We start from the raw sequence: 1,134,524 nt of genomic DNA, 5'->3' as shown, positions 1-1,134,524 counted from the left end.
GCATGCAAAAATATGCTCATCATTAATTGTCATTAGGGAGTTTCAAAATTAAACCCCAACTATTTATCATGACACATATATTAGAATAGCTAAAAACCTAAACACTGACTATGCCAATAGAGGGTGAGAATGGGGTACAAAATACTTTCATTCTTTCACAGTGAAAATATAAAATGGTGCATCCAGAAGTCAGTTTGACAGTTTCTTGTAAAAGTAAGCATAGATTCACAACAACATACAGCAATTGTGCTTTTAGGTATGGGGCTGATTTGAAAACATAAGTCCCCACAAAAATATACTCATGGATGTTTATAGCATTTTTATTTATAATCTTCAAAATCTGAAAGCAACCAAGATGTCCTTCAATAGGTTAATGGATAAACACTCTTCTATATCTATACAAAGGAACTTTATTCAGGGACAAATGTAAATGGCCAACCTGGCTATAAAATTCATGGATGCATCTTAAATAGTTATTGGCAATTGAAAAAAAAGTCTAAACATGCTACATTAGTTTACTTTCAATTATATGAATTTCTAAAATTGGAAAATGATAGGGACAGTAGAATGATCACTGGTTGCCAAGGAATAAGGGAGAGGAGAGAAGCATTAAATAGGTAAAGCACATAGCATTTAAACTACTCTGTGTAACTCTGTAATAAGAGACACATTGCTCTATGTATTTGTTAAAACATATTGAGCTTTAAAACCCAAAGAATAAACCTTAATATAAGTAATAAAAGTTTCATTTACAAGATCAAGGAAATGCCAGGGTGGAATGCAAAATGTGACAAAACAATACAACTGTCTTACAAATGTATTGAACACTTACACCAAGAGAATGAGTGGAAAAGGTCCTAAAATAGTAATACTGGATATGAATGGGGTGTGGAAAATGAAGGCAACAGAAACTGTGTAAGTACTCAACTGTAGTGGATAAAGTTCATCCCACCAGGGTGTGGGTTATCAATTCTATTCCTTCTATATATGTGTCCTGGAATAAAGCAATTCAGTAGACGTATGGAAGATGAGGGGAACATGTTTCTCATTTTTGTGTTGGTGGTTACTCATAAGTAGGGGGAGAAGGCTAGATTACTCTATGTGGTGATGGTTTAAGGTTTGACACATCAGCATGAACTCATGAGAAGATTAGTATAGATACGGAGGGTTAAGTATAGAAATATTTATTGTTTTGTATAGTTACAGAGGTTAGTGCATGCATGTATGTCACCTTACTTTCTCTTTGCTGAGGGCCTAGAAGTACTAGTAGCAAGGAACACAGATACTGCCCAGACTTTATATTTTAACACCATTCTCAAATAGAAAGCTCCTGGGAGAAATGGCTGACTCTAGGCCTGGAAAATAAATATACAAAAAGAGCCTGTCTTGTTTTGTAGGACCAGTGAGTAAGTAGGCATGCAATAAAATAATAATTATGGAGGCAGATCAAGTAGACTCAGGGCAGACTTGAATGAGATCCCATCATCAAACTTGAAACAAACTGAACAACATAAAATGTAGCATATCAAACCCAAAGTAAAAAAATACATACAATGACTCCATATGTTATAAATAAATTGTTGAATATATTAATAAGAAGAGACAAATCTCCCACACAGGGGAATTCCAAAAATTTACATAAATATTAATCTCTCAAAAAGGTGGAGCATAATCCCCTCTGCTAACATATTCACATAGTAACTCCTTTCCAAAGGTGATATGTGGAAAAGCAGGAAAATGAGGAAAGTTGGAGGGGGGAAACCTGGCAAGAATCAATCAGGGTCAACATCAACAGAGAGAGGACATACTGATAAGATCTAACATGGATATATGATGAAATGTAAATAGCATCTTCTCTCTGGAGTCTTGCTCTATAACCCATAATCCCAGTATAATCAAGAGAAGAACAACATGCAAATTCTAACTGAGGGATATTTTATAAAATACTTGACCAGCACTCCTAAAAAGTATTCAGGTCATCAAAAAATAGGATTTCTGAGAAATTATAACAAAAAATTGTAATGTAGTCTTCTGGATGGAAAGTGTTCAGAATAAGGGAAAATAGAGGAGAGGTTTTAGAAACTCTTACTAGTACCCCTGAAATCCTGTAAATCTAACACCATTTTTAAAAATTAAGTTTATTACAAGGAATAATTACTAGGGAAATGCAAAATCCTAGGAAACAACCAACTCCAAGTTTCGTTCCACATGCAATTATGTGCCATGGTCAAGATATAACATTGCTCTAAGTCCCATATTATTCATCCATTAAATCAGAAAAGTGATACCAATTTCATAGAATATATGAAAGAATTCAATTAATTAATAAATGTAAAATCTCTGGCATATGCCTAGTATAAATATAGAATATTTTTAGACATTACAATTCAACCCCACACAGTTTCATTCCCCAAAACTCCATGCCCACTTCCACTGTACCATTTCCAGCCCTCATTTTACCTCCAGGTATTTGAAAACAGAAATTCATCCAGATTGAGCTTTCCTTAGGGCAATAATTTACATGAACATCGGCACCCTACATGGACATCAGCACCCTGCAAGAAAAAAGCCTGCACTGACTCTCCAATAACTTAAAATGTAAATACCAATTCCATGGACAAACACACAAGTCCCTCTGTTATCTGGCTGCTGCCAACCTGGCCAGGTTGAAACCTGTTCAATGTTTCACAGCCTGTCACTCATTGCTTATCAGATATTAAGAACTACTTTTAAAACCCAACCACACCTTATGGTCATATTGATACCACATCTGTGTCCATGTCATCTCATTTAGCTGTGCTTCTTCCCCTTTTTCCTACCAGAATTAGTCCAATTCTTCCTGCAAGACTCAAGAAAATTATCAACACTCTTGTGAAGCCACTACTGACAACCACAGGAGAAGTCTAGATATTTTGCTCCAATTCACCAGGATTTCAGTGCCACCTTAGAATATTACATGTGCTCATTTCTAAGATTCTTGCCCAATTTAGATGTAATCTTTTTGAAATAATGAAAAACGTCTTACTGATACTTTATTCCCAGAACAATATTCAGTGCCCACAATGAAGTATTAGATGAATAAACATCTGCTGAATGATTTAAAGAAATAAGTGGATGAATGTGGTTGAACAGATACTACCACGAGAGAAAGCTAATGCCAGGTGAGACAGATGAGAGAAAGAAGATATTTTAAGATATCCATTACTGCTCTCCACAATCAGCCTTTTTAACAAGGCAGGATGTTGTATGACAAAGCCTTCTTTATGTGTTTCCCGTTTGTGCCCCTAAATTTACAACCAATAAAAGAGATTGCTAGAGTCATAATACATTCTCACCACACATGTGGGGCTTCTGAGGTTCACCCAGAAATGATCAGAGGAGAGTCTGTGTTCACCAATGTAGTTTCTTCCTCAAATGAAGGATGAAGTCAGAAGATTTGCTCCCTCAAAGAGCAGGGAGATGGAATCACTCATGAGGTATAAAGAAGGCAAAATTGTTTCCTCCTCAACAGAGTTTAGTAAAATGGAATTGAGAGAGTGTAGGTGAAGTATTTAGAGTTTCTGTGCCTGAGTGAATTTCATTCCCATGAGTGTCATGAATGATTATTCTTTTGTATCTCTATTCCTGGAAATATTTAGCTCCTTGGAGATATAAAAGAAAAGAAAATTTCAAATGTGTGACAATTATGACTTTTGGGAGATAGCTTTGGAGCTTCATATTTGCCTCTTATCCCAATGGCCTCCTTGAACCTGGGAGGAGGTCACCTCTCCTTTAGTGTGAGCTCTAGTATTGCAAGGAATCCCACAATGGTATCCCTATCATTGATTGATTCTAGGCAGATCTTCTGGTACATTAAAATATTTTCTGTCTCACCTTCCTCCTCTGGTTTTGGCTGTCATTCATGGATCTGCTCTCTCTCAATATTATTTTCTCTTGTTTTACTGCTTCTCTTTATTTCCCATTGTTAGCAATATTTGTTCAACTCTCTCTAACATTTTCAGTTATTCAAAAAATATTTATTCAACAGTACTGTATGCTAAGCACTAAACTATCATCTGGGAATGAAGAAAAGAGTAAGATATATTGCCTTCTCTGAAACAGCATATGGTCTAAACAGGCCAAGGAACATGGAAATAAATCCTGGGCCTGGTGAAATTTAATTTATATGAATAAGGATCAGCTCTTCCATATCTGCTAAAAGGGCTCCAGGGATTTTTATAGCAATTATATTCAATGATAGAACACTTGGGTTATTATTGCAAGCTAATTTTCCTTCCCAATGTCAGAAGAATTCTTATCATTTACATGGGTCTTCTCTAATTTCCTATGGCAGTGTTTTGTAGTTTTCAGTGTACAGTCCTTCACCTCTCAATTTCAACTTATTCCCAGGTGTTTTATTCTTTAAGATTCTTTACTGAATGAATTTTTTAAACTTCTAGTTAGGTATGTTCCATCCTGATGTATAAAACACAAGTGATTTTCTTGTTAATCTTGTATCTTGTATTTGGTTGAATTCCTTTATGAGCTTCACAAGTTTAATTGTGGATACTTGGGTAGATTCTAGCAAAGTATCATGTCACCTTGAATACAGATAGTTTTACTTTTTCCTTTCCAAATGGGTGCTTTTTATTTTGTTCTATTGTTTAATTTCTTTGGGAGTGGTTTCCAGTAAAATATTGAATGGCTGTGGTTAAAGCAGGCATCCTAGTCTTGTTCCAGACCTCACATGAAACGACTTCACTCTTTCAGGATTAACAATAAGATTAACTATGTTTTTAAATATATACTATTTTCATGTAGAAGAGGCTACATTCTATTCTTATTTTTCTCAGTGTTTTTATTATGAAAGGCACCAGACTCTCTAAAATGCATTTTCCACTTCAAATGAGTTTGTCATTTGATTTTCCCCTTTATTCTGTGAATAGAGTGCAATATGCTGCTAGATTTTCTTATGTTGAAAACCCTTGCATTTGTAAGATAAATCCTATTTGGTTTTGGTCATGGTGGATAACTCTTACTCTTCTGTTGTATTCAATTTGCTAGTATTTATTGAGCATTTCTCATCTGTATTCATGAGGGAAATTGGTACTTTGTTTTACTTTCCTGTTATGACTTTTATGTAGCCTTGGATTTACAATAATGTTACCATCACAGAATGAATTAGAAAGACTTCCCTCTGTTTCAATTTGGAAGAATTAGGAAAGTATTGGAGTTAATTCTTTGAAAGTTTGAAGCAATTCACCATTGAATCAGTTTGGAACTGGACTAAATCTTTCTTGGGAGGTTTTCCATTACTGATTAAATCTTGTTACTTGGACATCCACTGATACCTTCTATTTGTTCTTTTTTTACTTTTCAAATAAATTTTATTTTCTAAAAGTTTTAGATTCACAGAAATATTGCAAAGATAATAGAGACTTCTCACATAACTGGCACCAATATGGAACATTTGTTACAACTAAGGATACATTAAGATTTGTTATTCTTGTTAACTGAAGTGCATATGCTATTCAGCTTTCCTTCATTTTGGTCCAATGTTCTTTGGCTGTTCTAGGATTCTTTCTCCAGGATCCTACAAGACATTCAGTCAAGTCTCTTTAGACCCCTCTTGATGACAGTTTCCCAGACTTTCCTTGTTTTGGATGACCTTGACAGTGTTGAGGAGGACAAGCCATGTGGCCTGTGGAATGTCCCCCACTTGGCATTTGTCTGATTTTTTTTTTCATGAATCACCTGGGTTTCTGGGTTTGGGGTAGGAAGACCACAAAACCTCTATTCATGGAGTGCTGAATTTCCTGGCTATGTGCTGAAGGCTTTACATGTATCATTTCACTTATTTGTTACAATCACCCACAAGGCTTTATTGTCCTGATTTTATAGATGAGACAACTGAGACTCATAGAGACTGCTCCAGCTTCCTAGGCTCACACCATTAATAAGTACCCAAGCCACAATATTCTTTTCCTCATTTTGTTTGTTTATTTTCTGATAGCATTTCTGCCTTTTGTTTTTTTCTTTATGTATTTATATTTAATATTTTGAGAAGGTAATAGCACCCTGAATATCCAAAAATTGAAAGATATGCAGTAATTAAGATGTCTCTTTGACATCCCATCCCTCATTTTATCAGTTCCTACATTCTCATCATAGGAGAGTTTTCATTTAATATTTTATTTAACAAAAAAATTATAAACAACTTTTCAAACATAACAAAGGAATAAGAAAAACAAATAACCTAAAATAACTACATTGTTTCTAACATGTTTCTATGATACCCCAAGAAAATTAACCATAACAAAAGGAATAAGAAAAACAAATAACTTAAAATAACTACATTGCTTCCATCAGGTTCCTAATATACACCCCAAAATCATCAAACCATAGTCACTCCTGAGGATTCCCATAATATTAAGATTACCCTCCATAACTTATGTGTTCCTATGAGATTAGCATTCCCCTTCACTAGTTGCTGTCTATTGCTATGTCCCTTATCTTCTATAATATAAAACATATATTTTACATTTTTCAAATGATTCACATTAGTGGTAACATACAATATCTCTCTTTTTGTGTCTTGCTTATTTTACTCAGCATTATGTCTTCAAGGTTCATCCATGTTGTCATGTTTCATGACCTCATTCCTTCTTATTGCCATGTACTGTCATGTGTATATACCACATGTTCCTTAGCCACTCATTTGTTGAAGGATATTTGTATAGTTTCCATCTCTCAGCAATTGTGAACAAGGCCACTATGAACATTGGTGTGAAAATATCTGTGTCACTGCTTTCAGAACTTCTGGGTATATACCAAGATGTGAAATTGCTGGATTGAAGGCTAACTCAATATCCGGTTTCCTAAGGAACTGCCAGACTGTCCTCCAGAGTGGCTGTACCATTATACAGTCCCACCAGCAATGAATAAGAGTTCCAATTGCTCCACATCCTCTCCAACATTTGTAGTTTCCTGTTTGTTTAATGGCAGCGATTCTAATTGGTGTGTGCTGATATCTCATTGTGGTCTTAATTTGCATCTCCCTAATAGCTAGTGAATATGAACATATTTTGTGCATTTTTTGCCATTTGTATTTCTTCTTCAGTGAAGTGCCTTTTCATATATTTTGCCCATTTTATAAATGGGCTGTCTGTACTATTGTTGTTGAGTTGTAGGTTATTTTTATATATGCAAGATATGTGTCTTTTGCCACATACATGGTTTCCAAGTATTTTTTCCCATTGAGTTGGCTGCCTCTTCACTTTTTTGACAAATTCCTTAGCAGTACAGAAACTTTCAATTCTTAGGAGTTCCCATTTATCTATTTTTTCTTCCATTGCTTGTACTTTGTATGTAAGGTCTAAGAAGTGACCTCCTAATACATGGTATTGAAGATGATTCCCTACATTATGTTCTAGGAGATTTATGATGTGGTCTCTTAAATTTAGGTCTTTGATCCATTTTGAGTTAATTTCTGTATACGGTGTTAGGTAGGGATACTCTTTTATTCTTTTGGATATGGATATCCAGTTCACCCAGCTCCATTTGTTGAAGAGACTTTTACATCCCAGATCAGCAGTTTTGTGGGCCTTATAAAACATCAGTCCACCATAGATCTGGGGGGTCTATCTCTGAATTCTCAATTCAGTTCCACTGATCAATATGTCTATCTTTGTACCAGTACCATGCTTTTTCACTCCTGTGGCTCTATAGTCATCTTCAAAGTCAGGAAATGTAAACCTCCCACTTTATTTTACTTTTTTGGAAGGTTTTTTCAATGTGAGGCACCTTTTCTTTCCAAATAAATTTGATAACTAGCTTTTCCAGTCTGCAAAGATTTTTGGAATTTTGAATGGAATTGCTTTGAATCTGTAGATGAGTTCATGTAGAATTGACATCTTAATGACATTTAGTCTTCCTCTCCATGAACACGTAATATGTTCCCATCTTTTAAGGTCCCCTTCCTATTGCCGACAGGGTGGTGCAGGAATGAAACACAGACACAAAGTTAAGATGTAAGGGAGCAGGGGGCCCACTGCATCTTGTGTTAGTGGACACCAATGCAGCCTTGCTCCAGCCATTTATTACAGAAGATTAGGTGTATCTGCTAAAGGTCCTCAGGTGGGGGAGAGCCCACCTGATACCTATGTTTACATCAGGTGTATTTACATCAGGTGTATATCAGAAACACCGTCATCATAGTCACAAGACACACATCTTTACAAGGCGGGCCTGCATGGCATCTATGCAGGCCTGTGGCTCAGCATTCTAAGCCACCACCCCAGATATGCCTCAGGCAACATGGAAGACTTAGTTTCCCACAAGTCCCCCTTTTTATTTTAGCCGCTGGTCAGATCTCTGTCTGCCACTTGGGCTCCGATCTGAGCCGGGCATGGGAAACAAAGTAGCCATGGGGGCAGGAGACCTCCCTTAAAAAGGGGTGAGGGTTCAGACCCTTGCAAAGCTGGGGGGGGGTGAGGTTCTGTGCCCCACCTCTGTTGGCCCCCAAGTTTTCTCCTGATGGCCCCTCTGCGACTGTGCCTGTCTTAGGTTGTTCCTTTCCTGAGGAATCTTACCCATCTCTGGCTAACCAGCCATCCTCTGGGGCCATACAGGGTGATGTAAGGGAGGGGCAATGCCCCCCAAGAGGGTTAGTTTTGTCCCCTTGACAGCCTATGCCCTGTGGCCTCCATGCCCAACAATGGTTTGGACCCAGGCAGCCAAAATAAGGAGGAGAGAAAACTGAATGATCTGTTGCCTTGTTGCAGCAATAGGGGGTTAGGAATATAAGCCCAATAGGTATAATTTCCAGAATGAGCACATGCTGGAGATATACTCACAGCAATAGCAATAAGAGTCCACATTGTTGCCATCAGGTTAGAACCCATCATAGGTGGCTTGTCTCATTGGACTTGTTTTTCAGCATCCTGACATAATTTCTTCATCTGCCCCCAAGTTGGATGTTGGGCTTCCCTAGTTTGGGGTGTTGGCCTGATCACTGTTGTCTTCAGTGTCAGAACCTGGAACTGCATCACTGGTGGCTCAATGTCCCATAGGAATTTTCTTTTCTTTACTGGGTTCATGGCACGGCTTCAGTCGTCAGGCTGGTATCCAAAGTGGTGCTCATCCATCACCTGGGGAAACACAAACATAACCTCTTCCCCATGTTAATAAAGTACCCATTGTCCATTCATTAGTTAGCATGTCCTTCCACCATATAGGAAGTGCTTTATGGAAATAATATTTCAGTGTTTTCTTTTAAGCTGGAAAATGTCGTTCTGTGGCAGTGCCACCCAGTTTGTTGTTGCAAAATAACTGAGAGTTCTTTAGCAGTTATAGGGAGCACAATTAAACAAAAGTCAAAACCATTGAGTTGTTTTGCCTTTTTTTCTGGCTTGAGCAACTAAAGTAGCTAACTAAGTAACTAAGTAACTAAGTAAGTAACTAAGTAACTAAGTAACTAAGGAAATGGATTTTATGGAAGAATTGGTTAAGAAGATCCATTCTACAAGCCTATCATTTTGCAAAAGCAAGCCTGTGGGGGATTTGGGAGTGGAAAAGATAAGTAGAGATAAAGGTTGTGTAGGATCAACACAGGATATCTGAGCTTGTTGAACTTTAGCTTCCACTAATTGTAATTCCTTCTCTGCAGCTGAAGTTAAAGATCTAGGGCTGTTTAATTTAGAATCCCCACAAAGGAGAGCAAATAGGTTGGAAATCTCATAGTTAGCTATATCTACTTTGGGGCAAAGCCAATTAATATCCCCTAGTAGTTTCTGTAAATCATTTAAGGTGGTAACAACATCTCTGCAGAGTTGTACTTTTTGAGGTTGAATTGTAAGTCTATTGATACTAGAACCCAAATACTGTACAGGTAAAGTACGTTGCACTTTGTCAGTAGCAATATGCAATCCTACATTCTGTAAAGCTTTTTGAACAGCATAGAACAAAGCTTCTACTTCAGTCTCCTGAGGTGCAGAGCACAAAATATCATCCATATAATGGATTATATAAGCTTTGGGAAAATTTAATTAGACAGGCTGTAAAGCATGGTCGACATAATATTAACATATTGTAGGACTATTTAGCATACCTTGTGGTAAAACCTTCCACTGATATCATTTAGAAGGAATTTTATTGTTAAGGGACAAAATAGTAAAAGCAAATTTTTCCTTATCTTGATCAGCTAGAGGGATGGAAAAGAAACAGTCTTTAATATCAATGACCACTAAGGCCCAGTTTTCAGGAATCAAGCTAGGATTGGGGAGCCCAGGTTGTAAAGGTCCCATAGGCTGAATAACAGCATTAACACCTCTTACGTCTGTTAACATTCTCCCTTTTCCTGATTTTTTCTTTATTGGGAACACAGGAGAGTTCCAAGGACTAAAAGACTCTTTGATATGCTGCAAGGACAACTGTTCTTGAACCAATTCATGTAAAGCCTCTAATTTTTCTTTTATAAGTGGCCACCACTCTACCCATATGGTTTTGTTGTAGTCCATACTAATGGGACAGGCTGGGGAGGCAAATAAACAGTGGCTGCCACTAAAAAGGTTTATATCCTAAACCAAATTGATCACATTTTGGTGAGACTTGGGTGGGTGAAGGGGTATCTTGCAAATGTATGCCAAGCCCATGGCTAGGGACATACCCCATATTTGCCATCATGTTGTGGCTTTGAATACTGTACACTCCACTAGGAGGAGGGATATGTACAGTAGCACCCCATTGTTCAAGTAGGTCTCTGCACCAAAGATGAAGAGGCAGAGCAGCCACATAAGGTTGTAAGGTGGCCTTCTGTCCCTCAGGGCCAAGGCAAGGCAAAATATGAACACTTTCCATAAGTCCCTGAGGGGAGCCTAGGCCCACAACAGTAATTTGTGCCTCTTGCAAAGGCCAATGTTGGGGCCAATGTTGTTGACTAATAATAGAGACATCCACACCCATATCTATAAGCCCAGTAAAGCTATGCCTATGAATTGTAAGAGTACACATAGGGCGTGGCTCCTGCAGAGCCTCTGTGAGAAAAATTCCTGCCTTTCCTGTGCTACCAAAACTTCCATTTTCCCAATTTTTAGAGGAGGAACCAACAGGTACATAAGGTAATAATAAGAGTTGAGCAATTTTTTAACCTTTATGGGCAGTCCATGAAATAGAAGAAGACATCAATTCCTTCCTACCCACTCCCAGTCATGCAATTCAAGGGAGCCAAGGGTAGGGAACCAAGAGCAGTATTTTTCAATAATCTGTAGCAATTCTAAGATTTGTGACTCCCCCACCTTGACACCGCTGGCCCGCAGCAGCTGCCGCAACAGGGAAATACAGGAAACATATTTATTGTGTCCTTCAATATTACCCATTACCCTGCTTATAATACTTGGGGTTGTTCTACAAGGAATGCATACAAAAGATGGCTGCACCTCCACCCGAGTTCCAGCGCCGCTGTACCTCAGTCGTTCAAGCGATTCTTCTGTCAGGAACCAGGTCTGGTTCTTAATGTCCCTGTTCGGGTGCCACTTATTGCTGACAGGGCGGCACAGATATGAGACACGGACACAAAGTTAAGACTTAAGGGAGCAGGGGGCCCACTGCATCTTGTGCTAAGTGGACACCAATGCAGCCTTGCTCCAGCTATTTATTACAGAAGATCAGGTGTATCTGCTAAAGGTCCTCAGGTGAGGGAGAGCCCACCTGATACCTATGTTTACATCAGGTGTATTTACATCAGGTGTATATCAGAAACACCGTCATCATAGTCACAAGACACACATCTTTACAGGGCGGGCCTGCATGGCATCTATGCAGGCCTGTGGCTCAGCGTTCTAAGCCACCATCCCAGATATGCCTCGGGCAACATGGAAGACTTAGTTTCCCACACCTTCCATTTCTTTTATTAAACTTATGTAATTTTCTATGTGTAGGTCTTTTACATCTTTGATTAAGTTTATTCCTAGGTACTGGATTAGTTGCTATTGGGAATGGAATCTTTTTATTGAGTGTCTCTTCAGTTAGGTCATTTCTAGTATATAGGAATATTACTGCCTTACGTGCATTAATTTTGTATCCAGCCACTTTGCTAAATTTGTTAATAAGCTCAAGCAGCCATGTCATCAGTTTCTCAGGGTTTTCCAAATACAAGATCATATCATCTGCAAATAATGACAGTTTTACTTCTTCCTTTCCAATTTGGATGCCTTTTCTTTCTTTGTTTTGCTGATTGTTCTGGCTAGTACTTCTAGCACAATGTTGAATAATACTGGTGACAGCAGGCACCCTTGTCTTCTTCCTGATCTTACAGGGAAGGCTTTCCCTCTCACAATTGAGTATTATGCTGACTGTGGACTTTTCACATATGCCCTTTATCATATTGAGGAAGTTCCTTCAATTCCTTCCATTTGAAATGCTTTTATCAAAAATGGATGTTGGATTTCATTGAATGCTTTTTTAGCATCTATTGAGATTATCATTTGAATTTTCCCTTTTGATTTGTTAATATATTTTATTACATTCATTAATTTTCTTATGTTGAACCATCCTTGCATGCCTAGGAATGAACACCACTTGGTCATGTTGTATGATTTTTTAAAATGTCTTTGGATTTGATTTGCAAGTATTTTGTTGAGAATTTTTGCATTGATATTCATTAGGGAGCTTGACCTGTAGTTCTCCTTTCCTGTAGCATCTTTACATAGTTTTAGTATTAGAGAGAAGAATTTCTAAAAAGAAATTGAGTATATTTTTGTTTTATAAAGAACAAACTTCTAAAATTTAATTTTCTGTATTTGATCACATGGCCCATGTTCCAGTTTGCTAATGCTGTCCTTCTACAAAACACCAAAAATGCATTGGCTTTTATAAAGAGGGTTTTTCTGGTTACAAATTTACAGTCTCAAGGCCATAAATTACCTTCACTGAAGGATGGTCAATAGTGTCTGGAAGACCTCTGCTAGCTGGGAAGTGGGAAGTCATGTGGCTGTTGTCTCCTCCAGTGTTCTGATTTCAAAATGACTTTCTCTCAAGATGTTCCTCTCTAGGCTGCAGCTCCTCAAAAATGTCACTCTTAGTTGCCCCTGGGGCATTTGTCCTCTCTTAGCTTCTCTGGAGCAAAAGTCTACTTTCAAAGACTGTCTACAAAATGTCTCTGTAAGCTGCAGCTCCTCTCTCAGCTCATCTGTGTTCCTCAAAGTGTCCCACTTGGCTGTAGCAATCATGCTCCTTCTGTCTGAGCTTATGTAGTGTTCTAGTAAACTAATCAAGGCCCACACTGGATGGGCAGGACAATACCTCCATGGAAATTATCCAATCGGTTTTATCACCCACAATTGGGTGAGTCCCATCTCCATGGAAACACTCAAATAATTAAAATTTCATCAACACTAATATGTTTTCCCCCACAAGATTGCATCAAAGATAAAGGCATTTTGGGGGGACATAATACATTCAAACTGGCACAGTCCATTAATGTTTTTGCTGTTCACTAAATATTTGTTAAAGCTATCAATTAGAATGACCCTTAAATACAATCTGCTAGTTCAGTTGTTCTCAAATACAAAACTGCATGAGAATAAATACAGAGATTGTTAAAACAAAAAATTGCTGGGCCCCTCTCTGAGAATTCTCTAGGTTTAAGTTGGGTTTGACAATTTGCATTTTTAAAAAGTACCTGGGTGGAAATCTCATGGCTCTCAGGGATGAAACTGCTCCTGGCATTTTGGGATTTATAATTCCTTCTTGAAAGAAAGGGTAAAAGAATTCAAATAATATAAAGTTTTAATGGCTAAGAGATTTCAAATAGAGTTGAGAGATCATTCTAGAGGTTAACTTTCAACCACATATTGCAAATTGCCTCAGTATGCCTAGCCACAGCCAATAGTATTCCTGAAAACCCTGAAGAATAGCCTGGGCTCTATCTAAGACTCTATGTACATTTTTCTTAGTTTGCTTATTTTCTCAGAAACTTACAGCCTCAAGATTGTTCCTATCCCAGGTAAGCCCTGAAACCCAGAGTTACCAGTCTCTCCAAGAACATCAACATGTTTCATTCTTCTATCCATTAGTGTAAACATACATTTGCATCATGAAGAAGTTAAAATGGTCATTGTTCAGATATCCCTGAAGACTTATGGTTTCTATTGAGAAATCTGTCTTCAATCTTATTGGGACTCCCTTTTACATAACTCATTTTTTTTTCTTGCAGCTTTCAGAAGCCTGTCCTTGTCCTTTGTATTTGATGTGATCAATAAATGACAGGGTGTATTTTTATTTGTGTTTCTCATGCTTGGTGTTCTCTGGGCTTCTTGGATGTGTATATTCACCTCTAATGCTCACCTTAGGTATTTCTCTATCATTTTTCTTCAAAGAATACTTACAGCCCTTCTCTCTTTATTTAACTTTTGGGACTCCTATAATACATATTTTGGTACACTTGAAGGTCTCAGAAATCTCATAGGTTATTTCACTCTCTGTAATTCTTTTCTTGTGTTTGCTCCTCCACCCTATTCAATTGCCTTATCTTTTGTGCCCACTGATTCTATCTTCTCCCAATGCCAACCTGCACTGAAACATTCTGAACATTTTTAAATTCAATTATGGTTGTCAACTCAGGTAGTTCTGCTTGGTTCCTTCTTAAATCACCAAATCTTTACCAAGCTTCTCATATTGTTCATTCTTTGTTTTCCTGATATCATCTCCTTGAGAATTTTAAGACCATTTAAAAAGGCTCTGTTTGGTATTCCACATTCTGGCTTTCTTCATTGCTGTCCTCTAGATTTTCATTCTTTTTCTTTTGATGGGCAATCATTTCCTGTTTCTTTGTCTTCTATGCTTGTTGCACATTGTTCGTTTTAATAAGTGAATTCTGGTGTTTGTTCCATGAGATAACTGATTCTTGATTTTGTAACTAGCTAATGATAAAAGAGATGTTCTTCAGCATCAGCCTTACTATCAGGAATGTCCGCATGAAATAAATGCAGTGTGCATGGTTTTTCTTGTTTTTCTGTGTCTGTGTCTTGCCCTGTTCTTTTACTTCTTAGATGTTTTGGAGTTCCCCAGTTTTCATGAATTTGTTTGCCCCTCTGTTTTCCAGGAGACATACATCCTGCTTCTGGGTTTTGAAGCCCACAAGCCATTGCTTCTGAATGTCTGCTTCTATAGTTCTTACTTCCCTTTCACTGTCTCAGGCCCCTAGTGCATGGAGGGTAAATTCTGTCTTAAGGGGCACATTGGGGAAGAATTTCCCTTTCATTTATGCTGCTGAAACAGGGCCTGCAACCCATGCAGACTGTTAAGACTGGCTAAAAATGCCCTGCATAGATGATCAGGAAGGATATCAAGAGCTTTCTTCACGGTTCTTCAAAGCTGAGCTCTTGGCCTGCCCAGAAAATGCAGCTAAATCATCTAACTACCTCATGCAGCCTTGAGGAAGTGATGTTTTCAATTCACTCCACCACCACTTGTGGTTGAAATAATGGCCGCTACTACTTCCTTTGTAAGGGTGGGTTGAAATCCTTGGGCTCAGCCTCAGCAACAAAAGACAGTAATCAAATCTGTGTTCTAGATAAGCTATCATGGGTAAATTTAATGTTCTGCCCAGGAATGACTATGATCTGTTAATTTCTGATGGATATAGTAGGAACAAGTTCACAGAAATGTTGCTATATTGTTACTTTCTTGGGGTAAAATAGGAACATGTTGGAAGTAAAGTAGTTATCTTAGGTTAGTTGTCTTTTTCTTACTCCCTTGTTATGGTCTCTTTGAAATGTTCTCTTATTCTGTGTTTTCTTAAATCTTTTTAATTTTTTTATTTTTTATATAGTTGATTTAAAAAAAGAGTTAATTAAAAAAATGCAAGGAAAAAAATATGCAGAGCCCCTGGAGAAGCTGGTGGAGAATGCAGGGGTATTGGGCTGCCCCACCTTGATGGTTGCTAATGTGCTCACAGATATAGGGGACTGTTTGTTTGATGGGTTGAGCCCCTGCCACAGGACTTGGCCCTTGGGAAGACTATTGCTGCAAAGGAGAGGCTAGGCCTCCCTATAACTGTGCCTAAGAGCCTCCTCCTGAATGCCTCTTTGTTGCTCCAATGTGGCCCTCTCTCTCTAGCTAAGCCAATTTGGTAGGCAAAATCACTGCCCTCCCCCCTACATGGGATCAGACACCCAGGGGAGTGAGTCTCCCTGACAACATGGAACATGACTCCTGGGAGGAATGTAGACCTGGCATCATGGGATGGAGAACATCTTCTTGACCAAAAGTGGGTAGTGAAAGGAAATGAAATAAGCTCCAGTGGCAGAGAGATTCCAAAAGAAGCCAAGAGGTCACTCTGGTGGGCACTCTTATGCACAATATAGGCAACCCTCTTTAAGTTCTACTGAATTGGGGTAGCTGGCCATAGATACCTGAAACTATCAAACTACAACCCAGAACCCATGAATCTTGAAGATGATTATATAAAAATGTAGCTTATGAGGGGTGAAAATGTGATTGGGAAAGCCTTATGGACCACACTCCCCTTTGTCTAGTTTATGGATTGATAAGTAGAAAAATGGGGGAAGGAAAAAAACAAAGGCACCCAGTGTTCTTTTTTACTTTAATTGTTATTTTTCACTTTAATTATTATTCTTATTATTTTTGCGTGTGTGATAATGAAGGTGTCAGGGATTGATTTTGGTGATGAATGCACAACTATGTAATGGTACTGTGAACAACTGAATGTACAATTTGCTTTGTATGACTGCATGGTATGTGAATATATCTCAATAAAATGAATTTTTAAAAAGCTATGTTCTATGCTTGGTTCTTGTGGAAAAAGGATTTTTATATCCTCTAGGATCACTGTCAAGCTAGACAGGTGTTGGACTCAATGGTGGCCTGCAGAAAGAATGGTATATGGATGACAGTAGTCACCTTAAAGGGGAACAATTTTCTATTTTTTTACCATAATTTGTCAGCCTTTTCTTCTGCTCTGCCCTGGATGCCATACAGTATTCTTCTGGCCTCTGAAAATTCAAATAGCTATCTTAGACAGTTCCTGCCAGTTTCATAGTTATGTTAGAAGAACTGAGACTTGGATTTCCCTATTCTGCCATCTTTTCACAATTTTCTGGCTACATGCATCTATTTTTATCCAGAAATTTATTTTACATGCTTGAGAAAAATGGATGTGTAGGACCACCAAATTCCAGTTTAGATATTTTAAAGGAAATTTACTTTTCATAATAGCTAAAACATGGTAACAAATAGCCAATTATTAGAATGAATATTTAAAATATGAATAATATATCTGGTGGAACACTCCCAGCAATATAAAAAAAGACACACATGCATTGAGTAGCCTGATTTACATATGGTGATCAAAAGAAGTCAGCTAGAAAATAATACAAAAAATATGACCCTTTTATGAACATTGAGTATACAGAATATTCTGTGTCTGTTGTCAAAATAATGGTTAATTCTTGAAGTATTAAAGAAAGAATAAAGCAATATATTTTCAGAAACTAAAGCAGAGGAAGTTCAACATCATCATCCAGTTTGGTACAAGAAATGTTAATTGATATTTTTCAGACAGAGGGTAAACCATCCCAGATGGATAACCCGGATGCAGCAAGGAATGAAAAAAAAAAACTGAATGGGTAAATATGTTGGTTCAGGAAGCCAAGAAAATATAACTAGACAAACTTCATAAACCTTTAAGTTGTAGATCCCGACTATTCGTCTCTAGAGGCAGTCAGGTTAACAAATACCAATTGCTTTTCTCTGTATGGGGTGTTGAGGTTGGGGAAGTCTTCTGTGGGTAAGTTTTAGAAGAAAGAAACAAAATTATTCTCAAGTACTCAGAACTGTGATGCTGACATAGCAATCATGAAATTTACTTCTTATAAGTCATCTAAATGTACATTTAAAAACAATCACTTTTAAAATAAATCCATGGTCATATGCAGTCATATCCAGATAGTTATTTGGATAATTGTTCATTGGAGTGATCTGTCAACTAATGCTTGAAACAAGATTGAATATAAGTTGAAAATAGACACTGAAATCTCTAAGGTAATATCTAAAGACACATGATAAGAATTTAGTACTGAAAATCTACTAGATGATAAAAATGGGAAAAGATACATCATCAATCAAATAGAAGAAAAATTGGACAGGGAAAGATTGGACATATAGAAATAATAAGGCATGAGAGTAGAGAGAAATTCAACATGTGCTACTAATGATATGAAATTTAAATAAAATAAAGGATCCAATTATAACACAGAATTTATCAAGTGGAATGAAAAGCATACAATACCCAACTAAAAGCACTTGATAAGTAATCATATTTAAAATAAACAGAAAAATGTACTTAAAAAATAAGATTTTAAACAAGATGAGAAAGTATATAATGCAACACAAGCTGAAAATTCTCATTGTAGATATATGACTGACTACTAGTAAAACAATGTATACCAGAGGCAGGAAGTATGGCCCAAAATGAAGGATTTTTCATCATGATAAAGAAGCTGATTTAATAGGAAGATAACTCCACATCTGTATGCATGTGTATGCACTTAATTTCAAAACCTACTGCTGAAAATGACATACCACAATATTTATAATTTCTAAATCATACTTAGATATATAAGTAAAATCTAATTATTATATGCAACACTAGAATAGCACAACAAACTTTTTCTAATTAGGACTTGCAGATTGTTGCTCCCAGGGTACAGAATTCTTTTCAAGTGCCTTTTCAGCACATATCAAAATTGTCCATATGCTGGACACAAAGTAACCATACTCCAGCTGTTAAATCTATAACAGCTGTGTTTGACCACAGTTGAATAAAACTAGAGATCAGTGACAGAATTGTAAGTAACATTTCTGAAAACCATGGAAGAACTTCTGATTGCCTAGAGCCATCTGGAGCCAATTATCTATTTGAAATTATACCTGGGCACTTTGTAGTTTTTATACCAAGAGCTATATAGCCAGGGGCTTCCTCTAGTGCCATTGCTTCCCTATATTTTAAAATAGAACTGAACATAGATGTCTTGTTATGAAACAGCAAGATTTCTGCAATGGTCTTAATCATCTCATGTGCCCATTCGTCCTTGCCTGTGCCTGAAACATGACTGGATCATTACCAGAATTCATGCCTTGCCTCTCCAATGTAAGAAAAGACAGTATTAACTTATGTGTTTGATGTTATTGTTGTCTTATTTTCCTCCTCTTCACCTCCTCCATGAATCACCCCAACTTCTCTCTTGCTCTGGCATTTTTAATAAAATTAGAATAGAAACTTCCAATAAGGATGGCACACACACAATAAGACCAATGTATTTTTTATTATGCATTGAACTGAAAAACTCAGGCCCAGGAGTTTTAAGCAGAATTGATAATTCTTAATGAAAGTGTACAGTTATTGGATAACAACATCTATTGGAACTGATGCTGGCAAAACAGGGAGGGACAGAAGGGCTCTTTTGGCTGCCAAAATTTCTATCTACAAAATACTAATTTAAATTATTCAAATAAATTTAATTATTGTGGGTTCTGTTTATCTTAAAAGTTGGATATTTTATTATGTTATTGCTCTTTATTAATTACAACAAATAGCTGCCTGTTATCTTCTCTTTGCTAACCTCTGTACTACATATTGCGGTGGTGCAAAGTGAGCAAGTGAATCCTTGACATAAAAATAAAATATATAGAGGATCCCTTATACTTCTGGCATAATTCCAGGGTTTTTTCATAGCATTTTATGAAAAATCACATAAGCACTTGCTCATAATACATACAGACAGCCTCCAGGATATTGTGTGAATTATTCACTTCTAAATATTTTGTAATATGGAATTAACTTAAAGTCCATTAAATTGTATATGGATGTGTGAGTGAAAAATATAAATTAAAGTTATTACTACTTATTCTTAAGATTGAAAATGTATTCTTAATGTTCATGCATTAAAGTCAATGATGTTTGCTTTTATATTTTGTGCTATGAGATCACCTGTGAAATATTCTATTTACCACTGGAAAGATTTGCTATGTATTTTGATTCTCCTGCCACCTGCCAATCTGAAAGTGAAGAACTGGTTTTAGTTTTACAATATCTATACAAATCATTTCAGAATATTTCATAATGTACTATTCCTCTTAACAGAAAATCCCATTAGCAAATGCAAGCCCTGTGTTTTTCCTCCTACATCTTTGTTTAAAAACAATAGTAATATGGTTTTAGGATGGAAGAAAAGTAAGTGGTGAAGGGATCCCATAATTAATGCTTTTGAAAGTGAGTTGTAATTCTTATTGTTTCATTTTTCTTCAACAAAGCCACCATTTTGAAAACTAGCTTTATTTGAAATATTTTCTATGTATTAAATTATTACATATTCTATTTATAAGGAAGTGGAGTTTCAGAGATGTTCAGAATCTTCTCAGAGCTACAAAGCAAGTAAATGACAGACTCAAGACATAAAATATGTTTCTATGAAGGTGTGAAGTTCTAACTGTTCTATACTGTCACATGTAAATTAAAACTAGACAATACTGATTCAAGAGTGCAACATAATACATGCTTTTTATTCTGTGTTCAAGCCATGAAATCCTTTTGCATTTGTATAATACAGCAGTGACAGTTTGATAATTCACTTGAAATGTTAGCTTACTTTGAAGAAAATGTTAACAAAACCTTCCAAAGATCTCAACGTTCACCCTGAAACAAGTTTTACTAGTTTAGAGCTACTTATCAATATTGAATTGGCTATTTTAACCAATTTAGTCATATAATTCTATTACTAAACTTTCAGAAAAAACATAGACATAAAACATACAAGAAAAACAAAATTTCTCAAAGAACTGTTTCAAATGATCCTGAACTAATGACCAACAGGGAGGAGAAAAATGAGAGAATCTATAGTCCTGCAAGAAGGCGTTCACTTGGGAAGTTATCAGAGGATCTCTGTGTATTAAAAAATCATATTGATCACAAGTAAAGGGGAAGAAGAAAACCAGAATATGAAGTATGGGGACATGATTGCATTCCTTTAGAGAAGTTGAGGGTGGAAGTCTAAGCTGGTCTGCAAATGTATACTCAAATTTTCACCTCACAAAGAAAATAGGCAGTTTAAGCAAGTCCATAAGGATATGCACAGTTCAACAGGGTATATTAAGAATTTAGCCTAGGGGCCTGTCAGCATAGGGGCTTCAAAAACAGGTTAAAAATCTCAAATTATAGTGACAGTTATGAAGAGGAGCATTAACAAGGAATTAGCTGTGAATCAACATGCATTAATTATTGACAGATTACCAACAATGCATATATTTGCACATATGCATAAGACAAACTTTTTATGTCTCAGCTTATTCACATTCTGAAGCATGTTCATCTTGTATGGGAAAACATAATATTTTACACAACACAAGACTCAACACATTTTATCTTATTCAAGTTCACAATATTAAACACTGATTCCCTCAAATAATATCTACTTTCATAAGTTGAAAGGAAACACCCTAGCATCCATTATTCCTATTTTCTAGATCTGTAGATGTTCATTTTTGTGTAATTAATGAGTACATAAATCAACCAATCAATATATCAATCCGTCACTTTTTCAGATAAGGTCACCACTCTTGGCTTCTTTTTTGTCTCCAAATATATAAATGCATATTGATAGTAGTGAAATTGTTATAGTAGAAATGATCAAATAGTACAAATGAAAGCATAATACAAAGTAGAAATATGACTTTCAAGTAATTCCCCATGAAGGATTGGATTTTAAGAATTTTTATAATATCCCCAGATACCTTAATTTTGAAATATTTAAATATTTAATTCATTGTATTATCAGACATATTCTACCAGTATGTTCTCTCAGGATTTCAATTTTGTCATATACTGCAGCTAAGTTGATATTAGTTCAATAACATATTGAGTGTACTTAAAGTATTTTATAGTAAAATGGTGGAGATATAAGATATACTCAATTAAATCAATTTTAAGAAGTATGGAATCTTTCATCAAAAATATTGTGATTCTGTTCCTCAGTCAGTGTACCCTAAACAGCAATGTGCAAAGTCCATTCATGTCTCTGCTCTCAAATCTTCCAAGTATATACCCCATAATGAGGTTGCAGGACATTATAGCCCCTACATACTTAACTTCTTGTGGAAACACCACAGTGACCTGCAGAAAGGCTAAATATTTCTGGTGTTCTTTTTTATTTTTTGTGTTCTTTTTTGATTTTTTATTCTTATTCTGATTCTTTCTGCTATAAGGAAAATGTTCAAAAACAGATTGCGGTGATGAATGCACAACTCTCTGGTGATACTGTGAACAGTTGATTGTACACCATGGATGATTGTATGGTATCTGAATGTATCTCAATAAAACTGAATTAAAAAAAATACGTTGTGATTGAAGTGTTAACAGAAGCCAGAAATGTAAGCTTTATATCTGAGATCATCAAGGGCAGTTTTACTTTTGAAATATGATGTGAGATTCATCTTACTTACTTGTCAGAATTATGACATAACTTTCACCCCCAAGGGAAATTTTCACTCCCTTTCCCTTGGCTGTGCTAACTCCCCAGCCTCCTCCAGGACAGAAAGCAATGGGCATGAACCCATAGACATGTGTCAGCTTAATGAGGAGCCATGAAAAATAACTGCACAATAACAAGGGATTCTATGACTGACAAAGCCATTCTGCCTGATATAGACAAATTCCTCCATTGCTTTTTGGTTGTCCTTCCTTCACACCTGCTGAGGATCTAAATGACAACACAAACAGGAATGCCAGTGATGATGGCAGGAAAGGCAATACCAGCTTGCCAGTTTGGATAAATTATGTCCCCTAAAATTCCATGTTCTTTGATGAGACCTTGTGGAGGCAGATATATTAGTATTGAATAGGTTGGAATCCTTTGAGGGTTTCCATGGAGATGTGAAGCAATCAACTGTGGGTGAAACATTTGATTGGATACTTTCCATGGAGGTGTTACCCAACCCATTCAGGGTGGGTTTTAATTGGATCACTGGATTACTGTAAAGGAGTTCACAGGTAACTGAGAGTGACATTTAGAAGAGGAGCTGCAGCTAAGAGAGGACAAAATGCCCCAAGAGCACCATTTTGGAGAATGCCATTTTGAAATCCAATGTGGAAGCAAACAGATACCAGCAATGTGCCTTCTGAGCTAACAGGTTTTCAGGATGCCAATGGCCATCCTTCAAGGAAGTTATCCTATTGTTGATGCCTTACCTAGGGCACTTTATAGATTCAACACTGTAACTTTGTAACCAAGTAAACTCCGTTTATAAAAGCCAATCCAGGAGGACCTGGAATGGTGGCTAGGTGAGACAGTGTGGAGGAACACCTCCGTGGAAAATACTAGATAGGCACTAGAAGGTGACCCAGAATACCAGTTTCAGGAATGCATCAGCTGGATGTGGTCTGCTGGAACAACAGGGGCCATGCAATTGGTGGAGCTGTGAGTCCACATTCTGAAATGAGTGAGTAGGCTGGCTGAAAGACCCACAGCTGGTCTGTGGTGTGGGGAAGCCAGGGGTTGGTATTTGGAGATGGACTGGTTCTTTAAAAAAAAAAAAATGGAAAAACCCAGGAGCAGCTGCAGTTGTGAAGGTGGGAACTGCACAGTGAAGCATGGCAGGAGCAGGCTGAGCCAACCTCTCAGTGTCTGGCATGGAGGATAGCCCACTGCAGATTCTCTCAGGGCCAGGGGAGTGGAGGAGAGAGTCAAAATGAGAAAGAAACCCCACTGCCTGCAGCTGGCTCCCTGGTGGGCTGGAGAAACTCCTGCCCAAGGCCATTGCTCACAGCCCAGAGCTGCACCAATTGTCCCAGAGCTGGGAAGGAGGAACTGTGCAAAAAGGGGGGATTGAGATGCCCCATTCAGTCATCTTTGCATCAGGCTGAGAGCATCCCTGCATGGCCCAACAGCTGGGGCTTCCCTTGAGGGATTGTATGCACTTGTGACATAGCATAGCCTTCCCTCAGCAGAGGTCCTGGAAGATCACAGCTGAGAAGGGGGTCCCACTTTGAAAACCCAGGAATGCTACATCAATGCTGGTGGTTTGTGGGTCAGTGACAGAGAAAATCTGGGGCAAAACTGAAATGAAGGCTTAGACTCTTGCAACAGCCTGGAGTCTCCAGGAACACCTGGGAGGTTTGAATATTAAAGCTGCCCTGCCTCCCTAACCACCCAGACACATGTCCCACATTCAGGGCACACAGCTCCAACAACACACCCAAACTGAGTTCACCAACTGAACCCCACAGGAATCATTTCCCCACACACCACAAAGACAAAGTTGAGGAGAACTGACTTGAGGGGTATAGGTGACTCACAGATGCCATCTATTGGTTAGTTAAAGTGTATGCCACCAACCTGTATTTCTGAAAAATTAGATTGGTATTTTTTTTACAACTTGAAAGAACACTGTCAAGCAAAGCAAATGCCAAGAGGCCAAAAGCAACAGAAAATCTTAATGCATATGATAAAACCAGACAATTGGAGAACCCAATCCCAAACACCCAAATCAAAATATCAAAAGAAACACAGTACTTGGTGCACTTAATCAAAGAACTACAATTGAGGAATAAAAACATGGCAAAGGATATAAAGGACATGAAGAAGACCATGGCACAGGATATAAGAGATATAAAGAAGACCCTAGAAGAGCATAAAGAAGAAATTGCAAGAGTAAATAAAAAAAATAGAAGATCTTATGGAAATAAAAGAAACTGTTGGTCAAATTAGAAAAACTCTGGATACTCATAATACAAGATTAGAGGAAGCTGAACAATGACTCAGTGTCCTAGAAGTGCACAGAACAGAAAATGAAAGAACAAAATAAAGAATGGAGAAAAAAATTGAAAAAATCAAAATGGAAATCAGGGATATGATGGATAAAATATAACATCCAAATTTAAGACTCATTGTGTCCCAGAAGGGGAAGAGAAGGGTAAAGATCTAGAAAGAGTATTCAAAGAAATTGTTGGGGAAAACTTCCCCAACCTTCCACATAATATAAATGCACAAAGCATAAATGCCCAGCAAACTCCAAATAGAATAAATATAAATAAACCCACTCCAAGACATATTCTGATCAGACTCTCAAATACTGAAGAGAAGGACCAAGTTCTGAAAGCAGGAAGAGAAAAGCAATTCACCACATGCAAGGGAAACAACATAAGTCAATGTTGTGACTACTCAGCGGCCACCATGGAAGCAAGGCAGTGTCATGACATATTTAAAATTCTGAGAGAGAAAAATTTCCAACCAAGAATACTTTATCCAGCAAAACTCTCCTTCGAATTTGAAGGAGAGCTTAAATTTTTCACAGACAAACAAATGCTGAGAGACTTTGCCAATAAAAGACCTGCCCCACTTCAGATACTAAAGGGAGGCCTACCAACAGGGAAACAAAGAAAGAAGAAAGAGATATAGAGAATTTTAACAGACATATATAGAACCTTACACTCCAAATCACCAGGACACTCATTTTTCTCTAGTGATCATGCATCTTTCTCCAGAATGGACCATATGTTGGGACATAAAACAAGACTCAATAAATTAAAAAAAAAAAAAAACTGAATATATTCAAAGCACATTCTCCAACCACAATGGAATACAAATAGAAGTCAATAATTTTTTAATTGTGACTCCACTATTTACTTCCTACATGATATAAGATACACAAACTCTAATGACAAATCAGTCATTACATATTTTACACTGGTTTTGAACTCAGTGTAAAATATGTAATTTTTGACAAGAACTATATAAAGGTGGGGGAATGGAGGAGTATAGGAACATAGTTTATGTGTCCTATTATAGTTAAGTTGGTATCAAAGAAAAACAAGATTGTTATGGATTGAAGAGGTTAATTTTAAGCCCCACAGTAAACACAAAGAAATTATCAGAGAATATGATGATAGAAATGAATAGTAGAGTATGGATTAAGACAAATGGGGGAAGGGACAACGGGGAGTTAAGAAATGAATGTAGGATTGCTGTTTGAGGTGAAGGGAAATTTCTAGTAATGGATGGTGGGAAGGAGATAGCATTACAACATTCTAAATGTGATAATCCCACTAATGGAAAGCTAGGGAGTGGGTGGAATGGGAAGATTTAGGCTGTGTATATGTTTCCACAATTGAGAAAAAAAAGACAGTCTGAATAGATGACAACTGAATGCCAAGGATGACCCTGGATGGGATCTGAGGATGGAGGGCAGAAGGCCCAAAGGGACACAGTTGAGAAATAAGGGGAAAAAAAAGAGAGAAAAAGAAAATATGGAATGTAAGCTTTGTATCAATGTTGAATCTCTTGTACTTCTTGGCTGCATTTAATGGGATTGCATAAAAGAATATTCTTGTTCATGGGAATTGTATATGTGAATTACAGTGTTTGTTCAAGATGTGTGCAGCTAGCTCTCATATGTTCAGAAGACAGAGCAATAGATGATGGATGATAGATAGGGAGGGAGGGATGGAAAGAAATAGTGGTGTGACAGCATGTTAAAGTTGGTGGATTGGGGTATCGGGAGGAGGTCAGTGTATGCTGAAGTTCTGTGTATGGGGTTTGTATTGTTTTTGCAACTATTCCTATAACTTTGAATTTATTTCAAAATAAAATAAAAAAAAAAAGCAGCCAATCCATTTGTGGTGTTTTGCAAAATGGCAGCATTATCAAACTGGAGCAGATTTTGGTACCAAGAATGGGGTGCTGTCATGTTTGCACATACCAAATATATTGGAATGTTTTTTTTAAATAGATGAGGTGAAGATTCTGGAAGAATGGTGAGTTGCTTAATAGAAAAGGCCTAAATTGCTTTGAAGAGACTGTGGAGATACGAGCTCTAAAGATAGTTCTGATGAGTTCTTGGACAGAAATGATGAATCTATTGTTGCAAACTGGAAGAAAGGTAATCCTTGTTTTAAAGTGCAGAGAATTTGGCAAAATTGTACCCCAGTGTCAGATGGAAGGCAGAATTTGAAAGCAATGAGCTGGGATACTTAGCTGAGGAGATGTGCAGAGTATGTGTCAAGGACATAGCCTGGTTTGTACTTGCAGCTTATAGTTAAAATGTGAGTGCAGAGGGATAAGCTGAGAAATGAACTCTGGTTCAAAGAAACCAGAAACTGATAGTTTGGAAAATTCTAGGATTCCAGAACATGGAACCCCAAAGGCCAGAGGCCCATGTGAGGGTTAACCAAACATGTAACCCAACTGCCATTTCAGAAGCCCAGATTGGAAATGGCATTATCCACAAGGTATCTGTGGAAAGTCATATTGTTGGATGGCTTTGACCACTCTAAGTACATGCCAAGCCTACAGAATTTTTGCAGTCTGTATAAATGAAACCATTGCTGTTCTGCACTGGATGACATGAAGAAGAGATAAATTGAAGGAAAAATTTCTTCAAGGACAGAATCAAGGAAGTTGATGTCTTGAGCCAAGAAATCTCAGGTGAATAGGGCAGAGCAATCCAGGCACATGCAAAGGGTGAGTTTTCACCAGAGGTTGAGGTTGGGCCTTCCACCTTGATGCTCAAGAATTATGCTGACACCCCATATCCCAGAGATGGTGAAGCACATTCCTGAGGGATTGGGGAGAGCCTGGCCAAAATCTCACTGTTCAGAGAGGGGAGAGCTTTGCCCTGGATAGGCAGAGTCTAGGTGGCACCCCACCATTTGGAGAGAAAACAGCTGCTGCAAAGGCCTTTGGGAAGCATGGGACAGCTGCTCCCTCAAGTCCCAAGGATAAAAAATCATTCTATACATGACTCTCAGACTGAAATCTAATTGAGTTTGCCCTGTAGGTTTTAGGAAATGTTTTGGTCCCATGAACCCTGATTAACATTCAGTTTCTTCTTATGGCAATGGGAATGTTTATCCTATGACTGTACCTCCTTTCTAGACTGGCAGCTGATAACTTTTTCTAAGGTTTACACATCCACAGTCAGAGGGAAATTTTGCTTTAGGACAAGATTACACACGTGACCGATTTGGAAAAGATCTTGTACTTACTAATTGTTACAGGAATGATTTAAGTTTTTGTGATATTGTGATTTGATGAATGCATTTTGTACATGAAAAAATCATGTCCTTTTGGGATACAGGGGGGTGGAATGTACCAGTTTGGATGTATTATTCTCCCCAAAATGACATGTTCTTTGATGCAATCCTGTGGGTGGGGATGTATTAGTGGTGTTTAGGTTGGACTCCTTTGAGTGTTCCCATGGAGATGTGACTTGATCAACAGTGAGTGAAACTTTGATTGGATAATTTCCATGGAGGTGCTACTGTGCCCATTCAGGGTGGGTGTTAATTGGATCACTGGAGTAGTATAAAGGAGTTCACAGACAGGAGGACCTTGAGCAACTGAGAGTGTCATGTTGAAGAGGAGTTTCAGTTGAGAGAGGAAAAAATGCATCAAGAACAATATTTTCAGAATGCCATTGTCAAATGCACCTGGGGGAAAATGGAACATGAACTAACACAGGTTTTCTGGATGCCAATAGCCACCCTTCAGTGATGGTACCCTATAGTGGATACCTTACTATGAACACTATATGACCTCAAGTCTGTAACTTTGTAACCAAATTAACACCATTTATAAAAGCTAATCCATTTCTGGTGTTTTGCAAAACAGCAGCTTTAGCACACTGGAACACCAGCCATGAGGGAAACTTCCACTGGAGCACCAATCAATGTGTCCAGTGGACAAAGAATCTTCTTCTTCTGGATCCCTGGCTTCTTGCCTTAAAAGGAACAGCCAGTGAGGCTGAAGTAATGCAATTCTGAGATCTCCTTCAGACAAAGACAACCAAATACAAAGCCACATTCTGCAGAAGTCATGTGAGTACAGCTACTGTCATTCATTTTGGTGATGTCAGCATTGCATCCTCGTCAGGCTTGATGTCATCTAGCACAGAATCTTTCCCCTATCTGAGACCATAAGGGTGTGTGGACCTTACCTGAAAAATCAGCACCCTGTGCTGATGGGTCATATCACAGTTCTATCTTGGATGCCTGGTCTCCTTCTGGTGGTGACAGAACTCAGTCTAGCAGATGCCTTTCTTGCAGGTCAGTCTTGGACAGCTAACACAGCCACAGGCAATGACAGTGAACCTGCTACCTGGACCAACCTGGTGGCATTGTGGTCAGAGCCCAGGTAGTGGAGCAGCAGGAACAAATTTTACTAGTTAATTGTGACCAGAATGTGAGCAGTGGGTACATGCAGCCAATTGCACCTCTCAGAGTGGCTGATGAGGACAAGCTCCTGCTGTTTTCCAGGTGCAGGTCGAGAAGGAGGTACTCCACACAGTGGCAGCAGCAGGCACCTGAGGAGGTTGTGGGCCCAGCTGAAGCATCAGTCTCCACAGCTACCCCCCTTGTTCCAAATCCTTGGACTGGCACTGCCCACCACAGCCTCCTTCTTAAACCCTAGTTTGCCACAGCCAAGTGTGGAGCTCTAGTGTGTGCTGCATTCCTGTGGAGTGATATGGAGCACAGATTCTTGGAGTCCTTGTTTGAGTCTGTGGCTGGGAGCAGCCATGGGAAAGAAGTGCCCAGAACTTCCTCAGGTCTTGCCATCTCAGCCACCTAAGCAAGGACTCCACTGCCACCACCACCAGAGCCATCCTCTTGGCGAGATATAGTAGTAAAAATTTTCTTTAAACTTTATCAGAAAATTTAAAAAACAGTAATAAGAAAAAATTTCAAACAAAACAAAAGGAATAAAAACAAATAATATAAAATAACTAGATTGCTTCCAACATGTTGCTACCATACCCCCCAAAATTAATTAACCATATTTCCTCCTGAGCATTCCCATAATATTAAGATTACCCTCCATAACTTATCTGTTCTTATTAGATTATCATTCTCACTTCAATAGCTGCTATCACTAGGTCCCCCACATTCTAGAATACAAAATATTTATTTTACATTTTTCACAGAGTTCTCAATAGTGGTAACATTCAATATCTCTCTTTCTGTGTTTGGTTTCTTTAACTCAACATTATATTTTCAATGTTCATCCATGTTGTCAAGTTTCATGCTTTAATCCTTGTTATTTCTTCTACTTGGTTTAGGATTAGTTTGCTGTTCATTTTCTAGCTTCTTCAGTTGTTCCATTAGTTCTTTGGTTTTAGCTCTTTCTTCCTTTTTAATGTATGCATTTAGAGATAAAAATTTCCCCCTCAATACTGCCTCTGTTCCATCAATTACATTTTGATATGTTATGCTCTCATTTCATTCATCTCTAGATACTTAGCAATTTTCCTTGCTATTTCTTCTTTAACCCATAGATTGTTTATGAATGTGTTGTTTAACCTCAAGATATTTGTGAATGTTCTAAATTATTGTTGGTTATTGACTTAAAGTTGTATTCCACTGTGGTCAGAGAATGTGCTTTGAGTAATTTCAATCTTCTTAAATTTATTGAGGCTTGTTTTATTCCCTAGCATATGATCACTTCTAGAGAAAGTTCTGTGAACACTAGAGAAGAATGTGTATCCTGGTAATTTGGAATGCAATGCTCTATATCTGTCTGTTAAGTCAAAGTCATTTATCACATTGTTTATGGTTTCAATTTCCTTATTAGTCCCCTTTCTGGTTGATCTGTCTATAGGAGAGAGTTGTGTATTGAGTTCTCCCAAAAGTATTGTGGAAACATCTATTGCTTCCTTCAGTTTTGCCAATATTTGTCTCATATACTTTGAGACATCTTGATTAGATGCATTGGCATTTATGATTATTTCTTCTTGTTGAATTGTCACTTTTATTAGTACATAATGACTTTCTTTGTCTCATGACATACTTGCATTTAAACTCTATTTTATCTGAGATTATTTTGCTACGGTGCTTTCTTTGGGCTTTAGCTTCCATGGAATATAGTTTTTCCATCCATTCACTTTCAAGTTCTTTGTGTTTTGGTCTAAGGGAAGGATTTGTAAGCAATATATTGATGGTTCATATTTTTAATCCATTCTGCCAATTTGAGGAATAAATTGGTCATTAATGATTGGCAAATTTATGTCATTTTGAAGGGTTAGGAACTTTTCCCCAACTATAATTTTGCATACTTTCTTAGATCTTTACCCTTCTCTCCCACTTCTGGAACACCTATGATTCTAATATTTGGGTGCTTCATGTTGTCCATCATATCCCTGAGATCCATTTCAAATTTATGAACTTTTCCCCATTTGGTCTTTTGTGATTTCATCCTCCAAAAGAGATTCTTCAGTTGCACTTATTCGTTTCTCTTCTTCAACTAATCTGATGCTATGTTTTCCAGAATCTCTTTAACTTGACCAACAATTTCTTGTATTTCCATAAGATCTGCTTTTTTAATTTACTCTTGCAAATTCTTCCTTATGCTTTTCTAGGGTTGTGCCAATTTGGATGCATTATGGCCCCCAAAATTCCATTAACTTTGATGCAATCATGTGGAGGCAGGATGATTAATCTTTTTGATTAGGGTGTGACCCTTTGATTGGATGTTTCCATGGGGATGTGACCCACCCAACTGTGGGTGTTGACTTTGGATAACTTCCATGGAGGTTTTACCCCACCCATTCAGGGTGGGTCTGAATTAAATCACTGGAGCCCTATAAATGTGTTGACAAACAAGGAATTCAATGAAGCTGTGACACTTTAAAGAGCAACTAAGAGTGACATTTTGAGGAGGAGCTGCAGCTAAGAGGATAAAATGTCCCAAGAACAACATTTTGAAGAATGCCATTTTGAAATGCCACCTGAGAGCAAGGGGATGCAAGTCACATGCCTTCTGAGCTAAGAGAGGTTTTCCAGATGCCAATGGCCTTTCTCCAGGGAAGGCACCCTATTGTTGATGGATATTTATGGCCTTAACACTGTAACTTTGTAACCAAATGAACCCCCTTTATAAAATCCAATCCATTTTTGAATATTTTCCACAATGGCAGCATTAGCAACCCAGAACAGATTTTGGTACCATAGAAGGGGTTCTGATGATGCTGAGCTTGCAAATACCAAATGTATAGAAATGACTTTTTAAATGGATATGAGAGAAATTCTGGAGGAATTTGAGGAGCTTTATAGAAAGGACCTAGACTGCTTTGAAGAGGCTGTTAGTAGAAATATGGACTCTAAAGATACTTCCAAGAACACCTAGAACAAAAATCACGAATGTGTCATCGCCAAGTGGAAGAAAGGCAATCCTTGTTTTAAAGTGGCAGAGAATTTTGTCAAAATTGATTCCTGGTGCTGGAAGGAAGGTGGAATTTGAAAATGACAACCTGGGATACTTAGCTGAAGGGATTTTGACACTAAATATCAAGAGTGTGGCCTGGGTTTTCCTTGCAGCTTATAGCAAAATGTAATCAGAGGGAGATAAGCTAAGAACTGAATTCCTTGATACAAAGAAACAAGAAATTGATTGTCTGGAAAACTTGGGGTTTCATAAACGGAGATCCCAGAAACTACAGCCACACCTGAGGATATAACCAACATGAAATCCAACTGCCATTTCAGTACAAGCCAGGATTGAAGATGGAGTTATCCAGAAAGGATTTGTGAAAACTACTGTTGTCTAACAGTGTTGGCCCTTGTATGCTTTATGCCAAGCCAACCAGATATTTACAAGATCTGTATAGATGGAGCTATGGCTGGTCTGGACTGGAGGAAATATGAAAAAACAAATTGAAGGAAAATTTTCTTCAAGGACAGATTTATGGAGATTGAGGTCTGGAGTTGAGGTCTCAGGCAGGGAGAATCGAGAGGCCCAGACATGTGAAAAGGGGTAGCTTTTCCTGGAGGCAGAGAGTTGGCCTTCTGCTTTGATGCACAGGAAGAGTGCTGCCACTCCAGGCCCCAGAAAGGGTGTTGAACATTCCCTGGGGAATTGGGAGAGCCTTGCTGCCATCCCACTTTTTGGAGAGGAGAGAGCCTTTGCCTGGACAGGCACAGTCTGGGTGGCACCCTGACATTTGCTGAGGATGGTGCCTAGAAAATGGTGGTCTCTTCAATGTGTGGATATGTTGAAGCACTCACCACAGCATTTGGAGAGAAAAGGGTGGCTGCATAAGCATTTGGAAAGCATGGGACTGCCACTCTCAAGTTCCAAGGATGCAATGTTATTCTGTGGATGACTTTCAGGCTTTGAAATCTAATGGAGTTTGCCCTGCAGGTTTTAGGAAGTGATTTGGTTCCTTAAACCCTGTTTCCCTTTCAGTTTCTCCTTATGGCAATGGGAATGTTTATCCTATGAATGTCCCTCCTTTGTATATTGGAATCTGATAATTTGATCTAAGTTTCACTGGTCAGCAACCAGAGGTGAATTTTGCTTTAGGACAAGACCATGCCTGTGACAGATTTTGATGAGATGCTGTATTTGCCTATTGTTACTGCAAGGATTTAAGTTTCTGTGATATTATGAAGGGATCATGCATATTGTATATGGAAAGATCATGTCATTTTGTGTTCAGGGGGTGGAATGTGCCAGTTTGGAAGTATTATGTACCCCCAAAACACCATTATATTTGTTGCAATCTTGTGAGAGCAGATTAATTATCTTTTTGATTAGAGTGTGACCTTCTGATTGGATGTTTCCATGGAGATATGATCCACCCAATCAACTGTGGGTGATGACTTTGGAGAATTTCCATGAAAGTTTTACCCACCCATTCAGGGTGGGCCTGAATTCAATCACTGGAGTCATATAAATGAACTGACAAACAGAACTCAGTGCAGCTTGGAGACATTTTGGAAAGCAATTGAGAGTGACACTTTTAAGAGCAGCTGCAGGTAAGGGTGGAAAAAATGCCCAAGAGCAACATTTCGGAGAATGCAGTTTTCAAACACCAACTGGGAGCAAGCAGGTAGCAGCCACGGGCCTTCTGAGCTAACAGAGGTTTTCTAGATGCCAATGCCCTTTCTCCATTGAAGGTACCATATTGTTGATGGGCACTTTATGGCCTTAAGACTGCAACTTTCTAATGAAATAAACCCTCTATAAAAGCCAAATCATTTCTGTTAGCAAACAGAACAACAGTATTTTTTATGTCATCTATATTCTGAACCACAATATTGGTGTTTGTGACTACTCCTTTTATTAATTGCTCCAAATTCTCTCTCCTTTTCTTTTTTAGTTCAGTAATTTGTGTTATTCTTATCTTCTGACTTCTTCATAAGCTTTAAAATTTCCTGTTGTTTTTGGCCTCTTGCCATGTGCTTATCTTAGTAAGGTTCTTTTAGCATATGCAGGCATATTTAAACAATTATCTATAATTTGATAGCTACAGCTTGGTGGGCTGCATTATCCCCAACTTACCAGTAGGTGTCACCACTGAGTCACATTTTACCCTCAAGGCAATTCTACCCAACTACATTTGTGCAGTGAATGGCCTTCAAATCTCATGGAGGTCCAACTGGTGCAACATTTTCCATGTGTAGTGGGAAAAGCCAGCCCTGTGTGTGAGGAGTATGACTCATGCAGTTTGCCAGGGAAGATGACTTTAAGACCCAGTACTCACAGCTAGACCCAGTACTCACAGCTATTCCTGAGGTTGTGGCTGGAATGCCCTGGAGCTGCAGAATGTCTAACACTTCAGTTCAGATTACACAGTACCTCTGTGCTCTGGGTCCACAGGTCCATGTGATTGACTGGTGTAGTGATCCCAGAAATTGTTTGGCTCCCGTCTCTAGCTTGTGCAATCTGTGGGATTCTGCAGAAGAGTGTGTGCTGTCACAGGCCAGCAAAATCCCTAAGGAATCTCTCAGCCATGGCACTGTGGAGGGGAGTCTCCACTGCAAAGATAACTGCAGAGGGTGTGCAAATTACCAACCTCTGTGATCCTGCCTGTTGCACAGCTCTTCCCTAGCTTGAGGGCTCTTACCTGCATCTGTACAAAGGCTATCACCTATTCCAGATACTGAAGTGGGGGCCCAGGGCTTGGAAGGCTCTCCCCAAGGTGCTCAACTGTGGCTCTCACTGCCAGCTGCCTGGTTGCTTCCCAGGTTTTACACTAACCTGCCTCCAAGCACTGTCTCTGTTTCTCCCCACCACAGCATGGCTCTGGCTTCTGTTTTGCCAGGGGCCTCAAACAATCACATGATTCCCAATGCAGTCTCTTGGTTTCTCTGAGAACACAGCCACTATGGATGTAGAACTCTTCCAAGCAGGTGGAACCCTGGAACTGCTATTCTGGAACACTTTCTTTTATTTAGTATTTTTCACAGAGGAGAATTTCACTCTCTCTCCTAATTAACCATCTTTGATCCACCACAATCCATTTACAATGGAAGGAATGACCTCAATGCCTGATCAAGATTAAGAGATTGTCCATCCACAGGCTACCCAATACTCCATGACTCACAACCTTATTATTACTTTAAGAGTTAATTTTAATTCCATTTAAGGTACAAGACCAATAGTGACAGTGTAAAGGAAAATGTCTGTATCACCAGAAATGAACCCAAGGTTATTTATTTATATTCTGTTCATTATTGCTGTATTCATACCTGTTCAGATCATATAATATTTATGACACATAATCTTGGTGTGTACATTTTTCTGTTAACATTCAAAGTTATCTGGTTTAACAGTCAGCATATTTATGTTTAGATTTCTGTGAAAAAATAGAAACCAACAGAATTTTTTTGAGCTCTTTACAGAGATGCTCCTAGGCAGGACTGGAGGAGACAAAAGAACAAATTGAAGGAAAAATTTCTTCAAAGACAGAGCCATGGAGGTTGGGGTCTGGAGTCAAGAGGTCTCAGGCTTGGAGAGCAGAGTGGCCCAAATGCATGGAAAGGGTGAGTTTTCCCCAGAGGTCAAGGGTGGGCCTTCCACTTCAATGTTCAGGAAAGGTCTTGCCACCTCAGGCCTCAGAGTGGGTGGACCACATTCCCAGGGGACTGGGGATAGCCTGGCCACCAGCCCACTCTTCTGAAGGGGTTGAGCATGTGCCCTAGGGATGGAAGAGAATCTGGGTGCTGTCACAATATTTGAGAAGGGTGGGGCCAAGAAGGTGGTCTCCCCAATGTGTAGATATGTTGGAGCACTCACCCCAGCATTTGGAGAGAAAAGGGCTGCCACAAAGGCTCTTAGGAAGTTTTAGACTGTCACTTTCATGAGCCCCACGGATACATAATTCTGTTAATGACTCTCAGACTTTGAAATCTAATGGAATTTGTCCTGTAGGTTTTAGGTACTGTTTTGATCCCTTAAACCCTGTTTTCCTTTCAATTTCTCCTTATGGCAATGGGAATGTTTATCCTCTGTTTCTCCTTTGTATATTGGAAGCAGATAACTTGTTCTACATTTCAAGGTACAGACCAAGAGGGGAATTATGCCTTAGGGCCAACTCCTGTAATTGATTTTGATGGGATCTTGCAATTAATTATTGTTTCTGAAATGATTTAAGTTTCTGTCATATTGTGATGGGATGAATGTATTTTGTATATGGAAAGATCATGTTTTTCTGGGGTGCAGGTGGTGGAATGTACTGGTTTGTATGTATTATGTCCCCCAGAAAAAACCATGTTCTTTGGTGCAATCTTGTAGGGGCAGACATATTAATGGGGATTAAGTTGGAACACTTGGATTAGGTTGTTTGCATGGAAATACACCCCACCCAACTGTGAGTGATTACTCTGATAGGACAATTTCCATGGAGGCATGGCCCTGCCCATTCAGCATGGGCCTTGATTAGTTTAATGGAGCACTGTATAAGCTCAGACAGGAGTGAGATTGCTAGAGTAAAGAGGGACACTTTGAAGAATGCACAGGAGCTGAGAGAAGAGCTGCAGATGAGAGACAGTTTGAAGATGGCTGTTGAAAGCAGATTTTGCTCTGGAGAAGCTAAGAGAAGAAAAATACCCCAAGAGCAACTGAGAGTCACATTTTAAGAAGGAGCTGCAGCTTAGAAAGGAACAGCCTGGGGGAAAGCCATTTTGAAACCAGAACTCTGGAGCAGATGCCAGCCACATGCCTTCCCAGATAACAGAGGTTTTGTGGATGCCATTGGCCATCCTCCAGTGAAGATACCTGATTGTTGATGCCTTACTTTGGACACTTACAGACTTAAGACCCTTACTTTGTAACCAAATAAACCTCCTTTATGAAAGCCAATCCATTTCTGGTGTTTTGCATCCCAGCAGCATTAGCAAACTAGAACAGTAGGTGTGTCTGAAAACTCTTCCATATGCACAACATATTTATTGAGTTCTATGATGTTCCTTGTGGCAGAAATATGTATAAAGGTTTTCCCACATAGATCACAGACATGTTTTCTCCCCAGTGTTAATTATCCAGTATTCTCTGAGGATCACTCTATCAGTGAAATCTTCCCTGCAAAAATAGTGGACATATAGCTTCTTCCCAGTGTATGTTCTGTCAAGTTGCTGAAGGGTACAACATTGACTGAAAGATTTCCTCATAAATGGCAGATACATGGTTTCTTCCCAGTGTAGTTTTCTCATGTTGCTTCAGGATACCAGATTGACTTAAGGTTTTCACACATAGATGGTGGATGTATTGTTTCTACACAGTGTGAGTTCTCATATGTCATAGGAATTTAGAACTATTAGTGAAGACTGTCCCACATAGATGGCATATGTATGGTTTCTCACCAGTGGAAGTTCTCTCACATTGCCTAAGTTTACCACTTTGAGTGAAGGATTTCCCACACAAATGGCAGACATATTGTTTCTGCCCAATGTGAGTTCTCTCATGTTCTCAAAGGCTACCACAGTGACTGAATGATTTCCCACAATGATTTTGCCCCAGTGTGTGTTCTCATGTACAGTGAGGGCAGACCAATGAGTGAAGTCTCCCACATAGATGGCATACATATGGTTTCTCCCAAGTGTGAGTTCTCTTGTGTTTCCTAAGGTTACCACTTTGAAGGATTCCCCACATAAATGTCAGATGTATCATTTCTCCCCAGAGTGAGTTCTTTCATGTTCCCTAAGACGACCACAGTGACTGAAGGATTTCCCACATAGATGGCAAATGTATGGTTTCTCCCCAGTGTGGGTTCTAACATGCTGTCTGAGGTTACACCTAGTAGTGAAGTGATTCCCACATATATCGCAGACATATGGTTTCTCCCCACTGTGAGCTCTCTCATGTTGCTTAAGGTTACTGCTTAGTCTGAAGGATTTCCCACATAAATTGCAAATGTATGGTGTCTCTCCAGTGTGAGAACTCTTGTGTTGCCTAAGGTTACCACTGTGACTGAAGGATTTCCCACATAAATCACAGACATATGGTTTCTCCCCAGTGTGAATTCTCTCATGTTGCCTAAGGTTACCAATTTTACTGAAGAACTTCCCACATAAATGGCAGATATATGGTGGCTCCCTAGTGTGGGTTCTCTCATGTTCACTAAAGCTACTACAGTGACTAAAGGATTTCCCACATAGATGGCAGATGTATGGTTTCTCTCCACTGTGAGTGCTCTCATGTTGCCTAAGTTTACCACTTTGAGCATAGGATTTTCCACACAAATGACAGACATGTGGTTTCTCCCCACTGTGAGTTCTCTCATGTTCCCTATGGCTACCACAGTGACTAAAGGATTTCCCACATAAATGGCAGATATATGGTGCCTCCCCAGTGTGAGTTCTCTCATGCTCCCTAAGGCTACCATGGTGACTGAAGGATTTTCCACACAGATGGCATATGTATGGTTTCTCCCCTGTGTGAGTTCTCTCATGTCGCCTAAGTTTACCACTTTTACTGAAGGATTTCCCACACAACTGGCAGACATATGGTTTCTCCCCAGTGTGAGTTCTCTCATGTTCCCTAAGGCTACCACAGTGACTGAAGGATTTCCCACATAGAAGGCAGATGTATGGTTTCTCCCCAGTGTGAGTTCTCACATGTTGTCTGAGATTACACCTAGTAGTGAAGTCTTTCCCACATAGATGGCAGACATATGGTTTCTCTCCAGTGTGAGTCCTCTCATGTTGCCTAAGGTTACCACTTTGACTGAAGGATTTCCCACATAAGTGGCAGAAGTATGGTTTCTCCCCAGTGTGAGTTCTTTCATGGTGCCTTAGGCTACCATGATGACTGAATGATTTCCCACACTGATGGCAGACATATGGTTTCTTCTGAGTGTGAGTTCTCACAAGTTTTCCAATGATAGAAATCTGCTGCTACAAATGAGAAGACAGACTGTTAAAGGTATGTCCACATATACTCATTAATTCAATTCTCTAGTCTAATTACTCAGTGAGACTCCAGTTAAAATTCATCATGCCATTGAAATGTACATGGTGTGCTACTTTCTTGTATGCAGAGATTTTCCCTTTTTAGTATCTCAACTGTAGAGTTTTCTAATTAATTTTGAATACTTCAATATATTTGAAAGACTAGGTATATAAATATGTTCATGCAATTGTACTTTTATAAGACTTCAGGTTAATGGTTTTCAGCTAAGGTTAATTATTCCCTTAATTAAAACTATCCAAAACATTGATGGGATTGTGTTTAATCTCATTTTTAATTACAGTCAGATGATTGTGATGAATTCCTAGACTACTCAATCCCAGCTATTTGTTTGGAAGACCACTGCTTAAACTTATGATGCTTACCTTTGACTGGATGGTATATTTGTCCTTATTGGAAATATGTTGCATGGTTGTCATTTCTTCTTTTCTGTGGTCTTTTTGTCTGCCTGAAATAATTTTGAAAACATTATAGAGTGTCATTAGAGGACTGAAGTATTAAAAACTTCAGGGTTCATGTGATTATGTTTCAAATACTGGGAAAACCTATAATTAAGGTGTACTCTAGAAAGCAAGAAAACTTTTTCTGTAAATATAGTACTAAAGTATTTTCAGTATTAAAGTTATGGAAAGTAATAAGGTGGCATGTTGGGTGGCAAAGAGAGGAAAAGTCCTCTGAGAGGATGACAAGAACAAAGGCCACCATGTGTCAGTTTGACTCCTATAATTATATAAATATCTCATCCCCTAAGCCAAAGACAATCATAGATGGATTCTTACCCAGAGATTGAAATATGTATGGAATAATTGCACATTTGTGGAGTATCCCCCAAAGTCATAGCCTACATTTCAGGGACTATCACTCAGTTAAGGAAATTTTCAGTTGATGTTTCTAAAGACCTCCTAATTCATTGACCAGTGCCCTCCTCATATTGAAGCAAGGCATCCAAGAACTCACTTGTACTCTGTCCTTGGAGAAATCCTAATCCTTCTCTCCAGAGTTCCTCTCCTTGTTTCAACTGGGAAACCACTTCTGATTTGCAGAGCTGATACCCTATTTTTGAGAAACAAGCATAGATTTTGAGTTCTATGCTGATTCAATTCATGATCATTAAGTCTAGGGCAGATGATTAGGAACAGTAAGGTAAACTGTGAAAAGCAGAACATGGAAGTGTAATTTAAGCACAGTAGGTTGATAATCCACTTCCAGTAAAGGATGATTCCTGACTTACAGTCACAGTCATTAAGTATATACTGATCCCCATGCCTGAATTCATAGACAAGAATCACCTCAATTTTTATATGGAAGGAAAAATTACATGGAAGGAAGAATTTTATATGGAAGGAAAAATAAAAGATCATTTTGTAAAATAATCCATTAAACAGTCTCCACCCAATCTATGTTCTATGTGGAAAAGAACTTGTCAATTATTTTTCAACTGTGTTCTGCAACTTTACCAGAATCCTATGAAGATATGTTGGAAGCAATAGAGTTATTTTAGGTTTTTTTTTTCTTATTCCTTTGTTTTCTTAGGGGTTGTTAATTTTCTTGGGGTATGGTAGGAACATGTTGGAAGCAATGTAGTTATTTTAGATTATTTGTTTTTCTTACTCCTCTGTTTGGACATGGTTTATTAATTTTCTTGGGGTATGGTAGGAACATATTGGAAGCAAAGTAGTTATTTTAGGTTATTTGTTTTCCTTAATCCATTGCTTTGTTTGAAATGTTGTGGGGTTTTTTTGGTTGTTGTTTGCCTGTTTGTTTTTAATTTTTTGATAAACAAAGTTAAAAAATTGAAAAAAAATCAGTAGAAAAATGGGAGTAAAAACTAAATGACAAATAGGGTGGGATGGGGGGATGGTTTGGGTATTCTCTTTTCACTTTTATTTTTTATTCTTACTCTGATTCTTTCTGATGTAAGGAAAATGTTCAGAAATAGATTGTGGTGATGAATGCATAACTATATGATCATACTGTGAACAGTTGATTGTATACCATGGATGACTGAATGGTTTGTGAATATATTTCAATAAAACTGAATTTAAAAAAAAAAAAAAAAAAGAATCCTATGAAGATAACAGCTATTTAGAGAATATTTATTTTATCCAAAGAAATAATATTCATTGAGTTCTCACATTTTTCTGAACTGTGGAGGTTGGGCAGCAAAAATATTATGAAATTTTAGTCAGGAATATCACAGGCCACTGGTTTGACAAATGAGATATAAGGAAAAATAGAAAAGACAGTTTCTTACAAGCAGTCATAACTTAATAAAAGAGTCAGAGCAGGAATCAGACTTGCAGATGGGGAAGTTGTCTAGATAATTGAATAAATTGAACAGGGATTAGACAGGTGGATGGACTGATAGATAGGTTTATATATGATAGAGAAAATTTTAAGAAACTCACCAACTGACACTAGATGATTGATACTCTCCAGCATAACATCTCTGAACAGGTTTCTCTGGGTTGTGTTCATCAAAGCCCATTCTTCTGTATCAAAGTCTATAGCTATATCATTGAAGGTCACTGATTCCTGAAACATCATAGGCAATTGATTTAAGACAATGCTATTTCTACTAATATCCATAGTAGAAAGGTAGAAATGATGGCACTGAGGAAGGGAATGTGTTGTGTGTAAAAAAAAGACCAAAGTGTGTTTGGAATTCCAGTCAGATCATTCTTACTGCTAACCTGACATCTATTTTTCAGATACATTCACAGAGACATACAAACTCAGTATACATAAACTTCAACATAAGACCATACTACATAACATATGATGTGATGTAACCTGAAAGTTTGCCTACAAACAGATGGTAATCATCAAATGTGCTCATGAGAATCCATAACTAAGTATCCAACAGTTTCATTTATGGAAGCACTATTCATGATCTTCCACTTTTTAACATAATGAATATTCAATTATTCCCATCCATCCTTTAAAACTATTTTTGTGTTCTATCTTACCATCCATCTTTGACCAAGCCACTCACCTCAACACTGATGTTTGGCTTAATTAACAATTGTCTATCTCTTCAGGCTAAACTATTCAGAATTCAAACCTACATCTTTGGTCACCACAGACATCACTGACATGCCTCGAACTCTCAGGTGGTCCCAAATGCTATGGCAACCAACTGTAGCATCCTGAGACCCTGTGTGTCCTTCCCCTTTCACAGGTATTTGTTTTGAACTAACCATTTTCTGACTCCTGTGGAAAATCTAATATACACACCTAAACCACATTGAAAGCATAGACCCATTGATCTTTTTGCTCTGCTTGTGTGGCTACCCACATGCAAACAGGGCTGTTCATGCTCCCCACTGATTCTACATGGCAACCCTGACTCCCTAAGTTCTTGGATTAATAAACTATATTATTCATGTAATATTCTCTCATTACACCATTTTGTGATAACTGACCTCCACCTGAACACAAATTTGAAACTGAACTTAACAAATTTGAGGCATGTGCAATGATCTCAGTTTCCTCATCTATGAAATGGTTTAACAAAATGTTACAAGTTTTGAAAAATCCAATGACTAATGATGTCTTTCTCACCAACAGTTGTTAGGTACAAGGGATAAATCTATTATTCAATAAAACGGTGGATTGACTTGAAGCAGTGTACATAATTCTGTAGAAGTCTACAAATTTTATACAGAACTTCAGGACAGTAGGTTCTTCCTCTTTCAACTCCACAAAACTCAGGCTTTTAATATGATATGAGGGTAGGATGTGCAGTAGCAGACACCAAGGCCCCGTTTGACTGCTATATTAAAGTACAGTCCTAGGCTGATTCTTCCTCAGGTAGGAGGCCACCCATACTCAATATTCTCCTACACCTACAAACAACAATTTTCATTATTGACTCTGTTCTAGGATAAATAGACATTTCATTTGTTCTGATCTCTCTTTCTCACTAGATCTTCAAGTATCTTCACTGTTCCTAAAATTTTACTCTCCCTACAGTGATCCTCTTGTGTGCACAGCTTAAAGTAAGGAAACAGTGTTCCTTATTCATTGTTTCAACTTATCAAAGTTGTTAATATGCAAGAAAATGTTTAACTGGGGACAAGACAGAATTGAGAATTTTAAAAATCTTTTCAAAATATGAAAATATATTAATAATAATAAGGTTACTATCTGATAATATAAATACATTATTTTCATTTCTTTTTCTGTTCTGTTTCTAATACTTTCCTGAACACAGAATAGCCCTGAACCAAGTACTCATAACACTGGACTGATTGACCTCATCTGGTGAACCATATAACTCCCTATTGGAGTGTTAAGTTGTGCAGCTTCTCATCTCTATCCCTTGTGTTCCCCACAATCCTAAGCACATTACTACCACTAACATAGTGAATGAGTGAATTACTTTCCCACTGAGGCCATGGGCTCCAAGAGGCATATAAATCCTCTCATATCTCTTCTCTGAATACACAGCCTTCTCAGACTGCAAGAAATCAGTGTAAATGATAGAGTGATTTCTTACTCACTTCTCGGACCACCATAATTATACCAGAGTGCTAGGTATACTTAAGGGGATCTCAAATATGTGAATATTTCATAAGTATACTTAGAATCTGCCAGGTCAGTAGGAGAAATAGACATATTGCTGAATAGAGTTTTATTTCAGTAGAAATAGTAATTCCCTTCTCACCAGTGTTTCCGTTGTCAATAGGTCTGCCATGAACCGTCTTTCTCTGGTTTTCCACTCTCAGGCAGTCTAAGCAATAAGCATCCAATGCTGAATATGGAGAAAGAAGACATGAGACTCAAAACTTGTCCACATTTTCCAGACCCACTTGTCACATAGACCAAAATCTCCATCTGCAATTAGCCACCCCCCAGTCTAACCAGCAGAAACCTACAGCATACTCCAAGAGAAATGGGATCCTTCTCATCTCCTAAAATAAATATAAGAAGGCTATGGCCCATGTTGCTAATAATGAAAATGTGAATACAGATATCTTATATTAAGAACATGGAAATCATTATGTTTCATGCATTAATTGTCCAATGGTGGTCAGAGTTTTTCAATCCCCTCCATGATTCAAGAATAGGTATCTCTAACTCATAACACATTAGATTTTGGTATTCACCTGCAGGTTAATGTTTTGGAAATTCTCAAAGTACTTTTTGTTTATGCAGTACCATTGCTTCTCCAACACCTATTCCTGCCCTCTGGACCCACTTCTTCCCTTCTGTATCCTGCCACTGCCCTTCTTCTGTATGCAATTGCCCTATATCATCTTGGTTCAATGCCTTTGGATTTCTGGAAAGATCACTCCCTTCAACACTGGCTTTCAGATCTTTCCCTCATGGATTTGGTTTTTTATCATGCAACTTCAAGATGATTTCATGATGAGGTTAGTCATTTCAAGAACTAATTTCATTTGGATGGATCAATATGTCCATCCTCCAAATCAAGAACTCAAAATCCCCTGGATAAGAATGTAACAGGAGTATATGTTCATAAGGTTTCTATCATGTTGCACAATCCTCAGAAAACATGGAGGACCAAAAGCTATTTACTGAAGGGATTTGTGAGGCTATCTAGTTGTTCTGTCTGTAATTTAATAAAGGGGTTGTTGTAGACCTGTCCCATATGAATCACTATTTGTAGGAATATGCATGCATTCATCTTTTTCTCTTAGTACATGTGCTGTGGGTATCAGTGTGTGTTTTTGTGTGCATCTGTGTGAAAGAATCAATCATCTATAACCAATAAATTACCCCTAAAACACTTAATTATTAAATATGTTTCACAGATAACTGATGATAATTTGTCATAAGCAACAGTAGGTTTAACTTGTCAAGTTGTATCTGAGGTCCAGATATAAAGAGACAATAAGGTGTATAATGTGTGACTCTGCTTGGTGATTCACTGTATTTGCTTACTTAATCTTCATAATAATCCTGCTGCTTATGGTTTTTTTTTTTTAACCAAATTAAGAAATGATGTTATCAGAATTCAGAAAATTTTAGTATTTTGACAAAATTACATGACCAGAAAATAAACACAGCTAGATTTAGAATGTTGCTGTCCCTCTCCACTAAGCTTAAATTCCTGGGGTGTTACACATCACTTAGATTGTTACCTGAAATATCTATTTCATACAAAACATCAGAAGTCCCATGCTATGGCCACAACCTCCTCCCCCAGGTGTGACACAAAAATACTCCCCATACCAAGTTCTTCTTCCCCATGGGGACCTACAATATACTGACCCTCTTGACAAACATCATCCCCCATCTCTCATTTTAACCCTAGCTTTTTATCACAGTTTGTAATTTCAACAGATACTTACCAAGATCAACATTATATCCCTGTGATTATATCCCTGTTATCCAGCAAACTAACCCTCAATACTCAGTGACTCCAAATACTTGCAATTTTCCATGACTACAACTGGCACAATACTTGCATAAGATATTGATCCTGTTCTAAACACAGAGTCACAAATCTTAGATGTTTTCAAATATAGAAAGTAACTGTACTATGTCTTGCTAATTCATTCCTGCATACTATATGAATATTCCAAATCTTCCCAATACCTTTTTTTAAATTTAATTTTATTGAGATTGTTCACATACCATACAATTACCCAAAGATCCAAAGTGAGAAATTGCCACAGTATCATAGAGATGTGCATTCATCACCTCAAGTAATGTTTTTTTTTTCAATTTTTAGAACATTTTCACTACTCCAGAAAAGACAAAGAAAAAAGAAGAAAACTCAAATCCTCCCATATCCCTATCCAACCACTTCCATTATTGACTAATAGTATTGGAATAGTACATTCATTACTGTTGATGAAAGAATGTTAAAATATGACTAACTGTAGTATTTAGTTTGCAATATGTAGATTTTCTTCCCTATTCCCTCTCTATTATTAACTTCTGGTTATAATTTCATACATTTGTTATAGTTCTTGAAAGAGATTTGTAATATTTGTACAGGCAATCACAGACACTGTCTGACAAAGGTTCACTGTTTTATACATTCCCATCTTTTAACCTCTGACTTTCCTTCTGGTGACATATGTGACTCTAATCTTCCCCTTTCTACCACATTCACAAACCATTCAGCACTGTTAGTTATCCTCAAAATAATTGCTACCATCTCCTCTGTCAATCTCCATACACTTAAGCTCAACCTAGTTGAAACTTCTGCTCTAAATAAGCAACCACTCCCCATTCTTTTGCATCATTATATCCTGGTAACTTATATTTCATGTCTATGAGTTTACATATTATAATTAGCTCATATCAGTGAGACCATGCAATATTTTCCTTATGTGTATGACTTATTTCACTCAATAGTGACCTCAACAATTCTTCAACCTATTGTTTATTTTCAAGATGGTTTTGTTCACCCACAATACATTCTATCATAAGTAAACAATCAATGGTTCCTTGTGGTCATGTGTTTATGTATTCACTATCATCACCACTATATACATAAGGACATCTCCATTTCTTCCACAAAGAAGTAGGAAGAGTCAAAATTATAGACCCAAAAGAAAAAGAAAAAAAAATGACAGATAAAAAGTAACAAAAGGAAAGAATTAGGCTATAGTAGAATAAAAGAGTGAGAAACCACCAAAGTCAGCAGCCCCATGCCTCTTGATTATGTACCTCTCTTACAGACATTAGCTTTGGTATGTTGCCTTTGTTATGTTAAAGGGAACATTACACAATGTCTCTGTTAACTAGTCTCTAATTTGCATTCATGGTATTTCCCCCAATACTACACTATTTTTAACACCTTGTAAGACTAACATTCATTTTTTCTCCTTCATGTAAGAACACATTTGTACATTTTATCACAATTGTTGGGCACTCCAGGTTTCACTGAGTTTTATAGGCCCAGTCTTTATCTTTTATCTTTCCTTCTGTTGTCCCCCATGCTCCTAACATTCCTCTTTCAACCATATTCACAGTCATCTTTGTTCAGTGTAATTATGTTGTTGTGTTACTCTCACCCAAAATTGTGTTCCAAACTTCTCAATTCTGTCTTTTCCTAACAGTCAGAATTCTCCATTTAGCATTTCCTGTAGCAGAGGTATCTTGTTCCCAAACTCTCTCATTGTCTGTTTGTCAGAGAATATTTTAAACTCTCTCTCATATTTGAAGGACATTTTTCCCAGACACAAAATTCTTTGTTGGCACTTTATCTCTTTCAGTATCTTAAATATGTCACACCATTTCCTCCTTGCCTCCATGATTTCTACTGAGAAATCCACACAGTTTTATCAAGCTTCCTTTGTATGTGATGGATCACTTTTCTCTTGCCGTTTTCAGGATTCTCTTTGTTTTTGACATTTTATAATATGATTACTAAATTTCTAGGCAAAGCTCTATTCAGATCTATTATGTTTGTGGTATGCTGCACTTCTTGGATCTATAATTTTATGTCTTTCATAAGAGATGGGAAGTTTTCATTGATTATTTCCTTTATTATTACTTCTGCCCCTTTTCCATTCTCTTTTCCTTCTGGACACACATGGCACATACATTCATGCTCGTCATGTTGTCTTTCAACCCCCTGAGATGATGCTCATATTTTTCCACTCTTTTCCCTACCTGTTCTTTTGTCTGTAGGATTTCAGATGTCTTGTTCTCCAGTTCCTGAGTGTTTTCCTCAGCCTCTTTAGATCTGCTGCTGTATGTCCCCATTGTGTTTTTCATCTCTTGTGTTGTGTCTTTCATTTCTATAGATTTTGCCAGTTGGTTTTTCAAACTTACAATTTCTACCTTATGTTTGCCCAGTATTTTCTTTATAGGCTTCATCTCTTGTGCTGTAACTTCCCTGAAATGATTGATTTGGTTTTTTATTTCATTTAGGATATTTCTTTGAAAGTCTTTAATAGATTATTTTATTAAAGTGAAACAATATCTCAACTGTATCTTGATTGAGGTGTATATTTGTTCTTTTGACTGGGCCATATCTTCCTTTTTCCAAATGAAGAGTGTACTTTCCAATATCTGGGCATCTAGTCTCCTTTGGTACCCCAATCAGATTTTCTCAGACCAGAATGGGTCCAGATCTCAGAGTGGGGTTATGTTCAGTTTCAAGTCTCCCTGCTGGTGTGTCTTAGAGATTGACAGTCTTTCCTGTGAGGTCTCTAGCCACTGTGCTTCTCCTAACCTCCCCAGCAAGTGGAACCTGTCAGCCTGTTGCTACCGAATGGTGTAAGAAGGTCTGGCCCATTTAATTTCTGTTTTGGCTGTTTTCCCCCAGGCTCTGAGGTCTGGTTCTGAATGGAAGAGGGGTGGTAGAGCTGGCTCCCAGCTCCTTCCTCTTAGGGAATATACATGCCTAGGGAGATATAATCTGCATTTAATAGACCCTTTATCTCTGACTCTGCTATAACCACCCCTGCAGGGTCACAGTCCTGCAAACTGAAAATGTCTGAGGCTTTCTCCACTGAGCTGCTCAGGTTGAGGGAGAGAAAAGGGGACAGAAATCCCCCTTTCAGAGTCAGTCCATGAGCCCCAAAATTTCACCCATCAGCCAAACATAACAGCTGGTCTTCTGGACTCACTCTCCCAGGACAAAGGAGTCTTCTGACTCTTTATGGTCAGTCATCACTAAAAGCCTCTGTTTGCTTGTTAGTGATCCTACAATTCAAAAACAGTAAGATAAACAAATTAGATACTGGGCAAAAACATGGATGGACACTTTTCTGAAGAGGAAATAAAAATGGCTCAAAAACATACAAAATGATGCTCATCATCACTGATTATTAAGGAAATGCAAACCAAAACAAGAATGAGATATCATCTCACATGTACTAGAATGGTCATTATCAAAAAATAATTAAAATAAGAAGGGCTGGAGAGGATGTGAATAAAGAGGCCTATTTATTCGCTCTTGGTATGAATTTAGAATGGCCCAGACCATCTGGAAGGCAGTGTTGAAACACCAGGGGAAACTAAGTTTAGAATTACCATATGATCCAGCAACTCCACTACTTAGTATATACTAAGAAGAAATGAAAGCTAAGAAATTAATGGACATTTGTAAACCAATGTTTATAGTGGCATTATTCACAAATGCCAAAAGATGGAAATATCCCAAATGTCCAACAATGGATGAGTGGATGAAGAATGATGATGAGTTGCATATACATACAGTGGAGTATTATGCAGCTGTAATACAAAATAAAGACACAGAGCATAAAACAACATGGATAAATCTTGAGGACAATATATTGATTGAAATTAGACTGAAACAAAAGGTCAAACACTGGTCTCACTAAAATGAACTAATATTAATGGAAACATTGAGCATTAGAAGCTCAGAGCACAGGTTATCACAAGACAGAAAGAGGGTAGCGATCAGTCCTTTGATGCTGAAGGAGTATGGAATGTTCAAAAGGATTGATTGTATAGATCCAGAAATGAATAGCAAAATACTACATGATGATAGTGCAATATTGCAAGTACACTGAAAAAACATGACTGTGAGTAAAGTTGATAGAGGAGAGCTAGGGATGCATATGACACCAAAATGAAAGACAGAAGATAATGACTGGTACTGTACAACTTAGCAAAATCTTGAGTGAACAATGATGATGAATAAATGTACAATATAAGAAAATTTCTTCAGTAGGAGAACAAATGAATGTGATTGTGAAAAACCAGTGTATGGATGGCTGAGTAGCAAAATGGGAACAAAATTAAATGAATAGTAGGGGGAATAGGGGATAGGATATTTAGGGTATTCTTTTCTATGTGTATTTTTATTTTTATTCTTTTGGAATAATGAAAATATTCCAAATTGATTGTGGTGATGCATGAACAGCTGTATGGTGGTACTGTGACCATTTGTGCACTGTGAAAGATTGTAGGGTATGTGAATATATCTCAGTGAAATGGAATTAGAAATATAATATATAAAAATGTAACACTTAAAGCAACATTTAAATGTATTTTAAAATACAGAGTAGGCACTTGGTGAGAACTTCTGGTCTGACAAATGAGCAAAATGTAAATGTAAAGCCTACATCAATATTATTTGAATAAGGTTTGATTAAGCTTTCACCTATGGTCCCCAGACCTCCCAGATATGAATAAAGCCATCATGTATATCTGTAAATTCCCAGAGGCACCTTTCCCAGGAAGTAAATAATAAATAATGAAATTTCTGAAGTTTTCCACAACTCTGGTTCCTGGTAACAAAAATATTAACTTTGTCTCTCACCTGCATAAAAGCCAATTGAAAAATCACTACTGTGAGGGCAGATTTGGGAAACCTTGCCCTGTCCTACTGCCAGCATACAGAAATACCCATTTCCCCTTCCTTCTAAAAAAAATAGATGGCAGATGGGACCCTCTGACTCCCTGCAATTATGCACTGTGAATGAGTGTGATATGGTAAGCCCAACAGAGAAGCCACCACCTCCATAGCCCATTCACTAAGGAGCTGGAGGAGGAGGGTAGCCACCTGGAGGTCACAAATTTGAATAAGTTGAAATCATCACAGAAGGATAAAGTTTGTCAGTATATGATATTCATGCAATCTAGTGAAAAAACAGCATTATGTTGTCTCTCTCAAATAAACTGAAATTTAGTTGTGGCAATAAAGAAATTTCTCCAAAATTCTGAACTTTATATATGAGAGAGTACAAGAGGATCAATGATGGAAAGAAGTTGGAACTACTTTTCAATAGATACAAAGATACACAAGATGAAAACAAAATTGGAAGAGATGGTATATGGCAGTTCTGTGGAGATGAGGACTATATCAAGCCAATATTAGTGTGATGATCAGTGGATTGGTGTTCAGAGGGAAAACACAGTGTGAGTCTCCAAACAGGTGTTCACATATGGTATGACAGAATTAGCATATGAAAGCACAGAGTAAAAAGGGGGCCAACATGCAAGATGGAACAAGAATTTAAAGAACCAGGATGACTTAAGGATTTTTTCAGTTTACATTAAATTTTACAAAGAATCCAGATGAAAAGGACAAAAAACTATGTTGTTCAGAAGGATTTAGGAGGAGTTTATATGTATTCTATTGTGGCAAATTTAGTATCAAACAACATATGATTGTTATATACTAAGATGTTAAATTTTTACCCCATTGTAAACACAAGGAAAATATATGAAAAATATATTAAGAAAGGAAAATTACTCAATATGCTACAGTAAAAAATCAAATAAATATGAAAGTAGTCATTAATTGAAGAATTAAGGGCCAAAAAATTGATTTAAGAGTTACAAGGACAAAATAGCAAAATGACAGAAGAAATTCCTGCAGTAGCAGTAGTTTCTTGTAAATCAATTGAACTCTCCAGTCAAAAGGCAAAGATGGGCTGAATGGATAAAATATGAATATTTTGTCTATAGGAGACTTACTGTAAATTCAAAGACATAAATAGTTTGAACATGCAATGATGGAAAAATATAACATGAAGGTGGTAACTGAAGAAGAGCTGGTTCTTTGAAAAGATCAATAAAATTGATAAACATTTATCAAGACAGAAGAGAAAAAAAGAGAGCTGGATTAGCTATACTAATAACAGATAAAATAGACTTTAAGTCAAAAACTACAAGTGAGAAAGTATGTAATTATATACTGAAAAGTGGGGTAAACTGAATGACATAACACTTGTAAACATATATGCACCTAACACCAGAGTCCCAAAGTATATGAAGCAAATATTGACAGCTTTAAAGGAAGAAAGAGAGGGTTATTCAGAAGTAGTAGAAGACATTAATGCACAACTTTCAATAATGGATAGAACATCTACAGAGATGATCAGTAAGGAAGTGGAAGACTCCAATACCATAAATCAACTAGATCTCAGAGACATGTAGAAAACTTTACCCAACAGCAGCAGAGTACTCATTCTTTTCTAGTGTATGTGGATCATTCTATAAGATAGATTATATGTTAGGTCATGAAACAAGTCTCAATAAATTAAAAACATTGAAATCATACCATTTATTTCCTTTTAGCACAATGGAATGAAGGTAGAATTCAATGACAGAGGGGGAAATGGAAAATTCAAAAATATGTGGAAACTAGACAAGATATTCTAAAACAACCAATGGGTCAATGAAGAAATCTCTAGAGAAATTAGGAAATCTCTGGAGGAGAGTGAAAATGAAAACACAACATTCCAAAATTTATTTGATTCAGCAAAGGCAGTGCTGAGAGGGAAATTATAGTTCAAAATGCTTAAAGCAATCAATCCTGCAAAACATTCCTGTAGTTCTTCAGCATCAAATGCCTGATCTCTACCCTCTTTCTGTCTCCTGGTATCCTATGCTATCAGCTTTTAACTCTCAAAGTTTGCTCATTAGTGTTATTTCATATTAGTGAGACCACACAGTGTTTGTCCTTTTGTTTCTGGATAACTTCACTAAACACAATGTCTTCAAGGTTCATCCACATTATGATATGTTCCATGTCTTTGTTCTGTCTTACAGCTGCATAATACTCTATCATGTGTATATACTACAGTTTGTTTATCCACTCATCCAGGGATGGACATTTGGGCTGCTTCCATCTCTTGGCAATTGTGAATAATGCTGGAATAAACATTAGTTTACAAATGTCCATTTGTGTCTTAGCTTTCAGTTCTTTTGAGTATATACCTAGCAATAGAAGAGCTGGGTCATATGCCAAATCCATAAATTGCTTCCTGAGGAACCTCCACACTGTCTTCCAGAGTGGTTTCATCATTCTACATGCCCAGCAGAAGTGAATAAGTGTGCCTCTTTCTCCACATCCTCTCCAGCACTTGTAATTTTGTGGCTTTTTGGATAATGGCTATTCTGGTAGGTGTGACATGATATCTCACTGTGGTTTTGATTTGCATTTCCCTAATAGCCAGTGAAGTTGAGCATTTTTCATATATTTTTGAGCCATTTGTATTTACTCTTCAGAACAGTATCAGTCCATGTCTTTTGCCCATTTTTAAATTGGATTGTTTGTTTTTGTTGTTGAGTTGTGGGATTGCTATATATATTTAGGATATTAAATCCTTATCTGATAAGTGGTTTCCACTGTTCCCACTATTTCTGCTATTCCACTATTTCCACTACTTCTGCAAATAAGTTGTTTGGATTTTAATTGGTATTGCATTGACTCTATAAATCAGTTTAGGTAGAGTTGACATCTTAATTATATTTAGTCCTCCAATCCATGAACATGGTATGTTCTTCCATTTTTTTAGGTCCTGTTCAATTTATTTTAGCAGTTCCTTGTGGTTTTTCTTTTGCATAGGACTTTTGCGGCCTTCATTAAGGTTATTCCTCAATACTTGATTCTTTTGGTTGCTACTGTAAATGGATTTTTTTAAATTTCTTCCTCTTCCTGCACATTGTTTGTGTATAAGAACACTACAGACTTTTTGTGTGTTGATCTTGTAGCCTGCCACTTTGCTGTATTCATTGAATAGCTCTAAGAGCTTTGCTGTAGACTTTTCTGGATTTTCTACATATAGAATCATGTCATCTGCAAACAGAGAAGGTTTTGCTTCTTCCTCACAAATTTGGATGTCTTTTATTTCTTTTTCTTGCCTGATCGCTATAGGTAGAACTTACAGTACAATGTTAAGTAACAATGGTGACAGTGGGCATCCCTGTCTTGTTACATATCTTAGTGGGAAAGCTTTCAGTCTCTCCTCACTGAGTACAATCTCTGTGTGGTCTCTGGAACATTGGGTATCTGTGTTACACCCAAAACTCAGAGCTAGAGCTCAGCAGATATGAATATTAGCATTAACACATGCAGCAACTGTTTTTTTAAAAAAAGCTGAAATACAGTTGTGCCGGTTTGAATGTATTGTGTCCCCCAAATGCCATTATCTTTGTGGTCTTGTGGGATAGATGTTTTTGGTGCTGGTTGGATTTGCTTGGAATGTGCCCCACCCAGCTGTGGGAGATGATTCTGATGAGATGTTCCCATGGAGGTGTGGCCCCGCCCATTCAGGGTGGGCCTTGATCAGTGGAGCTATATAAATGAGCTGACTCAAATTGAGGAAACTGAGTGCAGCTGGGAGTGATGTTTTGAAAAGGAGCAAGCTTGCTAGAGAGGAACATCCTGGGAGAAAGTCGTTTTGAGGCCGGAGCTTTGGAGCAGATGCCGGCTGCCTTCCCAGCTAACAGAGGTTTTCTGGACACCGTTGGCCATCCTCTGGTGAAGGTATCTGATTGCTGAGGTGTTACCTTGGATGCTTTGTGGCCTTAAGACTGTAACTGTGTAGCAAAATAAACCCCTATTTTATAAAAGCCTATCCATCTCTGGTGTTTTGCATTCTGCAGCATTAGCAAACTAGAACAGATTTTGGTACCAGAGAAGTGGGGTGCTTTTGCTGCTGAGTTTGCAAATACCAAACATGTTGGAACGGCTTTTTAAATGGATAATGGGGAGTTTCTGGAAGAGTTGTGAGGAGCTTGATAGAAAAGGCCAAAACTGCTTTGAAGAGACTGTTAGTGGAAATATGGACTCTAAAGATACTTCTGATGAGGACTTGAACAGAAATGATGAATATGTTGTTGTAAACTGGAAGACAGGTGATCCTTGTTTTAAAGTAGCAGAGAATTTGGCAAAATTGAGTCCTGGTGTCAGATGGAAGGAAGAATTTGAAAGCGACAACCTGGAATACTTAGCTGAGGAGATCTCCAGACTATGTGTGGAAGATGTCCCCTGGCTTCTCCTTGCAGCTTATAGTAAAATGCGAGCAGAGAGAGATAAACTTAGAACTGAACTCTTGGGTTCAAAGAAACCAGAAGCTGATGGCTTGGAAAATTCCAGGCTTCCAAGGGGTGGAATCCCAGAAGCTACAGCCCAACGTGAGGATGTTACCAAACATGGAACCCAGCTGCAATTTCAGTACAAGCCAAGATTGGAGATGGAATTATCCAGAAAGGATTTGTGGAAACTCTTATTGTCTGATGGCTTTGACCCCTGCATGCTTCATGCAAAGCCAACAGAATTTTTGTGAGATCTTTATAGACAGAGCCATTGCCAGTCTGGACTGGAGGAGATAGACAAGGAAAAAATTAAAGGAAAAATTTCTTCAAAGACACAGCCATGGAGGTTGAGCTCTGGAGTCAAGAGGTTTAGGGCTGGGAGAGCAGAGCAGCCCACATGCATGGAAAGGGTGAGTTTGCCCTGGAGGTTGAGGGCGGGTTTTCCGCCTCAATGCTCTGGAAGAGTTTTGCCACCCCAAGCCCCATAGAGGGTGGAGCACATTCCCAGGGAATTGGGGAGAGCCTGGCTGCCACACTGTTCTGAAGGGGTTGAGCGTGTGTCCCGGAGATGGAAGGGAATCTGGGAGCTGCCCCAATGTTTGAGGAGGGTGGGGCCAAGAAGGTGGTCTTCCCAATGTGTGGAAATGTTGGAGCACTCACCCAAGCATTTGGAGAGGAAACAGCTGCCAAAAAGGCCCTTAAGAAGGGTTAGGCTCCTGCTCTCTCAAGCCCCAAGGATGCAATGTTGTTCTGTTAATGATCTCAGACTTTGAAATCTAATGGAGTTTGTCCTGTGGGTTTTAGGAACTGTTTTGCTCCTGTTAACCCTGTTTTCCTTACTGTTTCTCCTTATGGCAATGGAAATGTTTATCCTGTGAATGTCTCTCCTTTGTATATTGGAAGCATATAACTTTTTCTAAGTTCACAGATCCACAGCTAGAGGGGAATTATGCCTTAGGACTGACCATGCCTAAATTGATTTTGATGGGATTTTGTACTTAACTATTGTTACTGAAATGATTTAAGTTTTTCTGATATTGTGATGGAATGAATGTATTTTGTATTTGGAAAGATAATGTCATTTTGAGGTCCATGGGGTGGAATGTGCCGGTTTGAATGTATTGTGCCCCCCAAATGCCATTATCTTTGTGGTCTTGTGGGACAGACGTTTTTGGTGCTGGTTGGATTTGCTTGGAATGTGCCCCACGCAGCTGTGGGAGATGATTCTGATGAGATGTTCCCATGGAGGTGTGGCCCCGCCCATTCAGGGTGGGCCTTGATCAGTGGAGCTATATAAATGAGCTGACTCAAATTGAGGAAACTGAGTGCAGCTGGGAGTGATGTTTTGAAAAGGAGCAAGCTTGCTAGAGAGGAACATCCTGGGAGAAAGCCGTTTTGAGGCCGGAGCTTTGGAGCAGACGCCGGCTGCCTTCCCAGCTAACAGAGGTTTTCCGGACGCCATTGGCCATCCTCTGGTGAAGGTATCTGATTGCTGAGGTGTTACCTTGGACGCTTTGTGGCCTTAAGACTGTAACTGTGTAGCGAAATAAACCCCCATTTTATAAAAGCCTATCCATCTCTGGTGTTTTGCATTCTGCAGCATTAGCAAACTAGAACAACAGTCCAGACTTCAATTAGAGATATGAATAAATCAGATCTTTTTAAGACAAAAACAAAAGTTTAAACAGTTGCAAAGAATGTAATTTTCATTATATTTTAAATATTGATATTTTAAAATATAACCCATATACCCATCTTTTAGATGTATCCAATGGAATAGTTATTTGATATGCTCTATCATCCACTAAAAAATTAATGAATCATTTTTCTTTAACAGTTGGAAATTTTACATTTTTCCTTTTGTTCTCTCTGATCTTGTATTTCCATTTTGGAATTTGCAGTCACAGAATTATATCCTAATACAATTTTTATACCTGAAAGCATTATCAATCAACTTGCTGTAATATTTCTTTGCAAAAAATATGAATACATTTAATTGCTTTTAAATTAACTGTGATCCTAATGGTTTAAGTAATAAAAATTTCTTTTGAAAAAAATGCTTAAATCAAAAAAGAAAGAAAAAGAAAGATGTCAATCAAGTATCTATGTCAATCAAGCAGAAAGAAGGAAATGTCAAATATTAGATCTTGGAAAAAATAAAATAGACTTAAAAAAAACAGAGAATCAACAAAACAAAAAGTTGTTTCTTTGAAAAGATCAATAAAATTAATAGACATTTATCTAGACTGAGGGGGAAAAAGAAAGAAGATAAAATAACTAAAATCAGAAATGAAAAATGTGATATTACTGACTGCACATAAATAAACAAAAATGGCTGTAACAGAAAAATATGAACAACTGTATGCCACAATAAACTTATGGGGATTGGACAAATTCCTACAAACACTCAAACTACCAACATTGATTCAAGGAAAAATAAAAGATCTCAACATATCAATAACAACTAAAATGACTGAATCAGTTATCTAAAACTTCCAAAAACAAAAAACACAGACTAGACCTCACAGGAGGAATTCACCAAACATTCTAAGAAGCAAATCATATTCAAAATCTTCAAAAAAAATGAAGAAAAAGGATCAATCCCTAATTAATTCTGAAGCCAACATCTCATATTTGATAACACAAGAAAACAAAATTAGAGACCAATAACTCTTATGAATATAGACAAAGAATCCTGAACAAAACACTAGCAAACCAAATACAACAGCAAATTAAAAGCATTAGACAGAGGCATAGCAAGATGGCAGCATAGAGAGGAGTGGAATTTAGCTAGTCCTCTAGAACAACTAGTGAAAAGTCAGGAACAACTAGTAAATAGTCTGGAACAGTTTTGTGGGCCATCTGTTACTGCTTACACATCATACACCAGCCAGGAATGGGAGGAACAGCTGCAATCACAGCATAAATTAAGTAAAATCTGCAGACTTTTACCCCCCCACCACCACCAGCATGGCAGGCCAAACTGCAAAACCTCCACTGTATAAGAAAGAAGCAATCCATGTCAGCGTATTGAGGGATGGCACAGACAAGATACAATTGTGTTTTTAATTTAACAAATTTGGACAATTGAATACAACATACAAACACAGACCCTGAGGCAAACAGGAATCTGTGGTTCCCCCCTGCCTAAAGGAGGAAGAGCTGAAGAAAGAAATACACACACACACACAGTGAAATAAACACAGAGGCTTTTGGACATGGCTGAGTTCAAAGAGCTGTGCCAAAAAAGGGGCACAGACAACTGGGTACAAACTCTGGTTGACCAATGAAATGGAGGGGCTGAAGTTAGGCTCTGAAAAGAGGCTTTTGCTCTTTTTACATTTTTTTCTCTCTCTCATTCTAAGCAGCTCATTAGAGAAAGCCTCAGGCATTTTCAATTGGCAGTGGCTAACCAAGGCAAGGGTGGAGTTAAAAGAGTCAGAGAAACAAAGGAAGAACTCAAGCATATAAACTCCCTAGTAAATAAAAGGGGGATGAGACAGATGGCCCTCCCTCAGGGAACTCAGAAAACAGGGCCTGGGGGGAAAAAAACAAAAACTGAGGAACAAATTAAGCTTGGCTTCTGACACCCTCCTCCTCTGAGCAGGGCAGGTACACTGTGAATTAAAGGGACTGCACCTTTGGGGAGCTGCAGGCTAACAAACAAGACCTGTGGGCAGGAGAGGAAAAGCACCAAGTCCAGAGGCCTCATTGGAAAGTCTGACAACCTGCTGCTCAGGGAAACTTGAAACTGATCACACCTTCCTCCTGATACCTGGGCCCATCTTATCCATGGTAATAAAGAAAAACAGATGTCTAGACAACAAAAGATTTTGAGTCACCTTAGGAAAAATGAAGATATGGCCCAGTCAAAGGAACAAATGTACACTTTAACTGAGATACAGGAATTGAAACAGCTAATTATTAATCAAAAAAAAAAAAAAAAAACTAAATCAATCCAAAAAACAAATCAATGAATTGAGGGAAGACATGGCAAAAGAGATGAAGGATATAAAAAAAGCCATTGGGTGAATATAAGGCAGAAATCAAAAGTGTGAATAAACAATTGGCAGAACTTATAGGAATGAAACACATAATACAAGAGATAAAAAACAGAATGGAGACATAAAACAGCAGATTTAAAGAGGTAGAAGAAAAGATTCATGAACTGGAGGCCAGGACATCTGAAAGCCTACAGACAAAAGAGCAGACACAGGGAAAAGAATCTAAAAATATGAGCAACACCCCAGGGAATTGAATGAAAACAAGAAGTACATGAATCTATATGTGTCCCAGAAGGAGAAGGGAAAATTGGCAGAAACAATAGTGGAGGAATACAGTGATATTTTGTGTATCTCCAATGACAACTCACATGATGGACTGTCAGTGTCATCGTGATTACTGGAAATGGAGTCACCAGTGCCTTTGAATCTAGTCAGAGTAGAAAACCAATTGTAAAAGCCCATTTTAAGATTCTGTTTCTCAAAAGCCACTGCTGATACCAGGTTGTATTAGTTGTGGTTCTCTATGGAAACAGAATCAACCAGAGAAATCTATAAATATAAGATTTATAAAAGTGTCTCATGCAATTATGTGTGTGCATGAGTCCAAGTTCAGAAAGGCAGGCAGCAGACTGGCAACTCCAATGAAGATATTTGATGAACTCAGGCAGCAAACTGGCAACTCTGATGAAAGCAATGAGCTCCTCAGAAAATGAACTGACAACTATGATGACAGCCTCAGGAAACTCTTCATTGGTCAGCTGAAGAAGTGAAGATCCTCTGTCTTGCCTAAAATTCAACTGATTGGATTAAATCCAACTATTGCATTCTCTCATTGTAGAAGACACATCCTTCATTGATGTAATCTGTCACAGCTGCAGCTAATTGAATGATGATTTCATGAACCAGCCTTTTGGACTACTAACAAGCCACAAAAGTCCTTGTAATAACAGGCCAGTGCTTGCTTGACCAGACACCTGGGTACAATTACCTAGGTAAGTTGACACATGAACCTAACCATCACAGTGTTAAATACATAAATATGTAACTATACAGGGAAACATAAACTGTTTACTTAGGATGGAAAGTATGGTGGGAGAATAAATGATCTTTAAGAAAACAAGTTGATGGAGAACATAAGATGGTGGCTAGGTGAAGCAGGGCAAAAAAACACCTCTGAGAAAATACTACATAAAAACCAGAAAGCAACACAGAACACCAGTCCCCATAATGCACCAGCTGGGCAAGGTCTGCTAAATCCACAGGGATGATGCATTTGGTGAAACTGGGAGTCTGCATTCTGAAATGAGCAAGCCAACTGAAAGCCCAGTGGTCATGCTGGGATGTGGGGAAACCATGGGTTGGCATTTGGAGATGGACTAATTCTTTAAAAAAAAAAAAACCCAGGAGCAGCTGTGGATATGGTGGCAAGAACCACACAGTGAAGTGCATCAGGAGTGTGCCTTGCAAATGCCTCAATATCTGGCATGGAAGATAGCCCTTCCTGCACCCACTGCTAACACTCAGAACCAGGAGGGCAGAGGGGAGCCAAAAGGAGAAAGAAAACACACCCTTTGCAGACATCTTCCCAGCAGGCTGGAGATGCTCCTGCCCGGGGCTGGAGCCACAGCCCAGAGCCACACCAAGGGTCCCAGTGTGATGGGGAGTGTTTCCTGTAACACCACACACATGACACAATATTGGCCATGGACAGTGGCCTTTAGTGCACCCATAGCTAATTGTCCCAGAGCTGGGAAGGTGGAACTGTGTGAAAAGGGGGAAATTAATATGCCCCATTCAGCCATCTTTACAGCAGACTGGGAACACCCCTGCACAGCTCAGTGGCCCAGGGCTTCCCTGGAGGGCCAGCATGTGCTTGTGACATGGCAAAGCCTTCCCTCATCAGAGGTCCTGGAAGAGCACAGCTGGGAAGGGGGACCTGTTTGGAAATCCCAGGGACACTACACCAATACCAAGGACTTGTGGTTCAGTGGCAGAGACTATCTGTGGTGAGACTGAAATGAAGGTTTAGACTCTTGCAACAAGCCTTAAATATCCAGGAACACCTGTGAGGTTTGATTATTAAAGCTGCCTTGCCTCCCTAACCACTCAGACATGTGCCCCACATTCAGGGCAGAGAGCACCAATAACACACCCAAACTTGATACACAAATTGAACCCAACAAGAATCAGACCCCCACACACCACAAATACAAATTTGGGGAAAACTGACTTGAGGGGAATAGATGACTCGTGGATGCCATCTGCTGGTTAGTTAGTGAAAGTGTATGCCACCAAGCTGTAGATCTGATAAATTAGAGATTGATGTTTTTCATATCCTGAAACAAGCTTATCAAATACAGCAAATGCCAAGAGGCCAAAATCAACAGAAAATTTTAAAGCATATGATAAAACCAAATGATATGGTGAACCCAAACCCAAACACCCAAATCAAAAGATCAGAGGAGACACAGACTTAAAGACAAACAATGGGAGCATGGTACAGAATATAAAGGACGTGAAGAAGAGCATGACACAGGATATAAAGGACACGAAGAAGACCCTAGAAGAGCACAAAGAAGAAGCTGCAAGAGTAAATAAAAAAACAGATGATCTTATGGAAAGAAAAGAAACTGTTGACAAAATTAAAAAGATTCTGGATACTCCTAGTACAAGACTAGAAGAAGCTGAACAACAACTCAGTGTCCTTGAGGACCACAGAATGGAAAATGAAAGAAAAAAAGAAAGAATGGGGAAAAATTGAAAAATCAAAATGGATCTCAGGGATATGACAGATAAAATGAAGCATCCAAATTTAAGACTCATTGGTGTCCCAAAAGGGGAAGAGAAGGGTAAAGTTCTAGAAAGAGTATTCAAAGAAATTTTGGGGGAAAACTTCCCCAACCTTCTACACAATATAAATACACAAAGCACAAATGCCCAGCAAACCCCAAATAGAATAAATCCAAATTAATCTTCTCCAAGACATATTCTGATCAGACTGTCAAATACTGAAGAGAAGGAGCAAGTTCTGAAAGCAGCAAGAGAAAAGCAATTTACCACATACAAAGGAAACAACATAAGACTAAGTAGTGACTACTCAGTGGCCACCATGGAGGTGAGAAGGCAGTGGCATGACATATTTAAAAGTCTGACAGAGAAAAATTTCCAACCAAGAATACTTTATCCAGCAAAACTCTCCTTCAAATTTGAGGGAGAGCTTAAATTTTTCACAGACAAATGCTGAGAGATTTTGCTAATAAAAGACCTGCCATACTTCAGATACTAAAGGAAACCCTACTGACAGAGAAACAAAGAAATGAGAGAGATATATAGAGAAATTTAATGGACATATATAGAACATTACATCCCAATCACCAGGATACACATTCTTCTTTAGTGAATATGGATCTTTCTCCAGAATAGACCATATGCTTGGACATAAAACAAGCCTCAATAAATTTAAAAAAATTGAATTTATTCAAAGCACATTCTCTGACAACTATGGAATACAAATAGAAGTAAATAACCATCAGAGACTTAGAAAATTCACAAACACCTGGAGGTTAGAAATGAGGAGGAGATGAAAACATTCTTGGATAATCAAAAGCTGATGGACTTCATCACCAGTAAATCAGTCCTATAAGCAATGCTAAAGGAACTGTGCAGGCTGAAAGGAAGGGACATTAAACAATTGATGGAAACCACATGAAGAAATAAAGGTTTCCAGTAAAGATCACATGGTAAATATAAATACCAATACTACTGTATTTTTTGTTTGTAACTCCACTATTTACTTCCTACAGGATCTAAAATACATAAACTGTAATGATAAATCAGTGTTTTTGGATGCAATGTAAATTATGTAATTTTTGATAAGAAATACATAACAGTGGGGGAATAGAGGAGTATAGGAACATAGTTTACATGTCCTATTGAAGTTAAGTTGGTATCAAAGAAAAACAAGATTGTTATAGATTTAAGATGTTAAATTTAAGCCCCAAAAGTATCAGAGAATGTGACCATAGAGATGAAAAGTAGAGTATGGGTTATGAGAAGTGGGGGAAGGGGCAATGGGGAGTTAAGAAATGAGTGTTGGGTTTCTGTTTGAGGTGAAGGGAAATTTCTAGTAATGGATGGTGGGAAGGTGATGGCATTGCAACATTCTGAATGTGATTAATCCCACTAATGGAATGCTAGGGAGGGTTTGGAATGGGAAGATTTAGGCTGTATATATGTTTCCACAATTGAAAAAAAAAAAAGACAGTCTAAATAGATAATGACAATTAAATGCCAAGGATGATCCTGGATGGGATCTGAGGATGGAGGAGAGGAGGCTCAAAGGGACACAGTTGGGACATAAGGGGAAAAAAAGGAAATATACAATGTAAGCTTTGTATCAATGATGAATTTCTTGAACTTCTTAGCTGTGCTTAATGGGATTGCATAAAAGAATGTTCTTGTTCATGGGAAATGTATATGTGAATTATATTGTTTATTCAAGGATGTGTGCAGCTTGCTCTCATAAGTTCAGAAGACAGAAATAGATGATGGATGATAGGGAGGGAGGGATGGAAGGAGGGAAAAAAAGAAATGGTGGTGTGACAGGATGTTAAAGTTGTTGGATTGGGGTATTGGGAGATGGGGGTTAGGGTATGCTGGAGTTCTGTGTATGGGGTTTGTATTGTTTTTGCAACTGTTCCTGAAAGTTTGAAATTATTTCAAAATAAAATTTTAAATAAATAAATACAATCACTTAGAAAAAACAATTTAATAATGAAACCTTGAGAGTACTACATTGTGGGAAATAAGTCAGACACATAAGGACAAATATTGCATGGTTTCACTGATATGAACTAACTATAACATACAAACACACAGCCATGAAACATGTTAACAGGATATAGATTTAGGCTAAAGAATGGGGAGCAGTTGCTTATCAAGAGCAGAATATTCAACTAGGTTGAATCTAAGTGTTCAGAAGTGGAAAGAGATGATAGTAGCATGTTATTGTGAGAATAACTAACAGTGCTGAATGGTGTGTGAATGTGGTGGAAAGAGGAAGCTTAGAGTCACATAGGTCACCAGAGGAAATCTGGAGGTTAAAAGATGGGAATAAACAAAACAGTGAATATTATTGTGTACAATGTCCATGATTAACTGTACAAATATTAGAAATCTCTTCACAAACTAGAACAAATGTATGACACTATCTAGAAGCTAATAATAGAGAGGTATATAGGGAAAATTTTACCTTTTGCAAACTAGGTACTACAGTTAGTGGTATTTTAACATTCTTCCATCAACAGTAACAAATGTACTATACCAATACTATCAGCAAATGATGGAGGGAGTTTCGGTTAGTAGTAGGGGAGGAATTGAGTTTTCCTTTTTGTCTTTACTTCTTTTCTGGAGTAATGAAAATATTCTAAATATTGGAAAAAAATATTAATTGTGGTGATCAATGCACAGCTGTATGATGGTACCGCAGCACATTGATTATGCACATTGGATCTTTGGATACCTGTATGGTATGTGAACAATCTCCATAAAATTAAATTTAAAAAAAAGAATTTATCTGAGAGTAAGTATTCAAGTGAAAGATAATAGACTAAATGGAAAAATTACCAGTGAAGAAATCTATATCTGGCAAAACTGTCTTTCGAAAATTAGGGAAAGATTAACATATTTTCAGACAGACTGACACAGAGAGTTTGTGAATAAGAAAACTGCACTTCAAGAAATACTAAAGGGACTGCTATAGGCTGATAGGAGAATACAGGGGAGAGAGATATTTGGAGAAGAGTATAGAAATTAAGACTATCAGAAAGGATAAGAGGAGAGAGAGAGAGGAAAAAAATATGACATAGAAAATCCAAAAAGCAAAATGGTAGAAGAAAGTATCACCTTTAAAATAATAACACTAAATCTTAATGGAATACATTCCCCAATTAAAAGATATAGACTGGAAGAATGGATTAAAAAACAGGACCCATTTTTATTCTTCTACAAGAAGCTCACCTTAGACACAAAGACAAAAATATGCTCAAAGTTAAAGGTTGGTAAAGGATATTTTATGAAAACAACACCCAGAAAGAAAATGGGAGTAGTAATATTAATAACAAAAGAATTAGGCTTCAAATGTAAAACAATTAACAGAGACAAAGAAGGATGCTATATATTAATACAAGGGACAATTCATAGAGAAAACATAACAATTACAAATATTTATGCACCAAGCTAGAGTGCCCCAAAACATATGCAGTAAATGCTGACAACACTGAAGGCAAAAGTATATACCTCTACAATAATAGTTGGAGAATTCAATACACTGCACTCATCAATGCATTGAACATATAGACAGGGGATTGATAAGGAAACATAGTAGCTGGATTGCATGAAAAATGAACTAGTCTTGACAGACATTTATAGAACACTACACCTGACAACAGAAAGGTTCATATTTTTCTCAAGTGTTCAGGGAACATTCCCTAGTATTGACCACATGTAAGTATACAAAGCAAGTCTCAACAAATAAAAAATTATTATATAAAACGCCATCTCAGATCATAATAGAATGAAGTTGGAAGAAAAATAATAGGCAAAAAGTCTTAAAATTTACATATTATAGTGGCTAAATACCACACTGACAACCAGTGGGAAAAGGAAGACATTACAAGAGAAATTAGTAAATACCTTGAGGCAAATGCAAATGAAAACACAATATATCAAAATTTATGGGATGCAGCAAGGTCAGTGCTGAGAGAAATTTATTTGCCCTAAATGCCTATATTGAGAGAAGAAAGGGAAAAAATTGAGGAATTAACTGTTCACCTGGAGGAATTATAGAAAAAACAGTAAACTAACTCTAAAGCAAATAGAAGGTATGAAATAACAAAGATTAGAGTGGAAATAATTGAAATTCAGAATAGGAAAACAATAGAGAGAATCAATTTCTTTGAGAAAATTAATAAAATCAATGGACCCTTATCTAGGATAACCAAAAAAAAAAAAAAAAAAAAAAAAAAGAGAGAGAGAGAGCAGATGCAAATAAAAACAAACAGAAATGGGAAAGGGGACATAATGACTGATCCTCCAGAAATAAGGAAGCTAATGAGAAGGTACTAGGAGCAACTACAGGCTAATAAATTTGACAACTTAAATAAAATGGACAACTTCCTTGAAAAGCATGAACAATCAACATTGACTCAAGAAGAAATAGATGGGAGTGATGTCATCAACATGGCCATGTAAACAGCCACTGAAAATTTCTCTCCAGTGATTCAATGAAATAATGGACAATTCTAATTCTTTGAAATTCTGGAGGAAGATATAGACTGGAGAAAGGCTGTGCAAATGTCAAACTGAAGAAAGAGAAGAAATATCAGGTAGTAATTTTCCATTCCAGACCATCCAGTACTCTCCCATTCTTCTCATTCTGTCCTTGTGTGGGAAATGAACAGAAATAGCAGGCAGATCCTCATGTACCAGGGAGATTTTAAAATTTCACAGCAGTGAAAAATACCCTCACTGTTTGAAGACCTGGTGGAAGGGGAGAACTTTTCAAGGTCCAGATCAGTAATGGACAATGAGATTGGGAAAATGGCCAGAGACTTGATTCCAGCCCTGGGTCTGAAAGTCCTTACCCCATCCATGAGGGAAGAAGCAGCTAGTGGTCACTTTCCACACCTTGGGCAGAGCTGGACTGCTCAGTCAGCTGGAGGAGTGATTTGCCATGGGTTGACTTCCACCTTGAGCCAGACTTTGGCTGGCAGAGTGAAGCCTTAACAGTCCTGCAGTTTTGGCCCACTGTGCTCCAAAACAGAGCAGCCTCTGCAGATGATAAAGTTACTGAAAAACACCATCTGCTGGACAATAAAGAAATTGCAAGGCCCTTTCTTAGGAACGTAAGAGCTAGAGTTTACATGGCCTATATGGTAACCCAATCCTGTTTTTGCTGAGAAATAGGGAAGACCCAACTGCTAAAGTAAGGCCCCCAAAGAAACCCAGGTCTTGCTATTCAGTGGAAAATACACCACCACTGGATGCCAACAGATTTGTATTACCACACTCAGAGAACCACTGGAGTACACAGTATGTACCTCCCATCCCTGTGGCAGGCCATGGTGGGCATTTTCTTTAGGGGAGAAGATGGGGCAGGGGGGAGTAAAGACAATCTGAAAACTGGCCAGGGAGAGAAAAAATAAAAGATGGAGATAAATGTCAATGAACAAGAAAGCCCGAGACAAAATAGAGAAAAAAACTTACAGAACAAACCAACCAAGACAGTCAGATGTCAAGATACCAAAAAACAATCATGAGCCACATCAGGAAATTGGAAGATATGGCCCAAAGGAAGAAACTAATGTTTCAACTGTGATTCAGGAGTTGAGAAAACTAAACATAGAACTTCAAACATACCTTTGAAATCAAATCAATGAAGTTAGAGGAAATGTGCCAAAATAGATTAAGGAGATAAAGAAGACACTGGGTGACAATAATAAAGAACTTGTAAGCTTCAGAAAACAAATGGCAGAACTTAGGGACTGAAAGGAATAATATAAGAGATGAAAAACACAATGGAGATGTACAATAGAAGACTTGGAGAGGCAGAAGGATCAGTGAGATGCAGGACAATACATCAGAAATCCTGCACACAAAGGATCACAAATGAAGAGACTGAATCAGTCATCAAAAGCTGCCATTAAACAAAAGTCCTGGACCAAATGGGTTCATGTGTGAATTCTACCAGGAATAAGTACCAATCCTGCTCAAATTCCTCAAAAACCTGCAGAGGAGGGAATACTACCTAACTCATTCTATGAAGCAAACATCACACTAACACTAAAATCAGAAAAAAAATACTACAAAAAAAAGAAAATTATACACCAATCTCTTTAATGAATAAGTTGGAGAGAACTGGCTTGAAGATAATAGGTGGCTCACAGGAGCTATCTGCTGGTAACTCAGAGAAAGTACACAACAAGAAGCTGTAGCTCTGACAAATTAGAGAAAATTGTTTAAATAAGACTGCATATCCTAAAAGAACCCTATTATGATAAGCAAATGCCAAGAAGCCAAAAATGACAGAAAACTTTAAAGCACATGGAGAAGCCAGAAGATATGGATAACCTAAACCCAAACACCCAAATCAAAAGACTTCAATCAATGTAAAACAACACTTTAAAAAAACAAAAGGGAAAAATCAAATGATATCACAATAGATGCTGAAAAAGCATTTGACAAAATCTAGCATGCCTTTTTGATAAAAACACTTCAAAAGGTAGAGATTGAAGGAAACTTCCTCAATATGATAAAGTGTGGGAAACTGAGTTTTCCATGTTGCCTGAGGCATATCTAGGGTGGTGGCTTAGAACACTGAGCCGCAGGCCTGCATAGAATGCCATGCAGGCCCGCCCTGTAAAGATGTAAGCCTTGCGACTATGATAACGATATACACCTGATGTATGTGTCTTGTGACTATGATATACACCTGATGTAACTTGTGACTATGACGTTCCTGATGTAAACAAGATGTATGCACCTGATGTAAATGCATCTGATGTAAACGTAGGTATCTGGTGGGCTCTCCCGAGCCTGAGGATCTTTAGCAGATGCATGTGATCTGCTCTAATAAATAGCTGGAGCAAAAATGCATTGGCGTCCATTCGCCCTAAGAGGCGAGTGGGCCCCCTGCTCCCTTAACTCTTAGCTTTGTGTCCATGTCTCATTCCTGCATAGCTCTGTCAGCAATAATAAAGGGCAAATATGAAAAACTGACAGCCAGCATAGTACTCAATGGCAAGAGACTGAAAGTATTCCCTCTAAGATTAGGAATGAGACAAGGATCCCCACTGTCACCACTATTTTTCAACATTGTGTTTGAAGTGCTAGCCAGAGCAATCTGACAAGACAAAGAAATGAATGGCATACTAATTGGAAAGGAAGAAGTAAAACTGTCATTATTTGCAAATGATATGATCTTATATCTGGAAAACCCTGAGAAATCAACAAAACAGCTACTTGAACTAATAAACAAATTTAGCAAAGTAGTGGGATACAAGATTAATGCACATAAGTCAGTAATGTTCCTACAAACTGGAAATGTCTGAATTGAAGAGGAACTTAAGAAAAAGATATCATTCTCAATAACTAAAAAAATCAAGAATCTAGGAATAAACTTAACCAAAGATGTAAAAGACCTATATGTGGAAACTACATAACTTTACTAAAAAAATATAAAGGTACCCAAAAAGATGGAAAAATATTCCTTGTTCATGGATAGGAAGGCTAAATGTTAATAAGATGACAATTGTACCCAAACTCATCAACTGATTCAATGCAATCCCTATCAAAATTCCAACAACCTACTTTGTAGACTTGGAAAAGCTAGTTATCAAATTTTCCTAGAAGGGGAAGATGGTTTAAATTGCTAAAAACATTCTGAAAAAGAAAAACAAATTGGGAGGACTTACACTTCCTGACTTTGAAGCTTATTATAAAGCCACAGTAGTCAAATAGCATGGTACTGGAAAAAAAGACAGACATATTGATCAATGCAAATTGATAATTCAGAGATAAACACCTAGAACTATGGTCAGCTGTTTTTTGATAAGACCCCCAAAACCACTGAACTGGGAAACAAAAGTCTTTTCAACAAATGGGACTGGGAGAGTTGGATATCCATATCCAAAAGAATGAAAGGGGACCCCTACATCACACCCTACACAAAAAACTCAAAATGGAGTAAAAACCTCCATATAAGAGGCAGTACCAAAAATCTCCTAAAAGATAACGTAGGGAAACATCTTCAGGACTTTGTAGTAGGAGGTCACTTCCTAGACATTACACCCAAGGCACAAGCAACAAAAGAAAAAGTAGATAAATGGGAACTCCTCAAACTTAAAAACTTCTGTACCTCAAAGGAATTCGTCAAAAAGATGAAGAGGCAGCCAACTCCATGGAAAAAAATTTTGGAAACCATGTATCTGACAAAAGACTGATATCTTACATGTATAAAGAAATTCTACAACTCAATGACAATTATAAAATGGGCAAAAGATATGAAAGGACAGTTCTATGAAGAGGAAATACAAATGGCCAAAAAACACATGGAAAAAAAACGTTCAGCTCTACTATTAGGGAGATGCAAATTAAGACCACAATGAGATATGTCACACTAATTAGATTGGCTGTCATTAAGCAAACAGGAAACTACAAATGCTGGAGAGTATGTGGAGAAACTGGAACTCTTATTCATTGCTGGTGGGACTTCATAATGGTACAGCCACTCTGGAAAACAGTCTGGCTGTTCCTTAGAAAACTAGATATACAGTTATCCTTTGATCCAGAAATTGCACTTCTCAGTATATACATGGAAGATCTGAAAGCTGTGACACAAACAGATATCTGCACACCAATGTTCATAGCAGCAATATTCAGAATTGCCAAGAGATGGAAACAACCCAAATGTCCTTCAACAGATGAGCAGAGAAACAAAATGTGCTATATACACATGACGGAAAACTATGAGGCAATAAGAAGGAATGAGGTCACGAAACATATGACAATATGGATGAACCTCGAAGACATAATGCTGAGTGAAATAAGCCAGGCACAGAAAGAGAAATATTGTATGTTACCACTAATGTGAAAACTGAAAAATATAAAATTAATGGTTTATAATATAGAATGTAGGGAATCTATTGACAGACAGCAAATAGTGAAGGGGGAACAATCTGATAAGAACAGGTATGTTATCATGGGTAAACTTAATGTTCTGGGAATGCATGGGAATGACCATGGTTTGTTAATTTCTGGGGGAATGGTGGGAAGAAGTTCACAGAAATGTTATTTTAGGTTATTTGTTTTACTTATTCCTTTGCTGGGTTATAGTCTAAATATTCTCTTGGGGCAGAGTAGGAACATGTTGGAAGTAATGTAGTTATTACATGTTATTAGTTTTTTTCTTATTTCTTTATTTTGCTTTTTTTTTGAAATGTTTTTTGATCTTTCTTTCTGAATTTTCTGAAAAAGTTAATTGAATGAAAAGTAGAATAAAAAATACATGGAGGTCCCCCTGAATTGCTGGGGGAAAATGCAAAGTTGCTGGGCTTCCTCACATGGATTGCTGTTGATGTTTTCACAAACATTGAGGACTGGCAGAATGATGGACTATCTATCACAAGACTTGGCCTTATGAAGCTGGTTACTGCAAAGGAGAGGCTAAACCTTGTTATAACTGTGCCTAAGAATCTCCCCCTGAATACCACTTTGTTCCTCAGATGTGGCCCTCTCTCTCTAGCTAAGCAAATTTGGTGGGTGAAATCACTGCCTTCCCCCCATGTGGGACCTGACACCCAGGAGTGTAAATCTTCCTGGCAACATGGGATGAATCTGGATATGATATCATGGGATATGATATCATGGGATACCATGGGATATCATGGGATATCATGGGATTAAGAGCATCTTGACCAAAAGGGGGATGTGAAATGAAATGAAATAAACTTTCAGTGGTTGAGAGATTCCAAATGGAGTCAAGAGATCAATCTGGTGGGCTCTCTTATGCACTAATAGATAACCATTTTTAGGTTTTAATATAACAGAATAACTAAAAGTAGATACATGAAACTAACAAACTGCAAACCAGTTGCCTTGACTCTTGAAGACATATGTATAACATTGTAGCTTATGAGGGGTGACAATGTGATTGGGAAAGCCTTGTGGATAATGCTCCCCTTTATCCAATATATGGATGGATGAGTAGAAAAATGGGGACAAGAACTAAAGGAAAATATGGCAGGGGGTTGGATGATGTGGGTGTTCTTTTTTTACTCTTATTTTTTCCTATTCTTATCTTCACTTTTTTGGGTAAAAGAAAATTGTTCAAAAAATAGATGTGAGTGATGAATGACAAACTATATGATGATAATGTGAACAACTGATTATACATTTTGGATGACTGTATGGTTTGTGAATATATCTCAATAAAATTGAATATAAAATTTATATGGAGATAGGGATTTATTATCAAATAATTCTACCTAACATATACTATTGTAACTGGCAAGTATTAGCACCTGCTATTTCTAATAGATGTTTCACTGTGTTTTCCACTGCAATTAAACTTATTTTACACACCCACCAGAAGAGTATGCGTTCCTGTTGCTCCATAACCTTGCCATCACTTCAAAATGTCATAACTTTTAAAATATTTGCCAATGATGTAAATGTAAAATGATATATATTGTGGTTCTAATATATTGAGAGTATCTTTTTTTTTTTTATCATCATTTTATTGAGATATATTCACATACCACGCAGTCATACAAAACAAATCGTACTTTCGATTGTTTACAGTACCATTACATAGTTGTACATTCATCACCTAAATCAATCCCTGACACCTTCATTAGCACACACACAAAAATAACAAGAATAATACTTAGAGTGAAAAAGAGCAATTGAAGTAAAAAAGAACACTGGGTACCTTTGTCTGTTTGTTTACTTCCCCTACTTTTCTACACATCCATCCATAAACTAGACAAAGTGGAGTTTGGTCCTTATGGCATTCCCAATCCCACTGTCACCCCTCATAAGCTACATTTTTATACAACTGTCTTCGAGATTCATGGGTTCTGGGTTGTAGTTTAATAGTTTCAGGTATCCACCACTGAGAGTATCTTTTTATAAGTTTATTGGACATTCAGATTTCCTGGTGTGTAAAATTCTTGTTAAAGCTTGTTAAATCCAGTCATCTGTATATGACTTCTATAATATAAAGATTTCATATATGTGGGTAGATTGTCAAGGATTTCTAATGTTCCATTGATTGGTTTGTCTGCCTGCAAGGGCTTTATTTGCACCTGTTGTTGCCTCTGCTTGGAAAGGTGGTGATCCTGCAGGTCTTGGCTTGTCTCACACTCACCTACATTTATGTCCTTGTGCAAAGAGGCTTTTCAGACAATTTTAATCTAAACTATTTCTCAACCTCCCATTGCATTTTATCCCTTAACTCCTTATTATTCTTGTATACTTAACCCCTACCTTATACTTACATGGACATTTTTGCTTATTGTCTGTGTCCTACACTAGAATGTGAAGCCATGAGAACTGAGATATTGTCTATGGTGTATCTTCAGCAAGTATGAAACAATACTTGAAACATAGAAGGCATTTAATGAAAATATGTTTAAGGAAGAGGTAGAGAAATTGATATAACATTTCTCCATCATTTATGAAATGAGGAAACTTGGACAAGTTAATAATTCTGAATTGTACCTTTAAATTCCCAATATTATTTCATTCTTTAAGGCCAAGGCTTTGAGATAATAGATATAATGCAACTGCCATAGCACCTGACACACAGAAATGCTGTTTGGATTATAGATAATCTATTTAATCTTCTGACAAGAAACAGTACATAACTTCCCATGAAAGAACTCAAAATGTCAATATGTGAATTATCTGAGAACTTTGGGATGTTCATCAACTATAAAAACAATGAAAGAAGAAAAAAGAAGATAGAATGCTCTGTATCTAGCTGAAAGAAATGAGGAAATCTTTTATGAGAGTAAAATGTTATCTCATGGAGACAAAGACTGGAAAAAGGGAACCCAGAATGCTTTTCTCTCTTTTCTCATCTTTGCTTTTTAGCTACTGTCAGTTTAATTCATCTTATTGCAATCAGTTGTCCCTGTTGTGGCAACAAATGGCAACCAACAGCTGCAGGATTTTTATGTCACATATTGAGCCTAACTTAAAGAGGTTGATGTTACTTTTTTGGACCTTATTCCACATTCTTTTGGAAATGATTGATTTGACTATTTTGGTTTATAAGCCCACCTTTCAGCAAATTAGTTTTGGCCAGAAATCTAGGATTGTATTGCACAAACATCGTGGCTTCCTCTGATCCATGCAGGTAGGGAGATGAATGGCCTATTCCCAAAAAGTTAAGAGGGATGGGGTGATAATAAATAGGTGTTTATTTCAACTATGGTTATTTTTGTAAAATATTGTCTCATTTTGGACTATCAGCCCAAAAGAACCACAAAAGGAAAGGTAGTATATTGAAAGCCTTCCCATACCTGGTTAACCAGCTGGGCAAATTCTGAGCAGTCATTCTGGACAGTAAGAGGGATAATTTAAATAATCTTATTTTTTTGCTGTTTTAAAGTCCTATGATTTTGTCCTTTCAATGATGGGTTAAATTTCAGGATGTGTTGATGGATATAAATAAAAATTATTTCCTAGCTTCTTGAAAACAATGTACATAATTTTCTTAGATCCCTTATCTAATGCTCTAATTACGTGATTTTACAATTAATGACTAGTTTCAACAGGAATCCCACAGTTCAAGTGAAACCAAAAATGTATTTCTTCTCTAACATTAAAGAAAGTTAGAAACTGTAAATGCTACATGATTCAAATCCATGGCACTGAGAAAGATGTATTTTTATTTTCTCATTTCAGCTAGCATTGTTTAGGAGGGTCAATCCCCATGGTGAGAACTACTAGCAAACTTTGACAGTAACATAACCAATTAAAGTAAGTGCCTCTTTGTTCTGATAGTAAGCACCCACTTTACTCTGTATGTGCAATTTGACTTCTTTCTGTCATAAATTGTCTCTCCTGAATGTCAGTTTGTGGAAACAGACACATTTGCTTCATTTGTTTCATTCCAAGGGAAATTTCAGCCCCCTGAAATTTCAGCCCTCAAATTAAAAAGGCTCTGACTGCAGACCAGTGAAGCTCCAAAGGAAGTAAGATTTTGAAAATGATATAGACAGCAAATCCATTAATGAAAAAAGAATAAAATAGTGTGTTCACAATTGTACTCCAGTAATGTAATGTAATGTAAGCCACATTCCCACACAAAAGGGAATGGGGATGGGTAGTCAGGATTCTCTTTCTGAGTAACAACTAGATAAGGTATTAGGCAAAGTTGCAAAGGTTATCTCAGTTAACTTTGTGACAAAATTTCTATTTTAATAATGAGGAAGAGGGAGGCTTGTGGGAAGATGGTGTAGTAAGGAGCTCCAGGAATGTTAAATCAATTATTTAACAGGCAGGAACTCTCTGAAACCATAATTTTGAAACTCTGGAAGCTAGAAGAACAATGTACAGCAACCAGGGAAAAACAGATAAAGTATGGTAAAAAAAAGAAAAACAGTTAATTACTGTCAGAATGGTGCTATAGTTGCCCATCCACCACCAGGGTCCTGTCCCTGGCTAGCTTGCTGGTGAATTAAGGGACATAAAATTTCTCTTCCCCAAGAACACAGGTGGGCATGACTAATCACTGAGCATGGCTTTGTATTACCAAATTCGAATCACTGAGAGCTTGGCTCTGAGGGCAGGTATTGTTTCAATCCACCCTGGACAAAGGCATTGGCAGCCATTTTTCCACCCTTCTGGAACAGGGACAGCAGTGTTACAGATATAAAGATGCTGCACTTCCTGAATGGCTGCATTTGCTGGGCAGGCCAGGAAGATTCAGCTTTGGGGAGCTGTCAGAGAATCTCTTTGCACCCTTTCTGATCCCCATCCCAAGGGCACTTTGGAGCTGGTCTTCATCATTTTTGTGAGCCCCTGGCCCTGTTTTTGCTGGGAGAGACTGACTTGAGAAAGTTCTCTCAGGTGTGCCTCCTTCCAAGAATTTTTCCACCAGGCACAAGTAGCTTGAGATGACAAAAGAATTGTAAAAATCTAGGGAGTCTGGGACTGTCTGGGACAAAGTCCTGCAGGCATCAAACACCTGGGAAAAGGAGGTCTGTCTCCTGGGAAACAGGGGACAACCTCAACAGGAGAACTCCAAAACAACTAATGACCAAAATCCCAGGATAAGACAGAGGCTCAGAAAGATGAGGAAAACCCTGCACACTTCATTCACTTTGGGTAGACCTTTCTGATAGGGGGGCTGAATCACAAGAAAAATGTGTCTTTTCACCAGCTGGTTACAATGCCAAGAAACAGATATCTCAGGGAATAAATCCCAGAGTTAACATTTTAAAATATGAAAATGTACACTGAGCACCAAGAGTACAATGAAAAAAAAAAAAAAGGAAATGATGGCTCATCCAAAGGAAAAGCATAAAAATCCAGAAAATACCAATGAATAAGATAAGAATGTGGATATGTGGAACAAAGCCTCAAAAAATGATCTAAAAAATACTCAAGGGGATGAAGGAAACCACAGAGAAAAAAAACTAAAGAATATGAGGAAAACACTGATACTCTTAGAAATTTTAAAAATGGGACCAATAAGAATGTGGTGGTTTGGAACTCTACACCTGAAAATTATGTTCTTAAGGTGAATCCATTCCTGTGGGTATAAACTTATTGTAGGGAGATTTTCATGAGGTTACTCCCATTAAGACATGACCCAGGGTGGGTCTTAACCCTCTTACTGGAGTCCTTTATAAAAGAATGTAATTCAGATAAAGAAAGAGAAAGCCACAGAAGCAATAAATTGAAAGCAAGAAAACCCAGAAGGGAAGAGAGACACCATCAGATGCTGAAATGTGCCTTGCCATGTTGCAGGAGTCCAGGATCCCCACCAACCAGCATTCAGGGAGAAAGCAGTGCCTTGATGACTTGATTTGGACATTTTCATGGCCTCAAAACTGTAAGCTTGTGAGCTAAAAAATTCCCATTTTTTGATATCTGCTTTCAGCAGCCTATCAAACTACCACAGCAAATAACAAAAATCTGGATACAGCTTTTGAATTGTATGATTAGAACTGGCAAGAAGAATTGTGAGGTTCTTGAGAAAAAAGGCCTAGATTGCTTTGAAGAGACTATTGGTGGAAATATGAACATTAAGGGTACTTCTGAAGAGGTCTTAAACATAAATGATGAATATGACATCACAAACTATTAGATGGTCCTTGCTTAAAAGTCTGCTTTCCAACCAGATGCCTGATGAGGGTGGAGGTAACAGCATGGCCATCACCTCAATGATTGAAGATATTGGATCCTTCACCCCAGTGTTTGGAGAGAGCATGTCTGCTGGGTAAGCACTTGGAAGGGTGGGGCTTCCACTCTATCTGCCTGGAGTCAAGAGGTCATTCTGGAGGTAATTCTCATGCATTATGTAGAGATCTCTCTTTACTTCTTAGTGTATCATAACACCTAGAAGGAAATACCTGCAACTGTTGAACTGCAAACCAGTAGCATTGAATCTTGAAGATGACTGTATAACTAGACAGCTCACATGGTATAACCATGTGATTGTGAAAACCCTGTGGCTCACACTTCCCTTATCCAGTGTATGGACAGGTGAGTAGAAAAATGGGGAAAAAATTAAATGAATAACAGGGAGGGTTGAGAGGATGGGATGATTTGGATGTTTATTTTTACTTTTACTTTTATTCTTATTTTTATTTTTGAGTAATGAAAATGTTCAAAATTGTGGTGATGAATGCACAACTCTATGATGGCACTGTGAACAACTGATCACACACTGCAGATGACTGTATGGTATGTAAATATGTCTTCATAAAACTGAATAAAAATGAGGGAGATTGAGACATTCTCAAACAAAGCTGAAGTAGCTCATCACCACAAATTTGCCCTACAAGCAATGATAAATGGAGCTCTTCAGACTGACAGGAAAGTACACTACATTGTCTTTCAAAGTGTTGTAAAGAAATAAAGACCTGTTGTCACAGGATAATATCTCCACTGAGGAATCTGATAATGAGGATGCTGAATCCTTCTTTCTATGCTGCTCTCATATGCAACCCGATGCTTTCTGTTCTGATGGTGAAGGATCTAGAAGCTTATTTAAGACACTCAAGTACAATTTCCAAGTGATAAAAAGTGGAAAGCACTTACTATAACTGGGACAAATGATTCATATTCCTCAAGTCCTATATTAGAAGATTGTACTGAAGGAGAATCTAAACAGTTAAAAAATCTGTGAATATTTTCAAGAAAGCAATAAGGCCTTCTCAACATTCATAGATATAGATAGAAAAGTTGTAAGTAATGTAGCAATGCTGAATAGAGTTCTAATAAAATGTCTATCAACATGATGCAATGGCTAAACTAATGATAGAATGAAATAAGAAAACTATATTAATAAGTTAGAGACAAGTAATAGTAATCATTTTTTAAATTTTTAGATTTTATATAAGTAAAAAGTAAGTTATATTGCTCTTACAGAAGTCATATCTTAAGCAGTAGAAATATGTACAATAGAGTTTTGCAGACATTCAAGGATAACTCTCTGATAAAGCTATGGATACTGTCTTTTGATCTTGAACCACTCTTGGATCAACACACTTGTGAATCACTCATGGATCAGGACACTTTTTGGGTCACTCATGTTTCACAACACATCATTTACAACACACCACACATGGTTTAAATGTCAAAATAGTATATGAATTAACTAAATATACTCTAAATCAAAAATGCTATAAATAATCTGTAACTCAGGTAAGGGGAAAGCTCTCTGATCTCATGTCCAGCTGCATCTGGAGGATCATGGGCTCCCAGGCTTGGTACTGTATCAAATAATTTTTACACTGTAAATGTATTCCCTTAACCTTAAGTGCCCCTTCAGTAAAAATGTTCTGAAGTTGAATTCTTGCCTCATGTGCTCTTTGCTTCTAAACTATTGCCTGTTCTTATGCTCTTAATTCACTGGGAGGCTTAGTTGATGAAGCCCAAAACAATTGAATCATGACCTGATAAGTCTCAGGCCTTTCCTAATGGAGAGCATAGGTTTGAGTTGTAAAGAGATCAACCCATGAAAACTGATGCCCAACCTGGGGCTCAAGAAAAGAATTTTAATTTTTTACCTTGGTTAATTTTCCCCAGGGACTTGAGGCACTAGCCAGTACTTGAAGATTCCAAGGAATTTTGGCTTAACTGTGAATCTAATTCCTAATTTTTTTCCACCATCTAGGTCTTTTATTATCCATGGATAGATGTCCTCTGCAGTGTACAGCTACTTTCTTGGGTTACATTACTATATTTAACAACTTAAAAATTAGATTTGTATATTTTATGTTTTTCTTGTCTGCAGTTTTTGACCATGTTTTTTAAACTGTTTTGTACACATGCAAATTAGTTAAAGCATATCTTAATTCTGTGTAGGTGGGTGACTGCTTTTTGTGCTGACATTTCCATTGGGAGAGGCTGTATTTGCTACTGAATATTTTGCTTTCTGTAAGATGACACTCAAGACTGTCCAGCACTGCTGCCTGATAGGGACTTAGTTTCTCCATTGTGTGCCACTGTTCCCCTATTGCTGCAATATGGTAAGGACACCTGGGGAGCTCAAAGTAAACTTTATGTTTCTCATAAGAGTTCACAAGTGGTTGCCACTGTCCTTGGCCCAGTGGGCCATTCTCAGGCTACAGTGTCAAAACTGCTTTGACAAATAAGGCACTGGTCTTATATTTTTCAACAAGGATTATACAAGTAACTTGTAGGTCATGCTCTGTTTTACATGGACAGACAGGTTAATTTTTTTCATGGGCTCAGGGAGCCCAAGTCTGGAGCTGATATTAATATGCCTTTAAACTTTGAAAGGCAATTGTACATTCTCAGATCCATTTTAAAGCTTTTTTTCATTTCCCTTTATGCCCAGATATAGAGGTTTGGCTATCAATCAAAAATCTAGTATTGACAGTTGACAACAGCCAGTTTTACCTAAGAATCCAGAGTTTCTTTCTGCTCTTTGGCATGGCCACTTGTCAAAGGATCTAGCCTGCAGAGTCTCTTGTGGAGCTTTACTCCTTGAACATTTCTGGACAAGACTTGAAATTCTGGAAACTTTGTGGTAACATACTTTAATTACACTGATGTTTTATTTCTATATCAAGTTCTTCTCATTTGAATACAAAGAGATTTTGAGAGTCTTTATTTATGAGGTGTAATAAAGGCCATTCTTTAAAGTTAAACTAAGTATATGCATCAGAAATATTGATGAGGAGAGTATATTGATTAGGTACTGTGGGACATATATTTTCTACCATTGGATTTATAAATCTTAAATTCTGGACAATTCCATAATTTTGAATTCCTGGTGTTATTAGTCTATATTCTAAAATCTTTTAATTGGTGGCAAAAATGCTCTCTCTTTATCTAAGCGGACATTTTTTAAACATGTTGGAATCATTTTCATCCACAATCTTAATGTGACTTCCTATATATTTCTGGCTCACCTGAAGGATATTTCACAGCTCTTCTTCCTTAGGCAGTAGTGGCATGCCTGGATCTTTCAACACTGTTTGTAGGCTGGCTCCTAGAGTTAGGACTTGTAAATTCATTCCAGAAACACAGAGGGGGAATGACAGGGAGGGAAGGAGGGAGGGAGAGAGAGGCTTGTAAAGAAATTTGTAAGTCAATTGACCTTTCTCCAATTTGGCATTGCTGATGCTGTGAGAAGTCATTACCAACTTCAGACATTCCCACAGCAAGTACTGATTACTTTAAAGGGCAATTAAGTCTCCTGTCTACCAGAAAATTTACTAGGTTCTTACCCACTTGGAATGAGGCCTAAGGTTCTTTGTGGGTGACCAGGATGGTTTCCCAAAGGATGGAAAGTGCCCCTGGGCACCATCACAAAAAGTCACTGTCCAAGTCTCCTGTGAGCTGTGGACACTGGATTGCTGGAGTCCCTTGTTTACCTTTGCATTAAGATGGGACATTCTCATTTCCAACATCCCCCCCACCAGTAATATGCATATGATTGGGGCCCAGCAATTTCCTTGGGGCTTCAGGGTTTTTATTTCTGGCAGACTCCTCTTACTGTGAAAAGTTTTACTCAGGACTGTTTTTAAGACATTAGCATTCCAGTTAGCTTTATAGGTGATGGCTTTCATTTGGACCTTTCCTTCAGCTGCATCATGATCATAGAACAATTTAAATGTAATTTTCACCAGTGCTGAGATTGGTAACTTAAATCCACCATAAGTTTATGTAATTTCTAACAAATGCTGGGGACATGCTGAAAATAAAAGACTGATTTATATTGCACTGATTTATTGTGTCCTCTGGTGTTATATTATTAAATTTTAGGTAAGCTTTGAATAATCATTCTAAAAACAATGATGGATTTTCACCCAGCTGCAGGACAACCTCCTGAATTTATTAAAGTTATTTTGTTTAAGAACTCCATTTCTTAGTCTCACAATTATGCCTGCTTTACAGTGATCTAATTTTGTTCTGCCAGCTTGTTTTCTTGGGTCCCAATAGGGGTCTACATGTGGAATAGCCAGATTTCCTGGGGCATGAACTGGATTTTCTGGATTATCATTGGTTAAAGAATTAGTATATTTATAGCACAATTAACAAAGTTTGTATAACAGCTCACTTAAAATTATGCATTACACAAATAAGTTAAACAGATTTTTCATTTTCCTGAGATCCTCTTGATAACTGGGGACCCAGTTCCTACAATTCTGTAGTTCTGAGGTAGGAAAAGGAATTTGCTCATACATTGTATCTACTTCATCTGACCCTTTTGGCAAAAGACACTGTCCCTGCCCTTGCCCTCCAGAGGTAGAGACACCCTGCCTGAAGTTCATATCACTCATGATATGAGATGGGAAGGCCATTTCAGGGAATTCATAGGCATGAGGGGCTTGTTCTCAGGTTCCTTACAAGATGCCAGAGGGAGAGGAAGAGGAGGGTGTGGCCAAACTGTAGGCTCCAGTGGGGAAGGAAAGGGAAGTGCAAAAACTGCAACTCTACCAGGAGGTGGGGGGGAGCATGGGACCCACAAGCATGGGCCTAGAAATCCCAGCCAGTAACATTTCTGCCTGGAGTTCAAAAGCCTCAACAACCTGGGCCTGAGAATCTTAACCAAAGTGTTTTATACTGGGGACTAGGGCTTTCACTTATTTCCTCTGGAGCTTTTAAGGAGAGGCTGGGGGTTGGCTGGTGGTTAAAACTCCATGCCAGAAACATATACCTGGGAACTTTTTATTCTGAAATACAGCCATGAAACACTGCATATGGACTTTTATTTGTTCATTCTCTTACAAAATACATTTAGTTGTAAAATAACATTATCTTTTATTGACCCCTGGTTTGGCCACTTGCAGCCATCCTCTAATTTATACTGAGGCTGGTTTATTTTGCATAAACATTTCATGATTCTTTTTTATAAAAAAATCATTTTATTTATTTTTTTATGTCATGGGCTCATACCCAAATTGTTTTTAATGCTTAAGAATGCTATTTAAATGTTCATCCTTCTTAATTTTCTTAGATTGTTCACTTCTGTTGTTTCCCATTTAAAAAAAAATACACTTTTTAGATAACTTGAGATAAAACACAAGTCATAACACAAAACAAAATCTTAACCAAACCACAAACAAAAATGAGACCAGGAATCAAAGCCAAATCCAAGGCAACCAAGTCTCAATGGCTTTATCTGCCACCAAGCACCCAAATAACAAAAATCTAAGCACGCAAATTCAGTGACCTCCCTTAATGCCAGGGGCTGCTTCCTGCCAAACCAAGTCTCAACGGCTAATCCCCCATGCCAGGGGCTGCACCCACCAAAAACAGCTTTGGTATAAATTTATGTGCCACTGAGCGCCCAAACCAAGTGTGGTCTCCCACTTACAGCTCCAGGAGTTTATGTGTCACTGAAGTATAAACAAACAGCCCACAAACAGAAGATAAGACCAAGAACAGAGAAACAAGACCAAGGATTGTAAAAGCACAAAGTCATCCACTCTCAGTCACCAAACCTGTTTTCCTCCACAGCAGCAGACATTGGGGTCCTGGAAGCGGGGCGGAGGGGCTAGAAACCCTCTCGTCCAGCTCTCGGAGTTGAGTCTCTCCATTGGCCACGGAGCTGAGACTCCCGAATGTCCCACCCTAGGGGTCCAGGAACACACAGAGCAGCACCTTGTTCAGACCTTGTGTCCCGTGTTCGGTGCCAAAACTGTGAAAAGGGCACTTCCCAGATCCGGCTTCATCACTCGGCGCAGCCAAATGACGTCACACTGCAACAGGCTGAAGATGAGAAGATGGTTAATTTACACTGGTGAAGGACCGGGGAAGATTTTCTCAGTCAGTCTCCTCCAAGTGATTCTTCAATTGGCTAAACCCGTTAGAGACAAAGAGAGCTAATCATCTTAGTTAACATGTAGCAGGAGAATTTCAGTAGTTTATCCTACTTTATTTAGAATTTACACTGGGAAAAGTGCCTCGCAGTCCAGGGAGACAGAGGAAAGGCTGATTTATATCTGGAAGGCTTCAGACAATAGATTAAAAGTTATTTAGGTTTTGGGGGAGACTGGTATTTACATACTGCTGTAGAGTGTTTATAAAATATGCGCCATGTAGCAAGAGGTACAGTTAATTTTTTTTTGCCGTATTTCACCATTCTGGTATGAACCAAATGCGTATGCATGTATGAGCAATGAAAAACGAATTATATAATTTTAGTGAGTCCTTATACATGCATTTATATATGCATATAAAACTAGCATTGCCCAATGTAAAGGATGGTAAAATCCATGCTAAAAAATTAACTTTTTTTTACTTTTCTTTATTTAGAATGAAAATATATAGCAAATAAAAAGTTGTGAGAGAGACTGCAGAGTAAATGAAATAGCTTTAGATTTTAATAATTTAATGACAATTTTCTCCTACATTTTTAAAAGGTGCCTCACATTTTTATTTTGCACTGCATTCTGCCAATTGTGTAGCCAGCTCTGCCTCCCTGCCATGGTGATTGATTAAAAATGGGCATATGGTTTATTCCAGGCCAATGAGACTGAGACCATGATTGGTTTTTTCTGGAGCAAGGAAGCATGTAAACTGAGGGTATATGTATCACAAGCTGCTGGTGATCATTTGCTGCCTGAATATAAAAACAACACAGAGGCCAGCTAACCCCATAGATGAAAAGTTTCCTGATAGCATCATCTGAGTACCTGAGACCAGCCAGGCCTAACGATAATAAGTTCCCATTTGCTTAAAACAACTGGGATCAGGTTTCTATTATTTGCACAAAACATTCCTGCTATTATAAACCCCTTGTCCAAAGGTTTTTGCTCCATCCCTGCTCCCTTGACCTATGTAATAAAGGTGATACTAAGGAATTAGGCATTCATGCCAGATCCATTTTGCCAGTATGCAAACTGCATAGTGAACATATTCTGGCCAACCCAGTCTTCTTTTGGCTATACCTTTTTATCTGGCCCTTACTTTCACAATCCCCTTCTCCACCTAGAGACCTTATGTCTATATTGACCTAGATGCAAATCCACATCCTGTGCTTCGGTGCCCACCTGGAATTTTCTTTCTCCAGAAAAATATCTCTGTTTCTTCTCTGAACCATGTTTTTCCTCTCCATTGTTTTGGGATTTTTTACCAATAAATATTTGGTGCTATAATAATTATCCATTTCATCTCACTAAATTAGATAGGCTTCAAATATATCTATTTTCAATTTTTTTATGGTGCCTAGCCCAGATACTGGTACATACCTGCTACTCAAAAACATTAGTTGAATTGAGTTCAAATTGAAGGCAAGGAACAACAGAGAGGAAATTGAAACTATTCAAGAAGGCAGGAAGAAGAAGAAGACTCAATGAGCTGTGTTGGACCTCAGAAGCAGGCTGTTTTATGTCACTCTCAATTTAATGGTTCTCTTGGCTGTGGCAGTACAAAATAAATGACATTAACATGTCTTGTTATACATTCCTGCTTATAAGCCAAGTGTGAAATGGATTTAAGCCATTCCACATCCTACCCACTTATTCCATCTTGCCTAACTTTTACTTACAGGTTCCCCCCAGTGAATGTTACAAGGAGACAAACTCTACAAACCTCTGCTCTTAGTCTTTCATGTCACAATTATACATATCTTAAGCAAAAATTAACACTTGGATATAGAAAGTTCCACATTGTACACTAAAGGTTTTCACATTTAACAGAACTGTAAATTCAATGACAGCAAAATCATACCATTTCATTATCTTCTATCTTTCCCTCTCCTTTACTTCTGGAACATAGAAGTCATCCAAAAACACTAGTCAAAATTTTGTCCTTGGACAAATAAATGTAGAAATCTGCAGGCTTATAAGAGATCTGTGTGTAGATATCCTGGGGTGGGGGGGGTTGAAGTATATGGCTGGGACACTGACATCTAGTAAGGGTCCTGAAATATGGACAAGGCATACTGCTTCCACACAAATATTTTTCTATTGTGCATCTGCTATGTGCTAGGATTTTACTAGATTCAAAGATACAATGTTGAAATTAACAGAAGAAATCTCTACTCTAATGGAGGTTTCAGGTTACTGGAAATACATATGTAAACTAAAAATTTGAACAAATATGTATATATATATGGCATGTTTTACAAAGTTCAGGGTGTAATACATCCATGTAATGATGATTTGAGATTTAAGGAAAGTTTCATGGCAGAAGTGAGGTTTGAGATGAAGCCTGAGATAAAAGTATATTGGTAGATGCTTGGAAGTTTATTAAAAAATAGAAATATCGCTTAAGGGCAGAGATAAAGGGAGAATGTTGCAGGAAGCAAGGCTAAAAAAGCAAGTTGGGGCCAGATTCAAGGTCTTGTGAGCTATATTTAAAAATGTAGTCTTTATCATAAGATGAATGAAAAGTCATGGAAAAGTTTTAATAAGGGATACTGTGACAAGAAAAACAAGTAATGTTTTGAAAAAGTACTCTGCCTAACTTGTAGGATTGGTGTGAAGAAGCACTTGAGTGGGTGGGGGCAGTTCCCTTTAGGGTCCATGAGTGGTGCAGTGGAGTAACATTGGTACCTGTTCCTAGACAGTCATAGCGTTAGGGAGTATATGAACTGAAATACAATTGATAGGACTTGGTGATGATTAGATATGGGAGAAAGAGTATCTCCTTCTGCTTCTACTTCTGAAGTTTGCTCATTGGAGCCCCATAATGTACCCGGACCATAAAACATGCCATCCCCCTGCCACCACCACCACCACCACCACACAACTGATTTAGGTAAGGGAAAAGTCTTTCAGTTTTGACATGCCATTGAGCCAGCCAAGTAGAGATGTTCAGTAAGCATTTGTGAGATTAGCAGCTCACAGGAGGGTCTGGCCAGTAGATGCAAATCTGACATATTCACATTTAATTGCCCAGGAAAGCCCTAGTCATACTTGAGATTTCCTTGGAAGAGAATAGTTCAAAATAGATCTCTGAAGAACTTGATTGCCCACAACTTAAATCCAACATATAGCTGCAAATCAATTTCTCCTATGAATGTTTATGTAAATATTTTTGAGTTATTTTATATGTAACTTGGAATGACACTGCTTTGGGGGCTCTGTCTTTGGTTTTCTTTTTCACATTGGTTTGATTTCTCAACCTCTTAGAGGTAATTTTGTTTTTATCTCTGACATGATTTCCACCCAAACACACACAACAAACAAGCAAGTCTCACACATTTTAAAAATCTATGAAATGACTGCAAAGGAGAGGCTAAACCTGCTTATAATTGTGCCTAAGTGTCTCCACCTGAGTACCTTTTTGTTGCGCAAATGTGTCCCTCTCTTTCCAGCTAATCCACCTTGGCAGGTGAACTCACTGCCCTCCCACCTCCATGGTGAAGTGGGGCCCTAAAGTGAGCTCCCTCCCCTAAATCTGTAACAAGAGAGTCCCCTTCCCCCACAACCGGTCATGACTGCAAAGTAAACATTAAGCCCTGAGAAGGAGGGAGTGAAACTGTGCCATTTTAGGGAGTGAGACTTGCAGATGTATGCATTAGCCAAGCGTAACCATTTCAATAATTAATCATTGCACCGGCCTTGAGAAAACTTCTCAAGCTTGCTAAAGATCTTAAGCACCCATTAATTAACCGCCAACTCTGCTTTTGTCAAAGTAGCTTGCTTGCATTTTCAAGATGTAGTTTCTGCCTACATAAGTCTCAAGCACTCTCCGGTGGGCACTGCTGCTTGCTAAACTCCCTGCGCGGAGCGACCGGCAGCAGTCACCAGCTGGTTAAATAGAGGCTCTTTAAATTCTGTTTGGCTGTCTCGTACTCTAACTCGCGGGCACCGTAACACATGGGACCTGACTCCCAGGGGAGTAAATCTCCCTGGCAGTGCGGAATATGAATCCCAGAGATGAATCTGAACCCAACATCATGGGATTGAGGACATCTTCTTGACCAAAAAGGGGATGTGAAATGAAACAAAATAAAGTTTTAGTGGCTGAGAGATTCCAAATGGAGTCAACAGGTTACTCAGGTGGGGACTCTTATGTACTATATAGATAACACTCTTTAGGTTTTGTAAGAAAGGGATAAGTTTAGTTTTTACATAGAGACAGCATGGAATAAGGGAAATGGAGGCAAAACCAGTTTAAACAAGCCCTGTGATAAAAAGAAGAAAGAATCTGCCAGCCCCTTATATGAAAAAGTAACCATGGTTACTGGAATGTAAAGAGAAATGAGGTAAAATCAGAGGCGGGAACTCACAGCACACACAAAAAAAAATTTTTTAACTAAATGAACTCTGGGTTAGGCTAATCAGTTCAAAATCTCAATAATGAGCTAGTTGGCTCTCTGGGATTGGCTGTACAAACTAAAATCTCAAAAGATGAATTAGTTAGTGTTCTCAGATAGGCTGTAACCTCTGTAGTACCCAGTCAATGGGGAAATGGGAGGGACTTGCGAATTAGGAGTAGGAGATTTAAAGATCGCCATTCTCTTCCTCTGGCATGCCAGCCTACCACGTGTTTGGCTGGATGCCTTATCTTGCAAGATTGTAAATAAATCCTTTTCTCCTCCAGAACCGAGTGAGCATTTATTCCCTTACAGGTACCGCTTTATTTCCGACAGGTTTTAATGTATTGGAATAGCTGGAAGTAATTACCTGAAACTATCAAACTGCAACCCAGTTGCCTTGACTCTTGAAGATGATTGTATAGCAATGTAGCTTACAAGGGGTGGCAGTGTGATTGTGAAAGCCTTGTGGATCACACTCCCTTTATCCAGTGTATGGATGGATGAGTAGAAAAATAGGGACAAAAACTAAATGTACAATAAGGTGGGAAGGTGGGATGATTTGGGTGTTTTTATCTACTTTCTTTTTTCATTCTTATTTTTACTTTTTCTGGTATAAGGAAAATGTTCAAAAAATAGATTGGGGTGATGAATGCACAACTATATGATGGTACTGTGAACAGCTGATTGTTCACCATGGATCATTGTATGATATGCAAATATATCTCAAAACTGAATTTAAAAATCTATGATAAAGTTTAAGATTAACACATCTTGAATTATTATATTTTTTTAAAATCCATTTGACAGTGATCTCAAGTAAGTACCCCCCTTCAGACCATAAAATTTTTAAATGCAAGTTACTTACCTTGTGAGCCATGATGGGAAATAACATTAAATGTAAGAAAGGCACAGAATTGTCAATAGAAAAGAATCCTGAAACAAAAGAACTTCTTACTTCAGGCAAATAAAGTGAAGGTGAAAAAAGAAAAACCTTTTTTTAAAGGTGTGCAAAAAAAAAATAAAACAGAAGGTACATATCAAATGTATCATCTGTATCTTACTCCCATATTGTATAGGGGAGAAAATAAATATAAACTATCTTAAGAGATTTCCCCCAAAGTCACAGAGTCAGTAATGAGCAGAACCAGGATTTCCATCAGGCTGGGTCTTGAAGAGACTGGATCTGTCTTCATGACCCTCCCCATCTTTATTTCTTTTTCTGGAAACCTCCCTGTGAGTTCCTCTATTAAAATGAGTCTCTACACTACCATGTAGATTTACTGAAGGGTCATTGTTCTAAACACAAAAGAGGTGTGAAATGGCAAGCTTATAGTTGTATGTTCCTGTTATCACCACCTGTTTATCAGTTAATTTAAAAAGCAATGACTTTTCTGAACCCTGAGGGCTGTTGGGAAGAAGGTCGGTGCTGTGTGGTTCCAGGCTGAGGGTGGGGGCTGCAGCTATTTTCAAACCTTCTTTGGGGGTTGGTTTCAGCACAGGAAGTTATTCAGTGGCATTTTTGTCACTTTAAAAACTCTAAGTTTTCTCATGTCTCCTGGAATAAATATTCATTGCATGCTAGGTTCACACAAAGGATTTTATTCAACATGAAACCTCGGGTAACTCAGAGCCCCATGTCTTGTCCACTGACATTATCATAAGCTAAGGTTTGTTAGTACAATCCCCACTTCTTTATCATCACATACCTGGTATTCTGAACAAACTATTGCTGTCAGTTAACATTTGCTGCAGAAAATATTCTGTCTCTACCACTTCTCACTTCATTTCCATTATTTTATTGTTATTATCATTTAAATGGTCTCCTAGCATAGAATAAACAAAGATACTTCTCATTAACTATTTTGTAAAGTCATTCTGAGAATGCTGTTTACCTCTGTTGCTTAGGTAATAGGCACACCTGGGTGATTTTTGCCTCCTACTGGCAGCGCATCCCAGTCTCCTTTCACCAAAAGCAAACCAAGTAGTTGGAACAGTTGTAGGTTAAAGTGTGGGCTCTTTAAGAAAAAGTGTATGTGGGAAAAAGGAGAGAGAAAAAATATATGCACATCAAGAATAATTGTGAATCTCCCAACTTAGAGTTTGTGGGAACCCCAGGCACAGGGCATTCACCAAGGGCTTTCAAGTTTGCACACAGCAGCTTGCATGACCTAGGTCAGTTGAGGTTTGACCTATTCTCCTTGTAATATCAGATGCTAACTGAATCTGTACCTGAAACTAGCTCCTCCCTGGGATTCCCTGAGATACTCTTATCTCTATAATCCTCCTCTTCCCTATTGATTACTATCAACCCTCCCTACATTGCACAACACTGCTTCCTGCCTTATGCTCTCATACCCATTGGAATGTCAAGCCCTTATAGCCAGCTTATTCAGCTCCCCAAAGGGTGGACTATTTCCACATTGTGCTCTTAATAGGTCACCATTTAGAGCAGCTCCTGAATCCATCCAGAGAAGCTCCTAAATTCGGGGCAACATAACTGACTTCCATTTTTTCCATTGTAAGTAAGCCCTGAATAAAAACTTCATGCCTCTGAACATGTCCAGCATCTTCTTTGGCCTATTGGCAGCAAAGGCCCACTTGGGCCATGACAATTGGTGAGCTGCCAACCCAGAGACTAAAGAAATCCCAGACATTGATGACATGAACTTGGGGAAGGAAAAGGGGGAAGTCCCCAGGTTAGATACTGGGGTGGCCTGAGATATGTATGTGGGGAGGGATAGCTACCCTCCTAGATGAATGGGGCCCACCAAGAGAGTACAGAGGCACATGCACCTCTCCAGCCAGAATAATAGCCTCCTGCAGCAAGATGCAGGATTATTGGGACTTCAGAAACAGAAGAAGTGTCATCAGTCTTCTGCTGCAATAGGCTGGCCGTTGTTAGAGGCACTGCATGCAGCCACAGAGGAGGCTTTAACACCTAAAGTGGCAGTGTGCCATTTGGAAGAAGAATTGAAGTTAGAGAGAGATATGAGGTTGACCCAAGTAGAATTAAAGGATGCTTTGAATGAAAGATTAAAGTGAGTAGATAGAGACCTAGAAACTTTGACCTGTTGCTATGCTAGAGTGAAAGGGTGGAAACTGCATAAAGCCCAAGTCAGGTGCATTTAACCTCCCCTGATTGGGATCCTAAAATATGGGATCCAGTGGATTTTTCCTCAGATGAGGATGGCCCACCATCAAAGTGGGACCAAGAGGAGGACTGCAAGCTTGTTCATCCTCTGGTCCGATGCAAAGTCAAATCAGAGCATGTCACAATTCCTAGTGAGGCAGTCAGAGAAAGGGAGGGTGCTGCTAAGGCAATTCCTGCTGCATCTACTGAGCAGAAGGTGCTCATTACAATGTGGGACTTTTCCACAGCTGAATTAAGAGATATTGGGAATCAATATAAACAAAACCTAGGGAACCCTTAGCAAACTGGCTGCTGCAGCTGCAGGATGATGTTGCTGGTAGTACCTTGCTCTTGACATGAGATGTGCAAACTATCCTTACTCACCACCCACCACTCTATACACCAGTGCCTGTGTGCACTAGCCCCTAGCATGGAAACATATTCACTACTTTATTGGCTTATATGCCAATCTAAAGAAGTCTGACTTAATGAAGGGAACCCACCCCACCTGCCCCCTCATTGGAACACTATAGATGAGCTCCAAGATGTACTATGGGGGCTGGGAATGAAGCACTAAATATATGTGCCAGGTGCCATAGGGCTAGAAAATGTACCCTACACCACAGAGCTCTGTCGGACAATTCTGCAAACTGCTCCTAACCAATGGTATGGAACATTGATGCCAACTCTCAAGCCCCTAATAGGAAGGCCTTTGTCTGAAGCAGCCCAGGTAATTGCCCAATTAGGTGAAATGGGCCACCTGAAGTGATACAAAGCTGGAGTTAGACCTACTGGTCATGTTCTCAGGGGGCAGGATGGCAGAACCGGGTGTCCCATAGACAAATGTGGGCAGACTTGGTGGCTGCCAGGATAAAAACAGAAGAAATTGATGGGCAGCCAAATGCAGTGTTAATTAAGCTATGGAGTAAGTTACCTAAGGAGTAACAGTTTACTAAGCCAGAGGTTAGAACTCTGGAAGAGGACAGTATTTCAAGCTACAAAAATAATGAACCTCAGCCCACACCTCATAAGGAGCCTTCTGCTCATCCAGACAGAGGTCTGGGAGGCTCCCTTTCCCCTATATTAGGGGTGGGACCAAGATCCCCAAGTGAGAACAATTCATAGGTACACTGGGGATTGGAGGCCACACATAGAAACAACTATTTTCTGGTCCCCAACCAATGAGCATAGAGTTAAGGCTCTAGCTGACACCAGAGTTGAATGTAACCTAATACATGGACGGGCCAAGGAATTAAAGCAACACAGAGGTGGGTAGTAATGCAAATTGGCCAACTGCACCCTCAAACTAATATGGTATATATATATCCCCTATTCCAGAGTATATGCTAGGAATTGACATTTTGCAAAATATTACCTTGTAAACTAGTATAGAGGAGTTTAGTATCCAGTGTCAAATAATCAAAGCTGTTCTCAGAGGCCATGCTAAATGGTCACCAGTAAAGGTGCCTCGTCCCAGGTGCAGGGTAGCAGTGTGCCAGTATAAGCTGTCTGGAGGCCATCAGGAGATAACTGCCACCATAAAGGAGCTAGAAAGGGTGGGCATCATTGTCCCCACTCATAGTCCTTTCAATTGCCCTGTTTGGCTAGTAAAAATAACCCAAAGGGGCCTGGAGGATGAATATTGATTATACAGAACTGAATAAGGTAACACCCCCTTTGTTTGCTGCAGTACCAACAATTGCTACCCTGCTGCAAGACATCAGTACACAATTAGGCCTGTATCATTTTGTGTTGGATCTGCCAATGTCTTTTTCAGCAATTCTTTAGATTCTTCCAGCCAGTCTGCATTTGCCTTCATGTGGGGAGGACAATAGTGGACTTTCACTGTGTTGCCACAAGGGTGTCTCCACAGTCCCACCATCGCCATGGACTGGTGGCACAAGATTTGAAGAAATGGACACCCCTAAGAATGTCACTATGTTTCACTATATTGATGATATCATGCTAACCAGTAATTCTCTTCCAGAACTAGAAATCACCACTAGCATAGTGGTGACCCATCTTGAAAGTCAGGGATGGGTGATAAATCAAAGCAAATTACAAGGTCCTGGACAGTCTGTCAAATTTTTGGGTGTTATCTGGTTGGGTAAGACTAAAACTATTCCTTTCACTGTTATTGATAAAGTGCAAAATTATCCTACCCCATGTACCCCCAAGCAATTAATGGCTTTCTTTGGTATGATAGGCTATTGGAGACCCTTTATACCCCACTTGGCACAAATTCTAAAACCTTTGAACTTATTAGTCCAAAAGGGGAAAACATGGGAATGAGATGCCCCCCAACAGGCTGCCTTTGAAAGGTCTAAGCACACAATAGTGCAAGCACAGGCTTTAGGGGGGTGGACCCCAATATACCCTGTGAATTGGATATGGCCAGTGCTGATGTTGGCTTTGGGTGGGGTTGTGGCAAAGGCAACAGTCTAAATGTGTACTTATTGGGTTTTGGTCCCACCTATGTAAGGATGCAGAACTCAGATATAGTCCTTTGGAAAAGCAATTGTGTGCAGATTATAATGCTCTGGTACAACTTGAAGGGCTAACTCAAAGGTACCCAGTGACCTTACAAATGGCCATTCCTATACAGGGGTGGATATGAGATACTGTAAACAAGCCTGATTCAGGAAGTGCTCAGCTGAGCATGCTGACAAAATGGAAAGCCTACCTCCTGCAGCTTAGCATTTTTTTCCTTCCTTCAAAATACTTTTTTACAAAAATAATATGTATTCACTGTAGGGCACTTAGAAAACACAGTCAACAACAAAAAAAATAAAGTTAAAACCACCCATTATTCCAACCACCATTGATAAATTGATGTAAACCCCTTTAATCCTTTTATGTGCTTAATTAGGCATAATTTGACATTTGGAAATGGAATCAAATTGCATAAAACACTGTTGTATGTCCTGAACATAAATCATGAGCATCATTCAATGTTATTAAACACTCTTTTGCAAAATCATTTTTAATATCACCAATATATTCCTTTATATTCTTCACATAACCAATCCTTTGCTGTTAAGGTTAGACAATTCCTATATGCTGTTTACCCTCAGAATCAAGCATTGTGATGAACACTTAATAGCAAAATCTTAAGTTACTCCTAATAAATCCTTGATTAATTTTAATAATCTTTTTACTTAGAAAGGAAATGTGAAAATGCACATACCCTTTAACCCCATAATCCTATTCCTAGTATTTATTCTGTAGCTGGACTCACTCATGTGCAAAATAAGGTATGCACAAAAATATCCTCTGATGATAGCAGCAGGTTGAAAGAGATCTGAATATCCATTCAAAAGTATGAGGTTGATCTCCAAGACATGTTATGAGGTGAGAAAATCAGAATGCTTTTTTTGTGAGAATGAAAAAGGGAACTGAGTTGCTGAGGTACTAGGGGGGATGTGCCTTGTTGTACTTTTGATGTTTGTACCATGAACTATGGTACCTATTCCAGAAAGCAAAAAAGAAGTTCAGTGCAGTGTGACTCTAGATAAATAGATGCCCTGTCCACTGGTGTAATGGGCTAATCCTTTTCTTATACTGCCCGGTCTATCAACTCCAGCATCATGTAATAAACAGCAGAGTTTCCAACTGCCAGAAATAAGTATCTCAAAGGATCTTTGCATAAAAATATAATTTGATTTTACTTTGAGAAAAAAAGCAGCAAAAAAGAACAATGAATTTTTACTGTATTTTAATCATTGCTCTCTCTTTCTTAGCCTCCTCAAAATCTGTGACAGATTAGGCAACTCAGGACATTCTGTTAGTTTGGGTGGATGAAATAGAGGTGAATTATGGCCCTTGACATGCAGAAGAACCACTTGCTAACCCCTGCATTTAGAGAGATGAGCAGTGTGTGCTCTCAGGTGCAGCTCAGGAGCCAGTAGATCTGGTTTTTATTACTGTCTATGCCACATCTGTAGTAGGCAGTATGCTTACAGGTGTCCATTTTTCCATTTACAAAATGCTGAATATTTAAAGATACTTTTCTAAGTCATATGACAGAAGCCTCAATGATTCTTTTATGAAATAATAACACCATTCTTTTGAAAACCTATTATGGGCCAGTGAAATATCTTTAAAGAGCAGAGCAATCATGCAAAATATTAAATCAGTTTTGTACCTCACATAGAAACAGATAATGAATTTGAGTGAAAACTTCCTTTCATTGATTTGTGGGGGAAGCTGGAATGTTTTTGTTTTTGTTTTTCTTAATCTAGATAGTTATGTGACTCAACTACTTCATTTAGACAGATGTGTTACAGAATTTTCTTTTATATTTCAATGCACAAGTTAATATTAATGTCTGACTCTTTGGGGTTTTGTGGATGTATACTATCCCAAAAATATCTTTCTTAGAGGAATTAGTAAGCTACAACTGAATATTTTCTAAATCTTCTGAATTGATAACAGTTCAAAATTAAAGAGCCAGAATCTTTGCCTTATAAAAAAACACAGATTTTTAGTTTTTTCAATCTGTTTTTTTTTTACTAGTAAGAGATTTATTATATGAATTGGCTCACATGACTGGGGATTGGACAAATTCCAAATTCTATAGGGAAGGCCATGAGTTGGGAACTTGATGGTGACTTTAAATTGCCCAGGAGAAGCTGCAAGTTGGGAACGCTGATGGTGATGATGAATTCCCCAGGAGACACCTTGGGCTGAAGAAAGATAGAAATTCTTCCTTCTGACTGATGAAATAATCAGTCCTCCTTTTAAGGTCTTCAGCTAATTAGATGCTATTTCTCTCATTGCTGAAGCAATCTCCTTTGATGATTGCAGATTTAATCAGCCATAGATTCAATCAACTGACTAATGATTTAAATCCATGAAATACCCTCACAGTAACATGTAGGTCAGCGCTTCCTTGACCATACAACTGCGCACCATAACTTAGCCAAGTTGACACATGATATTAACCATCACAACTCCCAAATGTATATCCCTGTCAATTCATCAAGATTATATAATTACAAACATATATGCACTAAACAACAGAACCCAAAAATATATGAAGCAAACATTGACAGAACTGAAGGGAGAAGTAGAGAGTTGTAACAATAGTTGGAGACATCAATACTTCAGTTTTAATCTTGGGTAGAACATCTAGATAGAAGATAAATAAGGAAATAGAGGACTTGAACAACATTATAAATCAACACTAGACCTAACAGACATATATGGAACATCCAACAACCCAGATTACATTTTCTTCTCAAGTGCACATGGAACACTCTCTGGGATAAATCATATGTCAAGCCACAAAACAAGTGTTCATACATTTTAAAAGATTGAAATCATACAAAATATCTTCTCCAACAATAATGGAATGAAGCTAGACATCAATATTGGAAGTAAAATTGGAAAATTCACAAATACATGGAAATTAAACAACATACTTTTAAATCACCAATGAGCCAAAGAAATTAGAAAATATTTTGGGCTAAATGAAAACAAAAACACAACATGCCAAATGTGTAGCCCTTGTCCCAATCTCTCTCTTTAATTCCACATTCTTATATCCTGTTAACTGCTTAATATCTTTAGTAAGATATATAATCCACAGCTCAAGGTTTTTTCTGTTTCTTCCCTTGAAATGTGCTTCTTTTCTTTTCTTCACTGTCTTGGCAAATGGCATCAACCAGTTGTTTAGGACAAAAACTTTGGATTCATCCTTTATTCTTCTGTTTCTCTCACACCCCTCATCCAGTACATCAGCTAATCTTATGGCCTTTTCTTTCAAAGTAGAACCCAAATTTGACTATTTCTCACTATCTCTGCTGCTGGCACCCTGATCCAAGCCACCGATATCTTTCATCTGGATTATTGCTATAGTCTTCCACCTTGCCCCTACAGTTAGTTTACTCACAGCAGCTAGAGTAATTCTTGTGTTGTCAATAAAAGAGAAATTGGATCATCTCATTCTCCAGCTTGAAACCCTACAGTTGTGTTCTATCACAGATGAAATAAAACTCATGGCCTAAAAGGCCCTGTAAAATATGGCTTTTATCCACTTTTTTTCTTTCTATTAATATCCATTTTATTGAGATATATTCACATACCATGCAGTCATACAAAACAAATACATTCAATTGTTCACAGCACCATTACACAGTTGTGAGCATAGTATTTTTAATAACAGCCCTTTGAGTGCAGAAATGCATGACACTTTAAGACTAGTTTCCTCTGTGGAAAAGCAGCATGCCATGCTTCCTGTCAATACTCCTGAGGTGGCTCCTCCCATGGCCACCATTGACAGACAAGGAAACATACCTGACTCTGCATGGTATAATGATGGATCAGCACATGGGCAACCTGCTACCTGGATGGCCATAGCTGTCCAGCCCAGTACTGACACCATCTGGTGGAAGACTGGAATGTCACAGAGCAATCAGTGGGCTGAGCTGCATGCTGTATGGATGGTCATTGTCCATGAACCAGGGGACACTTTGTACAGACAACTGGGCTGTGTACCAGGGCTTAACTGTATGGATGGCCACCTGGAAGCAAGAACAATGGACAGTTGTTGGCTATCCCCTGTGGGGAAAAGAAATGTGGGAAGACATCTGGACTGCCTGCCACAAACACAAGGTAACCATTTTTCATGTCTCTGCCTATAACACCAATACATTTCCAAGTAACATAGAAGTTGATGTCCTAGCAAAAATCCACAGCCTAGCACCAACAATGCATGAAGCTGCTTAGTGGCTGCATTGGAAAACAGGACACTGAGGATATCAGACCCTGTGGAGTCTGACACAGAGGTTTCAACTACCCATTGCCAGGCACCAATTAAAAGAAGCAGTGGATGCTTGTCTCTCCTTCTTACTATGATGGCCCAGAATGCTTCCTCATTGAGTTGGGCACATTGGCAGGGACCAGATCGCTGTCACTTGGTGGCAAGTAGATTATATTGGCCTCCTTCCTCTCTCTGAAGGGGCAAAATACACCTTCATTGCAGTAGATACAGCAACAGGAGTGTTGCTGGCCTCCCCAGGAGGCAAGGCCAAACAACAGGCTACAATATATAGCCTAGAAAAGTTGAGTGCAGTCTTTGGAGTCTCCACACATGTGGACAGTGATACAGGGACCCCATTTACTGGGCAGGTAACCCAAACCTAGTCACTGAGCATGATGTCCTCTGGACATTCCGCCTGCCCTACAACCCTACTGAGGCAGGGTTGATTGAGAGAATGAATGGCCTTTTAAAAGAACACTTGGATGATAAAAATTCCCTGCAGCAATGGACTCTATGACTGTACTCAACATTAATCAGTATCAAATCCAGGCCTAGGACAGCTTCCTCTGCTCCAGTCAAGATGGTAACTGCTGGGCCCATGAAAGATTTGCAAATTCAGGTAAAGGGACCAGAGACCTTAAAACCACAGGGAGGTAATAATAATAATTTACACTTGCTTATGCTACAAGCACTAGAAATTGGTAAAAATAAGGTCAATTGGCCCTAGTCCTGGCCAATGCAGCCTCCATGGCTGGGTGTCCTAAGCCCATGGGGGGTTGGGATCACCCAAAACCTAAGTATTAGACCACAACATATTCAAAAAATGCCAAAGGTTATATACATTGTTAATCCGGGGCCCCCTATACCTCAAGATACTATACATATGACATTATGGACTCTTATTATGTCCAGGTGCAACCCCTGGGGGTCCTTTGCAATCCCAAGGGGAAAAGATATGGTATTTAAGGCCCCCTCATAATGCCCCCTCACCCAGGACACTGTTATCTACTGATGGAAATGTAGCTTGTATATTGTTAGACCACCAAGATTTGTCTCTTATTGTACCCCATAAACATCTTTCTTTTTGCCCATAGCACTATGGGAAACACATTTCTACAGTGGCCATCTGCAGTAACCTCCACAAATAACAGGTCTCAGCTGGGTATGCACTGAATTGCTGTCATCTGGTACCACTGGCATCCTGTGGACCATCACTCCTCCCAACCAGATGACTTCGGATGCCATGCTGCTGTGGCAACACACTCACCAATGGCAAGTGTGGAAAGACTTCTTCCCTTTCTCTGCATCACCAAATATTTTTCCCTCCAAGATTGAATCTTATTTTTACATACATTCCCTAGTCTGGGAGCAAATTAATAAATCCTGGCCTATATTTGGGTATTTTTTACAAGATGGTTCAGGATGGCTCACTGCTGAGGCTGTAACCATAAATAAAGTGACTCTAGTTTGTATGGAGCATACTGAAGGGTATAAACAAATGGAATGTCTGCCTCTTGAACTCTGTGGCATGACCATCCACCTTCAAAAGGATAGCTATTTTCAGTGGCAAAATGTTAACATTAGCCATGGAGCTTTCTCATCCCCAAAGGGATGACTCCCAACCTGTAGGCAGAATGGCTGGCCCTACCTGCCCTATGACTGGATTGGAGGATGCACCTGGGGACAACCCTATGTGCCTGCTACCCCCTATGACACTCTACCACATACACCCAGCAATCGGGAAATGTTAAAAACTAGATATAGCATAAAACACTGCTTGGTGGTTTTATCCTTTGGCTGTTTTAACCCCAGGTGTTGCTGCCATAGAAACTGAAGAACATATAGCTGCTTTAGCTAACCACACCACACACGCACTCAATGAGTCAAAATTAGCTATCTCATTCCTTAATGATGAAACTGCACAACTTAGGAAAGTAATCTTACAAAACAGAATGGCTCTGGATATTTTAACTGCTGCCCAAGGCAGTACCTATGCTTTAATTAATATTCAATTATATTCATTATTGTACATATCTATCTGATAACTCACAAAATGTAACCCAAGTTACCAACCAAGAATCCCATATCTGGTGAAGTTGTCCTTCAGAAATAAAGGAGAGTTTAAAATATCTACAGATAAACAGACACTGAGAGAGTTCATGAACAGGAGAACTCTACAGGAAATACTAAAATGAATGCTACTGACAGCAAAAAACAGGAGAGAACAGTTTGCAGAAGAGAGTAGAAATGGAGATATCAGTAGATAGAAAGAGTATGGTGATTGGGCATATAATGTGCAATTATAGAATGGCCTGGAGGATTGACTTCATAGATCCAGAAATGAGATTTGGATAATGAGCAGATTCCCAATTAAAGTGGCCAGATACATCATCAGGAACAGCCCATAAAGTAGTGGCTGCACTTCTGCATCTTCTGAGAGTTTGAGGAGGATAAATTCTAACACATGTGTTTGGTTTTTTGGTTCCATGTAGTTGATTAAACTGCTGGAAATGAACCCAGAGCAATGCAAATTTAGCCACAAGCAGGTATCACCAAATTAACATAAATATTATGGTTCATATGGTAAACAGATTAAATTAATTTATTCTTAGTTGCTATATATATAGACATAGTATCATTTATCTGAAAATATCAAGGTAAATAAATGTTCCTGCTTCTCCATTATGCTGTTACTACTAGCCATCCTCATCCATAACTAAACTTTTTCCCAAGGCAATATTTCCCACTATAAACTGTCTTAGACTTTATTTTATTCAGCAAACTATTTCACCAGTTATTTTGTACCATATGATGAGAATGTTGGAGCAATGGACATTGGTGATGGTACCACAGTATTTTCAATCTTTCAATATTTTCAATTTTACCAAATTGCACTGTTGAAAATGATTAAAGATTAGAAATTTTAAGCTACATATACCTTACTACAATAAAAAGTTTCAAATAATTAACTAACTAATTAATTAGGGGTATTATGTCTTCATGGATTAGAACATGCAATATTGTAAGATGACATTCTTTCCCAATCTGATCTAAACATTAAATCAGTCCCATTCTAAATTCCAGCACTTATAGTTTTTGGATATTTACAAATTAATTCTGAAGTTTATATGGATAAGCAAAAGACTTATATTGCCAAAATAATACTGAAGAAAAAGTACAAAGTTGGAGGATCCATAACCAGATTTCAAGTCTAACTATAAAGACACAATAATCAACAGTTTTGTGCTATTGAAATAGAAACAAAGACCAAAGTTAGAGAACCCAGAAACAGACCCATTCAAATGCAGTCGAGTGATCTTTCACAAAGAAGCGAAAGCAATTCAATGGAGAAAGTATGGTTTTTAAAACAAACAGGGTTAGAACAATAGGATACACAAATTAATAATAAGAAAAAGGAGTTTAGTCTGAGATTGTATAAATTTCACAAAGATTAAATCCAAATGGATCATACATTTAAAAGTACAATGAAGTAGTATAAAAGCGCTCTAGAATAAAATATACAAGAAAATCTAGGGATCCATGGTTTGGTGATAGGTTTTTATATATAGCACTGAATGTATGACCCATGAGAAAAGAAAATTTATCAGATGGGCATTAATAAAATTTAAAACTTCTGTTCCATAAAAGACATTGATAAAGAAATGAAAAGAAAGTCCACAGACTTGATGAAAATGTTTGCAAACACTTACCTAATAAATAACATGTATTAAAATATATGAAGAAATCTTAACACCCAACTCTAAGAAAGCAAACATCTGACTTAAAAAAGGGTTAAGATTTGAACAGAAACCTACATCAAGAAGATATAGAGTTGGAGATAAGCATGTAAAAGATGCTCAACACCATTTGTAATTAGGAAATTTCAAAATTAGACTGCAGTGATATAAAACCACACACTTATTACAATAGCTGAAACCTAAACACTGACAATAGCAATGGCTGGGAAGGATGGGGAGCAATATGTGCCCTTATTTACTGCTGGTGAGATTACAAAATAGTGCTGTTGGAAGACAGTTTGGCAGTCTCTTATAAAACAAAGCATAGTCTTATATGTGGTGGTTTGGAGCTGTACATGTCTCAGAAAAACATGTTCTTAAACTTAATTACTGTTGATGTGAACTCATTGTAGGAAGGACCTTTTGAAGAGGTGATTTCAGATAAGATTTAGACCAACTCTATCAGGATGGGTATAAATCCTGTTAATGGAGTGCTTTATAAGCAGAATGAAATTCAGACTAATAAAGATAAGCCATGGGAAGCAAGAAGCTGAAGGTCAATAGAACCTGGAAAACAAGGGAGAGGCCAGGAAAGGCCACCATAAACATTGCCATGTGACAGAGGAGTCCAGGACTAGGATTACTGGAAGCCAGTCCAAGAATGTCACAGTCTTCAGGAAGCATAACCTTGGTGGCTGATTTGGACATTTTCCTTGCTTCAAACCCATGAGCTAGAAAATTTCCATTGTATAAGCAAACTCATTTCTTGGTATTTGCTTAAGCAGTCAAGGAAATTAAAACACCATAAATCCAGCAAATTTGCTCTTAGATATATATGCAGCTATTTGAAAACTTAAGTCTACACAGAAATTGACACATTAATGTTTATAGAAGCTTCATTTATAATTTCCAAAATCTGAAAGCAACCATGATGTCTTTCAATAGATGAATGAAAAACACACTGTGTTCTCTCTACACAATGTAATATCATTCTGTGATAAAAAGAAAAGTTCTAGCCAGCGGCAAAGGCAAGCATGAATCTTAAACAATTATTGCTAATTGAAAGAAACCAGTCTGAAACTGCTGCATATGTATGATCTCAATTTTATGACCTTCTGGATAAGGCAAAAGAATAGAGACAACAGAATTATTACTAGTTACCTGGTATTTGGGGGAAGAGGAGAAGGGTTGAAGGTGAAGCACAGTGGAATTTTTAGAGCAGTGAAACTACACTATATAATACTCTATTTATAGACATGATATTATGCATTTGTTAAAACCTTTTGAATTTTTCAACACAAAATATGAACCTTACTGTATTCAAATAAAAATTCACTTACATGATCAAGGAATCAAGAGGATGTAACCCAATATTTTGCAAAACAATCTAACTGTGTTACAAATGAATGGCATGTCCTCACTGAAGGGATTTAGGGAAAAGGTGTTGGGTCTACTAAGTTTGGATATGAACAGAGTCCATAAAATGAAATCAGTAGAAACTGTACATAAATATAGGACTATAATTGATAGAGTTATATCACACCACACTACAGATTAACAATTCTTTTACTTCCACACCTGAACACTGGCATCAAGCTATTAAATAAATTAATGGCAGATGAAGGGGATACATTTATCACTGTGGAATGGTAAGTTAAAAATAAGAAAGGGGAGGAAGTGAGACTTCTGTGTGGAATGACAGAGTGGTAAACAGCAACATAAACTCAAGTGTAGGTTTATAAGGATACCAAGGACTACATTTAGAAATATGTATGTATATGTGTCTATGCACATGTCAGTAGACACACATGTATGTAATTATTCTGTCATTGGAGAGGGCCCAGAGTTCCTGGAAGCAAAGAGCACAGATAGTGTCCAGACCTTGGTTTTTGTTTTTTTTTTTTTATCATCATTTTATTGAGATATATTCACATACCACGCAGTCATACAAAACAAATCGTACTTTCGATTGTTTACAGTACCATTACATAGTTGTACATTCATCACCTAAATCAATCCCTGACACCTTCATTAGCACACACACAAAAATAACAAGAATAATGATTAGAGTGAAAAAGAGCAATTGAAGTAAAAAAGAACACTGGGTACCTTTGTCTGTTTGTTTCCTTCCCCTATTTTTCTACTCATCCATCCATAAACTAGACAAAGTGGAGTGTGGTCCTTATGGCTTTCCCAATCCCATTGTCACCCCTCATAAGCTACATTTTTATACAACTATCTTCGAGATTCATGGGTTCTGGGTTGTAGTTTGATAGTTTCAGGTATCCACCACCAGCTACCCCAATTCTTTAGAACCTAAAAAGGGTTGTCTAAAGTGTGCGTAAGAGTGCCCACCAGAGTGACCTCTCGGCTCGTTTTCGAATCTCTCTGCCACTGAAGCTTATTTCATTTCCTTTCACATCCCTCTTTTGGTCAAGAAGATGTTCTCCGTCCCACGATGCCGGGTCTACATTCCTCCCCGGGAGTCATATTCCACGTTGCCAGGGAGATTCACTCCCCTGGGTGTCTGATCCCACGTAGGGGGCAGGGCAGTGATTTCACCTTTCAAGTTGGCTTAGCCAGAGAGAGAGGGCCACATCTGAGCAACAAAGAGGCATTCAGGAGGAGACTCTTAGGCACAAATACAGGGAGGCCTAGCCTCTCCTTTGCAGCAACTGTCTTCCCAAGGGTAAAACTTATGGTAGAGGGCTCAACCCATCAAACCACCAGTCCCCTATGTCTGTGGTCATGTCAGACCTTGGTTTTTAACACCATTCTCCAATAAAAGGCTGCTAGGAGAAATGGCTGATTCTAGGGGTAAGGCAAGAAATATACAAGAAAAATCTGGAGCATCGTTGAATAAGAGAAAGTAAGTTGTTGATAAAATAAAACCCTCAATGCTAGGGCAATATGAAAGAGACTCAGAGTGAGGCTGAAAAATCTCCCATGGCCAAACTGAAACAACAAAATAAAGTTGCATTCTATCATAACCCAAGGTTACAAGTAAATGTCAAGCATCCATATTAATATAAATAAATTATTGAATGAACACATAAGAAGAGAGAAACCCCATGAGAATTCCAATAATTTATGTAGATAAAGCTTTCTCAAGAACATGAAGCACAATCCCCGTTTGTAAGTAATGGATTCACATAGTGGCTTCTTTGCAAATGTAATATATGGAAAGGTGGGGAAATGAGAAATTTTATAGTGGGGAAAACTGCCAAATATAGTTGATCAAAGTCAACATGAGCAGTGATAAATCACCATGATAGGATACACCCTGGATATGTTGTGGTAAAAAAACTCTTTATCTCTGAAGTCTTCCTCCAAACACCCATAACCCACTCAAATCATGGCAAAAGATCAGAGAAATCTCAACAGGGGCATTTTGCAAAATACCTGAGGAGAATTCCTCAAAACTTTACAGGTCATCAGAAACAAGACTCCAAGAAACTTTTGCCATCACTATAACAAAGGGACTAAGAATTTATGACAAAAAATTTAATGTGGTATTCTGGATTGGAGATGGGGGGAGTGGGTAAGAAATTTTCAGAAACTCTAATATCCTCACAATATTTCTCTCAACCTAACACTTCTAAAAAATCATGTTTATTAAGAAATAAAATTATTAGTGAAATACAAAAGCTTTGAATGCAATGTAATTGTGCATCATTCCAAACATGGTTACATGCCTTGGACAAGAATATCACACTTCCATAAGCCTTATGTTATTCATCTATTAAATCAGAATAGTGATAACTATTGCATTGAGTAATTAAAGAATTAAATAACATAATGAATATAAAATGTTCAGCATTGTGTCTAGTTTTAATAGTGAATATTTTTATACATTATGATTAACCCCACACAGATTCATCCCAAAAACTTCCATCCTCACTTCCATTGTACTATTTCCAGACCTCATCATCTCTCCATGGGCTGGACAACAGAAATTGACCAGAATGAGCTTTCCACAGGGCAAGACTTTTCAAGAACTTCCCCTTCTATAAACCCTGTCTTCACTCTCCAGTAACTTCAAACATAAATATCAATCTCATTGACAACACACAAGGCTCTCTGTTATCTGACTAATGCCAACCTGGCCAGGCTCAATTTCCACTCTTCACTCCCAGGCACTCATTATTCATCAGATATTAAGAACAACGTTTAAATCTAACCACACATTACAGTTATATTGGTCCCACATGTGTGTCCATGTCATCTCTTCTTTACATGCTTCTACTGCTTTCTCCTCCTGGAATTAATCCAAGTCTTCTTTCAAGATTCATTAAAATTATCAGCAGCCTTTTGAAGCCATCACTCACCTCCACAGGATGAGTCCAAATGTTTGGATCCTCTTCAACAGGGTTTCAGTGCCACCTCAGTATATCACATGTACTCATTTCTATGTCTCTTGCCATGTTAGAAGTAATCTATCTGAAACAAGAAACAATGTCTTACCCATTTCTTTATCCCAGGACAATATTTAGTGTCTGCCATGGGTATTAGATGAGTAAATGGTTGTCAAAAAACTACAAGAAAAAAATGGATGACTGTGTCTAAAATGATATTTCCAACAATTGCAGAAAATAAGAAGCACTGAAACAAGGAATAATGCTAATCAGAGAAGAAAGCCCCATGAGTGAGAGTTAATGCCAGAGATGACAGAATGGAGAAAGAAGACATTTTAGTGTATCTATTATGTACCTACACAATCAAGTTTTGTAAACAGACAGGATTTTCCATGTTTAATCTCTCTTTATGTGTCTCCCTATTGATGCCTCCAAAGGTACTACCAATAAAAGGGGTTCTTGGACCACAGACATAGGGAACTGGTGGTTTGATGGGTTGAGCCCTCTACCGTAGGTTTTACCCTTGGGAAGATGGTTGCTGCAAAGGAGAGGCTAGGCCTCCCTATAATTGTGCCTAAGAGCCTCCTCCCGAATGCCTCTTTGTTGCTCAGATGTGGCCCTCCCTCTCTAGCTAAGCCAACTTGAAAGGTGAAATCACTGCCCTCCCCCCTACATGGGATCAGACACCCAGGGGAGTGAATCTCCCTGGCAATGTGGAATATGACTCCCAGGGAGGAATGTAGACCCAGCATCGTGGGACGGAGAACATCTTCTTGACCAAAAGGGGGATGTGAAAGGAAATGAAATAAGCTTCAGTAGCAGAGAGATTCCAAAAGGAGCCAAGAGGTCACTCTAGTGGGCACTCTTACACACAATTTAGACAACCCTTTTTAGGTTCTAAAGAATTGGGGTAGCTGGTGGATACCTGAAACTATCAAACTACAACCCAGAACCCATGAATCTCGAAGACAATTGTATAAAAATGTAGCTTATGAGGGGTGACAATGGGATTGGGAAAACCATAAGGACCACACTCCACTTTGTCTAGTTTATGGATGGATGAGTAGAAAAATAGGGGAAGGAAACAAACAAACAAACATACAAAGGTACCCAGTGTTCTTTTTTACTTCAATTGCTCTTTTTCACTTTAATTATTATTCTTATTATTTTTGTGTGTGTGCTAATGAAGGTGTCAGGGATTGATTTAGGTGATGAATGTGCAACTATGTAATGGTACTGTGAACAATCAAATGTACGATTTGTTTTGTATGACTGTGTGGTATGTGAATATATCTCAATAAAATGAAGATTAAAAAAAAAAGTAAAAAAAAAAAAAAGTGGTTCTTGGAGCTGAAATACATTGTCCCAGAATGTGTGGAGATTCTTTGACTCACCCACAAAACATCAAAGTAAGTTCAGATTTTTCCAATACAGATTCTTCCTCAAATGGTGGAAGATATTGGGAGATTTGTTCTAAGGAAAAGCAGTGCGATGGTTAAGTTCATGTGTCAATTTGGCCAGGTGATGGTCCCCAGCTGTCTGTTCAAGCAAGCACTGGCCTAACCATTGCTGTGAGGATGTTTGTGGCTGGTTAATAAACTAACAGACTGGTTTATTAAATCATCAGTCAATTAGCTGCATCAATAACATCATTAGCTGCATCAATAACATCATTAGCTGCATTGATAATATCAATTAGCTGCATTGATAACATCAATGAAGGGAATGTATTCCACAATGAGAGAATGCAGTTAGCTGGATTTAATCCAATCAGTTGAAGAATTTTAAGCAAGACAGATGAAAGACCTTCACTTCTTTGGCTGCCCAACAAAGGGTTTCCTGAGGAGTTAGTCAAAGTTGCCACTTCATTTCCTGAGAAGTTTATTGAACATCTTCACTGGAGTTGATAGTTTGCTGCCTGCCCTATGGAATTGGGACTCATGCATATCCACAGTTGTGTGAGACACTTTTATAAATCATATATTCATAGATATCTCTCATTGATTCTGTTTCCTTAGAGAACCCTAATTAATACAACTTGGTACCAGGAGTAGTTCTTGGGAAACAGAATCTTAAAATGGGCTTTTACAATTTGTTTTCTACTCTGATTAGATTCAAAGGCACTAATGACTCCATTTCCAGTAATCAAGAGAGAACTGATAGTCCATGGCATGAGTTGGCAAAGGAGATACACAAAGTAGCACAATTTGATTCTTCTAATCATACTCTTGTATGAAGCAAAGCTCTGGGTGAGAATGTTTTCAACACCTCCACAGAGTTTTGCAGAATTAAGAGTTATAATGATGTTGGCTGGCTGCTCTTAGATACGTTGCATAAAGTTATAAGAGAAAGGGATGAGCTAAAGGCTTCAAATTTAAAACTTAAATGTTGTATCACAGATGTAAAAGTTTCTATGTTTGCCCTGAAAGAAAATCTTATTTCCTGTGGCCACAGACCTGAGATTTCTGAAAACCAGATGCAGACTCTCACTGTGCAAGTAGCAGATTTACAATGTAAAATAAAGGCTCAACCTATCAGATTGTCTGCTGTTAAAGGCATTGATTGGAGAAGAAATGGGATCCCAAAACTTGGGATGGAGACATATGGATTGATACTAATGGCAGTGAGGATAGTGGAACCCTGGATTCTGCTGAGTTATTGTTAGATTTTCCTGTAGAGGGCTGTCCTGAGGAAACAGCCCCCCCCCACCTCCAGTCTGCCTTAAGGAGCCTGCCATCCAACTCCCACCTAAGGAGATTAACCCTTCAGTGCCTGCTAATCCTGTAATAACCTCCCGTGAGGAAGCAGCCCTCACTCTTCTGTATGGAGAGATTAATCCTGTTTTCAGAGATGAAAATGCAAGAGAATGCCCTGAGGAAAATGGTTTGAGGGATAATTCTAATTCTTTTCATGACCCACCCCCCACCACCAGTCTTTGATTCAACACCTATAACTAGACTAAATTCTCAACAGTCCCTGAAGGGTGAGGTGCAAAGTGTGACCCATGAGGAAGTATGCTATATTCCAAAAGACCTGTATGAGTTTTCCAACTTATACACACAGAAATCAGGGGAATATTTGTGGGAATAGATATTAAGGGTGTGGGATAATGGTGGAAGGAATATAAGGTTTGATCAGGCTGAATTTACTGCTATGGGCCAACTAAGCAGAGATTCTGCATTCAATGTTGTAGCTTGAGAGGTTAGAAAGGGCATTAACAGTTTGTTTGGGTGGTTGGCTGAAACATGGATCAAAAGGTGGCTGACACTTCAGGAGGTTGAAATCCCAGAACTTCCTTGGTATAATGTAAAGGAAGGGATTCAAAGGTTAGAAAAATTGAAATATTAGAGTGGATTTATCATGGAAGACCTGCTCACACACCCCTGGAATGTCCAGAGAACACACTTTTTACCAGGGCAATGAGAAATAAATTCATGAGACTAGCTCAATCATGCCTGAAGAGCTCTATAGTGACCCTTCTCTGTAGGTCAGATATTACTGTAGGAACTGCTGTCACAGAGCTGGAATCCTTAACACAAGGGGGATGATTGGATCCTGAGTTGGGAGAAGCCAAATGGTTACAGTTAATTGCCACAGAGAAGCTGAGCATGGCTTCCATAATGGAAATCAAGCTCAAAGCAGTGATCAAAATAATCTGACTCACAGAGACTTATGGCATCGGCTAGTAGACCATGGCGTACCAAGTCAGAAAATAGATGGGCAATCAACTAAATTCTTGTTTGAACTATACAAGCAGAAGAATTTTAGGTCAAGTGAACAAAAGTCTCCCTTGAATTACAAAAACAGAGAGTCATGGCCCCTTAATCAATTCCCAGATGAGACAGTTTACAGATCCAGAGCCTCTTGAATGAGGGGAAGTTTGGGTAACTTGGGGAAGGACCCAGTTACACTGCCAAAAATAAATACTATTAATCTTCCTCCCAGCCTTTCTCAGGGGGACCTATGGCCTTTTACCAGGGTAACTGTGCATTGGGGAAAAGGAAATGATCAGATATTTCATGGATTATTAGACACTGGTTCAGAAGTGACATTAATCCCAGGAGACACAAAACATCACTCTGGTCCACCAGTCAGAGTTGGGGCTTATGCAGGTCAGGTGATTGATGGAGTTTTAGCTCAGTTCTATCTCACAGTGGGTCCAGTGGGTTGCTGGGCCCATTCTGTGGTTATTTCCCCAGTGCTGGAATGCATAATTGGAATAGACATACTCAACATCTGCCAGAATCCTCACATTGTTTCCCTGACTCGTGGAGTGAGGGCTACTATGTTGGGAAAGGCTGAGTGGAAGCCACTAGAACTGACCCTGCCTAGCAAAATAGCCAGGAGCAATACCAGATTCCTGGAGTGATTGTAAAGATCAATGCCACTCTTAAAGGCTTGAAGGATGCAGGGGTGGTGATTCCCATCACATCCCCATTCAACTCTCCTATTTGGCTTGTGCAGAAAACAGATGGGTCTTGGAGGATGACAGTGGATTATCATAAGCTTAACCAGGTGGTGACTCCAATTATAGCTGCTGTTCCAGATGTGGTATCATTTCTTGAGCAAATCAGTACATCCCTTGGTACCTGGTATGCAGCTATTGATCTAGCAAATGCTTTTTTCTCCATAGCTGTTTGTAAGGTCCACCAGAAACAGTTTGCATTCAGCTGGCAAGGCCAGCAGTTTACATTCACTGTGCTACTTCAGGGTTATATCAACTCTCCAGCCATTTGTCATAATATTGTCCACAGGGATTTTGATCATTTCTCTCTCCCACAAGATATCACACTGGTCCATTATATTGACAATATCATGTTGATTGGACCTGATGAGCAAGAAATGGAAACTACTCTAGATTTGTTGGTAAGGTATTTGTGTGGCAGAGGATGGGAGATAAATCCAACAAAAATACAGGCACATCCCACCTCAGTAAAATTTCTAGAGGTCCAGTGGTGTGGGGCCTGTTGAGATATCCCTTCTAAGGTGAAGGATAAGCTGTTGCATCTGGTCCCTCCTATGACCATAAAAGAGGCACAACAGTTAGTTGGCCTCTGGATTTTGGAGGCAATGTATTCCTCATTTGGGTGTGCTATCTGGCCCATTTACTGAGTGACCAGAAAAGCTTCTGGTTTTGAGTAGGGACCAGAACAAGATGAGGACCTGTGACAGATCCCGGCTGCTGTGCAAGCTACCATGCCACTTGGACCATATGACCCAGCTGATCCAATTGTGCTGGAAGTGACAGTGGCAAATAGAGATGCTGTTTGGAGACTTTGGCAGGCTCCTATAGGAGAATCACAATGTAGACCCTTAGGATTTTGGAGTAAAGCTTTACCATCCTCTGCAGATAACTACTCCCCATTTGAGAAACAGCTCTTGGCCTGCTACTGGGCCTTAGTAGAGACAGAAAGCTTAAGCATGGGCCACCAAGTTACCATGAGACCTGAGTAACCTATCATGAGCTGGGTGATGTCTGACCCACCAAGCCATAAAATTGGGTGTGCATGGCAGCACTCCATCATAAAATTGAAACAGTATACATGAAATAGAGCTCAAGCAGGTCTTGAAGGCCCAAGTAAGTTACATGAGGAAGTGGCCCAAATGCCCATGGACCCCACTCCTTCCACTTTACCTTCTGTTTCCCTGCCAACAGCTATGGCATCTTGGGGAGTTCTTTACAATCAGTTGACTGAGGAAGAGAAAATTTGGCCCTGTTTTACAGATGGTTCTGCAAGATATGCAGGCACCACCCAAAAGTGGTCAGTTGCAACACTGAAACCCCATTCTGGGATGTCCCTGAAGGACAGTGGTGAAGGGAAAGCCCCTCAGTGGGCAGAACTTTAAGCAAAGCACCTGGTTGTTCACTTTGCTTGGAAAGAGAACTGGCCAGAGATGTGTTTGTATACTGTTTCATGGGTTGTTGCTAATGGTTTGGCTGAATGGTCAGGGACTTGGAAGGAAAATGATTGGAAGATTGTTGACAAAGTAGTCTGGGGAAGGGGTATGTGGATAGACCTTGCTGAGTAGGCAAAGGCTATGAAGATATTTGTGTCCCATGTGAATGCTCACCACATGGTGACTTCAGCAGAAGATTTTAATAACCAAGTGGATAAAATGAGCCTTTTTGTGGATACCAATCAGCCTCTTTCCCCAGCAACTCCTGTCATTGCCCAATGGGCTCATGAAGAAAGTGGTCATGGTGGTAGGGATAGAGGTTTTGCATCGGCTCAGCAACATGGACTTCCACTCATCAAGGCTGACCTGGCCACCACCACTGCTGAGTGCCCAATCTACCTGCAGCAGAAATCCACACTCAGTCCCCATATCAGCCTGCTATCTGGTGGCAGGTTGATTACATTGGACCACTTTCATCATGGAAGGGGCAGTAATTTGTTCTTACTGGAATAGATACATACTCTGGATATTGGGTTGCCTTCCCTGCATGTAATTCTTCTGCTAAAACTACCATCTGTGGACTTACAGAATGCCTTACCCACCATCATTGTATTCCACACAGCATTGCTTCTGACCAAGGAACCCACTTCTCAACAAATGACATGAGGGAATGGGCAAACACTTATGGAATTCTCTGATCTTACCATGTTCCCCATCATCCAGAGGCAGCTGAGTTGATAGAAAGGTGGAATGGCCTGTTGAAGACTCAATTATGGTGTCAACTAGGAGGCAATACCTTGCAGGGCTGGGAAAGTGTTCTCCAGGAGGCTGTGTATGCTCTGAACCAGCATCCACTCCATGGTGCTGTTTCTCCCATAACCAGGATTCATGGGGAGAAAACAGGAGTGACACCACTCACTATCATTCCTAGTGATCCATTAGGAAAATTTTTGCTTCCTGTCCCTGCAATTTTAAGCTCTGCTGGTCTACAAGTCTTTGTTCCAAAAGGAGGAGTGCTTCCCCCAGGAAACAAAACAATAATCCCATTGAACTGGGAGTTAAGATGGCCACCTGGCCACTTTGGGCTTCTTATGCCTCTGAATCAACAGCAAGGAAGGGGGCTACTGTACTGGTTGGGGTGATTGATCCTGACTATCAAGGGGAAATAGCACTGCAACTACACAGTGGAAATAAAGAAGAGTTTCCCTGGAATACAGGAGATCCCCAAGGGACTCTCTTAGTACTACCATGCTGTGTAGTTAAAGCCAATGGAAAACTGCAACAACCCAATCCAGGCAGGACTACCAGTGGCCAAGAAACTTCAGGAATGAAGGTTTGGGTCACCCCACCAGGCAAGGAACCATGGCCAGCTGAAATGCTTGCTGAGGGTAAAGGGAACATGGAATGGGTAGTGGAGGAAGGTAGTGATAAATATGAACTATGGCCACATGACAAGTTACAGAAATGAGGACTATGATGGCATGAATATTTCATCCTTGTTTTGTTATGATTATGTTTGTATTTGTCTGTAAAGCAAATATCTTTGCTTTCTTCTCTGTCTTATCCCCTTATCATATGGCATAAGCTGTACTGTTCATTTTGCTGTGTTTAAGCTACAGGAAACTACTTTTTAGAGTTAATATCACCCAAGGACTTGCACCCTATTCTGGAGAGATTTAGAGCATTTCCAGTTGTATGCTACACGGTGTGGAGTATTGTTAGGTGAAATATATGTCTGTTATTTTCTCTATTTAGAGATAAAGTATGATTTTAGGTGATGTGTGTAACTGCCAAGTTGACACGGGGTGGGCTGTGACAGGTTCATATGTCAACTTGGCCAGGTGATGGTACCCCAATATATGGTCAAGCAAGCACTGGCCTAACCATTGCTGTGAGGATATTTCTGGCTGGTTAATACACCAACAGGCTGGTTTATTAAACTATCAGTCAATTGGCTGCAGCTGTGACTGATGACATCAATGAAGGGGGTGCCTTCCACAATGAGAGAATGCAATCAGCTGGATTTAATCCAATAAATCAGTTTAAGACTTTTAAATGAGACAGAGGTCCTTCACTTCTTCTTTGGCTGCCCAGTGAAACATTTCCTGAGGAGTTCATTGAAGGTGCCAGTTCATTTCCTGAGGAGTTCATTGAACATCTTCATTGGAGTTGCTAATTTGCTGCATACCCTATGGAATTTGGACTCTTGCATACTCACAGTTGCACAAGACACTTTTATATATCTTATAAATATATATATTCAAATATATAGATATATATAAGCTCCCTTTCAGGAGCTTATAAACACAATCCCTGGCAATGTCACTCTTTGATAAGACAAATGATTTTGATGAAAATTGTGCGCCACAAGAGCAATTGTTTTCATGTATGAGGGACTGTAGCACACCTCCATTCCTTCAGTCCTTCCTATATTGTATTTACCACATTACCTGCATTAAATATATTGCTACTGAAAATTCAGGCAGCAGATTGCTTTCAACACTGAAGCCAGGAAGTACAATGAAAGAATTTAAATTATTTTTTTCATAAAAAAATAAACAGAATATAAGTGTTTTATGTTGTAGAATGTAAGGGCCCTAGAGATAGATGGCAACTAGTAAAGGGGAAATGATAATCTAACAACAACAGATGAGATATAGAGAGTAATCTTAATTATATGGGGATGCTCAGGAGTGATTTTGGTTTGTTAATTTACCTGGGGTATGGTAGGAACATGATGGAAGAAATGTAGTTATTTTAGGTTATTTGTTTTTCTCATTCCTTTGTTTTGTTTTTGTTTTTTGGTAATTCTTTGATAAATAAAGTATTAAAAACTTATTACAAAGCCACATAAAAAACAATTATGAATCTGAAAAAAATAAACAGAGTGATTTTGATATACAAAAACTAAAGAGATTAGAATCTAGAAATTAGGCAATAACAGATTATCTTTCTATGAACTGATAAAAGTGTCTAGAATTATATCTCCCATTGTTTGATATCTGTTAAACATTACCAAAATTCTGAATTTCAGGATAAAGATGCTTTTATGGAGTGAATGTTACTCAGCTGAAGAATATTTTTAAGGCATGCTTTATGTCTTTGTTTCAAAGACTATAGATAAAGGGGTTCAGCATGGGATTAACCACCATGGACATCACTGAACTACTGCTCTTGCCCTTGAGATTTGGGTAGCAGTAGAAATAAAATACACTCCAGGGGTGGGGCAAGATGGCAGACTGGTGAGCTGTATGTTTTAGTTACTCCTCCAGGAAAGTAGGTAGAAAGCCAGGAACTGCGTAGACTGGACACCACAGAGCAATCTGCGTTTGGGCATACTTCATACAACACTCATGAAAACGTGGAACTGCTGAGATCAGCAAAATCCATAAGTTTTTGTGGCCAGGGGACCCACGCCCCTCCCTGCCAGGCTCAGTCCCGTGGGAGGAGGGGATGTCAGCTCCAGGAAGGAGAAGGGAGAACTGCAGTGGCAGCCCTTATCGGAATCTCATTCTACTGATCCAAACTCCAACCATAGATAGACTGAGACCAGACACCAGAGAATCTGAGAGCAGCCAGCCCAGCAGAGAGGAGACAGGCACAGAGAAAAAAAAACAACACGGAAAACTCCAAAATAAAAGCAGAGGATTTTTGGAGTTCTGGTGAACATAGAAAGGGGAAGGGCCCTGAGGTGCATATGCAAATCCCAAAGAAAAGCTGATCTCTCCGCCCTGTGGACCTTTCCTTAAGGGCCCTGGTTGCTTTGTCTCTTAGCATTTCAATAACCCATTAGATCTCTGAGGAGGGCACTTTTTTTTTTTTTTAAATCCTTTTTTCACAATAGCACATGGTTTTTTTTTCTGGACTCCAAATTCTATTCCACTGAAGTATACGTCTATGCTAGTATCACACTGCTCTGGTTACTATAGCTCTGTAGTAAGTTTTGTGATTAGTATGTGTTTGTCCTCCAGTTGTTTTCTTTTTCCAGAGTGTTTTGTTATTCTAGGTCCCTTGCATTTCCATATGAATTTTAGAGTTAACTTTTCAATTATTGTAAAAAAAAAAGCCAGCTGAGTTTTTTATAGGGATCATTTTGGGGATATTATCAACATCAAGATCAAGATATTGTCATCTTAACAATGTTAAGTTTTGCAATCCATTCACAAATGATGTCTTTCCATTTATGCATGTCTTCTTTAATTTCTTTCAATAAAGCTTTATACTTTTCAGTGAAAAAAAAAATACACTCCAAAAATCTACCATAAAACAGGGACACTATGGAGAGGTGAGACCTACATGTGGAAAATGCTTTGCACTTTTGCCCAGCCAATTAAATTCTCAAAACAGAGGGTACAATCTTAGAGTAAGAGAAAAGGATCCCAGGGAGTGGAATACCACCTGCCTGTCCAGCTGCAAAATATATCACTAGTTCATTGAGGAATGTGTCAGAACAAGCAAGTTTGAGTACCTGATTGAGGTCATAGAAAAAAATAGTGGATTTCTGACTTGGTACAAAAAGACAATTACAAAATCATTAAACCATGTGAAAGGGAGACCAGAACACTCAATAACCAGGATGTCAGCAGCAGAAGACCACAAAGCCTGAGGTTCATAATGACCATGTAGTTCAGGGGTAGTAGATGGCTAGAAAGCAGCAATGGGTCATCACAGCCAGCAGGAAGTTGTCTAATACTCCTAAAAGAATGAAAAATTACATCTGGCTGAGGCACCTTTCATAGGTTATGATTTTGCTCTCTGTTTGGATATTCAACAGCATCTTTGGGACAGTGCTGGAGGTGAAACAGATATCTGTAAAAGGTTAGAGAGGAAGAAGTACATGGGTGTATGGAGGTGTGATGATGGCCAGGATGATGAGCAGGTTCCCAATGAAGGTGAACAGATACATCATCAGGAAACCCCAAAGAGGAAGGGCTGCAATTTGATGTCTTCTGAAAGTTCCAGGAGGATAAATTCTGAAACACGTTTGGTTTTCTGGTTCCATGTAGCTGCTGAAACTAGTGGAAATGAGCCCAGAGCAATGCAAATTTAACCATAAGCAATGATCAACAAACTAACATAAATATCTCATTTGTATGACAAACACATTAAATTAATTATTTCTTATTTTATATATGTAAATCTAGAGCACTTTTATTGAAAATATCAGGGAAACCAAATTCCCCTGCTTCCCTTGATGCTGTTGCTGACTAGCCACCCTTTCCATATTGTAAACATTTTCCCAAGCCAGAAGATTCCAGTACAAATTCTCTTAGATTTTATTTTACTCAACAATCATTTTGACCAGTCATTTTGTACCATGTGATGAAAAAATTGGAGCAACGCACATTGTGATGGTAGAACATTTTCAATTTAATTAATATTACCAAATTGCACAATAGAAAATGGTTTAAATGAGAAATTTTAGTTGTATATACATTACTACAATAAAAAGTTAAAAGTAAATATATATAGGAACAAGAGAGGTGGGGCAAGATGGAAGAGTGGTGAGGTCTACGTTGCAATTAATCCTCTGAGGCAGTTGGTAGAAAGCCAGGAACTGTGTGATCTGTAAATTGCAGAGGAATTTGGGATTCAATAAACCTCATATAACACTTGCAAATGTTTGGAACAGCTGAGATGAGTAAAATCTGTAAGTTCTCATGGCTAGGGGCCTGCACCCTTCCCTGCCAGGCACAGTCCTGTGGGAGGAGGGACCATCTCTGCTGGGAACCAGGAGGGAGAACAAAAGCTGCAACCATAGATAAACTGAGAGCAAACACCAGAAAATCTCATAGCAGTCAGCCCAGTGGAGAGGAGATAGCACTAGAAAAACAGCAAAAAAAAAAAAAAAAAGAAAAAAAAGAAAACAATAAAAACAGACATTTTGGAGGCAGGTGAACATAATACAGAGAAGTTCAGGGCTCAAACAGAATCAGGCACATATGCAAATCCAGGGAGGGAGGGCCCTTGTCTGAAAAGCCAGATTTCCTACTTCCTTGATTGCTCCTTAATCACACTCAACTCCTGGTCTTTTAGCATTTCAATTGCCCATTAGATCTGCAAAGACTGTAAATAGTCCATACTGGGCCATTCCTTTTTTTTTTTTTTTTTCCTTTTTTTCTTTTTTCTTTTTTTTAGTCTTTTTCTAAAACAATTACTCTAAGAAGCCCACTACAGAAAGCCTCAAAGACTGGCAATTTGGACCCAGGCAAGAGCAGAGCTAAGATAGCTCTGAGAGACAAAGCAATAAGACTAGTTGCAGGGAAAATTAGCTAAACACCATAACCTTCCAGCCCTTTTGGGAACTTAGATCCCAGGGTTTGGAATTCATTAACTAGCTTCAGTCAGCCACATCTTGGACTTGGTTATGGTCACCTGGAGAACTAAAGCTTCCCTGCCTCCTTACACTGGTGGAGGAACTGTGGGCTGGCAAGTGCCACCTGCTGGACAGCATAGGAGAAGCACAGAATCTAAAGGCCTCACAGGAGGGTCTCATTTTCAAATAAACTCCATACCCTCCTCCTGAAACCTGGGCCTCTATGGACTAGGAAAATCTGACTGGGGCTGACAAAATCTGAGGAGATCACCACACAAAAAGGCTACACAGAGGCAGGGGAAGAAACAGAAATACAAGAGGTGAAAAACTTTGATCAACTAAACAGGATCTAAGTTAACAGCCTAGAATAAGCTGAACTAAACACCAAAGGTTAGAGAACAAAGCCAATCAAAAAGAAAATCCTAGGTAAAAGAGTGAAAATAAGCTCCAGAATAAACTAATCAAGATGCCTAGACAGCTTAAGATAATGAGCCATACTAGGAAACACAAAAATATGGATCAGCCAGAGGAATAAACTAATAGTCCAACTAAGATACAGGAGTTGAAGCAAATATTGCTAAATCAATTCAGTGAGCTGAAGGAAGAACTAATTGGAGATGTACAAACAAAGCTCAGTCAATTCAAAAATCAAGTCAATGAACTGAGGGAAGACATAGCAAAAGAGATGAAGGATATAAGAAGGACACTGGATGACCATAAGGAAGCATTCATAAACTTGAAAACACAAATGACAGACATGTGAGAATGAAGGGCATAATGGAGGAGATGAAAAAGACAATGGAGGGATACAATGGTAGATTTGAACAGGTAGAAGAAAGGATCAGTGAATTGGAAGATCAGACATCTGAATTCACACACATGAAAGAATGGATGGTGAAAAGAATGGAAAAATATGAGCAGGTTCTTAGGGAGCTGAGTGACAATATGAAACACACAAACATACATGTTATGGGTATCCCAGAGGGAGAAGAGAGGGGGAAAGGGAAAGAATAATAGAAGAAATAATGACTGAAAATTTTCCAACTCTTATGAAAGAAAGAAAATTAGAGATTCAAGAAGTACAGCATACCCCAAACAGAATAGAACCCAATAGATGTACTCTAAAACATTTACTGATCAGATTGTCCAATGTCAAAGACAATGAGAGAACTCTGAAAGCAGCAAGACAAAAGCAATCCATCACATACAAGGGAAGCTCAGTAAGACTATGCACAGATTTTTCTGCAGGAAACATGGAGGCAAGAAGACAGTGGTATGATATATTTAACATACTGAAAGAGAACTGTCAACCAAGAATTCTATATCCACCAAAACTGTCCTTCAAAAATGAAGGAGAGATTAAAATATTTGGGGGCAAACAGACACTGAGAGAGTTCATGAGTATGAGACCAGTGCTACAGGAAATACTAAAGGGAGTGTTACAGGATGACAGGAAAAGACAGAAGAAAGAGGTTTGGAGAGGAGTGTAGAAATGAAGATTATCAGGAAGGGTAAAAAGAGAGAGAGGAAAAAATAAGACATGACACGTAAAATCCAAAAGACAAAATTAAAGAAGAAAATACAGCCCTTACAGTAATAACACTATGTTAATGGATTAAACTCCCCAATAAAAAGACACAGACTGGCAGAATGGATTAAAAAACAGGACCCATCTATACGCTGTCTACAAGAAACTCATCTTAGACACAAGGACAAAAATAGACTGAAAGTGAAAGGTTGGAAAAAGATATTACATGCAAACAGCAACCAGAAAAAAGTGGGAGTAGCTTTATCAATATCAAAGTAGACTTCAAAAGTAAAACAATTAAAAGAGACAAAGAAGGAGTATATATTGATAAAGGGGTCAATTCATCAAGCAAACTTAACAATCATAAACATTTATGCACCAAGCCAGAGTGCCCCAAAGTTCATGAGGCAGGTACTGAGAACACCAAAAGGAGAAGTAGATAACTCCACAGTAATATTTGGAAACTTCAATACACCACCCTCATCAATGGATAGAACATCTAGTAAGATGATCAACAAAGAAACAGAGATGTTGAATTACATGATATATGAACTAGACTTTACAGACATTTATAGAACACTACACCCCATGACAGCAGGATACATATTCTTCTCAGGTGCTCAGGGAACATTATCTAGGATAGACCACATTCTGGGTCACAAAGGAAGACTCAACAAATTAAAAAAATATTGATATTATAAAAAACACTATCTCAGATCATAACAGAATGAAGTTGGAAATAAATAACAGGCAGAAGATTGAAAATTTTGAAAATATATGGAGACTAAACAACACACTCTTAGAAAACCAGTGGGTAAAGGAAGAAGTTACAAGAGAAATTAGTAAATACCTCAAGGCAAAGGACAATGAAAACACAACATATCAAAACTTATGGGATGCAGCAAAAGCAGTGCTGAGAGGGAAATTTATTGCCTTAAATGTCTATGTTAAAAGAGAAGAGAGCAAAAAATTGAGGAATTAACTGTCCACCAGCAAGAACTAGAGAAAGAACAGCAAATAAACCCGAAAGCAAACAGAAGGGAAGAAAAAACAAAGATCAGAGTAGAAATAAATGAAACTGAGAATGGGAAAACAATAGAGAGAATCAACAAAACCGGAAGCTGGTTCTCCCAGAAAGTAAAAAAATTGATGGACCCCTAGCTAGGCTAACAAGAGAGAGAGAGACAGAGAGAGAGAGAGAGAGAGAGAGAGAGAGAGAGAGAGAGAGCAGATGCAAATAAATGCAATCAGAAACAGGAAAGGAAACATAACTACTGACTCTGCAGAAATAAAGGAGATAATGAGAAGATACTATGAGCAACTATATGCTAATAAACTGAACAACATACATGAAATGGACAACTAGAAAAGCATAAACAACCAGCATTGACCAGAGAAGAAATAGAGGACCTCAACAAACCAATCACAATTAAAGAGATTGAGTCAGTCATCAAAAAGCTCCCCAAAAAGAAAAGCCCAGAGCCAGTTGGTTTCACATGTGAATGCTACCAAGCACTCAAGAAAGAATTAATACCAATCCTGCTCAAACTTTTCAAAAAAATTGAAGAGGAGGAAAACTACCCAACTCATTCTATGAAACCAACATCACCCTAATACCAAAACCAGACAAAGACACTGCAAATAAAGAATATTATTGAACAGTCACTTTAATGAATATAGATGCAAAAATCCTCAACAAGATACTCACAAATCAAATCCAGCAGCACATTAAAATAATTATGCACCATGACCAAGTGGGGTTTATTCCAGGTATGCAAGGCTGGTTCAACATAAGAAAATCAATTAATGCAATACAACACATCAATAAATCAAAACAAAAAAACCACAGGATCATCTTGATCGATGCAGAAAAGACATTTTACAAAATTCAACATACTTTCTTGATAAGAACACTTCAAAGGATAGGAATAGAAGGGAATTTTCTCAATATGATAAAGGCAATATATGAAAAACCCACAGCTAACATCATGCTCAATGGAGAGAGACTGAAAGATTTCCCTCTAAGACATGGAAACAGAGAGTGATGCTCACTGTCACCATTGTTATTCAGCATTGTGCTGGAAGTTCTAGCTAGGGCAATCAGCCAAGAAAAAGAAATAAAAGACATCCAAATTGGAGAAGAAGAAGTAAAACTTTGACTGCTTGCAGATGACATGATTCTGTATGTAGAAAATCCAGAAAAATCCTCAGCAAAGCTATTAGAGCTATTCAATCAATACAGCAAAGTGGCAGGCTACAAGATCAGCATACAAAAATCTGTAGTGCTCTCATGCACAAGTAATGTGCAACAAGAGGAAGAAATTGAAAAAAATTCCATTTACAATAGCAACCAAAAGAATCAAGTATTTAGAAACAAACTTAATGAAGGCCACAAAAGACCTATACAAAGGAAATTACAAGAAACTGCTAAAAGAAATTGAAGAGGACCTAAAAAAATGGAAGAACATGCCATGTTCATGGATTGGAAGACTAAATATGATTAAGATATCTACTCTACCTGAACTGATTTATAGATGCAATGCAATACCAATTAAAATCCCAACAACTTACTTTGCAGAAATAGAAAAACCAATAACAAAATTTATTTGGAAGGGCAAGGTGCCCTGAATAGCCAAAAATACCTTTAGAAAGAGGAATGAAGTGGGAGGCTCACACTACTTGACTTTTAAGAATATTACAAAGCTACATTCCTCAAAACAGCATGGTACTGGCATAAGGACAGAGATACCAACAAATGGAATCAAATTGATTGTCCAGAAATAGACTGTCAGGTCTATGGACAATTTATCTTTGATAAGGCAGTGAAGCCAAATCAACTGAGACAGAGCAGCATCTTCAATAAATGGTGTTTGGAGAACTGGACATCCATTTCCAAAAGAATGAAAGAGGTCTCATACCTCACACCCTATACAAAAATTAACTCTAATTTGGTCAAAGACCTAAACATAAGTGCTAACACCATAAGACTCTTAGATGAAAATGTAGGGCACTATCTTAAAGATATTGTGGTAGGGGATGGTTTCCTAGACCTTAAACCCAAAGCATGAGCAACCAAATAACAAATAGACAAACAACATCTCCTCAAAATCAAAAACTTCTGCACATCAAAGGACTTTGTTAGAAAAGTAAAAAGGCAACCTACACAATGGGAAACAATGTTTGAAAACCACATATCAGATAAGGGTTTAATATTCCAAATATATAAAGCAATCCTACAACTCAAAAACAAAAAGACAAACAACCCAATTAAAAAATGGGCAAAAGACATGGACAGACACTTTTCTGAAGAGGAAGTACAAATGGCTCAAAAACATATGAAAAAAATGCTCATCTTCACTGGCTGTTAGGGAAATGCAAATCAAAACCACAGTGAAATACCATCTCACACATACCAGAATAGCCATTATCCAAAAACAGAAAATTACAGGTGCTGGAGAGGATATGGAGAAAGAGGCACACTTATTCATTGCTGGTGGGAATGTAGGATGGTGCAAACACTCTGGAAGACAGTGTGGAGGTTCCTCAGGAAGCTAAGTATAGATTTGCCATATGACCCAGCTATTCCATTGCTAGGAATATACTCAAAGGAATTGAAATTGAAGACGCAAACAGACATTTGTAAACTGATGTTTATTGCAGCATTATTCATGATTGCCAAGAGACGGAAGCAGCCCAAATGTCCATCAATGGATGAGTGGATAACAAGGTGTGGTATATACATGTGATGGGATTTTATGCAGCTGTAAGACAGAACAAAGACATGGAACATATAATAACATGGATGAACCTTGAGGAATTTATGTTTAGTGAAGTTAGACAGAAACAAAAGGACAAATACTCTATGGTCTCACTAATATGCAATAACACTAATAAGCAAAGTTTGAGAGTTAAAAGCTGATAACACAGGCTACCAGGAGAGAGAAAGAGGGTAGCGATCAGGCATTGATGCTGAAGGACTACAGAAATTTTCATCAGGAATGATTGTATGGATCCAGAAATGGATAGCATAATACTGTATGATGGTAGCACAATATTCTAAGTACATGGAACAAAGATATCTGTGAGTAAAGCTGTAAGAGGTGGGATAGGGGAATGTGTGACACCAGAGGTAAAGATAGATGATGAAGACTGGGACTGTATAACTTAGGAAAAACTGGAGTGGCCAATGAAGTTTGCTAAATGTACAAATAGAAAAATGTACTCACATGTGGGAGAACAAATGAATGTCAACCATCCAGAGTGTTGAAAAAAAGGGATGATATTTGGAAAAAACATAATCAAAGCAAACTGGAGTCTATGGTCGCCAGTAACATTCCAGTATGCTTCCATTAAATGTAACAAAGGTAATATACCAAAGTGAAATGTGTATGAAAGGGGGATATAAGGGAGGGATATAGGATTCTTGGAGTGGTATTGATTTTTGTCCTTACTATTATATTGTATTGTATGACATTCTGATTCTTCTTTTTCTTATCTTTTTTTATTATTCACCCCAAAAAACACTTTTTCATAATAATCAATATGTTTAAGTGCTGACTGTAGTGATAATGTACAACTATGTGATGATGCCATGAACAACTGATTGTACACTGTAGATGTTTGTATGTTATGTGAATATATCTGTATAAGATTGTAGGAAAAATATAAATACAGGTAAAAGTGCTGGAGGAAACATGGAGAGAGGGATGTACCTATTTACTGTTGATGAGGAGGCAGAATGGTGTAGCCTGTCTGGAGGTCACTGTTGTGGCTCCACATGAAGCTGTGTATGTGGGGCCATGGGGCCCTGAGACCTTATTGTGGGTGTGTATTTGGAGGATCCAGGAGTGGAGACATGGGTGGACATCTGCACACTGGTGTTTGTGGAGGCAGCATTCATGATTTTCAATGGGTTGAGGCAGTCTAAGGGTACACTGACTGAGGAACAGAATGGTGAACTGTGGTGCATGCATACAATGGAATACTGACAACTATGAGAAGGAGTGAATCTGTGAGACATGCAATGAGGTGAATGGATACTGTAGACAGCATTTTGAGTGAAGTACACCAGAAACCAAGGCAAACACTATAATGCCTCACCAATATGGACTAACTACAATGTGTAAACTCAGAATTGAATCTTAGAGCACAGCCTAACAGGGAAATGATTATTGTAATGGTCCCTAGATTATAAGCTCTTACAGCAGTCAAATTTATTCCTGAATTGTAATGGCTATCCCCAGACTCTGAGATGTTGATCCCTTAATGTATAACCTGATTGGTCTCTAGAACATTGGGTATCTATGTTACACCTGAAACTCAGAGTTAGAGCTCAGCAGATAGGAATATCAGTATTTATGCATACAGCAACTGTTAAAAAAAAAAGATGAAACAGAGCCCAGACTTCAGTTAGAGATATGGATAAAGCAGATCTGGTTAAGACTAGAGCAAATTGGGCCAAAGGGTAAGGGATGAAACTGACTGTGTTCAAACTTCAACTTCCATGTGAGACCAAGGGAAGAGATGTTTATTTGGTGTAGGATCTGTATTTTCTAAACAATGTAACTTCTACAGTCAGTTTGTTCAAACACTACAATTACATGGAACTTTGAATAGGAAGTCAGCTATGATAGGTCTGTATAGATTAGAATGAAATAGCAACACATCCTAAAGTAATTTGGGTGGAGAAAAAATATATATTCATGGCCCCCCTGAAGAGCTGGGGGAGGATGCAGGAGTGTTGGACTTCCTCATCTGGATTGTTGCTGATGTTCTCACAAACATTGGGGACTGATGGCTTGATGTGCTGAGCCCTCTGTCTTTGGTCTGACCCCTTTGAAGCTTGTTGCTGCAAGGAGAGACTAAACCTGCTTATAATTGTGCCTAACTGTCTCCACTTGAGTTCCTCTTTTTACTCAGATACGGCCCTCTCTCTCAAACTAAGCCAGCTTGGTGAGTGACAACACAGTCCTCCCTGCTACATGAGACCTGACTCCCAGGGGTGTAAATCTCCCTGGCAATGTAGGATATGACTCCCAGGGATGAATCTGGACCTGGCATTGTGGGATTGAGAACATCTTCTTGACCAAAAGGGGGATGTGAAATGAAACAAAATAAAGCTTCAGTGGCTGAGAGATTTCACATGGACTTGAGAGGTCACTCTGGTGGACATTCTTAAACACTATATAGATAACACTTTTTAGGTTTTAATATATTTGAATAGCTAGAAGTAAATACATAAAACTACCAAACTCCAACCCAGTAGCCTTGACTCTTGAAGATGACTGTATAACAATGTAGCTTACAATGAGTGACAGTCTGTGAAAACCCTGTGGGTTGCACTCTCTTTATCCAGTGTATGGATGGATGACAAGAAAAATGGGGACAAAACCTGAATGAAAAATAGGGTGGGATAGGGGTAACCTGGGTGTTATATTTATTTATTAGGTTTTTTTTTTTTTTGTTCTGATTCTGTTTCTTTCTGGTGTAAGGAAAATGTTCAAAGACTGGGATGATGAATGCACAGCTATAGGATGGTACTGTGAACAGTTGATTGTACACCATGGATGATTGTATGGTGTGTGATTATTTCTCAACAAAACTGAATTTAAAAAAGTGTATAAAAAAGTATATGTAAGAACTAGAAAAAAATAAATATATACAAATAAGTAAGTTATTCAATACTGTTAAGATACCATTTCTTTATAACGTAATCTGTATATTCTTCTCAATCCAATTCTTACTGATAGATATATTCTTTTGGAAATTGACAAACTAATTCTAAAGTTTTTATGGAAAGCCAAAAGACCTAGATAGACTAAACAATTCTAATAAAGAAAAACAAAGTTGCAGGACAATTCTTACCAGTTTTCAAGTCTAAATATAAAGACACAATAATCAACAGTGTTGTATTGGCAAAATAGACACGTAGATAATGTGAGAGAACCAAAAATTAGACCCACACAAATGAAGAAAACTGATCTTTGACAAAGAGAATGGGCAAATCAGTGGAAAATAAATGGTCTTCTCAACAAATGCTGCTGGAACAGTGTGATGCACACATTCAAAACAAAAATTAAAGGATTTAGGAACAGTTTGAACACATTTCACAAAAATTAAATCAAAATGAATCATATACTTACAAGTAAAATGCAGTAGTATAAAATTTATAGAGGATTTTGTGCAAATGCTATTGTCCTGTGTTAGATATGTTTTTAACCCATTAATACCAAAATGTGAAAATATTTCAGTAGTTTTGGGGGATAACTAAAGAAGGTATTTTAAATCAGAATTGTGATAGCCAACCTCCTAGATGGCCCCAATGATCCCTGTCTCCAGTGTTCATGCCCTTATGTAGTCTATTCCCACAACGTACGAGGGTTGGTCTATATGATCAATAGAATATGGAAGATGTGATGGTATGTCATTTCCAAGATAAAGTTATAAAAATCTGTGCTTCTAACAAAATTGGAGGACTTATACTCCCTGATTTCAAAACTTACAACAAAGCTAATCAAAATAGGGTGGTATGGTATAAGGATAGACATATAGACCAATGGAATAAAATTAAAAGAAAGTCCAGAAATAAATTCATACATCTATGGCCAATTGATTTTCAACCAAAGTGCCGAGTACATTAAATGTGGAGAGAATAGTCTCTTCACCAAATGGTGCTGGAAAATCCTGCACCGTATACAAAAATTAACTCAAAACCAATCAAGGACTTATATATGAGAGTTAAAACCATAAAACTCTAATAAGATAACATAAGGGCAAATCTTTAAGGCCTTGGATTTGGCAATGAATTCTTCAATATGGCACCAAAAGCATGAGCAACAAAAGAAACAATAGATAAATTCAACTTCATTAAAATTTAAAACTTATGTGCATTGTAGGACATTATCATGAAAGTGAAAAAAAAAACCCTAGAGAATGGGAGAAAATTGATGAGGAGTTAATATGCAGAATGTATAAAGAACTCTTACAACTCAACAACAAGAAGACAAATAACCCAATTTAAAAATAGACAAAGGACTTGAACAGACATTTTTCCCAAGAGAATATACAAATGGCCAATAAGCATACAAAAAGATGCTCAACATCATAAGCTATTAGGGAAATGCAAATCAAAACTACAATGAGATATCACTTCAGTCCACAAAATTGGTAAATAAGTGTTGGCAAGAGTGCAGAGAAATAGGAACTCTTACGGTAGTGTAAAATGGTGATACCACTGTGAGAAGAAGTTTGGCAGTTTCTCAAAAAGTTAAAAATAGAATTACCACATGACTTGGCAATCCCACTCCTGGTATATACCCAAAGAAAATGAAAACATGGAAAAAATAGGTACTTGTACACCGATGCTCATAACAGTATTATTCACAATAGCCAAGAGGTGGAAACAGCCCAAGTGTCGACTGACAGATGAATGGATAAACAAAGGTGGTACATTCAGATAATAGGATATTATTTAGCTGTAAGAAGGAATGAAGTTCTGAGATATGGTGCAACATGAAAGGACCCTAAAAACAGTATGCCAAGTGAAATAAGCAAGGCATACAAGGACAAATATTGTATAGCTTCACTTATAAGAAATATCTAGAAATAGCAAATTTTGTGGAGACAGAAAGTAGATTCAAAGTTCCCAGGTGTTCTAGTTTGCTAATGCTGCTGGAATGCAAAACACCAGAGATGGATTGGCTTTTATAAAAGGGGGTTTATTTGGTTACACAGTTACAGTCTTAAGGCCATAAAGTGTCTAAGGTAACACATCAGCAATCGGGTACCTTCACTAGAGGATGGCCAATGGTGTCTGGAAAACCTCTGTCAGCTGGGAAGGCACGTGGCTGGCATCTGCTCCAAAGTTGTGGTTTCAAAATGGCTTTCTCCCAGGACATTCCTCTCTAGGCTGCAGTTCCTCAAAAATGTCACTCTTAGTTGCACTTGGGATTTTGTCCTCTCTTAGTGTCTCTGGAGCAAGAATCTGCTTTCAATGGCCTTCTTCAAACTGTCTCTCATCTGCAGCTCCTGTGCTTTCCTCAAAGAGTCCCTCTTGGCTGTAGCTCCTCTTCAAAATGTCACTCACAGCTGCACTGAGTTCCTTCTGTTTGTCAGCTCATTTATATGGGTCCAGCGATTTAATTTAGACCCATGCTGAATGGGTAGGGTAACACCTCCATGGCAATTATCCAATCAGAATCATCACCCACAGTTGGGTGGGGCGCATCTCCACAGAAACACTCAAAGGATTCCAAAATCTAATGAACACTAATATGTCTGCCCACACAAGATTGCATCAAAGATAATGGCGTTTTGGGGGACATAATACATTGAACTGGCACACCAGGGGATGAGGGCAGGGAGAAAGGGAAGCTGATACTTGGTGGATAAGAGTGTTTTGAAATTTTTGGAAATTTTTAAATAAAATTAATAACAATAAAAAAAATTATAGAATAAAATGTACAAAAAATATAGATGCCTTTGGAGTGGTGATGAGATTTTAGATACAGTACCAAATGCATGATCCATGAAAGAGGAAAATTTATAAACTGGACATTATTAAAATTTAAAATTTCTGCTCAGTTGAAGACATTGCTAAGGGAATTGAAAGAAAATCCACAGACTTGGGGAAAATATTTGCAAAACACCTGATAAATAATTTGTATTCAAATATGCAAAGATTTCTTAACACCAACAATAAGAAAGTAGTCACCCAATAAAAATTTATGGTTGGCAAATTAGCATGCAAAAAGATGACAACATAATTTGTCTTTAGATAATTTCAAAATTAAATCACAATAATATATCATCTCACACTTATTAGAATATCAAAAATCCTCAATGCTGAAGATGTGGAGCAATATAGACTCCATTCATTGCTAGTGAAATTACAAAATGGTGCAGACAGAAGACAGTTTGGCAGTTCCTTATAAAATTAAGTATAGTCTTACCATATGTGGTGGTTTGGAGCTCTATGCACCACAGAATAATATGTTCTTAAAATTAATCTATTACTGGTGATGTGAACTCATCATAATTAGGACTTTTTGATGAAGTGACTTCAGTTAAGGTGAGGACCAACTCAGTCAGGATGGGTATAAATCCTGTTACTGGAGTCCTTTATAAGCAGAATGAAATTCAGACAAATAGAAGCTATGGAAAGCAAGAAGCTGAAGGTCACTGGAATCTGGAAGAGAAAGGAGAGGGCAGGAGAAGTCACCATGTGCATTGCCCTGTGACAGAGGAACCCAGGACCAAGGATCACTGGCAGCCAGCCCAAGGATGCCACAGTCTTCAGGAAGAAAGCATTGCCTTGATGATGGCTTGATTTGGAATTTTTCCTAGTCTCAAACAAATGAACTAGTAAATTCCCATTGAATAAGCCAATTTATTGCATGGTATTTGCTTGAGCAGCTTAGGACACTGAAACACTACAGTCAGCAATTGTGTTCTTAGATATATACGCAGCTGTTTTGAAAATTTAAGCCCACACAAAAACCCACATATGAATGTTTATAACAGCTTTATTTATAATCTCCAAAATCTGAAAGCAACCACAGTGTCTTTCAATAGGTGAATGAAAATTACACTGTGCTCTCTCTACACAATGTAATATCACCCAGGGATAAAAAGAAATGTTCCATCCAGCCACAAAAGACAAGGATGAGTCTTAAAAGATTGTTGCTAATTAAAAGGAACCAGACTAAAACTGTACATATATACAATTTCAATTATATGACTTTCTGGATAAGGCAAAATAATAGAGACAATAGAATGACACTGGTTACCAGGAGTTTGGGAGGTGGAGAAGAAGGGTTGAAGGTGAAGCACAGTGGAATTTTTAGAGCAGTGAATCTACTCTGCATAATACTGCATTTGTGGATGTGATATTATGTATTTGTAAAATCCATTGAAATTTATAATACAAAAAGTGAACCTTAATGTATGCAAATAAAAAATTCATTTACAAAGTCAAGTCAATGCCAGGATGGAATTCAAAATGTGAAAAAACCTAAGTGTATTACAAATGTATGACATGCCTTTATTTAAAGGGTTGGGGGAAAGGTGCTGAATCTTGTAATATTGGATATGAGCAGATTCTGCAAAAGGAAGTTAAGGGAAAGGTCATAAGTATGATACTCTAGTTGAAAAAACTGTTAACCACCAGGGTAAGGGTTAACAATCCTTTTACTTCTATACATGTACACTGGTATCAAGAAATCAAATAAGTGAATGGCAGATGTGGGGAATAAATTTCTCACTATGGATAAGCAAGGGGAGGAAGCTAGAATTGCCAGTTTCAATGATTTAGAATTAGACACATCAATATGAACTTATATGTAGGTTAGTATAGATACACAGGGTTACATGAAGAAATATTTATGGATATGAGTATCTGCACAGGTGAGTAGTCCCACTTTTATTTCCAACTTTGTCAGCAGAGAAGACCTAAATATCCCAATAGCAAGAAGCACAGATAATTCCCAGACTTTGTTTTTTAACACATTCTCCAATAAAAGTCTACTTGGAAAATGGTGACATGAGAACTGAGGAAGAAATATACAAGAAGAACCTGGATCATCTTGTAGTACCAGAAAATAATTGGTGCTAAAATAAAGCCCTTGTTGATGGGCATTTACAAAATGACACATGGTGATTCTGAAAAATAGCCTATGATCAAAACTGGAACAAGCTGAACAAAAATATGAAGTAGCATTGTATCTCAAACCAAAGTAAAAAATAAATGTCATGAGTACACATTGAAATAAGTTCTTGAATAAATAAAGAAGAGACAAATCTCCCATGCAAAAGAATTTATGGAGATATTGCTCTCTCACGAAAGTAGAGCACAACTCCCACTCTGAATATCTGGGCTTCTCATAGTGGCTTCTTTGCAAAGGAGATATCTGAAAAGGTGGGGAAATGAGTAACTTCATAGTGGGGAAACCTGGCAAATACTGTTGACCAAGGCCAAAGACAACAGTGATGAGAACCAGTGAAAGGATGTACACTGGATATGATGTGATGAAAATATGACTTTACATTTAGTGTCATCTTCCAAAAATATAACCCTGGACAAATCATGACAGAAACATCAGAGAAATCCTAACAGAGGGATGTTTTACAAAATACCTGACCAACACTCCTCAAAACTATCTAGGTTATCAAAAACAAAGAGAGGCTGAGAAACTGTCAACATCACAAAGGGATCAAGAATTTATGATAAATGAATATAATGTGGTATTCTGGATAGGAGATTGGGGAAAGAGGGTGAGAAGATTTTGAAAACTCTACTGTCCTCACAGTTTTTCTGCAAATGTAACACCATTCTAAAAATTAGGTTTAATAAGAAGTAAAATTATTAGTGAAATGCAAAATCCTAGGAAACAAGGAATTCTGAGCATCATTCCAGACATGATTACAAGCCTTGAATAAGCAATATCACTCTGCTGTAAGCCTCATATTCTTCATCCACTATCAGAATAGTGATTAAAATAGTGATATAAAATGTCCAGCATTGTGCCTAGTGTTAACAGAGAATATTTTTACACATTACAATTCAACCCCACACAGGTTCATTCCCACATCCCCATCCCCACTTCCATTGTGCTATTTCCAGCCATCTTTATCTCTTCAGGGATTTGACAAGAGAAATTCATTCAGAGTGAGGTTTCCACAGGGCAAGATTTTTCATGGGAATCACCTTATATAAACTCTGCCCTGACTCTCAAATAACTCAATCAAATATCAACCTCATGGACAAACACAGGGCTCTCTGTTAACTGGCTTCTGCCAACCTGGTCAGGACCATGTTCCATATTTCACTAGACAAACACATTATTCATCAGATATTAAGAACTACACTTAAACCTAACCATATCTCATGGTTATATTGATCACATATGTCCCTATCATCTCTTCTTGGAGTGCTCCTACCACCTCCTCCTCCTAGAATTACTCCAATTCCTCCTTCAAGGCTCAGTACAATTATCACCTCCCTTTTGAAGTCATCACTCACTTCCACAGGATGATTCCAAACTTTTGGATCCACTTCATCAGAATCTCAGTGCCACCTCAGGATATTGCATGTGCTCATTTCAATATCACTTGGCCTGATGAGATGTGATCTCTTTGAAGTAAGGAAAAATGTCTTACTAATTTCATTATTCACAGAATTATATTTAGTGTCTACCCTCAGGATTTGATGAATAAATGGTTGTTGAATAACTAAAGAAAAAATGGATGAATATGGTAAAACAGTTAATTGTGGAGGAAAAAGAATTATTGAACTCAGAAAAATGCTGTTGAGGGAGGGAAGCCCAATGAGTGAGATCTAATCCCAGAGGAGACAGAAAGGAGAAAGAAGGTATTTTAGTGTATCTGTTATCTCCCTCCACAATCAGGCTTTTTCACTAGCTAGAACTTTGTATTTTTAAGCTCTCTCCATGTGTTTTTTCTGTTGATGCCCCTAAATTTACTACCAATAAAATTGGGTCCCTGGAGTGACAATACATTTTCCCACACATGTGAAGATTCTGTGCCTCACCCAGAAATTATCTAAGAAGGGTTTGTGTTCACCAATAGAGATTCTTCCTTGAATGAAGGATGAAGTTGGAAGCTGTGCTCCCAGGAAGGACAGGGAGATGGAGGCACTCATGAGGTCACTAGAAGACAAAATTGTGTTTCTGCCTCAACAGGGATTCATAAAGTAGACTTTGGATGGCACAGGGGAAGCATTTAGAGATTCTGGGCCTATAGTGATTTCATTCCCATGAGCCTCAATAATGAGATATTCTTTGTCTCTCTACTTTCTGTGGTACTTAATCCTCTGAAGGTAAGAAAGAGAAATGCAATTCAAACTTGTCCTAGTTTTGACCCTTGGGAGGCAGCTTTGGAAATACATTGTTCATCTCTTATCCCAGTCGACTCCTTCTTCCCTGAAGGACATCACCTCTCCTTAGGTATGTGCTCTAGTATTACAAGGTTTCCTACAATAGTTTCCCTATCACTGATCCAAGACAGAGATTCTGGTACACTAAAATATCTTTTGTTTCCAATCTGTGTCATCTGGAGTTGGCTCTCATTTAGGGGGTGCCCTCTGTCAAAATTATTTCCTCTTGTTTTACTGCTTTTCCTTCCTCCCCATTGTTAGCAATATCTGTTCAACTAAATGAATAATTTGTTTTTAGTAATTCAAAAAATATTTATTCAGCAATACTGTATGCTAAGCACTAAACTATAGCCTGGGAATGAAAAAAACAGTAAAATACAGTGCCTCCTTTCAAACAGCTTGTAGTCTAAACAGGCCAAGATATAGGGAAATAAATAAATGAACATCCCAAGGTGGTACTGCAGGCCTGGTGAAGTGAGATTCCTTATAAATGAGGATCAGATTTTCCATTTCTGCTAAAAATGCCCCTGGGACTTTGATAGGAATTATGTTGAAACTAGAGACCATTTTGTGTAGTCCTGACAGCTTAATAATCTTAATTTTTCCTATCCAAGAATTCAAGATATTTTGACATTTACTTAAGTCTTCCCTAATTTCTTCAGCAGTTTTTGTACTTTTCAGCGTACAAGTCATTCAAATCTTTAATTAAATTTATTCATAGATATTTTATTCTTTTAGATGCTTTGGTTACTGAATTTTTTTGACTTCCAATTAGGAACTTTTTGCATGCTAATCTTGTAGCTTGCATTTGGCTGGATTTGTTTAGGAGCTCTCGATGTTTTGTTGTGGATATTTAGGTATTGTCTCTGTAAAGGATCATGTCATCTCTGAATACAGAGAATTTTTCTTCTTCCTTTCCAATTTGGATGACTTTTTTTTTTTTAATCTTCATTTTATTGAGATATATTCACATACCATGCAGTCATACAAAATAAATCGTACTTTCGATTGTTTACAGTACCATTACATAGTGGTACATTCATCACCCAAATCAATCCCTGACACCTTCATTAGCACACACACAAAAATAACAAGAATAATAATTAGAGTGAAAAAGAGCAATTGAAGTAAAAAAGAACACTGGGTACCTTTGTCTGTTTGTTTCCTTCCCCTATTTTTCTTTTTTTTTTGGAAGTTTCTATTATATTTGGCTTTAAATTAAATGACAATAATAAACAGAACAAAAAAAATCACAAATAAACAACAATGACAAAACCCCATTCGGGTCATTTCTCTGTCAGTAAAAACTCTTTTTCTCTTTGTCCTTGCTCATTTCTTCCCTTATGAAATCTACTTTCAAGTGTCATCCCCTCCCCATTGCCAATAGATCAAATATTCTCTAACAGGATAGATAGGGCAGTAAGGAATTAATGATAATAATAATAATAATAATGAGAAATGGCCTCAGAAATATATTTCATGTGTCTTCCTTTCTACTTGTCTTTCTTCAGTGGAATAGCTTCCCAGTCAGTGTGGCATTAATCATCAGAAGAGCAGCTCCGAGATAAAGGCTGGGTGAAATTTCATTGTGCATTATAGTGTGAGCCGTGGGTGAATGAGTATATGTCTCTCTTGGTATCTGGGAGGAGAATGGAGGGAGGGAGATCAGAGAAATCTGTCATTTTTTATATTTATACTGCTTGAGATGGTCGGGACTGGTTCCCCATTGTTACTGTGGATTAAAATCATTCATGTCCTCCTGCTTTCATTGGAGGTCACCTCTCAGAAAAGGGGATAAATATTATGACAAGTTAAATTCTACCTAATTTTCTTTCCCCATCTGCCTCAGGGGTATGCAGCAGAGTAAGGGGCAGGAGGAGGGGACAAATGGAACTCGCAGCAGAAGGACTGTCTGATGGGGTCAGTTCTTCTTTGCTACTGCTCAGCTGGATATCCACACTTTCCCCTTACATAATGCTTCCTATCTTGAAAAGCCCTGGACTAAGTTTGGAGAGACAGTTTGGAAGAGATAAACAGATGCTACAACTACTGAGCCAAGGATCTTTGGTACTGAAAATGAGGTCCGCAAAACAGCAGTATCATTATCTTGGAATTTGTTAGGAGTGTGTAATCTCAGGCTCCAGACCAGTCAGTATCTGTGCTTCAATAAGAGTGACCACTCAAGTGGTTTGTATGTATACTAAAGTTTAAGTAGCACTGTTCTGGATGATATATGCAAACACACACTCATTCTCTGTCTCTCTGTCTCTCTCTCTTTCTCTCTCTCACACACATACACACACACATACTCAGATGGATAAGAATTACGGGAGGCTGCATTATGTACACACGTTAATCAAATTTCCATCAAGTAATTCTCTCTGTGACTGCAAGCCACCACAGATATGGTGTGCATTCATTTCCATAGTCATCTCATCTCTGGATGATGAGAAAACCAAGGAGGAACCTTACATTCTCCATTTAGCTAGCAGATCTTGCTCTCTAGACAACTCAAGACATTAATTAGAAGGTTTCCAAAGGCAGAGCTGTCATAACAGCTTCAGTGTGTTTCTAATTTTTACAATCAGTCAAACGTGCACCAGAAAAGTAAGAAAGCACATCCCACCCCTTCTAACGCCTTGTCAAAGACCGAATGGAAATATCCATCTTGAAGCCTGGCTAGTGATGATTGCTGTTTGAAGTCATTTCCCTGTCATATATAAATAGAAAACAAAGGGATGTATTTTCAGAAAAAAAAAAAAATGGAATCAATTCTTGGACCTCAGTTTAAACTGGAATCATTGATTCTTTTGATGACTCAAGAGACATTAAGTAGTTTATCTTTTACATAGAGCTGGTCATTGTGAAGCCACTTCTGACAGCTTTCAGGAGAGATACAGAAAGAAAAAAATATTTATGTGAATATTTTGATTAGATCAAAGACACTATGCATCTATCTCAATCTAGCCATCCAATCCATGAAATAGTCAGATAGTTTTTACAGAAACAGAGTATCTCTGTTTGCTCTCTTCTCTCTTCTCCTACCTCTCTCTTCCCCTTCATTCCTCTCATTCATTTATCCATCTATTCAACTGTCACAGTATGTGCAAAACACAGAACCTGTTATCAAAAGGAAGAAGTTATTGCAGACAATTTGAATCTACCTTTATATTTTTTACTTGAAGAGAATTCTGAGGCCCAAAGAGGTTAATGTCACGTCAAAGGTGACATCGCTAATTAGCAACAGAATCAAAACTAAAATTCAGATGCAAAACAAAATGAGTTTAGCAACAGAGAATGAATTATAACCTCATTTAAAATAAGCTTTTATTGAGTCCCACCAAGTTAAGGCCTTGACTTATATTATCTTAACCTAGTCTTGAAATAGGTGTAATAATCTCCATATTCAAATGATGAAATTAAACTCCAAAGAGTAACTTGGCTGAAATCCCACAGACGGTAAGAGGCAGCTTTAATGAAGATCCACCTGGAGCCTGTTTTAACTACTTCTCTGTGCGTGAGCTAAGTCTCCCAATGCCTGCTTCAATGTACTCTCTCCTTCATACCAGGCTGCTTCCTCACAGCTGCTCTGGTCTACTCTGAACATGAGTAATAATTCTTCCCTCTTCTGCCCCTTCTCTCTGCTGTTAAGCCCATGCTTAAGTTATTTTCATTCATTCAATACATTTTTATTTCATTTTCCTTTGCTTCAACAAATGTTTATTGAGCCCCACTTTGTGGCATGCACTGTAACAGGCCTTGGGTGTTGAGTGATGAACTACATAGATATGGTTTCTTCTCTCACTCTAGTGACTTCTCATACTATCTTCTATCAATGTCCTTTCAGCAGATCATGAATAAAACAGGTAACTGTGGAGCCATAGGACCGGTGATGAACGGTGTTTATATACTATACTCACCCATTGGAGAAAGATGGAAGAGGTGACTGAAAGCATGTAGAACTCCCTTTCCCTGCTCCCTACTAACCAGGTAAATGAACCTGAAGTCCATTTTCCATCTGTACCAGTGGAAAAAAAAATCAGTGGGCCATTGAAAATTATTTTTATATACCTATATTTGAAAAGAGGATTAGTAGGATTAGGGATTAAGTAATTTTGGAAAGGAGTAAGGAGAAGAAATTAGAGAAAGTAGATGATAAATACATTTCCAAAAGTGCTTTAAAAACTGTAAGTAACAGAAATAGGCCTTGCTATTCTGAAGACAAATGAGCCCCAAGGATAGAAAACTCATGACCAGAAGCCAGCAAGAACAATCTTGTCCACCAGAGACAAGGATACATTTCTGGGCCTTCTTATTCACAACACAAGGATCAAAGAGAAGCACTGACCAGCAATGACCACCCCCTCTGTGAACCTCACTAGGAAGTGGCCTCTGGAGGAGGGTAGGAGAGCATGTGTACTCCCTGAGAAGGTGCCGGCAGATTGCTGTCCAGTCATACATTTCAACTAACACTGAGTGCTCACTCTGTGTCAAGTGCCGTTCTAGGAAACAGGACTGTAATACTGCCTAAAACTACGATCTTACCCTCCTAGAACTCACATTCCAGTAAACAGAGATGGTACACGAACACATGAGATGTCAGGTAATGATAACTACCACGAGAGACAACAAAGCGGGACAAGGTGATGGAGAGGGCTATTTCACAGACGATGGTCAAGGAGGGCCTCACTAGGAGATATCCTGTGAGCAGACACCTGGATGAGGGAGAAAGCGAACAGTGTAAATAGCTGGGGCAAGCTGTTTCGGTCAGAGGAAATGGCAAGTGGAAAGGCATGGACAAGTTTGGTGTGTTCAAGCAGGGCTGCAGTTAGGCTGAGGTGAGTGAGGCACTCACTAAGGCGTAAAATTTAAGATGTAAAATTGAAGCATAAATCAGGATAAATAATATTGTTGCAATATTTTAAAATCAACAATAATGCAAAAAATCTATGACAAAAAAAGTCGACATTTTAAACAAAGACAGTATCTTGCGCTTACTTGCATGGCCCTGCCTCACTCACCTCACCCCTGTCCTGCCCTGATGCTCAGGGAGAGCAAGCAGACTTGCATGGCTGGAGCACCATGACAGAAAACAAGATCACCGAGATAGTAAGAACTTGATCCATGAGCCACGCAGAAGGACTTTGGCTTTAGACTTCACAGAGTCATCTGTTGGGTAATTGGGGAAACCATTCTGAACTTTAAAAATGTCTGGGGATCTCCACCTGTGGACATCTCAGTGCTGACCCTACTTCCTCTAGTTGTTCAGATGCATCACAATAGGATCCAGTTCCTTATCAGCAGTTTTGGTAGAAATTCCACCCTAATAAATATTATAACCTAATTAAAAGTTACCTCATAACTTCTCCTGGAAACTGTCTGACTCCCAGCACGTGTGCAGTGAGAAACTTCTCGGAGGATCTTTAAATGACCAGACATAGCAGTGAGAAGAACTGGTCCCATAACCTTTTCTACTGATTTTTTTTTTCAATTTTTTAACTTTGTTTATCAAAAAATTAAAAACAAACAGGCCAACAACAACCAAAAAATCCCCACAACATTTCAAACAAAGCAATGGATTAAGGAAAACAAATAACCTAAAATAACTACTTTGCTTCCAATATGTTCCTACCATACCCCAAGAAAATTAATAAACCATGTCCAAACAGAGGAGTAAGAAAAACAAATAATCTAAAATAACTACATTGCTTCCAACATGTTCCTACCATACTCCAAGAAAATTAACAACCCCTAAGAAAACAAAGGAATAAGAGAAAAAAAAAACCTAAAATAACTCTATTGCTTCCAACATGATCTTACTATATCCAAGAAAGTTTACAAACCATAATCATAATCATAATTTGTTCTTATTAGATTATCATTCCCCCTCCACTAATTGGTATCTCTAGGTCCCCTACATTCTACAGTATAAAACATTGTACATTTTTCACAGAATTCACATTAGTGGTAACATACAATATCTCTCTTTTTCTGCCTGGCTTATTTTGCTCAGCATTATGTCTTTTTTTTTTTAATCTTCATTTTATTGAGATATATTCATATACCACGCAGTCATACAAAACAAATCGTACTTTCGATTGTTCACAGTACCATTACATAGTTGTACATTCATCACCCAAATCAATCCCTGACACCTTCATTAGCACACACACAAGAATAACAAGAATAATAATTAGAGTGAAAAAGAGCAATTGAAGTAAAAAAGAACACTGGGTACATTTGTCTGTTTGTTTCCTTCCCCTATTTTTCTACTCATCCATCCATAAACTAGACAAAGTGGAGTTTGGTCCTTATGGCTTTCCCAATCCCATTGTCACCCCTCATAAGCTACATTTTAATACAACTGTCTTCGAGATTCATGGGTTCTGGGTTGTAGTTTGATAGTTTCAGGTATCCACCACCAGCTACCCCAATTCTTTAGAACCTAAAAAGGGTTGTCTAAAGTGTGCATAAGAGTGCCCACCAGAGTGATCTCTCGGCTCCTTTTGGATTCTCTCTGCCACTGAAGCTTATTTCATTTCCTTTCACCTCCCCCTTTTGGTCAAGAAGATGTTCTCCGTCCCACGATGCCAGGTCTACATTCCTCCCCGGGAGTCATATTCCACGTTCCCAGGGAGATTCACTCCCCTGGGTGTCTGATCCCATGTAGGGGGGAGGGCAGTGATTTCACCTTTCAAGCTGGCTTAGCTAGAGAGACAGGGCCACATCTGAGCAACAAAGAGGCATTCGGGAGGAGGCTCTTAGGCACAACCATAGGGAGGCCTAGCCTCTCCTTTGCAGCAACCGTCTTCCCAAGGGTAAAACCTGTGGTAGAGGGCTCAACCCATCAAACCACCAGTCCCCTATGTCTGTGGTCATCTTAGCAACCATGGAGGTGGGGTAGACGAATACCCCTGCATTCTCCACAGGCTCCTCAAGGGGGCACTACATCTTTTTTTTTCCTCGTTTTTCTTTTTTTTTTTTTTTTAACTTTCCCTTCTTTTTTAAATCAACTGTATGAAAAAAAAAGTTAAAAAGAAAACAAACATACAATAAAAGAACATTTCAAAGAGACCATAACAAGGGAGTAAGAAAAAGACAACTAACCTAAGATAACTGCTTAACTTCCAACATGTTCCTACTTTACCCCAAGAAAGTTACCTAATATAGCAACATTTCTGTGAACTTGCTCCTACTATATCCATCAGAAATTAACAGACCATAGTCATTCTTGGGCATCCCCAGAACGTTAAATAGCTTATCTGTTCTTCTTGGATTATTGTTCCCCCTTCCTTAATTGCTCTCTATTGCTAGTTCCCCTACATTCTACATTATAAACCATTTGTTTTACATTTTTCAAAGTTCACATTAGTGGTAGCATATAATATTTCTCTTTTTGTGCCTGGCTTATTTCGCTCAGCATTATGTCTTCAAGGTTCATCCATGTTGTCATATGTTTCACGAGATCGTTCCTTCTTACTGCCGCGTAGTATTCCATCGTGTGTATATACCACATTTTATTTATCCACTCATCTGTTGAAGGACATTTGGGTTGTTTCCATCTCTTGGCAATTGTGAATAATGCTGCTATGAACATTGGCGTGCAGATATCTGTTCGTGTCACTGCTTTCCGATCTTCCGGGTATATACCGAGAAGTGCAATCGCTGGATCGAATGGTAACTCTATATCTAGTTTTCTAAGGAACTGCCAGACTGACTTCCAGAGTGGCTGAACCATTTTACAGTCCCATCAACAGTGAATAAGAGTTCCAATTTCTCCACATCCCCTCCAGCATTTGTAGTTTCCTGTTTGTTTCATGGCAGCCGTTCTAACCGGTGTTAGATGGTATCTCATTGTGGTCTTAATTTGCATCTCTCTAATAGCTAGTGAAGCTGAACATTTTTTCATGTGTTTCTTGGCCATTTGTATTTCCTCTTCAGAGAACTGTCTTTTCATATCTTTTGCCCATTTTATAATTGGGCCGACTGTACTATTGTCATTGAGTTGTAGGATTTCTTTGTATATGCAAGATATCAGTCTTTTGTCAGATACATGGTTTCCAAAAATTTTTTCCCATTGAGTTGGCTGCCTCTTTACCTTTTTGAGAAATTCCTTTGAGGTGCAGAAACTTCTAAGCTTGAGGAGTTCCCGTTTATCTATTTTCTCTTTTGTTGCTTGTGCTTTGGGTGTAAAGTCTAGGAAGTGGCCGCCTAATACAAGGTCTTGAAGATGTTTTTCTACATTATCTTCTAGGAGTTTTCTGGTACTTTCTTTTATATTGAGATCTTTGGTCCATTTTGAGTTAATTTTTGTGTAGGGGGTAAGGTAGGGGTCCTCTTTCATTCTTTTGGATATGGATATCCAACTCTCCCAGCCCCATTTGTTGAAAAGACCATTATGACTCAGTTCAGTGACTTTGGGGGCCTTATCAAAGATCAGTCGTCCATAGATCTGAGGGTCTATCTCCGAATTCTCAATTCGATTCCATTGATCTATATGTCTATCTTTGTGCCAGTACCATGCTGTTTTGGCAACTGTGGCTTTATAATAAGCTTCAAAGTCAGGGAGTGTAAGTCCTCCCACTTCGTTTTTCTTTTTTAGAGTGTCTTTAGCAATTCGAGGCATCTTCCCTTTCCAAATAAATTTGATAACTAGCTTTTCCAAGTCTACAAAGTAGGTCGTTGGAATTTTGATTGGGATTGCATTGAATCTGTAGATGAATTTGGGTAGAATTGACATTTTAATGACATTTAGTCTTCCTATCCATAAACATGGAATATTTTTCCATCTTTTAAGGTCCCCTTCTATTTCTTTTAGTAGAGTTATGTAGTTTTCTTTGTATAGGTCTTTTACATCTTTGGTTAAGTTTATTCCTAGGTACTTGATTTTTTTAGTTGCTATTGAAAATGGTATCTTTTTCTTGAGTGTCTCTTCAGTTTGTTCATTTCTAGCATATAGAAACATTACTGACTTATGTGCATTAACCTTGTATCCCGCTACTTTGCTAAATTTGTTTATTAGCTCTAGTAGGTGTATCGTTGATTTCTCAGGGTTTTCTAGATATAAGATCATATCATCTGCAAACAATGACAGTTTTACTTCTTCTTTTCCAATTTGGATGCCTTTTATTTCTTTGTCTTGCCGGATTGCCCTGGCAAGCACTTCCAGCACAATGTTGAATAACAGTGGTGACAGCGGGCATCCTTGTCTTGTTCCTGATCTTAGAGGGAAGGCTTTCAGTCTCTCACCATTGAGTACTATGCTGGCTGTGGGTTTCTCATATATGCCCTTTATCATGTTGAGGAAGTTTCCTTCAATTCCTACCTTTTGAAGTGTTTTTATCAAAAAGGGATGTTGGATTTTGTCAAATGCTTTTTCAGCATCTATTGAGATGATCAATTGATTTTTCCCTTTTGACTTGTTAATGTGTTGTAATACATTGATTGATTTTCTTATGTTGAACCATCCTTGCATGCCTGGAATGAACCCCACTTGGTCATGGTGTATGATTCTTTTAATGTGTCTTTGGATTCGATTTGCAAATATTTTGTTGAGGATTTTTGCATCTATATTGATTAGGGAGATTGGCTGGTAGTTTTCCTTTTTTGTAGCATCTTTGCCTGGTTTTGGTATTAGATTGATGTTAGCCTCATAAAATGAGTTAGGTAATGTTCCCTTTTCTTCAATGTTTTGAAAGAGTTTGAGTAAGATTGGTGTCAGTTCTTTCTGGAAAGTTTGGTAGAATTCCCCTGTGAAGCCATCTGGCCCTGGGCATTTATTTGTGGGAAGATTTTTGATGACTGATTGGATCTCTTTGCTTGTGATGGGTTGGTTGAGGTCTTCTATTTCTTCTCTGGTCAGTCTAGGTTGTTCATCTGTTTCCAGGAAATTGTCCATTTCCTCCACATTATCCAGTTTGTTGCCATACAGTTGTTCATAGTATCCTCTTATATTTTTTTTAATTTCTTCAGGATCTGCAGTTATGTCACCTTTTTCATTCATTATTTTGTTCCTATGGGTCTTCTCTCTTTTTGATTTTGTCAGTCTAGCTAGGGGCTTGTCAATCTTGTTGATCTTCTCAAAGAACCAACTTTTGGTGATATTTATCCTCTCTATTGTTTTTTTGTTCTCTATGTCATTTATTTCTCCTTTAATCCTTGTTATTTCTTTTCTTCTACTTGGTTTAGGATTGGTTTGTTGTTCATTTTCTAGCTTCTTCAGTTGATCCATTAGTTCTTTGATTTTGGCTCTTTCTTCCTTTTTAATATCTGTGTTTAGTGCTATAAATTTCCCCCTTAGCACTGCTTTTGCTGCATCCCATAGGTTTTGGTATGTTGTGTTCTCATTTTCATTCGTCTCTATATATTTAGCAATTTCTCTTGCTATTTCTTCTTTAACCCACTGATTGTTTAGGAGTGTGTTGTTTAACCTCCAGGTATTTGTGAATTTTCTAAGTCTCTGATGGTTATTGACTTCTAATTGTATTCCATTGTGGTCAGAGAATGTGCTTTGAATAATTTCAATCTTTTTAAATTTATTGAGGCTTGTTTTATGTCCCAGCATATGATCTATTCTGGAGAAAGTTCCATAAGCACTAGAAAAGTATGTGTATCCTGGTGATTTGGGATGTAATATCCTGTATATGTCTGTTAAATCTAATTCATTTATCAGATTGTTTAGGTTTTCAATTTCCTTATTGGTCTTCTGTCTGGTTGATCTATCTAGAGGAGAGAGTGATGTGTTGAAGTCTCCCACAATTATTGTGGAAACATCAATTGCTTCCTTTAGTTTTGCCAGTGTTTCTCTCATGTATTTTGTGGCACCTTGATTGGGTGCATAGACATTTAAGATTGTTATTTCTTCTTGCTGAATTGCCCCTTTTATTAGTATGTAGTGGCCTTCTTTGTCTCTCAAAACATCCCTGCATTTGAATTCTATTTTATCTGAGATTAATATTGCTACACCTGCTTTCTTTTGGCTGTAGCTTGCATGAAATATTTTTTTCCATCCTTTCACTTTCAGTTTCTTTGTGTCCCTGTGTCTAAGATGAGTCTCTTGTATGCAACATATTGATGGTTCATTTTTTTTGATCCATTCTGCGAATCTATATCTTTTAATTGGGGAGTTTAATCCATTTACATTCAACGTTATAACCGTGAAGGCATTTCTTGAATCAGCCATCTTATCCTTTGGTTTATGTTTGTCATATTTTTCCCCTCTCTATTAATATCCTTTATTGTACCCATACCGAATCTCTTTAGTACTGAACCTTTCTCCAAGTCTCTCTGTCCTGTCTTTGTTTCTCTGTCTGTAGGGGTCCCTTGAGTATCTCCAGTAGGGCAGGTCTCTTGTTAGCAAATTCTCTCAGCATTTGTTTGTCTGTGAAAAATTTAAGCTTTCCCTCAGATTTGAAGGACAGCTTTGCTGGATAAAGTATTCTTGGCTGGAAATTTTTCTCACTCAGAATTTTAAATATATCGTGCCACTGCCTTCTTGCCTCCATGGTGGCTGCTGAGTAGTCACTACTTAGTCTTATGCTGTTTCCTTTGTATGTGGTGAATTGCTTTTCTCTTGCTGCTTTCAGAACTTGCTCCTTCTCTTCTGTGTTTGACAGTGTGATCAGTATATGTCTTGGAGTGGGTTTATTTGGATTTATTCTATTTGGGGTTCGCTGAGCATTTATGATTTGTGTATTTATGTTGTTTAGAAGATTTGGGAAGTTTTCCCCAACAATTTCTTTGAATACTCTTCCTAGACCTTTACCCATTTCTTCCCCTTCTGGGACACCAATGAGTCTTATATTTGGACGTTTCATATTATCTATCATATCCCTGAGTTCCATTTCAATTTTTTCAATTTTTCTCCCCATTCTTTCTTTTATGCTTTCATTTTCCATTCTGTCATCTTCCAGGTCACTGATTCGTTGTTCAACTTCCTCTAGTCTTGTACTATGAGTGTCCAGAATCTTTTTAATTTGGTCAACAGTTTCTTTAATTTCCATAAGATCATCCATTTTTTTATTTAGTCTTGCAATGTCTTCTTTATGCTCTTCTAGGGTCTTCTTGATTTCCTTTGTCTCCCGTACTATGGTCCCATTGTTCATCTTTAGTTCTTTGAGTAGCTGCTCTAGGTGCTGTGTCTCTTCTGGTCTTTTGATTTGGGTGCTTGGGCTTGGGTTATCCATATCGTCTGTTTTTTTCATATGCTTTATAATTTTCTGTTGTTTTTGGCCTCTTGGCATTTGCTGAACTTGATAGGGTTCTTTTAGGATTTGTAGACCAATTGAAGTCCTTATCTCTAATTTATCAGATCTACAGCTTCGTGGAGTACACTTTCTCTAACTTACCAGCAGGTGGCGTCCACGAGCCACCTGTTCTCCACAAGCCAGTTCTCCCCTGCTTAGCCTTTTTGGTGAGTGGGGGAGTGAGTCTTGTGGGGTCCAATTGGTGTACCAAGCTTGCATGTGTAGTTGGTGTTGCCTGCCCTGTATATGGGGCGTGTTTCTGGGCAGTCAGGGAGGGGGGGTGGCTCTAACAATCAAATCTGCCTGGTGATCCTAGAGTTTTAAAGCTGCTGCAATAGTCTAATCCTTCAGTTCAGTCCTGCCACAGTTTGTCTCTGCCACTGACCCACAAGTCCTTGGTATTGGCGTATGGCTCCTGAGACTTGCAAGTGGGCCCCTTTTCCAGGCCGTGCACCCCGGGTCCTCTGTTGAGGGATGACTGTGCTATGTCACAGGTGAGTGCCGTCCCCCCAGGGCAGTTCTGGGCTGCTGGGCTGTGTAGGGAGGCTCCCAGTCTGCTGAAATGATGGCTGAATGAGGCTTTGTTAATTCACACTGCTCTACCTTCCCAACTCTGGGACAATCAGCTGAGGTTGCAGGGAAGGCTAATGTCCACGCCCAGTTTTGTGGTGTGTGCCTGTTATTTGAAGCACTTCCGTCACACTGGGTTGTCTGGGGCAGTTCTGGGCTATGGGGCTGGCGATGGGCAGGAGTGTTTCCTGTCCACCAGGATGATGGCTGTGAGCGGACACCCCCCTTTTCTTGGGAAGTTGTGGTGTTTAGTGAATTTTCTCAGCCACTGGATTATTGCGTTTTGTCTCAGAGCTCTCCTAGTTCTGCTCTTGACTTGACCTTTCCAAATTGCAAGTCTTTGAAGCTTTAGATTTCGCTGATCTCAGCCGTTCCACATTTTCATGAGTGTTGTATGAAGTATGCCCAAAGTCAGATTGCTCTGTGGTGTCCAGTCCACGCAGTTCCTGGCTTTCTACCTACTTTCCTGGAGGAATAACTAAAACATACAGCTCACCAGTCTGCCATCTTGCCCCGCCCCCTCCAATTTGGATGACTTTTATTTCATTTCTTGCCCAAATTCTTTGGCAAGGGCTTTAGTACAACACTGAATAGCAATAGTGAAAGCAGGTATCCTAGTTTTGTTCCAAACCTGAACAAAAAGGCTTTCACTCTTTCAGCAATGAGTATAACATTAGCTGTGCCTTTATATATATATGATCTTTACCATGTCAACCAGTTACTTTTATTCTTACTTTTCTGTTTTTATCCTGAAAGGGCATTGGATTCTGTCAAATGAATTTTCTGCATTAACTCAGATAATCATGAGATTTCCTCTTCATTCTATGGTATATTGCATTGATTGATTTTCTTGTATTGACACCCTTCAGTTTGTGAGATAAATGCCACTTGGTCATGGTGTTTAAGTCTTTTAATATTCTGTTGGATTCAATATGTGAAAATTTTGTTGAAGATTTTTGCATCTATATGTATAAGGGAAATTGGTCATTAGATTTTCTTTCTTGATATGTCTTTATGTAGCTTTGGTATCATAATAATATTAGTCCATAGAATGAGTTAAGAAGAGTTCCCTACACTTCAATTTGGAAAAGTTTTGGCAGTATCAGTGTTAATTCTTTGAATGATTGATGGAATTCAACATTAAAACAGTCTGGTCTTGTACTTACCTTTGTTGGGTAGTTTCTAATTCCTGAATGAATCTCTTTACATGTTATATGTCCATTGATATCTTGTATTTCTTCTTTTGTCAATTTAGTTAAGTTGTGTGTTTCTAGGAATTTGCTCATTTCTTCTGAATTATTTAGATTGCTAGCATACAATGTTTTCATAGTATTCACTTATAATAATTTTAATTTCTGCAATATCTAGAAATGTCCCCAATTTCATTTTGGATTTTAGTAATTTGCATCCTCTCTTTTTCTCTTTCAGTCTAGCTAAACATTTGCAATTTTATTGATCTTTCCAAGTACAAATTTTTAGTTTCATTTGTTCTCTGAATTGTTTTTCCAATTTTATTTCATTTATCTCCACCCTTCTAAATTTTTTTATTTTCTTCTTTCTACAGGCTTTAGGTTCACCTTGCCCTTCTTTTACTGGTTCCTCCAGACTTGATGCTGGTTTAGTGATTTGTGATCTTTCTTTTTTTTGTAGTTATTAATAGCTATAAATTTCTCTCTGAGTACTGCCTTCACTGCATATCATAAGTTTTGGTATGTTGTGTTTTCCTTTTCATTTGTCTCCAGCTATTTCCTGATTTCCACTTTGATTTGTTTTTTGAGCCTTTGATTATTTAAAAGGGCATTGTTTAACTGCCACATATTTGTGTATTTTCCAGTTTTAATTTCTGCTTATCGGTGACAGGTCCAAGAATAGAACCTAGGGGTTCTTGATCCTTATGCCATAATGCATATACACAACAATAGCCTTTAAGAACAAATGCAGAGGATAAAAATCAGGCCATTAATGCTTCTGGTGTGTTTTCTTTGGGCCTGGCACTATCTATACCAGGATGCGGTGTGTGAAAACTGGAGACCTTTCCTGGATTTGGCGTCTCTGTTCTGACGTGACAAATGGAATCTCAGCAGCGCCAGTCTGACGCCTCTAAAGCCTGCTCACCCGGGACGCAGGGATCACGAAGTCCCACTCGCCTACTCGGTGGGGCCAGGGCTGCCTCCCATTGCCTGTCCCGGGAGCTGTTCAGACGCCCTGCCCAGCACAGTTATAACTGCTTTGCAGCACAGGCTCTTCTGAAGCCCCCACTTGTGTGCAAGTTTCAGGAGTGGCTAGTGGGTGCGCTGCAGTAATTTTCCAGGCGGCGGAGCCTGGTCTTTCTCTCCAGGGCTGAGCTTTATGGGGCAGAGCAGAGCTGCCGCCATAGCAGAGTTTGCTTTGGAAGGGGGCCTAGAGGCTCTTTCTGGATTCTGCCGCTCACTGCCTAGCTCTCCTCTACCGAGTCCCACCAGTCTCGAAAACTGCCCTTTTGTTTTCCACAAGTATTTTTCCTCATACTTAGAAGGGATGAACTAGGTCTAAATTGAGCCAACCTCATTTGTGCTTTCAGACAAATCCTCCTTTGACCTTGTGGCCAACATAATTAAAAGATTTACACGTTAACCAATAAAAAAAATATAACTGGAAGAGGCGAGGATAGTTTGGATGGTGTACATAAAGAGCGTTGGGCTGAATATGTTGTATATGCTGAACAAAGCATGCCAGATAGATCTTTGAAGTTTTTACAGTCTCTTAGTTTCTAACAAGTGCTGCTTTCAATGTTAAAAGAATCCATTAGATAAGCAAACATGAATATTTTTTATTCCTGTGATTTTTTTAATATGTAATTTATTTTTTATTCTAGATATTTTAGTTTCTTAACTACAAAATTTTTGATATTGACCAACTTTTTTAGAAAATAGAATGTGTGAGTTATCCACCTGATCTTCCCTGTTTATTTTTAATTTATGTGTTTTTTAAATTTTTATTATGGTTGCATACATAGAACATAAATTCTCCCAATTTTAACCACTTCTGAGTATACAGCTCATTTGTGTTAATTGCATTCACAGTGTTGTGCCACCATCAGCATTATCTATCACGAAAAGCTCTCCATCATCCCACTGTTTGTTTTTTAGCTTTTCATTAAAGTATATTCTATGTACAGAAAAGTGCACATACACAGCATGATGAATTTCCAAAAACTGAACATACATGTGTTAATAAGTATCCAATAAAGAAACAACATTGCCAGCACCCCAAGAGCACCCCTTGGGCTCCCTTTTAGTCACTATTGTCAGCTTAGACTTTAAATTAGCCTGTTTTTCTACTTTATACAAATGGAACCAAACAGTATGTGATTTATTTTAAAAATATTTATGTCCTTATGATTATAAAAATAATGCATCAGAAGACAGCTGTGTACCTGGGCTGCATTAACCCCTGTAAAATTACATTTTCTGTGCTTTAGGCATCTCAATACAATTGATGTAAAAACTTAAGGCCAGGGAAGACCAAAGACCTAAATGCTGTAAGATGTAGCCCCATGAAATTCTCTGTTAGAGCTTCTTCAAGGATGAATTGAGAGCCATTGCTCATCCTGTGTATGAAAATGCTTCTGGGCTTCTCTTGGGCAATTGGTTTAATTTTAATCGGCCATGCAAATTGCATTACCACTCAGGTTTGTCCCTTTCTGTTGGTTACTAGAAAGCTTAGAATTCAATTTTTTATTCATCTGCAGAGAAGTATTAAGGATTTCTGTATCAATTTTATGTCTGCCCCTTTATTCCCACCCCACCCCCCTTTTTTCCTCACAGCTACTTCTAATTTATGTCATTTTCTATTCTATGATCCTTGTAAGATATGTCTTTTTTTTCTGAACCAAGCCAAGGCATAAAAGAAATCAATAACAGTGCCTATGGTGTACAGAATAGCATGAAGAAGAACTTCAGCCTCCTATTACCCCATCACCCTGACCTAGCCATCCTTAAAAAGAAAAAAATCAGGTATCATAAGCAGTAATAAGCAGATGCTGGATTCCGGAATTCTTTAGGTAAGAATTCTAGATTAAAAAAATAAAAAAGCTGAAAGTTTAAAAAAAAAAAAGGGCATTGTTTAACTGCTACATATTTGTGTATTTTCCAGTTTTCTTCTGTTATTAATTTCTAGCTTCATTTCATTGTGGACAGAGATGATGGTTTGCCTAATTCCAATCTTCTTAAATTTATTGAGACTTGTGTTGTTATCTAATATGTAGTCAATCCTGGAGACTGATCCATGTGTACTAAAGTAAAATATGTATTCTTTTTTTGTTGGTTAGAATGTTCTGTATATGTGTGTTGGGTCTAGATTGTTTATACTATTATGTGACTCTTCTGTTTCATTATCAATCTTTTTAGATGTATCCATTAATGAATGTAGTATACTTAAGTTATCAGCTATCTATTTCTCCCTTAACTTTTGCCAAAATTTGCTTCATATATTCTGGGGTTTTCTGATTAGATTCATATATATTTATATTTGTTAAATTTTCTTAGTACATTGGCACATTTATTAATATGTATTGTCCTTCACTGTCTCATGCAACTAATTTTGACTTTAAAGTCCATTTTACCCTTATCAGTATAGCAATCTAACTCTCTTTTGGTTACTAATAGCTTGGAATATTTTTTCCATCTTTTCATGTTCAAACTATCTGTGTCTTTGGGTCTAAGTTTTCCATTGTAAGAAACATATAGTTGCATCATGCTTTTTCATCCATTCTACCAATCTTTGTCATTTGAGTGCAGAGTTTGTCATTTACATAAAGAGTAATTAGTGTAAGACAAGACATACTTTAGTCATTTGTTTCTTGTATATCTTATATCTTGTTTCACCAATAGCAATTTGATGTTTTTTTCTAGTAGCTATTGATAGATTCTTCTAGAATAAAATTTAGCTTTGCATTAGAACAAATTTATCCTCTCAGTTCAGAATGAATGATTATTGTTACCACATATTTTAAGGGTCCTGTAGAAGAGTAAAATACTACTGACAATATTCAGGAATATTTTTCTACTGAGAGAAAAATAGAGGTATAGGAATGGTAAATAAAGATATAGATGTATATGGCAGAGTTCTAACAACATCCATCACTCACCCATAACATGCTCTAAAAAACATCCTTTCTAAGAACCTATGTACTAGCTATGTTTATCAGAAAGAAAACAGGGAAAAGTCTTAGGGAAATTTGAAAAAGTTACAATCACCCTCTCTCCTAAAGTACACTCAGAGTAAAGAAAGTTTGGCATCCGCCATTGAGTCTACCTGATATGGTGTGAAGTAGATAAGGTGGACTGGATCTTAGCAGCCATTTCTCCCTCCTTCTGGTTTGTGTTCCTGTATTCCAGAGGATGGTAAACTAGCAGATGAAGTATGGAGTACCTATTTAACCAATACTTATGGCAAGAGCTTCTTTCTTCTTATATTGCAGAAAATGCCATGTGTTTGTGGATCCAACTATTTCAGTGGCATCTTCTCAATGATACAATGTTCCTGATGACAACAGAATTATCAACTTTCTTCTCCTGACTGCTTTTCAGTGTTTTCTAAACTTCCAACTACTGCAAAGGCATATCTCTAGTTTCATTAACAATTTTGCTAGTACATACTTATTAAGTTTCTTCTCAACATTCTTAAAGAGACTTTTTTCAAGCAGAGATTTCTACTTAAAGAAAATAAGCTGTAGAGGTAAACTATTGGATACAAGAACTGAATTGCAAAAATATAGATCTTTCAGGATAGAAATATGGAAATTAATATGTCAACTTGTTGGGCTTAAGAACAACAATACCACTATTTCCATTGGTTAAATGTATACCACTGGTGTATGCATAGCATTCACAATATATAGTTTGCAGCAATCCCTAAAGAAATGACCAAGGAAGAGTTAGCAAACTGATTTATTTGATAAATGGTTTTTCTAGGAATCATAATTCAAGAAACATGTAATGAGGTAAGGCTGTTACTTGCACTGGTCAGATTTTTTTTAATGACAAACTGAGAATATTCAATTCTAACATTATGGCACAATCAGAAACCAGAAATTTTCCAGGACTGCATGAACTAAGTCTCTATCTTCTGAAAATTACAGAATGTGATTTCTGATGTGGTTATAACTCAAAAGCAGGGTCCAGTCTATGACTTGAGGAAATACAAAATAAGATGAATTCACAGCTTTGTCAAAGAATAGGAAAGGAGTAAAACAAAATTACCATATTTTTTCAAAATTGGACATTATCTCAGAGCAATTACTAAATCTCAAAATGCCACTTTGGTGTGCAATTCAAAATGATGTCTCTATGGCAAGGTGATAAATGAAGTATTTGCCTTATTCTACCTCACAAAGAGCACAGTAGGTCTACTTTCCTAATATTTAGGATTAATGGCTGAAAAGACATCGTTGGCAATGGGCAAAATACTCACATTGGTTTTTAGGATCTGTAAATGAGTACTAGTATTGTAGAGAGTGCCAAGGGAAATTTCCTGAAAATTGTCCCCACCTAACAAAATAATTTTTAAAGAGCAACATTACAAAGCTGGATAAAACACAGAGATTAGGGACACCATCAGTGTTTGAAGGAACCAGAGTTGTAATGTTGATTACATCCTAACCTAACTTACCTTGGGGTTTGTGCAGGAGAAAACCATATATCAGAGACGGAATATGGATTATTGTAAACTAAATCAAATGGTGACTCCAGCTTAGGATGTGACCTCTCTCTGGAGTGGATTAGCAGAAACCCTGGTAACAACTGCACAGTCTTTGATATGACAAGTGATTTTCAACCAAAAACATATGGCATAAGAGCACTTGCTTTCATCTGGCAGGGACTGCAGTACACCTTTATCCCACCAGCTATTCCTTTAATTTTATATGCACACAATTACATATTTAAATATTTTACTGCTGAAATCCAGGCAGTGTGTTCTGTTTCAATACTCAAACTGTGGACTACAATCAGAGAAGTCAAATCTTTTACTAAGACTACAGAAGAAACAAGTGTTTTGATGTATAAAAAATTAAAGAGTTAGAGTAGCTGTGGAACAATGTTAGGGATTTTCATAAAGCTTTTCAAAATCAAGAATTGTGTTGGTGTGGTTTGCACCCTTTTGGGGATTTCTAGAGTTTTTTTTCTTTTCTTTTTTTTTATTTGGCTTAAAAATGTTAAAGAGTTAGTATTCTGAAAATTGGGCAAATAATGGATTACCTTTCCATAAACTAAGAAAAAATCTAGATTTAGATCTCACAGTATTTGAACTCTATTAACCATGAACAAATTTCTAAACTTGATACAAAAGATGTTTTCATAAAAGACTGTCTCTCAACTGAAGAGTTTTTTTAAGGCATGCTTTAGGTCCTTGTTTCTAAGACTAGATAAAGGGGTTCAGCATGGGAGTGAACCACTGTGTACATCACTGAATCTATTGCACTTGCCCTTGAATTTTATGTAGCACTACAACTGAGGTATACTCCAAGACATGTACCATAAAATAGGGATACTACTGAGAGGTGAGTCCCAGAAGTGGAAAATGCTATATGCTTGCCCCCAGCTGATGAAATTCTCAAAATGTAGGATACAATCTTAGAGTAAGAGAAAAGGATACCAGTAAGAGGAATAATACCCACCAGTCCAGCTGCAAAATACATCACTGGTTCATTGAGGAAGCTGTCACAACAAGCAAGTTTGACCACCTGATTAAGTTCATGAAAATGTGAGGGATTTCCAAAATAGTACAAAAAGATAATCACAAAACCACTAAGCCATGTAAAAGAGTGTCCAGATCAATCAATAACCAGGATGACAGCTGCAGGGAACCACAGAGCTGGGGGTTCATGATGGCTATATAGTGCAGGGTGTAACAGATGGCCACAAAGCATTCATAGGCCATTATGGCTAGGAGGAAGTTGTCTAATCCTCCAAAAAGCATAAAAAGTACATCAGGGTGAGGTACTTTTTCTAAGTTATGATTTTGCTTTCTGTCTGGATGTTCACCAACATCTTTGAGACATTGCTGGAGGTGAAATCAAAATCCACAAATCAGCTTGGAGAGGAAGAAGTACATGGGCATGTGGAGGTGGGAGTCTGAGATGGACAGGATGATGAGCAGGTTCCCAATGAAAGTGACCAGGTACATCTTCAGAAAAAGTGCATAGAGGAGGGGCTGCAAAACAGTATCTTCTGAGAGTCCCAGTAGGAAAATTTCTGAAACACATGTTTGGTTTTCTATTTCCATGTAACTGAAGACTCTGCTGGAAAATAGAACATAGCAATGCAAATTTGGACACAAGGAGCTATCATGTAAATGTAAATGCATTAAATTAATTATTTCATGTTTATTATAAAAAATAGTGATCTTTTACTGAAAATACTGGGGACACCAAATACTCTTATTACTCCTTTATGCTTTGCTGACTAGAGACAGAAAAGTTCAAATAGACCTATGCCAATGCCCTTAATAATCAGGTTATCAAATGTCAAAGACAAAGAGCATCCTGAAAGCAGCAAGAGAAAAGTGATCCATGACATACAAAGGAAGTTTGATAAGACTATGTGCAAATTTCTCAGTAGAAAGTTCGGAGGCAGAAGGAAGTGGTGTGATACATTTAAGATACTGAAAGAGAAAAACCACCAACCCAGAATCCTATATCCAGCAAAACTGCCCTCCAAATATGAGGGAGAGTTTAAAGTATTCTCTGACAAACAGACAATGAGAGAATTTGTGAACAATACACCTGTGCTATAGGAAATACTAAAGGGAGCACTACAGACAGGAAAAGACAGGAGTGAGAGGTTTGGAACACAATTTTGGTTGATGGAAGCACAGCAATGTAAGTACACTGAACACAGGTGACTGTGAGTATGGTTGAAAGAGGAAGGTTAGGAGCATGTGGGACACTGGAAGGAAAGAGGAAAGATAAAGACTGGGACTATACAACTCAGTGAAGCTGAGAGTGCTCAAAAATTGTGATAAAGTGTACAAATATGTTTTTTACATGAGATAGAAGAAATGCATGTCAACTTTGCAAGGTATTAAAAATAGGGTAGTATTGGAGGAAAATACAATCAATGCAAACTAGAGACTATAGTTAATAGAATCTTTGTATTATGCTTCCTTTAATGTAACAAAAGAGACCAAAGCTAAATGCCTATAAAGGAGGTGTATAGGACTACTGGCATTGGTGATGTTGTCTGACTCTTTAATTCTACTTTAGTTTAACTGTATCTTTTCTTTCATTGATTTTTTGATGTCATGTTTTTCCCTTTCTTCTTCTTTTTTCTCTCTACTGAAAGGTACCCCCAATTGCCAGAGAGGAGAGACAGCTGAGGAGTTCAGGCAAAGGCATTTATTCTGAGAGTGGAAGGGAGCCCACCTGGGCAGCACACAATGGGATAAGTCCAGCATCCTCAAGTAAAGCAGAAGGATAGCAGCAGCCTCTGAGGCCTTGATGGAAAACAGCCCATGGCAATAAAAGATAACACCCCCATCCAGGACTGACATCAACTAAAAATCTTTTGGCTACAAACTTTTCTTCCTCCTCCTCCACCCTCCAGTTTCCCATGTGTGCAAACCTGCCTATATAATGCATTCTCCCTGCCAGGGCCAGTACAGAAGCCACTTTGTTGTTTTTGTTGTTTTTTTTTTTTTTTTTTGGTTCCAATCTTATTCTTGAAACACCATTTTCCACTTTGGTTCAGGGTAAACAGACTATGCAGAGATGGTATCAAAGATCTGGTTTGGATATTCAGAAAGTACCTGAAACGGTGGGAGTATCTAGGTCAGGTTTCCACTTCCAGAATCTAGTCCTCATCCAGTCGAAGTGTGCAATTAGAGGTGAGGGCCACTTGGAAATTGAATTGTGCTGACTGAACTCTGAAGACACTGCTGCATGTATTAGAATGCCTTAGGTCTCTTTGATGCAACTTTCTTTAATTCCTTCTCTTTTCATAAAGTGATAAATTTGCAATTTCTTCTTTCCTGTTATCTGCAATAGATCATAAGCAATTCTAGTGAATCACTGTAAATGAGACAGATATGGTCCTTGTTCTTATGGGGTTATTTTTATTATTTTTACTTTTATAGTTGTTTTGAGGGGAGGTTGAGGATTTAATGAAATAATGCAAGTGATCAGCAGTCATTAGCACTGAAGAAATGTTTATACATGTGTATATATTATGTACAAAAACTCTAAGTTGGGAGAGTCACAATTATTCTTTCTATGCATATATTTTTCCTCTCTCCTTTTCTCCCCCTACACTTTCTCTTAAAGAGCTCACACTTCAACCTTCAACTATTCCAACTACTCGGTTTGCTTTTGGCAAAAGGAGACTAGGATGCGCCTCCAGTAGGGGACAGAAATCATCCAGGCGTGCCTATTAACTAAGCAACGGAGGTAAACAGCATTCTCAGAATGACTTTACAAAAGGGTTATTGAGAAGTATATTTGTTTATTGTATGATAGGAAACCTTTTAAATAATAATAATAAAATAATGGAAATGAAGTGAGAAGTGGTAAAGACAGAAATTTTTCTGCAGGAAATGTTAACCGACAGCAATAGTTTGTTCAGAATACCGTGTGTGTGACGAGGATAAAGAAGTTGGGATTGTACTGACCATTCTTAGCTTATGATAATGTTACTGGACTGGCCGTGCATCTCTGAGTTACCCGAAGTTTCATATTGAATAAAGTGCTTTCAGTGAGACTAGCTAGCAATGAATGAGAAAACTTAGAGCTTTTAAAGTGACAAAAAGCCACTCGATAACTTCCCGGGCTGAAATCGACCCCGAAGAAGGTTTGAAAACAGCTTCTGCCCGGGCCCCCAGCCGGACTTTGAGAGCAGGCGTGGAGCGCATGCGCCTCGCGCGCCGGCTTCTCCTCGCGGCGCCGCAAAGCGCCGACCTTCTTCACGACAGCGCTCAGGGTTCAGAGAAGTCATTATTGCTTTTTAAATTAACTGATAAACAGGTGGTGAGAACAGGAAATTACAAATGTAAGACTCCCGTTTCACACCTCTTTCGTATTTAGAATAATGACCCTTCAGTTAATCTACATGATAGAGCAGAGACTCATTTTAACAGAGGAACTCACAGGGAATAAAGATGGGGGAGGGTCATGAAGACAGCCCTGGTCTCTGCAAGACCCACCTGATGCGAATGATGGCTCTGGTCATTACTGACTCTGTGAATTTGGGGAAAATCACTTAATATCATTTTTATCTATTTTCTCCCCTATACTATAAGGGGGCAAGAAAAAGACAAATCACTTGATATGTATATTCTGGTTTTTTTTTCACACCTTTTAATAACGGTTTTTCTTTCTTCACCTTTCACTTTATTTACGTAAAGTAAGCAGTTATTTTGTTTCTGGATTTTTAAATATTGACAACTCTGTGTCTTCTTTCCATTTAATGTTATTTCCCAATATGGCTCACGAGTTAATTAACTTGCATTTAAAAATTTTAGAGTCTGAAGTGAGATACTTATTTGAGATCACTATCAAATGCATTTTTAAAAAATTGAAATAATTCAGGAAGTGTTAATCTTTATCATAGATTTTTGAAATATGTGAGACTTGCTTGTGTGTTGTGTGTGTTTGGGTGGAAATTGTGTCAGAGATAAAAAAAAATTACCTCTAAGAGATTGAGAAAACAAACTCTTGTGAAAAAGAAAACCGAAGACAGAGCTTCCAAAGCACTGTCATTCCTAGTTCAATATAAAAATAACTAAAAAATATTTAAACAGACATTCATAGGAGAAATTGCTTTGCAGCTCTATGTTGTGTTTAAGTTGTGGGCAATCAAGTTTCTCAAAGATCTCTTCAGAACTATATTCTCTTCCCAGGCAATCCCAAGTATGGCTAGGGCTTTAGTGGTCAATTAAATGTGAATATGCTAGATTTGCATGTACTGGCCTGACTCTCCTGTTAGCTGCTAATCTCACAAATGCTTACTCAAGATCTCTACTTCGTTGGCTCAATGGCATGTCCAAAGTGAAATAATTTTCCCTTACCTATATCAATTGTGTGTGTGGTGGTGGTGGTGGTGGTGTTGGTGGTGCAGGGGGGATGGCATGTTTTATGGTCTGGGTACATTATGGAGCTCCGATGATCAAACTTCAGAAGTAGACGCAGAAGGAGATACTCCGTCTCCCATATCTAATCATCACCGAGTCCTATCAATTGTATTTCAGTTCATATACTTCCTAATGCTATGACTGTCTAGGATCAGGTACCAAAGTTACTCCACAGAACCACTCATGGACCCTAAAGGGAGCTGCCCCCACCCACTCAAGTGCTTCTTCAAGTTAATACTACAAGCTAGGCAGAGTAATTTTCAGAACATAATTGTTTTTCTTGCCACCATATCCCTTATTAAAGCCTTTCCATGACTTTCCATTGATCTTATGATAAAGACTACAATTTTAAACATAGCTCAGAAGACCCTGAATCTGGCCCCTGCTTGCTTTTCTAGCCTTACTGCCTGCTACTGTTCTCCTTTTATCTCTGTCCTTCAGCTATATTTCTATTTTTTAAAAAAACTTCCAAGCATCTACCTATATACTTTTATCTTTCAGGCTTCATCTCAAACCTCACTTCTGCTGTGAAACCTTCCTTAAATCTCAAATCATCATTATATAGATGTATTACACCCTGAACTTCATAAAACATGCCATATATATATATACGTATATGTTCAAATTTTTAGTTTACATTCATCTTTCCAGTAATCTGAAACCTCTATTTTAGTAAAGATATTTTTCTGTTAATTTTAACATTGTATCTTTGATATCTAGCAAAAATCCTAGCACAAAGCAGATAAATATTTGTATGGAAGAAGTATGTCATGTCCACATTTCAGGACCCTTAGGAGGTGTCAGTGTCCCAGCCATATCCCTCAACCCACCTCAGGATATTTACACACATCTCTTATAAGCCTGCAGATTTCTGCATTTGTTTGTCCAAGGACAAAACTTTCACTAGTGTGTTTTGGATGATTTCTATGTTCCAAAAGTAAAGGAGAGGGAAAGATAGAAGAAAATAAAATGGTATAATTTTGCTGTCTTTGAATTTATAGTTCTGTTAAATGTGAAAACCTTTAGAGTACAACATGAGACTTTCTATATCCAAGTGCTAGTTTTGCCTAAGAAATGGAAAAGTGTGATATGAAAAACTAAGAGCCGAGGTTTGTAGAGTTTGTCTCCTTGTAGCATTCACTGGGGGGAACCTGTGAGTAAAATTTAGGCAAGATGGAATAAATGGATAGGATGTGGAAAGGCTTCAATCCAGTTCACACTTGGCCTATAAGTGGGAATGGAAAGCAAGACACTTTAATGTCATTTATTTTGTACTGCCATAGGCTAGAGAACCATTAAATCAAGAATGACATAAAACAGCCTACTTCTGAGGTCCAACACAGCTCATCAAGCCTCCTTATTCTTCTTACTGCCTTCTTGAGTAGTTTCAATTTCTCTCTGTTGTGCCTTGCCTTCAATTTGTATTCAAATCAACTAATGTTTTTTTGAGTAGCAAGTATGTACTAGTACCTGTGCTAGGCACCATAAAAAATTTGAAAATAGATACATTTGAAGCATATCTAGTTTAGTGAGGGGAGATGGATAATTATTATAACACCAAGTGTATATTAGTAACAAATTGTAAAGCAAATGGAGAGGAAGAATATGGTTTAGAGAAGAAACAGGGAAGTCTTTCTGGAGAATGAAAATTCCAGGTGGGCAGTGAAGCACAGGATGTGGATTTGCATCTATATCAATGTGGATATAGGGTCTCTAGGTGGAGAAGAGGGTTGTGAAACTAAGGCCCAGACAAGAAGGTATAGCCAAAAGAAAACTGGGTTGACCAGAATATGTTCATTATGCAGTTTGCATACTGGCAAAATGGGTCTGACATGAATGCCAAACTCCTCAGTATCACCTTTATTACATAGGCAAAGGTGGCAGGGATGGAGCAAAGACCTTTGGGCAAGGGGATTACAATAGCAAGAATGTTTTGGGTGCAGATACCAGAAACTTGATCCCAATTGTTTTGAGCAAAAAGGGAACTTATTATGATTAGGCCTGGCCGGTCTCAGGTGCTCAGAAGATGCTATCAAGAAACTTTTCCATCTCTGGGCTTAACTGACCTCTAGGATGTTTTTATATTCAGGGCAAATGATCACCAGAAACTGCTGATATATATACTCTCAGTTTGCATGCTTCCTTGCTCCAGAAAACAGCAATCATGGTCTCAGTCTCATTGGCCTGGAATAAACCATATGCCCATTTTGAACCAGTCACCATGGCAGGGAGGCAGGGCTGGCTACACAATTGGCAGAATGCAGTGCAAAATAAAAATGTGAGGCACCTTGTAAAAATGTAGGAGAAAAGTACTATTAAAGATAGTAAAACACAAAGCTATTTCATTTATTGTGCAGTCTATCTCACAACTTTTTATTTGCTATTTTCTTTCTAAATAAAGAAAAGTAAAAAAAATTAATATGTGTATGATTTTACCATCCTTCTCTATATTGGTCAATGCTAGTTTTAAATGCATATATCAATGCATGTATATGGATGACTAAAATTACATAATTTTTTTTGCAGTATTTCACCATTCTGGTATGAAGCAAATGCATATGCATGTGTGAGCAATGAAAAATGAATTAAGTGTACCTCTTGCTACATGCTGCACATTCTATAAACACTGTACAATACGTAAATGTCAGCCTTCCCCAAAACGTAAATAAGCTTTAATCTATTGTCTGAAACCTCCCAGATAGAAATGAGCCTTTCCTCTCTCTCCCTAGACTGCAAGGCACCTTTCCCAGTGTAAATCCTAAATAAAATAGGATAAAATACTGAAATTCTCCTGTTATGTGTTAACTAAGGTGATTAGCTCTCTTTGTTTCTAATGGGTTTAGCCAATCGAAGAATCACTTTGAGGAGACTGAGAAAATCTTCTGTCCTCTGACCAATGTGAATTAAACATATTTTCCTCCTCAGCCTGGTGCGGTGTGACGTCATTTGGCTGCGCCGAGTGATGACCCGGATCCCGGAAGTGCCCCTTCCCCAGTCTTGGCGCTGAACGCGGGACACAAGGTCCGAACCACGTGCTGCTCTGTGGGTTCCTGGACCCCCGAGGTGGGACATTCGGGAGCCTCAGCTCCGTGGCCGACAGAGAGACTCATCTCCGAGAGCTGGACGAGAGGGTTTCTAGCCCCCCCGCACCCAGGACCCCAAGGGCTGCTGCTGCCGCGGAAAACAGGTTTGGTGAGTGAGTGTGGGTGACGGGTGTGCTTGTGCAAGCCTTGGTCTCGTTTCTCTGGTTCTTGGACTTATCTTCTGTTTCTGAGCTGTTTGTTTTTTCTTCAGTGACGCATAAACTCCTGGAGCTGTAAGTGGGAGAACACACTTGGTTTGGGTGCTCAAAGGCACATAAATTTATACCAAAGCTGTTTTTGGTGGGTGCAGCCCAGGCATGGTGGATTATCCATTGAGACTTGGTTTGGCAGGAAGCAGCCCCTGGCATTAAGGGAGGTCACTGAATCTGGGTCTCAGGTTTTGGTTATTTGGGTGCTCGGTGGCACATAAAGCCATTGAATATTGGTTGCCTAGGATTTGGCATTGATTCCTGGTCTTGTTTTTTTTTTTGTGTGTGTGTGGTTTGGTTAAGATTTTGTTTTGTGTTATGTCTCATTGTGTTTTATCTCAAGTCATCAGAAAAGTGTTTTTTTTTTTTTTTTTTAAATGGGAAACAACATAAGTGGGAAACAACATAAAACCAATTTTTTTTCCTGAATGTCCCTATTATATCATTTTTTAAAATTTTATTTTGAAATACATTCAAAGTTATAGGAACAGTTGCAAAAACAATACAAACCCCATACACAAAACTCCAGCATTTCCTGAACCCCCTCCCCCAATACCCTGATCCACCAACTTTAACGTGCTGTCACACCACCATTTCTCTTTCCCTAACTCCCTCCCTATCATCCATCATCTATTGCTCTGTCTTCTGAACATATGAGAGCAAGCTGCACACATCCTTGAACAAATACTTTAATTCACATGTACAATTCCCATGAACAAGAACATTCTTTTATGCAATCCCATTAAGTGCAGCTAAGAAGTTCATGAAATTCAACATTGATACAAAGCTTGCATTCTATATTTCCTTTTTTTTCCCTTATGTCTCAAGTGTATCCCTTTGTGCTTCCTGTCTTCCATCCTTAGATCCCATCCAGGATCATCCTTGGCATTCAATTGTCATCTATTTAGACTCTTTTTTTTTCAATTGTGAAAACATATATACAGCCTAAATCTTCCCATTGCACCCCCTCCCTAGCATTCCATTAGTGGGATTGATTAATCACATTTAGAATGTTTTAATGCTATCACCTTCCCACCATCCATTACTAGAAATTTCCCTTCACCTCAAACAGCAACCCTACACTCATTTCTTAACTCTCCATTGCCCCTTCCTCCACTTCTCATAACCCGTACTCTACTTTTCATCTCTATGGTCACATTCTCTGATAAATTTCTTTGTGTTTACTGTGGAGCTTAAAATTAATTAAATCCATAACAATCTTGTTTTTCTTTGATACCAACTTAACTTCAACAGGACACATAAACTATGTTCCTATACTCCTCCATTCCCCCAGCTTTGTATAGTTCTTGTCAAAAATTATGTATTTTACATTGAGTCCAAAACCACTGATTTGTCATTAGAGTTTGTGTATTTTATATCATGTAGGAAGTAAATAGTGGAGTTGCAAATCAAAAATTATTGACTTCTATTTGTATTCCATTGTGGTCAGAGAAAGTGCTTTGAATATATTCTATTGTTTTGTTTTTTGTTTTTTTTTAATTTATTGAGGCTTGTTTTATGTCCCAACATATGGTCTGTTCTGGAGAAAGATCCATGATCACTAGAGAAAAATGTGTGTCCTGGTGATTTGGGATGTAAGGTTCTATATATGTTGGTTAAAATTCTCTATATCTCTCTCTCCTTTCTTTGTTTCTCTGTGGGTAGGGTTCCCTTTAGTATCTGAAGTAGGGCAGGTCTTTTATTGGGAAAATCTCTCAGCATTTGTTTGTCTGTGAAAAATTTAAGCTCTCCCTCAAATTTGAAGGAGAGTTTTGCTGCATAAACTATTCTTGGCTGGAAATTTTCCTCTCTCAGAATTTTAAATATATCATGCCACTGCCTTCTCACCTCCATGGTGGCCACTGAGTAGTCACTACTTCGTCTTATGTTGTTTCCTTTGTATGTGGTGAATTGCTTTTCTCTTGCTGCTTTCAGAACTTGCTCCTTCTCTTCAGTATTTGACAGTCTGATCAGAATATGTCTTGGGTTGGGTTTATTTGGATTTATTCTATTTGGAGTTTGCTGGGCATTTATGCTTTGTGTGTTTATATTGTGTAGAAGGTTTGGGAAGTTTTCCCCAAGAATTTCTTTGAATACTCTTTCTAGACCTTTACCCTTCTCTTCCTCTTCTGGGACACCAATGAGTCTTAAATTTGGATGTTTTATTTTATCTATCATATCCCTGAAATCCATTTGAATTTTTTTGATTTTTTCCCCATTCTTCCTTTTGTTCTTTCCTTTTCTGTTCTGTGGTCCTCAGGGAGGCTGAGTTGTTGTTCAGCTTCCTCTAATCTTGTATTATGAGTATCCAGAGTCTTTTTAATTTGGCCAAGTTTCTTTTATTTCCATAAGATCTTCTATTTTTTATTTACTGTTGCAATGTCTTCTTTATGCTCTTCTAGGGTCTTCTTTATGTCCTTTACATCCTGTGCCATGTTCTTCTTCATGTTCTTTATATCCTGTGCCATGCTCTCATTCTTTGATTGTAGTCCTTTGATTAGTTGCACCAAGTACTGTGTCTCTTCTGATATTTTTGATTTGGGTGTTTGGGATTGGGTTCTCCATATCATCTGGTTTTATCATATGCTTTAAGATTTTCTGTTGTTTTTGGCCTCTTGGCATTTGCTTTGCTTGATAGGGTTCTTTCAAGTTGTAAAAAATACCAATCTAATTTTTCAGATCTACAACTTGGTGGTGTACACTTTAACTAACCAGCAGATGGCGTCTGCAAGTCACCTATTCCACTCAAGTCAGTTCTCCTCAACTTTGTCTTTGTGGTGTGTGGGGAAATGATTCTTGTGGGGTTCAATTGGTGAACTCACTTTGGCTGTGTTGTTGGTGCTGTCAGCCCTGAATGTGGGGCATGTGTCTGGGTGGTTAGGGAGGCAGGGCAGCTTTTATAATCAAACCTCCCAGGTGTTCCCAGAGATTCAAGGCTGTTGCAAGAGTCTAAGGCTTCATTTCACTTTTGACCCAGATTTTCTCTGCCGCTGACTCACAAGTCCCCAGCATTGATGTAGCATCCCTGGGTTTTCAGAGTGGGCCCCACCTCTCAGCTGTGATCTTCAAGGACCTCTGCTGAGGGAAGGCTGTGCTATGTCACAAGTGCATGCTGTGCCTCAAGGGAAGCCCCAGGCTGCCAGGCCATGCAGGGGTGCTTCCAGCCTGATGCAAAGATGGATGAATGTGGCATCTCAACCCCCCCCCCCTTTTCACACAGGTCCGCCTTCCCAGCTCTGGGACAACTAGCTGTGTATGCACCCAAGGCCACTGTCCACGGCTGGTATTGTGGCATGTGTGCAGTGCTGTGGGATACACTCCCTGTCACACTGGGTTTCCTGGTGTGGCTCTGGGCTGTGGGTAGGGCCCCAGGCAGGAGTGTCTTCAGTCTGCTGGGGAGCTGGCTGCAAGCAGCATGGTTTCTTTCTCCTTTTGGCTCTCCCCTCTGCCCCCCTTGCCCTGAGGGAATCAGCAGTGGTCTATCCTTCATGCCAGACACTGAGAGGTTGTCACAGCCCACTTCTGCCATGCTTCACTGCACACTTCTCACTGTCATAACTGCAGCTGCTCCTGGGTTTTTTTTTTTTTTTAAAGAGCTAGTCTGTCTCCAAACACCAACCCCCAGTTTCCCCACAATGCAGCATGGCCACGGTACTTTCAGCCAGCTCACTCACTCATTTCAGAATGCAGACTCCTGATTTCACCAAGTGCATGGTCCCTGTGGTTTTAGCAGACCTTGTCCAGCTGGTGCATCGCTGAAACTGGTGTTCTGGGTCACTTTCTGGTATTTATCTAGTATTTTTCACAGAGGTGTTTCTTTGCCCTGTCTCACCTGGCTGCCATCTTAGGTTCTCCTAGACCCAACATCTTTTCCCTCAGTCCCTTCAGTGAGGACATGCCATTCATTTGTAATACAGTTAGATTGTTTTGCAAGATACTGGGTTCCATCCTCTTGTTCCCTTGATATTGTAAATGAATTTTTATTTGAATACAGTAAGGTTCACTTTTTGTGTTGAAAAGTTCAAAAGGTTTTAACAAATGAATATTACATGTTTACAAATACAATATTATACAGAGTAGTCTCAGTATTCTAAAAATTCCACTGTGCTTCTCCTTCAACCCTTCTCCTCTCCCCCCAAATGCCTGGTAACTAGTAATCATTCTGTTGTCTCTATTTTTTTGCCTTGTTCAGGAGGTCATAAAATTGAAACCATACATATGCAGCATTTTTCGACTGGTTTCTTTCAATTAGCAACAATCATTTAAGATTCATCATTGTGTTTTGCAGCTGGTTAGAAAATTTCTTTTTATTTCAGAATGATATTATATTGTGTAGAGAGAACACAGTGTGTTCTTCATTCCTCTATTGAAAGACATCATGGATGCTTGCAGATTTTGTAAATTATAAATGAAGCTTCTATAAACATTCATTTGTGGGTTTCTGTGTAGACTTATGTTTTCAAATAGCTGTATGTATATCTAAGAGCACATTTGCTGGATTTATGGTGTTTTACTTTCCTTGACTGCTTAAGCAAATACCAAGCAATGGGTTTGCTTATACAATGAAAATTAATTAACTCATGGGTTTGAGGTTAGGAAAATGTCCAGATCAGCCACCAAGGTAGTGCTTTCTTCCTGAAGTCTGGGGCATTCTGGGGCTGGCTTCCAGTGATCCTATTTCTGGGCCCCTCTGTCACTTGGTGATGCTTATGGTGGCCTCTTCCTCATCTTCTAGATGCCATTGACCTTCAACTTCTTGCTTCCCATGGCTACTGTTTATTTGTCTGAATTTCTTTTTTGTTTGTAAAGGACTCCAGTAACAGGATTTATACCCATCGTGATTGAGTTGGTCTAAATCTTATCTGAAATCACCTCATCAAAAGGTCCTGCCAACAATGAGTTCACATCAACAGTAATAGATTAAGTTTAAGAACATGTTTTTCTGAGATGTGTACAGCTCCAAACCACCACATATGGTAAGACTATGCTTAGTTATATAAGAAACTGCCAGTCTTCTGACAGCACCATTTTGTAACCTCACTAGCAATAAATGAGAGCACATATTGCTCTCCATCCTTCCCAACCATTGCTATTGTCACTGTTTAGGTGTTAGCTATTCTAGTAAGTGTGTGGTTATATATTACTGCAGTTTAATTGTGAAGTTTCCTAATTATAAATGATGTTGAGCATCTTTTACATGCTTATTTCCAACTATGTATCTTCTTTATGTAGGTTTCTGTTCAGATCTTAACCCATTTTTAAATTGGATGTTTGCTTTCTTAGAGTTCGGTGTTAAGAATTCTTTGTATATTTTAATACAAGTTATTTGTTAGGCAAGTGTTTGCAAATATTTTTATCAAGTCTGTGGACTTTCTTTTCATTCCATTATCAATGTCTTTTATGGAACAGAAGTTTTAAATTTTATTAAAGTCTATTTTATTACTTTGCTTTTCTCATGGGTCATGCATTCAGTGCCATATATAAAAACCCATCACCAAACCATGGATCCCTAGATTTTCTTGTATATTTTATTCTAGAAGTTTTATACTTCTGCATTGTACTTTTTAAGTGTATGATCCATTTGGATTTAATTTTTGTGAAATTTATACAATATGTGACTAAATTCCTTTTTTTTTTTGTTTTGAATTTGTGCATCCAATTGTTCCAGCACTGATTGTTTTAAAAACCATACTTCCTCCATTGAATTGCTCTTGCTCCTTTGTGAAAGATCAGTTGACTACTTTTGAATAGGTCTGTTCCTGGTTTCTCTAACATTATCTATGTTTCTCTTTCAACAACACAACACTGTTGTTTATTGTGTCTTTATAGTAAGACTTGAAATCTGGTTATGGATCCTCCAACTTTGTACTTTTTCTTCAGTATTATTTTGGCAGTTGAGATCTTTTGCTTATCCATATAAACTTTAAAATTAGTTTGTCAATATCCAAAAACTATAAGTTCTGGAATTTAGACTGGGACAGATTTAATGTTTAGATCAGACTGGGAAAGAATGGCGTCTTACAGTATTCTGTGTTATAATCCATGAAGTCATAATACCTCTAATTGCTTAGTCAGTTAATTATTTGAACAATTTTATTGTAGTAATTTCCCATCTTTAAGCAATTTGGTAATATTGAAAATATTGAAACATTGAAAATATTGTGGTACCATCACAATATCCTTTATCCCAACATTTTCATCATCTGGGTCAAAATAAGTGGTGAAATACTTTGTTGAATAAAATAAAGTCTAAGACAGTTTATAGTGGGAAATATTGCCTTGGAAAGAAGTTTACAGTTGTAGACAAGGATGTGTGAGAAACAAGCATTATTCCTAAAAAGGAATAAATGCTCACCCAATTGTGGAGAAGAAAAGAATTTATTCATGATCTTGCAAGAATGGGCACCCAACCAAAATGTGGGGGTTGGTGTGCAGAATAGATCCAGCAGTATTTATTCCCTACACCTAACTGCAAGTCCCTCCCCTGTTTCTCCATTGGCTGGATACTTCAGAGGTTACATTCTATTCGACAAGCCTAACTAGCCCATGCAAATTCGAAACATGCAGCCCGCCCAAATTGAAAACATTTGAAAAAAAAGTCTCCTGTGCAAACTTGGAACATTTGAAACAAGTCTCCACCCCTCTTTCCTTTGTTCTTGAGCTGCAGAGCCAGTCTGAGCTAGTTTGGTAACAACTAATGAAGCTGTTTAAGGAATCTCTACCTGCCCCCCCCCCCCCAGTCTCCACCTTGCAAGGACAGTGGGCAGATAAACAGGAGGACCGGCCACTGATTATAGCTTGGCTTCTTGACCCTTTGCCATTCCCCTTAGCTGCCCCCACCCTGTGTGGAAGCTAAACTTAATCTAATTCTCACAGATGGCTAGTCAGCAACAGCATAATGGAGAAGGAGGAACATTTATTTACCTTGATATTTTCAGATAAATAGCACTTCTTAAAAAATTAGAATTAATTAATCTGTTTTACCATACACTCTGTTTACCATACAAACCATAATATTTATGTTAATTTGCTGATAACTGCTTGTGGCTAAATTTGCATTGCTCTGGGCTCATTTCCAGCAGTTTAATCAACTACGTGGAACCAAAAAACCAAACATGTGTTAGAATTTATACTCCTGGAACTCTCAGAAGGTACAGAAGTGCAGCCACTACTTCGTGGGCTATTCCTGATGATGTATCTGGCCACTTTCATTGGGACCCTGTGCATCATCCTGGCCACCGTCTCTGACTCCCACCTCCACACACCCATGTACTTCTCCCTCCCTAACTTGTTTTTTACAGATACTTGTTTCACCTCCACCACAGTCCCAAAGATGCTGGTGAACATCCAGATGGAGAGAAAAATCATAACTTATAAAAATTGCCACCACCAGGTGTATTTTCCATGTTTTTTGCAGTATTAGACAACTTACTTCTGGCTATGAGGGCCTATGACTGCTTTGTGGCCATCTGCCACCCCCTGCATTACATGGTCATCATGAATCCCTAGCTCTGTGGTCTCCTGCTGCTGGCAACCTGGTTATTGAGTGTTCTGCACTTTCTTTTACATGACTTAATGATTTTGCAACTGACTTTTTGTAGAGAATTGGAATTCTCCCAGTTTCTCTGTGAACTTTCTCAGGTACTCCAACTTGCTTGTTCTGACCCCTTTCTCAATGACCTAGTGATATATTTTGCAGCCAGACTTGCAGGTGTTATTCCACTCACTGGGATCTTTTCCTCTTACTCTAAGATTGTATCCTCTGTTTTGAGGATTTCAACAGCTGGAGGCAAGTGTAAAGCATTTTCCACTTGTGGGTCTCACTTCTCAATAGTGTGCCTGTTTTGTGGTACACTTCTTGGGGTATATATTAGTTCTGCTGCCACCCAAAAATCAAGCGCAAGAGCAATAGCCTCGGTGATGTGCATGGTGGTCACACCCATGCTGAACCACTTTATCTCTAATCTTCAAAACAAGGACATAAAGCATGCTTTAGAAAAAACCCTTTTGATGTGAAATGTTCTCAGCATAAAAGGATCCTTTGTCTGAGGTTTAGAAATGTGTCATGTTTAATAGAGAGCAAACATTTGGAGACCTGATTCTATACAGTTTTTCAGTTATATGCTCACCTTCAAGAACCAAGGTTACTGGATTACAGTTCAGCAGTTTCAGATATTTCTTTCTAATTATTCTGATAAACTAAAAACTGAAGAGGGAGATCTATATAAGGCATAAGAGTTACCTCCAGAAGGACCTCTCAACTCCACTTGAAATCTCTCAGCCAATGAAACTTTATTTTGTTTCATTTCTCTTCCCTCTTTGGATCCAGATGCCTTTCTCAATCACACATTTCAGGGTCCAGGATCATCCCTGAGAGTCACTACCCACATTGCCAGGGAGATTTACATCCCTTGGAGTCATGTCCCACATAGAGGGGAGGGCAGTGAGCTCACCTGCCAGGTTGGTTTAGAGAGCAAGAGGCCCTCTAGGAGTGACTCTCAGGCACGATTATGAGTAGGCTTAGCCTCTCCTTTGCACTAAAAATCTTCGTAAGGGCAAGTCCCAAAATTGAGGTCTTGGCCCACCAAGCTGGTAGTCACCAATGCTTGTGAGAAAATCAGGAATTCCCCACATGGGGAAGTTTAATATTTCCACATTTTCCCCAGTCCCTGAAGAGGTTTTGCAAATACTTTTTATTCTCTGCCCAAATTACTCTGGGTTATATCATGTCTTCATGCCAACCTGTACAAATCTATAAGATTTCACTTTCTAGTAAAACTTCCATCTAATTGCAATATTTGAGTAAACTGACCATGCAAGTTAAATTATATAGTGTGCTACAGAAAATGTAGATTTTGCACCAAACAAACATCTCTTCCTTTGGTCCCATACAGAAGCCAAATTTTAAAACACAGTTGATATTGTCTACCCTTTAGTGTGATCTACCTAAATCTCAACCAAGTCCATTTCATTCATATCTCCAGTAAAGGTCTGATCTCCTTTTCAGTCTCTTTAACAGTTGATTCTTGGGGACAATACCAACACTCACAGCTACCAAACTCTGTTTCTGAGTCCCAGGCATCACAGAGACACCCAAAACTCTAGGGACTGACCATGTCACACAGAAACAGTTCAGAATATCACACTTTAGAAATCACTCTTACAACTCATGATTAGATGTGACTGCTGCAAGAGCTCACAGTCTAGGAACACTTACAAAGCCCTCTCCTCATCACCCATGCTCCAAGCCTCAATTCTTCTTGGAGCTTGTACTTTATTATTAGTCTGTATTAGTGAGGCACAACAATGATTGTTTTTTCATCTCTGGCTTATTCACTCAACCTACCATCTTCATGGTCCACTTATCTAGTTGCATACCTCACAACTTCATTCCTTCTTGCTGCTCCCTCATGCAAAAACATTATTCTATTTGTACATTTAATCACACTCATTGACCACTCTAGGATTAAATAAGTTATGTAGTCCCAATCTTTATCTTCCATCGTTCCTTGTGGTGTCATACATACCCTTAACCCTTCTCCTTCAAATGTGGTCACAGTCATCTTTTTACAGTGTATTTACATTTGGTTACCATCACACAGTATAGGGCTATCCATTTCTGGAACTATGCCATCAATCCTCCATGCCATTCTATACTCTATCTATATCAAATGCCTGATCACTAAACTCTTTCTGTCTCCTGATATCTTCATTTCTACATTCTTCTCCAAAGTGCTCTCTCCTGTCTTTTCCTATCTGTCAGTAGCAGTCATTTTAGTATTTCCTGTAGAGAAGGCTCCTGTTCATGAACTCTCTCAGTGTCTGTTTATCTGTAAATATTTTAAACTCTCCTTCATTTTTGAAGGACAGTTTCACCAGATATAAGATTCTTGGTTGGCTGTTTTTCTCTTTCCGTATCTTGAATATATCTTATCACGGCCATCTTGCCTCCATGGTTTCTGCTGAGAGATCTGCACTTAGTCTTTTTGAGCTTCCCTTGTATGTGAAGGACTGTTTTTCTCTTTCTGCATTCAGAATTCTCTCTTTGTCTTTGACATTTGTAAATCTGATTATTAAATGTCTTGGAGTAGGTCATTTGAATCAACTCTGTTTGGGGTACGCTATGCTTCTTGGACCTGTAATTTTATGTCTTTCATAGGAGTTGGGAAATTTTCATTGATTATGTCCTCTGTTATTCTTTCTGCCACTTTTTCCTTCTCTTCTCCTTCTGGGGCACCTATAACATGTATATTCATGGAATTCATATCATTCATTTTCATGTGTCCCTGCTTATATTTTTCCATTCTTTTCCCTATCTGTTCCTTTGTGTGCAAGATTTGAGATGTCCTCTCCTCCAGCTCATTCAAACTGAAGAGTATGCTCAAAATCTAGAATTTATTGAGTCTGCTCCTTCAAGTTACATGTTTTTAGCCCTATAAGAACCAGTTACATGTTACTCACACCTGGGTTGAGTGATAGAACCCTGAAAAATGGCTCATATTGCCTAATGAACAGACTCACCCGTGGATATATCCTGTGAAATTATTTTCTCATTTTTTAAATAAATTTTATTTTGAGATAAATTCAAACTTACAGGAACAGTTGTAGAAACAGTATAAACCCCATACATAGAACTCCAGCATACCCCGACCCCCTCCCCCAATACCCCGATCCACCACCTTTAACATCCTGTCGCACCACCATTTCTTTCTTTCCCTCACTCCCTCCTTCCCTCCCTCTCTCCCTCCCTATCATCCATCATTTATTGCTCTGTCTTCTGAACATATGAGAGGAAGCTGCACACATCCCTGAAAAAACATTATAATTCACATATACATTTCCCATGAATAAGGATATTCTTTTATGCAATCCCATTAAATACATCTAAGAAGTTCAAGAAATTGAACCTTGATACAAAGCTTACATTCTATATTTCCTTTTCTTTTTGCACTTAAGTCCCATCTGTGTCCCTTTGAGCCTCTGCTCCTCCATCTTCAGATCCCATCCAGGATCATCCTTGGCATTTAATTGTCATCTATTTAGACTGTCTTTTTTTTTCCAATTGTGGAAACATATATACAGCCTAAATCTTCCCATTGCACACCCTCCCTAGCATTCCATTAGTGGGATTAATCACATTTATAATGTTGCAGGGCTATCACCTTCCCATCATCCCTTTCTAGAAGTTTCCCTTCACCCCAAACAGAAAACTTATACTCATTTCTTAACTCCCCATTGCCCCTTCGCCCACTTCTCAGAACCCCTACTCTACTTTTCATCTCTATGGTCATGTTCTCTGATAATTTCTTTGTGTTTACCATGGGGCTTAAATTTAACATCTTAAAGCTATAACAATCTTGTTTTTCTTTGATACCAACTTAACTTCAATATGACACATAAACTATGTTCCTATACTCCCTCATTCCCCCACTTTTACGTAGTCCTTGTCAAAAATTACATATTTTACATTGAGTCCAAAACCGCTGATTTATCATTACAGTTTATGTATTTTAGATCCTGTAGGAAGTAAATAGTGGAGTTGCAAATCAAAAATACAGTAGTATTGTTATTTATGTTTACCATGTGATCTTTAGTGTTATCCTTTATTTTTTCATGTAGTTTCAGTCAATTGTTTAGTGTCCCTTCCTTTTAGCCTGCTCAGCTACCTTTAACATTTCTTATAGGACTGATCTGCAGCTTTTTTCTCTGTTGGTACGGCTCCCTTTAGTATCTGAAGTAGGGCAGGTCTTTTATTAGCAAAATATCTCAGCATTTGTTTGCCTGTGAAAAATTTAAGCTCTGCCTCAAATTTGAAGGAGAGTTTTGCTGGATAAAGTAGTCTTGGTTGGAAATTTTTCTCTCTCAGACTTTTAAATATGTCATGCCACTGCCTTCTCACCTCCATGGTGGCCACTGAGTAGTCACTACTTAGTCTTATGTTTCCTTTGTATGTGGTGAATTGCTTTTCTCTTGCTGCTTTCAGAACTTGCTCGTTTTCTTCAGTATTTGAGAGTCTGATCAGAATATGTCTTGGAGTGGGTTAATTTGGATTTATTCTATTTGGAGTTTGCTGGGCATTTATGTTTTGTGTATTCATATTGTGTAGAAGGTTTGGGAAGTTTTCCCCAAGAATTTCTTTGAATACTCTTTCTAGACCTTTACCCTTCTCCTCCCCTTCTAAGACATCAATGAGTCTTAAATTTGGATGTTTTATTTTATCTATCATATCCCTGAGATCCATTTTAATTTTTTTGATTTTTTTCCCCATTCTTTCTTTTGTTCTTTCATTTTCTGTTCTGTGGTCCTCAAGGAGGCCGAGTTGTTGTTCAGCTTCCTCTAATCTTGTATTATGAGTATCCAGAGTCTTTTTAATTTGGCCAACAGTTTCTTTTATTTCCATAAGATCTTCTATTTTTTTATTTACTCTTGCAATGTCTTCTTTATGCTCTTCTAGGGTCTTCTTTATGTCCTTTATATCCTGAGTCATGCTCTTGTTGCCTGTCTGTAATTCTTTGATTAATTGTGCCAAGTACTGTGTGTCTTCTGATCTTTTGATATGGGTGTTTTGGTTTGGGTTCTCCATATTGTCTGGTTTTATCATATGCTTTAACATTTTCTGTTGTTTTTGGCCTCTTGGATTTGCTTTACTTGATCCCTAATTTGACAGTACTACAGCTTGCTGACGTACACTTTCTCTAACCAGCAGATGGCATCTGTGAGTCACCTGTTCCCCTCAAATCAGTTCTCCCCCACTTTGTCTTTGTGGTGTATGGGGGTCTGATTCTTGTGGGGTCCAATTTGTGCACCAAGTTTGGGTGTGTTGCTGGTGCTGTCCGCCCTGAATGTGGGGCTTGTGTCTGGGTGGTTAATCAGGCAGGGCAAATTTAAAAATCAAACCTCCCAGGTGTTCCCAGAGATTTAAGGCTGTTGCAGGAGCCTAAGCCTTCATTTCAGTCTTTCCACCTATTGTCTCTGCTGCTGACCCACAAGTCCTTGGTATTTGTATAGGGTCCCTGGGATTTCTGAGCGGTTCCCCTGTCCCAGCTGTGCTCTTCCAGGACCTCTGCTGAGGGAGGGCTGCACCACATCACTAGTGCATGCCAGCCCACCAGGGAAGCCCTGGTCACTGGGCCATGCAGGGGCACTCCCAGCCTGCTTCAAAGATGTTTGAATGGGACGCATTAACTTCCCCCTTTTTGCATAGCTCCGCCCTCCCAGCCCTGGGACAGTCAGCTGTGGGTGTGTTAGAGGCCACTGTCCAAAGCTGATATGGTAGCTTGTGTTTAGTGCTGTGGGAAAGATTCCCTGTCACACTGGGTTTCTTGGGGCGGCTCTGGGCTGTGGGTCTTGCCCTGGCAGGAGCGTCCCCTGCCTGCTGGGGAGATGGCTGCAAGGAATGCAGGTTCTTTTCCTCCTTTGGCTCCCCTCTGCTCATCTGGTCTCAAGACAATCAGCAGTGGTTGTGGAAGGGGTATCCTCCATGCCAGACACTGAGGCATTAGCCCAGCCTGTTTCCACCGTGCTTCACTGCGTGGCTCTCCCCATCATATCTGCAGCCACTCCTGGGCTTTTTTTTTTAAAGAACTAGTCTGTCTGCAAATGCCAGTCCACTATTTCTCCACACTGCAGCATGGCCATGGAACATTCAGCTGACCGTCTCACTCATTTCAGAATGCAGGCTCCTGGTTTCACCAAATGCATGTTCCCTGTGGATTTAGCAGACCTTGTCCAGCTGGTCCATCACTGGCAGTCTCATTTTTTTTTTTCTTATTGGAGATAATATAATACAAAGAATTCTTAACTAGATGTAAACTAACTAGGTGACTGAAAGGGTAAAAAGAACTTTAAAGCACCACAGAGGAAGCAACTGCAGGAAGCAGCCATCACCACTAAGGCTGAGAGAACAAAGGAAAGACTTTGGTGCAATTAAAATTTAGAAATGTAGAAAAGTGGCCCCACTTTGCTGAAACCTGAACTTGTGAAGAGAGGGCTTTGCTCTGTGAGCGGTATTGTCTCTGAATTTAGAGGACAAACCCCGTGGGCAATCTGGCATCTCAGGGGAAGAGTCTGGGATGATGAAGCTAGTTCTGCAAGGGTGGAGATAACTGCCAACTGAATTTAACTGCTGCTTCAGGAAGAAATTGCCACTGCTGGGGTGAGGAAGTGTTGCTGGGATGACATGCCCAGGAATCCTTTTCCTCCTCTAGCCTTGCAGTCTCCCTGTAGCACCACTTACTGCAGAGCCTTAGACAAAAAGAGCTCATTCTTCTGAATAACTGTTTCACTGTGGGGAAGCACCAGAGCTCAGTTGACCAGTCATGTCTTCAAAGACATCATGGTTGGTTCTAAACTTCTTCTTCTTGAAACACCATTTTCCACTTTGGTTCAGGGTAAACAGACTATGCAGAGATGGTATCAAAGATCTGGTTTGGATATTCAGAAAGTACCTGAAATGGTGGGAGTATCTAGGTCTGGTTTCCATTTCCAGAATCTAGTCCTCATCCAGTCCAAGTGTGCAATTAGAGGTGAGGGCCACTTGGAAATTGAATTGTGCTGACTGAACTCTGAAGACACTGCTGCATGTATTAGAATGCCTTAGGTCTCTTTGATGCATCTTTCCTTAGTTCTTTCTGTTTTCATAAGGTGATAAATTTGTAATCTCGTTTGCTGTTATCTGCAATAGATCATAAGCAATTCTAGTGAATCGCTGTAAATGAGACAGATATGGTCCTTGTTCTTATGGGGTTATTTTTATTATTTTTACTTTTATAGTTGTTTGGGGGGGTTGAGGATTTAATGAAATAATGCAAGTGATCAGCAAAGTCATTAGTCAGCACTGAAGAAATGTTTATACATGTGTATATATTATGAACAAAAACTCTAAGTTGGGAGATTCACAATTATTCTTTCTATGCATATATTTTTCTTCTCTCCTTTTCTCCCCCTACACTTTCTCTTAAAGAGCTCACACTTTAACCTTCAACTATTCCAACTACTTGGTTTGCTTTTGGCAAAAGGAGACTAGGATGTGCCTCCAGTAGGGGGCAGAAATCATCCAGGCGTGCCTATTAACTAAGCAACGGAGGTAAACAACATTCTCAGAATGACTTTACAAAAGGGTTATTGAGAAGTGTATTTGTTTATTGTATGATAGGAAACCTTTTAAATAATAATAATAAAATAATGGAAATGAAGTGAGAAGTGGTAAAGACAGAAATTTTTCTGCAGCAAATGTTAACCGACAGCAATAGTTTGTTCAGAATACCGTGTGTGTGACGAGGATAAAGAAGTTGGGATTGTACTGACCATTCTTAGTTTATGATAATGTTACTGGACTGGCCGTGCATCTCTGAGTTACCCGAAGTTTCATATTGAATAAAGTGCTTTCAGTGAGACTAGCTAGCAATGAATGAGAAAACTTAGAGCTTTTAAAGTGACAAAAAGCCACTCGATAACTTCCCGGGCTGAAATCGACCCCGAAGAAGGTTTGAAAACAGCTTCTGCCCGTGCCCCCAGCCGGACTTTGAGAGCAGGCGTGGAGCGCATGCGCCTCGCGCGCCGGCTTCTCCTCGCGGCGCCGCAAAGCGCCGACCTTCTTCACGACAGCGCTCAGGGTTCAGAGAAGTCATTATTGCTTTTTAAATTAACTGATAAACAGGTGGTGAGAACAGGAAATTACAAATGTAAGACTCCCGTTTCACACCTCTTTCGTATTTAGAATAATGACCCTTCAGTTAATCTACATGATAGAGCAGAGACTCATTTTAACAGAGGAACTCACAGGGAATAAAGATGGGGGAGGGTCATGAAGACAGCCCTGGTCTCTGCAAGACCCACCTGATGCGAATGATGGCTCTGGTCATTACTGATTTTGTGACTTTGGGGAAAATCACTTAATATCATTTTTATCTATTTTCTCCCCTATACTATAAGGGGGCAAGAAAAAGACAAATCACTTGATATGTATATTCTGGTTTTTTTTTTTTTCCACACCTTTTAATAACGGTTTTTCTTTCTTCACCTTTCACTTTATTTACATAAAGTGAGCAGTTATTTTGTTTCTGGATTTTTTTATATTGACAACTCTGTGTCTTCCTTCCATTTAATGTTATTTCCCAATATGGCTCACGAGTTAATTAACTTGCATTTAAAAATTTTAGAGTCTGAACGGAGATACTTACTTCAGATCACTGTCAAATGCGTTTTTAAAAAATTAAAATAATTCAAGAAGTGTTAATTTTAAACTTTATCATAAATTTTTAAAATGTGCGAGACTTGCTTGTGTGTTGTGTGTGTTTGGGTGGAAATTATGTCAGAGAAAAAAAAAATTACCTCTAAGAGGTTGAGAAATCAAACCAATGTGAAAAAGAAAACCAAAGACAGAGCCCTCAAAGCACTGTCATTCCTAGTTAAATATAAAAATAACTCAAAAATATTTACACAAACATTCATAGGAGAAGTTGCTTTGCAGCTCTATGTTGTGTTTAAGTTGTGGGCAATCAAGTTGTTCAAAGATCTCTTCAGAACTATATTCTGTTCCCAGGTAATCTCCAGTATGGCTGGGGCTTTAGTGGTCAATTAAATGTGAATATGCTAGATTTGCATGTACTGGCCTGACTCTCCTGTTAGCTGCTAATCTCACAAATGCTTACTCAAGATCTCTACTTCGTTGGCTCAATGGCATGTCCAAAGTGAAATAATTTTCCCTTACCTATATCAATTGTGTGTGTGTATGGTGGTGGTGGTGGTGGTGGTAGTGGCAGGGGGGATGGCATGTTTTATTGTCTGGGTACATTATGGGGCTCCAATGAGCAAACTTCAGAAGTAGAAGCTGAAGGAGATACTTTGTCTCCCATATCTAATCATCACCAAGTTCTATCAATTATATTTCAGTTCATATACTTCCTAATGCTATGACTGTCTAGGATCAGGTACCAATGTTACTCTGCTGAACCACTTATGGACCCTAAAAGGAGCTGCCCCCACCCACTCAAGTGCTTCTTCAGGTCAGTCCTACAAGCTAGGCAGAATAATTTTTCAGAACATAAATTGTTTTTCTTGCCGCCATATCCCTTATTAAAGCCTTTCCATGACTTTCCATTGATCTTATGATAAAGACTACAATTTTAAACATAGCTCAGAAGACCCTGAATCTGGCCCCTGCTTGCTTTTCTAGCCTTACTGCCTGCTACTGTTCTCCTTTTATCTTTGTCCTTCAGCTGTATTTCTATTTTTTAAAAAAACTTCCAAGCATCTACCAATATACTTTTATCTTTCAGGCTCCATCTCAAACCTCACTTCTGCTGTGAAACCTTCCTTAAATCTCAAAGCATCATTATATAGATGTATTACACCCTGAACATCATAAAACATGCCATATATATATTCAAATTTTTAGTTTACATATATGTTTCCAGTAATCTGAAATCTTCCATTTTAGTAAAGATATTTTTCTGTTAATTTTAACATTGTATCTTTGATATCTAGCAAAAATCCTAGCACAAAGCAGATAAATATTTGTATGGAAGAAGTATGTCGTGTCCACATTTCAGGACCCTTAGTAGATGTCAGTATCCCAGCCATATCCCTCAACCCACCCCAGTCTATCTACACACATCTTTTATAAGCCTGCAGATTTCTACATTTGTTTGTCCAAGGACAAAACTTTGACTAGTGTTTTTTGGATGATTTCTATGTTCCAGAAGTAAAGGAGAGGGAAAGATAGAAGAAATGAAATGGTACGATTTTGCTGTCTTTGAATTTATAGTTCTGTTAAATGTGAAAACCTTTAGAGTACAACATGAGACTTTCTATATCCAAGTGCTAGTTGTTGCCTAAGAAATGGAAAACTGTGATATGAAAAACTAAGAGCCGAGGTTTGTAGAGTTTGTCTCCTTGTAGCATTCACTGGGGGGAACCTGTGAGTAAAATTTAGGCAAGATGGAATAAATGGATAGGATGTGGAAAGGCTTCAATCCAGTTCACACTTGGCCTATAAGTGGGAATGGAAAGCAAGACACTTTAATGTCATTTATTTTGTACTGCCATAGGCTAGAGAACCATTAAATCAAGAATGACATAAAACAGCCTACTTCTGAGGTCCAACACAGCTCATCAAGCCTCCTTATTCTTCTTACTGCCTTCTTGAGTAGTTTCAATTTCTCTCTGTTGTGCCTTGCCTTCAATTTGTATTCAAATCAACTAATGTTTTTTTGAGTAGCAAGTATGTACTAGTACCTGTGCTAGGCACCATAAAAAATTTGAAAATAGATACATTTGAAGCATATCTAGTTTAGTGAGGGGAGATGGATAATTATTATAACACCAAGTGTATATTAGTAACAAATTGTAAAGCAAATGGAGAGGAAGAATATGGTTTAGAGAAGAAACAGGGAAGTCTTTCTGGAGAATGAAAATTCCAGGTGGGCAGTGAAGCACAGGATGTGGATTTGCATCTATATCAATGTGGATATAGGGTCTCTAGGTGGAGAAGAGGGTTGTGAAACTAAGGCCCAGACAAGAAGGTATAGCCAAAAGAAAACTGGGTTGACCAGAATATGTTCATTATGCAGTTTGCATACTGGCAAAATGGGTCTGACATGAATGCCAAACTCCTCAGTATCACCTTTATTACATAGGCAAAGGTGGCAGGGATGGAGCAAAGACCTTTGGGCAAGGGGATTACAATAGCAAGAATGTTTTGGGTGCAGATACCAGAAACTTGATCCCAATTGTTTTGAGCAAAAAGGGAACTTATTATGATTAGGCCTGGCCGGTCTCAGGTGCTCAGAAGATGCTATCAAGAAACTTTTCCATCTCTGGGCTTAACTGACCTCTAGGATGTTTTTATATTCAGGGCAAATGATCACCAGAAACTGCTGATATATATACTCTCAGTTTGCATGCTTCCTTGCTCCAGAAAACAGCAATCATGGTCTCAGTCTCATTGGCCTGGAATAAACCATATGCCCATTTTGAACCAGTCACCATGGCAGGGAGGCAGGGCTGGCTACACAATTGGCAGAATGCAGTGCAAAATAAAAATGTGAGGCACCTTGTAAAAATGTAGGAGAAAAGTACTATTAAAGATAGTAAAACACAAAGCTATTTCATTTATTGTGCAGTCTATCTCACAACTTTTTATTTGCTATTTTCTTTCTAAATAAAGAAAAGTAAAAAAAATTAATATGTGTATGATTTTACCATCCTTCTCTATATTGGTCAATGCTAGTTTTAAATGCATATATCAATGCATGTATATGGATGACTAAAATTACATAATTTTTTTTGCAGTATTTCACCATTCTGGTATGAAGCAAATGCATATGCATGTGTGAGCAATGAAAAATGAATTAAGTGTACCTCTTGCTACATGCTGCACATTCTATAAACACTGTACAATATGTAAATGTCAGCCTTCCCCAAAACGTAAATAAGCTTTAATCTATTGTCTGAAACCTCCCAGATAGAAATGAGCCTTTCCTCTCTCTCCCTAGACTGCAAGGCACCTTTCCCAGTGTAAATCCTAAATAAAATAGGATAAAATACTGAAATTCTCCTGTTATGTGTTAACTAAGGTGATTAGCTCTCTTTGTTTCTAATGGGTTTAGCCAATCGAAGAATCACTTTGAGGAGACTGAGAAAATCTTCTGTCCTCTGACCAATGTGAATTAAACATATTTTCCTCCTCAGCCTGGTGCGGTGTGACGTCATTTGGCTGCGCCGAGTGAGGACCCAGATCCCGGAAGTGCCCCTTCCACAGTCTTGGCGCTGAACGCGGGACACAAGGTCTGAACAACGTTCTGCTCTGTGGGTTCCTGGACCCCCGAGGTGGGACATTCGGGAGCCTCAGCTCCGTGGCCGACAGAGAGACTCACCTCCGAGAGCTGGACGAGAGGATTTCTAGCCATCCCCCCTCACCCAGGACCCCAAGGGCTGCTGCTGCCGCGGAAAACAGGTTTGGTGAGTGAGTGTGGGTGACTGGTGTGCTTGTGCAAGCCTTGGTCTCGTTTCTCTGGTTCTTGGTCTTATCTTCTGTTTGTAGGGTGTTTGTTTCTTCTTCAGTGACACATAAACTTCTGGAGCTGTAAGTGGGAGACCACACTTGGTTTGGGTGCTCAAAGGCACATAAATTCATACCAAAGCTGTTTTTGGCGGGTGCAGCCCCAGGCATGGTGGATTATCCATTGAGACTTGGTTTGGCAGGAAGCAGCCCCTGTCATTAAGGGAGGTCACTGAATTTGGGTCTTAGGTTTTGGTTATTTGGGTGCTGAGTGGCACATGAAGCCATTGAGAATTGGTTGCCTAGGATTTGGCACTGATTCCTGGTCTTTTTTTGTGTGGTTTGGTTTAGATTTTGTTTTGTGTTATGTCTCATCGTGTTTTATCTCAAGTCATCAGAAAAGTGTTTTTTTTAAAATGGGAAACAACATAAGTGAGAAATCTAAGAAAATTAAGAAGGATTAACCTTTAAATAGCATTCTGAAAGATTAAAAACAATTCGGGTAAGAGCCCATGACAATAAAATGCAGAAAAAGTTTATGCAAAATAAGCCAGCCTCAGTATGGCCACAGGTGGCCAAGCCAGGGATCAATAAAATATAATCTTATTTTACAACTAACTGTATTTTGTAAGAGAATGAATAAGATAAAAGTCCATATATGCAGTGTTTCATGGCTCTATTTCATAATAAAAAGTTCCTGGGATTATGTTTTGGGCATGGAGTTTTAACTGCCTGCCAAACCCTGAGCCTCTCCTTAAAACCTCTAGAGGAAACAAATGAAAGCTCTAGGCCCCAGTATAAAACAGTGCTGGTTAACATTCCCGGGCCCAGGTTGTTGAGGCTTTTGAACTCCAGGCAGAAATGGTAGTGGCTGGGATTTCTAGGCCCATGCTTGTGGGTCCCATGCTCCCCCTCCCCCTCCTGGTAGAGTTGCAGTTTTTGCACCTCCCTTTCCTTCCCCAATGGAGCCTACAACTTGGCCACACCCTCCTCTTCCTCTCCCTCTCACCTTGTCAAAAACTGAGAACAATCCCCTCAAGCCCCTCATGCCTATGAATTCCCTGAAATGGCCTTCCCACCTCATATCATGAGTGATATGAACTTCAGACAGAGTATCTCTACCTCTGGAGGGCAAAGGCAGGGACAGTGTCTTTTCCCACAAGGGCAGCTGAAGTAGATACAAGGTATGAGCAAATTCCTTTCTCTACCTCAGATCTACACAATTGGAAGAACTAGATCCCCAGTTATCAGGAGGATCTCAGGAATATGAAAAACTTCTTTAACTTAATTTTTGTATTGCATAGTCTTAAGTGGGCTGATATACCAACTTTGTTAAGTGTGCTATAACCTCAGAAGAAAGGAGAATTAGAATTAAAAAGGATGTTTAACTGATGATAAACCAGAAAATACAGTGCATGCCCCAGGAAATCTGGCTAATCTGCAAGTAAATCCCTATGGGGACCCAAGTAAACAAGCTGGCAGAACAAAATTAGATCACTGTAAATCATGCATAATTGTGAGACTAAGAAATGGAGTTCCTAAACAAAATAACTTGAATAAAATTCAGGAGGTTGCCTAACAGCTGGGTGCAAATCCATCAATATTTTTAAAATGATTATTTGAAGCTTAACTTAAATATATGAATATAAGCCCAGAGGACCCAGTAAATCAATGCAATGTACTTCAGTGTTTTATTTGTTGGAGTGACCCCAACATTTGTCAGAAATTACAAAAAGTTAAGGTAGTCTTAAATTAACCCTTATCAGCACTGGTGAAAATTACATTTAAAGTGCTGTGTAATCATGATGAAGCTCAAGGATAGGACAGAAAGAAAGCTACCACCTAAAAAGCTAGCTTGAATGCTAATGTCTTAAAAACAGTCCTGAGTAAAACTTTTCATCAGCTAAAGGAGTCTGCCAAAGGTTAAAAAGCACTGGAACCCAAAAGAAACTACTGGGTCTCCAGCATATGTATATTGCTGGGGGGAGTGATGTTGGAATCGGAATGGCCCAGCTTGATGCAAAGGTAAACAAGGGACTCCAGCAACCCAGTGTCCACATCTGACAGGGGGCTAGGGTAGTGAACTTTAGTGATGGGGTCTTGAAGCAATTTCCAAAGAACCATCCTGATCACCCACAAAGAACCTTGGTCTCATTCCAAGTGTGTAAGAACTTATTAAATTAGTAAATTTTCTGGTGAACAGGAGACTTAATTGCACTTAAAGGAATCAGTTCTTGTTATGGGCATGTCTGAAGTTGCTAATGACTTCTATAAGGCAGGGGTTAAGTTTAGCTTTCACATAAAGGTGAAGGTGAATAGGACAAATGGAAAATAAACAAAACTAGCTCAATCTGGCTCCACAGTTAGGGGGAAGGAGAGGGCTTCTGATTTAAGCCTAGAATTGGTGCCAGCCCTTTGTATGGGTAAAATTGTGGTGAATGGGACTCACATTAGTTAGTTAGACCTCTTGGAAAGGCTGTAATCTCTGGAATACCCAGCCAATGGGGAAATGGGAGGGATCTGCCTGCCACACTTAGAGATAAATTGTGCTGATTTCTATTTTTCTGTGCATAGCCACCACATTTGGTTGCATGCTGGTTCTTGCAAGATCATGAATAAATTCTTTTCTTCTCCATGATCAGATGAATGTTTATTCTCTTTCAGGCACAGCTTTCTTTCTAACACTTCTCACAGCATCAGCAATGTCAAATTGGAATAAGGTCAGTAGACTTAGAAATTTATTTGTAAGCCCCCCCTCTGAATTTAGAAGTTCCACCTCTAGGAGCATGCCTACAAACTGAATTGAAAGACCCAGGCAAGCCACAACTGCCTAAGGAAGAAGACCTGTGAAGTGTCCTCCAGGTGAGCCAGAATTGTATTAAGAAATCACTTTAAGATTGTGACCAAACATGATTCCAACATGTTTAAACAGTATCCACTTAGATGAAGAGAAGAGGGAACGTTTTTGCCACCAATTAAAACATTTTAGAATAAGGACTTATAACACCAGGAATTCAAATTTACAATTTTGTGTAGAATATAAGAGTTATAAATCCAATGTTAGAAAATATACATCCCACAGTACCTAATTTGTATACTCTCATCAGTATTTCTGATGCATATACTTAATTTAACTTTAAATAATACCATTTATTGCATCCCAATAAATACTCAAAAAAACTTTGTATTCAAATGAGAAGAACTTGACATAGAAATAAAACAGCAGTATAATTAAAATTATGTTACCACAAAGGTTCAAAAATGCAAGTCTTGTCCAGAAATGTTCAGGGAGTAAAGCTCCACAAGAGACTTTGTAGGCTCAGCCTTTTGGCAAGTGGCCATGACAAAGAACAAAAAGAAAATCAGAATTCTTAGGTATAACTGGCTATTGTCAACTGTCAATATCACATTTTTGATGGACTGCCAAACTTCTATATCTGGCCATAATGGAAAATGAAAAAATAACCTTTAAAATGGACATAATGTACACTTGCCTTTCAAGGGTTAAAGGCAAATTAATATCAGCTTCAGCCTTGGGCTCCCTGATCCCATGAAAAATGTAACCCGTCTGTCCATGAAAAGCAGAGCATGACTTACAAGGCACTTGTACAAGCCTTTTTGAAAAATATAGGACCAGTGACTTTTTTGTCAAACTGACACTGTAGACTGAGAATGGTCTGCTGGCCCAATGACAGTGGTAACCACTTGTTAACTCTTATGAGAAACAGTTTACTTTGAACTCCCCACATATACTTACTCTATTGCAGCAATAGGGGGACAGTGGCACACAATTGAGAAACTAAGTCCCTATCAGGCAGCAGTGCTGGACAATCTTGAGTGTCATCCTACAGAAAGCAAAATATTCAGTAGCAAATAGTGCCTCTCCCACTGCAAACATCAGCACAAAGGGCAGAGGCACCTGCCTGCACAGACTTGAGATGCTTTTACTAATTTGCATATGCACAAAACAATTTAAAAACATGGTCAAGTAACTGAAGCCAATAAAGACATAAAATATATAGATCTATTTTTAAGTTATTATATGGTAATGCATCCCAAGAAATTAGTTGCCCACTGCAAATGTCATGTATCGGTGGAGTATAAAAGACCTAGATGCTGACAAAAATTTAGGAAACAGATTCACAGTCAAGCCAAAAGTCCTTGGAATCTTTAAGTGTTTGCTAGTGCCTAAAGTCCCTAGGGAAAATTAACCAAGGTACAAAATTAAAATTGCTCTTGTCTTCAGCACCAGGTTGGGCCCCAATTTTCATGGGTTGGTCTCTTTACAACTCAAACCTATGCACTCCATTAGGAAAGGCCTAAGCCTTATCAGATCATGATTCAATTGATTTGGGCTTCATCAAGTAACCTCCCACTCAAATAAGAGCATAGAGATAGGCATTAGTTTATAAGTAAAGAGCTCACGAGGCAAGAATTCAACTTCAATGCATTTTTACTAAAGGAGCACTAGAGGTAAAGGGAACAAGTTTACAATGTAAAAGTTATTTGATACATTACCAAGCTTGAGAGCCCATGCTCCTGCAGATGCAGCTGGAGATGAAATCAGAGCTCCCCCTTGTCTGGGTTACAGATTATATATAGCATTTTTGATTTACAGAACATTTAATTAATATTATATTTTGACATTTAAACCATATGTGGTAAATGATGTGTTGTGAATCATGAGTGACCCACAAAGTGTCCTGATCCATGAGTGATTCACAAGTGTTTTGATACAAGAGTGGTACAAGATTAAAGGAGAGTGTCCACAGCATTATCAGAGACTTAGCCTTGAATGTTTGCAAAACACTATTATAAATATTTCTACTTGTTGAGATATGACTTCTGTAAGAGCAACATAACTTACTTTTTACTTATATACAATCTAAAAATTTGAAAAGTGATTACTATTACTTGTCTCTAACTTAATATATTTTCTTATTTAATTCTCTGGTTAGTTTAGCTATTACATCATGTTGATAGACATTTGATTAGAACTCTATTCAGCATTGCTACATTACTTAAAACTTTTCTATGATTAAAGTAACAGCTGCAGTCCCATCCTGTTTTCTTTTTACAGAGAGGATTAGATGGTTACCTGCTATCTATCTGTATCTAAGAAGTTTGAGTGGGCCTTTCTGCTTTCTTGAAAATATTCACAGCTTTTTAACTGTTTAGCTTCTCCTTCAGTATAAACTAATATAGAACTTGAGTGATATGAATCATCTGTCCCAGTTTTTATAGTGCTTTCTACTTTTTATCACTTGGATATCAAAATTGATTGTTTTAAATAAGCTTCTAGATCAGTAGGAATAACTGATTCTTCACCATCAGAACAGAAAGCATTGGGTGGTATATGAGAGCAGTATAGAGAGATGGAGTCAGTATCCTTATTATCAGATTTTTCAGAAGAGCTATTTTCCTGTGACAACAGGTCTTTGTTTCTTTATACCACTTTGGAAGACAATCTAGTGTTATCTCCTGTCTGTCTGAAGAACTCCATTTATCAGTGCTTGTAGGGCAGATATGTGATGATGAGGTACCTCAGGTTTGTTTGACAGTATCTTAATCTCTTCCTCATTTTGTTCAGTTTTATTAAGAAATACTTACATACCATACAATCATCCACAGTGTATAATGCATTGTTCACAGTACCGTGATAGAGTTGTGTATTCATCACCATAATTTTGAACATTTTCATTTCTCAAAAAAATAAAAATAAGAATAAAAATAAAAGTAAAAATGAACATCCAAATCATCCCATCCCCTCATCCCTCCATATTATTCATTTAATTTTTGTCCCCATTTTTCTACTCACCTGTCCATACACTGGGTAAAGGGAGTGTGAGCCACAAAGTTTTCACAGTCACATGGTAATTCCATGTAAGCTATCTAGGTGTACAATCATCTTCTAGATGCAGTGTTACTGGTTTGCAGTTCAACAGTTGCAGGTATTTCTTTCTAGCTATTCTGATATACTAAGAACTAAAAAGAGATATCTACATAATGCATAAGAATTACCTCCAGAATGACCTCTGGACTCCAGGCAGATGGGTGGGCAGCCCCAAACTTCCAAGTGCTTGCCCAGCAGCCATGGTCTCTTCAAACACTGGGGTGAAGGATCCAATATCTTCAATCACTGAGGTGATGGCCATGCTCTTACCTCCACCCTCATCAGGCATCAGGTTCAAAAGCTGACTTGTAAGCAAGGGTAACCTTTCTAATAGTTTGTGACATCATATTCATCAATTCTTCTTAAGACCTCATCAGAAGTTCCCTTAGTGTTTATATTTCCACTATTACTCTCTTCAAAGCAATCTAGGCCTTTTTTCTCAAGAACCTTACAATTCTTCTTGCCTCTTTTCATCACACAATTCAAAAGCTGTATCCAGATTTTTGTTATTTGTAGTGGAAGTTTGCTAAAAAGAGATATCAAAAAATTGGAATTTGTTAGCTTACAGACTTACAGTTTTGAGGTGAAAAGAATGTCCAGATCGAGTCATCAGGGCAGTGCTTGCTCCCTGAATGCTGGCTGGTGGGGATCCTGGACTCCTGCCACATGGCAAGGTACATTGCAGCATCTATTGGTATCTCTGTTCCCTTCTGGGTTTTCTTGCTTTCAGCTTCTTCCTTCTGTGGCTTTCTCTCTCTTTGTCTGAATTACATTCTTTTAAAAAGGACTCCAGTAAGAGGATTAAGACCCACCTTGGGCCAGGCCTTAACTGGAGTAACCTCATGAAAACCTCCTTAAAATAAGTTTATGCCCACAGGAATGGATTCACTTTCAGAACATTGTTTTCCTGTGTGCATACAGTTCCAAACCACCACATTCTGTTTCATTCCTTTTTAAAATTTCTATGACTTTCATTGTTTTCTTCATATCCTTTAGTCTTCTTCTCTGTAGTTTCCTTCATCTCCTTGAACATTTTTTAATATTCATTTTATTGAGATATATTCACATACCATGCAGTCATACAAAACAAATCGTACATTTGTTCACAGTACCATTACATAGCTGTACATTCATCACCAAAATCAATCCCTGACACCTTCATTACCACACACACACAAATAGCAAGAATAATAATTAAAGTGAAAAAGAGCAATTAAAGTAAAAAAGAACACTGGGTGCCTTTGTTTGGTTCCTTCCCCCATTTTTCTACTCATCCATCCATAAACTAGACAAAGGGGAGTGTGGTCCTTATGGCTTTCCCAATCCCATTGTCAACCTTCATAAGCTACATTTTTATACAATCATTCTTGAACATTTTTAAGATTATTTCTTGAGTCTTTTTTCCATATATCTACGTTCTCATCTTATTCATTTATCTTTTCTGGATTTTTATCCTTTTCCTTTGGAAGAGCTATCATTTCCTATTTCTTTCTTTGTATTGCACTCTTGTTGCTCAGTGTACATTTTAGTTTTTTAAAATGTTAACTCTGGGATTTATTCCCTGAGATATCTGTTTGTTTGTATTGTAACCAGCTGGTAATGAAACACATTTTCTTTGGATTCAGCCCTCCTATCAGAAAGATCTGCCCAACATGAATGAAGTGTGCAGGGTTTTTCCTCTTTCCCAGGCTCTGTCTTATCTTAGGCTTTTGCTTGTTAGTTGTTTTGGAGTTCTCCTGTTTAGGTTGTCCCCTCTGTTTCCCTGGAGACACACCTCCTTTTCTCAGGCATTTCATTCTGGCAGGATTTTGTCCAAAACATTCCCAGACTGTCCCTCTAGTTTGTTTTACAATTCTTTCATTGTCTCAAGCTACTTATGCCTGGTGGAAAAAATTCTTAGAGGGAGGCATACCTGAGAGAACTTTCTCAAGTCAGTTTCTCCCAGCTAAAACAGGGCCAGAGGCTCAAAACAAGGGTGCAGACCAGCCCCAAAGTGCCCTGGGGATGGAGATCAGAAAGGTTGCAAAGAGCTTCTCTGACAACTCCCCATAGCTGAGTCTTCCTGGACTACCCAGCAAATATTGCCATTCAACTAGTTCCCCTGGAGCCCTGAGGAAGTGCAACATCTTTAAATCTCTACCACTCCTGCCCCACCTCCATGGTTGCTAATGTGCTCACAAACATTGGGACTGTTGGTTTGATGCATTGAGCCCTCTTCCACAGGTCTTGCCTTTGGGAAGACTGTTGCTACAAATGAGAGGCTAGGCCTCCCTATAATTGTGCCTTAGAGCCTCCTCCTGAATGCCTCTTTGTTGCTCAGATGTGGCCCTCTCTGTCTAGCTAAGCCAGCTTGGTGAAGTTGCTGCCCTCCCCCCTACATGGGATCAGATACCCAGGGGAGTGAATCTCCCTGGCAACATGGAATATGACCCCCAGGGAGGAATGTAGACCTGGCATCATGGGATGGAGAACATCTTCTTGACCAAAAGGGGGAAATGAAAGAAATGAAATAAGCTTCAGTGGCAGAGAGATTCCAAAGGGAGCTGAGAGGTCACTCTGGTGGGCACTCTTAACACAGAATATAGGCAACCCTTTTTAGGTTCTAATGAATTGGAGTAGCTGGTGGTCGATACCTGAAACTATCAAACTACAACCCAGAACCCATGAATCTCGAAGATGATTGTATAAAAATGCAGCTTATGAGGGGTGACAATGGGATTGGGAAAGCCATAAGGACCATACTTCCCTTTGTCTAGTTTATGGATGGATGAGTAGAAAAATGGGGGAAGGAAACAAACAAACAAAGGCACCCAGTGTTCTTTTTTACTTTAATTGCCCTTTTTCACTTTAATTATTCTTGTTATTTTTGTGTTTGTGGTAATGAAGGTGTCAGGGATTGATTTTGGTGGTGAATGCACAACTATTTAATGGTACTGTGAACAATAGAATGTATGATTTGTTTTGTATGACTGCATGGCATGTGAATATATCTCAGTAAAAAGAATATTAAAAAAATCTCTACCCCTGTTTCCCATGTTCCAGAAGGGTGGATATAATGGCTGCCACCACCTTTGTCCAGAGTGGGTTGAAAGTATAGCTGCCCTCAGAGCCAAGCTGTCAGTGATCCAAATTCACCAGTCCATAGTCATGATCACTGATCAGTCATGCCCACCTCTGTTATTGGGGAAGAGAAATGTTTTATCCCTTACTGCAAGCTAGCTAGGGACAGGACCCTGGTGGGGGATAGGAACTATAGCCACCATTCTGACGGAGTTATTAAGAGTTCTTTACCATGATTTATCTGTTCTTCCTGGATTGCTGTACATTGTTCTTCTAGACTTGAGTTTCAAAATTATTGTTTCATAGAGTCCCTGCCTGTTCAATAGACTTGGTTGAAGGACATTCCTGGAGCTCCTTACTCCACCATCTTCCCATAATCCTCCCTCTTCTTCATTATTAAAAGAGAAATTTTGTCACAAGGTTAAATTAGATAACATTTGTAATTCAACTTTTCCTAATACCATATCTAGTTGTTACTCAGAAAGAGAAGCATGAGGTCCCTTCCCCATTCCCTTTTTTGTGGGAATGTGGCCTACATTACATTACATTACTGGAGTACAATTGTGAGCTCACTATTTTATTCTTTTTATATTAATGGATTTGCTATCTATATCATTTTCAAAATCTTACTTCCTTTGGTGCTTCACTGGTCTGCAACTACTGCCTTTTAATTTTGAGGGCTACAAATTGAAAAGTAGTTAGTACCATGTGGATGAGATTTCAGGGAGCTGAAATTTTCCATGAATGAGACAAATGAAGCAAATGTGTCTGTTTCCACAAACTGACATTCAGGAGAGATGATTTATGACAGAAGTCAAATTGCATATACAGAGTAAAATGGGTACTTACTATCAGAAAGAAGAGGCACTTACTTTAATTGGTTATGGCACTTTCAAAGTTTCCTAGTTGTCACCATGGGGATTGACCCTCCTGAAAAATGCTAGGTGAAGTGAGGAAATAAAAATATATCTTTCTCAGCACCTTGGCCTTTGGAGTCATGCAGAGTTACAGTTTCTGTCTTTCTTTAATGTTAGAGAAGAAATAAATTGCAGATTTCTCTCTAACCATGGGATTTGTGTTGGAAACTACTCATTAATTGTAGAATCATATAATTGGAGAATTAGATAAGGGATCTAGGAAAATTATGTGCATTGTTTTCAAGAAGCTAGGAAATAATTTTTATTTATATCTATCAACATATCCTGAAATTTAACCCATGATTGAAAGGACAGAATCACAGGACTGTAAAACAGCAAAAAATAAGATGATTTCATTTCTCCTGCTTAATGTCCAGAATGACTGCTCTGAATTTTCCCAGCTGGTTAACTAGGGATGGGAAGGCTTTCAATATACTACCCCTTCCTTCTATGGTTTTTTTCTTGGGCTGATACTTCAAGATGAGACACTATTTTACAAAAATAAATGTAGTTGAAATGAACACCTATTTATTATCACCCCATCCCTTTTAACATTTTGGGGAATAGACAATTCCTCTCCCTACCTGCATGGACCAGAGGGAGCCACAATGTACAGTACAATCCTTGATTTCTGGCCACAACTGATTTGCTGAAAGATGGGTATATAAACCAAAATAGTCAAATCAATCATTTCCATAAGAATGTGGAATAAGGTCCAGAAAAGTAACATCAACCTCTTTCTGTTAGTCTCGATATGTAACAAGAAACTCTGCAGCTGTTTGTTGCCAAATTTTTGTCACAACAGGGACAATTGCAAAAAGATGAATTAAACTGACTGCAGATAAAAAGCAAAGATGAGAAGAGAGAGAAAATCTTTCTGAGTTCCCTTTTTCCAGTTTTTTTCTCCATGAGATAACACTTTAGTCTCATAAAATATTTCCTCATTTGTTTCAGCTAGAACAGAGTGTACTGTCTTCTGTTTTTCTTCTTTCATTGTTTTTATCATTGATGAAGATTCCAAAATTCTCAAGATAATTCACATATTGACATTTTGAGTTCTCTCATGGCAAGTTGTGTCTTGTTTCTTCTTGTCAGAAGAGTAAATATATTGTCGTGTAGCTTTCAAAAACCATTTCCATGTGTCAGGTGCTATGGTGGGTGCATTACATCTATTACCTCTAAGCCTTGGCCTTAAAGAAGAAAATAATATTGACAATTTAAAGGTACAATTCAGAATTATTAAGTAACTTGTCCAAGATTCCTCATTTCATAAATGATAGAGAAATGTTATATCAATTTCTCTACCTCTTCCTTAAACACATTTTCATTAAATGCCTACTATGTTCCAAACATTGTTTCATTGTTTCTGAACATACACCAATGGAAAAGGTAGACAAGGTCTCAGTTCTCATGGCTTCACGTTCTAGTGTAGGATACAGACAATAAGCAAAAAATTAATATAAGTATCAGATAGGGGTTAAGGATAGAAGAATTAAAAAAGGAGATAAGGGATAAAAAGCAATATGAGGTTGAGAAATAGTTTTGATTAAAATTATCTAAAAGACCCCTTTGTGCAAAGACATACATGTAGGGAAATGTGAGCCAAGCCAAGACCTGCAGGACCAGCTTTCCAGGAAAAGGCAATAACATGCAAATAAAGCCCTTGCAGACAGGCAAACCAATCAATGGAACATTAGAAATCCTTGACAATATACCCATTTGCCAGTTTCAATATATTATGTCCCCCAAAATGCCATTATCTTTGATGTAATCTTGTGTGGGCAGATGTACCAGTGTGGATTGGATTGTAATTCTTTGAGAGTTTCCATGGAGATGCACCCACCCCCCCAACTGTGGGTGATGACTCTGGATAGTTTCTGTGGAGATGTGGCCCTGCTCATTCAGCATGCACCTTGATGAGTTTACTGGAGCACTATATGTGATCAGACAGGAGTGAACTTGCTACAGCCAAGAGGGACACTTTGAAGAAGGCACAGAAGCTGAGAGAGTAGCTGCAGATGAGAGACAGTTTGAAGACAGCTGTTGAAAGCAGATTCTTGCTTGGAGAAGCTAAGAGAAGACAAATGCCCCAAGAACAACTGAGAGTGATGTTTTGAAGAGGAACTGCAGCCTAGAGGGTAACATCGTGGGAGAAAGCCTTTTTGAAACCAGAACTCAGAGCAGATGCCAGCCACATCCTTCCCAGCAAACAGAGGTTTTCCAGTTGCCATTGGTCATATTCCAGTGAAGCTACCTGATTGTTGATGCATTACCTCGGACATTTTATGGCCTTAAGACTGTAACTGTCTTACAGTGTTTTTTTCTTCCTTATAGGAATCATATTGATCACACAGTAGTTGCAAGAATGTCAGATATAAATACAATCCAAACAAGACAGGCTGATGGAGAATTTACATAATATGACAAAAATATACATACTCATAGTTAGCAATGTGGACAAATGCATGTAGTGTGGGGAGGTGAGCTGGTGGGTCCCTTCAAGGCTTGGTAAGGGCACCCCAGGGGTATGCCTGCTCTCCCTGCATGAAGGCAGGCAGCTCCTGACAAGATATACAGGCATTCCACACACACCCAAAGACACAGAATAGACTGACCTGCTACACAGAACTCTAAATTAACATACCTGTGATTGTTCTGATACTCCCACAAAAATAGTAAATAGTAAACCCATGCAAGTAGTGGGAATCATCAAGTCACTTGTTCTAGGCAGGATTTGGAAGATGCTTAGTTCTTGACATTAACATTTGTAAAGAGCTATGTTCTCCATTTCTACATTTTATTCACAACTGACATGCAATTAAGAGTGAAGGGATTCTGACAGTTCCAACTAACAGTGATAAGTACTCTTAAAAAAATGTGAGAAATAGTTAATACCATATTTTAGGTGCACTCAACAGATAACATGAATCAACTATAGTTTTAAGCAAAAAGGTAGAAGGGCATACATCTGAAGTTTGGTGCTTGAGTTTTAGTTTCTATCACTGTCCTTATGAAAGTAATACAACTGCTTGTTTATTTAGCAAATCAGGCACTAGTTTGAGGTCTCAGAGAAAATTCAAAATAAGAAATTTCACTCCTTTTTTCTCTTGGTGTTTTTAGAAGAGAGACCAAAATTCTAAGTTAGTCAAGATTCCTACAAAGCCATGGTGTTTTTCTGCAAATAGTTGTCTAGAGAACAAACCAAAGCAGCAGCAGCTCACTGTTTTACCAAACTTCCTACAGCTGCAGGAGCCCTGACTTGGCCAACATCCTGTTAGGAGCCGGGAATATTGACCAGCAGCTCAGAGTTGGAGTTGTTTTCATACTCCCCATGCACCCAGCTTTGCACCAACTATGATGGCAAATGACTTTCTGGGGGGTTATGCATGACCACACATGCTTCAGGAGTCTCCTGTGGAGGTGTGTCCAGCCCAGGGGACCCCTTCCATACAAAGTCAACAGGTTCTGAACCTAAAGAGGGGGCAATGCCTCCCTGAACACCTTTCATTACTGCTTGAATTGCAAGTTCCTACTGGGGAGAAAAGTGCATTAACATAACTTGAAGGTCTCTTTTATTGGCAATTTAAAAGGTAAAGTATTTTATTTTAAAACTTCTAAAATTTGAAAACAAGAAAGCCTAGGTTAAATAATAGAGTTTTCCAAAGCTGAATGTGCTCATTTGGAACTGTTTTTCTACTGGAAATACAAATACAACTTCCTGCAACTAGGTGGGGACACTACTGTCTGGATGACCTGTGGTGAGATGATTGATCAAGCTCACTTGATAACATCCTTTATTTTTGCCTTGGTGTAAGGTTTTTAAAAATTCTAGGAGAGATGCTTCTGCCAGCCTTACACCAGTTTCACTCCAAACATCTCCTGAGAAGTGTAGACAATATACAGGAAGATGTCCTCATCCTTCACACACTCAAACTTCTGAGGTGGGTGTGGAGACACTCACCATGCTGTGGCCATTCACCAGCAGGAATAAGACCTGATTGGCATTCAGCTGCAGGCACTGTCTAATTATTTTGATTAGTTCATGTTGACATGATACGGTACAAGGAACTTGGTTTTATCCAGTGCAGGAAGCTGCTCCTCACCCTTGTATCTTTCTATTATCACCAGTATTTTGGTGGGGTGCTGCTTTCAGAGGCGTTGCACATCTACTTTTCAAAGGTGTGGTTCTGCTTGAAGGCAGGGTGGGGGGAGGGGTTGGTGCAGTGGCAGCTCTGAGGGGCCCAGGCTCTGAAGGCTGTGGTGGTGAAGGTTCTGGCTCTGGTGACAGCCACTTCCCTTGTCAAGAGGTGTGACATTTTCAAGTGCTGGCAAGGATGTGGCACAAGAGGAACTCTTATACTCTTCTGGTGGGTGTGTAAAATAAATTTAATTGCCATGGAAAACACATTGAATTATCTCATAGAAATAGTAGGTGCCTGAAACTACAGTTCTCACATGGAAATGCCCTAGAGAAATTCTAACCCATGACCAAATACAAGAGATAAATATATGAATGTTCATGAGTATATTTTTTTAAGTTTATATTTTGAAATTATTTCAAACTTATAAGAAAGTTGCAACAATGTTACAAAAACAATATGGATGTGTAGTTTCTAAATATTGTCTCCTATTTCATAGGCTGCTTTTTTCCTTTTCTGACAGTCTTTTGATGTACAGAAGTGTTTAATTTTGAGGATATCCCATTTGTATGTTCTGTGGTTGCTTGCACTTTGGGTGTAAGATCTAGGAAACCACCTGTTATCACAAGATCTTTAAGATATTGCCTTACATTTTCTTTTAACAGTCTTATGGTCTTAGAACTAAGGTTTAGGTCTTTGATCCATTTTCAGTTAATTTTTGTATAACATGTGAGATAGGAATCCTCTTTCATTGTTTTGGAAATGGGTATTCAATTCTCCAAACACCATCTCTTGAAGAGGCATCTCTGTCCCATTTGCTTTGGCTTCACCGCCTTATGAAAGATCAATTATCCAAAGATGTGAAGGTCTATTTCTGAACACTCAATTCAATTCCATTGCTCAGTATATCTATCCTTATGCCAGTTCCATGCTGTTTTGACCACTGTAGCTTTGTATTAGGTTTCAAAGTCAGGTAGTGTGAGATGCTACTCTTCATTCCTCTTTCTCAGGATGTTTTTGCTCTTCGGGGCACCTTGCCATTCCAAATAAATTTGGTTATTGTATTTTCATTTCTGCAAAGCAAGTTGGGATTTTAATTGGTATTGCATTGAATCTCTAAATCAATTTTGGTAGAATTGTCTTCATGACTATGTTTCATCTTCCAATCCATGAACTCAATGTGTTCTTCCATTTTTTTAGTTCCTGTTTGATTTCTTTTAGCAGTTTCTTGTGGTTTTCTCTATATATGTCTTTTTTGACCTTGGTTAAGTTTATTCCTAAATACTTGATTCTTTTGGTTGCTATTGTAGATGGAATTTTCTTTCTTGATTTTCTCCTCTTGTTGCACATTACCTGTTTATAGGAACACCAGATTTTTGCATGTTGATTTTGTAGCCTGCCACTTTGCTGTAATCATTGATTAGTTCTGGTAGCTTTGCTGTAGGTTTTTCTGGGTTTTCAACATATAGAATCAAATCACTTGCAAACAGTGAAAGTTTTACTCCAATTTGTGTGTTATAATTGATGAAAAAACATTTTAATTATTCTATTATCCACAGTTGATCGTTTACTTTAGGATTCACTGTGTTATAAAGTCCCATGTTTTAGTTTTTTTATGTTTATCCTTGTAACATGTAGAGAACCTAGAATTCCCCCCCCTTTTAATCACATTCAAATATATAATTCAGTGCTGTTAATTATGTTTACAGTGTTGTGCTGCTTTTATCACCATTCATTATCCAAACTTTTCCATCATATCAAATAGAAGTTCTGTATAATTTAACCATTAATTCCCTGTTACTGACCCCTCTCCATCCCCTGATATTCTAGATTCTGATTCAGAGCTTGCTTATTCTAATTGTTTCATATCAGAAAGTTTTACAATATTTGTCCTTTTGTGTCTGGTTTATTTCACATAACATGTCTTCAAGGTTCATTAATATTTTCATATGTATCAGGAGTCCATTTCTTTTTATGGCTGCATAATATTCATTGTGTATATATACCACATTGTTTATCCATTCATAAGTTGATGAATGATGCTTGGTGTGCTTCTCCCTCTGGGAAACTGTGAATATGCTATTTATGGATACTATATGCAAATATCTACTCGAGTCTCTCTTTTGAATTCTTTGGGGGTATATACCTAGTAGTGCATATACAGAGCTTTCTGAGGATTCATCAAACTGACTTCCCTAGAGGCTGTATGATTTTCCATTCCCACCAGCAAGGAATGAGTGTTCTTATTTCTCCACATCCTGTCCAACACTTGTAATTTTCTCTTCTTTTAAGAGTAGCAATTCAAAGTGGGTGAACTTGTACCTCATTGTGGTTTTGTTTGATTTTTCTAATAGCTAGTGATATAGAGCATCTTTCCTTGTACTCTTTAAGCCTGTGTCGTATTTGGAGACATATCTCTTCAAGTTTTTGCCCAGTTTTAAATTGAGTTGATTTTTATGGTTGAGTTGTAGGATTGCTTTATATATTCTGGATATTAAATCCATATCACCTATGTAGTTTCCAAATATATTCTCCCACTGAGTAGGTTGTCTTTTTACTTTTGTCATAAAGTCCTTTGATGCACAGAGTTTTCAATTTTGATGAGGTCCCATTTGTCTATTTTTTCTTTTGTTGCTTGTGCTTGGAATGTAAAATTTGATAACCATTGTCTAAGACAAGTTCCTAAAGAAGCTTCCCTACATTTTCTTCTAGGAGTTTTATAGTCCTGGCCCTTGTATTTAGGTATTTGATTCATTTTTTTTCCACCTTTAATACATTTTTTTACTAAAGGAGCACCTAAAGTAAAAGGAACAAATTTACAGTGTTAAATTAATTTATACACTACCAAGCCTGGGAGCCCCCACTTCTCCAGATGCAAGTGGACTTGAGATCAGAGAGCTCCCCTTTTTTTGAGTTACAAAAAATTTATAGCATCTTGATTTAGTGTACCTTTAATTAAGTCATATTCTATTTTTACATTAAAGTGTGCATAATGAACATGAGTGACTTACAAAGCAAACTGACTTGATCTAAGGGTGGTTAAAAATCAAAGAAGGGTATCCACATTATCAGAGACTTAGCCTTGAATGTCTTTAAAACTCTCCTGATAATATTTTTACTAATTAAGCTATGATTTCTGTGAGAGCAATATAACATATTTTACTTATATAAAGTCTAAAAATTAGAAAAGAGATTACTATAATTTGTCTCTAACTTCTTAATATATTTTTTCTCCTTTTATTCTATGGTTAGTTTAGCCATTACATCATGTTGATAAACATACATTTGATTAGGACTGTATTGAACCATGCTACATTGTGTGATTTATCTATGTTTAAAGTAACACCTGCAACCCATCCTGTTTTACAGAGGACCAGGTGATTACATGTTACTTATATCTAAGAAGATGGAGATTTCTGCATCCTGAAAGTAGTCACACTTTTTTTAACTGTTTTAGCTTCTCCTTCAGTATAGTCTTCTAATATAGGACTTGAAGGATATGAATCATCTGTCCCAGTTATTATCATAAGGCTTTCCTCTTTTGTCATTTGGAAATTGTACTTGAGTGTCTTCAGGTTAAATTTCTGTTAAATTTACTTCTATAACAAAAGGAATAACTGTTTCTTCACTATCAGAACAGAAAACATCAGATGGTATTTGAGATACACATAGAAGGAATCAGTGTTCTTATTATCAAATTCTTCAGTAGAGATATTATGCTGATATCCTCTCCTGCTCATTTCTGTCTCCTAATTCTATATAACTCATTCCATCATTAAATTGGTTAATATCTGACTCTCCTTGTTCTCCTATGTTCATTTCATAAGGGCTAATCAGAATTGATCTCTGAAATTCTTTCCTTTCAGAAATTTGCAATACTTGTTGGTAGGATGTATTTGATTAGGGTCGGTAGTCCACTTATTCAAAATAGAAACTGTTTGATTCATATGTTCTCATAGTAGAGTTCTTAAACTGAAATCTAAAAGACGTTTACAGTATTCTGTTACTGCTTTTTCTAATTCAGGGTAGTCAAAATTCAAATGCCATATAATTGCTTTGTTTCCCTCTGGGGAATTTCAAATAGCAGTAATTGCATTCTACAGCAAAACATTGTTTAGGATTACATTTAGATTTAAACTTTCCACCACAGAAAGTGGGATTTTTACAGCAAAGAAAAATCAAAGTTCCATGTGGGGTCAATGTCATTACTACATTCCCAAGCCATGGTGAGTTGAAGTCTATTGAGATTGTCATTCTGGAAGATCTCCTCCATGGTGATGGATACAGGATCTCCTTCTTGGCTTCATAGGTGTTCTGGCAGATCAGAATGGTCAGCAGATGTGGTAGCTTGTTCAGCAGAGGAAACAGAGTTGGTGCTGGGATATATAGGCTCAGTATCAGGTGCCATTCCTGCTTGTTTGCAAATCTTGGTGCCTGGTTGGGTGTTCTTGGATACCCTAGAGCTCTTAATGGAAGGAATAAGTGATGGCAAGGCAAAACATACATCATGACAATTTTTTAAGTGTATGTTTAACTCTTGAATAGTAACCTGGTGCTGTATCCCATTTTTATTGGAAGGAAGCACTCAGAATTGGGTTCAATATCATAGAACAAATATTTTCTATAACTCTATGAGGAACATACAGTGTTAATAGAGCAGATTGAAGTTTCCACTTGTATTCTTCACTACTAAGGCCTTGTAGTAAGTTTTTATGAAGATGCTGTAAATCCAGTATTTCCTTTATCCCTCTCCATGGTCACTTACTCTTCCTTCTTTTTCCAAGAATTTGGAAGCCACATCAGAATCTTAAAAATCAATACTATAAGTATACTAATAATTATTAGGATGACTATTGGCTTAGTGTATGTTAATGTGTCAATTATTCCACCAAAAATGCCTTTGGTAGTGGCTGAGGTAGCAGCAGGCCAGGCATCCTCTGATGCTGCCCCTAATTGCTTGATCCACTGTGGAGAATCCCCTTCATGTAAATCCGGTTTGAGAAGGTCAGACTTTGTATCTTCTATCTGCTCTTCAATGCTAGCCCATGTATCAGTGACCTTGACATTAATCTTTTTTAGCTTAACTGTGATTCCAACCAGGTGTGGTAACCTCAGTTGTATTTTGGGTATTTGAATATTACCCAAAACTACCTTTTGCTCTTTGGGCAAATGGTTCTTTAACATTTTTTCAAAGCATGGTACTGTATCACTGACAGTGATAAATGAGGATTGATATGGAGGTATATTATAGTGTATATTATCAGACATAATTGCATAACTGCCATTCTTTAAAGGAATGAATTCTAAGTAAGGAGATGAAACTGCTTTTCCAGTTACTGGACATTTACTCCCAGTTTTATTGCCACAAGGTCAATGTAGATTAATCTCTTCACTAATGAGATAATCTCTTTCTTCACATCCTCCTAGGTTCTGAATAATGTAATTCAGAACATTCTTGACTAATGTGGGTATAAGGTTGATGCATTCTATTAAAGTGAGTGGAGTTCCCATTTTTGCTTAATGTCCAGTGTTTAATACTTGACAATTAAAATAGCATACATTCTTAGGTAGAATTATTTGATAATAAATCTGTATCTCCATATAGTTTTATATTGAGATGTAAGTTTTCTTGATGTCATACATAATGCTCTGTGCTGTTTGCTTCTCTGCATACTATTTTGAAGAAAACTATGACCTTCATTAATCCATCTTCTATTTAATAGTTTCCAATCAAATCTCCCTTCTTTGGAGAGTATTGTAAAATTTTGTATAAAAGATAGTACCAACAGCACTGCAGTTAATGAATCTATATGCTGAGTGCCCTCTATGTCCTCTTCAGTGGCTTCCATAAGGTTCAACACATGATATTTTTTTCAAATCACCAAGTATTTTAGTGAACAATTTTTTTTTTTCATCTGATCAGCTCTTTATTTTTTTTTTTTTAATCATCATTTTATTGAGATATATTCACATACCACGCAGTCATACAAAACAAATTGTACTTTCGATTGTTTACAGTACCATTACATAGTTGTACATTCATCACCTAAATCAATCCCTGACACCTTCATTAGCACACACACAAAAATAACAAGAATAATAATTAGGGTGAAAAAGAGCAATTGAAGTAAAAAAGAACACTAGGTACCTTTGTCTGTTTGTTTGCTTCCCCTACTTTTCTACACATCGATCCATAAACTAGACAAAGTGGAGTTTGGTCCTTATGGCATTCCCAATCCCACTGTCACCCCTCATAAGCTACATTTTTATACAACTGTCTTCGAGATTCATGGGTTCTGGGTTGTAGTTTAATAGTTTCAGGTATCCACCACCAGCTACCCCAATTCTTTTTTTTTTTTTTTTTTTTTTTTTAATCATCATTTTATTGAGATATATTCACATACCACGCAGTCATACAAAACAAATTGTACTTTCGATTGTTTACAGTACCATTACATAGTTGTACATTCATCACCTAAATCAATCCCTGACACCTTCATTAGCACACACACAAAAATAACAAGAATAATAATTAGAGTGAAAAAGAGCAATTGAAGTAAAAAAGAACACTAGGTACCTTTGTCTGTTTGTTTGCTTCCCCTACTTTTCTACACATCCATCCATAAACTAGACAAAGTGGAGTTTGGTCCTTATGGCATTCCCAATCCCACTGTCACCCCTCATAAGCTACATTTTTATACAACTGTCTTCGAGATTCATGGGTTCTGGGTTGTAGTTTAATAGTTTCAGGTATCCACCACCAGCTACCCCAATTCTTTAGAACCTAAAAAAGGTTGTCTAAAGTGTGCGTAAGAGTGCCCACCAGAGTGATCTCTCGGCTCGTTTTGGAATCTCTCTGCCACTGAAGCTTATTTCATTTCCTTTCACATCCCCCTTTTGGTCAAGAAGATGTTCTCCATCCCACGATGCCGGGTCTACATTCCTCCCCGGGAGTCATATTCCACGTTGCCAGGGAGATTCACTTCCCTGGGTGTTAGTGAACAATTTTTGAAGTTGTATGAGAAAAAATGTATAGCCATTTAATTGCATTAAAATAGTAAGGATGTTTTTAAAATTATTTGTAATTATGAGAATCTGTACATGAAAAACAGTGTAGACTTGTATCTGAACTGTATAAAGAGTTATGTTTCTTTTTGTTTTCAAGAAAACATACAAATAAGTACTTGGTTTAGACATAATTTGTGGTAGCTTGTATTTCTACTCAAATACACTTGTGGAAAGGAATTATAATTTATCCAGAAAAGACATTTGGGTTTTCCAATAACATGCAATTATATAATGAAGGAAGACATTTCATAACAATTTTTTGGGTAGTGCTTTAATTACAGTGCCTCCCACCCCAATTTACCACACTATGAAAGAGAGACAAACTCCACAATATTGTTATAATTTCCATTTTATAACCTCTCTATATTAATACTAACCTTTTATTTTAACAAAACTAAAGGTTTAATGGTTTATGGCTTCTCCTACTCTAATGTTTACAAAGTAAAACCTCTAGTTGAAATATTATCTTTAAAATGTAAAAAAAACATGCAAGAACTATTAATTTTGAATCTTGTGAGTTTTAATCACTGGAATTAACATAGAGTTAAATAATAAAAATTTATTACACTGAGCTTGCAGCTTACGTTCTTTCAATAAATACAAATTAAGAGCGTATTTAACAATGTTGAGATGTGGAAACACCCAGATATTAACACAATCATGATTTAGCTGAAATAGTTTATTTTATGGACAATCCTATCCCTAATTTTCTTCTGAATTTTATTTACATGACTCACTCCCACAGGTTGGACAGCAGAATACTAAAACCTAGCAGAATGATGGACACTCACCTGTTCAATACAAAAGACTATATCTATACAAAATATCAAGGACAAAAAGCAAAACTACAAAGGAAATTAAACCTTGACTTCTTTAAGTTACATGATGAGAAAGATTCAGGAATGAACATTTCAGTTTTAAAATAACATGAACTACAATTAGTATTTTATCCTTTTACCACTTCCAATGAATATTACTTATAAAATGAAAAGTAATACTTTCTACAATAATAGTGAATGAACCAGTTATTCTCCCTATTCGGTAAATCTAAATGATCAAGTCAGTTGTTTTCAGGATTGGCTATGATGGTAGCAAAACACATTTGTTAAGAAAAACACTCAAATATAGACAGCCATTTTACTACTTTTGGAGAATTATATGAATAGGAATGAATTTTTTTAAATTCTTATAGTTTTTACTATTGGATATTTTTAAGACTTTAAAAGCATATTCCTTTTAAAGCCCTGGTTAAGAATAGTGATGTGAAGAAAAAGAAGAGAGAATTTTGCTATGCAGCCAAACAATTGTGTTTCAGGCTAGAATCACTTTTTAAATTTCCCATTTTCCCTCTAAAGAGAAACAAGAAGGAAGAGAATCCTATGAAACTAATAAACCATCCCAGGTGCTTTCAAGTTATTCCTTTTAATAGTAGCACTTCTATGTAATCACACTATTGTCATAATGAAGTCATGTCCAAGCCCATCCTAGGGAGTAATGTCCAACATAAGGGGGAGGGCAGTGACTTCACCTGCCAAGTGGGCTTAGAGAGAGACAGACAGCCATATCTCAGCAAGAAAGAGGTTCTCCAGGCACAGTCATAAATAGGCTTAAACCTCCCTTGCAGTAACAAACTTCATAAGATCAAGGTCTCATCCTAGTAAATTTAGTCCTCAAAATTTGTCAGAAGATCAGTAATAACCCAGGTGAGGAAGTCTAAAACCTGCATTTTTCATCAGTTCCTCAAAGGGGCCCACATTTATATTTTTATTCTTCACTGAAATTACTGTGGAATGCATTGGGATTACACACCAACCCATACAAACCCACCAGATCTCACCTCCCATTCAAAGTTCCATGTAGCTATGGTATTTGAATAAATTGACAATACAAGTCAAAATATTTACTGTGCTGCAGAAAATATAGTTTCTGCATGAAGTAAATATCTCTTCCCTTGGTCTCATGAGAAGTTGGAATTTTTAAAACACAGTCAGTGTCATCCTTTTACCTTTGGTCAGATTTGTCTTAATCCTAACCAGATGCACTTCATTCATATCTCTAATTGAAGTCTCAACTCTTCTTCAGCCTCAGAGTTGCTGTATGAGGTAATAAATTCATAGCTACTGAACTCTAGCTCTGAGTTCCAGGTGTCACACACAGATACCCAAAGTTCCAGAGACTGACCAGGTTATACACAAAGAGCTCAGCATCTCAGAATTTAGAGATAACCATGACAACTCCAGAATAGAGTGCATTGAATCTGTAAATCAGTTTAGGTAGAATTAACATCTTAATTCTATTTAGTCTTCCAGTCCATGAGCATGGTATGTTCTTCCATTTTTACGGATCCTGATTGATTTATTTTCTTTTTAATTTTATTTTGAAATAAATTCAAACTTACAGGAATAGTTGCAAAAAGTACAAACCTCATACACAGAACTCCAGCATAGCCTGTCCCCACTCCCACAATACCCTAATCCACCAAATTTAACATCCTGTCACACCACCATTTCATTCTTTCCCTCCCTCCCTCCCTATCTATCATCCATCATCTAATGCTCTGTCTTCTGAACATATGAGAGCAAGCTGCACACATCCTTGAACAAACAATATTATACACATACATTTCCCATGAACGAGAACATTCTTTTATGCAATGCCATTAAGCACAGCTAAGAAGTTCAACAAATTCAACATTGATACAAAGCTTAACTGTGTCCCTTTGAGCCACCACTCCTCCATCCTCAGGTCCCATCCAGGATCGTTCTTGGCATTTAATTGTCATTATCTATTTAGTCTGTCTTTTTTCTTTTTTTCAGTTTGAAAACATACATATAGCCTAAATCTTCCCATTCCAAACCCTCCCTAGCATTCCATTACTGGCATTAGTCACATTTAGAATGTTGCAATGCCATCACCTTCCCACCATCCATTACTAGAAATTTCCCTTCACCCTAAACAGAAATGCCAGACTCATTTCTTAACTCCCCATTGCCCCTTCGCCCACTTCCTGTAACCCATAATCTACTTTTCTTCTCTATGGTCATATTCACTGATACTTTCTTTGTGTTTACCATGGGGTTTAAATTTAACACCTTAAATCTATACCAATCTTGTTTTTCTTTAATACCAACTTAACTTCAATAGGACACATAAACTATGTTCCTATACTCCTCCATTCTCCCACCTTTATATAGTTTTTGTCATTGAATACATTCTACATTGAGTCCAAAACCACTGATTTATCATTACAGTTGATGTATTTTAGATCCTGTAGGGAGTAAATAGTGGAGTTACAAATCAAAAAAACAGTAGTATTGGTATTTATATTTACCATGTGATCTTTACTGGAAATCTTTATTTCTTCATGTGGTTTCAGTAAATTGCTTAGTGTCCCTTCCTTTCACCCTGCACAATTCCCTTTAGCATTTCTTATAGGACTGATATGCTGGTGATGAAGTCCCTCAGCTTTTCATTATCCAGGAATGTTTTCATCTCCCCTTCATTTTTTTTTTTTTATCTTCATTTTATTGAGATATATTCACATACCACGCAGTCATACAAAACGAATCGTACTTTCGATTGTTTACAGTACCATTACATAGTTGTACATTCATCACCTAAATCAATCCCTGACACCTTCATTAGCACACACACAAAAATAACAAGAAGAATAATTACAGTGAAAAAGAGCAATTGAAGTAAAAAAGATCACTGGATACCTTTGTCTGTTTGTTTCCTTCCCCTATTTTTCTACTCATCCATCCATAAACTAGACAAAGTGCAGTGTGGTCCTTATGGCTTTACCAATCCCATTGTCACCCCTCATAAGCTACATTTTTATACAACTGTCATCGAGATTCATGGGTTCTGGGTTGTAGTTTGATAGTTTCAGGTGTCCACCACCAGCTACCCCAATTCTTTGGAACCTAAAAAGGGTTGTCTAAAGTGTGCGTAAGAGTGCCCACCAGAGTGACCTCTCGGCTCCCTTTGGAATCTCTCTGCCACTGAAGCTTATTTCATTTCCTTTCACATCCCCCTTTTGGTCAAGAAGATGTTCTCCGTCCCACGATGCCGGGTCTTCATTCCTCCCCGGGAGTCATATTCCACATTGCCAGGGAGATTCACTCCCCTGGGTGTCTGATCCCACATAGGGGGGAGGGCAGTGATTTCACCTTTCAAGTTGGCTGAGCCAGAGAGAGAGGAGCAACAAAGAGGCATTCGGGAGGAGGCTCTTAGGCACAACCATAGGGAGGCCTAGCCTCTCCTTTGCAGCAACCGTCTTGCCAAGGGTAAAACGTATGGTAGAGGGCTCAACCGATCAAACCACCAGTCCCCTATGTCTGTGGTCATGTTAGCAACCATGGAGGTGGGGTAGGCCAATACCCTTGCATTCTCCACAGGCTCCTCAAGGGGGCACTACATCTTTTTTTTTCCTTGTTTTTCTTTTTTTTTTTTTTTAACTTTCCCTTCTTTTTTAAATCAACTGTATGAAAAAAAAGTGAAAAAGAAAACAAACATACAATAAAAGAACATTTCAAAGAGACCATAACAAGGGAGTAAGAAAAAGACAACTAACTTAACTGTTTAACTTCCAACATGTTCCTACTTTACCCCAAGAAAGTTACCTAATATAGCAACATTTCTGTGAACTTGTTCCTACTATAGCCATCAGAAATTAACAGACCATATTCATTCCTGGGCATCCCCAGAACGTTAAATAGCTTATCTGTTCTTCTTGGATTATTGTTCCCCCTTCCTTAATTGCTCTCTACTGCTAGTTCCCCTACATTCTACATTATAAACCATTTGTTTTCCATTTTTCAAAGTTCACATTAGTGGTAGCATATAATATTTCTCTTTTTGTGCCTGGCTTATTTCGCTCAGCATTATGTCTTCAAGGTTCATCCATGTTGTCATATGTTTCACGAGATCGTTCCTTCTTACTGCCGTGTAGTATTCCATCGTGTGTATATACCACATTTTATTTATCCACTCATCTGTTGGACATTTGGGTTGTTTCCATCTCTTGGCAATTGTGAATAATGCTGCTATGAACATTGTCGTGCAGATATCTGTTCGTGTCACTGCTTTCCGATCTTCCGGGTATATACCGAGAAGTGCAATCACCGGATCGAATGGTAGCTCTATATCTAGTTTTCTAAGGAATTGCCAGACTGACTTCCAGAGTGGCTGAACCATTATACAGTCCCACCAACAATGAATAAGAGTTCCAATTTCTCCACATCCCCTCCAGCATTTGTAGTTTCCTGTTTGTTTCATGGCAGCCATTCTAACCGGTGTTAGATGGTATCTCATTGTGGTCTTAATTTGCATCTCTCTAATAGCTAGTGAAGCTGAACATTTTTTCATGTGTTTCTTGGCCATTTGTATTTCCTCTTCAGAGAACTGTCTTTTCATATCTTTTGCCCATTTTATAATTGGGCCGACTGTACTATTGTCATTGAGTTGTAGGATTTCTTTGTATATGCAAGATATCAGTCTTTTGTCAGATACATGGTTTCCAAAAATTTTTTCCCATTGAGTTGGCTGCCTCTTTACCTTTTTGAGAAATTCCTTTGAGGTGCAGAAACTTCTAAGCTTGAGGAGTTCCCATTTATCTATTTTCTCTTTTGTTGCTTGTGCTTTGGGTGTAAAGTCTAGGAAGTGGCCACCTAATACAAGGTCTTGAAGATGTTTTCCTACATTATCTTCTAGGAGTTTTCTGGTACTTTCTTTTATATTGAGATCTTTGGTCCATTTTGAGTTAATTTTTGTGTAGGGGGTGAGGTAGGGGTCCTCTTTCATTCTTTTGGATATGGATATCCAACTCTCCCAGCCCCATTTGTTGAAAAGACCATTATGGCTCAGTTCAGTGACTTTGGGGGCCTTATCAAAGATCAGACGGCCATAGATCTGAGGGTCATTCTCTGAATTCTCAATTCGGTTCCATTGATCTATATGTCTATCTTTGTGCCAGTACCATGCTGTTTTGGCAACTGTGGCTTTATAATAAGCTTCAAAGTCAGGGAGTGAAAGTCCTCCCACTTTGTTTTTCTTTTTTAGAGTGTCTTTAGCAATTCGAGGCATCTTCCCTTTCCAAATAAATATGATAACTAGCTTTTCCAAGTCTGCAAAGTAGGTTGTTGGAATTTTGATTGGGATTGCATTGAATCTGTAGATGAGTTTGGGTAGAATTGACATCTTAATGACATTTAGCCTTCCTATCCATGAACATGGAATATTTTTCCATCTTTTAAGGTCCCCTTCTGTTTCTTTTAGTAGAGTTATGTAATTTTCTTTGTATACGTCTTTTACATCTTTGGTTAAGTTTATTCCTAGGTACTTGATTTTTTTAGTTGCTATTGAAAATGGTATCTTTTTCTTGAGTGTCTCTTCAGTTTGTTCATTTCTAGCATATAGAAACATTACTGACTTATGTGCATTAATCTTGTATCCCGCTACTTTGCTAAATTTGTTTATTAGCTCTAGTAGCTGTATCATCGATTTCTCAGGGTTTTCTAGATATAAGATCATATCATCTGCAAACAATGACAGTTTTACTTCTTCTTTTCCAATTTGGATGCATTTTATTTCTTTGTCTTGCCGGATTGCCCTGGCTAGCACTTCCAGCACAATGTTGAATAACAGTGGTGACAGCGGGCATCCTTGTCTTGTTCCTGATCTTAGAGGGAAGGCTTTCAGTCTCTCACCATTGAGTACTATGCTGGCTGTGGGTTTTTCGTATATGCTCTTTATCATGTTGAGGAAGTTTCCTTCAATTCCTACCTTTTGAAGTGTTTTTATCAAAAAGGGATGTTGGATTTTGTCAAATGCTTTTTCAGCATCTATTGAGATGATCAATTGATTTTTCCCTTTTGACTTGTTAATGTGTTGTAATACATTGATTGATTTTCTTATGTTGAACCATCCTTGCATGCCTGGAATGAACCCCACTTGGTCATGGTGTATGATTTTTTTAATGTGTCTTTGGATTCGATTTGCAAGTATTTTGTTGAGGATGTTTGCATCTATATTCATTAGGGAGATTGGCCGGTAGTTTTCCTTTTTTGTAGCATCTTTGCCTGGTTTTGGTATTAGATTGATGTTAGCTTCATAAAATGAGTTAGGTAGTGTTCCATTTTCTTCAATGTTTTGAAAGAGTTTGAGTAAGATTGGTGTCAGTTCTTTCTGGAAAGTTTGGTAGAATTCCCCTGTGAAGCCATCTGGCCCTGGGCATTTATTTGTGGGAAGATTTTTGATGACTGATTGGATCTCTTTGCTTGTGATGGGTTGGTTGAGGTCTTCTATTTCTTCTCTGGTCAGTCTAGGTTGTTCATCTGTTTCCAGGAAATTGTCCATTTCCTCTACATTATCCAGTTTGTTGCCATACAGTTGTTCATAGTATCCTCTTATAATTTTTTTAATTTCTTCAGGATCTGCAGTTATGTCACCTTTTTCATTCATTATTTTGTTTATGTGGGTGTTCTCTCTTTTTGATTTTGTCAGTCTAGCTAGGGGCTTGTCAATCTTGTTGATCTTCTCAAAGAACCAACTTTTGGTGATATTTATCCTCTCTATTGCTTTTTTGTTCTCTATGTCATTTATTTCTGCTTTAATCCTTGTTATTTCTTTTCTTCTACTTGGTTTAGGATTGGTTTGCTGTTCATTTTCTAGCTTCTTCAGTTGATCCATTAGTTCTTTGATTTTGGCTCTTTCTTCCTTTTTAATATATGCATTTAGTGCTGCAAATTTCCCCCTTAGCACTGCTTTTGCTGCATCCCATAGATTTTGGTATGTTGTATTCTCATTTTCATTTGTCTCTATATATTTAGCAATTTCTCTTGCTATTTCTTCTTTAACCCACTGATTGTTTAGGAGTGTGTTGTTTAACCTCCAGGTATTTGTGAATTTTCTAAGTCTCTGATGGTTATTGACTTCTAATTGTATTCCATTGTGGTCAGAGAATGTGCTTTGAATAATTTCAATCTTTTTAAATTTATTGAGGCTTGTTTTATGTCCCAGCATATGATCTATTCTGGAGAAAGTTCCGTGAGCACTAGAAAAGTATGTGTATTCTGGTGATTTGGGATGTAATGTCCTGTATATGTCTGTTAAATCTAATTCATTTATCAGATTGTTTAGGTTTTCAATTTCCTTATTGGTCTTCTGTCTGGTTGATCTATCTAGAGGAGAGAGTGATGTGTTGAAGTCTCCCACAATTATTGTGGAAACATCAATTGCTTCCTTTAGTTTTGCCAGTGTTTCTCTCATGTATTTTGTGGCACCTTGATTGGGTGCATAGACATTTACGATTGTTATTTCTTCTTGCTGAATTGCCCCTTTTATTAGTATGTAGTGGCCTTCTTTGTCTCTCAAAACATCCCTGCATTTGAAGTCTATTTTATCTGAGATTAATATTGCTACACCTGCTTTCTTTTGGCTGTAGCTTGCATGAAATATTTTTTTCCATCCTTTCACTTTCAGTTTCTTTGTGTCCCTGTGTCTAAGATGAGTCTCTTGTGTGCAACATATTGATGGTTCATTTTTTTTGATCCATTCTGTGAATCTATATCTTTTAATTGGGGAGTTTAATCCATTTACATTCAACGTTATAACCATGAAGGCATTTCTTGAATCAGCCATCTTATCCTTTGGTTTATGTTTGTCATATTTTTCCCCTCTCTCTATTAATATCCTTTATTGTACCCATACCGAGTCTCTTTAGTACTGAACCTTTCTCCAAGTCTCTGTGTCCTTTCTTTGTGTCTCTGTCTGTAGGGCTCCCTTTAGTATCTGCAGTAGGGCAGGTCTCTTGTTAGCAAATTCTCTCAGCATTTGTTTGTCTGTGAAAAATTTAAGCTCTCCCTCAAATTTGAAGGAGAGCTTTGCTGGATAAAGTATTCTTGGCTGGAAATTTTTCTCACTCAGAATTTTAAATGTATCGTGCCACTGCCTTCTCACCTCCATGGTGGCTGCTGAGTAGTCACTACTTATTCTTATGCTGTTTCCTTTGTATGTGGTGAATTGCTTTTCTCTTGCTGCTTTCAGAACTTGCTCCTTCTCTTCTGTGTTTGACAGTGTGATCAGTATATGTCTCGGAGTGGGTTTATTTGGATTTATTCTATTTGGGGTTCGCTGAGCATTTATGATTTGTGTATTTATGTTGTTTAGAAGATTTGGGAAGTTTTCCCCAACAATTTCTTTGAATACTCTTCCTAGACCTTTACCCTTTTCTTCCCCTTCTGGGGCACCAATGAGTCTTATATTTGGACGTTTCATATTATCTATCATATCCCTGAGGTCCATTTCGATTTTTTCAATTTTTTTCCCCATTCTTTCTTTTATGCTTTCATTTTCCATTCTGTCATCTTCCAGGTCACTGATTTGTTGTTCAACTTCCTCTAGTCTTGTACTATGAGTGTCCAGAATCTTTTTAATTTGGTCAACAGTTTCTTTAATTTCCATAAGATCATCCATTTTTTTATTTAGTCTTGCAGTGTCTTCTTTATGCTCTTCTAGGGTCTTCTTGATTTCCTTTGTATCCCGTACTACGGTCTCATTGTTCATCTTTAGTTCTTTGAGTAGCTGCTCTAGGTGCTGTGTCTCTTCTGGTCTTTTGATTTGGGTGCTTGGGCTTGGGTTATCCATATCGTCTGGTTTTTTCATATGCTTTATAATTTTCTGTTGTTTTTGGCCTCGTGGCATTTGCTGAACTTGATAGGGTTCTTTTAGGATTTGTAGACCAATTGAAGTCCTTATCTCTAATTTATCAGATCTACAGCTTCGTGGAGTACACTTTCTCTAACTAACCAGCAGGTGGCGTCCACGAGCCACCTGTTCTCCACAAGCCAGTTCTCCCCTGCTTAGCCTTTTTGGTGAGTGGGGGAGTGAGTCTTGTGGGGTCCAATTGATGTACCAAGCTTGCGTGTGTAGTTGGTGTTGCCTGCCCTGTATATGGGGCGGGTTTCTGGGCAGTCAGGGAGGGGGGGGTGGCCCTAACAATCAAATCTCCCTGGTGATCCTAGAGTTTTAAAGCTGCTGCAATAGTCTAATCTTTCAGTTCAGTCCTGCCACAGTTTGTCTCTGCCACTGACCCACAAGTCCTTGGTATTGGCGTATGGCTCCTGAGACTTGTAAGTGGGCCCCTCTTCCAGGCTGTGCACCCCGGGTCCTCTGTTGAGGGATGACTGTGCTATGTCACAGGTGAGTGCCGTCCCCCCAGGGCAGTTCTGGGCTGCTGGGCTGTGTAGGGAGGCTCCCAGTCTGAGATTTCGCTGATCTCAGCAGTTCCACGTTTTCATGAGTGTTGTATGAAGTATGCCCAAAGTCAGATTGCTCTGTGGTGTCCAGTCCACGCAGTTCCTGGCTTTCTACCTACTTTCCTGGAGGAGTAACTAAAACATACAGCTCACCAGTCCGCCATCTTGCCCCGCCTCCCCTTCATTTTTAACCTTCAGGTGTTTGTGAATTTTCTGAGTCTCTGATTGTTATTGATTTCTATTTGTACTCCATTGTGGTCAGATAATGTGCTTTGAATAAATTCAATTTTTTTATTTTTAATTTATTGAGGCTTGTTTTATGTCCCAGCATATGGTCTATTCTGGAGAAAGATCTGTGATCACTAGAGAAAAATGTGTGTCCTGGTGATTTGGGATGTAGTGTTCTATATTTGTCTGTTAATTTTCTCTATATATCTCTCCTTTCTTTGTTTCTCTGGCAATAGGGCTCCCTTTATTATCTGAAGTAGGGCAGGTGTTTTACTAGCAAAATCACTCTGCATTTGTTTATCTGTGAAGAATTTAAGCTGTCCCTCAAATATGAAGGAGAGTTTTGCTAGATAAAGTATTTTTGGTTGGAAATTTTTCTCTCTCAGAATTTTAAATATGTCATGCCACTCCCTTCTCACCTTCATGGTGGCTGCTGAGTAGTCACTCATTAGTCTTATGTTGTTTCCTTTGTATGTGGTGAATTGCTTTTCCCTTGCTGCTTTCAGAACTTGCTCCTTCTCTTCAGTGTTCCACAGTCTGATCAGAATATGTCTAGGAGTGGATTTATTTGGATTTATTCTGTTTGGAGTTTGCTGGGCATTTATGCTTTGTGTATTTATATTGTGAGAAGGTTTGGGAAGTTTTCCCCCAAAATTTTTTTGAATACTCTTTCTAGACCTTTACCCTTCTCTTCCCCTTCTGGGACACCAATGAGTCTTAAATTTGGATGTTTTATTTTATCTATCATATCCCTGAAATCCTTTTTTATTTTTTCAGTTTTTCCCCATTCTTTCTTTTGTTCTTTCATTTTCCATTCTGTGGTCCTCGAGGATGCTGAGTCATTGTTCAGCTTCTTCTAGTCTTGTACTGTGAGTATCCAGAATCTTTTTAATTTTGTCAACAGTTTCTTTTATTTCCATAAGATAATCTATTTTTTTTAATTAATCTTGCAAGTTCTTCTTTAGGCTCTTCTAGGGTCTTCATGTCCTTTATATCCTGTGGCATGGTATTCTTCATGTCCTTTATATCCTATGCCATGCTCTCATTGTCTTTAGTTCTTTGATTAATTGTTCCAAGTACTGTGTCTCCTCTGATCTTTTGATTTGGGTGTTTGGGTTTGGGTTGTCCATTTCATCTTGTTTTACCATATGGTTTAAAATTTTCTATTGTTTTTGGCCTTTTGGCATTTGCTTTACTTGATAGGGTTCTTTCGGAATATGAAAAACACCAATCTCTAATTTGTCAGATCTACAGCTTGGTGGTGTACACCAGCAGATGGTGTCCATGAGTCACCTATTCCCCTCAAGTCACTTCTCCCCAACTTTGTATTTGTAGTGTGTGTGGGTCTGATTCTTGTGGGATTCAATTCATGCACCAAGTTTGGGTGTGTTGTTGGTGCTGTCTGCCCTGAATGAGGGGTGTGTGTCTGAGCAGTTAGGGAGGCAGGGCAGCTTTAATAATCAAACCTCCCAGTTGTTCCTGGAGATTTAAGGCTGTTGCAAGAGTCTAAGACTTCATTTCAGTCCTGCCATGGATTGTCTCTGCTGCTGACCCACAAGTCCTTGGTATTGGTGTAGGGTCCCTGGGAATTCTGAGTGGGTTCCCCTTCTCAGCTGTGCTCTTCCAGCACCTCTGCTGAGGGAAGGCTGTGCCATATCACAAGTGTATGCTGGTCCTCTAGGGAATCCCTGGGCTGCCAGGCCATTCAGGGGCATTCCCAGCCTGCTGTAAAGATGGCTGAATGGTGCATGTTAATTTCCCCATTTTCATACATCTCCGCCTTCCCAGCTCTGGAACAATTAGCTGTGGGTGCACTAAAGGCCACTGTCCATGGCCAATATTGCGGTATGTGCATGGTGACACTCCCCATCACACTGGGACCCTTGGCATGGCTCTGGGCTGTGGCTCAGGCCCCAGGCACATGCATCCTAGCCCACTGGGAAGATGGCTGCAAGGGTCATGGTTTCTTTCTCCTTTAGGCTCCCCTCTGCCCTCCTGTCTCCAAGACAATTAGCAGTGGGTATGGGGAGGGCTATCTACTATGCCAGATATTGAGACATTGGCACAGCCCATTTCTGCCTTACTTCACTGCATGGTTCTCACCGCTGTATCCACAGCTGCTCCCAGGATTTTTTTTCTTTTTCAAAAAGAACAAGTCTGTCTCCAAATGCCAACCCATGGTTTCCCCACACTGCATCTTGGCTGCTGGACTTTCAGCCAGATCACTCACTCATTTTAGAATGCAGACTCTCATTTTCACCAAATGCATGTTCCGTGTGGATTTAGCAGACCTTGTCCAGCTGGTGCATTGCTGGAACTGGTCTTCTGGGTCACTTTCTGGCTTTTATCTAGTATTTTTCACAGAGGTGTTTTTTTGCCCTGTCTTACCTAGCTGCCATCTTAGGTCTCCTGATTGATTTCTGTAAGCTGTTTCTTATCGTTTTCTCCATGTAGGTGTTTTGTGATCTTGCTTAACTTTATTACTAATATTTGATTTTTTTGGTTGCTATTGTAAATGGATTTTTTCTTGATTTCCTCTTCCTGTTACTCATTACTTGTGAGAGAAAAACTACTGATTTTTGCATGGTGATCCTGTAGCCTGCCACTTTGCAGTATTGATTGATTAGCTGTAGTAGCTTTGCAGTAGACTTTTCTGGATTTTCTTCATATAGTATTATGTCATCTGCAAACAGTTAAAATTTTACTTCTGCTATGGTTTGCATGACTTTTATTTCTTTTTCTGCCTTATTGCTCCAGCTAGAACTTCCAGCACAATGTTGAGTAACAATCATGACACTGGGCATCACTGTCTTGTTCTTTTTTTGTGGCAATTTTTTTTTCATTTTTTTAAATTAAATACAGTTTTATCGAAATATATTCACATACCATACAGTCATCCATGGTGTACAATCAGCTGTTCACAGTACCATCATATAGTCATGGATTCATCACACCAATGTATTTTTGAACATTTTCCTTACATCAGAAAGAATCAGAATGAGAATAAAAAATAAAAGTAAAAAAGAACACCCACATCATCCCCCCATCCCACCCTATTTTTCATTCAGTTTTTTTAATTTTGTTTTGTTTTGCCCCCATTTTTCTACTCATCCATCCATACACTGGACAGAGGGGAGTGTGATCCACATGTCTTTCCCAGTCACATTGTCACCCCTCATAAGCTACGTTGTTATACAGTCATCTTCAAGATGCAAGGGTTCTGGGTTGTAGTTTGATAGTTTCATGTGTCTACTGCCAGCTACTTCAATTCATTAGAACCTAAAAAGGGTTATCTATACTGTGCATAAGAGTGCCCACCAGAGTGAACTCTCAGCTCCTTTTGGAATCTCTCAACCACTGAAACTTATTTCATTTCATTTCACATCCCCCTTTGGTTAAGAAGTTGTCCTCCATCCAATGATGCGGGGTCTATATTCCTCCCCAGGAGTCATATTCCACATTACCAGGGAGATTTACACCCCTGGATGTCAGATCCCACTTAGAGGGGAGGGCAGTGATTTCAACTGCCAAGTTGGATTAGTTAGAGAGGGCCACATCTGAACAACAAATGTATTCAGGAGGAGACAAAATTATAAGCAGGGGTAGCCTCTCCTTTTCAGTAACAGTCTTCCCAAGGGCAGGTGCCATGGTAGAGGGCCTGACCCATCAAATCCCCAGTCCCCAATGTCTGTGAGCACTTCAGCAACCATCAAGGTGTGGAAACCCAAGAACACTGCATTCTCCTGCAGCTCCTCAGGGGGGCTCTGTATATTTTTTTTCATTTTTAAAAAAAATTAACTATTAACTTTGAACTTTGAGAAATGTAAAACAAATGGTTTATAATGTAGAATGTAGGGGAACTAGCAATAGAGAGCAATTAAGGAAGGGGGAACAGTAATCCAAGAAGAACAGATATGCTATTTAACGTTCTGGGGATACCCAGGAATGACTATGGTCTGTTAATTTCTGATGGATATAGTAGGAGCAAGTTCACAGAAATGTTGCTATATTATGTAACTTTCTTGGGGTAAAGTAGGAACAGGTTGGAAGTAAAGCAGTTATCTTAAAAAAAAAAAGAAAAATAAAAGAAACTGACTGTGTGTTAAAACTTCAACTTCCATGTCATACCAAGGGAAGAGATGTTTATTTGGTGCAGGATCTATATTTTCTGAACAGTATAATTTCTACAGTTTGTTCAAATACAATTACATGGAACTTTGAATATAAGTGAAATATGGTAGGTTTGTATAGGTTAGTGAAATAGTGACACATCCCAAAGTAATTTGGGCAGAGAATAAAAACATACATGCAGGGCCCCCCTGAGGAGCTGGGGGAGGATGCGGAAGTGTTCGACTTCCTCATCTGGATTGTTGCTGTTCTCACAAACATTGAGGACTGGTGGTTTGAAGTGCCGAGTCCTCTATCATGGTACTTGCCCTTATGAAGCTCGTTACTGCAAAGGAGAGGCTAAACCTACTTATAATTGTGCCTAAGAGTCTCCCCCTGAGTACCCTTTTGTTGCTTAGATGTGGCCCTCTCCCTCTAGCTAAGCCACCTTGGCAGGTGAACTCACTGCCCTCCCCACTACGTGGGACCCAACTCCCAGGGATGTAAATCTCCCTGGCAATGCAGGATATGACTCCAGGGGATGAATCTGGACCTGGCATCATGGGATTGAGAATATCTTCTTGACCAAAAGGTGGATGCGAAATGAAATGAAACAAAGTTTCAGTGGCTGAGAGATTTCAAATGGAGTGTAGGGGTCACTCTAGTGGACATTCTTATGCACTATATAGATAACACCTTTCAGGTTTTAATGTATTGGCAGAGCTAGAAGTAAATACTTGAAACTATCAAACCAATGTAGCTTACAAGGGGTGACAGTGTGATAGTGAAAGCCTTGTGGATCACACACCCTTCATCTAGTGTATGGATGGATGAGTAGAAAAATGGGGACAAAAAATAAATGAAAAATAGGATGGGATGGGGGGAATGATTTGGGTGTTTTTTATTTTTATTTTTTATTCTGATTCTGATTCTTTCTGGTATAAGGAAAATGTTCAAAAATAGATTGGGGTGATGAATGCACAACTATATGATGGTACTGTGAACAGTTGATTGTACACAATGGATGAACTGTTAACAGTTGATTGTACACAATGGATGATTGTATGGTATGTGAATATATTTCAATAAAACAGAATTTTAAAAAAAATTAACTATTAACTGTATCAAAAAATTGAAAAAAAAAAAACAATAAAAAAAATTTCAAACAAACCAAAACAAGGGAGTAAGAAAAAGACAACTAACCTAAAAACAACTACTTTATTTCCAATTTGTTCCTACTCTATCCCAAGAAAATAACCTAATATAGCAACATTTCTGTGAACTAGTTCCTACCATACCCACCAGAAATTAAACCATAGCTATTCCTGGGCATTCCCAGAATGTTACATTTACCCATGATAGCATATCTGTTCTTATTATGTTATCATTTCCCCTTCTGTAATTGCTTTCTTTTTTTTATACCTATGGAGTCCATACTTTTTATTTAAAGGATAAATTACAAATTAAGGCATTCACATATTGAGTACATAGAATTCCTCACATGTAGTTTTTCTTGCTTGCTTTTCAGAGTGGTAGATGAGGACTTTCAGCTTCCATTAGATGTATATTGTGAGTTGTCTAATATGGCATATCATCACACCAACTAATTAGGGCTTTGCTACACAGATGATATTCCTATGAGTTCTTTCCTCCACTAGTTTCCCTATATTAACTAAAATAGGACTGATAATTAAAGGCACTACTGTATTGATTACATAGCATCTCTTCAGTGAATTATCTGATGTGTTTAAAGGTTAAAACTATGGCTGAAATGTCTTTCATATTCCAGATATGTAGTGTGAGTTGTCTCATTCCATCTAAGGTAAGAACATTGACTGAAGGCTTCCCTACACTGATGACATTCATAGGTTTCCCCTCAAGTTTGAATAATTTCATGTTGTCTAAGTTTAGAAAAACTAAGACATTTCCATACAGATGATTTCTTATGGCTTCTGTCCACTTTACATTCTCTAATGTTGCCTGAGGGCAGAAGTATGAGCAAAAGCTTTCATACATATATGATATTCATGGGTTTTCTCTCCAGTCTAAGTTCTGTCATGTTGCCTGAGGATAGAACAATGACTGAAGGCCTTCCCACAAGTATGGCATTCATAAGATTTCTCTTTAGCTGTGTGTTCTCTCACGTTATGTAAGATTAGAATATTGACCAAAGATTTTCCTACATAGATGGCATTCAGAGGGTTTCTCTCCAGTGTGCACTAATATTTAAGATGAGAATAATAACTGAGGGCTTTCTGCATGTGTGGCATTCATAGGATTTCTCTCCAGTGTCTGTTCTCTCATGTTGTTTAAGATAAGCATATCAAATTAAGGCTTTATCATATGTATAGCATTCACCAGGATTCTTGAGTGTGTTCTCTCATGTCATATGAGGGTAGAAAAATCAATGAAGTCTTTCCTGCATGTATGGCATTCATAAGGGTTTTTTGCAAGTGTGAGTTCTCTCATGTTGAGGGCTGAACAATCATTGGAGGCTTTCTCACATTTATGATATTCATAGGGTTTCTCTCCAATGTGAGTTCTCTCAGGTTAAGACTAGAAGGTTGAGTGAAGGCTTTCCCACACAGATTGCATTCATACGGTTTTTCTCCAGTGCAAGTTCTCTCATGTTGTCTGAGGGCATAGATATGCATGAAGGCTTTCCCACATGTATGGCATTCATAGGGTTTCTCTCCAATGTGTGTTCTCTCCTGTCATCTGAGGGCATAGATATCAATGAAGGCTTTCTCACAGGTATGACATTCACAGGGTTTCTCTCCACTATGAGTTCTCTCATGTTGTTTGAGGGCAGAATAATCATTGCAGGCTTTCTGACATATATGGCATTCATAGGGTTTTCCTCCAGTGTGTGTTCTGTCATGTTGGCTAAGATAAGAAAAATAAAGGTTTTTTCCACATAGATGACATTCAAGGCATTCCTCTCCAGTGTGTGTTCTTTCATGATGTCTAAGATAATCAGATTGGCTGAAGGGTTTCCCACAAATATGGCATTCATAAGGTTTCACTCCACTATATGTTCTCTCAGGTCTAAGATGAGAATATTGGCTGAAGGTTTTCCCACATATATGGTCTTCATATGGTTTTTTCTCCAGCGTGTGTTCTCTCATGTACTCTAAGGGTATTATAATGAATGAAGGCTTTCCCACATGTATTGCATTCATAGGGTTTATCTCCAGAGTGAGTTCTCTCATTTTGTTGAAGATTAGAGGATTGACTGAAAGCTTTTCCAGATAGGTTACATTAATCAGGTTGCTCTCCAGTGTGTGCTCTCTTGTGTCATCTAAAGTCAATAAATCCAATAAATGTTTTCCCACATAGAATGGATTTGTATGGTATAGCTCCACTTTGATTTCTTTCATATTGTTTGTGGCTAGTGCTTTTAATAAAGGCTTTAGCATTTTGATGGCACTCATAGGATTTACTTCTAGTATGAATCCGCTCATGTTATTAATAGATGACTGGTCACTGAGGACTTTTCCAAGTGGTTTGCCTAAAGATGGTTTCTTTCTCTTGGGAATTAATGCATGTTGAATCACTGTGGATCTGAAGGTGGAATCTTCTTGCAAATAATTACATTTAAAGGAATTCTTCTGAGTCTGAGAAATCTGTGTCACTGCCCCCTTGTGCACCGCATGCTGTTGCTCCCTTTGTGGTCTCACATGATCTGAGAACTGGCAGAAGTTCCCAGGAATACAGAACTGTCATGATAGTAGGACTTTCTTCCAGCAAAGTGAAAGGAAAAAGGAATGCACTTCTGCTATCAGCTGCTAACTCTAATTGGTGAGGTGAAGAGAAGAATAGCCAACCCATTCCTAGGCTGAAGGAGCCCACCCAGCTGCAGAAGCCCATCTCCCAGTGATGCATACTCAGAATTGTCATTCCTGTAGATAAGTTGCATTAATATCATGTTGTGCTTTTTACAGGCAATTTCGATGCCTGGGTTCTGGTTTTGGAGAAATTCCATTCCTTCTCTCCACACTACCTCTTTCTGTGCCAACAGGGAAAACACATCTGATTTGCAGACCTCACATCCCACTAAGACCAGATGATTGATATTGTCCAGCATCACTGCTTTGAACAGTTGTCTCTGGAATGTGTCTAGCAATGCCCACTCTTCCTGGGTGAAGTCTACAGCTACACCCTTGAAGGACATTAACTCCTGTGGTTGCATTGTCAATAGCTTAGCTGACAACTGTCTTCCATTGGATTTTCACTCACAACTGAACAGGCAGTAGGTGAGTAAAGCTGGTATCCTCAGGCAGGTGCCACCAGCACACTCCCCCCACCCCACTCAGGACTAACAACAGCAAGAGTTCACACAGGCCTAGGTGGTAGCCACCATGCCTATGGGAAGCCTCCAAGCCCCAGGCCAGACCAGAGACCAGCTCCCACCATCCGAGAGGTGGCCTGGAGGAATGATGGATTCATGAGAGCTCAATTACAAGAGCATGAACAATAGACTCACTTATGTCACCATTGTCATCTTACTTGCATCACTGCTGCATTACATTCCCTACCTCTAATTGCTTTCTATCACTGAGTCCCCTACATTCTATACTATAAACCATTCATATTACATTTTTCCATGTTCACATTACTGGTAGCATATATTTTTCTTTTTGTGCCTGGCTTATTTTACTCAGCATTATGTCTTCAAATTTCATCCATGCTGTCATGTTTCATGACATTTTTCCTTGTGTAGAGCAAAATCACTGATTTTTGCATGATTATCCTGTAGACTGCCATTTTGAAGTAGCTTTGTGGTAGACTTTTCTGGATTTCCTACATATAGTATCATGTCATCTGCAAACAGTTAAAATTTTACTTCTTCCTCTACAATTTGCATGCCTTTTATTTAATTTTTTCCTAATTGCTCTAGCTAGAACTTCCAGCACAATGTTGAGTGACAGTGGTGACAGTGGGCATCACTGTCTTGTTCTTGATGTTAGAGAGTTTTCCGTCTTTCACATTGTGTATATTTGCTGTGTGTTTTTCATATATTGCCTTTATAATACTGAGCATATTCTCTTCTATTCCTGTCCTTTAAAGTGTTTTCATCAAGAAAGCATGTTGAATTTTTTCAAATGCTTTTCTGCATCAATCTAGATGATCAGGCCATTCTTCTGCTTTGATTTATTGCAGTCATGTATTACATTAATTGACTTTCTTTTATTGAACCTGCCATGCATACCTGGAATAAATCCCAGTTGGTCATGGTGTATAATTGTTTTAATGTGCTGCTGGTCTTGATTTGTGAGTCTTTTGTTGAATATTTTGCATCTATATTCATTAAAGAGATTGGTGTATAATTTTCTTTTTTTGTAGTAACTTTTTCTGACTTTGGTGTTAGGGCAATGTTGGCTTCATAGAATGAGTTAGAAGTTTCCTCCTCTTCAATTTTTTTTTGAAGAATTTGAGCAGGATTGGTACTTATTCATCATTGAATGCTTGGTAGAGGTCACATGTGAAGCCATCTGGTCCTGGACTTTTGCTTTTTGGAAGCTTTTGAAGACTGATTCAATCTCTTTACCTGTGATCCTTTGCATGCAGGATATCAGATGTACTGTCCTCCATCTCACTGTTCCTTTTTTCTGCCTTTCCCAAGCCTGCTATAGTACATCTCCATTGTGTTTGTCATCTCTTGTATTGTGCCTTTCATTCCCTAATTTCTGCCATTTGTTTTTTGAAACTTACAAGTTCTTCATTATTGTCACCCAGTGTCTTCTTTTTCTCCATCTCTTTTGTGACATTCTCTCTCACTACATTGGTTTGATTTAAAAGGTTTGTTAGAATGTCTATGGTTAGTTTTCTCAACTCCTGAATCTCAGTTGAAATGTTAGTTTCTTCCTTTGGGTCACATCTTCCAATTTCATGATGTGGCCAATGATTTTGTGTTGATCTCTCAGTATCTGACTTTCTTGGTTGGTTTATTCTGGAAGTTGTTTTCTCTCTTTTGCCTAAGGTTTTCTTGTTCATTGACTTCTGGCCAGTTTTCACATGTTCTCTTCTCCTCCCCAGTCTTCTCCCCAAAAGAAGATGCCCACAGTGGCCTGCCACAGGGATGCAAGGTAGGCACTGGGCACTCCCGCAGCTTCACTGTGTGTGGTAATACAAATCTCCTGGCCTCCAATGGTGCTCTATATTCCAGTGGCTAGCAAGTCCTGGGTTTATTTTGGGGTCCTGCTTTAACAGTTGGGTCTTCCCTATTTCTCAGAATAAACATGCTTGGGCTACCATACAAGCTGTGAAAACTAGCTCTTGTGTTACTAAGGGTCCTTGCACTTTCCTTATTGTCCAGCTGATGGCACTGTTCAGTAAATTTATCCTCGGAGGCTGCTCTGCTTTGGAGTGCAGCTGGGCTAAAAGTGTGGACTCTTAGGCCCTCACTGCTGACCAAAATCTTGCTTGATATGGGGATCAACCCAAGGGAAAGCACTACCCCAGTTGACTGAGCACTCCAGTATCCTCTCATTATCTCCCTTATTTCTGCAGGATCAGTAGTTATGTCCCCTTTCCCATTTCTGATTTTTTTATTTACATCTGCTCTTTTTTGTTGTTGTTATTCTATCTAAGGGTTCATTGATTTTATTAACTTTCTCAAAGAAATTGATTCCCTCTCTTGTTTTCCTGTTCTCAATAATTTCATTTATTTCCACTCTTAACTTGTTATTTCATTTCTTTTCGCTTCAGGATTAGTTTGCTGTTTTTTCTATAATTCCTCCAGGTGAATAGTTAATTCCTCAATTTTTTCTCTTCTTTCTTAATATAGGCATTTAGGGCTATAAATTACCCTAAGCACTGACTTTGCTGCATCTCATAGGTTTTGATATGTTGTGTTTTCATTTGCATTTGCTTCAAGGTATTTACTTATTTCTCTTCTAATGCCTTCCTTTTCCCCTGCTTGTCAGTGTGCTATTTAGCCATGATACATTTGTAAATTTTAAGGCTTTAGCCTATTATTGACTTCCACCTTCATTTCATTATGATCTGAGATGGTGTTTTGTATAATATCATTTTTTTAATGTATTGAGACTTGCTGTGTGACTAAACATGTGGTCAATCTCCAACTTTCCTTCTCATGACACTCATGACTCTAATCTTCCCTTTTCCACCTCATTCACACACCATACAGCATTGTTAGTTATTCTCATAATAATGTGCTCCCATCACCTCTGTCCACATCCAAACACTTAGATACAACTTAGTTGAACATTCTCACAATAAGTAACTGCTGCCCATTCTTTAGCCTTGTTCTATATCTGTTAGCTTACATTTCGTGAAAGAGATTTCTAATATTTGTTCAGTTAATCATTTCTGCATTTACATATTATAATTAGTTCATATCAGTGAGGCCATGCAATATTTGTTGTTATGTGTCTGACTTATTTAATGTAGTGCCCTCAAGGTTTCTTCAACTCATTTTTTAAGATAGTTTTGTTCACGCACCATGGTTTCTATCCTAAGTAAACAATTGATGGTTCCCTGTATGATTACATATTTATGTATTCACCACTCTGATGGTTAGGTTCATGTGTCAACTTGGCTAGGTGATGGTACCCAGGTGTCCAGTCAAGCAAGCACTTGCCTAACCATTACTGCAAGGACATTTGTGGTTGGTGAATAAACCAGAAAGCTGGTTTATTAAATCATCAGTCAATTGGCTGCATCTGTAACTGATTACATCAATGAAGAGTGTGCATACCTATAGCTGCACAGGACACTTTTATAAATCTCATATTTATGGATATCTCTTGCTGATCCTGTTTCCCTAGAGAACCCCAACTAACACAAATTGATACTGGGAGTGGTTCTTGAGAAACAGAAACTTAAATTGAGCTTTTACTATTCCTTTTTCTACTCTGATTAGATTCAGAGGCACTGATGACTTCATTTCCAATAATCAAGATGGCATTGACAGCCCATGGTATGTGTTGGCAATGGAGATAAGCAAAATATCACCATTTGATTTTCCTAATCATACTCTTGTATGAAGCAAGGCTCTGGGTAACAGTGTTTTTGACAACTTAACAGAGTTTTGTAGAGTTCAGAATTGTAGTGATGTTCGCTGGTTGCTCTTAGACATGCAGGATAAAGTTATAAGAAAAAAAAAGGATGAGCTAAAGGTTTTAAATTTAAAACTTACGTGCCATAGGACAGATGTAAATGTTTCTATGTGTGCCTTCAAAGAAAATTTTATTTCCTTTGGCTGTAGACTTGAGATTTCTGAAAACCAGACCCAGAATCTCATAGTGCAAGTAGGAGATTTACAACATAAATTAAATCTCAACCTCACAGGGTGTCTGCTGTTAAAGTGAAGGCATTGATTGGAAAAGAATGGGATCCTGAAAATTGGGATGGGGACATATGGATTGATAATAATGGCAGCAAGGAACACTGGAAACTTGGATTCTGCTGAGTTTTTGATGGATATACCTGTAGTGGCCTGTCCTGAGGAAACAGCACCTGCCACCTCCACTCTGCCCTGAGGAGCCTGCCATCTAACCTCCACCTAAAGAGATTACCCCTCAGTGCCTGCTAAACCTGTAATCACCTCCCCTGAGGAAGCAGCCCTCACTCCTTTGTCTGGAGAGATTAATCCTGTCTCATGAGATGAAACTGCAACAGAAAGTCCTGAGGTAAATGGATTGAAGGATACTTCTAATACTTCTAATGACCTGACCCCTCCACCAATGTTTGCTTCAAGACTGATAACAAGACTAAAGTCCCAAAAGGCTCTGAAGGGTGAGTTACAAAGTGTAACCCATGAGGAAGTATGATATACTCCGAAAGAACTATGAGTTTTCCAACTTATACAGGCAAAAATCAGGGGAATAAGTGTGGGAATGGATATTAAGTGTGTGGGATAATGGTGGAAGAAATATAAAGTTGGATCAGGCTGAATTTACTGATATGGGTTCACTAAGCAGAGATTCTGTATTCATTCTTGGAACTTCTGGGCTTTGAAAGGGCAATAACTGTTTGGGTGGTTGGCTGAAACATGGATCAAAAGTTGGCCAGCATCACCTGAGGTCAAAATACCAGAGCTGCCCTGGTATAATGTAGAGGAGGGGATTCAAAGGCTTAGAGAAATTGGAATGTTAGTGTGGATTCATTATGGAAGACCTTCTTACACATCCCTGTAGTGCCTAGCAGACACACCTTTTACCAGGACTGTGAGGAATAAATTTGTGAGACCAGCTCTATCATCCCTGAAGTGCTCTGTAATTACCCTTCTCTTCAGGTCAGATATTACTGTGGGAACTGTCAGTGAGCTGGAAACCTTAAACACAATGGAGATAATTGGATCTCAAGTTGACAGAAGCCATGTGGCAGCAGTTAATCATCAAAGAAAAAGTGGGTGTGGCTACCATAATGGAAAGCAGGCTCAAGGCAGCAGTCAAAATAACCTGAGTCACAGACTTATGGCATTCGCTAGTATTTTATGGAGTACTTAGCAGTAAAACTGATAGTCTACTAAATTCTTGTTTGAGCTGCATAAGCAGAATTCTAGGTCAAGTGAACAAAGTCTCCCTGGAATTACAAAAACAGAGAGTCATGGCCCATTAATCAATTACCAGATTTGAGACAGTTTACAGATCCAGAGCCCCTTGAATGATGGGAAGGCCAGGTACCCTTAGGGAGAGACCCTGTCACACTGCCAAAAATTTGTACTGTTAATCTTCCTCCCAGCCTTCCCCAGGGGGGCATATGGCCTTTTACCAGGGTTACTGTGCATTTCATTTCCATAGATTCTGCCAGTTTTTTTCCAAACTTGATCTCTACGTTGTTTGCTCAGTGCTTTCTTTATTGCTTTCATCTCTTTTGTTATATCTTCCTTGAAATCATTTATTGTTTTTTTATTTCATTTAGCATATTTCTTTTAAAATCTTTAATAGATTGTTTCATTAAATGAAACAAATTGCAACTGTGTCTTGATTGAGGTGTAAGTTTGTTCCTTTGACTTGGCTGTATTTTTGTTTTTCCTAGTATGGATTGTAGTTTTCTTTTTTCTATGCATCTGGTTTCCTTTGTCACCCAGTCAGATTTTCCTGGACCAGAATGGCTTCAGGTTTCAGAATGGGTTATCTTCAGGGTGTATCTTAGAGGAATGACAGACTTTCCTGTGAAGTTTCACATCTCTGTGCTTTTTCTAACCTGCCCAGCAGGTGGCACCTCTTCAGCCTTTTACTCCCAACTGGTGTAAGGAGATGGGCCACTTCAGTTTCTGTTTTTGCTGTTTTCCCTCATGTTCCTTGGTCTTGTACTGAGGGAAAGCTGGGCTCCACATCCTTACTCTTAGAGAAGATTAACCCCCTGTTCTAGTTTGCTAATGCTGCCAGAATGCAAAACACCAGAAATGGGTCAGTTTTTATAAAAGAGTTTTATTTGGTTACACGGTTACAGTCTTAAGGCCATAAAGTGTCCATGATAATGCATAAACAATTGGGTACCATCACTGGAGGGTGGCCAATGGTGTCCAGAAAACCCCTGTTAGCTGGGAAGGCATGTGGCTGGTGTCTGCTCCAGAGTTCTGGTTTCAAAATCCATTTCTCCCAGAATGTTCCTCTCTAGGCTTCAGCTTCTTTCCAAAATGTCACTGTCAGTTGCTCTTGGGGTGTTTGTCCTCTGTTAGCTTCTCTGGAGCAAAAGCCTGCTTTCAAAGGCCACCTCCAAAATGTCTCTGAAAGTTTCAGCTCCTCTCTCAGCTTATGTGCATTCTTCAAAGTGTCCTACTTGCCTGTAGTAAGCTCGCTCCTTCTGTCTGAGCTTATATAGTGCTCGAGTAATTTAATTCAGATCCACCCTGAATGGGTGGGCCTACACCTCCATGGAAATTATCCCAGCAAATCATCACCACAGTTGGGTGTGGTGCATCTGCATGGAAACACTGAAAGAATTACAATCTAATCAACCCTGAAGTCTGCCCACACAACATCACATCAAAGATAATGGTGTTTTGGGGGGCATAATACATTCAAACCAGAACACTCCCTCAGGAGTTCTCATCTGCATTTGAATTGTTGTGTCTCTGAATTTGTTGTTGCCTCCCCTGTCTGGGTCAGAGGGCTGGGAACTGAAAATGGTTGCCCCCACTCTCTTCTGAGCTCCTCAGTTTGAGAGAGGCAAAAAGGGACAGAAATTCCCATTTTGGTGCCAGTACCCAGACTCCAGATTCACTCATCAGCCAGAGGTAACACCTGGTCTTCTGGGCACCCCCTTCCAGGTCAGATAAGTCTTCTGGTTTTTTAAGGTCAGTCATCACTGAAAGCCTCTGCATGCTTGTTGGAGGTTTGTAGCTTGTTTTTCCAGTTTGCTACTGCAACCAGAATGCAAAACACCAGAAATGGATTGGCTTTTTTAAAAGGGGGTTTATTTGGTTACACAGTTACAGTCTTAAGGCCATAAAGTGTCCAAGATAATACATCAAGAGTGGTGTACCTTCACTGGAGGATGGCCAATGGTGTCCAGAAAACTTCTGTAAGCTGAGAAGCCATGTGACTGGCTTCTGCTCCAGAGTTCTGGTCTCAAAATGTCTTTCTCTCAAGATGTTCCTCTCTAGGATTCAACTTCTCCCCAAAATGTCACTCTCAGATGCTCTTGGGGTGTTTGTTCTTCCTTAGCTTCTCTGGAGCAAAAGTCCTGCTTTCAAAGCCTGCCTCCAAAATGTCTCTGTAAACTGCAGTTCCTCTCTTAGCCCCTGTGCATTCTTCAAGGTGTCCCTCTTGGTGGTAGTAAGTTTGCTGCTGTCGGAGCTTTTATAGGGCTCCAGTGAACTAATCAAGGTCCACACTGGATGGGCAGGGCCACACTTCCATGGAAATTATCCAGAGTTATCACCCACAGTGGGTGAACCACATTTCCATGGAAACATTCAAAGAATTCCAATCTAATCAACACTAATAAATCTGCTCACACAAGATTACATCAAAGATAATGGCGTTTTGGGGGACATAATATATTCAAACCAGCACAGTGGATTTCAGCCATCGACATTTGTTAATTAAAACCCCAGTTGGAGCTCAGCTGAGCTATATTTGCTTACTCTGCTCAGAGAGTGCTGCTAGTTTCTAACACAGTGAGGTTTTGCAGCCCAGACTGCCATGGGGGTGGGGGAACTTGGTGCTCTTCTGCAGCTTTTACTTGCAGATTTTATGCTGTGGCCTCAGGCGTTCCTCACATCCAGGTTGGTGTATAATGCATGGAGAGTCACAGTTGTCTCTCAGCAGTTATTCCAAATTATTTACTAATTGTTCCTGGTTTTTTATTAGTTGATCCAGGGGACTAACTGGATTCCACTCCTCTCTATGCTTCCATCTTGCCCCTCTTCCCAACTTCAATTCTTAATTCTGCCCTTGTTTGGGGTCATGCTGAGGCAGTTCTGATAGTCTGCTGTGCCTCAAGGGGAGGAGCATCAGCTCTCTGCCTGGGGAAACTTACAGGTTTTTGCTGTACTCTCAGCCATTTGACCCCTTCCACATTGGTGTATGATATGTGACTAGTCACAGAAGTCCCTGAAAACATGACTGTTCCTGACAGTTCCATCTGCCCTACATAAGTAACTAGATTCCACACCTCATCACTCCACTCTCTTGCCCACCCCCTTTGATCCATTTTGAGTTAAATTTTTTATATGTTGTGATTTGTGGTGCTCCTAAATTGAGTGGACATGGCAGCATTGTCAAAAATCAGTTGTGCATAGATGTGAGGGTCTGTTTCTGAATTCTCAATTTGATTCCATTTGTTGCTATGTCTGTCCTTGCACCAGTAATGTTTTGGTTCCTGTGGCTTTTTAATATGTTTTAAGATCAGAAATTGTAAGTCTTCCAACTTCAATCTACTTTTTCAAGATTGCTTTGACTATTTAGTGACACCCTTCCATATAAATATCTTGATTCACTTTCCATTTCTTCAAAGAATGCTTTTGTGATTTTGATTGTGATTGTGTTGAATCTGCATATCACTTTGGGTAGAATTGGTATTTTAACAATATTTAGTCTTCCTGTCCATGAGCATAGAATGTTCTTCCATTTATTTATGTCTTTGATTTCTTTTAGCAATATATTGTAAGTTTCTGTGTACATGTCTTTTACATCCTTGATTAGATTTGTTCCTAGAAATTTGATTCTTTCAGTTGCTATTGAAAATGTGATTTTAACAATTTCTCTTCCAATTGTTCATTAGTAGGGTATAGAAAAACTACACATTTTTGGGTGTTGATCTTTTACCCTTTCAGTTTGATGAATTAATTTTTTAGCTCTGTTTGGATTTTGAAGGATTAAATTAATTTATTAGGTTTGATGTAGAATTCAAAGAATTTTTTGTGTATAGCATCATGGCATCTGCAAATAGGAAAAGTTTTATTTCTTTTTTTAAATTTGGATATCTTGTCTTTCTTTCTCTTGCCTAATTTCTCTAGTGAGAACTCTCAGAAAAAATGTTGAATAACTTAGGTGACAGTGGGCATCCTTGTCTTGTCCCTCATGTTACTTAGAGGTAAAGCTTTAGTCTGTCACAATCAGGTATGATGTTAACTGTAGGTTCTCATATATATCCTTTATCATGTTAAGGAAGTTTCCTTCCATTCATTGTTTTCCAAGTGTTTTTATCAATAATAGGTGCTTGATTTTGTCAAACACCTTTTCTGTGTCAACTGGATTGATCATGTGTATTTTTCCCTTCATTTCTTAATGGGGTGTCTTAAATTAATTTTATGTTGAACCACCCTGCATACATGGAATATATCTCACTTCAACATGTTGTCTAATACTTTTTTAAATTCAGTTTTATTGAGATATATTCACATACTGTACAGTCATCCTCAGTGTACAATCAGTTGTTCGCTGCACCATTATATAATTGTGCATTCATAAACACATTTAATTTTGAACAGTTTCATTACCATACACAAAAGAGTAAAAATAAAAGTTTAAGTGGAAAAGAACACCCAACACATCCCATTCCCCCTCCCTCCCTATTATTCATTTCCTTTTGTCCTCATTTTTGTATTCATCTGTCCATACACTGTAGAATGGGAGTGGGAGCCACAAAATTTTTATAATCACTGAGTCACATGGTGTAAGCTATATAGTTATACAAATATCTTCAAGAATCAAGGCTACCAGGTTGCAGTTCAGCAGTTTCAGATATTTCACTCTAGCTATTCCAATACACTAAAAACTAAAGAGGAATATCTATATAATGCATAAGAGTAACCTCCAGAGTGACCTCTCAACTCTTTTTTTCATATTCCTTCCAATTTTATTTTTAATTCAATTTTATTCAGATATATTCACATACCATCCAGTCATGCAAAGTGTACATTCAGTTATTCACAGTACCATTATATAGTTGTGTATTCAGGTAACTTCCAGAGTGACCTCTCAACCCTTTTTGAGATTTCTCAGCCACTGAAACTTTATTTTGCTTCATTTTACTTCCCCATTTTGGTCCAAGAAAATTTTCCCATAAGTCACATCCCACATTGCCATGGAGTTCCACACCCTTGGGAGTCACATCCCACATAAGGGAGTGGATAGTGAATTGACCTGCACAGTTGGCTTAGAGAGAGAGGCCACATCTGAACAAAAAAGAGGTTCTCTGGGAGTGACTCATAGGCACCATTTTAAGTAGGTTTATCCTCTCCCTCATAGTAATAAACTTCATAAGCACAAGCCCCAAGGTCTATGGCTCAGTCTTCTAATAACATAGCCCCCAATGCTTGTGAGACTATCATTGATTATGAATAAATTAATATTTCCACATTTTCCCACAGTCCCTCAAGAGGGCTTTGCAAGTACAGCTTTGTTCTCTGCCAGAATTGTTCTGGGATGTCTTGGGGATTCACAGTACGTTGCAGAAATGAACCAGACCTCACTCCCCAATCAACACTCCATATAAATATTTGTTTGAATAAACTGACCACTCAAGTCAAAATATATAATGTTACAAAAAATGTAACTCTTGCACCTAATAAACATCTCTTCCTTTGGTCCCACACAGAAGCTGAAACTTCAGAAACACTGTCAATTTTGTCCTTTACCATTCAGTCTGATTTAACTTAGTCCTAAACATGTCCATTTAGTTCATATCTCTAATTGAAGTCTGATCTCATTTTTCACACTCTTTAACATTTGCTATACAAGGTAATGTTGACATTCATAACTTCCAGATTCTGGCTCTGAGTCTTAGGTGTCACACAGATACCCAAAGTTCCAGAGATCAACCAGGTTATACACAAATAGCTTCTCAGAGTTTATAAGTAACCATTACAGCTCAGCAATAGATGTAACTGCTGTAAGAGCTTACAGTTTAGAAACCTTTACAGCCTTCCGCTGATAACCTATGTTGTCAGACTCAAATCTCAGAGTTTGCACATTATATTTATTTCATATTAATGAAGCATTCTAATTTTCTTCTTTTCATTTCTGGTTTATTTCATTCAACATACTGTCCTCAGTGTGCATTCACCTTACAACTTCACTCCTTCTTGTAGCAGTTCAGTATTCCATTCATACATACCCATTCCATTCATCAGTTGATGTACCCTTAGGTCACTTCCATCCACTGCACATGGTAATATCACCATCAGCCCCACTGTACAAATGTCCCTTCATGTCCCTCTTTTCAATTCTTTCAATATATACACAACAACCAAGTTGCAGGATGATATGGCAACCCTTTGTATCTTCCTATGGAACCACCACACTGCCCTCCAGATGAGCTGTATGATTCTACTTCTGCTCCAGTGGTGATTAGGTACATCTCTTTCTCCAAAATTTCTCCAGCATTTGTATCACTGTTTGTTTTTTAGACAGTTTTATTCACACACTATACATTCCATCCTAAGTAAACAATCAGTGGTTCCCTGTATAGTCACATAGCTGTGCATTCACCAACTATCAAGGAAGGGGTGAAAAAAGGAAAAAGAAAAGTGAAAAAAAAGAAATAAATGTTACAACTATAAAGCAACAAAAGAAAAAATAAAATAAAATACAATAAAAATGTCAGAAAACACCACCAACACCAAGAATCTCCATTTCCCTCCCTTAAATCCCCATATTATAGACATTTAGCTTTGGTATATTGCCTTGGTATAATTAGTGGAAGCATATTATGTTACCATTAATGATAAACTCCAGTGTGTGTTGATTGCATTTTTTCACCAGTACTACCCATTTTTAACATGTTGCAAATTTGACAATCATTGACCACTCTAGGTTTCACTAAGTTATACAGTCCCAGTCTTTATATTCTTTCCTTCCCCTGTCATCCTACCTACTCCACCCTTTTTTCCCTCAACCTTACTTAACAGCTGTCTTTGTTCAGTTTACTTAAATTATTGTTACTATCACTCAATATTGTGCTCCAAAACTCTCTCTCCTGTCTTTTCCTTTCTGTTGTAGTGCTCCCTTTAGTAATTCCCATAGAGCAGGTATTTTTTCACAAACTCCCTCAGTGTCTGTCTGCCTGAGAATATTTTAAAGTCCCCTTCACATGCAAAGGACAGCTTTGCCAGATATAGAATTTTTGGTTGGTAGTTCCTCTCCTTCAGTATTTTAAATATATCATACCACAACTGTGCTGGTTTGAATGTATTATGTCCCCCCAAATGCCATTATCTTTGATGAAGTCTTGTGTGTGCAGGAAATGTATTGGTGTTGATTGGGTTGAAGACTTTTGATTGGATGTTTTCGTGGACATGTGATCATTCAATTGTGGGTGAGATCATTCATTGGATAATTTCCACAGAGCTGTGACCCCACCCATTCTGCATGGGCCTTGGTTAGTTTACTGGAGCACTATATAAGCTGTGACAGAAGGAGTCAGCTTTCTACATCCAAGAGGAGAACTTTGAAGAATGCACAGAATCTGAGAGAGTAGCTCCAGGTGAGAGACAGTTTGGAGTCAGCTGTTGAAAGCAGACTCTTGCTCCAGAGAGGCTAAGAGAGGACAAACACCCCAAGAGCAGCTGAGAGTGGTATTCTGAAGAGGAGTCACAGCATAGAGAGGAACATCCTGGGAGAGAGCCATTTTGAAACCAGAACTTAGAGCAGACACCAGCCATGTGCCTTCCCAGCTAATGGAGGTTTTCTGGACACCATTGGCCATCTTCCTGTGAAGGTACCCTTCATTGATGGACACTTTATGACCTTAAGACCCTAACTGTGTAACCAAATAACCCCCCTTTTATAAAAGACAATCCATTTCTGTTGTTTTGCATTCCAGAACCATTAGCAAACTAGAACAGATTTTGGTACCAAGAGTGGTGTGCTGCTGGGTTTTTAAATACCAAACATGTTGGAACAGCTTTTTAAATGGATAAGGGGAAGATTCTGGAAGAATTGTGAGGAACTTGATAGTAAAGGCCTAAACTGCTTTGAAGACACTGTTGGTGGAAATATGGACTCTAAAGATAGTTCTGATCAGGTCTTGAACAGAAATGTTGAATGTGTTGTGAACTTGAAGAAAGGTGATCCTTGTTTTAAAATGGGAAGGAATTTGGCAAGATTGAATCCTGGTGTTGGATGGAAGACAGAATTTGAAAAAGACAAGCTGGGATACTTGGCTGATGAGATTTCAAAACTAGAAGTTGTAGATATACCATGGCTTCTCCTTGCTGCTTATAGTAAAATGCAAGCAGTCAGAGATAAACTTAGAACTGGATTCTTGGGTTCAAAGAAACCAGAAACTGATGGTTTGGAAAATTTAGGGCTTCAAGGTAGTGAAACCCCAGAAGCTACAGTCAAATGTGAGGATTTATCCAAACCTGGAATGCAGCTGCCATTTCAGTACAAGCCCAGATTGGAGATGGAGTTATCCAGAAAGGATATGTGGAAAGTCCTATTGTCTGACAGCTTTGACCCCTATGTGCTTCATGCAAAGTCAACAGAATTTTGGCAAGATCTTTATAGATGGAGCCACTGCTGGTCTGGACTGCAGGAGACATACAAGGAACAAATTGAAGGAAAAATTTCTTCAAATACAGCCATGGAGTTTGAGGTCTGGAGTCAAGAGGTCTCAGGCTGGGAGCACAGAGTGGCCCATATACATGGAAAGGGTGAGTTTGCCCCAGAGGTTGAGGGTGGGCCTTCTGCCTCAATGTTCAGGAAAAGGTCTGCCACTGCAAGCCCCAAAGAGGTTGGTGCACATTCCCAGGGAACTGGAGAGAGGCTGGCTGCCACCTCACTGTTCTGAAAGGGTTGAGTATGTTCACCAGAGATGGAAGAGAATCTAGGTGCTACCTGGATGTTTGAGGAGGGTGGGGCCAAGAAGGTGGTCTCCCCAATGTGTGGATATGTTGGAGCACTCACCCCAGCATTTGGAGAGAAAAGGGTTACGACAAAAGCTTTTGGAAAGGGTTAGTTTCCCACTCTCTTAAGCCCCAAGGATGCAACATCATTCTATAAATGACTCTCAGACTTTGAAATCTAATGGAGTTTGCCCTGCAGGTTTTTAGAATTGTTTTGTTCCTGTTAACTATGTTTTCCTTTCAGTTTCTCTTTATGGCAATGGGAATGTTTACCTTATGACTGTCCCTCCTTTGTATATTGGTAGTACAGAACTTGTTCTAAGTTTCACAGATCCACAGCTAAAGGAGAATTATACCTTAGGACTGAGCATGCCTGTAATTGATTTTAATGGGACCTTGTACTTAGCTATTGTTACTGAATGATTTAAGTTTTTGTGATGTTGTGATGGGATGAACATATTTTGTATATGGAAAGATCATGTCATTTTGGGGTCCAGGGGGTGGAATATGCTGGTTTGGATGTATTATGACCCACTGAATGCCATTATTTTTTATGTAGTCTTGTGTGGGCAGGAAACATATTGGTGTTGATTGGGTTGAAGAATGTTGATTGGATGTTTCTGTGGAGATGTGATCACACATTTGTGGGTGATATCATTCATTGGATAATTTCCATAGAGTTATGGCCCTGCCCATTCAGCATGGGCCTTGATTAGTTTACTACAGCACTATATAAGCTCAGACAGAAGCAGTGAGCTTGCTACAGCCAAGAGGGACACTTTGAAGAATGTACAGACTCTGAGAGAGGAGCTCCAGATGAAAGACAGTTTGAGGCCAGCCATTGAAAGCATACTCTTGCTCCAGAGAAGCTAAGAGAGGACAAACACCCCAAGAGCAACTGAGAGTGACATTCTGAAGCAGAGCTGTGGCCTAGACAGGAACATCCTGGGATGAAGCCACTTTGAAACCAGAACATGGAGCAGACACCAGCCACATGCTTTCCCAGATAATAGAGGTTTTCTGAACACCATTGGCTATCCTCCAGGGAAGGTACCCTTTGTTGATGGACACTTTATGGCCTTAAGACTGTAACTGTGTAAAGAAATTAACCCCCTTTTATGAAAGACAGTCCATGTCTGGTGTTTTGCATTCCAGCACCATTAGCAAACTAGAACACCTGCCTTCTCACCTCCATGGTTTCTGCTGGAAATCCACACATAGTCTTATCAAGCTTCCCTTGTATGCGATGGATTGCATTTCTCTTGCTACTTTCAGAATTCTGTCTTTGTCTTTGACATTCAGTAATCTAATTATTAACTGTTGGTGCAGATGTATTTGGATCTGTTCTGTTTGGGGTACATTGCATTTCTTGGATCTGTAATTTTATATCTATCATAAGACGGAAAGTTTTCAGTGATTATTTCCTTCATTATTGTTTCTTCCCCCCTTTTCCCTTCTCTTTTCCTTCTGGGACACCTATGACATGTACTTTAATGCACTTCATGTTGTCGTTCAATTCCCTGAGCTTCTGCTCATATTTTTCCATTCTTTTCTCTCTCTGCTCTTGTGTGTGTAGGATTTCAGAAGTTCTGGCCTCCAGTTCATGAATCTTTTCTGCTATCTCTTTAAATCTGCTGTTTTAAGTCTCCATTGTTTTTTTTATCTCTTTATTGTGCCTTTCATTCCCCTAAGTTCTGCCGTTGTTTTTTCACACTTTTGATTTCTTCCTTGTATTTTCCCAATGTCTTTTTTATAACCTTCATCTCTTTTGCCGTATTGTCCCTCAACTAACTGGTATTATTTTTGGATAAATTTAGGAGATTTATTTGATTAATAATCAGTTGTTTCAATTCCTGTAACTCAGTTGAAGTGTAAATTTGTGTCTTTGGGCCATATGTTCAGTTTTTCATAAGGTGACTCAAAATGTTACATTGTCTATGCATCTGTTTTCCTTGATTACCCCATACCAGATGGGCCCAGGTCTCAGGAAGAAAGTTTAATCAGTTTCAAGTCTCCCTGAGCAGCAGGTTGTCAGACTTTCCCATGAGGTCTCTGGACTTGGTGCTTTTTCTCTCCTACCCAGCAGGTGGTTTTTGTCAGCCTGCTGCTCCTCAAAGGTGCAGTCCCTTTAATTCACAGTGTGCCTGCCCTGCTCAGAGGGGGAGAGTGTCAGAAGCCAAACTTAAGTTGTTTCTGATTTTTTGTTTGTTTTCCCCCAGGCCCTGGCGTCTTAGTTCCCTGAGGGATGGCCAGCAATTGAGCTGTGCTCACACCCCTTTTCTTAGGAAAGATACATCCCCTAGTGAATTATCTTCCATACTTGAGTTCCTCCTTTGCCTCTCTGACTCTCTTAAATCCACACTTGCCTTGGCCAACCTCTGCCAATTGAAAATGCCTGAGGCTTTCTCTAATGAGCTGCTTAGAATAAGAGAGAAAGAAATGGAAAAAGAGCAAAAGCCCATTTTTAGAGCCTGACTACAGCCCCTCTGTTTCACTGGTTGACCAGAGTTTATACCCAGTACTCTGTACCCCTTTTTTGGTGCAGCTTTATCAGCTCAGCCATCTGCAAAAGCCTCTGTGTTTAGTTGTGTGAGTGTGTGTGTGTGTATAATTTTTTTTTTCCTTTATTCAGCCTGCCTCCTCTCTGCTGGGAGGAACCACCAATTCCTGTTTTCCTCAGGGCCTATGTGTGCTTGTATGTTATATATAATATTTCAAATTTGTTATATTAAAACCACAATTAGATCTTGGCTCAGCCACCCCTCCCTGCTGCAACATGGACTGATTCTTTCTCAGACAGCAGAAGTTTTGTAGCTCAGCCTGCCATGCTGGGGGCAGGGGCTATGGTCTGTAATTTTTACTTACTTTGTGCTGTGATCTCAGCTGTTCCACCCATTCCTGGCTGGTGTACAATGTGTGAGCAGTCATGGATGGCCCCCAACAATTGTTCCAGACTATTTACTAGTTGTTCCTAGCTATTTACTAGTTGCTCTTGAGGACTAACTAAATTTGGTTTCCCAAATTTACCTCATAGTAGTGACTTTTCAGTTGGCTTTTATGCAGATCAGAGACAGAGAAAGGTAATATTTTGGTTAACAGGAAACAGAGGTCTGGAAAACCTCAGAAATTTCATTGTTTTCTTTTTACTTTCTGCGAAAGATGCCTCCAGGAGTCTAGGGAGCTATGTGATGGCTTTGTTCATATCAGGGAGGTCTGGGGAATATGGATGAAAGCTTTCACAAATCTGCATGCAGTCTTTACATTTGCATATTGATGAATACTTCACATTTACATTTTACTCCTTTATGAGACCAAGGGTTCCCACCAACTGCCTACTCCCTATCTTAAAATACATCTAAATGCTTCTTTAAGTATTACATTTTTTATATATTGCATTTTTTATTCCATTTTATTGAGATATATTCATATACCCTACAGTCATCGACAGTGCACAAATGGTCACAGTACAACCATATAGCTGTTCATTTATCACCACTGTCAATTTGGAATATTTCCATTATGAAAGAATAAAAATAAAAATACAAGTAGAAAAGAACACCCAAAATATCCTATCCCCCAAACCCCCATTATTCATTTAATTTTGTCCCCATTTACTAATTTGTCCATACACTTGGAAAAGTAAGTGTGAGCCACAAGTTTTTCACAATCACACAGTCACAGAATGTAAGCTATATAGTTATACAGTCATCTTCCAGAATCAAGGCTACTTGGTTACAGTTCACCAGTTTCAGGTATTTCCCTCTAGTCATTCCTATACACTAAAAATTACAAAGGGATATCTATATAACATGTACAAATAACCTACAGAATTACCTCTCAACTCCATTTGAAATCCCCCAGCCATTGTAACTTTATTTTTTTCATTTTCTTCCCCTTTTTGGTCAAGAATGTTTTCTCAGTCCCAAGATGCCAGGTCTGGGCTCATCCCCATGAGCTATGACTCAGAATGTCAGGGAGGTTCACACTCCTGGGAGTCATTTCCCATGTAGTTGGGGAGGCAGTGTGTTTACCAGCTGTGTTGACCTAGAGAGAGACCACATCTGAGCAACAAAAGAGGCTCTCTGGGGGTGCCCCTTAAGCACATATATAAGGAGGCCCAGATCTCCTCTACAGCAACAAGGGTCACAATGTTAAGCCCCAAGAACAAGGGCTCAGCCCTCCAAATTTGCAGTCCCCAATTCTAGTGAAATTTAATATTTCCACATTTTCCTGCAATCCCACAGAGGGGCTTTCTGAATGCATTCCTACTCTCCACCCAAATTACTTTGAGATATATTGGGGTTTCACAGCAACCTGTGCAAACCAATCAGATCTCACTCTCCAAGTGTCATGTAATTATGGTGGTTTTGTAAACTCACGATATACATGAAACTATCTGTTGTGCTGTAGGAAATATAGATTTTGCACCAAATAAGTATATCTTCTTTTGGTCTCACACAACACTTGAAGTTCTAAAACACAGGCAGTATCAACCTTTACCCTTCAGGTTGACCTGCCTTAGTCCCTACCAGATTTGCTTCAGTTGTATTTCTTATTGAATTCTGAACCCCTCCTTGGCATTTTTAACAATTGCCATATGGGTTAATATTACAGCTTTTTTTTTTTTAATTAAATTCAGTTTTATTGAAATATGTTCACGCACCATACAATAATCACCCATGGTATACAATCCACTGTCCACAGTATAACATAGTTATGCGTTCATCACCACAATCTATCTCTGAACATTTTCCTTACATCAGAAAGAACCAGAACAAGAATAAAAAATAAAAGTGAAAAAAGAACACCCAAATCATCTCCCCATCCCACCCCATTTGTCCTTTAGATTTATCCCCATTTTTCTACTCATCCATACACTAGATAAAGGGGGTATGATCCACAAGGTCTTCACAATCACACTGTCACCCCTTGTAATCTACATTATTATATAATTGTCTTCAGGAGTCCAGACTGCTGGGTTGGAGTTTGGTAGATTCAGGTATTTACTTCTAGCTATTCCAATACATTAAAACCTAAGAGGTGTTATCTATATAGTGCATAAGAATGTCCACCAGAGTGACCTCTCGACTCCATTTGAAATCTCTCAGCCACTGAAACTATTTCGTCTCATTTTGCATCCCCCTTTTGGTCAAAAAGATACTCTCAGTCCCATGATGCTGGGTCCACATTCATCCCCGGGAGTCATATTCTGCATTGCCAGGGAGATTTACACCCCTGGGAATCGGGTCCCACGTAGGGGGGAGGACAGCAAGTTCACCTGTTGAGATGGCTCAGTTAGAGAGAAAGAGGGGGCCACATCTGAGCAGCAAAGAGGTACTCAGGGGGAGACTCTTAGGCACCATTACATGCAAGTTTAGACTCTCCTTTGTGGTAATGAGCTTCATAAGGGCAAGTCCCCATATGTGTTAATATTGACGTTCATAGCTGCCAAACTCTAGTTCTGAGTCCCATGTGTCACACAGATACTTGAAGTTCTATGGTCAGACCCAGTTATACACAAAATGCTCAGCTTCTCAGAATCTGAAGGAAACCATTAAAACCCAGGAACAGATGTGACTGCTGTATGAGCTTACAATAGAGGGATCATTACAATAATCCTTCCCCTGATAACCTGTGCTCTAATATTCAATTCTCAGGGTTTGCACAATATAGTTTGTCTATATTAGTGAAGTGTTATAATGTTATAATGTTTGTCATTTTGTTTCTGGCATATTTCCCTCAATATGTTGTCCTCAAGATCCATCCACCAAGTTCCATGCCACACAACTTCATTCCTTCTTGAAACCTCTCAGTATTCTACACCACAGTCCACATTCTGTTCATTTGTTGAAGTACCTTAAAGCAACTTCCATCCATTGCAAGTCAGGAATACTGCCAACATAAACAGCAGTATGCAAATGTCCATTCATATCCCTGCTCTCAGCTCTTTCAATTATATACTCAAGAGTGAGGTTTCAGGATCTTATGGCAACCCCATATACTTAGCTTCTTGCAGAACCACCACACTGCACTCCAGATGGGCTGTACCATTCTACTTCCCCACCAGCATTGAATAGGTGCATCCCTCTCTCTGTGTGTTCTCCAGCATTTGTATCCCTCTGCTTATTTTTCCACTGCAATTTTATACAGATATATTCACATACTATACAATCATCCATCCACAATTGTTCACAGTATAGTCATATGGTTGTCCATTTATCACCACAATCAGTGCTTGAACATATTCATTACTCCAAAAAATATTGCATAAGGATAACAAGAAGGGAAAAGTAAAAACAAAATAGAGATGTAATACAACTAAAAGGTCAGACAATACCATCACCACTAAGAATCCCATACCTCTCTCCGAAATCCATCATATCCCCCACTTACAGACTTTTCAGTTTGGTATAATGCCTTTGTTACAATTAATAGAGTCACATTACAATTTTACTGTTTATACTCTAGATTTTGTTGATTATATTTTTCCTCAATACTTTCTCATTCTCAGTACATTGCAAACTTGAGATTCATTTGTTCTCCTACTGAAGAAATTTTCTTATATTTGTACATTTAATCATCATTGTTCACTCAAGATTTTGCCAAGTTATACAGTACCAGTCTTTATCTCCTATCTTTCCTTTTGGTATCATAAATATCCCTAGCTTTCCTCTGTCAACTTTACTCACAGTCATCTTTGTTAACTTTACTTACAATATTGTACTACCGTCATGGAGTATTTTGCTATCCATTTCTGGATCTATACAATCAATATTGTTGAACATTTTTTTCTCCTTCAGCATAAAATTCCCAATCTCTACCCTCTTTCTATCTCATGATAACCTGTGTTCCTAGCTTTTAACTCTCAAAGTTTTTCCATTATTCTTAGTTCATTTTAGTGAGACCATACAGTATTTGACCTTTTGTTTTTGTCTAATTCCACTCAATATAATGTACCCAGGGTTCATCCATGATGTTTTATGCCCTGTGTCTTTTTTCTGTCTTACAGCTGCATAATACTCCAATTTAGTGTATATGCTATTCATCATCATTTGTTTATCCACTCATCCATTATGAACATTTGGGCTATTTCCATCTTTTGGCATTTGTGAATAATGCCACTATAAACATTGGTTTACAAATGTCCATTAATTTCTTAGCTTTCATTTCTTCTGAGTGTGTATAATACTGGAATTGCTAGATCATATGACACTTCTAATCTTAGTTTCCTGTGGTACTGCACACTGCCTTCCAGAGGGGTGCATCATTCTAAATTCACACCAACAGTGAATAAACAGGCCACTTTATCCACATCCTCTCCTGCCCTTGTTATTTTAATTATTTTTTGATAATGACCATTCTGGCATGTATGCATTGATATCTGATTGTAGTTTTGGTTTGCATTTCCTTAATAATAAGTGATGTTCAGTATCATTTTATATGTTTTTCAGCCATTTGCATTTCTTCTTCAGAAATGTGTCCATCCATGTCTTTTGCCCAGTTTCTAATTTGGTTATTTATCTTACTGTTTCTGAGTTGTAGGATCATTAACAAGCAGACAGAGTCTTTTAGTGGTGACTGACCTTAAAGATCCAGAAGACTCCTCTGTCCTGGGAGGGGGAGCCCAGAAGACCAGGTGTGATCTTTGGCCAATGGGTGAAACTTGGGGCCCATGGATTGGCTCTGAAAGGGGGATTTATGTCCCTTTTTCTGTCTCTCATCCTGAGCAGCTCAGTGAAGAAAGCCTCAGCCATTTTCAGTTTGCAGCACTCTGACTCTGACAGGGGTGTTGATAGCAGAGTCAGAGACAAGGGGGCTATTTTTAAATGAAGATGATAACTCTATAGGCATGTATCTTCCCTAAGAGGAAGGAGGTGGGGCCCAACTCTACTACCCATCTTCCATTCAAAACCAGACTCCAGAGCCTGGGGGGAAACAGCCAAAATAGAAACTAAAGGGGCCAGACCTACTTACACAAGGCAGGAGCAAAAGGCTGAGGGGCACCACCTGCTGGACAGGTTAGGAAAATCACATTGGTTACAGACCTCCCAGGAAAGACTGTCAATCCCTAAGACATGCCTTTAGGGAGACATGAAACTGAATATACCCCCACTCTGAGATCTGAAACTGCCAACCCGGAATTTTATATCTGGTCTGAGAAGATCTGATTGGGGTACCCAAAGAGACTAGATGCCTAGATAATGGAAAACTACAATCTGCATTAGGAAAAATGAAGATATGGCCCAGTCAAAGGAATAAATTTACACCTCAATCAAGATACAGTTGAGATACTATTCATGTTAATGAGTCAATCTGTTAAAGACTTTGAAAGAAGTATGCTAAATGAAATAAAAAACCAAATCAATGAGTTCAGGGAAGATACGGCAAAAGAAATGAAGCCTCTAAAGAAAACACTCTGCAAACATAATGTAAAATTGGAAGTTTGCAAAAACAGCTGGCAAAATTGTGGAAATGAAAGTCAGAACACAAGAGATGAAAAACACAATGAAGACATATAACAGCAGATCTCAAGAGGCCAAAGGAAACACTCAGAAACTGGAGAACAAGACACCTGAAATCCTACACAGGAAAGTACAGGTAGGGAAAAGAATGGAAAAATATGAGCAGCATCTAAGGGAATTGAATGGTTACATGAAGAGCATGAATGTGCATGCCATGGTTGTCCCAGAAGAAGAGAATGGAAAAGGGGCAGAAACATTAATTCAGGAATTAATTAATGAAAATATTCCATGTCTTATGAAAGACATAAAATTACAGATCCAAGAAGTTCAGCATACCCCAAAAAGAATAGATATGAATAGACCTGTGACTAGACAGTTAATCATATTATCAGATGTTAAAGACAAAGAGAGAATCCTAAAAGCAGCAGCAGAAATGTGATCCATCACATACAAGGGAAACTTGACATGACTATTTGGATTTCTCAGCTGAAACTATGGAGGCAAGAAGGAATTGGTGTGACATATTTATGATACTGAAAGAGAGAAATTGCCAACCAAGAATTTTATATCTGACAAAACTGTCATTCAAATGTGAGAAAGAGTCTAAATTTTCTCTGACGAACAAACAATGAGAAAGTTGTGAACAAGGTACCTGTGCTACAGGAAATGCTAAAAGGAGCACTACAGAGAGTTAGGAAAGACAGGAGTGAGGTTTGGAACACAATTTTGCATGATGTTAGCACAGCAATGTGGGTACACTGAACAAAGATGACTGTGAGTATGATTGAAAGCAGAATGTTAGGGACATGAGGGACAACAGAAGAAAAGAAAAAGGATAAAGACTGGGACTCTATAACTCACTGAAACCTAGACTGCTTATAGTTGTGATAAAATGTAAAAATGCATTTTTGCATGAGGGAGAACAAATGAAAGTCAGCTTTACAAGGTGTTAAAAATTGGGTGGTATTGGGGAAAAATACAGTCGGTGCAAATTAGAGACTATAGTTAACAGAAACATTGTATTATGCTTCCTTTACTGTAACAAAGGCAACATACCAAATCTAAATGTCTGTAAGAGGGGTACATAATCTAGGGGCATGGGATTCTTAATGTTGGTGATTGTCTCACTCTTTTATGCTACTTTAGTCTAATGCTATCTTTCTTGTTTTTACTTTTTATCTGTCATGTTTTTTCTTTCTTTTTCTTTTTCTTTTGGCTCCATACCTTCTTTGACTCTTCATCCTTTGTGGAAGAAATGGAGAAGTCCTTATATAGATAGTGGTGATTTTGGTGAATACATAAATACATGACTATACAGGGAACCATCAGTTGTTTTCTTATGACAGAATATGTGGTGGGTGAACAAAACCATCTTAAAAAAAAACAAAACAGTTTGATGAAGAAACATTTTGGTCACTATATTGAGTGAAATAAGTCAAACACATAAGGAAACTATTCCATGGTCACACTGATATGGACTAATTATAATATGTAAATTTATAGACATGAAATGTAACTTACCAGTATGTAGAATGATGCTAAAGAATGAGAAGTGTTTAAAGTTGGAGGTTAAAAAATGGGAATGTATAAGACAGTGAACATGTGTTGGACAATGTGATTGCCTGTACATTTATTACAAATCTCTTTCATGAAATAGAACAAATGTATGAAATTATAATCCCAAGTCAATAATAGATGGGTAAATAAGAAAGAAAATATACCTATTGCAATCTATGTATGATAGTAATATTTTAACATTATTTCATCAACAGAAATGAATGTACTATTCCAATACTATGAATCAGTAATGGAGGGGGTGCTTAGGGTTATGGGAGGATTTGAGTTTTCTTCTTTTTTCTTTGTGTCTTTTCTGGACTAATGAAAATGTTCTAAAAATTGAAAAAAAATTACTTGTGATGGATGCACAGCTCTGTGATGATCATGGGCAATTGATTGTTCACTTTGGACCTTTGAATAATTGTATGGTATGTGAACAGTCTCAACAAAATTTAATTAAAAAAAGGTAATGAGAAGATTTGGAGTATTCATATAGTATGCAGGAACAAATGAATGAGCAAGATATAGTATGGTTACTAGGTATATTTCAAAACTTCTAGGAGTTGTGACTCTGTGTTTAGACCAGGATCAATATCTTACTCAAGTAGTGTGCCAGATGTAGTCATGGAAAATTGCAGTTATTTGTAGTCACTGAATATTGAGGGTTTGTTTGCTGGATGTGGTAAATAATCACAGGGACATAATGTTGGTCTTGGTAAGTATCTTTTGAAATTATAAACTGAAAAATACCTGGGAGTAAACAGATAGGGGATGATGTTTGTCAAGAGGGTCAGTACATTGTATGTCCCCATGGACAAGAACTTGGGCATGAGAGAGAAGGTTGTGAACACGGTGGGACTTCTGATAATTGTTATGAAAGGGATATTCCAGGTAAAATCTGAGTGATATGTAACACTCCAGAAATTTAAGCTTGGCAGACAGGCACAGCCAAATTATAAATCTAGCTGTGTTATTTTCTGGTCATGTATTTTTGTCATAATACTAAAGTTTTCTGAATTCTGATACTGTCATTTGTTAACTTGTTTTAAAAAAAATACCCATAAGCAGCAGGATTATTGTGAGGATTGAATAAGCTATTCAGTTTATCACCAAGCAGAGTCACACATTATACACCTTATGTTCTCTTTATTTGTGGGCCTCAGATACAACTTGGCAAGTTAAACCTACTTTTGCTTATGACAAATTATCATCAATTATCTGTGAAGTATATTTAATAATTAACAGTGTTTTAGGGATAACTTACTGGTTATAGATGATTAATTCTTTCACATGAATGCACACACATACACACACTGATACCCACAGCGCATACATAGACAGAGAAAGATAAATGCATGCATATTCCTACAAAAGATGATTCTTAAGGGACAAGTCTACAACAACCCCTTTATTCAATTATATATGGAACAACTAGATAGCCTCACAAACCCCTTCAGTCTATAATTTTTGGCCCTCTGTACCTTCTGGAATTTGTGGAACACAATAGAAATCTTATGAACATATACTCCTGTTATTTTCTTTTCCAGGGGATTTTGAGTTCTTAATTTGGAGAATGGACATCATTGATCCCTACAAATGAAAATAGTGTTTTTAATGATTAACCCCATCATGAAATCATTTTGAAGTTGCATGATAAATATCCAAATCCATTAGGGAAATGTTTCAAAGTCAGTGTTGATGGGTTTGAGGAAGTTACCTTTCCAGAAATCCAAAGGAGTTGAACCAAGATTATTTAGGGCAATTGCCTACAGAAGAGGAGGGGCAGGATAGAGGAGGGGGGGTGAGAGTGTCCAGAGGGCAGATATAGACATTGGAGAAGCAATGGCGCTTCATAAAAAAAATACTGTGAGAATTTCTGGAATATTTACCTGCAGGGGAAGACCAAAATCTACAAGCATTATGAGTTAGAGATACCTATTCTTGAATCATGGAGCAGACTGACAAACTGACCACCATAGGACAATTAACACATGAAATATGATTTTTCATGTTCTTATCTATAAGGTATCTGTATTCACATTTCCATTATTAGCAACGTGAGCCATAGCTGCCTTATATTTGAGTTTAGGAGATGAGAACCTTCCCCTGTTTCTCTTAGAGAACACTACACATTTCTGCCAGTTGGACTAAGGGGTGGTTAATTCCAGATGATTTGGGTGTGTGTGACAAGTGGGTCTGGAAATGTGGACAAATTTTTTGTCTCTTGTCTTCTTTCTCCATCCTCAGCACTGAATGTTTATTGCTGACTGAGAGTGGAAACCAGAGGAAGACGGTTGGTGGCAGAACTATTGACAATGCAAACACTGGTGAGAAGGGAATTACTGTTTCTACTGAAATAAAACTCTATTCAAAAATATGCCTATTTCACCTGCTGACCTCACAGTTTCTAAGTATACTCATGAAATATTCACATTTTTGAGATCCACTTAAGTATACTCAGGACTCTGGTATAATTATTGTGGTCCAAGAAATGATTAAGAAATCTACAATTTACACTGATTTACTCCAGCTTCTATTAAGGCTGTTTATTCACAGAAGAGATGTGGGAGGATTTATGTGCTTCCCAGAACCTATGGCCTTAGTGGGAAAGTAATTCACTCATTCAGTATGTTAGTGGTAGTAATGAGCTTAGGATTGTGGTGAACACAAGGGGTAGAGATGAGAAGCTGCACAATGTAACGCTCAAATAGGGAGCCATATGGTTCTTTGTGTGAGTTCAATCAGTCCAGTGTTATGAGTGCTGGGTTCAGAGCAATGCTGTGTTCAGGAATGGATTAGAAAGAAACCAGAAAAGGTAATGAAAATTAATAAACCAGAAAAGGTATTTATAATATCCAACAGTAACCTTATTACAGTTTTGATAGAATATATTTTCATGTTTTGTAAAGATCTTTTAAATTCTCAAGTCTATCTATTCCCCAGTTAAAATTTTCTTGCCTGTTAACATTTGTACAACTTTGATCATTTGAAGCAATGAGTAAGGAGTATTGTTTCCTTACATTAAGCTGTGCACACAGGATGATCATTGTAGGGAGAGTAGAATTTTAGGACCACTTAAAATACTTGAAGATCTAGTGAGAAAGAGAGAGCAGAAAATATGCAGTGTCTACTTTTCCTTGAACAGAGTCAATAATGAAAACTCTTGTTTGTAGGTGTAGGAGAATATTACTTATGGGTGGCCTCCTACCAGAAGAAGAGTCAGCCTAGGGCTGTAATTAGTATAGCAGTCAAATGAAAACTGCACATGTAGGAGAATACTGAGTATGGGTGGCATCCTACCAGAGGAAAAGTCAGTCCAGGGCTGTACTTTAGTATAGCAGTCAAAGGGGGTCATGGTTTCTTCTACTGCATGTCCTACCCTCATGTCATAATAAACTGAGTTTTGTGGAGTTGAAAGAGGAAGAACATACTCTCCCCAAGTACTGTATAAAGTTTGTAGACTTCTACATAATTATGTGCATTGCTTCATGTTGATCCACCATTTTATTGAATAATAGATTTATCCCTTGTACTTAACAAGTGTTGGTTACATAGGAATCTTTAGTCATTGGATTTTTCAAAACTTGTAACAGTTTGTTAAACCGTTTCATAGACAAGGAAACTGAGATTGTGGCAGGTGCCTCAAATTGGTTAAGTTCAACTTGAAATTTGTGTCCAGGTGGAAGTCAGGTATCACAAAATGGAACCATGAGACATTACCTGAATTATGTAGTTTGTTATTCCGAGAACTTAGGGAGTCAGGGTTGCCATTTGGAGTCAGTCAGGAGTATGAAGAGACCTGTTTGTGGGTAGTCCACTAGCAGAACAAAAAGGATCAATGAGTTTATGCTTTCAATGTGGTGTAGGGGTGTAAGTTTGTAGATATTTCACAGGAGTCAGAGAATGGTTAGATTAAAGCAAATACCAGGGTCCTATTGTTGTAGGGATGGTTGCCATTGCATTTGGGACCACCTGAGGGTTCTAGGCAAGGTATGTCTATGATGTCAGTGGTGACCATAGATGTAGGTATGAATTCTGAGGAGTTTAGGCTGGAGGGTTAGACAATGGTTAATTAGGCCAGAGGTCAGTGTTGAGGCAAGTGGCTTGGTCAAAGATGGATGGTAAGGCAGAACACAAAAATATTTTTATAGGATGGATGGGAATAATTGAATAATCATTCTGTTAAAAAGTAGAAGGTCATGAATAATGCTTCCCTAATTATAAGACTGTGTATTTACTTCAGATTTTTGGAGATTTAGTTATGGATTCTCATGAGCAAATTTGATGACCACCATCTGGAAGTCATTATTACCAGTTTGTAGGCAAACTTTCAGGATACATCACACCATACATTATGCAGTATTGTCTTACATTGAACTTTTATGTATGCTGAGTTTGTATGTCTCTGTGAGTGTATCTGAAAAATAGATGTTAATTTATCAGTAAGAATGATCTTACTGGAATCCTAAACACAGTTTGGTCTTTTTATACATACAACCCCTTTCCTTCCTCAGTGCTATAATTTCTACCTATCTACTGTGGATATTGGTAGGTATAGTCTTGTCTGATCTCAATTGCCTATGATGTTTTAGGAATCAGTGACCTTCAATGATGTAGCTATAGACTTTGATGCAGAAGAGTGGGCCTTGATGGATAAAACCCAGAGAAACCTGTTCAGACATGTTATGCTAGAGGTTATCAGTCATCTGGTGTCAGTGGGTGAGTTTCTTAAAATTTACTCTATTATGTATACACCTATCCATCCATCCATCCATCCATCCAATCTCTCATCAATACTTTCAAGTATCTAGACAACTGTTATCTATGAATTTAGGCATGAGGATCAACATATACTTAATTACTGTGACTGAAGTTCAGGAGTCATCCTTTGCTGGAAGTGGATTATCAAAACACTGTTTAAATTACATTTCCACATTCTGCTCTTCACAGTTTACCTTATTGTTCCTAATCAATAGACTTGATCATTATGAACTTGAATCAGCATGGAACTCAAAATCTATTCTTCTGTTTCTCAAAAACAGGGTATCAGCTCTGCAAATCAGAAGTGGTTTCCCAGTTGGAACAAGGAGAGGAACTGTGGAGGGAAGGATTAGGATTTCTCCAAGGACAGAGTACAAGTGAGTTGTTGGATGCTGTGCTTCAATGTGAAAAGGGGCCTGGTCAATGAATGAAGAGGTGTTTAGAAACATCAACGGAAGATTTCCTTGAGTGATATTCCCTGAAATGTAGGCTATGGCCTGGGGGAAATCTCCACATATGTGCAACTATTCCATGCATGTTTCAATCTCAAGTTAAGAATCCATCTATGATTGTCTTTGGCTTAGAGGGTGAGATAATTTTAAAATTATTGGAGTCAAAGTTACACAAGGTGCCTTTTTCCTTGTCTTCCTCTTTGAGGAATTTCCCTCTGATTACCACCCAGCATGTCGTCTTATTATTTTCCATAACTTTAGTACTGAAAATATTTTAGTTCTCTATTTCCAGGAAATGTTTTGCTACTTTTTAGAGTCCACATTAATTTTAGGCTCTTTCCTATTAAAATGGCAATATTTGAAACATAATCATGTGAACCTTGGAAGTTTTTAATATTTCAGTCTGCTAATGTCACTCTATAATGTTTACAAAATTATTTCAGGCAGACAAAAAGGCCATAGAGAAAAAGAAATGATAACCATGCCACATATCTGCAATAAGGGGAAATGTACCATCCAGTCAAAGGTAAGCATCCTAAGTTTGAGCAGTGAGCTTCAAAATAGATTCCTGGGATTGAATAGTCTAACAGTGCATCACAATCATCTGACTGTAATTAAATATGAGATTAAACACCATCCCATCAATAAATTTTGGATAATTTTGGTTAAGGGAATAATTAACCTTAGCTGAAAACAATTAACCTGAAGTCTTAAAAAAGTATAATTGCATAAACATGTTTATATACCTATTCTTTGAAACCTATTGAAGTATTCAAATTTAATTAGAAAACTCTGCAGTTCAGATGCTAAAAAGAGAAATCTCTGCATACAAGAAACTAGCACACCATGTGCTTGTCAATAACCTGATAAATTTTAACTGGAGCCTCACTGAATTACTATACAAGAGAATTGAATTGATGAGTATACATGGATATACCTTTAACAGTTTTTCTTCTCATTTGTAGCAGCATATTTCTACTATTGGAGAAGATCCCTTTGAGAGTAATCATTTGGGAGAAGATTTAATTCACTCCACATTGACTGACATGGAAACAAAGCCCTATGTAAATGAACATTCTCAAAAAGCTATCAATTATCAGTCATTCTTTACTGGACATAAGCAAATTCAGTCTGGACATAATTCACATTATCATCCATGTGTAAAAGCCTTGAAAAATATTTCTGTCCTTAGACAGTATGAGAGAACTTGCACTGGAGAGAAATCACATGTCTGCCATCTATGTGGGAAATCCTTCAGTCAATGTTGTAACCTTAAGGAACATGAGAGAACTCACACTAGGGAGAAAGCATGTATCTGCCATCATTGTGGGAAAATCTTCCGTTATAGTTCAAAGCTCAGAGATCATGTGAGAACTCACACTGGGGAGAAACCATATGTCTGCAAAGTATGTGGGAAATCTTTCAGTCAACATGGTAACCTTAGGCAACATGAGAGAACTCACACTGGGGAGAAACCATACATCTGCCAGCTATGTGGGAAATCCTTCATTCTAAGTGAAAAGTTTAGGCAACATGAGAGAACTCACACTGGGGACAAACCATATGTCTGCAAAGTATGTGGGAAATCCTTCAGTCGGTGTGGTAACCTTAGGATACATGAGAGAACTCACACTGGGGAGAAATCATATGTCTGCCATTTATGTGGGAAAGCCTTCCAAGTAATTTCTCAACTTAGGCAACATGAGAGAACTCACACAAGTGAGAAACCATATGTCTGCAATTTGTGTGGGAAAGCCTTCTGTGTAAGTTCTAAACTTAGGCAGCATGAGAGAATTCACACAGGGGAGAAACCGTATGTCTGCCATCTATGTGGGAAATCCTTCAGTCAGTGTAGCAGCCTGAGGGGACATGAGAGAACTCACACTGGGGAGAAACCATATGTCTGCTATCAATGTGGGAAATCCTTCAGTTATTGTAGTAGCCTGAGGGGACATGAGAGAACTCACACTGGGGAGAAACCATACATCTGCCAGCTATGTGGGAAATCCTTCAATCAAAGTGGTAACCTTAGGCAACATGGGAGAACTCACAATGTGGAGAAACCATACATCTGCCAGCTATGTGGGAAATCCTTCACTCTAAGTGAAAAGTTTAGGCAACATGAGAGAACTCACACTGGGGACAAACCATATGTCTGTGAAGTATGTGGGAAATCCTTCAGTCGATGTGGTAGCCTTAGGATACATGAGAGAACTCACACTGGGGAGAAACCATATGTCTGCAATTTGTGTGGAAAAGCCTTCCATATAAGTTCTAAACTTAGGCAACATGAGAGAACTCACACAGGTGAGAAACCATATGTTTGCGGTTTGTGTGGGAAAGCCTTCCGTGTAAGTTCTAAACTTAGGCAACATAAGAGAACTCACACAGGGGAGAAACCATATGTCTGCCATCTATGTGGGAAATCCTTCACTCAGTGGAGTAGCCTGAGGGGACATGAGAGAACTCACACTGGGGAGAAACCATATGTCTGCGATCAATGTGGGAAATCCTTCCGTCATTGTAGTAGCCTGAGGGGACATGAGAGAACTCACACTGAAGAGGAACCATATGTCTGCCATTTGTGTGGGAAATCCTTCCATCAAAGTTGTAAACTTAGGCAACATGAGAGAACTCACACTGAATAGAAACTATGTATGCCATCTGTGTGGGAAAGATTTCCCTAATAATTCTAACTTCATACAACATATGAGAACTCACAATGGGTAGAAACCGTACATCTGCCATCTGTGTGTGAAATCCCTAAGTTAATATGGTATCTGTAAGCAACATGAGAGAACTTACACTGGGGGAAACCATATATTTGCAATTTATGAGGAAATCCTTCAAACATTGTGGTACCCTTAGGCAACTTAGGAGAACTCACACTAGAAAGAAACCATATGTCAGCTTTCTTGCAGGAAAGACTTCACTGATAGAGTGATCCTCAGACAACATGAGATAATTGACACTGGAGAGACATGTCTATGTACTCTATGGGAAAACCTTTATACATAATAATTCTGCCAGTAGGAATATCATGGAACTCAATAAATATGTTGTGAATATGGAGGAGTTCTCAGACATACCTACAAACTTTAAAAAGTAGAAACTCACACAGGAGTGTCATCAATGTCTAAATGCCTTTATTTACAATGTATCCTTAAATAACATGATTGCAGTATCCTGGGAGGAACAGTATAATAGATATCAGCTGAGCTCCAGCATTGATATATGCAGGCATAGCTCAGAGTTGGAATAACTCCAAAACCAGAAAAGTTGATAGGAAAGACATTATCAGTAGAAGGAAACTCTTAGAGAACTCGACATAATTATTGGTGGAATAATTACTCAATGAAGAAATGTGTGAAATCCTTTTCTTACAGAGCAATATGTCAAATATATGTGAAGTTTCCCATTTTATAAAATATTTTTTGTATATGTATAGAATGAAGTAAAGTCTTTGGTGGCTTTGAATTTATTCCTCAAAGTTTAATTTCCCATAATGAGGAAATCTCAACACTAAAATCAAATAAAAAAGGGTTCAGCTGGAGTTCACATCAGGAATATCAGACTAGGAAAGACGTCAAAAATAAATACTTTATAACGCAATTCAATTATGCATTCAGAGTTTTGCCTAGTAAACTATTAATGAGAAACAAATTAAGACATAGGATTGTGAAGTGACCTGGGAATGCTGAATGCAGAATTTTTTAGTGAGCTGTAGGCAAGGAAATCAATGTTTTTTCTCAAAGTTTTACAAATAAGTAAAAGCTGTAGCTGAAAATTCTGTAATTTTTAGCTTCCATTTTTTCACAAATCTAAACATAAATATGACTGTTAAACCAGAGAACTTTGAATGTTAACAGAAGAATATACAGACCAAGATTATGTCATAAATGTTATATAATATGAACAGGTATGAATACAACAATGGACAGAATATAAATAAATAGATAAATTTGGGTTCATTTCTGGTGATACAGACATTTTCCTTTACACTGTTGGTCTTTTACCTTAAAGTGGGATTAAAATGAACTCTTAAAGGTATAATAATAAGGTTGTTAGTCATGGAGTATCGGGTAGCCTGAGGATGGATAATCTCCCAATCTTGATCAGTCATTGGGGTCATTCTCTCCATTAGAAATGGGTTTGGGTGATCAAAGATGGCAGATTAGGAGAGAGAGAGCAAAATTCTCCCCTGTGGAAAACACTAGGTAAAAGTCAGCATGCTCCAGAATAGCAGTTCCAGGGTTTCACCTGCTTGTCAAAGACTTGTAGATACATAGTGGCTGTGGTCTTGGAGAAATCAAGAGACTGCATTTGGAATCATATGAGTGTTTGAGGCCCCTGGTGGAATGGAAGCCAGAGCCATGCCATGTTGGGGAGAAACTGAGAGACAGTGGAGGCAGGTTAGTGTAAAAGCTGGAAAGCAGTTGGGGAGCTGGCATTGAGAGCCACAGTTCAGTGTGGTGGAGAGTACCTTCCTTATACTGAGCCGTCTACTCTATCTGACATGGGTGATAGCCCTTTGCAGACCCACAGGTAAGAGTCCTCAAGCTAGGGAAGAGCTGTGCAGCAGGCAGAGAATCAGAAGTTGGGAATTTCCACAGCCGGTACAGATATCTTTGCAGTGGAGACTCCCCTACACAGTGCCATGGCTGAGAGATTTCTAAGGGATTTTTCTGACCTGTGACGACACACAGTCTTCTGCCCAAGCACACAGAGTTCAAAGCCTAAAGACGGGTGCCACATGGAATTGCCAGGAGCCCTACACCAATCACAGGGACTTGTGGGCCCACAACAGAGAGGTACTTTATGAAATCTGAGCTGAAGGGTTTGACATGGACTGCAGCCCCAGGGCATTCCAGCCCCAGCCCAAGGAATGGGGGGAGAACTTGCTCTTAAAGCCATCTTCCCTGGCAAACTGCACAGGGCAAACCCCTCACCCACAGGGCTGGTGGTCCCCACTACATATGGAAAATTAGTGCAACAATTGGACTGCCACAAGTTTTGAATGCCATTCATTTCATAAATGAATTTGGGGAGAATTGGCTTGAGGGTAAGAGGTGGCTCAGGATTGCTACTTTCTTGTAGGTTAGGGATAGTGCACTACCAAGCTGTAGCTCTATCAAATTATAGATAATTGTTTGAATAATCTGCATATCACAAAAGAACCCTACCAAGATAAGCAAATGCAAAGAGGCCAAATGCAACAGGAAATTTTAAAGCTTATGAAGAAACCAGAAGGTAAGAATAACACAAACACATGAACTAAAAAACCAGAGGAGACAGAGAACTTGGAGCAATTAACCAAAGAAGTAATCACAAACAATAACAGGGCTCAGGATATAGAGGACATCAAGAAGACCATTGCTCTGGTTTGCTAATGTTGCCATTATGCAAAATAACAGAAATGGATTGACCTTTATAAAGAGTTACAGTCTTAGGCCATAAAGTTATCAACAATAGGTTACCTTCAATGGAGAAAGGCCATTGGCATTGGAAAACCTTTGTTAGCTCAGAAAGCACAAGGCTGGCATCCCCTTTCTTCCAGGTGGTGTTTCAAAATGGAATTCTCCAAAATGTTGCTCTTGGGGCATTTTGTCCTCTCTTAGCCGCAGCTGTTCTTCAAAATGTCACTCTCACTTGCTTCCCAAAATGTCTTTCAGAGCTGTTCTGTGTTCTTTCTGTTCTGTCAGTTCATTTATATGGCTCCAGTGAGTTAATTCAGAACAACCGTGAACGGGTTGGGTAAAACTCCATGGAAATTATCCAATCAGTCATCACCCACAGTTGGTTGAGTCATATCTCCATGGAAACATCCAATGAAAACTCCACACCATAATGGGAAAGATAATCTGTTCCCACAAGATATCATCAGATAATGGCACTTTGGTGGCCATAATACATCCAAACTAGCACATTCCACCCCTTGACCCAAAATGACATGATCTTTCCATATGAAATATGTGTTCATCCCTCCACAATATCACGAAAACTTAAATCCTTGCAGTAACGATAAGTACATCTAATCAAAATCCATTACAGGCATGGTCTTGTGGTAAAGCAAAATTCCTCTCTGGCTGTAGACCTGTGAAACTTAGAACAAATTATCTGATTCCAATATACAAACGAGGTGTATTCATAGGATAAGCATTCCCATTGCCATAAGGAGAAACTGAAAGGGAAACAAACTTTAAGGGATGAAAACTGGTCCAAAAACCTGCAGGGCAAACTCCATTAGATTTCAAAGTCTGGCCTTAACTTTCACTCATGCACCTTCCCTCATGGAAGTATCTGTTTAATCACATTCTTCCTTTTATTTCTTTAAATCATTCAGCAAACAGTTATTCATCAAACACTTCCTAATAGGCACTGAAGATTGTTCTGGGAATAAAGTATCAGTAAGACATTTTTCCTTATTTCAAAAAGATTACATCTAAATGGGACAAGTCTTAGAATTGAGCACATGTAATAGTCTGAGGTGGCACTGGAATCCTTGTGAAATGGAGCAAAATGACTGGACTCCTCCTGTGGGTGTTAGTGATGGCTTCACAGGGGTGCTGATAATTGTACTGAGTCTTATGGGAAGAATCAGACTAATTCTGGGAGGAGAAGGGGAAAGAAGCACAGCTAAATGAGATGCCTGGGACACAGATGTGGGATCAATATGACCATAAGGTGTGGTTGGGTTTTAAAGGTAGTTCTTAATATCTGATAAACAATGAATATCAGGGGATGAAATGTTGAACATGAGCCTGGCCATGTTGGCAGCAGCCAGATAACAGAGGGACTTGCGTTCATCCATGGAATTGATATTTATGTTTGAAGTTATTTGAGAGTCAATGCAGGGTTTATTTGGGGGAGTGGGGTGATCTTCATGAAAAGTCTTGCCATGAGGAAAGCTCACTCTGGATGAATTTTTGTTGTCAAATCCCTGGAGATATATTGAGGGTGGAAAATAGCACTGTAGAAGTGTGGATGGAGTTTTGGGAAATGAGCCTGTGCAGGTTTGAATTGTAATGTGTAAAAATTCTAAAATACCAGGCATAATGCCAGAGATTTTACATTCATTATTTAATTCTTTCATATATTCTATGAAATTGGTGTGGCTTTTCTGATTTAATGGATGAAGAATATGAGATCTATAGCAGTGTTTTATCTTGACCATGGCACATAATTTCTTCTGGAATGAAGCTTGGTGTTGGTTATTTCCTAGGATTTTCATTTCCCTAATAATTAGTCTTTGTGATAAACTTAATTTTTAAAAATGGTGTTAGATTGACTGGATTTCAGGGATATTAGTGAGAGTTTTTAAAAACTCTTATCTATTTTCCCCCAATCTCAACATTTTCCATCCAGAAGACCACAGTTCCAGTTTGCTAATATTGCCAGAATGCAAAACACCAGAAATGCACTGGCTTTTATAAAAGGAGTTTATTTGGTTACACAGTTACAGTCTTAAGGCCATAAAGTGTTCATCAGCAAAGAGTACCTTCACTGGAGAAAGGCCATTGGCATCTGGAAAACTCTCTTAGCTGGGAAGGCATGTGGCTGGTGTCTGCTTGCTTCCAGGTTGTGTTTTAAAATGGCATTCTCCAAAATATCTACATCAGCTTCCAAAGGCTGTCTTCAAAATGTCTTTATCAGCTATAGCTAACTGTGAGCTCCTTCTGTCTGAGCTTTTATACAGTTGCAGTGAACTAATCAAGGCCCATGCTGAATGGGTGGGGCCATGCCTCCGTAGAAATTATCTAACCAGAGTTATCACCTATAGTTAGTTGTGTGGGTCACATCTCCATGGACACAACCTAATCCAAAGTTTCCAGCTTGGTCAACAATAATATGTCTGCCCCTACAAGACTGTGTTAAAGAATATGGCTTTTTCTGTTGAGGTGTTATATTTACAAATGGGCACAACCACATTACAATTTTTTGTTATAAATAAGTTTCTCAGAAACCTTATGTTTTTGATGACCTGCATATTTTTGAGGAATGCTGGAGAGGTATTTTGTAAAATAGCTCTCAGAATTTGCATGATTTTCTTCTCTTGATTATACTGGGATTATGAGTTATAGAGCAGACTCCAGAGAGAAAGTGCTATCTACATTTCATCATATTTCCATGTTATACTTTTTCAATGTGACCTATCTCTGTTGATGTTGACCTTGATCAATTCTTGCCAGGTTTCCCCACTTCAATGTTCCTCATTTTCCTGCTTTTCCATATATCATCTTTGGAAAGGAGTGAAAACTTTAGCAGTGGATATTATGGTCCACCTTCTTGAAAGAGCAATATCTGTGTAAATTATTGGAATTCTCCTGTATAGGAGATTTGTCTCCTTATTAATATATTAAACAATTTATTTATAACATATGGAGTCATGGCATGTATTTTTTACTTTGTGTTTGATATACTACTTAATTTTTGTTCAGTTTGTTTCAAGTTTGGTGACAGGATCTTTTTCATGTCTTCCCTGAGTCTCCGTGATATGCCCCATAATTATGGCTTCATTGCATGCCTGTTTACTTCCTGATCCTACAGAACAATACAGGCTCTTTTGTATATTTATTTTCCAGGCCTAGTGTCAGCCATTTCTCCCTGGAACTTTGTGTTTGGAATGCTTTAAAAATCAGGGTCTGGACAGTATTTGTGCTCCTTGCTACTGGTGCTTCTAGTCCCTCACCACAGAGAAGTAAGAAAATATATGTGCATGTGCTAACCTGTGCAACTATGGATAAATATAAATATTTCTATATGTAATCCTCTGTATCTATACTAAACTTCTCATGAGTTCATGCTGATGTGTCTAACACTAAACCATCACCACATAGAATAGTCTAGCTTCCTCCCCTTGCTTATGAGTAACCTCCAGTGCTAAAATGAGAAAAATATTCCCCTCATCTTCCATCTTTCTACTTAATTGCTTTATTCCAGGACACATATATAGAAGGAATAGAATTGATAACCCACACCCTGGTGGGATAAAAATTATCCACTTGTGTTCAGTACTTAGAGTTTCTGTTGCCTTCATTTTCCAAACCCCATTCATATCCAATATTACTATTTTAGGACCTCTTCCACTGATTCCCTCATATGAGTGTTTCACAGTTTTGTAAGACAGTTGTATTGTTTTGCAAAATTTGCATTCCATCCAGACATTTCCTTGATCTTATAAATGAAACTTTTATTACTTATATTAAGGTTCCTTTTTGTGTTTTAAAGCTCAATGTGTTTTAACAAATGCATAAATTTATGTGTCTGTAACTACAGAATTACACAGTAGTTTCACTGCTCTGTTTCACCTATTTAAAGCTCCTCTCCTATCCCCATCCCTTGGCAACCAGTGGTCATTCTACTGTCTCTATTGTTTTCCAATTTAAGAAATTCATTTAATTGAAAGTAAATTTTATGCAGCATATTTAGACTCCTTTTTATCAATTACCAACAACCATTTAAGATACATCCATGAATTTTGTAGCTGGATGGAGCATTTCTTTTTGTATCTGAATAATGTTCCTTTGTATAGATATGAGTGTGTTTATCCATTCACCTACTGAAGGACATTTTGTTGCTTTCAGATTTTGAAGATTATAATTAAAATGCTATAAACATTCATGTGCAGTTTTTTGTGGGGACATATATTTTCAAATCATCTCCATACCAAGAGCACAATTGCTGGATTTGATGGCAAATCTATGCTTATTTTATAAGACTGCCAAACTGACTTTTTACTGCACCATTTTGTATTCCTACTACCAAAGAATGAGAGTACTTATTGTACCCCATTTTCTCCCTCTATTAGCATAGTCAGTGTTTAGGTTTTTAGGTATTCTAATAAGTGTGCCATGATTAATAATTGTGGTTTAAATTTTGAAATTTTCTAATGACAATTAATGATGAGCATATTTTTGAATGCTTATTTGACAACACTATATCTTCTCTATATAGTTTCTGTTCATATTTTTTCCCATTTAAAATTTGGGTTTAAGAACTCTTTGTATATTTGGATGCAAATCATTTATCAGATACATGTTTTGCAAATATTTTCTCCAAAGCTCTGGGTTTCATTTTTTTTAATTTTATTTTTATTTATTTTGAAATAAATTCAAAGTTATAGGAACAGTTGCAAAAACAATACTAACCCCATACAAAGAATTCCATCATACCCTGACACCCCTCCCCCAGTAGCTCAATCAACCAACTTTAACATGCTGTCACATTGCTATTTCTTTCCCTCCCTATCATCCATCATCTATTGCTCTGTCTTCTGAATATATGAGAGCTAGCTGCATGCATCCTTGAACATACAGTATAATTCACATATACACTTCCCATGAACAAGAACATTCTTTTATGCAATCCCATTAAGCACAGCTATGAAGTACAAGAGATTCAACAATGATACAAAGCTTGCATTCTATATTTCCTTTACCTTATGTCTCAACTGTGTCCCTTTAAGCCATCTGTCCTCTATCCTCCAGTCCCATCCAAGTTCATCCTTGGCATTCAATCATCATCTATTTAGACTTTTTTTTTTTTCAGTTGTGGAAACATATATACTGCCTAAATCTTCCCATTTCTCCCCCTCCCTAGCCTTCCATTAGTGGGATTTATAACATTTAGAATGTTGTAATGCTCTTTCCAACCATCCATTACTAGAAATTTCCATCCACCTCAAACAGCAACTCCACACTCATTTCTTAACTCCCCATTGCCCCTTCCCCCATTTCTCTTAACCCAAACTCTACATTTCATCTCTATGGTTATATTCTCTGATAATTTCTTTGTGTTTGCTGTGGGGGTTAAAATTAACCTCTTAAATCCATAGGAATCTTGTTTTTTTTTTTTTGATACCACCATCACTTCAATAGGACACATAAACTATGTTCCTATACTCCTCCATTCCCCCACCTTTATATAGTTGTCTAAAATTACATATTTTACACTGAGTTCAAAACCACTGATTTGTCATTAGAGTTCGTGTAATTTATATCATGTAGGAAGTAAATAGTGGAGTTACAGTTCAAAAATTATTGACTTCTATTTGTATTCTATTGTGGTTGGAGAATGTTCTTTGAGTATATTCAAATTTTTTTTTTTTTTTTAATTTCTTGAGGCTTGTTTTATGCCCCAACTTATGGTCCTTTCTGGAGAAAGATCCATGATCACTAGAGAAAAATGAGCATCCTGGTGCTTTGGGATGTAAGGTACTATATATGTCTGTTAAAATTCTCTATATCTCTTTCTGCTTTCTTTGTTTCTCTGTTGGTAGGGCTCCCTTTAGAATCTGAAGTAGGGCAGGTCTTTTATTGGCAAAGTCTCTCAGCATTTGTTTGTCTGTGAAAAATTTAAGCTCTCTCTTGAATTTGAAGGAGAGTTTTGCTGGATAAAGTATTCTTGGTTGGAAGTTTTTCTCTCTCAGAATTTTAAATATGTCATGCCACTGCCTTCTCACCTCCATGGTGGTAGCTGAGTAGTCACTACTTAGTCTTATGTTGTTTCCTTTGTATGTGGTGAATTGCTTTTCCCTTGCTGCTTTCAGAACTTGCTCCCTCTCTTCAGTATTTGACAGTCTGATCAGAATATGTCTCGGAGTGGGTTTATTTGAATTTATTCTATTTGGAGTTCGCTGGGCATTTATACTTTCTGTATTTATATTGTTTAGAAGGTTGGGGAAGTTTTCCCCAACAATTTCTTTGAATACTCTTTCTAGACCTTTAACCTTCTCTTCCCCTTCTGGGACACCAATGAGTCTTAAGTTTGGACATTGTATTTTATCTATCGTAACCCTGAGATCCATTTTGATTTTTTCAATTTTTTTCTCCATTCTTTCTTTTGTTCTTTCATTTTCTGTTCTGTGGACTTCTAGGACACTGAGACGTTGTTCAACTTCCTCTAATCTTGTATTGTGAATACCCAGAGTCTTTTTAAATAGGCTAACAGTTTCTTTTATTTCCATGAGATCTTCTATTTTTTTATTTACTCTTCCAATGTCTTCTTTATGCTCTGCTAGGGTCTTCTTTATGTAGCTTATATCCTGGGCCATGGTCTTCTTGATGTCCTTTAAATCCTTTGCCATGTTTTCAGTCCTCGATTGTAGTTCTTTGTTTAATTTTGCTATATACTGTGTTTCTTCTGATATTTTGATTTGGGAGTTTGGAGTTGGATTCTCCATATTGTCTGGTTTTATTATATGCATTAAGGTTTTCTGTTGTTTTTGGCCTCTTGGCATTTGCTTTGCTTGATAGGTTTCTTTCAAGTTGTAAAAAAAAGATACCGATCTAATTTTTCAGAGACATAATTTGTTGGCATACACTTTCTCTAACTAACCAGCAGATGGTGTCTGCAAGTCACCTATATGCCTCCAGTCAGTTCTCCCCAACTCTGTCTGTGTGGTGTGTGGGGAAATGATTCTTGTGGGGTTCAGTTGGAGAGCTCAGTTTGGGTGTGTTGCTGGAGCCATCTGTCCTGAATGTGGAGTGTGTGTATGGTTGACCAGGGAGGAAGGGCAGTTTTAATATTCTAATCCCCCAGGGTCCCAGAGATTCAAGGCTGCTGCAAGAGTTTAAGCATTCATTTCAGTTTTGCCCCAGATTTTCTGTCACTGACCCACATACCACTGGCATTGACATAGCATCCCCGGGTTTTCCAAGTGGGCCTCCCTTCTCAGCTGTGATCTTCCAGGACCTCTGCTGAGGGAATGCTATGCACGTTTTCCCTCAAGCTAAGCCCTGGGCCGCCAGGCTGTGCAGGGATGCTGTCTGCCTGATGCAAAGATTAACCTATAATTCTTGACTGGTGTAAATTCTGAATGAAAGGCAGGCAGTAAAGCTGGGCCCCACCCCTTTCCTCTTTAGAGAAGATGGATGCCTTAGGGGGAGGTCATTAGCATTTCAATGGTCTGTCTCTGCCTGTGCCACACCCTTGTCTGGGTCACAGAACTGGGAATTCAAAATGACTGAGGCTTTCTCCACTGAGTTGAAAAAGGAACAGAGCTTGTCTGAGGAGACCCTCCGGCTTTCCAAGGTTAGTCTTCACCCAAAGCCTCTGTCTACTTGTTGGGGATTTGCACCTTGTAGTGAGCAGTTCACACTCACTAATTAAAACCCCAGTTGGAGCTCAGCTGAGCTATATTCACTCACTGGGAGAAAGCTTCTCTCTGGCCCCATGAGGCTTTGTAACTTGGGCTATGGGGGAGGGGTCTCCCAATTTGGATCCTCAGTTCTTACAGATTTTGTGCTGTGATCTCGGGCATTCCTCCCAATTCAGGTTGGTGTATGATGATTGGATGTTCACGTCGGACCTCCTGCAGTTATTCTGGATTATTTACTAGTTGTTTCTGTTTTTTTTTTTCTTTTTTCAGTTGTTCCAGGGGGACTACTTAGCTTCCACTCCTCTCTATGCTGCCATCTTAGATCAGGATTTTCTGGGTTTCATTTTTATTCCTTATTAACATCTTTCACAGAGGAGAAGTTTTATATTTCAATAAAGTCCAGCTTATAAATTTTCTTCACTCCTGTGTCACAATTTCCATGCTATAGCAAAAACAAATCAACAAACTGACCCACTAGATTTTCCTGTATATTTTCTTCTAGAAGTATTATACTTTGAATTTTGGTTTTAAGTGCAGGATTCCTAATGAGTTAATTTTTGTGCAATCAATATGATGTTTGTCTAAATAACTTTTTGTTTTGCCTGTGAACATCCCATTGTTTCAGCAGCAATTGCTGAAAATTCCATACATTTTCCATTGGATTGCTCTTGCTCCTTTGTCAAAGATTAGTTGACTGTAGTTGTGTGGTTCTATTTCTAAGTTCCCTAATGGTGTTTGTGTTTCTACTTTTCAGTTCTCACATGTTAGTTCATGTATCTATTTCAGCAATTCAACACAGTTTGTTAAATTTATTGTTATAGCTAGACTTGAGATCAGGTTGTATTGGGTCCTGCCATTTTGTGTTTCTTCATCTTCAATATTGTTTAGACAACCTAGCAGTTTTGACTTTCCACATAAACTTTAGAATTAATTTCTCAATATCCATCAATTAACTTGCTGCCACTTGGAATGGTATTGAACTGAATGTATAGATCATTTTAAGATGAAATGGGAGAGGCAGGGCAAGATGGCAGACTGGTGAGCTGTAAGTTTTAGTTACTCCTCCAGGAAAGTAGGTAGAAAGCCAGGAACTGCGTGGACTGGACACCACAGAGCAATCTGACTTTGGGCATACTTCATACAACACTCATGAAAATGTCGAACTGCTGAGATCAGCAAAATATGTAAGATTTGCGGCCAGGGGACCCGCGCCCCTCCCTGCCAGGCTGTCCTGTGGGAGGAGGGGCTGCCAGCTCCGGGAAGGAGAAGGGAGAACTGCAGTGGTAGCCCTTCTCGGAAACTCATTCTACTGATCCATACTCCAACCATAGATAGACTGAGACCAGACACCAGAGAATCTGAGACGAGCCAGCCCAGCAGAGAGGAGACAGGCATAGAAAAAAAAACAAAAAAACACGAAAAACTCCAAAATAAAAGCAGAGGATTTTTGGAGTTCTGGTGAACACAGAAAGGGGAAGGACGGAGCTCAGGCCTTGAGGCGCATATGCAAATCCTGAAGAAAAGCTGATCTCTCTGCCCTGTGGACCTTTCCTTAATGGCCCTGGTTGCTTTGTCTATTAGCATTTCAATAACCCATTAGATCTCTGAGGAGGGCCCTTTTTTTTTTTTTTTTAATCCCTTTTTCTTTTTCTAAAACAATTACTCTAAGAAGCCCAATACAGAAAGCTTCAAAGAATTGCAATTTGGGCACGTCAAGTCAAGAGCAGAACTAAGAGAGCTCTGAGACAAAAGGCAATAATCCAGTGGCTGAGAAAATTCACTAAACACCACAACTTCCCAAGAAAAGGGGGGTGTCCGCTCACAGCCACCATCCTGGTGGACAGGAAACACTCCTGCCCATTGCCAGCCCCATAGCCCAGAGCTGCCCCAGACAACCCAGTGTGACGGAAGTGCTTCAAATAACAGGCACACACCACAAAACTGGGCATGGACATTAGCCTTCCCTGCAACCTCAGCTGATTGTCCAAGAGCTGGGAAGGTGGAGCAGTGTGAATTAACAAAGCCTCATTCAGCCATCATTTCAGCAGACTGGGAGCCTCCCTACACAGCCCAGCAGCCCAGAACTGCCCTGGAGGGACGGCACTCACCTGTGACATAGCACAGTCATCCCTCAACAGAGGACCCGGGGTGCACAGCCTGGAAGAGGGGCCAACTTGCAAGTCTCAGGAGCCATACGCCAATACCAAAGACTTGTGGGTCAGTGGCAGAGACAAACTGTGGCAGGACTGAACTGAAGGATTAGACTATTGCAGCAGCTTTAAAACTCTAGGATCATCAGGGAGATTTGATTGTTAGGGCCACCCCCCCTCCCCGACTGCCCAGAAACACGCCCCACATACAGGGCAGGCAACACCAACTACACACGCAAGCTTGGTACACCAATTGGGCTCCACAAGACTCACTCCCCCACTCACCAAAAAGGCTAAGCAGGGGAGAACTGGCTCGTGGAGAACAGGTGGCTCGTGGACGCCACCTGCTGGTTAGTTAGAGAAAGTGTACTCCACGAAGTTGTAGATCTGATAAATTAGAGATAAGGACTTCAACAGGTCTACAAACCCTAAAAGAACCCTATCAAGTTCAGCAAATGCCACGAGGCCAAAAACAACAGAAAATTATAAAGCATATGAAAAAAACAGACGATATGGATAACCCAAGCCCAGGCACCCAAATCAAAAGACCAGAAGAGACACAGCACCTAGAGCAGCTACTCAAAGAACTAAAGATGAACAATGAGACCATAGTACGGGATATGAAGGAAATCAAGAAGACTCTAGAAGAGCATAAAGAAGACATTGCAAGACTAAATAAAAAATTGGATGATCTTATGGAAATTAAAGAAACTGTTGACCAAATTAAAAAGATTCTGGACACTCATAGTACAAGACTAGAGGAAGTTGAACAACGAATCAGTGACCTGGAAGATGACAGAATGGAAAATGAAACCATAAAAGAAAGAATGGGAAAAAAATTGAAAAAATCAAAATGGACCTCAGGGATATGATAGATAATATGAAACATCCAAATATAAGACTCATTGGTGTCCCAGAAGGGGAAGAAAAGGGTAAAGGTCTAGGAAGAGTATTCAAAGAAATTCTTGGGGAAAACTTCCCAAATCTTCTAAACAACATAAATACACAAATAATAAATGCTCAGCGAACCCCAAATAGAATAAATCCAAATAAACCCACTCCGAGACATATACTGATCACACTGTCAAACACAGAAGAGAAGGAGCAAGTTCTGAAAGCAGCAAGAGAAAAGCAATTCACCACATACAAAGGAAACAGCATCAGACTAAGTAGTGACTACTCAGCAGCCACCATGGAGGCGAGAAGGCAGTGGCATGATATATTTAAAATTCTGAGTGAGAAAAATTTCCAGCCAAGAATACTTTATCCAGCAAAGCTCTCCTTCAAATTTGAGGGAGAGCTTAAATTTTTCACAGACAAACAAATGCTGAGAGAATTTGCTAACAAGAGACCTGCCCTACTGGAGGTACTAAAGGGAGCCCTACAGACAGAGAAACAAAGACAGGACAGAGAGACTTGGAGAAAGGTTCAGTACTAAAGAGATTCGGTATGGGTACAATAAAGGATATTAATAGAGAGAGGGAAAAATATGGCAAACATAAACCAAAGGATAAGATGGCCGATTCAAGAAATGCCTTCACGGTTTTAACGTTTAATGTAAATGGATTAAACTCCCCAATTAAAAGATATAGATTCACAGAATGGATCAAAAAAAACGAACCATCAATATGTTGCATACAAGAGACTCATCTTAGACACAGGGACACAAAGAAACTGAAAGTGAAAGGACGGAAAAAATATTTCATGCAAGCTACAGCCAAAAGAAAGCAGGTGTAGCAATATTAATCTCAGATAAAATAGACTTCAAATGCAGGGATGTTATGAGAGACAAAGAAGGCCACTACATACTAATAAAAGGGGCAATTCAGCAAGAAGAAATAACAATCGTAAATGTCTATGCACCCAATCAAGGTGCCACAAAATACATGAGAGAAACACTGGCAAAACTAAAGGAAGCAATTGATGTTTCCACAATAATTGTGGGAGACTTCAACACATCACTCTCTCCTCTAGATAGATCAACCAGACAGAAGACCAATAAGGAAATTGAAAACCTAAACAATCTGATAAATGAATTAGATTTAACAGACATATACAGGACATTACATCCCAAATCACCAGGATACACATACTTTTCTAGTGCTCATGGAACTTTCTCCAGAATAGATCATATGCTGGGACATAAAACAAGCCTCACTAAATTTAAAAAGATTGAAATTATTCAAAGCACATTCTCTTACCACAATGGAATACAATTAGAAGTCAATAACCATCAGAGACTTAGAAAATTCACAAATACCTGGAGGTTAAACAACACACTCCTAAACAATCACTGGGTTAAAGAAGAAATAGCAAGAGAAATTGCTAAATATATAGAGACGAATGAAAATGACAACACAACATACCAAAACCTATGGGATGCAGCAAAAGCAGTGCTGAGGGGGAAATTTATAGCACTAAACGCATATATTAAAAAGGAAGAAAGAGCCAAAATCAAAGAACTAATGGATCAACTGAAGAAGCTAGAAAATGAACAGCAAACCAATCCTAAACCAAGTAGAAGAAAAGAAATAACAAGGATTAAAGCAGAAATAAATGACATAGAGAACAAAAAAACAATAGAGAGGATAAATAGCACCAAAAGTTGGTTCTTTGAGAAGATCAACAGGATTGACAAGCCCCTGGCTAGACTGACAAAATCAAAAAGAGAGAAGACCCATATAAACAAAATAATGAATGAAAAAGGTGACATAACTGCAGATCCTGAAGAAATTAAAAAATTATAAGAGGACATTATGAACAACTGTATGGCAACAAACTGGATAATGTAGAGGAAATGGACAATTTCCTGGAAACATATGAACAACCGAGACTGACCAGAGAAGAAATAGAAGACCTCAACCAACCCATCACAAGCAAAGAGATCCAATCAGTCATCAAAAATCTTCCCACAAATAAATGCCCAGGGCCAGATGGCTTCACAGGGGAATTCTACCAAACTTTCCAGAAAGAACTGACACCAATCTTACTCAAACTCTTTCAAAACATTGAAAAAAATGGAACATTACCTAACTCATTTTATGAAGCTAAAATCAATCTAATACCAAAACCAGGCAAAGATGCTACAAAAAAGGAAAACTACCAGCCAATCTTCCTAATGAATATAGATGCAAAAATCCTGAACAAAATACTTGCAAATCGAATCCAAAGACACATTAAAAAAATCATACACCATGACCAAGTGGGGTTCATTCCAGGCATGCAAGGATGGTTCAACATAAGAAAATCAATCAATGTATTACAACACGTTAAAAACTCAAAAGGGAAAAATCAATTGATCATCTCAATAGATGCTGAAAAAGCATTTGACAAAATCCAACATCCCTTTTTGATAAAAACACTTCAAAAGGTAGGAATTGAAGGAAACTTCCTCAACATGATACAGAGCATATATGAAAAACCCACAGCCAGCATAGTACTCAATGGTGAGAGACTGAAAGCCTTCCCTCTAAGATCAGGAACAACACAAGGATGCCCACTGTCACCACTGTTATTCAACATTGTGCTCAAGGTGCTAGCCAGGGCAATCCGGCAAGACAAAGAAATAAAAGGCATCCAAATTGGAGAAGAAGAAGTAAAACTGTTATTCTTTGCAGATGATATGGTCTTATATCTAGAAAACCCTGAGAAATCAACGATACACCTACTAGAGCTAATAAACAAATTTAGCAAAGTAGCGGGATACAAGATTAATGCACATAAGTCAGTAATGTTTCTATATGCTAGAAATGAACAAACTGAAGAGACACTCAAGAAAAAGATACCATTTTCAATAGCAACTAAAAAAATCAAGTACCTAGGAATAAACTTAACCAAAGATGTAAAAGACCTATACAAAGAAAACTACATAACTCTACTAAAAGAAATAGAAGGGACCTTAAAAGATGGAAAAATATTCCATGTTCATGGATAGGAAGGCTGAATGTCATTAAGATGTCAATTCTACCCAAACTCATCTATAGATTCAATGCAATCCCAATCAAAATTCCAACGACCTACTTTGCAGACTTGGAAAAGCTAGTTATCAAATTTATTTGGAAAGGGAAGATGCCTCGAATTGCTAAAGACACTCTAAAAAAGAAAAACGAAGTGGGAGGACTTTCACTCCCTGACTTTGAAGCTTATTATAAAGCCACAGTTGCCAAAACAGCATGGTACTGGCACAAAGATAGACATATAGATCAATGGAATCGAATTGAGAATTCAGAGATAGACCCTCAGATCTATGGCCGACTGATCTTTGATAAGGCCCCCAAAGTCACTGAACTGAGCCATAATTGTCTTTTCAACGAATGGGGCTGGGAGAGTTGGATATCCATATCCAAAAGAATGAAAGAGGACCCCTACCTCACCCCCTACACAAAAATTAACTCAAAATGGACCAAAGATCTCAATATAAAAGAAAGTACCAGAAAACTCCTAGTAGACAATGTAGGAAAACATCTTCAAGACCTTGTATTAAGCGGCCACTTCCTAGACTTTACACCCAAAGCACAAGCAACAAAAGAGAAAATAAATAAATGGGAACTCCTCAAGCTTAGAAGTTTCTGCACCTCAAAGGAATTTCTCAAAAAGGTAAAGAGGCAGCCAACTCAATGGGAAAAAATTTTTGGAAACCATGTATCTGACAAAAGACTGATATCTTGCATATACAAAGAAATCCTACAACTTAATGACAATAGTACAGACAGCCCAATTATAAAATGGGCAAAAGATATGAAAAGACAGTTCTCTGAAGAGGAAATACAAATGGCCAAGAAACACATGAAAAAATGTTCAGCTTCACTAGCTATTAGAGAGATGCAAATTAAGACCACAATGAGATACCATCTAACACCGGTTAGAATGGCTGCCATTAAACAAACAGGAAACTACAAATGCTGGAGGGGATGTGGAGAAATTGGAACTCTTATTCATTGTTGGTGGGACTGTATAATGGTTCAGCCACTCTGGAAGTCAGTCTGGCAGTTCCTTAGAAAACTAGATATAGAGCTACCATTCGATCCAGCGATTGCACTTCTCGGTATATACCCGGAAGATCGGAAAGCAGTGACACGAACAGATATCTGCACGACAATGTTCATAGCAGCATTATTCACAATTGCCAAGAGATGGAAACAACCCAAATGTCCTTCAACAGATGAGTGGATAAATAAAATGTGGTATATACACACGATGGAATACTACGCAGCAGTAAGAAGGAACGATCTGGTGAAACATATGACAACATGGATGAACCTTGAAGACATAATGCGAAGCGAAATTAGCCAGGCACAAAAAGAGAAATATTATATGCTACCACTAATGTGAACTTTGAAAAATGTAAAACAAATGGTTTATAATGTATAATGTAGGGGAACTAGCAGTAGAGAGCAATTAAGGAAGGGGGAACAATAATCCAAGAAGAACAGATAAGCTATTTAACGTTCTGGGGATGCCCAAGAATGACTATGGTCTGTTAATTTCTGATGGATATAGTAGGAACAAGTTCACAGAAATGTTGCTATATTAGGTAACTTTCTTGGGGTAAAGTAGGAACATGTTGGAAGTTAAGCAGTTATCTTAGGTTAGTTGTCTTTTTCTTACTCCCTTGTTATGGTCTCTTTGAAATGTTCTTTTATTGTATGTTTGTTTTCTTTTTAACTTTTTTTTTCATACAGTTGATTTAAAAAAGAAGGGAAAGTTAAAAAAAAAAAAAAAAAAAGAAAAACAAGGAAAAAAAAAAGATGTAGTGCCCCCTTGAGGAGCCTGTGGAGAATGCAGCGGTATTCGCCTACCCCACCTCCATGGTTGCTAACATGACCACAGACATAGGGGACTGGTGGTTTGATGGGTTGAGCCCTCTACCATAAGTTTTACCCTTGGGAAGACGGTTGCTGCAAAGGAGAGGCTAGGCCTCCCTATATTTGTGCCTAAGAGTCTCCTCCTGAATGCCTCTTTGTTGCTCAGATGTGGCCCTGTCTCTCTGGCTAAGCCAACTTGAAAGGTGAAATCACTGCCCTCCCCCCTATGTGGGATCAGACACCCAGGGGAGTGAATCTCCCTGGCAACGTGGAATATGACTCCCGGGGAGGAATGTAGACCCGGCATCGTGGGACGGAGAACATCTTCTTGACCAAAAGGGGGATGTGAAAGGAAATGAAATAAGCTTCAGTGGCAGAGAGATTCCAAAACGAGCCAAGAGATCACTCTGGTGGGCACTCTTACGTACACTTTAGACAACCCTTTTTAGGTTCTAAAGAATTGGGGTAGCTGGTGGTGGATACCTGAAACTTTCAAACTACAACCCAGAACCCATGAATCTCGAAGACAGTTGTATAAAAATGTAGCTTATGAGGGGTGACAATGGGATTGGGAAAGCCATAAGGACCACACTCCACTTTGTCTAGTTGATGGATGGATGAGTAGAAAAATAGGGGAAGGAAACAAACAGACAAAGGTACCCAGTGTTCTTTTTTACTTCAATTGCTCTTTTTCACTCTAATTATTATTCTTGTTATTTTTGTGTGTGTGCTAATGAAGGTGTCAGGGATTGATTTAGGTGATGAATGTACAACTATGTAATGGTACTGTAAACAATCGAAAGTACAATTTGTTTTGTATGACTGCGTGGTATGTGAATATATCTCAATAAAATGATGATTAAAAAAAAAAAAAAAAAGGCCATGTGGATCATGTCCATTCCTGTACTATTTAGAATTCTGTTAACCCTAGAATTCATTAGTGAGGTCTGTGGATGGATGTTAATAAGGACAGATATTGAAATTAAGTACAGAAATTGAGAGCAAGCAATAAAAACTTCAATAGCAAAAAATAAATAAATAAATAAATAAAAATAAAAAATAAAAAATAAAAACCTGTCTGAGGCGATTGTATAACTGTGTAGCTTATATGGTGTGACCGTGTTATTGTGAAAACCTTGTGGCTCACACTCCCTTTATCCAGTGTACAGAAAAATGAGTAGAAAAAGGGGGGACAAAAAGTGGGTGAATAATAGGGGGGGAAAGCAGTATGGGATGTTTTGGGTGTTCTATTTTTACTTTTATTTTTACTTTTATTCTTATTTTTTGGAGAAATGAAAATTTTCAAAAAATTGATTGTGGTGATGAATGCACAGCTATGTAATGATACTGTGCACAAATGATTGTACACTTTGGATGATTTATGGTATATGAATATATCTCAATAAAATTGCATTTAATAAAAAAAAAAGATGAAATGGCATCTTAACTATATTGAATCTTCCTATCAATGAAGACAGAATAAATTTATTTGTTTTTAAATTTTGATTCTAGTAACATATATCCAATTCAAGTTATCTCATTTTTACCCTTTGGAAGTGTGCATTTTTGGTAATATTAATTACATTTAAAATATTGTGCCACCATCACTGGTATCCGTAACCCCAAATTTTGATCACATGGACCAAAATGGATGGTCAAAATGTTGAATAAAATGAAGTCTAAGAGCATTTGTAGTGGAGAGATCTGCCCTGGGAGAATGTTTATAACTATGGACAGGATGACCAATCAGCAACAGAATAAAAGAGAAGAAGTAGCATAGGTTTTCCTGACATTTTCTGGTAAAGAGCTCTATATCTATACATAATCAATAATAACTAATTAATTTAATGTGTTTACAATACAAACCATAGAGTTTATGTTAATTCTGTGATCATTTCTTGTTTATAAATTTGCATAACTCTTCATTGTTTTCCAACACTTTCATCAGCTATATGGAACCAGAAAACCAAACACATGTTTCAGAATGTATCCTTCTTGGCCTCTCAGAAGAGCCAAAGTGCTTCCCCTCCTCTATGGGCTGTTCCTGATGATGCATCTCATCACCTTCTTCGACACCAATGATTATTATATTTTGGGGCCTCATGTTGTCCATCATTTCCCTGAGATGTGCTTTAATTTTTTGTTTATTTTTTCTTTTGTGCTTTCACTTTCCATCATGCTGTCTTCAAATTGACTGATACTTTCTGCTGCCTCCACAAACCAGATCTTATGTGTCTCAAGAACATTTTAAATTTGATCAGCAGAATCATTTATTTCCATATGATCTGCTATTTATTCATTTACTCTTGGAAATTCTTCTTTATGCTCCTCTAGGAGCTTCTTAATATCCTTTACATCCTGAGCCATGATGTTGGTGTTTGTGGTTACTTTTTTGATTAATTGCCCCAAGTTCTGTGTCTACTCTGTTTTTTTAATTTGTGCATTTGGGTTACCCATATCGTCTATTTTCTTCATATGCATTATAATTTTCTGTTGTTTTTGATGTCTTGGAACTTGTTTATCTTGATAGGGTTCTTTTCAGATATGCAGGCTTATTTGAAAACTTATCTATAATTTGACAGAGCTACAGCTTTGTGTATTGCACTTTCCCAAATGTATCAGTAGATGTCACTCTTGAGCCATCTCTTACTGTCAAGCTAATTCTTGCCAACTTTGTGTACTTAGTGGGGATTCAAACCATGTGGAGATCCAATCAATTCACCAATTTTCCTCATGCAGTTCAGACCACCAGCCCTGTGGGTGGGGTCATGTGCCATGCAGTTTGACAGGAAGACTGTTCCAGGACCCAGTTGTCTCAGACTTTCCTGGGGCTGCAGGTGGAGTACCCTGGGGCTGAAGACCTGCATGTCTGCTCCTCCTGTTCAAATGCTCTGCAGTCCCTCTCTGCTGGGCATCCATGGGTCTTTGGGATTAGGGGAGGTGTTCCTGGCACTTCCATATGACATCCCTGGCTCTTGACTGTGCACATCATGACCTTCTGTGGAGGAAGAGCAGATGCTGACTCAAGCCCACTAAATCCTAAATTCCCTTAATGGAGCACTTGGCATGACATTGTGAAGGACTGCTTCCCAGCCAGCTGCAAAGTTGGCTGCATGGGGCCTGGATAGCTACCCCTTTCCATGCTTATCCACCAGTTACAGTGGCCATTGCCTGGCATGGGGGCGATATGTCTGTGAAGGGTTAGCACCCATGCCATGTATTGAGGAGAGTGCCCAGGGCATGGGAATGTACCCCCACTGCACTAATCTGTAGCTCTGGTTGCCCTTTCCCTTGCAGCATTTGTGACTCTGGCAGCTCTTTCCCTGTTGGTGTTCCTGGCCAAACACAGACCTGAAAACAGCTCCTCAGTTTCTCTAAACACACAGTCACTAAGCTTGTAGAAGTCCCTGCCCAGCTAATGGAACCCTGGAACCTGAAGAAGGCCAGGACAGACTGCTCTTCTGTGTATAGTTGGGGGCAGTTCAGATGTTTGACATCATTGACCACCCACTGACCAGCCCAGTGCTCACCTCCCTGCCTCCTCAGGGCAGCCCACCAGCATGTCAGGCCTGGGGAGAGAAGCCAGGCTGGCTGGCTGGCTTGGCAGGGCCAGTTCTCCTCCCCATATGGTTTTATATGTTGTGTCCTCATTTTCATTCATGTTGAGATAGTTACTGATTTATCTTGCAATTTCTTTTTGATCCACAAATTGTTTAAAAGTGTGTTTAACCTCTATAAACTGCATTTTCCAGGACTTCACCTGTTGTTGATTTACAGCTTCATTCCATTATGATCAGAGAAAGCGCTTTGTGTAATTTCAATATTTTAAAATTTATTGAGACCTGTTTTGTGACCCATGTGCTCTATCTTAGAGAATGACCCATAGGCACTTGAGAAGAATGTATATCCTTATGTTTGGGTGTATATTATTCTGCATATACCTGATAGGTCTAGTTCATTTATCAAGTTATTTAAGTTCTCTATTTCCTTACTGATCCTCTATCTAGATGTTCTATCTATTGATATGAGTGATGTATTGTAGGTTCCTTCAGTTTGGCAGTGTATTTTGGGGCATCTTATTTTGTTGCATATACATTTATGATTGCCATTTCTTCTTGGTGGATTATCCATTTTATTAACATGTAATTTTCTTCTTTTCTCTTATAACAGGTTTGCATTTAAAATCTATTTTTTCTGATATAAATAAATGACCCCAGCTTTTTTGGGGGATACAGTTTGTATGGAGTATCTATTTCCAGCCTTTCACATTCAACTTGTTTGCATCCTTGGGTCTGAGGGAGTCTCTTGTAGACAGCATATAGATTGCTCACATTTTCCTATCCATTCTGCCAGTCTGTTTTTTTTTTTATTGGGGAGTTTAATCCAATGACATTCAATGTTATTGCTGTAATGACTGTACTTCCTCCAACAATTTTGTCCTTTGATTTTACCAATACTCTTCATTTCTCCACTCCCCTTCAAGCCTCTCTCTCCTGTCCTATCCTTTCAGCCTGCAGAGCAGATTTCTTGTTAATGAACTCACTCAGCTCCTTATCTGTGAATATCTTAAACTCGCCCTCATTTTGGAAGGAAAGTTTTGCTGGATACAGAATTCTTGGCTGTCATTTTTCTCTTTCAGTATCTTGAATATATTATACCACTGCTTTCTCACCTCTGTCATTTCTCATGAGAACTTGTTGCTTGGTGTTGTCAGGCTTCCCTTGTATGTAATGAATCAATTTTGTCTTGCTGCTTTCAGAGTCCTCTCTATCTTTGGCATTTGTCATTCTACTTAGTATGCATCTTGGAGTAGGTCTATTATGATGTATTCATTTTGGACTATTTTGTGCTTCTTGGACTTGGATATCAATGCCTTTCCTAAGAGTTGGGAAGTTCTTGGCCATTAGTTCCTCACGTATTCCTTCTTCCCCTTTTCGCTTCTTTTCTCCTTCTGTGACACCCATGATGCAAATGATTGTATGCTTTCTTTGTGTTGTCAGTCAATTCCCAGAGACCCTGCTCAATTTTTCCCATTATTTTCTCTATCTATTCTTTTGTCTGTTCAAATTTGGATGCTTTGTCTTCTAGTTTGGTGATCCTTTATTCTGCTCCTTCAAATCTAATGTGTGCTTGTAGTGTTTTTTTTTTAATTTCATCTATTGTGCTTTTCTTTCCCATTAGATTTGTTATTTTTCTTTTCATGCTTCCAAGTTCTTCTTTATGTTCACTCAGTATCTTCTTAATATCCTTTATCTCTTTAGCCATCTCTTTGAATTGGCTTAGGAGATTTGTTTGTTTGAATACTTTGATTCATTGTTCCCAATTCTGAATCTCGTCCAACTTTTTGATTTGCTCCTTTGGGCCATATTTCCTGTTCCTTAATATGTCTTGTTACTTTTTGCTGATATCTGGGAATCAGATTATCTGTGTGAGATTATTCTGAAGGTTGTATTCTCACTCTTTTCATAGATATTGTTGTTGATGGGCTGTGAAATGCTCTTCTTTGACACTTAGTTTGTAATTATTTTCCAACCAGTTGTGGGCCATTTCCATGGAGCCCTGGGCAGAAGGTCACATAAAGATATCAAAAAGCCTTTCTTTGGCTCCCCATGTATGAGTTTTCCTGGCCCTCTTTGCCCAAATGCCTATTAGATGTATTTTGGAGGTGCACTTTCCTCGCCTGCCAACAGATGGTGCTCTCTGCAAACTATTCACCTCAACCCTCAGAAAACAGGATCTTTAGCTGTTGGCGTCTGACATTGGCATAGCTGTGCCAGCTGGGTGCATTGAAAACACCAGTGGTTCCAATAATTCAAATTCATCATCTGAAATGGCACGGTGATAGACCATGTCCTGGACTTTTCTTAGGAGAGTGGACCTCCACTGCCCTTTCAAAGGACTTGTCCACCTGCCAGAGGACAGAGAACCAGGTAATTTCTGCCCTGAGAGTGGGAGATAGGTGTCATTAGCTGTGGCTGAGTGGGGATTACTCAGGATCTCTCAGGGGAGCTTCTCCATCTCTTTGTCACACTCTTTTCTGGGCATTGCAGAGTACTCCCCCAATCTCCAGAGCCCTAAATCCATTGTTGTGGGCAGTTTCTGCCTAACCCTTATTTGTTTTTCTCAGAGAGAGGTGAGCCAAGCCTCTTCATAATCAGCCACTGGCTGATCCAACACCCAACCATTTTATCTATTTGGTGGCATCAAATGCATTTATAATGTTCTGTAACTGTCCCAATATCTAGCTCCAGAACTTTTCATCACCCCAAATGGAAAATCCATTCCATTTAAGCAATCATTCCCTATTCCCCACTTTTGCCCAAACCATGGTTTATACTAATCTGTTTACTTTGTCTATGGATTTGTCCATTCTGGATATTTCATACAAAAGGAATACAATATGGGGCCTTTTATGTCAGTTTAAAAAGTCACTTAGCATAATGTTTTCAAGGTTCATCCATGTTGTAGCATGAATCAGAACTTTGCTCCTTTATACAGATAAAATATTTCATTGTATGGATTGGTCACATTTTGTTCATCCATTTATCTGTTGGTGGACATATAGATTATTTCCACATATGGCTATTATAAATAGTGCTGCTGTGAACATTCAGATACAAGTGTTCTCTTACAAGTGTTTTCAATTCTTTGTATATATACCAGGGAGTAGAATTGCTGGGTCATATGGTAATTCTATTTTTAACTTATTGAGAAACCATCAAACTGTTTTCCACAGTGAATGTGCTATTTTACATTTTAAACAGCACAATGTGTGAGAAATCCCATTTCTCCACATCCTAGCTAACCCTTTCAATTTTCTGACTAAAAATCAGGAGAATCCTATTGGGTGGGAAATGATATCTCAGCAGATATATGATTTGAAAATATTTTCTCCCATTGTGTACATTGTATTTTCACTTTCTTGATAGTGTCTACAATTATTTAGGATTTTTCTATGCATTGGATCAGGACTTCAGTGAAGTGATACTTTATTTCTTCCTTTCTGGTTTTGGTGTCTTTTATTTATTTTCTTGCCTTGTTGCTTTGACTGGAACTTTCAATACAAAGTAGAATAGAAGTGATGAAAGTGAGCACCTTTGTCTTGTTCCTTATCTTTAAGGGGTAAATTTCATTACTTCACCATTGAATATTATGTTAGCTGGGGCTTTTAAATAGATGCCCTTCATCAGGTGAGGAATTTCCCTTCTATTCCTCATTTTCTGAGTGTTTTTAAATCATGAAAGGATCTTGGATTTTTCAAAGGCCTTTTCAGCCCCAACTGAGGTGATCGCGTGTTTTCCCTTTCATTCTCTTAATGTTGAATTACATTGATTGAGATTCTTTTGCTGAACAAAACTTGCATTCTGTGATAACTCCCACTTGGTCATAGTGTTTTTTATTTTAATATCTGTATCTGTTACACCTGTTTTATTCTGCAATTCATTTATTAAAGACATGTTGTGTTTAAATATTTAGAAGGTACCATTTGGATTTCCTTCTCCTTTCCTTTTCTGTGTATTTTTAAGTTATTTTCTTTGTGGTTACCTTGGAGATGCAATTAATTTCTTAAACTTATAAAAACCTAGTTGGAGTTAATAGCAATCTAGCTTCTGTATTATACAAAACTCTGCTTCTACTCATCTCATTCCTGTGGTTTTAACAAATTGCATTTTATATTGTTTCATTAAAAGATTTATAATTATTGTTTTATGAATTTGTCTTTTATGTAAAGAATACAATAATACTGGCTTTTATATTTACCTACATGGTTACTTTTTTTGTGTGCCTTTCTACATTTCTATCTTCATTCATTTTTTTATTTTGTTTATTTATTTTTTTTATTTTGAAATATATTCAGTTACATGAATAGTTGCAAAAACAATACTAGCCCCATACACAGAATTCCATCATACCCTGACCCCCCTTCCCCAGTAGCTCAATCCACAAACTTTAACATGCTGTCACATTGCTATTTCTTTCCCTCCCTCCCTCCCTCCCTATCATCCATCATCTATTGCTCTGTCTTCTGAACACATGAGAGTTAGCTGCACACTTCCTTGAACATACACTATAATTCACGTATGTACTTCCCATGAACAAGAACATTCTTTTATGTAATTCCATTAAATGCAGCTAAGAAGTATAAGAGATTCAACAATGATACAATGCTTACATTCTTTATTTCCTTTTCCTTATGTCTCAACTGTGTCTTCGAGCCACCTGTCCTCCACCCTCCAATCCCATCCAAGTTCATCCTTAGCATTCAGTTGTCATCCAGTTAGACTGTCTTTCTTTTTCTTCTTTTTTCAGTTGTGGAAACATATATACAGCCTAAATCTTCCCATTCCACCCCCTCCCTAGACTTCCATTAGTGGGATTAATCACATTTAGAATAATGTTATGCTCTTTCCAACCATCCGTTACTAGAAATTTCCCTTCACCTCAAACAGCAACCCTACACTCCTTTCTTAACTCCCCATTGCCCCTTCCCCCATTTCTCTTAATCTGTCTCTGCTTTTCATCTCTATGGTTATATTCTCTGATAATTTCTTTGTGTTTACTGTGGGGCTTAAAATTAACCTCTTAAATCCCTATCAATCCTGTTTTTCTTTGATACCACCTTCCCTTCAATAGGGCACATAAACTATGTTCCTATATTCCTCCATTCCCCCACCTTTATATAGTTGTCTAAAATTACATATTTTACATTGAGTTCAAAACCACTGATTTGTCCTTAGAGTTTCTGTATTTTTTATCATGTAGGAAGTAAATAGTGGAGTTATAGTTCAAAAGTTATTGACTTCTATTTGTATTCCATTGTGGTTGGAGAATGTTCTTTGAGTATATTCAATTTTTTTTTTTTTTAATTTCTTGAGGCTTGTTTTATGTCTCAGCTTATGGTCCCTTTTCGAGAAAGATCTGTGATCACTAGAGAAAAATGAGTGTCCTGGTGATTTGGGATGTAAGGTACTATATATGTCTGTTAAAAATCTCTATATCTCTTTCTCCTTTTTTGTCTCTCTGTTGGTAGGTCTCCCTTTAGAATCTGAAGTAAGGCAGGTCTTTTATTGGCAAAGTCTCTCAGCATTTGTTTGTCTGTGAAAAATTTAAGCTCTCCCTCAAATATGAAGGAGAGTTTTGCTGGATAAAGTATTCTTGGCTGGAAATTTTTCTCTCTCAGAATTTTAAATATGTCATGCCACTGCCTGCTTGCCTCCATGGTGACCTCTGAATAGTCACTACTTAGTCTTATGTTGTTTCCTTTGTATGTGGTGAATTGCTTTTCTCTTGCTGCTTTCAGAACTTGCTCCTTCTCTTCAGTATTTGACAGTCTGATCAGAATATGTCTTGGGTTGGGTTTATTTGGAATTATTCTATTTGGAGTTTGCCGGGCATTTATGCTTTGTGTGTTTATATTGTGTAGAAGGTTGGGGAAGTTTTCCCCAACCATTTCTTTGAATACTCTTTCTAGACTTTTACCCTTCTCTTCGCATTCTGGGACACCAATGAGTCTTAAGTTTGGACATTTTATTTTATCTATCATATCCCTGAGATCCATTTTGATTTTTTCAGTTTTTTTCTCCATTCTTTCTTTTGTTCTTTCATTTTCTGTTCTGTGGACTTCTAGGACACTGAGATGTTGTTCAGCTTCCTCTAGACTTGCATTGTGAATATCCAATTTGGCCAACAGTTTCTTTTATTTCCATAAGATCTTCCTTTTTTAATTTACTCTTGCAATGTCTTCTTTTTTTTTTCTGTGTTTTTCCAAAAATATATTTTAACATTTTTTAAAATTGTAATAACGTATATGCAACATAACATTTCCCATTTTTGCTGCCTTCAAGCATATACTTCAGTGGCATTAATTACATTCATAATATTGTGCTACCATCACCACCATCCTTTACCAAACTTATCCATCACCCCAAACAGAAGCTCTGCTCCCCTATAGCATTGACTCCCCATCCTCCTTTCCCCACGTGGTAACCTGTACTCCACTTTCTCAATGAATTTGCTTATTCTACTTATTTCATATAAATGAAATCATATAATATCTGTCCTTTTGTGTCTGAAATTTCACTCAACATTTTTTCAAGGTTTATTCATGTTGCAGCATTTATTATAGCTTCATTCCTTTTTATAGCTGAATGATAGTCTATTGTATGTATATACCACATTTTCTTTATTCATTCCTCTGTTGATGGACTCTTGGGTTGCTTCTACCTTTTGTCTCTTGTAAATAATACTATTAACGTTATATACAAATATCTCTGAGGCTCTGCTTTCAGTTCTTTGCAGTATACATCTAGAAACGGGATTGCCTGGTCATATGGTAATTCTAAGTTTAACTTTTTGAGGAATTGCCAAACTGTTTTCTACAGCTGCACCACTTTACATTCCCATCAAAAATGTACAAGTTTTCCTATTTCTCCACATTGTCACCAACACTTATTAACTGCTTAAAAAAAAATGTTAACCATTCTATTGTATGTAAAATGATCCAAAAATATTTTTAAATGTTCAATAGATAATTTTCATTTTTACTCCTTCAATTAAATTATAGATCATTTTAATTATGTGTAAATAGGTTTTCAATAAATTCTTACTCTTTTTCCTAGCTCTCTTACTAAAAGACTTAAAGAAAACAATAAAACTAAATGCTATAATACTAAAATATCACCAGAAGTAACAAGTTTCTTTCAAAACATACTTAAAAAAAATTTTTTTTTAAGTTTTAAATTTTAGATTTTGATTAAATCTATTCATTATTGTCTATCTAGAGCTGCATGGTTGGATGCAGTAGCCGCTAGTCACATGTTTGAGTGACTGAAATATGACTAGTCCAAATTGAGCTCTAAGTGTAAACTGCATACCAGATTTCACAGACTTAGTTTGAAAAAAGGATATAAAATATCTCATTAATATTTTTATATTAATTACATTGTGAAAGATAATACTCAAGATTGATTGGGTTAAATAAAACCACATTAAAACTAATTTCACCTGTTTCTCTTTACTTTTATTAATTTGACTACTACAAAATTTAAAATTATATATTGATTGCATTTGTGGCTTCCATTGATTTCTTTTTTTTTTATCTTCATTTTATTGAGATATATTCACATACCACGCAGTTATACAAAACAAATCGTACTTTTGATTGTTTACAGAACCATTACATAGTTGTACATTCATCACCTAAATCAATCCCTGACACCTTCATTAGCACACACACAAAAATAACAAGAATAATAATTAGAGTGAAAAAGAGCAATTGAAGTAAAAAAGAACACTGGGTACCTTTGTCTGTTTGTTTCCTTCCCCTATTTTTCTACTCATCCATCCATAAACTAGACAAAGGGGAGTGTGGTCCTTATGGCTATCCCAATCCCATTGTCACCCCTCATAAGCTACATTTTTATACAACTGTCTTCGAGATTCATGGGTTCTGGGTTGCAGTTTGATAGTTTCAGGTATCCACCACCAGCTACCCCAATTCTTTGGAACCTAAAAAGGGTTGTCTAAAGTGTGCGTGAGAGTGCCCACCAGAGTGACCTCTCGGCTCCTTTTGGAATCTCTCTGCCACTGAAGCTTATTTCATTTCCTTTCACTTCCCCCTTTTGGTCAAGAAGATGTTCTCCGTCCCATGATGCTGGGTCTACATTCCTCCCTGGGAGTCATATTCCATGTTGCCAGGGAGATTCACTCCCCTGGGTGTCTGATCCCATGTAGGGGGGAGGGCAGTGATTTCAAATTTCAAGTTGGCTTAGCCAGAGAGAGAGGGCCACATCTGAGCAACAAAGAGGCATTCGGGAGGAGGCTCTTAGGCACAACCATAGGGAGGCCTAGCCTCTCCTTTGCAGCAACCGTCTTCTCCAGGGTAAAACTTATGGTAGAGGGCTCAACCCATCAAACCACCAGTCCCCTATGTCTGTGGTCATGTTAGCAACCATCGAGGTGGGGTAGGCCAATACCCCTGCATTCTCCACAGGCTCCTCAAGGGGGCACTACATCTTTTATTTTTCCTTGTTTTTCTATTTTTTTTTTAACATTCCCTTCTTTTTTAAATCAACTGTATGAAAAAAAAGTTAAAAAGAAAACAAACATACAATAAAAGAACATTTCAAAGAGACCATAACAAGGGAGTAAGAAAAAGACAACTAACCTAAGATAACTGCTTAACTTCCAACATATTCCTACTTTACCCCAAGAAAGTTACCTAATACAGCAACATTTCTGTCAACTTCTTCCTACTATATCCATCAGAAATTAACAGACCATAGTCATTCCTGGGCTTCCCCAGAACGTTAAATAGCTTATCTGTTCTTCTTGCATTATTGTTCCCCCTTCCTTAATTGCTCTCTATTGCTAGTTCCCCTACATTCTACATTATAAACCATTTGTTTTACATTTTTCAAAGTTCACATTAGTGGTAGCATATAATATTTCTCTTTTTGTGCCTGGCTTATTTCGCTCAGCATTATGTCTTCAAGGTTCATCCATGTTGTCATATGTTTCACGAGATCGTTCCTTCTTACTGCCGCATAGTATTCCATCGTGTGTATATACCACATTTTATTTATCCACTCATCTGTTGAAGGACATTTGGGTTGTTTCCATCTCTTGGCAATTGTGAATAATGCTGCTATGAACATTGGCGTGCAGATATCTGTTCGTGTCACTGCTTTCCGATCTTCTGGGTATATACCGAGAAGTGCAATCGCTGGATCGAATGGTAACTCTGTATCTAGTTTTCTAAGGAACTGCCAGACTGACTTCCAGAGTGGCTGAACCATTATACAGTCCCACCAACAATGAATAAGAGTTCCAATTTCTCCACATCCCCTCCAGCATTTGTAGTTTCCTGTTTGTTTCATGGCAGCCATTCTAACCGGTGTTAGATGGTATCTCATTGTGGTCTTAATTTGCATCTCTCTAATAGCTAGTGAAGCTGAACATTTTTTCATGTGTTTCTTGGCCATTTGTATTTCCTCTTCAGAGAACTGTCTTTTCATATCTTTTGCCCATTTTTTAATTGGGCTGTCTGTACTATTGTCATTGAGTTGTAGGATTTCTTTGTATATGCAAGATATCAGTCTTTTGTCAGATACATGGTTTCCAAAAATTTTTTCCCATTGAGTTGGCTGCCTCTTTACCTTTTTGAGAAATTCCTTTGAGGTACAGAAAATTCTAAGCTTGAGGAGTTCCCATTTATCTATTTTCTCTTTTATTGCTTGTGCTTTGGGTGTAAAGTCTAGGAAGTGGCCGCCTAATACAAGGTCTTGAAGATGTTTTCCTACATTATCTTCTAGGAGTTTTCTGGTACTTTCTTTTATATTGAGATCTTTGGTCCATTTTGAGTTAATTTTTGTGTAGGGGGTGAGGTAGGGGTCCTCTTTCATTCCTTTGGATATGGATATCCAACTCTCCCAGCCCCATTTGTTGAAAAGACCATTATGACTCAGTTCAGTGACTTTGGGGGCCTTATCAAAGATCAGTCAGCCATAGATCTGAGGGTCTATCTCTGAATTCTCAATTCGGTTCCATTGATCTATATGTCTATCTTTGTGCCAGTACCATGCTGTTTTGGCAACTGTGGCTTTATAATAAGCTTCAAAGACAGGGAGTGTAAGTCCTCCCACTTTGTTTTTCTTTTTTAGAGTGTCTTTAGCAATTCGAGGCATCTTCCCTTTCCAAATAAATTTGAAAACTAGCTTTTCCAAGTCTGCAAAGTAGGTTGTTGGAATTTTGATTGGGATTACTTTGAATCTGTAGATGAGTTTGGGTAGAATTGACATCTTAATGACATTTAGTCTTCCTATCCATGAACATGGAATATTTTTCCATCTTTTAAGGTCCCCTTCTATTTTTTTAGTAGAGTTATGTAGTTTTCTTTGTATAGGTCTTTTACATCTTTGGTTAAGTTGATTCCTAGGTACTTTATTTTTTTAGTTGCTATTGAAAATGGTATCTTTTTCTTGAGTGTCTCTTCAGTTTGTTCATTTCTAGCATATAGAAACATTACTGACTTATGTGCATTAATCTTGTATCCCGCTACTTTGCTAAATTTGTTTATTAGCTCTAGTAGCTGTATCGTCGATTTCTCAGGGTTTTCTAGATATAAGATCATATCATCTGCAAACAATGACAGTTTTACTTCTTCTTTTCCAATTTGGATGCCTTTTATTTCTTTGTCTTGCCAGATTGCCCTGGCTAGCACTTCCAGCACAATGTTGAATAACAGTGGTGACAGCGGGCATCCTTGTCTTGTTCCTGATCTTAGAGGGAAGGCTTTCAGTCTCTCACCATTGAGTACTATGCTGGCTGTGGGTTTTTCATATATGCTCTTTATCATGTTGAGGAAGTTTCCTTCAATTCCTACCTTTTGAAGTGTTTTTATCAAAAAGGGATGTTGGATTTTGTCAAATGCTTTTTCAGCATCTATTGAGATGATCAATTGATTTTTCCCTTTTGACTTCTTAATGCGTTGTAATACATTGATTGATTTTCTTATGTTGAACCATCCGTGCATGCCTGGAATGAACCCCACTTGGTCATGGTGTATGATTTTTTTAATGTGTCTTTGGATTCGATTTGCAAGTATTTTGTTGAGGATTTTTGCATCTATATTCATTAGGGAGATTGGCCGGTTGTTTTCCTTTTTTGTAACATCTTTGCCTGGTTTTGGTATTAGATTGATGTTAGCTTCATAAAATGAGTTAGGTAGTGTTCCATTTTCTTCAATGTTTTGAAAGAGTTTGAGTAAGATTGGTGTCAGTTCTTTCTGGAAAGTTTGGTAGAATTCCCCTGTGAAGCCATCTGGCCCTGGGCATTTATTTGTGGGAAGATTTTTGATAACTGATTGGATCTCTTTGCTTGTGATGGGTTGGTTGAGGTCTTCTATTTCTTCTCTGGTCAGTCTACGTTGTTCATCTGTTTCCAGGAAATTGTCCATTTCCTCTACATTATCTAGTTTGTTGCCATACAGTTGTTCATAGTATCCTCTTATAATTTTTTTAATTTCTTCAGGATCTGCAGTTATGTCACCTTTTTCATTCATTATTTTGTTTATGTGGGTGTTCTCTCTTTTTGATTTTGTCAGTCTAGCTAGGGGCTTGTCAATCTTGTTGATCTTCTCAAAGAACCAACTTTTGGTGATATTTATCCTCTCTATCGTTTTTTTGTTCTCTATGTCATTTATTTCTGCTTTAATCCTTGTTATTTCTTTTCTTCTACTTGGTTTAGGATTGGTTTGCTGTTCATTTTCTAGCTTCTTCAGTTGATCCATTAGTTCTTTGATTTTGGCTCTTTCTTCCTTTTTAATATATGCGTTTAGTGCTATAAATTTCCCCCTCAGCACTGCTTTTGCTGCATCCCATAGGTTTTGGTATGTTGTGTTGTCATTTTCATTCGTCTCTATACATTTAGCAATTTCTCTTGCTATTTCTTCTTTAACCCACTGATTGTTTAGGAGTGTGTTGTTTAACCTCCAGGTATTTGTGAATTTTCTAAGTCTCTGATGGTTATTGACTTCTAATTATATTCCATTGTTGTCAGAGAATGTGCTTTGAATAATTTCAATCTTTTTAAATTTATTGAGGCTTGTTTTATGTCCCAGCATATGATCTATTCTGGAGAAAGTTCCATGAGCACTAGAAAAGTATGTGTATCCTGGTGATTTGGGATGTAATGTCCTGTATATGTCTGTTAAATCTAATTCATTTATCAGATTGTTTAGGTTTTCAATTTCCTTATTGGTCTTCTGTCTGGTTGATCTATCTATAGGAGAGAGTGATGTGTTGAAGTCTCCCACAATTATTGTGGAAACATCAATTGCTTCCTTTAGTTTTGCCAGTGTTTCTCTCATGTATTTTGTGGCACCTTGGTTGGGTGCATAGACATTTATGATTGTTATTTCTTCTTGCTGAATTGCCCCTTTTATTAGTATGTAGTGGCCTTCTTTGTCTCTCAAAACATCCCTGCATTTGAATTCTATTTTATCTGAGATTAATATTGCTACACCTGCTTTCTTTTGGCTGTAGCTTGCATGAAATATTTTTTTCCATTCTTTTACTTTCAGTTTCTTTGTGTCCCTGTGTCTAAGATGAGTCTCTTGTATGCAACATATTGATGGTTCATTTTTTTTGATCCATTCTGCGAATCTATATCTTTTAATTGGGGAGTTTAATCCATTTACATTCAATGTTATAACTGTGAAGGCATTTCTTGAATCAGCCATCTTATCCTTTGGTTTATGTTTGTCATATTTTTCCCCTGTCTATTAATATCCTTTATTGTACTCATACCGAATCTCTTTAGTGCTGAACCTTTCTCCAAGTCTCTCTGTCCTTTCTTTGTTTCTCTGTCTGTAGGGCTCCCTTGAGTATCTCCAGTAGGGCAGGTCTCCTGTTAGCAAATTCTCTCAGCATTTGTTTGTCTGTGAAAAATTTAAGCTCTCCCTCAAATTTGAAGGAGAGCTTTGCTGGATAAAGTATTCTTGGGTGGAAATTTTTCTCACTCAGAATTTTAAATATATCGTGCCACTGCCTTCTTGCCTCCATGGTGGCCGCTGAGTAGTCACTACATAGTCTTATGCTGTTTCCTTTGTATGTGGTGAATTGCTTTTCTCTTGCTGCTTTCAGAACTTGCTCCTTCTCTTCTGTGTTTGATAGTGTGATCAGTATATGTCTCAGAGTGGGTTTATTTGGATTTATTCTATTTGGAGTTCGCTGAGCATTTATGATTTGTGTATTTAAGTTGTTTAGAAGATTTGGGAAGTTTTCCCCAACAATTTCTTTGAATACTCTTCCTAGACCTTTACCCTTTTCTTCCCCTTCTGGGACACCAATGAGTCTTATATTTGGACGTTTCATATTATCTATCATATCCCTGAGGTCCATTTCGATTTTTTCAATTTTTTTCCTCATTCTTTCTTTTATGGTTTCATTTTCCATTCTGTCATCTTCCAGGTCACTGATTCGTTGTTCAACTTCCTCTAGTCTTGTACTATGAGTGTCCAGAATCTTTTTAATCTGGTCAACAGTTTCTTTAATTTCCATCAGATCATCCATTTTTTTATTTAGTCTTGCAGTGTCTTCTTTATGCTCTTCTAGGGTCTTCTTGATTTCCTTTGTCTCCCGTAATATGGTCTCATTGTTCGTCTTTAGTTCTTTGAGTAGCTGCTCTAGGTGCTGTGTCTCTTCTGATCTTTTGATTTGGGTGCTTGGGCTTGGGTTATCCATATCGTCTGGTTTTTTCATATGCTTTATAATTTTCTGTTGTTTTTGGCCTCGTGGCATTTGCTGAACTTGATACGGTTCTTTTAGGATTTGTAGACCAATTGAAGTCCTTATCTCTAATTTATCAGATCTACAGCTTCGTGGAGTACACTTTCTCTAACTAACCAGCAGGTGACGTCCACGAGCCACCTGTTCTCCACAAGCCAGTTCTCCCCTGCTTAGCCTTTTTGGTGAGTGGGGGAGTGAGTCTTGTGGGGTCCAATTGGTGTACCAAGCTTGCGTGTGTAGTTGGTGTTGCCTGCCCTGTATATGGGGCGTGTTTCTGGGCAGTCAGGGGGGGGGGTGGCTCTAACAATCAAATCTCCCTGGTGATCCTAGAGTTTTAAAGCTGCTGCAATAGTCTAATCCTTCAGTTCAGTCCTGCCACAGTTTGTCTCTGCCACTGACCCACAAGTCCTTGGTATTGGTGTATGGCTCCTGAGACTTGCAAGTGGGCCCCTCTTCCAGGCCGTGCACCCTGGGTCCTCTGTTGAGGGATGACTGTGCTATGTCACAGGTGAGTGCTGTCCCCCCAGGGCAGTTCTGGGCTGCTGGGCTGTGTAGGGAGGCTCCCAGTCTGCTGAAATGATGGCTGAATGGGGCTTTGTTAATTCACACTGCTCTACCTTCCCAACTCTGGGACAATCAGCTGAGGTTGCAGGGAAGGCTAATGTCCACGCCCAGTTTTGTGGTGTGTGCCTGTTATTTGAAGCACTTCCATCACACTGGGTTGTCTGGGGCAGTTCTGGGCTATGGGGCTGGCCATGGGCAGGAGTGTTTCCTGTCCACCAGGATGATGGCTTTGAGCGGACACCCCCCTTTTCTTGGGAAGTTGTGGTGTTTAGTGAATTTTCTCAGCCACTGGATTATTGCGTTTTGTCTCAGAGCTCTCCTAGTTCTGCTCTTGACTTGACCTGCCCAAATAGCAAGTCTTTGAAGCTTTCTGTATTGGGCTTCTTAGAGTAATTGTTTTAGAAAAAGAAAAAAGGATTAAAAAAACAAAACATAACAAAACAAAACAAAACAAACAAAAAAAAAAAAACGGGCCCTCCTCAGAGATCTAATGGGTTATTGAAATGCTAAGAGACAAAGCAACCAGGGCCATTAAGGATAGGTCCACACGCAGAGAGATCAGCTTTTCTTCGGGATTTGCATATGCGCCTCAGGGCCCTTCCCCTTTCTATGTTCACCAGAACTCCAAAAATCCTCTGCTTTTATTTTGGAGTTTTTCGTGTTGTTTTTTTTCTATGCCTGTCTCCTCTCTGCTGGGCTGGCTGCTCTCAGATTCTCTGGTATCTGGTCTCAGTCTATCTATGGTTGGAGTTTGAATCAGTAGAATGAGTTTCCGATAGGGGCTGCCACTGCAGTTCTCCCTTCTCCTTCCCGGAGCTGACAGCCCCTCCTCCCCCGGGACTGAGCCTGGCAGGGAGGGGCGCGGGTCCCCTGGCCGCAAAAACTTACAGATTTCGCTGATCTCAGCAGTTCCACGTTTTCATGAGTGTTGTATGAAGTATGCCCAAACGCAGATTGCTCTGTGGTGTCCAGTCTACGCAGTTCCTGGTTTTCTACCTACTTTCCTGGAGGAGTAACTAAAACATACAGTTCACCAATCTGCCATCTTGCCCCGCCCTCCCACAAATATGTTCTTTTATGAGGGAGAACAAGCAAATGTCAACCTTGCAAGGTGTTAAAAATGGGAAGGCATTGGGGGAGGGATGCAATCAACAGAAACTAGAGACTGTAATTAATAGAATCATTGTATTATGCTTCCTTTAATGTAACAAAGGTGATATACCAAGGTGAATGCAGATAAGAGGGGGGGATAGGGGAGGCACGTTAGACACTTGACATTGGTGGTATTGTCTGACTCTCTACTCTACTTTGATTTAAGGTTATTTTTCCTTTTGCTGCTTCCTAGCTGTCATTTTTTTTCCTCTTTCTTTTGCCTCTCTGCCTTCTTTGATTCTCCCTCCTGCCTTGTAGAGGAAATGTAGATGCCCTTATATAGATAGTGGTGAAGGTTGTGAACACATAAATATATGACCATACAGAGAACCATTGATTATTTACTTAGGATGGAATGTATGGTGAGTGAAAAAAAAAACATATAAAAAAATGGGTTATGACAAAACCTTGAGGGCAATATACTGAGTGAAATAAACCAGACACATAAGGACAATTATTGCAGGGTCTCACTGATAGGAACTATTTATAATATGCAAAGTCATAGACATGAAATATAAGGTACCAAGATATAGAACGAGGCTTAAGAATGGGGAGCAGTTGCTTAGTATGAGCAGAATGTTCAACTAGGATGAACTTAAATGTTTGGAAGTGAACAGACGTGTCAGTAGCAAGATGTGAGAATAACTAACAGTGCCAAATGGTGTGTGAATTAGGTGGAAAGGGGAAGTTCAGAGTCATATATGTCACCAGAAGGAAAGTTGGAAGTCAAAAGATGAGAATGTATAAAACTGAATCCCGTGGTGGGCAATGTCCATGATCAACTGTACAAATACTAGAAATCGCTTCCATGAACCAGAACAAATGCATGACAATACAATTAGAAGTTAATAATAGAGGGGCATATAGGGAAGAAATATATACCTATTGCAAACTGTATACTATAGTTAGTATTTCAACATTTTTTCATAAACATTAACAAATGTACTATACCAACACTATGAGTCAACAATTGAGGGGGGTTGGTTAAGGATGGGGAGGATTCAAGTCTCCTTTTCTTCTTTTCTTTTTTTCATCTTTCACTTTATTTCTTGTCTGGAGTAATGAAAAGGTTCTAAAAATTGAACAAAAATTAAGTGTGGTGATGGATGCACAGCTGTATGAGGGTACCCAAGGGCAAGTGATTGTATACTTTGGATCTTTGGATAATTGTATGGTGTCTGAACAATCCCAATAAAAATTAAAAAGGAAAAAAATATAAAAATATTATTTGTCCAGAGTAGGGGAAGAACAAAGACCCTTAGGAACAGGGAATACTATATAAACTGACACAGTAGAAAGGAGTAACACAGTGATCACCACTTATAATGTGCCATAATCATGTAGCCAGTGTCAATTTGTGTATGTCAAACATGGGTGCACTTCTGCCAAGAGTTGAGTCTCCAAGACAAGCAAATGATGGAGTAACAGTATTGAATGAGAAGGTCCATTGAATCATCCCCACATGGTCTTCCCCAGTGTCAACATTTCTATTTCTGCTCACTTCCTTATCACCCTTCTCAGACAAATTTGAAGAACCTCACAGCTCCAAATGCATCATCCAAACTGTAATTACATAACTGTTTCAATTCATTGAGTTTCCAGAATGGAGATATTTTGTATTTGTCTATTTTCCAGGAAAAAAAACAGAGCCACTGGGATAAAGAAATCACTTGAGTGAGCCAGTGAAGTTCTGTTGTACTGTGAGAAAGAAACACTCTGAGAATGCTTGTACTGTAATTGCTGGGACATAGAAAGTGTGTCAGACATGGGGGAAATCCATGGATATTAATTGGTCTACTAATTTCTGTTTCTGGAGCAGCCATTTGTTTCTGTTGCAGCTAATGTTCTCTCATTTCCACTGCATGGAAATTTTTAATTTTCATCAATATATTTTTCTAATCTAGAGGTTCTATTTGTTTCATATTTGAAATACATTTTTGCCATTATACATTTACAAGATTCTATTTAATGTACTCAAACTTATTAAAAGGAGTTTTTTGTGATCTGTGTTTGAATACTTTCAATATTGGAAACTCTTAATGGCTTATTTCCAATGTCATATTTTCTTCTGTCTCTTAGTCATGTTACCTTACATTCTTAGTGTCTATGGTGATAGTTTTTATTGTGTGTTGTTTTATTTGTGAGCCTATTTTTGTGAGAATTCTTAGAACACATGGTGGAAGAGGGAGGGTGTTCTGGGATGCTAACACTGCCATTATGAAAAATACCAGAAATGTATTGGCTTTTATAAAGGATATTTATTAAGTTACAAATTTACAGTTCTAAGGCCATAAAAGTGTTCAGACTAAGGCTTCTACAAGATGATATCTTCACTGAAGGATAGTGGATGACATCCAGAAAACCTCTTTTAGCTGGGAAGGCATGTGCCTACCATTTGTTGATCCTAGGTTGTGTTCTAGCTCCTCTCTCAGCCACTCTGTGTTCTTGCTTCTTTGTCCCAGGACATTTCTCTCTAATCACCTGGGGGTCCTGTCTTAGAATATCCTGGGGCAAACTCTGGGTTTCATCTCTTAGCTAAATGTCCTTCTGTCTGCATCTCCAAGCATCTGTAAGCATCAGCATCAGCAAGCATCTGAGTCTGTGGTTCTTTTTAATGGACTCCAATATCTAATCAAGAACTACCCTGAAAGGCTGGGGCTACACCTCCATGGAAATATTCAATCAAGAAGTCACACCCTTATCAAAAAGATTAATTAATCTGTCCCCACAATATTACATTAAAGAATATAGCTTTTCCTGGGGGCATATTATATACAAACTGGCACAGAGGGATTATATTTCACCTTATTTGTCATAAGGAAGTCAGGACCATTTAAGTTAAGCTTTCTACCTAGAGTTGTTGAGACCACATATGAGCTGTGCCTTCAGACTGCATTCTGGCTTATCATTCAAAGGGTTTTTCCCACCATGTATCACCAGGTTAAGGTCAAGCTTGTATCTTGATAGCTATTATTGATTAGTATGTTTATACTTTGTGAATCTTTAGAATGCAGCTGTATCTCTAAGGATACAGTTTTTTTTTTAATCAGGAAGCTCTTACCAGAGTTTCCACTTAGGAAGAATTTTGAGCTGCATCTTCATGTGAAATCTACTTCACAAATATAGAAGCTCAATTTCTTCTGTACTGGCAGACTGCCAAAACTGCAGCTGCATTTGCACTTCTTTACCCAAGAAGGTACCTATTATATTTCACTTTATGGATAAATTAATTCCATACTGTCATACCAGATCAGAGTTGAACTTAAAATAAGATTTTAAATAAAAATGTTTTTCCAGCATTTTATGTAGTTAACTTGTCACTAGGTGGCTGACAGATCCCCCCAATGGTACATTGGGTGTTCAGTATCATTCTCTGATGTTGGGAGGTGTGGCAATCAGCAGTGACTAAAACCATATCTGTGTTGAGGAGGATAAGTCTGGGTTCCTCAGCCCATGCTAACCTTCATCTCTGTCACTGAGGCCACTCTGGGTTAGAGCCTATTGGACAAGGACAGAGGTAATTGGGTATAATGACTGGTTGCCACTCACAGAATGGTACAACTTCCCTCTGATTACGATGACCTGCTGAAGTTTCTCAGACAATGAGCATTGCAAGTAGACTAAATATACTAAACATCAGATTTGATGGGCAGAAGAAAAATCATCAAACTAAAAAGCAGGACTATTGAAGTCATTCAGTCTGAAGAGCTGATAGGAAAAAAAATGAAAAAATTGTGCAGAGTACAAGGGATGCGTAGGGGCAATAGGGAGAGTACAAAATATGCATTGTGGGAATGCCAGAAGGAGAAGGAAAGTTAAAGAGGGAGAAAGACCATTTGAAGAAATAATGGCTGAAACCATTTGAAATATGATGGAGGGCCTGAATATGCAAATCAAAGAAGGTCATGAAATTCCAAATCGGGTAAAAGCATTCCAAAGCATAATCAACCTGTGGAAGGCTACAGATAAAGAGGAAACCCTGAAAGTGATAAGGGAGAAGCAACTTGTCATGTACAAAGAGTGTCAAGAAGACTAAATGCCTATTTCTCATCAGAATGATGGAGGTGAGAGAGAGTGTGTGAAGAAATATTTAAATTAGAGTAAAAGAAAAATTGCCAGCCCAGAGTTCTATATCAGGCATAGTCCTTCAAGAATGTGGGAGAAGTGATCCCTGGGGAGATTGCAAATTAGAGAGCTCCATCACCCACTATTCCTGTAAAACAGCTAGTGGGCAGAGGTTGTCTGAAACAACTCTCTGGGGCTCTGGAGGCCAGGAGAGCACTGTACAGCATCCAAGGATGAGTGGAACTAAGAGTCTGAGAAACTGCAGTGAAGAATTTGAGTTATTCACTGTGAGGTGGCTCCAGTGCCTGTACCCAAATATCAAGGTAAGCCTTCTTGTGATATGGCCTCTGGCTCTAGCTGGAGAAAGATGTGGAAGTTCTCTTCCCCAAGAACCTGGGGGCAGTATGTTCGGGAATGGCCACATACTGACCACAGGTTTGGACTGACAGAATAAATTACTAGTTCCTGGCTCAAAACTGCTATTTTTGCTTACTCAGCCAGGGACCGCTGTGGCCATAGTTTCATCCCCATCCCTGATAGGAGTAAAGGTAGTGGAGACTTAAAGAAAGAGTGCCTCGATGACTGTGAAACTGGTTGCTGAAGAGCACCATCTGCTCAACTGGCAAGGAAACACTGCTTTGGGATGCCATCAAAAAGTATCTGGTATCTCTCCTGACCTTTTTCCCAGGGTTCCTTGAAACCAGTTTGCACCACCTTTGTGGTTCCCTTGCATTGTTGTTGCTGGGAAATACATACTTGGGAATGTCATTTCTGGGCAAACTTCCTGCTAGATTTTGACCTCCAGGTGAAAGAGCTAGAGACATGGAAAAAGAGTTAAAAAGAGTACTGGGATAACTGGATATCCATATCCAAAAAAATGAAAGAGGACCCCTAACTCACAACCTATATAAAAAGTAATTCAGAATTGATCCAAGGCCTCAATGTAAGGGCTGGCACTGAAACCTCCTAGAAGTATAGGGAAACATCTTCAAGATCTAGTGAAAAGAGGTAGTTTCCTAGACCTTAAACTCAAAGTACAAATAATGAAAGAAAAAATAGGTAAAGGAGATCTTCTCAAATTAGAATACTTCTATGCATCAAAGGATTTTGTCAAAAGTGTGAAAAGGCATCTGACTCAATTGGAGAAAATATTTGGAAATGACATATCTGATAAGGGATTGATATCCAGAATATAAAAAGAAATTCTACAGCTCAACAGTAAAAAGATGAGTGACCCAATTTAAAATGGTCAGAAGTCATGAATAGACCTTTTTCCAAAGAGGAAACAAAATGGCTAAAATGCATATGGAAAGATGCTCAGGTTCACTAGCTATTAGGGAATGCAAATCAAAACCATGATGACCTATCTTTACACAAATACTGGAATTGGTGGTATTAAACAAACAGGAAACTACAGGATGTGGAGAAATATGAAAACTTATTCCCTGCTGGTAGGAATGCAAAATGGTATAACCACTGTGGAAGATGGTTTTGTGATTCCTCAGGAAGCTAGGTATAGGTTTGACTTACAACCCCACAATCCTCTTTCTTGGTATATACCCTGAAGATATGAAAGCAGGGACACAGACATTTTCATACTGATGCTCATAGCAGCATCAGTCACAGTTGTTGAAAGATGGAAACAACCAAATTTTCCATCAACAAATGAATGTGGAAACAAAGTGTGGTGTATACATAAGATGTAATATTATTCAGTGGTAAGAAGGAATGAAGCATGTGAAAACATGGATGAAACTTGGGTACATTTTGTTAAGTGAAATAAGTCAGACATGAAAGGCAAGTATTGTCTGATCTCGCTGGCATGAGTTAATTATAACATGTAAACTCATAGGCATAAAATGTAGAATACATGTTACCAGGGGATAGACTGAGGCTAGAGAATGGTGAGATGTTGAAAGATTTTAACTAGGTTGATCTTAAATATTTGGAAAATGATAGAAGTGATAGTAGTACATTATGAGTATAATTATTAGGGTTGAATTTTGGGTGAACATGGTTGAAAAGGGTAGTTTAGAGTCATGTATTTTACCAGAAGGAAAGCTAGATATTACATCATGGGAATGTGTAACACAGTGAATATTGTGGTGGACAATGTGCTTAACCTTACAAATATTTAAAAAGTTGACATATGAACTAGAAAAAATGTACAACACTATTATAATGGTTAATAATGGGGGCATTAAGGAGAAAATAGAGCTATTGTAAACTATGGGCTAAAATTAAGAGTAATATCTAATCTTCTCTCATCAACACTGACAAGGTACAACATCAACACTACAGATCAATAATGGCAGGCAAGGGGATATGGGATATTTTGTTTTTTTTTTTTCTATTTTTATTTTGTGTTATTATTATCCTTGTATTAATGAAAATATTCTAAAATTGATTGTGGTGATGATTGCACAGCTATGTGATGATACTGTGAGACATAGGTGGTATACTTTGGATTGATTTTATGGTGTGTTAATATATCTCGATAAAATTGCATTTATAAAAAACTGAAGGAAGAAATAGATGTCACTACAATAATAGTTGTAGACTTCAATGCACCACTCTCATCAATACATAGAGCATATAGACAGTGTATCAATAAGGAAATTGAGATCTGTGTAATATGAGAAAGGAATTGGGTGTAATAGATATATGCAGAACATTACACACCAATGCAGAAAGCTATATATTCTTCTCAAGTGCCATTGGGACATTCTCCAGGATAGACTACATGTTGGGTCAGAAAACAAGTATCAATCAATTTAAAAATATTCAAATTATACAAAATACTTTCACTGACTGTAATGGAATGAGGCTGGAAAGCCATAATAGGTGGAGAACTGGGAAATTCACAAATATATGGACATTAAACAACATGCTCTTAAACAATATATGGGTCAAAGAAGACACTGCAAGAAAAATAAGGAAATAGTTGTCAAAGGAACATGAGAACACAGCATGTCAAAACTTATAGGATACAGTAAAGGCAGTACCGAGAAGGAAATTTATAGCCCTAATTTCTTACATTAAAACAGAACAAAGATCTAAAATCAAAGATCTAATTGCACCCCTGGGAGGGGGTGTCTAGAAAAAGCAGAGAAACCTAATTCCAATGCAAATAGTAGGAAAGAAATAACAATGAATAGAGCAGAAATAAATGAAAATGAGAATTAAATAAAGAAAATTAACAAAACAAAAATTTGGTTCTTTGAGAGGATCAATAAAATTGACAAAGCCTTAGCTAGGCTCACTAAGACAAAAAGAGAGAAGATACAAATAAGTGAAATAAGAAATGAGAGAGGAGACATTATGGCTAACCACACAGACAGAAAAAGAGTCATAAGAAGATTCTATGAACAAGTCTATGCCAACAAACTAGACAACATAGATGAAATGAAGAAATTGCTACAAACACATGAGCCACTGTTCTGGTTTGCAAATGCTGCTGTTATGCAATATACTGGAAATGGATTAGCTTATATAAAGGTGGATTATTTGCTTACAAAGTTATAGTTCCAAGGCCAAAAAGTGTCCAAACAAGGCTTAACAGAAGTTTACCTTCACTGAGGAACAATGATGGTATCTGGAAAACCTCCTTCAGCTGGGAAGGCACAGGCACATTACTAGCATCTGCTCTGGGGTTCTGGTTTCAATATGACTTTATCCCAGAACATTTCTCTCTAGGTGTCTGGAGGTGTTCTCTTAGTTTCTCCCAGGCTACCTCTGGAATAGCAAAAGTCTAATTTCAATTACCATTTCCAAAATTTCTCTCTCAGATGCAGCACAGATCTTCTCTCTGGGCTCTTATAGTGCTCCAGTAAAATAATCAAGACATTCACTAAATGGGCAGGGCCACATCTCCATGGAAATAATCTAATCATAGTATTACCCACAGTTGGGTGGGTCACATCTCCATGGAAACAACCTAATCTAAAGGTTCCAACCTAATCAACATGTATATGTCTGCCCCCACAAGATTGCATTAAACAACATGGTATTTGGAAGATCCAAACTGGCACAGCCAACTATACCGACTCTAGAAGAAACAGAAGTCCTCATCAGACTTATTAGAAATAAAAAGATTGAATCAGTCATCACAATCTTTCCAATAAAGAAAATCCCAAGGCCAGATGACTTCACAGATGAATTCTACCAATTGTTCCAAGAAGAATTAACAGCAATCCTGCTAAAGCTCTTCCAAAAAATTGAGAAGATGGCATGATCTAACTTCTTCTATGAATCCAACATTACCCTGATACCAAAGCCAAATAAAGATTCTTCAAGAAAAGAAAATTACAGACCAATTTTTGTAATAAATATAGATGCAAAAATCCTGAACAAAATTCTTGCAAATCAAATCCAACAGCACATTAAAAGAATTATGCACTGCTTTCAAATGGGTTTTATTCCAAGTATGCCATAGTGGTTCAACACAAGAAAATCAATTTACATAATACACCACATTAACAAAATGAAGGAACAAAACCTCATGATCATCTCTATTGATGCAAAAAAGGCATTTGACAAAATCCAGTAACTTTCTTGATAACATGTCTTAGAGAAATAGGAATAGAAGGAAATTATTTTAACATGAAAAAAGGCATATATGAAAAATTAGAGCTAATATCATACTCAGTGGTGAAAGACAAAGATTTCCATGTGAGATGTGGAACAACAAGAGGATGCTCACTGTCACCACTGGTATTCAACTTTATGCTGGACCTAATTATTGGTGCACGGAAACAATATTATTGGTTTTCTTTGTTTGTCAGTGGTAACTGAGTCCATGCAAACGGACATGTCTGTGTCCCTAAATCTAGTATTTACCTGTGTCAGAGCAGCATTGCAGAAAGTGGGATTGGAGACAAAGAGCAAAACCTGTGCTGAAAGCAAGATCAGATTGTTGAAACCAAGACTTGGAGTGGAGCTGAGTTTACCAGAGATTCTGGGACTGAACAACTGTAATAAGACAAAGAGCCCAGCTGAGGGCCCTGGGAAGAGAAACTGGGGAAAGAAACTCCTTTTGGAGGTGAAAGAGTTGCATATATTGGGTAAACTTGAAAGTTGTCATGTATCCCTTGGGAAAGAAACAGACATAGAATGAACCTGAGAAGAAGCTAACTATTCACCATGGGATGTTCTAAAATTTCAGTATAAATTGGGCTATGTGTTGAAGAAAAGACTCTACATATATCCAGTCTACAGTAAAACCTTAGATTAGAGGGAGAATCTGACTGCTAGAATTACACATCAAAATATTCAGATGTCCAGACTTCAAACAAAGATTTCAAGATGTACAAAAACAGGAAGAATGGCTCATTGAAAGGAAAAAATAAACCTCAAGTGAAGAACAGACATTGGAACAAATAATCAAGAACCTTAAGTCATATCTTCTAAATAAGTTCAATGAGCTAAGGGAAAACCTGGGCCTAGAACTGAAGAAAATCTAGAAGATGATGCACAGAGAAAAGGAAGAATTAGCAACTGTTATAGAAGCTGAAAAAGAGACCCGATCTCAATTACAGATATGAATGAAATGGACTTGGTTAGGACTAAGATATATCAGACTAAATGTTAAAGGAGGAAATTGGCTGTATTTTAAAACTTCAACTTCCATGTGAGACCAAAGGAAGAAATTTATATCTGGTGTAAAATCTATATTTTCTGTAACACAGTATATAATTTAACTTTTATGGTTAGTTAATTCAAACACCGTATCTACATGGAACCTTGAATAGACAGTGAGATCTGTTTTTTTAATGCAATTTTATTGAGATATAATCACATAACATTCAATCATTCAAAGTGTGCCATCAGTTGTTCACAGTATCATCATATAGCTATGCTTTCATCACAATGAAACTTAGATAGTTTTCATTACTCCATAGAATAAAATAAAAATTGAAATAAAAAAGAACATCCAAAACATCCCCTTCTCTTCCTCCTCAATGTTCATTTGCTTTTTTTATTGAGTTATTCACACACCATAAAGTCATCCAAAATACACAATCAATTGATCACATTACCATCATATAGTTGTTCATTGATCACCCTGATCTAATTTTTTTTAACATTTTCCTTGTACCAGAAAAAGTGATGATTAGAATAAAAAAAAGTGAATAAAGAACACCCAAATTGTCCCCCCACTCCTGCCCTATTTTTCCTTTATTTTTTTGCCCCCATTTTTCTACTCATCCATCCATACACTGGATTAAAGGAGTATGATCGACAGGGTTTTCAAAATCACCCTGTCATCCCTTGTAAGGTACATTGTCATACAATCATCTTCTAGAATCAAGGCCACTCATTTGTGGTTTGATAGTTTCAGGTATTTACTTCTAGGTATTCCAATACATTAAAACCTAAAATGTGTTATTTATATAGTGCATAAGAGTGTCCACCAGAGTGATCTCTTGACTCCATTTGAATTCTCTGAGCCATTGAAGCTTTATTTCATTTCATTTCATTTTGCATCCCCCTTTTGTTCAAGAAGATGTTCTCAATCCCACAATTCTGGGTTCAGATTCATCCACAGAAGTCATATCCTGCATTGCAAGTAGATTTACACCCCTGGGAGTTAAGTCCCACATAGGGGAGAGGGCAGTGAGATCACCTGACAGGGTGATTTAGAGAAAGAGGCCACATCTGAGCAACAAAGAGGGATTCAGGGGGAGACTCAGTCACAATTATAAGCAGTCCTAGCTTCTCCTTTGCAGCAACAGGCTTCTTAAAGGCAAGTCCCATGATAGAGCGTTTGGCACACCAACCCACTAGTCCTCAATGTTTGTGAGAACATCAGCAACCAGCCATGGGTGGAGGCCCAACACCACTGCATTTTCCACCAGTTCCTCAGGGGGGTCTGCATATTTTTTCATTTTTCTTATTTCAAACTTTATCAAAAATATAAAAAAAAACAGACAAGAAAAAACCGTTTCAAATAAAACAAAGGAATAAGAAAAAACAAATATCCTAGAATAACAAATACCCTAGACTAACAAAATCAAAACAAAGAAATAAGTAAAAAGCAGATATCCTAGAGTAACAAATATCTTAGAATTACTTCACACATGTTCCTATTCTACCCCAAGAAAATATACAGACTATAACCCAGGAAAAGAATAAGAAAAACAGATAAACAAAGATAACTATATATCTGTGAACTTTTTGTTACCATACCCACTGGAAATTAACAAACCATAGTCATTCCTGAGCATTCCCAGAATGTTAAATTTACCCACAATAACTTATCTGTTTTTATTAGATTATCATTTCCCTTTCACTATTTGCTATCTATCACTAGGTCCCCTACATTCTACATTATAAACCATTTATTTTACATTTTTCAGTGTTCACATTAGTGGTAACATACAGTATTTCTCTTTTTGTGCCTGGCTTATTTCACCCAACATTATGTCTTCAGGGTTCATCCATGTTATCTTATGTTTCACGACATCATTCCTTTTTACAGCTGAGCAGTACACCATTGTGTGAATATACCACATTTTATTTATCCACTCATCTGTTGAAGGACATTTGGGTTGTTTCCATCTCTTGGCAATGGTGAATATTGCTGTTCTGAACATTGGTGTGCAGATATCTGTTTTGTCACTACTTTCAGATCTTCCAGGTATATACCAAGAAATGCAATTGCTGTATTGAAGGGTAACTCCATATCTAGTTTTCTAAGGAACCACCAGACTGGCTGTACCATTATACAGTCCCACAAACAATGAATGAGTTCCAGTTTCTCCACATCCTCTCCAGCATTTGTAGTTACCTGTGTGTTTAATGGCAGCCATTCTAAATTGTGTGAGGCAGTATCTCATTGTGGTCTTAATTTGCATCTCCCTAATAGATAGTGAAGCTGAACATTTTTCATGTGTTTTTTGGCCATTTGTATTTCCTCTTCAGAGAACTTTCTTTTCATATCTTTTGCCCATTTTATAATTGGGTTGTCTGTACTATGGTCATGGAATTGTAGGATTTCTTCATATGTGTAAGATATTAGTCTTTTGTCAGATATGTGGTTTCCAAATGTTTTCCTATTGAGTTGGCTGCCTCTTCAACTCTTTGACAAATTCCTTTGAGATGCAGATGCTTTTAATTTTGATGAGTACACATTTATCTAGTTTTTCTTTTGTTGCTTGTGCTTTGGTATAAGGTCTAGAAAGTGACCTCTTAATACAAGGTCCTGAAGAAGTTTCCCTATATTATCTTCTAGGAGTTTTATGGTACTGTCTCTCATGTTGAGGTTTTTAATCAATTTTGAGTTAATTTTTGTTTAGGGTGTGATGTAGTGATCCTCTTTCATTGCTTTGGATATGGATATCCAGCTCTCCAAAACCATTTTTTGAAAAGACTGTTATGTCCCAGTTCAGTGGTTTTGGGGCACTTATCAAAGATCAGTCAACCATAGATCTTGGGGTTTATCTCTGAATTCTCAAATCAATTCCATTGATCAATATGTCTATTTTTCTGCCAGTGCCATGCTGTTTTGACTACTATAGCTTTATAATAAGCTTCAAAGTCAGGAAGTGGAAGTCCTCCCATTTAGTTTTTCTTTTTTAGAATGGTTTAAGAAATTTGAGGCATTTCCCCCCTTCAGATAAATTTGATAACTAGATTTACCAAGTCTGCAAATTAAGTTGTTGGAATTTTGATTGGGATTGTATTGAATCTGTAGATGAGTTTGGGTAGAATTGACATCTTAATGACATTTAGTCTTCCAATTCATGAACGTGGAATATTTTTCCAACTTATTAGGTCCCTTTCTATTTCTTTTAGTAGTGTTATGAGTTTTCTTTCTATGGGTCTTTTACAACTTTGGTTAGGTTTATTCCTATGTACTTGATTTTTTCAGTTGCTATTGAAAATGGTCTCTTTTTCTTGAGTGTCTGTTCAGTGTGGTCATTTCTAGTGTATAGGAACATTATTGACTGACATGCATTAATCTTGTATCCTGCTACTTTGCTAAATTTATTTATTACCTCTAGTAGCTGTGACTTTGACTACTCAGGGTTTTCCAGATATCAGATCATATCATTTGCAAATAATGACAGTTTTACTTCTTCCTTTCTAATTTGGATGCCTTTTATTTCTTTGTCTTGAGAGATTGCCCTGCCTAGTACTTCTAGCACAATATTGAATAACTGTGGTGACAGCAGGCATCCTTGTCTCATTCCTGATCTTAGAGGGAAGGCTCTGTGTCTCTTGCCATTGAATACTAGGCTGGCTGTAAGTTTTTTATATACAACCTTCATCATATTGAGGAAGTTTCATTCAGTTCCTACGTTTTGAAGTGTTTTTATTAAGAAGTGATGTTGGATTCTGTCAAATGCTTTTTTAGCATCTGTTGAGATGATCATTTGATTTTTTCCATTTGATTTGTTAATGTGTTGTAATACATTGATTGATTTTCTTATGATGAACCATCCTTGCATGCCTGGAATGAACCCCACTTGGTCATGGTGTATGATTTCTTTAATGTGTGTATGGATTTGACTTGCAACTATTTTTTTGAGAATTTTTGCATCTATATTCATTAGGGAGATTAGCCTGCACTTTTCCTTTCTTGTAGCATCTTTACCTGGTTTTAGCATTAGATTGATATACACTTTATAAAATTTGTTTGATAGTGTTCCATTTTCCTCAATGTTTTGAAAGACTTTAAGATTGGTGTCAGGGAAAACCTAAGATGGCAGCTAGGAAAGACAAGGGCAAAAAAACACCTCCATGCAAAATAGTAGATAGAGGCCAGAAAGTAACCCAGAACACCAGTTCCAGTGAAGCACAAGCTGAACACATCTGCTAATTCCACAGGGATCATGCACTTGGTAAAACCAGGACTCTGCATTCTGAAACAAGTGAGGGAGCCTGCTGAATGTCCAGCAGTCACACTGAGGTGTGGGGAAACTATGGGTTGGCATTTGGAGGCAGACCAGTCCTTTTTTTAAAAAAACACCCCAAAGGCACTGCAGATATGGCAGTGAGAACCACACAGTGAAGTGCAGCAGGAAAGGGCTGTGAAAATGCCTCAATGTCTGGTGTGGAAGGTAGCCTTTGTGCACCCTCTGCTAGCTGTCTCAGAGTGAGGAGGTCAGAGATGAGCCAAAAGGGGAAAAAAACCATGCCACTTGCAGCCATCTTTGCAGTGGGCTTGGAACACTCATGCCCAGCACTGGAGCCACAGCCTAGAGCCATGCCAAGGGACCCAGTGTGATGGGAAGGGTTTCTGGCAACACTGTGCAGACACCACAATATTGTACATGGACAATAGCCTTTCTTGCACCCCCAGCTAATTGTCTCAGAGCTGGGACGGTGAAGCTGTGTGAAAAGGAGGAAATTAACATGCTCCATTCAGCCATCTTTAGAGCAGGCCGGGAATGCCCCTGCATGGCCCAGTTGCCCAGGGCTTCCCTTGAGGGATGGCATGCACTTGTGATGTAGCACAGCCTTCCCTCAGCAAAGGCCCTAGAAGGGCATGCCTGGGAAGGGGAACCCACTGGGAAATCTGAGGAACCCTATGCCAATACCAAGGACTTGTGGGTCAGTGGCAGAGACAATCTGTGGTGAGACTGAAATGAAGGTTTAGACTCTTGCAACAGCCTTAAATCTCCAGGAACACCTGTGATGTTTGATTATTAAAGCTGCCTTTCCTCCCTAACTTCTCAGGCACATGCCCCATATTCAGGGTGGACAGCACTGACAACACACCCAAACTTGTTTCACGAATTGGACCCCACAAGAACCAGACCCACACACACAACAAAGACAAATTTGGGGAGAACTGACTTGAGGGGAATAGGTGACTTGTGGACACCATCTGCTGGTTAGAGAAAGTGTAAGCCACCAAGTTGTAGATCTGACTAATTAGAGATTGGTGTCTGAATAATCCTTCATAACCTAAAATAACCCTATCAAGTAAAGCAAATGCTAAGAGCCCCAAAACAACAGAAAATTTTAAAGCATGTGAAAAACCCAATGATATGGATAACCAAACCTAAACACCCAAATCAAAAGATCAAAGGAGACACAGTACTTGGAGCAATTAATCAAACAACTAAAGACAAACAATGAGAGCATGGCACAGGATATAAAGGGCATTAAGAAGAGCATGGCACAGGATATAAAGGACATGAAGAAGGCCCTAGAAGATCATAAAGAAGAAGTTTCAAGAGTAAATAAAAAATAGATGATCTTATAGAAATAAAAGAAATTTTTGACCAAATTAAAAAGATTCGGGATACTCACAGTACAAGACAAGAGGGAGCTGAAAAGTGACTCAGCAACCTTGAGAACCACAGAATGGAAAATGAAATAACAAAAGAAATAATGGAGAAAAAAATTGAAAAAATCAAAATGGATCTCAGAGGTATGATAGATAAAATAAAATGTCCAAATATAAGCCTTATTGGTGTCCTAGAAGCAGAAGGGAAGTGTAAAATTCTGCAAAGAGTTTTCAAAGAAATTGTTGGGGAAAACTTCCCAAACCTTCTACCCAGTATAAATACACAAAGCATAAATGTCCAGTGAACTCCAAACAGAATAAATCCAAATAAACCACATCCAAGACATATTCTGATCAGACTGTCAAACACTAAAGGAGAGTGAGTTCTGAAAGCAGCAAGAAAAAAGCAATTCACCACATACAAAGGAAACAACATAAGACTATATAGTTACTACTCAACACCATGGAGTTGAGAAGGCAGACACATTTAAAATTCTGAGAGAGAAAAATTTCCAACCAAGAATATTTTATCCAGCAAAACTGTCCTTCAAATTTGAGGGAGAGCTTAAATTTTTCACAAACAAATGTTAAGAGATTTTGCTGATAAAAGAACTGCCCCACTTCAGATACTAAAGAGAGCCCTACCAACAGAGAAACAAAGAAAGGAGAGAGAGATATAGAGAAATTAGCAGACACATATAGAACATTGAATGTTGCCAGGATGCATATACTTCTCTAGTGACCATGGAACTTTCTCCAGAGTGGACCATGGCCTGGGACATAGAGCAAGCCTCAAGAAATTTAAAAAGTTGAGATCATTCAGGGTGCATTCTCTGACCAGAATGGAATACAAATAGAAGTCAATAATCATCAGAGTCTCAAAAATTTCACAAACACTGGAGATTACAAATGAGGGGGAGATGAAAACATTCCCAGATAATCAAAGCTGAGGGACTTCATCACCAGTAGATCAGTCCTATAAGAAATGCTAAATGGAATTGTGAAGGCTGAAAGGAAGGGACACTAAGCAATTTACTGAAACCACATGAAGAAATAAAGATTTCCAGTAAAGACCACATGGTAAATATAAATACCAATACTTTTGTATTTTGATTTGTAACTCCACTATTTACTTCCTACAGGATCTAAAGTACATAAAGTGTAATGATAAATCAGTGGCTTTGGACTCAATGTAAAATATGTAATTTTTGACAAGAACTACATAAAGGTGAGGGAATGGAGGAGTATAGGAACATAGTTTATGTGTAATATTGAAGTTAAGTTGGTGTCAAAGAAAACAAGACTGTTATAGACTTAAGATGTTAAATTTAAGCCCCACAGTAGGATGGTGTGAAGGTGATGGCATTGCAACATTGTGAATGTGATTAATCCCACTAAATGGAATGCTTGGGAAGGGTTGGAATGGGAAGATTTATGCTGTAGATATGTTCCCACAACTGAAAAATAAAGACAGTCTAAATAAATAATGACAATTAAATGGCATAGATGATCCTGGAAGAGATCTAAAAATAGAGGAGAAAAGGCCAAAAAGGACACAATTGGGACAAAAGAAAAAAAATGAAATATAGAATATAAACTTTATATCAATGTTAAATTTCTTGAACTTCTTAACTACACTTAATGTGATTACATAAATGAATATTCTTGTTCATAGGAAATGTATATGTGAATTATATTATTTGTACAAGGATGTGTGCAACTTGTTCTCATATGTTCAGAAGACAGAGCAATGGATGACGGATGATAGGCAGGGAAAGAAAGAAATGGTAAAGTGACAAAATATTAAAGTTGGTAGATTGGGGTATCAGTGGAGGGGGATAGGGTATGCTGGAGATCTGTGTATGGGGTTTGTATAGTTTTTGCAACTGCTACTATAAGTTTGAATTTATTTCAAAATAAAAATTAAAAAAAAAGATTGGTGTCAGTTCTTTTTGGAAAGTTTGTTAGAATTCCCCTGTGAAGCCATCTGGCCCTGGGCTTTTATTTGTGGGAAGGTTTTGGATAACAGATTGGGTCTCTTTGCTTGTGATTTGTTGGTTGAGGTCTCCTATTTCTTTTCTGGTCAAACTGGTTGTTTATATATTTCCAAGAAATTGTCCATTTCCTCCACAGTACTTAGTTTGTTGACATATTTTGTTCATAGTATCCTCTTATAGTTTTTTTTTAAATTTCTTTGGGATCTGCAGTAACGTCCCCTCTCATCCATTATTTTATTTGGGTCTTCTCTCTTTTTGATTTTGTCAGTCTTGCTAGGGGTTTGTCAATCTTGTTGGTCTTCTCAAAGAACCAAATTTGGTGTCATTTATTCTCTCTATTTTTTTTTGTACTCTGTCTTTTATTTCTGCTTTAATCCTTGTTATTTCTTTTATTTTACTTGGTATAGGATTAGTTTGCTGTTCATTTTCTAGTTTCCTCAGTTTCTCCCTTAGTTCTTTGATTTTAGCTCTTTCTTCCTTTTTTGTGTATGCATTTAGAGCTATAAATTTCCCTAGTACCTCTTTTTTTTTATCATTTTATTGAGATATATTCACATACCACGCAGTCATACAAAACAAATCGTACTTTTGATTGTTTACAGTACCATTACATAGTTGTACATTCATCACCTAAATCAATCCCTGACACCTTCATTAGCACACACACAAAAATAACAAGAATAATAATTAGAGTGAAAAAGAGCAATTGACGTAAAAAAGAACACTGGGTCCTAGTACCTCTTTTGCTGAATCCCATAGGTTTTGATGTGTTGTGTTCTCATTTTCATAAATCCCTATATATTTAGCAATTTCCCCTGCTATTTCATCTTTAAACCTCTGATTGTTTAGGAGTGTGTTGTTTAACCTCCAGGTATTTGTGAATTTTCTAAGTCTCTGATGGTTATTGACTCCTAATTGTATTCCATTCTGATCAGAGAATTGCTTTAAATAATTTTCAATTATTTTAAAGTTGTTAAGACTTGTTTTGTGGCCCACCATATGATCTATTCTGGGGAAGTTCCATGGGCACTAGAGAAGAATGTGTATCCTGGTGATTTGGGTTGTAATGTTCTATATATGTCTGTTAATTCAAATTCATTTATCAGATTGTTTAGGTTTTCCATTTCTTTATTGGTCTTCTATCTGTTTGATCTATCTATCGGAGAGAGTGATGTGTTGAAGTCTCCCACAATTATTGTGGAAGCATCAATTGCTTGATTTAATTTTGCCAGTTTGTGTCATGTATTTTGTAGCACCTTGATTTGGTGCACATTTATGATTGCTATTTCTTCCTGTTGAACTTCCATTTTATTAGTATATAGTCACCTTCTTTGTCTCTCATAACCTCCTTGCATTGAAAGTCTATTTTATCTAGATTAATATTGCTAATCCTGCTTTCTTTTGGCTGTAGCTTGCATGTAATATTTTTCCATCCTTTCACTTTCAATTTCTTTGTGTTCCTGTGTCTAAGATGAGTCCCTTGTATGCAACACTATTGATGATTCATATTTTTTATCTTTGGATTTTAGTGTTTGGGTTTGCGTTATCCATATCTTCTGGTTTTGTCATATGCTTTAAATTTTTTTTGTTGTTTTTGGCCTCTTGGCATTTGCTTATACTGATAGGGTTCTTTTAGGATATATAGGCTTCTTTGAAAAAATATCTCTAACTTTTCAGAGCTGCAGATTGGTTGAGTTTACTTTCTCTGACTAACCTGCAGGTTGTGTCTGCAAGCCACCTATTCCCCTCAAGCCAGTTCTCCCCAACTTTTGTCTTTGTGTAGGGTGGAGGTCTATATCCTGTGGGAGTCTAATTGGTGCACCAAATTTCCATGTGTATTTGATGCCACTTGCCATGAATGTAAAAGGTGAGTCTGATTGGTTAGGAATGGAGGGCAGCTTTAAAAATCAAATATCCCAAGTGTTCTTGGAGACTTGTAGGTGTTGTAGGAGTCCAATCTTTCACTTCACTCTCACCACAGTCTGGCTCTGCCATGGACCCCAAATTCCCTGGTATTGGTGTATGGTCCCTGGGAATTCTGTGCAGTTCCACCTCCAGTGTCCTCCATGGGAGGAAGGCAGTGAAATGTCACAGGTGAGCAGAGTCTGCAAGGGAAGTGCTGGGCCACTGCATTGCTCAGGGGCATTCCAAGCTCACTGAAAATATGGCTGTATGGGGCATGGTTATTCTACCAATTTGCATATATTATATCCCCCAGAAAAAGCCATGTTCTTTGATGCAATCTTGTCAGGGGAGATATATTAGTGGGAATTAAGTTTAAACATTTGGATTAGGGTGTTTCCATGGAGAAGCACCCCACCCAGCTGTGGATGATGACTCTGATTGAATAATTTCCATGGAGGCTTTACCCTACCCATTCAGATTCAGCCTAAATTAAATCACTGGAGCCATATAAACAAGCTGACAAACAGAAGGAACTCAGTGCAGCTGTGAGTGACATTCTGAAGAGCTACTGAGAGTGACATTTTGAAGAGCAGCTGCAACCAAGAGGGACACTTTGAAGAACACACTGGAACTGAGAGAGGAGCCTCAACTTACAGAGACATTTTGGAGATGGCCTCTGAAAGCAGACTTTTGCTCCAGAGAAGCTAAGAGAGGACAAATGCCTCAAGAGCAACTAAGAGTGAACTTTTTTAGGAGCTGAAGCCTAGACAAGAACATCTGGGGAGAAAACCATTTTGAAACCAGAACTCCAGAGCAGATGTTGGCCATGTGCCTTCCCAGCTAACACATTTTCTGGATGCCATTGGCCATCCTTCAGTGAAGGTATCCAACTGTTGATGCATTACTCTGAACACTTGATGGCCTTATGACTGTAACTGTGTAGCCAAATAAACCCCCCTTTTACAAAAGCCAATCCATTTCTGGTATTTTGCATTCCAGCAGCATTAGAAAACTAGAACAGCTATTTTCCCTTTTTTGTGGACATCTGTAGGAAGGGCTTCCCACAGTGCTGTGTTGTGCAGCTCTCACTGCCAGTTCCACAGCCACTTTTGGGTTTATAAACTAATCCCTCCCCAAATGCCAACCCCTGGTTTCTCCAGCCTGCAGAATGGCTGCTGATTCCCCTGCAGGCTCACTCACTCATTTCAGAATGCAGAGTCTCAGATCCACCAAGTGCATGGTCTCTGCGGATTTAGTAGACCTTGACAAGCTGGTGCATCACTGGAACTGGTATTCTGGAGAACTTCCTGTCTTTTATCTAGGATTTTTCATGGAGATATATTTTTTGCCCTGTCTTTCCTAATCCACCATCTTCCCCTCCTCCTCTGATTGTTTATACAGGTTAGTGTGAAGCCCCAATACATCCCAGAGTAATTTGGACATAGAATAAAAAAGTACTTGCAAAGCCCTCTTGAGGGACTTTGGGAAGATCTGAAAATATGCTTTCCCACCTGGAGATTTCCTGATGTTCTCACAAGCATTGGGGACTGCCAGTTTAGCCAGCTTAGTCCTTGATCCTGAAGCTTGCCCTTATGGAGCTTCTTACTGCAAAAGAGAGTCTAAGCCTACATTTCATTGTGCCTGAGTCACCTTCAGTGAACCTCTCTCTCTAAGCCAATTCAGCAGATAGACTTGCTTCATCCCCCTTATGTGGGACATCATTCCCAGGGGTATAAATCTCCCTGGCAATGTGGGACATGACTCCTGGACATGAGCCTGGGCCTGGCGTCATTGCATTGAGAAATCCTTCCTGGACCAAAAGAGGGAAGAAAAATGAAAAAAAATATATATAAAGTTTCAGTGGCTGAGAGATTTCAAATGGTGTTGAGAGGTCATTCTGGAGGTTATCATTATGCAGTTTATAGATATCCCTTTTGATCTTTGTGTATTAGAATAGCTAGAGGAAATGCCTGAAACTGTTGAGCTACAGTCCAGTATCATTAACCTTGAATATGATCATATAACTCTATATCTTATAAGTGTGACTGTGTGATTATGAAAAACCTGTGAATCACACTCCTTTAATCCAGTGTATGTACAGATGAGTAGAAAAATCAGAAAAAAATAAATGAATAATGCTGGGGAGGAGGGGGTAAGGGATGTTTTGTGTATTCTTTAATTTCTTTTATTTTTACTTTTATTCTTATGATATTTTATATTTTTTGGAGCAATAAATGTTCAAAAATTATGGAGATGCACAACTATATGATGATACTGTGAATATTTAATTGTACATTTTGGTTGATTACATGATGTTCTTGTTTGGATGTATTATGTCCCCCAAAACACCATTATCTTTGATGCAGTCTTGTGTGGGCAGGAAACATATTTGTGTTGATTGGGTTGGAGACTTCTGATTGGATGTTTCTGTGGAGATGTGATCTCTCAATTGTGGGTGAGATCTTTCATTGGATATTTCCATAGAGGTGTGGCCCCACCCACACAGCATGGGCTTGATTAGCTTACCGGAGCACTATATAAGCTCGGACAGAAGGAGCAAGCTTGTTACAGCCAAGAGGGACAATTTGAAGAATGTACAGGAGCTGATAGAGGAGCTGCAGATGAGAGACAGTTTGAAGATGGCTGTTGAAAGCAAATTCTTGTTCCAGAGAAGTTAAGAGAGGACAAAAACCCCAAGACCAACTCAGAGTAATGTATTTGAGGAGCTGAAGCCTAGAGAGGGACATCCTGGAAGAAAGCCATTTTGAAACCAGAACTTGGAGCAGATGTCAGCCATGTGCCTTCCCAGATAACAGAGGTTTTCTGGATGCCATTGGACATCCTCCAGTGAAGGTACCCAATTGTTGATGTGTTACCTTGGACACTTATGTACTTAAGACTGTAACTGTGTAACCAAATAAACTTACTTTATAAAAGCCAGTCCATTTCTTGTGCTTTGCATTCCAGCAGCATTAGCAAACTAGAACACATGGGCTGTTAATATATCTCAGTAAAGTTGCATAAAAAAGGAATCAAACATACATTTTGGGGATGAGAAATGCAACAATAGAAATTTCAAATATGCTAAAGTGTTCATTAGCAGATTAGAACAGGCAGAAGAAAAAATCATCACACTAAAGACAACACAGTGAGATGATACATTCTGAAGAGCAGACAGAAGAAAGAATGAAGAGTGAGCAGAGTCTAGGTGATCTGATGTGACAACATGAAGAGTACCATCAAATGCATTATGCAAATTCCATAAACAAAAGTAAAGATAAATAGGCAGAGAGACAATTTGAAGAAATAATGGTTGACAACTTCCCTGAACTGATAAAAGACATCTGTATACAAGTTAAAGAAGGTCCTGGAACACCAAACAGGGTAAACCCACTTGCAGTCATATCATAATCAAATTCTTAAGGGTGAAAGATAAAGAAATAATTCTGAAAGATTTAAGGAAGATGCAACTTCTTATGTTTAAGTGTGTCTCAATAAAATTAAGTGCCTTTTTCTCATTAGAAACAATGGAGTGAGAGAGAATTGGGTGACATGTTAAAATTAGCGGAAGAGAAAAATTGTTAGCCTAGAATTCTATATCAGGCAAAACTGTCCTTTTAAAATGTGGGAGAGTTTAAAGCTTTCCCAGATAAACAAAACTTGAGTGAATTCATCTGCAAAAGAAATGCTATAGGGAGTTTTCCAGGTTGAAAGGAAAGGATATGCAAGAAAAAAGAAAGGAAAGGACAACACACAGTAATTTGGAGCCATCTGATAAAAATAAAGATAACTACATGGGTAAATATAAATGCCAGTAGTATTACATTTTCAACAGGTAACTCTTTTTTATTTCTTACATGGTCTAAAATAAAAATACATAAGAAATAATCATATTTCTATGTTACAAGACATGAAATATATAGAGGTTTGAACAAGACACCATTAAAGTGGGGGTAGGTTGGGTATGAGAGTAGGCATTCTGTATGCTGTTGAAGTTAGTATCATTTCAAACTATAGGGTCATAGCTTTAGGACATTAAATATAAACCTCACTGTTACTAGAAAGAATATATCTATAATATGTGCAGAAAATGAAATGAGATGGGGTTCAATAGTGTCACTAAAATAGATCAACTCTACATAAAGGAAGACAGCATTGAATGGAATGAGGGACAAAAAAGTATAAGATGTATAAAAACCAAGTGACAAAATAACTAAAGTATGTCTTGTTTTAACAGTAATTACTCTGTATATAAATGACATAAACTCTCTAGTTAAAAGACAAGGACTGGAAAAATGGATGAAAAATCATGCTCAAACTATATGCTGTTTACAAGAGACAAAACTTAGATCCAAAGACACAAATATATTGAATGTAAAAGGATGGAAAATATATTCTAAGCAAATAGTATGCAAAAGAGAGCTGGGCTGGCTATACTCACATCAAATAATATAGGCTTTAATTCAAAATCAGTTACAAGGCACAGTGAAGGATAGTGTGTATTGATAAATGAGTTAAATCAGCAATAATAAGTAACTATCATAATTATACATGAATCAAATCACAGCGCCCCAAAATACATGAAGGAAACATTGGCAACACTGAAGGGGGAATAAGGTTGTCTTGAATACACTAATTTAATTAATGGTTATAACAACTATACAGAAGATCAATAAGGAAACAGAAAACATACACAATACTATAAAGGATCAAGACCTGACATACATATACAGAGTACTCCAACAACATAAGAATCAGCAGAATAATTATTTTCCTCAAGGAAACATCAATCTTTCTCCAGGAAATGCCACATATTAGATAACAACCCAAGGCCCAATAAATTTTTTAAATGCATTTTATATTGTGAACTTAAAATATATACATAAGAGTGATAACTTTCAAAGTATTTAACAAGTGGCTAAAGAATAAATTTTGAAGAATGTTTTGGGTTACAGTTCCACAATTTCTGCTATTTCCATTATTGTGAAATATTACATAAAAGCAGAAATGTATTAACTTTGGATGTACAACTCAACAAGCAGTTACCTAGGTAATTTCAAAAATTGTTATGACTTTCAGTTCTTTCCTTATTATGAAATATTTGGTATATACAGAAAGTTGAAACCTTTCAAACCACAATTCAATGAATAACTGTAGAGTAAATTTCAAAGATTATAGGTTATATATCCAACATTTCAGTTATTTCATTCTAGCTATTCTAATACCCTAGTACCTAAAAAAATGTATATTTACATGAAGTTTCAGTATTTGTAATCCTTTTAAATCCTATCTTGTCTGTTGCTACCCCTTCACTTAATGTATTTCTTGTTTGTCAGGGGCATCTAGGCAGTGACCACCCTAACTTGTTCAGACTGAGAGGGGGTGTCAAGGCTGTGAGGAAAGGTGCTGCAACTGATTGCTGTTCTTAAAGAAGCTGTTGTCTCTGGGTTTTAGGACTTGTCTGACAAAGGAACACTCTGGTGGATTTAAGATTCTGAGAGATAAAACAGTGTTTTATAAATATTTTCTAGAATCTCTGATAGGTACCTATGTATTTTGGGACTACTTTTGGTAGGGGCATGTCATACTGTGGCCATTTGGGATATCTAATTGGAGATTGTATAAAAAAAACCTTCAAGATAGCCTCTTGACTCTATTTGAGTTCTCCTAGACTTGGTACCCTTTTTTGTTGCCATTCTTCCCTCATTTTAATCAAGAAGGCATTTTCAATCCCTTGCTGCTGGGGCCAGTCTCATTCCTGGGAGTTGTGTCCCATGCCAACAGGGAGAGTCATTCCCCTGGAAGTCATGCCCATGTTGGGGGGAGATTTATGAATTCATTTGCTGAGTTGGGCCTAGACAGATGAAGGCTACATCTGAGAAACAAAAGAGGTTCTTTGGAGGTGCCTCTAAGGCATAATTATAGGAAGGCTTAGCCTCCCATTTACAGCCCTAAGTTTCATAAGAGGAAGCCTCAAGTCAATGGACTGATCTACTGAGTAGTGGATTCCTGATTTCACATCATATATATTCTGTCCCAAATTAAATGGTCAGTGATCTAGTTTGCTAATGCTGCTAGAATGCAAAACACCAGAGTTGGATTGGCTTTTATGAAAAAGGGGGTTTATTTGGCTACACAGCTACAGTCTTAAGGCCATAAAGTGTCCAAGGTAACACATCAGTAATCAGGTACCTTCACTGGAGGATGACAAATGGCATCCAGAAAACCTCTGTTAGCTGGGAAGGCATGTGGCTGGCATCTGCTCCAAAGTTCTGGTTTCAAAATGGCTTTCTCCCAGGATGTTCCTCTCTAGCAAGCTTTCTCCTCTTCAAAATGTCATTCACAGCTGCACTGAGTTCTCTCTGCCTGTCAGCTCATTTACACAGCTCCAGTGACTCAACTTAGACCCACCCCAAATGGGCAGAGCAACACCTCCATGGAAATTATCCAATCAGAGTCATCACCCACAGCTGGGTGGGGTGCATTCCAAAGAAACACTCAAAGAATTACAATCTAATCCACACTGATAATATCTGCCCACACAGGATTACATCAAAGATAATGGCATTTGGGGGGACATAATACATTCAAACTGGTACAGTCAGGGAGTGACATCCTCAGTAGGCATAAACAGCTACTGTGGACTCATCTCCAGAGATTCAACAAAAAAAGGACAGTTCTGAATTGTTTGAAATTCTGGAGGAGGATAGGACATAGACTGGAGTAGGACCCATCAGATGCTGAATTGAAAAAAGAGAAGGAATATCAGGTAGGAATCTTCTGTCCCAAAACAGCTAGTCCTCTCCCCTCCCACTCACTTGGACCCAGTGTGGGAAAGGAATAGAATCAGCAGATGGGAACCCTACCACCAGGGACACAGCTTTAAAAATATCTCACAGCAGTGAGGCATACCCCAACTGTTTGAAGACCTTGGGAATAGGGGAGGACATTTCAAGGCCCAGGTCACTGATGGACAAAGAGACTGAGAAAAAATGGACAGAAACTGTGTTTCCCACCTGGTCTGCTACCCTTGAGGGTGGCAGTAGCCAGTGTCTGGTTCCTTGCCTCAGGGAAGGCTGGAGTACTGGGTCACCTGAGGGAGTACCTGACACAGGTATAGCCCCACATCAAGCCAAATTTGGCCAGCAAAGTGAGGACATAGGAATCCTGCAATTTCAGCTCACCTGTGTAGATGCAGGCTGCACTCAGAGGCAAAGCAGCCTCTGAAGATGTTTAAGTCACTGAACAGCACCACCTGCTGGTCAGTCCTGAAATTTCAAGGGAATAGAAATGCTTTAAGAAGATTCTTCATATCCTTTATTAGGGCCACAGGAAGTAGCCTACAGACCCTGCACAGAAACCCAGCCTGGTTTGGGCTGAGAAATACAGATTATATGTTATAGGTGTCCCAGAAGGAGAAGAGAAGAGAAAAAGGTCAGAAAGAATAATAGAGGAACTAATCAATGAAAATTTCCCAACTCTTCTGAAAGACATAAAATTATAGGTCCAAGAAGCACAGCATACCCAAAACAGAATTGATCCAAATACGTATACTCCAAAAACACTTACTAATCAGATCATCAAATGTCAAAGACAAAGATACAATTCTGAAAGCAGCAGGGGAAAAGCAACATCATTTACAGGGGAAGCTCAATCAGCCTGTGTGCAGATTTCTCAGTAGAAACCATGGAGGTAATAAGGAAGTTGTATGATATATTAAAGATTCTGAAAGAAAAACTGCCAACCAAGAATTATATTTCTGGCAAAACCCTCCTTCAAAAATGAGGGAGAGCTTTGAGAAGGGGCACTGGCTGGGCTGGGTGCTGAGAGCTGAGGTCGGGGGGGTCTAGGTGCTGAGGAGCCGCCACCAGATTGTTCTTAATCACTTCATGTTTTGATTTGTCTGCAAATGGCTGCACAGACCTGCAAGGGAGGAAAAGCATTGTTGGCAGCAGCCCTGATGGAAGAGGTGTGGTCCTGGGTGGGGCTCCTGGGTGGGGCCCTGCTCCCACTTTTGTATAGAGCTCGAACTTCCTCAGTGAGGAGCTGCAGCACTGGACTGGGCAGTGGCTGAGCCACTCTAAAAGCTTAATCTGCAGCCCCAGTTCATCTGCACAGATGCTCATCTCTGTGCTGGGCTGGGGAAATCCTGGCTGAAGCCATCAGATCCTAACTCCACTCTGCTGAGTAAGGGGTCCAATGTCCACTGAGCTATGAGTTGGCTTCTGGGCAAAGTGCAGCAAAGACCCTCTGCTTCAGACCAGTTGCCCCAGGTTCCTGGCTGGGAAGCTGCCCTGCTTAGTGGCAACTCAAGCCAGGTGCTGCAAGATGAGGACTCTGGGTCTCAGGGACCCCTCCCTAAAGCCTCTCCTCCCCCACACAATGCAGGCACGAAGACATCCCAACCAACAAGGGCTCAGGAGCCAGCCCCCCAGCTCATGCCTCAGCACTCTGGGTTCACGGTCAAGGCAGAGAAGGGGGCAGGGCTTTTAGGCTTCTGTTGTGAGGTAACATCACCTGGTAACTTGGCCAAGGAAACCCCTCAGTCTGATTTCAAAAGGCAGCATGGGAAATAAGTGACTGAATTTGGGCCTCTGCTGCCAAACCCTGGATTTGTGGAAAAAGTTAAACATGACTGCATTTGCTCATGTGTGTAAACCCTCTTCAAGAAGGCTAAGACAACTATGGTTTGTGGAAAATTTACAACCTACAAAGTGCTTTTCATACACACCCCCTCATTCAATTCCCACAAGCATCCTGGGAGATTGTTACTGTTATTCCTCATTTACAGAAGAGGAGACCAAGGGTCAGAGAAGTGTCCACTGGCAATTCCTTGAATGACCATTTTGTCAAATTTATGAAGTGTGCTGGTTGACCAAAAGCTTATTAAATAATTTATAAGCTATAACAGGTCCAAAGAGTTGAAAAGACAAGACAAAAAAGATATCTAGAGATGGAAGAAGATGGTGGCATAGAGAGGAGGGGAAGATAGTTTGCCCCCTGGAACAACTAATAAACAACCAGGAATAACTAGTAAATAATCTGGAATAACTGTGGGGGGACAAACATGACTGTCCACTCATCATACACCAACCTGAATTGGGAGGAATGCCTGAGATGGGAGCATAAATCTGTAAGTAAAACTGCAGAGCAAAGCTGGGAGCCCACTCCCCCATGACCCAAAGTGCAAAGCCTCACAGTGCTAGAGAGCAGCACTCTCCCAGCAGACAAATATAACTCAGCTGAGCTCCAACTGGGGTTTTAATTAACAAGAATGCACTGCTCAATACAAATCATGAATCCCAAGAAGCAGACACTTTTGGTGATGACTGACCTTGGAGAGCCAGAGGGTGGCCATGGACTGGACTGGAAGGGGACTTTTTGTCCCTTTTTTGGTTCAGTGGAGAAAGCCTCAGCCATTTTCAGTTCCCAGTGCTCTGAACTAGACAAGGGTGGAGATATCACAGGCAAAAACTATTCACATGTATATGACCTGCCCTAGGGGTTGTATCTTCCCTAAGAGGAAGAAGGTGGTGCCAAGTTCTACTACACACCTTCCATTCAGAACCAGACTTCAGAGCCTAGGGGAAAACAGCCATGGGCCACACCTCCTTGCACCAGTCTGGAGCTATAGGCTGAGTGGCACCACATGCTGGGCAGAAAAGCACAGTGACTTGAGGCCTCAAAAAGTGTATCAATCTTCTAAGACACCCTCAGAGAGATGTAATACTATTGCCTCCTTCCAAGACCTGAGCCAGTTCTGGTCTGGGAAAACTTGACTGGGGTAACAAAGGAAATCAGAGGCCTAGACAACAGAAAACTACAACCTACATCAGGCATTTGATGCTGAAGGAATACAGAATGTTCGACAGGATTGATTGCATGGATCCAGAAAGGGATATCACAATATTGGGTAATGATAACACAATATTGTAAGGACACTGAACAAAAATGACTGTGACTATAGTTAGAAATAGGAAGGTTAGGGGAATGTGGGACATGAGAAGGAAAGATAGAAGATAAATACAAGGTAGGTATAACTTAGTGAATCCTAGAGTGGTCAATGATTTTGCTTAAACATAGAAATATAAGAATGTTGTTACATGAGAGAGAACAAATGAATGTTGACTATGTAAGGTGGTAAAAATGGGATGGTAATGGAGAAAAAATTGAGTCAACACAAACCAGAGTCTATAGTTAATGGTATCACTGTAGTATGTTTCCATTAATTGTAACAAAGGAAATATACAAAACTAAAATGTCTATAAGAGGGGTAAATACAGGAGTGGTATGGGATTCTTGGCATTGGTATTGTCTGACTTTTTAATGTATTTTATATTAATTTTATTTTTTCTTTTTTTGCTTTGGTGAATTTTTCTTTTCTTCTTTTTCTTTTTGGCCTTTTCCTTTTTCTTTGTGGAAGAAATGAAAATGTCCTCATATAAATAATCAAAGTGCCTTCATCTAAAAATAAACAGAGGGATACAAATGCCAGAGAAAATGTGGAGAAAGGGATGCACCTAATCATGGTTAGTGAGGAAGTAGAATGGTGCAGAACATCTGGAGGGCAGTGTTGTGGCTCCACAGGAAGCTAAGCATGGGGTTACTGTATGGTCCTGCAACCCCATTATTGGGTATGTACTTGGAAGAACTGAAAAGAAGGACACAAATGGACATTTGCACAGTGGTTTTATAGTGGCAGTACTCACTATTCACGGTGGGTGGGGGTGGCCTAAGGGCACATCAAACTGATGAATGGAATGGTAAACTGTGGTGTATACATACAATGGAATATTAAGCTGCTAAAAGAAGGAATGAAATTGTGAGAGGAATGGATATTGAGGACAGTATGGTGAGAGAAATAAACAAGAAATGTAAAGAAAAATATTAAATTCCTCACTAATACGGACTATTATGCTTAAACACTAAGAATTGAATCTGAGAGCATAGGTTATCAGCAGAAGGCTTATTGCAAATATTCCTAGATCGTGAGTTCTTGCACCAAATACATCTATAAATGAGTTGTAATGGGTATTTCTAAATTTGGCAATGCTGAACACTTTGTGTATAACATTGTCAGTCCCTGTAATTTTGGGTACTGTGTGACACTTGAGACCAAGAGCCAGAGATCAGCCACTATGTCAGTATTACCCCATTCAGCAATTGTTAGAGTTTGGAAAAAGAGACTGAACATCAATTAGAGAGGTGAATGAAATGAACTTGTATAGGACTAAGGTAAATGTGTCTCCAGGGTAATGGATGATATTGATGGTGTTTTTTAAATTTTCTTTTTAAAAAACTTTATGAAAAAATTAAAGAAATAAAAAACATTTCAAAAAAATGAAACAGAATAAGACAAATAACCTAAAATAACTACATTACTTCATACCATACCCCAAGAAAATTAACAAACCATAACCAAAGGAATAAGAACAAATAACCTAAAATGACCACATTGGTTCCAACATGTTCCTACCATATCCCCTGCCAAAGATTAGCAAACTATAGACATTCCTGAGAATTCCCATAAAATTAAGACTACATTCCATAAATTATCTGTTCTTATTAGATTATTTTTCTCCCTTCACTAGCTGCTATCGCTAGGTCCCCTACATTCTACAATATAAAACATTTATTTTACATTTTTCACAGAGTTCACATTAGTCATAAAAAACAACATCTCTCTTTTTGTGCCTGGATTATTTCACTCAGCACTGGGTCTTTAAGATTCATCCATGTTGTCATATGTTGCATGACTTTGTTCCTTCTTACTGCAGTCTAGTATTCCATTGTGTGTAAATACCACATTTTGTTTATCCACTCATCTATTGAAGGGCATTCAGATTGTTCATCTCTAGGCAATTGTGAATAATGCCACTATGAACATCAGTGTGCAAATATCTGCTCATGTCACTGCTTTCAGATCTTCTGGGTATATACTGAGAAGTGAAATTGCTGAATTGAAGGATAAGTTGATATGCTGTTTTCTAAGGAACCATCAGAATGTCATCCAGTGTGGGTGTACTATTATACAGTCCCACTAACAATGAAGAAGTGTTCCAATTTCTCCACATCCTCTCCAGCATTTGTAGTTTCCTGTTTGTTTAATAGCAGCCATTCTAATTTGTGTGAGATGAAATCTCATTGTGGTGTTAATTTGCATCTTCCTAATAGCTATTGAAGATGATCGTTTTTTCACGTCTTTTTATCCATTTGTATTTCCTCTTCAGAGAAATGTGTTTTCATATATTTGCCCATTTTTAACTTGAATTGTTTGTTCTATTGTCTTTGAATGGTTGGATTTCTTTCTGTATGCAAGATATCAGTCATTTATTAGATATAGAGTTTCCAAATATTCCTTCACATTGAGTTGGATGCCTCTTCACCTTTTTGACAAATTTCTCTGAGGTACAGAAGATTTTAAATTTGTGTAGGACCCATTAATCTATTTTTTCTTCTATTGCTTGTGCTTTTGATGGAAGGTCTAAGAAGCTGCCTTCTAATTCAAGGTCTTGAAGATGTTTCCCTACATTATCTTCTAGGAGTTTTATGGTACTCTTACATTGAGGACTTTGATCCACTTTGAGTAAATTTTTATATCAGGTATGAGGTAATGGTCCTTTTTCATTCTTTTGGATGTGGTTATCCTGTTCTCCCAACCTCACTTGATGAAGAGACTGTTCTGTCCCAGTTCAGTGGATTTGGGAGCCTTATAAACAATCAGTCAACCCTGGATTTGGGTATCTATTTCTTATTTCTGAACTTGATTCCAGAGATTAATATGTCTATCTCTGTGTCAGTGCCATGCTGTTTTTACTACAGTGGCTTTATAACATGCTTCCATGTCTGGAAGTGTAAGTACTACCACTTAGTTTTTCTTTTTTAGAATGCTTTTAGCCATTTGAGGCCCCTTTTCCATTCATATTTATTTGATAACTAACTTTCTCAAGTATGCAAAGTAGTTCTTGGAATTTCAATTTGAAATTCATTGAATCTGTGGATAACTTTGGATAGGACTGATGTCTTATTTCACTCAGCATTATATCTTCCAGGATCATCCATGCTGTCATGTTTCAAGATGACATTCCTTCTTACACCTGCATAGTATTCCATTGTATGCATATACCACAGTTTGTTAAGAGGAGACAGATGAGAGACAGATGTTTTATTGTGCTCAGAAACTCTCTCCAGTTTCAGTTGTAGGGAAATAATTATGGGAAATCTTACAATACTAAAGCCCACATCTACAGAGAAGTGAACTCCTCCTGGGAAGGAGTCCACTGGGATAAGAGATGAACATGAAACTCCAGAGTTTTCTCTCAAGGATCAAAAGAGGCACAAGTTTGCCTTATCCTTTTCTTTTTCCCCCCAAGAGATCTAAATATCTCAGGGAGTAGAGGGACAAAAGAAGGCTTCATTAATGTGCCTCATGCTAATTAAATCTCTAAAAGCCTGAAAACTCTAAATGCTTCTCCTACACTGTCTCAAGTATAATTTTACAATTTCTTGTGAGGAGGAAACCTAATTATGTCTTCTAGAGACTTCCTGAGTGGCTCCATCTCCCTGTCTTTCCTGAGAACAGAGCTCTGAATTTCTTCCACCATTTGAGGAAGAATCTGTACTGGAGAACTCTGACCTTACTTTGGTATTTTGTGGGTGAGTCACAGAATCTCCACAGGTTCTGGGATGATGTATTATGTCTCCAAGAACCCTTTTTTTTTTTTTTTTTTGGTAGTAACTTTGGAGGCATCAACAGGGAGACACATAAAGAGAGACTAAACATAAAAAAACCCCATCTGTTTACAAAGCCTGAATGGGGAAGTACATAACAGATACATTAAAATGTCATCTTTCTCCATTCTGTCTTCTCTGGCATTAGCTCTCATTCATGGAGCTTTCTTCTCTGAGTAGCATTTTTCCTTGTTTTACTGTTTATTATTTTCCACAATTGTTGGAAGTATCTTTAGCCACATTCATCCATTTTTTTCTTGTATGTTTTCAACAATTTACTCATTTAATACCCATGGCAGTCACTAAATATTGTCCTGATATAAAGAATTGAGTAAGACATTGTTTCCTGTTTCAAAGAGATTGCATCTAACATGGAAAGAGACATAGAAATGCATGCATGCAATATTCTGAGGTGGCACTGAAATTCTGGTGAAGAGGATCCAAATGTTTGGACTCATCCTGTGGATGTGAGTGATGGCTTCAAAAGGCTGTAATAATTTTAATGAGCCTTGAAGGGCAATTTGGATTAATTCCAGGGGGAGAAGGGGGTAGAAGCACACAAAGAAGAGATGACATGGACACAGATGTGGGGTCAGTATAACTGTAAGATGTGGTTAGGTTTAAAATTAGTTCTTAATAGCTGATGCATAATGAGTGCCTGGGAGTGAAAAGTGGAACCTGAGCCTGGCCACATTGGCAGCAGCCAGATAACAGAGAGCCTTATGTGTTGTCCATGAGATAGACACTTATGTTTGAAGTTACTGGAGAGTGAATGCAGGGTTTATAGAAGGGGAAGTTTTTGAAAAGTTTTGCCTTGTGGAACACTTATTCTTATGAATTTCTGTTGTCCATACTATGGAGAGATGATGTGATCTGGAAATAATACAGTGGAAGTGAAGATGGAGTTTTTTGGAGTGAATCTGTGTGGGGTTGAATCATAATGTATAAAAATATTCACTATTAATGCTAGACACAATGCTGGACATTTTATATTCATTATTTTATTTAATCCTTTAAATTACTCTAGGCAATTGTTATCACTATTTTGATTTAATGGATTTAAAACATGAAGCATATAGCAGTGTGATACTCTTGTCCAAGGCACGTAATCATGTTTGAAGTGATGCACAATTACATTGCATTCAAAGCTTTTGTATTTCACTAATAATTTTCCTTCTTAATAAAGTGATTTTTTAGAAGTGTGTTGAGAGAAAAAATGTGAGGATATTAGAGTTTCCAAAAATTTCTCACCCACTTCCACCATCTCCAATCCAGAATACCACATTAAACTTATTTGTCATAAATATTTAGTCCCTTTGTGATGGAGATGGCAACTGTTTCTCAGAGTCTCCTTGTTTCTGAAGACCTGGATAGCTTTGAGGAATTCTCCTCAGGTATTTTGTAAAATGTCCCTGTTGAGATTTCTCTGATTTTTTGCCATGATTTGAGTAGGTTATGGGTTTTTGGAGGAAGACATCAGAGATAAAATGTTGTTTTCATCACATCACAGCCAGGGCACATCTAATCATCATGACTTATCACTGTTGATGTTGACCTTGATCAACAGTGTTTGCCAGGTTTTCCCACTATAAAGTTACTCATTTCCTCACCTTTCCATATATTACATTTGCAAAGAAGCCACTATGTGAAATCATCACTTTAGCACTGGGGATTATGCTTCATGTTCTTGTGAGAGCATTATCAAAATAAATTATTGGAATTCTTATGCATGGGAGATTTGTCTTGTGTTTATTCAATAAATTATTTGTATTAGAATGGGCACTTGACATTTACTTTTTTCCTTTTCTTAAATTAAGTTTTATTGAGATATATTCACATACCATACAATCATCCACACTCTATAATTAACTATTCACAGTACCATCATATAGTTGTACATTCATCATGACAATCAATTTTCAAACATTTCCTTACACCAGAAAGAATCAGAATCAGAATAAGAAAGAAAATAAAAAAGAACTCCCAAATCACCCCCATCCCACCCTAAGTTTCATTTAGTTTTTGTCCCCATTTTTCTACTCATCCATCCATACACTGGATACAGGGCATGCTCTTCACAAGGTTTTTGCAATCATACTGTCATCCCTTGTAAGTTACATTGTTATACAATTGCCTTCAAGAGTCAAGTCTACTGGGTTGGAGTTTGATAATTTCAGGTATTTACTTCTAGCTATTCCAATACATTAAACCTAAAAGTTTTATCTATGTAGTGCATAAGAATGTCCACCAGTGTGACCTCTTGACTCCATTTGAAATCTCTCAGCCACTGAAGTTTTATTTTGTTTCATTTCACATTCCCCTTTTCATCAAGATGATGTTCTCAATCCCATGATTTTGGGTCCAAATTCATCCCTGGGAGTCATATCCTGCATTGCTATGGAGGACATTTACTTTTTACCTTGGGTTATGATGAAATGCAACTTTATTTTGTTGTTTCAGTTTGGCCATGGGAGATTTTTCAGCTGCACCCTGAATCTCTTTCATATAGACCAAGCCTTGAGGGTTTTATTTTATCAACTATTTACTGCCTGTTACTAAAAGGTGCTCCAGGCTATTCTTGTATATTTCTTGGCCCAGTCCTAGATTCAGCCATTTCTCCAGGGAGCCTTTTATTGGAGAATGGTGCTAAAAAACAAGGTCTGGACACTATCTGTGCTCCTTGCTTCAAGGAACTCTGGGTCCTCTCCACTGACAGATTAAGTACATATATGTGTGTCTACAGACATGTGCATATACACATATACAAACATATTTCTAAATGTTATCCTTGGTATCCTTATCAACCTGCACATTAGATTCTGTTGCTCTTTCTCACTCTAAGTCATTGCCATATGGAAGCCTTGCTTCCTCCCTTTGCTTATCTGTAACCTCCCACTCCAGAGTGAGAAATGCTTTCCCTCATCTGCCATTCATTTACTTAATAGCTTGATTACAGTGTGCATGTGCAGAAATAAAATAATTGTTAATCTTTACCCTGGTGTGATATATCTTTATCAGTTACAGTCCTACACTTATGTACAGTTTTTATTGATTTCCTTTTACAGTTTCCATTCATGTCCAATATTAGTAGATTCAACATCTTTTCCCTCAGTCCCTTCAGTGAGGGTATGCCATTCATTTGTAATACAGTTAGATTGTTTTGCAAAATATTGGGTTCCATCCTCTTGTTTCCTTGATCTTGTCAATGAATTTTTATTTGAATACAATAAGGTTCACTTTTTGTGTTGTAAAGTTCAATGGTTTTAACAAATGCATAATATCACATGTCTACAGATACAGTATTATAGAGAGTAGTCTCCCTGCTCTAAAAATTCCACTGTGCTTCACCTTCAACCCTTCTCCTCTCCCCCCAAACTCCTGGTAACTAGTAATCATTCTATTGTCTCTATTCTTTTGCCTTATCCAGAAGGTCATATAATTGAAATCATATATATGCAGAATTTTAAAACTGGTTTCTTTCAATTAGCAACAACTATTTAAGATTCAGCCTTGTCTTTTTCAGCTGGCTAGAACTACTGTTTTTATCACAGAATGATATTACACTGTGTAGAGAGAGCACAGTGTGTTTTTCATTTATCTATTGAAAGACATCATTGTTGCTTTCAGATTTTGGAGATTATAAACAAAGATATAAACATTCATTTGTGGATTTCTGTGTAGACTTAAGTTTTCAAATAGCTGCATATATATATTTAAGAGCACATTTGTTGGATTTGTGGTGTTTTAGTTTCCTTGACTGCTAAAGCAAATACAAAGCAATGGGCTTGCTTATACAATGGAAATTTACCAGCTCATGGGTTTGAGGCTAGGAAAATGTCCAAATAAGACACCAAGGTGAAGCTTTCTTACTGAAGACTGTGGCATTCTTGGGCTGGCTTCCAGTGATCCTAGTCCTGGGCTCCTCTGTCACACAACAGTGCTTATGGTGGCCTCGCCTGACTGCTTCCTTTTCTTCTAGGTTCCATTGATCTTCAGCTTCTTGCTTCCCATGGCTTTTCTCTATTTGTCTTAGTTTCATTCTGTTTATAAAGGACTCCAGTAATAGGATTTATAACCATCCTGATTGAGTTGGTCTGCACCTTAACTGAAGTCACCTCCTCAAAATGTCTCACCTAGAATGAGTTCACATCAACTATAATGGATTAAGTTTAAGAACATCTTTTTTTGAGATATGTACAACTCCAAACCACCACATATGGTAAGAATATGCTTAGTTTTATAAGAAACTGACAAAATGTCTTCTGACACCACCATTTTGTAATCTCACTGGCAGTGAATGAGAGCCCATATTCCTCCCCATCCTCCCCAGCCATTGATATTGTCAATGCTTAGGATTTCACTGTTGTAATAAGTGTGTGGTTATATATCACTGCAGTTTAATTTTGAAATTTCCTAAATACAAATGATGTTGAGCACCTTTTACATCTTATTTCCAGCTGTATATCCTCTTTATGTAGGTTTCTGTTCAGATCTTTTGCCCTTTTTTTATTGGACGTTTATTTTCTTAGACTTGGGTGTAAACAAATCTTTGTATATTTTAATACAAGTTATTTATTAGGTAAGTGATTGCAAATACTTTCATCAAGTCTGTGGACTTTCTTTTCATCCCTTATCAATGTCTTTTTTTTTTTTATCTTCATTTTATTGTGATATATTCACATACCACACAGTCATATAAAACAAATCGCACTTTCGATTGTTCACAGTACCATTACATAGTTGTACATTCATCACCTAAATCAATCCCTGACACCTTCATTAGCACACACACAAAAATAACAAGAATAATAATTAGAGTGAAAAAGAGCAATTGAAGTAAAAAAGAACACTGGGTACCTTTGTCTGTTTGTTTCCTTCCCCTATTTTTCTACTCATCCATCCATAAACTAGACAAAGTGGAGTGTGGTCCTTATGGCTTTCCCAATCCCATTGTCACCTCTCATAAGCTACATTTTTATACAACTGTCTTCGAGATTCATGGGTTCTGGGTTGTAGTTTGATAGTTTCAGGTATCCACCACCAGCTACCCCAATTCTTTAGAACCTAAAAAGGGTTGTCTAAAGTGTGCGTAAGAGTGCCCACCAGAGTGACCTCTCGGCTCCTTTTGGAATCTCTCTGCTACTGAAGCTTATTTCATTTCCTTTCACATCCCCCTTTTGGTCAAGAAGATGTTCTCCGTCCCATGATGCCAGGTCTACATTCCTCCCCGGGAATCATATTCCACGTTGCCAGGGAGATTCACTCCCCTGGGTGTCTGATCCCATGTAGGGGGGAGGGCAGTGATTTCACCTTTCAAGTTGGCTTAGCCAGAGAGAGAGGGCCACATCTGAGCAACAAAGAGGCATTCGGGAGGAGGCTCTTAGGCACAATTATAGGGAGGCCTAGCCTCTCCTTTGCAGCAACCGTCTTCCCCAGGGTAAAACCTATGGTAGAGGGCTCAACCCATCAAACCACCAGCCCCCTATATCTGTGGTCCTGTTAGCAACCATCGAGGTGGGGTAGGCAAATACCACTGCATTCTCCACAGGTTCCTCAAGGGGGCACTACAACTTTTTTTCCTTGTTTTTTTTTTTTTTTTTTTTTAACTTTCCCTTCTTTTTTAAATCAACTGTATGAAAAAAAAGTTAAAAAGAAAACAAACATACAATAAAAGAACATTTCAAAGAGACCATAACAAGGGAGTAAGAAAAAGACAACTAACCTAAGATAACTGCTTAACTTCCAACATGTTCCTACTTTACCCCAAGAAAGTTACCTAATATAGCACCATTTCTGTGAACTTGTTCCTACTATATCCATCAGAAATTAACAGACCATAGTCATTCCTGGGCATCCCCAGAACGTTAAATAGCTTATCTGTTCTTCTTGGATTATTGTTCCCCTTTCCTTAATTGCTCTCTATTGCTAGTTCCACTACATTCTACATTATAAACCATTTGTTTTACATTTTTCAAAGTTCACATTAGTGGTAGCATATAATATTTCTCTTTTTGTGCCTGGCTTATTTCGCTCAGCATTATGTCTTCAAGGTTCATCCATGTTGTCATATGTTTCACAAGATCGTTCCTTCTTACTGCTGCGTAGTATTCCATCGTGTGTATATACCACATTTTATTTATCCACTCATCTGTTGAAGGACATTTGGGTTGTTTCCATCTCTTGGCAATTGTGAATAATGCTGCTATGAACATTGGAGTGCAGATATCTGTTCGTGTCACTGATTTCCGACCTTCCGGGTATATACCGAGAAGTGCAATCACTGGATCGAATGGTAAATCTATATCTAGTTTTCAAAGGAACTGCCAGACTGACATCCAGAGTGGCTGAACCATTATACAGTCCCACCAACAATGAATAAGAGTTCCAATTTCTCCACATCCCCTCCAGCATTTGTAGTTTCCTGTTTGTTTAATGGCAGCCATTCTAATCGGTGTTAGATGGTATCTCATTGTGGTCTTAATTTGCATCTCTCTAATAGCTAGTGAAGCTGAACATTTTTTCATGTGTTTCTTGGCCATTTGTATTTCCTCTTCAGAGAACTGTCTTTTCATATCTTTTGCCCATTTTATAATTGGGCTGTCTGTATTATTGTCATTGAGTTGTAGGATTTCTTTATATATGCAAGATATCAGTCTTTTGTCAGATACATGGTTTCCAAAAATTTTTTCCCATTGAGTTGGCTGCCTCTTTACCTTTTTGAGAAATTCCTTTGAGGTGCAGAAACTTCTAAGCTTGAGGAGTTCCCATTTATCTATTTTCTCTTTTGTTGCTTGTGCTTTGGGTGTAAAGTCTAGGAAGTGGCCGCCTAATACAAGGGCTTGAAGATGTTTTCCTACATTATCTTCTAGGAGTTTTATGGTACTTTCTTTTATATTGAGATCTTTCATCCATTTTGAGTTAATTTTTGGGTAGGGGGTGAGGTAGGGGTCCTCTTTCATTCTTTTGGATATGGATATCCAACTCTCCCAGCCCCATTTGTTGAAAAGACCATTATGACTCAGTTCAGTCAAAGATCAGTCGGCCATACATCTGAGGGTCTGTCTCTGAATTCTCAATTCAGTTCCATTGATCTATACGTCTATCTTTGTGCCAGTACCATGCTGTTTTGGCAACTGTGGCTTTATAATAAGCTTCAAAGTCAGGGAGTGTAAGTCCTCCCACTTCGTTTTTCTTTTTTAGAGTGTCTTTAGCAATTCGAGGCATCTTCCCTTTCCAAATAAACTTGATAACTAGTTTTTCCAAGTCTGCAAAGTAGGTTGTTGGAATTTTGATTGGGATTGCATTGAATCTGTAGATGAGTTTGGGTAGAATTGACATCTGAATGACATTTAGCCTTCCTATCCATGAACATGGAATATTTTTCCATCTTTTAAGGTCCCCTTCTATTTCTTTTAGTAGAGTTATGTAGTTTTCTTTGTATAGGTCTTTTACATCTTTGGTTAAGTTGATTCCTAGGTACTTGATTTTTTTAGTTGCTATTGAAAATGGTATCTTTTTCTTGAGTGTCTCTTCAGTTTGTTCATTTCTAGCATATAGAATCATTACTGACTTATGTGCATTAATCTTGTATCCTGCTACTTTGCTAAATTTGTTTATTAGCTCTAGTAGCTGTCTCGTCAATTTCTCAGGGTTTTCTAGATATAAGATCATATCATCTGCAAACAATGACAGTTTTACTTCTTCTTTTCCAATTTGGATACCTTTTATTTCTTTGTCTTGCCGGATTGCCCTGGCTAGCACTTCCAGCACAATGTTGAATGACAGTGGTGACAGCGGGCATCCTTGTCTTGTTCCTGATCTTAGAGGGAAGGCTTTCAGTCTCTCACCATTGAGTACTATGCTGGCTGTTGGTTTTCCATATATGCTCTTTATCATGTTGAGGAAGTTTCCTTCAATTCCTACCTTTTGAAGTGTTTTTATCAAAAAGGGATGTTAGATTTTGTCAAATGCTTTTTCAGCATCTATTGAGATGATCAATTGATTTTCCCTTTTGACTTGTTAATGTGTTGTAATACATTGATTGTTTTTCTTATGTTGAACCATCCTTGCATGCCTGGAATGAACCCCATTTGGTCATGGTGTATGATTTTTTTAATGTGTCTTTGGATTCGATTTGCAAGTATTTTGTTGAGGATTTTTGCATCTATATTCATTAGGGAGATTGGCTGGTAGTTTTCCTTTTTTGTAACATCTTTGCCTGGTTTTGGTATTAGATTGATGTTAGCTTCATAAAATGAGTTAGGTAGTGTTCCATTTTCTTCAATGTTTTGAAAGAGTTTGAGTAAGATTGGTGTCAGTTCTTTCTGGAAAGTTTGGTAGAATTCCCCTGTGAAGCCATCTGGCCCTGGGCATTTATTTGTGGGAAGATTTTTGATGACTGATTGGATCTCTTTGCTTGTGATGGGTTGGTTGAGGTCTTCTATTTCTTCTCTGGTCAGTCTAGGTTGTTCATATGTTTCCAAGAAATTGTCCATTTCCTCTACATTATCCAGTTTGTTGCCATACAGTTCATAATATCCTCTTATAATTTTTTTAATTTCTTCAGGATCTGCAGTTATGTCACCTTTTTCATTCATTATTTTGTTTATATGGGTCTTCTCTCTTTTTGATTTTGTCAGTCTAGCTAGGGGCTTGTCAATCTTGTTGATCTTCTCGAAGAACCAACTTTTGGTGATATTTATCCTCTCTATTGTTTTTTTGTTCTCTATGTCATTTGTTTCTGCTTTAATCCTTGTTATTTCTTTTCTTGTACTTGGTTTAGGATTGGTTTGCTGTTCATTTTCTAGCTTCTTCAGTTGATCCATTAGTTCTTTGATTTTGGCTCTTTCTTCCTTTTTAATATATGCATTTAGTGCTATAAATTTCCCCCTTAGCACTGCTTTTGCTGCATCCCATAGGTTTTGGTATGTTGTGTTCTCATTTTCATTCGTCTCTATATATTTAGCAATTTCTCTTGCTACTTCTTCGTTAACCCACTGATTGTTTAGGAGTGTGTTGTTTAACCTCCAGGTATTTGTGAATTTTCTAAGTCTCTGATGGTTATTGACTTCTAATTGTATTCCATTGTGGTCAGAGAATGTGCTTTGAATAATTTCAATCTTTTTAAATTTATTGAGGCTTGTTTTATGTCCCAGCATATGATCTATTCTGGAGAAAGTTCCGTGAGCACTAGAAAAGTATGTGTATCCTGGTGATTTGGGATGTAATGTCCTGTATATGTCTGTTAAATCTAATTCATTTATCAGATTGTTTAGGTTTTCAATTTCCTTATTGGTCTTCTGTCTGGTTGATCTATCTATAGGAGAGAGTGATGTGTTGAAGTCTCCCACAATTATTGTGGAAACATCAATTGCTTCCTTTAGTTTTGCCAGTGTTTCTCTCATGTATTTTGTGGCACCTTGATTGGGTGCATAGACATTTACGATTGTTATTTCTTCTTGCTGAATTGCCCCTTTTATTAGTATGTAGTGGCCTTCTTTGTCTCTCAAAACATCCCTGCATTTAAAGTTTATTTTATCTGAGATTAATATTGCTACACCTGCTTTCTTTTGACTGTAGCTTGCATGAAATACTTTTTTCCATCCTTTCACTTTCTGTTTCTTTGTGTCCCTGTGTCTAAGATGAGTCTCTTGTATGCAACATATTGATGGTTCATTTTTTTTGATCCATTCTGCGAATCTATATCTTTTAATTGGGGAGTTTAATCCATTTACATTCAACGTTATAACCGTGAAGGCATTTCTTGAATCAGCCATCTTATCCTTTGGTTTATGTTTGTCATATTTTTCCCCTCTCTATTAATATCCTTTATTGTACCCATACCGAATCTCTTTAGTACTGAACCTTTCTCCAAGTCTCTCTGTCCTTTCTTTGTTTCTCTGTCTGTAGGGCTCCCTTTAGTATCTCCAGTAGGGCAGGTCTCTTGTTAGCAAATTCTCTCAGCATTTGTTTGTCTGTGAAAAATTTAAGCTATCCCTCAGATTTGAAGGACAGCTTTGCTGGATAAAGTATTCTTGGCTGGAAATTTTTCTCACTCAGAATTTTAAATATATCGTGCCACTGCCTTCTCGCCTCCATGGTGGCTGCTGAGTAGTCACTACTTAGTCTGATGCTGTTTCCTTTGTATGTGGTGAATTGCTTTTCTCTTGCTGCTTTCAGAACTTGCTCCTTCTCTTCTGTGTTTGACAGTGTGATCAGTATATGTCTCGGAGTGGGTTTATTTGGATTTATTCTATTTGGGGTTCGCTGAGCATTTATGATTTGTGTATTTATGTTGTTTAGAAGATTTGGGAAGTTTTCCCCAACAATTTCTTTGAATACTCTTCCTAGACCTTTACCCTTTTCTTCCCCTTCTGGAACACCAATGAGTCTTACATTCAGACGTTTCATATTATCTATCATATCCCTGAGGTCCATTTTGATTTTTTCAATTTTTTTCCCCATTCTTTCTTTTATGCTTTCATTTTCCATTCTGTCATCTTCCAGGTAACTGATTCGTTGTTCAGCTTCCTCTAGTCTTGTACTATGAGTGTCCAGAATCTTTTTAATTTGGTCAACAGTTTCTTTAATTTCCATAAGATCATCCATTTTTTTATTTAGTCTTGCAATGTCTTCTTTATGCTCTTCTAGGGTCTTCTTGATATCCTTTGTATCCCGTACTATGGTCTCATTGTTCATCTTTAGTTCTTTGAGTAGCTGCTCTAGGTGCTGTGTCTCTTCTGGTCTTTTGATTTGGGTGCTTGGGCTTGGGTTATCCATATCGTCTGGTTTTTTCATATGCTTTATAATTTTCTGTTGTTTTTGGCCTCTTGGCATTTGCTGAACTTGATAGGGTTCTTTTAGGGTTTGTAGACCTATTGAAGTCCTTATCTCTAATTTATCAGATCTACAGCTACGTGGAGTACACTTTCTCTAACTAACCAGCAGGTGACGTCCACGAGCCACCTGTTCTCCACAAGCCAGTTCTCCCCTGCTTAGCCTTTTTGGTGAGTGGGGGAGTGAGTCTTGTGGGGTCCAATTGGTGTACCAAGCTTGCGTGTGTAGTTGGTGTTGCGTGCCCTGTATATGAGGCGTGTTTCTGGGCAGTCAGGGAGGGGGGGTGGCTCTAACAATCAAATCTCCCTGGTGATCCTAGAGTTTTAAAGCTGCTGCAATAGTCTAATCCTTCCGTTCAGTCCTGCCACAGTTTGTCTCTGCCACTGACCCACAAGTCCTTGGTATTGGCGTATGGCTCCTGAGACTTGCAAGTGGGCCCCTCTTCCAGGCTGTGCACCCCGGGTCCTCTGTTGAGGGATGATTGTGCTATGTCACAGGTGAGTGCCGTCCCCCCAGGGCAGTTCTGGGCTGCTGGGCTGTGTAGGGAGGCTCCCAGTCTGCTGAAATGATGGCTGAATTGGGCTTTGTTAATTCACACTGTTCCACCTTCCCAACTCTGGGACAATCAGCTGAGGTTGCAGGGAAGGCTAATGTCCACGCCCAGTTTTGTGGTGTGTGCCTGTTATTTGATGCACTTCCGTCACACTGGGTTGTCTGGGGCAGCTCTGGGCTATGGGGCTGGTGATGGGCAGGAGTGTTTCCTGCCCACAAGGATGATGGCTGTGAGCAGACACCCCCCTTTTCTTGGGAAGTTGTGGTGTTTAGTGAATTTTCTCAGCCACTGGATTATTGCCTTTTGTCTCAGAGCTCTCTTAGTTCTGCTCTTGTCTTGACCTGCCCAAATTGCAAGTCTTTGAAGCTTTCTGTATTGGGCTTTTTAGAGTAATTGTTTTAGAAAAAGAAAAAAGGATTAAAAAAAGGGCCCTCCTCAGAGATATAATGGGTTATTGAAATGCTAAGAGACAAAGCAATTAGGGCCATTAAGGAAAGGTCCACAGGGCAGAGAGATCAGCTTTTCTTCGGGATTTGCATATGAGCCTCAGGGCCTGAGCTCTGCCCTTCCCCTTTCTATGTTCACCAGAACTCCAAAAATCCTCCGCTTTTATTTTGGAGTTTTTCGTGTTGTTTTTTTCTGTGCCTGTCTCCTTTCTGCTGGGCTGGCTGCTCTCAGATTCTCTGGTATCTGGTCTCAGTCTATCTATGGTTGGAGTTTGGATCAGTAGAATGAGTTTCTGATAAGGGCAGCCACTGCAGTTCTCCCTTCTCCTTCCCGGAGCTGACAGCCCCTCCCCCCACAGGACTGAGCCTGGCAGGGAAGGGTGCGGGTCCCCTGGCCACAAAAACTTACAGATTTTGCTGATCTCAGCAGTTCCACATTTTCATGAGTGTTGTATGAAGTATGCCCAAAGTCAGATTGCTCTGTAGTGTCCAGTCCACGCAGTTCCTGGCTTTCTACCTACTTTCCTGGAGGAGTAACTAAAACATACAGCTCACCAGTCCACCATCTTGCCCCGCCTCTCATCAATGTCTTTTATGGAGCAGAAGTTTTAAATTTTATTAAAGTCCAGTTTATAAAAATTTTCTCTCATGGGTCATGCATTCAGTGCTATATCTAAAAACCCATCACCAAACCATGGATCCCTAGATTTTCTTGTACATTTTATTCTAGACATTTTATACTACTTCATTTTCCTTTTAAGTGTATGTGCCATTTGGATTTAATTTTTGTGTAATTTGTAGAATCCATGGTTAAATTCCTTTATTTTGAATTTGTGCATCCCATTTTTCCAGCATTTGTTTAAAAAAACATACTTTCTCCATTGATTTTCCCTTGCTCCTTTGTGAAAAATCAGTTGACTGCATTTGAGTGGGTCTGTTTCTGTGTTCTCTAATGTTAGTCTATGTTTCTATTTCAACAAAACATTACAGTGTTCACTATTGTGTCTTTGCAGTTAGACTAGAAATCTTGTTATGGATCCAGCAATTTTGTACTTCTGCTTCAGTATTGTTTTGGCAATCTAAGTCTTTTGCTTTTCTATATAAACTTTAGAATTAGTTTGTCAATACCCAAAAATATAAGTGCTGAAATTTAAAATGGGACTGCTTTAATGTTTAGATCAGATTGGGAAGGAATGGCATCTCACAATATTGCATGTTCTAATCCATGAAGACATAATACCTCTAATTAATTAGTTAATCATTTGAAATTCATTTGTAGGAAGGTATATACAGCTTAAAATTTTCCATCTTTAACCATTTCAACAGTTCAATTTGGTAATATTGAAATATTGATAATATTGTGGTACCATCACTGATATCCATTACTCCAAGTTTTTCATCATATGATGCACAATAACTGGTCAAATATTTTGTTAAATAAAATAAAGTCTAAGACCACTTGAAGTGGGAAATATTGCCTTGGGAAAAAGTTTACAGTTATGGACAAGGATGGCTAGTCAGCAACAGCATAATAAGAGGACCAGGAACATTTACTTACCTTGATATTCTCAGGTAAATGGCACTAGATCTATATATAACAAATAAGAATTAATTAATTTAATGTTTACCATACAAACCATAATACTTATGTTAATCTGCTGAAACCTGCTTGTGTCTAAATTTGCATGGCTCTGGGTTCATTTCCAGCAGTTTAGTCAGCTACGTGGAATGAAAAAACCAAACATGTTAGAATTTATCCTCCTGGGACTCTCAGAGGATACAGAAGTGCATTCCCTACTACTAGGGTTGTTCTTGGTGATATGTGCACTGGTCACTTTCATTGAGAACCTGATCATCATCCTGGCCATCATCTCTGACTCCCACCTCCACATACCCATGTACTTCTTCCTCTCTAACTTGTCTTTTACAGATATATTTTCATCTCCACCACTGTCCCAAAGATGGTGAACATCCAGACAGGGAGCAAAATCATAACTTATGAAAACTGCTTCACCCAGAGGTATTTTTCCATTCTTTTTGCAGTATTAGACAATTTACTCCTGGCTGTGATGGCCTATGAACACTTCATGGCCATCTGCCAACCCCTGCACTACGTGGTCATCATGAATCCCCAGCTCTGTGGTGTCCTCTTTCTGGCATCCTGGTTATTGAGTGTTCTGCACTCTCTTTTACATGACAATGATTTTTTGATAGTCTTTTTGTAGAGAGTTGCAAATCTCCCACTTTTTTTGTGAACTCTCTCAGGTACTCCAACTTGCTTGTTCTGACACCTTCCTCAATGACCTAGTGATATATTTTGAAGCTGGACTCATGGGTATTATTCCACTCACTGGGATCCTTTTCTCTTACTCTAAGATTGTATCCTCTGCATGGAGGATTTCAACAGCTGGAGGCAAGTATAAAGCATTTTCCACTTGTGGGTATCACCTCTCAATAGTGTGCCTCTTTTATGGTAAATTTCTTGGAGTGTATTTTTGTTCTGCTGCCCCCCAAAACTCATGAGCAAGAGCAATAGCCTTGGTGATGTACATGGTGGTCACTCCAATGCTGAACCACTTTATCTATAGTCTTCAAAACAAGGATGTAAAGCATGCCTTGAAAAAGCCCTTCAGATGTGAAACATTCCCAGTATAAAAGGATCCTTTTTCTGAGGTTTAGAAATTTGTCATGTTCAATGGAGTTTGAACATTGGAAGATCTGATTCTATACACTTTTTCAATGTTTAGAAAGATCATCTGCTATTTGCCTAATTTCTAGAATTCTATCTCTAATATTTGTATTTTGAAAACACATTTGTTCTATTTATTTTTAAAAATAATATGACTTCATTCATTGTTTTCCATGCTTCCAATGCTGAGGAGAATCTGCTGCTGAATTTTCAGTGCTAAAATAATAGTGTAGTGCTGGTAAGATATTCCAAGTAAATATAATCTATAATATGTAATGGGTAGTTAATTTTTTGTACCAGTGTCATACAGTATAAATATATCATGTTAACACCTATTTATATTTGTAGTGCTACTCTGTATTACATGCCTTTAAACAAGCATTTACAAACATGTTTGCCTTCAATGCATCACTGATACTTATAACCCCATTATCAAACCATAATCACACATGACCATTCCCATACCATTAAGTTCACCCTCATTATCATATCTGTACATATTAGATTACCATTACTCCTTCACTAGCTTCTGCCTATCTCCAGCCCCTATATTATACATTACAGTAAAATTATTTTTGTTTTTAATGAAGTCCACATTAGTGGTAAAATACAATATCTCTCCTTTTGTTTCTGGCTTGTTTCACTGTGCATTATACCTTCTGGGCTCATCCATGTAGTCATATGTTTCATGACTTCATTCGCTAGTACTGCTGCATAGAATTCCATCTATGCATATACCGTATTGTGTTTATCCACTCATCTATCAAAGGACACTTGGATTGTTTCCATCTCTTGGCAATTGTGAAGGATGGCAGTATGAATATTGGTGTGCAAATATCTGTCCATGTCACCGTCTTTGGATCTTCTGGGTATATACCAAGAAGTGAAATATCTGGATGGTAGGGTAACCCAATATGTAGTTTTCTTAGGAACCACCAGACTATCCTCCAGATAGCTGTACTATTATACAGTCTCACCAGCAATGAATAAGGGTTCCAAATCCTCCAAATCCTCTGCAGCATTTGTAGTTTCCTATCTGTTTAATGAGAGCCATTCTAATTGGTGTGAGATGATATGTCTTTTTGCTCTTGATTTGCTTTTCCCTAATAGCTAGTGAAGATGCACATGTTTTCACATGTGTTTTAGCCATCTGTATTTCCCCTTTAGAGAAATGTCTTTTCATATATTTTGCCCATTTAATAATTGGGCTGTTTGTACTATTGTTATTGAGTTGTACAATTTCTTTATATATGCATGATATCAGTCTTATATCAGATACATGGTTTCCAAATATTTTCTTCCATGTTTTATTAACTCTTCACCTTTTTGTCAAATTCTATTGATGTACAGAAGCTTTTGATTTTGAGGAGTTCCCATTTATCTATCTTTTATTTCTTTGCTTGTGCCTTGGTGTAAGGTTTAAGTAGCTATCTCCAAACACTAAGTCTTGAAGTTGTTTCTCTACATTATCTTCTAGGAGTTTTATGGTACTGTCTCATATATTGAGGGCTTTGATCCATGTTGAGTTAATTTTTGTATAGGGTGTGAGGAAATTGTTCTCTTTCATTCTCTTGGATATAAATATCCAGCTCTCCCAGCCCCATTTGATGAAGAGACTGTTCTGTCCAAGTTCAGTGGATTTGGGAGCCTTATAAAAAATCAGTCAACTCTAGATCTGGGTGTGTATTTCTGAATTGTCAATTCAATTGAGAGTACCATTGATTAATATATCTATCTTTTTGCCAATACCCTGCTGTTTTGACTACTGTGACTTTACATTATGCTTCCAAGCCTGCAAGTGTAAGAACTACCAGTTAATTTTCCTTTTTTGAAAAGTTTTTAGCCATTTGAGGCCCCTTTCCCTTTCAAATAAATTTGATAACTAACTTTTCCAAGTCTACAATGTAAATTGATGGAATTTGGGTTTGAATTGCATTGAATCTGTAGATCAATTTGGGTAGGATTAACATCTTAATGATATTTAGCCTTTGTATCCATGAACACAGAATATCTTTCCATCTCTTAAGGTCCCCTTTTATTTCTTTTAGTAAAGTTACAAAATTTCCCTGTAGAGGTCTTTTACAAATTTGGTCAAATTTATCCCATTTCTTGATTTTTTTTTTTGTTGTTGCTATTATGAATTAAATTCTTTTCTTGAGTTTCTGTTCATTAATATCATTTCTAGTGTATAGGAATATTATTAACTTATATGCATTGATCTTTTATCCCAACATTTATCTGAATTTCTTTATTAGCTCAAGTAGCTGTGTCATCAATTACTTGGGATTGTCCAAATATATGATCATGTCATCTGCAAATAATTACAATTTTCTGCTTTCTTTCCAATTTGGATGCCTTTATTTCTTTGTCTTGCTGGATTGCTCTGACTAGAACTTCTAGCACAATGTTTAGTAATAGTGGTGACCATGGGCATCCTTATTTTGTTCCCAATCTTAGAGCAAGGGCTTTCAGTCTCTTACCTTTGAGAACTATGCTTGCTGTGGGTATTTCATATATGCCCTTTATCATACTGAGGAATTTTCCTCCAATTCCTGCACTTTGAAAGACTTATATAAAAAATGATGCTGAATTTTGTTCAGTGCTTTTTCAGCATGTATTGAGATGTTCATTTGATTTTTTCCCTTTTGATTTGCTAATCTGTTGTATTATATTGATTGATTTTCTCATGTTGAATTATGCTTGCATGCCTGGTATGAACCTCACTTGGGTGTGTTATATGAACTTTTTTTTTTACCATTTTTAATTGAAATATATTCAAATACCATGCAGTCATCCAAAGTATAAAACAATTGTTCACAGTATCATCATACAGTTGTGCACATTAATCCCCACAATTGATTTTTAAACATTTTCTTTACACCAGAAAATAAAATAAGAGTAAAATTAAAAGTAAAAAAAACACTCAAAACATCCCATAAACCTCTTCCCCCATATAAGTCTTTTACATTTTGTCCCCACATTTGTATTCATTTGTTTACATGCAGGGTAAAGAGAGTGTAAGACAGATTTTCACTGTCACACAGTCACACAATATATGGCACATAGTTGTATGCTCACCTTCAAGAATCAAGGTTACTGGATTGCAATTCAACAGTTTCATATATTTCCTTCTAATTATTCTGATAAACTAAAAACTAAAGAGGGATATCAATATAATGCATAAGAATTGCCAGGAGAATGAAATCTCAACTCCACGTGAAATCTCTCAGCCAATGAAACTTTATCTTGCTTCACGTCTCTTCCCCCATTTGGTCCAGAAGGCTTTCTCAAGCACACTTTGCAGGGTCCAGGCTCATCCCTGGGAATCACCACCCACATTGCCAGGGAGATTTACATCCTTGGGAGTCATGTCCCACACAGAGCAGAGGGCAGTGAGCTTACCTGCCAAGTTGGCTTAGAGACAGATGCCACATCTGAGCCACAAAAGAAGCCCTCTGGGGTCACTCTCATGCACAATTATAAGTAGGCTTAGCTCTTCTTTGCACTAACAAGCTTCATAAGGGCAAGACCCAAAATCAAAGTCTTGACCCACCAAGCTGGTAGTCACCAATGCTTGTGAGAATATCAGGAATTCCCCAGCTGGGGAGGTTTAATGTTTCCACATTTTCCCCAGTCCCTGAAGTGGGTTTTGCAAATATTTTTTATTCTCTGCCCAAATTACTCTGGGTTGTATCAGGGCTTCAATCTAATGTGTAGCAACCAACAAGATCTCACTTCTAGTCAAGGTTCCATGTAATTTCAATATTTGAGTAAACTGACCATACAAGTTAAATTATATAGTGTGCTACAGAAAATGTAGATTTTGCACCAAATAAACATCTCTTCCTTTGGTCCCAGACAGAAGCCAAATTTTAAAGCACAGTTAATATCACTGCTTACCCTTTAGTCTGATCTACCCCAATTTGAACCAAGTCCATTTCATTCATGTCTCTAATCATGGTCAGATCTCATTTTCAGTCTCTTTAACAGTTGATTCTTGGGGGCAATACCAACACTCAGAGTTGCTAAACTGTGTCTCCAAGTCCCAGGCACCACACAGACACTTGAAGCTCCAGGGACTGACCACATCACACACAAACAGTTCAGAATGTCTCACTTTAGAAATAACTGTTACAACTCATGAATAGATGTGCCTGCTGCAAGAGCTCACAGTCTAGGAACCCTTACATAAGGCCTCACCTCATCAACCATGTCCCAGACTCAATTCTCAGATTTTTCACATTATTATTATTATTACTCCATATTGGTGAGGCACAACGATTGTCTTTTCATCTCTGGCTTATTCACTCAACCTACCATCTTCATGGTCCATTTATATAGTTGCATACCTCACAACTTCATTCCTTGCTGCTCCCTCATGCAAAACATTATTCTATTTTTACATTTAAGCACACTCATTGACCACTCTAGGTTTCACTATGTTTTACAGTCCCAATCTTTATCTTCCATCTTTCCTTTTGGTGTCATACATACCCCTAACCCTCCTCATTCAAATGTGTTCACAGTCATCTTTTTTCAGTGTACCAAAAACATTGGGATACAGTCACACAGTATTGTGCAATCCATTTCTGGGTCTATGCAATCAAACCTCCAGGACATTCTATACCCCTTCAACACCAAATGCCTGATCACTAAACTCTTTCTATCTCCTGTTTTCTTCATTTCTACACTCTTCTCCAAACTGCTGGCCTCTGTCATGCTCTATTTCTCAGTACCACTCATGTTAGTATTTCCTGTATAGGAGGTCTCCTGGTCATGAAACTTCTGTGTCTGTTTATCTGTAAATATTTAAAACACTCCTTCATATTTGAAGGACAGTTTCACCAGATATAGGATTCTTGGTTGGCAGTTTTTCTCTTTCAGTATCTTGAATTTATCGTACCACTGCCATCTTGCCTCCATGGTTTCTGCTGAGAGAGCAACACTTAGTCTTTTGGGCTTCCCTTGTATGTGATGGATCGCTTTTCTCTTGCTGCTCTCAGAATTCTCTCTTTGTCTTTGAGATTTGAAAATCTGAGTAGTAAGTGTCCTGTAGTAGCTCTATTTGTATCAACTTGTTGGAAAGAATGCCACAATAAATGCTCACACAATTCTGGAAGAGAAAAGAATTTTTTCATGATCTTTCAAGAACAGTCATACAACAAATAATGTGGCAGGCACCCCAAACAATAGAACATGGCAATATTTATACCCTAAGCCTAACACACAATTCTCTCCCCTGTTTCTCCATTGGCTGGATACTCCAGAGGGTACAGCCTATCTGAGAGCTCCAACTAGCCTTCTTTTGGGATTTTAAATTGTACAGCCTATCCAGGAGAGCTCATCCAGTTTAAATTTCCCACTGAGTGTTCCTGCCTTTGATTATACCACACATTCTTTTACATTCCAGTGACTCTGGTTATTGCTTGTTTTTACCGATATAAGGAGATAGCACCCACTCTGGGCTGATGTCAGGGGACCGCTCCTCCCTCCTTCTTAACTGTGGAGCCAGTTCAAGCTAGTTTTTCAGCCCTTTGTTCTGTAAGTTTCATTTCTCCCATTCCATGCCATTTTTTGTGTGTGTGAAATCTAAACAATTCTATTCTTGCAAATTCCCCCTCTTTCTTTTGAACTCTTTATTTTTCACATTAGAGTTTCTCAAATTTACCAATAGCTTTTTCACATTTCTCATCATAGAGTTCTTCTTCTTTGAGGGGGTATAGATTATTCTATTGATATTGCATGGGCATTTGCTTAGTTAGGGCAGTTTCAATAAGTCTCTGAACTAACCCCCTGGGCCCACAGGATAATGCAACACCCAAAAGCTGTAAGTACTCTAGCTGAAATGATAAGTGAAGTTAAAACAGATGTTGTAATTCCTTTCCATTTCCTGAGCCAATTTTCTAACCACCCCATGAGTGGGTTGTTAGTGCCATAATTTTATGCTAGTTCCTGAGATAAGGCTGTTAAGCCTTGCAAAGCCTTGGTGATAGTTCCATCAAGAGCTGTATTATTGGGGATGAACATGCAACAGCTTCCCCCAATCATAACACAGACACCTCCCTTTTCAGCTCACATCATGTCCAGGGTCATCCTATTTTCCCATGCCATTTGGCTAGTGGCATCTAACTGTCCTGCTCTTCTTTTAATGGCATCCCTGGTATAGTTGATAAATCTTTGATGATTATAAGATATAATTGATCCAATCCACATGTTTATTGATGGTGATGCACCAGAATATGAATGATTCAACTCCTGCAGCCACTTGATTTCTAGCTTTAAACTCATCTGGAACTCCCTGGGGAACCTGTATACTATCTAAATATATGCATTCATCAAAGAACCACTTACATTGCATGCATTTCTTTCATCTATTTTGCCTTGGGTTGGTATTTTTCTATTTATTCAATTTTTTTTGAGATATATTCACATACCATACAGTCATACAAAATTGTTCCCAGCACCACCACATAGTTGTGTGTTCATCACCAAAATCAATCCCCGAACATTTTCATTACCACACACAAAAAAGTAATGAGAAAAAAATTAAAGTGAAGGAAAAACAATTAAAGTAAAAAAGAACACTGAGTGTCTTTTTTTTGCCCCTGTTTTTCTACTCATTGATCTATACAGTGAAGAAAGGGGAGTGTGATTCACATGGCTTTCCCAATCACATTGTTGCCCCTCATAAGCATCATGGTTATACAATCATTTTCAAGATTCAAGGGTTCTGGGTGGTAGTTTGATAGTTTCAAATATTTACTGCTAGCTATTCCAATTCATTAGAACCTAAAAAGGATTACCTATATTGTGCATAAGAGTGCCCACCAGAGTGATCTCTTGGTTGTTTGGAATCTCTCAGCCACTGAAACATATTTCATTTCATTTCACATCCCCCTTTTGGTCAAGGAGATATTCTCCATCCCATGATACCAGACCTGGATTCCTCCCTGGGAGTCATAATCCACATTGCCAGGGTGATTTACACATAGGGGGCAGGGCAGTGATTTCACCTGCCAAGTTGGCTTAGCTAGAGAGACAGGGCCACATCTGAGCAACACAGAGGCATTCCAGAGGAGAACACTTAGGCACAATTATAAGCAGGCCTAACCTCTATTTTGCAGTAACAGTCTTCCCAAGAAGAGCATGGCACATGATATAAAGGACATAAAGAAGACCTTAGAAGAGCATAAAGAAGAAATTTCAAGAGTAAATAGAAAAATGGAAGGTCTTATGGAAATAAAAGAAACTGTAGGCCAAATTAACAAGGCTCTATATACTAATAATACAAGATTAGAGGAAGTTGAACAACTAAGCCTCCTCAAGGACCACAGAACAGAAAATGAAAGAACAAAAGAAAGAATGGGGAAAAAATTGAAAAACTCAAAATGGATCTCAGGGATATGATAGATAAAATAAAACATACAAATTTAATACTCATTGTAGTCCCAGAAGGGGAAGAGAAGGGTAAAGGTCTAGAAAGAGTATTCAAAGAAATTCTTGGGGAAAACTTTCCAAACCTTCTACATAATATAAATACATAAAGCATAAATGTCCAGTGAACTCCAAAAAGAATAAAACCAAATAAACCCACTACAAGACATATTCTGATCAGACTGTCAAATACTGAAGAGAAGGAGCAAGTTCTGAAAGTAGCAAGAGAAAAGCAATTCACCACATACAAAGGAAACAACATAAGACTAAGTAGTGACAACTTTGTGGTCACCATGGAGGTGAGAAGGCAGTGGCATGACATATTTAAAATTCTCAGAGAGAAAAATTTCCAACCTGGAATACTTTATCCAGCAAAGCTCTCCTTCAAATTTGAGGGAGAGCTTAAATTTTTCACAGACAAACAAATGCTGAGAGATTTTGCTAATAAAAGACCTGCCCTATTTCAGATACTAAAAGGAGCCCTACTGACAGAGAAACAAAGAAAGGAGAGAAATATGTAGAGAATTTTAACAGACATATATAGAATATTACATCCCAGGTTACAAGGACACACATTCTTCTCTAGTGATCATGGATCTTTCTCCAGAATGGACCATATGCTGGGACATAAAACAAGCCTCAATAAATTAAAAAAAAAAATGAATTTGTTCAAAGCACATTATCTGACCACAGTGGAATACAAATAGAAGTCAATAACCTTCAGAGGCTTGGAGAATTCACAAACACCTGGAGGGTAAAAATGAGGGGGAGATGAAAACATTCCCAGATAATCAAAACTGATGGACTTCATCACCGGTAGATCAGTCCTATAAGAAAAGCTAAAGGGTGTTGAGCAGGCTGAAAGGAAGGGACACTAAACAATTGACTGAAACTACATGAAGAAATAAAGGTTTCCAGCAAAGATCACATGGGAAATATAAATACCAATACTACTGTATTCTTTATTTGTAACTCTACTATTTACTTCCGACAGGATCTAAAATACATAAACTGTAATGATAAATCAGTGGTTTTGGACTCAATGTAAAATATGTAAGTTTTGACAAGAACTACATAAAGGTGGGGGAATGATGGAATATAGGAACATAGTTTATGTGTCATATTGAAGTTAAGTTGGTATCAAAGAAAAACAAGATTGTTATAGATTTATGATGTTAAATTTAAGCCCCATGGTAAACACAAAGAGAGTTATCAGAGAATATGACCATAGAGATGAAAAGTAGAGTATGGGTTATGAGAAGTGGGGGAAGGGGCAATGGGGAGTTAAGAAATGAGTATAGGTTTTCTGTTTGGGGTGAAGGGAAACTTCTAGAAATGGTTGGTGGAAGGTGATAGCATTGCAACATTCTAAATGTGACTAATCCCACTAATGGAATGCTAGGGAGAGGGTGGAATGGGAAGATTTAAGCTGTATATATGTTTCCACAATTGAAAAAATAATGACAATCTAAATGGATGACAATTAAATGCCAAGGATGATCCTGGATGGGATCTGAGGATGGAGGAGAGAAGGCTTAAAAGGAAAGAGATGGGACATAAGAAAAAAAAAAAAAAGGAAATATAGAATGTAAGCTTTGTATCAATGTTGAATTTCTTGAACTTCTTAGCTGTGTTTAATGTTCTTGTCCATGGGAAAGGTATATGTGAATTATATTGTTTGTTCAAAGATATGTGCAGCTAGCTCTCATATGTTCAGAGGACAGATAAATAGATGATGGATGATAGATAGGAAGGGAGGGAGGGAGGGAGAGAGGGAGGGAAAGAAAGAAATGGTGGTGTGACAGGATGTTAAAGGTGGTGGATCAGGGTATTTGGGGAGGGGGGTCAGGGTACGCTGGAGTTCTATGTATGGGGTTTCTGCTGTTTTTGCAACAGTTCCTGTAAGTTTGAAATTATTTCAAAATAAAATTTATTAAATTAAAAAGAAAAAAGCCTGCAGGTGGTTCTTGTGCATGCTTAAATTTGAAAACCACTGAACCAGAAGCTTGCTTAAGTTCTGAAAGCTGACAAAATTTCAGTTCTGAAAGTTGACAAAATTTGATTCTACAAGGCAGATTCTCTGTGCTCATACAGAAGAAAGAAATGCAGAAAATAATAGACTTTCTTTTTGTGTTGGAGAATGTTTTCATTTGGTATCTCCATTCCAAAGCCTAGCTTATCAGAAATGATATTGTTTATTCCTCCCACTGTTTTGGAGAGGCATGGGGAAAACTCTAAGCCAGATGGTACTGAGGAAGATTTACAGTACCATTTTCTTCCTTTTTATTTTGCATATTATATAAAACTGCCCATACCTCCATCTGAGCCATGATCATTAATTTAATGTTATGATCTAGTGGCTCATGACATTAAATTAGAACTAAGCCTAATGTGTCCAAATTACAGTATTAGAAGGAAAGTAGGGTTTGTTTTTTTTTTTTTTTTTTGAGTTTGTTCTTATAACTTGAACCAATTGTATTATTGGCTGAATTTCTCACAATTATGTCTCAGCCCTGATTTAAGGAATCTTCTCTTTTCCAGAGAAATGCACTTTTTAAAAAGGGGATCTAGGGTATACGTAATTTCTCAAAAGAAAAGTTAGAAAAGAAAGGAAAAAAAGATTTTTTTGTGTGTCTGTGTGTGCCAGTGTGTTTCAGAGCTAAAATAGATTCTGTCTGGTGCTCTGTATCAGATAAAAGTGAAAGAGAGGTTCAGATAATTATCACCCTCATTTGGTTGTTGGTGAATGGAGTATCTAAATATCCTTAGAAAGGAAAAACCCTTCAGCTACATTTTACCAATCAGTAAATGTCCTAACCAAACTTGTGCTTTGAATAAAGTTTTGCATTTATAACTTTGAAAAAAATTACATTTTCAATAGCAACTGAAAGAATCAAATTTCTAGGAACAAATCTAATCAAGGATGTAAAGGACATGTACACAGAAAGCACACATAGGAACATTTGCATCTTTCCTATGGCACTTAAGTTTTAAATTTAAAACCTTTAGCTCATCCTTTTATTCTTATAACTTTATCCAACATGTCTAAGAGCAACCAGCCAACATCATTACAACTCTGAACTCTACAAATCTCTGTTAAGTGGTCAAAAACACTGTCACCCAGAGCCTTGTTTCATACAAGAGTATGATTAGGAGAATCAAATGGTGATATTTTGCATATCTCCATTGCTAACTCATGCCATGGACTGTCAGTGTCATCTTGATTATTGGAAACGGAGTCATCAGTGCCTTTGAATCTAATCAGAGTAGCAAATGAATTGTACAAGTTCAATTTAAGATTCTGTTTCTCAAGAACCACTCCCAGTATCAATTTGTATTAATTAGGTTTCTCTAGGGAAACAAGATCAATAAGAGATATGTATAAATATAAGATTTATAAAAGTGTCTTCTGCAGCTATAGGTATGAACACCCTTCATTGATGTAATCAGTCACAGATGCAGCCAACTGACTGATGATTTCATAAACCAGTCTTCTGGTTTATTCACCAGCCACAAATGTCCCTGCAGTAATGGTTAGGCCAGTTCTTGCTTGACCAGACACCTGGGTACCATCACCTGGTGAAGTTGACACATGAACCTAACCATCAGAGTGGTGAATACATTAATATGTAACTATACAGGGAACCATGAATTGTTTACTTAGGATAGACACTATGGTGTGGGAACAAAACTGTCTTAATGAGTTGAAAAAACCTTGAGGGCACTACAGTTAGTAAAATAAGTCAGACACATAAGTACAATTATTCCATGGCCTCATTGACATGAACTAATTACAATATGGAAACACAGACATGATTAATTGTACAAATATTAGAAATCTCTTTCATGAAATATAAGTTAACAAGGTATAGAATGAGGTTAAAGAATCGGCAGCAGTTGCTTATCATAAGCAGAATGTTCAACTAGGTTGTATCTAAGTGTTTGGATGTGGACAAAGGTAATGGGAGCACATTACTGTGAGAATAACTAACAGCGCTATATGGTGTGTGAATCAGGTGGAAAAGGGAAGATTAGAGTCATGAATGTCATGAGAAGGAAAGCTGGAGGTTGACAACATGTTCAGTCACAAAGCAAGTCTCAACACATTAAAAAATGATATTATAGAAAACAGCATCTCAGATCATAATGGAATGAAGTTGGAATTCAATAATAGGCTAAAAGCCTTAAAAATTACAAATATTTCATGGCTAAATAGTACACTGACAACCAGGGGGAAAAGGAAGACATTACAAGAGAAATTAGTAAATACCTTGAAGCAAATGCAAATGAAAACACAACATATGAAAACCTATGAGATGCAGCAAAGTCAGTGCTGAGGGTAATTTATAGCTCTAAATGCCTACATTAAAAGAGAAGAGAAAAAATTGATGCATTAACTGTTCACCTGGAGGAATTATAGAAAAAACAGCAAACTAATCCCAAAGCAAACAAGAAATGAAATAACAAAGGTAAGAATGGAAATAAATGAAGTTATTGAGAAGAGGAAAACAAGAGAGGGAATCAATTTCTTTGAGAAAGTTAATAAAATCAATGGATCTTTAGCTAGGATAAAAAGAGCAGATGAAAATAAAAAAAAAAACTGAAATGGGAAAGGGGACATAATTACTGATCCTGCAGAAATAAGGGAGATAATGAGAGGATACTAGGGGCAACTAGAGGCTGATAAATTTGACAATTTAAATGAAATGGGCAACTTCCTTGTGAAGCATGAACAACAATCATTGACTCAAGATGAAATAGATGTGAGTGATATCATCAACATGGCAATGTAAACAGCTACTGAAAAGTTCTCTCCAGTGATTCAAAGAAATAATGGACAATTCTGAATTCTTTGAAACTCTGGAGGAGGATACACACTGGAGAAAGACCCTGCAAATGTTGAATTGAAGAAAGAGAAGAAATACAGGTAGGAATTTTCCATCTGAGACCAGTCAATCCTCTCCCCTCCCTCTCACTCTCACTCAATCTTCATGCAGGAAAGGAACAGAAACAAGCAGGAAGGACCCCTCCCACCAGGGACACAGATTTTAAAATCTCACAGCAGTCAAAAATACCCTCCCTGTTTGACGACTCAGTGGAAGGGGAGAACATTTCAAGGCCCAGATCAGTGAGGGACAAAGAGACTGGGAAATGTGGACAGAGACATGACTCCCTCCCTGGGTCTGAAAGCCCTTCCCCATCCATGAGGGAAGCAGCAGCTAGTGGTCAGTTTCCTCACCTTGGGGAAAGCTGGAGTGCTCAGTCAGCTGGGGGGGTGCTTTGCCATAGGATGACCCCCACATTGAGCCAGATTTTGGCCAGCAGAGTGAGGGCCTAAGAGTCTGCACTTTTGTCCCTGCTGTGCTCCAAAGCAGAACAGCCTCTGAGGATGATAAAGTTACTGAACAGTGCCATCAGCTGGACAATAAGGAAAGTGCAAGGACTCTTTCTTAGGAATGCAAGAGCTAGAGTTTTCACAGCATGTATGGTAGCCCAATCCTGTTTTTGCCAAGAAATAGGGAAGACCCAACTGTTAAAGCAGGACCACAAAATAAACCCAGGACTTGCTAGCCGTTGGAATATAGAGCACCACCGGAAGCCAGCAGATTTGTATTACCACACACAGTGAAGGTGCTAGAGTGCCCAGTGCCTACCTTGCATCCCCATGGCAGGCCACTGTGGGCATCTGCTTTTGGGGAGAAGACTGGGGAGGAGCAGAGAATATCTGAAAACTGGCCAGAAGTCAATGAACAAGAAAACCTTAGGCAAAAGAGAGAAAACAACTTCCAGAATAAACCAACCAAGAAAGTCAGATACTGAGACACCAAAAAAAAATCGTGAGCCACACCAAGAAATGGGAAGATATGGCCCAAAGGAAGAAACTAACATTTTAACTGAGATTCAGGAGTTGAGAAAACTAACCATAGATGTTCTAACAAATCTTTTAAATCAAATCAATGTAGTGAGAGAGAATGTCACAAAAGAGATGAAGGAGAAAAAGAAGACACAGGGTAACAATAGTGAAGAACTTGTAGGCTTCAGAAAACAAATGGCAGAAATTAGGGAATGAAAGGCACAATACAAGAGATGAAAAACACAATGGAGATGTACTATAGCAGGCTTGGGAGAGGCAGAAAAAGTAACAGTGAGATGGAGGACAGTACATTTGAAATCCTGCATGCAAAGGATCACAGGTAAAGAGATTGAAGCAGTCATCAAAAGCTGCCAAAAAGCAAAAGTCCAGGACTAGATGGCTTCACATGTGAACTCTACCAAGCATTCAATAATGAATAAGTACCAATCCTGCTCAAATTCTTCAAAACAATTAAAGAGGAGGGAAAACTACCTTACTCATTCTATGAAGCCAACATTGCCCTAACACCAAAGGCAGAAAAAGATACTGCAAAAAAAGAAAATTATACACCAATCTCTTTAATGAATATAGATGCAAAATACACAACAAAAGACTCACAAATCAAATCCAGCAACACATTAAAACAATTATATACCATGGCCAAGTGGGATTTACTCCAGGTATGCATGGCAGGTTCAACAAAAGAAAACCAATTAATGTAGTACATGACTGCAATAAATCAAAGCAGAAGATTGGCCTGATTATCTAGATTGATGCAGAAAAGCATTTGAAAAAATTCAACATGCTTTCTTGATGAAAACACTTCAAAGGACAGGAATAGAAAGGAATATTCTCAGTATGATAAAGGAGATACATGAAAAACACACAGCAAATATCATACTCAATGGGAAAGACTGAAAACTCTAACATCAAGAAGAAGACAGTGATGCCTATGGTCACCATTGTTACTTAACATTGTGATGGAAGTTCTAGCTAGAGCAATTAGGCAAAAAATGAAATAAAAGGCATACAAATTGTAGAGGAAGAAGTAAAATTTTAACTGCAGAGGACATGATGTAGGAAATCCAGAAAAGTCTACCGCAAAGCTACTTCAAAGTGGCAGGCTACAGGATAATCATGCAAAAATCAGTAGTTTTGCTCTACACAAGGAACAATGTCATGAAACTTAGGACAACATGGATGAACATTGAAGACAACGCTGAGTAAAATAAGCCAGGCACAAAAAGAAAAATATTATATGCTACCACTAATGCGAACATTGAAAAATGTAAAATGAATGGTTTATAATGTAGAATGAAGGGGACTCAGTGATGGAAAGCAATTAGCACTGGGGCACACAATTCAGCAGTGATGCAAGTAAGATGGCAACAGTGACTTGAGTCCATTGTTCATGCTCTTGTAATTGAGCACTCATGAATACATCATTCCTCCAGACCACCTCTCAGCTGGTGGGAGCTGCTCTCTGGTCTGGTCTGGGGCTCAGAGGCTTCCCAGAAGCACAGCAGCTACCACCCAGACCTGTGTGAAATCTGACTGTCATTAGTCCTCAGTGGGGTTGGGAGAGTGTGCTGGTGGCACCTGCCTGAGGATACCAGCTTTGCTCACCTACTGCCTATCTGGTTGTGAGTGAAAATCCAAAGGAAGACAGTTGTCAGTTAAGCTATTGACAATGCAACCACAGGAGTTAATGTCCTTCAAAGATGTAGCTGTAGACTTCACCCAGGAAGAGTGGACATTGCTAGGCACATTCCAGAGATAACTGTTCAAAGAAGTGATGCTGGACAATATCAATCATCTGGTCTCAGTGTGATATGAGATCTGCAAATCAGATGTGTTTTCCCTGTTGGCACAGAAAGAGGTAGTGTGGAGAAAAAGAATGGAATTTCTCCAAAACCAGAACCCAGGCATAGATATTGCCTGTAAAAAGCAATAGATGGAGAGGCGGGGCAAGATGGAGGACTGGTGAGCTGTAAGTTTTAGTTACTCCTCCAGGAAAGTAGGTAAAAAGCCAGGAACTGCGTGGACTGGACACCACAGAGCAATCTGTCGTTGGGCATACTTCATACAACACTCATGAAAATGTCGAACTGCTGAGATCAGCGAAATCTGTAAGTTTTTGTGGCCAGGGGACCCGCGCCCCTCCCTGCCAGGCTCAGTCCCGTGGGAGGAGGGGCTGCCAGCTCCGGGAAGGAGAAGGGAGAACTGCAGTGGTAGCCCTTCTCGGAAACTCATTCTACTGATCCATACTCCAACCATTGATAGACTGAGACCAGACACCAGAGAATCTGAGAGCTGCCAGCCCAGCAGAGAGGAGACAGGCATAGAAAAAAAAAAATAACACGAAAAACTCCAAAATAAAAGCAGAGGATTTTTGGAGTTCTGGTGAACACAGAAAGGGGAAGGGCGGAGCTCAGGCCTTGAGGCGCATATGCAAATCCCGAAGAAAAGCTGATCTCTCTGCCCTGTGGACCTTTCCTTAATGGCCCTGGTTGCTTTGTCTATTAGCATTTCAATAACCCATTAGATCTCTGAGGAGTGCCCTTTTTTTTTTTTTAATCCTTTTTTCTTTTTCTAAAACAATTACTCTAAGAAGCCCAATACAGAAAGCTTCAAAGAATTGCAATTTGGGCACGTCAAGTCGAGAGCACAACTAAGAGAGCTCTGAGACAAAAGGCAATAATCCAGTGGCTGAGAAAATTCACTAAACACCACAAATTCCCAAGAAAAGGGGGGTGTCCGCTCACAGCCACCATCCTGGTGGACAGGAAACACTCCTGCCCATCGCCAGCCCCATAGCCCAGAGCTGCCCCAGACAACCCAGTGTGACAGAAGTGCTTCACATAACAGGCACACACCACAAAACTGGGCGTGGACATTAGCCTTCCCTGCAACTTCAGCTGATTGTCCAAGAGCTGGGAAGGTGGAGCAGTGTAAATTAACAAAGCCCCATTCAGCCATCATTTGAGCAGACTGGGAGCCTCCCTACACAGCCCAGCAGCCCAGAACTGCCCTGGGGTGACGGCACTCACCTGTGACATAGCACAGTCATCCCTCAACAGAGGACCCGGGGTGCACGGCCTGGAAGAGGGGCCCACTTGCAAGTCTCAGGAGCCATACGCCAATACCAAAGACTTGTGGGTCAGTGGCAGAGACAAACTGTGGCAGGACTGAACTGAAGGATTAGACTATTGCAGCAGGCTTAAAACTCTAGGATCATCAGGGAGATTTGATTGTTAGGGCCACCCCCCCTCCCCGACTGCCCAGAAACACGCCCCACATACAGGGCAGGCAACACCAACTACACACGCAAGCTTGGCACACCAATTGGTCCCCACAAGACTCACTCCCCCACTCACCAAAAAGGCTAAGCAGGGGAGAACTGGCTCGTGGAGAACAGGTGGCTCGTGGACGCCACCTGCTGGTTAGTTAGAGAAAGTGTACTCCACGAAGCTGTAGATCTGATAAATTAGAGATAGGGCTTCAATAGGTCTACAAACCCTAAAAGAACCCTATCAAGTTCAGCAAATGACACGAGGCCAAAAACAACAGAAAATTATAAAGCATATGAAAAAACCAGACGATATGGATAACCCAAGCCGAAGCACCCAAATGAAAATACCAGAAGAGACACAGCACCTAGAGCAGCTACTCAAAGAACTAAAGATGAACAATGAGAACATAGTACGGGATATGAAGGAAATCAAGAAGACTCTAGAAGAGCATAAAGAAGACATTGCAAGACTAAATAAAAAAATGGATGATCTTATGGAAATTAAAGAAACTGTTGACCAAATTAAAAAGATTCTGGACACTCATAGTACAAGACTAGAGGAAGTTGAACAACGAATCAGTGACCTGGAAGATGACAGAAAGGAAAATGAAAGCATAAAAGAAAGAATGGGGAAAAAAATTGAAAAAATCGAAACGGACCTCAGGGATATGATAGATAATATGAAATGTCCAAATATAAGACTCATTGGTGTCCCAGAAGGGGAAGAAAAGGGTAAAGGTCTAGGAAGAGTATTCAAAGAAATTGTTGGGGAAAACTTCCCAAATCTTCTAAACAACATAAATACACAAATCATAAATGCTCAGCGAACTCCAAATAGAATAAATCCAAATAAACCCACTCCGAGACATATACTGATCACACTGTCAAACACAGAAGAGAAGGAGCAAGTTCTGAAAGCAGCAAGAGAAAAGCAATTCACCACATACAAAGGAAACAGCATAAGACTAAGTAGTGACTACTCAGCAGCCACCATGGAGGCAAGAAGGCAGTGGCACGATATATTTAAAATTCTGAGTGAGAAAAATTTCCACCCAAGAATACTTTATCCAGCAAAGCTCTCCTTCAAATTTGAGGGAGAGCTTAAATTTTTCACAGACAAACAAATGCTGGGAGAATTTGCTAACAAGAGACCTGCCCTACTGGAGATACTCAAGGGACCCCTACAGACAGAGAAACAAAGACAGGACAGAGAGACTTGGAGAAAGGTTCAGTACTAAAGAGATTCGGTATGGGTACAATAAAGGATATTAATAGAGAGAGGGAAAAATATGGCAAACATAAACCAAAGGATAAGATGGCCGATTCAAGAAATGCCTTCACGGTTTTAACGCTGAATGTAAATGGATTAAACTCCCCAATTAAAACATATAGATTCGCAGAATGGATCAAAAAAAATGAACCATCAATATGTTGCATACAAGAGACTCATCTGAGACACAGGGACACAAAGAAACTGAAAGTGAAAGGATGGAAAAAAATATTTCATGCAAGCTACAGCCAAAAGAAAGCAGGTGTAGCAATATTAATCTCAGATAAAATAGAATTCAAATGCAGGGATGTTTTGAGAGACAAAGAAGGCCACTACATACTAATAAAAGGGGCAATTCAGCAAGAAGAAATAACAATCGTAATGTCTATGCACCCAATCAAGGTGCCACAAAATACATGAGAGAAACACTGGCAAAACTAAAGGAAGCAATTGATGTTTCCACAATAATTGTGGGAGACTTCAACACATCACTCTCTCCTATAGATAGATCAACCAGACAGAAGACCAATAAGGAAATTGAAAACCTAAACAATCTGATAAATGAATTAGATTTAACAGACATATACAGGACATTACATCCCAAATCACCAGGATACACATACTTTTCTAGTGCTCACGGAACTTTCTCCAGAATAGATCATATGCTGGGACATAAAACAAGCCTCAATAAATTTAAAAAGATTGAAATTATTCAAAGCACATTCTCTGACCACAATGGAATACAATTAGAAGTCAATAACCATCAGAGACTTAGAAAATTCACAAATACCTGGAGGTTAAACAACACACTCCTAAACAATCAGTGGGTTAAAGAAGAAATAGCAAGAGAAATTGCTAAATATATAGAGACGAATGAAAATGAGAACACAACATACCAAAACCTATCGGATGCAGCAAAAGCAGTGCTAAGGGGGAAATTTATAGCACTAAACGCATATATTAAAAAGGAAGAAAGAGCCAAAATCAAAGAACTAATGGATCAACTGAAGAAGCTAGAAAATGAACAGCAAACCAATCCTAAACCAAGTACAAGAAAAGAAATAACAAGGATTAAAGCAGAAATAAATGACATAGAGAACAAAAAAACAATAGAGAGGATAAATATCACCAAAAGTTGGTTCTTTGAGAAGATCAACAAGATTGACAAGCCCCTAGCTAGACTGACAAAATCAAAAAGAGAGAAGACCCATATAAACAAAATAATGAATGAAAAAGGTGACATAACTGCAGATCCTGAAGAAATTAAAAAAAATATAAGAGGATACTACGAACAACTGTATGGCAACAAACTGGATAATGTAGAGGAAATGGACAATTTCCTGGAAACATATGAACAACCTAGACTGACCAGAGAAGAAATAGAAAACCTCAACCAACCCATCACAAGCAAAGAGATCCAATCAGTCATCAGAAATCTTCCCACAAATAAATGCCCAGGGCCAGATCGCTCCACAGGGGAATTCTACCAAAGTTTCCAGAAAGAACTGACACCAATCTTACTCAAACTCCTTCAAAACATTGAAGAAAATGGAACACTACCTAACTCATTTAATGAAGCTAACATCAATCTCATACCAAAACCAGGCAAAGATGCTACAAAAAAGGAAAACTACCGGCCAATCTCCCTAATGAATATAGATGCAAAAATCCTCAACAAAATACTTGCAAATCGAATCCAAAGACACATTAAAAAAATCATACACCATGCCCAAGTGGGGTTCATTCCAGGCATGCAAGGATGGTTCAACATAAGAAAATCAATCAATGTATTACAACACATTAACAAGTCAAAAGGGAAAAATCAATTGATCATCTCAATAGATGCTGAAAAAGCATTTGACAAAATCCAAAATCCATTTTTGATAAAAACACTTCAAAAGGTAGGAATTGAAGGAAACTTCCTCAACATGATAAAGAGCATATATGAAAAACCCACAGCCAGCATAGTACTCAATGGTGAGAGACTGAAAGCCTTCCCTCTAAGATCAGGAACAAGACAAGGATGCCCGCTGTCACCACTGTTATTCAACACTGTGCTGGAAGTGCTAGCCAGGGCAATCCGGCAAGACAAAGAAATAAAAGGCATCCAAATTGGAAAAGAAGAAGTAAAACTGTCATTGTTTGCAGATGATATGATCTTATATCTAGAAAACCCTGAGAAATCGACGATACAGCTACTAGAGCTAATAAACAAATTTAGCAAAGTAGCGGGATACAAGATTAATGCACATAAGTCAGTAATGTTTCTATATGCTAGAAATGAACAAACTGAAGAGACACTCAAGAAAAAGATACCATTTTCAATAGCAACTAAAAAAATCAAGTACCTAGGAATCAACTTAACCAAAGATGTAAAAGACCTATACAAAGAAAACTACATAACTCTACTAAAAGAAATAGAAGGGGACCTTAAAAGATGGAAAAATATTCCATGTTCATGGATAGGAAGGCTAAATCTCATTAAGATGTCAATTCTACCGAAACTCATCTACAGATTCAATGCAATCCCAATCAAAATTCCAACAACCTACTTTGCAGACTTGGAAAAGCTAGTTATCAAATTTATTTGGAAAGGGAAGATGCCTCGAATTGCTAAAGACACTCTAAAAAAGAAAAACGAAGTGGGAGGACTTACACTCCCTGACTTTGAAGCTTATTATAAAGCCACAGTTGCCAAAACAGCATGGTACTGGCACAAAGATAGACATATAGATCAATGGAATCGAATTGAGAATTCAGATAGACCCTCAGATCTATGGCCGACTGATCTTTGATAAGGCCCCCAAAGTCACTGAACTGAGCCATGATGGTCTTTTCAACAAATGGGGCTGGGAGAGTTGGATATCCATATCCAAAAGAATGAAAGAGGACCCCTACCTCACCCCCTACACAAAAATTAACTCAAAATGGACCAAAGATCTCAATATAAAAGAAAGTACCATAAAACTCCTAGAAGATAATGTAGGAAAACATCTTCAAGACCTTGTATTAGGCGGCCACTTCCTAGACTTTACACCCAAAGCACAAGCAACAAAAGAGAAAATAGATAAATGGGAACTCCTCAAGCTTAGAAGTTCCTGCACCTCAAAGGAATTTCTCAAAAAGGTAAAGAGGCAGCCAACTCAATGGGAAAAAATTTTTGGAAACCATGTATCTGACAAAAGACTGATATCTTGCATATACAAAAAAATCCTACAACTCAATGACAATAGTACAGTCGGCCCAATTATAAAATGGGCAAAAGATATGAAAAGACAGTTCTCTGAAGAGGAAATACAAATGGCCAAGAAACACATGAAAAAATGTTCAGCTTCACTAGCTATTAGAGAGATGCAAATTAAGACCACAATGAGATACCATCTAACACCGGTTAGAATGGCTGCCATTAAACAAACAGGAAACTACAAATGCTGGAGGGGATGTGGAGAAATTGGAACTCTTATTCACTGTTGGTGGGACTGTATAATGGTTCAGCCACTCTGGAAGTCAGTCTGGCAGTTCCTTAGAAAACTAGATATAGAGCTACCATTCGATCCAGCAATTGCACTTCTCGGTATATATCCGGAAGATCGGAAAGCAGTGACATGAACAGATATCTGCACGCCAATGTTCATAGCAGCATTATTCACAATTGCCAAGAGATGGAAACAACCCAAATGTCCTTCAACAGATGAGTGGATAAATAAAATGTGGTATATACACACGATGGAATACTACGCAGCAGTAAGAAGGAACGATCTCGTGAAACATATGACAACATGGATTAACCTTGAAGACATAATGCTGAGCGAAATAAGCCAGGCACAAAAAGAGAAATATTATATGCTACCACTAATGTGAACTTTGAAAAATGAAAACAAATGGTTTATAATGTAGAATGTAGGGGACCTAGCAGTAGAGAGCAATTAAGGAAGGGGGAACAATAATGCAAGAAGAACAGATAAGCTATTTAACGTTCTGGGGATGCCCAGAAATGACTATGGTCTGTTAATTTCTGATGGATATAGTAGGAACAAGTTCACAGAAATGTTGCTATATTAGGTAACTTTCTTGGGGTAAAGTAGGAACATGTTGGAAGTTAAGCAGTTATCTTAGGTTAGTTGTCTTTTTCTTACTCCCTTGTTATGGTCTCTTTGAAATGTTCTTTTATTGTTTGTTTGTTTTCTTTTTAACTTTTTTTTTCATACAGTTGTTTTAAAAAAGAAGGGAAAGTTAAAAAAAAAAAAAAAAAAAGAAAAACAAGGCAAAAAAAAAGATGAGTGCCCCCTTGAGGAGCCTGTGGAGAATGCAGGGGTATTCGCCTACCCCACCTCGATGGTTGCTAACATGACCACAGACATAGGGGACTGCTGGTTGGATGGGTTGAGCCCTCTACCATAAGTTTTACCCTTGGGAAGACGGTTGCTGCAAAGGAGAGGCTAGGCCTCCCTATATTTGTGCCTAAGAGTCTCCTCCTGAATGCCTCTTTGTTGCTCAGATGTGGCCCTCTCTCTCTGGCTAAGCCAACTTGAAAGGTGAAATCACTGCCCTCCCCCCTATGTGGGATCAGACACCCAGGGGAGTGAATCTCCCTGGCAACGTGGAATATGACTCCCAGGGAGGAATGTAGACCCAGCATCGTGGGACGGAGAACATCTTCTTGACCAAAAGGGGGATGTGAAAGGAAATGAAATAAGCTTCAGTGGCAGAGAGATTCCAAAACGAGCCGAGAGATCACTCTGGTGGGCACTCTTATGCACATTTTAGACAACCCTTTTTAGGTTCTAAAGAATTGGGGTAGCTGGTGGTGGATACCTGAAACTATCAAACTACAACCCAGAACCCATGAATCTCGAAGACAGTTGTATAAAAATGTAGCTTATGGGGGGTGACAATGGGATTGGGAAAGCCATAAGGACCACACTCCACTTTGTCTAGTTTATGGATCGATGTGTAGAAAAGTAGGGGAAGGAAACAAACAGACAAAGGTACCCAGTGTTCTTTTTTACTTCAATTGCTCTTTTTCACTCTAATTATTATTCTTGTTATTTTTGTGTGTGTGCTAATGAAGGTGTCAGGGATTGATTTAGGTGATGAATGTACAACTATGTAATGGTACTGTAAACAATCGAAAGTACAATTTGTTTTGTATGACTGTGTGGTATGTGAATATATCTCAATAAAATGATGATTAAAAAAAAAAAGAATAAACGAATGAATATTCCCCAGGAAAAAAAAAAAAAAGCAATAGATGTTATTAATGCAACTTATCTACAGGAATGACAATTCTGAGCATGCATCATTCGGAGATGGCCTTCTGCAGCTGAGTAGACTCCTTCAGCCTGGGAATGGGTTAGCCATTCTTCTCCCTGCCTCACCAATTAGAGTTAGCAGCTGATAGCAGAAGTGCATTCCTTCTTCCTTTCACTTTGCTGGAAGAAAGTCCTACTATCATGACAGTTCTGTATTCCTGGGAACTTCTGTCAGTTCTCAGATCATGTGAGGTCACAAACGAGCAACAGCATGGGGTGCACAAGGGGGCAGTGACACAGATTTCTGACTCAGAAGAATTACTTTAAATGTAGTTATTTGCAAGAAGATTCCACCCTCAGAACCACAGTGATTCAACATGCATTAATTCCCATGAGAAAGAAAGCATCTTTAGGCAAACCACTTGGAAAGTCCTCAGTAACCAGTCATCTTTTAATAACATGAGCAGATTCACACTAGAAGTAAATCCTATGAGTGCCTTCGAAATGCTAAAGCCTTTATTAAAAGCACTAGCCACAAGCAATATGATAGAAATCAAAGTGGAGATAAATCCTACAAATGCTTTTTTTTTATCTTCATTTTATTGAGATATATTCACATACCACGCAGTCATACAAAGCAAATCGTACTTTCGATTGTTCACAGTATCACTACATAGTTGTACATTCATCACCTAAATCAATCCCTGACACCTTCATTAGCACACACACAAAAATAACAAGAATAATAATTACAGTGAAAAAGAGCAATTGAAGTAAAAAAGAACACTGGGTACCTTTGTCTGTTTGTTTCCTTCCCCTATTTTTCTACTCATCCATCCATAAACTAGACAAAGTGGAGTGTGGTCCTTATGGCTTTCCCAATCCCATTGTCACCCCTCATAAGCTACATTTTTATACAACTGTCTTCGAGATTCATGGGTTCTGGGTTGTAGTTTGATAGTTCCAGGTATCCACCACCAGCTACCCCAATTCTTTGGAACCTAAAGAGGGTTGTCTGAAGTGTGTGTAAGAGTGCCCACCAGAGTGACCTCTCGGCTCCTTTTGGAATCTCTCTGCTACTGAAGCTTATTTCATTTCCTTTCACATCCCCCTTTTGGTCAAGAAGATGTTCTCCGTCCCACGATGTCAGGTCTACATTCCTCCCCAGGAGTCATATTCCACGTTGCCAGGGAGATTCACTCCCCTGGGTATCTGATCCCACGTAGGGGGGAGGGCAGTGATTTCACCTTTCAAGTTGGCTTAGCCAGAGAGAGAGGCCACATCTGAGCAACAAAGAGGCATTCGGGAGGAGGCTCTTAGCCACAATTATAGGGAGGCCTAGCCTCTCCTTTGCAGCAACAGTCTTCCCAAGGGTAAAACCTATTGTAGAGGGATCAACCCATCAAACCACCAGTCCCCTATGTCTGTGGTCATGTTAGCAACCATGGAGGTGGGGTAGGCCAATACCCCTGCATTCTCCACTGACTCCTCAAGGGGGCACTACATCTTTTTTTCCTTGTTTTTCTTTTTTTTTTTTTTAACTTTCCCTTCTTTTTTTTTTTTATATTGAAATATATTCATATACCACGCAGTCATACAAAACAAATCGTACTTTCGATTGTTCACAGTACCATTACATAGTTGTACATTCATCACCCAAATCAATCCCTGACACCTTCATTAGCACACACACAAGAATAACAAGAATAATAATTAGAGTGAAAAAGAGCAATTGAAGTAAAAAAGAACACTGGGTACCTTTGTCTGTTTGTTTCCTTCCCCTATTTTTCTACTCATCCATCCATCAACTAGACAAAGTGGAGTGTGGTCCTTATGGCTTTCCCAATCCCCTTGTCACCCCTCATAAGCTACATTTTTATACAACTGTCTTCGAGATTCATGGGTTCTGGGTTGTAGTTTGATAGTTTCAGGTATCCACCACCAGCTACCCCAATTCTTTAGAACCTAAAAAGGGTTGTCTAAAGTGTGCATAAGAGTGCCCACCAGAGTGACCTCTCGGCTCCTTTTGGATTCTCTCTGCCACTGAAGCTTATTTCATTTCCTTTCACATCCCCCTTTTGGTCAAGAAGATGTTCTCCGTCCCACGATGCCAGGTCTACATTCCTCCCGGGGAGTCATATTCCACGTTGCCAGGGAGATTCACTCCCCTGGGTGTCTGATCCCACGTAGCGGGGAGGGCAGTGATTTCACCTTTCAAGTTGGCTTAGCTAGAGAGACAGGGCCACATCTGAGCAACAAAGAGGCATTCGGGAGGAGGCTCTTAGGCACAACCATAGGGAGGCCTAGCCTCTCCTTTGCAGCAACCGTCTTCCCAAGGGTAAAACTTATGGTAGAGGGCTCAACCCATCCAACCAGCAGTCCCCTATGTCTGTGGTCATGTTAGCAACCATCGAGGTGGGGTAGGCAAATACCCCTGCATTCTCCACAGGCTCCTCAAGGGGGCACTACATCTTTTTTTTTTTCCTTGTTTTTCTTTTCTTTTTTTTTTTTTTAACTTTCCCTTCTTTTTTAAATCAACTGTATGAAAAAAAAAAGTTAAAAAGAAAACAAACACACAATAAAAGAACATTTCAAAGAGACCATAACAAGGGAGTAAGAAAAAGACAACTAACCTAAGATAACTGCTTAACTTCCAACATGTTCCTACTTTACCCCAAGAAAGTTACCTAATATAGCAACATTCCTGTGAACTTGTTCCTACTATATCCATCAGAAATTAACAGACCGTAATCATTCCTGGGCATCCCCAGAACGTTAAATAGCTTATCTGTTCTTCTTGGATTATCGTTCCCCCTTCTTTAATTGCTCTCTATTGCTAGTTCCCCTACATTCTACATTATAAACCATTTGTGTTACATTTTTCAAAGTTCACATTAGTGGTAGCATATAATATTTCTCTTTTTGTGCCTGGCTTATTTCGCTCAGCATTATGTCTTCAAGGTTCATCCATGTTGTCATATGTTTCAAGAGATCGTTCCTTCTTACTGCCGCGTAGTATTCCATCGTGTGTATATACCACATTTTATTTATCCACTCATCTGTTGAAGGACATTTGCGTTGTTTCCATCTCTTGGCAATTGTGAATAATGCTGCTATGAACATTGGCGTGCATATATGTGTTTGTGTCACTGCTTCCCGACCTTCCGGGTATATACCGAGAAGTGCAATCGCCGGATCGAATGATAACTCTATATCTAGTTTTCTAAGGAACTGCCAGACTGACTTCCAGAGTGGCTGAACCATTATACAGTCCCACCAACAATGAATAAGAGTTCCAATTTCTCCACATCCCCTCCAGCATTTGTAGTTTCCTGTTTGTTTAATGGCAGCCATTCTAATCGGTGTTAGATGGTATCTCATCGTGGTCTTAATTTGCATCTCTCTAATAGCTAGTGAAGCTGAACATTTTTTCATGTGTTTCTTGGCCATTTGTATTTCCTCTTCAGAGAACTGTCTTTTCATATCCTTTGCCCATTTTATAATTGGGCTGTCTGTACTATTGTCATTGAGTTGTAGGATTTCTTTATATATGCAAGATATCAGTCTTTTGTCAGATACATGGTTTCCAAAAATTTTTTCGCATTGAGTAGGCTGCCTCTTTACCTTTTTGAGAAATTCCTTTGAGGTGCAGAAACTTCTAAGCTTGAGGAGTTCCCATTTATCTATTTTCTCTTTTGTTGCTTGTGCTTTGGGTGTAAAGTCTAGGAAGTGGCCGCCTAATACAAGGTCTTGAAGATGTTTTCCTACATTATCTTCTAGGAGTTTTATGGTACTTTCTTTTATATTGAGATCTTTGGTCCATTTTGAGTTAATTTTTGTGTAGGGGGTGAGGTAGGGGTCCTCTTTCATTCTTTTGGATATGGATATCCAACTCTCCCAGCCCCATTTGTTGAAAAGACCATCATGGTTCAGTTCAGTGACTTTGGGGGCCTTATCAAAGATCAGTCGGCCATAGATCTGGGGGTCTATCTGAATTCTCAATTCGATTCCATTGATCTATATGTCTATCTTTGTGCCAGTACCATGCTGTTTTGGCAACTGTGGCTTTATAATAAGCTTCAAAGTCAGGGAGTGTAAGTCCTCCCACTTCGTTTTTCTTTTTTAGAGTGTCTTTAGCAATTCGAGGCATATTCCCTTTCCAAATAAATTTGATAACTAGCTTTTCCAAGTCTGCAAAGTAGGTTGTTGGAATTTTGATTGGGATTGCATTGAATCTGTAGATGAGTTTGGGTAGAATTGACATCTTAATGACATTTAGCCTTCCTATCCATGAACATGGAATATTTTTCCATCTTTTAAGGTCCCCTTCTATTTCTTTTAGTAGAGTTATGTAGTTTTCTTTGTATAGGTCTTTTACATCTTTGGTTAAGTTGATTCCTAGGTACTTGATTTTTTTAGTTGCTATTGAAAATGGTATCTTTTTCTTGAGTGTCTCTTCAGTTTGTTCATTTCTAGCATATAGAAACATTACTGACTTATGTGCATTAATCTTGTATCCCGCTACTTTGCTAAATTTGTTGATTAGCTCTAGTAGCTTTATCGTCGATTTCTCAGGGTTTTCCAGATATAAAATCATATCATCTGCAAACAATGACAGTTTTACTTCTTCTTTTCCAATTTGGATGCCTTTTATTTCTTTGTCTTGCCGGATTGCCCTGGCTAGCACTTCCAGCACAATGTTGAATAACAGTGGTGACAGCGGGCATCCTTGTCTTGTTCCTGATCTTAGAGGGAAGGCTTTCAGTCTCTCACCATTGAGTACTATGCTGGCTGTGGGTTTTTCATATATGCTCTTTATCATGTTGAGGAAGTTTCCTTCAATTCCTACCTTTTGAAGTGTTTTTATCAAAAACGGATGTTGGATTTTGTCAAATGCTTTTTCAGCATCTATTGAGATGATCAATTGATTTTTCCCTTTTGACTTGTTAATGTGTTGTAATACATTGATTGATTTTCTTATGTTGAACCATCCTTGCATGCCTGGAATGAACCCCACTTGGTCATGGTGTATGATTTTTTTAATGTGTCTTTGGATTCGATTTGCAAGTATTTTGTTGAGGATTTTTGCATCTATATTCATTAGGGAGATTGGCCGGTAGTTTTCCTTTTTTGTAGCATCTTTGCCTGGTTTTGGTATTAGATTGATGTTAGCCTCATAAAATGAGTTAGCTAGTGTTCCATTTTCTTCCATGTTTTGAAAGAGTTTGAGTAAGATTGGTGTCAGTTCTTTCTGGAAAGTTTGGTAGAATTTCCCTGTGAAGCCATCTGGCCCTGGGCATTTATTTGTGGGAAGCTTTTTGATGACTGATTGGATCTCTTTGCTTGTGATGGGTTGGTTGAGGTTTTCTATTTCTTCTCTGGTCAGTCTAGGTTGTTCATATGTTTCCAGGAAATTGTCCATTTCTTCTACATTATCCAGTTTGTTGCCATACAGTTGTTCATAATATCCTCTTATAATTTTCTTAATTTCTTCAGGATCTGCAGTTTTCTCACCTTTTTTATTCATTATTTTGTTTATATGGGTCTTCCCTCATTTTGATTTTGTCAGTCTAGCTAGGGGCTTGTCAATCTTCTTGATCTTCTCAAAGAACCAACTTTTGGTGCTATTTATCCTCTCTATTGATTTTTTGTTCTCTATGTCATTTATTTCTGCTTTAATCCTTGTTATTTCTTTTCTTCTACTTGGTTTAGGATTGGTTTGCTGTTCATTTTCTAGCTTCTTCAGTTGATCCATTAGTTCTTTGATTTTGGTTCTTTCTTCCTTTTTAATATACGCGTTTAGTGCTATAAATTTCCCCCTTAGCACTGCTTTTGCCGCATCCCATAGGTTTTGGTATGTTGTGTTCTCATTTTCATTCGTCTCTATATATTTAGCAATTTCTCTTGCTATTTCTTCGTTAACCCACTGATTAGGAGTGTGTTGTTTAACCTCCAGGTATTTGTGAATTTTCTAAGTCTCTGATGGTTATTGACTTCTAATTGTATTCCATTGTGGTCAGAGAATGTGCTTTGAATAATTTCAATCTTTTTAAATTTATTGAGGCTTGTTTTATGTCCCAGCATATGATCTATTCTGGAGAAATTTCCATGAGCACTAGAAAAGTATGTGCATCCTGGTGATTTGGGTTGTAATGTCCTGTATATGTCTGTTAAATCTAATTCATTTATCAGATTGTTTAGGTTTTCAGTTTCCTTATTGGTCTTCTGTCTGGTTGATCTATCTATAGGAGACAGTGATGTGTTGAAGTCTCCCACAATTATTGTGGAAACATCAATTGCTTCCTTTAGTTTTGCCAGTGTTTCTCTCATGTATTTTGTGGCACCTTGATTGGGTGCATAGACATTTACAATTGTTATTTCTTCTTGTTGAACTGCCCGTTTTATTAGTATGTAGTGGCCTTCTTTGTCTCTCAAAACATCCCTGCATTTAAAGTCTATTTTATCTGAGATTAATATTGCTACACCTGCTTTCTTTTGGCTGTAGCTTGCATGAAATATTTTTTTCCATCCTTTCACTTTCAGTTTCTTTGTGTCCCTGTGTCTCAGATGAGTCTCTTGTATGCAACATATTGATGGTTCATTTTTTTTTTTTTGATCCATTCTTCAAATCTGTATCTTTTAATTGGGGAGTTTAATCCGTTTGCATTCAACGTTATAACTGTGAAGGCATTTCTTGAATCTCCCATCTTATCCTTTGTTTTATGTTTGTCATATTTTTCCCCTCTCTCTATTAATATCCTTTATTGTACCCATACCAAATCTCTTTAGTACTGAACCTTTCTCCAAGTCTCTCTGTCCTTTCTTTGTTTCTCTGTCTGTAGGGCTCCCTTTAGTATCTCCAGTAGGGCAGGTCTCTTGTTAGCAAATTCTCTCAGCATTTGTTTCTCTGTGAAAAATTTAAGCTCTCCCTCAAATTTGAAGGACAGCTTTGCTGGATAAAGTATTCTTGGCTGGAAATTTTTCTCACTCAGAATTTTAAATATATCATGCCACTGCCTTCTCATCTCCATGGTGGCTGCTGAGTAGTCACTACTTAGTCTTATGCTGTTTCCTTTGTATGTGGTGAATTGCTTTTCTCTTGCTGCTTTCAGAACTTGCTCCTTCTCTTCTGTGTTTGACAGTGTGATCAGAATATGTCTTGGAGTGGGTTTATTTGTATTTATTCTATTTGGAGTTCGCTGAGCATTTATGATTTGTGTATTTATGTTGTTTAGAAGATTTGGGAAGTTTTCCCCAACAATTTCTTTGAATACTCTTCCTAGACCTTTACCCTTTTCTTCCCCTTCTGGGACACCAATGAGTCTTATATTTGGACGTTTCATATTATCTATCAAATCCCTGAGGTCCATTTCGATTTTTTCAATTTTTTTCCCCATTCTTTCTTTTATGCTTTCATTTTCCATTCTGTCATCTTCCAGGTCACTGATTCGTTGTTCAACTTCCTCTAGTCTTGTACTATGAGTGTCCAGAATCTTTTTAATTTGGTCAACAGTTTCTTTAATTTCCATAAGATCATCCATTTTTTTATTTAGTCTTGCAATGTCTTCTTTATGCTCTTCTAGGGTCTTCTTGATATCCTTTGTCTCCCGTACTATGGTCTCATTGTTCATCTTTAGTTCTTTGAGTAGCTGCTCTAGGTGCTGTGTCTCTTCTGATCTTTTGATTTGGGTGCTTGGGCTTGGGTTATCCATATCATCTGGTTTTTTCATATGCTTTATAATTTTCTGTTGTTTTTGGCCTCTTGGCATTTGCTGAACTTGATAAGGTTCTTTTAGGATTTGCAGACCAATTGAAGTCCTTATCTCTAATTTGTCAGATCTACAGCTTCATGGAGTATACTTTCTCTAAGTAACCAGCAGGTGGCGTCCATGAGCCACCTGTTCTCCACAAGCCAGTTCTCCCCTGCTTAGCCTTTTTGGTGAGTGGGGGAGTGAGTCTTGTGGGGTCCAATTGGTGTACCAAGCTTGCGTGTGTAGTTGGTGTTGCCTGCCCTGTATAAGGGGCGTGTTTCTGGGCAGTCAGGGTGGCGGGGTGGCCCTAACAATCAAATCTCCCTGTTGATCCTAGAGTTTTAAAGCTGCTGCAATAGTCTAATCCTTCAGTTCAGTCCTGCCACAGTTTGTCTCTGCCACTGACCCACAAGTCTTTGGTATTGGCGTATGGCTCCTGAGACTTGCAATTGGGCCCCTCTTCCAGGCTGTGCACCCCGGGTCCTCTGTTGCGGGATGACTGTGCTATGTCACAGGTGAGTACTGTCCCTCCAGGGCAGTTCTGGGCTGCTGGGCTGTGTAGGGAGGCTCCCAGTCTGCTAAAATGATGACTGAATGGGGCTTTGTTAATTCACACTGCTCCACCTTCCCAACTCTGGGACAATCAGCTGAGGTTGCAGGGAAGGCTAATGTCCAAGCCCAGTTTTGTGGTGTGTGCCTGTTATTTGAAGCACTTCCATCACACTGGGTTGTCTGGGGCAGCTCTGGGCTATGGGGCTGGCGATGGGCAGGAGTGTTTCCTGCCCACCAGGATGATGGCTGTGAGTGGACACCCCCCTTTTCTTGGGATGTTGTGGTGTTTAGTGAATTTTCTCAGCCACTGGATTACTGCCTTTTGTCTCAGAGCTCTCTTAGTTCTGCTCTTGTCTTGACCTGCCCAAATTGCAAGTCTTTGAAGCTTTCTGTATTGGGCTTCTTAGAGTAATTGTTTTAGAAAAAGAAAAAAGATTAAAAAAAAGGGCCCTCCTCAGAGATCTAATGGGCTATTGAAATGCTAAGAGAGAAAGCAATTAGGGCCATTAAGGAAAGGTCCACAGGGCAGAGAGATCAGCTTTTCTTCGGGATTTGCTTATGAGCCTCAGGGCCTGAGCTCTGCCCTTCCCCTTCCTATGTTCACCAGAACTCCAAAAATCCTTTTATTTTGGAGTTTTTCATGTTGTTTTTTTTCTATGCCTGTCTCCTCTCTGCTGGGCTGGCTGCTCTCAGATTCTCTGGTGTCTGGTCTCAGTCTATCTATGGTTGGAGTTTGGATCAGTAGAATGAGTTTCTGATAAGGGCTGCCACTGCAGTTCTCCCTTCTCCTTCCTGGAGCTGACAGCCCCTCCTCCCACGGGACTGAGCCTGGCAGGGAGGGGTGTGGGTCCCCGGCCACAAAAACTTATAGATTTCACTGATCTCAGCAGTTCCACGTTTTCATGAGTGTTGTATGAAGTATGCCCAAAGTCAGACTGCTCTGTGGTTTCCAGTCCACGCAGTTCCTGGCTTTCTTCTACCTACTTTCCTGGAGGAGTAACTAAAACATACAGCTCACCAGTCCGCCATCTTGCGCCACCTCTCCCTCCTTTGATTTTTAACCACACTTGGGTCAAGTCAGTTTGCTTCATGAGTCACTCATGTTTATGATGCACACTTTAATGTAAAAATAGAATATAACTTAATTAAAGGTACACTAAATCAAGATGCTATAAATTTTTTTTTGTAATTCAAACAAGGGGGAGCTCTCTGATCTCAAGTCCACTTGCATCTGGAGGAGCAGGGACTCCCAGGCTTGGTAGTGTATAAATTAATTTAACATTGTAAATTTGTTTCTTTTATTTTAAGTGCTCCTTCAGTAAAAAAAAAAAAAAAAAAAAAGTGTTAAAGGTGGAAAAAATGAATCAAATACCTAATATAAGGGCCAGGACTATGAAACTCCTGGAAGAAAATGTAGGGAAGTTTCTTTAGGACCTTATCTTGGGCAATGGTTCTTAAATTTTACATTCCAAGCACAAACAACAAAAGAAAAAATAGATAAATGGGACCTAATCAAAACTGAAAACTTTTGTGCATCAAAGGGTTTTATAGAAGGAAACAAACAGACAAAGGTACCCAGTGTTCTTTTTTACTTCAATTGCTCTTTTTCACTCTAATTATTATTCTTGTTATTTTTGTGTGTGTGCTAATGAAGGTGTCAGGGATTGATTTGGGTGATGAATGTACCACTATGTAATGGTACTGTTAACAATCAAAAGTACGATTTGTTTTGTATGACTGCATGGTATGTGAATATATCTCAATAAAATGAAGATTAAAAATAAAAAAAAAATTAAAAAAAAGGGTTTTATGACCAAAGTAAAAAGACAACCTACTCAGTGGGAGAATATATTTGGAAACTACATATGTGATAAGGATTTAATGTCCAGAATATATAAAGCAATCCTACAACTCAACCATAAAATCAACTCAATTTAAAACTGGGCAAAAACTTGAAGAGATATGTCTCCAAATAGGACACAGGCTCAAAAAGTACAAGAAAAGATGCTCTATGTCACTAGCTATTAGAGAAATCCAAACAAAACCACAGTGAGGTACAAGTTCACCCACTTTGAATTGCCACACAAAAAAATAGAAAATTACAAGTATTGGACAGGATGTGGAGGAATAAGAACACTCATTCCTTGCTGGTGGGAATGGAAAATGGTACAGTCTCTGGAGAAGTCAGTTCAATGAATCCTCAGAAAGCTCAGTACACAAACTACTAGGTATATGTCTCCAAAGAATTGGAAAGAGGGACTTGAGTAGATATTTGCACATCAATATCCATAAATAGCATATTCACAATTTCCCAGATGGAAGCATGCCAAGCATCATTCATCAGCTTATGAATGGATAAACAATGTTGTATATATACACAATGAATATTATGCAGCCATAAAAAGAAATGGATTTCTTATTCATATGAAAATATTGATGAACCTTGAAGACATGTTATGTGAAATAAACCAGACACAAAATGACAAATATTGTAGGAAGTTTCTGATATGAAACAATTCAAATAAGCAAGCTCAGAGTCAGAATTTAGAATATCAGGGATAGAAAGGGGGTAGGAATAGGGAATTAATGATCAAATTATACAGAGCTTCTATTTGATATGATGGAAAAGTTTGGATAATGAATGGTGATAAAAGCAGCACAACATTGTGAACATAATTAACAGCACTGAATTATACATTTGAATGTGATTAAAAGGGGGGAAATTCTAAGTTGCCTATATGTTACAAGGATAAATATAAAAAAATCTAAAACATGGGACTGTATAACACAAACAGTAAACCCTAAGGTAAACCATCAACTGTGGATAATAAAAAAATTAAAATGTTCTTTCATCAATTATAACATGCAAATTGGAGTAAAACTTTCACTGTTTGCAGATGATTTGATTCTATATGTTGAAAACCCAGAAAAATCTATAGAAAGCTACTAGAACTAATGATTACAGCAAAGTGGCAGGCTACAAAATCAACATGCAAAAATTTGATGTTCCTATGCACAAGTAATGTGGAACAAGAGGAGAAAATCAAGAAAAAAAATTTCACTTACAATAGCAACCAAAAGAATCAAGTACTTAGGAATAAACTTAACCAAGGCCAAAAAAGACATATATAGAGAAAACTACAAGAAACTGATAAAAGAAATCGAACAGGATGTAAAAAAAAAAATGGAAGAACACATTGAGTTCATGGATTGGAAGACTAAATATAGTTATGAAGACAATTCTACCAAAATTGATTTATAGATTCAATGCAATACCAATTAAAATCCCAACAACTTACTTTGTAGAAATAAAAAAACAATAACCAAATTTATTTGGAATGGCAAGGTGCCCTGAATAGCAAAAACATCTTGAGAAAAATGAATGAAGAGGGAGGTCTCACACTATTTGTCTTTGAAAACTATTGCAAAGCTACAGTGGTCAAAACAGCATGGAACTGGCATAAGGACAGATACACTGACCAATGGAATTGAATTGAGTGTTCAGAAATAGACCTTCACATCTATGAACAATTGATCTTTCATAAGACAGTCAAGCCAAAGCAAATAGGACAGAGATGCCTTTTCAAGAGATAGTGTTTGGAGAATTGGATATCCATTTCCAAAAGAATGAAAGAGGATTCCTATCTCACACCTCATACAAAAATTATACAAAATTATACAAAAATTATACAAAAAATTTCAAAATATAAAGTTAAAAAAGAAATATACTCTTATGAACATTCATATATTTATCACTTGTATTTGGTTTTGGGTTAGAATTTCTCTAGGGCATGTCTGGGTGAGAATTGTAGTTTCAGGCACCTGCTATTTCTACTAGATAATTCAATGTGTTTTCCACTGCAATTAAACTTATTTTACACACCCAGAAGAAGAGTATAAGAGTTATTCTTGTGCCACATCCTTGCCAGCACTTGAAAGTGTCATACCTTTTGACAAGGGAAGTGGCTGTCCCCAGAGCCAGAACATCCACCACCACAGACTTCAGAGCCTGGGCCCCTCAGAGTAACCACCACACCACCCCCTACACTGCCATGCTGTCTGAGAAGGCCTTCAAGCAGTACTGCACCTTCATAGAATAGAAGATGTGCAACTCCTCTGTGAGCAGCACCCCACCAAAATCCTGGTGATAACAGAAAGATTCAAGGGTGAGAAGCAGCTTCCTATACTGGATAAAACCAAGTTCCTTGTACCAGATCATGTCAACATGAATGAACTAATCAAAATAATTAGATGTTGCCTGCATCTGAATGCCAACCAGGACTTCTTCCTGCTGGTGAATGGCACAGCATGGTGAGGGTCTCCACACCCACCTCAGAAGTTTATGAGAGTGTGAAGGATGGGGATGGCTTCCTGTACATTGTCTACACTTCTCAGGAGATGTTTGGAGTGAAATTGGTGTAAAGCTGGCAGAAGCATCTCTTCTAGAATTTTTAAAACCCTTCATCAAGGCCAAAAAAAAAGGATGTTATCAACTGAGCTTGATCAGTCATCTAATCACAGGTCATCCAAACAGAAGTGTCCCCACCTAGGAGTTGTAGGAAGTTGTATTTGTATTTCCAGCAGAAAAAACAGTTCCAAATGAGCACACTTAGCTTTGGAAAACTCTATTATTTAACCTAGGGTATCTTGTTTTCAAATTTTAAAAGTATTAAAATAAAATATTTTACCTTTTGAATTGCCAGTAAAAGAGACCTTCAAGTTATGTTCATGCACTTTTCTCCCAAATAGGAACTTGCAATTGAAGCAGTAATAAAAGGTGTTCATGGAGGCATTGCCCTCTCTTTAGGTTTGGAACCTGCTGACTTTGTACAGAAGGGGTCCCTGAACTGGAGACACCTCCACAGGAGGCTCTTGAAGCATGTGTGGTCACACATGACCCCCCAGAGAGTCATTTGCCATCATAGTTGGTGTAAAGCAGGGTGCATGGGGAATACAAAAACAACTCTGACTCTGAACTCCCAGTCAATGTTCCTGGCTCCTAACAGGATGTTGGCCAAGTCAGGGCTCCTGTAGCTGTAGGAAGTTTGGTAAAACAGAGAGATGCTGCTGATTCAGTTTGTTCTCTAGACAATTATTTGCAGAAAAATATCATGGCTTTGTAGGAATCTTGAATAACTTAGAATTTTGGTCTGTCTTCTAAAAACACCAAAAGAAAAAATGAGTGGCATTTCTTATTTTTGGATTTTCTCTGAGACCTCAAACTAGTGCTTGATTTACTAAATAAACAAGCAGTTGCATTGCTTTCATTAGGACAGTGGTAGAAACTAAAACTCAAGCACCAAATTTCAGATGTATGCCCTTCTACCTTTTGGCTTAAAACTATACATGATTCATGTTATCTGTTAAGTGTGCAACTAAAATATGCCATTAACTATTTTTCACATTTTTTAAGAGTACTTATCACTGTTAGGCGAAACCATCAAAATCCCCTCACTCTTAATTGCATGTCAGTTGTGAAGAAAATGTAGAAATGGAGAACACAGCTCTTTACAAATGTTAATGTCGAGAACTAAGCTTCCAAATCCTGCCTAGAACAAATGACTTGGTGATTCCCACTACTTGCATGGGTTTACTATTTACTATTTTTGTGGGAGTATCAGAACAATCACAGTTATGTTAATTTAGAGGTCTGTGTGGCAGGTCAGTCTATTCTGTGTCTTTGTGTCTGGAATGCCTGTATCTCTTGGCAGGAGCTGCCTGCCTTCATGCAGGGAGAGCAGGCTCACTCCTGGGGGGCCCTTACAGAGCTTTGAAGGGACCCACCACCTCCTAAGCTCCCCCCACTGCATGCATCTGTCCACACTGCTAACTTTGAGTATGTATATTTTTACCATATTGTGCAAATTCTCCATCAACCTGTCTTGTTCAGTTTGTGTGTCATTATATCTGTCATTCTTGTAACTACTGTGTGATCAATAAGATTCCTATAAGAAAAAAAAACACTGCTTTGTAAAAAACAAAAGACAAAAATACCATGCTGAGAGGGGTGACTTGCATCCCACATCAGTGGGTTGTTGCTTTATTTATAGGATCTTTAAGACAAGTACATTTTTAATGAACTAAGGTGAATAAAGGCACAATTAAAAGCTAAAAGAAAAGTCATAACTTATAAAATATTTGCCAATGCTGTAAATGTAAAATAATATAGTGATTCTAATACATTAAGAGTATCTTTTTATAAGTTTATTGGACATTCAGGTTTCCTTGTCTGTAAAATTCTTGTTAAATCTTGTTAAATCCAGTTATCTGTATAAGACTTCTATAATACTCTGTTTTCACACATATGGGTTGTTCTAGCTTGCTAATGCTGCTGGAATGCAAAACACCAGAAAGGGGCTGGGTTTTATAAATGGGGTTAATTTGGTTACACAGTTACAGTCTTAAGGCCATAAAATGTCCAAGGTAATGCATGAACAATCAGATATCTTCACTGGAGGATGACCAATGGCATCTGGAAAACCTCTGTTAGCTGGGAAGGCATGTGGCTGGCATCTGCTCCAAGTTCTGGATTCAAAATTGCTTTCTCCCAGGATGTTCCTCTCCAGGATGCATCTCCTCTTCAAAATGTCACTCTCAGTTATTCTTGGGTCATCTGTCCTCTCTTAGCTTCTCTGGAGCAAGAATCTGCTTTCAATGGCTGTCCTCAAACTGTCTGTCATCTGCAGCTACTCTCTCAGCTTCTGTGCATTCTTCAAAGTGTCCCTCTTGGCTGTAGCAAGTTCACTCCTGTCTGATCACATATAGTGCTCCAGTAAACTCATCAAGGTGCATGCTGAATGGGCAGGGCCACACCTCCACAGAAACTATCCAATCAGAATAATCACCCACAGTTGGGGGGTGCATCTCCATGGAAACACTCAAAGAATTACAATCTAATCCACACTGATACATCTGCCCACACAAGATTACATCAAAGATAATGGCATTTTGTGGGACATAATATACTGAAACTGGCAAATGGGTATATTGTCAAGGATTTCTAATGTTCCACTGATTGGTTTGTCTGTCTGCAAGGGCTTTATTTGCATCTGTTGTTGCCTCTTCCTGGAAAGCTGGTCCTACAGGTCTTGGCTTGGCTCACACTCCACTACATGTCTGTCCTTCTGCAAAGGGGCCTTTTAGATAATTTTAATCAAAACTATTTCTGAACCTCATATTGATTTTTATACCTTATCTCCTTTTTTATTCTTGTATCCTTAACCCCTACCTTATACTTATATTGACTTTTTTGCTTATTGCCTGTATCCTACACTAGAATGTGAAGCCATGAGAACTGAGACCTTGTCTATCTTTTCCATTGGTGCATCCTCAGGAGTGATGAAACAATGCTTGGAAAATAGCAGGCATTTAATGAAAATGTATTTAAGGAAGAGGTAGAGAAATTGATATTACATTTCTCTATCATTTATGAAATGAGGAATCTTGGACAAATTACTTAATAGTTCTGAATTGTACCTTTAAATTGTCAATATTATTTCCTTCTTTAAGGCCAAGGCTTAGAGATAATAGATGTAATGCACCCACCATAGCACCTGACACATGGAAATGGCTTTTGAAAGATAGACTTTAATATATTTAGTCTTATGACAAGAAGAAACAAGATTCAACTTGCCAGAGAGAACTCAAAATGTCAATATGTGAATTATCTGAGAATTTTGGAATCTTCATCAATGATAAAAACAATGAAAGAAGAAAAACAGATGACAGTACACTCTGTATCTAGCTGAAACAAATGAGGAAATATTTTATGAGACTCAGGTTGCGGTCGCGTCTACTGCATCTGGGGGCGGCCGGTTGCTGAACCCTCGGCTCTCGGCGTTGCTCGGAGGGTACCGGCGGCGGGGGGCTCTTTCCCGGAGGCGAAGGCGAGGCGGGGGACTGGGCCCGGTCCCCGGCGGTGGCGTGCAAGGTGTGGAGGGCGGCGAGAGGAAAACAGGCGGGACACATTTCTTTGAGGGTGCTGAAGCCAAGAGAGTTTATTAGGGGAGAGTACAAGCTTATATAGGGCGGTTTAGAGGGTGGGGTAGCTGTAGGGGTTAAAGGCTAGGATTGGTTCTGAGAGGGCGCGGAGGTCGTTTGAAAAGGGCGGGAGTTGCTCCGGCAACGGGGAGGGCGGGAGTTGCTCTGGTAACGGGGAGTGGGCGGGCAAGGTAAAGGGGGCGGTTTTCTCCGGCAAACTTCCCCTGACAGTTGTACTTTGGGGTGAGGAAATGGGGCCTGCATCCGGCTCCACTTTCTCAGGCCCGGGGGGCCATGAGGATAGTACTGTCCATGCCCACTACCTTTCCTAGGGGCTGATCAGTTCCCCTGGCCCAGGCCCGCCAAGTCGGAACTCGATAACAGTGTCCTGCATTTCCCCCTTCTTTTCTAATTAGAGGAAGAAGCTTACCGGAGAGATCCGCTAAGGGATGAGAGAAAGGGGAGGTTGAGGAAGGGATAGGGATTGACGGCAGCTTAGAGAGGCTGGAGCTCGGCGTTGGTGTGGCGTCCGAGCGCTCGAGAGGGGCCTCGCTGCTTGCGGGATGGACGAGGGCGGTGACGCTGCGGAGGGTTAGTTTCTTTAGTAGAGGCGAGTTGTTGATACTGGACTTGCACAAATGATGAAAAGACAGCATTGGCTTGGTTCTTAGCAAGCTGGACAATTCTGCGGATAATGCAGGGCCCTAGGGTGAGAGCTAGAATAATCATTAGTAGGGGGCCGATGAGAGGGAGGAAGTACGGGAGGAGGGGGGTAAAGATGTGGGACCAATAGTTGGTGGCTTCACGGTCTCTTTTGCGTTGTTTTAGTCCCTCTCGGACCTTCTTTAGGCTGTCTTCGGCGAGACCTGTGGAATTGGCATATACACAGCACTCTTCTCCTAGGGCGGCGCAAAGGCCTCCTTCTTTGAGGAGAAGGTCGAGACCTCGGCGGTTTTGGAGCACGACCTCAGAGAGGGAGTTAACAGAATTTTTAAGATGGGAAATAGCGTCTTGAAGGTGACGAATGTCCTCGTCAACAGCCGCCCGGAGGTGAGTTAGGGCGGAGCCTTGACTGGCTAACGCAGCGATTCCGGTGCCAGCGCCTGCAAGACCTAGGAGAGAGGCGAGCGTGAGGGCGGTGATGGGCTCTCGCTTTTGCCGAGGGGCAGGAGCTGCAGTTCTTTCTAGGCGGAGGAAGAAGTCGTCCTCGCTGTGGTATAGGACCCTAGGGATAAGGACAATTAGGAGGCAAGTTTCATGAGTTGTATTCAGGGTCTGCACGTTAAGGCAGGGGGTAAGTCCTGTAGAGGAGCAGAGCCATTGGGAGGAGTTGTGAGGAATAAGAAATTTGGCAGAGCTGCTGGGAGATGAGTAGTTGGCACAAGCTGTGAGGATGGAAGAGTTGTTTGAGCGAGGGCGGATGCACTTTCCTGTGGAGGAAACTGAATGAAAGGTTAGGGGGACGGTTGAGGTACAGGGAGGAAGAGGTGGAGAGGCAAAGCCAACAGGAGGAGGTAAGATTGGGGTAGGAGACATTTAGTGAGGTGAAGGCTGCTTGGATAAGGCTGAGGAGGGGAGAGGAGTAATGAGAGGGGGGCAGAAAAGATTGGGGTGATGGGATTGGTAATGCGCTGTTTGCAGCGGAGGTGCGGCTGGAGGGCTGCGGCCTAGGGGGGTTGAGGACTTGGTTGGGACCGATGCCAGAGGGTGTTCGTTGTGTAGTTCCTTGGCATGGTTGATGTGCTGCCTCTTTTTTTATTAGGATAAGACTCCCTGGGTCCTCTCCGCTCTTATAGATTCTGAATCCCCAGGTTCGACCGAGCAACCAGGAGGGATCAGTGGGAAGCTGCACGGTGAGATTTAAATGCGTGCAGCTTCCCTCCGTGTCCCTGCCGAGCCAATCAACAGTATGGGGTTTGCAGCCAAAAGGAGCCCATTTTAAAGTTAGGTAATGATCAGGGGCATAAGGCTTCCAATTAGTGGCTAATGTTTCACACCCCCAGTATGCACAGTAGTATTGGTTGGGAGCATTGCAATATGGTTTCCCAGGGTTTGAGGATGGGCACATGTAATATTGAGCCTGATTATTGTTTTGGCGTACTCCAGCTCGGCCTCCTCTTCTAGAACTGCCAGAGTCGCTATTGGCAGTGGGAAGGGAGCCTGGGAGGAACAGATCAGTGGCGTTAATACTAAATGAGGGACGCTCTGCAGTGACAAAGCAAAGAATTATTTTGGAATCCTCCCAACGTGCAAGGGTCCATTTCCAAGGCTGGTGGGGGGAGTAGGGCTGGTAGATAGCCTGGGTGGAAGCAGAAAGGGTAAGCATGATTATTAAAAGGGAAGTAATGCTTGGGTGGGGGTTATGGAGGTGGGCTTTTGCCTGTCTGTAAAGGCGCATAATTTGCACGATTTCTTGTCTTTCCTCTTGCGAGTTTTCATGCCTCTCCGGGGGTGCTCTCGGACGGCCTTCCTGGTCCAGGTGCAAGGTTGTCATCTGGTACGTCAGGTTGCGGAGATGGCGGCGTTCTCGTCTTGTCGGCCGTCTGGCTGCTGGTGGCGGGTCGGATTGCTCTCCCCGGGATCCAGATTGGTTGTGATGCATTCTCTGGGAAAACACAAGCAAACCCGTGCCCCTGGGCGAGGAGTGGGGAGGGACCCTTCCAGGCATTAGTCTCTGGGTCCTTCCAGTAGACCATCGGGGCCTATACGAGGGCCCCCAATGTTTATGTAGGGGCGAAAGCCCTTCCTTATTGAATGTGAATAGGTTAAGGTGAATAAGGGCTGCTGTGATAAGGTCCCCTGGAGTTGCCTGGGGGAGCATGGCCCTTTCCTTTTCAATTTGTGTTTTTAAGCGGCGGTGGATTGCTTCTACAATGGCTTGTCCCTGAGGATTATAAGGGATGCCGAAATGATGGGTGATGTTATATAACTGAAGAAAGGCTGTAAAGGAGGCACTGCGATAGGCAGGCCCATTGTCCGTTTTTATGTCCCAGGGGACTCCCATAAAGAGAATTCCTTGTCTCAGGGCCTTGATGCAGTGTTTGGCCGTTTCCCCGGCAAGGGGGACTGCATAACACATTGCCGAGAAGGTGTCAATCATTACATGTACATACTTGAGACGCCCAAAGGACGGAACGTGAGTTACGTCCATTTGCCATCTAGAATTTGGTTTTAGGCCTCGTGGGTTGACTCCCTGAGGTTGCAGGGGGCCAAGCGGTGTGAAGGGCGCACAAGTTGCGCAATTGCGGACAAGATGTTTACAGGTGTCTAGGGGGAGGCCACATAGATGATGCAACGATGCAGCTGAAAAGTGAAACTTAGAATGCAATAACTTGGCCTGGTTAATAGCATCCCCCGGAGGGGCTGCTGTGCGAGTCAGCATTGCTTGGGTATCTTGAGCTGAGACTGCTTGGTCTACTATACTGTTGCCATTAGCCAAGGGCCCCGGAAGGCCTGAGTGACTACGAATGTGGCTAATGAACCAAGAATCCTGTCTATGCTCTAAGATGCTCCTGAGGTCAGAAAGTGCTTTATCGATGGCTGAGTTCCCGGGGAAAAAGGTGGAAAACGCGAGGACTCGGCAGACCTGATAAGTGTAGAGGCTGTCGGTGAAAATGTTTACTGGGTGGTTCCAGTGGGTGTTCAGCGCGTATGACACCGCTAGGATTTCCCCCACTTGGACTGAATGAAGGTTGACATAGCTGAATAGGCGGGGTTCTGAGTGGTCCGGGGGATAAGAGAGGAAGGCGAAACGGGTTTTTGAGGCGTCAGTAAAGACGGTAGTGGCACCCGGGATGGGTGCAGAGGAGGGGAAAGGGTGGAAAGGGCTGCGGAAGGGAAGCTTGGCGAGCCCCTGTAACAGTTGATGGCTAGGATAGTGGCAGCTGAATTCCCCATGAAATCCTTCTAAAAGGATTTGCATGTCCGGGTTATCACGTATAAGCAGGCGGGTTTGGCCTGCGTTCAGGGGCGAAACAATTTTTTCCAGCGGTGCTCCAAATACATGAACAGCCAGGGTGACTAGATCTGAAGCTAGACTGATCCAGAGCCGCACCGCGGGGCAGATTTTTCTAAGCCGGCTTTTAGCGGGGTGCGCCCAAAGTAGAGGGCCATTTTGCCACAGGCAGCCCATGGGTGTACTGGGCGTAGGAAGGATGAGTGCCATGAGATTGCCCTCTCTAGTGCTGAACCTGTTGAGACAGCAGGCGGCTAGCGCCTTGTTAATGGCGGCAATGGCCTCCTTTGCCTCCTGGGTGAGCTTAATGCGCCGGGAGACTGCTAGCGGCGGGGCTTCTGGGACACTCAGCAGCATAAAGAGTGGTTGGAGCTGCGCGGTGGTGATCAGCAGCGCAGAGCGGAGCCAACTGATTTGACCGCAGAGCTGTTGGAGCTCAGTGATGGTGACCCGATCTGGTATGTCCAGCTGGGGAGCGGACGGGGCAATGGTTTTATCAATGCTAAACCCTAAGAAGGCCAATGGCGGCACAACCTGAACCTTTTCGGGCTGAACCGTAAGGCCGAGGTCAGCTAAATTAGTGGTGAGGTCTTTGAGGATTAGAGGAAGCGCCTCGGCGTCCTCAGAGGCCACCAAGATGTCATCCATGTAATGGATGAGCATGGCCCGCTTTCGCAGGGGGGCCACTGCGTGATTAACATACATTTGGCAGATGGCCGGACTGTTACGCATTCCTTGAGGGAGGACTTTCCATTGGTACCTGCTAGCCGCGCCCGCGTGATTGGGGACGGGGACTGTAAAGGCAAAGCGCGGGCGGTCTCGCTTATGTAGCGGGATGGAAAAGAAACAGTCTTTGATGTCAATGGTGGCTACATGATAGTGGGCCGGGATGGCCACCGGATGGGGGAGGCCAGGCTGCGGGGAACCCATGGGAAGAATATGCTTATTGATCTCCCGCAGATCATGGAGGAGCCTAAATTTCCCTGTGGCTTTTTTATGAATGACAAACACTGGCGAATTATAGGGACTAGTGGAAGGTTCTATGTGTCTTGCGTCCAATTGTTCTTGGACAAGGGCTAGGAGAGCAACTAATTTGTGCGTGGGAAGGGGCCACTGTTCCACCCATATAGGTTCCTCAGTATCCCACTGCAGAGGAACGGGCGCTGGAGGCGTTAAACGAGCAGTGGTGCACATTATTGGGGGGGCTGCGTGGTAAGCACTGCCCCAGAGGCGGCGAGGATATCACGGCCCCATAAAATTTGGTCTATGGTGTGGAGGAACAACGGGCGGAAGGTGCCTGAGTGGCCTTCTTCATCCTCCCACTTAATGGGTCCCATGGCCTGAAGAGAAGTGGAGGTACCGGTGGCTCCTACTACCGAGGGACCATCGAGAACCATGCACATGGTGGCATACTGAACGGGCATGCAAGAGACTTCTGCCCCTGAATCGAGCGTGCCCGTGTACCATTGCCCCCCTATACTTAATTTACGAGTAGGCTTTTCCGGAGTGATAGGGATTGTCCAGAGAAGCGTTTTATCGCCGGTGAGGTGATGAATTTTATTAGAACCGGCCGGCACGCTGCCTCTTAGGGGCGGGGCTGAGGCTTGCCCCACTTGGAGTTTAAAGCTTGCTCAGCGTCTTGGCGCTGATTGACACCGGGGCAGCGGCAGAGGGTTTTGGGGTTATTTTTGCAATCGTGCACCCAGTGATAGCCACGCTGACAGCGTGGGCAAGGAGTGGGAGGGGGGCGCCCATTGCACTGCATGAAAGGCGGGCGGTTGACCTCCGCATTGGGGCACTCCCGGGCAAAATGGCCGCTCTGCCCGCACTTAAAGCAACCGGTGGTGACGGCTAAGGCGGCAGTGACAGCACCAGAGACAGCCTGGGCTAGGGACGCGGCAGCTGGGTCAAAGGCGCTGCAGGCAAGTACCCAATCGTGTATGCTCTTCTCCCGCAAGGGAAGGATAGCCTGCTTGCAAGGGGGATTGGCTCCCTCGAGAATGAGTTCTCGAGCGAGAGCCAGTTGGGCCTGGGGATCACTAACCTTTCGAGCGCAGGTTTCTTCAACCCTAGAGACAAAGGTGGCGAAAGGCTCACTCGGCTCCTGGAGGAGCTTAGTGAATTTCGTAGGCCGACAGGCGGAGCAGTTGGCAAACGCTCGCAAGGCGATTCCCCGAAGGATAGGCCAAAAGGTGGCGGGTACATTGGTATAGGCGGATGCATTTATAAACGCTCCCATGCCCAAGTAGGCTTCGGGGTTATGATTGGCCCCAGTGGCTGCATCTTGCTCGCTCTGCCTAGCTGCTTCTGCCTGGAAGTGGGCACGCCAATCAACGAACTGGCCGGGGTTAAGGATGGTACGGGCAAGCGAGGCCCAGTCTTGGGGGAGGCAAAAGTCCATGGCGATATCCTGCAGTAATTGGGAAGCGTATGGGCTACCCAACCCGTCCTCCTTGATGGCCCTGCGAAGCTGCTTGATAGTATCTGAGTCAAAGGGATACCAGTCGTACGGTTTTTGCGGCGTGGGGGTAACATTAAGGGCAAAGCAGCGAAAAGCACGAGGGAAAGGACGCGCTTGCAGAGGGCCTGGCGCGGGAGTGGGGGTAGGGGCAGCGTTGCCCCAAGGGTTGCCTTGAGGTGTAGAAGGCAGCCAGGGGTTGTTTGTTGGCGGGGCGGGAGTGGCAGCGGCAGCCGCCAGCAGCGGCTCCGAGGGGGAGCTCGCTGAAGGGGGAGGCGGAAGCGGGAGGCCCCAAGCGTCGCAAGATGGCGGCGCGGTGGGTGTAGCTAAGGCGTAAAATGGCGGGCTAGCTCCGCCCTGTGGAAGGGCGGGGTAAAGCGCATGCGGTTTCCGGCCCAGCTTAGGGCTGACGTCATCGCTGGAGCACTTCCTCCCCTCAGTGGAAGAAGAAGGAGGAAGTTCGCCATTTTGGAGAGACTCGGTATTGTTTCGTTTTTGGGGGGTGACTTCGAGCGCGTTGTTAATTTGCTCGACTAAGGACTCTGTGTTCGAATCGTGGTCCGCATTGGTCTCACTGTCCGAATTTGCCGATTGAGTTGACAGGGCCTCCTTGGATTTAATGGGGCCTCGATCAGGGGGGAGGGAGCCCTGAAGGCAGGAGCGGACGGTTATTAAGGTGGGGAGCAAGCCGGGAGGGAAGCACCCGCCCCCATGCTCCATGGCGCTGGAAACCCGACTAACATGGCGATCATAAGTGACGGGGCCCCAAAGATGGCAAGTGGTGAGCCACGGGCCAAAGGGCAGCAGGAGGTCCCAGCACACCCGCAGCTGCCGGACAGACACCCCGCAACGACGTGCGTCCAGAAGACCCGCCAGAGCGCGAACCCGAGGCGCCCGGCGCACGGACAGACGACCACCTACAGCGGAGGGGAAAAGAGGGGGGGCCGTCCACCGAGCAAGAAGAATGAGGCAAACCGCGGCCGCGAGGCTGAAGAAGATGATGAGAACAGAAAGCAGGACCCCCCGGCAACGGGAACAGTCGGGGGGGGGGGCGGCCACGGCGAGGCACACCGCGCTGAACAGAGAAACGAAGACACAGAGGATCACACCAAGGTAATGAAGGGGCAGAGGGAGAGTGTTAGGAGGAATGGGGGTCATAGAGAGAGAAGACGAAAGGTAGTCGGGGGCAATAGCCGGGTTAATTCGGGAAGGGAGGAGCGGCCCGGGCGCGGAGCGGCGAGGGAGAGGCGGCTCCGGACGTGGAGCGGTGAGGGAGAGGCGGCTCCGCGGGGCAGCGAGGGAGAGGCAGCCCTTACCTTGCAGGCGAGGAGAAGGGGAGATGGAGAGGCGTCCGGGCGAGCGGGCGTCCTGCTAGACCGTCGTGTGGAGATTTGCCTCACACGGGGCACCAGTTGCGGTCGCGTCTACTGCGTCGGGGGGCGGCCGGTTGCTGAACCCTCGGCTCTCGGCGTTGCTCGGAGGGTACCGGCGGGGGGCTCTTTCCCGGAGGCGAAGGCAAGGCGGGGGACTGGGCCCGGTCCCCAGCGGTGGCGTGCAAGGTGTGGAGGGCGGCGAGAGGAAAACAGGCGGGACACGTTTCTTTGAGGGTGCTGAAGCCAAGAGAGTTTATTAGGGGAGAGTACAAGCTTATATAGGGCGGTTTAGAGGGCGGGGTAGCTGTAGGGGTTAAAGGCTAGGATTGGTTCTGAGAGGGCGCGGAGGTCGTTTGAAAAGGGCGGGAGTTGCTCCGGCAACGGGGAGGGCGGGAGTTGCTCTGGTAACGGGGAGTGGGCGGGCAAGGTAAAGGGGGCGGTTTTCTCCGGCAAACTTCCCGACAGTTGTACTTTGGGGTGAGGAAATGGGGCCTGCATCCGGCTCCACTTTCTCAGGCCCGGGGGGCCGTGGAGGATAGTACTGTCCGTGCCCACTACCTTTCCTAGGGGCTGATCAGTTCCCCTGGCCCAGGCCCGCCAAGTCGGAACTCGATAACAGTGTCCCACATCAGGTGTTATCTCATGGAAAAAAAAAACTGGAAAAGGGGAACACAGATCTTCTCTCTCTTCTTATCTTTGCTTTTTACCTGCAGTCAGTTTAATTCATCTTTTTGCAGTCAGTTGTCCCTCTTGTGGCAAAAAATTGGCAACAAACAGCTGCAGAGTGTTTTGTTATTTATTGAAACTAGCAGAAAGAGGTTGTTGTTACTTTTCTGGACCTTATTCCACATTCTTATGGAAAGGATTGATTTGACTATTTTGGTTTATATGCCCATCTTTCAGCAAATCAATTGTTGCCAGAAATCAAGGACTGTACTGTACAAACATTGTGGCTCCCTCTGATCCATGCAGGTAGGGAGAGGAATTGCCTATTCCCAAAAATGTTAAAAGGAAAGGGGTGACAATAAATAGGTGTTCATTTCAACTATATTTATTTTCATAAAATAGTGTCTCATTTTGAAGTATCAGCCCAAGAAAAAAACCATAGAAAGAAGGTGTAGTATATTGAAAGCCTTCCCATCCCTATTTAACTAGCTGGGAAAATTCAGAGCAGTCATTCTGGACATTAAGAGGGATAAATTAAATCATCTTATTTTTTGCTGTTTCACAGTCCTATGATTCTGTCCTTTCAATGATGGGTTAAATTTCAGGATATGTTGATGGATACAAATAAAAATTATTTCCTAGCTTCTTGAAAACAATGTACATAATTTTCCTAGATCCCTTATCTAATTCTCCAATTCTATGATTCTACAATTAATGAGTAGTTTCCAATGTGAATCCCATAGTTAGAGAGAAACCCAGAATGTATTTCTTCTCTAACATTAAAGAAAGTTAGAAATTGTAACACTGCATGACCCCAAAGGCCAAGGTGCTGAGAAAGATACATTTTTATTTCCTCATTTCACCTAGCACTTTTCAGAAGGGTCAATCCCCATGGTGACAACTACTACCAAACTTTGAAAGTATCATAACCAATTAAAGTAAGTGCCTCTTCTTTCTGATAGTAGGTACCCATTTTACTCTGTATATGCAATTTGACTTCTTTCTGTCATAAATCATCTCTCCTGAACGTCAGTTTGTGGAAGCAGACACATTTGCTTCTTTTGTCTCATTCATGGGAAATTTCAGCCCCCCGATATCACATCCACATGGTACTACTTTTCAGTTTGTAGCCCTCAAAATAAAAAGGCACTAGCTGTAGACCAGTGAAGCACCAAAGGAAGTAAGATTCTGAAAATGATATCGATGGCAATTCCATTAATGTAAAAAGAATAAAATAGTGAGTTCACAATTGTACTGCATTAATGTAATGTAATGTAGGCCATATTCCCACACAAAAGGGAATGGGGAAGGGAGCTCATGCTTCTCTTTCTGAGTAACAACTAGATATGGTATTAGGAAAAGTTGAATTGCAAAGGTTATCTCATTTAACCTTGTGACAAAATTTCTCTTTTAGTAATGAAGAAGAGGGATGATTATGGGAAGATGGTGGAGTAAGGAGCTCCAGGAATGTCCTTCAACCAAGTCTACTGAACAGGCAGGGACTCTATGAAACAATAATTTTGAAACTTGAATCTAGAACAATGTACAGCAATCCAGGAAGAACAGATAAATTACGGCAAAGAACACTTAATCACTCCATCAGAATGGTGGCTATAGTTCCTGTCTCCCACTAGGGTCCTGTCTCTAGCTAGCTTGCTGGTGACAGTAAGGGATAAAATATTTCTCTTCCCCAAGAAGAGAGGTGGGCTTGAATGATCAGTGATCATGACTATGGATTAGTGAATTTGGATCACTGGGAGATTGGCTCTGAGGGCAGCTATTGTTTCAACCCACCCTGGACAAAGGCAGTGGCAGCCATTATAGCCACCCTTTTGGAACATGGGAAACAGTGGTAGAGATTTAAAGATGTTGCACTTCCTCAGGGCTCCAGGGTAACTAGTTGAATGGCAACATTTGCTGGGTAGTCCAGGAAGACTCAGCTATGGGGAGCACTCAGAGAAGCTCTTTGCAACCTTTCTGATCCCCATCCCCAGGGCACTTTGGAGCTGGTCTGCACCACTGTTTTGAGCCTCTGGCCCTGTTTTTGCTGGGAGAGACTGACTTGAGAAAGTTCTCTCAGGTGTGCCCACCTCCAAGAATTTTTCCACCAGGCATAAGTAGCTTGAGACAATGAAAGAATTGTAAAACAAACTAAAGAGAAAGTCTGGGAATGTTTGGGACAAAATCCTGCCAGAATCAAACACCTGAGAAAAGGAGGTGTGTCTCCTGGGAAACAGAGGGGCAACCTAAACGGAGAACTCCAAAACAATGATGATACTTGAAGATTCCAAGGACTTTTGGCTTGACTGTGAATCTATTTCCTAATTTTTTGTCACTATCTAGGTCTTTTATTATCCCTGGATACATGACTTTGCAGTGGGCAACTAATTTCTTGGGATGCATTACAATATTTAACAACTTAAAAAAATAGATCTATGTATTTCATGTCTTTATTGGCTTCAGTTATTTGACCATGTTTTTTAAATTCTGTTTTGCACATGCAAATTAGTAAAAGCATCTCAAGTCTGTGCAGGCAGGTGACTCTGCCCTTTGTGCTGATGTTTGCAGTGGGAGAAGCACTATTTGCTACTGAATATTTTGCTTTCTGTAGGATGACACTCAAGATTGTCCAGCACTGCTGCCTGATAGGGACTTAGTTTCTCAATTGTGTGCCACTGTCCCCCTATTGCTGCAATAGAGTAAGGACATGTGGGTAGTTCAAAGTAAACTGTTTCTCATAAGAGTTCACAAGTGGTTACCACTGTCCTTGGGCAAGAAGGCCACTCAGTCTCCAGTGTCAAACTGTTTGACAAAAAAGCCACTTGTCCTATATTTTTCAAAAAGGCTTGTACAAGTGACTTGTAGGTCATGCCCAGCTTTTCATTGGCATACAGGTTAAATTTTTTTCATGGGATCAGGGATCCCAATGCTGGAGCTGATATTAATTTGCCTTCAAACTTTGAAAGGGAATTGTACATTCTCATGTCCATTTTAAAGGTTATTTTTTCATTTTTCCTTATGTCCAGATATAGAGGTTTGGCAGCCCATCAAAAATTTGATATTGGCAGTTGACAATAGCCAGTTATACTTAAGAATCCTGATTTTCTTTTTGTTCTTTAACTTGGCCACTTGCCAAAGGGCTTAGCCTACAAAGTCTCTTGTGGAGCTTTATTCCCTGAACATTTCTAGACAAGACTTGCATTTTTGAAACTTTGTGGTAACATACTTTAATTACACTGCTGTTTTATTTCTATGTCAAATTCTTCTCATTTGAATACAAAGAGTTTTTTTGAGTATTTATTGGGATGCAATAAATGGCATTCTTTAAAGTTAAATTAAGTATACGCATCATAAATACTGATGAGGAGAGTATACATATTAGGTACTGTGGGATGTATATTTTCTAACATTGGATATATAACTCTTAAATTCTAGACAAAATTGTAAATTTGAGTTCTTGGTGTTGTAAGTCCTTATTCTAAAATCCTTTAATTGGTGGCAAAAATATTCCCTCTTCTCTTCATCTAAGTGGATGTTGTTTAAACATGTTGGAATCATGTTTGGCCACAATCTTAAAGTGATTTCTTAATACATCTCTGGCTCACCTGGAGGATATTTCACAGGTCTTCTTCCTTAGGCAGTTGTGGCTTGCCTGGATCCTTAAATGCAGTTTGCAGGCATGCTCCTAGAGGTGAACATCTAAATTCAGAGAGAGAGAGAGAGAGAGGTCTATAAATAAATTTCTAAGTCTATTGACCTTTTTCCAATTTGGCATTGCTGATGCTGTGAGAAGTGTTAGAAAGAAAGCTGAGCCTGAAAGAGAATAAACATTCACCTGATCATGGAGAAGAAAAGAATTTATTCATGATCTTGCAAGAACCAGTGCACAATCAAATGTGGCTGGTGCACAGAAAAATAGAACTCAGCACAATTTATCTCTAAGCCTGGCAGGCAGATCCCTCCCATTTCCCCATTGGCTGGGTATTCCAGAGGTTACAGCCTTTCCAAGAGGTCTAACTCACCTGGGTCCCATTCACCACAATTTTACCCATATAAAGAGCTGGCACCAATTCTAGGCTTATATCAGAGGCCCTCTCCTTCCCCCTAACTGTGGAGCCAGTTTGAGCTGGTTTTATTTAGCTTCCATTTGTCTTATTCACCTTAACCTTTATGTGAAAGCTAAACTTAACCCCTTTCTTACAGAAGTCATTAGCAACTTCAGACACACCCATAACAAGGAGTGATTCCTTTTAAGTGCAATTAAATCTCCTGTTTGCCAGAAAAGTTACAAATTTAATAAGTTCTTACACACTTAGAATGAGACCCAAGGTTCTTTGTGGGTGATTGGGATGGTTTACAAATGGGTGGAAACTGCTTCAAGGCCCCATCACTAAAGGTCACTGCCCTAGTCCCCTGTCAGATGTGGACACTGGGTTGCTGGAGTCCCTTGTTTCCCTTTGCATCAAGTTGGGCCATTCCCATTTCCCACAGCCCTCCCCCCAGAAATATACATATGCTGGAGATCCAGTAGTTTCTTTTGGGTCCCAGTGCTTTTTTACCTTTGGCAGACTCCTTTAGCTGATGAAAAGTTTTACTCAAGACTGTTTTTAAGACATCAGCATTCCAGTTAGCTTTTTAGGTGGTAGCTTTCTTTCTGTCATATCCTTGAGCTTCATCATGATTACACAGCACTTTAAATGTAATTTTCACTGGTGCTGAGATTGGTAACTTAAGTCTACCTTAACTTTCCATAATTTCTGACAAACATTGGGGTCACTCTGAAAAATAAAAGACTGAACTACATTGCATTGATTTACTGGGTCCTCTGAGCTTATATTCATATATTTAAGGTAAGTTTCAAATAATTGTAAAAATACTGATGGGTTTTCATACAGCTGTTAGACAACCTCCTGAATTTTATTAAAGTTATTTTGTTTAGTAACTCTATTTCTTACTCTTACAATTATGCATGCTTTATAGTGATCTAATTTTGTTCTGCCAGTTTGTTTACTTGGTTCCCAATAGGGGTCTACTTGTGAAATAGATTTCCTGCTGCATGAACTGTATTTTCTGGTTTATCATTGGTTAAAGATCCCTTTTAATTCTAATTCTCCTTTCTGAGGTTATAGCACACTTAACAAAGTTTGTATATCAGCCCACTTTAAGATTCTGCAATACAAAAATTAAGTTAAAGATATTTTCATATTCCTGGGATCCTCTTGATAACCAGGGCCCCAGTTCTTCCAATTGTGTAGATCTGAGGTAGAGAAAGAAATTTGCTCATACCTTGTATCTACTTCATCTGACCCTTTTGGCAAAAGACACTGTCCCTGCCTTTGCCCTCCAGAGACAAAGACACCCTGCCTGAAGTTCATATCACTCATAATATGAGGTGGGAAGGCCATTTCAGGGAATTCATAGACATGAGGGTCTTGAGGGGCTTGCTCTCAGGGTTTTGACAAGGTGCCAAAGGGAGATGAAGAGAAAGGAGTGGGCAAGTTGTAGGCTCCATTGGGGAGGGAAAGGGAAGTGCAAAAAATGCAACTCTACCAGGAGGGGGAGGGGGAGCATTGGCCTCACAAGCATGGGCCTAGAAATCCCAGCCACTAATGTTTCTGCCTGGAGTTCAAAAGCCTCAACAACCTGGGCCTGAGAATCTTAACCAGCACTGTTTTATACAGGGGACTAGGGCTTTCATTTATTTCCTCCGGAGCCTTTAAGGAGAGGCTTGGGGATTGGCTGGCAGTTAAAACTCCATGCCCAAAACATTCTCCCAGGAACTTTTTATTCTGAAATAGAGCCATGAAACTCTGCAGATATGGACTTTTATCTCAGTTGTTCATTCTCTTACAAAATAGATTTAGTTGTAATATAACATTATATTTTATTGATCCCTGGCTTGATCACTTGTGGCCATACTGAAGCTGGCTTATTTTGCATAAATTTTTATGCTTTTTTTTGTCATGGGCTTATACCCGAATTGTTCTTGATGTTTAAGAATGCTATTTAAAGGTCCATCCTTCTTAATTTTCTTAGATTTCTCACTTATGTTGCTTCCCATCTAAAAAAAAAAAAAAAACTTTTCAGATAACTTGAGATAAAACATGACAAGACACAACACAAAACAAAAACTTAACCAAACCACAAAAAATAAAACAAGACCAGGAATCAATAGCAAGTTCTAGGCAACCAAGTCTCAATGGCTTTTTGTGCCACTGAGCACCCAAATAGCCAAAACCTAAGACCCAAATTCAGTGACCTCCCTTAATGCCAGGGGCTGCTTCCTGCCAAACCAAGTCTCAATGGCTAATCCCCCATGCCTGGGGCTGCACCCACCAAAAACAGCTTTGGTATAAATTTATGTGGCACTGAGCACCCAAACCAAGCGTGGTCTCCCACTTACAGCTCCAGGAGTTTATGCGTCACTGAAGAAGAAACAAACAGCCCATAAACAAACAGAAGATAAGTCCAAGAACCAGAGAAACGAGACCAAGGCTTGCACAAGCACACCCGTCACCCACACTGACTCACCAAACCTGTTTTCCACGGCAGCAGCAGCCCTTGGGGTCCTGGGGGCCGGGGGGGGCTAGAAACCCTCTCGTCCAGCTCTCGGAGATGAGTCTCTCTGTCGGCCACGGAGCTGAGGCTCCCGAATGTCCCACCTCGGGGGTCCAGGAACCCACAGAGCAGCACGTTGTTCAGACCTTGTGTCCCGCGTTCAGCGCCAAGACTGGGGAAGGGGCACTTCCGGGATCCGGGTCATCACTCGGCGCAGCCAAATGACGTCACACCGCACCAGGCTGAGGAGGAAAATGTGGTTAATTTACACTGGTGGGAGGACAGGGGGGGATTTTCTGCATCGGTTTCCTCCAAGCGATTCTTCAATTGTCTAAACCCATTACAGACAAAAAGAACTAATCATCTTAGTTAACACATAACAGGAGAATTTCAGTAGTTTATCCTACTTTATCTAGGATTTACATTGGGAAAGTTCCCTTGCCATCTAGGGAGATAGAGGAAAGGCTGATTTCTGTCTGGGAGGTTTAAGACAATAGATTAAAGCTTATTTAGGTTTTTGGGTAGACTGACATTTAGATATTGTTGTAGAGTGTTTATAGAATGTGCCCCATGTATCAAGAGGTACAGTTAATTTTTTGCGGTATTTCACCATTCTGGTATGAACCAAATGCATATGCATGTATGAGCAATGCAAAAGGAATTATGTAATTTTAGTGAGTCCTTACACATGCATTTATATATGCATATAAAACTAGCATTGTCTGATATAAAGAAGGATGATAAAATCCATGCAAAAATTTATTTTTTTTACTTTTCTTTATTTAGAAAGAAAATAAATAGCAAATAAAAAGTTGTGGTGAGATAGACTGCACAATAAATGAAATAGCTTTGTATTTTACTATATTCAATGACACTTTTCTCCTACTTTTTTACAAGGTACCTCACATTTTTATTTTGCACTGCTTTCTGCCAATTGTGTAGCCAGCCCTGCCTCCCTGCCATGGTGATTGGTTCAAAATGGGCATATGGTTTATCCCAGGCCAATGAGACTGAGACCATGATTGCTTTTTTTTCTGGAGCAAAGAAACACGTAAACTTAGAGTATATGTATCAGAAGCTTCTGTGATCATTTGCTGTCTGAATACAAAAACATCCCAGAGGCCAGCTAAGCCCAGAGATGGAATAGTATCCTGATAGCATCATCTGAGCACCTGAGACCAGTCAGACCTAAACATAATAAGTTTCCTTTTTGCTCAAAACAAATGAGATCAAGTTTCTGTTATTTGCACCCAAAACATTCCTGCTAGTGTAATCCCCTTGCCCAAAGGTCTTTGTTCCATCCCTGCCCCCTTTGCCTATGTAATAAAGGTGATACTGAGGAGTTTGGCATTCATGTCAGACCCATTTTGCCAGTATGCAAACTGCATAATGAACATATTCTGGCCAATCTGGTCTTCTTTTGGCTATACCTTCTTATCTGGGCCTTAGTTTCACTACCCTCTTCTCCACCTAGAGACCCTATATCCACATTGATATAGATGCAAATCCACATCCTGTGCTTCAATGCCCACCTGGAATTTTCTTTCTCCAGAAAGACATCCCTGTTTCTTCTCTAAACCATATTCTTCTTCTCCATTGCTTTACAATTTATTACAAATATACACTTGGTATTATAATAATTATCCATCTCCCCTCACTAAACTAGATATGATTCAAATCTATCTATTTTCAAATTTTTTAAGGTGTCTAGCACAGGTACTAGTACACACTTGCTACTCAATAAACATTAGTTGAATTGAATTCAAATTGAAGACAAGGAACAACAGAGAGGAAAATTCAAACTACTCAAGAAGGCAGGAAGAAGAAGAAGACTTGATGAGGTGTGTTGGACCACTGAAGCAGGCTGTTTTATGTCATTCTCAATTTAGTGGTTCTCTTGGCTGTGGCAGTACAAAATAAATGACATTAAAATGTCCTGTTATACATTCCTGCTTATAAACCAAGCTTGAACTGGATTTAAGCCATTCCGTCTTACCCACTTATTCCATCTTGCCTAACTTTTACTCACAGTTTCCCCCCAGTGAATGATACAAGGAGACAAACTCTACAAACCTCAGCTCTAAGTTTTTCATATCACAGTTTTCCATTTCTTAGGCAACAACTAGCACTTGGATATAGAAAGTCTCATGTTGTACTCTAAAGGTTTTCACATTTAACAGAACCATAAATTCAAAGACAGCAAAATCATACCATTTCATTTCCTTCTATCTTTCCCTCTCCTTTACTTCTGGAACATAGAAATCATCCAAAAAACACTAGTCAAAGTTTTGTCCTTGGACAAACAAATGTAGAAATCTGTAGGCTTATAAGAGATGTGTGTAGATGTCCTGAGGTGGGTTGAGGGATATGGCTGGGACACTGACAACATCTGCTAAGGGTCCTGAAATGTGGACATGATATACTGTTTCCATACAAATATTTATCTATTGTGCATCTGCTATGTGTTTCGAGTGGTGTTTTTGTCACTTCAAAAGCTCTAAGTTTTCTCTTGTCTCCTAGAATAAATATTCATTGCTTGCTAGGCTCACTCAAAGCACTTTATTCAATATGAAACTTCAGGTAACTCAGAGCCACATGGCTCATCCACTGACATTATCATATGCTAAGGATGTTAGTACAATCCCCACTTCTTTATCCTCCTCTCACACACATGGTATTCTGAACAAACTATTGCTGTCAGTTAATATTTGCTGCAGAAAAATTTCCCTCTTTACCACTTCTCACTTCATTTCCATTATTTTTTTGTTATTATTATTTAAATGGTCTCCTAGCATACAATAAACAAAGATACTTCTCAATAACCCTTTTGTAAAGTCATTCTGAGAATGCTGTTTACCTCCGTTGCTTAGTTAATAGGCATGCCTGGGTGATTTTTGCCCCCTACTGGCGGCACAACCCAGTCTCCTTTTGCCAAAAGCAAACCAAGTAGTTGGAATAGTTGAAGGTTAAAGTGTGAGCTCTTTAAGAAAAAGTGTGGGGGGGGGGGGGGGAAGGAGAGAGAAAAATATATGCATATCAAGAATAATTGTCAGTCTCCCAACTTAGAGTTTTTGTACATAATACATACACAAGTATAAACATTTCTTCAGCACTGACTAATGACTGCTGATCACTTGCATTATTTCATTAAATCCTCAGCCCCCCCAAAAAAGTATAAAAGTTAAAATAATAAAAGTAACTCCATAAGAACAAGGACCATATCTGTCTCATTCATAGCAATTCACTAGAATAGCTTATGATCTATTGCAGATAACAGCAAACAAGAAATTACAAATTTATCACTTTATGAAAAGAGAAAGAACTAAGAAAAGATGCATCAGAGACCTAAGACAATACATGCAGCAGTGTCTTCAGAGTTCAGTCAGCACAATTCAATTTCCAAGTGGCCCTCACCTCTAATTGCACACTTGGACTGGATGAGGACTAGATTCTGGAAGTGGAAACCAGACCTAGATACTCCCACACTTTGAGGTACTTTCTGAATATCCAAACCAGATCTTTGATGTCATCTCTGCATAGTCTGTTTACCCTGAACCAAAGTGGAAAATGGTGTTTCAAGAAGAAGAAGATTGGCTCTCTCCCTCGCCCTCTCTAGCGGGTCGGGGTTACATGGCGGCCACTGCGCAAAGCGAGAGCCTCGGGGACGCCGCTGCCGCCAGCAGAGCCGGAGACCTGAGCCGACCCCGGGGGCTGTCCGCGGACCCCGCTCTCTCTCCATGAGTCGGAGAAGTCTCGTTGTATCGGAGTAAGATGGACGGTAGCTTTGATTGTGATTGTGGTGAGCTGGAGCCACCTGATCACTAACAAAAGACATCTTCTGTTAACCAACAGCCGCCAGAGCTTCCTGTTGAAATATATAGCAACAAAGGAAGAAAAGAAGCAAAATGGAAATAGTGCTTACCAGCACCTCAGAATGATGCTGCTCAGGACCAGTCCAACACTGAATGTATCTGCACTGTGAGGAGAATGTTCAGAGAAGCCTGTTGTGTGCATATTTATTCACATTTTTGTTAAATGTTAAATTGTTTAGCACAAGTAAATCTGAGTGCATAGTATGTCATTTCATTCCGTTTGAGTTTCTTGAGTATTTTCTTTAAATGTCTGCAGAGTTGCTGCCCCTTTCTTGAACTATGAGTGCTGCAATCTTTTTCATTCTCAGTATGAGTAGAGCATTTTGAGCTTTAAATCTGAGGGGAACTCAACAGCCTGGTTGGCATATGCAATGAACATCAAGAAACCATCTTGCTGTGGAAGTAAAATTATTTTTCTTCTCCCTTTTTGAAAGATCTTTCCTTTTGATGCCAGTTTTCTTCCTTGTTTACACAAGTTCAACAGTTCGAAAGGACGAGGCAATAGTAAGGGTTTCAAAATGGCTGAGAAATTTGAAAGTCTCATGAACATTCATGGTTTTGATCTGGGCTCTAGGTATATGGACTTAAAACCATTGGGTTGTGGAGGCAATGGCTTGTTTTTTTTCTGCTGTAGACAATGACTGTGACAAAAGAGTAGCCATCAAGAAAATTGTTCTTACTGATCCCCGGAGTGTCAAACATGCTTTACATGAAATCAAAATTATTAGAAGACTTGACCATGATAACATTGTGAAAGTGTTCAAAATTCTTGGTCCCAGTGGAAGCCAGTTAACAGACGACGTGGGCTCTCTTACTGAACTGAACAGTGTTTACATTGTTCAAGAGTACACGGAAACAGACTTGGCTAATGTGCTGGAGCAGGGCCCTTTACTGGAGGAGCATGCCAGACTTTTCATATATCAGCTGCTACGTGGGCTCAAGTATATTCACTCTGCAAATGTACTGCACAGAGATCTCAAACCAGCTAATTTTTCATTAATACTGAAGGCTTGGTGCTGAAGATAGGTGACTTTGGTCTTGCACAGATCATGGATCCCCATTATTCCCATAAGGGTCATCTTTCTGAAGGATTGGTTACTAAATGGTACAGATCTCCACGTCTTTTACTTTCTCCTAAAAACTATTCTAAAGCCATTGACATGTCGGCTGCAGGCTGTGTCTTTGCTGAAATGCTGACTGGTAAAACCCTCTTTGCAGGTGCACATGAACTTGAACAGATGCAGCTGATTTTAGAATCTATTCCTGTTGTACTTGAGGAAGATCGACAGGAGCTTCTCAGCATAATTCCAGTTTACATTAGAAATGACATGACTGAGCCACACAAACCTTTAACTCAGTTCCTTCCAGGAATTAGTCGAGAAGCACTGGATTTCCTGGAACAGATTTTGACATTTAGCCCCATGGATCGGTTGACAGCAGAAAAAGCACTCTCCCATCCTTACATGAGCATATATTCTTTTCCAATGGATGAGCCAATTTCAAGTCATCCTTTTCATATTGAAGATGAAGTTGATGATATTTTGCTTATGGATGAAACTCACAGTCACATTTATAACTGGGAAAGGTACCATGATTGTCAGTTTTCAGAGCATGATTGGCCTACCAATAACAACTTTGATATTGAGGAAGTTCAGCTTGACCCAAGAGCTCTGCCTGATGTCACTGATGAAGAAGAAGTACAAGTTGATCCTTGAAAATATTTGGATGGAGATCAGGAAAAGTATCTGGAGGATCCAGCTTTTGATACCAGTTACTCTACTGATCCTTGTTGGCAGTACCAAGATCATCATGAAAACAAATATTGTGATCTGGAGTGTAGCCATACTTGTAACTACAAAATGAGGTCATCATCATATTTAGATAACTTAGTTTGGAGAGAGAGTGAAGTTAATCATTATTATGAACCCAAGCTTATTATAGATCTTTCCAATTGGAAAGAACAAAGCAAAGAAAAATCTGATAAGAAAGGCAAGTCAAAATGTGAAAGGAATGGATTAGTTAAAGCCCAGATACCTCTAGAGGAAGCATCACAGCAACTGGCTGAAAAAGAAAGGGAAAAGAATCAGGGATTTGACTTTGATTCCTTTATTGTGGGAACTATTCAACTTAGTTCACAATATGAGCCTACTGATGTTGTTGATAAATTAAATGACTTGAATAGCTCAATGTCCCAACTAGAACTGAAAAGTTTGATCTCAAAATCAGTAAGCCAAGAAAAAGAGGAAAAAGGAATGGCAAATTTGGCTCAATTAGAAGCCTTGTACCAATCTTCTTGGGATAGCCAGTTTGTGAGTGGTGGGGAGGACTGTTTTCTCATAAGTCAGTTTTGTTGTGAGGTAAGGAAGGATGAACAAATTGACAAGGAAAACACTTACACCAGTTACTTGGACAGGTTCTTTATCAGGAAAGTAGATGCTGAAATGCTAGAAACTGAGCCAGTAGAGGATGGGAAGATTGGGGAGAGAGGAAATGAGGAAGGATTTCTGAACAACAATGGGGAGTTCCTCTTTAACAAGCAGCTTGAATCCATAGGCATCCCACAGTTTCACGGTCCAGTTGGGTCACCACTCAAGTCAATACAGGCCATATTAACACCTTCTGCTATGAAATCTTCCCCTCAAATTCCTCATAAAACATACAGCAGCATTCTGAAACATCTGAACTAAAAACACTCAGCAGACATTTCTCTTTGTATTCTTCATGAAATGTGTTCTTTTTTATTACTAGTGTTTTAAGTCATCTTTTTTTACTTGAATCAGATGGTGTCATTTTAGTAAGGATTTCATTAGTTTTTGGTTTTTAAAATCCAGACTTATTTTCTACATGTGAGATAGTTTTCATTTTAACTGGCATGTCGTTTGCACAGGAAAATTTAAAAAATAGAGCAAAATAATGCAATGCAGGCAGAGACAAAAGAAATGCACTAAGACAAGTAAAAACATTCTCTCATAGAACAATGATCTGTTTTACAGGAAACAAAAATCTTGCCTTGAAATTTACATGGTGAGACTATACATAATTGCATGGAAATATCTATTTTTTTCCTAAAACATTTTTTCATTCATGAGTATTTTCAAGTTTTTCATACTGTACACATTTCTTAAAACACATGATACAAGCAGCAACTGAAAATGAATGCCGAATTTGGTACACATGTGTTATCTACCTCAAGGTAACAAAAGTATGTGGCAAAACATATACCACCCATAGTGCTTCACAATATGCACTTCTATTTAGCCAGTGTTTATTATAGTAAACTATTCTCAAGATTCATTCACTGTTTATAAATGTTCTGGTATGCATTCTTTCTAGTGAAGTGTTAATACATCACATCTTATTTATTTTAGCAAATCAGTGTATTTTCTGTATTTAATTATAGAAAGTAACTTAGTTTTTGAAATTTATTTGCAAATACACTTTTTCCATTTAGCACTATGGTTTGTTGCCTACCTAGCTGAATATTTAATGTCAGCTTATTCTAAGGCTGTTCACGTACTTAATTTACTTACGTGTTCATTTTAAGTAAAGCACTCACTGTATATAGGAATTTGTATTTTGGAGGTGCTTGATCTACAAAGAAAAATTAGGAATTACTTTATTATAAAATGCTCCTAGAAGTCTTAATTGTGTTTATTTTTTAAAACAAACTGTAATGTTGGACTTGTGTGCATGGAAGTAATTAAGGTACATCATTATTGTAGTTTAAAAGTTGTACATGATAAGACATTTTCTTTTTACTGTGTGTTTTTACTGAATGATCTATTTCCTGTCTCAAGGCAAGCATGAATAAAGTTAGGTTAAATGTAGCATGTGACATCACAGTCTCTTAGAAATTTGTTTCTTCTATTTTATTTTTACTGAATACTGTCTGTATCTTTGGTTATCCTGTTTAAAGAAAAAGGACAAACAAAACATGGCCAGCAAAAAAAAAAAAAAAAAAAAAAAAGGAGAAGAAGAAGAAGATTGGAACCAACCATGAAGACATAACTGGTCAACTGAGCTACAGTGCTTCCCCACAGTGAAACAGTTATTCAGAAGAATGAGCTCTTTTTGTCTTAGGCTTTGCAAGTAAGTGGTGATACAGGGAGACTCCAAGGCTGAAGGAGGAAAAGAATTCCTGTGCATGTCATCCCAGCAACACTTCCTCACCCCAGCAGGGGTAATTACTTCCTGTAGCAGCAGCTAAAGCCAGTCAGCAGTTATCTCCACCCTTGCAGGACTAGCTTCATCATCCCAAGCTCTCTGTCCCAGATGCCAGATCCCCCACAGGGTTTGTCCTCTAAGTTCAGAGACACTACCACTCACTGAGCAGAGCCCTCGCTTCACAAGTTTGGGTTTCAGCAAAGTGGGGCCACTTTTCTACATTTCTAAGTTTTAATTGCCCCAAAGTCTTTCCTTTGTTCCCTCAGCCTTAGTGGGGATGGCTGCTCCCTGCAGTTGCTTCCTCTGTGGTGCTTTAAAGTTCTTTTTACCCTTTCAGTTATCTAGTTAGTCAGTATACACCTAGCTAAGAATTCTTTGTATTATATTATCTCTATTAAGAAAAACAAAATGAGAAAGTAATTTCCCAGGTTATATCCATGGGTGAGTCTGTTCATTAGGCAATATGAGCCATTTTTCAGAGTTCTTTGACTCAACCCAGCTGTAACATGTAACTGGTTCATATAGGGCTAAACACATGTAACTTGAAGGAGCAGACTCAATAAATTCTAGATTTTGAGAATACTCTTGGGTTTGAATGAGCTGGAGGAGAGGACATCTTAAATCCTGCACACAAAGGAACAGACAGGGAAAAGAATAGAAAAATATGAGCAGGGACACATGAAAATGAAGGATAACATGAAATCCATGAATATACATATTATAGGTGTCCCAGAAGGAGAAGAGAAGGGAAAAGTGGCAGAAAGAATAATAGAGGACATAATCAATGAAAATTTCCCAACGCTTATGAAAGACATAAAATTACACGTCCAAGAAGCACAGTGTAACCCAAACAGAGTTGATCCAAATAGACCTACTCCAAGACATTTACTAATCATATTTTCAAATGTCAAAGACAAAGAGAGAATTCTGAATGCAGGAAGAGAAAAATAATCCTTCACATACAAGGGAAGCTCAAAAAGACTAAGTGCAGATCTCTCAGCAGAAAAGAGGGAGGCAAGATGGCAGTGATATGACATATTCAAGATACCAAAAGAGAAAAACTGCCAACCAAGAACCCTATATCTGGTGAAACTGTCCTTCAAAAATGAAGGAGAGTTTAAAATATTTACAGATAAACAGACACTGAGAGTTCATGAACAGGAGCCCTCCACTATAGGAAATACTAAAATGAGTGCTACTGACACATAGGAAAAGACAGGAGAGAGCACTTTGGATAAGAGTGTAGAAATGAAGATCTTAGGAGACAGAAAGAGTTTAGTGATTGGGCATTTGATGTAGATAGAGTATAGAATGGCCTGGAGGATTGATGGCATAGATCCAGAAATGGATAACAGAATACTGTGTGATGATAGCCAAATGTTGTAAATACAGTAAAAAAAGATGACTGTGACCACATTTGAAGGAGAAGGGTTAGAGGTATGTATGACACCAGAAGGAAAGATGGAAGATAAAGATAAAGATTGAGACTATATAACTTATTTAAGCCTAGAGTGGTCAAAGAGCATGATTAAATGTACAAATAGAATAATGTTTTTGCATGAGGGAGCAGCAAGAAGGAATGAAGTTGTGAGGTATGGAGCTAGATAAATGGATGATGAAGATGGTAGGTTGAGTGAATAAGCCAGAGATGAAAAGACAATCATTGTTGTGCCTCACTAATATGGACTAATAATAAAGTGCAAGCTCCAAGAATTGAGCTTTGGAGCATGGGTGATGAGGAGAGGGCTTTGTAAGTGTCCCTAGACTGTAAGCTCTTGCAACAGTCACATCTACTCATGAGTTGTAAGAGTGATTTCTAAAGTGTGACATTCTGAAATGTTTGTGTGTGACATGGTCAGTCCCTGGATCTTCAGGTATCTCTCTGATGCCTGGGACTCAGAGACAGAGTTTGGCAGCTGTGAGTGTTGGTATTGTCCCCAAGAATCAACTGTGAAAGAGACTGAAAAGATGATCAGACCTTGACTGGAGATATGAATGAAATGGACTTGGTTGAGGTCTGGGTAGATCAGACTAAAGGGTAGACAATGATATTAACTGGGTTTTAAAATTTGGCTTCTGTATGTGACCAAAGAAGAGATGTTTGTTTGGTGCAAATGCTACATTTTCTGTAGTACACTATACAATTTAACTTGCATGGTCAGTTTACTCAAATATTGTAATTAAATGGAAGATTGACTAGAAAGTGAGATCCTGTAGATTTGTACAGGTTGGTGTGAAGACCTGATATGACCTGGAGTAATTTGGGCAGAGAATAAAAATTATCTGCAAAACCCTCTTCAGGGACTGGGAAAATGTGGAAATATTAAACCTCCCTACCTGGGGAATTCCTGATATTCTCACAAACATTGGTGACCACCAGCTTGGTTGGCCAAGACCTCAATTTTGGTACTTTCCCTTACAAAGATTTTAGTGCAAGGGAGAGGCTAAGCCTACTCATAATTGTATGTGAGAGTCACTCCCAGAGGGCCTCTTTTGTTGCTCAGATGTGGCATCTCTCTGCAAGCCAACTTGGCAGGTGAGCTCACTGCCCTCCCTTCTATGTGGGACATGACCCCAAGGGATGTAAATCTCCCAGGCAATGTGGGTAGTGACTCCCAGGGATGATCCTGGACCATGCAATGTGTGATTCAGAAAGTCTGTTGGACCAAAATGGGGAAGAGAAATGAAACAAGATGAAGTTTCATTGGCTGAGAGATTTCAAGTGGAGTAGAGAGGTCCTTCTGGAGGCAACTGTTATGTCTTATATAGATCTCCCTCTTTGGTTTTTAGTTTATCAGAATAATTAGAAGGAAATATCTGAAACTGTTGAACTGTAATCCAGTATCCTTGATCCTTGAAGATGAGCAAATAACTATGAAAAAGTGTATAGAGTCAGATCTCCCAATGTTTGACCTCTTTTAAACGTGACACATTTCTAAACCTCAGACAAAGGATCCTTTTATGCTGAGAACATTTCACATCTGAAGGGTTTTTTTTTAAGGCACACTTTATGTCCTTGTTTTGAAGATCATAGATAAAGTGGTTCAGCATGTGTGTGACCACCATGCACATCACCGAGGCTATTGCTCTTGCTCTTGAGTTTTGTGTGGCAGCAGAACTAATATATACCCCAAGAAGTGTACCATAAAACAGGCACACTATTGAGAAGTGAAACCCACAAGTGGAAAATGCTTTATACTTGCCTCCAGCTATTGAGATCCTCAAAACAGAAGATACAATCTCAGAGTAAGAGGAAGGGATCTCAGTAAATGGAATAACACCTGCAAGTCTGGCTGCAAAATGTGTCACTAGGTCATTGAGAAAGGTGTCAGAACAAACAAGTTGGAGTACCTGAGAAATTTTACAGAGAAAGTGGGAGATTTCCAACTCTCTACAAAAAGTCAATTGCAAAATCATTAAGTCATGTAAAAGAAAGTGCAGAGCACTCAATAACCAGAATGCCAGCAGGAGACCACAGAGCCAGAGATTCATGATGACCATGGTATGCAGGGGTGGCAGATGGCCATGATGCAGTCATAGGCTCTCATAGCCAGAATCAAGTTGTCTAATACTGCAAAAAGCATGGAAAATACATCTGGGGGAGGCAATTTTCATAAGTTATGATTTTTCTCTCCATCTGGGTGTTCACCAGCATCTTTGGGACTGTGGTGGAGGTGAAACAAATATCTGTAAAAAACAAGTTAAGGAGGAAGAAGTACATGGGTGTGTGGAGGTGGGAATCAGAAATGGTGGCCAGGATGATGAGCAGTTTCCCAATGAAAGTGACCAGATGCATCTTCAGGAAGAGCCCGTATAGTAGTGGCTGCCCTTCTGTATCTTCTGAGAGTTCCAGGAGGATAAATTCTAACACATTTTTTGGTTCCATGTAGTTGATTAAAGTGCTGGAAATGAGCCCAGAGCAATACAAATTAAGCCACAAACAGTTATCAGGAAATTAACATAAATACTATGGTTTGTACGGTAAACATTAATTATTTCTTATTTTTATATAGATCAAGTGCCATTTATCTGAAGATATCAAGGTAAATAAACTTTCCTCCTTCTCCATTACACTATGGCTGACTAGCCATTCTTGTCCACAACTGTAAACTTTTTCCCAAGGCAATATTTCCCACTACAAACTTAGACTTTATTTTATTCAACAAGGTATTTTACCACTTATTTTGAACCATATGATGAAAATGTTGAGGTAAAGGATATTGGTTATGGTACCAAAATATTTTTAGTGTCTCAATATTTTCAATGTTACCAAATTGCACTGCTGAAAATGCTTAAAGTTGGGAAATTACTACAATAAAATTTTTCAAATAATTAACCAATTAGAGGTATTATGACTTCATGGATTATAACACACAATATTGTAAGATGTCATTCTTTCCCAAGCTGATCTAAACATTAAATCAGTCCCATTCTAAATTCTAGAACTTACAGTTTTTGGATATTGACAAATTAATTTTAAAGTTTATATGGATAAGCAAAAGATCTCAACTGCCAAAATAATACTGAAGAAAAAGTACAAAGTTGGAGGATCCATAACCAGATTTCAAGTCTTACTATAAAGACACAATAATCACCAGTGTTGTGTTGTTGAAATAGAAACATAGACTAATGTTAGAGAAACCAGAAACAGACTTATTCAAAAGTAGTCAACTGATCTTTCACAAAGGTGCAAGAGCAATTCAATGGAGGAAGTATGGTTTTTAAAACAATCAGTGCTGGAACAATTTGATGTACAAATTCAAAACAAAAAAAGGAATTTAGTCACATATTGTATAAATTTCACAAAAATTAAATCCAAGTGGATCATACACTTAGAAGTACAATGCAGAAGTATGCAACTTCTAGAATAAAATATACAGGAAAATCTAGGGATCCATGGTTCGGTGATGGCTTTTTAGATACAGCACTGAATGCATTACAAAATAGAAAAGAAAAATTACAAAATAGACTTTAATAAAATTTAAAACTTCTGTTCCATAAAAGACATCAATAATGGAATGAAAAGAAAGTCCACAGACTTGATAAAAATATTTGCAAACACTTGCCTAATAACTTGTGTTAAAATGTACAAAGAATTCTTAACACCCAACTCTAAGAAAGCAAACATCCAATTTAAAAATGGGTTAAGATCTGAACAGAAACCTACATAAAGAATATATATATTTGGAAATAAGTATGTAAAAGATGCTCAACATAATTTGTAATTAGGAAATTTCAAAATTAAGCTGCAGTAATATACAACCACACACTTATTAGAATAGCTAAAACCTAAACAGTGACAATAGCAATGGCTGGGAAGGATGGGGAGCAATATGGGCTCTCATTTATTGCTAGTGAGATTGCAAAATGGTGCTGTCAGAAGACAGTTTGGCAGTCTGTTATAAAACTAAGCACAGTCTTAACATATGTGGTGGTTTGGAGCTGTACATATCTCAGAAATCCATGTTCTTAAACTTAATCTATTACTGTTGGTGTGAACTCATTGTAGGCAGGACCTTTTGATGAGGTGATTTCAGATAAGATTTAGACCAACTCAGTCAGCATGGGTATAAATCCTGTTACTGGAGTCCTTTATAAACAGAATGAATGTCAGACAAATAAACAGTAGCCATGGGAAGCAAGAAATTGAAGGTCAATGGAATCTAGAAGACAAGGGAGAGGCCAGGAGAGGCCACCATAAGCATTGCCATGTGACAGAGGAGCCCAGAACTAGGATCACTGGAAGCCAGCCCCAGAATGCCACAGACTTCAGGAAGAAAGCATAAACTTAGTGGCTGATTTGGACATTTTTCTAACCTCAAGCCTATGAGTTAGTAAATTTCCATTGTATAAGCAAACCCATTACTTGGTATTTGCTTAAGCAGTCAAGGAAAATAAAACACCATAAATCCAGCAAATGTGCTCTTAGATATACATACAGCTATTTGAAAACTTAAGTCTACACAGAAATCCACACATGAATGTTTATAGACACTTCATTTATAATTTCCAAAATCTGAAAGCATCCATGATGTCTTTCAATAGAGGAATGAAGAACACAGTGTTTTCTCTACACAATGTAATATCATTCTGTGATAAAAAGAAATTTTCTAGCCAGCTGCAAAAGACAATGATGAATCTTAAACAGTTGTTGCTAATTGAAAGAAACCAGTCTAAAAATGCTGCATACGTATGGTTTCAAAATTATGACCTCCTGGACAAGGCAAAAGAATAGAGATAACAGAACGATTACTAGTTACCAGGCATTTGGAGGGAAAGGAGAAGGGTTGAAGGTGAAGCACAGTGGAATTTTTATGGTAGTGAGACAACTATTTATAATATTGTATTTGTAAACATGTGATATTATTCATTTGTTAAAACCTTTTGAACTTTTAAACACAAAAAATGAACCTTACTGTATTCAAATAAAAATTCATTTACAATATCAAGAGAACAAGAGGATGGAACCCAATATTTTGTAAAACAATCTAACTGTATTACAAATGAATGGCATGAACTCACTGAAGGGATTGAGGGAAAAATTTGAGTCTACTAAGATTGGATATGAGTGGAGTCTGTAAAAGGAAATCAATAGAAACTGTACATATGTACAGGACTGTAATTGATAAAGGTATATCACACTGCAGTAAGGATTAACAATTCTTTTATTTCCACACTTGTACACTGGCATCAAGCTATTAAGACAATGTATGGCAGATGAAGGGAATACATTTCTCACTGTGCAGTGGGAGGTTACAGATAAGCAAGGGGAGGAAATGAGACTTCTATGTGGCAATGACTTAGAATGGGAAACAGCAACATAAACTCATATGCAGGTTGATAAGGATACCAAGGATTACATTTAGAAATATGTATGTATATTGTCAGACCCCAGAAAAAGAGTCTAACATGTAGAAGGAGTTTCTAACCCAGGGCCCTGCAGCTTATCTCACAGAAAACAGGTGCTCCATAAACTAAAGAATGAAGGCTGTTCGAAGCTGTTCAAGGCTGTTCCAGCCACAGTGGTGCCTCAAGGTCAGATATGCCCATAAGATGAACAACCAAAAAGGTCTGCTCTCCCTAGGTAGATAATGCAGCTGCTTTCCTAAGAAGAATATTGTCTCAGAATTCTACAAACCAATCAGCCCAAAACTAGATAGGCACTCACCCAATTGAGGCACAGAACATCACAGCAGACACCCTACCCAATGTGGGTTCCTTTTTTCATTAAAAAAAAATGCTGCTTTCAGATAGAGAACAGGAGCCATTATCTTTTATTCTTTTCTGCTGGCTCCCACTTGCTTTCTTTCTCTAATAAATCTTAAACTTTATACTTAAACTTTGACTCACTGCATTGTGTGGATTCTTGAATGGCTCCAAACCTAATATTTGGTGCCAAAAACCCAGGACAGAGGTTCAACTGGGGCTCAAGTCTCTAGCCCCTTAGAGGCAATAGGACAGCCTCTCAGTCAAACCCATTCAGAGGACCAACTAAGGTTTAAGTTTCCCAGCCCCTTGGGGCAATGGGGCAGCCTTCCAGTCAACTCCATTTCCCAACCTACAGTCATTCAGGTTTCCGTGCATTCAGCAGCTTGAGTCCATCAACTCAGACCGCCTTGACATCATGCCAGCTCACCCACACAGCTCTCAAATATCTACAGCTAATTTGGCCCTAGGTAGGTAAGCGACATCTTTCTGCCCAGATCCCATCTTGAGAGTTTTGTTTGGTGTCCTGTGGAAACCCTGGCCCACATCTGTGTGGCACCTCAGCTTGCTTTATCATGGTGCCCTGCTTCATAAGCCTAGGAAAACCTGAGTGTTCAGTCAATACTCTCCAATGCTCCAGGAGCATCTTTCCCCATTGCAGCAGTCAAAGTAACCTGGGGGGGGGGCCTTGGGTGAAAGACTGCATGCATTTCCTGACCCTCAATGACAAACTGGGGATGCCTGCTTTGTTGTTGTGGCAGTTGTGTGGAGGGCCATTAGTCTCACTTGAGCAATGTTTTGGGTGGCCTCTGTAAGCCTCTAAAGGAACAGGGGGACTGTGGGGGTCTCACAGGGGATCTCTGTAAGCCTCTGATGAGGAAAATTCCCTACATGGAAACTATAAGCCTCAAAAGGAGCAGGGGGGCTGTGAGTCTCCCATGGGCGATATCTGTAAGGCTCTGATGATCTAAGTTCCCTAACAAACCTCAAGCCTTTCAAATTTCTTAAATAATCATGGGTAATATACAGTCACTTTTCAGTGGCTCCAAAACCAAATTTCCTCCTAAATCTACTCCCCTTGGATGTTTAATCCACAGTCTTAGTAAACTTCAGTTAAAAGGGGGAAAATAAAAGGAAAAAAACTCATCCACTTTTGTAATACAATTTGCCTGTAGTATCCTTTAGAACAACAAAAATGCTGGCCAGAAAATGGCACTTTTGATTGGCAAATTCTCACTGAACTTAATAATTTTATTCAGCTCAATGACAAGTGGTCTGTAGCTTCTAATCTTAAACTGTTCCATCCTGGCTATCTTTATGCCACTCTGTTGCCTCCTACCAAATCCTCCTCCTTCACAAAAAAAGCCTTCTAAGTCTTCTGCTTTCCTTTCTACAAAAAAGTTAACCCTGAAAAGCCTTTAAACAGCTTCAGTTTCTTTAATCTTGCAAATCATCCCCCTCATAACTATACCCGCCCTCCCAATTCCTCTCCAACTCCTTCCACCCCCTCCCCTCATCCTTAACTCCTTCTCCTCCCTTCTCAGCCCATCACTCCTCACCTCACCCTGCTCATGTGCAGTCTGCTCACTGTCCACACTCCTCTTCCCCATCTCTCACTACAGCCCTCCTCTCCCAGGCATGCCTGGCACAACCAGAAGATAAATGAATAAGGTGAAAACTCCTCAAGTTACTGTCTCCTGCTGGTTTACTATTAACCCCTTCCTTTCCCAAACCTACCCCCATTCCTAACATTTAACCTCTGATTTACAAACACTAAATTTACATCCCAGTAAACTGCTTCAATATGTAAATAACCTCCTACTATGCAGCTCCCCTAAAACCTTACCACAAAAATAGTCACTCTCCTTAACTACCTCCAACAGAAAGAATCTAAAGTTTCCAAAAGTAAAAAACAATTTTCTAAGCCACAAGTCACTTACTTTGAAATTTCCCTCTCCCCTAACCAAAAAAAGACCCACTTATTTCTCTATTTAATGCAACATCAGGTAAGCCTAACTATTTAAAACCATGTTTTCAAATTCCCTAATCCATGTCTCATGGGCTGTAAAGCTCCCCTCAGCCATCCAGAAAATTTACCTAGAGCACCAGTACTAGGAAGCCAGGTGGAAGCACCTGGCACAGACAAACACCAAATGCATCTGAGCTGAGGTAGCATTGAAATTAAAACTTTCCCTGTGCTGGGTAAGTGTGTAATTTTTTATTTATTGTGTTCACTGTACTTTCTTTTGTTTCAATTAGTCTATTGTTTACTAAGGCTAATTAAGTTAATCCAAGAGTTGTGCATGCAAACTCAGTGGGTTTAAGCCCCATTAACTGTAACCCCAAATTTGTAGTCCTCATTTAAAATTTTGTGCAGTTTGCACAATTTGCATTTGTGTAAAAAAAAACAGTTAAACAGCTCCTACTCCTATGTTTTGTCTTTATAATTTCTTTTGCTATTGCTCAGCCATGGAAAACTCTTAAAATATGCCACCTATATCTCTCCTAAAAACTATTCTTAATAATTAGTCTGAATTTAGAAAGTATCATTAAAATTGTTAATGAGCTATAGCTGCAGCCAGCTAGCCTTTATGAGTGGTATGGCTAGCTATAGCAAACTGTCTCAAGAAAAATAAATCTGTAAGTTAAAAGAAAAGTTACAGTTTAAAAAAATATGTGGACTTCCACCTCTGCTTTAATATCAAAACTTCCAAAGCAATTAAATAAAAGAAATAATAATGTAAATGTGCTAGCCTATCAGTTTTTAAAATTAAGAAGTCAAAAAAGACCTAGTCAAAAGGGTCCTTACAAAAACCTAAAATTGCTGGAAGAACATCAAAATTAATTAATACAATTTAAAAATCAGCAAAAGTGCAAATTGTCAAACCAATGTCACAAAATAATATCTCTACTAAGGAGTCTGAAAAAAAGAACTTTGATTCCCTCTCTCTATAAAAAATGTTTTGTTTTAAATATTTGGCTTCATTCTAACAAGTTTGATTTTGGTGGTAATAACATGTTGTATAAAAGGTATAAAAAATGTTTTTCTAATTAAGAGAAAAAGAAAAGTGACTTTATCCTAAATGACTCATTGTTTAGGAATGTGGGGAGCCTGGATAGATACAAAAATTTGCAAAAGTTTGTAGAGTAGAAAATTTATTTCTGTGGCCAAGGTTAAAAGATAGATACAGAAGGCTGTAAAAAGTTTGTGAAAACAATTATTTCTGTGGTCAAAGTTAAAAAATGGTAAAAACTAGTAATTACATAGCTTAAAAATAGAGCCTTACAACTTAAAGAAAAAAGTAGTTTTATAAAATAAAATAGCATTGAATATTTTGGCCACCACCCAAAGCAGTAATTAATATCAGTGTTGTAAGCATGTACCTAAAAATTCATAAAATATAAAACCTTCCTCACTGTACTGCAAGCTCCTCACATTAAATTCTCCTGCTATTTTTATTTAAAAAAAAGAAAAACTTTCCTTAAATTATTGAGGTGTTATTTCTTAATAAAAGGTTGTAAAAGTGTTTTTCTAAGCAATCAGCATAGGATACAATGAGTCTCTTTTATCAAAATAACTTCTTGCACTTTATGTTATCATTATAATGTCCTTGATTGTTTATTTAAATTCTTGTATTAAGCACTCTACTTTTAAATTATTGTCTGTCCCTATACTCTTATTTGAATGAGAGGTTACTTAATGAAGCCCAAACTGGCTAAATGATGACCTAATAAGGCTCAGGCCTTTTCTAATAAAAACCATAGGTTTAAAGTGTAACAAACAAACCTGTAACACTAACACAAAGTCCCTCTAACAGCCTTGTTTAGCCAATAAATAAAACTATGTTTACTCATTTTATATTAAATACAACTTTGTAAATGTATAAAAGTATTATTTGTTTTCTAAGCTATCCATGTCTCAAATAAATGTATCCATCAATTACTTAGTAATCACTGTAGTAAACCTGGAATATATAGAGAAAACTTAATATCTTCACTTAAACTTGTCATCAAACCTCAAATATTTAACAGTATTAAGTTAGCACACTACATTAATAATAATACTTTGCCAAGTAATTAAGTTATAAAAATATATACTGCTTCAAACCTAATAACTTTTAACATTTTACTTTCTCAGGGTCAAACCTTAAAGAATATCTTTTATTTCCAACAGTTACAAAGAATTTGTTCTTTCACCTTGGGAAAAAATGTAAATAAACTACTAAAAAATAATTGAATTCATATAATATAAGTTGCACAAGAAACATTTAGACAATCTTATAAGAATTAAAAACTTCTAACTTCTTTTCTTTACTGATGTGCATAACATCAAACAAAAATATAGTAATGCTAATTATAATTGCAGTTATTTTAACGTGTTATCTGTCACAAAAAAAGCCAAATGTCCTTGTAAATTACATTGTTTTACTCTAATTCTTCTCTAAAAGTGCTTGCAGTTAGCCACAAGTCAAAGTTTCATCTTCAACTATAACAAAGAAAAACTTTTTAAAAAGAAGAAAGGTAAGTATATAAATTATGTTCTACCCATTATCTAACAGAACCCTAGTAAAAATGTAAAGAAAAACTAGACCTCTATCTTAATTAAAGTGCTTGCATGTTTAAACCAAGCCCCTAGTACTATGCTTGCATGCTCTCTCCCCATTAGAGTTATTGGTAAGACCCATTTCTGCGGTCCCTAAGCTATAGGGTGTCACCCACATCACATGGACGTGCTCCAGAAGTAAATGGACACGTGCTGTTACTGCAAACACCTTTTGCTACAGACACCTTTGCCTCTGCCTGCCAGAAAAGGCTCAATCACTTTGGCTTTTCAGTGAACACTGCCTCCAGACTGACTCTGCTGCATAGTGTCAGAGGGCACCATGAAACAGCCCAATGGAACCCTAAAGTCCACTGTCCTGTTCCCCAGAAGACCAACGATGCACAACCACAACAACCGTACAAAGAAGATACCTCCTGGAGCTGCAATTGCCAGTGTGATGTGGTTAAAACCTAAAAACATAATTAGCACTAAAGCCTGCTCCTATGAGGGGACAGCATGTATGGTACCGTAAACTTAACACCCAATGCGGCTCAGGAAAAAAACTTAAGCATTCATTAGCATTCAGTGCTATACATATATACCACATAAATATAACAATGTCTCTTCAGTACTAAATCATGTGCAAAAGAATAATAATGTTAAAATTATAATAAACTAAATGCATTTTCTAAGTGGATAATGAATTTACTATAAAATAGAAAATAGCCCTCATAACCATAGTTTTATTCTGTTTGTCATTTGCTTATCTTATTATTGCCTATATTGTATCTGTGAGTTTATATCCAAAACATCTTCCAAATTAATATAAAAACCTATTCACCCTTGCTCAGCAAAAAGCAGTTAGAAGAAAAAAACCTCCACCCACTTTCCCTTTTATAAGAGATGCTCACAAGATACCATTTCTTAAAAATAAATAAAGTCTCATAAAAAAAGGAAAATTTAAAAGCTAAGTAAATACAAAATATTCAATATAATTCTTTAGCTAAAAAATGGTTACTATAGTCCTCAATAGCCAATAGAGAAAAAGAAAAAACTGTTTATTAAAATTACTTCCTCAAGCAGCTTTATTATTCTAACCAGTTATTCTGACCATAAAAGGCCCTTATTAGCATAACTTGCTGTTGCTCTAAACTCAACAACAAAAACTTATTCTCTACTCCCAAAAACTTTCCAAGCATTGCCAGTGGTAAAATATGAGGGATGTAACCATATAGTCTCATAATCAAGAACTTTAAAAGCAAGGCTAAATTAAAAAAAAAAAAAAAAAAAAACAATAACAAGAAAATGCTAACCAAACAGCTTTCTCTCTTCTGCCTAGTTAAAAAATTTTCTATCAAACTTTCTTTCATTCTTTTCCATGCCTCTACAAGCTATTCTACTCCCCCTTATTGGGCCATTAATTATCCTTATATTAATTTTTCTTTTTGTTCCTTGCCTCTTGCAATGTCTCATTAAATTTATCAATAGGTCAGCAGCAGCTGTGACTTACCAGCAAAATTCCAAAAACATACTCTTGCTACAACAAAAAATTGAAAATTTGCTCCTGCTGCAGCAAAAGCCTCACTACCAGCCAGTTCCAGAAAAAGATATCCAAACATCAATCTAATAATGCTAAAGCTTAGTTCAAAACAACTCTTCTCCAACTCCATCCAAATCCAGCTGGAAGTAGCTAAGAGATGAGTGCAACATCCCTTTCCCCTACAAAGGTTGTTTCCAGCTAAGTTAAAGCATTAACCCAAAATTCTACCCAAACCCATACAAATTTTTTATTAAAAATAAAAGGCAGGAATGCCAGACCCCAGAAAAAAAGAGTCTAACATTTAAAAGGAGTTTCTAACCCAGGGGCCCCACAGCTTATCTCACAGAAAACAGGTGCCCCATAGACTAAAGAATGAAGGCTGTTCAAGGCTGTTCAAGGCTGTTCCAGCCACAGTGGTGCCTCAAGGTGGGCAAGGCAAGGTCAGATATGCCCATAAGATGAACAACCAAAAAGGTCTGCTCTCCCTAGGTAGATAATGCAGCTGCTTTCCTAAAAAGAATATTGTCTCAGAATTCTACAAACCAATCAGCCCAAAACTAGATAGGCATTCACCCAATCAAGGCACAGAACATCACAGCAGACACCCTACCCAACATGGTTTCCTTTTTTCATTAAAAAATGCTGCTTTCAGATAGAGAATGGGAGCCACTATCTTTTTCTTCTTTTCTGCTGGCTCCCATTTGCTTTCTTTCTCTAATAAATCTTAAACTTTATACTTAAACTTTGACTCACTGCGTTGTGTGGATTTTTGAATGGCTCTGAACCTAATATATGTGTATATGCATGTGTCAGCAGACACACATGTATATAATTATTCTGTCAGTGGAGAGGGCCCAGAGTTCCTGGAAGCAAGGAGCAAGTATATAGTTTGTGATAGGTATAATTTTTCTTAATATGACCCTCTATTATTAGCTTATAGTAATATGTCATACATTTGTCTACTTCAGGAGAGAGATTTCTAATATTTGTACAGTTAATCACAGACATTGTCCACCACAAGATTCAGTGTTTTATACATTCCCATCTTTTAAACTCCAACTTTCCTTCTGGTGACATACATGACTTAAGCTCCCCATTTCCACCACATTCACATGCCATCCAGCGCTGTTAGTTTTTCTCACAACATGCTACCATTACCTCTGTCCACTTCCAAACACTTAGGTTCAGCCTAGTTGAACATTCTGCTCATAATCAGCAACTGCTCCCCATTTTTAGCCTCATTCTATATCCTGTTAACTTATATTCATGTCTATGTGTTTACATATTAAAATTAGTTCATATCAGTGAGACCATGCAATATTAGTCCTTATGTGTCTGACATATTTCACCCAATGTAGTGTCCTCAAGATTTCTTCATCAACCCATTTTTAGAAGGTTTTGTTCACCCACTATACTTTCCATCCAAAGTAAATAATCAATGGTTCCCTGTATAGAACATATTTGTGTATTCACCACCATCATGACTATCTATATAAGGACATCTCCATTTCTTCCACAAAGAAGGAGGAAGAGACAAAGAAGGTAGATGAAACATATCCCCAAATTGCCAGAGAGGAGAGACAGCTGAGGAGTTCAGGCAAAGGCATTTATTCTAAGAGTGGAAAGGAGCCTGCCTGGGCATCACACAAAGTGATGTCTGCACTGCCCTGGCAGGGAGAGTGCATTATATAGACAGGTTTGTGCACATGGGAACCTGTGGGGGGAGGAGGAGGAGGAAGAGAAATTTGTAGCAAAAAGTTTCTTAGTTGATGTCAGTCCTGGCCTGTATGGTGGGGGGTATTCTTTTATTGCCATGGGCTGTTTTCTGTCAAGGTCTTGGAGGCTGGTGCTATCTTTCTGCTGTACTTGAGGAGGCTGGACTTATCACTTTGTGTGCTGCCCAGGTGGTCTCCTTTCCACTTTCAGAATAAATGCCTTTGCCTGAACTCCTCAGCTGTCTCTCCTCTCTGGCAATGGGGGAAATTTTCATTAGAGAGGAAAAAGAAAAACAAAAAGAAAGGAAAAAACATGAAAGCAAAAAATCAATTAAAGAAAAGATATTAAACTAAAGTAGAATAAAAGAGTCAAACAACATCACCAATGCCAAGGGTCCCATACACTTCCCTTATGTACTCCTCTTATAGGCATTTATGTTTGGTATATTTCTTTTGTTACATTAAAGGAAGCATAATACAAAGACTCTATTAACTGTAGTCTCTAGTTTGCATTGATTTTATTTTTCCCTCAATACCACCCTGCTTTTAACACCTTGCAAAGTTGATGTTCATTATTCCATCTCATGTAAAAATCATATTTGTACATTTTATCACAATTTTTGAGCACTCTCAGTTTCACTGAGTTGTACAGTCCCAGTCTTTATCTTTCCTCTTTCCTTCCAGTGTCACACATGCTCCTAACCTTCCTCTTTCAACCATACTGTCTCAGCCCAAGAGGGCCATGCCAGTCCAAAGACCAAAGAACACAATGAGCATTTTCTGATTCATGAACTTTTATTCAGGGTTTTCTTACAGGGTGAAAAGTGGAGAGATCATGACAGCTCTCTCAGGCTGGGCATGCATCATGTTTGCAGGGAAGATGACCAAGCAATGCAAAAAGGACAGGAAGCCTTTTATAAGGGTCTAAGACAAAGGCCTTCCTAAGGGTGGGGGGATCATAGATGCAGGAATAGTTCATTTTGACTTGGGGGGTGGTGAAGGAAGGATTAGAATGACACTTGAACAATTACATTTTGCTTTTTGTGAGACTAAGAGCCTCTCACTTCCTGCCTGCTTGCATAAAGTTACATTCTAATGTCAATTTACCCTTTTTTTCTTTACTGGCTTAGAAAGACAATAGGTTAAACATTTAGCTGCCTAGATCATGCAGACTGCTGTGCACCAAAGATCTGCAGGTCTGTTTTGCTCAGGCCATGGGTTGCTACACATACTCACAGTCACCTTTGTTCAGTGTACTTACATTGCTGTGCTTCCATCACCAAAAATTGTGTTCCAAACCTCTCACTCCTGTCTTTTCCTGTCTGTCATAGTGCTCCCTTTAGTATTTCCTATAGCACAGGTGTCTTGTTCACAAATTCTCTCATTATCTGTTTGTCAAAGAATATTTTAAACTTTCCCTCATATTTGAAGGACACTTTTGCTGGATATAGGATTCTGGGTTGGTGGTTTTCCTCTTTCAGTATCTTAAATATATCACACCACTTCCTTCTGCCTCCAAAGTTTCTACTGAGAAATTTGCATGTAGTCTTCTCAAACTTCCTTTGTAAGTGATGGATAATTTTTCTCTTGCTGCTTTCAGGATGCTGTCTTTGTCTGTGACATTTCTTCATCTGATTAAGGGCCTTGGCATAGGTCTATTTGAACTATTCTGTCTCTAGTCAGCAAAGCATAGAGGAGTAGTAAGAGCATTTTGTTTCCCCAACATTTTCAGTAAAAAATCACTATTTTTTATAACAAACATGAAATAGTTAATTTAATGCATTTACATTTACATGATAGATCCTTGTGTCCAAATTTGCATTGCTATGTTCTACTTTCCAGCAGAGTTTTCAGTTACATGGAAATAGAAAACCAAACATGTGTTTCAGAAATTTACCTACTGGGACTCTCAGAAGATACTGTTTTGCAGCCCCTCCTCTATGCACTTATTCTGAAGATGTACCTGGTCACTTTCATTGGGAACAAGCTCACCATCCTGTCCATCATCCCAGACTCCCACATCCACATGCCCATGTACTTCTTACCCTCTAAGCTGATTTGTGGATTTTGATTTCACCTCCAGCAATGTCTCAAAGATGATGATGAACATCCAGATAGAAAGCAAAATCATAACTTAGAAAAAATACCTCGCCCTGATGTACTTTTTATGGTTTTTTGGAGGATTAGACAACTTCCTCCTATCCACAATGGCCTATGACTACTTTGTGGCCATCTGTTACACCTTGCACTACACAGTCATCATGAACCCCCAGCTCTGTGGTCTCCTGCTGCTGTCATCCTGCATATTGATTGATCTGGACACTCTTTTACATGGCTTAATGGTTTTGTGGTTGTCTTTTTGTACCATTTTGGAAATCCTCCACTTTTTCATGAACTCAATCAAGTGGTACAACTTGCTTGTTCTGATACCTTCCTCAATGAACTAGTGATGAACTTTGCAGCTGGACTGGTGGGTATTATTCCTCTTACTGGTATCCTTTTCTCTTATTCTAAGATTGTATCCTACATTTGGAGAATTTCATCAGCTGGGGGCAAGTATATAGCACTTTCCACTTCTACAGCTCACCTCTCAGTTGTGTCCTTGTTTTATGGACAGGTCTTGGAGCATACCTCAGTTTTACTGCTACTCAAAATTCAAGGGCAAGTGCAATAGACTCAGTGATGTACACAGTGGTCACTCCCATGCTGAACCTCTTTATCTAGTCTTATAAACAAGGACCTAAAACATGCCTTAAAAAATCTTCCCAGTGGAGAGATAGTCTTTTTATTAAAGCATCTTTTGTATCAAGTTTAGAAATTTGTTCATGGTTAACAGAGGTCAAACACTGGTAGATCTAAATGTAGATTTTTTCTTAGTTTCTGGAAAGGTAATCCATTATTTGCCCAATATTCAGAATGCTAACTCTTTAATTTTTATACATCAAAACACCTGTTTCTTCTGTATTCTTAGTAAACCTTTTTACTTCTCTGATTGTGCTCCATAGATTGAGTATTGAAACAGAACACACTGCCTGGATTTCAGCAGTAAAATATTTAAATATGTAATTGTGTACATATAAAATTAAAGGAATAGCTGGAAGGATAAAGATGTACTGCAGTCCCTGCCAGATGAAAGCAAGTGCTCTTGTGTCATATGCTTTTGGTTAAAAATCACTTGTCATATCAAAGACTGTGCAGCTGTTACCAGGATTTCTGCTAATCCACTCAAGAGAGAGGTCACTTCCTGAACTGGAGTCACCATTTGATTTAGTTTACAATAATCCAAATTCAATCTCTGATATATTATTTTCTCCTGCACAAACCCCAAGGTAAGTTAGGTTAGGATGTAATCAACATTACAACTCTGGTTCCTTCAAACATTGATGGTGTCCCTAATCTCTATGTTTTATCCAGCCTTGTAAAGTTGCTCTTTAAAAATTATTTTGTTTGGTGGGGACAAATTTCAGGAAATTTCCCTTGGCACTCCCTACAATACTAGTCCTCATTTACAGATCCTAAAAACCAATGTGTTTTGCCCATAGCCAACTATGTCTTTTCAGCTATTAATCCTAAATATTAGGAAATAATATCAGGATCTTAGGTAGACCTACTGTGCTCTTTGTGAGGAAGAATAAGGCAAATCCTTCATTTATCACCTTGCCATAGAGACATCATTTTGTATCACACACCAGAGTGGCATTTTGAGATTGGTAATCACTCTGAACTAATGTCCAATTTTGAAAAAATATATAGTAATTTTGTTTTACTCCTTTCCCATTCTTTGACAAAATTGTGAATTCATCTTATTTTGTATTTCCTCAAGTCATAGACTGGACCCAGTTTTTGAGTTATAACCACATCAGAAAACACATTCTGTAATTTTCAGAAAATAGAGATTTAGTTCATGCAGTCCTGGAAAATTTCTCATTTCTGATTGTGTCATAATGTTAGAATTGAATATCCTTAGCTTGTCATTAAAAAAAATCTAACCAGTGCAAGTAACAGCCTTACCTCACTCCATGTTTCTTGAATTATGATTCCCAGAAAAACCATTTATCAAATAAATCAGTTTGCCAAATCTTCCCTGGTCATTTCTTTAGGGATTACTGCAAACTATATGTTGTGAATGCTATGCATACACCAGTGGTATACATTTAACCAATGGAAATAGTGGCATTGTTGTCCTTAAGCCCAACAAGTTGACATATCAATTTCCATATTCCTATCCTGAAAAATCTGTATTTTGCAATTCAGTTATATCCGATAGTTTAACTCTATAGCTTATATTCTTTAAGCAGAAATCTCTGCTTGAAAAAAATTATCTTTAAGAATGTTGAGAAGAAACTTAATAAAAATGTACTAGCAAAATTGTTGATGAAACTAGAGGTATGCTTTTCCAGTAGTTGGAAGCTTAGAAAACACTGAAAAGCAATCCAGAGAGGAAAGCTGATACTTCTGTTATCATCAGGAACATTTTGTAATTGAGAAGACGCCATGGAAATAGTTGGATCCACAAACACATGGCATTTTCTGCAATATGAGAAGAAAGAATCTCTTGACTTAAGTATTGGTTAATAGGTACTCCATCTGCTAGTTCACCCTCTAGAGTACAGGAACACAAACCAGAAGGAGGGAGAAATGGCTGCTAAGATCCAGTCCACCTTACTCACCTCACACCATGTCAAGTAGACTCAATGGTGGATGCCAAAATTACTTTACTTAGTGTAATTTAGGAGAGAGGGTGATTGTAACTCTTTCAAATTTCCTAGGCCTTTTCCCTGTTTTCTTTCTGATAAACATAGTTAGTACGTAAGTTCTTAGAATGGACATTTTGTAGAGAATGTTATGGGTGAGTGATGGATATTATTAGAACTCTGCCATATACAGCTATATCTTTACTTAATTTATCATTCTTGTACCTCTACTTTTCTCTCAGAAGAAAAATATTCCTGAATTTGGTCAGTAATATTTTACTCTTTTGCAGTACCCTTAAAATATGTGATAACAATAATCATTCATTCTAAATGGAGAGGATAAATTTGTTCTAATGCAAAACTAAATTTTATTCTAGAAGAATGTATAAATAGCTACTAGAAAAAAATAATCAAATTGCTATTGGTGAAACTTAAGATATAAGATATACAAGAAACAAATGACCAAATGAATAAAGTATGCCTTGTCTTACACTAATTACCCCTTATGTAAATGAAAAACTCTGCAGTCAGAAGACAAAGATTGGCAGAATGGATGAAAAAGCATGATGCAACTATATGTTGCTTGCAATAGAAAACTTAGACCCAAAGACACAGATATTTTGAACATGAAAAGATGGAAAAAATATTTCAAGCTATTAGTAACCAAAAGAGAGCTGGATTGGCTATACTGATATGGGTAAAATGGACTTTAAAGTCAAAATCAGTTGCATGAGACAGTGAAGGGCAGTACATATTAATAAATGTGCCAATGTACTAAGAAAATTTAACAAATATAAATATATATGAATGTAATCAACAAACTGCAGAATAGATGAAGCAAATTTTGGCAAAACTTAAGGGAGAAGCAGATAGTTGATAACTAAGTATACAATTTTCATTAATGGATACAACATCTAGAAAAAGATTGATAATGAAACAGAAGATTCACATAATAACATAAACAATCTAGACCTAACAGATAAATACAGAACATTACAACCAACAAAAGGAGAACATGTATTTTACTCAAGTATATATGTATCATTCTCCAGGATTGACTACATATTAGATAACAATACATCTCATTAAATTTAAGAAGATTGGAATTATGCAAACCATCATCTCTGAACACAATGAAATAAACCTAGAAAATAATAACAGAAGAAAACTGGAAAATACACAAATATGTGGGAGTTAAACAATGCCCTTTTAAACAATCAAAGGCTCAAAAAAATCAAAATGGAAATCAGGAAATATCTTGAGACAAATATATCAAAACTTATGATATGCAGAGAAGGCAGTACTCAGAGGGAAATTTATAGCTATTGATAACTACATTGAAAAAAAGAAAGATCACAAATCACTAAACCAGCATCAAATCTGGAGGAACAAGTAAAAAAAGGGCAAGGTGAACTTAAAGCCAATAGAAAGAAGGAAATAAAAAAATTTAGAAGGGTAGAGATAAATGAAAAATGTTGGAAAAACAATTCAGAGAACCAATGAAACTAAAAATTGATTCTTGGAAAAGATCAATAAAATTGCAAATGTTTAGCTAGACTGAAAAAGAAAAAGAAGAGAGAATGCAAATTACTAAAATCCAAAAAGAAATTGGGGACATTTCTAGATATTGCAGAAATTAAAAGGATTATAAGTGAATACTATGAACAATTGTATGCTAACAATCTAAATAATTTAGAAAGAATCAACAAATTCCTGGAAACATGCAACTTAACTAAATTGCCTCAAAAAGAAATAGAAGATATCAAAGGACATATAACATGTAAAAAAATTCATTCAGGAATCAGAAACCACCCAACAAAGGTAAGTATAAGACCAGACTGTTTTAATGGTGAATTCCATCAATCAATCAAAGAATTAACTCTGATATTTCCAAAACTTTTCCAAATTGAAGTGTAGGGAACTCTTCCTAACTCATTCTATGGGCTAATATTATGATACCAAAGCTACATAAAGACATAACAAGAAAGGAGTTATAATAACCAATTTCCCTTATACATATAGATGCAAAAATCCTCAACAAAATCTTCACATATTGAATCCAACAGAATATTAAAAGACTTAAATGCCATGTCCAAGTGGGATTTATCTCACAAATTGAAGGGTGTCAATGTAAGAAAATCAATCAATGCAATAAACCAGAGAATGAAGAGGAAATCTCATGATTATCTGAGTTGATGCAGAAAATTCATTTGACAGAATCCAACGCCCTTTCAGGATAAAAACAGAAAAGTAAGAATAAAAGGTAACTGGTCAACATGGTAAAGATTGTATATATATATAAAGGCACAGCTAATGTTATACTCGTTGCTGAGTGAAAGCCTTTCTGTTGAGGTTTGGAACAAAACTAGGATACCTGCTCTCACTATTGCTATTCAGTGTTGTACTGGAAGCCATTGCCAAGGTATCTGGGCAAAGAATTGAAATGAATGTCATCCAAATTGGAAAGGAAGAAGTAAAATTCTCTGTATTCAGAAATGACATTATTCTTTATAGAGACAATATCTAAATATCCACAACAAAACATCTAGAGCTCATACACAAATCCAGCCAAATGCAAGCTACAAGATTAGCATGCCAAAGGTTCCTAACTGGAAGTCAAAAATTCCATAACCAAAGCATCTAAAAGAATAAAATGTCTATGAATAATTTTAATTAAAGAGTTGAAGGACTTGTACACTGAAAAGTATACAAAACTGCTGAAGGAAATTAGAGAAGTAAATGGCAAAATATCTTTAATCCTTGAAAAGGAAGAGTTAAGATTATTAAGCTGACAGTACTACCCAAAGTGATGTATAGTTTGAACATAATTCCTATCAAAGTCCCAGGAGCATTTTTAGCAGAAATGGAAAAGCTGATCCTCATTTATATGGAATCTCACTTCACCAGGCCTGAAGTATCACCTTAGGGTGTTCATTTATTTATTTCCCTATAGCTTGCCTTGTTTAGACTACAAGCTGTTTGAAAGGAGGCACTATATTTTACAGTTTTTTCATTCCCAGGCCATAGTTTATGCTTCACATATAGTATTGCTGAATAAATATTTTTTGAATTACTAAAAACAAATTATTCATTGGGTTGAACAGATGTTGCAAAAATGGGGAGGAAGGAGAAGCAGTGAAACAAGAGGAAATTATGTTGAGAGAGGGCATCCCCCTAAGTGAAAGCCAACTCCAGAGGACACAGATTGGAGACAAAAGATATTTTAGTGTACCAGAATCTGTCTTGAATCAGTGCTAGGGAAACCATTGTGGGAAACCTCACAATACTAGAGCACATACCTAAAGAGAGGTGATGTCCTTCTGGGAGGAAGGAGTCCACTGGGATAAGAGATAAACAATGTATTTCCAAAGCTGCCTCCCAAGGGTCAAAACTAGAACAAATTTAAATTGCATTTCTCTTTCTTACCTTCAAAGGATTAAGTGCCACAGAAAGTAGAGAGATAAAAGAATATCTCATTATTGAGGCTCATGGGAATGAAATCACTAAAGGCCCAGAAACTCTGAATGTTTCCCCTATGCCATCCAAAGTCTACTTTATGAATCCTTGTTGAGGAGAAAACACAATTTTGTCTTCTAGTGACCTCATGAGTGCTTTCGTCTTCCTGTGCTTCCTGGGAGCACAGCTTCCAGCTTCATCCTTCATTCAAGGAAGAATCTCTATTGGTAAACACAAACCCTTCTTAGATAATTTCTGTGTGAGTCACAGAATCTTCATATGTATGGGAAAATGTATTGTGTCTTCAGGGACCTGTATTTATTGGTAGTAACTTTAGGGGTATCAACAGAGAAAACACATGGAGGGAGCTTAAAATTATAAAGTTCTACCTAGTGAAAAAGCCTGATTGTGGAGGGAGATAACAGATACATTAAAATACCTTCTTTCTCCTTTCTGTCTCCTCTGGGATTAAATCTCACTCATTGGGCTTCCCTCCCTCAACAGCTTTTTTCCACATATAATAATTATTTTTCCTCCACAATTAACTGCTTAACCACATTCATCCATTTTTTCCTTAGTTATTCAACAACCATTTATTCATCAAATCCTTCAGTGTAGGCACTAAATATAATTCTGTGAATAATGAAATTAGTAAGATATTTTTCCCTACTTCAAAGAGATCACATCTCAACTGGCCAAGTAATATTGAAATATGCACATGCAATACCCTGAAGTGGCACTGAAATTCTGGTGAAGTGGATCCAAAAGTTTGGAATCATCCTGTAGAAGTGAGTGATGACTTCAAAAGGTAGGTGATAATTGTATTGAGCCTTGAAGGGGGGAATTGGAGTAATTCTAGGAGAAGAAGGTAGAAGGAGCACTCCAAGAAGAGATGATAGGGACTTATGTGATCAATATAACCATGAGATATGGTTAAGTTTAAGTTTAGTTCTTAATATCTGATGAATAATGAGTTCCTCTAGTGAAATATGGAACATGGTCCTGGCCAGGTTGGCAGCAGCCAGTTAACAGAGGACCCTGTGTTTGTCCATGAGGTTGATATTTGATTGAGTTATTTGAGAGTCAGGGCAGGGTTTATATAAGGTGATGTCCATGAAAAATCTTGCCCCATGGAAACCTCACTCTGGATGAATTTCTGTTGTCAAATCCCTGGAGAGATAAAAATGGCTAGAAATGGCACAATGGAATTGGGGATGGGGATGTGAGAATGAACCTGTGTGGGGTTGAGCTGTAATGTGTAAAAATATTCTGTATTAACACTAGGCACAATGCTGGACATTTTATATTCCATATTTTATGTAATTCTGTCATTGTTCTACACAACTGGGATCACTATTCTGATTTACTGGGTGAAGAATATGAAGCTTACAGCAGAGTGACATTTTTTATCCAAGGCTTGTAATCATGTCTGGAATGATGCTCAGCATTCCTTGTTTCCTAGGATTTTGCCTTTCACTAATAATTTTACTTCTTATTAAACCTAATTTTTAGAATGGTGTTACATTTGCAGAAAAATTGTGAGAAGAGTAAAGAGAGTTTCCAAAATCTTCTCACCCACTTTCCCCCATCTCCTATGCAGAATACCACATTATATTCATTTATCATAAATTCTTGATTGCTTTGTGATGTTGACAGTTTCTCAGCCTCTCTTTGTTTTTGATAACCTAGATAATTTTGAGGAGTGTTGTTCAGGTATTTTGTAAAATGTCCCTCTGTTGGGGTTTCTCTGATGTTTTTGTCATAATTAGACTGGGGTTATGTGTTTTTGGAAGATGATACTAAAGGTAAAGTTCTATCTTCATCACATCATATCCAGGGTACATCCTATCACTGTGACTCATTACTGTTGACTTTGTCCTTGATCAGCAGTATTTCCCAGGTTTCCCCACTATGCAGTTACTCATTTCCCCATCTTTCCAGATATCATCTTTGCAAAGAAGCCACTATGATAAGCCCAGATATTTAGAGTGGGAGTTCTCTCCACTTTCTTGAGAGAGCAATATCTTCATAAATTTTTTGCATGATAGATTTCTCTCTTCTTTATTTATTCAAGAATTTATTTCAGTGTGGACTCATGACATTTATTTTTCACTTTGGTTTGAGATACAATGCTACTTTATTTTTTTGTTCTGCTTGTTCCAGTATTAGTCATAGGCTATTTTTCAGAATCACTATATGTCACTTTTAAACACCCATCATTGAGGGTTTTATTTTAGCACCAATCATTTTCCGGTACTACAAGATGATCCAGGTTCTTCTTGTATATTTCTTCCCTGTCCTCATGTCACCATTTTCCAAGTAGACTTTCATTGGAGAATGGTGTTAAAAACCAAAGTCTGGGAATTATCTGTGCTTCTTGCTATTGGGATATTTAGGACTTCTCTGCTGACAAAGTTGGAAATAAAATTGGGTCTACTTACCTGTGCAGATACTCATATCCATAAATATTTCTTCATGTAACCCTGTGTATCTATACTAACCTACACATGAGTTCACATTGATGTGTCTAATTCTAAATCATTGAAACAGACAATTCTAGCTTCCTCCCCTTGCTAATCCATAGTGAGAAATTTATTCCCCACATTTGCCATTCATTTATTTGACTGCTTGATACCAGTGCACATGTATAGAAGTAAAATGATTGTTAATCCTTACCCTGGTGGGATACAATTTTTTCAACTAGAGTATCATACTTATGAGCCTTTCTCTTGACTTCCTTTTACAGAATCCATTCATATCCAATATTACAAGATTCAGCACTTTTCCCCCAAACCGTTAAATAAGGCATGCCATACATTTGTAATACAGTTAGGTTTTTCCACAACATTTTGAATTCCATCCTGGCATTGACTTGACTTTGTAAATGAATTTTTATTTGCATACATTAAGGTTTACTTTTTGTGTTATAAAGTTCAATGAATTTTACAAATGCATAATATCACATCCACAAATGCAGTATTATGCAGAGTAGATTCAATGCTCTAAAAATTCCACTGTTCTTCACCTGCAACCCTTCCTCTCCACCCCCCAAACTCCTGGTAACCAGTGTCATTTTATTGTCTCTGTTATTTTGCTTTATCCAGGAGGTCATATAATTGAAATTGTACATATGTACATTTTTTAGTCTGGTTCCTTTCAATTAGCAATAATCTTTTAAGGTTCATCCTTGTCTTTTGTGGCTGTATAGAACATTTCTTTTTATCCCTGGGTGATATTACATTGTGTACAGAAAGCACAATGTGCTTTTCATTCACCTATTGAAAGACACTGTGGTTGCTTTCAGATATTTGAGATTATCAATAAAGCTGTTATAAATGTTCATATATGGGTTTTTACATGGGCTTAAATTTTCAAAACAGCTGCATATATATCTAAGAGCACAATTACTGACTGTAGTGTTTTAGTATCCTAGGCTGCTCAAGCAAATACCATGCAATGAATTGGCTTATTCAATGGGAATATGGGTTTGAGACTAGGAAAAGTCTCAAATCATGCCATCATCAAAGCAATGCTTTCTTCCTGAAGACTATGGCATCCATGGGCTGACTGCCTGTGATCCTTGGTCCTGGGCTTGTCTGTCACATGACAATGCACATGGTGACTTCTCCTGGCCTCTCCTTTCTCTTCCAGATTCCAGTGACATTCAGCTTCTTGCTTTCCATAGCTTCCATTTGTCTGAATTTCATTCTGCTTATAAAGGACTCCAGTAATAGGATTTATACCCATCCTGACTGAGTTGGTCCTCACCTTAACTGAAGTCACTTCATCAAAAAGTCCTAATTATGATGAGTTCACAACAGTAATGGATTAATTTTAAGAACATATTTTTCTGAGGTGCATAGAGCTCCAAACCACCACATATGGTAAGACTATGCTTAATTTCACAAGAAACTGCCAAACTGTTTTCTGGCTGCACCATTTTGTAATTTCACTAGCAGTTAATGGGGCCTAGATTGCTCCACATCTTCAGCATTTAGGTTTTTAGATATTCTAATAAGTGTGAGATGATATATTATTGTGATTTGTTTGAAATTCCCTAATGACAAATTATGTTGATCATCTTTTTGCATGCTAATTTGCCAACCATAAATTTTTATTGGGTGGCTACTTTCTTATTGCTAATGTTAAGAAATCTTTGCATATTTGAATACAAATTATTTACCAGGTGTTTTGCAAATATTTTCCCCACACCTGTGGAATTTCTTTTCATTCCCTTAGCAATGTCTTTAACAGAGCAGAAATTTTAAATTTTAATAATGTCCACTTTATAAATTTTCCTCCTTCATGGATCATGCATTTGGTACTGTATCTAAAATCTCATCACCACATCAAAGGCATCTACATTTTTTGTACATTTTATTCTATAAATTTTATACTACTGCATTTTACTTGTAAGTATATGATTTATTTTGATTTAATTTTTGGGAAATGTGTGCAATCTGTTCCTAAATCCCTTTTTTTTGTTTTGAATGTGTGCATCAAATTGTTCCAGCAGCATTTGTTGAAAAGACCATTTATTTTCCATTGATTTGCCCTTGCTCTTTGTCAAAGATCAGTTGTCTTCATTTTTGTGGATCTAATTATTTGTTCTCTCACATTACTCTATGTGTCTATTTTGCCAATCCAACACTGTTGATTATTGTGTCTTTATATTTAGACTTGAAAACTGGTAAGAATTGTCCTGCAACTTTGTTTTTCTTTATTAGAATTGTTTAGGCTATCTGGGTCTTTTGGCTTTCCATAAAAACTTTAGAATTAGTTTGTCAATTTCCAGAAACATACCATCCATCATTTAGAATTGAATTGAGTTGAATATATAGATTATGTTGGAAAGAAATGGCATCTTAACAATATTGGGTGTCTCAGTTCATAAATATGGAATAACTTACTTATTTGTATATATTTACTTTTTTGTAGTTCTTAGATATACTTTTTTATACCCTTTTTAAAATTCAGTTTTACTGAGAAATATTCACACATCATACAATCATCCATGGTGTATAATCAACTGTTCATAGCACCATCCTATAGCTGTGCATTCACCACCCCAGTCTTTGAACATTTTCCTTACACCAGAAAGAATCAGAATCAGAATAAAAAAATAAATAAATAAAATAAAATAAAATGAAAATAACACACAAGTCACCCCCATCCCACCCTATTTTTCATTTAGGTTTTGTCCTCATTTTTCTAGTCATCCATCCATACACTGGATAAAGGGGGTACAATCCACAGGGTTTTCACAATCAGACTGTCACCCATTATAAGCTACATTGTTATACAATTATCTTCAAGAGTCAAGGCTACTGTATTGGAGTTTGGTAGTTTCATGTATTTACTTCTAGCTATTCCAATATATTAAAACCTAAAAGGTGTTATCTATATAGTGCATAAGAATGTCCAGCAGAGTGACCTCTCAACTCCATTTGAAATCTCTCAGCCACTGAAGATTTATTTTGTTTCATTTCACATCACCCTTTTGGTCAAGATGATGTTTTCAATCCCAAGATGCCAGGTCCAAATTCATTCTCAGGAGTTATATCCTGCATTGCCAGGGAGATTTACAACCCTGGGACTCAGGTCTCATGTAGGGGGAAGAACAGTGAGGTCACTCACCAAGGTGGCTTAGTTTGAGAGAGAGGCCACATCTGAGCAACAAAGGAGCACTCAGAGTGGGAGACTCTTAAGCACAATTATAAGCAGGACTAGCCTCTCCTTGCAGCAACAAGCTTCATAGGGGCCAGCCCCAAGACAGAGGGCTCAGCACATCAAGCCTTCAGTCCCCAATATTTGTGAGACCATCAGCAACAATCCAGGTGAGGAAGTCCAACACCTATGCATCCTTCCCCAGCACTTCAGGGGGGCCCCAAATATATATTTTTTTCTCCACCCAAATTACTTTAGGATGCATTGTTATTTCATTCTAATCTATACAGACCTACCATAGCTCACTTCCTATTCAAAGTGATACCCAATGTTCTAGAGACCAATCAGGTTATGCATTAAGGAATAACATCTCAGAGTTTGGAGATAGCCATTACAATTCAGGAATAGATTTGACTGGTATAAGAGCTTACAATCCAGGGACCATTACAATAATCATTGCCCTGTTAGGCTATGCTCTAAGATTTAATTCTGAGTTTACACATTATAGTTAGTTCATACTGGTGAGGAATTATAGTGTTTGCCTTTTGTTCTGGTATACTTCTCTCAAAATGCTGTCTACAGGATCCATTCCCCTCCTTGCATGTCTCACAGCTTCACTCCTTCTCATACTTGCTCAGTATTCCATTGTATGCATACACCACTGCTCACCATTCTGTTCCTCAGTCAGTGTACCCTTAGGCCACCTCAATCCATTGCAAATCATGAATGCTGCCTCCACAAACACCAGTGTGCAAACATCCACCCATGTCTCCATTCCTGGATCTTCCAAATACACACCCCACAATAAGGTCACAGAACCCCATGGCCCCACATACTCAGCTGCATGTGGAGCCACCACAGTGACCTCCAGAAAGGCTACACCATTCTGCCTCCTCATCAACAGTAAATAGGTACATCCCTCTCTCTGTGTTTTCTCCAGCACTTTTACCTCTATTTATATTCTTTCCTACAATCTTATAGAGATATATTCACATAACATACAACTATCCACAGGGCACAATCAGTTGTTCATGGCATCAACATATTGTTGTACATTTATCACCAAAGTCATCACTTGAACTTATTGATTATTATGAAAAAGGGTTTTTTTTGTTAAATAATAGAAAAAGATAATAAAAAGAAAAAGGAAAACATCATACAATACAATACAATAGTAAGGACAAAAAATAATATCACTACCAAGAATCCCATATTCCTCCCTTATATACCCTCTCACACACATTTAACTTTGGTATATTGTCTTTGTTACATTTAATGGAAGCTTACTGGAATGTTACTGTTAACCATAGACTCCAGTTTGCTTTGATTATGCTTTTTTCCCAAATGCCATCCCTTTTTTTCAACACTCTGGATGGTTGATATTCATTTGTTCTCCCAAACATGAGAACATTTTTCTATTTGTGGCAAGAGTCATTGGCCACTCCCATTTTTGCCAAGTTATACAGTCCCAGTCTTCATCATGTATCTTTACCCCTGGTGTCATACATTCCCCAATCCCACCTCCCTCAGCTTTACTCACAGTCATCTTTGTTCCATGTACTTACAATATTGTGCTGCCATCACACAGTATTATGCTATCCATTTCTGGATTTATGCAATCATCCCTGCTGAACATTTCTGTAGTCCTTCAGCATCAAATGCCTGATCTCTGCCCACTTTCAATCTCCTGGTAGCCTGTGTTATCAGTTTTTAACTATACAGTTTGCTTATTAGTGTTATTTCATATTAGTGAGACCATACAGTATTTGTCCATTTCCTTCTGGCTAACTTCACTCAACATAAAGTCTTCAAGGTACATCCATGTTATTAAATGTTGTATGTCTTTGTTTTGTCTTACAGCTGCATAATATTCCATCATGTGTATATACCACAGTTTGTTTATCCACTCATCCATTGATGAACATTTGGGCTGTGCCCATCTATTGCAATCATGAATAATGCTGCAATAAACATTGGTTTACAAATGTCCATTTGTGTCTTCACTTTCATTTCCTTTGAGTATATACCTAGCAATGGAATAGCTGGGTCAAATGGCAAATCTATACTTAGCTTCCTGAGGAATCTTCATACTGTCTTTCAGAGTGGTTGCACCATTCTACATTCCCACCAGCAATGAATAAGTGTGCTTCTTTCTCCACATCCTCTCCAGCACTTGTAATTTTCTGTTTTGTTTTGTTTTGTTTTTGGATAATGGCTATTCTGGTAGGTGTGAGCTGGTATCTCATTGTGGTTTTGATTTGAATTTCCCTAATAGCCAGTGAAGTTGAACATTTTTCTTCATATGTTTTTGAGCCATTTTTATTTTCTCTTCAGAAAAGTGTCTGTCCATGTCTTTTGCCCATTTTTCAATTGGGCTGTTGGTCTTTCTGTTGTTGAGTTGTAGGATTGCTTTATATATTCAGGATATTAAAACATTATCTCATATGTGGTTTCCAAATATTGTTTCCCATTGTGTAGGCTGCCTTTTTACTTTTCTAACAAAGTCCTTTTATGTGCAAAATTGTTTGATTTTGAGGAGATACCATTTGTCTATTTGTTCTTTCATTGCTCACACTTTGGGTGTAAGGTCTAGGAAATCACCTCCTATGATAAGATCTTTAAGATAGTGCCCTACATTTTCTTCTGAGTCTTATGGTCTTAGTGCTTATGTTTATGTCTTTGATTCAATAGAATTAAGTTTTGTATAGGGTGGGAGGTAGGAGTCCTCTTTCATTCTTTTGGAAGTGGAGATCCAGTTCTCCAAGCACCATTTATTGAAGAGGCTGCTCTGTCCCAGTTGATTTGGCTTCACTGCCTTATCAAAGATAAACTGTCCATAGATGTGAAAGTCTATTTCTGGACACTCAATTTGATTCCATTGCTTGGTATCTCTCTCCTTATGCCAGTACCATGCTGTTTTGAGCACTGTAGCTTTGTAAGATGTTTCAAAGTCAGGTAGTGTGAGACCTCCCACTTCATTCCTCTTTCTCAAGATATTTTTGGCTATTTGGGGCACCTTGCCCTTCCAAATAAATTTGGTTATTGGTTTTTCTACTTCTGCAAAGTAAGTTGTTGGGATTTTAATTGGTATTGCAATGAATTTCTAAATCAGTTTAGGTAGGGTAGACACCTTAATTATATTTAGTCTTCCAATCCATGAACATGGTATGTTCTTCCATGTTTTTAGGCCCTGTATGATTTCTTTTAGCAGTTTCTCATAATTTTCTTTGTATAGATCTTTTGCAGCCTTCATTAAGTTTATTCCTAAATACTTGATTCTTTTGGTTGCTATTGTAAATGGATTTTATTTTAATTTCTTCCTCTTGTTGCATGTTACTTGTGTATAAGAACACTACAGATTTTTGCATGCTGATCTTGTAGCCTGTCACTTTGCTGTATTCATTGATTACCTGTAATAGCTTTGTTGTCAATTTTTCTGGATTTTCTATATACAGAAAGGATGTCATCTGCAAGCAGCAAAAGTTTTACTTCTTCTTCTCCAATTTGGATGCATTTTATTTCTTTTTCTTGCCAGATTGCTCTAGCTAGAACTTCCAGCACAATGTTGAATAACAATGGTGACAGTGGGCATCTGTCTCTTGTTCCATATCTTAGAGGGAAAGCTTTCAGTCTCTCCCCATTGAGTATGATGTTAGCTGTGGGTTTTTCATATATTGCCCTTATCATATTGAGAAAATTCCCTTCTATTCCTATCCTTTGAAGTGTTCTTATCAAGAAAGGATGTTGAATTTTGTCAAATGCCTTTTCTGCATTGATCAAGATGATTAATTGATTTTCTTATGTTGAACAAGCCTTTCATACCTGGAATAAACCCCACTTGGTCATGGTGTATAATTCTTTTAATGTGCTACTGGATTTGATTTGCAAGTACCTTGTTGAGAATTTTTGCATCTATATTTATTAAAGTGATAAGTCTATAATTTTTCTTTTTTTGTAGCATCTTTGGTTTTGGTATTAGGGTGATGTTGCCTTCATAGACTGAGTTGGGTAGTTTTCCCTCCTCTTCAATTTTTTTTTGAAAAGTTTGAGCAGGATTGGTATTAATTATTTCTTGAATGCTTGGTAGAATTCACATATGAAACCATCTGGGTTTGGGCATTTCTTTTTTGGGAGCTTTTTGATGACTGACTCAATCTCTTTACTTGTGATTGGTTTGTTGAGGTCCTCTATTTCTTCTTGGGTCAGTGTTGGTTGTTGGTGCTTTTCTAGGAAGTTGTCCATTTCATGTAAGTTGTCCAGTTTAGTACTGTATAGTTGCTCATAGTATCTTCTCATTATCTCCTTTATTTCTGCAGAGTTAGTAGTTATGTTTCTTTTCCCATTTTTGATTGCATTTATTTGCATCTGCTCTCTCTCTCTCTCTTTTTTTTTTTTTTTTTTTTTGTTAGCTTAGCTAGGGGTCCATCAATTTTATTGATTATCTCAAAGAACCAGCTTCTGGTTTTGTTGAGTCTCTCTATTGTTTTCCCATTCTCAATTTCATTTATTTCTGCTCTGATCTTTGTTATTTCTTTCCTTCCATTTGCTTTGGGGTTTATTTGCTGCTCTTTCTCTAGTTCTTCCAGGTGAACAGTTAATTCCTCAATTTTTGCTCTCTCTTCTCTTTTAAAATAGGCATTTAGGGCAATAAATTTCCCTCTCAGTACCACCTATGCTGCATCCCATAATTTTTGGTATGTTGTGTTTTCATTGTCAGTATTCACTAATTTCTCTTGTAATTTCTTCTTTACCCACTAGTTTTCTGAGTGTGCTGTTTAGTCTCCATATATCTGCAAATTTTTCAATCTTCTGCCTGTTTTTTTCCAGCTTCATTCCATTATGATCTGAGATAGTGTTTTTTATAATATCATTATTTTTTAATTTGTTGTGGCTTGCTTTGTGACCCAGCATGTGGTCTATACTAGAAAATGTTCCATGAGCCCTCAAGAAGAATGTGCATCCTGCTTTTGTGGGGTGTAGTGTTCTATAAATGTCTGTCAAGTCTAGTTCACATATCATACAATTAAACATCTCTGTTTCCTTGTTGATCCTCTGTCTAGATGTTCTATCCATTGATGAGAGTGGTGTATTGAAGTCTCCAACTATTATCGTGGAGTTATCTACTTCTCCTATCAGTGTTCTCAGTGCCTGTCTCATGAACTTTGGGGCACTCTAGCTTGGCACATAAATGCTTATGATTGTTATGTTTTCTTGATGAATTCAACCTTTTATCAATATATAGTCCTTCTTTGTCTCTTTTAATTGTTTTACTTTTGAAGTCTACTTTGTCTGATATTAATACAGCTACTCTTACTTTTTTTTGGTTGCTGTTTGCATAAAATATCTTTTTCCAACCTTTCACTTTCAGCATATTTTTGTCCTTCTGTCTAAGGTGAGTTTCTTGTAGAGAGCATATAGATGGGTCCTGTTTTTAAATCCATTCTGCCAGTCTGTGTCTTTTTATTGGGGAGTTGAATCTATTAACATTTAGTGTTATTACTGTAAGGGCTATATTTTCTATCATTTTGTCTTTTAGATTTTATGTGTCATGTCTTATTTTTTCCCCTCTCTGTTTTTACCCTTCCTAATAATTTTTATTTCTACACTTCTCTCCACACTTCTTTCTCTTGTCTTTTCCTATCAGCTTGTAGCACTCCCTTTAGTATTTCCTGTAGTACTGGTCTTGTATTCAGGAAATCTTTCAGTGTTTGTTTGTCTGAAAATATTTTAATCTCTCCCTCATTTTTGAAGGACAGTTTTGCTGGACATAGAATTGTCAGCTGGCAGTTCTCTTTCAGTATGTTAAATATATCACACCACTGTCTTCTCACCTCCATGGTTCCTGTGGAGAAATCTGTGCATTGTCTTATCAAGCTTCCCTTGTATGTGATGGATTGCTTTTCTCTTGCTGATTTCAGAATTCTCTCTTTGTCTTTGACATTGAACAATATGATCAGTATGTGTCTTGGAGTATGTCTACTGAGGTCTATTCTGTTTGGGGTATGCTGTAATTCTTGAATCTCTAATTTTCTGTCTTTCATAAGAACTGGGAAATTTTCAGTGACTATTTCTTCTATTATTCTTTCTGCCCCATTCCCCCTCTCTTCTTCCTGAGGGACACCCATAACACATATGTTTGTGTGTTTCATGTTGTCACTCAGCTCCCTAAGACCCTGCTCATATTTTTCCATTCTTTTCACTATCTCTTCTTTCATGTGTGTGAATTCAGATGTCTGATCTTCCAGTTCACTGATCCCTTCATCTGCCTGTTCAAATCTACTGTTGTATCCCTCCATTGTCTTTTTCATCTCCTCCATTATGTCCTTCATTCTCATTGGTCTGTTTGTTTTCTCAAGTTTATGAATTATTCCTTATGGTCATCCAGTGTCCTTCTTATATCCTTCATCTCTTTTGCTATGTCTTTCCTCAGTTCATTGACTTGATTTTTTAATTAACTGAGATTTGTTTGCACATCTCCAATTAGTTCTTCCTTCAGCTCATTGACTTGATTTAGCAACATTTGCTTCAACTCCTGTATCATAATTGGACTATTAGTTTATTCCTTCAGCTGATCCATATTTTTGTGTTTCCTAGTATGGCTCATTATCTTAAGCTCTCTAGGCATCTGACTTTCTTGATTAGTTTATTCTGGAGCTTGTTTTCACTCTTTTACCTAGGATTTTTTTGTTGGTTTGCATTGTTCTCTAGCCTTTGGTGTTTAGTTCAGCTTATTCTAGACCTTTAACTTAGATTCTGTTTAGTTGATCAGAGTTTTTCACCTCTTGTTTTTCTGTTTCTTGCCCTGCCTCTCTGTAGCCTTTTTGTGTGGTGATCTCCTCTGATATTGTCAACCCCAGTCAGATTTTCCTAATCCAGAGAGGCCCAGTTCTTGGGAGGAGGCATGGAGTTTCCTTGAAAATGAGACCCTCCTGTGAGGCCTTTAGACTCTGTGCTTCTCCTATGCTGTTCAGCAGGTGGCCCTTGGCAGCCCAGAGTTCCCCCACCAGTGTAAGGGGGCACAGAGACTTTAGTTCTCCAGGTGACCCTAACCTAGTCCAGGACATGGCCAACTGAAGCTCCTTAATTCCAAACCCTGGGATCTAAGTTCCCAAAAGGGCTGGGATGTTATGGTGTTTAGCTAATTTTCCCCAAAACTAGTCTTAATGCTTTGTCTCTCAGAGCTATGTTAGCTCTGCTCTTGCCTGTGCCCAAATTGCTAGTCTTTGAGGCTTTCTGTAGTGGGCTTCTTAGAGTAATTGTTTTAGAAAAAGAGGAAAAAAGAAAAAAGAAATAAAAGGAGGGCCTAGTATGCACTATTTGCAGTCTTTGCAGATCTAATTGGCAACTGAAATGCTAAAAGACCAGGAGTTGAGGGTAATTAAGGAGCAATCAATAAAGTAGACAAGCTGGCTTTTCAGACAAGGGTGCTCCCTCCCTGGATTTGCATATATGTTTCATTCTGTTTGAGCCCTGACCTTCTCCATATTATGTTCCCCTTACTCCAAAATGTCTCTGTTTTTATTTTCTATTTTTTTGCTGTTTTGCTATTGCTATCTCCTCTTTGCTGGGCTGACTGCTACCAGATTTTCTGGTGTCTGCTCTCAGTTTATCTATGGTTGCAGCTTTTGTTCTCCCTCCTGGTTCCCAGCAGGGATGGCCCATCCTCCCACAGGATTGTGTCTGGCAGGGAGGGTCATGGTCCCCTGGCCACAAGAACTTGCAGATTTCACTTATATCAGCTGTTCCACATATTTATGAATGTTGTATGAAGTTTATCCAATCCCAGATTCCTCTGTGATGTATGGTCCACACAGTTCCTGGCTTTCTACCAACTGCCCTGGAGGAGTAATTACAACCTAGATCTCAATACTCTGCCATCTTGCCCCAACTCTCTTGTTCCTATATGTATTTACTTTTAACTTTTTATTGTAGTAATGTACATGTAACTAAAATTTCTAATTTAAACCATTTTCTAGTATGCAATTTTGTAATAATAATTAAATTGAAAATATTGTTCTACCATCACAATGTCCATTGCTCCAATTTTTTCATCACATGGAACAAAATGGTCAAAATGATTGTTGAGTAAAATAAAGCCTAAGATAATTTGTACTGGAATGTTCTGTCTTGGGAAAATGTTTACAATTATGGACAGGTTGGCTAGTCAGCAACAGCATCAAAGAGAAGCAGGGGCATTTGGTTTCCCTGATATTTTCAATAAAAGGGCCCTAGACTTACATATATAAAATAAGAAATAATTTAATGTGTTTACCATACAAATGAGATGTTTATGTTAGCTTGTTGATCATTGCTTATGGTTAAATTTGCATTGCTCTGGGTTCTTTTCCACCAGTTTCAGCAGCTACATGGAATAAGAATACCAAACATGTGTTTCAGAATTTGTCCTCCTGGGACTTTGAGAAGACACTGAATTGCAGCCCTTCCTCTTTGGGGTTTCCTGATGATGTACCTGGTCACCTTCATTGGGAACCTGCTCATCATCCTGGCCATCATCTCTGACTTGCACCTCCACAAACCCATGTACTTCTTCCTCTCTAACTTTTCTTTTACATATATCTGTTTCACCTCCAGCACTGTCCCAAAGATGCTGTTGAATATCCAAACAGAGAGCAAAATCATAACCTATGAATGCTGCCTCAGCCAGATGCAATTTTTCATACTTTAAGGAGTATTAGACAACTTCCTTCTGGCTGTGATGACTCATTGCTGCTTTGTGGCCATTTACTAACCCTTGAACTATATGGTCATTATGAACCCCAGTTTCTCTGGCCTCCTGCTGCTGACATCCTGGTTATTTAGTGTTCTTGTTTCTCTTTCACAAGGCTTAATGGTTTCGTAATTGTCTTTTTGTACCGAGTTGGAAATCCACTAGTTTTTTGTGACCTTGATCAGGTACTCAAACTTGCTTGTTCTGACACATTCCTCAATGAACTAGTGATATATTTTGCATATGGACATGCAGGTGGTATTCTACTCACTGGGATCCTTTTCTCTTACTCTAAGATTGTACCCTCCATTTTGAGGATTTCATTGGCTGGGCAAAAGTTCAAAGCACTTTCCATGTGTAGGTCTCACCTCTCCATAGTTTCCCTGTTTTATGGTACATTTTTGGAGTACATTTTATTTCTGCTGCTACCCAAATCTCAAGGGTAAGAGCAGTAGTTCAGTGATATGCATGGTGGTCAATCCCATGCTGAACCCCTTTATCTATAGTCTTTGAAACAAGGACATAAAGCATGCCTTAAAAATACTCTTCAGCTGAGAAACATTTGCTCCATAAAAGCATCTTTATCCTGAAGTTCAGAATTTGGTAATGTTTAACAGATATCAAACACTGGGAGATCTAATTCTAGACACTTTTATCAGTTTATAGAAAGAAAATCTGCTATTGGCCTAATTTCTAGAATCCAATCTCTTTAGTTTTTGTATATCAAAATCACTCTTTATTCTGTTTACTTTTTCAGATTAGTAATTGTTTTTTTATGTGCCTTTGTAATGTTTTTAATACTTTATTTATGAAAGAATCAGAAAAAAACAAAAAGAAAACAAAGGAATAAGAAAAACAAATAGCCTAAAATAACTACATTTCTTCCAATATGTTCCTACCATACCCCAGATAAATTAACAAACAAAAGTCATTTCTGAGCACTCCCATATAATTAAGATTGCTCTCTATATCTCATCTGTTCTTGTTAGATTATCATTTCCCCTTAACAAGTTGCCATCTCTTTCTATGTCCCCTACATTCTACCATATAATACACTTACATACTGTTTATTTTAAAAAAATAATTTTAATTCTTTCATTGTATTTCATGGTTTCAGAGTTGAAGGCAATCTGCTGCCTGAATTTTCAGTAGCAAAATATTTAATGCAGGTAATGTAGTAAATATGGGAAGCGCTGAAGGAATGGAGGTGTGCTGCAGTCCCTCATACATGAAATCAATTGCTCTTGTGACATATGCTTTTGGTTAAAATCATTTGATCAAAGAGTGACATTGCCAGGGATTGTGTTTATAAGCTCCTGAAAGGGGTCATATCATGAACTGGAGTCACCATCTGATTAAGTCTCAATCATCCACATTCTATCTCTGATATATGACTTCTCCTGTACCGCTCCAACATAAGTTAGGTGAGAATGTAATGATGATACATCCCCTTATTATTCAATCACTGATGGTCTCATTGCTCTGTGATTCTTTCAGTGATGTAATGTTGCTATTTAATATTATTTTTATAGGCAGGGACATATTCAGGAAATTTTCCTTGACACATCCTACATAATGGTCCTCAGTTACAGATCACAAAAAGCAACATGAGTATTTAGCCCATTGCCAACTACATCTTTTTCAGCTATTAACCCCAGATATTAGGAAATAATATCAGGAATTTATGAAGACCTGCTGTGTTCTTTGTGAGGTAGAATAAAGCTAATGCTTTGTTCATCACCTGACCCCAGAGATGACATTTCTTTGATTGGCAAACCAGAAGAGTGGTGTTTTGGGATTAGGCATTGCTCTGATCTAATGTTCTTTTTAGAAAAATATGATCTGTTCACTTATTTTTATTCAGTTCACATTCTTTGATGAAGCTCTGAATTCATCTTAATTTGGAATGCATTGATCAACAGGATCAGTCTGTTTCTGAGTCATACACACATCAGAAATTCAGTTTACAGAGATGAGAGATTTGATTTACCCAGTCCTACAAAATTTGTTTTTTCATTGTGCCATAATCTGAGAATGAAAAATCCTCTGAGGGTCATTTTTTTGAAACCTCTCCAGAGCAATTAAAAGACCCACCTCACACCACATTCATTTAATTACAATTCTCAACAAAATATTTCAACGTGAACCAGTCAGTCTGCCAAAATCTTCTCTAGGCACTTTCTTTAGGAATGACTATGCACAATGTATTCTGAATTAAATTTGTCAATGTTTTGCATACATTAGTGGTATAGAGTTATCCAAGGCAAAAGAATCATTGTTATCCCCATATCTAACAAATTGATGCATAAATTCCCAGATTCCTATCCAGATCTTTGTTCTTGCAAGCAGTCCTTGTATCAAATACTTTACCTCTATGGCTTCTTTTCTTTTCTTTTCTTTTTCTTTTTATTTTTTTAATTCAGCTTTATTGAAATATATTCACATGTTGCACAATACACCAGAAAGAATCAGATTCAGAATAAAAAATAAAAAAGAACAGCCAAATCAACCCCCATCCCACCCTATTTTTCATTTGGGTTTTGTCCCCATTTTTCTACTCATCCATCCATACACTGGATAAAGGGAGTGTGATCCACAGGGTTTTCATAATTTCACTGTCACCCCTTGTAAGCTACATTGTTATACAATTGTCTTCAAGAGTCAGGGCTATTGGGTTGGAGTTTGATAGATTCAGCTATTTACTTCTAGCTCTTCAAATATATTAAAACCTAAAAAGTGTTATCTAAATAGTGCATAAGAATATCCACCAGAGTGTCCTCTCAACTCCATTTGAAATCTTTCAGTCTCTGAAGCTTTATTTTGTTTCATTTCACATCTCCCTTTTGGTCAAGAAGATTTTCTCAATCCCATGATGCCAGGTCCATATTCATCCCTGGGAGACATATCCTGCATTGCCAGGGAGATTTACACCCCTGGGAGTCAGTCCCACATAGTGGGGAGGGCAGTGAGATCACCTGCCTAGGTGGCTTAGTTAGAGAGAGAGGGCCACATCTGAGTAAAAAAGAGGCACTCAGGTGGAGACTCTTATGCACAATTATAAGCAGGTTTAGCCTCTCCTTGCAGCAACATGGCTTATTTTCTTTGTGTCTACTTGTTTAAAATCTCCGTAAGATTTTTGAGAAGAAACATAGTAATAATGAACCATCAACAATGCTGAAAAAGCTAGAGGTATATCTTCCTAGTACTTGAAAGTATAAAAAACACTGAGAAATAGGCCAGCAGGGAACATCTATACTTTGGCTTTTACCAGGAACATTGTATAATCAAGAAGATGACACTGAAATATTTGGATTCAAAAATACATGGATTTTCTGCAACCCAGCTAATAGGAGGCTCTTGGTGTAAGCACTGAATAAATAGGCACTGCATCTGCTAGTTAACCATCCTCTGGTGTAAACAAGGAAACTAGAAGGAAGGAGAAATACCTGCTAGCAGCCAGTGCACTCTACACACTTGAGACCATATCAAGTAGACTTGATGATGGATGCCAAACCTAATTATACATTTAGAATAATTTAGGAGACAGGGTGATTGTAGTTGTTTCCAATTTCCTATAACTTTTCCATGTTTTCTTTCTCATATACTTACCAAGTGCATAGCTTATGAAGAAAAGATGTTTTGTAGAGCATGTGATGAGTGAGTGATGGAGACTATTACAACTCTGCCATATACTCCTTGATTCTTTGCTTCAATTACTTGTGGCAGCTACTATTTTTTTCTCAGAAGAAAAATCTTCTAGGATTTTCTTAATATAATTTTAATTTTCTCCAGAATCCTCAAATTATGCAGTAACAGTAATGATTCACTCTTGAATGAGGGTATAGATTTGTTCTCATGGACATCTAAATTACATTCTTGAAGTACCTGTACATGGATATGGGAAAAAATCATCAAATTGTCTGCTACTGGTGAAAGAAATGCAGTGTTTTGCTTTGTTTTAAAGGAAAAACTCAAAGAGAGACACTTAAGAATAGACTTCAGGAAAATAAACTTACATGATTTGTGTGAGGGATAAGCACTAGGCTTCAGAGGGAAATACTATTATTTTTCCCAGAGAAATGGGGACTCATTTGCTCATTTCAAATGATCAAAGTTATGTTATGTAGAAGGAGAAGACTCATTTTGAGTGAGCTATTTTTCCCTTCAATTCTATTATATTGCATAAATTTAAATAATCATTTGCTAAGAGCTTTGCATGCAAAAGTTTTGAAAAGATGTATGCTTCTATTATAAGATTATTTGTCCAGAGAAGGGGAAGAATAAAGACCCTTAGATACAGGGAATATGATATAAACTAAAGGCACAGTGGAAAGGAGTAACACAGTGATCCCCAATTTTAATGTACCATAATCATGTAGCCAGTGTCAATGTGTGTGTATATCAAACATAGGAGCTCTCCTGCCAAGAGTTGAGTTTCCAAGAGAAGCAAGTGGAGTAGCATTATTGAATGAGGAGGTCAATGAAATCATCTCCCTATGGTTTTCCCCAGTGTCAACATTTCTATTTCTGTTCACTTCCTGATCACACTTCTCAGATGAATTAGAAGCAACTCATAGCTCCAAATACATCATCCAAACTGTGATTACATATCTGTTTCAATTCCTTGAGTCTCCAGAAGGGAGATATTTAGTATTTATTTATTATCCAGGGAAAGAAACAGAGCCAGTGTGATAAAGAAATTGCTTGAATGAGCCAGTGGAGTTCTGTTGTGCTGTGGGAAAGAAATATTCTGGGTGGGAATGCTTGTACTGTAATTGCTGGGACATAGAAACAGTGTCAGACATGGGGGAAGTCAATTGATATAAACTGGTCTTCTAATTTTTGTTTCTGGAGGGGCCATTTGTTTCTGTTGCAGCCAATGTTCTCTCAGTTTCACTGCATGGAAATTTTTAATTCTCATCAATGTATTTTTCTACTCTAGAGGTTCTATTTGTTTCATTTCTGAAATATATTTTTGCCATTATACACTTACAAGATTCTATTTAATGTATTCAAACTTATCAAAAAGGATTGTTTCATGATCTGTTTGAATAATTTCAATATTGGAAACTCTTAAAGGCTTATTTCCACTGTCATATTTTCTTTTGTCTCTTAGTCATGATACCTTGTTTTCTTAGTGTCTATGATAACTTGTTTTATTGTGCTCTGTTTTATTTGTGTGCCCATTTTTGTGAGAATTCTTGGAGGCCATGGTGGAAAGAAGAGGGTGTTCTGGGTTGCTAATGCTGCCATTGTGCAAAATACCAGAAATGGTTTGGCTTTTATAATGGGGAGTTATTAAGTTACAAATATACAGTTCTAAGGCCATACAAGTGTCCAGACTAAGGTTTCAACAAGATGATATCTTCACTGAAGGATGGTGGATAGCATTCTGAAAAACTCTGTTAGCTGGGAAGGCATGTGGCTGCCATCTGTTGATCCCAGGTTGTGTTCCAGCTCCTCCCTCAGCTCCTCTGCATTCTTGGTTCTTCCTTCCAGGACATTTCTCTCTTGGCACCAGGGGGTCCTATCTTAGAATATCCTGGGGCAAACTCTGGACTACAACTCTTAGCTAAATGTCCTTCTCTCTGCATCTCCAAGCATCTCTAAGCATCAGTTTCAGCAAGCATCTGGGTCTGTGGTTCTTTTTAAAAGATTCTAGTATCTTATCAAGACCTACCCTGTATAGGTGGGGCCACAATTCCATGGAAACAGCCCATCAAGAGGTCACACCCTTACAAAAGATTAATCAATCTGCCCCAACAGGATTACTTTAAAGAATATGGCATTTTCTGGGTGACAAAATATATACAAACTGGCACACAGGGATTACATTTCACTTTAGTTTGGAAGTCAGGACCATTTAAGTTAAGCTTTCTACATAGGGGTTTTAAGATCACATATGTGCTGTGACTTCAGTCTGCATACTGGCTTCTCATTCAGAGGATTTTCCCCACCATGTATCACTAAGTTAAGGTCAAATTTGTATCTTGATATCTATTATTGATTAGTGTGTTTATACATCATGAATCTTTAGAATGCACCTGTAACTCTAAGTATTCTGTTTTTATTCAGGCAACTCTTACCAGAGTTTCCACTTAGGAAATATTTTGGGCTTCATCTTCATATGAAATCCACTTCACAAATATAGAAGCTCAAGTTCTTCTGTATTGACTGTCAAAACTGCAGCTGGCATTTGAACTCCTCTACCCAGAAGTGCCCTATTATTTTTCACTTTGTGAATAAATTAATCCATTACTCTCATGCCAGATCAGAGTTGAATTTAAAATAGGATTTTAAATAAAAAATTTTTCCAGCATTTTATTTGCCAGATTAAATTGGTGCCTCTTCTAAATGAAGTGGTCCAATTTAGTCAACATGTCACTAGGTGGCTGAAAGATACCCACAATGTATTCTGGTACATTGGGTATTCAGTATCATTCTGTGATGTCTGGAGGTGGGGCACTCAGCAGTGATTAAAACCTCATCTGTGTTGATGAGTGTAAATCTGAGTTCCTCAGCCCATGCTAAACTCCATTTCTGTCACTGAGGCCATTCTGACCTAAAGCCTATTGGCCAAGGACAGAGGTAATTGGGTATAATGACTGTATGCCAAACACAGAATGGTACAGCTTCCCTATGATTACTATGAACTTCTGCTGAAGTTTCTCAGAGAATGGGCATTGCAAATATACTAAATGTGCTAAACAGCAGATTTGATAGGCAGAAGAAAAAATCATCAAACTAAAAAGCAGGACTATTGAAGTCATTCAGTCTGAAGAACAGATAGGAAAAAATGAAAAAAAAAATTGAGCAGAGTACAAGGGATGTCTTTGGGCTATAGGGAGAGTACAAAATTTGCATTGTGGAAATGCCAGAAGGAGAAGGAAAGATAAAGAGGCAGAAAGATCATTTGAAGAAATAATGGCTGAAAATATTAGAAATGTGGTGAAAGGCCTGAATATGCAAATCAAAGAAGGTCATGAAATTCCAAACAGGGTAAAAGAATTCCAAAGCATAATCAATCTGTGGAAGGCTACATATAAAGAGAGAACCCTGAAAGCATTAAGGGAGAAGCAACAACACCTTATGTACAAGGTGTGTCAAGAAGACTACATGCCTATTTATCAGCAGAATGATGGAGGTGAGAGAGAGTGTGTGTGAAGATATATTTAAATTAGTGTAAGAGAAAAATTACCAGCCCAGACTTCTATTATCAGGCAAATTCCTTCAAAAATGTGGAAGAAGTGGCCCCTGGGAGATTGCAAATTAGGGAGCTCCATCACCCACTATCCCCATAAAACAGCTAGTGGGCAGGCAGAGACATTCTGAAACAACTGTCTGGGGCTCTGGGAATCAGGGGAGCTCTGTACAACATCAAGAGATGAGCAGGATGAATAGTCTGAGAAACTGCAGTAAAGAACTGTGAGCTGCTCACTGTGTGGTGGCTCCAGTGCCCATACCCCACTATCAAGGTGAGTCTTCTTGTGATATGGTCTATGGCTGTAGCTGGAGAAAGATGTGGAAATCCTGTTCCCCAAGAACCAGGGGGCAGTGTGTTGGGGAATGGCCAAGTACTGACCACAGGTTTGGATTGACAGATTAAGTAACTTGTTCTTGGCTCAGAACTGCTGTTTTAGCTCACTCAGCCAGGGACAACTGTGGCCATGGTTTTGAACCCATCCCTAATAGGGGTGAAGGTGGTGGAGATTTAAAGAAAGTGTGCTTCCATAGGACTGTGGAGCTGGTTGCTGTAGAGCACCATCTGCTCAACAGACAAGGAAATGCTGCTTTGGGGAGTCATCAGAAGGATCTGGTATCTTTCCTGACTTTTCCCCAGGGCTCCTTGGAAATGGTTTGCACCACCTTTGTGGTTCCCTTGCATTGTTGTGGCTGGGAAATACATATTTGGGAATGTCCTTTCTGGGCAACCTTCCTGCTAGATATTGACTTCCAGGTAATGGAGGTAGAGGCAAGGAAAAAAAGTTTTAAAAGTGTTTTGGGATAACTGGATATCCATATCCAAAAGAATGATGGAGGAACCCTAACTCACACACTATATAAAAAGTAATTCAGAATGGATCCAAGACCTCAATATAAGAGCCAGTACTGAAAAATCCTAGAAGAAAATTGAGGGAAACATTATCAAGGCCTAGTGATAAGAGGTAGTGTCCTAGACCTTAAACTCAAAGTATAAGTAATGAAAGAAAAAATAAGTAAAGGAGACCTTCTCAAAATAGAATACTTCTATGCTTCAAAGGACTTTGTCAAAATGGTGAAAAGGCAGCTGACACAATGGGAGAAAATATTTGGAAATGACCTATCTGATAAGGGTTTGATATCCAGAATATAAAACAAAATCCTGCAAATCAACAGTAAAAGATGAACAACTCAATTTAAAATGGTCAAAAGTCATGAATAGACCTTTTATTCATAGAGGAAATGAAATGGCTAAAATGCACATGGAAAGATGCTCAGGTTCACTAGCTATTAGGGAAATGCAAATCAAAACCACAATGAGCTATCTTCTCACACCTACTAGAATTGGTGCTATTAAACAAACAGGAAACAACAGAATGTGGAGAAATAGGAAAACTTATTCACTGCTGGTGGGAATGCGAAATGGTATGGCCTCTATGGAAGACATTTTGCTGGTTCCTCAGGAAGCTAAGTACAGGTTTGACTTACGACCATGCATTCCTGTTTCTTGGTATATACCCTGGAGATATGAAAGCAGGGACTCAAACAGACATTTTCACACTGATGCTCATAGCAGCATTATTCACAATTGCTGAAAGATGGAAAATAACCCAATTGTCCATCAACCAATGAATGGAGAAACAATGTGTGGTATATATGTAAGATGGAATATTATTCAACAGTAAGAAGGAATGAAGCATGTGAAAACAAGAAGAATCTTGAGTACATTTTGGTAAGTGAAATAAGTAGGAAAGGAAAGCCAAATATTGTATGATCTTGTTAGCATGAGTTAATTAAAATATATAAATCATAGTCATGAAATGTAGAATGCACATTACCAGGGGATTGAATGAGGCTAGAGAAGGGTGAGTTGTTGAAGGATGTTTAAATAGGTTGACCTTAAATATTTGGAAAAGAATAGAGGTGATGGTAGCACATTACGAGTATAATTATTAGGATTGAGTTGTGAGAGAACATGGTTGAAAGAGGTAGTTTAGAGTCATGAATGCTAACAGAAGGAAAGCTAGAGGTTAAATCATGGGACTGTTTAACAGCATGAATCTTGGATGGACAATGAATGTGATTAACATTACAAATATAAAAATAGTTCACTTATGAAATAGAACAAATGCACAATATTATTATAAGAGTTAATAATGGGGTGCATTAAGGACAAAATGTACCTATTACAAACTATGGACTAAAATTAAGAGTAATATCTTAATATTCTCTCATCAACAGTAACAAATGTACAACAGCAACACTACAGATCAACAATGCGGGGGAAGGGGATATGGGATATTTTAGGTTTCCTTTTCTATTTTTATTTTGTGTTATTATTATTGTAGTTGTGAAAGTGTTCTAAAATTGATTGTGGTGATCAGTGCACAGCTATGTGATGATACTGGCAGCCATAGTTGATATACTTTGGATGGATTTTATTGCATGTGAATATATCTCAATAAAATTGCATTTATAAAAAACCGAAGGGAGAAATAGATGTCACTATAGTAATAGTAGACTTTCAATGCATCACTCTCAACAATGCATAGAACATGTAGACAGAGTGTCAATAAGGAAACTGAGAACTTGAGTAATATGAAAAAGGAATTAGACCTAACAGATATATGCAGGACATTATACCCCAAAACAAAAGGCTATACATTCTTCTCAAGTGCCCATGGGACATTCTCCAGGAGAGACTGCATGTTGGGTCAGAAAACAAGTATCAATCAATTTAAAATTATTGAAATTATACAAAGTATATTCTCTGACTGTAATGGAATGAAGCTGGAAAGCCATAATAGATGGACAACTGGGAAATTCCCAAATATATGGACTTAAACAACACCCTCTTAACAATATGTGGGTCAAAGAAGACACTGCAAGAGTAATCAGGAAATACTTGACAAATGAACATGAGAGCACAGCATATCAAAACTTATAGGATACAGTGAAGGCAATGCTGAGAAGGAAATTTATAGCCCTAATTTCCTACATTAAAACAGAAGAAAGAGCTAAAATCAAAGATCTAATTGCACACCTGGTGGGACTAGAAAAAGAAGAGAAACCTAGTTCTAAACCAAGCAGAAGGAAAGAATAACAATGATTAGAGCAGAAATAAATGAAATGAGAGTTAAAAAAACAATAGAGAGAGTTAACTCAACAACAAAAAAAAATGGTTCTTTGACATGATCAACAGGATTGACAAGTCCTTAGCTAGACTGACAAGACAAAAAGAGAGATGATGCAAATAAGTAAAATAATAAATGAGTGGAAAGACATGTCTGCTAACCACACAGACATAAAAAGAATCATAAGAGAATTCTATGAACAAATAAATGCTAACAAATTAGAGAACACAGCTGAAATGAATAAATTGCTATAAACACATAAGTTCTGGTTTGCTAATTCTGTTGCTATGCAATATACCAGAAATGGATTGGCTTATATAAAGGGGGTTTATTTGGTTACAAAGTCACAGTTCTATAGCCAAAAAATGGTCCAAAGAAGGTATCAACAGAAGGGTACCTTCACTGAAGAACAATGATGATGTCTGGAAAACCTCCATCAGCTGGGAGGCACAGGCACATGGCTGGCATCAGCTCCAGGGTTCTGATTTCAATATGGCTTTCTCCTAGGACATTACTTTCTAGGCATCTGGGGGTGTTCTCTTAGTATCTCCCAGGCAAATTCTGGATTTCAAAAGTCTACTTTCAGTGGCCATCTCCAAAACTGTCTCTCTTGGCTGCAGTGCAGAGCTCCTTCTGTCTGAGTTCTTATAGGGCTGCAGTAAACTAATCAAGACCCACAATGAATGGGCAGGGCCACACATCCATGGGAATAATCTAATCAAAATGTTATGCACAGTTGGGTAGGTCAAATCTCCATGGAAACAAACTAAAACAAAGATTGCAACCTAATCAGCAGTAATATATAGGCTCCCACATGATTGCATTAAACAACATGGCATTTGGGGGATCCAAACTGGCACAGCCACCTGTGCTGCCTCTAGAAGAAACAGAGGTCCTCAGCAGACCTATTAGAAATAAAGAGATTGAATCAGTCATCATAATCTTCCCAAAAAAGAAAATCCCAGGACCAGATGGTTTTATGGGTGAATTCTACCAATCATTCCAAGAAGAATTAACACCAAACCTGCTCAAGCTCTTCCAAAACATTGAGAAGAGGACATGACCTAACTTCTATCAATCCAACGTCATTCTGATACCAAAGCCAAATAAAGATACTTCAAGAAAAGAAAATTACAAACCAATTTTTTCTATTGAATATAGATGTGCAAATCCTGAACAAAATACTTGCAAATCAAATCCAAAAGAACATTAAATAATTATACACTGCATTCAAGTGGGTTTTATTCCATGTATGCCATGGTGGTTCAACACAGGAAAATCAATTTATATAATACAAAGCATTGACTAAATGAAGGGACAAAATCTCATGTTCATTTCTATTGATGTTAAAAGGCATTTGACAAAATCCAGTACCGTTCTTGATAAAATCTCTTAGAGAAATAAGGATATAAGGAAATTCCCTTAACGTGAAAAAGGATATATATGAGAAAACTAGAGCTAATATCATACCCAGTGGTGAAAGACTGAATGCTTTTCCCCTGAGATGTGGAACAACACACAGATGCCCATGGTCACCACTGTTATTCAACTTTGTGCTGGACCTAATTATTGGTGCACTGCAACAAAAGTATTGGGTGTCTTTCTATATCAGTGGTAACTGTGTCCATGCAAAGGTATATGTCTGTGTCCATAAATCCAGAATTTAACTGTGGCAGAACAGCAGTGCAAAAAGGGGGATTGGAGAAAAAAGAGTGAAACCTGTGCTAAAAGCAAGATTAGATCATTGAAACCAAGACTTGAAGTGTAGCTGTTATTACCAGAGATTCTGGGGCTGAACAACTGTAATAAGACAAACAGCCCAGCTGATGGCCCTGGAAAGAGAAACTGGGGAAAGAAACTCCTTTTGGAGGTGAAAGATTTGCATATATTGGGTAAACCTGAAAGTTGCCATGCATCCCTTGGGAAAGAAAAAGACTCAGTACCTTTGAAGAAGCTAACTGCTCACCATTGGATATTCTAAAATTTCAGTATAAACTGGGCTATGTGTTGAAGAAAAGACTCAACATTCATCCAATCTGCACTAAAAGTTTAGATTAGAGGGAAATCTGACTGCCAGAATTACACATCAAAATACTCAAATATCCAGGCTTCAAAGATTTCAAGACATACAAAAATAGGAAGACATGACTCATTGAAAAGAAAAAAATATTAAATCACAAGGGAAGCACAGAGATTGGAACAAAGAATCAAAGATGTTAAGTCATATATTCTAAATAAGTTCAATGAGCTAAGGGAAAACCTGGGCCTAGAACTAAATGAAATCTAAAGATGATGCATGGAGAAAAGGAAGAATTAGCAACTGTTATAGAAACTGAAAAAGGGACCAGATTTCAATTAGAGATATGAATGAAATGTACTTGGTTAGTACTAAAGTATGTCAAACAAAAGGGTAAAGGAGGATACTGACTGGTATTTTAAAATGTCAACTTCTGTTTGAGACCAAAGGAAGAGATTTATATTTGGTGTAAAATCTATATTTTCTGTAACACACTATATAATTTAACTTGTATGGACAGTTTATTCAAACACCATAACTACATGGAACCTTTAATAGAGAGTGAGATCTAGTTGTTTTTTACAGATTAGTGTGAAGCCACAATATATCCCAGAGTAATTTGGACATAGAATATAAAGAAGTACTTGGAAAGCCCTCTTCAGGGACTGGGGGGAAATCTGAAAATATTAAACTTTTGCACCTGGTGAATTCCTGATGTTCTCACAAGCACTGGGACTTCCAGTTTAGTGGGCTTAGCCCTAGATCCTGGGACTTGCCCTTATGGAGCTTCTTACTGCAAAAGAGAGGCTAACTCTACTTATAATTTTGCCTGAGTCACCTCCAGTGACCCTCTTGTTGCTCAGCTGTGTCCTCTCTCTCTAAGCCAACTCAGCAGGTAGACTTGCTGCCTTCTCCTTTATGTGGGACATAACTCCCAGGGGTGTTAGACATGGTACCCTTTTTGCATTGCCATTCCTTTCTCCCATTTTGATCAAGTAGGCATTTTCAATCCCTTGCTGCCAGGGCCAGGATCATTCCTGTGAGTTGTGTCCCATGTCAACATGAGAGACATTCCCCTGGAAGTCATGCACATGTTGGGGGAAACTCATGAATTTATTTGCTGAGTTGGGCCTAGAGAGAGAAAGACCACATCTGAACAAAATAGAGGTTCCCTGGAGGTGCTTCTAAGGCATAATTATAGGAAGGCTTAGCCTCCCTTTTACAGTCCTAAGTTTCATAAGAACAAGCCTCAAGTCAATGGCCTGGTTTATTGAGTACTGTGTTCCTAATTTCACATAGCATATATTCTGTCCCAAGAAAAATGGTCAGGGGTGACATCATCAGTAGACATAAATAACTACTGAGGACTTCTCTCCAGAGATTCAATGAACAAAAATGACAATTCTGAACTGTTTGAAATTCTGGAGGAGGATATAGACTGGAGTAGGACTCTTCAGATGCTGAATTGAAGAAAGAGAAGAAATATCAGGTAGGAATCTTCTGTCCCAGAGCAGTTAGTCTTCTCCCTTCCCACACACTTGGACTCAGCGTGGGAAAGACATAGAATCAGCAGATGGGAACCCTACCACCACGGACACAGATTTAAAAATCTCTGACAGTAGTGAAGCATAACCCCACTGTTTGAAGACCTTGGGAATAAGGAAGGACATTTCAAGACCCAGGTATCTGATTGACAAACGGACTGAGAAAATGTGGACAGAGACTCTGTTTCCAGCCCTGGTCTGCTACCCTTGAGGGTGGCAGCAGCTGGTGGCTGGTTCCTTGTCTCAGGGAAGACTGGAGTACTGGGTCACCTGAGGGAGTACTCTGACACAGTTATAGCCCCACATCCAGCCAAATTTTGGCCAGCAAAGTGTGGGCATAAGAATCCTGCAATTTCAGCTCAACTGTGTAGATGCAGGCTGCACTCAGAGGCAAGGTAGCCTCTGAGGATGATTAAGTCACTGAACAGCATCATCTGTGATCAGTCCAGAAATTCTGAGGAAAGAGAAATGCTATAAAAACATGCTTCAGATCCTTTATTAGGACCACAGGAACTAGTCTACACACGCTGTACAGAAACCCAGCCTGGTTTTGGCTGAGGAACATAGATTATAGGTTACAGGTGTCCCAGAAGAAGAAGATAAGGGAAAAGGGCAAGAAAGAATACTAGAGGAAATTATCAATGAAAATTTCCCAACTCTTTTTTTAAATTTTATTTTGAAATAAATTCAAACTTACAGGAACAGTTACAAAAACAATACAAACCCCATACAAAGAACTCCAGCATACCCCACCCCCTCTGCTGATACCCCAATCCACCAACTTGAACATCCAGTCACACAACCATTTCTTTCTTTCCCTCCCTCCCTATCATTCATCATCTATTGCTCTGTCTTCTGAACATATGGGAGCAAGCTGCACACATCCTTGAACAAACAATATAATTCACATATACATTTCCCATGAACAAGAACCTTCTTTTATGCAATCCCATTAAGCGCAGCTAAGAAGTTCAAGGAATTCAACATTGATACAAAGCTTACATTCTGTATTTCCTTTTATTTTTTTCTTATATCCCTTCTGTGTCTCTTTGGGCCTTCTCTCCTCCATCCTCAGATCCCATCCAGGATCATCCTTGGAATTTAATTGTCATCTATTTTACTGTCTTTTTTTTTTCAATTGTGGAACCATATATGTAGCCTAAATCTTCCCAATCCAACCCCTTCCTAGCATTCCATTAGTGGGATTAATCCCATTTAGAATGTTGCAATGCTATCACCTTCCAACCATTGATTACTAGAAATTTCCCTTCACCCCAAACAAAAACCCTACACTCATTTCTTAAGTCCCCATTGCCCCTTCCCCCACTTCTTGTAACTATACTCTATTTTCATCTCTGTGATCATATTCTCTGATACTTTCTTTGTGTTTACCATGGGGCTTAAATTTAATCTCTTAAATCTGTAACAATCTTGTTTTTCTTTGTTACCAACTTAACTTCAATATGACACATAAACTATGTTCCTATATTCCATCATTCCCCTCACCTTTATGTAGTTCTTGTCAAAACTTACATACTTTACATTGAGTCCAAAACCACTGATTTATCATTAGAGTTTATGTATTTTAGACCCTGTAGGAAGTGAATAGTGGAGTAACAAATGAAAAATACCGACATATTGGTATTTATATTTACCATGTGATCTCTATTGGAAATCTTTATTTCTTCATGTGGTTTCAGTCAATTGTTTAGTGTCCCTTCCTTTCAGCCTGATCAACTCCCTTTAGCATTTCTTGTAGGACTGATCTACCAGTGATGAAGTCCCTCAGGTTTTGATTATCTGGGAATGTTTTCATCTCCCCCTCATTTTTACCCTCCAGCTGTTTGTGAATTCTCCAAGTCTCTGATGGTTATTGACTTCTATTGGTATTCTATTGTGGTCAGAGAATGTGCTTTGAACAAATTCATTTTTTTTTTTTTTAATTTACTGAGGCTTGTTTTATGTCCCGGCATATGGTCCATTCTGGAGAAAGATCCATGATTACTAGAGAATAATGTATGTCCCAGTACTGTTTCATATATATCTATTAAATTTCTCTATCTCTCTCTCTCCTTTCTTTGTTTCTCTGTCAGTAGGGCTCCCTTTAGTATCTGAAATAGGACAGGTCTTTTATCAGCAAAATCTCTCAGCATCTGTTTGTCTGTGAAAAATTTAAGCTCTCCCTCAAATTTGAAGGAGAGTTTTGCTGGATAAAGTATTCTTGGCTGGAAATTTTTCTCTCTCAGAGTTTTAAATATGTCATGCCACTGCCTTCTCACCTCCAAGGTTACCACTGAGTAGTCACAACTTAGTCTTATGTTGTTTCCTTTGTATGTGGTGAATTGCTTTTCTCTTGCTACTTTCAGAACTTGCTCCTTCTCTTTAGTATTTGACAGTCTGATCAGAATATGTTTTGGACTGGGTTTATTTGGATTTATTCTATTTGGAGTTTGCTGGGCATTTATGCTTTGTGTATTTCTATTGTGTAGAAGGTTTGGGAAGTTTTCCCCAACAATTTCTTTGAATACTCTTTCTAGGCCTTTACCCTTCTCTTCCCCTTCTGGGACACCAATGAGTCTTAAATTTGGATGTTTTATTTTATCTATCATATCCCTGAGATCCATTTAGATTTTTTTCCTCATTCTTTCTTTTGTTCTTTCATTTTCCATTCTGTGGTTCTCAAGGATGCTGACTCATTGTTCAACTTCCTCTAATCTTGTATTATGAGAATCCAGAGTCTTTTTAATTTGGCCAACAGTTTCTTTTATTTCCATAAGATCTTCTATTTTTTTATTTACTCTTGCAATTTCTTCTTTATGCTCTTCTAGGGTCTTCTTTATGTCCTTTATATCCTGTGCCATGCTCTTCTTCATGTCCTTTATATCCTGTGCCATACCCTCATTGTCTGTCTTTAGTTCTTTGATTAATTGTGCCAAGTACTGTATCTCTTCTGATCTTTTGATTTCTGGGTTTGGGTTTGGGTTCTCCATATCATCTGGTTTTATCATATGCTTTAAGTTTTTCTGTGGTTTTTGGCCTCTTGGCATTTGCTTTACTTGATAGGGTTCTTTCAAATTATAAAAATACCAATCTCTAATTTGTCAGATCTACAGCTTCGTGTTGTACACTTTCTCTAACTAACCAGCAGATGGTGTCTGTGAGTCACCTATTCCCCTCAAGTCAATTCTCCCCAACTTTGTCTTTGTGGTGTGTGGGGTCTGATTCTTGTGGGGTTCAATTTGTGCACTAAGTTTAGGTGTGTTGGTACTGTCTGCCCTGAATGTTGGGTGTGTATCTGAGTGGTTAGGGAGGCAGGGCAGCTTTAATAATCAAACCACCCAGGTGTTCCGGGAGGCTTAAGGATACTGCAAGAGTCTAAACTTTCATTTCAGTCTTGCCACAGATTGTCTCTGCCACTGACCCACAAGTCCTTGGTATTGGCCTAGGGTCCCTGATTTTTCTGAGTGGGTCCCCCTTCCCAGCTGTGCCCTTCCAGGACCTCTGCTGAGGGAAGGCTGTGCCACATCACAAGTGCATGCTTGCCCTCCAGGGAAGCCCTGGGATACCAGGTCATGTAAGGGTGTTCCCAGTCTGATGTAAAGATGGTTGAATGGGGCATGTTAATTTCCCTCTTTTTGCACAACTGCACCTTCCCAGCTCCAGGACAATTAGTTGTGGGTGCACTAAAGGCCACTGTCCATGGCCAATATTGTGGCATGTGCATGGTGCTGCAGGAAACACTCCCCATCACACTGGGTTTTTGGCATGGCTCTGGGCTGTGGGTCCAGCCCCAGGCAGTGGTATCCCTAGCCCACCGGGGAGATAGCTGGAAGGGATATGGTTTCTTTCTCCTTTTGGCTCCCCTCTGCTCTCTGGCCCTGAGACAATCAGCAGTGGGTGTGGGAAGGCCTATCCTGCATGCCAGACACCAAGGCATTGCTATAGCATACTACTGTTGTGCTTCGCTGCATGGTTCTCCCCATTATATCAGCGGCCATTCCTGGGGATTTTTTTTTTTTTAGAAGAACTAGTCCATCTCCAAACACCAACCCATGGTTTCCCCACACTACAGCATGGCTTCCTGAATTTCAGCTGGCTCACTCACTGATTTCAGAATGCAGAATCCCAGTTTCACCAAATGCACTGTCCCTGTGGATTTAGCAGAACTTGTCTGGGTGGTGCATCACTGGAACTGGTGTTCTGGGTCTCTTTCTGGTTTTTATCTAATATTTTTCATCAGGTGTTTTTTTACTCTGTCTCACTTAGCTGTCATCTTATTTTCCTCTCCCAACTCTTCTGAAAGATATAAAATTAGAGGTCCAAGAAGCACAGCATACCCCAAACAGAATTGATAAAAATAGACATACTCTAAGACACATACTAATCAGATTGTCAAATGTCAAAGACAAAGAGACAATTCAGAAAGCAGCAGGAGAAAAGCAATCCATCATGTACAAGGGAAGCTCAATAAGACTGTGTGCAGATTTCTCAGTATAAACCACATAAGTGAGAAGGAAGTTGTATGATATATTAAAGGTTCTGAAAGAAAAACTGCCAACCAATAATTATATAACTGGGAAAACTGTCCTTCAAAAGTGAGGGAGAGTTTAAAATATTTACAGGTAAACAGACAGTGAGTGAGTTCATGCACAGGAGACCTCCTCTACAAGATATTCTAAAGAGAGTGCTAGAGACAGATAGAAAGAAAGGAGAGTGCAGTTTGGGGAAGATTGTAGAAATGAAGATACTGGGAGATAGAAAGTTGGTAAAGATTGGGCGCCTGATGCTGAAGGACTCCAGAATATTCAACAGGATTGAGGGTATATATCCAGAAATGGATACAATATTGCATGATGGTTACACAATATTGTAAGTATACTGAACAAAGATGACTGTGAGTACAGTTGAAAGTGGAAGGTTAGGGGCATGTGGGACACCAGAAGGCAAGAGATAAGATATATACTGGGAAGGTATAACTTAGTGAATCATAGAATGGTCAATGACTTGCTTAAATGTACAAATGTAAGAATGTTTTTACATGAGGGAGGACAAATGAATGTCAACTTTGGAAGTTGTTAAAAATGGGATGGGGCCCATTTACCTACCGTCGGAACCGCGATGACCCATTCCTCGGCCACTGCCACTTCTCCAGAACCCACGGCAACTGCAAGAGGCTGAAAATTGAGGGCCCAGGTGGCTCCGCGGCCAGCGACCCTTTTTCCAGGGTGACCGGTGCCAGCCAGCTGAAGTGACAGTGGTTGCACCGGGCCAGCCCGGCAGGAGTCAGACACAGATCTGCTGTGCCCCTTTCACTGCAAGAGACACATATCAAGCACCCTGAGTAGTTCCATCGAAGGCCCCTCTCACTCAGCTTGAGGTTTAAGAAGACATCCTACTCTATGGGACCTGGGCATCTTGCCCGTAAATCTGATGCAAGACCTCCCCAAAGCTAGACCCCTGAAGGGCAACATTGTCAGTGGAAGAACAAAAACAAAATCTGACCTACAGAAGGAAAAGGAAACAGGAAGATGGAGGAGAAGTTGAAGTGATTGGACGTGAGACTGACTCAACCCACTATTAATGGCTTTGAAGATGGAAGGGAATGAAGAGCCAAGGAATGCAGAAAACCTCTAGAAGCTGGAAAAGGCAAAGAAATGGATTCTCCTACAGTCTCCCCTCAGAGCCCTGCCAACACCTGATTTTAGCCAATGACCCTAAATATACTCAAAGATCTAAAAGAAAACATGGACAAAGAAGGAAATCAAGAAAACAAAGGAACACAAAGACAATATAGATAGAGAGACAGGAATCATGAAAAGGAAACAAACAGAGCTGAAGTCCATAGTAACAGAAATAAGAAAGTCACTGGAGGGATTCCACATCAGATTGGAACTAGCAGAAGAAAGAATCAGTGAACTTGAAGATAAGACAACGGAAATTATTCAATCTGAGGAGTAGAAAGAAAAAGGAATGAAAAAAAGTGAACAGAGCCTGAGAGACCTGTGAGACATCATCAGGCATACCAATGTATGCATTATGTGAGTCCTAGAAGGAGAAGAAAGAGAGAGAGGGCCAGAGAGAATATAGCAAGAAATAATGACTGAAAACTTCCAAAATGTAACAATAGATATGAATATACACATCCAAGATGCTCAATAAACTAAAAAACAGGATATATTAAAATCAAACTGTTGAATGCCAAAGATAAAGAGAGAATTCTGAAAGGTTCAAGAGCGAAGCAATGTGTCACGTACAAGGGAGCCTCAATAATAAGATTTAAACACCAATTTCTCATTGGAAACCAAAGGCAAGAAGGTGGTGATGGGAGGACATACGTAAAGCACTGAAAGTTGAAAATTATCAACCACAAATTCTATATCCAGCAAAACTGTCTTTCATAAATGAAGGAGGGATTAGACATTACCAGATAAACAAAAGCTGAACTGATATTTGTATACCAATATTCATAACAGCATTATTTGCAACAGCCAAAAGGTGAGAGCAACCCAAGTATCCATCAATGGATGAATGGATAAACAAAATGTGTTGTATATATACATATATACACAATAGAAATTCTTCAGCTGTTGAAAGAAATGACATGCTGACACATGCCACTATGTGGATGAACTTTGAAACACCATGTTGAGTGAAAGAAGTCAGACACAAAGGGAAAGATATTGTATGTTTCCACTTATATGAAATAACTGGAATTGTAAATTCACAGTGATAGAAAGTAGACTACAGGTTACCAGAGGTGGGGAGAAAGGGAGTGGGTAGTTAATGCATAATGGGCATAGAGTTTCTATTTGGGGTGATGGGAAATTTCTGGTAATAGATGGTGGTAAGGGTAGCACAACATTGTGAATGTGATTAATCCCACTGAATGATATGCTTGGGAATGGATGAGATGGGAAAGTTTATGTTGCATAATGTTTCCAACAATTAAAAAAACAAAACCAAAGACTAAAGACAGAATGATAATAAAATGCAATACATGATCCTGGACTGACTTAATGAGGAGAAAATTCACAAAGAGATATTATTGAGACACATGAAAAATTTGGAATATAGACTGAATGTTTGATATCAATGTTAAATTCTTGAAATTGTTAACTATACTTAAGGTGGATAAGTGAGTGAATGTCCTTGTTCTTAGGAAATGTATATGGAAGTTTTAAGTGTTCAAGAAGCATGATAATATATAACCTACCCTCAAATGTTTAGAAGATAAATAGGTACAGATGGATGGATGGATGGATGGATGGATGGATGGATGGATGGACGAACGGACAGATGGATGGATTGATTGATAGATCTATATGGCAAATTTGGGAAAATGTTAAAAGTTGGTGGATCTGGGTATATGGACAGGGGTTATGTTGGAGTCTCTAGATGGATTTTGCAACTGTCCTGTAAGTTTTTAATTATTTCTAACAAAAAGTTTTTTAAAAAGAAAAAAATTTGCATGTATGAGCAGGGTAGCATTGTATGAGATTAAGAGTATGGGCTCTGGAATCAGACAGACCTAAATTCAAAACGGAGCTAAGCTTTGGTTTCTTCATTCTGTAAAACTGAAATAGATACTACCTGTTATGGATTGAATTGTGTCCCATAAAGACATGTTCAAGTCCTCACCCCCAATCCTGTGAATGTGAACTTATTTGTAAATAGGGTAAATAGGATCTTCGATGATGTTACTAGTTAAGGTAAGGCCAAATTGGGTTAGGGTGGACTCTAATCCAATATGACTGATGTCCTTATAATGAGAGGAAATTTGGACACAGTCAGTAGGAGACAAAGAGAGAGAGGAGAGAGGGCGGGGCGGTGGGGAACCATTGACAAATGCAGAGACCGAGTTATACCACAAGCCAGGGAACATCATGGATGACTGACTAGAATCCAACAGACTGAAGAGAAAGCATGGCCCTCCCCATACCTCAATTTTGACTTTTAGCCCTCCAGAACTGTGAGACAATCAATTTCTGTTGTTTAAGCCATCCAGTTCATGGTGCATTGTTACATACAGCCTTGGAAAACTAAGCAGTACCCACCCTCTAGAGTTGTTGGGAAAATTGATGTACGTGTGGCTTGACACATAGCTAATACCTATTGAATGCTTACTAACAGTTACTGAAATAAATAAATATTTTGTATTTTTTTTAATCAAAAAAAAAGGGGGGGGATGGTACTGAAGAAAAAGTACAGTCAACAAAAATCAGAGTCTATAGTTAATGGTATATTGTAGTATGTGTCCATTAACTGTAACAAAGGAAATACACCAAATTTAAATGTCTATAAGAGGGGAAATACAGGAGTGGTATGGGATTCTTGGCATTGGTATTTCTGACTTTTTAATGTATTTTATATTAATTTTAATTTTTTATTTGTTGCTTTAGTCAATTTTTGTTTTCTTTTTTTTTCTTTTTTGCCTTTTCTTCTTTCTTTGTGGAAGAAAGAGAAATGTCCTTGAAGTGAGGTCCCTTTCCCTTAATCCCAAAATGTCTGCAAAGCAACAGTGTTGTGTAAACAGCATTAGGCCATGAGGAGGGGGGAGTGAGACTGGGCCTGTACCAGTTAAAGAAATCAAAACTTTACCATTTAGGGGAGGCAAAGCTGTGGTTGCAAGCATCAGCCAAGCGTAACCCTTTTAACAATAACTGCTCCAGGTCCAAGTGAAACTTTTTATAACCCTTTAATAATCAATAGCTGCTCCAGTCCCAAGTGAAACTCTTTGTGAAATTGTTTTTGTGAAATCGTTTTGTATGATCAATAACTGCTCCAGTTCCAAGTGAAACTCTTTGTGTAATTGTTTTTTGTGATCAAGTGCTAAACTACCAACTCTGCTTCTGTTAGAATAGCTTGCTTGCTTGCGTTTCTAGGATACGGTTTCTGTCTATATAAGGCACCAGCACACACAGGTGGGGGCTGCTTGCTGAACTCCCTGCACGGACTGAGAGTAAGCAGTCGCCTGCTAGCTGGCTAATAAAAGGCTCTTTAAATTCTGTTTGGCTGTCTCGTACTTTAACTCGCGGGCACCGTAACAGTCCTCATATAGATAGTGTATTAGAATTCTCTAGGGAAACAGAATCAATGAGAGATGCCTATGAATATAAGATTTATAAAAGTGTCTCATGCAACTATGAGTATGCATGAGTCCAAATTCCATAGGGCAGGCAGCAAATTAGCAACTCCAAAGAAGATGTTTGATGAACTCCTCAGGAAATGAAATGGCACCTTCAATGAACTCCTCAGGAAATATTTCACTGGGCAGCCCAAGAAGAAGTGAATGTCCTCCATCTGTCTAATTTAAAAGTCTTAAACTAATTGATTGGATTAAATCCAGCTAACTGCATTCTCTCATGTGGAAGACACCCCCTTCATTGACATCATCAGTCACAGCTGCAGCCAATTGACTGATAATTTAATAAACCAGTCTGTTGGTGTATTAACCAGCCCAAAACATCCTCACAGCAATGGTTAGGCCAGTGCTTGCTTGACCATACAGTGGGGTAGCATCACCTGGCCAAATTGACACATGAACCTCTCCCATTCCAACATGTGTCAATTTGGCAGTTATACACATCACCTAAAATCATACTTTATCTCTAAGTAGAGAACAATAACAGACATATATTTCACCTAACAATACTCCACTGTGTAGCATACAACTGGAAATGCACTAAATCTCTCCATAATAGGGTGCAAGTCCTTGGGTGACATTAAGTCTTAAAATTCATTTCCTTTAGCTTAAATACAGCAAAATGAACAATACAGCTTATGCAATACGATAAGAGGATAAGACAGAGAAGAAAGAAAAGATATTTGCTTTACAGACAAATACAAACATAATCATAACAAAACAAGGAGGAAATATTCATGCCATCATAGTCCTCATTTCTGTAACTTTCCACATAGCCATAGTTCATATTTATCACTACTTTCTTCCACTACCCATTCCATGTTCCCTTTACTCTCAGAAAGCACTTCAGCTGGCCATGGTTCTTTGCCCAGTGGGGTGACCCAAACCTTCATTCCTGAAGTTTTTTGGCCATTGGTAGTCCTGCCTGGATTGGGTTGTTACAGTTTTCCATTGACTTTAACCACAAGGCATGGTAGTACTAAGAGACACCCTAGGGGATCTCCTGTATTCCAGGAAAACTCTTCTTTACTTCCATTGTGTACTGGCAGTGCTATTTCCTCTTGATAGGATCAATCACCCCAGCCAGTACAGTAATCCACTTCCTTGCCTGTTGACTCAGAGGCATAAGAAGCCCAAAGTGGCCAGGTGGCCATCTTAACTTCCAGTTCAATGGGATTATTGTATTTTCTGGTGGAAGCACTCCTCCTTTTAGAGCAAAGACTTGTAGACCAGCAGAGCTTAAACTTGTAGGGACAGGAAGCAAAAATTTTCCTAATGGATCACTAGGAGTCATAGTGAGTGGTGCCACTTCTGTTTCCACCCCTTGATTCCTGGACCCATGAATCCCGGCTATGGGAGAAACAGCACCATAGAGTGGATGCTGATTCAGAGCATACACAGCCCCCTGGAGAACACTGTGCCAGCCCTGCAAGGTATTGCCTCCTAGTTGGCACCACAATTGAGTCTTCAATAGGCCATTCCACCATTCTATCAACCCAGCTGGCTCTGGATTATGGGGAATATGGTAAGACCAGATAATTCCATGAGCATGTGCCCATTCCCTCATGTTATTTGTTGTGAAGTGGGTTCCTTGGTCAGAAGCAATGCTGTGTGGAATAAAATGATGGTGGATAAGGCATTCTGTAAGTCCACAGATGGTAGTTTTGGCAGAAGAATTACATGCAGGGAAGGAAACCAATATCTAGAGTATGTGTCTATTCCAGTAAGAACAGATTGCTGCCCCTTCCATGATGGAAGTGGTCCAATGTAATCAACCTGCCACCAGATAGCAGGCTGATAACCTTGAGGAATGATACCATGCTGGGGAATGAGTGTGAGTCTCTGCCGCTGGCAGATTGTGCACTCGGCAGTGGCTGTGGCCAGGTCAGCCTTGGTGAGTGGAAGTCCATGTTGCTGAGCCCATGCAAAACCTCTATCCCTACCACCATGACCACTTTCTTCATGAGCCCATTGGGCAATGACAGGAGCTGCTGTGGAAAGAGGCTGATAGGTATCCACCAAACGGCTCATTTTATCTTCATGGTTATTAAAATCTTCTTCTGCTGAAATCATCCTCTGGTGAGCATTCACATGGGACACAAATATCTTCACAGCCTTTGCTCACTCAGAAATGTCTATCCACATACCCCTTCCCCAAACTTCTTTGTCTCTAATCTTCCAATCATTTTCCTTCCAAGTCCCTGACAAACCATTAGCAACAACCAAAGAAACAGTATACAAATGCATCTCTGGCCAGTTCTCCTTCCAATCAAAGTGAACAACCAGATGCATTGCTCAAAGTTCTACCCACTGGGAAGATTTCCACTCTGCACTGTCCTTCAGGGACATCCCAGAATGGGGCTGCAGTGTTGTAGCTGCCACTTTTGAGTGGTGCCTGCATATCTTGCAGAACCATCTGTAAACCAGGGCCAAGTTTTCTCTTCCTCAGTCAACTGATTGTAAAGAACTCTCCATGATGCCATAGCTGTGGGCTGGGTAAAAGAAGGTAAGGTGGAAGGAGTGGGGGCCATGGTTATTTGGGCCACTTCCTCATGTAAGTTACTTGTGCTTTCAGTACCTGCTTGAGCTCTATTTCACATATGCCATTTCAATTTTATGATTTGGAGGCTGCTGTGCATGCCCAATTTTATGGTTTGGTGGGTCAGACATCACCCAGCTCATGATAGGTTACTCAGGTCTCATGGTAAGTTGGTGGCACATGGTTAAGCATTCTGTTTCTACTAAGGCCCAGTAACAGGCCAACAGCTGTTTCTCAAATGGAAAGTAGTTATCTGCAGAGGATGGTAAAGCTTTACTCCAAACTCCTAAGGGTCTGCATTGTGATTCCCCTATAGGAGGCTGCCAAAGGCTCCAAAAAGCATCTCTATTTACTACTGACACTTCCAGCAGCATTGGATCAGCTGGATCATGTGGTCCAAGTGGCAGAGCAGCTTGCAGAGCAGCCTGGATCTGTCACAGAACCTTATCTTGTTCTGGTCCCCATTCAAAACTAGAATCTTTTCTGGTCACTCAGTAAATGGGCTGGAGTAGCACACCCAAATGATGAATACATGGTCTCCAAAATCCAAAGAGGCCAACTAAGTGTTGTGCCTCTCTTTTGGTCATAGGAGGGGCCAGATGCAACAGCTTATCCTTCACCTTAGAAGGGATATCTTGACAGGCCCCACACCCTAGAAATTTTACTGAGGTGGAAAGTTCCTGTATTTTTGTTGGATTTATCTCCCATCTTCTGCCACACAAATGCCTTATCAACAAATCTAGAGTAGTTACCATTTCTTGCTCACCAGGTCTAATCAACATAATGTCAATATAATGGACCAGTGTGATATCTCATGGGAGAAAAAAAGGATCAAGATACCTGAGGACAATATTATGACAAAGGGCTGGAGAATTGACATAACCCTGAGGTAGGACAGTGAATATAAACTTTTGGCCTTGCCAGCTGAATGCAAACTGTTTCTCGTGGTCCTTACAAACAGCTATGGAGAAAAAAGCATTTGTCAAATCAATAGCTGCATACCAGGTACCAGGGAATGTGTTGACTTGCTCAAGCAATGATACCACATCTGGAACAGCTACTGTAATTGGAGTCCCCACCTGGTTAAGCTTATGATAATCCACTGTCATCCTCCAAGACCCATCTGTTTTCTGCACAGGACAAATAGGAAAGTTGAATGGAAATGTGGTGGGAATCACCACCCTTGAATCCTTCAGTCCTTAAGAGTGGCATTGATCTTTTCAATCACTCTAGGAATCCAGTATTGCTTTTGGTCTACTATTTTGCTAGGCAGGGACAGTTCTAATGGCTTGCACTTGGCCTTTCCTACCATAATGGTCCACACTCCATGAGTCAGGGAACCAATGTGAAGATTCTGCCAGTTGCTGAGTATGTCTATTCCAATTATGCATTCCAGCACTGGGGAAATAACCACAGAATGGGTCTGGCAACCCATTGAACCCACTGTGAGATGGACCTGAGCTAAAACTCCATCAATCACCTGACCTCCATAAGCTCCATCTCTGACTGGTGGACTAGAGTGACATTTTGGGTCTCCTGGGATTAATGTCACTTCTGAACTAGTGTCTAATAATCCATGAAATATCTAATTATTTCCTTTTCCCCAACCACAGTTACCCTGGTAAAAGTCTGTAGGTGCCACTGGGGAAGGCTGGGAGGAAGATTCATGGTATAAATTTTTGGCAGTGTAACAGAATTCTTCCCCATGGTACATGGCCTTCCCCTCATTCAAGGGGCTCTGGATCTGTGAACTATCTCAAGTCTGGGAATTGATTAAGAGACCATGATTCTAGGTCGGGCAAGATGGTGGCATAGAGAGGAGTGGAAGCTAAGTAGTCCCCCTGGAACAACTACAAAAAAACAGAAACAACTAGTAAATAATCCAGAATAACTGCGGGGGGACAAACGAGACCATCCATTCATCCTACACCAACCTGAATTGGGAGGAATGTCAGAGAACACAGCATAAAATCTGTAAGTAAAACCTGCAGAACCAGGTTGGGAGACCCCCTCCCCCATAGCCCGAGCTGCAGAGCCGTGTGGTGCCAGAGAGAAACTCTCTCCCAGCAAGCGAATACAGCTCAGCTGAGCTCCAACTGAGGTTTTAAGCAGTGAGTGTGAACTGCTCACTACAGGTACGCGGCCCCAAAAAACAGACAGAGGCTTTGGGTGATGACTGACCCGGGAGAGCCGGAGGGTCACCTTGGACTGGGTCTGAAGGGGACTATCTGTTTCTTTTTTGGCTCAGTGTAGAAAGCCCCAGTCATTTTCAGTTTCCAGGGCTGTGACTCTGGGAAGGGTGGAGACAGCACAAGCAGAGAGAGAGGCCATTGAAATGCTAATGACCTCCACCTGAGGGGTCTGTCTTCTCTAGGAGGAAAGGGGTGGGGCCCTTTCCATTCAGAACCAGACCCCAGAGCCTGGGAGAACACGGCCATACCTCCTTACACCAGTCAAGAATTATAGGCTAACAGGCATCACCTGCTGGGCAGAAAAGCACAGTGACCCGAGGCATCAAAGGGTGAAGCAATTTTCTAAGACACACACTCAGGGAAACCAGATACTGAATATTTCTTCCCTCTGGGACCTGAGCCTGTTCTGGTCTGGGAAAACCTGATTTGGATAACCAGGGAAACCAGGCCTAGACAACAGAAAATTACAACCTACACTAAGAAAAACAAAGTTATGGCCCAGTCAAAAGAACAAATGTACACTTCAACTGAGATACAGGAATTTAAACAACTAATGCTAAATCAATTCAAAAAGTTTAGAGAAGATATTGCAAAAGAGATAGAGGCTGTAAAGGAAGCACTGGACATGTATACGGCAGAAATCAAAAGTTCAAAAAACCTACTAGTAGAATCTATGGAAATGAAAGGCACAACACAAGAGATGAAAGACACAATGGAAACATACAACAGCAGATCTCAAGAAGCAGAAGAAAACACTCAGGAACTGGAGAACAAAACACCTGAAAGCTTACATGCCAAGGAGCAGATGGAGAAAAGAATGAAAAAATATGAGCAATGTCTCCGGGAACTCAAGGATGAAACAAAGTACAATAATGTACGTATCATTGGTGTCCCAGAAGGAGAAGAGAAGGGAAAGGGGGCAGAAGCAATAATAGAGGAAATAATTAATGAAAATTTCCCATCTCTTATGAAAGACATAAAATTACAGATCCAAGAAGCGCAGCGTACTCCAAACAGAAGAGATATGAATAGGCCTACGCCAAGACACTTAATAATCAGATTATCAAATGTCAAAGACAAAGAGAGAATCCTGAAAGCAGCAAGAGAAAAGTAATCCATTACATACAAAGGAAGCTTAATAAGACTATATGCAGATCTCTCAGCAGAAACCATGGAGGCAAGAAGGAAGTGGTGTGATATATTTAAGATACTGAAAGAGAAAAACCACCAACCAAGAATCCTGTATCCAGCAAAACTGTCCTTCAAATATGAGGGAGAGCTCAAAATATTTTCTGACAGACAATGAGAGACTTTGTGAACAAGACACCTGCCCTACAGGAAATACTAAAGGGAGCACTACAGGGTGATAGAAGACAGGAGTGTGTGGTTTGGAACACAATTTTGGGAGATGGTAACACAACAATGTAAGTACACTGAGCAAAGGTAACTATGAATATGGTTGAGAGAGTAAGATGGGGAGCATGTGAGACACCACAAGAAAGGAGGAACGATAATGACTGGGACTGTGTAACTTGGTGAAATCTAGAGTATTCAACAATTGTGATAAAATGTACAAATATGTTCTTTTACGAGGGAGAACAAGCAAATCTCAACCTTGCAAGGTGTTAAAAATGGGGAGGCATTGGAGGAGGGATGCAATCAGCATAAACTAGAGACTGTAACTAATAGAATCATTGTATTATGCTTCCTTTAATGTAATAAAGGTGATATACCAAGGTGAATGCAGATAAGAGGGGGGGATAGGGGAGGCATGTTAGACACTTGGCATTGGTGGTATTGTCTGATTCTTTATTCTACTTTGATTTAAGGTTATTTTTCCTTTTGCTGCTTCCTAGAAGTCATTTTTTTGTTTCCTCTTTCTTTTGCCTCTCTACCTTCTTTGACTCTCCCTCCTGCCTTGTGGAAGAAATGTAGATGCTCTTGCTTAGTATGAGCAGAATGTTCAATTAGGATGAACTTAAATGTTTGGAAATGAACAGGGGTGTTGGTAGCAAGATGTGAGAATAACTAACAGCACCAAATGGTGTGTGAATGAGGTGGAAAGGGGAAGCTCAGAGTCATATATCTCACCAGAAGGAAAGTTGGAGGTCAAAAGATGGAAATGCATAAAACTGAATCCTATGGTGGGCAATGTCCATGATCAACTGTACAAATACTAGAAATCACTTCATGAACCAGAAAAAATGTATGACAATACAATTAGAAGTTAATAATAGAGGGGCATATAGGGAAGAACTATATACCTATTACAAACTATATACTACAGTTAGTAGTATTTCGACATTTTTTCAGAAACAGTAACAAACTTACTATATCAATACTAGGAGTCAACAATTGAGGGGGGTTGGTTAGGGATAGGGGAGGTTTAGAGTTTCCTTTTCTTTTTTTCATTTTTCATCTTTCACTTTATTTCTTGTCTGGAGTAATGAAAAGTTTCTAAAAATTGAACAAAAATTAAGTGTGATGGATGCACAGCTGTATGAGGGTACCCAGGGGCAAGTGATTGTACACTTTGGATCTTTGGATAATTGTATGGTATCTGAACAATCTCAATAAAAATGAAAAAAAGAAAAAAGAAAAAAAAAAAAAAGAGACCATGATTCTTTGTTTTTGTAATTCAAAGGGGACTTTTGTTCATTTGACCTAGAATCCTTCTGTGTGTATAATTCAAACAAGAATTTAGTTGATTGCCTATCTATTTTACTACTTGGTACTCCATGATCTACTAGCCAATGCCATAAGGATTCCAGCTCAGTGACAGCAGTTCCTACAGTAATATCTGACCTATAGAGAAGAGCAACTACAGAGCTCTTTAGGGATGATTGAGCTAGTTTAACAAATTTATTCCTCATTGTCCTGGTAAAAGGTGTGTCCTGTAGACATTCCAGGGGTGTGTGAGCATGTCTTCCATGATAAATCCACTCTAATATTTCAATTTTTCTAACCTTTGAATCCCTTCCTTTACATTATGCCAAGGAAGTTCTGGGATTTCAACCTCCTGAAGTGTCAGCCAACCTTTTGATCCGTGTTTCAGCCAACCACCCAAACTGTTAATGCCCTTTCTAACCTCTCAAGCTACAACATTGAATGCAGAATCTCTGCTTAGTTGGCCCATATCAGTAAATTCAGGCTGATCCAACCTTATATTCCTTCCACCATTATCCCACACCATTAATATCCATTCTCACACATATTCCCTAGATTTCTGTCTGTATAAGTTGGAAAATTCATACAGTTCTCTTGGAGACAGCATACTTCCTCATGGGTCACACTTTGTACCTCACCCTTCAGGGACTTTTGAGACTTTAGTCTAGTTATAGGTATTGAATCAAAAACTGGTGGTGGGATTGGGTTATGAAAAGAATTAGAGTTATCCCTCAAGCCATTTTCCTCAGGGCATTCTGTTGCATTTTCATCTCTGAAAACAGGATTAATCTCTCCATACAGAGGAGTGAGGGCTGCTTCCTCAGGGAAAGTTATTACAGGATTAGCAGGCACTGAAAGGTTAATCTCTTTAGGTGGAGGTTGGATGCCAGGCTCCTTAAGGCAGACTGGAAGTGGGGGGGGGCTATTTCCTCAGGAGAGCCCTCTACAGGGAAATCTAACAATGACTCAGCAGAATCCAGGGTTCCAATGCCCTCACTGCCATTATTATCAACCCATATGTCCCCATCTCAAGTTATGGGATCCCATTCTTTTCCAATCAATGCCTTTACTTTAACAGGAGACACTCTGATAGGTTGAGACAGTTTACAGTGCAAATCTGCTATTTGCACAGCAAGAGTCTGCATCTGGTTTTCAGAAATTGCAAGTCTGTGGCCACAGGAAATAGGATTTTCTTTCAGGGCACACATAGAAGCCTTTACATCTGTGATACAGCATTTAAGTTTTAAATTTGAAGCCTTTAGCTCATCCCTTTCTCTTGTAACTTTATGCAATGTATCTAAGAGCAGCTAGCCAACATCATTATACCTCTCAATTCTGCAAAACTCTGTGAAGGTATCAAAAACACTGTCACCCAGAGCCTTGCTTCATACAAGAGTATGATTAGGAGAACCAAATGGTGCTATTTTGCATATCTCCTTTTCCAACTCATGCCATGGACTGTCAGTTCTCTCTTGATTACTGGAAATGGAGTCATTAGTGCCTTTGAATCTAATCAGAGTAGAAAACAAATTGTAAAAGCCCATTTTAAGATTCTGTTTCTCAAGAACTACTCCTGGTACCAAGTTGTATTAGTTAGGGTTCTCTAGGGAAACAGAATCAATGATATTTATGAATATAAGATTTATAAAAGTGTCTCACAAAACTGTGGGTATGCATGAGTCCAAATTCCATAGGGAAGGCAGAAAACTAGCAAGTCCAATGAAGATGTTCAATGAACTTCGCAGAAAACAAACTGGTAACTTTGACTAACTCCTCAGACAACACTTTGCTGGGCAGACGAAGAAGAAGAAGTGAAGATCCTCCATCTGTCATGCTTAAAAGTCTTCAACTGATTGATTGGATTAAATCCAGCCAACTGCATTCTCTCATTGTGGAACACATGCCCCTCATTGATGTTATCAGTCACAGCTGCAGCCAATTGACAGATTTTTTAATAAACCAGCCTGTCAGTTTATTAACCAGCCACAAACACCCTCACAGCAATGGTTAAGCCAGTGCTTGCTTGAACAGACAGCTGGGGACCATCATCTGGCCAAGTCAACACATGAACCTAACCATCATACTGGATTTCCTGAGATCTGTTCTCCCAATTTCTTCCACCATTTGAGGAAGAATCTATATTGGAGAACTCTGAACTTACTTTGATATTTTGTGGGTGAGTCACAGAATCTCCACAGGTTCTGGGACAATGTATTTCAGTTCCAAGAACCCCTTTTATCAGTAGTACCTTTGGGGGCATCAATAGGGAGACACATAAAGAGAGATTAAACATAGAAAATCCTATCTGTTTACAAAGCCTGATTGTGTAGGTACATAACAGATAACCAAAATGTCTTCTTTCCCCATTCTGTCATCTCTGGTATTAGCTCTCACTCATGGGGCTTTCTTCTCTGATCAGCATTATTCCTTGTTTCAGTGCTTCTTATTTTCCACAATTGTTGGAAATATCCCTTTAGCCACATTCATCCATTTTTTTCTTGTATTTTTTTGACCAACATTTACTCATCTAATACCCATGGCAAACACTAAATATTGTCCTGGGATAAAGAAATGAGTAAGACATTGTTTCTTGTTTCAAATAGATTACATGTAATATGGAAAGAGACATAGAAATGAGTACATGTGATATACTGAGGTGGCACTGAAACCCTTTTGAAGAGGCTCCAAAAGTTTGGACTCATCTTGTGGAGGTAGGTGATGGCTTCAAAAGGCTGCTGATAATTTTAATGAATCTTGAAAGAAGACTTGGATTAATTCAGGAGGGGAAGACAGTAGAAGAACACAAAGAAGAGATGACAAGGACACACATGGGGGATCAATATAACTGTAAGATGTGGTTAGGTTTAAAAGTTGTTCCTAATAGCCAATGAATAATGAGTGCCTGGGAGTGAAAAGTGGAACCTGAGCCTGGCCAGGTTGGCATTAGCCACATAACAGACAGCCTTGTGTGCTGTCAATGAGATCAATGTTTATGTTTGAAGTTATTGGAGAGTGAAGGCAGGGTTTACAGAAGGGAAAGTTTTTGAAAAGCCTTGCCCTGTGGAAAGCTCATTCTGGTCAATTTCTGTTGTCCAAACCATGGAGAGATGATAAGGGCTGGAAATAGTACAGTGGAAGTGGGAATGGAAGGTTTTGGGATGAATCTGTGTGGGGTTGAATCATAATGTATAAAAATATTCACTATTAATACTAGACACAATGCTGGACATTTTATATTCATTATTTTATTTAATCCTTTAAATACTCTTTGCAATAGTTATTACTATTCTGATTTAATAGATGAATAACATGAGGCTTATGGCAGTGTGATATTCTTGTCCAAGGCATGTAAACATGTTTGGAATGATGTACAATTACATTTTTCTTCTTAATAAACATGATTTTTTTAGAAGTGTTATGTTGAGAGAAAATTTGTGAGGATATTAGAGTTTCTGAAAATTTCTTACCCACTCCCCCCCATCTCCAATCCAGAATACCACATTAAATTTTTTTGTCCTAAGTACTTAGTCCCTTTGTGATAGTGATGGCAAAAGTTTCTGAGTCTTCTTGTTTTTTATGACCTGGAAAGTTTTGAGGAATTCTCCTCAGGTATTTTGCAAAATGTCCCTGTTGAGATTTCTCTGATCTTTTGCCATGATTTGAGTGGGTTACCGGTGTTTGGAGGAAGACATCAGAGATAAAGGGTTTTTTTCATCACATCATATCCATGGTATATCTTATCATGGTGATTTATCACTGTTGATGTTGACCTTGATCAACAGTGTTTGCCAGGTTTCTCCACTATAAAATTTCTCATTTCCCCACCTTTCAATATATTACATTTGCAAAGAAGCCACTATGTGAATCTATCACTTCAGCCCTGGGGATTATGCTTCATGTTCTTGAGAGAGCATTATCTACAAAAATTATTGGAATTCTCATGCATGGTGTTTCTCTCTTCTTATGTGTTTATTTAATAATTTATTTATATTAGTATGGACCTTTGACATTTACTTTTTACCTTGGATTATGATAAAATTCAACTTTATTTTGTTTCAGTTTGGCCATGGGAGATTTTTCAGCCTCACTCTGAGACTCTTTCATATTGCCCTAGCATTGAGGGTTTTATTTTATCAACTACTTACTTTCTCTTATTCAAAGATGCTCCAGATTTTTCTTGTATATTTCTTGCCCTAATCCTAGTTTCAGCCATTTCTCCGAGTAAACTTTTATTGAAGAATGATGCTAAAAACCAAGGTCTGGACACTATCTGTGCTCCTTGCTTCCAGGAACTCTGGGTCCTCTCCACTGACAGAATAATTACATACATGTGTGTCTACTGACATGTGCATATACACATATACATACATATTTCTAAATGTAATCCTTGGAATCCTTATCAACCTACACATGAGTTCATGTTGCTGTTTCCCACCCTGTCATTTCACACAGAAGTCTCACTTCCTCCCCTTGTTTATTTGTAACCTTTCATTCCACAGTGATAAATGTATCCCCTTCATCTGCTATTCATTATTTAGTAGCTTGATGCCAGTGTATAGGTGTGGAAGTAAAAGAATTGTTAATCCTTACCGTGGTGTGATATAACTTTATCAGTTACAGTCCTATACTTATGTAGAGTTTCTATTGATTTCCTTTTACAGACTCCAATCATATTCAAAATTAGTAGACCCAACACCTTTTCCATAAATCCCTTCAGTGAGGGCATGCCATTCATTTGTAATACAGTTAGGTTGTTCTGCAAAATATTGGGTTGCTTCCTCTTGTTTCCTTGATCTTGTAAGTGAATCTTTATTTGAATACTGTAAGGTTCACATTTTGTGTTGAAAAGTTCAAAAGGTTTTAACAAATGCATAATATCACATGTCTACAAACAGAGTATTAGACAGTGTAGTTTCACTGCTCTAAAAATTCCACTGTGCTTCACCTTCAACCCTTCTCCTCTCCCCCCAAATGCCTGGTAACTAGTAATCATTTTGTTGTCTCTAGTCTTTTGCCTTATCCAGAAGGTCATAAAATTGAAATCATACACATGCAGCATTTTTAGACTGGTTTCTTTCAATTAGCAATAATTGTTTGTTTCATCCTTGCCTTTGCAGATGACTAGAACATTTCTTTTTATCACAGAATATGACATTGTGTAGAGAGAGCACAGTGTGTTTTCCACTCATCTATTGAAAGACATCATGGTTGCTTTCAGATCTTGGAAATTATAAATGAAGCTTCTATAAACATTCATGTGTGGATTTCTGTGTAGACTTATGTTTTCAAATAGCTGCATATATATCTAAGAGCACATCAGCTGGATTTATGGTGTTTTAATTTCCTTTACTGCTTAAGCAAATACCAAGGAATGGGTTTGCTTATAAAGTGGAAATTTTCTAGCTCCTGGGTTTGAAGAAAGGAAAATGTCCAAGTCAGCCACCAAGGTTATGCTGTCTTCCTGAAGACTGTGGCATTCATGAGCTGGCTTCCAGTAATCCTAGTCCTGGGCTCCTCTGTCACATGACAATGCTTATGGTGGCCTTTCCTGGCCTCTCCTTTGTATTCCAGGTTCTATTGACCTACAGCTTCTTGCTTCCCATGGCTTTTCTTTATTTGTCTGAATTTCATTCTGCTTATAAAGTACTCCAGTAACAGGATTTATACCAATCCTGATTGAGTTTGTCTACATCTCAACTGAAATCACCTCATCAAATTGTCATGTCTATAATGAGCTCACATCAACAGTAATTGATTAAGTTTAAGAACATGTTTTTCTGAGATATCTATGGCTCCAAACCACCACTTATAAGACTATGCTTAGTTTTATAAGAGACTGACACACTGTCTTATGACAGCACTATTTTGTAATCTCACTAGCAATAAATGAGAGCCCATATTGCTCCCCATCCTTCCCAGTCATTGCTATTGTCAGTGTGTATGTTTTAGCTATTCTAATAAGTGTGTGAGGATATATTACTGCAGTCTAATTTTGAAATTTCCTAATTACAAATGATGTTGAGCATCTTTTACATGCTTATCTCCAACTCTATATCTTCTTTATGTAGGTTTCTGTTCATATCTTAACCCATTTTTAAATTAGATGTTTGTTTTCTTAGTCAGGTGTCAAGAATTCTTTATATATTTTCATACATGTTATTTATTAGGTAAGTGTTTTCAAACATTTTCATCAAGTCTGTGGACTTTCTTTCTTTTCATTTCTTTATCAATGTCTTTTATGGAACAGAAGTTTTAAATTTTATTAATGCCCATCTGATAAATTTTCTTTTCTCCTGGGTCATGTATTCAATGTTATATCTAAAAACCCATCACCAAACCATGGATCCCTAGGTTTTCTTGTATATTTTATTCTTGAAGTTTTATACTACTTCATTTTACTTTTAAGTGTATGATACATTTGGATTTAATTTTTGTGAAATTTATACAATCTGTGTCTAAACTCCTTTTTCTTATAAATTTGTGCATCCCATTTTTCCAGCACCTTTTATTTTAAAAACCATACTTTCTCCATTGAATTGCTTTTGCTCCTTTGGGAAAGATCATTTGACTGCATTTGAGTGGGTCTGTTTCTGGGTTCTGTAACATTGGTATTTGTTTCTATTTCAATAACACAGAACTGTTGATTATCGTGTCTTTATAGTTAACTTGAAATCTGGTTATGGATCCTCCAACTTTGTACTTTTTCTTCAGTGTTGTTTTGGGAATCTAAGTCTTTTGCTTCTCCATATAAACTTTAGAATTTGTTTATAAATATCCAAAAACAATAAGTGCTGGAATTTAGAATGGGACTGATTTAATGTTTAGATCAGATTGGGAAAGAGTGGCATCTTACAACATTGCATGTTCTAATCCATGAAGATATAATTCCTCTAATTAATTAGTTAATTATTTGAAACTTTTCACTGTAGTAAGGCATATGTAGCTTAAAATTTCCAATCTAACCATTTTCAACAGTGCAATTTGGTAAATATTGAAATATTGAAAATACTGTGGTATATCACCAATATCCAGTGCAATTTGAAAATATTGAAATATTGAAAATACTGTGGTATATCACCAATATCCATTACCCCAACATTTTCATTATATGGTACAAAATAACTGGTGAAATAGTTTGCTGAATAAAATAAAGTCTAAGACAGTTTGTAGTGGGAAATATTGCCATGGGAAAAAGTTTACAGTTGTGGATGAGGATGACAAGTCAGAAACAGCATAATGGAGAAGAAGGAACATTTATTTACCTTGATCTTTTCAGAAAATGAAACTAGATCTATATATAACAAATGAGAATAAATTAATTTAACCTGTTTGGCATATGAACCATAATATTTATGTTAATTTGCTGATACCTGCTTGTGGCTAAATTTGCCTTGCCCTGGGTTCCTTTCCAGCAGTTTAATCAACTACATGGAACCAGAAAACCAAAACACATGTGTTAGAATTTATCATCCTCAAACTCTCAGAAGATGCAGAAGTGCAGCCACTACTTTATGTTTTATGGGCTGTTCCTTATGATGTATCTGGCCACTTTAATTGGGAACCTGCTCATTATCCAGACCATCATCCTTGACTCCCTCCTCCACACACCCATGTACTTCTTCCTCAATAACCTGTCTTTTACAGATATTTGTTTCACCTCCACCACAGTCCCAAAGTTGCTGGTGAACATCCAGTTGGAGAGCAAAATCATAACTTAAGAAAACTTTCTCAACCATATGTATTTTTCCATGACTTGCACAGTATTAGACAATTTCCTCCTGGCTGTGATGGCCTATGACTGCTTCATGGCCATCTGCCCCACCCCCACATTACATGGTCATCATGAATCCCTGGCTCTGTTGTCTCCTGCTGCTTGTATCCTGATTATTGAGTGCTCTGCACTCTCTTTTACATGACTTAATGATTTTGCAACTGTCTTTTCATTAAGAGTTGGAAATCTCCCACTTTCTCTGTAAACTTTCTCAGGTACTTCAATTTGCTTGTTCTAACACTTTTCTCAGTGACATAGTGATATATTTTGCAGGTGGACTTGCAGGTGTTATTCCAGTCACTAGGATCCTTTTCTCTTACTCTAATATTATATCCTTTCTTTTGAGGATTCCAGCAGCTGGAGGCAAGTATAAAGCATTTTCCACTTGTGGGTCAGACCTCTCAATAGTGTGCCTGTTTTATGGTACAGTTCTTGTGGTATATCTTAGTTCTGCTGCCCCCAAAACTCAAGGGCAGGGTCAATAGTCTCAGTGATGTACATGGTGGTCACTTTCAGGCTGAACCCCTTTATCTATAGTCTTTGAAACAAAGACATAAAGCATGCCTTAAAAAAACTCTTCAGATGTGAAACATTCTCAGTATAGAAACATCCTTTGAGGTTTAGAAATATTTCATGTTTAATAGAGTTCAAACATTGGGAGATCTGATTCTATACACTTTTTCATAGTTACATCCTTGCCTTCAAGGACAAAGGATATTAGATTACAGTTCAAAAGTTTCAGATATTTCCTTCTAATTATTCTGATAAACTAAAAACTAAAGTGAGATATTTATATAATTCATAAGAGTTGCCTCCAGAATGACCTCTCAACTCCACTTGAAATCCCTCAGCCAATGAAACTTTATCCTATTTCATTTCTCTTCCCTCTTTTGGTTCAGATGGCTTTCACAATCACATGTTGCAGATCATCCCTGGGAGTCACTACCCACATTGTCAAGGAAATTTACATCCCCAGGAGTCATGTCCCACATAGAGGGGAGGGCAGTGAGCTCACCTGCCAAGTTGGCTTAGGGAGGGATGCCACATCTGAGCAACAAAAGCAGCCCTCTGGGGCTGACTCTCAGGCAAAATTATGAGTAGGCTTAGCCTCTTCTTTGCACTAACAAGCTTCATAAGAACAAGCCCCAAAATTGAGATCTCAGCCCACCAAGCTGGTAGTCACCAATGCTTGTGAGAATATCAGGAATTCCCCAGGAAGGGAAGTTTAATATTTCCTCATTTTCCCCAGTCCCTCTAGTGGGTTTTGCAAATACTTTTTATTCTTTGCCCAAATTACTCTGGGTAGTATCAGTGCTTCATGCTAACCTGTATAAACCAACAAGATCTCACTTTCTCATCAAGGTTCCATGTAATTGCAATATTTGAGTAAACTGTACATGTTAAATTATATAGTGTGCTACAGAAAATGTAGAGTTTGCACCAAATAAACATCTCTTCCTTTGGTCCCACACAGAAGTCAAATTTTAAAACACAGGTAATATTTTCATCTACCTTTAGTTTGATATACCACATTCTCAGCAAAGCCCATTTCATTCATATCTCCAATCAAGGTATGATTTCCTTTTCAGTCTCTTTAACAGTTAATTCTTGGGGCAATACCAACAGTCAAGTTGGCTGAACTCTGTCTCTGAGTCCCAGGGATTGCAGAGATAACCAAAGCTCCAGGGACTGACCACATCACACACAAACAGTTCAGAATGCCAAACTTTAGAAATAACTGTTACAACTTATGAATAGGTGTAACTGCTGCAAGAACTCACAGTCTAGGAACATTTACATAAGCCCTCTCCTCATCACCCATACTCCCAGACTCAATTCTCAGAGCTTGCATGTTATTATTTTTCCAAATTTCTCAGAGCTTGCATGTTATTATTTTTCCAAATTAGTGAGGCATATCAATGATTGTCTTTTCATCTATGGCTTATTCACTCAACCTAGCATATTCATGGTCCATTTATCTAGTTGCATACCTCACAACTTCATTCCTTCTTGCTGCTCCCTCATGCAAAAACATTATTCTATTTGTACATTTAATCACACTCATTGACCATTCTAGGTTTCACTAAGTTATGTAGTCACAATCTTTATCTTCCATCTTTCCTTCTGTTATCATACATACCCCTAACCTTCCTCATTCAAATGTGTTTACAATCATCATTTTTCTGTGCACCTACAACATTTGGCTACCATCACACAGTATTGTGCTATCCATTTCTGGATCTATGAAGTCAATCCTCCAGGCCATTCAGTATTCCTACATCATATGCCCAATCACTAAACTCTTTCTATCTCCTGATATCTCCATTTCTACACTCTTCTCCAAACTGTTCTGTCCTGTCTTTTCCTCTCTGTCAGTAGTACTCATTTTAGTATTTCCTGTAGAGGAGGTCTCCTGTTCATGAACTCTCTCAGTGTCTGTTTACCTGTAAATATTTTAAACTCTCCTTCATTTCTGAAGGATAGTTTCACCAGATATGGGATTCTTGGCAGTTTTTCTCTTTCATTATCTTGAATATATCATACCACTGCCATCTTGCCCCCATGGTTTCTGCTGAGCTATCCCCACATAGTTTTTATGGAGCTTCCCTTTGCTGGATATAGGATTCTTGGTTGGTTGTTTTTCTCTTTCAGTATCTTAAATATATCACACCACTTCCTTCTTGCCTCCATGGTTTCTGCTGAGAGACCTGTACATAGTCTTATTAAGCTTCCCTTGTATGTGTTGGATTGCTTTTCTCTTGCTGCTTTCAGAATTCTTTCTTTGTCTTTGACATTTGAAAATCTGATTAGTAAGTGTCTTGAAGTAGGTCTATTTGGATCAACTATGTTTGGGGGTACACAGCACTTCTTGGACCTGTAATTTTATGTCTTTCATAAGAATTGGGAAATTTTCATTGATTATTTCCTCTACTATTTTTTCTGCCACTTTTCCCTTCTCTTCTTCTTCTGGGACACTTGTAACATGTATATTCCTGAACTGTGTGTTATCATTCAGTTCCCTGAGACCTTGCTCATGTTTTTCCATTCTTTACCCTATCTGTTCCTTTGTGTAGAGGATTTAAGATGTACTTTCCTCCAGCTCATTCACACCCAAGAGTATATCCAAAATCTAGAATCTATTGAGTCTGCTCCTTCAAATTGCATGTATCTATCCCTATAATAGCTGGTTATGTGTTACTCACAGCTGGCTCATATTGCCTAATGAACAGACTCACCCATGTATATAACCTGTGAAATCACTTTCTCATTATTTTTTATTTTAATAGAGATAATTTAATACCAAGTATTCTTAACTAGGTGTAAAGTGGCTATCTAGGTAACTGAAAGTGTAAAAAGAACTTTAAAGAACTACAGAGGGAAGAACTGCAGGGAACAGCCATCACCACTGAGGCTTAGAGAACAAAGGAAAGACTTTGGTGCAATTAAAACTCAGAAATGTAGAAAAAGTGGACACCACTTTGTTGAAACCCAAACTTGCAAAGAGGGCTCTGCTCAGCTAGTGCCAGTGTCTCTGAACTTAGAAGACAAACCCTGTGGGGGATCTGGCTTCAGGGGGAAGAGTTTGGGATGATGAAGCTAGTTCTGCAAGGGTGGAGAATACTGCTAACTGGATTTAGCTGCTGCTACAGGAAGAAATTGCCACTGCTGGAGTGAGGAAGCATTGCACAGGAATCTATTTCCTCCTCCAGCCTTGAAGTTTCCCTGTAGCATGACTTACTGCAGAGCCTAAGACAAAAAGAGTTCATTCTTCTGAATAACTGTTTCACTGTGGGGACCCACCATAGCTCAGTTGACCAGTCATGTCTTCAAAGACATCATGGTTGGTTCCAATCTTCTGCTTCTTGAAACAACATTTTCCACTTTGATTCAAGGTAAACAGACTATGCAGAGATGACACCAAAGATCTGGCTTGGATATTCAGAAAGTACCTCAAAAGGTGGGGGTATTTACATCAGGTTTCCACTTCCAGAATCTAGTCCTCATCTAGTCCAAGTGTGCAGCTAGAGATGAGGGCCTCTTGGAAATTTAATTGTGCTAACTGACCTCTGAAGACACTGCTGCATATATTAGAATGCCTTAGGTCTCTTTGCTGCATCTTTCCATAGTTCTTTCTCTTTTCATAAAGTGATGAATTTGTACTTTCTTATTTGCTGTTATCTGTACTAGATCATAAGATATTCAAGTGAATCACTGTGAATGAGACAAACAAGGTCCTTGTTTTTATAGAGTTATTTTTATTATTTTTACTTTGATAGTTTTTTGGAGGGGGGTTTAAGATTAAATGAAATAATGTAAGTGATCAGCAAATTGATTAGTCAGCACTGAAGAAATATATATACATATGTACAGATTATATATGAAAACCTGTCATGGCCCAAGTTGGCCTTTGCTGTTGAGAGGCCAAAGAAGATGCCAGGCATGTTCAGAGGCATGAACTTTTATTCAGGGCTTACTTACAAAGGAAAAAGTGGAAGTTGGTCATGTTGCCCAGAATTTGGGAGCTTCTCTGGATGGATTCAGGAGCTGCTCTGAATGGCAGCCAGTTTGGAGCAGAACATGGAAATAGTCTGCCCTTTGGGGGGCTGAATAAGCTGGTTATAAGGGCTCAACATTCCAAAGGGTATGAGAGCATAAGGCAGAGAGCAGTGTCATGCAATGGAGGGAGGAGTTGATAGTAATCAACAGGGAGGAGGACGATTATAGAGACAAGAGTATCTCAGGGAATCTTGGGGAAGATCTAGTTTTGAGTATAGATTATAGTTAGCATCTGATATTACAAGGAGAATAGGTCAATCCTCAACTGATCTAGGTCACACAAGCTGCTGTGTGCAATCTTCAAGGCCCTTCATGTATGCCCTGTGACTGTGGTTCCCACAATCCACCCCCACACAGCAATTTGCATTGACCATAGGACAGACATTGCATCCATAATCCACAACAGTACAGTGAACAGCAGAGTACAAATAAATCAGTACATATGGACAGTAATCTTATTAACAAATGGCACCATGGCCAAGTTAAAGAATTAAACCATTTAGACAGAGGATAGTCAGATAAGTTTTCAATATTTTGTATATGATCTTGCATGTGATTAAGAACTTAGGTTACATTTTGGGAGTTATCAGGTACATATACACAACATTGAATATTAATTAAAGCACAGGTACTGCCTTGGGCAGTGGTTAAAATATCCAGAGCCATTCTGTTTTGCAAGACTATTTTCCTAAGTTGTGTAGTTTCATCATTAAGCAATGATATAGCTAATTTTGACTCATTGAGTGCTTATGTGATGTGGTTAGTTAAAGCAGCTATATGTTCTTCAGTTTCCATGGCAGCACCACCTGGGGCCATTCAATCTCTCAATCAACCCTGCCACAGTGGGGTTGTAGGGCAGGTGGAATATCCAGAGGAGATCATGCTCAGTGGCCCAGGCTTGGGTTAGCTGCCCAGTAAATGGGGTCCCTCTATCACTGTCCACATGTGTGGGTACCCCAAAGAATGCACTCAGCTTTTCTAGGCTACATATTGTAGTCTGTTGGTTGGCTTTGCCAAATGGGAAGGCCAGCAGCAGTCCTGTTGCTGTATCTACTGCAGTGAAGGTGTATTTTTCCTCTTTGGACAGAGAAAGGAGGCCAATATAATCTACTTGCCACCAAATGACAGAGATCTGGTCCCTGCCAATGTGCCCAACACAAAGAGGATGCATTCTGGGCATGAGGGGTAAGTGTCCACTACTTCTTTGAATTGGTGTCTGGTGGTGGGTAGTTGAAACTGCTGCACCAGCCTCCAAGGGTCTGATATCCTTGGTGTCCTGTTTTCTGATGCAGCCACTCAGCAGCTTCATGTGTTGTTGGGGCTAGGCTATGGATTTTTGCTAGGACATCAGCTTCTATGTTACCTGGTAGAATTGGTGTTATGGGCAGAAACATGAAAAATGGTTACCTTGTGTTTGTGGCAGGCAGTCCAGATGTCTTTCCATATTTCTTTTCCCCAGAGGGGATGGCCAACAACTGTCCATTGTTCTTGCTTCCAGGTGGCCATCCCTACACAGCCCTGGTACATAGCCCAGCTGTCTGTACAAACAGTCAAAGCATCCCCTGGTTCATGGACAATGACCATCCATACAGCCCACAGCTCAGTCCACTGGCTGCTTAGTGATGTTCCAGTCTCCCACCAGATGGTGTCAGTACTGGGCTGGACAGCCACGACCATCCAGGTAGCAGGTTGCCCATGTGCTGACCCATCAGTATACTGTGCAGACTCAGGTATGCTTCCTTGTCTGCCAATGGTGGGCATGGGAGGAGCCACCTCAGGAGGATTGACAGGAAGCAAGGCATGCTGCTCTTCCACAGAGGAGGCTGGTCCTAAAGTGTCATGCATTTCTGCACTCAAAGGGCTGTTATTAAAAATGCTATGTTGCAGGAGGTAGGCTGTCCATTTTGTCAGTGTGCTTAGCTGACCACTTCCTGAACGGGGCTTGTTTACAGTAACTCATGTCCACTCCTGTATAGGAATGGCCATTGGTAAGATCACTGGGCACCTTTGAGTTAGCCCTTCAAGTTGTACCAGAGCATTATAATCTGCACACAATTGCTTTTCCAAAGGGCTACATCTGAGTTCTGCTTCCTTAAATAGCTGGGACCAAAACCCAATAAGTACATGTTTAGCCTGTTGCCTTTGCCACAAACCCCACCCAAAGTCAACATCAGCACTGGCCACATCCAATTCACAGGGTATATTGGGGTCCACTCCCCTTAAAACCTGTGCTTGTGCTATTGTATGCATAGACCTTTCAAAGACAGCCTGTTTGGGGGCATCCCACTCCCATGTTTACCCGTTTTGAACTAATAAGTTCAAAGGTTTTAGAATTTGTGCAAAGTGGGGTATAAGGGGTCTCCAATAGCCTAACATACCAAGGAAAGCCATTAATTGCTCGGGGATGCATGGGGTAGGATAATTTTTGCACTTTATCAATAACAGCAGAAGGAATAGTTTTAGTCTTACCCAACCAGATACACCCAAAAATTTGACAGACTGTCCAGGCCCTTGTAGTTTGCTTTAATTTATCACCCATCCCTGACTTTCAAGGTGGGTCACCACCGTGCTAGTGGCAATTTCCATTTCTGGAAGAGAATTGCTGGTTAGCATGATACCATCAATACAGTGAAACAGTGACATTCTTAGGGGGTGTCCATTTCTTCTAACTTTGTGCCACCAGTCCATGGCAGATGGTGGGACTGTGGAGATACCCTTGTGGCAACACAGTGAAAATCTACTATTGTCCTCCCCACATGAAGGCAAATGCAGACTGGCTAAAGAATGTAAAGAAATGCTGAAAATGGCATTGGCAAGATCCAACACAAAATGATACAGGCCTAATTGTGTACCAATGTCTTGCAGCAGGGTAGCAATGTTTGGTATGGCAGCAAACAAAGGGTGTGTTAATTCAGTTCTCTATAATCAATAATCATCCTCCAGGCCCCATCATGTTTTTTACCAGCCAAACAGGGCTATTGAAAGGACTATGAGTGGGGACAATGATGCCCACCCTTTCTAGCTCCTCTATGGTGGCAGTGATCACCTGATGGCCTCCAGACAGCTTATACTGGCACACTGCTACCCTGCACCTGGGAGGAGACACCTTCATTGGTGACCATTTAGCATGGCCTCTGAGAACAGCTTTGATTACTTGACACTGGAGGCTACACTTTTCTATAGTAGTTTGCAAGGTAATATTTTGCAAAATGTCAATTCTTAGCATATACTCTGGAATAGGGGATATATACACTGCATTAGTTTGAGGGGGCAGTTGGCCAATTTGCATTACTACCTGCCTCTGTGTTGCTTTAAATCCTTGGCATCCATACCCAGCAATGGTTAATGTGGGGCCTCTGGCTGGTCTTTTTCCATGTATTAGGCTACATTCAGCTCCGGTGTCAACTAGAGCCAAAATTATGCTCATTGGTTGGGGACCAGAAAATAGTTGTTTCTATGTGTGGCCTCCAATCCCCAGTGTCCCTATGAATTGTTCTCACTTGGGGATCTTGGCCCCAACACTAATCTAGGGGGAAGGGAGCCATCCAGACCTCTTTGTCTGGAGGAGCAGAAGGCTCCTTATGAGGCATGGGCCAGGGATCATAGATTTTGTAGCTTGAAATAATATCCTCTTCCAGAGTTCTAACCCCTGGCTTAGTAAACCTTTGCTCCTTAGGTAACCTACTCCATAGCTTAATTAACACTGCATTTGGCTGCCCATCAATTTCTTCTGTTTTTCCTGGCAGCCACCAAATCTGCCCACATTTGTCTATGGGACACCCCATTTGGGCCATCCTGCCCCCTGAGGACATGACCAGTAGCTCTAACTCCAGCTTTGTATCACCTCAGGTGGTCTTTTTCACCTAGATGGGCAATTGCCTGTGCTGCCTGAGACAAAGGCCTTCTTATTAAGGGATTGGGAGTTGGCATCAATGTTCCATACCATTGGTTAGGAGCAGTTTGCAGAATTGTCCCACACAGCCCTGCAGTGAAGGGTACATTATCTAGCTCAGTGGCACCTGGCACATATATTTAGTGCTTCATTCCCAGCCCCTGTAGTACATCTTGGCACTCATCTATAGTGCTCCACTGAGGGGGCAGGTGGGGTAGATCTCCTTCATTAGGTCAGAATTCTTTAGATTGACATATAGGCCAATCAAGTAGTGAACGTGTTTCCATGCTAGGGGCTAGTGCATACATGCACTGGCATAGAGAGAGGTGGGTGACGTGTCAGGATAGTTTGCTCATCTCATGCCAAGAGCAAGGTACTACCAGCAACATCATCCCACAGCTACAGCAGCTGATTTGCTAAGGGTTCCCTAGGTTTTTGTTTACGTTGATGCCCAATATCTCTTAATTCAGCTGTGGAAAAGTCCCACATTGTAACAATCACCTTCTGCTAAGTAGATGTGGAAGGAATTGCCTTGGCAGCACCCTCCCTCTCTCTGCCTGCCTCAGTAGGAATTGTGACATGCTCTGATTTGACTTTGCATCGGACCAGAGGATGAACAAGCTTGCAGTCCTCCTCTTGGACCCACTGTGATGGTGGGCCATCCTCATCTGAGGAAAAATCCACTGGATCCCATATTTTTGGATCCCAATCAGGGGAGGTTAAAATGCACCTGACTTGGGCTTTATGCAGTTTCTGCCCTTTCACTCTAGCATAGTGACAGGTCAAAGTTTCTAGGTCTCTATCTACTCACTTTAATCTTTCATTCAAAGCATGCTTTAATTCTATTTGGGTCAACTGCATATGTCTCTCTAACTTCAATTCCTCTTCTAAACAGCACACTGCCACTTTAGCTATTAAAGCCTTCTCTGTGGCAGCATGCACAGCCTCTAACAATGGTCAGCCTATTGTGGCAGATGACTGATGATAATTTTTCTGTTTTTGAATTCCCAATAATCTTGCATCTTGCTGCAGGATGCCTATTAGTCCAGCTGGGGAGGTGTATGTGCCTCTGTACTCTCTCGGTGGGCCCCATTCATCAAGGAGGGTAGCCATCCATCCCCACATACATATCTCAGGCCACCCCAGTATCTAACCTGGGGACTTCCCCTTTCCCTTCCCCAAGTTCATGTCACCAATGCCTGGGTTTTCTTTAGTCTCCAGGTTGGCAGCTTGCCACTTGTCATGGCCCAAGTGGGCCTTTGCTGCCAATAGGTCAAAGAAGATGCCAGGCATGTTCAGAGGCATGAAATTTTTATTCAGGGCTTACAAGGGAAAAAATGGAAGTCAGTCATGTTGCCCAGAATTTAGGAGCTTCTCTGGATGGATTCAGGAGCTGCTCTGAATGGTGGCCTATTCAGAGCACAATGTGGAAATAGTCCGCCATTTGGGGGGCTGAATAAGCTGGTTATAAGGGCTTGAAATTCCAATGGGTATGAAAGCATAAGGCAGGGAGCAGTGTCCTGCAACATAGGGAGGGGTTGATAGTAATCAACAGGAAGGAGCTGGATTATAGAGATAATAGTATCTCAGGGAATTTCAGGGAGGAGATATTTTCAAGTATAGATTCAGTTAGCATCTGATATATTTTTTTTTAATCATCATTTTATTGAGATATATTCACATACCACGCAGTCATACAAAACAAATTGTACTTTCGATTGTTTACAGTACCATTACATTGTTGTACATTCATCACCTAAATCAATCCCTGACACCTTCATTAGCACACACACAAAAATAACAAGAATAATAATTAGAGTGAAAAAGAGCAATTGAAGTAAAAAAGAACACTGGGTACCTTTGTCTGTTTGTTTCCTTCCCCTACTTTTCTACACATCCATCCATAAACTAGACAAAGTGGAGTTTGGTCCTTATGGCATTCCCAATCCCATTGTCACCCCTCATAAGCTACATTTTTATACAACTGTCTTCGAGATTCATGGGTTCTGGGTTGTAGTTTGATAGTTTCAGGTATCCACCACCAGCTACCCCAATTCTTTAGAACCTAAAAAGGGTTGTCTAAAGTGTGCATAAGAGTGCCCACCAGAGTGATCTCTCGGCTCGTTTTGGAATCTCTCTGCCACTGAAGCTTATTTCATTTCCTTTCACATCCCCCTTTTGGTCAAGAAGATGTTCTCCGTCCCACGATGCCGGGTCTACATTCCTCCCCGGGAGTCATATTCCACGTTGCCAGGGAGATTCACTCCCCTGGGTGTCTGATCCCACGTAGGGGGGAGGGCAGTGATTTCACCTTTCAAGTTGGCTTAGCCAGAGAGAGAGGGCCACACCTGAGCAACAAAGAGGCATTCAGGAGGAGACTCTTAGGCACAAATATAGGGAGGCCTAGCCTCTCCTTTGCAGCAACCGTCTTCCCAAGGGCAAAACCTATGGTAGAGGGCTCAACCCATCAAACCACCAGTCCCCTATGTCTGCGGTCATGCCAGCAACCATGGAGGTGGGGTAGGCGAACACCCCTGCACTCTCCACAGGCTCCTCAAGGGGGCACCACATCTTTTTTTTTTTCCTTGTTTTTCTTTTTTCTTTTCTTTTTTTTTTTAACTTTCCCTTCTTTTTTAAATCAACTGTATGAAAAAAAAAGTTAAAAAGAAAACAAACATACAATAAAAGAACATTTCAAAGAGACCATAACAAGGGAGTAAGAAAAAGGCAACTAACCTAAGATAACTGCTTAACTTCCAACATGTTCCTACTTTACCCCAAGAAAGTTACATAATATAGCAACATTTCTGTGAACTTGTTTCTACTATATCCATCAGAAATTAACAGACCATAGTCATTTCTGGGCATCCCCAGAACGTTAAATAGCTTATCTGTTCTTCTTGGATTATTGTTCCCCCTTCCTTAATTGCTCTCTACTGCTAGTTCCCCTACATTCTACATTATAAACCATTTGTTTTACATTTTTCAAAGTTCACATTAGTGGTAGCATAGAATATTTCTCTTTTTGTGCCTGGCTTATTTCGCTCAGCATTATGTCTTCAAGGTTCATCCATGTTGTCATATGTTTCACCAGATCGTTCCTTCTTACTGCCGCGTAGTATTCCATCGTGTGTATATACCACATTTTATTTATCCACTCATCTGTTGAAGGACATTTGGGTTGTTTCCATCTCTTGGCAATTGTGAATAATGCTGCTATGAACATTGGCGTGCAGTTATCTGTTCGTGTCACTGCTTTCCGATCTTCCGGGTATATACCGAGAAGTGCAATCACCGGATCGAATGGTAGCTCTATATCTAGTTTTCTAAGGAACTGCCAGACTGACTTCCAGAGTGGCTGAACCATTATACAGTCCCACCAACAATGAATAAGAGTTCCAATTTCTCCACATCCCCTCCAGCATTTGTAGTTTCCTCTTTGTTTCATGGCAGCCATTCTAACCGGTGTTAGATGGTATCTCATTGTGGTCTTAATTTGCATCTCTCTAATAGCTAGTGAAGCTGAACATTTTTTCATGTGTTTCTTGGCCATTTGTATTTCCTCTTCAGAGAACTGTCTTTTCATATCTTTTGCCCATTTTATAATTGGGCTGTCTGTACTATTGTCATTGAGTTGTAGGATTTCTTTGTATATGCAAGATATCAGTCTTTTGTCAGATACATGGTTTCCAAAAATTTTTTCCCATTGAGTTGGCTGCCTCTTTACCTTTTTGAGAAATTCCTTTGAGGTGCAGAAACTTCTAAGCTTGAGGAGTTCCCATTTATCTATTTTCTCTTTTGTTGCTTGTGCTTTGGGTGTAAAGTCTAGGAAGTGGCCTCCTAATACAAGGTCTTGAAGATGTTTTCCTACATTATCTTCTAGGAGTTTTATGGTACTTTCTTTTATATTGAGATCTTTGGTCCATTTTGAGTTAATTTTTGTGTAGGGGGTGAGGTAGGGGTCCTCTTTCATTCTTTTGGATATGGATATCCAACTCTCCCAGCCCCATTTGTTGAAAAGACCATTATGGCTCAGTTCGGTGACTTTGGGGGCCTTATCAAAGATCAGTCGGCCATAGATCTGAGGGTCTATCTCTGAATTCTCAATTCAATTCCATTGATCTATATGTCTATCTTTGTGCCAGTACCATGCTGTTTTGGCAACTATGTTTTGGCTTCAAAGTCAGGGAGTGTAAGTCCTCCCACTTTGTTTTTCTTTTTTAGAGTGTCTTTAGCAATTCGAGGCATCTTCCCTTTCCAAATAAATTTGATAACTAGCTTTTCCAAGTCTGCAAAGTAGGTTGTTGGAATTTTGATTGGGATTGCATTGAATCTGTAGATGAGTTTGGGTAGAATTGACATCTTAATGACATTTAGCCTTCCTATCCATGAACATGGAATATTTTTCCATCTTTTAAGGTCCCCTTCTATTTCTTTTAGTAGAGTTATGTAGTTTTCTTTGTATAGGTCTTTTACATCTTTGGTTAAGTTGATTCCTAGGTACTTGATTTTTTTAGTTGCTATTGAAAATGGTATCTTTTTCTTGAGTGTCTCTTCAGTTTGTTCATTTCTAGCATATAGAAACATTACTGACTTATGTGCATTGACCTCGTATCCCGCTACTTTGCTAAATTTGTTTATTAGCTCTAGTAGCTGTATCGTCGATTTCTCAGGGTTTTCTAGATATAAGATCATATCATCTGCAAACAATGACAGTTTTACTTCTTCTTTTCCAATTTGGATGCCTTTTATTTCTTTGTCTTTCCGGATTGCCCTGGCTAGCACTTCCAGCACAATGTTGAATAACAGTGGTGACAGCAGGCATCCTTGTCCTGTTCCTGATCTTAGAGGGAATGCTTTCAGTCTCTCACCATTGAGTACTATGCTGGCTGTGGGTTTTTCATATATGCTCTTTATCATGTTGAGGAAGTTTCCTTCAATTCCTACCTTTTGAAGTGTTTTTATCAAAAAGGGATGTTGGATTTTGTCAAATGCTTTTTCAGCATCTATTGAGATGATCAATTGATTTTTCCCTTTCGAGTTTTTAATGTGTTGTAATACATTGATTGTTTTTCTTATCTTGAACCATCCTTGCATGCCTGGAATGAACCCCACTTGGTCATGGTGTATGATTTTTTTAATGTCTTTGGATTCGATTTGCAAGTATTTTGTTGAAGATTTTTGCATCTATATTCATTAGGGAGATTGGCTGGTAGTTTTCCTTTTTTGTAGCATCTTAGCCTGGTTTTGTTATTAGATTGATGTTAGCTTCATAAAATGAGTTAGGTAGTGTTCCATTTTCTTCAATGTTTTGAAAGAGTTTGAGTAAGATTGGTGTCAGTTCTTTCTGGAAAGTTTGGTAGAATTCCCCTGTGAAGCCATCTGGCCCTGGGCATTTATTTGTGGGAAGATTTTTGATGACTGATTGGATCTCTTTGCTTGTGATGGGTTGGTTGAGGTCTTCTATTTCTTCTCTGGTCAGTCTAGGTTGTTCATATGTTTCCAGGAAACTGTCCATTTCTTCTACATTATCCAGTTTGTTGCCATACAGTTGTTCATAATATCCTCTTATAATTTTTTTAATTTCTTCAGCATCTGCAGTTATGTCACCTTTTTCATTCATTATTTTGTTTATATGGGTCGTCTCTCTTTTTGATTTTGTCAGTCTAGCTAGGGGCTTGTCAATCTTGTTGATCTTCTCAAAGAACCAACTTTTGGTGATATTTATCCTCTCTATTGTTTTTTTTGTTCTCTACATCATTTATTTCTGCTTTAATCCTTGTTATTTCTTTTCTTCTACTTGGTTTGGGATTGGTCTGCTGTTCATTTTCTAGCTTCTTCAGTTGATCCGTTAGTTCTTTGATTTTGGCTCTTTCTTCCTTTTAATATATGCGTTTCGTGCTATAAATTTCCCCCTTAGCACTGCTTTTGCTGCATCCCATAGGTTTTGGTATGTTGTGTTCTCATTTTCATTCGTCTCTATATATTTAGCAATTTCTCTTGCTATTTCTTCTTTAACCCACTGATTGTTTAGGAGTGTGTTGTTTAACCTCCAGGTATTTGTGAATTTTCTAAGTCTCTGATGGTTATTGACTTCCAATTGTATTCCATTGTGGTCAGAGAATGTGCTTTGAATAATTTCAATCTTTTTAAATTTATTGAGGCTTGTTTTATGTCCCAGCATATGATCTATTCTGGAGAAAGTTCCATGAGCACTAGAAAAGTATGTGTATCCTGGTGATTTGGGATGTAATGTCCTGTATATGTCTGTTAAATCTAATTCATTTATCAGATTGTTTAGGTTTTCAATTTCCTTATTGGTCTTCTGTCTGGTTGATCTATCTATACGAGAGAGTGATGTGTTGAAGTCTCCCACAATTATTGTGAAAACATTAATTGTTTCCTTTAGTTTTGCCAGTGTTTCTCTCATGTATTTTGTGGCACCTTGATTGGGTGCATAGACATTTACGATTGTTATTTCTTCTTGCTGAATTGCCTCTTTTATTAGCATGTAGTGGCCTTCTTTGTCTCTCAAAACATCCCTGCATTTGAAGTCTATTTTATCTGAGATTAATATTGCTACACCTGTTTTCTTTTGGCTGTAACTTGAATGAAATATTTTTTTCCATCCTTTCACTTTCAGTTTCTTTGTGTCCCTGTGTCTAAGATGAGTCTCTTGTATGCAACATATTGATGGTTCATTTTTTTTGATCCATTCTGCGAATCTATATCTTTTAATTGGGGAGTTTAATCCATTTACATTCAACGTTATAACCGTGAAGGCATTTCTTGAATCGGCCACCTTATCCTTTGGTTTATGTTTGCCATATTTTTCCCTCTCTCTATTAATATCCTTTATTGTACCCATACCGAATCTCTTTAGTACTGAACCTTTCTCCAAGTCTCTCTGTCCTGTCTTTGTTTCTCTGTCTGTAGGGGTCCGTTGAGTATCTCCAGTAGGGCAGGTCTCTTGTTAGCAAATTCTCTCAGCATTTGTTTGTCTGTGAAAAATTTAAGCTCTCCCTCAAATTTGAAGGAGAGCTTTGCTGGATAAAGTATTCTTGGCTGGAAATTTTTCTCACTCAGAATTTTAAATATATCGTGCCACTGCCTTCTTGCCTCCATGGTGGCTGCTGAGTAGTCACTACTTAGTCTTATGCTGTTTCCTTTGTATGTGGTGAATTGCTTTTCTCTTGCTGCTTTCAGAACTTGCTCCTTCTCTTCTGTGTTTGACAGTGTGATCAGTATATGTCTCGGAGTGGGTTTATTTGGATTTATTCTATTTGGAGTTCGCTGAGCATTTATGATTTGTGTATTTATGTTGTTTAGAAGATTTGGGAAGTTTTCCCCAACAATTTCTTTGAACACTCTTCCTAGACCTTTACCCTTTTCTTCCCCTTCTGGGACACCAATGAGTCTTATATTTGGACGTTTCATATTATCTATCATATCCCTGAGGTCCATTTCGATTTTTTCAATTTTTTTCCCCATTCTTTCTTTTATGCTTTCATTTTCCATTCTGTCATCTTCCAGGTCACTGATTCGTTGTTCAACTTCCTCTAGTCTTGTACTATGAGTGTCCAGAATCTTTTTAATTTGGTCAACAGTTTCTTTAATTTCCATAAGATCATCCATTTTTTTATTTAGTCTTGCAATGTCTTCTTTATGTTCTTCTAGAGTCTTCTTGATTTCCTTTATATCCCAAACTATGGTCTCATTGTTCATCTTTAGTTCTTTGAGTAGCTGCTCTAGGTGCTGTGTCTCTTCTGGTCTTTTGATTTGGGTGCTTGGGCTTGGGTTATCCATATCGTCTGGTTTTTTCATATGCTTTATAATTTTCTGTTGTTTTTGGCCTCGTGGCATTTGCTGAACGTGATAGGGTTCTTTTAGGGTTTGTAGACCTATTGAAGTCCTTATCTCTAATTTATCAGATCTACAGCTTCGTGGAGTACACTTTCTCTAACTAACCAGCAGGTGGCGTCCACGAGCCACCTGTTCTGCACAAGCCAGTTCTCCCCTGCTTAGCCTTTTTGGTGAGTGGGGGAGTGAGTCTTGTGGGGTCCAATTGGTGTACCAAGCTTGCGTGTGTAGTTGGTGTTGCCTGCCCTGTATGTGGGGCGTGTTTCTGGGCAGTCGGGGAGGGGTGGTGGCCCTAACAATCAAATCTCCCTGGTGATCCTAGAGTTTTAAAGCTGCTGCAATAGTCTAATCCTTCAGTTCAGTCCTGCCATAGTTTGTCTCTGCCACTGACCCACAAGTCCTTGGTATTGGCGTATGGCTCCTGAGACTTGCAAGTGGGCCTCTCTTCCAGGCTGTGCACCCCGGGTCCTCTGTTGAGGGATGACTGTGCTATGTCACAGGTGAGTGCTGTCCCCCCAGGGCAGTTCTGGGCTGCTGGGCTGTGTAGGGAGGCTCCCAGTCTGCTCAAATGGTGGCTGAATGGGGCTTTGTTAATTCACACTGCTCAACCTTCCCAATTCTGGGACAATCAGCTGAGGTTGCAGGGAAGGCTAATGTCCACGCCCAGTTTTGTGGTGTGTGCCTGTTATTTGAAGCACTTCCGTCACACTGGGTTGTCTGGGGCAGCTCTGGGCTATGGGGCTGGCGATGGGCAGGAGTGTTTCCTGTCCACCAGGATGGTGGCTGTGAGCGGACACCCCCGTTTTCTTGGGAAGTTGTGGTGTTTAGTGAATTTTCTCAGCCACTGGATTATTGCCTTTTGTCTCAGAGCTCTCTTAGTTCTGCTCTTGACTTGACGTGCCCAAATTGCAAGTCTTTGAAGCTTTCTGTATTGGGCTTCTTAGAGTAATTGTTTTAGAAAAAGAAAAAAGGATTAAAAAAAAAAAAAAAAAGGGCCCTCCTCAGAGATCTAATGGGTTATTGAAATGCTAATAGACAAAGCAACCAGGGCCATTAAGGAAAGGTCCACAGGGCAGAGAGATCAGCTTTTCTTCAGGATTTGCATATGCGCCTCAAGGCCTGAGCTCCGCCCTTCCCCTTTCTGTGTTAACCAGAACTCCAAAAATCCTCCGCTTTTATTTTGGAGTTTTTCATGTTGTTTTTTTTTTCTATGCCTGTCTCCTCTCTGCTGGGCTGGCTGCTCTCAGATTCTCTGGTGTCTGGTCTCAGTCTATCTGTGGTTGGAGTTTGAATCAGTAGAATGAGTTTCCCATAAGAGCAGCCACTGCAGTTCTCCCTTCTCCTTCCCGGAGCTGACAGCCCCTCCTCCCACGGGACTGAGCCTGGCAGGGAGGGGCGCGTGTCCCCTATCCGCAAAAACTTACAGATTTCCCTGATCTCAGCAGTTCCACATTTTCATGAGTGTTGTATGAAGTATGCCCAAAGTCAGATTGCTCTGTGGTGTCCAGTCCACGCAGTTCCTGGCTTTCTACCTACTTTCCTGGAGGAGTAACTAAAACATACAGCTCACCAGTCTGCCATCTTGCCCCGCCTCCTCTAGGGCATCTCTTAATAGTACTATGCCCTGTGATTAAAGTCAATGGAAAACTGCAACAACCCAATCCTGGCAGGACTACCAATGGCCAAGAAACTTCAGGAATGAAGGTTTGGGTCTCCCAACGAGGAAAAGAACCACAGCCAGCTGAAGTGCTTCCTGAGGGTAAAGGGAACATGGAATGGGTAGTGGAAGAAAGTAGTGATAAATATGATCTATGGCCCCATGACCATTGTGCTGGTTTGGATGTGTTATGTCCCCCAAAATGCCATTATCTTTGAAGCAGTCTTATGTGGGCAGGAAACATATTGGTGTTGATTGGGCTGGAGACTTTTTGATTGGATGTTTCCATAGAGATGTGATCACTCAATTGTGGGTGAGATAATTCACTGGATAATATCCATGGAGGTGTGGACCTTCTCATTCAGCATGGGCCTTGATTAGTTTACTGGAGCACTATATAAGCTCAGATAGGAGTGAGCTTGCTACAACCAAGAGGGACATTTCAAAGAATGCAGCGGAGCTGAGAGAGGAATTGTAGATAAGAGACAGTTTGAAGACTGCATTGAAAGCAGATTCTTGCTCCAGAGAAGCTAAAAGAGGAAAAATGCCCCAAGAGCAACTAAGAGTAACACTTTTGAGGAACTGCAGACTAGGGAGGAATGTCCTGGGAGAAAGCCATTTTGAAAGCAGAACTCTGGAGCAGACACCAACCACATGCCTTCCCAGCTAACAGAGGTTTCCTGGACACCATTGGCCATCTTCCAGTGAATGTAACCTATTGTTGATAAATTACCTTGGACATTTTATGGCCTTAAGAATGTAACTTTGATACCAAATAAACCCCCTTTATAAAAGCCAATCCATTTCTGGTGTTTTTCAATCTGGCAGCATTAGCAAACTAGAACAACTAGTTACAGAAATGAGGACTATGATGGCATGAATATTTTCTCCTTGTTTTTTTATGAGTATGTTCTTATTTGTCTGTAAAGTAAATATATTTGCTTTATTCTCTTATTCCCTTATCATATGACATAAGCTGTATTATTCATTTTGCAGTACTTAAGTTAAAGGAAATCAATTTTAAGTGTTAATGTCACCCAAGGAATTGCACCCTATCCTGGAGAGTTTTAGTGCACTTCCATCTGTACACAGGGCAGTGGAATATTGGTAAGCAAAATACATGTCTGTTATTTTTCCCTACTTAGAAATATGTATGGTTTAAGGTGATGTGTATAACTGCCAAGTTGACAAGGGTTGGACTGTGATGGTTAGGTTCATGTGTCAACTTGGCCAGGTGATGGTACCCAGGTGTCTGGTCAAGCAAGCACTGTCCTAACCATTACTGCAAGGACATTCATGACTGGTTACTAAACCAGAAGTCTGGTTTGTTAAATCATCAGTTGGCTGCAGCTGTGACTGATTACATCAGCCAAGTATGTGTCTTCCACAATGAGATAATGCAATCATCTGGATTTAATCCAAACAGTTGAAGGCTTTAAACAAGACAAATAGAGGACTTTCATTTCTTTTTTGGCTGACCAGTGAAGCATTTCCTGAAGAGTTCATTGAAGTTGCCAGTTCATTGCCTAAGGAGTTCTTTGAACGGGTTCATTGGAGTTGCCAGTCTGCTGCTTGCCCTGAAGAATTTGGAATTCTGCATACTCACAGTTGGGTGAGACACTTTTATAAATCTTATATTTATAGATATCTCTTTTTTATAATTCTTTTTTATTCAGATATATTCACATACCATGCAGTCATACAAAACAAAGCATACATTCACTTGTTTACAGTACCATTATATAGTTGTGCATTAACCATAAAAATTAATTTTTAACATTTTCATTACCACACACACACAAATAAGAATAAAAATGAAAATGAAAAAGAGCAATTAAAGTAAAAAAGAACACTGGGTGCCCTTTTTTCTTTTCTTCCCCCATTTTTCTACTCATCCATCCATAAATAGACAAAGAGGATTCTGATCCATATGGCTTTCCCAGTCTCATTATCACCCCTCATAAGCAACATTTTTATACAATTGTCTTCAAGATTCATGGGTTCTGGGTTGTAGTTCGATAGTTTCAGGTATTTACTGCTAGCTATTCCAATTCTTTAGAACCTAAAAAGGGTTGTCTATATTGTGCATAAGAGTGCCCACCATAGTGACCTCTCAGCTCCTTTTCGAATCTCTCTGTTACTGAAGCTTATTTCATTTCTTTTCACATCCCCCTTTTGGTGAAGAAGATGTTCCCCATCCCATGATGCTGGGTCTAGATTCCTCCCCAGGGGTCATATTTCATGTTGCCAGGGAGATTCACTTCCCTGGGTGTCTGATACCATGTAGGGGGGAAGGAAGTGATTTCACTTGCCAAGTTGGCATAGCTAGAGAGAGAGGACTGTGGGCAGCCAATTCAGCACCCGGCAGTCGGCCTAGTGGCACAGCCCTTGGGCCTTCAGTACATGTCGTGGTGACCGTTCCGCAAGGTGGAGCATCGAGTGGCGCCTATGACTCCTGCCTAAAAGGAATTTGTTTCTTGCTGCTGTTTCTTATATTCATGCTGCCTCTTTTTCCCATTTGGTGTCTTTTGGGCTCTGTGGTGGTGGGGTGCTCCCACACCTAGCTACATTAATAAGCCAACGGCTTACCCTGCATTAGCGTCAGCGTAGTGACAATGCCTGCTCCTTTCTTAGAAGACAATAGGTCACCCTTTCTGCTCACTCCCACTGGCCACCTGTCAACTAGGCGGAAATCCCCCTTCCCAAGCTTTGAAAGAGTTAGCTAGAAGAAACAAAAAGGTAATGATTAACAAATTCAAAAACATGAACACAAAAAATAGTTACAGGTTGCTTGGTACTAAATAACAGGAACTGCTGTGCCTGTGCCGAGCACTGTGTCTTGCTGCGCTCCAGGGAGTCTGTCCCTGCTAGAGCATTGATCATTGTGTAAGAATAAATAATGTCTGAGATTTAGCCAAAATATTCTAGTATTGCATGCCTGAATGCTAGTGCGTGTGTTACAGAGAATTATAAAAATAAAGCTCTGATGCTCTGCTCGGTCGGAGATTCCATCTTCGTACCCAGACACAACAAGGTGTCCGTCTCCTTCCTTTGCTGACTCCAGCCCCCCATCAGGACCCTGACCGTTGCTGAGGCCGGCCCTCGGCAAGTGGTGCCCGAACAGGGACCTGAAAGGTAGTCAGAACGTAGTTTCGTTTCTGCAAAAATAACGGGCTGGATAGGTTTCTCACTCAGGGTTCCACGAGCTCCTCTGCAGAGACGACGGAGTAAAGGTCAGGTGAGTAATCCCCTCAGAACTTGAGAAGTATGGGCCACACTGGGTCTAAAGACAGAGGACTCTGTAGAAATTTTGCTTCAGCTACTGAAGCAATGGGGCTGTGTAGTCACCATGACACAGCTTTCTAAGTTTTTACATTTTGTGCAGGAGTGTTGTTTGTGGTTCCCCGAGGAAGGAACTGTAAGTCATGAGAAGCGGGCTAAAGTGGGAATGGAAATGAAGAAGTATTATCACATTCACAGTCCAAGTAACATTCCCATAGATGCTTTTGTGCTATGGAATATTATTAGAGATTCTTTGGCTCCGGAACCAGACTGTGAGCATTTACCGTTGAATAACTGTGACCCCTCTCCACTTTTACAGCCTCTACCATCTTCCCATGCCCCCGAGGACTCAGATTGGGTCCATAATTCTCCCCATCAAATCCTTAATCATGCTCTTTTTGTTTTAAATTTTATTAATTTGAATGATCAAGGCCATTCTGGAGCTGAAAGGCATTGGCACTTTAAAGAAAAGCCTACGGTCTGGGTAAAATGGAAGGATTTAATGACTAACCAATGGAAAGAACCCGACCCTCTAATTATGTGGGGATGAGATTATGCTTGTGTTTTTCCACAGAATGCCACATCACCCCTGTGGATCCCAGAGCGTGCTATCCAACATGTCCAGTCAACTGAAACCGGACCCAGTCGCCATGCACCCAAAGAGATTGACCACCTTCCCTCCTCCGAGGCCAGAGACTCCACAAACACCTCAGAGTCATCTGAAACCAGAGTGTCTGATCCCTCCAATGAAGAGAATGTGAATAACTTCTAATTTTGGGCCTTCATGTCGTCATAGACCTTCCGCACAGTCTACCACAAGAGGGCCTGTTCCCACCTGGGGTCAGATAAAGGCTTTGACTGGGCAAGAAGAAAACTTGGTCATTCAACAGGGAGGAGTAGTCACCCCCTCCACAATGTTCATTGCTATTTTAGCCGTGTTATCCTGCCAGGTAGGACTTTCATGTTCTTCTACTTATTGGGCATACTTAGCTGAACCCCCTCTCTTACAACCTGCAACTTGGAAAGATGCTAGTGTTCCTGTTTTTGTAAATAACACAGCTTTATTAGGTGGTTCCTCTTCATCACACATTAGGAAGTCAGTGAATGCCAGTTTCACTTTCCTGGGCAAGTCTGATACACTCCCCCTCTGCTTTACGAGGAGCCCTTCTCACTTCCCCAGAGCAGGATGTATTATGATGCAAACTAGGCCCAAGTATACTGACTCTCCACATGAAAACTCTGTTTCCAAGCCTCCCCTAATGTCAGTCTGCAATCCTAATTGTGACTTGTGGACCATGTCCATGCTAGTACCTGGCATTCCAAATGACATTTTAGAAACCCCAATTTCATCTAATCCACCCCCAGCTTTCTTATCTCCTTGTCCCCCAGCCACAGATGTTTTATGGAAGTTTGTAGAGCCTAACCATGGTTTTCCCCCATGGATGACTTGTGTCTTCCCTGTGGGAGTTGCATACAGGCCTTTACAGACCAATGAAGAAATTACTGATTGGTCTATCCCTGCTCCCAAAATGATAGATTTGCCCATGGATTTTGGGCAAACGGAATATGAGCACCCAAAGCACCGCCCCGCTAAGCCCAGGGAAAATTCAGTTGCCTTTCAGTATTCCTCAGGATGGGTGGATGGAATCCTGACCTGGCGAAGAAAACAAGTGTTTTTTCCTCAGCAATTTCTATGGCAATTATTAGCTGCCACTGGACCTATTACCCTTATTAGGCCACTATTACCCAACTCAGAATCTCAACATTTCTATGTACAGGCTTGTGTGTAAGCCCCTTTTGTTCTTTTAGTGGATTCATCAGATAGTCATTTGACTATGCTATATGAAAATAATGTATATACAATTTCTTGCATGCGTTGTCTCCTTACTAATTGCATAAGTAATATTGGTCATAATGAAACAATTTTAGTTCTAAAGCAGCCACCTTTTGTCATGCTACCTGTGAAGATTGAGAGACATTGGTACGACAGCCCAGGCCTCCAGGCATTACAGGAAGTTAATTATGCACTCAAACATCAAAAAAGAATTATTGAAGCAATAATTGTAGGTATCACAGCTTTAATTAGCATTATAGGGGCGGTTGCGGCCGCGACCACTGCCCTAGTTCTGGAAGTTCACACCGCCCAATATGTAGATGCTTTATCAAGAAATGTGATGTTAGCACTAGCTGCACAGGAAAGTATAGATAAAAAGCTTGAGGCTAAAGTAAACGCATTAGAAGAAGTAGTTGAAACCTTGGGTAATCAGCTTCTTGGCCTGAAAGTAAGATTATTACTTAGATGTCACATTGAATATCAATGGATTTGTGTTACACCTAAAGAATATAATGAATCTTTGCATGCTTGGCATAAAATACAAATGCATCTGCAAGGAGTTTGGAACAATAGTGATATAAGTTTAGACCTTTCTACCTTGCATAAAGAAATTCAAGATATATCGCAGTCAGGCTCTGCTTTGTTGCCTGCCTCTGCAGTGGCCTCTGATTTTCTCTCTCAGATGACTTCATATATCTCTAATTCTTCATTAGTCTCTACTCTATATTCTTATATAGGAATTGCTGTGCTTGTTCTAATCTTGTTAATTTTTCTTCCTATAGTCATCAAGCTCCTCTCCCGAGGAATCCAACAGCTCCGCATCAAGCTCGCAACCTTATGACTAAAAAAAAAAAAGGTGGAGATGTGGGCAGCCAACTCAGCACCCGGCAGTCGGCCTAGTGGCACGGTCCCTGGGCCTTCAGTACATGTCATGGTGACCGTTCCGCAAGGCGGAGCATCGAGTGGCACCTATGACTCCTGCCTAAAAGGAATTTGTTTCTTGCTGCTGTTTCTTATATTCATACTGCCTCTTTTTCTCATTTGGTGTCTTTTGGGCTCTGTGGTGGTGGTGCTCCCACACCTAGCTACATTAATGAGTCAGCGGCTTACCCTGCATTAGCGTCAGTGTAGTGAAAATGCCTGCTCCTTTCTTAGAAGACAATAGGTCACCCTTTCTGCTCACTCCCACTGGCCACCTGTCAACTAGGCGGAAATCCCCCTTCCCAAGCTTTGAAAGAGTTAGCTAGAAGAAACAAAAAGGTAATGATTAACAAATTCAAAAACATGAACACAAAAAATAGTTACAGGTTGCTTGGTACTAAATAACAGTAACTGCTATGCCTGTGCCGAGCACTGTGTCTTGCTGCGCTCCAGGGAGTCTGTCCCTGCTGGTCCACTGATCACTGTGTAAGAATAAATAATGTCTGAGATTTAGCCAAAATATTCTAGTATTGCATGCCTGAATGCTAGTGTGTGTGTTACAGAGAATTATAAAAATAAAGCTCTGATGCTCTGCTCGGTCGGAGATTCCATCTTCGTACCCAGACACAACAAGGTGTCCGTCTCCTTCCCTCGCCGACTCCAGCCCCCCATCAGGACCCTGACCGCTGCTGAGGCCGGCCCTTGGCAGAGGACCACATCTGGGCAACAAAGAGGCATTCAGGAGGAGGCTCTCAGGTACAATTATAGGGAGGCCTAGCCTCTTCTTTGCAGCAACCGTCTTCCCAAGAGCAAGTCCTGTGGCAGAGGGCTCAGCCCATCAAACTGGAAGTCCCCTATGTCTGTGAGCACATCAGCAACCATTGAGGTGGGGAAGTCCAACACCCCTGCATTCTTCACAAGCTCATGAATGGGGCTTTGCATATTTTTTTCATTAACTCTTTTTTTTAAATCAACTATATGAAAAAAAATTTAAAATTCCCTTTTTGATTCTGTTTCCCTAGAGAACCCTAACTAATACAACCACCATCACAACTATCTATATAAGGACACCTATATTTCTTCCACAAAGAAGGAGGGAGAGTCAAAGAAGGTAGAGCAACAAAAGAAAAAGAAAGAAAATATGACAGCTAAAAAATGATGAAAGTAAAGATAGAATTAAAGTAAAGCAGAATGAATCAGACAACATCACCAATGCCAAGAGTCCCATATCCCTCTCTTATGGCCCTCTCTCATAGGCATTTAGTTTTGGTATATTGCCTTTGACATGTACATTCCTGTCTTTCATGTTATCCTTCAATTCCCTGAGACATTGCTCATATTTTTCCATTCTTATCCTTGTCTGTATTTTTGTGGGTAGGATTTCAGGTGCCTTGTTCTCCACTTTCTGAGTGTTTTGTTCTGCCTCTTGAGATCTGCTGTTGTATGTTTCCATAGTGTTTTTCATCTCATTTGTTGTGCCTTTCTTTTCCATAGATTCTGCTAGTTTCTTTCAAACTTTTGATTTCTAGTATATGTTTGCTCAATGTTTTCTTTATAGCCTTCCTTGAATTTGTTGATTTGGTTTTTTATTTTGTTTAGTATATTTCTTTGAAAATCTTTAATAGATTGTTTCATTAAATGAAATAAATCTAAACTGTAGCTTGATTGAGGTGTAAGTTTCTTCCTTTGAGCCATATCATTGTTTCCCTAGTATAGCTTGTAGTTTTCTGTTGTCTTGGAAAATCTAGAAAAATCTACAGAAGAGCTTTTAGAGCTAGTCAATGAATAGAGCAAAGTGGCAGGCTACAAGATCAACACACAAAATCTGTAGTGTTCTTATATACAAGTAATGTGCAACAAGAGGAAGAAATAAAAAAATTCTGTTTACAATAGCAACCAAAAGAATCAAGTATTTAGGAATTACCCTAATGAAGGCCGCACAAGATGTATACAAAAAAACTATAAGAAACTGCTAAAAGAAATTGAATGGGACCTAAAAAAGTGGAAGAACATACCATGTTCATGGATTGGAGGACTAAATATAATTAAGACGTCAACTCTACCTAAACTGATTTATAGATTCAATGCAATACCAATTAAAATCCCAACTTATTTGCAGAAATAGTGGAAATAGTGGGAATAGTGGAAACCACTTATCAGATGAGGATTTAATATCCCAAATATATATAGCAATCCTACAACTCAACAATAAAAAGACAAACAATCCAATTAAAAATGGGAAAAGACATGGACAGACACTTTTCTGAAGAGGATATACAAATGGCTCAAAAATATATGAGAAAAAGCTCAACTTCACTGGCTATTAGGGAAATGCAAATCAAAACCACAGTGAGATATCATCTCATACCTACCAGAATAGCCATTATCCACAAAACAGAAAATTACAGGTGCTGGAGAGGATGTGGAGAAAGAGGTGCACTTATTCACTTTTGCTGGGCATGTAGTATGATATAACCACTCTGGAGGACAGCATGGAGGTTCCTCAGGAAGCTGTGTATAGATTTGACATATGACCAAACTCTTCTATTGCTAGATATGTACTCAAAGGAACTGAAAGCTAAGACACAAATGGACATTTGTAAGTGGACACTTATTGCAGCATTATTCATGATTGCCAAGAGATGGAAACAGCCCAAATGTCCATCAACGGATGAGTGGATAAACAAACTGCAGTATATACACATGATAGGGTACTATGCAGCTGTAAGACAGAACAAAGACATGGAACATATAGTAATGTGGATGAACCCTGAGGACACTGTGTTTAGTGAAGTTATCTAGAAACAAAAGGACAAATACTGTATGGTCTCACTAATATGAAGTAACACTAATAAGCAAACTTTGAGAGTTAAAAGCTGATAGCACAGGCTACCAGGAGATAGAAAGGGGGTAGAGCTCAGGCATTTGATGCTGAAGGACTACAGAAATGTTTTGCAGGATTGATTGCTCTAAGCACTTTGAACTATAATTTCTCTCTCAGCACTGCCTTTGCTGAATCATATAAATTTGGGGATGTTGTGTTTTCATTTTCAGTCTCCTCCAGAGATTTCCTAATTTCTCTAGAGATTTCTTCATTGACCCACTGGTTGTTTTAGAATATCTTGTCTAGTTTCCACATATTTTTGAATTTTCCATTTCCCCCTCTGTCATTGAATTCTACCTTCATTCCATTGTGCTAAAAGGAAATACATTGTATGATTTCAATATTTTTAATTTATTGAGATGTTTCATGACCTAACATATAATCCATCTTGTAGAATGATCCACATACACTAGAAAAGAAGGAGTACTCTGCTGCTTTTGGGTAAAGTGTTCTAAATCTCTGTGAGATCTAGTTGATTTATAGTTGGTGTCATCCATTTCCTTACTGATCTTCTCTATAGATGTTCTATCCATTATTGAAAGTTGTGCATTAATGTCTTCTAATACTTCTGAATAACCTTCTCTTTCTCTCTTCAAAGCTGTCAATATTTGCTTCTTATATTTTGGGGCTCTGGTGTTAGTGCATATATGTTTACAAGTGTTATGTCTTATTCAATTTACCCCCTTTTCCAGTATATAATTACATACTTTGTTACTTGTAGTTTTTGACTTCATGTCTATTCTATCTGTTATTAGTATAGCTAACCAAGCTGTCTTTTTTTTTCTCTTCAGTTTTGATAAATGTTTATGGATTTTATTGATCTTTTCAAAGAATCAGCTCTTTTTTGGTTACTGCCTCATGGTATATTTTTCCATCATTTCATGTTCAACCTACTTATCTCTTTGAATTTGTGGTAAGTCCCTATAGACAAAAAATATGTATATTTTATCCATTCAGCCCATCTTTGCCTTTTGACTGGAGAGTTAGTCAATTTACAAGAAACTACTGCTACTGCAGGAATTTCTTCTGTCATTTTGTTATTTTGTCCTTGTAACTCATACCATTTTTTTGGCCCTTAATTCTTCTATTAATGACTACTTTCATATTTATTTGGTTTTTTTTTTTTTTTGGTATTGTAGCAGAATGAGTAATTTCTCACTCCTTTCTTGATATATTTTTCATATATTTTCCTTGTGGTTACAATGTGGTAAAAATTTAACATCCTAATATGTTAAAATCATATTTTATTTGATACTAAATTTGCCACAATAAAATATATATAAACTCTTCCTAAATCCTTCTGAACAACATATTTTTTGTCCTTTTCATCTGGATTCTTTGTAAAATTAAAAATAAACTGAAAAAATCCTTAAGTCATCCTGGTTCTTTAAATTCTTGTTCCATCTTGCATGTTGGGCCCCCTTTTTTTCTATGCTCTCATATGCTAGTCCTGTCATACCATATGCAAACACCTGTTTGGAGACTGACATTGTGTTTTCCCTCTGAACATCAATCCACTGATCCTCATGCTAATATTGGCTTGATATAGTCCTGATCATCACAGAACTGCTATATACCATCTCTTCCAGTTTTGTTTTCATCTTGTGCATCTTTGTGTCTATTGAAAAGTAGCTCCAACTTCTTTCCATCATGGATCCTTTAATACTCTCTCATATATAAAGTTCAGAATTTTGGAAAAATTTCTCCATTGCCACAAGTAAATTTCAGTTAATTTGAGAGAGAAAACTTAAGGCTGTTTTTTCACTAGATTGCATGAATATCATATACTGACAAACTTTATCCTTCTGTGATGATTTCATCTTATTCAAATTGGTGACCTCCAGGCTGTTCCCCTCCTCCTCCAGCTCCTTAGTGAATGGACTATGGAGGTGGCAGCTTCTCTCCTGGGCTTACCAGATCACACTCATTCACAGTGCATAGTTGCATGGAGCCAGAGGATCCGATCTGCCCTCTATTTTTTGAGGAGGAAGAGGAAATGGGTATTTCTGTATGCTGGCAGTAGGACAGGGGAAGGTTTCCAAAATCTGCCCCCATGGTAGTGATTTTTCAATTGGCTTTTATGCAAGTCAGAGACAAAGACAGTTAATATTTTGGTTACCAGGAAACAGAGGTATGGAAAACTTCAGAAATTTCATTATTTATTATTTACTTCCTGGCAAAGTTGCCTCCAGGAATTTACAGAGATACATGATGGCTTTATTCATACCTGGGAGGTCTAGGGACCATAGATGAAAGCTTATTTAAATCTTATTCAAATAATATTGATGCAGGCTGTGCCGGTTTGAATGTGTTGTGTCCCCCAAATGCCATTATCTTTGTAGTCTTGTGGGATAGACATTTTGGTGCTGGTTAGATTTGCTTGGAATGTGCCCCACCCAGCTGTGGGAGATGATTCTAATGAGATGTTCCTGTGGAGGTGTGGCCCCACTCATTCAGGGTGGGCCTTGATCGGTGGAGCTATATAAATGAGCTGACTTGGGGGGAGGAAAAAGAGTGCAGCTGTGAGTGATGTTTTGAAGAGGAGCAAGCTTGCTAAAGAGGAGTGTCCTGGGAGAAAGCCATTTTGAGGCCAGAACTTTGGAGGAAACGCCAGCTGCCTTCCTAGCTAGCAGAGGTTTTCCGGATGCCATTGGCCATCCTCCGGTGAAGGTACCCGATTGCTGATGTGTTACCTTAGATGCTTTGTGGCCTTAAGACTGTAACTGGGTAGCAAAATAAACCCCCATTTTATAAAAGCCTATCCATCTCTGGTGTTTTGCATTCTGCAGTATTGCCAACTGGAACACAGGCTTTACATTTACATTTTGCTCATTTGTCAGACCAGCAGTTCTCACCAAGTGCCTACTCTGTATTTTAAAATACATTTAAATGTTGCTTTAAATGTTACATTTTTATATATTATATTTCTAATTCCATTTTATTGAGATATATTAACATACCCTACAATCTTTCACAGTGCGCAAATGGCCACAGTACCACCATACAGCTGTTCATGCATCATCACAATCAATTTGGAATATTTTCATTATTCCAAAAGAATAAAAATAAAAATACACATAGAAAAGAATACCCTAAATATCCTATCCCCTATTCCCCCTACTATTCATTTAATTTTGTTCCCATTTTGCTACTCATCCATCCATACACTGGTTTTTCACAATCACACACTTACATCATATAAGCTATATAGTTATACAATCATCTACCAGAATCAAGGCTAATTGGTTGCAGTTCAACAGTTTCAGGTATTTCCCTCAAGTCATTCCTGTACACTAAAAACTGCAAAGGATATCTATATAACACATAAGAATAACATACTGAATTACCTCTCAACTCCATTTGAAATCTCCCAGCCATTGTAACTCTATTGTTTTCATTTTCTTTCCTCTTTTGGTCAAGAAGGATTTCTCAGTCCCATGATGCCAGGCCCAGGCTCATCCCCATGAGCCATGACTCAGACAACCAGGGAGACTCACACTCCTGGGAGTCATGTCCCATGGAGTTGGTGGGGCAGTAAATTTACCAGTCAAAATGGCCTAGAGAGAGACCATATCTGAGCAACAAAAGTGGCACCCCCAGGGTGCCACTTAAGCACATATACAAAGAGGCCCAGACTCTCCTCAGCAGCAAAAAGCCTCACAAGGGTAAGCCCCAAGATCAAGAGCTTAGCTCCTCAAATTTGCAGTCCATAATTCTAAGGAAATTCAGTATATCTACATTTTCCCCTAGTCCCTCAGGGGGCATTCCAAATGCATTCCCACCCTCTGCCCAAATTACTTTGAGATGTTTTGGAGTTCCTCACCAACCTATGCAAACCAATAAGATCTCACTCTCCAAACTTCATGTAATTATGGTTTTTGTAAACTGACCATATACATCAATCTATCTGGTGTGCTATAGGAAATACAGATTTTGTGCCAAACTAGTGTATCTTCCTTTCCTCTCACACAACATTTGAAGTTCTAAAACACAGTATCATCCTTTACCCTTCAGTTTGGCCTGCCAATCCTTACCAGATTTGATTCAGTCATATTTCTTATTGAATTCTGAACTCTTCTTTAGCATTTTTAACAATTGCCATATGGGATAATATTGACATTCACAGCTGCAAAACTCTAGTTCTGAGTATCATGTGCCACATAGATACTTGAGTTTCTAGGGCCAGACCTGTTTACACAAAGTGCTCAGCATCTCAAAATTTAGAGGTAACCATTAAAACTCAGGAATAGATGTGACTGCTGTAAGAGCTCACAAGAGAGGGATCTTACAAGAAGACTTCCCTTGATATCTCATGCTCTAAAATTCAGTACTCAGAGTTTGCATGTTATAGTTTGTCTACATTAGTGAAGTTTTATAATGTTGTAATGTTTGTCATTTTGTTTCTGACTTATTTCACTCAATATGTTCCTCAGGATCCATCCACCAAGTTCCATGTCTCACAACTTCATTCCTTCTTGGAGCCTCTCAGTATTCTATTGTATGCCTACACCACAGTCCACATCCTGTTCATATGTTGAAATACCCTAAAGGCACTTCCATTCATTGCAATTCAGGAATACTACCACCATGAACCCCTGTTGCAAAAGTCCATTCATATCCCTGCTTTCAGTTCTTCCAATTATATATGCAAGAGTGAGGTTTCAGGATCTTATGGCAACCCCATATACTTAGCTTCTTGTGGAACCACCACACTGCACTCCAGATGGGCTGTACCATTCTGCTTCCCCACCAGCAGTGAACAGGTGCATCCCTCTCTCCATGTTTTCTCCATTTGTATCCCCCTGCTTCTTTTTCCACTGCAATTTTATAGAGATATATTCACATACCATACCATCATCCATCCACAGTGTACAATCAATTGCTCACAGTATAATTATACAGTTGTCTTTATCACCACAATCTGTCTTTGAACATATTCATTACCCCAAATTTTTTTAAATAAGGATAATTAAAAAGTTAAAAGTAAAAATAGAAATAAAATGAAGTGAAATAAAATATAACACAAATGTCCAACAATACCACCATGACTAAGAATCCCATAACCCTCTCTTAAATCCATCATACCCCCCTCTTATAGAGTTTTCGGTTTGGTATATTGCCTTAGTTACAATTAATAGAAGCATATTACAATGTTATTGTTATCTATATACTCTAGTTTTTGTTGATTATATTTTCCACCATACCATCCCATTCTCAACACTGTGCAGAATTGAAATTCATTTGTTCTCCCACTTGTAGAAATTTTCCTATATTTGTACGTTTAATCACCATCACTGGTCACTCAAGATTTTGCTAAGTTATACAGTACCAGTCTTCATCTTCTATCTTTCCTTTTGGTGTCATACACATCCCTAGCTGTCCTCTATCAACTTTACTCACAGTCATCTTTTCTCAGTGTACTTACAATATTGCACTACCATCATGTAGTATTTTGCTATCCCTTTCTAAATGTATACAGTCAATCCTTTTGAACATCCCATACTCCTTCATCATCAAATGGCTGATCTCTACCCTCTTTCTATCTTGTGAGGACCTGTGTTCTGAGCTTTTAATTCTCAAAGTTTTTCATTAATATTAGTTCACTGTAGTGAAACCACACAGTATTTGACCCTTTGTTTCAGTCTAATTTCAGTCAGTATAATGTCCTCAAGGTTTACCCATGTTGTTTTGTCCTCTGTGTATTCTGTATTACAGCTGCATAATACTCCATTGTATGTGTATGCAACTCATCATCATTTGTTTATCCACTCATCCATTGTTGGACATTTGGGGTATTTCCAACTTTTGGCATTTGTGAATAATGCCACTATAAACATTGGTTTACAAATGTCCATTAATTTCTTAGCTTTCATTTCTTCTTAGTATATACTAAGTAGTGGAGTTGCTGGATCATATGGTAATTCTAAACTTAGTTTCCTGTGGTGCTGCAACACTGTCTTCCAGAGGGTCTGGACCATTCTAAATTCACACCAACAGTGAATAAATAGGCCTCTTTATTCACATCCTCTCCAGCCTTTGTTATTTTAATTATTTTTTGATAATGACCATTCTAGTACATGTGAGATGATATCTCATTGTTGTTTCGGTTTTGCATTTCCTTAATAATCAGTTATGGTGAGCATAATTTTATATGTTTTTGAGCCATTTTTATTTTGTTTTCAGAAAAGTGTCCATCCATGTCTTTGCCCAGTATCTAATTTGTTTGTCTTACTGTTTTTGAGTTGTAGGATCACTAACAAGCAGACAGATGCTTTTAGTGATGACTGAACTTAAAGAGTCAGAAGACCCCTTTGTCCTGGAAGGGGGAGTCCAGAAGACCAGGTGTTATGTTTGGCTGATGGGTGAAACTTGGTGCCCATTGACTGGCTCTGAAAGGGGGATTTCTGTCCCCTTTTCTCTCCCTCAACCTAAGCAGCTCAATGGAGAAAGCCTCAGACATTTTCAGTTTTCAGGACTGTGACCCTGCAGGGGTGGTTATAGCAGAGTCAGAGACAAAGGGACTATTTAAATGTGGATTATAACTCCTTAGGCATGAATCTTCCCTAAGAGGAAGGAGATAAGACCCAGCTCTACTACCCATCTTCCATTCAGAACCAGACCCCAGAGGCTGGGAGAAAACAGCCAAAACAGAAATTAAATGGGCCAGACCTTCTTACAACAGTCAGTAGCAACAGGCTGACAGGTTCCACCTGCTGGGGAGGTTAGGAGAAGCACAGTGGCTAGAGACCTCACAGGAAAGACTGTCAATATCTAAGACACACCAGCAGGGAGACTTGAAACTGAATATTACCTCACTCTGAGATCTGGACCCATTCTGGTCTGGAAAAATCTGATTGGGGTACCAAAGGAGACTAGATGCCTAGACAATGGAAAACTGCAATATTCATCTGGAAAAACAAAGATATGGCCCAGTCTAAAGAAGAAATATACACCTCAATCAAGATACAGTTGAGATATTGTTTCACTTTAATAAAATAATCTATTAAAGACTTTCAAAGAAATATGCTAAATGAAATAAAAAACAAAATTAATCAGTTCAGGGAAGTTATGGCAAAAGAGATGAAGCCTATTAAGAAAACACTGGGCAAACATAAGGTAGAAATTGAAAGTTTGAAAAACCAATGGGCAAAATCTATGGCAATGAAAGACACAGCACAAGAGATGAAAAAGACAATGGAGACATACAACAGCAGATCTAAAGAGGCTGAGGAAAACACTCAGGAACTGGAGAACAACACACTTGAAATCCTACAGACAAAAGAATAGATAGGGAAAAGAATGGAAAAATATGAGCATCATGTCAGGGAGTTGAAAGACAACATGAAGAGCATGAATGTATGTGCCATGGGTGTCCAGAAGGAAAAGAGAATGGAAAAGGGGCAGAAGTAATAGTAGAGGAAATAATTAATAAAAATTTCCCATCTCTTATGAAAGACATAAAATTATAGATCCAAGAAGTACAGCATACCACAACCATAATAAATCTGAATAGAGCATTACCTAGAAACTTAATAATCATACTATAAAATGTCAAAGAGAAAGAGAATCCTGAAAACAGCAACAGAAAAGTGATCCATCACATACAAAGGAAGCTTGATAAAACTGTGGATTTCTCAGTAGAAACCATAGAGGCAAGAAGGAAATGGTGTGACATATTTAAGATACTGAAAGAGAAAAACTGCCAGCAAAACTTTTGTATCTGGCAAAACTGTCCTTCAAATATGAGAGAGAGTTTAAAATATTTTCTGACAAACAGACAATGAGAGAGTTTGCGAACAAGATACCTGTGCTACAGGAAATGCTAAATGGAGCACTCAGACTGTCAGGAAAAGACAGGAGTGAGAGGTTTGGAGCACAATTTTGGGTGACAGGAGCACAGCAATGTAATTACACTGTTCAAAGATGACTGTGAATATGGTTGAAAGAGGAATGTTAGGAGCATGTGGGACTACAGATGGAAAGACAAAAGATAAAGACTGGGCCTGTATAACAGTGAAATCTGGAGTGCCCAACAGTTGTGATAAAATGTACAAATGTGTTTTTACATGAAGGAGAAAAAATGAATGTCAATCTTACAAGGTGTTAAAAATAGGGTGGTATTGGGGGAAAATACAATGAATGCAATTGAGAGACTATAGTTAACAGAGACACTGTGTTATGCTCCCTTTAACATAACAAAGGGAACATACCAAAACTAAATGCCTATAAGAGAGGCACATAATCTAGAGGCATGGGACTGCTGACTTTGGTGGTTTCTCACTGTTTTATTCTACTATAGTCTAATTCTTTCTTGTTACTTTTTATCTGTCATGTTTTCTTTTCCTTTTCTTTTGGCTCTATAACTTTGACTCTTCCTACTTCTTTGTGGAAGAAATGGAGATGTCCTTATACATATATATCTATATATAGATATATATAGATATATAGATATATAGATATAGTGGTGATGGTAATGAATGCATAAACACATGACTACAGGGAACCATTGATTGTTTACTTATGATAGAATGTATTGTGGGTGAACAAAACCATATTGAAAATAAACAACAGGTTGATGAATCATTGAAGTCACTATTGAGTGAAATAAATCATACACATAAGGAAAATATTGCATGGTCTCACTGATATGAACTAATTATAATATGTAAATTCATAGACATGAAATATAAGTTACCAGGATATAGAATGATGCAAAAGAATGGGGAGCAGAAGTTTCAACTAGGTTGAGCTTAAGTGTATGGAGATTGAGGTGCCACATTATTTTGAGAATAACTAACAGTGCTGAATGGTTTGTGAATGTGGTAGAAAGGGGAAGCTTAGAGTCACATCTGTCACCAGAAAAGAAGAGGTTAAAAGATGGGAATGTATAAAATAGTGAACCTGTGTCAGACAGTGTCTATGATTGCCTGTACAAATATTACAAATCTCTTTCAAGAACTATAACAAATGTATGAAATTATAAAAAGAAGTAAATAATAGAGGGGGAAATAGAGAAGAAAATATACCCATTGTAAACTATATACTACAGTTAGTCATATATTAACATTCATTCATCAACACTAATGAATGTATTATTCCAATACTATGGGTCAATGATGGAGGTAGTTAGGGGTATGGAAGGATTTGAGTTTTCTTCTTGTTTCCTTATGTCTTTTCTGGAGTAATGAAAATGTTCTAAAAATTGAAAGAACATTACTTGAGGTGATGAATGCTCAACTCTATGATGATACTGTGACCAACTGATTGCACAATTTGAATGATTGTATGTTATGTGATTATATTTCAATATAATTGCATTAAAAAAACCAGATCTCAATCTCTTTTCAAGATTCCATGTAGTTACGGTGTTTAAATAAACTAGCCATAAAAGTTAAATTATATACTGTGCTACAGAAAATATAGATTTTACACCAAATATAAATTTCTTCTTTTGGTCTCACATGGAAGTTGAAGTTTTAAAATATGACCAATTTCCTCCTTTACCATTTAGTCGGATATACCTTAGTCCTAACCAAGTCCATTTCATTCATATCTGTAATTGAAATATGGTCTCTTTTTCAGCTTCTATAACAGTTGCTAATTCTTCCTTTTCTCGTGCATCATCTAGATTTCCTTTAGTTCTAGGCACAGGTTTTCCCTTAGCTCATTGAACTTATTTAGAAGATATGACTTACAGTTTTTGATTATTTGTTCCAATGTCTGTTCTTCACTTGTGGTTTATTTTTTTTTCCTTTCAATGAGCCATTCTTCCTGGTTTTGTATGTCTTGAAATCTTTGAAGTCTAGACATCTGAATATTTTGATGTGTAATTCTGGCAGTCAGATTCTTCCTCTAATCTAAAGTTTTAGTGTAGATTGGATGTATGTTGAGTCTTTTCTTCAACACATAGCCCAGTTTATACTAAAATTTTAGAACATCCCATGATGAACAGTTATCTTCTTCTCAGGTTCTCTCTGGGTCTGTTTCTTTCCCAAGGGATGGATGGCAACTTTCAGCTTTACCCAATATGTGCAAATTTTTCACCTCCAAAAGGAGTTTCTTTTCCCAGTTTCTCTTCCCAGGGCCCTCAGCTGGGCTCTTTGTCTTATTACAGTTGTTCAGTACCAGAATCTCTGGTAAACTCAGCTCCACTCCAAGTCTTGATTTCAACAGTCTGATCTTGCTTTCAGCACAGAATTTTCTCTTTGTGTCCAATCTCACTTTCTGCACTGCTGCTCTGCCCCAGTTAAATTCTAGATTTAGGGACACAGACATGTATGTTTGCATGGACTCAGTTACCACTGATATACAAAGAAACAATAACATTGTTTCAGTGCACCAAAAATTAGTTCCAGCACAAAGTTGAATATCAATGGTGACAGTGGGCATCCTCGTCTTGTTCCACATCTCAGAGGGAAATCTTTCAGTCTTTCACCCCTGAGTATGATATTAGCTCTAATTCTTTCATATATGCCCTTTATCATGTTAAGGGAATTTCCTTCTATTCCTATTTCTCTAAGAGATTTTATCAAGAAAGATACTGGATTTTGTCAAATACCTTTTTGCATCAATAGAGATGATCATGAGGTTTTGTCTCTTCATTTTGTTAATGTTGTGTATTATATAAATTTATTTTCTTTTGTTGAACCACTATGGCATACTTGGAATAAAGCCCACTTGAATTTGGTGTATAATTCTTTTAATGTGCTGTTGGATTTGATTTGGAAGTACTTTGTTCAGGATTTGTGCATCTATATTTATTACAAAAATTGGTCTGTAATTTTCTTTTCTTGAAGTATCTTTATTTGGCTTTGGTATCAGGGTAATGTTGGATTCGTAGAAGTTAGGTCATGTCCTCCTCTCAATTTCTTGGAAAAGTTTGAGCAGGATTGGTGTTAATTTTTTTGTGGAATGATTGGTCCAATTCACCTGTGAAGTCATCTGTTCTTGGGATTTTCTTTATTGGGAAGATTGTGATGACTGATTCAATCTCTTTATTTCTTGTAGGTCTGCTGAGGACTTCTGTTTCTTCTAGAGTCAGTAGAGGTAGCTGTGCCAGTTTGGATCCCCCAAATGCCTTGTTGTTTAATGCAATCTTGTGGGGGCAGACATATGCATGTTGATTAGGTTGGAACTTTTGGAATAGGTTGTTTCCATGGAGATGTGACCAACCCAACTGTGGGTAATATTTTGATTAGATTATTTCCATGGAGTTGTGGCCCTGCCCATTGAGTGTGGTTCTTGATTATTTTACTGGAGCAGTATAAGAGCCCAGACAAAAGGAGATCTGTGCTGCCACCAAGAGAGACATTTTGGAAATGGCTATAGAAAGTAGGCTTTTGTGAGTCCAGAGGTTGCCTGTGAGAAACTAAGAGAACACTTCCAGAGGCCTAAAGAGAAATGTTCTGGGATAAAGTCATATTAAAACCAGAACCCCAGAGCAGATGTCAGCCATGTGCCTGTGCCTTCCCAGCTGAAGGAGGTTTTCCAGATGCCCTCATTGTTCTCCAGTGAAGGTAACCTTCTGTTGATGCCTTGTTTGGACACTTTTGGCCTTAGGACTATAACTTTGTAAGCAAATAAGCCCCCTTTATATAAGCCAATCCGTTTCTGGTATATTGTATAACAGCAGCAGTAGCAAACCAGAACAGTGACTCATGTGTTTATAGCAATTTCTTCTTTTCATCTATGTTGTCTAATTTGTTGGCATAAACTTGTTCATAGAATCTTCTTATGACTCTTTTTCTGTCTGTGTGATTAACAGTAATGTCTCCCCTTTCATTTCTTATTTACTTATTTGCATCATCTCTTTTTGTTTTTTGTCAGTCTAGCTAAGGTTTTGTCAATTTTGTTGATCCTCTCCAAGAGCCAAATTTTTGTTTTAATTTTCTCTATTGTTTACTTAATTCTCATTTTCATTTATTTCTGCTCTATTCGTTGTTATTTCTTTCCTACTATTTGCTTTCAAATTAAGTTTCTCTACTTTTTCTAGCCCCCCCAGGTGTGCAATTAGATCTTTGATTTTAGTTCTTTCTTCTGTTTTAATGTAAGAAATTATGGCTATAAATTTCCTTCTCAGCATTGCTTTACTGTATCCTATAAGTTTTGATATGCTGTGTTCTCATGTTCATTTGTCAAGTATTTCCTTATTTCCCTTGCAGTCTTCTTTGACCCACATATTGTTTACCAGGGTGTTGTTTAATGTCCACATATTTGTGAATTTCCCAGTTCCCCATCTATTATGGCTTTCCAGCTTCATTCCATTACAGTCAGTGAAAGTACTTTGTATAATTTGAATATTTTTAAATTGACACTTGTTTTCTAACTCAACATGTAGCATATTCTGGGGAATGTCCCAATGGCACTTGAGAAGAATATATAGCTTTCTGAATTGGGATGTAATGTTCTGCATATATTTATTAGGTCTAATTCCTTTCTCATATTACACAAGTTCTCAGTGTCCTTATTGATACACTGTCTATATGCTTTATGTATTGATGAGAATGGTGCATTGAAGTCTACAACTATTATTGTAGTGACATCTATTTCTCCCTTCAGGTTTCTATAAATGCAATTTTATTGAGATATATAAACACACCATGAAATTGATCCAAAGTGTACCACCTATAGCTGTGCAATCATCACAATTTTAGAATATTTTCATTATAATAATAACACAAAATAAAAATAGAAAAGAAAACCCAAAATATCCCATATACCATTGCCCCCCATTATTGATCCATAATGTTGATGTACATTTGTCACTGTTGATGAGAGAATATTAAGATATTGCTCTTAATTTTAGTCCATAGTTTGCAGATCTATTTTCTCCTTAATACCCTCTCATTATTAACTCTTATAATAGTGTTCTACATTTTTTCTAGTTCATAAGTCAACTTTTTTTATATTTGTCAGGTAAATCACAGTCATTGTCCGCCACAATATTCACTGTGTTACACATTACCATGACCTAATCTCTAGCTTTCCTTCTGGTAAAATACATGACTCTAAACTACCCCTTTAAACCATGTTCACCCAAAATTCAACCCTAATAATTATACTCATAATGTGCTACCATCACCTCTATCATTTTCCAAATATTTAATATCAACTTAGTTAAACATCTTTCAACATCTCACCATTCTCTAGCCTCAGTCTATCCCCTGGTAACATGTATTCTACATTTTATGACTATGAGTTTACATATTATAACTAACTCATGCTAGCAAGATCATACAATATTGGTCTTTCATGTCTGACTTACTTCACTTAACAAAATGTACTCAAGTTTCATCCATGTTTTCACATGCTTCATTCCTTCTTATCATTGAATAATATTCCATCTTATGTATATACCACACTTTGTTTCTCCATTCATTTGTTGATGGAAAATTTGGTTGATTCCATCTTTCAACAATTGTGAATAATGCTGCTATGAGCATCAATGTAAAAATGTCTGTTTGAGTCCCTGCTTTCATATCTTCAGGATATATACTAAGAAAGAGGATTGTGGGGTTGTAAGTCAAACCTATACCTAGCTTCCTGAGGAACCATCAAAACATCTTCCACAGTGGTTATACCATTATACATTCCTACCAGCAGGGAATAAGTTTTCATATTTCTCCACATCCTGTAGCTTCCTGTTTGTTTAATATCACCAATTCCAGTATTTTTGAGAAGATAGCTCATCGTGATTTTGATTTGCATTTCACTAGTAGCTAGTGAACCTGAGCATCTTTCCATGTGCATTTTAGCCATTTTATTTCCTCTTTGGGAAAAGATCTTTTCATGACTTCTGACCATTTTTAATTGGGTTGTTCATCTTTTTACTGTTGAGCTGTAGGATTTCTTTTTGTATGCCGGATATAAAACCCTTATCACATATGTCATTTCCAAATATTTTCTCCAATCAAGTCAGCTGCCTTTTCACCATTTTGACAAAGTCCTTTTGAAGCATAGAAGTATTCTATTTTGAGAAGGTCTCCTTTACCTATTTTTTCTTTCATTATTTGTACTTTGAATTGAAGGTCTAGGGAACTACCTCTTTTCACTAGACCTTGAAGATGTTTCCCTATACTTTTTTCTAGGAGTTTTTAGTCCTGGCTCTTATATTGAGGACTTGGATCAATTCTGAATTACTTTTTATATAGGGTGTGAGTTAGGGGTCCTCCTTCATTCTTTTGAATATGGATATCCAGTTATCCAAATACTCTTTTTAACTCCTTTTCCATGGCTCTAGCTCCTTTACCTGGAAGTCAAAATCTAGCAGGAAGGTCACCCCAGAAATGACATTCCCAAATACATATTTCCCAGCCTCAACAATGCAAGGGAACCACAAAGGTGGTGCAAACCAGTTCCAAGGAACCCTGAGATAAGGTCAGGAGAGATCTATGATCCTTTTTGATGGCTTCCCAAAGCAGCATTTCCTTGCCAGTCAAGCAGATGGTGCTTCTCAGCAGCCAGTTTCACAGTCTTGTGGAGGCACTCTTTCTTTAAGTCTCCACTACCTTCACCCCTATCAGGGATGGGCTTGAAACCATGGCCACAGTGGTCCCTGGCTGAGTGAGCAAAAAGAGCAATTTTGAGTCAGAAACCAGTGATTTAATCTGTCACTCCAACCTGTGATCAGTACTTGGCCATTACCCAACATCCTGCCCCAGGTTCTTAGGGGAGAGGACTTCCACATCTTTCTCCAGCTACAGTGAGAGGCCATATTACAAGAAGGCTTACCTTGACAGTTAGGTACAGGCACTGGAGCCACCACACAGTGAATAACTCAAATTCTTTACTGTAGTTTCTCAGACTCTTAATCCCACTCATCCCTGGATGCTGTACAGTGCTCCCCTGGCCTCCAGAGCCCCAGAGAGTTGTTTCAGACAGCCTCTGTCCTCTAGCTGTTTTACAGGAATAGTGGGTGATGGAGATCTCTAATTTGCAATCTACCCAGGGATCACTTCACCCACATTTTTGAAGGACTTTGCCTGATATAGAGCTCTGGGCTGGCAATTTTTCTTTTACACTAACTTAAATTTATCTTCACACACTCTCTCTCACTTCCATCATTCTGATGAGAAACAGGCATTTAGTCTTCTTGACACTCTTTGTACATGACAAGTTGTTTCTCCCTCATCACTTTCAGGGGTCTCTCTTTATCTGTAGCCTTCCACAGGTTGATTGTGCTTTGGGATGCTTTTACTCTGTTTGGAATTTCATGACCTTCTTTGATTTGCATATTCAGGCCCTCCATCATATTTTAAATGTTTTCAGCCATTATTTCTTCAAATGATCTTTCTGCCTCTTTAACTTTCCTTCTCCTTCTGGCATTCCCACAATGCATATTTTGTACTCTCCTTCTTGCCCCAACACATCCCTTGTACTCTGCACAATTTTTTTCATTTTATTCCTATCTGCTCTTCAGACTGAATGACTTCAATAGCCCTTCTTTTTAGTTTGATGATTTTTCCTTCTGACTATTAAATCTGATGTTTAGTATATTTAGTCTACTTGCAATGCTCATTGTCTGAGAAACTTCAGCAGAAGTTCACAGTAATCACAGAGATGTACCATTCTGTGAGTGGCAACCAGTCATGCCCAATTACCTCTATCCTTGTCCAATAGCCTCTAACTCAGAGTGGCCTCAGTGACAGAGATGAAGGTTAGCACGGGCTGAGGAATCCAGACTTACCCTCATCAACACAGATATGGTTTTAGTCACTGGTGAGTGCCCAACCTCCCCAAATCAGAGAATGATCCTGAACACTCAATGTACCAGAATACATTGGGAGTATCTGTCAGCCACCTAGTGAAAAGTTGACTACATAAAATGCTGGAAAAACATTTTCTTTATTTAAAATCTTATTTTAAATTCAACTCTGATCTGGCATGAAAGTAATGAATTAATTTATCCACAAAGTGAAAAATAACAGGGACCCTCTTGGGTAAAGGAGTTCAAATGCCAGATTCAGTTTTGGCAGTCTGCCAATACAGAAGAACTTGAGCTTCTATATTTGTGAAGTAGATTTCACATGAAGATTAAGCCCAAAATTCTTTCTAAGTGGTAACTCTGGTAAGAGTTTCCTGATTAAAAAAACAGTATCCTTAGAGATACAGCTGCATTCTAAAGATTCATGATGTATAAATATACTAATCAATAATAGCTATCAAGATAGAAGCGTCACCTTAACCTGGTGATACATGGTGGGAAAAACCCTCTGAATGATAAGCCAGAATGCAGTCTGAAGTCACAGCACATATGTGTTCTCAAAAACTCTAGGTAGAAAGCTTAATTTAAATGGTACTGACTTCCTTATGACAAAATAAAGTGAAATGTAATCCCTCTGTGCCATTTTGTGTACAATATCTCCCCCAGGAAAAGCTATATTCTTTAATGTAATCTTGTGGGGGCAGATTAATATTTTTGATAAGGTGTGACTTCCTGATTGAATGTTTCCATGGAGGTGTGGCCTCATCCTTTCAGGGTAGGGCTTGATTAGATATTGGAGTCCATTAAAAAAACCACACAGACTCAGATGCTTGCTAATGCTAATGCTAGGAGATGCAGACAGAAGGACTTTTAGCTAAGAGATGAAACCCAGAGTTTGCCCCAGGATATTCTAAGACAGGACCCCCAGGTGATTAGAGAGAAATGCCCTGGCACAAAGAACCAAGAGTGCAGAGTAGCTGAGAGAGAAGCTGGAACACAACCTGGGATCAACAAATGACAGCCACATGCCTTTGCAGCTAACAGAGGTTTTCTGGAAGCCACCCACTATCCTTCAATGAAGATATCATCTGGTTGAAGCCTTAGTCTGGACACTTTTATGGCCTTAGAACTGTAAATTTGTAAGTTAATAAATCTTCTTTATAAAAGCCAATCCACTTCTGGTATTTTGCATAATGGCAACATTAGCAACCCAGGACACCCTCCCCCTTCCACCATGGCTTCTAAGAATTCTCACAAAAATAGGCCCACAAATAACACAAAACACAATAAAAAATTATCACCATAGATGATAAGAAAATAAAGTATCATGACTAAGAGACAGAAGAAAATATGACAGTGGAAATAAGCCAGTAAGAGTTTTAAATATTGAAAGTATTCAAACACAGATCATGAAACAACCCCTTTTAATAAGTCTGAGTACATTAAATAGGCTCTTGTAAATGTATAATGGCAAAAATGTATTTCAAAAATGAAACAAATAGAACCTCTAGAGTAGAAAAAATACATTGATGAAAATTAAAAATTTCCACGCAGTGGAACTTAGAGAACATTGGTTGCAACAGAAATCAATGGCCCCTCCAGAAACAGAAATTAGTAGACCAATTAATATCCATGGACTTCCCCCATATCTCACACTTGTTCTATGATGCAGCAATTACAGTACAACCATTCTGTACAAGAACATTTCTTTCCCACAGCAAAGCAGAACTTCACTGGCTCACTCAAGTGATTTCTTTATCCCAGTGGCTTTGTTTGTTTCTTGGATAATAGACAAATACAAATATCTCCATTCTGGAAACTCAAGGAATTGAAACAGATATGTAATTACAGCTTGGATGACATATTTGGAGCTATGAGATACTTCCAATTCATCTGAGAAGGGTGATAAGGAAATGAACAGAAATAGAAATGACACTGGGGTGTGGAGAGCCGTCTCCCGGGACGGGCATAGCGCATGCGCTGTAAACCTGCTCCAAAGTCCCCCCGCCCATCGAATGAGCCAAGATGGCGCCCATATCCTGCTTCCGCTTATGACGTGCACACTCACTATTCCTATCTGCCAATTGAGTGCATATGCGCGGCGCTAGATCATTGGTTATGAGTAGAGTACTTAAGAGTTTGCCCAAGCGAACCTCGGGGAGACAGCCCACTAGGAGCCGTACCTGACGGCCACATCGAGGCTGCTCTCCCGCGAGGCACTCTGCCCCGCGTGGAAACCTGTAACAGAGAATGCTTATCTAGCTTCAGTAAAAGACTTGCTCTCGCAACCGCCGTGTGGCTCGAGTCGTGACTTCCAGCCAGGTCAGTTTGCGTGGTCTGCATCTCTCTCTCTCTCTCATCCCTTGTTTCTTCCCCCTCGCCGGCCGGGGAACAGGGGTCGAGCGGGGCGGCGCCGGACAAGTGGTGGCCCGTACGGGGAACGCTCCTCCTCCTGCCTCGCTCTCGACGGTCCCTCTGTGAGGAGAGCAGCGCTGCGCATCGAGCTTACGGCGGACTTCCCGCGCCTGATCAACGCGAGAAGGTGAGTGCGTCTTATTACATGATAGTTAGGGCCCGTGGGTTTTCAGGTGACCCCGGGGGGACTCGGAAGAGCTCTCCGAGTGACTGAAGTATAGTGCCGACTGCAATCATGGGGCAGTCCGGAAGTTCACCTCTCTTAGCTCCCTTAAAGAACCTTTTGAAACAACGGGGTATCTCGGTCAGGAAAAGCTCCCTTCAGCGTTTTCTTGATGATGTTGATACTTTTGCCCCTTGGTTTGCCTGCACCGGCAGCCTTAGCCTACCCTCTTGGATGAAGCTCGGTCGCGACATAGACCGAGCGCGCCAGACGGGCGTGTGTATGGACCCGATTCTAGTACCCATATGGGAGGACCGTCCGTGCGGTCCTTGAACTAGAATCGGCTGCCGGCCTAAGCCCGTCCTCTGCCTTGCAAGAAGCACGGTGCGCGCTCCAAGAAACCCAGTCAGTTTCGTCAGCGGACGGCTCCTATAAGGGCAAACCGCCGGAGTCCAGTGACTCTGACTCAGAGTCAGATAGCGATACTGGCGAGGAGGCGGAAGCATCCCCGCTACTTGAGTGGGAGGAGCCTCCCGCCACACCCGTGCGGCCTTCCGCCCCGCCAATGTCTACCGCTGCACCCCCAGGGACACCCCAGCTCCCAACTGACGCCTTGGGCGGTCCCACCAAAGGACCTCGCCGAGAGCTCCCTCTAGTGGCCATGCCCAGTAAATGTAATTATCCTTTGCTGCCAGACCCGGAAACCCCGATGGGCCGGTCAGGGGAGGGGCAACCTTTGCCGTACCCCCCGCCCGAGTACACAGGCCCTCAGGACCCTTTGCCATTAAGTAGTGGTGGGAGACATTTCTGGAGATGGAACCCTTTCACAACATTTAGACCTTTTGGCGTGCTGGGTGGCTACCAGCCACTTGAGCCGCAGCCAGTCTCAGAAATGTACCCGGTTATTATCAATCCCCAAGGTGGCAATCAGCACGAATCATATGATTACAAACTATTGAGGGAATTGAGGCAGGCCGTCCATCAGTATGGCCCCAATGCCCCTTATACCTTGAACATGATCGAGAACCTCTCTGCTCTAAATCATACACCCGCAGATATTTTTCAGCTAGCCCGTGCTTGCTTGCCGTCAGGCCGATTCATAGATTGGAAAGCATGGTTTGAGGAGCTAGCTGAAGAGCAGGCCGCAAGGAATGCGGCGGGGAGACGTGGCGGGTGGAATGCTGACATGCTGTTGGGGAGAGGCGCCCATGCCCAGAACCAAACGGGTTTCCCACAAGAGGTCTACGCCCAGATCTTCCGCTGTTTTGTGGGTGCCTGGAAAAAGCTAACAGGTAAGGGAGAGGCTCAGGCCTCACTCAGCAATATACACCAAGGCCCCACAGAACCATTTGCGGATTTTGTAGCCAGGATGCAAACCGCAGCTGAGAGAATCTTCTCAGATCCAGGAGTAGCAGAGACTGTGGTTAAGCAAATGATTTTTGAGCAGTGCAACAAGGAGTGCAATGTTATCCTGGCACAAAACAGAGCAAAAAATTTGACAGAGTGGGTCAGGCTCTGTAGAGATACTGGCAGCCCTTTAACTAATGCAGGTCTAGCTGCCATGCTAGCTAGCTCCCTACAGGTGGCTACAAAAGGCCCGAGAACCTTAGGGGCAAAGTCTAACGGGTGCTATGGCTGTGGCCAATCAGGGCACTTTAAGAGAGATTGTCCCAATAGACGTCAGCCCCTGCCACTCAACGGTTTTGGCGAACCAGGTGCAGTAACCAGGCCGTGTGGCCGTTGCCACAAAGGCCCTGACCCGGTGCTCAGCTGGGCCAGAGGCTCTGTTTGTGTTTTTCCCCAGGAACCAGGACGTCAACCAGTGTGGGTTCCGGAAAGACTGGTGAGAACCGTGACATCACCTGAAGAAGCCAAGGAACAGCTGTCAGAAACGCCAACGAATATACAACCTGAACCATTAGACCAAGCCTCCGACCCTGCTGATGATGGCGACGACCGACAAGACGATAATAGTAGGACTGACCACCCCGCGGTTGCCCAAAAAGAGGATCGGTAACTCTGTTCTTTGCTCTCCTATAGCAATCCTTCTAATCTGCCTTTTTCTTTTTTTAGTGGAACTGTGGTAGCGCAGGAGAGTGGTCTTTGGGGCCTGTGGCATCATCCCCCGACCCTGGCCCCATTCTCTGCTGGGTCTCCCGCCTCTCCTGTGTTTTTCACTCGTACCCTGTCTCTAGGTCTCCACCACCTGCCTTCTGACAGAAATATTTCCTCCACAAGCTTCAACGAGTCCTTCCCCCTCACCAATGACACACTGATCCTCTCTTTTGCTAACCTCTCTGTCAAGGTTGTCAACACCACAGTTGCGGCGAATGCTACTTGTGAAACTGGTAATGGCGAGTTAAGTAAGGGAGTCTTGCTTGAATTTCTTAACGTTACAGGGAAGAGCCGCCAGTCTTGTGAAGGGATCTTGAGTAAAAATGAGACTCAAAGGTGCCTTTTCCTTCCGGGGTTTGCTCCTACAGTCTGCAACCGTTCCAAAGACCCGGATGCCTCGCCGCCCCGCTATCCTAGTGTATCGCCCAAGTTATGTCTGGCTCCCCGTCAAGGCAACCGACTGGGTTGGCCCTGTTTCTCAAGTTGTTTCACTTAACAATATCCCCTTCTCTAAGTCTAGGCGTCCAAGAGGCATACCTTACCCGAGACGTGCTACGCCGCCACAATCAGATGCTGAACTTAAATTTCCAGGCCATTCAGAAACTCCTAGCGGAGATAGATGAACTTGGACTAGAAATAGATGGACTCTGGAGAGTTCTCCAGCAGACGTGTGATACCCGATGGTTATTCGGGAGGCTTTGTGTCACCCCGGTTAGGGTGAACTTGACAGAGGAGCAGCAAGATGTCGCCGAGTGGCTCAAGGACACTTATCTCCCCAACTTCACCAATCTCTCCGACCAAGTGAAATCCGACCTTCAGGGACTTGAGAACATTAGGAAATTGAAGCCTGTTAGTTTCGACCTTTCCACACTGGGCGAGACTGTAAAAAATCTGTGGGACCAAGTCACCTCTTGGTTCTCTAGGCCCAATTTGACTAATTGGATTCTCTTGATGGTGGGACCATTGGTGGGATTAGTCATTGTTAAATCTTTGCTAGAACGCCTGTTTCAAGCGCGGCAGTACCGTGTTACCACTATGATGGCTATGTCCTCCACCTTTGATACCCCCAACAGCGACCATTCTGATGGCCATACCCCATCCTGGCCGCCTCGGGCGGGGCACTCGGGAGCGAGGTTTGTAGCTAAGCGCGCAGCTGTGTCCCGGGTATAACGGGCGACGCCAGCAGTCATAATTTTTGTCTCAGGTAGGTCCCTAAGGCAGAGTCATAGTTGTGGCCAGACTTGACTCTAGCCAATGCATAGGGACGCCTAGTGACGCCTCCGACTCTGGTTAATGCTATCCCTGCCCCCGCCTTTGTCCCCCAGTTGCAAGGCAAAGCACTGCAGGGAGAGTCATGTTGTTTCCAGCTCACGGACTCTCCTGTCTCCATATGAGGTGAGCATTCTGGTCGGTGCTAGAGGCTCCGCCGCTAAATGGCTGAGACCTAGTCCAGACTCCCCAAAGCACCGGAACAAATTGTGAGCCATCTGGGTTCACGGGAGCACACTCATCACTGGGGACACTGGGTCGATATAAATAATAAAGGGGGAGATGTGGAGAGCCGTCTCCCGGGACGGGCATAGCGCATGCGCTGTAAACCTGCTCCAAAGTCCCCCCACCCATCGAATGAGCCAAGATGGCGCCCATATCCTGCTTCCGCTTATGACGTGCACACTCACTATTCCTATCTGCCAATTGAGTGCATATGCGCGGCGCTAGATCATTGGTTATGAGTAGAGTACTTAAGAGTTTGCCCAAGCGAACCTCGGGGAGACAGCCCACTAGGAGCCGTACCTGACGGCCACATCGAGGCTGCTCTCCCGCGAGGCACTCTGCCCCGCGTGGAAACCTGTAACAGAGAATGCTTATCTAGCTTCAGTAAAAGACTTGCTCTCGCAACCGCCGTGTGGCTCGAGTCGTGACTTCCAGCCAGGTCAGTTTGCGTGGTCTGCATCTCTCTCTCTCTCTCATCCCTTGTTTCTCCCCTCGCCGGCCGGGGAACAGGGGTCGAGCGGGGCGGCGCCGGACACTGGGGAAGACCAGGTGGAGATGATTTAATGAACCTTCTCTTCATACTGTTATGCCATCATTTGCTCCTCTTGGAAACTCAGCTGTTGACATGAGTGCCCCCATGTTTGACATAAACACAAATTGACACTGGCTACATGACTATGGTATAAGAGGTGATCACTGTGTTACTCCTTTCTATATGGTATTCCCTGTTCCTAAGGTTCTTTGTTCTTCCCATACTCAACAAATAATCTTTTAACAGAAGAATACATTTTTCAAAATGTTTGAATGGAAAGATCTTAGTAAATAATTATTTAAATTTACACAATATAATAGGATTGAAGGGAAAAGAGCTCACTTGAACTGAGTCTTCTCCTCCTTCTATATAACATAACATTGATAGTTTGTAATGAACAATTGAGTCCCCATTTCTCCAGGAAAAACAATAGTATTTCCCTCTGAAGCCTGGTGCTCAAACCTCACAAAAATCATGTTTCTTTCCTGAAATCTATTCTTAAATAACTCTCTTTGAGATTTTCCTGTAAAACAAAACCCACTGCATTTCTTTCACAAATAGCAATTTGATGATTTTTTTTCCTGCATCCATGTATAGATCCTTCAAGAATAAAATTTAGATGTCCATGAGAACAAATCTATCCCCTCATTTCAGATTGAATCATTACTGTTACTGCACAATTTAATGATTCTGGAGAAGATTAAAATTATATTAATATAGCAACAGTTCTGGAATGATGTTGTGAAACATATGACATGGATGAACCTTGAAGACATAATGCTGAGTGAAATAAGCCAGGCACAAAAAGAGAAATATTATATGCTACCACTATTGTGAACTTTGAAAAATGTAAAACAAAAGGTTTGTAACATAGAATGTAGGGGAACTAGCAATAGAGAGGAATTAAGAAAGGGGGGAAGATAATCCAGTAAGAAGAGATAAGCTATCGTGGGTAAATTTAACATTCTTGGAATGCCAAGGAATGACTATGGTCTGTTAATTTCTGATGGGTATAGTAGGAATAAGTTCACAGAAATGTTGCTATATTAGGTCACTTTTTTGGGTAGAGTAGGAACATGTTGGAAGTAAAGTAGTTATCATAGGTTAGTTGTCTTTTTCTTACTCCCTTGTTATGGTCTCTTTGAAATGTTCTTTTATTGTATGTTTTTTTAATATTTTAATTTTTTTTATTTTTCATACAGTTGATTTAGAAAAAAAGTTAAAAAAAAGAAAAACCAAGGAAAAAAATATGCAGAGCCCCCTTGAGGAGCCGGTGGAGAATGCAGGTGTATTGGCCTGCCCCACCGCGATGGTTGCTAAAATGCCCACAGATATAGGAGACCGGTGGTTTGATGGGCTGAGCCCTCTACCACAGGATTTTCACTTGGGAAGACTGTTGCTGCAAAGGAGAGGCTAGGCCTCCCTATAATTGTGCCTAAGAGCCTCCTCCTGAATGCCTCTTTGTTGCTTAGATGTGGCCCTCTCTCTTTGGCTGAGCCAACTTGGCAGGTGAAATCACTGCCCTCTCCCCTATGTGGGATTAGACACCCAGGGGAGTGAATCTCCCTGGCAACATGGAATATGACTCCGGGGGAGGAATGTAGACCTGGCATCATGGGACAGAGAACATCTTCTTGACCAAAAGGGGATGTGAATGGAAATGAAATAAACTTCAGTGGCAGAGAGATTCCAAAAGGAGCCAAGAGGTCACTCTGGTGGGCACTCTTATGCACAATATAGACAACCCTTTTTAGGTTCTAATGAATTAGGGTAGCTGGTGGTAGATACCTGAAACTATCAAACCACAATCCAGAACCCAAGAATCTTGAAGACAATTGTATAAAAATGTAGCTTATGAGGGGTGACAATGGGATTGGGAAAGCCATAAGGACCACACTCCCCTTTGTCTAGTTTATGGATGGATGAGTAGAAAAATAGGGGAAGGAAACAAACAAACAGACAAAGGTACCCAGTGTTCTTTTTTACTTTAATTGCTCTTTTTCACTTTAATTATTATTCTTGTTATTATTGTATGTGTGGTAATGAAGGTGTCAGGGATTGATTTTGGTGATGAATGTACAACTATGTAATGGTACTGTGAACAACTGAATTTATGATTTGTTTTGTATGACTGCATGGTATGTGAATATATCTCAATAAAATGAATAAAAAATTAAAAAATTTTCAATGAGAAAAAAATTATATTACAAAAATCCTGCAAGATTTTTCTTCTGAGAAAAAAATAGGAGCTGCTACAAGTAATTGAAGCAAAGATCAAGGAGTATATGGAAGAGTTATAACAGTCTCCATCACTCATGACATGCTCTACAAAACACCTTTTCTTCAGAACCTATGTACTTGCTACATACATTAGAAAGAAAACACAGAAAAGTAAAAGGGAATTTTGAAAGAAATACAGTCACTCTCTGTCCTAAATTATACTCAAAGGATAAATAAATTTGGCATACATCATCAAGTCTACTTGATATGATGTCAGTTGTGCAGACTGTACTGGATGCTAGCAGCCATTTCTCCTTCTTTCTGGTTTTTCTTATTTATTCCAGTGGATGGTGAATTGGCAGATGCAGTGCCTATTTAACCAGTGCTTATGCAAAGGGCTTCCTACTACTTGGATTGCAGAAATTCTGTATATTTGAGGATCCAACAGTTTCAGTGGCATCTTCTAGATTATACAATGTTCCTGGTGAAAGCTGAAGTATAGACATTCCCTGCTGGCCTGTTTCTCAGGGTTTTCTATATTTCCAATTACTAGGAACACATACCTCTAGCTTTTTCAACATTGTTGAAATTTCATTCTTACTATGTTTGTTCTCAAAAACCTTAAGGAGATTTCTTAAAAATAGATATGGTTAAAGAAAATAAGCCATAGAGGTAAACTATTGGATACAAGAATTGTTTGTAAGAACACAGGTCTTCTGGATAGGTATCCTGGAATTCATGCATCAACTTGTTGGATGTGAGGACAATTATGCTTTTCCCTTGGATAAATGTATACCATTAGTGTATATATAGCATTAGCAAATTTAATTCAGAATATGTTGTTTACAGTCATCCCTAAAGAAAGTGCCTAGAGAAGATTTTGGTAGACAGGATTATGATGAAATATTCTGTTGAGAATCATAGTTAAATGAATGTGGACTGAGGTGTGTCTTTTAATTGCCCTGGAGAGTTTTGAAAAAAAAAAAATGACCACCAGATGATTTTTTTTTTTTTCAAAGAGAAAAATCTTTATTGTAATATAAAATGCACTTATAAAATGTCCACAGAAGGCATGTAATTCTTTACTGCTATCTAAATTTATCTGGAATACTTTATTCACCATCTAGATTTAGATGATGCCACCTAAAACATTCTGTAAACAATCAGTTATAATCTATAACAAATGCATCACTGATTTTCAGCAATCATTGGCTTAATAATAATTAGTTTAAGACTGTATGATCACATCTATATTCTGGAATGTCCATTTACCTTCTTGTAGTGTAGTGGAATTTAAAAGTATAATTGCACATGGATGGTGCAGAACATTCACTACTGAATTATTTTATACCCTCATGACAGGTAACATTCTTCCTGACTGCAAATAACAGCTGCAGCTATGGTCTGCAACATAGCTTCAGGCTTCTCAATGCAATAATTTGTGCATATGTCACGTCTAATGAGTGTACCCATGGAACAACTTAAAGTGTTTATCTTGAGTAAAAAAGTGCAACATTACTGTGGATTATTTTGCATGTTTAAATATTATAGTCTGATTATTTGTAAACAAACAAAACCCCACACAAGTAGTTATTTCTACTTTTAAAAAAATCTGTCAACCCATAATTATTCTAATACGCTTTTTTACTTGAACACACATTGAATGTCAGAAAGGTGCATAAACCTTAGATAATAAGGTTTAGAAATGAGTGCTTCATATTTTATACTATGAAATGTACATGTCTGATATTCATTTTATGCAGCATAAGGTTTAGATAAAGAATTTCCAAATCCTGGATCCCTCAGTTCATTTAGAAAACAACTCTTCAAAATTATGGCTCTTGGAGCAGGTTTAGCAGATTAAACATGAAGTGTCTTAGCTCCCTCTATTTCAAGTATCAAAGAAAAATGAGGCTCAACATGTCTCTAGAGTTAAAACTGAAAATGCAATGATATTAAAAAAAACAGTTGTGTGTTTTGAAATAAGATCTAAATTGAATTAAAACAAAATTCTTAAACCAAATTTATAATCTTTGTTAGGATGATAAGTACTTAAACCTTAAAATGATTCTATTAAATCTGAATATTTGTTCTAAAGTGATAAAGAACACATTGTGCCTATAAATATATGGTTTCAGAGGAAAAAGTCAATCTTGATATTTAAAACTTTTTCAACATCTTTGGCTTTAGTTTTGTTTGCTTTAAATATTAAATTTCTATCTGAACATAAATATTTGGTCTCATGGTACTTAAAATTAAGTGACTTTAGATATGGAAAATTTTTAATGCACTATAAAGAGAATTTACTAAGGCTGTTTAAACGTTGTCTTTCAATATCAGAAAATCTGCAGTATAGAAAATATATGGGACCCTTAAGGTTTCAGAGTGAGCTGATCTGACATTTCAATGCCATTTAAAAAAATGTCAAATAGAAAAGACAGCTGCAATAGAGCACTATGTTTTTAAAAACTGCAGACATGATCCCACAATCTGAAAGTTAGCACTGCTCCTCAGAATAAGCAACTTTCCACCTTTTCCTAGGCACAGGAAATTCTGAGCTTAGAAAATAATCTAACCTGGTCCTTAACATATTCACTAAATAGTATGAATATTTTAAGGTATTTCTCGTTTAAGAATTACATGAATCATGTGAAAGTGTTGAATCATCACTCTATGAAAAGTGTGCCAAAATTAAATACTACTATGTTGAACCATTTTCTGGCTTTAACTCAAAAATAGAAATCATTGAATCTTCTATAACATTAATTTTAAAAACACAGAAGTGAAAAGTGCTATTTTTTAAAAATTACAATTTTTCCCTACTTTATATCAACGTGGAATGATTTCAGGTATCCTGTACTAAAAGCTAGACTTTTATAAAACTAGTAATGTTTAATATAATGATTTCAATCAGTAGTTGCTTCAGTTTCAGCTGGACCGCGAATTAGTCTTCGAATTCCTCTTTTTCCTGCAGGACCTTTTGGTTTCGCAAAACTTTGCTTATGAGCATGTTGCTTGGGGTGTACTTCTTCATAAAGGAAGTCTGCAGTCAATTCATCCCCATTATCTATCTCAATCTTTCTAATTACATCCATTTGTAGTTGTCGTTCTACAATTTCTAGCAGAGGGCTCTTGCAGCTAGAATACAACATCCGTTCTCTTATACTGCATGTATATCCAGGCATTGAATAAATAAAAACTATGGACTCCAAATAGTCTCCTTCATGGGAATGTTTATACAGAAAGAAGTGATAACGTGCTGAATCTCTGGGAATCCTCTTTGGCAAATCTTTTAGTTCTGTATTTGTTGTGTTGGCCAAAATTATAATTTCATTTTTTATATCTATTTCCAACTGCACATAGTTGAGCTGTCTGTTATTCAATTTTTCCAAAGCCTGAAAAGCTTCCTGAGAAATAGGAAATGCTACCCCTTGTAGTGTTTGATGCTTAGTGTCCACACTCACATCAGTTTGTACCTCATTAATTTTAATTTGTCGTAATTCTTCCTCTGCTGCAGTCAACGGGGCAGGGGAAGATTGTGATAGCAAATATTTTTTATATCCATGTAATGATACATCTTCCTTTACTGTTCCAAATACTTCATCTTTAATGTGGCCACCTCCAAACTCCTTCTTTAGAGTTGCTCTTGTTGCTGCATACAACATTTTCTGACGAACATGAGAATGATCTGGAGACCATGCAATGAATATCCATTCATATCCCTGGGCATTCTGGGAATCTAATCTGAATAATATATAGCATGGTTATTTGTCCTCCAGGAGGGGTAGAACAAAGGAATCATAATCCTTATCCCAGGAATCTGAAGGTTGACTACATGACCCAATCACAAGTTGCTCATTTTCAATAGATATTTTCAGAAGTCTGTATTTTCCATTTCTTGCTCTGGCAAAGATATCTTTAACATCTTCACTAGCTTGGATGCCGGTCTGGTGGGACATGGCGGCAGCCGCGGGCTCCGGGATCCGCCACTGACTGCCCAGATGATTTTTAATTCTCAGATTTTGGCAAAATCAAAAAATAGAAATTTTGTAGGACAGAGTAAATCAAATCTCTCATCTCTGTAAACTGCATTTATGATGTGGGTATAGCTCAAAAACAGAGACTGATCCTTTGGATTAATGCATTCCAAAATAAGATGAATTCAGAGCTTCATCAAAGAAAGTGAACTGAATAAAAATAAGTGACCAGATCATATTTTTTTCCAAAACAGAATATAAGATCAGAGCAATGCCTAATCCCAAATATGCCACTGTGGTTTATCAATAGAAGAAATTTCATCTCTGGGGTCAGGTGATGAATGAAACATTAGCTTTATTCTACCTCACAGAGAACACAATAGGTCTTCATAAAATCCAGATATTATTTCCTAATATTTGGGATTAATAGTTGAAAAAGATATAGTTGGCACTGGGCAAAATACCCATGTTGCATTTTATGATCAGTAATTTAGGACCATTATGCAGGATATGCCAAGGAAAATTTCCTGAAAATGTCCCTGCCTATGAAAATAATTTAAAATAGCAACATTACATCACTGGAAAAACCACAGAGAGCAGTGACACCATCAGTGATTGTACAATCAGGGGGTGTATTGTCTATTACATCCTCACCTAACATGTTGGAGCTGTACAGAGGAAGTCATATATCAGAAATAAAATGTGGATGATTGAGACTTAATCAGGTGGTAACTTTAGTTCAGCATGTGACCACTCCCAGAGCTTATAAACACAATCCCTGGCAATGTCACTCTTTGAGAAGACACATGATTATGACCAAAAGCATATGCCACAAGAGCAACTGATTTCATGTATCAGGGACTGCAGCACACCTCCATTCCTTCAGCCCTTCCTATACTATTATATTTAACCCATTACCCACATTAAATATTTTACTACTGAAAATTCAGGCAGCAGATTGCTTTCAACACTGAAACAATGAAGTACAATGAAAGAAATTAAATTATTTTTTAAATAAACAGAATATAAGTGTTTTATAGTGTAGAATGTAGGGGATCTAGAGATAGACAGCAACTACATAAAGGGGAATGATAATCTCATAAAAACAGGTGAGGATGGAGAGTAATCTAAATGAAATGGAAATGTTAAGGAATGACTTTCATTTGTTAAGTTTCCTGGGGTATGGTAGGAACAATTGGAAGAAAAGTTATTTTAGGTTATTTGTTTTTCTTGTTCCTTCATTTTTTTTTTTTTGTAGTTCTTTGATAAATAAAGCATAAAAAACTTATTACAAAGCCACAAAAAGACAATTACTAATATGAAAAAATAAACATAGTAGAGTGATTTTCATATATAAAAATTAGAGAGATTGGATTCTAGAAACTAAGCAAATAGGAGAATATCTTTACATAAAATGATAAATGTGTCTAGGATTAGATCTCCCAGTGTTTGACATCTGTTAAACATTACCAAAATTCTGAACTTCAGATGAAAGATGGTTTCATAGAGAGAATGTTTCTCAGCTGAAGAGTTTTTAAGACATGCCTTATGTCCTTGTTTCAAAGACTATACTAAAGGGGTTCAGCATGGGATTGACCACCATGTACATCACTGAACTAATGCTCTTTTCCTTGAGTTTTTGGTAGCAGCAGAGCTAAAATTCACTCCAAGAACTGTACCAAAAAACAGGGACACTGTGGAGAGGTGAGACCCACAAGTGGAAAATGCTTTACACTTTTGCCCAGCTGACAAAAACCTCAAAACAGTGGGTACAATCTTAGAGTAAGAGAAAAGGATCCCAGGGAGTGGAATACCACCTGCATGTCCAGCTGCAAAATATATCAGTTGTTCATTAAGGAATGTGTCAGAACCAGTAATTTGGGGAACCTGATAAATGTCACAGGAAAACTAGTGGATTTCCAGCTTGGTAACCCTGCTTCTCTTTGATGCTGTTCCTGACTAGCCATCCAATCTGTAATTTTAAACATTTTACCATGACAGAACATTCCAGTACAAATTCTCTTAGACTTTATTTTACTCAACCATCATTTTGACCAGTCATTTTGTACCATGTGATGAAAAAATTGGAGGAATGGATGTTGTCATGGTAGAACAATATTTTCAATTTAATTAATATTATCAAATTGCACACTGGAAAATGGTTAAAATGAGAAATTTTTAGTTATATATACATTCCACAATAAAAAGTTAAAAGTAAATATATATAAATAAGTAAATAAGTTATTCCATATTTATGAACTTGTTGCTGACAGGGCGATGCTGAAATGAAACACAGACACAAAGTTATGATTTAAGGGAGCAGGGGACCCACTGCATTGTGTGCCAAGTGGGTGCTGATGTACCTGTGCTCCGGTTATTTATTCATTTGTCACACAAAGCTAAACTATGCTACATGATCAAAAGCATTCAGGGTCTCTCAGATATTAATCTTTACATCCTGCTGCGGATAAGAAGGAACAGTCTGGGGTCAATGGCTAATGCTGCTGTCATAGTCACAAGACACACATCTTTACAGGGCATGCCTACAATGGCATTCCATGCAGGCTTGTGAACCAGTGTTCCAGGTCACCGCCCCGCACATGGTCTAAGTGCAATGAATGAGGAGCCTGTGGAGAATGCAGGGGTATTCGCCTACCCCACCTCCATGGTTGCTAACATGACCACAGACATAGGGGACTGGTGGTTTGATGGGTTGAGCCCTCTACCATAAGTTTTACCCTTGGGAAGACGGTTGCTGCAAAGGAGAGGCTAGGCCTCCCTGTATTTGTGCCTAAGAGTCTCCTCCTGAATGCCTCTTTGTTGCTCAGATGTGGCCCTCTCTCTCTGGCTAAGCCAACTTGAAAGGTGAAATCACTGCCCTCCCCCCTACGTGGGATCAGACACCCAGGGAAGTGAATCTCCCTGGTAACGTGGAATATGACTCCCGGGGAGGAATGTAGACCCGGCATCGTGGGATGGAGAACATCTTCTTGACCAAAAGGGGGATGTGAAAGGAAATGAAATAAGCTTCAGTGGCAGAGAGATTCCAAAACGAGCCGAGAGATCACTCTGGTGGGCACTCTTACGCACACTTTAGACAACCTTTTTTAGGTTCTAAAGAATTGGGGTAGCTGGTGGTGGATACCTGAAACTATTAAACCACAACCCAGAACCCATGAATCTCGAAGACAGTTGTATAAAAATGTAGCTTATGAGGGGTGACAGTGGGATTGGGAATGCCATAAGGACCAAACTCCACTTTGTCTAGTTTATGATGGATGTGTAGAAAAGTAGGGGAAGCAAACAAACAGACAAAGGTACCCAGTGTTCTTTTTTACTTCAATTGCTCTTTTTCACTCTAATTATTATTCTTGTTATTTTTGTGTGTGTGCTAATGAAGGTGTCAGGGATTGATTTAGGTGATGAATGTACAACTATGTAATGGTACTGTAAACAATCGAAAGTACAATTTGTTTTGTACGACTGCGTGGTATGTGAATATATCTCAATAAAATGATGATTAAAAAAAAATACTATACTAAGTGTTGGCAAGGCTGTGGAGGAACTGAAACTCCACATATTGCTGTTGTGACTGGGAAGTGGTGCAAACTCTGATAAGCAGTTTGGTAGTTCCTTAAAAAGTTAAACATTCACTTACCAAGTGATTCAACCATTCCATCTGTGATGTTTACTTTAATGAAAAGGAAATACATATAAAAGACTTGTACACAAATGCTCATGTTGGCTTATTTATAGTACCAAAACATTGGAAACAATCCAAGTGTCCATCAACAAGTGAATGGATAAACAAATTGTAGACTATCCATGCACTGGAATACTACTTAGCAATAAAAAAGACCAAACTACTGATGTACACAATCACATGGATAACTCTCATAGTAATTATTCTGAGTGACAGAACCCAGACCAAGTGGTATGATTCCATTCATATGAAAATCCAGAAAATGCAGACTGACCTATAGTGACAGAAAGATTAGTGGTGTGTTGGTGCAGAGAGGGGTGAGAGGGAGGTATTTCAAAGAGGTGTGAGGAAACTTTGGGGATGATGGATGTGCTCACTATCATGGTTGTGGGAATGGTTTCACAGGTGTGTACATATGTCAAAACATCAAACTGTACACTTTAAATGTGTACAGTTTACTGTATACCAAGTATATCTCAATAAAACTTTTTTTTAAAAAAAAAAAAAAAGCATTCAGGGTCTCTCAGATATTAATCTTTACATCCTGCTGCGGATAAGAAGGAACAGTCTGGGGTCAATGGCTAATGCTGCTGTCATAGTCACAAGACACACATCTTTACAGGGCATGCCTACAATGGCATTCCATGCAGGCTTGTGAACCAGTGTTCCAGGTCACCGCCCCGCACATGGTCTAAGTGCAATGAAAAGCTTGGTTCCCCAAATGAACTGAGACACTCAATATTGTTAAGATGCCATTTCTTTCCAACATGATCTGTACATTCAACTCAATCCAGTTCTAAATGGCAGAAGGTATTTTTTGGAAATTGACAAACTAATCCTAATTTTTTTTGGAAAGGCAAAAGAGCTACATAGCTTAAACAATTGTAATGAAGAAGAACAAAGTTGCAGGAAAATTCCTACCAGTTTTCAAGTCTAAATATAAAAACACAATAATCAACAGTGTTGAATTGGCAAAATAGACACATAGACTAATGTGAGAGAACCCAGAAATAGACCCACAAAAATGAAGACAACTGATCTTTGACAAAGACCAAGGGAAAATGAATGCAAAATAAATGGTCTTTTCAACATATACTGCTGGAATGAGGGTATGTGAACATTCAAAAAAAAGGAATTTAGGAACAGATTGCATACATTTCACAAAAGTTAAATCAAAATGATTCATGTACTTACAAGTAAAACACAGTAGTATGAAATTTCTAGACCAAAATGTACAAAAAATGTAGGTGCCTTTGGTGTGGTGATAAGAGTTTAGATACATTACAAAATGATGACGCATGAAAGAAGAAAATTTATAAAGTGGACATTATTAAAATTTAAAACTTCTGCTCTGTGAAAGGGAATGAAAAGAAAATCCACAGACCTGGGGAAAATATTTGCAAAACACATGATAAATGATTTATATTCAAATATGCAAAAAATACTTAACACCAAAAGTAAGAAAGCAGCCACCCAATTAAAAATTTAAGGTTGGCAAATTAACATGCAAAAAGATGATCAACATAATTTGTCTTTAGGGAATTTCAAAATTAAATCACAATGATAGACTTCCAGAAGATGGCATTTAGGAGAGACAGAGCAAAAAAACATCTCCATGAAAAATACTAGATAAAAGACAGAAAGTGACCGAGAACACTAGTTCCAGTGATGCACCAGCTGGACAAGGTCTGCTAAAGCCACAGGGACTATGCAGTTGGTGAAACCAGGAGTCTGTGTTCTGAAATGAGTGAGTAAGTCTGCTGAATAGCCAGCAACCATGCTGCAGTCTGGGGAAGCTGTGGGTTGGTGTTTGGAGTTGGGCTAGTTTTAAAAATCCAAAAGCAGCTGTGGATATGGCAGCAAGAACCGCACAATGAAACACGGCAGGAACTGAATCTCTACAACCTGTGAGCATGCTTCAATATCTGCTGTGGATGATAGGATTTTGTGCACCCACTGCTAATTGTCTCAGAATGAGAAAAGCAGAGGTTAGCCAGAAGGTGAAAATAACCACACCCCCTACAGCCATTTTCCTGGAGGCTAGGAACACTCCTGCCCAGTGCCAGCACTGCAGCCCAGAGCTTTGCCCAAAACCCAGTGTGATGGGCAGTGTTTCCAGCAACTCATGTACATGCCCCAATATCTGGCATGGACAATAGTCTTTTGTGCACCCACAACTAATTGTCCTGGAGCCGGAAAGGCAGAGCTGTGCAAAAAGGGGGAATTTAACACACCCCATACAGCCAGATTTTCAGCAGGCTGGGAACACTGCTACATAGCCCTGCTGCCCAGAACATCCATTGGGGAATGGTGTTAACTTGTGATGTAGCTGCCTTCCCACAGCAGAGGCCCTAGGAGGGCAAACCTTGGAAGGGGGACCCACTCAGAAGTCCCAGGTATCATACACCAATAACAAGGACCTGTGGGTCATGGCAGAGACAAAGTATGGTGAGACTCTACTGAAGGTTTATACTTTTGGAACAGCTTTAAATCTCCAGGAACACATGGGAGGTTTGATTATTAAAGCTGCCCTCCCTCCCTAACCACTCAGACACATACCACATATTCAGGGTGGGCAGCACTAACTACACATGCAAACTTGGTGAACCAATTGGACCCCACAAGAGTCAGACCCTCACACATCACAAAGACAATGTTTGTGAGAACTAGCTTGAGGGGAATAGGTGGCTCATAGATGCCACATGCTGTTTAGTTAGAGAAAGTGTATGTCACAAAGCTGTAGATCTGACAAATTAGAGATAAGTGTTTGAATAATCCTACATATCATAAAAACCCTATCAACTTAAGCAAATGTCAAGAGACCAAAAACAACAGAAAATTTTATGAAATATGGAGAAACCAGATGATATGGATAATGCAAATCCAAACACGGAAATCAAAACATCAGAGGAGACATGATACTTGGGGCAATTAATCAAAAAACTAAAGACAAGCAATGAGAGAATGGCAAAGAATATAAAGGACATGAAGAAGATGCTAAATGAGTGTAAAGAAGAAATTGCAAGAGTAAATAAAAAAGAGTTGCTCTCATGGAAATAAAAGAAATTGTTGAGCAAATTAAAAAGATTCTGGATACTCATAGTACAAGAATAGAGGCAGCTGAACAAAAAATCAGTGACCTCAAGGATGACAGAACAGAAAATGAAAGAACAAAAGGAAGAATGGGGAAAAAATTTAAAAAAATCAAAATGGACCTCAGAGATATGATAGATAATACAAAACATTGAAATATAAGAGACATTGGTGTTCCAGACGGGGAAGAGAAGGGTAAAGGTCTAGGAAGAATATTCAAATAAATAGTTGGGGAAACTTCCCAAATCTTCTAAACACCATAAATACACAAATCATAAATGCCCAGTGAACTTCAAATAGAATAAATCCAAATAAACCCACTCTGAGCCATATTCTGATCATATTCTCAAATACTAAAGTGAAGGAGCAAGTTCTGAAAGCAGAAAGAGAAAAGTAATTCACCACTTACAAAGGAAACAGCATAAGACTAAGGAGTGACTGCTCAGCAGCCACCATGAAGGCAAGAAGGCAGTGGTATGACATATTTAAAATTCTGAGAGAGAAAAATAGCCAACCAAGGATTCTTTATCCAGCAAAGGTCTCCTTCAAATTTGAGGAGGAGCTTAAATTTTTGCAAACAAATGCTGAGAGAATTTGCTAACAATTGACCTGCCCAACTTGAGATACTAAAGGGAGAACTACTGACAGAGACATAAAGGAAGGAGAGAGAGAGACAGATGGAGAGAGGCTTGTACAAAAGAGATCAGTGTGGGTATGCTAAAAGATATTGTCAGAGGGAAAAATACATCTGACAAACATAAACCAAAGGATAGAATTGCTGATTCAGGAAATGCCTTCACAGTAATAATGTTGAATGTAAATGGCTTAAACTCCCCAATTTAAACATGTAGATTGGCAGAATGGGTCAAAAAATATGAACCATCAATAAGTTGTATACAAGAGACTCATCTTAGACACAGGGACACAAAGGAAAATTGAAAGTGAAAGGAGGGAAAGTATTTCATGCAAACTACAGCTAAAAGAAAGCAGGAGCAGCAATAATAATCTCAGATAAAATAGACTTTAACTGTAAGGATATTATGAGAGACAAATAAGGACACTACACAATAATAAAAGGGGCAATTCAACCAGAAGAAATAATAATCATAAATGTTTATGCACCCTGTCTTGAGAAACTAAGATGGTGACTAGGTGAGACAAGGCAAAAAAAAAACACCTCCATGAAAAACACTAGATAAAAACCAGAAAGTAACCCAGAATACTGGTTACAGTGATGCGCCAGCTGGATGGGTTCTGCTAGTTCTACAGGGGCCATATACTTGGGGAAACGAGGAGTCTGCATTTTGAAATGAGTGAGTAAGCTGGCCAGAAGACCCACAGCCACACGCCGGTCTGGGGAAGCCAGGGTTTGGGATTTGGAGACCGACGGGCTCTTTTTTAAAAAAATGCAAAAACCCAGGAGCAGCTGCAGCTGTGATAGTGGGAACCACACAGTAAAACACAGTAAGAGGGGGCTGGGCCAGCCTCTTGGTGTCTGGCCTGGAAGATAGCCTGCTGCAGATACCCTTGGGGCCAGGGGAACAGAGGGGAGAGCTAGAAGCAGAAAGAAACCCTGTGGTGAGCAGCTGGCTCCCTGGAGGGCTGGATAAACTCCTGCCGAGGGCCATGCCCACAGCCCAGAGCCCCACCAGTTGTCCCAGAGCTGGGAAGGAGGAACTGTGTGAGGAGGGGTGTGTGGAGATGCCCCATTTGGCCATCTTTACATCAGGCTGAAAGCAACCCAGCACAGCCTGGTAGCCCGGGGCTTCCCTTGAGGGATGGTGTGCACTGGTGACATAGCACAGCATTCCCTTGGCAGAGGATCTGAAGGATCATGGCTGGGTGGGGGGACCCACTTGGAGAACCCAGGGACACTATGCAAAGTCCAGTGGTTTGTGGGACAGCAAGAGAGAGGGTCTGGGGCTGAAATGAAATGAAGGCTTAGACTCTTGCGGTGGTCTTGAATCTCTGGGAACCTGGGGGATTTGAATATTAAAGCTGTTCTTCCTCCCTGGCCACCCATACACATGCCCCACATTCAGGGGAGATAGCTACAGCAACACATCCAAACTGAGTTCTCCAACTGAACCCCACAAGAATCATTTCCTCACACACCACAGGGACAAGGTGGAGAACTGACTTGAGGGGTATAGGTGACTCACAGACACCATCTGCTGGTTAGTTAAAGTGCACGCCACCAAACTGTGTTTCTGAAAAATTAGATAGGTATTTTTTTTTACAACTTGAAAGAACCCTATCAAGCAAAGCAAATGCCAAGAGGCCAAAAACAACAGAAAATCTTAATGCATATGCTAAAACCAGATGATATGGAGAATCCAACTCCAAACACATAAATCAAGATATCAGAAGAGACACAGTACCTCACACAATTAATCAAAGAACTACAATCAACGAATGAAAACACGGCAAAGGATTTAAAGGACATCAAGAAGACCATGGCACAGGATATAAGTGATGTAAAGAAGACCCTAGAAGAGCATAAAGAAGAAATTGCAAGAGTAAATAAAAAATAGAAGATCTTACAGAAATAAAAGAAACTTGGCCAAGTTAAAGACTCTGGATATTCACAATACAAGACTAGAGGAAGCTGAACAACATCTCAGTGTCCTAGAAGTCCACAGAACAGAAAATGAAAGAAAAAAGAAAGATTGGAGAAAAAAATAAAAAAAATCAAAATGGATCTCAGGGATACAATAGATAAAATAAAACGTGCAAACTTAAGACTCATTGGTGTCCCAGAAGGGGAAGAGAAGGGTAAAGTTCTAGAAAGAGTATTCAAAGAAATTTTGGGGGAAATCTTCCCCAACTTTCTACACAATATAAGTACACAAAGCATAAATGCCCAGTGAACTCCAAATAGAATAAATCCAAAAAACCCACTGTGAGACATATTCTGATCAGACTGTCAAATACTGAAGAGAAGGAGCAAGTTCTGAAAGCAGCAAGAGAAAAGCAATTCACCACATACAAAGGAAACAACATAAGACAAAGTTGTGACTACTCAGTGACCACAATGGAGGCAAGAAGGCAGTGGCATGACATATTTAAAATTCTGAGAGAGAAAAATTTCCAACCAAGAATACTTTATCCAGCACAACTCTCCTTCAAATCTGAGGGAAAGCTTAAATTTTTAACAGACAAACAAATGTGAGAGAGGTTGCCAATAAAAAACCTGCCCTACTTCAGATACTAAAGGGAGTCCTACCAACAGAGAAACAAAGAAAGGAGAAAGAGATATAGAGAATTTTAACTGACATATATAGTACCTTACATCCCAAATAACCAGGACACTCATTTTTCCCCAGTGGTCACAGATCTTTCTCCAGAAGGGACCACAGCTGGGACATAAAACAAGCCTCAAGAAATTTAAAAAAAAAAATGAATATACTCAAGGCACATTCTCCAACCACAGTGGAATACAAATAAAAGTCAATAATTTTTGAACTGTAACTCCACGAATTACTTCCTACATGATATAAAATACACAAACTCTAATGACAAATCAGTGGTTTTGAACTCAATAGTAAAATATGTAATTTTAGACAACTATATAAAGGTGGGGGAATGACAAATCAGTGGTTTTGAACTCAATAGTAAAATATGTAATTTTAGACAACTATATAAAGGTGGGGGAATGGAGGAGTATGGGAACATAGTTTATGTGTCCTATTGAAGTGAAGGTGGTATCAAAGAAAAACAAGATTGATATGGATTTAAGAGGTTAATTTTAAGCCCTACAGTAAACACAAAGAAATTATCAGAGAATATAACCATAGAGATGAAAAGTAGAGTTTGGGTTAAGAGAAATGGGGGAAGGGGCAATGGGGAGTTAAGAAATGAGTGTAGGGTTGCTGTTTGAGGTGAAGGGAAATTTCTAGTAATGGATGGTGGGAAAGAGCATTATAACATTCTAAATGTGATTAATCCCACTAATGGAAGTCTAGGGAGGAGGTGTAATGGGAAATTGAGGCTCTATATATGTTTCCACAATTGAAAAAAAAAAAAGTCTAAATAGATGACAATTGAATGCCAAGGATGAACTTGGATGGGATTGGAGGTTGGAGGACAGGTGGCTCAAAGGGACACAGTTGAGACATAAGGAAAAGGAAATAAAGAACGTAAGCTTCGTATCATCATTGAATCTCTCATACTTCTTAGCTGCGCTTAATGGGATTGCATAAAAGAATGTTCTTGTTCATGGGAAGTGTATACATGAGTTATAGTGTATGTTCAAGGATGTGTGCAGCTAGCTCTCATATGTTCAGAAGACAGAGCAATAGATGATGGATGATAGATAGGGAGGAAGGGAGGGAGGGAAAGAAAGAAATAGGAGAGTCCCCAGTAGTGGTCATCTGTGGAAAATGGAGGTAGTGCTCCACAAGGGTGGGGGTGGAAAGGGACAGCTTATAAGTGTTTAGGATGAAGACGTTCCATAGGGTCTGAGAACAGAGATTTAGCAAGATCTTATGACACAGGGGTCTGGGGTTTTGTTATCAACTGTGATCAGGGGAGGGGAGTTTCAATGCTTTGTTTACGATACCATCTGTACATACTTTCTCCCCTGAGGAGATCCGATGACCTTCAACTTCTGTCCCTGTCATGCAGGCTGCTATGTGCTGTCGGGCCTTATTACCCAGTAGGGTGTGGGTGGGGCCCGGACCCTTGGTCCCTTGGTCCCCACAATACACTTCTGTATTTTTGGGAATTTTAATAACAGGTTCATATTTCTCACCATCCGCCTTGCTCTAACTTCAGTTTAGAGGAAATACCAAGGATAGAGGAATAAATTGAATGGCACCATGGGGTGGTAAAAGACAAATCCAGAGGATGGGACTCTCCATGGGACATCTGGCCTGGTCTCTTCAACACATCACCATCACAAAGAAGGGATGTGCTAAATTAAGAGACTCAAAACATAAGTAAAAAAAATGTTTATGCACCCCATCAAGGTGCCACAAAATACATGAGAAAAACACTGGAAAAGCTAGAGGAGCAACTGATCACAATAATTGTGGGAGACTACAACACATCACTCTCTCCTATAGATGGATCAACCAGACAGAAGACCAATAAGGAAATTTCAAACATAAACAATCTGATAAATGAATTTGATTTAACTGAAGTATATAGAACATTACATCCCAAATCACCAGGATACACATTTTTCTCTAGTGCTCATGGAAGTTTCTCCAGGATACATCATATGCTGGGACATAAAATAAAACTCAATAAATTTTTTAAAAAATTGAAATTATTCAACACACATTATCTCATCACAATGGAATACAATTAGAAGTCAATAACCATCAGAGACTTAGAAAATTCACAAATACTCGATGTTAAACAACACACTCCTAAACAATCAGTGGGTTAAAGAAGAAATATCAAGAGAAATTGATAATTATAGAGATGAATAAAACAAGAACACAACATATCAAAACCTATGGGATGCAGCTAAACCAGTACTGAGGGGGAAATTTGTGGCACTAAACACATATATCAAAAAGGAGGAAAGAGTTAAACTCAAAGAATTCATGGAGCCACTGAAGAAGCTAGAAAATGAACAACCAACTAACCCTAAAACAAGTAGAAGAAGAGAAATAACAGGGATTAAAGCAGACATAAAAGATATAAAGAAAAAAACATAACAGAATAAATAAAGACAAATATTGGTTCTTTGAAAAGATCAAGATTGACAAGCTCCTAGCTCGACTGACAAAATCAAAAAGAGAGAAGACCCATATAAGCCAAATAATGAAAGAGAAAGGTGACATTACTGTGGATCCCAAAGAAATTTAAAAAATTATGAGGATACTATGAATAACTGTATGCCAACAAACTGGATAACATAGAGGAAATGGACAATTTCCTGGAAACATATGAGACTGACCAGAGAAGAAATAGAAGCCCTCAACCAAACAATTACAAGTGAAGAGATCCAATCGGTCATCAAAAACTTCCCACAAATAAATGTCCAGTTCCAGATGTCTTCAGAGGGGAATTCTACCACACTCTCCAAAAAGAACTGACACCAATCTTACTTCAACTCTTTCAAAATATTGAAGAAAATGGAACACTACCTACCATTTTTTATGAAGACATCAATCTAATATCAAAAACAGGAAAAAAAGCTACAAAAAGAAAATACCAGCCAATCTCCCTAATGAATATAGATGCAAAAATTCTCAAGAAAATACTTGCAAATCGAATTCAAAGACACGCTAAAAAATATCATACACCATGACGAAGTGGGGTTCATTCCAGGCATGCAAGGATGGTTCAACATAAGAAAATCAATCAATGTTTTACAACACATTAACAAGCCAAAGAGAAAAATCAAATGATCATCACAATAGATGCTGAAAAAGCATTTGACAAAATTCAACATTGCTTTTTTTTTTTTTTTTAATCATCATTTTATTGAGATATATTCACATACCACGCAGTCATACAAAACAAATTGTACTTTCGATTGTTTACAGTACCATTACATAGTTGTACATTCATCACCTAAATCAATCCCTGACACCTTCATTAGCACACACACAAAAATAACAAGAATAATAATTAGAGTGAAAAAGAGCAATTGAAGTAAAAAAGAACACTAGGTACCTTTGTCTGTTTGTTTGCTTCCCCTACTTTTCTACACATCGATCCATAAACTAGACAAAGTGGAGTTTGGTCCTTATGGCATTCCCAATCCCACTGTCACCCCTCATAAGCTACATTTTTATACAACTGTCTTCGAGATTCATGGGTTCTGGGTTGTAGTTTAATAGTTTCAGGTATCCACCACCAGCTACCCCAATTCTTTAGAACCTAAAAAAGGTTGTCTAAAGTGTGCGTAAGAGTGCCCACCAGAGTGATCTCTCGGCTCGTTTTGGAATCTCTCTGCCACTGAAGCTTATTTCATTTCCTTTCACATCCCCCTTTTGGTCAAGAAGATGTTCTCCATCCCACGATGCCGGGTCTACATTCCTCCCCGGGAGTCATATTCCACGTTGCCAGGGAGATTCACTTCCCTGGGTGTCTGATCCCACGTAGGGGGGAGGGCAGTGATTTCACCTTTCAAGTTGGCTTAGCCAGAGAGAGAGGGCCACATCTGAGCAACAAAGAGGCATTCAGGAGGAGACTCTTAGGCACAAATACAGGGAGGCCTAGCCTCTCCTTTGCAGCAACCGTCTTCCCAAGGGTGAAACTTATGGTAGAGGGCTCAACCCATCAAACCACCAGTCCCCTATGTCTGTGGTCATGTTAGCAACCATGGAGGTGGGGTAGGCGAATACCCCTGCATTCTCCACAGGCTCCTCAAGGGGGCACTACATCGTTTTTTTTTTTTTTGTTTTTTTTTTTCCTTGTTTGTCTTTTTTCTTTTTTTTTTTAACTTTCCCTTCTTTTTTCAAATCAACTGTATGAAAAAAAAGTTAAAAAGAAAACAAACATACAATAAAAGAACATTTCAAAGAGACCATAGCAAGGGAGTAAGAAAAAGACAACTAACCTAAGATAACTGCTTAACTTCCAACATGTTCCTACTTTACCCCAAGAAAGTTACATACTATAGCAACATTTCAGTGAACTTGTTCCTACTACATCCATCAGAAATTAACAGACCATAGTCATTTCTGGGCATCCCCAGAACGTTAAATAGCTTATCTGTTCTTCTTGGATTATTGTTCCCCCTTCCTTAATTGCTCTCTACTGCTAGATCCCCTACATTCTACATTATAAACCATTTGTTTTACATTTTTCAAAGTTCACATTAGTGGTAGCATATAATATTTCTCTTTTTGTGTCTGGCTTATTTCGCTCAGCATTATGTCTTCAAGGTTCATCCATGTTGTCATATGTTTCACCAGATCGTTCCTTCTTACTGCCGCGTAGTATTCCATCGTGTGTATATACTACATTTTATTTATCCACTCATCTGTTGATGGACATTTGGGTTGTTTCCATCTCTTGGCAATTGTGAATAATGCTGCTATGAACATTGGCGTGCAGATATCTGTTCGTGTCACTGCTTTCCGATCTTCCGGGTATATCCCGAGAAGTGCAATCGCTGGATCGAATGGTAGCTCTATCTCTAGTTTTCTAAGGAAACTGCCAGACTGACTTCCAGAGTGGCTGAACCATTATACAGTCCCACCAACAATGAATAAGAGTTCCAATTTCTCCACATCCCCTCCAGCATTTGTAGTTTCCTGTTTGTTTAATGGCAGCCATTCTAACCGGTGTTAGATGGTATCTCATTGTGGTCTTAATTTGCATCTCTCTAATAGCTAGTGAAGCTGAACATTTTTTCATGTGTTTCTTGGCCATTTGTATTTCCTCTTCAGAGAACTGTCTTTTCATATCTTTTGCCCATTTTATAATTGGGCTGTCTGTACTATTGTCATTGAGTTGTAGGATTTCTTTGTATATGCAAGATATCAGTCTTTTGTCAGATACATGGTTTCCAAAAATTTTTTCCCATTGAGTTGGCTGCCTCTTTACCTTTTTGAGAAATTCCTTTGAGGTGCAGAAACTTCTAAGCTTGAGGAGTTCCCATTTATCTATTTTCTCTTTTGTTGCTTGTGCTTTGGGTGTAAAGTCTAGGAAGTGGCCTCCTAATACAAGGTCTTGAAGATGTTTTCCTACATTATCTTCTAGGAGTTTAATGGTACTTTCTTTTATATTGAGATCTTTGGTCCATTTTGAGTTAATTTGTGTGTAGGGGGTGAGGTAGGGGTCCTCTTTCATTCTTTTGGATATGGATATCCAACTCTCCCAGCCCCATTTGTTGAAAAGACCATTATGGCTCAGTTCGGTGACTTTGGGGGCCTTATCAAAGATCAGTCGGCCATAGATCTGAGGGTCTATCTCTGAATTCTCAATTCGATTCCATTGATCTATATGTCTATCTTTGTGCCAGTACCATGCTGTTTTGGCAACTGTGGCTTTATAATAAGCTTCAAAGTCAGGGAGTGTAAGTCCTCCCACTTCGTTTTTCTTTTTTAAAGTGTCTTTAGCAATTCGAGGCATCTTCCCTTTCCAAATAAATTTGATAACTAGCTTTTCCAAGTCTGCAAAGTAGGTTGTTGGAATTTTGATTGGGATTGCATTGAATCTGTAGATGAGTTTGGGTAGAATTGACATCTTAATGACATTTAGCCTTCCTATCCATGAACATGGAATATTTTTCCATCTTTTAAGGTCCCCTTCTATTTCTTTTAGTAGAGTTATGTAGTTTTCTTTGTATAGGTCTTTTACATCTTTGGTTAAGTTTATTCCTAGGTACTTGATTTTTTTAGTTGCTATTGAAAATGGTATCTTTTTCTTGAGTGTCTCTTCAGTTTGTTCATTTCTAGCATATAGAAACATTACTGACTTATGTGCATTAATCTTGTATCCCGCTACTTTGCTAAATTTGTTTATTAGCTCTAGTAGGTGTATCGTTGATTTCTCAGGGTTTTCTAGATATAAGATCATATCATCTGCAAACAATGACAGTTTTACTTCTTCTTTTCCAATTTGGATGCCTTTTATTTCTTTGTCTTGCCGGATTGCCCTGGCTAGCACTTCCAGCACAATGTTGAATAACAGTGGTGACAGCGGGCATCCTTGTCTTGTTCCTGATCTTAGAGGGAAGGCTTTCAGTCTCTCACCATTGAGTACTATGCTGGCTGTGGGTTTTTCATATATGCTCTTTATCATGTTGAGGAAGTTTCCTTCAATTCCTACCTTTTGAAGTGTTTTTATCAAAAAGGGATGTTGGATTTTGTCAAATGCTTTTTCAGCATCTATTGAGATGATCAATTGATTTTTCCCTTTCGAGTTTTTAATGTGTTGTAATACATTGATTGTTTTTCTTATGTTGAACCATCCTTGCATGCCTGGAATGAACCCCACTTGGTCATGGTGTATGATTTTTGTAATGTGTCTTTGGATTCGATTTGCAAGTATTTTGTTGAGGATTTTTGCATCTATATTCATTAGGGAGATTGGCCGGTAGTTTTCCTTTTTTGTAGCATCTTTGCCTGGTTTTGGTATTAGATTGATGTTAGCTTCATAAAATGAATTAGGTAGTGTTCCATTTTTTTCAATGTTTTGAAAGAGTTTGAGTAAGATTGGTGTCAGTTCTTTCTGGAAAGTTTGGTAGAATTCCCCTGTGAAGCCATCTGGCCCTGGGCATTTATTTGTGGGAAGATTTTTGATGACTGATTGGATCTCTTTGCTTGTGATGGGTTGGTTGAGGTCTTCTATTTCTTCTCTGGTCAGTCTAGGTTGTTCATATGTTTCCAGGAAATTGTCCATTTCTTCTACATTATCCAGTTTGTTGCCATACAGTTGTTCATAATATCCTCTTATAATTTTTTTAATTTCTTCAGGATCTGCAGTTATGTCACCTTTTTCATTCATTATTTTGTTTATATGGGTCTTCTCTCTTTTTGATTTTGTCAGTCTAGCTAGGGGCTTGTCAATCTTGTTGATCTTCTCAAAGAACCAACTTTTGGTGATATTTATCCTTTCTATTGTTTTTTTGTTCTCTATGTCATTTATTTCTGCTTTAATCCTTGTTATTTCTTTTCTTGTACTTGGTTTAGGATTGGTTTGCTGTTCATTTTCTAGCTTCTTCAGTTGATCCATTAGTTCTTTGATTTTGGCTCTTTCTTCCTTTTTAATATATGCGTTTAGTGCTATAAATTTCCCCCTTAGCACTGCTTTTGCTGCATCCCATAGGTTTTGGTATGTTGTGTTCTCATTTTCATTCGTCTCTATATATTTAGCAATTTCTCTTGCTATTTCTTCTTTAACCCACTGATTGTTTAGGAGTGTGTTGTTTAACCTCCAGGTATTTGTGAATCTTCTAAGTCTCTGATGGTTATTGACTTCTAATTGTATTCCATTGTGGTCAGAGAATGTGCTTTGAATAATTTCAATCTTTTTAAATTTATTGAGGCTTGTTTTATGTCCCAGCATATGATCTATTCTGGAGAAAGTTCCGTGAGCACTAGAAAAGTATGTGTATCCTGTTGATTTGGGATGTAATGTCCTGTAGATGTCTGTTAAATCTAATTCATTTATCAGATTGTTTAGGTTTTCAATTTCCTTATTGGTCTTCTGTCTGGTTGATCTATCTATAGGAGAGAGTGATGTGTTGAAGTCTCCCACAATTATTGTGGAAACATCAATTGCTTCCTTTAGTTTTGCCAAAGTTTCTCTCATGTATTTTGTGGCACCTTGATTGGGTGCATAGACATTTACGATTGTTATTTCTTCTTGCTGAATTGCCCCTTTTATTAGTATGTAGTGGCCTTCTTTGTCTCTCAAAACATCCCTGCATTTGAAGTCTATTTTATCTGAGATTAATATTGCTACACCTGCTTTCTTTTGGCTGTAGCTTGCATGAAATATTTTTTTCCATCCTTTCACTTTCAGTTTCTTTGTGTCCCTGTGTCTAAGATGAGTCTCTTGTATGCAACATATTGATGGTTCATTTTTTTTGATCCATTCTGCGAATCTATATCTTTTAATTGGGGAGTTTAATCCATTTACATTCAACGTTAAAACCGTGAAGGCATTTCTTGAATCGGCCATCTTATCCTTTGGATTATGTTTGCCATATTTTTCCCTCTCTCTATTAATATCCTTTATTGTACCCATACCGAATCTCTTTAGTACTGAACCTTTCTCCAAGTCTCTCTGTCCTGTCTTTGTTTGTCTGTCTGTAGGGCTCCCTTTAGTATCTCCAGTAGGGCAGGTCTCTTGTTAGCAAATTCTCTCAGCATTTCTTTGTCTGTGAAAAATTTAAGCTCTCCCTCAAATTTGAAGGAGAGCTTTGCTGGATAAAGTATTCTTGGCTGGAAATTCCTCTCACTCAGAATTTTAAATATATCGTGCCACTGCCTTCTCGCCTCCATGGTGGCTGCTGAGTAGTCACTACTTAGTCTTATGCTGTTTCCTTTGTATGTGGTGAATTGCTTTTCTCTTGCTGCTTTCAGAACTTGCTCCTTCTCTTCTATGTTTGACAGTGTGATCAGTATATGTCTCGGAGTGGGTTTTTTTGGATTTATTCTATTTGGAGTTCGCTGAGCATTTATGATTTGTGTATTTATGTTGTTTAGAAGATTTGGGAAGTTTTCCCCAACAATTTCTTTGAATACTCTTCCTAGACCTTTACCCTTTTCTTCCCCTTCTGGGACACCAATGAGTCTTATATTCAGACGTTTCATATTATCTATCATATCCCTGAGGTCCATTTCGAGTTTTTCAATTTTTTTTCCCCATTCTTTCTTTTATGTTTTCATTTTCCATTCTGTCATCTTCCAGGTCACTGATTCGTTGTTCAACTTCCTCTAGTCTTGTACTATGAGTGTCCAGAATCTTTTTAATTTGGTCAACAGTTTCTTTAATTTCCATAAGATCATCCATTTTTTTATTTAGTCTTGCAATGTCTTCTTTATGCTCTTCTAGGGTCTTCTTGATTTCCTTCATATCCCGTACTAGGGTCTCATTGTTCATCTTTAGTTCTTTGAGTAGCTGCTCTAGGTGTGTCTCTTCTGGTCTTTTGATTTGGGTGCTTGGGCTTGGGTTATCCATATCGTCTGGTTTTTTCATATGCTTTATAATTTTCTGTTGTTTTTGGCCTCGTGGCATTTGCTGACCTTGATAGGGTTCTTTTAGGGTTTGTAGACCAGTTGAAGTCCTTATCTCTAATTTATCAGATCTACAGCTTCGTGGAGTACACTTTCTCTAAGTAACCAGCAGGTGGCGTCCACGAGCCACCTGTTCTCCACAAGCCAGATCTCCCCTGCTTAGCCTTTTTGGTGAGTGGGGGAGTGAGTCTTGTGGGGCCCAATTGGTGTCCCAAGCTTGCGTGTGTAGTTGGTGTTGCCTGCCCTGTATGTGGGGCGTGTTTCTGGGCAGTCGGGTAGGGGGGGTGGCCCTAACAATCAAATCTCCCTGATGATCCTAGAGTTTTAAAGCTACTGCAATAGTCTAATCCTTCAGTTCAGTCCTGCCACAGTTTGTCTCTGCCACTGACCCACAAGTCTTTGGTATTGGCGTATGGCTCCTGAGACTTGCAAGTGGGCCCCTCTTCCAGGCTGTGCACCCCGGGTCCTCTGTTGAGGGATGACTGTGCTATGTCGCAGGTGAGTGCCGTCCCCCCAGGGCAGTTCTGGGCTGCTGGGCTGTGTTTGGAGGCTCCCAGTCTGCTCAAATGATGGCTGAATGGGGCTCTGTTAATTCACACTGCTCCCCCTTCCCAGCTCTGGGACATTCAGCTGAGGTTGCAGGGAAGGCTAATGTCCACGCCCAGTTTTGTGGTGTGTGCCTGTTATTTGAAGCACTTCCGTCACACTGGGTTGTCTGGGGCAGCTCTGGGCTATGGGGCTGGCGATGGGCAGGAGTGTTTCCTGTCCACCAGGATGGTGGCTGTGAGCGGACACCCCCCTTTTCTTGGGAAGTTGTGTTGTTTAGTGAATTTTCTCAGCCACTAGATTATTGCCTTTTGTCTCAGAGCTCTCTTAGTTCTGCTCTTGACTTGACGTGCCCAAATTTCAATTCTTTGAAGCTTTCTGTATTGAGCTTCTTAGAGTAATTGTTTTAGAAAAAGCAAAAAGGATTTAAAAAAAAAAAAAAAAAAACGGCCCTCCTCAGAGATCTAATGGGTTATTGAAATGCTAATAGACAAAGCAACCAGGGCCATTAAGGAAAAGTGCCCAGGGCAGAGAGATCAGCCTTGCTTCGGGATTTGCATATGCGCCTCAAGGCCTGATCTCCGCCCTTCCCCTTTCTGTGTTCACCAGAACTCCAAAAATCCTCTGCTTTTATTTTGGAGTTTTTCGTGTTGTTTTTTTTCTATGCCTGTCTCCTCTCTGCTGGGCTGGCTGCTCTCAGAGTCTCTGGTGTCTGGCCTCAGTCTATCTATGGTTGGAGTTTGAATCAGTAGAATGAGTTTCCGGTAAGAGCAGCCACTGCAATTCTCCCTTCTCCTTCCTGGAGCTGACAGCCCCTCCTCCCCCGGGACTGAGCCTGGCAGGGAGGGGCGCGGGTCCCCTGGCCGCAAAAACTTACAGATTTCGCTGATCTCAGCAGTTCCACGTTTTCATGAGTGTTGTATGAAGTATGCCCAAAGACAGATTGCTCTGTGGTGTCCAGTCCACGCAGTTCCTGGCTTTTTACCTACTTTCCTGGAGGAGTAACTAAAACATACAGCTCACCAGTCTGCCATCTTGCCCCGCCTCCTCAACATTGCTTTTTGATAGAAACATTTCAAAAGGTAGGAATTGAAGGAAATTTCCCCAATATGATAGAGAGCATATATGAAAAAACTCACAGCCAGCATAGTACTCAATGGCAAGAGACTGAAAACCTTCCCTCTAAGATCAGGAATGAGACAAGGAAGCCTGCTGTCACCACTGTTATTCAACCTTGTGCTAGAAATGCTAGCAAGGGCGATCTGGCAAGACAAAGAAATAAAAGCCATCCAAATTGGAAAGGAAGAAGTAAAACTGTCATTGTTTGCAGATGACATGATCATTTTTTTCCTTCTTTCTTTCTTTTCTTTATTTATTTTTTTTTTTTTTTTGGTCTATAAAACAAGCATTAATTGGCTCATGGTTTCAGAGGCCAGAAGTTCACAATGAAGGCATTGACAAGGGCATTCTTTCTCCCAAATGTAGGTAGTATTCTGGTGCTAGTTTGCTGCAGTCATTGGGGTTTCTTTGCTTGTATCAATACCTCCCTTCACATTGTGATGTCTCCCCTGTTTATGTTCAGCTTTTTGCTGCCTCCTGCTATCTGGCTGTTCTTCATGTGTTTCCTGACTACTGGCTCATATCTTTTTTTGTTTTGCTTTGTTTCATTTTAATTCATTTTTGCTGAGATATATTCACATACCATGCAGTCATACAAAAGAAAGCATACATTCAATTATTTACAGTACCATTATATGGTTGTGCATTCATCACCAAAACTAATTTTTGACATTTTCATTACCACACACCCAAAAATAATAAGAATAAAAATTAAAGTGAAAAAGAACAATTAAAGTAAAAAAACAAACACAGCATGCCTTTTTCTTCCCCCATTTTTCTAATCATCCATCCATAAACTAGACAAAGGGGAGTATGGTCCATATGGCTTTCCCAATCACTTTTTCACCCCTCATAAGCCACATTTTTATACAATTTTCTTCAAGATTCATGGGTTCTGGGTTGTAGATTGATAGTTTCAGGTATTTACTGCTAGCTATTCCAATTGATTAGAACCTAAAATGGGTTGTCTGTATTGTGGCTAAGAGTGCCCACCAGAGTGACTTCTCAGCTCCTTTTAGGATCTCTCTGCCACTGAAGCTTATTTCATTTCATTTCACATCCCTCTTTTGGTCAAGAAGATGTCCTCCATCCCATGAAGCTGGGTCTAGATTCCTCCCTGGAAATCATATTCCGCATTGCCAGGGAGAGTCACTCCCCTCAGTGTCAGACCCCATGTAGCGGGGGAGGGCAGTGATTTCACCTGCCAAGTTGGTTTAGCTAGAGAGAAAGTGCCACAACTGAGAAACAAAGAGGCATTTGGGAGTTGGCTCTTAGGCACAATTATAGGCAGGCCTAGCCTCTCTTTTGCAGCAACAGTCTTCCCAAGAGCAAGTCCTGCATTAGAGGGCTCAGCCCATCAAACCACCAGTCCCCTATGTCTGTGAGCACATCAGCAATCATCAAGGTGGGAAGCCCAACATCTCTGCTTTCTCCACCAGCTACTCAAGGGGGGGGGGGTGGTCTGCATACTTTTTTCATTTTTTTAATTAACTCCTTTTTTCAAAATCAAGTATATCAACAAAATTTTAAAAACACACAATGAAAAGCATTTCAAACAAACCGTAACAGGGAGTAAGAAAAAGACAGCTAACCTAAGATAACTACCTTATTCCAACATGTTCCTACTATACCCAAAGAAAATAACCTACTATAGCAACATTTCTATATGAAATTGCTCCTACTATACCCACCAGAAATTAACAAACCATAGTCATTCCTAGGCATTCCCAGAACACTAAATTTACCAATGATAGCTTATCTGTTCTTATTGTGTTATCATTCCCCTTCCTTAATTGCTCTCTATCACTAGTTCCCCTACATTCTACATTATAAACCATTTGTTTTACATTTTTCAATGTTCATATTAGTGATAGCACATAATATTTCTCTTCTTGTGCCTGGCTTATTTCACTCAGCATTATGTCTTCAAGGTTCATCCATGTTGTCATATGTTTCACGAGATCGTTCCTTCTTACTGCCGTGTAGTATTCCATCATGTGTATATACCACATTTGATTTATCCACTCATCTGTTCAAGGACATTTGAGTTGTTTCCATGTCTTGGCAATAGTGAATAATGTTGCTATGAACATTGGCATGAAGATATCTGTTCATGTCACTGCTTTCAGATCTTCCAAGTATATACTGAGAAGGGCAATCACTGGATCAAAGGGTAACTCTATATCAACTTTTCTAAGGAACTGCCAGACTGACTTCCAGACTGGCTGAACCATTATACAGTCCCACCAACAATGAGTAAGACTTCCAATTTCTCCACATCCTCTCCAGCATTTGTAGTTTCCTGTTTGTTTATTGCCAGCCATTCTAATTGATGTGAGATGTTATCTCATTGTGGTCTTAATTTGCATCTCTCTAATAGCTAGTGAAGCTGAACATTTTTTCATGTGTTTCTTGGTCATTTGTATTTCATCTTCAGAGAGCTGTCTTTCCACATCTCTTGCCCATTTTATAATTGGGCTGTCTGTACTATTGTCATTGAGTTGTAGGATTTCTTTATATATGCAAGATATCAGTCTTTTGTCAGATACATTGTTTCCAAACTATTTTTCCCATTGAGTTGGCTGCCTCTTCACCTTTTTGACAAATTCTTTTGAAGTACAGAAACGTCTAAGCTTAAGGAGTTCCCATTTATCTATTTTTTCTTTTGTTGCTTGTACTTTGGGTGTAAAGTCTAGGAAGTGGCCACTTAATACAAGGTCTTCAAGGTGTTTCCCTACATCATCTTCTAGTAGTTTTATGGTACTGTCTTTTATATTGAGATCTTTGATCCACTTTGAGATAATTTTTGTGTAGGGTGTGAGGTAGAAGTCCTCTTTCATTCTTTTGGATATGGATATCCAACTCTTCCAGCCCCATCTGTTGAAAAGACTGTTATGTCCCAGTTCAGTGACTTTGGGGACCTTATCAAAGATGAGTCAGCCATAGTTCTGAGGGTCTACCCCTGAATTCTAAGTTCAATTCCATTATCAATATGTCTGTCTTTGTGCCAGTAACATGCTGTTTTGACCACTGTTGCTTTATAATAAGCTTCAAAGTCAGGGAATGTAAGTCCTTCCACTTTGTTTTCCTTTTTTAGAGTGCTTTTAGCAATTTGAGGCATCTTCCCTTCCCAAATAAATTTTATAAGTATATTTTCCATTTCTGCAAAGTAGGTTGTTGGAATTTTGCTTGGGATTGCTTTGAATGTGTAGTTGAGTTTGGGTAGAATTAACATCTTAATGATATTTAGCCTTCCTATCCATGAACTTGGCAAATTTTTCCATCTTTTAAGTTCCATCTCTATTTCTTTTAGTAGAATTATGTAGTTTTCTTTGTATAGGTCTTTTACATCTTTGGTTAAGTTTATTCCTAGGTAATTGATTTTTTTAGTTGCTATTGAAAATGGCATCTTTTTCTTGAGTGTGTCTTCACTTCACTCATTTCTAGTATATAGAAATATTACTGACATGTGTCTGTTAGGTCTAGATTGTTTATACTATTAGTGAATCTTATATTTCTTTATCAAACTTCTCCCTAGATGTTCTATCCATTAATGAAAGGTATATACTTAAGTTATCAACAATCTATTTCTCCAATAAGTTTTGTCAAAATTTGCTTCATATATTCTGGGGCTCACTGATTAGATTCATATATATTTATATTTTTAAATCTTCTTAGGACAGTGACACATTTATTAATATGTACTGTCCTTCTCTATCTTGTTCAAGTGATTTTGACTTCAAAGTCCATTTTGCCCATATCAGTATAGCCAATCCAACTCTCTTTTGGTTACTAATAAATTGGAATACTTTTCCATCTTTTCATGTTCAAACTATCTGTGTCTTTAGGTCTAAGTTTTGTGTCATAAGCAACATATAGTTGCATCATGCTTTTTCATCCATTTTACCAATCTTTGTATTTTGACTGCAGAGTTTGTCATTTACATACAGAGTAATTAGTGTAAGACAAGATATACTTTAGTCATTTGTTTATTTCTTTCTTGTATAACTTGTATCTTAATTTTCACCAGGAGAACCTATGCTACTTCTTCTCTTTTATTCTGTTGCTGATTAGTCATCCAGTCCATAGTTATAAAATTCTCCCAGAGCAAATCTCTCCACTACAAATGCTCTTAGATTTCATTTGATTCAACATTTTGACCACTCATTTTGCTCCATGTGATGAAAAAGTTGGGGTCATGGATACAAGTGATGGTAGCAAAATATTTTAAATGTAAGTAATATTATCAAAATGCACACTTCAAAAGGGTAAAAATGAGATAATTTGAATTGGATATACATTACTAGAATCAAAATTGAAAAATAAATAAATTTATTCTGTCTTCATGGTTAGGAAGATTCAATATAGTTAAGATGTCATTTCATCTTAAAATGATCTATACATTCAGTTCAATACCATTCCAAGAGGCAGCATGTTAATTGGTAGATATTGACAAATTAATTCTAAAGTTTATGTGGAAAGACAAAACTGCTAGATTGTCTAAACAATAATGAAGATGAAGAAACACAAAGTGGCAGGACCCAATATGACATGATCTTCAGTCTAGCTACAACAATAAATTGAACAAACTGTGTTGAATTGGTGAAACAGATACAAGTAACATGTGAGAACCCCAAAAATAGACATACAAACACCATTAGAGAACTGAGAAATAGAACCACACAATTGCAGTCAACTAATCTTTGGCAAAGGAGCAAGAGCAACCCAATGGAAAATATATGGAATTTTCAGCAAGTGCTGTTAGAACAATGGGATGTTCACAGGTAAAACAAAAGTTACTTAGACAAACATCAAATTGATTGTACAGAAATTAACTCATTAGGAATCCTGCACTTAAAACCAAAATTCAAAGTATAATACTTCCAGAAGAAAACATGCAGGGAAATCTAGTGGGTCATGGTTTGGTGATTTGTTTTTGGTATAGCACTGAAATTATGACACAAGGTTGAAGAAAATTTATAAATTGGACTTTATTGAAATATAAAAATTCTCCTCTGTGAAAGATATTAATAAGTAATAAAATAAAACCTAGAGCTTTGTAGAAAATATTTGAAAACACATATCTGATAAGTGATTTGCATCCAAATACACAAAGAATTCTTAAACCCAAATTTTAAATGGGCAAAAATATGAACAGACACTATATAGAGAAGATACAGGGTTGTTAAATAAGCATTCAAAAATATGCTCATCATTAATTGTCATTAGGAAATTTCAAAATTTAAACCACAATTATTAATCATGGCACACATTAGCATACCTAAAAACCTAAACACCCACTATGCTAATAGAGGGTGAGAATGGGGTACAATAAGTACTCTCATTCTTTGGTAGTGGGAATACAAAATGGGGTACAATAAGTACTCTCATTCTTTGGTAGTGGGAATACAAAATGGTACAGTAAAAAGTCAGCTTGGCAGTCTCTTGTAAAATAAGCATAGATTCACCATCAAATCCAGCAATTATGCTCTTGGTATGGCAATGATTTGAAAATATATGTCCACACAAAAAACTACACATGAATGCTTATAACATTTTATTTATAATCTTCTAAATCTGAAAGCAACAAAGATGTCCTTCAGTAGGTGAATGGATAAACACACTTTTATATCTATACAAAGGAACATTATTCAGAGACAAAAAGAAATGCTCCATTCACCTACAGAATTCATGGATGTAATTATTGGTAATTGAAAAAAAAGTCTAAATAGGTTGCATAAATTTACTTTCAATTAAATGAATTTCTTAAATTGGAAAACAATAGACAATAGAATGATTACTGGTTGCCAAGGGATGGGGATAGGAGAGGAACATTAAATAGGTGAAGCACAGGGCAGTGAAACTACTCTGTGTAATTCTGTAATTATAGACATATAACTTTATGCATTTGTTAAAACACATTGAGCTTTAAGACAAAAAAAAATGAACCTTAATATAAGTAATAAAAGTTTCATTTACAAGTTCAAGGAAATGTCTGGATGGAATGCAAATTTTGACAAACTAATACAAATGTCTTACAAATCTATGAAACACTCACACGAGGGAATCAGTGGAAAAGGTCCTAAAGTAGTCATATTGGATGTGAATGGGGTTTGTAAAATGAAGGCAACAGAAACTGAGTGTAAGTACTGAACACTAGTGGATAAATTTTATCCCACCAGGGTGTGGGTTATCAAGTCCATTCCTTCTATAAATGTGTCCTGGAACAAAGCAATTAAGTATACAGATGGAAGATGAGGAGAACGTTTTCTTATTTTAGTGTTGGAGGTTACTCATAAGCAAGGGGAGAAGGCTAGACTATTCTATGTGGTGATGGTTTAGAGTTAGGCACATCAGCAAGAACTCATAAGAAGTTTAGTACAGATACAGAGGATTACATATAGAAATATTTATATTTATGCATAGTTGCACAGGTTAGTACATGCCCATGTTTTCTTACTAATCTGTGGTGAGGACCTAGAAGCACCAGTAGCAAAGAGCACAAATACTGTCCAGACCCTGATTTTTAACACCATTCCAAATAGAAAGTTCCTGGGAGAAATGGCTGACACTAGGCCTGGAAAATAAATACACAAAAAGAGCCTGTATTGTTCTGTAGGACCAGTAAGTAAACAGGCATGCAATAAAGCCATAACTATGGGGGAATATCAAGGAGACTCAGGGAAGACCTGAAAGAGATCCTATCACCAAACTTGAAACAAAATGAACTAAGTAGCATATCAAACACAAAGTAAAAAATACATACCATGACTCCATATGTTATAAATATATTGTTGAATATATTAATAAGAAGAGACAAATCTCCTATACAGGAGAATTCCAATAATTTACATAGATATTGCTCTTTCAAGATGGTCGCGCATAATCCCCCATTGCTAAAGTGTTCACTTCTTTCCAAAGGTGATATATGGAAAAGCAGGAAAATGAGGAACATTGAAGTGGGGAAACCTGGCAAGAATTGATCAAGGTCAACATCAACAGAGATAGGTCACATTAAAAAGGTATAACATGGATATATGATGAGATGTAAATAGCACTTTCTCTCTGGAGTCTTGCTCTATAACTCATAATCCCAGTATAATCAAGAGAAGAACATCATGCAAATTCTAACCGAGAGACATTTTACAAAATACCTCACTAGCACTCCTCAAAAATATGCAGGTCCAAAGGAGAGGCTAGGCCTCCCTATAATTGTGCCTAAGAGCCTACTCCCAAATGCCTCTTTGTTGCTCAGATGTGGCCCCCTCTCTCTACCTAAGCCAACTTGAAAGGTGAAATCACTGCCCTCCCCCCTACGTGGGATCAGACACCCAGGGGAGTGAATCTCCCTGGCAACGTGGAATATGACTTCCGGCGAGGAATGTAGACCTGGCATTGTGGGATGGAGAACATCTTCTTGACCAAAAGGGGGATGTGAAAGGAAATGAAATAAGCTTCAGTGGCAGAGAGATTCCAAAAGGAGCTGAGAGGTCACTCTGGTGGGCACTCTTATGCACAATATAGACAACCCTTTTTAGGTTCTAATGAATTGGGGTAGCTGGTGGTAGATACCTGAAACTATCAAACTACAACCCAGAACCCATGAATCTTGAAGACAACTGTATAAAAATGTGGCTTATGAGGGGGGACAGTGGGATTGGGGGGGCCATAGGGATCACACTCCCATTTGTCTAGTTTGTGGATGGATGAGTGGAAAGGTGGGGGAAGGAAACAAACAAACAGACAAGGGTGCCCAGTGTTCTTTTTTACTTTAGTTGCTCTTTTTCACTTTAATTATTATTCTGGTTATTTTTGTGTGTGTGGTAATGAGGGTGTCGGGGATTGATTTTGGTAATGAATGTACAACTATGTAATGGTACTGTGAACAATCAAATGCATGATTTGTTTTGTATGACTGCATGGTAGTGAATATATCTCAATAAAATGAATTAAAAAATATGCAGGTCATCAAAAACATAGGGTTTCTGAGAAACTGTTATTTATAACAAAAAATTGTAATGTGGTTGTGCCAGTTTGTATAGATTACACCCCTTAGAAAAAGCCATATTCTTCAATAAATTCTTGTAGGGGCAGACATATTATGTTGACTAAGTTGGAACTTTTGGATTAGGTTGTGTCCATGGAGATGTGACCCACACAACTGTAGGTGATAATTCCGGTTATATAATTTCTAGGGAGGTATGGTCCAACCCATTCAGCATGGGCCTCGATTAGTTCACTGCAACTCTATAAAAGCTCAGACAGAAGGAGCTCACAGTTAGCTGTAGCTGAGACAGACATTTTGAAGACAGCCTTTGGAAGCTGATGCAGATGTTTTGGAGAATGCCATTTCAAAACACAACCTGGGAGCAAGCAGACACCAGCCACATGCCTTCCCAGCTAACAGAGGTTTTCCAGATGCCAATGGCCTTTCTCAAGTGAAGGTACTCTCTGTTGATGGACATTTTATGGCCTTAAGACTGTAACCGTGTAACCAAATAAACCCCCTTAATAAAAGACAGTCCATTTCTGGTGTTTTGCATTTTGACAGTATTAGCAAACCTTAAAAGATATTGGTACCAGAAAAGTGGGGTGCTGCTGAGTTTTCAAATAGCAATCATGCTGGAAAGACTTTTTAAATAAAGGAGAAATTCTGGTGGAATGGTGAGGAGCTTGATAAAAAGGAATAAACTGATTTGAAGAGACTGTTGGTGGAAATATGGACTCTAAAGATACTTCTGAAGAGGACTTGAGCAGAAATGATGAATGTGTTGTGAACTGGAAGAAAGGGGATCCTTGTTTTAAACTGGCAGAGAATTTGGCAAAATTGAGTCCTAGTGTCATGTGGAAGGAAGAATTTGAGAGCAACAAGCTGAGATACTTTGCTGAGATTTCAAAACTAAAAGTTGTGGATGTAGCATGATTTCTCCTTGCAGCTCATAGTAAAATGAGGCCAGAGAGAGATAAACTTATAAATTAACTCTTGGGTTCAAAGAAAGCAGAAACTGATGGTCTGGAAAATTCCAGGCTTCCAGGGGGTGGAACCCCAGAAAATACAGCCCACCATGAGGAATTAACCAAACATGGAACACAGTTGCCATTTCAGTACAAGACATGATTGGAGATGGAATTACACAGAAAGGATTTGTGGAAAGTCCTATTCTCTGACAGCTTTGAACACTGTGTGCTTCATGCAAAGCCAACAGAATTTTTTTGAGATCTTTATAGATGGAGCCACTGCTGGTCTGGAATGCAGGAGACAGACAAGGAACAAATTGAAGGAAAAATGTTTTCAAAGACAGAGCCATGGAGATTGAGGTCTGGAGTCAAGAAGTCTCTGGCACGGAGAACAGAGCAGCCTACACACATGGAAAGGGTGAGTTTGCCCTGGAGATTGAGGGCAGGCATTCTGCTTTTATACTTAGGAAGACTTTTGCCAACCTAGGCCTCAGAGAGGGTGGAGCACATTCCCTGGAGACTGGGAGAGCCTGGCAACCACCCTACTGTTCAGAGAGGGGAGAGTCTTTGCCCTGGAAAGGCAGAGTCTGGGTGGCACACAGATGTATGGGGGGTGGGGCTGAAAAGGTGATCTCCCCAATGTATGTTGGAGCATGCACCCCAGCATTTGGAGAGAAGAGGGCTGCCATGAAAGCCTTTGGAAAGGGTTGGACTTCCACTCTCTCAAGCCCCAAGGATACATCATTCTGTGAATGAATCTCAGACTTTGAAATCTAATGGACTTTGCCCTGTGAGCTTTAAGAACTGTTTTGGTCCCTTAAACCATGTTTTCCTTTCAGTTTCTCCTCATAGCAATGGGAATGTTTATCCTATGACTTTCCCTCCTTTGTATATTGGAAGCACATAACTTCTTCTAGGTTCCACAAGTCCACCACCAGAAGGGCATTTTGCTTTTAGACAGACCATGCCTGTAACTGATTTTGATGTGATCTTGTATTTAACTATTGTTACTGAAATGATCCAAGATTTTGTGATAGTGTGATGGGATGAATTTATTTCTACTTGGAAAGAATGTTTTTTCTGGTGTCCAGGAGTTGGAATGTGCCAGTTTGTATGTATTTCGTGCCCAAGAAAAAGCCATAATCTTAAATGCATTCTTGTAGGGGCAGACATATTAATGTTGATTAAGTTGGAATCTTTGGATTAAGTTGTATCCATGGAGATGTGATCCAACAAGCTGTAGCTGATAACTCTGATTAGGGAATTTCCATAGAGGCATGACCCTGCCCATTCAGTATGGGCCTTGGTTAGTTCACTTGAGCTCTAAAAAAGCTCAGAGAGAAGGAGCTCACAGCTAACTGTAGCTGAGACACATTTTGAAGACAGCCATTGGAAGCTGATGCAGATATTTTGGAGAACACCATTCTGAAATAACCTGGGAGCAAGCAGGCACCAGCCACATGCCTTACCAGCTCTCAGAGGCTTTCTGGATGCCAATGGCCTTTCTCCAGTGAAGTTGCCCTTTGTTGATGGACACTTTATGGCCTTAAGACTGTAACTGTGCAACCAAATAAACCCCCTTTATAAAAGTCAGTCCACTTCTGGTGTTTTGCTTTCTGGCAGCATTAGCAAACTGGAACAGTGGTCTTCTGGATGGAAAATGTTCAGATTGGGGGAAAATAGATGAGAGGTTTTAAAATCTCTCACTAATATCCCTGAAATCCAGTAAATCTAACACCACTTTTAAAAATTAAATTTACTACAAAGAATAATTATTAGGGAAATGAAAATTCTAGGAAATAACCAACACCAAGCTTCATTCCAGAAGAAATTGTGTGCCATGGTCAAGATAAAACACAGCTATAGATCTCATATTCTTCATCCATTAAATCAGTAAAGCCATACCAATTTCATAGAATATATGAAATAATTAAATAATGAATGTAAAATCTCTGGCATTATGGCTAGTATTTTAGAACATTTTTATACATTACAATTCAAACCCACACATGTTCATTCCCCAAAACTCCATCCACACTTCCACTGTGCTATTTCCAGCTCTCATTATATCTCCAAGGATTTCACATCAGAAATTCATCCAGAGTGAGCTTTCCTCAGGGCAAGACTTTTCATGAACATCACCCCAGTCCCCCAAATATACCCTGCACTGACTCTCAAATAACTTCAAACATAAATATCCTTTCCATGGACAAACACAAGTCCCTCTGTTATCTGGCTGCGGCCAACATGGCCAGGCTCATGTTCAACATTTCACACCATGCTATTCATTGTTTATCAGATATTAAGAACTACTTTTAAAACCCAACCACACCTTATGGTTATATTGATCCCACATCTGTGTCCCAGGCATCTCATTTAGCTGTGCTTCTTTCCCCTTCTCCTCCCAGAATTAGTCTGATTCTTCCTGCAAGTCAGTACAATTATCAGCACCCTTGTGAAGCTACCACTAACACCCACAGGAGAAGTTCAGTCATTTTGCTCCATTTCACAAGGATTTCAGTGCCACCTCAGAATATTATGTATGTTCATTTCTAAGACTCTTGTCCCATTTAGATGTAAACATTTTGAAATAAGGAAAAATGTCTTACTGATACTTTATTCCCAGAACAATATTCAGTGCCTATTATTAAGTATTTGATGAATAAATGTTTGCTGAATGATTTAAAGAAATAAAAAGATGAATGTGATTAAACAGATACTTCCATGAGGGAAGATGCATGAGTGAAAGCTAAGGCCAGGTGAGACAGATTACAGAAAAAAGATATTTTAATGTAACAATTACTGCCCCCCACAATCAGCCTTTTTAACAAGGCATGACATTGTATGATAAATTCTTCTTTATGTGCTTTCCCTGTTTGTGTCTCTAAATTCACAACAAATAAAAGAGATTGCTAGAGTCATAATACATTCCCACCACACATGAAAGTCTACTGAGATCCACTCGGAAATTATCAAAGAAGGGTCTGTGTTCACCAATGTAATTTCTTCCTTGAATGAAGGAAGAAGTTGGAAGTTTTGTTCCCACAAAGGGCAGGGAGATGGAATGACTCATGAGGTATCTAGAAGGCAAAATTGTGTTTCATTTTCAACACAGTTTAGTGAAATAGAATTGAGAGAGTGTAGGTGAAGTATTTAGTTTCTGTGCCTGAAAGAATTTCATTCACATAAACGTCATGAATTATTTTTCTTTTGTTTCTCTACTCCTGGAGATATTTAGTTCTCTGTAGATAAAAAAGAAAAGAAAAATTCAAATATGTGCCATTTTTGACCCTTGGGAGACAGCTTTGGAGCTCCACATTTCATTCTTATCCCAATGGAATCCTTCAACCCAGGAGGAGGTCACCTCTCTTTAGGTGTGGGTTCTAGTATTGCAAGGATTCCCACAATGGTTTCCCTATCATTGATTCTTAGGCAGATCTTCTGGTACACTAAAATATTTTCTGTCTCATTTCCATAGTCTGGTTTTGACTTTCATTCATGGGGCTGCCCTCTTGCAACAGTATTTCCTCTTGTTTTCCTCTTCTCTTTCTTCCCTATTGTTAGCAATATTTGTTCAACTCTCCCTACCATTGGTTTCAGTCATTCAAAAAATATTTATTCAGCAATACTGTATGCTAAGCACTAAATTATCATCTGTGAATGAAGAATAAGATACACTGCCTTCTCTGAAACAGCTTATGGTCTAAACAGGCTAAGGAACATGGAAATATATCCTCATCCTGGTGTATTGTAATTCCATATGAATAAGGATCATCTTTTCCATATCTGCTAAAAGGGGTCCTGGGATTTCAATAGCAATTACAGTCAATGATAGAGCACTTGTGTTATTATTGCCAGTTTATTGCTATTAATTTTCCTTTCCAAAGTCAGAGGAATTCTTATCATTTACTTGCATCTTCTCTTATTTCCTATGGCAGTGTTTTTCAGTTTTCAGTGTACAGTCCTTCACCTCTCAATTTCAACTTATTCGCAGGTGTTTTATTCTTTAGGATTCTTTACTGAATGAATTTTTTAAACTTCTAGTTAGGTATGTTCTGTCCTGATGTATAAAACACAAGTGATTTTCTTGTTAATCTTGTATCTTGAATTTGGCTGAATTCCTTTATGAGGTTTACAAGTTTTATTGTGGATACTTGTGTAGTTTCTAGTAAAGTATCATGTCATCTTGAATACAGATTGTTTTCCTTCCTCCTTTCCAAATGGGTGTTTTTTATTTTGTTCTATAGTTTAATATATTTGGGAGTGATTTACAGTACAGTACTGAATGTCAGTGGTTAAACAGGCATCCTAGTCTTGTTCCAGACCTCACATGGAAGGACTTCACTCTTTCAGGGTTGACTATAAGATTAACTGGGTTTTTAAATGTATACCATTTTCATGCAGAGGAGACTACATTCTATTCTTATTCTTCTGAGTGTTTTTACTGTGAAAGGGCACTGGACTCTATAAAATGTATTTTCCACTTCAAATGAGTTTGTCATGTGATTTTCCCCCTTTATTCTGTGAATGTGGTGCATTATGCTGCTGGATTTTCTTATTTTGAACACCCTTGCATTTGTAAGATATATCCTATTTTGTTTTGTTCATGGTGGATAACTCTTATTCTTCTGTTGTATTTAATTTGCTAGTAGTTTATTGAGGATTTTCCATCTGTATTTATGAGGGAAACTGGTCTTTCATTTTCATTTCTTGTTATATCTTTTATGTAACCTTGGTTTACCATAATGTTATTCTCATAGAATTAGAAATTTACTTCTGTTTCAATTTGGAAGAATTAGGAAAGTATTGAACTTAATTCTTCTTTGAAAGTTTTGTACAATTCACCATTGAATTGATTTATTCCTGGACTTAAGCCTTCTTGGGAGCTTTTCCATTACTGATTAAATCTTATTACTTATACATCCATTGCTATCTTCTACTTTTTTTTTTTCTTTTCAAATAAATTTTATTTTCTAAAACTTTTAGATTTACAGAAAAATTGCAAAAATAATAGAGTTCTCACATAACTGGAACGAATATGGAACATTTGTTACAACTGCTGATACATTATAATTTGTTACATTCTTGTTAACTGAAGCACATGTTATTCTGCTTTCCTTCATTTTGATCTTATGTTCTTTGTTCCAAGACTCTCTCTCCAGGATCCTACAAGACATTTAGTCATCAAGTCTCTTTAGACCCCTCTTGACCATGATAGTTTCTCAGATATTCCTTGTTTTGGATGACCTTGACAGTTTTGAGGACAAGCCATATAGTTTGTGGAATGTCCCCCAGCTGGCATTTGTCTGATTATTTTTTACATGATCCACCTGGGTTTATGGGTTTGCTATAGGAAGGCTACAAAACCCCCTTTCATGGATTGCTGAATTGCCTGGCTGTGTGCTGAGGGCTTTACATGTTTCATTTCACTTATTTGTTACAATCACCCACAAGGCTTTATTATCCCCATTTTAGAGATGAGACAACTGAGATTGTAGTGACTGGTCCAGCTTCCCAGGCTTGCACCATTTATAAGTAACCAAGCCACAATGTTGTTTTCCTCATTTTTGTTTATTTTCTGATTGCATTTCTGCCTTATGTTTCTTTGCTTTATATATTTATATTTAATCTTTTGAGGAGATAATAGCATACTGTAGATCCAAAAATGGAAAGATATACAGTAATTAAGATGTCTGACATTCCATCCCTCATTTTCTCAGTTCCTACATTCCCATCATTAGAGACTTTCATTTAAAATTTTATTTATCAAAAAATTTTAGAAAAACAACTTTTCAAACAAAAAAAAGCAAAGGAATAAGAAAAACAAGTAACCTACAATAACTACATTGTTTTCCACATGCCTTTCTTATGGCAGCATTAGCAAACCAGAACAGATTTTGGTACCAGAGTAGTGAGATGCTGGTGATGCTTAACTTGCAAATACCAAACATGTAGGAATGGCTTTTTAAATGGATAAGGGGAAAACTCTGGAGGAGTTTGAGATGCTTTACAGAAAAGACCTGGACTGCTTTGAAGAGAATGTTAATAGAAATATGGACTCTAAAGATATTCCCAATGAGGCCTTGAAGAGAAATCATGAATGTGTCATTGCCAAGTGGAAGAAAGGTGATCTTTGCTTTAAAGAGGCAGAGAATTTGGCAAAATTGAGTCTTGGTACTTGATGGGAGGCAGACTTTGAAAACAATGACCTGGGAAACCTAGCTGAAGAGATTTTGACACTAAATATCAAGAATGTAGCCTGGCTTCTCCTTGCAGCTTATAGCAAAATGCAAGCACAGGGAGATAAGCTAAGAACAGAACTTTTTGGTACAAAGAAACCAGAAATTGATGGTCCAGAAAACTCTTGGTTTCAAAAAGGGAGACCTCAGAATCTACAGCTCCTTATGAGGATTTAATCAACATGGAACCCAACTGCCATTTCAGTACAAGCCAGGATTACAGATAGAGTTATCCAGAAAGGATTTGTGGAAACTTCTCTTGTCTAAAATTTTGACCCTTGCATTATTCATGCCAAGACAACTGGATATTTGCATGATCTGTGTACATGAAGCCATTGCTGGTCTGGACAGGAGAGGACTTTGAACAAATGAATTGAAGGAGAAATTTCTTCAATTGACAGAATCACGGAGACTGAGGTCTGGTGTCAAGAGGTCTCAGGCAGAGAGAACAAAGTAGCCAAGATATGTGGAAAGGTGAGTTTGTACTGGAAGCAGAGGCTGGAACTTCCACCTCAATGCACAGGAAGGGTGCTGCCACTCCAGTACCTAGAGAGGGAGTTGAACATTCCCCAGGGATTTGAGAGAGCCTTGCTGCCACCCCACTTTTCAGAGAGGGGAGAGACTTTGCCCAGAGAGGAAGAGTCTGTGTGGCACCCCAAATTTTGAGGAGGGTAGGTGCTAGACAAAGGTGATCTCCCCAATATATGGATATGTTGGATCACTCACCCCGGCATTTGGAGAGAAAACTGTGGCCACATAAGCATTTGGAGTGTGGGACTGCTGCTCTCTCAAGCTCCAAGGATGCAACATTATTCTGTGAATGACTCTCAGATTTTGAAATCTAATGGAGTTTGCCCTGCAGGGTTTACGAGCCATTTTGGTCCCTTAAACTTTGTTTCCCTTTCAGTTTCTCCTTATAGCAATGGGAATGCTTATCCTATGAATGCACTGCCTTTGTATATTGGAATCAGATAATTTGTTCTAAGTGTCACAGGTCTACAGCCAGAGGGGAATTTTGCTTTAGGACAGGACCATGCCTGTAATGGATTTTGATGAGATGTTGTATTTATCTATTGTTACTGCAAGGATTTAAGTTTTTGTGAGATTGTGAAGGGATGAACATATGTTGTATGTGGAAAGAGCATGTCATTTTGGGTCCAGGGGGTGGAATGTGCTAGTTTGGATGTATTATGACCACAAAAATGCCATTATCTTCAATGATATCTTGTGGGAACAGATTATCTTTCTCATTATGGTGTGACCTTTTGATTGGATGTTTCCATGGAGAAATGACCCACCCAACTGTGGGTGATGACTGATTGGATAACTTCCATGGAGATTTTACCCCAGCCATTCAGGGTGGCTCTGAATTAAATCACTGGAGCCATATAAATGAACTGACAAACAGAAGGAACTCAGTGCAGCTCTGAAAGACATTTTGAAAACCAAGTGAGAGTGACATTTTGAAGAGCAGCTGCAGCTAAGAGAGGACAAAATGTCCCAAGAGCAACATTTTGGAGTGCCATTTTGAAACACCACCCGGGGAAAGGGGATGTCAGCCATGTGCCTTCTGAGCTAACAAAGGTTTTCCAATGACATTTACATTTCTCCATTGAAGGTACCCTATTGTTGATGGGCACTTTATATCCTAAGATGAAACTTTGTAACCAAATAAACCCCCTTTATAAAAGTCAATTCATGTGTTAATTTGCATAATGGCAGCATTAGCAAACCAGAACAATGGTCTCCTTGATGTCCTTTATATCCTGAGCCATGATATTGGTGTTTGTGATTACTTCTTTGGTTAATTGCTCCAAGGTCTCTGTCTCCTCTGGTTTTTGAGTTCAGGTGTTTGTGTTATTCTTACCTTCTGTTTCTTCATAAGCTTTAAAATTTCCTGTTGCATTTGGCCTCTTTGCATTTCTTATCTTGGTGGGGTCCTTTTAGGCTATGCAGGCTTATTTAAACAATTATCTATAATTTGATAGAGCTACAGCATGATGGAGTGCACTATCCCTAAACTACCAGCAGGTAGCACTCCTGAGCCATGACTTACAGTCAAACCGATTCTCCCCAACTTCATTTATGCAGTGGGTGGCATTCATAACTAGTGGAGATCCAATTGTTGCATTAATTTTCCATATGTTGTGCGGACCACCAGCCCTGTAGGTGAGGGGTTTGCCCTGTGTAGTTTGCCAGGGAAGATGGTTTTAAGACCAAGTTCTCCCTCCATTCCATGGGCTGGGGCTGGAATGACCTGGGGGTGCAGTACATATCTAACCCTTCAGCTCAGATTCCATACAGACCCTCTCTGCTCTGGGCCCACAATCCCTGTGATTGGTGTAGGGCTTCTGCCAATTCCATGTGGCACCCCTGCCTCTAGGCTGTGCATTCTGTGGGCTTGGGCAGAAGAGTGTGTGCTGGCACAGGCCAGCAAAATCCCTAAGAAATCTCTCAGCCATGGCACTGTGAAGGGGAGTCTCCACTGCAAAGATATCTGTACAGGGTGTGGGAATTACCAACTTCTGTGATACAGCTCTTCCCCAGCATGAGGGCTTTTACCTGTGGGTGTGCAAAGGGCTATCACCCATGTCAGATACAGAGTCAGGGGCCCAGGGCAAGGAAGGCACTCCCCACCATTCTCAAGTGTGGCTCTCACTGCCAGCTCCCCAGCTGCTTTCCAGGTTTTACACTAACCTGCCTCCAAACACTGTCTCTGTTTCTCCCCACCATGGCATGACACTGGCTTCCACTTCACCAGGGACCTTAAACACTCACATGATTCCAAATGCAGTCTCCTGGTTTCTCCAAGACCACAGCCACTATGTATGTAGAAGTCTTTGCCAAGCAGGTGGAAGCCTGGAACTGCTATTCTGGAGCACATTGTCATTTACTTAGTGTTTTCCACAGGGGATAATTTTGTTCCATCTCTCCTAATCTGCCATCTCTGATTCCCCAAACCTATTTCTAATGAAGGGAATGACCCCAATGCCTGACCAAGATTGGGAGATTATCCATCATCAGGCTACCCAATACTCCATGATTTACAACCTTATTATTATACCTTTAAGAGTTCATTTTAATTCCATTTTAAGGTACAAGACGTATATGGACAGTGTAAAGGAAAATGTATGTATCACCAGAAATGAACCCAAAGTTATCTATTAATTTATATTCTGTCCATTATTGTTGGATTCATACCTGTTCAGATTATGTAACATTTATGATGCATAATCTTCTGTATATTCATCTCTTAATATTCAAAGTTCTCTGCTTTAACAATCATATTTATGTTTAGATTTCTGTGAAAAAATGGAAGCTGAACATTATAGAATTTTCAGCTACAGCTTTTACTTCATAAGTATTTGCAAAACTTTGAGAAAAAACATTGATTTCCTTGCCTACAACTCAATACAAAATTCTGCATTCAGCACTCCCAGATCACATCACAATCATATGTCTTAATTTGTTTCTCATTATAATTTACTAGGCAAAACTCTGAATGCATGATTGAATTGTGTTGTAAAACATTCATTTTTGATGTTTTTCCTAGTCTAATGTTCCTGATGTGAACTCCAGCTGAACCCTTTTTTATTTGATTTCAGTGTTGACATTTCCTCATTATGGGAAATTAAACTTTGAGGAGTAAATTCAAAGCCACCAAAGACTTTTCTTCATTCTATACATATACAGAGAATATTTTACAAAATGGGAAACTTCACATGTATTTGACATATTGCTCTGTAAGAAAAAGATTTCACACATTTCTCCACTGAGTAATTATTCCACCAATAATTATGTCCTAGAGTTCTCTAAGAGTTTCCTCCTACTGATAATGTCTTTCCTATCCAGTTTTCTGTTTTTGGAGTTATTCCAACTCCAATGCCTGAGCTATGCTTGCATACACAAATGCTGGAATTCAGCTGAAATCTATTATAGGTAATTATATACTGTTCCTCCCAGGATAGTGCAATCATGTTATTTAGGATACATTGTAAATAAAGGCTTTTAGACATTGATGACACTCCTGTGTGAGTTTTTACTTTTAAAGTTGGTAGGTGTGTCTGAAAACTCTTCCATATGCCCAACATATTCACTGAGTTCCATAATGTTCCTACTGGCAGAATTATTATAAAGATTTTCCCACAGAGATCACAGGCATATCTCCCCAGTGGCAGTTATCTCATGTTGTCTGAGGATCACTCTATCAGTGAAGTCTTTCCTGCAAGAAAGCTGACATATGGTTTCTTCCCAATGTGAGTTCACCAAGTTGCCTAAAGGTACCACAATGACTGAAGGATTTCCTCATAAATTGCAAATATATGGTTTCTCCCCAGTGTAAGTTCTCTCATGTTACTTACAGATGCCATATTGACTTAGGGATTTCACACATAGATGGCAGATGTATGGTTTCTACCCAGTGTGAGTTCTCATATGTTGTTTGAAGTTAGAATTATTAGGGAACTCTTTCCCACATAGATGGCATATATATTATTTCTCTCCAGTGTGAGTTCTCTCATGTTGCCTAAGGTTACAATTCTGATGGAAGGATTTCCCACACAAATGGCATACATATGGTTTCTCCCCAGAGTGAGTTCTTTCATGTCCCCTCAGGCTACTACAATGACTGAAGGATTTCCCACATAGATGGCAAACATATGGTTTCTCCCCAGTGTGAGTTCTCTCATGTTCCCTAAGGTTACTATTATGACGGAAGGATTTCCCACAAAAATGGCAGACATATGGTTTGTCCCCAGTGTGAGTTCTATCATGTCCCCTCAGGCTACTAAGCTGACTGAAGGATTTCCCACATAGATGGCAGACATATGGTTTCTCCCCAGTGTGAGTTCTCTCATGTTGCCTAAGTTTAGAGCTTACACGGAAGGCTTTCCCACACAAATGGCAGAGATATGGTTTCTCCCCAGTGTGAGTTCTCTCATGTTGCCTAAGTTTAGAGCTTACACGGAAGGCTTTCCCACACAAATGGCAGACATATGGTTTCTCCCCAGTGTGAGTTCTCTCATGTATTGTAAGACTACCACACTGACTAAAGGATTTCCCACACAGATGGCAGACATATGGTTTGTCCCCAGTGTGAGTTCTCTCATGTTGCCTAAACTTTTCACTTAGACTGAAGGATTTCCCACATAGATTGCAGATGTATGGTTTCTCCACAATATGAGTTCTCTCATGTTGCCTAAGGCTACCACTTTGATTAAAGGATTTCCCACATAGATGGCAGACATATGGTTTCTCCCCAGTGTGAGTTCTCTCATGTTGCTTAAGTTTAAAATGTACACGGAAGGCTTTCCCACACAAATGGCAGACATATGGTTTATCCCCATTGTGAGTTCTCTCATGTTGCCTAAACTTTTCACTTAGACTGAAAGATTTCCCACATAGATGGCAGATGTATGGTTTCTCCTCAGTGTGAGTTCTCTCATGTTGCCTAAGTTTAGAACTTACACGGAAGGCTTTCCCACATAAATGGCAGACATATGGTTTCTCCCCAGTGTGAATTCTCACATGATCTCTGAGTTCTGAACTATAATTGAAGATTTTCCCACATTGATGGCATATATGTGCTTTCTCCCTAGTGTGAGTTCTTTCACGTTCCTTAAAGTTACAACATTGAATGAAGTATTTCCCACATAGTTGGCAAACATATGATTTCTCTCCCATGCAAGTTCTGTCATACTGTCTAAGGACAGAAATATTTCTCAAGGCTTTTACACATAGATGGTAGTCATATGAATCATGCCCAGACTGAATTTGCTTATGTCCAGTAAAGAATGACTGATAATTGATAGCTTTTTGAAAATGTTCATTTACATAGGGCTTTGTTTCCATGTCAGTCAATGTGGAGTGAATTAAATCTTCTCCCAAATGATTACCTTCAAAGGGATCCTCTCCAATGGTAGAAATTGGCTGCTACAAATGAGAAGACAAACTGTTAAAGGTATATCCACATATACTCATCAATTCAATTCTCTTATAAAATAATTCAGTGAGGCTCCAGTTAAAATTCATGTTATTGACATGCACATGGTGTGCTACTTTCTTGTATGCAGATTTTCTTTTAGCATCTCAACTGCAGAGTCTTCTAATTAATTTTGAATACTTCCATATGTTTCAAAGAATGGGTATATAAACATGTTTATGCAACTATACCTTTATAAGACTTCAGGTTAATGGTTTTCAGGTAAGGTTAATTATTTCCTTTACCAAAATTATCCAAAACTTATTGATGGGATGGGGTTTAATCTCATATTTAATTACATTCAGACGATTGTGGTGAACTGCTAGACTATTCAATCCCAGGAATCTATTTTGAAGCCCACTGCTCACACTTAGGATGCTTACCTTTGACTGGATGTTATATTTGTCCTTAATGCAGATATGTAGCATGGTTATCATTTCTTCTTCTCTGTGGTCTTTTTGTCTGCCTGAAATAAAATTTTGTAAACATTATAGAGTGTCATTAGCAGACTGAAATATCAAAAACTTCAAAGGTTCATATGATTATGTTTCAAATATTGTCATTTCAATGGGAAAGAGCCTAAAATTAATGTGTACTCTGAAAAGTAGCAAAACATTTCCTAGAAATAGAGAACTAAAATATTTTCCATACTAAAATTATGGAAAATAATAAGATGGCATGCTGGGTGGTAAAGGGAGGGAAATTTCTCAAAGAGGAAGACAAGAAAAAAGCCACCCTGTGTAAGTTTGACTAAATAATTATCTCAGCCTGTAAGTCAAAGACAATCATAGATGGATTCTTAACTAGAGATTGAAACATGCATGGAATAATTGCACATATTTGGAGACTTCCCCCAAAGCCATAGCCTACATTACAGGGAATATCACTCAATTAAGGAAATCTTCAGTTGATATTTCTAATGACCTCCTCATTCATTGACCAGACTCCTCCTGATACTGAAGCATAGCATCCAAGAACTCATTTGTACCCTGTCCTTGGAGAAATCCTAATCCTTCTCTCCAAAGTTCCTCTCCTTGTTCCAACTGGGAAACCACTTCTGATTTGCAGAGTCTATGCCCTAATTTTGAGAAACAGAAGCATAGATTTTGAGTTCTGTGCTGATTCAAGTTCATGATCATCAAGTCTAGGGCAGATGATTATGAACAATAAGGTAAACTGTGAAGAGAACATGGAAGTGTAATTTAAACACAGTACTGATAATCCACTTCCAGCAAAGGATGACTCCTGACTTTCAGTCACAGTAATTAAGTATATGTTTATCCCCATGCCTAAATTCATAGACAACAGTTGTCTAGATACTTGAAAGTATTGATGAGAGATTAGGTGGATGGATGGATGGATGGATGGATAGATAGGTGTATACATGATAGAGTAAATTTTAAGAAACTCACCCACTGACACCAGATGACTGATAATCTCTAGCATAACATGTCTGGACAGGTTTCTCTGGGTTTTATCCATCAAGGCCCACTCTTCTGCATCAAAGTCTATTGCTACATCATTGAAGGTCACTGATTCCTAAAACATCATAGGCATCTGAGATCAGATAACACTATTCCTACCAATATCCACAGCAGATAGGTAGAAATGATGGCACTGCAGAAGGGAAGGAGTTGTGTGAATGACTGAATTACTTTCCCACTGAGGTCATAGGTTCCACGAGGCACATAAATCCTCACACATCTCTTCCATGAATACATAGCATTAATAGAAGCTGGAATAAATCAGTGTAAATGATAAGATTTCCTACTCATTTCCTGGACCACCATAATTATACCAGAGTCTGGGATATACTTAAGTGGATCTCAAATATATAAATATTTCATGAGTATATTTAGAAACTGTCAGGTCAGAGGTGAAATAGGCATATTTTTTAATAGAGTTTTATTTCAACATAAATAGTAATTCCCATCTCACCAGTGTTTGCATTGTCAATAGTTCTGTCACCAACTGTCTTCCTCTGGATTCCACACTTAGTCTGAGCAATAAATATTCAGTGCTGAAGACAAAGAAGACAAGAAACTCAAAATTTGTCCACATTTTCCAGACTAACCTGTCACAAATACTCAAATCTTCAGCAGGAATTGCCCACCCCTTAGTCCAACTGGCAAAAACTTGTACTGTACTCTAAGAGAAACAGGGGAAGATTCTCAATCTCCTACACTCAAATGTTCATCACCTCATGTTGTTAATAAAGAAAATGTGAATACAGATACCTTATAGATAAGAACATGAAAATCATCATATTTCATGTGTTAATTGTCCCATGGTGGTCAGTTTTTCAGTTCCCTCCATGATTCAAGAATAGGTATCTCTACCTTATAACATATTAAGATTTTGTTCTTCCCCTGCAGGTAAATACTGCATAAATTCTCACAGTATTTTTTGTTTATGAAGAACCACTGCTTCTCCAACATCTATACCTGTCCTCTGGACACTCCCACTCCCCTCCTCTATCCTGCCCCTGCCTTTCTGTATGCAATTGTGCTAACTCATCTTGGTTCAATTCCTTTGGATTTCTGGAAAGATAACTCCCTCAAACCCATGAACACTGACTTTGAGAAATTTCCCTAATGGATTTGGATATTTATCGTGCAACTTCAAAAAGATTTCATGATGGGATTAATAATTTCAAAAACTATTTTCATTTGGAGGGATCAATGTTGTTCATCCTCCAAATCAAGAACTATAAAATCCCCTGGATAAGAAAGTAACAGGAGTATATGTTCATAAGGTTTCTATTGTGTTCCACAATTCTCAGAAGGCACAGAGGTCAAAAACTACAGACTGAAGGTGTTTGTGAGGCTATCTAGTTGTTCCATATATAATTATGTAAAGGGGTTGTTGTAGGCTTGTACCTTATGGATCATCTTTTGTAGGAATAAGCATTCATTTATCTTTCTCTCTATATGTGCTGTGGGCATAAGTGTGTGGTGTGTGCATTCATGTGAAAGAATTAATCATCTATAACCAGTAAATTATCCATAAAATGCTTAATTATTAAATATTCTTCACAGATAATTGATGGTAATTTGTCACAAGCAAAAGTAGGTTTAACTTGCCAAGTTGTATCAGAGGCCCAGAAATAAAGAGAACATAAGGTGTATAATGTGTGACTCTTCTTGGTGATTCACTGAATTTGCTTATTTAATCCTGACAATAATCCTGCTGCTTATGAGTATTTTTATAAAACAAGTTAACAAATGACAGTATCAGAATTCAGAAAATTTTAGTATTATGACAAAATTACATGACCAGAAAATAACACAGCTAGATTTATAATTTTGCTGTGCCTGTCTGCCAAGCTTAAATTCCTGGAGTGTTACATATCACTCAGATTTTACCTGGAATATCCCTTTCATATCAAACATCAGAAGTCCCACCCTGTGTCCACAACCTTCTCTCCCATGCCCAAGTTCTGCTTGTCCATGGGGATGTACAACGTACTGACCCTCTTGACAAACATCATCCTCTATCTCTCATTTTTATTCCCAGAATTTTTCCCTTTATAATTTCAAAAGATACTTACCAAGACCAACATTATGTCCCTGTGATTATTTACCCCATCCATCAAACTAACCCTCAATACTCAGTGACTACAAATAACTGCAATTTTCCATGACTACATCTGGCACAGTTCTTGAGTAAGATATTGATCCTGATCTAAACATAGTTACAACTCCTAGAGGGTTTCAAATATACCTGGTAACTGTACTATGTCTTGATAATTAATTTTTTCCTGCCTGCTACATGAATACTCCAAATCTTCTCAATACCTTTTTTAATTTAATTTTACTGAGATTGTTCACATACCATACAATTATTCAAAGGTCCAAAGTGAACAATCAATTGCCCATGGTATCATCAAAGAACTGCACATCCGTTACCACAAGTATATTTTTCAATTTTTAGAACATTTTCATTAGTCCAGAAAAGACATAAAGAAAAAAGAAAACTCAAATCCTCCCATAACCCTAAGCACCCCCTCCATTAATGACTCATATTTAATAGTACATTCATTGCTATTGATGAAAGAATGTTAAAATACTACTAACTATAGTACACAGTTTGCAATAGGTATATTTTCTTTATTATTTACTCCTTTATTATTGATTTCTGGTTATAATTTCATACACTTGTTCTATTTCATTAAAGAGATATGTAATATATCTACAGGTAATCATAGGAATTGTCCAACACATGTTCACTATTTTATATATTCCCATTTTTAAGCTCCAACTTTAAACACTCCTCATTCTTTAGCATCATTCTATATACTTGTAACTTACATTTCATGTCTATGAATTTACATATTATAATTAGTCTATATCAGTGTGACTATGGAATATTTTCCTTACGTGTCTGACATATTTCACTCAATATAGTGACCAAAATGTTTCTTCACCAACCTGTTTGTTTTTAAGATGGTTTTGTTCAAACACCATACATTCTGTCATAAGAAAATAATTGATGGTTCCCTGTATAGTCATTTATTTATGTATTCACTAAAATCACCACTATCTATATAAGGACTTCTCCATTTCTTCCACAAAGGATGAAGATTCAAAGAAGGTATGGAGCCAAAAGAAAAAGAAAAAGGAAGAGAAAATCATGACAGATAAAAGTAAAAACAAGAAAGATTGCATAAGACTAAAGTAGCATAAAAGAGTGAGACAATCACCAATGTCAAGAATCCCATGGCCCTAGATTATGTACCCCTCTCATAGGCATTTAGATTTGGTATACTGCCTTTGTTACTTTAAAGGAAGCATAATACAATGTTCTGTTAATTATAGTCTCTAATTTGCATTGACTGTATTTTTCCCCAATACCACCCAATTTTTAACACCTTGTAAGGCTGACATTCATTTGTTCTCCCTCATGCAAAAGCACATTTCTACATTTTATCACAACTATTGAGCAGTCTAGGTTTCAGTGAGTTATAGAGTCTCAGTCTTTACCTTTTTTTTCTTCTGTTCTCCCATATGCCCCTAACATTCTGCTTTCAATCATAGTCAGTCACCTTTGTTCAGTGTACCCACATTGCTGTGCTATCATCATACAAAATTATGTTCCAAACTTCTCACTCCTGTCTTTCCTAACTCTCTGTAGTTCTCCTTTTAGCATTTCCTGTAGTGCAGGTACCTTGTTCACAAACTTTCTTATTGTCTATCATTTTAAACTCCTTCTCACATTTGAATGACTGTTTTGCCAGACATAAAATTTTGGTGGGCAGTTTCACTCTTTCAGTATCATAAATATGTCACATCACTTCCTTCTTGCCTCCATGGTTTCTACTGAGAAATCCAGTCATATCAAGTGTCCCTTGTATGTGATGGATCACTTTTCTCCTGCTGCTTTCAGAAGCCTCTCTGTCTTTGACATTTGATAATATGATTATTAAGTGTCTAGGCATAGGTCTATTCAGATCTATTCTGTTTGGGGTATGTTGCACTTCTTGGATCTGTAATTTTATGTCTTTCATAAGAGATGGAATATTTTCATTCATTAATTCCTGAATTAATGCTTCTGACACTTTTCTGTTCTCTTCTCCTTCTGGGACAACCACGGCATGTACATTTAGGCTCTTCATGTTGTCATTCAACTCCCTGAGATCATGCTTATATTTTTCCATTCTTTTCTCTATCTGTTCTTTTTTGTGTAAGATTTCATGTGTCTTGTTCTCCAGTTTTTGACTGTTTCCTTTGGCCTTTTGAGATCTGCTGTTGTATGTCTCCATTGTGTTTTCCATCTCTTGTGTTGTGACTTTCATTTCCATAGATTTTGCCAGTTGTTTTCTCAAACTTCCAATTTCTACCTTATGTTTGCCCAGTGTTTCTTTATAGGCTTCATTTCTTTTGCCATATCTTCCCTGAGCTAATTGATTTGGTTTTTTATTTGATTTAGCATATTTATTTGAAAGTCTTTAATAGATTGATTCATTAATGTGAAAAATGATTCACATTATTGATTGATTCACATTAATGATTGACTGAGGTGTAAATTGATTGACATTAATGATTGATTGAGGTGATTGAGGTGTAAATTTTTTCCTTTGAACTGGGCCATATCTTCATTTTTCTTAATGTAGATTATAGTTTTCCATTGTCTAGGAATCTAGTCTCCTTGGGTACTCCAATCAGATTTTCTCAGACCACATATAAAATTCCTGGTTGGCAGTTTCAGATCTCAGAGTGGGGGTATATTCAGTTTCATGTCTCCGTTCAGTTATGTCTTAGGGATTGACAATCTTTCCTGTGAGGTCTGTAGCCAATGTGATTTTCCTAACCTGCCCAGCAGGTGGTGCCCCTCAGCCTGTTGCTCCTAAAGGTCTGGCCCCTTTAGCTTCTGTTTTGGCTGTTTTCCCCCAGGCTCTGGGGTCTGGTTCTGAATGGAAGATGGGTAGTGGAGCTGGGCCCCACCTCCTTCCTCTTAGGGAAGACACATGCCTATGGAATTATCATTTTCATTTAAATAGCCCCTTTATCTCTGACTCTGCTATCACCACCCCTGTCAGGGTCAGAGTGCTGCAAAATGAAAATGGCTGAGGCTTTCTCCACTGAGCTGCTCAGGTTGAGAGAGAGAAAAAGGGACAGAAATCCCCTTCAGAGCCAGTTGGCAGGCCCCAAGTTTCACCCAGTGGCCAAAGATAACACCTGGTCTTCTGGGCTCCCCCTCCCAGGACAGAGGAGCCTTCTGGCTCTTGAATGTCAATCATCACTAAAAGCCTCTGTCTGCTTCTTAGTGATCCTACAACTCAGAAGCACTAAGACAAACAGCCAAATTAGGAACTGGGCAAAAGACTTGGATGGACACATTTCTGAAGAGGAAATGCAAATGGATGAAAAACATATAAAATGATACTCAACATCACTTATTATTAAGGAAATGCAAACCAAAACTATAATGAGATATCAACTCACACATACTAGAATGGTCATTTTCAAAAAAGAATTAAAATAACAAGGGTAGGAGAGGATGTGGATAAAGTGGCCTATATATTCACTGTTGGTGTGAATTTAGAATGATGCACCCCTCTGGAAGGCAGTGTGCAGTACCACAGGAAACTAAGATTAGAATTGCCATATTATCCAGGAATTCCAATACTATATATACTCAGAAGAAATGAAAGCTAAGAAATTAATGGACATTTGTAAACCGATGCTAATAGTGGCATTATTCACAAATGCCAAAAGATGGAAATAACCTAAATGTCCATAATGGATGAGTGGACAAACAAATGATGATGAGTAGCATATACATAGAGAGGAGTATTATGCAGCTGTAAGACAGAAAAAAAGACACAGAGTATAAAACAACATGGATGAACCTTGAGGACCTTATATTGAGTGGAATTAGACAAAAACAAAAGGTCAGATACTGTGTGGTCTCACTAAAATGAACTAAGATTAATGAAAAAACTTTGAGAGTTAAAAGCTAGGAACATAGGTTATCATGACATAGAAAGAGGGTAGAGACTGGGCATTTGATGCTGAAGGAGAACAGAATGTTCAATGGGATTCATAGTATAGATCCAGAAATGGATAGCAAAATACTCCATGATGGTAGTACAATATTGTAAGTACAATGAACAAAGATGACTGTGATAAAGTTGATAGAGGAAAGCTACAGATATGCATGACACCAAAAGGAAAGATAGATAAAGACTGGTACTGTAAAACAGCAAAACCTTGACTGAACAATGACGATGTTTAAATGTACAGATATAAGAAAATTTCTTCAGTAGGAGAACAAATGAATGTCACATTTGCAATGGTTGAGAATGAGACAGTACTGAGGAAAAATATAATCAACAAAAACTACATTATATAGTGAACAGTAACATTGTAATATGCTTCTATTAATTGTAACAAGGGAAATATACCAAAATGAAAAGATGGTAAGTGGGGAACATGATGGATTTAGGAGAGAGGTATGGGATTCTTAGTGGTGGTGGTATTGTCTGACCTTTTAGTTGTATTATGTCTCACTTTATTTTACTTCTATTTTTACTTTTCCCTTCTTATTATCCTTATGTAACTTTTCTGGATTAATGAATATGTTCAAGCACTGAATGTGGTGATAAATGCACAACTATATGATTATACTGTGAACAATTGATTGTGCAATGTGGATGAATGATTGTATGGTATGTGAATACATCTGTATAAAACTGCAGAGGTAAAATAAGCAGAGAGACACAAATGCTGGAGAAATATGGAGAAAGGGATGCACCTATTCACTGCTGGTGGGGAAGTAGAATGGTACAGCCCATCTGGAGTGCAGTGTGGTGGTTCTGCAAGAATCTAAGTATATGGGGTTGCCATAAGATCCTGAAACCTCAATCGAGTATATCATTGAAAGAGCTGAGAACAGAGATCTGAATGGACATTTGCAAACTGGTGTTTATAGTGGCAGTATTTCTGATTTGCAATTGATGGAAGTGGCTTTAGGGTACTTCAACAAACAAACAGAATGTGGACTGTGGTGTAGGCATACAATAGAACACTGAGGTTTCAAGCAGGAATGAAATTGTGTGGCATGGAACGTGGTGGATGGATCCTGAGGACAATATATTAAGTTAAATAAGCCAGAAACAAGATGACAAACATTATAACACTATAACACTTCACAAATATAGACAAACTATATTGTGCAAACCCTGTGTATTGAATGCTAGAGCACAGGTTATCAGATGAAGGATTATTCTAAAGATCTCTCTATTGTGAGGTCATAGAGCAGTCACATCTTTTCCTGAGTTTTAATGGTTTCCTTCAGATTCTGAGATGCTGAGAACTTTGTGTATAACTGGGTCTGGCCCTAGAACTTCAAGTATCTGTGTGACACATGAGACTCAGAACTAGAGTTTGGCAGCTATCAATGTCAATATTATCCCATAAACAACTACAAAAAACCAGAAACAACTAGTAAATAATCCAGAACAACTGCGGGGGGACAAACGAGACCATCCATTCATCATACACCAACCTGAATTGGGAGGAATGCCTGAGAACACAGCACAAAATCTGTAAGTAAAACCTGCGGAACCAGGTCGGGAGACCCCCCTCCCCCATAGCCTGAACTGCGGAGCCTCATGGTGACAGAGAGAAGCTCTCTCTCAGCAAGCGAATACAGCTCAGCTGAGCTCCAACAGGGGTTTTAAGTAGCGAGTGTGAACTGCTCACTACAGGTACGCATCCCCAAAAAACAGACAGAGGCTTTGGGTGACGACTGACCTGGGAGAGCAGGAGGGTCGCCTTGGACCGGGTCTGAAGGGGACTATCTGTTTCTTCTTTGTCTCAGTGGAGAAAGCCCCAGTCATTTTCACTTTCCAGGGCTGTGACTCCGGGAAGGGTGGAGACACCACAAGCAGAGAGCGAGACCATTGAAATGCTAACGACCTCCACCTGAGGGGTCTGTCTTCTCTAGGAAGAAAGGGGTGGGGCCCTTTCCATTCAGAACCAGACCCCAGAGCCTGGGGGAACACGGCCATACCTCCTCACACCAGTCAAGAATTATAGGCTAACAGGCATCACCTGCTGGGCAGAAAAGCACAGTGACCCGAGATATCAAAGGGTGGAGCAATTTTCTAAGACACACCCTCAGGGAAACCAGATACTGAATATTTCTTCCTTCTGGGACCTGAGCCTGTTCTGGTCTGGGAAAACCTGATTTGGATAACCAAGGAAACCATGCCTAGACAACAGAAAATTACAACCTACACTAAGAAAAACAAAGTTACGGCCCAGTCAAAGGAACAAACGTACACTTCAACTGAAATACAGGAATTTAAACAACTAATGCTAAATCAATTCAAAAAGTTTAGAGAAGATATTGCAAAAGAGATAGAGGCTGTAAAGGAAGCACTGGACATGTATACGGCAGAAATCAAAAGTTCAAAAAACCTACTAGTAGAATCTATGGAAATGAAAGGCACAACACAAGAGATGAAAGACACAATGGAAACATACAACAGCAGATCTCAAGAGGCAGAAGAAAACACTCAGGAACTGGAGAACAAAACACCTGAAAGCCTACATGCAAAGGAGCAGATGGAGAAAAGAATGAAAAAATATGAGCAACGTCTCCGGGAACTCAGGGATGAAACAAAGTACAATAATGTACGTATCATTGGTGTCCCAGAAGGAGAAGAGAAGGGAAAGGGGGCAGAAGCAATAATAGAGGAAATAATTAATGAAAATTTCCCATCTGTTATGAAAGACATAAAATTACAGATCCAAGAAGCGCAGCGTACTCCAAACAGAAGAGATATGAATAGGCCTACGCCAAGACACTTAATAATCAGATTATCAAATGTCAAAGACAAAGAGAGAATCCTGAAAGCAGCAAGAGAAAAGCAATCCATTACATACAAAGGAAGCTTAATAAGACTATGTGCGGATCTGTCAGCAGAAACCATGGAGGCAAGAAGGAAGTGGTGTGATATATTTAAGATACTGAAGGAGAAAAACCACCAACCAAGAATCCTGTATCCAGTAAAGCTGTCCTTCAAATATGAAGGAGAGCTCAAAATATTTTCTGACAAACAGACAATGAGAGACTTTGTAAACAAGACACCTGCCCTACAGGAAATACTAAAGGGAGCACTACAGGGTGATAGAAGACAGGAGTGTGTGGTTTGGAACACAATTTTGGGAGATGGTAGCACAACAATGTAAGTACACTGAACAAAGATAACTATGAATACGGTTGAGAGAGGAAGATGGGGAGCATGTGAGACACCACAAGAAAGGAGGAAAGATAACGACTGGGACTGTGTAACTTGGTGAAATCTAGAGTATTCAACAATTGTGATAAAATGTACAAATATGTTCTTTACGAGGGAGAGCAAGCAAATGTCAACCTTGCAAGGTGTTAAAAATGGGGAGGCATTGGGGGAGGGATGCAATCAGCATAAACTAGAGACTGTAACTAATAGAATCATTGTATTATGCTTCCTTTAATGTAACAAAGGTGATATACCAAGGTGAATGCAGATAAGAGGGGGGGATAGGGGAGGCATGTTAGACACTTGACATTGGTGGTATTTTCTGATTCTTTATTCTACTTTGATTTAAGGTTATTTTTCCTTTTGTTGCTTCCTAGCTGTCATTTTTTGTTTTCTCTTTCTTTTGCCTCTCTACCCTCTTTGACTCTCCCCCCTGCCTTGTGGAAGAAATGTAGATGTTCTTGCTTAGTATGAGCAGAATGTTGAATTAGGATGAACTTAAATGTTTGGAAATGAACAGGGGTGTTGGTAGCAAGATGTGAGAATAACTAACAGTGCCGAATGGTGTGTGAATGAGGAGGAAAGGGGAAGCTCAGAGTCATATATGTCACCAGAAGGAAAGTTGGAGATCAAAAGATGGGAATGTATAAAACTGAATCCTATGGTGGGCAATGTCCATGATCAACTGTACAAATACTAGAAATCACTTCATGAACCAGAACAAATGTATGACAAAACAATTAGAAGTTAATAATAGAGGGGCATATAGGGAAGAACTATATACCTATTACAAACTATATACTACAGTTAGTAGTATTTCAACATTTTTTCATAAACAGTAACAAACGTACTATATCAATACTAGGAGTCAACAATTGAGGGGGGTTGGTTAGGGATAAGGGAGGTTTAGAGTTTCCTTTTCTTTTTTACTTTTTTCATCTTTCACTTTATTTCTTGTCTGGAGTAATGAAAAGTTTCTAAAAATTGAACAAAAATTAAGTGTGATGGATGCACAGCTGTATGAGGGTACCTGGGGGCAAGTGATTGTACACTTTGGATCTTTGGATAATTGTATGGTATCTGAACAATCTCAATAAAAATGAAAAAAAAAAAAAAGTTAGAAAAAAAAAATATTATCCCATAAGGCAATTGTTAAAAATGCTGAGGAAGAGTTCAGAATTCAGTAAGAAATACAACTGAAGCAAATCTGGTAAGGACTAAGGCAGGTCAACCTGAAGGGTAAAGAATGATACTGACTGTGTTTTAGAACTTCAAATGTTGCATGAGACCAAAGGAAGATATACTTATTTGGTGCAAAATCCATATTTCCTACAGCACAACAGATAGTTTGATGAATATGGTCAGTTTACAAAACCTCTGCAATTACATGAAGCTTGGAGAGTGAGATCAGATTAGTTTGCACAGGTTGGTGTGAAACCCCAATAAATCTCAAAGTAATTTGGGTGGAGAGTAGGAATGCATTCAGAAAGCTCCTGTGAGGGATTGCAGGAAAATGTGGAAATATTAAATTTCACTAGAATTCAGGACTGCAAATTTGGAGGGCTGAGCCCTTGTTCTTGGGGCTTAACCTTATGGGGCTTGTTGCTGCAGAGGAGAGATAGGCCTGCTTGTATATGTGCTTAAGGGCACCCCCAGAGAGCCTCTTGTTGCTCAGATGTGGTCTCTCTCTAGGCCAACACAGCTGGTAAACACATTGCCTCCCCAACTACATGGGAAATGACTCCCAGAAGTGTGATGCTCCCTGGCAGTCTAAGTCATGGCTCATGGGGATGAGCTTGGATCTGGCATCATGGGACTGAGGAAAACTTCTTGACCAAAAGGGGGAAGAATATGAAAAAAATAAAGTTACAATGGCTGGAAGATTTCAAATGGAGTTGAGAGGTAATTCTGTAGGTTACTTTAATATGTTATATAGATATTCCTTTGTAATTTTTAGTGTATCAGAATGACTAGAGGGAAATATCTGAAACTGGTGAACTGTAACCAAGTAGCCTTGATTCTGTAAGATGGTTGTATAACTACATAGCTTACATGGTGTGAGCGTGTGATTGTGAAAAAGTTGTGGCTCACACTCAATTTGTTCATTGTATGGACAAATGAGTAGTAAATGGGGACAAAATTAAATGAATAATAGGGGTTAGAGGATAGGATATTTTGAGTGTTCTTTTCTACTTCTATTTTTATTTTTATTCTTTTGGAATAATGAAAATATTCCAAATTGAGAGTGGTGATAAATGAACACCTGTATGATTGTACTGTCAGCTTTTGTGCACTGTGGATGACTGTAGGGTATGTGAATATATCTCAATGGAATAAAAAATGCAATATATAAAAAATGTAATAATTAAAGCAGCATTTATATGTATTTTAAAGTAGGGAGTAGGCAGTGGGTGAGAATTCTTGTTCTCATAATGGAGCAAAATGTAAATGTAAAGTCTGCATCAATATGCAAATGTAAAGACTGCATCCAGATTTGAATAGGCTTTCATCTATATTCTCCAGACCTCCCAGATACGAACAAAGCCATCATTTATCTCCCTAGACTCCTAGACACACCTTTGCCAGAAAATAAATAGTAAATAATGACATTTCTGAAGTTTTCCAGATATCTGTTTCCTGTTAACCAAAATATTACCTTTCTTCATCTCTGACCTGCATAAAAGCCAACTGAAAAGTCACTACTATGAGGTAAATTTGGGAAACGTTCCCCTGTCCCCCTTCCAGCATACACAAACGCCCTTTCCTTCTTCCTTCTCAAAAACTAGAGGGCAGATGGGGTCCTCTGACTCTGTGCAATTATGCACTGTGAATGAGAGGGATCTGGTGAGCCCAAGAGACAAGTCACCACCTCCATAGTCCATTCACTAAGGAGCTGAAGGAAGAGGGGAGAAGCCTGGCAGTCTCTAATTTGAACAAGTTGAAATAATCACAGGACAAAGTTTGCAGTATATGATATTCACACAGTCTAATGAAAAACTGCATTAGGTTGTCTCTTTCTAAATGACTGAAAGTTAGTTGTTGCAATGGAGAAATGTTTCCAAAATTCTGAACTTTATATATGAGAGAGTATAAAAGGGTAAATGACAGAAAAAAGTTGGAACTACTGTTCAATAGATAAAAGATGCACAAGATGAAAATACAATTGGAATAGCATACAGCAGTTCTGTGATGATGAGGACTATATTGAGCCAACATTAGTGTGATGATCACTGCATGGATGTTCAGAGAAAAAACACAGTATGAGTCTCCAAACAGGCGTTTACATATGGTATTACAGAAAAAGAAGGGGTAGGGCAACATGCAAGATGGAAAAAGAATTTAAAGAACAAGGAGGATTTAAGGATTTTTATCAGTTTACTTTTTTTTTTTTTTTAATTCAGTTTTATTGAAATACACTCACAAACCATACAGTCATCCATGGTATACAATCAGCTGTTCACAGTATGATCATATAGTTATGCGTTCATCACCACAATCTATTTCTGAACATTTTCCTTACATCAGAAAGAATCACAATAAGAATAAAAAATAAAAGTGAAAAGAGAATACCCAAACCATCCCCCCATCCCACCCTATTTGTCATTTAGTTTTTACTCCCATTTTTCTACTGATTTTTTTTCAATTTTTTAACATTGTTTATCAAAAAATCAAAAACAAACAGGCAAACAACAACCAAAAAAAAACCGCACAACATTTCAAACAAAGCAATGGATTAAGGAAAACAAATAACCTAAAATAACTACTTTGCTTCCAATATGTTCCTACCATACCCCAAGAAAATTAATAAACCATGTCCAAACATAGGAGTAAGAAAAACAAATAATCTAAAATAACTACATTGCTTCCAACATGTTCCTACCATACCCCAAGAAAATTAACAACCCCTAAGAAAACAAAGGAATAAGAGAAAAAAAAAACCTAAAATAACTCTATTGCTTCCAACATGATCTTACTATATCCAAGAAAGTTTACAAACCATAATCATTCCTGAGCATTCCCATAACATTGCGATTACCCTCCATAGTTTATCTGTTCTTATTAGATTATCATTCCCCCTCCATTAATTGGTATCTCTAGGTCCCCTACATTCTACAGTATAAAACATTGTACATTTTTCACAGAATTCACATTAGTGGTAACATACAATATCTCTCTTTTTGTGCCTGGCTTATTTTGCTCAGCATTATGTCTTTTTTTTTTTTTTTTTTTTAATCTTCATTTTATTGAGATATATTCATATAGCACGCAGTCATACAAAACAAATCGTACTTTCGATTGTTCACAGTACCATTACATAGTTGTACATTCATCACCCAAATCAATCCCTGACACCTTCATTAGCACACACACAAGAATAACAAGAATAATAATTAGAGTGAAAAAGAGCAATTGAAGTAAAAAAGAACACTGGGTACCTTTGTCTGTTTGTTTCCTTCCCCTATTTTTTTTTTCTACTCATCCATCCATAAACTAGACAAAGTGGAGTGTGGTCCTTATGGCTTTCCCAATCCCCTTGTCACCCCTCATAAGCTACATTTTTATACAACTGTCTTCGAGATTCATGGGTTCTGGGTTGTAGTTTGATAGTTTCAGGTATCCACCACCAGCTACCCCAATTCTTTAGAACCTAAAAAGGGTTGTCTAAAGTGTGCGTAAGAGTGCCCACCAGAGTGACCTCTCGGCTCCTTTTGGATTCTCTCTGCCACTGAAGCTTATTTCATTTCCTTTCACATCCCCCTTTTGGTCAAGAAGATGTTCTCCGTCCCACGATGCCGGGTCTACATTCCTCCCCGGGAGTCATATTCCACGTTGCCAGGGAGATTCACTCCCCTGGGTGTCTAATCCCACGTATGGGGGAGGGCAGTGATTTCACCTTTCAAGTTGGCTTAGCTAGAGAGACAGGGCCACATCTGAGCAACAAAGAGGCATTCGGGAGGAGGCTCTTAGGCACAACCATAGGGAGGCCTAGCCTCTCCTTTGCAGCAACCGTCTTCCCAAGGGTAAAACCTCTGGTAGAGGGCTCAACCCATCAAACCACCAGTCCCCTATGTCTGTGGTCATGTTAGAAACCATGGAGGTGGGGTAGGCGAATACCCCTGCATTCTCCACAGGCTCCTCAAGGGGGCACTGTATCTTTTTTTTTTTCCTTGTTTTTTTTTTTTTTTTAACTTTCCCTTCTTTTTTAAATCAACTGTATGAAAAAAAAGTTAAAAAGAAAACAAACATACAATAAAAGAACATTTCAAAGAGACCATAACAAGGGAGTAAGAAAAAGACAACTAACCTAAGATAACTGCTTAACTTCCAACATGTTCCTACTTTACCCCAAGAAAGTTACCTAATATAGCAACATTTCTGTGAACTTGCTCCTACTATACCCATCAGAAATTAACAGACCATAGTCATTCCTGGGCATCCCAAGAACGTTAAATAGCTTATCTGTTCTTCTTGGATTATTGTTCCCCCTTCCTTAATTGCTCTCTATTGCTAGTTCCCCTACATTCTACATTATAAGCCATTTGTTTTATATTTTTCAAAGTTCACATTAGTGGTAGCATATAATATTTCTCTTTTTGTGCCTGGCTTATTTCGCTTAGCATTATGTCTTGAAGGTTCATCCATGTTGTCATATGTTTCACGAGATCATTCCTTCTTACTGCCGCGTAGTATTCCATCGTGTGTATATACCACATTTTATGTATCCACTCATCTGTTGAAGGACATTTGGGTTGTTTCCATCTGTTGGCAATTGTGAATAATGCTGCTATGAACATTGGCGTGCAGATATCTGTTCGTGTCACTGCTTTCCGATCTTCCGGGTATATACCGAGAAGTGCAATTGCTGGGTCGAATGGTAACTCTATATCTAGTTTTCTAAGGAACTGCCAGACTGACTTCCAGAGGGGCTGAACCATTATACAGTCCCACCAACAGTGAATAAGAGTTCCAATTTTTCCACATCCCCTCCAGCATTTGTAGTTTCCTCTTTGTTTAATGGCAGCCATTCTAACCGGTGTTAGATGGTATCTCATTGTGGTCTTAATTTGCATCTCTCTAATAGCTAGTGAAGCTGAACATTTTTTCATGTGTTTCTTGGCCATTTGTATTTCCTCTTCAGAGAACTGTCTTTTCATATCTTTTGCCCATTTTATAATTGGGCCGACTGTACTATTGTCATTGAGTTGTAGGATTTCTTTAAATATGCAAGATATCAGTCTTTTGTCAGATACATGGTTTCCAAAAATTTTTTCCCATTCAGTTGGCTGCCTCTTTACCTTTTTGAGAAATTCCTTTGAGGTGCAGAAACTTCTAAGCTTGAGGAGTTCCCATTTATCTATTTTCTCTTTTGTTGCTTGTGCTTTGGGTGTAAAGTCTAGGAAGTGGCCGCCTAATACAAGGTCTTGAAGATGTTTTCCTACATTATCTTCAAGAAGTTTTATGGTACTTTCTTTTATATTGAGATCTTTGGTCCATTTTGAGTTAATTTTTGTGTAGGGGGTGAGGTAGGGGTCCTCTTTCATTCTTTTGGATATGGATATCCAACTCTCCCAGCCCCATTTGTTGAAAAGACCATTATGACTCAGTTCAGTGACTTTGGGGGCCTTATCAAAGATCAGTCAGCCATAGATCTGACTGTCTATCTCCGAATTCTCAATTCGATTCCATTGATCTATAAGTCTATCTTTGTGCCAGTACCATGCTGTTTTGGCAACTGTGGCTTTATAATAAGCTTCAAAGTCAGGGAGTGTAAGTCCTCCCACTTCGTTTTTCTTTTTTAGAGTGTCTTTAGCAATTCGAGGCATCTTCCCTTTCCAAATAAATTTGATAACTAGCTTTTCCAAGTCTGCAAAGTAGGTTGTTGGAATTTTGATTGGGATTGCATTGAATCTGTAGATGAGTTTGGGTAGAATTGACATCTTAATGACATTTAGTCTTCCTATCCATGAACATGGAATATTTTTCCATCTTTTAAGGTCCCCTTCTATTTCGTTTAGTAGAGTTATGTAGTTTTCTTTGTATAGGTCTTTTACATCTTTGGTTAAGTTTATTCCTAGGTACTTGATTTTTTTAGTTGCTATTGAAAATGGTATCTTTTTCTTGAGTGTCTCTTCAGTTTGTTCATTTCTAGCATATAGAAACATTACTGACTTATGTGCATTAATCTTGTATCCCGCTACTTTGCTAAATTTATTAGCTCTAGTAGCTGCATCGTCGATTTCTCAGGGTTTTCTAGATATAAGATCATATCATCTGCAAACAATGACAGTTTTACTTCATCTTTTCCAATTTGGATGCCTTTTATTACTTTGTCTTGCCGGATTGCCCTGGCTAGCACTTCCAGCACAATGTTGAATAACAGTGGTGATAGCGGGCATCCTTGTCTTGTTCCTGATCTTAGAGGGAAGGCTTTCAGTCTCTCACCATTGAGTACTATGCTGGCTGTGGGTTTTTCATATATGCTCTTTATCATGTTGAGGAAGTTTCCTTCAATTCCTACCTTTTGAAGTGTTTTTATCAAAAACGGATGTTGGATTTTGTCAAATGCTTTTTGAGCATCTATTGAGATGATCGATTGATTTTTCCCTTTTGACTTGTTAATGTGTTGTTATACAATGATTGATTTTCTTATGTTGAACCATCCTTGCATGCCTGGAATAAACCCCACTTGGTCATGGTGTATGATTTTTTTAATGTGTCTTTGGATTCGATTTGCAAGTATTTTGTTGAGGATTTTTGCATCTATATTCATTAGGGAGATTGGCCGGTAGTTTTCCCTTTTTGTAGCATCTTTGCCTGGTTTTGGTATTAGATTGATGTTAGCTTCATAAAATGAGTTAGGTAGTGTTCCATTTTCTTCAATGTTTTGAAAGAGTTTGAGTAAGATTGCTGTCAGTTCTTTCTGGAAAGTTTGGTAGAATTCCCCTGTGAAGCCATCTGGCCCTGGGCATTTATTTGTGGGAAGATTTTTGAGGACTGATTGGATCTCTTTGCTTGTGATGGGTTGGTTGAGGTCTTCTATTTCTTCTCTGGTCAGTCTAGGTTGTTCATATGTTTCCAGGAAATTGTCCATTTCCTCTACATTATCCAGTTTGTTGCCATACAGTTGTTCATAGTATCCTCTTATAATTTTTTTAATTTCTTCAGGATCTGCAGTTATATCACCTTTTTCATTCATTATTTTGTTTATATGGGTCTTCTCTCTTTTTGATTTTGTCAGTCTAGCTAGGGGCTTGTCAATCTTGTTGATCTTCTCAAAGAACCAACTTTTGGTGATATTTATCCTCTCTATTGTTTTTTTGTTCTCTATGTCATTTATTTCTGCTTTAATCCTTGTTATTTCTTTTCTCCTACTTGGTTTAGGATTGGTTTGCTGTTCATTTTCTAGCTTCTTCAGTTGATCCATTAGTTCTTTGATTTTGGCTCTTTCTTCCTTTTTAATATATGCGTTTAGTGTTATAAATTTCCCCCTTAGCACTGCTTTTGCTGCATCCCAGAGGTTTTGGTATGTTGTGTTCTCATTTTCATTCGTCTCTATATATTTAGCAATTTCTCTTGCTATTTCTTCTTTAACCCACTGATTGTTTAGGAGTGTGTTGTTTAACCTCCAGGTATTTGTGAATTTTCTAAGTCTCTGATGGTTATTGACTTCTAATTGTATTCCATTGTGGTCAGAGAATGTGCTTTGAATAATTTCAATCTTTTTAAATTTATTGAGGCTTGTTTTATGTCCCAGCATATGATCTATTCTGGAGAAAGTTCCATGAGCACTAGAAAAGTATGTGTATCCTGGTGATTTGGGATATAATGTCCTGTATATGTCTGTTAAATCTAATTCATTTATCAGATTGTTTAGGTTTTCAATTTCCTTATTGGTCTTCTGTCTGGTTGATCTATCTATAGAAGAGAGTGATGTGTTGAAGTCTCCCACAATTATTGTGGAAACATCAATTGCTTCCTTTAGTTTTGCCAGTGTTTCTCTCATGTATTTTGTGGCACCTTGGTTGGGTGCATAGACATTTACGATTGTTATTTCTTCTTGCTGAATTGCCCCTTTTATTAGTACGTAGTGGCCTTCTTTGTCTCTCAAAACATCCCTGCATTTGAAGTCTATTTTATCTGAGATTAATATTGCTACACCTGCTTTCTTTTGGCTGTAGCTTGCATGAAATATTTTTTTCCATCCTTTCACTTTCAGTTTCTTTGTGTCCCTGTGTCTAAGATGAGTCTCTTGTATGCAACATATTGATGGTTCATTTTTTTTTGATCCATTCTGCGAATCTATATCTTTTAATTGGGGAGTTTAATCCATTTACATTCAATGTTATAACCGTGAAGGCATTTCTTGAATCAGCCATCTTATCCTTTGGTTTATGTTTGTCATATTTTTCCCCATACCGAATCTCTTTAGTACTGAACCTTTCTCCAAGTCTCTCTGTCCTTTCTTTGTTTCTCTGTCTGTAGGGCTCCCTTGAGTATCTCCAGTAGGGCAGGTCTCTTGTTAGCAAATTCTCTCAGCATTTGTTTGTCTGTGAAAAATTTAAGCTCTCCCTCAAATTTGAAGGAGAGCTTTGCTGGATAAAGTATTCTTGGCTGGAAATTTTTCTCACTCAGAATTTTAAATATATCGTGCCACTGCCTTCTTGCCTCCATGGTGGCTGCTGAGTAGTCACTAGTTAGTCTTATGCTGTTTCCTTTGTATGTGGTGAATTGCTTTTCTCTTGCTGCTTTCAGAACTTGCTCCTTCTCTTCTGTGTTTGACAGTGTGATCAGTATATGTCTTGGAGTGGGTTTATTTGGATTTATTCTATTTGGAGTTCGCTGAGCATTTATGATTTGTGTATTTATGTTGTTTACAAGATTTGGGAAGTTTTCCCCAACAATTTCTTTGAATACTCTTCCTAGACCTTTACCCTTTTGTTCCCCTTCTGGGACACCAATGAGTCTTATATTTGGACGTTTCATATTATCTATCATATCCCTGAGGTCCATTTCGATTTTTTCAATTTTTTTCCCCATTCCTTCTTTTATGCTTTCATTTTCCATTCTGTCATCTTCCAGGTCACTGATTCGTTGTTCAACTTCCTCTAGTCTTGTACTATGAGTGTCCAGAATCTTTTTAATTTGGTCAACAGTTTCTTTAATTTCCATAAGATCATCCATTTTTTTTATTTAGTCTTGCAATGCCTTCTTTATGCTCTTCTAGAGTCTTCTTGATTTCCTTTATCTCCCGTACTATGGTCTCATTGTTCATCTTTAGTTCTTTGAGTAGCTGCTCTAGGTGCTGTGTCTCTTCTGGTCTTTTGATTTGGGTGCTTGGGCTTGGGTTATCCATATCGTCTGGTTTTTTCATATGCTTTATAATTTTCTGTTGTTTTTGGCCTCGTGGCATTTGCTGAACTTGATAGGGTTCTTTTAGGGTTTGTAGACCTATTGAAGTCCTTATCTCTAATTTATCAGATCTACAGCTTCGTGGAGTACACTTTCTCTAACTAACCAGCAGGTGGCGTCCACGAGCCACCTGTTCTCCACAAGCCAGTTCTCCCCTGCTTAGCCTTTTTGGTGAGAGGGGGAGTGAGTCTTGTGGGGTCCAATTGGTGTACCAAGCTTGCGTGTGTAGTTGGTGTTGCCTGCCCTGTATATGGGGCGTGTTTCTGGGCAGTCAGGGAGTGGGGGGTGGCTCTAACAATCAAATCTCCCTGGTGATCTTAGAGTTTTAAAGCTGCTGCAATAGTCTAATCCTTCAGTTCAGTCCTGCCACAGTTTGTCTCTGCCACTGACCCACAAGTCCTTGGTATTGGTGTATGGCTCCTGAGACTTGCAAGTGGGCCCCTCTTCCAGGCCGTGCACCCCGGGTCCTTTGTTGAGGGATGACTGTGCTATGTCATAGGTGAGTGCCGTCCCCCCAGGGCAGTTCTGGGCTGCTGGGCTGTGTAGGGAGGCTCCCAGTCTGCTGAAATGATGGCTGAATGGGGCTTTGTTAATTCACACTGCTCTACCTTCCCAACTCTGGGACAATCAGCTGAGGTTGCAGGGAAGGCTAATGTCCACACCCAGTTTTTGGTGTGTGCCTGTTATTTGAAGCACTTCCGTCACACTGGGTTGTCTGGGGCAGTTCTGGGCTATGGGGCTGGCGATGGGCAGGAGTGTTTCCTGTCCACCAGGATGATGGCTGTGAGCGGACACCCCCCTTTTCTTGGGAAGTTGTGGTGTTTAGTGAATTTTCTCAGCCACTGGATTATTGCGTTTTGTCTCAGAGCTCTCCTAGTTCTGCTCTTGACTTGACCTGCCCAAATTGCAGGTCTTTGAAGCTTTCTGTATTGGGCTTCTTAGAGTAATTGTTTTAGAAAAAGAAAAAAGGATTAAAAAAAAAAAAAAAAAAAAAGCCCTCCTCAGAGATCTAATGGGTTATTGAAATGCTAAGAGACAAAGCAACCAGGGCCATTAAGGAAAGGTCCACAGGGCAGAGAGATCAGCTTTTCTTCGGGATTTGCATATGTGCCTCAGGGCCCTTCCCCTGTCTATGTTCACCAGAACTCCAAAAATCCTCCGCTTTTATTTTGGAGTTTTTCGTGTTGTTTTTTTTCTATGCCTGTCTCCTCTCTGCTGGGCTGGCTGCTCTCAGATTCTCTGTTGTCTGGTCTCAGTCTATCTATGGTTGGAGTTTGAATCAGTAGAATGAGTTTCCGATAAGGGCTGCCACTGCAGTTCTCCCTTCTCCTTCCCGGAGCTGACAGCCCCTCCTCCCCCGGGACTGAGCCTGGCAGGGAGGGGCGCGGGTCCCCTGGCCGCAAAAACTTACAGATTTCGCTGATCTCAGCAGTTCCATGTTTTCATGAGTGTTGTATGAAGTATGCCCAAAGTCAGATTGCTCTGTGGTGTCCACTCCACACAGTTCCTGGCTTTCTACCTACTTTCCTGGAGGAGTAACTAAAACATACAGCTCACCAGTCTGCCATCTTGCCCCACCTCCCATCAGTTTACTTTCAATTTTACAAAGAATCTAGATTAAAAGGGCAAAAAATTATGGGGATCAGAAGGATATAGGAACAGTTTATGTGTATTTTATTGTGACAAATTTAGTATCAAATCAAGTATGTTTGGTATATAGTAGGATGTTATATTTTAGCCCTATTGTAATCACAGGGAAAATACATGAAAAATATATCAAGAAAGGAATAAGAAATTACTCAATATGCTACAATAAAAAAATCTAATAAATATGAAAGTAGGCATTAACAGAAAAATTAAGGGCCAAAAAATCGAATGAGAATTACAAAGACAAAATAGCACACCAACAGAAGAAACTCCTGCAGTAGCAGTAGTTTCTTGTTAATCAATTGAACTTTACAGTCAAAAGGCAAATATAGGCTGAATGAATGAAATATATATATATTTTGTCTATAAGAGACTTAACATAAATTCAAAGAGATAAATAGATTGAACAAAAAAAGATGGAAAAATATACCATGAAGGCAGTAAGTGAAAGAGCTGGCTCTTTGAAAAGATGAATAAAGTTGATAAACATTTATCTACATTGAGAGGGAAAAAAGACAACTGGGTTAGCTATATTAATATCAGATAAAATAGACTTTCAGTCAAAAACTACTACAAGGGACAAAGTAGGTAATTATATACTGATAAAGGGGGTAAATTGCACAAGCCATAACAATTATAACATATATGCACTGAGAGAACTAAGATGGCGGCTAGCTGAGACAGGGCAAAAAAAATGCCTCTGTGAAAAACACTAGCTAAAAACCAGAAAGTGACCTAGAATACCGGTTACAGTGATGCACCAAATGGATGAGTGCTCCTAGCTCCAGAGGGGCCGTATACGTGGTGAAATCCAGAGTCTGCATTCTGAAATGAGTGAGTAAGCTGGCTGGAAGACCCACAGCTGCTCGGTGGGCTGGAGAAGCCAGCCAGGGTTCAGCGTATGGAGACCAGCTGGCTGTTTAAAAAAAAAAAAAAAAAAAAAAAAAAAAAAGGAGCAGCTCCAGTAGCAATTGTGGGAACCACGCAGAAAAACACAGCAAGAGGGGGTTGGGCTGGCCTCTTGCTGTCTGGCCAGGAAGATAGCCCACAGCAGATACCCTTGGGTTTGGGGGAATGGAGGGGAGAGCCAGAAGCAGAAAGAAACCCTGCAGCTAGCAGCTAGCCCCTGAGGGGCTGGATAAACCCCTGCCCGGGGCTGTGCCCACAGCCCAAAGCCCCGCCAGTTGTCCCGGAGCTGGGAAGGAGGAACAGTGTAAGGAGGAGGGGGCTGAGATGCCCCACTCAGGCATTTTTGCTTCGGGCTGGGAGTGCACCACCGCATGGCCCAGCAGCCCGGGGCTTCCCTTGTGGGACGGTGTGCACTGATGACATAGCACAGCCTTCCCTTGGCTGAGCTACTGCAGGAGCACGGCTGGGAGGGGCGATCCGCTGAGAGAACCCAGGGACAGTACGCCAAGTCTGGTGGTTTATGGATCAGCGAGAGTGAGAGGCTGGGGCTGAACTGAAATGGAGGCTTAGACTTGTGTGGTGGCCTTGATTCTCCAGGATCCTGGGGAATTTGGATGTTAGAACTGCCCTTCCTCCCTGGCTACCCGTACACACGCCCCACATTCAGGGTGGACAGCTCCAGGAACACACCCAAACTGAGTTCTCCAACTGAACCCACAAGAATCATTTCCCCACACAAAGCAGAGAAAAGGTTGAGAACTGACTCAAGGAATATAGGTGACTCACAGACGCCATCTGCTGGTTAGTTAGAGAAAGTGTATGTCACCAAACTGTGCTCCTGAAAAGTTAGATTGATATCCCTTTTTCTTGACAACTTGAAAGAGCCCTATCAAGCAAAACAAATGCCAAGAGGCCAACAACAACAGAAAATCTTAATGCACATGATAAAACCAGAAGATATGGAGAATCCAACTCCAAACACACAAACCAAAATATCAGAAGATACAGTATACCTCTCAAAGTTAATCAAAGATCTACAATCGAGGAATGAAAACATGGCAAAGGATTTAAAGGACATCAAGAAGACCATGACCCAGGATATAAGCGACATAAAGAAGACCCTAGAAGAGCATAAAGAAGACATAGCAAGAGTAAATAAAAAAATAGAAGATCTTATGGAAATAAAAGAAACTGTTGGCCAAATTAAAAGGACTCTGGATATTCACAATACAAGACTAGAGGAAGCCAAACAACATCTCAGTGTCCTAGAAGCCCACAGAACAGAAAATGAAAGAACAAAAGAAAGAATGGAGAAAGAAATAAAAAAAATTGAAATGGATCTCAGGGATATGATAGAAAAAATAAAACATCTAAACTTAAGACTCATTGGTGTCCCAGAAGGGGAGGAGAAGAGTAAAGGTCTAGAAAGAGTATTCAGAGACATTGTTGGGGAAAACTTCCCAAACCTTCCACACAATATAAATACTCAAAGCATAAATGCTCAGTGAATTCCAAATAGAATAAATCCAAATAAACCCACTCCAAGATGTACTCTGATCAGACTGTCAAATACTGAAGACATGGAGCAAGTTCTGAAAGCAGCAAGAGAAAAGCAATTCACCACATACAAAGGAAACAACATAAGATTAAGTAGTGACTACTCAGCAGCAACCATGGAGGTGAGGAGGCAGTGGCATGACATATTTAAAACATATATGCACCTAACACCAGAGCCCCAAAATATATGAAGCAAATATTGACAGCTTTGAAGAGAGAAAGAGAGGGTTCTACTGTAATAGTAGAAGACATTAATGCACAACTTTCAATAAAGGATAGAATATCTAGAGAGAGGATAAGTAAGGAAATGGATGACTCCAATACTATAAATCAACTAGATCTCAAAGACATGTTTAGAACACTTTACCCAAAAAGCAGCAGAGTACTCATTCTTTTCTAGTGTAGGTGGATCATTCTATAAGATAGATTATATGTTAGGTCATGAAACAAGTCTCAGTAAATTAAAAATATTGAAGTCATACAATGTATTTCCTTTTAGCACATGGAATGAAGTTGCTTCAGTTTGCTAATGCTGCCTTTTTGCAAAACACCAGAAGTGATTGGCTTTTATAAAAGGGGGTTTATTTGGTTACACATTTATGGTCTTAAGGTCATAGAGTATCCAAGGTAAGGCATAAGCAATAGGGTACCTTCATTGGAGAAAGGCCAATGGCATCTGGAAAACCTCTGTTAGCTGGGAAGGCATGTAGCTCATGTCTGCTTGCTCTCAGGTTGCATTTCAAAATGGCATTCTCCAAAATGTCTGCATCAGCTTCCAACAGCAGCCTTAACGTATCTGTCTCAGCTCCAGCTGGCTGTGAGCTCTTTCTGTCTGAGCCTATATAAAGCTCTACGAAACCAATTAAGGACCACATTGAATGGGTGTGGCCACACCTCAATGGAAATACTGAAACAATAGGTTCCAACCTAATCCACAACACATCTGCCCCAAAGAGTCTGCACCAAAGAACAGGGCTTTTTCTGGGGGAAATAATACAAACTAGCACAGAAGGTAAAATTCAATGGCAGAAGGAAATAGAAAATTCAAAAATATTCAGAATAGACAAGATATTCACAAACAATGAATCAGTGTAAGAACAAATCTGAATAGAAATTAGGAAATTTCTGGAGAAGAATGAAAATGAAACCAAACATCCCCCCCCCCAAAAAAAAAGACAGAAAGAAAGGAAAAGAAAGAAACATGTCAATCAAATGCCTATGTCAATCAAGCAGAAAGAAGGAAGTATCAAATTTTAGATCATGGAAAAAATAAAACAGAGAATTGAAAAAGAACAGTACAGAGTCTAAACAAAACTAAAAGTTGGTTCTTTGAAAATATCAATAAAATTGATAAACATTTATCTACACTGAGGGCGGAAAAAGAAGATAAAATAACAGAAATCAAAAATAAAGAAGAGGATAGTATTACTGACTGCACATAAATAAACCAAAAAGTCTATAAGAGAAAACTATGAACAACTGTATGCTACAATATTCAATAACTTATAGGGAATGGACTAATTCCTACCAACACACAAACTGCCTACATTGATTCAAGGAAAAATAGATCTCAACTTATCAATAACAAATAAAAGGACAGAATCAGTTATCTAAAACTTCCAAAAATGAAAAACCCAGAACTAAACTTCACAGGAAGAATTTACCAAACATTCCAAGAAGTTCTAATGCAAATCATATTCAAAATCTTCAAAAAAAGGAAGAAAAAGGAACACTCCCTAATTAATTCTGTGAAGCCAATATCTCATACCAAAGCCAAATACAGATAACACAACAAAACAAAATTGCAGACCAATATCTATTCTGAATAGAGACAAAGAATCTTGAAAATACTAGCAAACCAAATATGACAGCAAATTAAAAGTATTAGACAGAGGTGGGACAAGATGGCAGCATAGAGAGGCATGGAATTTAGTTAGTCCTCTAGAGCAACTAGTAAATAGCCAGGAACAAGTAGTAAATAGTCTGGAACAACTGTTGTGGGCCATCCATGACTGCTCACACACTGTACACCAGCCAGGAATGGGTGGAACAGCTGAGATCACAACATAAAGTAAGTAAAAATTGCAGACCATAATCCCTACCCCTAGCATGGCAGACTGAACTACAAAACTTCTGTGTGAGAAAGAAGCAGTCCATTTCACAGCAGGGAGGGGTGGCTGAGCCAAGCTCCAATTGTGGTTTTAATTTAACATAATTGGACTATTACATATAACATACAAACACAGATAGGCCCTGAGGAAAACAGGAATCTGTGGTTCCTCACAGCAGAGAGGAGACAGGCTGAATAAAGAAACAAAAATTACACACACACACACACTCTCAGAAACATAACTAAACACAGAGGCTTTTGGAGATGGCTGAACCCATAAGCTGCACCAAAAAAGGGGCACAGGGTACTGGGTACAAACTCTGGTCAACCAGTGAAACTGAGGGGCTGTAGTCAGGCTCTAAAAAGGGGCTTTTGCTCTTTTTCCATTTCTTTCTCTCTCATTCTAAGCAGCTCATTAGAAAAAGCCTCAGGCATTTTCAATTGGCAGAGGCTGGCCAAGGCAAGTGTAGATTTAACAGAGAGAGGCAAAGGAGGAACTCAAGTATAGAAGATAATTCACTAGGGGATATATCTTTCCCAAGAAAAGGGGCATGAGCACAGCTCAATTGCTGGCCCTCCCTGAGGGAACTCAGACCCCAGAGCCTGGGGGAAAACAAACAAAAAATGAGAAACAATTTAAGCTTGGCTTCTGACACCCTCCTCTTCTGAACAGGGCAGGTACACTGTGAATTAAAGGGACTGCACCTTTGGGGAGCTGCAGGCTGACAAACACCACCTGCTGGGCAGGAGAGGAAAATCACTGAGTCCAGAGGCCTCATGGGAAAGCCTGACAACCTGCTTCTCAGGGAAACTTTAAACTGATTACACCTCCTTCCTGAAACCTAGGCCCATCTGGTCTGGGGTAATCAAGGAAAACAAATACCTAAACGACAAAAGATTTTGAGTCATCATAGGAAAAATGAAGATATGGCCCAGTTAAAGGAACAAACTTACACTTCAACAAGACACAGGAACTGAAACAACTATTAATCAAACAAATCTAAAGTTATCCATGAGTTGAGGGAAGATATGGCAAAAAAGATGAAAGTTATAAAAAAGATATTTGGAAAATATAAGGAAGAAATCAAAACTGTGAAAAAACAATGGCAGAACTTATGGGAATGAAATGTACAATAAAGAGATGAAAAACACAATGGAGACATAAAACAGCAGATTTAAAGAGACAGCAGAAAAGATTCATGAACTGGAGGCCAGGACCTCTGAAATTCTACATACAAAAAAGCAGACAGGGAAAAGAATGGAAAAATATGTGCAGCATCTCAGGGAATTGAATGACAACATGAAGTGCATGAATGTACATGTTATAGGTGTCCCAGAAGGAGAAGAGAAGGGAAAGGGGGTGGAAACAATAATGGAGGGAATAATCACTGAAAATATCCCATCTCTTATGAAAGACACAAAATTAACATATCCAAGAAGTGCAGTGTACTCCAAACAGAATAGATCCAAAAAGATCTAAACCAAGACAGCTAATAATTAGATTACTCAATGTGAAAGACAAAGAGAGAATTTTGAAAGCAGCAACAGAAAAGTGATCCATCACATACAAGGGAAGCTTGATAAGACTGTGTGTGAATTTCTCAGCAGAAACCATGGAGGAGAGAAGGCAGGTGTTCTAGTTTGCTAATGCTGCTGGAATGCCAAACACCAGAAATTGACTGTCTTTTATAAAAGGGGGTTTATTTGGTTACACAGTTACAGTCTTAAGGCCATAAAGTGTCCATCAACAAAGGGTTCCTTCACTGGAGGATGGCCAATGGTGTCCAGAAAACCTGTTGGCTGGGAAGGCACATGGCTGGTGTCTGTTCCATGTTCTGGTTTCAAAGTGGCTTCATCCCAGGACGTTCCTCTCTAGGCCACAGCTCCTCTTCTGAATTTCACCCTCAGTTGCTCTTGGGGTGTTTGTCCTCTCTCTTAGCTTCTCTGAAGCAAGAGTCTGCTTTCAGTGGCTGACTTCAAACTGTTTCTCATCTGGATCTATTCTCAGAGTCTGTGCATTCTTCAAAGTGTCCCTCTTGGCTGTAGCAAGCTCACTCATTCTGTCTGAGCATATACAGTGCTGCAGTAAACTAGCCAATGTCAATGCTGAATGGGTGGGGCCATACCTCTATGGAAATTATCCAATGAAAGATCTTTCCCACAAATGTGTGATCACATCTCCACAAAAACATCCAATCAAAAGTCTCCATCCAAATCAATGCCAATATGTTTCCTACCCACACAAGACTGCATCAAAAATAATGGCATTTATTGGGTCACAATACATCCAAACCAGCACATTGCACCCCCTGGAACCCAAAATGATATGATCTTTCCATATACAAAATACATTCATCCCATCACAACATCACAAAAACTTAAATCATTTCAGTAACAATAGCTAAGTACAAGGTCCTATTAAAGTCAATTGCAGGCATGGTTAGTCCTAAGGCATAATTCTCCTTCAGCTGTGGATCTGTGAAACTTAGAACAAGATCTGTGCTTCCAATATACAAAGAAGGGACAGTCATAGGGTAAATATTCCCATTGCCGTAAGGAGAAACTGAAAGGAAAACAGACTTAACAGGAACAAAACATTTCCTAAAACCTGCAGGGCAAACTCCATTAGATTTTAAAGTCTGAGAGTCATTTACAGCCTTGGGGCTTGAGAGAATGGGAGTTTAACCCTTTCCAAAGGCTTTTATGACAGTCCTTTTCTCTCCAAATGCTGGCATGAGTGCTCCAACATATCCACACATTGGGGAGACCACCTTCTTAGCCCCACCCTCTTCAAACATCCAGGCAGCAACCACATTCTCTTCCATCTCTGGGGCACATGCTCAACACCTTCAGAACAGTGTAGTGGCAGCCAGGCTCTCTTGAATTCCCTGGGAATGTGCTCCAACCTCTTTTGGGCTTACAGTGCCAGAACTTTTCCTGACCATTGAGGCAGAAGGCCCACCCTTGACCTCTGGGGCAAACTCACCCTTTCCATGCATATGGGCCACTCTACTCTCCCATTCTGTAACTTCTTGTCTCCAGACCTCAATGTCCATGGCTGTCTTTGAAGAAATTTTTCCTTCAATTTGTTCCCTGTATGTCCCCTGCAGTCCAGACCAGCAGTAGCTCCATCTATAAAGATCTTGCCAAAATTCTGTTGGCTTTGCATGAAGCACATAGGGGTCAAAACTGTTGGACAGTAGGACTTTCCACAAATCCTTTCTAGATAACTCCATCTCCAATCTTGGCTTGCACTGAAATGGCACCTGCATTCCAGGTTTGGTTAAATCCTCACATTGGGCTGTATCTTCTGGGGTTCCACCCTCATGAAGCCCAGAATTTCCCAAATGATTAGTTTCTTGTTTCTTTGACCCCAAGAATTCAGTTCTAAGTTCATCTCTGCTTGCATTTTACTATAAGCTGCAATGAGAAGCCATGCTACATCTACAACTTCTAGTTTTGAAATTTCATCAGCTATGTATCCCAGCTTGCCACTTTCAAATTCTGTCTTCCATCCAACACCAAGATTCAATTTTGCCAAGTTCCTTGCCACTTTAAAACAAGGATCACCTTTCTTCCAGTTCACAACAACACATTCAACATTCCTGTTCAAGACCTCATCAGACATATCTTTAGAGTCCGTATTTCCACCAAGAGTCTCTTCAAAGCATTTTAGGCCTTTTCTATCAAGCTCCTCATAAGTCTTCCAGAATCTTCCCCTTATCCACTTAAAAAGCTGTTCTAACATGTTTGGTATTTAAAAACTCAGCAGCACACCACTCCTGGTACCAAAATCTGTTCTAGTTTGCTAATGGTGCTAGAATGCCAAACACCAGAAATGGATTGTCTTTTATAAAAGGGGGTTGCTTGGTTACACAGTTACAGTCTTAAGACCATACAGTGTCCATCAACAAAGGGTAACTTCACAGGAGGATGGCCAATGGTGTCCAGAAAACCTCTGTTAACTGGGAAGGCATGTGGCTGGTGTCTGCTCCAAGTTCTGGTTTCCAAATGGCTTTCTCCCAGGATATTCCTCTCTTTGCTGCAGCTCCTCTTCAGAATATCACTCTCAGTTGCTCTTGGGATGTCTGTCCTCTCTTAACTTCTCTGGAGCAAGAGTCTGCTTTCAATGACCATTTTCAAACTCTCTCTCATCTGGAGCCTCTCTCTCAGCTTCTGTGCATTCTTCAAAGTGTTCCTCTTGGCTGTAGCAAGCTTACTCCTTCTGTCTGAGCTTATATAGTGCTCTGATAAACTAACCAAGGCCCATGCTGAATGGGTTGAGCCACACCTCTGTGGAAATTATGCAATGAAAGATCTCATCCAGCTCTCATCTGAGAAGCTGAGCTGTTTGTGTATAACGTGGTTGGTCCCCAGAATTTTGAGTATCTGTGTGATACCTGAGACTCAGAGTCAGAATCTGGAAGTTATGAATGTCAGCATTACCCCATACAGCAAATGTAAAAGAGTCTGAAAAATGAAATCAGACTTCAATTAGAGATATGAACTAAATAGACATGTTTAGGGCTAAGTTAAATCAGACTGAATGGTAAAGGACGAAATTGACAGTGTTTCTTTAGTTTCAGCTTCTGTGTGGGACCAAAGGAAGAAATGTTTATTAGGTGCAAGACCTACATTTTTTGTAACATATTATATATTTTGACTTGAATGGTCAGTTTATTCAAACAAAATATTGATATGGAGTGTTGACTGGGGAGTGAGGCCTGGTTGGTTCCTGCAGGGTACTGTGAAGCCCCAAGACATCCCAGAACAATTCTGGCAGAGAACAAATCTGTACTTGCAAAACTCTCTTGAGGGACTGCGGGAAAATGCGGAAATATAAATTTACTAATAATCAATGACATTCTCACAAGCACTGGGGGCTACCAAATTAGAAGACTGAGCCATTGACCTTGGGGCTTGTGCTTATGAAGTTTATTACTAAAAGGGAGAGGATAAACCTACTTAAAATGGTGCCTAAGAGTCACCCCCAGAGAACCTCTTTTTTTGTTCAGATGTGGCCTCTCTCTCTAAGCCAACTGTGCAGGTAAATTCACTGCCCACTCCCCTATGTGGGATGTGACTCCCAAGGGTGTGGAACTCCCTGGCAATGTGGGATGTGACTTATGGGAAAACCTTCTTGGACCAAAAAGGGGAAGTGAAATGAAGCAAAATAAAGTTTCAGTGACTGAGAAACCTCAAAAAAGATTTGAGAGTTCATTCTGGAAGTCACTCATGCATTATATAGTTACCCTTTTCAATGTTTAGTGTATTGGAATAGCTAGATGGAAATACCTGAATGCGCTATATAATGGTACTGTGGACAATTGAATGTATGCTTTGTGTGACTGCATGGTATATGAATATATCTCAATAAAATTGAATTAAAAAATAAAATTGGAAAGAATATGAAAAAAAGAGTTGAGAGCTCACCCTGGAGGTTACTCTTATGCATTATATAGATATCCCTTTTAAGTTTTTAGTGTATTGGAACAGCTAGAAGGAAATACCTGAAACTGTTGAACAGCAACCCAGAGGCCTTGATTCTTGTAGATAATTGTATAATTATATAGCTTACCCTGTGTGATTCAATGCTTATAAACTTTTGTGGCTCCCACTCCCTTTATACAGTGTATGGACAGATGAATAAAAAAATGAGGACAAAAGTAAATGAATAATAGGGAGGGAGGGGGGATGGGATGGTTGGGTATTCTTTTCCACTTTAACTTTTATTTTTGTTCTTTTTTGTGTATGGTAATGAAATGTTCAAAAATTAAATGTGCTTATGAATGCACAACTATATAATGGTGCTGTGAATAATTGTACACTGGGATGACTGTACAGTATGTGAATATATCTCAATAAAATTGAATTTAAAAAAGTATTAGACAACATGTTGAAGTGAGATATATTCCATGTATGCAGGGTGGTTCAACATAAAATAAATTAATGTAAGACACCACATTAACAAATGAAGGGAAAAATAAACATGATCAATCCAGTTGATGCAGAAAAGGTGTTTGACAAATTCAAGCACAACTTATTGATAAAAACACTTAGAAAACAATGAATGGAAGGAAACTTCCTTAAAATGATAAAGGATATATATAAGAACCTACAGTTAACATCATACCTGATGGTGACAGATTAAAGCTTTATCTCTAAGTAACATGAGGGACAAGTATGCCCACTGTCATGAATGTTATTCAACACTTTTTTTGAGAGTTCTCACTAGAGAAATTGGGCAAGAGAAAGAAAGAAAAGATATCTAAATTAGAAAAAAAGAAATAAAACTTTTTCTATTTGTAGATGCCATGATCCTATATACAAAAATTCTTTGAACTCTACATCAAAGCTAATAAATTAATTTAATCCTTTAAACTCCAAAAAGAGCTAATAAATTAATTCAGCAAACTGACAGTGTAGAAGATCAACACTCAAAAATGTTTAGTTTTTCTATACCCTAGTAATGAACAATTAGAAGAGAAATTGTTAAAATTACATTTTCAATAGCAACTGAAAGAATCAAATTTCTAGGAACAAATCTAATCAAGGATGTAAAGGACATGTACACAGAAAGCTACAATACATTGCTAAAAGAAATCAAAAACATAAATAAATGGAAGAACATTCTATGCTCATGGATTGAAAGACTAAATATTGTTAAAATACCAATTCTACCCAAAGTGATGTGCAGATTCAACACAATCACAATCAAAATCACAAAAATATTCTTTGGAGAAATGGAAAGTGAATCAAGATATTATATGGAAGAGTGTCACTAAATAGTCAAAGCAATCTTGAAAAAGTAGATTGAAGTTGGAAGATTTACAATTTCTGATCTTAAAACATTAAAAAGCCACAGCAACCAAAACATTACTGGGGCAAGGACAGACATAGCAACAAATGAAATCAAATTGAGAATTCAGAAACAGACTCTCACATCTATGGACAATTGATTTTTGACAATGTTGACAAGTCCACTCAATTTGGAAAGAATAGTCTCTAACAAATGGTGCTGGGAGAACTGTATATCCAAATGGAAAACCATGAAGGAGCACCACAAATCACAACATATAAAGATTTAACTCAAAATGGATCAAAGGGGGTGGGCAAGAGAGTGGAGTGATGAGGTATGGAATCTAGTTACTTATGTAGGGCAGATGGAAAATAGGAACTGTCAGGAACAGCCACGTTTTCAGGGACTTCTGTGACTAGTCACATATCATACACCAATGTGGAATGGGTGGAATGGCTGATAGTGCAGCAAAAACCTGTAATTTTCCCCAGGCAGAGAGCTGATGCTCCTCCCCTTGAGGCACAGCAGACTATCTTGGAACTGCCTCAGCACGGCCCCAGACAAGGGCAGAATTAAGAATTAAAGTTGGGAGGAGGGGCAAGATGGCAGCATAGAGAGGAGTGGAATTTAGTTAGTCTCCCGGATCAACTAATAAACAGCTAGGAACAATTACTAAATAATTTGGAATAACTGCTGAGAGACAACTGTGACTCTCCCTGCATCATACTCCAACCTGGATTGTGAGGAACGCCTGAGACCACAACATAAAATCTGTAAGTAAAAGCTGCCGTACAGCACCAAGTGCCCCCACCCATGGCAGTCTGAGCTGCAAAACCTCACTGTGCTGCAAACTAGCAGCAGTCACTGAGCAGAGCAAGCAAATATAGCTCAGCTGAGCTCCAACTGGGGTTTTAATTAAAAAATGTGGATAGCTGAATACATGTGTGCCAGTTTGAATGTATTATGTCCCCCAAAATGCCATTATCTCTGATGTAATCTTGTGTGGGCAGATGTATTGGTGTTGAGATTGTAATTCTTTGAGTGTTTCCATGGAGATGTGATTCACCCATTGCGGGTGATAACTCTGGATACTTTCCATGGAGGTGTGGCCCTACCCATCCAGTGTGGACTTGATTAGTTCACTGGAGCCCTATAAAATCTCAGACAGAAGAAGCAAGCTTGCTACAGCCAAGAGGGAAACTTTGAAGAATGCACAGGGGCTGAGAGAGGAGCTGCAGTTTACAAAGATATTTTGGAGGCAGACTTTGAAAGCAGGACTTTTGCTCCAGAGAAGCTAAGAGAGAAAAAATCCCCCAAGAGCAATGGAGAGTGACATTTTGGGAAGAAGTTGAAGCCTAGAGAAGAACATCCTGAGAAAAAGCCATTTTGAAAACAGAACTCCAGAACAGAAGCCAGTCACGTGCCTTCTTGGCTTACAGAGGTTTTCTGGACACCATTGGCCATCCTCCAGTGAAGGTACCTCACTTTTGATGCATTACCTTGGACACTTTATGGCCTACGACTGTAACTGTGTAACCAAATAAAACCCTTTTATAAAAGCTGACCCATTTCCGGTGTCTTGCATTCTGGCAGCATTAGCAAACTAGAACATGGGGCTCCACATCCTTCTCTAAGAGTAAGGATGTGGAGCCCAGCTTTCCCTCAGAACAAGACCCAGGAGCATGAGGGAAAACAGCCAAAACAGAAACTGAAGTGGCCCATCTCCTTATGCCAGTTATGAGTGACAGGCTGACAGGTGCCACCTGCTAGGCAGGTTAGGAAAAGCACTGAAACTGGATACTTCACAGGAAAGTCCATCATTCCTCTAAGATACACCCTGAAGATAACTCCATTCAGAAACCTGAAGCCATTCTGGTCTGGGAAAATCTGACTGGGTAACCAAGGGAACAAGATGCATAGACAAAAGAAAACTACATTCTGTACTAGGAGAAACAAAAATATGGCCAAGTCAAAGGAACAAACTTAAACCTCAATCAAGATACAGTTGCAATTTGTTTCATTTAATGAAACAATCTATTAAAAATTTTAAAAGAAATATGCTAAATGAGATAAAAAACCAAAATCAATGAATTCAGGAAAGATATAACCAAAGAGATGAAGACAATAAAGAAAACACTGAGCAAACATAAGGTAGAAATCAAGTTTTAAAAAATAACTGACAATCTGTGGAAAAGAAATGCACAGTAACCCTTGTAAAAGGCCACAGGCCTCCTTGTGAAGGCTGGGAGGAACATTAACTGTATAAAGTTTTGGCAGTGTGACAGGGTCTTTCCCTAAGGGTACCTGGCCTTCCCATCATTCAAGGGGCTCAGGATCTATAAACTGTCTCAAATCTGGTAATTGATTAAGGGGCCATGACTCTGTTTTCGTAATTACAGGGAGACTTTGTTTACTTGACCTAGAATTCTGCTTATCCAGCTCAAACAAGAATTTAGTAGAATGACCATCAGTTTTATTGCCAGGTACTCCATGATCTACTAGCCAATGCCATAAGCCTCTGTGACTCAGATTATTTTGACTTGCCTTGAACCTGTTTTTCATTATGGTAGCCACACCAACTTTTTCTTTGATGATTAACTGCTGCCACATGTCTTCTGCCAATTTGGGATCCAATTATCCCCACTGTGTTGAAGGATTCCAGGTCAGTGACAGCATTTCCCCTAGTAATATCTGACCTGAAGAGAAAGGCAACTACAGAGAACTTCAGGGATGATGGAGCTGGTCTCACAAATTTATTCCTCACAGTCCTGGTAAAAGGTGTGTCCTCTGGATGTTACAGGTATGTGTGAATAGGCCTTCCATGATGAATCCACTCCAACATTCCAATTTCTCTAAGCCTTTGGATCCCATCCTCTACATTATAACAGGACAGCTCTGGTATTTTGACCTCAGGTGATGCTGGCCAACTTTTGATCCATGTTTCAGCCAACCACCCAAACAAACTGTTATTGCCCATTCTAAGCCCTCAAGCTACAACATTGAATGCAGAATCTCTGCTTACTGGGCCCATATGAGTAAATTCAGCCTGATGCAACTTTATATTCCTTCCACCACTATCCCACACCCTTAATATCCATTCCCAGACACATTCCCCTGATTTCTGTCTGTATAAGTTGGAAAATTCACACAGTTCTTTTGGAGTATATCATACTTCCTCATAGGTCACACTTTCTACCCCACCCTTCAGAGACTTTTGGGACTTTAGTCTCCTTATAGGTCTTGAAGCTAACATTGGTGGAGGAGGTGGGTCATTAAAAGTATTAGGAGTATCCTTCAAGCCATTTACTTCAGGACTTTCTGTTGCAGTTTCATCTCATGAGACAGGATTAACCTCTATAGACAGAGGAGTGAGAGCTTCTTCCTCAGGGGAGGTGATTACAGGTTTAGCAGGCACTGAGGAGTAATCTCTTCAGGTGGAGGCTGGATGGCAGGCTCCTCAGGGAAGACTGGAGGTGGCAGGTGCTGTTTCCTCAGGACAGGCCACTACAGGTATATCCATCAAAGACTCAGCAGAATCCAAGTTTCCAGTGTTCCTTGTTGCCATTATTATCAACCCAAGTGTCCCCATCCCAATTTCCAGTCATTCCTTTCCAATCAATGCCTTTACTTTAACAGCAGACACCCTGTGAGGTTGAGATTTAATTTATGTTGTAAATCTGCTACTTGCACTATGAAACTCTGGGTCTGGTTTTCAAAAATCTCAAGTCTACAGCCAAAGGAAATAAGATTTTGTTTGAAGTCACACATAGAAACTTTTACATCTGTCCTATGGCACTTAAGTGTTAAATTTAAAGCCTTTAGCTCATCCTTTTTTTCTTATAACTTTATCCAGAATGTCTAAGAGCAACCAGCCAACATTACAACCCTGATCTCCACAAAACTGTTAAGTTGTCAAAAACACTGTCACCCAGAGCCTTGATTCATACAAGAGTATGATTAGGAGAATCAAATGATGATATTTTGTGTATCTCCATTGCCAACACATGCCATGGACTGTCAGTGCCATCTTGATTATTGGAAATGGAGCCATCGGTGCTTTTGAATCTAATCAGAGTAGAAAATGAATTGTAAAACCTCAGTTTAAGACTCTGTTTCTAAAGAACCACTTCCAGTATCAATTTGTATTAGGGTTCTCTAGGGAAAAAGGATCAACAAGAGATATCTATAAATATAAGATTTATAAAAGTGTCTTGTGCAACTGTAGGCAGGCACACACTTCATTGATGTAATCAGTCACTGATGCAGCCAACTGACTGATGACTTAATGAACCAACTTTCTGGTTTATTCACCAGCCACAAATGCCCTTACAATAATGGTTAGGCGAGCCCTTGCTTGACCAGACACCTGGGTAACAACACCTGGCTAAGTTGACACATCAACCTAACCATCAGGGTGATGAATATATAAATATGTAACTATACAGGGAACCGTCAATTGTTTACTTAAGATGGAAACTATGGTGTGGGAACAAAACTGTCTTAAAAATGAGTTGAAGAAACCTTGAGGGCACTACATTAAGTAAAATAAGTCAGACACATAAGGACAAATATTCCATGGCCTCATTAATATGAACTAATTATAATATGGAAACACAGACATGATTAACTGTACAAATATTAGAAATCTCTTTCATGAAATGTAAGTTAACAGGATATAGAATGAGGCTAAAGAATGGGCAGCAGTTACTTATCATAAGCAGAAGGTTCAACTAGGTTATATCTAAGTGTCTGCATGTGGACAGAGGTAATGGGAGCACATTATTGTGAGAATAACCAACAGTGCTGTATGGTGTGTGAACGGGGTAGAAAAGGGAGGATTAGAGTCATGTAAGTCACCAGAAGGAAAGTTAGGGGTTGACCACATGTTCGGTCACAAAGCAAGTCTCAACACACTAAAAAAATGATATTATACAACACACCACCTCAGATCATAATGGAATGAAGTTGGAAGGCATTAGTAGGCTAAAAGCCTTAAAATTTACAAATATTTCATGGCTAAATAGCACATTGACAACCAGGGGGAAAAGGAATAGATTACAAGAGAAATTAGTAAATACCTTGGAGCAAATGCAAATGAAAACACAACATCTTAAAATCTATGGGATGCAGCAAAGTCAGTGCTGAGGGTAATTTATAGCCCTAAATGCCTATATTAAAAGAGAAGAGAAAAATTTGAGGAATTAACTGTTCACCTGGAGGAATTATAGAAAAAACAGCAAACTAATCCTGAAGCAAACAAGGAATGAAGTTACAAAGGTAAGAGTGGAAATAAATGAAATTTTTGAGAATGGGAAAGCAAGAAAGGGAATCAATTTCTTTGAGAAAGTTAATAAAATCAATGGACCTTTAGCTAGAATAACAACAAAAAAATAAAAGAGCTGATGTAAATACAAATAACAGAAATGGGAAAGGGGACATTACTGATCCTGCAGAAATAAGGGAGATAATGAGAGGATACTAGGAGCAAACACAGGCTAATAAATTTGACAAATTAAATGAAATGGGCAGCTTCCTTGTGAAGCATGAACAACCAACACTGACTCAAGAAGAAATAGATGTGAGTGATATCATCAACCTGGCAATGTAAACAGCTACTGAAAAGTTCTCTCCAGTGATTCAATGAAATAATGGACAATTCTGATTTATTTGAAATTCTGGAGGAGGATACACACTGGAGAAAGACCCTACAAATGCTGAATTGAAGAAAGAGAAGAAATACAGGTAGGAATTTTCCATCTGAGACCAGTTGATCCTCTCCCCTCCCTCTCACTCTCACTCAATCTTCATGCAGGAAAGGAACAGAAACAGCAGGAAAGACCCCTCCAACCAGGGACACAGATTTTAAAATCTCACAGCAGTCAAAAATACCCTCACGGTTTGAAGACTCAGTAGAAGGGGAGAACATTGCAAGACCCAGATCAGTGAGGGACAAAGAGACTGGGAAATGTGGACAGAGACATGACTCCATCCCTGGGTCTGAAAGCCCTTCCCCATCCATGAGGGAAGCAGCAGCTAGTGGTCAGCTTCCTCACCTTGGGGAATGCTGGAGTGCTCAGTCAGCTGGGGGGGTGCTTTGCCATAGGATGACCCCCACATTGAGCCAGATTTTAGCCAGCAGAGTGAGGGCCTAAGAGTTCACACTTTTGGCCTGGCTGTGCTCCAAAGCAGGGCAACCTCTGAGGATGATAAAGTTACTGAACAGTGCCATCAGCTGGACAATAAGGAAAGTGCAATGACCCTTTCTTAGGAACACAAGAGCCAGAGTTTTCACAGCCTGTATGGTAGCCCAATCCTATTTTTGCTGAGAAATATGGAAGACCCAACTGTTAAAACAGGACCCTAAAATAAACCCAGGTCTTGCTAGTCAATGTAACGTAGAGCGCCACTGGAAGCCAGTAGATTTTTATTACTACACACAGTAAAGGTGCTGGAGTGCCCAGTGCCTACCTCATATCCCTATGGCAGGCCACAGTGGACATCTTCTTTTGGGGAGAAGACTGGGGAGGAGCAGAGAATATCTGAAAACTGGCCAGAAGTCAATGAACAAGAAAACCTTAGGCAAAAGAGAGAAAACCAACCAGAAAAGTCAGTCACTGAGAAAGCAACAAAAAATCAGTAGCCACATCAGGAAATGGGAAGATAAGGCCCAAAGGAAGAAACTTACATTTCAACTGAGATTCAGGAGTTGAGAAAACTAACCATAGATGTTCTAACAAATCTTTTAAATAAAATCAATGTGGTGAGAGAGAATGTCACAAAAGAGACGAAGGAGATAAAGAAGACACTGGGTGACAATAAGGAAGAACTTGTAAGTTTCAGAATACAAATGGCAGAAATTAGGGAATGAAATGCACAATACAAGAGATGAAAAACCCAATGGAGATGTACAATAGCAGGCTTGAGAGGGGCAGAAAAAGGAACAGTGAGTTGGAGGACAGTACATCTGATATCTTGCATGTAAAGGATCACAGGTAAAGAGATTGAACCAGTCATCAAAAGCTGCCAAAAGGCAAAAGTCCAGGACCAGATGGCTTCACATGTGAACTCTACCAAGCATTCAATGATAAATAAGTACTAGTTGTGCTCAAATTCTTCAAAAAAATTAAAGAGGAGAGAAAACTACCTAACTCATTCTATGAAGCCAACACTGCCCTAACACCAAAGTCAGAAAAAATACTACAAAAAAAGAAAATTATACACCAATCTCTTTAATGAATATAGATGCAAAATCCTCAACAAAAGACTTACAAATCAAATCCAGCAGAATATTAAAACAATTATACACCATGACCGAGTGGGATTTACTCCAGGTATGCATGGCAGGTTCAACAAAAGAAAATCAATTAATGTAATATACAACTTCAATAAATCAAAGCAGAAGAATGGCCTGATCATCTAAATTGATGCAGAAAAGCATTTGAAAAAATTCAACATGCTTCTTGATGAAAACACTTTAAAGGACAGGAAAAGAATATTCTCAGTATGATAAAGGAGATATATGAAAAACACACAGCAAGTATCATACTCAATGGGAAAGACTAAAAACTCTAACATCAAGAACAAGACAGGGATGCCCACTGTCACCACTGTCACTCAACATTGTGCTGGAAGTTCTAGCTAGAGCAATTAGGCAAAAAATAAAATAAACTCATACAAATTGTAGAGGAAGAAGTAAAATTTTAACTGTTTGCAGATGACATGATACTACTTGCAGGAAATCCAGAAAGTCTACCACAAAGCTACTTCGAAGTGGCAGGCTACAGGATAATCACGCAAAAATCAGTAGTTTTGTTCTACACAAGGAACAATGTCATGAAATATATGACAACATGGATGAACCTTGAAGACATAATGCTGAGTAAAATAAGCCAGGCACATAAAGAAAAATATTATATGCTACCACTAATGTGAACATTGAAAAATGTAAAATGAATGGTTTATAATGCAGAATGTAGGGGACTCCGTGAAAGAAAGCAATTAGAGCTGGGGCACGCAATGCAGCAGTGATGCAAGTAAGATGGCAATGGTGACGTGAGTCCATTGTTCATCCTCTCATAACTGAACCCTCACAAATCCATCATTCCTCCAGGCTGCCTCTCAGCTGGTGGAAGCTGGTCTCTGGTCTGGCCTTGGGCTCAGAGGCTTCCCAGAGGCATGGCAGCTGCCACCAGGCCTGTGTGAACTCTCACTGCCATTACTCCTGAGTGCGGTGAGGGGAGTGTGCTGGGGCACCTCCCTTAGGATACCAGCTTTGCTCACCTACTGCCTGTTTGGTTGTGAGTGAAAATCCAAAGGAAACAGTTGTCAGCTGAGCTGTTAACATTGCAACCACAGGAGTTAATATCCTTCAAAGATGTAGCTGTAGACTTCACCCAGGAAGAGTGGCCATTGCTACACACATTCCAGAGACAACTGTTCAGAGAAGTGATGCTGGACAATACAAATCATCTGGTCTCAGTGGGATGTGAGGTCTGCAAATCAGATGTGTTTTCCCTGTTGGCACAGAAAGAGGTAGTGTGGAGAGAAGGAATGGAATTTCTCCAAAACCAGAGGCCAGGCATGGAAATTGCCTGTAAAAAGCAAGAGATGATATTAATGCAACTTATCTATAGGAACAACAATTCCGAGGATGCATAACTGGAAGATGGTCTTCTGCAGCTAAGTAGCCTCCTTCAGCCTGGGAATGGGTTGGCCATTCTTCTCCCTGCCTCATCAATTAGAGTTAGCAGATGATAGTGAAAGTGTATTCCTTCCTCCTTTCACTTTGCTGGAAGAAAGCCAGCATGACAGTTCTGTACTCCCAGGAACTTCTGCCAGTTCTCAGATCATGTGAGACCACAAAGGGAGCAACAGCCTGGGGTGCACAAGGGGGCAGTGACACAGATTTCTCAGACTCAGAAGAATTCCTTTAAATGTAATTATTTACAAGAAGATTCCACCCTCAGATCCACAGTGATTCAACATGGATTAATTCCCATGAGAAAGAAAACATCTTTAGGCAAACCACTTGTAAGAGTCCTCAGTGAACAGTCATCTTTTAATATCATGAGCAGATTCACACTAGAAGTAAATCCTGTGAGTGCCATCAAAATACTAATGCCTTTATTAAAAGCACTGGCCACAAACAAAAAATAATGCATTCATTATTCTACCCTTAGAGTACATGAGAAAACACACACTGGAGAAAAACCCTATGAAGGCCATCTATGTGTGAAAATCTTCAGCCAATATTCTCATCTTAGACCTGAGAGAAAACACACAGGACTGAAACCTTATGAATGCCATATCTGTGGGAAAGCCTTCAGCCAATCTTATTATCTTAGACATCATGAGAGAACACACACTGGAGAGGAATGCCCTGAATGTCATCTATGTGAAAAACCTTCATTTTTCTTACCTTAGCCAACATGAGAGAACACACACTGGAGGAAAACCCTATGAATGCCATATATGTTGGAAAACCTGTGATGATTGTTCTGCCCTCAAATGACATGAAATAACTCACAGTGGAGAGAAACCCTGTGAATGCCATACCTGTGGGAAAGCCTTCATTGATATCTATGCCCTCAGATGACAGGAGAGAACACACACTGGAGAGAAACCCTAAGAATGTCACACATATGGGAAAGCCTTCATGTGTATCTATGCCCTCAGAAAACATGAGAGAAATCACACTGGAGAGAAACCCTATGAATGCAATCTATGTGGGAAAGCCTTCACTTGACCTGCTAGTCTTAACCTGAGAGAACTCACATTGGAGAGAAACCCTATGAATATCATAAATGTGGGAAAGCCTTCAATGACTGTTCTGCCCTCAAACAACATGAGAGAACTCACACTGGTGAGAAACCCTTATGAATGTTATATAGGCAGGAAAGCCTTCACTGATTTTTCTACCCTTATATGACATGAGAGAACACATTAGAGAATGCCAGTGAATGCCATACATGTGATAAAGCCTTAATTTGATATTCTTATCTTAACATGAGAGACTGGACACTGGAGAGAACCCTATGAATGCCGCACATGCAGAAAAGCCTTCAATTATTATTCTCATCTTAAACATTAGACAGTGCACACCAGAGAGAAACCCTATGAAGGCTATGTGGGAAATTCTTTGGTCAATATTCTAATCTTATACAATGTGAGAGAACACATAGCTGGAGAGAAATCTTATGAAAGCCATACTTGTGGGAAGGCCTTCAGTCATTGTTCTACCCTCAGGCAACATGAGAGAACTTAGACTGGAGAGAAAACCCATGAACGTGATCTATGTAGGAAAGCTTTTGCTCATACTTCTGCGCTCAGGCAACATTACAGAATGTAAAATGGACAGAAGCCATAAGAATGTCATCTGTATGGAAATGCCTGAATTTTTCTAAACTAAGGCAACGTGAAATTATTCAAACTTGAGGGGAAACCTATGAATGTCATCAGTATAGGGAAGCCTTCAGTCAGTATTCTTACCTTAGATGGAATGAGACAACTCACACCACATATCTGGAATATGAAAGACATTTCAGCCATGGTTTTAACCTTTAAACACATCAGAGAATTCACATACTGAAGAGATGCTATGTAATCAATACAGATGTGCCTTTAATTATCAGTCCTATTTTAGTTAATATAAGGAAATCAGTACAGGAAAGAATGCAAAGGAATATCACCTTTGTAACAAAGCCCTAATTAGCTGGTGTGATAATATGCCATGTTAGACAAGTCACAATATACATCCTCATCTACCACTCTGAAAAGCAAGCTAGAGAAATTACTTGTGAGGAATTCTATGTACTCAATATGTGAGTGCCTTAATTTGTAATTTATCCTTTAAATAAAAAGTATGGATTCCATAGGACTGAAAAAAAAGAAAGCAACTAGAGAAGGCGAAATGATAACCTAATAACAGATAAGTTCTTATGGGTAAATGTAACATTCTGGAAATGACCAGGAATGACTATGGTTTGTTAATTTCTGGTGGGTATGGTGGGAACAAGTTCACAGAAATGTTGCTATGTTAGGTTATTTTCTTGGTGCAGAGTAGGAACAGGTTGGAAATAAAGAAGTTGTTTTAGGTTAGTTGTCTTTTCCTTACTCCCTTGTTTTGGTTTGTTTTAAATGTTTTTTATGATATTTTTTCAATTTTTTTTGTGAGAGTTAATAGTTAATTTAAAAAAAATTAGGAGCTGCAGGAGAATGCAGGGGTGTTGGATTTCCCCACCTAGATGGTTGCTGAAGTGCTCACAGACATTGGGGAATGGGGATTTTATGGGTTAGGCCCTCTACCATGGTACCTGCCCTTTGGAAGACTGTTAATGAAAAGGAGAGGCTAGGCCTGCTTATAATTGTGTTTAAGTGTCTCTCTCTGAATGCATTTATTGCTCACATGTGGCCCTCTCTCTCTAGCTAATCCAACTTGGCAGGTGAAATCACTGCCTTCCCCCTTATGTGGGAATCTGACATCCAGGGGTGTAAATCTCCCTGGTAATGTGGAATATGACTCCTGAGGAGGAATCTAGACCCAGCATCATGGGATGGAGAACATCTTCTTGACCAAAGGTGGATGTGAAATGAAATGAAATAAGTTTCAGTGGCTGAGAGATTCCAAAAGGAGCTGAGAGTACATTCTGGTGGGCACTCTTATGCACAATATAGATAACCATTTTTAGGTTCTGATGAATTGGAATAGCTAGTAATAAATACCTGAAGCTCTCAAACTACAACCCAGAACCCTTGAATCTTGAAGATGATTGTATAACAATGCAGCTTATGAGGGGTGAAAATGTGATTGGGAAAGCCATGTGGATCACACTCCCTTCTGTCCAGTGTATGGGTGGATGAGTGGAAAAATGGGGGCAAAAAAAAAAAAAACAAAATAAAAAAAAGAAAACTGTATGAAAAATAGGGTGGGATGGGGGGCGATTTGGGTGTTCTTTTTTACTTTTATTTCTTATTCTCATTCTGATTCTTTCTGATGTAAGGAAACTGTTCAAAAATAGATTGGTGTGATAAATGCATGACTATATGATGTTACCATGAACAGTTGATTGTACACCATGGATGACTGTATGATATGTGAATATATTTCAATAAAACTGAATTTAATTTTAAAAAATGAGAAAATCTGCCACAAAAAAGAAAAAGACAGTGATGCCCACTGTCACCATTATTACTCAACACTGTGGTGGAAGTTCTAGCTAGAGCAATTAGGCAAGAAAAGAAATAAAAGTCATGCAAACTGTAGGAGAAGTAAACTTTTAACTGTTTGCAGATGAGATGATACTATATGAAGAAAATCCAGAAAAGTCTACTGCAAAGCTACTAGAGCTAATCAATCAATACCACTTTGTGTGGTATTTGCAGGCTACAGGATCATCATGCAAAAATCAGTAGTTTTTCTCTACATAAGTAATGAGCAACAGGAGGAGGAAATCAAGAAAAAATTCCATTTACAGTAACAACCAAAAAATCAAATATTAGTAATAAAGTTAAGCAAGGTCACAAAAGACCTACATGGAGAAAACTATAAGAAACAGCTTAAAGAAATCAATCAGCATCTCCAAAAATGGAAGAACATACCATGCTCATGGATTGGAAGACTAAATAGAGGTAAGATGTTAATTCTACCTAAACTGATTCAATGCACTCTATTCTGGAGTTATCATGGTTATCTCTAAATTCTGAGATGCTGAGCTCTTTGCGTATAACCTGGTCAGTCTCTGGAAGTTTGGGTATCTGTGTGTGACACCTGAAACTCAGAGCTAGAGCTCAGTAACTATGAATGTATTACCTCATACAGCAACTGTGAGGCTGAAGAAGAGTTGAGACTTCAATTAGAGATATGAATGAAGTGCATCTGGTTAGAATTAAGACAAATCTGACCAAAGGTAAAAGGATGATATTGACTGTGTTTTAAAAATGCCAACTTCTCATCAGACCAAGGGAAGAGCTATTTATTTGGTGCAGAAATTATATTTTCTGCAGCACACTAAATATTTTGACTTGTATGGTCAGTTTATTCAAACATTGTAGCTACATGGAACTTTGAATGGGAGGTGAGACCTTGTGGATTTTTATGGGTTTGTGTGTAATCCCATTGCATCCCAGAGTAATTTCAGCAGAGAATAAAAATATAAATGTGGGCCCCCCTGATGAACTGAGGAAAAATGCAGAAGTGTTAGACTTCCTCACCTGGGTTATTACTGATCTTCTGACAGATTTTGAGGACTAAATTTACTAGATGAGCCCTTGATCTTGGGGCTTGCCCTAATGAAGCTTGTTACTACAAGGGAGGTCTAAGCCTATTTATGACTGTGCCTGGGGAACCTCTTTCTTGCTGAGATGTGGCTGTCTCTCTCTCTCTCTAAGCCCACTTGGCAGGTGAAGTCACTGTCCTCCCCCTTATGTTGAACCTTACTCCCCAGGATAGGCTTGGACCTGGCAACTTCATTATGGCAATAGACTGATTGCATAGAAGTTCCACTATTAAAAGGAATAACTTGAAAGCACCTGGGATGGTTTATTAGTTTCATAGGATTCTCTTCTTCCTTGTTTCTCTTTAGAGGGAAAATGGCAAATTTAAAAAGTTATTCTAGCCTGTAACACAACTGTTTGGCTGCATAGCAAAAATCTCTCATCTTTTTCTTCACATCACTATTCTTAACCATGGCTTTAAAAGAAAGATGCTTTTAAAGTCTTAAAAATATCCAATAGTAAAACTATAAGAATTTTAAAATATTCATTCATATTCATATAATTCTCCAAAAGTATTAAAATGGCTGTCTATATTTGAGTTTTTTTTTTAACAAATGTGTTTTTCTACCATGATAGCTAAACCTAAAATCAACTGACTTGATCATTTAGATTTGTAGAATAGGGAGAATAATTGGTTCATTGACTATTTTTGTAGAAAGTATTACTTTTCATTTTATAAGTAATATTCATTGGAAGTGGTAAAAGCATAAAATAATAATGGTAGTTCATGTTATTTTTTTATTTTTTTATTTTTAATTTTTTTTAGCATCTATTGAGATGATCATTTGATTTTTCTCTTTTGAATTTTTAATGTGTTGTAATACATTGATTGATTTTCTTATGTTGAACCATCCTTGCATGCCTGGAATGAACCCCACTTGGTCATGGTGTATGATTTTTTTAATGTGTCTTTGGATTCGATTTGCAAGTATTTTGTTGAGGATTTTTGCATCTATATTCATTAGGGAGATTGGCCGGTAGTTTTCCTTTTTTGTAGCATCTTTGCCTGGTTTTGGTATTAGATTGATGTTAGCTTCATAAAATGAGTTAGGTAGTGTTCCATTTTCTTCAAAGTTTTGAAAGAGTTTGAATAAGAGTGGTGTCAGTTCTTTCTGGAAAGTTTGGTAGAATTCCCCTGTGAAGCCATCTGGCCCTGGGCATTTATTTGCGGGAAGATTTTTGATGACTGATTGGATCTCTTTGCTTGTGATGGGTTGATTGAGGTCTTCTATTTCTTCTCTGGTCAGTCTAGATTGTTCATATGTTTCCAGGAAATTGTCCATTTCCTCTACATTATCCAGTTTGTTGCCATACAGTTGTTCATAGTATCCTCTTATAATTTTTTTAATTTCTTCAGGATCTGCAGTTATGTCACCTTTTTCACTCATTATTTTGTTTATATGGGTCTTCTCTCTTTTTGATTTTGTCAGTCTAGCTAGGGGCTTGTCAGTCTTGTTGATCTTCTCAAAGAACCAACTTTTGGTGATATTTATCCTCTCTATTGTTTTTTTGTTCTCTATGTCATTTATTTCTGCTTGAATCCTTGTTATTTCTTTTCTTCTACTTGGTTTAGGATTGGTTTCCTGTTCATTTTCTAGCTTCTTCGGTTGATCCATTAGTTCTTTGATTTTGGCTCTTTCTTCCTTTTTAATATATGCGTTTAGTGCTATAAATTTCCCCCTCAGCACTGGTTTTGTTGCATCCCATAGGTTTTCATATGTTGTGTTCTCATTTTCATTCGTCTCTATATATTTAGCAATTTCTCTTGCTATTTCTTCTTTAACCCACTGATTGTTCAGGAGTGTGTTGTTTAACCTCCAGGTATTTGTGAATTTTCTAAGTCTCTGATGGTTATTGACTTCTAATTGTATTCTATTGTGGTCAGAGAATGTGCTTTGAATAATTTCAATCTTCTTAAATTTACTGAGGCTTGTTTTATGTCCCAGCATATGATCTATTCTGGAGAAAGTTCCGTGAGCACTAGAAAAGTATGTGTATCCTGGTGATTTGGGATGTAATGTTCTATATATGTCTGTCAAATCTGATTCATTTATCAGATTGTTTTGGTTTTCAATTTCCTTATTGGTCCTCTGTCTGGTTGATCTATCTATAGGAGAGAGTGATGTGTTGAAGTCTCCCACAATTATTGTGGAAACATCAATTGCTTCCTTTAGTTTTGCCAGTTTCTCTCATGTATTTTGTGGCACCTTGATTAGGTGCATAGACATTTATGATTATTTCTTCTTGTTGAATTTTCCCTTTTATTAGTATGTAGTGGCCTTCTTTGTCTCTCAAAACATCCCTGCATTTAAAGCCTATTTTATCTGAGATTAATATTGCTACACCTGCTTTCCTTTGGCTGTAGCATGCCTGAAATATTTTTTCCATCCTTTCACTTTCAATTTCTTTGTGTCCCTGTGTCTAAGATGAGTCTCTTGTATGCAACATATTGATGGTTCATTTTTTTTATCCATTCTGCAAATCTATATCTTTTAATTGGGGAATTTAATCCATTTACATTCAACGTTATAACCGTGAAGGCATTTCTTGAATCAGCCATCTTATCCTTTGGTTTATGTTTGTCATATTTTTCCCCTCTCTCTATTAATATCCTTTATTGTACCCATACCGATTCTCTTTAGTACTGAACCTTTCTCCAAGTCTCTCTGTCCTTTCTTTGTTTCTCTGTCTGTAGGGCTCCCTTTAGTATCTCCAGTAGGGCAGGTCTCTTGTTAGCAAATTCTCTCAGCATTTGTTTGTGAAAAATTTAAGCTCTCCCTCAAATTTGAAGGAGAGCTTTGCTGGATAAAGTATTCTTGGTTGGAAATTTTTCTCACTCAGAATTTTAAATATATCATGCCACTGCCATCTTGCCTCCATGGTGGCTGCTCAGTAGTCACTACTTAGTTTTATGCTGTTTCCTTTGTATGTGGTGAATTGCTTTTCTCTTGCTGCTTTCAGAACTTGTTCCTTCTCTTCCGTTTTTCACAGTGTGATCAGAATATGTCTCGGAGTGGGTTTATTTGGATTTATTCTATTTGGAGTTCACTGAGCATTTGTGAGTTGTGTATTTATGTTGTTTAGAAGATTTGGGAAGTTTTCCCCAACAATTTCTTTGAATACTCTTCCTAGACCTTTACCCTTTTCTTCCCCTTCTGGAACACCAATAAGTCTTATATTAGGACATTTTATATTAGCTACCATATCCCTGAGGTCCATTTCAATTTTTCCAATTTTTTTCCCCACTCTTTCTTTTATGCTTTCATTTTCCATTCTGTCATCTTCCAGGTCACTGATTCATTGTTCAACTTCCTCTAGTCTTGTACTATGAGTGTCCAGAATCTTTTTAATTTGGTCAACAGTTTCTTTAATTTCCATAAGATCATCTATTTTTTTATTTAGTCTTGCAATGTCTTCTTTATGCTCTTCTAGGGTCTTCTTGATATCCTTTGTATCCCGTACTACGGTCTCATTGTTCATCTTTAGTTCTTTGAGTAGCTGCTCTAGGTGCTGTGTCTCTTCTGATCTTTTGATTTGGGTGCTTGGGCTTGGGTTATCCATATCGTCTGGTTTTTTCATATGCTTTATAATTTTCTGTTGTTTTTGGCCTCTTGGCATTTGCTGAACTTGATAGGGTTCTTTTAGGATGTGTAGACCAATTGAAGTCTTTATCTCTAATTTATCAGATCTACAGCTTCATGGAGTACACTTTCTCTAACTAACCAGCAGGTGGTATCCACGAGCCACCTGTTCTCCACAAGCCAGTTCTCCCCTGCTTTGCCTCTGTGGTGAGTGGGGGAGTGAGTCTTGTGGGGTCCAATTGGTGTACCAAGCTTGCGTGTGTAGTTGGTGTTGCCCGCCCTGTATATGGGGCGTGTTTCTGGGCAGTCAGGGAGGGGGGGTGGCTCTAACAATCAAATCTCCCTGGCGATCCAGGAGTTTTAAAGCTGCTGCAATAGTCTAATCCTTCAGTTCAGTCCTGTCACAGTTTGTCTCTGCCACTGACCCACAAGTCCTTGGTATTGGCGTATGGCTCCTGAGACTTGCAAGTGGGTCCCGCTTCCAGGCTGTGCACCCCCTGGTCCTCTGTTGAGGCATGACTGTGCTATGTCACAGGTGAGTGCCGTCCCCCCAGGGCGGTTCTGGGCTGCTGGGCTGTGTAGGGAGGCTCCCAGTCTGCTGAAATGATGGCTGAATGGGGCTTTGTTAATTCACACTGCTCCACCTTTCCAACTCTGGGACAATCAGCTGAGGTTGCAGGGAAGGCTAATGTCCACACCCAGTTTTGTGGAGTGTGCCTGTTATTTGAAGCAATTCCGTCACACTGGGTTGTGTGGGGCAGCTCTGTGCTATGGAGCTGGCGATGGGCAGGAGTGTTTCCTGTCCACCAGGACGATGGCTGTGAGCGGACACCCCCCTTTTCTTGGGAAGTTGTGGTGTTTAGTGAAATTTCTCAGCCACTGGATTATTGCCTTTTGTCTCAGAGCTCTCTTAGTTCTGCTCTTGTCTTGACCTGTCCAAATTGCAAGTCTTTGAAGTTTTCTGCATTGGGCTTCTTAGAGTAATTGTTTTAGAAAAAGAAAGAAGGATTAAAAAAAAAGGGGGGCCCTCCTCACAGATCTAATGGGTTATTGAAATGCTAAGAGACAAAGCAATTAGGGCCATTAAGGAAAGGTCCACAGGGCAGAGAGAACAGCTTTTCTTCGGGATTTGCATATCAGCCTCAGGGCCTGAGCTCTGCCCTTCCCCTTTCTATGTTCACCAGAACTCCTAAAATCCTCCGCTTTTATTTTGGAGTTTTTTGTGCTGTTTTTTTCTATGTCTGTCTCCTCTCTGCTGGGCCGGCTGCTCTCAGATTCTCTGGTGTCTGGTCTCAGTCTATCTATGGTTGGAATTTGGATCAGTAGAATGAGTTTCCGATAAGGGCTGCCACTGCAGTTCTCCCTTCTCCTTCCCGGAGCTGACGGCCCCTCCTCCCATGGTACTGAGCCTGGCAGGGAGGGGTGCAGGTCCCCTGGCCGCAAAAACTTACAGATTTTGCTGATCTCAGCAGTTCCACATTTTCATGAGTGTTGTATGAAGTATGCCCAAAGTCAGATTGCTCTGTGGTGTCCAGTCCACGCAGTTCCTGGCTTTCTACCTACTTTCCTGGAGGAGTAACTAAAACATACAGCTCACCAGTCCGCCATCTTGGCCCCCATCAGTTCATGTTATTTTAAAACTGAAATGTTCATTTCTGAATCTTTTCTCATCATGTAACTTAAAGAAGTCAAGGTTTAATTAACTTTGTAGTTTTGCTTTTTGTCCTAGATATTTTGTAAAGATATAGTCTTTTGTATTGAACAAGTGAGTGTCCATCATTCTGCTAGGTTTTAGTATTGTGCTGTCCAACCCGTAGGACTGAGACATGTGAACAAAATTCAGAAGAAAATTAGGGATAGGATTGGCCATAAAATAAACTATTTCAGCTAAATCATAATTGTGTTAATATCTGGGTGTTTTCACATCTCAAGATTGTTTAATATGCTCTTAATTTGTATTTCTTGAAAGACTGTAAGCTGCAAGCTCAGTGTCACAAAATTTTTATTATTTTACTCTAAGTTAATTACAGTGATAAAAACTCACAAGATTCACAATTAATAGTTCTTAAATGCTTTTTTACATTTGAAAGATAATATTATGACTACAAGTTTTATTTTGTGAACATTATAGAGTAGCAGAAGCCATAAACCATTAAATCTTTATTTTTGTTAAAATAAAAGTTTAGTATTAATACAGAGAGGTTCTAAAATGGAAATTATAACAAAATTATGGAGTTTCTCTCTCTCTCATAGTGTGTTAAATTGGGGTGGAAGGCACTGTAATTAAAGCACTACCCAAAGAACTGTTATAAAATGTCTTCCTTCATTATCTAAATTGTGTGTTATTGGAAAACCCAAATGTCTTTTCTGGGTAAATAATAATTCCTCTAAACAAGTGCATTTGAATAGAAATATAAGCTATCATAAATTATATTTATGTTTAAAGCAAGTACTTATTTGTATATTTTCTTGAAAACAAAAAGAAAAATAACTCTTTATACAGTTCAGATACAAGTCTACACTTTTTCATGTACAGATTCTCATAGTTACAAATAAGTTTTTAAAAAAAGCCTTACTATTTTAATGCAATTAAATAGCTATATATTTTTCTCTCAGTGTGAGAATATATTTGGAAATTACATATGTGATAAGGATTTAATGTCCAGAATATATAAAGCAATCCTACAACTCAACCATAAATATCAACTCAATTTAAAATTGGGAAAAACTTAAAGAGATATGTCTCCAAATAGGATACAAGCTTAAACAGCACAAGAAAAGATGCTCTATATCACTAGCTATTAGAGAAATCCAAACAAAACCACAATGACGTACAAGTTCACACACTTTGAATTCCTACTCTTAAAAAAATGAAAAATTACAAGTGTTGGAGAAGATGTGGGGAAATAAGAGCACTCATTCCTTGCTGGTGGGATTGGAATATGGTACAGCCTCTGGAAAAGTCAGTTCAATGAATCCTTAGAAAGTTCAGTATATGCACTACTAGGTATATACCCCCAAAGAATTTGAAAGAGGGACTCAAGTAGATATTTGCATATCAATATCCATAAACAGCATATTCACAATTTCCCAGAGGAAGAAGCATGCCAAGCATCATTCATCAATGTTATGTGAAATAAACCAGACACAAAAGGACAAATATTGTAGGAAATTTCTGATATGAAACAATCAGAATAAGCAATCTCAGAGTCAGAATCCAGGATATTAGGGGATGGAGAGGGGGTAGAAATAGGGAATTAATGGTGAAATTATACAGAGCTTCTATTTGATATGGTGGAAAAGTTAGGATAATGAATGGTGATAAAAGCAGCACAGCATTGTGAACATTATTAACAGCACTGAAATATACATTTGAATGTGATTAAAAGGGGAAAATTCTAGGTTTCTATATGTTACAAGGATAAACTTAAAAAAACTAAAACATGGGACTGTATAACACAAACAGTGAACCCTAAGGTAAACCATCAACTGTGGATAATAGAATAATTAAAATGTTATTTCATCAATTTTAACATGCAAATTGGAGCAAAACTTTCACTGTTTGCAGATGATTTGATCCTACATGTTGAAAACCCAGAAAAACCTACAGCAAAGCTACCAGAAATAATCAATGATCACAGCAAAGTGGCAGGCTACAAAATCAACATGCAAACATCTGGTGTTCCTATACACAGGTAATGTGCAACAAGAGGAGAAAATCAAGAAAAATATTCCATTTACAATAGCAATGGAACAAATCAAATATTTAGGAATAAACTTAACAAAGGCCAAAAAAAGACCTATACAGAGAAAACTAAAAGAAACTGCTAAAAGAAAACAAACAGGACATTAAAAAAAATGGAAGAAAACATTGAGTTCATGGATTGGAAGACGAAACATAGTTATGAAGACAATTCTACCTAAATTGATTTAGAGATTCAATGCAATACAAATTAAGATCCCAACAACTGAGGAGGGGCAAGATGGCGGCATAGAGAGGAGTGGAAGCTAAGTAGTCCCCCTGGAACAACTACAAAAAACCAGAAACAATTAGTAAATAATCCAGAATAACTGCGGGGGGACAAACGAGACCATCCACTCATCATACACCAACCTGAATTGGGAGGAATGCCCGAGAACACAGCATAAAATCTGTAAGTAAAACCTGCGGATCCAAGTCATGAGACTCCCTCCCCCATAGCCCGAGCTGCGGAGCCGTGTGGTGCCAGAGAGAAGCTCTCTCCCAGCAAGCGAATACAGCTCAGCTGAGCTCCAACTGGGGTTTTAAGTGGCGAGTGTGAACTGCTCACTACAGGTACGCATCCCCAAAAAACAGACAGAGGCTTTGGGTGACGACTGACCTGGGAGAGCCAGAGGGTCGCCTTGGACTCGGTCTGAAGGGGACTATCTGTTTCTTTTTCGGCTCAGTGGAGAAAGCCCCAGTCATTTTCAGTTTCCAGGGCTGTACTCTGGGAAGGGTGGAGACAGCACAAGCAGAGAGCAAGACCATTGAAATGCTAATGACCTCCACCTGGGGGGTCTGTCTTCTCTAGGAGGAAAGGGGTGGGGCCCTTTCCATTCAGAACCAGACCCCAGAGCCTGGGGGAACACGGCCATACCTCCTCACACCAGTCAAGAATTATAGGCTAACAGACGTCACCTGCTGGGCAGAAAAGCACAATGACCCAAGGCATCAAAGGGTGAAGCAATTTTCTAAGACACACCCTCAGGGAAACCAGATACTGAATATTTCTTCCCTCTGGGACCTGAGCCTGTTCTGGTCTGGGAAAACCTGATTTGGATAACCAAGGAAACCATGCCTAGACAACAGAAAATTACAACCTACACTAAGAAAAACAAAGTTATGGCCCAGTCAAAGGAACAAATGTACACTTCAACTGAGATACAGGAATTAAAACAACTAATGCTAAATCAATTCAAAAAGTTTAGAGAAGATATTGCAAAAGAGATAGAGGCTGTAAAGGAAGCACTGGACATGTATACGGCAGAAATGTACAGAAATGTATACGGCAGAAAAAAACAACTAGTAGAATCTATGGAAATGAAAGGCACGATACAAGAGATGAAAGACACAATGGAAACATACAACAGCAGATCTCAAGACGCAGAAGAAAACACTCAGGAACTGGAGAACAAAACACCTGAAAGCCTACACGCAAAGGAGCAGATGGAGAAAAGAATGAAAAAATATGAGCAACGTCTCCAGGAACTCAAGGATGAAACAAAGTACAATAATGTACGTATCATTGGTGTCCCAGAAGGAGAAGAGAAGGGAAAGGGGGCAGAAGCAATAATAGAGGAAATAATTAATGAAAATTTCCTATCTCTTATGAAAGACATAAAATTACAGATCCAAGAAGCGCAGCATACTCCAAACAGAAGAGATATGAATAGGCCTACGCCAAGACACTTAATAATCAGATTATCAAATGTCAAAGACAAAGAGAGAATCCTGAAAGCAGCAAGAGAAAAGCAATCCATTACATACAAAGGAAGCTTAATAAGACTATGTGTGGATCTCTCAGCAGAAACCATGGAGACAAGAAGGAAGTGGTGTGATATATTTAAGATACTGAAAGAGAAAAACCACCAACCAAGAATCCTGTATCCAGCAAAGCTGTCCTTCAAATATGAGGGAGAGCTCACAATATTTTCTGACAAACAGACAATGAGAGACTTTGTGAACAAGACACCTGTCCTACAGGAAATACTAAAGGGAGCACTACACAGTGATAGAAGACAGGAGTATGTGGTTTGGAACACAGTTTGGGGAGATGGTAGCACAACAATGTAAGTACACTGAACAAAGGTAACTATGAATACGGTTGAGAGGAAGATGGGGAGCATGTGAGACACCACAAGAAAGGAGGAAAGATAAAGACTGGGACTGTGTAACTTGGTGAAATCTAGAGTATCCAACAATTGTGATAAAATGTACAAGTATGTTGTTTTACGAGGGAGAACAAGCAAATGTCAACCTTGCAAGGTGTTAAAAATGGGGAGGCATTGGGGGAGGGATGCAGTCAGCATAAACTAGAGACTGTAACTAATAGAATCATTGTATTATGCTTCCTTTAATGTAACAAAGGTGATATACCAAGATGAATGCAGATAAGAGGGGGGGATAGGGGAGGCATGTTAGACACTTGACCTTGGTGGTATTGTCTGATTCTTTATTCTACTTTGATTTAAGGTTATTTTTCCTTTTGCTGCTTCCTAGCTGTCTTTTTTTTCCCTCTTTCTTTTGCCTCTCTACCTTCTTTGACTCTCCCTCCTGCCTTGTGGAAGAAATGTAGATGCTCTTATATAGATAATGGTGAAGGTGGTGAACACATAAATGTATGATCATGCAGAAAACCATCGATTATTTACTTGGGATGGAATGTATGGTAAGTGAACAAAACCATATTAAAAAAAAATGGGTTGATGACAAAACCTCAAGGGCAATATACCGAGTGAAATAAGCCAGACACATTAGGACAATTATTGCAGGGTCTCACTGATAGGAACTAATTATAATATGTAAACTCATAGACATGAAATATAAGGTACCAAGATATAGGATGAGGCTTAAGAATGGGGAGTGGTTGCTTAGTATGAGCAGAATGTTCAATTAGGATGAACTTAAATGTATGGAAATGAACAGGGGTGTTGGTAGCAAGATGTGAGAATAACTAACAGTGCCGAATGGTGTGTGAATGTGGTGGAAAGGGGAAGCTCAGAGTCATATATGTCACCAGAAGGAAAGTTGGAGATCAAAAGATGGGAATGTATAAAACTGAATCCTATGGTGGGCAATGTCCATGATCAACTGTACAAATACTAGAAATCACTTCCATGAACCAGAACAAATGTATGACAATACAATTAGAAGTTAATAATAGAGGGGCATATAGGGAAGAACTATATACCTATTACAAACTATATACTACAGTTAGTAGTATTTCAACATTTTTTCATAAACAGTAACAAATGTACTATATCAATACTATGAGTTAACAATTGAGGGGGGTTGGTTAGGGATAGGGGAGGATTAGAGTTTCCTTTTCTTTTTTTATCTTTCACTTTATTTCTTTTCTGGAGTAATGAAAAGTTTCTAAAAATTGAACAAAAATTAAGTGTGAGGGATGCACAGCCGTATGAGGGTACCCAGGGGCAAGTGATTGTACACTTTGTATCTTTGGATAATTGTATGGTATCTGAACAATCTCAATAAAAATGGAAAAAAAAAAATCCCAACAACTTACTTTGCAGAAATAAAAAAAACAATAACCAAAATTATTTGGAATAGCAAGATGCCCTGAATAGCAAAAACATCTTGAGGAAGCGGAATGAAGAGGGAGGTCTCACTACCTGACTTTGAAACCTATTACAAAGCTACAGTGTTCAAAACAGCAAGGATCTGGCATAAGGATAGATGCACTAATGGAATTGAATTGATTGTTCAGAAATAGACTTTCACATCTATGGACAATTGATCTTACATAAGGCATTCAAGCTAAAGCAAATGGAACAGAGATGCCACTTCAAGAGATGGTGTTTGGAGAACTGGATATCCATTTCCAAAAGAATGAAAGAGGATTATATCTCACACCTTATACAAAAATTAACTGAAAATAGATCAAAGACCTAAACCTTAGTTCTAAGACCATAAGACTCTTAGAAGAAAATGTAAGGCAATATCTTAAAAGTCTTGTGACAGTAGGTGGTTTCCTAGATCTTACACCCAAAGTGCAAGCAAAGAACAAATATACAAATGGGATATCCTCAAATTAAACACTTTTGTCCATCAAAGGACTTCTTCAGAAAAGGAAAAAGGCCATCAATGAAATGGGAGACAATATTTAGAAACCACACATCCCTATTGTTTTTGTATCATTATTGCAACTTTCTTATAAGTTTGAAATAATTTCAAAATATAAAGTTAAAAAAAGAAATATACCCTTATGAACATTCATATAGTTCTCTCTTGTATTTGGACATGGGTTAGAATTTCTCTAGGGCATGTCTGGGAGAAAATTCTGGTTTCAGGCACCTGTGATTTCTACTAGATAATTCAATTTGTTTTCCACTACAATTAAACTAATTTTACACACCCAGCAGAAGAGTTTAAGAGTTCCTGTTGCACCACATCCTTGTCAGCACTTGGAAATGTCATACCTTTTGACAAGGGAAGTGGCTCTCACCAGAGCCAGAACGCCCACCACCACAGACTTCAGAGCCTGGGCCCCTCAGAGCTGCCACAACACCATCCCCTGCCCCTCCATGCCATCTGAGAAGGCCTTTAAGCAGCACCACACCTTCAAAGAGTAGCAGATGTGCAACTCCTCTGTGAGAAACACCCCACCAAAATCCTGGTGATAATAGATACAAGGGTGAGAAGCAGCTTCCTGTACTGGATAAAACCAAGTTCCTTATACCAGATCATGTCAACATGAATGAACTAATCAAAATAATTAGATGTTGCCTGCATCTGAATGCAAACCAGGCCTTCTTCCTGCTGGTGAATGGTCACAGCATGGTGAGGGTCTCCACACCCACCTCAGAAGTTTATGAGACTGTGAAGGATGGGGATGGCTTCCTGTACATTGTCTACACTTCTCAGGAGATGTTTGGAGTGAAATTGGTGTAAGGGTGGCAGAAGCATGTCTCCTAGAATTTTAAAACCCTTACACCAAGGCAAAAAAATGATGTTATCAACTGAGCTTTGATCAGTCATCTAACCACAGGTCATCCAGACAGTAGTGTCCCCACCTAGGAGTTGTAGGAAGTTGTATTTGTATTTCCAGCAGAAAAAAACAGTTCCAAATGAGCACATTCAGCTTTGGAAAACTCTATTATTTAATCTAGGGTATCTTGTTTTCAAATTTTAGAAGTTTTAAAATAAAATACTTTACCTTTTAAATTGACAATAAAAGAGAACTTCAAGTTATGTTAATGCACTTTTCTCCCCAATAGGAACTTGCAATTCAAGCAGTAATGAAAGGTGTTCAGGGAGGCATTGCCCTCTCTTTAGGTTTGGAACCTGCTGACTTTGTACAGAAGGGGTCCCCTGAGCTGAAGACCCCTCCACAGGAGGCTCTTGAAGCATGTGTGGTCACACATGACCCCCCAGAGAGTCATTTGCCATCATAGTTGGTGCAAAGCAAGGTGCATGGGGAGTATGAAAACAACTCTGACTCTGAACTGCAGGTCAATGTTTCTGGCTCCTAACAGGATGTAGGCCAATCAGGGCTCCTGCAGCTATAGGAAGTTTGGTAAAACAGTGAGCTGCTGCTGTTTTGGTTTGTTCTCTGGACAATTATTTCCAGAAAAACACCATGGCTTTGTAGGAATCTTGAGTAACTTAGAATTTTGGTCTGTCTTCTAAAAACACCAAGAGAAAAAATGAGTGGCATTTCTTATTTTGGATTTTCTCTGAGACCTCAAATTAGTGCCTGATTTGCTAAATAAACAAGCAGTTCTATTACTTTCATTAGGACAGTGGTAGAGACTAAAACTCAAGCACCAAACTTCTGATGTAGGCCCTTCTACCATTTGGCTTAAAATTATAGATGATTCATGTTATCTGTTAAGGGTGCAACTAAAATATGTTATTAACTACTTCTCACATTTTTTTAAGAGTACTTATCACTGTTAGGTGAAACCATCAAAATCCCCTCACTCTTAACAGCATGTCAGTTGTGAAGAAAATGTAGAAATGTGGAACATAGCTCTACAAATGTTAATGTAATAACTGTGTTATTTGATTACACAGCTACAGTCTTAAGCATCTTCCAAATTCTGCCTAGAACAAGTGACTTGATGCTTCCTGCTACTTGCATGGGTTTACTATTTACTATTTTCATGAGAGTATCAGAACAATCACAGGTATGTTAATTTAGAGGTCTGTGTGGCAGGTCAGTCTATTCTGTGTCTTTGGGTGTGTGTGGGATGCCTGTATCTCTTGGCAGGAGCTGCCTGCCTTCATGAAGGGAGAGCAGACTTACTCCTGGGGTGCCCATACCAAGCCTCAAAGGGACCTACCACCTCCTCACCTCCCCCCACTGCATGCATTTGTCCACACTGCTAACTTTGAATATGTATCTTTTTACATTTTGTAAATTCTCCATCAGCCTATCTTGTTCTGATTGTGTCATTATATCTCACATTCTTGTAACTACTCTGTGATCAATAAGATTCCTATAAGAAATTTTGCTTTGTAAAAAACAAAAAACAAAAATACCATGCTGAGAGGGGTGACTTCCATCCCATGTCAGTGGGATGTCACTTTATTTATAGGATCTTTAAGACAAGTACATTTTTAATGAACTAAGGTGAATAAAGGCACAACAAAATGCTAAAAATGTTATACCTTTAAAAATATTTGCCAATGCTGTAAATGTAAATACATATTGTGGTTCTAATATATTGAGAGTATCTTTTTATAAGTTTATTGAACATTCAGATTTCCATGTCTGTAAAATTCTTGTTAAAATCTTGTTAAATCCAGTTATCTGTATATGACATCTATAATATGCTGTTGCCATATATGTGGGTTGTTCTAGCTTGCTAATGCTGCTGGAATGCAAAACACCAGAAAGGGACTAGCTTTTCAAAAGGAGGTTTATTTGGTTACACAGTTACAGTCTTAAGGCCATAAAATGTCCAAGGTAATGCATCAACAATTGAGTAACTTCACTGGAGGATGACCAATGGAATCTGGAAGACCTCTGTTAGCTGGGAAGGCATGTGGCTGGCATCTGCTCCAAGTTCTGGTTTCAAAATGCTTTCTCCCAGGATGTCCCTCTTTAAGCTGCAGCTCCTCTTCAAAATGTCACTCTCAGTTGCTCTTGGGGTGTTTGTCCTCTCTTAGCTTTTCTGGAGCAAGAATCTGCTTTCAATGGCTGTCTTCAAACTGTCTTTCATCTGCAGCTACTCTCAGGTTCTGTGCATTCTTCAAAGTGTCCCTCTTGGCTGTAGCAAGTTCACTCCTTCTATCTGATTGTATCTAGTACTCAAGTAAACTCATCAAGGTGCATGCTGAATGGGTGAGGCCACACATCCACAGAAACTATCCAATCAGAGTCATAACCCACAGTTGGTGGGGTGCATCTCCATGAAAACACTCAAAGAATTACAATCTAATCCACACTGATACATCTGCCCACACAAGATTACATCAAAGATAATGGCATTTTGGGGACATAATATATCAAAACCAGCAAATGGGTATATTGTCAAGGATTTCTAATGTTCCACTGATTGGTTTGTCTGTCTGCAAGGGCTTTATTTGCATCTGTTGTTGCTTCTTCCTGGAAAGCTGGTCCTACAGGTCTTGGCTTGGCTCACACTCCCCTACATGTATGTCCTTGTGCAGAGAGGCTTTTTAGATAATTTTAATCTAAACTATTTCTCAACCTCACATTGCTTTTTATCCCTTATCTCCTTTTTATTCTTGTATCCTTAACCCCTACCTCATACTTATATTGACTTTTTTGCTTATTGCCTGTATCCTACACTAGAATATGAAGCCATGAGAACTGAGACCTTGTCTATCTTTTCCATTGGTGTACGTTCAGAAACAATGAAACAATGTTTGGAACATAGTAGGCATTTAATGAAAATGTGTTTAAGGAAGAGGTAGAGAAATTGATATAACATTTCTCTATCATTTATGAAATGAGGAATCTTGGACAAGTTACTTAATAATTCAGAATTGTACCTTTAAATTGTCAATATTATTTTCTTCTTTAAGGCCAAGGCTTAGAGATAATAGATGTAATGCACCCACCATAGCACCTGACACATGGAAATGGTTTTTGAAAGGTACATTACAATTACCCTTCTGACAAGAAGAAACAAGATGCAACTTGCCATGAGAGGACTCAAAATGTCAATATGTGAATTATCTGAGAATTTTGGAATCTTCATCAACTATAAAAACAATGAAAGAAGAAAAACAGAAGACAGTACACTCTGTACCTAGCTGAAACAAATGAGGAAATATTTTATGAGACTAAAGTGTTATCTCATAGAGAAAAAAAATGGAAAAAGTGAACCCAGAAAGATTTTCTCTCTCTTCTCATCTTTGCTTTTTATCTGCAGTCAGTTTAATTCATCTTTTTGCAATCAGTTTTCCCTGTTGTGGCAAAAAAAAATGGCAAAAAACAGATGTAGAGTTTTTTATTTCATATCAAGCCTAACAAAAAGAGGTTGATGTTACTTTTGTGGACATCATTCCACATTGTTATGGAAATGATTGATTTGACTATTTTGGTTTATATGCCCACCTTTCAGTAAATCAGTTGTGGCCAGAAATCAAGGATTGCATTATACAAACATTGTGGCTTCCTCTGATCCATGGAGGTAGGGAGAGGAATTGCCTATTCCCAAAAATGTTAAAAGGGATTGGATGATAATAAATAGGTGTTCATTTCAACTATATTTATTTTTGTAAAATAGTGTCTCATTTTGAAGTATCAGCCCAAGAAAAAAAACATAGAAAGAAGGAGTAGTATATAGAAAGCCTTCCCATCCCTAGTTAACCAGCTGGGAAAATTCAGAGCAGTCATTCTGGGACATTAAGGGGGATAAATTAATCATATTTTTTGCTGTTTTACAGTCCTATGATTCTGTCCTTTCAATGATGGGTTAAATTTCAGGATATGTTGATAGATATAAATAAAAATTATTTCCTAGCATCTTGAAAACAATGTACATAATTTTCCTAGATCCCTTATTAATTCTCCAATTATATGATTCTACAATTAATGGCTAGTTTCTAACATGAATCCCATAGTTAGAGAGAAACCCAGAATGTATTTCTTCTCTAACATTAAAGAAAGATAGAAACTGTAACTCTGCCTAACTCCAAAGGCCAAGGTACTAAGAAAGATATATTTTTATTTCCTCATTTCACCTAGCATTTTTCAGAAGGGTCAAACCCCATAGTGACAACTACCAGCAAACTTTGAGAGTACCATAACCAATTTAAGTAAGTGCCTCTTCTTTCTGATAGTAAGTACCCACTTTACTCTGTATGTACAACTTGACTTCTTTCTGTCATAAATCATCTCTCCTGAATGTCAGTTGGTGGAAACAGACACATTTGCTTCATTTGTCTCATTCATGGGAAATTTCAGCTCCCTGAAATCTCATCCACATGGCACAAACTACTTTTCAATTTGTAGCCCTCAAAATAAAACAGCACTAGCTACAAACTAGTGAAGCACCAAAGGAGGTAAGATTTTGAAAATAATACAGATAGCAAATCCATTAATGTAAAAAAGAATAAAATAGTGAGTTCACAATTGTACTCCAGTAATGTAATGTAATGTAACATAACGTAGGACACATTCCCACACAAAAGGGGATAGGGAAGGGAGCTCATGATTCTCTTTCTGAGTAACAACTAGATGTGGTATTAGGAAAAGTTGAATTGCAAAGGTTATCTCATTTAACTCTGTGACAAAATTTCTCTTTCAATAATGAAGAAGAGGGAGGATTGTGGGAAGATGGTGGAGTAAGGAGCTCCAGGTATGTCCTTCAACCAAATCAATTACTGTACAGGCAGGAACTCTCTGGAACAATAACTTTGAAACTCTAGAGTCTAGAAGAACAATGTACAACAATCCAGGAAGAACAGATAAATTATAGTAAATAACAGTTTATTACTCCATCAAAATGGTGGCTATAGTTCCTATCCCCCACCAGAGTCCTGTCTCTAGCTAGCTTGCTGGTGATGGTAAGGGATAAAATATTTCTATTCCCCAAGAACAGAGGTAGGCATGACTGATCAGTGATCATGGCTATGGATTACTTAATTTGGATCACTGAGACTTGGCTCTGAGGGCAGCTATTGTTTCAACCCACCCTGGACAAAGGCAGTGGCAGACATTATATCCACACTTCTGGAACATGGGAAGCAGTGGTAGAGATTTAAAGATGTTGCACTTCCTCAGGGCTCCAGGGGAACTAGTTGAAAGACAGCATTTGCTAGGTAGTCCAGGAAAACTCAGCTAAGGGGAGCTGTCAGAGAAGCTCTTTGCACCCTTTCTGATCCCCATCCCCAGGGCACTTTGAAGCTGGTCTACACCTTGTTTTGAGCCTCTGGCCCTGTTTTTCCTGGAGACACTGACTTGAGGAAGTTCTCTCAGGTGTGCCTCCCTCCAATAATTTTTCCGCCAGGCATAAGTACCTTGAGACAATGAAAGAATTGTAAAAAAAATCTAGAGAGACAGTCTGGGACAGTTTGGGACAAATTCCTGCCAGAACCAAACACCTGAGAAAAGGAGGTGCGTCTCCTGGGAAACAGAGGGGACAACCTAAACCGGAGGACTCCAAAACAACTAACAAGCAAAAGCCTAAGATAAGACAGAGCCTGGGAAAGAGGAAAAACTCTGCACACTTCATTCATGTTGGGCAGACCTTTCTGATAGGAGGGCTGAATCCCAAGAAAATGTGTTTCATCACCAGCTGGTTACAATACAAAGAAGCAGATATCTCAAGGAATAAATCCCAGAGTTAACATTTAAAAATACTAAAATGCACACTGAGCAACAAGAGTACAAGACAAAGAAAAAAACAGGAAATGATAGCTCACCCAAAGGAAAAGGATAAAAATCCAGAAAATACCAATGAATAAGATGAGAATGTGGATATATGGAAAAAAGACTCAAGAAATAATCTTAAATTATGCTTAGAGAGATGAAGGAAACTACATAGAAGAAGACTAAAGGATATGAGGAAAACAATGAAAGTCATAGAAATTTTAAAGAGGAACCAAAGAGAATGTGGTGGTTTGGAACTGTATGCACACAGGAAAACAATGTTCTGAAAGTGAATCCATTCCTGTGGGCATAAACTTATTTTAAGGAGGTTTTCATGAGGTTACTCCAGTTAAGGCCTGGCCCAAGGTGGGTCTTAATCCTCTTACTGGAGTCCTTTTTAAAAGAATGTAATTCAGACAAAGAGAGAGAAAGCCACAGAAGGAAGAAGCTGAAAGCAAGAAAACCCAGAAGGGAAGAGAGACACCAATAGATGCTGCAATGTACCTTGCCATGTGGCAGGAGTCCAGGATCCCCACCAGCCAGCATTCAGGGAGCAAGCAGTGCCTTGATGACTCGATCTGGACATTCTTTTCACCTCAAAACTGTAAGTCTGTAAGCTAACAAATTCCAATTTTTTGATATCTCTTTTTAGCAAACTTCCACTACAAATAACAAAAATCTGGATACAGCTTTTGAATTGTGTGATGGAAAGAGGCAAGAAGAATTGTAAAGTTCTTGAGAAAAAAGGCCTAGATTGCTTTGAAGAGACTATTGGCGGAAATATGGACACTAAGGGAACTTCTGATGAGGTCTTAAGAAGAAATGATGAATATGATGTCACAAACTATTAGAAAGGTTACCCTTGCTTACACGTCAGCTTTTGAACCTGATGTCTGATGAGAGTGGAGGTAAGAGCATGGCCATCACCTCAGTGATTGAAGATATTGGATCCTTCACCCCAGTGTTTGGAGACACCATGGCTGCTGGGCAAGCACTTGGAAGTTTGGGGCTGCCCACCCATCTGCCTGGAGTCCAGAGGTCATTTTGGAGGTAATTCTTATGCATTATGTAGATATCTCCTTTTAGTTCTTAGTGTATCAGAATAGCTAGAAAGAAATACCTGCAACTGTTGAACTGCAAACCAGTAGCATTGAATCTAGAAGATGACTGTATACCTAGATAGCTTACATGGTATAACCATGATTGTGAAAACCTTGTGGCTCACACTCCCCTTACCCAGTGTATGGACAGGTGAGTAGAAAAATGGGGACAAAAATTAAATGAATAATATGGAGGGATGAGGGGATGGGATGATTTGGATGTTCATTTTTCCTTTTATTTTTCTTATTTTTATTTTTTTGAGCAATGAAAATGTTCAAAATGGTGATGAATGCACAACTGTATCATGGTACTGTGAGCAACAGATCATACACTGTGGATGATTGTATGGTATCTAAGTATATCTTAATAAAACTGAATAAAAATGAGGGAGAAATTAAGATATTGTCAAACAAACCTGAGACACCTCATCACCACAAATCTGTCCTAGAAGCACTGATAAATGCAGTTCTACAGACAGACAGGAAAGCACACTAGATTGTCTTCCAAAGTGGTACAAAGAAATAAAGACCTGTTGTCGCAGGAAAACAGCTCTACTGAAGAATCTGATAATGGGGATACTGACTTCTCTCTATACTGCTCTCATATACCACCAGATGCTTTCTGTTCTGAAGGTGAAGAATCAGTGATTCCTTCTGATCTAGAAGCTTATTTAAAACAATCAATTTCAATATCCAAGTGATAAAAAGTGGAAAGCACTTACTATGAAAACTGGGACAGATGATTCATATCCTTCAAGTCCTGTATTAAAAGATTATACTGAAGGAGAAGCTAAAGAGTTAAAAAGCTGTGAATATTTTCAAGAAAGCAGAAAGGCCCACTCAAACTTCTTAGATATAGATAGACAGAAGGTAACAATCTAGTCCTCTGTGTAAAAAGAAAACAAGATAGAGCTGCAGCTGTTACTTTAATCATAGAAAAGTTTTAAGTAATGTAGCAATGCTGAATATTGTTCTACTAAAATGTCTATCAACATGATGTAATGGCTAAACTAATCATAGAATTAAATAAGAAAACTACATTAATCAATTAGAGACAAGTAATAGTAATCCCTTTTCAAATTTTTAGATTGTATATAAGTAAAAAGAAGTATTGCTCTTACAGAAGTCATATCTCAATTATTAGGAATATTTACAATAGAGTTTTGCAAATATTCAAGGCTAAGTCTCTGATAATGCTGTGGATACTCTCCTTTGATCTTGAACCACTCTTGGAGCAAGACACTTGTGAATCACTCATGCATCAGGACACTTTGTGGGTTACTCATGTTTCACAACACATCATTTACCACACATGGTTTAAATGTCAAAATATAATATTATTAAATTAAATGTTCTGTAAATCAAAAATGCTATATATAATCTGTAACCCAGACAAGGGGAATGCTCTGATTTCCTGTCCAGCTGCATCTGCAGGAGCATGGGCTCTCAGGCTTGATAATGTATCAAATAATTTTTATATTGTAAACTTGTTCCTTTTACCTTTAGTGCTCCTTTAGTAAAAATGTGTCAAAGTTGAATTCTTGTCTCACGAGCTCTTTATTTATAAAGTATTGCCTGTCCTGATGCTCTTAAGTGGGAGTTTACTTGATGACACCCAAACCAACTGAATCATGACCTGATAAGGCTTAGGCCTTTTCTAATGGAGAGCATAGGTTTGAGTTGTAAAGAGATCAAAACATGAAAATTGGTGCCCAACCTGGTGCTCAAGACAAGAGTAATTTTTATTTTGTACCTTGATTAATTTTCCCTAGGGACTTTAGGCACTAGGAAATACCTGAAGATTCAAAGGACTTTTGGCTTGACTATGAATCTATTTCCTAATTTTTTTCACCATCTAGGTCTTTTATGGTCCATGGATACATGACCTTTGCAGTGGGCAACTAATTTCTTGGGATGCATTACAATATTTAACAACTTAAAAAAATAAATCTATATATTTTATGTCTTTGTTGGCTTCAGTTATTTGACCATGTTTTTTAAATTATTTTGTGCACATGGAAATTAGTAAAAGCATCTCTTAAGTCCATGCAGGCAGGTGCCTCTGCCCTTTGTGCTGATGTTTGCAGTGGGAGAGGCACTATTTGCTACTGAATATTTTGCTTTCTGTAGGATGACACTCAAGATTGTCCAGCACTGCTGCCTGATAGGGACTTAGTTTCTCAATTGTGTGCCACTGTCCCCCTATTGCTGCAATAGAGTAAAGACATCTGGGAGTTCCAAGTAAACTGTTTCTCATAAGAGTTCACAAGTGGTTACCACTGTCCTTGGGCCAGCAGGACAGTGTAAAAATGCCAATCTACAGTGTCAAAGTATTTGACAATAAAGCCACTTGTCCTATATTTTTCAAAAAGGCTTGTACAAGTGCCTTATAGTCTTGCCCTGCTTTTCATGGACAGACAGGTTACATTTTTTCATGGGATCAGGGATCCCAAGGCTGAAGCTGATATTAATTTGTCTTTAAACTTTGAAAGGCAATTGTACATTCTCATGTCCATTTTAAAGGTTATTTTTTCATTTTCCCTTATGTCCAGATATAGAGGTTTGGCAGTCCATCAAAAATTTGATATTGACAGTTGACAATAGCCAGTTATACTTAAGAATCCTGATTTTCTTTTTGTTCTTTGTCATGGCCACTTGCCAAACAGCTGAGCCTACAAAGTCTCTTGTGGAGCTTTACTCCCTGAACATTTCTGGACAAGACTTGCTTTTTGCAACTTTGTGGTAATGTTCTTTAATTACACTGCTGTTTTATTTCTATGTCAAGTTCTTCTCATTTGAATACACAGAGTTTTTGTGAGTATTTTTGGGGATGCAATAAATGGCATTCTTTAAAGTCAAATTAAGTATATGCATCAGAAATACTGATGAGGGGAGTACACAGATTAGGTACTGTGGGATGTATATTTTCTAACATTGGATTTATAACTGTTAAATTCTAGACAAAACTGTAAATTTGAGTTCCTGGTGTTATAAATCCTCATTCTAAAATCTTTTAATTGGTGGCAAAAATGTCACCTCTTTTCTTCATCTAAGTGGACACTGTTTAACTGTGTTGGAACCATGTCTGGCCACAATCTTAATGTGATTTCTTATACATCTCTGGCTCACCTGGAGGATATTTCACAGCTCTTCTTCCTTAGGCAGTTGTGGCTTGCCTGGATCTTTCAATGCAGTTTGTAGGTGTGCTCCTAGAGGTGGAACTTCTAAATTCAGAGAGAGAGAGAGAGAGAGAGAGAGGCTTATAAATAAATTTCTAAGTCTACTGACCTTTTTCCAATTTGGCATTGCTGATGCTGTGAGAAGTGTTGGAAAGAAAGCTGTGCCTGAAAGAGAATAAACCTTCACCTGATTGTGGAGAAGAAAAGAATTTATTCATGATCTTGCAAGAACTGGCATGCAACCAAAATGTGGTGCTGGTGCACAGAAAAATAGAAATCAGCACAATTTATTTCTAAGCCTGGCAGGCAGATCCCTCCTATTTCCTCAATGGCTGGGTACTCCAGAGGTTACAGACTTTCTGAGAGGTCTAACTCACTCACATGAGTCCCATTCACCACAATTTTATCCATATAAGGAGCTGGCACCAATTCTAGGCTTATATCAGAGGCAGTCTCCTTCCTGCTAACTGTGGAGCCAGTTTCAACTAGTTTTGTTTAGTTTCCATTTGTCCTATTCACCTTCACCTTTATGTGAAAGCTAAACTTAACCCCTTTCTTACAGAAGTCATTAGCAACTTCAGACATGCCCATAACAAGGACTGATTCCTTTTAAGAGCAATTAAGTCTCCTGTTTATCAGAAAATTTACTAATTTAATAAGTTCTTACACACTTGGAATGAGACCCAAGGTTCTTTGTGGGTGATCAGGATGGTTTACAAATGGGTGGAAACTGATTCAAGTCTGTAAGAAAGGGTTAAGTTTAGCTCTCACATAGAGACAGCATGGAATAGGAAAAATGGGGGCAGAACCAGCTTAAACAGACCCTGTGCTAAAGGGAAGAGAGAGAGAATCTGTGCCAGCTCCTTATATGGAAAAGTAACCATGGTTACTGGAATGTAAAGAGATACGGGGTAAAATGAGAGGCTGGAACTCCCAGCAGAAATTTAAACTGAATGAATTCTCTTGGATAGGCTGTACAATTCAAAATCTCAGTGGTGGGCTAGTTGGCTCTCTGGATTGCTGGAGTCCCTTGCTTACCTTTGCAACAAGTTGAGCTATTCCCATTTCCCACATCCCTCCCCCCAGCCATATGCATATGCTGGGGACCCAGCAGTTTCTTTGGGGCCCCAGTGCTTTTTTACATTTGGCAGACTCTTTTCAGCAGCTGAAAGTTTTACTCAGGACTGTTTTTAAGACAATAGCATTCCAGTTGGCTTTTTAGGTGATAGTTTGCTTTCTCTCCTTTCGTTGAGCTTCCTCATGATTACAGAACACTTTAAATGTAATTGTCACCAGATTGGTAACTTAAGTCACTCTTAATTTTCTGTAATTTCTGACAAATGTTCGGGGCACTCTGACAAATAAAATACTGATCTACACTGCATTGATTTATTGCTTCCTCTGGGCTTATATTAGTAAATTTAAGGTAAGCTTCAAATAATCATTGTAAAAATATTGATGGATTTTCATCTGGCTGTTGAAAAACCTCCTGAATTTTATTAAAGTTATTTTGTTTAGGAACTCAATTTCTTAGTCTCAAAATTATGCATGCTTTATAGTGATCTATTTTTGTTCTGCCAGCTTGTTTACTAAGGTTCCAATAGGGGTCTACTTGTGGAATAGCCAGATTTCCTGGTGTGTGTACTGTATTTTCTGGTTTATCACTGGTTAAATATCCCTTTTATCTTTAATTCTCCTTTCTTCTGAGGTTATGGCACACTTAACAAAGTTTGCATATCAGCCCACTTAAGATTATGCATTACAAAAAATAAGTTAAACAAGTTTTTCATTTTCCTGGGATCCTCTTGATAACTGAGGACCCAGTTCTTCCAATTGTGTAGATCTGAGGTAGAGAAAGGAATTTGCTTATACATCATATCTATTTCAGCTGGCCCTTGTGGGAAAAGACACTCTCCCTTCTTGAAGTTCATATCACTCATGATATGAGGTGGGAAGGTCATTTTAGCAGAATTCATAGGCATGAGGGGATTGTTCTCAGGTTTTTGACAAGGTGCCAGAAGGAGAGGAAGAGAGAGTGGTCAAGTTGTAGGCTCCATTGGGGAAGGAAAGGGAAGTGCAAAAACTGCAAGTCTACCAGGAGGGGGAGGGGGAGCATGGGACCCACAAACCTGGGCCTAGAAATTCTGGCCACTAATGTTTCTGCCTGGAGTTCAAAAGCCTCAACAACCTGGGCCTGGGAATCTTCACCAGCACTGTTTTATACTGGGGACTAGAGCTTTCATTTTTTTCCTCTGGAGCTTTTAAGGAGAGGCTAGGGGGTTGGCTGGTGGTTAAAACTCCATGCCTGAAACATTCTCCTGGGAACTTTTTATTCTGAAATAGAGCCATGAAACACTGCACATATGGAATTTTATCTTATTTGTTAATTCTTTTACAAAATACATTTAGTTGTAAAATAACATATTCTATTGATCCCTGGCTTGGCCACTTGTTGCCATCCTCTAATTTATACTGAGGCTGATTTACTTGACATAAACTTTTTATGCTTTTTTTGGTCATGGGCCCATACCTGATTGTTTCTGACAAATGCTATTTAAAGGTTAATCCTTTGTAATTTTCTTAGATTTCTCACGTTGTTTCTCATTTAAAAAAAAACACACTTTTTAGATAACTTGAGATAAAACATGATGAGACATAACACAAAACAAAAACTTAACCAAACCACAAACAAAAGCAAGACCAGGAATCAAAGCCAAATCCTAGACAACCAAGTCTCAATGGCTTTATGTGCCACTGAGCACCCAAATTCAGTGACCTCCCTTAATGCCAGGGGCTGCTTCCTGCCAAACCAAGTCTCAATGGCTAATCCCCCATGCCTGGGGCTGCACCCGCCAAAAACAGCTTTGGCATAAATTTATGTGCCTCTGAGCGCCCAAACCAAGCGTGGTCTCCCACTTACAGCTCCAGGAGTATATGTGTCACTGAAGATGAAACAAACACCCCACAAACAAACAGAAGACAAGACCAAGAACCAGCGAATGAGACCAAGGCTTGCACAAGCACACCCGTCACCCACACTCACTCACCAAACCTGTTTTCCGCGGCAGCAGCAGCCCTTGGGGTCCTGGGGGCCGGGGGGGCTAGAAACCCTCTCGTCCAGCTCTCGGAGGTGAGTCTCTCTGTCGGCCACGGAGCTGAGGCTCCCGAATGTCCCACCTCGGGGCTCCAGGAACCCACAGAGCAGCACGTTGTTCGGACCTTGTGTCCCGCGTTCAGCGCCAAGACTGGGGAAGGGGCACTTCCGGGATCCGGGTCATCACTCGGCGCAGCCAAATGACGTCACACCGCACCAGGCTGAGGAGGAAAATGTGGTTAATTTACACTGGTGGGAGGACGGGGGGATTTTCTGCATCAGTTTCCTCCAAGCGATTCTTCAATTGGCTAAACCTATTAGAGACAAAGAGAGCTAATCATCTTAGTTAACACATAACAGGAGAATTTCAGTAGTTTATCCTACTTTATCTAGGATTTGTACTGGGAAAGCTGCCTGGCAGTCTAGGGAGAGAGAGGAAAGGCTCATTTCTATCTGGGAGGTTTAAGACAATAGACTAAACCTTATTTAGGTTTTTGGGCAGACTGACATTTACATATTGATATAAAGTGTTTATAGAATGTGCACCATGTAGCAAGAGGTACAGTTAATTTTTTGCAGTATTTCACCATCCTGGTATGAACCAAATGCAATGAAAAATGAATTATGTAATTTTAGTGGTCCTTATACACCCATTTATATATGCATTTAAAACTAGCATTACCCAATATAAAGAAGGACGGTAAAATTCGTGCAAAAATTTATTTTTTTTTTTACTTTTCTTTATTTAGATAGAAAATATATAGCAAATAAAATGTGGAAATATATAGCAAATAAAAAGACTGCACAATAAATGAAATAGATTTATATTGTACTACTTTAATGGCACTTTTCTCCTACTTTTCTACAAGGTGCCTCACATTTTTATTTTGCACTGCATTCTGCCAATTGTGTAGCCAGCCCTGCCTCCCTGCCATGGTGATGGGTTCAAAATGGGCATATGGTTTATTCCAGGCCAATGAGACTGAGACCATGGTTGCTTTTTTCTGGAGCAAGAAAACATGTAAACTGAGAGTATGTATATCAGAAGTGGCTGGTGATCATTTGCTGCCTGAATATAAAAACAACACAGAGGTCAGCTAAGTCCAGAGATGGAAATGTTTCATGATAGCATCATCTGAGCACCTGAGACCAGTCAGTCCTAACCATAATAAATTCCCTTTTGGCTCAAAACAATTGGGATCAATTTTCTGTTATTTGCACCCAAAACATTCCTGCTATTATAATCCCCTTGCCCAAAGGTCTTTGCTCCATCCTTGCCCCCTTTGCCTATGTAATAAAGATGATACTGAGGAGTTTGGCATTCATGTCAGACCCATTTTGCCAGTATGCAAACTGCATAATGAATATATCCTGGCCAAACCAGTCTTCTTTTGGCTATACCTTCTTATCTGGGTCTTACTTTCACAACACCCTTCTCCACCTAGAAACCCTGTATCCACATTGACATAGATGCAAATCCACATCTTGTGCTTCATTGCCCACCTGGAATTTTCTTTCTCCAGAAAGACTTCCCTTTTTCTTCTATAAATCATATTCTTCCTCCCCATTGCTTTAGAATTTGTTACAAATATACAATTGGTGCTATAAAAATTATCCATCTCCCCTCACTAAAGTAGATATGCTTCAAATGTACCTATTTTAAATTTTTTATCATGCCTAGCACAGGTACTAGCACATACTTGCTACTCAATAAACAGTTGAATTGAATTCAAATTGAAGGTAAGGAACAACAGAGAGGAAAATTCAAACTACACAAGAAGGCAGGAAGAACAGTTAGGCTGCACATGGGTGAGGTGAGGTGAGGAGGGGGCAGTTGTGACAGGACCAGAAGTAGGGAAAGGGTTAATGACAAGGGAAGGGGAGTGGAAGCGGTTAAAGAGGAGTTATGAAGGGGATGATTTGCAGTGTTAAAGAAGCAAAAGCTGTTTAAAGGCTTTTCAGGGTTAACATTTGTAGAGAGGAAAGCAGAGGACTTAGGTTTTTTTTTTGTGTGAAGGAGGAGGATTTGGTAGGAGGCAACAGAGTAGCACAAAGATAGCCAGGACCTAACAGTTTAGAAAGCTTAAGATTAGAAGCTACAGACCATTTGTCATTGTGCTGAATAAAATTATTAAGTTCAGCGAGAATTTGCCAATTGAAAGTGTCATTTTCTGGCTAATGTTTTGTTGTTCTAAAGGATAGTATGGCCAAATTGTATTGGTTCTACTTCCCCTTTTGACTGAAGTTTAAACACCTGAGGGGGTAGATTTAGGAGGAAATTCAGTTTTGGAGCTATGAAAAGTGACTGTATATTACCTATGATTATTTAAGAAATTTGACAGGCTTTTGGTTTGTTAGGGACATTTTGCTCACCAGAGGCTTAAGGAAATTGCCTGTGAAGAGACCCATGGTTCTCTGTTCCTTTAGAGGCTTATGATTAGCCTGGATGAGGCTGACATGAATTGGTGCTATGCTCATCAGAGGTTTATGGAGATTGCCTGTGGGGAGATTCATGGCTCTCCTGCTCCTTTAGAGGTTTACAGAGACCACCCAAAACATTGCTCAAGTGAGGCTAATGGCTCAGACCCATATGACCACAGCAACTACAAAGTAGGCATCTCCTGTTTGCTGTTGGGGGTCAGGAAATGCCTGCAGTCTTTCACCCAAGGCTTCCCCTGGGTTACTTTGACTGCTACAATGGGGAAAGATGCTCATGGAGTGTCAGAATTTTGACTGAGTGCTCAGGTTTTCCTAGGCTTACAAAGCTGGGTGCCACATTAAAGCAGGCTGAGGCACCACACTCAGGTGGACCGGAGTGTCCATGGGACACTGAACAAAACTCCTGAGGGGGGATCTGGGCAGAAAGACATCACTTACCTACCTAGGGCCAAATTAGTTGTAGATATTTGAGAGCCATGAAGGTAAGCTAGCATCACATCAAGGTGGTCTGAGTTGATGGACTCAAGCTACTGAATGCATGGAAACCTGAACAGCTGTGTAGTTTGGGGAACAGAGTTGACTAGAAGGCTGCCTCATTCCCCCAAGGGGATGGAGACTCAAGCTTCAGTCAAACCTCCATCCTGGGTCTTTGGCACCAAATGTTAGGTCAGAGTCATTCAGGAACCCACACAATGCAGTGAGTCATGGTTTAAGTAGAGAGTTTAAGGTTTATTAGAGGAAGAAAGCAGGTGGGAGCCATCAGAAAAGAAAAAGGAAGAAAATGGTTCCAGCCCTCTATCTGAAAGCAGCATTTTTTAAAGGAAAAGACCCACATGGGAAGGGAAGGGTATTCTGTGCTTTGAGTGGGTGAAGGCTTATCAACTTCTGAGCTGACTGGTTACTAGGGTTCTAACACACTACTCTTCTTTGATGTACACTGTATTATCTATGTGGAAGAAGCAGGCCTTTTGGCTTGTTTGTGGTCATTCACCTTATGGACCTATCTGATCTTACCTTGTCCACCCCCTGGGGTCTAGGCACCACTGTGACTGAGATTTCTAAAGCAGCCTTCAACCCTTAGTTTATGGCATACCTGGTATCTATGAGATAAGCAGCTGGGCCCCTGGATCAGACATTCCTTCTATATGCTAGATTTTTCTTTCTGGGGTCTGACACTAATTAATTAGAGGTACTATGTCTTCATGGATTATGACACACAATATTGTAAGATGCTATTCTTTCCCAATCTAATCTAAACATTAAATCAGTCCCATTCTAAATTCTAGCACTTATAGTTTCTGGATATTGACAAACTAATTTTAAAGTTTATATGGATAAGAAAATACATAAATTGCCAAAATAATACTGAAGAAAAAGTACAAAGTTAAAGGATCCAGAACCAGATATCAAGTCTTACTATAAAGAGACAACAATCAACAGTGCTGTGTTGTTGAAATAGAAACACAGACTAATGTTAGAGAAACCAGAAAGAGCTATCCAAATATAGTCAAGAGATGTTTCACAAAGAATCAAGAGCAACTAAATGGAGGAAGTATGGTTTTTAAAGCAATCAGTGCTGAAAAAATTGGATGCACAAAATCAAAACAAGAAAAAAAGGAATTTAGTCATATATTGTATAAATTTCACAAAAATTAAACCCAAATGGATCATATGCTTAAAGTACAAATGAAGAAGTATAAAAATTCTAGAACAAAATATACAAGAAAATCTAGGAATCCATGGTTTGGTGATGGCTTTTTAGATATAGCACTGAATGCATGACCCATGAGAATAGAAAAGTTATAAAATAGACTTTATTAAAATTTAAAACTTCTGTTCCATAAAAGACATTGATAATGCAATGAAAGGAAAGTCCACAGACTCGATAAAAATATTTGCAAACACTTACCTAATACATAACTTGTATTAAAATATACAAAGAATTCTTAACACTGAGCTCTAAGAAAGCCAACATCCAATTTAAAAATGGGTTAAGATCTGAACAGAAACCTACATAAAGAAGACATAGAGTTGGAGATAAGCATGTAAAAAATGCTCAACATCATTTGTAATTAGGAAATTTCAAAATTAAACTGCAGTGATATTTAACCACACACTTATTACAACACCTGAAACATAAACACTGACAATAACAATGGCTGGGATGGATGGGGAGCAATATGGATTCACATTTATTGCTACTGAGATTACAAAATGGTGCTGTCAGAAGACAGCTTGGCAGTTTCTTATAAAACTAAGCACAGTCTTAACATATGTGGTGGTTTAGAGCTGTACATATCTCAGAAAAACATGTTCTTAAACTTAATCAATTACTGTTGATGTGAACTCATTGTAGGAGGACATTTTGATGAGGTGATTTCAGATAAGATTTAGATCAACTCAATCAGGATGGGTATAAATCCTGTTACTGGAGTCCTTTATAAACAGAATGAAATTCAGACAAATAAAGAGTAGCCATGGGAAGCAAGAAGTTGAAGGTCAATGGAATCTAGAAGACAAGGGAGAGGCCAGGAGAGGACATCATAAGCATTGCCAAGTGACAGAGGAGCCCAGGATAAGAATTTCTGGAAGCCAGCCCCAGAATGCCACAGACTTCAGGAAGAAAGTATGACCTTGGTGGCTGATTTGGATGTTTTCCTAACCTCAAACCCATGAGTTAGTAAATTTCCATTGTATAAGCAAACCCATTGTTTGGTATTTGCTTAAGCCATCAAGGAAACTAAAACACCAGAAATCCAGCAAATGTGCTCATAGATATACATAAAGCTATTTGAAACTGAAGTCTACACAGAAATCCACACATAAATGTTTTTACAAGCTTTGTTTATGAATTCCAAAACTGAAAGCATCTGTGATGTCTTTCAATAGAGGGATGAAAAACACACCATGTTCTCTCTACACAATGTAATATCATTCTTTGATAAAAAGAAATTTTCTAGCCAGCTGCAAAAGACAAGGATGAATCTTAAACAATTGTTGCTAATTGAAAGAAGCCAGTCTAAATATGCTGCATATGTATGGTTTCAATTTTATGACCTTCTGGATAAGGCAAAACAGTAGAGACAACAAAATGATTACTAGTTACCAGGCATTTGGGGGAAGAGGAGAAGGGTTGAAGAAGCACAGTGGAATTTTTAGAGCAGTGAGACTACTCTGTATAATACTGTATTTGTAATCATGTGATATTATTCATTTGTTAAAACCTTTTGAGTTTTGCAACACAAAAAGTGAACCTTACTGTATTCAAATAAAAATTCATTTACAATATCAAGGTAACAAGAGGATGGAACCCAATATTTTGCAAAACAATCTAACTGTATTACAAATGTATGGCATGTCCTCACTGAAGGCATTAAAGGAAAAGATGTTGGGTCTACTAAGATTGGATGTGAATGGAGTCCGTAAAGGAAATCAATAGAAACTGTACATATGTATAGGACTGTAATTGATAAAGTTATATCACACCACAGTAAGGATTAACAATTATTTTACTTCCACACCTGTACACTGGCATCAAGCTATTAAATAAATGTATGGCAGATGAAGGGAATACATTTCTCACTGTGGAGTGGGAGGTTACAGATAAGCAAGTGGAGGAAGTGAGACTTTTGTGTGGGAATGACTTAGAGTGAGAAACAGCAACATAAACTCATGTGTAGGTTGATAAGGATACCAAGGATTACATTTAGAAATAAGTATGTATATATGTATATGTACATGTCAGTATACACACATGTATATAATTATCATGTCAGTGGAGAGGGCCCAGAGTTCCTGGAAGCAAGGAGCAAGTATATAATTTGCAATAGATATAATTTTTCTTATATGCCCCTCTATTAGCTTATAGTAATATGTCAGACATTTGTCTACTTCAGGAGAGAGATTTCTAATATTTGTACAGTTAATAACAGACATTGTCCACCACAAAATTCAGTGTTTTATACGTTCCCATCTTTTATACTCCAACTTTCCTTCTGGTGACATACATGACTCTAAGCTCCCCATTTCCACCATGTTCTCACACCATCCAGCACTGTTAGTTTTTCCTCACAATAACATGCTACCATCACCTCTGTCCACTTCCAAACACTTAGGTTCAGCCTAGTTGAACATTCTACTCATAATCAGCAACTGCTCCCCATTTTTAACCTCATTCTGTATCCTGTTAACTTATATTCATGTCTTTGTTTTTACATATTATAATTAGTTCATATCAGTGAGACCATGCAATATTTGTCCTTATGTGTCTGACTTATTTCACTCAATGCAGTGCCCTCAAGGTTTCTTCAACCCATTTTTAGACAGTTTTGTTCACCCACTACGTTCCATCCAAAGAAAATAATCAATGGTTCCCTGTATAGATCATATTTATGTATTCAGTACCACCACCACTCTCTATATAAGGACATCTCCATTTCTTCCACAAAGAAGGAGGAAGAGACAAAGAAGGTAGATGAAACATACCCCCAATTGCCAGAGAGGAGAGACAGCTGAGGAGTTCAGGCAAAGGCATTTATTCTAAGAGTGGAAAGGAGCCTGCCTGGGCAGCATACAAAGTGGCATCTGCACTGGCCCTGGCAGGGAGAGTGCATTGTATAGGCAGGTTTGTGCACTTGGGAACCTGTGGAGGGAGGAGGAGGAAGAAAAGTTTGCAGCAAAAAGTTTTTTAGTTGATATCAGTCCTGGATGGGGGGTTATTTTTATTGCTGTGGGCTGTTTTCCATAAAGGCCTCAGAGGCTGCTGCTATCTTTCTGCTGTACTTGGGGAGGCTGGACTTATCACTGTGTGTGCTGCCCAGGCAGGCTCCTTTCCACTCTCAGAATAAATGCCTTTGCCTGACCTCCTCAGCTGTCTCTCCCCTCTGGCAATCAGGGGTACGTTTTAGTAGAAAGAAAAATGAAAAAGAAAAAGAAAGGAAAAAACATGACAGCAAAAAATCAATGAAAGAAAGGATACAATTAAGCTAAAGTAGAATAAAAGAGCCAGACAACATCACAATGCCAAGAGTCCCATACCCCTCCCGTATGTACCCCTCTTGTAGGCATTTAGCTTTGGTATATTTCTTTTGTTATGTTAAAGGAAGCATAGTATAAAGATTCTATTAACTATAGTCTCTAGTTTGCATTGATTGTATTTTCCCCCAATACCGCCCTATTTTTAACACTTTGCAAAGTTGACATTCATTTCTTCTATCTCATGTAAGAAACATATTTGTACATTTTATCACAATTTTTGAGCACTCTCAGTTTCTCTGACTTACAAAGTCCCAGTCTTTATCTTTCCTGTTATCTTCCAGTGTCCCACATGCTCCTAACCTTCATCTTTCAACCATACTCACAGTCACCTTTGTTCAGTGTACTTACATTGCTGTGCTTCCATCACCCAAAATTGTATTCCAAACCTCTCACTCCTGTCTTTTCCTGTCTGTCTGTAGTGCTCCCTTTAGTATTTCCTATAGCACAAATGTCTTGTTTACAAATTTTCTCATTGTCAGAGAATATTTTAAACTCTCCCTCATATTTGAAGGACAGTTTTGCTGGATATAGGATTCTTGGATGGTGGTTTTTCTCTTTTGGTATCTTAAATATATCACACCACTTCCTTCTGCCTCCAAAGTTTCTACTGAGAAATCTGCATGTAGTCTTTTCAAGCTTCCTTTGTATGTGATGGATCACTTTTCTCTTGTGGCTTTCAGGATACTCTCTTTGTCTTTGACATTTGATAATCTGATTACTAAGGGCCTTGGCATAGGTCTATTTGAACTATTCTGTCTCTAGTCAGCAAAGCATAGAGGAGTAGAAAGAGCAGTTGGTTTCCCAACATTTTCAGTAAAAAATCACTATTTTTAAATAATAAACATGAAATACTTAATTTAGTGCATTTACATTTACATTATAACTTTTTGTGGCCAAATTTGCATTGCTATGTTCTATTTTCCAGCAGAGTCTTCAGTTACATGGAAATAGAAAACCAAATGTGTTTCAGAATTTTACCTACTAGCACTCAGAAGATACTGTTTTGCAGCCCCTCCTCTATGCACTTTTCCTGAAGATGTATCTGGTCACTTTCATTGACAACCTACTCATCATCCCATCCATCATCTCAGACTCCCACCTCCATATGCCCATGTACTTCTTCCTCTCTAACCTAACTTTTATGGATTTTGGTTTTACCTCCAGCAATGTCTCAAACATGTTGATGAACATCCAGACAGAAAGCAAAATCATAACTTAGAAAAAGTGCCTCACCTTGATGTACTTTTTATGCTTTTTGGAGAATTAGACAACTTTCTCCTAGCCATAATGGTCTATGACTGCTTTGTGGCCATCTGTTACACCCTGCACTAAACAGTCATCATGAACCCCCAGCTCTGTGGTCTCCTGCTGCTGTCATCCTGGATATTGAGTGATCTGGACACTCTTTTACATGGTTTAATGATTTTGTGATTGTCTTTTTGTACCATTTTGGAAATACACCACTTTTTTGTGAACTTAATCAGGTGGTATCTTCCTTGTTCTGACACCTTCCTCAATGAACTAGTGATGTATTTTGCAACTGGACTGGTGGGTATTATTCTACTTGCTGTTATCCTTTTCTCTTACTCTAATATTGTATCCTACATTTTGAGAATTTCATCAGCTGGGGGCAAGTATATAGCATTTTCCACTTCTGGGTCTCACCTCTCAGTATTCTCCTTGTTTTATGGTACATGTCTTGAAGTATACCTCAGTTTTACCGCTACTCAAAATTCAAGGGCAAGTGCAATAGACCCAGTGATGTACACGGTGGTCACTCCCATGTTGAACCCCTTTATCTAGTCTTAGAAACAGGGACCTAAAGCATGCCTTGGAAAAAAACTCATCAGTTGAGAGACTGTCTTTTTATAAAAGCATCTATTGTATCAAGTTTAGAAATTTGTTCAAGTTTAACAGAGGTCAAACACTGGGAGATCTAAATCTAGATTTTTTTTCTTAGTTTATGGAAAGATAATCCATTATTTGCCTAATTTTCAAATTTCTAATTCTTTAATTTTTATACATCAAAACACCTGTTTCTTCTGTAGTTTTAGTAAACCATTTGACTTCTCTGATTGTAGTCCATTGTTTGAGTATTGAAACAGAACTTGCTGCCTGGATTTTAGCAGTAAAATATTTAAATATATAATTTTGTGCATATAAAATTAAAGGAATACCTGGAGTGATAAAGGTGTACTGCAGTCCCTGCCAGATGAAAGCAAGTGCTCTTTTGTCATATGCTTTTGGTTAAAAGTCACTTGTCATATCAAAGACTTTGCAGTTGTTACCAGGGTTTCTGCTAATCCACTCCAGACAGAGGTCACACCCTAAGCTGGAGTCACCATGTGATTTGGTTTACAATCATCCATATTCCATCTCTGATATATGATTTTCTCCTGCACAAACCCCAAGGTAAGTTAGGTTAGGATGTAATCAAAATTACAACTCTGGTTCCTTCAAACATTGATGGTGTCCCTAATCTCTGTGTTTTATCCAGCTCTGTAATGTTGATCTTTAAAAATTATTTTGTTAGGTGGGGACAATTTTCAGGAAATTTCCCTTGGCAATCCCTAAAATTCTAGTCCTCATTTACAGATCCTAAAAAACAATGTGAGTATTTTGCCCATTGCCAACTATGTCTTTTCAGCTATCAATCCTAAATATTAGGAAATAATATCAGGATCTTATGTAGACCTACTGTGCTCTTTGTGAGGTAGAATAAGGCAAATGCTTCATTTATCACTTTGCCATAGGGACATCATTTTGAGTCACACACCAGAGTGGCATTTTGAGATTTAGTAATTGCTCTGTGCTAATGTCCAACTTTCAAAAAAATATGATATGGTAATTTTGTTTTATTCCTTTCCCATTCTTTGACAAAGTTGTGAATTCATCTTATTTTGTATTTCCTCAAATCATAGACTGGACCCTGTTTTTGAATTATAAACACATCAGAAATCACATTCTGTAATTTTCAGAAAATAGAGATTTAGTTCATGCAGTCCTGGAAAATTTCTAGTTTCTGATTGTGCCATAATGTTAGAATTGAATATCCTCAGCTTGTCATTAAAAAAAAATCTGGCCAGTGCAAGTAACAGCCTTACCTCATTCCATATTTCTTGAATTATTATTCCAAAAAAACCCTTTATAAAATTAATCAGTTTGCCAAACCTTCCCTGGTCTTTTCTTTAGGGATTACTGCAAAATATATATTGTGAATGCTATGCATACACCAGTGGCATATGTTTATCCAATGGAAATAGTCACATTGTTGTCCTTAAGCCCAACAAGTTGAGATATCAATTTCCATATTCCTATCCTGAAAGATCTATATTTTTGCAATTTTGTTCTTGTATCAATAGTTTAACTCTATGGCTTATTTTCTTTAAGCAGAAATCTCTGCTTAAAAAAAATCTCTTTATATTGAGAAAAAACAATAAGCATGTCCAAGCAAAATTGTTGATGAAACTAGAGGTATGCCTTTCCAGTAGTTGGAAGTTTAGAAAACACTGAAAAGCAGTCCAGAGGGGACAGTTGATACTCTGATATCATCAGGAACATTGTATCATTGAGAAGATGCCACTGAAATAGTTGGATCCACAAACACATGGCATTTTCTGCAATATAAGAAGAAAGAAGGTCTTGCCATAAGTATTGGTTATAAGGTACTCCATCTGCTAGTTCACCATCCTCTGGAGTACAGGAACACAAACCAGAAGGAGGGAGAAATGGCTGCTAAGATCCAGTCCACCTTACCCAACTCCCTCCATATCAAGTAGACTCAAAGGTGGATGCCAAACTTACTTATACTCTGAGTGTAATTTAGGAGAGAGGGTGATTGTAAACTCTTTCAAAATTCCCTAAGACTTTTCCCTGTTTTCTTTCTGAGAAACATATCTGGTACATAGGTTCTTAGAAAGGATGTTTTGTAGAGCATGTTATGGATGAGAGATGGAGATTGTTAGAACTCTGCCATATATATCTATATCTTTACTTAATTTACCATTCCTTCACCTCTATTTTTCTCTCAGAAGAAAAATATTCCTGAATATTGTCAGTAGTATTTTACTCTGTGAGAGGACCCTTAAAATATGTGGTAACAATGATTCATTCTGAACTGAAGGGATAAATTGGTCCTAATGCAAAACTAAATTTTATTATAGAAGAATCTATAAATAGCTACTAGAAAACAAATCATCAAATTGCTATTGGTGAAACTTAAGATATAAGATATACAAGAAACAAATGACTAAATTATGTCTTGTCTTACACTAATTACTCTTTATGTAAATGAAAAACTTTGCAGTCAAAAGACAAAAATTGACAGAATGGATGAAAAAGCATGATGCAACTATATGTTGCTTACAACAGAAAACTTAGACCCAAAAGCACAGATAGTTTGACCATGAAAAGATGGAAGAAATATTCCAAGCTATTAGTAACTAAAGGAGAGCTGGATGGGCTATACTGATGTGGGCAAAATGGACTATGAAGTCAAAATCAGTTGCATGAGAAAATGAAGGACAGTACATATTAATAAATGTGTCAATGTACTAAGAAATTTTAAAAATATAAATATATATGGATCTAATCAGCAAACCCCAGAATATATGAAGCAAATTTTGGCAAAATTTAAGGGAGAAGTAGATAGTTGATAACTTAAGTATACAACATTCATTAATGGATACATCTAGAGATAAGATTGATAATGAAACAGAAGTTTCACATAATAATATAAACAATCTAGACTTAACAGATATACACAGAACATTCCAACCAACAAAAGCAGAATATGTATTTTACTCAAGTACACATGGATCATTCTCCAGGATTGACTACGTATTAGATAACAACACAAGTCTCAATAAATTTAAGATTGGAATTATGGAAACCATCATCTCTGACCACAGTGAAATGAAGGTAGAAATTAATAACAGAACAAACTGGAAAATATGCAACTATGTGGAAGTTAAACAATGCCCTTTTAAACAATCAAAGTCTCAAAAAAACAAATCAAAGTGGAAATCAGGAAATATCTTGAGACAAATGAAAAGGAAAACACAACATACCAAAACTTATGACACGCAGTGAAGGCAGTACTCAGAGATAAATTTATAGCTATTGAGAACTACATTGGAAAAAAAGAAAGATCACAAATCACTAAACCAACACCAAATCTGGAGGAACCAGGAAAAGAAGGGCAAAGTGAACTTAAAGCCAATAGAAAGAAGGAAATAAAAAAATTTAGAAGGGTGGAGATAAATGAAATAAAGTTGGAAAAACAATTCAGAGAACCAAAGGAACTAAAAATTGGTTTTGGGAAACCATCAATAAAATTGCAAATGTTTAGCTAGACTGAAAGAGAGAAAAAAAAGAGAGGATGCAAATTACTAAAATCCAAAATGAAATTGAGGACATATCTAGATATTGCAGAAATTAAAAGGATTATAAGTGAATACTATGTACTATGCTAGCAACCTAAATAATTTGAAGGAATCAACAAATTCCTGGAAACATGCAACTTAACTAAATTGACTCAAAAAGAAATAGAAGGTATCAATGGACATATAACATGTAAAGAGATTCATTCAGGAATCAGAAACCACCCAAAAAATGTAAGTACAGGACCAGACTGTTTTAATGCTGAATTCCATCAATCATTCAAAGAATTAACTCTGATACTTCCAAAACTTTTCCAAATTGAACTGTAGGGAACTCTTCCTAACTCATTCTATGGACTATTATTATGATACCACAGCTACATAAAGACATAATAAGAAAGGAAATCTAATGACCAATTTCCCTTATACATATAGATGTAAAAATCCTCAAAATTTTCACATTTTGAATCCAACAGAATATTAAAAGGATTAAACACCATGACCAAGAGAGATTTATCTCACAAATTGAAGGGTGTCAGTATCAGAAAATCAATCAAAGCAATATACCAGAGAATGAAGGGGAAATCTCATGATAATCTGAGTTGATGCAGAAAATTCATTTGACAGAATCCAATGCCCTTTCATGATAAAAACAGAAAAGTAAAAATAAAAGGTAACAGGTCAACATGGCAAAGATCATATGTATATAAAGGTACAGCTAATGTTATACTCATTGCTGAAAGAGTGAAAGCCTTTCTGTTGAGATTTGGAACAAAACTAGGATACCTGCTCTCACTATTGCTATTCAGTGTTGTACTGGAAGCCCTTGTCAAAGAATTTGGGCAAAGAAATGAAATAAAATTCATCCAAACTGGAAAGAAAAAAAGTAAAATTCTCTATATTCAGAGATGACATGATCCTTTATAGAGACAATACCTAAATATCCACAACAAAACATCTAGGGCTCCTCAACAAATCCAGCCAAATGCAAGCTACAAGATTAGCATGCAAAAAGTTCCTGACTGGAAGTCAAAAAATTCAGTAAGCAAAGCATCTAAAAGAATAAAGTAACTACAAATAATTTTAATTAAAATTTTAAGGACTTGTACACTGAAAAATACAAAACATTGCTGAAGAAAATTAGAGAAAACTTAAGTAAATGACAAAATATCCTGAATTCTTAGATAGGAAGAATTAAGATTAATAAGCTGTCAGTACTACACAAAGTGATCTATAGATTGAACATAATTCCTATCAAAGTCCCAGGAGTATTTTTAGCAGAAATGGAAAAGCTGATCCTCTTTTATGAGGAATCTCACTTCACCAAACCTGCAGTACCACCTTAGGGTGTTCATTTATTTATTTCCTTACATCTTTGCCTGCATAGACTATGAGCTGTTTGAAAGGAAACACTGTATTTTACTGTTTTTTTCATTCCCAGGCTATAGTTTAGTGCTTTGCATACAGTATTGCTGAATAAATATTTTTTGAATTACTAAAACAAATTATTCATTGAGTTGAACAGATATTGCTAACAATGGTGAGGAAGGAAAAGCAGTGAAACAAGAGGAAATAATGTTGAGAGATGGCATCCCCATGCTGTCCCTCCACCAACTCCAAGCCCTCCATCCTGGAGCTTTCCCCAGCCACCACCGGGAGCACAGCAGTAGACCTTGCTGCCAATGCTGAGGTATGTCTTCTCCCCAATAATCCTCCTGTTAAGGTCCCCACTGGCTATTATGGCCCCTTACCTAAAGGGACAGTGGGTCTTTTGCTTGGACACAGTTCTCTCAATCTTAAGAGTGTTCGTGTACACACTGGAGTCATTGACTCTGATTATACTGGTGAAATTCAAGTGGTCATGTCTTCCTCTATTCCCTGGACTACCCATAAAGGTGAGTCACTCAGCTCTTACTATTACCTTATGTGCCTGTTGGTTCCTCCTCTAAAAACTGGGGAGATGGCAGTTTTGGTAGCACAGGCAACGCAGGATATTTTTCTCACACAGGCTCTGCAGGAGCCGTGCCCTATGTGTACTCTTACAATTCATGAGCATAGCTTTACTGGGCTTATAGATACGGGCGCAGAGATTTCTATTATTAGTCAACACCATTGGGCCCGACATTGGCCATTGCAAGAGGCATGAATTACTGTTGTGGGCCTAGGCTCCCCTCAAGGGCTTATGCAGAGTGTTCATATCTTACCTTGCCTTGGCCCTGAGGGATGAAAGGCCACTCTACAACGTTATGTGGCTGCTCTTCCTCTTAATCTTTGGGGCAGAGACCTACTTGAACAATGGGTTGCCACTGTGCATATCCCTCCTCCTAGTGGGGTGTACAGTATTCAAAGCCACAACATGATGGCAAATATGGGGTATGTCCCTGGCCATGGGCTTGGCATACATTTGCAAAGTGTCCCTTCACCCATACCAGTCTCACCAAAATGTGATCAATTTGGTTTAGGATATAAACCTTTTTGGTGGTGGCTGCTGTTCATTTGCCTCCCCAACCCATCCCATTAAGGTGGACTACAACAAAACTGGTATGGGTAGAGCAGTGGCCATTTACAAAAAAAAAAAAAAAAAATTAGAGGCTTTGCATGAGTTGGTTCAAGAACAATTGTCCTTGCAGCATATTGAAGAGTCTTTTAGTCCTTGGAATTCTCCTGTGTTCCCAATAAAGAAAAAATCTGGGAAATGGAGAATGTTAACTGACCTAATAGGTGTTAATGCTGTTATTCAGCCTATGGGACCTTTACAACCTGGGCTCCCCAATCCTAGCTTGATTCCTGAAAACTGGGCCTTAGTGGTCATTGATATTAAAGACTGTTTCTTTTCCATCCCCTTAGCCAATCAAGACAAGGAAAAGTTTTCATTTACTATTTTGTCACTTAACAACAAAGCTCCTTCAAAATGATATCAGTGGAAAGTCTTACCACAGGGCATGCTGAATAGCCCTACAGTATGTCAATATTATGTGGACCCTGCCTTACAGCCGGTCTATTCAAAATTTCCTAAAGCCTACATCATCCATTATATGGATGATATTTTGTGCTCTGTACCTCAGGAGACTGAAGTAGATGCTTTGTTCTACACTGTTCAAAAGGCTTTATAGGATGTAGGATTGCATATTGCTGCTGACAAGGTGCAACACACCGTGCCAGTGCAGTACTTGGGCTCCACTATTGACAGACTTACAATTTGACCCCAAAAAGTACAACTCCACAGAGATGCTGTTACCACCTTAAATGATTTACAAAATCTACTAGGGGATATAAATTGGCTTTGCCCCAAAGTAGGCATAGCTAACTATGAGATTTCCAACCTATTTTATCTCCTTTGTGGGGATTCTAAATTAAACAGCCCTAGATCTTTAGCTTCAGCTGCAGAGAAGGAATTCAATTAGTGGAAGCTAAAGTTCAACAAGCTCAAATATCCCGCATTGATCCCACTCAACCTTTGTCTCTCCTTATCTTTTCTACTCCAAAATCCCCCACAGGTTTGCTTTTGCAAAATGAAAAACTTGTAGAATGGCTATTTTTGCCTAATTCTTCAGTAAAATCCATATCCCCTTATTTAGATCTTCTAGCCACCTTGGTTGCTCAAGCAAGGAAAAGCGCAAAGCAACTTAATGTTTTTCACCTCTGCCTCATTGTGCTCCCAGTAACAGCTAAAGAACTCTCATTTTGCAACAACATCTAGCTTGGCAAATTGCTCTAGCTGACTATGTTGGCCAGCTGGATAATCATTATCCAAAAAAAAAGAATTCATTCGCCATACACAATGGATACTGCCAAAATATACTTCTTGTGAACCTTTGATTAATGCTCCCATTGTGTTTACAGATGGATCATCTAAAGGTCGAGCTGCCTATACTGGCCCTAAGTCCAAAGTTTTAAATCTTCCTCATTTCTCTGACCAGCAAGCTGAACTGGCTGCAGTAATAGCTGTTTTAACAGATTTTCCTGAAGCCATTAATATTTTATCTGATTCTGCCTATGTTGTACATGTAACTAGTAAAATTGAAATGGCAACTATTAACCAACAGTTGCCTCCTGGTTTATTTAACCTTTTTCTTGAGCTACAATCAGCTGTGCATGCTCGAATCACTCCCTTTTGCATCACCCATATTTGTTCTCATACCAATCTTCCTGGCCCTCTAGCAGTGGCAATGCTGCTGCAGATAAATTATTGCTACCTGTTATTTCAGAAGCTTCTCACTTTCACTCCCTTACTCATCTTAATGTGCAGGGACTACTGTCTCAATTTCCCATTACTAGAGCACAAGCTAAAGATACTATCTCTTCCTGTCCAAATTGTCAACTTCTCACTGCTCCTCCATTACAGGAGTCTGGTGTCAACCCTCGTGGTTTAGCCCCTAATGATTTATGGCAAATGGATGTTACTCATATTCCCTCCTTTGGCCACTTAGCCACTGTTCATGTCAGCATTGATACATACTCTGGCTTTCTTTGGGCCACTGCACAAACAGGTGAAACATTTCATGTTTGAGCTCACCTTTTTGACTGTTTTGCCTCTATGGGCTTTCCCTGTGCTTTAAAAACTGATAATGGCCCAGCCTATACATCTGCAAAATTTGCTAGTTTCACTATAACTTGGGGCATCCATCATACTACTGGTATTCCTTATAATCCTCAAGGACAGGCAATTGTTGAACATGCCAATAGTACATTAAAGACTATGTTGCAAAAACAAAAAAGGGGAGATGATGGAACTCCCCATGAGAGATTATCAAAAGCCTTATTTACTTTAAATTTTTTAAATTTTCCATGAAAAACTGGGTGGCATTGCTGCAGAACGACATTTCCCGACTGAGAAAACACCAAACCATCACTCTCAGAAAGCACCTCCCATATGGTGGAAGAATGTGTTAACCAATGAATGGACAATGGGAAAACTGCTAACATGGGGATGAGGTTATGCTTGTGTTTCCCCAGGTGGTGGACGAACTCCAATTTGGATACCAGCCCAATGACTGAAGCCATACCATGGAGCCAACAAGAAAAGGAAAATTCACGTGGGATGTTGAGCCACCGGTGATGCAGTTCCAGGGTCTGACACTGAAGACGACAGTGATCAGGCCAACACCCCAAACAAGGGAAGCATGACACCCAACTTGGGGTCAGATAAAAAAGCTGTGTCAGGATGCTGAAAAACAAGTTCAGCAAGCTCAGCTGCCTATGACAGGTCCTAACCTGATGGCAGCAATGTTGGCTTTTATTGCTATTGCTGTGAGTATATCTCCAGCATGTGCTTATTCTGGAAATTATACCTATTGGGCCTATATCCCCAATCCCCCATTGCTACAACCTGTAGAGTGGGATCATCCCTCTCCCACTGTATATTTTAGCAATGGTACTTGGCTGCCTTCTCCAATTGATGAAAGACTTCCTCAGTTTCCTGAGGAGGAAGGAAAGAACTATTCTCAATCATTAGCTTTTCACATTTACCTTTGTGTGTGGGACAGGGTGAAGGATGCCTGGCCCTGACTTGGCAAGCATGGTTATCAGTCATACCCAAGTGAGATAATGTCTCCAAAGCATCCCTGTTCCTAATATCTGTCTATAGTTTTGCCTACAATGAAAATATTACTATTCAGAACCATGCTACCCAATGCCCTATTTGTTACATACCACAACATTGGTCACCAGAAATGCAAAGGGTATATTGGGTTAATTGTAGAGCAGTTAGTGGAGTGTTAATGCAGAATTGTTCCTATGGAATTGTAACTGACTGGTCCCCTAAGGGGTATGCAGTTCAGAATTGCACTAATGCAAAGTGCTCTGATTACAAGAGACTAAAATGGGAGGTTCATAATTATAATCATTCTTATAGTATTCAAACCCCAGCAAAACATCCTATTATTTGGTATGGCATTGGTTGGTCCCCACCCAAACCCACTTTAAATAATTCCTATGTTCAAGATATGCTTTGGAGGCTCCCTATTAGTTTGCATAACATTTCCAGATGCAATGGGAATTATACAATTAAGATTAATTATACTCTAAATTTTACAAAAATAGATACTTTTGGAATACAAGCCTGTGTTAGAGATCCTTATGTCTTTTGGATAGGAAATCTCACTATTAATATTATTACTAAGGAAATTAATTGTATGGAGAATAAAAGTTGTTCACTTTATATTTGCTTGAATAACACCACAGACTCTAAAAATATTACTATTGTAATTCTTAGATGATGCAAAGGCCTGTGGCTCCCTGTTTCACAGCACAGACCTTGGGAATCATCACCTGATATGCATATGTTACTACAAATTTTAGAAAAAGTATACAAAAGAACAAAGAGATTTCTTGGACTGTTAATAGTGTTTCTGATTGGCATAAGAGCTATTGCAACCACAGCTGCTGTTGCAGGAACAGCACTACATCAATCTATTCAAACTACAGCATTTGTTCAAAAATGGCATAGAAATGCAAGTAAAGCATGGGGGAAACAGTTACAAATTGACAAAGAAATTAATGCCCATCTCATGGATCTAGAGAATGCTGTTCTCCTTGTAGGGGAGGAAGTTGGGAACTTATAATACTGGTTTAAGTTACAATGTGATTGGAATACATCAACATTTTGTGTCACTCCCCATAAATATAATGACACCCATTTTACATGGGACAGAGTCAAGAGACATTTAATCAGACATCATGGTAACCTTACCCTGGATATTTTAAAATTGCAAGAAACAGTAGATAATATCCTAAATGCTAATCTTAATGTTCTATCAGAATCAGAGACAATGCAAGGCATTGCCAATGGCTTTGAAAAATTAAATCCTATCGTATGGGTTAAATCCCTTGGTGGTGGGTTCCTGGGTAGTATTCCCCTAATTTTGTTATCATCTTATGTCTTTGTTTAATCCTCAGATGCACAAGAAAAACCCTCTCAGACCTAAAGCTGAAGGAAGCTGCTTAGTCCATCCTGTCTGCATTGAATAAACAAAAAGGGGGACATGTGGGGAACCAAGACTTTCATGTCACTTAGACCATGTCTGGGGTGGTGGCCTGGAATGCTGGGCTGCAAGCCTGCATGGAATGCCATGCAGGCATGCCTTGTAAAGATGTGTGTCTTGTGACTAGGACAGCAGCATTAACCACTGACCCCAGATTGTTCCTTCTTATCTGCAGCAGGATGTAAAGATTAATATCTGAGAGACCCTGAATGCTTTTGATCACATAGCATAGTCTTGCTTTGTGTAACAAATGAATAAATAACTGGAGCACAGGTGCATCAGCACCCACTTGGCACATGATGCTGTGGGTCCCCTGCTCCCTTAAATCTTAACTTTGTGTCTGTGTTTCATTTCTGCGTTGCCCTGTCAGCAACAGACACAGATTGGAGACAAAAGATATTTTAGTGTACCAGAATCTTGGCCTTGAATCAGTGCTATGGAAACCATTGTGGGAAATGCTGCAATACTAGAGCACATACCTAAAGAGAGGTAATGTCCTTCTGGGAGGAAGGAGTCCACTGAGATAAGAGATGAACAATGAATTTCCAAAGCTGTCTCCCAAGGGTCAAAACTGCAAGTTTGTATTGCATTTCTCTTTCTTACCTTCAGAGAATTAAGTATCACAGAAAGTAGAGAGACAAAAGAATATCTCATTATTGAGGCTCATGAGAACGAAATTCCTAAAGGCCCAGAAATTCTAAATGCTTCCCTTATGCCATCCAAAGTCTACTTTATGAATCCCTGTTGAGGAGGAAACACAATTTTGTCTTCTAGTGACCTTATGAGTGTTTCCATCTTCCTGTCCTTCCTGGAAGCAGAGCTTCCAAATTCATCTTTCATTCGAGGAAGAATCTCCATTGGTGAACACAAACCCTTCTTAGATAATTTCTCTGTGAGTCACAGAATCTTCACATGTGTGGGAAAATGTATCATGGCTCCAGGGACCCATTTTTATTGGTAGTAACTTTAGGGGCATCAAAAGAGAAAACACATGGAGAGAGCTTCAAAATACAAAGTTCTAGCTAGTGAAAAAGCCTGATTGTGGAGGGAGACAACAGATACACTAAAATACCTTCTTTCTCCTTTCTGTCTCCTCTGGAATTAGATCTCACTCATTGCGCTTCCCTCTCTCAACAGCATTTTTCCATATTTAGTAATCCTTTTTTCTCCACAATTAACTGTTTAACCACATTCATCCATTTTTTCTTTAATTATTCAACAACCATTGATTCATCAAATCCTTAAGGGTAGGCACTAAATATAATTCTGTGAATAATGAAATTAGTAAGACATTTTTCCCTACTTCAAAGAGATCACATCTCAACAGGCCAAGTGATATTGAAATAAGCACATGCAATATCCTGAGGTGGCACTGAAATTCTAGTGAAGTGGATCCAAAAGTTTGGAATCATCCTGTGGAAGTGAGTGATGGCCTCAAAAAGGAGGTGATAATTGTACTGAGCCTTGAAGGAGGAATTGGAGTAATTCTAGGAGGAGAAGGTGGTAGGAGCACTACAAGAAGAGATGATAGGGACATATGTGATCAATATAACCATGAGATATGGTTAGGTTTAAGTGTAGTTCTTAATATATAATGAATAATGAGTTCTTCTAGTGAAATATGGAATATGCTCCTGGCCAGGTTGGCAGCAGCCAGTTAACAGACAGCCCTGTGTTTGTCCATGAGATTGATATTTGATTGAGTTATTTGAGAATCAGGGTAGGGTTTATATAAGGTGATGTCTATGAAAAATCTTGCCCTGTGGAAACCTCACTCTGGATGAATTTCTGTTGTCAAATCCCTGGAGAGACAAAAATGGCTGGAAATAGCACAATGGAAGTGGGGATGGGGGTGTGGGAATGAACCTGTGTGGGGTTGAATTTTAATGTGTAAAATATTCTGTATTAACACTAGGCACAATGCTGGACATTTTATATTTCATATTTTATGTAATTCTGTCAATTGTTCTACACAACTGGGATCATTATTCTGATTTAGTGGATGAAGAATATGAGGATTACAGCACAGTGATACTGCTTATCCAAGGCTTGTGGTCATATCTGGAATGATGCTCTGAGTTTCTTGTTTCCTAGGATTTTGCTTTTCACTAATAATTTTACTTATTAAACATAATTTTTAGAATGATGTTACATTGCAGAGAAATTGTGAGCACAGTGGAGAGAGTTTCCAAAATATTCTCACCCAGTTTCCCCATCTTCTATTCAGAATACCATATTGTATTCATTTATCATAAATTCTTGGTCTCTTTGTGATGTTGAAATTTCTCAGCCTCTCCTTGTTTTTGATAATCTAGATAGTTTTGAGGAGTGTTGTTCAGATATTTTCTAAAATGTCCCTCTGTTAGGGTTTCTCTGATGTTTTTGTCATGATTAGACTGGGGTTATGTGTTTTTGGAAGATGACACTAAATGTAAAGTTCTATTTTCATCATGTCATATCCAGGGTATATCCTATCACTGTGACTCATCACTGTTGGCTTTGGCCTTGATCAACAGTATTTGCCAGGTTTCCCCACTATGAAGTTACTTATTTCCCTACCTTTCCAGATATCACCTTTTCAAAGAAGCCACTATGAGAAGCCCAGATATTCAGAGTGGGAGTTCTGCTCTACTTTCTTGAGAGAGCAATATCTTCATAAATTCTTTTGCATAGGAGAATTGTCTCTTCTTTATTTATTCAAGAATTTATTTCAGTATGAACTCATGACATTTATTTTTTACTTTGGTTTGAGATACAATGCTACTTTATTTTTTTGTTTAACTTGTTCCAGTTTTGGTCATAGGCTATTTTTCAGAATCATCATGTATCACTTTGTAAATCCCCGTCATTGAGGGTTTTATTTTAGCACCAATTATTTTCTGGTACTACAAGATGATCCAGGTTCTTCTTGTATATTTCTTCTCCAGTCCTCAAGTCACCATTTTCCAACTAGACATTTATTGGAGAATGGTGTTAAAAACCAAATTCTGGGAATTATCTGTGCTTTTGCTATTGGGACATTTAGGCCTTCTCTGCTGACAAAGTTGGAAATAAAAGTGGGTCTACTCACCTGTGCAGATACTCATATCCATAAATATTTCTTTATGTAACCATGTGTACCTATACTAACCTATACACAAGTTCATATTGATATGTCTAATTCTAAATCATTGAAACAGGCAACTCTAGCTTCCTCCCCTTGTTTATCCATAGTGAGTAATTTATTCCCCACATATGTTATTCATGTATTTAATTGCTTGATACCAGTGTACAGGTATATAATTAAAAGGATTGTTAACCCTTACCCTGTTGGGATACAATTTTTTCAACTAGAGTATTATACATAAGAACCTTTCCTTTGATGTCCTTTTACACAATCCATTCATATCCAATGTTACAGGATTCAGCAAATTTTCCCCAACTCCTTAAATAAAGGCACAAAAAATACAGTTAGGTTTTTTCACAACATTTTGAATTCCATCCTGGCATTGACTTGACTTTGTAAATGAATTTTTTATTTACATACATTAAGGTTCACTTTTTGTGTTATAAAGTTCAAATGCATAATATCATATCCACAAATGCAGCATTATGCAGAGTAGATTCACTGCTCTAAAAATTCCACTGTGCTTCATCTTCAACCCTTATTCTCCAGCCCTCAAACTCCTGGTAACCAGTGTCATTCTATTGTCTCTATTATTTTGCCTTATTCAGAAGGTCATATAATTGAAATCATATATATGTACATTTTTAGTCTGGTTCCTTTCAATTAGCAACAATCTTTTAAGATTCATCCTTGTCTTTTGAGGCTGGATGGAACATTTTTCTTTCCCTGCATGATATTACATTGTGTAGAGAGAGCAAAGTGTGCTTTTCATTCATTCACCTATTGAAACACACAGTGGGTTGCTTTCAGATTTTGGAGTTTATAAATAAAGCTGTTATAAACACTCATATGTGGGGTTTTTTGTGTGGGCTTAAATTTTCAAAACAGCTGCATATATATATATATATATAAGCACAATTGCTGACTGTAGTGTTTTAGTATCCTAGGCTGCTCAAGCAAATACCATGCAATGAATTGGCTTACTCAATGGGAATTTACTAGTTCATGGGTTTGAGACTAGGAAGAAGTCCAAATCATGCCAACATCAAGGCGATTCTTTCTTCCCAAAGACTGTGGCATCCTTGGGCTGTCTGCCAGTGATCCTTCATCCTGGGCTTCTCTGTCACAGGGCAATGCACATGGTGACTTCTGGCCTCTCCTTTCTCTTCCAGATTCCAGTGACCTTCAGCTTCTTGCTTTCCATAGCTTCTGCCTATTTGTCTGACTTTCATTCTGCTTATAAAGGACTCCAGTAATAGAATTTATACCCATCCTGACTGAGTTGGTCCTCACCTTAACTGATGTCACTTCATCAAAATGTCCTAATTATGATGAGTTCACATCAACAGTAAAGGATTAATTTTAAGAACATATTTTTCTGTGGTGCATAGAGCTCCAAACCACAACATATGGTAAGACTATGCTTGACAAGAAACTGCCAAACTGTCTCTGGCTGCACCATTTTGTAATTTCACTAGCAATGAATGGAGTCTATATTGCTCCACTTCTTCAGCATTTAGGATTTTAGATATTCTAGTAAGTTTGAGATGAAATATTATTGTGATTTAATTTTGAAATTCCCTAATGACTAATTATGTTGATCAACTTTCTGCATGTTAATTTGCCAACCATAAATTTTTATTGGGTGGCTACTTTCTTATTTTTGGTGTTAAGAAATCTTTGCATATTTGAATACAAATTATTTATCAGGCGTTTTGCTAATATTTTCCCCAAGTCTGTGGATTTTCTTTTCATTCCCTTAGCAATGTCTTTAACAGAGCAGAAATTTTAAATTTTAATAATGTCCACTTTATAAATTTTCTTCTTTCATGGATAATGCATTTGGTACTGTATCTAAAATCTCATCACTGCACCAAAGGCATCTACATTGTTTGTACATTTTAGTCTAGAAATTTTATACTACTGCAGTTTACTTGAAAGTATATGATTCATTTTGATTTCATTTTTGTGAAATGTGTGCAATCTGTTCCTAAATCCTTTTTTTTTTTTTTTTTTTTGGTTTTGAATCTGTGCATCACATTGTTCCAGCAGCATTTGTTGAAAAGACCATTTATTTTCCATTGATTTGCCCTTGCTCTTTGTCAAAGATCAGTTGTCTTCATCTGTGTGGGCCTAATTATTGGTACACTCACATTAGTCTATGTGTCTATTTTGCCAATCCAACAGTATTGATTATTGTGTCTTTATATTTAGACTTGAAAACTGGTAGGAATTGTCCTGCAACTTTCTTCTTCTTCATTAGAATTGTTTAGGCTATCTAGGTCTTTTGCTTTCCATAAAAACTTTAGAATTAGTTTGTCAATTTCCAAAAAAATACCATCTGTCATTTAGAATTGTATTGAGTTGAATATACAGATTATGTTGGAAAGAAATAGCATCTTAACAATATTGAGTGTCTCAGTTCATAAATATGGAATAACTTATTTATTTGTGTATATTTACTTTTTTTGTAGTTCTGAGATATACTTTTTTATACCCCATTTTAAATTCAGTTTTACTGAGAAAAATTCACACACCACAGAATCATCCATGGTGTATAATCAACTGTTCACAGCACCATCCTATAGCTGTGCATTCACCACCCCAGTCTTTGAACATTTTCCTTACACCAGAAAGAATCAGAATCAGAATAAAAAATAAAAAATAAAATAAAATAAAAATAACACCGAGGTCACCCCCATCCCACCCTATTTTTCATTTAGGTTTTGTCCGCATTTTTCTAGTCATCCATCCATACACTGGATAAAGGGTGTGCAATCCACATGGTTTTCACAATCAGACTGTCACCCACTGTAAGCTACATTGTTATACAATCATCTTCAAGCATCAAGGCTACTGGGTTGGGGTTTGGTAGTTTCATGTATTTACTTTTAGCTATTCCAATATATTAAAACCTAAAAAGTGTTATCTATATAATGTGTAAGAATGTCCCCCGGAGTGACCTCTCAACTCCATTTGAAATCTCTCAGCCACTGAAGCTTTATTTTGTTTCATTTCACATCCCCCTTTTGGTCAAGAAGATGTTCTCAATCCCACAATGCCAGGTACAGATTCATCCCTGGGATTCATATCCTGTGTAGCTAGGGAGACTTACACCCCTGGGAGAAACGTTTCATGTAGGGGGGGAGGACAGTGAAGTCAATTACCAAGGTGGCTTAGTTTGAGAAAGAGGTCCACATCTGAGCAACAAAGGAGCATTCAGATGGAGACTCAGGTACAATTATAAGCAGGGTTAGCCTCTTCTTGCAGCAACAAGCTTCATGGGGGCCAGCCACAAGACAGAGGGTTCAGTACATCAAGCCTTCAGTCCTCAATATTTGTGAGAACATCAGCAACAATCCAGGTGAGGAAGTCCAACACCTCTGTATCCTCCCCCAGCTCTTCAGGGGGCCCCAAATGTATATTTTTTCTCCACCCAAATTACTTTAGGATGTGTTACTCTTTCATTCTAATCTATACAGACCTACCATAGCTCACTTCCTATTCAAAGTTCCATGTAATTGTAGTGTTTGAACAAACTGACTGTAGAAGTTATATTGTTTAGAAAATATAGATCCTACACCAAATAAACATCTCTTCCCTTGGTCTCACATGGAAGTTGATATCTGAACACAGTCAGTTTCAACCTTTAACCTTTGGTCCAATTTGCTCTAGTCTTAACCAGATATGCTTTATTCATATCTCTAATTGAAGTCTGGGCTCTGTTTCAGCTTTTTTTTTTTTTAACAGTTGATGAATATGTAAATACTAATATTCATATCTGCTGAGTTCTAGCTTTGAGTTTCAGGTGTAACACAGATACCCAATATTCTAGAGACCAATGAGTTTATACATTAAGGAATAACATCTCAGAGTTTGGAGATAGCCATTGCAATTCAGGAATAGATTTGACTGGTGTAAGAGCTTACAATCTAGGGACCATTACAATGATCATTTCCCTATTAGGCTATGCTCTAAGATTTAATTGTGAGTTTACACATTGTAGTGAACCCATATTGGTGAGGCATTACAGTGTTTGCCTTGGTTTCTGGTGTACTTCACTCAAAATGATGTCTACAGTATCCATGCACCTTGTTGCATGTCTCACAGCTTCACTCCTTCTCATAGTTGCTCAGTATTCCATTGTATGCATGCATCACAGTTCACCATTCTTTTTTCAATCAGTATACCCTTAGGCCACCTCAACCCATTGCAAATCATGAATGCTACCTCCACAAACACCAGTGTGCAAATGTCCACCCATGTCTCCACTCCTGGATCCTCCAAATACACACCCCACAATAAGGTCAAAAGACACCATGGCCTCACATACTCAGCTTCATGTGGAGCCACCACAGTGACCTCCAGAAAAGATACACCATTCTGTCTCCTCATCAACAGTAAATAGGTACATCCCTCTCTCCATGTTTTCTCCAGCACTTTTACCTCTATTTATATTCTTTCCTACAATCTTATAGAGATATATTCACATAACATACAACTATCCACAGGGCACAATCAGTTGTTCATGGCATCAACATATTGTTGTACATTTATCACCAAAGTCATCACTTGAACTTATTGATTATTATGAAAAAGCATTTTTTTTGGTGAATAATAAAAAAAGATATTAAAAAGAAGAATGTCATGCAATACAATACAGTAGTGAGGACAAAAAACAATACCACTAACAAGAATCCCATATCCCTCCCTTATATCCCCTCTCATACACAATTAACTTTGGTATATTGCCTTTGTTACATTTAATGGAAGCATACTGGAATGTTACTGTTGATCATAGACTCCAGTTTGCTTTGGTTATGTTTTTTCCCAAATGCCATCCTTTTTTTTCAACACTCTGGATGGTTGACATTCATTTGTTCTCCCACATGTGAGAACATTTTTCTATTTGTACATTTAGCAACAGTCATTGGCCACTCCTGTTTTTGCCAAATTATACAGTCCCAGTCTTCATCATCTATCTTCACCTCTGGTGTCATACATTCCCCAATCCCACCTCCCTCAGATTTACTCACAGACATCTTTATTCCATGTACTTAGAATATTGTGCTACCATCACACAGTATTATGATATCCATTTCTGGATCTATACAATCATTCCTGCTGAACATTTCTGTAGTCTTTCAGCACCAAATGCCTGATCTCTACCCACTCTCTATCTCCTAGTAGCCTGTGTTATCAGCTTTTAACTCTCAAAGTTTGCTTACTAGTGTTATTTCATATTAGTGAGACCATAGAGTATTTGTCCTTTTGTTTCTGGCTAACTTCACTCAACATAAAGTCCTCAAGGTTCATCCATGTTATTATATGTTCCATGTCTTTGTTCTGTCTTACAACTGCTTAAAATTCCATCATGTGTATATACCACAGTTTGTTTATCAACTCATCCATTGATGGACATTTGAGCTGTTTCCATCTCTTGGCAATCATGAATAATGCTGCAATAAAAATCAGTTTACAAATGTCCATTTGTGTCTTCACTTTCAGTTCCTTTGAGTATATACCTAGCAATGGAATAGCTGGGTCAAATGGCAAATCTACACTTAGCTTCCTGAGGAAACTCCACACTGTCCTCCAGAGTGGTTGCACCAGTCTACTTTCCCACCAGCAATGAATAAGTGTGCCTCTTTCTCCACATCCTCTCCAGCACTTGTAATTTTCTGTTTTTTAGATAATGGCTATTCTGGTAGGTGTGAGATGGCGTCTCATTGTGGTTTTGATTTGCATTTCCCTAATAGCCAGTGAAATTGATCATTTTTTCATATGTTTTTGAGCCATTTGTATTTCCTATTCAGAAAAGTGTCTGCCCATGTCTTTTGCCCATTTTTTAATTGGGTTGTTTCTCTTTCTGTTGTTGAGTTGTAGGATTGCTTTATATATTCAGGATATTAAACTGTTGTCTGATATGTGGTTTCCAAATATTGTTTCCCGTTGTGTAGGCTGCCTTTTTACTTTTCTAGCAAAGTCCTTTGATGTGCAAAAGTGTCTGATTTTGAGGAGATCTCATTTGTCTATTTGTTCTTTGGTTGCTCAAGCTTTGGGTGTAAGGTCTAGGAAATCATCTCCTATCACAAGATCTTTAAGATAGTGCCTTACATTTTCTTCTAAGAGTCTTATGGTCTTAGTGCTTATGTTTATGCCTTTGATCCAATGAGAGTCAATTTTTGTATAGGGTATGAGGTAGGAGTCCCCTTTCATTCTTTTGGAAATGGAAACCCAGTTCTCCAAACACCATTTATTGAAGAGGCTGCTCTGTCCCAGTTGATTTGGCTTCACTGCCTTATCAAAGATAAATTGTCCATAGATGTGAGAATCTATTTCTGGACACTCAATTTTATTCCATTTGTCAGTATCCCTGTCCTTATGCCAGTACCATGATGTTTTGAGCACTGTAGCTTTGTAAGATGCTTCAGTCAGGTAGTGTGAGACCTCCCTCTTCATTCCTCTTTCTCAAAATATTTTTGGCTATTTCGGTTACCTTGCCCTTCCAAATAAATTTGGTTATTTGTTTTTCTACTTCTGCAAAGTAAGTTGTTGGGATTTTAATTGGTATTGCATTGAATCTATAAATCAGTTTAGGTAGAGTAGACTCTTAATTATATTTAGTCTTCCAATCCATGAACATGGTATGTTCTTCCATTTGTTTAGGTCCTGTTCAATTTCTTTTAGTAGTTTCTTGTAATTTTCTTTGTATAGGTCTTTTGTGAGCTTCATTAAGTTTATTCCTAAATACTTGATTCTTTTGGTTGCTATTGTAAATGGATTTTTTTAAAATTTCTTCCTCTTGTTGCACATTTCTTGTGTATAAGAACACTACAGATTTTTGCATGCTTATCTTGTAGCCTGCCACTTTGCTGTATTCATTGATTAGCTCTCATGGCTTTGTTGTAGATTTTTCTGGATTTTCTACATACAGAATCATGTCATCTGCAAGCAGTGAATGTTTTACTTCTTTCTCCCCAATTTGAATGCCTTTTATTTCTTTTTCTTGCCAGATTGCTCTAGCTAGAACTTCCAGCACAATGTTGAATAACAATGGTGACAGTGGGCATCCCTCTCTTGTTCCATGTCTTAGAGGGAAAGCTTTCAGTCTCTCCCCATTGAGTATGATGTTAGCTGTGGGTTTTTCATATATTGCCTTTATCATATTGAGAAAATTCCCTTCTATTCCTATCCTTTGAAGTGTTCTTATCAAGCAACGATGTAGAATTTTGTCAAATGCCTTTTCTGCATTGATCAAGATGATCATGTGGTTCTTTTGCTTTGATTTATTGATGTGCATATTACATTAATTGATTTTCTTATGTTGAACCAGCCTTGCATACCTGGAATAAACCCCACTTGGTCATGGTATATAATTTTTTCAATGTGCTGCTGGATTTTATTTGTGAGTACCTTGCTGAGGATTTTTGCATCTATATTCATTAAAGTGATTGGTCTATAATTTTCTTTTTTTGTAGTATCTTTGTCTGGTTTTGATATTGGGGTGATGTTAGCTTAATAGAATGAGTTGGGTAGCTTTCCCTCCTCTTCAATTTTTTTGAAAAGTTTGAGCAGGATTGGTATTAATTCTCTCTTGAATGCTTGGTAAAATTCACATGTGAAACTGTCTGGTTCTGGGCTTTTCTTTTTTGGGAGCATTTTGATGAATGACTCAATCTCTTTACTTGTGATTGGTTTGTTGGAGTCCTCTATTTCTTCTTGGGTCAATGTTGGTTGTTTGTGCTTTTCTAGGAAGTTGTTCATTTCATGTAAGTTGTCCAGTTTATTAGCATATAGTTGCTCATAGTATCTTCTCATTATCTCCTTTATTTCTGCAGGGTCAGTAGTTGTGTTTCCTTTCCTTTCCCATTTCTGATTGCATTTATTTCTATCTGATCTCTCTCTCTCTCTCTCTCCCTCTCTCTCTCTCTTTTTATTAGCATAGCTAGGGGTCCATCCATTTTGTTGATTTTCCCAAAGAACCAGCTTCTGGTTTTGTTGATTCTGTCTATTGTTTTCCCATTCTCAGTTTCATTTATTTCTGCTCTGATCTTTGTTATTTCTTTCCTTCCATTTGCTTTAGGGTTTATTTGCTGTTCTTTCTCTAGTTCTTTCAGGTAGACAGTTAATGCCTCAATTTTTTCTCTCTCTGCTCTTAATATAGGCATTTAAGGTAATAAATTTCCCTCTGAGCAACACCTCTGCTGCATCCCATAAGTTTTGATATGTTGTGTTTTCATTGTCATTTGCCTTGAGGTATTTACTAATTTCTCTTGTAATTTCTTCCTTTACCCACTGGTTCTCTAAGAGTGTGTTGTTCAGTCTCCATATATTTGCAAATTTTTCAATCTTCTGCCTGTTATTTATTTCCAGCTTCATTCTATTATGATCTGAGATAGTGTTTTTTATAGTATCAATATTTTTTTAATTTGTTGAGGCTTGCTTTGTGACCCAGCATGTGGTCTATCCTAAAAAATGTTCCATGAGCACTCGAGAAGAATCTGTATCCTGCTGTTGTGAGGTGTAGTGTTCTATAAATGTCTGTCAAGTCTAGTTCATATATCATATAATTCAATATCTCTGTTCCTTGTTGATCCTCTGTCTAGATGTTCTATTCATTGATGAGAGTGGTGTATTGAAGTCTCCAAATATTATTGTGGAGTTATCTACTTCTCCTTTCAGTGTTCTCAGTGCCTGCCTCATGAATTTTGGGGCACTCTGGTCTCGTGCATAAATGTTTATGATTGTTATGTTTTCTTGATGAATTGACCCTTTTATCAATATATAGTCCTTCTTTGTCTCTTTTAATTGTTTTACTTTTGAAGTCTACTTTTTCTGATAATATAGCTACTTCCACTTTTTTTTGGTTGCTGTTTGCATGAAATATCTTTTTCCAACCTTTCACTTTCAGTCTATTTTTGTCCTTGTGTCTAAGGTGAGTTTCTTGTAGAGAGCATATAGATGGGTCCTGATTTTTAATCCATTCTGCCAGTCTGTGTCTTTTTATTGGGGAGTTTAATCCTTTAACACTTAGTGTTATTACTGTAAGGGCTGGATTTTCTATCAATTTGTCTTTTGGATTTTATGTGTCATGTCTTATTTTATCCTCTCTCTCTTTTTACTCTTCCTGATAATCTTCATTTCTACACTCCTCTCCAAACCTCTTTCTCCTGTCTTTCCCTATCAGCCTGTAGCCCTCCATTTTGTATTTCCTGTAACACTGGTCTCATATTCATGAACTCTTTCAGTGTCTGTCTGAAAATATTTTAATCCCTCCCTTATTTTTGAAGGAAAGTTTTGTTGGATATAGAATTCTTGGTTGGCAGTTTTTCTCTTTCAGTATGTTAAATATATCATACCACTGTCTTCTTGCCTGCATGATTCCTGCTGAGAAATCTGTGCATAGTCTTATTGAGCTTCCCTTGTATGTGATGGATTGCTTTCCTCTTGCTGCTTTCAGAATTCTCTGTTTGTCTTTGACATTGGACAATCTGATCAGTAAGTGTCTTGGAGTATGTCTATTGGGCTCTATTCTGTTTGGGGTATGCTGTACTTCTTGCATCTCTAATTTTCTGTCTTTCATAAGAGTGGAAATTTTCAATGATTATTTCTTCTATTATTCTTTCTACCCCTTTCCCCCTCTCTTCTCCCTCTGGGACACCCATAACATGTATGTTTGTGCATTTCATGTTGTCACTCAGCTCCCTAAGACCCTGTTCATATTTTTCCATTCTTTTCATTGTCTGTTCTTTCATGTGTGTGAATTCAGATGTCTGATCTTCCAGTTCACTGATACTTTCATCTGCCTCTTCAAATCTACTGTCATATCCCTCCATTGCCTTTTTCATTTCCTCCATTATGCCCTTCATTCCCATAGGTCTATAATTTGTTTTTTCAAGTTTATGAATGCTTCCTTATGGTCATCCAGTGTCCTTCTTATATCCTTCATCTCTTTTGCTATGTCTTCCCTCAGTTCATTGACTTGATATTTGAATTAACTGAGATTTGTTTGTACATATCCAATTAGTTCTTCCTTCAGCTCATTGAATTGATTTAGCAATATTTGCTTCAATTTCTGTATCTTAATTGGACTATTAGTTTATTCCTTTGGCTGATCCATATTTTTGTGTTTCCTAGTATGGTTCATTATTTTAAACTGTCTAGGCATCTGACTTTATTGATTAGTTTATTCTGGAGCTTGTTTTCACTCTTTTACCTAGGATTTTCTTGTAGTTTGGCTTTGTTCTCTAACCTTTCATGTTTAGTTCAGCTTAGTCTAGATTTTTAATTTGGATTCTATTTAGTTGATCCGAGTTTTTCACCTCTTGTTTTTCTGTTTCTTCCCCTGCCTCTGTGTAGCCTTTTTGTGTGGTGATCTCCTCAGATTTTGTCAGCCCCAGTCAGATTTTCCTAGTCCATAGAGGCCCAGGTCTTGGGAGAAAGGTATGGAGTTTCCTTGAAAATGAGACCCTCCTGTGAGGCCTTTAGACTCTGTGCTTCTCCTACGCTGTCCAGCAGGTAGTGCTTACAGCCTGCAGTTCCCCCACCAGTGTAAGGAGGCAGGGAGACTTTAGTTCTCCAGGTGACCCTAACCCAGTCCACGACATGGCTGACTGAAGCTAGTTAATGAATTCCAAACCCCAGGATCTCAGTTCTCAAAAGGGCTGGGATGTTTTGGTGTTCAGCTAATTTTCCCAACTAGTCTTATTGCTTTGTCTCTCAGAGCTATCTTAGCTCTGCTCTTGCCTGGGTCCAAATTGCCAGCCTTTGAGGCTTTCTGTAATGGGCTTCTTAGAGTAACTGTTTTAGAAAAAGAGAAAAAAAGGAAAAAGAAAAAAAGAGGAAAAATGAAAAGGAAGGGCCCAGTATGGACTATTTTCATTCTTTGCAGATCTATTGGGCAATTGAAATGCTAAAAGACCAGGAATTGAGGGTGATTAAGGAGCAATCAAGAAAGTAGAGAAGCTGGCTTTTTGGACAAGGGCTCTCTCTCCCTGGATTTGCATATGTATCTGATTCTGTTTGAGCCCTGACATTCTCCATATTATGTTCCCCTGACTCCAAAAAGTCTCTGTTTTTATTTTGTTTTCTAATTTTTTGCTGTTTTGCTAGTGCTGTTTCCTCTCCACTGGGCTGACTGCTTCCAGATTTTCTGGTGTCTGCTCTCAGTTTACCTATGGTTGCAGCTTTTGTTCTCCCTCCTGGTTCCCAGCAGGGACAGCCCATCCTCCCACAGGATTGTGCCTGGCAGGTATCAGTGTGCACACCTGGTCATGAGAACTTACAGATTTTAATAATCTCAGCTGTTCCACTCATTTGCAAGTGTTGTATGAAGTTTATCCAATCCCAAATTCCTCTGCAATGTACAGTCCACACAGTTCCTGGCTTTCTACCAATGGCTCCAGAGGAGTATCTACAACCTAGACCTCAAAACTCTGCCATCTTGCTCACCTCTCTTGTTCCTATATATATTTACTTTTAACTTTTTATTAAAGTAATGTATATAAAACTACAATTTCTCATTTAAACCATTTTCTAGTGTGCAATTTGGCAATATTAATTAAAATGAAAATATTTTTCTACCATCACAATGTCCATTGCTCCAATTTTTTCATCACATGGTACAAAATGACTGGTCAAAATGATTGCTGAGTAAAATAAAGTTTAAGAGAATTTGTACTGGAATGTTTTGTCTTGGGAAAATGTTTACAATTATGGTCAGGATGGCTAGTCAGGAAAAGCATCAAAGAGCAGGGGCATTTGGTTTCCCTGATATCTTAAAAACAAGGGCTCTAGATTTACATATATAAAATAAGAAATAATTAACTTAATGTGTTTACCATACAAATGAGATGTTTATGTTAGTTTGTTGATCATTGCTTATGATTAAATTTACATTGCTTTGAACTCTTTTCCAACAATTTCAGCAGCTACATGGAACCAAATAACCATATATGTGTTTCAGAATTTATCCTCCTGGGACTTTCAGAAGACACCAAATTGCAGCCCTTCCTCTTTGGGGTTTCCTGGTCACCCTCTTTGGGAACCTGCTCATCATTCTGGCCATCATCTCTGACTCACACCTCCACACACCCATGTACTTCTTCCTCTCTAACCTGTCTTTTACAGATAACTGTTTCACCTCCAGCGCTGTCCCAAAGATATTGTTGAATATCCAGAGAGAAAGCAAAATCATAAACTATGAAAGCTTCCTCAGCCAGATGTAATTTTTCATTCTTTTAGGAGTATTAGACAACTTTCTTGTGGCTGTGATGACCCATTTCTGCTTTGTGGCCATTTACTATCCCTTGAACTACATGGTCATTATGAACCCAAGTCTCTGTGGTCTCCTGCTGTTGACATCCTGGTAATTGTGTATTCTGGTCTCTCTTTCACATGGCTTAATGGTTTTGTAATTACCTTTTCATACCAAGTTAGAAATCCACTATTTTTTCTGTGACCTTGATCAGGTACTCAAACTTGCTTGTTCTGTCACATTCCTCAATGAACTAGTGTAAGAAAGGCATAAGTTTAGTTTCCACATAGAGACAGCATGAAATAAGGGAAATGGAGGCAAAACCAGTTTAAACAAGCCCTGTAATAAAGAGAAGAAAGAATCTGCCAGCCCCTTATATGGAAAAGTAACCATGGTTAGTGGAATGTAAAGAAATATGAGGTTAAATCAGAGGCGGGAACTCACAGCAAAAAGAAAAAAAAATTTTTTTAAACTAAATGAACTCTGGGATAGGCTGATCAGTTCAAAATCTCAATAATGAGCTAGTTGGCTCTCTGGGATTGGCTGTACAAATTAAAATCTCAAAAGATGAATTAGTTAGTGTTCTCGGATAGGCTGTAACCTCTGTAGTACCCAGTCAATGGGGAAACAGGGGAGGGACATGAGAATTAGGAGTAGGAGATTTAAAGATCGCCATTCTCTTCCTCTGGTGTGCCAGCCTTCCGCGTGTTTGGCTGGACGCCCCATCTTGCAAGATCGTAAATAAATTCTTTTCTCCTCCAAAACTGAGTGAGTGTTTATTCCCTTACAGGTACCGCTTTATTTCTGACACTAGTGACATATTTTGCAGCTGGACTTGCAGGAAGTATTCCACTCACTGGGATCTTTTCTCTTGCTCTAAGATTGTACCTTCTGTTTTGAGGATTTCATTGGCTGGGCAAAAGTGCAAAGCATTTTCCACATGTAGGTCTCACCTCTCCATAGTGTCCCTGTTTTATGGTACATTTTTGGCATACATTTTATTTCTGCTACTACCCAAATCTCAAGGGCAAGAGCAGTAGCTCAGTGATGTTCATGGTGGTCAACCCCATGCTGAACCCCTTTATCTATAGTCTTTGAAACAAGAACATAAAGCATGCCTTAAAAATACTCTTCAGCTGAGAAACATTTGCTCCATAAAAGCATCTTTATTCTGAAGTTCAGAATTTGGTAATGTTTAACAGATATCAAACACCAGGAGATCTAATTCTAGACACTTTTATCAGTTTATAGAAAGATAATCTGCTATTGGCCTATTTTCTAGAATCCAATCTCTTTAGTTTTTGTATATCAAAATCACTCTTTATTCTGTTTTTTTTTTTATATTAGTAATTGTTTTTATGTGGCTTTGTAATAAGTTTTTAATACTTTATTTATCAAAGAATTTGAAAAAACAAAACAAAACAAAGGAATAAGAAAAACAAATAACCTAAAATAACCACATTTCTTCCAACATGTTCCTACCATATCCAAGGCAAATTAACAAACCAAAATCATTCCTGAGCATTCGCATATAATTAAGATTACCCTCTATATCTCATTTGTTCTTGTTAGATTATCATTTCCCCTTAACTAGTTGTCATCTCTTTCTAGGTCCTCTACATTCTACAATATAAAACATTTATTTTCTGTTCATTTTTTTAAAAAATGATTTAAATTATTTCATTATATTTCATGGTTTCAGTGTTGAAGGCAATCTGCTGCCTGAATTTTCAGTAGCAAAATATTTAATGCAGTTAATGTGGTAAATATAATGTTATAGGAAGGGCTGAAGGAATGGAGGTGTGCTGCAGTCCCTGGTACATGATATCAAATGCTCTTGTGGCATATGCTTTTTGTCAAAATCATTTGTCTTATCAAAGAGTGACATTGCCAGGGATTGTGTTTATAAACTCCTGAAAGGGGTCATATCATGAACTGGAGTCACCATCTGATTAAGTCGCAATCATCCACTTTCTATCTCTGATATATGACTTCTCCTGCACAGCTCCAACATAAGTTAGGGGAGAATGTAATAGACAATACAACCCTTTATTATTCAATCACTGATTGTCTCATTGCTCTGTGATTCTTCCAGTGATGTAATGTTGCTATTTAATATTATTTTTATAGGCAGGGACATATTCAGGAAATTTTCCTTGGCACATCCTACATAATGGTCCTCAGATACAGATCACAAAAAGCAACATGATTATTTAGCCCATTGCCAACTATGTCTTTTTCAACTATTAATCCCAGATACTAGGAAATAATATCAGGAATTTATGAAGACCTACTGTGTTCTTTGTGAGGTAGAATAAGGCTAATGGTTTGTTCATCACCTGACCCCAGAGATGACGTATCTTTGATTGGTAAACCAGAGTGGTGTTTTGGGATTAGGCATTGCTCTGATCTAATTTTCTGTTTAGAAAAAAAAATGATCTGGTCACTTATTTTTATTCAGTTCACATTCTTTGATGACGCTCTGAATTAATCTTATTTTGGAATGCATTAATCCACAGCATCAGTCTCTGTTTTTGAGTCATACCCACATCAGAAATGTAGTTTACAGAGATGAGAGATTTGACTTACCTAGTCCTGAAAAATTTCTGGTTTTGGATGTGCCATAATCTGAGAATTAAAAATCCTCGAGTGTCATTTTTTTTTAAACCTCTCCAGGGCAATTAAAAGACCCACCTCACTCCACAATCACTTGATTATGATTCTCAACAAAATATTTCAACATAATCCAGTCAGTCTGCCAAAATCTTCCCTAGGCACTTTCTTTAGGGATGACTATGCACAATGTATTCTGAATTTAATTTGCCAATGCTATACATACTTTAATGGTATAGAGTTACCCAAGGCAAAAGCATCATTGCTGTCCCCATATCCAACAAGTTGATGCATAAATTCCCAGATTACTATCCAGAAGATCTGCATTCTTTCAAGCAGTTCTTGTATCAAATAGTTTACGTCTATGGCTTATTTTCTTTTATTTTTATTTTTTTAAATTCAGTTTTATGATATATATGCATGTATCACACAATCATCCATACACCAGAAAGAATCAGAATCAGAATAAAAAATAAAAATAAAAAAAGAATACCCAAATCACCCCCATCCCACCCTATTTTTCATTTGGCTTTTGTCCCCATTTTTCTACTCATCCATCCATACACTGGATAAAGGGAGTGTGATCCACAGGGTTTTCACAATTTCACTGTCACCCTTTGTAAGCTACATTGTTATACAATTGTCTTCAAGAGTCAAGGCTATTGGGTTGGAGTTTGGTAGATTCAGGTATTTACTTCTAGCTCTTCCAATATATTAAAACCTAAAAAGTGTTATCTATATAGTGTATAAGAATGTCCACCAGTGTCTTCTTGACTCCATTTGAAATCTCTCAGCCACTGAAGCTTTATTTTGTTTCATTTTGCACCCCCCTTTTGGTCAAGAAGATGTTTTCAATCCCATGATGCTGGGTCCATATTGTTCCCTGGGAGTTGTATCCTGCATTGCCAGGGAGATTAACACCCCTGGGAGTCAGGTCCCACATAGGGGAGAGGGCAGTGAGATCACCTGCCTAGGTGGCTTAGTTAGAGGGAGAGGGCCACATCTGAGTAAAAAAGAGGCACTCAGTTGGAGACTCTTAGGCATAAATATAAGCAGGTTTAGCCTCTCCTTGCAGCAAAATGGCTTATTTTCTTTAACCATATCTATTTTTTAAAAATCTCCTTAAGATTTTTGAGAAGAAACAGAGTAAGAATGAACCATCAACAATGCTGAAAAAGCTACAGGTATATCTTCCTAGTACTCTAAAAGTATAGAAAAACTGAGAAGCAGGCCAGCAGGGAACATTTATACTTTGGCTGTAAATGTATAATCAAGAAGATGTCACTGAAATAGTTGGATCCAAAAATACATGGATTTTCTGCAATCCAGGTAATAGGAAGCTCTTGGCATAAGTACTGAATAAATAGGCACTGCATCTGCTAGTTAACCATCCTCTGGTGTAAAGGAAACCAGAAGGAAGGAGAAATACCTGCTAGCAGCCAGTGCACTCTACACACTTGAGATCATGTCAAGTAGACTTGATGATGGATGCCAAACTTATTTATACATTTAGCATAATTTAGGAAACAGGGTGATTGTATTTAATTCAAACTTCCTATAATTTTTCTGTGTTTTCTTTCTCATATACTTATCAAGTACATAGGTTATGAAGAAAAGATGTTTTGTAGAGCATGTCATGAGTGAGTGATGGAGACTGTTACAACTCTGCCATATACTGCTTGATCTTTGCTTCAATTACTTGTGGCATCTCCTATTTTTTGCTCAGGAGAAAAATCTTCCAGAATTTTCTTAATATAATTTTGATCTTCTCCAGAATCCTCAAATTATGCAGTAACAGTAATGATTCACTCTTGAATGAGGGGATCGATTTGTTCTCATGGACTTCTAAATTATATTCTTGAAGTACCTATACATGGATGTGGGAAAAATCAACAGATTATCTGCTTTGGTGAAAGAAATGCAGTGTTTGGTTTTGTTTTAAAGGAAAAACTCAAAGAGAGACATTTAAGAATAGATTTCAGGAAAAGAAACTTACATGATTTGTGTGAGGGATAAGCACCAGGCTTCAGAAGGAAATCCTATTATTTTTCATGAAGAAATGGGGACTCATTTTTTCATTTCAAATAATCAGTGTTATGTTATATAGAAGGAGGAGAAGACTCATTTTTAGTGAGCTTTTTTCCCTTCAATTCTGTTATATTGAATAAATTTAAATAATCATTTACTAAGAGCTTTCCATGCAAAAGTTTTGAAAAGATGTATGCTTCTGTTATAAGATTATTTGTCCAGAGTAGGGGAAGAACAAAGACCCTTAGATACAGGGAATACTATATAAACTAAGACACAGTAAAAAGGAGTAACACAGTGATCCCCAATTATAATGTGCCATAATCATGTAGCCAGTGTCAATGTGTGTATATGTCAAACATAGGAGCTCTCCTGCCAAGATTGAGTTTCCAAGAGAAGCAAATGATGGAGTAACAGTATTGAATGTGGAGGTCCATGAAATCATCTCCACATGGTCTTCCCCAGTGTCATTTCTATTTCTGCTCACTTCCTGATCACACTTCTCAGATGAATTAGAAGAAACTCATAGCTTCAAATACATCAACCAAACTGTAATTACATATCTGTTTCAATTCCTTAAGTTTCCAGAATGGAGATATTTAGTATTTATTTATTATCCAGGGAAAAAAACAGAGCCAGTGTGATAAAGAAATCACTTGAAAGAGCCAGTGAAGTTCTGCTGTGCTGTGGAAAAGAAATATTCTGGGTGGGAATGCTTGTACTGTAATTGAAAGAGTGTCAGAACTAGGGGAAGTCAATTGATATAATTTTGACTTCTAATTTTTGTTTCTGGATGGGTCATTTGTTTCTTTTGCAGCCAATTTTCTCTCAGTTTCATTGCATGGAAAATTTTAATTTTCATCAATGTATTTTTCTAATCTAGAGGTTCTATTTGTTTCATTTCTGAAATATATTTTTGCCATTTATACACTTACAAGATTCTACTTAATGTACTCAAACTTATTAAAAAGGATTGTTTCATGATCTGTTTGAATAATTTCAATATTGGAAACTCTTAAAGGCTTATTTCCACTGTCATATTTTCTTCTGTCTCTTAGTCATGATACCTTATTTTCTTAATGTCTGTGGTGATATTTTTTATTGTGTTCTGTTTTATTTTTATGCCCATTTTTGTGAGAACTCTTGGAGTTCATGGTGGAAGAGGGAGGGTGTTCTGGGTTGCTAATGCTGCCATTATGCAAAATACCAGAAATGGATTGGCTTTTATAAAGGGGAGTTATTAAGTTGCAAATGTACAGTTCTCAGGCCATACAGATGCACAGACTAAGGCTTCAACAAGATGATATCTTCACTGAAGGATGGTGGATGGCATCCTGAAAAACTCTGTTAGCTGGGAAGGCATGTGGCTGCCATCTGTTGATCCCAGGTTGTGTTCCAGCTCCTCTCTCAGCTCCTCTGCATTCTTGGTTCTTCCTTCCAGGACATTTCTCTCTTGGCACCAAGGGGTCCTATCTTAGAATATCCTGGGGCAAACTCTGGGCTACAACTCTTAGCTAAATGTCCTCTCTGCATCTTTAAGCATCTCTAAGCTAAGTTTTAGCAAGCATCTTGGACTGTGGTTCTTTTTAAAGGACTCCAGTATCTAATCAAGACCTACCCTGTATGGGTGGGGCCACAATTCCATGGAAACATTCACTCAAGAGGCCACAGCCTTATCAAAAGGTTAATCAATCTGCCCCCACAAGATTACTTTAAAGAATATGGCTTTTTCTGGGGGGCATGATACATACAAACTGGCACACAGGGATTACGTTTCATTTTATTTTGTCACAAGGAAGTCAGGACCATTTAAGTTAAGTTTTCTACCTAGAGTTTTTAAGATCACTTATGTGCTGTGACTTCAGGCTGCATGCTGACTTCTCATTCAGAGGGTTTTCCCCACCATGTATCATTAAGGTCAAATTTTGTATCTTGATACCTATTATTGATTGGTGTGTTTTTTACATCATGACTCTTTAGAATGCAGCTGTAACTCTAAGGATTCTGTTTATCAGGAAACTCTTACCAGAGTTTCCACTTAGGAAATACTTTGGGCTTCATCTTCATATGAAATCCACTTCACAAATATAGAAACACAAATTCTTCTGTACTGACTTTCAGAACAGCAGCTGGCATTTGAACTTCTCTACACAAGAAGGCCCCTATTATTTTTACTTTGTGGATAGATTAATTCATTACTCTCAAGCCCGATCAGAGTTGAATTTAAAATAAGATTTTAAATAAAATTTTTTCCAGCATTTTATTTTCCAGATTAAATTGGTGCCTTCTCTAAATGAAGTGGTCCAATTTAGTCAACATGTCACTAGGTGGCTGACAGATACCCACAATGTATTCTGGTACATTGGGTATTCAGTATCATTCTTTGATGTCTGGAGGTGGGGCACTCAGCAGTGAGTAAAACCCTATCTGTGTTGATGAGTGTAAATCTGGGTTCCTCAGCCCATACTAAACTCCATTTCTGTCACTGAGGCCATTCTGACCTAGAGCCTATTGGACAAGGACAGAGGTAATTGGGTATAATGACTGTATGCCACACACAGAATGGTACAGCTTCCCTATGATTACTGTGATTTTTTCTGCTGAAGATTCTCAGAGAATGGGCATTGCAAATATACTAAATACACTAAACAGCAGGTTTCATAGGCAGAAGAAAAAATCATCAAAGTAAAAAACATGACTATTGAAGTCATTCAGTCTGAAGAACAGATAGAAAAAATGAAAAAAAAATTGAGCAGAGTACAAGGGACATCTTTGGGCAATAAGGAGAGTACAAAATATGCATTATGGGAATGCTAGAAGGGGAAGGAAAGATAAAGAGGCAGAAAGACCATTTGAAAAAATAATGGCTGTAAACATTTGAAATATGGTGAAAGACCTGAATATGAAAACCAAAGAAGGTCATGAAATTCCAAACAGGGTAAAAGCATTCCAAAGCATAATCAATCTGTTGAAGGCTACATATAAAGAGAGAACCCTGAGAGCATTAAGGGAGAAGCAACTTGTTATGTACAAAGTGTGTCAAGAAGACTAAATGCCTATTTATCATCAGAATGATGGAGGTGAGAGAGAGTGTGTGAAGATACATTTAAATAAGTGTAAGAGAAAAATTACCAGCCCAGAGTTCTATATCAGGCAAATTGTTTCAAGATGTGAGAGAAGTGGCCCCTGGGGAGATTGCAAATTAGGGACCTCCATCACCCACTATTCCTGTAAAACAGCTAGGAAGCCAGCAGAGACAGTCTGAAACAACTCTCTGGGGCTCTGGAGATCAGGGGAGCTCTGTACAGCATTCAGAGATGAGCAGAACTAAGATTCTGAGAAACTGCAGTAAGAACTGAGAGTTGCTCACTGTGTGGTGGTTCCAGTGCTCATACCCCAGTATCAAGTTGAGCCTTCTTGTGATATGGTCTCTGGCTGTAGCTGGAGAAAGATGTGGAAATCCTCTTCCCCAAGAACCAGGGGGCAGCGTGTTGGGGAATGGCCAAGTACTAACCACAGGTTTGGATTGACAGATTAAGTAACTTGTTCCTGGCTCAGAACTGCTGTTTTAGCTCACTCAGCCAGGGACCACTGTGGCCATGGTTTCAAGCCCATCCCTGATAGGGGTGAAGGTGATGGAGATTTAAAGAAAGAGTGCCTCCATAGGACTATGGAACTGGTTGCTGAAAAGCAACATTCACTCAACAGACAAGGAAATGCTGCTTTGGGGAGCCATCCAAAGGATCTGGTATCTTTCCTGACTTTTCCCCAGGGCTCCTTGGAAATGGTTTGCACCACCTTTGTGGTTCCCTTGCATTGTTGTGGCTGGGAAATACATTTTTGAGAATGTCATTTCTGGGGCAATCTTCCTGCTACATTTTGACCACAGGTAAAGGAGGTAGAGGCAAGGAAAAAAGTTAAAAAAGTGTATTGGAATAACTGGATATCCATATCCAAAAGAATGAAGGAGGAACCATAACTCACACCCTATATAAAAAGTAATTCAGAATGGATCCAACACCTCAATATAAGAGCCAGTACTGAAAAATCCTAGAATAAAATTGAGGGAAACATCATCAAGTCTTAGTGATAAGAGGTAGTTTCCTAGACCTTAAACTCAAGGTATAAGTAATGAAAGAAAAAAATAGGTAAAGGAGACCTTCTCAAAACAGAATACTTCTGTGCTTCAAAGGACTTTGTCAAAATGGTGAAAAGGCAGCTGACACAATGGGAGAAAATATTTGGAAATGACATATCTGATAAGGGTTTGATATCCAGAATATAAAACAAAATCCTGCAGATCAGCAGTAAAAAAGATGAATAACCCAATTTAAAATGGCCAAAAGTCATGAATAGACCTTTTATGAAAGAGGAAACAAAATGGCTAAAATGCACATGGAAAGATGCTCAGGTTCACTAGCTATTAGGGAAATGCAAATCAAAACCACAATGAGCTATCTTCTCACACCTACTGGAATTGGTGCTATTAAACAAGCAGAAAACTACAGGATGTGGAGAAATAGGAAAACTTATTCACTGCTGGTGGGAATGCAAAATGGTATGGCCTCTATGGAGGACATTTTGCTGGTTCCTCAGGAAGCTAAGTATAGGTTTGACTTATAACCATGCATTCCTGTTTTTTGGTATATACCCTGGAGATATGAAAGCTGGGATTCAAAGAGACATTTTCACACTGATGCTCATAGCAGCATTATTCACAACTGCTGAAAGATGGAAAACAACCCAATTGTCCATCAACAGATGAATGGAGAAACAAGGTGTGGTATATACATAAGATGGAATATTATTCAACAGTAAGAAGGAATGAAGCATGTGAAAACATGAATCTTGAGTACATTTTGGTAAGTGAAATAAGTCAGACATGAAAGACAAACATTGTATGATCTTGCTAGCATGAGTTAGTTAAAATATGTAAACTCATAGTCATAAAATGTAGAATACATGTTACCAGGGGATTGAATGAGGCTAGAGAAGGGTGAGCTGTTGAAGGATGTTTAAATACGTTGATCTTAAATATTTGGAAGAGAATAGAGGTGATGGTAGCACATTATGAGTATAATTATTAAGATTGAATTGTGAGTGAACATGGTTGAAACGGTCAGTTTAGAGTCATGTATGTTACCAGAAGGAAAGCTAGAGGTAATCATGGGAATGTATAACACACTGAATCTTGGGTGGACAATGAATGTGATTAACATTACAAATATAAAAATAGTTCGCTTATGAAATAGAACAAATGTACACTATTGTAAGAGTTAATAATGGGGAGCATTAAAGACAAAATATACCTATTGCAAACTATAGACAAAAATTGAGAGTAATATCTTAATATTCTCTCATCAACAGTAACAAATGTACAACACCAACTCTACAGATCAACAATGAGAAAAGAGGATATGGGATATTTTAAGTTTCCTTTCCTGTTTTTGTTTTGTGTAATTATTATTCTTGTAGTTGTGAACATGTTCTAAAATTGATTGTGGTCATGAGTGCACAACTATGTGATGATACTGGGAGACATAGTTGGTATAGTTTGGATGGATTTTATTGTGTGTGAATATATCTAAATAAATTGCATTTATAAAAAACTGAAGAGAGAAATAGATGTCACTACAATAATAGTTGTAAACTTTCAATGCACCACTCTCAACAATACATAGAACATGTAGACAGAGTGTTAATAAGGAAACTGAGAACTTGAGTAATATGAAAATAATTAGACCTAACAGATATATGCAGGACATTACACCCTAAAACAAAAGGCTATACATTCTTCTCAAGTGCCCATGGGACATTCTCCAGGAGAGACTACATGTTGGGTCAGAAAACAAGTATCAATCAATTTAAAAATATTCAAATTATACAAAGTACTTTCACTGGCTGTAATGGAATGAAGATGGAAAGCCATAACAGATGGAGAACTGGGAAATTCACAAATATGTGGACATTAAATGACACCCTCTTAAACAGTATGTGGGTCAAAGAAGACACTGCAAGAGCAATCAGGAAATACTTGACAAATGAACATGAGAACACAGCATATCAAAATTTACAGGATACAGTGAAGGCAATGCTGAGAAGGAAATTTACAGCCCTAATTTCCTACATTAAAATAGAAGAAAGAGCTAAAATCAAAGATCTAATTGCATACCTGGTGGGACTAGAAAAAGAAGAAAAAACTAATTCCAAACCAAGCAGAAGGAAAGAAATAACAATGATTAGAGCAGAAATAAATGAAATGAGAATTAAAAAAAAACAATAGAGAGAATTAACAAAACAAAAAAAATGGTTCTTTGACAAGATCCACAAAATTGACAAATCCTTAGCTAGAGTGACAAGACAAAAAGAGAAGACGTAAATAAGTAAAATAAGAAATCAGTGGGAAGACATTTGTGCTAACCACACAGACATAAAGAGAATCATAAGAGGATTCTATGAACAAGCATATGCTAACAAATTAGACAACATAGCTGAAATGAAGAAATTGATATAAACACATGAGTTCTGGTTTGCTAATTCTGTTGTTATGCAATACACCAGAAATGGATTGGCTTATATAAAGGGGGATTATTTGTAGGACAAAGTTACAGTCCTACAGCCAAAAAAGTGTCCAAAGAAGGTATCAACAGAAGGGTACCTTCACTGAAGAACAGTGATGATGTCTGGAAAACCTCCATCAGCTGGGAGGCACAGGCACATGGCTGGCATCAGCTCCAGGGTTCTGATTTCAATATGGCTTTCTCCTAGGATGTTTCCCTCTAGGTATCTGGGGGTGTTCTCTTAGTATCTCCAAGGAAAATTCTGCATTTCAAAAGTCTGCTTTCAATGGCCATCTCCATAAAAGTCTCTCTTGGGTGCAGCACAGAGCTCCTTCTGTCTGAGTCCTCATAGGGCTGCAGTAAACTAATCAAGACCCACACTGAATGGGCAGAGCCACATGTCCATGGGAATAATCTAATCAAAATATTATGCAAAGTTGATTAGGTCACATCTCCATAGAAACAACCTAAAGCAAAGATTGCAACTTAATCAACAGTAATTTATCTGCCTCCACAAGATTGGATTAAACAGCATGGCATTTGGGGGATCCAAACTGGCACAGCCACCTACACTGTCTCTAGAGGAAACAGAGGTCCTCAACGGACCTATTAGAAATAAAGAGGTTGAATCAGTCATCACAGTCTTCCTGACAAAGAAAATCCCAGGACTGGATGGCTTCATGGGTGAATTCTACCAATCATTTCAAGAAGAATTAACACCAAACCTGCTCAAGCTCTTCCAAAACATTGAGAAGAGGACATGACCTAAATTCTTCTATCAAACCAACATTATTCTGATACCAAAGCCAAATAACGATACTTCAAGAAAAGAAAATTACAGGCCAATTTTTCTATTGATTATGATGCACAAATCCTGAACAAAATAGTTGCAAATCAAATCCAACAGAACACTGAAGAATTATACACTGCATTCAAGTGGGTTTTATTCCATGTTTGCCATGGTGGTTCAACACAACAAAATCAATTTATATAATACAAAACATTAAATGAAGGGACAAAATCTCATGATCATCTCTATTGATGATAAAAGGCATTTGACAAAATCCAGTACCTTTCTGGATTAGAGAAATAAGGATATAAGGAAATTCCCTTAGCACAAAAAAGGATATATAAGCAAAAACTAGAGCTAATATACTCAGTGGTGAAAGACTGAATGCTTTCCCTCTGAGATATGGAACAACATACGGATGCCCACTGTCACCACTGTTATTCAACTTTGTGCTGGAACCAATTACTGGTGCACTGAAACAAAAGTATTGGGTGCCTTTCTATATCAGTGGTAACTGTGTCCATGCAAAGGTACGTATCTGTGTCCCTAAATCTAGAAGTTAACTGGGGCATACCAGCAACGTAGAAAGGGGGATTGGAGGAAAAGAGCAAAACCTGTGCTGAAAGCAAGATCAGATTGTTGAAACCAAGACTCAGAGTGTAGCTGTTATTACCAGAGATTCTGGGGCTGAACAACTGCAATAAGACAAAGAGCCCAGCTGATGGCTCCAGGAAGAGAAACTGGGGAAGAAACTCCTTTTGGAGGTGAAAGATTTGCATATAGTGGGTAAACCTGAAAGTTGCTATGCATCCCTTTGGAAAGAAACAGACTCAGAACATTTAAGAAGCTAACTGTTCACCATGGGATGTCCTAAAATTTCAGTATAAACTGGACTATGTGTTGAAGAAAAGACTCAACATTCATCCAATCTACACTAAAAGTTTAGATTAAAGGGAGAATCTGACTGCCAGAATTACACATCAAAATATTCAAATGTCCAGACTTCAAACAAAAATTTCAAGACATGCCAAAAAATAGGAATACATGGCTCATTGAAAGGGAAAAAAAAAACTAAATCACAAGGGAAGTGCAGTGATTGGAACAAATACTCAAAGATGTTAAGTCATATTTCTAAATAAGTTCAATGATCTAAGGGAAAACCTGGGCCTAGAACTAAATGAAATCTAGAAGATGATGAAAGGAGAAAAGGAAGAATTAACAACTGTTATAGAAATGGAAGAAGGGGCAAGATTTCAATTAGAGATATTAATGAAATGTACTTGGTTAGGACTGAGGTACATCAGACTAAAGGGTAAAAGAGGATATTCACTTTATTTTAAAATTTCAACTTCTGTTTGAGACCAGAGGAATAGATTTATATTTGGTGTAAAATCTATATTTTCTGTAGCACACTATATAATTTAACTTGTGTGGACAGTTTATTCAAATACCATAACTACATGGAACTTTGAACAGAGAGTGAGATCTGGTTGTTTTGTATAGATTAGTGTGAAGCTCTGATATATTCCAGAGTAATTTAGACATAGAATAAAGAAGTACTTGCAAAGCCCTCTTGAGAGACTGGGAAAAATATGAAAATATTAAACTTTCCCACCTGGGGAATTCCTGATGTTCTCACAAGCACTGGGACTTCCAGTTTAGAGGGCTTAGCCCTAGATCCTGGGACTTGCCCTTATGGAGCTTCTTACTGCAAAAGAGAGGCTAAAACTACTTATAATTTTGCCTGAGTCACCTGCAGTGAACCTCTTGCTCAGATGTGTCCTCTCTCTCTAAGCCAACTCAGCAGGTAGACTTGCTGTCTTCCCCCTTATGTGGGACGTGACTCCCAGGGGTCTAAATCTCTGTGACAGTATGGGACATGACTCCTGGACATGAGCCTGGACCTGGCATAATTGAATTGAGAAAGTCTTCCTGGATGAAAAGGGGGAAGAAAAATGAAACAAAATATAAAGTTTCAGTGGCTGAGAGATTTCAAATAGAGTTGAGAGGTCATTCTGGAGGTTATTCCTATATATTATATAGATATCCCTTTTGATTTTTGTGTATTAGAAGCACTAGAAGGAAATATTTGATACTGTTTGTGCCAGTTTGAATACATTACGGCCCCAAAATGCCATTATCTTTGATGTAATCATGTGTGGACAGAAGTATCAGTGTTGATTAGATTGTAATTCTTTGAGTGTTTCCATGGAAATACACCTCACCCAACTGTGGATGATGACCCTGATTGGATAGTTTCCATGGAGGTGTGGCCCCACCCACTCAGCATGGGACTTGATGTGTTTACTGGAGCAATACATAAGCTCAGACAGCGGGAGCTGGCTTGCTACAACCAAGAGGGACACTTTGAAGAATACACAGATGCTTAGAGAGTAGCTGCAGATGAGAGGCAGTGTGAAGATGGCCACTGAAAGCAGACTGTTGCTCCAGAGAAGCTAAGAGAGGACAAGCATCCCAAGAGAAACTAAGAGTGACAATTTTGAGGAACTTTAGCCTAGAGAGAAATGTCCCAGAAGAAAGCCATTTTGAAACCAGAACTTTGGAACAGATGCCAGCCATGTGCCTTCCCAGCTAACAGGTTTTCTGGACACCATTGGCCAACTTCCAGTGAAGGTACCTGATTGCTGATGTGTTACCTTGGGCACTTTATGGCCTTAAGACTGTAACTGTGTAACCAAATAAAACCTCTTTTATAAAAGTCAATCCATTTCTGTTGTTCCACATTCTGGCAGCATTACAAACTAGAACACTGTTGAACTGCAATCTAGTATCTTTTATTCTTGAAGATGATTGCATAACTATATAGCTTATAAGTGTGACTGTATGATTATGAAAAACCTGTGACTCACACTACTTTTTTCCAGTGTGTGAGCAGATGAGTAGAAAAATCAGGACAAAATTAAATGAATAATGGTGGGGAGGAGGGGTATAGGATGTTTTGGGTATTCTTTTTTACATTTATTTTTACTTTTATTCTTATGTTAATTTTTATTTTTTGGAGTAATGAAAATATTCAAAAATTGTGATGCACAACTATATGGTGATACTGTGAACAATTAACTGTACGCTTTGGTTGATTACATGGGCTGTGAATATATGTCTGTAAAATTGCATAAAAAAGGAATCAAACATACATTTTGGGGATAAAAAATGCAACAATGGAAATTTCAAATATACTAAAGGTGTTCTGTAGCATATTAGAACAGATGGAAGAAAAATCATCAAACTAAAGACAGGTCAGTGAAATGATCCATTTTGAAGAACAGATAGAAGAAAGAATGAAGAAGAGTGAGCAGAATCTAAGGGATCTGATGTGACAACATGAAGAGTATCATCATATGCATTATGTGAATTCCACAAACAAAAGCAAGCATAAACAGGCAGAAAGACAACCTGAAGAAATAACGGTTGACAACCTCCCCAAACTGATAAAAGACATGTGTATACAAGTTAAAGAAGGTCCTGGAACACCAAACAGGGTAAACCCACTTAGAATCATACCATAATCAAAACCTTAAGGGTGAAAGATAAAGAAAGTATTCTGAAAGATTTAAGGAAGGGGCAACTTCTTATGTTTAAGGGTGTCTCAATAAAATTAAGTGCCTGTTTCTCATCAGAAACAATGTGGGTGGGAGAGAATGGGATGATATGTTTAAATCAGTGCAAGAGAAAAATTGCTAGCCTAGAATTCTATATCAGGGAAAACTGTCCTTTAAAAATGGGGGAGCATTTAAGACTTTTCCATATAAACAACAGTTGAGTGAATTCATCAGCAAAACAAATGCTATGGGGAGATCTCCAGGTTGAAAGAAAAGGACACACAAAAAGAAAAAGAAAGGAAAGGACAATATACAGTAACTTGGAGTCGTCTGATAAAAATAAAGATAACTACAGGGGTAAATATAAATGCCAGTAGCATTATATTTTCAATATGTAACTTTTATTTCTTACAAGATCTAAAATACAAATGCATAAGAAATAATCATATTTCTATGTTACTAGGCATGAAATATATAAAGAGGTTTGAAAGGGACATCATTAAAGTGGGAGTTGGTGGGGTATGGGAGTAGGCATTTTGTATGCTGTTGAAATTAAGTTAGCATTATTTCAAACTGTGGGTTTACAGCTTTAGGATGTTTAATACAAACCTCATGGTGACTAGAAAGAATATATCTACAATATATGCAGAAAATGAAATGAGATGGGGATCAATATGTGTCACAAAATTGATCAACTATACATAAAGGAAGACAGCATTTAATTTAATGAGGGACAAAAAGTATAAGATGTATAAGAATCAAGTTACAAAATAACTAAAGTATGCCTTGTTTTATCAGTAATTACTCTGTATATAAATGATATAAACTCTATAGTTAAAAGTCAAGGACTGGGGGATAACCTAAGATGGTGGCTAGGTGAGACAGGGCAAAAAAACACCTCCATGAAAAATACGAGATAAAAACCAGAAAGTGACCTGGAACACCACTTCCAGAGTAGCACCAGCCAGACAAGGTCTGTTAAATCCACAGGGAATGTGCATTTGGTGAAACCAGGAGTCTGCAGTCTGAAATGAGTGATTGAGTTGGCTGAGAGACCCTCAGCCACACTGTGGTGTGGGGAAATGGTGGGTTGGCATTTGGAGATGGACTAGTTCTTTTAAAAAAAAGTAGCCCAGAAGAAGCTGCAGATACAATGGGAGAAGGCTGGGCTAATGCCTTGGTGTCTGGCATGGAGGATACCACTTCCCACACCCACTGCTGATTGTCTCAGGCCCAGGGAAGCAAAGGGGAGCTGAAAGGAGAAAAATGCACAACTTGCAGCCATCTCCCTGGCAAGCAGGGGCTCTCCTGCCGGGGGCCAAACCCACAGCACAGAGCCATGCCAAGAAACCCAGTGTGACAGGGCATCTTTCCTGCAGCACTGCTCACATGCCACAATATTGGCCATGGACAGTTGGCTTTAATACACCCATGGCTGATTGTCCCAGAGCTGGGAGGGTGGAGCTGTGTGGAAAGGGGAAAGTTAATGCATCCCATTCAACCATCTTTGAAGTGTACTGGGACTGCCTCTGCACAGCCCGGCACCCCAGGGCTTCCTGAAGGCTGGTGCACACTTGTGATGTGGCTTGGCCCTCCCTCCCTCAGCAGAGGTCCTGGAAGAGCACAGCAGGGTAGGGGAAAACACTCAGAAATCCCAGGGAACCTACACCAATACCAAGGACTTTTGGGTCAGTGGCAGAGAACAGCCTTAAATCTCCAGGAACACCTGGGAGGTTTGATTATTAAAGCCGCCCTTCCTCCCTAACCACTCAGACACATGCCCCTCATTCAGGGTGGACAGCACTGACAACAAACCCAAAGTAAGTGCACCAATTGGACCCCACAAGAATCAGATCCTCCCACAACAAAAAGTTGGGGAGAACTGACTTGAGGGGAATTGGTGACTCATGGACACCATCTGCTGGTTAGTTAGAGAAAGTGTATGCCACCAGGCTGCAATTCTGACAAATTAAAGATCAAGTAAAGCAAATGCCAAGAGACCAAAAACAACAGAAAATCTTAAAGCATATGATAAAACCAGATGATATGGAGAACCCAAACCCAAATACCCAAATCAAAAGATCAGAAGACACACAATACTTGGTGCAATTAATCAAAGAACTACAGACAGCCAATGAGAGCATGGCATGGGATATACAGGACATGAAGGATATAAAAAACATAAAGAAGACCCTAGAAGAGCATAAAGAAGAAATTGCAAGAGTAAATAAAAAAATAGAAGATCTTATGAAAATTAAAGAAACTGTAGACCAAATTAAAAAGACTCTGGATACTCACAATACAAGATTAGAGGAAGCTGAACAACAACTCAGCCTCCTTGAGGACCACAGGACAGAAAATGAAAGAACAAAAGAAAGAATGGGGAAAAAAATAAAAAAATTGAAATGGATTTCAGGGATATGATAGATAAAATAAAACATGCAAATTTAAGACTGATTGGTGTCCCAGAAGGGGAAGAGAAGGGTACAGGTCCAGAAAAAGTATTCAAAGAAATTGTTGGGGAAAACTTCCCAAACCTTCTACACACTATAAATGCACAAAGCATAAATGTCCAGTGAACTCCAAATAGAATAAATCCAAATAAACCCACTCCAAGACATATTTTGATTGTACTGTCAAATGCTGAAGAGAAGGAGCAAGTTCTGAAAGCAGCAAGAGAAAAGCAATTCACCACATACAAAGGAAACAACATAAGACTAAGTAGTGACTACTCAGCAGCCACCATGGAGGCAAAAGGTAGTGACATCACATATTTAAAATTCTGAGAGAGAAAAATTTCCAACCAAAGAATACTTTATCCAGCAAAACTCTCCTTCAAATTTGAGGGAGAGCTTAAATTTTTCACAAACAATTGCAGAGAGATTTTGCTAATAAAAACCTGCCCTACTTCAGATACTAAAGGGAGCCCTACTAACAGAGAAACAAAGAAAGGAGAGAGATATATAGAATATTTTAACAGTCATATATAGAGTATTACATCCCAGGTCACCAGGACACACATTCTTCTCTAGTGATCATGGATCTTTCTCCAGAATGGACCATATGCTGGGACATAAAAACAAGCCTCAATAAAATAAAATAAAATAAATGAATTTGTTCAAAGCACATTCTCTGACCACAGTGGAATACAATTAGAAGTCAATAACCATCAGAGACTTGGAGAAGTCACAAACACCTCAAGGACAAAAATGATGAGGAGATGAAAACATTCCCAGATACTCAAAAGCTGAGGGACTTCATCACCAGTAATCAGTCCTATAAGAAATGCTAAAGGGAGCTGAGCAGGCTAAAAGGAAGGGACACTAAACAATTAACTGAAACTATGTGAAGAAATAAACATTTCCAGTAAAGATCACATGATAAATATAAATATCAATACTACTGTATTGTTGATTTGTAACTCCACTATTTACTTCCTACAGGATCTAAAATACATGAACTGCAAAGTTAAATCAGTGGCTTTGGACTCAAGGTAAAATATGTAATTTTTGACAAGAACTATATAAAGGTGTGGGAATGAGGGAGTGTAGGAACATAGTTTATGTGTCATATGAAAGTTAAGTTGGTATTAAAGAAAAACAAGATTGTTATAGATTTAAGATGTTAAATTTAAGCCCCATGGTAAACAAAAAGAAAGTATCAGAGAATATGACCATAGAGATGAAAAGTGGAGTAGGGGTTCTGAGACGTGGGGGAAGGGGCAATAGGGAGTTAAGAAATGAGAGTAGGGTCTCTGTTTGGTGTGAAGGGAAACTTCTAGAAATGAATGGTGGGAAGGTGATAGCATTGCAACATTCTAAATGTGATTAATCCCACTAATGGAATGCTAGGGAGGAGGTGGAATGGGAAGATTTAGGCTATATATATGTTTCCACAACTGAAAAAAAAAAAGACAGTCAAATAGATGACAATTAAATGCCAAGGATGATCCTGGATGAGATCTGAGGATGGAGGAGAGGAGGCTCAAAGGGACACAGATGGGACGTAAGAAAAAAAAAAGGAAATATAGAATGTAAGGTTTATATCAATGTTGAATTTCTCAAACTTCTTAGCTGCACTTAATGAGATGGCAAAAAAGAATGTTCTTGTCCATCTGAAGGGTATATGAATTATATTGTTTGTTCAAAGATACGTGCAGCTTGCTCTCATATGATCAGAGGACAGAGCAACAGATGGATAATAGACGGGAGGGAGGGAGGGAGGGAGGGAGAGAGGGAGGGAAAGAAAGAGACGGTGGTGTGACAGGATCTTAAAGGTGATGGATTGGGATATTTGGGGAGGGGGTCAGGGTACGATGGAGTTCTGTGTATGGGGGTTGTACTGTTTTTGCAACTGTTCCTGGAAGATTGAATTTGTTTCAAAATAAAATTTATTAAATCAAAAAAGTCAAGGACTGGCAGAATGGATGAATAATCATACTTCAACTATATGCTGTTTACAAGAAGTAAAACTTAGATCCAAAGACACAAATATATTGAATGTAAAAGAATGGAAAATATATTCTAAGCAAATAGTATGCAAAAGAGAGCTGGGCTGGCTACACTAATATCAAATAATATAGGCTTTCACTCAAAATCCATTATAAGACACAGTGAAGGAGAATGTGTACTGATAAATGGGTTAAAACAGTAAGAATAACTAACAATCATGAATTTATATGAGTCAAATCACAGAGCCCTAAAATGCATGAAGCAAACATTGACAATACTGAAGGGGGAATAAGAAAGTTGTCTTGAATACACTAATTTAATTAATGGTTATAACAAGTACACAGAAGATCAATAAGGAAACAGAAAACTTACACAGTACTATAAAGGATCAAACATGACAGATATATACAGAATACTACAACAGCAGAATCAGCAGAATAATTATTTTTCTCAAGTAAACATCAATCATTCTCCAGGAGAGGCCACACCTTAGTTAACAACACATGTCTCAATAAAATTTTTACACACATTTTAAATTGTGAAATTTGAGATATATACATGATGGTGATAACATTCAAACTATGATTTAACAAGTGGTTAAAGAGCAAATTTTGAAGAATATAATGGGTTACAGTTCCACAATTTCAGCTATTTCCATCATTGTAAAGTATTACATATATACAGAAAGGTATTAACTTTTGATGTACAGATCAACAAGCAGTTACATAGGTAATTTAAAAAATTGTTATGACTTCAGTTCCACAGTTTCAGTTCTTTCCCTATTATGAAACATATGGTACATGCAGAAAGGTGAAAACTTTCAAAGCACAATTCAATGAATAACTGTAGAGTAAATTTCAAAGAAAGTTATAGGTTATATATCCACCATTTCAGTTATTTCATTCTAGCTATTCTAATACCCTAGAACCTAAAAAATATGTATATTTACATAAAGTTTCAGTAGTTGTAATTCTTTCAAATCTATCTTGTCTGTTGCTACCCCTTCACTTAATCTCTTTCTTGTTTGTTAGGGGCATCCGGGCAGTGACCACCCTGAATTGTTCAGACTGAATGGTGGTGTCAAGAGTATGGGGAAGGGGGCTGCATCTGATTGCTGTTCTTAAAGAGGCTGTTGCTTCTGGGTTTTAGGACTTGTCTGGCATAGGAACTCTCTGGTGAATTTAAGATTCTGAGAGATAAAACTTAGTGATTTATAAATCTTTTATAGAATCTCAGATAGGTATCTAGGTATTTGGGGACTACATTTGTTAAGGGCATGGCATACTGTGGCCATTTGGGATATCTAGTCAGAGATTGCATAAGAGAAACCTTCAAGATAGCCTCTTGACTCTACTTGAGATCTCTTAGACATGGTACCCTTTTTTTGTTGCCATTCTCTTCCCCCATTTTGATCAAGTAGGCATTTTCAATCCTTTGCTGCCAGGGCCAGGCTCATTCCTGTGAGTTGTTTAAACACCCATGTCAACAAGAAGAGTTATTCCCCTGGAAGTCATGACCATGTTGGGGGGAGATTCATGGATTTATTTGCTGAGTTGGGCCTAGAAAGAGAAAGACCACAACCGAGCAACAAAGGAGTTTCCCTGAAGGTGCCTTTAAGGCATAATTATAGGAAGGCTTAGCCTCCCATTTACAGTCCTAAGTTTCATAAGAGCAAGCCTCAAGTCAATGGCCTGGTTTATTGAGTAATGGGTTCCTAATTTCACATAGTATATATTCTGTCCCAAGATAAATTATCAGGGGGTGACATCAACAGTAGACATAAACAGCTACTGAGGACACCTCTACAGAGATTCAATGAACAAAAAGGACAATCGTAAATTGTTTGAAATTCTGGAGGAGAATATAGACTGGGGTAGGACCCTTTAGATGCTGAATGGAAGAAAGAGAAGAAATATCAGGTAGGAATCTTCTGTCCCAGAGCAGCTAGTCCTCTCCCCTCCCACTCACTTGGACTCAGGTTAGGAAAGTCATGGAATCAGCAGATGGAAACCCTACCACCAGGGACACAGATTTAAATATCTCTGACAGTAGTGAGGCATACCCCCACTGTTTGAAGCCTGTGGGAACAGGGGAGGACACTTCAAGGCCCAGGTATCTGATTGATAAAGAGACTGCAAAAATGTGGACAGGAACTGTGTTTCCAGCCCTGGTCTGCTACCCTTGAGGGTGGCAGCAGCCTGTGGCTGTTCCTTGCCTCAGGGAAGGCTGGAGTACTGGGTCACCTGAGGGAGTACCTGACACAGGTGTAGCCCCAATCAAGCCAAATCTGGCCAGCAAAGTGTGGGTATAAGAATCCTGCAATTTCAGCTCACCTGTGTAGATGCAGGCTGTACTCAGAAGAAGCCTCTGAGGATGATTAAGTCACTGAACAGTACCATCTGCTGATCAGTCCAGAAATTCTGAGGAAATAGAAATGCTCTAAAAACATGCTTCAGACCCTTTATTAGACCACAGGAACTAGTCTACACACACTGTACAGAAACCCATCCTGGTTTTGGCTGAGATATACAGATTATAGGTTATAGGCATTCCAGAAGGAGATAAGGGGAAAGGGCCAGAAAGAATAATAAAGAAAATAATCAATGAAAATTTCCCAACTCTTCTGAAAGATATAAAATTACAGGTCCAAGAAGCACAGCATACCCAAAACAGAACTGATCCAAATAGACATACTCTAAGACACTTACTAATCAGATTATCAAATGTTAAAGACAAAGACAATTCTGTAAGCAGCAGAAGAAAAGCAATCCATCATGTACAGGGGAAGCTCAATAAGACTGTGCAGATTTCTCAGTATAAACCACACAGGTGAGAAGGTTCTGAAAGAAAAACTGCCAACCAAGAATTATATAACTGGCAAAACTGTCCTTCAAAAATGAGGGAAAGTTTAAAATATTTACAGTTATAAACAGACAGTGAATGAGTTAATGAACAGGAGATCTCCTCCACAAGATATTCTAAAGAGAGTGCTACAGACAGGAAAAAAAAAGGAGGGTGCAGTTTGGAGAAGAGTGTAGAAATGAAGATACCAGGAGACAGAAAGTGGGTAAAGATCAGATATTTGATGCTGAAGGAATACAGAATGTTCAACAGGATTGATTTTATAGATCCAGAAATGGATAGCACAATATTGGGTGATGGTATCACAGTATTGTAAGGACAATGAACAAAGATGACTCAGTACAGTTGAAAGAGGAAGGTTAGGGGCATGTGGGACACCAGAAAGAAAGAGAGAAGATATATACTGGGAAGCTATAACTTAGTGAATCTTAGAATGGTCAATGATTGTGCTTAAATGTACAAATATAAGAATGTTTTTACATGAGGGAGAATAAATGAATGTCAACTCTGTAAGGTGTTAAAAATGGGATGGTATTGGAGAAAAAATAGTCAACACAAACCAGAGTCTATAGTTAATTGTATATTATAGTATGTTTCCATTAATTGTAACAAAGGAAATATACCAAACTTAAATGTCTATAAGAAGGGGAAATACAGGAGTGGTATGGGATTCTTGGCCTTGGTATTGTTGTCTAACTTTTTAATGTATTTTACATTAATTTTATTTTTTCATTTGTTGCTTTAGTCAATTTTTTTTTTCCTTTTTTCCTTTTTCTCTTTCTTTGTGGAAGAAACAGAAATGTCCTCATACAGATAGTGTATTAGTTAGGGTTCTCTAGGGAAACAGAATCCATGAGAGGTGTCTATGAATATAAGATTTATAAAAGTGTCTCACACAACTGTGAGAATGCATGAGTCCAAATTCCATAGGGCAGGCAGCAATTTAGCAACTCCAATGGAGATGTTCAATGAACTTCTCAGGAAATGAACCGGCAACTTCAATGAACTCAGGAAACGTTTCACTGGGCAGCCAAAGAAGAAGTGAAAGTCCTCTATATGTCTTATTTAAAAGTCTTAAACTGACTGGATTAAATCCAGCCAACTGCATTCTCTCATACTGGAAGACACTCCCTTCATTGATGTCATCAGTCACAGCTGCAGCCAGTTGATAATTTAATAGTCATCCCGTTGGTGTTTTAACCAGCCAGAAATGTCCTCACAGCAATGGCTAGGCCAGTGCTTGCTTGACCATAGAGTGGGGTACCAGCACCTGGCCAAGTTGACACAAGAACCTATCACAGTCCAATCCCGTCAAATTGGCAGTTATACACATCACCTAAAATCATGATTTATCTTTAAGTAGAGAACAATAATATACTTATATTTTACCTAACAATACTCCACTGTGTAGCATACAACTAGAAATGCACTAAATCTCTCTGGAATAGGGTGCAAGTCCTAGGGTGACATTAACTCATTTTTTAATTTTTTTTTATTTTTAATTTTTTTATTTTGAAATAAATTCAAAGTTTTAGGAACAGTTGCAAAAACAATATTAACCCCATATACAGAAATCCATCATACCCTGAACCCCCTCCCCTGATAGCCCAATCCACAAACTTTAACATGCTGTCACATCACTATTTATTTTCCTCCCTCCCTCCCTCCCTATCATCCATGGTCTATTGCTCTGTCTTCTGAACATATGAGAGCTAGCTGCACACATCCTTGAACAAACACTGCAATTCACATATACACATCCCATGAATAAGAACATTCTTTTATGCAATCCCATTAAGTGCAGCTAAGAAGCACAAGAGATTCAACAATGATACAAAGCTTACATTCTATATTTCCTTTTCCTTATGTCTCAGTTGTGTCCCTTTGAGCCTCCTGTCCTCTATCCTCCAATCCCATCCAAGTTCATCCTTGGCATTCAATTGTCATCTATTTAGACTGTTGTTTTTTTCAGTTGTGGAAACATATATACAGCCTAAATCTTCCCATTCCACCCCCTCCCTAGCTTTCCATTAGTGGGATTAATCACATTTAGAATGTTGTAATGCTCTTTCCCACCATCCATTACTAGAAATTTCCCTTCACCTCAAACAGCAACCCTACACTCATTTCTTAATTCCCCATTGCCTCTTCCCCCATTTCTCTTAACCCGTACTCTACTTTTCATCTCTATGGTCATATTCTCTCACAATTTCTTTGTGTTTACTGTGGGGCTTAAAATTAACCTCTTAAATCCATAACAATCTTTTTTTTCTTTGATACCACCTTCACTTCAATAGGACACATAAACTATGTTCCTATACTCCTCCATTCCCCCATCTTTATATAGTTGTCTAAAATTACATATTTTACATTGAGTTCAAAACCACTGATTTGTCATTAGAGTTTGTGTATTTTATATCATGTAGGAAGTAAATAGTGGAGTTACAGTTCAAAAATTATTGACTTCTATTTGTATTCCACTGTGGTTGGAGAATGTGCTTTGAGTATATTCAACTTTTTTTTTTTTTTAATTTCTTGAGGCTTGTTTTATGTCACAGCTTATGCTCCCTCTGGACAAAGATCCATGATCACTAGAGAAAAATGAGTGTCTTGGTGATTTGGGATGTAAACTTCTATATATGTCTGTTAAAATTCTCTATATCTCTTTCTCCTTTCTTTGTTTCTCTGTTGGTAGGGCTCTGTTTAGTATCTGAAGTAGGGCAGGTCTTTTATTGGCAAACTCTCCCAGCATCTGTTTGTCCGTGAAAAATTTAAGCTGTCCCTCAAATTTGAAGGAGAGTTTTGCTGGATAAAGTATTCTTGGTTGGAAATTTTTCTCTCTCAGAATTTTAAATATGTCATGTCACTGCCTTCTTGCCTCCATGGTGACCACTGAGTAGTCTCAACTTAGTCTTATGTTGTTTCCTTTGTATGTGGTGAATTGCTTTTCTCTTGCTTCTTTCAGAACTTGCTCCTTCTCATCAGTATTTGAGAGTCTGATCAGAATATGTCTTGAAGTGGGTTTATTTGGATTTATTCTATTTAGAGTTCACTGGGCATCTATGCTTTCTGTATTTATACTGTATAGGTTTGGGAAGTTTTCCCCAACAATTTCTTTGAATACTCTTTCTAGACCTTTACCCTTCCCTTCCCCTTCTGGGACACCAATGAGTCTTAGCTTTGGATGTTTTATTTTATCTATCATATCCCTGAGATCCATTTCAATTTTTTCAATTTTTTTCTCCATTCTTTCCTTTGTTCTTTCATTTTCTGTTCTGTGAACTTCTAGGACACTGAGACATTGTTCAACTTCCTCCAATCTTGTATTGTGAGTATCCACAGTCTTTTTAATTTGGTCAACAATTTCTTTTATTACCATAAGATCTTCTATTTTTTTTATTTACTCTTGCAATTTCTTCTTTATGCTCTTCTAGGGTCTTCTTTATGTAGCTTGTACCCTGGGCCATGGTCTTCTTGATGTCCTTTAAATCCTTTGCCATGTTTTCATTCCTCAATTGTAGTTCTTTGATTAATTGTGCCAAGTACTGTGTCTCTTCTGATATTTTGATTTGGGTTAGGAATTGGGTTCTCCATATCATCTGGTTTTATCATATGCATCAAGATTTTCTGTTGTTTTTGGCCTCTTGGCATTTGCTTTGCTTGATAGGGTTCTTTCAAGTTGTAAATAAAGATACCAATCTAATTTTTCAGAAACACAAGTTGGTGGCATACACTTTAACTAACCAGCAGATGGCATCTGTGAGTCACCTATACCCCTCAAGTCAGTTCTCAACCTTGTCCCCATGGTATGTGGGGAAATGATTCTTGTGGGGTTCAGTTGGTGAGCTCAGTTTGGGTGTATTGCTGGAGCCGTCTGCCCTGAATGTGGGACATGGGTCCGGGTGGACAGAGAGGAAGGGTAAATTTAATATTCAAACCCCCCATGTTCCCAGAGATTCAAGGCTGCTGCAAGAGTCTAATCCTTTATTTCATTTCAGGCCCAGACCCTCTCTTTCACTGACCCACAAACCACTGGACTTGGCATAGCATCCCTGGGTTTTCTGAGTGGGCCCCCTTTCTCAGCTGTGATCTTCCAGGACCTCTGCTGAGGGAAGGCTGCAGTGCATCACCAGTGTCCCCCATCCCTCAAGGGAAACCCTGGGCTGCCAGGACATGCAGGGACACTCTCAGCCTGATGCAAAGATGGCCAAATGGAGCATCCCAAATCCCCTTCTTGCACAGTTCCTCCTTCCCTGCTCTGAGACAACTGGCAAGGCTCTGGGCTGTGGGCATGGCCCCAGGCAGGAGTTTATCCAGGCCTCTGGGGAGCCAGCTGTGAGCCATGGGGTTTCGTTCTGCTTCCGGCCCTCCGCTCCACTCCCCTGGCCCTGAGGGTATCTGCAGTGGGCTATCCTCCAGGCCAGACACTGAGAGGCTAGCTCAGCCCTCTTCTGCTGTGATTTACTGCATGGTTCCCACTGTCACAACTGTAGCCACTCCTGGGTTTTTCCCTTTTTTTTTCAAAGGAACCAGTTAGTCTCCAAATGCCAACCCCTGACTTCCCCACATCACCGTGTGGCTGTGGGTCTTCCAGCCAGATTACTCACTCATTTCAGAATACAGACTCCCAGTTTCACCACATATATGGCACCTGTGGTACTAGCAGACCTTGTCCAGCTGGTGGATCATTGTAACTGGTAATCTGGGTCACTTTCTGGTTTTTATCTAGTGTTTTTCACAGAGGTGTTTTTTTGCCCTGTTTCACCTAGCCACCGTCTTAGGTTCTCCCCCAACATTAACTCTTAAAATTCATTTCTTTTAGCTTAAATACAGCAAAATGAACAATACAGCTTATGCCATATGATAAGGGGATAAGACAGAGAAGAAAGCAAATATATTTGCTTTACAGACAAGCACAAACATAATCATAACAAAACAAGGATGAACTATTCATGCCATCATAGTCCTTATTTCTGTAACTGGTCATGTGGCCATAGTTCATATTTACCACTACCTCCACTACCCATTGCATGTTCCCTTTACCCTCAGCAAGCAGTTAAGCTGGCTGTGGTTCTTTGCCTGGTGGGGTGGCCAAATCTTCATTCCTTAAGTTTCTTGGCCATTGGTAGTCCTGCCTGAATTGGGTTGTTGCAGTTTTCCATTGGCTTTAACCACACAGCATGGTAGTACTAAGAGAGTCCCTTGGGGATCTCCTGTATTCCAGGGAAACTCTTCTTTACTTCCACTGTGTAGTTGCAGTGCTATTTCCTCTTGGTAGTCAGGATCAAGCACCCCAACCAGTAGAGTAATCCCCTTTCTTGCCTGTTGATTCAGAGGCATAAGAAGCCCAAAGTGGCCATCTTAACTTCCAGTTCAATGGGATTATTGTTGTGTTTCTTGGTGGAAGCACTCCTCCTTTTGGAACAAAGACTTGTAGACCAGCAGCACTTAAACTTACAGGGACAGGAAGCAAAAATTTTCCTAGTGTGTCACTAGGATGATAGTGAGTTGTGCCACTCATTTCCACCCCTTGATTCCAGGACCCATGAATCCTGGCTATGGGAGAAACAGCACCATAGAGTGAACACTGATTCAGAGCATACACAGCCTCCTGGAGAACACTGTCTCAGCCCTGCAAGGTATTGCCTTCTAGTTGGCACCATAACTGAGTCTTCAACAGGCCATTCCACTGTTCTATCAACCCAGGTGCCTCTGGATGATGGGGAACATGGTAAGACCAGAGAAATCCATGAGCATGTGACCATTCCCTCATGTCATTTGTTGCAAACTGGGTTCCTTGGTCAGAAGCAATGCTGTGTGGAATAAAATGATGGTGGATAAGGCATTCTGTAAGTTCACAGATGGTGGTTTTGGCAGAAGAATTTTGAACAGGGAAGGCAAATCCATATCCAGAGTTTGTGTCTGTTCTAGTAAGAACAAATTGCTGCCCCTTCCATGATGAAAGTGGTCCAATGTAATCAACCTGCCACCAGGTAGCAGGCTGATAACCTTGAGGAATGTTTCCACATCAGGGACTGGGTGTGGGTCTCTGCTGCTGGCAGATTGGGCACTCAGCAGTGGTGGTGGCCATGTCAACCTTGGTGAGTGGAAATCCATGTTGCTGAGCCCATGAAAAACCTCTATCCCTATCACCATGACCACTTTCTTCATAAGCTCATTGGACAATGATAATAGTTGCTGGGGAAAGAGGCTGATTGTATCATGAAATGGTTCATTTTATCCACTTGGTTATGAAAATCTTCTGCTGAAGTCACCCTCTGGTGAGCATTCACATGGGACGCAAATATCTTCACAGACTATGCCCACTCAGAAAGGTCTATCCACATACCTCTTCCCCAGACATCTTTGTCACCAGTCTTCCAATCATTTTCCTTCCAAGTCCCTGACCATCCAGCCAAACCTTTAGCAACAACCCATGAAGCAGTATACAAATGTATCTCTGGCCAGTTCTCCTTCCAAGCAAAGTGAACAACCAGATGCATTGCTCAAATTTCTGCCCACTGGGAGGATTTTCCCTCACCACTGTCCTTCAGGGACATCCCAGAAAAAGGCTGCAGTGTTGCAGCTGTCCACCTTTGGGTGGTACCTGCATATCTTGCTAAACCATCTGTAAAGCAGGGCTGAGTTTTTTCTTCCTCAGTCAACTGATTGTAAAGAACTCCCCAAGATGCCATAGCTGTGGGCTGGGAAAGAGAAGGTAAGGTGGAAGGAGTGGGGGCCATGGGCATTTGAGCCACTTCCTCATGTAACTTACTTGTGCCTTCAGGACCTGCTTGAGTTCTATTTCATATATACTATTTCAATTTTATGATGGAGTGCTGCTGTGCACACCCAACTTTATGGCTTGTTGTGTTGGACATCACCCAGCTCATGATAGGTAACTCAGGCCTCATGGTAACTTGGTGGCCCATGGTTAAGCATTCTGTGTCTACTAAGGCCCAGAAGCAGACCAACAGCTATTTCTCAAATGGAGAGTAGTTATCTGCAGAGGATGGTAAAGGTTTACTCCAAAATCCTAAGGGCCTGCATTGTGATTCTCCTATAGGAGCCTGCCAAAGTCTCCAGACAGCATCTCTTTTTGCCACTGACACTTCCAGCACCATTGGATCAGCTAGATCATATGGTCCAAGTGGCAAAGCAGCTTGCACAGCAGCCTGGATCTGTCACAGAGCCTCATTTTGTTCTGGTCCCCACTAAAAACTAGAAGCTTTTCTGGTCACTTGGTAAATGGGCCAGAGTAGCACACCCAAATGAGGAATAAGTTGTCTCCAAAATCCAAAGAGGCCAACTAAGTGTTGTGCCTCTTTTTTGGTCATAGGAGGGGCCAGATGCAACAGCTTATCCTTCACCTTAGAAGGGATATCTTGACAGGCCCCACACCACTGGACCCCTAGAAATTTTACTGAGGTGGAAGGCCCCTTATTTTTGTTGGATTTATCTCCCATCCTCTACCACACAAACACTTTATCAACAAATCTAGAGTAGTTGTTACTTCTTGCTCACCAGGTCCAATCAACCTGATATCATCAACATAATGGACCAGTATGGTATCTTGTGGGAGAGAGAAACAATCAAGATCCCTGTGGACAATATTATGACAAAGTGCTGGAGACCTGATATAACCCCAAGGTAGCACAGTAAATGTAAACTGCTGGCCTTGTCAGCTGAATGCAAACTGTTTCTGGTCAACCTTGCAAACAGCATTGGGGAAAAACATTTGTCAGATCAATAGCTGCATACCAGGAACCAGGGGATGTATTGATTTGCTCAAGCAATGATGCCACATCTGGAACAGCAGCTGTAATTGGAGTCAACACCTGGTTAAGCTCACAATAATCCACTGTCATTCTCCAAGACCCATCTGTTTTCTGCACAGGCCAAATAAGAGAGTTGAATGGGTATGTGGTGGGAATCACCACCCTGCATCCTTCAAGTCCTTAAGAGTGGCACTGATCTTTGCTATCACTCCAGGAATCCAGTATTGCTTCTGGTTTACTATTTTGCTAGGCAGGATCAGTTCTAGTGGCTTCCACTCAGCCTTTCCCAACATAGTAGACTTCACTCCATGAGTCAGGGAACCAATGTGAGGATTCTGGCTGAAGTTGAGTATGCTTATTTCAATTATGCATTCCAGCACTGGGGAAATAACCACAGAATGGGTCTGGCAACCCACTGTGAGATGGACCTGAATTAAAACTCCACTGATCATCTGACCTCCATAAGCCCCAACTCTGGTGAACCAGAGTGATGTTTTGTGTCTCCTGGGATTAATGTCACTTCTGAACCAGTGTCTAATAATCCATGAAATATCTGATCATTTCCTTTTCCCCAATGCAGTTACCCTGGTAAAAGTCCATAGGTCCCCCTGGGGAAGTCTGGGAGGAAGATAAACAGTATAAATTTTTGGCAGTGTAACAGGGTCCTTCCTTAAGGTACCTGGCCTTCCCCTCATTCAAGAGGCTCTGGATCTGTAAACTGTCTCAAGTCTGGGAATTGATTAAGGGGCCATGACTCTCTGTTTTTGTAATTCAAGGTAGACTTTTGTTCACTTGACCTAGAATTCTTCTGCTTATATAATTCAAACAAGAATTTAGTCAATTGCCCATCTATTTTACTAGTTGGTACCCATGATCTGCTAGCCAACACCATAAGTCTCTGTGAGTCATATTATTTTGATTGCTGCTTTGGGCCTGTTTTCCATTATGGAAGCCATGCCCACCTTGTCTGTGGTGATTAACTGTAGCCACTTGGCTTCTCCCAACTAAGGCTCCAATTATCCCCATTGTGTTTAAGGATTCCAGCTCAGTGACAGCAGTTCCTACAGTAATATCTGAACTACAGAGAAGGGCAACTACAGAACTCTTCAGGGATGATGAGCTAATCTCACAAATTTATTCCTCATTGTCCTGGTAAAAGATGTGTCCTATGGACATTCCAGGGGTGTGTGAGCAGGTCTTCCATGATAAATCCACTCTAATATTCCAATGTCTCTAAGCCTTTGAATCCTCTCCTATACATTATACCAGGGCAGTTCTGGGATTTCAACCTCCTGTAGTGCCAGTCACCTTTTGATCCATGTTTCAGCTAACTAACCAAACTGTTAATGCCCTTTCTAACCCCTTGAGCTACAACACTGAATGCAGAATCTCTGCTTAGTCAGCCCATATGAGTAAATTCAGCCTTATCCAACCTTATATTCCTTCCACCATTATCCCACACCCTTAATGTCCATTCCCACACACATTCCCCTGATTTCTGTCTGTATAAGTTGGAAAACTCATACACTTCTTTTGGAGTATAGCATACTTCCTCATGGGTCACACTTTGTACCTCACCTTTCAGGGGCTGAGACTTTAGTCTAGTTATAGGTCTTGAATCAAAGACTGGTGGTGGGAGTGAATCATGAAAAGAATTAGAATTATCCCTCAAGCCATTTACTTCAGGACAGTCTGTTACATTTTCATCTCTAAAAACAGGATTAATCTCTCCAGACAGAGGAGTAAGGACTGCTTCCTCAGGAGAGGTTATTTTTACAGGATTAGCAGGCACTGAAGGGTTAATCCCTGTAGGTGGAGGTTGGATGGCAGGCTCCTTAGAGCAGACTGGAGGTGGGGAAGCTGTTTCCTCAGGACAGCCCTCTACAGGTAAATCTAACAATGACTCAGCAGAATCCAGGGTTCTAATGTCCTCACTGCCACTATTATCAATCCATATGTCCCCATCCCAAGTTTCAGGATCCCATTCTTTTCCAATCAATGCCTTTACTTTAACAGCAGACACTCTGATAGGGTGAAACTTTAGTTTACATTGTAAATCTGCTACTCACACAGTGAGAGTCTGCATCTGGTTTTCAGAAATCTCAATTCTGTGGCCACAGAAAATAAGATATTCTTTCAGAGCACAAATAGAAACATCTACATCTATGATACAGCATTTAAGTTTTAAATTTGAAGCCTTTAGCTGATCTCTTTCTGTTATACCTTATGCAACATATCTAAAAGCAGCCAGCTAACATCATTATACCTCTTAATTCTGCAAAACTCCGTGAAGGTGTCAAAAACACTGTCACCCAGAGCATCAAATTGAGCTATTTTGCATATCTCCTTTGCCAACTCATGCCATGGACTGTCAGTTCTTTCTTGATTACTGGAAATGGAGTCATTAGTGCCTTTGAATATAATCAGAGTAGCAAACAGATTGTAAAAGCCCATTTTAAGATTCTGTTTCTCAAGAACCACTCTCAGTACCAAGTTGTATTAGTTAGGAGTCTCTAGGGAAACAGAATCAATGAGAGATATCTATGAATGTAAGATTTATAAAAGTGTCTCATGCAACTGTGGGTATGCATGAGTCCAAATTCCATAGGGCAGGCAGCAAACTAGCAACCATAATGCAGATGTCTGATGAACTTCTCAGGAAACCAACTGGCAACTTCAATGAACCTGTTTGATGAACTCCTCAGGAAATGAACTGGCAACTTTGACAAACTCCTCAGGAAATGCTTCACTGGGCAGCCAAAGAAGAAGAAGTGAAGATCCTCCATCTGTCTTGCTTAAAAGTCTTCAACTGTTTGATTGGATTAAATCCAGCTAACTGTATTCTCTCATTGTGGGACACACAACCTTCATCAATGTTATCAGTTCCAGCTGCAGCCAATTGACTGATGATATAATAAACTAGCCTGTCAGTTTATTAACCAGCCACAAACATCCTCACAGCAATGCTTAGGCAAGTGCTTACCTGAACAGACAGCTGGGTACCATCACCTGGCCAAGTTGACACATGAACCTAACCATCACACTGCCTTTCCTGAGAACAGATCTCCCAATTTCTTCCACCATTTGAGGAAGAATCTATATTGGAGAACTCTGAACTCACTTTGATATTTTGAGGGTGAGTCACAGAATCTCCACAGGTTCTGGGACAATGTATTTCAGTTCCAAGAACCCCTTTTATTGGTAGTACCTTTGGAGGCATCAATAGGGAGACATATGAAGAGAGATTAAGCATAGAAAATCTTGTCTGTTTACAAAGCCTGATTGTGTAGGTACATAACAGATACACCAAAATGTCTTCTTTCCCTATTCTGTCGTCTCTGGCATTAGCTCTCACTCATGGGGCTTTCTTCTCTGATTAGCATTATTCCTTGTTTCAGTGCTTCTTATTTTCCACAATTGTTGGAAATATCCCTTTAGCCACATTCATCCATTTTTTTCTTGTAGTTTTTTGACAAACATTTACTCATCTAATACCCATGGCAAACACTAAATATTGTCCTGGGATAAAGAAATGAGTAAGACATTGTTTCTTGTTTCAAATAGATTACATGTAATATGGAAAGAGACATAGAAATGAGTACATGTGATAAACTGAGGTGGCACTGAAACCCTTTTGAAGAGGCTCCAAAAGTTTGGACGCATCTTGTGGAGGTGAGTGATGGCTTCAAAAGGCTGCTGATAATTTTAATGAATCTTGGATTAATTTCAGGAGGGGAAGGCAGTAGAAGCACACAAAGAAGAGATGACATGGACACAGATGTGGGGTCAATATAACTGTGAGATGTGGTTAAATTTAAAAGTTGTTCTTAATATCTGATGAATAATGAGTGCCTGGGAGCGAAAAGTGGATCCTGAGCCTGGCCAGGTTGGCATTAGCCAGATAACAGAGAGCCTTGTGTGTTGTCAATGAGATTAATACTTATGTTTGAAGTTATTGGAGAGTGAAGACAGGGTTTATATAAGGGGAAGTTCTTGAAAATTCTTGCTCTGTGGAAAGCTCACTCTGGTCAATTTCTGTTGTCCAAACCATGGAGAGATGATGAGGACTGGAAATAGTATAGTTGAAGTGGGGATGGAAGTTTTTGGAATGAATCTGTGTGGGGTTGAATCATAATGTATAAAAATATTCACTATTAATACTAAACACAATGCTGGACATTTTATATTCATTATTTTATTTAATCCTTTAATTACTCTATGCAATATTTATCACTATTCTGATTTAATAGATGAAGAAAATGAGGCTTATGGCAGTATGATATTCTTGTCCAAGGCATGTAACCATGTTTGGAATGATGCACAATTACATTGCATTCAAAGCTTTTGTATTTCACTAATAATGTTACTTCTTAATAAACATGATATTTTAAAAGTGTTAGGTTGAGAGAAAAATTGTGAGAATATTAGAATTTCTGAAAATTTCTCACCCACTGCCACCCCATCTACAATCCAGAATACCACATTAGATTTTTTTTTTTAATTTTTATTGGGATTGTTCAGATACCATACAATTATCCAAAGATCCAAAGTGTACAATCAGTTGCCCCTGGTACCCTCTTACAGCTGTGCATCCATCACCACACTTAAATTTTGTTCAATTTTTAGAAGCTTTTCATTGCTCCAGGCAAGAAATAAAGTGAAAGATGGGGGAAAAAAAAGAAAAAAGGGAAAGAAAAGGAAACTCAAATCCTCCCATACCCCTAACCAACCCCCTTCAATTACTGACTTGTAGTGTTGGTATAGTACATTTGTTACTGTTTATAAAAGAATGTTGAAATACTAGAAACTGTAGTGTATAGTTTGCAATAGGTATATATTTCTTCCCTATATGTCTCTCTATTGTTAACTTCTAATTGTATTGCCATACATTTGTTCTGGTTCACGGAAGAATTTTCTAATATTTGTACAGTTAATCATGGATATTGCCCACCATAGGATTCAGTTTTATACATTCCCATCTTTTGACCTCCAGCTTTCCTTCTGGTGACATATATGACTCTGAGCTTCCCCTTTCCACCTCATTCACACACCATTCGGCACTGTTAGTTATTCTCACATCTTGCTACCGACACCTCTGTTTATTTCCAAACATTTAAGTTCATCCTAGTTGAACATTCTGCTCATACTAAGCAACCACTCCCCATTCTTAAGCCTCATCCTATATCTTGGTACCTTATATATCATGTCTATGAGTTTACATATTATAATTATTTCTTATCAGTGAGACCCTGCAATAATTGTCCTAATGTGTCTGGCTTATTTCACTCAGTATATTGCCCTTGAGATTTTGACATCAACCCATTTTTTTTTAAGATGGTTTTGTTCACACCCCATACATTCCATCCTAAGTAAACAATTGACGGTTCTCTGCATGGTCATACATTTATGTGTTCTCCACCTTCACCACTATCTATATAAGGGCATCTACATTTCTTCCACAAGCCAGGAGGGAGAGTCAAAGAAGGTAGAGAGGCAAAAGAAAGAGGAAAAAAATGACAGCTAGGACGTAGCAAAAGGAAAAGTAATCTTAAATCAAAGTAGGGTAGAGTCAGACAACACCACCAATGTCAAGTGTCTAACATGCCTCCCCATCCCCCCCTCTTATCTGCATGCACCTTGGTATATCACCTTTGTTACATTAAAGGAAGCATAAGACAATGATTCTATTAGTTACAGTCTCTAGTTTACATTGATTGCATCCCTCCCCCAATGCCTCCCCATTTTTAACACCTTGCAAGGTTGACATTTTCTTGTTGTCCTCATAAAAGAACATATTTGTACATTTTATCACAATTGTTGAACACCAGATTTCACCAAGTTACACAGTCCCATTCTTTATCTTTCCTCCTTTCTTCTGGTGTCTCACATGCTCCCAACCTTCCTCTCTCAACCGTATACATAGCTATCTTTGTTCAGTGTACTTACATTGCTGTGCTACCATCTCCCAATCTTCTCCTATCTTCTCCCATCTACTCCTATCACACTCCCATCTTCTCCTATCACACTGCAGTGCTCCCTTTAGTATTTCCTGTAGGACAGGTGTCTTGTTCACAAAGTCTCTCATTGTCTGTTTTTCAGAAAATATTTTGAGCTCTCCCTCATATTTGAAGGACAGCTTTGCTGGATACAGGATTCTTGGTTGGAGGTTTTACTCTTTCAGTATCTTAAATATATCACACCACTTCCTTCTTGCCTCCATGGTTTCTGCTGAGAGATCCGCACATAGTCTTATTAAGCTTCCTTTGTATGTAATGGATCGCTTTTCTCTTGCTGCTTTCAGGATTCTCTCTTTGTCTTTGACATTTGATAATCTGATTATTAAGTGTCTTGGTGTAGGCCTATTCAGATCTCTTCTGTTTGGAGTACGCTGAATTTCTTGGATCTGTAATTTTATGTCTTTCATAAGAGATGGGAAATTTTCATTGATTATTTCCTCTACTATTGCCTCTACCCTTTTTCCCTTCTCTTTTCCTTCTGGGATACAAATAATACATAGATTCTTGTAATTTGTTTCATCTTTAAGTTCCTGGAGACATTGCTCATATTTTTTCATTCTTTTCTCCATCTGCTCCATTGCATGTAGACTTTCAGGCATTTTGTTCTCCAGTTTCTGAGTGTTTTCTTCTGCCTCTTGATATCTGCTGTTGTATGTTTCCATTGTGTCTTTCATCTCTCGTGTTGTGCCTTTCATTTCCATAGATTCTACTAGTTGTTTTTTTGAACTTTCAATTTCTGCCGTATATATGCCCAGTGTTTTCTTTACAGCCTCTATCTCTTTTGTGAAATATTCTCTAAAGTTTTTGAATCGATTTAGCATTAGTTGTTTAAATTCCTGTATCTCAGTTGAAGTGTATGTTCCTTTGACTGGGTCATAGCTTCATTTTTGTTAGTGTAGTTTGTAGTTTTCTGTTATCTAGGCTTCTGACCTCCTAGGCCACCCCAATCAGGTTTTCCCAGATAAGAACAGGTTCAGGTCAAAGAAGGAGGAAATATTCAGTATCTGGTTCCCCTGAAGGTTTTTCTTAGAGGATTAATACACCTGTGCTTTTCTGTTTGGCAGGTGCAGTCTGTCACCCTCTGTGTAACAGGGTGTTGCCTGTGGCTCTCCTCCCCCAGGCTTTGGGGTCTGGTTCCAGAAAGGTGGGTGGTAAAGCTGGGCCCCTCCCTTTCCTTTGGGAAGCTATGCCCCCTCCAAAGAGGTCACTGCCTATCAGGAAGTTCTTTATTTCTCTGACTCTGCTGATCAAAGTGTTTTGATTTTAAAATAGCTGAGTCTGTCTTTACTGCAAAGCACTGTGGGCTAAAAGTGGCTGCAGTTTTCTCCACAGATAGCAAAAGGGACAGAAAAGCTCCCAGGTTCACCCATAAGCCTCTGGGCTTCTCATCCTGAGACAGATATGTCCCTGGACTCTCCCAAGGTGAGTTGTCCCCAAAAGCCTCAGTCTGCTTGTTGAGGATTCACTGTCTGTATTTAACAGTTAACATTAAAATCCCAGATGGAGCCAGGCTGCAGTACACTAGCTTGTTTGAAGAGTGCTGTTCTCTAGCACCACGTGGCTTCTGTGAGGGAGGGGCTCTTGGCTCTTGGCTCTCAGCGCAGGTCTGCAGTTTTAATTACAGATTTTATGCTGTGATCTTGGTCATTCTTCCCAAGTCAGGTGGGTGGATGATGAGTGGGCAGCCACGTTTGTCTCCCCACAGTTATTCCTGGTTATTTACTAGTTTTTTGGTCATTTATGAATTGTTCCGGGGGGATTAACAGTCTTCCACTTCTCCCTATGCTGCCATTTTTTCTCCCTCCCACATTAGATTTTTTGTCTTAAATTCTTAGTCCCTTTGTGATAGTGATGGCAACAGTTTGTCAGAGTCTTCTTGTTTCTCATGACCTAGATAGTTTTAAGGAGTTCTCTTCAGGTAATTTTAAAATGTCCCTGTTGAGATTTCTCTGATCTTTTGCCATGATTCAAGTGGGTTATGGGTGTTTGGAGAAAGACATCAAGATAAAGAGTTGTTTTCACCACATCATATCCAGGGTATATCTTACCATGGTGATTTATCACTTGATCAACAGTGTTTGCCAGGTTTCCCCACTATAAAATTTCTCATTTTCCCACCTTTCCATTTGCAAAGAAGCCACAATGTGAATCCATCACTTTAGCAATGGAGATTTTGCTTCATGTTCTTGAGAGAGCATTATCTATATAAACTACTGGAATTCTCATGCATGGGGTTTCTCTCTTCTTATGTGTTTATTCAATAATTTATTTATATTAGTATGGACACTTGACATTTACATTTTACCTTGGGTTATGATAAAATGCAACTTTATTTTGTTGTTTCAGTTTGGTCATGGGAGATATTTCAGCTGCACTCTGGGTCTCTTTCATATAGCCCTAGCATTGAGGGCTTTATTTTATCAACTACTTACTTCTCTTATTCAAAGATGCTCCAGAGTTTTCTTGTATATTTCTTACCCTAGTCCTAGATTCAACCATTTCTCCAGGGAGACTTTTATTGGAGACTGGTGCTAAAAACCAAGGTCTGGACACTGTGTCCTTGCATCCAGGAACTCTGGGTCCTCTCCACTGACAGAATAATTACATACATGTGTGTCTGCTGACATGTGCATATACACATATACATACATATTTCTATATGTAATCCTTGGTATCCTTATCAACCTACACATGAGTTTATGTTGCTGTTTCCTACTCTAAGTCATTGCCACATGGAAGTCTCACTTACTCCCCTTGCTTATCTGTAACCTCCTATTCCACAGTGATAAATGTATTCCCTTCATCTGCCATTCATTTATTTAGTAGCTTGATGCCAGTGTACAGGTATGGAAGTAAAAGAATTGTTAATCCTTAATGTGGTGTAATATACATTTATCAATTACACTCCTATATTTATGTAAAGTTTCTATTGATTTCCTTTTACAGAGTCCATTCATCTCCAAACTTAGTAGACCCAATACCTTTTCCCTAAATCCCTTCAGTGAGGGCATGCCATTCATTTGTAATACAGTTAGATTGTTCTGCAAAATATTAGGTAGCTTCCTCTTGTTTCCTTGATCTTGTAAGTGAATTCTTATCTGAATACAGAGAGGTTCACATTTTGTGTTGAAAAGTTCAAAAGGTTTTAACAAATGCATAATATCACATGTCTACAAAGTATTATACAGCATAGATTCACTGCTCTAAAAACTCCACTGTGTTTCACCTTCAACCCTTCTCCTCTCCCCCAAAACACCTGGTAACTAGTAATCATTCTTTTGTCTGTATTCTTTTGCCTTATCCAGAAGGTCATAAAATTGAAATCATACACATGCACCATTTTTGGACTGGTTTCTTTCAATTAGCAATAATTGTTTAAGATTCATCCTTGCCTTTGTAGATGGCTAGAACATTTCTTTTTTATCACAGAATAATATTACATTGTGTAGAGAGAACACAGTGTGTTTTTCATTCATCTATTGAAAGACATCATGGTTGCTTTCAGATTTTGGAAATTATAAATGACACTTCCATGAACATTCTTGTGTGGATTTCTGTATAGACTTAAGTTTTCAAAAAGCTATAAATATATCTAAGAGCACATTTGCTGAATGTATGTTGTTTTAATTTCCTTGACTGTTTAAGCAAATACCAAGCAATGGGTTTGCTTATACAAAGGAAATTTGTTAGCTCTTGTGTTTGAAGCAAAGAAAATGCCCAAGGTTATGCTTTCTTCCTAAAGACTGTGGCATTCTTGGGATGGCTTCCAGTAATCCAAGTCCTGGTTTCCTCTGTCACATGACAATGCTTATGGTGGCCTTTCCTGGCCTCTCCCTTGTATTCCAGGTTCTACTGACCTTCAGCTTCTTGCTTTCTGTTCTAGTTTGCTAATGCTACTGGAAAGCAAAACAACAGAAATGGATAGGCTTTTGTAAAAGGGGGTTTATTTTGTTACACAGTTACAGTCTTAAGGCCATAAAGTGTCCCAGGTAACACATCAGCAATTGGGTACCTTCACTGGAGGATGGCCAATGGTGTCCAGAAAACCTCTGTTAGCTGGGAAGGCATGTGGCTGTCATCTGCTCCAAAGTTCTGGTTTCAAAATGGCTTTCTCCCAGGACATTCCTCTCTAGGCTGCAGTTCCTCAAAAATGTCACTCTTACTTGCACTTGGGATATTTGTCCTCTCTTAGCTTCTCCAGAGAAAGAGTCTGCTTTCAACAGTGGTCTTCAAACTCTCTCTCATCTGCAGCTCCTGTGCTTCCTTCAAAATGTCCCTCTTGGCTGTAGCTCCTCTTCAAAATGTCACCCACAGCTGCACTGAGATCTTTTTGTTTACCAGCTCATTTAAATGGCTCCACTGATCAAGGCCCACCCTGAATGAGTGGGGCCACATCTCCATGGAAAAATCTCATCAGAGTTATCACCTATGGTTGGGTGGGGCGCATTTCCATGCAAACTAATCCAAACATTCCAACTTAATCCCCACTAATATGTCTGCTCCACAAGATTGCATCAAAGAATATGGCTTATTCTGGAGGACATAATACATTCAAACCAGCACATTCCACTCCCTGGATGCCAGAAAAAAACATATTCTTTCCAAATACAAAATACATTCATCCCACAACAATATCACAGAAACTTAAATCATTTCAGTAACAATAGTTAAGTACAAGATCCCATCAAAATCAAATATAGGTATGATCAGTCCTAAGGCATAATTTTCCTTTAGTTGAGGATTTGTGAAGTTACAAAAATTTATGTGCTTCCAATATACAAAGGAGGGACATTCATAGAATAAACATTCCCATTGCCATAAGGAGAAAGAGTAAGGAAAACAGGGTTAACAGGACCAAAACTGTTCTTAAAATCTGCAGGACAAATTCCATTAGATTTCAAAGTCTGAGAGTCTTTAACAGAACAACATTGCATCTTTGGGGCTTGAGAGAGTGGGAGTCTAACCCTTCCTAAGGGCCTTTTCAGCAGCCCTTTCCTCTCCAAACACTGGGGTGAGTGTTCCAACATATCCACGCATTGAGGAGACTACCTTCTCAGCTCCACCCTCCTCAAACATTGGGGCAGCACCCAGATTCCCTTCCATCTCCAGAGCACATGCTCAACCCCTTCAGAAGAGTGTGGTGGCAGCCAGGCTCTCCCCAGTTCCCTGGGAATGTGCTCCACCCTCTATGGGGCCTGAGGTGCCCACCCTCAACCTCTGTGGCAAACTCACCCTTTCCATGCATGTGGGCCACTCCACTCTCCCAGCCCAAGGCCTCTTGACTCCAGACTTCAACCTCCATGGCTCTGTCCTTGAAGAAATTTTTCCTTCAATATGTTCTTTGCCTGTCTCCTCCAGTCCAGACAAGCAGCATCTCTGTCTATAAAGATCTCACAAAAATTCCATTAGCTTTGCATGAATCATTCAGGGGTCAAAGCAATCAGACAATAGGACTTTCCACAAATCCTTTCTGCTTAACTCCTTTTCCAAACTTGGCTTGTACTGAAATAGTGGCTGGGTTCCATGTTTGGTTACATCCTCACATTGGGCTGTAGCTTCTGGGATTCTGCCACCTGGAAGCCCATAATTTTCCAAGCCATCAGCTTCTGGTTTCTTTGAACCCAAGAGTTCAGTTCTAATTTTGTCTCTCTCCACTCGCATTCTACTATAAGCTGCAAAGAGAAGCCAGGGTACATCCTCCACAGGTAGTCTGGAGATCTCCTCAGCTAAGTATTCCAGGTTGTCACTTTCAAATTCTTCCTTCCACCTGACACCAGGACACAATTTTGCCAAATTCTCTGCCACTTTAAAACAAGGATTGCCTTTCTTCCAGTTTGCAACAAACTATTCATTTCTGTTCAAGGCCCCATCAGAAGTATATTTAGAGTCCATATTTCCACAGTCTCTTCAAAGCAGTTTAGGACTTTTCTGTCAAGCTCCTCACAATTCTTCCAGAATCTTCTCCTTATCCATTTAAAAAGCCACTCCAACATGTTTGGTACTTGCAAACTCAGTAGCAAAAACACCCCACTTCTCTGGTACCAAAATCTGTTCTAGTTTGCTAATGCTGCTGGAATGCAAAACACCAGAAATGGATAGGCTTTTGTAAAAGGGAGTTTACTTTGTTACACAGTTACAGTCTTAAGGCCATAAAGTGTCCAAGGTAACACATCAGCAATCGGGTACCTTCACTGGAGGATGGCCAATGGTGTCCAGAAAACCTCTGTTAGCTGGGAAGGCACGTGGCTGGCGTCTGCTCCAAAGTTCTGGTTTCAAAATGGCTTTCTCCCAGGACATTCCTCTCTAGGCTGCAATTCCTCAAAAATGTCACTCTTACTTGCACTTGGGATATTTTTCTTCTCTTAGCTTCTCCAGAGCAAGAGTCTGCTTTCAACAGTGGTCTTCAATCCCTCTCTCATCTGCAGCTCCTGTGCTTTCTTCAAAGTGTCCCTCTTGGCTGTAGCTCCTCTTCAAAATGTCACTCACAGCTGCACTGAGTTCCTTCTGTTTACCAGCTCATTTATACGGCTCCACTGATCAAAGCCCACCCTGAATGGATGGGACCACATCTCCACGGAAATACCTCATCAGAGTTATCACCTATGGTTGGATGGGGTGTATTTACATGCAAACAACCTAATCCAAATGTTCCAACTTAATCCCCACTAATATGCCTGCTCCACAAGATTGCATCAAAGAATATGGCTTATTCTGGGGGACATAATACATTAAAACCAGCACACTTCCCATGGCTTCTCTTAATTTGTCTGAATTTCATTCTGCTTATAAAGCACTCCAGTAACAGGATTTATACCCATCCTGGTTGAGTTGGTCTACATCTCAACTGAAATCACCTCATCAAATGGTCATGCCTAGAATGAGTTCACATTGACAGTAATTGATTAAGTTTAAGAACATGTTTTTCTGAGATATGTACAGCTCCAAACCACCACATATAAGACTATGCTTAGTTTTATAAGAGACTGCCAAACTGTCTTCTGAGAGCAGCATTTTGTAATCTCACTAGCAATAAATGAGAGCCCATATTGCTCCCCATCCTTCCCAGCCATTGCTATTGTCACTGCTTAGGTTTTAGCTATTCGAATAAGTGTGTGGTGATATACTACTGCAGTTTAATTTTGAAATTTCCTAATTACAAATGATGTTGAGCATCTTTTACCTGCTTATTTCCAACTCTATACCTTCTTTATGTAGGTTTCTGTTCAAATCTTACCCCATTTTTAAATTGGATGTTTGCTTTCTTAGAGTTGGGTGTTAAGAATTCTTTGTATATTTTAATACAAGTTATTTATTAGGTAAGTGTTTGCAAACATTTTCATCAAGCTGTGAACTTTTGTTTCATTCCATTATCAATGTCTTTTATGGAACAGAAGTTTTAAATTTTATTAATGCCCATCTGATAAATTTTCTTTTCTCATGGTTCATGCATTCAGCGCTATATTTAAAACCCATCCCCAAACCATGGATCCCTAGGTTTTCTTGTATATTTTATTCTAGAGGTTTTATGCTACTTCATTTTACTTTTAAGTGTATGATCCATTTGGATTTAATCTTTGAGAAATTTATACAATCTGTGACTGATCTCCTTTTTCTTATTATTAATTTGTGCACCCCATTGTTCCAGCACCATGTGTTTTAAAAACCGTACTTTCTCCATTGAATTGCTTTTGCTCCTTTGTGAAAGGTCACTTGACTGCATTTGAGTGGGTCTGTTCCTGGTTTCTCTAACATTGATCTTTGTTTCTATTTCAACAACACAAAACTGTTGATTATTGTGTCTTTATAGTAAGACTTGAAATCTGGTTATGGATCCTCCAAATTTGTACTTTTTCTTCAGTGTTGTTTTGGCAATTTAGGTCTTTTGCTTATCCATATGAACTTTAGAATTAGTTTGTAAATATCCAAAAACTATAAGTGCTGGAATTTAGAATGGGACTGATTTAATGTTTAGGTCAGATTGGGAAAGAATGGCATCTTACAATATTTTGTGTTCTAATCCATCAAGATATAACACCTCTAATTAATTAGTTAATTATTTGAAACTTTTTATTGTAGTAAGGTATATGTAGCTTAAAATTTCTAATCTGTAACCATTTTCAACTGTGCAATTTGGTAAAATAGAAAATACTGAAACATTGAAAATACTGTGGTATCATCACCAATATCCATTTTTTCATCATATGGTACAAAATAACTGGTGAAATAATTTGCTGAATAAAATAGTCTAAGACAGTTTATAGTGGGAAATATTGCCTTGGAAAAAAGTTTACACTTGTGGACAAGGATGGCTAGTCAGCAACAGCATAATGGAGGAGGAGGAATATTTATTTACCTTGATATTTTCAGATACATGAAACTAGATCTATACATAACAAATAAGAATAAATGAATTTAATCTGTTCACCATATGAATGATAATATTTATGTTAATTTGCTGGTACCTGCTTGTGGCTAAATTTGCATTGCTCTGGGTTCATTTCCAGCAGTTCAATCAACTACATGGAACAAAAAAGAAACAAACACATGTGTTAGAATTTATCTTCCTCAAACTCTCAGAAGATGCAGAAGTGCAGCCATTACTTTATGGGCTGTTCCTGATGATGTATCTGGCCACTTTAATTGGGAAGCTGCTTGTTATCCAGGCCATCAATTCTGACTCCCTCCTCCACACACCCATGTACTTCTTCCTTGCTAACCCGTCTTTAAGAGATATTTGTTTCACCCTCCACCACAGTCCCAAAGATGCCATTGAACATCCAGATGGAGAGAAAAATTATAACTTATGAGAACTACCTCAACCATATATAATTTTCCATGCCTTTCACAGTTTTAGACAACTTCTTCCTGGCTGTGATGGCCTATGACTGCTTCATAGCCATCTGCCATCCCCCACATTACACGGTCATCACAAATCCCTGGCTCTGTGGTCTCCTGCTGTTGGCATCCTGATATTGAGTTCTCTGCACTCTCTCATACATGACTTAATGATTTTGCAACTGTCTTTTCATGGAGAGGTGGAAATCTCCCACTTTCTCTGTAAACTTTCTCAGGTACTACAACTTGCTTGTTCTGACAGTTTTCTCAATGACCTAGTGATATATTTTGAAGCTGGACTTGCAGGTATTATTCCAGTTGCGAGGATCCTTTTCTCTTTCTAAGATTGTATCCTCTGTTTTGAGGATTCCAGCAGCTGGAGGCAAGTGTAAAGCATTTTCCACTTGTGGATCTCACCTCTCAACAGTGTGCCTGTTTTCTGGTACCATTCTTGGGGTATATCTTAGTTCTGCTGCCACCCAAAACTCAAGGGCAAGAGCAATAGCCTCGGTGATGTGCATAGTGTTCACTTCCATGCTGAACTCCTTTATCTACAGTCTTTGAAACGAATACATAAAGCATGCCTTAAAAAAACTCTGCAGATCTGAAATGTTCTCAGTGTAAAAGGATCCTTTGAGGTTTAGAAATATGTCATTTTTAACAGAGGTCAAACAATGGGAGATCTGATTCTATACACTTTTTCAGAGTTATATCCTTGCCTTCAAGGATCAAGGAAACTGGATTACAGTCCAACAGTTTCAGGTATTACCTTCTGATTATTCTCATAAACTAAAAACTAAAGTGAGATATCTATATAATGCATAAGAGTTACCTCCAGAATGACCTCTCAACTCCACTTGAAATCTCTTAGCCAATGAAACTTTACCTTGTTTTATTTCTCTTCCCTATTTTACTCCAGATGGCTTACTCAATCACACATTGCAGGGTTCAGGATCATCCCTGGAAATCACCACCCACATTGCCAGGGAGATTTACATCCCTTGGTTATGTCCTACATAAAGGGGAGGGCAGTGAGCTCACCTGCCAAGTTGGCTTATGGAGGGATGCCACATCTGAGCAACAAAAGAGGCCCTCTGGGGCTGACTCTCAGGCACAATTATGAATAGGCTTAGCCTCTCCTTTGCACTAAAAAACTTCATAAGCACAAGCCCCAAAATTGAAGTCTCAGACAACCAAGCTGGTAGACACCAATGCTTGTGAGAATATCAGGAATTCCCCAGGTGGGGAGGTTTAATATTTCCACATTTTCCCCAGTCCCTGAAGTGGGTTTTGGAAATACTTTTTATTCTCTGCCCAAATTACTCTACATTGTAGCAGTGCTTAATTCTAACCCATACAAACCAACAAGATCTCACTTTCTTGTCAAGGTTCCATGTAATTACAATATTTGAGTAAACTGACTGTACATGTCAAATTATATAATGTGCTGCAGAAAATGTAGATTTTGCACCAAATTGACATCTCTTCCTTTGGTCCCACACAGAAGCCAAATTTTAAAACACAATTAATATTTTCATCTACCCTTTAGTCTGATATACCACAATCTCAACCAATTCCATTTTGTTCATATGTCCAATCAAGGTCTGATTTCCTTTTTGGTCTCTTTAACAGTTGATTCTTGGGAAAAATACCAACACTCATGGCTGCTGAACTCTGTCTCTGAGTCTCAGACATCTCAGAGAAATCTGAAGCTCCAGGGACTGACCATGTCACACACAAACAGTTCAGAATTCAAACTTTAGAAATCACTCTTACAACTCATGAATAGAAGTGACTGCTGCAAGAGCTCACAGTCTAGGGACCCTTACATAAGCCCTCTCCTCATCACCCATGCTCCCAGACTCAACCCTAGAGCCTGCACATTATTTTTTCTCCAAATTATTGAGGCACACCAATGATTGTCTTTTCATTTCTGGCTTATTCACTCAACCTACCATATTCATGGTCCATTTATCTAGCTCCATACCTCACAACTTCATTCCTTCTTGCTGCTCCCTCATGCAAAAACATTATTCTATTTGTACATTTAATCACACTCATTGGCCACTCTAGGTTTCACTAAGTTGTATAGTCCCAATCTTTATCTTCCATCTTTCCTTCTGGTGTCATACATACCCCTAACTCTCATCTTTCAAATGTGTTAACAGTCATCATTTTTCTGTGCACCTACATTTGGCTACCATCACATAGTATTGTGCTATCCATTCCTAGATCTATGAAGTCAATCCTCCAGGCCATTCTATAATCCTACATCACATGCCAAATCACTAAACCCTTTCTATCTCCTGATATCTCCATTTCTATACTCTCCAAACTGCTCTCTCCTGTCTTTTCCTATCTGTCAGTAGCATTCATTTTAGTATTTCCTGTAGAGGTCTCCTGTTCATGATCTCTCTCAATGTGTGTTTATCTGTAAATATTTTAAACTCTCCTTCATTACTGAAGGACATTTTCACCAGATATGGGATTCTTGATTGGCAGTTTTTCTCTTTCATTATCTTGAATATATCATACCACTTCCATTTGGCCCCCATAGTTTCTGCTGAGATATCCACACTTAGTTTTTTGGAGCTTCTCTTTTATGTGATGTATTGCTCTTCTCTTGCTGCTTTCAGAATTCTCACTTTGTCTTTGACATTTGAAAATCTGATTAGTAAGTGTCTTGAAGTAGGTCTATTTGGATCAACTCTGTTTGGGGTACACAGTGCTTCTTGGTCCTGTGATTTTATGTCTTTCATAAGAATTGGGAAATTTTCATTGATTATTTCCTCTATTATTCTTTCTGCCACTTTTCCCCTCTCTTCTCCTTCTGGGACACTTGTAACATGTATATTCCTGAACTTCATGTTATCATTCGGTTCCTTAGACCCTGTTCATGTTTTCCCATTCTTTACCATATCTGTTCCTTTGTGTGCAGAATTTAAGATGTCTTGTCCTCCAGCTCATTCACACCCAAGAGTATTTCCAAAATCTAGAATTTATTGTGTCTGCTCCTTCAAGGTGCATGTATCTAGCCCTATAAGAGCTGGTTACATGTTACTCACAGCTGGCTCATATTGCCTAATGAACAGGCTCACCCATGGATATAAACTGTGAAATCACTTTATCATTATTTTTTATTTTAATAAGATAATTTGATCCAAAGAATTTTTAACTAGGTGTAAACTTGCTAACTAGGTAACTGAAAGGGTAAAAAGAACTTTAAAGAACTATAGAGGAAGGAACTGTAGGAAGAAGCCATCACTACTAAGTCTGACAGAACAAAGGAAAGACTTTGGTGCAATTAAAACTTAGAAATTTAGAAAAGTGGCCCCATTTTGCTGAAACCCAAACTTGCAAAGAGGGCTCTGCTCAGCTAGTACCAGCATCTCTGAACTTAGAGGGTAAACCCTGTGGGGGATCTGGCATCTGGGGGAAGGGTTTGGGATAATGAAGCTAGTTCTGCAAGGGTGGAGAGAACTGCCAGCTGGATTTAGTTGTTGCTAAAGGTTGAAATTGCCACTGCTGGAGTGAGAAAGCATTGCACAGGAATCTGTTTCCTCCTCCACACTAGCACTGTCCCTGTTGCATGACTTACTGCAGAGCATAAGACAAAAAGAGCTCATTCTTCTGAATAGCTGTTTCACTGTGGGGAAGCACCATAGCTCAGTTGATCAGTCATGTGTTCAAAGACATCATTGTTGGTTCCAATCTTCTTCTTCTTGAAACATCATTTTCCACTATGGTTCACAGTAAATGAACTACGCAGAGATGGCATCAAAGATCTGGCTTGGATATTCAGAAAGTACCTCAAAGGGTGGGAGTATTTAGGTCAGGTTTCCACTTCCAGAATCTAGTCCTCATCTAGTCTAAGTTTGCAACTAGAGATGAGGACCACTTGGAAATTGAATTGTGCTAACTGAACTCTGAAGACACTGCTGTATGTATTAGAATGCCTTAGGTCTCTTTGCTTCATCTTTCCATAGTTCTTTCTCTTTCCATAAAGTGATAAATTTGTACTTTCTGGTTTGCTGCTCTCTGTATTAGATTGCAAGCTATTAAAGTGAATTGCTATGAATGAGACAGATAAGGTCCTTGTTCTAATGGAGTTATTTTTATTACTTTTACTTTTTTTGGAATGGGGGTTGAGGATTAAATGAAATAATGCTAGTAATCAGCAAAGTGATTAGTCAGCACTGAAGAAATATTTATACATGTGTACAGATTATGCACAAAACTCTGTCATGGCCCAAATGGGCCTTTGCTGTTGAGAGGCCAAAGAAGATCCTGGGCATGTTCAGAGGAATGAACCTTTTTTTCAGCGCTTACTTACAAAGGAAAAAATGGACATTGGTCACATTGCCTGGAATTCTGGGGCTTCTCGCAATGGATTCAGGAGCTGCTCTGAATGGTGGCCAGTTCAGAGCACAAGATGGAAATAGTCTGCCATTTGGGGGATTGAATAAGCTGGTTATAAGGGCTTGACATTCCAATGGGTATGAAAGCATAAGGCAGGGAGCAGTGTCATGCAATGTAGGGAGGGGTTGATAGTAATCAACAGGGAAGAGGAGGATTATAGAGACAAGAGTATCTCAGGGAATCTAGGAGAGGATCTATTTTTGAGTATAGATTATAGTTAGCATCTGATATTACAAGGAGAATGGGTCAAACCTCAACTGGCCTAGGTCACACAAGCTGCTGTGTGCAATCTTCAAGGCCCGTCATGTATGCCCTGTGACTGTGGTTCCCACAATCCACCTCCACACAGCAATTTGCATTGACCATAGGACAGACATTGCATCCATAATCCACAACAATACAGTGAACAGCAGAGTACAAGTAAACCAGTACATATGGACAGTAATCTTATTATCAAATGACACCATGGCCAAGTTAAAGAATTAAACCATTTAGACAAAGGATCATCAGATATGTTTTCAATAGTTTGTATAAGATCAGGTATGTGATTAAGAACTTGGGTTACATTTTGTGAGTTATCAGGTACATATATACAACACTGAATATTAATTAAAGCACAGGTACTATCTGGTTAAAATATCCAGAGCCATTCTGTTTTGTAAGATTACTTTCCTACATTGTGTAGTTTCATCATTAAGCAATGATATAGCTAATTTTGACTCATTGAGTGCTTGTGTGGTGTGGTTAACTAAAGCAGCTATATGTTCTTCAGTTTCTATGGCAACACCACCTGGCGCTAAGAGAAAGGATAAAACCACCAGGCAGCCCATTTTATGCTATATCTAGTTTTTAACATTTCCCAATTGCTGGATGTATGTGGTAGAGTGTCATAGTCACCTAGGGTTGTCCCCAGGTGCATCATCCAATCCAGTCATAGGGCAGGTAGAGCCAGCCATTCTGCCCACAGGTCCAGAGTCATCCCTTTGGGGATGAGTAAGCTCCATGGATAATGTTAACATTTTGCCACTGAAAATAGCTATCCTTTTGAAGGTGGATGTTCATGCCACAGAGTTCAGGAGGCAGCCACCCCATTTCTTTATACCCTTCAGTATGCTCCATACAAACTGGAGCCACTTTATTTATGATTACAGCCTCAGCAGTGAGCCATCCTGAACCATCTTGTAAAAAATACCCAAATATAGGCCAGGATTTATTAATTTGCTCCCAGACTAGGGAATATATGTAAAAATAAGATTCAATCTTAGAGGGAAAAATATTTGGTGATGCAGAGAAAGGGAAGAAGTCTTTCCACTCTTGCTGTTGTTGAGCATGTTGCCACATCAGCGTGGCATCCCAAGTTCTCTGGTTGACAGAAGTGATGGTCCACAGGAGGCTAGTGGTGCTGGACAACAGTAATTCAGTGCATATTCAGCACTGAGACCTGTTATGTGCGGAGGTTACTGCACATGCCCACTGTAGAAATGTGTTTCCTATAGTGCTAGGGGCAAAAAGAAAGATGTTTATGGGGTACAATAAGAGGTAAATCTTGGTGGTCTAATGATATATAAGCTACACTTCCATCAGTAGATAACAGTGTCCTGGGTGAGGGGGCATTATGAGGGGGACTTAAATACCATATCTTTTCCCCTTGGGGTTTCACAGGACCCCCAGGGGTTGCATTCATGGTTAACCTAGACATAATAAGAGTCCATGATGTCATGCATATAGTACCTTGAGGTTTAGGGGACCCTAGGTTAACAATGTATATAACTTTGGCATTTTTTGAATAAATTGTGGTCTAATACTTGGGTTTTGGGTGATCTCAACCCCCCATGGGCTTAGGACACCCAGCCATGGAGGCTGCATTGGCCAGGACCAGGTCCAGTTGACCTTATTTTCCCCAATTTCTAGTGCTTGTGGCATAGGCAAGGGTAAATTATTATTGTTACCTCACTGCAGTTTAAAGGTCTCTGGTCCCTTTACCTGATCTGCAAACCTTGCACAGGCCCAGCAGTTACCATCTCAACTAGAGCAGTGATAGCTGTCCTAGGCCTGGAGTTGACACTGATTAGTGTTGAGTACAGTCATAGAGTCCATTGCTGCAGGGAATTTCTATCACCCTTCAAGTGTTCTTTTAAAAGGCCATTCAGTCTCTCAACCAACCCTGCCACAGTGGGGTTGTAGGGCAGGCGGAATGTCCAGAGGACATCATGCTCAGCAGCCCAGGCTTGGGTTAGCCACCCAGTAAATGGGGTCCCTCTATCACTGTCCACAAGTGTGGGAACCCCAAAGAATGCACTCAGCTTTTCTAGGCTATGTATTGTAGCCTGTTGGTTGGCCTTGCCTCCTGGGAAGACCAGCAGCAGTCCTGCTGCTGTATCTACTGCAGTGAAGGTGTATTTCACCCCTTCAGACAGAGGAAGGAGGCCAATATAATCTACTCACCACCAAGTGACAGCGATCTGGTCCCTGCCAATGTGCCCAAGTCAATGAGGAAGCATCCTGGGCTGTTGCAGTACTTCTCTTAATTGGTGTCTGGTGGTGGGTAGTCGAAACTGCTGTGCCATCCTCCACAGGGTCTGATATCCTTGGTGTCCCATTTTCTGATGCAGCCACTCAGCACCTGCATGTGTTGTTCCTGCTAGACTGCAGAGTTTTGCTAGGGCATAAGCTTCTATGTTACCTGGTAATGAATTGGTGTTATAGGCAGAGACATGAAAAACAGTTACCTTGTGTTTGTGGCAGGCAGTCCAGATGTCTTCCCACATTTCCTTTCCCCAGAGGGGATGGCCAACAACTGTCCATTGTTCTTGCTTCCAGGTGGCCATCCCTACACAGCCCTGGTACATAGCCCAGCTGTCTGTACAAAGTCAAAGCATCCCCTGGTTCATGGACAATGACCATCCATACAGCCCACAGCTCAGCCCACTGGCTGCTTAGTGATGTTCCAGTCTCCCACCAGATGGTGTCAGTACTGGGCTGGACAGCCACGACCATCCAGGTAGCAGGTTGCCCATGTGCTGACCCATCAGTATACTGTGCAGACTCAGGTATGTTTCCTTGTCTGCCAATGGTGGGCATGGGAGGAGCCACCTCAGGAGGATTGACAGGAAGCAAGGCATGCTGCTCTTCCACAGAGGAGGCTGGTCCTAAAGTGTCATGCATTTCTGCACTCAAAGGGCTGTTATTAAAAATGCTATGCTGCAGGAGGTAGGCTGTCCATTTTGTCAGCATGCTCAGCTGAGCACTTGCTGAATAGGGTTTGTTTACAGTATCTCATATCCACCCCTTTATAGGAATGGCTATTTGTAAGGTCACTGGGCACCTTTGAGTTAGCCCTTCAACTTGTACCAGAGCATTATAAGCTGCACACAATTGCTTTTCCAAAGGGCTGAGTTCTGCATCCTTCCATAGTTGGGACCAAAACCCAATTAGTACATGTTTAGCCTGTTGCCTTTGCCACAAACCCCTCCCAAAGCCAATATTAGCACTGGCCACATCCAATTCACAGGGTATATTGGGGTACACTCCCCTTAAAACCTGTGCCTGTGCTATAGTGTGCTTAGACCTTTCAAAGGCAGCCTGTTGGGGGGCATCCCATTCCCATGTTTTCCCCTTTTGAACTAATAAGTTCAAAGGCTTTAGAATTTGTGCCAAGTGGGGTGTAAAAGGTCTTCAATAGCCTAACATACCAAGGAAAGCCATTAATTGCTTGTGGGTGCATGGGGTAGGATAATTTTGCACTTTATCAATAACAGCAGAAGGAATAGTTTTAGTCTTACCCAACCAGATAACACCCAAAAATTTGACAGACTGTCCAGGCCCTTGTAATTTGCTTCCATTTATCACCTATCCCTGACTTTCAAGGTGGGTCACCACTGTGCTACTGACAATTTCTAGTTCTGGAAGAGAATTACTGGTTAGCATGATATCATCAATATAGTGAAACATAGCGACATTCTTAGGGGGTGTCCATTTCTTCAAATCTTGTGCCACCAGTCCATGGCAGATGGTGGGACTGTGGAGATACCCTTGTGGCAACACAGTGAAAGTCCACTATTGTCCTCCCCACATGAAGGCAAATGCAGACTGGCTAAAGAATCCAAAGAAATGCTGAAAATGGCATTGGCAAGATCCAACACAAAATGATACAGGCCTAATTGTGTACTGATGTCTTGTAGCAGAGTAGCAATGTTTGGCATGGCAGCAAACAAAGGGGTTGTTGCTTTATTCAGTTCTCTATAATCAATAATCATCCTCCAGGCCCCATCATGTTTTTTACCAGCCAAACAGGGCTATTGAAAGGACTATGAGTGGGGACAATGATGCCCACCCTTTCCAGCTCCTTTATGGTGGCAGTGATCACCTGATGGCCTCCAGGCAGCTTATACTGGCACACTGCTACCCTGCATCTGGGAGGAGGCACCTTCATTGGTGACCATTTAGCATGGCCCCTGAGAACAGCTTTGATTACTTGACACTGGAGGCTAAACTCCCGTATAGTATTTTGCAAGGTAATATTTTGCAAATGTCAATTCCTAGTATATACACTGGAATAGGGATATATACACCATATTAGTTTGAGGGGGCACTCAGCCAATTTGCATTACTACCCACCTCTGTTGCTTTAATTCCTTGGCCCCCATACCCAGCAATGGTTAATGTGGGGCCTCTGGTTCATGGTCTTTTTCCATGTATTAGACTACATTCAGCTCCAGTGTCAACTAGAGCCAAAACTCTATGCTCATTGGTTGGGGACCAGAAAATAGTTGTTTCTATGTGTGTCCGACAATCCCCAGTGTCCCTATGAATTGTTCTCACTTGGGGATCTTGGCTCCACCCCTAATCTAGGGGGAAGGGAGCCTCCCAGACCTCTTTGTCTGGAGGAGCAGAAGGCTCCTTATGAGGCATAGGCTGGGGTTCATAGATTTTGTAGCTTGAAATAGTATCCTCTTCCAGAGTTCTCACCTCTGGCTTAGTAAACCTTTGCTCCTTAGGTAACCTACTCCATAGCTTAATTAACACTGTATTTGGCTGCCCATCAATTTCTTCTGTTTTTGTCCTGGCAGCCACCAAGTCTGCCCACATTTGTCTATGGGACACTTGGTTTGGGCCATCCTGCCCCCTGAGGACATGACCAGTAGCTCTAACTGCAGCTTTATATGACCTCAGGTGGTCCATTTCAACTAGTTGGGCAATTACCTGGGCTCCTTAAGACAAAGGCCTTCCTATTAGGTGATTAAGAGTTGGCATCAATGTTCCATACCATTGGTTAGGAGCAGTTTGCAGAATTGTCCCACACAGCCCTGCTGTGAAGGGTACATCATCTAGCTCAGTGGCACCTGGCACATATATTTAGTGTTTCATTCCCAGCCCCTGTAGTACGTCTTGGCACTCATCTATAGTGCTCCACTGAGGGGGTAGGTGGGGTGGGTCCCCTTCATTAGGCGAGACTTCTTTAGATTGACATATAGGCCAATCAGGTAGTGAACGTGTTTCCATGCTAGGGGCTAGGGGATACATGCACTGGCATAGAGAGAGGTGGGTGACGTGTCAGGATAGTTTGCTCATCTCATGCCAAGAGCAAGGTACTACCAGCAACATCATCCCACAGCTACAGCAGCTGATTTGCTAAGGGTTCCCTAGGTTTTTGTTTATGTTGATGCCCAATATCTCTTAATTCAGCTGTGGAAAAGTCCCGCATTGTAACAAGCACATTCTGCTAAGTAGATGTGGAAGGAATTGCCTTAGCAGCACCCTCCCTCTCTCTGCCTGCCTCAGTAGGAATTGTGACATGCTCTGATTTGACTTTGCATCAGACCAGAGGATGAACAAGCTTGCAGTCCTCCTCTTGATCCCACTCTGATGGTGGGCCATCCTCATCTGAGGAAAAATCCACTGGATCCCATATTTTTGGATCCCAATCAGGGGAGGTTAAAATGCACCTGACTTGGGCTTTATGCAGTTTCTGCCCTTTCACTCTAGCATAGCGACAGGTCAAAGTTTCTAGGTCTCTATCTACTCACTTTAATCTTTCATTCAAAGCATCCTTTAATTCTACTTGGGTCAACTGCATATGTCTCTCTAACTTCAATTCCTCTTCTAAACAGCACACTGCCACTTTAGCTATTAAAGCCTTCTCTGTGGCAGCATGCACAGCCTCTAACAATGGTCAGCCTATTGTGGCAGACGACTGATGATAATTTTTCTGTTTTTGAATTCCCAATAATCTTGCATCTTGCTGCAGGATGCCTATTAGTCCAGCTGGGGAGGTGTATGTGCCTCCATACTCTCTCGGTGGGCCCCATTCATCTAGGAGGATAGCCATCCCTCCCCATATACATATCTCAGGCCACCCCAATATCCATCCTAGGGACCTCCCCTTTCCCTTCCCCAAGTTCATGTCACCAACGCCTGGCATTTCTTTAGTCTCCAGGTTGGCAGCTCACCAATTGTCATGGCCCAAGTGGGCCTTTGCTGCCAAGACCAGAGAAGATGCCAGGCATGTTCAGAGGCATGAAATTTTTATTCAGGGCTTACAAGGGAAAAAATGGAAGTCAGTCATGTTGCCCAGAATTTAGGAGCTTCTCTGGATGGATTCAGGAGCTGCTCTGAATGGCGGCCTATTCAGAGCACAATGTGGAAATAGTCCACCATTTGGGGGGCTGAATAAGCTGGTTATAAGGGCTTGACATTCCAATGGGCATGAGAGCATAAGGCAGGGAGCAGTGTCCTGCAACACAGGGAGGGTTGATAGTAATCAACAGGAAGGAGGAGGATTATAGAGAAAACAGTATCTCATGGAATCTCAGGGAGGAGCTAGTTTCAGGTATAGATTCAGTTAACATCTGATATTACAAGAATAGGTCAAACCTCAACGCACCTAGGTCATGCAAGCTGTTGTGTGCAATCTTCAAGGCCCTTGCTGAATGCCCTGTGCCTGGGGTTCCCACAAACTCTAAGTTGGGAGATTCACAATTATTCTTGCTATGCATATATTTTCTCTCTCTCCCTTTCTCACCTGCAATTTTTCTTAAAGAGCTCACACTTTAATCTTCAACTATTCCAACTACTTGGTTTGCTTTTGGCAAACGAAGACTGAGATTTACCACCAGTAGGAGTCAAAAATCACCCAGGCATGCCCATTACTTAAGCAATGGAGGCAAACAGCATTCTCAGAATGATTTTACAAAAGGGTTGCTGAGAAGTATATTTGTTCATTCTATGCTAGGAGACCATTTAAATAATAATAACAATAAAATAATGGAAATGAAGTGAGAAGTGGTAGAGACAGGATATTTTCTGCAGCAAATGTTAACTGACAGCAATAGTTTGTCCAGAATACCAGGTATGTGAAGAGGAAAAACAAGTGGGGATTGTACTAACAATACTTAGAATATAATAATTTCAGTGGATGAGCCATGGGGCTCTGAGTTTTCATACTGAATAAAATGTTTTGAGTGAACCTAGCATGCAATGAATATTTATTCCAGGAGACATGGGAAAACTTAAGAGTTTTTAAAGTGACAAAAACACCACTCGATAACTTCCCATGCTGAAACCAACCTCCAAAACAGGTTTGAAAATAGCTTCAGTCTCCACCCCCAGTCAGGCACAGCACAGCACAGACCTTCTTCCAGACAGCCCTCAGGGGTTCAGAAAAGTCATTATTGCTTTTTAAATTAACTGATAAACAGGTGATAACAGGAAAATACAAATATAAGCTTCCCAATTCACACCTTTTTTGTATTTAGAATAATGACCCTTCAGTGAATCTACATGATAGACCAGAAACTCATTTTAACAGAGGAACTCACAGGGAGGTTACCAGAAAAAGAAATAAAGGTGGGAGAGGGTCATGAAGACAAATCGGGTCTCTTCAAGACCCAGCCTGATGGGAATCCTGGCTCTGCTCATTATTGACTCTGTGACTTTGGGAGAAATCACTTAACATCACTTAAATTTATTTTCTCCCCTATAATATAAGGGGGTAAGATACAGATCATTCATTTGGTATGTTCTGTTGTTTTCTTTGTTTTGCACACCTTTAAAAAAAGGTTTTTCTTTTTCACCTTTCACTTTATTTACCTAAAGTAAGAAGTTGTTTTGTTTCAGGATTTTTTTTTTTTCAGTTGACAACTCTGTGACTTCCTTCCACTTAATGTTATTTCCCATTATGGCTCATGAGATAATTAACTTGCATTTAAAAATTTTGGGGTCTGAAGGGAGAAACTTACTAGAGATCACTGTCAAATGGACTTTTAAAAATTATAATAATTCAAGATGTGTTAATCTTAACCTTTATCATAGATTTTTAAAGTGTATGAGACTTGCTTGTGTGTTTTGTGTGTTTGGGTGGAAATTTTGTCAGAGATAAAAATAAAATTACCTCTGAGAGATTGAGAAATTGAACCAATGTGAAAAAGAAAATAAAAGACAGACCCCCCAAAGCACTGTCCTTCCAAGTTATATATAAAAATAACTCAAAAATATTTACATAAACATTCATAGGAGAAAATTGATTTCAGCTCTATGTTGGGTTTAAGTTGTGGGCAATCAAGTTCTTCAAAGACCTCATCTGAACTATTCTCTTCCCAGGCAATCTCAAATATGACTAGGGCTTTCCTGGGCAATTAAATGTGAATATGCCAGGTTTGCATCTACTGGCCAGACCCTCTTACGAGCTGCTAATCTCACAAATGCTTACTCAACATCTCTCCTTGGTTGGCTCAACAGCATGTCCAAAGTGAAATAATTTTCCCTTACCTAAATCAGTTGTGTCTGTGGTTGTGGTGTTGGTGGTTGGGGGGATGGCATGTATTATGGTCTGGGTACATTATGGGGCTCCAATGAGCAAACTTCAGAAGTAGAAGCAGAAGGAGACACTCTTTCTCCCATATCTAATCATCACCAAGTCCTATCAATTATATTTCAGTTCACATACTTCTTATCTCTATGACTGTCCAGGAACAGGTACTAATATTACTCCACTGCACCACTTATGGACCCTAAAGGGAACTGTCCCACCCACTCAAGTGCTTCTTCTAGCCAATCACAGAAGTTAGGCAGAGTACTTTTTCAAAACATACAGTTTTTCTTGCCACAGTATCCCTTATTAAAACCTTTCCATGACATTTCATTTGTCTTATGATAAAGACTACAATTTTAAACCTAGCTCATAAGACCCTGAATCTGGCCCCTGCTTGCTTTTCTAGCCTTACTTCCTACAACATCCTCCTTTTGTCTCTGCCCTTCAGCTATATTTCTATTTTTTTAAAACTCACAAGCATCTACCAATATACTTTTATCTCAGGCTTCATCGCTAACCTCACTTCTGCCATGAAGCCTTCCTTAAATCTCAAATCAACATTATATAGATGTATTACATGTTGAAATTCATAAAACATGTCATACATATATTTGTACAAATTTTTAGTTTACATATATCTTTCCAGTAATCTGAAACCTCTATTAGATTAGAGATATTTTTCTGTTAATTTCAACATTGTATCTTTGAATCTAGCAAAAAGCCTAGCACATAGCAGATGCACAATAGATAAATATTTGTATAGAAGCAGTATATCATGTCTGTATTTCAGGACCCATAGCAGATGTCAGTGTCCCAGCCATATCCTTCAACCCACCCCAGGATATCTACAGACAGATCTCTTATAAGCCTACAGATTTCTACATTTCTTTGTCAAAGGACAAAACTTTGACTAGTGCTTTTGGATTTCTATGTTCCAGAAGTAAAGGAGAGGGAAAGATAGAAGAAAATGAAACGGTATGATTTTGCTGTCACTGAATTTATCATTCTGTTAAATGTGAAAACCTTTAGAGCACAATATGAGACTTTCTATATCCAAGTGCTAGTTTTTGCCTAAGAATTGGATAATTGTGGCATGAAAAACTAAGAGCAGAGTTTTGTGGAATTTGTCTCCTCGTAACATTCACTGGGGGGAACCTGTGAGTAAAAGTTAGGCAAGATGGCATAACTAGGTAGGATGTGGAATGGCGTAAATCCATTTCACACTTGGCTTATGAGAAGGAAAGTATAACAGGACACTTTAATGTCATTTTTTTGTACTGCCACAGCCAAGAGAACCATTAAATTGAGAATGACATGAAACAGCCTGCTTCAGAGGTCCAACACAGCTCATCAAGCCTTCTTATTCTTCTTCCTGCCTTCTTGAGTAGTTTGAATTTTCCTCCCGTTGTTCCTTCCCTTCAGTTTGAGTTCAACTAATGTTTTTGATTAGAAAGTATGTAGTAGTATCTGTGCTACATATAGATACATTTGAAGCATATCTACTGTAGTGAGGGGAAATGGATAATTGATATAACATGAAGTGTTTATTTGTAACAAATTCTAAAGCAATGTGGAGAAGAATGTGGTTTAAGAACAGGAATATCTTTCCAGAGAAAGAAAATTCCTACTGGGCACTGAAGCACAGGATGTGTATTTGCATCTACATCAACATAGATAAAGGGTCTCTAGGTGGAGAAGGGTGTTGTGAAGTAAGTCCCAGATAAGAAGGTACAGCCAAGAGAAGACTGGATTGGCCAGAACCTGTTGGTTATTCAGATTGCATACTGGGAAAATGGGTCTGACAAGAATGCCAGCATGAACTGTTATTTATTTATGTAAATAAATCACCTGTATTATGTAGTCAAAGGGGGCAGGGACAGAGCAAAGACCTTTGGGCAAGGGGATTGTAATAGCAGGAATGTTTTGGTGCAAATAATAGAAACTTGATCCCAGTTGTTTTGAGCAAAAAGGGAATTTATTATCATGAGACCAGGAGCCCAGATGATGCAATCAGGAAACTTTTCATCTATGGGCTGAGCTGGCCTCTGGGTTGTTTTTATATTCAGGCAGCAAATGATCACCAGAAGCTTTTGATATATGTATACTGTCAGTTTACATGTTTCCTTGCTCCAGAAAAAATGCAATCATGGTCTCAGTCCCATTGGCCTGGAATAAATCATATGCCCATTTTGAACCAATCACATGGCAAAGAGGCAGAGCTAGCTACACAATTGGCAAAATGCAGTGCAAAATAAAAATGGGAGTCACCTTTTAAAAAGGTAGTAGAAAAGTGTCATTAAAGATACTAAAATATAAAGCTATTTAATTTATTCTGCAGTCTCTCTCACAAGTTTTTGCTATATTTCTTTCTAAATAAAGAAAAGTTTAAAAAATAAACTTTTAGCATGGATTTTACCTTTCTTATTTATATTGGGCAATGCTAGTTTTAAATGCTTATATAAATGCATGTATAAGGACTCACTAAAATTATATAATTCATTTTTCATTGCTCATACATGCATATGCATTTAGTTCGTAACAGAATGGTGAAATACTGCAAAAAAACTTAACTGTACCTCTTGCTATATGGTGCATATTCTATAAACACCCTACAGCAATATGTAAATGTCAGTCAGCCCAGAAACCTAAATAAGCTTTACTCTATTGTCTGAAACCTCCCAAATAGAAATCAGCCTTTCCTCTCTCTCCATAGACTGCAAGGCATCTTTCCCAGTGTAAATCCTAAAAAAAAGTAGGATAAACTACTGAAATTCCTGTTACATGTTCAGTACAATGATTAGCTCTCTTTGTCTCTAATGAGTTTACCCAATTAAAGAATCACTTGGAGGAGACTGATTTGGAAAATGTTCCCCTATTCTTCCACCAGTGTATATTAACCAACTTTTCCTCTTCAGCCTGGTATGCTGTGACATCATTTGGCTGTGCCTGAGATGGGACATTCATGATTCTCAGCTCTGTGGTGGATGGAGAGACTTACCTCCTAGAGAGGATTTCTAGCCCCCTCCCCCACATCCAGGACCTGAACACCTGTGGCTGCAGAGAAAAACAGGTTTAGTGACTGAATGTGGATGACTTGTGTGCTGGTAAAAGCCTTGGCCTTATTTCTCTGTTCTCGGTCTTGTCTTCTGTTTGTGAGCTGTTTCTTCAGTGACACCTAAACTGCTGGAGCTTTAAGTGGGAGACCACACTTGGCTTGGGTGTCCAGTGGCACTTGAATTCATACCAAAGCTGTTTTTGGTGGGTAGAGCCACAGGCATGGGGGGATAAGTCATTGATACTTGGTTTGGCAGGAAGCAGCCCCTGGTATTAAGGGAGGTCACTGAATTTGGGTGGTTAGGTTTTGGTTACTTGGGTACTCAGTGGCACATAAAGCCATTAAGTCTTGGTTGCCTTGGATTTGGCTTTGATTCCTGGTCTCATTTTTGTTTGTGGTTTGGTTAAGTTTTTGTTTCGTGTTATGTTTTGTCATGTTTTATCTCAAGTTATCTGAAAAGTGTTTTTTTTAATGGAAACAACAGAAGTGAGCAATATAAGAAAATTAAGGATGAATTTTTAAATAGCATTCTTAAGCATTAAAAACAATTTTGGTATGAGCCCATGACAACAACAACAACAACAAAACAAACATAAAAGGTTACGCAAAATAAACTAGACTCAGTATAAATTAGAGGATGGCCACAACTTGCCAAGACACTGATCAATAAAATAAGTTATTTTACAACTAAATGTATTTTGTAAGAGAAAGAATAAATAAGATAAAATTCCATATGAACAGGGTTTCATGGCTCTATTTCAGAATAAAAAGCTCCCAGGAGTATGTTTCAGGCATGAAGTTTTAACTGCCAGCCAGACCCCTAGCCTCTCCTTAAAAGCTCCAGAGGAAATCAACGAAAGCCCTAGTCCCCAGTATAAAACAGTGCTGGTTAAGATTCCCAGGCCCAGGCTATTGAGGCTTTTGAACTCCAGGCAGAAACATTAGTGACCAGGATTTCTAGGCCCAGGTTTGTGAATCCCATGCTCCCCCTCCCCCTCCTGGTAGAGTTGCAGTTTTTGCACTTCCCTTTACTTCCCCATCCAAGCCTACAACTTGGCCACTCCCTCCTCTTCCTCTCCCTCTGGCACCTTGTCAGAAACCTGAGAACAAGCCCCTCATGCCTATGAATTCCCTGAAATGGCCTTCCCACCTCATATCATGAGTGATGTGAACTTCAGGCAGGGTGTCTCTGTCTCTCGAGGGCAAGGGCAGGTAGAGTGTCTTTTCCCACAAGGGCAGCTGAAATAGATACAATGTATGAGCAAATTCCTTTCTCTACCTCAGAACTACAGAATTGTAAGAACTGGGTCCCTATTATCAAGAGGATCCCAGGAAAATTTAAAACTTGTTTAACTTATTTTTGTAATGCCTAATCTTAAGTGGGCTGATATACAAACTTTAAGTGTGCTATAACCTCAGAAGAAAGGGGAATAATAATTAAAAGGGATCAGTTATACTAATTCTTTAACCAATGATAAACCAGAAAATGCAGTTCATGCCCCAGGAAATCTGGCTATTCCACATGTAGACCCCTATTGGGACCCAAGAAAACAAGCTAGCAGAACAAAATTAGATCACTGTAAAGCAGACATAATTGTGAGACTAAGAAATGGAATTCTTAAACAAAGTAACTTTAATAAATTCAGGAGGTTGTCTAGCAGTTGGATGAAAATCCATCAAAGTTTTTAGAATGATTATTCAAAGCTTACCTAAAATTTACTAACATAAAGCTAGAGGACCCAATAAATCAATGCAATGTAAATCAGTCTTTTATTTGTCAGCATGCCTCCAGCATTTGTCAGAAATTACATAAAACTTATGGTGGACTTAAGTTTCCAATCTCAGCACTGGTGAAAATTACATTTAAAGTGTTCTATAATGATGATGCAGCTGAAGGAAAGGTCCAGTTGAAAGCTATCACCTATAAAGCTAACTGGAATGCTAATGTCTTAAAAACAGTCCTGAGTAAAACTTTTCAGCAGTAAAAGGAGTCTGCCAAATGAAAAAATGCTTTTACCTAGTGTCTTCCACAGGGGAGAATTTTGCTCTATCTCTTCTAATCTGCCATCTTTGATCACCCAAACCCATTTCTAATGGAGAGAATGACCCCAATGCCTGATCAAGATTGGGAGATAACCCATCCTCAGGCTACCCAATTTTCCATGACTTACAACTTTATTATTATACTTTTAAGAGTTCCTTCTAATTCTGCTTTAAGGTACAAGACCAATAGTTACAGTGTAAAGGAAAATATCTGTACCACCAGAGATGAACCCAAATTTATCTATTTATTTATATTCTGTCCATTATTGCTGTATTCATACCTGTTTATATTATATAACATTTATGATGCATAATCTTGGTCTGTATATTCTTTTAACATGCAAAGTTCTCTGGTTTAACAGTCATCATATTTATGTTTAGGTTTCTGTGAAAAAATGGAAGCTGAACATTATAGAATTTTCAGCTACAGCTTTTACTTCATAAGTATTTGCAAAACATCAAGAAAAAAACATTGATTTCCTTGTCTAAAACTCATTAAAAAATTCTGCATTCAGCACTCCCAGATCACAATCCTGTGTCTTAATTTGTTTCTCATTAATAGTTTACTAGGCAAAACTCTGCATGATTGAATTGTGTTATAAAGCATTTATTTTTTACGTTTTTCCTAGTATATTTCCAATATGAACTCCATCTGAACCCTTTTTTATTTGATTTTAGTGTTGAGATTTCCTCATTATGGGGAATTAAACTTTGAGGAATAAATTCAAAGCCACCAAAGACTTTATTTCATACACACATACATACATCTGTATATACATCTCTACAGAGACTATTTTATAAAATGGGAAACGTCACATCTATTTGACATATTGCTCTGTAAGTAAATGATTTCACACATTTCTCCAATGAGTAATTATTCCACCAATAATTATGTCCTTGAGTTCTCTAACAGTTTCTTCCTACTGATAATGTCTTTCTTATCAAGTTTTCTCATTTTGGAGTTATTCTAACTCTGAGCTATGCCTGCATACACCAATGCTGAGGCTCAGCTGAAATCTATTATAGGTAATTATATACTGTTCCTCCCAGGACAGTGTAATCATGTTATTTAAGGACACATTGTAAATAAAGGCATTTAGACATTGATGAAACTCTCCTGTGTGAGTTGCTACTTTTTAAAGTTGGTAGGCATGTCTGAGAACTCTTGCATATTCACAAAATATTTATTGAGTTCCATGATGTTCCTACTGGCAGAATTATGTATAAAGGTTTTCCCACAGAGATCATAGACATGTCTCTCCAGTGTCAATTATCTCATGTTGTCTGAGGATCACTCTATCAGTGAACTCTTTCCTGCAAGAAAGCTGACATACGGTTTCTTTCTAGTGTGAGTTCTCCCAAGTTGCCTAAGGGTACCACAATGTCTGAAGGATTTCCTCATAAATTGCAGATATATGGTTTCCCCCAGTGTAAGTTCTCTCATGTTGCTTACAAATACCATATTGACTTAGGGATTTTACACATAGGTGGCAGGTGTATGGTTTCTACCCAGTGTGAGTTCTCATATGTTGTATGAAGTTAGAATTAGGGAAGTCTTTCTCACATAGATGGCATTCATATTGTTTCTATCCAGTGTGAGTTCTCTCATGTTGCCTAAGTTTACAACTCTGATGGAAGGATTTCCCACACAAATGGCAGATATATGGTTTCTCCCCAGAGTGAGTTCTCTCATGTCCCCTCAGGCTACTACAATGACGGAAGGATTTCCCACATTGATAGCAGTCATATGGTTTCTCCCCAGTGTGAATTCTCTCATGTTCCCTCAGGCTACCACACTGACTGAAGGATTTCCCACACAGATGGCAGACATATGGTTTCTCCCCTGTGTGAGTTCTCTCATGTAGCCTAAGTTTAGAACTTACATGGAAGGCTTTCCCACACAAATTGCAGACATATGGTTTCTCCCCTGTGTGAGTTCTCTCATGTTGCCTAAGTTTAGAAATTACTTGAAAGGATTTCCAACATAAATGGCAGACATATGGTTTCTCCCCAGTGTGAATCCTCTCATGTATCCTAAGGCTACCACACCGACTGAAGGATTTCCCACAAACTTTGCAGGCATATGGTTTTTCCCCAATGTGAGTTCTCTCATGTTGCCTAAACTTTTCACTTAGACTGAAGGATTTCCCACATAGCTGGCAGATGTATGGTTTCTCCACATTGTGAGTTCTCTCATGTTGCCTAAGGTGACCACTTTGATTGAAGGATTTCCCACATAGATGGCAGATGTATGGTTTCTCCCCAGTGTGAGTTCTCTCATGTTGCCTAAGGTTACCATGTTGACTGAAAGATTTCCCACATACCTTGCAGACATATGGTTTCTCCCCAGTGTGAGTTCTCACATGGTCTCTGAGCTTTGAACTATAAGTGAAGATTTTCCCACAATGATGGCAGATATATGCTGTCTCCCTAGTGTGAGTTCTCTCATGTTCCTTAAGGTTACAACATTGACTGAAATATTTCCCACATAGATGGCAGACATGTGATTTCTCTCCAGTGCAAGTTCTCTCATACTGTCTAGGGACAGAAATATTTCTCAAGGCTTTTACACATGGATGATAATCATGCAAATTATGTCCAGATTGAATTTGCTTATGTCCAGTAAAGAATGACTGATAACTGATAGCTTTTTGAGAATGTTCATTTACATAGGGCTCTGTTTCCATGTCAGTCAATGTGGAGTGAATTAAATCTTCTCCCAAATGATTACTCACAAATGGATCCTCTCCAATAGTAGAAATCTGCTGCTACAAATGAGAAGACAAACTGTTAAAGGTATATCCATGTATATGCATCAATTCAATTCTATTGTATAATAATTCAGTGAGGCTCCAGTTAAAATTCATCATGTTATTGACATGCACATTGTGTGCTACTTTTTGCATGCAAATATTTCTCTTTTTAGATTCTCAACTGCAGAGTTTTCTAATTAAATTTGAATACTTCAATGTGTTTCAAAGAATAGGTATATAAACATGTTTATGCAGTTATACTTTTATAAGACTTCAGGTTAATGGTTTTCAGTTAAGGTTAATTATTCCCTTAACCAAAATTATCCAAAATTTATTGATGGGATGGTGTTTAATCTCGTATATAATTACATTCAGATGATTGTGATGAACTGCTAGACTATTCAATCCCAGGAATCTATTTTGAAGCCCACTGCTCACACAGGATGCTTACCTTTGGCTGGATGGTATATTTCTCCTTATTGCAGATATGTGGCATGGTTATCATTTCTTCTTCTCTATCGTCTTTCTGTCTGCCTGAAATAATTTTGTAAACATTATAGAGTGTCATTAGCAGACTGAAATATTGAAAACTTCCAAGGTTCATATGATGATGTTTCATATATTGCCATTTTAATGGGAAAGAGCCTAAAATTTATGTGTACTCTAAAAAGTAGCAAAACATTTACTGGAAATAGAGAACTAAAATATTTTCAGTACTAAAGTAATGGAAAATAACAAGATGGCATGCTGGGTGGTAATCAGAGGGAAATTCCTCAAAGAGGAAGACAAGGAAAAAGCCACCTTGTGTAACTATGACTCCAATAATTACATAAATATCTCAGCCTTTAACCCAAAGACAATCATAGATGGATTCTTAACTAGAAATTGAAACATGCATGGAATAATTGCACATATGTGGAGATTTCCCCAAGCCACAGCCTACATTTCAGGGAATATCACTCAATTAAGGAAATCTTCAGTTGATATTTCTAAAGACCTCCTCATTCATTGACCAGGCCCCCCTTCATATTGACACACAGCATCCAACAACTCACTTGTACTCTGTCCTTGGAGAAATCCTAATCCTTCCCTCCACAGTTCCTCTCCTTGTTCCAACTGGGAAACCACTTCTGATTTGCAGAGCTGATACCCTATTTTTGAGAAACAGAAGAATAGATTTTGAGTTCCATGCTGATTCAAGGTCATGATGATCAAGTCTATTGATTAGGAACAATAAGGTAAACTGTGAAAAGCAGAATGTGAAAATGTAATTTAAACATAGGGTATTGATAATCCACTTCCAGCAAAGGATGACTCCTGAACTTCAGTCACAGTAATTAAGTATGTGTTGATCCTCATGTCTAAATTCATAGATAACTGTTGTCTAGATACTTGAAAGTATTGATGAGAGATTAGATGGATAGATGGATAGATGGATGGATGGATAGGTGTATACATGATAGAGTAAATTTTAAGAAACTCACCTACTGACACCAGATGACTGATAACCTCTAGCATAACATGTCTGAACAGGTTTCTCTGGGTTTTATCCATCAAGGCCCACTCTTCTGCATCAAAGTCTATAGATACATCACTGAAGGTCACTGATTCCTAAAACATCATAGGCAATTGAGATCAGATAAGACTATTCCTACCAATATCTACAGTAGATAGATAGAAATTATAGCACTGAAGAAGGAAAGGGGTTGTATGTATAAAAAGACCAAACTGTGTTTGGGATTCCAGTAAGATCATTCTTACTGCTAACTTGACATCTATTTTTCAGATACACTCACAGAGACATACAAACTCAGCGTACATAAAAGTTCAACAGAAGACAATACTGCATAATCTATGGTGTGATGTATCCTGAAAGTTTGCCTACAAACTGGTAATAATGACTTCCAGATGGTGGTCATGAAATTTGCTCTTGAGAATCCATAACTAAATCTCCAACAATTTGAAGTAAATGCACAGTCTTATAATTAGGGAAGCATTATTCATGATCTTCTACTTTTTAACAAAATGATTATTCAATTATTCCCATCCAACCTATAAAAATATTTTTGTGTTCTGCCTTACCATCCATCTTTGACCAAGCCACTTGCCTCAACACTGACCTCTGGCCTAATTAAACATTGTCTATCCCTCTAACCTAAACACCTCAGAATTCATACCTACATCTTTGATCACCACTGACGTCATAGATATGCCTTGCCTAGAACCCTCAGGTGGTCCCAAATGCTATGGCAACCGTCCCTACAACAATAGGACCCTGGTATTTGCTTTAAACTAACCATTCTCTGACTCCTGTGAAATATCTACAAACTTACACCCCTACACCACATTGAAAGCATAAACTCACTGATCCTTTCTGCTCTGCTTGTGGGCTACCCACACACAAACAGGTCTCTTCATACTCCTGACTGTCTCCAAATGGCAACCCTGACTCCCTAAGTTTTTGGAATAACAAACTACATAATTCAGGAAATGTCTCATGACAGCAGTTTGTGATACCTGACTTCCACCTGGACACAAATTTCAAATTGAACTTAAACAATTTGAGGCACCAGCAATGATCTCAGTTTCCTTGTCTATGAAATGGTTTAACAAACTGTGACAAGTTTTGAAAAATGCAATGACTAACGATTCCTATGTAACCAACACTTGTTAAGTACAAGGGATAAATCTATTATTCAATAAACTGGTGGATCAACTTGAAGCAATGCACATAATTTTTTAGAAGTCTACAAACTTTATACAGTACTTGGGGAGAGTATGTTCTTCCTCTTTCAACTCCAGAAAACTCAGGTGTTTATTATGATATGAGGGTAGGATACGCAGTAGAAGAAACCATGGCCCCCTTTGACTGCTATACTAAAGTACAGCCCTAGGCTGACTCTTCCTCTGGTAGGAGGCCACCAATAAGTAATATTCTCCTACACCTACAAACAAGAGTTTTCATTATTGACTCTGTTCTAGGAAAATTAGACACTGCATATTTTCTGCTCTTTCTCACTAGATTTTCAAGTATTTTAAGTGGTCCTAAAATTCTACTCTCCCTACAATGATCATCCTGTGTGCACAACTTAATGTAAGGAAACAATATTCCTTACTCATTGCTTCAAATTATCAAAGTTGTACAAATGTCAACAAGCAAGAAAATGTTTAACTGGGGACAAGATGGACTTGAGAATTTAAAAGATCTTTACAAAACATGAATATATATTCAATCAAAACTATAATAAGGTAACTATTGGATATTATAAATGCATTACTTTCATTGCCTTTTCTGGTTTCTTTCTAATCCATTCCTGAACACAGCATTGCCCTGAACCCAGCACTCTTAACACTGGACAGACTGAACTCACATGAAGAACCATATGGCTCCCTATTGGAGTGTTAAGTTGTGCAGCTTCTCATCTCTACCCCTTGTGTTCACCACAATCCTAAGCACATTACTACCACTAACATAGTGAATGAGTGAATTACTTTACCACTAAGGCTATAGGTTCTGGGAAGCACATAAATCCACCCACATCTCTTCTGGGAATACACAGCCTTAATAGAAGCTGCAATAAATCAGTGTAAATGATAGATTTCTTAATCATTTCTTGGACCACAATAATTATACCAGAGTCCTGAGTATACTTAAGTGGATCTCAAATATGTGAATATTTCATGAGTATACTTAGAAACAGTGAGGTCAGTAGGTGAAATAGGCATATTTTTGAATAGAGTTTTATTTCAGTAGAAACAGTAATTCCCTTCTCACCAGTGTTTGCATTGTCAATAGTTCTGCCACCAACGGTCTTCCTCTGATTTCCACTCTCAGTCTGAGCAATAAACATTCAGTGCTGAGGATGGAGAAAGAAGACAAGAGACCAAAACTTTGTCCACATTTTCCAGACCCACTTGTCATATACACCCAAATCATCATCTGGAATTAACCACCCCTTAGTCCAACTGGCAGAAACCTGTAGTGTACTCTAAGAGAAACAGGGGAAGGTTCTCATTTCCTAAACTCAAATATAAGAAGGCTACAGCTCATGTTGCTAATAATGAAAATGTGAATAAGATACCTTATAGATAAGAACATGAAAAATCATATTTCATGTGTTAATTGTCCCATGGTGGTCAGTTTTTCAATCTCCTCCATGATTCAAGAATAGGTATCTCTAACTCATAACTCTTGTAGATTTTGGTCTTCCCCTGCAGGTAAATATTGCAGAAATTCTCATAGCATTTTTTGTTTATGAAGCACCATTGCTTCTCCAATGTCTATACCTGCCCTCTGGACACTCTCACCCCCCTCCTCTATCCTGCCCCTCCTCTTCTGTATGCAATTGCCCTAAATCATCTTGGTTCAACTCCTTTGGATTTCTGGAAAGATAACTCCCTCAAACACATCAACACTGACTTTAAGACATTTCCCTAATGGATTTGGATATTTATCATGAAACTTCAAAATGATTTCATGATGGGGTTAAGAATTAAAAACATAATTTTCATTTGTAGGGATCAATGATGTCCATTATCCAAATCAAGAATTCAAAATCCCCTGGAAAAGAAAATAACAGGAGTATATGTTCATAAGGTTTCTATTGTGTTCCACAAATCTCAGAAGGTACAGAGGGCCAAAAACTATAGACTGAAGGGGTTTGTGAGGCTATCTAGTTGTTCCATATATAATTGAATAAAGGGGTTGTTGTACACTTGTCCCTTATGAATCATTTTTTGTAGGAATATGAATGCATTTATCTTTCACTATCTTTATATGTGCTGTGGGTATCAGTGTGTGTATATGTGTGTGCATTCATGTGAAATAATTAATCATCTACAACTAGTAAATTATCCCTAAAACACTGTTAATTATTAAATATTCTTCACAGATAATTGATGATAATTTGTCATAAGCAAAACTAGGTTTAACTTGCCAGTTGTATCTGAGAAATAAAGAGAACATAAGGTGTATAATGTGTGACTCCGCTTGGTGATTCACTGAATTTGCTTATGTAATCTTCACAATAATCCTGCTGCTTATGGGTATTTTTTTAAAAACAAGTTAACAAATGACAGTATCAGAATTCAGAAAAATTTAGTATTATGACAAAATTACATGACCAGAAAATAACATAGGCAGATTTATAATTTTGCTGTGTCTGTCTGCCAAGCTTAAATTCCTGGAGTGTTACATATTACTCAGATTGTTACCTGGAATATCCCTTTCATATCAAAGATCAGAAGTCCCACCTGTGGCCACAACCTTCTCTCCCATGCCCAAGTTCTGCTTCTCCGTGGGGACATACAATGTACTGACCCTCTAGACAAACATCATCCCCTATCTCTCATTTTTACTCCCAGCATTTTTCAGTTTATAATTTCAAAAGATATTTACCAAGACCAACATTATGTCCCTGTGATTATTTACCACATTCAGCAAACTAACCCTCAATACTCAGTGACTACAAATAACTGCAATTTTCCATGACTACATCTGGCACAGTACTTGACTAAGATATTGATCCTGGTCTAAACACAGAGTCACAACTCCCAGAAGTTTTCAAATATACCTAGTAACTGTACTATGTCTTGCTCATTAATTTGTTCCTGCATACTATATGAATTCTCCAAATCTTAATACCTTTTTTAAATTTAATTTTACTGAGATTGTTCACATACCATACAATTATTCAAAGGTCCAAAGTGAACAATCAATTGCCCATGGTATCATCAAAGAACTGCACATCCATTACCACAAGTATATTTTTCAATTTTTAGAACATTTTCATTAGTCCAGAAAAGACATAAAGAAAAAAGAAAACTCAAATCCTCCCATAACCCTAAGCACCCCCTCCATTACTGACTCATAGTATTGGAATAGTACATTCATTTCTATTGATGAAATAATGTTAAAATACTACTAACTATAGTACATAGTTTGCAATATGTATATTTTCTTTCTTATTTACCCCTCTATTATTGACTTCTGATTATAATTTCATACATTTGTTCTATTTCATGAAAGAGATTTGTAATATATATACAGGTAATCACAGACATTGTCTAACACATGTTCACTGTTTTATACATTCCCATTTTTTAACCTCCAACTTTAAACACTCCTCATTCTTTAGCATCATTCTATATACTGGCAAGTTATATTTCATGTCGATAAATTTACATATTATAATTAGTCCATATCAGTGTGACCATGGAATGTTTTCCTTATGTGTTTGACATATTTCACTCAATGTAGTGACCAAAATGTTTCATCAAACTGTTTTTTTTAAGATGGTTTTGTTCACCCACCACACATTCTGTCATAAGAAAACAACTGATGGTTCCCTGTATAGGCATGTATTTATGTATTCACCGAAATCAACACTATCTATATAAGGACTTCTCCATTTCTTCCACAAAGGATGAAGAGTCAAAGAAGGTATGAAGACAAAAGAAAAAGGAAAAGAAAGAAAAACATGACAGATAAAAAGTAAAAACAGGAAAGATAGCATTAGACTAAAGTAGCATAAAAGATTGAGACAATCATCAATGTCAAGAATCCCATGCCCCTAGATTATGTACCCCTCTTATAGGCGTTTAGATTTGGTATGTTGCCTTTGTTACAGTAAAGGAAGCTGTGATGGTTGGGTTCATGTGTCAACTTGGCTAGGTGGCCTAGCTGTCTGGTCAAGCGGGCACTGGCCTGAAGATTCCTGTGAGGCTATTTGAGGCTGACTGGTTTGTCGGATCATCAGTCAATTGACTGCAGCTGACTGATGACTCATCAAGGGGCGTGCTTCCACAGTGAGAGAATGCAATTGGCTGGATTTGGTCCGGGTGATCAGTTGGAGGCTTATAAGCCGGACGGTTAGAGAAACCTTCACTTCTTCTTCAGCTGCTCAGTGAAGCTTTTCCTGGGGAGCTCGTCGAAGTTGCCAGTTCGTTTCCTGAGGAGTTCGTCAAAGTTGTCGGTTCGTTTCCCGAGGAGTTCGTCGGACGTCTTCCTTGGAGTTGACAGCTTGTTGATGGCTCTGCAGAATTTGGACTCGTGCGCTCCCGCAGTTGCGTGAGTCACTTTTACAATTTGATAATAAGAGACATCTCTCATTGACTCTGTTTCCAAGGAAAACCCTAACTAATACAGAAGCATAATACAATGTTTCTGTTAACTATAGTCTCTAATTTGCACTGACTGTATTTTTCCCCCAAACCACCCAATTTTAAACACCTTGTAAAGTTGACTTTCATTTGTTCTCCCTCATGTAAAAACACATTTCTATATTTTATCACAACTATAAGCAGTCTAGGTTTCAGTGAGTTATAGAGTCCCAGTCTTTATCTTTTTTCTTTTCTTCTGTTGTCCCACATGCCCCTAACATTCTGCTTTCAATCATACTCACAGTCATCTTTGTTCAGTGTACCCACATTGCTGTGCTACCATCATGCAAAACTGTGTTGCAAACCTCTCACTCCTGTCTTTCCTAACTCTCTGTAGCGCTCCTTTTAGCATTTTCTACAGCACATGTACCTTGTTCACAAACTTTCTCATTGTCTGTTTGTCAGAGAACATTTTAAACTCTCACATTTGAATGACAAGATTTGTCAGATATAAAATTCTTGGTTGGCAGTTTCTCTCTTTCAGTATAAGTATGTCACACCAATTCCTTCTTGCCTCCATAGTTTCAGCTGAGAAATCCAGTCATGTCAAGTTTCCCCTGTATGTGATGGATAACTTTTCTCCTGCTGCTTTCAGGATCCTCTCTGTCTTTAACATCTGATAATATGATTAACTGTCTAGTCACAGGTCTATTCAGATCTATTCTGTTTGGGGTATGTTGCACTTCTTGGATCTGTAATTTTATGTCTTTCATAAGAGATGGAATATTTTCATTAATTAATTCCTGAATTAATGTTTCTGCCCCTTTTCCATTCTCTTCTCCTTCTGGGACAACCATGGCATGCACATTCATGCTCTTCATGTTGTCATTCAACTCCCTTAGATGCTGCTCATATTTTTCCATTCTTTTCCCTATCTGTTCTTTCCTGTGTGGGATTTCAGGTATCTTGTTCTCCAGTTTCTGAGTGTTTCCTTTGGCCTCTTGAGATCTGCTGCTATATGTCTCCATTGTGTTTTTCATCTCTTCTGTTCTGACTCATTTCCACAGATTTTGCCAGTTGTTTTCTCAAACTTCCAATTTTACATTATGTTTGCACAGTATTTTCTTTATAGGCTTCATTTCTTTTGCCATATTTTCCATGAACTCATTGATTTGGTTTTTTATTTCATTTAGCATATTTCTTTCAAAGTCTTTAATAGATTGACTCATAATATGAAACAATATCTCAACTATATCTTGACTGAGGTGCAAATTTATTCCTTTGACTGGGACATATCTTCATTTTTCCTAATGCAGATTGTAGTTTTCCATTGTCTAGGCATCTAGTCTCTTTGGGTACCCCAATCAGATTTTCTCAGACCAGATATAAAATTCCGGGTTGGCAGTTTCAGATCTCAGAGTGGGGGTATATTCAGTTTCATGTCTCCCTAAAGGCATGTCTTAGGGATTGACAGTCTTTCCTGGGAGGTCTGTAACCAATGTGATTTTCCTAACCTGTCCAGCAGGTGGTGCCCCTCAGCCTTTTGCTCCTGCCTTGTGTAAGTAGGTCTGGCCCCTTTAGTTTCTGTTTTGGCTGTTTTCCCCCAGGCTCTGGAGTCTGGTTTTGAATGGAAGGTGGGTAGTAGAGTTGGGCCCCACCTCCTTCCTCTTAGGGAAGATACATGCCTATAGAGTTATCATCTTCATTTAAAAATAGCCCCCTTGTCTCTGACTCTGCTATCAACACCCCTGTCAGAGTCAGAGTGCTGCAAACTGAAAATGGCTGAGGCTTTCTTCACTGAGCTGCTCAGGATGAGAGACAGAAAAAGGGACATAAATCCCCCTTTCAGAGCCAATCCATGGGCCCCAAGTTTCACCCATTGGCCAAAGATCACACCTGGTCTTCTGGGCTCCCCCTCCCAGGACAGAGGAGTCTTCTGGATCTTTAAGGTCAGTCACCACTAAAAGACTCTGTCTGCTTGTTAATGATCCTACAACTCAGAAACAGTAAGATAAATAACCAAATTAGAAACTGGGCAAAAGACATGGATGGACACATTTCTGAAGAAGAAATGCAAATGGCTGAAAAACATATAAAATGATACTGAACATCATTTAGTATTAAGGAAATGCAAACCAAAACTACAGTAAGATATCAATGCATACATACTAGAATGGTCATAATCAAAAAATAATTAAAATAACAAGGGTAGGAGAGGATGTGGATAAAGTGGCCTGTTTATTCACTGTTGTTGTGAATTTAGAATGATGCACCCCTCTGGAAGGCAGTGTGCAGTACCACAGGAAACTAAGATTAGAATTGCCATATGATCCAGCAATTCCACTATTATACATACTCAGAAGAAATGAAAGCTAAGAAATTAATGGACATTTGTAAACCAATGTTTATAGTGCCATTATTCACAAATTCCAAAAAAAGGAAATAGCCCAAATGTCCATAATGGATAACTGGATAAACAAATGATGATGACTAGCATATACACTAAATTGGAGTATTACGCAGCTGTAAGACAGAAAAAAGACACAGAGCATAAAACATTATGGATGAACCCTGAGGATATTATAGTGAGTGGAATTAGACAAAAACAAAAGGTCATATACTGTATGGTCTCACTAAAATGAACAAAGATTAATGAAAAAACTTTAAGAGTTAAAAGCTAGGAACACAGGTTATCATAAGATAGAAAGAGGGTACAGATTGGGAATTTTATGCTGAAGAAGAAAAGAATGTTCAACAATATTGATTTATAGATCCAGAAATAGCAAAATACTCCATGATGATAGCACAATATTGTAAGTACACTGAACAAAGATGACTGAGTAAAGTTGATAGAGGAAAGCTAGGGATATTTATGACACCAAAAGGAAAGACAGGAGATAAAGACTGGTACTGTATGACTTAGCAAAATCTTGAGTGAAAAATGATGATTAAATGTACAAATATAAGAAAATTTCTTCAGTAGGAGAACAAATGAATGCCAAGTTTGCAATGTATTGAGAATGAGAGAGTATTGAGGAAAAATATAATCAACAAAATCTAGAGTATAAACAGTAACATTGCAATATGCTTCTATTAATTGTAACAAAGGCAATGTACCAAACTGAAAAGTCTATAAGTGGGGGATATGATGGATTTAGGAGATATGGGATTCTTAGTGGTGATAGTATTGTCTGACCTTTTAGTTGTATTACATCTCTCTTAATTTTATTCTATTTTTACTTTTCCCTTCTTATTATCCTTATACAATATTTTTAGGAGTAATGAATATGTTCAAGCACTGACTGTGGTGATAAATGGACAACTGTGTGATTATACTGTGGTGATAAATGCACAAGCATATGATTATACAGTGAAAAATTGATTGTACAATGTGGATGGATGATTGTATAGTATGTGAATATATCTGTACAAAATTGCAGTGGAAAAATAAGCAGAGGGATACAAATGCTGGAGAAAACATGGAAAGAGGGATACACCTATTCAATGCTGGTGGGGAAGTAGAATGGTACAGCCCATCTGGAGTGCAGTGCTGTGGTTCTGCAAAAAGCTAAGTATATGGGGTTGCCATAAGACCATGAAACCTCACTCTTGAGTATACAATTGAAAGAGCTGAGAACAGGGATATAAATGGACATTTGCACACTGGTGTTTATGTTGGCAGTATTCCTGATTTTCAATGGATGGAAGTTGCTATAAGGTACTTCAACAAATGAACAGAATGTGGACTGTGGTGTAGAATACTGAGAGGTTTCAAGAAGGAATGAAGTTGTGTGGCATGGAACTTGGTGGATGGATCTTGAGGACAACATATTGAGAGAAATATGCCAGAAACAAAATGACAAATGTTATAACGTTATAACACTTCACTAATATAGACAAACTATATTGTGTAAACCCTGAGTATTGACTATTAGAGCACAGGTTATCAGGGGAAGGATTATTGTAAAGATCCCTCTATTGTGAGGTCATACAGCAGTCAAATCTGTTCCTGAGTTTTAATGGTTTCCTTCAGATTCTGAGAAGCTGAGCGTTTTGTGTAAAGCTGGGTCTGACCATAGAACTTCAAGTATCTGTGTGACACATGAGACTCAGAACTAGAGTTTGGCAGCTATGCATGTCAATATTAAACCATATGGCAATTGTTCAAAATGCCAAGGAGGGGTTCAGAATTCAATAAGAAATACAACTGAAGCAAATCTGGTAACGACTAAGGCAGGTCAACCTGAAGGGTAAAGGTTGATACTGACTGTGTTTTAGAACTTCAAGTGTTGCATAAGACCAAAGGAAGATATACTTATTTGGTGAAAAATCTATATTCCCTATAGCACAACAGATAGTTTCATGTATATGGTCAGTTTACAAAACCACCATAATTACATGAAGCTTTGAGAGTGAGATCTGATTGGTTTGCACAGGTTGGTGTGAAACCCCAATACATCTCAAAGTAATTTGGGTGGAGAGTAGGAATGCATTCAGAAAGTCACTCTGAGGGATTGCAGGAAAATGTGGAAATATTAAATTTCACTAGAATTGGGGACTGCAAATTTGGAGGGCTGAGCCCTTGTTCTTGGGGCTTAACCTTGTGATCCTTTTTGCTGTAGAGGATAGCTGGGCCTCCTTGTATATGTGCTTAAGGGGCACCCCCAGAGAACCTCTTTTGTTGCTCAGATGTGGTCTCTCTCTAGGTCAACAAAGCTGGTAAACACACTGCCTCCCCAAATACATGGGAAATGACTCCCAGGAGTGTGAACCTCCCTGACATTCTGAGTCATGGCTCATGGGGATGAGCCCAGACCTGGCGTCTTGGGACTGAGAAAACATTCTTGACCAAAAATGGGAAGGAAATGAAAAAAATAAAGTTACAATGGCTGGGGGATTTCAAATGGAGTTGAGAGGTAATTCTGTAGGTTATTTGTACATGTTATATAGATATCCCTTTGTAATTTTTAGTGTATAGGAATGACTAGAGGGAAATACCTGAAACTGGTGAACTGTAACCAAGTAGCCTTGATTCTGGAAGATGACTGTATAACTATATAGCTTACATTCTGTGACTGTGTGATTGTGAAAAACTTGTGGCTCACACTTACTTTTCCAAGTGTATGGACAAATGAGTAGCAAAATGGGGACAAAATTAAATAAATAATAGGGGGTTTGGGGGATAGGATATCATGGGTGTTCTTTTCTACTTGTATTTTTATTTTTATTCTTTTGGAATAATGGAAATATTCCAAATTGACAGTGGTGATGAATGAACAGCTGTATGGTTGTACTGTGACCATTTGTGCACTGTCGATGATTGTAGGGTATGTGAATATATCTCAATATAATGGAATAAAAATGCAATATATAAAAGATGTAATATTTAAAGAAGCATTTAGATGTATTTTAAGATAGGGAGTAGGCAGTTGTGAGAACCCTTGGTCTCATAAAGGAGCAAAATGTAAATGCAAAGTATGCATCAATATGCAAATGTAAAGACTGCACCCAGATTTGAATAAGCTTTAATCCATATTCCCCAGACCTCCCAGACATAAACAAAGCCATCATGTGTCTCCCTAGACTCCTGGAGGCACCTTTCCCAGAAAGTAAATAGAAAATAATGAAATTTCTGAGGTTTTTCCAGACCTCTGTTTCCTGTTAACCAAAATATTACCTTTCTCTGTCTCTGAGCTGCATAAAAGCCAACTGAAAAGTCACTACTATGAGGTAAATTTGGGAAACCAAATTTAGTTAGTCCTCAAGAGCAACTAGTAAATAGCTAGGAACAACTAGTAAATAGTCTGGAACAATTGTTGGGGGTCATCCATGACTGCTCACACATTGTACACCAGCCAGGAATGGGTGGAACAGCTGAGATCACAGCACAAAGTAAATAAAAATTGCAGACCATAGCCCCTGCCCCCAGCATGGCAGGCTGAGCTACAAAACTTCTGCTGTCTGAGAAAGAATCAGTCCATGTTGCAGCAGGGAGGGGTGGCTGAGCCAAGCTCTAATTGTGGTTTTAATTTAACAAATTTGGACCGTTATATATAACATACAAGCACATGTAGGCCCTGAGGAAAACAGGAATTGGTGGTTCCTCCCAGCAGAGAGGAGGCAGGATGAATAAAGAAAAAAATTTACACACACACACACACACACACACACACACACAACTAAACACAGAGGCTTTTGGAGATGGCTGAGCTGACAGAGCTGCACCAAAAAAGAGGTACAGAGTACTGGGTACAAACTCTGGTCTACCAGTGAAACAGAGGGGCTGTAGCCAGGCTCTAAAAATGGGCTTTTGCTCTTTTACCATTTCGTGCTCTCTCATTCTAAGCAGCTCATTAGAGAAAGCCTCAGGCATTTTCAATTGGCAGAGGCTGGCCAAGGCAAGTGTGGATTTAAGAGAGAGGGGCAAAGGAGGAACTCAAGTATAGAAGATAATTCACTAGGGGATGTATCTTTCCTAAGGAAAAGGGTGTGAGCACAGCTCAACTGCTGGACATCCCTCAGGGAACTAAGACCCCAGGGCCTGGGGGAAAACAAACAAAAAATCAGAAACAACTTAAGCTTTGCTTCTGACACCCTCCACCTCTGAGAAGGGCAGGTACACTGTGAACTAAAGGGACTGCACCTTTGGGGAGCTGCAGGCTGAAAAACACCACCTGCTGGGCAGGAGAGGAAAAGCACTGAGTCCAGAGACCTCACAGGACAGTCTGACAACCTGCTGCTCAGGGAAACTTGAAACTGATTAAACTTTCTTCCTGAGACCTGGGCCCATCTGGTATGGGGTAATCAAGGAAAACAGATGCATAGACAATGTAACATTTTGAGTCACCTTATGAAAAACTGAACATATGGCCCAGTCAAAGATACAAACTAACACTTCAACTGAGATACAGGAATTGAAATAACTGATTATTATTCAAATAAATCTCCTAAATTTATCCAAAAATCCTATCAATTAGTTGAGGAAAGATATGGCAAAAGAGATGAAGGTTATAAAAAAGACATTGGGAAAATACAAGGAAGAAATCAAAAGTATGAAAAAACAATGACAGAACTTAGGGGAATGAAAGGCACAATAAAGAGATAAAAAAAAACACAATGGAGACATAAAACAGCAGATGTAAAAAGACAGCAGAAAAGATTCATGAACTTGAGGCCAGAACCTCTGAAATTCTACACACAAAAGAGAGAGGAAAGAATGGAAAAATATGAGCAGCATCTCAGGGAACTGAATGATGACACAAAGTGCATGAAAGCACATGTCACAGGTGTCCCAGAAGGAGAAGAAAAAGGAAAAGGGGCAGGAACAATAATGAAAGAAATAATCACTGAAAACTTCCCATGTCTTATGATAGACATAAAATTACAGATCCAAGAAGTGCAGTGTACCCCAAACAGAATAGATCCAAATACATCTATACCAAGACAGTTAATAATTAGATTAATGAATGTCAAAGACAAAGAATTCTGAAAGCAGCAAGAGAAATGCAATCCATCACATACAAGGGAAGCTTGATAAGACTATGTGTGGATTTCTCAGCAGAAACCATGGAGGTGAGAAGGCAGGTGTTCTAGTTTGCTAATGCTGCTGGAATGCAAAACACCAGACATGGACGGTATTTCATAAAAGGGAGTTAATTTCTTTACACAGTTACAGTCTTAAGGCCATAAAGTGCCCATCAACAAAGGGTACCTTCCCTGGAGGATAGCCAATGGTGTTCAGAAAACCTCTGTTATCTGGGAAGGCATGTGGCTGGTGTCTGCTCCATGTTCTGGTTTCAAAGTGGCTTCATCCCAGGATGTTCCTGTCTAGGCCACAGCTCTGCTTCAGAATGTCACTCTCAGTTGCTCTTGGGGTGTTTGTCCTCTCTTAGCTTCTCTGGAGCAAGAGTATGCTTTCAATGGCTGACCTCAAACTGTCTTTCATCTGGAGCTCCTCTCTCGGAGTCTGTGCATTCTTCAAAGTGTCCCTCTTGGCTGTAGCAAACTCACTGCTTCTGTCTGAGCTTATATAGTGCTGTAGTAAACTAATTAAGGCCCAGGCTTAATGGGCAGGGTCATACCTCTATGGAAATTATCCAGTGAAAGATATCACCCACAAATGTGTGATGACATTTCAACAGAAACATCCAATCAAAAGTCTCCAACCCTATCAACACCAATATGTTTCCTGCCCACACAAGACTGCATCAAAAATAATGGCATTTAGTGGGTCATAATTCATCCAAACCAGCACATTCCACCCCCTGGACCCCAAAATGACATGATCTTTCCATATACAAAATATGTTCACCCCATCACATCATAAAAACTTAACCCATTTCAGTAACAATACCTAAGTACAAGGTCCCATTAAAATCAATTACAGGCATGGTCAGTCCTAAGGTATAATTCTCCTTTAGCTGTGGATCTGTGAAACTTGGAACAAGTTCTGTGCTTCCAATATACAAAGGAGGGACAGTCATAGGGTAAACATTCCCACTGCCATAAGGAGAAATTGAAAGGAAAACAGACTTAACAGGAACAAAACAGTTCCTAAAACCTGCAGGGGAAACTCCATTCGATTTCAAAGTCTGAGAGTCATTTACAGAACAATGTTACATCCTTGGAGCTTGAGAGAATGGGAGTTTAACCCTTTCCAAAAGCTTTTGTGGTAACCCTTTTCACTCCAAATGCTGGGATGAGTGCTCCAACATATCCACACATTGGGGAGACCACCTTCTTGGCCCCACCCTCCTCAAACATCCAGGTAGCACCCGGATTCTCTTCCATCTCTGGTGAACATGCTCAACCCTTTCAGAACAGTGGGGTGGCAGCCAGCCTCTCTCCAGTTCCCTGGGAATGTGCACCAACCTCTTTGGGGCTTGCAGTGGCAGACCTTTTCCTGAACATTGAGGCAGAAGGCCCACTCTCAACCTCTGGGGCAAACTCACCCTTTCCATGTATATGGGCCACTCTGTGCTCCCAGCCTGAGACCTCTTGACTCCAGACCTCAAACTCCATGGCTGTCTTTGAAGTAATGTTTCTTTCAATTTGTTCTTTGTATGTATCCTGCAGTCCAGACCAGCAGAGGCTCCATCTATAAAGATCTTGCCAAAATTCTGCTGACTTTGCATGAAGCACATAGGGGTCAAAGCTGTCAGACAATAGGACTTTCCACATATCCTTTCTAGATAACTCCATCTCCAATCTGGGCTTGTACTGAAATGGCAGCTGCATTCCAGGTTTGGATAAATCCTCACATTTGACTGTAGCTTCTGGGGTTCCACTACCTTGAAGCCCTAAATTTTCCAAACCATCACTTTCTGGTTTCTTTGAACCCAAGAATTCAGTTCTAAGTTTATCTCTGCCTGCTTTCATTTTACTATAAGCTGCAAGGAGAAGCCATGGTATATCTACAACTTCTAGTTTTGAAATCTCATCAGCCAAGTATCCCAGCTTGTCTTTTACAAATTCTGTCTTCCATCCAACACCAGGATTCAATTTTGCCAAATTCCTTGCCACTTTGAAACAAGGATCACCTTTCTTCCAGTTCACAACACATTCAACATTTCTGTTCAAGACCTCATCAGACATATCTTTAGAGTCCATATTTCCACCAACAGTCTCTTCAAAGCAGTTTAGGCCTTTACTATCAAGCTCCTCACAATTCTTCCAGAATCTTCCCCTTATCCATTCAAAAAGCTGTTCCAACATGTTTGGTATTTAAAAACTCAGCAGCACACAACTCCTGGAACCAAAATCTGTTCTTTTTTGCTAATGGTACTGGAATGCAAAACAACAGAAATTGATTGTCTTTTATAAAAGGGGGGTTATTTGGTTACACAGTTAGGGTCTTAAGGTCATAAAGTGTCCATCAATGAAGGGTACCTTCACAGGAAGATGGCCAATGGTGTCCAGAAAGCCTCCATTAGCTGGGAAGGCACATGGCTGGTGTCTGCTCCAAGTTCTGGTTTCAAAATGGCTCTCTCCCAGGATGTTCCTCTCTATGCTGTGACTCCTCTTCAGAATACCACTCTCAGCTGCTCTTGGGGTGTTTGTCCTCTCTTAGCCTCTCTGGAGCAAGAGTCTGCTTTCAACGGCTGACTCCAAACTGTCTCTCACCTGGAGCTACTCTCTCAGATTCTGTGCATTCTTCAAAGTTTTCCTCTTGGCTGTAGCAAGCTGACTCCTTCTGTCACAGCTTAGATAGTGCTCCAGTAAACTAACCAAGGCCCATGCAGAATGGGTGGGGTCACAGCTCTGTGGAAATTATCCAATGAATGATCTCACCCACAACTGAATGATCACATATCCATGGAAACATCCAATCAAAAGTCTCCAACCCAATCAACACCAATACATTTCTTGCACACACAAAACTGCATCAAAGATAATGGCATTTGGGGGGACATAATACATTCAAACCAGCACAGCTGTGGTATGATATATTTAAAATACTGAAGGAAAGGAACTACCAACCAAAAATTCTATATCTGGCAAAGCTGTCCTTTGCATGTGAAGGGTAGTTTAAAATATTCTCAGGCAGACAGACACTGAGAGAGTTTGTGAAAAAATACCTGCTCTATAGGAATTACTAATGGGAGCACTACAACAGATAGGAAAATACAGGAGAGAGAGTTTTGGAGCACAATACTGAGTGATAGTAACACAATAATTTAAGTACACTGAAAAAGACAGCTATGAGTAAGGTTGAGGGCAAAAAGGGTGGAGTAGGTAGGATGACAGGGGGAAGGACAGAAGATAAAGACCAGGACTGTATAACTCTGAAACCTAGAGTGGTCAATGATTGTTAACTTTGCAACATGCTAAAAATAGGTAGTATTGGTGAAAAAGATACAATCAACACACACTGGCATTTATCATTAATAGTAACACAATATGCTTCCACTAATTATACCAAGGCAATATATCAAAGCTAAATGTCTATAATAGGGGGATATAAGGGAGGGAAATGGGGATTCTTGGTGTTGTTGGTGCTTGCTGACATTTTTATTGTTTTTTAAGTTTATTTTTTTCTTTTGTTGCTTTATAGTTGTAACATTTATTTCTTTTTTTCACTTTCCTTTTTACTTTTTTCACCCCTTCCTCTTTCTACAGGTAGTTGGTGAATGCATAGCTATGTGACTATACAGGGAACCACTGATTTTTTACTTAGGATGGAATGTATAGTGCGTGAATAAAACCATCTAAAAAACAAACAGAGTGATACAAATGTTGGAGAAAATTTGGAGAAAGGGATGTACCTAATCACCACTGGAGCAGAAGTAGAATCATGCAGCTCATCTGGAGGGCAGTGTGATGGTTCCACAGGAAGATACAAAGAGTTGCCATATTGTCCTGCAACTTGGTTATTGGGTATATATTGAAAGAATTGAAAAGAGGGACATGAAGGGACATTTGTACAGTGGGGTTGATGGTGTTTGTACTCACAATGTGCAGCGGACAGAAGTGACCTAAGGGTACATCAACTGATGAATGAAATGGGTATGTATGAATGGAATATTGAACTGCTACAAGAAGGAGTGAAGTTATAAGGTGAATGCACATTGAGGACAGTATGTTAAGTGACATAAACCAGTAATGAAAAGAAGAATATTAGAATGCTTCATTAATATGAAATAAATATAATGTGCAAACTCTGAGATTTGAGTCTGACAGCATAGGTTATCAGGGGAAGGCTTACTGTAAAGGTTTGTAAACTGTAAGCTCTTAGAGCAGTTACATCTATTACTGAGCTGTAATGGTTATTTCTAAACTCTGAGAAGCTGTTTGTGTATAACCTGGTTGGTCTCTGGAACTTTGGGTATCTGTGTGGCACCTAAGACTCAGAGCCAGAATCTGGAAGTCATGAGTGTCAGCATTACCTCATGTAGCAAATGTTAAAAGAGTGTGAAAAATGAGATCAGACTTCAATTAGAGATATGAACTAAATGGACATGTTTACGACTAATGTTAAATCAGACTGAAGGATAAAGTATGATACTGACAGTGTTTCTGAAGTTTCAGCTTCTGTGTGGGACCAAAGGAAGAGATGTCTATTAGGTGCAAGAGTTACATTTTTCTAACTTATTATATATTTTGACTTGAGTGGTCAGTTTATTCAAACAAATATTTACATGGAGTGTTGATTGGGGAGTGAGGTCTGGTTCATTTCTGCAACGTACTGTGAATCCCCAAGACATCCCAGAACAATTCTGGCAGAGAACAAAGCTGTACTTGCAAAGCCCTCTTGCGGGACTGTGGGAAAATGTGGAAATATTAACTTATTCATAATCAATGACAGTCTCACAAGCATTGGGGGCTATGTTATTAGAAGACTGAGCCATAGACCTTGGGGCTTGTGCTTATGAAGTTTATTACTATGAGGGAGAGGATAAACCTACTTAAAATGGTGCCTATGAGTCACCCCCAGAGAACCTCTTTTTTGTTCAGATGTGGCCTCTCTCTCTGAGCCAACTGTGCAGGTCAATTCACTATCCACTCCCTTATGTGGGATGTGACTCCCAAGGGTGTGGAACTCCATGGCAATGTGGGATGTGACTTATGGGAAAATTTTCTTGGACCAAAATGGGGAAGTAAAATGAAGCAAAACAGAGTTTCAGTGGCTGAGAAATCTCAAAAAGAGTTGAGAGGTCACTCTGGAAGTTACTCATGCACTATACAGTTATCCCTCTTTAGTGTTTGGTGTATTGCAATAGCTAGATGGAAATACCTGAATACACAACTATACAATGTTACTGTGAACAACTGAATGTACACTTTGTATGATGGGATGGTATGTGAATATATCTGAACAAAATTGAATTAAAAAATAAAATTGGAAAGAATATTAAGAAAAGAGTTGAGAGGTCACTCTGGAGGTTACTGTTATGCATTATACAGATATCCCTCTTTAGTTTTTAGTGTATTGGAATAGCTAGAAGGAAATACCTGAAACTGCTGAACTGCAACCTAGTAGCTTTGATTCTTGAAGATATTTGTATAACTATATAGCTTACACTGTGTGACTCAGTGCTTACAAAAATTTTGTGGCTCCCACTCCCATTCTACAGTGTATGAACAGATGAATACAAAAATGAGGATAAAAGGAAATGAATAATAGGGAGGGAGGGGGAATGGGATGTGTTGGGTGTTCCTTTCCACTTAAACTTTTATTTTTACTTTTTTGTGTATGGTAATGAAACTCTTCAAAATTAAATGCATTTATGAATGCACAACTATATAATGGTGCGGTGAATAACTGTTCACTGAGGATGACTGTACGGTATGTGAATATATCTCAATAAAATTGAATTTAAAAAAGTATTAAGACAACATGTTGAAGTGAGATATATTCCATGTATGCAGGGTGGTTAAACATAAAATTAATTTAAGATACCCCATTAACAAATGAAGGGAAAAATACACATGATCAATCCAGTTGACACAGAAAAGGTGTTTGACAAAATCAAGCACCTATTACTGCTAAAAACACTTAGAAAACAATGAATGGAAGGAAACTTCCTTAAAATGATAAAGGATATATATGAGAACCTACAGTTAACACCATACCTGATGGTGACAGACCAAAGCTTTACCTCTAAGTAAACTGAGGGACAAGACAAGGATGCCCACTGTCACCACTGTTATTCAACATTTTTTTCTGAGAGTTCTCACTATAAAAATTAGGCAAGAGAAAGAAACAAAAGATATTCAAATTAAAAAAAAGAAATAAAACTTTTCCTGTTTGCAGATGCCATGATGCTATGTACAAAAAATTCTTTGAACTCTACATCAAAGCTAACAAAATAATTTAATTCTTTAAACTCCAAACAGAGCTAATAAATTAATTCAGCAAACTGACAGGGTAAAAGATCAACACCGAAAAATGTGTACTTTCTCTATACCCTAGTAATGAACAATTAGAAGAGAAATTGTTAAAATTACATTTTCAATAGCAACCAAAAGAATCAAATTTCTAGGAACAAATCTAATCAAGGATGTAAAGGACATGTACACAGAAACCTACAATATATTGCTGAAAGAAATCGAAGACATAAATAAATGGAAGAACATTCTATGCTCATGGATTGAAAAACTAAATATTGTTAAAATACCAATTCTACCCAAAGTGATACGCAGATTCAACACAATCACAATCAAAATCACAAAAACATTCTTTGAAGAATGGAAAGTGAATCAAGATATTTATATGGAAGAGTGTCACTAAATAGTCAAAGCAATCTTGAAAAAGTAGATTGAAGTTGGAAGACTTACAATTTCTGATCTTAAAACATATTAAAAAGCCACAGGAACCAAAACATTACTGGTGTAAGGACAGACATAGCAACAAATGAAATCAAATTTTGAATTCAGAAACAGACCCTCATATCTATGGACAATTGATTTTTGACAATGTTGACAAGTCCACTCAATTTGGAAAGAAGAGTCTCTTCAACAAATGGTGCTGGGAGAACTGTATATCCAAATGGAAAACAATGAAGGAGCACCACAAATCACAACATAGAAAAATTTAATTCAAAATGGATCAAAGGGGTGGGCAAGAGAGTGGAGTGATGAGGTGTGGAATCTAGTTACTTATGTAGGGCAGATGGAAAATAAAAACTGTCAGGAACAGCCATGTTTTCAGGGAGTTCTGTGACTAGTCACATATACACCAATGTGGAATGGGTCGAATGGCTGAGAGGCAGCAAAAACCTGTAAGTTTCCCCAGGCAGAGAGCTGATGCTCCTCCCCTTGAGGCACAGCAGACTATCAGAACTGCCTAAGCATGGCCCCAGATAAGGGCAGAATTAATAATTGAAGTTGGGAAGAGGGGCAAGATGGCAGCATAGAGAGGAGTGGAATACAGTTAGTCCCCTGGATTAACTAATAAACAACCAGGAACAATTAGTAAATAAATTGGAATAACTGCTGAGAGACAACTGTGACTCTCCACACATCATACACCAACCTGGATGTGAGGAACGCCTGAGGCCACAGCATAAAATCTGTAAGTAAAAGCTGCAGAAGAGCACCAAGTTCCCCCACCCCCATGGCAGTCTGGGCTGCAAAACCTCACTGTGTTAGAAACTAGCAGCACTCTCTGAGCAGAGTAAGCAAATATAGCTCAGCTGAGCTCCAACTGGGGTTTTAATTAACAAATTTTTTAATTAACAAATGTGGATGGCTGAAAACCAGTGTGCTGGTCTGAATGTATTATGTCCCCCAAAATGCCATTATCTTTGATGTACTCTTGTGTGGGCAGACTTATCAGTGTGGATTAGATTGTAATTCTTTGAGTGTTTCCATGAAGATGCACCCCCCCAACTGTGGTGGTGACTTTGCTTGGATAATTTCCATGCATGTGAAGCCCCACCCATTCAGGGTGGGTCTGAATTAGATTACTGGTGCACTATATAAGCTCAGACAGAAGGAGCGAGCTTACTACAGCCAAGAAGGACGCTTCGAAGAATGCACATAAGCTGAGAGAGGAGCTGAAACTTTCAGAGACATTTTGGAGATGGCCTCTGAAAGCAGGCTTTTACTCCAGAGAAGCTAACAGAGGACAAATACCCCACGAGCAACTGAGAGTGACATTTTGGAGAGAAGCTGAAGCCTAGAGAGGAACATTCTGGGAGAAAGCCATTTTGAAACCAGAACTCTGGAGCAGACACCAGCCACATGCTTTCCCAGCTAACAGGGGTTTTCTGGACACCATTAGCCACCCTCCAGTGAAGACACCCAATTGTTTATGCATTACCATGGACACTTTATGGCCTTAACACTGTAACTGTGTAACCAAATGAAATGCTTTTATAAAATCTGACCCATTTCTGATGTTCTGCATTCTGGCAGCATTAGCAAACTAGAACAGGGGGTTAATCTTCTCTAAGAGTAAGGATGTAGGGCCCAGCTTTCCCTCAGTACAAGACCCAGGAGCATGAGGGAAAACAGCCAAAACAGAAACTGAAGCGGCCCATCTCCTTGCACCAGTTGGGAGTAACAGGCTGAGAGGTGCCACCTGCTGGGCAGGTCAGAAAAGCACAGATATGCAAAACTTCACAGGAAAGTCTGTCATTCCTCTAAGATACACCCTGAAGAAAACCCATTCTGAAACCTGAAGCCATTCTGGTCTGGGAAAATCTGACTGGGTGACCAAGGAAACCAGATGCACAGAAAAAACAAAACTACAATCTATACTACTAGGAAAAACAAAAATACAACCAAGTCAAAGGAACAAACTTACACCTCAATCAAGATACAGTGGCAATTTGTTTCATTTAATGAAACAATCTATTAAAGATTTTAAAACAAATATAGTAAATGAAATAAAAAAAACAAAATAAATGGTTTCAGGGAGGATATCACAAAAGAGCTGAAGGCAATAAAGAAAGCACTGAGCAAACGTAAGGTAGAAATCAAGTTTGGAAAAAAAAACTGGCAGAATCTATGGAAATGAAATGCACACTAACCCTGGTAAAAGGCCATATGTCTCCCTGGGGAAGGCTGGGAGGAAGATTAACAGTATAAATTTTTGGCAGTGTGACAGGGTCTTTCCCTAAGGGTACCTGGCCTTCCCATCATTCAAGGGGCTCTGAATCTATAAACTGTCTCAAATCTGGTAATCGATTAATGAGCCATGACACTCTGTTTTTGTAATTCCAGGGGGACTTTGTTCACTTGACACAGAATTCTGCTTATACAGCTCAAACAAGACTTTAGTAGACTATCAGCTTTACTGCTAGGTACTCCATAAAATACTAGTGAATGCCATAAGTCTCTGTGACTTTGATTATTTTGACTGCTGCCTTGAGCCTGTTTTCCATTATGGTAGCCACACCCACTTTTTCTTTGATGATTAACTGCTGCCACAGGGCTTCTGCCAACTTGGGGTCCAATTCTCCCCATTGCGTTTAAGGTTTCCAGCTCACTGACAGCAGTTCCCACAGTCATATCTGACCTGAAGAGAAGGGCAACTACAGAGCACTTCAGGGATGATGGAGCTGGTCTCACAATTTATTTCTCACAGTCATGGTAAAAGGTGTGTCTGCTGGGCATTACAGGGATGTGTAAGCATTCCAATTTCTCTAAGCCTATGAATCCCCTCCTCTACATTATACCAGGGCAGCTCTGGTATTTTGACCTCAGGTGATGCTGGCCAACTTTTGATCCATGTTTCAGCCAACCACCCGAACAGTTATTGCCCTTTCTAAGCCCAGAAGCTACAAGAATGAATGCAGAATCTCTGCTTATTGAGCTTATATCAGTAAATTCAGCCTGATCCAACTTTATATTTCTTCTACCATTATTCCACACCCTTAATATCCATTTCCACACACATTTCCCTGATTTCTGTCTGTATAAGTTGGAAAACTCATACAGTTCTTTTGGAGTATATCATACTTCTTAATGGGTTGCACTTTGTAACTCACCCTTTAGAGCCTCTTGGGACTTTAGTCTTGTTATTGGTCTTGAAGCAAACACTGGTGGAGGGCTTAGGTCATTAGAAGTATTAGAAGTATCCTTCAAGTCATTTACCTCAGGACTTTCTGTTGCAGTTTCATCTCATGAGACAGGATTAATCTCTCCAGACTAAGGAGTGAGGGCTGCTTCCTCAGGGGAGGCGATTACAGGTTTAGCAGGCACTGAGGGGTAATCTCTTTAGGTGGAGGTTAGATGGCAGGCTCCTCAGGGCAGACTGAAGGTGGCAAGTGCTGTTTCCTCAGGACAGACCACTACAGGTATATCCATCAAAGACTCAGCAGAATCCAAGTTTCTGGTGTTCCTTGCTGCCATTATTATCAATCCCTATGTCCCCATCCCAATTTTCAGGATCCCATTCTTTTCCAATCAATGCCTTTACTTTAACAGCAGACACCCTGTGAGGTATCTCCTACTTGCTCTATGAGATTCTGGGTCTGGTTTTCAGAAATCTCAAGTCTACAGCCAAAGGAAATAAGATTTTCTTTGAAGGCACACATAAAAACATTTACATCTGCCCTATTGCACTTAGGTTTTAAATTTAAAGCCTTTAGCTCATCCTTTTTTTTTCTTATAACTTTATCCTGCATGTCTAAGAGCAACCAGCCAACATTACTACAATTCTGAACTCTACAAAACTGTTAAGTTGTAAAAAACACTGTCACCAAGAGCCTTGCTTCATACAAGAGTATGATTAGGAGAATCAAATGGGGATATTTTGTGTATCTCCATTGCCAACTCATACCATGGGCTGTCAGTGCCATCTTGATTATTGGAAATGGAGCCATCAGTGCCTCTGAATCTAATTAGAGTAGAAAATGAATAGTAAAAGCTCAATTTAAGTTACTGTTTCTCAAGAAACACTCCCAGTATCAATTTATATTAGTTAGGGTTCTCTAGGGAAACAGGATCAACAAGAGATATCTATAAATATAAGACTTATAAAAGTGTCCTGTGCAACTTTAGGTATGCACACTCTTCACTGATGTAATCAGTCACAGATGCAGCCAACTGACTGATGATTTAATAAACCAGCCTTCTGGTTTATTCACCAATCACAAATGTCCTTGCAGTAATGGTTAGGCAAGTGCTTGCTTGACCAGACACCTGGGTAACATCACCTAACAAGTTGACACATGAACCTAACCATCAGAGTGGTGAATACATAAATATGTAACTGTACAGGGAACCATCAATTGTTTACTTAGGATAGAAACTATGGTGTGTGAACAGAACTAACTTAAAAAATGAGTTGAAGAAACCTTGAGGGCACTACATTAAATACAATAAGTCAGAAACATAAGGACAAATATTGCATGGCCTCACTGATATGAACTAATTATAGTACGTAAATGCAGACATGATTAACTGAACAAATATTAGGAATCTCTTTCATGAAATGTAAGTTAACAGGATACAGAACAAATCTAAAGAATGGGCAGCAGTTACTTATCATAAGCAGAATGTTCAACTAGGTTGTATCTAAGTGTTTGGATATGGACAGAGGTGACGGGAGCACATTATTTTAAGAATACCTAACAATGCTGTATGGTGTATGAATTGGGTGGAAAAGGGAAGATTAGAGTCATGAGTGTCATGAGAAGGGAGGTTGGAGGTTGACCACATGTTTAGTCAGAAAGCAAGTCTCAACACATTAAAAAAACTGATATACAAAACACCATCTCAGATCATAATGGAATGAAGTTGGAAGTCAATAATAGGCTAAAAGCCTTAAAATTTACAAATGTATCATGGCTAAATAGCACACTAATAACCAGGGGAAAAGGAAGACATTACAAGAGAAATTAGTAAATACCTTGAAGCAAATTCAAATGCAAATACAACATATCAAAACATATGAGATGCAGCAAAGTCAGTGCTTAGGATAATTTATAGCCCTAAATGCCTATATTAGGAGAGAAGAGAAAAAATTGAGGAATTAACAATTCACCTGGAAGAATTATAGAAAAAATAGGAAACTAATCCTGAAGTGAAAAGAAATGAAATAACAAAGGTTAATAGTGGAAATAAATGAAATTATTGAGAACAGGAAAACAAGAGAGGGAATCAAGTTCTTTGAGAAAGTTAATAAAATCAATGAACTCTTAGCTAGAATAACAACAACAAAAAAGAGAAGATGTAAATAAAAAAATCAGAAACAGGAAAGGGGACATAACTACTGAACCTACAGAAATAAGGGAGATAATGAGAGGATACTGGAGTGCTCAGTCAACTGGGAGAGTGCTTTCCCTTGGTTTGAACCCCATATCAAGCCATATTTTGACCAGCAGTGAGGGCCTAAGAGTCCATACTTTTGGCCCAGCTGTACTCCAAAGCACAGCAGTCTCTGAGGATGATAAAGTTACTGAACAGTGCCATCAGCTGGACAATAAGGAAAGTGCAAGGACCCTTTCTTAGGAACACAAGAGCTAGAGTTTTCACAGCTTGTATGGTAGCCCAATCATGTTTATGCTGAGAAATAGGGAAGACCCAACTGTTAAAGCAGGCCCCCAAAATAAACCCAGGACTTGCTAGCCATTGGAATATAGAGCACCACTGGAATCCAGCAGATTTGTATTACCACACACAGTGAAGGTGCTAGAGTTCCCAGTGCCTACCCTGCATCCCTGTGGCAGGCCACTGTGGGCATCTGCTTTGGGGGAGAAGACTGGGGAGGAGCAGAGAATATCTGAAAACTGCCCAGAAGTCAACAAACAAAAAACCTTAGGCAAAAGAGAGAAAACTTCCAGAGTAAACCAACCAAGAAAGTCAGATACTGAGATACCAACACAAAATCACGGGCCACATCACAAAATGGGAAGATGTGGCCAAAAGGAAGAACTTAACATTTCAAATGAGATTCAGGAGTTGAGAAAACTAACCATAGATGTTCTAACAAATCTTTTAAATAAAATCAATGTAGTGAGAGAGAATGTCACAAAAGAGATGAAGGAGATAAAGAAGACACTGGGTGACAATAAGGAAGAACTTGTAAGCTTCAAAAAACAAATGGCAGAAATTAGGGAATGAAAAGCACAGTACAAGAGACGAAAAACACAATGGAGATGTCCAATAGCAGGCTTGGGAGAGGCAGAAAAAAGAACAGTAAGATGGAGGCCAGAACATCTGAAATCTTGCATGAAAGGATCAGAGGTAAAGAGACCACATCAGTCTTCAAAAGCTGCCAAAAAGCAAAAGTCCAGGACCAGATGGCTTCACATGTGAACTCTATCAAGCATTCAGTGATGAATAAGTACCAATCCTGCTCAAATTCTTCAACAAATTTGAAGAGGAGGAAACTTCTAACTCACTCTACAAAGCCAACATTGCCCTAACACCAAAGTCAGAAAAAGATACTACAAAAAAGGAAAATTATACACCAATCTCTTTAATGAATATAGATGTAAAATACTCAACAAAAGACTCACAAATCAAGACCAGCAGCACATAAAAACAATTATACACCATGACCAAGTGGGATTAACTCCAGGTACGCATACCAGGTTCAACACAAGAAAATCAATTCATGTAATACACCACATCAGTAAATCAAAGCAGAAGAATGGCCTGATCATCTACATTGATGCAGAAAAGCATTTGAAAAAATTCAACATGCTTTCCTGATGAAAACACTTGAATGGATAGGAATAGAAGGGAATTTTCTCAATATGATGAAGGCAATATATGAAAAACACACACTGAGTATCATACTCAATGGGAAAGAATGAAAACTCTCTCTAACATCAAGAACAAGACAGTGTTGCCCACTGTCACCATTGTTACTCAACACTGTGCTGGAAGTTCTAGCTAGAGTAATCAGGCAAAAAATGCAATAAAAGATGTGCAAATTGTAGAGGAAGAAGTAAAATTTTAATTGCAGATTACATGATACTATACGTAGGAAATCCAGAAAAGACTACCACAAATCTTCTTCAAAATGGCAGTCTACAGGATAATCATGCAAAATCAGTGGTTTTGCTCTACACAAGGAACAATGTCGTGATACATATGACAACATGGATGAAACTTGAAGACAAAATGCTGAGTAAAATAAGCCAGGCAACAAAAAGAAAAATATATGCTACCAGTAATGTGAACATTGAAAAATGTAAAATGGATAGTTTATAATGTAAAATATAGGGGACTCAGTGACAGAAAGCAATTAGAGCTGGGGCATGCAATGCAGCAGTGATACAAGTAAGATGGCAACGGTGACTTAAGTGAGTTCATTGTTCATGCTCTTGTAATTGAGTTCTCATGAATTCATCATTCCTCCAGGCCACCTCTCGGCTGGTGGGAGCTGGTCTCTGGGATGGCCTGGGGCTTGGAGGCTTCCCATAGGCATGGCAGCTACCACCCAGGCCTGTCTGAACTCTTGCTGTTGTTAGCCCTGAGTGGGGTGGGGGGAGTGTGCTGGTGACACCTGCCTGATACCAGCTTTGATTACCTACTGCCTGTCTGGCTGTGAGTGAAAATCCAATGGAAGACACTTGTCAGCTAAGCTACTGACAAGGCAACCAGAGGAGTTAATGTCCTTCAAGGGTGTAGCTGTAGACTTCACCCAGGAAAAGTGGGCTTTGCTAGACACATGCCAGAGACAACTGTTCAAAGAAGTGATGCTGGAATATATCAATCATCTGGTCTCAGTGGGATGTGAGGTCTGCAAATCAGATGTGTTTTCCCTGTTGGCACAGAAAGAGGTAGTGTGGAGAGAAGGAATGGAATTTCTCCAAAACCAGAACCCAGGCATAGGAATTGCCTGTAAAAAGCACAACATGATATTAATGCAACTTATCTACAGGAATGACAATTCTGAGGATGCATCATTGGGAGATGGGCTTCTGCAGCTGAGTAGGCTCCTTCAGCCTGGGAATGGGTTGGCCATTCTTCTCTCCACCTCACCAATTAGAGTTAGCAGATGCTAGCAGAAGTGCATTCATTCCTCCTTTCACTTTGCTGGAAGAAAGTCCTACTATCATGACAGTTCTGTATTCCTGGGAACTTCTGCCAGTTCTCAGATCATGTGAGACCACAAAGGGAGCAATAGCCTGGGGTGCACAAGGGGGCAGTGACACAGATTTCTCAGACTCAGAAGAATTCCTTTAAATGTAATTATTTGCAAGAAGATGCCACCCTTAGATCCACAGTGATTTCAACATGCATTAATTCCCATGAGAAAGAAACCATCTTTAGGCAAATCACTTGGAAAAGTCCTCAGTGACCAGTCATCTATTAATAACATGAGCAGATTCATACTAGAAGTAATTCCTATGAGTGCCATCTAAATGCTAAAGCCTTTATTAAAAGCACTGGCCACAAACAATATGATAGAAATCAAAGTGGAGATAAACCATACAAATGATTTCTATGTGGGAAAAAATTCATTGGATTTATTAACTTCAGATGACACAAGAGAGCACACACTGGAGAGCAACCTGATTAATGTAACCTGTCTGGGAAAAGCCTTCAGTCAATCTAATCTTCAACAAAATGAGAGAACTCACTCTGGAGACAAACCCTATGAATGCAATACATGTGGGAAAGCCTTCATTCATTATTCTACCCTTACAGTACATGAGAGAACACACACTGGAGAAAAGCCCTATGAAGGCCATCTATGTGGGAAAACCTTCAGCCAATATTCTCATCTTAGACCTGAGAAAACACACACTGGAGTGAAACCTTATGAATGTCATATTTGTGGGAAAGCCTTCAGCCAATCTTATCTTAGACATCATGAGAGAACACGCCCTGGAGAGGAATGCTTTGAATGTCATCTATGTGGAAAATCCTTCATTTTTCTTACCTTAGCCAACACGAGAGAACATACACTGGGGGAAAACCCTATGAATGCCATATATGTCAGAAAGCCTGCAATGATTATTCTACCCTCAAACAACATGGGAGAACTAACAGTGGAGAGAAACCCTATGAATGCCATACATGTGGGAAAGCCTTCATGTGTATCTATGCCCTAAGACAACATGAGAGAACTCACACTGGAGAGAAACCATATGAATGCAATCTGTGTGGGAAAGCCTTCACTCAACCTTCTAGTCTTAACCTGAGAGAACTCACACTGGAGAGAAACCCATGAATATCATTAATGTGGGAAAGCCTTCAATGATTGTTCAGCCCTCAAACATGAGAGAACTCACATTGGCAAAAAAAAATCCTTATGAATGCTATACAAGCAGGAAAGAATTCATTGAATTTTCTACCCTTATATGACATGAGAGAACACACTCAAGAATACTGGTGAATGCTATACATGTGATAAAGCCTTAATTTGATATTCTTATCTTAAACAACATGAGAGAACGGACAGTGGAGAGAAACCCTATGAATACCACACATGCAGAAAAGCATTCAGTTATTATTCTCATTTTAAATATTAGACAGTACACACCCTATGAATGCCATGTATGTGGGGAAATCTTTGGTCAATATTCTAATCTTATACAATGTGAGAGAACACACAGCTGGAGAGAAATCTTATGAATGCCGTACTTGTGGGAAGACCTTCAGTCATTGTTCTATCCTGAGGCAACATGACAGAACTTAGACTGGAGAGAAAACCCATGAATATCATCTATGTAGGAAAGCTTTTGCTCATACTTCTGCCCTCAGGCAACATTACAGAATGTAAAATGGACAGAAGCCATAAGAATGTCATCTCTATGGAAATGACTTAATTCTTCTAAACTAAGGCAACGTGAAATTATTCAAACTTGAGGGGAAACCTATGAATGTCATCAGTGTAGGGAAGCCTTTAGTCATTATTCTTACCTTAGATGGAATGAGACAACTCACACTACATATCTGGAATATGAAAGAGATTTCAGCCATAGTTTTAACCTTTAAACACATCAGAGAATTCACATACTTAAGAGATGCTATGTAATCAATACAGTAGTGCCTTTAATTATCAGCCTTATTTTAGTTAATATAGGGAAACTAGTATAGGAAACAACACATAGGAATATCATCTGTGTAGCAAAGCCCTAATTAGTTGGTGTGATGATATGCCATATCAGACAAGCCACAATACACATCTAATGGAAGCTGAAAGTTCTCATCTACCACTCTGAAAAGCAAGCTAGAGAAATTACATGTGAGGAATTCTATGTACTCAATATGTCAGTGTCTTAATTTGTAATTTATCCTTTAAATAAAAAGTTTGGACTCCATAGGAATAAAAAAAGAAAGAAATTAGAGAAGGGGAAATGATAACCTAATAAGAACAGATACACTATCATGGGTAAATTTAACATTCTGGGAATGCCCAGAAATGACTATGGTTTGTTAATTTCTGGTGGGTATGGTAGGAACAAGTTCACAGAAATGTTGCTATATTAGGTTATTTTCTTGGGATAGACTAGGAACAGGTTGGAAATAAAGTAGTTGTTTTAGGCTAGTTGTCTTTTTCTTATTCCCTTGTTTTGGTTTGTTTGAAATGTTTTTTTAATTGTGTGGTTTTTTTTTTCAATTTTTCGATACAGTTAATAGTTAATTTTTTAAAAAAATGAAAAATTATTCAGAGCCCCCTGAGGAGCTACAGAAGAATGCGGGGGCATTGGGTTTCCCCACCTTGATGGTTGCTGAAGTGCTCACAGACATTGGGGACTGGGAATTTGATGGGTCAGGCCCTCTACCATGGCACCTGCCCTTGGGAAGACAGTTACTGAAAAGGAGAGGCTACCCCTGCTTATAATTTTGTCTGCCTCCTCCTGAATGCATTTGTTGCTCAGATGTGGCCCTCTCTCTCTAGCTAACCCAACTTGGCAGGTGAAATCACTGCCCTCCCCTCTAAGTGGGATCTGACATCCAGAGGTGTAAATCTCCCTGGTGATGTGGAATATGACTCCTGGGGAGTAATCTAGACCCAGCATCATGGGATGGAGGACATCTTCTTTACCAAAGGGGGCTGTGAAATGAAATGAAATAAGTTTCAGTGGCTGAGAGATTCCAAAAGGAGCTGAGTTCACTCTGGTAGGCACACATATGCACAGCATAGATAACCTTTTTTAGATTATAATGAATTGAGGTAGCTGGCAGTAGACAACGGAAACTATCAAACTACAACCCAGAACCCTTGCATCTTGAAGATGACTTATAATAATGTAGCTTATGAGGTGTGACAATGTGACTGGAAAAGCCATGTGGATCACACTCCCCTCTGTCCAGTGTATGGATGGATGAGTAGAAAAATGGGGGCAAGAAAAACAAAATAAAAAAACTGAATGAAAAATAGGGTGGGATGGGGGGATGATTTGGGTGTTCTTTTTTTTATTTTTTATTCTCATTCTGATTCTTTCTGATGTAAGGCAAATGTTCAAAAATAGATTGGAGTGATGAATCCATGACTATATGATGGTACTGTGAACAGCTGATTGTACACCATGGATGACTGTATGGTATGTGAATATGTTTCAATAAAACTGTATTTAATTTTTAAAAAATGAGAAAATTTGCCACAAAAAAAGAACAAGACAGTGATGACCACTGTCACCATTGTTAGTCAACATTATGGTGGAAGTTCTAGCTAGAGCAATTAGGCAAAAAAAAGAAATAAAAATCATGCAAAACATAGATGTAAAATTTTAACTGCTTGCAAATGACATGATACTATATGAAGAAAATCCAGAAAATTCTACTGCAAAGCTTCTAGAGCTAATCAGTCAAAACTACAAAGTGGCAGGCTACAGGATTATCATGCAAAAATCAGTAGTTTTTCCCTCACAAGTAATGAGCAACAGGAGGAACAAATCAAGAAAAACTTCCATTTACAACAGTTACCAAAAAATCAAATATTAGTAATAAAGTTAAGCAAGGCCACAAAAGGTCTACATGGAGAAAACTATAAGAAACATCTTAAAGAAATCAATCAGGAGACCTAAGATGGCAGCTAGGTAAGACAGGGAAAAATAAGTCTGAAAAATCAGTCTGTGAAAAATCAGTTCCAGCAATGCACCATTCAGAAAATGTCTGCTAAATCCACAGGGACTGTGTATTTGGTGAAAGTAGGAGCCTGCATTCTAAAATGAGTGAGTGAGCTGGCTGAAAGTCCAGCAGCCATGATACAGTGTGGGGAAACCATTGGTTTGCATTTGGAGATGGGCTAGTTCTTTATAAAAAAGAAAAAATATCCTGGAGTGGCTGTGGATACAGCTGTGAGAACCACACAGTGAAATAAGGCAGAAATGGGCTGTGCCAATGCATCAATATCTGGCATAGTAGATAGCCCTCCCCATACCCACTGCTAATTGTCTTGGAGACAGGAGACGGAGGGGAGCCAAAAGGAGAAAGAAACCATGCCCCTTGCAGCCATCTTTCTGATGGGATGGGGATGCACCTTCCTGGGGCCAGAGCCACAGCCCAGAGCAATGCCAAGTGTCCCAGTGTGATGGGGAGTGTCAACAAGCACATGCCACACAATATCAGTCAGGAAAGTGGCCTTTAGTGCACCCACAGCTAATTGTCCCAGAGCTGGGAAGGTGGAGTTGTGTGAAAAGGGGGAAATTAACATACACCATTCAGCCATCTTTACAGCAGGCTGGGAATGCCCCTGAATGGCCTGGCAACCAAGGGCTTCCCTGGAGGACTGGCACACACTTGTGATGTGGCACAGCCTTCCCTCAGCAGAGGTCCTGGAAGAGCATGACTGAGAAGGGGGACCCACACAGAAATTCCAGGGACCCTACACCAATACCAAGGACTTGTGGGTCAACAGCAGAGACAATCCATGGCAAGACTGAAAAGAAGGCTTAGACTCTTGCAACAGCCTTAAATCTCCAGGAACACCTGTGAGATTTGATTATTAAAGCTGCCCTGCCTCCCTAATTGCTCAAACACACACCCCTCATTCAGGGCAGACAGCACCAACAATAAACCCAAACTTGGTGCACCAATTGAATATGACAAGAATCAGACCCCAAACACTACAAATACAAAGTTGGGGAAAACTGACTTGAGGGGAATAGGTGACTCATGGACACCATCTGCTGGTGTACACCACCAAGCTGTAGATCTGAAAATTAGAGACTGTTGTTTTTCATATTCTGAAAGAACCCTATCAAGTAAAGCAAATGCTAAAAGGCAAAAAACAACAGAAAATGTTAAAGCATATGGTAAAGCCAGATGATATGGATAACCCAAACCCAAACACCCAAATCAAAAGATCAGAGGAGACACAGTACTTGGAGCAATTAATCAAAGAACTAAAGAAAAACAATGAGAGCATGGCACAGGATATAAAAGGCATGAAGAAGAGCATAATGAAGAATTTGCAAGAGTAAATAAAAAAATAGATGATTTTATGGAAATAAAAGAAACTGTTGACCAAATTAAAAAGATTCTGGATACTCAGCACAAGACTAGAGGAAGCTGAACAATGACTCAGCATCCTTGAGGACAACAGAAAGGAAAATGAAAGAACAAAAGAAAAATGGGAAAAAATTGACAAAATCAAAATGGATCTCAGGGATAGGATAGATAAAATAAAACATCCAAATTTAAGACTCATTTGTGTCCCAGAAGGGGAAGAGAAGGGCAAAGGTCTAGAAGGAGTATTCAAAGAAATTGTTGGGGAAAACTACCCAAAACTTCTACACAATATAAATACACAAAGCATAAATGCCCAGCAAACTCCAAATAGAATAAATCCAAACAAACCCACTCCAAGACATATTCTGATCAGACTGTCAAATACTGAAGAGAAGGAGCAAGTTCTGAAAGCAGCAAGAGAAAAGAAATTCATCACATACAAAGGAAACAACATAAGACTAAGGAGTGACTACTCAGCAGCCACCACGGAGGTGAGAAAGCAGTGGCATGACATATTTAAAATTCTGAGAGAGAAAAATTTCCAATGAAGAATACTTTATCCAGCAGAACTCTCCTTCATATTTGAGGGAGAGCTTAAATTTTTCACAGACAAACAAATGCTGAGTGATTTTGCTAATAAAAGACCTGCCCTTCTTCAGATACTAAAGGGAGCCCTACCAACAGAGAAACAAAGAAAGGAGAGAGAAATAGAGAAATTTAACAGACATATATAGAACATCACATCCCAAATCACCAGGACATACATTCTTCTCTAGTGATCACAGGTATTTCTCCAGGATAGACCATATGCTGGGATATAAAACAAGCCTCAATAAATTAAAAAACAAAAACTGAATTTATTCAAAGCACATTCCCTGACCACAATGGAATACAAATGGAAGTCCATAACCATCAGGGACATAGAAAATTCACAAACACCTGGAGGTTAAAAATGAGGAGTAGATGAAAACATTCCTGGATAATCCAAAGCTGGAGGACTTCATCACCAGTAGATCAGTCCTAAAAGAAATGCTAAAGGGAACTGTGCAGCTGAAGAGCTCTGTAGTTGCCCTTTTCTACAGGACAGATATTACTAGGGAACTGCTCTGAGCTGGAATCCTTAAACACAATGGGGGGAGAACCTAAGATGTTGGCTAGGTGAGACAGGGCAAAAAAACACCTCCAGGAAAATACTAGATAAAAACCAGAAGGTGACCCAGAATACTGGTTTTGGCGATGCACCAGCTGGACAACGTCTGCTAGAATCACAGGGGACACAGACTTGGTGAAACCAGGAGTCTGCATTCTGAAATGAGTGAGTAAGCCAGCTGAAAGACCTGCAGCCATGCTGCAGTGTGGGGAAGATGGGGGTTGGTGTTTGGAGATGGACTGGTTCTTTAAAAAAAAGGGAAAAACCCAGGAGTAGCTGCAGTTGGGACACTGGGAACCATGCAGTGAAGCATGGCAGGAGCAGGCTGAGCCAGCCTCTTGGTGTCTGGCATGGAAGATAGCCCACTGCAGATTCCCTCAGAGCCAGAGGAGCAGAGGGGAGAGCAAGGAGAAAGAAACCCTGCTGCTTGCAGCTGGCTCCCTGGTGGGCTGGAGACACTCCTGCCCAGGGCCGTGCCCACAGCCCAGAGCTGTGCCAGTTGCCCCAGAGCTGGGAAGGAGGAACTGTGTGAGGAGAGGGGTGGTTGAGACACCCCATTCAGCCATATTTGCATCAGGCTGAGAGCGCCCCTGCAAGGCTCGGTGGCCCGGGGCTTCCCTTGAGGGACAGCATGCACTTGTGATGTAGCACAGCTTTCTCTCAGCAGAGGTCCTGGAAGATCACAGCTGACAAGGGGGGGCCCACTCAGAACACCCAGGGATGCTAGATCAATGTCGATGGTTTGTGGGTCAGTGACAGAGAGGGTCTGGGGAAGAACTAAAATGAAGGCTTAGACTCTTGCAACAGCCTTGAATCTCTGGGAACACCTCGGAGGTTTAAATATTAAAGCTGTCCTGCCTCCCTAGCCACCCGGACACATGCCCCACACTCAGGGCGGACAGGTCCAGCAACACACCCAAACTGAGTTCACCAACTGAACCCCACAAGAATCATTTCCCCACATACAAAAAGGACAAAGTTGAGGAGAACTGACTTGAGGGGTATAGGTGACTTGCAGATGCCATCTACTGGTTAGTTAGAGAAAGTGTACACCACCAACTTGTATTTCTGAAAAATTAGATCGGTATTTTTTTTACAACTTGAAAGAACCCTATCAAGCAAAGCAAATGCAAAGAGGCTAAAAGCAACAGAAAATCTTAATGCACTTGATAAAACCCGATGATATGGTGAACCCAATCCCAAACACCCAAATCAAAATATAAGAAGAGACACAGTACTTGGCACAATTAATCAAAGAACTACAATTGAGGAATGAAAACATGGCAAAGGATATAAAGGACATGAAGAAGACCATGGCACAGGATATAAGGTACATAAAGAAGATCCTAGAAGAGCACAAAAAAGACATTGCAAAAGTAAATAAAAAAAATAGAAGTTCCTATGAAATAAAAGAAACTGTTGGCCGAATTAAAAAGACTCTGGATACTCATAATACAAGATTAGAGGAAGTTGAACAATGACTCAATGTCCTAGAAGCCCACAGAACATAAAATGAAAGAACAAAAGAAAGAATGGAGAAAAAAAATCAAAAAAATTGAAAAGATTATCAGGGATATGATAGATAAAATAAAACATCCAAATTTAAGACTCATTGGTGTCCCAGAAGGGGAAGAGAAGGATAAAGGTCTAGAAAGAGTATTCAAAGAAATTGTTGGGGAAAACTTCCCCAACCTTCTACACAATATAAATACACAAAGCATAAATGCTCAGTGAACTCCAAATAGAATAAATCCAAATAAACCCACTCTGAGATATATTCTGATCAGACTCTCAAATACTGAAGAGAAGGAGCAAAGTTCTGAAAGCAGCAAGAGGAAAGCAATTCACCACATACAAGGGAAACAACATAAGACTAAGTAGTGACTACTCAGCGGCCACCATGGAGGCAAAAAGGCAGTGACATGACATATTTAAAATTCTGACAGAGAAAAGTTTCCAACCAAGAATACTTTATCCAGCAAAACTCTCCTTCAAATTTGAAGGAGAGCTTAAATTTTTCACAGACAAACAAATGCTGATAGAGTTTGCTAATAAAAGACATGCCCTTCTTCAGATACTAAAGAGAGCCCTACCAACAGAGAAACAAAGAAAAGAGAAAGAGATACAGAGAATTTTAAAAGACATATATAGAACATTACATCCCAAATTACCAGGACATTTTTCTCTAGTGATCATGGAACTTTCTCCAGAATTGATCATATGCTGGGACATAAAACAAGCGTCAATAAACAAAAAAAAAAAAAAAAAGAAGAAGAAGAATTGAATATATTCAAAGCACATTCTCTGACCACAATGGAATACAAATAGAAGTCAATAATTTTTGAATTGTAACTCTACTATTTACTTCCTACATGATATAAAATACACAAACCGTAATGACAAATCTGTGGTTTTGAACTCAATGTAAAATATGCAATTTTGACAAGAACTATATAAAGGTGGGGGAATGGAGGAGTACAGGAACATAGTTTATGTGAAGTTAAGTTGGCATCAAAGCGAAACAAGATTGTTATGTATTTAAGGGGTTAATTTTAAGCCCCACAGTAAACACAAATTACCAGAGAATATGACCATAGAGATGAAAAGTAGAGTATGGGTTAAGAGAAATGGGGGAAGGGGCAATGGGGAGTTAAGGAATGAGTGTAGGCTTGCTGTTTGAGGTGAAGGGAAATTTCTAGCAATGGATGGTGGGAAAGAGATAGCATTACAACATTCCAAATGTGATTAATCCAATAATGGAATGCTAGGGAGGGGGTGGAATGGGAAGATTATGTTTCCACAATTGAGGAAAAATAAAAAGTCTAAATAGATGACAACTGAATGCCAAGGATGACCCTGGATGGGATCTGAGGATGGAGGACAGGAGGCTCAAAGGGACACAGTTGAGACATAAGGGAAAAAAAAGAAATATAGAATGTAAGCTTTGTAACAATGTTGAATCTCTTGTACTTCCTAGCTGCATTTAATGGGATTGCATAAAAGAATGTTCTTGTTCATGGGAACTGCATATGTGAATTATAGTGTTTGTTCCAGAATGTGTGCAGCGAGCTCTCATACGTTCAGAAGACAGAGCAATAGATGATGGATGATAGGGAGGGAGGGAGGGAGGGAAAGAAATAGTGGTGTGACAGCATGTTAAAATTGGTGGATTGGGTTATCAGCGGAGTGGGGTCAGGGTATGCTGGAGTTCTGTGTATGGGGTTTCTATTGTTTTTGCAACCGTTCCTATAACTTTGAATTTATTTCAACATAAAAAAAATTAAAGCAAATTGTGCAGGCTGAAAGGAAGGGACACTAAACAACTGACTGAAATGACATGAAGAAACCAAGATTTCCAGTAAAGATAACAAGGTAAACAGAAATACCAACTACTGTATTTTTGATTTGTAACACCACTATTTACTTCCTATAAGATCTAAAATACATAAACTGTAATCATAAATCACTGGTTTTGGACTCAGTGTAAAATGTGTAATTTTTGACCAGAACTACATAAAGGTGGGGGAATGGAGGTGTATAGGAACATAGTTTGTGTGTCCTACTGAAGTTAAGTTAGTATCAAAGAAAACAAGATCGTCATAGATTTAAGATGTTAAATTTGAACCCCATGGTAAACACAAAGAAAGTATCAGAGAATATGACCATAGAGATGAAAAGTAGAGAATGGGTTAACAAGAAGTGGGGAAAGGGGCAATGGGGAGTTAAGCAATGAGTGTAGGGTTTCTTTTTGGGGTGAAGGGAAATTTCTAGTAATGGATGGTGGGACATTCTAAATGTGACAAATGCCAGTAATGGAATGCTAGGGAGGGTTTGGAATGGGAAGATTTAGGCTGTATATATGTTTTCACAATTGAAAAAAAGAAGAAGACAGACTAAATAGATAATGACAAATGCCAAGGATGATCCTGGATGGGATCTGAGGATGGAGGAGTGGTGGTTCAAAGGGACACAGCTGGGACATGAGAAAAAAAAAGGAAATATTGAATGGAAGCTTTGTATCTATGTTGAATTTACTGAACTTCTTATCTGTGCTTAATGGCATTGCATAAAAGAATGTTCTTGTTCATGGGAAATGTACATGTGTATAATATTGTTTGTTCAAGGATATGTGCAGCTTACTCTCATGTTCAGAAGACAGAGCAATAGATGGATGATAGGGAGGGAGGGAAGGAGGGAAAGAAAGAAATGGTTGTGTCACAGGATGTTAAATTTGGTGGATTGGGGTATTGTGGGAGGGGGTTTGGGGTATGCTGGAGTTCTGTGTATGGGGTATGTGCTGTTTTTGCAACTGTTCCTGTAAGTCTGAATTTATTTCAAAATAAAATTTAAAAAAAAGAAATCAATCAGGATCTACAGAAATGGAAGAACATACCATGCTCATGGACTGGAAGACTAAATAGAACTAAGATGTTAATTCTACTAAACTGATTTATAGATTTAATGCACTCTATTCTGGAGTTATCATGGTTATCTCTAAATTCTGAGGTGCTGAGCTCTGTGTGTATAACCTGGTCAGTCTCTGGAACTTTGGGTATCTGTGTGTGACACCTGAAACCCAGAGCTAGAGCTCAGTAGCTATGAATGTATTACCTCATACAGCAACTCTGAGGCTGAAGAAGAGTTGAGACTTCAATTAGAGATATGAATGAAGTGTATCTGGTTAGGATTAAGACAAATCTGACCAAAGGTAAAAGGATGGTATTGACTGTGTTTTAAAAATGCCAACTTTTCATGAGACCAAGGGAAGAGATATTTATTTCATGCAGAAACTACATTTTCTGCAGCACAGTAAATATTTTGACTTCTATGGTCAGTTTATTCAAATACCATAGTTACATGGAACTTGGAATGGGAGGTGAGATCTGGTGGGTTTTTATGGGTTGGTGTGTAATCCCAATGCATTCCAGAGTAATTTCAGCAGAGAATAAAAATAGAAATGTGAACCCCCTTGAGGAACTGAGGAAAAATGCAGAAGTGTTAGACTTCCTCACCTGGGTTATTACTGATCTTCTGACAAATTTTGAGGACTAAATTTACTAGGATGAGCCCTTGATCTTGGGGCTTGCCCTTATGAAGTTTGTTACTGCAAGGGAGTTTTAAGCCTATTTATGACTGCCTGGAGAACCTCTTTCTTGCTGAGATGTGGCTGTCTCTAAGACCACTTGGCAGGTGAAGTCACTGCCCTCCCCCTTATATTGGACATTACTCCCTAGGATGGGCTTGGACCTGGCAACTTCATAATGGCAATAGTGTGATTGCATAGAAGTTCTACTATTAAAAGGAATAACTTGAAAGCACCTGGGATGGTTTATTAGTTTCAGAGGATTCTCTTCTTCCTTGTTTCTCTTTAGAGGGAAAATGGCAAATTTAAAAAGAGATTCTAGCCTGAAACACAATTGTTTGCCTGCATAGCAAAAATCTCTCTTCTTTTTCTTCACATCACTATTCTTAACCATGGCATTAAAAGGAAAATGCTTTTAAAGTCTTAGAAACATCCAATAGTAAAAACTATAAGAATTTTAAAAAATTCATTCATATTCATATAATTCTCCAAAAGTATTAAAATGGCTGTCTATATTTGAGTGTTTTTCTTAACAAATGTGTTTTGCTACCATCATAGCTAAACCTGAAATCAACTAACTTGATCATTTAGATCTGCAGAATAGGGAGAATAACTGGTTCATTGACTATTTTTGTAGAAAGTATTACTTTTTATTTTATAAGTAATATTCATTGGAAGTGGTGAAAGGATAAAATACTAATTGTAGTTCATGTTACTTTAAAACTGAAATGTTCATTTCTGGATCTTTCTCACCATGTAACTTAAAGAAGTCAAGGTTTAATTTCCTTTGTAATTTTGCTTTTTGTCCTTGATATTTTGTATAGATATAGTCTTTTGTATTGAACAGGTGAGTGTCCATTATTCTGCTAGCTTTTAGTATTGTGCTGTCCAACCTGTAGGAGTGAGACATATAAATAAAATTCAGAAGAAAATTAGGGATAGGATTGGCCATAAAATAAACTATTTCAGCTAAATCATAATTGTGTTAATATCTGGGTGTTTCCACATCTCAACATTGTTAAATATGCTCTTCATTTGTATTTATTGAAAGGCTGTAAGCCACAAGCCCAGTGTCACAAAATTTTTAGTATTTTACTCAAAGTTAATTCCAGTGATTAAAACTCACAAGATTCACAATTAATAGTTCTTGCATGTTTTACATTTTAAAGATAAAAATGTAAAACATGCATTTTTCTAGTTGATAAAAACCTCAACTAGAGGTTTTACTTTGTAAACATTATAGAGTAGGAGAAGCCATAAACCATTAAACTTTTATTTTTTGTTAAAATAAAAGTTTAGTATTAATATAGAGAGTTTATAAAATGGAAATTGTCACAATAATGTGCAGTTTGTCTCTCTCTCAAAGTCTGTTAAATTGGGGTGGAAGGCACTGTAATTAAAGCTCTACCCAAAGAATTGTTATAAAATGTCTTCCTTCATTATTTAAATGGCATGTTATTGGAAAACCCAAATGTCTTTTCTGGATAAATTATAATTCCTTTCCACAGGTGCATGTGAATAGAAATATAAGCTATCACAAATTATGTCTAAAGTAAGTACTTATTTGTATATTTTCTTGAAAACAAAAAGAAAAATAACTCTTTATACAGTTCAAATACAAGTCTACACTGTTTTTCATGAACAGATTCTCATAGTTATCAATAAGTTTAAGAACACCCTTACTATTTTAATGCAATTAAATGGCTATATATTTTTCCTCATACAACTTCAAAAATTGTTCAATAAAATACTTGGTGATTTAAAAAAAAAATGTGTTGAACCTCATGGAAGCCAGTGAAGAGGACATAGAGGGCACAAAGCATATAGATTCATTAGCTGCAGTGCTGCTGATACTATCTTTTATACAAAATTTTACAACACTCTCCAAAGAAGGGAGATTTCACTGGAAAATATGAAATGGAAGTTGTATTAATGAACGTCACAGTTTTCTTCAAACTGGTATGCAAAGAAGCAAACAGCACAGAGCATTATTTATGACATAAAGAAAACTTACATCTCAATTTAAAATTATATGGAGATAGGATCTATTATCAAATAATTCTACCTAACAATGTATACTATTTTAACTGTCAAGTATTAAATATTGGACATTAAGTAAAAATGGGAACTCCACTCAGTTTAATAGAATGCATCAAACTTACACCCACATTAGTCAAGAATGTTCTGAATTATATTATTTAGAACCTAGAGGATGTGAAGAAAGAGATTATCTTATTAGTGACAGATTAATCTACATTAACCTTGTGGCAATAAAACTGAGTAAATGTCCAGTAACTGGAAAAGCAGTTTTATCTCCTTACTTAGAATTCATTCCTTTAAAGAATGGCAGTTATGTGCTTATGTCTGATAATACACACTATAATATATCTCCATATAAATCCTCAATTATCACTGTCTATGACACAGTAACATTGTTTGAAAAAATGTTAAAGAAGCATTTGCCCAGAGAGCAAAAGGTAGTTTTGGGTAATATTCAAATACCCAAAATACAACTGAGGTTACCACACCTGGTTGGAATCATAGTTAAGCTAAAAAAGATTAATGTCAAGGTCACTGACACATGGGCTAGCACTGAAGAGCAGACAGAAGACACAAAATCTGACCTTCTCAAACTGGATTTACATGAAGCAGATTCTCCACAGTGGATCAAGCAATTAGGAGAAGCATCAGAGGATGCCTGGTCTGCTGCTGCCTCAGCCACAAAAATAATAGCCACTTTTGTGAGTATCACTACCAAAGGTATCTTTGGTGGAATAATTGATACATTAACATATACTAAGACCATAGTCATCCTAATAATTATTAGTATATTTATAGTATTATTTTTAAGATTCTGATATGGCTTCCAAATTCTTGGGAAAAGAAGGAACAGTAAGTGACCATGGAGAAGAACAAAAGAAATACTGGATTTACAGCATCTTCATAAAAACTTACAAGGCCTTAGTAGTGAAGAATATAAGTGAAAACTTCAATCTGCTCTATTAACACTGTATGCTCCTCATACAGTTATAGAAAATATTTGTCCTATGATATTGATCCAAATTCTGAGTGCTTCCTTACAATAAAAATGGAATACAGCACCAGGTTACTATTCAAGAGTTAAAGATATGCTTAATAAATTGTCATGATGTACGTTTTGCCTTGCCATCACTTATTCCTTCCATTAAGAGCTCTAAGATAACCAAGGACACCCAACCAGGCACCAAGCTTGGCAAACAAGCAGGAATGGCACCTGATACTGAGCCTATATATCCCAGCACCAACTCTGTTTCCTCTGCTGAACAAGCTAACACATCTGCTGACCATTCTGATCTGCCAGAACACCTATGCAGCCAAGGAGGAGATCCTGTATCCTTCACCATGGAGGAGATCTTCCAGGATGACAGTCTCAACAGCCTTCAACTCACCATGGCTTGGGGATGTAGTAATGACATTGACCCCACATGGAACTTTGATTTTTCTTTGCTGTAAAAATCCCACTTTCTGTGGTGGAAAGTTTAAATCTAAATGTAATCTTAAACAATGTTTTGCTGTATAATGTAATCACTGCTACTGGAAATTCCCCAAAGAGGGGAACAAAGCAATTATATGGCATTTGAATTTTGATTACCCTGAATTAGATAAACCAATAACATAATACTGTAAATGTCTTTTAGATTTCAGTGTATAAGAAGTCTACTATGAGAACATATGAATAAAGCAGTTTCTATTTTGAATATGAGGACTAACAACCCTAATCAAATACATCCTACCAAAAGGTAGAGCAAATTTCTGAAAGGGAAGAATTTCACAGATCAGTGTTGATTAGCCCTTATGGAATAAACACAGGAGAACAAGGAGAGTCAGATATTAAGCAATTTAATGATGGAATGAGTTATACAGAATTAGGAGACAGAAATGAGGAGAGGGTATCAGCATAATATCTTTACTAAAGAATCTGATAATGAGAACACTGATTCCTTCTATGTGGCTCTCAAATACCACCTGATGTTTTCTGCTCTGATAGTGAAGAAACAGTCCTTTTGTTATAGAAGCACATTTAACAGAAATTTAACCTGAAGACACTCAAGTACAATTTCCAACTGACAATGATTTGGAGACAGATGATTCATATCCTTCAAGTCCTATATTAGAAGATTATACTGAAGAAGAAGCTAAACAGTTAAAAAAAAGTGTGACTATATTCAGGAATGCAGAAAATCTCCATCTTCTTAGATATAGATAGCATGTAATCACCTGGTCCTCTGAAAAACAGGATGGGCTGCAGGTGTTACTTTAAAAATAGATAAATCACACATAATGTAGCATGGTTGAATAGAGTCCAAATCAAATGTATGTTTATCAATATGAAGTAATGGCTAAACTAGTCATAGAATAAATTGAGAAAAACATATTAACTTGTTAGAGACAAATTATAGTAATGTTTTCTAATTTTTAGACTTTATATAAGTAAAAGTATGTTACATTGCTCTCAAAGAAATCAGAGCTTAATTAGTAAAAATATTGTCAGGAGAGTTTTACAGGCATTCAAGGCTAAGTGTCTGATAATGTGGATACCCTCCTTTGATTTTTAACCATTGTTGGATTAAGTCAGTTGGCTTCATGAGTCACTCATGCTCATGAAGCACCATTTAATGTAAAAACAGAATGACTTAATTAAGGGTACACTAAATCAAGATGCTATAAATTTTTTGTAATTCAAACAACGGGGAGCTCTCTGATCTCAAGTCCACTTCCATCTGGAGGAGTGTGGGCTCCCAGGCTTGGTTGTGTATAAATTAATTTAACATTGTAAATTCATTTCTTTTACTTTAAGTGCTCCTTTAGTAAAAAAAAAAAAAAAAAAAAAAAAAAAAAATGTGTTAAAGGTGGAAAAAATGAATCAAATACCTAAATATAAGGGCCAGAACTATAAAACTCCTAGAAGAAAATGTAGGGAAGCTTCTTTAGGAACTTGTCTTTGGCAATGGTTATTAAATTTTACATTCCAAGCGCAAGCAACAAAAGAAAAAATAGATAAATGGGACCCCATCAAAATTGAAAACTTTGTGTATCAAAGGACTTTATGAGAAAAGTAAAGACAACCTACTCAGTGGGAGAATATATTTGGAAACTACATATGTGATAAGGATTTAATATTTAGAATATATAAAGCAATCCTGCAACTCAACCATAAAAATCAACTCAATTTAAAACTGGGCAAAAACTTGAAGAAATATGTCTCGAAATAGGATACAGGCTTAAAAAGTACAAGAAAAGATGCTCTATATCACTCACTATTAGAGAAATCCAAACAAAAACACAATGAGGTACAAGTTCACCCACTTTGAATTCCTGCCCTTAAAAAAAACAGAAAATTACAAGTGTTGGACAGGATGTGGAAAAGTAAGAACACTCATTCTTTGCTGCTGGGAATGGGAAATGGTACAGTCTCTGGAGAAGTCAGTTTGATGAATCCTCAGAAAGCTCAGCATATGCACTACAGGTATATACCCCCAAAGAATTCAAAAGAGAGGCTCCAGTAGACATTTCCATATAATACCCATAAATAGCATATTCACAATTTCCCAGAGGGAGAAGCACACCAAGCATCATTCAACAACTTATGAATGGACAATGTGGTATATATACACAATGAATATTAAGCAGCCATAAAAAGAAATGGACTTCTGATACATATGAAAATATTGATGAACCTCGAAGACATGTTATGTGAAATAAACCAGATACAAAAGGACAAATATTGTAGGAACTTTCTGATATGAAACAATTAGAACAAGCAAGCTCAGAATCCAAATCCAGAATAATAGGGGATGTAGAGGGCTCAGGAATAGGGAATTAATGATTAAATTATACAGAGCTTCTATTTGACATGATGGAAAAGTTTGGATAATGAATGGTGATAAAAGCAGCACAACATTGTGAACATAATAGCAGTGAATTATATATTTGAATGTGATTAAAAGAGGGAAATTCTAGGTTGTCTACATGTTACAAGGATAAACATAAAAAACCTAAAACATGGGACTGTATAACACAAACAGTGAACCCTAAAGTAAACCATCAACTGTGCATAATAGAATAATTAAAATGTTCTTTTGTCAATTATAACACGCAAATTGGAGTAAAACATTCACTGCTTGCAAGTGATTTGATTCTATATGTTGAAAACCCAGAAAAACCTACAGCAAAGCTACCAGAACTAATCAATGATTACAGCAAAGCAGCAGGCTACAAAATCAACATGCAAACATCTGGCGTTCCTATAAATAGGTAATGTGCAACAAGAGGAGAAAATCAAGAAAGAAAATTCCATTTACAATAGCAACCAAAAGAATCAAGTATTTAGGAATAAACTTAACCAAGGTCAAAAAGACATATATAGAGAAAACCACAAGAAACTGCTAAAAGAAATCAAACAGGACCTAAAAAAATGGAAGAACACATTGAGTTCATGGATTGGAAGACTGAATATAGTCATGAAGACAATTCTACCTAAATTGATTTAGAGATTCAATGAAATACCAATTAAGACCCCAACAACATACTTAACAGAAATAAAAATAAAATAACCAAATTTATTTGGAATGGCAAGGTGCCCCGAATAGCAAAAACATCTTGAGAAAGAGGAATGAAGAGTAGCGTCTCACACTACCTGACTTTGAAACCTAATACAAAGCTACAGTGGTCAAAACAGCATGGAACTGGCATAAGGACAGATACACTGACCAATGGAACTGAATTGAGTGTTCAGAAATAGACCTTCACATCTATGGACAACTGATCTTTCATAAGACAGTCAAGCCAAAGCACATGGAACAGAGATGCCACTTCAAGAGATGGTGTTTGGAGAATTGGATATCCATTTCCAAAAGAATGAAAGAGGATTCCTATTTCACATTTTATACAAAAATTAAATGACGCAGATAACGAGAAGGGGCAAGATGGCAGCATAGAGAGGAGTGGAAGCTAAGTAGTCCCCCTGGAACAACTAAAAAAACCAGAAACAACTAGTAAATAATCCAGAATAACTGCGGGGGGACAAACAGGACCATCCACTCATCATACACCAACCTGAATTGGGAGGAATGCCCGAGGACACGGCATAAAATCTGTAAGTAAAACCTGCGGAACCAAGTCCTGAGACACCCTCCCCCATAGCCCGAGCTGCGGAGCCGCATGGTGCCAGAGAGAAGCTCTCTCCCAGCAAGCGAATATAGCTCAGCTGAGCTCCAACTGGGGCTTTAAGTAGCGAGTATGAACTGCTCACTACAGGTACGCATCCCAAAAAAACAGACAGAGGCTTTGGGTGACGACTGACCTGGGAGAGCCGGAGGGTCGCCTTGGACTGGATCTGAAGGGCACTATCTGTTTCTTTTTCGGCTCAGTGGAGAAAGCCCCAGTCATTTTCAGTTTCCAGGGCTGTGACTCTGGGAAGGGTGGAGACACCACAAGCACAGCGAGACCATTGAAATGCTATTCCACCTGAGGGGTCTGTCTTCTCTAGGAGGAAAGGGGTGGGGCCCTTTCCATTCAGAACCAGACCCCAGAGCCTGGGGGAACACGGCCATACCTCCTCACACCAGTCAAGAATCATAGGCTAACAGGTATCACCTGCTGGGCAGAAAAGCACAGTGACCTGAGGCATCAAGGGGTGGAGAAATTTTCTAAGACACCTGCAGGAAACCAGATACTGAATATTTCTTCCCTCTGGGACCTGAGCCTGTTCTGGTCTGGGAAAACCTGATTTGGATAACGAAGGAAACCATACCTAGACAACAGAAAATTACAACCTACACTAAGAAAAACAAAGTTATGGCCCAGTCAAAGGAACAAACATACACTTCAACTGAGATACAGGAATTTAAACAACTAATGCTAAATCAATTCAAAAAGTTTAGAGAAGATATTGCAAAAGAGATAGAGGCTGTAAAGGAAGCACTGGACATGTATACGGCAGAAATCAAAAGTTCAAAAAACCTACTAGTAGAATCTATGGAAATGAAAGGCACAACACAAGAGATGAAAGACACAATGGAAACATACAACAGCAGATCTCAAGAGGCAGAAGAAAACACTCAGGAACTGGAGAACAAAACACCTGAAAGCCTACACGCAAAGGAGCAGATGGAGAAAAGAATGAAAAAATATGAGCAATGTCTCCAGAAACTCAAGGATGAAACAAAGTACAATAATGTACGTATCATTGGTGTCCCAGAAGAAGAAGAGAAGGGAAAGGGGGCAGAAGCAATAATAGAGGAAATAATTAATCAAAATTTCCCATCTCTTATGAAAGACATAAAATTACAGATCCAAGAAGTGCAGCATACTCCAAACAGAAGAGATATGAATAGGCCTACACCAAGACACTTAATAATCAGATTATCAAATGTCAAAGACAAAGAGAGAATCCTGAAAGCAGCAAGAGAAAAGCGATCCATGACATACAAAGGAAGCTTAATAAGACTATGTGCGGATCTCTCAGCAGAAACCATGGAGGCAAGAAGGAAGTGGTGTGATATATTTAAGATACTGAAAGAGAAAAACCACCAACCAAGAATCCTGTTTCCAGCAAAGCTGTCCTTCAAATATGAGGGAGAACTCACAATATTTTCTGACAAACAGACAATGAGAGTCTTTGTGAACAAGACACCTGTCCTACAGGAAATACTAAAGGGAGCACTACAGGGTGATAGTAGACAGGAGTGCGTGGTTTGGAACACAATTTTGGGAGATGGTAGCACAACAATGTAAGTACACTGAACAAAGAAAACTATGAATATGGTTGAGAGAGGAAGGTGGGGAGAATGTGAGAAACCACAAGAAAGGAAGAAAGATAACGACTGGGACTGTGTAACTTGGTGAAATCTAGAGTATTCAACAATTGTGATAAAATGTACAAATATGTTCTTTTACGAGGGAGAACAAGCAAATGTCAACCTTGTAAGGTGTTAAAAATGGGGAGGCATTGGGGGAGGGATGTGATCAACATAAACTAGAGACTATAACTAATAGAATCATTGTATTATGCTTCCTTTAATGTAACAAAGGTGATATACCAAGGTGAATGCAGATAAGAGGGGGGGATAGGGGAGGCATGTTAGACACTTGACATTGGTGGTATTGTCTGATTCTTTATTTTACTTTCATTTAAGGTTATTTTTCCTTTTGCTGCTTCCTAGCTGTCTTTTTTTTTCCTCTTTCTTTTTCCTCTCTACCTTCTTTGACTCTCCCTCCTGCCTTGTGGAAGAAATGTAGATGCTCTTATATAGATAATGGTGAAAGTGGTGAATACATAAATGTATGACCATGCAGAAAACCATCGATTATTTACTTGGGATGGAATGTATGGTGAGTGAACAAAACCATATTAAAAAAAATGGGTTGATGACAAAACCTCGAGGGCAATATACTGAGTGAAATAAGCCAGACACATTAGGACAATTCTTGCAGGGTCTCACTGATAGGAACTAATTATAATACGTAAACTCATAGACATGAAATATAAGCTACCAAGATATAGGACGAGGCTTAAGAATGGGGAGTGGTTGCTTAGTATGAGCAGAATGTTCAATTAGGATGAACTTAAATGTTTGGAAATGAACAGGGGTGTTGGTAGCAAGATGTGAGAACAACTAACAGCACGGAATGGTGTGTTAATGAGGTGGAAAGGGGAAGCTCAGAGTCATATATGTCACCAGAAGGAAAGTTGGAGGTCAAAAGACGGGAATGAATAAAACTGAATCCTATGGTGGGCAATGTCCATGATCAACTGTACAAATACTAGAAATCACTTCCATGAACCAGAACAAATGTATGACAATACAATTAGAAGTTAATAATAGAGGGGCATATAGGGAAGAACTATATACCTATTACAAACTATATACTACAGTTTCTAGTATTTCAACATTCTTTTATAAACAGTAACAAATGTACTATATCAATACTAGGAGTCAACAATTGAGGAGGGTTGGTTAGGGATAGGGGAGGATTAGAGTTTCCTTTTCTTTTTTTTTTTTTTTTTTCATCTTTCACTTTATTTCTTGTCTGGAGTAATGAAAAGTTTCTAAAAATTGAACAAAAATTAAGTGTGATGGATGCACAGCTGTATAAGGGTACCCAGGGGCAAGTGATTGTACACTTTGGATCTTTGGATAATTGTATGGTATCTGAACAATCTCAATAAAAATGAAAAAAAAAATTAACTGAAAATGGATCAAAGACCTAAACCTTAGTTCTAAGACCATAAGACTCTTAGAAGAAAATGTAAGGCAATGTCTTAAAGATCTTGTGACAGCAGGTGGTTTCCTAGATCTTACACCCAAAGTACAAGCAACCAAATAACAAATATACAAATGGGATGTCCTCAAAATTAAACACTTTTGTACATCAAAGGACTGTCAGAAAAGGAAAAAGGCAGCCTATGAAATGGGAGAAAATATTTAGAAACCACATATCCAAATTGTTTTTGTATCATTGTTGCAACTTTCTTATAAGTTTGAAATAATTTAAAAATATAAAATTAAAAAAAGAAATGTACTCATGAACATTCATATATTTATCTCTTGTATTTGGTCATGGGTTAGAATTTCTCTAGGGCATGTCTGGGTGAGAATTGTACTTTCAGAAACCTAGTATTTCTATGAGATGATTCAATGTGTTTTCCATGACAATTAAACTTATTTTACACACCCTGCAGAAGACTATAAGAGTTCCTATTGTGCCACATCTTTGCCAGCACTTGAAAACATCATACCTTTTTACAAGGGAAGTGGCTGTCACCAGAGCCAGAACCTTCACCACCACAGCCTTCAGAGCCTGGGCACCTCAGAGCTGCCACCGCACCAACCCCTGCCCCACCATGCCATCTGAGAAGGCCTTCAAGCAGCACCACACCATTGAAGAGTAAATGTGCACCTCCTCTGCAAGCAGCACCCCACCAAAATCTTGATGATACTAGAAAGATACAAGGGTGAGAAGCAGCTTCCTGTACTGGATAAAACCAAGTTCCTTGTACCAGATCATGTCAACATGAATGAACTAATCAAAATAATTAGATGTTGCCTGCATCTGAATGCAAACCAGGCCTTCTTCCTGCTGGTGAATGGCACAGCATGGTGAGGGTCTCCACACCCACCTCAGAAGTTTATGAGAGTGTGAAGGATGAGGACAGCTTCCTGTACATTGTCTACACTTCTCAGGAGATGCTTGAAGTGAAACTTGTGTAGGCTGGCAGAAGCATCTCTCCTAGAATTTTTAAAACCCTTACACCAAGGCAAAAAAAAAGGATGTTATCAATTCAGCTTTGATCAGTCATCTAACCACAGGTCATCCAGACAGTAGTGTCCCTACCTAGGAGTTGTAGGAAGTTGTATTTGTATTTCCAGAAGAAAAACAGTTCCAAATGAGCACATTCAGCTTTGGAAAACATTACTATTTAATCTAGGGTATCTTGTTTTCAAATTTTAAAAGTTTTAAAATAAAACACTTTACCTTTTAAATTGCCAATAAAAGAGAACTTCAAGTTATGTTAATGCACTTTTCTCCCCAGTAGGAACTTGCAATTCAAGCAGTAATGAAAGGTGTTCAGGGAGGCATTGCCCCCTCTTTAGGTTCAGAACCTGCTGATTAGGGAGGCGGGGCAAGATGGCGGACTGGTGAGCTGTATGTTTTAGTTACTCCTCCAGGAAAGTAGGTAGAAAGCCAGGAACTGCGTGGACTGGACACCACAGAGCAATCTGACTTTGGGCATACTTCATACAACACTCATGAAAACGTGGAACTGCTGAGATCAGCGAAATCTGTAAGTTTTTGCGGCCAGGGGACCCGCGCCCCTCCCTGCCAGGCTCAGTCCCGGGGGAGGAGGGGCTGTCAGCTCCGGGAAGGAGAAGGGAGAACGGCAGTGGCAGCCCTTATCAGAATCTCATTCTACTGATCCAAACTCCAACCATAGATAGACTGAGACCAGACACCAGAGAATCTGAGAGCAGCCAGCCCAGCAGAGAGGAGACAGGCATAGAAAAAAAAACAACACGAAAAACTCCAAAATAAAAGCGGAGGATTTTTGGAGTTCTGGTGAACATAGAAAGGGGAAGGGCCCTGAGGCGCATAAGCAAATCCCGAAGAAAAGCTGATCTCTCTGCCCTGTGGACCTTTCCTTAATGGCCCTGGCTGCTTTGTCTGTTAGCATTTCAATAACCCATTAGATCGCTGAGGAGGGCCTTTTTTTTTTTTTATTTTTTTTTTTTATTATTATTATTTTTTTTTTTATCCCTTTTTCTTTTTCTAAAACAATCACTCTAAGAAGCCCAATACAGAAAGCTTCAAAGACTTGCAATTTGGGCAGGTCAAGTCAAGAGCAGAACTAGGAGAGCTCTGAGACAAAACGCAATAATCCAGAGGCTGAGAAAATTCACTAAACACCACAACTTCCCAAGAAAAGGGGGGTGTCCGCCCACAGCCATCATCCTGGTGGAGAGGAAACACTCCTGCCCATCGGCAGCCCCATAGCCCAGAACTGCCCCACACAACCCAGTGTGACGGAAGTGCTTCAAATAACAGGCACACACCACAAAACTGGGCGTGGACATTAGCCTTCCCTGCAACCTCAGCTGATTGTCCCAGAGTTGGGAAGGTGGAGCAGTGTGAATTAACAAAGCCCCATTCAGCCATCATTTCAGCAGACTGGGAGCCTCCCTACACAGCCCAGCAGTCCAGAACTGCCCTGGGGGGATGGCACTCACCTGTGACATAGCACAGTCATCCCTCAACAGAGGACCCGGGGTGCACGGCCTGGAAGAGGGGCCCACTTGCAAGTCTCAGGAGCCATATGCCAATACCAAGGACTTGTGGGTCAGTGGCAGAGACAAACTGTGGCAGGACTGAACTGAAGGATTAGACTATTGCAGCAGCTTTAAAACTCTAGGATCACCAGGGAGATTTGATTGTTAGAGCCACCCCCCCCGACTGCCCAGAAACACGCCCCATATACAGGGCAGGCAACACCAACTACACACGCAATCTTGGTACACCAATTGGACCCCACAAGACTCACTACCCCACTCACCACAAAGGCTAAGCAGGGGAGAACTGGCTTGTGGAGAACAGGTGGCTCGTGGACGCCACCTGCTGGTTAGTTAGAGAAAGTGTACTCCACGAAGCTGTAGATCTGATAAATTAGACATAAGGACTTCAATTGGTCTACAAATCCTAAAAGAACCCTATCAAGTTCAGCAAATGCCACGAAGCCAAAAACAACAGAAAATTATAAAGCATATGAAAAAACCAGACGATATGGATAACCCAAGCCCAAGCACCCAAATCAAAAGATCAGAAGACACACAGCACCTAGAGCAGCTACTCAAATAACTAAAGATGAACAAAGAGACCATAGTACGGGAGACAAAGGAAATCAAGAAGACCCTAGAAGAGCATAAAGAAGACATTGCAAGACTAAATAAAAAAATGGATGATCTTATGGAAATTAAAGAAACTGCTGACCAAATTACAAAGATTCTGGACATTCATAGTACAAGACTAGAGGAAGTTGAACAACGAATCAGTGACCTCGAAGATGACAGAATGGAAAATGAAAGCATAAAAGAAAGAATGGGGAAAAAAATTGAAAAAATCGAAATAGACCTCAGGGATATGATAGATACTATGAAACGTCCAAATATAAGACTCATTGGTGTCCCAGAAGGGGAAGAAAAGGGTAAAGGTCTAGGAAGAGTATTCAAAGAAATTGTTGGGGAAAACTTCCCAAATCTTCTAAACAACATAAATACACAAATCATAAATGCTCAGCGAACTCCAAATAGAATAAATCCAAATAAACCCACTCCGAGACATATTCTGATCACACTGTCAAACACAGAAGAGAAGGAGCAAGTTCTGAAAGCAGCAAGAGAAAAGCAATTCACCACATACAAAGGAAACAGCATAAGACTAAGTAGTGACTACTCAGCAGCCACCATGGAGATGAGAAGGCAGTGGCATGATATATTTAAAATTCTGAGTGAGAAAAATTTCCAGCCAAGAATACTTTATCCAGCAAAGCTGTCCTTCAAATTTGAGGGAGAGCTTAAATTTTTCACAGACAAACAAATGCTGAGAGAATTTGCTAACAAGAGACCTGCCCTACTGGAGATACTAAAGGGAGCCCTACAGACAGAGAAACAAAGAAAGGACAGAGAGACTTGGAGAAAGGTTCAGTACTAAAGAGATTTGGTATGGGTACAATAAAGGATATTAATAGAGAGAGGGGAAAAATATGACAAACATAAAACAAAGGATAAGAGGGGAGATTCAAGAAATGCCTTCACAGTTATAACGTTGAATGCAAATGGATTAAACTCCCCAATTAAAAGATACAGATTTGCAGAATGGATCAAAAAAAAAAAAATGAACCAGCAATATGTTGCATACAAGAGACTCATCTTAGACACAGGGACACAAAGAAACTGAAAGTGAAAGGATGGAAAAAAATATTTCATGCAAGCTACAGCCAAAAGAAAGCAGGTGTAGCAATATTAATCTCAGATAAAATAGACTTTAAATGCAGGGATGTTTTGAGAGACAAAGAAGGCCACTACATACTAATAAAACGGGCAGTTCAACAAGAAGAAATAACAATTGTAAATGCCTATGCACCCAATCAAGGTGCCACAAAATACATGAGAGAAACATTGGCAAAACTAAAGGAAGCAATTGATGTTTCCACAATAATTGTGGGAGACTTCAACACATCACTGTCTCCTATAGATAGATCAACCAGACAGAAGACCAATAAGGAAACTGAAAACCTAAACAATCTGATAAATGAATTAGATTTAACAGACATATACACGACATTACAACCCAAATCACCAGGATGCACATACTTTTCTAGTGCTCATGGAAATTTCTCCAGAATAGATCATATGCTGGGACATAAAACAAGCCTCAATAAATTTAAAAAGATTGAAATTATTCAAAGCACATTCTCTGACCACAATGGAATACAATTAGAAGTCAATAACCATCAGAGACTTAGAAAATTCACAAATACCTGGAGGTTAAACAACACACTCCTAATCAGTGGGTTAACGAAGAAATAGCAAGAGAAATTGCTAAATATATAGAGACGAATGAAAATGAGAACACAACATACCAAAACCTATGGGATGCGGCAAAAGCAGTGCTAAGGGGGAAATTTATAGCACTAAACGCGTATATTAAAAAGGAAGAAAGAACCAAAATCAAAGAACTAATGGATCAACTGAAGAAGCTAGAAAATGAACAGCAAACCAATCCTAAACCAAGTAGAAGAAAAGAAATAACAAGGATTAAAGCAGAAATAAATGACATAGAGAACAAAAAATCAATAGAGAGGATAAATAGCACCAAAAGTTGGTTCTTTGAGAAGATCAACAAGATTGACAAGCCCCTAGCTAGACTGACAAAATCAAAATGAGGGAAGACCCATATAAACAAAATAATGAATAAAAAAGGTGAGATAACTGCAGATCCTGAAGAAATTAAGAAAATTATAAGAGGATATTATGAACAACTATATGGCAACAAACTGGATAATGTAGAAGAAATGGACAATTTCCTGGAAACATATGAACAACCTAGACTGACCAGAGAAGAAATAGAAAACCTCAACCAACCCATCACAAGCAAAGAGATCCAATCAGTCATCAAAAAGCTTCCCACAAATAAATGCCCAGGGCCAGATGGCTTCACAGGGAAATTCTACCAAACTTTCCAGAAAGAACTGACACCAATCTTACTCAAACTCTTTCAAAACATGGAAGAAAATGGAACACTACCTAACTCATTTTATGAGGCTAACATCAATCTAATACCAAAACCAGGCAAAGATGCTACAAAAAAGGAAAACTACCGGCCAATCTCCCTAATGAATATAGATGCAAAAATCCTCAACAAAATACTTGCAAATCGTATCCAAAGACACATTAAAAAAATCATACACCATGACCAAGTGGGGTTCATTCCAGGCATGCAAGGATGGTTCAACATAAGAAAATCAATCAATGTATTACAACACATTAACAAGTCAAAAGGGAAAAATCAATTGATCATCTCAATAGATGCTGAAAAAGCATTTGACAAAATCCAACATCCCTTTTTGATAAAAACACTACCTCACCCCCTACACAAAAATTAACTCAAAATGGACCAAAGATCCCAATATAAAAGAAAGTACCATAAAACTCCTAGAAGATAATGTAGGAAAACATCTTCAAGACCTTGTATTAGGCGGACACTTCCTAGACTTTACACCCAAAGCACAAGCAACAAAAGAGAAAATAGATAAATGGGAACTCCTCAAGCTTAGAAGTTTCTGCACCTCAAAGGAATTTCTCAAAAAGGTAAAGAGGCAGCCAACTCAATGGGAAAAAATTTTTGGAAACCATGTATCTGACAAAAGACTGATATCTTGCATATATAAAGAAATCCTACAACTCAATGACAATAGTACAGTCGGCGCAATTATAAAATGGGCAAAAGATATGAAAAGACAGTTCTCTGAAGAGGAAATACAAATGGCCAAGAAACACATGAAAAAATGTTCAGCTTCACTAGCTATTAGAGAGATGCAAATTAAGACCACAATGAGATACCATCTAATACCGGTTAGAATGGCTGCCATTAAACAAACAGGAAACTACAAATGCTGGAGGTGATGTGGAAAAATTGGAACACTTATTCACTGTTGTTGGGACTGTATAATGGTTCAGCCACTCTGGAAGTCAGTCTGGCAGTTCCTTAGAAAACTAGATATAGAGTTACCATTCGATCCAGCGATTGCACTTCTCGGTATATACCCGGAAGATCGGAAAGCAGTGACACGAACAGATATCTGCACGCCAATGTTCATAGCAGCATTATTCACAATTGCCAAGAGATGGAAACAACCCAAACGTCCTTCAACAGATGAGTGGATAAATAAAATGTGGTATATACACACGATGGAATACTACACGGCAGTAAGAAGGAACGATCTCGTGAAACATATGACAACATGGATGAACCTTGAAGACATAATGCTGAGCGAAATAAGCCAGGCACAAAAAGAGAAATATTATATGCTACCACTAATGTGAACTTTGAAAAATGTAAAACAAATGGCTGATAATGTAGAATGTAGGGGAACTAGCAATAGAGAGCAATTAAGGAAGGGGGAACAATAATCCAAGAAGAACAGATAAATTATTTAACGTTCTGGGGATGTCCAGGAATGACTATGGTCTGTTAATTTCTGATGGATATAGTAGGAGCAAGTTCACAGAAATGTTGCTATATTAGGTAACTTTCTTGGGGTAAAGTAGGAACATGTTGGAAGTTAAGCAGTTATCTTAGGTTAGTTGTCTTTTTCTTACTCCCTTGTTATGGTCTCTTTGAAATGTTCTTTTATTGTATGTTTGTTTTCTTTTTAACTTTTTTTTCATACAGTTGATTTAAAAAAGAAGGGAAAGTTAAAAAAAATAAAAAAAATATATGTAGTGCCCCCTTGAGGAGCCTGTGGAGAATGCAGGGGTATTCGCCTACCCCACCTCCATGGTTGCTAACATGACCACAGACATAGGGAACTGGTGGTTTGATGGGCTGAGCCCTCTACCACAGGTTTTACCCTTGGGAAGACGGTTGCTGCAAAGGAGAGGCTAGGCCTCCCTATGGTTGTGCCTAAGAGCCTCCTCCCGAATGCCTCTTTGTTGCTCAGATGTGGCCCTGTCTCTCTAGCTAAGCCAACTTGAAAGGTGAAATCACTGCCCTCCCCCCTACGTGGGATCAGACACCCAGGGGAGTGAATCTCCCTGGCAACGTGGAATATGACTCCCGGGGAGGAATGTAGACCTGGCATCGTGGGACGCAGAACATCTTCTTGACCAAAAGGGGGATGTGAAAGGAAATGAAATAAGCTTCAGTGGCAGAGAGATTCCAAAATGAGCCGAGAGGTCACTCTGGTGGGCACTCTTACGTACACTTTAGACAACCCTCTTTAGGTTCTAAAGAATTGGGGTAGCTGGTGGTGGATACCTGAAACTATCAAACTACAACCCAGAACCCATGAATCTCGAAGACAGTTGTATAAAAATGTAGCTTATGAGGGGTGACAAAGGGATTGGGAAAGCCATAAGGACCACACTCCACTTTGTCTAGTTTATGGATGGATGAGTAGAAAAATAGGGGAAGGAAACAAACAGACAAAGGTACCCAGTGTTCTTTTTTACTTCAATTGCTCTTTTTCACTCTAATTATTATTCTTGTTATTTTTGTGTGTGTGCTAATGAAGGTGTCAGGGATTGATTTGGGTGATGAATGTACCACTATGTAATGGTACTGTAAACAATCGAAAGTATGATTTGTTTTGTATGACTGCGTGGTATGTGAATATATCTCAATAAAATGAAGATTAAAAAAAAAAAAAAAGAAGAACCTGCTGACTGTACGGAAGGTGACCCGTGGGCTAGAGACACCTCACAGGAAGCTCTTGAAACATGTGTGGTCGTGCATAACCCCCCAGAGAGTGATTTGCCATCATAGTTGGTGCAAAGCTGGATGCATGGGGAGTATGAAAACAACTCCAACTCTGAACTGCAGGTCAATGTGCCTGGCTCCTAACAGGACATCAGCCAAGTCAGGGCTCCTGCAGCTGTAGGAAGTTTCATAAGAACAGTGAGCTGCTGCTGCTTGGTTTGTTCTCTAGACAATTATTTGCAGAAAACACCATGGCTTTGAAGGAATCTTGAATAACTTAGAAATTTGATCTGTCTTCTAAAAACACGAAGAGAAAAATGAGTGGCATTTCTTATTTTGGATTTTCTCTGAGACCTCAAACTAGTGCCTGATTTGCTAAATAAACAAGCAGTTGTATTACTTTCCTAAGGACAGTGGTAGAAACTAAAACTCAAGCACCAAACTTCAGACGTATGCCCTTCTACCTTTAGGCTTAAAACTATAGTTGATTCATGTTATCTGTTGAGTGAACCTAAAATATGTTATTAACTATTTCTCACATTTTTTTAAGAGTACTTATCACTGTTAGTTGGAACTATCAGAATCCCATCACTCTTAATTGCATGTCAGTTGTGAATAAAATGTAGAAATGGAGAACATAGCTCTTTACAAATGTTAATGTCAAGAACTAAGCATCTTCCAAATCCTGCCTAGAACAAGTGACTTGATGATTCCCGCTACTTGCATGGGTTTACTATTTACTATTTTTGTGGGAGTATCAGAACAATCACAGGTATGTTAATTTAGAGGTCTGTGTGGCAGGTCAGTCTATTCTGTGTCTTTAGGTGTGTGTGGAATGCCTGTACATCTTGTCAGGAGCTGCCTGCCTTCATGCAGGGAGAGCAGGCTTACCCCTGGGGTGCCCTTACCAAGCCTTGAAGGGACCCACCAGCTCACCTCCCCACACTACATGCATTTGTCCACATTGCTAACTATGAGTATGTATATTTTTACCATATTATGTAAATTCTCCATCAGCCTGTCTTGTTCAGATTTTGTGTCATTATATCTGACATTCTTGTAACTACTGTGTGATCAATGTGATTCCTATAAGTAAAAACCACTGCTTTGTAAAAAACAAAAAAGAAAAATACCATGCTGAGAGGGGTGACTTCCATCCCACATCAGTTGGTTGTCACTTTATTTACAGGATCTTTAAGACAAGTACATTTTTAAAGAACTAAGGTGAATAAAGGCACAATCAAAAGCTAAAAGTCATACCTTATAAAATATTTGCCAATGCTGTAAAAGTAAATCAATTTATATTGTGATTCTAATATATTAAGAATATCTTTTCATAAGTTTATTGGACATTCAGATTTCCTTATCTGTAAAATAGTTGTTAAATCTTGTTAAATCCAGTTATCTGTTTATGACTTCTATAACACTCTGTTTTCATACATGTGGGTTGTTCTAGCTTGCTAATACTGCTGGAATGCAAAACACCAGGAAAGGACTGGCTTTTATAAAGGGGGTTTATTTGGTGGAGATGTGGCCCCACCCATTCAGCATGCACCTTGATGAGTTTACTGGAGCACTATATGCAATCAGACAGGAGTGAACTTGCTACAGCCAAGAGGGACACTTTGAAGAACGCACAGAGCTGAGAGAGTAGCTGCAGATAAGAGACAGTTACAGTCTTAAGGCCATAAAATGTCCAAGGTAATGCATCAACAATCAGGTAGCTTCACTGGAAGTTGACCAATGGCACCTGGAAAACCTCTGTTAGCTGGGAAGGATGTGGCTGGCATCTGCTTCAAGTTCTGGTTTCAAAATGGCTTTCTCCCAGGATGTTCCTCTCTAGGCCACAGCTCCTCTTCAAAATGTCACTCTCAGTTGTTCTTGGGGCATTTGTCCTCTCTTAGCTTCTCCAGGCAAGAATCTGCTTTCAATGGCTGTCTTCAAAATGTGTCTCATCTGCAGCTACTCTCTCAGCTTCTGTGCATTCTTCAAAGTGTCCCTCTGCAAGTTCACTCCTGTCTGATTACATATAGTGCTCCAGTAAACTCATCCAGGGGCATGCTGAATGAGCAGGGCCACATCTCCACAGAAACTATCCAGAGTCATCACCCACTGTTTGGGGGGTGCATCTCCATGGAAACCATCAAAGAATTACAATCTAATCCACACTGATACATCTTCCCACATAAGATTTCATCAAAGATAATGGCATTTTGGGGGACATAATATACTGAAACTGGCAAATGGGTAAATTGTCAAGGATTTCTAATGTTCCACTGATTGGTTTGTCTGTCTGCAAGGGCTTTATTTGCATCTGTTATTGCCTCTTTCTGGAAAGCTGATCCTGCAGGATTTGGCTTGGCTCATACTCCCCTACATGTACATCCCTGTGCAAAGGGGTCTTTTAGATAATTTTAATCAAAACTATTTCTCAACCTCATAATGCTTTTTATCCCTTATCTCCTTTTTTAATTCTTGTATCCTTAACCCCTACCTTACACTTACATTAATTTTTTGCTTATTGCCTGTATCCTACACTAGAATGTGAAGCCATGAGAACTGAGACCTTGTCTATCTTTTCCATTGATGCATCTTCAGGAACAATGAAACAATGCTTTGAACATAGTAGGTATTTAATGAAAATGTGCTTAAGGAAGAGGTAGAGAAATTGGTATAACATTTCTCTATCACTTATGAAATGAGGAATCTTGGTCAAGTTACTTAATAATTCTGAATTGTACCTTTCAACTGTCAATATTATTTCCTTCTTTAAGGCCAAGGCTTAGAGATAATAGATGTAATGCACCCACCATAGCACCTGACACATGGAAATGGCTTTTGAAAGATAGACTATAATATATTTAGTCTTCTGACAAGAAGAAACAAGATATAACTTGCCATGAGAGGACTCAAAATGTCAATATGTGAATTATCTGAGAATTTTGGAATCTTCATCAATGATAAAAACAATGAAAGAAGAAAAACAGAAGACAGTACACTCTGTTCTAGCTGAAACAAATGAGGGAATATTTTATGAATCTAAAGCTTTATCTCATAGAGAAAAAAAAACTGGAAAAAGGGAACACAGAAAGATTTTCTCTCTATTCTCATCTTTGTTTTTTACCTGCAGTCAGTTTAATTCATCTTTTTGCAACCAGTCATCCCTGTTGTGGCAAAAATTTGGCAACAAACAGCTGCAGAGTTTCCTGTTACATATTGAGAGTAAGAGAAAGAGATTGATGTTACTTTTCTGGGCCTTATTCCACATTCTAATGGAAATAATTGATTTGACTATTTTGGTTTATATGCCCATTTTTAGCAAATCAATTGTGGTCAGGAATCAAGGATTGTACTGTACAAACATTGTGGCTCCCTCTGGTCCATGCACATAGGGAGAGGAATTGCCTATTCCCAAAAATGTTAAGAGATGGGGTAATAAATGAGTGTTCATTTCAACTATATTTATTTTTGTAAAATAGTTTCTCATCTTGACGTATCAGCCCAAGAAAAAAACCACAGAAGGAAGGGGTAGTATATTGAAAGCCTTCTCATCCCTAGTTAACCAGCTGGGAAAATTCAGAGCAGTCATTCTGGACATTAAGAGGGAGAAATGAAATCATCGTATTTTTTTGCTGTTTTACAGTCCTATGATTCTGTCCTTTCAATCATGGGTTAAATTTCAGGATGTTGATATAAATAAAAATTATTCGCTAGCTTCTTGAAAACAATGTACATAATTTTCCTAGATCCCTTATCTAATTCTCCAATTATATGATTCTACAATTAATGAGTAGTAGTTTCCAATGTGAATCCCATAGTTAGAAACCCACAATTTATTTCTTCTCTAACATTAAAGAAAGATAGAAACTGTAACTCTGCATGACTCCAAAGGCCAAGGTGCTGAGAAAGATATATTTTTATTTCCTCATTCCACCTAGAATTTTTCAGAAGGGTCAATCCCCATGTTGACAACTAGGAAACTTTTAAAGTATCATAACAAATTAAAGTAAGTGCCTCTTCTTTCTCATAGTAAGTACCCGTTTTACTCTGTATATGCAATTTGACTTCTTTCTGTCATAAATCATCTTTCCTGAATGTCAGTTTGTGGAAACAGACACATTTGCTTCATTTGTCTCATTCATGGGAAATTTCAGCTCCCTGAAATCTCATCCACATGATACTAACTACTTTTCAATTTGTACCCCTCAAAATAAAAAGGCCCTAGCTGCAGAACAGTGAAGCACCAAAGGAAGTAAGATTTTGAAAATTATATAGATGGCAAATCCATTGATGTAAGAAGAATAAAATACTGAGTTTACAATTGTACTCCAGTAATGTAATCTAATGTAGGCTACATTCCCCCAAAAAAGGAAATGGGGAAGGGAGATCATGCTTCTCTTTCTGTGTACCTAGATATGGTATTAGGAAAAGTTGAATTGCAAAGGTTATCTCATTTAACCTTGTGACAAAAATTCTCTTTTAATAATGAAGAAGAGGGATGATTATGGGAAGATGGTGAAGTAAGGAGCTCCAGGAATGTCCTTTGACCAAATCAATTATTAAAGAGGCAGGAAATCTCTGAAACAATAATTTTGAAACTCAAGTCTAGAAGAACAATGTACAGTAATCCAAGAACAGATAAATCATGGTAAAGAAGACTTAATTACTCCATCAGAACGGTGGCTATAGTTCCTATCCCCTACAAGGGTCCTGTCCCTAGCTAGCTTGCAGCAAGGGATAAAATAATTCTCTTCCCCAAGAGCAGAGGTAGGCTTGACTAGTCAGTGATCATGACAATGGATTGGTGAATTTGGATCACTGAGAGCATAGCTCTGAAGGCAGCTATAGTTTCAACCCACCCTGGACAAAGGCAGTGGCAGCCATTATATTCACCCTTCTGGAACACGGGAAGCAGTGGTAGAGATTTAAAGATGTTGCACTTCCTCAGGGCCCCAGGGGAACTAGTTGAATGGCAACATTTGATGCGTAGTCCAGGAAAACTCAGATATGGGAAGCTGTCAGAGAAGCTCTTTGTACTCTTTCTGATCCCCATCCCCAGGGCACTTTGGAGCTGGTCTGCACCCTTGTTTTGAGCCTCTGGCCCTGTTTTTCCTGGGAGAGACTAACTTGAGAAAGGTGTGCCTCCCTCCAAGAATTTTTCCACCAGGTGTAAGCAACTTGAGACAATGAAAGAATTGTAAAACAAACTAGAGAGAGAGTCTGGGAATGTTTGGGACAAAATCCTGCCAGAATCAAACAACTGGGAGAAGGAGGTGTGTCTCCAGGGAAACAGAGGGGACAACCTAAACAGGAGAACTCCAAAACAACTAACAAGCAACAGCCTAAGATAAGACAGAGCCTGGGAAAGAGGGAAAACCCTGCACACTTCATTCATGTTGGGCAGATCTTTCTGATAGGAGGGCTGAATCCCAAGAAAATGTGTTTCATCACCAGCTCGTTACAATACAAAAAAAGGAGATATCTCAGGGAATAAATCCCAGAGTTAACATTTTAAAATACTAAAATGTACACTGAACAACAAAAGTGGAATACAAAGAAAGAAATAGGAAATGATAGTTCTTCCAAAGGAAAAGGATAAAAATCCAGATAAGATAAATGAATAAGATGAGAATGTAGATATACGGAAAAAAAGACTGAAGAAATAATCTTAAAAATGTTCAAGAAGATGAAGGAAACTACAGAGAAGATTAAAGGATATGAGGAAAAAAATGGAAGTCACAGAAATTTTAAAAAGGAACCAAACAGAATGTGGTGGTTTGGAACCGAATGCATACAGGATAACAATGTTGTGAAAGCGAATCCATTCCTGTGGGCATAAACTTATTTGAAAGAGGTTTTCATGAGGTTACTCCAGTTAAGGCCTGGCCCATGGTGGGTCTTAATCCTCTTACTGGAATCCTTTTTAAAAGAATGTAATTTAGACAAAGAGAGAGAAAGCCACAGAAGGAAGAAGCTGAAAGCAAGAAAACCCAGAAGGGAAGAGAGACACCATCAGATGCTGCAATGTGCTTGCCATGTGGCAGGAGCCCAGGATCCCCACCAGCCAGCATTCAGGGAGGAAGCAGTGCCTTGATGACTCGATCTGGACATTCTCATGGCCTCAAAACTGTAAGCCTGTAAGCTAACAAATTCCAAGTTTTTGATATCTCTTTTTAGCAGCCTAGCAAACTGCCACTACAAATAACAAAAATCTGGATACAGCTTTTGAATTGTGTGATGAAAAGAGGCAAGAATTGTAAGGTTCTTGAGAAAAAAAGGCCTAGATTGCTTTGAAGAGACTATTGGTGTAAATATGAACACTAAGGGAACTTCTGATGAGGTCTTAAGAAGAATTGATGAATATGATGTCACAAACTATTAGAAAGGTTACCCTTGCTTACACGTCAGCTTTTGAACCTGATGCCTGATGAGGGTGGAGGTAAGAGCATGGCCATCACCTCAATGATTGAAGATACTGGATCCTTCACCCAAGTGTTTAGAGGGACCATGGCTGCTGGGCAAGCACTTGGAAGCTTGGGGCTGCCCACCCATCTGCCTGGAGTCCAGAGGTCATTTTGGAGGTAATTCTTATGCATTATGTAGATATCTCTTTTTAGTTCTTAGTATATCAGAATAGCTAGAAAGAAATGCCTGCAACTGTTGAACTGCAAACCAGCAGCACTGCATCTAGAAGATGATTGTACACCTAGATAGCTTACATGGAATTACCATGTGTAATTCTGCACATTTGATTGTGGCTCACACTCCCCTTACCCAGTGTATGGACAGGTGAGTAGAAAAATGGGGACAAAAATTAAAATGAATAATATGGAGGGATGAGGGGATGGGATGATTTGGATGTTCACTTTTACTTTTATTTTTATTCTTATTTTTATTTGTTTTTTTTGAGAAATGAAAATGTTCAAAATTGTGGTGATGAATACACAACTCTATCACGGTACTGTGAACAACAGATCATACACTGAGGATGACTGTATGGTATCTAAGTATATCTTAATAAAACTGAATAAAAATGAGGGAGAAATTAAGATATTGTCAAACAAACCTGAGGTACCTCATCACCACAAATGTGCCCTAGAAGCTCTGATAAATGGAGCTCTTCAGACAGACAGGAAATAACACTAGATTGTCTTCCAAAGTGGTATAAAGAAACAAAGACCTGTTGTCACAGGAAAATAGCTCTACTGAAGAATCTGATAATAAGGATACTGACTCCTTCTCTCTATACTGCTCTCATATACCACCCAATGCTTTCTGTTCTGATGGTGAAGAATCAGTTATTCCTACTGATCTAGAAGCTTATTTAAAACAATCAATTTTGATATCCAAGTGATAAAAACTGGAAAGCAGTACAAAAACTGGGAGAGATGATTCATATACCTCAAGTCCTATATTAGATTATAGTGAGGGGGAAGTTAAACAGTTAAAAAACTGTGAATATTTTCAAGAAAGCAGAAAGGCCCACTCAAACTCCTTAGATATAGAAAGATAGCAGATAACCATCTAATCCTCTGTGTAAAAAGAAAACAGGATGGGGCTGCAGCTGTTACTTTAATCATAGAATAGTTTTAAGTAATGTAGCAATGCTGAATAGAGCTCTAATAAAACATCTATCAACATGATGTAATGGCTAAACTAATCATAGAATTAAATAAGAAAACTACATTAATCAGAGACAAGTAATAGTAATCACTTTTCAAATTTTTAGATTGTATATAAGTAAAAAGTAAGTTATACTGCTCTTACAGAAGTCATATCTCAATTAGTAGAAATAGTTACAATAAAGTTTTGCAAACATTCAAGGCTAAGTCTCTGATAATGCTGTGGATACTCTCCTTTGATCTTGTACCACTCTTGGATCAAAACACTTGTGAATCACTCATGGATCAGGACACTCTGTGGGTCACTCATAATTCGCAACATATCATTTACCACACACCACACATGGTTTAAATGCCAAAATATAATATTAATTAAATGTTTTATAAATCAAAAATGCTACATATAATCTGTAACCCAGACAAGGGGGAGCTCTGATTTCATGACCAGCTACATCTGCAGGAGCTTCTGCTCTCAAGCTTGGTAATCTATCAAATAATTTCTACATTGTAAACTTGTTCCTTTTACCTTTAGTGCCCCTTTAGTAAAAATGCATTGAAGTTGAATTCTTGCCTCATGAGCTCTTTACTTATAAACTATTGCCTATCTCTACGCTCTTATTTGAGTGGGAGGTTATTTGATGAAGCTCAAACCAATTGAATCATGACCTGATAAGGCTTAGGCCTTTTCTAATGGAGAGCATAGGTTTGATTGTAAAGAGACCAACCCGTGAAAACTGGGGCCCAACCTGGTAATCAAGACAAGAGTAATTTTAATTTTGTACCTTGATTAATTTTCCCTAGAGACTTTAGGCACTAGCAAACACTTAAAGATTCCAAGAACTTTTGGCTTCACTGTGAATCTATTTCCTAATTTTTTGTCACCATCTAGGTCTTTTATAATCCACAGATACATGACATTTGCAGTGAGCAACTAATTTCTTGGGATGCATTACCATATTTAATAACTTCAAAAATAGATCTATATATTTTAAGTCTTTATTGGCCTCAGTTATTTGACCATGTTTTTAAATTGTTTTGTGTATATGAAAATTAGTAAAGGCATCTCAAGTCTGTGCAGGCAGGTGACTCTGCCCTTTGTGCTGATGTTTGCAGTGGGAGAAGCACTATTTGCTACTGAATATTTTGCTTTCTGTAGGATGACACTCAAGATTGTCCAGCACTGCTGCCTGATAGGGACTTAGTTTCTCAATTGTGTGCCACTGTCCCCCTATTGCTGCAATAGAGTAAGTATATGTGGGGAGTTCAAAGTAAACTGTTTCTCATAAGAGTTCACAAATGGTTACCACTGTCAATGGGCCAGCAGACCATTCTCAGTCTACAGAGTCAAACTGTTTGACAAAAAAGCCACTGGTCCTATATTTTTCAAAAAGGCTTGTACAAGTGCCTTGTAGGTCATGCCCTGCTTTTCATGGACAGACAGGTTACATTTTTTCATGGGATCAGGGAGCCCAAGGCTGGAGCTGATATTAATTTGCCTTTCAACTCTGAAAGGCAATTGTACATTCTCATGTCCATTTTAAAGGTTATTTTTTCATTTTCCCTTATGTCCAGATATAGAGATTTGGCAGTCCATCAAACATTTGATATTGACAGTTGACAATAGCCAGTTATACCTAAGAATTCTGATTTTCTTTTTGTTCTTTGGCATGGCCACTTGCCAAAAGGCTGAGCCTACAAAGTCTCTTGTGGAGCTTTACTCCCGGAACATTTCTGGACGAGACTTGCATTTTTGAACCTTTATGGTAACATACTTTAATTACATTGCTGTTTTATTTCTATGTCAAGTTCTTCTCATTTGAATAAAGTTTTTTTGAGTATTTATTGGGATGCAATAAATGGTATTATTTAAAGTTAAATTAAGTATATGCATCAGAAACACTGATGAGGAGAGTATACAGATTAGGTACTGTGGGATGTATATTTTCTAACATTGGATTTATAACTCTTATATTCTAGACAAAATTGTAAATTTGAGTTCCTGGTGTTATAAGTCCTTATTCTAAAATATTTTAATTGGTGGCAAAAATGTTCCCTCTTCTCTTCATCTAAGTGGATGTTGTTTGAACACGTTGGAATCATGTTTGGTCACAATCTTAAAGGATATCTTAATACAACTCTGGCTCACCTGGAGGACACTTCACAGGTCTTCTTCCTTAGGCAGTTGTGGCTTGCTTGGATCTTTCAATTCAGTTTGTAGGCATGCTCCTAGAGGTGGAACTTCTAAATTCAGAGGGGGGGGCTTATAAATAAATTTCTAAGACTACTGACCTTATTCCAATTTGACATTGCTGATGCTGTGAGAAGTGTTAGAAAGAAAGCTGTGCCTGAAAGAGAATAAAGATTCATCTGATCATGGAGAAGAAAAGAATTTATTCATGATCTTGAAAGAACCAGCATGCAACCAAATGTGGTGGCTATGCACAGAAAAATAGAAATCAGCACAATTTATCTCTAAGTCTGGCAGGCAGATACCTCCCGTTTCCCCATTGGCTGGGTATTCCAGAGGTTACAGCCTTTCCAAGAGGTCTAACTCACCTGGGTCCCATTCACCACAATTTTACCCACATAAAGAGCTGGCACCAATTCTAGGCTTATATCAGAGGCCCTCTCCTTCCCCCTAACTGTGGAGCCAGATTGAGCTAGTTTTGTTTAGTTTCCATTCATCCTATTCACCTTTATGTGAAAGCTAAACTTAAGCCCTTCCTTACAGAAGTCATCAGCAACTTCAGACATGCCCATAACAAGGACTGATTCCTTTTAAGTAGAATTAAGTCTCCTGTTCACCAGAAAATTTACTAATAAGTTCTTAAACACTTGGAATGAGACCCAAGGTTCTTTGTGGGTGATCAGGATGGTTTACAAGTAAGTGGAAACTTCTTCCAGGCCGTATCACTAAAGTTCACTGTCCTAGTCTCCTGTCAGATGTGGACACTGGATTGCTGGAGTCCCTTGTTTACCTTTGCATCAAGTTGGGACATTCTCATTTCCAACATCCCTTCCCCCAGCAATACACATATGCTGAGGGCCTAGTAGTTTCTTTTGGGTCCCAGTGCTTTTTCACCTTTGCGAGACTCCTTTTACTGCTGAAAAGTTTTACTCAAGACTGTTTTTAAGACATTAGCATTCAAGTTAGCTTTTTAGGTGGTAGCTTTCTTTCTGTCCTATCCTTGAGCTTCATCATGATTACACAACACCTTAAATGTAATTTTCACCAGTGCTGAGATGGGTAATTTAAGACTCCCTTAACTTTCTGTAATTTCTGACAAATGTTGGGGTCACTCTGACAAATAAAAGACTGAACTACATTGCACTGATTTACTGGGTCCTCTGGGCTTATACTCGTATATTTAAGTTAAGCTTCAAATAATCATTGTAAAAATATTGATGGATTTGCATCCAGATGTTAGGCAACCTCCTGAATTTTACTCAAGTTATTTTGTTTAGGAACTCCATTTCTTAGCCTCACAATTATGCATGCTTTATAGTGATCTAATTTTGTTCTGCCAGCTTGATTACTTGGGTCCCAGTAGGGGTTTACTTGTAGAACAGCCAGATTTCCTGGTGCATGAACTGTATTTTCTGGTTTATCATTGGTTAAAGATCCCTTTTAATTCTAATTCTCCTTTCTTCTGAGGTTATAGCACACTTAACAAAGTTTGTATATCAGCCCACTTAAGATTATGCAATACAAAAATTAAGTTAAAGAAGTTTTTCATATTCCTGAGATCCTCTTGATAACTGGGGATCCAGTTCTTCCAATTGTGCTGATCTGAGGTAAAGAAAGGAATTCGCTCATACCTTGTATCTCCTTCAGCTGGCCCTTGTGGGAAAAGACACTGTTCCTGCCTTTGCCCTCCAGAGGTAAAGACACTCTGCCTGAAGTTCATAGCACTCATGATATGAGGTGGGAAGGCCATTTCAGGGAATTCATAGGCATGAAGGGCTTGAGGGGGTTTGTTCTCAGTTTTTGACAAGGTGCCAGAGGGAGAGGAAGAGGAGGGAGTGGCCAAGTTGTAGGCTCCATTGGGGAGGGAAAGAGAAGTGCAAAAACTGCAACTCTACCAGGAGGGGGAGGGGGAGCATGGGACCCAAAAGTATGGGCCTAGAAATCCCAGCCACTAATATTTCTGCCTGGAATTCAAAAGCCTCAACAACCTGGGCCCGGGAATGTTAACCAGCACTGTTTTATACTGGGAACTAGGGCTTTCATTTGTTTCCTCTAGAGGTTTTAAGGAGAGGCTAGGGGGTTGGCTGGCAGTTAAAACTCCATGCCCAAAATATTATCCCAGGAACTTTTTATTCTGAAATAGAGCCCTGAAACACTGCACATATGGACTTCTATCTTATTTGTTCATTCTCTTACAAAATACAGTTATTTATAAAATAAGAATAAATTTTATTGATCCCTGGCTTGGCCACTTGTGGCCATACTGAGGCTGGCTTATTTTGCATAAACTTTTTCTGCATTTTATTGTCATGGGCTCTTACCCAAATTGTTTTTAATCTTTCAGAATGCTATTTAAAGGTTAATCCTTCTTAATTTTCTTAGATTTCTCACTTATGTTGTTCCCCTTTTAAAAAAAAAAACACTTTTCTGATGACGAGATAAAACACGATGAGACATAACACAAAACAAAATCTTAACCAAACCACAAAAAAAAAAAAAAAAAAAAGACCAGCAATCAATGACAAATCCTAGGCAACCAATTCTCAATGCCTTCATGTGCCACAGAGCACCCAAATAACCAAAACCTAAGCACCCAAATTCAGTGACCTCCCCTAATGCCAGGGGCTGCTTCCTGCCAAACCAAGTCTCAATGGCTAATCCCCCATGCCTGTGGCTGCACCCACCACAGACAGCTTTGGTATAAATTTATGTGCCTCTGAGCACCCAAACCAAGTGTGTTCTCCCACTTACAGCTCCAGGAGTTTATGCGTCACTGAAGAAGAAACAAACACCCCACAAACAAACAGAAGATAAGACCAAGAACCAGCGAATGAGACCAAGGCTTGCACAAGCACACCAGGCGCCCACACTCACTCACCAAACCTGTTTTCCGCGGCAGCAGCAGCCCTTGGGGTCCTGGGGGCCGGGGGGGCTAGAAACCCTCTCGTCCAGCTCTCGGAGGTGAGTCTCTCTGTCGGCCACGGAGCTGAGGCTCCCGAATGTCCCACCTCGGGGGTCCAGGAACCCACAGAGCAGAACGTTGTTCAGACCTTGTGTCCCGCGTTCAGCGCCAAGACTGGGGAAGGGGCACTTCCGGGATCCGGGTCCTCACTCGGCGCAGCCAAATGACGTCACACCGCACCAGGCTGAGGAGGAAAATGGGGTTAATTTACACTGGTCGGAGGACAGAAGATTTTCTCAGTCTCCTCAAAGTGATTCTTCGATTGGCTAAACCCATTAGAAACAAAGAGAGCTAATCACCTTAGTTAACACATAACAGGAGAATTTCAGTATTTTATCCTATTTTATTTAGGATTTACACTGGGAAAGGTGCCTTGCAGTCTAGGGAGAGAGAGGAAAGGCTCAGTTCTATCTGGGAGGTTTCAGACAATAGATTAAAGCTTATTTACGTTTTGGGGAAGGCTGACATTTACATATTGTACAGTGTTTATAGAATGTGCACCATGTAGCAAGAGGTACAGTTAATTTTTTGCAGTATTTCACCATTCTGATATGAACCAAATGCGTATGCACGTATGAAAAATGAATTATGTAATTTTAGTCATCCATATACATGCATTTAAAACTAGCATTGCTCAATATAGAGAAGGATGGTAAAATCATGCAAAAAGTTTTTTTTACTTTTCTTTATTTAGAAAGAAAATATATAGCAAATAAAAATTTGTGAGATAGACTGCACAATAAATGAAATAGCTTTTTGTTTTACTATCTTTAATGGCACTTTTCTCCTACATTTTTACATGGTGTCTCACATTTTATTTTGCACTTCATTCTGCCAATTGTGTAGCCAGCCCTGCCTCCCTGCCATGGTGACTGGTTCAAAATGGGCATATGGTTTATTCCAGACCAATGAGACTGAGACCATGATTGCTTTTTTCTGGAACAAGGAAACATGTAAACTGAGAGTATATATATTAGAAGCTTCTGGTGATCATTTGCTGCCTCAATATAAAAACATCCTAGAGGTCAGTTAAGCCCAGAGATGGAAAAGTTTCCTGATAGCATCTTCTGAGCACCTGAGACCAGCTAGGCCTAATCATAATAAATTCCCTTTTTGCTCAAAACAATTGGGATCAAGTTTCTGGTATTTGCACCCAAAACATTCTTGCTATTGTAATCCCCTTGCCCAAAGGTCTTTGCTCCATCCCTGCCCCCTTTGCCTGTGTAATAAAGATGATACTGAGGAGTTTGGCATTCATGTCAGACCCATTTGCCAGTATGCAAACTGCATAATGAACATATTCTGGCCAACCCAGTCTTCTTTTGGCTATACCTTCTTATCTGGGCCTTAGTTTCACAACCCTCTTCTCCACCTAGAGACCCTGTATCCACATTGATATAGATGCAAATCCACATCCTGTGCTTCAGTGCCCACCTGGAATTTTCTTTCTCCAGAAAGACTTCCCTATTTCTTCTCTAAACCATATTCTTCCTCTCCATTGCTTTAGAATTTGTTACAAATATACACTTGGTGTTATAATAATTATCCATCTCCCCTCACTAAACTAGATATGCTTCAAATGTATCTATTTTCAAATTTTTTATGGTGCTGAGCACAGGTACTAGTACAGACTTGCTACTCAACAAACATTAGTTGAACTGAATTCAAATTGAAGGCAAGGAACAACAGAGAGGAAAATTGAAACTACTCAAGCAGGCAGGCAGAATAAGGCTTGATGAGCTGTGTTGGACCTCAGAAGCAGGCTGTTTAATGTCATACTTGATTTAATGGTTCTCTTGCCTATGGCAGTACAATAAATGACATTAAAGTGTCTTCTTATGCATTCCCACTTTTAAGCCAAGTGTGAACTGGATTTAAGCCATTCCATCTTACCCACTTATTCCATCTTGCCTAACTTTTACTCACAGGTTCCCCCCAGTGAATGTTACAGGGAAACAAACTCTACAAACCTCTGCTCTTTGTTTTTCATATCACAGTTTTCCATTTCTTAGGCAACAACTAGCACTTGGATATAGAAAGTCTCATGTTGTACTCTAAAGGTTTTCACATTTAACAGAACTATAAATTCAAAGACAGCAAAATCGTACCATTTCATTTCCTTCTATCTTTCCCTCTCCTTTACTTCTGGAACATAGAAATCATCCAAAAAACACTAGTCAAAGTTTTGTCCTTGGACAAACAAATGTAGAAATCTGTAGGCTTATAAGAGATGTGTGTAGATGTCCTGAGGTGGGTTGAGGGATATGGCTGGGACACTGACATCTCCTAAGGGTCCTGAAATGTGGACATGACATACTTCTTCCATACAAATATTTATCTGTTTTGTGCAAGAATTTTTGCTAGATATCAAAGATACAATGTTAAAGTTAACAGAAAAATATCTTTACTAAAATGGAGGTTTCAGATTACTGGAAATATATATGTAAACTAAAAATTTGAACATATACATATATATATATGGCATGTTTTATGAAGTTCAGGGTGTAATACATCTATATAATGATGATTTGAGATTTAAGGTAGGCTTCATGGCAGAAGTGATGTTTGAGATGAAGACTGAAAGATAAAAGTATATTGGTAGATGCTTGGAAGTTTTTTTAAAAAACAGAAATATAGCTGAAGGACAGAGATAAAAGGAGAACAGTAGCAAGCAGTAAGGCTAGAAAAGCAAGCAGGGGCCAGATTCAGGGTCTTCTGGGATATGTATAAAATTGTAGTGTTTATCATAAGATCAATGAAAAGTCATGGAAAGGCTTTAATAAGGGATATGGTGGTAAGAAAATCAATTTATGTTTGGAAAAAGTACTCTGCCTAGCTTATAGGATTGACTTGAAGAAGCCCTTGAATGGGTGGGGGCAGTGCCCTTTAGGGTCCATGAGTGGTGCGGTGGAGTAATATTGGAACCTGTTCCTAGACAGTCATAGCATTAGGGAGTATATGAACTGAAATACAATTGATAGGACTTGGTGATGATTAGATATGGGAGAAGGAGTATCTCCTTCTGCTTCTACTTCTGAAGTTTGCTCATTGGAGCCCCATAATGTACACAGGCCATAAAACATGCCATCCCCCCTGCACCACCAACACCACCACACACAATTATTTCACTTTGGACATGCTACTGAGCCAACAAAGTAGAGATGCTGAGTAAGCATTTGTGAGATTAGCAGCTCATAGGAGGGTCTGGCCAGTAGATGCAAATCTGGCATATTCACATTTAACTGACCACTAAAGCCCCAGCCATACTTGGGATTGCCTGGGAAGAGAATATAGTTCTGAAGAGATCCTTGAAGAACTTGATTGCCCACAACTTAAACACAACTTAGGGCTACAAATCAATTTCTCCTATGAATGTCTGTGTAAATATTTGAGTTATTTTTATATTTAACTAGGAATGACAGTGCTTTGGGGGCTCTATCTTTGGTTTTCTTTTTCACATTGGTTTGATTTCTCAATCTCTTAGAGGTAATTTTTTTTTATCTCTGACATAATTTCCACCCACCCACACACAACACACAAGCAACTCTCACACATTTTAAAAATCTTTGATAAAATTAACACTCCTTGAATTATTTTAATTTTTTAAAAATGCATTTGATAGTGATCTCAAATAAGTATCTCACTTCAGACCCTAAAATTTTTAAATGCAACTTAATTACCTCATGAGCCATATTGGGAAATAACATTAAATGGAAGGAAGACACAGAGTTGTCAAGATAAAAAAATCCAGAAACAAAATAACTGCTTACTTTACGTAAATAAAGTGAAAGGTGAAGAAAGAAAAACCGTTATTAAAAGGTGTGAAAAAAAAACCAGAATATACATATCAAGTGATTTGTCTTTTTCTTGCCCCCTTATAGTATAGGGGAGAAAATAGATAAAAATGATATTAAGTGATTTTCCGCAAAGTCACAAAATCAGTAATGACCAGAGCCATCATTCGCATCAGGTGGGTCTTGCAGAGACCAGGGCTGTCTTCATGACCCTCCCCCATCTTTATTCCCTGTGAGTTCCTCTGTTAAAATGAGTCTCTGCTCTATCATGTAGATTAACTGAAGGGTCATTATTCTAAATACGAAAGAGGTGTGAAACGGGAGTCTTACATTTGTAATTTCCTGTTATCACCACCTGTTTATCAGTTAATTTAAAAAGCAATAATGACTTCTCTGAACCCTGAGCGCTGTCGTGAAGAAGGTCGGCGCTTTGCGGCGCCGCGAGGAGAAGCCGGCGCGCCAGGCGCATGCGCTCCACGCCTGCTCTCAAAGTCCGGCTGGGGGCCCGGGCAGAAGCTGTTTTCAAACCTTCTTCGGGGTCGATTTCAGCCCGGGAAGTTATCGAGTGGCTTTTTGTCACTTTAAAAGCTCTAAGTTTTCTCATTCATTGCTAGCTAGTCTCACTGAAAGCACTTTATTCAATATGAAACTTCGGGTAACTCAGAGATGCGCGGCCAGTCCAGTAACATTATCATAAGCTAAGAATGGTCAGTACAATCCCAACTTCTTTATCCTCGTCACACACCCGGTATTCTGAACAAACTATTGCTGTCGGTTAACATTTGCTGCAGAAAAATTTCTGTCTTTACCACTTCTCACTTCATTTCCATTATTTTATTATTATTATTTAAAAGGTTTCCTATCATACAGTAAACAAATATACTTCTCAATAACCCTTTTGTAAAGTCATTCTGAGAATGCTGTTTTCCTCCGTTGCTTAGTTAATAGGCACGCCTGGATGATTTCTGTCCCCTACTGGAGGCGCATCCTAGTCTCCTTTTGCCAAAAGCAAACCAAGTAGTTGGAATAGTTGAAGGTTAAAGTGTGAACTCTAAGAAAAAGTGTAGCGGGAGAAAAGGAGAGAGGAAAAATATATGCATAGAAAGAATAATTGTGAATCTCCCAACTTAGAGTTTTTGAACATAATATATACACGTGTATAAATATTTATTCAGTGCTAATGACTTTGCTGATCACTTGCATTATTTCATTAAATCCTCAACCCCCACCCCCAGAAAACTATAATAGTAAATATAATAAAAATAATCCCATAAGAACAAGGACCATATCTGTCTTATTGACAATGATTCACTAGGATTGCTTATGATCTATTGCAGATAACAGGAAAGAAGAAACTGCAAATTTATCACTTTATGAAAAGAGAAGGAACTAAAGAAAGTTGCATCAAAGAGACCTAAGGCATTAAATGGAAGTTTGACTAGAAAGTGAGATCTTGTAGATTTGTACAGGTTGTCATGGAGACATGATATAACCCACAGTAATTTGGGCAGAGAATAAAAAGTATTTGCAAAACCCTCTTCAGGAACTGGGGAAAATGTGGAAATATTAAACTTCCCCACCTGGGGAATTCCTGGTTTTCTCACAAGCATTGGTGACTACCAGCTTGGTGGGCCAAGACCTCAATTTTGGGTCTTGCCCTTATGAAGATTTTTAGTGGAAAGCAGAGGCTAAGCCTACTCAATTGTGCCTGAGTCACTCCTAGAGGGCCTCTTGCTCTCTAAACCAACCTGGCAGGTGAGCTCACTGCCCTCCGCTCTATGTGGGACATGACTCCAAGGGATGTAAATCTCCCTGGCAACATGAGTAGTGACTCCCAGAGAGGATCCTGGACCGTAAAATGTGTGATTCAGAAAGCCTTCTGGACCAAAAGGGGGAAAAGAAATGAAACAAGATGAAGTTTCATTGGCTAAGAGATTTCAAGTGGAATTGAGAGGTCCTTCTGGAGGTAACTCTTATGCCTTATATAGATCTCCCTCTTTAGTTTTTAGTTTATCAGAATAATTAGAAGGAAATATATGAAACTGTTGAACTGTAACCCAGTATCCTTGATCCTTGAAGGCAGCATATAACTGAAAAAGTGTATAGAATCAGATCTTCCAATGTTTGACCTCTATTAAACATGATACATTTCTAAACCTCAGACAAAGGCTCCTTTTATGCTGAGAACATTTCACATCCAAAAGCTTTTTTTAAGGCACACTTTATGTCCTTGTTTTGAAGATTAGAGATAAAGTGGTTCAGCATGTGTGTGTCCACCATGCACATCACTGATGCTATTGCTCTTGCCCTTGAGTTTTGGGTGACAGAACTAATATATACCCCAAGAGCTGTACCATAAAACACGCACACTATGGAGAAGTGAGACCCACAAGTGGAAAATCTTTATACTTGCCTCCAGCTGTTGAAATCCTCAAAACAGAGGATACAATCTTAGAGAAAGAGGAAGGGATCCCAGTGAGTGGACTAACACCTGCAAGTCTGGCTGCAAAATATATCACTAGGTCATTGAGAAAGGTGTCAGAGCAAGCAAGTTGGAGTACCTGAGAAAGTTCACAGAGAAACTGGGAGATGTCCAACTCTCTACAAAAAGTCAATTGCAAAATCATTAAGTCATGTAAAAGAAAGTGCAGAACACTCAATAACCAGGTTGCCAGCAGCAGAAGACCACAAAGCCAGGGATTCATGATGACCATGTGATGCAGGGGTTGGCAGATGGCCATGAAGCAGTCATAGGCCCTCATAGCCAGAAGCAAGTTGTCTAATACTGCAAAAAGCACGGAAAATACATCTGGGGGAGGCAATTTTCATAAGTTATGATTTTTCTCTCCATCTGGATGTTCACCAGCATCTTTGGGTCTGTGATGGAGATGAAACAAATATCTGTAAAAAACAAATTAGGGAGGAAGAATTACATGGGTGTGTGGAGGTGGGAGTCAGAGACGGTGGCCAGGATGATGAGCAGGTTCCCAATGAAAGTGGCCAGATACATCACCAGGAATAGCGCATGAAGTAGTGGCTGCACTTCTGTATCTTCTGAGAGTTCCAGGAGTATAAATTCTAACACATGTTTGGTTTTTTCATTCCATGTAGTTGATTAAACTGCTGGAAATTAGCCCAGAGCAATGCAAATTTAGCCGGAAGCAGTTATCAGCAAAGTAACATAAATATTATGGTTTTTATGGTAAACAGACTAAATTAATTAATTCTTATTATTATACATAGATCAAGTGCTATTTATCTGAAAATATCAAAGTAAATAAATGTTCCTCCTTCTCCATTATGTTGTTTCTGACTAGCCATCCTTGTCCACAACTGTAAACTTTTCCCCAAGGCAATATTTCTCATTATAAACTGTCTTAGACTTTATTTTATTCAACAAATTATTTCACCACTTATTTTGAACCATATGAGGAAAATGTTGGGATAAAGGACATTGGTGATGGTACCACAATATTTTCAATATTTCAATATTTTCAATATTACCAAATAGCACTGTTGACAATGCTTAAAGATGGAAAATTACTACAATAAAATTTTTCAAATAATTAACTAATCAGAGGTATTATGACTTCATGGATTATAATACACAATATTGTAAGACGCCATTCTTTCCGAATCTGATCTAAACATTAAATCAGTCCCATTCTAAATTCTAGCACTTATAGTTTTTGGATATTGACAAACTAATTTTAAAGTTTATATGGATAAGCAGAAGACCTAAATTGCCAAAATAATGTTGAAGAATAAGTACAAAGTTGGAGGATCCATAACGAGATTTCAAGTCCTACTATAAAGACACAATAAACAACAGTGTTGTGTTGTTGAAAGAGAAACATAGATAATGTTAGAGAAACCAGGAACAGACCTATTCAAAAGTAGTCAACTGATCTTTCACAAAGGACCAAGAGCAATTCAATGGAGGAAGTATGGTTTTTAAAACAATCAGTGCTGGAACAATTGGATGCACAAATTCAAAACAAAAAAAAAAGGAATTTAGTCACATACTGTATAAATTTCACAAAAATTAAATCCAAATGTATCATACACTTAAAAATTACAATGCAGAAGTATAAAACTTCTAGAATAAAATATACAAGAAAATCTAGGGATCCATGGTTTGGTGATGGGTTTTTATATACAGCACTGAATGCACGACCCATGAGAAAAGCAAAGTAATAAAATAGAGTTTAATAAAATTTTAAAATGTCTGTTACATAAAAGACATTGATAATGGAATGAAAAGAAAGTCCACACACTTGATAAAAATATCTGCAAACACTTGCCTAATAAATAACTTGTATTAAAATATAGAAAGAATTCTTAACACCCAACTCTAAGAAAGCAAACATCCAATTTAAAAATGGGTTAAGATCTGAACAGAAACCTACATAAAGAAGATACATAGTTGGAAATAAGCATGTAAAAGATGCTCAACATCATTTGTAATTAGGAAATTTCAAAATTAAACTGCAGTAATGTATAACCACACACTTATTACAATAGCTAAAACCTAAACACTGACAATAGCAATGGTTGGGAAGGATGGGGAGCAATATGTGCTCTCATTTATTGCTAGTGAGATTACAAAATGGTGCTGTCAGAAGACAGTTTGGCAGTCTGTTATAAAACTAAGCACAGTCTTAACATATGTGGTGGTTTGAAGCTGTACGTATCTCAGAAAAACATGTTCTTAAACTTAATCTATTACTGTTGATGTGAACTCGTTGGCAGGAATTTTGATGGGGTGATTTCAGATAAGATTTAGACCAACTCAATCAGGATGGGTATAAATCCTATTACTAGAGTCCTTTATAAACAGAATGAAATTCAGACAAATAAAGAGTAGCCATGGGAAGCAAGAAGTTGACATTCAATGGAATCTAAAAGACAAGGAGAAGCCACCGTAAGCATTGCCATGTGCCCAGAACTAGGATCACTGGAAGCCAGCCCCAGAATGCCACAGACTTCAGGAAGAAAACATAACCTTGGTGGCTGATTTGGACATTTTCCTAACCTCAAACCCATGAGTTAATTAATTTTCATTGTACAAGCAAACCCATTGTTTGGTATTTGCTTAAGCAGTCAAGGAAAGTAAAACACCATAAATCCAGCAAATGTGCTCTTAGATATACATACAGCTATTTGAAAACTTAAGTCTACACAGAAATCCACACATGAATGTTTATAGAAGCTTCATTTATAATTTCCAAAATCTGAAAGCATCCATGATGTCTTTCAATAGAGGAATGAAGAACACAGTGTTCTCTCTACACGATGTAATATCATTCTGTGATAAAAAGAAATTTTCTAGCCAGCTGCAAAAGACAATGATGAATCTTAAACAACTGTTGCTAATTGAAAGAAACCAGTCTAAAAATGCTGCATACGTATGGTTTCAAAATTAAGACCTCCTGGACAAGGCAAAAGAATAGAAACAGAATGATTACTAGTTACCAAGCATTTGGTGGGAGAGGAGAAGGGTTGAAGGAGCAGCACAGTGGAATTTTTATAGTGAGACTACTCTGTATAATATTCTATTTGTAAACATGCAATATTATTCATTTGTTAAAACCTTTTGAACTTTTCAACACAAAAAGTGAACCTTACTGTATTCAAATAAAAATTCATTTACAATATCAAGGGAACAAGAGGATGGAACCCAATATTTTGCAAAACAATCTAACTGTATTACAAATGAATGGCATGAACTCACTGAAGGGATTGAGGGAAAAATTTGAGTCTACTAAGATTGGATATGAGTGGAGTCTGTAAAAGGAAATCAATAGAAACTGTACATATGTATAGGACTGTAATTGATAAAGGTATATCACACCACAGTAAGGATTAACAATTCTTTTTCTTCCACATCTGTACACTGGCATCAAGCTATTAAGAACATACATGGCAGATGAAGGGAATACATTTCTCACTGTGGAGTGGGAGGTTACACATAAGCAAGGGAGGAAGTGAGACTTCTGTGTGGCAATGACTTAGAGTGGGAAACAGCAACATAAACTCATGTGTAGGTTGATAAGGATACCAAGGACTATGTTTAGAAATATGTATGTATATGTGTATATGCATGTGTCAGTATACACAGATGTATATAATTATCCTGTCAGTGGAGAGGGCCCAGAGTTCCTGGAAGCAAGGAGCAAGTATATAGTTTGCAATAGGTATAATTTTTCCTATATGCCCCTCTATTATTAGCTTATAGTAATATGTCATACATTTGTCTACTTCAGGAGAGAGATTTCTAATATTTGTACAGTTAATAACAGACATTGCCCACAACAAGAGTCAGTGTTTTATACATTCCCATCTTTTATACTCCAACCTTCCTTCTGGTGACATACGTGACTTAAGCTCCCCATTTCCACCACATTCACATGCCATCCAGCACTGTTAGTTTTTCTCACAATAACATGCTACTATAACCTCTGTCCACTTCCAAACACTTAGGTTCAGCCTAGTTGAATATTCTGCTCATAATCAGCAGCTGCTCCCCATTTTTAGCCTCATTCTATATCCTGTTAACTTATATTCATGTCTATGTGTTTACGTATCATAATTAGTTCATATCAGTGAGACCATGCAATATTTGTCCTTATGTGTCTGACTTATTTCACTCAATGTAGTGCCCTCAAGATTTCTTCATCAACCCATTTTTAGATGGTTTTGTTCACCCACTATACTTTTCATCCAAAGTAAATAATCAATGGTTCCCTGTATAGAACATATTTGTGTATTCACCACCATCATGGCTATCTACATAAGGACATTTCCATTCCCTCCACAAAGAAGGAGGAAGAGTAAAACAAGGTAGATGAAAGCTACCTCCAATTGCCAGAGAGGAGAGACAGCTGAGGAGTTCAGGCAAAGGCATTTATTCTAAGAGTGGAAAGGAGCCTGCCTGGGCAGCACACAAAGTGGCTTCTGCACTGGCCCTGGAAGGGAGAGTGCATTGTATAGGCAGGTTTGCACACATGGGAACCTGTGGAGGGAGGAGGAGGAAGAAGAGAAGTTTGTAGCAAAAAGTTTCTTAGTTGATGTCAGTCCTGGATGGGGGGGGTTATCTTTTATTCCCATGGGTTTTCTGTCAAGGCCTTGGAGGCTTCTGTTATCTCTCTGCTGAGGGATGGTTTTCAAGGCCCTCAGAGGCTGCTGCTATCTTTCTGCTCTATTTGAGGAGGCTGGACTTATCATTTTGTGTGATGCCCGGCAGGCTCCTTTCCACTCTCAGAATAAATGCCTTTGCCTGAACTCAGCTGTCTCTCCTCTCTGGCAATTGGGGGTACCTTTCAGCAGAGAGAAAAAAGAAAAAGAAAAAGACAGGAAAAAAAATGACAGCAAAAAATCAATGAAAGAAAAGATGCAATTAAACTAAAGGAGAATAAAAGAATCAAACAACATCACCAATGCCAAGGGTCCCACACACCTCCCTTATGTACCCCTCTTATAGGTATTAGGTTTGGTATTATTTCTTTTGTTACATTAAAGGAAGCATAATACAAAGATTCTATTAACTATAGTCTCTAGTTTGCATTGGTTTTATTTTCCCCCAATACCACCCTATTTTTCACACCTTGAAAAGTTGACATTCATTTCTTCTATCTCATGTAAAAACCATATTTGTATATTTTATCACAATTTTTGAGCAGTGTTAGTTTCACTGAGTTGTACAGTCCCAGTCTTTATCTTTTCTCTTTCCTTCCAGTCCCACATGCTCCTAACCTTCCTCTTTCAACCATACTGTTGCAGCCCAAGAGGGCCATGCCAGTCCAAAGGCCGAAAACGACAACGAACATTTTCTGATACATGAACTTTTATTCAGGGCTTACTTACAGGGTGAGAAGTCATGGAGAGATCATGATGGCTCTCTCAGGCTGGGCAGTTATCTCATTCACAGGGAAGACAACCGAGTGATGCAAAAAGGACAGGAGGCATTTTATAAGGGTCTAAGACAAAGACCTTCCAAAGGGTGGGGATAGCATAGATGCAGGAATAGGTCATTTTGACCTGGGGGGTGGTGCAGGAAGGACTAGAATAACACTTGAACAATTACATTTTGCTCTTTTTGTGAGACTAGGAGCCTCTCACATCCTGTCAGCTTGCATAAAGTTACAGTTTAAGGTCAATTTACCCTCTTTTTCTTTACTGTCTTAGAAAGATAATAGGTTAAACATTTAGCTGCCTAGGTCATGCAGACTGCTGTGCACCAAAGATCTGCAGGCCTGTTTTGCTCAGCCATGGGTTGCTACAATCCACCCCTGCACAACTGTTTGCATTGATCATAGGACAGACTTTACATCTATAATTCACAATGATACAATAAACAACATAGTAATAATAGATTGGTACAGAGAGATAATAAACCTATTAGCAAGTGGTGCTATGGTCAGGTTAATGAATTTTACCATTTAGCACAAGTACTGTCTGGGCTAAAATAGCTAAAGGATAACACTACCAGGCATTCTGCTTTATTCTATATCTAGTTTTTACCATTTTCTTAACTTTGATCACAGAAATAAATTTCCCTTTCCATCAACTTTCTGCAACTTCTATATTCATTTAGGCTTTGTTCCATATCCTATTTTTTTATTCTGATACAATCAGTCATTTAGGAAAAAATGACTACCTTATCGTTCAATAATAAATAAATAGATAGATAGATAGATAAATAAATAAATAAAAGACATCCCTCATACCATCTACATTTAAGTCATCAGAATAATTCTGGAAATTATTCTTAAGCATTACCAGTAACATTACACTTGTTAGAAGGCTAAATACTGAAAACATTTTAGTCATTGCATTATTGAAATAGTAACACATTTTATTAACAAGAATTAACAACACATGTAAGCATTAAATTGGACAGTTGAGTGGTTTAACTATATATATAGATAGATAGATAGACAGATAGATAGATAGATAGATAGATAGATAGATAGATAGATAGATAGATAGATAGATAGATATAACTGAGTCTTCATAGTAGATAGAAGTGTTCCAGGTGAGGGGGTTTTAAATTTCATGTTTCCTCCCCCTGCAGGGAGCCCTTCAGTGTCAGATCTACAGTTAGTTTCCTGTGTAATTCTAATACCCATGAGGTTAGGATTCTCAACCAGCGTGGCTGCATGGGCCAGAACCAGAGTCAATTGACCTTATTTTCCCAAATTTCTAGTGTTTGTGGCACAGGCAAGAGAGAGTGATTATCATTGCCCCACTGGGGCTTGAAGGCAGCCAGCCCGTTTATCTGAAGTTAATGCTGACACAGTCCTAGAGTCCATTGTTTCTATCATCCTTTAAGTGTTCAGCTATATCCATGGCAGTGAAAGCATATTTTGTCCCTTTGGACAGAGGAAAGGGGCCAATGTAGTCTACTTGCCACCAGGAGACAGTGATCTGGTGTCCTTGGTGCGCAGTCTTCCAGCACAGCCATTCAGTCACTTTATGCATCATTGGTGTTAGGCTGTGGAATTTTTCTAGGGCATCTGCTTCTATGTTACTTGGCAATGAATTGGTGTGGTGGGCAGAGATATGAAAAAGTTACCTCAAATTTGTGTCAGGGAGTCCAGATGTCTTCCCACCAGATGGTGTCAGTACTGGGCTGGACAGTCATGGCTGTCCAGGTAGCAGGTTGCCCATGTGCCAATCCGTATAGAGTCAGGTGTATTTCCTTGTCCATCAATGGTGGGCATGGGAAGAGCCACCTCAGGAGGATCAACAGGAAACAGGGCCTGCTGCTCTTCCACATAGGAGGCCAGTCCTAAAATTTCATGCATCTCTGTTCTTAAAGAGCCATTGAAAATGCCACATTGTAGGAGGTAGACTTTCCATTTTTTCAGTGTGCTCACCTGAGCACTCCCCAAGTGGGCTTATTTATACTGCCCCATATCCACATACCTGTCTGTGTATGGTCTTCTGTAAGGTCACCAGGCACCTGAGTTAGACCTTCAACAGTCACAACAGAGGATTACAAACTGTGTATAATTGCTCTTTTAAAGGACTGTATTTGAGTCATGTACACTTTCATAGTTGGGACCAGAATCTAACAGGTACACATTTAGCTTATTGCCTTTGCCACAAACCCCACCCAAAGCCAATATTGGTACTGGCCACATCCAAATCACAGGGTCTATTGGGGTCCACCCCCCTTAAAGTCTTTGCTTGATAATAGTTCACTTAGTCTTTTTAAACACAGCCCAATGTGGAAAACCCCATCCCCACACTTTCCCTTTTTTAATTAGGGTATACAAAGGTTTCAAAATTCATACTACATAGAGTATAAACACTTTCCAATAACTTAGCATCCCAAGAAAATCCATCAACTGTTCAGAAGAAAGCAATGTGGGATAACTTTTCATTTTAACAACAACTGAAGGAATAGCCTTAGTTTTACCCAACCAGACAATACCCAAAAACTTGACAGAGTTGTCAGGCTCTTCTGGAGGTTTCCACATTTGAAGGTATCCTTGTGGAAGCACAGCAAATGTCCATTGTTATTTTCCCCACATGAAGCCTAACACAGGTTGACTGGAAAAAATCTAAAAATATTCTAAATAACATATTAGCAAGGTTTAACACAAAATGAAACAGGAGCAATCAGTTTGCTAATGGCTCTCTAGGTTTTTGTCAATATTGGTTACCAACATCTCTTAATTCTGCTGGGGAAAACCCCCAAGATGAAATGAGCACCCTCTGGTTAGAAGCTGCTGCTACTGCCCCACCTTCCCCCCTCCATGGGGGATCAGGGTGCTGAACTTCCTCACTTTAACCCTTTGTTGGAACCGAGGTCGAGTACACCTACTTACCTTAGTATCAATTTCCCAGTCAGAGAGGGGCTCACCATCTTTTTTTTTTTTTTACTTTTTTAAAAAAATTAATTACTGTCACATTTATAAAAGAAAATTAAAAAAATCATTTTTGAGAGTATGCAATTCCTTTTTTTTAATTAGAGCAGTTGTAAGTTTACAGAAAAACCTTGCAGAACATACTGAGTTTCCATTAACCTTCCCTCCCACACACACACTCAATTGCTTTTTTTTAATTTTACTTTGAAATAAATTCAAAGTTATAGGAAGAGTTATAAAAACAAAAAACAACAACAAAAACAATACAAACCCCATACACAGAACTCCAGCATACCCTGACCCCCCTCCCCTGATATCCTGATCCACCAACTGTAACATGCTGTCACACCACCAGTTCTCTTTCCCTCCCCCTCCCTCCCTCCCTATCATCCATCAAATATTGCTCTGTCTTCTGAACATATGAGAGCTAGCTGCACGCATCCTTCAACAAACACTATAATTCACATATACAATTCACATGAACAAGAACATTCTTTTATGTAATCCCATTAAGCGCAGCTAAGAAGTTCAAGAAATTCAACATCGATACAAAGCTTACATTCTATATTCCCTTTTTTTTTCTTATGTCTCAACTGTGTCCCTTTGAGCCTCCTGTCCTCCATCCTCAGATCCTATCCAGAAGAATCATCCTTGGCATTCAATTGTCTTCTATTTAGACTGTCTTTTTTTTTCAATTGTGGAAACATATATACAGCTTAAATCTTCCCATTCCACCCCCTCCCTAGCATTCCAATAGTGGGATTAATCACATTTAGTAGGTTGTAATGCTACCACCTTCTCACCTTCCATTACTAGAAATTTCCCTTCACCTCAAACAGCAACCCTACACTCATTTCTTAACTCCCCATTGCCCCTTCCCCCACTTCTCATAACCCATACTCTACTTTTCATCTCTATGGTCATATTCTATGATAATTTCTTTGTGTTTACTGTGGGGCTTAAATTTCACCTCTTAAATCCATAACAATCTTGTTTTTCTTTGATACCAACTTAACTTCAATAGGACACACAAACTATGTTCCATTACTCCTCCATTCCCTCACCTTTATATAGTACTTGTCAAAAATTACATATTTTACATTGAGTCCAAAACCACTGACTTGTCATTAGAGTTTGTGTATTTTATATCACGTAGTAAGTAAATAGTGGAGTTACAAATCAAAAATTTTGACTTCTATTTGTATTCCATTGTGGTCAGAGAATGGGCTTTGAATATATTCAATTTTCTTTTTAATTTATTGAGGCTTGTTTTATATCCCTGGATATATTTTTTTATATTCTGGAGAAAGATCCATGATCACTAGAGAATAATGCGTGTCCTGGTGATTTGGGATGTAAGGTTCTATATATGTCTGTTAAAATTCTCTATATCTCTCTCTCCTTTCTTTGTTTCTCTGTCAGCAGGGCTCCCTTTAATATCTGACATAGGGATATTGATAAAATCTCTCAGCATTTGTTTGTAAAATGTGAAAAATTTAAGCTCTCCCTCAAACTTGAAGGAGTTTTGCTGGATAAGGTATTCTTGGTTGGAAATTTTTCTCTCTCAGAATTTTAAATATGTCATGCCACTGCCTTCTCACCTCCATGGTGGCCATGAGTAGTCACTACTTAGTCTTTTGTTGTTTCCTTTGTATGTGGTGAATTGTTTTTCTCTTGCTGCTTTCAGAACTTGCTCCTTCTATTCAGTATTTGACAGTCTGATCAGAATATATCTTGTAGTGGTTTTATTTGGATTTATTCTACTTGGAGTTCACTGGGCATTTATGCTTTGTGTATTTATATTGTGTAGACGGTTGGGGAAGTTTTCCCCAACAATTTCTTTGAACACTCTTTCTAGAACTTTACCCTTTTATTCCCCTTCTGGGAAACCAATGAGTCTTAAATTTGGACATTTTATTTCATCTATCATATCCCTGAGATCCATTTTGATTTTTTCAATTTTTTTCTCCATTCTTTCTTCTGTTCTTTCATTTTCTGTTCTGTGGTCCTCTAGGACACTGAGTCATTGTTCAACTTCCTCTAATCTTGTATTATGAGTATCCAGAGTCTTTTTAATTTGGCCAACAGTTTCTTTTATTTACATAAGATCTTCTACTCTTTTATTTACTCTTGCAATTTATTCTTTATGGTCTTCTAGGGTCTTCTTTATGTCCTTTATATCCTGTGCCATGTTCTTCTTCATGTTCTTTATATCCTGTGCCATGCTCTCATTCTTTGATTGTGTCCTTTGATTAATTGCACCAAGTACTGTGTCTCTTCTGATATTTTGGTTTGGGTGTTTGGGATTGAGTTCTCCATATCATCTGGTTTTATCATACACTTTAAGATTTCCAGTTGTTTTTGGCCTCTTGGCATTTGCTTTGCTTGAAAAGGTTCTTTCAAGTTGTAAAAAATACCAATCTAATTTTTCAGATCTTCAACTTGGTGGTGTACACTTTAACCAGCAGATGGCATCTGCGAGTCACCCATTCCCCTCAAGTCAGTTCTTCTCAACTCTGTCTTTATGGTGTGTGGGGAAATGATTCATGAGGGGTTCAATTGGTGAACTCAGTTTGGTGGTGTTTTTGGTGCTGTCTGCCCTGAATATGGGGTGTGTGTCTGGGTGGTTAGAGAGGCAGGGCAGCTTTAATAATCAAAGCCCCCATGTGATCCTGGAGATTCAAGGCTGTTGCAAGAGTCTAAGCCTTCATTTCAGTTTTGCCCCAGATTTTCTCTGCTGCTGACCCACACGTCCCTGGCATTGACATAGCATCCCTGGGTTTTCCAAGCCAGCCCCCCTTCTCAGCTGTGATCTTCCAGGACCTCTGCTGAGGGAAGGCTGTGCGACATCACAAGTGCATGCCATCCCTCAAGGGAAGCCCTGGGCTGCCAGGCCATGCAGGGGCTCTCCCAGCCTGATGCAAAAATGGCTGAAAGGGGCAACTCAACCCCCCCTTTTGGCACAGCTCTGCCTTCCCAGCTCCAGGACAACTAGCTGTGTATGCACCTAAGGCCACTGTCCATGGCTGATACTGTGGCATGTGCATGGTGCTGTGGGATGCACTCCCTGTCACACTGGGTTTCCTGGTGTGGCTCTGGGGTGTGGGTACAGCTACGGGCAGGAGAGTCTCCAGCCTGCTGGGGAGCCAGCTGCAAGCAGTGTGGTTTCTTTCTCCTTTTGGCTCTCCCCTCTGCCCCCTTGGCCCTGAGGGAATCAGCAATGGTCTATCTTCCATGCCAGACACCGAGAGGTCGGTACAGCCTGCTCCTACCATGCCTCACTGCGTGGTTCTCCCCATTATAACTGCAGCCACTAGTCCATGGCTAGCCCATCTCCAAATGCCAACCCCCAGTTTCCCCACACCACAGCATGGCTGTAGGACTTCCAGCCAGCTTACTCACTCATTTCAGAATGCAGACTCCCAGTTTCACCAGGGGCATGGTCCCTGTGGTTCTAGCAGACCTTGTCTAACTGGTGCATCACTGAAACTGGCTTTCTGGGTCACTTCCTGGTTTTTATCTAGTATTTTTCATGGAGGTGATTTTTTGCCCTGCCTCACCTATCTGCTAATGTAGGTTCCTCTCATCATCTTTTGATGAGGAATCAACAGGGTCCCACACTTTACAGTCCCAGTCAGGGGAAACCAGGATATGCCTACTTTGCCCTTTGGGCAGCTTATGCCCTCTTACTCTAGTGTGCTAGTATGCCAATATTTCTAAACTTTTATCCAGAGTACCATTCATTTATGTTTGTGCTAGCCTCATATTTTTTTCTAGCTTTAATTTGCCTCTGAGGTGACCTATGGTCACCTTTGCTGCTAAAGCTTCCTCAGTAGCAGTGCATACAGCCTCTAACAATGGCCAGTCCACTGCAGCTGCAATCTGGTGGCCCTTTTTTCTTTCTGAATCCCCAGTGGTCCTGTGGCCTGTTATAGGATGGCTATTTGTCCAGCCAATGAGTTATAAACATTTCCATAATTCCTTGGCAGATTCCACTCATCTGACATCCTTTCTACTGGGAGGGTGGGCAGCCCTTCCCACATGGATGTCACAGGCCTCCCCAGTATCCCACCTGGGGCCTTCTCCTTTCCCCTCCCCAAGTTCATGTCATCAGTGCCCGGGATCTCCTTAGTCTCTGGCTGGTTGCTATTTAATTCTCCTGGCCAGCTCACCAACTGTCACAGCCCAAGAGGGCCATGCCAGTCCAAAGGCCAAAGACAATGAGCATTTTCTGATACATGAAGTTTTATTCAGGGCTTACTTACAGGGTGGGAAGTCATGGAGAGATCATGACAGCTTTCTCAGGCCATTCAGGCATCACATTCATAGGGAAGAAGACCGAGCAATGCAAAAAGGACAAGAAGCCTTTTGTAAGTGTCTAAGACAAAGGCCTTCCTAATCACAGGGGGAGTATAGATGCAGGAGTAGGTCATTTTGACCTGGGGTGTGGTGCAGGAAGGACTAGAATAGCACTTAACAATAACATTTTGCTCTTTTTGTGAGACTAAGAGCCTCTCACATCCTGTCTCCTTGCATAAAGTTACACTTTAAGGTCAATTTACCCTTTTTTTCTTTACTAGCTTAAAAAGACAATAGGTTAAACATTTAGCTGCCTAGGTCATGCAGACTGCTGTGCACCAAAGATCTGCAGGCCTGTTTTGCTCAGGTCATGGGTTGCTACAATCTACCCCTGCACAACAGTTTGCATTGACCATAGGACCAGATTTTACATCTATAATTCACAACAATACAACAAACATAGTAATAATACATTGGCACAGGGCTTCCAGTACAACACTGAATAGCAACAGTGAAAGCAGGTATCCTAGTTTGGTTCCAAACTTCAACAGAAAGGCTTTCACTCTTTCAGCAATGGGTATAACATTAGCTGTGCCTGTGTGTCTGTGTGTGTGTGTGTATATATATATATATATGATCTTTACCATGTCAATCAGCTACCTTTTATTCATAGTTTTCTGTTTTTATCCTGAAAGGGCATTGGATTCTGTCAAATGAATTTTCTGCATCAACTCAGATAATCATGAGATTTCCTCTTCATTCTCTGGTATATTGCATTGATTGATTTTCTTATATTGACACCCTTCAATTTGTGAGATAAATCCCACTTGGACATGGTGTTTAAGTCTAAATATTCTGTTGGATTCAGTATGTGAAAATTTTGTTGAGGATTTTTCCATCTATATGTACAAGGGAAACTAGTCATTAGAATTCATTTCTTGTTATATCTTTATGTAGCTTTGGTATCATAATATTAGTCCATAGAATGAGTTAGGAAGAGTTCCCTACACTTCAATTTGGAAAAGTTTTGGAAGTATCAGAGTTAATTCTTTGAATGATTGATGGAATTCACCATTAAAACAATCTGGTCTTATACTTACCTTTGTTGGGTGGTTTCTGATTCCTGAATGAATCTCTTTACATGTTATATGTCCACTGATATCTTCTATTTCTTTTTGAGTCAATTTAGTTAACTTGCATGTTTCCAGGAATTTGTTGATTCCTTCTAAATTATTTAGATTGCTAGCATACAATTGTTCGTAGTATTCACTTATAACCCTTTTAATTTCTGCAATATCTAGAAATGTCCCTAATTTCATTTTGGATTTTAGTAATTTGCATCCTCTCTTTTTTTTCCCTCTTTCAGTCTAGCTAAACATTTGCAATTTTATTGATCTTTTCCAAGAACCAATTTTTAGTTTCATTTGTTCTCTGAATTGTTTTTCCAATTTTATTTCATTTATCTCCACCCTTCTAAATTTTATTTCCTTCTTTCTATGGCTTTAAGTTCACTTTGCCCTTCTTTTCCTGGTTCCTCCAGATTTGATGTTGGTTTAGTGATTTGTGATCTTTCTTTTTTTTCAATGTCATTATCATTAGCTATCAATTTCCCTCTGAGGACTACCTTCACTGCTTCTCATAAGTTTTGTTATGTTGTATTTTCCTTTTCATTTGTCTCAAGATATTTCCTTATTTTCACTTTGATTTGTTTTTGAGTCTTTGATTGTTTAAAAGGGCATTGTTTAACTCCCACATATTTGTGTATTTTCCAGTTTTCTTCTATTATTTTCTAGCTTCATTTCACTGTGGTCAGAGATGATGGTATGCATAATTCCAACCTTGTTAAATTTATTGAGACTTGTTTTTTTTATCTAATATGTAGTCAATCCTGGAGAATGATCCATGTGTACTTGAATAAAATACATATTCTCCTTTTGTTGGGTGGAATGTTCTGTATATGTCTGTTAGGTCTGGATTGTTTATACTATTATGTGAATCTTCTGTTTCATTATCACTCTTTTTTTCTAGATGTTGTATCCATTAATGAATGCTGTATACTTAAGTTATCAGCTATCTACTTCTTCCTTAAGTTTTGCCAAAATTTGCTTCATATAATCTGGGGTTTACTGATTAGATACATATATATTTATATTTGTTAAGTTTTCTTAGCATGTTGGCACATTTATTAATATATACTGTGCTTCACTGCCTCATGCAACTGATTTTGTCTTTAAAGTCTATTTTACCCATATAAGTATAGCCATTTCAGCTCTCTTTTTGTTACTAATAGCTTGGAATATTTTTTTCCATCTTTTCATGTTCATACTATCCGTGTCTTTGTGTCTAAGTATTCTGTTGTAAGCAACATATAGGTGCATCATGCTTTTTCATCCATTCTGCCAATCTTTGTCTTTAGACTGGAGTGTTTGTCATTTACATACAGAGTAATCAGTGTAAGAAAAGACATGCATTAGTTATTTGGTCACTTGTTTCCTGTACATCTTATATCTTAAGTTTCACCAATACCAATTTGATTATTTTTTCTTGTAGCCATTTATAGATTCCTCTAGAATAAAATTTATTTTTCCATTAAACAAAACATGTCCAACTGGGATTTATCTCACAAATTGAAGGGCATCCATAAGGACCAAACACCACTTTGTCTAGTTTATGGATGGATGTGTAGAAAAGTAGGGGAGGGAAACAGACAGACAAAGGTACCCAGTGTTCTTTTTTACTTCAATTGCTCTTTTTCACTCTAATTATTATTCTTGTTATTTTTGTGTGTGTGCTAATGAAGGTGTCAGGGATTGATTTAGGTGATGAATGTACAACTATGTAATGGTACTGTAAACAATCGAAAGTACAATTTGTTTTGTATGACTGCGTGGTATGTGAATATATCTCAATAAAATGATGATTTAAAAAAAAAAAAAAAAAAAAAAAAAAAAAAAAATTGAAGGGCATCAATATAACAAAATCAATCAATGCAATATACCAGAGAATGAAGAGGAAATCTCATGATTATCTGAATTGATGCTGAAAACTCATTTGACAGAATCCAAAGCCCTTTCAGGATAAAAATAGAAAAGTATGAATAAAAGGTAACTGGTTGACATGGTAAAGATTATATATATATATATATACAGGCACAGCTAATGTTATACTCATTGCTGAAAGAGTAAAAGCCTTTTGTTGAAGTTTGGAACAAAACTAGGATACCTGCTCTCACTATCGCTATTCAGTGTTGTACTGGAAGCCCTTGCCAAAGCATCTGGGCAAAGAAATGAAATGAATGTCATCCAAATTGGAAAGGAAAAAATAAAATTCTCTGTATTCAGAGATGACATGATCCTTTATAGAGACAATACCTAAATATCCACAACAAAACATCTACAGCTCATAAAGAAATCCAGCAGAAAGCAAGCTACAAGATGAGCATGCAAAAATTCCTAACTGGAAGCCAAAAAGTTCAGTAGCCAAAACATCTAAAAGAATAAAATATCTATGAATAATTTCAATTAAATAGTTGAAGGACTTATACACCGAAAAGTACAAAAAACTGCTGAAGGAAATTAGAGAAAACTGAAGTAAATGGCAAAATATCCTGAATAACTGGATAGGAAGAATTAAGATTATTAAGCTGACAGTACTAACCAATGTGATGTATAGTTTGAACATAATTCCTATCAGTCTCAGGAGCATTTTTAGCAGAAATGGAAAAGCTGATCCTCATTTACATGGAATCTCACTTTACCAGGCCTGCAGTACCACTTTAGGGTGTTCATTTATTTCCCTATATCCTGGCCTATTTAGACTATGAGTTGTTTGAAAGGAGGCACTACATTTTACTGTTGTTTTTTCATTCCCAGGCTATAGTCTATGCTTTGCACACAGCATTGCTGAATAAATATTTTTTGAATTACTAAAACAAATTATTCATTGAGTTGAACAGCTATTGCTAACAATGGGCAGGAAGGAGAAGTAGTGAAACAAGAGGAAGTGATGTTGAGAGAGGGCATCCCCTTAAATGAGAGCCAACTTCAGAGGACACAGATTTGAGACAGATATTTTAGTGTACCAGAATCTGTCTTGAATCACTGATAGGGAAATCATTGTGGGAAACCTTGAAATACTAGAGCACAAACCTAAAGAGAGGTGATGTCCTTCTAGAAGGAAGGAGTCCACTGGGATAAGAGGTAAACAATGAATTTCCAATGCTGCTCCCAATGGTCAAAACTAGGACAAGTCTTGATTTCATTTTTCTTTCTTACCTTCAGAGGATTAAGTATCACAGAAAGTAGAGAGACAAAGAATACCTCATTATTGAGGCTCATGGGAATGAAATCACTAAAGGCCCAGAAACTCTAAATGCTTCCCCTGTGCCATCCAAAGTCTACTTTATGAATCCCTGTTGAGGAGGAAACATAATTTTGTCTTCTAGTGACCTCATGAGTGCCTCCATCTCCCCGTCCTTCCTGGGAGCAGAGCTTCCAGCTTCATCCTTCATCAGCAAAGAAAACACATGGAGAGAGCTTAAAAATACAAAGTTCTACCTAGTGAAAAAGCCTGATTGTGGAGGGAAATAACAGATACATTAAAATACCTTCTTTCTCCTTTCTGTCTTCTCTGGGATTAGATCTCACTCATTGGGCTTCCCTCCCTCAACAGCTTTTTTCCACGTTTAATAATTCTTTTTCCTCCAAAATTAACTGTTTAACCACATTCATCCATTTTTTTTAATTTTTTTTAATTGAGATTTTTCAGATACCCTACAACTATCCAAAGATCCAAAGTGTACAATCAATTGCTCATGGCTCCACCATACAGCAGTGCATCCATCAACACAATTATTATTTTTTCAATTTTTAGAATATTTTCACTACTCCAGAAAAGAAACAAAGACAAAAAAAGGAAACTCACATCCTCCCATACCCCTAACCATGCCCCCCTCCATTACTGATTCATAGTTTTGGTATAGTACATTTGTTACTGTTGATGAAAGAATGTTAAAATACTACTAATTGTAGTATATAGTTTGCAATAGAGATATATTTTTTCTGTATGCCTCTCTGTTATTAACTTCTAGTTATAGTGTCATACATTTGTTCTAGTTCATGAGAGAGATTTCTAATATTTGTACAGTTAATCACAGACATTGTCCACTACAAAATTCACTGTTTTATACATTCCCATCTTTTAACCTCCAACTTTCCTTCTGGTAACATGTGTGACTCTGAGCTTACCCCTTCCACCACCTTCACACATCTTTTAGCACTGTTAGTTATTCTCATTACATGCTACCATCACCCCTGTCTATTTCCAAATATTTAAGTTCACCCTAGTTGAACTAAGCCTTCTCAACATAACTGGGACAGATGATTCATATCCTTCAAGTCCTATATCAGAAGATTATACTGAAGAACTAGCTAACAGTTAAAAATAGGGGTGATTATTTTCAGGAATGCAGAAAATCTCCACCTTCTTAGATATAGATAACATGTAATCATCTTATCCTTTGTAAAAACAGGATGGGCTGCCTTTGTTACTTTACTCATAGATAAATCACACATAATGTAGCATGGTTGAATACATTCCTAATCAAATGTATCTTTATCAATATGATGTAATGGCTAAACTAATCACAGAATAAAATAAGAAAAATAAGATAACAAGCTAGAGACAAGTTATAATAATCTTTTCTAATTTTTAGACTTTATATAAGTAAAAGTATGTTACATTGCTCTCACAGCAGTCATAGCTTAATTAGTAAAAATATTGTCAGGAGAGTTTTACAGGCATTCAAGGCTAAGTCTCTGATAATGAGGATGTCCTCCTTTTTCTTTAACCATTCTTGGATCAAGAAAGGATGCTTTGTGAGTCACTCATATGCATGATGCACCATTTAATGTAAAAATAGCATATGACTTGATTAAAGGTACTCTAAATCAAGAAGCTATAAATTTTATGTAACTCAAACAAGGGTGAGCTCTCTGATCTCATGTCCAGCTGCATTGGAGGAGTGGGGGCTTCCAGACTTGGTAATGTAACAATTAATTTTAACACTGTAGATTTTTTCCTTTTACCTTAAGTGCTCTTTAGTAAAAAAATGTGTTAATGGTGGAAAAAAGTAAATCAAAGACCTAAATATAAGAACCAGGACTATAAAACCCCTAGAAGAAAATGTTGGGAAGCTTCTTTAGGACCTTGTCTTAGGCAATGGTTATTAAATTTTACATCCAAAGCACAAGCAACAAAAGGAAAAAAACATAGATAAATGGGACCTCAACAAAATTGAAAACTTTTGTGCATTACAGGACATTACAACAAAGATAAAAAGATAACCTACTCAGGGGGAGAACAGATTTGGAAAATACATATGTGATAAGGCTTTAATAGACAGAATACATAAAGCAATACTACAACTCAACCATAAAGAAACAATTCAATTTAAAAATAGGGAAAATCTTCAATAGATATTTCTCCAAACAGGACACAGGCTTAAAAAGTACAGCAAAAGATGTTAAATGTCACTGGCCATAGGAGAAATCCAAACAAAACCACAATGAAGTACAAGTTCAACCACTTTGAATTGCTACTGTTAAAGAAATAGAAAATTACCAGTATTGGAGAGGATGTAGAGAAATAAGAACATTCTTTCATTGCTGGTGGGAATATGAAGTTGTACAGCCCCTGAGAAGTCAGTTTGATTAATCCTCAGAAAGCTCAGTATACCCACTACTAGGTACATACCCCCAAAGAATTGGAAAGAGGGACTTGAGTAGATATTTGCACATCATTGGCCATAAGTACCATATTTACAATTTCCCTGAGATGGAAGCAGCCCAAGCATCATTCACCAACTTATGAATGGATAAACAACATGGTATACACACACAGTGAATATTATTCAGCCATAAAAATAAATGGACTTCTGATACATCTGCAACTATTGAACCTTGAAGACATAATGTTACGTGAAATAAACCACATACTGTAGGAATTATCTGATACTAAATAATTAGAATATGCAAACTTCAAGTCAGAACCTAGAATAGCAGGGGATGGAGTGGGGATAGGGAACAGGGAATAAATGGTTAAATTATAAAGTGCTTCTATTTGATATGGAAAATATTTAATAATGAATGCTGATAAAAAGCACAACATTCTGAGGGTAATTAACAGCACAGAATTATATATTTGAATGTGATTAAAAGGGGGAATTCTATGTTGTATATATGTAACTAGGATAAATATAAGAAAACTAAAACATGGGGCTGTATAAAACAGTGAACCCTAAGGTAAACCATCAAATGTAGATAATAGAACAATAATTAAAATGTTCTTTTATCAATTATAACATGTAAATTGGAGAAGAAGAAGTAAAACTTTCACTGTTTGCAGATGATTTGATTCTATATGTAGAAAATCCAGAAAAATCTTAGCAAAGCTACTAAAACTAATCAATGTTTACAGAAAAGTTGCAGGCTACAAGATCAACACGCAAAAGTCTGGTGTTCCTATACACAAGAAATGTGCAACAAGAGGAGGAAATCAAGAAAAAAATTCCATTAACAATAGCAACCAAAAGGATCAAGTACTTAGGAATAAACTTAACCAAGGCTACCACAGGGAAAACTGGAAGAAACTGCTGAAAGAAATCAAACAGGACCTAAAACAATGAAAGAACATGCTACGTTCATGGACTGGAAGACAAATACAGTTAAGATGTCAATTCTACCTACACTGATTTATAGGTTGAATGCAATATCAATTAAAATTCCAACAACTTACTTTGCAGAACTAGAAAAACCAATAACAAAATTTATTTGGAATGACAATGGGCCCTGAATGGCCAAAAATACCTTGAGAAAGAGGAACAAAGTGTGAGGTCTTACACTACCTGACTTTGAAACATATTACAAAGCTACAGTGGTCAAAACAGCACAGAACTGGCATAAGGATAGATATACTGACCAATGGAATCAAACTGAGTGTTTGGAAATAGACCCTCACATCTATGAACAATTGATCTTTGATAAGGCAGTCAAGTGAAAGCAACTGGTACAGAGCAGCCTCTTCAATAGATGTTGTTTGGAGAACTGGATATCCATTTCCAAAAGAATGAGAGAGGACTCCTATCTCACACCATATACAAAAATTAAAATGACATGGATCAAAGACCTCAATATTAGTGCTAAGAACTCAGGCTCTTAGAAGAAAATGTAGGGCAATATCTTAAAGATCTTATGATAAGAGGTGGTTTCCTAGACCTCACAAGCAAAACACAAGCAACCAAAGAACAAATAGGCAAATGGGATTTCCTCAAAATTAAACATTTTTGTACATCAAAGGTCTTTGTCAGAAAAGGAAGTAGGCAGCCTATGCAAAGAGAGACAATATTTGGAAACCACATTATCTATACTGTTTTGTATCACTGTTGCAACTTTCTTATAAGTTTGAAATAATGTCAAAATAAAAAGATAAATATATATACATATACTCTTATGAAAATTAATATATTTATCTCTTGTATTTGGATGTGTGTCACAATTTTTGTAGGGCATGTCTGAGTGAGAATTGAGTTTCATGCACCCATATTTATGAGATAATCCAATGTGTCTTCCACTGCAATTAAACTAATTTTACACACCCATCAGCAGAGTGTAAGAGTTTCTGTTGCTCCTCATCCTCTTGCCTGCATGACAAAATGTCATACCTTTTAAAATATTTGCCAATGCTGTAACTGCAAAAAGATGTATATCATGGTTCTAATATATTAAAAGTATCTTTTTATAAGTTTATTGGACACTCAGATTTCCTTGTCTGTAAAATACCTGATAAATCCTGTTAAATCCAGTTTTCTGTATTATAATATTCTGTTTTCATATATATGGGTTTGTTGTCAAGGATTTCTAATGTTCCACTGATTGCTTTGTCTGTCTTCAAGAGATTCATTTGCATCTGTTGTTGCCTCTTCCTGGAAAGCTGGTCCTGCAGGTCTTGGCTTGGCTCACACTTCCCTGCATGTATGTTCTTGTGCAAAGGAGGCTTTTTAGATAATTTTAATATAAACTATTTCTCAACTTCCATTGCTTTTTATCCCTTATCTCCTTATTTATTCTTATATCTTTAACCACTACCTTATACTTATATTGACATTTTTGCTTACTGTCTGTATCCTACACTAGAATGTGAAGCCATGAGAAAAGAAACCTTGCCTATTTTTTTCATTGGTGCATCTTCAGTAACTACGAAACAATACTTGGAACATAGTAGGCATTTAATGAAAATTTGTTAAAGGAAAAGGTGAGAAATTCATTTAACATTTCTCTGTCATTTGTGTAATGAATCTTGGACAAGTTACTTAATAATTCTGAATGGTACCTTTAAATTGTCAATATTATTTCCATCTTTAAGGCTGAGGCTTAGAGATAATAGATGTAATGCACTGACCATAGCACCTGATAGACAGAAATGCTTTTTGAATGAGACAATAATATACTTAGTCTTCTGACAAGTAACAAGCTACAACTTGCCATGAGAAACCCAAAATGTCAATCTGTGAATTATCTGAGAATTTTGGACTTTTAATTAACTACAAAAACAATGAAAGAAGAAAAAGACAAAACACTCTGTATCTTGCCAAATGAGGGAATCTTTTATGAGACCAAAGTATTATCTCATGGAAACAAAGATTGGAAAATGGGAATCTAGAAATCTTTTATCTCTCTTCTCATTTTTGCTTTTTATCTGCAGTTTAATTCATTTTATTGCAATCAGTTGTCCATGTTGTGGCAAAAAAGTGGCAAACAACATCTGCAGGGAGTTTATGTTACATATCCAGCCAAACAGAAAGAGGTTGATGTTACTTTTTTGGACCTTATTCCACATTCTTATGGAAATGATTGATTTCACTATTATGGTTAATATACACACCTTTCAGCAAAACAATTGTGGCCAGAAATCTAGGATTGAATTGTACAAATACTGTGGCTCCCTCTAATCCATGCAGTTAGGCGGAGGAACTGCCTATTCCCAAAAATGTTAACAGGGCTGGGGTGATAACAAATAGGTGTCCATTTCAACTACATTTATTTTTCTAATATAGTGTTTCATTTTGAAGTATCAGCCCAAGACAAAGTCATAGAAGGAGGGGGTAGTGTATTGAATGCCTTCCCCATTCCTAGTTGACCAGCTGGGAAAATTCAGAATGGTCACTTTTCCAGATGGTAAGAGGGATAAATTAAATCCTTTTGTTATTTTGAAGTCCTATGAGTCTGTCCTTTCAATGACTCGTTAAATTTCAGGATATGTTGATGGATATGAAAAAAATTTATTTCCTAGTTCCTTGAAAACAATCTACATAACTTTTCTAGATTCCTTATCTAATGCCCTAATTATATGATTCTACAATTAATGACTAGTTTCCAACATGAATCCCATAGTTAGAAACCAAGAAGAATGTATTTCTTCTCTAACATTAAAGAAAGATAGTCTTTAACTATCCATGACTCCAAAGGCCAAGGTGCTGAGAAAGATATATTTTTATTTCCTCATTTCATCCAGCCCCTTTCTAAGAACCCACTTCATTATATATGTGCAATTTGGCTTCTTTCTGTCATAAATCTCCTCTCCTGAACGCCAGTTTGAGGAAACACACATCTTTACTTGATTTGTCTCATTCCATGGGAAATTTCAGCCTCTTGGATTTTCATCCACATGGTACAAATTACTTTTCAATCTGTAGCCTTCAAATTAAAATGGCACTAGCTGCAGACCAAAGAAGCACCAAAGGAAGATTTTGAAAATGATATAGACAGCAAATCAATTAATGTAAAAAGAATAAAATAGTGAGTTCACAATTGTACTCAAGTAATGTAATGCAATGTAGGCCACATTTCCATGCAAAAGGAAATTGGGAAGTGACGTCAGGCTTCTCTTTCTAAACAACAACTAGATAAGGTATTAGGCAAAGTTGCAAAGGTTATCTCATTTAATCTTTCAACAAAATTTCTATTTTAATAGTGAAGAAGAGGGAGGCTAGTGGGATGATGGCAGAGTAGGGAGCTCCAGGAATGTCCTTCCACCAAGTCAATTACTAAACATGCAGCAACTCACTGAAACAATAATTTTCAAACTCCAGATGCCAGAAGAACAATGTACAGCAATCAGGGAAGAGCAGATAAATTATGATAAAGAACAGTTAATTACTCTGTCAGCCTGGTGGCTAAAGCTGCCCACCCCCACCAGGGTCCAGTCCCTGGCTAGATTGCTGGTGACAGTAAGGGACATAAAATTCTCTTCCCCAAGAACAGAGGTGGGCATGACTGATCACTGATCGTGGCTTTTGATAAGTTAATTTGGATCACTGAAAGTCTGGCTCTAAGGACAGCTACTGTTTCAACCAACCCTGGACAAAGGCAGTGACAGCCATTACTTCTACCCTCCTGGGACAGGGGCAGCAGTGGTAGAGACTTGAAGATGCTGCACTTCCTCAGGGCTCCAGGGGAACTAGTTAAATGGCAACATTTGCTGGCTAGGCCAAGAAAAGTTACCTTTAGGGACTTGTTAGAGAATCTCTTTGTAGCCTTTCTGATCCCAATCCCCAGGGCACTTTGGAACCCATCCACACAATTTTTGTGAGCCCTGGGCCCTGTTTTTCCTAGAGAAACTGACTTGGGAATGTTCTCTCTGGTGTGCCTTCCTCCTAGGATGTTTCCTCCAGGCATAAGTAGCTTGAGACAATGAAAGAATTATGAAAAACTATAGACAGTCTGGGACTGTCTGGGACAAAGTCCTGCAGGCATCAAACACCTGGGATAAGGAGGTCTATCTCCTGGGAAACAGAGGGGACAACCTAAAAAGGAGAACTCCAAAAGAACTAACAAGCAAAACCCCAGGATAGGACAGAGGCTGAGAATGAGAGGGAAAATCCTGTACATTTCATTCATGTTGGGCAGACCTATCTGATAGGGGGGTTGAAACTCAAGAAAATGTGTCTTATCACAAGCTGGTTAAAATACCAAGAAACAGATGTCTCAGGGAATAAGTCCCAGAGTCAACATTTTAAAATATTAAAATGTACACTGAGCAACAAGAGTACAAAGAAATAGGAAATGAAGGAAAATACCAGTGAATAAGATGAGAATATGGACATATGGACAAACCCTCAGAAAAATGATCTTAAAAATGTTCAAGACAATGAAGGAAACTACAGGGAAAAAAAAAAAAAAAACAACTAAAGGATATGAGGAAAACAGTGAGTCTCAGAAATTTTAAAAAGGAACCAAAGAGAAGGTGGAGGTTTGGAAATCTATGTACACCTGAAAATCATGTTTTTAAAGTGAATCCATTCCTGTGGTATAAACTTATTGTAAGGAGGTTTTCATGAGGTTACCCCAGTTAAGATGTGGCCCAGTGTGGGTCTTAATCCCCTTACTGGAGTCTTTTATAAAAGAATGTTATTCAGACAGAGAGAGAGACAGCCAGGGAAGCAAGAAGCTGAAAGCAAGAAAACCCAGGAGGGAAGAGAGACACCATCAGATGCTGCAATGTGCTTGCCATGTGGCAGGAGCCCAGGATCCCCACCAGCCAGCATTCAGGGAGCAAGCACTGCCTTGATGACTTGATTTGGACATTGTCACATCCTCAAAATTACAAGCTTGTAAGCTTATAAATTCCCATTTTTTGATATCTGTTTTTGCACCCTAGCAAACTGCCACTGCAAATAACAAAAATCTGGATACAGCTTTTGAATTGTATGATGATAAGCAGTAAGAAGAATTGTGATGTTCTTGAGAAAAAAAAGGCCTAGATTGCTTTGAAGAGACTATTGGTGGAAATATGAACACTAAAGGTACTTCTGATGAGGTCTTAAGCATAAATGATGAATATGATATCACAAATTATTAGAAACAATGACCCTTGATTAAAAGTTTGCTTTCCAACCAAATGCCTTATGAGGGTGGAGGTAAGATCATGGTCATCACCTCAGTTATTGAAGCTATTTGATCCTTCACCCCAGTGTTTGGAGAGAGCATGGCTGCTGGGCAAGCCCTTGGAAGGGTGGGGCTGCCACTCTGCCTGGAATCAACAGGCCATTCAGGAGGTAATTCTTATGCATTATGTAGGTATCTCATTTTTTGTTCTTAGTGTATCAGAATTGCTAGAAGGAAATACCTGCAACTGTTGAACTAAAAACCAGCAGCATTGAATCTTGAAGATGACTGTATAACTAGACAGCTCACATGGTATAACCATGTGATTGTGAAAACCTTGTGGCTCACAGTTCCCTTATCCAGTGTATGGACAGGTGAGTACAAAAATGGGAACAAAAATTAAATGAATAATAGGGAGGGATGAGGGGATAGGATGATTTGGATGTTTATTTTTACTTTTATTTTTATTCTTTATTTTTTTGAGTAATGAAAACGTTCAAAATTTTGGTGAATGCACAACTCTATGATGGCACTGTGAACAATTGATCACACACTGCGGATGACTGTATGGTATGTAAATATATCTCAATAAAACTGAATAAAAATTAGGGAGAGACTAAGACATTCTCAAACAAAGCTGAGGTAGCTCATCACCACAAATCTACACTACAAGCAATGATAAATGGAGCTCTTCAGCCTGACAGGAAAGCACACTACATTGTCTTTCAAAATGGTGTAAAGAATTAAAGACCTGCTGACACAGGATAATAGCTCTACTGAGGAATCTGATAATGAGGATGCTGACTCCTTCTATCTATACTACTGTTATATACCAACTAATGCTTTCTGTTCTGATGGTGAAGGATCTAGAAGCTTGTTTAAAACACTCAAAATTTCCAAGTGATAAAAAGAGAAAAGCACTTACTATAATAACTGGGACAGATGACTCATATCCTTCAAGTCCTATATTAGAAGATTATACTGAAGGAGAAGCTAAACAGTTAAAAATCTGTGAATATTTTCAAGAATGCAAAAAAAGGCACTCTCAACATTCTTAGAAACAGATAGCAAATAACCATCTAGTCCTCTGTAAAAATGAAACAGGATGGGGCTGCAACTATTACTTTAATCATAGAAAATTTGTAAGTAATGTAGCAATGCTGAATACAGTTCTAATCAAATGGCTGTCAACATGATGTAATGGCTAAATTAATCATAGAATGAAATAAGAAAACTATATTAAGTTAGAGACAAGTAATAGTAATTGCTTTTCTAATTTTTAGATTTTATATAAGTAAAAAGTAAGTTATATTGCTCCTACAGAGGTCATACCTCAATTAGTAGAAATATGGACAAGAGAGTTTTGCAGACATTCAGGGCTGTTTCTGATAACTCTGTGGATACCCTCCTTTGATCTTGAACAACTCTTGGATGAAGATACTAGTGAATCACTCATGGATCAGGACACTTTGTGGGTCACTAATGTTTCAGAACACATCATTTACCACACATGGTTTAAATGTCAAAATATAATATGACTTAATTAAATATAGTCTAAATCAAAAATTCTGTAAATAATCTGTGACTCAGAAAAGGGGGAAGCTCTCTGATCCCATGTCCTGCTGCATCTGGAGGTGCATGGGCTCCCAAGCTTGGCAATGTATCAAAAAATTTTTACATTGTAAACTTGTTACTTTTACCTTAAGTGCTCCCTTAGTAATTTTTTTTTTCCTAAAGGAGCAGTTAATTCAGTGGGAGGTTATTTGATGAAGCCAAAGGAAAAAAAAAAAAAAAACAATTGAATCATGACTTGATAAGTCTCAGGCCTTTCCTAATGGAGAGCATAGGTTTGAGTTGTAAAGAGACCAACCTGTGAAAATTGGTGCCCAACCTGGAGATCAAGATAAGAATTTATATGGTGTGTGAATGTATTTCAATAAAACTGAATTTAATAATAAAAAAAAAAAAGATAAGAATTTATATTTTGTACCTTGGTTAATTTTCCCTAGGGACTTTAGGCACTAGCAAACACTTGAAGATTCCAAGAACTTTGGCTTGACTGTGAATTGAATGCCAAATTTTTTTCACCATCTATGTCTTTCATTATCCCTGCATAGACGTCCCCTGCAGTGGGCAACTAATTCCTTGATATACATTATTGTATTTAACAACTTAAAAATTAGGTTTATATATTTTATGTTTTTGTTGTCTGCAGTTATTTGACCATGAATGAAATTGTTTTGTGCACATGCATATTAGTAAAATATCTTAAATCTGTGTAGGTGGGTGATGCTGCCGTTTGTGCTGACATTTCCACTGGGAGAGGCACTATTTGCTACTGAATATTTTGCTTTCTGTAGGACACTCAAGATTGTCCAGCAGTGCTGCATGATAGGGACTTAGTTTCTCCATTGCATGTGTCTGTCCCCCTACTGCTGCAATATGGTAAGGATACGTGGGGAGTTCAAAGTAAACTTTTTCTTTCTCTTAAGAGTTCACAAGCAGTTACCACTGTCCTTGGCCCAGTGGGCCATTCTCAGGCTACAGTGTCAAACTGTTTTGACAAACATGCCACTGGTCCTACATTTTTCAAAAAGTCTTATACAAGTACCTTGTAGGTCATGCCCTGTTTTTCACAGACAGGTTTTTCGTGGGATCAGGAAGCCCAAGTCTGGAGCTCATATTGTCTTTAAACTTTGAAAGGCAATTGTACATTCTCACGTCCATTTTAAAGTTTTTTTTTCATTTCCCTTTATGTCCAGATATAGAGGTTTGGCTATCAATTAAAAATTTGGTATTGACATTTGAAAATAGCCAGTTTTACCTAAGAATCCTGCATTTCTTTTTGCTCTTTGGCATGGCCACTTTCCAAAGGATCTAGTGTGCAAAGAATCTCTTGTGGAGGTTTGCTCCATGAACATTTCTGGACAAGAATTGCATTTTTGAAACTTTTTGGTAAAATATTTAATTACACTGATGTTTATTTCTATGTCAAGTTCTCCTTTGAATACAAAGAGATTTTGTGAGTCTTTATTCATTGGGATATAATAAATGGCATTCTTTAAAGTGAAACTAAGTATATTCATCAGAAACATTGCTGAGGAGAGTATATGGATTAGGTACTGTGGGACATATATTTTTTACCATTGGATTTATAAATCTTAAATTCTGGACAACTTTGTAATTTTGATTTCCTGGTGTTATTAATCCTTATTCTAAAATCTTTCAATTTGTGGTAAAAGTGTTCTCTCTTCTCTTCTTCTAAGTGGACATTGTTCAAATATGTTGTAATCATGTTCAGCCACAATCTTAATGTGACTTCTTATATATCTCTGGCTCACCTGAAGGATATCTTACAGCTCTTCTTCCTTAGGCAGTTGTGGCTTGCCTGGATCTTTCAGTGCAGTTTGTAGGCCTGCTCCTAGAGGTGGAACTTCTAAATTCAGAGAGAGAGAGAGAGAGAGAGAGAGAGGGAGAGAGAGAGAGACAGAGAGAGAGAGAGAGACAGAGAGACACTTGTAGAGAAATTTGTAAGTCAACTGACCTTTTTCCAATGTAGCACTGCTAATCTTCTGACAAGTCATTAGCAACTTCAGACAATCCCATAGCAAGGACTGATTACTTTTAAGTGCACTTAAGTCTCCTGTCTACCAGAAAATTTACTAAGTTCCTACTGGCTTGTAATCAGACCCAAGGTTCTTTGTGGGTGACCAGGATGGTTTCCCAATGGGTTGAAGGTGCCTGTAGGCCCCATCACTACAAGTCACTGTCCTAGTCTCCTGTCAGCTGTGGACACTGGATTGCTGGAGTCCCTTGTTTACCTTTGCATTAAGATGGGGCGTTCCCATTACCAACATCCCTTCCCCCAACAATATGCATATGCTGGGGGCCTAGCAGTTTCCTTGGGGCTCCCAGGAATTTACCCTTGGCAGACTCCTTTTACTGCTGAAAAGTTACACTCAGGACTGTTTTTAAGACTTTGCATTCCAGTTATCTTTATAGGTGATACCTTTCTTTTGGGCCTTTCCTTCAGCTGCATCACAATTACAGAACACTTTAAATGTAATTTTCACCAGAGCTGAGATTGGTAATTTAAGTCCACCTTAATTTTCTGTAATTTCTGACAAATGCCAAAGGCACTCTGACAAATAAAAGATTGATTTACATTGCATTGACTTATTGGGTCCTCTGGTCTTACATTAGTAAATTTAAGGTAAGCTTCGAATAGTCATTCTAAAAACATTGGTGGATTATCATCCAAATACTTGACCACCTCCTGGATTTATTAGAAGTTATTTTGTTTGGGGACTCCGTTTCTTGGTCTCACAATTATACATGCTTTATAGTGAAATAATTTTCTTCTGCTAGCTTGTTTTCTTGGGTCCCAATAGAGGTCTACTTGTGTAATAGCCAGATTTCCTGGGACATAAACTGTATTTTCTGGTTTATCATTGGTTAAGTAATTAGCATAATTCAGCCCTTTTAATTCTAACATTCCTTTCTTCTGAGGGTATACTGCATTTAACAAAGTTTGTATATCAGCCCACTTAGGATTATGCATTACAAAAATTATGTTAAACAAGTATTTCATTTTTCTGGGATCTTCTTGATAACTGAGGACCCAGTTCTTCCAATTGTGTCCATCTGCAGTAGAGAAAGGCATTTGCTCATACCTTGTATCTATTTCAGCTGGCCCTTGTGGGGCCCTTGTCCCTGCCTTTGCCCTTCAGAGATAGAGACATCCTGCCTGATATGAGGTGGGAAGTCCATTTTGGGAATTCATAGGCATGAGGGACTTGTTATCAGCTTTCTGATAAGGTGCCAGAGGAAGAGGAAGAAGAGGGAGTGGCCAAGTGGTAGGCTCCAGTGGGGAGGAAAAGGGAGGTGCAAAAACTGCAAACTCAAGCATGAGGGGGAGGAGGAGCATGGAACCCACCAGCCTGGGCCTAGAAATCCCGGGCAATATTTCTGCCTGGAACTCAAAAGCCCCAACAAACGGCCTGAGAATCTTAACCAGTACTCTTTTATACTGGGGGCTACAGCTTTCATTTATTTCCTCTGGAGCTTTTAAGGAGAGGCTAGGGGGTTGGCTGGCAGTTAAAACTCCATGCAGGAAACATTCTCCTGGGAACTTTTTATTCTGAAATAGAGCCATGAAACACTGCACATATGGAATTGTATCTTATTTGTTCATTCTCTTTCAAAATACATTTAGTTCTAAAGTAACATTATATTTTATTGATCCCTGACTTGGCCACTTGTTGCCATCCTCTAATTTATACTGAGGCTGGTTTATTTTGCATAAACTTTTTATGCTTTTATTTGTCATGGGCTCATACCCAAAATGTTTCTAATGCTTAAGAATGCTATTTAAAGGTTAATCCTTTGTAATTTTCTTAGATTTCTCACGTTGTTTCTCATTTAAAAAAAAACACACTTTTTAGATAACTTGAGATAAAACATCATGAGACATAACACAAAACAAAAACTTAACCAAACCACAAACAAAAACAAGACCAGGAATCAAAGCCAAATCCTAGACAACCAAGTCTCAATGGCTTTATGTGCCACTGAGCACCCAAATAACCAAAACCTAAGACCCAAATTCAGTGGCCTCCCTTAATGCCAGGGGCTGCTTCCTGCCAAGCCAAGTCTCAATGGCTAATCCGCCATGCCTGGGGCTGCACCCACCAAAAACAGCTTTGGTATAAATTTATGTGCCTCTGAGCACCGAAACCAAGTGTGGTCTCCCACTTACAGCTCCAGCAGTTTATGCGTCACTGAAGAAGAAACAAACACCCCACAAACAAACAGAAGATAAGTCCAAGAACCAGCGAACGAGACCAAGGCTTGCACAAGCACACCAGTCACCCACACTCACTCACCAAACCTGTTTTCCGCGGCAGCAGCAGCCCTTGGGGTCCTGGGGGCCGGGGGGGCTAGAAACCCTCTCGTCCAGCTCTCGGAGGTGAGTCTCTCTGTCGGCCACGGAGCTGAGGCTCCCGAATGTCCCACCTCGGGGCTCCAGGAACCCACAGAGCAGCACGTTGTTCAGACCTTGTGTCCCGCGTTCAGCGCCAAGACTGGGGAAGGGGCACTTCCGGGATCCGGGTCCTCACTCGGCGCAGCCAAATGACGTCACACCGCACCAGGCTGAGGAGGAAAATGGGGTTAATTTACACTGGTCGGAGGACAGGGGGAGATTTTCTGCATCAGTTTCCTCCAAGCGATTCTTCAATTGGCTAAACCTATTAGAGACAAAGGGAACTAATCATCTTAGTTAACATGTAACAGGAGAATTTCAGTAGTTTATCCCACTATTTTTAGGATTTACACTGGGAAAGCTGCCTTGCAGTCTAGGGAGAGAGAGGAAAGGCTGATTTCTATCTGGGAGGTTTAAGACAATAGATTAAAGCTTATTTAGGTTTTTTGGTAGGCTAACATTTATATATTGCTGTAGAGTGTTTATAGAATATACACCATGTACCAAGAGGTACAGTTAATATTTTTGCAGTATTTTTCCATTCAGGTACGAACCAAATGCATATGCATGTATGAGGAATGAAAAATGAATTATGTAATTTTAGTGAGTCCTTATACATGTATTTATATGTACATTTGAAACTAGCATTGCCCAATATAAAGAAGGATGGTAAAATCCATGCTAAAAATTTAATTTTTTTTGCTTCTCTTTATTTAGAAAGAAAATATATAGCAAAAACTTGTGAGAGAGACAGCAGAATAAATGAAATATTTTTGTATTTTGGTATATTTAATGACACTTTTATCCTACTTTTTACAAGGTGCCTCACATTTTATTTTGCACGTCATTCTGCCAATTGTGTAGCCAGCCCTGCCTCCCTGCCATGGTGACTGGTTCAAAATGGGCATATGACTTATTCCAGGCCAATGAGACTGAGACCATGATTGCTTTTTTCTGGAGTAAGGAAACATGTAAACTAAGAGTGTATATATCAGAAGCTGCTGGTGATCATTTGCTGCCTGAATATAAAAACAACCCAGAGGACAGCTAATCTCAGAGATGAAAAATTTCCTGATAGCATCATCTGAGCACCTGAGACCAGCCAGGCCTAACCATAAGTTCCCTTTTTGCCCAAAACAATTGGGATCAAGTTTCTATTATTTGCACCAAGACATTCCTATTATTACAATCCCCTTGCCCAAAGGTCTTTGCTCTGTCCCTGCCCCCTTTGCCTATGTAATAAGGTGATACTGAGGAGTTTGGCATTCATGTCAGACCCATTTTCCCAGTATGCACACTGCATAACCAATGTATTCTGGCCAACCCAGTCTTCTCTTGGCTACACCTTCTTATCTGGTCCCTACTTTCACAACCCCTTCTCCACATAGAAAACCTATATTTATATCAGTATAGATGCAAGTTCACATCCTGTGCTTCAGTTCACAGCTGGAATTTTCTTTCTCCAGAAATACTTCCCTGTTTCTTCTCTAAACCATATTCTTCCTCTCCATTGCTTTAGAATTTGTTACAAATAAATATTTGGTGTTATAATAATTATCCATCTCCCCCTCACTAAAGCAGATATGCTTCAAATGTATCTATTTTCAAATTTTTTATGGTGCCTAGCACAGGTACTAGTACATACTTGCTACTCAATAAACATTAGTTGAATTGAATTCAAATTGAAGGCAAGGAACAACAGAGAGGAAAATTCAAACTGCTCAAAAAGGCAGAAGAAGAATAAGAAGACTTGAGCTGTGTTGGACTTCTGAAGCAGGCTGTTTTATGTCTTTCTTGATTTATTGGTTCTCTTGACTGTGGCAGTACAAAATAAATGACATTAAAGTGTCTTGTTATCCATTCCTGCTTATAAGGTGAGTGTGAAATGGATTTGAGCCATTCCACATCCTACCACTTATTCCATCTTGCCCAACTTTTACCCACTGTTCCCCCAGTGAATGGTACAAGGGGACAAATTCTACAAACCTCTTCTCTTGGGTTTTCATGTCACAATTATCCATTTCTTATGCTAAATCTAACACTTGGATATAGAAAGTCTCATGTTGTACTCTAAAGGTTTTCACATTTAACAGAACCATAAATTCAAAGACAGCAAAATCATACCATTTCATTTTCTTCTATCTTTCCCTCTCCTTTACTTCTGGAACATAGAAATCATCCAAAAAACAGTCAAAGTTTTGTCCTTGGGAAAAAAAATGTAGAATTCTGCAGGCTTATAAGAGATATGTATGTAGTTATCCTGGGTTGGTTTGAGGGATATGACTGGGATACTGAAAACATGACATACTGCTTCCATACAAATATTTATCTACTATGCAACTGCTATGTGCTAGGCTTTTTTGCTGGATATCAAAGATACAGTGTTAAAATTAACAGAAAAATATTTCTACTGTAGTTCAGATTACTAGGAAGATATAGTTTTCAGGTTACTGGAAAGATATATGTAAACTAAAAATTTGAACAAATTATATATTGCATGTTTTATGAAGGTAGGGTATAATACATCTATGTAATGATGATTTGAGATTTAAGGAAGACTTCATGGCAGAAGTGAGATTTGATATGATGCCTGAAAGATAAAAGTATATTGGTAGATGCTTGGAAGTTTTTTAAAAAAATAGAAATAAAGCTGAAGGGTAGAGATAAAAGGAGAACAGTAGCAAGCAGTAAGGCTAGAAAAGCAAGCAGGGGCCAGATTCAGGGTCTTATGAGCTATGTTTAAAATTGTAGTGTTTATCATAAGATCAATATACAGTCATGGAAAGGCTTTAATAAGGGATATGGCGGCAAGAAAAACAATTTATGTTTGGAAAAAGTACTCTGCCTAACTTCTAGGATTGACTTGAAGAAGCCCTTGAGTGGGTGGGGCAGTTCCCTTTAGGGTCCATAAGTACTGCAGTGGGGTAATATTGGTACCTGTTCCTAGACAGAGTTCGGAAGTATATGAACTAAAATATAATTGACAGGATTTGGTGATGATTAGATATGGGAGGAGTATCTCCTTCAGCTTCTACTTCTGGAGTTTGCTCCTTGGAGCCCCATAATGTACCCAGACCATAAAACATGCCATCCCCCTGCCACCACCACCACCACCACCACCACCATACACACACACAATTGATATAGATAAGGGAAAATTATTTCACTTTGGACATGCCATTCAGCCAACCACGTACAGATGCTGAGTAAGCATTTGTGAGATTAGCAGCTCATAGGAGGGTCTGGCCAGTGGAGGCAAATCTGGCATATTCACATTTAATTGACCACTAAATCCCCAGCCATACTTGGGATTGCCTGGGAAGAGAATATAGTTCTGAAGGGATCTTTGAAGAACTTGATTGCCCACAACTTAAACCCAACATAGAGCTGCAAAGCAATTTCTCCTATGAATGTTTATGTAAATATTTTTAAGTTATTCTTATATGTAACTTGGAATGACAGTGCTTTGGGGGCTCTGTCTTTTGTTTTCTTTTTCACATTGGTTTGACTCCTCAATCTCTTAGAGGCAATTTTATTTGTATCTCTGACATAATTTCCACCCAAACAGACACAACATACAAGCAAGTCTCACACATTAAAAAAATCTATGATAAAGATTAAGATTAACACATCTTGAATTATAATTTGTAAAATCCATTTGACAGGGATCTCAAGTAAATATCTCCCTTCGGACCCTAAAATTTTTAAATGCAAGTTAATTACCTCATGAGCCATAATGGGAAATGACATTAAATGGAAAGAAGGCACAGAGTTGTCAATAGAAAAAAATCCCGAAACAAAACAACTGCGTACTTTAGGTAAATAAAGTGGAAGGTGAAGAAAAGAAAAACCTTTTGTAAAGATGTGCAAAAAAAAAGAATACAACAGAACATACATATCAAATGAATGGTCTGTATCTTACATCCTTATAGTATAGGGAAGAAAATAAATATAAATGATGTTAATTGATTTTCCCAAAGTCGCAGAGTCAATAATGAGCAGAGCCAGGATTCCCATCAGGCTGGATCTTGAAGAGCCCTGGTCTATCTCCATGACCCCCCCCCCCCATCTCTTTTTCTGGTAACCTCCCTGTGAGTTCCTCTATTAAAATGAGTCTCTGCTCTATCATGTAGATTAACTGAAGGGTCATTGTTCTAAATATGAAAGAGGTGTGAAATGGGAAGCTTATATTGGTATTTTCCTGTTACCACCACCTGATTATCAGCTAATTTAAAAAGCAATAATGACTTTTCTGAACCCTGAGCGCTGTTGGAAAGAAAGTCGGTTCTATGTGGTGCCACCAGGGAGTCAGCCTATATAATGGTACTGTAAACAATTGAGTGTACGCTTTGTTTTGTATGACTGCATGGTATGTGAATATATCTCAATAAAAATGCATTTTAAAAAAAAGCAATAATGACTTCTCTGAACCATGAGGGCTGTTGGGAAGAAGGTCGGTGCTATGAGGTGCCAGGCTGGGGGCAGGGGCTGAAGCTATTTTCAAACACTTTTGGGGGTTGGTTTTGGCCCAGGAAGTTATCAAGTGGCATTTTTGTCACTTTAAAAACTCTGTTTTCTCATGTCTCCTAGAATAAATATTCATTGCATGTTAGGCTCACTCAAAGCATTTTATTCAATATGAAACCTCTGGTAACTCAGAGCCCCACAGCTCATCCACTAACATTATCATATGCTAAGCATTGTTAGTACAATCCCAGCTTCTTTATCCTCCTCACACACCCGGTATTCTGAACAAACTATTGCTGTCAGTTGACATTTGCTGCAGAAAAATTTCTGTCTTTACCACTTCTCACTTCATTTCCATTATTTTACTGTTATTATTATTTAAATGGTCTCCTAGCATAGAATAAACTAATATACTTCTCAGTAACCCTTTTGTAAAGTCATTCTGAGAATGCTGTTTACCTCTGTTGCTTAGGTAACAGGCACACCTGGGTGTTTTTTGCCTCCTACTGGCGGCGCATCCCAGTCTCCTTTTGCCAAAAGCAAACCAAGTAGTTGGAATAGTTGAAGGGTAAAGTGCAAGCTCTTTAAGAAAAAGTGTAGGTTGGAAAAGGAGAGAGAAAAAATACATACATACCAAGAATAATTGTGAATCTTCCAACTTAGAGTTTGTGGGAACTGTAGTCTGCACAAACTATAGTTTGTGCTCAGTATTTCCATGTTGTGCTCTGAACTGGCAGCCATTCAGAACAGCTCCTGAATCCATCCAGAGAAGCTCCTGAATTCTGGGCAATGTGACTGACTTCTATTTTTTCCCTTATACATAAGCCCAGAATAAAAAGTCATGCCTCTGAACATGCCCAGCATCTTCTTTGGCCTGTTGGCAGCAAAGGCCCTCTTGCACCAAGGCAGAGTTTTTGTACATAATCTCTACACATGTATAAACATTTATTCTGTGCCAACTACTCACTTTCCTGATCACTTGTATTAGTTCATTTAATCCTCACCCCCCCCCCAGCAATCTACAAAAGTAAAAACAATAAAAATAACTCCATAAGAACAAGGACCTTATCTGTCTCATTCACAGTGATTCACTTAAGTAGCTTATGATGCAGTGCAAATAGTGCAGATAACAGCAAACAAGAAATTACAAATTTATCACTTTATGAAAGGAGAAATAACTATGGAATGATGCAGCAAAGAGACCTAAGGCATTCTAATACATGCAGCAGTGTCTTCAGAGTTCAGTTAGCACAATTCAGTTTCTGAGTGACACTCATCTCTACTTGCACACTTGGACTAGATGAGGACTAGATTTTGGAAGTGAAAACATGACCTAAATACTCCCACCCTTTAAGGTACTTTCTGAATATCCAAGCCAGATCTTTGGTGTCATCTCTGCATAGTCTGTTTACCTTGAATCAAAGTGGAAAATGTTGTTTCAAGAAGCAGAAGATTGGAACCAACCATGATGTCTTTGAAGACATGACTGGTCAACTGAGCTATGGTGCTTCCCCACAGTGAAACAGTTATTCAGAAGAATGAGCTCTTTTTGTCTTAGGCTCTGCAGTAAGTCATGCTACAGGGAGACTGCAAGGCTGGAGGAGGAAAAAGATTCCTGCCCAATGCTTCCTTACTTCCTGTAGCAGCAGCTAAATCCAGTTGGCAGTTTTTGCCACCCTTGCAAAACTAGCTTCATCATCCCAAACTCTTCCCACAGATACCAGTAACCCCACAGTGTTTGTCCCCTAAGTTCGGAGACACTAGCACTAGCTGAGCAGAGTCCTCTTTGCAAGTTTGGGTTTCAGCAAAGTGGGGCCACTTTTCTACATTTCTAAGTTTTAATTGCACCAAGGTCTTTCCTTTGTTCTCCCAGCCTTAGTGGTTATGGCCCCTTTCTGTAATTGCTTACTCTGTGGTGCTTTAAAGTTCTTTTTACCCTTACAGTTATCTAGTCAGTTTACACCTAGTTAAGAATTCTTTGTATTAAATTATCTGTATTAAAATAAACAGTAATGAAAAAGGAATTTCACAAGTTATATCCACAGGTGAGTCTGTTCATTAGACAATATGAGCCATTTTTCAGGGTTCTTTGATTCAACCCAGCTGCAAGTAACATGTAACTGGCTCTTATAGGGCTAAATACATGCAACTTGAATGAACAGACTCAATAAATTCTAGATTTTGGAAATACTCTTGGGTGTGAATGAGCTGGAGGACAGGACATCTTAAATCCTGCACACAAAGGAACATATAGGGAAAAGAATGGAAAAAATATGAGCAGGGTCTCAGGGAACTGAATGATAAAAAGAAGTTCATGAATATACATGTTACAAGTCTCCCAGTAGGAAAAGAGATGGGAAAAAGTGGCAGAAATAACTCAGAATTAAATCTTAGGGCACAGCCTAACAGGGAAATGGTTATTGCAATGGTCCCTAGATTGTAAGCTCTTACACCAGTCAAATCTATTCCTGAATTGTAATGGCTATCTCCAAACTCTGAGATATTGATCACTTAATGTATAACCTGATTGGTCTGTAGAACATTGGGTATCTGTGTTACACCTGAAGCTCAGCACTAGTGCTCAGCAGATATGAATATCAGTATTTATGCATATAGCAACTGTTAAAAAAAAGCTGAAACAGAGCCCAGACTTCAATTAGAGATATGAATAAAGCAGATCTGGTTAAGACTAGAGCAAATTGGGCCAAAAGGTAAAATTTGAAACTGTGTTCAAACTTCAACTTCCATGTGAGACCAAGGGAAGAGATGCTTATTTCATGTAGGATCTATATTTTCTAAACATGTAACATTTACAGTCAGCTTGTCAGCTTGTCGAAACACTAAAATTACATGGAAATTTGAATAGGAAGTGAGCTGTGGTAGGTCTGTGTAGATTAGAATGAAATAGCAACACATCCTAAAGTAATTTGGGTGGAGAAAAAATATATATTCAGGGGCCCCTGAAGAGCTGGAGGAGGTTGCAGAGGTGTTGGACTTCCTCACCTGGATCTCTTGCAAACATTGGGGACTGATGACTTAATGTGCTGAGCCCTCTATCTTGGGGCTGGCCTCCATGAAGCTCGTTGCTGCAAGGAGAGGCTAACCCTCCTTATTCTTGTGCCTAAAAGTCTCCTCTGAGTGCCCCTTTGTTGCTTAGATGTGGCCCTCTCTCTCAAACTAAGCCACCTTGGTGAGTGACCTCACTGTCCTCCCCCCTACATGGGACCTGACTCTGAAGGATGTAAATCTCCCTGGCAACATGGGATATGACTCCCAGGGATGAATCTGGACCTGGCATCATGGGATGGAGAACATCCTCTTGACCAAAAGGGGGATGTGAAATGAAAAAAATAAAGCTTCAGTGGCTGAGAGATTTCAAACGGAGTCAAGAGGTCACTCTGGTGGACACTCTCACACACTATATTGATAACATTTTTTAGGTTTTAATATATTGGAATAGCTAGAAGTAAATACATGAAACTACCAAGACCCAACCCAGTAGCCTTGACTCTTAAAGATGATTGTATAACAATATAGCTTATAATGGGTGACAGTCTGATTGTGAAAACTTTGTGGATTGCACTCCCTTTATCCAGTGTATGGATGGATGACTAGAAAAATGGGGACAAAACCTAAATGAAAAATAGGGTGGGATGGGGGGTGACCTGGGTGTTATTTTTATTTTATTTTATTTTTGTATGTTATTCTGATTCTGATTCTTTCTGTTGTAAGGAAAATGCTCAAAGATTGGGGTGATGAATGTACAGCTATAAGATGGTGCTGTGAACAGCCGATTGTACACCATGGACAATAGTATGCTGTGTGAATATTTCTCAGTAAAACTGAATTTTAAAAAGGGTATAAAAAAGTATATCTAAGAACAGTAAAAAAGTAAATATATACAAATAAGTAAGTTATTCCATATTTATGACTGAGACACTCAATATTGTTATGATGCCATTTCTTTCCAACATAATCTCTATATTCGACACTATTCAATTCTAAATGATAGATGGTATTTTTTTGGAAATTGACAAACAAATTCTAAAGTTTTTATGGAAAGACAAAAGACCTACATAGTCTAAACAATTCTAATGAAGAAGAACAAAGTTGCAGGACAAGTCCTACCAGTTTTCAAGTCTAAATATAAAGACACAATAATCAATACTGTTGGATTGGCAAAATAGACACATAGACTAATGTGAGTGTACCAATAATTAGGCCCACACAGATGAAGAAAACTGATCTTTGACAAAGAGCAAGGGCAAATCAATGGAAAATAAATGGTCTTTTCAACAAATGCTGCTGGACCAATGTGATGCACACATTCAAAACAAAAGAAGGGATTTAGGAAGAGATTGCATACATTTCACAAAAATTAAATCAAAGTGAATCACATACTTCCAAGTAAAATACAGTAGTAAAAAATTTCTAGAATAAAATATACAAAAAATGTAGATGCCTTTGGTGTGGCGATGAGATTTTAGATACAGTGCCAAATGCATGATGCATGAAAGAGGAAAATTTATAAACTAGACATTATTAAAATTTAAAATTTCTGCTCTGTTAAAGACATTGCTAAGGGAATGAAAAGAAAATCCACAGGCTTGTGGAAAATATTTGAAAAACACCAGATAAATAATTTGCATTCAAATATGCAAAGATTTCTTAAAACCAAAAATAAGAAAGTAGCCAACCAATAAAAATTTATGGTTGGCAAATTAGCAAGCAAAAAGATGATCAACATAATTTGTCATTAAGGAATTTCAAAATTAGATCACAATAATGTGTCATCTCACACTTATTAGAATATCTAAAAACCTAAATGCTGAAGATGTGCAGCAATACAGACTCCATTCATGGCTAGTGAAATTACAAAATGGTGCAGACAGAAGACAGTTTAGCAGTTTCTTGTAAAATTAAGCAAAGTCTTACTGTATGTGGTGGTTTGGAGCTCTATGCACCACAGAAAAATATGTTCTTAAAATTCATCCATTACTGTTGATGTGAACTCATCATAATTGGGACTTTTAGTGAAGTGACTTCAGTTAAGGTGAGGACCAACTCAGTCAGGATGGGTATAAATCCTATGACTGGAGTCCTTTATAAGCAGAATGAAATTCAGACAAATAGAAGCTATGGAAAGTAAGAAGCTGAAGGTCACTAGAATCTTGAAGAGAAAGGAGAGGGCAGGAGAAGTCACCATGTGCATTGCCATGTGACAATGGAAAATAGGACCAAGGATCACTGGCAGCCAGCCCAAGAATGCCACAGTCTTTGGGAAGAAAGAATCGCCTTGATGTTGGCATGATTTGGAATTCTTCCTAGTCTCAAACCCATGAACTAGTAAATTCCCATTGAATAAGCCAATTCATTGCATGGTATTTGCTTGAGCAGCCTAGGGCACTGAAACACTGCAGTCAGCAATTGTGTTCTTAGATATCTATGCAGCTGTTCTGAATATTTAAGCCCACACAAAAACCCACATTTGAATGTTTATAACAGCTTTATTGATAATCTCCAAAATCTGAAAGCAACCACACTGTCTTTCAATAGGTGAATGAAAAGCACACTGTGCTCTCTCTACACAATGTGATATCACCAAGGGATAAAAAGAAATGTTCCATCCAGCCTCAAAAGACAAGGATGAATCTTAAAAGCTTGTTGCTAATTGAAATGAACCAGACTAAAAATGTACATGTATATGATTTCAATTATATCACCTTCTGGATAAGGCAAAATAATAGAGACAAGAGAATAATGATGCTTACCAGGAGTTTGGGGGGTGGAGAAGAAGGGTTGAAGGTGAAGCACAGTGGAATTTTTAGAGCAGTGAATCTACTCTGCATAATACTGCACTTGTGGATGTGATATTATGCATTTGTAAAAGCCATTAAACTTTATAACACAAAATGTGAACCTTAATGTATGCAAATAAAAAATTCATTTACAAAGTCAAGTCAATGCCAGGATGGAATTCAAGATGTTGTGAAAAAAACTAACTGTATTGCAAATGTATAGCATGCCTTTATTTAAGGGGTTGGGGAAAAGGTGCTGAATCTTGTAATATTGGATATGAACAGATTCTATAAAAGGAAGTTAAGGGAAAGGGTCATAAGTATGATACTCTAGTTGAAAAAATTGTATCCCATCAGGTTAAGGGTTAACAATCCTTTTACTTCTGTACATGTACACTGGTATCAAGTAGTCAAATAAATGAACGGCAAATGCGGGGAATAAATTTCTCACTATGGATAAGTGAGGGGAGTAAGTTAGAATTGCCTGTTTCAATGATTTAGAATTAGACATATCAATATGAATTTATGTATAGGTTAGTATAGATGCACAGGGTTATATGAAGAAATGTTTATGGATATGAGTACCTGCACAGGTGAGTAGACCCACTTTTGTTTCCAACTTTGTCAGCAGAGAAGGTCTAAATGTCCCAGTAGCAAGAAGCACAGATAATTCCCAGACTTTGGTTTTTAACACCATTCTCCAATAAAAGTCTACTTGGAAAATGGTGACATGAGGACTGGGGAAGAAATATACAAGAAGAACCTGGATCATCTTGTAGTACCAGAAAATAATTGGTGCTAAAATAAAACCCTCAATGATGGGGGTTTACAAAGAGACATATGGTGATTCTGAAAAGTAGCCTATGACTAAAACTGGAACAAGTTGAACAAAAAAAAAACAAAGTAGCATTGTATCTCAAACCAAAGTAAAAAATAAATGTCATGAGTCCACACTGAAATAAATTCTTGAATATATAAAGAAGAGACAAATCTCCTATGCAAAAGTATTAATGAAGATACTGCTCCCACAACAAAGTAGAGCAGAACTCCCACTCTAAATATCTGGGCTTCTCATAGTGGCTCCTTGCAAAGGAGATATCTGGGAAGGTGGGGAAATGAGTAACTTCATAGTGGGGAAACCTGGCCTGGTGATCAAGGCCAAAGACAACAGTGATGAGTCACAGTGATAGGATATACCCTGGATATGATGTAATGAAAATAGGAATTTACCTTCAGTGTCATCTCCCAAAAACACATAACCCCTCTAATCATGACAAAAACATCAGAGAAACCCCAACAGAGGGACATTTTACAAAATACCTGACCAACACTATCTAGGTTATCAAAAACAAGGAAAGGCTGAGAAACTGTCAGCATAACAAAGGGATCAATAATTTATGACAAAAAATATAATGTGGTATTCTGGATAGGAGATGGGGGAAAGTGGTTGAGACAATCTTGGAAACTCTACTGTCCTCACAATTTTTTCTGCAAATGTAACAACATTCTATAAATTAGGTTTAATAAGAAGTAAAATTATTAGTGAAATGCAAAATCCTAGGAAACAAGGAATTCTGAGCATCATTCCAGACATGTTATAAGCCTTGGATAAGCATTATCAGTCTTCTGTAAGCCTCATATTCTTCACCCACTAAATCAGAATAGTGATCCCAGTTGTGTAGAGCAATTGATAGAATTACATAACATATGGAATATAAAATGTCCAGCATTGTGCCTAGTGTTAATAGAGAATATTTTTACATATTACAATTCAATCCCACATAGGTTCATTCCCACACCCCCATCCCCACTTCTATTGTGCTATTTCCAGCCATCTTTATCTCTCCAGGGATTTGACAACAGAAATTCATCCAGAGTGAGGTTTCCACAGGGCAAGATTTCTCATGGACATCACCTTACATAAACCTGCCCTGACTCTCAAATAACTCAATCAAATATGAACCTCATGGACAAACACAGGGCTCTCTGTTAACTGGCTGCTGCCAACTTGGCCAGGGCCATGTTCCATATTTCACTAGAAGAACTCATTATTCATCAAATATTAAGAACTACATTTAAACCTAACCATATCTCATGGTTATTTTGATCATATATGTCCCTGTTCTCTCTTCTTGCAGTACTCCTAGCACCGTCTCCTCCTAGAATAATTCCAATTCCTCCTTCAAGACTCAGTACAATGATCACCTCACTTTTGAGGTCATCACTCACTTCCACAGGATGATTCCAAACTTTTGGATCCACTTCACCAGAATTTCAGTGCCACCTCAGGATATTGCATGTGCTCATTTCAATATCACTTGGCCTGTTGAGATGTGATCTCTTTGAAGTAGGACAAAATGTCTTACTAATTTCATTATTCACAGAGTTATATTTAGTGCCTACTCTGAATGATTTGATGAATAAATGGTTGTTGAATAACTAAAGAAAAAATGGATGAATGTGGTTAAACAGTTAATTGTGGAGGAAAAAGAATTATTAAACATGGAAAAAAGCTGTTGAGGGAGGGAAGCCCAATGAGTGAGATCTAGTCCCAGAGGAGACAGAAAGGAGAAAGAAGGTGTTTTATTGTATCTGTTATCTCCCTCCACAATCAGCCTTTTTCACTAGGTAGAACTTTGTATTTTTAAGCTCTCTCCATGTGTTTTCTCTGCTGATGCCCCTAAAGTTACTACCAATGAAAATGGGTCTCTGGAGCCACAATAAATTTTCCCACACATATGAAGGTTCTGTGACTCACACAGAAATTATCTAAGAAGGGTTTGTGTTCACCAATGGGGATTCTTCCTTGAATGAAGGATGAAGCTGGAAGCTCTGCTCCCAGGAAGGACGGGGAGATGGAGGCACTCATGAGGTCAATAGAAGACAAACTTATGTTTCCTCCTCAACAGGGTTTCATAAAGTAGACTTTGGGTGGCATAAGGGAAGCATTTAGAGTTTCTGGGCCTTTAGTGATTTCATTCCCATGAGCCTCAATAATGAGGTGTTCTTTGTCTCTCTACTTTCTGTGATACTTAATCCTCTGAAGGTAAGAAAGAAAAATGAAATCAAAACTTGTCCTAGTTTTGACCACTGGGAGCAGCATTGGAAATTCATTGTTTACCTCTTATCCCAGTGGACTCCTTCCTCCCAGAAGGACATCACCTCTCTTTAGGTGTGTGCTCTAGTATTGCAAGGTTTCCCACAATGTTTTCCCTATTGCTGATTCAAGACAGAGATTCTGGTAAACTAAAATATCTTTTGTCTACAATCTGTGCCCTCTGGAGTTGGCTCTCATTTATGGGGATGCCCTCTCTCAACATAATTTCCTCTTGTTTCACTGCTTCTTCTTCCTCTCCATTGTTAGCAATATCTGTTCAACTCAATGAATAATTTGTTTTTAGTAATTCAAAAAATATTTATTCAGCAATACTGTATGCAAAGCACTATACTATAGCCTGGCAATGAAAAAGAAAAAACAGTAAAATATAGTGCCTCCTTTCAAACAGCTCATAGTCTAAACAGGTCAAGGTATAGGAAAATAAATAAATGAACACCCTAAGGTGGTACTGCAGGCCTGGTGAAGTGAGATTACATATAAATGAGGATAAGCTTTTCCATTTCTGCTAAAAATGCTCCTGGGACTTTGACAGGAATTATGTTCAAGCTATAGATCACTTTGGGTAGTACCGACAGCTTAATAGTCTCAATTCTTCCTATCCAAGAATTCAGGGTATTTTGTCATTTATTTAAGTCTTCTCTAATTTTCTTCTGCAGTATTTTGTACTTTTCAGTGTAGAAGTCCTTCAAATCTTTAATTAAAATTATTTGTAGACATTTTATTCTTTTAGATGCTTTGGTTACTGATTTTTTTTGACTTCCAGGTAGGAACTTTTGCATGCTCATCTTGTAGCTTGCATTTGGCTGGATTTGTTTAGGAGCTCTAGATGTTTTGTTGTGGATATTTAGGTATTATCTCTATAAAGGATCATGTCATCTCTGAACACAGAGAATTTTACTTCTTCCTTTCCAATTTGGATGATTTTTATTTCATTTCTTTGCCCAAATTCCTTGGCAAGGGTTTCCAGTACAACACTGAATAGCAATAGTAAAAGCAGGTATCCTAGCTTTGTTCCAAAACTCAATCAGAAAGTCTTTCATTCTTTCAGCAATGAGTATAACATGAGCTGTGCCTTTATATATATATATGATCTTTACCATGTCAACCAGTTACCTTTTATTCTTACTTTTCTATTTTTGTCCTGAAAAGACATTGGATTCTGTCAAATGAGTTTTCTGCATCAATTCAGATTATCATGAGATTTCCCCTTCATTCCATGGTATATTGCATTGATTGAATTTCTTATTTTGACACCCTTCAATTTTTGAGATAAATCCCTCTTGGTCATGGTGTTTAAATATTTTAGTATTCTGTTGGATTCAATATGTGAAAATTTTGTTGAGGATTTTTGCATCTATATGTATAAGGGAAATTGGTCATTAGATTTCCTTTCTTGCTATGTCTTTATGTAGCTTTGGTATCATACTAATATTAGTCCATAGAATGAGTTAGGAAGCATTCCCTACAATTCAATTTGGAAAAGTTTTGGAAGTATCAGAGTTAATTCTTTGAACGATTGAGGGAATTCACCATTAAAACAGTCTGGTCCTTGATTGGATGTTTCCATGGAGATATGACCCACCTGACTGTGGGTGATGACTTTGATTGGATAATTTCCATGGAGGTGCTACCCCGCCCATTCAGGGTGGGGGTTAATTGGATCACTGGAGTCATATAAACTAATTCACAGCAGAGGGACTCAGAGCAACTGAGAGTGGTGACATTTTGTAGGAGCTGCAGCTTACAGAGGCATTTTGGAGAACACAACCCAGGAGGAAGCAGATGCCTAGAAAGAAACATCATGGGAGAAAGCCATTTTGAAACCAAAACTCAAGAGCAGACTCCAGCCACATGTCTTCCCAGCTAACAGAGGTTTTCCAGACGCCATGGGCCATCCTCCAGTGAAGGTACCCGATTGATTGTTGATGCCTAACTTGGACACTTTCTGGCCTTAAGACTGTAACTGTGTAACCCAATAAACCCCCTTTATAAAAGCCAAAAAAAACAAAAACAAAAACAAAAACAGTCTGGTCTTGTACTTACCTTTGTTGTTTGGTTTCTGATTCCTGAATGAATCTCTTTGCATGTTATCTGTCCATTGATATCTTCTATTTCTTTTAGAGTCAATTTAGTTAAGTTGCATATTTCCAGGAATTTTTTGATTCCTTCTAAATTATTTAGATTGCTAGCATACAATTGTTCATAGTATTCACTGATAATCCTTTTAATTTCTGCAATATCTAGAAATGTCCCTAATTTCATTTTGGATATTAGTAATTTGCATCCTCCCTGTTTTTTTCTCTTTCAGTCTGGCTAAACATTTGCAATTTTATTGATCTTTTCCAAGAACCAATTTTTAGTTTCATTTGTTCTCTGAATTGTTTTTCCAATTTTATTTCATTTATATCCACCGTTCTAAATTTTTTTATTTCCTTCTTTCTACTGGCTTTAAGTTCACCTTGTCCTTCTTTTACAGGTTCCTCTAGATTTGATGCTGTTTTAGTAATTTGTGATCTTTTTGTTTTTCAATGTAGTTATCAATAGCTATAAATTTCCCTCTGAGTACTGCCTTCTCTGCATATCATTAGATTTGGTATGTTGTGTTTTCCTTTTCATTTTTCTCAAGATATTTCCTGATTTCCACTGTGATTTGTTTTTTGAGCCTTTGATTGTTTAAAAGAGCATTGTTTAATTGGGACTGGCAGTTTGATGTGCTGAGCCCTCAAGCATGGGACTTGCCCTTATGAAGCTCATTACCACAAAGGAAAGTCTGAAGTTGTATGTAATGGTGCCTAAGAGTCTCCCCCTGAGTACCTCTTTGTTGCTCAGATGTGGCCCTCTCTCTCTCTAACTGAGCCATCTCGGCAGGTGAACTCTCTGCCCTCCCCTCTACGTGGGACCCAACTCCCAGGGGTGTAAATCTCCCTGGCAACGCAGAGTATGACTCCCGGGGATGAATGTGGAGCCGGCATCGTGGGACTGAGAGTATCTTCTTGACCAAAAGGGTGATGCAAAATGAGACGAAAGAGTTTCAGTGGCTGAGAGATTCCAAATGGAGTTGAGAGGTCACTCTGGTGGACATTCTTATGCACTACATAGATAACACCTCTTAGGCTTTAATGTATTGGAATAGCTAGAAGTAAATACCTGAAACTACCAAACTCCAACCCAGCAGTCTGGACTCCTGAAGACAATTATATAATAATGTAGATTACAAGGGGTGACAGTGTGATTGTGAAGACCTTGTGGATCACACCCCCTTTATCTAGTGTATGGATGAGTGGAGGAATGGGGATAAAAACTAAAGGACAAATGGGGTGGGATGAGGGGATGATTTGGGTGTTTTTTTTTTCACTTTTATTTTTTATTCTTGTTCTGGTTCTTTCTGATGTAAGGAAAATGTTCAGAGATAGACTGTGGTGATGAACGCATAACTATGTTATCATACTGTGGACAGTGGATTGTATATCATGGATGATTGTATGGTGTGTGAATGTATTTCAATAAAACTGAATTTAATAAAAAAAATGATAAAAAAAGAGGATTGTTTAACTCCCACATATTTGTGTATTTTCCAGTTTTCTTCTGTTATTAATTTCTATCTCCATTTCATTTTGGTCAGAGATGATGGTTTGCATAATTCCAATCTTCCTAAATTTATTGAGACTTGTGTTGTTATCTAATATGTAGTCAATCCTGGAGAATGATCCATGTGTACTTGAGTAAAATACATATTCTCCTTTTGTTGGTTGGAATGTTCTGTTTATATCTGTTAGGTCTAGATTGTTTACAGTATTATGTGAATCTTCTGTTTCATTATCAATCGTCTTTCTAGATGTTGTATACAACATTAATGAATGTTGTATACTTAAGTTATCAACTATTTCTCCCTTAAGTTTTGCCAAAATTTGCTTCATATATTCTGGGATTTGCTGATTAGATTCATATATATTTATATTTGTTAAATTTTCTTAGCACATTGACACATTTATTAATACGTACTCTCCTTCACTGTCTCATGAATCTTATTTTGACTTTAAAGTCTATTTTACCCATATCAGTATAGCCAATCCAGCTCTCTTTTTGTTACTAATAGATTGGAATATTTTTTCAATCTTTCCATGTTCAAACTATCTGTGGCTTTGGGTCTAAGCTTTCTGTTATAAGTAACATATAGTTGCATCATGCTTTTTTCATCCATTCTGCCAATCTTTGTCTTTTGACTGCAGAGTTTGTCATTTACATAAAGACTAGTGTAAGACAAGGCATACTTTAATAATTAGGTCATTTTTTTCTTGTATATCTTGTATCTTAAGTTTCACTGATAGCAATTTGATGAGTTTTTTCTAGTAGCTATTTATAGATTCTTCTAGAATAAAATTCAGTTTTGCATTAGAACATATATATCCTCTCACTTCAGAATGAATCATTTTTGTTATCACATATTTTAAGGGTTCTGTAGAAGAGTAAAATGCTACTGACAAAATTCAGGAATATTTTTCTTCTGAGAGAAAAATAGAGGTGAAGGAATGGTAAATTAAGTAAAGATATAGCTGTATATGGCAGAGTTCTAACAATATCCATCACTCACCCATAACATGCTCTACAAAACATCCTTTCTAAGAACCTATGTACTAACTATGTTTATCAGAAAGAAAACAGAGAGAGGTCTCAGGGAAATGTGAAAGAGTTACAATCACCCTCTCTCCTAAATTACACTCAGAAGAAAGTAAGTTTGGCATCCACCATTGAGTCTACCTGATATGGTGTGAGGTGGATAAGGTGGACTGTATCTTAGCAGCCATTTCCCCTCCTTCTGGTTTGTGTTCCTGTATTCCAGAGGATGGTGAACTAGTAGATGTAGTACCTAATTAACCAATACTTATGCCAAGAGCTTCTTTATCTTATATTGCAGAAAATGTCATGTGTTTGTGGATTCAACTATTTCAGTGGCATCTTCTCAATGATACAATGTTCCTGATGATAACAGAAGTATCATCTTTCCTCTCTGGACTGCTTTTCAGTGCTTTCTAAACTTCCAACTACTGGAAAGACATACATCTAGTTTCATCAACAGTTTTGCTAGTACATGCTTATGAAGATTCTTCTCAAATTCTTAAAGATAATTTTTTTTCAAGCAGAGATTTCTGCTTAAAGAAAATAAGCCATAGAGGTAAACTATTGGAGACAAGAACTGAATCACAAAAATACAGATCTTTCAGGATAGGAATATGGAAATTGATGTCAGATTGTTGGGCTTAAGGACAATAATGCCACTATTTCCTTTGGATAAATGTATACCACTGGTGTAGACATAGCATTCACAATATATAGTTTGCAGTAATCCCTAAAGAAATGACCAAGGAAGATTTGGCAAACTAATTTATTTGATAAATGGTTTTTTGGGAATAATAATTCAAGAAACATGGAATGCAATCAGGATATTACTTGTGCTGGTCAGACTTTTTAAATGACAAGCTGAGGATATTCAATTCTAACATTATGGCACAATCAGAAACCAGAAATTTTCCAGGACTACATGAACTAAATCTCTATTTTCTGAAAATTACAGAATGTGTTTTCTGATGTGGTTATAACTCAAAAACAGGGTCCAGTCTATGATTTGAGGAAATACAAAATAAGATGAACTCACAACTTTGTCAAAGAATGAGAAAGGAGTAAAACAAAATTACCATATCATACTATTTTCAAAATTGGACTTTAGCTCAGAGGAATTACTAAATCTCAAAATGTCACTCTGGGGTGCAATTCAAAATGATGCCTCTATGGCAAGGTGATAAATGAAGCATTTACCTTATTCTATCTCACAAAGAGCACAGTAGGTCTACATAAGATCCTGATATTATTTCCTAATATTTAGGATTAATAGCTGAAAAGACATAGTTGGCAATGGACAAAATACTCACATTGGTTTTTAGGATCTGTAAATGAGGACTACTATTGTAGGGAGTGCCAAGGGAATTTTCCTGACAATAGTCCCCACCAAACAAAATAATTTTTAAAGATCAAAATTACAAAGCTGGATAAAACATAGAGATCAGGGACAGCATCAATGTTTGAAGGAACCAGAGTTGTAATGTTGATTACATCCTAACCTACATTACCTTGGGGTTTGTGCAGGAGAAAATCATATATCAGAGATGGAATATGGATGATTGTAAACTAAATCAAATGGTGACTTCAGCTTAGGATGTGACCTCTCTCTGGAGTAGGTTAGCAGAAGCCCTGGTAACAACTGCACAGTCTTTGATATGACAAGTGAGTTTTAACCAAAAGCATATGACAAAAGAGCACTTGCTTTCATCTGGCAGGGACTGCAGTACACCTTTATCCCTCCAGATATTCCTTTAATTTTATATGTACACAATTACATATTTAAATATTTTACTGCTAAAATCCTGGCAGAGTGTTCTGTTTCAATACTCAAACTGTGAACTACAATCAGAGAAGTCAAATGGTTTACTAAGACTACAGAAGAAACAGGTGTTTTGTTGTAAAAAAAATAAGGAGTTAGAATTCTGAAAATTAGGCTAATAACAGATTATCTTTCTGTATACTAAGAAAAGAATCCAGATTTAGATCTCCCAGTGTTTGACCTCTGTTAACCATGGACAAATTTCTAAACTTGATACATGAAGATGCTTTAATAAAAAGACTGTCTCTCAACTGAAGAGTTTTTTTAAGGCATGCTTTAGGTCCTTGTTTCTAAGACTAGATAAAGGGGTTCAGCAGGGGAGTGAACCACTGTGTACATCACTGGGTCTACTGCACTTGCCCTTGAATTTTGAGTAGCAGTAAAACTGAGGTGTACTCCAAGACCTGTCCATAAAACACGGACACAACTGAGGGGTGAGACCCAGAAGTGGAAAATGCTATATACTTGTCCCCAGCTGATGAAATTCTCAAAATGTAGGACACAATCTTAGAGTAAGAGAAAAGGATACCAGTAAGAGGAATAACACCCACCAGTCCAGCTGTAAAGCTCATCACTAGTTCATTGAGGAAGGTTCAGAACAAGCAAGTTGGACCACCTGATTAGTTCACAAAAAGGTGGGGTATTTCCAAAATGGTACAAAAAGACAATCACAAAACAATTAAACCATGTAAAAGAGTGTCCACATCACTCAATATCCAGGATGACAGCTGCAGGAGACCACAGAGCTGGGCATTCATGATGACTGTGTAGTGCGGGGTGTAACATATGGCTGCAAAGCATTCATAGACCATTATGGCTAGGAGGAAGTTGTCTAATACTCCAAAAAGCATAAAAAGTACATCAGGGTAAGGCATTTTTTCTAAGTTATGATTTTGCTTTCTGTCTGGATGTTCATCAGCATCTTTGAGACATTGCTGGAGGTGAAACCAAAATCCACAAAAGTCAGGTTAGAGAGGAAGAAGTACATGGGCATGTGGATGTGGGAGTCTGAGATGGGCAGGATGATGAGCAGGTTCCCAATGAAAGTAACCAGTTACATCTTCAGAAAATGTACATAGAGGAGGGGCTGCAAAACAGTATCTTCTGAGAGTCCCAGTAGGTCAATATCTGAAACATATGTTTGGTTTTCTATTTCCATGTAACTGAAGATACTGCTGGAAAATAGAACATAGCAATGCAAATCTGGCCACAAGGAACTATCATGTAAATGTAAATGCATTAAATTAGTGATTTCATGTTTGTTATAAAAAAAGTTATGTTTTACTGAAAATGTTGGGGAAACCAAATGTTCTTCCTATCCATCTATGCTTTGCTGACTAGAGACAGAATAGTTCAAATAGACCTATGCCAAGGCCCTTAGTAATCCAATTATCAAATGTCAAAGACAGAGCATCCTGAAAGCAGCAAGAGAATAGTGATCCATCATGTACAAAGGAAGTTTGATAAGACTACATGCAGATTTCTGAGTAGAAACTTTGGATGCAGAAGGAAGTGGTGTTATACATTTAAGATACTTGAAGAGAAAAACCACCAACCAAGAGTTCTATATCCAGCAAAACTGCCCTTCAAATATGAGGGAGAGTTTAAAATATTCTCTGACAAACAGGCAATGAGAGAATTTGTAAACAAGGCACCTGTGCTATAGGAAATACTAAAGGGAGCACTACAGGCAGACAGGAAAAGACAGGAGTGAGAGGTTTGGAATACAATTTTGGGTGATGGAAGCACAGCAATGTAAGTACACTGAACACAGGTGACTGTGAGTATGGTTGAAAGAGGAAGGTTAGGAGCATGTGGGACCCTGGAAGAAAAGAGGAAAGATAAAGACTGGGACTGTACAACACAGTGAAGCTGAGAATGCTCAAAAAATTGTGATAAAATGTACAAATATGTTTTCTACATGAGATAGAAGAAATGAATGTCAACTTTGCAAGGTGTTAAAAATAGGGTGGTATTGGGGGAAAAATACAATCAATGCAAACTAGAGACTATAGTTAATAGAATCTTTGTATTATGCTTCCTTTAATGTAACAGAAGGAATATACCAAAGCTAAATGCCTATAAGAGGGGGACATAAGGGAGGGGTATGGGACTATTGGCATTGGTGATGTTGTCTGACTCTTTTATTTTACTTTAGTTTAATTGTATCTTTTCTTTCATTGATTTTTTGCTGTCATGTTTTCTTTCCTTTCTTTGTCTTTTTCTTTTTTCTCTCTACTGAAAGGTAAACCCAATTGCCACAGAGGAGAGACAGCTGAGGAGTTCAGGCAAAAGCATCTATTCTGAGTGTGGAAAGAAGCCCACCTGGGCAGCACACACAGTGATAAGTCTAGCCTCCCCAAGTACAGCAGAAAGATAACAGCAGCTTCCAAGGCCTTGATGGAAAACAGCCCACGGCAATAAAAGATACCCCCCCCCCCATGATGGTTAGGTTCATGTGTCAACTTGGCCAGGTGATAGTACCCAGCTGTCTGGTCAAGCAAACACTGGCCTAACAATTGCTGTGAGGACGTTTGAGGCTGGTTAATAAACCAACAGTCTGGTTTATTAAATCATCAGTCAATTGACTGCAACTGTGACTGATGACTCACCAAAGGGTATGCCTTCCACAATGAGAGAATGCAATTGGCTAGATTTAATCCAATTAATCAGCTGAAGACTTATAAGCAAGACAGATAGAGGACTGTCACTTCTTCTTCAGCTGCCCAGTGAAGCATTTCCTGGGGAGTTCATCAAAGTTGTTGGTTTGTTTCCTGAGGAGTTCATTGGACATCTTCCTTGGAGTTGACAGTTTGCTGACTGCTCTACAGAATTTGGGCTCATGCATACCCACGGTTGTGTGAGTCACTTTTACAATTTGATAGTCAGAGACACCTCTCATTGATTCCATTTCCCTAGAGAACCCTAACTAATACAACTTGGAACCGGGAGTGGTTCTTGAGAAAAAGAATCTTAAAATGGGCTTTTACAATTTGTTTTCTACTCTGATTAGATTCAGAGGCACTAATGACTCTTTTTCCAATAATCAAGAGGGCACTGACAGTCCATGGCATGAGTTGGCAAAGGAAATATGCAAAATAGCACCGTTTGATTCTCCTAATCATACTCTAGTAGAAAGCAATGCTCTGGGTGACAGTGTTTTCAACACCTTCACAGAGTTTTACAGTATTAAGAGGTATAATGACATTGACTGGCTGCTCTTAGATACTTTGGATAAAGTTGTAAGAGAAAGGGATGAGCTAAAGGCTTCAAATTCAAAACTTAAACACCGTATGACAGATGTAAAGGTTTCTAAGTGTGCCCTGAAAGAAAATCTTATTTCCTGTGCCCGCAGACTGAAAGTTTCTGAAAACCAGATGCAGTCTCTCATTGTGTGAGTAGCAGATTTACAACATAAACTAAAATCTCAACCTCTCAGTCTGTCTGCTGTTAAACTAAAGGCATTGATTGGAAAAGAATGGGATCCGGAAACTTGGGATGGGGACATACGGATTAATAATAATGACAGTGAGGACATTGGAACCCTGGATTCTGCTGAGTCATTGTTAGATTTACCTGTAGAGGGCTGTCCTGAGGAAACAGTGTTCCCCACCACCAGTCTGCCCTAAGGAGCCTGCCATCCAACCCCCACCTAAGGAGATTAACCCTTCAGTGCTTGCTAATCTGGTAATCACCTCCCTGATGAAGCAGCCCTCACTCCTCTGTCTGGAGAGATTAATCCTGTTTTAAGAGATGAAAATGCAACAGAATGTCCTGAGGTGAATGGCTTGAGGAATAATTCTAACTCTTTTCATGACCCACCCCCAACACCAGTTTTTGCTTCAAGACCTATAACTAGGCTCAAGTCCCAACGAGCCCCAAAGGGTGAGATACAAAATGAGACCCATGAAGAGGTACACTATACTCCAAAGGAACTGTATGAGTTTTCCAACTTATACAGACAGAAACCAGGGGAATATGTGTGGGAATAGATATTAAGGGTGTGGGATAATTGTGGAAGGAATGTAAGGTTGGATCAGGCTAAATTTACTATATGGGCCCACTAAGCAGAGATTCTGCATTCAATGTTGTAGCTCGAGGGGTTAGAAAGGGTGTTAACCATTTGTTTGGGTGGCTGGCTGAAACATGGATCAAAAGGTGGCTGGCATTACCAGAGGTTGAAATGCCAGAACTGCCCTTGTTATAATGTAGAGGAGGGGATTCAAAGGCTTAGAGAGATTGGAATGTTAGAGTGGATTTATCATGGAAGACCTGCTCACACAGCCCTGGAATGTCCAGAGGACACACCTTTTACCAGGACTGTAAGGAATAAATTTGTGAGACTAGCTCCATCATCCCTGAAGAGCTCTGTAGTCGCCCTTCTCTGTAGGTCAGATATTACTGTAGGAACTGCTGTCACTGAGCTGGAATCCTAAACACAATAGGGATAATCAGGTCCCGAGTTGGTAGAAGCCAAGTGGCTGCAGTTAATCGCCACAGACAAGGTGGACAGGGCTACCATAACGGAAAACAGGCTCAAAGCAGCAATCAAAATAATATGACTCGCAGAGACTTATGGCGTTGGCTAGTGGATCATGGAGTACCAAGTAGTAAAATAGATGGGCAATCGACTGAATTCTTGTTTGAACTATATAAGCAGAAGAATTCTAGGTCATGTGAACAAAAGTCTCCCTTGAATTACAAAAACAGAGAGTCACAGCCCCTTAATCAATTCCCAGACTTGAGACAGTTTACGGATCCAGAGCCTCTTGAATGAAGGGAAGGCCAGGTACACTAGGGGAAGCAGCCTGTCACACTGCCAGAAATTTATACTGTTAATCTTCCTCCCAGACTTCCCCAGAGGGACCTATGGCCTTTTACCAGGGTAACTGTGCATTGGGGAAAAGGAAATGATCTGATATTTTGTGGATTATTAGACACAGGTTCAGAAGTGATATTCATTCCCGGAGATCCAAAACATCACTCTGGTCCACCAGCGTTGGGGCTTACGGAGATCAGGTGATTGATGGAGTTTTAGCTCAGGTCCGTCTCACAGTGGGTCCAGTGGGTCCACGGACCCATTCTGTGGTTATTTCCCCAGTGCCGGAATGCATAATTGGAATAGACCTACTCAGCAACTGGCAGAATCCTCACATTGGTTCCCTGACTCCTGGAGTGAAGGCTATTATGGTGGGAAAGGCCAAGTGGAAGCCACTAGAACTGCCCCTGCCCAGCAAAATAGTGAACCAGAAGCAATACTGGATTCCTGGAGTGATTGCAGAGATTAATGCCACTCTTAAGGACTTGAAGGATGCAGGGGTGGTGATTCCCACCACATCCTCAATCAACTCTCCTATTTGGCCTCTGCAGAAAATAGATGGGTCTTGGAGGATGAGTGTGGATTATCATAAGCTTCACCAGGTGGTGACTCCAATTACAGCTGCTGTTCCAGAGGTGGTATCATTGCTTGAGCAAATCAACACATCCCCTGGTACCTGGTATGCAGCTATTGATCTGGCAAATGCTTTTCTCTCAATTGCTGTCAGTAAGGACCACCAGAAACAGTTTGCATTCAGCTGGCAAGGCCAGCAGTTTTCATTCACTGTGCTACCTCAGGGTTATATCAACTCTCCAGCCCTATATCATAATATTGTCTGCAGGGATCTTGATCATTTCTCTCTCCCACAAGACATCACACTGGTTCATTATATTGATGATATCATGTTGATTGGACCTAGTGAGCAAGAAGTAGCAACTACTCTAGATTTGTTGGTAAGGTATTTGCATGGCAGAGAATGGGAGATAAATCCAACAAAACTACAGGGGCCTTCCACCTCAGTAAAATTTCTAGGTGTCCAGTGCTGTGGGGCCTGTCAAGATATTCCTTCTAAGGTGAAGGATAAGCTGTTGCATCTGGCCCCTCCTATGACCAAAAAGAGGCACAACGCTTAGTTGGCCTCTTTGGATTTTGGAGACAACATATTCCTCATTTAGGTGTGCTACTCTGGCCCATTTACTGAGTGCCCAAAAAAGCTTCTAGTTTTGAGTGGGGACCAGAACAAGATGAGGCTCTGCTACAGGTCCAGGCTGCTGTGCAAGCTGCTGTGCCACTTGGACCATATGATCCAGCTGATCCAATGGTGCTGGAAGTGTCAGTGACAAATAGAGATGCTGTTTCGAGCCTTTGGCAGGCTCCTATAGGAGAATTACAATGCAGGCCCTTAGGATTTTGGAGTAAAGCTTTACCATCCTCTGCAGATAACTACTCTCCATTTGAGAAACAGGTCTTGGCCTGCTACTGGGCCTTAGTACAGACAGAACGCTTAACCATGGGCCACCAAGTTACCATGAGACCTGAGTTACCTATCATGAGCTGGGTGTTATCTGACCCACCAAGCCATAAAGTTGGGCGTGCACAGCAGCACTCCATCATAAACTGGAAATGGTATATACAAGATAGAGCTCGAGCAGGTCCTGAAGGTACACGTAAGTTACATGAGGAAGTGGCCCAAATGCCCATGGCCCCCACTCTCCCACCTTACCTTCTCTTTCCTAGCCCATAGCTATGGCATCTTGGGGAGTTCCTTACAGTTAGCTGACTGAGGAAGAGAAGACTCGGGCCTGGTTTACAGACGGTTCTGCACGATATGCAGGCACCACCTGAAAGTGGACAGCTGCAGCACTGCAGCCCCTTTCTGGGATGTCCCTGAAGGACAGTGGTGAGGGGAAATCCTCCCAGTGGGCAGAACTTTGAGCAGTGCACCTGGTTGTTCACTTTGCTTGGAAGGAGAAATGGCCAGAGGTGCATTTGTATACTGATTCCTGGGCTGTTGCTAATGGTTTGGCTGGATGGTCAGAGACTTGGAAGGAACATGATTGGAAGATTGGTGACAAAGAAGTCTGGAGAAGGGGTATGTGGATAGACCCTTCTGAGTGGGCAAACAACTTGAAGATATTTGTGTCCCATGTGAATGCTCACCAGAGGGTGATTTCAGCAGAAGATTTTAATAACCAAGTGGATAAAATGACCTGTTTGGTGGATACCAATCAGCCTCTTTCCCCAGCAACTCCTGTCATTGCCCAATGGGCTCATGAACGAAGTGGTCATGGTGGTAGGGATGGAGGTTATGCATGGGCTCAGCAACATGGACTTCCACTCACCAAGGCTGACCTGGCCACAGCCACTGCTGAGTGTCCAATCTGCCAGCAGCAGAGACCCACACTCAGTCCCCGATATGGCACCATTCCTCGGGGTGATCAGCCTGTTACCTGGTGGCAGGTTGATTACATCGGACCACTTCCATCATGGAAAGGGCAGTGGTTTTTTTCTTACTGGAATAGACACACACTCCGGATATGGGTTTGCCTTCCCTGCACGACATGCTTTTGCCAAAACTACCATCTGTGGGCTTACAGAATGCCTTATCCACCATCATGGTATTCCACACAGCATTGCTTCGGACCAAGGAACCCACTTCACAGCAAATGAAGTGAGGGGATGGGCACATGCTCATGGAATTCTGTGGTCTTACCATGTTCCGCATCATCCAGAGTTAGATGGGTTGATAGAACGGTGGAATGGCCTGTTGAAGACTCAATTGCGGTGCCAACTAGGTGGCAATACCTTGCAGGGTTGGAGCAGTGTTCTCCAGGAGGCTGTGTATGCTCTGAATCAGCATCCACTCTATGGTGTTGTTTCTCCCATAGCCAGGATTCATGGGTCCAGGAATCAAGGGGTGGAAACAGGAGTGGCACCACTTACTATCACTCCTAGTGATCCACTAGGTAAATTTTTGCTTCCTGTCCCTGCAAGCTTGAGCTCTGCTGGTCTACAAGTCTTGGTTCCAAAAAGACGATGCTCTACCAGGAAACACAACAATCCCATTGAACAGGAAGTTCAGACTGCCACCTGGCCACTTTGGTCTTATGCCTCTGAATCAACAGGCAAGGAAGGGGATTACCATACTGGCTGGGGTGATTGATCCTGACTATCAGGGGGAAATAGCACTGCAACTACACAATGGAAATTAAGAAGAATTTTCCGGGAATACAGGAGATGCCCTAGGGTGCCTCTTAGTACTACCATACCCTGTGATTAAATTCAATAGAAAACTGCAAGAACCCAATCCAGGTAGGACTATGAATGGCCAAGAAACTTCAGGAATGAAGGTCTGTGTCACCCCACAAGGCAAAGAACCACGGCCAGTTGAAGTGCTTGCTGAGGATAAAGGGAACATGGAATGGGTAGTGGAAGAAGGTAGTGATAAATATGAACTACAGCCATGTGACCAGTTACAGAAATGAGGACTATGATGACATGAATATTTCCTCCTCATTTGTTTTCTTCTCTGTCTTATCCACTTATCATATGGCACAACCCGTTCTGTTCATTTTGCTGTATTTAAGCTAAAGGAAATCAATTTTAAGAGCAAATGTCACCCAAGGACTTTCACCCCATTCTGGACAGATTTAGTGCATTTCCAGGTATATGCTGCACAGTGGAGTATTGTTAGGCAAAATATATGTCTGTTATTGTTATCTATTTAGAGATAAAGTATGGTTTTAGGTGATATGTATAATTGCCAAGTTGACAAGGGGTGGACTGTGATGGTTAGGTTCATGTGTCAACTTGGCCAGGTGATGGTACCCAGCTGTCTGGTCAAGCAAACACTGGCCTAACAATTGTGAAGATGTTTGAGGCTGGTTAGTAAACCAACAGGCTGGTTTATTAAATCATCAGTCACTTGACTGCAGCTGTGACTGATGACTCACCAAAGGGTGTGCCTTCCACAATGAGAGAATGCAATTAGCTGGCTTTAACCCAATCAGATGAAGACTTATAAGCAAGACAGATAGAGGAACTTCACTTCTTCTTCGGCTGCCCAGTGAAGCATTTCCTGGGGAGTTCATCGAAGTTGCCGGTTCATTTCCTGAGAAGTTCATCGAACATATTCGTTGAAGGTCCCAGTGCATTTCCTGAGGAGTTCGTCAAAGTTGCCAGTTCATTTCCTGAGGAGTTCATTGGACATCTTCCTTGGAGTTGACAGTTTGCTGACTGCTCTACAGAATTTGGACTCATGCATACCCACAGTTGTGTGAGTCACTTTTACAATTTGATAGTCAGAGACACCTCTCATTGATTCTGTTTCCCTAGAGAACCCTAACTAATACACCCCCCGTCCAGGACTGATGTCAACTAAAAATATTTTTGCTACAAACTTTTCTTCCTCCTCCTCCTTCCTCCACAGATTCCCATATGCACAAACCTGCCTATATAACACATTGTCCCTGCCAGGGCCAGTGCAGACACCACCTTGTGTGCTGCTCAGGCAGGCTCCTTTCCACTCTTAGAATAAATAAATAAATGCCTTTGCCTGAACTCCTCAGCTGTCTCTACTCTCTGGCAATTGGGGGTACTTTTCATCTACCTTCTTTGACTCTTCCTCCTTCTTTGTGGAAGAAATGGAGATGTCCTTATATAGAGAGTGGTGGTGGTGGTGAATACAGAAATATGTTCTATACAGGGAACCATTGATTATTTACTTTGGATGGAAAGTATGGTGGGTGAACTAAACCATCTAAAAATGGGCTGAAGAAATCTTGAGAGCACTACATTGAGTGAAACTTCAGACACATAAGGACAAATATTGCATGGTCTCACTGATATGAACTAATTACAATATGTAAACACATAGATATGAATATAAATTAACAGGATATAGAATGAGGCTAAAAATGGGGAGCAGCTGCTGATTATGAGCAGAATGTTCAACTAGGTTGAACTTAAGTGTTTGCAAGTAGACAGAGGTGATGGTAGCATGTTATTGTGGGTAAAACTAACAGTGGTGGGTGGCATGTGAATGTGGTGGAAAGGGGGAGCTTAGAGTCACGAGAAGGAAAGTTGGAGTTTAAAAGATGGGAATGTATAAAACAGTGAATCTTGAGGTGGACAATGTCTATTATTAACTGTAAAAATATTAGTAATCTGTCTCCTGAAGTAGACAAATGTCTGACATATTACTATAAACTAATAATAGAGGGGCATATAAGAAAAATTATACCTATTGCAAACTATATACTTGCTCCTTGCTTCCAGGAACTCTGGGCCCTCTCCACTGACAGAATAATTATATACATCTGTGTCTACTGTCACATGCATATACACATATACATACATATTTCTAAATGTAGTCCTTGGTATCCTTATCAACTTACACATGAGTTTATGTTGCTGTTTCCCACTCTAAGTCATTGTCACATGGAAGTCTCACTTCTTCTCCTTGCTTATCTGTAACCTCCCACTCCACAGTGAGAAATGTATTCCCTTCATCTGCCATACATTTACTTAACAGCTTGATGCCAGTGTATAGGTGTGGAAGTAAAAGAATTGTTAATCCTTACCGTGGTGTGATATACCTTTATCAATTACAGTCCTATACATATGTACAGTTTCTATTGATTTCCTTTTACAGACTCCATTCACATCCAATCTTAGTAGACCCAACACCTTTTCCCTAAATCCCTTCAGTGAGGACATGCCACTCATTTGTAATACAGTTAGAATGTTTGGCAAAATATTGGGTTCCATCGTTTTGTTCCCTTGATATTGTAAATGAGTTTTTATTTGAATACAGTAAGGTTCACTTTTTGTGTTGAAAAGTTCAAAAGGTTTTAACAAATGAATAATATCACATGTTTACAAATACAGTATTATACAGAGTAGTCTCACTACTCTAAAAGTTCCACTGTGCTTCACCTTCAACCCTTCTCCTCTCCCCACAAATGTCTGGTAACTAGCAATTGTTCTGTTGTCTGTATTCTTTTGCCTTGTCCAGAGGTCATAAAATTGATATCATACATATGCAGTATTTTTAGACTGGTTTCTTTCAATTAGCAACAATTTTTAAGATGCTTTCTTGACTTTTGCACCTGGCTAGAAAATTTCTTTTTATCACAGAATGATATGACATTGTGTAGAGAAAACACAGTGTGTTTTTCATTTCTCCATTGAAAGACATCATGGGTGCTTTCAGATTTTGGAAATTATAAATGAAGCTTTTGTAAACATTCATGTGTGGATTTCTGTGTAGACTGTTTTCAAATAGCTGTATATATATCTAAGAGCACATTTGCTGGATTTACAGTGTTTTCGTTTCCTTGACTGCTTAAGCAAATACTAAGCAATGGGTTTGCTTATACAATGGAAATTTACTACCTCATGGGTTTGAGGTTAGGAAAGTGTCCAAATCAGCCACCAAGGTTATGCTTTCTACCTGAAGTCTGGGGCATTCTGGGGCTGGCTTCCAGTGATTCTACTTCTGGGCTCCTCTGTCACATGACAGTGCTTATGGTGGACACTCCAGGCCTCTCCCATGTCTTCTAAGTTCCACTGACCTTCAACTTCTTGCTTACCATGGCTACTCTTTATTTGTTTGAATTTCATTCTGTTTATAAAGGACTCCAGTAACAGGATTTATACACATCCTTATTGAGTTGGTCTAAATCATATCTGCAATCACCTCATCAGAAGGTCTTGCCTAGAATGAGTTCACATCAACAGTAATTGATTAAGTTTAAAAACATGTTTTTCTGAGATATGTACAAATACAAACCACCACATATGTTAAGACTATGCTTAGTTTTACAAGAAACTGTCAAACTGTCTTCTGACAGCACCATTTTGTAATCTCACTAGCAATAAATGAGAGCCCATATTGCTCCCCATCCTTCCCAGCCATTGCTATTGTCAGTGTTTAGGTTTTAGCTATTCTAATAAGTGTGTGGTTATATATTACCACAATTTAATTTTGAAATTTCCTAATTACAGATGATGTTGAGCATCTTTCACATGCTTATTTCCAACTATATATCTTCTTTGTGTAGTTTTCTTTTCAGATCTTAACCCATTTTTAAATTAGATGTTTGCTTTCTTAGACTTGGGTGTTAAGAATTCTTTGTATATTTTCATACAAGTTATTTATTAGGTAAGTGTTTGCAAATATTTTTATCAAGTCTGTGGACTTTCTTTTCATTCCATTATCAATGTCTTTTATGGAACAGAAGTTTTAAGTTTTATTAAAGTCTATGTTATAAATTTTCTTTTCTCCTGGGTCATGTATTCAATGTTATATCTAAAAAGCCATCACCAAACCTTGGATCCCTAGATTTTCTTGTATATTTTATTCTAGAAATTTTGTACTTCTTCACTGTACTCTTAAGTATATGATCCACTTGGATTTAATCTTTGTGAAATTTATAAAATATGTGACTAAATTCTTTTTTTTTTGTTTTGAATTTGTGTATCCAATTGTTCCAGCACTGATTGTTTTAAAAACCATATTTCCTCCATTGAATTGCTCTTGCTCTTGTGTGAAAGATCAGTTGACTACATTTGAATAGGTCTGTTTCTGGTTTCTCTAACATTAGCCTGTGTTTCTGTTTCAACAAAACAACACTGTTGATTATTCTGTCTTTATAGTAAGACTTGTAATCTGGTTATGGATACTCCAACTTTGTACTTTTTATTCAGTATTATTTTGGCAATTCAGGTCTTTTGCTTATCCATAAAAACTTTTAAATTGTTTGCCAATATCCAAAAACTATAAGTGCTGGAATTTAGAATGGGACTGATTTAATGTTTAGATCAGATTGGGAAAGAATGGCATCTTACACTGTTGTGTGTTACAATCCATGGAGACATAATACCTCTAATTAATTAGTTAATTATTTGAAACATTTTATTGTAGTAGTTTCCCATCTTTAAGCATTTTCAACAGTGAAATTTAGTAATATTGAAAATATCAAAACATTGAAAATATTGTGGTACCATCACCAATATCCTTTACCCCAACATTTTCATCATATGGTTCAAAATAACTGGTGAAATACTTCATTGAATAAAATAAAGTCTAAGACAGTTTATAGTGGGAAATATTGCCTTGGGAAAAAGTTTACAGTTGTGTACAAGGATGGCTAGTCAGAAACAGCATAATGGAGAAGGAGGAATGTTTATTTACCTTGATATTTTCAGATAAATGGCCCTTGATCTATATATAAAAAATAAGAATTAATTAATTTAATCTGTTTACCATACAAACCATAATATTTTTGTTAATTTGCTGATAAATGCTTGTGGCTAAATTTGCATTGCTCTGGGTTCATTTCCAGCAGCTTAATCAACTACATGGAACCAAAAACCAAACATACGTGTTAGAATTTATCCTCCTAGAACTCTCAGAAGATACGGAAGTGCAGCCACTACTATATGGGCTATTCCTGATGATGTATCTGGCCACCTGCTCATCATCCTGGCCACCATCTCTGACTTCCACCTCCACACACCCATGCACTTCTTTCTTGCTAACTTGTTTTTTTACAGATATTTGTTTCACCTCCGCCACAGTCCCAATGATGCTGGTGAACATCCAGATGGAGAACAAAATCAAAACTTATGAAACCTGCCTCCTCCAGATGTATTTTCCATGCTTTTTGCAGTATTAGACAACTTGCTTCTGGCTGTGAGAGCCTGTGACCACTTTGTGTCCATCTGCCACCACCTGCATTACATGGTCATCATGAATCCCTGGCTCTGTGGTGTCCTGATGCTGGAATTCTGGTTATTGAGTGCTCTGCACTTTCTTTTATATGACTTAATGATTTTGCAATTGACTTTTTGTAGAGAGTTGGAAGTCTCCCAGTTTCTCTGTGAACTTTCTCAGGTATTCCAACTTGCTTGTTCTGACATCTTTCTCAATGACCTACTGATATATTTTGCAGCTGGACTTGCAGGTGTTATTCCACTCACTGGGATCCTTTTGTCTTGCTCTAAGCTTGTATCCTCTGTTTTGAGGATTGAAACAGCTGGAGGCAAGTATAAAGCATTTCCACTTGTGAGTTTCACTTCTCAATAGTGTGTCTGTTTATGGCACAGTTCTTGGGGTATATATTAGTTCTGCTGCCACACAAAACTCAAGGGCAAGAGCAATAGCCTCGGTGATGTGCATGGTGGTCACACCCATTCTTAACCACTTTATCTATAACTTCAAAACAAAGACATAAAGTGTGCCTTGAAAAAAACCCATCATATGTGAAATGTTCTCAGCATAAAAGGAGCCTTTGTCTGAAGTTTAGAAATATGTCATGTTTAATAGAGGTCAAACATTGGGAGATCTGATTCTATACACTTTTTCATAGTTATATGTTCACCTTCAAGGATCAAGGATACTGGATTACAGTTCAACAGTTTCATATATTTCCTTCTAATTATTCTGAAAAACTAAAAATTAAAGAGGGAGATCTATATAAGGCATACGAGTTACCTCCAGAATGACCCCTCAACTTGACTTGAAATCTCTCAGCCAATGAAACTTTATCTTGTTTCATTTGTCTTCCCACTTTTGCTCCAGAAGGCTTTCTGAATCACACATTGAAGGGTCCATGATCATCACTGGGAGTCACTATCCACATTGCCAGGAAAATTTCTATCACTGGGAGTCATGTCCCACATAGAGGGGAGGGCAGTGAGCTCATATGCCAAGTTGAGTTAGAGAGAGATGCCACATCTCAGCAACAAAAGAGGCCCTCTGGGAGTGACTCTCAGGAACATTTCTAAGTAAGCTTAGCCTCTCCTTTGCACTAAAAACTTCATAATGTCAAGTCCCAAAATTGAGGTCTTGGCCCATGAAGCTGGTAGTCACCAATGCTTGTGAGAATATCAGGAAATCCCCAGATGGGGAGGTTTAATATTTCTACATTTTCCCCAGTCCCTGAAATGGGTTTTGCAAATACTTGTTATTCTCTGTCCAAATTACTCTGTTTGTATCAGGGCTTCAAGCTAATGTAGAGAAACCAACAAGCTCTCAATTCTAGTCAAGTTTCCATGTAATTTCAATATTTGAGTAAACTGACCATACAAGTTAATTTATATAGTGTGCTACAGAAAATGTAGATTTTGCATCAAATAAACATCTCTTCCTTTGGTCCACACAGAAGCCAAATTTTAATACACAGTTAATATCATTGTTTACCCTTTAGTCTCATCTACTCCAATTATAACCATGTCCATTTCATTCATATCTCCAATCATGGCCAGATATCATTTTCAGTCTCTTTAACAGATGTCTTGGGGGCAATACTGACAGAGTTGTTAAACTCTGTCTCCAAGTTCCAGGCACCACAATGGTTGAACTATCTATAGGAAAGAATGGTGTGTTGAAGTCTCCCAGAATTATTATGGAAACATCCATTGCATCCTTTAGATTTGCCAGTGTTTGTCTCAGGTATTTTGTGGCACCATGGTTGGGTGCATAAACATTTATGATTGTTATTTCTTCTTGTTTAATTTTTTCTTTCATTTGTATGTAGTGGCCTACTTTGTCTCTCCTAACATCCTTGCATTTAGTCTATTTTATCTGAGATTAACATTGCTACTCCTGCTTTCTTTTGGCTGTAGTTTGCAAGAAATATTTTTTCCATCCTTTCACTTTCAATTTCTTTGTGTCCCTGTGTCTAAGACGTGTCTCTTGTATGCAACATGTTGATGGTTCATACTATTTGATCCATTCTGCCAATCTATATCTCTTAATTGTGGAGTTTAATCCATTTACATTCAATGTTATTACTGTGAAGGCATTTCTTGAAACAGTCATACTATCCTTTGGTTTATTTTTGTCAGATATACTTTTTCCCTCTCTCTCTTAATGTCCTTTAATGAACCAATATTGAATCTCCTTAATATTGAACCTTTCTCCATATCTCTCTCTCCTTCTTTGTTTCTCTGTTGGTAAGGCTCTCTTTAGTATCTCAAGTAGGGCAGGTCTTTTATTAGCAAAGTCTCTCAGCATTTGTTTGTGAAAAATTTAAGCTCTCCCTCAAATTTGAAGGAGAGCTTTGCTGGAAAAAGTATTCTTGGTTGGAAATTTTTCTCTCTCTGAATTTTAAATATGACATGCCACTGCCCTCTCAACTCCATGGTGGCCAATGAGTAGTCACTACTTATTCTTATGCTGTTTCCTTTGTATGTGGTGAATTGCTTTTCTCTTTCTGCTTTCAGAATTTGCTCCTTCTCTTCAGTATTTGACAGACCTTTCAGAATATGTCTTGAAGTGGGCTTATTTGGATTTATTCTATTTGGAGTTTGCTGGGCATTTATGCTTTGTGTATTTATATTGTGTATAAGGTTTGGGAAGTTTTCCCCAACAATTTCTTTGAATACACTTTCTAGAACTTTACCCTTCTCTTCCCCTTCTGAGACACCAGTGAGTCTTATATTTGGACATTTGATTTTATCTATCATATCCCTGAAGTCCATTTCAATTTTTTTATTTTTTCCCCATTCTTTCTTTTATTCTTTCATTTTCCATTCTGTGGTCCTTGAGGTCACTGATTTGTTGTTCAGCTTCCACTAGTCTTGTATTATGAGTATCCAGAAGCTTGTTTTTGACAACATTTTCTTTTATTTCCATAAGATCATCTATTTTTTTATTTACTCTTGCAATTTCTTCTTTATGCTCTTCTAGGGTCTTCTTCATGTCCTTTATATCCTGTGCCATGCTCTTTTTGTTTGTCCTTAGTTCTTTGATTAATTGCTCCAAGTACCATGTCTCCTCTGATCTTTTGACTTGGGTGTTTAGGTTTGGATTATCCATACCATCTGGTTTTTTCACATGCTTTAAAATTTTCTGTTGTTTTTAGGCTCTTGGCATTTGCTTTACTTGATGGGGTTCTTTTAGGATATGTAGGATTATTCAAGGATGAATCTCTAATTTTTCAACTCTGTAGCTGGTTGACGTACACTTTAACTTACCAGCAGATGGTGCCCACAAGTCACCTAATCCCCTCAGTTCAGTTCTCCCCAACTTTGTGTTTCTGGTGTGTGGGGGTCTGATTCTTGTGGGGTGCAAGTTTGGTTGTGTTGTTGGTGCTGTCTGCCCTGAATGTGGGGCATATGTCTGAGTGGTTAGGGAGGGAGGGCTGTTTTAATAATCAAGCCTCCCAGTTGTTCCTGGAGATTTAAGGCTGTTGCAACAGTCTAAACCTTTATTTCAGTCTCACCACAGTTTGTCTCTGCTGTGGACCCACAAGTCGTGGTATTGGCATATGGTCCCAGGGATTTCTGAGTGGGTCCCTCTTCCAAGCCATTCCCTTCTAGGGCCTCTGCTGAGGGAAGGTTATGTTATGTCACAAGTGCTTGCTGTCCATCAAGGGAAGTTCTGGGCCACTGGGCCATGTAGTTGCATTCCCAGCCTGCTGTAATTATTGCTGTATGGGGCATGTTTATTTCCCCCTTTTCACACAGCTCCACCTTCCCAGATCTGGTACAATTAGCTGTGGGTGTGCAAAAGGCTATCTTCCACGCCAGATATTGAGGCATTCACACAGCCCATTCCTGCTGTGCTTCACTGTGTGGTTCTTACTGCTGTATCTGCAGCCACTTTGGGTTTTTTTTTTTTTTTTTTAAGAGAACTAGTCCACGTCCAAATGCCAACCCTTGGTTTCCCCACACCACAGAATGGCTGCTGGATATTCAGCAGCTTACTCACTAATTTCAGAGTGCAGCCTCCTGGTTTCATCAATTTCACAGTCCCTGTGGATTTAGCAGGCCTTGTCCTGTCTAGTGCATCGCTGGAACTGGTGTTGTGGGTCACTTTCTGACTTTTATCTAGTATTTTCCATGGGGTGTTTTTTTGCCCTGTCTTTCCTAGCTGCCGTCTTAGGTTCTCCCTCTCCTTCATTTTGAAGGACAGTTTCACCAGATATAGGATTCTTCATTGGCTTTTCTCTTTCAGTATCTTGAATATATCATACCAATGCCATCTTTCCTCCATGGTTTCTGCTGAGAGATCCGCACTTAGTCCTTTTAGCTTCCCTTGTATGTGAAGGATTGCTTTTCCCTTTCTGCATTCAGAATTCTTTGTCTTTGACATTTGAAAATCTGATTAGTAAATTTCTTGGAGTAGGTCTATTTGGATCAACTCTGGAGTACACTGTGCTTCTTGGACCTGTAATTTTATGTCTTCCATAAGAGTTGGGAAATTTTCATTGATTATTTCCTCTATTATACTTTCTGCCACTTTTCCCTTCTCTTCTCCTTCTGGGACACTTATAACATGTATATTCATGAACTTCATATTATCATTCAGTTCCCTTAGTCCTTGCTCATATTTTTCCATTCTTTTCTCTATCTGTTCCTTTGTGTGCAGTATTTAACATGTCCTCTCCTTCAGCTCATTCACATCCAAGAGTATTTTCAAAATCTAGAATTTACTGAGTCTGCTCCTTCAAGTTGCATGCATTTAGCCCTATATGAGGCAGTTTCATGTTACAGCTGGGTTGAGTCAAAGAACCCTAAAAAATGGCTCATATTGCCTAATGAACAGACTCACCCATGGATATAACCTGTGAAATTACTTTTTCATTACTGTTTTTTTTAAATATAGACAATTTAAAGGAAAGATTCTTAACTAGGTGTAAACTGAATAACTAGGTAACTGAGAGGGTAAAAAGAACTCTAAGTTACCACAGAGAAAGCAACTGCAGGAAGCAGTCATCACCACTAAAGCTGGGAGAACAAAGGAAAGACTTTGATGCAGTTAAAACTTAGAAAAGTAAAAAAGTGGCCCTGTCCCGGCCGGCGGGACGTTCAACGGAAGCTCCAAATCCTGTGAGGGAGGAATGGTATGGGACAAGAGACACGAGGAATGACAGCAAGACAGGTTTCTGATCAAGCTGCAAAACTTTATTGAAGAGGCAGGGTATATATACCCTAAGGTAGAGGGAGTGGCTAGTACGAACGGGTGGCGGCCTAGGATTGGCTGCTGCTGTTGCTAGGGCGGATTGCAGATGTAAGGCTAGCACAGGATTGGTGGCTACTGTTGCTGGGATAGCAGGCAGGTAGTAAAGCTAGCACTCTAGATGTGAATCTTAGGCGCAAACGGCTATCACTTCCGTAGAAGGCTGAGGGCAACTTAAGCCGCTATTGCATCAGCCCCAGCGGCCATGTTGCATATCTCCGGCATCGCTGAGGGTGGATTTTATACATGCTACCTTAATCGTCCCCAACATGGCCCCACTTTGCTGAAACCCAAACTTGCGGAGAGGGCTCTGCTCAGCTAGTGCTAATGTATCTGAACTTAGAGGACAAACCCCATGGGAAATCTGGCATCTGGGGGGAAGTGTTTGGGATGATGAACCTAGTTCTGCAAGGGTGATGAAAACTGCCAACTGGATTTAGCTGCTACTACAGGAAGAAATTGTCACTGCTGGGGTGAGGAAGTGTTGCTGGGATGAAATGCAAAGGAATATTTTTCCTCCTCTAGACTTGCAGTGTCCCTGTAGCACCACTTACCACAGAGCCTAAGACAAAAAGAGCTCATTCTGTGGGGAAGCACCATAGTTCAGTTGACCAGTCATGTCTTTGAAGACAGCATGGTTGGTTCCAATCTCCTGCTTCTTGAAACACCATTTTCCACTTTGGTTCAGGGTAAACAGACTATGAAGAGATGGGATCAAAGATCTGGCTTGGATATTCAGAAAGTTCCTCAAAATGTGGGAGTATCTATGTCAGGTTTCCACTTCTGGAATCTAGTCCTCATCCAGTCCAAGTGTTCAACTGGAGGTGAGGGCCACTTGGAAATTGAATTGTGCTAACTGAACTCTGAAGACACTGATGCATGTATTAGAATGCCTTAGGTCTCTTTGATGTATCTTTACTTAGTTCTTTCTTTTCATAAAGTGGTAAATTTGTAATTTCTTGCTTGCTGTTATCTGTACTTGATCATAAGCTATTCTAGTGAATTGCTGTGAATGAGACAGATAAGGTCTTCATTCTTATGGAGTTATTTTTTATTATTTTTACTTTTATAGTTTCTTTTGGGGGGTGAGGATTTAATGAAATAATGCAACTTATCAGCAAAGTGATTAGTCAGCAATAAAGAAATGATTATACATGTGTATATATTATTTACAAAAACTAAGTTGGGAAGGTGGTAGGGGCAAGATGGCAGAGTGGTGAGGTGTAGGTTTTAGTTACTCCTCCAGGAAAGTAGATAGAAAGCCAGGAACTGCATGGACCAGACACCGGAGAGCAAGCTGACTGGGGGCATACTTCATACAACACTCTCAAATGTGTGGAAAAGCTGAGGCCAGTGAAATCTGTAAGATCTCATGGCTAGGGGACACATGCCCCTCCCTGCCAGGCTCAGTCCTGTGGGAGGAGGGCCAATAGGTGCAAGGAATGAGGAGGGAGACCTGCAGTTGCAGGTCTAATTGAAACCTCAGATGCTTGATCCAAACTCCAAACATAGATAGACTTAGACCAGACACTGGAGAATCTGAGAACAGTCAGCCTGGCAGATAGGGCCAGCAAAAACAGCAAGGAAAACCCAAAAATAAAAGCAGAGACTTTTTGGAGTTCTGGTGAACATAGAACAGGGAAGAGCAAGGCTCAGACAGAGTCAGACTCCTATGCAAATCCAGAAGTCAAATTTCTTTGTCTGAACAGCTGGTTTCTCTGCTTTCTTGATTGTTCCTTAATGTTCCTAATCTCCTTGTCTCTTACCGTTTCAATAGCCCATTAGATCTGCAAGGAGTGCCCTTTTTTTCTCTTTTTCTAAAACAATTACTCTAAGAAGCCCATTACAGAAAGCCTCAAAGACTTGCAATTTGGGCCCAGAAAAGAGCAGAGCTAACAGAGCTCTGAGACAAAAAGCAATAAGTCCAATGGCTGATAAAATTCACTAAATACCACAGCTTCCCAAGAAAAGGGGGGCTTTTCCTTACAGCCATCTTCCCATTGGGCAGTGATCACTCCTGCTGAGTACCAGTATCACAGCCCAGAGATGTCCCCGAAACAACCCAGCGTGATTGGAAGTGTTTCCATCAGCACAGACACACACCACACTATTGGGCGTGAACATTAGCCTTTCCTGCACCCTCAGCTAATTGTCCTGGAGTTGGGAAGGCAGAGCTGTGTTGAAATGGGGAAATTAACATGTCCCATTCAGCCATCCTTTCAGCAGACTGAGAATGCCCCTACACAGCCCTGTAGACCAGAACCTCCCTTAGGGTATGGTGCTCACTTGTGACATAGCACAGTCATCACTCAGCAGACTACCTAGGAGTGCATGGCTTGGAAGAGGGACCCACTCACAAATCCCAGGGAACATATGCCAATACCAAGGACTTGTGGGTCAGCAGCAGAGACAAACTGTGGCAAGACTGAACTGAAGGATTAGACTATTGCAACAGCTTTAAAAGTCCAGGAACACCTGGGAGATTTGATTATTAAAGCTGCCCCATCCCTAACCATTCAGACAAATGCCCCATATGCACGGTGGGCAAAACCATCTGCACACTCAAGCTTGGTGTGTCAATCACACACCCACTAACCACAAAGACAAAGTGGAGGAATTGAGTGAATTGAGGGGAATAGGTGGCTCATGGATCCCACCTGCTGGTTAGTTAAAGTGTACTCCACAAAGCTGCAGATCTGACATATTAGAGATGAGGGTTTTACTCAGTCTACATATACTGAAAGAACCCTATCAAGTTAAGCAAATGCCAAGAGACCAAAACAACAGAAAATTTTAAAGCATATGAAAAAACCAGATGATATGGATACACCAAGCACAAACACCCAAATCAAAAAATCAGAGGAAACACAGTACCTGGAGCCATTAATCAAAGAATGAAAGAAGAACACTGATACCATGGCACAGGATATTAAGGACATGAAGAAGAGCATGGCACAGGATACAAAGAAGACCCTAGAAGAGCATAAAGAAGAAATTGCAAGAGTAAATAAAAAATAAATGATCTTATGGAAATAAAAAAAACAGTTCACCAAATTAAAAAGATTCTGAATACTCATAGTACAAGACTAGAGAAAGCTGAACAGTGATTCAGTGACCTGCAGGATGAGAGAAGAGAAACTGAAAGAACAAAAAAAGAAAGGGGAAAAATTGAAAAAATCAAAATGGACCTCAGGGATATGATAGATAATATAAAACATCCAAATATAAGACTCATTAGTGTTCCGGAAGGGAAAAGAAGGGTAAAGGTCTAAGAAGAGTATTCAAAGAAATTGTTTAGGAAAACTTTCCAAATCTTCTAAACAACATACATACAAAAATCATAAATACTCAGTGAACTCCAAATAGAATAAATCCAAATAAAACCACTCTGAGACATATTCTGATCACACCATCAAATACAGAAGGGAAGGAGCAAGTTCTGAAAGCAGCAAGAGAAAAGAAATTCACCACATACAAAGGAAGCAGCATAGTGACTACTCAGCAGCCACCAAGGAGGAGAGAAGGCAGTGGCATGACATATTTAAAATTCTGAGAGAGAAAATTTACCAACCAAAAATTCTTCATCCAGCAAAGTTACCCTTCAAATTTGAGGGAGATCTTAAATTTTTCACAGACAAACAAATGCTGAGAGAATTTGCTAACAAGAGACCTGCCCTACTTGAGATGCTAAAGGGAGCCCTACAGACAGAAACAAAGAAAGGAGAGAGAGACATGGAGAAAGTTTCAGTACTAAAGAGATTCAGTATGGGTATGTTAAAGGACATTAAGAGAGAGAGTGAAAAAGTATATCTGACAAACATAAACCAAAGGATAAGATGACTGATTCAAGAAATGCCTTCACAGTAATAACATTGAATGTAAATGGATTAAACTCCCCATTCAAATGATACAGATTGGCAGAATGGATAAAAAATGAACCATCAATATGTTGCACACAGGAGACTCATCTTAGACACAGGGACACAAAGAAATTGAACGTGAAAGGATGGAAAAAAATATTTCATGCAAGCTATAGCCAAAAGAAAGCAGAAGTAGCAATATTAATCTCAGATAAAATAGACTTTAAATGCAAGGATGTTATGAGAGACAAAGAAGGCAACAATGTACTAGCAAAAGGGGCAATTCAATAAGAAGAAATATCAATCATAAATGTTTATGCACCCAATCAAGGTGCCACAAAATACATGACACAAACACAGGCAAAACAAAAGGAAGCAATTCATGCTTGTACAATAATTGTGGAGACTTCAACACATCATTCTCTCCTATAGATAGATCAACCAGACAGAAGACCAATAAGAAAATTGAAAACCTAAACAATCTGATAAATGAATTGGACTTAACAGACATACATGGAACATTACATCCCAAATCACCAGGATACCCATTCTTCTCTACTGCTCATGGAACCTTCTCCAGAATAGATTATATGCTGTGACATAAAACAAGACTCAATAAATTAAAAAAAAATTGAAATTATTCAAAGCACATTCTCTGACCACAGTGGAATAAAATTAGAAGTCAATAACCATCAGAGATTTAGAAAATTCACAAATAACTGAGTTTAAATATGCTCCTAAACAATCAGTGTTTTAAAGAAGAAATAGCAAGGTAAATTGCTAAATATATAGAGACAAATGAAAATGAGAACACAACATAACAAAACGTACGGGATGCAGCAAAAGCAGTACTGAGGGGGAAATTCATAGCACTAAATGCATGCATTAGAAGGAAGAAAGAGCCAAAATCAAAGAACTAATGGACCAACTGAAGAAGCTAGAAAATGAACAGCAAACCAATCCTAAACCATGTAGAAGAAAAGAAATAACAAGGATTAAAGTAGAAATAAATGACATAGAGAACAAAAAAACAATAAAGAGGATAAATAACACCAAACGTTGGTTCTTTGAGAAGATCAACAAATTGACAAGCCCCTAGCTAGACTGACAAAATCAAAAAGAGAGAAGAGTCATATAAAGAAAATAATGAATTAGAAACACGACATTACTGTGGATCCGGAAGAAATTAAAAAATTATAAGAGGATACTATGAACAACTGTATGGCAACAAACTGGATAATGTAGAGGAAATGGAAAATTTCCTGGAAACATATGAACAACCTAGACTGACTGGAGAAGAAACAGAAGACCTTAACCAACCCATCACAAGCAAAGAGATCCAATCAGTCATCAAAAAGCTTCACACAAATAAATGCCCAGAGCCAGATGGCTTCACAGGGAAATTCTACCAAACTTTCCAAAAAGAACTGATACCAGCCTTACTTAAACTCTTTCACAACATTGAGGAAAATGGAACACTACCTAACACATATTATGAAGCTAAAATTAATCTAATTCCAAAACCAGGCAAAGATGTTACAAAAAAGGAAAACTACAGGCCTAGCTCCCAAAGGAATACAGATGTAAAAATTCTCGACAAAATACTTGCAAATCAAATCCAAAGACACATTAAAAAAATCATACACCATGACCAAGTGGGGTTTATTCCAGGCATGCAAGATGATTCAACATAAGAAAATCAGTCATTGTATTACAACACATTAACAAATCAAAATAGAAAAATCATGATCATCTCAATAGTTGCTGAAAAAGCATTTGACAAAATCTGACATCGGTTTTTGATGAAAACACTTCAAAAGGTAGGATTGAAGGAAACTTCCCCAATACGATAAAGAGCATATATGAAAAACCCACAGCCAGCATAGTACTCAATGGTGAGAGACTGAAAGCCTTCCCTCTAAGATCAGGAACAAGACAAGGATGCCCGCTGTCACCACTGTTATTCAACATTGTGCTGGAAGTGCTAGCCAGGGCAATATGGCAAGACAAATAAATAAAAGGCATCCAAATTGGAATGGAAGAAGTAAAACTGTCATTGTTTGCAGATCTTATATCTGGAAAACCCTGAGAATTTGGTGATATAGCTACTAGAGCTAATAAACAAATTTAGCAAAGTAACAGGATACAAGATTAATGCACATAAGTCAGTAATGTTTCTATATGCAAGAAATGAACAGATTGAAGAGACACTAAAGAAAAGATACCAGTTTCAATAGCAACTAAAAAAATCAAGTACCTAGGGATAAACTTAACCAAAGATGTAAAAGAACTACACAAACAAAACTACATAACTCTACTAAAAGAAATAGAAGCAGACCTTAAAATATTGAAAAAATATTGCATGTTCATGGATAAGAAGGCTAAACATCATTAAGATGTCAATTGAACCCAAACTCATCTACAGATTCAATGTAATCCCAATCAAAATTTCAACAACCTACTTTGCAGACTTGGAAACACTAGTAATCAAATTTATTTGGATAGGGAAGATGTCTCTAATTGCTAAAGACACCCTAAAAAAGAAAAATGAAGTGGTAGGAGTTATACTCCCTAACTTTGAAGCTTATTATAAAGCCACAGTTGTCAAAACAGCATGGTACAGGTGCAAAGATAGACATATTGATCAATGGAATTGAATTGACAGTTCGGAGATATACCCCCAGATCTATGGTAGACTGATCTTTGATAAAGCCCCCAAAGCCACTGAACTGGGATATAACAATCTTTTCAACAAATGGGGCTGGGAGAGTGGATATCCATATCCAAAAGAATGAAAGAGGACACCTACCTCACACCCTACACAAAAATTAACTCATAGTGGATCAGTGACCTCAATATAAAAGACAGTACCATAAAACTCCTAGAAGATAATGTAGGGAAACATCTTCAAGACCTTGTATTAGGTGGCCTTTTCCTAGACTTTATACCCAAAGCACAAGCAACAAAAGGAAAAATAGATAAATTGGAACTCCTCAAGCTTAGAATTTTCTGTACCTCAAAGGAATTTCTCAAAAAGGTAAAGAGGCAGCCACCTTAATGGGAAAAAATTTCTGGAAACTGTGTATCTGACAAAAGACTGATATCTTGCATATATAAAGAAATCTTACAACTCAATGACAATAGTACAGACAGCCCAATTATAAAACAGGCAAAAGATACAAAAAGACAGTTCTCTGAAGAAGAAATACAAATGGCCAAGAAACACATGAAAAAAAGTTCAGCTTCACTAGCTATTAGAGAGATGCAAATTAAGACCACAATGAGATACCATCTAACACCGATTAGAGTGGCTGCCATTAAACAAACAGGAAACTACAAATACTGGAGGGGATGTGGAGAAATTGGAACTCTTATTCATTGTTGGTAAGACTGTATAATGGTTCAGCCACCCTGGAACTCAGTCTGGCAGTTCCTTAGAAAACTAGATATAGGGTTACCCTTCAATCCAGTGATTGTACTTCTCAATATATCCCCCAATGATCTGAAAGCAGTGACACAAAGAGATATCTGCACACCAATATTCATGGCAGCATTATTCACAATTGCCAAGTGACAGAAACAACCCAAATGTCCTTCAACAGATGAGTGGATAAATATAATGTGGTATATACACATGATGGAATACTACACAGCTGTAAGAAGGGATGATGTTGTGAAACATATGACAACATGGATGAACCTTGAAGATATAATGCTGAGTGAAATAAACCAGGCACAAAATGAGAAATATTATATGCTACCACTAATGTGAACATTGAAAAATGTAAAACAAATTGTTTATAATGTAGAATGTAGGGGATCTAGTGATTGAGAGCAATTAAGGAAGGGGGAATTATAACCCAATAAGAACAGATAAGCTATTGTGGGTAAATTTAACATTCTAGGAATGCCCAGGAATGACTATGGTCTGTTTATTTTTGATGGGTATGGTAGGACTAAGTTCACAGAAATGTTGCTATATTAGGTTATTTTTTTGGTTTTGAGTAGGAACATGTTGGAAGTAAAGTAGTTATCTTGGGTTTGCTGTCTTTTTCTTACTCCCTTGCTATGATTTGTTTGAAATGTTTTTTTTTAAATTTTTCTGATATAGTTGATTTAAAAAAAGAGTTAAAAAAACAATGAAAAAAATATGCAGAGCCCCCTTGAGGAGCTGGTGAAGAATGCAGGAGTATTGGCCTTTTTCTCCTGGATGGTTGTTGATGTGCTCACAGACATAGGGGACTGGTGGTTTGATGGGCTGAGCCCTCTACCACAGGACTTGCCCTTGGGAAGACTGTTGCCGCAAAGGAGAGACTAGGCCTCCCTCTAATTGTGCCTAAGAGCCTCCTCCCGAATGCCTCTTTGTTGCTCAGATGTGGCCTCTCTCTCTAGCTAAGCCAACTTGGCAGGTGAAATCACTGCCCTCCCCACTACGTGGGATCTGACACCCAGGGGAGTGAATCTCCCTGGCAACGTGGAATATGACTCCCGGGGAGGAATGAAGACTCGGCATCGTGGGACGGAGAACATCTTCTTGACCAAAAGAGGGATGTGAAAGGAAATGAAATAATCTTCAGTGGCAGAGAGATTCCAAAAGGAGCTGAGAGGTCACTCTGGTGGGCACTCTTATCTACAATATAGACAACCCATTTTAGGTTCTAATGAATTGGAATAGATAGCAGTAAATACCTGAAACCATCAAACTACAACCCAGAACCCATGAATCTTGAAGGCAATTGTATAAAAAGGTAGCTTATGAAGGGTGACAATGTGATTGGGAAAGCCATAGGGACCACACTCCCCTGTATCTAGTGTATGGGTGGATCAGTAGAAAAAATGGGGGAAGGAAAACAAAAGTACCCAGTGCTCTTTTATACTTTAATTTGTCTTTTTCACTTTAATTTTTATTCTTATTATTTTTGTGTGTGTGGTAATGAAAATGTCAATAATTAATTTTGGTGATGAATGCACAACTATACAATGGTACTGTAAACAATTAAATGTATGCTTTGTTTTGTGTGACTGCGTGGTATGTGAATATATCTCAGTAAAATGAATAAAAAGAAAACTCTGAGTCGGGAGATTCACAATTATTCTTGCTATGCATATATTTTTCTCTCTCCTTTTCCCACCATACACTTTTTCTTAAAGAGCTCACACTTTAACCTTCAACTATTCCAACTACTTGGTTTGCTTTTGGCAAAAGGAGACTGGAATGCGCCACCAGTAGGAGGCAAAAAACACCCAGGCGTGCCTATTAACTAAGCAACGGAGGTAAACAGCATTCTCAGAATGACTTTACATAGGAGTTATTGAGAAGTATATTTGTTTATTGTATGCTAGGAGACCATTTAAATAATAATAACAATAAAATAATGGAAATGAAGTGAGAAGTGGTAAAGACAGAAATTTTTCTGCAGCAAATGTTAACTGACAGCAATAGTTTGTTCAGAATACCGTGTGTGTGACGAGGATAAAGAAGCTGGGATTGTACTAACAATGCTTAGCATATGATAATGTTAGTGGATGAGCTGTGGGGCTCTGAGTTACCAGAGGTTTCATAGTGAAAAAAGTGCTTTGAGTGAGCCTAACATGCAATGAATATTTATTCTAGGAGACATGAGAAAACAGAGTTTTTAAAGTGACAAAAATGCCACTTGATAACTTCCTGGGCCAAAACCAACCCCCAAAAGTGTTTGAAAATAGCTTCAGCCCCTGCCCCCAGCCTGGCACCTCATAGCACCGACCTTCTTCCCAACAGCCCTCATGGTTCAGAGAAGTCATTATTGCTTTTTTTTAAAATGCATTTTTATTGAGATATATTCACATACCACGCAGTCATACAAAACAAAGCGTACACTCAATTGTTTACAGTACCATTATATAGGCTGACTCCCTGGTGGCACCACACAGCACCGACTTTCTTCCCGACAGTGCTCAGGGTTCAGAAAAGTCATTATTGTTTTTTAAATTAACTGATAAACAGGTGGTGGTAACAGGAAAATACCAACGTAAGCTTCCCATTTCACACCTCTTTCATATTTAAAACAATGACCCTTCAGTTAATCTACATGATAGAGCAGAGACTCATTTTAATAGAGGAACTCACAGGGAGGTTAGCAGAAAGAGATGGGGGGGGGTCATGGAGATAGACCAGGGCTCTTCAAGATCCAGCCTGATGGGAATCCTGGCTCTGCTCATTATTGACTCTGTGACTTTGGGAAAATCAATTAACATCATTTATATTTATTTTCTCCCTATACTATAAGGATGTAAGATATAGGCCATTCATTTGATATGCATATTCTGTTGTATTCTTTTTTTTTGCACATCTTTACAAAAAGGTTTTTCTTTTCTTCACCTTCCACTTTATTTACCTAAAGTAAGCAGTTGTTTTGTTTCGGGATTTTTTTCTATTGACAACTCTGTGCCTTCCTTCCATTTAATGTCATTTCCCATTATGGCTCATGAGGTAATCAACTTGCATTTAAAAATTTTACGTTCTGAAGGGAGATATTTACTTGAGATCCCTGTCAAATGGATTTTACAAATTATAATTCAAGACGTGTTAATCTTAATCTTTATCATAGATTTTTTAAATGTGTGAGACTTGCTTGTATGTTGTGTCTGTTTGGGTGGAAATTATGTCAGAGATACAAATAAAATTGCCTCTTAGGAGATTGAGAAATCAAACCAATGTGAAAAAGAAAACAAAAGACAGAGCCCCCAAAGCACTGTCATTCCAAGTTACATATAAAAACAACTTAAAAATATTTACATAAACATTCATAGGAGAAATTGATTTGCAGCTATATGTTGGGTTTAAGTTGTGGGCAATCAAGTTCTTCAGAGATCTCTTCAGAACTATATTCTCTTCCCAGGCAATCCCAAGTATGGCTAGGGCTTTAGTGGTCAATTAAATGTGAATATGCTAGATTTGCATGTACTGGCCCCCTCCTGTTAGCTGCTAATCTCACAAATGCTTACTCAGCATCTCTACTTGGTTGACTCAGTAGCATGTACAAAGTGAAATAATTTTCCCTTACCTAAATCAATTGTGTGTGGTGGTGGTGGCAGGGGGGATGGCATGTTTTATGGTCCAGGTACATTATGCTGCTCCAAGGAGCTAACTTCAGAAGTAGAAGCAGAAGGAGATACTCCTTCTCCCATATCTAATCATCACCAAGTCCTATTAATTATATTTCAGTTTATATACTTTCTAACTCTATGACTGTCTGGGAACAGGTTCCAATATTACTCCACTGCACCACTCATGGACCCTAAAGGGAGCTGCCCCCACCCACTCAAGTGCTTCTTCAGGTCAGTCCTACAAGCTAGGCAGAATAATTTTTCAGAACATAAATTGTTTTTCTTGCCACCATATCCCTTATTAAAGCCTTTCCATGACTTTTCATTGATCTTATGATAAAGACTACAATTTTGAACATAGCTCATAAGACCCTGAATCTGGCCCCTGCTTGCTTTTCTAGCCTTACTGCCTGCTACTGTTCTCCTTTTATCTCTGCCTTTCAGCTATATTTCTATTTTTTTAAAAAATTCCAAGCATCTATCAATATACTTTTATCTTTCAGGCTTCATATCAAACCTCACTTCTGCCATGAAGCCTTCCTTAATCTCAAATCATCATTATATAGATGTATTGCACCCTGAACTTCATAAAACATGCCATATATATATATATCTATGTATATATATATGAATATATATATATATTTGTTTAAATTTTTAGTTTACATGTATCTTTCCAGTTATCTGAAACTTCCACTTTAGTAAAGATACTTTTCTGTTAATTTTAACATTGTATCTTTGATATCTAGCAAAAAGCCTAGCACATAGCAGATGCACAATAGATAAATATTTGTATGGAAGCAGTGTGTCATGTCCACATTTCAGGACCCTTAGCAGATGTTGTCAGTGTCCCAGCCATATCCCTCGACCAACCCCAGGATATCTACACACATCTCTTATAAACCTGCAGATTTCTACATTTGTTTGTCCCAGGATAAAACTTTGATTAGTGTTTTCTTCATGATTTCTATGTTCCAAAAGTAAAGGAGAGGGAAAGATAGAAGAAAATGAAGTGGTATGATTTTGCTGTCATTGAATTTATGGTTCTGTTAAATGTGAAAACCTTTGGAGTACAATATGAGACTTTGTATATCCAAGTGCTAGTTTTTGCCTAAGAAATGGAAAATTGTAATATGAAACACTAAGAGCAGAGGTTTGTAGTGTTTGCCTCCTTGTAACATTACTGGGGGGAACCTGTAAGTAAAAGTTAGGCAAGATGGAATAAGTGGTTAGGATGTGGATTGGCTTAAATCCATTTCACACTTGGCTTATAAGCAGGAATGAATAACAAGACACTTTAATGTCATTTATTTTGTACTGTTATAGCAGTGACATAAAACAGCCTGCTTCAGAGGTCCAACACAGCTCATCAAGCCTTCTTATTCTACTTCTTGCCTTCTTGAGTAATTTGAATTTTCCTCTCTGTTATTTCTTGCATTCAATTTGAATTCAACTAATGTTTATTGAGTAGCAAGTATGTACTAGTACCTGTGCTAGGCACCATAAAAAATTTGAAAATAGATACATGTGAAGCATATCTACTTTATTGAGGGGAGATGGATTATTCTAACACGAAGTGTATATTTGTAACAAATTCTAAAGCAATGGAGAGGAAGAATATGGTTTAGAGAAGAAACAGGGAAGTCTTTCTGGAGAAAGAAAATTCCAGGTGGGCACTGAAGTACAGGATGTGGATTTGCATCTATATCAATGTGGATATAGGGTCTCTAGGTGGAGAAGAGGGTTGTGAAACTAAGGCCTAGATAAGAAGGTATAGCAAAAAGAAGACTGGGTTGGCCAGAATATGTTCATTATGCAGTTTGCATACTGGCTAAAGGGGTCTGACATGAATGCCAAACTCCTCAGTATCACCTTTATTACATAGGCAAAGGGGATGGGGATGGAGCAAAGACCTTTGGGTAAGGGGATTATAATAGCAGGAATGTTTTGGGTGCAAATAACAGAAACTTGATCCCAATTGTTTTTGAACAAAAAGGGAACTTTTGATTAGGCCTGGCTGGTCTCAGGTGCTCAGCTGATGCTATCAGGAAACTTTTCCATCTCTGGGCTTAGCTGGCCTCTGGGTTGTTTTTATATTCAGGCAGCAAATGATCACCTGCAGCTTCTGATATACATACTCTCAGTTTACATGCTTCCTTCCTCCAGAAAAAAAGCAATTATGGTCTCAGTCTCACTGGCCTGGAATAAACCATATGCCCATTTTGAACCAATCACCATGGCAGGGAGGCAGGGCTGGCTACACAATTGGCAGAATGCAGTGCAAAATAAAAATGTGAGGCACTTTGTAAAAAAGTAGGAGAAAAGTGTAATTAAATATACTAAAACATAAAGCTATTTCATTTATTCTGCCATCTGTCTCAAGTTTTTATTTGCTATATATTTTCTTTCTTAATAAAAGTAAAAAAAATAAATTTTTGCATGGACTTTACCATCCTTCTTTATATTGGGCAATTCTAGTTTTACATGCATACATAAGTGCATGTATAAGTACTCACTAAAGTTATGTAATTCATTTTTCATTGCTCATACATGCATATGCATTTGGTTCACATCAGAATGGTGAAATACTGCAAAGCATTAACTGTACCTCTTGCTACATGGTGCACATTCCATAAACACTGTACAATATGTAAATGCCAGTCTGCCCCAAAACCTAAATAAGCTTTAATCTATTGTCTTAAACCTCCCAGATAGAAATCAGCCTCTCCTCTATCTCCCTAGACTGCAAGGCAGCTTTCCCAGTGCAAATCCTAGATAAAGTAGGATAAACTACTGAAATTCTCCTGTTACATGTTAACTAGGATAATTAGTTCTTTTTTTCTGTAATGGGTTTAGACAATTGAAGACTCACTTGGAGGAGACTGATTCAGAAAATCTCCCCCTGTCCTCCGACCAGTGTAAATTAACCCCATTTTCCTCCTCAGCCTGGTGCGGTGTGACGTCATTTGGCTGCGCCGAGTGAGGACCCGGATCCCGGAAGTGCCCCTTCCCCAGTCTTGGCGCTGAACGCGGGACACAAGGTCTGAACAACGTGCTGCTCTGTGGGTTCCTGGACCCCCGAGGTGGGACATTCGGGAGCCTCAGCTCCGTGGCCGACAGAGAGACTCACCTCCGAGAGCTGGACGAGAGGGTTTCTAGCCCCCCCCGACCCCCAGGACCCCAAGGGCTGCTGCTGCCGCGGAAAACAGGTTTGGTGAGTGAGTGTGGGCGCCTGGTGTGCTTGTGCAAGCCTTGGTCTCGTTTCTCTGGTTCTTGGTCTCATCTTCTGTTTGTTTGTGGGGTGTTTGTTTCTTCTTCAGTGACGCATAAACTCCTGGAGCTGTAAGTGGGAGACCAACTTGGTTTGGGCGCTCAGAGGCACATAAATTTATGCCAAAGCTGTTTTTGGCGGGTGCAGCCCCAGGCATGGGGGATTATCCATTCAGACTTGGTTTGGCAGGAAGCAGCCCCTGGCATTAGGAGAGGTCACTGAATTTGGGTCTTAGGTTTTGGTTATTTGGGTGCTCAGTGGCATAAAAAGCCATTGAGACTTGGTTGCCTAGGATTTGGCTTTGATTCCTGGTCTTGTTTTTGTTTGTGGTTTGGTTAAGTTTTTGTTTTATGTTGTCTTATCATGTTTTAGCTCAAGTTATCTAAAAAGTTTTTTTTTTTTTTAAGTGGGAAACAACATAAGTGAGAAATCTAAGAAAATTACAAAGGATGAACCTCTAAATGACATTCTTAAGCATTAGAAACAATCAGGTATGAGCCCACGACAAAAAAAAAAAGCACAAAAAGTTTATGTGAAATAAACCAGGCTCAGTATAAATTAGAGGATGGCCACATGTGGCCAAGCCAGGGATCAATGAAATATGTTATTTTATAAGTAAATGTATTTTGTAAGAAAATGAACAAATAAGATAAAATTCCATATGTGCAGTGTTTCATGGCTCTATTTCAGAATAAATAGTTCCCAGGAGAATGTTTCAGGCATGGAGTTTTAACCACCAGCCAACCCCCAGCCTCTCCTTAAAAGCTCCAGAGGAAATAAATGAAAGCCCTAGTCCCCAGTATAAAACAGTGCTGGTTAAGATTCCCAGGCCCAGGCTATTGAGGCTTTTGAACTCCAGGCAGAAACATTAGTGGCTGGGATTTCTAGGCCCATGCTTGTGGGTCCCATGCTCCCCCTCCCCCTCCTGGTAGAGTTGCAGTTTTTGCACTTCCCTTTCCCCACCAGAGCCTAGAACTTGGCCACTCCCTCCTCTTCCTCTCCCTCTCACACCTTGTCAAAGACTGAGAACAAGTCCCTCATGCCTATGAATTCCCCTAAAATGAGCTTCCCACCTCATATCATGAGTGATAGGAACTTCAGGCAGGGTGTCTCTACCTCTGGAGCACAAAGGCAGGGACAGTGTCTTTTCCCACAAGGGCAGCTGAAATAGATACAATGTATGAGCAAATTCCTTTCTTTACATCAGATCTACACAATTGGAAGAACTAGGTCTCCAGTTATCAAGAGGGTCCCAGGAAAATGAAAAACGTGTTTAACTTATTTTTTGTAATGCATGATCTTAAGTAGGCTGATATACAAACATTGTTAAGTGTACCATAACTTCAGAGGAAAGGAGAATTAGAATTAAAAAGGATATTTAACCAATGATAAACCAGAAATACAGCTCACACACCAGGAAATCTGGCTATTCCACAAGTAGACCCCTATTGGGACCTTAGTAAACAAGCTGGCAGAACAAAATTAGATCACTATAAAGCATGCATAATTTTGAGACTCAGAAGTGGAATTCCTAAACAAAATAACTTCTAATAAATCCAGGAGGTGGTCAAGCATTTGGATGAAAATCCACCAATGTTTTTAGAACGACTATTCAAAGCTTACCTTAAATTTACTAATATAAGACCAGAGGACCCAATAAATCAATGCAATGTAAATCAGTATTTTATTTGTCAGAGTACTCCCAACATTTGTCAGAAACTACATAAAGTTAAGGTGGACTTAAGTTACCAATCTGGTGAAAATTACATTTAAAGTGCTGTGTAATAATGATGAAGCTCAAGGAAAGGACAGAAAGAAATCTACCACCTAAAAAGCTAACTGGAATGCTAATATCTTACAAGCAGTCCTGAGTAAAACTTTTCATCAGCTAAAGGAGTCTGCCAAAGGGAAAAAAGCGCTGGAGCCCCAAAGAAACTGCTGGGCCCCTAGCATATGTACATTTCTGGGGGGAGGGATGTGGGAAATGAGAATGGCCCAACTTGATGCAAAGGTAAACAAGGGACTCCAGCAACCCAGTGTCCACATCTGACAGGGGACTAGGGCAGTGACCTTTAGTGATGGGGCCCAGGGGCACTTTCCACCCTTTGGGAAACCATCTCAGTCACCCACAAAGAACCTTGGGTCTCATTCCAGGTGTGTAAGAACTTATTAAATTTGTAACTTTTCTGATGAACTGGAGACTTAATTGCACTTCAAAGGAATCAGTCCTTGTTATGGACATGTCTGAAGTTGCTAATAACTTCTGCAAGAAAGGGGTTAAATTTAGCTTTCACATAAAGGTGAAGGTGAATAGGACAAATGGAACCTAAACAAAACTAGCTGAAATTGGCTTCACAGTTAGGGGGAAGAAGAGGGCCTCTGACATAAGCCTAGAATTGGTGCCAGTTCCTTATATGGTTAAAATTGTGGTGAATGGGACCCAGGTGAGTTAGACCTCTCAGAAAGTCTGTAACCTCTGGAATACCCAGCCAATGGGGAAATAGGAGGGATCTGCCTGCCAGGCTTAGAGATAAATTGTGCTGCTTTCTTTTTCTGTGCACCAGCCACCACATTTTGGTTGCATGCCAGTTCTTGCAAGATCATGAATAAATTCTTTTCTTCTCCACAATCAGGTGAATGTTTATTCTCTTGCAGGCACAGCTTTCTTTCCAGCATTTCTCACAGCATCAGCAATGCCAAACTGGAAAAAGGTCAACAGACTTAGAAATTTATTTATAAGCCTCTCTCTCTCTCTTTCTCTTTCTCTCCCCCCCCCCCCCCTTGTTGTAGAAGTTCCACCTCTAGGAGCACACCTACAAACTGCATTGAAAGACCCAGGCAAGCCACAACTGCCTAAGGAAGACCTGTGAAATATCCTCCAGGTGAGCCAGAGATGTATAAGAAATCACATTAAGATTGTGGCCAAACATGATTCCAGCACAGTTAAACAATGTCCACTTAGATGAAGAGAAGAGGGAACATTTTTGCCACCAATTAAAAGATTTTAGAATAAGGACTAATAACACCAGGAACTCAAATATACAATTTTGTCTAGGATTTAACAGTTATAAATCCAATGTTAGAAAATATACATCTCATAGTACCTAATCTGTATACTCTCCTCATCATTATTTCTGTTGCATATACTTAATTTAACTCTAAAGAATGCCATTTATTGCATCCCAATAAATACTCACAAAAACTTTTTGTGTTCAAATAGAAGAACTTGACATAGAAATAAAACAGCAGTGTAATTAAAGTACATTACAACAAAGTTTCAAAAATGCAAGTCTTGTCCAGAAATGTTCAGGGAGTAAAGCTCCACAAGGGACTTTGTAGGCTCAGCCCTTTGGCATGTGGCCAACCAAAGAACAAAAAGAAAATCAGGATTCTTAAGTATAACTGGCTGTTGTCAACTGTCAATATCAAATTTTTGATGGACTGCCAAACCTCTATATCTGGACATAAGGGAAAATGAAAAAATAACCTTTAAAATGGACATGAGAATGTACAATTGCCTTTCAAAGTTTAAAGGCAAGTTAATATCAGCTCCAGCCTTGAGCTCCCTGATCCCATGAGAAAACTTAACCTGTCTGTCCATGGAAAGCAGGGCACAACCTAGAAGACACTTGTACAAGCCTTTTTGAAAAATACAAGACCAGTGGCTTTTATCTCAAACAGTTTGACATTGTAGACTGACAGTTTTACACTGTCCTGCTGGCTCAAGGACAGTGGCAACAACTTGTGGTCTCTTAAGAGAAACAATTTACTTTGAATGGCCCACATGTCCTTACTCTATTGTAGCAGTAGGGGTACAGTGGCACACAATTGAGAAACTAAGTCCCTGTCAGGCAGCAGTGCTGGACAGTCTTGAGTGTCATCCTACAGAAAGCAAAATATTCAGTAGCAAATAGTGCTTCTCCCACTGCAAACGTCAGCACAAACGGCAGAGTCACCTGCCTGCACAGACTTAAGAGATGCTTTTACTAATTTGCATGTGCACAAAACAATTTAGAAAACATGGTCAAATAACTGAAGCCAAGACAGAAAATATATAGATCTATTTTTTTAAGTTGTTAAATGTTATAAAGCATCCCAAGAAATTAGTTGCCCACTGCAAAGGTCATGTATCCATGGATAATAAAAGACCTAGGTGGTGAAAAAAAATTAGGAAATAGATTCACAGTCAAGCCAAAAGTCCAAGTATTTGTTAGCACCTACTATTTGAAGCTTCAAAATAACTGTCAATATCATCCTTTACCCTTCAGTCTGATTTACCTTAGACCTACCCAAGTCCATTTCATTCATATCTTTAATTGGAGTCTGATCTCCTTTTTCAGACTCTTTGACATTTGCTGTATGGGGTAATGCTGGCATTGATAGCTGCCAGTCTCTGGCTCTGAGTCTCATGTGTCATACAGATACCCAAAATTCCATCATTTCTGTTTAAGTCCTCATCAGAAGTACCATAAGTGTTCATATTCCCACCAGTGTTCTCTTCAAAGCAATCTAGACATTTTTTCTCAAGAAACTCACAATTCTTTTTTTATTAAATTAAGTTTTATTGAAATATATTCACATATCATACAGTCATCCATGCTGTACAATCAGCTGTTCACAGTATGATCATATAGTTATGCATTCATCACCATAATCTGTTTCTGAACACTTTCCTTACATCAGAAAAAATCAGAATAAGAATAAAAAATAAAAGTAAAAAAAGAACACCCAAACCATACCCCCATTCCATCCTATTTGTCATTTAGTTTTTATCCCCATTTTTCTACTCATCCATCCATACACTAGATAAAGGAAGTGTGATCCACAAGATTTTCACAATCACACTGTCACCCTTTGTAATCTACATTATTATACAATCATTTTCAGGAGTCCAGACTACTGCATTGGAGTTTGGTAGTTTCAGTTATTTACTTCTAGCTATTCCAATACATTAATACCTAAGAGGTGTTATCTATATAGTGCATAAGAATGTCCACCAGAGTGACCTCTCAACTCCATTTGAAATCTCTTAGCCACTGAAACTATTTTATCTCATTTTGCATCCCCCTTTTGGTCAAGAAGTATTTCCTCAATCCCATGAAGCCAGGTCCAGATTCATCCCCAGGAGTCATATCCTGTGTTGCCAGGGAGGTTTACACCCCTGGCAGTCAGGTCCCATATGGGGGGAGGACAGTGAGTTCACCTGCCAAGGTGGCTCAGTTAGAGAGAGAGAGGGGCCACATCTGAGCAACAAAGAGGTACTCAGGGGGAGACTCAGGCACAATTATATGTAAGTTTAGCCTCTCCTTTGCAGTAATGAGCTTCGTAAGGGCAAGTCCCACGATCGAGGGCTCAGCACATCAAACCACTAGTCCTAATGTTTGTGAAATAACACCAGTCCAGGTGAGGAAGTCCAACACTTCTGCACCTTCCCCCAGCTCCTCAGGGTGAGGGGAGGCTGTAAATATAGTTTTTATTCTCTGCCAAAATTACTTTGGGATGTGTCACTATTTCACTCTAACCTGTACTAACCTACCATATCTCACTTCCTATTCAAAGTTCCTATAGTTGTGATGTTTAAACAAACTGACTGTAGAGTTATGCTTTTTAGAAAATATAGATCCTGCACCAAATAGACATCTCTTCCCTTGGTCTCACATGGAAATTGAAGTTTTAAAACACAGTCAGTAAGAAACTCACAGTTCTTATTACCTCTTCTCTTCACACAATTCAAAAGCTGTATCCAGATTTTGGTTATTTTCAGTGGCAGTTTGCTAGGCTAATGAAAAGAGATATCAAAAAAAATGGAAAATGTTAGCTTACAAGCTTACAGTTTTGAGGCCATGAGAATGTGCAAATCAAGTCATCAAGGCAGTGCTTGCTCCCTGAATGCTGGCTGGTGGGGATCCTGGGCTCCTGCCACATGGCAAGCACATTGCAGCATCTGTTGGTGTCTCTCTTCTCTTCTGGGTTTTCTTGCTTTTAGCTTCTTCCTCCTGTGGCTTTCTCTCTCTTTGTCTGAATTACATTCTTTTAGAAAGGGCTCCCTTAAGAGGATTAAGACCCACCCTGGGCCAGACCTTACCTAGAGTAACCTCATGAAAACCTCCTTAAAATAAGTATATACCCACAGGAATGGATTCACTTACAGAACATTGTTTTCCTGTGTGCATACAGTTCCAAACCACCACATTCTGTTGGGTTCCTCTTTAAAATTTCCAAGACTCTCATTGTTTTCCTCATATCCTTTAGTCTTCTTCTCTGTAGTTTCCTTCATCTCCCTGAACATTTTTAAGATTATTTCTTGAGTTTTTTCCCCATATATCTACATTCTCATCTTATTCATTGTTATTTTATGGATTTTTATCCTTTTCCTTTGGATGAGCTATAATTTCCTGTTTCTTTCTTTGTATTGCACTCTTGTTGCTCAGTGTACATTTTAGTTTTTTAAAATGTTAACTCTGGGATTTATTCCCTGAGATATCTGTTTGTTTGTATTGTAACCAGCCGGTGATGAAACACATTTTCTTTGGATTCAGCCCTCCTATCAGAAAGATCTGCCCAACATGAATGAAGTGTGCAGGGTTTTCCCTCTTTCCCAGACTCTGCCTTGTCTTAGGCTTTTGCTTGTTAGTTGTTTTGGAGTTCTCCTGTTTAGGTTGTCCCCTCTGTTTCCCAGGAGATACACCTCCTTTTTCCAGGTGTTTGATTCTGGTAGGATTTTGTCCCAAACTGCCCCAGACTCTCTCTCTAGATTTCTGTACAATTCTTTCATTGTCTTAAGCTACTTATGTTTGGTGAAAAAGTTTTTGGAGGGAGGCGCACCTGAGAGAATTTTCTCAAGTCAGTGTCTCCAGTAAAAAACAGGGCCAGAGACTCAAAACAGTGGTGCAGACCAGCTCCAAAGTGCCCTGGGGATGGGGATCAGAAAGGGTGCAAAGAGCTTCTCTGAGATCTCCCCATAGCTGAGTTTTCCTGGACTACCCATCAAATGTTGCCATTCAACTAGTTCCCCTGGAGCCCTGAGGAAGTGCAACATCTTTAAATCCACTGCTTCCCATGTTGCAGAAGGGTAGATATAATGACTGCCACTGCCTTTGTTCAGAGTGGGTGGAAACAATAGCTGCCCTCAGAGCCAAGCTCTCAGTGATCCAAATTCACTAATCCATAGCCATGATCACTGATCATTCAAGCCCACCTCTGTTCTTGGGGAAGAGAAATGTTTTATCCCTTACTGTCACCAGTAAGGTAGCTAGGGACAGGACCCTAGTGGGAGACAGGAACTATAGCCACCATTCTGATGGAGTGATTAAGTGTTCTTTACCATAATTTATCTGTTCTTTTTGGATTGCTCTACATTGTTCTTCTAGACTCTGGAGTTTCAAAATTATCATTTCAGAGAGTTCCTGCCTGTTCAATAATTGATTTGGTGGAAGGACATTCCTGGAGCTTCTTACTCCACCATCTGCCCACAATCCTCCCTCTTCTTCATTATTAAAAGAGAAATTTTGTCACAAAGTTAAATGAGATAATGTTTGCAATTCAACTTTTCCTAATACCATATCTAGTTGTTACTCAGAAAGAGAAGCATGAGGTCCCTTCCCCATTCCCTTTTGTGTGGGAATATGGCCTACGTTACATTACATTACTGCAGTACAATTGTGAAGTCACTATTTTATTCTTTTTACATTAATGGAATTGCCATCTATATCATTTTCAGAATCTTACTTCCTTTGGTGCTTCACTGGTCTGCAGCTAGTGCCATTTTGTTTTGAGGGCTACAAATTGAAAAGTAGTTAGTACCATGTGGATGAGGTTTCAGGGAGCTGAAATTTCCCATGAATGAGACAAATGAAGCAAATGTGTCTGTTTCCACAAACTGACATTCAGGAGAGATGATTTATGACAGAAAGAAGTCAAGTTGCACATACAGAGTAAAGTGGGTACTCACTATCAGAAAGAAGAGGCACTTACTTTAATGGGTTATGGTATTCTCAAAATTTGCCATTAGTTGTCACCATGAGTAGTGACCCTCCTGAAAAATGCTAGATGAAATGAGGAAATAAAAATATATCTTTCTCAGCACCTTGGCCTTTGGAGTCATGCAGAGTTACAGTTTCTATCTTTCTTTAATGTTAGAGAAGAAATACATTCTGGATTTCTCTCTTAACTATGGGATTCATGTTGGAAACTAGCCATTAAATGTATAATCATATAATTGGAGAATTAGATAAGGGATCTAGGAAAATTATGTACATTGTTTTCAAGAAGCTAGGAAATAATTTTTATTTGTATCTATCAACATATCCTGAAATTTAACCCATCATTGAAAGGACAGCATCATAAGGCTGTGAAACAGCAAAAAATAAGATGATTTAGAGATGGGAAGGCTTTCAATATACTATCCCTTCATTCTGTGGTTTTTTCTTGGGCTGATACTTCAAAATAAGACACTATTTTAGAAAAAAAAATATAGTTGAAATCAACACCTATTTATTATCACCCCATCCCTTTTAACATTTTTGGGAATAGGAAATTCCTTCCCTACCTGCATGGATCAGAGGAAGCCACAATGTTTGTACAATGCAATCCTTGATTTCTGGGCACAACTGATTTGCTGAAAGGTGGGCATATAAACCAAAATAGTCAAATCAATAATTTCTATAAGAATGTGGAAACAGGTCCAGAAAAATAACATCAGCCTCTTTCTGTTAGGCTTGATATGTAACAAAAAACTCTGCAGCTGTCTGTTGCCAAGTTTTTTGCTGCAACAGGGACAACTGATTGCAAAAAGATGAATTAATGATGATGAATGACATAAAAAGATGAATGACTGCAGATAAAAAGCAAACATGAGAAGAGAGAGAAAATCTTTCTGGGTTTCCTTTTTCCAGGTTTTCTCTATGAGATAACACTTGAGTCTGATAAAAGATTTCCTCATTTGCTTCAGCTAGATACAGAGTGTACTGTCTTCTGTTTTTCTTCTTTCATTGATTTTATAGTTGATGAAGATTCCAGAATTCTCAGATAATTCACATATTGACATTTTGAGTTCTCTCTTGGCAAGCTGTGTCTTGTTTCTTCTTGTCAGAACACTAAATAAATTATAGTCTATCTTTCGAAAACCATTTCCATGTGTCAGTTGCTATGGTGGGTGCATTACATCTATTATCTCTAAGCCTTGGCCTTAAAGAAGAAAATAATATTGACAATTTAAAGGTACAATTCAGATTTATTAAATAACTTTTCTAAGATTCATCATTTTGTAAATGATAGAGAAATGTTGTATCAATTTCTCTACCTCTTCCTTAAGCACATTTTCATTAAATGCCTACTATGTTCCAAGCATTGTTTCATCACTCCTGAAGATGCACCAATGGAAAAGATAGACAAGGTCTCCGTTCTCATGGCTTCACATTCTAGTGTAGGATATAGGCAATAACCAAAAAAGTCAATATAAGTATAAGGTAGGGGTTAAGGATACAAGAATAAAAAAGAAGATAAGGGATAAAAAGCAATGTGAGGTTGAGAAATAGTTTAGATTAAAATTATCTGAAAAGCCCCTTTGCACAAGGACATACATGTAGGGGAGTGTGAGCCAAGCCAAGACTGGCAGGACTAGCTTTCCAGGAAGAGGCAACAACAGATGCAAATAAAGCCCTTGCAGACAGGCAGACCAATCAATGGAACATTAGAAATCCTTGACAATATACCCATTTGCCAGTTTCAATATATTATGTTCCCCAAAATGCCATTATCTTTGAGGTAATCTTTTGTGGGCAGATGTACCAGTATGGATTAGATTGTAATCCTTTGAGTGTTTCCATGGAGATGCACCCCCCCAACTGTGGGTGATTATTCTGATTGGATAGTTTCTGTGGATGTGTGGCCCTGCCCATTCAGCATGCACCTTGATGAGTTTACTGGAGCACTATATGCAATCAGAGAGAAGGTGTGAACTTGCTACAGCCAAGAGGGACGGTTTGAAGAATGCACAGAAGCTGAGAGAGTAGCTGCAGATGAGAGACAGTTTGAAGACAGCTGTTGAAAGCAGATTCTTGCTCCAGAGAAGGTAAGAGAGGACAAATGCCCCAAGAGGAACTGAGATTGACATTTTGAAGAGGAGCTGTGGCCTAGAGAGGAATATCCTGGGAGAAAGCCATGTTGAAACCAGAACTTGGAGCAGATGCCAGCCACATGCCTTCCCAGCTAACAGGTTTTCCAGGTGCCATTGGCCATCCTCCAGTGAAGATACCCAATTGTTGATACATTACTTTGGACATTTTGTGGCCTTAAGACTGTAACTGTATAACCAAATAAACTTCCTTTATAAAAGCCAGTCCCTTTCTGGTGTTTTGCATTCCAGCAGCATTAGCAAGATAGAACAACCCACATATATGAAAACAGAGTATTATAGAAGTCATATACAGATAACTGGATTTAACAAGATTTAACAATAATTTTACAGACAATGAGATCTGAACGTCCAATAAACTTTTAAAAAGATACTCTCAATACATTGTACAACAATATATGTTATTTTACATTTATAGCATTGGCAAATATTTTAAAATGTATGACTTTTTTAGCTTTTGTTTGTGACTTTATTCACCTTAGTTCATTAAATATGTACTTGTCTTAAAGATCCTATAAAGTGACAACTGATGTGGGATGGAAGTCACCCCTCTCAACATGGTATTTTTGTTTTTTGTTTTTTACAAAGCAGTGTTTTTTTCTTCCTTATAGGAATCATATTGATCACACAGTAGTTGCAAGAATGTCAGATATAAATACACACAATTCAAACAAGACAGGCTGATGGAGAATTTACATAATATGACAAAAATACACATACTCATAGTTAGCAATGTGGACAAATGCATGTAGTGTGGGGAGGTGAGCTGGTGGGTCCCTTCAAGGCTTGGTAAGGGCACCCCAGGGGTAAGCCTGCTCTCCCTGCATGAAGGCAGGCAGCTCCTGACAAGATGTACAGGCATTCCACACACACCCAAAGACACAGAATAGACTGACCTGCCACACAGACCTCTAAATTAACATACCTGTGATTGTTCTGATAACTCCCACTAAAATAGTAAATAGTAAACCCATGCAAGTAGTGGGAATCATCAAGTCACTTGTTCTAGGCAGGATTTGGAAGATGCTTAGTTCTTGACATTAACATTTGTAAAGAGCTATGTTCCCCATTTCTACGTTTTCTTCACAACTGACATGCAGTTAAGAGTGAGGGGATTCTGAGGGTTTCACCTAACAGTGATAAGTACTCTTAAAAAATGTGAGAAATAGTTAATAACATATTTTAAATTGCACACTTAACAGATAATGTGAATCATTTATAGTTTTAAGCCAAATGGTAGAAGGCCCTACATCTGAGGTTTGGTGCTTGAGTTTTAGTCTCTACCACTGTCCTTATGAAAGTAAAACAACTGCTTGTTTATTTAGCAAATCAGGCACTAGTTTGAGGTCTCAGAGAAAATCCAAAATAAGAAATGCCACTCCTTTTTTGTCTTGGTGTTTTTAGAAGGCAGACTAAAATTCTAAGTTATTCAAGATTCCTACAAAGCCATGGTGTTTTCCTGCAAATAGTTGTCTAGAGAACAAACCAAAGCAGCAGCAGCTCACTGTTTTACCAAACTTCCTACAGCTGCAGGAGCCCTGACTTGGCTTACATCCTTTTAGGAGCCAGGAACATTGACTGGGAGTTCAGAGTTGGAGTTGTTTTCATACTCCCCATGCATCTTGCTTTGCACCATGATGGCAAATGATTCTCTGGGGGGTTATGCACGACCACACATACTTCAAGAGCCTCCTGTGAGGTGTCTCCAGCCCAGGGGACCCCTTTTGTACGGTCAGCAGGTTCTGAACCTAAAGAGAGGGCAATGCCTCCCTGAACACCTTTCATTACTGCTTGAGTTGCAAGTTCCTACTGGGGAGAAAAGTGCATTAATGTAACTTGAAGGTCTCTTTTATCATCAATTTAAAAGGTAAAGTATTTTATTTTAAAACTTCTAAAATTTGAAAACAAGATAACCTAGGTTAAATAATAGAGTTTTCCAAAGCAGAATGTGCTCATTTGGAACTGTTTTTCTGCTGGAAATACAAATACAACTAACTACAAGTCCTAAGTGGGAACACTACTGTTTGGATGACCTGTGGTTAGATGACTGATAAAGCTCAGTTGATAACATCCTTTTATTTGCCTTGGTGTAAGGGTTTTAAAAATTCTAAGAGAGATGCTTCTGCCAGCCTTACACCAATTTCACTCTAAACATCTCCTGAGAAGCATAGACAATGTACAGGAAGCTGTCCTCATCCTTCTCACTCTCATAAACTTCTGAGTTGGGTGTGGTGACACTCACCATGCTGAGGCTTCACCAGCAGGAGGAAGGCCTGGTTGGCATTCAGCTACAAGCACAACCTAATTATTTTTATTATTTCACTCATGTTGACATGATCTGGTACAAGGAACTTGGTTTTATCCAGTATAGGAAGCTGCTTCTCACCCTTGAATCTTTCTGTTATCACCAGGATTTTGGTGGGGAGCTGCTCATGGAAGAATTGCACATCTTCTACTCTTTGAAGATGCAGTGCTGCTTGAAGGTCTTCTCAGATGGCAGGGTAGGACAGGGGTCGGTGCGGTGGCAGCTCTGAGGGGCCCAGGCTCTGAAGTCTGTGGTGGTGGGCGTTCTGGCTCTGGTGACAGCCACTTCCCTTGTCAAAAGTTATGACATTTTCAAGTGCTGGCAAGGATGTGGCACAACAGGAACTCTCATACTCTTCTGCTGGGTGTGTAAAATTAGTTTAATTGCTGTAGAAAACACATTGAATTATCTAGTAGAAATAGCAGGTGCCTGAAACTACAGTTCTCACCCAGACATGCCCTAGAGAAATTCTAACCCATGTCCAAATACAAGAGATAAATATATGAATGTTCATGAGTATATTTCTTTTTTTAACTTTATATTTTGAAATTATTTCAAACTTATAAGAAAGTTGCCACAATGATACAAAAACAATATGGATGTGTGGTTTCTAAATATTGTCTCCCATTTCATAGGCTGCCTTTTCCTTTTCTGAAAAAGTCCTTTGATGTACAAAAGTGTTTAAATTGGAGGATATCACATTTGTATATTTGTTCCTTGGTTGTTTGTACTTTGGGTGTAAAATCTAGGAAACCACCTGCTATCACAAGTTCTTTAAGATATTGTCTTACATTTTCTTCTAAGAGTCTTATGGTCTTAGAACTAAGGTTTAGGTCTTTGATCCATTTTCAGTTAATTTTTGTATAAGGTGTGAGTTAGGAATCCTCTTTCATTCTTTTGGAAATGGATATCCAATTCTCCAAACACCATCTCTTGAAGAGGCATCTCTGTCCCATTTGCTTTGGCTTCACCGCCTTATGAAAGATCAATTGTCCATAGATGTGAAGGTCTATTCCTGAACACTCAATTCAATTCCATTGGTCAGTGTATCTGTCCTTATGCCAGATCCTTGCTGTTTTCACCACTGTAGCTTTGTATTAGGTTTCAAAGTCAGGTAGTGTGAGACCTCCCTCTTCATTCCTCTTTCTCAAGATGTTTTTGCTATTCGGGGCACCTTGCCATTCCAAATAAATTTGGTTATTGTATTTTCATTTCTGCAAAGCAAGTTGGGATTTTAATTGGTATTGCATTGAATCTCTAAATCAATTTGGGTAGAATTGTCTTCATGACTATGTTTCGTCTTCCAAGCCATGAACTCAATGTGTTCTTCCATTTTTTTAGGTCCTGTTTGATTTCTTTTATCAGTTTCTTGTGGTTTTCTCTATATATGTCTTTTTTGACCTTGGTTAAGTTTATTCCTAAATACTTGATTCTTTTGGTTGCTATTGTAGATGGAATTTTCTTTCTTGATTTTCTCCTCTTGTTGCACATTACCTGTTTATAGGAACGCCAGATGTTTGCATGTTGATTTTGTAGCCTGCCACTTTGCTGTAATCATTGATTAGTTCTGGTAGCTTTGCTGTAGGTTTTTCTGGGTTTTCACCATATAGAATCAAATCATCTGCAAACAGTGAATGTTTTACTCCAATTTGCATGTTATAATTGATGAAAGAACATTTTAATTATTCTATTATCCACATTTGATGGTTTACCTTAGGTTTCACTGTTTGTGTTATACGGTCCCATGTTTTAGTCTTTTATGTTTATCCTTGTAACATGTAGACAACCTAGAATTTCCCTCTTTTAATCACATTCAAATATGTAATTCACTGCTATTATGTTCACAATGTTGTGCTGCTTTTATCTTCATTCATTATCCAAACTTTTCCAACATATCAAATAGTTCTGTATAATTTAACCATTAATTCCCTATTCCTGCCCCCTCTCCATCCCCTGATATTCTAGATTCTGATTCTGAGCTTGCTTATTCTAATTGTTTCATATCAGAAATTTCCTACAATATTTGTTCTTTTGTGTCTGATTTATTTCACATAACACAGCTTCAAGGTTCATCAATATTTTCATATGTATCAGAAGTCCATTTCTTTTTACAGCTGCATAATATTCATTGTGTATATATACCACATTGTTTATCCATTCATAAGTTGATGAATGATGCTTGGTGTGCTTTTACCTCTGGGAAATTGTGAATATGCTATTTATGGATATTGATATGCAAATATCTACTCCAGTCCCTCTTTCAATGCCTCTGGGAAGTCTCTGAGCCCCAGGCCAGACCAGAGACCAGCTCCCACCAGCATTTGTATGATTTATCTCCACTTTGATTTCTATCATATTGTTTGTGGCCAGTGTTTTTAATAAAGGCTTTAGCATTTCAATGGCCCTCATAGGATTTACTTCTAATGTGAATCTGCTCATGTTATTAAAAGATGACTGGTCACTGAGGACTTTTACAAGTGGTTTGCCTAAAGATGTTTTCTTTCTCATGGGAATTAATCCATGTTGAATCACTGTGGATCTGAAGGTGGAATCTTCTTGCAAATAATTACATTTAAAGGAATTCTTCTGAGTCTGAGAAATCTGTGTCACTGCCCCCTTGTGCACCGCATGCTGTTGCTCCCTTTGTGGTCTCATATGATCTGAGAACTGGCAGAAGTTCCTGGGAATGCAGAACTGTCATGATAATAGGCCCTTCTTCCAGCAAAGTGAAAGGAAGAAGGAATGCACTTCTGCTAGCATCTGCTAACTCTAATTGGTGAGGCAGGGAGAAGAATGGCCAACCCATTCCCAGGCTGAAGGAGCCTACCCAGCTGCAGAAGCCCATCTCCCAGTGATGCATTCTTAGGATTGTCGTTCCTGTAGATAAGTTGCATTAGTATCATCTCTTGCTTTTTACAGGCAATTTCCATGCCTGGGCTCTGGTTTGGGAGAAATTCCATTCCTTTTCTCCACACTGCCTCTTTCTGTGCCAACAGAGAAAACACATCTGATTTGCAGACCTCACATCCCACTGAGACCAGATGATTGATATTGTCCAGCATCACTGCTTTGAACAGTTGTCTCTGGAGTGTGTCTAGCAATGCCCACTCTTCCTGGGTGAAGTCTACACCTACACCCTTGAAGGACATTAGCTAAGCATTGTCAATAGCTTAGCTGACAACTGTCTTCCTTTGGACTTTCACTCACAACCAGACAGGCAGTAGGAAAGCAAAGCTAGTATCCTCAGGCAAGTGCCCCAGCACACTCCCCCCACCCCACTCAGGACTAATGGCAGTGAGAGTTCATATGGGCCTGGGTGGCAGCTGCCATGCCTCTGGGAAGCCTCTGAGCCCCAGGCCAGACCAGAGACCAGCTCCCACCAGCCAAGAGGCAGCCTGGAGGAAAGGTGGATTCATGAGAGCTCAATTACAAGAGCATGAACAATGGACTCAGGTCACCATCACCATCTTACTTGCATCACCACTGCATTGTGTGCCCCAGCTCTAATTGCTTTCTATCACTGAGTCCCCTACATTCTACATTATAAACCATTTTACATTTTTCAGTGTTCACATTAGTGGTAGCATATAATATTTTTCTTTTTGTGCCTGGCTTATTTTACTGAGCATTATGTCTTCAAGGTTCATCCATGTTGTCATATGTTTCACAACATTGTTCCTTGTGTAGAGCAGAACTACTGATTTTTGCATGATTATCCTGTAGCCTGCCACTTTGAAGTAGCTTTGTGGTAGACTTTTCTGGATTTCCTACATATTGTATCATGTCATCTGCAAACAGTTAAAATTTTACTTCTTCCTCTACAGTTTGCATGCCTTTTATTTCATTTTTTGCCTAATTGCTCTAGCTAGAACTTCCAGCAAAATGTTGAGTGACAGTGGTGACAGTGGGCATCACTGTCTCGTTCTTGATGTTAGAGTTTTCAGTCTTTCCCATTGAGTATATTCGCTGTGTGTTTTTCATATATTGCCTTTACCATACTGAGAATATTCCTTTCTTTTCCTGTCCTTTAAAGTGTTTTCATCAAGAAAGCATGTTGAATTTTTTCAAATGCTTTTCTGCATCAATCTAGATGATCAGGCCATTCTTTTGCTTTAATTTATTGAAGTCATGTATTACATTAATTGATTTTCTTGTGTTGAATCTGCCATGCATACCTGGAGTAAATCCCATTTGGTCATGATGTATAATTGTTTTAATGTGCTGCTGGATTTGATTTGTGAGTCTTTTGTTGAGTATTTTGCATCTATATTCATTAAAGAGATTGGTGTGTAATTTTCTTTTTTTGTAGTATCTTTTTCTGACTTTGGTGTTAGGGCAATGTTGGCTTCATAGAATGAGTTAGGTAGTTTTCCCTCTTCTTTAATTTTTTTTGAAGAATTTGAGCTGGATTGGTACTTACTCATCATTGAATGCTTGGTAGAGTTCACATGAAAAGCCATCTGGTCCTGGACTTCTGCATTTTGGCAGCTTTAGATGGCTGATTCAATCTCTTTACCTGTGACATTTTGCATGCAAGATTTCAGATATACTGTCCTCCATCTCACTGTTCCTTTTTTCTGCCCCTCCCAAGTCTGCTATAGTACATCTCCATTGTGTTTTTCATCTCTTATATTGTGCCTTTCATTCCCTAATTTCTGCCATTTGTTTGTTGAAGCTTACAAGTTCTTCCTTATTTTCACCCAGTGTCTTCTTTATCTCCTTCATCTTTTTTTGGTGACATTCTCTCTCACTACATTGATCTGATTTAAAAGATTTGTTAGAACATCTATGGTTAGTTTTCTCAACTCCTGAATCTCAGTTGAAATGTTAGTTTCTTCCTTTGGGTCACATCTTCCAATTTCATGATGTGGCCCATGATTTTGTGTTGATCTCTCAGTATCTGACTTTCTTGGTTGGTTTATTCTGGAAGTTGTTTTCTCTCTTTTGCCTAAGGTTTTCTTGTTCATTGACTTCTGGCCAGTTTTCAGATATTCTCTGCTCCTCCCCAGTCTTCTCCCCAAAAGCAGATGCCCACAGTGGCCTGCCATGGGGATGCAAGGTAGGCACTGGGCACTCTAGCACCTTCACTGTGTGTGGTAATACAAATCTGCTGGCTTCCAGTGGTGCTCTATATTCCAACAGCTAGCAAGTCCTGGGTTTATTTTGTGGTCCTGCTTTAACAGTTGGGTCTTCCCTATTTCTTGGCAAAAACAGGATTGTGCTACCATACATGCTGTGAAAACTCTAGCTCTTGCATTCCTAAGAAAGAGTCCTTGCACTTTCCTTATTGTCCAGCTGATGGCACTGTTCAGTAACTTTATCATCCTCAGAGGCTGTTCTGCTTTGGAGCACAGCAGGGACAAAAGTGCAGACTCTTAGGCCCTCACTCTGCTGGCCAAAATCTGGCTTGATGTGAGGGTCAACCCATGGCAAAGCACTCCCCCAGCTGACTGCACACTCCAGCTTTCCCCAAGGTGAGGAAACTGACCATTAGCACTACTTCCCTCATGGATGGGGAAGGGCTTTCAGACCCAGGGATGGAGTCATGTCTCTGTCCACATTTCCCAGTCTTTTTGTCCCTCACTGATCTGGGCCTTGAAATGTTCTCCCCTTCCACTGAGTCTTCAAACAGTGAGGGTATTTTTGACTGCTGTGAGATTTTAAAATCTGTGTCCCTAGTGAGAGAAGTTTTTCCTGCTGTTTCTGTTCCTTTCCTGCATGAATATAGAGTGAGAGTGAGAGGTAGGGGAGAAGATAGAATGGTCTGGGATGGAAAACTCCTACCTGGTATTTCTTCTCTTTCTTCAGTTCAGGATTTGCAGGGTATTTCTCCAGTCTATATCCTGCTCCAGAGTTTCAGAGAATTCAGAATTGTCCATTACTTCACTGAATCACTGGTGAGAACTTTTCAGTAGCTGTTTACATTGCCATGTTGGTGATATCACTCACATCTATTTCTTCTTGAGTCAATGATGGTGGTTCATGCTTCACAAGGAAGTTGCCCATTTCATTTAAGTTGTCAAATTTATTAGCCTGTAGTTGTTCCTAGTATCCTCTCATTATCTCCCTTATTTCTGCAGGATCAGTAGTGTCCCCTTTCCCATTTCTGATTTTTGTATTTACATCTGCTCTTTTTTTTGTTATCCTAGCTAAATGTCCATTGATTTTATTAACTTTCTCAAAGAAATTGATTCCCTCTCTTGTTTTCCTGTTCTCAAAAATTTCATTTATTTCCACTCTTACCTTTGCTATTACATTCCTTGTTTGCTTCAGGATTAGTTTGCTGTTTTTTCTATAATTCCTCCAGGTGAACAGTTAATTCCTCAATTTTTTCTCTTCTCTTTTAATATATGCATTTAGGGCTATAAATTACCCTCAGCACTGACTTTGCTTCATCCCACAGGTTTTGATATGTTGTGTTTTCATTTTCACTTGCTTCAAGGTATTTACTTAATTTTCTCTTCTAATGTCTTCCTTTTCTCCCTGGTTGTCAGTGTGCTACTTAGGCATGATATATTTGTAAATTTTAAGGCTTTTAGCCTACTATTGACTTCCAAGTTCATTCCATTATGATCTGAGATGTTGTTTTGTATAATGTCATTTTTTTTATATGTTGAGACTTGCTTTGTGACCAAACATGTAGTCACACTCCAGCTTTCCTTCTGGTGACATATGTGACTCTAATCTTCCCTTTTCCACCCTATTCACACACCATACACCACTGTTTGTTATTCTCATGATAATGTGCTCCCATCACCTCTGTCCACATCCAAACACTTAGATACAACCTAGTTGAAAATTCTGCTTATGATAAGTAACTGCTGCCCATTCTTTAGACTCATTCTATGTCTGTTAATTTATATTTCATGAAAGAGATTTCTAATATTTGTATAGTTAATCATGTCTGTGTTTCCATATTATAATTAGTTCATATCAGTGAGACCATGCAATATTTGTCCTTATGTATCTGACTTATTTTACTTACTTTAGTGCCCTCAAGATTTCTTCAAATCATATTTAAGACAGTTTTGTCCACACACCATTGTTTCCATCTTAAGTAAACAATTGATGGTTCCCTGTATAGTTACATATTTATGTATTCACCACTTTGATGGTTAGGTTCATGTGCCAACTTGGCGAGGTGTTGGTACCCAGGTATCTGGTCAAGCAAGTGCTGGCGTAACCATTACTGCAAGGACATTTGTGACTGATTATTAAATCAGAAGGCTGGTTTATTAAATCATGTCAGTTGGCTGCATCTGTGACTGATTACATCAATGAAGGGTGTGCATGCCTACAGTTGCACAAGACACTTTTATAAATCTTATATTTATAGATAGCTCTTGTTGATCCTGTTTCCCTAGAGAACCCTAACTAATACAAATTGATACTGGGGGTGGTTCTTTAGATACAGAGTCTTAAATTGACCTTCTACAATTCATTTTCTACTCTGATTTGATTCAAAGGCACTGATTCCATTTCCAGTAATCAAGATGACACTGTCAGTCCATGGCATGCATTGACAAGGATATGCAAAATATCCCCATTTGATTCTCCTAATCATACTCTTACATGAAGCAAGGCTCTTGGTGACAGTGTTTTTGACAACTTAACAGAGTTTTGTAGAGTTCAAGTTGTAATGATGTTGGCTGGATGCTCTTAGACATGATGGATAAAGTTATAAGAAAAAAAGGATGAGCTAAAGGCTTTAAATTTAAAACTTAAGTGTCATAGGACAGACGTAAAGGTTTCTAAGTGTGCCTTCAAAGAAAATCTTATTTCCTTTGGCTGTAGACTTGAGATTTCTGAAAACCAGACCCAGAGTCAGATAGTGCAAGTAGCAGATTTACAACATAAATTAAATCTCAACCTCACAGGGTGTCATCTGCTGTTAAGGTAAAGGCATTGATTGGAAAAGAATGGGATCCTGAAAATTGGGATGGGGACATATGGATTGATAATAATGGCAGTGAGGAACACTGGAAACTTGGATTCTGCTGAGTCTTTGATGGATATACCTGTAGTGGTCTGTCCTGAGGAAACAGCACCTGCCACCTCCAGTCTTCCCTGAGGAGCCTGCCATCCAACCTCCACCTGAAGAGATTACTCCTCAGTGCCTGCTAAACCTGTAATCACCTCCCCTGAGGAAGCAGCCCTCACTCCTCTGGAGAGAATAATCCTGTCTCATGAGATGAAACTGCAACAGAAAGTCCTGAGGTAAATGGCTTGAAGGATGCTTCTAATACTTTTAATGACCCACCTCCTCCACCAATGTTAACTTCAAGACCTATAAGGAGACTAAAGTCCCAGTGAGCCCTGAAGGGTGAGGTACAAAGTGTGACCCATGAGGAAGTATGATATACTCCGAAAGAAGTGTATGAGTTTTCCAACTTATACAGACAGAAATCAGGGGAATATGTGTGGGAATGGATATTATGGGTGTGGGATAATGGTGGAAGGAATATAAAGCTGGAACAGGCTGAATTTACTGATTTGAGCCCACTAACCAGAGATTCTGCATTCAGTCTTGTATCTTGAGGGCTTAGAAAGGGCAATAATAGTTTGTTTGGGTGGTTGGCTGAAACATGGATCAAAAGTTGGCCAGCATCACCTGAGGTCAAAATACCAGAGCTGTCCTGTTATAATGTAGAGGATGGGATCCAAAGGCTTAGAGAAATTGGAATGTTGGAGTGGATTCATCATGGAAGGCCTGTTCACACATACCTGTAACATCCAGAGGACACACCTTTTACCAGGACTGTGAGGAATAAATTTGTGAGACCAGCTCCATCATCCCTGAAGAGCTCTGTAGTTGCCCTTCTCTTCAGGTCAGATATTACTGTTGGGACTGCTGTCAGTGAGCTGGAATCCTTAAATACAATGGGGATAATTGGATCCCAAGTTTGCAGAAGCCATGGGGCAGCAGTTAATCATCAAAAAAGTGGGTGTGGCTACCATAATGGAAAACAGGCTCAAGGCAGCAGTCAAAATAATCTGAGTCACAGAGACTTATGGCATTGGCTAGTAGATCATGGAGTACCTAGCAGTAAAACTGATGGTCAGTCTACTAAATTCTTGTTTGAGCTGCATAAGCAGAATTCTAGGTCAAGTGAACAAAGTCTCCTTGGAATTACAAAAACAGAGTCATGGCTCCTTAATCAATTATCAGATTTGAGACAGTTTATAGATCATGAGCCCCTTGAATGATGGGAAGGCCAGGTATCCTTAGGGAAAGACCCTGTCACACTGCCAAAAATTTATACTGTTAATCTTCCTCCCAGCCTTCCCCAGGGGTACCTTTGGCCTTTTACCAGGGTTACTGTGCATTTCATTTCCATAGATTCTGCCAGTTATTTTTTCAAACTTGATTTCTACCTTATGTTGGCTCAGTGTTTTCTTTATTGCCTTCATCTCTTTTGTTATATCTTCCCTGAATTCATTGATTTTAGTTTTTTATTTCATTTAGCATATTTCTTTTAAAATCTTTAATAGATTGTTTCATTAAATGAAACAAATCACAACTGTATCTTGACTGAGGTGTAAATTTGTTTCTTTTACTTGGCCATGTTTTTGTTTTTCCTAGTACAGAGTGTAGTTTTCTTTTGTCTATGCATCTGGTTTCCTTGGTTACCCAGTGTCCTAGTTTACTAATGCTGCCAGAATGCAAAACACCAGAGATGGATTGGCTTTCATAAAAGGGGGTTTATTTGGTTACACAGTTACAGACTTAAGGCCATAAAGTGTCCTAGGTAACATGTCAGCTATCGGCTACCTTCACTGGAGGGTGGCCAATGGTGTCCCAAAAACCTCTGTTAGATGGGAAGGCACGTGGCTTGTGTCTGTTCCAAAGTTCTGGTTTCAAAAGGCTTTCTCTCAGGATGTTCCTCTCTAGGCCACAGCTCCTCTTCAAAATGTCACTCTCAGTTGCTCTTGGGGCATTTGTCCTCTCTTAGCTTCTCTGGAGCAAGAATCTGCTTTCAACAGCTGTCTTCAAACTGTCTCACATCTGCAGTTCCTGTGCTTTCTTCAAAGTGTCCCTCTTGGCTGTCGCTCCTCTTCAAAAGTTCACTCTCAGCTGCACTGAGTTCCCACTGTCCATCAGCTCATTTATATGGCTCCAGTGACTCAACTTAGACCCACCCCAAATGGGTGGAGCAACACCTCCATGGAAATTATCCAGAGTCATCACCCACAGCTGGGTGGGGCACGTCTCCAAAGAAACACTCAAAGAAATCTAATTAACACTGATAATGTCTGCCCACACAAGATTACATCAAAGATAATGTCATTTGGGGGGACATAATACATTCAAACTGGGACACCCAGTCAGATTTTCCCAGACCAGAATGTCTTCAAGTTTCAGAATGGGGTTATATTCAGGGTGTACATTAGAGGAATGACAGACTTTCCTGTGAAATTTCCAGTCTTGATGCTTTTCCTAACCTGCCTAGCAGGTGACACCTATCAGCCTATTACTCCTGACTGGTGTAAGGAGATGATGGGCCATTTCAGTTTCAGTTTTGGTGGTTTTCCCTCATGATCCTGGGTCTTGTTCTGAGGGAAAACTGGGCTCCACATCCTTACTCTTAGAGAAGATTAACCCCCTGTTCTAGTTTGCTAATGCTGCCAGAATGCAAGACACCAGAAATGGGGTGGCTTTTATAAAATGTCTTTATTTGGTTACACAGTTACAGTCTTAAGGCCATAAAGTGTCCAAGGTAATTCATCAATTGGGTACCTTCACTGGAGGATGGCCAAGGGTGACCAGAAAACCCCTGTTAACTGGGAAGGCATGTGGCTGGCATCTGCTCTGGAGTTCTGGTTTTAAAATGGCTTTCTCCCAGGATGTTCCTCTCTAGGCTTCAGCTTCTCTCCAAATTGTCACTGTCAGTTTCTCTTGGGGTGTTTGTCTTCCCTTAGCTTCTCTGGAACAAAAGTCTGCTTTCAAAAGGCCATCTCCAAAATATCTCTGTAAGCTTCAGCTCCTCTCTCAGCTTATGTGCATTCTTTAAAGTGTCCCTCTTGGCTGTAGCAAGCTTGCTCTTTCTGTCTAAGCTTATATAGTTCTCCAGTGATTTAATTCAGACCCACTCTGAATAGGTGGGGCCATACCTCCATGGAAATTATCCAGGCAAAGTCATCACAACAGTTGGGTGAAAACACTCAAAGAATTACAATCTAATCAACTCTGATAAGTCTGCCCACACAAGATTACATCAAAGATAATGGCATTTTCAGGGATATAATACATTCAAACCAGAACACCCACTCAGGAGTTTTCATCTCATTTGAATTGTTGTCTCTCTGAATTTGTTGTCACCTCCCCTGTCTGGGTCAGATTGCTGGGAACTGAAAATGGTTGCCCCCTCTTTATTCTGAGCCCCTCAGTTTGAGAGAGACAAAAAGGGACCAAAAGCCCCATGTTGGAGCCAGTACACAGACCCCAGATTCACTTATCAGCCAGAGGTAACACCTGGTCTTCCGGGCACCCCCTTCCAGGTCAGACGAGTCTTCTGGTTTTTTAGTCAGTCATCACTGAAAGCCTCTGCATGCTTGCTGGAGGTTTGTAGCTTGTTTTTCCAGTTTTCTAATTTTGCCAGAATGCAAAACACCAGAAATGGATTGGCTTTTATAAAAGGGGATTTATTTGGTTACACAGTTGCAGTCTTAAGGCCATAAAGTGTCCAAGGTAATGTATCAAAGGTGGGGTACCTTCACTGGAGGATGGCCAGTGGTGTCTGGAAAATCTCTGTAAGGTGAGAAGACATGTGACTGACTTCTGATCTAGAGTTCTGGTTTCAAAATGGCTTTCTTTCAGGATTTTCCTCTCTAGGCTTCAACTTGTCTCCAAAATGTCACTCTCAATTGCTCTTGGGGTGTTTGTTCTCTCTTAGCTTCCCTGGAGCAAAAGTCCTGCTTTCAAAGGCTGCCTCCAAAATGTCTCTGTAAACTGCAGTTCCTCTCTCAGCCCCTGTGCATTCTTCAAAGTGTCCCTCTTGGTGGTAGTAAGCTTGCTTCTTCTGTCTGTGCTTTTATAGGGCTCCAATGAACTAATCAAGTCCACACTGGATGGGCAGGGCTACACCTCTATGGAAATTATCCAATCAGAGTTATCAACCACAGTGGGTGGATCACATCTCCATGGAAACAAAGAATTACAATCTAGTCAACACTAATACGTCTGCCCACACAAGATTACATCAAAGATAATGGCATTTTGGGGGACATAATACATTCAAACTGGCACACCTGTATTCAGCCATCCATATTTGTTAATTGAAACCCCAGTTGGAGCTCAGCTGAGTTATATTTGCTTACTCTGCTCAGAGAGTGCTGCTAGTTTCTAACACAGTGAGATTTTGCAGCTCAGACTGCCATGGGGGGGTGTACTTGTTGCTGTTCTGCAGCTTTTACTTACAGATTTTATGCTGTGGTCTCAGACATTCCTCACAATCCAGGTTGGTGTATCATGCAGGGAGAGTCACAGTTGTCTCCCAGCAGTTATTCCAATTTATTTACTAATTGTTCCTGGTTGTTTATTAGTTGAACCAGGGGACTAACTAAATTCCACTCCTCTCTATGCTGCCATCTTGCCCCTCTTCCCAACTTTAATTCTCAATTCTGCCCTTGTCTGGGGCCATGCTGAAGCAGTTCCAAGATAGTCTGCTGTGCCTCAAGGGGAGGAGCATCAGCTCTCTGCCTGGGGAAACTTACAGGTTTTTGCTGCACTCTCAGCTATTGACCCATTCCACATTGGTGTATGATATGTGACTAGTCACAGAAGTCCCTGAAAACATGGCTGTTCCTGACAGTTCCTGTTTTCCATCTGCCCTACATAAGTAACTAGATTCCACACTTCATCAGTCCACTCTCCTGCCCACTCGCTTTGATCCATTTTGAGTTAAATTTTTTATATGTTGTGATTTGTGGTGCTCCTTCATTCTTTTGCATTTGGATATACAGGTCTCTCAGCACCATTTGTTGAAGAGACTCTTCTTTCCAAATTGAGTGGACTTGGCAACATTGCCAAAAATCCATTGTCCATAGATGTGAGGGTCTGTTTCTGAATTCTCAATTTGATTGCATTTGTTGCTATGTCTGTCCTTGCCCCAGTAATGTTTTGGTTACTCTGGCTTTTTAATATGTTTTAAGATCAGAAATAGTAAGTCTTCCAACTTCAATCTACTTTTTCAAGATTGCTTTGACTATTTACTGATGCTCTTTCATATAATATCTTGATTCACCTTCCATTTCTTCAAAGAATGCTTCTGTGATTTTGATTGTGATTGTGATGAATCTGCTTATCACTTTGGGTAGAATTGGTATTTTAACAATACTTAGTCTTCCAGTCCATGAGCATAGAATGCTCTTCCATTTATTTATGCCTTGATTTCTTTTAGCAATGTATTGTAGCTTTCTGTGTACATGTCCTTTACATCCTTGGTTAGATTTGTTCCTAGAAATTTGATTATTTTGGTTGCTATTGAAAATCTAATTTTAGCAATTTCTCTTCCAATTGCTCATTACTAGGGTACAGAAAAACTATACATTTTTTCAGTGTTTATCTTCTACCCTGTTAGTTTGCTGAATTAATTTATTAGCTCTGTTTGGAGTTTACAGGATTAAATTAATTTGTTAGCTTTGATGTAGATTTCAAAGAATTTTTTGTATATGGTAACATGCAATCTGCAAATAGGAAAAGTTTTATTTCTTTTTTTCTTATTTGGATATCTTTTGTTTCTTTCTCTTGCCTAATTTCTCTAGTGAGAACTCTCAGAAAAAATGTTGAATAACAGTACTGACAGTGGGCATACTTGTCTTGTCCCTCATGTTACTTACAGGTCTGTCACCATCAGGTATGATGTTTACTGTAGGTTCTCATATATATCCTTTATCATGTTAGGGAAGTTTCCTTCCATTCATTGTTTTCTAAGTGTTTTTATCAATAAGGGGTGTTTGATTTTGTCAAATGCCTTTCTGTGTCAACTGGATTGATCATGTGTATTTTTCCCTTCATTAGTTATTGTGGTGTCTTACATTAATTTATTTTATATTGAACCACCCTACATACATGGAATATATCTCACTTCAACATGTTGTCTAATATTTTTAAAATTCAATTTTATTGAGATATATTCATGTACTGTACAGTCATCCCAAGTGTACAGTCAGTTCACAGCACCATTATATAGATGTGTTTTCATAAACACATTTAATTTTTGAACATTTTCATTATCATACACAAACAAGAATAAAAATAAAAGTTAAAGTGGAAAAGAACACCCAACACATCTAATTTGGAAGCCCCCAATGCTTGTGAGAATATCACTGATTGTTAATAAATTAATATTTCCACATTTTCCCACAGTCCCTCAAGAGGGTTTTGCAAGTACAGCTTTGTTCTCTGCCGGAATTGTTCTGGGATGTCTTGGGGATTCACAGTACCCTGCAGGAACCAACCAGGCCTCACTCCCCAGTCAACACTCCATATCAATATTTTGTTTGAATAAACTGACCATTCAAGTCAAAATATATAATGTGTTACAAAGAATGTAAATCTTCCACCTAATAAACATCTCTTCCTTTGTTCCCACAGGGAAACTGAAACTTCAGAAACACTGTCAATATCATCCTTTACCCTTCTATCTGGATTAACTTAGTCCAAAACATGTCCATTTAGTTCATGTCTCTAATTGAAGTCTGATCTCATTTTTCAGACTCTTTAACATTTGCTGTATGGGGTAATGCTGACTTTCATAACTTCCAGATTCTGACTCTGAGTCTCAGGTGTCACACAGACACCCAAAGTTCTGGGGACCAACCAGGTTATACACAAACAGTTCAGCTTCTAAGAGTTTAGAAATAACCATTACATCTCAGCAAGAGATGTAACTACTGTAAGAGCTTACAGTTTAGTAACCTTTACAGTAAGCCTTCCCCTGATAACCTATGCTGTCAGACTCAAATCTCAGAGTTTGCACATTATGTTTATTTCATATTAATGAAGCATTCCAATATTTTTCTTTTCATTTCTGGTTTATTTCACTCAACATACTGTCCTCAATGTGCATTCTCCTTACAATTTCACTCCTTTTAGCAGTTCAGTATTCCATTCACACATACCCATTCCATTCATCAGTTGATGTACCCTTAGATCACTTCCATCCACTGCACATTATGAGTACTAACGCCATCAACCCTACTGTGCAAATGTCCCTTCATGTCCCTCTTTTCATTTCTTTCAATATATACCCAATAACTAAGTTGCAGGACCATATGGCAACCCCTTGTAGCTTCCTGTGGAACCATCACATTGCCCTCCAGATGGGCTGCACCATTCTGCTTCTGCTCTAGTGGTGATTAAGTGCATCCCTTTCTCCAGATTTTCTTCAGCATTTGTATCGCTCTGTTTGTTTTTAGACAACTTTGTTTCACACACTGTGTGTTCCATCCTAAATAAACAATCAGTGGTTCCCTGTATAGTCACATAACTATGCATTCACCAACTATCTATAGAAAGAGGAAGGGATGAAAAAAGTAAAAAGAAAAGAGAAAAAAAGAAATAAATGTGACAACTACAAAGCAACAAAAGAAAAAATAAACTTAAAATAAAATATAAAAATGTCAGACAACACCACCAACACCAAAAAATCCCCATTTCCCTCCCTTATATCTGCTCTTATAGACATTTAGCTATGGTATATTGCCTTGATACAATTAGTGGAAGCATATTATAATGTTACTGTTAACTATAAACTCCAGTGTGTGTAGATTATATTCTTTTCTCCAATACTACCCCATTTTTAACACCTTGCAAAGTTGACATTCATTTGTGCTCCCTCATGTAAAAACGTGTACATTTAATCACAATCATTGACCACTCTAGGTTTCACTAAGTAATACAGTTCCAGTCTTCATCTTTTGTCCTTACCCCGTCAACCTACCTACTCCACCTTTTTTCCCTCAACATTACTCACAACCATCTTTGTTCAGTGTACTTAAATTATTATATTACTGTCTCTCAGTATTGTGCTCCAAAACTCTCTCTCTTGTCTTTCCTATCTGTTGTAGTGCTCCCTTTAGTAATTCCTGTAGAGCAGGTATTTTTTCACAAACTCTCTCAGTGTCTGAGGATATTTTAAACTCCCCTTCAAGTGCAAAGGACAGCTTTGCCGGATATAGAATTTTTGGTTGGTAGTTCCTCTCAAGTATTTTAAATATATCATACCATAACTATGCTGATTTGAAGGTATTATGTCCCCCAAAATGCCATTATTTTTGATGCTGTCTTGTGTGTGCAGGAAATGTATTGATGTTGATTGTGTTGGAGACTTTTGATTGGATGTTACTGTGGACATGTGATCATTCAGTTGTGGGTGAGATCATTCATTGGATAATTTCCACAGAGGTATGGCCCCACCCATTCAGCATGGGCCTTGGTTAGCGTAGTGGCACACTATATTAGCTCAGAGAGAAGGAATAGTCTTGCTACAGCCAAGAGGGACACTTTGAAGAATACATAGAAGCTGAGAGAGTAGCTCCAGATGACAGTTTGAAGAAGGCCACTGAAATCAGACTTTTGTTCCAGAGAAGCAAAGAGAGGACAAACACCCCAGGAGCAACTGAGAGGAGCTGCAGCATAGAGAGGAGCATCCTAGGAGAAAGCCATTTTTAACCAGAACTTGGAGCAGATGCCAGCCACATGCCTTCCCAGCTAACAGAGGTTTTCTGGACACCACTGGCCATCTTCCTGTGAAGGTACCCTTTGTTGAAGGACACTTTATGGCCTTAATACTGTAACTGTGGAACCAAATAACCCCCTAACCCCCCTTTTATGAAAGACAATCCATTTCTGGTGTTTTGCATTCTGGCACCATTAGCAAACTAGAACAGATTTTGGTACCAGTAGTGGGGTGCTGCTGAGTTTGCAAATACCAAACATGTTGGATCAACTTTTTAAATGGATGAGGGGAAGATTCTGGAAGAATTGTGATGAGCTTTATAGAAAAGGCCTAAACTGCTTCAAGAAGACCCTCGGTGGAAATATGGACTTGAAAGATACTTCTGTTGAGGTCTTGAACAGAAATGTTGAATATGTTGTTGGGAACTGGAAGAAATGTGATCCTTGTTTTAAAGTGGTAAGGAATTTGGCAAAATTGAATCCTGGTGTTGGATGGAAGACATAATTTGAAAGTGAAAAGCTGGGATACTTGGCTGATGAGATTTCAAAACTAGAAGTTGTATATATAGCATTTCTTCTCCTTGCAGTTTATAGTAAAATGTGAGGAAACAGAGATAAATTTAGAACAGAACTCTTGGGTTCAAAGAAACCAGAAACTGATGGTTTGGAAAATCCTGGGCTTCAAGGGGTGGAACCCCAGAAGCCACAACCCAATGTGAGGATTTAACCAAACCTGGAATGCAGCCACCATTTCAGTACAAGCAAAGATTGGAGATGGAGTTATCTAGAAAGGATTTGTGGAAAGTCCTATTTTCTGACAGCTTTGATCCCTATGTGCTTCATGCAAAGCCAACAGAATTTTTGTGAGATCTTTATAGATGGAGCCACTGTTGTTCTGGACTGCAGGAGACATACAAGGAAAAAATTGAAGGAAAAATTTCTTCAAAGACAGAGCCATGGAAGTTGAAGTCTGTATTCAAGAGACCTCAAGCTGAAAGAGCAGAGTGGCCCATATGCATGGCAAGGGTGAGTTTGACCCAGAGGTCAAGGGTGGGCCTTTTGCTCAATGGTCAGGAAAAATTCTGCCACTGCAAGCCCCAAAGAGGTTGGAGCATATTCCTAGGGAGTTGGAGAGAGCCTGGCTGCCACCGCACTGTTCTGAAAGGGTTGAGCATGTGCCCCAGAGATGGAAGAGAATCTAGGTGCTGCCTGGATGTTTGACGAGGGTGGGGCCAAGAAGGCGGTCTCCCCAATGAGTGGATATGTTGGAGCACTCACCCCAGTATTTGGAGAGAAAAGGGCTGCCACAAAAGCCTTTGGAAATGGTTAAACTCCCATTCTCTCAAGCTCCAAGGATGCAATGTTGTTCTGTAAATGACTCTCAGACTTTTAAATCTAATGGAGTTTGTCCTGCAGATTTTAGGATCTGTTTTGTTCGTGTTAAGTCTGTTTGCCTTTCAATTTCTCCTTATGGCAATGGGAATGTTTACCCTATGACTGTCCCTCCTTTGTATATTGGAAGCACAGAACTTGTTCTAAGTTTCACAGATCCACAGCTAAAGGAGAATTATGCCTTAGAACTGACCATGCCTGTAATTGATTTTAATGGGACCTTTTACTTAGCTATTGTTATTGAAATGATTTAAGTTTTTGTGATATTGTGATGGGATGAATGTATTTTGTATATGGAAAGATCATGTATTTTTGTGGTCCAGGGGGTGGAATGTGCTGGTTTGGATGTACTATGACCCCCTAAATGCCATTAGTTGTGATGCAGTCTTGTGTGGGCAGAAAACATATTGGTGTTGATTGGGTTGGAGACTTTGGATGTTTCTGTGGAGATGTGATCACACATTTCTGGGCAAGATCTTTCATTGGATAATTTCCATAGAGGTATGACCCTGCCCATTAAGCCTGGGCCTTGATTAGTTTACTGCAGCACTATATAAGCCCAGACAGGAGGAGGGAGCTTGCTATAGGCAAGAGGGACACTTTGAAGAATGCACAGACTCTCAGAGAGGAGCTCCAGATGAGAGACAGTTTGAAGTCAGCCATTGAAAGCAGACTTTTGCTTCAGAGTAGCTAACAGAGGACAAACACAAGAGCAACTGAGAGTGACATTCAGAAGAGGAGCTGCAGCCTAGAGAGGAACGTCCTGGGAGAAAGCCATTTTGAAACCAGAACTTGGAGCAGACATCAGCCACATGCCTTGCCAGCTAACAGAGGTTTACTGGACACCATTGGCCATCCTCCAGTGAAGGTACCTTTTGTTGATGGACACTTTAGGGCCTTAAGACTGTAACTGTGTAACCAAATAAACCCCCTTTTATAAAAGACAATCCATTTCTGGTGTTTTGCATTCCAGCAGCATTAGCGAAGTAGAACACCTGCCTTCTTGCCTCCATGGTTTCTGATGAGAAATCTAAACATAGTCTTCTCAAGCTTCCCTTGTATGTGATGGATCACTTTTCTCTTGCTGCTTTCAGAATTCTCTCTTTGTCTTTGACATTGGGTAAACTAATTATTAACTGTCTTGGTGTAGATCTATTTGGATCTATTCTGTCTGGGGTACACTGCACTTCTTGGATCTGTAATTTTATGTCTCATAAGATGTGGAAAATTTTCAGTGATTGTTTTCTCCATTATTGTTTCTGCCCCTTTTCCCTTCTTTTCTTCTGGGACACCTATGACACATACATTTATGCACTTCATGTTGTCACTCAATTCCCTGAGATGCTGCTCATATTTTTCCATTCTTTTCCCAGTCTGCTCTTTTGTGTGTAGAATTTCAGAGGTCCTGGCCTCCAGTTCATGAATCTTTTCTGCTATCTCTTTAAATCTGCTGTTTTATGTCTCTATTCTCTTTTTTATCTCTTTATTGTGCCTTTCAGTCCCATACGTTCTGCCATTTTTTGCACTTTTGGTTTCTTCCTTATATTTTCCCAATGTCTTTTTTATAATCTTCATCTCTTTTGCCATATCTTCCCTCAACACATTGTTTTGATTTTTGGATAAATATAAGGAGATTCGTTTGATTAATAATCATTTGTTTCAATTCCTGTATCTCAGTTGAAGTATAAGTTTGTTCCTTCTACTGGGCCATATCTTCATTTTTCCTAAGATGACTCAAAATCTGTTTTGTCTAGCCATCCATTTTCCTTGATTACTCCAGACCAGATGGGCCCAGGTCTCAGGAAGAAGGTTTAATCGGTTTCAAGTTTCCCTGAGCAGCAGGTTGTCAGACTTTCCCATGAGGCCTCTGGGTGCTTTTCCTCTCCTGCCCAGCAGGTGGTGTCTGTCAGCCTGCAGCTCCCCAAAGGTGCAGTCCCTTTAATTCACAGTGTACCTGCCCTGTTCAGAGGAGGATGGTGTCAGAAGCCAAGTTTAAGTTGTTTTGACTCTTTGTTTGTTTTCCCCAGGCCCTGGGGCCTGAGTTGCCTGAGGGAGGGTCAGAAATTGAGCTGTGCTCATGCCCATTTTCTTAGGAAAGATACATCCCCTAGTGAATTATCTTCTATACTTGAGTTCCTCCTTTGCCTCTCTGACTCTCTTAAATTCACACTTGCCTTGGCCAGCCTCTGCCAATTGAAAATGCCTGAGGCTTTCTCTAATGAGCTGCTTAGAATGAGAGAGAAAGAAATGGAAAAAGAGCAAAAGCCCCTTTTTAGAGCCTGACTGCAGCCCCTCAGTTTCACTGGTTGACCAGACTTTGTACCCAGTACTCTATGGGCCTTTTTTGATGCAGCTCTATGAGCCTAGCCATCTCCAAAAGCCTCTGTGTTTTGTTATGTGTGTGTGTGTGTATAAATTTTTTTTCTTTATTCAGCCTGCCTCCTCTCTGCTGTGAGGAACCACAGATTCCTATTTTCCTTAGGGCCTGTTTGTGCTTGTATGTTATATATAATAGTCCAAATTTGTTAAATTAAAACTACATTTGGAGTTTGGCTCAACCACCCCTCCCTGCTGTGACATGGACTGCTTCTTTCTCACACAGAAGAAGTTTTGTAGCTCAGACTGCCATGCTGGTGGGAGGGGCTATGTTCTGCAATTTTTACTTACTTTGTGCCGTGATCTCAGCTGTTCCACCCATTCCTGGCTGGTGTACAATGTGTGAGCAGTCATTGACGTCCCCCAACAATTGTTTCAGACTATTTACTAGTTGTTCCTGGCTATTTACTAGTTGTTCTAGAGGACTAACTCAATTCCATGCCTCTCTATGCTGCCATCTTGCCCCACCTCTGTCTAATACTTTTAATTTGCTGTTGTATTTGGTTTGCTAGTATTTTGTTCAGGATTCTTTGTCTCTATTCAGAATAGATATTGTCCTGCAATTTTGTTTTGTTGTGTTATCTGTATTTGGCTTTGGTATGAGATATTGTCTTCACAGAATTAATTAGGGAGTGTTCCTTTTTCTTCTTTTTTGAAGATTTTGAATATGATTTGCATTAGAACTTGTTGGAATGTTTGGTAAATTCCTCCTGTGAAGTTTAGTTCTGGGTTTCACTTTTGGAAGTTCTAGATAACTGATTCAGTCATTTTATTTGTTATTGATATGTTGAGATCTATTCTTCCTTGAATCAGTGTAGGTAATTTGTGTGTTTGTAGGAATTTTTCCATTCCCTATAAGTTATTTAATATTGTCACCTACAGTTCATAGTTTTCTCTTATAGCCTTTTTGGTTTATTTATGTGCAGTCAGTAATGATATCCTCTTTTTCATTTCTCATTTTAGTTATTTTATCCTCTTTCTTTCTTCTCTCAGTCTAGATAAATGTTTATCATCCTTGGCATTCAATTGTCATCTATTTAGACTGTCTTTTTTTTCTCTCAATTGTGGAAACATATATACAACCTAAGTCTTCCCATTCCATCCCTTCCCTAGCATTCCATTAGTGGAATTAATCACATTTAGAATGTTGTAATGCTATCACCTTCCCACCATCCATTACTCGAAATTTCCCTTCATCTCAAATAGCAACCCTACACTCATTTCTTAACTCCCCATTGCTCCTTCCCCCATTTCTCTTAACCCATACTCTACTTTTCATCTCTATCATCATATTCTCTGAGAATTTCTTTGTGTTTACTGTAGGGCTTAAAATTAAACTCTTAAATCCATAACAATCTTGTTTTTCTTTGATACTGACTGTATTAGTTAGGGTTCTCCTTGGAAACAGAATCAATGAGAGATGTCTCTGATTATCAAATTGTAAAAGTGACTCATGCAACTGCGGGAGCGCACGAGTCCAAATTCTGCAGAGCCATCAACAAGCTGTCAACTCCAAGGAAGATGTCCGACGAACTCCTCAGGAAACGAACCGACAACTTTGACGAACTCCTCAGGAAACGAACCGACAACTTTGACGAATTCCTCAAGAAACGAACTGGCAACTTCGACAAGCTCCCCAGGAAATGCTTCACTGAGCAGCTGAAGAAAGAAGTGAAGGTTCTCTAACCGTCCAGCTTATAAGCCTCCAACTGATCACCCGGAACAAATCCAGCCAATTGCATTCTCTCACTGTGGAAGCACACCCCTTGATGAGTCATCAGTCAACTGCAGTCAATTGACTGATGATCTGACAAACCAGCCCGTTGGATTATTAACCAGCCTCAAATATCCTCACAGCAATCAGGCCAGTGCCACCTAGCCAAGTTGACACATGAACCCAACCATCACACTGACTTAATTTCAATAGGACACATAAACTATGTACCTGTACTCCTCCATTCCCCCACCTTTATATAGTTCTTGTCCAAAATTACATATTTTACATTGAGTTCAAAACCACTGATTTGTCATTAGAGTTTGTGTATTTTATATCATGTAAGAAGTAAATAGTGGAGTTACAATACAAAAATTATTGACTTCTATTTGTATTCCATTGTGGTCAGAGAATGTGCTTTGAATATATTCAATTTTTTTTTCTTAATTTATTGAGGCCTGTTTTATGTCTCAGCATATGGTCCATTCTGGAGAAAGATCCATAATCACTAGAGAAAAATGAGTGTCCTGGTGATTTGGGATGTAAGCTTCTATATATGTCTGTTAAAATTCTCTATATCTCTTTCTCCTTTCTTTGTTTCTCTGTCTGTAGGGCTCGCTTTAGTATCTGAAGTAGGGCAGGTCTTTTATTGGCAAACTCTCTCAGCATTTATTTGTCTGTGAAAAATTTAATCTCCCCCTCAAATTTGAAGGAGAGTTTTGCTGGATAAAGTATTCCTGGTTAGAAATCCCTCTCTCTCAGAATTTTAAATATGTCATGCCACTGCTACTCACCTCCATGGTGGCCGCTGAGTAGTCACTACTTAGTCTTATGTTGTTTCCTTTGTACATGGTGAATTGCTTTTCTCTTGCTGCTTTCAGGACTTGTTCCTTCTCTTCAGTATTTGAGAGTTTGATCAGAATATGTCTTGGAGTGGGTTTATTTGGATTTATTCTATTTGGAGTTCACTGGGCATTTATGCTTTGAGTATTTATATTGTGTAGAAGGTTGGGGAAGTTTTCCCCAACAATTTCTTTGAATACTCTTTCTAGACCTTTACCTCTCTCTTCCCCCTCTGGGACATCAGTGAGTCTTAAATTTGGATGTTTTATTTTATCTATCTTATCTCTGAGATCCTTTTGGATTGTTTTGATTTTTTCTCCATTCTTTATTTTGTTCTTTCATTTTCTGTTCTGTGGAACTCTAGGACACTGAGTCATTTTTCAACTTCTTCTAATCTTGTATTATGAGTATCCAGAGTCTTTTTAATTTGGCCAACAATTTCATTTGTTTTCATAAGGTCTCCTATTTTTTTATTTAATCTTGCAATTTCTTCTTTATGCTCTTCTAGGGTCTTCTTTATGTTCCTTTTATCCTGTTCTATGGTCTTCTTCATGTCTTTTATATCCTGTTCCATGTTTTCATTCCTCTATTGTAATTGTTCGATTAATTGTGCCAAGTACTGTGTCTCTTCTGATATTTTGATTTGGGTGTTCAGTGTTGGGTTCTCCATATCATCTGGTTTTATCATATGCATTAAGATTTTCTGTTGTTTTTGGCCTTTTGGCATTTGCTTTGCTTGATAGGGTTCTCTCAAGTTGTAAAAAAAGTACCAATCTAATTTTTCAGAAATACAAGTTGGTGGCATACACTTTCTCCAACTAACCAGCAGATGGTGTCTGCGAGTCACCTATACCCCTCAAGTCAGTTCTCCCCAACTCTGACTCTGTGGGGTGTGGGGAAATGATTCCTGTGTGGTTCAGTTTGTGAAACCAGTCTGGGCTTGCCATTGGAGCTGTCTGCCCTGAACATGGGGCATGTGTCTGGGTGGTCTAGGAGGCAGGGCAGCTTTAATATTCAAACCTCCCAGGTGTTCCCAGAGATTCAAGTCTGTTGCAGGAGTCTAAACCTTCATTTCAGTTTTGCCCCAGATTTTCTCTGTCACTAACTCACACACCACCAGCATTGACATAGCATCCCTGGGTTTTCCAAGAGGGCCCCCTTTCTCAGCTGTGATCTTCCAGGACCTCTGCTGGGGGAAGGCTGTGCTACGTCACTAGTGTGCACCATCCCTCAAGGGAAGCCCCAGGCCACCAGGCCATGCAGGGGCACTCAGCCTGAAGCAAAGATGGCTGATTGGGGCATCTCAACCCCCCCTTTTCACGCCGATCTGCCTTCCCAGCTCTGGGACAACTGGCGCAGTTCTGGGGTGTGGACATGGCTCCGGGCAGGAGTGTCTCCAGCCTGCTGGGAAGCCAGCTGCAAGCAGGGTTTCTTTCTCCTTTTGTCTCTCCCCTCCATTCTCCTGGCCCTGAGGGAATCTGCCACAGGATATCCTCCATGCCAGACACCAAGAGGTTGGGACAGCCCTCTCCTGCCGTGTTTCACTGCACAGTTCCCACCTTTGCAACTGCAGCCACTCCTGGGTTTTTTCCCTTTTGTTTTTTTAATGAAGCAGTCCATACCCAAACACCAACCCCTGGCTTCCCCACACCAACATGCAGCTGTGGGACTTTCAGCCAGCTTACTCTCATTTTGGAATGCAGACTCCTGGTTTCACCAAGTTTACAGTCCCTGTTGTTCTAACAGACCTTTTCCAGCTGGTTCAACACTGAAACTGGTGTTCTGGGTCACCTTCTGGTTTTTATCTAGTATTTTTCATGGAGGTGTTTTTTTGCCCTGTCTCACCTAGCTGCCATCTTAGGTTCTCCCCCTAATTTCTTTTAAGATTTCTTCTTTGACTCATTCATTATTTGCAAATATCTTGTCTAGTTTCCACATATGTTTGAATTTTCCATTTCCCTCTCTCCCATTGAATTTTACTTTCTGTGCCAGATTGTATGCATTATGTCCCCCAGAAAAAGCCATGTTCTTTGGGGCAATCTTGTGGGGCAGATGTGTTGCTGTGGATTAGGTTTTAACTTACTGGTTCAGTATTTCCATGGAGGTGTAGCCACACCCATTCAGCATGGGCCCTGATTGGTTTCCTAGAACTTTTATATAAGCTCAGACAGGAGCTCACAGTGAGCTGGAGCTGAGACAGATATTTTAAAGATGCCTGTTGGAAGCTGATACAGTTTGCAGAATGCCATTTTGATATGCAGCTTGAGAGCAAGCAGACACTAGCTACATGACTTCCCAACTAACAGAGGTTTTCCAGCTGCCAATGGCCTTTCTCCAGTGAAGGTACCCTATTGCTTATGCCTTACCTTAGATACTCTATGGCCTTAAGACTGTAACTGTGTAACCAAATAGACCCCCTTTTATAAAAGCCAATCATTTCTGGTGTTTTGTGAAAAGGCAGCATTAGCAAACTGAAACACCTTCATTCCATGTGCTCAAAGGAAGTATATTGTATTATTTCAATATTTTTAATTTATTGAGACTTGTTTCATGACCTAACATATAATCTATCTTATAGAATGATCCACATACACTAGAAAAGAATGAGTACTCTGCTGCTTTTGGGTAAAGTGTTCTAAACATGTCTTTGAGATCTAGTTGATTTATAGTATTGGAGTCTTCCATTTCCTTACTTATCTTCTCTGTAGGTATTCTATCCTTTATTGAAAGTTGTGCATTAGTGTCTTCTACTATTACTGTAGAACCCTCTCTCTCTTCAAAGCTGTCAATATTTGCTTCATATATTTTAGTGTTCTGATGTTAGGTGCATATATGTTTATAATTGTTATGTCTTGTTCAATTTACCCCCTTTATCAGTATATAATTACCTACTTTGTCCCTTGTGGTAGTTTTTGACTAAAGGTCTATTTTATCTGATATTAGTATAGCTACCCCAGGTGTCTTTTTTCCCTCTCAGTCTTGATAAATGTTTATCAACTTTATTCATCTTTTCAAAGAACCAGCTCTCTTTCAGTTACTGCCTTCATGGTATATTTTTCCATCCTTTCTCATTCAACCTACTTATCTCTTTGAATTTATGTTAAGTCTCTTATAGACAAAATGTATGTATATTTCATCCATTCAGCTCATATCTGCCTTATGACTGGAGAGTTCAATTGACTTTTGAGAAACTACTGCTACTACAGGAATTTCTTCTGTTTGCTGTTTTGTCTTTGTAATTCTCATTCCATTTTTTGGCCCTTAATTTTTCTTTTAATGCCCACTACCATATTTATTGGATTTTTTTATTGTAGCATATTGAGTAAGTTCTCTTCCCTTTCTTGATATATTTTTCATACATTTTCCTTGTGATTACAATAGGGCTAAAATTTAACATCCTACTATATAGCAATCATTTTTGATTTGATACTAAATTTGCCACAATAGAAGACACATAAACTGTTCCTAGATCCTTCTGATCACCATAATTTTTTTGCCCTTTTAATCTGGATTCTTTGTAAACTTAAAAGTAAACTGATAAAAATCCTTACATCATCCTTGTTCTTTAAATTCTTTTTCCATCTTGCATGTTGGTCCCCTCTTCTTTTTCTATGCTGTCATATCCCAATTCTGTCATACCATATGTAAATTCCTGTTTGGAGACTCACACTGTGTTTTTTCTCTGAACATCCATGCAGTGATCATCACACTAATGTTGGCTCAATATACTACTCACCATCACAGAACTGCTGTATACCATGTATTCGAATTGTATTTTCATCTTGTGCTTCTGTGTATCTATTGAACAGTAGTTCCAACTTCTGTCATTGACCCTCTTATACTCTCTCATATATAAACTTCAGAATTTTGGAAAAATTTCTCCATTGCAACAACTAACTTTCAGTCATTTAGAGTGAGACAGCTTTATGCAGTTTTTTCACTAGATTGTGTGAATATCATATAGTCAAAGTTTATCCTTCTGTGATTACTTCAACTTGTTCCATTTGGAGACTGCCAGGCTTCTCCCCTCTTCCTCCAGCTCCTTAGTGAATGGACTGTGGAGGTGGTGGCTTCTCTCGTGGGCTCAGCAGATCCCTCTCATTCATAGTGCATAATTGCACAGAGTCAGAGGGCCCCATCTGCTCTCTATTTTTTGAGGAGGAAGAGGGAAAGTGTAGTTCTGTATGCCAGCAGGAGGGTAGGGGAAGGTTTCCCAAGTTTACCTCACAGTAGTGACTTTTCAGTTGGCTTTTATGCAGGTCAGAGACAAAGAAAGGTAATATTTTGATTAACAGGAATCAGAGGTCTGGAAAACTACAGAAATTTCATTATTTACTATATACTTTCTGGCAAAGGTGTGTCTAGGAGTCTAGGGAGATACATGATGGCTTTGTTCATATCTGGGAGGTCTGGAGAATATAGATGAAAGCTTATTCAAATCTGCATGCAGTCTTTACATTTGCATATTAATGCAGACTTTACATTTACATTTTGCTCCTTTATGAGACCGAGTTCTCACCAAGTGTCTACTCCCTATTTTAAAATACATTTAAATGCTGCTTTAAATTTACATTTTTTGCATATTGCATTTTTTACTCCATTATGTAGAGATATATTCACATATCCTACAATCATCCACAGTGCACAAATAGTCACAGTACAACAATACAGCTGTTCATTTATCACCACTGTCAATTTGGAATATTTCCATTATTCCAAAAGATTAAAAATAAAATTAAAAATACAAGTAGAAAAGAACACCCAAAATATCCTATCCCCCAACCCCCCGCTATTCATTTAATTTTTGTCCCCATTTTGCTGCTCATTTGTCCATACTGGACAAAGTAAGTGTCAGCCACAAGTTTTTCACAATCGAACAGTCACACAACGTAAGCTATATAGTTATACAATCATCTTCCAGAATCAAGGCTACTTGGTTGCAGTTCACCAGTTTCAGGTATTTCCCTGCAGTCATTCCTATACACTAAAAACTACAAAGGGATATCTATATAATATAGAAAAATAACCTACAGAATCACCTCTCAACTCCATTGGAAATCTCCCAGCCATTGTAACTTTATTTTTTTTCATTTTCTTCCCCCTTTTGGTCAAGAAGGTTTTCTCAGTCCCATGATGCCAGGTCCAGGCTCATCCCCATAAGCCATAACTCAGACTGCAAGGGAGATTCACACTCCTGGGAGTCATTTCCCATGTATTTGGGGAGGCAGTGTGTTTACCAGCTGTGTTGGCCTAGAGAGAGACGACATCTGAGCAACAAGAGGCTCTCTTGGGGTGCCCCTTAAGCACATATACAAGCAGGCCCATCTCTCCTCTGCAGCAACAAGCCTCACAAGGTTAAGCCCCAAGAACAAGGGCTCAGCCCTCCAAATTTGCAGTTCCCAATTCTAGTGAAATTTCATATTTCCACATTTTCCTGCAATCCCTCAGAGAGACTTTCTGAATGCATTCCTACTCTCCACCCAAATTACTTTGAGATGTATTGGGTTTTCAAACCAACCTGTGCAAACTAATCAGATCACATTCTCCAAGCTTCATGTAATTATGGAGGTTTTGTAAACTGACCATATACATGAAACTATCTGGTGTGCTGTAGGGAATATAGGTTTTGCACCAAATAAGTATATCTTCCTTTGGTCTCACACAACATTTGAAGTTCTAAAACACAGTCAGTATCATCCTTTACCCTTCAGTTTGACCTACCTTAGTCCTTACTGGATTTGCTTCTGTTGTATTTCTTATTGAATTCTGAACCTTTCCTCAGCATTTTTAATAATTGCCATATGGGATAATATTGACATTCACAGCTGCCAAACTCTAGTCCTGAGTCTCATGTGTCACACAGATACTTGAAGTTCTAGGGCCAGACCCAGTTATACACAAAGTGCTCAGCATCTCAGAATCTGGAGGAAACCATTAAAACTCAGGAACAGATGTGACTGCTGTATGACCTCACAATAAAGAGATCTTTGTAATAATCCTTCCCCTGATAAACTGTGCTCTAACATTCAATACTTAGGGTTTGCATAATATAGTTTTTCTATATTAGTGAAGTGTTATAATGATATAATGTTTGCCTTCTTGTTTCTGGCTTATTTCACTCAATATGTTGTCCTCAGGATCCGTCCACCAAGTTCCATGCCACGCAATTTCATTCCTTCTTGAAACCTCTCAGTATTCTATTGTATGCCTACACCACAGTCCACAGTCTGTTAGTTTGTTGAAGTACACTAAAGCCACTTCCATCCATTGCAAGTCAGGAATACTGTCACCATAAACACCAGTGGGCAAATGTCCATTCATATCCCTGCCCTCAGCTCTTTCCATTATATACTCAAGAGTGAGGTTTCAGGATCTTATGGCAACCCCATATACTTAGCTTCTTGTGGAACCACCACACTGCACTCCAGATGGGCTGTACCATTCTACTTCCCCACCAGCAGTGAATAGGTGCATCCTTCTCTCCATGTTTTCTCCAGCATTTGTATCCCTCTGCTTATTTTTCCACTGCAATTTATACAGATATATGCAGATCCCATACAATCATCCATCCACATTGCACAATCAATTGTTCACAGTATAATCATATAGTTGTGCATTTATCACCACAATCAGTGCTTGAACATATTCATTACTCCAAAAAATATTGCATAAGGATAATGAGGGAAAAGTAAAAATAGAAATAAAATAAATGAGATATAATACAGTTAAAAGGTCAGACGATACCACCACCACTAAAAATCCCATACCTCTCTCCTAAATCCATCATATTCCCCACTTACAGAATTTTCAGTTTGGTATATTCCCTTTGTTACAATTAATAGAAGCATATTACAATGTTACTGTTAACTATATACTCTTATTTTTGTTGATTATATTTTTCCTCAATACTGTCTCATTCTCAACACATTGCACACTTGACATTCATTTGTTCTCCTACTGAAGAAATTTTCTTATATTTGTACATTTAATCATCAACATTGTTCACTCAAGATTTTGCTAAGTTATACAGTACCAGTCTTTATTTTCTGTCTTTCCTTTTGGTGTCATACATATCCCTAGCTTTCCTCTATCAACTTTACTCACCATCATCTTTGTACAGTGTATTTACAATATTGTACTACCATCATGGACTATTTTGCTCTCCATTTCTGGATCTATACTATCAGTCCTTTTGAACATTCTGTTCTCCTTCAGCATCAAATGCCCAATCTCTACCCTCTTTCCATCTCATGATAACCTGTGTTCCTAGCTTTTAACTCTCAAAGATTTTTCATTACTCTTATTTCATTTTAGTGAGACCATACAGTGCTTGGAACAGGTTTGGAACACAGTTTTGCATGATGGTAGCACAGCAATGTGGGTACACTGAAAAAAGATGACTGTGAGTATGGTTGAAAGCAGAATGTTAGGGGTATGTGGGACAACAGAAGGAAAGAAAAAAGATAAAGACTGGGACTCTGTAACTCACTGAAACCTAGACTGCTTATAGTTGTGATAAAATGTAGAAATGTGTTTTTACATGAGGGAGAACAAATGAAAGTCACCCTTACAAGGTGTTAAAAATTGGGTGATATTGGGGAAAAATACAGTCAATGCAAATTAGAGACTATAGTTAACAGAACATTGTATTATGCTTTCTTTAATGTAACAAAGGCAACATACCAAATCTAAATGCCTATAAGAGGGGTACATAATCTAGGGGCATGGGATTCTTGACATTGGTGATTGTCTCACTCTTTTATGCTACTTTAGTCTTATGCTATCTTTCTTGTTTTTACTTTTCTCTGTCATGTTTTTTTCTTTCTTTTTCTTTTTTCTTTTTGCTCCATACCTTCTTTGACTCTTTGTCCTTTGTGGAAGAAATGGAGAAGTCCTTATGTAGATAGTGGTGATTTTGGTGAATACATAAATACATGACTATACAGGGAACCATCAATTGTTTTCTTATGACAGAATGTGTGGTGAGTGAACAAAACCATCTTAAAAAAACAGGTTGGTGAAAAAACATTTTGTCACTATATTGAGTGAAATAAATCAGACACATAAGGAAAATATTCCATGGGCACACTGATATGGACTAATTATAATATCTAAATTCATAGACATGAAATATAACCTACCAGTATATAGAATGATGCTAAAGAATGAGGAGTGTTTAAAGTTGGAGGTTAAAAAATGGGAATGTATAAGACAGTGAATATGTATTGGACAATGTCTGTGATTACCTGTATATATATTACAAATCTCTTTCATGAAATAGAACAAATGTATGAAATTATAACCAGAAGTTAATAATAGAGGGGTAAATAAGAAAGAACATATACCTATTGCAAACTATGTACTATAGTTAGTAGTATGTTAACATTCTTTCCTCAACAGCAATGAATGTACTATTCCAATACTATGAGTCAATAATGGAGGGGGTGCTTAGGGTTATGGGAGGATTTGAGCTTTCTTCTTCTTAGTTTATGTCTTTTCTGGACTAATGAAAATGTTCTAAAGATTGAAAAAAATACTTGTGATGGATGCACAGTTCTGTGGTGATCATGGGCATTTGATTGTTCACTTTGGACCTTTGTATGGTATGTGAACAATGTCAATAAAATTAAATTTAAAAAGGTATTGAGAACATTTGGAGTATTCATGTAGTACACAGGAACAAATTAATTAGCAAGATGTAGTACAGTTACTAGGTATATTTGAAAACCTCTAGGAATTGTGACTCTGTGTTTATACCAGGGATCAATATCTTACCCAAGTACTATGCCAGATGTAGTCATGGAAAATTGCAGTTATTTGTAATCACTGAGTATTGAGGGTTAGTTTGCTGGGTGTGGTAAATAATCACAGGGACATAATGTTGGTCTTGGTAAATATCTTTTGAAATTATAAACTGAAAAAAGCTGGGAGTGAAAATGAGAGATAGGGGATGATGTTTGTCAAAGTCAGTACATTGTATGTCCCCACGGAGAAGGAGAACTTGGGCATGAGAGAGAAGGTTGTGAACACGGTGGGACTTCTGATGTTTGATATGAAAGGGATGTTCCAGGTAAAATCTCAGTGATATGTAACATTCCAGGAATTTAAGCTTGGCAGGCAGGTGCAGCAAAATTATAAATCTAGCTGTGTTATTTTCTGGTCACGTAATTTTGTCATAATACTAAAATTTTCTGAATTCTGGTACTGTCATTTGTTAACTTGTTTTATAAAAATACCCATAAGCAGCAGGATTATTCTGAGGATTAAATAAGCAAATTCAGTGAATCACCAAGCAGAGTCACACATTATACACCTTATGTTCTCTTATTTCTGGGCCTCAGATATAACTTGGCAAGTTAATCCTACTTTTGCTTATGACAAATTATCAATTATCTGTGAAGAATATTTAATAATTAACAGTGTTTTAGGGATAATTTACTGGTTATAGATGATTAATTCTTTCACATGATTGCAGCACACACACACACACACACACACACTGATTCCCACAGCACATATACAAAGATAAATGCATGCATATTCCTACAAAAGATGATTCATAAGGGACAAGTCTACAGCAAACCCTTTACTCAATTACATATGAAACAACTAAATAGCCTCACAAACCCCTTCAGTCTATAGTTTTTGACCCTCTGTGCCTTCTGAGAATTGTGGAACACAATAGAAACCTTATGAACATATACTCCTGTTACTTTCTTATCCAGGGGATTTTGAGTTCTTGATTTGGAGGATGGACATCATTGATCCCTCCAAATGAAAATAGTTTTTGAATTTATTAACCCCATCATGGAATCATTTTGAAGTTGCATGATAAATATCCAAATCCACTAGGGAAATTTCTCAAAGTCAGTGTTGATGGGTTTGAAGGAGTTATCTTTCCAGAAATCCAAAGGAGTTGAACCAAGATGGTTTAGGGCAACTGCATACAGAAAGGCAGGTGCAGGATAGAGGAGGGAGGTGTGAGTGTCCATAGGGCAGGTGTAGATGTTGGAGAAGGAATTGTGCTTCATAAAGAAAAAATACTGTGAGAATTTCTGCAATATTTACCTGCAGGGGAAGACCAAAATCTACATGACTTGTGACTAAGAGATACCTATTCTTGAATCATGGAGGGGATTGAAAAACTGACAACCATGGGACAAATAACACATGAAACATGATTTTCATGTTCTTATCTATAAGGTATCTGTATTCACATTTTCATTATTAGCAACATGAGCCATAGCCTTCTTATATTTCAGTTTCAGAGATGAGAAACTTCCCCTGTTTCTCTTAGTACACTGCAGGTTTCTGCCAGTTGGACTAAGGGGTGGTTAATTCCAGATGATGATTTGTGTGTGTGTGACAAGTGAGTCTGGAAATGTGGACAAATTTTGGGTCTCTTGTCTTCTTTCTCTATCCACAGCACTGAATGTTTATTGCTCAGACTGTCTGAGAGTGGAAACCAGAGGAAGATGGTGGCAGAACTATTGACAATGGAAACACTGGTGAGAAGGGAATTAGTTTCGACTGAAATAAAATTCTTTTCATAAATATGCCTATTTCACCTACTGACCTGGCAGTTCCTAAGTATACTCATGAAATATTCACATATATGATATCCACTTAAGTATACCCAGGACTCTGGTATAATTATGGTGGTCCAAGAATGAGTAAGAAATCTATCATTTACACTGATTTATTCCAGCTTCTATTTAGGCTGTGTATTCACAGAAGAGATGTGGGAGGATTTATGGGCCTCATGGAACCTATGGCCTCAGTGGGAAAGTAATTCACTCATTCACTATTAGTGGTAGTAATGTGCTTAGGATTGTGGTGAACACAAGGGATAGATGTGAGAAGCTGCACAACTTAACACTACAATAGGGACCTATATGGTTCTTCATGTGAGTTCAATCAGTCCAGTGTTACAAATGCTAGGTTCAGGGCAATGCTGTGTTCAGGAATGGATTAGAAAGAAACCAGAAAAGGCAATGAAAAATAATGTATTTATACTATCCAATAGTAACCTTGTTACAGTTTTGATAGAATATATTTTCATGTTTTGTAAAGATCTTTTAAATTCTCAAGTCCATGTTGTCCCCAGTTAAACATTTTCTTGCATGTTAACATTTGTACAATTTTGATAATTTGAAGCAATGAATGAGGAATATTGTTTCCTTATATTAAGCTGTGTACACAGGATGATCATTGTAGGGAGAGTAGAATTTTAGGACCACTTAAAATACTTGAAGATTTAGTGAGAAAGAGAGAGCAGAAAATATGTAATGTCTAATTTTCCTAGAACAGAGTCAATAATGAAAACTCTTGTTTGTAGGTTTAAAGAATATTACCTATGGGTGGCCTCCTACCAGAAGAGACCCTAGGACTGTACTGTAGTATAGCAGTCAAATGAAAACTGTTGTTTGCAGGTGTAGGAGAATATTGAGTATAGGTGGCCTACCAGAGAAAGAGTCAGCCTAGGACTGTACTTTAGTATAGCAGTCAAAGGGAGCCATGGTTTTTTCTACTGCTTATCCTACCCCTCATATCATAATAAAACCTGAGTTTTGTGGAGTTGAAAGAGGAAGAACATACTCTCCCCAAGTTCTGTATAAAGTATGGAGACTTCTACAGAATTATGTACATTGCTTCAAGTTGATCCACCATTTTATTGAATAATCAGATTTATCCCTTGTCCTTAACAAGTGTTGGTTAGATAGGAATCATTAGTCATTGGATTTTTCAAAACTTGTAACAGTTTGTTAAACCATTTCATAGACAAGGAAACTGAGATCATTGCAGGTGCCTCAAATTGGTTAAGTTCAATTTGAAATTTATTTCCAAGTGGAGGTCTGGTATCTCAAAATGGGGTCATGAGACATTACATGAATAATGTTGTTTATTATTCCAAGAACTTAGGAAGTCAGGGTGCCATTTTGAGTCAGTCAGGAGTATGAAGAAACCTGTTTGTGTGTGGGTAGCTCACAAGCAGAGCAAAAAGGATCAATGAGTTTATGCTTTCAATGTGCTATAGGGGTGAAAGTTTGTAGATATTCCCCAGGAGTCAGAGAATGGTTAGTTCAAAGCGAATACCTGTGAAAGGGGAGACACTCAGGGTCCCATTGTTGTAGGGATGGTTGCCATAGCATTTGGGACCACTTGAGGGTTCTAGGTGGGGCATGTCAATGATGTCAGTGGTGACCAAAAATGTAGGTTTGAATTCTGAGGAGTTTAGGCTGGAAGGATAGACAATGGTTAATTAGGCCAGAGGTCAGTGTTGAGGCAAGTGGCTTAGTCAAAGATGGATGGTGAGGCAGAGCACAAAAATATTGTTATAGGATGGATGGGAATAATTGAATAATCATTCTGTTAAGAAGTGGAAGATCATGAATAATGCTTCCGTAATTATGAGACTGTGTGTTTACTTCAAATTGTTGGAGATATAGTTATGGATTCTCATGAGCAAATTTGATGACCACCATCTGAAAGTCATTCTTACCAGTTTGTAGGCAAACTTTCAGGATACATCACACCACATTATGCAGTATTGTCTTATGTTGAAGTTTTATGTATGCTGAGTTTGTATGTCTCTGTGAGTGTATCTGAAAAATAGATGTCAAGTTAGTAGCAAGAATGATCTTACTGGATTTCCTAACACATTTTGGTCTTTTTATACACACAACACCTTCCCTTCCTCAGTGCCATTATTTCTACTGTGGATATTGGTAGGAATAGTCTTATCTGATCTCAATTGCCTATAATGTTTTAGGAATCAGTGACCTTCAATGATATAGCTATAGACTTTGATGCAGAAGAGTGGGCCTTGATGAATAAAACCCAGAGAAACCTGTCCAGACATGTTATGCTAGAGATTATCAGTCATCTGGTGTCAGTGGGTGAGTTTCTTTAAATTTACTCTGTCATGTATACATCTACCTATGCATCCATCCATCTAATCTCTCAATACTTTCAAGTATCTAGACAACTGTTGTCTACGAATTTAGGCATGGGGATAAACATACATTTAATGACTGTGACTGAAGGTCAGGAGTCATCCTTTGCTGGAAGTGGATTATCAACACACTGTGTTTAAATTACACTTCCATGTTCTGCCCTTCACAGTTCACCTTATTGTTCCTAATCATCTGCCATAGACTTGATGATCATGAACTTGAATCAGCATGGTACTCAAAGTCTATGCTTCTGTTTCTCAAAAATAGGGTATCAACTCTGCAAATCAGAAGTGGTTTCCCAGTTGGAACAAGGAGAGGAACTGTGGAGAGAAGGATTAGGATTTCTCCAAGGACAGAGTACAAGTGAGTTTCTGGATGCTGTGCTTCAATATGATGAGGGGCCTGGTCAATGAATGAGAAGGTCTTTAGAAATATCAACTGAAGTTTTCCTTAATTGAGTGATATTCCCTGAAATGTAGGCTATGGCTTTGGGGGAAATCTCCACATATGTGCAATTATTCCATGCATGTTTCAATCTCTAGTTAAGAATCCATCTATGATTGTTTTGGCTTAGAGGCTGAGACATTTATATAATTATTGGAGTCAAACTTACACAGTGTGCCTTTTATCTTGTCTTCCTCTTTGACGAATTTCCCTTCTTTACCACCCAGCTTCCCATCTTATTATTTTCCACAACTTTAGTACTGAAAATAGTTTAGTTCTCAATTTCCAGGAAATATTTTGCTATTTTTTAGAGTACACATTAATTTTAGACTCTTTCCCATTGAAATGACAATGTTTAAAACATAATCACATGAACCTTGGAAGTTTTTAATATTTCATTCTGCTAATGACACTCTATAATGTTTACAAAGTTATTTCAGGCAGACAGAAAGACGATAGAGAAGAAGAAATGATAACCATGCTACATATCTGCAATAAGGGGAAATGTACCATCCAGCCAAAGGTAAGCATCCTGTGTGAGCAGTGGGCTTCAAAACAGATTCCTGGGATTGAATAGTCTAGCAGTTCATCACAATCATCTGAATGTAATTAAATATGAGATTAAACATCCCATCAATAAGTTTTGGATAATTTTAGTTAAGGGAGTAATTAACCTAAGTTGAAAACCATTAACCTGAAGTCTTATAAAAGTACAATTGCATAAACATGTTTATATATCTATTCTTTGAAACTTATTGAAGTATTCAAAATTTGTTAGAAAACTGTGCAGTTGAGATGCTAAAAAGAGAAAATCTCTGCATACAAGAAAGTAGCATACCATGTGCATGTCAATAATATGAATTTTAACTGGAGCCTCACTGAATTATACAAGAGAATTGAATTGATGAGTATACATGGATATACCTTTAACAGTTTTTCTTCTCATTTGTAGCAGCAGATTTCTACTACTGGAGAGGATCCCTTTGAGAGTAATCATGTGGGAGAAGATATAATCCACTCCACATTGACTGACATGGAAACAAAGCCCTATGTAAATGAACATTTTCAAAAAGCTATCAATTATCAGTCATTCTTTCCTGGACATAAGCAAATTAAGTCTGGACATAATTCATATGATTATCATCTGTGTGTAAAAGCCTTGAGAAATATTTCTGTCCTTAGACAGAATGAGAGAAATTGCACTGGAGAGAAATATGTCTGCCATCTATGTGGGAAATACTTCAGTCAATGTTGTAACCTTAAGGAACACGAGAGAACTCACACTAGGGAGAAAGCATATATCTGCCATCAATGTGGGAAAATCTTCACTTATAGTTCAAAGCTCAGAGTACATGTGAGAACTCACACTGCAGAGACACCATATGTATGCCATTTATGTGGGAAATCTTTCAGTCAAAGTGGTAACCTTAGGCATCATAAGAGAACTCACACTGGGGAGAAACCGTATGTCTGCCATTTATGTGGGAAATCTTTCAGTCAAAGTGGTAACCTTAGACAACATGGGAGAACTCACACTGGGGAGAAACCATACATCTGCCATCTATGTGGGAAATCCTTCAATCAAAGTGGTAACCTTAGGCAACATGAGAGAACTCACACTGGGGAGAAACCATACATCTGTCATCTATGTGGAAAATCCTTCAGTCTAAGTGAAAAGTTTAGGCAACATGAGAGAACTCACAATGGGGACAAACCTTATGTCTGCCATCTGTGTGGGAAATCCTTCAGTCAGTGTGGTAGCCTTAGGATACATGAGAGAACTCACACTGGGGAGAAACCATATGTCTGCCATTTGTGTGGGAAAGCCTTCTGTGTAAGTTCTAAACTTAGGCAACACGAGAGAACTCACACTGGGGAGAAACCATATGTCTGTCATCTATGTGGGAAATCCTTCAGTCAATCCAGTAGCCTGAGGGGACATGAGAGAACTCACACTGGGGAGAAACCATATGTCTGCCATTTGTGTGGGAAATCCTTCCGTCAAAGTTGTAAACTTAGGCAACATGAGAGAACTCACACTGGAGAGAAAAAATATGTATGCCATCTATGTGGGAAAGACTTCCCTAATAATTCTAACTTCATACAACATATGAGAACTCACACTGGGTAGAAACCATACATCTGCCATCTATGTGTGAAATCCCTGAATAAATATCGTATCTATAAGCAACATGAGAGAACTTATACTGGGGAGAAACCATATATCTGTAATTTATGAGAAAATCCTTCAGTCATTTTGGTAACCTTAGTCACCTTGGGAGAACTCATACTGGGAAGAAACCATATATCAGCTTTCTTTCAGGAAAGACTTCACTGAAAGAGTGATCCTCAGACAACATAAGATAATTGACACTGGGGAGACAACACATCTGTGATCTCTGTGGGAAAACATTTATACATAATTCTGCCAGTAGGAACATCATGGAACTCAATAAATATGTTGTGCATATGGAAGTTTTCAGACACACATACCAACTCCAAAAAGTAAAAGCTCACACAGGAGTGTCATCAGTGTCTAAAAGCCTTTATTTGCAATGTATCCTTAAATAACATGATTGCACTAGCCTGGGAGGAACACTATATAATTACCTATAATAGATGTCAGCTGAGTCCAGCATTTGTGTATGCAAGCATAGCTCAGACTTGGAATAACTCCAAAACCAGAAAACTGGATAGGAAAGACATTATCAGTAGGAGGAAACTCTTAGAGAACTCAAGGACATAATTATTGGTGGAATAATTCAATGGAGAAATGTGTGAAATCTTTTTCTTACAGAGCAATGTGTCAAATATATATGAAGTTTCCGATTTTATAAAATATTTTCTGTATATGTATAGAATGAAGAAGAGTCTTTGGTGGCATTGAATTTATTCCTCAAAGTTTGATTTCCCATTATGAGGAAATGTCAACACTAAAATCAAATAAAGGGTTCAGCTGGAGTTCACATCAGGAATATCAGACTGGGGAAAACATCAAAAAAGAATGCTTTACAACACAATTCAATCATGCATTCAGAGTTTTGCCTAGTAAACTATTAATGAGAAACAAATTAAGACAGAATTGTGAAGTGATCTGGGAGTGCTGAATGCAGTGTTTTGTAATGAGTGGTAGGCAAGGAAATCAATGTTTTTTCTCAATGTTTTGCAAATACTTATGAAGTAAAAGCTGTAGCTGAAAATTCTACAATGTTCAGCTTCCATTTTTTCATAGAAATCTAAACATAAATATGACTGTTAAAGCAGAGAACTTTGAATGTTAACAGAAGACTATACAGATCAAGATTATGTGTCATAAATGTTATATAATCTGAACAGGTATGAATACAGCAATAATGAACAGAATATAAATAAATAGATAACTTGGGGTTCATTTCTGGTGGTACAGACATCGTCCTTTACACTTTCACTATTCATCTTGTACCTTAAAATGAAATTAAAATGAACTCTTAAAGGTATAATAAGGTTTTTTGTCATGGAGTATTGGGTAGCCTGAGGATGGATAATCTCCCAATCTTGATCAGGCATTGGGCTCATTCCCCCCATTAGAAATGGGTTTGGGGGATCAAAGATGGCAGATTAGGAGAGATGGAACAAAATTATCCCCTGTGGAAAACACTAAGTAAATGACAATGTGCTCCAGAATAGCAGTTCCAGGGTTCCACCTGCTTGGCAAAGACTTCTACATACATAGTGGCTGTGGTCTTGGAGAAACCAGGAGACTGCATTTGGAATCATGTGAGTGTTTAAGGTCCCTGGTGAAGTGGAAGCCAGTGCCATGCCATGGTGGGGAGAAACAGAGACAGTGTTTGGAGGCAGGTTAGTGTAAAACCTGGAAAGCAGCTGGGGAGCTGGCAGTGAGAGCTACAGATGAGCATGGTGGAGAGTTCCTTTCTTGCCCTGGGCCCCCTACTTTGTATCTGACATGGGTGATAGCCCATTGCACACCCACAAGAAAGAACACTCAAGCTAGGGAAGAGCTGTGCAGCAGGCAGAGAATCACAGAAGTTGGTAATTTCCACACCCTGTACAGATATCTTTGCAGTGGAGACTCCCTTTCACAGTTCCATGGCTGAGAGATTTCTTAGGGATTTTGCTGGCCTGTGACAGCACACACTCTTCTGCCCAAGCCCACAGAGTACACAGTCTAGAGGCAGTGGTGCCACATGGAATTGCCAGGAGCCCTACACCAATCACAGGGACATGTGGGCCCAAAACAGAGAGAGACTATGGAATCTGAGCTGAAGGGTTAGACATGGACTGCAGCCCCAGGGCATTCCAGGCCCAGCCCAAAGAATGGAGGGAGAATTGAGTCTTAAAGCCATCTTCCCTGGCAAACTGTTCCCTGGCAAACTGCACAGGGCAAACCCCTCACCCATAGGGCTGGTGGTCCCCAGTACATATGGGAAATTAGTGTAACAATTGGACTTCCACAAGTTTTGAATGCCATTCACTTCATAATGAAGTTGGGGAGAATTGGCTTGAGGGTAAGAGGTGGCTCAGGATCACTACCTGCTGGTAGGTTGTGGATAGTGCACTCCACCAAGCTGTAGCTCTATGAAATTATAGATAATTATTTAAATAAGCCTGCATATCCTAAAAGAACCCTACCAAGATAAGTAAATGCAAAGAGGCCAAATGCAACAGGAAATTTTAAAGCTTATGAAGAAACCAGAAGGTAAGAATAACACAAAAACCTGAACTAAGAAACCAGACAAGACAGAGAACTTGGAGCAATTAACAAAAGAAGTAATCACGAACACCAATATCATGGCTCAGGATACAAAGGACATCAAGAAGACCATTGTTCTGGTTTGCTAATGTTGCCATTATGCAAAATAACAGAAATGGATTGATTTTTATAGAGGGGGTTTACTTGGTTACAAAGTTACAGTCTTAGGCCATAAATTGCTCATCAACAATAGGGTACCTTCAATGGAGAAAGGCCATTGGTATTGGAAAACCCTTGTTAGCTCAGAAAGCACATGGCTGGCATCCCCTCTCTCCCAGGTGGTGTTTCAAAATGGCATTCTCCAAAGTGTTGCTCTTGGAGCATTTTGTCCTCTTAGCTGCAGCTGCTCTTCAAAATGTCACTCTCACTTGCTTTCCAAAATATCTTTCAGAGCTGTGCTGAGTTCCTTCTGTTTGCCAGTTCATTTATATGGCTCCAGTGATTTAATTCAGAACCACCCTGAATGGGTGGAGTAAAATCTGCATGGAAATTATCCAATCAGTCATCACCCAAAGTTTGGTGGGTCATATCTCCATGGAAACATCCAAAAATTCACACCATAATGAAAAATAATTAATCTGCTCCGACAAGATATCATCAAAGACAGTGGCATGGAGGAACTAAGATGGCAGCATAGAGAGGAGTGGAAGACTGTTAGTCCCCCCTGGAACAATACCTACATGACCAAAAAGCTAGTAAATAACCTAGAATAACTGCAGGGAGACAAACGTGACTGTCCACTCCTCATCCACCAACCTGAATTGGGAGGAATGCCCAAGATTGCAGCATAAAACCTGTAAGTAAAAACTGCAGACCCATGCTGAGAGCCAAGAGCCCCTTCCTCACAGAAGCCTTGTGGTGCTAGAGAGCAGCACTCTCCAAACAAGTGAGTGGAGATATCCAACTGGGGTTTTAATATTAACTGCTCAATACAGACAGCAAATCCCCAACAAGCTGACAGAGGCTTTTGGTGACAACTGACCTTGGGAGAGTCAGGGGACATATCTGTCTCAGGATGGGGAGCACAGAGGATTGGGTGCTATCTCTGGCTGACAGGTGAATCTGGGAGATTTCTGACCGTTTCTCTGTGGAGAAAACCTCAGTCATTTTCAGCCTGCAGTGCTTTGCAGTAAAGAAAGTCTCAGCCATTTTAAAATCAAAACACTTTGATCAGCAGAGTCAGAGAAGAAAAGAACTTATTGATATTCAGATGACCTCTCTGGAGGGGGCATAGCTTCCCAAGAGGAAAGGGAGGGGCCCAGCTCTACTGCCTGCCTTACCAGAACCAGACCCCAAAGCCAGGGGGAGGAGAGCCACAGACCACACCCTCTGACACCAGCCAGTGACAGGCTGACAGGTGCACCTGCTGGGCAGAGAAGCACAGGTGTCTCAATCCTCTAAGAAAAACCATCGGGGAAACTGGATACTGAATATTTCCTCCTTCTGTGACCTGAGCCTGTTCTTGTCTGGGAAAACCTAATTGGGGTGGCCTAGGAGGTCAGATACCTAGACAACAGAAAACTACAACCTACACTAAGAGAAACAAAGTTATGGCCCTGTTAAAGGAACAAATGTACACTTCAACTGAGATATAGGAATTTAAACAACTAATGCTAAATCAATTCAAAAAGTTTAGAGAAGATTTTGCAAAAGAGATAGAGGCTGTAAAGAAAACACTGGGCATACATAAGGCAGAAATCAAAAGTTCAAAAAAAACTAGTAGAATCTATGGAAATGAAAGGCACAACACATGAGATGAAAGACACAATGGAAACATACAAGAGCAGAACTCAAGAGGCAGAAGAAAACACTCAGGAACTGGAGAACAAAACACCTGAAACCCTACATGCAAAGGAGCAGATGGAGAAAAGAATGAAAAAATATGAGCAATATCTCTGGGAACTTAAGGATGAAACAAAGTACAAGAACATATGTATCATTGGTATCCCAGAAGGAGAAGAGAAGGGAAAAGGGGCAGAAGCAATAATAGGGGAAATAATGAAAATTTCCCACATCTTATGAAAGGATAAAATTACAGATCCAAGAAGCAGAGCATAATCCAAACAGAATAGATCTGAATAGGCCTGACAAGACACTTAATAATCAGATTATCAAATGTCAAAGACAAAGAGAGAATCCTGAAAGCAGCAAGAGAAAAGCAATCCATCACTTACAAAGGAAGCTTAATAAGACTATGTGTGGCTCTCACAGCAGAAAACATGGAGGCAAGAAGGAAGTGGTGTGATATCTATAAGATACTGAAAAACAACCAACAAAGAATCCTATATCCAGCAAAGCTGTTCTTCAAATATGAGGGAGAAATATTTTCCAACAAACAGACAATGAGAGACTATGTGAACAAGACACTCACCCCACAGGAAATGCTAAAGGGAGCACTATAGAGTGATAGGAGAAGACAGGAGTGTGTCGTTTGGAACACAATTTTGGGAGATGGTAGCAGAGCAATGTAAGTACACTGAACAAAGATAACTGAATATGGTTGAGAGAGGAAGGTTAGGAACATGTGAGACACCAGAAGAAAGGAGAAAAGATAAAGACTGGGACAGTGTAACTTGGTGAAATCTAGCATGTTCAACAATTTCGATAAAATGTACAAATATGTTCTTTTACGAGGAAGAACAAGCAAATGTCAACCTTGCAAGGTGTTAAAAATGGGGAGGCATTGGGGGAGGGATGCAATCAGCATAACCTAGAGACTGTAACTAACGGAATCATTGTGTTATGCTTCCTTTAATGTAACAAAGGTGATATACCAAGGTGAATGCAGATAAGAGGGGGGATAGGGGAAGCATGTTAGACACTTTTCGTTGGTGGTGTTGTCTGACTATTCTACTTTGATTTAAGGTTATTTTTCCTTTTTCTGCTTCATAGCTGTCATTTTTTTCCTCTTTCTTTTGCCTTTCCACCTTCTATGACTATCCCTTCTGTCTTGTGGAAGAAATGTAAATGCCCTTATATAGATAGTGGTGACGGTTGTGAACACATAAATTTGTGACCATACAGAGAACCATTGATTGTTTACTTAGGATGGAATGTATGGTGTGTGAAAAAAAAATCTTAAAAAAAAATGGGTTGATGACAAAACCTCAAGGGCAATGGACTGAGTGAAATAAGCCAGACACATAAGGACAAATATTGCAGGGTCTCACTTATAGGAACTAATTACAATATGTAAACTCATAGACATGAAATATAAGGTACCAAGATATAGGACCAGGCTTAAGAGTGGGGAGTGGTTGCTTAGTATGAGCAGAATGTTCAACTAGGATGAACTTAATGTTTGGAAATGAACAGAGGTGTTGGTATCAAGATGTGAGAATAAATAAGAGTGCTGAATGTTTCATGAATGAGGTGGAAAGGTGAAGCTCAGAGTCATATATGTCACCAGAAGGAAAGCTGGAGGTCAAAAGATGGGAATGTATAAAACTGAATCCTATGGTGGGCAATGTCCATGATTAACTGTACAAATATTAGAAATCTCTTCCATGAATCAGAACAAATGTATGACAATACAATTAGAAGTTAATAATAGAGGGGCATATAGAGAAGAAATGTATAACTGTTGCAAACTATATACTACAGTTAGTAGTATTTCAATGTTCTGTCATAAACAGTAACAAATGTACTATACCAAGACTACGAGTCAACAATTGAGGGAGTTGGTTAGTGATATGGGAAGATTTGAGTTTCCTTTTCTTTTTTTTTCTTTTTTCATCTTTCACTTTCTTTCTTTTCTGGAGTAATGAAAATGTTCTAAAAATTGAACAAAAATTAAGTGTGATGGATGCACAGCTGTGTGAGGGTGCCAGGGGCAACTGATTGTGCACTTTGTATCTTTGGTTGATTGTATGGTATCTGAACAATCCCAATAAAAATTATAAAGGAAAAAAAGATAATGGCACTTTGGTGGCCACAATATGTGCAAACTAGCACATTCCACCCCCTGGACAAAAAATGACATGATCTTTCCATATGCAATATTTGTTCATCCCTTCACAATATCAGAAAAACTTACATCCTTGGAGTAACAATAGATAAATACAACATCTCATCAAAATCTGTTACAGGCATGGTCTTGTCCTAAAGCAAAATTCCCCTCTGGCTGTAGACCTGTGAAACTTAGAACAAATTATCTGATTCCAATATACAAGGAGGTACATTCATAGGATAAGCATTCCCATTGCCATAAGGAGAAAGTGAAAGAGAAACAAAGTTTAAGGGACCAAAATGGGTCCTAAAACCTGCAGAACAAACTCCATTAGATTTCAAAGTCTGAGGGTCATTCACAGAATAATGTTGCATCCTTGGAGCTTGAGAGAGAAGCAGTCCCACACACCAAATTCTTATGTGGCCACACTTTTCTCTCCAAATGCCAGGGTGAGTGCTCCAACATATCCATACATTGGGGAGACCACCTTTATATAGCACCCACCCTCCTCAAACATTGGGGTGCCACACAGACTCTGCCTCTCTGGGCAAAGGCTTTCCCCTCTCTGAAAAGTGGGGTGGCAGCAAGGCTCTCCAGAATCCCTGGGGAATGTTCAACACCCTCTCTGGGGACTGGAGTGGCAGCACCCTTCCTGTGCATCAAAGTGGAAGGTCCACCCTCTGCCTCCTGTGCAAACTCAACTTTCCACATATCTTGGCCACTTTGTTCTCTCTGCCTGAGACCTCTTGACACCCAACCTCAATCTCCATGATTCTGTCATTGAAGAAATTTTTCCTTCAATTCATTTGTTCAAAGTCCCCACCCATCAGACCAGCCATGACCCCATGTATACAGGTCATGCAAATATCTGCTTGGCTTGGCATGAATCATGCAGGGGGCAAAACTTTTAGACAAGAGGAGTTTCCACAATCCTTTCTGGATAACTCCATCTCCAATCCTGGTTTGTACTGAAATGGCAGTTGGGTTCCATGTTGGTTAAATCTGCATAAGGGGCTGTAGCTTCTGAAGTCTCCCTTTTTGAAACCAAGAGTTTTCCAGACCATCAGTTTCTGGTTTCCTTGTACCAAAGAGTTCTGTTCTTACCTTATCTCCTCGGCTTGCATTTTGCTATAAGCTCAAGGAGAAGCCAGGCCACATTCTTGGTATTTAGTGTCAAAATCTCTTCAGCTAAGTAACCCAGGTCATTGTTTTCAAAGTCTGCCTCCCATCAAGCACTAGGGCTCAATTTTGCCAAATTCTCTCTTTTTAAAGCATTGATTGCCTTTCTTCCACTTGGCAATGACACATTCATTATTTCTCTCCCAGGCATCATTGGGAGTATACTTAGAGTCCATATTTCTATTAACAGTCTCTTCAAAGCAGTCCAGGTCTTTTCTGTAAAGCTCCTCAAACTCCTCCAGAATTTTCCCCGTATCCATTTAAAAAGCCATTCCTACATATTTGGTATTTGCAAGCTCAACATCACCAGCACCCCACTACTTTGGCACCAAAATCTGTTCTGGTTTGCTAATCCTGCCATAAGAAAGGCAGCATGAGAAAACTGGTACAGGTAGGAACAGGTTGGAAGCAATGTAGTTATTGTTGGTTATTTATTTTTCTTTTTCCTTTGTTTTGTTTTGTTTGAAAAGTTGTTTTTTTTTAATTTTTTGATAAATAAAATTTTAGATGAAAAGTCTTAGGATAGGAATGTAGGAACTGAGAAAATGATAGGTGGGATGTCAAGGAGACATCTTAATTACTGTATATCTTTCCATTTTTGGATTTACAGGATGCTATTATCCCCTCAAAATAATAAATATAAATACATAAATCAAAGAAACATAAGGCAGAAATGCAATCAGAAATAAACAAGCAAAATGAGGAAAAGAACATTGTGGCTTGGCTACTAATAAACAGTGCAAGCCTGGGAAGCTGGACCAGTCTCTACAAGTCTCAGTTGTCTCATCTCTAAAATGGGGATAATAAAGCCTTGTGGGTGATTGTAACAAATAAGTGAAATGATAGATGTAAAGCCCTCAGTACAGCCAGGCAATTCAGCAATCTGTGAAGAGGTATTATAGTCTTCCTACCCCAAACCCATAAATCCAGGTGGGTCATGAAAAAAATAATCAGACAAATGCCAGCTAGGGGACATTCCAAAAGCTATGTGGCTTGTCCTTAAAACTGTCAAGGTCATCCAGAACAAGGAATGTCTGAGAAACTCTCATGGTCAAGAGGGGTCTAAAGAGACTTGAAGACTAAATGTCTTGTATGATCCTGGGGAGAGTCCTGGAACAGACAAAGAGCATTAGGTCAAAATGGAGGAAAGCTGAATAACATGTGCTTCAGTTAACAAGAATGTAACAAATAATAACGTATCAGTAGTTGTAACAAATGTTCCATATTGGTTCCAGTTATGTAAGAACTCTCTATTATCTTTGCAATTTTTCTGTAAATCTAAAACTTCTAGAAAATAAAATTTATTTGATAAGAAACAAAAACAACAAATAGAAGATATCAATGAATTACTTATACATAATAAGTAATGAGATTTAATCACTAATGGAAAATCTCCCAAGAAAGATTAAGTCCAGGACCAAATTGATTCAATGGTGAATTGTACCAAACATTCAAAGAAGAATTAACTCCAATACTTTCCTAATTCTTCCAAATTGAAACAGAGGTAACTTTCTAATTCATTCTATGAGAATAACATTATTGTAAAACCAAGGCTACATAATAGACATAACAAGAAATGAAAATGAAGGACCAGTTTCCCTCATGAATACAGATGGAAAATCCTCAGTAAACTGCTAGCAAATTGACACAACAGAAGAGTAAGAGTTATCCACCATAACCAATACCAAACAGGATTTATCTTACAAATGCAAGGGTGTTCAGTAAAAGAAAATCCAGCAGCATAATGAACCACATTCACAGAATAATGGGGGAAAATCATATGACAAACTCATTTGAAGTGGAAAATGCATTTTATAGAGTCCAGTGCCCTTTCACAATAAAAACCCTCAGAAAAATAATAGAATGTAGCCTCCTCTGTGTGAAAATGGTATACATTTAAAAACACAGTTAATCTTATATTCAACCCTGAAAGAGTGAAGTCCTTCCATGTGAGGTCTGGAACAAGACTAGGATGTCTGCCTTACCCATTGCCATTCAGTATTGTAGTGTAAATCACTCCCAGAGTAATTAAACAATAGAACAAAATAAAAAGCACCCATTTGGAAAGGAAGAAGGAATACTATCTGTACTCAAGATGACATGATACTTTACTAGAAACTACACAACTGTCCACAATAAAACTTGTAAAGCTCATAAAGGAATTCAGCCAAATGCAAGATACAAGATTAACAAGAAAATCACTTGTGTTTTGTACATCAGAACAGAACACACCCAACTGGAAGTTTAAAAAAATCATTTGGTACAGAGTCAAAGAACAAAACACCTGGGAATAAGTTGAAATGGAGAGGTGAAGGACTGTATACTGAAAACTACAAAACACTGCCATAAGAAATTAGAGAAGACCCAAGTAAATGATAAGAACTCCTCTGACCTTAGAAAGGAAAAGTAACAATAATCTGGCAATAATAACCCACGTGTTCTATCACTGAATACAATTGTTATCAAAATCCCAGGAGCTCTTTTAGCAGATATGGAAAAGCTGATCCTCATTCATATATAATTACACTTCACCAGGACCAGGATATATTTCCATGTTCCTTGGCCTGTTTAGACCGTAAGCTGTTTCAGAGAAGGCAGTGTATCTTACTCTTTTCTTCATTCCCACATGATAGTTGAGTGCTTAGCTTACAGTATTGCTGAATAAATATTTTTTGAGTGACTGAAACAAATGATGGGGAGAGTTGAACAAATATTGCTAACAATAGGGAAGAAAGAGAAGAGGAAACAAGAGGAAATAATGTTGCAAGAGGGCAGCCCCATGAATGATAGCCAAAACCAGAGTATGAAAATGAGACAAAAAATATTTTAGTGTACCAGAAGATCTGCCTAAGAATCAATGAAACGGAAACCGTTGTGGGAATCTTTGCAATACTAGAGCCCACACCTATAAAGAGGTGACCTCCTGGGATAAGAAGCAAACATGAAGCAACAAAGCTGTCTCCCAAGGGTCAAAAGTGGCACACACTTGAATTTTTCTTTTCTTTGTTATCTGCAGAGAACCAAATATCTCCAGGAGTAGAGAAACAAAAGAATAATAATTCATGACTCTCATGTGAATGAAATTCCTTCAGGCATGGAGTCTAAATACTTCACCTACATTCTCTCAATTCTATTTCACTAAACTCTGTTGAAAAGGAAATGCAATTTTGCCTTTTAGATGCCCCATGAGTCATTCCATCTCCCTGCCCTTTGTGGGCACAAAGCTTCCTACTTCATCTTTTATTCAAGGAAGAAACTACAGTGGTGAGCACAGAAACTTCTTTGATAATTTCTGAGTGAATCTCAGAAGCCTCACTTGTGGTGGGAATGTATTATGACTCCAGCAATCTCTTTTATTAGTTGTAAATTTAGAGACACAAACAGGGAAAGCACATAGAGAAGGCTTTATCATGCAATGTCATGCCTTGTTAAAAAGGCTGATTGTAGGGGCAGTAATGGATACATTAAAATTTTTTCTTTCTCTAATCTGTTTCACCTGGCCTTAGCTTTCGCTCATGTGGCTTCCCTCATGGAAGTATGTGTTTTATCACATTCATCCTTCTATTTCTTTAAATCATTAAGCAAACATTTATTCATAAAATGTTTCCCAATAGGCACTGAATATTGTTCTTGGAATAAAGTATCAGTAAGACATTTTTTCTTATTTCAAAAAGATTACATCTAAATGGGACAAGAGTCTTAGAATTGGGCACATGTAATATTCTGAGGTGGCACTGGAATCCTTGTGAAATGGAGGAAAATGACTGGACTCCTCCTGTGGGTGTTAGTGATGGCTTCACAGGGGTGCTGATAATTGTACTGAGTCTTACAGAAAGAATCAGACTAATTCTGGGAGGAGAAAGGGAATGAAGCACAGCTAAATGAGATGCCTGGGACACAGATGTGGTATCAATATGACCATAAGATGTGGTTGGGTTTTAAAAGGAGTCCTTAATATCTGATAAACAATGAATAGCAGGGTGTGAAAAGTTGAATATGAGCCTGGCCATGTTGGCAGCAGCCAGATAACAGAGGGACTTGTGTTTGTCCATGGAATTGATATTTATGTTTGAAGTTATTTGAGAGTCAGTGCAGGGTATATTTGGGGGAGTGGGGTGAAGTTCATGATAAATCTTGCCCTGAGGAAAGCTCACTCTGGATGAATTTCTTTTTGTCAAATCCCAGGAGATATAATGATGGTGGGAAATAGCACAGTGTAAATGTGGATGGAGTTTTGGGGAATGAACCTGTGTGGGTTTGAATTGTAATGTATAAAAATATTGTTAAATACTAGGCATAATGCCAGAGATTTTACATTCATTATTTAATTCTTTCATATATTGTATGAAATTGGTATGACTTTTCTGATTTAATGGATGAAGAATATGAGATATATAGCAGTGTTTTATCTTGACCTTGGTACATAATTTCTTCTGGAATGAAGCTTGGTGTTGGTTATTTCCCAGGATTTTCATTTCCCTAATAAATATTCTTTGTGATAAACTTAATTTTTAAAAATGGTGTTAGATTAACTGGATTTCAGGGATATTAATGAGAGTTTTTAAAACCTCTCATCTTTTTTCCCCTATTCTGAACATTTTTCATCCAGAAGATCACAGTTCCAGTTTGCTAATGCTGCCAGAATGCAAAACACCAGAAATGGACTGGCTTTTATAAAGGGGGTTTATTTGGTTGCACACTTACAGTCTTAAGGCCATAAAGTGTCAATCAACAAAGAGTACCTTCACTGGAGAAAGGCCATTGGCATCCAGAAAATCTCTGTTAGCTGGGAAGGCCTGTGGCTGGTGTCTGCTTGTTTCCAGATTGTGTTTCAAAATGGTATTCTCCAAAATATCAGCATCAGCTTCCAACAGCTGTCTTCAAAATGTGTCTCAGCTACAGCTAGCTGTGATCTCCTTCTCTCTGAGCTTTCATAGAGCTCCAGTGAACTAATCAAGGTGCACACTGGATGGGCAGGGTCACACCTCCATGGAAATTCCCTAATCAGAGTTATCACCTACAGCTGGTTGGATCACATCTCCATGGACACAACTTAATCCAAAGATTCCAACTTAATCAACACTAATATGTCTGACCTTACAAGAATGCATTAAAGAATATGGCTTTTTCTGGAGGACATGTTATATATATACTGGCACATTCTACCCCCTAGACACCCGAAAAACATTCTTTCCAAATACAAAATACATTCATCCAGTGATAGTAGCACAAAATCTTGGATCTTTTCAGTAACAATAGTTAAGTACAAGATCCCATCAAAATCAATTACAGGCACAGTCTGTCCAAAAGCAAAATGCCCCTCTGGTGGTGGACTTGTGAAACTTAGAACAAGCTATGTGCTTCCAGTATGCAACTGAGGGACAGTCATAGGGTAAACATTCCCATTGCCATAAGGAGAAACTGAAAGGAAAACATGGTTTAAGGGACCAAAGCAGTTCCTAAACTTCACAGGGCAAACTCCATTAGATTTCAAAGTTTTGGATTCATTCTCAGAATGATGTTGTATCCTTGGGGTTTGAGAGAGTGGGAGTCCAACACTTTCCAAAGGCTTTCATGCAGCCCTTTTCTCTTCAAATGCTGGGGTGAGTGCTCCAACATTTCACATTGGGGAGACCACCTTTTCAGCCCCACCCACCTCAAACACCTGTGTGCCACCCAGACTCTGCCTTTAGAGGGAAAAGACTCTATCCTCACTGAACAGTGGGGTGGTTGCCAGGATCTCCCAATCTCCAGGGAATGTTCTTCACCTTGTCTGAAGTCTGGGGTGGCAAAACTCTTCCTGAGCATTGAGGCAGAATGCCTGCCCTCACTCTCCAGGGCAAATCCACCCTTTCCATGTGTGTAGGCTGCTCCATTCTCCCTGCCACAGACTTCTTGACTCCAGACCTCGTTCTCCTTGGCTCTGTCTTTGAAAACATTTTTCCTTCAATTTGTTCCTTGTCTGTCTCCTGCAATCCAGACTGGCAGTGGCTCCATCTATAAGGATCTCAAAAAAATTCTGTTGGCTTTGCATGAAGCACAGTGGTCCAAGCTGTCAGACAATAGGACTTTCTACAAATCCTTTCTGGATAATTCCATCTCCAATCATGTCTTGCACTGAAATGGCAACTGTGTTCCATGTTTGGTTAAGTCCTCATGGTGGGCTATAGTTTCTGGGGTTCTATCCCCTGGAAGCCTGGAATTTTCCAACCATCAGTTTCCAGTTTCTTTGAATCCAAGAGTTCAGTTCTAAGTTTATCTCTATCTCGTCTCATTTTACTATAAGCTGCAAGGAGAAACCATGCTATATCCACAAGTTTTAGTTTTGAATCCTCATAAGTGAAGTATCCCAGCTCATTGTTCTCAAATTCTTCCTTCCATCTGCCATCAGGAATCAATTTCGTGAAATTCTCTGCCAGTTTATTTTTTATTTATTTATTTTTAATCTTCATTTTATTGAGATATATTCACATACCACGCAGTCATACAAAACAAATCGCACTTTCGATTGTTCACAGTACCATTACACAGTTGTACATTCATCACCTAAATCAATCCCTGACACCTTCATTAGCACACACACAAAAATAACAAGAATAATAATTAGAGTGAAAAAGAGCAATTGAAGTAAAAAAGAACACTGGGTACCTTTGTCTGTTTGTTTCCTTCCCCTATTTTTCTACTCATCCATCCATGAACTAGACAAAGTGGAGTGTGGTCCTTATGGCTTTCCCAATCTTATTGTCACCCCTCATAAACTATATTTTTATACAACTGTCTTTGAGATTCATGGGTTCTGGGTTGTACTTTGATAGTTTCAGGTACCCACCACCAGCTACCCCAATTCTTTAGAACCTAAAAAGGGTTGTCTAAAGTGTGCGTAAGAGTGCCCACCAGAGTGACCTCTCGGCTCCTTTTGGAATCTCTCTGCTACTGAGGCTTATTTCATTTCCTTTCACATCCCCCTTTTGGTCAAGGAGATGTTCTCCGTCCCACGATGCCGGGTCTACATTCCTCCCTGGGAGTCATATTCCACGTTGCCAGGTAGATTCACTCCCCTGGGTGTCTGATCCCACGTAGGGGGGAGGGCAGTGATTTCACCTTTCAAGTTGGCTTAGCTAGAGAGACAGGGCCACATCTGAGCAACAAAGAGGCATTCGGGAGGAGGCTCTTAGGCACAACCATAGGGAGGCCTAGCCTCTCCTTTGCAGCAACCGTCTTCCCAAGGGTAAAACTTATGGTAGAGGGCTCAACCCATCAAACCACCAGTCCCCTATGTCTGTGGTCATGTTAGCAACCATGGAGGTGGGGTAGGCGAATACCCCTGCATTCTCCACAGGCTCCTCAAGGGGGCACTACATCTTTTTTTTTCCCTTGTTTTTTTTTTTTTTTTTTAACTTTCCCTTCTTTTTTAAGTCAACTGTATGAAAAAAAAGTTAAAAAGAAAACAAACATACAATAAAAGAACATTTCAAAGAGACCATAACAAGGGAGTAAGAAAAAGACAACTAACCTAAGATAACTGCTTAACTTCCAACATGTTCCTACTTTACCCCAAGAAAGTTACCTAATATAGCAACATTTCTGTGAACTTGTTCCTACTATATCCATCAGGAATTAACAGACCATAGTCATTCCTGGGCATCCCCAGAACATTAAATAGCTTATCTGTTCTTCTTGGATTATTGTTCCCCCTTCCTTAATTGCTCTCTATTGCTAGTTCCCCTACATTCTACATTATAAACCATTCGTTTTACATTTTTCAAAGTTCACATTATTGGTAGCATATAATATTTCTCTTTCTGTGCCTGGCTTATTTCGCTCAGCATTATGTCTTCAAGGTTCATCCATGTTGTCATATGTTTCACCAGATCGTTCCTTCTTACTGCCGCGTAGTATTCCATCGTCTGTATATACCACATTTTATTTATCCACTCATCTGTTGAAGGACATTTGGGTTGTTTCCATCTCTTGGCAATTGTGAATAATGCTGCTATGAACATTGGCGTGCAGATATCTGTTCGTGTCACTGCTTTCCGATCTTCCGGGTATATACCGAGAAGTGCAATCGCTGGATCGAATGGTAACTCTATATCTAGTTTTCTAAGGAACTGCCAGACTGACTTCCAGAGTGGCTGAACCATTATACAGTCCCACCAACAATGAATAAGAGTTCCAATTTCTCCACATCCCCTCCAGCATTTGTAGTTTCCTGTTTGTTTAATGGCAGCCATTCTAATCGGTGTTAGATAGTATCTCATTGTGGTCTTAATTTGCATCTCTCTAATAGCTAGTGAAGCTGAACATTTTTTCATGTGTTTCTTGGCCATTTGTATTTCCTCTTCAGAGAACTGTCTTTTCATATCTTTTGCCCATTTTATAATTGGGCTGTCTGTACTATTGTCATTGAGTTGTAGGATTTCTTTATATATGCAAGATATCAGTCTTTTGTCAGATACACGGTTTCCAAAAATTTTTTTCCATTTAGTTGGCTGCCTCTTTACCTTTTTGAGAAATTCCTCTGAGGTGCAGAAACTTCTAAGCTTGAGGAGTTCCCATTTATCTATTTTTTCTTTTGTTGCTTGTGCTTTGGGTGTAAAGTCTAGGAAGTGGCCGCCTAATACAAGGTCTTGAAGATGTTTTCCTACATTATCTTCTAGAACTTTTATGGTACTTTCTTTTATATTGAGATCTTTCATCCATTTTGAGTTAATTTTTGTGTAGGGGGTGAGGTAGGGGTCCTCTTTCATTTTTTTGGATATGGATATCCAACTCTCCCAGCCCCATTTGTTGAAAAGACCATTATGACTCAGTTCAGTGACTTTGGGGGCCTTATCAAAGATCAGTCGGCCATAGATCTGAGGGTCTATCTCTGAATTCTCAATTCGATTCCATTGATCTATATGTCTATCTTTGTGCCAGTACCATGCTGTTTTGGCAACTGTGGCTTTATAATAAGCTTCAAAGTCAGGGAGTGTAAGTCCTCCCACTTCGTTTTTCTTTCTTAGAGTGTCTTTAGTAATTCGAGGCATCTTCTCTTTCCAAATAAATTTGATAACTAGCTTTTCCAAGTCTGCAAAGTAGGTTGTTGGAATTTTGATTGGGATTGCATTGAATCTGTAGATGAGTTTGGGTAGAATTGACATCTTAATGACATTTAGCCTTCCTATCCATGAACATGGAATATTTTTCCATCTTTTAAGGTCCCCTTCTATTTTAGTAGAGTTATGTAGTTTTCTTTGTATAGGTCTTTTACATCTTTGGTTAAGTTGATTCCTAGGTACTTGATTTTTTTAGTTGCTATTGAAAATGGTATCTTTCTCTTGAGTGTCTCTTCAGTTTGTTCATTTCTAGCATATAGAAACATTACTGACTTATGTGCATTAATCTTGTATCCCGCTACTTTGCTAAATTTGTTTATTAGCTCTAGTATCTGTCTCGTCGATTTCTCAGGGTTTTCTAGATATAAGATCATATCATCTGCAAACAATGACAGTTTTACTTCTTCTTTTCCAATTTGGATGCCTTTTATTTCTTTGTCTTGCCGGATTGCCCTGGCTAGCACTCCAGCACAATGTTGAATAACAGTGGTGACAGCGGGCATCCTTGTCTTGTTCCTGATCTTAGAGGGAAGGCTTTCAGTCTCTCTCCATTGAGTACTATGCTGGCTGTGGGGTTTTCATATATGCTCTTTATCATGTTGAGGAAGTTTCCTTCAATTCCTACCTTTTGAAGTGTTTTTATCAAAAGCAGATGTTGGATTTTGTCAAATGCTTTTTCAGCATCTATTGAGATGATCAATTGATTTTTCCCTTTCGAGTTTTTAATGTGTTGTAATACATTGATTGATTTTCTTATGTTGAACCATCCTTGCATGCCTGGAATGAACCCCACTTGGTCATGGTGTATGATTTTTTTAATGTGTCTTTGGATTCGATTTGCAAGTATTCTGTTGAGGATTTTTGCATCTATATTCATTAGGGAGATTGGCCAGTAGTTTTCCTTTTTTGTAGCATCTTTGCCTGGTTTTGGTATTAGGTTGATGTTAGCTTCATAAAATGAGTTAGGTAGTGTTCCATTTTCTTCAATGTTTTGAAAGAGTTTGAGTAAGATTGGTGTCAGTTCTTTCTGGAAAGTTTGGTAGAATTCCCCTGTGAAGCCATCTGGCCCTGGGCATTTATTTGTGGGAAGATTTTTGATGACTGATTGGATCTCTTTGCTTGTGATGGGTTGGTTGAGGTCTTCTGTTTCTTCTCTGGTCAGTCTAGGTTGTTCATATGTTTCCAGGAAATTGTCCATTTCTTCTACATTATCCAGTTTGTTGCCATACAGTTGTTAATAATGTCCTCTTACACTTTTTTTAATTTCTTCACGATCTGCAGTTATGTCACCTTTTTCATTCATTGTTTTGTTTATATGGGTCTTCTCTCTTTTTGATTTTGTCAGTCTAGCTAGGGGCTTGTCAATCTTGTTGATCTTCTCAAAGAACCAACTTTTGGTGATATTTATCCTCTCTATTGTTTTTTTGTTCTCTATGTCATTTATTTCTGCTTTAATCCTTGTTATTTCTTTTCTTCTACTTGGTTTAGGATTGGTTTCCCGTTCATTTTCTAGCTTCTTCAGTTGATCCATTAGTTCTTTGATTTTGGCTCTTTCTTTCTTTTTAATGTATGCATTTAGTGCTATAAATTTCCCCCTTAGCACTACTTTTGCTGCATCCCATAGGTTTTGGTATGTGGTGTTCTCATTTTCATTCGTCTCTATATATTTAGCAATTTCTCTTGCTGTTTCTTTGTTAACCGACTGATTGTTTAGGAGTGTGTTGTTTATCCTCCAGGTATTTGTGAATTTTCTAAGTCTCTGATGGTTATTGACTTCTAATTGTATTCCATTGTGGTCAGAGAATGTGCTCTGAATAATTTCAATCTTTTTAAATTTATTGAGGCTTGTTTTATGTCCCAGCATATGATCTATTCTGGAGAAAGTTCCATGAGCACTAGAAAAGTATGTGTATCCTGGTGATTTGGGATGTAATGTCCTGTATATGTCTGTCAAATCTAATTCATTTATCAGATTGTTTAGGTTTTCAATTTCCTTATTGGTCTTCTGTCTGGTTGATCTATCTATAGGAGAGAGTGATGTGTTGAAGTCTCCCACAATTATTGTGGAAACATCAATTGCTTCCTTTAGTTTTGCCAGTATTTCTCTCATGTATTTTGTGGCACCTTGATTGGGTGCGTAGACATTTATGATTGTTATTTCTTCTTGTTGAATTGCCCCTTTTATTAGTATGTAGTGGCCTTCTTTGTCTCTCAAAACATCCCTGCATTTAAAGTCTATTTTATCTGAGATTAATATTGCTACACCTGCTTTCTTTTGGCTGTAGCTTGCATGAAATATTTTTTTCCATCCTTTCACTTTCAGTTTCTTTGTGTCCCTGTGTCTAAGATGAGTCTCTTGTATGCAACATATTGATGGTTCATTTTTTTGATCCATTCTGCCAATCTATATCTTTTAATTGGGGAGTTTAATCCATTTACATTCAACATTATAACCGTGAAGGGATTTCTTGAATCAGCCATCTTATCCTTTGGTTTTTGTTTGTCATATTTTCCCCTCTCTCTGTTAATATCCTTTATTGTACCCATACCGAATCTCTTTAATACTGAACCTTTCTCCAAGTCTCTCTGTCCTTTCTTTGTTGCTCTGTCTGTAGGGCTCCCTTTAGTATCTCCAGTAGGGCAGGTCTCTTGTTAGCAAATTCTCTCAGCATTTGTTTGTCTGTGAAAAATTTATGCTCTCCCTCCAATTTGAAGGTGAGCTTTGCTGGATAAAGTATTATTGGCTGGAAATTTTTCTCACTCAGAATTTTAAATATATCGTGCCACTGCCTTCTCGCCTCCATGGTGGCTGCTGAGTAGTCACTACTTAGTCTTATGCTGTTTTTTTGTATGTGGTGAATTGCTTTTCTCTTGCTGCTTTCAGAACTTGCTCCTTCTCTTCTGTGTTTGACAGTGTGATCAGAATATGTCTCGGAGTGGGTTTATTTGGATTTATTGTATTTGGAGTTCGCTGAGCATTTATGATTTGTGTATTTATGTAGTTTAGAAGATTTGGGAAGTTTTCCCCTACAATTTCTTTGAACACTCTTCCTAGACCTTTACCCTTTTCTTCACCTTCTGGAACACCAATGAGTCTTATATTTGGACGTTTCATATTATCTATCATATCCCTGAGGTCCATTTCAATTTTTTCAATTTTTTTCCCCATTCTTTCTTTTATGCTTTCATTTTCCATTCTGTCATCTTCCAGGTCACTGATTCGTTGTTCAACTTCCTCTAGTCTTGTACTATGAGTGTCCAGAATCTTTTTAATTTGGTCAACAGTTTCTTTAATTTCCATAAGATCATCCATTTTTTTATTTAGTCTTGCAATGTCTTCTTTATGCTCTTCTAGGGTCTTCTTGATATCCTTTGTATCCCGTACTATGGTCTCATTGTTCATCTTTAGTTCTTTGAGTAGCTGCTCTAGGTGCTGTGTCTCTTCTGAGCTTATGATTTGGGTTCTTGGGCTTGGGTTATCCATATCGTCTGGTTTTTTCATATGCTTTATAATTTTCCATTGTTTTTGGCCTCTTGGCATTTGCTGAACTTGATAGGGTTCTTTTAGGATTTGTTGACCAATTGAAGTCTTTATCTCTAATTTATCAGAACTACAGCTTCGTGGAGTGCACTTTCTCTAACTAACCTGCAGGTGGCATCCATGAGCCACCTGTTCTCCACAAGCCAGTTCTCCCCTGCTTAGCCTTTTTGGTGAGTGGGGGAGTGAGTCTTGTGGTGTCCAATTGGTGTACCAAGCTTGCATGTGTACTTGGTGTTGCCTGCCCTGTATATGGGGCGTGTTTCTGGGCAGTCAGGGAGGGGGGTGGCTCTAACAATAAAATCTCCCTGGTGATCCTAGAGTTTTAAAGCTGCTGCAATAGTCTAATCCTTCAGTTCAGTCCTGCCACAGTTTGTCTCTGCCACTGACCCACAAGTCCTTGGTATTGGCGTATGGCTCCTGAGACTTGCAAGTGGGCCCCTCTTCCAGGCTGTGCACCCCGGGTCCTCTGTTGAGGGATGACTGTGCTATGTCACAGGTGAGTGCCTTCCGCCCAGGGCAGTTCTGGGCTGCTGGGCTGTGTAGGGAGGCTCCCAGTCTGCTGAAATGATGGCTGAATGGGGCTTTGTTAATTCACACTGCTCCACCTTCCCAACTCTGGGACAATCAGCTGAGGTTGCAGGGAAGGCTAATGTCCACGCCCAGTTTTGTGGTGTGTGCCTGTTATTTGAAGCACTTCCATCACACTGCGTTGTCTTGGGCAGTTCTGGGCTGTGGGGCTGGCGATGGGCAGGAGTGTTTCCTGTCCACCAGGATGATGGCTGTGAGCGGACACCCCCCTTTTCTTGGGAAGTTGTGGTGTTTAGTGAATTTTCTCAGCCACTGGATTATTGCCTTTTGTCTCAGAGCTCTCTTAGTTCTGCTCTTGTCTTGACCTGCCCAAATTGCAAGTCTTTGAAGCTTTCTGTATTGGGCTTCTGAGAGTAATTGTTTTAGAGAAAGTAAAAAGGAATAAAAAAAAAAGGGCCCTCCTCAGAGATCTAATGGGTTATTGAAATGCTAAGAGACAAAGCAATTAGGGCCATTAAGGAAAGGTCCACAGGGCAGAGAGATCAGCTTTTCTTCGGGATTTGCATATGAGCCTTAGGGCCTGAGCTCTGCCCTTCCCCTTTCTATGTTCACCAGAACTCCAAAAATCCTCCGCTTTTATTTTGGAGTTTTTCGTGTTGTTTTTTTCTATGCCTGTCTCCTCTCTGCTGGGCCGGCTGCTCTCAGATTCTCTGGTGTCTGGTCTCAGTCTATCTATGGTTGGAGTTTGGATCAGTAGAATGAGTTTCCAATAAGGGCTGCCACTGCAGTTCTCCCTTCTCCTTCCCGGAGCTGACAGCCCCTCCTCCCACAGGACTGAGCCTGGCAGGGAGGGGCGCAGGTCCCCTGGCCGCAAAAACTTACAGATTTCGCTGATCTCAGCAGTTCCACGTTTTCATGAGTGTTGTATGAAGTATGCCCAAAGTCAGATTGCTCTGTGGTGTCCAGTCCACGCAGTTCCTGGCTTTCTACCTACTTTCCTGGAGGAGTAACTAAAACATACAGCTCACCAGTCCGCCATCTTGCCCCACCTCCTCTCTGCCACTTTAAAAGAAGGATCCCCTTTCTTCCAGTTTGCAACAACACATTCATCGTTTCTGCTCAAGGCCTCATCAGAAGTATCTTTAGAGTCCATATTTCCACCAACTGTCTCTTCAAATCAATTTATTCTTTTTTATCAAGCTCCTCACCATTCCTCCAGAATTTTCCCTGCATCTATTTAAAAAGCCTTTCCAGCATGTTTGGTATTTGAAAACTCAGCAGCACCCCACTTTCCTGGTACCAAAATCTGTTCAGGTTTGGTAATACTGTCAAAATGTGAAACACCAGAAATGGACTGGCTTTTATAAAGGGGGTTTATTTGGTTACACACTTACTGTCTTAAGGCCGTAAAGTGTCCATCAACAGAGAGTACCTTCACTGGAGAAAGGCCATTGGCATCTGGAAAAGCTCTGTTGGCTGGGAAGTCATGTGGCTGGTGTCTGCTTGCTCCCAGGTTGTGTTTTAAAATGGCATTCTCCAAAATATCTGCATCAGCTTCCAAAGGCTGTCTTCAAAATATCTGTCTCAGCTACAGCTGAATGTGTGCTCCTTCTTTCTGAGCTTTTACTGAGTTCCAGTGAACTAATCAAGGCCCGTGCTGAATGGGTTGGGCCATGTCTCCCTGGAAATTATATAACCAGAGTTATCACCTACAGTTGTGTGGGTCACATCTCCATGAACACAACCTAATCCAAAGGTTCCAACTTAGTCAACACTAATATGTCTGCCCCTACAAGGATTCATTAAAGAATATGGCTTTTTCTAGGGGGTGTAATATATACAAACGCAAATCACTTTACAATTTTTCAGTATAAATAACAGTTTCTCAGAAACCCTAGGTTTTTGATGACCTACATATTTTTGAGGAGTGCTAGTGAGGTATTTTGTAAAATGTCCCTCAGTTAGAATTTGCATGATGTTCTTCTCTGGATTATACTGGGATTATGAGTTATAGAGCAAGACTCCAGAAAGAAAGTGCTATTTACATCTCATCATATTTCCATGTTATACCTTTTCAATGTGACCTATCTCTGTTGATGTTGACCTCGATCAATTCTTGCCAGGTTTCCCCACATCAATGGTCCTCATTTTCCTGCTTTTCCATATATCATCTTTGGAAAGAAGTGAGCACTATAGCAGTGGGGGATTATGCTTCACCATCTTGAAAGAGCAATATCTATGTAAATGATTGGAATTCTGCTGTATAGGAGATTTGTCTCTTCTTATTAATATATTCAACAATATATTTATAACATGGAGTTATGGTATGTATTTTTTATGTTGTATTTGATACACTACTTAATTTTTGTTCATTTTGTTTCAAGTTTGGTGATAGGATCTCTTTCAGGTCTTCCCTGAGTCTCCTTGATATTCCCCCATAGTTATGGCTTTATGGCATGCCTGTTTACTTACTGGTCCTACAGAACAATACAGGCTCTTTTTGTGTATTTATTTTCCAGGCCTAGTGTCAGCCATTTCTCCCAGGAACTTTCTATTTGGAATGGTGTTAAAAATCAGGGTCTGGACAGTATTTGTGCTCTTTGCTACTGGTGCTTCTAGGTCCTCACCACAGATTAGTAAGAAAACATGTGCATGTACTAACCTGTGTAACTATGCATAAATATAAATATTTCTATATGTAATCCTCTGTATCTGTACTAACCTTCTCATAAGTTCACGCTGATGTGTCTAACTCTGAACCATCACCACATAGAATAGTCTAGCCTCCTCCCCCTGCTAATGAGTAACCTCCAACACTAAAATGAGAAAAATGTTCTCCTCATCTTCCATCTGTATACCTAATTGCTTTGTTCCAGGACACATATATAGAAGGAATGGACTTGATAACCAACACCCTGGTGGGATAAAATTTATCCACTAATGCTCAGTAGTTGCACTAAGTTTCTGCTGCCTTCATTTTCCAAACCCCATTCACATCCAATGTGACTACTTTAGGACCTTTTCCACTGATTCCCTCATATGAGTGTTTCACAGATTTGTAAGACAGTTGTATTAGTTTGTCAAAATTTACATTCCATCCAGGCATTTCCTTGAACTTGTAAATGAAAGTTTTATTACTTATATTAAGGTTCATTTTTGTGTTTTAAAGCTCAATGTATTTTAACAAATGCATAAAGTTATGTGTCTATAATTACAGAATTACACAGAGTAGTTTGACTGCTCTGTGCTTCACCTATTTAATGCTCCTTTCTTATCCCCATCCCTTGGCCACCAGTGGTCATTCTATTGTCTCTATTGTTTCCCAATTTAGGAAATTCATTTAAATGAAAGTAAATTTATGCAACATATTTAGACTTTTTTTCAATTACCAATAACCATTTAAGATACATCCATGAATTTTGTAGGTGGATGAAGCATTCCTTTTTGTCTCAGAATAATGTTCTGTTGTAGAGCTATAAAAGTGTGTTTATCCATTCACCTACTGAAGGACATCTTTCTTGCTTCCAGATTTTGAAGATTATAAATAAAATGCTATAAACATTGATGTGTAGTTTTTTGTGTGGACATATATTCTCAAATCATTGCCATAGCAAGAGCACGATTGCTGGATTTGATGGCAAATCTATGCTTATTTTACAAGAGACTGCCAAACTGACTTTTTACTGCACCATTTTGTATTCCTACTACCAAAGAATGAGAGTACTTATTGTACCCCATTCTCTCCCTCTATTAGCATAGTCAGTGTTTAGGTTTTTAGGTATTCTAATAAGTGTGCCATGATTAACAATTGTGGTTTAAATTTTGAAATTTCCTAATGACCTTAATGGTGAGCATATTTTTCAATGCTTACTTGACAACCCTATATCTTCTCTATATAGTTTCTGTTCATATTTTTGCCCATTTAAAATTTGGGTTTAAGAATTCTTTGTATATTTGGATGCAAATCATTTAACAGATATGTGTTTTGCAAATATTTTCTACAAAGCTCTAGGTTTTATTTTTATTCCTTACTAATGTCTTCCACAGAGGAGAAGTTTTATATTTCAATAAAGTGCAATTTATAAATTTTCTTCAATCTAGTGTCACAATTTCAGTGCTATACCAAAAACGAATCACCAAACCATGACCCACTAGATATTCCTGTATGTTTTCTTCTGGAAGTATTGTACTTTGAATTTTGGTTTTAAGTGCAGGATTCCTAATGAGTTAATTTTTGTATAATCAATATGTTTTTTTAACTAACTTTTTGTTTTGCCTGTGAACATCCCATTGTTGTAGCAGCACTTGCTGAAAATTCCATATATTTTCCATTGGATTGCTCTTGCTCCTTTGTCAAAGATTAGTTGACTGCAATTGTGTGGTTCTATTTATCAGTTTTCTAATCGTGTTTGTGTGTCTATTTTTTGAGTCCTCACATGTTACTTCTTGTATCTGTTTCACCAATTCAACACAGTTTGTTCAATTTATTGTTGTAGCTAGACTGGAGATCATGTCATATTGGGTCCTGCCACTTTGTGTTTCTTCATCTTCAGTATTGTTTAGACAGTCTAGAAGTTTCACCTTTCCACATAAACTTTAGAATTAATTTGTCAATATCCACCAATTAACATGCTGCCTCTTGGAATGGTATTGAACTGAATGTATAGATCATTTTAAGATGAAATGGCATCTTAAGTATATTGAATCTTCCTAACCATGAAGACAGAATAAATTCATTTATTTTTAAATTTTGATTCTGGTAATGTATATCCAATTCAAAGTATCTCATTTTTACCCATTTGAAGTGTGCATTTTGGTAATATTACTTACATTTAAAATATTTTGCTACCATCACTTGTATCCATGATCCCAACTTTTTCATCACATGGAGCAAAATGAGTGGTCAAAATGTTGAATAAAATGAAATCTAAGAGCATTTGTAGTGGAGGGATTTGCTCTGGGAGAATGTTTATAACTATTGACAGGATGACTAATCAGCAACAGAATAAAAGAGAAGTAGCATAGGTTCTCCTGGTGAAAATTAAGACACAAGTTATGCAAGAAACAAATGAACAAATGACTAAAGTATACTTTGTCTTACACTAATTACTCTGTATGTAAATGACAAACTCTGCACTCAAAAGACAAAGATTGGCAAAATGGATGAAAAAGCATGATGCAACTATATGTTGCTTATGACACAAAACTTAGACCTAAAGACACAGATAGTTTGACCATGAAAAGGTGAAAAAGTATTCCAATTTATTAGCAACCAAAAGAGAGCTGGATTGGCTATACTGATATGGGTAAAATGGACTTTGAAGTCAAAATCACTTGAACAAGACAGAGAAGGACAGTACATATTAATAAATGTGTCACTCTCCTGAGAAGATTTAAAAATATAAATATATATGATTCTAATCAGTGAGCCCCAGAATATATGAAGCAAATTTTGACAAAACTTATTGGGGAAATAGATAGTTGATAACTTAAGTATACACCTTTCATTAATGGATAGAACATCTAGGGAGAAGTTTGATAAGGAAATATAAGATTCACTAATAGTATAAACAATCTAGACCTAACAAACACATGTCAGTAATATTTCTATATGCTAGAAATGAGTGAAGTGAAGACACACTCAAGCAAAAGATGCCATTTTCAATAGCAACTAAAAAAATCAATTACCTAGGAATAAACTTAAGCAAAGATGTAAAAGACCTATACAAGGAAAACTACATAACTCTACTAAAAGAAATAGAAAGGACCTTAAAAGATGGAAAAATATTCCATGTTCAAGGATAGGAAGGCTAAATATCATTAAGATGACAATTCTACCCAAACTCATCTACACATTCAATGCAATCCCAATCAAAATTTCAACAACCTACTTTGCAGAAATGGAAAATATAGTTATCAAATTTATTTGGATAGGGAAGATGCCTCAAATTGCTAAAAACATGCTAAAAAAGAAAAACAAAGTGGGAGGACTTACACTCCCTGACTTTGAAGATTATTATAAAGCCACAGTGGCCAAAATATAGGGAAACACCTTGAAGACCTTGTGTTAAGTGGTCACTTCCTAGACTTTACATCCAAAGCACAAGCAACAATAGAAAATATAGATAAAAGGGAACTCCTCAAGCTTAGAAGTTTCTGTACCTCAAAAGAATTTGTCAAAAAGTTGAAGAGGCAGCCAGCTCAATGGGAAAAATAGTTTGGAAGCAATGTATCTGACAAAAGACTGATATCTTGCATATATAAAGAAATCCTACAACTCAATGACAATAGTACAGTAGGCCCAATTATAAAATGGGCAAAAGATATGAAAAGACAGTTCTCTGAAGAGGAAATACAAATGGCAAAGAAACAAATGAAAAAATGTTCAGCTTCATTAGCTATTAGAGAGATGCAAATTAAGACCACAATGAGATAGCATCTCACACCAATTAGAATGACTGCCATTAAACAAACAGGAAACTACAAATGCTGGAGGGGATGTGGAGAAATTGGAGCTCTTATTCATTGTTGGTGGGACTGTATAATGGTTCAGCCACTCTGGAAGTCAGTCTGGCAGTTCCTTAGAAAACTAGATATAGAGTTACCCTTCAATCCAGCGATTGCACTTCTCAGTATATACCCGGAAGATCTGAAAGCAGTGACATGAACAGATATCTGCATGCCAATGTTCATAGCAGCTTTATTCACAATTGCCAAGAGATGGAAACAACCCAAATGTCCTTCAACAGATGAGTGGATAAATCAAATGTGGTATATACACACGATGGAATACTACATGGCAGTAAGAAGGAATGATGTTGTGAAGCATTTGAGAACATGGTTGAACCTTGAAGACATAATGCTGAGTGAAATAAGCCAGGCACAAAAAGACAAATATTATATGCTATCACTAATGTGAACATTGAAAAATGTAAAACAAATGGTTTATAATGCAGAATGTAGGGGAACTAGTGATAGAGAGCAATTAAGGAAGGGGGAATGATAACACAATAAGAACAGATAAGCTATCATTGATAAATTTAGTGTTCTGGGAATGCCTAGGAATGACTATGGTCTGTTAATTTCTGATGGGTATAGTAGGAACAAGTTCACAGAAATGTTGCTATATTAGGTTATTTTCTTTGGGTATAGTAGGAACATGTTGGAATAAGGTAGTTGTCTTAGGTTAACTGTCTTTTTCTTACTCACTTGTTATGCTTTGTTTGAAATGTTTTTTATTGTGTATTTTAAAAAAATTTTTTTGATGTAGTTGATTTTGAAAAAAGGAGTTAATTAAAAAAATGAAAAAAGTATGCAGACGCCCCCTTGGGTAGCTTGTGGAGAATGCAGAGATGTTGGGCTTCCCCACCTCGATGATTGCTGATGTGCTCACAGACATAGGGGACTGCTGTTTTGATGGGCTGAGCCTTCTACCAAAGGACTTGCCCTTGGGAAGACTGTTGCTGCAAAAGAGAGGCTAGACCTGTCTATAATTGTGTCTAAGAGCCTCCTCCCAAATGCCTCTTTGTTTCTCAGTTGTGGACCTTTCTCTCTAGCTAAACAAACTTGGCAGGTGAAATCACTGCCCTCCCCCGCTACATGGGATCTGACAATGAGGGGAGTGACTCTTCCTGGCAATGTGGAATATGACTTCCAGGGAGGAATCTAGACCTAGCATCATGGGATGGAGGACATCTTCTTGACCAAAAGGGGGATGTGAAAGGAAATGAAATAAACTTCAGTGAAAGAGAGATCCTAAAAGGAGCTGAGAGGTCACTCTGGTGGGCACTCTTAGGCACAATATAGACAACCCAGTTTAGGTTGTAATGAATTGGAATAGCTAGCAGTAAATACCTGAAACTATCAATCTACAACCCAGAACCCATGAATCTTGAAGAAAATTGTATAAAAGTGTAACTTATGATGGGTGAAAAAGTAATTGGGAAAGCCATATGGGCCACACTACCTTGTCTAGTATATGGATGGATGATTAGAAAAACGGGGGAAGAAAAAGAAAATAAAAAGGCACCCTGTGTTTTTTTTTCTTTAATTGTTCTTTTAGACTTTAATTTTTATTCTTATTATTTTTAGGTGTGTGGTAATGAAAATGTCAAAAATTAATTTTGGTGATGAATGCACAACCATATAATGGTACTACAAACAATTGAATGCACACTGTGTTTTGTATGACTGCATGGTATGTGAATATATCTCAATTAAAATGAATTAAAACAAAACAATGCAAAACAAAAAAAGGTATGAGCCAGTAGTCAGAAAACACATGAAGAAGAGCCAGATAGCAGGAGGCAGCAAAAAGCTGAACATAAACAGGGGGGAGAGATCACCATGTGAAGGGAGGTATTGATACAAGCAAATAAACCCCAATGACTGCAGCAAACTAGCACCAGAATGCTACCTACGTTTGGGAGAAAGAATGCCCTTGTCAATGCCTTCATTGTGAACTTCTAGCCTCTGAAACCATGAGCCAATTAATGCTTGTTTAATAGACCAAAAAAAAAAAAAAAAAAGGAAAAAAAGAGAGAAAAAAATGATCTTGTCATCTGCAAACAATGACAGTTTTACTTCTTCCTTTCCAATTTGGATGGCTTTTATTTCTTTGTCTTGCCAGATCGCCCTTGCTAGCATTTCTAGCACAAGGTTGAATAACAGTGGTGACAGCGGGCTTCCTTGTCTCGTTCCTGATCTTAGAGGGAAGGTTTTCAGTCTCTTGCCATTGAGTACTATGCTGGCTGTGGGTTTTTTCATACATGCTTTCTATCATATTGGGGAAGTTTCCTTGAATCCTACCTTTTGAAATGTTTTTATCAAAAAGTGATGTTGGATATTGTCAAATGCTTTTTCAGCGTCTATTGTGATTATCATTTGATTTTTCTCTTTGGCTTGTTAATGTGTTGTAATACATTGATTTTCTTATGTTGAACAATCCTTGCATGCCAGGAATGAACCCCACTTAGTCATGGTGTATGATATTTTTTAGTGTGTCTTTGAATTTGATTTGCAAGTATTTTGTTGAGAATTTTTGCATCTATATTCATTAGAGAGATTGGCCTGTAGTTTTCTTTTGTGTGTGTGTGGCTCCTTTTCCTGGTTTTGTTGCTAGATTGATGTTATCATCATAAAAAGTGGTAGGTAGTGTTCCATTTTATTCAATATTTTGAAAGAGTTGAAGTAAGATTGGTGTCAGTTCTTTTTGGGCAGTGTGGTAGAATTCTCCTCTGAAGACATCTGGAGCTGGACATTTATTTGTGGGAAGTTTTTGATGACTGATTGGATCTCTTCACTTGTAATTGTTTGGTTGCGGGCTTCTATTTCTTCTCTGGTCAGTCTCATATGTTTCCAGGAAATCATCTATTTCCTCTATGTTATCCAGTTTGTTGGCATACAGTTATTCATAGTATCCTCATAATTTTTTAAATTTCTTTGGGATCCACAATAATGTCACCCTTCTCTTTCATTATTTGGTTTATATGGGTCTTCTCTCTTTTTGATTTTGTCAGTCTAGCTAGGAGTTTGTCAATCTTTTTGACCTTTTCAAAGAACCAACATTTGTCTTTATTTATTCTCTCTGTTGTATTTTTTTCTCTATATATTTTATGTCTGCTTTAATCTCTGTTATTTCTTTTCTTCTACTTGGTTTAGGATTAGTTGGCTGTTCATTTTCTAGCTTCTTCAGTTGCTCCATTAGTTCTTTGATTTTAGCTCTTTCTTCCTTTTTGTCATATGTGTTTAGTGCCACAAATTTCCCCCTCAGTACTGTTTTAGCTGCATCCCATAGGTTTTGATATGCTGTGTTCTTGTTTTATTCATCTCTATAATTATCAATTTATCTTGCTATTTCTTCTTTAACCCACTGATTAGCAGTGTGTTGTTAACCTCCAGTATTTGTGAATTTTCTGTCTCTGATGGTTATTGACTTCTAATTGTATTCCATTGTGATCAGATAATGTGTGTTGAATAATTTCAATTTTTTTAAAAATTTATTGAGGTTTGTTTTATGTCCCAGCATATGATGTATCCTGGAGAAACTTTCATGAGCACCAGAGAAGAATGTGTATCCTGGTGATTTGGGATGTAATGTTCTATCTACTTCTGTTAAATCCAATTCATTTATCAGATTGTTTGTGTTTGATGTTTCTTTATTGGTCTTCTGTCTGGTTGATCTATCTATAGGAGAGAGTGATGTGTTGTAGTCTCCCACAATTATTGAGGAGACATCAATTGCTCCTCTAGTTTTTCCAGTGTTTTTCTCAGGTTATTTTGTGGCACCTTGATGGGGTGCATAAACATTTATGGTTATTATTTCTTCTTGTTGAATTGCCCCTTTTATTAGTATGTAGTGTCCTTCTTTGTCTCTCATAATATCCTTGCAGTTAAACTCTATTTTATCTGAGATTAATATTGCTACTTCTGCTTTCTTTTGACTGTAGTTTGCATGAAATACTTTTCCATCCTTTCACTTTCAATTTCTTTGTGTCCCTGTGTCTAAGATGAGTCTCTTGTATGCAACATATTGATGGTTCATATTTTTTGATCCATTCTGCTAATCTGTATGTTTTCATTGTGGAGTTAAGCCATTTATCTTCAACATTATTACTGTGAAGGCATTTCTTGAATCAGCCATCCTATACTTTGGTTTATGTTTGTCAGATGTATTTTTTCCCTCTGACTCTTGATATCTTTTAACATACCCATACTGACCTCTTTTGTACCAAGCCTTTCTCCACCTCTCTCTCTCTCCTTCATGTCTCTGTCAGTAGTTCTCTCTTTAGTAACTCAAGTTGGGCAGGTCAATTGTTAGCAAATTCTCTCAGCATTTGTTTGTCTGTGAAAAATTTAAGCTCCCCCTCAAATTTGAAAGAGACCTTTGCTGGTAGTTGGCTATTTTTCTCTCTCAGAATTTTAAATATGTCATGTCACTACCTTCTTGTCTTCATGGTGGCTGCTGAGTAGTCACTCCTTAGCCTTATACTGTTTCCTTTGTATGTGGTGAATTACTTTTCTCTTTCTGCCTCAAGAATTTGCTCCTTCACTTCAGTATTTCAGAATCTGATCAGAATATGTCTCAGAATGGGTTTATTTGGATTTATTCTATTTGGAGTTCACTGGGCATTTATGATTTGTGTATTTATGGTATTCAGAAGATTTGGGAAGCTTTCCCCAACTATTTCTTTGAATACTCTTCCTGGACCTTTACCCTTCTCTTCCCCTTCTGGAACACCAATGACTCTTATATTTCAATGTTTTATATTATCTATCATATCTCTGAGGTCCATTTTGATTTTTTTCATTTTTTCCCCATTCTTTCTTTTGTTCTTTCATTTTCTGTTCTGTCATCCTAGAAGTCACTGATTTGTTGTACAGCTTCCTCTGTTCTTGTACTATGAGCATCCGGAATCTTTTATTTCCATAAGAGCTACTCTTTTTTATTTACTCTTGCAATTTCTTCTTTATGCTCTTGTATCATCTTCTTCATGTCCTTTATATCTTTTGCCATTCTCTCATTGCTTGTCTTTAGTTCTTTGATTAATTGCCCCAAGTATCATGTCTCCTCTGATGTTTTGATTTCAGTGTTTGGATTTGGGTTATCCATATCATCTGGTTTCTCTATATGCCATAAAATTTTCTGTTGTTTTTGTTCTCTTGACATTTGCTTAAGTTGATAGAGTTTTTTATGATATGTAGGATTATTCAAACACTTATCTCTAATTTGTCATATCTACAGCTTTGTAACATACACTTTGTCTAACTAACAAGCATGTGGCACCCATGAGCCACCTATTCCCCTCAAGCCAGTTCTCACAAACATTGTCTTTGTGATGAGTGAGGGTCTGACTCTTGTGGGGTCCAATTGGTTCACCAAGTTTGCATGTGTAGTTAGTGCTGCCCACCCTGAATATGTGGCATGTGTCTGAGTGGTTAGGGAGGGCAGCTTTAATAATCAAACCTCCCATGTGTTCCTGGAGATTTAAAGCTGTTCCAAAAGTCTAAACCTTCAGTAGAGTCTCACCACATTTGTCTCTGTCACTGACCCACAGGTCCATATTATTGATGTATGGTACCTGGGACTTCTGGGTGGGTCCCTCTTCCAAGGTTTGCCCTCCTAGGGCCTATGCTGTGGGAACACAACAACATCACAATTTAGCACCATCCCCCAATGGATATTCTGGACAGCAGGGCCATGTAGGGGTGTTCCCAGCCTGCTGAAAATCTGGCTGTATGGGGTGTGTTAAATTCCCCCATTTTGCACAGCTCTGCCTTCCCAGCTCCAGGACAATTAGTTGTGGGTGCACCAAAGACTATTGTCATGCCAGATATTGGGGCATGTGCATGAGTTTCTGGAAACATTGCCAGTCACACTGGTTTTTTCAGCAAAGCTCTAGGCTGCAGTGCTGGTACCAGGCAGGAGCATTCCTAGCCCCCAGGAAAATGGCTGTAAGGGCTGTGGTAATTTTCACCTTTTGGCTAAAATCTGCTTTCCTCACTCTGAGACAATTAGCAGTGGGTGCACAAAATCCTATCATCCACACCAGATATTGAAGCATGCTCACAGGTTGTAGAGGTTCAGTTTCTGCCGTGCTTCACTGTGCAGTTCTTGTTGCCATATCCACAGCTGCTTTTGGGTTTTTAAAACTAGCTCAACTCCAAACCCCAACCCACAGCTTCCCCAGACTGCAGCATGGCTGCTGGTTATTCAGCAGATTTACTCATTTCAGAACACAGACTCCTGGTTTCACCAAGTGCATAGTCCCTGTGGCTTTAGCAGACCTTGTCCAGCTGGTGCATCACTGGAACTGGTGTTCTGGGTCACTTTCTGTCTTTTGTCCAGTATTTTTCATGGAGATGTTTTTTTTGCTCTGTCTCTCCTAAATGCCATCTTCTGGAAGTCTCATTGTGATTTAATTTTGAAATTCCCTTAAGACAAATTATGTTGATCATCTTTTTGTATGCTAATTTGCCAACCATAAATTTTTAATTGGGTGGCTGCTTTCTTACTTTTGGTGTTAAGTGTTCTTTGCATATTTGAATACAAATTATTTGTCATGTGTTTTGCAAATATTTTCCCGAGGTCTGTGGATTTTCTTTTTGTTCCCTTATCGATGTCTTTCACAGAGCAGAAGTTTTAAATTTTAGTTGTGTCCAGTTTATGAATTTTCTTCTTTCATGGATCATCATTTTGTACTGTATTTAAAATCTCATCACCACACCAAAGGCACCTACATTTTTTGTACATTTTAGTCTAGAAATTTTATACTACTGCATTTTACTTGTAAGTACATGAATCATTTTGATTTATTTTTGTGAAATGTATGCAATCTGCTCCTAAATTCCTTTTTTTGAATGTTCACATCCCCTCGTTCGAGCAGTATATGTTGAAAAGACCATTTATTTTCCATTGATTTTCCCTTGCTCTTTGTCAAAGATCAGTTGTCTTCATTTTTGTGGGTCTAGTTCTGGGTTCTCTCACATTAGTCTATGTGTCTGTTTTGCCTATCCAACACTATTGATTATTGTGTCTTTATATTTATACTTGAAACCTGGTAGGAATTTTCCTGCAACTTTGATCTTCTTCATTAGAATTGTTTAGGCTATGTAGGTCTTTTGCCTTTCCATAAAAACTTTAGAATTAATTTGTCAATTTCCAAACAAATACCTTCTGCCATTTAGAACTGGATTGAGTTGAATGTATAGGTTATGTTGGAAAGAAATGGCATCTTAACAATATTGAGTGTCTCAGTTCATAAATATGGAATAACTTATTTACTTATTTATATATATTTACTTTTAACTTTTTACTGTGGTAATGTATATATAACTAAAAATTTCTCATTTTAACTATTTTCGAGTGTGCAATTTGGTAATATTAATTAAATTGAAAATATTGTTCTACCATCACAATGTCCATTCCTCCAATTTTTTCATCACATGGTACAAAATGACTGGTCAAAATAATTAAGATAAAGTCTAAGAGAATTTGTACTGGAAAGTTCTGCCTTGGGAAAATGTTTGCAGTTATGGACAGGATGGCTAGTCAGCAACAGCATCAAGGAGAAGCAGGGGCATTTGGTTTCCCTGATATTTTCAAAACAAGGGCTCTAGATTTACATATACAAAACAAAAAATAATTAATTTAATGTGTTTAACATCCAAACCAGACATTTATTTAGTTTGTTGATCATTTCTTATGGTTAACTTTCCATTTCTCTGGGCTCTTTTCCAGCAGTTTCAGCAGCTACATGGAAGCAGAAAAGCAAACGTGTTTCAGAATTTATCTTCCTGGAACTTTCAGAAGACACTGAATTGCAGTGCCGCTCCTTTGGGGTTTTCCTGATGATGTACCTGGTCACCTTCATAGGGAAACTGCTCATCATCCTGGCCATCATCTCTGACTCCCACCACCACACAACTATGTACTTCTTCCTCTCCAGCCTGTCTTTTATGGATATCTTGTTTCCTCTCCAGCACTGTCCCAAAGATGCTGGTGAATATCCAGACAGAGAGCAAAATCATAACCTCTGAATGCTGTCTCTGTCAGATGTACTTTTTCATTCTTTTTTGGAGTATTAGACAACTTCCTCCTGGCTGCAGTGACCTATGGCTGCTTTGTGACCATCTGCCACCCCCTGCACTACGTGGTCATCATGAACCCCAGGCTCTGTGGTCTCCTGCTGCTGGCATCCTGGTTATTGAGTGTTCAGGTCTCTCTCACACATGGCTTAATGGTTTTGTGATTGTCTTTTTGTATCAAGTTGGAAATCCACTAGATTTTCCATGACATTTATCAGGTTCCACAAATTGCTAGTTCTGACACATTCCTTAATGAACTAGTGATATATTTTGCAGCTGGACAGGCAGGTGGTATTCCACTCACTGGAATCCATTTCTCTTAATCTAAGATTGTACCCAATGTTCTGAGGATTTTGTCAGCTGGACAAAAGTGTAAAGCATTTTCCACTTGTGGCTCTCACCTCTCCATAGTGTTCCTGTTTTTTGGTACAGTCCTTGGAGTGCATTTTAGCTCTGCTGCTACCCAAAACTCAAGGGCAAGTGCAGTAGTTCAGTGATGTACATGGTGGTCAATCCCATGCTGAACCCCTTTACTATAGCCTTTGAAACAAGGACATAAAGCATGGCTTAAAAACTCTTCAGCTGAGAAACATTCTCTCTCTGAAAGCATCTTTCATCTATAGTCCAGAAATTTGGTAATGTTTAACATATGTCAAACACTGGGAGATCTAATCATAGACACTTTTATCATTTTATGTAAAGATACTGTTCTATTTGTCTAGTTTCTAGAATCCAATCTCTTTAATTTTTAGATATGAAAATCACTCTTTACTATGTTTATTTTTTCATATTATTAATTGTTTTATGTGGCTTTGTAATAAGTTTTTTACGCTTTATTTATCAAAGAATTACAAAAACAAAACAAAACAAAATAAAGGAATATGAAAAACAACCTAAAATAACTTCATTGCTTCCAATTGTTCCTACCATACCCCAGGAAACTTAACAAATGGAAGTCATTCCTGAGCATTCCCATGTCATTAAGATTACTCTCCATCCTCACCTGTTTTTATGAGATTGTCATTCCCCTTTAAGTAGTTGCTGTCTATCTCTAGATCCCCGACATTCTACAATATAAAACACTTATATTCTGTTTATTAAAAAATAATTTAATTTCTTTCATTGTACTTCATGGTTTCAGTGTTGAAAGCAATCTGCTGCCTGAATTTTCAGTAGTAAAATATTTAATGCAGGTAATGGGATAAATATAATATTATAGGAAGGGCTGAAGGAATGGAGGTGTGCTGCAGTCCCTGATACATGAAATCAATTGCTCTTGTAGTATATGCTTTTGGTCAAAATCATTTGTCTTATCAAAGAGTGACATTGCCAGGGATTGTGTTTATAAGATCTGGGAAGGGGTCATGTGCTGAACTGAAGTTACCACCTGATTAAGTCTCAATCATCCACATTTTATATCTGATATATGACTTCTTCTGCACAGCTCTAACATTTTAGGTGAGACTGTAATAGACAATACACCCCCTGATTATACAATCACTGATGGTGTCACTGCTCTCTGTGATTCTTCCAGTGATGTAATTTTGCTATTTTAAATTATTTTCATAGGCAGGAACATTTTCAGGAAATTTCCCTTGGCACATCCTACATAATGGTCCTCAATTACAGGTAATAAAAAGCAACATGGATATTTTGTCCAGTGCCCACTATGTCTTTTTCAGCTATTAATCCCAAATATTAGGAAATAATATCTGGATTTTATGAAGACATATTGTGTTCTCTGTGAGGTAGAATAAAGCTAATGTTTCATTCATCACCTGACCCCAGAGATGACATCTCTTCTATTGGTAAACCAGAGTGGCATATTTGAGATTAAGCATTGCTCTGATTTTATATTCTGTTTTGGAAAAAAATATGATCTGGTCACTTATTTTTATTCAGTTCACATTCTTTGATGAAACTCTGAATTCATCTTTAGAATGCATTAATCCACAGGATCAGTCTCTGTTTTTGAGTTATAACCACATCAGAAATGTAGTTTACAGAGATAAGAGATTTGATTGACCCAGTCCTACAAAATTTCTATTTTTTGATTTTGCAATAGACTGAGAATTAAAAATTCTCTGGTGGTCATTTTTTTTTTTTTTTTTTTTTTTGGAAAACTCTCCAGGGCAATTAAAAGGCCCACCTCAGCCCACATTCATTTAATTATGATTCTCAACAGAATATTCATCATAATACAGTCTATCAAAATCTTCTCTAGGCACTTTCTTTAGGGATGACTGTAAACAATGTATTCTGAATTAAATTTGCTAATGCTATACATACACTAATGGTATACACTTATCCAAGGGTAAAGCATAATTGTCCTCACATCCAACAAGTTTGATGCATAAATTCCAAGATTCCTATCCAGAAGACCTGTGTTCTTACAAACAGTGCTTGTATCCAGTAGTTTACCTCTATGGCTTATTTTCTTTAACCATATCTATTTTTAAGAAATCTCCTTAAGGTTTTTGAGAAGAAACATAGTAAGAATGAACAGTCAACAATGTTGAAAAAGCTAGAAGTATGTATTCCTAGTAATTGGAAATATAGAAAACACTGAGAAACAGGCCAGCAGGGAATGTTTATACTTCAGCTTTCACCAGGAACATTGTATAATCAAAAAGATGCCACTGAAATTTTTGCATCCTCAAATACATGGATTTTCTGCAATCCAAGTAGTAGGAAGCCCTTTGCATAAGCACTGGTCAAATAGGCACTGCATCTGCCAGTTAACCATTCTCTGGAATAAAGAAGAAAACCCAGAAAGAAGGAGAAATGGCTGCTAGCATCCAGTACAGTCTACACACCTGACACCATATCAAGTAGACTTGATGATGGGTGCCAAACTTATTTATCCTTTGAGTGCAATTTAGGACAGCAAATGATTGCATTTCTTTCAAACTTCCCTTTTACTTCTCTGTGTTTTCTTTCTAACATACTTAGCAAGTACATAGGTTATGAAGAAAAGATGTTTTGTAGAGCATGTCATGAGTGAGTGATGGAGACTGTTATGACTTTTCCATATACTCCTTGATCTTTGCTTCAATTACTTGTAGCAGCTCCTATTTTTTCTCAGAAGAAAAATCTTGCAGGATTTTCTTAATATAATTTTAATCTTCTCCAAAATCATTAAATAGTTTAGTATCAGTTATGATTCAATCTGAAATGAGGGGATAGACTTGCTCTCATGGACATCTAAATTTTATTCTTGAAGGATCTATACATGGATACAGGAAAAAAATAATCAAATTGTCTGCTATTCATGAAAGAAATGCAGTGTTGGGTTTTGTTTTACAGGAAATTCTCAAAGAGAGTTATTTAAGAATAGATTTCAGGAAAAGAAACTTACATGATTTTTGTGAGGGTTGACCACCAGTCTTCAGAGGGAAATACTGTTGTTTTTCCTGGAGAAATGGGGACTCAATTGTTCATTACAAACTATCAATGTTATGTTATATAGAAGGAGGAGAAGACTCAGTTCAAGTGAACTCTTTTCCCTTCAATCCTATTATATTGTGTAAATTTAAATAATTATTTACTAAGATCTTTTGATTCAAACATTTTGAAAAATGTATTCTTCTGTTAAAAGATTATTTGTCCGGAGTATCGGAAGAATAAAGACCCTTAGGAACAGGGAATATCATATAGAAAGAAGTAACACAGCTATCTCCACTTATAATATACCATAGTCATGTAGCCAGTGTCAATTTGTGTTTATGTCAAGCATGGGGGCACTCATGCCAAGAGCTGAGTTTCCAAGAGGAGCAAATGATGGAGTAACAGAATGAATAAGAACGTTCATTGAATCATCCCCACATGGTCTTCCCCAGTGCCAACATTTCTATTTCTGTTCACTGCCTTATCACCCTTCTCATATGAATTGGAAGTACCTCATAGCTCCAAATACATCATCCAAACTGTAATTACATATCTGTTTCAATTCCTTGAGTTTCCAGAATGGAGATATTTGTATATGTCTATTATCAAAGAAACAAAGCCACTGGGATGAAGAAATCACTTAAGTGAGCCAGTGAAGTTCTGTTGTGCTGTGGGAAAGAAACATTCTGGTAGAGAATGCTTGTACTGTAATTGCTGGGACATAGAACAAGTGTGAGACATGGGGAAATCCATGGATATTAGTTGGTCTACTAATTTCTGTCTCTGGAGGGGCCATTGGTTTCTGTTGTAACCAATGTTCTCTAAGTTCCACTGCATGGATATTTTTAATTTTATCAATGTATTTTTCTACTCTAGAGGTTCTATTTGTTTCATTTTTGAAATACATTTTTGCCATTATAAATTTACAAGAGCCTATTTAATGTACTCAGACTTATTAAAAGGTGTTGTTTCATGATCTGTGTTTGAATACTTTCAATATTGGAAACTCTTAATGGCTTATTTCCACTGTCATATTTTCTTCTGTCTCTTAGTCATGATACTTTATTTTCTTATCATCTATGGCGATAACTTTTTTATTGTGTTTTGTCTTCTTTGTGGGCTTATTTTTGTGAGAATTCTTAGAAGCCATGGTGGAAGGGGGAGGGTGTCCTGTGTTGCTAATGTTGCCATTATGCAAAATACCAGAAGTGGATTGGCTTTTATAAAGAAGATTTATTAACTTACAAATTTACAGTTCTAAGGCCATAAAAGTGTCCAGACTAAGGCTTCAACCAGATGATATCTTCATTGAAGGATAGTGGGTGGCTTCCAGAAAACCTCTGTTAGCTGCAAAGGCATGTGGCTGCCATTTGTTGACCCCAGGTTGTGTTCCAGCTCCTCTCTCAGCTACTCTGCACTCTTGGTTCTTTGTGCCAAGGCATTTCTCTCTAATCACCTGGGGGTCCTGTCTTAGAATATCCTGGGGCAAACTCTGGGTTTCATCTCTTAGCTAAAAGTCCTTCTGTCTGAATCTCCTAGCATTAGCATTAGCAAGCATCTGAGTCTGTGTGGTTTTTTTAATGGACTCCAATATCTAATCAAGACCTACCCTGAAAGGATGAGGCCACACCTCCATGGAAACATTCAATCAGGAAGTCACACCCTTATCAAAAATATTAATCTGCCCCCACAGGATTACATTAAAGAATATAGCTTTTCCTGGGGGACATATTGTACACAAAATGGCACAGAGGGATTACATTTCACTTTATTTTGCCATAAGGAAGACAGTACCATTTAAGTTAAGTTTTCTACCTAGAGTTTTTGAGACCACATATGTGCTGTGACTTCAGACTGCATTCTGGCTTATCATTCAGAGGGTTTTTCCCACCATGTATCACCAGGTTAAGGTGAAGCTTGTATCTTGATAGCTATTATTGATTAGTACATTTATACATCATGAATCTTTAGAATGCAGCTGTATCTCTAAGGATACTGTTTTTTTAATCAGGAAACTCTTACCAGAGTTTCCACTTAGAAAGGATTTTGGGCTTAATCTTCATGTGAAATCTACTTCACAAATATAGAAGCTCAAGTTCTTCTGTATTGGCAGACTGCCAAAACTGCATCTGGCATTTGAACTCCTTTACCCAAGAAGGTCCCTGTTATTTTTCACTTTGAGGATAAATTAATTCATTTCTCTCATGCCAGATCAGAGTTGAATTTAAAATGAGATTTTAAATAAAGAAAATGTTTTTCCAGCATTTTATGTAGTCAACTTTTCACCAGGTGGCTGACAGATACCCCCAATGTATTCTGGTACATTGAGTGTTCAGGATCATCCTCTGATTTGGGGAGGTTGGGCACTCACCAGTGACTAAAACCATATCTGTGTTGATGAGGGTAAGTCTGGATTCCTCAGCCCATGCTAACCTTCATCTCTGTCACTGAGGCCACTCTGAGTTAGAGGCTATTGGACAAGGATAGAGGTAATTGGGCATGACTGGTTGCCACTCACAGAATGGTACATCTTCTCTGTGATTACTGTGAACTTCTGCTGAAGTTTCTCAGACAATGAGCATTGCAAGTAGACTAAATATACTAAACATCAGATTTAATAGTCAGAAGGAAAAATCATCAAACTAAAAAGAAGGGCTATTGAAGTCATTCAGTCTGAAGAGCAGATAGGAATAAAATGAAAAAAATTGTGCAGAGTACAAGGGATGTGTTGGGGCAAGAAGGAGAGTACAAAATATGCATTGTGGGAATGCCAGAAGGAGAAGGAAAGTTGAAGATGCAGAAAGACCATTTGAAGAAATAATGGCTGAAAACATTTGAAATATGATGGAGGGCCTGAATATGCAAATCAAGGAAGTTCATGAAATTCCAAACAGGGTAAAAGCATTCCAAATCACATTCAACCTGTTGAAGGCTACAGATAAAGAGAGAACCCTGAAAGTGATAAGGGCGAAGCAACTTGTCGTGTACAAACAGTATCAAGAAGACTAAATGCCTGTTTCTCATCAGAATGATGGAGGTGAGAGAGAGTGTGTGAAGATAAATTTAAATTAGTGTAAAAGAAAAATTGCCAGCCCAGAGCTCTATATCAGGCAAAGTCCTTCAAAAATGTGGGTGAAGTGATCCCTGGGGAGATTGCAAATTAGAGATCGCTGTCACCCACTATTCCTGTAAAACAGCTAGTGGGCAGGCAGAGGCTGTCTGAAACAACTCTCTGGGGCTCTGGAGGCCAGGGGAGCACTGTACAGCATCCAGAGATGAGTGGGACTAAGAGTCTGAGAAACTGCAGTAAAGAATTTGAGTTATTCACTGTGTGGTGGCTCCAGTGTCTGTACCTGTCAAGGTAAGCCTTCTTGTGATATGGCCTCTCACTGTAGCTGGAGAAAGATGTGGAAGTCCTCTCCCCTAAGAACCTGGGGCAGGATGTTGGGTAATGGCCAAGTACTGATCACAGGTTGGAGTGACAGATTAAATCACTGGTTTCTGGCTCAAAATTGCTCTTTTTGCTCACTCAGCCAGGGACCACTGTGGCCATGGTTTCAAGCCCATCCCTGAAAGGGGTGAAGGTAGTGGAGACTTAAAGAAAGAGTGCCTCCACAAGACTGTGAAACTGGCTGCTGAGAAGCACCATCTGCTTGACTGGCAAGGAAATGCTGCTTTGGGAAGCCATCAAAAAGGATCATAGATCTCTCCTGACCTTTTTCCCAGGGTTCCTTGGAACTGGTTTGCACCACCTTTGTGGTTCCTTTGCATTGTTGAGGCTGGGAAATACATATTTGGGAATGTCATTTCTGGGGTGACCTTCCTGCTAGATTTTGACCTCCAGGTAAAGGAGCTAGAGCCATGGAAAAAGAGTTAAAAAGAGTATTTGGATAACTGGATATCCATATTCAAAAGAATGAAGGAGGACCCCTAACTCACACCCTGTATAAAAAGTAATTCAGAATTGATCCAAGTCCTCAATATAAGAGCCAGCACTGAAAACTCCTAGAAGAAAGTATAGGGAAACATCTTCAAGGTTTAGTGAAAAGAGGTAGTTTCCTAGACCTTCAATTCAAAGTACAAATAATGAAAGAAAAAATAGGTAAGGGAGACCTTCTCAAAATAGAATACTTCTATGCTTCAAAAGGACTTTGTCAAAAGGGTGAAAAGGCAGCTGACTTGATTGGAGAAAATATTTGGAAATGACATATCTGATAAGGGATTGATATACAGAATATAAAAAGAAATCCTACAGCTCAACAGTAAAAAGATAACAACCCAATTTAAAATGGTCAGAAGTCATGAATAGACCTTTTTCCAAAAAGGAAATAAAATGGCTAAAATGCACATGGAAAGATGCTCAGGTTCACAAGCTATTAGTGAAATGTGAATTGAAACCACAATGAGCTATCTTCTCACAAATACTGGAATTGGTGATATTAAACAAACAGGAAACTACAGGATGTGGAGAAATATGAAAACTTATTCCCTGCTGGTAGGAATGTATAATGGTATAACCACTGTGGAAGATGGTTTGGTGGTTCATCAGGGAGCTAGGTATAGGTTTGACTTACAACCCCACAATCCTCTTTCTTGGTATATACCCTGAAGATATGAAAGCAGGGACTCAAACAGACATTTTCACACTGAAGCTCATAGTAGCATTATTCACAATTGTTGAAAGGTGGAAACAACCAAATTTTCCATCAACAAATGAATGGAGAAACAAAGTGTGGTATATACATAAGATGGAATATTATTCAATGGCAAGAAGGAATGAAGCATGTGAAAACATGGATGAAACTTGAGTACATTTTGTTAAGTGAAATGTCAGACATGAAAGACAAATATTGTATGATTTCACTAGCATGAGTTAATTATAATATGTAAATTCATAGACATAAAATGTAGAATACATGTTACCAGGGGATAGACTGAGGCTAGAGAATGGTGAGATGTTGAAAGATGTTTAACTAAGTTGATATTAAATATTTGGAAAATGATAGAGGTGATGGTAGCACATTATGAGTATAATTATTCGGGTTGAATTTTGGGTGAACATGGTTTAAAGGGGTAATTTACGGTTATGTATTTTACCAGAAGGGAAGCTAGAGATTAAATCATGGGAATGTGTAACAGAGTGAATATTGTGGTAGACAATGACTTTTTTTACAAGTGTAAAAAAAAGTTGACATGAACAAGAAAAAATGTACAACACTATTATAAGAGTTAATAATGGGGGTCATTAAGGAGAAAATAGACCTATTGCAAATTATGGACTAAAATTAAGAGTAATATCTTAATATTCTTTCATCAACATTGACAAACGTACATCAACACTATGGATCAATAATGGGCGCAAGGGGATATGGCATATTTTAGGTTTTCTTTTCTATTTTTATTTTGTGTTATTATTCTTGTGGTAATGAAAATATTCTAAAATTGATTGTGGTGATGATTGCACAGCTATGTGATGATACTGTGAGCCATAGGTGGTATACTTTGGATCAATTTTATGGTGTGTTAATATATCTCAATAAAACTGCATTTATAAAAAACTGATGGGAGAAATAGATGTCACAACAATAATAGTTGTAGAATTCAGTGCACCACTCTCAATACATAGAGCATATAGACTGTATAAATAAGGAAACTGAGATCTTGTGTAATATGAGAAAGGAATTAGACCTAATAGATATATGCAGAACATTACACCCCAATGCAGAAAGCTATATATTCTTCTCAAGTGTCATTGGGACATTCTCCAGGATAGACTACATATTGGGTCAGAAAACAAGTATCAATTAATTTAAAAATATTCAAATTATACAAAGTACTTTCACTGACTGTAATGGAATGAAGCTGGAAAGCAATAATATATGGGGAACTGGGAAATTCACAAATATATGGACATTAAACAACACCCTCTTAAACAATATGTGGGTCAAAGAAGACACTGCAAGAAAAATAAGGAAATACTTGACAAATGAAAATGAGAACACAGCATGTCAAAACTTATAGTATACAGTAAAGGCAATGCTGAGAAGGAAATTTGTAGCCCTAATTTCTTACATTAAAACAGAAGAAAGAGCTAAAATCAAAGATCTAATTGCACACCTGGGGGTGGGTGGAGTTAGAAAAAGCAGAGAAACCTAATTCCAAAGCAAATAGTAGGAAAGAAATAACAATGATTAGAGCAGAAATAAATGAAAATGAGAATTAATTAAACAATAGAGAAAATTAACAAAGCAAAAATTTGGTTCTTTGAGAGGATCAACAAAATTGACAAAACCTTAGCTAGACTGACAAAGACAAAAAGAGAGATGATGTAAATAAGTAAAATAAAAAATGAGAGGGGAGACATTACTGCTAATCACACAGACTGAACAAGAGTCATAGATTCTATGAACAAGTTTATGCCAACAAATTAGACAATGTAGATGAAATGAAGAAATTGCTATAAACACATGAGTCACTATTCTGGTTTGCTAATGCTGCTGTTATGCAATATACCAGAAACGGATTGGCTTATATAAAGGGGGCTTATTTGCTTACAAAGTTATAGTCCTAAGGCCAAAAGTGTCCAACCAAGGCATCAACAGAAGGTTACCTTCACTGAGGAACAATGATGGCATCTGGAAAACCTCCTTTAGCTGGGAAGGCACAGGCACATGGCTGGCATCTGCTCTGGAGTTCTGGTTTCAAGTGTTCTCTTAGTTTCTCCCAGGCAACCTCTGGACTAGCAAAAGCCTACTTTCAGTGGCCATTTCCAAAATGTCTCTCTTCGCTGCAGCACAGATCTCCTTCTGTCTGGGCTTTTATGCTGCTCCAGGAAAATAAGACCCACACTAAATAGGCAGGGCCACAACTCCATGGAAATAATCTAATCATAGTATTACCCACAGTTGGGTGGGTCACATCTCCATGGAAACAACCTAATCCAAAGGTTCCAACCTAATCAACATGAGTATGTCTGCCCCCACAAGATTGCATTACATGGCATTTGGGAGATCCAAACTGGCACAGCCACCTAGACTGACTCTAGAAGAAACAGAAGTCCTCAGCAGACTTATTAGAAATAAAAAGATTGAATCAGTCATCACAATCTTCCCAATAAAGAAAATCCCAAGAACAGATGACTTCACAGGTGAATTCTACCAATCATTCCAAGAAGAATTAACACCAATCCTGCTCAAGCTCTTCCAAAAAATTGAGAAGATGACACGACCTAACTTCTTCTATGAATCCAACATTACCCTGATACCAAAGCTAAATAAAGATATTTCAAGAAAAGAAAATTACAGACCAATTTTTGTAAAAAATATACATGCACAAATCCTGAACAAAATACTTGCAAATCAAATCCAAGAGCACATTAAAAGAATTATACCCTGCATTCAAGTGGGTTTTTTTCCAAGTATGCCATAGTCATTCAACACAAGAAAATAAATTTATATTACACCACAATAACAAATTGAAGGGACAAAACCTCATGATCATCTCTATTGATGCAAAAAGACACTTGATAAAATCCAGAACCTTTCTTGATAAAATCTCTTAGAGAAATAGGAATGCAAGGAAATTCCCTTAACATGAAAAAGGGCATATATGAAAAAATTAGAGCTAATATACTCAGGGGTGAAAGACTGAAAGATTTCCTTCTGAGATGTGGAAAAACATAAGGATACCCACTGTCACCAGTGATATTCAACTTTGTGCTGGACCTAATTATTGGTGCACTGAAACAATATTATTGGGTTTCTTTGTATATCAGTGGTAACAGTGTCCATGCAAACTTACATGTCTGTGTCCCTAAATCTAGTATTTAACTGAGGCAGAGCAGCAGTGCAGAAAGTGGGATTGGAGACAAAGAGAAAAACCTGTGCTGAAAGCAAGATCAGATTGTTGAAATCAAGACTTGGAGTGGAGCTGAGTTTACCAGAGATTCTGGGACTGAACAACTGTAATAAGACAAAGAGCCCAGCTGAGGGCCCTGGGAAGAGAAACTGGGGAAAGAAACTCCTTTTGGAGGTGAGAATTGTACATATTGGGTAAACCTGAAAGTTGCCATGCGTCTCTTGGGAAAGAAACAGACACCAAGAGAACCTGAGAAGAAGCTAACTGTTCACCATGGGATGTTCTAAAATTTTAGTATAAACTGGGCTATGTGTTCAAGAAAGACTCAACATGCATCCAATCTACACTAAAACTTTAGATTGGAGGGAGAATCTGCCTGCCAGAATTACACATCAAAATATTCAAATGTCTAGACTTCAAACAAAGATTTCAAGACATACAAAAACAGGAAGAATGGCTCATTGAAAGGAAAAAAAATATTAAACCACAAGTGAAGCACAGACATTGGAACAAAAAATCAAAGACCTTAAGCCATATCTTCTAAATAAGTTCAATGAGCTAAGGGAAAACCTGAGCCTAGAACTAAAGGAAATCTAGATGATGCACAGAGAAAAGGAAGAATTAGCAACCATTATAGAAGCTGAAAAAGAGACCATATTTCAATTACAGATATGAATGAAATGTACTTGGTTAGGACTAAGGTATATCAGACTAAATGGTAAAGGAGGAAATTGGTTATATTTTAAAACTTCAACTTCCATGTGAGACCAATGGAAGAAATTTACATTTGGTGTAAATTCTATATTTTCTGTAGCACAGTATATAATTTAACTTCTATGGTTAGTTTATTCAAACACCATAACTACATAGAATCTTGAATAGAGATTGAGATCTGTTTTTTTTTAATGCAATTATGTTGAAATATAATCACATAACATACGACCATTCAAAGTGTGCAGTCAGTTGGTCACAGTATCATCATAGAGTTGTTCTTTCATCACCACAATGAACCTCTGATAGTTTTCATTACTCCAAAGAATACAATAAAAATTAAAAAAAGAACATCCAAATCATCATATTCCCCTTCTCCCCCCATTGTTCATTTACTTTTTTATTGAGTTATTCACACACCATAAAATCATCCCAAATATATAATCAATTGATCACTTTACCATCACATAGTTGTTCATTGATGACCATGACCTAATTTTTTTGACATTTTCCTTGTACCAGAAAAAGTGATAAGAATAAAAAAAAGTGACTAAAGAACACCCAAATTGTCCCCCCACTTCCACTCTATTTTTCCTTTAGTTTTTTGCCCCCATTTTTCTACTCATCAGTCCATATAGTGGATTAAAGAAGTGTGATCCACAAGGTTTTCAAAATCACCCTGTCATCCCCTGTAAGGTACATTCCCAAACAATCATCTTCTAGAATCAAGGCCACTAGGTTGGGGTTTGATAGTTTAAGGTATTTACTTCTAGGCATTCCAATACATTAAAACCTAAAATGTGTTATTTAGGTAGTGCATAAGAATGCCCATCAGAGTGATCTCTCAACTCCATTTGAATTCTCTCACCACTGAAGCTTTATTTCATTTCATTTTGCATCCCCATTTTGGTCAAGAAGATGCTTGCAATCTGACAGTGCTGGGTTGAGATTCATCCCCAGAAGTCATATCCTGCATTGAAAGGGAGATTTACACCCCTGGGAGTTAGGTCCCACATAGTGGACAGGGCAGTGAGATCACCTGCTGGGGTGGCTTAGAGTGAGAGGGCCACATCTGAGCAACAAACAGTGATTCAGGGGGAGACTCAGTCACAATTACAAGCAGGCCTAGCTTCTTTGCTGTAACAGGCTCCTTAAAGGCAAGTCCCATGACAGAGGGTTTGGTATACCAACCTACTAGTCCTCAATGATTGTGAGAACATTAGCAACCATCCATGGGAGGAAGCCCAAGATCACAACATTCTCCACCAGTTCCTCAGGGGGGCTCTGCATATTTTTTCATTGTTTCTTTTTTCAAATTAAATTTCTAAAAAATTTTTTAAAAAGACAATAAAAAACCATTTCAAATAAAAACAAAGGAAAGGAATAAGAAAAAACAAATGTCCTAGAATAAAAAATATCCTAGAATTACTTCAAACGTTCCTATTCTACCCCAAGAAAATATACAGAATATAACCCAGAAAAGGAATAAGAAAAACAGATAACCTAAGATAACTATATTTCTGTGAACTTTTTCCTACCATACCCACCAGAAATTAACAAGCCACAGTCATTCCTGAGCATTTCCAGAATGTTAAATTTACCCACAATAACTTAACTGTTATTAGATTATCATTCCCCCTTCACTAATTGCTATCACTAGATCCCCTACATTCTACATTATAAACCATTTATTTTACATTTTTCAGTGTTCACATTAGAGGTAACGTACAGTATTTCTCTTTTTGTGTCTGTCTTATTTCACTCAGCATTATGTCTCCAAGGTTCATCCATGTTGTCATATGTTTCATGACATCATTCCTTACTATTGAATAGTACACCATAGTGTGAATATGCCACATTTTATTTATCCACTCATCTGTTGAAGGACATTTGGGTTGTTTCCATCTCTTGGCAATTGTGAATAATGCTGCTATGAACATTGGCGTGCAGATATCTCTTTTGTCACTGCTTTCAGATCTTCCAGGTATATACCAAGAAGTGCAATTGCTGGATCGAAGGGTAACTCTATGAATAGTTTTCTAAGGAACCTCCAGACTGACTTCCAGAGTGGCTGAACCATTATACAGTCCCACCAACAATGAATAAGAGTTCCAATTTCTCCACATCCCCTCCAGCATTTGTAGTTTCCTGTTTGTTTAATGGCAGCCATTCTAACCGGTGTTAGATGGTATCTCATTGTGGTCTTAATTTGCATCTCTCTAATAGCTAGTGAAGCTGAACATTTTTACATGTGTTTCTTGGCCATTTGTATTTCCTCTTCAGAGAACTGTCTTTTCATATCTTTTGCCCATTTTATAATTGGGCTGTCTGTACTATTGTCATTGAGTTGTAGGATTTCTTTATATGTGTAAGATAGTCTTTTGTCAGATATATGGTTTCCAAATATGTTTTCCCATTGAGTTGTCCGCCTCTTCAACATTTTGACAAATTCCTTTGAGGTGCAGAAGCTTTTAAGTTTGAGGAGTACCCATTTATCTAGTTTTTCTTTTGTTGCTTCTCCTTTGGATATAAGGTCTAGGAAGTGACCTCTTAATACAAGGCCCTGAAGAAGTTTCCCTACATTATCCTCTAGGAGTTTTGTGGTACTGTCTCTTATGTTGAGGTTTTCAATCAATCTTGAATTAATTTTTGTTTAGGGTGTAAGTTAGTGATCCTCTTTCATTCTTTTGGATATGGGCATCCAGCTCTCCAAGCAACATTTGTTGAAAAGACTATGTCCCAGTTCAGTGGTTTTGGGGGCCTTATCAAAGATCAGTCAACCATAGATCTGGGGGTTTATCTCTGAATTCTCAATTCAATTCTATTGATAAACATGTCTATTTTTGTGCCAGTACCATGCTGTTTTAACTACTATGGCTGTGCCACTTTGAATGCATTGTGTCCCCCAAATGCCATTATCTTTGATTTAATCTTGTGTGGGCAGACTTTATCACTTTTGATTAGATTTCATTGAGTGTTTCTTTGGAGATGCACCCCACCCAGCTGTGGGTGATGACTCTGGGTAATTTCCATGGAGGTGTTGCCCCACCCATTTGGGGGTGGGTCTAAGTTGATCACTGGAGCCATATAAATGAGCTGACGTAACAGAAGGAACTCAGTGCAGCTCTGAGTGACATTTTGAATTGGAGCTACAGCCAAGAGGGTCGCTTTGAAGAAAGCACAGGAGCTGCAGATGAGAGACAGTTTGAAGATGGTTGTTGAAAGCAGACTCTTGCTCCAGACAAGCTGAGAGAGGACAAATATCCCAAGTGCAACTAAGAGTGACATTTTTGAGGAACTGTAGCCTAGAAAAGAATGTCCTGGGAGAAAGCCATTTTGAAATCAGAACTTTGGAGCAGATGCCAGCCACGTGACTTCCCAGCTAACAGAGGTTATCCGAACGCCACTGGCCATCCTCCAGTGAAGGTACATGATTGCTGGTGTGTTACCTTGGACACTTTATGGCCATAAGACTGTAACTGTGTAACCAAATAAACCACTTTTATAAAAGCCAATCCATCTCTGGTGTTTTGAATTCTGGCAGCATTAGCAAACTAGAACAATGGCTTTATAATAAGCTTCAAAATCAGGGAGTGTAAGTCCTCCCATTTTGTTTTTCTTTTTTAGAATGGCTTTAGCTATTTGAGGCATTTCCCCCCTCCAGATCAATTTGATAACTAGCTTTTCCAAGTCTGTGCTGTAGGTTTTTGGAATTTTGATAGGGATTACATTGAATCTGTAGATGAGTTTGGTAGAATTGACATCTTAATGACATTTAGCCTTCCCATTCATGATCATGGAATATTTTTCCATCTTATTAGGTCCCCCTTTTTTTTTTGTAGAGTTGTGTAGTTTTCTTTGTATAGGTCTTTTACATTTGGTTGAGTTTATTCCTAGGTACCTGATTTTTTTAGTTGCTATTGAAAATGGTATCTTTTCCTTGAGTGTCTCTTCAGTGTGGTCATTTCTAGTGTATAGGAACATTACTGACTTATATGCATTAATCTTGTATCCTGCTATTTTGCTAAATTTGTTTATTACCTCTAGTAGATGTGACTTTGATTACTCAGGGTTTTCCAGGTAACAGATCATGTCATCTGCAAATAATGACAGTTTTACCTCTTTCTTTCCAATTGGATGCCTTTTATTTCATTTTCTTGACAGATTGCCCTGCCTAGTACTTCTAGAACAATGTCACTGTGGTGACAGCGGGCATCCTTGTCTCATTTCTGATCTCAGAGGGAAGGCTCTCAGTCTCTTGCCATTGAGTATTATGCTGGCTGTGAGATTTTCATATATGCTCTTTATCATATTGAGGAAGTTTCCTTCAATTCCTACCTTTTGAAGTGTTTTTTATCAAGAAGTGATGTTGGATTCTGTCAAATGCTTTTCAGCATCTGTTGAGATGATCATTTGATTTTTCCCTTTTGATTTGTTAATGTGTTGTAATACATCGATTGATTTTCTTATGTTGAACCATCCTTGTATGCCTGGAATGAACCCCACCTGGTCATGGTGTATGATTTTTTTAATATGTATATGGATTTGATTTGCAAGGATTTTGCTGAGAATTTTTACATCTATATTCATTAGGGAGATTAGCCTGCAGTTTTCCTTTCTTTTAGCACCTTTACCTGGTTTTCATATTAGAGTGATAGAATCTTTATAAAATTTATTAGGTAGTGTTCCATTTTCCTTGATGTTTTGAAAGACTTTAAGATTGGTGTCAGGGATAACCTAAAGTGGTGGCTAAGAGAGACAAGGGCAAAAAAGCACCTCCATGAATAATACTAGATAGAGCACAGAAAGTGTCCCAGAACACCAGTTCCAGCAATGCACCAGCTGGAAAAGGTCTGCTAAATCCACAGGGACCATGCACTTGATGAAACTGGGAGTCTGCATTCTGAAATGAGTGAGTGAGCCTGTTGAATGTCCAGCAGTCATACTGAGGTGTGAGGAGACTGTGGGTTGGCATTTGGAGGCAGACTAGTTCTTTAAAAAAAAAAAAAAAAACAACAAAAGCAGCTGCAGATACAGCAGTGAGAACCACACAGTGAAGTGTGGCAGGAAAGGGCTGTGTGAATGCCTCAGTATCTGGCATTGAAGACAGCCTTTTGTGCACTCACTGCTATTTGTCTCAGAGTGAGGAATGTTACTTTTTTGGACCTTATTCCACATTCTTATGGAAATGATTGGTTTGACTATTTGGTTTATGTGCCCACCTTTCAGCATATCAGTTGTGGCCAGAAATCTATGATTGTACTGTACAAATACTGTGGCTCCCTCTAATCCATGCAGTTAGGCGGAGGAACTGCCTATTCCCAAAAATGTTAACAGGGCTGGGGTGATAACAAATAGGTGTCCATTTCAACTACATTTATGTTTGTAAAATGGTTTCTTATTTTGAAGTATCAGCCCAAGACAAAACCATAGAAGGAGGGGGTAGTATATTGAAGGCCTTCCCCATCCCTAGTTAACCTGCTGGGCAAATTCAGAACAGTCATTTTTCTGGGTGGTAAGAGGGATAAATTAAATCTTTTTTGTTGTTTTAAAGTCCTATGAGTGTGTCCTTTCAATGACAGGTCACATTTCAGGATATGTTGATGGATATAGATAAAAGTTATTTCCTAGCTTCTTAAAATCAATCTACATAACATTTCTAGACTCCTTATCTAATGCTTTAATTATATGATTCTACAATTAATGACTAGTTTTCAACATGAATCCCATAGTTAGACAGAAACCAAGGAGAATATATTTCTTCTCTAACATTAAAGAAAGATAGTCTGTAACTCTGCATGACGCCAAAGACAAAGGTGCTGATAAAGATATATTTTTATTTCCTCATTTCATCTAGCATTTTTCAGGAGGGGTCAATCCCCATGGTGACAACTGCTAGCAACTTTGACAGTCCCATAAACAATTAAGTGCCTCTTCCTTCTGATAGTAAGAACCCACTTCATTATATACGTGCAATTTGGCTTCTCTCTGTCATAAATCTCTTCTGAGTGTGAGCTTGAGGAAACAGATTATCTTTGTTTGATTTGTCTCATTCTATGGGAAATTTCAGCCTCCTGGAATCTCATCCACATGGTACTAATTACTTTTCAATTTGTAGCCCTCAAATTAAAAAGGCAGTATCTGCAGACCAATGAAGCACCAGACAAAGGAAGATTTTGAAAATGATAGAGACAGCAAATCCATTAACATAAAAAGAATAAAATAGTGAGCTCACAATTGTATTCCAGTAATGTAATGCAATGTAGGCCACATTTCCATGCAAAAGGGAATTGGGAAGGGAGTTCAGGCTTCTCTTTCTGAGCAAGAAATAGATAAGGTATTAGGCAAAGTTGCAAAGGTTATCTCATTTAACCTTTCAACAAAATTTCTATTTTAATAATGAAAAGGAAGGAGGCTAGTGGGATGATGGCAGAGTAGGGAGCTCCAGCAATGTCCTTCCACCAAATCAATTATTAAACAGGCAGTCACTCTCTGAAACAATAATTTTCAGAATCCAGAGGCTATAAGAACAATGTACAGCCATCAGGGAAGAGCAGATAAATTATGATAAAGAACAGTTAGTTACTCTGTCAGCCTGGTGGCTAAAGCTGCCCACCCCCACCAGGGTCCTGTCCCTGGCTAGATTGCTGGTGACAGTAAGGGACAAAATATTCTCTTCCCCAAGAACAGAGGTGGGCAGGACTGATCACTGATCATGGCTTTTGATTAGTTAACTTGGATCACTGAGAGCCTGTCTCTGAGGGCAGCTATTGTTTCAACCCACCCTGGACAAAGGCAGTGACAGCCATTATTTCCACCCTTCTGGAACAGGGGCAGCCATGGTAGAGATTTGAAGATGTTGCACTTCCTTAGGGCTACAGAGGAGCAAGCTGAATGACAGCATTTACTGGGCAGGCCAGGAAAACTCAGCTTTGTGGACTTGTTAGAGAAACTCTTTGCACCATTTCTGATCCCCATCCCCAGGGCACTTTGGAACTGATTTGCACCCTTTTTGTGAGCCCCAGGCCCTGATTTTGCTGGGAGAAACTGACTTGAGAAAGTTCTCTCCAATGTGCCTTCCTCCAAGGACTTCTCCTCCAAGCATAAGTAGCTTGAGGCAATGAAAGAATTGTGAAAACCTAGAGACAGTCTGGGAATGTCTGGGACAAAGTCCTGTAGGCATCCAACACATGGGATATGGAGGTCTATCTCCTGGTAAACAGAAGGGACAACCTAATTAGGAGAACTGTGAAACAACTAACAAGCAAAACCCCAGGATAAGACATAGGCTGAGAAAGACACAGAAAAGCCTGCACATTTCATTATATTGGGCAGACCTGTATGATAGTGGGGCTGAAACTCAAGAAAATGTGTCTTACCACAAGCTGGTTAAAATACCAAGAAACAGACATCACAGGGAATAAATCCCAGAGTTAACATTTTAAAATATTAAAATGTACGCTGAGCAACAAGAGTACAAAGAAAGAAATAGGAAATTAAGGAAAAGGATAAAAATCCAGAAAATAGCAATGAATAAGATGAGAATGTGGACATATGGAACAAAGCCTCAGAAAAATGATCTTAAAAATGTTCAAGGCAATGAAGGAAACTACAGATAAAAAAAAACTAAAAATATGAGGAAAACAATGAGTCTTAGAAATTTTAAAAAGAAACCAAAGAGAATGTGGCTGTTTGGAACTCTATGTACATAAGAAAATCATGTTCTTAAAGTGAATCCATTCCTGTGGGTATAAACTTATTGTAAGGAGGTTTTCATGAGCTTACCTCAGTTAAGACATGGCCAAGGGTGGGTCTTATTCCTCTTACTGGAGCCTTTTTTTTTTTTTTTTTTTTTTTGCATTTCATTATTTATTTAGATGTTTAAGCTCTCGCACTAGGTTTTTACAAGCTGGTAAACACTGACAAATTATTTCTCCCACAGAATTATAACCACACATTCCCAGACAGTATAAATATATGGTTGAACTAACATTAATACACATCACCATTTTATCAATTACATAATAAAACAAATTATCAAGTATCCAAATATAAAGCTACACAGCTCAAAAAGCATATAAAATATTAGATGTCTGCTGAACCATTAGCAGAAATCTACTTTCTTTTTTTGCAATAGAGGTTGGGAAGAGAAAGAAAAAAAACCACACTTTGAACAAAAATAATGGTTGGTAAACAGCTTCCAATAGACATGGGAAAAATTTATAAGAATTTCAGAAATTTTGATTAAGAATTGTAGCTACCGTAACAAAGCATCTCTACCTTTAAAAAAAATCTTTACTAAATTAAAGAGCATATTCTAAATGTTCTGCACAAGACAAAAGCAACATTTTACTAAAATATTTAACAGCCCCCCTCCCATTCATTTGTCAGGCCCTCCTGGTTTAGTTGCAACCAAAAGTGCAAACATTAAATTAACTGTAAGGCTTTTTTTGTCTGGAGACATTAAAGACATGTGCTTCTGTACAATGTAGATTTTCAAAACGGAGGTTTTCTCTAACATCACAAAATGAGATTTATAGACATGACGTTAAAATCCAACAAAATTCCATGGCTGAGCAAACGTGATGCTTACTGGTACGAATGTGGGAGACGCAAACCAAGTGAACAGGCAAATAACTACACAGGCCCTAGTTTCAGTGTTTGAAATGACTGAAGGAATGAACCACATAAAGTCTAGAATGTTCATAGTTCCTGGGACTTAAAGTTCTGTATGATACTAAAAATATAATACAAGTATTGTGCTGGGTATTTTGGCACCTAATCTTGTTAAATTTTTTATGCATTGATAAGATTCTGGCATGGGAAAAGATTTAAAGAAGACTTATAACTCAATACTGCATGATTTCAGGAAAGGTCAATTGTTACAAATGATAAGCCCACTTTAAAAGCTGATCAGCAAGGATCTTTTGCTAAGTGTCTAAATAGGCTGATTGTAACCCAAACACAGAGGCTGCAATTCTGACAAACTCATAGCCTGGTAAAACTGCTTTTCAGTATTCCTATGGAAGTTCATTAGACTTACTCACCAACACATTGGCTAATATGTATCACAAATTAGATCCTTCCTCTCTCAAGTTCCACTTCCAAGGCAATAGCGTCAGGCACCCCAGTTTTATTGAATGCAGCAGTTGTTTCTGTGACCATTGGAGTCTTTGAAGCGCAGCCGCATTTTAGGACGGTACTTCTCCAAATACAAAAGCTGCTTGCTGTTAAAAGCTCCACGCCGCTTTTGTCTTATGAACTGTACTGCATCTTCATATTTCATCCACCTTCAATCAATGCTAGGGCAACAAGCACTGGAGCTGTCCCAAGACCTGCAACACAATGAACAGCAATGCAGCAACCAGGTTCTTCATGAAACTTAATTTCTGCAAGACTTAACCAATCATCAACAACCTGGTTGCATGGTGGTGCACCATCATCAAAAGGCCAATCAAGAACATGGCTGCCTTCTTTCTCCACAAGAACAGTGCCATAAGTTGCTTCGCATACTCTTACTATTGTAGTAACTCCGTACTTCTTAAGTTCCTCTATAAATTTGCTTAAGTTTGCATTGGTTGGATTGTGTGTAATAAGAAACCTCATGTTCTTGTATGTGACTTCCACAGGAGCTGGGCGGTTCATTTGAGCCATGTTGATTTAGTTAAAAAACACTCAAAAGGGTTATGAAGGAATTTAAAAAATTGAATACAGAAATGATGTAAAGAAACCGAAGTCTACTTCAATACACTCCACTTGAAACTCTCAGTGCTTTGAGTGTGAAGTTGGGAGAACAGGGAACTGAAATGAACCTCCTAACAAGAAGCAGCGACTCTTCAATCCAGTAATACTGAGGCAATATAAAAGAAGTGCCCTGAGGTCTACCCCATCCAGGTCAGAACTCTTGTAAAATGCTCTGCGGATCTCAATTCAGCACTTCTGCATCCAGGTTAACCACTCTTATGGGGTTTCTTGGTGGAGCAGTAACAAGTTTCTACAGTTCACTTGTCTGCATAGAGGTCATGCTGTGCCTGGCAGTAACCTCCACTGCCCTTCAGAAGCTCCATAAACGTGTGACCAAGAGCACCACAGAACTGAGGAATATGTTTACTCATTGAAGATTGTGTCCTAATCATACAGCCAGTCCCAAGGCAGTGGTGAAACAGGCGGTGGCAGTGGCAGCGGCTGCAGGGCAGGGGGAGGCAGTGGTCGTCAGGAGGCTGCGGCGGAGCTAGAGTCGGTGGTGGCACCAGGCTCTACCATGCAATAAGTGGCTCCAAGAAAAGCACGTTGCCGCTGGAGTCTTTTTTAAAACAATGTTATTCAAAGAGAGAGAAAGCCACAGGAGCAAGAATCTGAGAGCAAGAAAACCCAGAAGGGAAGAGAGACACCAATAGATGCTGCAATGTGCTTGCCATGTGGCAGGAGCCCAGGATCCCCACCAGCCAGCATTCAGGGAGCAAGCAGTGCCTTGATGACTCAATCTGGACATTCTCATGGCCTCAAAACTGTAAGCTTGTAAGCTAATAAATTCCCATTTTTTGTTACGTGTTTTCAGCAGCCTAGAAAACTGCCACTGCAAATAACAAAAATCTGGATACAGCTTTTGAATTGTGTGATGAGAAGCAGCAAGAAGAATTATGTGGTTCTTGAGAAAGAAAAAAAAAGGCCTGGATTGCTTTGAAGAGACTATTGGTGGAAATATGAACACTAAGGGTACTTCTGATGAGATCTTAAGCATAAATGATGAATATGATATCACAAATTATTAGAAACAATGACCCTTGATTAAAAGTTTGCTTTCCAACCCAATGCCTTATGAGGGTGGAGGTAAGAGCATGGCCATCACCTCAGTGATTGAAGATATTGGATCCTTCACCCCAGTGTTTGGAGAGACCATGGCTGCTGGGCAAGCACTTGGAAGGGTGGGGCTGCCACTCTATCTACCTGGAGTCCAGAGGTCATTCAGGAGGTTATTATTATGCATTATATAGATATGTCTTTTTAGTTCTTGGTGTGTCAGAATAGCTAGAAGGAAATACCTGCAACTGCTGAACTGCAAAGCAGTAGCACTGAATCTTGAAGGTGATTGTATAACTAGACAGCTCACATGGTATAACCATATGATTGTGAAAACCCTGTGGCTCACAGTTCCCTTATCCAGTGTATGGACAGGTGAGTAGAAAAATGAGGACAAAAATTAAATGAATAATAGGGATGATTTAGGTGTTCATTTTTACTTTTATTTTTATTCTTATTTTCATTTTTTTGAGTAATGAAAATGTTTATAATTGTGATAAATACACAACTCTATGATGAAGGCACAACTCTGAACAACTGATCATACACTGTGGATGACTGTAAGGTATGTAAACATATCTTAATAAAACTGAATAAAAATGAGTGAGAGATTAAGACTTTCTGAAACAAAGCTAAGATAGTTCATGACCACAAATCTGTCCTACAAGCAATGACAGCAAAGTACACAAGATTGTCTATCAAAGCGGTGTAAAGAAATACAGATCTATTGTCATGGGAAATTATCTCTACTGAGGAATCTGATGAGGATGCTGACTCCTTTCCATGCTGCTCTCATTTAACACCTGATGCTTTCTGTTCTGATGGTGAAGAATCGGTTATTCCTTCTGATCCAGAATTGTATTTGAAACACCCAAGTTCAATATCTAAGTGATAAAAAGTGGAGAGCATTTACTATAGTAACTGGGACAGATGATTCATATCCTGTAAGTCCTATAGTAGAAGATTATAATGAAGGAGAAGCTAAACAGTTAAAAAAGTGAATATTCAAGAAACTCACAATCATCTTAGATACAGATAGCAGGTTACAATTTAGTCCTGTGTAAAATGAAAACAGGATGGGGCTGCAGCTGTTACTTTAATCATAGAAAAATTTTAACTATTGCAGCAATCCTGAATAGAGTTCTAATCAAATGTCTATCAACATGATGTAATGGTTAAACTAATCATAGAATGAAATATGATAACTATATTAAGTTAGAGACAAGTGATAGTATTCACTTTTCAAATTTTTAGATTTTATATAAGTAAAAAGTAAGTTATATTGTTCTTACAGAAGTCATATCTTAATTAGTAGAAATATTTACAATGGAGTTTTGCAGACATTCAAGGCTAAGTCTCTGATAATGTTGTGGATACCCTTTGATCTAGAACCACTCTTGGATCAAGATGCTTCTGAATCAATCATGTATCAGGACACTCTGTGGGTCACTCATGTTTCACAACATATCATTTACCATATATGGTTTAAAGGACAAAATAGAATATGACTTAATTAAATGTACTCCAAAACAAAAAGGCTATACATAATCTGTAATTCAGACAAGGGGGAACTCTGATTTCATGTCCAGCTGCATCTGCAGGTGCATGGTCTCCCAGACTAGTAATGTATCAAACAATTTTTACAATGTAAACTTGGTCCTTTTACCTTAAGTGCCCCTTTAGTAAAATGTGCTGACATTGAATTCTTGCCTCATGTGCTCTTTACTTATAAACTACTGTTGGTCCCTCTGCTCTTAATTGAGTGGGAGGTTACTTAATGGAGCCCAAACCAATTGAATCATGACCTGATAAGGCTCAGACATTTTCTAATGGAGAACACAGTTTTGAGTTGTAAAAGGACCAACCCATGAAAATTGGTGCACAAACTGTGGCTCAAGAAAAGAATAATTTTTATTTTGTACCTTGGTTAATTTTCCCTAGGGACTTGAAGCTTCCAAGGACCTTTGGCTTCACTGTGAATCTATTTCCTAATATTTTTTACTATCTAGGTCTTTTATTATCCATTGATACATGTATTTGCAGTGGACAACTAATTTCTTGGGATGCATTACAATATTTAACAACTTAAAAAAATAGATCTATGTATTTCATGTCTTTATTGGCTTCAGTTATTTGACCATGTTTTTTAAATTCTGTTTTGCACATGCAAATTAGTAAAAGCATCTCAAGTCTGTGCAGGCAGGTGACTCTGCCCTTTGTGCTGATGTTTGCAGTGGGAGAGGCACTATTTGCTACTCAGTATTTTGCTTTCTGTAGGATGACACTCAAGATTGTCCAGCACTGCTGCCTGATAGGGACTTAGTTTCTCAATTGTGTGCCACTGTCCACCTATTGCTGCAATAAAGTAAGGACATGTGGGGAGTTCAAAGTAAACATTTTGTTCTCATAAGAGTTCACAAGTTGTTGCCACTGTCTTTCAGCCAGTGGGCCATTCTCAGGCTACAGTGTCAAACTCTGTGACAAAGAAGCCACTGGTCCTATATTTTTCAAAATGGTTTAAAAAAGTATCTTGTAGGTCATGCCCTGTTTTTCATGGACAGACAGGTTAAATTTTTTCATGGGATCAGAAAGCCCAAGGCTGGAGCTGATATTAATTTGCCTTTAAACTTTGAAAGGCAATTGTACATTCTCAGGTCCATTTTAAAGGTTATTTTTTCATTTTCCTTTATATCCAGAAATAGAGGTTTGGCTATCCATTAAAATTTGATATTGAGAGTTGGCAATAGCCAGTTATACCTAAGAATCCTGATTTTCTTTTTATTTGGCATGACCACTTGCCAAAGGGCCTAGACTGCAAAAAGTCTCTTGTGGAGCTTTACTCCATGAACATTTCTGGACAAGACTTGCATTTTTGAAACTTTGTGGTGACATACTCTAATTGTACTGCTGCTTTTTTTTTCCTATGTCAAGATCTTCTCATTTGAATACAAAGAGTTTTTGTGAATCTTTATTTATTGGGATGCAATAAATGGCATTCTTTAAACTTAAAATAAGTATTTGCATCAGAAATATTGATGAGGAGAGTATACAGATTCGGTACTGTGGGATGTATATTTTCTACCATTGGATTTATAACTCAAATTCTAGACATATTTGTAAATTTGAGTTCCTGGTGTTATTAGTCCTTATTCTAAAATCTTTTAATTGGTGACAAAAATGTTCTCTCTTCTCTTCATCTAAGTGAACATTGTTTAAATGTGTTGGAATCATGCTCAGCCACAATCTTAATGTGATTTCTTATACATCTCTGGCTCACCTGGAGGACATTTCACAGCTCTTCTTCCTTAAGCAGTTGTGGCTTGCCTGGATCTTTCAATGCAGTTTGTAGGCCTCCTCCTAGAGGTGGAACTTGTAAATTCATTTCAGAAAGAGGGAAAGGGAGAGGGAGGGGACAGAGAGAAAGCGGAGAGAGACTTGTAAAGAAATTTGTAAGTAAATTGACCTTTTTTCCAATTTGGCATTGCTGATGCTATGAGAAGTCATTAGCAACTTCAGACATGCCTATAACAAGGACTCATTTCTTTTAAGAGCAAATAAGTCTTCTGTTTACCAGAAAATTTACTAAGTTCTTACCCACTTGCAATGAGACCCGTGGTTCTTTGTGGGTCAGCAGGATGGTTTCCCAATGGGTGGAAATTGCCTCCAGGCCCCGTCATGACGGGCCACTGTCCTGTCCCCTGTCAGCTGTGGACACTGGGTTGCTGGAGTCCCTTGTTTATCTCCGCATTAAGTTGGGCCATTCCCATTTCCCACATCCCTCCCCCAGCAATATACACATGCTAGAGATCCAGCAGTTTCCTTGGGGCCCTGGGGCTTCTTACCTTTGGCAGGCTCTTTTTACGGCTGAAAAATGTTACTCAGGATTTTTTTTAAAACATTAGCATTCCAAATAGCTTTATAAGTGATAGCTTTCTTTCTATCCTTTCCTTAAGCTGCATCATGATTATAGACCATTTTAAATGTAACTTTCACCAGTGCTAATATTGGTAACTTAAGTCCACCTGAACTTCCTGTAATTTCCAACAAATGTTGGGGGCCCTCTGACAAATAAAGTCTGATTTACATTGCATTGATTTATTGGGTCCTCTGGGCTTATTTTAGCAAATTTAAGGTAAGATTCAAATAATCATTGTAAAATTATTGATGGATTTTCATCCAGCTGTCAGGCAACCTACTGAATTTTATTAAAGTTATTTCATTTGGAAACTCCAATTCTTAGTCTCACATTTATGCATGCTTTATAGTGGTCTAATTTTGTTTCACCAGCTTGTTTACTTGGGTCCAAATAGGGGTCTACTTGTGGAATAGCCAGATTTCCTGGGGCATGAACTGTATTTTCTGGCTTATCATTGGTTAAAGAATTAGCATAACTGAACCCTTTCAATTCTAATACTCTTTTATTCTGAGGTTACAGCACATTTAACAAAGTTTGTATATCAGCTCACTTAGGATTATGCAACACAAAAATTAAGTTAAACAAGTATTTCATTTTCATGAGATCCTCTTGATAACTGGGGACCCAGTTCTTACAATTCTGTAGTTCTGAGGCAGAGAAAGGAATTTGCTATACATTGTAACTATTTCAGCTGGCCCTTGTGGGAAAAGACAATTCCCTGCCTTTGATGTCCAGAGGTAGAGTCACCCTGCCTGAAGTCAAATCACTCATGATATGAGGTGGGAAGGCCGTTTCAGGGGAATCCATAGGCATGAGGGGATTGTTCTTAGCTTTCTGACAAGGTGCAAGAGGGGGGAGGTAGAGAGGGAGTGGCCAAGTTGTAGGCTCTGGTGGGGAGGGAAAGGGAAGTGCAAAAACTGCAAACTCTAGCAGGAGGGGGAGGGGGAATACCAGACCACCAAGCAGGGGCCTAGAAATCAAGGCCACTAACATTTCCACCTGAAGTTCAAAAGCCTCAACCACCTGGGGGCTGGGAATCTTCTTTATTCTGGGGCCTAGGGCTATCCTTTATTTCCTCTGGAGCTTTTAAGGAGAGTCTAGGGGGTTGGCTGGTGGGTAAAACACCATGCCTAAAATATTTTCCCCAGAACTTTTTATTCTCAGGTGGAGCCATCAAACACTGCACATATGGAATTTTATCTTATTTGTTCATCTTCTTACAAAATTAATTTAGTTACAAAATAACATTATATTTTATTGACCCCTGGCTTGGCCACTTGTGGCCATCCTCTAATTTATACTGCAGCTAAATTACTTTGCCTAAACATTTTGTACATCTTTTTTTGTCATAGGCTCATACCCAAATTGTTTTTAATGGTTAAGAATGCTATTTAAATGTACACACTTCTTAATTTTCTTACATTGCTGTTTCCCATTTAAAAAAACTTTTTAGATAACTTGAGATAAAACAGGGAAAAGCATAACACAAAACAAAAACTTAAACAAACCGCAAACAAACACAAGACCAAGAATCAAAGCCAAGTCCTAGGCAACCAAATCTCAATGACTATCCCCCAGGCCTTTGGCTTCATCCTCCAAAAAAGCTTTGGCATAAATTTACATGCCACTGGGCACCCAAACCAAGTATAGTCTCCCACTTAAAGCTCCAGCAGTTTATGTGTCACTGAAGAAGAAACAAACAGCCCACAAAAAACAAAAGCCAAGGCCAAGAACCAGAGAAATAAGACCAAATCTTGTACAAACACAGGAGATATCTACACTCACTCACCAAACCCATTTTCCTCCTCAGCCAGGAGCCCTTGGGGTCTGGGATGTGGGGTGGGGGTGGGGGGCAAGAAACTGTCTTGTCCAGCTCTCAGAGGTAAGTCTCTGTTGGCCACAGAGCTGAGACTCACAAATGTCCTACTTTGGGGTCCAAGAACCCACCAAGAAGCACATCCTTCAGACTTTGTGTCCCAGGTTTGGTGCCAAAACTATAGAAGCGGCACTTCCCAGATCTGGTTGTGTCACTAGGTGCAGCCAATTGATGTCACACCGCACCAGGCTGAAGAGGAAAAATGGTTAAATTACACCGGTGGGAGGACAGGGGGAGATATCCCAAATCAGTCTCCTCAAAGTGATTCTTCAGTTGGTTTTTATACCCACTGGAAGCAGCTAATCATCTTAGTTAAAACATAACAGGAGAATTTCAGTAGTTTATCCTACTTTTTTTTTAAGATTTACACTGGGAAAGTTGTCTCACAGTGTAGGGAGTTAGAGGAAAGTCTTATTTGTGTCTAGGAGATTTAAGACAATAGATTAAAGCTTAGTTAGGTTTTTCTGCAGACTTACATGTACATATTGCTGCCTTTGCATCTTGCTCCTTTTGTGAGACTAAGTTTTCACCTCCTGGCTACTTCCCATTCTTAAGTTATATGCAAATGATGTTTCATGGTGACATCTTTGGGTGAATTTACAATTCCCTGCTTGCTTACAGTTTTAAGTTTAAATTTAAAAGGTTATTGTTACAGAATGGTGCTAGGCTTGGTTTAACACTGCTCTTTCTGTCTCAGAATTCCTATAATTTTAATTTTGAATCTTTGTTTTGTAAATGAAATGCAATGGGATAATGGAGGATGCCTGTGACCAGAGGAGTTATGTACAACACATGCTCTTCCTTGTCCCGCATCACATATAACATTTGTATATAGTATTCATGATGCCCCACAAGTACAGAATTCTTACATACCTAAGTTCAGTGAGACTTAAAGCAAGTACAGGGTAGATGTTTATTGTCGGAAATAAAGCGGTGCCTGTAAGGGAATAAACGCTCTCTCGGTTCTGGAGGAGAAAAGAATTTATTTACAATCTTGCAAGATGGGGCGTCCAGCCAAACACGCAGGAGGCTGGCGCGCCAGAGGAAGAGAATGGCGATGTTTAAATCCCCTACTCCTAATTCGCAAGTCCCTCCCCTGTTTCCCCATTGACTGGGTACTACAGAGGTTACAGCCTATCCGAGAACACTAACTAATTCATCTTTTGAGATTTTAATTTGTACAGCCAATCCCAGAGAGCCAACTAGCTCATTATTGAGATTTTGAACTGATTAGCCAATCCCCCCCCAAATTTTTATTTTTTTGCTGTGAGTTCCCGCCTCTGATACTACCTCATGTCTCTTTACATCAGGCAGATTCTCTCTTCTCTTTGTCTGGGGCTTGTTTAAACTGGTTTTGCCTCCATTTCCCTTATTCCATGCTGTCTCTATGTGAAAACGAAACTTATTCCTTTCTTACAGATTCCCTCCTCTTTCTTTTTTAAACACTTTTAGTTTTCACATTTTAGATTTTCAAATTTGCTAAGGGCTTTTTCACATTCCTCATCATACGGATCTTTCTTATTTTTGATTCTAGTGGTTTTGATGGGTTTTTGAACTAGCCTTTGAGCACACAGGATTATGTAGCACCCAGCTGTTATAAACATTTTGGCTGGAATGATAAGGAAAATTAAAATAGATGTTGCAATTCCTTTCCATTTCTCGAACCAATTTTCCAACCATTCTATGAGTGGGTTGTTAATGCTAGAATTCTTTTCTAGTTTCTGAAATAAGGCTGTTAAGCCTTGTAGGGCTTTGGTGATAGTTCCATTAGGCGCGGTATTATAGGGGATGAATGTGCGACAATTTCCCCCAACTATAGCACAGATGCCTCCTTTTTCAGCTAGCATCATGTCTAGGGCCATTCTGTTTTCCCATGCCATTCGGCTAGTGGCATCTAACTGTTCTGCTATTTCTTTAATGACATCCCTGGTATAGTTGATAAATTTTAGCTGATGATTGACATTTTTATTGATGGTGACCCACCAGAATAAGGACGATTTAAATTCTGCAGCTACTTGATTTTTAGCTTTAAACTCATTAGGAACTTTCTGGGGAACCCCTATACTATCTACAAACATTTTTTTTTATTGAAGGAACTAGGTACACTTTGTACATTTTTCTTTTCTCCTTTGCCTTGGGTTGGTACCTTTTTATTACTTTCAAATGCCAGGGTAAATGAGATAGCCAATTGAACCAGAGCACAGGTTCCTCCCCACCTTTCAGGTAGTGTTGGCCAGAGGATGCCCTTCCCACAGTACCACCAGAGGTCTGCTCGGGGTATAGTTAGGCTGGAGAAGTTGCCAGTACTATCCTTGCTCACATTCCACACCTGTGTACACAGAGCCATGGTACCAAGATCCTGGAGCCCTTCTTCCCATCTGGAGAGACAGGCAGAGTGGTTTCCGGGACCGAGGTGAGACGCTGGTATGGCTTTGACACTTCCCTTCTGGACTGGAGGGAAAAGGGAGGACAACGTACTACAACTTTCACCAGGAGTAGCATTTTGAAAGAGGAGTGTTATACATTTAAACTCCCTTTCATGCTTTTTCATCCCCAAGGGGAAGGGCATAATCTGAACAGTGGGTTGTTTGGTTGTACAAGCATAACAGTCACTTCTGTTTAGACTCTGGATGGTATGTTTGCCCCATTCTACCCAGGCATTTGTATTTCCATAACCTGTCTCTATTTCTGTGGTTTGCTTTAAGTCTTTGGTCTTAAGTGTTCTAATGACCTTGGGGTCAATTTGAACTGGAGAGTTAAATTCCAGCCAAGTTTCCCTTAATGGTTTTTCCTCCAACCTGGGTAAGACCCATCCCTCATACTGTGTGGTCCACCAAGCAGTGTCCCAAGAATAACAGGGGTTAGGTGTCTCATAAGTTATACTCTCAAATGTTCGCCCCCCCAACAATCTTGCTTTCTATTTGAACAGTCTGCTTACATAAATGCTTATATTCCTCACTCAGTTGTTGCTGACGTTTTAGATTTTTACAGCTCATTACTTGACAAACATCAAATTGTACAGTTTGAGACTTTAAGCCTTTGACTACACTTATAACCAGCTTAGCAGAACCTGTTACTCCTTGAATATAGAACATTATGATCAGTATAAGCAATTTCATCATTAAGCTATACACAGAGCACAATGCAAACATAGGGTTTAATTCAGCCCTTCCTCCCTCCTAGTATGTTCTTTCAACTGTTGCCTATTTAAAGTGATCCTTAGGGGATCTGAGGTAGGAGTCACTTTCCAGGATTCAGGTTGAGTTGCTGGATACTTATCGTCTGGTTCAGGCACCGGTCCCTTCACTCGTGTGTAATGAGTCCAGCCTCTTTCTGCCGTTCGGACTGCCGTCTCAGTTGTCAGCAAGACCTGATAGGGTCCTTCCCAGATCGGTTGAAGTTTGGATTCTTTCCACGACCGGATCAGAACCCAGCTGCCAGGCTGATGTCGATGGGCAGCAAATTCAAGAGGCGGGGTCTGAGCCAGCAGTCCACGGTGCCTGAGAGATGATAAAGTAGAAGACAAGGCCAGTATATAATTCTTAAGAAAAAGATCTTTTGTGTCTAGGGAGGGGAGCTCTCCAGTCCCCCTGGGGAAAGGCAAACCAAAAAGCATTTCATAAGGGGAAATTCCCAGTTCTTTTCTAGGGGCAGTCCTGATTCTTAGTAGAGCTATAGGTAAGCACTTGATCCAAGGTAACTTTGTTTCCAAAACTAATTTAGAAAGATGTTTCTTTATGGTTTGATTCATTCTTTCCACTCTCCCAGAGGATGGTGGATGCCAGGGAGTGTGGAAGTCCCAAGTGACACCCAGGCTTCTCATGACATTCTGCAACACACAGGAGGTAAAGTGACTGCCATTATCAGAGTCTATATTTTCCACTAACCCATAACGGGGAATGATTTGTTCAAGGATAACTTTAGAAGTTCCCAATGCTGTAGCTGAGGATAGAGGGTAGGCTTCCACCCATCCAGTGAGGTGGTCGACAATTACCAAAATATATTTTAAACGACCGATTGGTGGCATTTCAGTATAATCAACTTGAATGCTCTGGAATGGTCTCAGGCCCGGCTCTCTTCCCCCTTGTACCTGTTTTCTTAAAACCTTTTTATTAATTTTTTGACAAATTATGCACCGCTCACAGATTTGTTTAGCAACTGTATAAAGGCCTACACATCCAAATTGTCTAAGTACTACATCACACATGGCTTGTACCCCCCAATGACTCCCCTGGTGTAGGACTGCTAATATCTCCCTCATTATTTGTTTATTTAACATTTGTCTGCCATCTGGGAGAAACCATTTCCCCTGATCATTTAAGGTTGCTCCTAACTGTTTCAACTCTTTTACTTCTTTGGCAGAGAATGTAGGGACCCCAAATTCCTTAGGGATAGAGGGTATTAGGATCATTATTTTTAAAGGGGGGTAGAGAGAGGCCTCCTTAGCCTTTTCATCAGCCAACCTATTGCCTTTTGCCTCAAAAGTAGGTCCCTTCTGGTGTCCATTTATATGCACCACTGATATTTCTCTAGGTAAGAGTAGATTGGTTAATACTTGTTTCACCAATTCCCCATGAACCAGTTCTTTTCCTTTGCTATTGATTAATCCCCTTTCTTCCCAGATGTTTCCAAAGGTGTGGACTACCCCAAAGGCATACTTAGAGTCAGTGTATATTGTACCATCCTTTCCTTCTAATAATTTGAGGGCTTGATTTAGTGCATACAATTCACAAGTTTGAGCTGACCACTTATTGGGCAATCGGCTAGCTTCTTTACTTCACAAGTTATCCCATCCACAACTGCATAGCCATTGTGCCTTTCTCCTTCTAGGACTTTGGAGGATCCATCTATGAACAGTCTTTCCCCCGAGTGCAGGGGAAGATCCCTTAGGTCAGGTCGGACTCGAGTTTGGTATTCAATTAGGTCTAAACAGTCATGCTCAGGGGTCTCTACTTGCTCAGGCCCCTTCCAGAGGAAGGAGGCCGGGTTTAGGCTATGATCTGTTGTTAAGACCAAATCATCTTTTTCCATTAGGATTGCTTCATATTTTAAGATTCGAGAATCAGTTAACCATTTCCCTGCCCTTTGAGACAGAATAGTTCTCACTTGATGAGGAGTACTAACTACTAATGCCCCTCCAAAGGTTAATTTCCTGCTTTCTTCTACTAAAAGGGCAGTTGCTGCAATGGCTTGAACACACCCAGGCCACCCCCTAGAGACTGGATCTAAAACCTTCGAAAGGAAAGCCACCGGCCTTCTTTGGCCTCCCCAGATTTGGGTTAGGACCCCCAAAGCTGTTCCCTTATCTACTGTAACAAACAGGTGAAAGGGTTTTTCGAGGGAAGGAAGTGCTAGAACAGGAGCTTGCACCAGTGCCTGCTTGAGTTCATTTAATGCCTTTATTTCCACTTCCTCCCATTCTATCTTGTCAGGCTCTTCCTCTAGTAATTTTTGGTATAGCTCTTTAGTTCGAGATGCAAAAGAATCTATCCACAATCTACAGTACCCTACCAATCCCAGGAATTTTCTTAGCTCTCTTTTTGTTTGAGGAAGAGGCAACTCTACTATGGCCTGGATTCTTTCTGGATGGATTTTTCTTTTTCCTTCACTTATGAGGTGGCCTAGGTACTTAACTTCCCTTGCTACAAATTGCAGTTTACTTTTAGATACCCTTAATCCTTGTTCCCCTAAAAAGTTCAGTAGATTTTTCGTAGCTTGAGCCACCACTTGCCTTTCTTTACCTGATATTAATAGATCATCTACATATTGCAGAAGGGTGATTTCAGGTGGGACTGGAAATTTTTCCAGTACCCTCTCTAACTCTTGCCCAAAGAGATTGGGGGACTCCGTGAAACCCTGAGGTAAGACCGTCCATCTGTATTGCTGTTTTTGCCCATTGAAGGGATCTTCCCACTCAAAGGCAAACAGGTCTCTACTTTCTGGATCAAGGGGACAGGCCCAGAAGGCATCCTTTAAATCTACTACACTAAACCACTTATGATGGAAGGGAATTTTACTCAGGAGAGTGTAAGGATTAGGAACTACAGGGTGTCGAACCTGGACAATTTTATTAATGGCCCTTAGATCCTGCACCATTCTCCAGCTACCATCTGGTTTCTGAATGGGGAGAATGGGAGTATTAAAAGAGGACATACAGGTTTCCAAGAGTCCATCCCGAAGGAGACCCTCAATGATGGGTTGGAGTCCCTGTCTTCCTTTAAGAGGAATAGGATATTGTTTCTGGCACACGACCTCCCCTTCCTTTTTTAACTTGATTTTAATTGGGGGAATTTGCAACCCTCCCCTGTTTCCTTCTTTTACCCATACCTCCTCCTTAATGTCTCTTTCATCTTCTTCAGTGAGCAGGGCCAAAACCTCAATCCGTCCATTCCTTACCTCTAAATCCAGTCCCATAGGTATTATTAGGTCTCTTCCTAATAAATTACTCCCAGCTTCTGGGATGTGCAACAAGGGAGCTATGATTTGATTATTTTCCCAACAAATGTTAGTAGGTTCAAGAATGGGAACTTTAAATCCCTCCCCTTTTACCCCTGTGACGGTGAGGGAACTGCCAGAGAGCCTGGCCCCCTTTGGAAGATGATTTACAGAGGAGCAAGCTGCTCCAGTGTCTACCAAGAATGTAATTTCCTCTTGATATGGGCCCACCTTTAAATTTACTAAAGGCTCCCGGTGGGCTTCTGAGATGAGGAGCCTCTGACTCTCCTAGTCTTCAAAATTCATTAGCGGTATAACTCGACCCTCCTTCTGTAAGTCTGGGCACTCCCTTTTGAAATGGCCAGGCTTTTCACAATGATAACACCCTGCAGAGTTCTGCATTTTCCTTGCTCCTTTTTTTAAATCAGCCCAGCCCCCTCCCCTATCTCGCCTCTGTCTGCATCCCCCATTTCCTGTTTCTAATCTTTTCTTGACCAAGTGGTCAACAGTGGCTATCATGACTTTAGCCTGCTGCTTTTGTTTTTCGTCCTCCCTTCTTACAAATACTTTCTGTGCTTCCCTTAATAACTCCTCCAATGGCTTGTTCATCCATCCATCTATTTTCTGAATCTTTTTCTGAATATCAGGCCAAGATCCCTTCACATAGCTGACCTTTAACATTCCCTGGGCTACAGGGTCATCAGGGTTCATACCTGAATATTTCCTTACTTGTTCTCTCAATCTTTGTAGATAAGCAGAGGGAGACTCATCTTTCTCTTGATTTACCTCAAAGGCCTTATCCAAATTTTGAGATTTGGGTACCGCCAATTTTATTCCCTCTACAATGAGGTCTCTGAGATCCTTCATTTGCGCCCTATCCTCTTTATCATTATTATCCCAATCAGGGTCAGTATTTGGAAATTTTTGCTCTGCTGCCATCACCCCTTGCCCTGGCGGGTGTTGCCTTTCCCATTCTTTCATAGCAGCCCCTCTTATCATTCCTCTCTCCTCTTTTGTAAAGAGGATGTTTAATATGGACATAAGTTCAGACCACGTGTATAGGCTAGAGCCTAGGAACTGATCTATTTGCTCAGCCAGCCCCATTGGGTCCTCTATTAGCAATTTCATCTCCTTCTTAAAATTTCTTACTTCTGCACTCGTTAATGGGGCATTTACATACCCGACTTCCTTTGGCCCCATAGGCACCTCCCTCAAGGGGTAAAGGGATTTAACGGGGTGATGTTCCCTTACTCTCTTTCCTTCAAGAGTTTTTGGAAATGGAAAATTCTGTACATCCTTTTTGCACTGTATTAATTCTTTCCTCAACCATTGATGGGTCATATCTGGTGGGGCAGTTGGCGCCGATGGGCCTCCTGATTCCCCTGGAACCTGTGCGGACCTTATTAGGTCCTCAGACTCTAACAATCTCTGCCCTGGGGGAGGAGGGGAATAGTAGGGAGGAGGAAGGCTTAATAAGGGGTCCCAGGGTTTAGATTCTACCAACTCATCTTCCAAGTTTGGGTTTTTATCTTTCACAAGGTAAAGGGGAGTTTTTTGTTCTTTAGCCAGCACGTGGCATAATCAGACTCCTCCTTAGAAAAGGGTTTCTTCTCATTAACATAAATTACAAGGTTGGCACAGAGCCAGTCCTCCTCTGTCCCATACTTTGGCCAGAATACGTCTGGTGGTGAAATGCTTTTTTCAGTCCAAATGTAACAACAGTATTTAATCATTTTCTTTTTGTCCTTTCCCTTGGTCCGATCGCTATCGGTCCAATATTTTAACATCCTACCTAGTGGGCTATCTGGAGGGATGTCCCCGAGGGACTCTATAGGTGCCCCCTTTTCTTCTTCCCCGGCCGGCCAACTGCCTCTATTTCCCATCCTGAGTCTTGTCTGGGCTTCTTTCTCTCAGTTCCTTTCGCTTCGTCTGTCTCTGGCCCTTTCCCTCGCGGGAGAAGGGAACCGCAGATTGAGACTCCGCACTCGCTTCGTGCAGTATGTCGCACGTCTCAGTCACACACAAGCAGCTCCAGACTCATCAGGAATTCCCGACCACCAAGGCAATATATTACTTTCCTTACCTTGGTCCGTGCACGGAGTTGCCTGGTCAAACAGAGGCAAGCCCTTTCCCCCTTTTCTCATCCACAACCGGCAGATCCAAGCGTCTGGTCTCGGGCCCTTTAGCTGCCGGAGATGGGCCCCCAATGGCGGAGTCCGAGACCGCTCAATCAGCGGGGCGCGCCTTCCCTTTGTCCACCTCGGGGGTCCCCCTCCGAAGCTTTGGATCCCGGACGAGCCCCCAAGTTGTCGGAAATAAAGCGGTGCCTGTAAGGGAATAAACGCTCTCTCGGTTCTGGAGGAGAAAAGAATTTATTTACAATCTTGCAAGATGGGGCGTCCAGCCAAACACGCGGGAGGCTGGTGCGCCAGAGGAAGAGAATGGCGATGTTTAAATCCCCTACTCCTAATTCGCAAGTCCCTCCCCTGTTTCCCCATTGACTGGGTACTACAGAGGTTACAGCCTATCCGAGAACACTAACTAATTCATCTTTTGAGATTTTAATTTGTACAGCCAATCCCAGAGAGCCAACTAGCTCATTATTGAGATTTTGAACTGATTAGCCAATCCCCCCCCAAATTTTTATTTTTTTGCTGTGAGTTCCCGCCTCTGATACTACCTCATGTCTCTTTACATCAGGCAGATTCTCTCTTCTCTTTGTCTGGGGCTTGTTTAAACTGGTTTTGCCTCCATTTCCCTTATTCCATGCTGTCTCTATGTGAAAACGAAACTTATTCCTTTCTTACATTTATGACAAAACTGAAAAATGGGACATTTACACCTGGGAGGCCATGGTTTCCATTTGAACCAGAACTTGCTTCAAACTCAGAAGGAGGACTATGGCATTCTAAGGAACACAAATGACCTTTTTTACTAGTTACTTCCATGCATTAGGCAACCACTTATGCTGAAAATGTTCACAGAAGGAAAGGGAAGATGGGGTAACTCATAGCTCCTTTCCCTTTTGGTTCTCCCTTACTCATCATTGAGCTATAGGTAGAGTGTTTATAGAATGTGCACAATGTAGCAAAAGCACATTTTTTTTTTTTGCAGTATTTCCACCATTCTGGTAAGAACAAAATTCATATGCATGTGTGAGAGATGAAAAATGAAGTATGTAATTTTAGTGAGTCCTTATACAAGTTTAATGCACTTATATATGAATTTAGAAATAGCATTGCCCAATATAAGGATGGATGGTAAAGTCCATGCTAAGAATTTAATTTTTTTTCTTTATTTAGAAAGAAATTGTATAGAAAATATAAAGTTGTGAGTGAGACTGCAGAATAAATGAATAGCTTTATGTTTTAGCATCTTTAATGGTAATTTTCTTCTGCTTTTGTTACAAGGTGCCTCACAGTTTTTGCACTTGTTTCTGCAAATTATGTAGCCAGTCCTGCCTCTTAGCCACAGTGGTTGGTTCAAAATGGGCATATGGTTTATTCCAGGCCAATCAGATTGAGACCATGGTTGCATTTTTCTGGAGCAAGAAAACACAAAACTCTCCCTCCACTGTAAGCTGAGTATATATATCACAAGCTGCTGGTGATCATTTGATGCCTGAATATAAAGACAACCCAGGGGCCAGCTAAGCCCAGAGATGGAGGAAGTTTCCTGATAGCATCATCTGAACACCTGGGACCAGGCAGGACTAACCATAACATGTTCCCTTTTTGCTCATAATAGTTGGGATCAAGTTCTATTATTTGTTCCAAAACATTCCTGCTACTATAATCCCCTGACCAAAAGTCTTTGCTCTGTCCCTGCTCCCCTTACCAACATAGTAAATGTTACCCTGGGGAATTTGGCATTCATTCATACCTCTTTTTTTCCAGTATGCAAACTGCATATGCAACATATTCTGGCCACACCAGTCTCCTCTTGGCTATATCTTCCTATCTGTGCCTTACTTTCACAACCCCCTTCTCTACCAAGAGACTCCGTATCCACATCCCATGCTTCAGTGCCCAGTTGGAATTTTCTTTCTCCAGAAGGACATCACTGTTTTTTCTCAAAATCATATTCTTCCTCTCCATTGCTTTAGAATTTATTCCAAATAAGCACTTGGTATTATCACAATTATCTATCTCCCTCACTAAACTAGACATGCTTCAAAGGTATCTATTTTCAAATTCTTTACACTAACACAGGTACTAGTACATACTTGCTGCTAAATAAACATTAGTTGAGTGGAATTCAAATTGTCGGCAAAAAACAACAGAGAGAAAAATTCAAACTATTCAATAAAGCATGAAGGAAAATAAGAAGGCTTGATGAGCTGTGATGCATCTCTGAAGTAGGCTATTGTAACAGCCTGAAGGGGCTTTGCAAGTCAAGAGACCAAAGAAGACAGAAAGCATTTTCTGAAAAATGAAATTTATTTAGGGTGTACTTACAGGGAGGCAGGAATCAGCAAAAACCAAACAGCTTTACTCTTCACCTGGTGAGTACAACATTCAGCAGGGAAGTTGACTACACAATCAAGCTAACTGGTCAAGCTAGTTTTAAGGGCTTTCTAAACAAAGACATTCTCATGACATAGGGATGATCAATTATGTTGAGAGGAAGAGAATAGAGAATTATAGGTTGTTTTTGTAGATTACAATAAGATTGAAAACATCTAAGGGGACTCAGAGAGGAGGTATGCTATAGACTAACTCTTAATATATGAGGTATGGCTTCTATACATACATAGTCCAGCTGCCCATTCTTTTCAGGACATAGAATGGTAAATTAAACATTAACTGGTCTAGGTCATGCTGGCTGCTGAGTGCCAAGTCTCACATGTCCCCATGTTAGGCCAGTAGCTGTTACATTCCATCCCCATACAGCAACTTGCATTGATCATATGACAGGTATTGTATCCATAATCACTAGTATTTCAGTACAGAGAGATAACAGGCCTATTAATAAATGATGCCATGGCCAAGTTAATAAGTTCCACCATTTAAACAAAGGAACAGTAGATAACTGATTAATACTCTGTATATGACTTTGTATGTGATTTAAGGCTTGTGTTACATTTTTTTTTTTTTGGAAATTCTTTCATAACTATTAACAATTCACAGTGAGATAGGACCCAAGAGCATTTGTTGAAAATGAGGATGGGTAAGCAGATTTGGAGGTTTTAAGATACAGAAGAAATGAAACGGTCAGCTAAGAGGGTGAAAACATTCCTGGGTTAGGAAAATTGGGTGCTATTTTTGGTAGCATGAAGGACCTGTGAAGATTTGTGGTCATAAATTAACAATGAGCCCAGTATTGGTAGGTGTTTTATCTTCAGCTCCTTTGAGGAGCACCAATGGAGGTGCAGAGAATGGGGATAATTGGACTACTATAGTGAGGTCTTTCTGCCACAGGGTTACAACGATGGGAGAGAGAGGAGGGACAGCAATGGTTGTCACTGCCCATGGAATGAAGCTGGGGATGAAGAAGTAAGAGTAAGAAAGGGAAGAAGGATGGAACACATAAGAAGGAAGGCAGGAAGTCATGTGGGTGAGTGATGTGCGTTGGAGTCTTTGGGGAGGAAAGAATTTTATAAGAGATCGATTGGATAGCATCAATTCTTGAACTCTAATCCTAATACTCCATTCTTTTATCACAACCTTCCATTCTATATTGCCATCTCCCTACTTTGGGAACCACCAGATTTCCAGTCTCTCAAATCCTCCTTTATACCCCTCCATCATGAAGACCCTAGTCTTCTTTTCCCTCTAGCCCATGTGCTCTGATTGGACATCCATCCATCTGGCTATCCCGAATTTTGTCAATTTACAATTAAATTAATTTATTCCCTCCATCAGATATGCTTGACCTTTTTCACAACATTCCTCTCTATAGGTGCAATCCTTCTGTGTCTACTGTGATTTTACTTCTCATGCTCCATCTGTTTAGGCTGCCTTTTCTTCTGCCCATGGTGAAATCTAATTCCTGTGTTTTAGAAACCACTGCTCCCACCACTCCTTATCTTTGAAATCATTCTTCCTTCTATTCTTTCACAATCTGGATTCCATGCTTAACACTAGAACACTCTCTACATGTTCATTTGACTAATAATCTATTAATAACCAAATCCTATGATCATTTATTCAATTATTCTTACATTTGAATTCTAAATATTTATCCCATGAAACTCATTACTCCTTTAACTCCAATGATGTCACTTTCTCTGGCCCTCAATACCCTATCCTTTTCTTCTTATATGTCCTCAATAACCAGTGCTTATTATGCTTCATTTGACTTCTAAACACACACACATGCAGACACTCAAGAGTTCTTGGCTTTGAATATTAGTCAATGTGTGGGAAGCATATACATTACTCATCAGTACACACCTACAGTAAGTCATCTATTGTGTCCCACAATTTAGAAGTAACAACTACAGATGAAAGTGAATATGGCAGACATCACCAGAGCAGGAAATTATTGATGAAGGAACTATTCCTATTTTCTAAGGAGCATTGAAGACTCATAGGGATGGAGACAGAGACAAAAGATATCATCAAAGAGTTGAAAGTGGTTTCATGGAAGAGGGGTGAAAACTAACCTATTCTTTTCAAGGAGCTAAATAGATCATGGATATAACAGAGAAGCTGGTATTGACTAAGAGTAAAGAATGAGTTTTCTTACAATTTAACAAGTAGCTATAGAGCAAATTTCAAAGAATGCTATGGGTTATAGTTCCACCATTTCAATTCTTTCCTTCTAGCTATTTTAGTACCCTAGCAACTAAGAAAAAGAAAGCTATATAGAGATTCAGTATTCATAATCCTTTGTTAAATTCCATCTTGTCTGTTGCTACCACTTCCTCTATTCAACCACTTTCCCAATCTTCAGGGATTCTAGACAGTGATGACCCTAACTTGTTATCCCCTTTTTGTACATATGTTATATTTAAAAATAAGGAAATAATTGAAACTATGGTACTGTAACATAACACTTTTGGAAATTTCCTAAATAAAAACTTGTTAAATCATACTTTGAAAATTATTACCTGTTTGAATATATGTTATATTTCACAATAAGGAAATAACTGAAACTTTGGAACTGTAACCCATAATAGTCTTTGAAATTTGCTCTCCAGCTACTTGTTAAATTTCACTAGGAAAATTATCACTTCTATGTATTTATGTTATATTCCACAATAAAAAGTGTGATAAAAATTCTACAGAAAATAAATATATAATAAAAATGACAGCCATTAAAAAAATCAATGAGCTGTCCTACAATAGAAAGGATTGTCCATCACTCTTTCTTATCAACTAGAGAGAGGTGGGGTAACATTTTCCATATAGAGAGGTTCACACAGTTAGTTACCATTTATTCAGTTCCACTATCTTCACCACTCCCCTTATTGCTGATAACACTTTGTTAGCTTTAACCTGTTTTTACTGCAATGGCTAAAACTTCAAGGGATGCTTCCACATCCTGGAACCTCTCAGACTCCAAAGACCTTGTCATGAGTTCCCATGCTCTTGCTTGATATGTCTCCCACCACACAGGAAAATCTCAACTCCTGGGCCCCTCTTTCCTGGATGAACTGTAATCCATACAGTCCTTTATCCATTGGGTTTCACTTAAGTGCCAGCCCATGGATTTTTTTAAGCAACTCAATCATATTACATCCCAGAAACAGGGGGCATCCCACTCTCTTGATACTACAAAACCTTCCTCCAGCACTGCTGCTGGCTCATTCTGCTCCCAAAAGCAACTCCCACACATTGCTGCATAATGGGTGTTGCCATCCTCTCTAATGGTATGAGTGACTAATAACCTGCTGTCCATCTCATCTGTCCGGTCTCTAGTATCATGTGTTCACCATCTCATACTGTTTTGCGGAGGGGAGCCCTACTTGATCACAGGGGACAATAGGCAATTAGCAGAACAGGGGCATGACTGTGAAGCCATTATCTCACAACAAAGCCTTTGTCTTAAGGCATTACATGTAATCCACATGAAGCTTAATGACAAAATAGCTGAGAATTTCTCTAGCTCTAGAACTTTACTAATTCAGTTAAATTACTCAGTATTTGAATAGATGAATTAAGATTCATTCATGCATCCAGAATTTATTGAACTGTCTTTCACCACAGAGAATTTGTTAGGCAGGGGTCATAAGGAAGATTTAAACAAAGGCAAGTAAAAAGCTGTCATGGGAATTACTATTTAGATTTATTTAGGAATCAGTTATTCTTTGATTTGCTCTCTCAGCAAATCTGGAAAAATTCTTCTAGGTATACGTATTAATCATAAGAATGGAGTTTACTTGAGAATTTCATGTTATCTTTAGGAAATTTTTGGGTGTCCTGATATTCTTAAAAATATAAATTTAGAGCACAAGACTGGACAACAGATTAAGTCAAGAATTGGCAAGTTTTTTTTTCTGCAAAGGGTTATATTGTAAATATTTTAGACTTTGTAGGCTATGTGGTATCTGGCATTTGTGCAACTTTATCTTTGTAATGTGAAGCCAGCCACAGTAGGCAAATTAACATGTGTGGATGTGTTGTGATAATACCTTATTTACCAACACACAAGTGAATGGTTTGATTTGATCTGTTGGCCATAATTTGCTCTTGAGATTAGTCCTGATGACATAGCGTCATAACAGAAAAATCATGGCACAGTAAGTAATAGTCATTCCAAAAATAGGTGAGGATAAATTGAAGGTTGGGTATATCCAAGATCTATAAGAAAAGTCTCCTAATTGTTTCAGCCTTGCTACCCATGAGAGTCCTCCAATGATCACACCAGTCACAGATGGCCACCTAGTGAGGAGCCTCCTCAGGGTCCCCTTCACATCCCTGTTCCTCAGGCCATTGGTGAAGTGGTTCAGCACGGAGGTGACTATGGTGTACATCACCAAGGCCAAAAGAATTGTCCTAGAAGATGCTGTTGCTGCAGAGCTCAGGTAGACCCCAAGGATTATGCCATAGAATAGGGAGACAATCAAGAGGTGGTACCCGCAGGTGGAAAATGCTTTATGCTTGCCCTTGGATGAAGAAATTTTCTGAATGGAGGAAACAATCTTAGAATAAGAGAATAAGATACCAGATAAAGGAATCAAACCCCAGATGCAGGTTCCAATATAAATCATTATGTTATTGATGAGGGTACCAGAACATGCAAGCTTCAGGCCATCAGAAGGATAAAAAGGTAGTGTGGTATTTCTGTGTGTGGGCAGAAGGAGAGCCTCAGCATCACCAAGTTCTGGCACAGGGAGAAAATGAAGTACGGGAACCCAGAACCAGCAGTCCACAGAGACTGGATAACATGATGACCATCCATGGGGTGACAGATGGCCATGAAGCAGTCATGACACATCCCAATCAGGTGTAAACTCTCCAGGGATCCAAAACAAATGAAAAAGAATATCTGGGTGAGGCAGCCTCCACAGTTAATAATTATTTTTCTCTGTCTTGATGTTTACCAGCATTTTGGGGATGGTGTTTGAGGTGAAACCAAAGTCAGCAAAGAACAGGTTGGACAGGACACAGTGCATGGGCATGTGGAGGGAGGAGTCTGAGATGATGGCCAGGATGATTAACAGGTTCCTGGTGAGCATGACCAGGTACATGGGCAGGAACAGACCAAAGAGAACAAAGAGAAAGGACTGCAATTCTGAGACTTCTGAAATTCCCAGAAGTAGAAATTCTGAAATTTCTATTTCATTTCCTGGTTCAATGGGGTTGGTGTGACTACCGAAAAATAGAGAAGGAACATGACAAATTTTCAAACAGCCAGGTGTTAATAACCTATCTATAATTTGCATTTCACAGATAAGTTACATATTTCTACTTTGAAAATATATATATTGATTCAAATAAACTGATATAAAAGTTAAAGTCTCTTTTTAATTGAATGAAAAATAATAATGTCTTCCATATGATGACAGAGGTGATGCTACTATTAAAACAAATCTCTAAACACAAAGGTGAAAATGGAACAATGAGAACACAAGATGAAAATTCATTAAAAAGTTGATTTATTAACCTAAAGGATGCAGAAAAATTTCCACTTTTGAAAAATAATGTGGGAATCACAGTAGGTAGCAGCAATAGATTTGACCAATCCAGGTGGGGAAGTCCAACTTTTCTGCATTTTCCCCCAGTTCCTCTAGGGATCCTGGCAAATATATTTTTATTCTCTGTCCAAACCACTTTGAGACATATCAGGATTTCATTCCAACCTGTAAAAACCCACTAGATCTCCCTTCCCATTCATAGTTCTATGTACTTAAGGTGTTCCAAAAAACTGACCATACAAGTTAATTTATTTAGTGTGCTTGTGATAGGTTCATGTGTTAACTTGACCAGGTGATGGTACCCAGCTGTCTGGTCAAGCAAGCACTGGCCTAACCATTGCTGTGAGGACATTTGTGGCTGGTTAATAAACCAAGAGGCTGGTTTATTATATCATCTGTCAATTAGCTGCAGCTGTGACTGATGACATCAATGAAGGGTGTATTTTCCACAGTGAGAGAATGCAATTAGCTGGATTTAATCCAATCATTTGAAGACTTTTTAGTGAGACTTCATTTCTTCTTCAGCTAAACAGTGAAGTGTTTCCTGAGGAGTTCATCAAAGTTGTCAGTTTGTTTCCTAAGGAGTACATCAAACATCTTCATTGGAGTTGCCAGTTTGCTGCCTGTCCTATGGAATTTGTACCCATGCATAACCACAGTTGTATGAGACACTTTTATAAATCTTATATACATAGATATCTCTCATTGATTCTGTTTCCCTAGAGAACGCTAATACAATGCTACAGAAAATATAGATCCTGCACCAAATAAATATCTGATCCCTTGGTCTTGCACAGAAGTTGAAGTTTCAAAACACAGTCAATATCATCCTCTACACTTTGGACTTAGTCCTAACCAGATCTGCTTCATTCATAACTCTAATTGAAGTCTGATCTCTTTTTCAGCTCTAACAGTTGCCATATGAGGTAATACTGACATTCATAGCTGCTGAGTGCAAACTCTGACTTGCAGATGTCACACAGATACTCAAAGTTCCAGAGACCAAGCAGGTTATACACAAAGAATTCAGCATCTCAGAATTTAAGGATAACCATTACAACTCAGGAATGGATGTGACTGCTGTAAGAGCTTACGATCTAGGGACCTTTACATTAAGCCTTCTCCTGATAAACTGTGCTCCAAGTCTCACTTCTCAGAGTTTGCACAACATAGTTAGCCATATTAGATGAGGCATTATAATGTTTGCCATTTCCTTTCTGGTGTATTTCTCTCAAAATGCCAACCTCAAAATCCATTCATCTAGTTGCATGACTCACAACTTCATTCCTTCTTGAATTTGCTCAATTTTCTATTTTATGCATACACCACAGTTCACCATTCTGTCCATTAGTCAATGTACCCTTAGGCCAACATCATCCATTGCAAATCATGAATACTGCCATGATAAACACCAGTTTGCAAAGGTACATTGTGTCCCAGCTTTCAGATCTTCCAAGTATATACCCAATAATGAGGTTGCAGGACCTTATGACAACCACAACCTTAGTTTCTTGTGGGACCACCACAATGTCCTCCAGAAAGGCTACATTTACTTCCCAACCAACAGTGAAAGGTACATCCCTGTCTCCAAGTTTTCTCTAGCACTTGTATTACCCTGTTTGTTTTTTCCCTGCAATATTAGGGATACATTTACATACCATATAATCATCTATAGTGTACAACCAATTGTTCACAGTGTAATCATATAGTTATGCATTCATCACCAAAGTGAGCACTTGAATATATTCATTACTCAAGAAAAATAAAAAATAATAATAGGAAAGATAATAGAGAAAATAAAAATAAATTAAAATTCAGCACTAATGTCAGTCAACAACACCAGTACCAAGAATCCCATACCCCTCCCTTATACCTCCCTCTCAAAGACATTTAGCTTTGATATATTGCCTTTGTTACATTTAATGGGAGAATTTTACAATGTTATTATTAATCATTAGATTACAGTTGTATTGATTATATTTTCCCCAATACCATCCCTTTTTGAACACCTTGCAAGGTTGACATTCATTTGTTCTCCCACATATAACAACACTTTTATATTTGTATATTTAGTCACCATAATTGACCACTCTAGGTTTCACTAAGTTATACAGTCCCAGTCTTCCCATCATCTATCCTTCCTTCTGGTGTAATACAGGTCCTTAGGCCTCCTCTTTCAACTTTACTCACAGACATCTTTGGTCAGTGTACTTAAAATGTTTTGCTATCATCAAACATTATTATGGTATCCATTTCTGGAGATGTACAATCAATCCTGTTGGACATTCTATACTCTTTCAGCATCAAATGCCCAATCACTACCTTCTTTCTATCTCCTGATATCCTGTGTTCTCAGCTTTAACTCTCCAAGTTTGCTCATAAATGTTAGTTCACATTAGTGAGAACATACAGTATATGTCCTTTCTTTCTAATGTCACTCAACATAACATCCTCAAGGTTCGTCCATGTGTTATGTGTCCCCATGACTTTGTTCAGTCTTACAGCTTCATGATATTCCATCATATGTATGTACCTTAGTTTATCCATTCTTCCATTGATGGACATATGGGCTGTTTCCATCCTTTGGCAATCATGAATAACATGGCTATAAACATTGGTTTACAAACGTCTGTTCATGTCTTAGCTTTCTGTTCCTCAGAGTATATATCTACAAATGGAATTGTTGGATCATATGGCAATTCTATAGTTAGGTTCTTGAGGAACTGTCATACTGCCTTCCAGAGTGGCTGCAACATTCTACATTCCCAGCAACAGTGAATAAGTATGTTTCTTTTTCCACATCCTTTCCAGCATTTGTAGTTTTCTGTTGTTGTTTTTTTTTTTTTTTTTTTTTTTTGATAATGCCCATTTCTGGTAGGTGTGAAATGATATCTCATTGCAGTTTTGTTTTGCATTTCCCTAATACCCAGTGGTGCTGAGCATCCTTTTCTATGTTTTTAAGCTATTTGTGTTTCCTCTTCAGAAAATTATCTGTCCATACTTTTTCCCATTTTTTCATTGGTCTCTTTGTCTTTCTGTTGATGAGTTGTAGGATCTCTTTATATAGTCCATATATTAAACACTTATCTTAAATGTGGTTTCCAAATATTGTCTCCAATTTCATAGGCTGCCTTTTTACTTTTCTGACAAATTTCCTTGATGTATAAAAGTGCTTAATTTTGAGACAATACCATTTATCTATTTATTTTTACTTTCATTGCTCATGCTTTGGGTGCAAAGTCTAGGATATCACCTCCTATAACAACATCTTTAAGATATTTCTCCAAGTTTTCTTAAAAAGTCTTATGGTCTTAGCTATTATGTTTAAGTCTTTGATCCATTTTGAGTGATTTTTTGTACAAGGTGTGAGATAGGAGTCCTCTTTCATTATTTTGGATATGAGTATCCAATTCTCAAGACATAATTTATTGAAGAGGTTGCTATGTCCCAGTTGCTTAGGCTTGGTGGCCTTATCAAATATCAATTATCCATAGATGTGAGGGCCTATTTCTGAATATTCAATTGGATTCCATTTGTCAGTACATCTATCTTTACAACAGACTATGCTTTTTTGATCACTGTAGTGTTGTAGAATGCTTTAAATCAGATAGTGTGAGACCTCCTACTTCATTCCTCTTTCTCAAGATATTTTTGAATATTTGGAACAACCTGACCTTCCAAATACATTTGGTTATTGGTATTTCTATTTCTGCAAAGTAAGTTGTTGGGATATTAATTGGTATTACATTGAATCTGTAAATCAAAACAAAAGAACCACATGGTCATCTTATCGATGCAGAAAAGGCATTTGACAAAATTCAACATCCTTTCTTGATGTAAACACTTCAAAGGATAGGAATAGAAGGGAATTTTCTCAACATGATAAAGGCAATATATGAAAAACCCAGAGTTAACATCATAGTCTCCCAATTTTGAAAGACAGTTTTGAATTCTTGATCAGCAGACTTTGTCTTTCTGTATCTTAAATACATCATACCACTGCCTTCTCACCTCCATGGATTCTGTTGAGAAATCTGTACATAGTTTAATCAAGATCCCCTTGTATGTGATGGATTACTTTTCTCTTGCTGCTTTCAGAATTCTCTCTTTGTCTTTGACATTGGACAATAGGATCAGTAAGTGTCTTGGAATAAGTCTATTGGGATCTATCCTGTTTGAGGTATGTTGTACTTCTTGAATCTGTAATTTTATGTCATTTTAAGAGTTGTGAAATTTTCAGTGATATTTCTTTTATTATTTTTTCTGCCCCCTTTCCCTTATCTTCTCCTTGTGTGACACTCATAACACATATATTCATGGTCTTCATGTTGCTATTCAGTTTTCTATGACCCTGTTCATATTATTCATTATTTTCCCTATCTTTTCCTTTGTGTGTAGGATTTCTGATGTCCCTCTATTTCACTAATGCTTCCTTCTGCCTCTTCAAATCTGGTGTTATAAGCCTCCATTGTGTTTTTTCATCTCTTCAATTGTGCCTTCATTTCTATAAGTTCTCCAATTTGTTTTTTCAAGCTTTCAAAGTCCTCATTTTGTTTGCCCAATGTCTTCTTTATATCCTTCATCTCTTTTGCCATAGCTTCCCTCAGCTCATTGATTTGTTTTTTTAATTTATTTGGGAGATTTGTGTATTATTTGTTTCAATTCCTGTATCTCAGCTGAAGTGTTAGTTTGTTTCTTTGGCTGGTCCATATTATCATGTTTCCTAGTATGCCTCATTATTTTTAGCTTATAAAGTCATCTGATTTTCTTATTTAATTTATTATGGAGCTCATTTTCACTCTTTTACCTAGAGTTTTCTTGTTTTTCATTGTTCTCTCTCTTTGACATTTAATTAAATGTATTCTAGACCTCTAACATAGCTTCTGTTTAGTTGATCAGTTTTTTTACCTCTTGTTTTTCTTGTTGTTGCCCTGCCTATATGTAATATTTTTGTGAGAGGGTGTCCCCAAATATGATCTTCCCCTACCAGATTTTCCAAGTCCAGACAAGACCAGATGTCAGGAAAAGGGTATGGAGTTTCCCTGAGAATGAGACCCTGCTGTTTGTCAGAACTTCCTGTGAAGGCTCTAGAGTCTGTGCTTTTCCTATCATACCCATCAGGTGGCTTGTCAGTCTGAAGCTCCCCACCAGTGTAAAGAGGTGCCACAGGTGCCTCTAACTCACTACAGACACTTCTGCCAGAGGCATGGCTGACTCAAGCTGGTTTCTGTTTTCCTTCTCTTGGGTACTGAGTTCTCTGAAGTAGGGTCACCAGTTGAGCTGCCCCTTGCTTGTCTTGGGGAAGTTATACCCTTTTGGGAATTGTCTCCCAACTAGACACATTGCTCTGTGTTTCAGACCTATCTTAGCTCCACACTTGACTGGGTCCAGCAGTTAATTGCAAATATATGAGCCTTTCTGAAAAGAGCTACTTAGAATAGTTACCTCAATAAAAAAGAAAAAAAAATCCATTTCAAGGCCTATCCCCAGCCACCAAATTTTGTGTCTCAGTAGGGAATATTTAAAGATAAGCCCATTATGCTTTTATCTCTTTCACCTGAATAGTTACTTTCAGACAACTTTAATTCTTAATTCCAGCTTTCCCAGGACAGTTGTTTAGCAGGGGCTCTGATCAGTTATTGAAAATTAAAAAGATAAAGAGTCAGAGAACAAGAAAGGAAAAGAAGAAGAAGAATAAAACCCTTTTCAGAGCCAGATCTTTCTCCTCCAGTTTGGAAGCCAGAGCCTGAGATGATACTCATCTCTATCTGCCCCTTTTTTTTTGAACCCAGCCCTTTTCCAGTATTCTTAACATGTTCAACTCCAAAAGTCTCTGATTTGTGGTTGTTATTGTAAGCCCTGCCTCCTCTTGCCAGAAGGGTTTCTTCCTGGCCCCATTTGTTCCCACCCCTGGTTTATCTGTTCTTGGAGCTTTTATTCAACACTCTGAATTTATTAACTAATTCTGCATTTGGTGCTAGGTTGAGCCCCCCTCCTTGCTTCCAGCACAGACTGTTTCTTTCTCCCTCAGGGAACAAGCTCCAAGACAAACTGCCATACATTTGGGGGAAGTGTCACCAGGCAAATGACCAGGGAAACTTACTTTTTTTGCTGTACTCTCAGTCATTCCACCCATTCCACATTGGTGTATGATGAATGATCAGTCAAAGAAGCCCCAGAAATGGCTGTTTCATACAGTTCCTCATTATTTACCAGCAGCCCTAGAGGAGTAACTAGATTCCACACCTCACTGCTCTGCCATCTTGCCCAGCCTCTCTACACTTTACTTTTTAAATTCAACTTTACTGAGATATATTCACATATCATACAATCATCCATGGTGTGCAATCAGTTGTTCATAGTACCATATATAGTTGTGTGTTAATCACCATAATCAATTTTTGATACACTCATAAAAAGAAAAAGAATTAAAGTTAAAGGAAAAAGGAAAACCCAAAACATCCCATCCCTCCCATCCCTCCCTATTATTCATTTACTTTTTGTCTTTTTTCTTATTCATCTGTATAAAGGGAGGGGGAGCCACAAAGTTTTCACAATCACAGTCACACTATGTAAGCTACATAGTTATACAATTATCTTCAAAAATCAAGCTACTGGGTTGCAGTTCAGCAGTATCAAGTATTTCCTTATAACTACTCCAATTCACTAAAAACTAAAATGGTATATCTCTATAATGTATAAGAAAAACCTCCAGAATGACCTCTTAACTCTATTTAAGATCTCACAGCCACTGAAACTTTATTTTGTTCCATTTCTCTTCCACCCTTTTGTCCAAGAAAGCTTTCTCAATCCCTCAATGCTAGGGCCAAGCTCATACCTTCAATTAATGTCCCATGTTGCCAGGAAAATTGACACCCCTGGGAATCATGTCCCACCTAGGGGGGAGGGCAGTGAGATTATCTGCAGAGTTGGCTTGGAGAGAGAGGCCACATCAGAGCAACAAAAGAGATTCTCTGGGGGTGACTTTTAGGCAAAATTTTTAGTAGGCTTAGGCTCTCCTTCACAGTAACAAACACTTCATAAGGGCAAGTCCCAAGACTGAGGGCTCAGCCTTCTAAATTTGCAGCCCCCAATGCTTGTAAGAATATCACTAGTTTCCCAAGTGGGGAAGTTTAATGTTTGCATATTTTCCACAAGTGCCTCAAGGAGACTTGGCAAATACAGTTTCATTCTCTGCCCAAATTACTCTGGGATGTTTTGGAGCATCACACTAAAGTTTAAATCCAACCATATTTCACTCCTTATTCAATGTCCCATGTAATTATATTGGTTGAATAAACTGACCATACCAGTTAAATTATATAGTGTGTTGGAAAAAATATAGATTTTCCACCAATAAATATCTCTTCCTTTGGTCTCACACAGAAGTTGAAGTTTAAAAAACACCATCAATATCATCCTTTACCCTTCAATCTGATTTACCTTATTCCTAACCATGTCTGTTTTGTTCATGTCTCTAATTTAAATCTGATCTCTTTTTCAGACCCTTTAATATTTTCTGTCTGGGGTAATGCTGACATTAATAGATGCTGAACACTGGTACAGAGTCTCAGGTGTCACACAGGTACCTGAAGTTCCAGAGATGAATCAGGTTATAAACAAAGAGCTCAGCATCTCAGAATTGAGAGGTAACCATTACAACTCAGGAATACATATAACCCTTGTAAGAGCTTACTATCTAGGACCTTTACAATAAGCCTTGCCTTTGTAACCTGTGCTGTAAGATTCAATTCTCAGAGTTTGCCCATTATAGTTAGTCCATATTAGTGAGGCATTATAATGTTTATATTTTTGTTTCCAGCTTATTTCACTCAAAATCCTATCCTCTATGTCCATTCACCTAGTTGCATGCTTCACAACTTCATTCCTTCTTGCAGCTGCTCAATAATTTATTGTATGCTTACCCCACAGTTCACCATTCCAGTCATTACTTGATGTACCCTTAGGCTACCTCCATCCAGTGGAAATTGTGAATACTGCTGCCATAAACACCAGTGTGCAAATACCCATTCATAACTATGTTCTCAGTTCTTCCATGATTATACCCAACAATGGGGATGCAGGACATTATGGCAACCCTATACTTAGCTTATTGTGGAACCACCACACTGCTCTCCAGACACACCATTGATTCTTACATGATGATCTTGTGTCCTTTCATTTTATTGAACTCACTTATTATCTCTAGTTGCTTTGCCATAAATTTTGTTAGGACTCTCTCTATATAGGCAACGTCCTCTGCAAATCACTAGTTTTACTGTCTACTTTCCAATCCTATTATTTCTTTTTTTCTTAATTTCTTTAGCTATAACTTCTAGCACAGTGTTGAATTACACTGGTGATAGTGGCCATCCTTTGTCTTGTTCCTCCTTCTAGAAGGAAAGGTTTCAGTCTCTCCCTATTGAGTCCAATGTTAGCAGTGCATATTTCATATATTCCTTCTATCTTGTTCAAGAAGTTTCCTTCAGTTCCTACCTTTTCAATGGTTTTTATCAAGAAGGGATGCTGAATTTTGTCAGTCTTTTCTGCTTCAATTGAGATGATCATGTGGCTTTTCCCTTTCAATTTTTAATGTGGTATATTACATTAATTGATTTTCTATGTTGAATGACCCTTGCATACCTGGAATAAAATCCAGCAGGTCATTGCATTTAATTCTTTTAATATGCTCTTGAATTCAATTTGCCATTTTAAAATATGAATTCAATTTGCCACTTTAAAATGACCATAAGGAATTGATTTAGTTACAATATATACAACCAAATATTCCTGGGAAGAGGAATTCAAATGGCTAGCTGCATTTGAATATGGAGTGCCTTGGGATCCTATATTGGTGCAGTAGATTTCATATGTAGATGAAGCCCAAACTTCTCCTAAGTGGAAACTCTGGCAAATATTCCTGGATAAAATTTGGGTCTTTAGAGGTATAGCTGCATTCTGAAAGTTAATGATAAAAAGACATACTAATCAATAAGGTGATAAGGATACACACTTGCCCTGACCCTAGAACTAATGGTGGGGAATGCCCTCTGAATAACAAGTTGGCATGGACTGAAATCACATCATTTATTGGTTCATAACAATGCTATGTGAAAAGCTTATCTTACATTGTCCTGACTTGGTAATGGCAAAAATAAAATCAAATGTAAACCCTGCCTCTTCTACCAAGGCCCCCAAGAATTCACACAAAAATGGGCCCTACAGAAAAAGAACACAACAAAAAATACAACCATAGACAGTAAGAAAATAAGATACCACAACTAAAGGTCAGGAGAAAAGCACATAGGGGAAATCAGCCTTTAACTGTTTCAAATATTGAAATTATTTAGACACAGATCATGAAACAAATCTTTTTAATAAATTCTGAGAAAATTAAAAATTTACTTGACATAAACAATGGCATAATCATTTTCCAGAACTGAAAGCAATAGAACCTCTAGGGTCAAAAAATACAAGAATGAAAATTAAAAATTCCCATGGGGTGGCACAAAGAGAAAACTGGCTCCATAGAAACCAAACATCTTCCAGAAACAGAAAAGAGGATAAGACACATTTATATCTGTGTTATTCCCTTACATCTGGTTCTTTTTCTGTGTGCCTGCAATTACTGCCAGGAAAAGCATTCCCACACATGATATTCTTTCCCACAGTACAATACATCTTCTCTGGTTCATTCAAGGGATTTCTTTAGTCTACAGCTTCTGTTTGCACCATGAATAATAGATCAATGCAAAATGTTTGCATCTGGAAACTCAAGGACATGAAACAGATATGTAATCACAGTTTGGATGATGTATTTGGAACTATGAGGTGTGTGCCAGTTTTGATGTGTTGTGTCTCCCCAAACACCATTATCTTTGATGTGATCTTGTGTGGGCAGACATATCAGTGTTAATTAGATTGTAATTCTTTGACTGTTTCCATGGAGATGCACCACACCCAACTGTGGGTGATGACTCTGACTGGATAGTTTCCATGGAGGTGTTGGCCCACCCATTCAGGGTGGGTCTGAATTAAATTACTAGAGCACTATATAAGATCAGACAGAGGGAGCAAGCTGCTACAGCCAAGAGGGACACTTTGAAGAAAGCACAGGAGCTGCAGATGAGAGACACTTTGAAGATGGCCATTGAAAGCAGACTCTTGCTCCAGAGAAGCTAAGAGAGGACAAATGCCCCAAGTGCAACTAAGAGTGACATTTTTGAGGAACTGCAGCCTAGAGAGAAACATCCTGAGAGAAAGCCATTTTGAAACCAGAACTTTGGAGCAGATGCCAGCCACATGTCTTCCCAGCTAACAGAGTTTTCCAGACACCATTGGCCATTCTCAAGGGAAGTTACCCAATTGCTCATGTGTTACCTTGGACCCTTTATGGCCTTAAGACTGTAACTGTGTAACCAAATAAACCCCCTTTATAAAAGCCAATCCATTTCTGGTGTTTTGCATCCTGGCAGCATTAGCAAACTAGAACAAGATGATTCCAATTCATATGAGGAGGGTGATCTGGAAGCAAGGGTATAGAGGAATATGCTGAAACTTGGGGAAGATCATGAGGAGATGGTTTCCCAGACATTGCCATCCAATACCATTACTCTATCCCTTGTTTCTCTTGGAAACTCAGCTCTCAGCATGGGTGGAAGGAGTCATGTCTCTTAAGTTTGACATATACACACTTTGACACTGAATATATTATTATGGTACCTAACAAGTGATAAGGGCTCTGTTACTTCTTTCCATTGCGTCTTAGTTAAAATTGTGTTCCAAGGACCTGAAGATGTTTATGGTTCCCCCACTCTGGCAATTAGTCTTTTAATCAAAGCATACATCTTTTCAAAAATTTTGCATAGAAGTGTCCCAGTAAATAATTGTTTAAATTTAAAAAATATAATACAATACAACTGAAAAGAACAGAGCTCAACCAAAATGAGTTCCCTTGTCCTTCTATTTAAGATATCTTTGACAGCTTGCAGGCATCAAAAGTCTCCCACTTCTCCAAGTTCACAGAAATGTTGCTATATTAGGTTACTTTCTTGGGGTAGAGTAGGAACATGTTGGATGTAAAGTAGTTATCTTAGGTTAGTTGTCTTTTTCTTACTACCTTGTTATGATCTGTTTGAAATGTTCTTTTATTGTATGTTTTTTAAAAACTTTTTTTATTTTTTATATACTTGATTTAAAAAATAAGAGTTAATTAAAAAATGAAAAAAAATATGCAGAACCCCCTTGAGGAGCTGGTGGAGAATGCAGGGGTATTGGGCTTGCCCACCTTGATGCTTGCTGATGTGCTCACAGACATAGGGGACTATTGGTTTGATGGGTTGAGCCCTCTACCACAGGAATTGCCCTTGAGAAGACTGCTGCTACAAAGGAGAGGCTAGGCCTCCCTATAATTGTGCCTTAGGGCCTCCTTCTGAACACCTCTTTTTTGCTCAGATGTGGCCCTGTCTCTCTAGCTAAGCCAACTTGAAAGGTGAAATCACTGCCCTCCCCCCTACGTGGGATCAGACACCCAGGGGAGTGAATCTCCCTGGCAACGTGGAATATGACTCCCGGGGAGGAATGTAGACCCGGCATCGTGGGACGGAGAACAACTTCTTGACCAAAAAGGGGATGTGAAAGGAAATGAAATAAGCTTCAGTAGCAGAGAGATTCCAAAAGGAGCTGAGAGGTCACTCTGGTGGGCACTCTTACGCACACTTTAGACAACCCTTTTTAGGTTCTAAAGAATTGGGGTAGCTGGTGGTGGATACCTGAAACTATCAAACTACAACCCAGAACCCATGAATCTCGAAGACAATTGTATAAAAATGTGGCTTATGAGGGGGGACAGTGGGATTGAGAAACCATATGGACTACACTCCCCTTTGTCTAGCTTATGGATGGAGGAGTAGAAAAATGGGGGAAGGAAATTAACAAAGGCACTTAGTGTTGTTTTTTTAATTTAATTGCTTTTTCACTTTAATTATTATTCTTGTTATTTTTGTGCGTGTGGTAATGAAAGTGTCAGGGATTGATTTTGGTGATGAATGCACAGCTATGTAATGGTACTGTGAACAATCAAATGTATACTTTGTATGACAGCATGGTATGTGAATATATCTCAATGAAATGAATTAAAAAAATAAGACTACTGATAAAGGGGTTCAGCCTGGGAGTGACCAGCATGTAAATCACTGAATCTACTGCAATTGCCCTTCAGTTTTGAGTAGCAGTAAAATTAAGGTATACTCCAAGTCCTGTACCATAAAACAAGGACACTACTGAGAGGTGAGACCCAGAAGTGGAAAATGCTTTATGCTTGCTCCCAGCTGATGAAATTCTCAAAATGTAGGATACAATCTTAGAGTAAGAGAAAAGGTACCAGTAAGAGGAATAAAACCCACCAGTCCAGCTGCAAAGTACATCACTAGTTCATTGAGGAAGGTGTCAGAGCGAGCAAGATGGACCACCTGATTAAGTTCACAGTAAAGTGGGGGATTTCCAAAATGGTGCAAAAAGACAATCACAAAACCATTAAACCACGTTAAAGAGTATTCAGAATGCTCAATGCCCAGGATGTCAGCAGTGGGAGACCACAGAGCTGTGGGTTCAGGATGACTGTGCAGTGCAGTGTGTGCCCACCAAGCATTCACAGACCGTTACAGCTAGGAGGAATTTGTCTAAACCTCCAAAGTCATAAAAAATATACCTGGGTGAAGCAGTTTTTCTAAGTTACGATTTTTCTCTCTGTCTGGATATTCATCAACATCTGTGGGACATTGCTGGTGGTGAAACCAATATCTGCAAAAGACAGGTTAGAAAGGAAAAGGTTCATGGGCATGCAGAGTTGGGAGTCTGAGATGATGGACAGGATGATGAGCAGGTTGCCAATGAAAGTGACCAGGTACATCTTCAGAAAAATGCATAGAGGAGGGCCTGAAAAACAGTACTTCTGAGAGTCCCAGTAGGTAAATTTCTGAAACACATTTGGTTTTCTATTTCCATGTAACTGAAGATACTGCTGGAATATAGAACATAGCAGTGCAAATTTGGCCACAAGGAGCTATCATCAATTATTGTAAATGTAAATGCATTAAATTAATTATATCATGTTTATTATAAAAAAACTAGTGCTCTTTTTCTGAAAATGTTGGGGAAACAAAATGCTCTTCATACTTCTCTATGTTTTGCTGACTAGAGGGAGAATAGATCAAATAGACCTTCACCAAAACACCTAATAACAAGATTATCAAATGTCAAAGACAAAGAGAACATCCTGAAAGCAGCAAGAGAAAAGTGATCCATCACATATAAAGGAAGTTTGATAAGACTATGTGCAGATTTCTCAGTAGAAACCTTGGAGCCCAAAGGAAGTGGTGTGATATGTTTAAGATTCTGAAAGAGAAAAATCACCAACAAAGAATCCTATATAAAGCAAATATGAACAAAGATGATTGTGAGTATGGTTGAAAGAAAGTTTAAGAGCATGTGGGACATCAGAAGGAAAGAGGAAAGATAAAGACAGGGTCTGTGCAACTGAGGGAAATTGAGGATGTTCAAAAATTGTGATTAATGTACAACTATGTTTTTACATGAGGTAGAAGAAATGAATGTCAACTTTGCAAGGTGTTAAAAATAGGGTGGTAAAAGACCTATACAAAGAAAACTACATAACTCTACTAAAAGAAATAGAAGGGGACCTTAAAAGATGGAAAAATATTCCATGTTCATGGATAGGAAGGCTAAATGTCATTAAGATGTCAATTCTACCCAAACTCATCTACAGATTCAATGCAATCCCAATCAAAATTACAACAACCTACTTTGCAGACTTGGAAAAGCTAGTTATCAAATTTATTTGGAAAGGGAAGATGCCTCGAATTGCTAAAGACACTCTAAAAAAGAAAAACCAAGTGGGAGGACTTACACTCCCTGACTTTGAAGCTTATTATAAAGCCACAGTTGCCAAAACAGCATGGTACTGGCACAAAGATAGACATATAGATCAATGGAATCGAATTGAGAATTCAGAGATAGACCCTCAGATCTATGGCCGACTGATCTTTGATAAGGCCCCCAAAGTCACTGAACTGAGCCATAATGGTCTTTTCAACAAATGGGGCTGGGAGAGTTGGATATCCATATCCAAAAGAATGAAAGAGGACCCCTACCTCACCCCCTACACAAAAATTAACTCAAAATGGACCAAAGATCTCAATATAAAAGAAAGTACCAGAAAACTCCTAGAAGATAACATAGGAAAACATCTTCAAGCCCTTGTATTAGGCGGCCACTTCCTAGACTTTACGCCCAAAGCACAAGCAACAAAAGAGAAAATAGATAAATGGGAACTCCTCAAGCTTAGAAGTTTCTGCACCTCAAAGGAATTTCTCAAAAAGGTAAAGAGGCAGCCAACTCAATGGGAAAAAATTTTTGGAAACCATGTATCTGACAAAAGACTGATATCTTGCATATACAAAGAAATCCTACAACTTAATGACAATAGTACAGACAGCCCAATTATAAAATGGGCAAAAGATATGAAAAGACAGTTCTCTGAAGAGGAAATACAAATGGCCAAGAAACACATGAAAAAATGTTCAGCTTCACTAGCTATTAGAGAGATGCAAATTAAGACCACAATGAGATACCATCTAACACCGGTTAGAATGGCTGCCATTAAACAAACAGGAAACTACAAATGCTGGAGGGGATGTGGAGAAATTGGAACTCTTATTCACTGTTGGTGGGACTGTATAATGGTTCAGCCACTCTGGAAGTCAGTCTGGCAGTTCCTTAGAAAACTAGATATAGAGTTACCATTCGATCCAGCGATTGCACTTCTCGGTATATACCCGGAAGATCGGAAAGCAGTGACACGAACAGATATCTGCACGCCAATGTTCATAGCAGCATTATTCACAATTGCCAAGAGATGGAAACAACCCAAATGTCCTTCAACAGATGAGTGGATAAATAAAATGTGGTATATACACACGATGGAATACTACACGGCAGTAAGAAGGAACGATCTCGTGAAACATATGACAACATGGATGAACCTTGAAGACATAATGCTGAGCGAAATAAGCCAGGCACAAAAAGAGAAATATTATATGCTACCACTAATGTGAACTTTCAAAAATGTAAAACAAATGGTTTATAATGTAGAATGTAGGGGAACTAGCAGTAGAGAGTAATTAAGGAAGGGGGAACAATAATCCAAGAAGAACAGATAAGCTTTTTAACGTTCTGGGGATGCCCAGAAATGACTATGGTCTGTTAATTTCTGATGGATATAGTAGGAACAAGTTCACAGAAAGGTTGCTATATTATGTAACTTTCTTGGGGTAAAGTAGGAACATGTTGGAAGTTAAGCAGTTATCTTAGGTTAGTTGTCTTTTTCTTACTCCCTTGTTATGGTCTCTTTGAAATGTTCTTTTATTGTATGTTTGTTTTCTTTTTAACTTTTTTTTTCATACAGTTGATTTAAAAAAGAAGGGAAAGTTAAAAAAAAAAAAAAGAAAGAAAGAAAAACAAGGAAAAAAAATGATGTAGTGCCCCCTTGAGGAGCCTGTGGAGAATGCAGGGGTATTCGCCTACCCCACCTCCATGGTTGCTAACATGACCACAGATATAGGGGACTGGTGGTTTGATGGGTTGAGCCCTCTACCATAAGTTTTACCCTTGGGAAGACAGTTGCTGCAAAGGAGAGGCTAGGCCTCCCTATATTTGTGCCTGGGAGTCTCCTCCTGAGTGCCTCTTTGTTGCTCGGATGTGGCCCTCTCTCTCTGGCTAAGCCAACTTGAAAGGTGAAATCACTGCCCTCCCGCCTACGTGGGATCAGACACCCAGGGGAGTGAATCTCCCTGGCAACGTGGAATACGACTCCCGGGGAGGAATGTAGACCCGGCATCGTGGGAAGGAGAGCATCTTCTTGACCAAAAGGGGGATGTGAAAGGAAATGAAATAAGCTTCAGTGGCAGAGAGATTCCAAAACGAGCCGAGGGGTCACTCTGGTGGGCACTCTTACGCACACTTTAGACAACCCTTTTTAGGTTCTAAAGAATTGGGGTAGCTGGTGGTGGATACCTGAAACTATCAAACTACAATCCAGAACCCATGAATCTCGAAGACAGATGTATAAAAATGTAGCTTATGAGGGGTGACAATGGGATTGGGAAAGCCATAAGGACCACACTCCACTTTGTCTAGTTTATGGATGGATGAGTAGAAAAATAGGGGAAGGAAACAAACAGACAAAGGTACCCAGTGTTCTTTTTTACTTCAATTGCTCTTTTTCACTCTAATTATTATTCTTGTTATTTTTGTGTGTGTGCTAATGAAGGTGTCAGGGATTGATTTAGGTGATGAACGTACAACTATGTAATGGTACTGTAAACAATCGAAAGTACGATTTGTTTTGTATGACTGCCTGGTATGTGAATATATCTCAATAAAATGATTAAAAAAAAATAGGGTGGTATTGGGGAACACACAATCAATGCAAACTAGAGACTGTAGTTAACAGAAACTTTGTATTATGCTTCCTTGAATTTAACAAAGGAAATATACCAAAGCTAAATGCCTATAAGTGGGGGACATAAGGGAGGGGTATGGGACACCTAGCACTGGTGATATTGTCTGACTCTTTTATTCTACTTTAGTTTAATTGTATCTTTTCTTTCATTGATATTTAGCTGTCATGTTTTTTCCTTTTTTTTTTTTTTCTTTTTCTTTTTTCTGTCTAACTTCTTTTACTCTTCCTCATTCTTTGTGGAAGAAATGCAGATATCCTTATATAGATAGTGGTGATGATGATGAATATGTGAATATGTTGCTATACAGGGAACCATCAATTATTTACTTTCAATGGAAAGTATAGTGAAAGTATAGGTGGTTTTAGGGTGAAAAAGACCACCTAAAAATGGGTTGATGAAGAAACCTGGATGACACTACATTAAGTGAAATAAGTCAGACACTGTATTAGTTAGGGTTCTCCTTGGAAACAGAATCAATGAGAGATGTCTCTTATTATCAAATTGTAAAAGTGACTCACACAACTGCGGGAGCGCACGAGTCCAAATTCTGCAGAGCCGTCAACAAGCTGTCAACTCCAAGGAAGACGTCCGACGAACTCCTCGGGAAACGAACCGACAACTTTGACGAACTCCTCAGGAAACGAACTGGCAACTTCGACGAGCTCCCCAGGAAAAGCTTCACTGAGCAGCTGAAGAAGAAGTGAAGGTTCTCTAACCGTCCGGCTTATAAGCCTCCAACTGATCACCCGGACCAAATCCAGCCAATTGCATTCTCTCACCGTGGAAGCACGCCCCTTGATGAGTCATCAGTCAGCTGCAGTCAATTGACTGATGATCCGACAAACCAGCCAGCCTCAAATAGCCTCACAGGAATCGTCAGGCCAGTGCCCGCTTGACCAGACAGCTAGGCCACCTAGCCAAGTTGACACATGAACCCAACCATCACAGACACATAAGGACAACTATTGCTTGGTCTCACTGATATGAACTAATTATAATATGTAAACACATAGGCATGTAATATAAGTTAACAGGATATAGAATGAGGCTAAAAATGGGGAGCACTTGCTGATTATGAGCAGAATGTTCAACTAGGCTGAACCTAAGTGCTTGGAAGTGGACAGAGGTGATGGTAGCACCTTATTGTGAGAACAACTGTGCTGAATGGTGTGGGAATGTGGTGGAAAGGGGGCCCTTAGAGTTATGTAGGTCACCAGAAAGTTGGAGTTTAAAAGATGGGAATATATAAAACAGTAAATCTCATGGTGGACAGTGTCTGTAATTAACTGTACAAATATTAGAAATCTCTCTCATGAACTAGACAAATGTATGACACTACAACTAGAAGCTAATAATAGAGGGGCATATAGGAAAAAAATATACCTATCACAAACTATATACTTGCTCCTTGCTTCCAGGAACTCTGGGCCCTCTCCACTGACAGAATAATTATATACATCTATGTATACTGTCACATGCATATACACATATCCATACACATTTCTAAATGTAGTCCTTGCTATCCTTATCAACCTACACATGAGTGTATGTTGCTGTTTCCCACTCTAAGTCATTGTCACATAGAAGTCTCACTTCCTCCCCTTGCTTATCTGTAACCTCCCACTCCACAGTGAGAAATGTAATCCCTTCATCTGCCATTCATTGACCTAATAGCTTGGTGCCAGTGTACAGGTGTGGAATTAAAAGAATTGTTAATCCTTACCATGGTGTGATATACCTTTATCAATTACAGTCCTGTACATATGTACAGTTTCTATTGATTTCCTTTCACAAACCCCATTCATATCCAATCTTAGTAGACCCAATACATTTTCCCTCAATCCCTTTAGTGAGGGCATGCCATTCATTTCTAATACAGTTATATTGTTTTGCAAAATATTGGGTTCTATACTCTTGTTTCCTTGATATTGTAAATGAATTTTTATTTGAATACAGTAAGGCTCACTTTTTGTGTTGAAAAGTTCAAAAGGTTTTAACAAATGCATAATATCACATGTCTACAAACACAGTATTATACAGAGTAGTTGCATTGCTCTAAAACTTCCACTGTGCTTCATCTTCAACCCTTCTCCTCTGCCATCAAACTCCTGGTAAGCAGTAATCACTCTCTATTCTTTTCCCTTATCCAGAAGGTCATAAAATTGAAATCACACACATGGAGCATTTTTAGACTGGTTTCTTTCAATTAGCAACAATTGTTTAAGATTCATCCTTGCCTTTGCAGCTGCCTAGAACATTTCTTTTTATCACAGAATGATATTATATTGTGTAGAGAGAGCACAGTGTGTTTTTCATTCATCTATTGAAAGACATCATGGTTGCTTTCAGATTTTGGAGATTATCAATGAAGCTTCTATAAACATTCATGTGTGGATTTCTGTGTAGACACAAGTTTTCAAATAGCTGCATATATACCTAAGAGCACATTTGCTGGATTTATGGTGCTTTAGTTTCCTTGATGGCTTAAGCAAATACCAAGAAATGGGTTTGCTTATACAATGGAAATTTACTACCTCATGGGTTTGAGGCTAGGAAAGTGTCCAAATCAGCCACCAAGGTTATGCTTTCTTCCTGAAGTCTGTGGCACTCTGGGGCTGGCTTCCAGTGATCCTAGTTCTGGGCTCCTCTGTCACATGGCAATGCTTACGGTGTCCTCTCCTGGCCTCTCCCTTTTTTTCTAGATTCCATTGACCTTCAGCTTCTTGCTTCCCATGGCTTCTCTTTGTCTGAATTTCATTCTGCTTATAAAGGACTCCAGTAACAGGACTTATACCCATCCTGATTGAGTTGGTCTAAATCTTATCTGAAACCACCTCATCAAAAGGTCCTGCCTACAATGAGTTCACATCAACAGTAATTGATTAAGTTTAAGAATATGTTTTTCTGAGATATGTACAGCTCCAAACCACCACATATGTTAAGTCTAGGCTTAGTTTTAAAGAGACTGCCAAACTCTCTTCTGACAGCACCATTTTGTAATCTCAGTAGCAATAAATGAGAGCCCATATTGCTCCCCATCCTTCCCAGCCATTGCTATTTTCAGTGCTAAGGTTTTAGCTATTGCAACAAGTGTGTGGTTATATATCACTGCAGTTTAATTTTGAAATTTCCTAATTACAAATGATGTTGAGCATCTTTTACATGTTTATTTCCAACTGCATATGTCCTTTCTGTAGGTTTCTGTTCTGATCTTAACCCATTTTAAATTGGATTTTGCTTTCTTAGAGTTGGGTGTTATAACTTGTAATAAAATACTGTATATTTTAATTCAAGTTATTTATTATGTAAGTGTTTGCAAATACTTTCATCAAGTCTGTGGACTTTCTTTTCATTCTCTTGTCAATGTCTTTATGGAACAGAAGTTTTAAATTTTATTAAAATCCATCTCATAATTTTCTTTTCTCATGGTTCATGCATTCAGTGCTATGTCTAAAAACCCATCACCAAACCATGGATCCCTAGATTTTCTTGTATATTTTATTCTAGAAGTTTTATTCTTCTTCATTTTATTTTTAAGTGTATGATCCATTTGGATTTAATTTTTGTGAAATTTATACAATATGTGACTAATTCCTTTTTTTTTTTGGAATTTGTGCATCCCATTGTTCCAGCACTGATTGTTTTAAAAACCGTACTTTCTCCATTGAATTGCTCCTGCTCCTTTGGGAAAGATCAGTTGACTGCATTTGAATGGGTCTGTTTCTGGGTTCTCTAACTTTAGCCTATGTTCATATTTCAACAACACAACACTGTTGATTATTGTGTCTTTGTATTTAGACTTGAAATATGGCAATAGATCCTCCAACTTTGTCCTTTTTCTTCAGTATTGTTTTGGCAATCTAGGTCTTTTACTTATCCATATAATCTTTAAAATTAGTTTGTCAATATCAAAAAACTGTAAGTACTGGAATTTAGAATGGGACTGATTTAATGTTTAGATCAGATTGGGAAAGAATGGCATCTTAGAATATTGTGTGTTCTAGTCCATGAAGATATAATAACTCTAATTAATTAGTTAATTATTTGAAACATTTTATTGTAGTAAGTTATATGCAGGTTAAAATTTCCCATCTTTAACCATTTTCAACAATGAAATTTGGTAATATTGAAAATATTGAAATGTTGAAAATAGTATGGTACCACCACCAATATCCGTTACGTCAACTTTTCATCATATGTTACAAAATAACTGGTGAAATAGTTTGTTGAATAAAATTAATTCTAAGATAGTTTGTAGTAGGAAATATTGCCTTGGCAAAAAGTTTACAGTTGTGCACAAGGATGGCTAGTCAGCAACAGCATAATGGAGAAGCAGGAACATTTATTTACCTTGATATTTTCAGATAAATGGCACTAGATCTCTAAACAGCAAATAAGATTTAATTAATTTAATCTGTTTACCATACAAACTGTGATATTTATGTTAATTTGCTGATACCTGCTTGTGGCTAAATTTGCATTGCTCTGGGCTCATTTCCAGCAGTTTAGTCAACTACATGGAACCAAAAAACCAAAAACATGTATTAGAATTTATCTTCCTGGAACTCTCCAAAGATACAGAAGTGCAGCCACTACTACATGGGCTGTTCCTGCCAATGTATCTGGCCACTTTCATTGGGAACCTGCTCATCATCCTGGCCATCTTCTCTGACTCCCACCTCCACACACCCATGTACCTCTTCCTCACTAACCTGTTTTTTAAAGATATTTGTTTCACCTCTACCACAGTCCCAAAGATGCTGCTGAAGACACAGATGGAGAGCAAAATCATAAGTTATGAAAATTGCCTCACCCAGATGTATTTTTCCATGCTTTTTGCAGTATTAGACAACTTCCTCCTGGCTGTGATGGCCTATGACCACTTCGTGGCCATCTGCCAACCCCTGCACTACACGGTCATCATGCATCCCTGGCTCTGTCATCTCCTGCTGGTGGCATCCTGGTTATTGAGTGCTCTGCACTCTCTTTTACATGACTTAATGATTTTGTGATTGTCTTTTTGTAGAGAGTTGGAAATCTCCCACTTTGTCTGTGAACTTTCCCAGGAACTCCAACTTCCTTGTTCTGACACTTTTCTCAATGACATTGTGATATATTTTGCAGCTGGACTTGCACGTGTTATTCCACTCACTGGGATCCTTTTCTCTTACTCTAAGATTTTGTCCTTTGTTTTGAGGATTTCAACAGCTGGAGGCAAGTATATAATGTTTTCCACTTATGGGTCTCTCTTCTCAATAGTGTGCCTGTTTTATGGTACAGTTCTTGGAGTGTATTTTAGTTCTGCTGACACCCAAATCTCAAGGGCAAGAGCAATAGCCTGAGCAATGTGCATGGTTGGTCACTCCCACGCTGGACCCCTTTATCTATAGTCTTTGAAATAAGGACATAAAGCCTGCCTTAAAATAACCTCTTCAGGTATGAACTGTTCTCAGTATAAAAGATCCTTTGCTTGAGGCTTAGAAATATGTCATGTTTTATAGAAGCTGAACACTGGGAGATCTGATTCTATACACTTTTTCATAGTTACATGCTCACCTTCAAGGATCAAGGATACTGGATTACAGTTCAACAGTTTCATGTATTTCCTTCTAATTATTCTGATAAACTAAAAACTAAAGAGGGAGATCTATATAAGGCATAAGAGTTACCTCCAGAATGACCTCTCTACTCCACTTGAAATCTCTCAACCAATGAATCTTTATCTTGTTTCATTTCTCTTCCCTATTTTGGTCCAGAAGACTTTCTAAATCACACATTGCTGGCTCTAGGATCATCCCTGGGAGTCACTGCCCACATTGCCAGGGACATTTACATCCCTGGGATTCATGTCCCACGTAGAGGGGATTGCAGTGAGCTCACCTGCCAAGTTAGCTTAGAGAGACATGCCACATCTAAGCAACAAAAGAGGCCCTTTGGGAGTGACTCCTGGGCACAATTATGAGTAGATGTAGCCTCTTCTATGCACTAACAAGCTTCATAAGTGCAAGCCCCTAAATTGAGGTCTCCACCCACCAAGCTGGTAGTCACTAATGCTTGTGAGAATATCAGGAATTCCCCATGGGGAGGTTTAATATTTCTACATTTTCCCCAGTCACTGAAGTGAGTTTTGCAAATACTTTTTATTCTCTGCCCAAGTTACTCTGCGTCATATCAGGGCTTCATGCTAACCTGTACAAACCAACAAGAACTCACTTTCTAGTCAAGCTTCCATGTAATTACAATATTTGAGTAAACTGACCATATAAGTTAAATTATATAGTGTGCTACAGAAGATGTAGATTTTGCAACAAATAAACATCTCTTCCTTTGGTCCCACAGAGAAGCCAAATTTTAAAACACAGGTAGTATCAGTAGTATCACTGTCTACCCTTTAGTCTGATCTACCCCGATCTCAACCAAGTCCATTTCATTCATACCTCCAATCAAGGTCTGATCTCCTTTTCAATCTCTTTGACAGTTGATTCTTGGGGGCAGTGCCAAAATTCATGGCTGCTGAACTCTGTTTCTGAGTCCTAGGCATCACAGAGACCCTCAAATCTTCAGGGACTGACCATGTCACACACAAACAGTTCAGAATGTCACACTTTAGAAATAACTGTTACAACTCATGAATAGATGTGACTGCTGCAAGAGCTCACAGTCTAGGAACCCTTACTCAAGCCCTGTCCTCATCACCCATGCTCCCGGACTCAATTCTCAGAGCTTGCACATTATTATTAGTCCATATTTGTGAGGCAGAACAATGATTGTCTTTTCATTTCTGGCTTATTCACTCAATCTACCATCTTCATGGTCCATTTGTTTAGTTGCATACCTCACAACTTCATTCCTTCTTGGTGCTCCCTCATGCAAACACATTATTCTACTTGTACATTTAATCACATTCATTGACCATTCTAAGTTTCACTATGTTTTACAGTCCCAATCTTTATCTTCCATCTTTCCTTCTGGTGTCATACATACCCCTAACCCTCCTCTTTCAAATGTGTTCACAGTCATCTTTTTTCAGTGTAATTACCTTTGGCTACCATCACACAGTACTGTGCTATCAATTTCTGGATCTATACAGACACTCCTCCAGGCCATTCTATACTCCTTCTACATCAAATGCCCAATCAATAAACACTTTCTGTCTACTGATCTCTTCATTTCTACACTCCTCTCCAAACTGCTCTCTCCTGTCTTTTCCTATCTGTCAGTAGCACTCATTCTAGTATTTCCTGTAAAGGGAGTCTCCTGCTCACAAAATCTCTCAGTGTCTGTTTATCTGTAAATATTTTAAACTCTTCTTCATTTCTGAAGGACAGTTTAACCAGATATAGGATTCTTGGATTGCAGTTTTTCTCTTTCAGTATCTTGAATATATCATACTCCTGCCATCTTGCATCCATGGTTTCTGCTGAGAGATCTGCACTTGGTCATTTTTAGCTTCCCTTGTATGTGAAGGATTGATTTTCTCTTGCTGCATTCAGAATTCTGTCTTTGTCTTTGACATTTGAAAATCTTGTTAGTAAATCTCTTGGAGTAGTTCTATTTGGATCAACTCTGTTTGGAGTACACTGTGCTTCTTGGACCTGTAATTTTATGTCTTTCATAAGAGTTGGATAATTTTCATTGATTCTTTCCTCTATTATACTTTCTGCCACTTTTCCCTTCTCTTCTCCTTCTGGGTCACTTATAACATGTATATTCATGAACTTCATGCTATCATTCAGTTCTCTGAGTCCCTGCTCATATTTTTCCATTCTTTTCTCTATCTGTCCCTTTGTATGTAGTATTTAACATGTCTTGTCCTCCAGTTCATTCACACCAAAGAGTATATTCAAAATCAAGAATTTATTGAGTCTGCTCCTTCAAGTTGCGTGTATTTAGCCCTATAAGAGCCAGTTACACATTACAGCTGGGTTGAGTCAAAGAACCCTGAAAAATGGCTGATATAGCCTAATGAACAGACTCACCCATGGATATAACCTGTGAAATTACTTTCTCATTATTGTTTTTTTAAATATAGATAATGTAATACAAAGATTCTTAACTAGGTGTAAACTGGCTAACTAGGTAACTGAGAGGATAAAAGGAACTCTAAAGCACCACAGAGGAAGCAACTGCAGGAAGCAGTCATCACCACTAAGGCTGAGAGAACAAAAAGATTTTGGTGCAGTTAAAACTTAGAAATGTAAAAAAGTGGCCCCACTTTGCTGAAACCCAAACTTGCAAAGAGAGGGCTCTGCTCAGCTAGTGCTAGTGTCTCTGAACTTAGAGGACAAACCCCAGGGGAGATCTAGCATCTGTGGGGAAGTGTTCAGGACGATGAAGCTAGTTCTGCAAGGGTGGAGATAACTGTCAACTAGATTTAGCTGCTGCTACAGGAAGAAATTGCCCCTGCTGTGGTGAGGAAGTGTTCCTGGGATGACATGCACAGGAATCTTTTTCCTCCTCCAGCCTTGCAGTGCCCCTGTAGCACCACTTACCACACAGCCTAAGACAAAAAGTGCTCATTCTGTGGGGAAGCACCATAGCTCAGTTGATCAGTCCTGTCTTCGAAGATATCATGGTTGGTTCCAATCTTCAGCTTCTTGAAACACCATTTTCCACTTTGGTTCAGGGTAAACAGACTATGCAGAGATGGCATCAAAGATGTAGGTCAGGTTTCCACTTCCAGAATCTAGTCCTCATCCAGTCCAAGTGTGCAACTAGAGATGAGGGCCACTTGGAAATTTAGTTGTGCTAACTGAACTCTGAAGACACTGATGCATGTATTAGAATGCCTTAGGTCTCTTTGAAGTATTTTTCCTTAGTTCTTTCTCTTTTCATAAAGTGATAAATTTGTAATTTCTTGTTTGCTGTTATCTGTACTAAAGCATAAGATATTCTAGTGAATCACTGTGAATGAGACAGATAAGGTCCTCATTCTTATGGAGTTATTTTTTATTATTTTTAGTTTTATAGTTTCTTTTTGGGGGGTTGAGGATTTAATGAAATAATGCAAGTGATCGGCAAAGTGATTAGTCAGCACTGAAGAAATGTTTTTCATGTGTATATATTATGTGCAAAAACTCTAGGTGGGGAGAGTCACAGTTATTCTTGCTATGCATATATTTTTTCTCTCTCCTTTTCCCCCATATGCTTTTTCTTAAAGAGCTCACACTTTAACCTTCAAATATTCCAACTGCTTGGTTTGCTTTTGGCAAAAGAAGACTGGGATGCGCTGGCAGTAGGGGGCAAAAATCACCCAGGCATTCCTATTACCTAGCAATGGAGGTAAACAGCATTCTCAGAATGACTACAAAAGGATTACTGAGAAGTATATTTGTTTATTCTATGCTAGGAGAACATTTAAATAATAATAACAATAAAATAATGGAAATGAAGTGAGAAGTAGTCAAGACAGAAATTTTTCTGCATCAAATGTTAACTGACATGGGACTGAGAGTATCTTCTTGACCAAAAGGGGGATGCAAAATGAGACGAAGCAGTTTCAGTGGCTGAGAGATTCCAAATGGAGTCGAGAGGTCACTCTGGTGGACATTCTTATGCACTATATAGATAACACCTCTTAGGCTTTAATGTATTGGAATAGCTAGAAGTAAATACCTGAAACTACCAAACTCCAACCCAGCAGTCTGGACTCCTGAAGACAATTATATAATAATGTAGATTACAAGGGGTGACAGTGTGATTGTGAAGACCTTGTGGATCACACCCCCTTTATCTAGTGTATGGATGAGTGGAGGAATGGGGATAAAAACTAAAGGACAAATGGGGTGGGATGGGGGGATGATTTGGGTGTTCTTTTTTCACTTTTATTTTTTATTCTTGTTCTGGTTCTTTCTGAGGTAAGGAAAATGTTCAGAGATAGATTGTGGTGATGAATGCATAACTATGTTATCATACTGTGGACAGTGGATTGTATATCATGGATGATTGTATGGTGTGTGAATGTATTTCAATAAAACTGAATTTAATTAAAAAACAAATGTTAACTGACAGCAATAGTTTGTTCAGAATACCATGTGTGTGAGGAGGGTAAAGAAGTGGGGATCATACTAACAATCCTTAGCATATGATAATGTCAGTGGACAAGCCGTGAGGCTCTGAGTTACCTGAAGTTTCATATTGAACAAAGTGCTTTGAGTGAGCCTAGCAAGCAATTAATATTTATTCTAGGAGACATGAGAAAACTTAGAGATTTTAAAGTGACAAAAACACCACTCAGTAACTTCCCAGGCAGAAACCAACCCCCAAGAAAGTTTGAAAATATCTTGGGCCCCCGCCCCCACCCCACTTTGAGAGCAGGTGTGGAATGCATGCACCTGGCACACAGGCTGACCTCCCCGTGGCTCCACACAGCACCGACCTTCTTCCCGACAGCCCTCAGGGTTCAGAAGAGTCATTATTGTTTTTTAAATGAACTGAGAAACAGGTGGGGATAACAGAAAAATACAAATATAAGCCTCCCATTTCACACCTCTTTCGTATTTAGAATAATGACCCTTCAGTTAATCTACATGATAGAGCAGAGACTCATTTTAACAGAGGAACTCACAGGGAATAAAGATGGGGGAGGGTCATGAAGACAGCCCTGGTCTCTGCAAGACCCACCTGATGCGAATGATGGCTCTGGTCATTACTGATTCTGTGACTTTGGGGAAAATCACTTAACATCATTTATATATATATATATATACACATATATATACATATACATATATATATATATATTTTCTCCCCTATACTATAAGGAGGTAAGATATAGACCATCCGTTTGATATGTATTTTTTTTTGCACACCTGTAAAAAAAGGTTTTTCTTTTTTCACCTTTCACTTTATTTACCTAAAGCAAGCAGTTGTTTTGTTTCTGGATTTTTTTTTATTGACAATTCTGTGCCTTCATTCCATTTAATGTTATTTCCCATTATGGCTCACTAGGTAATTATTAGGTTCTGAAGGGAGCTACTTACTTCAGATCACTGTCAAATGGATTTTTAAAAATTAAAATAATTCAAGCTGCATTAATCTTAATCTTTATCATAGATTTTTAAAATGTGTGAGACTTGCTTATGTGTTGTGTGCAGTGGAAATTATGTCAGAGATAACAACAAAATTACCTCTAAGAGATTGGGAAGTCAAACCAATGTGAAAAAGAAAACAAAAGACAGAGCCCCCAAAGCACTGTCATTCCTAGTTACATATAAAAATAACTCAAAAATATTTACATAAATATTCATAGGAGAAATTGATTTGCAGCTAAATGTTGGGTTTCAGTTGTGGGCAATCAAGTTGTTCAAAGAGCTCTTCTAAACTATATTCTCTTCCCAGGCAATTCCAACTATGGCTGGGGCTTTAGTGGTCAATTAAATGTGAATATGCTAGATTTGCATGTACTGGCCCCCTCCTGTTAGCTGCTAATCTCACAAATGCTTGCTCAGCATCTCTACTTGGTTGGCTCAATGGCATGTCCAAAGTGAAATAATTTTTCCCTTACTTAGGTAAGTGAATTTTGTGTGTGTGTGTGTGGTGGTGGTGGTGGTGGTGCAGGGGGGATGGCATGTTTTATGGTCTGGGTACATTATGGGGCTCCAGTGAGCAAACTCCAGAAGTAGAAGCTGAAGGAGATACTCTTTCTCCCATATCTAATCATCACCAAGTCCTATCAATTATATTTCAGTTCATATACTTCCTAATGCTATGACTGTCTAGGATCAGGTACCAATGTTACTCTGCTGAACCACTTATGGACCCTAAAAGGAGCTGCCCCCACCCACTCAAGTGCTTCTTCAGGTCAGTCCTACAAGCTAGGCAGAATAATTTTTCAGAACATAAATTGTTTTTCTTGCCTCCATATTCCTTATTAAAGCCTTTCCATGACTTTCCATTGATCTTATGATAAAGACTACAATTTTAAACATAGCTCAGAAGACCCTGAATCTGGCCCCTGCTTGCTTTTCTAGCCTTACTGCCTGCTACTGTTCTCCTTTTATCTTTGTCCTTCAGCTGTATTTCTATTTTTTTAAAAAAACTTCCAAGCATCTACCAATATCCTTTATCTTTCAGGCTCCATCTCAAACCTCACTTCTGCTGTGAAACCTTCCTTAAATCTCAAAGCATCATTATATAGATGTATTACACCCTGAACTTCATAAAACATGCCATATATATATACTTGTTCAAATTTTTAGTTTACATATATCTTTCCAGTAATCTGAAACATCCATTATAGTAGAGATATTTTTCTGTTAATTTCAACATTGTATCTTAGATATCTAGCAAAAAGCCTAGCACATAGCAGATGCACAATAAATATTTGTATGGAAGCAGTATGTCATGTCCATATTACAGGACCCTTAGCAGATGTTGTCAGTGTCCCAGCCACGTCCCTCAACCCACCTCAGGATATCTACACACAGATCTCTCATAAGCCTGCAGATTTCTACATTTCTTTTCCCAAGGACAAAACTTTGACTAGTGCTTTTTGGAGGATTTCTATGTTCCAGAAGTAAAGGAGAGGGAAAGATAGAAGAAAATGAGATGGTATGATTTTGCTGTCATTGAATTTATGGTTCTGTTAAATATGAAGACCTTTAGAGTACAACATGAGACTTTCTATAACCAACTGCTAGTTTTTGCCAAAAAAAGTGGATAACTGTGACATGAAAAACTAAGAGCAGAGGTTTGTAGTTTGTCTCCTTGTAACATTCACTGGGGAGAACATGTGAGTAAAAGTTGGGCAAGATGGAAAAGGTGGGTAGGATGTGGAATGGCTTAAATCCATTTCACACTCTGCTTATAAGCAGGAATGCATAACAAGACACTTTAATGTCATTTATGTACTGCCACAGCCAGGAGAACCGTCACACTGAGAATGACATAAAATAGCCTACTTCAGAGGACCAACCCAACTCAAGACTTCTTCTTCTTCCCGCCTTCTTGAGTAGTTTGAATTTTCCTCTGTTGTTCCTTGCCTTCAATTTGAATTCAATTCAACTAATGCTTATTGAGTAGCAAGTATCTACTATTACATGTGCTAGGCACCATAAAAAATTTGAAGATAGATACATTTGAAACATATCTACTTTAGCGAGGAGAGATGGATAATTATTATAACAGCAAATGTTTATTTGTAACAAATTCTAAAGCAATGGTTTAGAGAAGAAACAAGGATGTCTTTCTGGATAAAGAAAATTCCAGCTAGGCACTGAAGGACAGGATGTGGATTTGCATCTATATCAATGTGGATATAGGGTCTCTAGGTGGAGAAGGGGGTTGTGAAAATAAGGCCCTGATAAGAAGGTATAGCCAAGAGAAGTCTGGGTTGGCCAGAATGTGTTGGTTGCGCAGTTTGCATACTGGCAAAATGGGTCTGACATGAATGCCAAAACTCCTCAGTATCACCTTTATTACATAGGCAAAGGGAGCAGGGACAGAGCAAAGACCTTTGGGCATGGGGATTATAATAGCAGGAATGTTTTGGTGCAAATAACAGAAACTTGATCCCAGTTGTTTTGAGCAAAAAAGGAACTTATGGTTAGGACTGGCTGTTCTCAGGTGCTCAGATGATGCTATCAGGAAACATTTCCATCTCTGGGCTTAGCTGGCTTCTGGGTTGTTTTTATAGTGATACAGCAAATGATCACCAGCAGCTTCTGATATATATATATATTCTCAGTTAACATGTTTCCTTGCTCCAGAAAAAAAAGCAATCATGGTCTCAGTCTCATTGGCATGGAATAAACCATATGCCCATTTTGAACCAATCACCATGGCAGGGAGGCAGGGCTGGCTACACAACTGACAGAATGCAGTGCAAAATAAAAATGTGAGGCACCTTGCAAAAAAGTAGGAGAAAAGTGCCATTAAAGATACTAAAATATAAAAGCTATTTCATTTATTCTGCAGTCTCTCTCACAACTTTTTATTTGCTATATATTTTCTTTCTAAATAAAGAAAAGTAAAAAAAAAATAAATTTTTGGCATGGATTTTACCATCCTTCTTTATGTCGTGCAATGCTAGTTTTAAATGCGTATGTAAATGCATGTGTAAGGATTCACTAAAATTACATAATTCATTTTTCATTGCTCATACATGCATATGCATTTGGTTCATACCAGAATGATGAAATACTGCAAAAAATTAACCATACCTCTGGCTACATGGTGCACATTCTATAAACACTCTAGAGCAATATGTAAATGTCAGTCTGCCCAAAAACCTAAATAAGCTTTAATCTATTGTCTGAAACCTCCCAGATAGAAATCAGCCTTTCCTCTATCTCCCTAGACTGCAAGGCAGCTTTCCCAGTGCAAATCCTAGATAAAGTAGGATAAACTACTGAAATTCTCCTGTTATGTGTTAACTAGGATGATTAGTTCTTTTTGTCTCTAATGGGTTTAGACAATTGAAGACTCACTTGGAGGAGACTGATTCAGAAAATCCCCCCCTGTCCTCCGACCAGTGTAAATTAACCCCATTTTCCTCCTCAGCCTGGTGCGGTGTGACGTCATTTGGCTGCGCCGAGTGATGACCCGGATCCCGGAAGTGCCCCTTCCCCAGTCTTGGTGCTGAACGCGGGACACAAGGTCTGAACAACGTTCTGCTCTGTGGGTTCCTGGACCCCCGAGGTGGGACATTCGGGAGCCTCAGCTCCGTGGCCGACAGAGAGACTCACCTCCGAGAGCTGGACGAGAGGGTTTCTAGCCCCCCCGGCCCCCAGGACCCCAAGGGCTGCTGCTGCCGCGGAAAACAGGTTTGGTGAGTGAGTGTGGGCGCCTGGTGTGCTTGTGCAAGCCTTGGTCTCATTCGCTGGTTCTTGGTCTCATCTTCTGTTTCTGAGCTGTTTGTTTCTTCTTCACTGACGCATAAACTCCTGGACCTGTAAGTGGGAGACCACGCTTGGTTTGGGCGCTCAGAGGCACATAAATTTATACCAAAGCTGTCTGTGGTGGGTGCAGCCCCAGGCATGGGGGATTAGCCATTGAGACTTGGTTTGGCAGGAAGCAGCCCCTGGCATTAGGGGAGGTCACTGAATTTGGGTCTTAGGTTTTTGTTATTTGGGTGCTCGGTGGCACATGAAGCCATTGAGAATTGGTTGCCTAGGAGTTGGCATTGATTACTGGTCTTCTTTTTGTGTTTTCATTAAGTTTTTGTTTTGTTAGTTATGTCTCATCGTGTTTTATGTCAAGTTATCTGAAAAATGTGTTCTTAAAAATGGGAAACAACATAAGTGAGAAATCTAAGAAAAATAAGATTGAACCTTTAAATAGCATTCTTAAATATTAAAACAATTTGGGTAGAGCCCATGACAAAAAAAAAAAAGCATACAAATTTTATTCAAAATAAGCTAGCCTCAGTATAAATTAGAGGATGGCCACAAGTGGCCAAGCTAGGGATCAATAAAATATGTTGTTTTACAACTAATGTATTTTGTAAAAGAATGAACAAATAAGATAAAATTCCATATGTGCCGTATTTCATGGCTGTATTTCAGAATAAAAAGTTCCTGGGAGAATGTTTCCTGCATGGAGTTTTAACCACCAGCCAACCCCCTAGCCTCTCCTTAAAAGCTCCAGAGCAAATAAATGAAAGCCCTAGTCCCCAGTATAAAACAGTGCTGGTTAAGATTCCCAGGCCCAGGTTGTTGAGGCGTTTGAACTCCAGGCAGAAATGTTAGTGACCAGGATTTCTAGGCCCATGCTTGTGGGTCCCATGCTCCCCCTCCCCCTCCTGGTAGAGTTGCAGTTTTTGCACTTCCCTTTCCTTCCCCACCAGAGCCTTCAACTTGGCCACTACCTCCTCTTCCTCTCCCTCTGGCACCTTGTCAGAAACCTGAGAACAAGCCCCTCATGCCTATGAATTCTCCTGAAATGGCCTTCCCACCTCATATCATGAGTGATGTGAACTTCAGGCAGGGTGTCTCTATCTCTGGAGGGCAAGGGCAGGGACAGTGTCTTTTCCCACAAGCGCAGCTGAAATAGATACAATGTATGAGCAAATTCCTTTCTCAACCTCAGATCTACACATTTGGAAAAATTGGGTCCCTGTTATCAAGAGGATCCCAGGAAAATGAAAAACTTGTTTAACTTATTTTTTGTAATGCATAATCTTAAGTGGGCTGTTATACAAACTTTGTTAAGTTGCTTTAACCTCAGAAGAAAGAAGAATTAGAATTAAAAGGGATCTTTAACCAATGATAAACCAGAAAATCCAGTTCATGCACCAGGAAATGTGGCTATTCCACAAGTAGACCCCTATTGGGACCCAAGTAAACAAGCTGGCAGAACAAAATTAGATCACTATAAAGCATGCATAATTGTGAGACTAAGAAATGGAGTTCCTAAACAAAATAACTTTAATAAATTCAGGAGGTTGTCTAACAGCCAGGTGAAAATCCATCAATATTTTTACAATGATTATTTGAAGTTTACCTTAAATTTACTAATATAAGCCCAGAGGACCCAATAAATCAATGCAATGTAAATCAGTCCTTCATTTGTCAGAGTGCTCCCAACATTTGTCAGAAATTATGGAAAGTTAAGGCGGACTTAAGTTACCAATCCAGTGAAAATTACATTTAAAGTGTTGTGTAATCATGATGAAGCTCAAGGAAAGGACAGAAGAAAGCTACCACCTAAAAAGCTAACTGGAATTCTAATGTCTTAAAAACAGTCCTGGGTAAAACTTTCATCAGTAAAAGGAGTCTGCCAAAGGTAAAAAGTACTGGGTCCCCAGTATATGCGTATTGCTGGGGGAGGGCTGTGGGAAATGGGAATGGCCCAACTTGATGCAAAGGTGAACAAGGGACTCCAGCAACCCAGTGTCCACATCTGACAGGGGACTAGGGCAGTGACCTTTAGTGATGGGGCCTGGAAGCAGTTTCCACCCATTTGTAAACCATCCCAATCACCCACAAAGAACCTTGTGTTCCAGGTGGGAAGAACATTAAATTAGTAAATTTTCTGGTAAACAGGAGACTTAATTGTACTTAAAAGGAAGCAGTCCTTGTTATGGGCATGTCGGAAATTGCTGATACTTCTGTAAGAAAGGGGTTAAGTTTAGCTTTCACATAAAGGTGAGGATGAGTAGGGAAATGGATACTAAACAAAACTAGCTCAAACTGGCTCCACAGTTGGGGGGAGGAGAGGGCCTCTGACCTAAGCCTAGAATTGGTGCCAGCTCCTTATGTAGGTAAAATTGTGGGGAATGGGACTCACTTGAGTTATTTAGGCCTCTAGGAAAGGCTGAAATACCCAGCCAATGGGGAAATGGGAGAGATCTGCCTGCCAGGCTTAGAGATAAATTGTGCTGCTTTCTATTGTTCCACGTGCCAGCCACCACATTTTGGTTGTGCACTAGTTCTTGCAAGATGATGAATAAATTCTTTTATTCTCCACATGGGTGAACATTTATTCTCTGTCAGGTACAGCTTTCTTTCCAACACTTCTCACAGCATCAGCAATGCCAAATTGGAAAAATGTCAGTAGAGTTACAAATTTCTTTATGTCTCTCTCTCTCTCTCTCTCAAATTAATTTACAAGTTCCAACTCTAGGAGGAGGCCTACAAACTGCATTGAAAGATCCAGGCAAGCCACAACTGCTTAAGGAAGAAGAGCTGTGAAATATCCTCCAGGTGAGCCGGAGATATATAAGAAGTCACATTAAGATTGTGGCTGAACATGATTCCAACATTTTTAAGGAATGTTCACTTAGATGAAGAGAAGAAAGAACATTTTTGCCACCAATTAAAAAGATTTTAGAATAAGGACTAATAACACCAGGAACTCAAATTTAGAAATTTGTCTAGAATTGAAGAGTTATAAATCCAATGTTATAAAATACACATCCCACAGTACCGAATCTGTATACTCTCCTCATCAATATTTCTGATGCAAATACTTAGTTTAACTTTAAAGAATGCTATTTATTGCCTCCCAATAAAGACTCACAAAATCTTTGTATTCAATGAGAAGAACTTGGCATAGAAATAAAACAGTGGTGTAATTATGTTACCACAAAATTTCAAAAATGCAAGTCTTGTCCAGAAATGTTAAGGGAGTAAAGTGCCACAAGAGACTTTGTAGGCTCAGCCCTTTGGCAAGTGGCCAACCAAAAAACAAAAAGAAAATCAGGATTCTTAAGTATAACTGGCTATTGTTAACTGTAAATATCAAATTTTTGATGGGACTGCCAAACCTCTATATCTGGACATAAGGGAAAATGACAAAATGACCTTTAAAATGGACCTGAGAATGTACAATTGGCTTTCAAAGTTTAAAGGCAAATTAATATCAGCTCCAGCCTTGGGCTCCCTGATCCCATGAGAAAATTTAACCTATCTGTCCATGAAAAGCAGGGCATAACCTACAAGTTACTTGTACAAGCCTTTTTGAAAAATATAGGACCAGTGGCTTTTTTGTCAAACAGTTTGACACTGTAGACCAAGAATGGCCTGCTTGCCCAAGGACAGTGGCAACAACTTGTGAATTCATATGAGAAACAGTTTACTTTGAATTCCCCACATGTCCTACTGTATTGCAGAAATAGGGGGACAGTGGCACACAATTGAGAAACCAAGTCCCTATCAGATAGCAGTGCTGGACAGCCTTGGGTGCCATCCTACAGAAAGCAAAATATTTAGTAGCAAATAGTGCCTCTCCCACTGCAAACGTCAGCACAAAGGGCAGAGACACCTGCCTGCACAGACTTAAAGAATGATTTACTAATTTGCACGTGCACAAAACAATTTTAAAAACGTATGTCAAATAACTGAAGCCAATAAAAACATAAAATATACAGATCTATTTTTTTAAGTTGTTAAATATCCCAATAAATTAGTTACCCACTGCAAAGGACATGTATCCATGGATAGTAAAAGATCTAGATGGTAAAAAAAATTAGGAAATAGATTCACAGTCAAGCCAAAAGTCCTTGGAATCTTCAAGAATTTGCTAGTGGCTAAAGTCCCTAGGGAAAATTAACCAAGGTACAAAATATAAATTACTCTTGTCTTGAGCACCAGGTTGGGCACCAGTTTTCATGGGTTGATCTCTTTACAACTGAAACCTATGCTCTCCATTAGGAAAGGCCTGAGACTTATCAGGTCATGATTCAATTGGTTTGGGCTTCATCAGGTAACCTCCCACTCAAATAAGAGCATAGGGACAGATGATAGTTTATAAGTAAAGAGCACACAGGGCAAGAATTCAGCTTCAACACATTTTTACTAAAGGAGCACTAAATGTAAAAGGAACAAGTTTACAATGTAAAAATTATTTGATACGATACCAAGCCTGAGAGCCCATGCTCCTCCAGATGCAGCTGGACATGAGATCAGAGAGCCCCCTTGTCTGGGTTACAGATTATATATAGCAGTTTTGATTTATAGAACATTTAATTAAGTCATGTTATATTTTGACATTTAAATCATGTGTGGTAAATGATGTCATGAAACATGAGTGACCCACAAAGTGTCCTGATCCATGAGTGATTCACGAGGGTCTTGCTCCAAGAATGGTTCAAGATAAAAGGAGAGTATCCACAGCATTATCAGAGACTTAGCCTTGAATGTCTGCAAAACTCTATGGTAAATATTTCTGCTAATTAAGTTATGACTTCTGTAAGAGTAATATAACTTACTTTTTATTTACACAAAATCTAAAAATTTGAAAAGTGATTACTATTACTCATCTCTAACTTATTAATATAGTTTTCTTATTTCATTCTATGATTAGTTTAGCCATTACATCATGTTGATAGACATGTGGTTAGAACTCTATTCAGCATTGCTACATTACTTGAAACTTTTCTGTGATTAAAGTAACAGCTGCAACCTCATTCTGTTTTCTTTTTACATGGAGGACTAGATGATTACCTGCTACCTATCTATATCTAAGAAGTTTGAGTGGGTCTTTCTGCTTTCTTGAAAATATTCACAGCTTTTTTTTTTTTTTTAACACTTTTTATTGTGAAATATGACATATATGCAGGAAAGTGATAAATTTCAAAGTACAGGTTAGCAAGTAGTTATAGAGTGAATTTCAAAGTATAGTTTGGGTTTCAGTTCAACAACTTCAGATATTTCCTTCTGGCTGTTCTAATCCACTGGAAACTGAAAAGAAATATCTATACAATGAGTCAGTAGTCACAATCATTTGTTAAATCCTAATTTCTCCATTATGACTCCTCCCTCTCATTTAATCATTCTCTCAATCTTCGGAGATATCTGGGCAATGACCATTCTAACTACTTCATGCTGAAATGGGGTGTTGACCTTATGGGGTAGAGGAATGAAACTGGTTGATGTTCTTGGAGAGAGTGGTACCTCTGGGTTTCAAGGCTTATCTGGCATAGGAACAATCTGGAGACTTTAAGTTTCTGAAAAAAATAAACTTACTAGGTAAAACTTTTATGCAGTCTTAGTTAGAACCTAGGATGTTCTTTAGAGTTTTCAGGAATGCTATTGGTTGGAGCTTGGCATACAGTGGCAATTTGTAATATCTGGCTGAAGCTTGCATAAGAATAACCTTTAGAATAACCTCTTGACTCTATTTGAGATCTCTCAACCACTGAAACTATTTTGTTTCATTTCTCTTCTCTCTTTTGGTCATGATGGCATTCTCAATCCCACAATGCCAGGGCCAGGCTCATCCCTGGGAGTCATGTCCCATGTAGGAGGGAGGGCAGTGAGTTTATTTGCTGAGTTTTCACCTTAGCCTTTTTTTTTTTTTTTTTCATTTTTATTGAGATTGTTCAGATACCATACAATTATCCAAAGATCCAAAGTATACAGTCACTTGCCCCTGGGTACCCTCATACAGCTGTGCATCCATCACACTTAATTTTTGTTCAATTTTTAGAAACTTTTCATTACTCCAGACAAGAAATAAAGTGAAAGATGAAAAAAGAAAAAAAGAAAAGGAAACTCTAAACCTCCCCTATCCCTAACCAACCCCCCTCAATTGTTGACTCCTAGTATTGATATAGTACGTTTGTTACTGTTTATGAAAAAATGTTGAAATACTACTAACTGTAGGATATAGTTTGTAATAGGTATATATTTCTTCCCTATATGCCCCTCTATTATTAACTTCTAATTGTATTGTCATACATTTGTTCTGGTTCATGAAGTGATTTCTACTGTTTGTACAGTTGATCATGGACATTGCCCACCACAGGATTCAGTTTTATACATTTCCATCTTTAGACCTCCAACTTTCCTTCTGGTGACATATATGACTCTGAGCTTCCCCTTTCCACCTCATTCACACACCATTTGGCGCTGTTAGTTATTCTCACATCTTGCTACCAACACCCCTGTTCATTTCCAAACATTTAAGTTCATCCTAATTGAACATTCTGCTCATACTAAGCAAGAGCATTTACATTTCTTCCACAAGGCAGGAGGGAGAGTCAAAGAAGGTAGAGAGGCAAAAGAAAGAGGAGACAAAAAAATGACAGCTAGGAAGCAGCAAAAGGAAAAATAACCTTAAATCAAAGTAGAATAAAGAATCAGACAATACCACCAATGTCAAGTGTCTAACATGCTTCCCCTATCCCCCCCTCTTATCTGCATTCACCTTGGTATATCACCTTTGTTACATTAAAGGAAGCATAATACAATGATTTTATTAGTTACAGTCTCTAGTTTATGCTGATTGCATCCCTCCCCCAATGCCTCCCCATTTTTAACACCTTGCAAGGTTGACATTTGCTTGTTCTCTCTCATAGAAGAACATATTTGTACATTTTATCACAATTGTTGAATACTCTAGATTTCACCAAGTTACACAGTCCCAGTCTTTAGCTTTCCTCCTTTCTTGTGGTGTCTCACATGCTCCCCACCTTCCTCTCTCAACCATATTCATAGTTACCTTTGTTCAGTGTACTTACATTGTTGTGCTACCATCTCCCCAAATTGTGTTCCATACCACGCACTCCTGTCTTCTATCACCCTGTAGTGCTCCCTTTAGTATTTCCTGTAGGGCAGGTGTCTTGTTCACATAGTCTCTCATTGTCTGTTTGTCAGAAAATATTTTGAGCTCTCCCTCATATTTGAAGGACAGCTTTGCTGGATACAGGATTCTTGGTTGGCGGTTTTTCTCTTTCAGTATCTTAAATATATCACACCACTTCCTTCTTGCCTCCATGGTTTCTGCTGAGAGATCCACACATAGTCTTATGAAGCTTCCTTTGTGTGTAATGGATCGCTTTTCTCTTGCTGCTTTCAGGATTCTCTCTTTGTCTTTGATATTTGATAATCTGATTATTAAGTGTCTTGGCGTAGGCCTATTCATATCTCTTCTGTTTGGAGTACGCTGCGCTTCTTGGATCTGTAATTTTATGTCTTTCATAAGAGATGGGAAATTTTCATTAATTATTTCCTCTATTATTGCTTCTGCCCCCTTTCCCTTCTCTTCTCCTTCTGGGACACCAATGATACGTACATTATTGTACTTTGTTTCATCCTTGAGTTCCCGGAGACGTTGCTCATATTTTTTCATTCTTTTCTCCATCTGCTCCTTTGCGTGTAGGCTTTCAGGTGTTTTATTCTCCAGTTCCTGAGTGTTTTCTTCTGCCTCTTGAGATCTGCTGTTGTATGTTTCCATTGTGTCTTTCGTCTCTTGTGTTGTGCCTTTCATTTCCATAGATTCTTCTAGTTGTTTTTTTGAACTTTTGATTTCTGCTGTATACATGTCCAGTGCTTCCTTTACAGCCTCTATCTCTTTTGCAATATCTTCTCTAAACTTTTTGAACTGATTTAGCATTAGTTGTTTAAATTCCTGTATCTAAGTTGAAGTGTACGTTTGTTCCTTTGACTGAGCCATAACTTTGTTTTTCTTAGTGTAGGTTTTAATTTTCTGTTGTCTAGGCATGGTTTCCTTGGTTATCCCAATCAGGTTTTCCCAGACCAGAACAGGCTCAGGTCCCAGAGGGAAGAAATATTCAGTATCTGGTTTCCCTGCGGGTGTGTCTTAGAAAATTTCTCCACCCTTTGATGCCTCAGGTCACTGTGCTTTTCTGCCCAGCAGGTGATGCCTGTTAGCCTATAATTCTTGACTGGTGTGAGGAGGTATGGCTGTGTTTCCCCAGGCTCTGGGGTCTGGTTCTGAATGGAAAGGGCCCCACCCCTTTCCTCCTAGAGAAGACAGACCCCCCAGGTGGAGGTCATTAGCATTTCAGTGGTCTCGCTCTCTGCTTGTGCTGTCTCCGCCCTTTCCCGAGTCACAGCCCTGGAAACTGAAAATGACTGGGGCTTTCTCCACTGAGCCGAAAAAGAAACAGTCCCCTTCAGACCCAGTCCAAGGCAACCCTCCGGCTCTCCAAGGTCAGTCGTCACCCAAAGCCTCTGTCTGTTTTTGGGGATGCGTACCTGTAGTGAGCAGTTCACACTCGCTACTTAAAACAACCCCAGTTAGAGCTCAGCTGAGCTATATTCGCTTCCTGGGAGAGAGCTTCTCTCTGGCACCACGAGGCTCCGCAGCTCGGGCTATGGGGGAGGGGGTCTCACGACTTGGTTCCACAGGTTTTACTTACAGATTTTATGCTGTGTTCTCGGGCATTCCTCCCAATTCAGGTTGGTGTATGATGAGTGGATGGTCTCGTTTGTCCCCCCGCAGTTATTCTGGATTATTTACTAGTTGTTTCTGGTTTTTTGTAGTTGTTCCAGGGGACTACTTAGCTTCCACTCCTCTCTATGCCGCCATGTTGCCCGAGCTGTAATATGTTTTAAGATCAGAAATTGTAAGTCTTCCAACTTCAATCTTCTTTCTCAAGATTGCTTTGACTATTCAGTGACACCCTTCCATATAAATGTCTTGATTCACTTTCCATTTCCTCAAAGAATGCTTTTGTCATTTTGATTGTGATTGTGTTGAATCTGCGTATCACTTTGGGTAGAATTGGTATTTTAACAATATTTAGTCTTCCAATCCATGAGCATAGAATGTTCTTCCATTTATTTATGTCTTTGATTTCTTTTAGCAATGTATTGTAGCTTTCTGTGTACATGTCCTTTACGTCCTTGATTAGATTTTTTCCTGGAAATTTGATTCTTTTAGTTGCTATTGAAAATGTAATTTTAACAGTTTCTCTTCCATTTGTTCATTACTAGGGTATAGAAAAACTACACATTTTGGGTGTTGATCTTTTACCCTGTCAGTTTGCTGAATTAATTTATTAGCCCTGTTTGGAGTTCAAAGGATTAAATTAATTTATTAGCTTTGATGTAGCGTTCAAAGTATTTTTTTGTATGTAGGATCATGGCATCTGCAAATATGAAAAGTTTTATTTCTTTTTTTCTAATTTGCGTATATTTTGTTTCTTTCTCTTTCCTAATTTCTCTAGTGAGAACTCTCAGAAAAAAATGTGGAGTAACAGTGGTTGCAATGGGCATCCTTTTCTCATCCCTGATCTTGCTTAGAGGTAAAGCTTAGTCTTTACCTAGTCTTTATCTTAGTCTTTACCTTAGTCTTTATTAGAGGTAAAGCTTAGTCTGTCACCATTTGGTATGATGTTAACAGTAGGTTCTCATATATATCCTTTATCATGTTGAGGAAGTTTCCTTCCATTCATTGTTTTCTAAGTGTTTTTATCAATAAGGTGTGCTAGGTCTTGTCAAACACCTTTTCTGTGTCAACTGGATTGATCATGTTTATTTTTCCCTCCATTTGTTAATGTGGTGTCTTACATTAATTTATTTTATGTTGAACCACCCTGCATACATGGAATATATCTCACTTCAACATGTTGTCTAATACTTTTTTAAATTCAATTTTATTGAGATATATTCACATACCATACAGTCATCCCAGTGTACAATCAGTTGTTCACAGGACCATTATATAGTTGTGCATTCATAAGCACATTTAATTTTTGAACATTTTCATTACATACACAAAAAAGAAAAATAAAATTTAAGTGGAAAAGAGCACCCAAAACATCCCATTCCCCCTCCCTCCCTATTATTTATTTACTTTTGTCCTCATTTTTGTATTCATCTGTCCATACACTATATAAAGGGAATGGAAGCCAAAAATTTTTCATAATCACTCAGTCACACAGTGTAAGCTATATAGTTATACAGTCATCTTCAAGAATCAAGGCTACTGGGTTGCAGTTCAGCAGTTTCAGGTATTTCCTTCTAGCTATTCCAATACACTAAAAACTGAAAATGGATATCTACATAATGCATAAGAGTAACCTCCAGAATGACCTCACAACTCTTTTTTTACATTTGCTTCCAATTTTATTTTTTAATTCAGTTTTATTAAGATATAGTCACATACCATGCAGTCATACAATTCATACATTCAGTTGTTCACGGTACCATTATACAGTTGTACATTCAGGTATTTCCATCTAGCTGTTCCAATACACTAAACACGGAAAATGGGTCACTATGTAATGCATAAGTAGCCTTCAGAGTGACCTCTCAACACTTTTTGAGATCTCTCAGCCACTGAGACTTTATTTTGCTTCATTTCACTTACCCCTTTTGGTCCAAGAAGGTTTTCCCATAACTCACATCCCGTGTTGCCATCGTGTTCCACACCCTTGGGAGTCACATCCCATATGGGGGGAGGGCAGTGAATTTACCTGCACAGTTGGCTTAGAGAGAGAGGCCACATCTGAGCAAAGAAAGAGGTTCTCTGGGGGTGACTCTTAGGCACCATTTTAAGTAGGTTTAGCCTCTCCCTTGTAGTAATAAACTTCATAACCACAAGCCCCAAGATCGATGGCTCAGCCTTCTAATTTGGTAGCCCCCAGTGCTTGTGAGAATGTCATTGATTCCCCAGGTGGGGAAATTTAATATTTCCACATTTTCCCACAGTCCCTCAAGAGGGCTTTCCAATTACAGCTTTGTTCTCTGCCAGAATTGTTCTGGGATGTCTTGGGGATTCACAGTACCCTGCAGGAACCAACCAGGCCTCACTCCCCAGTCAACGCTCTATATAGATATTTTGTTTGAATAAACTGACCATGCAAGTCAAAATACATAATGTGTTAAAAAAATGTAGATCATGCATCTAATAAACATCTTTTCCTTTCGTCCCACACAGAAGCTGAAGCTTGAAAAACGCTGTCAATATCATCCTTTACCCTACAATCTGATTTAACTTAGTACTAAACATGTCCGTTTAGTTCATACCTCTAATTGAAGTCTAATCTCTTTTTTCAAACTCTTTACCATATGCTGTATGGGGTAATGCTGACATTCATAGCTTCCAGACTCTGTCTCTGAGTTTCAGGTGTCACACAGATACCCAAAGTTCCAGGGACCAACCAGGTTGTACACAAAAAGCTCAGCTTCTCAGAGTTAAGAAATAACCATTACAGCTCAGCAATAGATGTAACTGCTGTAAGAGCTTACAGTTTAGAACCTTTACAGTATGCCTTCCCCTGAAAACCTGTGCTCTCGGACTTAATTCTCAGAGTTTGCACATATTTATTTCATATTAGTGAGGCATTCTAATATTTTTCTTTTCATTTCTGGTTTATTTCACTCAGTTTACTGTCCTCAATGTGCTTTCACCTTACAACTTCACTCCTTCTTGTAGCAGTTCAATATTCCATTCACACATACATATTCCATTCATCAGTTGATGTACCCTTAGGTCATCTCCATCCACTGCACATCATGAGTACTAACACCACCAACCCTACTGTGCAAATGTCCCTTCATGTCCCTCTTTTCAGTTCTTTCAATATATACACAATAACCAAGTTGCAGAACCATATGGCAACCCTTTTTTTCTTCCTGTGGAACCACCACGTTGCCCTCCAGATGGGCTGCACCATTCTACTTCTGCTCTAGTGGTGATTAGGTACATCCCTTTCTCCACATTTTATCCAGTGTTTGTATCACTCTGTTTGTTTTTAAGACAGTTTTATTCACACACTATGCATTCCATCCTAAGTAAACAATCAGTGGTTCCCTGTATAGTCACATAGCTATGCATTCACCAACTATCTATAGAAAGAGGAAGGGGTGAAAAAAAGTAAAAAGAAAAGAGAAAAAAGAAATAAATGTGACAGCTACAAAGCAACAGAAGAAAAAATAAACTTAAAATAAAATACATTAAAAATGTCAGACACCAACACCAAGAATCCCCATGTCCCTCCCTTATATCCCCCTCTTATAGACATTTAGCTTTAGCATATTAACTTTGATACAATTAGTGGAAGCATATTATAATATTACCATTAACTATAAACTCAATGTGTGTTGATTGTATATTTTTCACCAATACTACCCCATTTTTAACACCTTGCAAAGTTGACATTCATTTGTGCTCCCTCATGTAAAAACATATTTGTACATTTAATCACAATCATTGAGCACTCTAGGTTTCTCTAAGTTATACAGTTCCAGTCTTTATCTTCTGTCCTTCCCCCGTCATCCTACCTACTCCAACCTTTTTCCCTCAACCATACTCACAGCCATCTTTAAGTGTACTTAAATTATTGTGTTGCTGTCACTCAATATTGTGCTCCAAAACTCTCTCTCCTGTTTTTTCCTATCTGTTGTAGTGCTTCCTTTAGTAATTCTTGTAGAGCAGGTATTTTTTCACAACTCTCTCAGTGTCTGTCTCTCTGAGAATATTTTAAACTCTCCCTCACATGCAAAGGACAGCTTTGCTGGATATAGAATTCTTGGTTGGTAGCTCCTTTCCTTCAGTATCTTAAATATATCATACCATAGCTGTGCTGGTTTGGATGTATTATGTCCCCCAAAATGCCATTATCTTTGACGCAGTCTTGTGTGGGCAGGAAATGTATTGGTGTTGATTGGTTTGTAGACTTTTGATTGGATGTTTCCATGGACATGTGGTCACTCAGTTGTGGGTGAGATCTTTCACTGGATGATTTCCATAGAGGTGTGGCCCTGCCCACTCAGCATGGGCCTTGGTTAGTTTACTGGAGCACAATATAAGCTCAGACAGGAATGAGATTGCTACAGCCAAGAGGAACACTTTGAAGAATGAACAGAAACTGAGAGAGTAGCTCCAGATGAGAGACAGTTTGAAGATGGCCATTGAAAGCAGACTCTTGCTCCAAAGAAGCTAAGAGAGGACAAACACCCCAAGAGCAACTGAGAGCAACATTCTGAGGAGGGGCTGCAGCATAGAGAGGAATGTCCTGGGAGAAAGGCATTTTGAAACCAGAACTTGGAGCAGACACCAGCCACATGCCTTCCCAGCTAACAGGTTTTCAAGACACCATTGGCCAACCTCCAGTGAAGTTAACCTTTGTTGATTGACACTTTATGGCCTTAAAACTGTAACTGTGTAACCAAATAAACCCCCTTTTATAAAAGACAACCCATTTCTGCTATTTTGTATTCTGGCAGCATTAGCAAACTAGAACAGATTTTGGTACCAGGAGTGGGGTGTTGCTAAGTTTGCAAATGCCAAACATGTTGGAACAGCTTTTTAAATGGATAAGGGGAAGATTCTGGAAGAATTATGAGGAGCTTGATAGAAAAGGCCTAAACTGCTTTGAAAAGACTCTTTGTGGAAATATGGACTGTAAAGATACTTCTGATGAGGTCTAGCTTAGAAATGTTGAATGTGTTGTGAACTGGAAGAAAGGTGATCCCTGTTTTAAAGTGGCAAGGAATTTGGCAAAATTGAATCGTGGTGTTGGGTGGACGACAGAATTTGAAAGTGATGAGCTGGGATACTTGGCTGATAAGATTTCAAAACTAGAAGTTATAGATTTTACATGGCTTCTCCTTGCACCTTGTGGTAAAATGTGAGCAGAGAAAGATAAACTTAAAACTGAACTCTTGGGTTCAAAGAAACCAGAAACTGATGGTTTGGAAAATTCTGGGCTTCCAGGGGGAGGAACCCCAGAAGTTACAGACCAACATAAGGATTTAACCAAACTTGGAACCCAGCTGCCATTTCAGTACAAGCCAAGATTGGAGATGGGATTATACAGAAATGATTTATGGAAAGTCCTGTTGTCTGACAGCTTTGACCCCTGTTGCTTCATGCAAAACCAACAGAATTTTTGCAAGATCTTTATAGATGGAGCCACTGCTGGTCTGGACTGCAGGAGACAGACAAGGAACCAATTGAAGGAAAAATTTCTTCAAAGACAGAGCCATGAAGGTTGAGGTCTGGAGTCAAGAGGTCTCAGGTTGGGAGAGTGGAGTGGCCCATATGCATGGAAAGGGTGAGTTTGCACCAGAGGTTGAGGGTGGGCCTTCTGCCTAAATTCTTAGGAAAAGTTCTGCCACCCCAAGCCCCAAAGATGGTGGAGCACATTTCCAGGGAATTGGAGAGAGCCTGCCTTCCACCCCACTCTTCTGAAAGGGTTGAGACTGTGCGCCAGAGATGGAAGAGAATCTGGAGGCTGCCTTGATGTTTGAGGAGGGTGGGGCCAAGAAGGTGGTCTCCCCAATGTGTGGATATGTTGGAGCACTCATCCCAGCATTTGGAGAGAAAAGGGCTGCCACAAAAGCCTTCAGAAAGGGTTAGACTCCCATTCTCTCAAGCCTCAAGGATCAATGTTCTTTTGTAAATGACTCTCAGACTTGGAAATCTAAAGGAGTTTGCCCTGTGGGTTTTAGGAACTGTTTTGGTCCTGTTAACTCTGTTTTCCTTTCAGTTTTTCCTTATGCCAATGGGAATGTTTACCCTATGACTGTCCCTTCTTTGTATATTGGAAGCACAGATCTTGTTCTAAGTTTCACAGATCCACAGCTAAAGGAGAATTATGCCTTAGGACTGACCATGCCTGTAATTGATTTTAGTGGGACCTTATACTTTGCTACTGTTACTGAAATGATTTAAGTTTTTGTGATATTGTAATTGGATGAGTGTATTTTGTGTATGGAAAGATCATGTCATTTTGGGGTCCAGGGGGTGGAATGTGCTGGTTTGGATGTATTATGCCCTCCCAAATGACATTACTTTTCATGCAGTCTTTTGTGGGCAGGAAAAGTATTGGTGTTGATTGGGTTGGAGACTTGGGATGTTTCCATGGTGATGTGGTCACTCATTTATGGGCAAGATCTTTCATTGGATAAATTCCATAGAGGTATGGCCCTTCCCATTCAGCATGGGCCTTGATTAGTTTACTGCAGAACTATATATGCTCAGATAGAATGAGTGAGCTTGCTATAGCTAAGAGGGACACTTTGAAGAATGCACAGAAGCTGAGAGAGTAGCTCCAGATGAGAGACAGTTTGAAGATGGCTGTTGAAAGCAGACTCTTGCTCTGGAGAAGCTTAAGAGAGGGCATAGAACCCAAGAGCAACTGAGAGTGACATTCTGAAGAGGAGCTGTGGCCTAGAGAGGAATGTCCTGGAAGGAAGCCACTTTGAAACCAGATGTATTAGTTAGGGTTCTCCTTGGAAATAGAATCAATGAGAGATGTCTCTTATTATCAAATTGTAAAAGTGACTCACGCAACTGCGGGAGCGCACGAGTCCAAATTCTGCAGAGCCGTCAACAAGCTGTCAACTCCAAGGAAGACGTCCGACGAACTCCTCGGGAAACGAACCGACAACTTTAACGAACTCCTCAGGAAACGAACCGGCAACTTTGAAGAACGCCTCAGGAAACGAACCGGCAACTTTGAAGAACTCCTCAGGAAACGAACCGACAACTTTGACGAACTCCTCAGGAAACGAACTGGCAACTTCGACGAGCTCCCCAGGAAAAGCTTCACTGAGCAGCTGAAGAAGAAGTGAAGGTTCTCTAACCGTCCGGCTTATAAGCCTCCAACTGATCACCCGGACCAAATCCGGCCAATTGCATTCTCTCACGGTGGAAGCACGCCCCTTGATGAGTCATCAGTCAGCTGCAGTCAATTGACTGATGATCCGACAAACCAACCAGCCTCAAATAGCCTCACAGGAATCGTCAGGCCAGTGCCCGCTTGACCAGACAGCTAGGCCACCTAGCCAAGTTGACACATGAACCCAACCATCACACCAGAACTTGGTGCAGATGCCAGCCTTGTGCCTTCCCAGTTAACAGAGGTTTTCCAGACACCATTGGCCATCCTCCAGTGAAGGTAGATGGACACTTTATGACCTTAAGACTGTAATTGTGTAACCAAATAAACAATCCATTTATGTTGTTTTGCATTCCAGCAGCATTAGCAAACTAGAACAACTGCCTTCACACCTCCATGGTTTCTGCTGAGAAATCTACACATAGTCTTACTGAGCTTAACTTGTATGTGATAGATTGCTTTTCTCTTGCTGCTTTCAGAATTCTCGTTGTCTTTGACATTGGATAATCTAATTATTAACTGTCTTGGTGTAGATCTATTTGGATCTATTCTTTTCAGGTATGCTGCACTTCTTGGATCTGTAATTTATGTCTTTCATAAGACATGGGAAATTTTCAGTGATTATTTACTGCATTATTGTTTTTGCCCCCTTTCCCTTCTCTTCTCCTTCTGGGACATGTATGACATATACATTCATGCACTTCATGTCATCATTCAGTTCCCTGAGATGCTGCTCATATTTTCCCATTCTTTTCCCTGTCTACTTTTTTGTGTATACGATTTCAGAGGTCCTGGCCTCCAATTCATGACTCTTTTCTGCTATGTCTTTAAATCTGCTGTTTTATGTCTCCATTGTGTTTTTTATCTCTTGTATTGTGCCTTTCATTCCTATAAGTTCTGCCATTGTTTTTTCACAGTTTTGATTTCTTCCTTATATTTTTCCAATGTCTTTTTTATAATGTTTATCTTTTCTTCAGTTTTAACTTTTTTTAATAACTGTGCTTATTCTACCAGTGAAAATGGCATGTTAGTGTTTCAATTTGCCTTTTTTTTAAAAAACAATTCAGTTTCATAGAAATATATTCACATACCATAAAGTCATCCACAGTGTACAATCAGCTGTTCACAGTACCATCATATAGCTATGCATTCACCACAGTCTATTTCTGAGCATTTTTCTTACATCACAAAGGATCAGAAAAAGAATAAAAAATAAAAGTAAAAAAGAACACCCAAATCATCTCCCCATCCCACCCTATTTTTCATTTAGTTTTTGTCCCCATTTTTCTGCTCATTCATCCATATACTACATAAAGGGAGTGTGATAAACAAGGTTTTGACAATCACACTGTCAACCCTTGTAATCTACATTGTTATATAATCATCTTCTGGAGTCCAGACTGCTGGGCTGGAGTTTGATAGTTTCAGGTATTTACTTCTAGCTATTCCAATACATTAAAACCTAAGAGGTGTTATCTATATAGTGTATAAGAATGTCGACCAGAGTGACCTCTCAACTCCATTTGAAATCTCTCAATTACTGAAGCTTTGTTTCATTACACATCCCCCTTTTGGTCAAGAAGATATTAATCCCACAATGCCAGGTCCAGATTCATCCCCAGGAGTCATATCCTGCATTGCCAGGAAGATTGGCATCCCTGGGAATCAGGTCCCACATAGCAGGGAGGGCAGTGAGTTCACCTGCTGATGTGGCTCAGAGAGAGAGGGGTGCCACATCTGAGCAAGAAAGAGGTACTGAGGGGAAGACTCTTAGGCACAATTATATGCAAATTTAGCCTCTCCTTTGCAGTAATGAGCTTCATGAAGGAAAGTCCCATGATAGAGCACTCAGCATATCAAACCACCAGTCCTAACGTTTGTGACATCAGCATCAGTCCAGGTGAGGAAGTCCAACACTACTTAGGGGGGCCCTGTGAATATATTTTTATTTTTATTCTCTGCTCAAATTACTTTGGGATGTTTCACTATTTCTCTCTAACCTATACTAACCTACCATATCTCATTTCCTATTCAAAGTTCCATGTAATTGTCAAGTTTGAACAAACTGACTGTAGAGTTATACTGTTTAGAAAATATAGATCCTGCACCAAATAGGCATCTCTTCCCTAGGTCTCACATGGAAGTTGTAGTTTTAAAATACAGTCAGTTTCAACCTCTATCCTTTGGCTCAGTTTGCCCTAGTCTTAACCAGATCTGCTTCATTCATATCACTAATTGAAGTCTGGGCTCTTTTTCAGCTTTTTTTTTTTTAACAGTTGCTGTATGCACTAATATTGACATTCATATCTGCTGAGCTCTATCTCTGAGTTTCAGGTGTCACAAAGATACCCATTGTTCCAGAGACCAATCAGGTTATACACTAAGGGATCAGCATCTCAAAGTTTGGAGATAGCCATTACAATTCAGGAATAGATTTGACTGTTGTAAGAGCTTACAATCTAGGGACTATTTCAATAATCACTCTCCTCTTAGACTGTGTTCTAAGATTCAATTGAGTTTACACATTGTAGTTAGTCCATATTGGTGAGGCATAGTGTTTGCCTTTATTTCTGGTGTACTTCACTCAAAATGCTGTGTACAGGATCCAACCTTCATCTCCTTTGCCATGTCTTCCCTCAACTCATTTATTTGATTTTTGGATAAATTTAGGCGATTTGCTTGATTAATATTTAGTTGTTTCAATTCCTGTACTTCAGTTGAAGTGTAAGTTTGTTCCTTTGACTTGGCCATATCTTCATTTTTCCTAAGGTGACTCAAAATGTTTTGTAGTCGAGGCATCTTTTATTCTTGATTACCCCAGACCAGATAGACCCAGGTCTCAGGAAGAAAGTTAATCAGTTTCAAGTTTCCCTGATTAGCAGGTTGTCAGCCTTTCCCATGAGGTCTCTGGACTTGGTGCTTTTCCTCTCCTGCCCAGCAGGTGGTGTTTGTCAGCCTGCAGCTCCCCAAAGGTGCAGTCCCGTTAATTTGCAGTATACATGCCCTGCTCAGGGTAGGAGGGTGTCAGAAGCCAAGCTTAAGTTGTTTCTCATTTTTTGTTTGTTTTTCCCCAGGCCCTGGGGTCTGAGTTCCCTGAGGGAGGGCCAGGAATTGAGCTGTGCTTGCCCCCCTTTTCTTAGGGAAGTTACATCCCCTAGTGAATTATCTTCCATACTTGAGTTCCTTCTTTGTCTCTCTGACTCTCTTAGCTCCACCCTTGCCTTGGTCAGCTTCTGCCAATTGAAAGTGCCCTAGGCTTTCTCTAACAAGCTGCTTAGAATGAGTGTTCTAGTTTGCTAATGCTGCTGGAATGCAAAACACCAGAAATGGATTGGCTTTTATAAAGGGGGTTTATATGGTTACACAGTTACAGTCTTAAGGCCATAAAGTGTCCAAAGTAATGCATCAACAATTGGGTACCTTCACTGGAGGATGGCCAATGAAGTCCGGAAAACCTCTGTTAGCTGGGAAGGCACGTGGCTGGCATCTGCTCCAAGTTCTGGTTTCAAAATGGCTTTCTCCCAGGACATTGCTCTCTTGGCCACAGTTTCTCATCAAGATGTCACTCTCTGTTGCTCCTGGGGCATTTTTCCTCTCTTACCTTCTCTGGAGCAAGAGTCTGCATTCAACAGCTCTCTTCAAACTGTCTCTCATCTACAGCTACTCTCAGCTTCTCTGCATTCTTCAAAGCACCCCACTCAGCTGCACTTCAAAATGTCACTCAGAGCTGCACTCAGTTCCTTACGTTTGTCAACCCATTTATATGGCTCCACTGATCAAGGCCCACCCTGAATGGGTGGGGCCATGCTTCCATGGAAATATCTCATCAGAGTTATCACCTACAGCTGGGTGGGTCACATCTCCATGGAAATCTAATCAGCTCCAAAATGTCTGCCCCACAAGACTGCATCAAAGAATATAGCTTTTTCTGGGGGACATAGTACATTCAAACTGGCACAATGAGAGAGAAAAAGATATGTAAAAAGAGGCCTGACTATAGCCCCTCAGTTTCATTGGTTGAACAGAGTTTGTTCCCAATACTCTGTGCCCCTATTTTGGTGCAGCTCCATGAGCTCAGCCATTTCCAAAAGCCTCTGTGTTTGTATGTGTGTGTGTGTGTGTGTGTATGTGTGTGTGTGTGTGTGTGTGTGTAGATTTTTTACTTTATTCAGCCCTGCCTCCTCTCTGCTGGGAGGAACCACAGATTTCTGTTTTTCTCAGGGCTATCTGTGCTTGTATGTTGTATATAATAGTCCAAATTTGTTAATTTAAAACCACAATTGGAGCTTGGCTCAGCCACCCCTCCATGCTCTGATATGGACTGCTTCTTTCTCATGCAGCAGATGTTTTGAAGCTCAGCCTGCCATGCTGGGGGAAGGGCCCCAGTTGGCAATTTTTACTTACTTTATGCTGTGGTCTCAGCTGTTCCACCCCTTCCTGGCTGATGTACCATGTGTGAACAGTCATGGATGGTCCCCAACAATTATTTCAGACTATTTACTAGTTGTTCCTGGCTATTTACTAGTTGCTCTAGAGGACTAAGTAAATTCCATGCCTCTCTATGCTGCCATCTTGCCCCACCTCTGTCTAATACTTTTAATTTGCTGTTGTATTTGGTTTGCTAGTATTTTGTTCAAGATTCTTTGTCTCTATTCATAATAGATATTGGTCTGCAATTTTGTTTTTTGTTATCTATATTTGGCTTTGGTATGAGATATTGGCTTCACAATTAATTAGGGAGTGTTCCTTTTTCATTTTTTTTTTGAAGATTTTGACTATGATTTGCATTTAAAACTTCTTTTTTTTCCTCCTGTGATGTCTAGTTCTGGGTTTTTCATTTTTGGAAGTTTTAGATAACTAATTCAGTCCTTTTATTTGTTATGGATATGTTGAGATCTTCTATTTTTCCTTGAATCAGTGTAGGCAGTTTGTGTGTTTGTAGGAATTTGTCCATTCCCCGTAAGTTATTTAATATTGTAGCATACAGTTGTTTATCATTTTCTCTTATAGACTTTTTTATTTGTGTGCAGTCAGTAATAATATCCTCTTTTTCATTTCTGATTTTAGTTATTTTATCTTCTTTCTTTTTTTCCTCTCAGTCTAGATAAATGTTTATCAATTTTATTGATCTTGGCAAAGAACCAACTTTTGGTTTTGTTGAGTCTATTGTTTTTTTTTTCCATTCTCTATTTTATTTTTTCCATGATCTACAATTTGATGTTTCCTTCTTTCTGCTTAATTGACATAGGTATTTGATTGACATCTTTCTTTCCTTTTTGTTTTTTGCTTTAAGCATTTAGAAGTACAATTTCTCTCTCAGCACTGCCTTTTCTGAATCATATAAATTGTTTGTTGTTTGGTTTCATTTTCGTTCTTCTCCAGAAATTTCCTAATTTCTCTTGAGATTTCTTCTTTCACCTATTAGTTGTTTGAGAATATCTTGTCTAGTTTCCACATGTTTTTGAAATTTCCATTTCCCTCTCTGCCATTGAATTTTACCTTCTGTGCCAGTTTTTATGTATTATGTCCCCCAGAAAAAGCCATGTTCTTTTGTGCAGTTTTGTGGGGGCAGATGTGTTGCTGTGGATTAAGTTGGAGCCTATTGGTTCAGTATTTCTATGGAGGTGTGGCCACACCCATTCCACATGGGCTTTGATTTACTAGAGCTTTATATAAGCTCAGTCAGAAGGAGCTCTCAGCAAGCTGTATCTGAGACAGACATTTTAAAGACTGCCATTGGAGTATGCCATTTTGAAATGCAACCTGAGAACAAGCAGACACCAGTCACTTGCCTTCCCAGCTAACAGAATTTTTCAGATGCCAATGGCCTTTCTCCAGTGAAGGTACCCTATTGCTTATGCCTTACCTTGGATACTCTATGGCCTTAAGACTGTAACTGTAACCAAATAAACCCCTTTTTATAAAAGCCAATCATTTCTGGTGTTTTGTGAAAAGGCATTAGCAAACTGGAACAACTTCATTCCATGTGGTAAAAGGAAATACATTGTATGACTTCGATATTTTACTGAGACTTGTTTCATGACCTAACACATTATTTTATAGAATGATCCACATACAGTAGAAAAGAATGAGTACTCTGCTGCTTTTGGGTAAAGAGTTCTAAACATTTCTTTGAGATCTAATTGATTTATAGTATTGAAGTCTTCCATTTCCTTACTTATCTTCTCTCTAGATATCTATCCTTTATTGAATGTTGTGCATTAATGTCTTCTATTACTGTAGAACCCTCTCTTTCTCTCTTCAAAGCTGTCAATATTTGCTTCATATATTTTGGGGCTCTGGTGTTAGGTGCATATATGCTTATAATTATGTCTTGTTCAATTTATTCCCTTTATCAGTATAAAATTACCTACTTTGTCCCTTGTACTAGTTTTTGACTTAAAGTCTATTTTATCTGATATTAGTATAGCTAACCCAGCTGTCTTTTTTTCCCTTTCAGTCTAGATAAATGTTTATCAACCTTATTCATCTTTTCAAAGAACCAGCTCTCTTTCAGTTACTGCCCTCATGGTATATTTTTCCGTCCTTTCTCATTCAACCTACTCATCTCTTTGAATTTATGTTAAGTCTCTTATAGACAAAAAAATACATATATTTCATCCATTTGGCCTGTATCTGCCTTTTGACCGGAGAGTTCAGTTGATTTATAAGAAACTACTGCTACTGCAGGAATTTCTTCTGTCATTTTGCTATTTTGTCTTCATAATTCTCATACCATTTTTTTGGCCCATAATTTTTCTGTCAATGCCTACTTTCATATTTTTTTTAAAATTTTTTTTGTATTGTAGCATATTGAGTATTTTCTCATTCCTTTCTTGATATATTTTTCATATATTTTCCTTGTGATTACAATAGGGCTAAAATTTAACATCCTACTATATAGCAAGCATTAGATTTGATACTAAATTTGCCACAATAGAATACACATAAACTGTCCCTATGTCCTTCTGATCACCATTATTTTTAGCCCTTTTAATCTGAATTCTTTGTAAAATTAAAAATAAACTGATAAAAATGCTTAAATCATCCTGGTCCTTTAAATTTTTTCCATCTTGCATGTTGTGCCCCCCATTCTTTCTCTATGCTGTCATATCCTAATTCTGTCATACCATATGTAAACTCCTGTTTGGAGACTCACTGTTTTTTTTTGAACCTCCGTGCAATGATCATCACACTGATCGTGGCTCAATATACTCATCATCATAGAACTGCTATGTACCATCTATTCCAATTTTCTTTCCATCTTGTGCATCTTTGTATCTATGGAACAGTAGTTCCAATTTCTTTCTGTCATTGACTTTTTATACTCTCTCATACATAAAGCTCAGAATTTTGAAAAAATTTCTCCATTGCATCAACTTACAGTCATTAGACAGAGAGAACTCAATGCTGTTTTTTCACTAGATTGTGTGAATATCATATACTGCAAACTATCCTTCTGTGATTATTTCAACTTGTTCAAATTGGAGACCACCAGGCTTCTCCCCTCTTCCTCCAGCTCCTTAGTGAATGGACTATGGAGGTGGTGGCTTTTCTCCTGGTCTCACCAGATCGCTCCCATTCACAAGCAATTGGTCTCCATAATTGCATGGAATCAGAGGGCCCCATCTGCCCTCTATTTTTTGAGGAGGAAGAGGGAAAGGGTATTTCTGTATGCTGGCAGGAGGACAGGGGAATGTTTCTCAAATCTGCCTCACAATAGTGACTTTTCAATTGGCTTTTATGCAGGTCAGAGACAAAGAAAGATAATATTTTTTTGTTAACAGAAAACAAAGGTCTGGAAAACTTCAGAAATTTCATTATCTACTACTTAGTTTCTGGGAAAGGTGCCTTTGGGAGTCTAGGGAGATACATGATGGCTTTGTTCATATCTGGGAGGTCTGGGGAACACAGACAAAAGCTTATTCAAATCTTGGTTCATTCTTTACATTTACATATTGATGCAGACTTTACATTTACATTTTGCTCCTTTATGAGACCAAGAGTTCTCACCAGATGCCAATCCCTATTTTAAAATAAATTTAAATGCTGCTTTAAATGTTATGTTTTTATATATTGCATTTTTTATTCCATTTTATTGAGGTATGTTCACATACCCTACAATCATCCACAGTGCACAAATGGTCACATTACAGCCATACATCTGTTCATTCATCACCACAATAAATGTGGAATATTCCCATTATTCCAAAAGAATAAAAATAAAAATAGAAGTAGAAAAGAATACCCAAAATATCCTATCCCCTAACCCCCTATTATTCATTTAATTTTGTCCCCATTTTGCTGCTCAATTTCCACATAGTGGACAAAGTGAGTGTGAGCCACAAGTATTTCACAATCATACATCACACCATGTAAGCTATATAGTTATACAAGCATCTTCCAGAATGAAGGCTACTTGGCTACAGTTCACCAGTTTCAGGTATTTCCCTCTAGTCATTCCTGTACACTAAAGACTACAAAGAGATATCTATATAACATATAAGAATAACCTACAGAATTACCTCTCATCCTTTTGAAATCTCCCAGTCATTGTAACTTTATTTTTTCATTTTCTTCCCCCTTTTGGTCAAGAAGGTTTTCTTAGTTCGATGATGCCAGGTTCAGGCTCATCCCCATGAGCCATGACTCAGATTGCCAGGGAGATTCACACTCCTGGGAGACATTTCCCATGTAGTTAGGGAGGCAGTGTGTTTACCAGCTGTGTTGGCCTAGAGAGAGACCACATCTGAGCAACAAGAAGCTCTCTGGGGGTGCCCCTTAAGCACATATACAAGCAGGCCCATCTCTCCTCTACAGCAACAAGCCCCACAAGGTTAAGCCCCAAGAACAAGGGCTCAGTCCTCCAAATTTGCAGTCCTGAATTCTAGTGAAATTTAATATTTCCACATTTTCCTGCAATCCCTCAGAGGGGCTTTCTGAATGCATTCCTACTCTCCACCCAAATTACTTTGAGATGTATTGTGGTTTCACAACAATCTGTGCAAACCAATCAGATCTCACTCTCTAAGCTTCATGTAATTATGGTGTTTTTGTAAGCTGATGATATCCATCAAATTATCTGATGTGCTATAGGAAATGTAGATGCTACACCATAAAGTGTATCTTCCTTTGGTCTCATGCAACATTTGAAGTTCTAAAACACAGTCAGGATCATCCTTTACCCTTCAGTTGACCTGCCTTAGTCCTTACCAGATTTGCTTCAGTCATATTTCTTATTGAATTCTGAACTTAACCTCTGCATTTTTAACAATTGCCAAATGGGATGATATTGACATTCACAGCTGCCAAACTCTAGTCCTGAGTCTCATGTGTCACACAGATACTTGAAGTTCTAGGGCCCAATCCAGTTATACACAAAGTGCTGAGCATCTCAGAATCTGGAGGAAACCATTAAAACTCAGGAACAGATGTGACTGCTATAAGAGCTCACAATAGAGAGATCTTTACAATAATCCTTCCCCTGAAAATCTGTGCTCTAAGATTCAATACTCAGGGTTTGCACAATGAAGTTTGTCCATATTTGTAAAGTGTTATAATGTTATGTTTGTCATTTTGTTTCTGGCATATTTCACTCAATAAAGTGATGGTATGCAAATATATCTGCATAAAATTGCTGTGGATAAATAAGCAGAGGGATACAAATGCTGGAGGAAATATGGAGAGAGGGATGCACCTATTCACTGCTGGTGGGGAAGTAGAATGGTACAGCCCATCTGGAGTGCAGTGTGGTGGTTCCACAAGAAGCTAAGTATATGGGATTGCCATAAGATCTTGAAACCTCCCTTAACTATATAATTGAAAGAACTGAGAGCAGGGATATGAATGGACATCTGCACACTGGTGTTTATGGTGGCAGTATTCCTGATTTGCAATGGATGGAAGTGGCTTTAGGGTTCTTCAACAAACAAGCAGAATGTGGATGTTGGTGTAGGCATTCAATAGAATACTGAGAGACTTCAAGAAGAAATGAAGTTGTGAGGCATAGAACATGGTGGATGGATCCTGAGAACAACATATTGAGTGTGACTGTGAGTATGGTTGAAAGCAGAATGTTAGGGGCATGTGGGACAACGGAAGGAAAGAGAAAAGATAAAGACTGGGACTCTACAACTCACTGAAACCTAGACTGCTCAATAATTGTGATAAAATGTACAAATGTGTTTTTATATAGGTGGAGCAAATGAATGTCAGCCTTACAAAATGTTAAAAATTGGGTGGTATTGGGGAAAAATACAATCAATGCAAATTAGAGACTATAGTTAACAGAAACATTGTATTATGCTTCCTTTAATGTAACAAAGGCAACATACCAAATCTAAATGCCTATAAGAGGGGTACATAATCTAGGGGCATGGGATTCTTGATGTTGGTGATTGTCTCACTCTTTTATGCTACTTTTATTGAATGCTATCTTTCCTGTTTTTCTTTTTTCTGTCATGTTTTTTCTTTTTCTTTTGGCTCCATACCTTCTTTGACTCTTCATCCTTTGTGGAAGAAATGGAGATGTCCTTATATAGATAGTGGTGATTTTGGTGAATACACAAATACATGACTATACAGGGAACCATGAATTGTTTACTTTTGACAGAATGTGTGGTGAGTGAGCAAAACCATCCTAAAAAAACAAACAGGTTGGTGAAGAAATATTTTGGTCGCTATATTGAGTGAAATATGTCAGACACAAAAGGAAAATATTCCATGGTCACACTGATATGGACTAATTATTAATATGTAAATTCATAGACATGAAGTATAACTTACCAGTATATAGAATGATGCTAAAGAATGAGGAGTGTTTAAAGTTGGAGGTTAAAAAATGGGAATGTACAAAACAGTGAACATGTGTTAGACAATGTCTGTGATTACTTATATGTATATAACAAATCTCTTTCATGAACTAGAAAAAATGTATGAAATTATAACCAGAAGTCAATAATACAGGGGTAAATAAAGAAAATACACCTATTGCAAATTATGTACTACAGTTAGTAGTATTTTAACATTCTTTCCTCAACAGTAATGAATGTACTATTCAAACACTATGAGTCAATAGTGGAGGGGGAGGCTTACAGTTATTGGGAAGACTTGAGTTTTCCTCTTTTTTCTTTATGTCTTTTCTGGACTAATGAAAATATTCTAAAACTTGAAAAAAAATTACTTGTGATGGATGCACAGCTCTGTGATGATCATGGGCAATTGATTGTTCACTTTGGACCTTTGAATAATTATATGGTATGTGAACAATCTCAAAATTAAATTTAAAAAAGTATTGAGAAGATTTGGAGTATTCATGTAGTATGCAGGAACAAATTAATTAGCAAGACATACTACAGTTACCAGGTATAGTTGAAAACCTCTGGGAATTATGACTGTGTTTAGACCAGGATCAATATCTTAACTCAAGTACTGTGTCAGATGTAGTCATGGAAAATTGCAGGTATTTCTAGTCACTGAGTATTGAGGGTTAGTTTGTGGTTGTGGTAAATAATCACAGGGATATAATATTGGTCTTGGTAAGTTTCTTTTGAAATTATAAACTGTGGGAAAAAAAGCTGGGAGTGAAAATGAGAGATAGGGGATGATGTTTGTCAAGAGGGTCAGTACATTGTACATCCCCATGGAGAAGGAGAACTTGGGCATGGGAGAGAAGGTTGTGGACACAGGGTGGGACTTCTGATGTTTGATATGAAAGGGATATTCCAGGTAACAATCTGAGTGATATGTAACACTCCAGGAATTTAAGCTTGACAGACAGGTGCAGCAAAATTATAAATCTAGCTGTGTTATTTTCTGGTCATGTAATTTTGTCATAATATTAAAATTTTCTGAATTCTGGTACTGTCATTTGTTAACTTGTTTTGAAAAAATCCATAAGCAACAGGATTATTGTGAGGATTAAATAAGCAAATTCAGTGAATCACCAAGCAGAGTCACACATTATATACCTTATGTTCTCTTTATTTCTGGGCCTCAGATACAACTTGCCAAGTTAAACCTACTATTGCTTATGACAAATTATCAATTATCTGTGAAATATATTAAATAATTAACAGTGTTTTAGGGATAATTTACTGGTTATAGATGATTAATTCTTTCACATGAATGCAACACACACACACTGATACCCACAGCACATACACAGAGAGAGAAAGGTAAATGCATGCATATCCCTGTGAGAGATGATTCATAAGGGACAAGTCTACAACAACCCCTTTCTGAATTATATATGGAACAACTACATAGCCTCACAAACCCCTTCAGTCTATAGTTTTGACCCTCTGTGCCTTCTGAGAATTGTGGAACATGATAGAAACCTTATGAACATATACTCCTGTTACTTTCTTATCCAGGGAATTTTGAGTTCTTGATCTGAAGGATGGACATCATTGATCCCTCCAAATGAAAATAGTTTTTGAAATTATTAACCCCATCATGAAATCTTTTTGAAGTTGCATGTTAAATATCCAAATCCGTTAGGGAAAGATCTCAAAGTCAGTGTTGATGGGTTTAAGGGAGTGGTCTTCCCAGAAATCCAAAGGAGTTGAACCAAGATGATTTAGGGCAATTGTGTACAGAAGGCCAGGGGCAGGATAGAGCAGGGAGGAAGGGAGTGTCCAGAGAGCAGGGATAGATGTTGGAAATCAATGGTGCTGCATAAACAAAAAATACTGTGAGAATTTACACAACGTTTACCTGCAGGGGAAGAACAAAATCTATATGTGTTATGAGTTAGAGATACCTATCTTGAATCATGCAGGGGGTTGAAAAACTGACCACCATGGGGCAATTAACACATGAAATATGATGATTTTCATGTTCTTATCTATAAGGTATCTGTATTCAGATTTTCTTTAACAACATGAGCCATAACCTTCTTATATTTGAGTTTAGGAGATGAGAACCTTCCCCTGCTTCTCTTAGTGTACACTACAGGTTTCTGTTGGTTACACTAAGGGGTGGTTAATTCCAGATGAAAATTTGGGTATATGTGACAAGTGGTCTGGAAAATGTGGACAAGTTTTGAGTCTCTTGTCTTCTTTCTCTATCCTCAGCATTGAACATTTATTGCTCAGAGTGTCTGAGAGTGGAAAACCAGAGGAAGACGGTTGGTGGCAGAACTATTGACAATGCAAACACTGGTGAGAAGGGAATTACCGTTTCTACTGAAATAAAACTCTATTCAAAAATATGCTTATTTCTCCTACTGACCTATACTCATGAAATAGTCACATATTTGAGATCCACTTAAGTGTACCCAGGTATAATTATGGTGGTCCAAGAAATAAGTAAGAAATCTGTCATTTACACTGATTTATTCCGGTCTCTATTAAACCTGTGTATTCACAGAGGAGATGTGGGAGGATTTATGTACCTTATGGAACCTATGGCCTCAGTGGGAAAGTATTTCACTCATTCACTTTGTTAGTGGTAGTAATGTGCTTAGTATTGTGGTAAACACAAGGGATAGAGATGAGAAGCTGCACAACTTAACACTCCAATAGGGAGCCATATGGGTCTTCATGTGAGTTCAGTCAGTCCAGTGTTGTGAGTGCTGGGTTCAGGGCTATGCTGTGTTCAGGAATGGATTAGAAAGAAACCAGAAAAGGCAATGAAAAGTAATGTATTTACAATATCCAATAGTAACCTTATTACAGTTTTGATAAAATGCATTCTCATGTTTTGTAAAGATCTTTTAAATTCTCAATTCCATCTTGTTCCCAGTTAAACATTTTCTTCCATGTTAACATTTGTACAACTTTGATAAGTTGAAGCAATGAATAAGGAATATTGTTTCATTACTTTTAAGCTGTGCACACAGGAAGATCATTGTAGGGAGAGTAAAATTTTAGGACCACTTAAAATACTTGAAGATCTAGTGAGAAAGAGAGAGCAGAAAATATGTAGTGTCTACTTTTCCTAGAACTGAGTCAATAATGAAAACTCTTGTTTGTAGGTGTAGGAGAATATTACTTATGGGTGGCCTCCTACCAGAAGAAGAGTCAGCCTAGGGCTGTACTTAGTATAGCAGTCAAATGAAAACTGCAGATGTAGGAGAATATTGAGTATGGGTGGCCTCCTACCAGAGGAAAAGTCAGCCTAAGACTGTACTTTAGTATAGCAGTCAAAGGGGGCCATGGTTTTTTCTACTGCTTATCCTACCCTCATATCATAATAAACACCTGAGTTTTGTGGCGTTGAAAGAGGAAGGACATACTCTCCCTAAGTACTGTATAAAGTTTGTAGACTTCTACAGAATTATGTACATTGCTTCAAGTTGATCCAGCATTTTAATGAATAATAGATTTATCTCTTGTACTTAACAGGTGTTCATTAGATAGGAGTCATTAGTCACTGTATTTTTCAAAACTTGTAACAGTTTGTTAAACCATTTCATAGACAAGAAAACTGAGATCATTGCAGGTGCAGTTAAGTTCATTGGTTAAGTTCAGTTTGAAATTCATGTCCAGGTGGAGGTCAGGTATCACAAAATGGGGTCATAAGAGAACATTACATGAATAATGTAGTTTATTACTCCAAGAACTTATGGACTCAGGGTTGCCATGAGTCAGTGGGGAGCATGAGGAGCCCTGTTTGTGTGTGGGTAGCCCACAAGCAGAGCAAAAAGATCAATGGGTTTATGCTTTCAATGTGGTATAGGGGTGTAAGTTTGTAGATATTCCACAGGAGTCAGAGAATGGTTACTTTAAAGCAAATACCTGTGAAATGGAAGACACTCTGTGTCCCAGTGTTGTAGGGATGGTTGCCATAGCATTTGGGACCACCTGAGGGTTCTAGGTGAGGCATGTCAGTGATGGTGGTGACCAATGATGTAGATTTGAATTCTGAGGAGTTTAGGCTGGAGGGATAGACAAGTGTTAAGGAGGCCAGAGGTCAGTGTTGAGGCAAGTGACTTCATCAAAGATGGATGGTAAGACAGAACACAAAAGTATTTTTATAGGATGGGTGTGAATAATTGAATAATCATTGTTAAAAGGTAGAAGATCATGAACAATGCTTTCCTAATTATGAGTCAGTGTATTTACTTCAAATTTTTGGAGATTTAGTTTTAGATTCTCATGAGCAAATTTGATGACCATCTGGAAGTCATTATTACCAGTTTGTAGGCAAACTTTCAGGATACGTCACACCATACGTTATGCAGTATTGTCTTGTGTTGAAGTTTTATGTATGCTGAGTTTGTATGTCTCTGTGGGTGTATCTGAAAAACAGATGTCAGGCTAGCAGTAAGAATGATCTGATTGGAATATCAAACTCAGTTTGGTCTTTTTATACACACATCCCCTTCCTTTCCTCAGTGCCATCATTTCTACCTATCTACTGTGGATGTTGGTAGGAATAGTCTTATCTGATCTCAATTGCCTATGATGTTTTAGGAATCAGTGACCTTCAATGATGTATCTATAGACTTTGATGCAGAAGAGTGGGCCTTGATGGATAAAGCCCAGAGAAACTTGTTCAGACATGTTATGCTGGAGATTATCAGTCATCTGGTGTCAGTGGGTGAGTTTCTTTAAATTTACTCTATCATCTATCTATCCATCCACCCATTCATCCCTCCATCTAATTTCTCATCAGTATATTCAAGTATCTAGACAACTATTGTCTATGAATTTAGGCATAGGGATCAACATATACTTAGTGATGGTGTCTGAAGTTTAGGAGTCATCCTTTGCTGGAAATGGATTATCAACATACTGTGTTTAAATTACCCTTCCATGTTCTGCTCTTCACAGTTTACCTTATTTTTCCCAGTCATCTGCCCTAGACTTGATAGTGAACTTGAATCAGCATAGAACTCAAAATCTATGCTTCTGTTCCTCAAAAATAGGGTATCAGCTCTGCAAATCAGAAGTGGTTTCCCAGTTGGAACAAGGAGAGGAACTGTGGAGGGGAGGATTAGGATTTCTCCAAGGACAAAGTACAAGTGAGTTCCTGGATGCTGTGCTTCAATATGAGGAGGGGCCTGGTCAATGAATAAGAAGGTCTTTAGAAATATCAAATAAAGATTTCCTTAATTGAGTGATAGTCCCTGAAATGTAGGCTATGAGTTTGGGGGAGAACTCCACAAATGTGCAATTATTCCATTCATGTTTCAGTATCTAGTTAAGAATCCATCTATGTTTGTTTTTGGCTTAGGGGCTGAGATATTTATATAATTATTGGAGTCATTCTTACACAGGGTGGCTGTTTTTCTTCTCTTCCTCTTTGAGGAATTTCCCTCTCTTTACCACTCAGCATGCCATCTTATTATTTCCATAACTTTACCACTGCTAGAGATTATCAGTCATCTGGTGTCAGTGGGTGAGTTTCTTTAAATTTACTCTCTAGTTCTCTCTTTCCAGGAAATGTTTTGCTACTTTCTAGAATACACCTTAATTTTATGTTCATTCCCATTTAAATGGCAATATTTGAAACATAATCACATGAACCTTGGAAGTTTTTAATATTTCAGTCTGCTAATGAAACTGTATATTGTTTACAAAGTTATTTCAGGCAGACAAGAAGACCACAGAGAAGAAGAAATGATAACCATGCCATATATCTGCAATAAGGACAAATATATCATCCAGTCAAAGGTAAGCATCCTAAGTGTGAGTTGTGGTCTTCAAAATAGATTCCTGCGATTGAATAGCCTAGGAATTCATCACAATCATCGGAGTAATTAAATATGGGATTAAACACAGTCCCATGAATAAGTTTTGGATAGTTTTAGTTAAGGGAATAATTAAACTTAGCTGAAAACCATTAACCTGAAGTCTTATAAAAGTATAACTGCATAAAAATGTTTATACACCTATTCTTTGAAACATGTTGAAGAATTCAAAATCAATTAGAAAACTCTGCAGTTGAGATGCTAAAAAGAGAAAATCTCTGCATACAAGAAAGTAGCACACCATGTGCATGTCAATAACATGAATTTTAACTGGAGTCTCATTGAATTATACAAGAGAATTGAATTGATAAGTACATGTGGATATACCTTTAACAGTTTGTCTTCTCATTTGTAGCAACAGATTTCTACCATTGGAGAGGATCCCATTGAGAGTAATCATTTGGGAGAAGATTTAATTCACTCCATATTGACTGACATGGAAACAAAGCCCTATGTAAATGAACATTTTCAAAAAGTTATCAATTATCAGTCATTCTTTACTAGACATAAGGAAATTCAGTCTGGACATAATTTGTATGATTATCATCAATTTGTAAAACCCTTTAGAAATATTTCTGCCCTTAGACAGTATGAGAGAACTTGCACTGGAGAGAAATCATATGTCTGCCATCTATGTGGGAAATACTTCAGTCAATATTGTAACCTTATGGAACATGAGAGAACTCACATTGGGGAGAAAGCATATATCTGCCATCAATGTGGGAAAATGTTCACCGATAGTTCAAAGCTCAGAGTACATGTGAGAACTCACAGTGGGGAGACACCATACCTCTGCCATTTATGTGGGAAGTCCTTCAATATAAGTGCTAACCTTAGGCAACATGAGAGAACTCACACTGGGGAGAAACCGTATGTCTGCAATTTATGTGGGAAATCTTTCAGTCAAAGTGGTAACCTTAGACAACATGGGAGAACTCACACTGGGGAGAAACCATACATCTGCCATCTGTGTGGGAAATCCTTCAATCAAAGTGGTAACCTTAGGCAACATGAGAGAACTCACACAGGGGAGAAACCATACGTCTGCCATCTATGTGGGAAGTCCTTCAGTCTAAGTGATAAGTTTAGGCAGCATGAGAGAACTCACACTGGGGAGAAACCATATGCCTGCCATCTATGTGGGAAATCCTTCAGTCAGAGTGGTAGCCTTAGGATACATGAGAGAACTCACACTGGGGAGAAACCATATGTCTGCCGTTTGTGTGGGAAATCCTTCCGTGAAAGTTGTAAACTTAAGCAACATGAGAGAACTCACACTGGGGAGAAACCATATGTCTGCCATCTATGTGGGAAATCTTTCAGTCAATGTGGTAGCCTGAGGGGACATGAGAGAACTCACACTGGGGAGAAACCATATGTCTGCCATTTGTGTGGGAAATCCTTCCATCAAAGTTGTAAACTTAGGCAACATGAGAGAACTCACACTGGAGAGAAGTCATATATATGCCATCTATGTGGAAAAGATTTCCCTAGTAATTCTAACTTTATACAACATATGAGAACTCACACTGGGTAGAAACCATACATCTGCCATCTATGTATGAAATCCTTAAGTCAATATGGTATCTGTAATAACATGAGAAAGCTTACACTGGGGAGAAACCATATATCTGCCATTTATGAGGAAATCCTCATGTCACTGTGGTACCCTTAGGCAACTTAGGAGAACTCACACTGGGAAGAAACCATATGACAGCTTTCTTTCAGGAAAGACTTCACTGATAGAGTGATCCCCAGACAACATGAGATAGTTAACATTGGGGAGAAATGTCTGTGATCTCTGGGGGAAACCATTATACATAATTCTGCCACTAGGAGCATCATGGAACTCAATAAATATGTTGTGTATATGGAAGAGTTTTCAGACACACCTACTAACTTTAAAAACTAAAAACTCACACAGGAGTGTCATCAATGTCTAAATTCCTTTATTTACAATGTATCCTTAAATAACATGATTGCACTATCCTGGGAGGAAAAGTATCTAATTATCTATAATGGATTTCAGCTGAGTCCAGCATTTGTGTATGCAAGCATAGCTCAGAGTAGGAATAACTCCAAAACCAGAAAACTGGATAGGAAAGATATTATCAGTAGGAGGAAACTCAGAGAACTTTAGGAAATCATCATTGGTGGAATAATTACTCAATGGAGAAATGTGTGAAATCCTTTTCTTACAGAGCAATGTGTCAAATATATGTGAAGTTTCCCATTTTATAAAATATTCTCTGTATATGTATAGAATGAATAAAAGTCTCTGGTGGCTTTGAATTTATTCCTTAAAGTTTAATTTCTCATAATGAGGAAATGTCAACACTAAAATCAAATGAAAAAAAGGTTCACCTGGAGTTCACATCAGAAATATCAGACACAGAAAAACATCTAAAATGAATGCTTTACAACACAATTCAGCCATGTATTCAGAGTTTTTCCTAGCAAACCATTAATGAGAACCAAATTAAGATGTAGGATTGTGAAGTGATCTGGGAGTGCTGAATGCAGAATTTTGTAATGAGTTGTAGGCAAGGATATCAATTTTTTTCTCAATGTTCTTGCAAATACTTATGAAGTAAAAGCTGTAGCTAAATATTCTATAATGTCCAGCTTCCATGTTTTCACAGAAATCTAAACATAAATATAATGACTGTTAAACCAGAGAACTGTGAATGTTAACAGAAGAATGTACAGACCAAGATTATGTGTCATAAATGTTATATAATCTGAACAGTTATGAATACAGCAATAATGGACAGAATATAAATAAATAGATAACTTTGGGTTCATTTCTGATGATACAGTCATTTTCCTTTACACTGTCACTATTGATCTTTTACCTTAAAATGGAATTAAAATGAGCTCTTAAAGGAATAATAAGGTTGTAACTCATGGAGTATTGGGTAGCCTAAGGATGGATAATCTCCCAATCTTGATCAGTCATTAGGGTCATTCCGTCCATTAGAAATGGATTTGAGGGATCAAAGATGGGAGATTAGGGGAGATAGAGCAAAATTCTTCTCTGTGGAAAACACTATGTAAAAGACAATGTCCTCCAGAATAGCAGTTCCAGGGCTCCACCTGCTTGGCAGACTCCTGCATACATAGTAGATGTGCTCTTTGAGAAACCAAGAGACTGCATTTGGAATCATGGGAGTGTTTGAGGCCCCTGGTGAAATGAAAGCCAGAGACATGCCATGGTGGGAAGAAATGGAGAGACAGTGTTTGGAGGAAGTTTAGTGTAAAACCTGGACAGCATCTGGGGAGCTGGTAGTGAGGTCCAGGGCTCCTGACTCTGTATCTGGCATGGGTGATAGCCCTTTGCACACCCACAGGTAAGAGCCCCCTAGCTAGGGAAGGGCTGTGCAGCAGGCAGAGAATCACAGAAGTTGGTAATTTCCACACCCTGTACAGGTATCTTTACAGTGGAAACTGCCCTTCACAGCACCATAGCTGAGAGATTTCATAGGGATTTTGCTGGTCTGTGACAGCACACACTCCTCTGTCCAAGCCTACAGAGTGCACAGCTTAGAGGCAGGGGTGCCACATGGAATTGCCAGGAGCCCTACACAAATCACAGGGACTTCTGGGCCCAGAGCAGAGAGGGACTGCATGGAATCTGAGCTGAAGGGTTAGACATGGACTGCAGCCCCAGGGCATTCTAGCCCCAACCCAAGGAATGGCTGGGAGAATTGGGTCTTAAAGCCATCTTCCCTGGCAAACTACACAGTGCACACCCCTCACCCACATGGCTGGTGGTCCCCACTACACATGGAAGATTAATACAACAACTGGACATCCATGAGATTTGAATGCTACTCACTGCATAAATGAAGTTGGAGAGAATTGGCTTGAGGGTAAGAGGTGGCTCAGGATTGCTACCTGCTAGTAGGTTGGAGTAGTGTACTCTACCAAGCTGTAGCTTGATCAAATTATAGATAACTGTTTAAATAAGCCTGCATATCCTAAAAGAACCCTACCAAGATAAGCAAATGCAAAGAGGCCAAATGCAACAGAAAATTTTAAAGCTTATGAAGAAACCAGAGGTAAGAATTACACAAAAGCCTGAGCTAAAAAACCAGAGGAGACAGAACATTTTGCAATTAACCAAAGAAGTAATCACAAACACCAACATCATGGCTCAGGATATAGAGGACATCAAGAAGACCATTGTTCTGGTTTTCTAGTGCTGCCATTATGCAAAATAACAGAAATGGGTTGACTTTTATAAAGGGGGTTTATTTGGTTACAAAGTTACAGTCTTAAGGCCACAAAGTGCTCATCAACATTAGGGTACCTTCAATGGAGAAAGGCCATTGGCATTGGAAAACCTGTGTTAGCTCAGAAGGCACATGGCTGCCATCCTCTTTTTCCCAGGTGTTGTTTCAAAATGGCATCCTCCAAAATGTTGCTCTTGGGGCATTTTGTCCTCTCTTACCTGAAGCTGCTCTTCAAAATGTCACTCTCACTTGCTTTCCAAAATGTCTTTCAGAGCTGAGCTGAGTTCCTTCTGTTTGTCGGTTCATTTATATGGACCCAGTGATTTAATCAGACCAACTCTGAAGGAGTGGGATAAAACTTCCATGGAAATTATCCAGTCATCACCCTTAATTGGGTGGGTCATATCTCCATGGAAACATCCAATCAAAACATCACATCCTAATGAAAAAGATAATCTGTCCCCACAAGATTTCATCAAAGATAATGGCATTTTGGTGGCCATAATACCAAATTCCACCTCTGGACATAATAGCACATTCCACCCCCTGGACCCAAAATGACATGTTTCCATATACAATATACATTCCTCCCTTCACAATGTCACAAAAACTTAAATTCTGGCAGTAAAAATAGGTAAATACATCTCATCAGAATCTGTTACAGGCATGGTCTTGTCCTAAAGCAAAATTCCCCTCTGGCTATAGAGCTGTGAAACTTAGAACAAATTATCTGATTCCAATATACAAAGGAGGGACATTCATAGGGTAAACATTGTCATTGCTGCAAGGAGGAACTGAAAGGGAAACAAGGTTTAAGGGACAAAAACAGGTCCTAAAATCTGCAGAGCAAACTCCATTAGATTTCAAAGTCTGAGAGTCATTCAGAGAATAATGTTGCACCCTTGGGGCTTGTGAGAGCAGCAGTTACACATACCAAATGCTTATGTGGCCACACTTCTCTCCAAATGCTGGGGTGAGTGCCCCCACATATCCATACATTGGGGAGACCACCTTTTTCTAGGACCCACCCTCTTCAAACATCAGAGTGCCACCCAGACTCTGCCTCTCTGGGCAAAGGCTGTCCTCTCTCTGAAAAGTGGGGTGGCAGCAAGGCTCTCCAGAATCCCTGGGGAATGTTCAACCCCCTCCCTGGGGCCTGGAGTGGCAGCACCCTTCCTGTGCATCATGGTGGAAGGTCCACCCTCTGCCTCCAGTGCAAACTCAACTTTCCACATGTCTTGGCCACTTTGTTCTCTCTGCCTGAGACCTCTTAACACCAGACCTCAATCGCCATAATTCTTTCATTGAAGAAATTTTTCCTTCAATTCATTTGTTCAAAGTCCCCTCCAGTCCAGACCAACCATGGCTCCATGTACACAGATCTTGCAGACTTCTGGTTGGCTTGGCATGAATCATGCAGGGGTCAAAACTGTTAGGCAATAGGAGTTTCCACAAATCCTTTCTGGATACCTCCATCTCCAATCCTGGCTTGTACTGAAATGGCAGTTGGGTTCCATGTTAGTTAAATCCTCATAAAGGGCTGTAGCTTCTGAGGTCTCCCTCAAGTTTTCCAGACCATCAATTTCTGGTTTCTTTGTACCAGAGTTCAGTTCTTAGCTTATCTCCTTCTGCTTGCATTTTGCTATAAGCTCCAGGAGAAGCCAGGCCACATTCTTGATATTTAGTGTCAAAATCTCTTCAACTAAGTATCCTAGGTTATTGTTTTCAAATTCTGCCTTCCATCAAGCACCTGGACTCAGTTTTGCCAAATTCTCTGCCTCTTTAAAGCAACGATCACTTTTGTTCCACATGGCAATGACACATTCATGGTTTCTCCTCAAGGCCTCATTGGGAATATCTTTAGAGTCCATATTTCTATTAATATTCTCTTCAAAGCACTGCAGGTCTTTTCTATAAAGCTCCTGAAATCCTCCAGAGTTTTCCCCTTATCCACTTAAAAAGCCATTCCTACATGTTTGGTATTTACAAGCTCAGCATCACCAGCACCCCACTTCTCTGGTACCCAAATCTCTTCTGGTTTGCTAATGCAAACTGAAACAGGTAGGAACATGTTGGAAGCAATGTAATTATTGCAGGTTATTTGTTTTTCTTATTGCTTTGTTTTGTTTTGTTTGAAAAGTTGTATTTTTAAGTCTTTTGATAAAATATTAAATGAAAATTATCTTAGGATAGCAATGTAGGAAGTGAGAAAATGAGGGATGGGATGTCAAAGAGACATCTTAATTATTGTATATCTTTCCATTTTTGGATCTACAGGATGCTATTATCTCCTCAAAATATTAAATATAAATATATAAAGCAAAGAAACAAAAGGCAGAAGTGCAATCAGAAAACAAACAAAATGAGGAAAAGAACATTGTGGCTTGGCTACTCAAAAACGGTGCAAGCCTGGGAAGATGGAGCAGTCTCTATGAGTCTCAGTTGTCTCATCTCTAAAATGGAAATAATAAAGCCTTGTGGATGATTGTAACAAATAAGTGAAATGACAAATGTAAAGTTCTCAGCACACAGCCAGGCAATTCAGCAATCCATGAAAAGAGGTTTTGTAGTCTTCCTACCCCAAACCCATAAACCCAGGTGGGTCATGAAAAACATAATCAGACAAATGCCAACTGGGGACATTCCAAAATCTATGCAGCTTGTCCTCAACACTGTCAAGGTCATCCAAAACAAGGAATGTCTGAGAAACTGTCATGGTCAAGAGGGATCTAAAGAGACTTGATGACTAAATGTCTTGTAGGATCCTGGAGAGAGAATCCTGGAACAAAGAATTTTAGATCAAAATGAAAGAAAGCTGAATAACATATGTGCTTCAATTAACAAGAATGTAACTAATAATAATGTATCAGTAGTTGTAACAAATATTCCATATTGGTTCCAGTAATGTAAGTACTCTCTATTAACTTTGCAACTTTTCTGGAAATCTAAAACTTCTGGAAAATAAAATTTATTTGAAAAGAAAAGAAAAGAACACATAGAAGGTATCAATGGATGTAGAAGTAATGAGATTTAATCAGTAATGGAAAACCCCCAAGAAAGACTAAGTCCAGGACTAAACTGATTCAATGGTGAATTGTATCAAACTTTCAAAGAACTAACTCCAATACTTTCCTAATTCTTCCACACTGAAACCAGGGTAACTCTTTCTAATTCATTCTATGAGAATAATTATTGAAAACCAAGGCTACATAAAAGACATTACAAGGAATGAAAATGAAGGACAAAATTCCCTCATTAATACAGATGGAAAATCCTCAATAAACTACTAGCAAATTGAATACAACAGAGGAGTAAGGGTTATCCACCATGACCAAAAACAAATAGCAGGTGGGCTCAGAGAGAGCAGCCACATCTAAGCAACAAAGACGTTCTCTGTGGGAGACTCTGGGACACAATTATAACTAATCTTATCCTCTCCTCTGTAGCAAAAAGCTTCATAAGCATAATCCCCAAGACACAGGACTCAGCCTACCAAACTGGCAGTCCTCAAAGTTTGCTGAAATATCAGTAATAACCCTGGTGGGAAAGTTCAACCATTCTACATTTTCCCCAATTTCTCAGGGGGGCCTTGCAACTACGTTTTTATTCTCTGCCCAAATTACTCTGGGATGCATAAGAATTTCACACTAACCTGTACAAAACTACAAGATCTCACATCCTACTCAAAATTCCATGCAATTATGGTGTTTGAATAAACTGGTGTTAAATTATTTAATGTGCTATAGAAAATACAGATCCTGCACAAAATAAACATCTCTTCCCTTGGTCTCACACAGAAGTTGAAGTTTTAAAACCTGGTCAGTCTTCTCCTTCACCCTTTGGCCTAATTTGCCTTAGTCCTAACCAGATCTGCTTCATTCATACCTCTAATTGAAGTCTGAACTCTTTTTCAGTTTTTTTAACAGTTGCTGTATAATGCAATACTGACATTCATAGGTGCTAAGCTCTAGCTCTGAGATTTCAGGTGTCACACAGATACCCAAAGTTCCAGACACCATGAGGTTATACACAAAGAGATCATCATCTCAGAATTTACAGATAACCATTACAACTCAGGAATAGTTGTGACCACTGTAAGAGCTTACAATCTAGGGACCATTACAATAAGCATTCCCATGATAGCCTGTGCTCCAAATTGCAATTCTTGAGACTTATCACATTATGGCCAGTCCATATTAATGAGCTGTTATAATGTGTGTCAATTCACTCCTGGTATAATGCACTCAAAATGCTGTACTCAAGTTCCATTCACACAGTTGTGTGTTTCACAGTTTCATAACTTCTTGCAGCTGCTCAATATTCTGTTGTATGCATACACCACAGATCACCATTCTGTTCATCAGTTGATGTAGCCTCAGGCCACCTCTATCCATTGCAAATCATGAATACTGCCACCAGAAACACCAGTGTGCAAATGTCCATTTGTGTCCTTGTTCTCATATTTTCCAAGTATATACCCCTTAATGAGATTTTTGGGACTTACGGTGCCCACATACTTAGCTTCTTGCAGAACTGCTACACTGTTCTCCAGATAGGATTCACCATTCTACTTCCCTACCAACAGTAAATAGTTACATACCTCTCTCCACATTTTCTCCAGCAATTGTATCCTTATGTTTATATTTTCCCTGCAATTTTGTAGAGCTATATTCAAATACCATACAATCATCCATAGTGTACAATCAATTGTTCACAGTATCATCTTAGAGTAGTGCATTCATCACTACAATCAGCACTTGAACTGATTCAGTACTCAAAGTAATTTAAAAAAAGAATAATAAGGATAAAAGTATAAATTAAAATAAGATAAAGTACAATAAAATAATAAGGTCAGACAACACCACCACTACCAACAATTGCATAGCCCTCCTTTATATTCCCCTCTCAAAGATATTTAGCTTTGGTAAATTGCTTTTCTTACATTTAATGGAAGCCTATTACAATGTTACTGTTAACTATAGACTCCAGTTTGCATGGATTATATTTTTCCCCAATACCAACCTTTTTCAACCTTTTGCAAAGTTGACATTCATTTGTCCTCCCACATGTAAAAAGTTTTATATTTATACATTTAGTCACCATCATTGACCACTCTAGGTTTAACTAAATTATAAAGTCCCAGTCTTTGTTGTCAGTCTTATCACTGGTGTCATACATGACCCTAGCTCTTCTCTCTCAGCTTTACTCACAGATATCTTTGCTCAGTATACTTAAATATTGTGCTACCATCACACCAGTGTTTGCTGTCTATTTCTGGATCTATTCAATCAATCCTGCTGAACATTCTATACTCTATCCGCACCAAGTGCCCAATCTCTACCTTCTTTCTATCTCCTGAAAACCTGGGTTATCAGCTTTAACTCTCAAAGTTTTCTCTTTAATGTTAGTTCATATTAGTAAGAACATAAAGTGTTTGACCTTTTGTTTCTGGCTAATGTCACTCAACATCCTCAAGGTTCACTAATGTTTTTATATGTTCCATGGCTTTGTTCAGTCTTACAACTGCATAATATTCCATCATATGTATATACCACAGTTTGTTTATCCATTCATCCATTGATGGACATGTGGGTTGTTTCCTCTCTTGGCAATCATGCGTAACATGGCTATTAACATCAGTTTACAAATATCCATTCATGTCTTAGCTTACATTTCCTTTGAGTATACACCTGGTAATGGAATTGCTGGATCATATGGCAATTCTGTACTTAGATTCTTGAATAACAGTCACACTACATTCTTGATTGGCTGAACCATTCTACATTAACACCAAACAGTGAATATATCTGCCTTTTCCTCCACATGCTCTCCAACACTTTTAATTTTCTGTTTTGTTTTTTTTTTTGAAATGGCCATTCTAGTAGGTGTGAAATGTTATCTCATTGTGGTTTTGATTTTCATTTCCCTAATAGTCAGTGAAGTTGAGCATCTTTTGACATATTTTTTTAACTTTATTTATCAACAAATTAAAAAACAAAAAACATTTCAAGCAAAACAAAACAAAGGAATAAGAAAAACAACATACAATAACTACATTGCTTCCAATATGTTCCTACCATTCCCAACAAAATTTACAAACTATAATCATTCCTGAGCATTTCCATAACATTGAGATTACACTCAATGACTCATCTGTTCTTATTAGATTATCATTCCCCATCACTAGTTGCTGTCTATCTCTAGTTCCCCTACATTCTATAATATAAAACATTTATTTTACAGTTTTCAGAGATCATATTAGTGGTAACATACAATATCTCTCTTTTTGTGTCTGGCTTATTTCAGTCAGCCTTATGTCTTCAAGGTTTGTCTATGTTATCATATGTTTCACAACCTCCATCCTTCTTACTGTCGTGTAGTATTCCATCATGTGTATATACCACATTTTGTTTATCCACTCGTGTTGAGGTACATTTGGATTGTTTCTGTCTCTTGGCAATTATAAATACTACTGCTCTCAACATAAGTGTGCAAGTATCTGTTCATGTCACTGCTTTCATATCTTCTGGGTATATACCGAGAAATGAAATTGCTGGATTGAAGGTTAACTTGGTATCTAGTTTTATAAGAAACAGCCAGACTGTCCTACAGTGTGGCTGTACCATTATACAGTCCTACCAGTAATAAATAAGAGTTACAATTTCTCCACATCATCTCCAGCATTTGTAGTTTCCTGTTTGCTTATTGGCAGCCATTTTATTAGTGTGAGATGATATCACACATCTCCCTAATAACTGGTGAAGGTGAACATTTTTTCATGTGTTCTTTATCCATTTGTATTTCATCTTAAGAGAAATGTCTCTTCATATATTTTGCCCATTTTATAATTGGACTCTTTGTACTGTTGTTGAGTTGTAGGATTTCTTTATACATGCAAGATATCAGTCTTTTGTCAAATACATGGTTTCCAAATATTTTTTCCCATTGAATTTCTTGACTCTTCACCTTTTTGATAAATTCCTTTGAGGTACAGAAGCTTTTAATTTTTGAGGAACAGTTTCTTTTATTTCCACAGGATCCTCTATTATTTACTTACTCTTGCAAATTCTTCTTTATGCTCTTCTAGGGTCTTCTTTATTTCCTTTATATCCTGAGCCATGGTATTGGTGTTTGTGATTAGTTCTTTGACTAATTGATCCAAGTTCTGTGTCTCCTCTGTTTTTTTTAATTTGGGTATTTGGGTTATCCATATATTCTAGTTTCTTCATATGCTTTAAAAGTTTCTGTTGTTTTTGGCTTCTTGGCATTTCCATACCTTGAAAGGGTTCTTTTAGGGTATGCAGGCTTATTTAAACAATTATCTATATTTTGGCAGAGTTACAGCTTGGTAGAGTGCACTTTCCACGACCTACAGCAGATAGCATTCCTGAGCCACCTCTTACTGTCAATCCAGATGCTTCAAACTCAGGTAGTGTGAGACATCCCAATTCATTCCTCTGTTGCAAGATATTTTTGGCTATTCAGGGCACCTTCCCTTCCAAATAAATTTGGCTATTGGTTTTCCTATTTTTGCAAAGTAAGTTTTGGGGAATTTAATTGGTATTGCATTGAATCTATAAATCCATTTAGGTAGAATTGACATCTTTGTATTCAGTCTTCCAATCCACGAACACAGTATGTTCTTCCATTTTTTTTAGTTTTCTGTACAATTTCTGTTGGCAGTTTCTTGTAGTTTTCTTTGTATAGGTCTTTTGTGGCCTTGGTTGATTTTGATTCTTTTGGTTGCTGTTTTAAAATGATTTTTTAAAATTTCTTCCTCTTGTTGCACATTGTGTATAAAAACACTACAGACTTTTGCATGCGATCTTGTAGCCTGCCATTTTGCTGTATTCATTGATTAGTTCTGATAGTTTTGCTGTAGATTTTTCTGGGCTTTCTGCATATAGATCATAGCATCTGCAAGTTGTGAAAATCTTACTTCCTCCTCTCCAATTGGGATGCCTTTTATTTCTTTTCCTTGCCTAATTGCTCTAGGTAGAGCTTCCAGTGCAATGTTGAATAGCAATGGTGACATTGGCATGCCTGTCCTGTTCCTGATCTTAGAGGGAAAGCTTTCGTTCTCTCCCCATTGAGTATGATGTTAGCTCTGGGTTTTTCATACATTGCCTTTATCACTTAATTCCCTTCTATTCCTATCCTTTGAAATGTTTTTATCAAGAAAGGATGTTGAATTTTGTCACATGCCTTTTCTGCATTGATCAAGATGATCATGTGGTTCTTCTGCTTTGATTTATTGATGTGGTGTATTACATTAATTGATTTTGTTTTGTTGAGCCAGCCTTGCATACCTGGAATAAATGCCACTTTATCATGGTGTGTAATTCTTTTAATGTGCTGCTGGATTCAATTTGCGAGTATTTTGTTGAGGATTTTTTGCATCTATATTCATTAAAGAAATTGGTCTATAATTTTCTTTTTTTGTTATTGTATTTTTGTCTGATTTTGGTAATAGGGTGATGCTGGCTTCATATAATCAATTGGGTAGCTTTCCCTCCTCGTAAATTTTTTTGAAGAGTTTGAGCAGGATTGGTGTTAATTCTTTCTTGAATACTTGGTAGAATTCACATGTGAAGCCATCTGGTCCTGGGCTTTTCTTTTGGGGGAGCTTTTTGATGACTGACTCAATCTCTTTACTTGTGATTGGTTTGCTGACGTCATCTATTTCTTCTTGGGTCAATGTTGGTTGTTTATGCTTTTCTAGGAAGTTTTCCACTTCATATAAGTTATCTAGTTTATTAGCATATAGTTTCTCATAGTATATTTTCATTATTTCATTTATTTCTGCAGGGTCAGAAGTTAGGTTTCCTTTCCCATTTCTAATTGCATTTATTTGAATCTTCTCCCTCTCTCTCTCTCTATCTCTCTATCTCTCTATCTCTCTATCTCTCTATCTCTCTCCCTTCTCTATCTCTATCTCTATTAGCCTAGTTAGGGTTCCATCAATTTTGTTGATTTTTTCAAAGAACCAACTTCTGGTTTTGATAGTTCTCTCTATTGTTTTCCTATTCTTAGTTTCATTTATTTCTGCTCCAGTCTTTGTTATTTCTTTCCTTCTGTTTGCTTTGGGGTTATTTTGCTGTTCTTTCTCTAGTTCCTCCAGGTGAACTGTTAATTCCTCAATTTCTGCTCTCTCTTCTCTTTTAGTATAAACATTTTTGGCAATAAATTTCCCTCTCAGCACCACCTTTGCTGCATCTGATAAGTTTTCATATGTTGTGTTTTCATTGTCATTTTCTTTGAGGTATTTACTAATTTCTCTTGTAATTCCTTCCTTTACCCACTGGTTTTCTAAAAGTGTTGTTTAGTCTCCATACACATTTGTGATTTTTTTAACCTTCTGCCTGTTATTTATTTCCAACTTCATTCCATTATGATCTGAGAAAGTGTTTTTCATAATATCAATATTTTTAAATCTGTTGAGACTTACTTTGTGACCCAACATGTGATCTATCCTAGAGAATGTTCCACGAGCACTGAAGAAAAACCTGTGTCCTTCTGTTGTGGGGTGTAGTGCTCTCTAAATGTCTGTCAAGTCTAGTCCATTTATCATACAATTCAATATCTCCATTTCCTAATTGATCCTCTGTCTAGATATTTGTCCATTGATGAGAGCAGTGTATTGAAGTCTCCAACTGTAATTGTAGAGTTATCTTCTTCTTTCAGTGTTCTCAGTGTTTGCCTCATGAATTTTGGAGCACTCTGACTTGGTGTATAAATATTTATAATTGTTATGTTTTCTCAAGGAATTGACTCTTTTATTAATATATCGTTTCCTTCTTTGTCTCTTTTAATTGTTTTACTTTTCAAGTCTAAGTTGTCTGATATTAATATAGCTACTCCCACTTTTTTCTGGCTGCTGTTTGCATGAAATACCTTTTTCCAACCTTCCATTTTCAGCTTATTTTTGTCCTTGTATCTAAAGTGAGATTCTTGTAGACAGCATATAGATGGGTCCTGTTTTTTAATCCATTCTTCCAGTCTGTGTCTTTTTATTGGGGAGTTTAATCCATTAATATTTACTGTTATTACTGTAATGGCAGTGCTTTCTTCTGCCATTTTGTGTTTTGTATCTTATATGTCATGTCTTATATTTTTCTTCTCTCTTCCATTACCCATTCTGATAATCTTCATTTCTACACTCTTCTCCAATCCTCTCTATCCTGTCTTTTCCTATTAGCCTGTAGCACTCCCTTTAGTATTTCTTGTAGCTCTGTTCTCTTATTCACAAATTCTCTCAGTGTCTGTTTCTCTGAAAATATTTTAATCTCTCCCTCATTTTTGAATGGCAGTTTTGCCAGATATAGAATTCTTGGTCAGCCGTTCTTCTCTTTTGATATCTTAAATACATCATACCTCTGTCTTCTTGCCTCCATGGTTTCTGCAGAGAAATCTGTACATAGTCTTATTGATCTTCCCTTGTATGTGATGGATTGCCTTTCTCTTGCTACTTTTAGAATTTTCTCTGTCTTTGAGATTGAACAATCTGATCAGTAAGTGTCTTGGAGTAGGTCTATTAGGGTCTATTCTGTTTGGGGTGCACTATACTTCTTGAATCTTTAATTTTCTGTCTTTCATAAGAGTTGGGAAATTTTCAGTGATTATTTCTTCTATTATTCTTTCTACCCCTTTTCCCCTCTCTTCTCTCTCTGGGACACCCATAACATGTATATTCATGTGCTTCATATTGTCACTCTGCTCCCTAAAACCCTGCTCACATTTTTCCATTCTTTTCACATCTTTTCTTTTGTGTGTATGAATTCAAATGTCTGGTCTTCCAATTCACTGATCTTTTCTTCTGCCTGTTCAAATCTGTTGTATCCCTCCATTGTCTTTTTCCTCTCCTCAATTAAGCCCTTCATTTGCATAAGTTCTGCCATTGTATCTTCAAGTTTTTGACTTCTTCTTTATAGTCATCCAGTGTCTTCCTTATATCCTTCATCTCTTTTGCTATATCTTCCATCAGTTCATTGATGGAATTTTTGAATTGATTTAGATTTGTTTGAATATCTTTAATAGAGCTCCTGCAGTTCATTGAATTGATTTAGCATTAGTTGCCTCAACTCCTGTATCTTGGTTGAACTATTAGGTTCTTCCTTTGGCTGGTCCATATTTTCCTGTTTCTTAGTGTGGCTCATTATCTTGAGCTGTCTAGGCATCAGACTTTCTTGATTAGTTTATTCTGTAGCTCATTTTCACTCTTACCTAGGGTTATCTTGTTGGTTTTCTTTGTTCTCTAACCTCTGGTGTTTAGTTCAGCTTATTCCAGGCCTCTAAGTTAGGTTCTATTTAATTGATTGGAGCTTTTCCCCTCTTGTTTTTCTGTTTCTTGTCCTGCCTCTATGTAGCCTTTTTTGTGAGGGTCTCCTCAGATATGGTCAACCCCAGTCATGTTTCCCCAGTCCAGAAAGACCCAGGTCTCAGGAGGAGGGTATGGAGTTTCCTTGAGAATGAAACCCTCCTGTGAGGCCTTTAGACTCTGTGCTTTTCCTATGCTGTCCAGCAGGTGGTTCTTGACAACCCACAGTTACCCCACCAGCATGAGGAGATACGGAGCCTTTAGTTCTCCTGGTGACCCTGACCATGTTTAGGGTGTGGTTGACTGAAGCTATTTTCTGAATTCCATCCCCTGGTGTCTGATTTTCCCAAAGGGGGGCTGCCACTGGAGCTGGGGCACACACCCCTTTCCTTGGGAAGTTATGGTTTTAGTGAATTTTCTCTGCCATTAGACTTGTTACTTTGTCCCTCAGAGCTATCTTAGCTCTGCTCTTGCCTAGGCCCAAATTGCAAGTCTTTGAAGCTTTATGTAATGGGCTTCCTAGAATAGTTACTTAAAAAAAGAGAAGATAAAAGAAAAAAGAAAAGCAGGGCCCAATATAGACTATTTAAAGAAAATCCCTTTAATTCAGTCTTTGCAGTTCTTATGGGCTATTTAAATGCAAAAAGACAAGGAGTTGGAGGTGATTAAGGAACAATCAAGAAACCAGAAAAACTGGCTTTTCAGAGAAGGGCCCTGGGCCCTGGGTTTGCATAGGTGTCTGATTCTGTTTGAACCCAGCCCTTCTCCCTATTATTTTCACCCCAAACTCCAAAAGTCCCTGTTTTTATTTTTTTAATTTTAATTTTAATTTTAATTTTTATTTTTTTTGCTGTTTTTGCTATCCCTGTCTTCTCTCTGCCATACTGACTGGTCTCAGATTCTCCAGTGTCTGGTCTTGGTTTATCTATGGTTGGAGTTTCTGTTCAGCAGTCTGAGTTTGTTAATCAGTTCTGCAACTGCAATTCTCCCTCCTGGCTCCCAGCACTGATGGTCCCTCCTCCCAAGGGATTGTGCCTGGCAGTGAGGGGCACAGGCCCCCTGGCCATGAAAACTTACAGATTTCACTGATCTCAGCTGCTCCACACATTCATGACTGCTGTATGAATAAGCTCAAAGTCAAATTCGTCTCTGGTGTCCAGTCCACACAGTTCCTTGCTATCTACTAACTGCCCCAGAGGAGTAACTAAAACCCACACCTCACCATTCCACCATCTTGCCCCACTGAGGGTTCTATTTTAACATCTACTTACTTTCTAGTACTGTAAGATACTCCAGGCTCCTCTTTTAGATTTCTTGTCCCAGTCCTTGAGTCATCATTTCTCAAAGGAGCCTTTAATTGGAGAATGGAGTTAGAAATCATGATCTGGGAACTATCTGTGCTCCTTACTTCTGGGATCTCTTGTCACTCTCCACTGACAGAGTAAGGAAATGTATGCATGTTTACTAAACTGTATATATATATATATATATATTTCTACATGTATCTATAAATATCTATAAATATTTCTACTGTAACTCTCTCTATATATATCAACCTACACATGAGTTTATGCTGGTATATCCAACTCTAAATCATTGCCACACAGAAGACTCACCTCCTCTCCATGCTTGTCTGTAACCTCCAACTTCACAGTGGGAAATGTATTCCCCTCACCTGCCAACAATTTACTTAATTGCTAGATATAAGCATACACGTATATAAGTAAAAGAATTGTTACCATTTACCCTGTTGGGATACCATCTTATCAACTAAAGTACCATACTTATGTGCAGTAGCCATTGCTTTCCCATTACAGACTCCATTCGTATCAAAATTTAGTAGCTTCAGCACCTTTTCTCTCTTTTTCCTTCTGTGAGGCCATGCTGATCATTTATAATATATTTAGATTGTTTTGCAACATTTTGAATTCCATTCTGGGATTCCCAAAACCTTGCAATGACTTTTTATTTGTGTACAATAAGGTTCACTTTTTGTTATAATGTTCAATGGGTTTTAATGAATATATAATATCACGTATCAGTATATATGGTATTACACACAGAGTTTCACTACTTTAAAAACTCCCCTGTGCTTCACCTATTCAACTCTCCTCTCCCCACAAACTCCTGGCAACCATTGATCATTCTATTGTCTCAATTGGTGTGCCTACGCAAAGGCCATGTAAGTGAAATCATATATATGGAGCATTTTTAGAATGATTTCTTTTAATCCACAACATTCATTTAAGATTTTTCCTTGTCTTTTGTGGGTAGATGAAATATTTCTTTTTATCACTGGATAATATTGCATTGAATAGAGAGAGCACAGTGTGTTTTTATTCATTTATTGAAGGACATCTTTGTGGCTTTCAAATTTTAGAGATTCAAAATAAATATGTTATAAACATTCATGTGTGGGTTTTTGTTGGACCTTAGTTTTCAAATCAGATGCATATGTACCTAAAAACACAACTGGTAGGTTATATGATGCCTTAGTTTCCTTGGCTACTTAAGTAAATAGCATGCAATGGGTTGACTTTTACAAGTGAAATTTATGAATTCATGGGCATGAGGCAGGAAAAGTACAAATTGAGTCATCGTGAAGGTAGTGCTTTCTTCCTGAAGACTGTGATGTTCTGGGGCTGTCTGCCAGTGATCCTTGGCCCTGGGCTCCTCTGTCACATGGCAATGCACTTAGTTTCCTTTCCTGGTCTCTCTTTCTCTTCAAGGTTCTATTGACCTTCAGCTTCTTGCTTCCTATGGCTTCTTTTGTCTGAATTTCATTCTGCTTATAAAGGACTCCAGTAATAGGATTAAGACCCATCCTGATTGAGTTGGCCTACATCTTAACTGAAATAACTTCACCAAAATGTCTTACCTACAATGAGTTCACATCAACAGTAATGGATTAATTTTAAGAACTAGGTTTTCTGGTGTATATACCAGGTATACTTTTACAAGAAACTTCCAAACTTTCTTCTGGCTGCACCATTTTCCATTCTCACAATAAATACATGGTAGTCTGTATTGCTCCACTTCCTCACCAGCATTGCTATTGTCAGTATTTAGGTATTTAGATATTCTAAGAGTGTGTGATGATATATTATTGTGGTTTTAATTTTGAAATTCCCTAATTGCAACTGATTGATGTAGAAAATATTTCACAGGCTTATTTGTCAACTGTATATCATCTTTATTTAAACTTCTTTTCAGGTTTTATGCCTGTTTTTAAACTGGGTATTAGCTTTCTTATTTTAGAGTTGTGTTCTTTTTATATTTGAATGCAAATTATTTATTTGGTGTTTTGTAAATTATTTTCCCACATCTGGGGATTTTCTTTTCACTTCATTATCAATGTCTTTTATGTAGCAGAAATTTTAAATTTTAATAAAGACAAAAATTATAACAATTTCTTCATGGATTGTGAATTCACAGCTATATCTAAAAATCATTGCCAAACCACAGGCCCCTAGGTTTCTTATTTGTATCATTCTAGACGTTTCATACTACTGAACTTTACTTTTAAGTGCATTATTCATTTTGATTTAGTTTTTGTGAAATGTTTACAGGGTATGCCTAAATTCCTTTTTTTTTTTTTTTTTTTTTTTTGTTTTCAAAGTGTGCATCCCATTGTTTCAGCACCACTTGTTTTAAAGACCATATTTTGCCCATGGAATTTTCCTATCCCATTTGTCAAAGATTAGTGGAATGCATTTGTGTGGGTCTATTTCTGTGTTCTCTAACATACTCTATATTTCCTTTTGAAAAATACAACACTGTTTATTATTTTGACTTTATAGTTAGACTTGAAATTTGGTAGTTTGTGTCCTGCAAATTTGTACTTCTTCAGTATTGTTTTGGAAATCAAGGCCTTTTCCTATCCATATTCCTTTAGAATTCATTTGTCAATATCCACAAAATAACATGCCACAATTTAGGACAGGATTTATTTGAATGTGTAGATCAAGTTGGGAAGAAATGGTGTCTTCACCATATTGAGTGTAACAAATCATGAAGACAGAATACCTCTAATTAGTTTATTAACCATACTAAACTTCTTATTGTAGTAAGGTATTGTTCCAGTTTGCCAATGCTGCCAGGTTGCAAAACAACAGAAATGGATTGGCTTTTATAAAGGGGGTTTATTTGGTTACATGGTTACAGTCTTGAGGCCATAAAGTGTCCAAGGTAATGCATCAACAATTGGGTACCTTCACTGGAAGATGGCCAATGGCATCCAGAAAATCCCTGTTAGCTGGGAAGGCAAGTGACTGGCATCTGCTCCAAGTTCTGGTTTCAAAATAGCTTTCTCTGGGACATTCCTCTCTAGGCCACAGCTCCTCTTCAAAATGTCACTCTCAGTTGCTCTTGGGGCATTTGTCCTCTCTTAGCTTCTCCAGAGCTGGAGTCTGCTTTCAGCAGCCGTCTTCAAACTGTCTCTCATCTGCAGCTCCTCTCTCAGCTCCTGTGCATTCTTCAAAGTGTCCCTCTTGGCTATAGCCAAGCTTGCTCCTTCTGTCTGAGCTTATATAGTGCTCTAGTAAACTAATCAAGGCCCAAAGTTAATGGGCAGAGCCACACCTCCATGGAAATTATGTAATCAGAGTTATCACCTAAAGTTGGGTGGGTTGCATCTCCATGGAAACACTCAATCAAGGAATTACAATCTAATCAACACTACTATGTCTGCCCACATAAGATTGCATCAAAATAATGGCATTTTGGGAGACAGTACATTCAAACTGGCACATTCCACCCCCTGGACTCCAAAATGATATGATATTTTCATATACAAAAAATACATCCGTCCCATCACAATATCACAAAAACTTGAATCATTTCAGTCATGATGGGTAAGTACAAGATCCCATCAAAATCAGTTACAAGCATAGTCTGTCCCAAAGCAAAACTCCCCTCTGGCTCTGTACTTGTGAAACAGAACAAGTTCTCTGCCTCTGATATACAAAGGAGGGACAGTCATAGGAAAAACATTCCTGTTGCCATAAAAAGAAACTGAAAGGAAAACAGGGTTTAAGTGACCAAAACAGTTCCTAAAATCTGCAGGGCAAGCCCCATTAGATTTCAAATTCTGAGAGTCATTTACAGAATATTTTATCCATGGGGCTTGGGAGAGCAGGAGTATAACCCTTCCTAAGGGCCTTTGCAGCAGCCCTTTTCTCTCCAAACACTGGGGTGAGTGCTCTAACATATTCACACAGAGGGGAGACCACCTTCTCAACCCCAACCTCCTCAAATATTGGGGAAGCACCAGGATTCTCTTCCATCTCTGGGGCACAAGATCAACCCCTTCAGAATATTGGGGTGGTGGCCAGATTTTTCCCAATCCCTAGAAAATGTGATCCACCATTTCTGAGACTTGGGGTAACAGAAATCTTCCTGAATATTGAGGTAGAAGGTCCACCCTTGACCTCTAGGACAAACTCACCCTTTCCATGCATGTGGGCCACTCCACTCTCCTGGCCTGAGAACTCTTGACTCCAGACCTCAACTTCCATGGTTCTGTCTTTGAAGAAATTTTTCCTTCAATTTGTTCCTTGTCTGTCTCCTCCAGTCCAGACCAGAAGCAGCTCCATCTATAAAGATCTTGCAAAAATTCTGTTGGCTTCATCTGAAGTACACGGGTGTCAAAACCATCACACAATAGAACTTCCCACAAACCCTTTCTGGATAACTCCATCTCAAGTCCTGACTTGTGCTGAAATGGCAGTCAGGTTCCATGTTTGGTTAAATCCACACGTGGGATTGTTGCTTTGAGATATCACTTTTTGGAAGTGCATAATTTTTCAAACTATCAATTTCTGGTTTCTTCATACCCAAGAGTTCATTTTTCAGCTTGTCTCTCTCCTGTCACATTTTACTATATGATGCAAGCAGAAGCCAGGCTACTTCTATATTTAGTTTGGAGATATCATCAGCTAAGTATACCAGGTTGTTGCTTTCAAATTCTGCCTTCCATCCAACACCAGGACTCAGTGTTGCCAAATTCCCTGCCACTTTAAAACAATAATCACCTTCTTTCCAGTTTGCAACAACACATTCATCATTACTGCTCAAGGTCTTATCAGAAGTATCTTTAGAGTCCATATTTCTACCAAGAGTCTCTTCAAAGCAGTCTAGGCCTTTTCTATCAAGCTCTTCACAATTCTCCCAGAATCTTCCCCCTATCAATTTAAAAAGCCATTCCAACATGTTTGGTATTTGCAAACTCAGCAGCACACCACTTCTCTGGTACAAAAATCTGTTCTGGTTTGCCAATGCTGCCAGATTTCCAAGCAACAGAAATGGATTGGCTTTTATAAAGGGGGTTTATTTGATTACACAGTTACAGTCTTAAGGCCATGCATCAACAATTGGGTACCTTCACTGGAGGATGGCCAGTGGCACCCAGAAAATCTCTGTTAGCTGGGAAGGCACGTGGCTGGCATCTGCTCCAAGTTCTGGTTTCAAAATGGCTTTCTCCCAGGACATTGCTCTCTGGGCTGCAGCTCCTCTTCAAAATGTCACTCTCAGTTGCTCTTGAGGCATTTGTCCTCTCTTAGCTTCTCCAGAGCTGGAGTCTGCTTTCAATGGCCATCTTCAAACTGTCTCTCATCTGCAGCTCCTCTCTCAGCTCCTGAGCATTCTTCAAAGTGTCCCTCTTGGCTATAGCCAATCTTGCTCCTTCTGTCTGAGCTTATATAGTGCTCTAGTAAACTAATCAAGGCCCAAGGTTAATGGGCAGAGCCACACCACCATGGAAATTATGTAATCAGAGTTATCACCTACAGTTGGGTGGGTTGCATCTCCATGGAAACACTCAATCAAAGAATTACAACCTAATCAACACTAATATGTCTGCCCACACAAGACTGCATCAAAAATAATGGTGTTTTGGAAGACATAATGCTTCCAAACTGGCACAGGTGTATACAATTAAAATTTCTCATTTTATCTATTTTCTTGCATACAATTTGTTAAAATTGATTATATTCAATATATTATGCCTTCATTACCAATATTCATTAACCCAACTTTTTCTTCACATGGTATAAAATGACTGGTCAAAAGGTTTGCTGAACCCAAGAGCATTTGCAGCATTTGTAGTGGAAAATATTGTTTTGAGAAAATGTTTACAATTGTGGAAAAGGATGGCTAGTCAGCAAAAGCATAAAGAAGGAGCAGGAGCAGTTGGTTTCCCTGACATTACCTGATAAAGGGCTTTAGATCTCTATATAAGAAATAATTATTTCAATATTTTTACAATACAAGCTATAGCATTTATGTAAATTTGCTGATAGGTGCTTGTGGCTGATGTTGCACCACTCTGTTCTCTTTTCCAGCAGTTTCATCAGCTACATTGAACCAGCAAACCAGACACATGTTTCAGAATTTATCCTCCTTAGATGCTCAGAAGATTTAGAGGAGTAGAAGCTCCTCTTTGAGCAGTTCCTGTCCATCTACCTGGTCGCCTTCATTGGGAACCTGCTCATCATCCTGGCCATCATCTCTGACTCTCACCACCACACGCTCATGTACTTCTTCTCTAATCTGTCTTTAGTAGATATTGGTTTCTTTTCCACCAAAGGATCATATGAACATCCAGTCAGAGAGCAAAATCATAACCTATGAAAGCTGCCCCAAGCAGATGTATTTTTCCATGCTTTTTGGAGGATTAGGCAACTTCCTGCTGACTATGATGGCCTGTGAATACTTCACGGCCATGTGTCACCCCTGCACACCATGGTCATCATGAACCCCAAGCTGTATGATCTCCTGCTGCTTCAATCCTGTTATTGAGTATTCTGGACTCTCTTTTACTTGACCTAATTGTTTTGTAATTGTGTTTTGGTACAGAGTCGGAAATCCCCTACTTTTTCTGTGAAATTGACCAGGTAGTCCAACTTTCTTGTTCTGACACCTTCCTTAATGACATACTGATGTATTTTCCAGCTGGACTTGTGGTTGTTAGTCCACTCTCTGCTCTCCTTTGCTCTTATGCTAATATTCTATTCTCTGTTTTAAGGATTTCATCAGCTCAAGACAGGTATAAAGCATTTTCCACCTCCCTGTAGTGTCCCTGTTTTATGGCACAGCTCTTGGAGTGTAACTTACTTCTTCTTGTACCCAAAACTCAAGGGCAAGCACAATAGCCTCATTGATGTACACGGTGGTCACTCCCACGCTGGACCACTTTGTCTATAGTCTTAGAAACAAGGGCCTAAAGCATGCCTTAAAAAACTCTTCTACTGAGGAGCATTCTGTCTATAAGTGGATCTTTTGTCTCAAGTTTAGAAATTTCCTTATTATTAACAGAAGTCAAAACACTAGGAAATCTAATTCTCAACTGTTTTATCAGTTTATGAAAAGATAGCATTCTATCTTTCTAACTCCTGTAATTCTATATCTCTAATTTTTACATATCAAAAACACCCATTTATTCTGTTTACTTTTCCCAAATCTTTGATTTCATTCATTTTAAATTCCATGGATTCAATGTTGGAGACTATCTGCTGCCTGAATATGCTGTAGTAAAATATTTAGCACAGGCAATAGGTTATATAATGCAGTCCTTTCCAGATGAAAAATACTGCTCTTGTTATATGCTTTTGGTGAAAAGTCATTTGTCTTATCATGGGCTGTTCTCCCATTGCCAGGGTTTGTGTTATTCAGGTCCAGAGAGAGGACACCTGATGAACTGGATTCAACATCTGATTAATTTATAAGAATCTAATTAATGTCTCTGATATATGACTTTCTCCTGCACAGTCCCCTACATTAGTTAGGTGATGATGTAATAGATATTACAACTTCTGATTATTTAAATATTGGGGTGTCAATTATCTCTGTGATTCTTCCAGTGATGCAATTTTGCTCTTTAAAAAATATTTTCATAGGCAGAAAAATTTTCAGCAAATTTGCCTTGGCACTTGCTGCAATAATAGCCCTCATTGACACATCATAAATAGCATTGTTGGCATTTTGAACATTGCCAGCTATATTTCCTACAGCTATCAACCCAAGATATTGAAAAATAGTATCATGGCTTTTCTATAGATCTACTGTGCTCTTTTTCAGCTAAACTAAGGCAAATGCTTCATTCATCACCTGAGCTCAGAGCCTTCACTTTGTTTGGCAAGCCCTACTGGCATTTTGGGATTGGTAATTACTCTGACATGGTGTCTAATTTGGAGAAACTGATCTGGTCATTTCCTTTCACTCATTTCACATTATTTGGCAAAGGTATGAATTCTTCTTTTGTAAAGCATTAAACCACATGATCAGACTCTATTTTTTGAGAAGATATTTATTTTGCTGGTTTGGAGCTGTTGTGTACCTCAGAAAAGGCCGTTTACTTTTAATCCATTCCACTGTGAGTGGAACCTTCTGGTAAGGTTGTTTCAACTGAGATTTTACCCAGTCCATTCATGTTGGGTCTTAATTCTTTACTGGAGTCCTTCATGATAGGCTAAAAGGCAGATATGTTTGGAGAGAATTTAGAGAGCTAAATGATGTCCCAGAGATGCTAAGAAAGTACTCACAGATGCTCAGAGAGAAAGTCATTGGCATCAGAAGCTGAAAGTGATGAAACCTGGGAGGAAAGTCCAGCAGATCCTGGTCATTTGCCTTGTTGTTTGTCAGAGGAACTCCAAATGCCAGCAGCCTTTCTCCAGAGAGGTTATCCTCCTGTTGATGCCTTAATCTGGATATTTTCAGTCCTTAGGTTTGTAAGTTGTAACTTAATAAACCCCACTGTTAAAAGCCAACCCCTTTTCTGATATATTGCATTATGGCAGCTTTACCAAATTGAAACACTTAATAAGCATGAACTCTCAACATTTTTGAAGAAACTGGAAGTAGGTTTTCAAGTATCTGGAAATATAGAAGAAACTGAAAAAGGGTCAAGCTGGGATGTTGCTACTTCTGCTATCATCAGGAACATTGTATAATCAAGAAGACATCACTGCAATTTTGGATCCACAAATACAGTGCATTTTCTGCAGTGCAGTAAGTAGGAGCACTTGCCATGATTGTTGGTTACATATGAACTGCATCTGATGGTGCACCACCCTCTGGAGGAGAAGAACGCAAACTAGAAAGATGGAGAAATAGTTGCCATGAGCCAGTCCACCCTACCCACCTCACACCATATCATGTAGACTGGATGGTGCATGACAAAATTACTTATAGTCCAAGTGTATTTTAGGAGGGAGGTCAATTTTATGTTATTCAAAATTCCCTAATACTTTTACCTGTTTCCTTTTTGTTTCATTAGGTAGTACATAGGTTGTTAAGAAAAGATGTTTCATAAAACATGTTATGAGGGAGTGAAAGACCATTATAACTCTGCCATACACCCCAATTCTTTACTTCAAGTAACATAATAGTGACTCCTATTTTTATTCTAAGAAGAAAAATCTTCCTGGATTTTATCAGTAGAATTTACTCATCCCCATGTATAAAATATGTGGTAACAATAACATGTCACTGTGAATGGAGGGGAAAAATTTGTTCTCATTGAAAATAAAATTTTTTTCTTGAAGACTGTATACATGGTTACAAGAAAAATAATTTTTATATTGTCTTCTGTTGGTGAAACAGCAAAGCAGAGTTGGGTTTTGTTTAATAGTAAAACTTGAGGAGAGTCATTAAAATATAGATTTCAGCAAAAGAAAATTTTGTGAATTCTGTGAGGGATAAAAACTGTTTCACAGGGAGGTACTATTATTTTCCCTGGAGAAATGGTGGACTTGATGATTGCTGCCAGAAAACTGTCAAAGGTAATGGTACATAGAACAAGGATAAGACTCATCTTGAGTGTTCTTGATTCTGTTCATTTGTATTCTATTGGGTAAATTCAGTAATCATTTCCTGGGACAATTCCATGCAAAATTTTAGAAAAGACAAATACTTTCTATGAGAAGAAAAATTGTTCAGAGAAGAGGAAGTCGGAATAAACATTGCCATGTCTAGGGAAAACCATTTAACCTCAGGCACAGCAGAAAGCAATGACAGAACCCCTACTGCTTGTAATGTTCCATAATAATGTGGCCAGAATAAAAAGTGTGTATATCACAAAAGAACAATGTCACCTTCCCCCACTACAAAGATCAGAGATTCCAAGAGAAATAAATGATAGTATAAGAGCATTGGATGAAATCTTCACATGGTCCTCCACAAGGGTCAAATTCTCATCTCCCCTTACTTGCAGATCACCTTCCTCAGAAGAATAGGAAGCAACCACATTGCTCTGAGATACATCATACAAGCTGAGATTACACATCTGTTTCATCTCCTTGAGTTTCCAGAATGCAGATATTTTGTGTTTATCTAATATCTAGGGCAGAAACAGAGCCAGTGGAACAAAAATATCACTTCAATGAGCCAGAGAAGTTCTGTTGTGCTGAGGAAAAGAAATGTCATGGCAGGGAATGCTTTACTTACAGTAACTGCAGGGACACAGAGGAAGATCAGATATAGGGATATTCTACCCATATAAATCTGCTTTATTGTCCAATTTCCACTTCTGGAGGAGGCTTTGATTTCTATTGCACCAACTATCTGTCAGTGACACTTCA

General features: G+C 38.6%; 6 protein-coding genes and 13 pseudogenes across 23 annotated transcripts; 10 read left to right on the top strand and 9 right to left on the bottom strand.

The window, feature by feature from the left end:
* Positions 1-37,058: 37,058 nt before the first annotated feature.
* LOC119520558 (zinc finger protein 596-like) lies at positions 37,059-82,916 on the bottom strand. Of its 6 annotated transcripts, none has more exons than XM_037818494.1 (7): positions 82,681-82,908; positions 80,143-80,234; positions 43,900-43,986; positions 41,639-41,765; positions 40,188-40,283; positions 39,596-39,678; positions 37,059-39,157 (listed from the first exon to the last, which is right to left on the bottom strand). In XM_037818494.1, the coding sequence occupies exons 3-7, from the start codon at positions 43,927-43,929 to the stop codon at positions 37,928-37,930; spliced, it is 1,566 nt and encodes a 521-aa protein (XP_037674422.1). In that variant the 5' UTR covers positions 43,930-43,986; positions 80,143-80,234; positions 82,681-82,908; the 3' UTR covers positions 37,059-37,927. The 6 variants fall into 6 exon arrangements, with proteins under 6 accessions (XP_037674422.1, XP_037674423.1, XP_037674424.1 ...); XM_037818495.1 differs by having other exon boundaries at positions 82,841-82,862; XM_037818496.1 differs by lacking the exon at positions 80,143-80,234 and having other exon boundaries at positions 82,852-82,916.
* Positions 82,917-115,449: 32,533 nt separating this feature from the next.
* LOC119520370 lies at positions 115,450-116,148 on the bottom strand (annotated as a pseudogene).
* Positions 116,149-153,283: 37,135 nt separating this feature from the next.
* LOC119520369 lies at positions 153,284-153,951 on the bottom strand (annotated as a pseudogene).
* Positions 153,952-160,929: 6,978 nt separating this feature from the next.
* LOC119520537 (zinc finger protein 596-like) lies at positions 160,930-964,126 on the top strand. Of its 10 annotated transcripts, none has more exons than XM_037818462.1 (10): positions 160,930-161,176; positions 180,969-181,238; positions 911,522-911,785; positions 914,638-914,729; positions 957,368-957,496; positions 957,720-957,801; positions 960,066-960,192; positions 960,517-960,612; positions 961,125-961,216; positions 961,646-964,126. In XM_037818462.1, exons 5-10 carry the CDS (start codon positions 957,471-957,473, stop codon positions 962,822-962,824), a joined length of 1,602 nt encoding a protein of 533 aa, XP_037674390.1. In that variant the 5' UTR covers positions 160,930-161,176; positions 180,969-181,238; positions 911,522-911,785; positions 914,638-914,729; positions 957,368-957,470; the 3' UTR covers positions 962,825-964,126. The 10 variants fall into 10 exon arrangements, with proteins under 10 accessions (XP_037674390.1, XP_037674389.1, XP_037674391.1 ...); XM_037818461.1 differs by having other exon boundaries at positions 911,522-911,790; XM_037818463.1 differs by lacking the exon at positions 957,368-957,496 and adding an exon at positions 924,394-924,483 and having other exon boundaries at positions 911,522-911,790.
* LOC119520368 lies at positions 168,469-169,292 on the top strand (annotated as a pseudogene).
* On the top strand, positions 337,025-337,804 carry LOC119520172 (annotated as a pseudogene).
* On the top strand, positions 373,428-373,797 carry LOC119520171 (annotated as a pseudogene).
* On the top strand, positions 396,653-398,924 carry LOC119520536 (annotated as a pseudogene).
* On the bottom strand, positions 400,139-404,287 carry LOC119520170 (annotated as a pseudogene).
* LOC119520169 lies at positions 417,463-418,129 on the top strand (annotated as a pseudogene).
* Positions 437,687-438,396, top strand: LOC119520168 (annotated as a pseudogene).
* LOC119520542 lies at positions 529,872-531,687 on the bottom strand (annotated as a pseudogene).
* LOC119520167 (zinc finger protein 596-like) lies at positions 569,716-573,336 on the bottom strand. The gene is made up of 2 exons (XM_037817893.1): positions 573,323-573,336; positions 569,716-573,281 (listed from the first exon to the last, which is right to left on the bottom strand). Exons 1-2 carry the CDS (start codon positions 573,334-573,336, stop codon positions 572,468-572,470), a joined length of 828 nt encoding a protein of 275 aa, XP_037673821.1. The 3' UTR covers positions 569,716-572,467.
* Positions 573,355-647,099, bottom strand: LOC119520166 (zinc finger protein 596-like). The gene is made up of 7 exons (XM_037817892.1): positions 646,870-647,099; positions 643,773-643,867; positions 575,895-575,976; positions 575,369-575,495; positions 574,340-574,422; positions 573,397-573,907; positions 573,355-573,359 (listed from the first exon to the last, which is right to left on the bottom strand). Exons 3-7 carry the CDS (start codon positions 575,904-575,906, stop codon positions 573,355-573,357), a joined length of 738 nt encoding a protein of 245 aa, XP_037673820.1. The 5' UTR covers positions 575,907-575,976; positions 643,773-643,867; positions 646,870-647,099.
* On the top strand, positions 633,278-633,644 carry LOC119520165 (annotated as a pseudogene).
* Positions 731,375-1,075,851, bottom strand: LOC119520540 (zinc finger protein 596-like). 4 transcript variants are annotated; one of them, XR_005214192.1, is made up of 10 exons: positions 818,120-818,138; positions 752,777-752,906; positions 752,470-752,551; positions 750,179-750,305; positions 749,750-749,845; positions 749,146-749,228; positions 748,677-748,709; positions 745,049-745,137; positions 734,480-734,717; positions 731,375-733,532 (listed from the first exon to the last, which is right to left on the bottom strand). XR_005214192.1 is itself a non-coding variant. In XM_037818469.1 (7 exons), exons 2-7 carry the CDS (start codon positions 752,791-752,793, stop codon positions 747,528-747,530), a joined length of 1,584 nt encoding a protein of 527 aa, XP_037674397.1. In that variant the 5' UTR covers positions 752,794-752,906; positions 818,120-818,138; the 3' UTR covers positions 745,646-747,527. The 4 variants fall into 4 exon arrangements, 3 of the variants coding, with proteins under 3 accessions (XP_037674397.1, XP_037674398.1, XP_037674399.1); XM_037818469.1 differs by lacking the exons at positions 731,375-733,532; positions 734,480-734,717; positions 745,049-745,137 and having other exon boundaries at positions 745,646-748,706; XM_037818470.1 differs by lacking the exons at positions 731,375-733,532; positions 734,480-734,717; positions 745,049-745,137; positions 752,777-752,906; positions 818,120-818,138 and adding an exon at positions 1,075,830-1,075,851 and having other exon boundaries at positions 745,646-748,709.
* Positions 800,724-801,090, top strand: LOC119520493 (annotated as a pseudogene).
* LOC119520547 lies at positions 1,019,355-1,019,936 on the bottom strand (annotated as a pseudogene).
* Positions 1,075,852-1,101,255: 25,404 nt separating the features above from the next.
* LOC119520541 (zinc finger protein 596-like) lies at positions 1,101,256-1,110,200 on the top strand. The gene is made up of 6 exons (XM_037818472.1): positions 1,101,256-1,101,352; positions 1,103,774-1,103,860; positions 1,106,117-1,106,243; positions 1,106,572-1,106,667; positions 1,107,228-1,107,319; positions 1,107,752-1,110,200. Exons 2-6 carry the CDS (start codon positions 1,103,849-1,103,851, stop codon positions 1,108,931-1,108,933), a joined length of 1,509 nt encoding a protein of 502 aa, XP_037674400.1. The 5' UTR covers positions 1,101,256-1,101,352; positions 1,103,774-1,103,848; the 3' UTR covers positions 1,108,934-1,110,200.
* Positions 1,110,201-1,134,524: the final 24,324 nt, after the last annotated feature.

Source organism: Choloepus didactylus, chromosome 25 (genome assembly GCF_015220235.1).
Source record: "Choloepus didactylus isolate mChoDid1 chromosome 25, mChoDid1.pri, whole genome shotgun sequence".
Taxonomy (NCBI): Eukaryota; Metazoa; Chordata; class Mammalia; order Pilosa; family Megalonychidae; genus Choloepus; species Choloepus didactylus.
Note: the sequence above shows the minus strand (reverse complement) of the source record. Positions and strands in the feature narration are given on the sequence as shown.

Coding starts and splice junctions, on each gene's coding strand:
- LOC119520558 (XM_037818496.1), bottom strand. CDS start 43,929: ATGGCAGACCTATTGACAACGGAAACACTG. Junction 41,766..43,899: donor TATTGACAACGGAAACACTG/GTGAGAAGGGAA, acceptor ATGATGTTTCAG/GAATCAGTGACCTTCAATGA. Junction 40,284..41,638: donor CAATCATCTAGTGTCAGTTG/GTGAGTTTCTTA, acceptor TCTCAAAAATAG/GGTATCAGCTCTGCAAATCA.
- LOC119520537 (XM_037818455.1), top strand. Junction 249,959..250,281: donor CAGTCATCTGGTGTCAGTGG/GTGAGTTTCTTA, acceptor TCTCAAAAACAG/GGTATCAGCTCTGCAAATCA. Junction 250,378..250,895: donor TCTCCAAGGACAGAGTACAA/GTGAGTTGTTGG, acceptor AAATTATTTCAG/GCAGACAAAAAGGCCATAGA.
- LOC119520166 (XM_037817892.1), bottom strand. Junction 574,423..575,368: donor CAGTCATCTGGTGTCAGTGG/GTGAGTTTCTTA, acceptor ATTTTATTTCAG/GCAGACAAAAAGACCACAGA. Junction 573,908..574,339: donor AATATAACATCCAGTCAAAG/GTAAGCATCCTA, acceptor TCTCATTTGTAG/CAGCCAATTTCTACCATTGG.
- LOC119520540 (XM_037818469.1), bottom strand. Junction 749,846..750,178: donor CAGTCATCTGGTGTCAGTAG/GTGAGTTTCTTA, acceptor TCTCAAAAATAG/GGTATCAGCTCTGCAAATCA. Junction 749,229..749,749: donor TCTCCAAGGACAGAGTACAA/GTGAGTTGTTGG, acceptor AAATTATTTCAG/GCAGACAGAAAGACGATAGA.
- LOC119520541 (XM_037818472.1), top strand. Junction 1,106,244..1,106,571: donor CAGTCATCTGGTGTCAGTGG/GTGAGTTTCTTT, acceptor CCTCAAAAATAG/GGTATCAGCTCTGCAAATCA. Junction 1,106,668..1,107,227: donor TCTCCAAGGACAAAGTACAA/GTGAGTTCCTGG, acceptor TTGTTTACAAAG/TTATTTCAGGCAGACAAGAA.